Source organism: Pelobates fuscus, chromosome 4 (assembly GCF_036172605.1).
Source record: "Pelobates fuscus isolate aPelFus1 chromosome 4, aPelFus1.pri, whole genome shotgun sequence".
Taxonomy (NCBI): domain Eukaryota; kingdom Metazoa; phylum Chordata; class Amphibia; order Anura; family Pelobatidae; genus Pelobates; species Pelobates fuscus.
In genome coordinates, this window is record NC_086320.1 from 16867101 (window position 1) to 18020533 (window position 1153433).

Genomic DNA, 1153433 nt, shown 5'->3' on the forward strand with positions numbered 1-1153433 from the left:
TCCAGCGGCAAAACAACATGCCAGTGAGGCGCTTGATTTGCGACAGCCCTACACGTTGGAATTCAACACTCCTAATGTTCGACCGCCTGCTCCAACAAGAAAAAGCTGTTAATGAATATTTGTATGACCGGGGTGCTAGGACAGCCTCTGGGGAGCTGGGAATTTTTTTGCCACGTTACTGGACGCTCATGCGCAATGCCTGTAGGCTCATGCGTCCTTTTGAGGAGGTGACAAACCTAGTCAGTCTCAACGAAGGCACCATCAGCGACATCATACCATTTGTTTTCTTCCTGGAGCGTGCCCTGCGAAGAGTGCCTGATCAGGCTGTAGATGAGCGTGAAGCGGAAGAGGAAGAGTTGTGGTCACCATCACCACCAGAACAGCCTTATCAGCATCGCTTGCTGGACCTGCGGCAACGCTGGAAGAGGATTGTGAGGAAGAGGAGTCAGAGGAGGATTGTAGCTTTGAGGAGGAGGAGGAGGAGCAAGACCAAACACAACAGGCATCCCAGGGTGCTCGTTGTCACCTATCTGGTACCCGTGGTGTTGTACGTGGCTCGGGGGAAGAACATACCTTCAATGACATCAGTGAAATGAGTAGCTCGGCATCCAACCTTGTGCAAATGGGGTCTTTCATGCTGTCCTGCCTGTTGAGGGACCCTCGTATAAAAAGGCTGAAGGAGAACGACCTGTACTGGGTGTCCACGCTACTAGACCCCCGGTATAAGCAGAAAGTGGCGGAAATGTTACCGAATTACAACAAGTCGGAAAGGATGCAGCATTTGCAAAATAAATTAAAAAGTATGCTTTACACAGCGTCTAAGGGTGATGTCACAGCACAACGGGAATCTAACAGGGGGAGAGGTGGAAGTCATCCTCCTCCTCCTCCTCCCACGACCACGCCGGCAAGGACAGGACGCTTTAAAGACGTGTTGTTGATGGAGGACATGGGGACCTTTTTAAGTCCTATGCATCGCCACAGCCCTTCGGGATCCACCCTCAGAGAGCGACTCGACCAACAGGTAGCAGACTACCTCGCCTTAACTGCAGATATCGACACTCTGAGGAGCGATGAACCCCTTGACTACTGGGTGTGCAGGCTTGACCTGTGGCCTGAGCTATCCCAATTTGCGATAGAACTTCTGGCCTGCCCCGCTTCAAGTGTCCTGTCAGAAAGGACCTTCAGTGCAGCAGGAGGTATTGTCACTGAGAAGAGAAGTCGCCTAGGTCAAAAAAGTCTAGATTACCTAGATTACCTCACCTTTATTAAGATGAATGAGGGATGGATCCCGAAGGGACTGACACTGGGCGATACATTCGCTTAAAAAAGGCCTGATGAGATGAGCTGCCGTGGGCTAAAAATGGTCCACACACTGCTGTATTTTAGCTCTGAATGACGTTTGACTTGCGTGACTTATCCGCCACCAACTAGGGTTCAAGCCGCCATGTTTTAGGGCACTTTCTGCCTGTGAAACAAACATCAATTTTTCTGGCTGCAACAATACCAAATTTTTCAGGCATGTGTACATGCCTAATTTTTAGGCCCACTGGTGCAGCACTGTGGCTTCAAAAGCCAAACCAAAAATTAAAATCCTCCAAGATGGCACCAATATACCAGTGGTCTAAGCATCTTCCCACCTTGGCCTAAAAAGGGGAGGTGATTCAACAATTAAAAATCTCTGCCATTTACACGTCCACTGATAGGAGACGCGGAAGGTATTAAACTGATATGAACAATACTCCACTCCTATCAGTAGGTCCGTCCCATTGTGATTTATGCCCCCCACCCACCGCGCAGGGATGGGGGCCGGAGGGGAGGAAAGTAGGCCCCCCCATTGTGATTTATGCCCCCCACCCACAGCGCAGGGGTGGGGGCCGAGGGGGGGAGGACAGTAGGTCACCCCATTGTGATTTATGGCCCCCACCCACCGTGCAGGGGTTGGGGAGGACAGTAGCTCCCCCCCAGTGTGTATCAGGGGTTTTGAGGACAGGTGTCAATCCATATCTGCCAAGTGACCCTATGTAGGGGGAACAGTCTCTATTCTGCTCTGTGTCAGTGTGTATCAGGGATCATTAGGATAGGTGTCAATCCATATCTGCCAAGTGACCCTATGTAGGGGTAACAGTCCCTATTCTGCTCTGTGTCAGTGTGTATCAGGGGTTTTGAGGACAGGTGTCAATCCATATCTGCCAAGTGACCCTATGTAGGGGGAACAGTCTCTATTCTGCTTTGTGTCAGTGTGTATCAGGGATCATTAGGATAGGTGTCAATCCATATCTGCCAAGTGACCCTATGTAGGGGGAACAGTCCCTATTCTGCTCTGTGTCAGTGTGTATCAGGGGTTTTGAGGACAGGTGTCAATCCATATCTGCCAAGTGACCCTATGTAGGGGTAACAGTCCCTATTCTGCTCTGTGTCAGTGTGTATCAGGGGTTTTGAGGACAGGTGTCAATCCATATCTGCCAAGTGACCCTATGTAGGGGGAACAGTCTCTATTCTGCTCTGTGTCAGTGTGTATCAGGGATCATTAGGATAGGTGTCAATCCATATCTGCCAAGTGACCCTATGTAGGGGTAACAGTCCCTATTCTGCTCTGTGTCAGTGTGTATCAGGGGTTTTGAGGACAGGTGTCAATCCATATCTGCCAAGTGACCCCATGTAGGGGGAACAGTCTCTATTCTGCTCTGTGTCAGTGTGTATCAGGGATCATTAGGATAGGTGTCAATCCATATATGCCAAGTGACCCTATGTAGGGGGAACAGTCCCTATTCTGCTCTGTGTCAGTGTGTATCAGGGGTTTTGAGGACAGGTGTCAATCCATATCTGCCAAGTGACCCTATGTAGGGGGAACAGTCTCTATTCTGCTCTGTGTCAGTGTGTATCAGGGCTGGGCTTTGAGGACAGGTGTCAATGTTAGGTGATTTCTGCCCTTTATGGATTAAAAGCAGACTCTGCATCAACTGTGCAATTTTCCATGGGAGTTTTGCCATGGATCCCCCTCCGGCATGCCACAGTCCAGGTGTTAGTCCCCTTGAAACAACTTTTCCATCACTATTGTGGCCAGAAAGAGTCCCTGTGGGTTTTAAAATTAGCCTGCCTATTGAAGTCTATGGCGGTTCCCCGGGTTCGCCCGTTCGCGAACACTTGCGAAAGTTCGCGTTCGCCATTCGCGAACGGAAAATTTTATGTTCGCGACATCACTAATGACAATTTGCCTTTTTACTCGCTTAATACAATAAAAGAGAATTGTAAAAGATAAGACTTGTTATCTAAGTAATAATTATTATACTAACTATGTCTGCCTGACTAAAACCAGGTACTGTGTGTGGCATAACAGGCTGTTATTGCAGGTTGCACATATGCCCTACTCCGTTCCATGCCCTTCCAAAGCCATAATCTCCAGGCTGCTATTCTACATAGCGCTTTATCTTTTAGCTTGGCTGAAGAATGATGCCCAGCCAGAGATGGCATGAGCTGCCATCTCCTAACATCCCACATTGAATTTCTTCCCATAATCAATTGAGGACTGACCGGAGGAACTGAAGGCTGTACATGAGCGGCTGGAAAAGCAGCAGTAAGCAAGGCACAACTTCCCACGACTATACATGGAAAAGCTGGGGTATCATGGACACAAAAACAACTCTGCTCGCATGCCCGTATTTCTCTAGCACCCTTAGAGAGTGAAGATAGTATGGATCTGTGTGTACCAGAAGCTATACAAAGGTTTAGAAAGAGCAATCTCTCCAATCTCTCAATCTGCCATGACCACCAACCCATCAGTTACATCAGTGGTTTCCAACCCAGTCCTCTAGTACCCCCTAACAGTCCAGGATTTAGGAATTACCCAGTTGTGTCTAAGGTGTTTTTAGAAGAAAAAGAAAAAAAGCAGCACTTTAGATGCAACAGGGTAATCCCTAAATCCTGGACTGTTAGAGGGTACTTGAGGACTGGGTAGGGAACCCCTGAGTTAGACCATTATGCCAGCGAGGCATACATTTCTCTGGATTTCTGGTGGGTTAATTTGCCTTGGTGCACCTTCCATGAATGCAATGATGAGAATAAACTAATTACTAATACATCCAATGTCCACAGGCTATTGCCAAATCTTGTTTTTTTATTACAGTTGAATAAAGGTACATGTTCCTGTTCCTGAATAAGTCATGAATAGAGTTGAGCGAACCCGGACTGTAAAGTTCGGGTTCGTACCGAACATTACGGTTTTTGGACCCTGGACCCGGACATATCACTGTATGTTCGGGTTGGAGTTCGGTGTTCGGCGATTTAATGGCACATTTTGAAAGGCTGCAGGGCAGTCAATCAACAAGCGTTTGACTCGTGTGCCCTTAGAAACCATCACAGCCATGCCTGCTAATGGCATGGCTGTAATTGGCCAGTGCAGCATGTGACCCAGCCTCTATATATAAGCTGGAGTCACGTAGCGCCGCATGCACATGAGCTCTTATCAGTGTAGGGAGAGGATGCTGCGGCTGTGAGGGACAGGTAGGAAATCATTTTGCAAACTAGTACATTAGTGGGGTGCACTTTATATCTGAGAGTCAAATAGAAGGGTCAAATACCACAGTTACATCTGAGTTTTAAAAAGTAATTTTTTTTTTGTGCTAAATAGTACATTAGTGGGGTGCACTTCATACCTGAGAGTCAAATAGAAGCATCAATACTGCTGTCACATTGCAGTTTTAAAACGTAACATTTTTTGGGTGCTAATCTGCTAAATAGTACTTTTTGGGCGTGCTCTTCATATCTGAGAGTCAAATAGAAGCGTCTAATAGTGTGGTTACATCGCACTTTGAAACATTCTAACGTTGAACTGAAGTCAAGAAGATTAATAGATTAGCATAGATTAAAATGTATATGTCCCCTAATTGTTTTTGGTGTACGCCCATGGGCATATTTTACTGCCCTCACCACTGCTTAATCCTGCTAACAAACCTGACCAGTTATATCCTCCGCCTGTTTTTTTCATAACAAAATAAAATTATTACAAAACTTTGAAGAAAAAGTGAATATGTTACAAAAAAAAGCCTAGTGGCACTTGGGAACCACTCAGAAAGAAACATTAAAATAAAAATCTAGCAGAGCATTTAGAGATGGCAATACTTATAGCAAAGATTTATTACTTTCTAGTGCCCTATCTGACAATTTAATAAGCTCAACCAAGTGCTATGTGCACTAATTCTTAAACATTTTCAGCTCTTCTCAGACCTGACAGACATTATGCATTTATTCCACTTGCTTCCAGCTAAATGTTCTGCTTTCATTGAAAAAAAAAAAAAAAAAATCAGTGTGTCTAACTCTTTGAAAATTCATATTAAATAAAGGAATCTTGAGCCTGAGGACTATATTCATGGGAGAGATGGTGTTGATGTAAAGTAACACATTTGGCTACCTGCAGCATTGCTTGTTAGAAAGGGAAATGGCTACTCACTAAACTTTAATTTCAATGAAGCAATGAAGTGAGCAAGAAACAGCGGACATTGCAAATTCTCCTAATTTGGCTCTTTTTATCTATAATTTGGAATTATTGGTGAGTTAAGGCCGAATTTAATGAATGATGCCAGGTGAGTGTAATTTACTAATCTATGGTGACAGATCAAAACAGAAACTCCTTGACACAAAAGGTCATTTTGTGTGACAGGCGCTTACTTATGTGCAAACAGGCAAACAAATTGTATGATTAAGAGCTACTACCACCTACATGTAAATGTCTCTCTCATTTACACAAATTGATACAGTAAAACCTCAACTGCATGGTATATACACCCACCACAGTCAAACCGTGGAGCGCTATAAATATAATATCTTACCCTTACAATGTGGATAAGGTACAATGACCTAAAATGATAAACACATATATGGTGCAAAACAACCAATATTGGGCAGTGAATACAAACTCACATTTGGCTGAGCCCAATAGGACGAGCTCTGATCAAATGAACGGACGTGCACTATGATGACACTGCCCCTCTTCATCTGTGTCTTGATGTGCTTGTAATACAGAAAATTTGAAAAAATACCTAGTGCAATATGTCAATTCAATAATGTGCACAGTATACAGAGTTGCTGACTGCTCACCTTCTTTAGAGCCTATTATATTTCTTTGAAATAGGACCAAATAGTTGGATGGAGTCCACAAGAAGGATAAAAAATACTATTTATTACAAATCAATATAACAAAATATGAAAGAAATAAAAGTCAAATGATAAAATCCTCCAATAGCACTCCCAAGATGCGTTTCGCTGGTACAGTGGCTTTTTCAATCAGTATAATGTCCAACAGGTCCACTTCTTGTTTTAAAATGCGATGTTAGTCCTTATTGGTTTAGTCCTTTAAATGTCCATCCAATCGTCATACTCCTCAATTATGTCATTCGGTTTCGGTATAACTGTCTATCAGAATCATCTGTTCAGGAAGTGATGCGTCGAAACTCGTGCCACGCCACTTCCCGTTCTCGATCCGCCATCTTTGAAGAGGGAAAAACTCCTGGAAAGTGCAGGTAAATCTGTTAGCCGGGGAGTAAAACGATTAGATGGCGTAAACCAATAAGAATGAACATAGACTTTTAAACCAAGAACTGGAGCTGTTGGACATTATACTGACTGAGAAAGCCACTGTACTGGCGAAACACGTCTCAGGAGTGCTATTGGAGGATTTTATCATTTAATGTAATATATTTCTTTCATATTTTCTTTTTTTATTTGTAATAAACAATATTTTTTTATACTTCCTGTGGACTCCGTCCAACTATTTGGTCCTATTTCAAAGAAGGATTTATGTCCCCTATACAGACACAAGGGTCTAAGCACAAGTGCCAGATATAATAGGCTCTGGAGAAGGTGAGCAGTGAGCAACTCTGTGTACTGTGCACTTTATTGAATTGACATATTGTGCCGGGTTTTTTCCAATTTTCTCTATCCGTTCATGTGATCTGAGCCTGTCCTATTGGGCTCAGACAAATGTGAGTGTACCCTATCAGAGTTGTATTCACTGCACAATATTGGTTATATTGCACCATATATTTGTATATTTGTAGCACTCCACAGTTTGACTGGGGTGGGTGTATATACCACGCAGTTGAGGTTTTACAGAGACTCCTTGAAAATGCAGTTAAAAATGTGAGTCATATTGAGTTCATTATTAGTAGATTCTATCAACTATATAAAAGATTTAATAATTAGCCATTTTATATGGAGGCTCTCAAAGTAACAAACAGAGGTCCAAAGAAGGTAAATTGTCAGTCTTTAGACGCCTCAATAATAACTGCTAAATGATATAACTTGTCAAGAAAAATAGTCTTATGAACAATGTCAGCATAAAACCCATGTAGACAAACTTTATCAGCAAAGAAGAATGGTAGTAAAAACTTAATAGTCAGTGACAGGGATTTATGGACACCACCCAGGAGAGATATTTAAACAGCCATATTAATAAACACAAAATCTGAGTAAGCTCTTAACTTACTCTGTGAAACTTGTACATTGTGTGCTTCAGAAAAACATTGTGACCACTATTCGGAAACTGTTTGTACCTAATAAACAATAACAAGAAACTCCGTATACGGCACACTTAACATGGGTTCATCAGCATTGAATGCAAAGCAACACGGATCTTGAATAACTAAGCATTTAAAATGATCACAATCTGTTAGGAAAGCTTTCTAAATAATTTATCTACAGAAATCACCATTAAAGTCTATATCCCACTCCCAACAGATTTAGTAAAATAGTAAAAAAAATAAATTAAAAAAAAGCCACTGAAATGTTGAGGAAACAAAACCACAGAAGGTTAGAAATAAAGTATCTTCTACGTATATAGTGTGCTGGAAATTCTAGAATTTAAGATGCAGGATCCCTTTGTTAAAAAATAGAGGTTTACATATAAAACCACACTAAAATGTCATGGTTTAGAGTAATCTATTGTTAATTTTCCTTGGTTGTGAGTGGGTATAGAATCTATAGACAAGTATATAAATATAAAAAAATCACTACAATAAATAATATATAAGTGACAGAATATATACTTATCTCAGTATTTCAAATGAGACAGCCTCCCAGGTCATCACCCAGATCGGATGACCTTTACACAGCAAAATATAGAACAACAGGAATATTTGGGATACGGCTGAGAGATCTATAATTGAAACATAAAAGTGTACATAGTGTAAATCTACATAGAGTAATTAGTAAGTGGTCATAAAATGCACTCACGAGATGTAGATGAAAAGATAGCGTTTCAAAGGTGCCTCCCCCGGTAATAATGGGGGGCTGATGCCTTTCTCCACTTGCTCCCGATAATAGATGAGAAAAACAGGACTTCCAGGTGGTGGAAAAGATAAAACAATTTATTTAGGATGAAAAAAATCACCCAGCAATAAAAATAGGAATACAGGCTTTAAAAAGAGGTCCTACGCGTTTCGTTCACCAATTGGAACTTCCTCAGGGACCAAATGAATTAAAATTACATGTAGAAATCACAAACATGAAAAAATACAGCCTACTCCCACCCTCCCACCAGTCCTGTTTTATAGGGCTAGTCCCTGAGTTGATTGATGATCATCTGGGCGTTCTCCTTTCTTTCCTCCCTCATTGGTGGAACAGTGGGTCATCTCCAGCTGATTTCTTTCAGTATTAGTTGAATTTCCCGGGTTCTGTATCGGCCGAAAACCGGAACCGGAAGTGAACCTTCACTTCCGCGTTCCACTGAGTCATGCGTTCCAGCAGTGGAATTCAAAGAGGTTAGGATATGTAATGGTGTGGCCATCTAGTGGTCGCCAGAAGAACAGTCCCAGAGAATAGGATTTTTAAATAGATATGAATCTAACAAGATAAAACATAATGATATCGGCAGCAAAAAGTGGAAAATAGATTTATGCAACATACATCGCTTATACACCATGAAAATCAGTACAAAACACAATTCATACATAATTTAATATTGGAATATATAAATTTGAGAGAATAGTACTACATCTATGTAGATAATATTTACTAAAGTGCCCTATTTGTGCTCAAGTATATTAAATTTTGTTTGGGATTATTTAAAGTTATAAGATATACAGTTTGAATTTAAAGTTATAAGATATACAATTTGAAAAATAATATATGTGAATTTAGAAGATAATATTTGTGATATACACATCTACCCTCAGGATACTCTTTATATATAAACGTATATTAGTCCCAGTGAAACACCTTTAATTGGGAAATAAGAGGTGGTGGTGATAACAGATATCTCCTTATCAAGGAAGTATATGTAGAATTATAATGTAGGGGCTTAAATCAGATGCCCCCTAGGTATCAGTGCAAATTTAATATAGGTATGATAAGAATAGCCCAGAGATATACTATATATAAATGAAAAATATATTGAATGCATCTACCTTAAGTGTGTCTTTCACATTGATGATATTATGGATTGAGAGAGATAAACGGATATTAATCTATGAACCACAAAACCACTGTACTTTATAGGAAACAGATAAGATCTATGTCTACGTTCAATCCCATAGGTTCTAATGTTTGTAATTGATGAATCCAAAAGGTTTCCCTTTGGGATAAGTTCTTAATCTTATCGCCCCCACGCCAATGGGGCATGACTCTCTCAATACCCATACATCTGAACTGTTTCCATGAAAAGGAGGGGCATGTACTGCAATGAGCAGAGACCGAATGGGTGGTTAACCCTTTCTTGATGTTATTCAAGTGTTCAAGAATACGAACTTTCAAAATTCTCGTGGTACGACCCACATACTGTCTACCACACGGACACTGCAGTAAGTAAACCACAAAGTCCGTGTGGCAGCTGATATTTGATTTGATGTGGTATATCCTCCCAGTGATGTAACTGGAAAAGGTGTCAGATCTTACAATGGACACAGTTCTGCAAGCTTTGCATACGTTACATCCCCTGCAAGATCCCGTATTGGTGTTGATGAGGGAAGGTTTTATAGCGTAGCTAGGGGCCAACATATTCTTCAAATTCTGATTCTTTTTAAAGATCACTTGGGGGTGTTGGGATAGATGTTTTCCCAGCACTGGATCTTGCAATGATATTGACCAATGATTTTGTATTCCCTTTTTAATCTTCCTATGGTCAGTGTTGTATTGAGTAAGGAAAGCAGATCTAAATCGGTTACCTGTAGTGTCAGGGGTGAGTCTGTCCTCCAATAACTTATTCCTTTTAATTTGTGTTAGATGACGAATTTCTTTTTCCAAGGCATTTCTCTTATATCCTTTTTCTAGTAATTTCCTTTTAATGTGATGTGATTGGGTATGGAAATCATGGTCATGTGAACAATTGCGCCTGAGTCTTGTGAATTGACTCTTGGCTATCCCATTAAGCCACGGCTTATGGTGACAGCTATCCTGATGTACAAAACCATTGCCGTCTGTTGGCTTGAAATAGCATTTGGTGCGTATCTGGCCAGCTTCACTGAACAATGTAAGGTCCAAAAAATTAATTATGTCTTTACTCCAAACTGGGGTAAAGACCAGATTATATTGATTAGAATTCAAATATTCAACAAACTCAAAAAATAAACTAGAAGACCCCTTCCAAATAATAATCACATCGTCGATATAACGCCGCCAGAGCACCAGGTTTTCCCTCCAGCCATGCCCAGACCACACAAATAGCTCTTCCCATCTGCGGACATAGGTGTTGGCATAACTGGGGGCAAACCTGGTGCCCATGGCGGTCCCCGTGATCTGTAAATAAAAATTACCATTGAAGAAAAAATAATTGTGCTCTAAAATAAATTGAACTGCAAATAAAATGAACGTTTTTAGGTCCTGTGGTAGATCGGGATCTTGGGCCATGAAGTGATCAATCGCTTCTAGCCCTAATGAGTGACTAATAATTGTATATAGGGATGTGACATCCAAGGTGGCCCAGCTATAATCTGGATCCCACTCAATATTTTCAATTTCTTGCAAAAAAGATTTTGTATCCTTGACATAGGAAGGTGAATTTTGGGCATATTTCTGCAGGAAGGAGTCTACAAAGGCAGATAGATTAGCAGTTATCGAATTGATCCCGCTTATAATCGGGCGGCCTGGTGGGTTAGGGAGACGTTTATGGGTCTTAGGGAGAAAATAAAAAATAGGAGTGATGGGATTTTTCTGAAATAAATATAAAAAGTTTTTTGGAGAAATAATTTCATCGTTTTTAGCTTGTTCCAAAATATTTCTTAGTTGTAAATTAAATTGATGTGTAGGGTCAGATTTCAAAAGTACGTATGTATTTAAGTCATTCAGAATATTGGAAGATTCTTCCAGATAGTAGGTCATTGTCATCAAGACAATACCCCCCCCTATGTCCGCTTCCCTAATAACTAAATCATCCCTTTTCATGAGGTTTTTTAAGGTATTGGATTCTTTTTTAGTAAGATTATAAGTGCGCCCCTTAGATGTCAAAGATTGAAATTCCTGTTCAACCATTCGTTCGAATATTTCCAAATAAGGACCCCTACTCTGTACAGGAAAAAAGTTAGACTTTGGTTTAAATTTGAAATTCGATTTAAAATTGGGTTGTGTATTTTCACCTGAACCGTCGGTGTTAGGTGGTGAGGGATGTAAGAGAAAATGCCTTTGGATCGTCATTGATCTAATATATTTTTTTAAATCTATGTATAGTTTAAAATCGTTGGCCGATTTATTGGGGGCAAATTTCATCCCTTTAGACAATAGATGGATTTCATCATCTGACAGTGGTATTTCGGTTAAGTTAAAGATACCTTTTCTCACTTCTTTTTCCCTCAAAGGATGTACCAGAGGGGAAGTGGTATTTAATCTTCCGTCCTTATTCTCTTTTGGGGAGAATCTTGTTGTAGCGGGGAGAACCGATTGGGATGTTCCCACGTTTCTGCCCTGGGGCGGAAATAGTTGGTAATATTCTTTTCTCTGGGACTGGTGGGAGGGTGGGAGTAGGCTGTATTTTTTCATGTTTGTGATTTCTACATGTAATTTTAATTCATTTGGTCCCTGAGGAAGTTCCAATTGGTGAACGAAACGCGTAGGACCTCTTTTTAAAGCCTGTATTCCTATTTTTATTGCTGGGTGATTTTTTTCATCCTAAATAAATTGTTTTATCTTTTCCACCACCTGGAAGTCCTGTTTTTCTCATCTATTATCGGGAGCAAGTGGAGAAAGGCATCAGCCCCCCATTATTACCGGGGGAGGCACCTTTGAAATGCTATCTTTTCATCTACATCTCGTGAGTGCATTTTATGACCACTTACTAATTACTCTATGTAGATTTACACTATGTACACTTTTATGTTTCAATTATAGATCTCTCAGCCGTATCCCAAATATTCCTGTTGTTCTATATTGTGAGTGGGTATAGTCTGAAATTAGTTTAATACCAGGAAAAAGCAAAACAAATAAATACAATAACTGTATGTGACAAACGCTCCTTTTCCTGTATGTTTGTCACAAACTCCTGGAGGAGCCTGCTGGCCAGCCTCCTGCCCAAGGACTATGGGTCATGTAAAAGACAATGCCAGGTTACTGCGGTGGAGCCTGGCCCTACAACCATATGACTTTTTCATTCATTATAGACCCGGTAAACAAAATGGGAATGCCGACGGGTTATCACGACAGACAGAACTGGAAAAGTGATCTGTGAGTACTCCCTTGGACATCTCCAAGCTGATCCTTTGGGATCAGACTGTGTACATAATGGCTTGTGGTTGAGGGGGAGCTATGTGGCAGAACTACTACTCATTTGTCTTTTTGTGTAGCTGAATAGAGGCCCTAACTACACTTTTATTCCCTGTGTTTGCAAATCATGTTTGGGCTTCAGTAGAATATTGTGCTCGTCCCATTCTAAATATGATAAAAAATAGCCTTGAGTATTGATCTGTGGGTGGGTATTGGTGTCTCCTTTTGGTTAGGATATTGGAACACAGGACTTGTAGATATGGAAGGACTCCTTATCTAGGAGGGAATCAGGACATATGGCAAGTGAGAGAGTTAGTCTAAACTGAAACAAGACTTCCAGGCCACTTGTGTGTGACTTCTCACACCTTGCAGAGTGGCTCTGTTGGGATCCCAGCTACAAAGAGGAATTTGGTTTGTAAGCTCTGCAATCCCCATGCAATCCAACTAGCCCCTTTTGAAAATGTATTTTTGGAGTGTTTTAGAATATTGTATATTTTCTGTAGAGGATCCTGGGAGGAAAAGCCCTGTATTATTGTATGGGAGATCCCATGTAGTGGTCTGTGCATAAAAGCCGTGTGTGTCCAAATAAACCCCAGTTGACTCCCAGAACAATGTTTCTCCTGGTTTCTGGGGGAATGGATGTTTGTATGATTTAATGGTTCCAGAGTAACTGAAGGAAGGAATTAGTGAAGTCGGGTTACCCATGGTTCGCTACACTGTATTTTCAGTTTACTGGGCCACGATCCACCCATCTGTTATGGGTCCTTATTATTGGTGTACTTGTGTTTGCTGTACAAACAAAGACATGTGAAAAAACCCTGTGTGAAAAAACCCTCATAATTCTGTATCAAGAACCCAGCTGATATTTATGGAGGAAGCTCCCTCTCTGGAAGATCCTTGGCACTACTAGTCTGGTAGTGCTTGAAGGGAACACTGGCCCTTTGCCATATTTTCCACTTAGGAGAAGGGGTAATCGCTGGGTAAAATAGGTCTGGGTTCCAAACCTGGGATTAGTCTTCCTGGTTCTGCTACATCCCTTAGTACCCTTAATACATTCTTAATATCCTTAATACCCTTAAAATTCCCATATTTACGTATTCTTAACCATCAACCATTGCTCCTTGGATGCTCCAACTTGCTTTGCAATATTGATTAATTCCTGTATGTTTTACACCAAAAACTTAAAAAAAATAGAACCCTCAAACAGAACTGTTTTAGATTCTGATACACAAGAAACTCTGTAACCGTAATGTTTACAGCACATAGAACCAGAGGCAGATACTCTGCGTGAGTAACATGGAGTCTTCTTGAAACCGCTGAATAGTGATTCAAGTGGATCTTCTAAAGAGTTTCATTTTATATTACAATGCAGGAAACACTCCACTCTGCTGGCTGGAGTATATATTTAGAGGATGGGAGCTATTTCTGCCCCATTAGGAAACCACAGAACTACATAGCTAAAATTGAGGCAAAGAAAAATAAAGACAGATGTGCAATCAATTCAGTATGACGAATACGTTAGGCATTGCCGGTAATAAAGTTCTCAAGTCAAGTCCTTTCTATCCTCGAATTATATTTATAACCCAGGAGAAGAATCCATACTCTATGCTGCTGTAACACAGGCATCTTTGAGAATACAAAATTTATAGAATAAAAATAAATGCTGGTGCAGTTTGTTTTTTTCTTTAAAATCCGTTGTGTACTAGTAGTTATAAGAGCAGTGTAAAATTGGGACATACGCAATATGATCACGTTTTATTTATCTTCTATATTTTCTTTACCTTTTTAATGAGTATTTTTCTAGATTTTGATACATGCAGATGACGTTTTTCCATGAGAGAAATATTCCTCCTTCTGTCCTAGAAAATAATCAATGACTTCCACAAGTATCAAGTGGAAACAATAATGAACTGATCGCTGTCTGCTAGGACAGGGGTGTCTTACACCTCTGAATAAGTAAAATTATCACATAATTCCTTGTTATCCACACTATTCACTTTCTAGTTAATTTCCACACAAAGAAAATAGTGTTATTTACTAAATTGAGGATTGTAGCGTATAGTCAAAGACTATATAAACCGCATGTGGCGGACCTGGCATCAGTCCCTGGGGTTGCCCAAACCCATATGGAGTTCTTGCGAAGAAATCTGTATCCCTCTGTTCGGGAACTGAACAGAACGTGTGTGGTTTGCCCCTGTTATTAACTTAGAACACCAACCACCCCTGGCTGTTGAGTGCTTTCCCTGGGTAGCCGCTGCTCGGATAACCAAATGCACGTGGTTCAGTGGGCCATTTTGTCTCCTGAACGCAGGCAGCAGTACTTGGTCATCGAGTGCGTGGAACTAATTTTGGCTACACGTTCTCATGAACCCTGGTCAAGATTGTACTGCTGCCTGTATACTTTCCTGAACAACTACACGAACCACATTCAGGAGATATGATCTACATATTTGGGGGAGCATTTGCTAGCTGAGAGCCCTGGAGAGCGTTCGTCGGTGTTCGTACAGGAACTCCCAAACCAAGACTGGCTAGAGCTCTGGAATCTCTAGAACTCTTTTGGGGCATCACTTTGTGGGCGGCCAGTGAAATATTTTCCTGAATAGCAATCTCGTTCCACCAAACCAATCTGAGCGCTTTTTGGATATGTTGTGCGCTCAGATTAAGGCTATTCAGAGATATACGCATTTTTTTTTTTTTAATAATATTTTTGGGGTGTTTTATAAAAAGTATATATTTTATGTAACTGAGAGATAAATGAATTATCTACACTTCTCATCTCAAGTATCTCTCAGACCCAGTGTATCTTGGAAAAATTCCCTGTTAACTAGTACTGGAGACCCCAAACTATGGGGCTAATAAAAAAAAAATCCCTGTTAACTTGTCCTGGAGACCCCAAACTATGTGTGGGCTAATAAAAATCAGGTGACTCCCGGAACTCTGTGTCGTCAAGTTACTGGGGAAACACGCTATATCTACTAACCAGTGCTTCCCTTCCAGCTCCAGAGGATTCCAGCGGAGATATTAATTCTTAGCACTGCAGCTCCACTACAAGGGAGAAATGGCTTCAATATGGTTTTCATGGACTTACAATTTCCTTCTCAATGCTAAAAGGGACAATCCAGGTCACTAAAGCAGTTCAGCTTGCTGAAGTGCTTTATGTGTTAAGAGTGTGCCCTCGTAATTCATTTTACAGAAAGTTCTCCTCCTTCTCACCCTCTATTTGTCACTTCTCACTTTATCTATGAATACAAACAACATCTAGTGGTTGTCCCCTAGCCATCAATCATCCCTATCTATAATAATAGGAGTTAAGGCTAGAGGAAACCGAGGACATGTGCAATGCTACAGTTACATTTATATACGTACACCAAATTATAGGGAGTCATTATTACTAATTAAAAGAACAGTCCACGCACCGAAAACACTTTACCTTGCTGAAGTGCATGAAAACATGCATGCTCAATAGAATAGCTACATAATAGTTTTTTGTTTATTTCTTTTGTATTTAGGCAATGAAGTGTCGCTTTAAAGGAGCACTATAAGGTCAGGAACACAAACATGTATTCCTGACCCTATAGGGTTAAAACCACCATTTAGCCACCCTGGTCCCCTCATGTCTCCCTAAAATAGTAAAATCTTACTTGTATTCAAGTCTGGAGCTGCAGGGTTTGTCCCAGTTTCCTGTAGACCTGCCCACTGCCTGCTGAAATCAGCAGAAGAGGTAACGTGATCCACTCACAATGCTTCCCCATAGGATTGGCTGAGACTGACACAGAGGCAGATCAGGGGCAGAGCCAACACAATTCAAACACAGCCCTGGATAATCTGCATCTCCTCATAGAGATGAATTTAATTAATGAATCTCTATGAGGAAAGTTCAGTGTCTGCATGCAGAGGGAGGAGACACTGAATGTTTGGATGCATTTTAGACAGCCATGACCCAGGAAGGATCTCTAACAGCCATCTGAGGAGTGGCCAATGAAGTTATCACTAGGCTGTAACGTAAACACTGCATTTTCTCTGAAAAGACAGTGTTTACAGCAAAAGGTAAGGATTCTACTCACCAGAACAAATGCAATAAGCTGTAGTTGTTCTAGTGACTATAGTGTCCCTTTAATGAGTTAATTCGGGGTTATTGAAGGTATTTATAGACAGGTGAAGAGAGAGAAAGAGAGACTTTTAAATGTGTTCTGTGAATATGTCAGTGCTCAAGACTTGCCATTACATTGGATTGCTCATTTAGATCAGGCCTGCACAACCTGCGGCCCCCCAGATGTTTTGAACTACAACTCTCGTGATCCCCAGTTCAAAATCTGTTTCATTAAAAAAAATACATGGGCGTTGTCGTTTAAAATCATCTGGGTGGCTGCAGGTTGTGCAGGTCTGCTTAAGATCATTAAGGCCTCCATTTCATCGCTGATAGAGTAAAAAGCTTACCTTTATTCCAGCACCTAGTCACTTGCAGCCCCGATCCACCTCCTGTGAAGTCATCATTTACTGATCACTTGTGTCCAATCAGATGATTCCAACAGAGAAACATTGAAGCCAGTCTTTCTCTATTGGGCGAATGAGGTAGGAATCCTTTCCACCTTTTTGCTTGTTAGTCTGTAAAGTTTTAAAAGTGATAAATTATCTTAAAATAATTTTATATAATATGCCTACAGAGGCATGTAGCTAATCCGTAAAACACTTCAGCCGTATCCCTGGAGTGTCCCTTTAATACTTTGTCTCATTTTCACTACAAGCATTTCGAATAACGTCAGCTAAATGCCACTTTTTATGGTCTGCCTCCAGCCTTCTCAAGGTTAGCTCCTGCTGGCATTTAAAATCACAGGCGTGTATCTAGGAAGGCATTAAATATAACCCAGCTGCTCCGGCAAGTGACAAGGGACAAAAACATATAATTCAAGGTGTTTAATAAAACCATGAACCATATTTCAATTTGATGATATGAAGAAACATTAAATATAATTAATAATCTAGACGCATCTTATTTTGAGCCTGTTTGGCTTAAGCAAATGATTTATCCTTGTAGAACGAAAATGATGTGAGTTAGTCCGGCATGTAAAAGGTTAGAAAGATTGAAACATATTCTATAAATTGCAAAAATTGAATAATAATGGATAAATTATGGAAGTTATTAGCCAGGTTTTAAGTTCAAGATTTTTCTTTCAGTATGTCATGAATATTCTAGCTTTACTGTACAATCATAAAAAATATCTATCTGTAGTTATTTCTTTCAGACATGTTTACAAATAAATATATTATGTTTGGGTTAGAGCCTCACTAATTTAGTACTACATATTATAGTAGATTTTTGACTCGGAGATTCGCTTTGTTATGAACCGCAATTGCATCCTAATTTAAGACGATCAGGTGATCATCCAAACTACCAAATTCCGAACTGCCATATAGACAAAACAATGACACAAACAAAGGAGGCAGTTGGTGGATGCTGAGAAAGAAGGTCCTGCAGGCAATATCAGATCTTTGAAGGAACTACAGAAAGGAAGATAAAGGATAAGTCCTTATAGGGGCCAAAATGCGTAGAACCAGGACCATTAAGTGCAATTTTTGTTTTTAACTGGCGCTGTTGTTTTCTGGAAAATAACAGTTCTACTTACTTTTAATGTTCTACTCTACTAATGTTCTACTCTCCCTTCTACAGTGAGAGATTTTAACTAGGCCCCCCACAGCATTTCGGGGAGGTACGCTGATTCTACTGTATTTGCTCTAAATCCTAAAAGTCTAATTCAATACACAGGGGAGCTTAACCACTACATGGATTTACCCGATTATTAACCTGTATTCCTTTACAGAAAGTAACAGTATCCCTTGTTTGATGAAAACACATTTGCTCTGAGAGACCTTAGCGAGAGGTCTCTGGGGAGGCTGCCCCGCATTACTGTGGAGGCAGCATCATTCCTGCACAACGCTAGTGTAGTTAATTTACATAGCCTCTTATTTCCAACTTTATAAAGACATTGGTCAAAATGTCCCACAAAAAGTCCTGAATGCAAAAACTGATAATTGTAGCCTCAATTCTTCCAAAATACCTAAAAAATAAATAAAAAAAAGACTGCAAATATCCATTTAATTAAGCAGAAATATAATTCTTCAGATTATTTATTTTTATATTTTTATTTGAAAGAAGCAAAAATGACCATATTTTATTATTTTGCCTACTTTACGCATTCCTGAATGTAGGATGTCTTTTCCTAAGTGCAAACAGTGCCACATTGGAAAAACAATTCGGCCCGGGCATTTTTTAATCACCGCAGCCCACTGTGAAGGGGACGGGACCAAAAGGGTGTGTGTTTTGTCATCACCAATTGCAAGCACGCCCCCTCTCAAAGTGAGCATGTTGGTTTAATGCGTTTCCAGGGCACACCATGCACAGAGCTCTGCTGAAGAGCTCTAGCATGAGAAAAAGGCCCTGTGTTTGTTCTCCGCAGTACAAGCAAGTTTATTAACATGCTTGCGCTGTGTTTGTTTGTAACTTGTCTATGGTGTCTCTATAAATGGGATACCGGGAAACAAAAGGGCCAAGAAAGAGTATTGTGCATGTGTTTGGAGCCTGCTTGTGGGATTGCGTGTGTGTAAAATGAGCTGAATGTGGTGTGATGTTGTGTAAATAGGTTGGTTACAGTTGTGTTGTGTTTGTTGGGTAATGTGTGGCTAGAGGCTATACAGAGTGAGAGAGTATAGGGAGCATAGTGTGTATAGAGGTGGTAGAGTGTGTGTGTTTAGGGAATGTAGTATGTGTTTGCTTTCAGGAAATTTAGTGTGTGCATAGGGAATGCAGAGTTTATATGTCAGGATTGCAGTGTGTGTGAAGGGGATCTAGTGTGTGTTTGAAGGACCCAGAGCATGAATGGGAGATCTAATGTGTGTTTGTGTGTATAGAGGATTCAGAGTGTAGAGGATTTAGTGTATGCAGATGATCCAGTGTTGTGTATGGGATCTAGTGTGTGTCTGGAATGTAATGTGTGTATGGGGGGTTCTGTGTTTGAGAGAGGGGTGCAGTGTGTGTGAGAGGTGGTGTGTGTGTGTGTGTGTGTGGAGGGTAAGTGCTGTGTGTGAATATGTTTGGAGGTATTGTGTGTGGGGGGGATAAATTTATGTAAATAGATTTTTTTTTTGCAGCAATCCCTGGTGGTCCTAGTGGTGAGTGAACTCTAGCCTGCGGGGCAAGAGTTCACTCCTGCAAGATCGCAGCAACGCTCCAACCTCACAAGAGGAACCCAGCAGAGGTGGAAGCCAGAGCTCCCCGGGCCCTCTCCTGTCTCCCTCCCCAGTCAGCGGCCGCCTTTCACTTCCTGAGGGCCGGTGAGGGAGATCTTTGATTTCCCCACTGGCCCATAAAGGCACACAGCAGGGCCGCTGCTCGAATAGCGCCGGCTCTGCATGGGCTGACAGGTGAGATCTCAATCTCCCCTGTCAGCCTTCGGCCCATGGCCACCTCAGCCTACCCGGCATTTACCTGGTATGCCTGATGGCCAGTCCGGGACTGAGTGCAAATGTGCAAATAGTGGTCTTACGTGCTACCAACTTGCGGCGTTACAGTCCATAATGAATGCGGGGGCGAGGCTCATCTTCCTGTCCGCCCACACCTCCCACGCCTCACCTTTATGTCAGTCCCTACATTGGCTTCCTAGATATAGAGCTCAATTTAAAATTCTGGTTCTTGCTTTCAAATCTCTTTATAATGCTGCTCCCAACTATCTATCCTCCCTTATACACAAGTATGTCACGTCTAGACCCTTACGATCTGCTGAAGACTTATGTCTATCTTCTGTCCGTTCTCCCACCTCTGATGCTCGCCTTCAAGATTTCTCCAGGGCTGCACCATTCCTGTGGCACTCACTTCCCTCCTTCGTTAGATGCTCACCCAGTCTCCACTCCTTTAAAAAATCGTTAAAAACCCACTTCTTCATAAAAGCGTATCAATTGAACTGTTAATAGCTTTGACTAATTCCTCTTCTGCAACAGTCACTGGTCTAATACTATCCTTACCCTTTTTGTGTCATTTTACCCCACTCCCTCTAGCAAGTAAGCTCATTGAGCAGGGCCCTCAACCCCTCTGTTCCTGTGTGTCCAACTTGTCTGGTTACAACTACATGTCTGTCCGTCCACCCATTGTAAAGCGCTGCGGAATTTGATGGTGCTATATAAATAACAATAATAATAATAATAATAATAATAATAATAAATAAAAGATCACTGAATAATCATTTGACACATTTTAGGTTAAACACCAACATTAAAGAGGATTTGACAGTTGTGTAATTTACATAGTATTTTGTAGAATTCTGGGTTTTATTCAAAATGAAATAGCAAAAAAACTAAGGTGGAAATAAGAAAGCTGATATGGATTTTTTTTCTAATTCTTGTGTACATTTTGCAATCTAGGTTTTTAATAAAATTTCAATCTACTGTTTAGATAACAAACCACGTGTAAAATATAAAACAACCCTTCTCTAGGCTCTTCCCAATCTGGCGCATCACACAGCTGGACCTCAATAGGGGATGAGCTGTGCGAACAATATTCATCATTTGTCTGTAATGCTCGTCCTGTCTTTAGAGCGTTGGCCATTTGGCCTTAGTGGCATTCCTTTATTGCTTTATTTTGATTCTGAGTGAATTCAAAGCATGGAACAGGAGAATGAACAGCTCCATTTCACAAACAAAATGCTCTTAGTAAATTTTAAGTCACTTTAGATTTCCCATGTATCTCCATTTATGAGAGATAAAGCGCTGAGAATGTTTTGCTGGTCTACCGCCTGCAGCTATCCGTCTTCTTCTCCAGCCTTGCTGTGTAATCTGATTATTCGTCCCTGGTCTAAAAATTTAGAAACCAGCGTCTGAATTTTGTTCCTCAGATGTGTGAACTTTTATTTGTTTCTATTGCTGTGATAAAGACATCGCCATTCATCTGAAAACTGTTGCTCTTTGCAAGTGAAGGACAAAGTGATACTGTAGGCGATTCACTCCGGGAGATGCATTGAGGTTTTCTGCATAGCTGATATGGGAAAGGTCATTCTTAATAACAGGCAATAAATCTCTTTCTGATACTTACAGTGAAATAATGTTTGCATTTGTTTACAGAACTCTATAATCTTTTTGTGGGCCTTTTAGGTTATTGTCTTTTTACACAGTTCAGATTGTTTTTTAGATGTCCTCGCTTGTTTACCACATCTGAACAAAATATATATTTAGTGCCGTTTTTTAGTGTTCTAGTTTATATAATATTAAAGGAACACTAAAGGGTCAGGAACACAAACATGTATCTCTAACCCTATAGTGTTAAAACCACCATCTAGCCCCCCCTTACACCCCTTGTCCCAATAAATTAGTAAAATCTCACTTTTATTCCAGTCTGCCGCTGGCTGCCTGCTTCTCTGACATCATGGGAAGTGTTGATCTAAGCCAATCACAGTGCTTTCTCATAGGAAAGCATTCGATTGGCTGCGATTGTCAAGGAGGCAGATCAGGGGCAGACCAGCACAAGCCAAACACAGCCCTAGCCATTTAGCATATCCTCATAAAGATTAATTGAATCAATGCATCTCTATGAGGAAAGTTTAGTGTCTGCATGCAGAGGGTAGAGACACTGAATGTCAGTCACACTGCCCCAGGAAGCACGTCTAGCAGCCATCTGAGGAGTGCCCAGGGGAGGTGTCTCTAGACTGTAATGTAAACACTGCGTTTCCTCTGAAAAGACTGTGTTTACTGCAAAAAGACTTAAGGGAATGATAATACTCACCAGAACAAATACAATAAGCTGTAGTTGTTCTGGTGACTATAGTGTCCCTTTAATAAGACCAGAAATCTAGCCAAATTAATTAGAACAGACTATATCTTATAACTGTTTTGTAAAATGTTTTAAATTGAGATATTTTACTTAGTACAAAGAGTGTACAGCACGTAGTGATAGAAAACTGTTAATATTTTGAAAGCAAAACATTAAAACTACACGATCACAAAATAAAACTATAAATATATAGATAGATAGATGTGTATGTATATATAAACAAAACATTAAGTAAACATAAATTATATGTGCTGATTATCTCTTTAACAAGAGTTTGCAGCATTTTATTGAAAAAGGGAAAATGAAGTAAATAAAATTAGCAATAAAGTAAAATAAAAATTCCTGATTGAGAATTGAGCAAGAGAGAAAAACATAGGAGCCGTAAATAGAGCAGAAATCTATATTTATATATTATACAGTTAGTAAATACAGATTGATAACTTTTTCTCACTTGATCTATGACCATAATACCAGGTTAATGCTACGTTCAGTGCACTACAGAATATTTATATCATATTTATATATCTGTGTCTATATGTATTTATTTTACAGCACACTGATTGGTGCATTTTCACACCTTTTTTGTTTTTATTATTCGGTTCTAGAATCTTAATCTCAATTCCAAAATTCTGATGAGTTAAACTGACATTGGGATTCATTTCAGTGTCCCTAACTATTATCTATTTTTGAAAAAAAAATTGTCTAAGCCAAATTTTCCCACAGTGCAGAGGCAATACTATACCCCTATTATGAGCTATATTTTGTCACACAAATTGCCAGACCCAGTTTTTCACGCCTTGTTTTGAGGTAATTCTAAGATCACAGGTCACTTAGAGATCATAGTATGGAATAGTTGAAAAAACGATATAAGAATGTATCCAGAACACTGTAAAGAACCGAAGTGTCATTATTTATTTTCTATGTTGTCTTTCATATGTTCTTTGCATATCAACAAACTTTTCATATTTCACAGTCTATGTTCTCTACTGATGGATAACTTTGCAATATTCAAGGAATACTCAGATTGTTGCGAACCCATCTAGTGGCGCTATAGACCTACAGAGAAGTTTACCAGTAAATACATTTATATGTAAATGCATTTAATTATTCCGCTTGGCAGAATAAATCATGACATTACAAACAGAGGAAAACATGTATGTGGGCCTACAGAAGACAACGGATCACTGACTACGAGATTTTATGGTGTCAAGTTAAATCGTTTCACATTGTTCACATTAGGATAGGAAAGGATACATGCACAGATTTTATGATCTTTCATTAAAATGCTTTTCCTGAAATGCTTCGGATATGTGATGTTCAGATAAAAGGTTTGTTGTATATTTAATTATTACGCTGAACATTTAAGATTATTGTCAGCTGTTAGCTATTAATCTGTGTATTTTCAATTTGCTTCTGTCAGTCACCATCATGGGGTACAATGCTCCCGATACCGTGCATTTTTGTGCAGTGTTCGTGAAAACGCGTCGGGATTTAATCAGACTATATATTGCATTGTCATAAGATGTAAGGGTGATGGACAAAGATAAAAGGAAATTATATGTCTTTCAGAAAAAGAGAAAGAGCAAAAAATCTGAGAAAACAGACAGCATTTTAATATGTTTTATACAAAGCGATTGCCGAAGATGCAGACGTTTAACTGCGCCGTGCTCCTGTTCACAGACATTAATTGTTATTTTTAATATAAACTCTATTCTTACTGCATCAACACCCCACGTACATTTATGAAGAAAGAATTCTGAACCCTGATGGGTATTGGTGTTTTTGAAAAAAGCCCAAGTCTTTTACATTCAATTTGTCCAAGTAATAAGTCAGTGTTCTTCCTGATTTAATGGTTAGCCATTTAAACCACTCAGAGCATAGCGAAGGCCTTAGAAGTTAAAATTTAACTTCTACATTATGTTTACCTGTCCCCTACAATTAACAAATATTTATTAATGAGGACTGAAACATAAAAGACAGTTCTCCTTCAAATGCCATTCCCGTACTGATAGTGGAATGAAAGTCATTTTTATGCAGGGATGGACTGACAGCCTTCTGGGCCCCCGGACAAAATTTGAGGAGGGCCCTACGAAGACAAAATATTAAAAGAGCACTATAGTGCCAGGAAAACAAAGTCGTTTTTCTGGCACAATAGGGTCATTAGGTTCCCCCAACCTGCTGGGCTGAAGGGGTTAAACTGTTTAAGAGCAGTTTGACAACTTACCTGGGGTCTGCTGGGATATGAGGCTGTAGTAGGGCATAGGAGCAGTGGTGTGTGTGAGTGGTGCAGTTTGTGTGAAAGGTTCAGAGTGTGTGTGTGTGTGGGGGGGGGGGGGGGTGTAGTGAGTGAATGTGTAGGGTGTGTGGGGCAATGTGTGTATGGGGGCAATGTATGTGTGGCTGTGTGTGTGTGTGTTGGCAGTGTATGTGTGTGTTGGGCAATGTGTGTATGGGGAGGGCAGTGTGTGTGGGGCAATGTATATATGGGTGACCAGTGTATGTGTGTATATGGGTGGGCAGTGTATGCAGTGTGTGTATAACGGTGGGCAGTGTATATATATATGGGCGGGCAGTGTATATATATATATATATATATATATATATATATATATATATATATATATATATATATATATATATGGGTGGGCAGTGTGTATGTGTGTATATATATATATATATATATATATGTATATATATATATATATATATATATATATATATGTGGGCAGTGTATGTATATGGGGTGGCAGTGTGTGTATATGGGTGGGCAGTGTATGTATATGGGTGGGCAGTGTATGTATATGGGTGGGCAGTGTATGTATATAGGGGCCAGTGTGTATATATGGGTGGGCAGTGTGTATATATGGGTGGGCAGTGTGTATATATGGGTGGGCAGTGTGTGTATATGGGGGGGCAGTGTGTGTATATGGGGGGGCAGTGTATGTATATGGGGGGCAGTGTATGTATATGGGGGGGCAGTGTATGTATATGGGGGGCAGTGTATGTATATGGGGGGGCAGTGTATGTATATGGGGGGCAGTGTATGTATATGGGGGGGCAGTGTATGTATATGGGGGGGCAGTGTATGTATAAGGGGGGCAGTGTATGTATATGGGGGGGCAGTGTATGTATATGGGGGGCAGTGTATGTTTATATGGGGGGGCAGTGTATGTTTATATGGGGGGCAGTGTATGTTTATATGGGGGGGCAGTGTATGTATATGGGGGGGCAGTGTATGTATATGGGGGGGCAGTGTATGTATATGGGGGCAGTGTATGTATATGGGGGGGCAGTGTATGTATATGGGGGGGCAGTGTATGTATATGGGGGGCAGTGTATGTATATGGGGGGGCAGTGTATGTTTATATGGGGGGGCAGTGTATGTGTATATGGGGGGGGCAGTGTATGTGTATATGGGGGGCAGTGTGTGTATGGGCCTGCTTACCTGTACAATGTGATGTTTTTCTACCTCCATCTTCCTGAAGCAGCACACTGGAAGCCAGGATCCTCTTCTCACTATTCATCCACGCTGTCAGTGGGCTCCGTGTGAGAGGGAAGCAGGGGGTGTGAGGTCACTTCCTGCCCCGCCTCCCATCCTCACACTGAGCACGGAGCAGGGAGAGAGAGAAAGAGGATAGACCTGGCAGTGAGAGCTGGTATAATGCCAGGTCTCTCACTAATGGTATAATAAGGTCTCTCACTGAGTGGAGTGGGGGGATTGATGGGTTGCAGGGGCCCTTGGAGTCATTATGGGCCCCTGCAAGCTTCTTACAGCACTTTATTTTTGCATAACTTACTTCTGCTGTGGAGATCTTTGATCTCCACAGCAGAAGCATGACTGTGCTGCCGGGCCCCCTGACTGACTCGGGCCCTCGGTCCATGACCGAACTGCCCGACCTGTCAGTCCGCCCCTGTTTTTATGGTCTGATTTTTTTACTTTAAATCTTGTAGGGTGATAGTAAGCAGCATTTTGTGCTTTGAAACAAAATATTCAGTGGAAATAAAATAAGATGTGTGTATTTAAGATGTATGGATGAGATGGGACACTGTTTATTAATGGGCCCCTTGCTCTAATATATCCTAAATTGAACCCTCCTTCTCATCCTAAAAGATTCAATGATACAAAAAATAAACATACTCTAAACCCCGTGTTCTCCCTCATAGGGGCCGAACATTTCTCCTATCCCACTCAATGAGTGCTTACTGAGGGACCTAGAAAATATCAGGACCACTTAAAATACATAATAATCAGGTCCAACCCAAAGCAGTAAAGGAGAGGAAATATTACAACTGGAAAGCTCAGTAAACGCCCAGTACTGGTTGCCATTTGATTTATTTTAATAACTAGCTAAAGAGGCTTTACTTCAATGGTCTATTTTAATGGACAAAAAAAGCAGTGTCCCCATTTGTGTCTTTGTCCCCAAGTGTGTGTCCCCATGTATCCCAGAGTCATCTAGTGTCTGAGTGTCCCCGTGTCTCCCAGCGTCCTCTAGTGTTTCAGTGTTCTCAGGTCTCAGTGTCCCCTAGTGTCTCAGTGTTCCCATGTCTCCCAGCATCCGCTAGTGTCTCAGTGTTCCCAGGTCTCAGCGTCCCCTAGTGTCTCAGTGTTCCCAGGTCTCAGCATCCTCTAGTGTCTCAGTGTTCCCAGGTCTCAGTATCCCCTAGTGTCTCAGTGTCCTCATGTGCGTCTGTATCCCCAAGTCTCAGTGCCCCCATGTGAGTCTGTGTCCCCGTGTCCCCAAGTGTCTCAGCATCCCCATAGGTCCCCCTGTGTCCCCATGTCTCACAGTGTCCCCTAGTGCCACAGTGCCCCCATGTCTCCCTGCAACCTTTACCCCATCCCTCACTTCCCTGAGCTGAAGGCTGTCTCAGCAGGCCGGGAGCTGCTGCCTGGACTCTCTGTGCTTTGTAGCTGCTCCTGTGCGGATCAGTGAGGATAGAGATGCAGGGATATGCTGTAACTTCCTATCCCTGCCTCTCTCCACACACACACAGCAACCCCTACTGGCCGGTGCCAGTATTGTAGAGTAATCTCTGTTTATACTGAGAAAAATACTGGCATTTGTATTGCCGGTTTTACTGCAATATCGGCACCGGCCAGGGCAGCCTCAAATAAATGTCGGCTAGGTGGCAACCCTAAGAGTAGTGTGCAAAAGAAAAAGAAAAAAGTAATTTATTTTTGTTTATCCAATTGGCCTATTCCATGGGTCTGGGCCTGGAGCTGCAGCTCCATCAGCCCCTATGTTAATCCGGCCCTGGTAGAAATATGAATAGTAGAGAAGAGGCAAGGAGGCTAAATACAGGGAATGCGCGTGACATCATTAAAAAAACAAAAAAACTGCATTGTAAAATATGTAAATTTGGGAAATGTCACATTTAAGCTACCCTGGTGAAATCTAAGAGATGGGACATGGGTTTAATCTGATAATAAAAGAAACAGAAACTTGAAGTATTCCAACTAAATTTCCATCTCAGGGCTTTCCTTTGGCCAACTCACAATATGTTAACAAAACATTTCTTTAACGTTCCGTAGACTGATATATTTCATGGCATGTTTTATAGCATATAACACATTTTTGAGATTTTCTTTTTTTTTCTTATTAATCGAGACAGGATAAGACAGAATACATATGCAAGCAATTCCTGTGAGTTTGAACTATGTCTCCATTGTCAAGGTTTGCGATGATCTAACAGACTGACCGAACCCTTCCTAGCATATTGTAAGAATAAAATGCTGAGGTTTAGCTAACAACTGCACAATTATTTTACAAATCCTCTTATGGTTTTTTGTTCTACGATCATAATTATTTTAGAGCCGTTAGGAGGAAATTGTCCTGTATAATTCAGCACAAATGTAAAACAGAAATTGAAATAATTAAGATAAAGTCATTAGAATTTATATCAAATTAAATCAATTCTTTTTATTACTGTATTAATACTATTAATAATAATAACACTAATATTATCATTATTGATAATGTTATACTTATTAATGGTATTAATGCTGATATTATTTGTATTGTTACAATATATTCTATGGAATTCTAGGTAAAGTTAAACAGGTTTAAGCAAACAGGAACAGAGGGTGCAGATGGGCATTCTCACATTGCTCTGACATTCCAAAGAGTAGATTTGTGTATTTGGTTTCACATGAATCAGGATTTGTCCAGATTTTGGGCAATTCATCCAAACTCCTCAACTCACCATAGACCATATTGACATGTCATGAAACAAACTAAATTGGAAATGTATGAGTTGAGTCATTTGTTTCCCTACGTAGCACCATAAATAGGGGTAGGAGATAGGTAAGAAACTGTTTTTTCTTTTAGGTGGTGCCAATAAGCAGCACAATATACAACAATATGGCTGAATAAGAGCCAAATATGCTCAATACTAAACATACAATATGTATTTCATTCTGCCCATTGGCCAATTCGGGTTTCTGGGAGGTGTAAGGTATGATAGTTCACCCAGCCTTGGAGGCAGTTCAGTATTCCATTGAGATCAGTGAGTAGACTTACCCCATCATTCGTGAATTGGCTGGCATTACAACAAAGGCATGGTTCGAATGTCCTCCACGCCTCTTTATGATTGGTCTTTCTTGCAAAGAGGAGGGATTATGGATCCCTTTTATATGACAACTCAGAGAGGCTCTTATCTTAGCCCCAGACGAAGGCGATCTTTAGGGCTAAAACCGCTTTTCTTTTGCGCGCCTTATGATTTGATTTACCATTGCTAATTTTAGCTCGGCTGTGAGAAAACCAGGGGTTATTACAACCAGTGTGTGGGCCTCTGTTTGGGTACTTAGCCCTTCAGACGCTACGTTAGAGATAAGAGTTGGTTGTTAAACCTTCTGACTGCTAGTGTTGGTTACTTTCATTATATATGTGAGATTTGTGAATTTCATTTATGGATACTGCTATGTAAGGGCACAGTGGGTTACTCAACCCTCTGATTATTAGTGGTATTACTGACTAATTGGCTGCATCTGGTTGTACCCTTTCGACTATTCAGCTAATTTGTCTGATCTGAGTGTTTACCTACATTAAAGGTTGGATATCACTAGAAGAGCTGTCTCTTATTAATAGTTATAATTGATTTAACATATACTATGAGACATTTATTTAGCTCTTTTTGGGGCACACTAATAAATTGTTCCTTCCGTGTAATTATATATTTTTTCTCATTTATTCAATTTGCATCTGAGTCATGGTAACAGTACACACTGACTAAGGGACAATCAAGGTGTACATTGTATACATCTACTTATATAATTTGCTACATTTCAGTTCCTCACTGATACTCAGCCTGTTTAACTGGTATGGTGGATTTTGTTATAAGTCCTCTTACCATATTTTTCCTATATTTACCGTATTAATGATTTCGTTTTTCAGATATCTTTTGGTGGGACTTATTTGTGTGTGACATGCCTATTGGCACCTGTCAGACACTATTGTAATTTGGGTGTTTGTTTTTGCAAATGGGTTACCCCTTATGAAAGTCTCTCTAGTATGACTTATTAGATCTCCGTTTGGTAGAACTTTTTAGAAACCACTGTATCGAGCAGCAATTGCCCAGGTAAGGGGTTTAAGTGGGTTTCAATAGCTGGGTTACCCCTCCCACACAATTCCACACCACAGCCTTCACATATATATATTTAAAAAAACTGCATTCATTCTGTGAGATTTTGAATTGTTGTTTACTATATATATATATATAGTAAACAACAATTCAAAATCTCACAGAATTAATGCAGTTTTTTAAAATTTATTTTTATAAACCCAACCTAGGCACAAACAACGCGGGTTTAGTTGATCATATATTACAAAAGCCTTCTTGGTTTTATATATATATGGGAGTCCAGGGCCAACTCATGTGGATTTGCACCCCCCAGGAGGAAGGATTTCACAAGAAAGTGGGTTCATCTTGAAAGAGCAGGCATTAGCTTGCTAGCATCGAACCTGCCCTCTATGTAACAAATAGTCTTTAATTTCAAATTCAATTCCATAAAACGTTATGGTGAACCATTTTGCAAATTTAAATAAACACTTTAGCATTAAGAATACTGAAAGGCAACTTCTATCCTAAGTGATTCGTTCTCTGGTCTCCGTTGTCGGCTGAATTCAGGGAAGAACGATGGAGCAAATAATGACACGCACACAGTTTGCTTTCCAACGAACTTCAAATGTATTATGAAAAGGTTGTCATATTTATACAGTATAGGTCATGAACTTTGAGTTGCAAAACATATAAAATATGTGCTTACAAAAGATAAATGTTTATGCTAAAAGCGGTAATAGCTGATCTTGCAAAACCACATATGCCTTGTGGTCAAGCACATCTGTTTATTCATGATACTTCTCTCGGAAGCATCAGGTCAACGTTTGTTTGCGGATGCGTCTGTTGTTTCAAAAGCAGAAGTTCTAAATCAAAAATAACCTGTGGTTAGTCTGGTTTTTAGCTCTTGTGTAAATCTTTATAAATGTTAGAAAGAGAATATAATATTAAAAGATGAGATTCATTAACCATTTATTGACTCTCTCTATCCCTTCATTTCCCCTCTTTGAGCAAAACTTGCTCATACCCTTTTAAGGTTAATTTAGCCAGGGTAGCTGATCATGGTATATTCAGAATTGCTAGCCAATTCTGCAGGACTTTCATTATTTCTTCGGCCACTATTCCCATGGCATATACCCTGGCTAATCTAGATTACATATAGACATTTTCAGGAACATGGCTCTCATGCATGTAAAATTGTAAGTATTCTGCATAAACTGGTGGTGGAGGTATTGGACGTGATGGTGGTGTGCTTTTGTAGATGCAGCATATCACTCTTGTGAGTACATAAAAGAGGAGAGATATAGATGCTCCCATAATTAAGATCAGACCTAAGGTTTTTATTGTATTAAGGATGGATGAGAAATTAAACCAATCACCCCAGTAGTTAGCTATCCCAGAGTTACTCTTCATTTCCTTTGCTAAATCGTCTAATTTCTGTATAGCTAAAGTTACTTTTCCATTGGGGCCGGTATTCTGGGGTATATAGGTGCAACATACCCCTGAGGCAATGTATTTACAAACTCCCCCCTTCTCTGCTAGAATCATGTCCAAGGCCAGTCTATTTTGGAAAGTAATTTGTGAAGTAGCTTGGAATTGTTCAGCAAGGCCTTGTAGGGCATCTCTAGTATAATTAATAAACCTTTGCTGGTTATAATATATGTAATTAATCCAATCAACATTTTTACTGGCGGTAATCATAGGAAGTATGGATTCAAATCCGGCTGCTACTTCATCTCTTGCCTTAAACTCTTTAGGAACACCCCGTGGGATACCTATAGTATCTAAATAAATGTGTGGATCAAGGCTACCAATGGGCACTGTCCTCTTCCTGCGATTGGAGACAGGTATTGCTTTGGATACGGAAAGAGAATCACTAAAGATGTGTAAAGGCATGATAATATTAGCTGGGGTGCATTCACCTCTCCATGGAGTGGGGAGCCTATATCTAATCTTCATGTCCCCACAGATCCAATATACATCTCCAACTGATAAAGTCTGGTTTAGTAAGGTGATGTTACTATAATAGAGACAAAAACCATTGGAAAAATTACCAAATTGTTTTCCTTTGTTATCAGTATTGTTACCCCTAAAACATGTATAATTACCAGGGTAAATGGAGACGGCATCGTGTAATTTAACTTTAGACTCGCCTAAAGGATGCATTACTTTCCAGGTCTCACAACCATCTGTAGAATCATTTGTACCAGTGAATAGACTAAGAAAACAGTTCCAATATTCATCAGGGACAAAGAGTGGGACTGTTCCTAAATGAGGTCTGGAACTGCCGCACAGATAACAATTGGACCTGTTGTTGGAATGAGCATTATATCTCATCCATTCCAACCAGAGATTAGTGTCGGTGTATCCTGTTTCTAGGGCAACAGTATTCTCAAAAGTTGCATCTGCTATGGCCATCATATCTCCAAGGGTGTGTATATGTGGTTTGAGGGGGTTAACAAGTGTCTGCTGTGAAGTAAGCTTCTCCCATTCTGTTGAGTTCCACATATCCTTAAATTGGAACCGTCCTTTAGTGGCAGGGGATACCATATCTATATAGGTAGATAATATGTACAGACCTTCATAATTTTTAATGGGGTTTTCTAGGTTAAGTATCAAGGGCATTCATTTACCCAATTTCTTCCTATAACAGGAATATATGTTAGGCTTAGGATCAGTTCTAGTTAGGGTCAAACGTTCCTTAAGTGGTATACCTGATTTGTCTATTCTGGTCATAACACTATATGGTCTATATCCCCAATCTGTACCGGTGTTCCAGCCTACCGAGCCCCAGTGATCACAATTGTTTCCCCAGTAGTTATCAGTAATGCAAATGTATTGTTGACTTGGTGGAGTAAATAGAATGCATTCATTAGTTCGTTCCTTAGGACTACAGGGTACTATATCACAGTAATCAAATGTGAATGTTGCTACTGATGTACTGGATGAGTTAAACCAAAACTGGAAAATGTCATCTGCTCCCTTAATAATGGTTACCTGAGGTGTGTTATCAGAAGAGAGACTATGGGGCTTACGTTTGAGGCTACGTAATTTCCTTGGTAGGCTATAAGATAAATTGTAAGGAATGTTAGGGTGGTAGGTATCAGTGTTGTGAGGAATACGAGTGTGGTTGGTGTTGTTGGTAACCCCTGTCTGAGAATCATTCTGTGTATGTTTACAAAAAGGCAGTATAGGATTAGCGGAAGGATATAAACAGTCACTAATAAAATAAATCGGGAGAAAAAAAACATATTAGTAGCAGGAGCATTAATCTGGCATCGCCGGTCACTAGTGTCGGCATTCTCGTCTTTGTCTGTATCGTTGCCTCTATCGATCTCTTTGTCTTTGCCTTTGTCTTTATCTTTGCCTTTATCTTTGCCTTTATCTTTGCCTTTGTCTTTGTCTTTGTCTTTATCTTTGTCTTTACCTTTCACTCGGGATGCATGGATCCAGAGGTCCTGGGAATCTGTGAGGACAGCCGTCCGAGTCACAGCGATGACGGTAGTTGGTGGGCCAAAAGGATATCCACCCTTCTTTTTCCGGTTAAGTTGTCGAATGTATACGGTATCTCCAGGCTTGAAAGAATTAGTAGGTTCCTGTGAAGGCAAAGGAAACTGCGAAGAAACATTGCCATATATACCATTCAATTTGATCAACAATTCATGCACATATTGTTCTTGTATTAAGTGTAAATCACCAGGTATAATTATCAAAGGTTCCCTGGCCCAAGGAGTGGGAAATGGGCGTCCCATAAGAACTTCAAATGGAGATAATTTAGTCACTTTATGGGGAGTCATTCTTATCTCAGCCAAAATGGCTGGAAGATATTTTGTCCAATTAACCCAAGTGCCAGCAGTCACCTTCATCAATTTATCTTTTATAGTCCTGTTCATTCGCTCTACAACCCCTGAACTCTGTGGGTGATAGGGAATGTGAAATTTCCAAGTTATCTGTAGCCACTTGGCTAGTTCCTGTGTTATTTTGCTTGCAAATGCAGGACCATTATCTGAATTGATTTGAAGCGGGCACCCATATCGTGGGATAATATCTGTGGTTAGGATTTTCACCACAGTCTTAGCATCTTCTTTATTAGTTACAAATGCTTCTGGCCAATGACTAAATTGGTCTACAATGACCAACAAATACTGTTGCCTATTTCCTGTCTTTGGAACATGTGTGAAATCAATCTGCAGATGTGTAAAAGGAGCAGTAGGAGGAGGAAGGTGATCGTGTTGTGGTTTGTTAGGAATGTTGGGATTGGATCTCATACATGGTTCACAGGATTGTATGAACTGTTGTACCTGTGTGCGGAGATTATTGATGTAAAATGTATCTTGGATAGTTTTAAAGGTATGAAGCATACTTTTGTGTCCGAGACCATGGGCCTGGCTGATAAAAACAGCTGAACTTGCTTCTGGTATTCCTACTTTCCCCTCTTTAGAGTAAAGATCAAACTGATCTTTAATCAAACCTTCCCTGGACCAGTAATCAAGATCAGAAGGGGAAGCAAAAGATTGTAACTGGGAGAGGAGAGTTTGATCTGGACAAGTAGGTGGCAATAAAAGAAAACAGTCAAAATGCCCTGTAGGGTCAATTGTTAGACTTGCAGCTTCTTTAGCTACTCTGTCTGCAAAGGCATTACCTTGGGACACTACATCTTTACCATATGTGTGTGCTTTGCAGTGTATGATTGCTATCTGTGAAGGCAATTGGATAGCTGTGAGGAGTTCAGTGATGAGTTTACTATGTGCAATTTGTCTGCCATCTGCTCCTACAAAACCCCGTCTTTGCCATATAACTCCAAAATCGTGAACTACCCCATGAGCATAACGAGAGTCAGTGTAGATGTTAACTTTGCAATCTTTGAATAGGTGACATGCACGTGTGAGAGCTATCAGCTCAGCAGCTTGAGCTGATGCTACTGGGGAAGAACCCGATTCTACAATGATATCAGGTAATTGGACTACAGCATAACCTGTGAGGTATGAGCCGTCAGAGGGTCTGGAACAGGACCCATCAACAAACACAGAAACAGCATCAGAATCAGAAAGAGGGGTAGACAGTAGATCAAGGCGGGGTGAGGTCTGCAGGTGAATTGAAGAAAGACAGTCATGTTCGAGGGCTGAAGGGGGGCTGAGTTTGGAGAGGAAGAAGACAGGGAGGAAAGAATAGCATGCAAAACAGCCATGGGACCTGATCCTTGTGGTGTATATTCTATGGTAAGGTTCTCTGAGTTGAGAAGTATGATTTCATAGCCACTAAGACGTTGTGCTGTCATGTGTTGGGTTGTCAAATGCTTAACTAGGTGTTGGACTTGGTGTGATGTGTGTAGGATTGTAGTGTGGCCCAGAGTGATAGTAGCAGCAGTTTCAACAGCCATGGCACATGCCGCCAATGCCCTGAGACAGGCCGGCATTCCTTGCACGGATATGGGCATGACCTTAGAAAAAAATGCTATGGGGCGTAAACCACCTCCATGCTCTTGAGCACACACAGCAGCCATAGTTTTACAGTTGTCCTTAGCATACACATGAAATGGTTTGGTATAAACAGGGAGACCCAAAGCCGGAGCTTGAACAATTGACACCTTCAAAACCAAAAAGGCATTTTTCATGTCTGGGGACCAACAAACAATGTCAGGGCTATCTGAGGAGGTGGATTTTCTGAGCATTGAGCATTGAGTCATAATGGGAACATTCAGGAATCCAGTCTCTTTGGGGGCGTGGGTTCGAATCCCACCGCTGCCACCAAGCTGAAAGGCAACTTCTATCCTAAGTGACTCGGTCCCACTTAGTCGTTCTCTGGTCTCCGTTGTCGGCTGAATTCAGGGAAGAACGATGGAGCAAATAATGACACGCACACAGTTTGCTTTCCAACGAACTTCAAATGTATTATGAAAAGGTTGTCATATTTATACAGTATAGGTCATGAACTTTGAGTTGCAAAACATATAAAATATGTGCTTACAAAAGATAAATGTTAATGCTAAAAGCGGTAATAGCTGATCTTGTAAAACCACATATGCCTCGTGGTCAAGCACGTCTGTTTATTCATGATACTTCTTTCGGAAGCATCAGGTCAACGTTTGTTTGCGGATGCGTCTGTTGTTTCAAAAGCAGAAGTTATAAATCAAAAATAACCTGTGGTTAGTCTGGTTTTTAGCTCTTGTGTAAATCTTTATAAATGTTAGAAAGAGAATATAATATTAAAAGATGAGATTAATTAACCATTTATTGACTCTCTCTATCCCTTCAAATACAAATCTGTATTATTAATCCTATAGTATATCTGCCCCTATTTGATTTTAAAACGGACCAATCCACCCCATCCCCACATATAACTAAATTTAAATTTAAATTTTACTCACCTTGTCTCCATCGTTATCTGTCCCTCATTGCTGCGGTCCTCTCCTCCTCAGTTGATATTATTCTGGAGTTTGTGCCTACATAATTCGAATCCAATTATTGCTCCTCATAGATAAGCATTGGGGAACGTAGGCTCAATGTGTCTCTGATTCTTTCATAAGGAATCATTGCATGCAGTGAATTTCTATGACAAGCAATGACACCACTGTGCATGTGCCTGTGATATCACGGTATACCTTGGTATGGTACAGGAAGTAACATTCCCAGGGTTGGAACCATGGCTTGATGTCACATTTACAAACATTCAACCTATTAAACTATTACTTTTTAGAGGAAGGATACTGGATGTAGGACTAAAGACACTAAAACAACTTCAATTAGATGAAGTTATAATAGTGTTCATTGAATTAGCAAAACTAGAAAACCATATCACACCTTAGTTGGTCGAGCCCAGATGATTCTAAATGTAAGGGGTACAGACCTACATTAATAGGAACTAATGCTACTGCTTTAATTTTTATTTATTTTTATGAATATTTTCTCATTAAACCCACTGGTTTGCTATTTAAATCCAGAATTAATTAGAATTCCGGCTCCCGTACACCAGGGCTATGACATTGTGCCATACAGAGAATAGAGAAATTAAGCTGATAATATTAATTATGCCTTGTCTCCCTGTGTGTATTGAAGCCGGGTATTAGCATTCTCTAGAGTTCAGTGCTGGTGGTTTTTACTTTCATTCAACAGTTTCCTTGCTAAACCTGTAAAATAAATCACAGGAAATTAATTTAAGTGGAATTCAGTTTTTTTTTTTTGTTTTTTTTTCTCGGTTTGTGGCTGAAGTTATCCAAGTGAAAAATTAAAATGTATTTGCACTTTGAAAGGGATTGAAAGAAAACAAAATCAAATGAGAATTCAATAAAAAGACCGATGTCCTCTGACTTATTTCAGCTACAAAGAGATGTAAAGTAGTTCACAGAGGTTAGATTAACACGATTTTAATGGTCCCGAAGGGAAATAGGAGACGTAAAAATATATAACCACCACTACAGAAGCTGGAGATACACCACGACACAGCCAAGTAACTAAACCTAAACCAACATAGATGAAAAAGGCACTAACTGAGACACACTCACAAACATCCACCGACCATCGACAATAACGCGAACCACACTGAAAGGACCTACTGTATCTGTTTGAAAACACAACACACGAGATTACCAATGACACACCCATGTAACCAGACACACCGCTGTCTTGAAACAACAACGAACCTCCCACCCCTAACGGCAACTTAGCAATCGAACTGTCAGTCACAACAGAACGCCTACGAAAAGCACTCTCCATATCCAACTACACCATGACACCGCAGCTAGGAGACCTGCGAATCACGCGTTAGCAGTGCCTGCAACGTGAAAACACTGCACCTAAATGCACACACTTCCATGAAGCTAGGAAACATTGAGGAATCAGATGACCACCCCCCCCCCCCACCGGGAGAGACCCACCTGAGGGGACCCACACACCTACCAAGACACACGGATAATGTATCCTGGGACCGGGTAACATGCTAGCATAGCACTGGAAGGGTGAATGCACTATACACACCAGGTACTGACAACCAAGCTAGACCACAAGACCCACACGTTGATACGATATACCACTATACGTGTCCCCTGACTAAATGTTTACTGCATATCGATGCTCCTTTGTTATATTCAAATATGGTTCTTTGACCCAAGTTCGCTACTACAGCACGTTAAACCATTGTGATTATAAAATTCTGCTAAAATAAAAGCCTGTTTAAAATATTTTTTTTTTAAACAGATTAACATATTTTTTTTATAATGTCATGTTTATGGTTATGGTTTTAGAGGGAGACTATAGTCAACATTACAGCTTAATGTAGTTGTTGTGGTGTCTATAGGTTGTCATTGTGGGCTTTGTAAATCAAACACAGAGAAAAGGAAGTGTTTACATTGCTCCCTAGTAACACCACTAGGTGTAGTCACTCAGACATAGAAACATAGAATGTGACGGCAGATAAGAACCATTCGGCCCATCTAGTCTGCCCAGTTTTCTAAATACTTTCATTAGTCCCTGGCCTTATCTTATAGTTAGGATAGCCTTATGCCTATCCCACGCATGCTTAAACTCCTTTACTGTGTTATAAAATAGCACTCCCCGTCGGGGAATCGAACCCCGGTCTCCCGCGTGACAGGCGGGGAGACTCACCACTATACTAACGAGGATGAGCTAAAAGACTAATTGGAGGATGCGGGCATCGATCCCGCTACCTCTCACATGCTAAGCGAGCGCTCTACCATTTGAGCTAATCCCCTACATAATAATAATAATAATATCTAGTATTTATATAGCGCCTTTCTCCCAGCACTTTTCAGCAGAATTCACCAAATTGGCAGCTGAATAATAGATGTGATTATTACCCAATCGATGATACTCGTTTTATTGACCTCGGAAAGATGAAGGGCTGAGTTGACCATGCCGGGATTTGAACCTGTGAACTTGCATTTTATTTGAACAGGCTCTGTAGGGAATTTTCCAACTGAGCTAAGTCACTGGCCTTATAGACGGCAGCTAGAGGTACTTCCTAGTCCAGTGCTGCATAGTGTACAACACTGGCGTTTTGCATCTCCACACACTGCATGGAGGAGCTGAATGTTCCTCTTAAAGATTCATACATTCAATGTATCTCTATGATAAAATGCTGATTGGTGCACAGTTTTATTTTGCCACGCATGCTCCATAGCTTCCAAATGCTTTCTTACGGAGCCGGAACCAGGCTGGCCAAGCCATGCAGAAACTGGTGTGGATGAAACTCCAGAAATACAATGATCTAGGCACTTACAGAATGCATTTATGGGCTCAAAATTTAACTTTTTAACTGTCACAACTGAGCTGCTCAAGACACACTCTACTGTGTTACCCTTGGTGTGTCTATTTGTCCCTCAGCCCTTTTTGTGCCTTTTTGGCTTCCCAGCCTCTCTGCGTGTTTCTTTGTCCCACCCAGCACCTCATGTCTCATCCTCCTCCCAGCCCTTTTATGTGTCTCCTTGTCTCACAAAGCCTTTTTGTGTGTCTCATTGTCCCCACAGTCCCTCTCTGTGTCCCTTTCCACCCCAGCCCCTCTCTGTGTCCCTCTCCACCCCAGCCCCTCTGTGTGTCCCTTTAGCCCCCAGCCAGTCTGTGTATCTATTTCTCCCCACAACCCTTCTGTTTGTCCCTCCCATCCCTTTGTGATCTCTTCCCCCACCTGTTTACCTTCATGTAGCATGGCTAAGAGGACTGCAGTAGAGGATCCTCTGTATCCTTTACCATTCTTACAGGAAGGTGTTAGTTGCTCTCACTAAGTAGCATTCTATGAGACCAGGTAGAGAATACAAAAGATCTTTCACCGCGGTCTGCTTGGTAACGTTACATGTTTTGCAGCCCCAGTCCACGCGGCAAACCGCTAGGGCCACCATTTAAGGTGTCCATCGGGTGACCCATGCTGTAAGGGCCAACTGATTCAGATGGATTTCCAAGGGGCCTGGTCAGCGCTGGGCACTTTAACAGCACGACCGTGCCCCCTGTGATGACATCAGACAGAGCTGGGAGGAAGTGAATGGCTGTCACTCCTCCCAGCTATCAGTGAGACGCGCAGGAGGAAGGAGGGAGTCAGAATGGGAACTCTGACTCCCATCAGGCTGAGCCCCCACTGGACCCCAGGTAAAGTCACCCTCCTGCAAAAAGTAGGAAACTTGAAACATTTTGTATATGTATGTGTCTCTGTATGTATGTGTCTGTATGTGTGTCTGTCTCTATGTATGTGTGGCCCTAACAGCATCGGCCACCCGATTCAGATGGATTTCCAAGGGGCCTGGTCAGTGCTGGGCGCTTTAAGAGCACGGCCGTGCCCCCTGTGATGACATCAGACAGAGATGGGAGGAAGTGACTGCCCGTCACTCCTCCCAGCTATCAGTGAGACGCGCGGGACGAAGGTGGGAGTCAGAGTGGGAACTCTGACTCCCATGAGGCTGAGCCTCCACTGGACCCCAGGTAAAGTCACCCTCCTGAAAAAGGTAGGAAACAGGAAACATGTTGCATATGTGTGTGTCTCTGTATGTATGTGTCTGTATGTGTGTGTCTCTCTGTATGTATGTGTGTCTCTGTATGTATGTGTGTGTATGTATGTATGTGTCTGTATGTATGGCTGTCGGGGGTGTGTGTGTATGTGTGTCTGTCTGTATGTGGCTGTGTGTATGTATGTATGTGCGTGTGTATATATGTATAAATAAATAAATGTGTCTGTCGGGGAGGAGGGGGTGTATGTGTGTGTGTGTCTGTATGTATCTGTCTGTATGAATGTGTGTGTGTCTCTGTCTGTGTGTGTGTCTGTATGTATGTGTCGGGGGGGCCCACGGATCAGTTTCGCGCCGTGGCCCCATGGATTGTGTGTACGCCACTGATTATAATGCTGGACAAAGGACAAAAGCAAGAACCCTGCACACCAAGGATATGGAACGAAGGACACTTACTTGTATTAACTCTGCAGAGTTTTAAAATGCTTTAATAAACCTGGATACCCTACTAGCAACTGTCTGTGCATCCAGAGTGATGAACGCCTGATGGGACCGGCAGATAGACTGAGGTGCAAGTGTTGGACAATACACGATGGGCTTTGGGTGGGATATTGTGAAACAGTGAATTCTGTGTACAGTTACAGTCATATTTTTTTTAGTTACTGTTATAGTGTCATTTATTTTTTATTTTTTGCATGTTACATGTTAAACCAAGACTCCAGGTATGTTTAATATATATTATAAAGTCTCTAAATGCCAATAGCTTAGATATAATAGTTTAGAGATAACATTTAGAGCATCTATCCTACAATAAAAGATCTAATTTTCCAGGCTAACAATTTTTATATTTTATGACATGATTCTTTAAACAAAAAAATCAAACATACCAAGTGCAGCAAAAAAAATAGAAAAGCAACAACAACAACAAAACAATAAACAACTTTTCGTACTGTAAATAATCATTATTACCACTCTGTTGTCTCTGGCAACCTTTTCAACTGGAAAATCAGGTTCATGAACAGGATATTGTGTTCCAATTTAACAAAGACTTGAATCTAAAGGCTTTGAAATATATAAAAGACATGTATGTACATAGCGGGGAATGTGGTGCGACTAAAATAATGACAGACAATGCATATTGAATGAAACAGGCCACAGCATTTATTAAAACTTACAACTGTAGAACTCATCCGAACTTTATTCTTTTCCTTTAAATCAAATATAAATAAACACATAAATATACCATAATTAACATATAAATGAACACTTATTGCCCTACAGCCTTCAACTTAAATAACCGCCAACAAACTTAACCAGGTGCCTATGCACCAAAAACTTTACCCACTGTGTCTCGCCTCCCCCCTCCTCCAAACCAAATTTCGATCATCTTAAATGCTCTAACCACCAGCCGGCTCTTAGCTCGGTGGGCACGTCCAATTCGGTAACTTAAAAGTTTACCTTACAGAGCAAGGGAGGTTGAGACCCACCATGTCCATCTCCTGACATTCCATCTGCTCCCCAACCCTGTTGGCAAGGACACGCTCCCCGCTAGCTGTGACGAAACAAAAAACATAAATTATGGTGGGTGGGAGGGAAGTTGTTTGCTGGCCAGAATCCAAACAGGCACTGAGGTAAGATAATCCCTGCCCCACTACAAACCCATAACCACTCCCCTAAACACATACAGCCAATCACTTGCACCATCCCCACGCTCATACATGTGCCCTTGTCCATTTAGCTGTGCTGACTCCCCAGGACCTCGTTTGAAGAAGATTAATATGTTGTGGTGGGGTCCATGTTTGCAATAAAATGCACAGTATTTACAATAATAAACATTATATAACACAAATGATTGTGAGACAACGACCCCTTTCCCACACTTTGTCTCCAAGGTACAGAGGCTCCTGGGATACGACCCCTGTTGATTTGGGATGAAAACCCCTTGCACATGCATAAAAGCCGAGTGTGGCTCAATAAAATTGTGTCGTACCTCCAGAACTGTGTATCGTCCAGTTACTGGGGGGGAAGGGTCTCTTGATATTCTGAAATGGTTCCTGAATGGCAGAAGGAAGGGAATTAGCGGAGTTAAAGAGTCAGGTTACGGGGGTCCGATACACAGACAATTGCCTAAAATGTGAACAATACTATTTTGATTAGTGCACTAGCAGCCAGGTATTAGTATTCATTGGGCTCTTGTTAATATTATTTTGTAAAATAAGCTATAGTATAGATTAATATATATGTACCATGAATAAAGTAATCTCAAACTGGGAAAATACTGCTTCCGGGACTATGCAAATATGTTTTTTCCATTGCTGCGTCCCCTGGGCTTCATGTAATTTTCACTTTATGATTGTATGATTGTGAGTCATAATTTATATGACAGTCTCAGTGGATAGCGGCTGAATAGACCAGGCTGCCTGCATTTTAAGTGATGACTAATAGGTATGTGAATGGTGCTGATGTGTGTTTGCAACAAATTTGTCATTTTAAAACCTTGTCTTTCAATCTTAGGAAAGTTTGAAAGCAGACAGAGCTGTGCGGAAATGACATCCTTCAAAGCCAGAATTAAGATGAATACAAATGTTTTAACATTGGCAGTTGTGTTTGCCGCCTGCCATATTTCTTAAATTCTACCCATTTCTAATGTTGATGCTATCAGAGTTCTGGCAAACAAAAATTAACGAGGGACAATGGGTGGACTTTGTATATTAAATATTGTTACAGTTATTACGTGTTGACTAACCCAATACAATGACATATAGTAATTTAGAATGCTGTCAGTGAAAGAAGCAATAAACAGCAAATAAATTGTATCCACCACACTAATTATTGTGGAGACAGAGCAAAGGAACTGAAAATTTTAGGCAAAAAAAAATATGAGTTGGAGACTTTTTTTTTTAGGACAGTTCGAGTCCCTTGTTAATCACAACTTCTAATTCAATGAATAAATCCCAAAGATTCTGTTTGGTACCATTACATCTTTTTAATGCAACAAAACGTCACAGCTAAACTTGGAAATAAATGATTGAATACATAATTATTATTTAAAATAGATAATGTGTTTGATTAAACATTTTATGTATCAGATCCCTCCTCTCCTCCACCCCCTTTACCCAATAAACTCGTGTTGACTTTCAGGACTGAATATCCACCACATAGCTCAGATGTCAATGAAACTAGAGTAACAAAGAAAAAGGGATTAAAACACTTATTACCTTTGCATTTCTTCCTACAAACATTAAAAACACCAGCAAGTTGTATGTGACAGAAATGCGTGGGCTGCTTCTGTGCTAATACTTTGAATCCAGAAAAGCTGCATGGTAAGGATGGCTGTGTAATCACTAAAACTATTTGGCGCACAATATCACTGCCTCCACCAGCCTGCCTTCTTCCCATAGTGCATTCCATTGCCATCTCTTCCCCAGGTAAATGATACGCACGCACCTGGCTATCCACCTGATCTAAAATAAAATACAATATTCATCAGATTAGGCAACCTTCTTCCATTGCTTAGTTCTCACGTTCACATGCCCAGTGAAGGCACGTTTGGCAGGTCATCATTGGAACTCTGACCGGTCTGTGGCTACCCAGCTCCATATATAGCATGCTGGGATGCATAGTGTATTATGACACCTTTCTATCATGGCCAGCATTACGTTTTTAAACAATTTGAGCTACAGTAAATCCTCTGTGTGATCACAGCAAATATGCTATCCACGTGCATGATTGAGACTTGAGTGCCCAGGCCATGACTAGAGATGAGCAAATTATGATTTTTGACCCTGAACCCAAACCCGGACATTTCAGTAACAGTTCGGGTTCGGGTTCGGTGTTCGGCGATTTAATGGCTCATTTTGAAAAGCTGCAGGGCAGCCAATCAACAAGTGTTTGACTTGTGTGCCCTTAGAAGCCATCACAGCCATGCCTACAAATGGCATGGCTGTGATTGGCCAGTGCAGCATGGCACCCAGCCTCTATATAAGCTGGAGTCACGTAGCGCCGCACATCACCTGAGCTCTTATTAGTGTAGGGAGAGGATGCTGCAGCTATGAGGGACAGATTAGGAAAGAATTCTGGTGTTGAATCTGCAAACTACAGTGATTATTTTTGTAGGTGCTACACTACATTTTTGTACCCTGCCCTGAGCCCAGTGCCACAGAGAAATAAGCAATCCGTCTGTTATGTGGGCACATGCAACTGCATGTGTGCCAGGCACATTACTTTAATCCTGTTCTGGTAGCTCAGTGGGCAACATCTAGGCATTTTTAAATACTGCTGTGACATTGCAGTTTGACAAACTCAAATTTTTTTGGTGCTAAAAAGTAAATTTGGGGCGTGCACTTCATATCTGAGAGTCAAATAGAACCGTCAAATACTGTGGTTACATCGCACTTTTAAAAATTCACATTTTTTTGGTGCTAAATAGTACATTTGCGACCTGCGGTGCATTTCTTGCAGTCCAATAAAACCCTTAAATACTACTGTTACATTGTTGGTTTAAAAAATCACACTTTTTTGTGCTAAATAGAACATTTGGGGCCTGCGGTGCATTTCTTGCAGTCCAATAAAACCCTTAAATACTTCTTTTACATTGTTGGTTTAAAAAATCACACTTTTTTGAGACAGTGAAGTAACTGTATTAGTTACGCATGTCACACTGTTGTGTAAACTCTAGAAATATTGTCCTTGCCTCTGGGCAGCCTGGCACACTTGAGCGACTACATGCTGCAGTGCCTGCGCAACGACTGCCGAGTTGCCCACATTCTAACTTGTGCTGATTACTGGGTGGCCACCCTGCTGGATCCCCATTACAAGGACAACGTGCCGTCCTTAATTCCCTCACTGGAGCGTGATCGAAAGATGCGGGACTACAAGCGCACGCTGGTAGACGCGCTGCTGAGGGCATTCCCAACTGACACCGGGGGCTTAGGGGAAGCACAAGGCGAAGGCAGAAGAGGAGGAAGAGGTCGCCAACGCAGCTGGGGCACCGCCAGCACCTCAGAAGGCAGGGTTAGCATGGCCGAAATGTGGAAAAGCTTTGTCAGCACGCCACAACAACCAGCACCACCATCTGATATGGAACATCTTAGCAGGAGGCAGCATTTCAGCAACATGGCGGAACAGTACGTGTGAACACGCCTACACGTACTGACTGATGGTTCTGCCCCATTCAACTTCTGGGTCTTCAAATTGGGCACATGACCTGAGCTTGCCCTTTATGCCTTGGAGGTGCTGGCCTGCCCTGCAGCCAGTATATTGTCTGAACGTGTGTTTAGCACGGCAGGGGGCGTTATCACAGACAAGCGCAACCGTCTGTCTACAGCCAACGTGGACAAGCTCACGTTTATTAAAATGAACCAGGCATGGATCCCACAAGACTTGTCTATACCTTGTGCAGAATAGACATTTATACCGGCCTCACCCAACCATTGTTATACTCAAGTGCACTTATTCTTTGTTTTCTTTTTTTATATGTCCCAATTTTTTGGGGGGGCTACCCCAATTGTTTGCAGGGCACTTGTCCTATTCTTACCCCCATTTTACTTCCTTTTGCAGCCCTCTAACCCTTTCCAGGACTTTTTTAGAGCCATTTTAGTGCCCAAGAGTTCGGGTCCCCATTGACTTCAATGGGGTTCGGGCTCAAGTTCAGGTCAAGTTCAAGGCCAAACTCAAACTGTTTGCCGATGTTCAGCCGAACCCGGCGAACCCGAACATCCAAGTGTCCGCTCAACTTTACCCATGACCCTGACACCATTCACATTTTTAACTTCCTTGCACTACTTTTGGTATGTGCTAACCAATGGAACACCCACAAGATTTGCCGTTTTGGAGATGGTCTGATCCAGTTGTCTAGCCATCACTATTTGGCTTTTATCAAAGTCACTCAGATCTTTTTACTTGCCAATTTTTTCTGCTTCCAACACATGAAATTCAAGAACTTAACTGTTCAATTTCTGCCTAATATATCCCAGCCTGTGACTGGTGCCATTGTAACGATATAACCAATGCTATTCACTTCACCTGTCAGTGGTTCTAATGTTGTAGCTCATCAGTGTACATTCAACTATCTGTTACACTATATTGCTGTTTTGTCTTATATTTATGTGCTTGTTTTAAATCACAGCTTGCAAATCATTGTTAGTCTATTGATTCTTAGAACAAAAGTAGTTGACTGTGAATGTGTCTAATGTTTGAATATTTCCTTACATCCACTAGTCATCTGTAATATTTTGTCACCTAAACTTGGAGATTCATTTCAATCCAAACTGCTATTCAGCTTGAGTTTAGGCTGTATTTGGCTGAGGGACGAATTCCGAGCAGAAATATACTCAAATTATAGATTAGCTGAAATGCTCACAATTTCGACTGTAGAAAGTAGAAGGAATTTTAGAATGACCCAATGACCAAAAGAAGCACCCAGCCATTTTATATGTAAAATCTGCAACACTTAAAATGTTGTACATTTTGAATCAATGATTTAATATTCTGTATATTGTATTCACTATCATTGTTTGATTTTTAGCTTTTATATCTAATTTGTTTGTATAAAAAAATATTTGGAAAACATTTATTGGCCTTACAGTCTCAGTCTGCCTTCTCATGGTTATAACGGAAAGGCGATACTTATATTGAGCTGGAAGAACGCCTCAAGTCATTGTAACTCAGGCAATCACCCAGTCTCTCCGACTGTCACTGTTGTGACTCTGTAATCTTTTTGACATTCACAGGGTTATTCACAAAATATCGGATTTTGTCCTCATGTACAAAATCCAGTAAAATAATCAAATTCTGACTGCAATTCCCATATTTTCTAATGCAGGGGGAACCTAATGAGTTGGGTAAGACTATTATAATATAGAGGGGACCTATTTTCCCCTCACCTTAATAATTGTTGAGAGGACCATTACTAATACTTGCCAATATTTTAAAAAATATATATAATTGTACTTTTCTTCAGCCCAAAAAATGGGGATTAGGATCTGCCAGATGATGGAGACATCTTAATATTCCCACGGCAAGAGATGGCAAATATAAAGCTTTTTCCCACCGTGAAGCTCAATTTGCAGATTTTTTTAGTTTTTTTTCAATAGTTCATAATTCTATGGATTTTAATTTAATTTAGTATTTTTGGGGCTGAAGAAGAAGAGGAAGAGTTACATTAAAACGAGTCTTAGTTTAATGTCCTGCCTCACTATTAGGGATTGGGTACCCCAAGCCACCTATGGGGTGTTCAATGGCACTAAATAGGGGGTGGACAGTGGTATACTCATTTATAATTGAAAATAATTGTGACAGATCCATCTGTATAGACTTATATTGCTGGTTCGTCTGTTTGCCTTGATTTCGTTGGATTTCCTGTCCGTATGCCCCTGTTTGTGTGTTTCCACAAATACCGATTGAAACTACCGAACAGACGGCCACCCAGGAGAGGAGTGTGCTGCTCGTTAACTTATTGACCTCAATTAGAACGTTGCGGATTACCGCACACACTTCCATTCGCACGGGTGGCCGTCGTTCGTATGCCGACCACGAGGCGGCGGCCATTTTGGGACACGAGGAGAATCAGCGGTGTTCGGTGCAAACCCTATGGAACTAAAAATGGACACTTTATCTGCTGAACACCGCTGGAAGTCACCGCCGCCTCCTATTTCGTCGAGGCGTACGAACACCGGTCAGTTCGGGAGTTTCTACCGTTCGTATGGACTTTACCCAGATAGCCGTCCCATAGAGTCATTCGTATACCGAAGGACTTGTGAAATACTTTGACTCCATGGCGATTGAACTATGTACATCGGATCTGAGCGCTATTCGGTAGAAATATGCACTCAGGTCCAGGCTATCTGGGAATATGTTACACGAACTATATGCATTCGGTATTTCTCAAGTTATGTATTTTATTGTATTTTTCCTACTGTATTTTAAAATGGCGATTGTCTCTATCCTGGGAGATAATTAGGTTTCTTCCTAATTATCTCCGGGATAGAGAAGAAGGATTTATGGGTAAAATGGGAAGGGCTTATGTTGAAGCCACTGCGATTGGCTACTGTCCAATATATTGTACAGTCTTCCACAAGGTCCCCCAGGGGAGTGTCCACCTTGTGGAGACCCGCATAAATACCGGGCAGGTAGCCCCCATTAAACACATTCCTGTTTGACCTTCAAGACGGAGCTTGGTCTCATTTGTGGAGGGATTTATTATTGGGACAGTACTTTCGTTATTTTTAGCTGTGGAAGGAGTTCGACTGGATTGCTGATCGGGAGTTGCCGTGTTCGTATGCGCCGTACGGGAGTTTGACGATCAGCTGATTTAAAACTGCATTTCTGGAGAAAGGGGATTATTCACTAAACGGCGGCTTCATCTATCTGGCGGTGAGTGTCATAACAATTGGTGGCAAGCGACGGGATGAATCCCACCGCCCTGAAGGCCAGCTACACATCCCAGTTTGGAAATGCAGTATGAAGAATTAAGGCGTGCTACCCTTAAAGATATATTGGAACGCAGAGGACGATCAGCGAGTAATCTCAAGAAAAGAGAGATTATTTCTATACTATTGGAGATGGGTGCAGCACAGGGAATGGAGAGAGCTAATGTGCCTGGCATACTGGATTTAGCACCCGAGGAGGTACAATTTAACCGGGCAGTCCAGATAAGCCTGGCACACTTTGGCCCCAACCCTGCAGCAGATATTGTGGTCCAAGTGCAAGCAGCGGTAGCAGCACAACAGGCGCTCCAGGGAAGAGGAGCTGCAGCAGCAGAGGTGCCCCATAATAATAATGGAAGGAGAAATTTTGTAGAAACAGAGGGAGAGATTGATGGGTTCCTGGCAGATTTTGAAAGGCAGTGTGCCTTACACCAGGTACCCGCAGAGGAATGATGGGTCACTATCCTCTCTGGGAAGTTATCCGGCCGGGCCAGTGAGGCTTTTCGGGCCATCCCAGAGGAGGAAATTACCAGTTACCGGGCAGTAAAGGATGCCCTTTTGGCCAGATACGCTGTCACCCCTGAGGCGTACCGGCAGCGATTCCGGGACACCAACAAGCAGGCTGGTGATTCTTATGTGGAGTGGGCATGCAGGGTACACCGCACAGCAGCCCACTGGATGGCAGGGTGCCAAGCGGTAACTGGGGAGGAGATGCTGCAAGTGTTTTTGTTGGAGCACTGCTTTGACCGTTTACCTGCAGGAGTCAGAGAGTGGGTTAGGGACCGCAAACCCACTACCTTACCTGAAGCTGCTCGTCTGGCTGATGAGTACACAGATGCACGGAAGCTAGACCAGACAGCAGCCCTACCCGAGTGGAGTATAAACCGGCAGCACCTACCACCACTACTGTGTATCACCCCCCAGCACAACGCACCCCCACCATGCCACCAGCGAACAATTATGTTCAGCCAGCCCGATTCAATGCCCGGGATTACTCACAGCCGGTCCAGTACTATGGGTGCAAACAATTGGGGCACAAGAGACCGAAGTGCCCATTGAACACTTCCAGCCAAGCCCAGTTGTGGAGAAGACCAGCCGGCAGAAACCAGCAGCCACCCCAGCCTTCCGCTCACTGTTTTGAGCAGGAGGAATTTTGGGGTATACTACACGAGGCAGACCCAGTGCAAGCAGCCCAGCAGGATAACCGTCAACAGCACAGGCAGACCGTTAAACTAAATGGCAAAGTGGTCACTGGTCTGAGAGACACCGGAGCCACTATGACCCTGCTCCAAAAGAACCTTGTTTCAGAACACCAACATACTGGAAATACTGTGGCAGTGAGGGTAGCAGGAGGCGCCATGTTCCGTCTGCCCGGGTTCATTTGGATTGGGGAGTGGGCTCTGGACATGTGAATGTGGGGGTTATGAAAGACTTGCCTGCCGATGTTTTGCTTGGGAATGATTTGGCCCCTTTGGTGTCTGCTTATGCTCCAATGGGACCTGCCGATGTCAACCCAGTGACTACCCGTGCTCAGACCCGTGCCGCTGGAACCAGCCCGCCTGCTGCTGAGACCCAGGTAAGACCCGATTCCCCGACTGATACCCTAGGGCAGACATTTGTTAGCTGGGATTCCCCAGAGGAGTTTGGGAGGGAAACCCAGGCAGATCCGACTCTACAGAAGTATAGAGACAGGGCAGATACTGGAGAAGAGGGAGTAGATGGGGAGCGGTATGAGTGGGTGGGGGACAGGTTATATAGGATCCCTAAACCGTCCCAGAAAAGTGTTGCCCATTCGCCGAATCGACAGCTGGTGGTACCCGCGAAATACCGGCAGGAGATTCTGCGGATAGGGCATGATGTTCCATTAGCCGGACATCTAGGGTCCCGCTGCACAGCCTATAGGATCATGCAGAACTTTTTTTGGCCAAACTTTAATCAGGCTGTGCGGATATATTGTAGTACGTGTGACACTTGTCAACGGGTAGGAAAGCGGGGGGACCACCCAAGAGCTATTCTTATGTCTATGCCTATCATTGGGGAGCCCTTTGCCCGCATAGCCGTTGACATTGTGGGTCCACTGGCCAGGGCTAGTCCATCCGGTAAGAAATATATTCTCACCGTGGTGGACTATGCCACTCGCTATCCAGAGGCAGTAGCGCTGTCTAACATAGAGGCAGAGACAGTTGCTGATGCCCTGGTTAGGATTTTTACCAGGGTCGGGTTCCCTAAGGAGATCCTCTCTGACCAGGGAACCCAATTTACCGCTGTGCTCACCCAGCAACTGTGGAGGGTATGCGCCATTAAACCGATACTTAGTTCCCCATACCATCCACAGACTAACGGTCTCTGCGAGCGATTTAATGGCACCCTTAAACAGATGTTGAGGACCTTTTCTGACACTTGCAGAGACTGGGAGCGATTCCTGCCTCACCTGTTGTTTTCGTACAGGGAGGTGCCCCAGGAATCTACTGGATTCTCCCCCTTTGAGTTGCTTTATGGGAGAAGGGTCCGCGGACCCCTAGATCTCATTAGAGGCCACTGGGAGGGGGAGACAGAGCAAGAAGGGACCCCCATAGTACCGTATGTCCTGGAACTCCGGGACCGCATGGAGAAACTGTCTCTGATGGTAAGAGAGAACCTCCAGGGGGCCCAGGGGAGACAGAGGAGATGGTACGATCGGGGTGCCCGACAGCGAGTCTTCCAGGTTGGGCAGAAAGTGTTAGTGCTCAAACCTGTGAAGGCAAACAAGATGCAAGCATCTTGGCAGGGCCCGTATAAGGTGTTAGCTCAGGTGTGTGATACTACCTACCTTATAGCCAGCTGTTCAGATGAAAGGATCCAGCGATCTTTTCATGTGAACATGCTAAAGGAGTATCAGGAGAGACCAGAGAATGTAGCTGCAGTATGTGCCCCGGTTGCAGACGATACAGAGAGTTTACCCTTGCCCGATTTGTTAGAAAGGGACTCCCAGACTGACCTTACTAGCCTTGTACAGCTAGGGGACAGGTTGAGCCCCACAGAGAAGGGACAGGCAAGACAGCTTCTGTGGGAGAAGCATGCGACATTCTCCCAAGAGCCCGGCTACACTACACTAGCTGTACATAAGGTAGAGACCCCTGGACAGAACCCGCTGCGACAACCCCCTTACCATATCCCTGAAGCAGTCCGAGAAGAAATGCGGAAGGAGATACAGGAGATGACCCAGCTTGGGGTCATCGAACACTCCGATAGCCCTTGGGCCTCCCCTGTAGTCCTAGTGCCTAAGAAAGATGGGACCACCCGGTTCTGTGTGGACTACAGGCGGCTCAACGAGCGGACCACCACTGACGCCTACCCGATGCCCCGGGTAGACAAATTACTAGACCGCATTGCCAGGGGACACTATCTGACCACCATAGACCTGTGTAGATTCCCCTGGCCGAGGATGTTATCCCCAAGTCGGCCTTCGTCACCCCATTTGGCTTGTACCAATTTAAGGTCATGCCATTTGGGATGAAGAATGCCCCGGCTACCTTCCAGCGTATGGTGGATAGGCTCCTCGATGGATTCCAGGAATTTGCCTGTGCATACCTGGATGACATTGCGATCGACAGTGGGTCCTGGGAGGAACACCTGGTGCATGTAGGGGTAGTGCTGGACAAAATTTGGGCCGCTGGCCTGACATTGAAGCCAGAGAAGTGCCATCTAGGCATGGCTGAGGTGCAATACTTGGGTCACAGAGTGGGGTGTGGGAGCCAGAGACCGGAGCCAGCTAAGGTTGAGGCAGTAGCTAACTGGCCCACACCTATCACTAAGACCCAAGTGTTAGCCTTCCTAGGGACAGCAGGGTATTACAGATGCTTTGTCCCAGACTACAGCTCTATTGCTAAGCCCCTGACTGACCTGACAAAGAAAAATCTCCCTAAGCAGGTCTTGTGGTCTCCAGCTTGTGAAGCTGCATTCCAAGCACTTAAGCAGGCTCTGGTACATGCCCCTGTCCTGGCTGCCCCAGTCCCTAACAAACGTTTTCTTGTCCATACAGATGCTTCCATGTATGGACTGGGGGCTGTGCTGAGCCAGGTCGGGGAAGATGGAGGAGAGCACCCTGTCGCATATCTCAGTAGAAAGCTGTTACCCCGTGAAGTGAGTTATGCGTAGTGCCCTGGTTTGGGCATTGAAAAAGTTGAGCCCTTATTTGTATGGACAGGAATTTTCCCTTGTGATGGACCACAATCCCCTTGTCTGGCTTAACCGGGTCTCAGGAGACAACGGTAGACTGCTGCGGTGGAGTTTAGCACTACAACTGTATAACTTCACCATCAGCTACCGACCCGGTAGGCAGAATGGGAATGCAGATGGATTGTCCCGGCAAACCGACGTTCTTGCTACCTCCTAGTCCGGTCATCCCCAAGTTGACCCGCTAAAGGGTCAAGCCGGGTCTGCCGGAGTGTCCCACAAGGGGGGAGCCGTGTGACAGATCCATCTGTATAGACTTATATTGCTGGTTCGTCTGTTTGCCTTGATTTCGTTGGATTTCCTGTCCGTATGCCCCTGTTTGTGTGTTTCCACAAATACCGATTGAAACTACCGAACAGACGGCCACCCAGGAGAGGAGTGTGCTGCTCGTTAACTTATTGACCTCAATTAGAACGTTGCGGATTACCGCACACACTTCCATTCGCACGGGTGGCCGTCGTTCGTATGCCGACCACGAGGCGGCGGCCATTTTGGGACACGAGGAGAATCAGCGGTGTTCGGTGCAAACCCTATGGAACTAAAAACGGACACTTTATCTGCCGAACACCGCTGGAAGTCACCGCCGCCTCCTATTTCGTCGAGGCGTACGAACACCGGTCAGTTCAGGAGTTTCTACCGTTCGTATGGACTTTACCCAGATAGCCGTCCCATGGAGTCATTCGTATACCGAAGGACTGGTGAAAGACTTTGACTCCATGGCTGTCAGGCCTTAAGCCTCCCGATGTCTCCTCATGCTTCCAGGTTTGACGGAGCTTAGCCACACCCCCATTGCCGCGGTCGGCTATTTAATGCGACCGCACCAGCTGATAGACGCTGGATTATTGAAACGCGTACCGCGCCAAACTCACCGGCTCACATACCTCGGTGAGACGACCACTCGCTACTAGACCGGACTGGAGGAATATTCAAGTCCCCAACATCTCTCTTCATCACAGACAACTACCAGCACTCTCGGCAACCATTCACTGAAGCAACCGCCTCTGAGGAGAGCTGGGGACACAATCCCTCTACTTCCAGAAGTTAAGTAATTTACAGTCTCTGAGTTAAGAGCTAACAATGTTAAAGCTTTATTTCAACTTACTAAAGTCTGCTATCAAGTTCTCCAGCAATCCTGCTACAGCTTTCCTCAAATCAAGTATTATTCAAGTTCAGCTGTACCTGTCTTGCTACAGATAATCTTATTTCTTCATACTGAAGTCTGTTATCAAGTTGTTCAGCAATCCTGCTACAGCTTTCCTCAAATCAAGTATTATTCAAGTTCAGCTGTACCTGTCTTGCTACAGATAATCTTATTTCTTCATACTGAAGTCTGTTATCAAGTTGTTCAGCAATCCTGCTACAGCTTTCCTCAAATCAAGTATTATTCAAGTTCAGCTGTACCTGTCTTGCTACAGATAATCTTATTTCTTCATACTAAAGTCTGCTATCAAGTTGTTCAGCAATCCTGCTACAGCTTTCCTCAAATCAAGTATTATTCAAGTTCAGCTGTACCTGTCTTGCTACAGATAATCTTATTTCTTCATACTAAAGTCTGCTATCAAGTTGTTCAGCAATCCTGCTACAGCTTTCCTCAAATCAAGTATTATTCAAGTTCAGCTGTACCTGTCTTGCTACAGATAATCTTATTTCTTCATACTAAAGTCTTCTATCAAGTTGTTCAGCAAGCCTGCTACAGCATCCCTCAAAACAAGTATTATTTAAGTTATACTGCACCAGTCTTGCTGCTGATAATTCCAATGTATATAATCTCTTATAATTTGAACTGTTAACAAGAATAACGGATGCTAATGAATTCTGAACCTTGTCAATGCTAAATGAAAAAAAACGTTTATTATTTAAAGAAACAGTAACTGTAATTCTGGAACTGAAGTCTCAGTTCCATCTAAGTGTCTTAATAAAAGATCAAAGTCCTAACAAATCTGCAGTTGTGTTCCACATCATTTACTGTGAACGTGACAGAATAATCCAGCCTTTGTAATGGAACCAGCAGATTTCGATTCTAAAGTATTGTTGCTGAATCAACGAGTCGATTCACTTAACCAAGGTGTGCAAGACCTGCAGGTTACAAATGAAAGAATTCTCACTTATGTCAAAGACTTACAGACACATACTCCTCATACTGTTCTGCACTCAATTAGCGATCCTGCTGTATGTAACCCTGAAAAATTCTATGGTGATCGTTCCAAATATAAGGAGTTTTTTTATTCCTGCAAATTATTGATTGCTTTAAAACCTAGATCTTATCCCACAGAAAGATCTAAGGTTTTTTCAGTTATCTCATTTCTGAGAGGTGAACCTATGTCCTGGGCCCATTCCTTTTTGGACAATGATGACCCCATCTTAGATTCACTGGAGGAATTCCTTAAAGCCATGTCTCTTCTCTATGAAGATCCATACAAACAAAATACTGCTGAATTAACAATTAGAACCTTGCTACAAAAACATAGACCCGTTGAAGATTATATTGCTGAATTTAAAAGATGGGCAGTAGAAACGCAATGGAATGACATCGCACTGCGCAACCAGTTTCGAATCGGCTTATCTGAAGCTGTAAAAGATGAACTATCCAGAATAGAACTCCCTACTACTTTGAACGATCTGATTCATCTTTCGATCAGCATTGACAGAAGGCTTAGAGAAAGGAAGGCCGAAAAGGCTCTCTCAACTTCAATTGGGAAAAAATCATTTCATCCTCCAAAGCCTTCTGACAACTCATCCTTACCAACCGAACCTATGGAAATAGGGGTAATAAGAAGTCCCCTCACTCCTGAAGAGAAAAATCGAAGATGTATATTAAACCTCTGCATGTATTGTGCCTCTCAAGTTCATTTGGTCTCTGATTGTCCTTTATTGAAACGGATAAAGGGCAGTAGGCAGACTCATGCCTCTTCCATCCTAAGTGCACTCCCCTCTACAGCAAATACTCAAATGTCCCCTATCATTCTCATATTACAGTGGGACAATAAAAGAATTATGACCAAGGCTGTCATCGATTCCGGTGCAAATGGAGTATTCATCGACTCAACCTTTGTAACAAAGAATAAAATTCCTTGTATTCGTAAAAGAACTTCTGTTCCTGTTAGAGTGATTGACGGGTCCCTCATCTCATCGGGACCAATACTTCATGAAACCATCCCTCTAAAAGTAACCACAAATCATACTCATACTGAAAATCTTATATTTGATGTTATCTCATCACCGTTTTTTCCTATTATATTAGGGATCAACTGGTTAAGGAACCACAACCCTCAAATCTCGTGGTCCCCCTTTTCTCTTACCTTTAACTCCGATTATTGCAAGAAAACATGCTTGCAACATATTCCAATCCTTCAGCCTACTAAAGAACCAGCTATAACCTCGTGTTATGCGGATACCGAACTGGAGCCTCCTCCTCATACAGTCGTTGGGACTTTATCTTCCCTTCTCGACGACATAAAAGGACTCAGTAAAGATACTCTTAATCTTCCTACATCAGTTAAACTATCGAAAAAAGACGGTCTCTACTATTTCAAAGACCGAATTTATGTACCTCCTGCTTTCAGAAATCAAGTGCTCAATTTTATTCATGATTCTAACCTGGCAGATCATCCAGGTATAAAAAGACCCTTGAATTGTCCAAGAGATATTATTGGTGGTCTCATCAAGACAAAACCGTTAAATCATATGTTAAAACCTGTTCAATCTGCCAAAGATCCAAACAAGGACCTCAGTACCTAAGTAGTCAATTATTGAACCTACCGATTCTCGGAAAACCTTGGCAATCCATTTCTATGCACTTCTTGGTGGATCTTCCCCCTTCTCAACAGCATACCACCATTCTAGTGGTAGTGGACCGCTTCACGAAAATGTCCCATTTTATCCCTTTAAAGATGTTACCCTCATCCTCTGAACTTTCAAAATTATTTCTTGACAATATTGTAAAACTTCATGGACTGCCCGACGAAATCATTTCAGATCGAGGGACTCAGTTTATCTCCAAATTCTGGAACGCATTATGTGCTTCTCTACATATCCAACGTAAACTGACATCCGCATATCATCCCCAAACTGATGGACAAACTGAAGGAGTCAACCAATACTTAGAGCAATATCTACGATGTTATTGTTCTCACTTACAAGATGATTGGATAACCTGGTTGCCCATGGCAGAATTCGTATACAACAACTCCTATCATACTAATAGCAAGATGACTCCATTTTTTTCCAATTATGGATTTCATCCCTCCTTGTTTCCTGCTCAAACAAATCTTTCGTCTAATTCCTCTGTTTCGAATCAAATCTCTCATATGTCATCCCTATTCAATTTTTTACATGAACTTTTGGAATTTGCAGCATCCACTCAAAGAAAAAATTTTGATATTAAAGAAAATTCTTCCCCCGATTATGGGATTGGGGATCTTGTCTGGCTTTCCTCAAAGGACATTTTCATAAATTGGCCATCTAAGAAGTTAAGTTCCCTTTTCCATGGTCCATTTCCAATTAAGTCAATAATCAACTGTAATGTTGTTGAATTGAAGCTTCCATCTACTTTGAAAATTCATCCTGTTTTCCATGTATCCTTACTTAAAACTCATCATCCTCATCCTTTCCATGGAGCTGTAACTACTTCTCCTGATCCTGTTTTAGTCCAGGATGAAGAAGAATACAAGATTCAGAAAATTCTTGATTCAAGGATTCATCGTGGCTCATTACAATACCTCATTAGATGGAAGGGATATGGACTTGATGAAGATACTTGGGAAAACTCCTCTGGAATCCATGCTGATAAATTGATTTCTGCTTTTCATAGACGCTACCCTTCTAAACCATGTTGAGATAGCACCCTGAGGTTGCTCATTAGGGTGGGGGTACTGTCAGGCCTTAAGCCTCCCGATGTCTCCTCATGCTTCCGGGTTTGACGGAGCTTAGCCACACCCCCATTGCCGCGGTCGGCTATTTAATGCGACCGCACCAGCTGATAGACGCTGGATTATTGAAACGCGTACCGCGCCAAACTCACCGGCTCACATACCTCGGTGAGACGACCACTCGCTACTAGACCGGACTGGAGGAATATTCAAGTCCCCAACATCTCTCTTCATCACAGACAACTACCAGCACTCTCGGCAACCATTCACTGAAGCAACCGCCTCTGAGGAGAGCTGGGGACACAATCCCTCTACTTCCAGAAGTTAAGTAATTTACAGTCTCTGAGTTAAGAGCTAACAATGTTAAAGCTTTATTTCAACTTACTAAAGTCTGCTATCAAGTTCTCCAGCAATCCTGCTACAGCTTTCCTCAAATCAAGTATTATTCAAGTTCAGCTGTACCTGTCTTGCTACAGATAATCTTATTTCTTCATACTGAAGTCTGTTATCAAGTTGTTCAGCAATCCTGCTACAGCTTTCCTCAAATCAAGTATTATTCAAGTTCAGCTGTACCTGTCTTGCTACAGATAATCTTATTTCTTCATACTGAAGTCTGTTATCAAGTTGTTCAGCAATCCTGCTACAGCTTTCCTCAAATCAAGTATTATTCAAGTTCAGCTGTACCTGTCTTGCTACAGATAATCTTATTTCTTCATACTAAAGTCTGCTATCAAGTTGTTCAGCAATCCTGCTACAGCTTTCCTCAAATCAAGTATTATTCAAGTTCAGCTGTACCTGTCTTGCTACAGATAATCTTATTTCTTCATACTAAAGTCTGCTATCAAGTTGTTCAGCAATCCTGCTACAGCTTTCCTCAAATCAAGTATTATTCAAGTTCAGCTGTACCTGTCTTGCTACAGATAATCTTATTTCTTCATACTAAAGTCTTCTATCAAGTTGTTCAGCAAGCCTGCTACAGCATCCCTCAAAACAAGTATTATTTAAGTTATACTGCACCAGTCTTGCTGCTGATAATTCCAATGTATATAATCTCTTATAATTTGAACTGTTAACAAGAATAACGGATGCTAATGAATTCTGAACCTTGTCAATGCTAAATGAAACAAACCGTTTAATATTTAAAGAAACAGTAACTGTAATTCTGGAACTGAAGTCTCAGTTCCATCTAAGTGTCTTAATAAAAGATCAAAGTCCTAACAAATCTGCAGTTTTGTTCCACATCATTTACTGTGAACGTGACAATGGCGATTGAACTATGTCCATGTACGCTATTCGTTAGAAATATGCACTCAGGTCCAGGCTATCTGGGGATACGTTACAGGAACTATATGCATTCGGTATTTCTCAAGTTATGTATTTTATTGTATTTTTCCTACTGTATTTTAAAATGACGATTGTCTCTATCCTGGGAGATAATTAGGTTTCTTCCTAATTATCTCCGGGATAGAGAAGAAGGATTTATGGGTAAAATGGAAAGGGCTTATGTTGAAGACATCTGCGATTGGCTACTGTCCAATATATTGTACAGTCTTCCACAAGGTCCCCCAGGGGAGTGTCCACCTTGTTGAGACCCGCATGAATAACGAGCAGGTAGCCCCCATTAAACACATTCCTGTTTGACTTTCAAGACGGAGCTTGGTCTCGTTTGTGGAGGGAGTTTGACGATCGGCTTATTTAAAACTGCATTTCTGGAGAAAGGGGATTATTCACTAAACGGCGGCTTCATCTATCTGGCGGTGAGTGTCGTAACAATAATAATGAATATTACAATTAGTATCTCCCTCTACCTTAAGGGGACACTATAGTCACCAGAACAACTACAGCTTATTGGATTTGGTTTGGTGAGTAGAATCATTACCTTCAGGCTTTTTGCTGTAAACACTATCTTTTCAGAGAAAATGCAGTGTTTACGTTACAGCCTAGTGATAACCTCACTGGCCACTCCTCGGATGGCTGCTAGAGATCCTACCTGGGTCATGGCTGCCTGAAATGCATCCAAACATTCAGTGTTTCCTCCCTCTGCATGCAGACACTGAACTTTCCTCATAGAGATTCATTGATTCAACTCATCTCTATGAGGAGATGCTGATTGGTCAGGGCTGTGTTTGAATCATGCTGGCTCTGCCCCTGATCTGCCTCTTTGTGAGTCTCAGCCAATCATATAGGGAAGAATTGTGATTGGATCAGGCTACCACTTTTGATGATGTCAGCAGACTGCTTGCTGGTCTGGGGCAGACAGGGCAGAGCCAGCAGCTTCAGGCTTGAATACAAGTAAGGTTTTGCTATGTTTAGAGAGGCATGAAGGGGCCCAGGGAGTTAGGTGGGTATTTTAACACTATAGGGTCAGGAATACATGTTTGTGTTCCTGACCCTATAGTGTTCCTTTAATGTAACCTGTAAAGTGCTAAATACACCTGTTAGTGCTATATAACTAAAATATACATACACTGTATACCTACTGCAATTACTGTAATCCCCTTCTACTGTAATATAACCTGTAAACTGTTGAGTACACCTATTAGCGCTATATAGCCAAAATATGCATACACTGTATACCTACTGCACTTACTGCACCTCCTTCTACTGTCATGTAACCTGTAATGTACTGAGCATACCTGTTAAAGCTATATAAATAAACTATACATACACTGTATACCTACTGCACTTACTGTACCTCCCTCTACTGTAATGTAACCTGTAAAGTGCTGAGTACACCTGTTAGCACTATATAAATAAAATATACATACACTGTATACCTACTGCACTTACTGTACCTCCCTCTACTGTAATGTAACCTGTAAAGAGCTGAGTACACCTGTTAGCGCTATATAAATAAAATATACATACACTGTATACCTACTGCACTTACTGTACCTCCCTCTACTGTAATGTAACCTGTAAAGTGCTGAGTACACCTGTTAGCGCTATATAAATAAAATATACATACACTGTATACCTACTGCACTTACTGTACCTCCCTCTACTGTAATGTAACCTGTAAAGTGCTAAGTACACCTGTTAGCGCTAAATAAATAAAATATACATACACTGTATACCTACTGCGCTTACTGTACCTCTCTCTACTGTAATGTAACCTGTAAAGTACTGAGTACACCTGTTAACGCTATATAAATAAAATATACATACACTGTATACCTACTGCACTTACTGTACCTCCCTCTACTGTAATGTAACCTGTAAAGTGCTAAGTACACCTGTTAGCACTATATAAATAAAATATACATACACTGTATAACTACTGCGCTTACTGTACCTCTCTCTACTGTAATGTAACCTGTAAAGTGCTGAGTACACCTGTTAACGCTATATAAATAAAATATACATACACTGTATACCTACTGCACTTACTGTACCTCTCTCTACTGTAATGTAACCTGTAAAGTGCTGAGTACACCTGTTAACGCTATATCAATAAAATATACATACACTGTATACCTAGTGCACTTACTGTACTTACCTCTACAGCAATGTAACCTGTAAAGTGCTGAGTACATCTGTTAGCGCTATGTAAATAAAATATACATACACTGTATACCTACTGCACTTACTGTACCTCCCTCTACTGTAATGTAACCTGTAAAGTGCTGAGTACACCTGTTAGTGCTATATAAATACAATATACATACACTGTATACCTACTGCACTTACTGTACCTCCCTCTACTGTAATGTAACCTGTAAAGTGCTGAGTACACCTGTTAGCACTTTATAAATAAATTATACATACACTGTATACCTACTGCACTTACAGTACCTCCCTCTACTGTAATGTAACCTGTTAGCGCTATATAAATATAATATACATACACTGTATACCTACTGCACTTACTGTACCTCCCTCTACTGTAATGTAACCTGTAAAGTGCTGAGTACACCTGTTAGTGCTATATAAATACAATATACATACACTGTATACCTACTGCACTTACTGTACCTCCCTCTACTGTAATGTAACCTGTAAAGTGCTGAGTACACCTGTTAGTGCTATATAAATAAAATATACATACACTGTATACCTACTGCACTTACTGTACCTCCCTCTACTATAATGTAACCTGTAAAGTGCTAAATACCCTAAATAGATTAAATCCCAAAGATTGCTGAGTATTTAGTGCAGACTGTGGAAGCACTTTTGCTTATACCATCAGAAGGTCATTGAACACACAAGACAGGGCGGCTCTGAGCTATTCCCTTCCTTTACAGTGATTGGAATACGCTGTACAGCAGAAACCATGAGAGAAATGCTGTGTGTTCAGGTGTGCAGGAAGTGCTGAGTTGAATGATAACCTTTCTTAGAAGAGAACGGTTTGAGAAAGATCCAGACTCACTGATGTAGAAAGAGGATCCCAGGTGTGTTGCTATGCAGCCATCAGTCATTGCTAATAATTTGTCTGTAAGCAAGATGATGTTAGAAGAGGCACTGAGCCTATAGTGCGACAATTTGTCAAAAAAATCAAACAGGGAATGAAAAAATGCCCATTCCACAGTTTGAAGTTCGATATGTTTTTTAATAATAAAAAAAGACTCATCACTTCAAGCTTACATATACACATGTACATAGAGCTTACATATACACATATACATAGAGCTTCCATATACACATATACATAGAGCTTACATATACACATATACATAGAGCTTACATATACACATATACATAGAGCTTCCATATACACATATACATAGAGCTTACATATACACATATACATAGAGCTTCCATATACACATATACATAGAGCTTCCATATACACATATACATAGAGCTTCCATATACACCTATACATAGAGCTTCCATATACACATATACATAGAGCTTACATATACACCTATACATAGAGCTTCCATATACACATATACATAGAGCTTACATATACACATATACATAGAGCTTCCATATACACATATACATTAAGCTTGCATATACACATATACATAAAGCTTGCATATACACATATACAGAGCTTACATATACACATGCACATAGAGCTTACATATACACATATACATAGAGCTTACAAATACACATATACATAGAGCTTCCATATACACATATACATAGAGCTTACATATACACATATACATAGAGCTTCCATATACACATATACATAGAGCTTCCATATACACATATACATAGAGCTTCCATATACACATATACATAGAGCTTACAAATACACATATACATAGAGCTTCCATATACACATATACATAGAGCTTCCATATACACATATACATAGAGCTTCCATATACACATATACATAGAGCTTACATATACACATATACATAGAGCTTCCATATACACATATACATAGAGCTTCCATATACACATATACATAGAGCTTCCATATACACCTATACATAGAGCTTACATATACACATATACATAGAGCTTCCATATACACATATACATAGAGCTTCCATATACACCTATACATAGAGCTTACATATACACATATACATAGAGCTTACATATACACATATACATTAAGCTTGCATATACACATATACATAAAGCTTGCATATACACATATACACAGAGCTTACATATACACATACACAGAGCTTACATATACACATACACAGAGCTTACATATACACATATACACAGAGCTTACATATACACATATACATAGAGCTTACATATACACATATACATAAAGCTTGCATATACACATATACAGAGCTTACATATACACATGTACATAAAGCTTGCATATACACATATACATAGAGCTTACATATACACATACAGTTGTGCTCAAAGTTTGCATACCCTTGGAGAATCGGTAATATATGTACCACTTTTAAAGAAAATATGAGTGAGCAGGAAAAAGACATTTAATGTATTTCTTATTGGATTCATATTTAACAGTAGGTTATAACTCCACTCCTTTAAAATAATCATTATAAACTCAGTTTTTCACAAAAGCACATCAATTAAACTGATTGATCTCCTGCAACTGTCATTTAAATAAAAACTATACACTAAGTCTTTAGTGAATACTATTCTACCAATCTACTTCCCTTACCTTTTGTGTCACTTTACCCCACTCCCTCTAGCATGTAAGCTCATTGAGCAGGGCCCTCAACCCCTCTGTTACTGTGTCACTATACCCCACTCCCTCTAGCATGTAAACTTACTGAGCAGGGCCCTCAATCCCTCGGTTACTGTGTCACTATACCCCACTCCCTCTAGCATGTAAACTTACTGAGCAGGGCCCTCAATCCCTCTGTTACTGTGTCACTATACCCCACTCCCTCTAACATGTAAACTCACTGAGCAGGGCCCTCACTGAGCAGGGCCCCTGTTACTGTCACTATACCCTACTCCCTCTAACATGTAAACTAACTGAGCAGGGCCCTCAATCCCTCTGTTACTGTCACTATACCCCACTCCCTCTAGCATGTAAACTCACTGAGCAGGGCCCTCAACCCCTCTGTTACTGTCACTATACCCTACTCCCTCTAACATGTAAACTCACTGAGCAGGGCCCTCAATCCCTCTGTTACTGTGTCACTATACCCCACTCCCTCTAGCATGTAAACTCACTGAGCAGGGCCCTCAACCCCTCTGTTACTGTGTCACTATACCCCACTCCCTCTAGCATGTAAACTCACTGAGCAGGGCCCTCACTGAGCAGGGCCCCTGTTACTGTCACTATACCCTACTCCCTCTAACATGTAAACTCACTGAGCAGGGCCCTCAATCCCTCTGTTACTGTGTCACTATACCCCACTCCCTCTAGCATGTAAACTCACTGAGCAGGGCCCTCAACACCTCTGTTACTGTCACTATCCCCTACTCCCTCTAACATGTAAGCTCACTGAGCAGGGCCCTCAATCCCTCTGTTACTGTGTCACTATACCCCACTCCCTCTAGCATGTAAACTCACTGAGCAGGGCCCTCAACCCCTCTGTTACTGTCACTATACCCTACTCCCTCTAAAATGTAAACTCACTGAGCAGGGCCCTCAACCCCTCTGTTACTGTCACTATACCCTACTCCCTCTAACATGTAAACTCAGTGAGCAGGGCCCTTAATCCCTCTGTTACTGTGTCACTATGCCCCACTCCCTCTAGCATGTAAACTAACTGAGCAGGGCCCTCAATCCCTCTGTTACTGTCACTATACCCCACTCCCTCTAACATGTAAACTAACTGAGCAGGGCCCTCAATCCCTCTGTTACTGTGTCACTATAACACTCCCTCTAAGATGTAAACTCACTGAGCTGGGCCCTCAATCCCTCTGTTACTGTGTCACTATACCCCACTCCCTCTAGCATGTAAACTTACTGAGCAGGGCCCTCAACCCCTCTGTTACTGTCACTATACCCTACTCCCTCTAACATGTAAACTCACTGAGCAGGGCCCTCAATCCCTCTGTTACTGTGTCACTATACCCCACTCCCTCTAACATGTAAACTTACTGAGCAGGGCCCTCAATCCCTCTGTTACTGTGTCACGAAACCCCACTCCCTCTAACATGTAAACTCACTGAGCAGGGCCTCAATCCCTCTGTTACTGTGTCACTATACCCCACTCCCTCTAACATGTAAACTCACTGAGCAGGGCCCTCAATCCCTGTGTTACTGTGTCACTATACCCCACTCCCTCTAACATGTAAACTCACTGAGCAGGGTCTCAATCCCTCTGTTACTGTGTCACTATACCCCACTCCCTCTAGCATGTCAACTCACTGAGCAGGGCCCTCAACCCCTCTGTTACTGTGTCACTATACCCTACTCCCTCTAGTATGTAAACTCACTGAGCAGGGTCTCAATCGCTCTGTTACTGTGTCACTATACCCCACTCCCTCTAACATGTAAGCTCATTGAGCAGGGCCCTCAATCCCTCTGTTACTGTGTCACTATATCCCACTCCCTCTAGCATGTAACCTCACTGAGGAGGGCCCTCAATCCCTCTGTTACTGTGTCACTATACCCCAATCCCTCTAACATGTAAACTCACTGAGCAGGCCCTCAACCCCTCTGTTACTGTGTCACCATACCCCACTCCCTCTAACATGTAAGTTCATTGAGCAGGGCCCTCAACCCCTCTGTTACTGTCACTATACCCCACTCCCGCTAGCAAGTAAACTCACTGAGCAGGGCCCTCAATCCCTCTGTTACTGTGTCACTATACCCTACTCCCTCTAGCATGTAAGCTCATTGAGCAGGGCCCTCAACCCCTCTATTCCTGTGTGTCCAACTTGTCTGGTTACAACTACATGTTTGTTAGTCCACCCATTGTAAAGCGCTACTTTGTTGGTTATTATATAAATATAATAAGAATAATAAGAATAAGAATAAAAAAATGGCACAATCATAAACAAAACATGGCAACAAAGAAAAAGATGAAATTACCCATTTTCAAAAGTCTGCATACACTTAGTTTGTAATACTGTGTATTCCTTCCTTTAGCATAAATGACAACGTGCAGTATTTTGTAATTGTTGCCTATGAGGCCCCTAATTCTTGCAGGTGGTGCACCCATTCGTCTTGGCAAAATGCCTCCAGGTCATGCAAAGTCTGCACGTTTGAGATCACCCCAGAGTGGCCCGATGATATTAAGGTCAGCAGACTGTGATGGCCAGAACCTTCATCTTTTTCTGCTGTAACCACTGGAGGGTAATCTTGGCCTTGTGCTTAGGGTCATTGTCATGCTGGAAAGTCCAAGAGTGTCCCGTGACAGCCTTCATGCAGAAGAATGCAAATTGTCTGCCAGTATTTTCTGATAACATGCTGCATTCATCTTTCCATCAATTTTCACAAGATTCCCCATGCCTTTAGAGCTCACCACCCCCCAAAACATCAGTGAGCCACCACCATGCATCATAGTGGGGATGGTATTCTTTTCACGATAGGCCTTGTTGACCTCTCTCCAAACATACGCTTATGGCTGTTACCATAAAGCTCTATTTTGGTCTTGTCACTCAAAATTACAGAGTGCCAGAAGCTGTGAGGTGTGTCAAGGTGTTGTCAGGAATATGGTAACCGGGCTTTTTTGTGGCATTGGCGCAGTAAGGTGTTCATTTATTTCAGTAATGCAACGTAAAAAGGGAAACTTATATATGAGATAGATACATTACGTGCAAAGCAAGATAGTTCAAGCCGTGATGTGTCATAAGTGCGATGATTATGGCTTACAGCTCATGAAAACCCCAAATCCACAATCTCAGTAAATTAGAATATTGTGAAAAGGTGCAATATTCTAGGCTCACAGTGTCCCACTCTAATCAGCTAAGTAAGCCATAAAACCTGCAAAGGGTTTCCGAGACTTTAAATGGTCTCTCAGTCTGGTTCAGTAGGAATCACAATCATGGGGAAGACTGCTGACCTGACAGTTGTGCAGAAAACCATAATTGACACCCTCCATGAGGAGGGAAATAATCAAAAGGTAATTGCGAAGGAAGTTGGATGTTCCCAAAGTGCTGTATCAAAGCACATTAATAGAAAGTTATGTGGAAGGGAAAAGTGTGTAAGAAAAAGGTGCACAAGCAGCAGTTATGACCGCATACTGAAAAGGATTGTCAGGAAAAGGCCATCCAAAAGTGTTGGGGACTTTCACAAGGAGTGGACTGAGGCTGGAGTCAGTGCATCAAAAGCCACCACACACAGACGGATCCTGGACATGGGCTTCAGATGTCGTATTCCTCTTGTCAAGCCGCTCCTGAACAACAAACAACGTCAAAAGCGTCTTACCTGGGCTAAAGAGAAACAGACCTGGCTCAGTGGTCTAAAGTCCTCTTTTCTGATGAGAGCAACTTTTGCATCTCATTTGGAAACCAAGGACCCAGAGTCTGGAGGAAGAATGGAGAGGCACACACTGCAAGATGCTTGAAGTCCAGTGTGAAGTTTCCACAGTCTATGTTGATTTGGGGAGCCATGTCATCTGCTGGTGTTGGTCCACCCTGCTTCATTAAGTCCAGGGTCAATGCAGTCATCTACCAGGAGATTTTGGAGCACTTCATGCTTCCTTCTGCAGATGAGCTTTATGCTGACTTCATTTTCCGGCAGGACTTGGCACTTGCCCAAACTGCCAAAAGCACCAAAGTCTCGTTCAATGACCATGGGATTACTGTGCTTGATTGGCCAGCAATATCGCCTGACCTGAACCCCATAGAGAATCTATAGGGCATTGCCAAGAGCAAGATGAGAGACATGAGACCGAACAATGCAGAAGAGCTGAAGGCCACTGAAGTGCCACAGGCTGATAGCTTCCATGCCACGCCGCATTGAGGCAGTAATTGCTGCAAAAGGGGCCCAAACCAAGTACTGAGTCCATATGCATGCTTATACTTTTCAGAGGTCCGATATTGTTCTATGTACACTCCTTCTTTTATTGATTCCATGTAATATTCTAATTTACTGAGATTGTGGATTTGTGGTTTTCATGAGCTGTAAGCCATAATCATCACACTTATGACAAATCAGGGCTTGAACTATCTTGCTTTGCATGTAATGCGTCTATCTCATATATTTGTTTCCCCTTTTACGTTGCATTACTGAAATAAATGAACTTTTGCACAATATTCTAATCTTTCGAGTATCACCTGTACTAGTGTTTCAAAACAGTAAAATGTATCACAACAATTATATCATCATTGCAAGTGCATTTTGTGTGTGATAAATGCAAAAAAAATCACTTTCACTGCTAATATCATTGCTGTGATATGTTTTACTGTTTTGAAACACTTATATGTGTGTTTAACAAAGTCTCCCGAGTAAAACAGAATCCCTCAATGTACTGGTTTTAGGGTGTCATAGAAAGTTACAGGGATAAATACAATGCTAGCAAATTAAATTCTCTGGACTTTCGGCCTGACTTTTCAGGCAGGTCCCTCAAATTGATAAAATCAATAAATCAATAAAATTATTTAATTATGTAAAAATATTACATAAATATGCACATAGAATTTAAATATATATATATACATATTTATGTATTTGAAGTCTATGTGTATATTTATGAAATTATTTATGTAATTTTGTATATGGATATATATGTTTAAGGCCGAAGGCCTGTATTTGTGGGAGGAGTCAGCGTTCCTATATAAATGCTACTCCCCCCTTCCTACCTGGCTGTACTCACGCTGTTCACCTCACCTGCTCGCCTCCCTCTCGTCAGCACAACTTCCGGGTCCTCGACAGCGCTTCCGGTCCTCGCCTCATGACAGCCAAACTTCCGGGTCTCTTCCCCGCCGCTCTTCCGGACCACTCATATCATCTTCGCAGACTTCCCGCCAGTCGCCACCTTCGTTCACACAGAAAGCAAACAAGCGAACACCAGGTAATCGGCGGGAATAAACAGTTGGCTTAATTCATATGCTTTCTGTTTAATTTGTTTAAACCGGTAAATTCATTAAATTTTGACCGAACGAGGTCTCATGTCTAATTTCATGTTACTTCTTAAATGGCCTTCATATGCAACTCCAGTACGGGAGGCCAACCTGCTCATACGCTAGTTCTCTGGTAGGCTACAACCTGACAGACTTAAGAGTATGCATTGTTATTTACAATATCCTGTACCTCACAAAGAGCTATAGTTTAATTAATATTCCATCACCAAGCAGCTTAACGATTTTCACTATCTGGTTAAATTACATGCGTGTCAATCAAGTAAATTCATGCATTTACTATGCTATGTATTTAACTTAAATAATGAAGTTAACTGCTGAATTTAAATTATTGTATCTATCAACCGTTACAGGGACACTCCAGGCACCCAAACCACTTCTGCTCATTGGAGTGGTCTGGGTGCCAACTCCCACTACTCTTAACCCTGCAAGTGTAATTATTGCAGTTTTTCATAAACTGCAATAATTACATTGCAGGGTTAACTCCACCTCTAGTGGCTGTCTACTAGACAGCCACTAGAGGTCACTTCTTGGGTTCTAGCACAGGAAACCTGTGCTAGAGCATCGCTGGACGTCCTGTGTGAGGACCTCCAGCGTCACTCAAAACCCCATAGGAAAGCATTGAAATGATTTTTCAATGCTTTCCTATGGGGAGACGTAATGCGCATGCGCTGCATTTCCGCGCATGCGCATTACGTCTCCTCGGCCGGTGGGCGAGATCAGTCTCGCCCACCGGCCGACGCAATCACTGGGAGGAGCATCGCGGAGGCGGAGACAGCGGCGAGGGACATAATTATCACAGGCAGAGAAATACAGTTTTATAAAACATATCACAGGGACCCCAAAACATGCAATAACCACATAAAAATCCCGTAGTTTGGAAGATACAGTTTAATGTAGATTCCGCAGAACATATACAGGCTATATGAAAAATAATTACTGTATAATGTGCCCCCTGTTGTATAGTTTAAAACTACTGCACGATGTCTTTGTGCACCAAATACCGGCGAGATGGCACCATGTAGAAAAGTCACAACAGTGTCTGTGAGTTAAAATGGCCGCCATCCATTGTTCTCACCATGTGCTTCATCCATTGTTCTCACCATGTGCCTCTGATACATGAAATGGTGGCCACCCAGTAACTCCACAGTATGTCCCCAGATGGTTCTTAAAGGGCCAGTAGCAGCATAATACAATACAACATGCCCAAATCAGTTCCTAGAAGGGCAATACATCCCAGGGCCATAGTCGCAGGGCAAAAGGCTGGCAAGCAGTCCTCTCCAGGCACAAGTGGAGGGGCTGGTTCCGCCACAGTAAATATTTCCGTTATGCCGGTTCAGGAGCGTCATCGGTCCTCATGGAGATGTGCCAGATGACGGTCCTGAACCGTCACCGGTCCTGAACCATCACCGGTCCTCAAGGGATTTAATAAACAACATTCCGTGATATGATTATTAGGGGCATTACTACCTCATAAAGGGTTAATAGAAAAACATTTCAATAACAGATCTTGTGATATATTAAGATTAGGAACAACATTGATTATGTTTTCACAGTTTTGGTATGTTCTGCACACCAATTACTTTTAAATGTCAGATTACTCACTGCCTTTCGCAGGTATTAAGACGCTAAAATTCTGGATTTTTACATTTTGAATCAACAGAAAAGTAATGATTAAGGACCAATACTTCCCATTTAAGCAAAGTAATGTATTTTAATTATACACTAATAATAAAAGAAGTCATTGAAAAGACATTTCTGTGTTTATGAAATGCAGTTATTTTCATTTTGACTTTTCGCTGGTATTTTACAAGATATTTTCAATTATGAAAAAGGATTATGAAAGATTGTGATGAAGTACAATAAACAGATATGTTTTCATAGCATGCTTTGTCTGGAAAAAATATTAACAATATGATTTTTTTAAAGAAAACCTAGGTAAATCTTTTAAAAAATTTGATTTTACCCCTTAAAAGCCAATAGCCAACTATCATCACCATCTGGTCATTGAACACTGTATGCCAGTCATTAAAGGAACACTATAGGGTAAGGAACACAAACATGTATTCCTGACCTTATAGTGTTAAAGTCACCATCTATCCCTCCCCCCAGCCTCCCTTACTCCCCTAAATGTAGTAAAATCTTACTTGTATTCAAGTATGCAGCTGCTGCCTCTGCCCCGATCTGCCTGCTGTCTGCTGACATCATCAGAAGTGATTCTCTGAGCCAATCACAATGCTTTCCCATAGGATTGGCTGAGACTGTCAATGAGGCAGATCAGGGGCAGAAAGCCTGAAGGAACTGATTTTACTCACCAGAACAAATACAATAAGCTGCAGTTGTTCCGTGACTATAGTGTCCCTTTGATGCTCAGTTTATCACTATTAATTCCTGGTAAGGACAAAATAAGGTGCAGTACTATACAGTTGTGAGAAAGGCACTGCAAATTTACTTCAAAAAGTATGCAGCACTTCAACCCAAAAGAGGGATATTTGTCAAGCTCAAGTGTAATACTGTAACAAAATGAATTAAAACCCCTGCATGGAAATGTTATAAATTAAGCCGAAGTAGTCATGTGACTTTGGTAACCAAGTCACAGTGCTATACTTAATAGGGCATTATAGACATTCCACTAAGGAAAAACAGAGTAACAGTGCAAGTCAGCAGAAACCATATTATTATTATTATTATTATTATTATTATTATTTTATTATTTATATAGTGCCAGCAAAATTCCGTAGCGCTGTACAATGGGTGGACTAACAGACACATAATTGTAACCAGACAAGTGGACGCACAGGAACAGAGGGCTTGAGGGCCCTGCTCAATGAGCTTGCATGCATATAATCCCATTTAAACATTAGTTTATCCTGTGCTCTCAATAGGTTGTTGCAAATAACATAAAGATGACACATTTTAAACTATACCCATATACTGTTTTACAAAAGTGACATTAAATTATCACATTGAAAGATTTGCCAAACAGGATGACAATTATGTTAATTCTACAAAAGTATAAGACCTGTGAAATTATCTTAAATCAGTAGAACACACAACAGTGTCTCAAATAAGTATTTCTCCTAAAATACATTTAAAAATATGTGCACAAACTTATATTTATATTAATGAAAGCAAGATGGCTGCACTCACCTGAACAGACATATAATATAGAGTGCTGATGGGGCCAAATCATACAACATACAAAATCCAGCGCACTCGCTAATTCACTAAACAGCAATTTCACAGAATGTAAAAGTTGTATTGAAAAACACCTGACTGAGGCACAAAATAATGGGGTTTTAGTTACAGTATATGATCATACATTGCAAAAGCCTGCAACAACATCTGTATGTGGCCTTTTTGGCACTTTGTTCTGTTCCATGTGTTCTGTTTAACCCCTTAAGGACCAAACTTCTGGAATAAAAGTAAATCATGACATGTCACACGTCATGTGTCCTTAAGGGGTTAAGTGAACTCCTGCACCTTCAGCACTAATCTGCCCTACACATTTTATAGCATTTTTAAAAGGAGAAACAGGGCTTTCTTTTGATATCCTTCCAGTATACATAACACAATGGTAAATATGAATAAAATACTGAAAAAATGAAAAATAATGAAAAGAAACCTCTCCGTTTTGCATCTAATAAATTCTATACTCTTGTTTATTTTCAAATATACTGTTTTTTTATTTCCTTCATAAAATTTTGCTAGTACTCTCACTGCTACAACAATGTATTAATGAATGAATTAATTAATTAACATGATTAATGCCAAATGCTTGCCATTGCTGTTGGGGCTTTGCAAGCTTGTTTGTATTCTATTGCACACAAAAAAAAAAGAATTAAAAAAAAAAAAAAAAAAGAAAATAACTCAAAACAGATTCACGATTAGTCTTGGTTGTTAAAATGCCCAAAATGTCTAGAATGTCAATAAAGTGATATAAAACAAATACTGCAAGGACTGAGTTATTGTCTTAAAATTAAAACATTGAACATTTGGTATGCTGAGATTACATGTAATAGAGGTCACAGAATCCTAAACCAATACAACTTACACAGAAGTATATATTTGTAGAGTCTGTTTAACTAAGAGCATTGTTGACACTTTTCATTTAACCATTTTATCACAAACCTTTGTCAAGTTCTGGTTATATCTATTTGTTTGTGCTTTTTTTTTTCACACAAATTAATTTTGTGTTTTCAAAGAACCGTGTGTCTGCAGTGTGCGAGGGGTGATCAGCTGTCAGCATTTTAATGGCAGCACAGGCTCTGTTGTCTGGACAGCCATTGCAAATTCCATTTGCTTGCAATGAACAAATTTAATATACAATTGTTAAAATAGTGTATGCATGAGTGTGGGGTATGGCTGTATACCTTGACAATCGTGTATACACGATTGGTGACGTGAAGGGGTTAATCCATTTATAAACCCCTTTACTTTAATATTCTTACCCCTTTGTTTCAATATTTTTTCTCTATCCTCTTCTCAAATTGGATTAAGTACATTGCTCGTGACCTGAAATCGAATGTGATCTAATGTAATGGGACTCAAGTTAGTCCCCAGGACAGGTGGTGTAAGTTTATAGGTTCTAATATCAGATTTGTATCTGGAGAACCACTAACATTTTGAATGGTCTCTAAGAGTTATAATTAGCCACAGAGGCATTTTAAGATGTTTATTAGATCATTTGATTCCAAAGTAAAGAAACTATATATAATATAACTTTGACCTGTCTTGGGATTCTCCCCGTTTATAACAATATTACAGGTTACACAAACTGAGATTGGATGAATCACATGCTTAGGTTTAGTTAAGGTAGATTGCGTTGACCCTATGACAGGTCTGACGAGGAGGTCTTGAAGGATTTACATTGTTTAAAAGCTGTAATTAATGATCTTCAAAATTCTTCCATAATGGCGTATGAGTTTTTAAGGATAGGTCAATGTTTTCAGGTATTTGTAATGTGTAGCTGATACCTTTCTAGACCAAGCCCTTCCATCTGGTACCATTGCATTTGGGGGAAGGGGGTGTACTCTCTGACATCTAATAAGTTTAATTACTTTTGTTATCCCTTGTGCATTGTGGGAGAGTGAAGATGAACTACTAGATTAGATGACCTTGGTTAACGAGAGTTCTAGGGATCCTCGTGTGTTTTACATTGTGCTGAGTATAACTATAGCTTTTATATATGAAAACCGTAGATCTGTGGCTGTTATATTGAGGACACAGAGTGTTGGTGCCTAGCCAAATATTTGACTATTTTGTAATGCCGTAAGAGGTGAATAAATGTTATTATTGATTTTGTTGAAGAAGCTGGCACCACTGTATGTATTTCTGAGGTTTGGAGACACCATTGGTGTTTGCCTTTATGTAAAATTGTGTTGGATGCTTTATAGTCAGGGCCGGATTAACATAGGGGCTGATGGAGCTGCACCTCCAGGCCCAGGCCCATGGAAAAAAGCCCATTTAAAAAAAAATGAAAAACATTTTTTTTTACTTTTTTTTATTTTTTTTACACGCTACTCTTAGGTTTGGCACCTGACTGGTATTTTACTGGCACAGCCAGTATTTAAGGCTGTCTGGCCATGCTGGTATCTCAGTAATACCGGCAATTCTTTTGCAGGTATTTTTCTCAGTATAAACGGTGATTACTCTGCAATACCAGCACCAGCCAGTAGGGGTCACTGTGCGGAGAGGCAGGGATAGGAAGTTAAGGCATATCCCTGCCTCTCTCTATTTCGCACTGATCTGTGGGGGAGCAGTTACACAGCACAGAGAGTCCAGATAGCAGCTCTACAGCTCAGGTAAGTGGGTTATGGGGGGAAAAGCAACAGGGAGACATTGGGACACTGAGACACTAGGGGACACAGACACTAGGGGACACTGAGACACTAGGGGATGCTGGGACACTAGGGGACGCTGGGACACAGTGACCCTATGTCTCCCAGTGTCCCCATGTCCCCCAGCCAGTGTCCCTAGTATATCAGTGTCCCCATGTCTCCCAGTGTCCCAATGTCTCCCAGCCAGTGTCCTCAGTGTTCCCATTTCTCCCAGTGTCCCCAAGTCTCCCAGTGTCTGTGTCCCCATGTCTCTCAGTGTGCCTAGTGTCCCCATGTCTCCCAGTGTCCCCAAATATCTGTGTCCCCTTGTTTCCCTGTGTCCCTGTGTCTATGTCCACGTGTCTATGCCCACAAGCGGTCCTATGTCTCCCAGAGTCTCCAAGTGTCTGTCTCCCAACCAGTGTCCCTCAGTGTCTCCATGTCTCACAGTGTCTGTGTTCTGATGTCTCTTAGTGTCCCCAAATGTTTCAGTGTCACTGAACAATGGATGTATTGATTCGGGATTCATAGTTCAATCGAGAGCGCCAAACAAAAGAGATGATTGTTAGAAAACAGTCGCTAAATCAAATAACTAAAACTAGGGATCAGTCAGACATTTAGAGGGAAACTATAGTTCCAGGAAATTAAAGTTGTTTTCTTGGCCCAATAGCTCCCTATAGTGCCCCACTCTGTCGCACCCTTAAAAACCCCTTTTGTCATTAACCTGATTCCAGCGCCAATATCCCTCAGCGCTGGGTCAGGTTCTGTCTTTGCTTCTATGTGGTTTCCTATGGGGTTTAACCCCTTAAGGACCAAACTTCTGGAATAAAAGGGAATCATGACATGTCACACATGTCATGTGTCCTTAAGGGGTTAAGATGACACTGGATGGCCAAAAGTTGCCCAATGACCCGGAAGACACTTTAGTAGCTGTCTGTTAGAGTTAACCCTAATAATTACCTTTGCAGGATTAAGGGACCTGGGGCACCTTACCCAGACCCCTTCAATGAGCTGAAATGGTCTGAGTGCCTATAGTGTCCCATTAAAATTTCCAACCGAATGTTTATAAATATTTGAACACTCACATGAGTCAATGTTAAACAAATGCCCACCCAATGCCAACCTCAGTCAGATTTAAATCAAAATTTATATATATGTAAAGGCTTTGCCTGGAGTTGTGGGAGGGGCTTACGGACCTACATGAGGGACACCCCCTTTACTACACTACTGTAATTGGTCTGGCAGTCTGTATGCTGCTACTTCGGTTGCATACAGACTTCCAATCTCGCTACTTATCTGTCCATAGAATGCTGCTGTCTCCTGCCCTACGGTTTCCTGGTTCTGCCCAGCTGACCCGGAAGCTCCTGTTGACCTCCGACCCTGTGGAAAGGCAGTCGATCAGGTGCCCTCCCTTGGCGTCATCACGGTTTGATACTATTCATTTATGCTTAATTTTGTATATATTGAATTTTTCGGTTGCTTTTGTGTATGCGAACAGAAGCCTCCATTTGTGGAAAGCTTTCAGGCTTACGCCTGCATGGATACCAACCCGTCCGGCTCTTTCCATATGAATGGTTTTGTTTTAGGCTTAGACGCACAAATGCGGTGGCATGTTTTCAATCGGTTACACGGGCACACAGGCTCTATGGCCATATAGAGTTTTCATGTCCTCAATAATGTTGTTTGCATAGTCTGGGGGGGTTCAGCTCAGTTCTTATACAAACAAATCCCTACAAAGGGTCACAAGCTGAATCTATACGCATACACTACATTCGCACCCTTTTCTCACGAACGCTTGTTATAGGAACTCTCTATACAATGCAAATCCTTCTGGTTGGCACATACAGCTTAGATAGATTTTTGGCTTGTGGCCCTCTAGGTTCATTATTGGGTATTACATCTGTTTTAAACTATGAACTAATTGTAAAGTTATAAATGTCTAAAAAACAGGTACTATTAATTTCAATATAATGGATTTATTTGTTTCAATGACGGCTGGTTCTCCATTATGGATCAGTGAATTTTTTTGTCCTAATAATATTAATATGGTTTATGATGATGCTACAAACAGGTTTTCCTTAAGGAGGCATTGGGATAGGTTATATGGTAGATGATACAGGTTTTAGGTACACTGTTATTTCCATATGCTTTTACTGATTTAAAGATTGTGAGTTTATGCAATTTAGAGCAGCATTTATTCTTCAGCTCTCAAATCCTAGTCCAATAAGTAGGTGGTTTATATATTATGGGTTGAGTACGTATAGGATCTCCTAAACGAAGTGTATCATAATTGGTATACCCATCTTTGTTCTTAATAGGTATAGGCCTCTCTTTCCCCTCTCCTCCTTCTTTAGTGGGAATCTCAGATTGGGTGTCAGGTAAGTATATGTATAAAATAAAAAAAATAAAAAATAAAAATAATAAGGGAGCATAACTTCCTTTCATTCCCATAGCCTTCCCACAACTTGTCTCATTTCTTTTCATTAGGTTACGGATCTTAAAAGCATGAGTATTAACTCCAGGTACGTGATGTCCATATTTGTTCCATATGCCAAACATTGTTATATAGGGGAATATACCAATGTTTGGCATTTAGTGAATATTCCCCTATATACCAATGTTTTGCATTTAGAATAAAAAAATAAATAAAAAAATAAAAATAAAATGATTGCAGCTTCCGGATGAATCTAAAATGGATGCTGTCCAGTAGGTGGGAGGGTCTGCTAGGGAGGGTCTGCTGCTGATTGGCTGTAATGTGTCTGCTGACTGTGAGGTACAGGGTCAAAGTTTACTCAATGATGACGAATAGGGGGCGGACCGAACATCGCATGTGTTCGCCCGCGGTGGCGAAAGCGAACATGCTATGTTCGCCAGGAACTATTCGCTGGCGAATAGTTCGGGACATCACTAATGTAAAGGCTTTGCCTGGAGTTGTGGGTGGGGCCTATGGACCTATATAAGGGACTCCCCCCTTTCCTACTCTACAGTAATTGGTCTGGTGATCTGTATGGCCCCCTCTCCATCCCCTCCACTCCCTTTATTCATTATATTCTACTTGAGTGGGACCACTTTATTTACTGGCCTACCGCAAACGTCGGTTTCGGCACACCTCAACCGACTTTTCCTACTACAGGTTACGCTACTACACAGTCTTGCATTAATCATATTGATGTTGCCCCGAACACAAATGTAAAGGCTTTGCCTGGAGTTGTGGGTGGGGCCTATGGACCTATATAAGGGACTCCCCCCTTTCCTACCCTACAGTAATTGGTCTGGCGATCTGTATGCCCCCCCCCCCCCTCTATCCCCTCCACTCCCTTTATTCATTATATTCTACTTAAGTGGGACCACTTTATTTACTGGCCTACCGCAAACGTCGGTTTCATCACACCTCAACCGACTTTTCCTATTACAGGTTATGCAACTACACAGTCTTGCATTAATCATATCGATGTTGCATATACATATAAATCAGCCACTGATTGACTATGTTTTTCACCCGTTTGGTTTGCTTGAGTTAGTTTTCTAAATTTTTTGCATGGAGTAAATTTGGATGAGCCAAACCATCGGATGCGTGAAATTCGGTTGACAGATTTTTTTTCAGCCCAATTCATTCAGCTGAACCAAATGGAATTTGTTTGCACTATATAATAATAATAATAATAATAATAATAATAATAATAATAATAAGAAGAAGAAGAAGAATAATAATAATTCCACCATGACAAGTCTGTTTAAAACGCATGATGAAATATAGGATAAAAATGTGCAGTAATCTCAGGGCAGCCCTAGGACACACTTGACGAGACTTGTCTAAGAAGTTGTAGCTCAGTTCCAGGCAGCAGCTGCCACCATTTATTCAGACCCTCTCCCATTACTGGAGTGTTGAGACAGGGGCTGAGGAAAACAGAAATATTGAGATTCTCTCTACCCAACTCCTCTTCCATTATATCATAGAAAAAGAGCTACAATAACCGAAAGTAGCAGTAAACTCACCACCCTTGTAAAGAACAAAATATGAATATCCCTGAGCTGCCCTATGATTGAAGGTGCCCTCATTCTTATCTTAGCCCCAATAGCTTTTCATAATAAATCATGTGCTGATAGTCCAGTCTCCAGACCCTCTCTCTCTCTTTATCTATCTCCCTCTCTTTCTCTCTCTCTCTCTCTCTCACTCTCTCTCTTTATCACTCCTTTAGGTACTCAAACTCTTAGATTACGCACAAAATATATTTTTAAAATATTTTAGTCAATATCTTATATTATTGAGAGAAAATGATTCTGTTTGTGTTCCCGCTATATACAGTTTCGGTTTCATTCATACAAGGAGCTGAAAGTATCCGTCTCTATTAGTGATGTCCCGAACTGTTCGCTGGCGAATACTTCCTGGCGAACATCACTTGTTCGCGTTCGCCATGGATGAGTAAACTTTGACCCTGCCTGTACCTCACAGTCAGCAGACACATTCTAGCCAATCAGCAGCAGCCCCTCCCTCCCAGACCCTCGCACCTCCTGGACAGCATCCATTTTACATTCATTGTGAAGCTGCATTCTTAGTGAAAGTTGGGACAGTGTAGCTGCTGCTGATTTGATAGGGAAATTGATAGCTAGGCTAGTGTATTCAGTGTCCACTACAGTCCTGAAGGACTCATCTGATCTCTGCTGTAAGGACAGCACCCCAAAAAGCCCTTTTTAGAGCTAGAACATCAGTCTGCTTGGTATTGTGTGTAATGTAATTGCAGTTGCCTGCCTGCCAGCCTGTGTGTCAGGCTCACAGCATATACTGTGCCCACTTGCCCAGTGCCACCACTCACTCACTGGTGTCACAATAGCTTGCATTTAAAAAAAAAAAGTTTTTGACTGTAATATAATAGCAGTCAGTTTCCTTCACTAGTGTGCGTTTCAGGGCCTGCCCAGTGCCACCACTCACTCATAGCTGGTGTCCCAATAGCTTGCATTTAAAAAAAACAAAAACTTTTTGGACTGTAATATAATAGCAGTCAGTTTCCTTCATGAGTGTGCGTTTCAGGGCCTGCCAGGGCACAGTGTCACACCAGTGCAACTCATATCTGGTGTAACAGTAGTGTACATTTAAAAAAATAAATAAAATTTTGACTGTAATAGATTGAATAGCAGTTAGTTGTCTGCCAGCGTGTGTGTCAGGCTCACAGCGTATACTGTGCCCACTTCCCAGTGCCACCACTCACTCACTGGTGTCCCAATAGCTTGCATTTAAAAAAAAAACGAAACTTTTTTGACTGTAATATAATAGCAGTCAGTTTCCTTCACTAGTGTGCATTTCAGGGCCTGCCCAGTGCCACCACTCACTCATATCTGGTGTCCCAATAGCTTGCATTTAAAAAAAAAACTTTTTGGAATGTAATATAAGAGCAGTCAGTTTGCTTCACGAGTGTGCGTTTCAGGGCCTGCCAGGGCACAGTGTCACTCCAGTGCAACTCATATCTGGTGTAACAGTAGTGTATATTTTTTTAAAATGAATACAATTTTGACTGTAATAGATTGAATAGCAGTTAGTTGTCTGCCAGCGTGTTTGTCAGGCTCACAGCGTATACTGTGCCCACTTGCCCAGTGCCACCACTCATATCTGGTGTCCCAATAGCTTGCATTTAAAAAAAACTAAACTTTTTGGACTGTGATATAATAGCAGTCAGTTTCCTTCACGAGTATGCGTTTCAGGGCCTGCCAAGTGCCATCACTCACTCATATCTGGTGTCCCAATAGCTTGCATTTAAAAAAAAACTAAACTTTTTGGACTGTAATATAATAGCAGTCAGTTTCCTTCACGAGTGTGTTTCAGGGCCTGCCCAGTGCCACCACTCACTCATATCTGGTGTCCCAATAGCTTGCATTTAAAAAAAAACCTAAACTTTTTGGACTGTAATATAATAGCAGTCAGTTTCCTTCACGAGTGTGTGTTTCAGGGCCTGCCCAGTGCCACCACTCACTCATATCTGGTGTCCCAATAGCTTGCATTTAAAAAACAACCTAAACTTTTTGGGCTGTAATATAATAGCAGTCAGTTTCCTTCACGAGTGTGTGTTTCAGGGCCTGCCCAGTGCCACCACTCACTCATATCTGGTGTCCCAATAGCTTGTATTTAAAAAAAAAAAAACTAAACCTTTTTGGACTATAATATAATAGCAGTCAGTTTCCTTCACGAGTGTGCGTTTCAGGGCCTGCCAGGGCACAGTGTCACACCAGTGCAACTCATATCTGGTGTAACAGTAGTGTACATTTTTTTAAATAAATATCATTTTGACTGTAATAGATTTAAAAGCAGTTAGTTGTCTGCCAGCGTGTGTGTCAGGCTCACAGCGTATACTGTGCCCACTTGCCCAGTGCCATCACTCATATCTGGTGTCCCAATAGCTTGCATTTAAAAAAACCTAAACTTTTTGGACTGCAATATAATAGCAGTCAGTTTCCTCCATGAGTGTGTTTTTCAGGGCCTGCCAGGGCACAGTGTCACACCAATGCAACTCATATCTGGTGTAACAGTAGTGTACATTTTTTTTTTTTTTAAAATACAATTTTGACTGTAATAGATTGAATAGCAGTTAGTTGTCTGCCAGCGTGTGTGTCAGGTTCACAGCGTATACTCTGCCCACTTGCCCAGTGCAACCACTCACTCACTGATGTCCCAATAGCTTGCATTTAAAAAAAAACAAAACATTTTTGACTGTAATATAATAGCAGTCAGTTTCCTTCACTAGTGTGCGTTTCAGGGCCTGCCCAGTGCCACCACTCACTCATATCTGGTGTCCCAATAGCTTGCATTTAAAAAACAACAAAACTTTTTGGACTGTAATATAATAGCAGTCAGTTTCCTTCACGAGTGTGCGTTTCAGGGCCTGCCAGGGCACAGTGTCACACCAGTGCAACTCATATCTGGTGTAACAGTAGTGAATATTTTTTAAAATAAATACAATTTTGACTGTAATAGATTGAATAGCAGTTAGTTGTCTGCCAGCGTGTGTGTCAGGCTCACAGCGTATACTGTGACCACTTGCCATGTGCCACCACTTATATCTGGTGTCCCAATAGCTTGCATTTAAAAAAAACTAAACTTTTTGGACTGTAATATAATAGCAGTCAGTTTCCTTCACGAGTGTGCGTTTCAGGGCCTGCCCAGTGCCACCACTCACACATATCTGGTCTCCCAATAGCTTGCATTTAAAAAAAAAACCTAAACTTTTTGGACTGTAATATGATAGCAGTCAGTTTCCTTCACGAGTGTGTGTTTCAGGGCCTGCCCAGTGCCACCACTCACTCATATCTGGTGTCCCAATAGCTTGAATTTAAAAAAATAAAAATAAACTTTTTGGACTGTAATATAATAGCAGTCAGTTTCCTTCACGAGTGTGCATTTCAGGGCCTGCCAGGGCTCAGTGTCACACCAGTGCCACTCATATCTGTTGTCACAGTAGCTTGCACGCATAGTACCACTAATCGAAAAAAAAATGACAGGCAGAGGCAGGCCACCCCACAGGGGCCGTCGTGGTCGTGGTGCTGTGATTCCCTTTGGCCCTAGAATAATGGCCAGTGTTCAGAGGCCACGTAGCCTGAACTTGAAATGTTCTGAGGACATAGTTGACTGGCTAACACAGGACACCCAATCTTCTACAGCTTCCGCTTGGAACCTTGATGCACCATCCTACTCCAGCTTAGCTTCAGGCACCTCTCAAGTTACCACTCGCCCGCCTGCCGCCACCACCAACACTAGCACCACAGCCGCTTCACTTGATCTGTCAGAGGAGTTATTTACACATCGGTTGGAAGAAATGAGTGATGCGCAACCATTATTGCCAGAGGATGTAGATAACAGGGATATGTCTCAGTCAGGCAGCATTACACACGTACGGTGTGATGATGATGATGTTGTACCCGCTGCTGCTTCCTTTGCTGAGTTGACAGATACAAGTGAAGCGTTTGAAGATGACGATGCATCCGTGGATGTCACGTGGGTGCCCGCTAGAAGAGAAGAAGAACAGGGGGAAAGTTCAGATGGGGAGAAAGAGAGGAGGAGGAGACAAGTTGGAAGCAGGGAGAGGTCGTTGCAAGCTAGTGGCACAGTCAGACAGCATGCATCGGCACCCGGTGTCAGCCAGACAGCACGCCAATCAACGCATGCTGTTGCCACCACCAGAATGCCGTCATTGCAGAGCTCAGCAGTGTGGCATTTTTTTTTTGTGTGTCTGCCTCTGACAACAGCAACGCCATTTGCAACCTGTGCCAAAAGAAAGTCGTGGGAAGTCCAACACCCACCTAGGTACAACTGCTTTGCGAAGGCACATGATCGCACATCACAAATGCCTATGGGATCAACACATGAGTACAAGCAGCACACAAACTCAAAGCCGCCATCCTCCTCCTGGTCCAGCATCTACAGCCACGTTAACCACTGCTGTCCTCCTTGCCCCCTCTCAACCATCCGCCCCTCCGTCTCTCACCTTGAGCAGTTCCTGCTCATCTGCCCACAGTCAGGTGTCTGTCAAGGACATGTTTGAGCGTAAGAAGCCAATGTCACAAAGTCACCCCCTTGCCTGGCGTCTAAGAGCTGGCTTGACTGAACTCTTACCATAGAAGCTGGTGGAGTCTGAGGCGTTCAACATTTTTTTAGCTATTGGGACACCGCAGTGGAAGGTACCCGGCCGAAATTTCTTTGCACAAAACGCAATCCCCAACCTGTACTCGATTGTGCAAAAAAGGAAGTAATGGCATGTCTGGCACACAGTGTTGGGGCAAGGGTCCATCTGACCACTGATACCTGGTCTGCAAAGCATGGTCAGGGCAGGTATATCACCTACACTGAGCATTGGGTAAACCTGCTGACGGCTGCCAAGCATGGAATGCGTGGCTCTGCAGAGGAGTTGGTGACACCGCCACGACTTGCAGGCAGGCCTGCTGCCACCTCCTCTACTCCTCCTACTCCATCCTCTTCCATAACCTCCTCGGCTGAGTCCTCTTCTGCTGCTGCGTCTTGCTCTACATCAATGGCACCCCCCCAGCTCCCCAGGTACTGTTCCACATCCCGGATACGGCAGTGTCACGCCGTCTTGGGGTTGACTTGCCTGAAAGCAGAGAGTCACACCGGACTAGCACTCCTGTCCGCCCTGAACGCACAGGTGGATCAGTGGCTGACTCCGCACCAACTGGAGATTGGCAAAGTGGTTTGTGACAACGGAAGAAATTTGTTGGAGGCATTGCATTTGGGCAAGTTGACACATGTGCCGTGCATGGCACATGTGTGTAATCTGATCGAACAATGCTTTGTGCATAAGTACCCAGGCTTACAGGACGTTCTTAAGCAGGCCAGGAAGGTGTGTGGCCATTTCAGGCGTTCCTACGCGGCCATGGCGCACTTTTCCGATATCCAGCGGCGAAACAACATGCCAGTGAGGCGCTTGATTTGCGACAGCCCGACACATTGGAATTCAACACTCCTAATGTTCAACCGCCTGCTTCAACAAGAAAAAGCCGTTAACGAGTATTTGTATGACCGGGGTGCTAGGACAGCCTCTGCGGAGCTGGGAATTTTTTTGCCATGTTACTGAATGCTCATGCGCAATGCCTGTAGGCTCATGCGTCCTTTTAAGGAGGTGACAAACCTAGTCCGTCGCACAGAAGGCACCATCAGCGACATCATACCATTTGTTTTCTTCCTGGAGCGTGCCCTGCGAAGAGTGCTGGATCAGGCCGTAGATGAGCGTGAAGAGGAAGAGTTGTGGTCACCATCACCACCAGAAACAGCCTTATCCGCATTGCTTGCTGGACCTGCGGCAACGCTGGAAGAGGATTGTGAGGAAGAGGAGGAGGAAGACCAACCACAAAAGGCATCCCAGGGTGCTCGTTGTCACCTATCTGGTATCCGAGGTGTTGTACGTGGCTGGGGGGAAGAACATACCTTCAGAGAGATCACTGAGGACGAGGAACAGGACATGAGTAGCTCGGCATCCAACCCTGTGCAAATGGGGTCTTTCATGCTGTCGTGCCTGTTGAGAGACCCTCTTATAAAAAGGCTGAAGGAGAACGACCTGTACTGGGTGTCTACGCTACTAAACCCCGGTATAAGCAGAAAGTGCCTGAAATGTTACCGAATTACGGCAAGTCGGAAAGGATGCAGCAGTTCCAAAATCAATTAAAAAGTATGCTTTACACAGCGTATAAGGGTGATGTCACAGTACAACGGGAATCTAACCGGGGAAGAGGTGAAAGTAATCCTCCTCCTCCCACGACCACGCCGGCAAGGAGAGGACACTTTACAGACGTGTTGTTGAAGGAGGACATGCGTAGCTTTTTAAGTCCTACACATCGCCACAACCCTTCGGGATCCACCCTCAGAGAACGACTCGACCGACAGGTAGCAGACTACCTCGCCTTAACTGTAGATATCGACACTCTGAGGAGCGATGAACCCCTTGACTACTGGGTGTGCAGGCTTGACCTGTGGCCTGAGTTATCCCAATTTGCGATAGAACTTCTGGCCTGCCCCGCTTCAAGTGTCCTGTCAGAAAGGACCTTCAACGCAGCAGGAGGTATTGTCACTGAGAAGAGAAGTCGCCTAGGTCAAAAAAGTCTTTATTAAGATGAATGAGGGATGGATCCCAAAGGGACTGACAGTGGGCGATACATTTGACTAAAAAAGGCCTGATGAGGGGGCCTACTTAACGCATGCACGCGCAGTGCCCCAAATTTGAAGTAGGAGGACCAACCAAGCATCTTTTTCCATCTCCCGCTTCATAAAATCGATGCCCTATATACACATCACCTGATAGGGGATGTAACAGGGAATAAACTGATAAGAATAGTACTACTTAACACACTACTCCTATCTGGTGGCACATTAAATTGCACGCGCAGTGCCCCAAATTTGAAGTAGGAGCACCGACCAAGCATCTTTTTCCATCTCCCGCTTACTAAAATCGATGCCTTATATACACGTCCCCTGATAGGGGACGTAACAGTGATTAAACTGATAAGAATAGTACTACTTAACACACTACTCCTATCTGGTGGCACATTAGATTGCACGCGCAGTGCCCCAAATTTGAAATAGGAGGACCGACCAAGCATCTTTTTCCATCTCCCACTTCCTAAAATCGATGCCTTATATACACCTCCCCTGATAGGGGACGTAACAGGGATTAAACTGATAGGAATAGTACTACTTAACACACCACTCCTATCTGGTGGCACATTAGATTGCACGCGCAGTGCCCCAAATTTGAAGTAGGAGGACCGACCAAGCATCTTTTTCCATCTCCCGCTTCCTGGGTGGAGGAAGAGAGACCTTCAATGACATCAGTGAGGACAAGGAACGGGACATGGCTAGCTTGGTATCCAACCTTGTGCAAATGGGGAGTTTGCGGTTGTGCAAATGGACTGTTTGCGGTTGTTTGCGGTGCGTTAAACAGGGAGTTTGGTCTGTCACTGTAAAGCGGCGTAACCCTTACACTACCTGATCGATACAACATCATACCTGATGTTTTAAAGCACGTTATTCCAAACAATTTAGGAATGTTAGGTGATTTATGCCCTTTGTGGATTAAAACCAGACTCTGCATCAACTATGTAATTTTCCATGGGAGTTTTGCCATGGATCCCCCTCCGGCATGCCACAGTCCAGGTGTTAGTCCCCTTGAAACAACTTTTCCATCACTATTGCAGCCAGAAAGAGTCCCTGTGGGTTTTAAAATTCGCCTGCCCATTGAAATCTATGGCGGTTCGCCCGGTTCGCCCGTTCGCGAACATTTGCTGAAGTTCGCGTTCGCCGTTATTGAACCGAAAATTTTATGTTCGCGACATCACTAGTCTCTATCAGTTTGTATTTTTCTTGTTTTCTATTGTCTGTGTGTCCGGTAAAATTATAACTGCCCATGCATAATTTGGCAGCGATGAATAAAATTGCACATGCTTTTACAGCTAACAAATTGTTCTCTTGAAAACCCGCAGTAGGGAATCTTCGATAATTGGCAAAAATACACTCTATTATTTTGTTCCATGCAAGTGGCATTTTATTGAGGAACAATTCTATAGCGTTGGTTATATATTATTGTAACACTTTTTCTCCCACCCCCAGGCACTAGCTGTATAAATTAATAGCAATATAGGAGTTTAAAATAGGTCAGTGATAACCATACTCCAGGCTCATGGTGTATAAGATAAGATGGACACCAGAGTACATTTAAAGACGGCAAAAGATAATTATCTCAGCCTAATGTAGGTCATATGATTTCCAGTTATTAAAGTGACAGTGATGTTATTAAGTTCGGTTTCTATAGAGGAAAAGTTAAACTACAGATGTAAAAGAAAAAGACAGCAGTGCCTGTTTTCACGTGTATTGGCTCCGTTTTGCATTTTATGGGAGACAGCGGCTGGCATTCATTTATTCTGATATGTGCATTTTTCAGGTCACTCTCCATGATTACAATTATAACTTTTGATTAGATGAACACACAAAGCAACCAATCAGCATGCAGCTTTCATGTAAACAGTGTCTGTTTTGTTTTTGTGTTCACACCTTGCACCTCTGAAACAATACCTGAGATGAGGATGATACAACTGTTTCCGCTATATTCTATATTTTCTGATAAATGTATTGTCTATTTGACACTATTTCCTCACAATAAATTTCTTTTGACACGTGTTGCAGATGGTGTTAAAGATCAGTTTGTAGTTCCTAAATAAACAGAAATAAAAGAAGCAGTCTTTATGGTCTGGGTCATCAGGATCGGACACAAAGAGATGTTCCAAAAGTGCAAAAAAAAAATGACAAATACATACTGGAACCTTGAAAACTTATATATAGCTATATGTGGAAGATGCACAAGCACCTGTAACTGGTCTGGTTTAAGAGATGGAGTCTGGCTTTACTCGGACCCTTACTGTAACACAGGGGAACAAACTACATTAAAACACTGCAATAATACCATATCCTGAGCTCATCCTACAAATGAGAGTGAGTAGTGAGTAACGATAGCAGAGAAACTTTAACATGAAGCATGGGAGTTAACCAACGCATTTTGATGAATTTGATGAAGGATGAGAAATTGATTTAAACTACACTGAAAAAAGAATGGAAAATAATCTGAATTATATATTGACTTCTCAATCCATTAAAAAAAGATTTGAAAAACAATTTAAGCAGCGACCTCAGTGATGCAATGTATCCATCATTGCCTGTCGGTTTTATATTAAAATTGTAAACAAGCGAGGACGTTATAGATTTGCCTAAATTCTCAAGAATGAAAAATCCATTGTTCATTCCAAGTCCGAGACGCAGTTTGGAGAAAAAAAATTATCAGAGGGAGAATGAAGCCACATGTTTAAAGGTATTACACATCTCTAGGCACTGAGAGCTTGTGGGCCCTGCAAGACAAAAGTAAATATTCTGTTTCACCTACAGCATTTCCGAAAGTATAGTTTTATAAACACAATCCTTATATTATTATGCATATGTCAGCAATGATTTATTTATGACAGTTGCAGAAGAGGAAGCAAGGTGGATTACCAAGGTATGGGGAGTGAATGAGTGAACGCTATGAACAGTTGAAATGTAATGCTATCCTGAAGAAGGCAGAGAATTCCACATCCTTATTGTTCTTACTGTAAACATTAGCTTTCTTTAGTTGATGTCGCCCCTTCTTGAGACATCCAATCCCAGCAGTTATTTGAATTTTTCTTGCCATAGGTTTCTTCCTGATATTTACTGAAGAAAAAATATTATTTAAAATCTCGGCCTACATGCATGAAGAACACACTGAAGAAGATGTTTGCAAACAATTAGCTGTATATTGGTGGGCAAGGCACACATTGAGTAATCGCTTAGTTATTTTTATTCCACAAGAGCACAATCGGGGGTGTGGGAGAGACAGTTTCTAATAATTGTCAAAATATTAAAATGAGATTCTGTTTTCAAAAGTGTGTCTATCAAACTTTAATACTGTTCCTTAATCTATCATAACACTCTACTTAAACTGTACAACCTCAAATAAAAACCATCCTAGAATTCACGGGGTGGAGTTATATCTCCCGGAGCAAGCTCAGATATCTCTGTATGTGCAATGCTTCAAATAATGCAAGTACAGACTTTAAGTATTATTATTATTATTATTATTATTATTATTATTATTATTATTAAATATTATTATTATTATTAGTAGTAGTATGCTTATTCTGCAGCACTTTAAAACGATATAGTTGATGAGGACCCTGTTCAAAAAAGCTTACATTCTAGAGGAGGTGGGGTATAAAAACATAATAGGATGAGAATCAAGGGGAGTAGTTACCAAATAACAAACACCAAGGTTTGAAAGTAGTAGAGCTGGAGGTGAAAGTGGAGTGCGACTCTTTTAAATAGAGCAAGAAACAGGTTTCTGAAATAGAAGATACTCAGGGAGGCGATAAGCTATCCTGGAGAGATGAGTTTTGACGGATATCTTAAATGATTCAAAACATTGAAGTGGTCATAGTGCTTGGACCAACACTTTAAGAGTTTCCTTGATTTTTACCAGCAGCTGTTCAATAAACCCTAATAGTCCTTAAGAGATAGCTGGATCACCAGAGCTACTTAGAATTTTACCTACTGCCAAGCCAGGGTCAGTTGGGATCAATAACCCAGTTATAATAATATTTTATCGGTCTCTGTTTCAGAGGGAAAATACACTGAAAATGCAGATTCTATTAATTAAATTTGCTCCAAAAATGCAACAAGGCAAAGATAATAATTCACACTGAATGTTCATTAAGAATAAAGAGTCATTTAATTAGCAGCTTCATTACAATAAACCCAAACAATTTCAAATGTTTAGACACAACAAAAAGATAGCAATTGAGTTAAACCTTACTATTCATAGCTACAGTGTAAAAACAAGTACAACAAGTCTATTTAAAGCAGGGAGGGAGAGACTTAAACTGTCATCTGCCGAGTCAATCCCATGTAAAAGGCAAGTCAAATATTGTAGAAATTGTGAAGAAATTATAAATAAATGAGTCCGTGAAACAAGACCCACTGACCTGTTTTGACCTGATTTTCTTTCCACCGTTAGAAAAAATAGTTACTGCAGTTTGAAGAATGTTTTCTAAAGAGAAAGCAAGTAAGTTAAAGTCTTCATTAAAGAAATGGATTGCAAACGTCTGTAATGCAATCAAGAAGTAGCGCTTAGTAGCTAATAGATGTGGCTGTAATAACAATTCTGCAAGAAAGCCAATTGGGACAATGTAGCTGTCCATTTACAGGTGCTGAAATACCATGTTGCAGAAGGTCATAACAGCAGAAGAATTGGAAGATTGCAGGTTTAGTTACAATTATATGCATAATTATTTTGGTGATTTAGTTCTTCGTCCTCTGAATACTAATGTTCTCGATTGTACTCTGAGAATCTGATTATATCAGGCAATGCTTTCTGACTAAATCTCGGCTTATCTGCACAGAACGTGTTCTAATATTCTGAGACCCCATAATAATTAAAATAGATGCAATCACCTTCAAAGCACGAGGTAACTGCACCCCAAATTTCACATTTACTCTAATATGATCGTGCACCCCTTGATCACTCTACTCGATTAGTGACCTTGCTTGTCCTCTGTTCATGCACTTGAATACAATTCTCCAAGAATTCTCGAGGACTGCACTATGTTTTTTTAAAGGCCCTTCCCTGTCCTATGGGACAAAGCATTCATCCAGGTATTGTAAGAGATTGTGTCAGCATGGATTTTTTTTTTCTGTGGTTAAAGAGATATTTTTGAGGATTTATTCACCAAACATCAGATTTTCACAAGAATTGTAAGTCAAGTTGCAAAGTTTAGTCAACACGAGCTGATTTGGAAACATTTAACTCCTCTCCAGTCAATGCTTTAATATTTCAGCCTAACGTTTTCAATTTGGGCTTTGTTTCACTACAATTCAGAGTTTAGCTAATACACCTCGGAATGTGTGCAGCTTTATGACAGGAGCTCTGACTAGATTAGGCTGTAACGGGCATCTGTTAATCTTATTAACCTCTACTGAGATTGTAAACAAGCTCTGCGTTGATTTATGTGTTTTCATCTCTAAGTCAGGGCAAACAAAGAGCATGTTCAGTATTATTTACTAAAGTGTGAATTATCGAGAATTTAAAAACACAAAATTAAGCCGTGCGCTCAAACCCCCACTATTCCTAGGAGACAGCAATGGCTACAGTATACGTCAGCAAATAATTGTAAATCAAAAGCGAAAAAAATAGTTACCTGAGCACTATCCCAAAACCCTATTGACATTTAAATAACTGGAGGTTTTTAATATCACTCCAATGGCCATTAAATTGTAAGCTCACCTGCCACGTCATGGCAAACCTCTTAGGTGAGTCCTAACTAACAATTCACCTTGCTGCTTTAAGCTTTATGGCAATATCTCTAATGAGACAGAAAGGGGGTATTTTATGAACCCCTAAACATGTATTAACCGTTAATAGGTGGATGGCAGCCTGGGGTGGATGACAGGGCTATAAAATATGCTGGGTAATACAAACACACTGCCGAGGGTTATTGACTGGCATTCAGATCAGCTGACATCTGGACCAAACTCAGGCCCATTCAAAGCCTGAATTGTAAAATCCAGACGTTATTGAATAGCATAAACAATATATGGATTTTGCAGCCAGATTTATTTGCCCATTCATTACGGGGCCATTCATCTTTCTTTTTGGAGAATCACAGATAACGCTCCAATCATGAAAAAAAACGTGTCCATTGTTTGTTTGCTTGTTATGCGACCTGTCCATATGGTATCTCAGTATTCAGAAATTCGAAGGAGTCCCTAATCACACAAAATTCTGACAAATAACAATTTGGGAGAAACAAAGTTCTAAGTCTAGCTTTTCAACCTGATTTATTGCTCTCACTCTGGCTGTAAAAATAACAATGTATGCATTGAATCATTTATGTCTTCTACACCTTAATTGTTGATCCAAACCATGTACTCTAGTGGTTAACATTGGTGTTCTATGGTGTGTCACAATATTAAGTATCAATGTAATTGTTTAACTTCCTTTTAAGGTTGTTAGTTAATCCAGATTATAAAGCTGTGTTATTTTCCCACGATAATAATGTATCAATAGCCGTGGAAAGTTGATTTGTTGTAGTGTAACTTTTTGTCGATATACTCTCACAAATATCCGCTGATGTTTTGTGTGTGTGTGTTTTTTTATTTGCCAGCCATAAAGAATCTGAGACATATTTACAGGGTAAATAGCTGCTTTCAAACATGAATTATTGTGAAAGCAATTACGAAGAATATCTATAATTCATTTTAACAATATCCTTCATACATCTTCGGCGTTGAAACGGTTGACTCCTTTCCCTTTTACAATGATATAATTACTTCTCTCCCGTAAAACAAATAAGAACACAGTACAAGTTGGGCTCCTGCAGTGCTATTTAAGTTGCTTTCCTTGTATTGTTTATACTCATTAATTACTCTATATCAGAGAGCAAAGCTTAGTCCCTACAATTGTGCTTTGACTCCAAGCAGAAGATTTTAGAATTTGGAAGCTAAATTTGGAAGCCCATCACCATCATGCGATGCTATAAAATCACCTCTGGAATCTGCAAAATAAGAATGTGACATCCGAAGACAAATACATTCTAAGGCTGGTACCCATTTCATAGACTTTAAAATAAGCTGCAGTAAAAACCTTTATGAACACATTTAGAGTTGGTGATAAAAATACCACCTGGATTCAAATTTCATTGAGCTTCTCTTCAACAGAGCAAACATGTGACTCCAGATGCACATTACAACCCCAGACAAGTCTCATCTTTGAGACCTTCTCATTTTATATTGCCATGAACACAGAAACAAATAATTGTGAAGTAAGAACAAATGGGGTTGAGGCAGTGGCGGAACGAGAGTAGAGAGGGCCAAAGTGCAAGAATCTTTTTGGGGGCCCCTCTAGTGCAAGAATGGCCAAAAGGTAGATCACCACCTCTTGCACAGCTTCCACAATGCTTTACCAGCTGGGGATCTACCATTTGCCCATCATTGCAAGGTTGTATTTAGCACCAAGAAGTGTTGTGTGTTTTATTGCAAACATGTTTTTGTATGGAGTATGTGTGTGTGAATGTAGAAGCATGTGTGTAGTGTCCTTTTATATACTGTAGTCATTTGAAAGGAGTGGTTTACTCATGTGTAGTGCTTGCCTTTGAATGTAGAGGTGTGTCTGAATGTAGTGTTGACATTTGAATTCAGGGGTTAATTTGTGTGTAGTGTTTTGGCATTTGAATGCAGAGATGTATGCACATATACATAGACACACACACACAAACACACACACACATGCACAGACACAAATCCAGCACTGTATAGACAGCAACAAAAAAATATGCGTTGCAAAGCTACAGGTCCTTACTCATGGCAGCTTAAGAAGGATCCTAGGATCAGGAATCAACTTATCTGAAAGAGAATATATTATTTGAAGGCTTCTATTGCAAAAAAACTATTTCACAACACCTATTGATCCCTATGATTCCAACCAATGCCTCATAATGCTACTTTTAATATATGACTTAATTACCTCTCTGATGTCATCTTGTAAAGTGGGATTTGTAAATTGGACTCTTTAAAATAGCAAAGCTGATTCAAAGATGTATGGCATTTGTGGAAACATCTACGCTCAAATATTTTATTTTAGTTGAACGTTTAATGTTTTCTTGGACAAATACAATTACAATTATTTATATAGCGCATAAATCGACAAACATTTTATTCAAACCAAACATTTTTAACATACGGGACACTAGGTGGGCTATTTTGAACAGAATCCTAAATGGAACAGGACATTATAAGGGCTGACATTAGTAAGAGGTGTGAAAATCCTAGACAGAAGGTAGTTGAGGCATTCCTTATGGACCATAGAGGGGCAATCCGGACACTTTTAAAGTTGACAAGTGGAGAGTTACAAAAATCAACGCATGAAACCATGAGACCTGGACAATGATCTAGTTCGTCACTGGGAAAGGGGTGGATGCAGGAAATGGTTTTAAGGTTAAAGTGACTGAAGTTGGTGATAGATTTTATGTAAGGGGTAAGGGAAATGTCAAAGTTTATGAGCACACCAGGACAACGCGCCTGCTGGGTACAGGTTACAGTGGCTGCTCACTGTAAAAAAAAACACACAAAAAAACAACCTTTTGGCTCCCAACCCTGTACGACAGGTGGGGGCAATAAATTACAATGGGGGGGAGGACCTACTGTCCTCCCCACCGGCCCCCACTCCTGGGCGGCGGGTGGGGGCCATAAAGATAATGAGGGGGGGACCTACTGTCCTCCCCACACCCCCACCCCTGCACGCTGGGTGGGGGCCATAAAAATAATGAGGGGGGGACCTACTGTCCTCCCCCTGGCCCACACCCCTGCGCGGTGGGTGGGGGCCATAAATCACAATGGGGGGACCTAATGTCCTCCCCCCTGGCCCCCACCCCTGAGCGGCGGCTGGGGGCCCTAAATACTAAAAAGGGGGGGGCCTAAGGTCCTCCCCCCTGGCCCCCACCCCTGAGCAGTGGGTGGGGGCCATAAATACTAAAAAGGGGGGACCTAATGTCCTCCCCACTGGCCCCACCCCTGAGCAGCGGGTGGGGGCCCTAAATACTAAAAAGAGGGGGGACCTAAGGTCCTCCCCCCTGGCCCCCATCCCTGAGAGGTGGGTGGGGGCCCTAAATAATAAAAAGGGGGGGACCTAAGGTCCTCCCCCTGGCCCCCACCCCTGAGCGGCGGGTGGGGGCCCTAAATATTAAAAAGGGGGGGACTAATGTCTTCCCCCCCAGGCCCCAACCCCTGAGCGGCTGGTGGGGGCCCTAAATACTAAAAAGGGGGGGACCTAAGGTCCTCCCCCCTGGCCCCCACCCCTGAGCGGTGGGTGGGGGCCCTAAATACTAAAAAGGGGGGGTACCTAAGGTCCTCCCCCTGGCCCCCACCCCTGAGCGGCGGGTGGGGGCCCTAAAAAAAATGTCCCCACAGGTGACTAGGGGTCCCCAAACCCCTAGTCACCCCCTCCCCCCCCAAAAAAAATTAACCCCCTACCTACCCAACACCCTAAAAATAATGAGGGGGGACCTTTAACTAATTTCCTGTAAAAAAATAAAACTTACCATTCGATGTTTTCTTTCTTCTAAATTTTTTCAGCGCCAAAAAAGGGCAAATAAAAAACCATAATAACCGACGCAATAAAAAAATAAAAAAATAAAAAAATTAAAACGAGCACAAAAAAAATTATCCATGTTCACCCGGCGAGGGCTCCGCACAGACTGAGCTCTGCAGGGCGGGGGAAGGCTTATAAAGCCTTGCCCCGCCCTGCAATTATGCTCAGAGCACTCTGATTGGTGGGTTTAAGCCATCCAATCAGAGTGCTCTGACAGGTAAATGAAGAGACTGACAGGTAAGTCTCTACATTTACCTGTCACAGCACTCTGATTGGTTGGTTTGAAATCCACCAATCAGAGTGCTCTGTGTCATTTTACACAGCGTGGGAAAGTTCTTTGGAATTTTCCCACGCTGTGCAATTTGACTCATAACTCTCTGATTGGTTACTTAAATACTTTTTAGTATTTAGGGCCCCCACCCGCCGCTCAGGGGTGGGGGCCAAGGGGAGGACCTTAGGTCCCCCCTTATTAGTATTTAGGGCCCCCACCTGCCGTTCAGGGGTGGGGGCCAGGGGGAGGACATTAGGTCCCCCCCTTCTTAGTATTTAGGGCCCCCACCCACCACTCAGGGGTGTGGGCTGGGGGGGGACAGAAGTTCCCCCCTATTGTTTTTTTTAGGACCCCCACCCACCACTCAGGGGTGGGGGCCGGGGGAGGACAGTAGGTCCCCCCATATCATTGAGTATACTCTGACAACCCCCTCGCCCCCACCCCCAAGCGGCAGGTGGGGGGTTGTCAAAGTTTACTCAATGATATGGAATAGGGTGCGGACCGAACATCGCATATGTTCGCCCGCCGTGGCGAACGCGAACAAGCGATGTTCGCCGGGAACTATTCTCCGGCGAACTGTTCGGGACATCTCTAATTTTCTTTAATTAAAAGTAATAATAACAAAAATAAAGATTTCTATTACCAAGTGAAGAGCACTGAACTTGTCATATTTTGGTGGTTTTTCATTTCAAGAGTTTTCCCTTACTTACAGTATGAGACTGAAAGAGAGAAAATTGTAGTAATACCTAGCAGTATGAAGGAAATGCTACTTGATTGATTTCTGTCATTTCTATCTAATCATTTCCTAACAGTAAGTAAAGTCAGAGCTTGCCTGCAGCTAAATCCCCAATCTATGTATGAGAATGTTTGGACAGAACACAGGGACACTGGTAGATAGATGGGAGAGGAGACAGAGACATACAAAAAGATAGATAGATAGATAGATAGATAGATAGATTAGATTAGATTAGACAGACAGACAGACAGACAGGTGGATGGATAGATAGATAGATAGATAGATAGATAGATAGATAGATAGATAGATAGATAGATAGATAGATAGATAGATAGATAGAAATATAGATTAGTGTCAGCGCTATACTTGAAAACCTAATTTAGGTGATCACTCTCAATCTAAAGTAAAACACTTATAAATGCAGATTCATGGAAATACTTCCAAGTGCAATAAAATAAAATACAATAAAACAGACCAGCATAAGTGTAGTACTCAAATAATCATAAAAAGTCTTGCTATAGGGTCCAATAAATCTTGGGTGATGATTAGTGATGTCCCGAACGGTTCACTGGCGAATAGTTCCTGGTGAACATAGCGTGTTCGCGTTCGCCACGGACGGCGAACATATGCGATGTTCGGTCCGCCCCCTATTTTTTTTTTTGTGGTCTTTCAGCCAAATTTACTAATACTAAGTAAAAATTACTTAGTATTAGTAAATTGTGCCCCTACTCGCAATATAAGTAGGGGCATGTCTATTAAACAGTGAGCAAGATCAAAGCCTGGTATTGTGGGCGAAACGCGTCGAAGTGTGAACAGCTTCCTGCTGCCATAGGTGGATGCACGTCTAACTGTCAGCATTGTTTGCCAGCCACAGCCTCCTCTCCATTTGAATATTCATTGTATCAGCGCTGAGATCGGGTGGGAGTGTGCACTGATGGTAACGGCTGCTAAGCCTCTGTGTATTTTAAAGTTTATATCGTGGTGTCTTGGAAACGAGTACCACAACTTGCTGATGTAACGGTCTTTAATTTGGGGGAAGGGTTTTGTATGTTAACTTAAATTGCAGTATTACGCTATGATAGGTCTTTTTGTATCATTTCAAGGTTAAAAGCCCACAGTGCAACAATGTACCTACAGATGCTGTGACATAGCTGCAAGACTAATCTTAACCCTGTAAAAGATAATCACCCAAGATTTATTGGACCCTATAGCAAGACTTTTTATGATTATTTGAGTACTACATTTATGCTGGTCTGTTTTATTGTATTTTATTTTATTGCACTTGGAAGTATTTCCATGAATCCACATTTATAAGTGTTTTACTTCAGATTGAGAGTGATCACCTAAATTAGGTTTTCAAGTATAGCGCTGACACTTTATTTTGTTGATATATTATGTGTAAAGTTTTTAAGGATCTTTATATGTGTATAGCTGCTGAATTTACTCACGTTCTTATTTATATTTAGTTTTTTTTTACTTTTAAGATCTGCGCTCTCCTATTTTGTCTATAGATATATAGATTAGATAGATAGATAGATAGATAGATAAATAGATAGATACTGGATAGATAGATAGATAGATATATAGATAGATAATTAGTTAGATAGACAGATAGATAGATAGATAGATAAATAGATAGATACTGGATAGATAGATAGATATATAGATAGATAGATAGATAGATGTAAAGCAGTACAGAATTTGTTTGCCCTATATAAATCTAACAATAATAATAATAATAATAATAATAATAATAATAATAATAATAATAGACAGACAGACAGAAAACACCATCCCTTTCTGTGCACTGACACCACTAAGCAACTAATCAACTCCTTTTTATTTTGCATTTAGACTACTGCAATAGACTTTCTGTCTCCCAAGCCAAGCCCCTTCAGTCTATCCTAAATGCCTCTGCCAGGCTAATCCACCATACCCATTACTCCATATCTGCTGCACCTATCTGCTCCCCACTACCGTTCCTCACTAATCAGCATACAGGATCTAACAATGATCATAAGATCTAACAACCTGCTCCTTGAATACGTTGGCGCTTTGTAAATAAAGTACAATAATAATATATAAGAGCTGATAGATAGACAGACAGACAGACTGACAGAAACCTGGACCAACAGTTATTAACCATATTAAAGATTTGTGTTTGTACATATTTTTATTTATATTTTCTTTTTCTACACCATTCTCTGTGACGTTAAATATCTGTCAGCTTTCCGGGCTATATATTTTATTGTATTTTGTCAGAACGGGCTCCGTGGAGATTCTTCATTCATTGTCTCTGCTGACAGATTCGTCTTCCTCTCCCGTATAACATACCAATAAAAAGAGAAAGATTGAAGCACTAAATCTTCCTTCCCTCAGATCTGCCACTAAAGCAATAGCTGGCAAAAAAATGCATGTATTTTACAATGAGTGAGCATCAAAAATTATGAAAAAAAAAATAAAAAATAGAAGGAATGACTGATGATTTTAAACACTCGTGGGTTACAGACAGAAATGAAGTAATTGTTAGAGTATTTCAGGGAAGATTGAATATTATTATTCTGACACTATCTGTAAATCAAAGCGTTTTTCTAGCACATTGTGTTTATTTTCTGCTGATGTTCTTATATTGAGGCTAGAGCACAGAGATGTCGGGCTTCTTAGAAGTATTGTCCAAGTTTGATAAACTGATGAGTAGACTGCTAACAGTGAACTCGGGAGTCAAGGACTGCAAGGTACTTACTCGCTGTGATCACAGGTAAATTAATCAGGTCATTATTGAGGATTTAACAGAGAGCATAGCAGCAGCATCAGGGACACAGTCGGAAGGTCTAAATAATAAACGTGACCAGCAATGCGTAGTCATTGTCTTTACAGTATTTTTTTAAATATGCATAAATAAAGGGGAAATTCTACTGTCTAGAATTTTTATATAATATGTATATGTTTAACAAATATGTATTTGTGAGGTGTGAAAATTAAATGTAGAAATCCACCCATCTTTATTCTGCAACTGGGCGCCTCCATCTTAGCTCCCTGTCAATCATTTGTTATAAGCTTTGTCTTTTCCACATAGTTGTCAGCATAGAGAGAACATACAGAGAAGGGGTTTAATTAAACAATGTTTCATTTTTTTTCTTCTCCTTTGCAATGTTTGACTGAATTGTACTTGGGCTGAACTTGATTGTGATGTGATTTACTAAATCTTTGATATACATTTGAAGAACCTCATTTGGACAAATGCCACTCTAGAACCTATCAAGATATAGTTATTAGAACTTCAGAAAGTGTTTGAAACATCCGGTTGATCATTTCACCCACTTACAGTCAGGCTTTGGTTAATCCTCTTAATAGGAATCTTAAATGGACACTATAGTCCCCAGAACAACTACAGTTTAAAGTAGTGGTTCTGGTGTCTATAGCCTGTCCCTGCAGGCATTTTCATGTAACACTATCTTTTTAGAGAACAAAGCAGTGTTTACACTGCTGCCTATGGGCAACTCCAATGGCAGTAACTCAGACGGCCCCTAGAGGTGCTCCCTGGGTCAGTGTATGATGTGTATCTTCTTCAATAAATGTCTATATTGTTCATAATACATGGATGGATACCTTATGGATAGACCTCATACATTGCTTCTACGAAACAGTTTGTGCTACAATTGTGCAACTTGCTGTGAGAAGTTATGTTGGTCCTAGTGGCAGATTTGAAGAGAAGTGAGTTGGTTTGGTTGCCATATTGTGATATGAAACATTATCCAAACATCTTCTTTACTAAGAAGGTTGCCATAAGCTAATGGCCTTCAAGTGTTCCTTTAAGATGTTTTTTAGTTTCATAGGTGTATATTATTGCACTAGGGAGAGCAAAAACAAGTTGTAAGAGAGTGCTGAGAATGGACAACAGCTCAATTAACCTACCCTTCGGTAGGTCCCCGCTCAAATCTCAAGCTGGTTTTAACTCATCTTGTGCCATTACAAAAAGAACCAGGGCTGTTTACATATCAGACTGGTCCCACCCAGGGCAGAACAGTTCCAAAGTGCAGAGAGATACAGCAACCCCTAACAATCGTTTCAACCTTGTTAGGCATTGTCAGTGAAGTATTGTAATGCTTACATGTTCCTGCAATCTTTTCCCCGATCCGGCGGTGGGATAGACGCTGCACACTGCTCAGAACGCCGTGACTGAGCACCGATTCCGTCTGTATGAACAAACACAGGAAAGTCTCAAATTCAGCATTCGGACGAATTTAGGTCTTTCGGAGTTCTAAAATGATGCCAGCCAATAGTGTAAGTGCTCTGACTATTTAAAGTCAGAGCTTGATGACCAAGTTGACCTGTTGTGGTTCTAGTTTACCCAATAATATGTTTATATTCTATTGGATTCTCTGTTACTGGCCATGGATTGTTTAAACATTTCTCTCTGTGTTTCTGACATTGTGGCTTGTTTATCGATTGTCCTGTTTTCACTTACTCTTGACAGAGGCTCTCTCTCTGACTTTTCTATACTTTAAATCTAAGGCCTGGTAATACGTGGTATAACTTTCTTAGTGGATTAGGGTATGTGAGTTGTGGTTTCCCTTACATAACCGTGGCAGGTATGGCAGTTATCCCTCTAGGCATTTCACTATCACATTATATTACTTGTTAATATATGATTACTCAACACCACAAGTGGCAAGGGTAAAATGGGGTGAAAGGCCAGTGGCCATTTTGAATTTGGAAAATAAATAATTCCATGAAAATTTGTGGAATTGTAGAGGTTTAACGTTTTAGTGAAACATTTTGTTATTGTTTTACTGTTCACAGTTTTAAAAATGATTAAAATCATTTTCTGAGAAAAATGTGTATGACAGAAGTGACCCTTTTTGTGCGAAGCTGTATTATGGAATGTATTTATATTTGTTCAGGAAGAGTCAATTAATCAAATGTATCACAATTACTTTTTCAAATAAGCATAACATGAAAACTGCTTGATAATTTGAAAACTTGTAATTGTGATAAATAGCTCTGTTACGTTCTGCCATCTTCAATATGGAGCGCTTATATCAGCTGGTATGGAAGTCATATTGGATTATCTAACCAATTTTCAGAAATTTTCAAATAGGTTTTCAAAAATGCATACTTTCATACTTGGACACCTCCTTCCCTAATTGCAGCTATGTTTATTATTATTATTATTATTATTATTATTATTATTATTATTATTATTATTATTATTTATTATTATTATTATTATTATTATTATTATTATTATTAACATGTTTATAGCTTTTCAGTTTGATGACACTATGGTTTTAATCTGTTTCAATATTTAAGGGGTGTCACGAAAAGAAGTATTAGCACAAAGTATTGCCCTGGTCTCCCCCAAACCTGTGAACTTCCAATAAAAGATAATTGCTAAATCCAAGAAGCCATATCATAACGTCACAAAGCTTCATTTCTGACTCTTTGCTGTCTAGGACAGTAATTAGCCTGTTTATTGCACAGCATCACCGGTCAGTTGGGAAATGTGACTGCAAAACAAGTTAAGCTTGCTATTAAATTGAAGCTTCATTTGAAGATCTGACCTCTATCAGTGAACACATTATATCGAAATCCATACGTATGTTATTGTTTGACATTCAGCATACTCAATTTTCTCTCTCCATTAAGATGAGCAACATATTTGCAGAGCAAATTTCTTCGAAATGTGAGAAGATTGTTTCACAAACAGAGTTCATTAGCATATAAATTGATTACATTTGTAAGGCAGGTAGATATCAGAGCTGAGTGAATCTGGGAAAATACTGCAAATTAATTTTTTATATTATTATTATTTGAAAGGATAGTATTAGTGTGAATGATATCATGACGGCCAGAAAAGTTACAAGACGGGTTTCTAATACAAATTGCATATGCTTTATATATATTGCCCTTCATTTGTTTATTTTACTTTTTTTTTTTTTTTGCAATCTTTTTCAGATTGCTAATGTATACATATTTTTGTTTTACCCCCTAATGTATTGTTACGTTTCTACGTTATTTCACAAAGTTTGGAACTTGTGTTGTTCCTGTACATGACAAATTGATGGGTGTAATTGTTAACAGATGCTATAACTGTAACCGTGGGCGGTTCCCTTATTTACCACTATAACATCTTAAAGCATAGAACTTAGCACGGCTAACCATACAGATATCTTAGCCATAATTTTATATAGTTAGTAAGAGATCCTCTATTTAAAATATATAAATAATTGAGAATACAATATAAATTAGGATTGTCTTGGAAGCAATAAAGTTTTGTCTTTTAGATATTTATTATATAAAAATATAAATATAGACATATAAAATCCATTATAGCAGAGTTTATAAGATTAAACTAAATGCTTGCAAATATCATTAATAGGTTAACATACCCTCCTGAACATGTCATCGTGTCAGCCTCTCTGTCATTTTAAGATGGAGCAGCGTCTGTCTCCAAGTCTCTCCTCTGTTTCTTAACATTTAAAAGTACACCTATTTATACCTTAAGTGTCGTCATTTTACGGTCACTGTAGTTCATATATGAAAAAGTAACACGTCTTTTACTTTATTCATTTTAGGACCTCCCCTAATTTGGCAAACATACAAGGCCATAACTAAAGGGTGTATACGTCATGGGAATTTTTCCTGACTTAGGTCAAGATGGCATCTTAAAGTCTGTACATCCTTATCTTCTTAAAGGGAAACTCCAGTGCCAGAAAAACAATCAGTTTTCCTGGCACTGGAGGGTCCCTCTCCCTCCCACCCCCCAATCCCCGGTTACTGAAGGGGTGAAAACCCCTTCAGTGACTTACCTGAGGCAGGGGCGATGTCCCTCGCCGCTGTCTACTCCTCCGCGATGCTCCTCCTTGTGATTGTGTCGGCTGGTGGGCGAGACTGATCTCGCCCACCGGCCGTGGAGACCTAATGCGCATGCGCGGAAATGCCGCGCATGCGCATTATGTCTCCCCATAGGAAAGCATTGAACAATCATTTCAATGCTTTCCTATGGGGTTTTGAGCGACGCTGGAGGTCCTCACACAGCGTGAGGACGTCCAGCGACGCTCTAGCACAGGTTTCCTGTGCTAGAAACTAGGAAGTGACCTCTAGTGGCTGTCTAGTAGACAGCCACTAGAGGTGGAGTTAACCCTGCAATGTAATTATTGCAGTTTATGAAAAACTGCAATAATTACACTTGCAGGGTTAAGGGTAGTGGGAGTTGGCAGCCAGACCACTCCAATGAGCAGAAGTGGTCTGGGTGCCTGGAGTGTCCCTTTAAGGTTACCACAGTATATTGTGTACTGAAAGAGTCGTAGTATAGCCTTGAAGCTTGTTTATGCATTATTGTAATTCGTCTCGGACAAAATGGCGTAAACATATTATTCACTGAAGGTAGGTAAGAGGTTATTGCTTAAAGAAACAGTTATGAAAAACAATATGTTCCATTTCTAACACCTTGTCAGTTTGCAATATCTCTTAAAGACAAAGTACACAGTTTGAGAAATACAATATTTACATTTTAAAACTTGTAATATTTGCATTTGCCCATAACATAACTGCCCGATGTAAGATTTAGTTAAAATCTGATTTAAACATAACAAAAATGTTACTATTTTTATTATTTATAAAAAGCAAATCTGGGAAAATGTACTAAAAGTGTAGCAGCCAGCATTGGAAGCCAAATGAATGTCTCTGCTGACCGCACTGCTTTTAAAGTGTTCCCCATAATTGTTCTTCATGAATAAAACTACAAGATTTATAAAAAATCTGGCAAAATATAAAACACAATTATTACTGCAGGGGTGTCCAAAAGGTCGATCCCCAAAAGTTTTGAAACTACAGCTTCCATGATGCTTTGCCATTCTAAAGGCATTCCAAAGGTACGCAAAGCTTCATGGGAGTTGTAGTTCTACAACATCTGGGGATCTACCTTTTGGACAGACCTGTATTACTGCTACAAAAAATAAGAAACCAGAAAAAAAATGTATTTGTATAAAACAAGACAAAAATGGGGAAAAAAACACAAATAAAAAAAAAAATTAAAAACCAACAGAACACAGAATATGTTAAATGTGAATAATCCACAACCTGATAGAAAGACCGTTAGTGTATAATGCATGGGCACTGCTGTATGTGCATTCATACAGATGAGAGTGTAGGTTTTCCATGTCTGACATCCTGTGATGTGATGGCTTGAACTCTTCCTCATTGGTGGTAATTTGTGGGCATGGCTTGAACTCTTCCTCATTGGTGGGAATCGGTGGTGATGGCTTGGACTCTTCCTCATCGGTGGGAATCTGTGGTGATGGCTTGGACTCTTCCTCATTGGTGGGAATCGGTGGTAGCTTCTGTCTGAGTGCTTTAGTAAAATAGAAAGATGGCAGCGAAAGAGAGTTGTTATATGTCAAGGTAAATTGTCTGTGCTCTCAGGTCCTATTGTATTTCAGAGGAATAGAATTGTAAATTGTAAAACCAAATTCCAAAGGCTTCACATTGTAGTGCAATATTCCTATTTCACCACAATGTGAAGCCTTTGGATTTTGGATTTACAATTTACAATTCTAGCTTATTCACAACACGGATCACAAAACCAGAGATGACGTTTCGCTCTCAAGTCTTAGTCATGCATACTAAGAGTTGAGGCCACAATGTTGCGTATGACTTTGTTCTCCTGATTCAAAATAAGCTACGTTTGATTGCAGCACACGGTGAAGCCTTTGGATTTGGATTTGTAATAATCCTAATGTTCTGCGGATCCCTTCCACAGTGATTCAGGAGTGGCTCCCTGAGTGTAACACTATAGTTTGAATTGGAGAATTAGAGATTGTGCTATTGGTTTCTATCTTTATGTTCAATGTGATTTTTTTACAACTTTATACAACGGAAACAGGTGGAAATACAGAGAGTCAGGAAAGGTTAATTGATAAAAATAAAAAATATCTTTACAAGAAACTGGACCTGCTTATTTTACTTATTTCCTACTTGCAAGTTTTATTTCTGTGTGTTAGCCTTTATTAATTCCACTGAGAATATATTCCAGTTGTCAACTCCCATTAAATAAGGGCTAGAAAGCAATCTCATTCATTATCCTTCTGCTTTTTACATATTGCCACCTAACCTCACTGACTTTGGGAATAAATCAGCATTTATATTCAGTAACCACTTGGCAAGATTTCTGCTCCAAATGGGATTTCTAACTTGTGTTTTACTTTTAATTTTTCAATGTTCTCAACATATTTTGTTCAGATATTTCCACCATCACAAGAGAGAGAGAGAAGGGAAATTAAGATGTAAAACTTAGATTGTGATCTCACTAAAGGTATTGACTTATATCAGGATGATTAATCAGAGAAACCCGGAGAAATAGAGGGGAGATTCCTCTAAATAGGGGATGCAAATGTTGCAAAAAATGGGGGTTAGACAGGAAAGGGTCTGCCCTGAAAAAACAAATGAAAAGTTCAAAATCTGCTTAATATCAGCGCTAGTTAAAGCATAGAGTAAAACACCTCTAAGTTGAGGATACAAAAAGAGAGGTAGTTAAAATGTGATGAAATGGACAGGAAAAATGCTGCCCTGAAACCACAACTAAATAAATCCACAATCAACCAAATAGTGGATAAATAGTTGGTGCATCAAATATAAGACATAAAACATGAACTAGAAAATGAAGATAAAGTAAAATGCAATAGAATAAAATAAAATAAAATATCAGTCTATAGTCCCAATGTAGCAAGAAGTATAAAATATAAAACCAATAACAAATGGTAATAAATGTCAGACTCCTGCTACTAAATCGTACTAGCTATAGTCACCCTGTTGCTGATATACTATATAGAACCTATATTTGCAGATATAAGGTATAGGTACAAAGTCTTCTTATTCCTAAATACCTGTTCACCATTAAGTCGGTCTCTTCAATCGTGGATGTCTTATGATCTGTAGGGAACAGAAAATGGAGACATTGTGCTCTCTGTTTACCCTTTATTCAAATTAGTATATGGTTAAAAACACTTACAAAATCTCTGGAGTTACGAGCATATCTGTGGTAACAAAAGGAGTCCTGGATCCAGATGTTCGCAAAGAGGCTGTGAAGTCCCTTCGTCCTTTACTTCGCCGGCTTGAAGTGGAGTCAGGGTATAGTCAGGATGAAGGATGCTGATTCATTGGCATTCATTGGCTGAGATCGTCAGCTGCCTCGATGACGCTGCCGGAGATGGACCTTTACCGCTGGCAGCAAACAGTCTAAACTTTGTTCGTAAATTGCTGCACATACAGACTGCAGGCACTATGACCACTTCAAATCACTGAAATGGTCATGGTGCTTGGAATAACTATTTAAGTTAGTCTGACATGTCCGTTCTTCCAATCAATCATCTTACTGATATGTTGTGTAGTTCACAATTCAACTATTCAATACATACACAAAGTGTACACGTTCATATATCTCAAGGCTACTTAAAACCATATATTAAACGCAATGATAGGGGGACAGTGATAGCATTTGGAGTTTTGGTCTCACCATATGGACACACTGTGTTATGGTCCCCAGTATGTTAAAGTACCCCAACATCAGAGAGTTCTCATCTAATTTTGAAATATGATCATGCAGGATGAATTCATTGCTTTACTGCTAAGGCTGCTTTGAGAGGCAGTACCTTATTTTATTTACTTCTAAAGACATTTAAAGGGGCATTCAACACCAAAACAACTTTCAGTTTTTTTTTTATCAAAGTGAGAATTCAAGGTGAATTTCAAATTTAAGGTCAAAATAGCCAAATTGGAAGAGCTGTCAAAGTTTCACCAGCTTATTTGGCCTTAAATTTTAAACTCATTTTGAAATGAAATATTAGTATATAACATTGTATGCCTTAAAGGCACCAGCACAGCGTACACGCATTTGATAGATTTTGACCTCATATTTATGCTGTGGTTTTCTTGCTGTTCAAATCTCTATAATTTTGTTGAAAAAAAAAGAGAGAAAAATGATTAACAGCTCCGCCCCAGAAATATATGCGCATTCATTCTGTGTAGTATTTCTAAGAGGAAAGGGGGCAGATAATAAATGTACTGGGATTGGCTGTGGAAGTCAGTAACTCAGCTCTCTCTGGTCTCTCGAGATCGTCTTATAATACATTGTGCAATTAAGTTGCTTTGTGGAGAGAGGATATGGCTACGGAAGAGTTACATTAAAGAAAATACCTATTTTTCTTTTTTTTTAGCAAAGCTAAAATATATTTGAATGTGGAGAGCAATGCGTTTACATTGTGTTGGTGCCTGTAATATACCTTGTGTATCCTATTAATGGAGTGGCTTTGGAGCAGTCCCTACAGTCAAATTCATCTAAACATTTTGAATTCTTCGTTTAGTAAATAATCGTTAGAGAATTTATTTTCTATTTAAATAGTTTAACTTTAAGTTTGAAATTTACTTTGAATCTTCTCGATAGTGAATAATCCTGTGAAGGTTAAAAAGGACACTTGGACATTATAAATGAATTTATTTATTTGTAACATTAGAGTGTTCTGTTAATATGTTTACATACAAGACGACTGCCTTGCGGTTAATCCTGCTCTGGCTTTCCTTAGTGATGTGACCAAATTGTCATATTTTTACTTAAAATATGTGTCTTTAATTACTATTGAAGGACTTGAAATGTTTACATTGTGTCTAAAAGGTTATTCATTTTGTTTATTTATTTTTTTTTAATTAGTCATTTCGCAGCACGTTCCCAGAACCATTGGTTTGACTGATTTTGTGGAAGCTGGTACATCCTTATCGTTCAGGAAAGTTTATTAACAGAACGGAAGTGACGTAAGCACAGGATAGATGAATACATAACAGAGAAACGTTTTCAGCAAACTGTCCAGTAATGTTTATATTGGAGGGTTGGCCATATAAATAGATTTAATTCATTCTGAACAATTGCATTATAAAAAAATAAATATATTAAAAAAAAAACAAAGTTTGATCTGTAACTAAAAGTAATTTGAGTAGACAGACATCCCAAAAGTGTCAAGCAGACCATAAAAAGATTTGCATGGTGATTAATATTCAAATGTTGATTTTTAAGTTGTCCCAACGTCCCTGCCAATCCACCTCTCCCAGATTGATAAATATGATTTATACAGGATTCACGTTGAGTTGAAATTCAGCCAAGTGTTGCTCTGTTGCAAAAACGATCCTAAACTGTAAATTTAATGCACAACAAGACTGCTAACTGCCTTAAAATGGTGTCGATTTCCTTACATTTATATGGATTTATCAGATTAGTGCTACAACGGGGGAAACATTACAGTTGAAACACAAATAATTAGTCCAGATGTTATTTCCCCAAAAGAATACAATAAGAAGACAGTTCTATATGAAGCAGGACTTCATTTCGTTTTTCTTTATTTATGTACGATTTAATTTATAATTCTCGTTGCCTTTTGTTTGTCTTTGTTTCTTGGGATGGGATTGTTTTAATTTTTTCCTTTTTGTTTTCTTTTCACAACTAATTGGATTCGAAGAGGGTTGAATATATTTGCATAAATATACATTTGTTTTTATAGAGTAGTTTTAGATGAACTTTTCTATTATTTCATTTTAAATGAACCAATAAAAGCTTAATTTTACTAGCACTTTTACATATTTTGCTTGATCTGTTTCTATGTGTCAACCGCTTCTGTCACATATATCACATTATCTCCACATTTAACCGAGGGCTTAATTTACGACGTGAAGAATTTATTTGTTTGTTTGTTTTTTTCAGTTTTAATTGCTTTTGTAACCTTCAACAACTATTTAACAGAAGGCATTCTTACTCAATAAAGTGTGACTTTAAAATGAATTCAAAGTGAATTTCAAATATTAGGTCAGAACAAATGAAATAAAACATGAGTTAATTCACAATTTAGTAAATATCCCTGTGTACTTTCAATTTGTAATGTTGCGTTGATGCCAGGGTAGTGTGGGCTGGGTTATATTGATATATTGTATACATTGATTTATTTAAACAAGTTAAATAAGCCCTGTCAAATTTCAATATTTCAAAGAACAAAATCTTTATAAGTACTAATGCTGACCACATGAACAAACATTTCATAGAGATTCTAACTCAATTAAAGGTTCCATAAGTTAAAGTAGGGACTACTTATTTTTTTTGTCAATCAAATTTTATTGAGTGGCATTAGCAAGTACAAGCAGAGATGTGTGTGATAGTGAAATGAAAAGGTAAGTAAACATAAGTAGACATGTGAAATAAGGTTCGTCGTACTGTGTAACTACCACTCGGTTTTTATATAATGTAGAAAATAAACTATGTTAGACTATGATAAACTAGCAGTCAGGGAAACAGCAAGCATGTAGAAAGGGAGAGAGAATGCAGGTAATGTGGGATAAATAGGAGTCCCAGCAATGCAGACAATATCTATGGGACACAGCAGCGGGTAGGGACCCTCATCCAATTCCTGGTCTTGAGGCCGATGGTAGTGTGGTAGAGGTCTGCCCATATGCAGGGAACCGACATCAAGCTAGAGAGTCCAAAGACAGCACAGCATTTGAGGCTATAGATATATCTTAGTATGGATCTACACCTCCAATTGGGCTCTTTCAAGGTGCAGTCCCAGGCTGTGAGTTTGCAGAGTTATAACTTGTGTCTCATCATTTTCATACTCACTTTAAAAAGCTTCATAAATGAAATATAATTTCCTATTATTTTGTGTACACTATGATCTTGGTAGCTTTTTAAGATTGCATTATGCTAGCAATTCTTGTTTAGCATTTTAGAAATCTAAGTAAATTAAGGGTGAAGAACTATTAGTTCTAAAATATTGAATAAAACATTCCTATACATTATGATGTGCGTGTAATCCGAGGGGCGGGAACTTGTGGTTACCGAGAACCTCTGTTGCTGTCTCAATAATGTTTTTTAATACAGAGTATTTCTGGCAGTATCAATAAAGAATACATGTATGAGGGTATGATAATGTCTCTGCAATTGTATACACTATTTAAATGAAAATATTGACACTGGAATTGTCACCAAGCCAATTGTTTGGTTACGTATTCATCCTTTAATAGATACGTGACATGGCTTGCCATTGCTTCGTACCATTTAGTTTTTTGTGGCTAGCTGTGACCTCAGGGGATCATGCTGTGATTTATTTATAACCTGCTGCATGCTAGCCTTGCACCTTGCTAGGCATATAAAGTGATTTCATCTGACAATCAGTTTGCTGTATGACAAATTGAAAACATTCGGAATTAATTTCTCCTGGGTTGCGGCTTTTACTAAGTGTCAGAGAACTGAGTGCATGATGCCTTCATTTTGTTCCCCTTAAATTGGGAAGTATTCATTTTTTTCAGTATGAGCTTTAACTAATAATGCTTTTTGACTTAAGTTGTATTTCTACCATGTACATTAACCTGTTTTAAAAAAATAAACTCCATCTTACGCTCCTTGTCTGTCTATCTATATATCTATCTAATCTAATCTAATCTAATCTAATCATGTCTGTCTGTCTGTCTATCTATCCATCTATCATATTCTAGAGATGTGCACCCTGCATCACTGTACTCCCCTTTTTGCATCTTGAATCCAGATACATGTTGCTGCTGAGGTGACAAGTAAGGAGACACTGAGAATTATACTGTAGACGCTGTGGTCTGAAGTGGTGGAGTGCGCTGATGACATTGATGAGACCTTGGAAGGACGTATGTTGTTTGGTTAGGAGCTGTTACAATTTTAAGAGTACGATTATTGTTTTTGGGACTAGAGGTTCCCTTTAAGTATATGAATAAGAAACATAATATTGAAAGTCTTTGGAAGTGACAGTTTCCCTTCAATCTGTTTTCTATAAATGTACTTTTTCTGGACAGTCTTCATCTTTCTTGCCGTGATCTACAAAATACATTTAATTTCTTTTGTGTTTTTACTGGTTATAGGGTAAGTGCAAGCCAATTTAATAGAATCTCTTTAAAACACCATAAACACTTCATTTTGTGTAAGTGGTTATGGTGCAAACCTTATTCTTATTCGTTTTTAAACAAGTTGAGTTCAGGAGATACATGTTGTTTTATCCTTGTGTGTAAGGCCATCTCCACGGGCTTTCAGTCAGCTGCAATACTCCCAGCATGTTATCCCCAGACACCCTTACTCTCTAACCCCCAATAAAGGAAAAACATAATGAGTTCCCTGTTAAGGGTTAATAAGCATGTAGGGGTTTATAAAAAATTCCCCTCTCTGTCTCATGAGAGAAATCTTTGCCAGAAGCTACAGGGAAACTCGGTGAAGGGTCAGTGTAGGACCCACCTAAGAGGTTTGCCTTGACGTTTGCATGTGGGCATTCCCTCCAATGGCCATTGGAGAAATGAAATAACCTCCATTTGTTTAAATATACGTAGGGATTTGGGAAGAGCACAGGTACAAATTGTCTTTGGTTTTTACTTCATGTATTGGAGCTGATGTGTACTATGGTCATTGCTGCCACCCAGGAGTGATGAGTGTGAGCACATGACTTGTTTTTTTGTGTGTTTGTATTCAATTTGTATCACACAGCTATGTTACAATGCTGCCTTTTCAATATGTTTAATGCATGTTGTATTTTTGTTTTGTTATTTATGGGGGAAAGAACAGTGTGGGTGAAAGGATTGTTACATCTAACCAGAAATTAAACATTACATGTAGTTAACCACACACAGAGTAAACTGGTCTCTATTTGCAGTTAGCCTTAATCTGACTGCTTCTAGAATGAAGTTGTTATATCTATCCAGACCAGCATTGTGGATTGCAGTCCTAAACCATATTATTCCTCATTCTTAATATCTGTATGAGCATTTTCTGGTTAATTTAGATTTATGTAATATTGAGTGTGTTGTAACTCGCTATATATATATATATATTTCTGTGGTGTCTATTTAAGCCTGTGCTATATCAGTATGTTTCTAGAGCCCGTAGTTATCTTTAGGATTGTCTATAACATGTATCAGATACCAACAACAGCCATTGGATGATAAATATAGTTGTGTATGTGCAATAGGCTTCATCTACAAACCCAGCTCTACAAACGATGACGTTGTGTCATCTGGACTCTCATGGATAGCAATGTTTATCATATGCCCATTTGATTAATCCATTTAAAGTTCTACACGTTATGTCCCTCTAGATCACACAATTCCTTATGTACCTTGTGTTTTATTTCAACTTACTACCTGCTTGTTCTTTTCTCATAGCAGCTTCTTATCTTTGTTATAGGGAAGAGTGTGTTGTGTCTGCCAACTGACAGCAAGCAAATCACAGGGAGTAAAACGCCAGCAATCAATACTTCCAAGTGGCATTCGGAGACCTGCTCGGGAGAGACAGATATAACAGTGACACATGTTTCCCAGCACCGTGCCCGGCACACATGCACGGCGAGAGGGACAGAATTAAGCATTTGCAGCCAGACAGGAGCTATAATCTGAGTCAGTCACAGCAAGAAAGAAACTTGGGATAAAAAGATACTCTAAGAGACATAAATACTACAGCTTATTGCAGTGGATATAAATAAATTGTCTTGGATTCTGGAACTGGATTCCTTCCAGTAGTTGGCAAACCGTGTTTGAGTGGAAAAACGTCCCCATCTGTCGCCACTAACATAAATGTTCTCTTTAGTCAAAACTCATAACTATGATCAAAAAAGTGTAAAACATATAAATTTAAAGAGCTTCTATGATGACAGATAATGTAAGTAACCGGTATAGTGAACATTCATCACCAACACAATGATTGTTTGTAACAGTTCGTCACTGCATTAATTTTCCTGTCAGATTAACGTACAATGTGAACGACTCAAGCGGTTGACAGGTTTTCATTACCAATAAATGTCCAGTGGCCTTTTGTTCCTACAGTGCTTTGAAATGTTATGGTCCCTAAAGCCCAAATCGGGATTCTGTGATAATAACCAATACACAGAACAGCAACATGGGTCATGGGATTGTAACAATTCAGACCCTGATTCTCTTGAAACATGATGCAGATGCCAATCTATGACGTTGGTTAAAGACATTGGAACTTTATATATATATGTGTGTGTGTGTTGCAGATCATCAACTATTCCCCAAACTAACAATCTCTTACACCTCCAGTCCTTCCTGAATATCCAGAATTATTAGCAATTCACATTCATTTATTCTTCCCCATTGACAGCAAGTTGAGTCCCAGAGAGAGGGTTGAGGAGGAGTAAAGTGGGTATTAATATGTTCAGAATTAATAAACGGATAATAAGAGTTGTAATAGAAGACACTACAAGGTTTATGGCAGGCATGTGTAGACAGAAGCTTTCTACATAATTAGTTTCTAATTGCACTGGCACAATGAGGATGCGCAAATAGCAGTCCCCATCTGATAGTCTGCATCCTGCATAGTTGTGCCGCAAGGATCATGTGATTGTGGGGGTTTGCTAAATAAACACCTCAGGGTGTACTTGGAGTATTACGTAGAGTACTTATAGAAGCAAGTGGTAGATTCTTACACTAGCATATTCTACCCTCTTCTGAAAATGTAAACACAGAGAAAAATGTTCAAAAACAATGTACAAAATCAATACTTTTATACGAAGCAAATTTGAAACAAGACAAATGCAGGACAGTAAGAATTTGTGGTTTACCTTGACTACGGTAATAGAAACTTAAGGTAAAGAAACTTTCACGCAGCCACAGACACCCCACTACAGCCCCTGTCACCCCACCACAGTCATTGTCACCCCACCACAGCCCATGTCACCCTAGCATAGCCCTTTGTAGCGGTTACCCCGATGAGTAAAGGGGTTTCCACCGCCAGAGGGCATCCTTCTCCCGAGTGTGAGGGTTATTACAGCATTCCCAGCAGTCATCCAAGTAGAGAAGCTATTACAAGAGCTAGTATGATAGCTTTATAGCAGTTTCCCCCATTAAGAGACAAGACTCTACATTGAGGGTAAAGTAAGAACTGAAGGTTTAATGGAGCATACTGTTCTTTTATACAAGTTTCCCAACAAGGTTGCCGCCCAGGTGGACCTTGTTGGACACAGGACATAAAATCAACTAGCCGATAAAAACAGTGTTTTATATTCAGACACTCCCAGATAATCTACACAATCCCTCCCCACTGTTTGGGTGATAATTGAGTTAATTAATGTATCAACACAATTATCTCCAAACAAAAAGTGTTTACCCAGTTTTAAAAACACCCCAAAAACATATGGGAACCTCATAAAACCTATATGCCCTGATAGCCGAGATCTGGGGGAACAACATACTGAAAAATCACCCAGATCAGTCCAGGGGTTCAAGAGTTAGGTGGAAGTCTCTTTTTGACCGACCGCATGCATGGTTTCATGCCGAAAATAGTTCCAGAGGATTAGGCTGTGTGGCCGGTCTCTTTTGTACAGTCAAAGTACATTAAAATAGTTGAACGTAGTCATTTGTACACTGAGGCATTGAGTGTAGTTGGTTCGGTAGGTTATATCTACCAAACAGCGCTCCATTCGTGTAATTACCATTGAACAGAATGAGGAGTGGAAGTCCCTGCGGTGTTCATGCCGTTGAGTGTCCGATTTTAGTTCAACAAATACCATTGGCCGCATTCGTAACCCAAAATGGCCGCCACCACACGTTCGTGCATACGAACGCCAGTCGATCACTTAGAATGTTACCGTGTTCGTGGTTTTTAGAGGTGTTAATAAGGTTGTTCTGTAGATCTTTCGTTATTCGAACGGCCAATGATAAAATAAAACAGGCTTTATTCCATCCAAACGGTTAGACGAACAAAGGGTTTTAACTTTAAAATTCATGGACAGAGGTTCTGTCACACCCTTGTTATCCTACAACAGCCCCTGTCAGACCACCACAGTCCCCAAAATCCCCAGTATCACCTCTGTCACTCTACTACAGCCCCTGTAACCTAACTTCTGCCACTACCCTCTCACCATTCAAAGTGATGGTCCGCACTCACAGTCTTCTTAAAACTTAGCTTTTAATATTTACATAAAAGACAAATATGATGCCAGACAGCATCAACGTTTCAGTCCCAGTTTGGAACTTTCCTCAGTTGGTCCCTTCTTCCCTCCCTAGGTTGATTCCATGGTTCCTGGCCTTGTTTAGTCACAGCAGCAGTGTAAGTGAGGGGAAGGCTAGGGAGAAAAGGGTCCCTGGTGGAGTTACAGACGAGTTAAGGATGTTGGTCGAGTGGTTACAAGTTGGTTGGTTACAATGTTTGTGTTATGCTGGTGGGTTTCCAGCCCGTCGGCAGCTCAGAACCTTGGTGCGGTAGGTGTATCCGGGTATACCCCTACCAGGAGGCTATTCATTTATGTTGCACTTTAATTGTGTATATTTATGTTGAGTTATGTATATAATTTACATGTCCTTATATTGTAATAAGAATGTTTACAATATGGGTCATTGCCTTAATTATGATGTATGGGATATGTATTGTTGAAGTTTGGTTGAGTGGAAGCCGGCAATGATTTTAAATGTTTAATCTATATATTTCATGTTGTTTAATAAAGCTGTGGACGTATTAACCCATACCTTAGAGTGCTTGTATTTAATTGGGTAACGGGTGGGGTATGGGTCCTCCTGCCCATATGGCAACAATGTATATGTCATGTTACTACAATCAGTGAGTGCACATCCCTCGTCACTATGTTTATATATGCATTGAGGATACTGGCCTTGGGGCTGGTAGCTTGTCCACGCAAGGATATATAATGAATAAAGTGCTGACTATGGATGTAGCTGCACATTGTGTACATGCATCAGAGATGTTTATCTGTAAAGAGGAAAGTGAGTACACAAACAGAATATGCCTAAATTAATGCAACCTGGGATCGTTCCTTCCTGCTTGACCTCAATAACTTGATCAGTGCAACTAGAGGAATGAAAGAAAGAAGCCGTGTTTAAAAAAAAAATCACGTGAGTTAGACATCACACAAGTGGCAGACCATCAATAATCAAAAAAGGAACACTCCACATGTGGCTGATTGTTAGAGAACATTTCTTAGAATCATTTTCCATTCCAACAGCTACATTTCCACTCACTAGGCGGCGTCTGAACAACACACGCTCTGTCACACTGGGAAAATCAAAACTCTCACAAAATGTAACAAAATGTAACATTGTTCCTGCTACGTGAACATCACGTATATTTTTTGGCAGCTCCGACTGATATTTGGGTGGAAATTTAGCTCATTGGGGATGGATGAAAATAGTATACATGAAAAGCTGTCCTTGTAGGATGAGTGTTAAAACAAGCTATGCTTCTTTTATTTTTCAACAAACACATTCACACATAATACACAAGCACAGAGACAGACAAGACAGACAAGCACAGACACTGAGGATCCCTTGCTTTTTAGTTAAATACAAAGACATACATGTCCTGGTCTGCCTGAGATTGTTGTGATTTACACTCCGCGGTGGAAGCTGTGCCTCTTTGCTGCTATCATTGATTCTGTGACTATAAAAAGCACCTTGAGAATGATATCCATTATGTTAAAAAGACAAAAAAGAATGATGCCAGCCAGGAGTCAAGTCGAAGAGAATCAAGCTGTTTTTGCCTCCACAGGTCTTCACAGCTCCACTCTCTCTATATCCACAACTGCTCTCCCACCATACCCTTAGTAAAGGCAGGAGAAAAAAGACATCAGCTGCAAATAACATGTGCTGCCTGGAAGTATAAATCCTACTAATGTCAGACAAGCAATAATATGTGAGCTCTTAAGTTGCTCTAAAATTAAAGGGATGATAAGCCACACATTATGGGGAACAAAATATAAAATGTGAGATTTAAGGTAAGATGCATGCTGTTGAATCAATACATGCTTTGTGTTATTCTTTTTAAATTGTTTATTTTTTATAAAGCGTAAGGGAGTTTAGTTATAAACAAGGCAGTCTCTTTGTTTGATAATTGTAAATTAGATGCTGATTTCATTATGTCTGAGTGTGTACACTATGTACTTTGAGTTCCTGGGGAGAGAAGCCCTGTAGATATGGATTGGTAATAGTGTAATTATTTTTATTAAGAGGTATTGCTATAGTAATAGGTACCTGGTAGCCTTTAGTGTATTCTCAGACTGTGTTCTGTCACCTTTATACAGATTTTAATATTATATAAAATCCTAGAATGATATTTTAAGGCACACAGCATAAATTATTTGTCATGAGCCCGGAGGAAATATTTCTAGACTGCATTGAGAAAAGAAATAATATAAAAATGTAATTCTAGTCATAAGTCAGGAACCACCAAACTTTATTATTATCACTATTATTATTTTTTATTAGTAGTAGTATTTATATTTAACTTCAGTATATTCCCTAGAGAGCTACAATGGATGAAAAACACAGTTAAAAATAACAAATTAAAATAACTCAAATGTTATTCACCTATCTGCTTATCTCTAAAGACTTTCTCTGTTATTACTGCATCCCCCCCCTTATTTTATTGATACCCACCCGAATGTCTTGCTTGACCAATCCTCACCTCCTCTGTGCATCTCCATTCCGTAGCTTTATTGCAGGCCTTTTGACCAGTTGCCCGCCAGAACAGTTCTCAGTTGCCCGCCCAACAATTATCCTACACTCCCAGACTCAACTGTCAAGGCCATGGTGTAGGCATCCTTCTCTCCCCACAATGTATCTTTCAACCTATCCTCTCTGCCCCTGTCTGATCCTTTACCATCATCTATCCTCCCCCCCCCCAGTCATCCTAGACTATGCATTGAACACTTTTCTTCCTGGCTACCCCACTTTCTCTCCTCTAGCACTCCTTCCCTCATACTTGGGGACTTTAACATCCAAATCAACAACCTCAACTGCCCTGATGTCTCCCGTCTTCTCTCTGTTACCTCCTCCTTTGGCCTCACACAGTGGTCTACTTCAGCAACTCATTCAGCAGGAAACACTCTTGACCTCATCTTCACCAATTTCTATACCACCTCTAATCTCTCCAATGTTCCCTTTCCTTTATCTGACCACCATCTGCTGACCTTTGACATCGGCAAACCCTGTACCCAAATTTCACCACCCTCAACTCTCCAATCTCGCAGAAACCCCCACTGCTTTGATCTCCAGCATTTCTCCCCCAAACTCTCCGTTTAACCATCTCAACCCTCACTTGCCCTAACTCTGCAACCTCACTCTACAACTCCACTCTCTCTTCTCAACTTGACATCATGGTACCTCCTACATTTAAACACAGCAAGCGTTTCCCAATTACAACCCAGGCACACCAAGCTGACCCGATATCTAAAAACATGTTCGAGAACTGCTGAACGCTGTTGAAGAAAGTCTCACTCTGCACCAGATTTCCTCCACTATAAATTAATGCTGCGTTCATACACTCTGGCTCTTTCCTCTGCAAAAGTAAATTACTTCAACACCCTCATAAGCACACTGTCCCGCTAATCCAAATGCCTATTTTACACTTTGAATGCTCTCCTTTGCCCTGTTGCTCCCCCTACAACCCTGCCCGCCTCAAACTTTGCAACTCACTTCACTGAGAAGATTTCTACAATCAGAGAAGAGATCTCAAACCTCTCTCCCTCCCCTTCCAATACATCTTCCAGTACATCACCCAACCCCGCTCACTCCACTGTTCTATGCTCATTCGCACCTACTACAATGGAAGAGGTTTCTCCTCTGCTCTTGTCCTCCCGCCCCACCACCTGTTCTCTTGATCCGGTTCCCTCATATCTCATCCGCACTCTGTCTCCCTCTTACTAAAATGTTCAATCTCTCCCTTTCCTCCGGCACATTTCCTTTACCCTTCAAGAATGCAACTATAACGCAGATTCTGAAAAAGCCCAAACTCGACCCCAGCTCCCCATCCAACTACCGCCCTATATCACTACTGCCATTTGCCTTCAAGATCCTTGAGAGAGTTGTGTATGTGAGATTGACAGACTTCCTCGAATCCAACTCTCTGCTTGACCCGCTTCAGTCTGAATTCCTCGTTCGTCACTCTGTTAAAACAGCTGTGACCAAAAAAATCCAACAATTTAATCGCTGCTAAATCTCACGGCCATTACTCTATACTTATTCTCCTTGATATTTCTGCTGCCTTTGACACTGTTGATCATCAACAGCTTCTTCTCATTCTCTATGATCTCGGTCTACGAGATACCACTCTCTCCTGGTGCTCCTCCTAACTCTTCCAGTGCTTTCAGTGTTTCTTTCTCTGGCTCTGCCTCTTCTCCCCAATCCCTCTCTGTTGGCATTCCCCAAGGTTCTGTCCTTGGTCCCCTATTGTTCTCAGTCTACACTGCCTCCCTTGGTAGCTACTTTGGCTTCCATTATCATTTATATGCAGATGATACACAAATCTACCTCCTCTCCTAATCTCTCTTCGCCCATCTTGACTCGTGTCTCTGACTGCCTCTCCGGGAGTTCCAACTGGATGGCTGCTCACTTCCTTAAACTCAACCTGTCCAAAACAGAACTTCTGGTCTTTCCTCCAGCAGTGTGTCTGTCTTCCTCCAAGTCAACAGCGCCACCATCACCTCTACTTTGCAGGCTCACTGCCTAGGTGTTCTCTTTGACTTCCACCTCTCCTTCACCCCTCATGTCCAGTCGATCGCCAAATCCTGCCACTTTCATCTCAAAAACATAGCTCGCATCTGCCCCTATTTAACACCAGACGCAGCTAAAATGCACTGCTGCAATCTATGATGAATGCGGGGGCAAGGCTCATTTTCCTGTCCATTTTCCTGTCTGCCTACACCTCCCAGGCCTCCCCCTGTGTCAGTCCCTACATTGACTTCCAGTTAGATATAGGGCTCAATTTAAGATTATAGTGCTTGCTTACAACTCCCTACATATTGCTGCTCCAACATACCTATCCTTCCTAATACAAAAGTATGTCCCGTCGAGGCCCCGCGCCCCCTTTCCATATTCCAACATCTGATGCTCGCCTCCAAGACTTCTCCAGGGCTGCACCTTTTCTGTGGTACTCCCTTCCCTTCTCCATTAGACTTCCACCCAGTCTACACTTCTTCAAAAAATCATTGAAAACACACTTCTTCTGGAAAGCATACAATTTAAACTGTTAGCGGGTTTTCATCTCCCCCCATGACTCCTCTCCTGCAACTGTCAAAAAAAAACCTAAGTTCTAAGTTAATACTTTCCTAGCAACCTATTTCATTACCCCTACTTATACTCTTTGTGTCACTATACTCCACTCCCTCTAGCATGTAAGCTCATTGAGCAGGGCCCTCAACCCCTCTGTTCCTGTGCGTCTGTCACGACTACTAGTGTGGTCCAGCACGCAGAAATTATGTGAACATATACATAAACAAGGAAAGGGAAATAAAAGGAGAGAGCGTAAACCGGACCTTAGAATGGCCGGACTAATACGCTAGAGACAGAGAATGGTCAAAGGGAAAGCCGAGGTCAAGGAAGCCAGAAAATACACAATACCGTAAACACAAGCCAAGTCAGGGAAACCAGAATTCAGAATAACCAGGGAAAAGCCAAGAACAGGATACCAGGAAATCAGATAGACGAATTTAGAGCGCTCTCAGGAAACCAGGAAACAGAAACCACGACAGGGCAAGGTACTGGGGTGAGTTAGGGATTTAAATATCCCTCTCTATGCTCTGACCCCAAAACGTGCGTGTGCGTTGACGTCGTGACGTCACGCACACGTTAGTATAATTTCCGGGGGCGGGGATAGTGATAGACGCGACCACGCGGTCGGCGCCATCTTGGATTTGGGCGCGATGCCCGGAAGACCTGGGGGAGCGGTTGCCGGCTCGCCGTCGAGCAGGTAAGCTTGTGTTGTCGGCGAGGTTGTGCCGGTCGGGCACGGCCGTGTGACTCGGCGGGCCAGCGACCGCAACAGTACCCCCCTCTCGAAGACCGCTCATCGGGCGGGAAGGACCCGGCTTAAGAGGAAAGCGGTTGTGAAACGACCCGACAAGACGGGGCGCATGAACCCGGTCAGCAGGAACCCAACAACGTTCCTCGGGACCATAACCCTTCCAGTCAACAAGATAGGACAAGATACCTCTGGACATTTTGGAATCCATTATAGAACGAACTTTGTACTCCTCCTGGTCACCCACTACCAAGGGCGGAGGAGGTGTGGATATCCTAGTGTATCGATTGCAAGTAAGGGGCTTGAGTAAAGATACATGAAACGTATTGGCAATCCTCATATGAGCAGGAAGTGCCAAGGAATAGGTCACTGGATTGATACGTCGGGTGACTCGAAAAGGACCTATGTACCGAGGGGCAAATTTCATGGAAGGAACCTTAAGTTTGATATGTCGTGTGGATAGCCACACCTTGTCACCTGGATGATAGACAGGATTGGCACCCCGTTTCTTGTCAGCTTGGATTTTCGCACGTAAAGAAGCCTTTTGCAGAGCTGAATGAACGGAATCCCAAGTATCATGAATAGATTCCAAACTGGTGTTTAAAGCAGGAATGTCCATGTCTGAGAATTCAGAAGGGAAAACAGTGGGGTGATAACCCTGATTTACAAAGAATGGACTATGATTAGAAGATTCATGAGTTGCGTTGTTCCTGGCGAACTCAGCCATGGGTAAGAGTTCATACCAGTTAGACTGGTTAGCATTGATAAAACAACGTAAATATGCTTCTAAAGACTGATTAGCCCTCTCTGCTGCTCCATTTGTTTGGGGATGATATGCTGACGAAAAGGAGAGTTCGATACCCAATTGTTTACAAAAGGAACGCCAAAATCTAGAAATAAATTGGGTACCTCTGTCAGACACTATGGGTACACCGTGCAACCGAAAGATCTCTCTCAAAAATATCTGAACTAGATCTTGAGCAGATGGTAATTTTTTAAGCGGAATAAAATGTGCCATCTTCGTGAATCTATCGACGACCATAAGGACTGTATTGAACCCGTTTGAACTGGGTAGATCCACAATGAAATCCATGGCTAAATGGGTCCATGGAGCATTAGGTAAGGGCAGTGGTTGTAATAGTCCAGGAGGTGATTTAGGAGGTACTTTAGAAACGGCACATATTTGACATGCCCCCACATAATCTTTGATATCGTTCCTAAGAGTAGACCACCAAAACTTCCTGGAGATAGCAGAGAGGGTTTTATGGACTCCAGGATGACCTGCTGTGAGGTTATCATGGAATAAATCAAGTACCTTCTTTCTTAACGGAGGTGACACATACAGTTTATCCGGAGGTTTTCCCATGGGTGCCTGAGTTTGATCTGCTAATATGGCACAGAAGAGTGGAGAAGACACTTCGGAAACTGTGGTGGCAATGAGGCATTCAGGAGGTATGATAGGAAATATCTCTTGTTCAGGAACTTCATCTGTCTCAAACTGTCTAGAAAGTGCATCTGCCTTTGTGTTCTTAGTTCCAGGCCTATAAGTAATTACGGAATTGAATCGGGAGAGGAACAATGACCATCTAGCCTGACGAGAGGACAATCTCTTAGCGTCCCCAATATAAGCCAAATTCTTATGATCAGTAAAGATCAAAAGTGGCTCTTTGGAACCTTCCAAGAGATGCCTCCATTCTTTAAGGGCAAGAACAATGGCCAAAAGTTCCCTATTCCCTATGTCATAGTTCTTCTCTGCAGGTGTGAGTTTGCGAGAGTAAAATCCACAGGGATGTAAAGGCGTATCAGGACTTTCTCTCTGAGACAGAATTGCTCCAACTCCTGTTTCTGACGCATCCACTTCTAGAATAAATGGCTTGGTTGGATCAGGATGGGTCAGGACAGGTGCTGAGGAAAATAAAGATTTTAACTGTTCAAATGCCTCTCTTGCTTCTTTGGGCCAAGATATGCAATTTGCTCCTTTTTTGGATCGATTGGTTATAGGAGAAATTACAGAAGAAAACCCTTTAATAAATTTGCGGTAGTAATTCGCTAAACCTATAAAGCGTTGTGTAGCTTTAAGGCCCTTGGGCAACGGCCACTGTAAGATTGCCTCCAGCTTGCGGGGATCCATCTGGAAACCAGACGGAGATATAACATAACCAAGGAATTGTATCTCCGTTTGGTCAAACTGGCATTTCTCCAGTTTACAGTAGAGACCGGTCCGTAACAGGGTTTTGAGTACTACTCTCACATGTTCGTGATGTGTCTCTAGGTCTGGGGAGTAGATGAGAATGTCGTCTAGGTACACTAGAACGAACATGTGGAGGTACTCTCTTAGGACATCGTTAATAAAATCCTGGAATACCGCTGGAGCGTTGCATAATCCAAACGGCATAACCAGGTATTCGTAATGTCCCATTCTTGTGTTAAATGCGGTCATCCACTCGTGACCATCCTTAATCCTGACTAGGTTGTACGCACTTCTGAGATCGAGCTTAGTGAAGACCCGAGCTCCTTTCAACCTGTCGAATAACTCTGATATAAGGGGAATAGGGTAGGCGTTTTTTATCGTAATTCTATTCAAACCCCTATAGTCTATACAGGGGCGTAGGTCTCCTTCTTTTTTAGAGACAAAGAAGAACCCAGCCCCGGCGGGTGAGGAGGATCTACGGATAGGACCCTTTCTGAGAGCATCTTTTATATACTCCTCTAAACAAAGATTTTCTTGGGGGGATAAAGCATAAACTCCTCCCTTTGGGGGCATAGTACCTGGTAATACATTTATGGCACAGTCATAGGGTCTATGTGGAGGCAACCCCTCTGACTGGGCCTTGTTGAACACCTCCTTTAAATCCAAATACTGCGGTGGTATCTGTGTGGTCAGGGGAGGTGCAATGGGAACATTGATGGTACCAATTGGTTGTGGTATCTGCTTTAAGCAAACACCCTTGCAACTCTCACCCCAACTCACAATCTCTCCTTCAACCCAATTGAAACAAGGGGCTATGGACAAGTTAGGACGTCTATTACGTTGTTTGTTTTTCTTTCTTTCTCTGAGCCTATTATCAATATCTATCATGTACGCAATAAACTCATTGAGATTAACCGGAAGGTCTCTAGCTGCGGTCTCGTCCTGTATACTCTCAGATAGACCTTCAGAGAAGGCAGCCACCAAACCGCTATTGGTCCAGTCAACTTCGGACGCCAGTGTTCTGAATTCTATGGCGTAATCGGCTACAGAGTGACTGCCTTGTTTTATCCTCATAAGGGCTTTGGCAGCGTTCTTTTCTCTGCCTTTAGGCTCAAAAGTAGCCTTAAATGCTGTGAGGAAGACGCTGTAATCACGGGCTACTGCGTTTCCACTCTCCCATAAGGGGTTAGCCCAGGTTAAGGCCTTTCCTTTTAATTGGTTCATCAGATAGCCAATTTTTGATCTATCTGTACGGAATGAACATGGGGAGGCTTCGAAGTGGTACTCAATTTGGTTTAAAAAACCTCTAAATTCCTTAGAATCACCTCCATAACGAGGGGGAGGTGAAAGGGTTATCGACAGTGGTTTATGTGGCACGGGAACCACTACAGGTGGCAGAACCACAGGTGGTACAGGAGGGACCTCTAAATAGGCAGTCCTCTGGAGCAAGGTCTGAAATGCCTGGGCAAATTGGTCTAACCTGTGGTCCATATCCTCCACCCTACTCTCACAAGCAATCATATGTTTGCATAGTTCTGCAGGATCCATGGCCCTGTCGTAATGTCACGACTACTAGTGTGGTCCAGCACGCAGAAACTATGTAAACATATACATAAACAAGGAAAGGAAAATAAAAGGACAGAGCGTAAACTGGACCGGATTAATACGCTAGAGACAGAGAATGGTCAAAGGGAAAGCTGAGGTCAAGGAAGCCAGAAAATACACAATACCGTAAACACAAGCCAAGTCACAGACTTTCCAATGCAGCTCACTGAGAAGTCTTTGAAAGGTGGGTGCTCTGAGAAATTGCTTCCTCAAGTTTAGCTCCACTGAGTTAATGGGACTCTCCAGTGTCAGGAAAACAATCAGTTTTCCTGGAACTGCAGGTCCCCTCTCCCTCCCACCTCCCATCCCCAGTTGCTGAAGGGGTGAAAACCCCTTCAGTCACTTACCAAAGTCCCTCGTCGCTGCTACTTCCTCCGCCGCCGCTCCTCCCTTTCAGTACGTCAGCCAGCAGGGGAGACTGATCATGCCCGCCGGCTAGGGAGACCTAATGCGCATTGCCGCGCACGCGTATTAGACCTCTTCATAGGAAAGCATTGAAAATGCTTTTCAATGCTTTCCTATGGGGATTTTAGCTACACTGGAGGTCCTCACATAGCGTGAGGAAATCCAGCGATACTATAGCACAGAAAACCTGTGCTATGGAGGGGAGGACTTAACCTTGCAAAGTAATTATTGCAGTTTATGAAAACTGCAATAATTACAGTTGCAGGGTTAATGGTAGCGGGAGTTGGCACCCAGACCACTCCAATGGGCAGAAGTGGTCTGGGTGCCTGGAGTGTCCCTTTAAACAAACCAGGAAGTAGCAGGACTGGTTGTCTGATTGATGTATAAAAGAGTTGTACCTAAATCTGCAGCTTTTGCAAAATAAAAAAAAGAGCACACACTATTCACAAATAAAGCACTTCAGCAAGCTAGAGTGCTTTATGTGTTTAGAAGGCACCTTTAAAAAAGTTTAATGATATTTGGATTTAGCTGAGGTTAAATCTCTGATCACTTTGGCCAAGGCCATTACAGTAAACTCCAGAAAGCAGAAACCAGAAGGAAGAGGGTCAGGGATAGAGTTAAATTTGAGAGTGTTAGATAATTGCATACAAGCCATTCCAGAAGCTTTAAGGCAAATGGCAGTGGGGAAATTGGGCAGGACTTTAATAGAGAAGAAGGTTTAAATGAATGCCTTTCTTTTAGAAGTGGATTGACTATACTGTATCAATAGGGTCAGACATCAGAAATATGGAAAATGAAGATGTGATTTAAGGAACAAAGGAAAGAAATGGGTACAGTGTGCAGGACAGTGTTTGGGAGAGGAGAACGTTTGCTAAGGGAAAACATGTTCCGTCCCATGGGATAGGGTGAAGGAATTTATGGTAGAAAACAATCTTCATTAAAGTTGAGGTAGGACTTTAACAAGTTTCTTGTTGTAAGGTTATTGTAGGGAGGAGTATAGCAAGGTCACATAAAGCACAAAAATGCATTTGGGATCCTGAGAATAGGACCTAATGAGATAAAGTATGTTTGGTAGAGAGCATTAACAAAGTATGTTAGAAGAATTTAGAGTGCATGATGGGCATTATTTTCTCTTGAGTTATAACGCTTTATAGGAAGTTCCTTAATTTTTGTCAATGATGGAATTCTTTTATTAGAGGAGTAGTATAGGTTTTTGGTGCTTCCTGACTTTTTAAAAGACTTTATTTTGGCTGATGGCAGTACAATAGCAACAATGCACATCAAAGAACAAGCCCATAGTCATCAACTTTTAAAACAATCTTTTAAGAGTGATTGAAATGAACGGGGAAAGCTAAAAGAAAAAGGCGGAGGGGGAAGCAACCCCAAAATTCTGACTCATCCTACATTTTATAGAAAGATCAGTAGAAATAGATAACATGAAATATAATGGCAATCTATGATTTCAAACAAAAGTTATAGGACACATGCTAAAAAATAAACCTCTGGGGATTTAGGTGTAAAAACGCCCTATGTAGAATTTCACGCTATCATAAAAAAAAAAAAAAAAAAAGGCCCACAAAGGGTTCTATGTAAAAGTAATTTATAATGTTCATCTTTGTAACTGAAAAATTCCTTTTAATTAAATATCACAAATCCAAGCGAGGCCATTGATAAAGTTCAATAAAAAGGAAAGCAGAATTGTATAATAGCAAGATGAGATCCAGCTAATGTCCAGATCCAGTATAGTGTGCAAATCATTTCTAATTGATGGCATAGGCAATTGCCTACCAGCACCGATAGCAAAATAGCTGTTATGAAGACATAGCACCATGAAGAAATATAATAACCACACTCAACATTACAAATTGAGTTCACATGTGGCCTCGGGGGACAAAAAGTAACAGGATACAGAGAGGATATTGTCTTAGGCTGGATGTATCCTTGCTCTGTTAATTCCTGAAAGTCTTAAGGTGCTAAACGACCTTTCTCTAACCTTGATTCAGTGACAAAGAATGAAACATTTAATATAATGGTATATATTGCTGTGAAGTGTTTGTTTCAGAAAAGTTCTTCAAATTCCAACGTACGCTGGAAATTGGAAAAATATATATATTTTTTTAATGTACTAGATCTATTACACTCTAACAAATGCTTTTTTTTTTTGTAAATTCTTTATTATGACGATCAGGTGAGTACAAAGTCACAAATATTCATACACCACAACAGTGTATATACTGTATATCAGATCGTAACTCAACATTGAAAGTAAGCATCGTTAGCTTCTGCTCATCTAACATTCAGCAAGCGTCATATGGCTGTTAATCAGTCAGTAAAGCGTAGGTAATTTGAGCAAGTTAAACAATTGAACGACTATAGATAGATGCATCTTTTCGAGCTAAAACAGTTCCAGTAACTTCAATAATCAAACAAGCAAGGTTAAACAAGAAGATATCACGATGCCCCTGTTCTGCAGTCCTTCCAAGTGACCTGGCATATAGACCTAATAGCCAAGGGAGTAGGTAAGAGCTGTAGTCTCATACATGGTGAGATGTGACATATATGGCTGAGAGAACCTGCGCATCCCCAGTTGGGGGTAGTGTCGGATATGTGTAGGCATATGATGTTAAGCTAAGTGTGTTGTGTTGCAGGCGAGATTGTGAGTTCCAAGCACTTACAATGCACCACTAAGGGCGCCACCCCCAAATCCACACCCTAATCTGGGATCTCCCGAAGATGGGAATTCTAGTTGTCCCTCGTGTTACATAGGTGGTTTGGGTGTATCTGTCTACTTCAGTAGTCCGTCAGTCAAACGTCTGTTGAGGTGCCTTGGAGTGTCGTAGGGCGTATGTTTTATTCCCTTCCTTTTGTCGGTCTAGCGTGTTTTACTTTGGGGTCGCCTCTCAGTATGATCAGTTCCCTAGTTGTCCCTTTAGTCAGCTTGTGGTGATAGTACTGGTACGCCTCCCTGGGATCTACCGCCTATTTCGCCTTTAGCTCGCGCATCCTCACAGTCGGGTACCCCTGATCCGACCTCCCCGGGCCAGTCTGAGCCGCCGCCACTGTGTCCCAGAAGTAGGTCGCGTGGGTTTGAGTAGAGATCTTGTACGTTGTGAAAATGAGAAAAGGAGGGGGGGAGGAAGGGGGGGGGGGGGGAACACAGATGTGGGGGGGGGGGAAGGAGGGTGGGGTGATAGGTGGCACCATTCGTCAGCGCGCGCTCGGGCACTCCTGAACCGTGTGAAATAATGTGCTTTACGGTCTTCTTGCTCCCGGTCTTGAGAGGTATACATACCACGGAGTCCAGGCTTCGACATGTTTGGTGCTCCTTCCGAGCAGTTCTGCGTATCGCGCCTCGGCCGTGTGTATGTCCTCTATCCTCTGAAGCCAGTCTGTCATAGTTGGTGGTTGTGTTTGTTTCCATTTAGCGGGTATGGATGCTTTGGCCGCATTTAGTAGGTGGCGGATTATCGACCTCTTGTATTGGGCTATTGAGCCTTCCGTGTGATGGAGTAGAGCCATTTCTATATTGAAGTCAGGTAGGTCACCCAGGATGATTGTCATTTCCCGTTGTACGTCTTCCCAAAACGGCTTAATCTTTGCGCAATCCCACCAGATGTGTCTTATTGTGCCTGTGTGGGATTCACATCTCCAACAAGTGTCTGTAGACCCCGGGAATATTCTACTTAATAGAGATGGAGTCCTGTACCAGTGGGAGAGTAGTTTGAAGTTGACCTCCTGGTAGTTGGTACTAATGGAGCTCTTGTGCTGCAAAATCAATATCTGCTCCCATTGTGCATCAGTAAATGTCCTATCCGTCAGCTCTTCCCATCTTCGCTTGAACGCCGTGTTCCGTGTGCGGTCTCCTGTTATTAGCTGTTGGTAGATGACTGAGACACTGCCATCGGCGGCGGAGCCGGTCATGCAGGAGCGTTCAAACCACGTCTGTTCTCTATGTAACGCTACCCTGTTGGGGAGGTTGTAGTAAAAATGTCGTAGTTGCGCGTAATGAAATCTGTGCAGTAGTGTCGGTTGTAGTATTCCACTCCATTCCCGAAGATTTTGTATTCCCGCGTTACTGAGGACCTCGAATATTGGGACAAAGTCCCCACTTCCCCCTATTGGCCAGGAAGAACGATGTAGTCCTCCGCCTATCTCCGAATTATAAGTTATCGGTATCAGGGGGCTCGGTTGTGGGGATATATGTTGGTTTCGTCTCAGGTGAGACCATGTTTTTAGCGTTTGAGTGACGGGTGATTCAGCGCCCAGCTTCGAAGTTACGTCCGCCGAGTTATGCCATGTGAGTCTGGGGAGGGCTTTGTTTATGGCTTCTCTATTCAACGCCACCCACAATTTGTCATCAGATGCCACATGCCAGTCCCTGATCCGCTGCAGTACCGTGGCATGGAAATATTTGCGGATATCTGGTAAAGCCAGGCCCCCCCAGTTCTTAGGTAGGCATAGCTTGTCAAAGCTGAGTCGTGCCCTTTCTCCCTTCCAGACGTATTGTATCACCGCCGACTTAAGAGATGTAAAAAATCCTGGCGGGATGTGCCAGGGGATGGTATGAAAATGGTAAAGTAGCCGCGGGAGAATGTTCATCTTTATTACCGATATACGCCCCTGCCAGGATATGTGGTCGTAATTCCAGCTCTTAAGGTCGTTTAGTATTGTGCGCAAGAGGGGGATGTAATTCTTGGCATACAGTTCTGTCGGGTTCCTGGGTATCCATATTCCTAGGTATCGCATCTGATCCTGGCACCAATGGAAGGGGTACTCACGTTGAATTCGTTCTCCTGTGTTCGTCGGGGTTGAGACGTCTAATAGTTCGCATTTAGTCAAATTGAGCTTCAGCCCTGATAACTGGCCATACGTATCGAATTCTCGCATCAAGACCGGCAGGGATTCAGCTGGATCGTTTACGAAGAAGAGCATGTCGTCTGCGTATGCAGCTACCTTGTGTTCCTGGGTCCCATGCCTAAACCCTCTGATCTCTGGTGTATGTCTCACTCTATCCAGGAACGGTTCCAGCGAGATGGCAAACAAGAGTGGCGATAGTGGACAACCCTGTCGCGTGCCATTGTGAATGGCGAAGGTGTCCGTAAGCGCACCATTCACCCTTACTCTGGCGCTGGGGTCTGTGTAGAGCGCTTCAATCCAAGTCATCATGCCTCTTCCCAGTCCCACCTTTCGTAGTGTCGCCATCATGAAACTCCAGTTTACCCGGTCAAAGGCCTTTTCGGCATCTGTGGAAAGCATTAGTAGGCCTGGTTTCTCCCTAAGGGCTAATGCTTGTATGGAAAACGCCCGGAGTGTGCAATCTCTGGCTTCCCTTCCCGGCACAAAACCCGTTTGATCCGGATGTATTAAGCGCGGTACATATTTTTGTAGTCTGGTGGCAATGATCTTGGTGAATAGCTTCACATCCGCGTTGAGAAGCGAGATCGGCCGGTAGCTACTGCAGTTTTCGGGGTTCTTGCCGGGTTTAGGGATTACCGTGATAGTAGCTGCTAACGTTTCCTGATGGAATGTGTCTCCCTGCTGGAGTCGATTGAGGGCTGCCATTAGATGTGGCGTAAGAATGTCTCTGAATGATTTGTAATATCCCACCGAGAGTCCGTCTGGTCCCGGGGCCTTCCCTTTCTTCGCTGCCTTAATCGCCGCCTGCACCTCTTCCGTGGTGATCGGGGCCTCCAGTAGTTCCGCTTCTTCTGGTGTTAGGGCGGCTGGTTGGAAACCTTGTAGGTAACGCCATGTTGCGTCTTGTAGGTCCGCTCCGCGGGCGTCGGGAAGTGACGGTGTGGAATTGTACAGTTGTCGGTAGTAGTTACAAAATTCAGTGGCAATTGCTTCTGGGAATTGTGTGAGTGTGCCATCGGTCTTCCGGAGTGCGTGTACTTGCGCCCTCGCTTGTTGGGGTCGGATCATGCGGGCCAGGAGCCTCCCACCCTTGTTGGCATGGATGTAAAAGAAGGCCTTGGATCGTTGTGTCTCCCTATGGTGTTTGTTGGCTACCAGGTCCGCCAGTTGTCGGCGAGCGTCCAGGAGTGAGCGATAGTGCTCTTCGAGCTGTGATCGCTTGTGTTGTGCTTCCAGTCGGGAGATCTGATCGGTTAGCTCCAACATACGTTGCTGCGAGTCCCTTTTTTTACGAGAGGCAATCCTGATGAGATGACCTCGAAGTACACTCTTGTGCGCTTCCCATAGCGTCACTTTTGACACCTCTCCCGTGTCATTTTCCCTGAAGTAGTTGGTGAGGTGTTCCGTCAGGGCAGCCTGCACTCCTGGGTCTGACAGGAGCGACTCATTCAGTCTCCACTCCGTCTTGGTGGGCCTGAACAGCTGGGAGTCCAGCTTCACGGACACTGCGCTGTGGTCCGACCATGGTGTCGGTGCGATTGTTGCTGACTGTAGATGTCGTAGGCCTTCCTGTTGTATAAGAACATAATCGATGCGAGAGTATCTCCTATGTATGGCCGAGTAGTGCGTATAATCTCGAGTTGTTGGATGTATGGTCCGCCACGCATCCACTAGTCTTGAGTCCCTCATGGTCTTCTTTATAGCCCTGATCGCGGTTTGTGGTATACTGCTGTGTCCTGTCGAGGAGTCCAGCAACGGATCAAGCGGTGCGTTAAAATCCCCCCCTATGACGAGCGAACCCTCCGTGAATATTGCCAGTTGGCGGAATGTTTTGCACAAGAACATCGCCTGTTTTGCGTTGGGCGCATAAATAGAGGCAAAGGTGTATGTCCTCCCCTTAATCGTGCCTTTGATAAAAAGGAACCTACCGTTAGGGTCTGTCTTTTGGTCCAGCAAAGTGAAGGCAAGATTAGCAGCCAACAGTATCGCAACTCCAACCTTTCGGGCTTCGGGGTGAGTGCTGTGGTAGTTGATTGGGTAACCCCTGTCTTTCAGTCTATGGGTATCCGAGGATTTGAGGTGCGTTTCTTGTAGCATTGCTACTGAGATCCGTTTGCGTTGGAGTTCCCTTAGGAGGTGCGTGCGCTTCTCTGGCGAGTTAAGGCCTCGGCAGTTCTGCGTGAGAACGTGTAGAGGTGCTGCTGTGTACGCCATGGAGTTAGTGTGGGCGAAGTCGCTGGCGTCTCCGTAGTCGTGTTCAGGAGGTCTGGATCCAGTGGCCCTCGCGCACGTCAACTGCCGGTGGGAGAGAGAGGGGGGGGGGGGGGTGGAAGGGGAAAAGGAATATAAGTATAGTTAGAGAAGAGAGAAGGTAAAACCTTCGTGAGTCACAGTTCCCACGAGTTGGGGGCGGCTCAGCCCGCGCCCAGTTCAGCCCGTCCCAGAAGGCCCCCGGTGTGAGTGCTTAGAGGTGTGATGTCAATAAGAGTCAAAGTTATCCCTTCAATACGAGGGAGTCCTGTGTAGCTGGGTGGACTACAAGACCGTACCGTTCCCTAGCAAGCTAGGGCAGCCGCGGTGTTGGGTCCCCCAGTAGTGTGGTCTACACAGGTGTAAGTCGGGGTGGTGGTGAGACCTACGAAGTCCAGAGCCACTGTCCGGTCGGTCGCAGAGGCTCAGTAACTAGTGGTGTAGTAGTGTGTGAACTCTCAGAGGGGTGTCCGTGTCCCACTTGTTCCCAATCTGAATTCAATGGCTAGTACAGTGAAAATTTCGAGTAGTACGGTCACGTAATATGGGGGTATGGGTAAACAACTGTTGGGATATATGGTGTGAGTGGTTGCTGGTCTTTCCCTATGTCGGGGCGGGTAGCCCATTGCTATATCAAGGTAGTTCAGGTCGCGGGTCGTGCCGGGCCGGGCCGGCTGCGTGTGGAGTGCGTCTGGGTCCCCCCACCTCCCATAGCGGGCTCTGTCTTGGGTCCCCTATTCTGGGGATAGGAAGCGGAGTTAGCTGTCCGTGGGGGAGGAAAGAGAGGCACTAGGTGGTATGGGCGCGTGCGAGCCTGTCCGCGGCGGGTGAACGTCTCAATTTGCGACTGTCTTACGGTGCTAGGAACTGACAATGCGACATATTAAACATATAACATCACTCCTCAGTACCACTCAGAAACCGGCCGCCCCCCCACTTAGCCAGACCCACCCGTATCCCCGCAACCCTAGGTATCTTGTGCTAACAGTGAGTCATAGGTGCAGTCCCAGTTTAACTCCCCACATATCCCCTGCTCCCTCCGTGTCCCTAGGGTACAGCAGCATCCCTGTCATACTCCCACCCCCAGAGCCATCTCACCCATTACAGCCCGGTATATCAGTATTAACGAAATAAGATCACATACCCAAATATGTCCCCCAATTGTTCCCCACCTCCCCCCTTCTATCTTTCAGATAGTGTTATAGGCAGCTGTTACGTGATCAATATGACCTGACCAAATCACATTTGCAGCATCAGAAAAACCTACAATACATCAGGTGCTCAAGCGTCCCGTAAGTAACCAACAGTCGTATATAGCGACTTAGTTCATGTTCCGTGTGCACAAGTGGGGCTTTCCCTGCAGGGGTCCCAGCCCGCGGGCAAGTCAGGCGGTGCGTCCCATCCCCACCAGGCCCCCCTCCCTAAGCAGCTCGGGGCGGCCTCCCTTCCCCAGGGGCATGTTAGGAATGTGTGGCAACACCCGGTCGTGCGTAAGTCTCCGCACATGTGCACGTGTGTACAGCATTTCAACAGTTCCGTATAGCGACACAGTTTCTGTTCTACGTACACATGTGGGGTATATCTTGCAGGTGCCCCACCCCACGGGCAAGCCAAGCGGTGCGTCCCATCCCCATCAGGCCCCCCTCCCCAAGCAACTCGGGGCAGCCTCCCTTCCCCAGGGGCATGTTAGGAATGTGTGGCAACACCCGGTCGTGCGTAAGCCTCCGCACATGTGTACATGTATACAGCATTTCGACAGTCCCGTATAGTGACATAGTTCATGTTCTACTTACACATGTGGGATATATCTTGCAGGTGCCCCAGCCCACGGGCAAGCCAAGCGGTGCGTCCCACCCCCTTCAGGCCCCCCTCCCCATACAACTTGGGGTAGCCTCCCTCACCCATGGGCATTTTAGGAAGGTGTTGCAACACCCGGTCATATGTAAGACCCCATATATGTGTATGCGTGAACAGTACTTATCTGACTTCTGCTGTACACGGGATGGCGTTGGCATCTGTGGGTATCAGCAGGCCGTGATGTGTTGGTGTGTCATGGTCGGTCTTCCATGCCTGGTGGGAGCAGGTGGGGAGCATAGCCTTATTCCTCCGGGTCCGTGGGTATCAGTTGCCTGCGGGCCTGCGGTCGCCTAGGTGTGACGTCTCGTCTCCTTCGCTGCAGGTTCGGGGTGTGAATTCCCTGTCTCTGGTCCATTGGCCCCAGGATCCAGTCGGTGACCTCCGTAGGCGGTAGGTTGAGGCGCTGCAGGAACCTGGGGACCTCCTCCGGCCAGCGTAGCGGGAGCCAGTCGTCCTGGTGTCTGGCCAATAGCATAAAGGGGAAACCCCATTTGTATGGGATCCCCCTATCTCTGAGTAGCGCTGTGATGGGTCTCAGGGCCCTGCGGGCCTCAAGTGTGAGGGGAGACAGGTCTTGGTAAAGGGCAACTTCTGCGCCGTTGAAACGCCAGGTGGGCCTTGCGCGGGCTTTGTTCATTATTTTCTCCTTCAGTTTGTAGGAGTGTAGGCAGCATATAATGTCTCTCGGTGTGTTATCAGTCGTGCGTGCTCTGTTGGCTCTATGCGCCCTATCAAACGTTATGGAGTCTGGCGCATCTGTGCCTAGTATGTCGCGGAACAGTGTCTGTAGTGTTGCTTCCACGACCTCCGCCCCCTCGGGTTCTGGTAGGCCTCGGACCCTAATGTTTGATCTGCGGCCCCTGTTATCAAGATCTTCAGTTTGGCGTCTTAAGTGTAGAAGCATATTGCCTTGCCTGTGTATAGCCAGATTTGAAGCCTCAACCCTCTCTCCAACAGCCTGCACTGAGGCTTCAGCTGCTTGTATCCTGGAGGCCTGTGTGGAGATTTCGGCCTTAAGTGAGTTTACCTCCGTGCGGATCGCCGCATGTAGATTATCAGAGAGGGTCTGCATATCAGTTTTGGTGACCATTGCTGCTGCCAGGGCTTTTATTGCCTTGATGTCCGCACTGATCTCCGCCAGCGTGGGTGCAGCCGCCTCCATTATTGGCGAGTGGGCCGGGGAGTCGGCCATGCTTGCGCCCGCGGCCTCGTGGTACTCGGCGGATGCCGGGGCCAGGTACCCGTCCATGGGACCCGTTTGTGCGGCAGTCGCTGGATGCCTGGGGGTTTGGGAGCCGTCAGGGCGTTTAGTGCGCCCCATTTCCGTGCCGTGCTGGTAGGTAAGCCTGCTATATTTGCTGTGTGGGTCGGAGCTTGTCCCTTAAGCGGCCATCTTCGATCGCGGCCAAACCACGCCCCCCTCTAACAAATGCTTTAATGTTGCACAAATGTCTCTTGAAAATTATATATATATACTAGATCACATTTAAAGGATCGCTACCAAGAATTTTTAATATCATTTTTATTATCATGTTTACTTATCCTTTTTATTGAACAAATGTGCATGCGTTAGGACTGAAAAAGTAAAGATAACGGTAGAAATGTACAATGCTAAATTTACCGCTATCCTGGAATTAATGGCTCTACCTGAGCTCCCTGTCAGCCATTGTTAAAATGTCCCTTTGTCACTGGCAGTCAGCATAGGAAGCGCACATGGAGAGGAGGAGAAACCTTGGCTCTGTTTCCACCCCTCCAATGCAATGTGTGCCGTGAACTGGATCGAAATTGCTAAATCTTTAGCATGAATTGAAAAGAAAGCAGAGGATCACACAAAACGTTAATACAAATTATAGATGATTTTCAAAGTTTTTATCTGTTGAAAGCCTTTTTTCACTCTCAGTTAATAAATACAAAATAAATTAATAATTTATCGCGGTCAAGCTTCAGAAAACGGAACAAACTCCATTGAAGATTGCTTCACCTATAGCCTCATCTCAGATATGATCCTGGGAAACTCTGAAAAGGATCCCATTATTAGAAGCAAACTAATTGAATTATCTATTTAATTTGAAAACCTATGCGGGAATTGAAGAGAAATCAAGGGAAACGCAGGGCGAATGGCAGAAAGAGTAGGAGGGACACTCTAAGAAACAACACAATGTTTTTTGTATGTTATAGCTCTTGACCTAAATAATTACCTTTCCTATATCAATCCTAATTTTCTAGGGTTTCTAAAAAAATTAAAAAAAATAAATAACATTTTTGCAGTATGTTGCATCTTATCTCTGCCTCTTTTCTCAACCCCCGCCAACCCCCAATTCTAATACTCCCATTTGCTGATCCCTGCTCAACCTGTGCACAACTGCATTTATGTAATTTCCTTTTAAACTAGTTGTATAGGCCATCAGGAAGCACAGTGCTCATTTAATATTCCAAATAGCATGCTATCTGTTTACCTGTTTAGAGAAGTAGCCTTCAGTAAGCCATATAGATGCTTAGTGTTTATTGCCATTGTAAGCATCGTATTTGATAACAAGTATAAAAATCAATAACACTAGAAGGGAGAATCATTTTTAACTTTTTCTGTGTCTACTTTCTAGAAATATATTAATAACAACTATGAGATGTGAAAGCAAGTCAATGCATAGCCAGTGCAAGTAGCAGATGGAATAAACAACTCGACCTGCAGGAAATATTTGTCTGTTTAAGACTTGTTGTATGTTGCATTGGAAGGTCTACCATTTCTGCTGGAGGTAATCTACCCCGGAAAACTGTCCGCTTGTTCTATCAGGATGGAGTCTTCGGATCCATGGACATGGGACCCAGTCTGTCATCTGAAAAGGAATTCAGAAATCACATGCAACCAGCTCGAGCTTAGGAACAGATACAATGTAATTTGTGCTCTGAGATAGCGACTAATGAAAGGTTAACGCACGTCATGCCCCTTAGCAAGTACGTCCACTGTTATTCTAATTGCGATATTTCACTATTTGTGGTTGCTTATTGGTTTCTCATTACTCGTAACAATGCAGCTCTGTCTCGTGTCAAAGAATTGTAATTTTATAATTGATCAAAACTGAAATAAATTTGGCTATCCTCATGAAGACAAGTGTGGATAAATATTTTATGACATTATTGTATTTAATAAAGAAAGTTCTGTTGTGCTCAACAATGTAACATGCTTGACAAAGGCCCTACTGGGACGAAACATTGTTTTTTGGTTCTTGGGTCCAATAAAATCTTTTGGAACATTTTGGAGTGCCTGGATTACTTTCTACATTTGAACAATGTAACATGGTCATAAACAAGTAGATATATAGAACTCTACCTAAAAAGAACCCATACCTTTCATCTGTATTTAAAATTTTCACCTCAACTGAAAAAAAGCCATTGGTAACAAACGCTATCAGCCACTGGGACTGTAAACCTCATGGTTCTGTGTTCTTGGGATGGATTGAAATATGTCCCACCAAAACACTTTTCATGAAGTTAATTGTTGCCACAAAGTTCAGTGAGCGAGTTTGAGGGAGAAACTTTACCAGTAACCCAGTCTTTCTCTTGGGGGTACACAGTGGCCCTGGCTTCACTATGCAGTGGTGTAAAACACAAAATTAGACCCAGCAATCCACAACTGTGAGAAAAGCACTGTGAGTTCATTGAAGGTCTTTGTAAAGTCCTTATATGAACATGTGATCAATTAGGATCATATGCACACATTGCAAATTGTTGCTTGATTTTCCAGACTTATTTGTGTACTTACCTCTGCCAACCGGATTGGGTAGAATTACATTTGATCATAGCGACTGAGGAGCTGGTGGGTTGTGGGTATTAGAGAGTCTCTAATCTTTTTGACAAATAACACCAAAGCATTGTGACAGACAATTGAAGATTGGCACCCATAGAATACAATGAGCCTTTGTAGTTATAGTGCTTATAGTGTGACATTTAAACACAACTTACAATATCGTGCGGCGTGACCTAGCGAGCTATGTGAAAGGACACACTGTAAGAGAGCTCCATGACTCCAGCACGATACACATCCTTTTACACACCCTACATCCACCATGGGAAAGAAAAGAAGTCGATAGCAACCCAGGATCCAACGGACCAGACAAAATTCAGTGATCTGGACAAGTACTTTAGGGAGAAATCCAAAGCTCTCTTTCTGGACATGGAAAAGACTCCCATGCACCATCTTTGCCTTGTGGCTCTCCAGCCAGAAGGCTGACCAGGTCAGAACACTCCACTAGCTCTAAAGACGCTGATATCAGGGAAATACTACTATGCCTGCCCTTCAGGGCAGACATAGCTGTCATGTTGGCTGGGCTAGAGGCCTCCTTTCAGGAGAAGCTTGCAGTAATAACGGGCAATGTACATTATATTGCACAACGAGTGGGAGACTTAGAGGAAGAGAGAGACACCATTTACCATCATCTCCACTACCTAGAAGGCAGACAAGGGCATATGGAGACTGAATACGAATATATTGTGTGAAAGATGGACGACATTGATAATAGATGCAAAAGGAACAATCTACGCATACGGGGGTTACCAGAAATAAATGAGGGCCCTGAAGACATACAGAAGTCATTAGACATGTGCAATTCGTTTCGGTCTGAATTCAAATTTGGATGAATTTCGGGTAATTCGGACATTCGGGTGCTTCCGAATTGAGCATGTCTATTTTTTTTTTTTTTTAAATTGCGTTGGTTATTGTGGATTTTTAATTGGCCTTTTTGGGGCTGAAAAAATAAGATTTTAGAAGAAAGAAAACATCAAATGGTAAGTTTATTTTTATTTTGACAGGTACTTAGTTAAAGGTCACCCCCTCATTATTTTTAGGGTGAGAGGGGTAGGTAGGGGTTCATTTTTTGGGGAGGCGGTGATAAGGGTTTGGGGGGTTACATTTGTATTTAGGGCCCACACCCACCGCTCAGGGGCGAGGGCCAGGGAGGAGGACAATAGATCCCCCCTTATTCTAGTTTAGGGCCCCCACCCACTGATCAGGGGTGGGGGCCATGGGTAGGACATTAGGCCCCCCCAATTTGTACTTAGGGCCCCCAACCACCACTCAGGGGTGGGGAGTAGGGGGGGGACATTAGGTCCCCCCCTTATTCTAGTTTAGGGCCCATACCCACCTCTCAGGGGTGGGGGCCAGGGGGGAGGACAATAGGTCCCCCACAATTTTTATTTAGGGCCCCCACCCGCCGCTCAGGGGTGGGGGTCAGGGGGAGGACATTAGGTTCCCCCCAAATTGTATTTAGGGCCCCCACCCACCGCTCAGGGGTGGGGGCCAGGGGAGAGGACACTAGGTCCCCCCCAATTTGTACTTAGGGCCCCCCAACCACCGCTCAGGGGTGCGGGCCAGGGGGGAGGACATTAGGACCCCTTAATAAAACGTATATTTATTGATACATATTAAATAAAATAAAAGTGCGGGCCAGGGGTGCGGGCCAGGGGGGAGTACATTAGGACCCCTTAATAAAACGTATATTTATTGATACATATTAAATAAAATAAAAGTCTATAAGATAAGTAAAAGAATATTGCCAAAACGTGTTTCGCCTCTTTGGCTTCCTCAGTTGGTTAAAAGAGGCGAAACGCGTTCTGGCAAAATTCTTTTACTTATCTTATAGACTTTTATTTTATTTAATATGTATCAATAAATATAAGTTTTATTCTCAAATCATCTGGATCCTTTGCAGTCTATGATTGGGAGCAAGTTTACCTTTGGACATCCAGACCATCCACAGAGGGATTTGGATCACCCCTGAAAGATCCTGAGGCCATTGATACCAGAGCCAGGTTTTTAATTGGCTCTAACTTTGTGAGTGTTCCCTTACACATGTTACCTTTTACATTTATATTTAAAGTTATCTTAACTATTTTGTGTACCTCTCTGTCTCCACAGCATTATTGAATTGAGAAGAGAGGATTATAATTGTTCCATCCATTGTGTTTGTATTGTACTTATCTTGGACTATCCTACAAGGGAGAAGAGCCCTGCGACCATTGAAATCCCTCCTTCAAGACGGACAAATAAAGCACCGCTGGGGATATCCTTTTGCCTTACTTGCCACAGATGGAGGCTGTAACGGCTACCCAGAGTGGAGAGCGATATCAGTCGTTGGAGACATCCTTTAAAGGGCCAGGTGCTTGGTTGAGGTGAAGAGGCGAAGTCCCATCAGCTAAATCCCTGGAGGAGTAGAGAGACAGAGCTCTGAGAAGAGCTAGTAATATATAGCAGGTTCCCTTTCAATAAGGAGACACAGCTACGTTTTGAAGGGTGAAGTAGAACTCAGCTTTAATGGCAAATGCTCTCCTTTTATGCAATGCTCCCATGCAAGAGAGACACCCACAAGCAATTATACAGTAACCAATAAAACACAAGGTACATCCCACACATCTCCTCCCCTTAGATAAGCATTAACATAATTATTAAACACACATTTTCCCCCAAGTTTCTGGATGTACCCCAAATCCCCCTACTCTGGGTGAGCAACATATTTAAAAATCACCCAGATCGGGCCAGGGGTTCGGGAGTTATGAGGGTTTAAAGGTTTGACCGACCGCACAGGTAAAGTATCCGAAAACAGTTCCATAAGTTTTGGCCTTGCGGTCGGTCTCTGTTCGTGCGCTAAAAGTCCCGAACTGCTTGCCATCCATGGGTCTCCTGGGGTTTGTATGAATCACCATACTTAACTTAGTCTTTCTACCGAATGGTGGGACGTTCGGTAGTTGCAGCACAAATTTCTGGAAGTCTGGAGGTCTCAGAGGTGTTTGCTTGGTCGAGTGTCTGATTTTAGTTCTAGACACTCAACGGTAAAACACCGCTGTTCGGGTGTTTAAGATGGCCACCGCCACGTGTAAAACTCCCGAAATGGCGTTTGCGGTTTTCATTTAGTCGCACAGGGAGGTAAATTGAAGTACAATTAAGCATCAGGGTGGTCCGGTGTTCGGTATTTAATTCGGTATTTTGGACAGTTCGTATTATAGTCTATGGCAATCGGTTGTACAGTGGTTTTAAATGAATGAACAGTTCACATAAAGTACAGATCCCGCGAATGAGTCCAGAGGGGATATCCTTTTGCCTTACTTGCCACAGATGGAGGTAAACAGTATACCATAACAACTCCATTTGAAGCGCAAGACCTCGCCAAATCCATGGACATGTCACAAATAGAGATACAGGACTGGAACAGCCCTAGACCCCAAGATAATCCATCCACATGGTTGCTGCAAAGGCCCAAATGGATAATGGTGAGCCATATGAAAAGGCAGCAATCTTCGCAGAATTTTTTTTTTCCTGTATCAAGGCACTGACGGAACTCACAGACCACCTGAGTCTGAGGGACAGTTTGTATGTATTTCACGTGCTGTCTGACATTTTAAACACTTTCTATTACACCACATATTTAAATTGCAGATTAGCGGACATTGTGTTATAGTATTCCCACAAGTTACGGCCAACTCCCCCAGTTATGTTGGTATCACTCGTAGAGCTATGTTTTCAGTGCATGGTTTTTTAAAGTTTGTTGACCTGCACACCCTAATCTCAAGGTAATGCTTAAACATAACCAAAAAGTTTACAATGGGTAGTTCAATGACAATGGGGACTGGCTCCGGGGGAAGTACACTCATAGCTAAGGAGATGTATTATTTATTTTACAGGGAGTGCAGAATTATTAGGCAAGTTGTATTTTTGAGGATTAATTTTATTATTGAACAACAACCATGTTCTCAATGAACCCAAAAAACTCATTAATATCAAAGCTGAATATTTTTGGAAGTAGTTTTTAGTTTGTTTTTAGTTACAGCTATTTTAGGGGGATATCTGTGTGTGCAGGTGACTATTACTGTGCATAATTATTAGGCAACTTAACAAAAAACAAATATATACCCATTTCAATTATTTATTTTTACCAGTGAAACCAATATAACATCTCAACATTCACAAATTTACATTTCTGACATTCAAAAACATAACAAAAACAAATCAGTGACCAATATAGCCACCTTTCTTTGCAAGGACACTCAAAAGCCTGCCATCCATGGATTCTGTCAGTGTTTTGATCTGTTCATCATCAACATTGCGTGCAGCAGCAACCACAGCCTCCCAGACACTGTTCAGAGAGGTGTACTGTTTTCCCTCCTTGTAAATCTCACATTTGATGATGGACCACAGGTTCTCAATGGGGTTCAGATCAGGTGAACAAGGAGGCCATGTCATTAGATTTTCTTCTTTTATACCCTTACTTGCCAGCCACGCTGTGGAGTACTTGGACGCGTGTGATGGAGCATTGTCCTGCATGAAAATCATGTTTTTCTTGAAGGATACAGACTTCTTCCTGTACCACTGCTTGAAGAAGGTGTCTTCCAGAAACTGGCAGTAGGACTGGGAGTTGAGCTTGACTCCATCCTCAACCCGAAAAGGCCCCACAAGCTCATCTTTGATGATACCAGCCCAAACCAGTACTCCACCTCCACCTTGCTGGCGTCTGAGTCGGACTGGAGCTCTCTGCCCTTTACCAATCCAGCCATGGGCCCATCCATCTGGCCCATCAAGACTCACTCTCATTTCATCAGTCCATAAAACCTTAGAAAAATCAGTCTTGAGATATTTCTTGGCCCAGTCTTGACGTTTCAGCTTGTGTGTCTTGTTCAGTGGTGGTCGTCTTTCAGCCTTTCTTACCTTGGCCATGTCTCTGAGTATTGCACACCTTGTGCTTTTGGGCACTCCAGTGATGTTGCAGCTCTGAAATATGGCCAAACTGGTGGCAAGTGGCATCTTGGCAGCTGCACGCTTGACTTTTCTCAGTTCATGGGCAGTTATTTTGCGCCTTGGTTTCTCCACATGCTTCTTGCGACCCTGTTGACTAGTTTGAATGAAACGCTTGATTGTTCGATGATCACGCTTCAGAAGCTTTGCAATTTTAAGAGTGCAGCATCCCTCTGCAAGATATCTCACTATTTTTGACTTTTCTGAGCCTGTCAAGTCCTTCTTTTGACCCATTTTGCCAAAGGAAAGGAAGTTGCCTAATAATTATGCACACCTGATATAGGGTGTTGATGTCATTAGACCACACCCCTTCTCATTACAGAGATGCACATCACCTAATATGCTTAATTGGTAGTAGGCTTTCGAGCCTATACAGCTTGGAGTAAGACAACATGCATAAAGAGGATGATGTGGTCAAAATACTCATTTGCCTAATAATTCTGCACTCCCTGTATTTATAAAATATTTTGCCAGGAAGGATACATTGAGATTTCTCTTGTTTTCAAGTATGTCCTGGGTCCACAAAACATTGCATTGATACAATAGGGTACAATAAAATACAAAAACAACATTAATACACAATATATACAATATTTTACATAGAACAGGTAGGAAATCTATAACCAACCATGACAGGTGCATTCTGTTTTGAGGTATGTAGAGAGGGATCTCTTAAAGGACTTTAGGCTTGGGGAAGATTTGAAAGTATGTGGGAGGTCATTCTATAATTGCGGTGCTCTGTGGGAAAAGCCTTGCCTCGCCCTGCAATTAGGCTCAAAGCACTCTGATTGGTGGGTTTAAGCCATCCAATCAGAGTGCTCTGACAGGTAAATGAAGAGACTGACAGGTAAGTCTCTACATTTACCTGTCACAGCACTCTGATTGGTTGGTTTGAAATCCAGCAATCAGAGTGCTCCGTGTAATTTTAGACAGCGTGGGAAAGTTCTTTGGAATTTTCCCACACTGTGTAATTTGACTCATAACTCTCTGAAAAGGGAAAAGGAGGATCAAGCTGCTTTCTTTTTGTATTGAGGTAGACTTAATAAAGTGCTGGTACTTGATCGGAGGTTATAGGAGGTGAGAACAGCTGGGGAGAGCATTCTGCTCAGGTAGGGTGGGAGCTTCCCAGAAAAGCTCTTAAACACAGTGCTGGAAAGATGAAGGGTGCGTCTGGATTCCAGCAACAGACAGTTTACCGTATATACTCGAGTATAAGTCGAGTTTTTCAGCACATTTTTTGTGCTGAAAAACCCCCACTCGACTTATACTCGAGTTAATGTCTGTATTATGGCATCTTACATTGCCATAATACAGATAAGGACCGCTGGGCTCATTACAACACACTCTGCATCACACACACACACTGCACTCATACACACACTGCACTCATACACACACACACTGCATTCATACACACACACTGCATTCATACACACACACTACATTCATACACACACACACTGCACTCATACACACACACTGCATTCATACAAACACACTCCATTCATTATATACACACACTGTAAATAAATATTCAATTCATATAATTTTTGGGGGATATAATTTACCAGTAGCTGCTGCATTTCCCACTCTAGTCTCATACTCGAGTCAATACGTTTTCCCAGTTTTGGGGGGTAAAATTAGGGGTCCCGGCTTATATTCGGGTCGACTTATACTCGAGTATATACGGTAGTTCTTTTAGCATGTCACAATGGTGGGTCCTGTAATTACATTGTAGCACAAATCGGCAGACCGAGTTATACAATGTATTAGGCATGTACATGGGGAAAATTTTCGGTTCGGCATTCCGAAATTCGGAATTTTCGCAATTCGGGACTTCGGCAATTTGGCACTTCAACACTTCAGAACTTCGGCAACTTCGGAACTTCGGCACTTCAGCACTTCGGAACTTCGGCAGTTCGGCAGTTCGACACTTCAGAAATTCGTCAACTTCGGAACTTCGGCACTTCAGCACTTCGGAACTTCAGCACTTTGGAACTTCGGCAACTTCGACATTTCGGGACTTCGGCACTTCGGGACTTCTTTTGCAGCCGCTTAGTAGATAACTCCCTAATTCCCACGGTATTAGGGAGTTATCTACTAGCTTGTGGCTGCTCACTGTTTTAAAAAAAAAATAGGGTCCCCCCTCCCGAGCCCCCACCACTTTTAACCTAAAGGGGGGACCTATTACCCCCCCCGGCCCCCACTCCTGAGCGGCGGGTGGGGGCCCTAAAGTAAAATGATGGGGGGGACCTATTGTCCTCCCCCCCAGCCCCCACCCCTGAGTGGTGGGGACCCTAAATACTAATAAGGGGGGACCTAATGTCCTCCCCCCTGACCCCCACCCCTAAGCGGCAGGTGGGGTCCCTAAATTGGTATAAGGGGGTGACCTAATGTCCTCCCCCCTGGCCCCCACCCCTGAGCAGTGGGTGGGGGCTCTAAATACTAATAACGGGGGGACCTAATGTCCCACCCCCTGGCCCCCACCCCTGAGCGGCAGGTGGGGGCCCTAAATTGGAATAAGGGGGGGGGCTAATGTCCTCCCCCCTGGCCCCCACCCCTGAGCGGTGGGTGGGAGCCCTAAATACTACTAAGGGGGGGAGGACCTAATGTCCTCCCCTCTGGCCCCCACCCCTGAGCGGTGGGTGGGGGCCCTAAATACCAATGGGGGACCTATTTTCTTCCCCCCCTGGCCCCCACCCCTGAGCAGCGGGTGGGGGCCCTAAAAAAAATGGATCCCCCCACAGGTGACTAGGGGTCCCCAAACCCCTAGTCACCCCCTCCCCCCAAAAAAAATATCCCCCTACCTACCCCCCTCACCCTAAAAATAATGAGGGGGGACCTTTAACTGAGAACCTGTAAAAAAAACAAAAAAAAACTTACCATTTGATGTTTTCTTTCTTCTAAAATCTTATTTTTTCAGCCCCCAAAAAGGCCAAATAGAAAACCATAATAACCGACGCAATTAAACCCCCCCCCCCCCAAAAAAACAAGCGCAATAAAAAAAAATCCTTCTTCACCCATGGAGGGCTCCGCGCAGACTGAGCTCTGCAGGGCGGGGCAAGGCTTATAAAGCCTTGCCTCGCCCTGCAATTAGGCTCAAAGCACTCTGATTGGTGGGTTTAAGCCATCCAATCAGAGTGCTCTGACAGGTAAATGAAGAGACTGACAGGTAAGTCTCTACATTTACCTGTCACAGCACTCTGATTGGTTGGTTTGAAATCCAGCAATCAGAGTGCTCCGTGTAATTTTACACAGCGTGGGAAAGTTCTTTGGAATTTTCCCACACTGTGTAATTTGACTCATAACTCTCTGATTGGTGGATTAAGTAACCAATCAGAGTGTTATGAGTCAAATTACACAGCGTGGGAAACATTTTTTTTAAGCCTTCCCCCGCCCTGCAGAGCCCTCGCCGGGTGAAGAAGGATTTTTTTATTTGCGCTCGTTTTTTTTTTTTTTTTTTATTGCGTCGGTTATTATGTTTTTTTTATTTGGCCTTTTTTGGGGCTGAAAAAAGAAGATTTTAGAAGAAAGAAAACATCGAATGGTAAGATTTTTTTTTTTTTACAGGTACTTAGTTAAAGGTACCCCCTCTTTATTTTTAGGGTGAGGGGGGTAGATAGGGGGTTAATCTTTTTGGGGAGGGGAGGGGGTGACTAGTGTTTTGGGGACCCCTAGTCACCTGTGGGGGGGGATCCATTTTTTTAGGGCCCCCACCCACTGCTCAGGGGTTGGGGCCAGGGGGGGTACATAAGGTCCCCCCCCCTTATTTTACTGTATGGCCCCCACCCACCGCTCAGGGGTTGGGGCCAGGGGGGGTACATAAGTTCCCCCCCCTTATTTTACTGTAGGGCCCCCACCCACCGCTCAGGGGTGGGGGCCGGGGGGAGGACAATAGGTTCCCCCCATTATTTTACATTAGGGCCCCCACCTCAGGGGTGGGGGCGGGGGGGGGGGGAATTGGTTCCCTCTTTAGTTTAAAAGTGTGGGTGGGGGCTCGGGAAGGGCCACAGGCTGCTCACTGTGTAATAGAGATGCCCCTAGGGGCATAATTTACTAATACTAAGTAATCTTTACTTAGTATTAGTAAATTTGGCTGAAAGACCAATTTAAGTCTTTCAGCCTTTTAGTAGATACGCTCCCTAATACCGTGGGAATTAGGGAGTTATCTACTTATTCATTCCTGTCATTACATTGACTGGCCAAGTGACTTACATTTTATATGAATGTATGTTACTTGATTGTTGTAAGTGTTGCAAATGCTTACAACTGAATCCTGGCTATGTTTGTATACTTTTTATTTAAAATTGTATACAATGTAACATTCTTCTTCTTTCACTGGGTAAGTATATTAGTAGTTAAGCAATACTGTGCTTCGGAACTTCGGCACTTTGACACTTCGGAACTTCGGCAACTTCGGAACTTCGGCACTTCGGCACTTCGGCACTTCGGAAATTCGGTAATTTCGGAACTTCGGGACCTCGGCAATTCGGCACTTCGGCAATTCGGACATTAGGAAGTACCCGAATATCCAAATTGCCCGAAATTCGTCCGAATTCATATTCGGACCGAAACGAATTGCACATGTCTACAATGTATTGAGTTTATTAAGGTGAGTTTGCGTGCTATTCTACATCCCCATAATCAATAATTGGCATCAGAATTTGCTGTACAATGTTTTTCTTTACTGTAGGGCTTAGGCAGGATTTGTTTCTGTACAGGGCACCTAGTTTTGGATAAAGTTTAGATGCAAGTTTTTCATACCCAAGTATTTGAAAGAGCGGGCTGTGGTCAGTGTGCTATTTGATTTTGTTTTGATGGATAGGTGGGAATTGTGTAATTTGTGTAATTTAGGTACTGTTCCAAAGATCATTGTGACAGTTTTGTCAGTGTTTAGGAAGAGTTTGTTTTTTTGCGATCCACTTTTCTACCTCAATAAACTGGTCTTGGAGCACAGCTTCAAGCTGTGGTAGATGAATCCCTTGCAAGCATCTATAAGCAGAGGCCCGGCAACAACATTTTTCATATGCTTGGTATTGTGTAATGGGATTTTCTCTTTCCCTTTCCTTTTTGTTGTATTAGACCTCTTCAAAAACTTACATACCCCATCAAGAAGTGGACACAAGGTCTAAGGAATTATATTACTCTACTTTGCATCACTCTGTTATAAGTGTTAGTTACGACAATGGGATAAGTTATAAAGATGGTTTAACATTGTAAAGGCTACACTCCATGTACCAGCCACGACGGGATACAACATGGAACAAGCTAACATACTTCCCTGACTCCCAAACTGGATCTCTCACATGGTAATGGCCAACAGACTCCCCGCATTGATGATGCAGCGGAGGTCGGCTAAACAGTCCATGTTCCCATACATATCAAATTTAATATCCTATTCTATTATATAAAAAATAACAATAAATAAAGAAAAAAAATAAACAAAAAAAAAATAATAATAATAATAATAAAAAAAATACATACATGAGATTCCTATCCCTCTTGGTTTCGCTTAGTACCTCTTCTAAAGGATGCATGTCTGGAGTTCCTACTACTTCGACCTCTAAAGGCCATATAAAATACTAGCACACAGTTTCTGAGTTCAGGAACAGACCTCCAGTCCACTGAAAAGTGTATTTCTATTTGTACAAGGCGCGTTACATGCAACCCACCCCCACATTGCAGCTGTAGCGGTACTTACCCTTTCCAGGGGCCGGCCGGGGTCCTCTGTTCAAGCCGCACGCGGTCCTGCTGCTGCACGAGCCGCATGCAGCTCATCCGACGGCTGTTACAGGAAGGTGGGCAGTGACCGCGAGTAGCGGTCACGTGTTCCGCCTGACTCTAAGAGCGCGCCGCGGGTATCTGGCGCGCTCTTAAAGGGACAGTGGGAGCCTAAATTGGCAAAGGCCTCCCATTGGTCCCTGTCATGCCACACTCCCCATACACTTACCTTTTGGGGGCGTGGATATGACAGGGACCAATCAAAATAGATGTTAAGGTATATATACACTCACCTTTCTCCCTTAGTTCCTTGCCCTATCGTGGTTTCTGTTTCAGTTCCCTTTAGCGCTTGTTGTGTTCAGTTGTGTTCCTTCATACTTGACCTTGGCTTTGTTTCTGACTACGTTATCTCTTTATCCTTATCTGTTCTGTTTGCCGGCTTGCTGTTTACTGTGTACCAGACCCCGGCTAGTCCTAGTTTATGCTGTCTCTTTGTGCCCTTGACCTTGGATCGCTCCTGACTCTGTATATCTCTCCTTTACATCGAGTCCGGCCACTCTAAGGTCCAGTAGACGTATCTCCCCTCTGTGTTGTCTTCTCTTTAGTTTAATTCTGCGTGTTGGGGTATATTTTCGTTACATTACGACAGGACCATGGACCCCGCAGATTTAGCTCAGCAGATGGCGTCTCATGAGGCTAGATTTGTAGAGCAGGATCACCGTATGGATCAGATAGCCCAGGCTCTCCAGACGCTCTTATCTAGAACTATTCCAGCAACCACACCTAACCCTTCCTGAAGTATCTACTTTGTCTAGTACTTCGGCCCATTTAGCGGGGTTCTTCTTTGTATCGAAGAAAGAAGGTGATTTAAGACCATGTATCGATTATAGAGGTCTAAATAAAATCACCATCAAAAATGCATACCCTATACCTTTAATCACGGAATTATTAGACAGGCTCAAACATGCTACTGTATTCACTAAATTGGATCTTAGAGGTACATACAATGTAATACGTATTTAGAAAGACCCCGAATGGAAGATAGAATTCAACACTAGATCTGGCCATTACGAGTATACTGTTATGCCATTTGGTCTATGTAATGCCCCAGCAGTATTTCAAGAATTTATTAATGACGTCTTAAGAGACTTTATTCACACATTTGTATCGTGTACTTGGACGACATTTTAATATACTCTACAGATTTACACACTCATCACAGACATGTTACAACTGTTCTGAAGACCCTTCTTGCTAATGGTCTTTATTGTAAACTGGAAAAATGTCTATTTGACAAGTCCGAAGTCCAGTTTTTGGGGTATTTGATTTCCGCTAAAGGTTTTCGTATGGATCCCCAGAAGCTTTCTGCTGTCATAGAATGGCCTCTACCACAAGGTTTGAAAGCCATTCAGCGTTTTCTTGGTTTCTCTAACTATTATAGACGCTTTATTAAAGGTTTTTCCTCTATTGTAGTGCCTATCACCCGTATGACAAAAAAGGATGGCAATACTCGTGTTTGGTCTCCCGAGGCACTTCAGGCTTTTGAATTTCTTAAAACTATGTTCCCTTCTGCACCTATTTTCACAGCATCCTGTTCCCTCACTGCCCTATATTGTTGAAGTTGATGCTTCCGATATCGGGGTAGGTGCTGTCTTATCCCAAAGAGAGTCGCCTGAAAAGCCATTGCATCCTTGTGGCTTCTTTTCCAAACAAATGTCCAAAGCAGAAAATAATTATGATGTGGGTAATCGCGAACTCCTTGCTATTATTTTAGCACTTAAGGAATGGAGACATTTGTTACAAGGAACTAAGGATTCCATCCTCATATCTACGGATCACAAGAACCTATCCTACCTTAGTGAGGCTAAAAGATTGTCTTCTAGGCAGGCTAGGTGGTCACTGTTTTTGTCTCATTTCAATTATATTATCACCTATAGGCCAGGTGATCGCAAAACTAAAGCAGACGCTCTGTCCAGACAGTTCAAAACTGATGACAAACAGGAGATTGATGTTACTCCTGTCATTCCCCCAGACAGGATAATAGCTACTACTATTTTTTCTATTTCCTCGTCCCTCTTGCAGGCCATACAAGCTAAACAAAGCATGGCACCTAGCGAGAGGCCTACTGATAAACTATACATTGATGTTCCCGGGAGACGGGATATTCTGTCGTTGTATCATGACACTAAGACTGCTGGACATCCTGGTATTTCCAAAACGGTGTCAGCTGTTTTTCTGTATTTTTGGTGGGATTCCTGGCGCAAGGATGTCACCGACTATATAGGTGCTTGTACTACTTGTGCCTGTATGAAATCTTCTCGTAGAGTTCCTTGTGGGCTGTTGCATCCGTTACCCGTTCCCGAGAGACCTTGGTCTAACCTGTCCATGGATTTTATTGTTGAATTACCCCCTTCGAAGTATCACAGTTATCCTAATGATAGTAGATTGGTTTTCCAAGATGACTCACTTTGTGTCTTTTCGCAAACTGCCCACGTCTAGGGAACTGGCACTTATCTTCGCTAGAGAGGTGTTTCGGTTGCATGGCATTCCCGTATCTATTGTGTCCGATAGGGGTAGCCAATTTATTTCCAGGTTCTGGAAAGCCTTTTGTTCGGAAATGGGTATTACTCTCTCATTTTCTTCCGCTTACCACCCCCAGTCTAATGGAGCTGCTGAACGTGCCAATCAATCTCTGGAGCAGTACCTTTGTTGTTTCGTATCCCACCACCAGAACAATTGGGCTGACCTTCTTCCTTGGGCTTCTTCCTTGAGTTTGCTCGGAATAACGCTACTCATGATTCTTCCGGCAAAAGTCCTTTTTACGTTGTCTATGGCCAGCATCCCGTTGTTCTTTCGGCTGCGTTCTCCTCACAGGGCATGCCAGTTCTGGATGAGCATTTGGCTGGTTTGCGTAATACTTGGGAGCTGGTTCAGCGTTCTTTGGTGGATTCCGCTGCTCGCCAGAAGGTGCAGGCTGACAAGCATCGCAGGGTGGCTCCTTCTTATGTCGTGGAGGACAGGGTTTTGCTTTCCACGCGAAATATTCGCCTCCGAGTGCCTTCTATGAAATTGGCTCCCCGCTTTATTGGTCCTTATCGTATTTTGCATAAGGTTAATCCTGTTTCGTATGCCTTGGGTATTCCTAAGAATCTGCTTATTCCTAATGTCTATCACACTTCATTGTTGAAGCCTTACGTACGCACCCGCTATACCCGGCATACTCCTCCTCCCCCTCCTGTCTCTGTGGAGGGTCATGAGGAGTTTGAAGTTTCTGCTGTTCTTGACTCTCGTTTCCATAGAGGTCGACTTCAGTACCTGGTGCATTGGAAGGGCTATGGGCCTGTTGGATTTCCGCTGACGCTGTTCACGCTCCTCGCCTTGTGCGTTCTTTCCATTCTCGTTTTCCTGCCAGGCCTGGCCCTCCCCGCCCGCAGGGCATGTCCTCAGGGGGGGGGGGTTCTGTAGTGGTACTTACCCATTCCAGGGGCCGGCCGGGGTCCTCTATTCAAGCCGCACGCGGTCCTGCTGCTGCATGAGCCGCATGCGGCTCATCCGACGGCTGTTACAGGAAGGCGGGCAGTGACCGCGAGAAGCGGTCACGTGTCCCGCCTGACTCTAAGAGCGCGCCGTGGGTATCGGGCGCGCTCTTAAAGGGACAGTGGGAGCCTAAATTGGCAAAGGCCTCCCATTGGTCCCTGTCATGCCACACTCCCCATACACTTACCTTTTGGGGGCGTGGATATGACAGGGGCCAATCAAAATAGATGTTAAGGTATATATACACTCACCTTTCTCCCTTAGTTCCTTGCCCTATTGTGGTTTCTGTTTCAGTTCCCTTTAGCGCTTGTTGTGTTCAGTTGTGTTCCTTCGTACTTGACCTTGGCTTTGTTTCTGACTACGTTATCTCTTTATCCTTATCTGTTCTGTTTGCCGGCTTGCTGTTTACTGTGTACCAGACCCCGGCTAGTCTTAGTTTACGCTGTCTCTTTGTGCCCTTGACCTCGGATCGCTCCTGACTCTGTATATCTCTCCTTTACATCGAGTCCGGACACTCTAATGTCCGGTAGACATATCTCCCCTCTGTGTTGTCTTCTGTTTACTTTAATTCTGCGTGTTGTGGTATATTTTCGTTACAGCAGCCAATTAAAGGAAGATATTTAGACTTGCTTGCCTTGAGCAGTGCACTACCACAAGGCTGAAAAAGCCTATATCCCGATCAACCCAGGATAGATGGATTTCACCAGGGATCAGTACTGCCTCCCATCTTTTGTTACTAGACAAAATCAGACTACTTACATTTAGGTCACTCACAGATCTAATCATTTCTCCAAGTTACTCCCCTACCTCCTGAGTTTCTTTGTTAATATTATTTTGCTTTTAAACTTAGGCTTTGGCCCTAGGTTCACAGTGTCAAATATCTGTGGCTGTTACATCGGAAATAGACCGAAACCTGTGCTGTTAACGGAATACACTGATATTGTATAATGGACACCCTACAAATAGTCTCATATAATATACGGGGTTGGAATTGGATTCGATACATCTACTCGAGACCAACCACTTGATTGAAAATATCAAATGGCACGTGTCAGGGTTCTCCCCTGTCTCTTACTCTTCATACTAATCCTGGAACCCCTCTTGCAAGCAGTGAGGAAAAATAACGCAGCACAAGGAATGCAAATTGGAGTTCGGAAGCTTGGCCTTTGCCAAGGACCTGTTGTTCTCTATCACTAATTCTACCAAATCTCCCCCCCTACTCATTGCATAACTAGACACATATAGTGAACTCTCCAATTTTAAAGTGAATATGTGGAAAAGCGAAATATTAAACCTATCAGTGCCAGAAAGGGACAAAATATGCATGCAATCTAAATTCCCGGTTGTATGGGCAGTTAAGCACATACAGTACCTAGGAGTTCAAATCACCCCGGCCCTGACCACCTCTACCATGCTAATTTCCCACCCCTTATAGAGGAAATTAAAAAATACCTATCAAACTGGAACAAACCACAATTTTGGTGGTTAGGTAGTGTGAATATCATTAATTTGAACGTTCTCCCAAGACTCCAATACCTCCTTAACGCAATACCCATCAGTGTTCCGAAAGGCTTCTTTAAAACTATTAAAGTTCTCATACACATGAGTGGATAGAGTACCACACAGGGCTTTCCAGCCTTGGGGTGATTGGCCCCTGGTGTTAGTAGGATTCAGGCTGATTGCTTGTATGTAGTTGTAAAGGTATTGCAAAGAATGGTATAATGCTGTGGTATGTTACATTATTATTATTATTATTATTATTAATATTATTATTATTATTATTATTATTTATATGATTTATTTGGATTTACTCTACTTTCAAATGTTTGTCATTCTACATAGTGAGTGTGATATGCTTTGTGAATGCAAATTCCTTGTATATTGTTCTGGAGTAAACAATGTTACATTTCCCTCTGTGTAGCAGTTTATATAAATATGAGACTAGCATAACATTTTTATTTGTATTAAAAATATAAAGCTAAAAAAATAATAAAAATAAATAAATCTTACAATGTCGTCCTTAGAAAATTCCTAGCTGAAGATTGGAGGCATTTACCACCATCTATGCCATATATCTGTCTGTGTTAGTGTTAACTGGTGTTACAGTATAACTAGATAATATACTTGGTTATGAAAAATCAAGCCACCTTGTTCAGTGCTATATATTCTTTTGAATAGATATTATTTGAAACTGACATTACAAGAATCATTGTTCCCTTTAATTTTGTTACCAATTGCTTATCATCCATCGCCTCAAATCATCCATAAACACACAAAGCATGTTTGTTCCTTGCGGAGAGACAATTAAAGCAGCAATCAGATTTACTTTTTGACCACTCAACTGTGGCTTAGTACATCTCTCCTGCAAATGAGTTCTTCATCTGTACATGGCACGGTCACGGTTAGCACCCCCTCTTTGTAATCTCCATTCTCACATATTCCAAATCCCCCCTTGCTAGGCTTTCAATGTTTCCATACATAAATTATAACGATAAGCTCTTTTTTATTGCTAAACAAGACACTTTGCACACTCTATCCACAGAATTACCCTGTCACCTAAAATGAAAAACAGAAACAAAAAAAATCAAACAGCTGAAAGACTATGGGAAAAGACTTTGGCTCCATGGCGATTGAACTGCATGTATGTGATCTGAGCGCCATTCGGTAATAATGTGCGCTCAGATCTAAGCTATCTGGGGATATGTAGAATGTGTATGTTTTATGTAATAAATGTAACCGTATGTAATTTTAGCCTTTTTACTGAAAATGTGTGTAATGGAGTTTTGCCTCTGTCCTTGGAGATAATTGGATTACTTCCCAATTATCTCCAGGACAGAGAGGAGGGATTGTGATGCATTGTGGGATTGTTGAAATGTGTAAGTCTGTGATTGGTCCTTTTACCCTTTGTGTCCCAGTCTTCCATCTGGTCCCCTAGGGGAGTGTCCACCAGGTGGGAGACCTGCATAAAAGCCGGGCAGTTAGCCCCAGTAAACCAGATTCTGCTTGACCTCAAAACGAAGTATCGTCTCGTTATTGGGGGAATTGGATTGTATGCTGATTGCCAGGAGTGTAAGCTGATTGTATGCTTTTCCTGTTCGGCTGTTTCCAGTGTTCGTGTGTTTCCTGTTCGGGAGTTGGATGATTCGTGTAGTTTGTAGTTCGGGAGATTGGTGCTTACAGTAGCTGCCTGTGCATCTGAAAAGGGGAATATCGCCTAAACGTTTTTTAACCTCTTGTGTGCAAAACAGTCCGTTACACCGTTGAGTGATCCTTTTAGCATAAAGACTGGGCTGGATTTACTGAGTTATGCAAAAAAAAATTCTTCCTTGTTCTCATTAAAAATATAAAAAATGGGATAAAATATGTTGCATCATATTCAGAAGCAGGAAAGAAGAAATACCACCATAATATACTTACCATGCCATACTTACCATGTAACACACTCACTAGTGGGAATGTGAGTCAACTAGTGGGTGTGTGAGTGGACTAATGGGTGTGTGAGAGGCAGGTGAGATGCAAAGGGGAAGCCTGACAAATTTCCCCTAGCTGAGAGGCGTGCTTAACAAAGGAAACTGAGAAAGTTTATAGTAAGTTTATACACATTTATGAGAGACTTTTCAAAAAGTTCTCTTTATTTTAGTTTGTATATCTCTATAAAAAGCGAGGCATGCCCCTTTGATTAGATACCATGAGTCAAGCTAGATTGTTAGAAAACTACAGACCTATACCTGTTGTGAGTGGTTCACTTTAAGGTTTGGAGAACAGCTTTTTCATTATAGTAATTTAGCACATTTTAGTCGGTTTCTTTACCATTTTAATAAGATGCTCCTTTTACATATTCATTATCTATTTCATGATTTTTAAAAGGTGCAAGTAATGTGACGATTAGTATTCTAGACAAATACCAATTAAAAAAGCTACTTTTGTATATAATGTATTGCAATCAGTATGAATTAAAACAAATAAATATAAATATGTTGGAAGGACCAATGTGAAGATAAAATGAAAGAACCCAAATTGTGGTTTTCATTGAATCCTCACAATTTTCAGTTTTTCTCAAAACGATAGATAAAAAGCAAACATTTTTTAATTATAATTATTTAGAAAAAAAATGTAGGTCAATGTATGTTAACTCCCACCCCTTCCAAATAATCAGGAAGTGTCTTGAAGTCATACCTACATGTGGCACATGCGTTGTAATACATGCAGTTTTTTTGTTTTTTTTTATCACTTTCCATTAATAGCCAACCACTGGGGGGGATAATAAATGGTATAAGCTAGCTAGCGCTGACCTATGGGTTAGGTTTGACGGATATCCCTCCTTGAGCATCAATGACTCAATAACCGACTTGGTCATTTTGATTAATCTTCTGATTCTGAAAACAGGATATCCATCACATGTGACCTAAAAGTGACACGCAAGGTCATGAGCTCAACCTCCCCGACATATATTGTATCTTAGCCTCTCTATAAAGAGTAAATAATGATATATGGGCCGTGTAAATGATACATTACTGCATGAACGCAGAAGTCTCTCGCTGTTTTACAATGTTCTTGGTGATTTAGTGTAAACTGGAACCAAGATACATTATTAATAAAGAACAAGCGCAAAGCTCTCGTTTTATTTAACGGAATTGCTTCTTGTATTTCTGCAAGAAGATTACGGGTGAACATAAAGCTTAACATTAGATCAATGATATGGAACTCTGTACACGAGTCTCTTAATATTTGATTCTAACCCATTACCATATCCCTCTATTTACGTGAATCGCTTGCGAGTATGAATATTGGTTGTAATATTACTCTATCACTCCTCAGAGGGAGATGTTGATTGTTAAACAAGAGATATCTAAACCCATGGACAATGCATTCAATAAAGCAGTAAGTTATATCCCTGCTGAGTTCAATTCCTTCTGGATACTTACTCTATAATGGTAAAAAATATTTTGAGAGTATGAAAAGGAAGCTTGGCTATCTTTAACAAAAATAAAATCATAGGTATTAACATATATCATATACATGTTCATAACAAAAGCAACAGAGAAAGCAATACATATTCATGACCTCATTTTACAGCCAGATCATTATATAGCTGAGTAACAGTTGACACCCTGACCATGGTCGCTAACTGCAAGGTACAGAGACTGTGTATACTTTGTTGATGAACGCTTAACATGATACAGCAAGTAATAAAAAAAGCACCTACATCTGAGGTTTTATGGACTCCTGTTCTACTCTAACCATCTTACTTTTTGCTTTGGTTACGCTAATTGTTATGGAAATTTTCTTTTACATGCAGTCTAGAGTAAAATGCGCTCTAGAGGAAAATAGCTCAACAATTAATCTGTGTAGTAGTCTCAACTCCCAATTTACTAGTAGGGGGTAGTGATGTCCCGAACGGTTCGCTGGCGAATAGTTCCTGGCGAACATAGCATGCTCGCGTCCGCCCCCTATTCTTTATCATTAAGTAAACTTTGACCCTGTACCTCACAGTCAGCAGACACATTCCAGCCAATCAGCAGCACACTCTCCCTAGCAGACCATCCCACCTACTGGACAGCATCCATTTTAGATTCATTCGGAAGCTGCAACCATTTTTTATTTTTATTTTTTCAGTGCATATAAATGTTACAAGCAGATCCTCCCCCCAGACACTCTGTATTACTGCAGATACTCCTCCCAGACACTCTGTGTTACTGCACATACTCCCTCTAGACACCCTGTGTTACTGCAGATACTCCCTCCAGACACTCTGTGTTACTGCAGATACTCTCTCCTGACACTCTGTGTTACTGCAGATACTCCCTCCAGACACCCTGTGTTTATGCACATACTTCCTCCAGACACTCTGTGTTACAGCAGATACTCCCTCCAGACACCCTGTGTTACTGCAGATACTCCCTCCAGACACCCTGTGTTACTGCAGATAATCCCTCCAGACACTCTGTGTTACTGCAGATACTCCCTCCAGACACTCTGTGTTACTGCAGATACTCCCTCCAGACACTCTGTGTTACTGCAGATACTCCCTCCAGACACTCTGTGTTACTGCAGATACTCCCTCCAGACAATCTGTGTTACTGCAGATACTCCCTCCAGACACTCTGTGTTACTGCAGATACTCCCTCCAGACACTCTGTGTTACTGCAGATACTCCCTCCAGACACTCTGTGTTACTGCAGATACTCCCTCCAGACACTCTGTGTTACTGCAGATACTCCCTCCAGACACTCTGTGTTACTGCAGATACTCTCTCCAGACACTCTGTGTTACTGCAGATTCTCTCTCCAGACACTCTGCGTTACTGTAGATACTCCCTCCAGACATTCTGAATTACTGCAGATACTCCCCAGACAGTGACACACCTATCCTAAGGATTCCTTATACACACTGACACAGAGCAGAATAGGGACTGTTCCCCCTACATAGGGTCACTTGGCAGATATGGATTGACACCTATCCTAAGGATCCCTGATACACACTGACACAGAGCAGAATAGGGACTGTTCCCCCTACATAGGGTCACTTGCCATATATGGATTGACACCTATCCTAAGGATCCCTGATACACACTGACACAGAGCAGAATAGGGACTGTTCCCCCTACATAGGGTCACTTGGCATATGTGGATTGACACCTATCCTAAGGATCCCCGATACACACTGACACAGAGCAGAATAGGGACTGTTCCTCCTACATAGGGTCACTTGGCAGATATGGATTGACACCTATCCTAAGGATCCCTGATACACACTGACACAGAGCAGAATAGGGACTGTTCCCCCTACATAGGGTCACTTGGCAGATATGGATTGACACCTATCCTAAGGATCCCTGATACACACTGACACAGAGCAGAATAGGGACTGCCCCCCCTACATAGGGTCACTTGGCAGATATGGATTGACACCTATCCTTATTGGGGATAAAATCAGCAATACACGAAACTCTCTTAGTTAGATGGATATGTTGTTAGAGCCACACCCTCTGTAATAGACAGGATCCTGGGAATCAGTCAAGAAGACAAGAGATGTGTTCTATAACCAATTCAAATTTTATTATACAGTCATATGCATTTATACCCCATTTTCATGTTGGTGGGGGCCATGAGCATTAGTGACATCATTTGTTTTTCACAAGTTATAAACAGCTGTTTCTAGTTATAATCTTTCGTCATATAACGCATTACATATTTGATTAAAACCAGATATTTACAAATACCGATAATTTGGACAATTAACAAGAACATTTCGAAATCAGTATTTTTCCCGTAACTAGGATTTTATATAAATCCTATTTCCGAGAATACAAGATAAAATACCAAATGTATTCTTGGTTCAAATTAACCCTTATATGAACAGCTAGGATAGATAGCAAAATGGATATTTGTATCTACAATTCCCCTCTTAGATCATATCATGATCTATCTTACGGTAAATATCCATGGGAGGCCTGCGGCAGAGAAACGAAAGGAGGTATATTCAGATGTGCTAATCAAGTATGCAGGACTTTCATTATTTTTTCACCTCGATTTCCCCCATTTGCTCTGTGCCATAGGTTTTCCCTTTAAGAGGAGTTTGAACTGTTGATTTCAGCTTTTTCAATTATCTGTTGAACACATCTTTTAAGTGTACAAGTTAAATATTTCAAACAGCTGACATGTTAACCATTTTTAAACACACTGAACATCATGTTATCTATAGCTTGAGCCTTGGGTCAATACAGGCAAAGTGTATTTTTCCCAACTACGGGAATATTATTATTATTATTATTATTATTATTATTATTATTATTATTATAATTCATAATATAAGCTCATATAGCCAAAACGGGAATAATATCTATCCCCCTCTTTGGACCAGGGTCTTGGATTACCAGTCCACCCAGTGAACTCAGTCCAGGTCAAAACATCCAGTGGCAAAAACTCATATTTAAGGAAAAAAGCACATCTGGGGAATCTCTGAGTGAGGGCCATGACTGTGTAGACATGTCATCCCCTCATGTTGACAGCATTAGTGACTTATAAAACCCGCACTTGTAAGTAAATAGCTCGGGTATCGGGATTGGGAAACATTCCTTGATTAGTTTCAAAAGGCTCATTTACATATTAAATCATGAGATAACTTATAATCAGTTTGTAATTCTAACAATAATCCCAATCATGACCTTGCATCCCATGTCTCCTAATTACATCCCTATTTCGATGGTCCAGTCATATCCACACTTAATACATGGGAATCCATCCTTGGTACACTCAACATACATCAATGACACACATAGTACATCCATGCCTGAGTAAGCTTCCTCTCTCTCCAGCTAACTCTACAAAAATAAAAATAAAAATAACAAAATAGTTCAATAGTCCAGCATAGTCCAGAAAAACAAGACAATGTCAGCTTCCACATAGTTGTTAATTCTTCTGTTTGCTGGATGTTCACCACAAAGCTCTGTGCAAGACCCCAATTGTTGACAGGGTTAATACAGAAATAGCGGCATTAGACAGCACTGCACCTTCAGGACTTTCCAAGTTAGTTGATGTCCTCATTAAGTAAGCATCTCAGTTTATTCGGCCAGCATGGATTTTGACCAAACAGATTTAATTGCAAAAAGGTAGGCAGGTAGGTCAGCCAGAGAGATTGGTGTGTAGTCCCAAATATCAGGTGGCACAAATACTCCAGTACGGCCTTTATAATCATACAAACACAAGGATCAGTACGACATCAATACATTAATTATCTAGGCTAAACTCAAATTAGAGACTAAAGTTAAACCCTTAACTTGTGTAACATGTACTTCTCTCAGTGTTGCCTATAATTCATTGAATTTGTCCTTTATAAAATTGTAATACATAATTTCCCTTTAGAATGCCTTTGCATGGATCATGTTTAATTTTAAACAATCTCTTTTTTTTTAAACAACTAGGAATGAAATAGGAGAAACAAAATTAATTACTGTTGTTGCAAAGTGCTTTGTTTAATACAGGTTTCAGAAGAGTTGTCTTGCTGTGTTAAGGTTGCAATTGGCCTCTGATAAGGAAGGGGCAGCAAACTGTAGACATATGTTATATTAAATAGCCCTCACTTGTCAGGTCTTGGAAACCCACTTATTTTATTGCAGATGCCTCTATGATACCACGTTACAAATTGACTAAGCATACTTATTATTATCCTATTTTATTTTAGTTATTTCACATTGCACAGTCTATGCAAACAATGTCTAGGTCCCAACTTCAGCTTGTACATCCTCTAAGAGCCAGTATTAATACTGTTTTATCACTGTGAACCCCTTCAATCCACAATTAAAACAGTGCTGAAGTTGCCACCTCTACAAAAGTTAGACCCTTTGATCAAATCCTCTACCTCTGCCTCTAAAACCTTTCTGATTCAATCTCCTATCACCTCCCAAATGTCTTTGTCTCGCCTGCCTAAGATCACAATCCTTTGTGACCGATACAACATACTTTTCCCTCTTTCTTTATATCAAAACAACTTGCTGTATCTTTCTCATGAATCTTCCCAAGAAATTCAGTTGGGGTAAAAGAGGGCCAGTCACAGACCAACAGTTTGACCAAAAGTGAACAAGGAGAAAGCATATTCCATATGCAGGTTGAGATTACCTAACTCACACCCCCCTCTTTGTGTACACCTCTTTGTGTACCACACAGATATAATATTAATACGCTTTTGAAGAATTATTGTGTATGTATAACACGGTTGTCTAGGGGTGTATACATAAACAGTGAAAGCAGAGTCTTCCTACAGGGTTTGCAATACTGACAGTCTGGGTCATAGGTGTAATGCAGTTAGTTACTTTTCTATTGTTAGAATACATTGAAAACACAAATATATTGCAAATATTAAAATCATATTGCAGCCGTTTCCTACAATTGCAAGGATATGGTTGTAATACTTCAATTGAGTTCAAATTGAGTATCAAAAAGTCCAACCACAAAAACCAAATGTTATATGCTTATCAAAAATTAGTTTAGCCCCTTAGCGAGTTAATAGGGTGATCTCTTCCCATAGTATGGTTCCTTTTATAATTATTATATTATTTATTCTCTTCTGGGTCTGCAAAATGCTTTCAATATACCAATACAACTATAATACAGTAGTTTAGAATTGCCTCACTTATAATCATCAGAAATTGTCTGATCTCTATTAAAATACCATTTCATCATTTTGCTATAATCAATGAGGCATCAATGAGGAATCTTAATCTTAGAGAAAACTTATCCTATACATCCATTCATTTTTTATGTTAAAGATAACACATTTTTCTTTTTCTTTGATTTAGATAATGCAATGCACTTTAAAAGTAGAGTTAACTCTAAATACTCCCCTAATAATATGAAGAAAGAGAGAGCCATTTGAATTTGGAAACGTGGATCCACGATTTTGAAAAGCAGGGGCCCCTTTCTTGTCGGCTGATCAGCGTTTTAATCTGTTGTAAAAAGACACTAAAGGCTTGCGTTAGTGACATGCAAATATTCTTTAAATAGTCTTCATACTCATTGTAATATCACACATGTCCTCTTATAACACAGAACACAACGGAAGTAGCAGATATCCAGCAAACATGCCAATACAAAAAACCTATTAATGGACAGGCAATTAACTCAATCCAAAATAAATTATTAAATGTCACACCCAAAAGAAACACATAATGTAGGTTTTCCTTGTGTGTGCATTATGCATTTCTGCAAACTATGCAAGCAGTACTGCTTTAAGATTAGACCAGAAAACCTGGCAGCTGGACAGGGAAGTCGAATTTTGGAAAGAAGTCCATTATTACAACAGAATTTTGGAAAACAGCTAAAACTTAGCGTGTTTTTTTCTTTTTCTTTAAGGATTACAACTCTTATTGCTCTTGGACTAGTATTCAATAATAAATCAGTTATTTAATAGATTATTACGCTGCCATTTCCAGCTGTATCAATACTGAGACAAATTTATTCAAATATAATTTAAAATAACACAGCAAAATACCCATTAACATACATGACAATCAAACTGCATACTTTAAAATGAGTAACCAAAACACACAGTTATCACAATCACCATTTACACAGAATAAACTTTTAACAGCTGTATTCAGAACATATTATTGTAAGGTTTTTTTTTTTTTTTTTTAAGAGTTCTGGTACCAAAGGTTTTCTTATTAAAGAAGGGATCCCGTACGGCCATATAACGCGTTTGACTTAAACATTTGTATAACACTTGCATTAACCAGTTGCAACCTTATCAATAGAATTTCTCTCTTATACGCTTATAGAACATTTGGACCAGATTACACAGACATGGTATCACCAGCATTTGTCAGAACTCTCAAATATTCAAAATATTTATACTACTCCATGTTAAAGGCATTGCAAAATTTTGACCGGTCAATTTGAGTTCCCAAAAGTCATAAAAACACAGGTAAAAACCTTTGTCCATGGTTTCTGATCCTACATTCCATGACCAAAATTTCAAACCCACTTCTGCACAGGGGGTCCACCATTTTGGTCACAATCAATAAAATCTCAGCATCCCCAGACAACAATTTACAGATTTGCACAATGCTACAGAATACATACAATTTAACGCATTTACAACATGTCAGGTACTGACTTATTTGTAGCAAGCAAGTTAGTTTACAGCACGAAATGAAGCATGTGCTGAAAATATAAATTTCGTAATAATTTATAATCATCTACATTTACAACATGAATTTGTAGCCCCTCTTAATTAACCTCTATTTTTTCTTTTATTTATCATCACCTTTACATGTACTTTTGACATTCCCTCAATTATTTTATTCCCTTAATTCTCATACCTGGTTTGGACACCCTCAGGACTTCAGAGGAGCTGCCCAATCCTTTCTTCCTGGGGAGGGGGTAAAAGGGAACTCTATGGAGCAGTGGGTACTAACTACCACAGCAAGGATAGCACCCAATCATCATTATCTTTAGGTAATCAGGAGGGGGCAGTGATTTACAGGTATCAACAACAGTCTCTCCTCTTGGGAAACAGGGTATCAGTGAGGTGCAATCTTAAGCCAATTCTCACCCCCCTGTCTCATGTATTCCTTATCCCATCCTGGATCTCCCTCATACCAAGGAAAATATTTCTTATCTCCCAAACATCCCTTAACCATACTCTAGTAACATACTGCTTTCAAGTCTCCCCTGGATTAGGGCGAGGGTGTTTTTTAGACTGGGAAATACCCATTTCAATCTCAATGAGAATTGGATTTGGAATAGCTGATTATTCAGTGGAACACAAAACTGTTACTTCTCCACAAGCTGTATCGCTTAAAATCAGAAATTCCAATCTCTTACAAAAAGCACAAAAGCCAACAGATATATCGCAAGCAAGCAAAACAGAGGTTGCAGGAAAGCCAAAATACCCATCAACAGAGTACAGAGTTTAAAACAATTCTCTTTTTATTTATTTATTTTTTCTTTGCTAAAACATTACAGTTTGCAAAAGTTTTACCTGTACATAAACTACAATGCAGTCTGCCAAAAGACTGAAAACTACAACTCAGTCTGCCAAAAGACTGAAAATCTGTTTTACAACCTTAACAAAGGCAACCTCTATTCTTTCAAAGAGGGATCCTGGGACGTCTCCCACAGTTATGTACAAACTCATCTCCTACCTAAGGAGTGAAACTAACCTCCCCTTTAAATAAAAACGTAGATGTGCAATGTATAAAGGATGGGAAAAGAAAGGCAAAAATAATGGTCAAAAAGACATACCTTTTCTCTTCCGTTCCTTTAATTGCACCCCACTCCTGGTACCAAGTTGTTGGGGATACAATCAGCTATACACGGAACTCTCTTAGTTAGATGGATATGTTGTTAGTGCCACACCCTCTGTGATAGACAGGATCCTGGGAATCAGTCAAGAAGACAAGAGATGTGTTCTCTAACCAATTTACATTTTATTATACAGTCATATGCATTTATACCCCATTTTCATGTCAGTGGGGGCCTTGAGCATTAGTGACATAATTTGTTTTTCACAAGTTATAAACAGCTGTTTTTAGTTATAATCTTTCGTCATATAACGCATTACATATTTGATTAAAACCAGATATTTACAAATACCGATATATTGGACAATTAACAAGAACATTTCGAAATCAGTATTTTTCCCGTAACTAGGATTTTATATAAATCCTATTTCCGAGAATAAAAGATAAAATGCCAAATGTATTCTTGGTTCAAATTAACCCTTATATAAACAGCTAGGATAGATAGCAAAATGGATATTTGTATCTACAATCCTAAGGTTCCCTGATACACACTGACACAGAGCAGAATAGGGACTGTTCCTCCTACATAGGGTCACTTGGCAGATATGGATTGACACCTATCCTAATGATCCCTGATACACACTGACACAGAGCAGAATAGGGACTGTTCCCCCTACATAGGGTCACTTGGCAGATATGGATTGACACCTATCCTAAGGATCCCTGATACACACTGACACAGAGCAGAATAGAGACTGTTCCTCCTACATAGGGTCACTTGGCAGATATGGATTGACACCTATCCTAATGATCCCTGATACACACTGACACAGAGCAGAATAGGGACTGTTCCCCCTACATAGGGTCACTTGGCAGATATGGATTGACACCTATCCTAAGGATCCCTGATACACACTGACACAGAGCAGAATAGGGACTGTTCCCCCTACATAGGGTCACTTGGCAGATATGGATTAACACCTGTCCTCAGGGACTCTGATACACACTGGGGGGGGGGGGGGACCTACTGAAATGAGGTGAATCTTCAATTTAAATACACTGACACCTCATGGTCTTAATAATGACTTCGAACTCTGTCATTTTTTATATTTTTTTATAATCTGTATTATTCTGTTTTTATTTTTGCTTTAGACCCCTTTACAAATGTGTTCCTTCCCTTTGCACTATAGGAGTGATTTTGTTAGATCTCCCATTGTTGTTTTAATTATTTATTAACAATGATTTCTATCTGTTTTAAATATATTATTATTGACACTTTGTGCACTTTAATATATATATGCAACAAACATATCTAATTAAGGAAAGGTATAATTTCTATTTCAAAACAATACAGGGAGTGCAGAATTATTAGGCAAATGAGTATTTTGACCACATCATCCTCTTTATGCATGTTGTCTTACTCCAAGCTGTATAGGCTCAAAAGCCTACTACCAATTAAGCATATTAGGTGATGTGCATCTCTGTAATGAGAAGGGGTGTGGTCTAATGACATTGATACCCTATATCAGGTGTGAATAATTATTAGGCAACTTCCTTTCCTTTGGCAAAATGGGTCAAAAGAAGGACTTGACAGGCTCAGAAAAGTCAAAAATAGTGAGATATCTTGCAGAGGGATGCAGCACTCTTAAAATTGCAAAGCTTCTGAAGCGTGATCATCGAACAATCAAGCGTTTCATTCAAAATAGTCAACAGGGTCGCAAGAAGCGTGTGGAGAAACCAAGGCGCAAAATAACTGCCCATGAACTGAGAAAAGTCAAGCGTGCAGCTGCCAAGATGCCACTTGCCACCAGTTTGGCCATATTTCAGAGCTGCAACATCACTGGAGTGCCCAAAAGCACAAGGTGTGCAATACTCAGAGACATGGCCAAGGTAAGAAAGGCTGAAAGACGACCACCACTGAACAAGACACACAAGCTGAAACGTCAAGACTGGGCCAAGAAATATCTCAAGACTGATTTTTCTAAGGTTTTATGGACTGATGAAATGAGAGTGAGTCTTGATGGGCCAGATGGATGGGCCCATGGCTGGATTGGTAAAGGGCAGAGAGCTCCAGTCCGACTCAGACGCCAGCAAGGTGGAGGTGGAGTACTGGTTTGGGCTGGTATCATCAAAGATGAGCTTGTGGGGCCTTTTCGGGTTGAGGATGGAGTCAAGCTCAACTCCCAGTCCTACTGCCAGTTTCTGGAAGACACCTTCTTCAAGCAGTGGTACAGGAAGAAGTCTGCATCCTTCAAGAAAAGCATGATTTTCATGCAGGACAATGCTCCATCACACGCGTCCAAGTACTCCACAGCGTGGCTGGCAAGAAAGGGTATAAAAGAAGAAAATCTAATGACATGGCCTCCTTGTCCACCTGATCTGAACCCCATTGAGAACCTGTGGTCCATCATCAAATGTGAGATTTACAAGGAGGGAAAACAGTACACCTCTCTGAACAGTGTCTGGGAGGCTGTGGTTGCTGCTAGACGCAATGTTGATGGTGAACAGATCAAAACACTGACCGAATCCATGGATGGCAGGCTTTTGAGTGTCCTTGCAAAGAAAGGTGGCTATATTGGTCACTGATTTGTTTTTGTTATGTTTTTGAATGTCAGAAATGTATATTTGTGAATGTTGAGATGTTATATTGGTTTCACTGGTAAAAATAAATAATTGAAATGGGTATATATTTGTTTTTTGTTAAGTTGCCTAATAATTATGCACAGTAATAGTCACCTGCACACACAGATATCCCCCTAAAATAGCTATAACTTAAAACAAACTAAAAACTACTTCCAAAAATATTCAGTTCTGATATTAATGAGTTTTTTGGGTTCATTGAGAACATGGTTGTTGTTCAATAATAAAATGAATCCTCAAAAATACAACTTGCCTAATAATTCTGCACTCCCTGTATGCTATACCTCTAAGATTGTCATATTATACTTTTGTTTTTATTCGAAATACTGATATTGGGTTTTTTGTTCTATTGCCCTCACTCTTTCATCCGATATTCCTATGGGAGCATTACTCCTCTATTAGATCTTTGCCATTAAGCAAAATGGCGCCAACAGACTTAATAGGAAATAAGATTCTACATATCAGCGTTATGTCACTTCCGGTCGACGAAACCGGAACGGAAGGAAGAAAATCAAGGCTACAGCTGAAATGGAACAAGAGGGCGCGAATCTGCCCACCAATGAAACCCACAGACAGCATTTAAAAGAAGACAGGGAACCAAGAGGCAGACACCGATTGAAAAAGCCGACCAGGCGAAACGCGTCTCGGATAAACTCATATGATTGGACTTTTGATATTTATACATTTTGTTGTTTTTAATGTTATATTTGTATTCAATAAATTCACCTTTACTACTAGTCCACCTGAGAGTTTGATCAGTCTACACTCAAAGTTCCTGCTTCAACCAAAGAAGGGTATGTGTCCTCTTAAAGACACACTTGCTGGATAGCCAAGTCTTAGGCTATATACAAGGTGAGCAGTTCCACTTATTTATCTGCACACACTGTTATCCTTAATTTACTACACCAGATATTGGTATCTGTTACATTTATAGAAAGAGGATCCAAAGAATCACCAGTTAAAGGGTCTGTGTCTCCCTAAGCACACGTCTGCCTGAGAGATCTGAGCCTGTCCTGTTTAGGCTCAGAACCACGTGAGTGAACCATCATTGAGTTGCCTCACTCTGATTGTATTTAAACACCCTACACTATTGTTTTTTATTCCCCCCTTAGGTTACTTAGACTTCCAAGGGGGGTAAGTTATTTCTCAAGCGCTCCACTTTACACTGGGTTTTGTCTTGGATATTACTCAGTAATTTTACCAAACTGAATCTGTGAGTGCCAGGTTGTGAGAGGACGGCACTTTAGGTGGTAGCAGCTCTATATACTTTTATCTTTTCTTAAGCGCCACTATACACAAATTCCATAAACTCTATCGAACTAGAGAGGTAGCTTTGTTATTCATGGATTCCACACACTTTCAACATATTTACACACAAGCCCACAAGGAGGGCAGATTAATATTTGTTCAGGGAGATATCTATGGAGCACTTTACACTTTTGCAAACATTTACGCACCAACACAATCAATTAAGATTTCTAGTAAAGACCTAGATGGCACTATCAAAGTTTACTCAGGGTATACTTATTGTGGGTGGGGATTTAAATTTGCCACTTTACCTTCCCCTGACACATAGTCTGGAACTACCAAAATCCCAGAATGGCGCTTTGTGACTTGCAATTATAGGATGCTTGGTGCTCTAATCACGCCGGGGAAAGGGATTATACCTTCTTCTCTTAGTTTAAGTTAATGTTCGGATGGTATTGACTGCCAGTACTACTTCACAGTCTGTTTTCAAGAGTTGAGGAAGGGTGCTGGAGATGTAAGGGTGGCGAGGTGACTTACGCTCTTATGGTTATGCTCTAATTTAGCCCTTTCCTGGAGAACCATCCTAACCATCACCTTGCCTGTGTTCAATTGGGAGATCACCCTGGGTCCAGCATCAATCCTGTTGCACCACACAGAGTACTCACTAAAAAATATAAACATTTAGTTATGTGACACTCAGTTAATGCAGCCAAAGCACTAATACTCCTGCATTGAAGGAGCTATGCTAATCCAATGGTGGGAGAATGGCTAGGTAGAGTGGAGGAGACTAGATTGACAGAGCTACTGTTGCGTCATCTCAGGGTAGGTCAGATAAGTTGACTCTGTTGTGGTAGGGATTCCTTAATTGAATTGGAGGCTTACAAAGCATTGCATTTAACAGAGGAAACCTAGCTGTCATACACTTCTCTCTTTAATATAATTGGAGGCATATTCCTGTAATAGTTGCACATACTTGGCTACAGACAGTTAGCCAAAAAGATGCCGCATGGGATTTGTCCTGTCCCTTTCCTAGTTCTTTCTTTATTCTTTCTCTCTTTCCCTCTCTTGTGTGCTTGTGGGGGATCCCCAATGGCTCTCATCAGTGGATACCAATATTTGCGTACACATGGATATCAATTTTACTTGAGATGTTTTGTAAATTCAGAGAAAAAAATAGTTTGTTCTTGTTTAGGATTAAGCTTCTTTTCGCGTTTTGGCTGATAAGTCTAGATAGAAGACTTACAACAACAAATCTGCCTATCACTTTGTGATTGTAATATTGCAAGATTTAAAAAACAAATCATGCAATTGCTCCATTCAAAAGCAGTCAAAAATACCTACCATGGAAGAGGTTACTTTGGATCATGCTATATCAAAAGTGTATCAATAAGTAATTTCTAATAACTCAATGGGTTGCATTGAGTTTTGCATTTCCGCTAAACACCTATTGCACCTAATGCTTTTTTTTATCTGTTCACTTGTGACATTTTTGTTTCTTTATGTGTTACTCTACCTACGATTGATCTGATTTATTGGAAAATCAATAAACTTCAAGTTGAAAAAAAAATAAATTCACTTTAAGTTCTCATTTTAATAGTAAAGTTATGTAATATCTCAATTCTGGAGAGATGAAGAAAAAGAGGGAGGTGAGAAAAATAAAGAGAAACTTTGAGACTCAATAAACAAGAGAGAAAGAGAGAATGATTTAAAAGGAAATATACAGAGGAGAGGTCTCCATTCCCCAGATGCGGGCTTTTTTTCATCAATGTGAGGGACTTCCAATCTAAAATAGTAAAGGAACACATCTAACTTAACTTCAAAGTAGAGTGTCTCTTTAAGGAAGTGTTAACTAGTTGTTAGATGAAATGTGAATTGAGTGTGAAATCATACAAAATGCATTGATTTACCAATACTGTCATACTGTTGGAGAATGACGGTAACAAGTTCTGTATTTTTTGTAGTTATTTTAATAATCTTGGGGTCTGTTGGGATTACTCCCTGCCTCAATGAGAACCAGAAGCTCTATATCCAAGTTATGTCTGCAGTGCAGGCCTTAGCTCATTGGCTGAGGACAATCAGCTTATGCTTTTTAGCTGGCCCTGCAATACAAGACTTAACTCAGGAGAGCAAACATGCTAGTTAGCATTAGCTTCCCACTCTCAAACCGGAAGGGAAGGGGTATGGAGCATCATCTAATGAAACCAAGGTGAGAAGTCAAATGGTTTGACTACTAACTCTGTAGTGGTTATGGTGCTTGGATTGTTCCTGCATCTTCATAGATATTCATGTTGTTTTCTTGTCTGTAGTCACAGGATTTTTCAGTGTCAAGCTGTTTGTCAAACAACAAATAAAGTAAAACAATTTAAAATATATATATATAAATCCAGAGAACCCCTGCACTCCAACTTAAATAATAGAAAAAATTACCTGGTGCTCTGGTGGCCAAATAGTATAAGATACAAAATTACCGGCACTCAAGGATTGATAGTATTTCAAATCTTCATTTATTTCGAAGACAAAAATTGACGTTTCAGCTCCTCACAGGAGCTTTCATCAGTGTCCTGATGAAATCTCCTGTGAGGAGCTGAAACGTCGATTTTTGTCTTCGAAATAAATGAAGATTTGAAATACTATCAATCCTTGAGTGCCGGTAATTTTGTATCTTATATATGTATATATATATAAGGAAACAAAATAATCCTGCACTCCACAATCCAAAGGTATATGCCCGGTGCTTGTCCAGCAAAATACAAAAAATGAAAAAAAGATAGCACTCCCAGGACTTGTAAGTAAAAATAAAACTTAACTTTTAATCAATCAGCAAGAGGTCGACGTTTCAGTCTGTTAACCACAGACTTTCATCAGGTCCTGATGAAAGTCTGTGGTTAACAGACTGAAACGACGACCTCTTGCTGATTGATTAAAAGTTAAGTTTTATTTTTACTTACAAGTCCTGGGAGTGCTATCTTTTTTTCATTTTTTGTATATATATATATATATATATATATATACAGCTCAAGACAGATGATGAACAAAAAAAGTATAATTTGATCTACAGTTTGTAAACAACAGTATATTACCATGATCCTCCATGGATAATTTTGCCTTTTAATTAAATGGTTAAATATCCTACAAGGCTTTACCTGCTAAAACACAGTACCATTAATCACTTAAAATAACACCTGTCACCTAACAATACTGTGCGACATAAGAAAAATCTATATGTTGCTCTACGAAATGTCTAGAGTATGTCAAGAGAAAAAGAATCGATTGAAATGTCATAAGGGTCTAGTGGAGTGATGGCTAACCTTTGGCTTTGTAGGCTTGAGTGCCAAAGGTTGTCTGCATCACGAGTTGAGTCACTAAATCCGTATTCTCGCAAGTTCGCTCCCGAGATAATAATTATTTTATGAATATTAACAATTAGCAACTTATATCTTTTCCAAAATGCTTTTAGAATCTGGCACATTGTACTAAACAGTTTAACTCTGCAGGATTAATGAATAGGTTAGATCTTTCAGGGAACAGTACTGCAGTTTCAAGTGTTTTGCAAAAGTTTATCTTAAAACTTTGCAAACTGTTGAAACCAATGAGAATTTTTTTTGGCAGAGTTGGTTACTGCACCACTACAACCCAGCTCCTATAGATTACGCTCTGAACAAACCTTGCAGAATGGGGTCATCTTATTTTTACCAGTATGTTGTGTTAACTTCTAAAGGATCCAATTGTTAGATAATCTTTCTCACTGCTAATGGTTTTATAAGTAGAGTCTTCACATTCTTGTAATTACAAATGGTTCTTGGCCATTATGGAGGTCTGGGAGATTAATTGGATAGTCTAATAAGGACAGTGACTCCTAATTGCCATACTTACCATAGAAGGCAGCAGACCGCCACAAGTAGAGGTATCAGACCATGCAAGGAAGATGTCATGTTGGTTGTGTGGTTGAGATTTTTTAATCACTTTACTTGTGTGAAATATTATCTAATCTGCCTCTGGAAGTTTGTTAAGCACATGTTCATGTGTCCAATATATAGACTTACCAAACTGTGACATGCTACTCCGAGATCTACTTTTGCCTGTCTCTTGAAAAAATGATTTCATATAACTATAAAAGAAATTGTCCATTTATGGACATAGCACATGGTGTCAGAAAGCAGTCTGATTTTCAAAATCTAATACTTTATTGTCATATGCAGAATGGTGATATGGCGAACACCTTGTTTGTTTTGCACTCAATCTTATACCAAAGAGGAGCCTAGGCTTGTCTTCTTCAGAATAAATATCCTGTTGATCGCCGAACAAATTTATCCCAAATTTTTTACCTGTGGTTTAGTCTGTGGAGTTCACAGTTAAAGGTACACTGTAGTCACCAAAACAACTTTAGCTTAGTGTATCAGTTTTGGTGTATAGATCATAATCCTGCAGTCTTACTACTCAATTTCTTGCTAGCTTGGAGTTAAATCAATGAGCTTATACAGCACTAATCACACCTCCCTGCATGTAACTTGCTCAGTCTTCCTAAACACTTCCTGTAAAGAGAGATCTAATGTTTACACTTCCTTTATTGCAAATTCTGTGAAATTTAGAATGCTGTATCTCTGCGCTGTTAATAACTTGCTAGACCCTGTAGGAGCCCCATGTGTGTGATTAAAGTTCAATTTACAGGACAGGAGATAAAATATTTGAAAGTAAGTTACATCTGATTGAAAATGAATTTTCCAGTATCCATGTGTGTGGCATTGTGTCATATGAGTTCTTGTTGTCAATCCAGGCCATACACAGATTTGATCTTAGAATCCCTTGTGCCTGTATGGCCACAGTGACTGGAGGGTCACAGTGGCCAGAGTTGCTGCAGGGGGACTGCTGGGGTCTCGTGCATTCTCCCCCGACTGGGATTACCACCGTTCCAGGTAAGTCCAAGGCTCCTATTTGCTGCGGACGTACCATTTTTTGTCGGATGTACCTGGTTAAGATAGATTGGGAATTGGTTTATTTAAGTTATCAGTTAACAAGACTTTTATTCAGACAAACTGGCTCAAATGAAAGTGTAATATATTTTCATGGAAATTCAGGTTGATCAAGTCACTGTGGATACAAAATTACGAAATATAAAAATATTTAGACGTAGATATAAAATTGTTACTGTGGACGCACCTGCCACAGGCACTTTTGAAGGTAATCATTTGAATTACTGTTCCTTTTGAAATTGCCTGCAAGCATAGTATTGAATACTTAATAAATATATAGAACTGACAATCCACAGAATTTCCTGACCTCACAAAGGAATTGGCAGAAAGAAATGTCGTATTTTTCTTTTCACTTGTAATATGACACAGCTACTCTGGTCAACAAAACTGTCTAGAGAAATGTTTGATAGAAAGCAAGACAACTCCAGGAAATCTAATCCAGGCTTATACACCTGCAGTGCGGGCTCACTTGTCCATGACATTCTCAGCATTACCAGACTGGAAAATACTACTTCAATGTATTAAATATTAACTGTCACTGGTTCAGTAGCTTTTCAGGTATTGATCTGTACATTCTGTTATTCTGCAGACTATACCAACATGCATTTATATTTCTTGTTCTGATTCCTCCTTATGCGCTGAGTATAACATTTGGCCATTTCAGCACCTTCAGTAGCATATAGATACACTTATTTGACACACGGTTAGCAAAGCTAAAAGAAAGACATTCCCCTAGACCAGTGATGGCGAACCTATGGCACGCGTGCCACAGGTGGCACGCCGGGCCCTCTCTGTGGGCATCACTGCAGAGTAGGCACCTGCCTGCCCGAAACGGCAGGCGCCTACTCTGCTTCCGTGTCGGGAGGCAGGGGGAGGGATCTGTGATGCTGATCCCCTGTCCTCCCACGCGATGCTGTGTGGAGCGTTGTCGAGCGTTACCATGGCAACGCTCCACACAGCATCTCGCGGGAGGACAGGGGATCAGCATCACAGATCCCTCCCCCTGCCTCTCGACACGGAAGCACTGCCTGCCACCACCGGACCACCAGGGATGGCTGTGTCCCCCCCCCCCACTTCATTAAAGGTAAGAAGGGGGGGGATACTGACACACAGCACCCCTACCCCTCCAGAAGTACCCTTACCCCCCAGCACCACCCCTATCTCCCCCAGCACCACCCCACCCTCCAGCAGCACCCTACCCCCCCGGGGGGGGAACTCCCAGGTGCAGAGGCTCATGGGATGAGGACCCTATATTTGGGTGGGAAGAAGACTCCTATCACCAGAAGCCCTGTGGTTGGGTGGTGGGAACAGGGTATAAAGGGACTGGAGTTCCGTTTCCGCAATACAACCCCTGGGAGGGGACACTGTCGTTGTGTGGTGTACGCCCCTTGCATGGGGTTTTACATAAAAGCCAGGGGGGCAAATAAAGTGTTGTTGTACCTCCATAACTGTGTATCGTGCAGTTACTGGGGGAATATAGGTCTCTTTACACTTTACAAGGTTCCTGTTCGACTGAAGGAAGGGAATTATTATTATTATTATTATTATTATTATTATTATTGCCTTTTATATAGCGCCAACAGATTCCGTAGCGCTTTACAATATTATGAGAGGGGATTTAACTATAAATAGGACAATTACAAATAAACTTACGGGAACAATAGGTTGAAGAGGATCCTGCTCAATTGAGCTTACATTCTATAGGAGGTGGGGTGTAAAACACATTAGGACAGGAATTTGCAATCAAATAAGGTGGGCTGCCCTTTAGGAGAGGGCAAGAGACAGGTATGTGAGGTAGGGGTTAGTCTTGGAGGCCATAAGCTTTCCTAAAGAGATGGGTTTTAAGGCACTTCTTAAAAGATGCAAGACTAGGGGAGAGTCTGATGGCGGTAGGCAGGCTATTCCATAGGAAGGGAGCCGCCCACGAGAAGTCCTGCAAGCGCGAGTTGGCCGTACGGATGCGGACAACGGACAGGAGGTGATCACAGACAGAGTGGAGAGACCAAGAAGGGACATACCTATGGATCTGTGAGGAGATATAAGAGGGGCTAGAGTTATTCAGTGCTTTATAGGTGTGAGTTAGTACCTTGAATTGACTCCTATAGCATACAGGAAGCCAATGTAAGGACTGGCAGAGGGGTGAGGTGTGAGAGAAACGACTAGAGAGGAAAATCAGTCTAGCAGCAGCATTCATTACGGACTGTAGGGGTGCAGTATGGCTTTTGGGAAGACCAATCAGGAGAGGGTTACAATAATCCATGCGTGAAATTACTAGAGCATGGACAAGCTCCTTGGTAGTATCTGGTGCAAGAAAGGGGCGGATGCAGGCTATGTTTTTAAGATGGAATCTACAGGATTTGGCAACATGCTGGATGTGAGGCTCAAAGGTGAGACCAGAGTCAAGTATGACGCCAAGACAGCGCACTTGCAAGGATGGACTGATGTGGGTACCACACACTTGAAGGGAGAGCGAAAGAGGAGGATCAGTATTAGGAGGAGGAAAGACAAGGAGCTCAGTTTTAGAGAGATTGAGTTTCAGAAAGCTGGAGGACATCCAGTCAGAGATGGAAGAAAGGCAAGCAGTGACACGTTGCAGGATGGCAGGGGAGAGGTCCGGGGAGGAGAGATATAGCTGGGCGTCATCAGCGTACAGGTGGTAGTGGAATCCAAAAGAGGTAATAAGTTTGCCAAGAGAGGTAGTATAAAGAGAAAATAGAAGGGGGCCAAGGACAGAGCCTTGGGGGACTCCAACCGAGACAGGACGAGGGGAGGAGGTATCATTAGAAAAAGAGACACTGAATGAGCGTTGGGAGAGATAAGAGGAAAACCACGAGAGGACAGAGTTACAGAGACCAAGCGATTGAAGAGTTTGAAGAAGGAGAGCATGATCAACGGTGTCAAAGGCCGCTGAGAGGTCAAGAAGAATTAGTATGGAGTAGTGGCCTTTGGATTTAGCTGTGATTAGGTCGTTAGTTACTTTGATAAGGGCAGTCTCTGTAGAGTGGAGAGGGCGGAAGCCAGATTTAAAGGGGTCAAGGAGAGAGTTGGAATTGAGGAAATGAGACACACGGGTAAAGACAAGTCTATCCAGAAGCTTTTAGGAAAAAGGGAGCATGGATATGGGGCGGTAGTTAGAGGGGGTGGACGGGTCGAGGGATGTTTTTTTTAGTATAGGTACTACAGTGGCATGTTTAAGGTCAGCAGGGACGATGCCAGAAGAGAGAGAGCAGTTGAAGATGTGTGTTAAAGAAGGCACGAGACAAGTGGAGAGAGATCTGATAAGGTGAGATGGGACAGGATCGAGTGGGCAAGTGGTGGGGCGAGAGGAGCAAAGAAGAGCAGCCACCTCTTGGTCAGTAGCCGGGGAGAATGTCTGAAGGGTAGGAAAGGCATGATCTATGTGTGGTTGAGAAACAGAATGGCAAGGAGGGGAGAATTCTTTCCTGTTCAATCTTGTCAGTGAAGTAACATGCAAAGTTATCAGCAGTAAGGTTAGTTTGGGGGGTGGCCACAGCAGGGCGAAGAAGAGAATTAAAGGTGCCAAAGAGATGCCTGGGGTTGCGGGAACATGAACTAATGAGAGAGGAAAAGTAGGACTGTTTGGCAAGGGCAAGGGCTGCACTGTATGATCACAATAGTAATCTATAATGGAGAAAGTCTGACTGGGTGTGAGAGGAGCGTTCAGCACAACGGGAGCATCTTGGCAGGTAGCGTGTTGATTTAGTATGCCATGGTTGGGGGCGGGTCCTCCTCGAGGTGCTTGTTTGGAGCGGCGCTGCAGCGTTCAAGGCAGATGTAAGAGTAGAGTTATATGTGGAGATGGCCAGTGAAGGACAGGAGAGGGAAGGGATGGACAGCAGTTGTGAATCAATGTCAGCTGACAACTGCTGGAGATCAAGAGAATTAAGGTCCCTCCTGAGTTGAGGAGGGTTAGGCTGAGGTTGTTGGGTGAGGGGGTACGTGTGAGCAAATGATAAGAGGTGGTGATCAGAGAGTGGAAATGGAGTGTTGCAGATATTAGATACTGTACATGCATAAGTGAAGATTAGGTCAAGGGTATTGCCAGCTACACGGGTGGGAGAATGTGCCCACTGCAATAGCCCGAGGGAGGAAGTAATTGAAAGTAGTTTAGTGGCTGCAGAGGTCAAAGGTGGGTTAATAGGAATATTGAAGTCCCCGAGATTTAGGGATGGAATGTTAGAAGAGAGGAAATAGGGTAGCCAGGCAGCAAAGTGGTCAAGGAAGAGAAGAGGGGAACCAGGGGGACGATAAATAACAGCAATGTTAGCAGAGAAGGGTTTGAAAAGGCAAATTGAATGTATTTCAAATGACAGGAAAGAGAGGGAAGGGGGGGGGGGAGTGGGTAGAGGTTTAAAGGAGCAGTGAGGGGAGAGGAGAAACCCAGCACCACCACCTTTACATTCAGAGTTAGCAGAGTAACTGGTCGGGTTACCAGGCAGTTAACCACCGTGATTTATTTATTTTTTATTTTGGCAGTGGAGAGTTCCTTTAATACATGCACACACTATAACCTGTACATTCTGGAGGTAAAATACATGGCCCTAATATCTGCCTGTAAGTAGACTAGTGTATATATGTAATTGTACAAATAGTTAAACTCTCAGGACTTTATTTGCAGGTTACAAAGTTTTCCATGTATTTCCCATTTAGTAATTGCTGCAACTTGTTTCTTTCCAGGATTCTGGCAATTTACCAAGCTCTAGGTAATAATTTTACACTATAGACTCTAGAGACTGGATAAATTTAGGTAAAATGTATTTCAATATAACATTGTAAATGCAATTAGTTTGGAGAGTTAATATAAAACTATATCATAATCTGACATTTAGTAAGGGTTTAGCTAGCTATGAATGACCTCTGTTTCTTTAAAGTATTTAATATGAATAAACCTGTTAAATATAACGGTGCAGTGTATCATTTTTACATTACCAGACTCAGTACCTCTAGAAAGTCATGTCTGGGTCAAATTTGCGATTTCCATTCCTTTGACTATAGCATTCCTCAAACACCTCCCAGTTCTGTTTAAATGCAGATTTTGGCAAGCCCCCAATGACATTGTCAGAGTTAAAAAAATGAATTGAGGTCTAAAACTCTATGTATTTCAATGCAAGTTTTTCCTTCAAATAAATGGTAATAGATATAGTAAATCCAAGTGATCTTTACCATAATGGCAATGAAAGCAAGGGTGATGAATGGAAGAAATTTGAAGGGAAGGGCAGGACTGGACATTAGACGAAGCAGCAAGGGAGTTAGTTTACCCACTTTTCTCTTTATCTGGGGGTCACAGACAGCTCTCTCTCTTTAGATGATGAAGGTAGATCGGTAAGTGTGTAATGGGTCCTCTCTGCTAATGTTGCCATCAATATAACACTCAATCTGTTGCCATTGAGACTCAAAATATTTTTGTTGTATTCCTGTCTGATTTTACCACTCACTATTAGTCCTGTATTCCATCACCATCTCAAATTTCCATTCATACAGTGTGTTCTCTGTTCATGTTTAGTATCAAATCTTCACTCAATCTAGTTCTAGATGTAGATGCCTACTTGCATTGTCAAACCCATGTCACTATGGACAAAGAACCAACACTATGAACTTCTTAACACTAACATACAGCTGTGTCCTAAGAATCGGCTGCTAAAGGTATTATTACTTTTCGGAGTCATTCAATCTGGTAATTGTCTCTCCAAGTGGTGCAGCCAAAATCCAGAACAGCTATCATGTAAGTATGTCTTGGGGGCTTGGCAGTTCTCTGCAAACCATAAGCAGGTGTCACTACCATTAAACCCATGTTATTAAATGGTTATCATGTTTGACCGTACTGGCAGTGTTCTGTGGAAACCTGTTTTTGTGTTTGTTTTTTTTAGTGTTCATATAATTAATTTAAACTTGCTTTGTGAATAATCAATACAATTTTGAATAACATAATAACGCTATAAAAAATCAGAATTCAACGTACTGGGGATAAAAAAAAAAAAGACATGTACAGGTTGAACACATTAAATGCGGTGATCCAGTAAAAGAGATAGAACCTTTTGTGTTGCTGGTCATAATTACAATGCGTGTTGAGGGCCCTAGACATTTTCAGCTCTAGAGCAAACACATAAAACATATTTTATATATTATATGTGGGCCAAACACAGAGTTCTCCTCTCCACTTACTGAATTCTGGCCCAGAGATTCTCTATTACCTACTAACTTCACTTACCTACTAAAACATTTCATTCTCTATGTCACTAAATCTAGATCTTACAATTAATTTGCTACTTAATGTAGTCTCTATACACCTTCTTCCACTTTATTGAATCCATCCCCAAATCCACTACTCCAACTTAAAGGGACAATCCTGGCGCCAATACTACTTTAATGTATTTGAGTTTACATTTGTTTTGACCTCATAAATATGTTATATTTTTTGCATGTTTTAAAAAGTCATAGTTTTGGCATAAAAAATATACATGTCTTGCAAACTCCTGCACCATAAGCCTGCCTCTTTAACTAACACATTAGAGAGGTATTGTTGCCCATAGTGTCTCTTTAATGAATACAATCTTCATCTAACCTAGCCCACCACACTGAATTCCTTCCACACTTTCCCTATTATTGAATACAGGCTTTGCAGTCTATCCTCCACCATTCTGAAACTTGTCTTCACATTCCATCCTTAAATTCACTGAACCTGCCCCCCCCCCCCCATGCATTCTCTCCTCACATTCCTTCCTCCGCTTCCTACTGAATTATGTCCCTACATTATCCCTTACTTTACAAAATCTTGTCCCAATTTTGCCTCCTACACGTTATGAAATTTAGCCGTGCATCCCATTACAACTTACTGAAACCAACCCTGCATTCTCTCATATACCTCACTGGCTCCTCCACCCACTCCTGCATACAGCCCTAAATTCCTTCTTACAACCTCCATATTCTGTCCAAACCTCACTGAATCTGGTCCCATAACCACTTTTTCATCTGTCTGATTCCAGCCCTACATTTCTTTCTACACCTTAATGAATTCAAACCCACATTCTCTCCTATATCTTAAAAACAACCCCCATCCTACAAATCACTAACTCCAACCCCTCCATTCTGCCATATACCTTACTGAACCTGGACCACTCATCTATTTCTCCACCTCACTGAATCTGGACCTCACATCCAATCTTCACTTCACAGAATCTGGACCCCCACATCCTTTGCTTCAACACACAGAATCTGGACCTCACATCCATTCCTTCATATTATGAAATCTGGACCATACATCCATTCCTTCATCTCAGGGAATCTGGACCCACATGCATTCTTCACTTCAAAAAATCTGGACGACACATCCATTCCTTCATCTCAGGGAATCTGAACCCAATATCCATTCTTCACTTGCCTGGATCCCACATTTATTCCTCCCACTCACTGAATATGGATCCCACATCCATTCTGTCATCTCCCTGTATCTGAACCCCACATTCACTCCTCTGTCTCACTGAATTTGGACTCCACATAATTTCTGTCATCTCACTGAATCTGGACCCCAGATCCATTCCTTCATCTCATTGAATCTGGGCCACACATCCAATCCTTTATCTCACTGAATCTGGACCCCACATCCATTCTTCACTTCATGGAATCTGGACCCCACATGCATTTCTCCTCATCACTGAATCTGGACCACACATCCATTCTTTCATCTCACTGAATCTAGACACCACATCCATTCCTCCACCTCACTGAACCTGCAATCCGCATCAATTCCTCCACCTCACTGAACCTGCACCCCACATCCATACTGCATCCCTCCCACACACTTGCTCCTGCTCCTCACATTATAATATCTAGTTCATCCATTCAGGTATAACCTTTGCTTTATATCTAAGTAGCTTGTGATATTCTGCTATCCGATCTTTACAATTTACTTTGTTATCAAGCAAGACTTAAACTAACATTTGAAAATCCAGTCTAGAAGAATGTTTTGTCAAGTGCCCAGTTCTGCATAAGCTCCGGTTAATTATCTGCCTTGTCTGCTGTGTTGCACCCACAATGCCATCAACAGCAAAGTTCTGGTTCTGCATGTAGAAGATAAGCAAACTCTGTAATGCTTGCTTCTAAGTTTGCCATGGTTTCACTCCATCTTTGGTTAATTGAAGATCAGTGGAATTTTGACATTTCTACAGAAAATGAAGCAATAGTAACGTCACAAACTGTCGCTTATACATTATTGCCATCGTATGTCATGTGCACTGATGCTGATTTATGGAGCAGGAATAATGCACAATGTTGTTTACACTTTTTTTTATTAGAAATAAAACACATTCATTTGTGCTCTGAAAACTGTACACAAAAAATGACAAACACAGATAGGAAAAAAAAGATTAAAAAAAAAATATATATATGAATTAACCAGAGGAATTGGGAGGGGGGATAGAGATTCTCAACAGTTATTAAACAAACATGTAGGTTAGTTGTAACATAACACGGCTAATGTCCGTAAACCTGATGACCAGGGTGTCTGAGTGTTAGAAAAAAATAAACACAGTATAAAGATATTTATAGGCTAAAATTCATTATGTGTAATTATTATAATTACAATATTATACAACACGGCACATGAGGCCTTGTGCTTTCTTTTTTATATATATTTATATATATAATCTAAAATCTGACAATTACATCACAGTTTTAATAATCTTGTTTCTCTTTATTTAATATTTTGGATTTTTTTAAAATTGTTTTAACATTTATTGAGTTATTTAATATACAGTTAATGACAAGATAAATGTCATTTTTTAAAAACATTGGCGCAAAAAAATGCTTGCATATCAAGCAACCTCCATTAAGGTTAATTTATGCATCTTTCCGCATCGACACATTCACCATAGACTTTCTGATCTCCATTGCCATCCCTTTTCTCTGAGATGTTTGCTCCTGACAAGTGACAGAGTTGTGTCTCACGAACAGATTATACGAGATCAAGACCTTACCCAACCATGGAGCAAACACAAAGGCATTACTTGACGATGCCATGACTCTTCATGGTCTCTGGTCCAGTGGAAAGATTCTCAAGAGGACAAGAGCAAAGAAACAAGTGCTCTTAGTTTTCAGAACACTTTATTGTATCTCCATAGCTTACGTTTCTATGCAGTCTGTCAAGTTCCACAAGCCTTGTTACAAAACTATATAAACATTTCTGTAGATAACACTCTCCTCATGACAAACCTCTGCCTAATTTAGCAAAGGATAAAGAAAAGGTAATTTGTAGGTATTCTCATACTTTTTTCTCTTTATAACAGTCAGAGACTTCCTTTCAATGTATAGTGTAGACCTGCTATGTTTAAAACCTTCCTAAGCTGCAGTTTTTGGAAAAGTCTCACATTTCTGAACCTCGTTAAGGGTATAAAAGGTTGTCCTGTGCATATCCCACCTTCTTTTTCCCTGTTGCTTCTCTTGGCCAGCTCTAGCGGGCACTACTTATTTAGCTTTTAAATATTGCATGAAGATTGTGAACAAAAGGAGGAATCACTGATTGTACTTCTCTTTCTAAAATGTTCTGTTATATAATAGACCAGTACCATGTAATTGTTAATTTAATTTTGAGTATCTTTGTATAAGTGTAATTTATAACATCTGCCAGCCAAACAAACTGAGTCTTGTTTCTGCATCACCTCTCAGCAGTTCTACGATATGGACGATTACTCCACTGCAGTCGATGTCCAATCACTGAACTTTATCTTTTATGGTTTACCTAGTTCCTTTTCTGCTGTACCTGGGAGAGATCGTGTTGCACCTATCGCTATAGTCTAATGTAATATCCCATCTGAGACAATGCAAAAGTACTTTAACAAGGTTTCAAACGAAACCAAACTTCTCTCCTTTTTAAATGGAATCATACTCTTTAAAAATAAAAAGAAGTCTTTTTTGGAACATTCAGACTTCAGTCTGAAGGTCGATAATGTCTTGTCCCACCAGAGGTATTGTTGCTCCGGTTTTCTCCCATTCCACAGTCTTTAATTCTAGAGGAGATGGGGACACGGGCTCCATGTCCTTTTTAACCCATGATGGGGGTGACTGTATTTTTCTCATTCCTTCCCATGGCCTCTTGTTTGGTGTCTGTTGCTTTTCTAACTGCAAAATCAAGAAGAAGAGAAAAATAATATATAAAACGTGTAGTAGATATTTGAAAAGGTTAAAATGTTCTTATAATCTGCAAGGATCTTCAACTTGTTATATTCTTTGTTCAATTATAATACTATTAATATGGAATGACAGACCTTCAATTTTAAAATATTTTAATATATCACAGGTAGCAAATAGGTACTGACATAGAATACAGAAGAAAATATATGAATATCTTTTATTTGAAACAGTATAAATTATAAAACAGTTTGAAACTGTATACATTAAACCTTGGCACCACTAAAAAATGCTTCTTTGATTTAATTTCGATAAACCCATTCATATTAAAAGTAATTATTTTTTACTGAATTATAATGTTCACAAACTTTTTGCAATCTACGCAGGAAATGGATGGACAGGAAGATACATAATACTGTATCTAATATCTATTAGTGAGGGCAATTTATTGTAAGCAATTCTGGAGTAAATATTTATATATATATATATATATATATATATATATATATATATTATATTTTGACCTAAAAATTGCCAACCACATTTAAATTCTCCAGAGTCTTGACCTTATTTAATAGCTCTGCATATCTTTAAAAGCAAAATACAGGTACAGCCATAAAATTGGTATAAATCCATTTTAAAATACAACTTTGGCATCTATCCATCTTTTCTGGTAAAATCATTTATATAGATTTAACTCCAAGTCTACTCCATTGTTTTTAGAGTACCAAGGAAAAAAAAAAGAGATATACAACAATCATAAATTTAGTTAGCTGCTCCAGTACAACAATCCCTTTGTCCAATTTCATTATTCTAATTTCCTTTGCATGAGTGTCACTCAGTGAGTTATATCAATAAATGAAATTACTGGTTCATGAGATATCTGCAATGTCTCTTGCTCCTCTTCAAAGATGTTAAGTGGTCAATCATCAGATTGCACAGCGTACTAAGAAATACCAGACCAGGGAGATTCTTAAGCACCTGGCTCTTGGTTCCTGAATAAAGCTGTTTATCATAGTGTCTGTGCTGTGACCAAGTTGGATCTGAGTAAAATTAGTAATTATCCCATGTGAAAATTTCACGGGGAACCAGCCCATCTAAAACACCTTAGAGAACATAAATAAATGGTAAATAAACCCATTTGTTTTTCATTCAGATACCTTGCTTTCAGCCGTTGGGGATTCTTTTTCTTTCTCTGCATGCTGAAGCTTTCGGTTTAAGTCCTGGAACATGTCCTGGTGTCGTTTCCTGGTGTGCATAATTTTCTGGAATAAAAAAAACCCATAAAAATGCATTAAGGCATGGAGAATATTGAAACCAATGAGGCCACCTACATAATGCATGTGAACTATCAAAATGTCTACTTTTCCTAATATTTACGCAGAAACCTTGTCTGGAGGATTAAATAAATGATTGGATGTAAATGGAATATTAAATAAAAATATAAATGAAATGCAGAAACATCTAAGATCAGTGGAGGGACAAACAAAATGAAAACGACAGTAAATTGTCTCACCTCAAAATCTAACTCAGCGTATCGAGATTTTCTTCTCTGTAAAGGAAAGACAAGTCGAACAGGTGTTTTAGTTCAATTAATTCGCAGGGTAATCCAGCTCAGTTAATAGGACACATTCAATTAGTTTGCAGTAAAGAAACAGTGAGATAAAACTGTGAATCATCTGGAATTGAAAAGGTAATTGTAAATTTTCAGTCAAAATGGCTTAATTACAAAAATCTCCAACTGACATGTTTTAGTCTACAATTTGGATGGCTCCTAGTCACAATCTTTCCAAGTATCTCTCCCCTAGTTCAAAACCCTCCATGTCCCTTTCTTCCCATGTTGACCATGTTGACATCCCTCAAGGAGATCATTGAGTATGTATAAGAACTGATATAAGCAGTAATATCAGGGAAAATATTAAAATACTTTTTTCTGCTGAAAAAATACTTATTCAGTTCCAAAATATAATATTGAAGTCACTAGTGTGTGTCCGCAGTCTTGAAGGCAATTTTTCTTAACAGGATCCTGAAACCATGAGATAGTTCAATGGACAAAGCTATAGTTTAAATATCTCGGAGTCGGCTATTTTATTTGACCTTTAAAGTTGACTAAAGTAAATACAATTAAGATGGATCTTAAAACAAATACTAAATTCAAGGTATGTTTTTGAGGTTTAAAATGTTCTATATTTTTTACTGGAAAATATGCTAAATTTGATTTAAAAAAACATGACATGAGGCACTTACATTTTCCATAATAGTGGCTACTGATTGTTATATATTTCTGCAAGAGTTTTTTAATGTTATTTATGTATGTTTGTATTCAATGGGTTAAAAATAAATGTATAATTTCGATACCCACCCCTTTTCAACTGCCCATCCCTTTTTTTTTTCCCCAGTCCATTCTCAGAGGCTTCTTACCTCTAAGGAGCTCATAGAAAGTGTAGAGATAGATTCAGTCTTTGACGTAATTCCTGAGGTCCCTAAGTCCATTTTATCACAAAGACCCATAGCAATCTGCGACTCACTGGGATGGATCTGTTGTTTTTGCATTGGTGATCCCTGTTCTGCACATTTTATACCTATACGTTCTCTTGGAGGACTTTTAACCATGTAACTGGGATCTGCCATGTTCAGGTGTATGAGTCTGGTCTGAGGCATCTGATCAATGTTCACACTGTATTTACTGTCATCTTTCGGCTTTGCTCTAAGAGTTGATGTGTTACTTGGTAAAATAACATAACTTGTGTCCATTGACTGTTCTTGAGCTCTGGTGAGTTCTGAGTCCAACTTTTTGAAGATATCTCCTTCACACATATAAATTGGCTTGGGTGGTTGAGTTTTGTCCTTTTTAAGAGTGAGCGTATGATTGCTGAACTCATTCAGATTGATGCCTCCTAGATACGGAGATCCTTGAAGATGCATTTTTGACACATTGGAAGGAAGACTATTAAAGTTTGATCCTTTCTGATGGCTCATTTTCATCTTTTCCTCATCCTGTAGAGAGGGTCGTTTTAATGTCCCTGTTATTGTAGAGGTTCTACATGATGAAATATCCTTATTTAGAGCTAAACAAAAAAAAAAAAAAAAAAAGTAAGTGAGCAATTCCAATGTTTTATTTCAACCAGCCACTAAAAGTCCAACAAGGTTATCTCCAATTTTTTTTACAGTATCAATGGATATCGAAACAATGAACTCTGTGCTTGTACTAATTATTAGACTTGTGCACAGTGAAAAATATTTTGTATGAAAGATCCATATTTTAACATTTGACAGATCTACAACAGTTTTATGTTGTTTACATTGTATTTTATTTATTATTTCTTATTGTTTTTAATATTTGTTAAAACACTAACCCATCACTGGAAATAAAAAAGGTAGTTAGTAAATTAACCTAATTCAATTATCAAGAAAAAATATATTTTTGAAATGTAATCTGTGATTTTTTTTTTATTTTTTTTAGTTAATATGTTGCCCTAATAGAAAGATTATAATTTGTGTTTGAAGTTGAGATATCGGTTTAAACATATTGAAAGTTCACAGATATCTTAACTTATCTTACCTGATCGACAAGCCAAGTCTACGTCTTTTTCAAATTCAGACTGCAAAAAGAAACAGAACTGTTATAGGAGAATAATAACAATTAGAATTAACAGAGATCTAATCCAATCACGGCATTCACAGAACTGCATAAAAAAAGCTACTATTTCATGGAAGTTGGCTTGTATAGTAAAAAAAAAACTATTGTGGTCTATTATGCCATTAAAGGTGCAGTTCCACCTCATATGTTAAGGGGATATAACAAGCAGGCAAGTCAGTTTATATTTTATTTTAAAAAGGTATTTTCTGGTTAATAGACATAGACTTACAACACATTCAGTCATTTCTTTTCCAATTATTAATGTATCGTTTGTATCATGTGACTTTGAAACAGATATATGTGAAAAGTTCCACTACATATTGCATAGTAACTATATAACCAGACCAGAGAAAATATAGGTGGAAAAAGACAACTAAACCAGTTATTTCTGGGTGGTGTTTGTACACTTGCATTTCGCATAGAGCATGTTTTCTTTCAATGTAGCCTGCATGGTGTACTTCTAGACATCGACAGACACGGGTTAAGGCCAGTATCCTTAATGTACCCCACTATATATATATATATATATATATATATATATATATATATATATATAAATGTGAATGGTGAAAGTGACTAGGTAGGTGGTTGGATGATAAGTGGGGCAGGGCTGGGAGAGGATGGAGGCTGTTTGAGAGGTTGTGTGTTACCATCCCTCTCCTGAATTCCTCCCGAGGCAGTGGCCTTGATGGCCTTGTGGTATGTCTGGCCCTGTACTTCCATGTTTCAGTGCTGGACCTCTCACAAAAGTTCTTATATAACACTAGCTATGATTCTTGCTTTACTCAAAGAATTATATTCAGCAAAATATGTGCAGCACCATTGGAAAGATAAAAAAATAACTGGCGATTCTGTCCCTTTGGACGTTTTTATTTCATCAATTGTTTATCTTACCGATACTTTCTTGTCTTTCAGCCCCACCATGGCTGTGCAGATGTAAGGATTGCTAGCCTCTTCCAGCTGTGAATTGGACAGAGAAATTAAAAAGGTTAGATGTATTCCAACATGCGACTAAACGCAATGTTCTCGTAACATATTCTGACTTTGCAGTAGCAGTAACTGTAGCATTTGTATCAAGCAAAACCTGAATATTTAAGCTTAGTGCATAACTGCATTATACAAGTACTGGTACCCCAAATTATAGTAAACTACATTTCCCATGATCCTGAGCCTGCTTTACCATCTAGGGTGCCAAGATTACCCATCACTGCTCAACAATACATGCTACATGGAGTCAAAAAGTTCTGTTCACTTAGCAGTGAGTTCTGATCAATTAAAAACCATGTAAATACCTCGGCCAAACTAAGTGAGTTACAAAACATCTCCAATCAGGCTAAATTCAAATAGTTTCCAACACTGCTATTTTAGCATAAATAAATGTACCTTTGTTACACAACTAAAATTCTTATACATGATCCAATTGAAATCATACATATATAGAGCTTATATTTTAAAGGTTTTATTTCCGTTTTTTTGTGAACACTGAATGGAGCTATCAGAAAGCTGAGAAGCAAATTAAAGGGACACTATAAGCACCATAACAACTTTAGCTTAATGAAGCCGTTTCGGTGTATAGATCATGCTCCTGCAGTCTCACTTCTCAGTTCTCTGTCATTTAGAGGCCCATTCAGTGTCCGTTTAACTTTATTTTTATTTTTTTCATGAATGAATTAACTACTGAGTATACTCCACTAAAGTGATGGAAAACTTTTAATAGACACTTTTTTCCTCAGGAAAAAATATTTGAATATTCCAAGCACTCAAAATGAGTAAGTACAAGTCAAATACATATTTGGCATTTTGCCTCAGTTCTACGTGTATAGAATATTTGACTTAAGTTGGAATGTATGTACATCATGATTGATTTAATCATTTTTAACTTTTCTCAAGCTTCAGGCCACCATTAAATTGAATGTTCACAGACCAATTATACTGTAAATGGTTTAGCGTACAGAGGCAATTTAGCAAAGTCAATCAATATGACAACAGGAATGTAGCTTTTGGTATCTGTTTTTGGTGTCTGTTTAAATGTTCCTTCTTCACAGATGCTACAAAATCACTTAGTTTTTTCGTTTTTTTTCATGAATCGTAAAATGATTCAAAGCGTGATGATGTAACTCTTTCCTATACCTCCCAAGTGTCCTGATTCTGGTGAGTCAGTCACACTCGGCACAACCTCTATGTATCCGAGACTTAGTTATTCAGTAGCTGATAATCTGCCTTGCGGGCAAATATTTTTTTTATGATGGCCCACATCCTTGTTACAAACATGCTTGGTTATTTCACCGAAATATGTCATATAGTACATGCTACAGTTTTACTGGGGTTCTTACAGTGTACCATTTAGTTCATACTAAGAATATCACTTGAGCATGGTTGTAAAAATGTGGTGCAGCCAAATTACTTCTTATGAAAAAAAAAATGTAGTTTGGTTAGTCCAACAGTCATCCATTTAGTGGTTCGGCTCGTCTGAATATTGTCCATGTTAATAGTCGGGGAAATTATTAAAATAAAACAAAAGAGTATGACATGAAAATGGGCCAACTGGTGTATAGCAAAATATACACATAATATAAATATCATGTTCTTCCTATGCATTAGGTTCAAGAATATATTTATTAAAATCTATAGAGTTTTTATTGCTCTTGCCCCCTAACCATCAGCCACCTTTTTTCACATCAATCATCTCTTTTTCTTCTTTTTGCCATGGACAGAACCCCGAATCACAAATCATACAAACACACTTGCTTGTTTGTTTGTTGCATGAGTCATTGGTTTGGTGATATGTCCATATGGTAAAAGAGAGAATTTGTGACTCAGGAGTATGGAGAGGGAAAGGGAACAGATGCCAAATGGTCCCAAATGAGTGGAGATATAAACCGAAAAAGGGTTCAATTCAAATAGATATAAAACTTAACCTAAAGATAAAAAAAATACCTTATACACCAGTGAGTTATAGTGAATAGTTCTACCACCTAAAATTCTATTTTAAAAATATTTAGTCTGAATCAGAGTCCCCACTTACGGAAAATTAAATAATTTACCATAAGGAATTTTTTATCAATATACTTAAAGGGAAACTCCAGTGCCAGAAAAACGATCCATTTTTCTGACACTGGAGGGTCCCTCTCCCTCCCACCCACCAATCCCCGGTTACTGAAGGGGTGAAAACCCCTTCAGTCACTTACCTGGGACAGCGGCGATGTCCCTCGCTGCTGTCTCCGCCTCCGCGACGCTCCTCCTAGTGATTACGTCGGTCGGTGGGCGAGACTAATCTCGCTCACCGGCCGAGGAGACCTAATGCGCATGCGCGGAAATTCCGCGCATGCGCATTACGTCTCCCCATAGGAAAGCATTGAAAAATCATTTCAATGCTTTCCTATTGGGTTTTGAGCGACGCTGGAGGTCCTCACACAGCGTGAGGACGTCCAGCGACGCTCTAGCACAGGAAACCTGTGCTAGAACCCAGGAAGTGACCTCTAGTGGCTGTCTAATAGACAGCCACTAGAGGTGGAGTTAACCCTGCAATGTAAATATTGCAGTTTATGAAAAACTGCAATAATTACACTTGCAGGGTTAAGGGTAGTGGGAGTTGGCACCCAGACCACTCCAATGAGCAGAAGTGGTCTGGGTGTCTGGAGTGTCCCTTTAATAAAGGTTACGTTTTATATCTATTTGAATTGAACCCTTTTTCGGTTTATATCTCCACTCATTTGGGACCATTTGGCATCTGTTCCCTTTCCCTCTCCATACTCCTGAGTCACAAATTCTCTCTTTTATAAATTCAACTCAATAAGGGTTACTTCCCACCAGAAGATATATTCATACCTTAAGCATATAAAGTGTATTTTTTTTTTTATGTCAATATGGTGTTTCAGAGTTACAGAATTCAGGTGACTAGCCTCTGATCGGCGTAAATTCAAACTAATTGCCATTTAGCCTAAAATGAATGCGCCAGTATAATGGCTACTACCCCCTGTGCATTGACCAGAGCTCCTTTTCTTACAGCTCTCGCGAAGCGCGTTTTCCATACATTGACATTGGCAGGGTCATTGTTTTTGATATCAAGATGATTTGCAAAGTGGAGGATACTTTTCAGTATAATTAAACTATAACAGTAAAATTACCATTAATTGTGCATGTCCGTTCTGAAACGAACCACCAGAATCTCCATTGCCTTCTTCCTGACGATCAACTACACGACACTTTACAGCATCCTGGACCTAAAGACAAACAGTGATAAATAATAAAACAGAGTAAATATGTACATAATTTATACTTTTATCAGCGTCTGAATTACAGTCAATACAAGAAATTTATGTTTTATCTTATGCAGTTTAGATCAGAAAGGGGACAAAACCGCTATAACTAAAACCTATACATCAAGCATCATGAAAAAAAACTAAAAAAAATCTGTATTTTTCACTGCATATTGTCTTCTCAAATGCTCTCTTGTATTAAGAAAGTAGCTCTTTGAGTAGTATTTTTGTTATACACTGACCAGCCACAACATTAAAACCACTGGCCTACTAAAGTGTAGGTCCCCCATGTGCTGCCAAATCAGCACTGATGCATCAAAGCATAGATTCCATAAGACCTCTGAATGTGTCCTATTAGCAGGAGATTCTTTACGAGATGGGGCCTTCATGGATCGGATTTGTTGTTACAGCACATCCCACATCCCATGGATTGAGAACTAGGGAATTAGAAGGCCAAATTAACACCTTGAACTATTTGTCATGTTCCTCAAACAAACTCCTGAACAATTTGTGCAGTGTGGCAGGAAGCATTATCCTGCTGAAAGAAGGCCACTGCCATCATTGAACACCATTGGTGTATGTGATCTGCAACAATCTTCAGGTAAGTGGTACGTGTCAAAGTAAAATCCACATCAATGCCAGGACCCAAGGTTTCCCAGCAGAACATTGCCTGAGGCATAATACTGCTTCCACCGGCCTGCCTTCTTCCCATAGTGCATCCCATCTCTTCACCTGGTTAACGACACACACGCACCAGGCCATCTTGGTGTAAAATAATACATGATTCATCAGACGAGGCACTCTTCTTCCATTGCTCCATGAACCAGTTCTGTTGCTTTCATCTTCATTGAAGACGCAGCGGTGAACAGGACTGTGATTCAGTATGTGTTCTGACACTGTTTTATCATGGACAGCGTTAATTTTTTTAGCAATTTGAGCTACAGTAGCTCTTCTTTATGATTGGACCAGACGGGCTAGCCTTAACTCCCCACGTACATCAATGAACCTTGGACGCCATTGACTTTGATGCTGGTTTACCGGTTATCCTTTTTTGTTCCACGTTTGGTATGTATGAGCCACTGCATACCAGGAACACCCCACAAGACTTGCCATTTTGGTAATGTTTTGACCGAGTCATCTAGCCATCACAATTTGGCCCTTGTCAAAGTCACTCCGATCTTTTCGCTTGATGATTTTTCCTGCTTTCAACACTGAACTGATTGTTCACATGCTGCCTAAAATAGCCCACCCCTTGAAAGGTGCCATTGTAATGATATCATCAATGTTATTCACCTTACCAATCAGTAATTTTAATGTCGTGGCTGATCAGTGTAATAAAAAATCTATTTTCCTACATTTTTTATCTCACATGAGGTCTTCATAAATGTACGGTCACTTTCCAGCACCGATATTGCGATAAAGAAATAGAATATACATGTGTACATCAAACATAATAGCAATCAGAAATTTTTTTTTTTATATTAATTTTCATTTCCTCTTTAATTTTCTTTGAACATATCATCCGAATGTACCTCTCGTCGGAGAATGCAGTGCACCATGACTATCACAAATCCTTCCAAGGAATCAAACACAGCAAAGAGTATTTGGAACAGAGCCGAGCGTCTGTCTGTTATAGCCAACACGGCGGACATCCACGTAAGAGCCAGCAGTGGTAGGACCACACAAGAGCTCCACAGAGAAGCCCTGGAAATAATATATGCATACAAACATATGACATTAGACTTTTTTATTATCACCAAGAATCTGATACACTATAATCTAAAAAGGCATGAGAGGGAAGGATCTAAAATATGTAGAAAATCCTACAGTTCAGTAATGTAAAAATTTAAAAACTGTTATAGTTAATGCTAACTTATAAAATGTATAACAGCTGCAATACATGGAAAATTGTATTGTTTCAAATAAAAAAAACTATATATATATATATATATATATATGCATCTAATCCTGTTTTTGTAGAATCTACCCCAGTTTAAATAATTCCAAATTAAATTTTAAAATTTAAATTTAGATTCTCATGACTCCAGTGGAGATTAGTCTATGCTCCTCTACTGGATGTATATTTGTATGTATACTTTTGTTCTGAAAATATACAAGGTAACACATCACCAAAATGTAGAAAATATTCTCTCTAAATTACTTGGTAATAGATCAACGTGATTCTGGTCTTCATGGTGCGTATGTTGGGTACAACATAACCTTTAGTTCTATTCAATAAATAGTTTAGGCTCTTAGAGAAAACTTGTTTCAGGTCAGCCATGATTTGGATGTAAATCGTCACTTTAATATTGTATTTGTTTAGCTATATTAGCAGTAAGCCATAGCCATAAAATCTTACAAGCTCACTTATAATAAATTGATGACAAGATATTTCCGATCTCATAAGCTCTTAGCCTTTACCACCACTGCTTTATATTGAGCTCCTGGCTGCCAGAGAAATCATTTATTAGAGATCGATTATCTGAAAAAAGGATAGGCAATGCATTAATATTGACTGGATTTCCGAATGCCAAAAAATACAGGAAATCACACTGAAGATAGCAGGAACCTAAATTTCAATGGGACAGTCCAATTTCTGGGTGCTGACCCTCTGTCCCAATTTAGTTCCCTGGTGTCCCACATCTGAGGACTCTGACTCTTGGACTCCGAGGACCTGTTCTTGGGCAGCACAGCATCCTAAAAATAAGGGATGTCCAGACAGGACCCTTAAGTCCTTCAGTGGGTGGGCCTGAACCTTTTCTATGCAGATCTGTTGATTATGGGCATCGCTGGGGACAATAGTTACATCACTAGTGACAGCCACGCTCAAGCACGCCCACCTGTTTTAATCTGCATACCTTCCAAAGTTGGGAGGTAAGAGATAGAAATGCTGTTTTATATGCTTAATGATACCCTGTATAGTGTATGTCTTTAGGTGTGCTAGTATTAGACTATCCAGCTTAGATAAATTACAAATCATTGAGGCATACCTCCCAACATACCAAATGGGCAAAGAGGGACCATTTAATTTTAGGGGTATGAGTGGTAAACATGGTTTTATGGACTCTAGGAAGAACCACAAGTCTACACTTTTGTATATTATTGACATTAGACGTGTGCACAAGAGTTTCAGCTGCAAATGAACAAATCAATCCAACGGTGATTTACCTGTGGATTAAACACGCTATATTCAAGGCTCTATGCTGAATTGGAGAAATGTTGTAAAGATAAAATAGCTGAGATAGGAACTTTGTCCAACCCAACTATGATGTTCTAAAGTATGCAATCTGCTGTAGGCTTTCCATGACTTACTGTTTGGTCAATAAACCAAAAGTCAACTTGGTGGAAATTACTGCAAAAAAGCTGAATGTGTAACTTGCATGGACACTACTATTAAATTAAAACAGCTTTTTACATTTTGGTGATGATCTAGACTATTTAATTTCTTAACCAATATTATTAATATCTGTGTTTTAAAGACTTGTTCTATGTTGCATTGGTTTGGCAATACAAGTAAATCCCAATCTCCATAACTGACAGTGAAACAAATAGCCACTGTTAGAACAACGGGAACACTGCCACAAAATAATGCCCAATGAAAAGAACAATTAAAAAAAGGAATTCAAGTTTACATTTGACAGCAATACTTAATACAAATGTAGCCAGACTTAAAATCTGATTGATTAAGAGACTTTGCTCAAAACATATCCATGCTAATTATTGGAAACGGATTGTCAGATTATAATTACAGAGACTCAAATGGTGAGTGTGGCTACAACTGTATACAGAAATAATACAAAAACACGCAACAATCGTTTCAAATAAACAAATCAAGCAAATGCGTGGGTGAATAAAACGTCACTTTATCATAAAACAGGAAAACCAGTATGCAATAAATCCGATTTATTACCCATCTTTTAATTTTAATTTATTTTTAAAATGAGCAAAGAAAGAGAACGTTTGGAGTGTGTCTACAAAGCTCAACATGTAAGACCAACAATTCCAGTTATGGAACATATGAAAAATGTTGGTACTACCGAGTTTTGTGAACTGTATTTCCCATAATTCCTCCTGAAGGTCTCAAAACATCAGCAGCGCCAATCTTGTCCTTAATTGATTTGGGGTAATGGACATGATCGAATCGACATAATGGAAAAAAAGGACTTTTTGCTTTAAATTTTCAGTTAAATTTTGAATAACCCCATAAATGAAAAGTGAGACATGTGAAACTTTGCTAATTTAAAAAAAAAAAAGTAATCACCAGATAAAGTCAATTTATTTTTGATCAGCCAAAACTCAAATCTTATTTTCACATAAATGTTTTATGAAAAGGTCAGTTGGCTTTTTAAGACATTTATTTCCAGCCTAATTATGAGCTTTAGGGATGACAATCTCAGCCCGAGAAAATGCAGCAAGATTGTTTCGAGCCCGACGGCAGACATTTTCAGAGAGAAATCTGCCATAGTCACCATTTATGTCACAAATGAGGTTAATATAAAGACATACGTGAACATGCAAAGAAAGAAAAAAAAAGCACAAAAATAAATTGAAAGAAGAACTCTGATGGATGAAATTTGTGGTCTGTTAACTTGGTAGATGTCACGTTTGACTTGTCATTTAATGTCTTCATTCTATAGCAGCTAACCCAAAGCAGCACCTTTTGCTGCAATTACAGCTGACTGGCCTACAACTGTCTGAGATTTACTGGGATTGTAGCTCGACAGGCAAACAATGTTATGGAGTTACGTCTAAAGAACAAAGCTTTAGTGCAGAGATCACTTTCAATCCCATCAGTTTCCACGGTGATTGCTCAACTCGTAGAATTCCGAAACACATTTACTGCCTATACATAACCCCACTTCCCACATAAGTCAAATAACTGACAATTCTTGATCTATCATTTTTTTTCTAAACATTATTTTGAGCGAAATGACTTTGAAATATATATTAACATTAAGCAAAACATGAATATTCTAGGAAGACAGACACAGCAAAATAAACTATTGGAGCGACAATGTAGAATACATATTTGTAGAAATGTTTATTCAGATTAACAGCCGTAACAGAGTTTTGTGTTCCAGTGTAGCACACATTATTTTGTGATACCCTAGGGCCCTGCTGTGTTTGCTGAACTAAAACAAGCAACTTTTTTTTTTCTATAAATATATTGAATATTCCAGTGCTTTTTTTTTTGTTGTTGCAAGGAATGATTGGTAGATTTTTTTTAGCTCTGGTGAAGAGTATGAATTTATGTAAAGAAATGTTAATGGACTGAGATTTTGTACAAGTATGCTAGATTGTACAACATATAATATAAAAGATCGTTTTATACTTTTTATCATATTCGAAGTTACTAGCAATAACAACGTTGAGAGTCTCTCAATACAAGATGTTACATTATAATATCCACATACAAAACACTATCTTGAAAACACTGAACAGACAACGCACATTAAATGCAAAACCAACAAACTGATATAAAGAGCCTTCAACATGTATCTATGATATCTCTGAATCACTAGACTTCAGCTGATGTGGGATACGTTTGTTTTGCATCCGTTGACAACACAAGACAACCAGGGATTGACAGAGAAAAGGACTTTGATTCAAACTCTTTCCTGTAGAAATACATCAGCCTCGGAAAAGGTCTGGTACCGAATGTTTCTCAATCAATAATGTCACATAGTTTGGAAACATTGTCATAGCATGGGGAGAAAAAACTTCTGGCATTATGTAACTGCCAAGGGACAGGTATCTGGTGGCTGAGGGATAAACATAGATCAGGGTAACCTTCGACCCTCCAGATGTTGAGAAGTATATCTCCCATAATACTCTTACAGCCAATATGCTGGCAAAGCATCAGGTGTGATGTAGTCCTCAACATCTGCAGTGCCAAAAGCTGCCTTCCCCGAAAAGATTGTATGTTTTTTTTTGATTATACAGTTCTCTTTAGGATACTGTGATTTCTTGTTTACAGCCGTTCGCTTTGTCACCTTATTACATTTACAATCTGAATTTTATTTCACATTTTTTTTCTCTTTATTCTTTTTCACACACGTATGATTGTATAATTTGAGATCTAAGCATTCTCTGGCCATTGGGCACAAACCCTGCATAACCTAACCTATTAGGATTGTAGAAGTATCCCTCAATCAATTGGTAAGTCTTGTGTAAAATATTTCTAAATATATACTTTTACTGTTTCAGTATTCATAATAGTGAATGTTCTATAAACTGTACAATTAACGAGTCATTCACCTGAATCTGGTTAATCCATTCTGCTCATTGTTATGAATATTTCTTAACTTATTTCTCTACTTTGCATGTTTTATGGACGATCTTTAAGTTAACGTGGATAAATCTCCCGAATTTAGACTGGGCAGTAAAAATGTTATAAGCCTTTCGGAAATGTATGAGTAAAATAAAATGTATGTACATATATCAATTATGACTCTCCCAATAAATCAGGAGCTGTTCACTCAAGCAGTTTTTCAAATAATATTAATCATAGCAATATGCATTCAGGTACTCTTGTTTAGCAGTAACGTGTAAGGATCTCATCTATCTCTATAACAAAGTATTTAGTTAAGCAAATCATTCATCTTATCTTTATTCAAAATATAACTAGTTCTGCTAAACATTTTGAAAAATTACAAATAGATTAAGACGTATTTAAAATTTTTAGCCTACCGCATATGGCTTCAGCCTGCCGCATATTTATTTTTAGTAAATTAGGACAATAATGATCTAAATAACCTTTTTTAGAGGCTCCATTTGATGCTTCCCTTGGTGAAATGGGGTCTCCTTTGCAAGGTGTGAGTGGTGGAGTTACAGAAAACTACTTAACGTTGACAATTGCTAGGATACCTGAAGAACATGATGTGCATTCCAGGCAAAGGATGGCTGATTTGGATCTAGTTTTGTTCTAACTCCCGATTATTCAAAAAAACTATAATTGCAAGATAAATTAATATTTATAATAGCATACTTGTAATAATATGCAATTGGATGATTAAATCTGTACTGTCACTTCATAAAACTAATATTTATGCTGAACTATAATTTCCCCTGAAATGTCAACTGACTTTATCTAACTTATCTCACTGCGCATGCGCACAAGAAGTGCCATATATAGCGAAGGTTGTATAATTAGATCTGAGCAAGGACTCAAAGTGGTGCTAGCTGTTCAGACAGATCAGGATAAGACGTTTGCTGTTTAATAACTTCTTTAGAATGGGAAACTATGAGTGCATAGTTAAGGCTTTGTTTAGAAACATATGGAGATATTTCCTGACATCCCGTGGTATGGTCATATAATATGGTCATAGAGCAGGCAGGGATATAAAAATTATAAATATTAGTAACTGACCAGTAGAGGGCAGGCTTCAGTGTAGGAGGACACTGGTATTAATATAGACCACTTTTAAAGAACGAGACATTAATGGCAGGCATCATGTACCTGGGCGAACAGGGTCAAGTAAAATTGTCACGAAGCGCCAACCATGAGATATTGCAAAGGACAATTTTAAGTTAAATAAAGGCTGTAGCAGAATCATAGTCTGTTGTTGAAGTTTAAGCGAAGGAGACAGGAAAGGTAATGTACTATTTTATGACATGATGTCACAATGGAACCTAAACTAAGGTAATCCTGTCAGAAACATTTTCCGAGATAGTGTCAATTCTGTGCGAGATTGCCACAGGTAATGGTCTATTTCTGCAGTATAAATGCTGAAACGATGATAAAAACCATTTTCCTGACAAACTCTGCAATTTCATTGCCATTTTCCCTATTATGCCCATTGAGTAGCAGGAAATATACGCTACAAAATGATTCCAGCCTTTCAGAATCATTCGCAAGATGAGAAACCGCACAATGGCCCACGGAGGGCAACGTTTTGCCAATAGGTTTTTTTTTTTTTTGCAGGCAGACAAATCGATAATATTTTAACTTAATATTATGGAAACATCTACCCACAAATTACAGTAAAATTGCCTACTTTTTTCGCTCATTATATGATGAAAATTCAAAGACAGCAAAGAATTTCTTACTGTGGATGAAGAGACAGACAATTTCAGTAATGTCAAGAGCTGAGGGGTAAACTCGCAGCATGCACAGTCAGCACTTTACTTCCTCTAGAACTGTTTGTATACCACACTGTATGTTTACATGTTGTCTGGGATAGCGTGAATTCTACAATTTACTAAGAATTCATGATTGAAATTTGAACACTCCTCACAATCAAACTGGAACAGCACTTTACCATTTGGTAAAATCCTTTTACTCTTCAGCAGAGCTTCAGAATCAAGAGGAACATTGAAAACAAATGACGTAAGCCATGAACTTTAAGAATACCGCTTGTTCCCCTAACAAAAAACAAACAACACAATGGTGAAATCCAGGACAACACAGAACATTATCTACAAGGAACATCACTGTCGGCTAAATACACTCCTGGATAATAGCTCCTGAGCAGATTCAAAAAAACATTCCATATGAATCTAATGGCCGTCATCCCATATAGACATCTAGACATAAAACAATATGTTCTGCTGAGGTAGAAAGGAGGTAGAAATATTTTCCACTATTATATTTTGTGTGCTGAGTTGTTTATTTTTCTCTCCTATCTAAATCTACGAGTGAAAGCACCAAAATCAAAACAACATATGCTTATGTAGTGGGGTTAAAAAGACAAGAAAACATTAAGCATAATGTGACAAAGTAAGAGCTGTGACATTAAATATGTATTGTGAAAGGGTCACTGGAGGCAGGTTAATCAAGGTCAGGTACATACATCGGCATATGGAAAGTGCACTTTTTCCATGCTTCTGGGGTTAATACTTAATTAACACTGTCTGGCACTATTTAGCCTGAGATTGGCTCACTAAGCTGCTGATCACAGACACAGAAAGAGTGAAACTGAGCCCGAGTGAGAAGTAAACTTTGAGATGTTTACTGTTAGAAAGGAAATGCCCCTGTTTAGTTAGTCTCCTAATAGGAGGAGTTTTAATTTTTAATTTTTGCTTTTTTATTTATGTCTTAAAGGGGAAAGATTACCCTGGATGTTAAAAAAAATGTTGGTTTTGTAAATAAACACCCTGTAAAAGCATTGTAGTGGCTCTTCCTGCCATGGCCTTATCACAGTATATGTATAAATGGGTTACATTATAGCCATTGCATTCATGGATGATATTGCAGTCAGCGACCACATGTGCCTGGTGTTATCTATCAGGTGCAGAATAAAATATATTGACGCACACATAATGCGAGATGTGCTCCATTGTAAGTATCATTTAATAGGTGTATTTTGATAAGTATTTCATAAGTGGCTCTGGATACAGTGATACAATCTGTTTCTTAATTTTTATTTTCCAAAAAAAGTCATATTATAAACACATTTTTGCCATTTCCTAATGAAACTGTTATCCTTCTTTTTACAAATCTAGTCGTAACTCATGTTTCTAGCCTTTCTCCTTCAACATTTCTCCAAAAGGAAACAAAAAGACAAGTCAAAGGGTCCAAATATGACAAATAAACAGGAAGCAGAGCGAGATAAGTAGGGTTACATCTGTGGATTAACTATTGACTATTATCAAGTGGAGTTCTTAAGTAGTGGCTTCCAAGACTCTCCTGTACAACAGTTTAAATTGCGTACAGAATTCATGTTTTTAACAGACGGCACAAAACGACACAAGGGCCTCAAACCATCTAGCATTCCGTACAACCACTTGCACCCACTTCACAAAGCATTCTGTTAGAGAACGCATACCTTCTGCATCGATTAGTCAAATTATGCACTTCAGCTAGTGGTTTTTCACATTTTCTACTATCCTGTGGTAAAGCGCTGTAAAACACAACACCACTCCGTAAAAAAATAGTAACCACAGTCACAGCATTTTACTGACTTCTTCTAAAGCCAACAAATCCTTCGCTGAGATCAAATACCTTTACAGGATCCTATAAAGGCATGATGGCAAATCTGTGTGCCATTTGAATATTTATTACAGAATGTTAGTATAAGTGCAAATCAAAATAGCCACTAATTTATAGGGGAATAGAACACCTTTTTTTTTTTTTTTCAATATAAAATAAGGTTTATAATATAGAGACTTAAAATATTAATTACAAAATAGAGATTTGGTGTCAACATTTGGATCACTTCAGAATATTCCTGTCTCGTTTTTCATATCAAACTGTTAATCTACCTAAAATATTTTTATTATATCATGTTTTGTATGTTTTTCTCTTTTCCGTTTTATTCTTATGTTAAACAGTTTCAAAACAGGTAATGGATTGAGAAGGAAGGAGAGGTTGGTGCAAACATGTACAACTTCTATCAGTAATCATTTGTCGATAAAATTTCTTAAACAAATTAAATGATGGTAGCTTAAGGTAAGACTATTTGTACTGAAAGAGACCTAGCCATAGGCTACATATATGATCGCAATACAAAAAAAAAAAAGCAAACCAAACACACTGTCATTGTCAGTTCTACATGATGAAATGGAATGAATGTTGAGAGATGTGTATGAAATCACACACTGAACTTTATTATATCAATAAAGTGCAATAAGTGCAATAAATGAATGTGACATTATAACGACCCTATGACATCGCCCAACCAAGCAAGTTAAAAGAGAAGTCATGGATTACCAGTGAAAACACTTGGCTCATGGTTCCTCCCTTAAAAAACATAATTTTTTTGTTAAATATACAGAGATATTGTGTAAAAAAGTACAATTTTGTGATGTATTTAGCCAGCAATAGCAGAGTCTAGCATTGTAAGAAAGATATTGGTGGAGACTTATCAGTTTGTTCTGTTCTAAAAAGTGGTCTAACATACTAAAAGTAGGGCAGTCACCATGAAAACCTGTGGAACCAGCAGGCATTTTCTATAGGTGTTTCCACCCCTTTTGTAACATTTTTTTAGAAGAGAACACGTTAATAAATCTTCTGTGTTATATCGTTTGTATATGTGTGTAGATTTCTATGTTTGTTTAGCTTAGTTTTCCCTTAAATCATGCTGAACTCGTACCACAGTTAAAAAATATTCTATATGAAGATTAGAATGTGTCTACGCTTTCAACTTTGCAAGGCTGTGGACAAAATGGTCAAACACAACGGAAAGTCATAAAAAACAAAATAAGAGAAAAGGATGACACAAAAATATAAAATATAAACAGAATTGAAAAAAAAAACAAAAAACAAAAGCAGATATGCAAAGAAAATAAGAGAAAGCAAGGAATTCCGAAATTAGAAGGACTAACATGGCGTTACTGGTGGCTGTGGCGGATACTTCTGCTGAAGATACTACTCCACACTTGGAACATTTGAGCGTCATGCCATAAAGGGGCATTGTCATCTGACTGCAATTAAAATCAAAAATACTGAAACAAAAACAAAAGATACTTTGCTTTGAAAACAGAAATAAAAATATTACACCACCAACAATCAACATGTCAAAATCTGTAGCAAAATAACTCTGGGCTCTTTGGAACCAAACTTTGATGTGCTCAATGAGCAACCATTTATCAATACGAAGATAAAGCCTTGTGAGTGCTCCATTGTGAATGGATGAGAAGATTTTATTTACCTTTTGTTGTTTGTATTTTTTTCAATAATTGTTAATATTTTTATCGCAATTTTTTTTATTATCACATACTTCTATTTTAATTTCTTAAAGCAATAAAATAACCCATTTATAAAACTGGGTGTTTAATTGTGATTAATCTTTAAATAAATTGATAACGCCCTGGGCACACCCACAATCAGTGACTGGGCAGAACTGTAGTCTGCGTCAATACTAAATCCCTTTGGGGGAGGGATTAATGCAGAACATTACAAAATTATGGAAGAAAGATTAAAATAGTATTAGTTAGCACAAGGCACTATCAATCAATATTGTTCACCTACATCTATAAATATTACAGCTTGGGGTCGGTGCCAAATCCACTTTAACAAGGGTAAGCATTGGACACAGAAGTTTGTTAACTTGTTATATGAAAAATAAATACTTATATGAAGAAATAATATTTCACTCAATCTGACCATAGTTCTAGAGCAGTGGTTCCCAACCCAGTCCTCAAGTACCCCTACCAGTCCAGGATTTAGGGATTACCCAGTTGTGTCTAAGGTGCTTTAAAGAAACAAAACAAAAAAAAAACTTTAGACACAACAGGGCAATCCATAAATCCTGGACTGGTAGGGGGTACATGAGTACTGGGTTGGGAACCCCTGTTATAGAGCATAGCTCTAGATACATTTATTATTTGGATCTATTTTTTGCAAACTGGATTTTTTCATTTGATGTAGCTTTTTTTTTTTTTTTTTTTAGCAATTTAAAGAATGAAGTACAAATGTTACCCCATGCTGTGCTCACTCTCTTCCACCTTGAATTATAAGCCGTAGAGAGGGGATTTAATATATTCTGCATGAGAAAAATATCTTAAGAGCTAAATAATGATTTCCTCATGTACCATTCTGAATTCTGTAGGGACAATGACTCTATTCACAATAAATGAACCCAAAGGCTTAGCCTAACCCTTAATTAAGGACCTTCTTAATAAGGTAAATGGCCTCGCTATTTGAAGTGAACAAGTGCTGAATATAAAGTACATAGCTAGGATAATAGTGCTCTAGAGTACATTCAGATTAGCTAACACAGGTCGTCCCTAAAATGGTACATTTGTCTAAACAGGGGTAAAACTGGGTCAGAATTAGACTACAGAAGAGCATTCACAGAGACAGTAAACACCATGCATTTCCATGTACTTTTCTTCATCCTGTTATTTCTCCTAATATTGTTCTTTTTTACTTTGGGTAAAACTTCATAAAGCTCTAAATTTGGTAAACGCATTAACACGGACATCTCATGGAAAACAAAAACAAACAAAAATGTTGAATTAATCAATAGAGATTAAAAAGTGATCATATATGTTTTGCTAACTGTGCTATCACATCATAAGAAGCTCTTCACTAAACAGCAGGAAGTGGTGATGAGAAAACCAACTTGGAATTTCTACTTTAAGATACGGAGTGGACTCTGCATTTCAAACCAGTTGGCAAGTTTTATTTTTACATTTGTTATTTTGGACTTCATTTAAAAAAAAAAAAATAATAATTAGTTCAATCAGGTTAATGCGGTTTCCTGCTTGGTGAAAAGGCTGTGTAGCCCTTCATATTTATAAACCTCCATTGGGACTCAAATTATGCCAAATTTTGTTCCAGTTGTGATATATGATAGAAATGGAAATCGGATGTTTGCAAAGTAAGTTACATTAATTCACAAATGTCAGCGAATAGAATTTTAAATGTTCTTAAAGTAGATCTGTCACTTTACATTATTTGATCACGTATCCCAGTACATTTACTGGAGTAGTACGTAATGTAGTGGACATTTATCTCTGCACTTCAATGTTCTGGGCAACTTGAGAAATATTGTGCATGTACATCCCCAGCATGGATTAATCTGATTTACATACCATAATATCAATTAAAAAAATGTTTCTAACATTTTAGCATTATATAGCACATAGGCAGCTTTTAGTTACTGATGTAGTTTTCCATACATTTTTAAAAATAAAATGACCTTCTCATAATTTGCCTTTTTTTGGTTGGTTGGTTGGTTGTTTTTTTTCCAGGTGAACATTCTGCATTTATATATTTTTTTTACAACTTGTTGGGCATTCTGCAGTGATAAAATATTTTAAACCATTATTGTATACATTAAGAATATTGACACAATGAATGGTACAGAGTGAATGAAAAATTTGGTATATGTAACATAAATATGTCAGAAAAGACAGTTAAAAAGTAATGGGTAATGTAGTGTCCAATGCCAATCCCTTGCCATAGCAGTGTGGGCTATTGTCTTGTAACGTTTTCCTATAATTTGTACAAAGACTACATTTCAAAGCTCATTAAACAGATGTCTATTAGTAGAACACGCATTTAACTCTAGCTATATACCTAGGTATTGGACCTTTTACCAAAATATAACACGATCTAGTTCTCTAAATTCAGCATGTTGGAAAATAGTTTTAATTTAATTGTTAGTCAAACCCTTTAGAATATGGTGAAACACAAGCAATGCATGTGTGCATTTTTTATTAATTGATAAAAACAAATCAAAACAAAAATGAAAAACAGCAAAACTTAAAAACTAAATGAACTGGTTTAGGAAAGAACAAACTACCTTAAAGGGAAGATTTACAGAAATAAATATGTCCTCAAAGTATATCTCAATATTCCCCTTCTCCTACAGCCACCATTTTGCATTAGTCATGCCACTTGGCTCATTTAAGAGTCTTTTTTTTTTTTTTTTTTTTTAAATGCATAGACTTCACATGGTATGTCTACTGTAACGGGACCCTTTACCCTGTTCAATAACATTTTACTAGCTTGTGGTTATGTGGCACAGTGAGACAGTGTTGAGAATCTGAATGTCTTTGAAGGCCTAGCAGCTCAAAACCTTTTACCAAAGTCTCTACATTGTCTTTATTCAAAAGTATTCACCAAAATTTACATTTGTAATGATATACCTCTTTATTTTTAGGCTTTGCAAACTTGAAGATTCTGTTTTTTGTCTAAGCTCCTTTAGCCCCATAAGGACCAAACGTCTGGAATAAAAGGGAATCATGACATGTCACACATGCTAGAGGCCAAGACGATAGTAAGTACATAGTTTGCAAGTATTTTTGTGATGGACTTTTTTTCCCTACTTCTTCTTTTTGTGGAAAAGTAGAATAATATAGAAAAAAAATATACTTTATTAAAGGAACAATTTGATGAACTCGTCACCTAGAAATAGTTTCCATGGTAACTTTGACTTCAGGTAGGTTTTACATGCAACTTAGAAAGTGTGCAGTCAAAAGTACCAGTACAAATATAGATACAAATATATAAATAATGTTCTGATCCACTACACAGACAATATGGATGAAGAGGCAGTACACTCAGTTGTCCCACCCATAAATTGTGCAATCAGCATCCCCATAATTCCTAAGAGTTGTTGATTGCTGCTGCATTACCCGGGATGGGTAGAAGCTTGTGCAGTCCCTCTCGGTCCCACTAAATGTACTTCTTTGAAAGTCATTATTATCTACAATTTTAATTTTTACTTTGACATCAAACCTTAAAAGTTAAATGGTTTAGTTATTGAATGATACCGAATGTGGTAGAATTATAACATTTAATTATCTATTTCACTCACACAAGCCATGCGTAGATTGACGTGTCACCTTTATTGCAAAAATAGGGCTGAAAATTGAGTTGTTTTTTTAAACAAAGCTACTTCCTGTTTTTCATGATGTCAGTTTAGATGTGATTCAGACATGGCCTTCAGATTTAATGTCAAAGTGGAAGGTAAATTATACTATGTCCCGTTTTTCAGAGGATTCTAGTTTTTTTTCTGTTTGTTCCATCATTAAAATTAGAACGATACCTGGAGAGCTAGCTTCTCAGCAATAATGGATAATCAATACATGTCTCTAACCTTGATGTCGTAATACCTTAGATTTGTAAGGAAAACAACAACTAACAAAACATGATACCTTTAAAGAGAAGCTGATGTTTTTAAACACAAGTGTTCAAATCACTTGAGTTTTTCTTCGCTTGACGTTCACTTTCAAAGAAAGAACTTGTCTTTCGAAAAACATGCGTAGGAAAGTCATAGATCATTTCCTCTTGACCTAGCCACTGCCATGTCGATAAACAAGGCAATATTCTACATGGGATGATGTCAATCTTTAAAGCATCGGGAAGTAAATAATAAAATCCCTCAACACACTAATTACTCTGATCACTAGAACACAAGTATAGATTACGCTTTATTTTTTTACTGACTATTTTTGGGTGTTAAAAATATTTTGTTCTCGTGTTACATTTTTTTTTAGGTATTATTACAAATGCTATGATGCTAAAACACTAGAGTTAGTAATATAGAATGTTCCCCCAAAAAGATGTATACAAAACAAAGTCATACATTAAAAAAAAATATTATTAAATAAAATTATAATTATTTAAAATAAAAATTAGAATTTGAGGGCATATTTGCCCACTCCTCTGTAAAATATTAAACCCTATTTGTTGCTTTATCCTATTGAGATAATGATTTAAATATGAGCCAGGATTTCCTCCAATCTTCTGATTAATTCCATGTACCATTTTACCACTCTCACACTACCTAACATTTAAGGGTAGTATCAATCCTTCCTGTTTCTAATGATGCAACCTCCTCGTGAGCCTCAAAGGTGTTTAGCCCTTATGATACATAAAACCCCCAAAATTAAAAAAAAAAATCACATCTATCATATACACCTTAAGTGTATGTGGTCTTTTTATTTGCAATGCAATACGAGTATTTAAACTGTCTAATCCTGGATAGGCGCTAATGAACATGTAGATCCATTTTTCTGGCCATTTTTCTGGCCATTAATATTAATATAGGCATCCATACAATGAATGGGAAATATTCACTCCTGTAGAAATTCAACATCAAACATTAGAACATCTACAACCTGTGTTAAAGAAATGAGTGATGATCCTTTTTATTGAAATTTATGACTGACAGGGGGGTATGATGGAGTTGCCCACTTGCAGAAGAGAGAGGTGTCTATTTTAACATTTAGTTTTCATTTTCACTTTTCAATAGAATGTTTTCGATTAATAAAAGGGATAAGCAAATATATTATTAAAGTGATAATCCAAGCCCCATGATCACTTCGGGAGTCTGTATGTACAGCAGGTCAGTTTGATGCCAGTGTTGTATCTCTATGCTATTAGCCAGTTTGGCTAATGTTAATTCTGTGCTGGTTACAGATATCCAAAATGCACAGCATGGTGGAATGGCCAACCTCCCTGGGCTGCCCAGGTCCTCCCCTCAGCCCATCCTCTGGGATTCAAGATATAATCAAACTTTGGAAATTATCAGGATAAGAAAAATAGGTCCACATAAAATGTGTTTTCCAATGTTAATGCCAACGATTAATTGGGTTGCCTGTGCTGAACCACTAACCTCTGTCCACAAAATATATTTAAAGTAATATAGTCTCTATTACTATTTTTTTTAACTAGGTATTGAACATGCAGATTTCCAGATTATCTTCAGAATCTGCAGGGTATATATACTGCTAAAAATATTTTGCCTCTGCCATTTCTGCAACTAAATAACAATATATGTGAAACGCAGTAGGAATATCTGTTTTTGTTTATCCTTATTTCACTAGTTATGTATATTTTATCTATAATGCATTTTACATATTGATTTGGATGACGAACAAAATTGTGGATTTTACATGAAGTTTCCCATTTTTAAGAAAGGGGTAGCAACGTTTTTGACTTTCACGGTGGACTGTGAAACTATAAGCACATTTGTTAATTCATTTTAGGACTTCAACATTTTTCGGGGCTTCACAAATTTTTCCAGGATGAGGCAAAATATTTTTTGTCTAAATTCTACTGACCTCAAAAATTTAAAATGTTCCACTGAATAAATTTTTCCAAACCAAAATATTCCAACGTGTACAAGTCTATTGTTGAAAATATATGTCAACTAACAACAAATATAATAAAAAAGTAATTATGTAAGTCAATGATTTTAAGACAGTATAATAAGTCTTATCATGTAGAGATTGTAGCCATGTTAGTCGAGTGATGCAGATGTAAAAAACAGATACAATTTTTAACTTGTAATACCTTTTTTTTATTGGACTAACCAACTTTTGTAATGATGAGCTCTCAGGAGAACATCCCTTTCTCAAGTCTAAAGCATTTCTGAACCTTTCTCAATTCTGAAACATTTCTGGGCTCAGAAATAATTTAAACTTTAGAAAGGGAGGTTCTCCCGAAAGCTTGTCATTACAAAATTCTGTTAGTCCAAGTCTTTTCACAGTACACTTGCAAACAATATAGGTATTAAACTGCCTGTAGAACAATTTTCTTCACATAGCTTTACCTCCTTGAGCCATAAAATAATATCCAATATTTGTAATCAATGTTTTCAAACTGGTGGGTTGCTATTTAGATGCTCAGAGTGCATTGGCGAATATTATGTTGCCAACTGAAATCAAGTAATAGCCCAAACTATGTTCCAACATGTCTGAAATATGCTGTAAGAGCTGAGGTTTGAAAAATGAAATATCAGCACAAAATAATGCAACAGAACCCAGTAATGTTCAATAAGTCAATTTTAAGCAGCAAACTATAATCAATAACTAGATATATCTTAGTGCCAGAACATATATCTATTTGTTATTATGAGATCAGACTTCCAAGCAAGTATTTGAAAAATGTCTTTGTAACTTACAAACCAGAATTTAGTCTTTGTGGTTTTAATAGAACAGTCAATACTCTGTGATAATGATTTAATAGTGTGTTTAAACATTAAAAAATAGTATTTATATTGTAAACAATACGGTATTCACTTATTTAAGATTGTATATGAGATCCTTAAACATTAAAATCTCAGATAGACACATTTGAATTATATTAATAAAATAGTACTCATTATAAAAACAAAATGTGTTTTTTTTATGCTAGTCTGCTTGATATATTGTCTACTATATTTATTGTTTTCTATCTGCTAGCCTATCTATCTATTTATCTATCTATCTATCTATCTATCTATCTATCTATCTATCTATCTATCTATCTATCTATCTATCTATCTATCTATCTATCTATCTATCTATCTATAGTGAGGAAAAAAATACCCACTGACAAAGAAATGATCAGTCTAGTAAACATAGGTGTATTTTTACAGTGAGAGACAGAATACCAAAAACAAATCCAGAAAAATGCAGGTCAAAAAAGTTATACATTGATTTGCATGTCAATGAGTGAAATAAGTATTTGATCCCCTATCAATCAGCAAATTCCTGGCTCCCAGGTGTCTGTTATACAGGTAACGATCTGAGATTAGGAACACTCTCTTAAAGGGAGTGCTACTAATCTCAGCTTGTTACCTGTATAAAAGACACCTGTCCACAGAAGCAATCAATCAGATTCCAAACTCTCGACAATGGCCAGGACAAAATAGCTGTCCAAGGATGTCAGGGACAAGACTGTAGACCTACACAAGACTGAAATGGGCTACAAGACCATCGCCAAACAGCTTGGTGAGAAGGTGACAACAGTTGGTGCGATTATTCACAAATGGAAAAAACACAAAATAACTGTCAGTTTCCCTCAGTCTGGTGCTCCATGCAAAATCTCACCTCGTGGAGTTTCAATAATCATGAACAAGTCCAGAACTACATGGGAGCATCTTGTTAATGATCTCACGGCAGATGGGACCATAGTGACCAAGAAAATAATTGGTAACACACTACGACGTGAAGGACTGAAATCCTACAGCACCCGCAAGGTCCCCTGCTCAAAAAAGCACATGTTCAGGCCCATCTGAAGTTTACCAATGAACATCTCAATGATTCAGAGGAGAAATGGGTGAAAGTGTTGTGGTCAGATTAGACCAAAATCAAGCTCAACGCGTTGTGTTTGGAGGAGGAATGCTGCTTATGACCCCAAGAACACCATCCCAACCGTCAATCATGCATGTTATTCTGCCAAGGGGGCAGGACAACTGCACCACATCAAAGGGATGATGGACGGGGCCATGTACCATCAAATATTGTGTGAGAACCTCCTTCCCTCAGCCAGGGCATTAATAATGGGTCGTGGATGGGTATTCTAGCATGACAATCACCCAAAACACACAGCCAAGGCAACAAAGGAGTGGCTCAGGAAGAAGCACATTAAGGTCCTGGAGCAGCCTAGCCAGTCTCCAGACCTTAATCCCATAGTAAATCTGTGGAGGGAGCTGAAGGTTCGAGTTGCCAAATGTCAGCCTCAAAACCTTAAAGACTTGGAGAGAATCTACAAAGAAGAATGGGACAAAATCCTTCCTGAGATGTGTGCAAATCTGGTGGTCAACTACAAGAAACGTCTAACCTCTGTGATTGCCAACAAGGGTTTTGCCACCAAGTACTAAGTCATAGGGGTTAAATACTTATTTCACTCATTGGCATGCAAATCAATTTATAACTTTTTTGACATGCATTTTTCTGGATTTTATTTTATTTTTGTAATTCTGGCTCTCACTGTTAAAATACACCTACCATTAAAATTATAGACTGTTCATTTCTTTGTCTGTGGGCAAACGTTCAAAATCAGCAGGGGATCAAATACTTTTTTCCCTCACTGTATCTATCATCCGTTAGTCAGTTCATCATTTTGTTTTAGCTAGTTTTATCTCATTTTTATCTGTCTTTTTACCTACTTTGCTCTTTTCATAGCTCTAATTATCTATTTAACATTTTATTTAACTATCTTTTCCTTCTTCTCTCTCTGTCAGTCTACACGTATGTCAGTCTGCATTTATTTACTTTAAATCTTCCATTGATTCCCTGCTCTCGTTCACAGGAATTGAGCATTTGCTTGGTATGGATTGATCAAGTTTAACATTTTTACGTTGACAGATTTGCTGTTTCATAACTAAATAAATCCATGTTGGCATTGGTGTAGAACATGCTGTTATACTGTATTTTAGCATGTACGCATATGTTGAGTTTTTATCTATGATTTTCTTTTTTATCTGATTTTATTTTTCTATTGAGCTTTGTATTGACTAATGTAGGCACTAGCTCTGTTATTGATCATATGATTGCTTTAAAATACTGCATAAAGTGACTTACCCAGCCCGCTCCTTGAGTTTTTTATCTGTTATTCCATCTTTCGACACTAATTTATTGAACACCAGAATTCCAATGACCATGTTAACCTGTCAGAAATAACAGAAGATGGTTTTCAAACATAACATGTAAAGCAAAATGTGTTATCAGGTTATGAAATTGTACCTGAGGTTTTTATTGTTTTTTTTTTTGTTTGATTTTTTATGAAAACCTTACAATATCAGTAGGAATAATTGAGGATATATTTTTAAAGCAGTCATGAGTACCTGCTTTTGAAATGGGCACTATAGGCACTGTACCAGTTTCATTTAATAGTGGTTGAATTAGTGGTTATAGTGTCGTCCCATCCTTTTCACTCGGCATTAAACAGTTTATAATGTTTTAATGCTAAATGGGAGTACCCAGAAACCCCTCCACCTCTGCTGCATGGGCTAATGAATAAGCATTAGCCAGAACAGCAATGGTTGTCTGTGATTGGCTGAGAGTGTCAGCCTACCGCTTTTAGCCTATCGCAGCGACCATTACAGATATGATTTGTTATGGCTAGAACTGAAGGCAACCTTTATTCGGTCTTAAACTGCTCAAAAATGGTTTAGCACTTACTGGAGGGACAGTACAAGGGGACTCCAGACACTATAACAAATTCAATGGCATAAAATGGTTATAGTGCCTACAGTGTCCTTTTTATTTGATATATTCCCCCTTTTCTCTTGCTAAAAATGAAACTAATTCTACCAGAGCAGCAGAAAACCTGACATATAATTTATATAATTCACCTGCTAGGTAAACATTGAAGTCTAATTACCCGTTATCACCATGTGCAGTCAATGTCAAACTGATTAACATTAGCCATCTTTTCTTGGGTTTCAAGTTTGTTCTCTTGTGTGAATTATGCATTATTTTCAACTCACTTATGAATTATAAGAGGAGTTTTATGGACGGTCCAGGGTTTGTCTTGACATGTTTTATCAGGGATGAATTAATCCGAGTAGGAATAAAATTTAAAGTGGCAGAATTATTCACTAAACTGGGGACTGTGGCGAATGGACAAGAGAATTGAAAATCTTGGACTAAACCGACAGATCAAGAAAGACTCTCCAACCAGCTCAGCTTCTTTGAAATAAATTCACAGTTCCCTTGTCAATGCTCCATAAATTCTCACCAATTGAATAAATTCCTAAGGGCTTTTTTCAAAATGTGCCACAAAATATATAAGTAGATATTAACGTCCAGAAATTGCTAATTTCCAACCCTAACTCCTGCCTGTAACGTCTCTTCGCTAGTGATGCTTATTGCAACTGATAGTGATCACCACATAGCGTTTATCATTATTAAATGATGAAAAAGCGTGCGTGTTGCCATAGCGACTACAGCAGGACAATATTTTAATTAACCCTTTCAGTGCCTCAGTGAACAGTAGGGCAATGCACTGATATTTGTTGCTGCGCTGAAAGTCACGTGAAAATATTAAACCCCTTAATGCCACATGACAGAAATATTCTGTCATGATCCCCTTTTATTTCTGAAGTTGTTTTCTTACGAGGTTAAATTAATAAAATAGAAAATTAAAAAAAGAAAATGTATATTGCTGGGTTGCAGTTCAATGAGTATACCCTACCCCATCCTTCACCCTATGGACCACTGTGTTAAAGGGAATAGACATTAGGCCCGGGAGATGCTCGGTCACCTGATCCCATTATTTGCACCCATATGGTGTTTGTAACAGTATGTCCTTCTGACAGTCTCACCAGCATATGGGAGCAGTGGGTAATGGTTTGTTGGTAACAGTTAAAGAAAGCACTGGAAACAAGTCGTAAGACCTCATTCACTCTTAATGTAAAATATATACTCTGCTTGTAGATGTATCATTTCTTCTAAAGGCTATGTTCTTCAAAATAAAAGTATGTGCATGTAAGGACAGGCATGGTCCAACTTTGGCCACTTGGTGGTTTCTATAGTCTACTACAGCCACCTTTCTTCCTAATTCTCTCATGTCATCAACATCCATTGTATTTTATATTCTTGGCTCAACACCAAACTCTTGTTCTCCTACAGGTATCATTGAATGACCATAACTATAAAGCAAATACATGAAATCCAATCTTCACAAAAGGCATCTTGGAAATAGAAACTTTAGCTTTTGATATTTTCCCTGTGTTAGCTAAAACCATGCATACTAGTTATACACTACATTGCTGTTCTAAGAAATCTCTATGAAGATATTTCAGGAAGGACTTCTTGCGGATGTACTTTCCTGTGGACAATCTAAGACAGTTGTGGCCAAGGAAGGCAGGCTTTCTTCATTGATGGAAAAGGGGAACAGTTATGTGGGATCAGCATAGAACATTATGCCTTAATAAATCAATGTCAAAATCGTCCTGAGAGCTGTATTTTACAATGTCACTCCTTTTTCAGGACTAAAGCAAGAAATATGAATTGTAAAAAAAAATATGTATAGCTTCTAGGATTTATCTACAAAGATATGACCAACACATACAATTGAACCAGGATGGGTCTTCGAATTATGAATAACAGGTCATATACTCCTGATGTTCCAAATTTAAGAAAAGCACTGAATAACAACCATGAATATAGTGATAAATAAATAAAAATGGGAACTTCCTTGAGCGGAATCAGATTAAGTCTTGAAGACTTAGATGTTTTTTATTCTGCTATATTGAACAGGAGACTGTTGCATGTCTTAGAAAATGAATCCATGTTTCTCTGTTTCTCACGGAGTAGATTTATGATTAAAAAAATAAATTCATTTCTGGCACCAAACTTCTCGCTTTTTTGATCTATCTATCTATTTATATCTATCTATAAAAAAACAACAACTGTGAATTGGATATGCATTTTAAAAATCCAAGCTAATATGACCAGATGTTACTATATCCTGCTTTGGGACTTTTCAAATCAGTTCTTTTTGCGTACATTTTTCAGTTTATTTATGTATTTTAATTCACTACAATTTGGTGTTTAATTAATAAAACTATTAAGCAATTTAAAAAATAAATTCCAACTCAGTCTGAGCTATTTTGGTATAAATTATGAAATATCTTTGTGAATTCTAGATCATTTTCCCTATGGTAAATAACGTCGTCAGTGAAGAATGTATCACTTTGTTGAGACACTGTTACATTAATACATTCAAAGAAAAATACTATCAATGTTATTAGATACATAAACAACACATAAGATTAAACAAGAATACAGCAAGTCAAATACCAAGACAACTGCAGCCGCCGGTCCCACAAATGCATACAGAAGGCCCCCTTCCAGTGACAGCCAGCAACTACAAGACAGAAACATGCAAAAAGATTATTGTTTTCTAATTGAGTGCAAACATGGTCTCATTTAATTGTCTTAAAATAACATATCAATTGCAGATAAAACATGTACAAACATTTAATCCATAATTGCAGTGCTCTGTAGGAAAATGAGGATCGAGCCACTTTATTATTGTATGCATGGGAATGCATTTTTCCAAGATTTTTGACAATACGAGTAGCAATCATATCGGACGATAGGTAGATACCAATGTATTATTTCATGGGTAGGTACAACTTTTGCAGTCTTCAAAAGTTTGGGTATGTAGACTGACACCAGGGATTCAGTGACTAGGGTAGTGACAGGTTTAGCAATTGCCGGCGCACTGAGCTTCAGCAACATTGCTGGGATTTGATCTGGTCCACAAAGGTTTTTCATGTTTTTATTAATTATTATAAAGTTTATTAATGGCACTAACAGACACAGGTCTAAAATTAAATTTCTCTATATGAGGATTTTGCTAATTTAGCAGGGCCTTTATTTGTAGTCTGAGAACGAGTGTCATTTGTTATCTTAGCAACCAGGGTGGTGGCACTTCCAACAAAATAATAAAAAAATATGGATTGTACTATCTATCTATCTATCTATCTATGTATAAAAGGCAGTGGAAAGGACTAAGCAGTGGGAGAATCCGTGTTTGCAAGGATGAAAGACACCCAGAGCTGTGCCAGGCTGCCTGGCTTTGCCGCCGGAATGTCAATGAGATCACAGACAGCTGAGCTGACACTGGTCAATTGTTTCTGCTGCAGGGCCGAAGTCGATCCTGGAGTGACAGATGTCTGGGCGAGAAGCAAAGCTATGACACTTTCAGCACCTTGCTGTGACAGCATAGGGCACGCCAAGACCTGCTTGGCCATTTACCACCAGCGGACGTTTACCTCAAAATGGTGGGGAAATGAGTTAGCGACTTCCTGCATGTTTTTTTTTTTTTTACTAATTTGCATATAATCTGGATTAAACGGAATTATTGAGCTTGTGTACAGCATTGCAGAGATGGAATATCACTGCACGACTGGAGGTTAGGTTTCCACTGAGTGCATTAACGCTTTCCATACAGAGCGGGTTAACTGAAAGAATGAATAGCAACCCTGACGCTCACACATTATACACATTGATGGACCTCAGTAAACCTGTCTAACCATTTATATCAATTTAGATTTAAAGATTTTTACACCATATTTTCACCATTTAAACCATTTAAACAGACTCTGTAGCTGCCTGTAACTGCCCAAGCTCAGTTTTGTACACACTGTCTTATTCTTTACGCTAAACCTATCTGAGATCTCTGCCGAGTATTGGGATTTTCAATCAGTTGCTCCAATAGTGCAACCTTTCTCCATAATATATATATTATTATTATATATGTAATAAAGATTTTGTCATTGTTTAGGGGACGGGGGTCTCAGCTATTCCCTTTCTATCAAAGGTTGACAACATTCTATGAGTATTTAAAGCCAACAGCGAGTGCCCCATAAGTCTAAATACAGTTAACGGGCGCAACTCTTCACTCTTATAAAATTTCGGCTTTGACCAATAGATATGCTAAAAATATTAATGATAAATGAGACTTCTCATAGATGTGTCTATAACAGTTGTGTGTCTACCAGTGGTATGTATATAACAGTTTGGTGCATCCCAGTGGTACGCCTATAGCAGTTATGTGACCCATAGTGGCATGTCCATATTAGTCAGGTGTATCACAGTTACATGCTTATAACAGTTATGTGAGTAAGAGGTTGTGTGCGTTATAATGGTTTATCTATAACAGCCTCGGTCTGTGGTGTTCTAGAGCAGTCCGAATATTGTTCCCTGCTGATTTGGTGGGTGAACAACCAAGTACAGATGGGAGAGAAGTCTCAATAATTAAGGGTTTTGACTTGATTAACATGAAGTTCTGCCATCTGGACATCTTGCACCAGGAACATTGGATATAGAATAAAAAATAAACTAGATTTTCACAGAGAATGTGAGGTACACGAGGAGATATTCTAGTCAGAAGCCATCACTATTCCAGAAGTGGATCAGTGGACAAATGATGGACAACCAATAGACAAATATCTATTGCATATTGCTTTTCCCAGTAATACGATCTGTGCAATTTTATAAATAGTCTTAATGTGATATAGTTAATTTAAAATAATAATCCTTACAGACATGCACCACTTCATCAAGGACGCCTTAGGCTAACCCCAAAGGACACTGAATTAGGACATATCCCAGGAAAACATGTCCTACCACCTCAATCCGTAAGATCATTGATAAGCAATTACACATTCATTGTTACGTGTAACAAATTGATCCATATAAATACAGCTATTGGGAGATAGCTCACTGGATATGACATCTACGTATAATCCTTAAAACGACAAATAATCAACGTGTTAATTTTATTAATGGTATTATTTAAACATATTCAAAGCCAATAAAATAGCTTTTGATAAATTGGATGTGTCATCTTACAGATGGGAAACATGGCAACTATTGTATTTCTCCTTTGGATGGTACATGTCACCTTAGCGGAATCATTACATAAATATTACTATAGCATGTATTGGCTAATTTCATAAATACAAAATACAGTTTTAAGAGGGAGGGCTTTTCAGATACCTGTCAGGTTCAGTAAGCAAAGATACGGTTTGTATCCACATAGTTATTAGCCAATAGAATAGAACCAGTTTTAAAAAAAAATATGACCAAACATTCCACAACAATGAACAATAATGGACTTTAATAAGGCAAAAAAGAAATCCCTGAATTGAGATAACTGTACCTAGAACCAACCCTATGTGCTTAGACCTGCAGCTGTGAATATCTAACGAGAAGCTTTAAAAAGTCAAGTATGACATAGAATTGTAGCAAATTAAGTCCTAATGGAAAAAATTAGGCAAAAATAGTTGATTTGAAAAATTCTCCAACTAAGATAAAGGCACAATTCGACTATGTTAGCCTAACGTTAACCATTCAGAGTCAATCTGCTATAATTGAGAATGCCATGATTCTTCTAATCTTTGTATCCATACTTACTTACCTCTCACGTGTCATTATGGTTTAGGGAAGGCTGTGGAACTCAGTCAGTTTTGGAGGTGTAAGCATGTTAATAAAATCATGATTGGCCTTCGCCTCCCCTAAGCAGACTCATTCTACCTTGAAGCTGGCTAACAAATTAATTCAGAAGCTCACACTGCTTTCATCTCGCGTATTAAGATTAATGCAGACCATTCTCCCCACCAAAATAAGGTGTTCTTAGCAATTTGTAAGCCGCACAAGTGGGAAGGCTTGACACAGTGGCACTGCGTGGCATGAAAGAGTCCATTAGTCAATGTCGACGTGGGAAAGCTCTCTGTGCAGTGTACAAAATGAAATACTTTGCTCAGAATGCTTTCAAAGGCACGCAGTGACATTGAAAAAAAATGCCCTTGCCATTAAACCTTCCATATTTAAATATTAAAAATGTCTAAAATAATGATTTGATTTGCAGTCATTATAATGTTAACCATGTCCTGTCCTTGTCGTTCTTTGGGATACTCTTAAAGGGACAATGTAGGCACCATAACTGCTTCATCTTGTTAAGATTGATTGATTGATTGAGATTCCAATAATGGGAGCAGACTGCTGATTCCAGCATCTCTACAGACTGTGTTAGTAATCTAATTATAGAATTATATGTATACGTGTTTTTTAGGTGTATTAGGATATAAACTTTTTATTTTTCCAAATATAAAGAAAAAGTCCTAGCATTATGCAAATGAGAAAAAAATAAATAGATGGTTGTTGTACCCTTAATCTTTGAATCACTCTCTCAACAATTTCAATAGTAGCAGAACATTGGATAGGCTTCCTAAATTAATCCAAAAAGTTCTGATGTCGATTTAAAATTTCTGCCCTCCCAGTGGAGAGTCTTACTACCAGCAAGAGAACAATCACAAACAATCTCTGTTCTGGGAGAAGGCATACACACTTTGAACCCTCAGAGTGCTAACCAGCTTGCTGGCAGAGTAAGGGTTAAATACATTGTCAGGAATGGCCTTTTAAGCCCTAGTCTGTGGTGTGGACAGATCGGTGGCGGCTCAGGTTCAGAATGACAGATAAACCTGCAGAATTTCTTAGCTGCAGATATATTACATATAACATCCAACCTGGGAATATAGAAACTGATAATAAATAAAAGGTGGTTAGAATAAAGAAACCAATACTGACTGAACACTTTATACGGGCTGCAGCAAATGATAAAATGTGATCAATCATGATTCAATGTTACTGCAGTCTGGTGGGTATTTAGCTGCAGCTCTGAGTACATAGCAATGAATTAGCAATTAATATTTAAAGCGTTGGAAGGAAGATGCACAACACGCTTTTGTTAGATTTAAGACATTTAATTCCTTAGATTGTTCCTGAGTGCACTGATTGCCAATGAACAGATTAGATTTCGCTTTGTTAATATTTTTTTGTGTGTTTTTTTTTCATAGTAGCTATAATTTATTCAATTCAAAGAAAACACCTCGAGCTGCCATTTAAGGGACACAATAGTCACCCAGACCACTTCTTTGAATGAATTGGGTGCCCTGTCCCTGTAGTTTTGTGTGCTCATTCTACAGAATGGCAATGTTGGTATTGCAGGGTTTAAATCCTTCTAATGGCTGTCACGTTACTCTGCTATCTCATTGGAAGCGCCTCTAGTGACTGTCACAGTTACAACCACTACGGGCACTTCCAAAGAGACAGCAGAGTAAAACTCGGCTACTTCAATCGGTATCATAGAGAGTATCCAATAGGCACACAGTTTTGCCCCTCAACACTTTCCTGTGGGAAAAAAATTAACTATCTGAGATTATCTGCCTGAGTAAAACGTCTTTTTAACTTCATTCAAGGGGGATGGGTTCGGGGACCTACACTTTTAAAGGGGACTATAGCATTAGGAACACATATTTGTTCCTAATGCTAGAGTTTTCCTTTAAGAAGAGAGCAACATTTTACCGCATGCACAAGATATGTTGGCAGTTACCCTGGCCTTGTTGGGTATCAATCAGCATACGAGACACAGATTATCCGATTATCAGATTATCCGATCTGCAACTACTGGAACCTTTAGTTTATTTCATATTATAACCTATTTCAGCCTGGTGCATCACAGGCCCTCACGTAAGGACATATTACTAGTGGAATGTAAAAATCCAATGTCATCATTGAAATGATCAATTAGATCAGTTTGATGGACTGGCCAGAATCAGAAGACTTAGAGTTGTACCCCATATTTATTAGTAAAAATACAAGTGATCTGCAGCTTTTGTAAGCTGTTTTCGATATGCCATAAGAAAATGCAGTAATTAAAGACATGCATGTTTTACTGGGGGTAGTGGACTGTCCCTTTAACCAATAGACTTGCAGCTAGCTCACGGCTCAGGTATTCTGACTTTTACTGAGAACCCCAAAACATGGCTGCAAAATGTACCCTTGAGCAAGGTCATACAGACTAACGAATATTTCGTCCACAAGTTTTGTGCACATTCATGACTGGTTTAACCCCTTAAGGACACATGACATGTGTGACATGTCATGACTCCCTTTTATTCCAGAAGTTTGGTCCTTAAGGGGTTAAACACGGGTTATTCAGATAATTTAGTTTATGTTGGATCAACAGCAAAAATATATGTGAGACAAGTTGTGCTTGATGGACGAACGTATTATTCAGTCTTTATATTATGGATTGCTTTTTGTTCTATGTAACTGAATGCATTAGACATAACATGGAACAGACACAGCGTTAATATGTTTCAGAAAAACTCAATGAATATTAAAAGAATACAATGATGATACTTACTAGCTATTTGATCCATAACCTTTTGCTTTAGTAAACCCAACAGAAATTGCCACTACAAGAGCAGGAAGCCCTACAGCAGGAAGACAATGGAATTAATACGATTTGGATAGTAAACCACTGAGAATCTTACATTTCATCAAAACAAGAGGAGAAAAACAAGCTATAACCAAATAGCTAATGTACTAAACAAAACCTCAAAAGGAAGGAAAATACCGGCATCTTCTCAAGAATAAAACTAAACTGAGAACTAACTTTACAATTACCACCATTTTCTATTTTATTTACACATTTTGCAAGAAGGAAAACCAAGGTTTCGTCAAGTTTCTTTTTAATTGGATTTTGTCATTTGTGAAATTCTTTATCAATGGATATTTATGGCAAAGATTCTATAGCTCTGCAGCAGCCAGGTGCATTCTGGCTCCAATATGAAAAAATGATTTGATTTGCTTTGATCATTTTTCATAGATGTAAGGAGTTTCTTTTGTGTTGAACCTGAAAAAAAAATCCATTGATATTTCACGCATAATTTTTTTTGGGTACAATAATCACCAACCAAACACCCAAAATTGTATCTTCTGAGCGGACAATGCTGACCAAAAAGTGAATTTGCTGAGCACATCGACCTGAATAAGGTCACAAACAAGTACAAGATTATACAATGTGAAAAGACAGAATTTCAAAATGAATGCAAAGGGAATTTCAAATTTGAGTCGAATTATAAAAAATAAAAAAAAAAATCCACATCAGCTATATTTTCAGTTTTGAAATGTTGATCTGAAACTTAAAATTCCCATTAAGATGCACTCACAAATCAGAATGTAAAAAGTTACAAAGAGCACATTAAATGTAACCCCAGAGTCAGTATCTAGACAAGACATAGGCCTTTCTATATTAAATGCGTTTTGGGGCATTACAGGCATGAAATATGACTGCGTCATGTAGCAATTAACAAATTCTACTGCAATTATTTCCCCATAATCTAATCATTGCTAATATCAACATAAATTCTAAACAATCTGCACCTTTGTATCACCTGCAGCCAATGCAATAAAAGGGAACCGAATAACGCAGTTCAATTATGTGTATGTTTTTCATAAACATAGCATGCTTGTAGCAATAGAGCGAGGATATAATAATCTGAATTCATACCTCCGAGGGGATTCTCTGAAAACAGTACAACTTTTATAGATAATATTCAGGCAGTTTGGGATGCAATTAGCACTTTGCAGATTGTTGGCTGTATACACAGCATACGGCATTGCATACAAATAAAATATTCCCGGATTAACCTCATGACTTATTCACTAATTAGTGCTATATGATTAATTGGATACACACATTTTATAAATTAAGGTCAACTACCCAAGCTGGCAGTATGGCACTTCTGAAGAATTCTACCAAACCAAATATACCTTCTTTTATGTTAAAAGTACATTCTCATATCTACCCACTGTTTAGTGGATAAACTCCCTAAATTAGATTAATATCCTTAATCCCTTCACTACCAAAACCTGATGCACATTTTACATTTGATTTGCTTTGTAAAATAAAATGTAGCCCGTTAAGTCTCACTTGCCAACATGTGTACTCTTGGAATGAGTTCCAGCTTTATAAATATTTGATAAATTACAAGTAAAACGTCTAGCTGCAATTCCACCCATGTAATTTCGGCAAAATACATTTTTCAAACTCACTTTTTTTAAAAATACAATTTGGCAAACTTAAAGGGCCACCTGAGATATAAATCTATGTAAAATTGTAAGTATATATCTCATGTATTCACTAAGTTATAGGGGTGCAAAAATTTGCAATTCTGACCTGTCCTACAATTTTACATTGGCTCATCTTGTGGCCCTTTTAATATTCCAAATTAAAAAAAAAATAGAAAAAATCTTTCTAATGTAAGTTTAGGGGCCTTGTTGATTTGACATTGAATTGCCCTTTTTGTTCTTAACCCCTTAAGGACACATGACATGTGTGACATGTCATGATTCCCTTTTATTCCAGAAGTTTGGTCCTTAAGGGGTTAAACTAATATTTTAGACACCGAGTCAAATAATGAAGAAAATTATACTGTATGCTGCCTAAAGCTTTTCAATCCCCAAAGATTTCTAGAAAGGATAAATAAATAAACAAATGAAAACTAGAAATTGTGTACTAAAAATTAAAATGTTCATGTTTGTCTGGAAGGCAAACTATATCCACAAATACTGAGTTACCAAACATGTATGTGCTAGCCATGCAAGCCATGTTTCAAATAAAATGTTTTACTGTTTTTATTTATATGCAAATAGTGTTTGGTAGTAAAGGGGGACCTAAAGAAAGTGATTACCTAAAAAACTGAAAGGGACACTATAGGCACACAGAATAAATAATGGCTCAGGCCTCTGGGATAACAAAAATAGCAGCAACGTTTAGGCCCTATCGGGTGTTTGGCAAGCTTGATAAAGACCCGGTAGGGTTGAAACGTTGCTATTTTTGCCCCAATAAAGCTGCTATTTTTGTTATCCTGGAGTGCTTGAACCGTTATTATTTCTGCATATTTTGGAAGTGAGGCCTGGCCAGCCCTGGCTTCAGAGCACCTGGGTTATTCGGTGAGTGGGTATCCAGTATGTCTCTACTACAGGCACACAGACCACTTCATCCCATTAAAGTAGTCTGTGTGCAGTGTATCTGACCCCTTAGAACTGCAATGTTTACATTGAAGGGTTAAGACAAACTCTAGCGGCCGACTTCCAGACAGCCACTAGAGGCGCTTCTTGGATTTTCAAAATGTTTGACTTTTAAACTTTGCAAGAGGATATCTAGCATATTCAAGGCATCCCTGGGAAAGTTGTAATATGCATGCAGCTCTAGGTTCCTTCATCGATGTGACTTCGAGGAGGAGGTCAATCTAGCTCAAGGCAGCCCTTGCAGGAGGGACCCAGTAAGTTAGGGATAGGGGGCATGATATAGAGTTATGCGTACAGTTTTCTATTCCTAACGCTATAGTGTTCCATTAACGATGAATTATTCATAACATTATATATGTTGTCCAATATATTATTATGGCATTATAAATATTCATTTAATTAATTTATTAATTTATATCCCCAGCTTTCTAGATTGTGCATGTTTTAATTTTTATTTTTTTTCATTGGCTTTCATGGTTCAGCAATATCCATTTTTACCTGCTCTGGCTTGTTACCCTTCGTTACATTTATATAGCAATGCATAGTTGTTAATAATCTGATTTACAAATGCAATATTCAATTTTAATCCACGTTTTTCTTCTTGCTGCCCACACTATTTATTGGATTTGGAGTTGGTTCAGATCAAATTGAACTGAATTTTGACCAATTCGGTGCCCGTTTGAACTTCCAAATTCCAACCCGAAATCTCAAACAAACCGAATAGTACTATAGTTGGGCATTTTTGGTTCATTCAGAATTCGTTTTGGGGTGGCAACTGCTTTGAGTCACTCAAAGTCACTTTGAGTGTTTTTTTTGTTAAATGGATACTAGAGGTACCTTTTTCCCTTCATTTTCTAATTACCCTGGCAATATTTGGATTGATCCAAAGGATTTTGAACTGACCTAAAGAGACACTATAGGCACCCAGACCATTTCAGCTCATTGAAGTGGTCTGGGTGCATTGACTCTGTCCCCTTAACTCTGCAATCGTAATTATTGCAGTTTCTGAGAAACTGCAATAGTTACCTAACAGGCTTAAGACTCCCTTTAGTGGTTGTCAATCAGATACTAGAGGCACTTCTTGGTGGCAAGGTGACTTTTGGTCACCTAACTGACACTGGATGTCCTCACCCTCTGCATGAGGACATCAAGTGTTAGCCAATGTCCTATAGTAATGCATTGTATTGCTTTCCTATGGGGAGGGCTTAATGCACTTGCCCATAGGTAACGAGGGAGGGGGCAGAATGACGACCCAGCGCTGATGAACATAAGCATTGGATTTGGGTAAGTACAGTAATGGTTAATTACTGCGAGGTTGAGGGGTGCGGGGGGGGGGGGGGGGGTCACGAGGGAGCTATAATGCTAGAAATACAGCTTTGTATTCCTAAAATATAGCATCTCTTTAAATTTGCAAACCAAAACAAATATTTTCCAAACAAAATCAGAAAATGTAAACAAAGTAATTTTGGAAGAACCAAATATTTTTACCATGCATGAGTCTACTATTTATCACCTGGATCTGGTTATTGTTATTTAGGATGTTTGCCATCCAGTGTCTCCTACTATAGAGTCTGTAGTTATTTCATTATTAAATACATATTCAGCTTACCTGCATTGTCCCTTATTGCTTTTAATGTTGCAATGGATTTATAACATCTAATATGATATAGCGGAGCATCACCTGGCACTGTAAGGTTTTGTGTCGAACAGCTCATAGTGTAACCTTGCTCATGTTTTTCACGTGATAGAAATTGTAGATATAGTCATTAAATATTCAGTTTTCCTCCAAAATAAGTGACCCCGAAAAAAAACCTTAAATTCAACTCAGATGGACAAATTATATTGCACCATGATGGTCCTGGAAATTGAATAGGTCAATCTTAATCACTAAAAAAGTGTTCTAGTCACACTTCCTCTGTATTTCTCACTTAGTTTTTCTTTTTTTCTTCTAAATAAAACCATGGATACATTGACTACAGACATGCTTTATATTCTGCAGCAGAGACAACCAAGCCTCACCCCATCCAAGGCACAGAAAACGCTTGCGAATGATCCGATTGCGAAGACGGCCCGTCACTGCCATGTAGGACTGCCAAGCTTCTGTCAACACCCAGCAAAATGAGGACAGAAAGAAGAAATGAAGGAAAGCTGCCACCAGCGCACATATCACCTGTGGATGAGACAAATAGTTAATTTAGCCCGGTGATTGATTATTCTGAATGCATAAAACTCAAACACAATGTTATATTGTTTTAGCTGCTTATTCAAAAACAAAATAAAACATCCAATAACGCGTTTTGCCAATGTGGCTTTTTCAAATGGCATAAAAAGCCAAAGCGGCGAAACGCATTATTGGATGTTTTATTTCTTTTTTGAATAAAGGAATTATTTTGGACAAATATACCTAGATTTGTGTCAATTTCCTTTAATTTCCTTCCATTTTATTTTTTATTTTTTTTACCTGGCTTTTTAATCACCACTCCAAAGAAATCCGAGGTGGGGATCATACCACCGGAGCCGATACCACAAAGCAGTCAGCTTGCTCAATGTTGTGTGAGTATATTTTATATATATCTTTCTACACTTGACTTTTATCTTATTGAGAGCACTATTGTTGCACCCCTACTTTTGCTGTCATTTGAGCTCCAGCTTACCTAAAGACAGAGGACACCTACATTATATCCAGAAGTGAAGATTGTACCACTACAATTAAAAGATGCTAGAGCTAGCCATAACTCTGCCAAATGTGAGTGCATAATTACCATTTCACCATAACAACTTTATACATAACATACTGCACTATCAGGTTCTTTCTCTCTTCTCTTCATTTTATATGACCGAAAATCGGAGAGACTGATCAAGGATACCATTCCCAAGCTTTAAGAACTCAGCTCTCCCGTTGAATATACCATAAAGACACCATCTGGTGTGAACCTAAAGATATTATTTTATACTTCTGGACTCCTGTCATTGACTATATTTCATCTCCCCTTGGCGCAGCCCCTGTCTTTCTTTGTACATTTCTGTCTTTTGTTCAAAGGGTAAGAGGGATCCCCTTTGTGGTGGTTGCTGCCTACCCCTTGTTATATTAGCGCTGATCCATTTCTTGTGTTTTTGTGACTCCTCAAAATGTATGGAAGGAGATGGCAGATAATTAATGGATTTCAAAACAGTTTTCTGAAAATTGGTCATTTACAACAAACAAATGATTTTCCATTATTGTTCAGAACAAAAGTCAGAACAATGTAACAGCAAAGAAGCCACACATTACTCCATTGTGTAGTATGGCTCGATGTAATACCGTTATACTGGCCATAGTGCTTACATCAGTAACCAGGACTGGAGAGGGAGTGGGGGAGAGGAATTCGGGTGAATACAGGGACAGTCTATCTTAAAGAGGAACACTTGGGAGATATTCTATTACAAGTAAAAAAAGTAAAAAGGGAGGAGGCATTTTAAAAAAAAAATAAGATGTTGAGGACAAAATGATGTTGATGTTTGGTCCCCCCCCACTGTTAAATTAAGAAGAGTTTCAATAAAATACAAAAATGGGACAAACTTGAGTCACAACGCGAGAGGTGCACTTAAATCTGTCGGTGCTAATATCACTTTTTACTAAACTAAACCGGATTGGCAGGTAAAACTCATTAGATTCACTTTTTCCTCACTTGCTTAAATTTTGCCAAGTTTAACTTTTGGCTTTTTGGTGTTTTCTGTTGGTGCAAAGGTGAGCATTTTTGGATTGATGTACAGCATGTTAAGTGTAGTATATCATGCAACACAAACTTACCTGTGAAGATCTATTTACATTAGAACTATTCTATTACAACCACGTATAACGTTTTCACCTGTCACCCAGTCTTGTGAATAACTAGTCTGAATTCACGTAATTGTAAATATTGTCTACACACTGTGAAAGTACACAGAACAAAAGATATACTAACCTAAAAAAACATTAATTATAGACCTCCTCCCACAACATAGCCTCCATGACTGGACAAAGCACATAGCCCGTAAACAATGTAACTGCCAACCCAGAATTCCTAGTGTGCTTTTACTCATGGCATCCGTTGGTGAAATTTATACTACTATCCTAATAGCATAACAGTAAAACTTAAAAGCATAAAAAGTGATATAACAAAATAACTTTTCATCCATACAATTAGAACTTTTTCTAGATCAGGGGTTCCCAACACAGTCCTCAAGTACCAGTCCTGTTGTGTCTAAAGTGTTTTTTTTGTTGTTTTTTTCTAAAATCACCTTAGATCACCTTACCCCTAAAGCCTGGATTGTTAGGGGGCACATGAGGACTGGGTTGGGAACCACTGGTCTAGAGGATGTTATGATCTTTAAATCGACAAGTCACGCTGGGCACAAGTGGAACATATCTATATAACAATTATTTTATTAGATAAATAAAGAGGATTTCATTATTTTATTAGATAAATAAAGAGTATTTCATTATTTTATCAGATAAATAAAGAGTATTTCATTGGTCAGTTATTATATTGCCAGTGAAACTTTAAATGATTTCCCGAGAGGTTAGAAATCCATTAAAAGTATTGTACCTTGTTACCGGTTTGCGTTTGCCCAATGAGTATTAAGGCATTTGAAGACATAATAGACAGGCAGAAATTGATCAGGATCACTGAGCGTTCTGATCGGATGTACCTAAAACAAGGAAATAATAGATACATTTACGAACATGAAAGAGGCATATGTTCCAAGTAAACATTAGCATTTAGTTTTAGAACTAAATTAAAGAAGGTTACCTAAGCAGTATATGCTTAATTATTTGTACCACGAATATACATTTAAAATGAAAAAATAAATAAAACCTTTTATTTTTTCCTCTGAAGAAGCAAAGAGAAGTGTAAGCTTCAGGTTATCACTTCTAGTAACTGCAGTTCTCACTCTAGAGAACATGAACATAAATGATCTGAAAATGTTTGTCCCTCCAAGGCAGCCTTCCTGTCTGTGAATTCTTGGTTTTCTTTCTTGTTGTTTTTTTGTGTTTTTTGGCTTTTATTAAAGTTTCAGTCTAACAGCATGTTATACAAAAAGTTAATGTTCTGATAAATATTCAGAACATGGTAATTATGGGAATTGATGAGATACATTGTGTGCCCTCACTGCATTTAATTACAATTAGTGACATTTGTTGAAGGACTTTATATTTTTCTTCTCCGAGTTTCAGGCACGGGAACCATGCAGTAAACTGCGTCACATTTTATATATGTGTTAAGCTGCAGCAATATTTTTAAGAATATGTTGTTGGGTGATCAAGTAGCTGCAGATGGTGGCCCCTCTAATGCAATAAATGACATGATAATCCTGAATTTAGGTTTCTCTTCCACCTTCCAATGTTAATCCCCGGTGTCTGTTTTCTGGACAAAATTTACAATCACTAACATTCTTGCACTGCCTATTAGGTACAGGATCCTAGGAGCCTTACATTACTGAAACAAGCAGAATGTAGAAAGTGGGCATTTCCACCTACTAAAGACGCATGTCAGCTGAAAGACAATCTAATAGTCAGCCCTCAACACAAGACACCAGGAAACTAAACTAGGACGGTAGGTCAAGACAACGAAATAGGAAATGTTACACCAAAAGTGGGACAGTTGGGAGCCCTAAGGTATGCTCAATGTTGCCATAAATGAATGAGTATTCTCAAATATTATAAGATATGTAGATAGGCTGCATTGTACTTTAACCAGGTAAAGGTTTACTGGTCCACATCTGACATGGCTTTATTTCGGTAATTTCTGACAAAAAAAATAAAAATGACAAATTTGCTATCTGTGCAATCTTCTTCACAGTCACAAATTCCTTCTGGTGCTCATGGCGACGTATACATCTCACAGACTACTCATTAAACCATTAGGTCTTCTGTTTTGATCAATGTTGGCTAAAAAGGCTGAACGTAAAAAAATCGCAGAAACATTTTTCCAGGTTAGCTATGTTGGACGACATTTAGTGTGAATTCTCAGCTCAGCACAATGGGATGTTTGGAGAATAGGCCACTTGGTACTTGAGTTTGTTAGATGTAATAATTTGTTTTTATGAACAGTTTTATAGAAAATTCTACAATTTAATGGTTCACTTGGAAAGTGTAATCTAAAGCAATTATCTAGGGTCGCAACCATCTGGGGAATTCTTTTGTAAATTCACAAGGGCTACGCACACACCCTTAGGTTATAAAATTCAATTAAGGTTTATAGACATATCTACTCATTTTATGCTGACCAAAGTTATGGCAGTGCTCTGTAAGGAGGCCATGAAAATAAATGCAGCTCAGAGAGCTAGACAATTGTTCATGCAATAATTAGGCTGACAAAATATTATTTTCCAAGGGAATACAAGAGTATAATAGTGTATTAATAGTGTCTAGCCCCTTTTATTGACAGAAGGATGATCAATAGAGAACCTGTGTCTCTATAAAAAGTATTTCTATAACAATTTAATAACGATGCAGATTGCTAAACTTTCAGAAATGTAAAGTTGGTGCCACGTAATTTATTGCAATACTGATTTGTGTTGTGTCACTCTACCCTATATGCTAGTTACTCATACTTTTGGAGAGCACCCATGGTGTGTTTTAAGGACCTCTGTACTGACCACTCTTTTTATTATATCAGTAGCACTTTTGCATGCATGCATGTATTTTTTTATTTTGGCTATGCTATCTAGTTTAGAGAAACTGTCACATTTTCTCAATATTGTAATTTTGTCTTTAAGATATGATGTTAATTCAATTACCACTGTCATAAGTTTTATCCAGACAATGTACTGCACAAATTTCAGTGATAAAATATTTTTTTAGTTGTAGTTCATATACTATGCACCCAGCAAATAATTAAATAACATGAGAAATATCTTGAATGTTTTGTAAAATTAATTTGGAAAAACTAGGAAAATAATCCTAAAGGTCTTTATTAAGAGTGGTGTAACATTTCTGCACTCACCTCCACACCGATACGTAAATTATTATCAGTAATAACAGCGTAAGTGATGAGACCCCACATCCGACAATCAGCGTAACAGAGGGGACGAACACTTTTTCCAAATTCTGTAACATAAAACATATTTTCTAATTATTATTACTGATATCTTTAATGCATCAACATGTTATTACTATTATTATAAGCATTTACATAATGCCAACATATTCCGCATTGCTTTACAATTATAAAACGAGGACATTTGAAGGTCCTACTCAACCGAGCTTATAATCTGTGAGAATTTGAAGAAGGTAGATATATCATTAGGTGTTTAGCCCCATGACACTTACTGGTAAGATGGTACAACTGGGATTAAAACCTGAGGTTACCAGTTCTAAGGCAGTGACATTACTATCATTCTAACAAGCTAATATTTTTTTGTAAAAAACACAGTACGATATATAGACCAATAGAAAAGGTAAATATGACCCTGCCCATGAGTAGACATATATCTATTAAAGCTTTTTTATACAAAGTACTTAGCTAGATATCTCCTGACCTTACAATCGAAAGGGTAAAATAGGGAGCTTTTTACGCAACCATAACTGTTTGTGCACAGTGTCATCATTCCAGTGTCTACTCATTCAACCCAAGTCTTAGTACAGAGTTGAGTCATTCTCACGTCATTATTGACACAGATCTGAATGTTACTACAGTTTAGCATCATTCCTTCACTTATTATATCTGTGATAACTAGTGCATTATTTTGGATACAACTCAATATAGTTGTCAGCCGTGCTCTTCTGACATCAGTGGAGATGTGAAACGAGCATTAAGCCATTCATGTACCATTTGGCGAATGGAGATGATGCAATCCAATTATGTTTTTCATTGTGCTGTTTTGGTACTTGCTGATCCAAAAGCGTATTTTTTGTAGTTGTCTGCATTCTGGTTTTGACCTTGAAATGTTTTCCTATGATCTTTGGCATGTTTTATGATTATCCTGATCTCTGTGCTCCTGATATTTTGGCTTGTCTACCGTTTATCCTATTTTCTTCTGCTCTTAACCTTGCCTTGCACTCTTCCTATTCTATCTATCAAGTCCGGCCATTCTAAGGAATGTGAATCCTTGTGTTACATTGTTGTTAGTTGAAGTTTGTGTGTTTATGGTTCCTAGTTATCACAAGATTTATGTAAAAAAATAAGCAGAAAGCAAAAACAATAACGCAACTTTGTGAGTATGCTTCCAATGACGTTTTAAATTGACCATAAATATTTATCATAAAAATATAGCAGGTTAAAGCCATGAAAGACATATGATCTATTTGCCAGTGAAATTATCTTCTGAAACAGAGATAACTAGGTGAAGTTGAGCAATCAGGTGGAATTCTTTTGAAGTTGTAACTTGAAAAGTCACACAATAAAAAAGCCTAATAGCAGTGCTATGATGAACTCAATATCATACTAAAAAAATACTACTGACATCAAGCAATCATAATATAAACAACTGGGTGACTCTAGGACCATGGCTAAAACTAGCAGTAGCCACTGCAGTTTTTAAGTCTCAACACCAGTGCTGAGGCCAATAATAACCTACTGCTATAGAGTCATACTGCATACAACAGGTGCTTATGTCAATGGCTTGAACAATAGTCCGGGTTCCATACATTTCCTTTGTATGCTCTTTGACAAACCAATGTCTACAAGTATACATTAACAAACATTCAGAACTAAAATATATTGACCCTATTGTGTCTTCCATGCCCACCATTGTACATACAATTTGTACTAAAGCATGAAATATATGTTAAAGTGATGCCGCTAAATGGAAACGTTTTAAGGGACACTGCACAGCACAAATACAGAACAATAAATGCTGCTTAGTAGATGTATTCTCAGTAACATATGCATGCATCTAAATATGCATTTTTTTCATTGAGGTATAACTACAAACAGTTTGCCGAGTTGCATGTCTCTTGTCTGCTTTTGCAATCCCTCCCCTTCTAACCCCGCCCAGACTTTCTGTGGCTGTCCAATCACAGACTTCCCAATGCAGCTCAATAAGTTGTCTCTGCAAGGTAGGTTCTCTGGACATTTGCTGCCTCTCGAGGTTAGTGCCACTGAGCTAGACAAATAAGAAGTAATAGGACAGATTGTCTAATTAACAACCGGGGGGGGGGGGGGGTGACAAGATTAATTTCTACAAGTTCAAATTTCTATTCAAATCTGCACTTTTTTTTTAAATTAAGAAAAGAGGACATCCTTTTCACACATAAAGCATTTCTGCCATCTAAATTGAATTAGGGGTGTGAAGTGTGGCATTTCTATAAATTCCTAGAAAAATGACAAAATATCTTAAAAAAAAGGTCTTCAAAGGGTTAATCTAAAGCTTTCAAGACAGGCATGACACAAATGTCATTATATCGTAAAATAGTTCTCACGTCTATCGGCATAAATGGGGTTATATCGCCTTTCAATTATTTCGTGAATTATCTAGTTCATAAAGGTTTTGGATGAAAACTATTCTGCAGGCTAAAAACAGACACTTTGAATATGGAAATAGTAGAAAATAAAAAGAACGGAATGAATGTGGACTTGATAATAAGTTTCAGACAACTAAAAGAAAAACATCCACCCTTTACACTCAATAAACAATGGACTCAAATTCATATATTTAGATATGCTTTTCACATGATTTAAGATTTTTAAATATTACATATATAAATATATTGATATTTTTATGTATTAAAAACTTTATCCAAAAATAATAAATCAATTGCAAAGCGTTTCTAACAATATGAGATCAAGCCCAACATCTGCAATGCTAATCAGATGAGAAGCTATGTTTTCCCCCATACCATCAATGACAAACCACAGATACACAAACCCCAGATACACATTTTCACAATTTATTAAAACTTTGTGTTTTCTTTTTGTGTAGCCTACATATTGTGCATTTCTAAAGGATTTTGAGATTAATAAGCATTTCTCGTAACATTTTATAATTCCCTTTTACTTGCTAAGAATGAGGATTTATATTCTTTCATATTTCAAAGTCAATGGCTATTTGTGTGGTGAGAAGATGTTCGGTGAGCTGACAAATAATCTATCTGTAATTATCTAAAGCCATCTGCCACATTTGATGGAATTAGCAGCTACTCTGTCTTGTAGGGTGAGGGATATTGAACTGTGCCTGAGGACACTGTTTAGCCATTAAAGTAACTTGAGATTGTTTGACGTATACTGCGTCTTCGGAAAGCCATACAAAACTCACCAGACAAGTTTTGCTTTAAAAGAGAATGCTGTAGGCTCAAGTCAAAGAAAGTTAGGACAATCTATCCATAGTGGGTATACAACCTTCATGCACCCCAAAGACATATAGCACTGAAAACTATTTTCTAAAGGAATTGAACACGCATTTTTTGAAGACACACTGTAGCCTCAATTTAATAATTTTGAATTAACGATCCAAATTATTTCATATTTTTGGATAATCTTTTAAAATGCTTCTTTTTCAAGATAGTAAAAATATGCAACATATAAAGAATACCAGTATATCAGAAACTATCAAAAATGTGCTATCACTGTGCTATCAATGAACCATTTGAGATCCCACCGATTGCTACACAATTGAAATGAGCATGATGATCATCATCAAGAGAGATTTCAAATGCTTGTTTTGTTTTTTATGAGTTCCTATGTGCACCGTAAAACTATATAAATGGCCCAACACAAGTCCATAATATCCTCTTTCTCTGGCATATTGAATGAAGGAACTATCTGAAGATACATTCCACGAAAACATCAATACAAACATTTCTCCTGATGGTTGCTTTCAGTCTCCACTACAATGAATGTGCCAAATACGCAATGCAGTGGTGGTGATTCATATTCTAACAAAAAAGAAATTATTGTCAACACCAGTAATGACTGGAGATAGTTACATAGAAGTGGAATGATGTCTCTCAGGATCTTTTAGTATTTCACAGAATATAATTAGCTTTGTATAGATGAAATAAAGCCAGAAATTAAGAAACTTATGTTTAATGGATTGGGTTATATTTGGTCCTCCCTATTCCTCAACATAGTACGTAGGACTATCTCCAGGAGTCATGTTGGCAAAAATTCTCTAATTCTGCAGTGAAGTGAGAAACAAAATGGATGTACAGTAAATGTTCCAAGTTGATTGTTGAATTGTTATTTAGTGATTTGTCTTTAGTGAAACTTGACTCCACTAAATGGTCAACTTATATTTATTCTTATAAATGTATATTTTATTAAACACTGAAGACAGATACTGCAATGCTCCGGGTCTACAGTTTGTTTGACATAAATGCTGTTAATGACGCCAAAAGACTCATCGCACTATAACCATAACATTGAGCTGTAGTAGTTATGGTAGATACAGTAAGTGTTGATATGGAAATAGGGAGGATATAATTCTAAAAACATAGATGGATATATACCTATGGGTGTGAATTCTACGAGTAGGGTTTTTTTTTTAAAATAATTTAATATAATTTTCCTTATTCACTCCAGTGGGAAAGTGCTATCCATTTTATATTGTTTAACTTAGTTGGTCCTAGAACCCAGCCCCTGGTCTGCTTCCTTTTCTACCAGGGTGTGACGTTGGATTGTCTTTTTCCGATTATAAAAATCAAACAGAAACATTTCCCATGATGTTATGCGTGTAACAGCTTTAAAACTAATGCTTACAGCAGATGGCTTCAGATGTATGTATAATTATATATATTTCACAAATAACCGGACTAAAACATCTATATCTCAGCCACAGGGTTGCTCTCGATGGAAGATTTCAAAAACCCACAAACATTACCCACAATCCTAGCCCCAGGATACATGGTTTCTCTCCTTGCATTGAGCATAGTGAGCAAAACCACATAAAGAGACAAGAGAGGGGAAGCTGTAAATGAATAATTCGATCCCCCCTTGAGGCTGAGGGACCAACATCAGATAAAAAACACTACTCTGGAAAATATAGTATTATTGCTAGATAAGACTGGGGAAAGGGATGATGTGCAACAACAAACTGTTGGACCCTATATTATTATTATTATTATTATTATTATTATCTTATTATTATTATTATTATTATTATTATTTGTACAATGGGTGGACTAACAGACACGTAATTGTAACCAGACAAATGGACGCACAGTAACAGAGGGATTGAGGGTCCTGCTCAGTGAGTTTACATTCTAGAGGGAAAATGCATCCAAATATGTATCCCATACAAGTATGAGGTCTTCAGACTGGGCAAGCCAGGTCATTTCTAGGCAATCCAGATTCTTCACTAGACATTCTCTAAATGTTGCTTTGGAACGTCTTATCACCACTTACCATGTTTTAATTTCTTATATTCTTTCCATTTTATATCTCTGACTACCTTATGTTGGCAGTAGTTTCATGCTACCATGATCACAAAAAAACTAGGACGTGGCAATTAATGACACCATCATAGATTGTCATTGAGCAACTTCACATATTGCAGCAATAATTCCACAAGCTGCTGATTGTTTTTTTTTTAGTGTTTCACATACTTGCTTTTTAAACACTTGCTAATAAATGGAAATGGCACCTGAATTGCAGTAGCAGAGATGGTGTATAAGTAGAAGCCACACGTCTCCTGAGCCTCATGGCGCAGCGATACTATCAGTGTGGGACTGACGCTCCAAAAGGGAAATATGGAAAATGCTGCATAGATTTCCCATGGGAGCCACATAGAGCTAAAACCCCCACATTCACCTAAAGAGTGCTAATAAAACAGAAATATAATCCAACAGACTATAGAAGGGAAACAGAGCAAGGACATTTAGTTCTGAGTTGCAGCTAACATGTAACTTGCTAAATCGGAGGGAATTTGGTTTGACTAAACCCATTAAAGTATTTTTATACATTTTAAAGTCACTATTTTAGTTTTGTAAAATAACCTAACCGAGTATAAGTTTAGCTATGATGATCATTTAGATCTTCTTATCATATGAGTATGAAGAAACAAAGCAGCAAACGTGGTCTCAGTAAGATTCTATTGAAGTCAACTGAATCCTCCCCGTAGCCCAAAGATTGTCTATGGATTTGGTTTTATATGGATTTTGTGTGACTGGTAGACTATATTAAACTCTGTTATTCTCTGGTCTACATGCAAGTTCTATCTTATGGTCAACATGCGAGTTCTATCTAATGGTCAACATGTGAGTTCTATCTTATGGTCAACATGTGAGTTCTATCTTATGGTCAACATGCAAGTTCTATCTAATGGTCAACATGTGCGTTCTATCTAATGGTCAACATGTGCGTTCTATCTTATGGTCAACATGCGAGTTCTATCTAATGGTCAACATGTGCGTTCTATCTTATGGTCAACATGCAAGTTCTATCTTATGGCCTACATGTGAGTTTTTAGATATTCTATGAATTCTTGCTATCTTGTGGTTTATTTAGACATTACCCAGAGTTTCCCATGGTTCATCCATGTTATTGCATGTTCTAAGCGTAAGCTCCTCCATAACTTGCTGTTTGTTCTATTATTGGTTTAGGGAGCTTAATCAGTAGTGATTAAGTATCCATGTGTTTCCTGCTACCCCAACCCAATGCCTTTTAACACATTGAAAGCTGGAAGGTAGCAAGATATATTGATTATTTAACAATGCCTATTAGTTATTTTGAACATATATTGGTTTTCTTCAAACAACAAGTTAAAAAAAAATATCTAGAAACTGGTCTGCACATATGTCCTTCGAGGAGCTGTAAAGCAGATGAACGTACCTGATTAACCTTATTGTAACTAGGAGTCAGATACATATTTGTTTGGTAGATACAACTTCTCCTCAATATTTTCCAATACATTTGTATCTGTAGATTTGACTTTCCTGTTCCCTCTTTCATGCTAACTGTAGATAGGATGCTGTGAAGGTTGCGTTAGTATTCCAGGAGCCTGCCGGTGAAGGCTTAGTCTTAAATCACAACAGCGTTATTATATGTTAGTGTTCTTTGTTGGCAGGACATAACACTGCAACTAAATTTTCTATTTTTTTTACCACTATATTTATTATCTCATATCCATCTATATCTTCCTTCTGGCTTATGTTCTTCTCCACCTATTAAGCTATAACATCTGGCTGTCTTCCTAACGATCACCCTTACATATATATCTCTGCAGTCAGACAGCTGGAACAGCTGTACATTTGTCTTGAAAGAAAGTATTTGACGTTCCTTGAAGACAGCTAGATCTTTAGTGAGGCCATGTCTCAAAGTTTATTTCATCTCCGTTCATTGTTGTGAAACCAGCTCTATCGCGAATTGAAAAAAAAAATGTCTGTTTTGAAAAAAAATAAACTTTCAATTGCTTTCCTTTTCTAATTGAACATTGAGTTTATGTCTACAAGTATTACATATATCTACAAACTACCAAACACTAGGAAACAGGTTCTTATATTAAGATGCCAATTGTCAAGATTTAGTAATAAAAATTGAGGAGGCCAATCCACTGCACAGAGAAACCTAACAAAATATTTTATTGATTATTCTTATATTAAAGGTACACTAAATTAGAAGGAATACAAACGTATTCCTAACACTATACTGCTGGAGTTCCGGTTTTGGTTTGTGGACCCCCTCATTAAGGAGTTAAAAGGTAGTTTAAATACCTTTTTTCCATTGCCGCACAGTTCTCACCTCAGCTTTAACAGCTTCCATGGCTGAGATAATCAATCTTGATGATCTCAGCCAATCCCATGCTTTTCCATAGGAGGCTCCTATGCATATGCGGTAAAATGCTGTGCATCTCCACATGGAGCGTTCAGCGTCACCATGCAGAGTGTAGAGACGCTACACATAGGTGATCATCTGAGTGACTGCCACTAGAGGTTTTAGATGTAAACACTGCCTTTTCATTGCTCAGCCTGCAGGGTCATGCTATAGACACCAGAACAACTGTATTAAACTGTAATGGTTCTGGTGACTATAGGGTCCCTTTAAATTGTAATAAAGTATGGGATACATTACACAATTAGAGATGAAGTGAGGTTGAAACAAAGATAATGTCTATGTTTCATCTTTCTTCTTTGTATTGATCTAGAAACATGCAGTGTCTTTTGCTACCTTCACCTTGGTAAGACCTCACCTTGAACATGTCCAATAGAGCACCGGATTACAAAGATAACTTTAAGGAACTGAGAAAACACAGGCATCAGCATTAATCAATAGCATAAATAATTTTCTCCAGCAGAGTAGATTTTAAAACCTGGGTTTGTTTATCTTGGAGAGGCGTCATAAAAAGGGGCATAAAGACCTTTGTGAAGACTTCCTTGTTTAGTAAAATGTAAAGATGATGGAAATTTAATGTGAATAGTAGACATTTAACCCCTTAAGGACACATGACATGTGTGACATGTCATGATTCCCTTTTATTCCAGAAGTTTGGTCCTTAAGGGGTTAAGCTGACACACTGGGGCATTTAATACGTTTGACATGGTGGAAATACGACGATTAAAGTGCATATACAAGCATTTTTCTGAAATTGGAAGTTTTTTTAAATTTGTTTTCTTTCATTTAGAGTAGAAAGACACAGATATTTACCTAACAGAGCAACAAACACACTCGCAAATCATATACAGAGCCATACATACAGCATGGAGAGACACACAGCAGAAGCATCCACACAAATATATATTAAACACACACAGCAGAGTCGCACGCAAACACAGAGATATACACATTCACACAATATCAGAGACTGACTGTAACATAACCACATAGTAGACACACATACACACGACAGACACACAGCGAAGCAAAACATGCATAAAATACATAGAGAGGCACACAGCAAAGAGACACACATGCAGCATAGAGACACATACACAAACAGGAGAGAGACACACATACAGCAGACATGCACACAGCAGGGAGACACATAACAAAATGTAGCAGGGAGGCCGATGCGTCACATCTAAACAACAGCAGAGACACACACAGCAGTAGACACATTTACACACATACAGAAATATTTGCAAATGGAGCGAGTTCAAAGCATTGGCTTGCCATTTCAGAATTTGAAACCAGGTGCTATTTGAGCAATATGAGAAAGGTTTCTGTCTTAATTGTGACTTTAAACGTCATCATTTCGGACAAGATCCATTCATCTCACATCAAATCCCCTCTGCTTTCATTCACCAAGATAGCACATCACTATTTAGTGCATATGTGTTTTTGGATTTTATAGCTACGTTGGTGTGAACAGAACTAGCTCTATATCTCTATTATATATTATATATAAATCATCACCCTGTCATATTCTCTATAAACCAGCTATTCTGTCTTATTCCAACTGACAGCTACCACTTACAGTTTATATACTCAATCTAAAAGCTTTCCCACCTCTGCAGCCTACTTCTCATGATTTCTAATCTCTGTGACATGGCGTGTTAACCCTTTAAATGCCACAGTGTTGTAATACGTCACTTTCTAATGCAGTGGGCGTGCTTTTTGTGATGGGAGCAAGAAAGAGCAAATCGTGCAATACAGAAATGTGCATCTTTACTGTGGTCGATTATTTTGACTTGATTGGGTGTCTGTTTTAACATATTAATAAGATTTTATCAAACAAAATATATGATGCTCATCAAATGACATCACAAGCGATTAAAGAAAGCTTGTGACTCAAACCAAACGAGAAACCTATCAATAAAGGAAAGACTATAGGTGTTAATAGTTGTTGAGCAAGACTCCAAGAGGAGAATACCACAAAAAATCTGAAGAGGTTAATTTCCCAAAAAGTAAATTGGAAACTGAATTTTGATTGAGGAAAACCTTTCTGGGAATATTTGAAGAACTTTTCCAGCTGCGCCAATTTGGATCTAAATTTTCTAATTCATTATTTTCCATTAATTAATTAGTTTTCTGATGCAGTTTGTACCTTTAACAACAACTGATAAATCCTCCTGAAAGTTTTACATTCTTCAGGGTTTATTTATTAAACATTGAACTGAAGTGAATTGAAAATTCTGGGCCAGAATAGCTGTACTGCAGAACTTCTCCAACCCGGCTCGATTTCCAAGTGTTTTACACTATATTGTTCAGTTTGATTTTCATTCCTTGTTATTTATTGTTGAGTGAATAAATACCGATACGTATTGTTATTTATTTTTTAAAGTTTGATGTAAATTGATCTACTATGGAAAAATAGTCCTCAGACAAACTAAATCTTTACAAATCAAACCAAAAACAATTTAAAAATGTAAAAAAATGTAAATTTTAACTAATAAAGGCAAACGGTACACCATTATGTTTATGGTTTAAATGATATTGTGTTTTGTTTTTATTACATTCCATCCATTGTGAGTTGCTGTGTTCCCCGAGTATTCTGCAGATATCTATCTGTTTGGATCAGTGGCAGCAGCCAGATATGCACTGCTTAAAGGAGGGCACCATATTTCACAACTCTGGCATCCATAGAATCGGGACACCGGTGGGAGGGGGTAGAGGGAACCGACCAGTAAAACTATTGCATCACTGGCTCCACCCCAAAAGGGACAGACTCAGTTTTCTGTCAGGTGAGCCTAGCACGGATACACACCGTTCTATCTGCCTATCGTGTTAGATCAGCCCACTGAGGTCAGTCCCTGTAGGGAGTCCTGGAACGGTCCTACATAGCATGAGTGTGTCTTATGATGTGTTCATGCTATGATTGTTAGGGACAGTTCCCTGGTGTCCCCTAAAGCAGAACTGAGTTAGGACGGAGGAACAAGGTCCGAAGGGGTCGATTGGGAGGCAAAGGACAGTGACCCTCATTTACTTACAATAGAGGAGCTGAAGAGGGTAATACAATCCCTATTATCCTCTAAACAAAATCCCTATATAAATTCCTGCTTTGCAAAGTACAACATATTAATATACTTTGCAAAATTCTATCTATAAAAAGTCATAACAGAATGTCTCCACTGACTTATTTCAATATAAAACCATGACAATTGTCTGCTGGACTTTATTTTAAAGTCATTTCTAAGACAAATATCTTTCTATTTTGTGTTCCTATAAAACTCTAGTTTGCATCTAATGTACTAAACCAGAAACAGTGACACAATTTAATATCACATTGTATTGAGTCATAAACGGAAAGTAAAAATATACAGTCTTCTTATCATAGAACTCAATGGTTTATGATATCTAAAACTAAGTTATCGAGTTCTTATTGATTCTTTAAACCTCTCAGTGCTTTCATTTTACTATTTGGATGGCACCGATTTTTCTCGTTTAAGTATCCACTTTACGTTGCACAAGGAAAGGGCAAATTATATTTACTGGTTTTATGTCTAATAAAGAGCAAAGACAGAACACACAGACAAAAAAAAGAATTCCTTTCAGGAACAAAATGGAAGCTTTCCTCTGAGTCCAAGTGTAATCTTGCAACATGTGCTGCCGTGTTACATACAAGGGAACGCTGTCAAACTATGCGGAAACAGCTGATTATTTACGGGTTACCCCCAGGCCATATTTCAGCTGTCACAATGTTAGCCTCACCGGGAATAGTTGCACAGTCGTCATCCAATTAAAAAATCAGGCCACATTAATCTGTCAGCAAAGACTTGGGAAAGAGAGCGTGTGAAAGTCAAATTGTACTTATTAATCAGACCTGATCGGTGCAATTCCATTGATGATTCTGTAATAATCCATGCAGTGTCACTGCAGGTTGGATATATTATTAAAGTTCTACGAGAGGAATCTTGTAATCCAGTTACGGTTACAATGATTCTCTGCCCGACCATGGAGAGCATCCGGCAGAGGGTTATGAGAGTTGGGCGAACATATGCGATTTCCGGTCCGCCCCCTATTCCTCAACATTGAGTAAACTTTGACCCGGAACCTCACAGTCAGCAGACACATTCTGTGAGGGAGGGTCTGCTGCTGATTGGCTGGAATGTGTCTGCTGACTGTGAGGTTCCGGGCCAAAGTTTACTCAATGATAACAAATAGGGGGCGGACTGAGCTGAGCTGGGCCTGTGCTGTTTGTGGTCATCAGACAAATATTTGTCAACAGAAAATAATGCCCACACTGTTTGTCCTTCATTAGATTTGTTCACCTGTATAAGGGGTGTTCAATTTTGACTTTTGTTGAATTATGACTCTCATAACCCTCTGCCGGATGCTCTCCATGGCAGAGAATAATTGTAACCGTAACTGGATTACAGATCTTATTGATTTTTTTGATTGGGTAACTAAAATTATAGATCAGGGTGGTGCAGTAGACATTGCTTACCTAGATTTCAGTAAGGCTTTTGACACTGTTGCACATAGAAGGCTTAACAATAAACTGCAATCTTTGAGTTTGGATTCCAATATTGTTGAATGGGTAAGGCAGTGGCTGAGTGACAGGCAACAGAGGGTTGTAGTCAATGGAGTATATTCGAAGCTTGGGCTTGTCACCAGTGGGGTACCTCAGGGATCTGTACTTGGACCCATTCTCTTTAATATTTTTATTAGTGATATTGCAGAAGGTCTTGATGGTAAGGTGTGTCTTTTTGCGGATGATACTAAGATATGTAACAGGGTTGATGTTCCAGGAGGGATAAGCCAAATGGCAAATGATTTAGGTAAACTAGAAAAATGGTCAGAGTTGTGGCAACTGACATTTAATGTGGATAAGTGCAAGATAATGCATCTTGGACGTAAAAACCCAAGGGCAGAGTACAGAATATTTGATAGAGTCCTAACCTCAACATCTGAGGAAAGGGATTTAGGGGTGATTATTTCTGAGGACTTAAAGGTAGGCAGACAATGTAATAGAGCAGCAGGAAATGCTAGCAGAATGCTTGGTTGTATAGGGAGAGGTATTAGCAGTAGAAAGAGGGAAGTGCTCATGCCATTGTACAGAACACTGGTGAGACCTCACTTGGAGTACTGTACACAGTACTGGAGACCATATCTTCAGAAGGATATTGATACCTTAGAGAGAGTTCAAAGAAGGGCTACTAAACTGGTTCATGGATTGCAGGATACAACTTACCAGGAAAGGTTAAAGGATCTTAACATGTATAGCTTGGTGGAAAGACGAGACAGGGGGGATATGATAGAAACATTTAAATACATAAAGGGAATCAACACAGTAAAGGAGGAGACTATATTTAAAAGAAGAAAAACTACCACAACCAGAGGACATAGTCTAAAATTAGAGGGACAAAGGTTTAAAAATAATATCAGGAAGTATTACTTTACTGAGAGGGTAGTGGATGCATGGAATAGCCTTCCAGCTGAAGTGGTAGAGGTTAACACAGTAAAGGAGTTTAAATATGCGTGGGATAGGCATAAGGCTATCCTAACTATAAGATAATGCCAGGGACTAATGAAAGTATTTAGAAAACTGGGCAGACTAGATGGGCCGAATGGTTCTTATCTGCCGTCACATTCTATGTTTCTATGTTTCTATGTTTCTATGGACTGGAAATCGCATATGTTCGCCCAACACGAACATGCTATTGTTCGCCGGCGGACAGTTCGCGAACAGTTCGGCGAATGGTTCGGGACATCACTAGTCTTTAGTACTGATTGTGTTTGCTATTTTCGGCTACTGTTATTTAGTTAATATATATTTTTATTTATTATGACATTTCTTCTTCTGTGTGCATCTGTATCAGTGTGCGTCTGTATCAGTGTGTTTCTGTATCAGTGTGTGTGTCTGTATCAGTTTGTATCTGTATCAGTGTGTGCCAGTATCAGTGTGCATCTGTATCAGTGTGTGTCCATATCACTGAGTGTGTCTGTATCTGTCACGGTGCCTGCTGGGCATACTCTGCTGCCTGTGCAGTATGTTTGCCTGCTTATGGTGCCACATTAACTCATGTTCTCCTCCACCGGCAGACCAACTAACACTGACTGCTGCTAATATAGGCTCTAATATGGCTCTGCCTTCTATGACCCAAATACGGACATGAAAATGCATGCATCATCACACAGATGACACACATGCACAATTCTATGTCACATGACTGCCAATACCAAATCCCTGCCCTCAATCAGCTATTTAAGCTCAAATTAGACATTTCTCAGTGCTCTGTCTTGGTTTCCCTTAGAGGTTATCTGAGAGTGGTTTCCTATTACTTTTTCTTGATATTTTGACCTTGGCTTGTTTATTGACTATTCTCCATTCTATATTCCTGAATCTTGGCTTAGCTTATTGATTTTCCATACTCTCTGTTTCCCTGAACTCAGTCTGTCTAATATTATTCTATATAACATGGCCCAGTAATTACGTATTCAGTTTTTTTTTTTTTTTTTTTGTTCACTTAAGTACTGCTGTTGGGTATAGTTAATCCTGACAGTATCAGTGTGTGCATCTGTGTGCCAGTGCATGTGTCTGTGTGTGCCGGTGCGTGTGTCTGTGTGCGTCAGTGTGTGCATCTGAGTGTGCAAGTACTTGTGGTTGTGTGTGCCAGTGCATGCTCCTGATTTTGATTCTGTTTGTACCTGTGTGTGTATCTGTATCAGTGTGTGTGCCTGTATGTATCTGTGCATACATCTCTATCAATGAGTGTGTCTGTGTTTACCTGTATATGTGTCTGTATCAGTGTATGGCCCGGTATCACCGTGTTACCGTATCTGTATCAGTGTGTTTATATTCTATGTGTATCTGTTTGTATCTGAATGTGAGTCTGCGTCAGTATATGTTTGTGTGTGCGTGTATTAGTGGAACAGCAGCTGGAATAGCAGGACAACAAAATTTAAAATAACTGTAAAAGTCGCATTTTATACAAGATATATAATGATAAAAAGTGTATTCAGAAAAAATAATGACATATTATCTGCTATACTGTTTCCAGAACCGTTCAGTGTCATTGTTTCCTGCACATGTTACGTGCTTTGTCTGTGACTCTGTTTGTGTTGTGTCTCTCTCTGTCTCTCTCTCAATGTATATAGCTTGTTATGTTTATTTTCTTAATAACATTTTTCCTAAGAGGGCACTAATTAGAAAGCTAAAAGGTTGAAATCCAGAATATCGTGTGCCTGGCATTTCACTGAATGACTTGTAATCAAAAGAAAGGAAATAGACCCACTGCACAAGTGTTTAATTATATATCAATGTTATTGTAGAAAATAGAAGGGTTAATAAACCCATGGCCTCGATGACCCAATGCAGTAAATAATGCAGATACCAGGCCATGGGGAATATGGTTTAAAAGTGCTTATTGTAAATACAGTCTCCATGGTCTCCTCAGCTGTTATGTGCATCTGGCCAATTACAGCATCTAGAGCTAACGTGGGCAAACGCTGGTGAACTACAAATCCCTTCATTCACTACTTGTCTCACCATCTCACCATGTCCGGTTCAAAGTCTTCCCTAGCATGACCTTGGTAATTTGTACCGATGGTAGGAACCCTCAAAGCTGTTGGTCATAAAGAAGATTGCTCACTATTGTTCTCTGGTAAATTTCATATGGAAACATTGTCACAAAATGTACGACAGTAAATCTGAGAATTCTCTTCTCTCTTAAACCAAAGGACACCAACTTTCACTTATTGGCTAATTACAATACAGTAAATTATCATCAAAACTTATTTTTCGTTGGTTTTTATATGGTTTAAGAGATCTTTTTCATGCGCATTAGAACTGTACAGATTGGTAGATTTGGGGTATTTTTGTAAGAACATACATTGGAAAAGAGAGGGTACCAATTTTTCAAAATGTTGCTTTTTGGCAGGAAAGACTTCACCCACATAGCTTGTGCCCCCAGATAAAACATAAGAACCTTTTTTACATATCAAGGCCCGGTTTATCACCATTTCTTCGAGCTATATATACATTACAAGGTGCAGAAGGAATGGCACACACATTGTAATTGTAAAAGAAAACAATGCTTTTTATAAATTGCCAGGCACAGGGTTTATGGATCCCATGTTTATTTTAGCTAAGATGTATTTTGTTAACCACAACGTGTAAGCAGGAGTTCGTTCACACATCATTAAAGAAAATAAGATGCAAGCAATCCTGCGGTGGGTGATTGATGATGTGCGCAGATAATCACAGAACCTTCCACCCATCTCACTCTGTATTGAGAGTAACTATCCCAAACTAAAGTCGCCAAGCAATAAGGCAACCAAGTGATAGCAACTGATTAAATGAAGGAAAGTGATTAATGTAATCTAGGGACCCATTAAAGTGGAAGTAAACCAGCAAAGCGAACCTTCAATGTAGAAAGGTGGGGAAACGTTGGTTGACATTTATTGTAGTAATTGTTTAGCTTGCTGTTAAAGTATTGCCATTGAGACATTTCCCTTCTAATGTCCATTCCTCTCCAGACCACTCGTAGATTGTACTTAAATAAGATGCCACATCTTCCTGACAATGGAATCACCCATTAGGGACATGCTCTTCGTCGTGCGTTTCCTGATCGAAGTCAACAAGTTATTTAGTGTATACATTCTGAATAAACTCCAAGGAAACCGGAGCTGTAAACTCTCTAAATGCCTGCAAAGCCATTGCATTACATTGATTCCCAAAAATGTATTCTGGAGATTTACTAACAAAACCCAAGAGGTCTAAACAGCAATCACATTGAAGTCTGCGATCGGAATGTTATGTGTGCACTTAATTTAAAACATAAAACATATAAAGTCTATATATATATATATATATATTGATGTTCATGTTAACAGAATAACAAATATTGACCAGATAAAATATCCCACCGTAAGTTCTAACCCCTAACGTTATAATATATCAGGAAATTTCACATTAAACACACCTACTACAGACCACAATCAAGTAGGCAATTAAGGTAGACAGGCAGGGCACTGTGAGAGCGACATGCTCTGAAAGATGTTGAAGAAATTTATATTTATAGGAATGAATATATAAATAAGTTACATATTTGAATTGAATTGAAATGCATGAAAGGCATTGGGAAGGCATGTGCAATTTGAAGGGCATTTGCAATTTGCCTTGAATGAAAAGAAGACTTTATAATGTTATTTACATAATATGCATACAGACCGTATCTTCAGAAGGATATTGATAATTTAGAGAGAGTTCAGAGAAGGGCTACTAAACTGGTTCATGGATTGCAGGATAAAACTTACCAGGAAAGGTTAAAGGATCTTAACATGTATAGCTTGGAGGAAAGACGAGACAGGGGGGATATGATAGAAACATTTAAATACACAAAGGGAATCAACGCAGTAAAGGAGGAGACTATATTTAAAAGAAGAAAAGCTACCACAACCAGAGGACAGTCTTAAATTAGAGGGAGAATGGTTTAAAAATAATATCAGGAAGTATTACTTTACTGAGAGGGTAGTGGAGGCATGGAATAGCCTTCCAGCTGAAGTGGTAGAGGTTAACACGGTAAAGGAGTTTACACATGTGTGGGATATGCATAAGGCTATCCTAACTATAAGATAAGGCCAGGGACTAATGAAAGTATTTAGAAAATTGGGCAGACTAGATGGGCCGAATGGTTCTTATCTGCCGTCACATTCTATGTTTCTATGTTATACATCTGTGAAATAGATTGAAATTATTATTATTTTTTTGAATTAATTTTGATTGACCCTGTCATTTCCAATCGCTATAATTTTTATTTTACAAACTATTCCCATGTATCCCCTATGTATCCTGTTATTGTTTTGTTCATCCACAATCCTCCTTGCTCTTCTTCTTCAGACACCGCTCATTATCTCATTACACATGCACAATTCCTATCCATCCACCCATCATTCCTACACTCAGATAATTCACCTCCATCCAAAATTTGCACAATCATTTTATTGACACTGTCCCTCCGATTCATTCATATTTCATTTTCATTCCTTTGTCTCTCTCCCCTTTCTTCCACCATTCCTTTTTAATCTTCTGTTTACATTCACCTGCCAGTTTTATTCAACTACAGTTGTAATTCACATCCGTCAGTTGTTCATCTGTCCTTTTATACTATTCTTCTTGAAATTCTCATTTACCCATCAGTCTCAGTCACTATCCACATTCTCTTATCCACATTGCAGTTAAAATCATTCTCATTTAAATTTTTCAATTACTTTCATTACTCTAACATTTACCTTGACATTCACCCACCATTCTACCAGTTTATTTATTTATTACCGGTATTTATAAAGCGCCAACAGATTCCGTAGCGCAGTACAATTAGTGGAGAACGTACAATATACAGAGACAAATACAAATATTATCCATCCACTATTTCCATTCATTTACCTTACCATGGTCATTCACCCAGCATACTGAATATCACTCTAGTTTACCATCCATTTTCACATATTCATCATTCACCCCTACGTGTACCCCTGTTTGAATTTGTCCACAATTCTCACATTGATTTAATTAACTTAACAATTTCATTGTTTTACCCCCCTGCTTGACACTTTCATTTATTCACTTTTCGAAGATGACTAACTAACCAGTACATACATAAACCACTGTCTATAAAATGTACTTGTATCCTACCAAAATCATTCTCTTTCTCTCTCTAACCAATGGGTAATGCTGAACTGTAAACAGCATGTTAAGTTAACAAACAATAGCCTTGACATTGATGACAACTCTTACAAAAATGACAACAATGACTCACCAAGTCACTGGCTTAGAATGTCACTAAATATCACACACACACCAGGAGAATCTGTTTTGTAGAGATGTAGTAAAATATACACTCAACTAGTGTTCAGTTTAGCCTGAAATGGAATCATCCTTTTCACCATCAACTGTTGGGTTGAATTTAAGGATTTACGACAAAAATACCGTTTTAAGGTTGTGGAGAAATGATAGAGAAGAAAGGGTGAGGGGGAGGAGTAATGAAAAGGAGGTTATAATGGATAATAAAGGTGAAAAGCAGCTTGAAAGTGTAGCATATATAGATCAATGAAAACCTACAATAAATCTGTAATTTTTAAATAATCCATTATAATTACAATATATCACATACAGTCTACTATATTATCAGTGGAGGATTCTCATCCCACAGGCATCAGCCAACGGAAGAGGGCTACGAGGGCTAACTACTAACAAGTCCTACATTCGTTCTTCTGATCATTTATCCACCAAAGACATTTTCCATCCAGTGGGTTCATCTCTCAGCTTTCCTTTCCCTAACATTCTAATTCTTCTCCGTCAACTCTTCACTTGCAAACTACATTAATTCCTTTGATCTATTTGGCCAACATGTATCATTGATTACCACCCTCTAGTTTTTTCTACTTTTCCAATATCTAATACATACAACCAAATATTTAAGAAGAAATCTTTGTCTTCTCACTTTTGTTTTTAACAATCACTTTATTGGCCTTTTCGAACGACTAAATTATTCCACAGAAACATATAAATGATGCCGCTCGAATTCACAATTAGCTCCTGTCTCTCCTGTGCCCCTATCCACCCAATTCAATTTAATTTCTATAGTATGTACAAACGTTCATCACCTTGCACATTTCTACCTGTTCTCATTCATCTTCCATTTCACCACTTACACATCCCCTCTCCTCCATAACCTCCACAACCAATGGCCTGTCAGAAGGGGTATGAACAGACTATACACACATACACAGGGCCAGTGCAATCAGCCCTCTGGTAACCTGGTTATTAGCAGGATTGTACAAAATACAAGACGCCACACACTGAGGTTCAAACTAACGTTGCTTGGCTACAGCAAAGGAAAGGGTTATTTATTTATTAAGAGCAAGACAGAAGTCAAAAGAGGTTATCAGATATTGAAAGAAAAAGTTCAGAAAGAAGTTTAGGTAAACAGAATAGTTAAAGGGACACAAAAATGACTAGAACAACTACAGATCATTGTAGTTCTTCTGGTAAGCAAAGTCAGCCTCTGCAGATTTATTGCTGTAAACACAGCCATTTCTAGTGGCCACTCCTCACTGTGCAGCCCCTCCCCTGCCCCACTTCCTTGACGATCTCAGCCAATCCAAAGTTTTCCAATGGGAAAGCATTGGGTTGGCGCAGATCATCAATTCTGATGATGCCAATCAGATTCTTGGACCACACTTGCAACAAGGAACAAAAAAGGTATTTTACTTTCTTTCTGGTCTCTGTGCTACTGTTCCACCTCCTTGGCTGATGTCATCAAGATCGATGATCTTAGCCAATCCAATGCTTTACCACAGGAACACATTGGGAGGCTAGTGTGCATGCGCTGCACACCGCAGTCCTGCACCAATTCCACAGTTTTACACCATGTGCATGTATACCCTGCAATGAAAACATTGCTGTTCTGTAAGATAATGTGGTCTGGGTATCTATGTTATCCCTTTAACTGCAAGGGTGGGCAGAAATGTACATGAAAAGTGATGCCGCATAATGTGTACCCAGTGAGAGGAATCCTGTCCTAAACAAATCTGATATTCTCCCAGTCCAGTTTATCTGCTCTCACTATTCCTGAATGAATCTCTCTACACAAACCATCTAACCGAATCCCCTCCTCCCCACCTGGACACCCATCACCTAACCTCTACCTGTCCTTCCCACAGTTGCCGATGCTAATCTATTCTGATTCCACAGAAACCTAATGTTTAATGTGTTCCTTGATGACAGTATAATGAAAAAGCTCATTAATGGCTGTATTATAATCAATCTATGTAAATCCCCTTCGATAAGGAAATCCAGAAAAGTGTAAAACACACCGAGAAATACCGCAGCCTCTTGCTTCCAGTGATCTGAGCGTAGGTGTGCTGGGATAGGGGATCAATCATGCGATATCTTTGTGGGGGGAGGTAGAACAGCTTAACTTAGATAAAACTATCCAAACCGTACAAGAGGAAGATATATTTAAGAGTGATTTAAACGCTGCGCACTGTAAACTCCCCTTCAGATACACTGTTACATGTTAATATAACAAGTGGCTGGTTTTACTGTAGAAGTGTTTTATATGACTATAATGAGCCATTTGTAGTGAGTCTAATGTCGAGCAGATTGCGAGAACATGACCGTACATTGCAGCTATCCACCAGAGCTCCGTAAAGATGGCTATATAATCAGAGAACCATTGTAGAAGCCATTTATAGCAGTGCGGCAAGAAATGAAACATGCAGTATAATGCCTTCCTCAGCCCTGCATCTCACAGCGGAAACAAAATGTCTGCATAAATCCATCGCACTCTACTGATATGGACTGCAATTCCTATCATGCTCTTCTGCTTCACAGCAGCTTCACTTGTACTGCAAAGAAAACTACGGACTGCAATTCCAATCCGGTCATGGACAACAACTGCAATCATTCACAGACAGACACACGCTACAAAGATAGCTATGGACTGCAACTCCCATCATGCTCTGGACTACAACTATAATCTGGTTATAACTATAATCTCGGCACAGACTACAATGCTATGGACTGAAACTCCCAGCACTCATGATGTAGACTCATTTATACTTAATTCTAAAACTGGATACAGCAACTTTCATTCCCACCAGCCTTCCTCACTACCAGCAATCACAGCCGCCAGCATATTTATGTACATTGTGAAGTCTGCAGACGCAGGAGGATTGGGTGGTTGGTCCGTTGTCTGTTAAAGAGAGGGTTTTAGTGCTCTAATGTTTTGAGATACAGCCATCTTGTATTGCTAGCAGACAGCAGTTTAAATAGTTTAAAGAGATATTATTACATATTGTCAATTAACAAAGATTTAATTTTAGACATTTATGATTCTATTTAATACAAAAATGATCTAAGCTTAAACATCGACTTACAAACAATTATAACACACACATACAGTCTGCTAGAGAAGCAGAGCTATTGCTCCCTGAAGTCTTATTGATGATTTTGCAAAAACTGCAATAAACATGTTTCATATTGATTAACTCTTTCCCCATCAACCCCATGGGTTCACAAGTTTGATTCTGATTCTCAGTTCATTGCAATACAAAACAAAAATAAATAAATAAATACCACATCGATTTACTGCTTTACCCCCTATATGCGCTATGGGTTTGTTCCACCTTAATTTAAGAATTTCTCTTTAAGTGATTTTTAAAAAACTGAAAGGACTTTCTTTTAATACTATATATATATCCCTAAAATGACACTGAATGTGAGTAAAATGGCAAAAGTGTCAACAATATTGAAAACAAATTCCCATTTTTGCTTATAATCATTTTTAGACATCCAGTGCAAATAAATAAAAAGAAACCAACTAGACTCATATATCAATCATATATGTCAGTTAAATGTCTAATGTTGATCTAAGGTTAATTTTGGTTATCCTTATACTAACCATACCCCTCACCCAATATTTACACTACCAATAACCATATACCTACCATAACCTTAAAGGACCACTCTAGGAACCCAGACCACTTCAGCTTAATAAAGTGGTCTGGGTGCCAGGTCCCTCTAGGATTAACCCTTTTTTTTTTATAAACATAGCAGTTTCAGAGAAACTGCTATGTTTATACTGAGGGTTAATCCAGCCTCTAAATCCTCTAGTGGCTGTCTCATTGACAGCCGCTAGAGGCGCTTGCGTGCTTCTCACTGTGAAAATTATCAATGCTTTCCTATGCGACCGGCTGAATGTGAGCGCGGCTCCTGCCGCGCATGCGCATTCAGCCGATAACGTCGCAAGGCAGAAGGAGAGGAGGAGGAAAGCTGCCCGGCGCTGGAGAAACAGGTAAGTTTAACCCCTTCCTCCCCCCAGAGCCCGGCGGGAGTGGGTCCCTGAGGGTGGGGGCACCCTCAGGGCACTCTAGTGCCAGGAAAACAAGTATGTTTTCCTGGCACTAGAGTGGTCCTTTAACGCTAACCCTATACCACCCTCCCCCTAAATACTATATCAACCATACCCTCACCCAATACTTACACTATCACTAACCATATACCTACCATAACCTTAACGCTAACCCTATACCACCCTCCCCCTCAATACTATATCAACCATACCCCTCACACAATACTTACACTATCACTAACCATATACCTACCATAACCTTAACGCTAACCCAATACCACCCTCCCATCAATGCTATATCAACCATACCCTCACCAATACGTACACTATCACTAACCATATAACTACCATAACCTTAACGCTAACCCTATATCAACCTCCCCTCAATGCTATATCAACCATACCCCTCACCCAATAATTACATTATCACTAACCATATACCTACCATCACCTTAACGCTAACCCTATACCACCCTCCCCCTAAATACTATACCAACCATACCCTCACCCAATACTTACACTACCACTAACCATATACCTACCATAACCTTAACGCTAACCCTATACCTCCCTCCCCCTAAATACTATATCAACCATACCCTCGCCCAATAATTACACTACCAATAACCATATACCTACCATAACCTTAACGCTAACCCTATACCAACCTCCCCCTAAATACTATATCAACCATACCCTCACCCAATACTTACACTATCACTAACCATATACCTACCATAACCTTAAAGCTAACCCTATACCACCCTCCCCCTCAATACTATATCAACCATACCCCTCACACAATACTTGCACTATCACTAACCATATACCTACCATAACCTTAACGCTAAATCCACAGCCCTTCCTAACTAATTCAACAGTCCTCAAAATATTCACTCAATAAACCAGGTTCCGGATCCCACTCTGGAGAATTCTCTGTAATTTTTTACAGTTTAAGCCTAATTACGGCTACAGGCTCAGCCCCTTACTAGGCATAGTGGCAACATAGTGACAGTGTATCTAGTTTGTATTGTATGTACAACTATATTATGAAATCTGTAGCCACATTGTATGGTCCTCTGACTGAGCTTTCCACATCAGGTTATTATTATTTTTTTCACTCACCCCGATGGGTTCACTTGTGTCCCTAGACTCATAAGGTAGTTCCTCTCTGGTCTGAGCATTTAGTATTTAAGCTTCTTCTTAAGGTGCACAATTTGCATTGGTTCTCGACCAACTCCCTAGGTCTATTTGTATATATATAATTATCGAGTTCCTTAGTTTTCAGACGTTGACCCCTGCGGATTTGAATTAAAGTCTGGAGTCTGAATTACTATAAGTAATACCTATTGACCGAGGATTGTTGGAGGTTAGCCACTTGGCTTTTTAAATTTCCAGTTGTTTCTAAATTTTGGTTTGTGAATACATATGCGTACTGTCATCATTTTTTTTATATAAGAATTACAACAGCTTTAATTTTGGATATATTATTATTTTCATTTGTATTAGATCTCCAGGTTATACTCTGGTGTCTGGATTTCTTGTCCAGTAGCCTGAGTATTGTTTGTAGTTGTACGTATAGGGGTTAAGCCCCAGGACACTTCCGGAGTGTCCATTAGATGTTTATCTCTACAGGTTGGAGGGAGCAGCACTGTCTCTGACTACCACCACCTGTAGATCTTCTTTTTTGAAATTTGGCCACATTTGGGCCGATCAGAATTTGCTATTCCTGAGTGGGATTACGAGATAGCCTAGGTCTATATATTTATATTTTTCCAATGCCAGTTAAAAACCGCTTTGAATCACTGATATAGAATTGTTTTACTGATTTGTGATATATATATTTATATTTATTTTATTTCTAGTAAGAGACTGATTATTTGATTTGCAATGTGCTTCTTTGCAACTGCTTGTGCATTGCAAATTGCAATCTTCATCACTCCATACAGTGTGTGGCAGTTTACTGTTTTGTTTTTTTTAACTCTTTTTGTAGAGAATAAATGAATCTAAAATGTGGTGGTAGTGGTAGTGATGGTTGTCATGTTTTATTGTAGTGGTTTGGTATCACCCTGCCTGCCTGAGTCGTGCAGCATGTTTAGCCCTGTAAACTTTGCAGATGCAGCTGTGAGAAGCCAATAGGGCACTGCTTTTTCCCACACTTAATGACAGTCCCTTGCACACTGACAGGGAGCGTAGGAAATCCGTGTGTCAGCGTGGAAGTGGTGAGTGAGTAATCAATTGCCCACTGACTTTTTCCTTTCATTTTTTTACATATGCCTTTTTTTTTTTTTTTAACTAAAAGTTTCTATTGCTGCAGCTGCTCCATATTGTTCAATAGTAAAAGATTGCAAATGGAAAAACAATTGATTATCATTATTTATTTATTCATTTGGAATATAGGATTATTATGAGAAATTGACAAACAATGGCTGGTTATGTGCATTGCACCATCCTAGTAGACACCTTTTTCCTGCCTTTTTGGGTAGCCTGAATGTCTTCCAGAATCTTTTGCATGGACGATATTTGGATAATCCAAACTCACATATAAACATCGTCAGATTTCACTTCTGGGAAAACTACGACTACAAAAGTCAGCTCAGTTGAGGAAAGAGGGTTAGGCAGGGCCCTCAGTATATAGTAAGGATATACAGCTACAGACACATATAATACAGGTGCTAGGATTTAACCAAGCGTTTGTGTGTTCTGTATTTGAGTATTGTGATGAATACATTCTGATGGCATTTGACTAACCTGCAGAGTATTTGAGTATATCTGATTTTATTTTCACCAATTTCTATTGTAATCTATTGTAATTTCTCTGAACATTTATTTTATTTATAACATGCATTAAATAGTACATTGGCAAGGATGCCATAAATCTCGGATAATTTATAACCTCTCCATATTTCCCATATCTTTTAAAAGTATAACCAAAAAAGTTATAATACTGGATTTTTATTTCTAGGTATACCTGAACAACAATCTGTACACACATACGCTGCCCTAACATTTGCTATAGCTCTATCATCTATCTATCTATTCAGTATCTATCTATCTATCTATCTATCTATCTATCTGTCTGTCTATCTATCTATTCATTGTCTATCTGTCTATCTATCATCTATCTATCTATCTATTCAGTATCTATCTATATATCTATTCAGTATCTATCTATCTGTCTATCTGTATATCTATCTGTCTGTCTATCTATTCAGTATCTACCTATCTATCGGTCTATCTATCTGTCTATGCAGTATCTATCTATCTATCTATCTATCTGTCTGTCTGTCTGTCTGTCTGTCTATCTATTCAGTAGCTATCTATCTATCTATCTGTCTATCTATCTAATCTATCTGTCTACCCAGTATCTATCTATCTATCTATCTATCTATCTATCTGTCTGATTGTCTGTCTGTCTGTCTGTCTGTCTATCTATCCAGCATCTATATATCTGACTGTCTGTCTGTCTGTCTATCTATCTATCCAGTATCTATCTATCTATCTATCTATCTATCTATCTATCTGACTGTCTATCCAGCATCTATATATCTGACTGTCTGTCTATCTATCTATCTATTCAATATATATATATATCTATCTATCCAGTATCTATCTATCTATCTATCTATCCAGTATCTATATATCTATCTATCCATCTATCTGTCTATCTATATATCTGTCTGTCTATCTATCTATCTATCTATCTATATATCTATCTATCTATCTATCTATCTATCCAGTATCTATCTATCCAGTATATATATATATATATATATATATATATATATATATATATATATATATATATATATATATATATATATATATATATATATATATATCTGTCTGTCTGTCTGTCTGTCTGTCTATCTATCTATCTATCTATCTATCTATCTGTATATCTATCTATCCAGTATCTATATATATATCTGTCTATCTATCTGTCTGTCCATCTATCTGTCTGTCTATCTATCTATCTGTCTATCCATCTATCTGTCTGTCTATCTATCTATCTATCTGTCTGTCTATCTATCTATATGTCTGTCTATCTGTCTATCTATCTATCTATCTATCTATCTATCCAGTATCTATCTATCTATATATCTATCTATCTATCTATCTATCTGTCTATCTGTCTATCTGTCTATCTGTCTATCTGTCTATCTGTCTATCTGTCTATCTGTCTATCTGTCTATCTGTCTATCTGTCTACCTGTCTACCTGTCTACCTGTCTATCGGTCTATCGGTCTATCGGTCTATCGGTCTATCGGTCTATCGGTCTATCGGTCTATCGGTCTATCGGTCTATCGGTCTATCGGTCTATCGGTCTATCGGTCTATCGGTCTATCTGTCTATCGGTCTGTCGGTCTGTCGGTCTGTCGGTCTATCGGTCTGTCGGTCTGTCGGTCTGTCTGTCTGTCTGTCTGTCTGTCTGTCTGTCTGTCTGTCTGTCTGTCTGTCTGTCTGTCTGTCTGTCTGTCTGTCTGTCTGTCTGTCTATCTATCTATTATAATGCCTTCCATGTGATTACTTTTTGAGAAATACACATTTTGAAAGATAACAGAGCCAGTATAACATGTCTCTTCCAAAGCTGCCAAAATCTCAGGCCAGCTGTTGCATTTAAATAATAGACCATAACAAAATATTTGGAAACCCCCTCAGACTCTTGTTCACGTACATCCTAGAAAATGTAATCTAGGAACTTTCATTTATCCGGCATTTAGAGCATTGAATAAAATCAGGAAAATCCCCAATTACTAATGTTAACCTATTTTCAGGATATGCTCTATTTTCTTTTAAATGCACCTTGAAGATTTAGCAAATTCAATTTTACTCCAGTTCAGGCAAGGCACAGCCAGGGCAAACAATGCAAATTAGGAGGTGCAATGGAAACATTCCTCCTGTACTCTGTCTGCTCTCTCTATGCTGACTGCCAGGTGCAAAGGGGGGAGCTTATATACATGATTGACAGGGATCACCCAGTTGCAGAATAATGAGGGGTAGATTTCTACATTTAATTGTATTTTTCACATATCACTAATGCATATTTGTTATATATTATAATATCAGGATATGTAAACATAATATTAAAAATAGTGACCGCTCTCTTTACAGTAATTGTAGAACTGCAAACTGAAAACCGATTTAAACGGGAATTGTGAAATGCAGGCTGAAATAATCGAACTGGGAAGAGTTGGAGATTTCAAATGCGAATGTACCCCCGACACGTGGGTTAGTAAATAACACAGACTATTTAAATAGCACACTTTTTGTGTGGACTAACTTTTTAGTAATAACAATGTATCCGTTCTGCTACTTTTAATTGTAATAATAATAATAATAATAATAATAATAATAATAATAATAATAATAATGATAATAACATAACAAAAGGACCGCAAATCGCAAGCAAAAAAAAAGGTTAACCCTTCAACATCCAGCGCTATATTAGGTATGTTGTGCTTATTTTGTATTTGTCAAACCTTGTGTTTTAAATAATGGAAAAAATATAAAATGATGATTTGATAACACTGTTAATGTGCATTCATTAGACTGCAATGGAGAAAACGATATATAAACACACATACTTATTTAACCAGAACAAAATTGTATGGATGGATCTATTGCCTTCATCATAAAAACAGTAGGCTGGTTCTTAAATATGAATGCATGACTTTCAATTTCTACAAATGTGTGTCATTGTATCCATAATAGATATTTAGTTATATATATATATAAATCACACTGATATCATTTCTATGTATATTATCAGACAGGGCCTAATGTAACTAACTGCTATGCATACTTTATCTTTAACCACAAGTAGGGATGTTGTTTCCATGGTAACACGAGATCCAAATGCATCCAGTTGTCTAATAATAAGCAGCCTTCATTGAAAATTGCTTTGCTTTGTGTATTAAAAGGTAAATTTATCGAGACAATGTATAATTACTTGTATTAAAAAAGAACACTATTACTACTGGGCCAAATTCAGTAGCAGGTCTGCGGTAATAATCATTTCAATATTAATTTACAATCGCGTCTGATTCCCTCCTGCTTGCCTGACATAATCCCTTAAAAACTTGCAGAAATGAATGGAAACCTTTTATTTGGACGGTGAATCCTGTTTGGCAATCTGACATGATATTCACATAGCGCGTGGACAACTTGTGCATAGTAATAAGGCTGTACCTGAAATATTTACAATCGCCCTGACCCATAGCCATAAACACAGTAACGCAAGGTGCACAAACAGCCACAGTTTGCCCATAATAAAATCTCTACGCTCATCAGAAGCTGTGACATAGCCAGATATGTTTTTAGAAAGCTGTAATGGGTTCCTACAGAGGCTCAGACAAACAAACTTTCAGTTTAGCAAACCTCTCTCAGTTTCGAGGTAGTCTCATAGATTTTTATTAGAAACCTGCATTTACGCAGACGTCAAATGGAACATAAGTTGCCTTTTTTTTTGGCCTTCACCATCCTATTTTCATGATCCTGGTATTTTAAATTCAGGAACTAGCACTATCTTTTTTTTTCTATCAAACAACTATATTTTTTTTCTAGCTTTTTCAAACCAGCACGCCATTTAAACCTTTCTATAATAATTTGTTTCATATCTTAAAAATGTCAACAATGAAAAAAAAATATATATAAAATAAATAAATCTCTTAATGGAACAAATTATTATTATGTTTTTTTTGTTTGTTTTTTTAAACAAAAAAAAAAACAACAAAAAAAAACACGAGAAACAAATTGTAAAAAATAAATGACCCTCCCCCAGATTACAGATCAATGGTGTACAAGCAACACATCAATTTGGTTTCCACTCTTACAGGATCTTTTCAAAAGCAAATGCGAGGAGGGGAGAAAAAGGAGGGGGGAAAGGGGGAGTCATGCTGGTGACATTCGGTGATTCTTTTTTTTTTAATATTTAAGTTTTCTACACACATCTTTCCTCTCTTTTCAAAAGATCTCACACCCACACAAACACACATGCAACCTTCCGCTCTCCTGCTTGTGTGCAGATTGCTAAATAGCCTTTACAATACAGCTTACGTTTCTTATTTAGGACAAACCATTGCTTGACACACGAAATTATTCTACAACCAGTCGTCTTTAAATTGTACAATACACACACCTACATGGGATATTATCTTGGTGTGATGAGCAGAGTGTGCTCTAAACATGTTAGCATATACATATAAAACAGAACATGGATGGATACATGTCACAGGGAGCTGTTTTATGTTTCACCATTCATTTCTAGCCTAGCATCATCTCATCTTGAGGGTCTGACCCTGTCCCAAGGTTAAATATTACAGCTGGAGCTTGTAACTTTAAACAATCATTATTAGATGTATGTTTATATGCGGAAGGGACTTACCATGTCTGAACTGAGGTGAGCTAAAATGGCGAAGCTTGAAAAGCGATCACAGGAGCATTTAGTATGAAACGAATCCACCGGGACTGTACGACAGCCTTTGAAAGACCAGGCTCCAAGATTAGAGGATCTATATGGGAGAAAAAAAAAAAAAAGAGAGAGATGCACCAACAATAGTAAATAAAAAGGGACGGAGAGGGGGTTGGGATGATGGTCTGCGTTGCACGTATAACAAAACCAAAAAAAAATCATAACATCATAGTCTGCTATATTTAGATCTCTACAACATATGAGACATAGAAAGCAAGAGATAGATATTAGTTTAAATGTAACAAAGAAATCACATACCAGTTTGTTTTAGAAGCTATTGGGGTGGATCACGTTGAGTATATAAAACACATAGAAACGGTGGGGATACTGGAGTGGGTTGGAAGGGAAGGGGGGGGGGGGCAAAGGATAACACTTAAGTCAAAGAGTCTCGGGGGTGATGGCGGGGGGAATGAAGAAAATATATAACGGATGGGGGGGACGGTGCGAGATCTGAAAGGGATTCCAGATCTGAAGGTTGCGGGGGGGTGGTAGAGGGATGGGCACATGCAAATCGATCAGACCGGGCTGAATGGTGTTGTCTGGCCGCGGCTGCTTGTGCAGGGAGGGTGGCTGGAGTGGAGATGGAGGGAAGGGGGGAGTCTGCAATTGACAGTCGGAGCAGAGAGAGAGAGAGAGAGAGAGAGAGTAGAGCCTGGTGAGAAGTTTCAGATGTGAAAGTGGGGGATGGGACACATAGATCTGAGGTGCAAAAAAAAATAAACTAAAATAAAATAATGACAAATTCACTTGGAAAGATGGTTCCACTATGCCAGGCTATGCCAGGAAAACATGGTGCCCTTCTTAACCCCCTGCATGCCAGACAGATCTAACAAGCACTGTTTTAAGATATTAGCAATATTACAAATGCTATTGATAATAAATATATTATTAATAGTGTGTTACTAATGGCTACATTGTGACAGTCCCCAGCAGTGCCCTAATTGAACACATACACACATATTTGTGTGTTTCCAATTCTCAGCATAGCATGGGCTGGCCACCTGGGGACTAAGCAAGTGAGCAGCCTTAGATACCCTTTATAACAGTACCCATTTATTAGCCCACATGGCTATGGACTGATCATCAGTGCAGAACCTGACCCACATGGAGACTGCCGCTGTAAGTTTGTAATGACACAGCTAGGTGAGTTACTGATATGTAAGCAGGGATTTCAACTGTAGAAATATCAATTCAAATGTTTTTATTTGTAATTTCTTTATTGTATTATTAGTTATTGAATACTGTGAAATGTGAAAGAGATATACCAAGCCTCTCTTCCTTAAAATACTTACAATTTGCACATTTGCCCTGATAATGTTAGAATCTACTTGTCTGCCCAACAATACTTATACTTTGAGAATCTGCACATTTATCCTGACACTCTGAGAATCTGCCCATTCAATGCAAGAAGTGAGAATCTGCCCATTCACCATGACACTCTGAGAATCTGCCCATTCACCCTGACAACCTCAGAACCTGCACATTTATCATGACACTCTGAGCATCTGCCCATTCAATCCAATAAGTGAGAATCTGACCAGTCACCATGACACTCTGAGAATCTGTCCATTCACCATGACACTCTGAGAATCTGCCCATTCACCCTGACATACTGAGAATGTATCCCTCAATCCCGACTCTCTGATAATCTGCCATTTATTGTTACACTCTGAGAATCTGCATATTTATCCTGACACCCTAAGAATCTGCCCATTCAATCCAATAAGTGAGAATTTGCCCATTCACCATGACACTCTGAGAATCTGCCCATTCACCCTGACAACCTCAGAATCTGCACATTTCTCCCAACACTCTGAGCATCTGCCCATTCAATCCAATAAGTGAGAATCTGCCCAGTCACCATGACACTCTGATAATCTGCCCATTCACCATGACACTCTGAGAATGTATCCATCAATCCAGACTCTCTGAGAATCTGCCATTTATTGTTACACTCTGAGAATCTGCGTATTTATCCTGACACCCTGATAATCTGCCCATTTACCCCAACTCCTGGAGAATCTGTCCATTTATCCCGACTCCTGGAGAATATGTCCATTTTCCTCAACACCTGGAGAATCTGCCCATTTACCCTGACACCTGGAGAAACTGCCCATTTACCCTCGCTCCTGGAGAATCTTCCCATTTTCTTCGACTCCTGGAGAATCTGCCAATTTACCCCGACTCCTGGAGAATCTGTCAATTTTCCCCGACTCCTGTAGAATCTGCCCATTTACCCTGACTCATTGAGAATCTGCCCATTTACCCTGACTCCTGAAGAATCTGTCCATCCATCCTTCTACCAAGTGCATTACTTTATTTACCCAAACTCACGGAGAATCTGCCCATTGCAGCCAACTGTCCTGTCCAGTCTCTGTGCCACTATCCTGCCAAGACAGCCATCTGTCCCGCTTTCCCTGCCTCTTAACATCAGTTTGACTAAACCAGTAAGTTTGACTAGAGTCACAGTCAGTACTGCATGGAGCCCCATATTACAGCCTGTCAGCTTCACATATACTAGAGCCACAGTCAGTACTGCATGGAGCCCCATATTACAGCCTGTCAGCTTCACATATACTAGAGCAGGGGTAGGCAACCTTTTAGTAGCACTGTGCCAAAATATGATTGTGATGTCCTGTAGCGTGCCGGTCCTATTTCTTTAAATTGAGGTGTGTATGTTGCCATATTCTGCTTGTGTTATTTATACTGCATTTGCTTTGTATCATTGTATTTGTGCGTATATGAGCTATTATATTGTATATGTTCATTAATAGTTTGTGGTATCATGTATAATACCTATGAATTTGGGCTGTGTATGGGGGCTGTTTGTGGAATTGTGTGTGGATGGATATGTCACATTGTGTATTTGGTAGTGTGTGTATGTGTGGGGCTGTTTGGGGTATTGCATGTGAGAGGCTGCATGTGGGGTTGTGTGCATGTATGTGGATTGTTGGTGGTGTTGTGTTTGTGCGGACTGTGTGTGTGTTTGTATTATTTGTATGAGGGGAGGGTTATTCAGCAGCTCTGAGGCTTCCCTGGGTTTTAGTGGGGACCAGGCTGGCCAGGTACAGCTCAAAGACAGAAGCTGCAACAGGAGGCTGTGGGCTGCTCTACTTCAGTGTGGATTCCTATTCACAAGTGCTGGGAGGAAGTGATCTGAGATCACTTCCTCTGCGTGCTACAATGCATAAATGGAGGATTGTCCTTCACCACCTTTTCATATTAACAGATATCTTAAGTTTCACTGGGACTCCTGACAGGCCAGAGCCTGTTTGGCTCTTGTACCCTTGAGTGCCGTGCAAAGGCACCTCGAGTGCCGTGCATGGCACTAGTGCCGTAGGTTGCCTACCCCTGTACTAGAGCCACAGTTAGTACTGCATGGAGCCCCATATTACAGCCTGTCAGCTTCACATATACTAGAGCCACAGTCAGTACTACATGGAGCCCCATATTACAGCCTGTCAGCTTCACATATACTAGAGCCACAGTCAGTACTGCATGGAGCCCCATATTACAGCCTGTCAGCTTCGCATATACTAGAGCCACAGTCAGTACTGCATGGAGCCCCATATTATAGCCTGTCAGCTTCACATATACTAGAGCCACAGTCAGTACTGCATGGAGCCCCATATTATAGCCTGTCAGCTTCACATATACTAAAGCCACAGTCAGTACTGCATGGAGCCCCATATTACAGCCTGTCAGCTTCACATATACTAGAGCCACAGTTAGTACTGCATGGAGCCCCATATTACAGCCTGTCAGCTTCACATATACTAGAGCCACAGTCAGTACTACATGGAGCCCCATATTACAGCCTGTCAGCTTCACATATACTAGAGCCACAGTCAGTACTGCATGGAGCCCCATATTACAGCCTGTCAGCTTCGCATATACTAGAGCCACAGTCAGTACTGCATGGAGCCCCATATTATAGCCTGTCAGCTTCACATATACTAGAGCCACAGTCAGTACTGCATGGAGCCCCATATTATAGCCTGTCAGCTTCACATATACTAGAGCCACAGTCAGTACTGCATGGAGCCCCATATTACAGCCTGTCAGCTTCACATATACTAGAGCCACAGTTAGTACTGCATGGAGCCCCATATTACAGCCTGTCAGCTTCACATATACTAGAGCCACAGTCAGTACTACATGGAGCCCCATATTACAGCCTGTCAGCTTCACATATACTAGAGCCACAGTCAGTACTGCATGGAGCCCCATATTACAGCCTGTCAGCTTCGCATATACTAGAGCCACAGTCAGTACTGCATGGAGCCCCATATTATAGCCTGTCAGCTTCACATATACTAGAGCCACAGTCAGTACTGCATAAAGCCCCATATTACAGCCTGTCAGCTTCACATATACTAGAGCCACAGTCAGTACTGCATGGAGCCCCATATTACAGCCTGTCAGCTTCACATATACTAGAGCCACAGTTAGTACTGCATGGAGCCCCATATTACAGCCTGTCAGCTTCGCATATACTAGAGCCACAGTCAGTACTGCATGGAGCCCCATATTATAGCCTGTCAGTTTCACATACACTGCACAGGGGAGGGAGGGGGGAACGAGCGATGACTTCACATCTCTGTGTGTACGGAGTGAAGCAGGGCTCAACAAAGGAGAAGTCTCAGCCTAGAGACTACGACAGAATGGGCAATGCAGTAGACAATCTTGTCACAGTGTGCAGGTGAACAAAACTCCAAACTCCATCTCAATGACATGGACCACGGGTTGAAAGACACATAGCCTGGGACCAAGGACAATCTAGAACCAGAACCAGAGTCACTATCAAAGTACAATACATAACACAGTCACCTATTTGTCAAACTCTGCATTTCTTAGTGAAGGAACTTAACAAGGGGATACTTTATATATTTTTACACCTGGCTTCAGTGGAGGGTTTAGCCAAAGCCTCCCAAATTATACAGCTTAGTTAGACGTACCTTATGGCGTTTATAAACACACACTACTCAAACTCTGGTCTCAATTTAATAGCTGGATAAGGGTTCCAAATTATTTCATATCTTTAAATTAATTTTTCAAATCAAGTTTCTAAAAATATATCGCAATACATCAACAAATATGAAAACATGAAAAAAAAAATTTTCATAATATTAAATCGTTTTAAACGTTTATCCAAAGATATTAAATAAATTGTACCAATATTAAAACAAGGCCTCTGTTTCCCTCGGTTAAATAAGCTTTCCGAATGATTCAATGCGGTTAGAAACTATCCATTAATTTATATTAATATTAATATTCTACACAAAGTACCATAGACTTTACTTGTGACTTCTGGAGATAAATCATTATTGAAACATTTGGAAAAAGCTTATGAAATATTCCAGTTTGGCTATACTGAGTTAAGATCTTTTAACCTATATTTTCTAATGTTAGTGTTGTTTCACTTTACTTTCGATGTTCTTATATCGCACAATGATAGTATTTTATTTACTTGTAAAAGTTCAGGTTCTAAATTATCTAATGATGTTTTTATATATTTTTTTACTGATATCTGATTTCTTGTATGTTTTTAAATGATGTAAACATGCTCACGGTGTCCACAATGCCTCTCTTAGATGGACATTGCCCAGCAAGAACAAGAGTTGCTGCTGGTCAGAAATGGGATGGAACATACTGCTTATTGGTAATCGTTCCCACAAATGGGATGGAACATACTGCTTATTGGTAATCGTTCTCACAAATCGGATGGAACATACTGCTTATTGGTAATCGTTCTCACAAAATATGGCGCTAGATGCACTCGTCTATCCAGGAGAAGGCCATGTATTACCATTCGGTGGCCAACAACATTGATGCATGATTGCCAGCAAGAAAAAGGGGACTAGTTACTTTAATTCTCTTTTCCACAGCGGGAAAATTAACCCATAACCAAGCTTACTGTGTAATTGCTGAACACTTACACACTCACTCAGTGATCCAGGATATATCTACGTCTGTCGAGGTTGACAGTAGACATGCGCGAAAAATGTGTTTTAACCAACTCAACCAAATAGAATTCCTGGTAACTTCCAAATTAATTCATTCAGAATCGTCCTATCTGTAGTTTCACCTGTGGCGTCTACACATAAGTTCAGTTCAGAATCGATTTGTTCTGGTATCAAATAAGAGTGATTTTATTTGGACAAATCGATTCAAATTAAAGGGACACTATAGTCACCTGAACAACTTTAGCTTAATGAAGCAGTTTTGGTGTATAGAACATGCCCCTGCAGCCTCACTGCTCAATCCTCTGCCATTTAGGAGTTACATCCCTTTGTTTATGAACCCTAGTCACACCTCCCTGCATGTGACTTGCACAGCCTTCCTAAACACTTCCTGTAAAGAGAGCCCTATTTAGGCTTTCTTTATTGCAAGTTCTGTTTAATTAAGATTTCCTTATCCCCTGCTATGTTAATAGCTTGCTAGACTCTGCAAGAGCCTCCTGTATGTGATTTAAAGTTCAATTTAGAGATTGAGATACAATTATTTAAGGTAAATTACATCTGTTTGAAAGTGAAACCAGTTTGTTTTTTTTTTCATGCAGGCTCTGTCAATCATAAGCAGGGGAGGTGTGGCTAGGGCTGCATAAACAGAAACAAAGTGATTTAACTCCTAAATGACAGTGAATTGAGCAGTGAAATTGCAGGGGAATGATCTATACACTAAAACTGCTTTATTTAGCAAAAGTAATTTAGGTAACTATAGTGTTCCTTTAATTTCTGCACAAGTCTATTTAACAGTAACACTGTACGTAAAAATAAATTCTATAACAATAATCTATACATGTTCAAACACCTACACACCTAGCAAATGTGCACTTACAGCAAATGGACTGTGTTTTCACTTAATTTATGCTATAAAGTCTACTTTTTACTCCTACAAAAAATTAAATAGTAACAGCTTGAGAGCTAAAGCGATGACTGCCTTTAATGTTCTGCATTCATCCCGTCCAATGAATGCTTACACAGAAGGCAAGTCATTATTGAGAATCATAGCAATACGTATAATAAACATTAATCTTATTAACCAGCAGCATTGCATTTATAGTGTTGGACACTCCGTTAATAGAATGATGAATGATCGCAAGGCCAACTCAAATCTCGCAATTACGCACCGGTAAAAGGTACTGATTTGAGCATCCACTGCCAAATAATTTGGATTCAGCAGTTAACACGATGTTAATAAAATAACTTGGATAACTGACCAAGGATTAAGGCAATAACCGCCGTTCTATATGAAATAATAAAAGTCAATGTGCATTAATCACCTCCATGTCGGTCACAGAATATTTACTATGCAATGCCAAACAGGGTAATTGTGAAATCCAGTTAAAGGCGAGCATGGATGAAAATAAATAGGATACAATTTATTTCAATTATAAAATTATTCTTGATGCATTATTTTTGGCTCTGACGTGTTTATCATTATATTTTGCGTTTAAATGACCCCTTATCCCTGCTTTTAATGTCACCATAGACATAGGAAGGCATCAAAGCAAACTGACAATTCTACAGACGGCAGCTAAAAGGTACATTGTAACACAAGTGGTTGTGGTGATCAACTGACCGATCACCACACACAGGGTTCTTCTACACTAAAATGGGCAATACATCTGAAGGGAAGTTCTATAAGCAAAGATGTCTATTTCCTGTGTATCAAATAAATTGTTTTAAAATAATATGAATTTATAAAAATTGCACACATATTTCCTAAGTGCTGCAAGCCTAGTCGTTGTAGGTTTTAAAGATTTAACTCCTTCCTGCCAAACACTTACCTACTTTTTTCTGTTGGGTATTGTCCAACCAAATGCTTCCTGGTGGTTTATCCAGATTTAGGGATTTGTATATTGAAAAATACTAAGAACAAATCAGACTTTAGGGCTGTATAACTGTTCAAGCGTCTGGTATTTTCACCTAATAATCTGCTAATGATTAATTTGTATGCTATATATAGCAACTTGGGCTAAAATTCTGACCAAGCTTAAACAAACACTGGATTTGCATAATAGTAGTTATATTCCACAAAGCTGTATACCAAGTTTATGGCTTTGCTATCCCATTACTTCAAATGTGTATTTTAGCTCCAACAATCCTCAGCCAGAATCGCAGGAGCATGTCAGAAGTTACAGTCCACCAGGGGAAACTTTTTCCATTAAATTTTTTAAAATTCTCTAAAGATTGGCTTGTATTTGGTTTTCCTATGATCTCTGCATGTAGGAATAGTAAAGTCTTAAACCAGAACCAATTAATGCTTTTACTTTATCAAAGAGTTAAATTGCCTGGCAGCAGGAGCGGGCAGCCTGCCTAAGGTGTCTGGGGTTAGCATTGTTACATAACTCCCAAGTGTCACAATTTAGGAGGGACAGTCCCTATGTTTGGCTCAAATCCATCTGTCCCTCTTTTCTATCCTAATGTCCTCTTTTCTTGGAGCTCCAAATTGTTGGTGTGTCTGAGTGTATAACAGAGCTCCACATCAATAATACTCTCAGTAATGTGTCTGAGTGTATAACAGAGCTCCACAGCAATAATACACTCAGTAATGTGTCTGAGTGTAAAACAGAGCCCCACAGCAATAATACTCCCAGTAATGTGTCTGAGTGTATAATAGAGCTCCACAGCAATAATACTCCCAGTAATGTGTCTGAGTGTATAACAGAGCTCCACAGCAATAATGCTCCCAGTAATGTGTCTGAGTGTGTAACAGAGCTCCACAGCAATAATACTCCCAGTAATGTGTCTGAGTGTATAACAGAGCTCCACAGCAATAATACTCCCAGTAATGTGTCTGAGTGTATAACAGAGCTCCACAGCAATAATACTCCCAGTAATGTGTCTGAGTGTATAACAGAGCTCCACAGCAATAATACTCCCAGTAATGTGTCTTTAAACTACAATAAATATTTAGAAATCAGGATGTGAAAAAAAAGATACATTGTTCTTTTTCTAAACAACATTTTAGTTATATACATTGTTATTAATAAGTCATCTCTAATGTCTCAGAACAGCCCCAACCGTGAGCACACTCCCACTCACACCCGTAACATTAAAGGGTCCCTCTTTATCCATTTGAAACGTTGGGAGGTCTGATGAGGGTGAGCTGTGTGTGCTGAAAAAAATTTTGTCAATCAGGAAGAAAGTCATGCGGCTGTCAGTATGGAAGTCCTACACACAATGAAATCATACTTACAAGTTATCTCTGAAAAGAAAAGTTCTTAAACAGAAAGGCTGCAGAGACAGGGTATTTGCACCATAACCACTTCATTACACCAAGTGGTTATGGTGTTTTGAATGATCATTTAAGATCAAAAGAGCTAAAGTGGAAAAATATTACAATGCAGGTATTTTCCATTTTGACCATTCTGGCTTAACATGTGTAATTCCAATGTTATTTTCATAAACGTTTTAATGGACATTTAAACTACACCTGTCAGTGGCTCGCAGGTGTCACGTATTTCATTTAAAGACCCTAAGGACTTACACTAGCAATGGCTTCCTTTCTCACTCCTGATACTTGTGAAATACATTGTATGCTTAGACTGCCGTAGACCCAAAGCTAACTGAGCACTAGGGCAATGTTTACTACATGTTCCCTACATGTTTACCCCATTAAACGGCTCTACAACTGTCTTTATTTAAGGCTTTCCAGTATTCAGACTGTACTGTGCGGAGGCTGGATTTCATATTATATGCACAGCCCCTGAGCGGGATACAGGACATCAAAATCACGCAGGTGGCAGAGCACAGCATTAGCTTTGCTGTATATCTCATGGGTCCATAAATACTATGACATTGGAAATGTAAATTGAACTTCCTTCATTAGGCCCATCAAATGTTTCAGCTTAGACACCCATAGCCTTAATGGGACACAGTAGATACTATAACTACTTCATCTAATTTAATTGGTTATAATGCCTGGAGTCTACTGGCACAGTCCCTTAATTCAATGTTAAACCATTTTAAACTGAATGAAGGTCCCTTGTGACCCACAGCCCAGCTCCCTCAGAAAATATGACTATTGCAGGAATTACACACTTCCGTCTACCCGTACCAATTTATACCAGCATTGCACACTGTGATAGGCTGAAAGCGGTCAGCTGACACTCTCAGCCAATCACAGTGACCCATTGTTGCTCAGGCTAATACTTCCTCATTCACCCGAGCAGCAGAGAGGGGATGGCTGTTGGGGCATCATATAGCATTAAAATATTAAAAATGGTCGAAGGATAGCGCCAGGGAACTCCAGACACTGTAACAACGTCAATGTAAAGAAGAAATTGTAGGAGTTGAATTGGAGTGTCCCTTTAAATCCAGCAATGATGCAATGTTTGCGATCACTCAATGCATAACCCACTTGCAAACTCAGAATTCTTTATATGAAATCCATAATTTATTTTGAGCATTTGACAGTGATTTGGCAAGTGAATTGTCTAGATGGGCTTTTTGGCTGAGCTTGAAGCGGAACTGTCAACATTTGGACTTTCAAAAATATGATTTTTTTTTATTATGGTGCATCTTGTACAACAGCAGAATGATCTGTGTTTGTGCCAGACATCCTGAAGGAAGGGCAAAACACAGACACCCGATGCCAAGACTAATGAGAGCACTAATTCCAATTAATGAACCTGCACCTCTGATAATTGCTGAGAAAACATACGAAACATGTACGACGTGGTCCAGCAAAAGGCTTCACTTATGGTGTTGAAATAATTATTTCTTACAGATGGGTGGGTGGACGTGGAAGGCTTTTACTATTTGTATTATTTTTTGTATGTTTGTACGTTTTAATGTATTTATTCATTTATTTGTTTGCTCGAAATATCCGGATTGTTGCAAACAGAAAACAAAAACACAAGGTGTCCAGCCAATAGGGTGATTGCAACATAACAATAATTAGAATATTTACTAATGTGAGAAAAAAATTGCCACATTGACTTTGAAATGGACTTTAAATTCTCACTTTAGAGAATGACCTTGTATGAATTTCACATTTTCTGCATAAATAGATGTTTTCTGTATCGAGAGATGTATTCCATGTGCCAATTTCTGGACATTTCCAAAAAAAAAAAGCGTAACGATTACATTAGAGCAGGCAAAGGCAACCTTCGGCACTCCATAAGTTTTGGACTACACCTCCCCTGATGCTTTGCCAGCATTGTGGGTGTCAGAGCATTATGGGGGATGTAGTCCACAACGTCTGGAGTGCCAAAGGTTGCCTACCTCTAATTTAGAGGAACAACTGCAAAAACAAGTAGCTTTATGCAGATTTAGCCCCGTTACTCCCCCATCAAGACAGACTAATGCTCAAGCCTTGAAAAGTGTCCGCATGTATTTCCATATTAATGCTATGCAGTGCAAAGTGTCTAAAACGTGATACAAGAAGCATATTTTGGGCCAATTTGCAGATGACTTATTTAATGTGCCTTTTACTGTGTATACCAGTCTTATAAGCCATCTACATGTTCCGTGATTTGGTCACCTTTCCATCCTGTCTGTTTCCACATGAATAACGAACATCTCGTTTTATAAAATGTTTATCTCATTAAGAAATTAGTGGTTACAATCTCTCCATGCAGAATCCCCAGCATAGTGTGGAAAACCTTGCGGTTTATGCTCGGTTTCAAGGACAGAAGAGGGAAAGTGGAGTTGTTTCGGGTTTTCCAGTTTCATACTAACAAGTTCATTCCGATTATCCGCATGGTGTCTATATTGCATGAGCCGGTCAAATATCATGTTTTGATCATATCAATAGATTTTTTTTTATTCTGTTGGGAGATATATCACCAGAAACAGCTTTCTATTTTCATTTGACATTCCAGGGTTTCATCACTTGGTTATCTTGGTGTGAAAGTGCCTGGTATAAGGTATGAAAATTTACTGTAATGCATGTAACCCCTGTAAGTCACCGGAGCAATAATATGGCAATTCCATCCTTTAGAGCTAGAATCTTAGCATCCTGTGGTAATTGTGTGAGGTATGTGCATATGGTAACATTTCAATACAACATAACCCCAGCCCCTTCTGTTTAATTTATTTTATTAGACAAGGGAAGGCGTTACGCTTGATTTGACACCTGTGTTATGACAATTTCAGCCCATTTTTCCTCAGCTCTTTAACGTGTGAGTATATTCCTGCATTTTACTTGAAAGCCTTTATTGTCTGATATTTACTACATTGTGAGAGTGTTTCTGTGTTATTTTAAGCTTGAAGATCTAAAGTGGTAGGAGGTTTGTTGAGAACCTTCATGGTTTTATGTGAGCTTATTTTATATGGATTGCTTGAGCAATGTACGTTATGTATAGGCTATATTTTATTTGTTTCTCTTTTCATTATATTCATAGCTAGGTTTAACCCCTTAAGGACGGAGGACGGTTCAGGACCGTCATCGGCATTTTTGCGTTGCCGACCGGTGACGGTCCTGAACCGTCCTAACCGTCCAATGTACTTACCCGATCGCCGTCGTTCCCCCGGCGGCGATCGGCGGTGCTCCCGGTGTGGGGAGACTGCCTGCAGCCCAGACAGTCTCCCCATGGCGGTTTAGGACCCCTGTGGCCATGTGATCGCCCAACAGGGCGACCACATGGTCACAATAGGTGTCCTAGTCTCTGCCTGCAGGGGGACTGTCTGTGCTGACAGGCAGTCTCCCTGCAACTGTAAAATCAGTGTAAAATAAAAAAAAAATTTAAAGTTATAGTTAATAAAAAAAAAATATTATATATGTGTATATATATGATATATAGACATATATTATACCTATATAATATATGTCTATATATCATATATATAATGTCATGCTAAGTGTATTTTTATATTAATATGTACATATATTAATATAAAAATACACTTATAATTAATTTACACACGTATATATATAATATATAATAACTATATATATTGTATATATATATCATAAAATACGAATAATAAATAATTTAAATTAAATTTAAAAAATTAAAAATAATAATAAAAATTAAAAAAAATTATATATCTATACGAAATTTTATTCTAACTGTATTTTGATATTAATATATATATTTATATCAAAATACACTTAGAATGAAATTGTATATATATCTATGTATATATAAATAAATAAAAAGAATGCGAACTATTCATATGTCCATATACAAAATTACATAAATAATTATATAAATATACACGTAGACTTCAAATATATAAATATGCATATATATTTAAATTCTACGTGCGTATTTATGTAATATTTTTACATAATTAAGTTATTTTATTGATTGCAATTTAAGGGACCTGCCTGCCAACCCAGGCCGAAAGTACAGAGAATTTAATTTGCTATCACTGTATTTTACCCTGTAACGTTCTACGACACCCTAAAACCTGTACATGGGGGGTACTGTTTTACTCGGGAGACTTCGCTGAACACAAATATTAGTGATTCAAAACAGTAAAACATATCACAGCGATGATATTGTCAGTGAAAGTGACTTTTTTTGCATTTTTCACACACAAACAGCACTTTTACTGATGATATAATTGTTGTGATACATTTTCCAGTTTTTAAACACTAATATTTGTGTTCAGCAAAGTCTCCTGAGTAGAACAGGACCCCCCATGTACAGGTTTTATAGCGTTTTTGAAAGTTACAGGGTCAAATATATGGGTCAAATATTTTTACATTGAAAATGGCCAGGTTGGTTACGTTGCCTTTGAGAGCGTATGGTAGCCCAGGAATGAGAATTACCCCCATGATGGCATACCATTTGCAAAAGAAGACAACCCAAGGTATTGCAAATGGGGTATGTCCAGTCTTTTTTAGTAACCACTTAGTCACAAACACTGGCCAAAATTAGCGTTCAATTTAGTTTTTTACTTTTTTCACACACAAACAAATATGAACGCTAACTTTGGCCAGTGTTTGCGACTAAGTGGCTACTAAAAAAGTCTGGACATACCCCATATTGAATACCCTGGGTTGTCTACTTTTAAAAAAATATGTACATGTGGGGTGTTATTTAGCAATTTATGACAGATAATAGTGTTACAATGTCACTATTGATACATTTTAAAAATGTATGTTTTGAAACCTCAATATCCTACTTGTACTTATAGCCCTATAACATGCAAAAAAATAGCAAAAAGCATGTAAACACTGGGTATTTTTGAACTCAGGACAACATTTTGAATCTATTTAGCAGTTTTTTTTCATTCGCTTTTGTAGATTAGTAAAAGATTTTTCACATAAAATTCAAAAAACGTGTATTTTTTTCAATTTTTCATCATATTTTTTCATTTTTTTTAAATTAAATTACATGAGATTATATAAATAATGGTATGTAAAGAAAGCCCATTTTGTCCTGAAAAAAACAATATATAATTTGTATGGGAACAGTAAATGAGAGAGCGGAAAATTACAGCTAAACACAAACACCACAAAAGTGTCAAAAAGATGCCTGGTCGCAAATGTACAACATCGCAAAAAAAGTGCGGTCCTTAAGGGGTTAAAGGATCACTATAGGGTCAGGGACACAAACATGTATTCCTGACCCTATAGTGTTAAAACCACCATCTAGCCCCCCTAGGCCTCTCATGCCTCCATATACATATAAAAAAATCTTCCCGTATTCAAGCCAGAAGCTGTAGATCTGCATGCTGTTTGCCTCAAAAAAAACCAAAAAAAAAAACCAAGCAGTCTGCTGACATCATCAGAAGTGGTAGTCTGATCCAATCACAATGCTTCCCCATAGGATTGGCTGAGACTGACAAAGAGGCAGATCAGGGGCAGAGCCAAAATTCTAAATATGGGCAAAATATGGGCAAAATTCAAACATAGCCCTGGCCAATCAGCATCTCCTCATAGAGATGAATTGAATCAATGAATCTCTATGAGGAAAGTTCAGTGTCTGCATGCAGAGGGAGGAGACACTGAATGTTTGGATGCATTTTAGGCAGCCATGACCCAGGAAGGATCTCTAACAGCTCTCTGAGGAGTGGCCAGTGAAGTTATCACTAGGCTGTAATGTAAACACTGCATTTTCTCTGAAAAGAGAGTGTTTACAGCAAAAAGCCTGAAGGTAATGATTCTACTCACCAGAACAAATTCAATAAGCTGTAGTTGTTCTGGTGACTAAGTGTCCCTTTAAGTTAAGGCCTTTTTTTTAAAAAAAAACTTATTTTAAGTCTAGCGTGTTGTTTGCACTCTACCTTATGTTTATATACAGATCTCTAATACCTACTGCACAGTCCTTTTCTTTATGTATCCTGTCCCTTATTGCATGTAAGAAATGATTTTGACCTAAAAAGGAGATATAAACACCCAGGGAGGCACCTAGGAGGCTGAATGGAAGGTTAGATCTTAAGGCTAGAATTAAGCCTGAAGCAGGGAATATGTTGTGTACATTAACATCTTCATTAAAGGGTCACTGTAGGAATTCAATCTCACTAAATTCTTTATAGTGTCTGGAATGCTCAGGAGCTATCCCTGCATTCAATGTTAAACCATTGAATAAGGGTCTATGGTCACACTTCCTTTTAGCCATACCAATTCATACCAGCGGTTGGCAATTTGATAGGCTGAAAGTGGCCAGCTGACAATCTCAGCCAATCACAGCCTCCCATCGCTGCATTGGCTAATACTTCATCATTAGCCTAACAGAACAGGAGGGCGGGCTGCTGGCAACTCTCGTATAGTTGTAAAATGTTTAAATAATAATTTAAGACTAAATAGAAGGACGGCGCCATTGGTCTTCAGACACTATAACCACTGCAATGAGCTGGAGCAGTTAAAGTGCCTGCAGTGTCCTTTTAAAGACCTTTTACTGGAGTCTAATATCATACAATATCCCAGCCACAGCTGCCATCCCATGGTCAAAGAATGCAGCTGGGAATAGCAAATACAATTTTCCTCTCCGTATAACGTGTATCACACTCCAGTAATTGGTAACTCATTATACAGAACTCACATCCTTCCCCAACTAACAGAGCGCTGCATGCAGAGGAAGTGACTGCAGCCCTTTCAGTTTGCGTAGGATATTTGCATTAGTTTAGCTCGTCTGTAGCCTGGCCATTTAAATTGATTTATTCCTATTCTTTATAGACCCCCTCCCACTTGGCTCACAGACCTCTCTATTGACGACAAAAGGGATGTGGGGTCTGAATGGAACTGGTAGTGCAACTACCCTCCCCCAAGTATGTGAATATAAACAGGGGGGCTAAGGGTGTGCATGCTCCAGATTAACCGTTTGTATGAGGTCTGATTTTCCGGTTCTCTGACAGATACATTTAATTTTTAAAGGAGAACTATGCCTTCACTGGATATTACATTGACTTAAACACTGGGAATTCCCTATAATGTGTTCATTTGTGCACAATGCTCTGTTTTATTTTAAAGGCATGATAAAAGATTTAGCAATTGACATCATAAACCTGTTCAGTTCAGGCACAGACAGGGCACACAATGCAAATGGGAAGGAATATATATATTGTTTCCACTTCTAACTATGTTCAAAGGCAGAAAATCATTTATTTTGCAGTACAGTGATTGGTGCATTTCCCCAACATTTGGTTCACATATTAAGTTAAAAACAGTAACTAATAGATGGGAAAAGAGTAAGGGCTGTTACATTCCACATGTTTATGTGTGTGTTTGGTCCACTTTCTAAGAATACACTAAAGTCACACGATTTTAAGATACTGGTAACATATCACTCAGTGCTGTACAGGTGAGTCTTAGTGGAGCAGAATGAGCCCATGAGGTTCACATTTTGCATTTATGTTATGCTATACAAAGTGCTTAGTGACTTGGCTCTTAAGCTAACAATCTAAAGTTCATAATGGGGCATAAAACGACTGCAGGAAGAAGAGGTGTATGCCTGAAAAGACGAAGGACATGGTGAAATAAGGGTTAAGCCGACACAACATTCTTGAATTGTATATGGGGAGGTCAGATGCTAAGGGTAGGGTGAGGGACATTTCCTAATATTCTGTTTAGACACATGAACCAACACATTGTATTAAGATCACTTCCGCAATCAGTACATGATATCACTGTTTGCTCTCATTTACAAATGATACACTGACCTCTAGCTGTTTGCTGTAGTGGGCATATAAATAAACCATGGTTTACATTAGGAACAGGTAGCCAGAGCACAGAGCACAGGGCCAGACCTACCGAATTCAGTGGGGAACTCATTGTGTCCGTGTATGCTGCGTGTAAAACGTGGTGAAAAATGTCTACTGAAAAACCAAACAAAACCCTCTACTGTGCTCTTTGAATGAAATAAAGTAATCCACGTTTCACCATACTTTTGTGCTCCATCAGGTAAGCCATATTTTGAGGTAGCCTGGTCAACACTGAAGAAGTCCAGGATGAACAGGTAGTCATCAAGTAATAGAAAAAGTAATGTCTAACCACTACAGGATTTGGAAGGCAATGTGATCACTGGCTTAAGCCATCCCAGGGAGTCAGTACTGCTCATTGCTGTCTAGGTTTTGATTTGATGGATGATGGATTTGTACGCGTAGAAGTTTTACTTCTTTAGGCAGAGGAGCTGTGACTGGGGGGTTGGGAGAGCCCCATTTATTGTCAAACTGCTCAAAAACATTCTTATCTCCACACAAAAATAATACACGCACAAACCATCATAAAACAATACGTGGACAAAAAAAAAGTTAACTGTTGTTGTTACAGGAATAGAATTTCGCTTTAAATTATTCTCTGGCTCACAATATCATAGCAGCTGTCTCAGAACCCATTGAATTAACTACTTATTATATTCGTAGATGTTCCTAGTCCAGATGTTGGGACCACAGCAGGCTCCTCTGTGGAGTTGTACCAGGTTATTAAAATGGATAACTATTATTCAGCTTCGTACTTGTGGATGCCCTCTATAAAGCAATATTTGTTGATTCTCGTCTGAAGTTAGAATTGAAAATCGATAGAACTAATTGATCGGACATTGCTTTCACTAGCCTGCTGCAAACAGTGACCCAGATTCAGGCATCTCATATTATATTCAGTCCCAAAATCTCTATGTGGGTATATTTGTTACTGTTATGGCAAAAATATTTTTTATTCTTGGCTCCACATGAAAAGCTGTATACCTTCTGCGTGATGCCCTGGTATACAGCAGGACCCATGTGGGACATTGTCAGAGCTTTGGCAACATTACAGCTCTCAGCAGGACATGTACAGGAAGGAGAGCCTGAATTTATGATGAGTGTACACATTGTCAGAAAACGGATAGAAGAAAAAAATGCAAAGCTGCGTAAAGAGAACAAGGCATCTGGATGGATAAATGCTCTGGAGATTAGCGAGAGATAAGCTGTTCAAATAAAATAAACATAGTTCACAGAGAGGACTTGTGCTTCTATTTAGGCAAACACATTCCTCTTAAAATTTTATAAACCTCACGGTGCGTATGGCCCCCGACGACATCCTTGCTTTAGGGCTTCCAGTCAATGCACAGCTGGCATTTAACAAATCTCTTCTAAATCCTTTCCTAAATAGGTCTCCTTATTGTAGCAATGAACCTATCTGTCGCATTCTAAAACATCAGCAATCCCCCCATCAACAAACTATAGGATGTGATGGTATAAGCAGAGGATACAATGTTATAGAGCATTGAAATCGAGATATATAAGTGATATTCCAATGTTTGGAATCTGCAGACTTGCAATGTTAAACTTTAATGAAAACTGTATATATCTCTCAGGCCTCGGCAATATAATGGGGTTTATATTAATCATATCATGGAAAAGCTAACAGGTTGTAATATATATATAATATTTTGTTTTGTGTGTGTGTGTTTTTTTTTTTTTTTCTCAAGAGGTGATGGTTTGTGCAGTCTGGTCAAATAAAGCCCTGATTGGCACGTTAGAGTCTACGATGGAGCCTCCTGTGTAATGTTACATTTATATTAATCACATCTAACACATGGTCCCTAACAATTAGGAAATATATCAGAAATATCAAAAACATCCTCAAAGATTCAAACACACAAGATACAATGAGCAATCTAAGTGGAGGAGTAAAGATTTTGGGGCGATCCACCTGTTTTGAATATTCTACCTGTTGTAGTTTTTATAGACTGTAACATCAACAGAAAGTAAAGGCAACCCTACCACAATATTACCAGTACCAACATTGTGTGTTTGGATATTTAAATAAATAGAAAATAAAATAAAAGATGTCACGGCTACACTACTCAACTTACAAGTGTACGTCAGAAATAGGAAGATAGAAAGGGCGTATTGCCGGACAATTGAATGGTCAGCTTAATGTACAGAGAAAAAGCATAAACATGATACTAGCCAAGATAAAGATACCAGAAATATGGGAATATGATAAAAATAGCCATGTCAGAAATACAGAGGTCAGGAAGGTCGACAAAATAAGTCAACATTGAAAAACTGGAAAATCTGAGAATATATCATACACTATACAAGGAACCAAGAGGAAACAATGATAGAGCAAAGACTGTGAGGCTGAGAACTTTAATTAAACACTGAGGTGGACTCTGATCCGTCCACGGAGATGTAAATGATGGTAGGTACCATATTAGTACAAGTATAGAGATGCCATTAGCGTGCAGCGTCTGTCTGTCTGCCAGAAGGCACAATAGCATTGGCCTCCTGAATGGCACATTTGGCGTGTTCCAGAAGTCTAAATAGAAGGACCAATGGCAAGTTAGAAGACAAGAAGGGGTGACTTCTGAGCAATGCTCATAGTGTGTGCAGGAATGCTGGAGCAATGTGTCGATTGGGTGAGAACCTCAACAAAGGACCACTAAATGCACCCAGACACCATCTCATTTAAGTGGTCAGTTGCTGTGGCCCTGTGGTTTTATCCTGTAATGTAAAACATTGCAGTTTTGTAGAAACTGTAATGTTTATATTACAGGAAAAAAAAATCCTCTAGCAGCAGTTTTCGTGATTAGAGGCACTTGCCAAGGAATAACCAAGTGAAATCTGTATAGTACTCACCATGAATGTGCATCTTGTCTCCAATGCTCTGCATTGAACACATCACAAAGGAAGTGGTGCCTCCATGATGACATTGTCGAAGGTGGAGTGGGCAACAGCACCATGGAGACTTGGCGATGGAAAAATTATAAGTAAAAGCTCTTTTCTATGGTTTTTTTTATTAGTGAAAAGGTGGTAGGGCTGAGTCTAAAGATGTACTAGGATATTATAACATTAGGAATACCGGTTTGTATTGCTAATGTTATAGTGTTCCTTTAACGGTCTTAAGCTAGCTTTCTACTGCAGTTAGTCAGGTAGTTAGTTATTTTGGAATTTCTTACAGACTTTAATCAATATATATTCAATATTTTCAATGTTCTATTGTACCTTTGGTGGCTTAAACCTTTCCTAATTTATTTGTCATATCAATTAGAAGGAGATGTTTTTTTCCTGTTCCATAACATCGTGCCATCCTTTCTTGATTTCACAAGTAACTTTCCCAATATGCTTTGTCCATTTCAATGAAATGATTCACAAGCCAAGCACCATAAAGGTTTATTTATCTCTGGTGGATTCTAGAAGAAACAATAGGCAGGAACCACGTTCAGTGTTCTTCCTAATGTATACAGCGCAGACCATGAAGCACAGCTAGCAGGGGAACCGTTTCGAGATATCTTATTTCGGGCGTTTCTTGTCTTCAGCTGTAATACAGTTGTGAAGAGAAAATGCACCTTCCGACTGATTACTGTTCTGTGCAATTTTTCATTTTTAACAAGGGAGTCATTCACAGTGAAAGGCTTCTGGTTTTGTGTACAATTACATTACCAGAAATTAGCCAGCCATACTTACCGTTCCCTTGGCCATACTCACAATGAATCGCGCGTTTTAGACATTCTTTTTTCATTAATTTCATTTACCCACTATGTGAAACAGAATATTCTCAACAGGGAATTCTGAGATGCGGCTATAAAAGTTTTATCTGAACTATCTGTAACCTTACGACAGAATTTCATCATTTATAAAGATAATCAGCATAGCCAGAAGAAATTTAACGAGGGAGTATATATTTTTTTCTTTTATTACTATTATTTTTTTCTTAGTAAATGGTCATGTTGATTATTATTGTTTTTTTTTTTTATATATCTACAATTTTCCCTTTTGCCTTTTCCGCACGCAGTATAGTTTGACCCTAGAGCCACTTCACTGGTCATATTACCCAATGCATGGCACACTGTAGGTTGTGTTTTCCCTGAATAGGCAGATCGTGGCAGTGAATGTCGTAGACATACTCTATGTGACGGAGCTTCGGTCTTCAGGAAAGTTATGAGAAATACAAAATTACACTAGTTTTCAACTAAGGGGACTTGTTGTCTACATCACATATTAATTCTTATCAAGGGAAAATTGATATAATATACTTCCTATGAAAGTATACCGTGAAATGGAGAATATATGCACATAGTTAGAATTGAAACTTTTAGGTAAAAGTAGACAAGATAGAGGATGTTTTTCCAATTTGGATAGTTTTACACAATTCACTGTTTAGAGAATAAATTGCCCAGAAGTAAAGATAAAAAAAGGTAATATTTACTGAAAGAGAGAGAAGGTGAGAGCTATAGAATGCAGACCATGGTGCACATTATGGGGAGGAATAAGACGTATGGAATGATCAGAGACATAATGTAAAGAGATGACTGGAGAGCATCAGAACTGATGAAGGACATTTTCAGTCATATAACAGTAAGCATTTATTATTATACAGACTGTAAAAACCATGATAGTAACATAGCCACGTGTGGGATGGAGAAGGGTCATATCAGAGTTAATTGCATTCACTTAATTGAAGAGTAGGTAGCTAATTCCATAACTACGTGTTCTTGATTTCAAGAAGGAGCATGGTAGCATGCATGCCAACAGTCAAGAATGTGCTGGGACAATCCTGCATTTTGGGGTTCTCTCCCAGCAAATAAAGTCCAAAGAAAATGTTCATCATTTTTAAATATTCTGGCAGCTTTCAAAATGCAGCAGGGCGCTGGGCACTAGGACCATGTCTGTCAGTCATCCTGGCCAGATAAGTAGTAAGACTCCAGAAGATCGAAAGCAAGGTATTGGTTTGGGGCCCCTATTTCATTATTTACATAGGGGTGTTGGATGTGACCAAAAATATATGGTCCTGGGGCCCCTGTCTAACCCCTGGATTCAAGTCAGCTGCCTATGGTCACCATATGGTAAATAATGCTCTGTTCCTGGCCAGATTTTTTATAAGATAGCTTGTCACCTTGATGGGTGAACCCACCCCTTTATCTCTTCCATGCCCACCTCTGTCCCAGAAGAAGGGCAGGGAACGTTGGCAGGTATACCATGATATAATTCCATTTCTTCCCTGTATTGCACCAGTGTTTAATTTGAGATTGATTAGTTTACACAGAGTTTGCACATATGGTTTGAGTTCCCATGAAGTGACCTCAGTTTCATGATGAATTCTGGCTAAACCCTGAACCTCTCCCAAAACTTAATATTGAGCAAGGGTTTGATCTGCCAAGTTATACGGTTCAAATGAACTGCCAAGAAAAGTGAAATAGTTCTTGACTCCACATTACTGTTAAAAAAAACAAAACTTGGATGCATAGGTACAAGAGTGAATTAGAAAGAGAATACAGAGAGTGTCTTCATCCACGTATATAAATCACCCAACTTAGTTAATATAAAGCTTTCATAAAATGTTCCCGTCCCCAGGAGACAAAGTTCCCCATAATTTATAGTGAGATACAAAATGTACTAAAATCCTTTACATTCATTATTGATTTTTTTTTCATATTAAAAATAGCTGATCTTTCTGAACTGCTCTTAATTCAATAATAAACTAAAATGATCGTTCTAGCTTTTGGTGGTCGTTTTTCATGATTTATGCAAAGTAAGCATTATCACTAAATTGCCCTATGTTGGCAGCTAGCCTTTTAGGATTTATTTGATTTTATTCTTTTTTTTTTTTGTCAAAGTAGAGTGTCAATTGGTCAATAAATTGCTACAAATGAGGAAGACCTGGCTTTATTAACGAGATGCTAGCTATCGTTGTGAAGCAAACTGAAAAAAGTGTTCGAAAATCTGTTTCCTCTAGGGATAAAGCAATTTAATTATAAACAAAAGGGGGGAAGAGTTGATGCCACAGAGTGATTTTTATAATCAGTGCCAAGCCATGAAAGTATCTTCTACAGACACTCAAACATAGGAACAGAGACCAAAATAGCAGATTTGGAAAATATTCTCCAGTTTTTCAGAACTGAAGAGTTCATTTTCTAATCTGGCTATTTGGATCTAAATATTGCGTGCTGATTTTCAAGTCACCTTAACTAGACATTTAGTGAGTAGTCCACTAATTTAGGCCTCAGTGTTGAGCAAACAAGGCCTTGCACCAATGTTGCGTCCTGACGCATTCTTGCACCTCTGCACCAATAGACATCTGCACCATTGGAATGCTACTGCAAGGCTGCAGCTCGCAAATCCTGCATGGCCTTAGTGGCATTTGGAATCTTTAAACAAGGTGCCAATAGAAATATGATGCTAGAGGGACACAATGGGCACTGTAACCATATTATCTCATTGAAGGGGTTATGGTGCCTGACGTCCCCTCATGATGACTCACAGTTCCGTGTTAAACCATCTTGAAGCGTGTCTCTGAATGCAGGCTGTTTGGCTCCTGCTGACTGTTCCTTACTGGAGGTATGGCTAAGATGGAGTTACTGCCTGTCTGAGCCATACCAACCAATACCAGCAATAGGCGACTGTGATAAGTTGAACCTCTCTCAGCCAATCACTGCCACCCATCACTGCTTGGGTTAATACAGACGTGTCAACCTATCCAGCAGAGGGGGCTAGGCATCCAGGGACACTCATTCAGCATTAAACGGCCTGCAAACAGTTTAGCACTGAAGGATGAGCTGGTTCTAGGGTACTCAAGGTGCCATTGCCACTTCAGTGAGATGAAGTGGTTCTAAAAGAGGAAAGTTCTGACTAATTGCTAATTTTTAAGACCTTTTCCCCGGGATTGCTATACTCTAAATTCAGAAATATATCCCCTTATTTGTTAAATTAAACAGAGGACACAACTCCGGCAAACATTTCCACTAGACCCCTTTTCATTGTTTAAAAGCTATTTTATAAAATCTGACTAGCAAAGAAGATTATCAATTCACAAGGACGCAAGCACCGAGGCGAGTTTTCTACGGTTTGCTGTAATTAGTAAATGGGATTACATTGCATTTGCCATTTGAGTACCTGTAGACAGATTATGCTGGGATGAGCACAGCTTTATAATAGATTCACGCTCAGCCTGTCTAGTCTTCCAAGAAAATGCTAAGTACTATAAATGTACTACAAATTCAATGTGGGTAAATTTCCAAAAATTGTAAGTAGCACTTAACAAATAAAGGATGGTGATTGCAGGATATTCCAGATACTCTGAGTACAGATCATTGCCTCGCTCACTTATGGCAAAACACAGCAAGATCCAGAGTCTGCGAGCTGCGCTTCATTTAAAGGGGAACAGTAACACCCCAGAATGTTTTGATGTAGAATTATTAAAAAAATCTTATTGTATTTATATTGAATTGCTGCTCTAACTCTGTATTAACCTGATACTGTGACAAATCCTCCATTTTGTCCTCATAACCTGACTTCTTCATATGAAAACTACATTACATGACAGTATTTCTCAGCACATCTAATACAATAGACAAAGACTGTATTCTCCATAAGGATATGACTAACCCAGGAACTGTTGAATTTCCCCTAACTCGCAACATAGTATAATTTAAAGGCCATGAGAACACGGTAGTAATGAAATGTTCTATTCATAAGAGACCTTGCACCTAACCACGAGATTTGACATCACCGACCGAGTAAAATGACGCTCAAGACCCCTTGTCCCCCACCCGTGTCCGAAAAAGTACCACCTCTTGGTGGGTGGACACGGAACTAACCACTTAGCTTTTGATCCAATTAATTATATTGATAGGTGGACACTAACCCAGACACTTAACAATTAATCCAATTAATGATGTTTATTCACTGATATCTTGATAATCAATGATGACGAAAATGTCTCTTAAAAGGGCCTGCGCGCCCGCTGATTCTGCACTTGCCAATAAATTTCCTCGAAGTTATTTTAACCTGAACTCCGTGTGTCAGACTGAATTACTTCAGCGTATATACGCAATTCAATTCTCTTTAATTTGGACAGGAACAGATAGACACTTAAACATTTTGGTTTACTGAAAAAGTACCATAACAACTTTGGCGCCCGAACAGGGACTCCGGGCTATGTCTGGCCGGTGAGCCGTCCTAAGGAAGACAAGGGTGGACGGAGGAATCCAGGGGGAAGGAAGGGAGACTGATCACCTCCAAGTTCACGGTAGAGACTTCTGCAGAGCCACCGGTATGTTCCGGCCCCTTTGATTGACCCGTCCACGTGTCTGTGACTGCTTCCCGGGAGGACATCAAAGACAGGTAATATCTTGCCCGGAGTCTTATTACCCATTTGTTACCTGCATTTAGTCTATCTGTTGCCTGGGTGTGTCTAGTTTGGTTGCCCGGGCTGAATGTTTATTTGTTTCCCCTTTTTGGGATAAAGGGGGGGGGTGGACCAGTGGTAGTTTGCTTGAGGGTCCTGTGTTTGTCTGTTTTCCCCTTTTTGGGATAAAGGGGGGGGTGGACCCGGGGGATTTGCCTGGAGTCCTGTTGCCTGTTTTACTCCTTTTAGGAGCCACGTGTTTGTGGCTGTAGGGAAAAAGGGGGGTTGACCTGTGGATGTGTTCCTGGGGTCTTCTTTGCCTGTTTACTTCTTTTAGGAGCCTCGTGGCTGTGGCTGTAAGGAAAAAGAAGTTTGTGGAATTGTGGGATCTGTGTAGAATCATAGTTTCCTGTGATCCAATTTTGTGTCACTTTGATAGCCTAGCTAGCTTCACTGTGCGCTTTCGGACCATCCAGCTCTAGTTGAGTTGGGGACGTCCTGACCCGGACCATCCAGCTCTAGTTGAGTTGGGGACGTCCTGACCCGGACCCTTCGGCTCTAGTTGAGTTGAAGGTCCACTGATTATTTTAATTGTGGTAGGAGACTTAGCCTTGTGGCAGGGGACTCAGTTTCCTGGGGGGATTCAGGCAGGCATTGTGTCAGGGTACCTGAAGTCTCTACCTCCGAGAGAGGTAGAGACTTAGACGTTCAGCCGTCCGGACGCCATGTTTCCTCTGTTCCTCGCGGTCGACCCGGTCACACAAACGCCGGCCGCGAGGGAGTCTCTTCCTTTTGTAGCATGGTGCCCGGAGGCCGACGTCATCACGCCAATCCGGAACGACCTGTCACTCAGTCCGAGACAGACTAATCAGGTTTCGTCGGAGGCGTGTCTATCCTCTCTAGCCAGGGTATTTAAACATACTTCGCCCTGTTGCTCATTGCCCTGTCGTGGTTCTAGCCTGTCTAGTCTCACAGTGCTCTGGTGTTTCTCAGTTATCCTTTTGGTTTCGACCCGGCTTGTTTCCTTACTCTGTTTACCTCCGTTATCCTTGACCCGGCTTGTTCCTCGCTTACCTGTCTTCTCGTTCCCTCGACCTCGGCTTGTCTCTGACCATTCTCTATACTCTCTGTACGTTAGCCCGGCCATTCTAAGGACCGGTATACGTACCCTGTACCTGTTTGTACTTTGCGTGTTGGATCCCTGTCCCGATCCTGACATTACGACAGGGCCAATGGATCCTGCAGGTACAAACAGTCAGGTTGGTTCCTCTGATTCCAGGTTTGACGCCATGGAACACAGAATGGACCAAATGGCCTTAGCACTACAGGCATTGTTGTCTCGTGCTAATAATCCTCCAGAGGAGACGCGTCCTACTCCTATTTCCTCTGTAGGTTCAGGCCTAGAGGTAGCTACTGTAGGTGCCTCTTCCCGTGTTACTCCACCTGTACGTTATGGTGGGTCACCTGAGAAGTGTCGTGGTTTTTTAAACCAGATCAGCATTCACTTTGAATTGCAACCTCGCTCCTATCCTACCGATAGGGCAAAGGTTGGGTTTATTATCACCTTACTCATTGAGAAAGCTCTGAGATGGGCTAACCCATTATGGGAGAACGATAACCCGTTGGTATACAATTATACTGCCTTTGTAGCTGCTTTTAGAAGAACTTTTGACCCCCCTGGTAGAAGGGTCAATGCAGCCAGATTACTGTTGCGCCTGAGACAGGAGAACCGAACATTAGTGGATTATGCACTAGAGTTCAGGTCTCTGGCGTCAGAAGTTAAGTGGAATGAACAGGCTTATATGGATGTATTCTTGAACGGGTTATCAGATGTTATCCTTGACGAAATTGCTACTAGGGAGCTACCAGAGAATTTAGAGGACTTAATTTCGTTCATTTCTCGTATTGATGAACGTATAAGAGAAAGACAGAACACTCGAGAGAGGAACCTAAGACCTGCCTTTAAATTAGCACCCGCATTTCTAAGTCCTGAGTCCAATACCTCACTGATTCCTGAACCTATGCAGATAGGCAATACTCATCTCTCAGAAGAGGAGAGACTGTACAGGAGAAGGGAGGGATTGTGTATGTATTGTGGAGTCAGAGGTCATTTACGCCTGAATTGTCCTGTTCGCTCGGGAAACGCCCGCACCTAAGTTTCTCTAGAGGACAGGCCTTGGGTGTATCTATTTTGTCCTCTACGCATAATTACAAAAATCACAGGCTTTTACTACCAGTTTCTTTAACATGGAAGAAGGAAGTACTTAAGACCGTGGCATTGATAGATTCCGGCGCTGCTGAGAATTTTATCGATCAAGCCTTTGCCACTAAGCACACTATTCCTTCCCAGTTAAGAGAGACCCCCTTGGCCGTTGAGGCCATTGATGGTAGACCACTACTCGAGCCTGTTATTACTCGTGAGACTATATCCATGAGCCTGTCTGTTGGTGTCTTACACGAGGAGAGTATATCTCTTATGCTTATTTCGTCCCCTTCCGTTCCCATAGTCCTGGGGTATCCATGGTTAAAGAGACATAACCCTACTATCGATTGGGAGTTAGGGGAGATACTCTCGTGGGGTCAGGGTTGTCAGGAGAGGTGTTTACAGAAGGTATCCCCTTTGGCTGTAATTTACACACCTGACACTACTACCCAGCCTAAAGAGAGACAGATACCTCCTTTGTACATGGACTTAAAGGCAGTATTCGATAAAAAGAACGCTGATACTCTACCTCCACACAGGTCCTTTGATTGTAAAATTAACCTATTACCTGGTACCATGCCTCCTAGGGGCAATGTATACCCTCTATCCACTAAAGAGAATGCTGTTTTAGAGGAGTATATTCAGGAGAATTTAGACAAGGGATTTATCAGGAGATCCTCATCTCCTGCCGGGGCTGGGTTCTTTTTTGTTAAGAAGAAGGATGGGTCACTCAGACCTTGTATCGATTATCGAGGGTTGAATAAAATAACCATCAGGAATGCCTATCCTATCCCCTTGATTACAGAACTCTTTGATCGGTTAAAGGGCTCTAAGATTTTCACCAAGTTGGACCTCAGAGGGGCGTACAACTTGGTGAGAATTCAGCAAGGCCATGAGTGGAAGACAGCGTTTAATACCCGCTATGGTCATTATGAGTATACGGTCATGCCTTTTGGTCTCTGTAACGCACCTGCAGTTTTCCAAGATTTGATTAACGAAGTTCTTAGGGAATTTCAACATGATTGTGTTATTGTCTACCTGGATGACATACTCATACACTCTAAAGAGATTGAGACCCACCATCGACAAGTCAGACAGGTATTACACAAACTTTTACAACATGGTTTGTACTGTAAACTTGAGAAATGCAGTTTTGACCAGACCCAGATAGACTTTCTCGGATACGTGATTTCTGGGGAGGGCTTTAAGATGGATCCTGACAAACTCCAGTCTATTTTAGATTGGCCATTGCCTCAGGGACTCAAAGCTATTCAGAGATTTATTGGCTTCTCTAATTATTATAGACGCTTCATTAAGGGCTATTCGTCTATTATTGCGCCCATCACCAATATGACCAAACAAGGGGCGGATACTAAGACATGGTCTACTGATGCTCTAGCTGCTTTCAAGAGTCTCAAAGAACTTTTTGCTTCTGCTCCAATACTAGTCCATCCGGATACGACCTTACCGTTCCTGCTCGAGGTCGATGCCTCTGAGACAGGAGTTGGGGCGGTTCTGTCACAAAGATTGGGGGTAGATAAACCATTGCACCCATGTGGTTTTTTTTCTAGGAAACTTTCGGGCCCTGAGAGCAGATATGACATCGGCGACAGAGAACTCTTAGCAGTCATTAAAGCCTTAAAGGAATGGAGACATTTATTAGAGGGAACCTTACACCCTATTACTATCCTGACGGACCACAAGAACTTGTCCTACATTGGGGAGGCTAAGCGCCTGTCCTCTAGGCAGGCTCGTTGGTCCTTATTCCTGACTCACTTCAACTATGTGCTCACTTATAGACCTGGTTCAAAAAATTCTAAAGCCGATGCCTTATCTCGCCAGTATGAACCTTCTACTGTACCTGAGCCGGTTCTTTCCTCTATAGTTCCGAAATGCAATATTGTTGCTAATACGAATCTCAGGATTCATTCTCCGTTACTGGCCGAGATCGTTAAGCTACAACATTTAGCACCTAGACAGACTCCTGTGGGTCGACATTTCGTTCCTCCTGCTCTTCAACTGGAACTGTTGCAGTGTTTCCATAACAGCAAGATGGCGGGACATCCTGGTATTCGCAAGACTTTTGCGTTGATCTCTAAGGATTTCTGGTGGCCTGCTTTACGTAGGGATACTAAAGATTTCATCGCTGCATGTGAGGTTTGTACTAAGACCAAACAACCTCATACGCTTCCTTGTGGATTCCTGCACCCCTTAGAAGTTCCAGAGAAGCCGTGGTCCTGCTTGGCCATGGACTTTATTGTCGATCTACCTATCTCTCAAAAACAGACTGTTATCCTCACCGTGGTTGACAGATTCACTAAGATGGCACACTTCATTCCTCTGCCTAAACTTCCATCTTCTCCCGAATTGGCCGAGATATTCGCTAGGGAGATTTTTCGCCTACATGGGATACCCTCTCAAATTGTGTCTGACAGAGGTTCCCAATTTATTTCCCGTTTTTGGAGGTCCTTCTGTTCGCAACTTGGTATCAAATTGAACTTTTCTTCTGCCTATCACCCTCAGTCTAATGGAGCTGCTGAACGTACCAACCAGAAAATTGAACAATATTTGCGATGTTTTGTTTCCGAACACCAGGATGATTGGGTCGGTTTGATTCCTTGGGCAGAGTTTGCGCACAACAATCTCGTTTGCGATTCTACTCATTCAAGCCCCTTCTTCATGAATTATGGCTTTCACCCGTCTATTCTTCCTTCGGCTTTTCCTTCCCAGGGGGTGCCGTCGGTTGATGTTCATGTTGCTAATTTGAGGAAGTTGTGGGATCAAACTCGGCAAATCCTTACGCACAATTCTATGCTGGTTAAGAAACATGCTGATAAACGTAGAAGGGCGGCTCCGCTCTTTGTTCCGGGTGATAGGGTATGGTTGAGCACGAGGAACATCCGTTTAAAGGTGCCCTCCATGAAGTTCGCTCCCCGTTATATTGGACCTTACAGGGTGTTGTCTCGTATCAATCCAGTTGCGTATCGTCTAGCTCTTCCTGATACCTTACGCATCCCTAACTCGTTTCATGTGTCGTTGCTGAAACCCCTTATTTGTAACAGGTTCTCCTCCACAATAGCCCCTCCTTGTCCTGTTCAGGTGGAGGGTCAGGAGGAGTATGAGGTTAACTCTATTATTGATTCTCGTATCTCCCGGGGGAAAGTACAATATCTGGTCGATTGGAAGGGATACGGTCCTGAGGAGAGGAGTTGGGTACCTCAGGAGGATGTTCATGCTCCTCGTCTCCGCAGGGCGTATCACTCTCGCTTTCCATCTCGTCCCGGTTCTTTCCGCCCGGTGGGCGTATCTGAGGGGGGGGGTACTGTCAGGGTACCTGAAGTCTCTACCTCCGAGAGAGGTAGAGACTTAGACGTTCAGCCGTCCGGACGCCATGTTTCCTCTGTTCCTCGCGGTCGACCCGGTCACACAAACGCCGGCCGCGAGGGAGTCTCTTCCTTTTGTAGCATGGTGCCCGGAGGCCGACGTCATCACGCCAATCCGGAACGACCTGTCACTCAGTCCGAGACAGACTAATCAGGTTTCGTCGGAGGCGTGTCTATCCTCTCTAGCCAGGGTATTTAAACATACTTCGCCCTGTTGCTCATTGCCCTGTCGTGGTTCTAGCCTGTCTAGTCTCACAGTGCTCTGGTGTTTCTCAGTTATCCTTTTGGTTTCGACCCGGCTTGTTTCCTTACTCTGTTTACCTCCGTTATCCTTGACCCGGCTTGTTCCTCGCTTACCTGTCTTCTCGTTCCCTCGACCTCGGCTTGTCTCTGACCATTCTCTATACTCTCTGTACGTTAGCCCGGCCATTCTAAGGACCGGTATACGTACCCTGTACCTGTTTGTACTTTGCGTGTTGGATCCCTGTCCCGATCCTGACACATTGCTTGTTTTCCGCATCACGTGGTAGTGAGACTTATAGAGTGGGTTTTATAAGGGCACTACGGGAGTGAGGGTGGCGTGGCCACTTTAAGTGGACTGCTGTAACGAGGGAGGCTAGAAAGGATTTCGGACCGGTGTTAGCTGTTATCCTTGGCCGCTGGTAGTGAGACTTGAGGAAGTCATTCTCCGAGCGGGGACACTACGAGGTTGAGAAAGGTGACTTTGGAGTAAGCACATGTAGAAGGAAAGGGATTACTGTTGATTTCATTTGAACTGTGATGCATGCACTGTATTTCAACTGTACTGTTGTCTTGTTTGTTTAATGTGGAGTCATTTAAACTCCTGTATCTGTCTCTAAGGATTTTCCTTCCCTTACTCTTTACCTTTTCTACACTTCCTGTACTATTATACTATCCACTCCCATTCCTCTTAATAGAGAAGTGATTGGTCACACACTTCTCACCTCGCTCCAATCCGTGTCTACCACCCCGGGTAGGCGGATTCAGTGACTAGTCTACGTTTTGGGAAGACGCACTTGAGAAAGACCCACGATTCTCAGGTGGCAGTCGAGCATTGTAGACGTTCCGGTTCAATTTTCCTTATCTTTCCCTATATCTGGGACGCTGGTGTAGGGGAGAAGGGATCATGGGGCAGGATTTAAGTAAGCCCAGTAAGGGCTGGTTAGCATGTGATTTAGTTGATGACAGAGAGGGTGAGGAGATGGTTAAAGGTGTTGAAAAGATTGCAAAAGTTTGTAAAATAGCTGTGCCGACATGTGGTAGATTACAACCAGAAAGTTGGCGTAGATTGTTGATGGAAAAGAAAGGCAAGCTTGCAAATTATGATTTATTAAAAACAGCTGAAGCATGATACAGAGTAGCAAAGGCTATTCAGCAAGAAGGTTGGGTTGAAGAAGAAATAATTCACAAGGGTGTGAAAATGTTTGTGTACCATAATAATTGTGTTGCTGGGGCTCTTCCTCAGCCAGCGCCCCAAAATGGCGCCCGGGGGATGTCTATCCCAAAGATCCAGTCAGTAATGGGAGATTGCCAGCTGATTAATCCTCCCAATCCCCATCCCGTCACCTCTCCCGTTTGCCCGGTCCTAAATTCTGATGGATCCTACTTTTCCCTTTCTCCCTCCCTAACATTCCCATCATCCTCATCCATCCCCAAGCCACCTTCTGAGTCTAATGCTAACATCTCATCTGCCATTCCTTCCTCACACTTTGTCTCCGTAGATAATCCTACCCTCCCATCTGCATCTGCCCAGTTCACTAACCCCTCCTCTCCTGCCACTGTCAATCCTGCTGATCCCACTCCGGCTCCTCCTCCTTCAGGCACCTTTACTGACTCTTCCCCACCCTCTCCCTCGCCCGCCCCGACCACAGCCCAGTTTCCCACCCCCTCTGCTAATCCCTCCCCAACCTCACTGCCCACTCCAGGTTCCGCCCCAACTCCCACCCAAATGGCCTGGCCATACCCCTTCCCATACCCCTATCCTCACTGGCCATACCCCTTTCCCCAAGTCACTCCCCAGGTTCCGGTCATGCCCAGTCCGGTTCAGTCTGCCCCGGATGTGCCCACATCCAACATGGCCGCCACGTCTTCCCTTAACCCCAATGCAACTTCCTTCCCCACCTCCAATATGGCGGCCCCCAGCCATTCAGCACCCCTGATGCCGGTGCTTCCCGGTGATTACCGGTCCCAAGGTTATGACCCAATGGCAACTCCCGCCTCCGGAGCTCCCTCCTATCCCCCGGCCCTGTCTCCTCAGGTGTTCCCCTCACGCAGAAGGTCCCAGATAATAGAGCTAGATGAGGGAGAGGATGACAGGCTGTCCCAGGGTTCAATGGAGGCTGCGAGAGCCCACCGTTCTATTGAAGATCCCTTCGGCCATCAGGGTCGGGGAGAACAGGCCCCTCCTAAATATGTCGCTTTTAACCCCACACAAGCTAGTGCTTTAATGAAATCTCTCCCTGACCCAGAGAAACAGCCTATGCCTTTTTACCGAGGGATAGTTCAGATACAAAAGACTTATTCCGCCGCCTGGCGTGACCTACTGAGCATTTGTGCTATTAAAGCAGGGGATGCATATTGGCCCAGCATGGCCCGCCACCTCAGTACAGATCTGCTTACAAGTGATGTTGATTATCCCTCCGGAGTAACCTTTTGCAATCAATTGAGAGATTGGGCTAAGGATAAACTTGCAGATCAAGCTGCTGGCCTTACTGATGTTGTGCAAGACAAAGGAGAATCAGTGGAAAGGTTTCATGCAAGATTATATCAAATGTTTACAGATTTGGGATTTGATCTCACTGACAAAATTCATTCACAAATGCTATCAGGTGCGTTTGTCCAAGGTGTTAAAGATTCCATACGCAAGGGAATCATTGCTGCACGCCCTGAATACAAGGTTGTTCCCCTAGATACGTTACTCCTAGTTGCTAGAGGTTTGGAATCTGCCCAAACCCCCAGAAGACCCAATTCAGCTCCTCTCATGGTGGCCCGTGCCACCCCCATCACCCCTGGCACCAAGGGTGTCAAGTTAGAGGACGTAACATGTTTTAATTGTGGGGCTAAGGGACACTACAGAAGTGACTGTCCAGAACCCAAAAGGGAACCGGGGGAGCCCAAAAAGTTTCCTACAGGGGAGCCCAAAAAGTTTCCCAAGCCTGCCCCGGCCCCTAAGACCATGAAAACGGTTCCAATTGTTGAGGAACCAGATGATGATTAGGAAATTGGCAAACCTGTGTCATTAACCCCTGTCATGGCAGTGTCTACAGGGGATAAGGGGGGGGGGGCACTTGCCACAGTGACCTTACCCATTGAAGGCCAACCTACCACATTTCTTATCGACACAGGCGCAGCCCGAAGTGTTCTCAGAGAACAAGACCTGCCAGACCCATCTTTCTTGTCAAGTATTGATGTCTCCTGTGTTGGAGTGGATGGCCAACCGAGACACAGTCCTCTAACAACCCCTCTGCGGGTTGGCACAAGCTTACTTGCTCGTTTTGTAGTTTCCTCCACGTGCCCAATTAACCTGTTAGGCGCTGATGTCCTTTCACGCCTGCAGGCGTCTATAACCTTCACTCCAGATGGACAGGTAGAAATGTCTACACCTCTATCTGTTTCTGACACTTCAGCCCTGTGCTCCTTACCTTTGATGCTGCAATTAGATATACCCAATGAGCAAGCAGCAGAACCTAGGTCCAATTTCCCAGATGAGTTAAAAACTCAGGTGCCTGCTAAGTTATGGTCCTCAGGCCCAGAGGATATAGGTCATCTAAATGTCCCACCTGTGGTGGTTAAGCTTATCCCAGGAGCTAAGTTACCAAGGAAACCACAATATCCTCTAAAACCAGCACAGGCTGCAGCCATTTCTATTCACATCAAAGCGCTCCTGGAAAAGGGTGCTTTAGTGGAGTGTAAATCAGAATGTAATACTCCATTATTTCCTGTGAAGAAGAAGACTCTAAAAGGTGAGCCAGTAAAGTACAGGATGGTTCAGGATCTCCGTGCGGTCAATGAAGCCACTGTCCTGGACACCCCTCTTGTACCAAACCCCCATACCCTGCTCTCTGGCGTCCCACCTTCTGCAAAGTATTTCACAGTCATTGATCTAGCTAATGCCTTTTTCAGTGTTCCACTAGATCCATCCTGTCAATACCTGTTCGCTTTCACCCATGAAATGCAACAATATACATGGACTGTCATGCCCCAAGGGGCACAAAATTCTCCAAGTCAATTTGCCAAAGCCATGTGTACTATTCTTGACCCATGGCAAGCTGAACACCCAGAAGTTGTTTTACTCCAGTATGTGGATGATTTGTTGCTCTGTGGAGATGATATACCCACTACTGAAAAATGTTCAATTAGTCTGCTTTGCTATTTGGCAGAACAAGGATGTAAAGCTTCGCTTCTCAAGCTGCAATTCTGTCAACCCTCTGTGATTTTCCTTGGACATTGCCTATCTCAAGGTACCAGACATCTCACTCGGGACCGAGTCAGAACAATTCTGGACATTCAACCCCCAAGGACTCCAAAATCTCTTCATGCCTTCTTAGGCCTCATTTCCTACTGCAGAGCATGGATCCCAGAGGCCTCTCTGCTTATGCAACCTCTCTACGATGCACTCAAGTCAGATCCATTCGGCCTGACCAACGAAGCTCTGGACAATTTCAAATCTCTTAAACGTGCCATTGTCTCTGCTCCTGCCTTGGGCCTACCAGACTATACCAAGCCTTTCAAATTATTTGTCTCTGAAAGACTAGGTCATGCTACAGGAGTTCTTACCCAAACTAATGACTTAAAAGGCCGCCAGAGGCCTATTGGATACTTTTCATGCCAACTGGACATTGTGGCTAGAGGGACCCCTTCCTGCCTTAGGGCTGTTTTTGCTGCAAGAGAACTTATTGAAAGAACTTCAGACCTGGTCCTTGGCCACCCGTTGGTTGTTTTGGCCCCTCATGACATCTCTGCCATTATCAACCAAGTCCAGCTCAAGCACGTGTCTCCCGCTAGACACCTACGTCTGCAATGTCATCTTCTTCTGCCTGACAACATTTCTATACAAAGGTGTCAAGTTCTTAACCCATCCACTCTTCTTCCACTCCCTGAGGGGGGTATCTACTATGGGTTTGTCACAGATGAAACCTACATTTACCTTCTCTGTGGATGTATCAAGAAAATGCATCCACATTTAACTTTTCACGAGGACAAGACACCTCTCTGTGAAGGTCCAGATTACGCCTTCTGTACCATGTGGTACAAGCCAGACATTACTCCTGAACCTTGCTATGAAGATGAGCTCTACCACTGGTTTGAAGTAAAGCTCACTGCCCAAGATTTCTATTGTGACTCGGAAGGCAACAGCATGGTCCTGATCCAACTGCCCCCAGAACTCAATTACCTATACCATCATTGGGATACTGCTATTCCACATATTCCTGTTACCAAGTTAAAGACAAGATCATGGAATGATCTTGGGCCCATGGCAAAGTTATGGGCCACCATGGATGAAGAACAGCTACAGGAAAATGGCATTGCCAAATACCCAGCAACTGACCTTCTTGAAGCATGGCCACGACATTTCCTGGAAAAAGAATTTAAAGACCTAGTTATAACAAATGACTATGACCCAGAAACTCCTCATGACTGTTTCGAACAGATGAAAATGGAAACAGTACACTTACCAACTGTGCATGAGAATCCATTACCGGATCCGGATTTTACTCTGTTTGTGGACGGTTCAAGGTATGCTGATGAAGAAGGAAAATACCATACAGGATATGCCGTAACCACAACAGGGGAAGTTCTCAAGTCATCACCTCTACCGCCAGCAATGTCTGCGCAAGAAGCTGAATTGCAAGCCCTGACTTCAGCATGCAAGATTTCCAAGGGAAAGCGTGCCAACATCTATACAGATTCAAGATATGCTCTGGGTGTGGCACATGACTTCGGCCTCATTTGGAAGACAAGAGGATTTCTTACCACTGCCGGTACACCAGTCAAACACAGCTCTGCAATCAAGGAACTAATGGATGCCCTCCTACTCCCTGAAGAAGTGGCCGTTTTGAAAGTAAAGGCACATGGGAAATTGGATTCAGATGAAGCAAAGGGCAACCATTTGGCCGATCAGGCTGCTAAGCAAGCAGCCAGAGATTTGCAGGAAGTGGATGAAGAAGTGTCCGGTCAAGAAGAAGAAGTTCCTATCTTCACCTTACAAACTCTTCCTACTGACCTAAGAATTCTACGAGAACAACAAGCTATAATTACCCCTGAAGAAATCCAGAAATGGAAAAAGAAAGGAGCTGTCCAAAAGGACGGAATTTACTACAACAATTCTAAATTTTGCCTTCCAAGAAACTTATACCCAGCAGTTGTCCAATGGGCCCATGGGCCTGCACATCTGTCAAAAGACCTAATGGCCGCCCTCATTCAAAAATATTATGAAGCACCTGGAATCACAACCCTGATCAACAGCTTCTGCAGGGCCTGTGTCATTTGTGCAAAATGTAATCCAGGAAGACCAATCAAGGTGCCTGCAAAGCACCTAGCAAAACCCATGTACCCATTCCAGAGAATTCAAATTGATCATATCCAAATGCCCAAGAGTGGGTCTCATGAATATGCACTAGTAATGGTGGATATGTTCTCAGGCTGGCCAGAAGCCTACCCTGTAGCCAATATCACTGCAAAAACAACCGCAAGACGCCTACTTACAGACATTGTATGTAGATTTGGACTTCCAGAAGTCATTGAAAGTGATCAAGGCCCAGCCTTTACAGCAACAGTGACTAAAGAAATTTGGACTGCTCTGGGAGTGACCCTAGCCTTCCACACCCCTTACCACCCACAAAGTAGTGGTAAAGTAGAGCGCATGAATGGCACTCTAAAAGCCAGAATGTTAAAAATGTCACAAGAAACAAAAATGCCCTGGCCAGAAAGTCTGTCAATAGCTTTGTTCAGCGTTAGGCACACACCTAGAGGGAAACACTCGTTATCCCCATATGAAATTCTATTTGGGACAGCACCCAGGCTAGGTTGTTATTATCCACAGCAGTTACAGCTTCAATCAGATGTTTTAGTAGACTATGTAACTGAACTTGCAAGTGCCTTGAACAAAATACATGCCCAAGTTTTCTCTTCAATTCCAGATCCTGATCTGAACACAGGTACCCATAACCTGCTTCCCGGAGATTGGGTTCTGGTTAAGAAGTTCGTGCGGAAAAGCACCCTGGAACCAAGATTTGACGGGCCATTCCAAGTTCTCCTGATCACCGCAACTTCCGTCAAATTGGCCGGCAGGCCACATTGGATCCACGCTTCCCACTGCAAGAAGTCTCCTGCCCCAGAGGAAGCAGATACCGCACAACCATGTACCTCTGGTACATTGTCTCCTTAATTAGTTTAATTAAGGCCCAGCAAGTAGCCATCACTAAAGATGCTAGTGGGTACACCTTCTGGTATAATTCATCATGTACCCGTGTGGCTACCTATACCTTTGATTATTGTGACATCGTAGAATGCCCATTCACTACAACACAAATCCAGAATATCTATAGAGATATCCCTCATGTAAAAGATCCATATGTTTGTGTAGTTGACAAACAATGGGGGCATAATTGTGGCCATTGGGGGGCGGCGGGATGGAATGCCGGACCTTCCTGGGGCTACAAGCCAAAAAGTGCCTTATCTAAAGTAGATGATCATGGTAGGTCCCTCCTTCAAAGAATGACTCTGAGAAAGCCTGGAGGAGGCACACCAATGAAATTAATTCTTAATGTTGAGCATCCAAGCCCAACAGATGCAGACCAGTATGTATTGGGAATGTACTGGAAAAAGGGTTCCTATACTAAATTAGGGCATTTCTACCTTAAAGATATGTGTAATTCCCCTGAGTGGCAAGGAGCTACTCATATGGTCACAAACCCATTAAAACCACACATCCAGTCCTTTAAGGACATGATGGCCATTGCTAACCCCACCTTTGAAGATACTATGGCCGCTGAAACAGGTTTTAATGATGTTAACCTATGGTTAGAATGGATGAAATATAATGCCAACAAACATAACCGAACCGCATGCTATGTGTGTGGTGGTGCCCGGCCTCATCTGGGCACTGTACCTTTAACCCTGCCAGTAGATGAAGAAAATTGCATTTTAAGTCTTTTTGCCTACCAATATAATTTCAACAGGTCTCAATGTCAAGCATGGACAGCGGAGTATCCTCTTATAGCCAAAAATGTAAGACCTCCTCATGGTGTTACCGTATATAAAGGTAATTACACTTGCTATGTCAAACATGATGGGATTGGTAAATTTGTGGGTAACTTTCCCGCAGGTTATTGTACTACATATAGAACTGTTCCTGTACGTTTGCTGCAGCAGCACACTAGGTCACTGGGAGATATTTACTGGTTGTGTGGGGATTTACAGTTAAGATCCAGAATGGACACAGAGTGGTGGGGGGAGTGTACATTGGCCAAGGCCATTATGCCTATACACATTATTTCTGACACACACACCAACACCCATGAGTCCAGCCACACTAAGGCCAAGCGTGAAGCCCCAGTAAAAGGAAGTTTTGACCCTCACATTTACATTGATGCCATTGGGGTGCCTAGGGGGGTACCCAATGAATTTAAAGCAAGAGATGAAGTTGCTGCAGGATTTGAATCAATTTTTACCATAGTTACTGCAAACAAGAACTTAAATTGGATAAACTATATTTATTACAATCAACAGCGTTTCGTTAATTACACCAGAGATGCCCTCCAGGGATTAGCCGAACAATTGCAGGCAACATCCCAAATGGCCTTCCAAAATAGAATAGCCCTGGATATGATCCTAGCCGAAAAAGGAGGGGTATGTAAAATTTTGCCCGACACCATGACATGTTGTACCTACATCCCAGAAAACACAGGTCCTAATGGTAAAGTTACATTAGCCATAGCAAAATTAAATGACCTCTCAGAAGAATTAAAAAGGAATTCCGGGATAAAAGATCCCTGGGACAGATGGTTTGGTTGGATGACGGGTTGGAAAAAGGCTTTAATGCATATTGGTATGGCAATACTAATTTCTTTTTTTATCTTTGCTCTTCTCTTTTGTTGTGTCTTCCCCTGCCTGAGGAAAGCTCTCACGAAGACTATTGACCAAGCGGCACCCACTTTCACACTACTTGATGTTGATGACCAAGATTTCCAGGATCTCAACTCACCCTGTTTGCCGCTGCAATCCATCCCTTTTGATGATAAAGTGCAGGAATTCTAGGAAGGGACTAGATTAGGGACAGCATCTGTCGGTGAATGGTAAAGGCCCCATGTGGAGAAGTGGTGGGTTAGCTGCCATGGGATACCCTTGGGTGTGAAGCGTTCGAGAGCCATACTGACGGATGGTTAGCCTATTAGGGTCAGATCTAGGGACAGCCTTGCACTTTGCATTAACATCTAGCTAGCAGCCACGGGGTTTCTGTGCCTTTGGGTTAACACGTCTTCTGATACTAACATAATAAAGTTTTATCTCTTAGAATCTAACATTTCATAGGGGGGACTGATGTAGAATTATTAAAAAAATCTTATTGTATTTATATTGAATTGCTGCTCTAACTCTGTATTAACCTGATACTGTGACAAATCCTCCATTTTGTCCTCATAACCTGACTTCTTCATATGAAAACTACATTACATGACAGTATTTCTCAGCACATCTAATACAATAGACAAAGACTGTATTCTCCATAAGGATATGACTAACCCAGGAACTGTTGAATTTCCCCTAACTCGCAACATAGTATAATTTAAAGGCCATGAGAACACGGTAGTAATGAAATGTTCTATTCATAAGAGACCTTGCACCTAACCACGAGATTTGACATCACCGACCGAGTAAAATGACGCTCAAGACCCCTTGTCCCCCACCCGTGTCCGAAAAAGTACCACCTCTTGGTGGGTGGACACGGAACTAACCACTTAGCTTTTGATCCAATTAATTATATTGATAGGTGGACACTAACCCAGACACTTAACAATTAATCCAATTAATGATGTTTATTCACTGATATCTTGATAATCAATGATGACGAAAATGTCTCTTAAAAGGGCCTGCGCGCCCGCTGATTCTGCACTTGCCAATAAATTTCCTCGAAGTTATTTTAACCTGAACTCCGTGTGTCAGACTGAATTACTTCAGCGTATATACGCAATTCAATTCTCTTTAATTTGGACAGGAACAGATAGACACTTAAACATTTTGGTTTACTGAAAAAGTACCATAACAGTTTAATATTGTGTTTACCAATACCTTAAGTTATCTAATATGTATTTGTGATTTGTGAAAAATAAAACAAAATCCACAACAAAGAATCCAAAAAGAGAAATCCACAACTCTTTATCCTGTAACTGGGTGCCGCCATCTTGGCTCCCTGTCAGTCATTGTTATAAGCTCTGTCCTGGCATTCAGCACAGAGAGAGCAGACAGAGAGGAGGAGAAATGACACAATGTTTCTATTTCTCCATTTTGTTTGCAAAGTTTCTCTTCACTTTAACTTGTCTAAACTGGATTATGATGTCCTTTGCTACATATATTAAAAGAAAATGAAGCGTCTCATGTAAAATAGGGCGGCACGAGCGAAATGTTATTTCAAAGGTATTATTCAATAATGTAAATTCAAAAGGAGTGAGTTCCTCTTTAAGAAGACAGAGCTTTATGGGAAATCTTGTTTCATGCAACTGCAGAGTCAAGGTTAGGAATACCTTGACTAAAGCAGTCAGTATAGAGTTAAAAATTAAAATATCAAATGACATAAAATAAATCTGTGTGTTTGTGTATGTGTGTGTCTATGAGTGTGTGTGTGTGTGTGTCTGAGTGTCTGAGTGAGTGTGTGTTTGTGTGTCTGTGAATGTTTGTGTTTGTGTGATTGTGTGTCTGTGAGTGTGTGTGTGTTTGTGTGAAGAAAGCAAGTAAAACACAATAATAGACTAAATGTGTGTTTTAAAATTTGAAAGCGATTGTTAGCACATGGTCGGAAGTTCACTTGGAATCTGAATTCATTGCATGCCTCAGTAGATGTGAGATCCTGCTGGGTTTAGATAGAGAAAGTCAAACCTAACAATAGAGACTGTGCATAAGGAGGAATTTGAGTACAAAAGGCTAAACGTAGAGCAATCCCCATGGAAACCAATGGAATGCTCCAGAAAAGACAGCTGTAGATTTGATACACTTCAGATATGTCTGAGGGATAATGCATGTGGATTTACAGAAACCTGGAATGCCTAACATGGATACATAAAGGGTAGTAGTAGATACCAGGAATAGCCTTCCAGTGGGAGCAGTAACAGTGATATAGAAAGGGTAGTAGATACCTGGAATAATCTTCCAGTGGAAGCAGTAACAGTGATATAGAAAGGGTATTAGATACCTGGAATAGCCTTCCAGTGGGAGCAGTAAAAGTGATATAGAAAGGATAGTAGATACCTGGAATAGCCTTCCAGTGGGAGCAGTAACAGTGATATAGAAAGGATAGTAGATGCCTGGAATAGCCTTCCAGTGGGAGCAGTAACAGTGATATAGAAAGGGTAGTAGCTATCTGGAATAGCCTTCCAGTGGGAGCAGTAACAGTGATATAGAAAGGGTAGTAGATACCTGGAATAGCCGTCCAGTGGTAGCAGTAACAGTGATATAGAAAGGGTAGTAGATACCTGGAATAGCCTTCCAGTGGGAGCAGTAACAGTGATATAGAAAGGATAGTAGATGCCTGGAATAGCCTTCCAGTGGGAGCAGTAACAGTGATATAGAAAGGATAGTAGATGCCTGGAATAGCCTTCCAGTGGGAGCAGTAACAGTGATATAGAAAGGGTAGTAGCTATCTGGAATAGCCTTCCAGTGGGAGCAGTAACAGTGATATAGAAAGGGTAGTAGATACCTGGAATAGCCTTCCAGTGGGAGCAGCAACAGTGATACAGAAAGGGTAGTAGATACATGGAATAGCCTTCCAGTGGGAGCAGTAACAGTGATATAGAAAGGGTAGTAGATACCTGGAATAGCCTTCCAGCGGGAGCAGTAACAGTGATATAGAAAGGGTAGTAGATACCTGGAATAGCCTTCGGTGGGAGCAATAAAGGATACTAGTGATAAAGAAAGGGTATTAGATATGTGGAATAGCCTTCCAGTGAAAGTAATAAAGGCTTACCATGCTATAGAAAGGGCAGTCTATAGGGTATGCAGTAAAGACTAACATATATTCAGAAAGAGTAGTGGAGGCATGGAATAGCCTTTCAATGATTGCAGTAAGGGCTAGGAGTGATGCAGAACAGGTAGAAGATATCATTATATCATAGAGGATTATGTAGGCCACGTTTTGAACGTAACTAAGCCAGCAGAAAAAGTATTAAAGGAACACTTTAGTGTAAGTTAAACTAATGTGTTTCTCTTCCCACTCGTCCCCATCCCACTGCCACAAAATGGTTAAAAAAGACCTTTCTTTTACTTACTCGATTGCGCTGGGTCATACTCCTCTTCTAAATACAACAGCCAAAGGGGGGACCTAACGCGTATATGTGTGGGGAGCACCAGGTGGGCATTACACCTTCCCCATAGGGAAGCATCGCCCCAATGTTTTCCTGTTGGTTTTTAGAAGACACTGGAAATCCTCGTGCAAAATGTGAGGACATCCCGTGTTATTTCATGGAGTTAAACTCTATGAAGCTGCAGGAAGCGCCTTCAGTGACTATCAGGTAGACAGCCACTGGAGGCAGTCTTAGCAATGCTATATTTTATATTGCTGGTCTAACGGGGACACGGACACTGTACCCAGACCACTTTAATCCAAGCCTGTAAATCATAGCTACCGTAAATGTCATAAGAGGGACCCAAACAGTTCTGTCATGTTGAGAAATCAGATTGGGTCTGTCCATAGAAAAATAAAACAAATAAGGTCCCCCCGCAGACTAACCCCCCAAATAAAGAAAACTATAAGAAAAGTATATGGCCTGCTTATAAAAGACACAAAGGTTTAATTCGTGGTTAACCTTGATAGATTGATTGATTAGTCAGAACACGGTGACCAGTTGGCTTGGAAGCAACTCTAATGTACAAGACTTGTGATATATATAGAGATTCTCAGTAAGTGACTGGCTGTGCGTGGGACCTTAATGGGCTTGCGGCCCCCTATCAATTCAGGAGGGAGGGTATCATTCATTATATGGATCCAACAGCCTGACCATCTGCTTTAAACAGGATACATTTTGAACAAGAGGCTATTTCCTAACTTTCAGCACCACATGGCTCTTTACTACAGCACTGAAAGGGTTAAATCTCCCGGCAGTGCTGATCTCATCTCACTAGGCATAGCATTTCTAATGTTAATCGTTTTTTGTAAGTTTTTTTTTTTTTTTTTTATACCAAATGCAGTTTCATGCAGAGACCAGGTGGGAGCCTGTACTAAACAGCATTTTAGCAATGTTACACCAGTTAGTAAATAGCAATTTTGGAGTAAATTTGCTACAATGGAAAAACAAACTGTCAGAGTCGAGCATACTAAACTGTGTCTAAAAGCTATGTCATGCATCAACTACCCCTTTGGTAATATAACTCATTTTTTAGGTGTAACAAAACTATAATTTAAAAAATCTCATTTTTGGAGACTAACAAAGCTATTGAAAGAGTAGTAGATACTTGGCATAACCTTCCTGTAAAAGCAATACAAACCTCTTTTGTAATACCTGCTGAAGACAGAGGAAAAAAAAAGGTAATAGGACTGCAAGAGCAATTAATAAAACAGAGGTTTCTGGGAATATAAGTTCTAATGATGCACTGGAATATTACCCGACCCATTCGCAGGCATTTATGGTAATGAGCCATTCTCAGTAGGATACTTGTACAGAGTTCCCTTGATTAATGAAGATGTCCTGCTACATGTATTTATCTCTTTCTAAGATGAATAATATATAGATTTGTGTAAAGTGTATCGATACACTAATTTACATATAGCGCACTTTGAGATTGCTCGCCTGGGAGGGACAGTCTTATAACATGATCTTCTTTAATGCATAAAACAAATGATAAACTTGCACATTTTAACTCCGGTAACTAGAGGGAGTGTTGGCGTAAAATTCTGATCGGCTCAGTAAGATTAACTCATGCCTTCCAGGGGGTAATTAAGATAATTGGATCACAGGCTTTTCAAAGCATCCCAGACTCAGAGTATCATTTTGAAAATCACTCTGTACGGCACGTCCTCGGTAAGCCATTAAATGGGCCCTGTAGCTGTACCTTGTGCAGCTAGGAGTTTTATAGAGCTTCAGACTGCAAGATAACTATTCCGCGGATAGCAATAAATGCAATGGTCAGGACGTGGGAGCTGTTCTTTCAGCACCAGACACTCATTTTCCCCTGGTTAAGATTTCCCTGAGCAGTACCTACTTCTGCATTTTTCCCTTTTGAGTTTCACATAACTTGTAACACTAAAGCACTACTATGTGGCATGCACCAAGCACTTGGCATTTTAATCTAATCTGGCAGAGCTATTCAAAGGTTCCAGCATGTAAACCTCCAGCTTGTGTAGAACTACAATCACCATCATGCATTGCTAGTTAAGGATTACTCCAAGCATGTAGTCCAGCTCCCCAGTAATGAGGCAAATCATTTAGCAGTGGTCTCCTCCCTTACTTGCCCCCACCCTCCCTGGGCTCCTTGGTGGTCCTGTGATGCACATATTTTACTTCTTAGGGGCCACAGAAGCAGGAAGCAGGAAGCACTCAGCCAATGAATGCAATTCTGTGCAATAAAAGTTGCACATAATTGACATTAGCCATCCCAGAACTTTAGTTCTAGGCTGGTAGATCACAACATCAGGAGTGCTGAAGGTTGTCCACCCCCTGCTCTAGAGGAACCAGATACACTCCATAAACCCAGAATTAAAGAAAGCAGAAAACCAAAAGATGGAACCAAAATGTAAACACAGACACTACTTAGGCTTCACACGAGTGATAACCTCTGTCTCTGTTTGAGTCATGATGTGTGAATATTTAATGGACCGGTTAGGTAATGGAGTCGTTATGGTGCCAGGAGGTCGCTGGGCACGGCTCACATTTAGGGGTTAAACCGTTCACAAATGGTTTAACCCCAAAGTCTGTGTTCAAACACTGGATTGCTCTGCCCTCTGTCCTTCCACTTTCCAAAATCAGAAGGCTCGAACAGCATTGTTTAAAGATGAGCCAGTGCCTGGGACCTCCTGGCACCATGACAAATTCATTCCAATCAGTCTATTTTCAAAAATAAAAATAAAATAGCAATTATGAAAAAACATTGTAATGTTGCTTCAATTGCAAATTTTATTTCTTTACTAAAGTTTGTTGAAATCTGTATTTTGTCAGCTCACTACATCTCACGTTTTAGTGAAAAAAGCTCGACATTAAGCAACACTTAATAACATTTATCCCAAGTATTCATTAGCATATTAAGACTTTTGATGACAACATAGATCAATCCAAAGTAACAAAGAAGAAATAAAGACTGTTTTAATTTACTCACTAAATATCTCTGTAGTAAAATTCAAAAAATGTATAAATATAAAAGGACCGGATTGTCCAAACCATCTTTATTCTCAGCCATCCCATTTTGGCCTGTGATTAACTAATGTTGTTTTCAATTCACTGTTTAGTGAATGACCCGCCATGGGATTTTTATTCAGAGCAAATTGGCAGAGTGCGGGCTCTGTAATAATCTAAGCTGAAAGTCTAATCATTCCGAGTTTGAGTCAATCAGAATGTAGGGCATGTCACTAGCCGGCTCTGTGTGCTGAATGAGATTAGTCAGCAGAGCTCACTGGAGTTTTGTTAGACAGCCTGACAGCATGACATGTGAGAGTTCCATGGCTGCTGCCAAGGGAGCAGTCACAAAGCACGGAGCAGCACGGGTAGGAGGAATGTGACATGGTGTGTTAACAGGACCCAATGTCTCACTCTCTCAGTCCACTTACATATCAGTCTTCATTTATCACATCACCAGCAGTCGCTGAATTCACATAATATTCAGGGCACAGCAATTATATTGTGAGCAATATATATATTACATGAAACTATGTATTGTCGCAGGGCTAGGCAATCTTCCAGATCCAGATGGTGTGGACTACATCAGCCCTGAATTATGGCTGTAAGAGTATTATTGGAGATGTGTCCACAACAGCTGGATTATCGAAGGTTGCCTTCCTCTGTATTAGAGGACATAGTCTTAAATTAGAGGGGCAAAGGTTTAAAAAAATATCTGGAAGTATTACTTTACTGAGAGGGTAGTGGATGCATGGAATAGCCTTCCAGCTGAAGTGGTAGAGCTTAACACAGTAAAGGAGTTTAAGCATGCATGGGATAGGCATACGGCTATCCTAATTATAAGATAAGGCCAGGGACTAATGAAAGTATTTAGAAAATTCGGCAGACTAGATGGGCCGAATGGTTCTATATTCTTTTCTATGTTTCTATGTTTGTATTAGAGCTGTGTTGGAATTGAGAGTGAGTTAGGACTAGGGTTAGAGCTATGGTTAGGACTAACGCTAGGGTTAAGGTTAGTGTTAAGGTTGGTCTTAGGACTAGAACTATTATGTTGGGTTAATGAAGGGATAGAGGGGAGAAGTTTATTGTTGGGGCAGATCTCGATAGTTTGGATATAATGAGATTATTTTTTTTACTGCTCCTCCCATTTTCCCCTCTATTGGTTACTTAATGCTTCAGTGTACTGGAAAATATGTACTTAGTATTATGTATATAATACACCGATTGACCCAATTTTGTACCCTTTTGGTACACCTGCTTTACTTCTGAATCGGGTTTTTTCGATAACAAAATTCTGCCAAGTCGAACTTTTATACTCAAGAAGTTTATGTTTTCAGAGGAAATGCTTTGGCCAAACTGAATTTTCTTGCCATTGTTTGTGCCGGGCTGTGCATTGATTTGTTTAGAATCCTGTTGGATACAGGAGAGGACGCAGTATGATGATGTCATTTACAGTCCCTCTGAGCTATGCAGCAGGAACACCGATGGAGAAATGTGTTACATTGAGAACCAAAGCAGGTGCACCAAATACGTGTTTTATTTATTTAGTTCACTGTTAAATAAAACAAAACATTCCCATACAGTGAGCTGGTAGGGAAAGAGTTAATGATATGCTAATCAGTGTGATTTGTTTTAAAATATCCAGAATAGGTTATATTATTATTACTATTATTATATGGTTCAAGTTACCACCTATATTATTTTGCTCTAACTAACACAGTTCCATGTGCCATATTCTGAAAAGTCTTTTTGTATTCCTTGAAATTCTAATCCAAAATGTCTTACAGAGCTCAGTCCATTATCTCATTGCCCAAATAAATTAGCCAGTAATTCGTTTGCATGGGAGTTTCAAGGGTCTTACCTCACCCGGCTCTGCAAATCAGTCTTCCACAGCTGAATGAATGGGATCTAAGCAAACAATACAGGCTCCTGAGAAGTAAACTTGCTACCAGCAGCTGCAAGCCCCAGATCCGCTCTCTGCACAGTGAATCTAAAATCCCATTCAAACTGACAGCACCATGATCCAAGGCGACTCCCACTGAGAGGGACAATAATGACCAAACTACAGAAGGATGCAATGGTGATGACTAACTCCATGTCCCGGAGTTATGATTTAACCGCTTCTAAAATGGCTTCCGGCTGTAGAGAATTAATTAGGAGCTGTCTCAATTCATGAATTTTAGCAAAGGCTTGTATTTGGACGCAGAAGGGTTTCTGTAGACTACGCTCATTCAGTAAGTAGTAAGACTGGATACAACTGAACAGACACCACGCTTTAAATCATGGAAAAAACAGTAACATTGTTTATTGGTTTTTATCACTCTATTAAGCTGCCAGCATCAAATATTTTAATTTCACAGCCAGTGGCAGTTTCTAAGAAAAAATTAGTTCCCCAAATAAACCGAATGTGAAAATGTGTCATGACTGCTTCACATGTCCGGTACCAGCAAAGCCATGAGCTGACGGGTGTTGTAGAAGATAACTGTATATTTTGAGTAATGAAAATGTAAATATTTTAGCAATTTTATTTATCCTCCTTTTTGTATTTTGTTTAGTGGAAGAGAAGAACCTCATGTTCAACATGCCAACATTTCCTTTGTCACCTCTAGCCCTACCTGTATAGTTCTGCCCTCTGCTTTGGAGTTTTAGCCAGTACCTTTTAGGATGTTTTGAGAAATATCTGTTTACAAGCATGGGTAATGGGGATCGAGATGCTGATGCTGAAATCAAGGAGACCAAATGCTGGTTAAAGGACCACTATAGGCACCCAGACCACTTCAGCTCAATGGTGCCAGGTCCATTAAGGGTTAACCCTGCCTGCTGTAAACATAGCAGTTTCAGAGAAACTGCTATGTTTACAAATGGGTTAATCCAGCCTCTAGTGGCTGTTTCATTGACAGCCGCTAGAGGAGCTTCCATGCTTCTCACTGTGATTTTCACAGTGAGAAGATGCCAGCGTCCATATGAAAGCATTGAGAATGCTTTCCTATGAGACTGGCTGAATCCGCGCGCGGCTCTTGCGCATTCAGCCGATGACGGCAGAAGAAGGAGGTGATTCCTGTAGCGGTACTTACCTTATCCGGGGGCCGGACGCGGTCCTCTCTTCAAGCCGCGCGCGGTCCTGCGGCTGCACGAGCCGCGCGCGGCTCGTCCGACTGTTCTGACAGGAAGGCGGGCAGTGACCGCGAGAAGCGGTCACGTGTCCCGCCTGCAGCTAAGAGCGCGCCGCGAATCTCGGGCGCGCTCTTAAAGATACAGTGGGAGCCTAAATTGCAAAAAGGCTCCCATTGGCTCCTGTCATGCCAATCACCCCATTGTCACGTTTAAACATTTGTTATGAAGGAACACAACTGCAGATTTCTTATAGTTCGAATATTTATTAGAAAGTAATTGGTATTGACTTTAATTCCAATTTACAGGTACTGTAGCATTAAGTAATAAACGATAACTGAAGTTCACAATTATATGCGCTGTAGCTTTAAGGAGTAAACGGTAACTGAAGCAGCAAGAGTCCTTTAGTAGTATTAATTAATTAGATGATAAGAAGTTACAATAGCTGTTCCATAGACTTTAACTGAAGAAAGATAGATGCAGCTAACTGAGACAAGTATGAGTTGAAGTTAGCTGTAACGGTTGGCTTTAACGAAGGACTTTGGAGACAGGAAATAACAGCTTTAGATGCAACGCTTATCAGAGAAGTTTTACTTAGCTTCCGGCACATAGAACACTGGTTCCCGAGATTCCTCAGAGGTGGATTATCCTGCATGGATAGAGTTCAGCTTTAGCCGTGGATGAGGAAAGGTGAAGGGAACTTGAAGTCTTCCAGTCCGGTCCGGTAACAGCAGGCTTTCACAACGATGTTGCAGCCGGTTCGTGAGTACGGAACGTAGTTCATTAATCCAGCCTCGATCAGCTGGTGCGGTCAGATTAAATAGGGAGACCGGGTCATGAAGGGGTGTGGCTAAGCTCCGTGGAACCAGGAAGTAAGGGGATATTATAGTTAAGGCATGACAGTATCCCCTCCTTAATGAGCAACCTCTGGGTGCTATTGACTTGGTTTAGAAGGGTAGCGTTTGTGAAACTGGGAAACTAATTTGTCAGCATGAACGTCAGAGGAGTTTTCCCATGTATCTTCATCAACACCATATCCTTTCCATCTGATGAGGTATTGTAAGGAGCCACGATGGATCCTTGAATCCAGTATACTTTGAATTTCGTATTCTTCTTCACCCTGGACCAATATGGGATCAGGAGAAGTAGTGACATTTCTTTGGAAAGGGTCAGGATGATAAGGCTTTAGCAAGGACACATGTTTGGATCTTTGGCATACAGAACAGGAATTGACATAAGATTCAATAGTTTGGTCTTGACGAGGCCACCAATAGTATCTTTTAGACAATTCAAGGGTCTTTTTCATACCTGGATGACCTGCCAGAGGAGAATCATGAATAATTTCAAGTACTTTAATTCTGAAAGAGGGAGGTACATAAATCCGGTCTTTAAAATAGTAGAGACCGTTTTTCTTGGATAATTTACTTGATTTAGGAAGTTCAAGAGCGTCTTCACTGAGACCTTTAACGTCGTCGATAAGAGAAGATAGGATTCCAATGACTGTAGGAGGAGGAGACTCCAGTTCGGTGTCAGAACAACATGAGGTTTTAGCTGGTTCTTTCGTAGACTGGAGAATTGGAATTTGCTGTAAACATGTTTCTTTACAATAATGTGAGTTAAAGGTGAGAGAGAAAGGAAACCATGAGATTTGAGGGTTGTGGTTCCTTAACCAGTTGATCCCTAATATAATAGGAAAAAATGGTGATGAGATAACATCAAATATAAGACTTTCCGTATGAGTATGATTGATGGTTACTTTTAGAGGGACGGATTCATGAAGTATTGGTCCCGATGAGATGAGGGACCCGTCAATCACTTTAACAGGTACAGACGTTCTTTTACGAACACAAGGAATTTTATTCTTTGTTACAAAGGCTGAGTCGATGAATACTCCATTTGCACCGGAATCGATAACAGCCTTGGTTATGATTCTTTTATTGTCCCACTGTAATACAAGAACGATAGGGGACATTTGAGTATTTGCTGTAGAGGGAAGTACACTTAGGATGGAAGAGGCATGAGACTGCCTTCTGCCTTTTATCCGTTTTAATGAAGGACAATCAGAGACTAAATGAACTTGAGAGGCACAATACATGCATAGGTTTAATTGACGTCTTCGATTTTTCTCTTCAGGAGTGAGGGGACTTCTTATTATCCCTATTTCCATAGGTTCGATTGGTTCAGATGGGTTGTCAGGAGGCTTTGGAGCCCCTATTTCCATAGGTTCACTTGGTATGGAAGTCTTATCTGGAGCTTTTGAGGGAGTGAAAGGTTTGCGGTCTTTTGACTGTGAAAGGGCTTTTTCGGCCTTTCTTTCTCTTAATCTTCTGTCAATGCTGATTGATAGGCGAATTAGAGCGTTCAAATTAGTAGGGAGTTCTGTTCTAGATAATTCATCTTTTACAGCTTCCGATAAACCAATTCGAAATTGGTTGCGCAATGTGATGTCATTCCATTGCGTTTCTATAGCCCATCTTTTGAATTCAGCAATGTAATCTTCAACGGGTCTATTTCTTTGCTGTAGTGTTCTGATTGTTAAATCAGCTGTAGCTTGTTTGTTAGGATCTTCATAGAGAAGAGACATGGCTTCAAAAAATTCATCCAGTGAATCTAAAATGGGGTCATCGTTTTCCAGAAAGGAATGAGCCCATGACATAGGTTCACCTCTTAGAAAGGAAATAACCGAACAAACTTTAGTTCTTTCTGTAGGATAGGATCTAGGTTTCAAAGCAATTAAAAGTTTGCAAGAGTTGAGGAACTCCCTGTATCTGGAACGATCTCCATAGAACTTTTCAGGGTTACACACAGCAGGATCACTAGCCGAGTGCAGAGTAGTATGAGGAGTATGAGTTTGTAAATCTCTGATATAAGTGAGAAGTCTTTCATTAGTAACTTGCAGGTCTTGCACACTTTGGGCTAGTGCATTAACTCTTTGATTCAGCGTAGCTATAGTAGAATCGAAATCTGCTGGATCCATTACAATGGCTGGATTAATCTGTCACGTTTAAACATTTGTTATGAAGGAACACAACTGCAGATTTCTTATAGTTCGAATATTTATTAGAAAGTAATTGGTATTGACTTTAATTCCAATTTACAGGTACTGTAGCATTAAGTAATAAACGATAACTGAAGTTCACAATTATATGCGCTGTAGCTTTAAGGAGTAAACGGTAACTGAAGCAGCAAGAGTCCTTTAGTAGTATTAATTAATTAGATGATAAGAAGTTACAATAGCTGTTCCATAGACTTTAACTGAAGAAAGATAGATGCAGCTAACTGAGACAAGTATGAGTTGAAGTTAGCTGTAACGGTTGGCTTTAACGAAGGACTTTGGAGACAGGAAATAACAGCTTTAGATGCAACGCTTATCAGAGAAGTTTTACTTAGCTTCCGGCACATAGAACACTGGTTCCCGAGATTCCTCAGAGGTGGATTATCCTGCATGGATAGAGTTCAGCTTTAGCCGTGGATGAGGAAAGGTGAAGGGAACTTGAAGTCTTCCAGTCCGGTCCGGTAACAGCAGGCTTTCACAACGATGTTGCAGCCGGTTCGTGAGTACGGAACGTAGTTCATTAATCCAGCCTCGATCAGCTGGTGCGGTCAGATTAAATAGGGAGACCGGGTCATGAAGGGGTGTGGCTAAGCTCCGTGGAACCAGGAAGTAAGGGGATATTATAGTTAAGGCATGACACCCATACACTTACCTGTTGGGGGAGTGGAAGTGACAGGAGCCAATCACATTAGTTTGAAGGCTACTTATACTTACCCTTTTCCCTTAGTTCCTTGCCCTATCGTGGTTTCTGCTACAGTTCCCTTTAGTGCTTGTTGCGTTCAGTTGTGTTTCTCCGTATTTGACCTTGACTTTGTATTCTGACTTCGTTTTCGCTTTATCCTATTCTGTACTGTTTGCCGGCTTGCTGATTCCTGTGTACCAGTCCCCGGCTAGTTTTCGTTTACGCTGTCTCTTTGTGCCCTTGACCTCGGATCGTTCCTGACTCTGTCTTATCCTATTACGTCGAGTCCGGCCACTCTAAGGTCCGGTAGACGTATCTCTCCTCTGTACTGTCATCTGTTAGGGCTGGATCCTGCGTGTAGGGGTATATACTCGTTACATTACGATAGGGCCATGGACCCCGCAGATTTAGCTCAACAGATGGCGACCCATGAGGCTAGATTTGTAGAGCAGGATCACCGTATGGATCAAATAGCTCAGGCTCTCCAGACGCTCTTAGCTAGAACCATTCCAGCAACCGCACCTAACCCTCCTGCACCCCTGCTTCCTGAAGTATCGACTATGCCTAACGCTACAGCACATTTAACGCCTCCTCCTAGGTATGGAGGGGATTCTAAGACATGCAGACGGTTCATTAACCAAATAGAGTTTCATTTTGAAATGTATCCACGTTCATTTCCCACAGAGAGGTCTAAAGTTGGGTTCTTTATGCACCAACTTACCGACAAAGCACTTGAATGGGCAAACCCTATTTGGGAGGCTAATGGACCTATGGTGCATAACTTTCACAGTTTCCTAACAGCTTTTCGCAGAACTTTTGATACTATGAAAAGGTCTAAGAATGCCGCTAGAGCATTAATGAGGGTTAAACAGGGTTCTAGGTCTGTGGCTGATTACGCTATACAGTTTCGTACCCTTGCCTCACAGGTCGATTGGACCAATAATGGGTTAACTACGGCCTTCATGGAAGGTTTATCAGACTCTATATTGGATGAGGTAGCAGCTAAGGAGCTTCCTATTGCCTTAGAGGACCTTATTGACTACCTCATCGATATAGATAATAGGATTCGTGACAGGCTCTATACTAAGAACAGGAATAGACGTTTTGTTACACCTATTCAACCCAGAGTTAATATACCGGAGAGTGTTAAAGTACCTGAAGAGGAACCTATGCAATTAGGGGTTGCCAAACTCTCAGATACTGAGAAATTACATAGGAGAAGGGAGGGACTCTGCCTATATTGTGGTAAGAGAGACCATATGGTAAAGGAGTGTCCTCTGCTCCCGGAAAACTCTCGCACCTAAGACCTTATAGGGGACTGGCCTTGGGTGTGATTTCTAAGTCTCCTACATTGCCTCCTAACCGACTGCTTCTCCCTGTTTCTTTACATATGGGAGAGAGTTGTATAGTTGAAAACATAGACGCCCTGGTTGATTCTGGGGCAGCCGAGAACTTTATAGACTCTGGTTTTGTAAAGAGAAACAATATTCCCATCAGAGAGAAGGAGATACCCTTGGCCGTTGAGGCCATAGATGGTAGACCATTGATATCTCCTGTTGTTACTCACGAGACTGCACCGCTACACATGTACACAGGGGTTCTACACTATGAAACCATTCGGTTCCAGGTCATCACCTCTCCCTCTTCACAGTTGGTGTTAGGGTATCCATGGTTACGTGCCCACAATCCCATTTTTGACTGGGAGACAGGGCAGATAAAATCATGGAGTGAAGCCTGCCATGAGTCATGTACTATTGAAGTCACGCCTGTGAATTCTATTAACGTTCCTACTGTTCCTTCTTTATCTACGACTATACCCTCTCAGTATTTAACTTTAAAGACTGTCTTTGATAAAAGAGAGGCTGACAAATTACCGCCTCACAGACCCTACGATTGTGCTATTGATTTGTTGCCTGGTACTATACCTCCTAAGGGCAGGGTGTACCCCCTATCGGTTCAAGAAAACCGTGTCATGGAGGAGTACATTAAAGAGTCATTAGACAAGGGATTTATTAGAAGATCCTCTTCTCCGGCTGGAGCGGGGTTCTTCTTTGTATCAAAGAAAGAAGGTGATTTAAGACCTTGCATTGATTATAGAGGTCTTAACAAGATCACCATCAAAAATGCTTACCCTATACCTCTAATAACAGAATTGTTTGACAGGCTCAAACATGCTACGGTATTCACCAAATTAGATCTTAGAGGAGCATACAATTTGATACGTATTAAAAAGGACCACGAATGGAAGACAGCCTTTAACACTCGGTCAGGTCATTATGAGTATACCGTCATGCCATTTGGGCTTTGCAATGCCCCAGCAGTGTTCCAAGAATTTATTAATGATGTCTTAAGGGATTTTATTCACTCATTTGTTATTGTGTACTTGGATGACATTTTAATATATTCTACAGACATTCACGCTCATCACAGACATGTTACAACAGTTCTGAAGACCCTTCTTGCTAATGGTCTTTATTGCAAATTAGAAAAATGTCTATTCGACCAGTCCGAGGTCCAGTTTTTAGGGTATTTGATTTCCGCCGAGGGTTTTCGGATGGATCCCCAGAAGCTCGCTGCAGTCATAGAATGGCCTCTGCCGCAAGGTCTGAAAGCCATCCAGCGTTTTCTGGGGTTCTCTAATTATTATAGACGTTTTATCAAAGGTTTTTCGTCTATAGTAGCGCCTATAACTCGTATGACTAAAAAGGATGGCAATACACGTGTCTGGTCTACTGAGGCACTTCAGGCTTTTGACTTTCTTAAGACTACGTTCGCCTCTGCCCCTATTTTACAGCATCCTGTCCCCTCATTGCCATATATACTTGAGGTTGATGCTTCCGATATAGGGGTAGGTGCTGTCTTATCCCAAAGAGAGTCTCCTGACAAGCCATTGCATCCTTGTGGCTTCTTTTCTAAACAAATGTCCAAGGCAGAGAGGAATTATGATGTGGGTAATCGCGAACTCCTTGCTATCATTTTAGCACTCAAAGAATGGAGACATTTGCTAGAAGGAACTAAGGATCCTATTCTCATATTTACAGATCATAAGAACCTATCCTACCTTAGCGAAGCTAAAAGATTGTCTTCAAGGCAGGCTAGGTGGTCACTGTTCTTGTCTCATTTTAATTATATAATCACCTATAGGCCAGGTGACCGGAACACTAAAGCGGACGCTCTGTCCAGACAATTCGAGACTATTGACAAACAGGAGATTGATGTCACTCCTGTCATTCCCCCAGACAGGATAATAGCAACTACTATATTGTCTATTTCCTCGTCCCTCTTGCAGGCCATACAAGCGAAACAAGGCATGGCACCCAGCGAGAGGCCTAATGATAAATTGTTCGTTGACATTCCCGAGAGACGGGATATTCTGTCACTTTATCACGATACTAAGACTGCTGGACATCCTGGTATTTCCAAAACAGTGTCGGCCGTTTCTCGGTATTTCTGGTGGGATACCTTACGTAAGGATGTTACTGACTATATAAGTGCTTGTACTACTTGTGCTTGTATGAAAACCTCTCGTAGAGTTCCTTGTGGGCTGTTGCATCCGTTGCCCGTTCCCGAGAGACCTTGGTCTAATCTATCAATGGATTTTATTGTTGAATTACCCCCTTCGAATGGTAACACAGTCATCCTAATGATAGTAGATCGGTTTTCCAAAATGGCTCACTTTGTGTCTCTTCGCAAGTTGCCCACTTCCAAGGAATTGGCTCTTATCTTCGCCAGAGAAGTGTTTCGATTACATGGTATTCCCTTATCTATTGTATCCGATAGGGGTAGCCAATTTATTTCCAGGTTCTGGAAAGCCTTTTGTTCGGAGATGGGTATTTCCCTCTCATTTTCTTCCGCTTACCATCCCCAGTCTAATGGAGCTGCTGAACGTGCCAACCAGTCTCTAGAGCAGTACCTCCGTTGTTTTGTGTCTCACCATCAGGACAATTGGTCTGACCTGCTTCCTTGGGCTGAATTTGCTCGGAATAATGCCACTCATGATTCTTCCGGCAAAAGCCCTTTTTACGTTGTCTATGGCCAGCATCCCGTTGTTCTTCCGGCTGCATTCTCCTCTCAGGGCATGCCAGTTCTGGATGAGCATTTGGCTGGTTTGCGTAATACTTGGGAGCAGGTTCAGCGTTCTTTGGTGGACTCTGCTGCCCGCCAGAAGGCTCAGGCTGACAAGCATCGCAGAGCGGCTCCTTCCTATGTTGTGGGGGACAGGGTTTTGCTTTCCACACGGAATATTCGCCTCCGGGTGCCTTCTATGAAATTGGCTCCCCGCTTCATTGGTCCTTATCGCATTATACATAAGGTTAATCCCGTTTCTTATGCCTTGGGTCTGCCTAAGAATCTGCGTATACCCAATGTATTTCACACCTCTTTGTTGAAGCCTTACGTACACAACCGCTATACCCGGCATACTCCCCCTCCCCCTCCTGTCTCTGTGGAGGGTCATGAGGAGTTCGAAGTATCTGCTGTTATTGACTCTCGTTTTCTTAGGGGTCGGCTTCAGTACTTGGTACATTGGAAGGGTTATGGGCCTGAGGAGCGCAGTTGGATTTCTGCGGATGCTGTTCATGCTCCCCGCCTTGTACGTTCTTTCCATTCGCGTTTTCCTGCCAGGCCTGGTCCTGCCCGCCCGGAGGGCGTGTCCTCAGGGGGGGGTACTGTAGCGGTACTTACCTTATCCGGGGGCCGGACGCGGTCCTCTCTTCAAGCCGCGCGCGGTCCTGCGGCTGCACGAGCCGCGCGCGGCTCGTCCGACTGTTCTGACAGGAAGGCGGGCAGTGACCGCGAGAAGCGGTCACGTGTCCCGCCTGCAGCTAAGAGCGCGCCGCGAATCTCGGGCGCGCTCTTAAAGAGACAGTGGGAGCCTAAATTGCAAAAAGGCTCCCATTGGCTCCTGTCATGCCAATCACCCCATACACTTACCTGTTGGGGGAGTGGAAGTGACAGGAGCCAATCACATTAGTTTGAAGGCTACTTATACTTACCCTTTTCCCTTAGTTCCTTGCCCTATCGTGGTTTCTGCTACAGTTCCCTTTAGTGCTTGTTGCGTTCAGTTGTGTTTCTCCGTATTTGACCTTGGCTTTGTATTCTGACTTCGTTTTCGCTTTATCCTATTCTGTACTGTTTGCCGGCTTGCTGATTCCTGTGTACCAGTCCCCGGCTAGTTTTCGTTTACGCTGTCTCTTTGTGCCCTTGACCTCGGATCGTTCCTGACTCTGTCTTATCCTATTACGTCGAGTCCGGCCACTCTAAGGTCCGGTAGACGTATCTCTCCTCTGTACTGTCATCTGTTAGGGCTGGATCCTGCGTGTAGGGGTATATACTCGTTACAATTCCCCAGCACCGAGGGAGCCCGGCGCTGGAAAAAGGCAGGGATTTAATCCCTTCCTCACCATAGAGCCCGGCGGGAGGGGGACCCTGAGGGTGAGGGGGACCCGAGGACCCTATAGAGCCAGGAAAACAAGTATGTTTTCCTGGCACTATAGTGGTCCTTTAATTGGATGCACCATGGCACTTTTCATCAATTGTGAAACGAGTTAAGAAAACATGGCAGATCTGGAATGTGTTTCGGGAATGAAGATCAGTCTTTGAAACTCACAGGGTTGTTCACTAAAGGGAGAATTAAAGGTGAACTCAAAGTTAATTTCCCATTTAAGGTCAACATAACCAAACAGGAAAGAATCTCTGGTCCAGCCATGCTTTCAGCCTGGTTTTTCTGGTCTTAAAATGGAAAGTCACATTGAATTCTCACTTTAGCAAAAAACCCACCCAGTATAAGATGTCTCTATAACAATGTGTCCAGTGATGATAGTGAGCAGGACACACTACAGTCTTATCTAATAGCTAGCTCATTTGATGGGTGCATTGTTATCGTACGTCTTTGGGTACTGTTTCACATTTTATCTTAAAACTTAGCATACTTCACAAGTACCACCCATTCCTCCCAAGTGCAAGTTTGTGTCATATAAGTCAGTTGCTCTTGTTTTTTTTTCCAGATCTCTCATTACTTACAGGTCTGTGCCATACTATTTCCACTTGGAGATTTGTTTCAATCCAAACTGCAATTTGGGGTGATTGGTCAAATTCCTGAACTCTGAGCTGAAATTCATCCAAATAATGAACCAAGCGAAAAGCTCAATGTTGAGCATGTCCGTAATGCTTCATGATTCTGAGTACCACCCGTGGAGTCAAGAAAAGAGATGATTTATGGGAGAAAATGATGATTAACCCCTTAAGGACTGAGCCAAATATACACGTTGTGAACAAAACATAACGTAAACAAAACTGGCATTTGCGCTATATGTCTGTCCAACCGTAATTCACCTCTTTCATATTAAAAGCACCCACCCTTATTATATATCATTTTATTCAGGGGAAACAGGGCTTTCATTTAATATCATTTAGCTATGAAACATAATTTTATATGAAAAAATGGTAGAAAATAAGATATGTTGTTATTTTCTTAGTTCTACATGACATTTTAACTGTCAATATCATAATACTGTTTGCTTTTACTGCAATAAAATACACATATTTGTATTCAGCAAAGTCTCACGTGTAAAACAGTACCCCCTATGTACAGGTTTTATGGTGTTTTGGGACGTTACAGGGTCAAATATAGCACGTTACATTGGAAATTGAAATTCGCCAGATTGGTTACGTTGCCTTTGAGACTGTATAGTAGCCCAGGAATGAAATTTACACCCATAATGGCATACCATTTGCAATAGTAGACAACCCAAGGTATTGCAAATGGGGTATGTCCAGTCTTTTTTAGTAGCCATTTGGTCACAAACACTGGCCAAAGTTAGCGTTAATATTTTTTTCGTGTGTGAAAAATTCAAAAAACGCCAATTTTGGCCAGTGAAAAAAATGAAACCTTATATTTGACGCTTTTGAAAACACCATAAAACCTGTACATGAGGGGCACTGCTGTACTCGGGAGACTTCGCTGAACACAAATATTTGTGTTTAAAAACAGTAAAAAGTATCACAGCAATAATATTGTCCGTGTAAGTGCTGTTTGTGTGTGAAAAATGCAAAAAACGTAACTTTTACTGGTGATATCATAATATTCGTAATACATTTTACTGTTTTGAAACACTAATATTTGTGTTCAGCGAAGTCTCCCGAGTAAAACAGTACCCCCCATGTACAGGTTTTATGGTGTCTTGGAAAGTTTTAGGGTTAAATATAGTGCTAGAAAATTAAATTCCCTTTACTTTAGGATCCGCTGCGGGGGACTCCGTTTAGAGCCGCTTAGAATAGGGCGTAATAGTACGCCCTCCGGTTTTAAGGGGTTAATGGCTAATGGGAACTCACTAAATGTTGATTTTAGTCACAGATCCAATGAGAAGTGAGCAATAGGTGGTAAAAAGAGAGAATATATATATTATAATAAATAATATATATATATATATTAAAAAACAATTATGTTCCTCCTGATTTCCCCCCCTATTGTTTTTGACTCACTTAAACTGTGAACCAAAGAGAGCAAAAACACTCCTATCAGTATACTGCTAAATATATTCCTAATAGTACATCCTAGATACACCTGTATTTTACAGCACACTAATTTACCTATAATCACACCTTAATGTTGTTTTTATTATGTTCCTGAACAGTCATTGGGACAAAATTTGAGTGCCCCCCCAAAAAAATTATATATTGAGGGAAAATCTAAATAAAAGACCAAGATATATATTTTGTTTTGTGCTTGGATAGGTGGTGTTGTACAATTTGTGAATTCCTCATTTATTTGATTGATTAATGCAAAGCTCCATGGTACCCCAGCTACAAAAATGAAATCAATCTATTTAGAATTCAAGGTTTGTTTGTTTTTTTTCATATTGCTCCCAGCCAGACTGAAAGGCCCATCGATTCCACTGTAAAACATTAAAATTTTAAGGCAAATGTAGAACATTAGAGAAAAAAGTATGTTGAATCGCTATTTATTCATGTTTAACCAATGATGTGCAATTTATTTTTGTTGGCTTCTGTATATATATAAAAAAATGAATGCATTTAAAATTTAAATTTTCTGTCTAAAATATGTTGTTTAAAAAAATATATATTTTTATTTATTTTTTGCAGGAACTTTATACAAAAATCAAAATGTAACACTGATTGCCCATTTATACTTTTTACAAAATGCTCTTGCCCATCCTTACACGTGTTATGGGTAACCTTACAACATTTTAATAAACAACAAAATGCAGATTAATTATTTGTTATATGTTTAGCATAGCGTACTATAACTATATTGTTACAAAATTATTTAGGGAAACTGTATATTTTTCCCCTCATCTTTCATCTCAAAGCAAACTTAGAAAACTAAGCAAACTTACAAAAAAAATCTAGCAATGAACCCCCATCGTAATCACTGGTTCCTTGTATCTAAATAGACACAATTTTCAGGAACAAAATCGCAGAAAATGTATAGGGGAAGCAAGAAAATATATTTGTTTTTTCAAAATGCCAGCATCTTTTATTGCCTTAAGGGGAGCACCAATCCAACTTGAATGCATCTGATTAGGTTTTGGCCTGATTAATATAATGTATTTCTGTCATATAGACAGAACCTGTAAAACGCCGTAATTACTGCACTGCACTGTAGTGGTGATGGTGCCAGGATTGCCCTTGTGCACCGCCACTGTAAGTATTCTAACTGTTTTAAAATGGTTTGGCGTCATACTTGGGGTCCACTGAGCACCGATCAATGCCTTCACTACCGTCTGAAGAGAAGGTCTCTATATGTTCTAAACCCTGCAGTTCAGGACTTAGCTCATTTTCTGAGAGCGATCAGCCAATGCTTCCATCCAATGAATTGGAAGCTCCTAAGCAGGAGGTTCTGGCTATCTGTCAGACGTATTAGAGGATGGGGAGCAGCATTCAGTGAACCTCAATAAATAATTCAAACCATTCCAATTTGGTTTGACTCGTAACAATGGGGGAGGGGGCTCCAGTTTGCTGTAGTGGCTATGGTACTTGGAGTGTTTATTTTATAAAATCAGAGTCCATAGGAAAAAAATTGTCAAAGATAGGTGGTTCATAGAATTAAACATCTGGCCAACTTGATTTAACAATAATTGTCATATTTACAAAAAAAAATAAAAAATCATTGTCTATAGAACAGTTATGATACTTAAATTAAATATACATTCTAAATGATAAATTTAAGTTTCAAAATCAAAATGTTCCTCATTCTAACAGCTGATGGTACCCACGATTCATGAAATATACTTATAAAATAAATAAATGGTTCAGCAAGCGTGGTAAGAATTCATTTTCCACCACCATTAGTGAAAAGTAATCAATAATGACATTTAGTTTAGCTTCTATCAATAAACCAGAAGCCTAGAGACTGCATTGGCTGCCCAAAGGGACTGAATGATTCAGTTCTCTCTTCAACAAGCTGATTAAGTGAAAGGTTTTAATACACAGTCCCAGACCGGGAAGCTGGCAGAAAGGAAGGCGTAAGTGGATTCTGGAATGCTGTCTTGAACAGATTTCATCAAGGGGGATGGAGAATTTTAGATGAGGATTATTTTCTATCACATGAAACCGCAGTTAATAAAGAGTAAAAATAAATGAGTATGTGATTGTTTAACCTGTAAATTGGGGGCTGCCAAAAGGTAGATCCGCAACACCCATGATGCTTTGCCAAACTTAAGGATCCTGGATCTAACTGTTGGACAGTCTTGCATTCATGATGAGTACGTATGTCGTGTTAAAGGGACACTCTGAGCACCATAACCACATGTATACATATACACTGAACAAAATTAGAAAACGCAACACGTTTGTTTTTGCCCCCATTTTTCATGAGCTGAAATCAAAGAAGGCACACCTGTGCAATAATCATGCTGTCTAATCAGCATCTTGATATGCCACACCTGTGAGGTTGATGGATTATCTCGGCAAAGGAGAAGTGCTCACTAAAACAGATTTAGACAGATTTGTGAACCACACTTGAGAGAAATAGGCCTCTTGAGTACATAGAAAAAGTCTTAAATCTTTGAGTTCCGCTCATGAAAAATTGGGGCAAAAACAAAAGTGTTGCATTTATAATTTTTTGCAGTGTATATAATATAAATTCCAATGAAGTGGTCTGTTTAACCCTTCAATGTAAAACATTCTGAGAAACAGCCACTAGAGGTGCTTCTGGTTTCTAACAGAGGTTTGCTCTGTTAAACGACGTTGGACATCCTCACACTTTGCATGTTTTCTATCAGGAGGGTATAGCTTTTTGAGAGCATCGCTGATTTTTGCCTAAGGATATTATTCTTGGAAGAGATTTGTTAAAGGGTTACTCCAACCAAAAACTATGTTTTAAACAAACATTGGTTCTCGTTTGAGTAATCCTTAATGTGCTGGCCCGAGTCGATCAAAGTAATAAGTAAATGCACAAATAAAGCATAAAGCTTTATTCCAGCTCTGAGGCCAGGTTCTCCTTACAACACAATCCTCACTCCCTGTAGCTGTCCAGAGAGGGATGCAGGGGAAGGCTGGGCTGAGGGGAGGCCACAAGCGACATGGAACTGTGCTGCCATTGGCAGTCTGTCGCCAGCACACTGTATACTGATGACAGATGCCAAATTTGCACAGAATTCCCATTAGCCAGTCCGGAACTCGTTTCTGGGCTGGCTAATGACTCATCAATGATGCTGCCAGAGCTCGAGTTACACCTTTAGTTGCGGAGGAGTTAAACTCTGTATACAAACTCCAGGCACCGTCACTACAAAAAAAAAATCACAGAAGTGGTTACGGTGTTTGGAGTAAACCTTTATTTACTACACAAATGTTTCACATGGGAAGAATATTATAATTGCTCTTTTAGAAGTGTCACTTTTGAGAAAATATCAGTAAATGCTATACAGCCCTGATACATTATAGCTATCGTTATCGCTTTTGGAAATGTATCACCAATTTTAGTGAATGCCATTGGATTGTGCTGTTTCTTACAGACATATTGGTGAGTCACCACTGTGGTCCCTGGGCAGAGTTTTAATAAGCTGCAGAGAGCTTGGGATTTCAGAGGCCAATCAGAATCTAATGAGTAGCTCCCAATATTCCACTGTTCTGTGAACTCACTAGTGATGCTGTGTGCCCAACATTCCCAAAGAAAAGCAAAATTCTAGAGAAAATGATTTTACTCATTAAAAAAAAAACAGTTGTGCAGATTTGTTTAATAAAAGATACAAGGTATTAAATTATTAGATAAAGGAGTATTGACAATTTCTGATGACAGTGTTAAGACGGGAAGAATAACCCAGTCTTGGATACAGTTTGTCATTGTAAGTACCTGCCAACCCTATATTGCAACAATAAATAGCTAAATTTCAAATAATATAAATAAACAAATATTTATGTTCACTTTCCAACATTTTCAGCCAAACGAAGCGTTCTAGATATTTAAAGTCCTGCTCTGTAAATAGCACCATATCGGATTGTTATAAACAATTTTTTTTTACCCTTCACTTTTTCCCATAATCATACGGAAGGTAATGAAACTAAATTAGGGATGTAATTTCTGATGTGTTGAGGAAGCAGAAGGGATCTGACTTAATGGTCCTCAACAGGGCGAAGTTATGAGCGAGTGAGAAATGTCATTTAACATGAAAGTGGCTGCGCAGACATTTTATTTAAGCACGGTTCAGTAATTCACACTTATGGTTCTTTGACTAACATAACAGAGGCCCCATCTGCTGTCATTACATCAAAATGATATTAGAAATAATAACCTTTTCAAGGAACATAAAGCAACCTCGCCAACCTCTCCGTCATTTCGTGCAAGTGGTCGAGTGAATAGGTTAATTAAAGCCAGAGAGAACATTTTAAGAGTGAACTGTGACATGCAGCATTCAAAGGGTGAGTAAAACGCGTCTCCATGTAGCACAAACAATATGTAAATCCATAGATTTTCATAAAAACTGACAGCAGCATCATTTTTTTTTTATTTATTATTTTAGCATTTTGTTTCTAGCTGTACTAATTCTTCATTTCTCATTTTCTAGTCTCGATGCTCTTCACTAAATTTAAATACATGGCTTCGCATTCTCATAAGTAGTGTTACCCCTTTTTAGTTCATATTTTTAATTTATTTATTTTTTATTGTGAACTTCAAATATATAACAATAACCTCCAGGCTTTCACTACATTTAAATTCTCGTTAGTGGCTAACAGACATCTGGACGGGTTTTTATTGATGTAAAAAAAGATTTGCAAACAATGAGAGTAGCTGTAACTTTTTATAGCAATGCTGGCATTTGTAGGGGTCTTTGCATTTTTTGCATTTCTGCTACCATGGTGAGAATGGAGAAATACATTTCAAAAACTCTCCCCCTCAGAGCCTACATCTTTCAGAACTGGGCCATATTCTGGTAATGACTGAAGAAGCCACCATGTGTATGAAAGAATTTACAAAGCAGGTGTCTAGGGAAGGTCCATACAAGGCCAGTGATGCACAACTAAGGCATTGTAGATCAAAACGTTGCTTATTTCTTGTATCTTATTTTTTTATATGTACACATCAATTAATTCTTCTATATAACATCTGCATTGTGTAACCCGTGGAATATACGTTCCCTTAGTCTGTGGTGAGGGACAGTGGATCCCTTTTCACAGTTCTCCTACCTATAACATCTGCATTGTGTAACCCGTGGAATATACGTTCCCTTAGTCTGTGGTGAGGGACAGTAGATCCCTTTTCACAGTTCTCCTACCTATAACATCTGCATTGTGTAACCCGTGGAATATACGTTCCCTTAGTCTGTGGTGAGGGACAGTGGATCCCTTTTCACAGTTCTCCTACCCAGGTGATGTTGATCTGGAGCTGGTGATAACCCTGAGTGCCACATCACATGGTCTACAGGTCCAAACAGATATTGCATTATGGAACTGAAATTTGCCTCCAAGTTCATTGCGAGAGTTGCGTGAATGAGACTGACTGAATATGTTGATTCTAACAGAGTTATTCCTTGATGAGAATGCATTGTGAATTTCAAATTTAAGGTCAAAACAGCTGAACAGCAACATTTCTCAAGTCAACTAAACCTTCACTTCAGCTACTCTGGCCTAAAATGTGAAATTCACTTTGAATTTACTTTAAATTCCCATTTTAGTAACTATTCATGTAGCTTCCTGCTTGATTTAATTGCTGCAACTTCAAGGGTCTCTGTTCCTTTCTGATTTGCCTTTATTCTGCTTTCAACACTGTTTACTATAGACTTTTTTCTTCTCACCCTTCATAACCTTGATCTATGAATTTGTTTTCTTTCTTGGTTCTTCTTTTTCATGGTTCTCCTCCACCTTCTCACAGAGCTTTTTCCATGTATCCTTTGCTGGTGCTTCCATCTCTCTGTAACCCCTCTCTGTCAGTGTTCCTCAAGGTTTGGTTCTCAGTTCCCCTACAGTTCTCAGTCAATGCTGCTTATCTTGATAAACTAAGCCTTTCCTTCAGTTTCTAAGACTTGTTTGCTTTGTCTCTATTCTCTATTGAATCATGTCTCCAGTTGCGTCTCTGCCATTTCTAACTAGATGACAACTCACTTACTTAAACTCAATTACTCAGTTAGGCCGCAGATTTATCACTCTTTCCGACACTTTTGTGTCAGACATGTGCTCTGTTTTACTTGTCTGTTTACTGCTACTCTAAATATGGTGGTCTTCTGAAATGGATATTTCCCTAAAAATGACAGAATGTACTAAGAAGAAAGCTGTCACTTTGTATATAACTTTTAGAACATTTTAATAAATATAAGTGAAATAATCACAAAATTTGACAGTGATATCTAAGAACTTGATAAATATCCCCCAATCTCTCTAAAACAGAATGTCTATTCCTTCCTCTTTCAAACATCACTATCACAGTGTCTGTCTTCCTCAGTTCTCCAAACTCTACCCCTCTAGATGTTGATTAACTACCACCCTCATGATTGTTTGAATGAAATAGCCAGAGAATCATGGGAGTTGTAGTTCAGCAACATCTAGAGGTCCAGAGTAGGGAGATCCCTGCTCTAAATCAATAGCACTACTATAAACTCTACCATACGCTGGCGTTTTCTTCAATTCCAACCTCTCATTTAGTCAATTTCTAAATTCCGTCACTTCCATCTTAAAACTCCTTCTCTTGGCCCAAGCCTAACACTGGTCACATTGGGAATTTCTAGTAAATGTAAAGTTTTAGACCACACATAGACAATTGGAAAAAGCAGGCTATCTTTTCGCTTTAACTCAATTGGCCTAAAGTTTTAAATTCACTTTTAATTCCCCAAAATTCCAAGTTTAGTAAAAATCCCTGTTAGTATTTACTAGAAAAAAAAACAGTAGATAGATACGATGACATCCAATGGAATCCCATTCAGTAAGACCACATTCAATAAGATTCCATTCAGTAAGATTCCATTCAATAGGAATCAATCCAATAAAAACTAAATTTAATAGGATGCACTCCAATAAAACCCCATTCAATAGGATTCAATCCAATAAAACCCCATTCAATGGGATTCACTCCAATAAAACACCATTCAATAGGATTCTATCCAATAAAAACTAAATATAATAGGATGCACTCCAATAAAACCCCATTCAATAGGATTTAATCCAATAAAACCCAATTCAATAGGATTCAATACAATAAAACTTAATTCAATAAGATGCACTCCAATAAAACACCATTCAATAGGATTCAATCCAATAAAACCCAATTCAATGGGATTCACTCCAATAAAACACCATTCAATAGGATTCAATACAATGAAACTTAATTCAATAAGATGCACTCCAATAAAACACCATTCAATAGGATTCAATACAATAAAACCCCATTCGATATTAAGAAAAACACAATTTAATAAGATGCTATTGAATAAGATATATTCTACTAAGGTGCCAATAAATACATTGTCATTTTGTTGGATGACAAACTGTATATTGCTTCATTTGAAAGATCTTGATGCTGAGTTGTGAGATAGACCCTAGCAGTGACTTGTCTATCATATTACTTTCTGTCTCATTCTGAACACAAGTCCAAGGCTTACAGGGACACCTAAGACCATAAAACACTTTAGCTTGTTGAAACGCTTCATGTGTGAGATTTCAATAGAGATTGGCACTTTTATAAACAAATCTTATTACACCATCTGGTTGTCAATCAGAAAGCCGGTCTTGTTACTTCCTGGCTTGTTTAGCTCAGTGGAGCTAAACTCAATAGACAGCAATTTCACAGAGCACCTGTCTTGCTAAGCTGCATTGAGCTGTTACTAGCTGTTGTTAGATATACTCCCATCATTATTAAAAGCATGCATGTTGTATTTGGATATGGGCAGTGGAATGTCCCCTATTCACTAAGTAGTGATCAGTAGTGAGTGGACAAAAAAAAGTTACAAAATTCCGACCAAGACTGTCATGAATAAAAATTCTGACAATTCTTTTTTTTTTTTTTTTATGAGATCATTTTGTCCTAACCATTTCTGCGGTTCCCAACGCACATCACAGTACATAGAGCTATAAACAATGTATTCACTAAAGTCAGAAATTGAACATATTAGGCCCACCTAACTGATTAGTAAAGAAAGTTAAACTGGGGAATCTTCCTTGGGCCTTTATTTTTATTTTGATAATGACACCGGCTCTAAATGGGACAGAGACCAGAAAGTTTGAACAAATAACACGGAACAATCATTTACTTCATGGTTCTCGTGTCCTGCTAAAAGCCGACGACTTAAGAAAAAAAGAAAACTGCGTGACTTCAAAGACATTAAGGTCTTCTAAGAAGCCAGTAATTATAGCTGGGTCCTCAGAGCTTATCTCGGGACTTTTAATTTATCCAGCTGCTGCCAACTCATCAATTATAGTTACATAGTTACATAGTTACATAGTTACATAGTTACGTAGCTGAAAAGAGACTTGCGTCCATCAAGTTCAGCCTTCCTCACATATGTTTTTTTCTGTTTATCCAAAAGAAAGTAAAAAACCCTGTCTGAAGCGCTTCCAATTTTGCCACAAACTATGAAAAAATTCCTTCTTGACCCCAAAATAGCAGTCAGATGTCTCCTTGGATCAACCAGCTATTACCCCACTAATTAGAAATTATATCCCTCTATGTTATGATTTTGCAAGCATTTATCCAATTGCAGTTTAAACATCTGTAGGGACTTTGATAAAACCACCTCTTCAGGCAGAGAATTCCATATCCTTACTGCTCTTACTGTAAAAAAAACCTTTTCTTTGCCTTAGATGAAATCTCCTTTCTTCCAGCCTAACTGCATGACCTCGTGTCCTATGTATAGCCCTGTTTATGAATAGATTTCCAGATAATGGTTTGTACTGGCCCCGAATATATTTATATAATTTTATCATATCCCCTCTGAGGCGCAGTTTTTCCATATTTCGTATTATTACTGTGGGCTCTGTTGTACACTCAGACACATTGCTGTGAGTATTATTGATGTGAAGCTCTGTTATACACTCAGACACATTACTGTGAGTATTATTGCTGTGGAGCTCTGCTATATACTCAGACACATTACTGGGAGTATTATTGCTGTGGAGCTCTGTTATACACTCAGACACATTACTGGGAGTATTATTGCTGTGGAGCTCTGTTATACACTCAGACACATTACTGGGAGTATTATTGCTGGGGAGCTCTGTTATACACTCAGACACATTACTGGGAGTATTCTTGCTGTGGAGCTCTGTTATACACTCAGACATATTACTGGGAGAATTATTACTGTGGAGCTCTGTTATACAATAAACACATTACTGGGAGTATTATTGCTGTGGAGCTCTGTTATACACTCAGACACATTACTGGGAGTATTATTGCTGTGGAGCTCTGTTATACACTCAGACATATTACTGGGAGTATTATTGCTGTGGAGCTCTGTTATACACTCAGACACATTACTGCGAGTATTATTGCTGTGGAGCTCTGTTATACACTCAGACACATTACTGGGAGTATTATTGCTGTGGAGCTCTGTTATACACTCAGACACATTAACAATATAGAGCTCCTACAAAAAGGGACATAGGGTTGAAAAGAGGGACACAAAGGGATTTGGGCCTAAAATTGGGACACAAATATGGAGATATGTTTTAGTGATAACGCTTTATTTATCTCTTGGCAATTAATGTGCTGAAGTACCAAAAGCGGACTGAAGTTAATTAAATACAGGATTATTTGCGAAAGTGAGAATTTAAAGTCAATTTAAGGCCAAAGTAACCAAAGTGAAAGTATGGGATGACTAAGAATATTTTTCCAATTCATCTATTTTGACCTTAAATGTGATACTCACTTTGAATTCTTACTTCAGTAAATATCTAGTATTAGCCTCAGCAATCCGTATTTAAGGCCCTCCCACCTCCCAAAATGCATGGCATTTACTCCTCTTCCACTACTTCATCTCCTGCCCCCCCTAAGACTCAACAATTGCCCTTCTCCCCACTAACCTTATTACGCCAATGACTTTTAAGCAGCCCCTGAAGACCCCCACTGAGGACTTTTGCCTAACTCTTACCCTGCAGCAGTGACTTCCCCTCCACAATCATCAAATATTATGATGTTTTAGCACTTTATTCATTATAGGAAGCTATAAAAATGGCAAGTGAATGCATGGCGAGGTGAACCATCGGAGGTGGTAGGATTGAATGCAGAGAACTCTGTGATCACTTCGACTTGCTGTGGAAATCGAGAATACATATTCCTTATACAGGGAACATCAATATATAATGATGGCCTGTAAAGAGAGTGCATTGGACCAGGTATAACGTGGGATTATATCGACTAAACCTGTCACCTTTGCTAAATTACATTAACCTCAACCTTCATCAGCAAACAGCTCTCTGTTTGAATAAAGCACACGTGCTAATACGAGTATAGACCAGGGACCTTTCCTGTGCGTTTTCACGGATTGAGCAACTCAATAATCAATTTAGAGCTGACCTTTCAGTAATGTTTTGGGGTAGAAATTGCTTACTTTCCATATAAATGCATTTATCTATTTATACTATCACATGCTGAACCTCTGCAGGCAGTTGATGATTATGAGAACAAGCAGATTCTTGCTCGACTCCAGCTTTAACTCTTTGAATGATGGACAATGTTAATGCGACTCTACAGGTTGATTATTCATGTGAAAACTGAACAGTTTTCAGCGGGTTACCCAGCATTTCCATGACAACCAGTGCCTTAAAACTAAATTATACAGAGTTTCCATGTATTGGAAAGCAAGTTATTAGAATTTTGTGACGGTTCCACTGACATCAGGGTCATGACTGTCAGACACACCCAGTGGAATATAGACACGTTTAGAAAACAAAACTCAAGTTTTATTAATACATACGTGTGGTTACTCATTAATTAAAACTAGGCCAATAGTAATGTTAAGTGTCAATACATTTTCAGATTATGTGCAGCTCAGAAAATTGCACCAAAGATGTGAAGAAAGTTCAGAAACAATTCAGGGCCATCAAACCCCAAATGGAAGCCTGGGACTGCGGAACCTCAAACCACACCACCAGTCATGCTTGTCAGTATGCACATTGGGACATAATTGGGAAATACGTTGGACTGTTGTTGTGCTTGAATGCCTGGGTAACCACTGCCCTCAGACAACTATCTACAGTAAACGACTGGTTGGTAAGTGCATTATTATGTTGCAAAAGAGGTTACTATCTTCCAGAAAGCTCATAAAATTATAACCTGTGACCACAACTTGGGTCTACTCAAAGCTGCACACAAAAAACATGCACAATAAAGAATGAATGTAGACTAGAGGGGCCCAAAAAGTAGATCCCCAGAAGTTGCCCAGAAGCATCCCATGATGCTTTGCATACCTTTAGAATGCTATATGACAAGTTAGAGATACATGTTATCTCAACATAACAGGTCAAACGTTGAACGTATATATTGGGAGCTCCAATTTATGGTTAGTGTTAGGATTTGAGGCGTGCTAGGAAAGCTATTTCATTTTTTTTTTATATTGTATTTTATCTTCATGTCAATGTTTACACTTTAAAATATTTTTTTAATATTACAGAAATAATCTGTAAAAATAACAAAAAATAAGGCAAGATCATATAAGTATAGTCTTAAAAAACTCACATTCCTATGAAAACCTGCAAACTGTATATCTACTGTACAACATGGAAGGTTAATTTACCTCTCATTTATCAGAGGATATTCCAAATAAAATTTACTGCAGATCATGTCTAATCAATAGCCTGTGCGAGATTTTCACCATCCCCAACATTGCAGTGTCCATCTATTCAACACAAACACTCAGTAATACAGCGATTTGGATAAAGATATTTAAAAGGACAGTCAGACTTACATGTCAGTCTCATCCCACAGAATGCACGTCTGGTTTGTCGTTCCCTAGAAGAAGGTATAGAAAATGAATGTTATGGGTTTTGGCTTCTGGCACAGACTGATAGAGAGAGTACAAAGTTACCGAAATCTAGGCAACGTGTCAAGCTGCATTTCGGGGGTAGTTAAATTTTTTTCCATTTTTTTTTTAATATTCTGTGCTCACTGTAAATTAGGTTTCCATTCGCTTTCCATTGAACGCTTATCGTATGCCTGGGGCAAGGTGAGAGCCGGTTACCACCAGTACAGCCTCACTTGATAACCACTGTACACACATTGATTTTACTAAGCTGGCTGAAGGCACAGAGATACTAACCTTCCTCATAACCTTGAACTATACTTTGTTACACTCACCATTTTAAACTTACTTTGTTAATTTGTCCATATTCAGAAATTTAGCTACATACGATCACAAATATTTAAGTGGGATTGGAATTATGCAAAAGTTGGGCTCAATTTCTTCTTTTACTTTGGAGGAATATCCAAGTTTTACATGCACCACATGATTTAACACAATAAGCATTACATTGCTCCGTTTGCTACACAGGGGAAAAATGGGAAAATTAAAAAAGGCACTCCTAGTACCATATGCAGCACGCTATAGTGCGTTTTTCAAACAGAGTAAGAGCAAAAAATGCCTATAAAAATATCCACATATTGGATTCATACGTATCTGCAAGGAACATTGTCGGGAATTCAGCTTGGTTAATTAATTAATTCCATCACAATCTAAGCCTACACACAGAAAGTCTAAATGTATTTCACACAATTGCATAGAACGCCTGAAACTTTCATATTTTACAGTGAACGTTATATGGCTTAAACAATTCAATTTCTGTAACCTACTTCTATGGTAAAATATTGCCTATTTTTTTTAGATACAATCTAATAAAAATAAAAAGTTTCTGACATAAGCAAAAAACAAAAAAACAAAACAAAAAAAAAAACGTTGAGTCTTGAAAACTATTTTTCATAATCTTCATGAAGAAAGTCATGGAAACAAATGGGAATGAGGTTTAAAGCTCCACAAGGAAATTAGTTTTTATTATGAATTTTTAAGATGATTTGTTGCTGTCTTCACATGTCACTTTAATCGAGCTCATAAAAAAAAGAAAATGCATTAGAAGGTGATCTCCTGATAGCAGTTTGATAAAAATGTTGCATAAAAAAATCCCTATGATCTACGTACATTGTACATGTGAGAAAATTCAATATCCAGAGGAACTGAGATGGTCCGGGGAGAAGGCTTCACGATGACAGAGACGACTTTCGAATTCAGTACAGTCATATTCCTATAAAATATAATAAACATGATAAAACAAATGGACCACAAAACATTTTGAAACATGTCACTGAAAATTAGCATCTGCGTGTGTGACAGTTCAGTGTGACAGTTACATCAGCTAAATAGTGGATATTGCTTTTCGGAGAATTCTGTCCCCCCAAAAAAGGACGTCTCAGTACAACATCTTTAGATTGTCTTACAATGCAAGAAAGTTTAATGTCAGAATGTTGAAGATTTCTTATAGCGGTCCAGCTCTAGAATTGTGAAATTATTTTTTATTATAGGAACACTCTATACACCTAAAGCAGTTTAGCTTGCTGAAGTGCTTTATATGTGAAGAGTGTGTCCTCTTTTTTAAAAAAATTACAAAAAGTGCAGATTTCAATGGTAATTGGCACTTTCATAAATCAACCTTTTTACAGCTCTATAGCTGTTGATCAGACAACCTGTCCTGTTGCTCCCTGGTTGTTTAGCTCAGTGGAGATAAACTCAAGAGGCAGCAATTGCCCAGAGCACCTGCCTTGCAATAAAATCCCATTGAGCATTGGGAAGTCCGTGATTAGACAGCCCCAGAAAGTCTGTGCGGGGTTAGAAAGAGAGGGTTTGCAAAGGCTGCAGACAAGAGATCTGCAGATTTTGCAAGTTGGTTTTAGATAAAAAATCTCCTGGCAAAAATATTTTTTTTATAACATCTAAATAAAACGTCTTCACACTAACAAAAAATGAAGAAAAAGAGATAATGTTTAGCAACAAGAATTGCAGATTTATTGATATATGTCTAGCAAAAAAGCGCTTCTCAATTCCATTCCTGAAAATAGTGTTTAAGGTAATTGCAATGCTAATGTTCCTTATAGGTGTAAAATGCGTTGACAGAACATTACCCTTCATTATTATGATCTCCATATTTCCCCAGTCGCACAAAGAGTGAATGATAATTTCAGATTTTTTTTAAGCTAGTTTCCATTCCCATACATTTAATTATATTGTTTTTTTTTACATATATATATATATGTAAAAAATAAATATGAATATTATAGACATAAATCTATTGTAACAGCTGGTTTCTAACTTTTATTAATTCTCCCTAATTCTCCTTTCCATATCTATATATATAAGGTATATGAAACATAATTAACAGTTTTTGTCAAATCTATTTCAATTAATCTTTTTCAAAGCCATAAAAATATGAAACTCTGGTAAATTCTTCCCTAGCGATTCAGCATTGGAAATGGAATGATATTAAAACGTAAAGGAAAGGGGGGGAAATTATAAAGGTTTTTGGAAATATTTATTTTCTTGTTTGATGCCAATTTCTGTGTTTAGTTTTCCAAATATTTAAAAGAGGTGAATTACAAATATAATAATAATAACCGCAAATGATTTTATGAAGAAGAGTGTATTTAATTTTTGCTACTTTTCAATGACATCCTGGTAGTTATATTACCATTAAACAAATTAATATTACTCTTTTTTTTTTAACTGGAGAAAGGATAAAAAGACTGGTTAAAATCTGAGTCAACCTCGCTATAAATCAAAGCAGTTGGTGCTCAAACCACTGAGCTATCGACATGTAAAGGTATTTGCGAAAGCAGTGCTTGTCACCTAGGGTATACAAAAATTTAAGTATGTGAGTTAAAAATATGTGCAATAATAGACAAAAACTAAAGTGTGCTAATATGCTTCAAATGCGAGAACAGAAAAATAAAACAAGAACCTCACTCAAATAAACGCACAAAACAAAGTTAAAAGCGGCACTTACTTGAAAAATAATAATCACAACATTTATTAGTCATAAGCCTTGAAAATATAGAAAGAGAAATATATTGCACAAATGAAGAAATACAATAATGAAAATGCATTTATAAGAGCCAACTTGCACCACCCCAGGAGTCAAGAGATAAGCATTTTACAAAGTACAAAGTTCTGCTTCATGGGTCCTCAACCTGCCAAGCCTCCAAATACAGGCACACACCAACCATGCTCTGCCATATCAGCTTGCCAAAGAGGAAATAAGTCTCTGAGATGATCCATACTGACTGTCAATTTCAAAGAGTTAGTGTCCTTAAAGTTCCACTAAACCACCAACATTCATTCACTACCACAAACTTTCCCAGTGGTGTACCTTGTCATTCTAGAACCAACATTTTATACCCACAGAGTGGAAAACAAAGTCACCTCTCTAAAACTGCTCAAAACTCCTGGTCACATAAAGCAGTGCTTCTTAACCCTCTCCTCAAGACACATCTAAAAGTCCAGTATTTAGGGATTACCCAGATGTGTCTAAGGTGTTTAAAAAAACAAAACAACAAAAAAACACTTTAGACTCTAAGGTGATTTTTTTACATTTTTCTAATCACCTCACACCCACCCAGGTAATCCCTAAATCCTGGACTGTTAGGTGTACCTTGAGGAGAGGGTTGAGGAGCACTGACATGCCTTCAACAGTCACAATTTTGTTATGACAGTCCTGATTTTATTTGCCCGTCAAACTGTCTTTACCCTAGTGTTCCACTTTTGGGGACAGCAGGGAACTGTCCTCAAAAAGCAAAGCCTGGGTGCACTCGCACTATTCTCAAGGCACTATGACCATGGAGAAAGTGCTACAACAGTGCTTTCTGCATAGTCTGCCCTTGGTGGGCCGACATTCCTGATTGGCAGGCATTTATATCTGGCTGACCTGTCAATTCTTGTGTTTACCTGCTTGCTTTCTGCACATCTACTGCCATTGGGCAGCCCCAGCGATGTGATTATGTCTGACTTCTTTCCTTTCATTCTCCCCACCAGCATCCCGCTTCACAGAATGCCAATGTTGGGGGTATGCCTAAGGCCCTACAGACTAACAGCAATCTTGAGTTCAGGGAAAACACAATTTAATCTAGATACTGATAAACCCAAGGCCATTGGTTCCTGATAAAGAAAAACTGAAGATGGATTCAGGGAAAATGAGCATCCAAAACTAGTCTGTTTTATTAAAGAATGACTGTACCCATTTCTATGACAAACTTAAAAATAAAAAAAACTTGACTGTAAGGGCTTCAATTTTGCTAAATGAGTGTCAACCAGTCACAACTCACCATTTAGTGAAGAAGCACCTATGAGTGCTGTTTAATTTAATTTTTGAAATAATGAACCATTTTTTGGAAGAGGTAATAAAAAATACCAAAATCTGGCTTGTTCCGCTGTGTCAGAGTAATACAGCCTCCGGTGGGCCAGGCAATCAGTCCCGTTGTGGCTGACATGATTAGCCCTGTGGTAATAGGTCAAGTAAGGTGTAGAGAAGTAATCAGAATGACACCAGCCAAAGACTAACAAAATATACATACACGTACTGGAATCACAAAGAGTTGGACCTGGCTGAGATCCACTAACTTTAACTGGATTTAAACACAAACACAATACGATTTGCAGAAATACTCCCATTCATATAAAAAAGCAAAATTCTCTATTTAACTAAACTAGCATGTCTTGAACATGTGTCATTGTCAGCTCATATTTAAAAAAGAGTAATTATAGGCATTACAAAATGTCATCAATTCCCTAGCATGGCATAACATTTAATGGGCTCTGTCTAAAGCAGGAGAGCCCAAAAGTAGATCCCCAGATGTTGTAGAACCACAACTCCCATGATGCCTTGCATGCCTTTAAAATGCTTTGCAATGACAAAGCATCATGGAAGTTGTAGTTTTAAAACAACTGGAGATCTACCTTTTGGACACCCCTGATGTAGACCCTTTGACTGACAGAAGATTGAGTTGATCTGACTGCCTTCAAGGTCACTTATCAAAATACATAGAAGTTATCTCGGCATAACAGGTCAAACATTGGACATATATTGGGAGCTCGAATGTCTGGATTGGTCTAAAGGAAGCATTTGCACCTGAATTTTATTTTTATTAGGTTTGGCTGAAATTCACATAAAATCCAGGCCGATTTGGGGAATTTATAGAAAACTCCAGACATAAATAGTGTAAACAATGTCTGGATTTTGTGGACTAAACAGCACAATATGTAGCCTCATTTGGTACCGGGAGTGGTGCAGCGCCTAAAGTGTCCTTAAAAAATTATATATATATATAAAAGCAGGGAGAAAAAGATTAAAAAAAAGGACAATCTATTGTGTAGTATGTCACTGTCCAAATAAATAGAATAAAACAAAAGAAATACACTCATAATTTCCTGGAGCTTGTGAGTGTATTTCTTTTGTTTTATTCTATTTATTTGGACAGTGACATACTACACTATAGATTTTCCCTTTTTTTTCCCTTTTTCTACCTGCCTTTATTTATAATTTTTAAGGTCATTTTAGGTGCTGCACCACTCCTTGTACTTTCATCTGTTTGTGGACGGGACCAAAGACCCCGGCTCCGGTAATTTAGCTGCCGTTTGGACTGTTAGCTTTTTCGATCATTTGGTACCGGGCCAGTTGGACTTTAAAGGATAACCTGTAAGAATGTGGGGTATCCTTTAGTGCCCTTGATGTATTAAGGTACCATTATAAACGGCACGGTAATCGAGCTGCATAGATTTCCATTTCCAACGTAATGTCACTGTAATAGTGCTTGTTATTCCAAAGTTGACATTTTAATATCAACATTTTTAGAGTAAATCCTTTAATATAGTTTTTAAGATATATTTGAAGAGACACTACAATCCCTTGAAATACTTCAGCTTTAGGGCTTATCTGCGTGTCCCCTGCAGGTTTATTTAGCAAAAAAAAATGTAAGATTTCAAGAGAAATTTGAACTATCAAAACTTGAGTGCGTGCTTTTCTGGCCAGTCAGTCATTCTGTGTGTAACGGACCGTTTCGCTCACAAGAGGATAAAAATCGCTTAGGCGATAATCCCCTTTCCAGATAGACCAGCAGCTACTGCAATCACCAATCTCCCGAACTGTAAACCACACGAATTCACCAACTCCCGAACAAGAGACACACGAACCCTGGAAGCAACCGAACAGGAAAAGCCATACAAACAGCTTACACTCCTGGCAATCGGCATACAGTCAAATTCCCCCCAAGAATGAGATGACACTTCACTTTCAGGGTTAAGCAGCAACAACCTTTACTGGGGCTAACTGCCCGGCTTTTATGCAGGTCTCCCACCTAGTGGACACTCCCCCAGGGGACCAGATGGGAAACTGGGAAACATATTGGACATTGACCAATCACAGACATACACCTTTAAACAATCCCACAATGCATCACAATCCCTCCTCCCTGGCCTGGAGATAATTGGAGAAGTAATCCAATTATCTCCAAGAACAGAGGCAAAACTCCATTACCCACATGGCAGACAAAAAGACAGTAAAAGACACAAAATTACCCACTGACACATTTAGTACACAAAACACATACATGCAACATATCCCAAATAGCTTAGATCTGAGCGAACATTATTACCGAATGGCGCTCAGATCACATACATATAGTTCAATCGCCATGGAGCCAAAGTCTTTCACATAGTCTTTTGTTACACGAATAGGCTCCATGGCATGGCTATCTGGGGTGAGGCTGTTCATACGGTCAAACTACCGAATGAACAGCCAGTCGGTTCCACTACAGAATGCCGAGATAAGGAGGCTGGCGGCTCAACGGTGTTCGCGCAATAAAGTGTCCGTTTTCAGTTCCATAGTTTGAGCGCTGAACACCGCTGGCCGTTCGGGAGTTAAAATGGCCGCTGCCACGTGTTCGGCAAACAAACAAAGGCCACTCCGCGTTCATCAATTAAGCTGCGGTTAACTGCAGCTTCTGGGCGGTCAATTGACGGCACACTCCAGCTCCTAGTTGGTCCCTCGTACGGTAGTTTGTTCGGTAGCTGGAATCTACCGAACACCCGGCAGAAAGGCACGAACAAGCCTTTCTGCAGGGAAAATAAAAGCTTTAACCTGCAGGGCAATAGTCCAAAGGGAGCAGGCGAGCAACCAGGCTCCTCCAGTGCACAGTGGCGAGGTTGGTTTCGCAACACTGTGCAGTACATTATCTGCCAGAGATGTGACCATGGTTTCTTCTGCCCACGTCCTGTATATTTCTCACGCAATTTGTGGGGATTGCTTGCAATCAGTTTTTTCATAGTAAATGGAACAATTTGCACAGTTAAAGGGACAGGATAGGCCCCCAAATTGCTCCATCTTCATTCATTGATTGATTTTAAGGCCTGTATCACACCCCTGCAACCTTGTACATAAAGACTGTGTTGCTTTCTGAAAAGTAGCACGGTTCTGCAGTGTCTACCCTCATGGTGACCGTCAGACAACAGCCACTAGGGGCTTTGGAATAATAGATTAAATGCATTGGATAGAATTATTTGCATAGAGAAGCACTAGGTTAGCAGATCACAGACATTGTTGCGCACGCACTGTGTGTCCTCAATGGTTCTCTGTACAAAAATCTGATTGAGCAAAATAAGGACTGTATATAATATTTTGTAGATTTTACTTTGTTTTAATTCTATCTCTCATAATATTACAATTTATATTGAATTTACCTTTTTTTTCTTCCTTTATTTGTATGTTTTTATGTTTTTTTTTATTTCATGTAATTTTTAGGATTTTACAAACAAAAAATCAATAAACAGAGCTAATGAAGTAATATAAAACATTCCACTAATATCATTCCTTTGCTTGCCAGCAATGCAACATCCGTATTTACTTGCTAAGAAAGCTTTCAACTTGCCTTGAAATCTAATACAATTTAGGTTACTAATTGGCCGATGCCTGGTGAATATTCTGCGAGGAACAAATATGTAGGTATTTAACATGCCTGTCTTGGAAGAAAATGTTCCGGCAATGAACAGAGGGTTCTCATGCTAATCAGTGCAGAACAGATTTAGAAGGGGCCTTAGGATGCTTGCTTTACTGCCTCAGTGCCCGTCCAAAAGAAAAACCAGAAAGCCTTTTCCCACAAAGCTTACAGCCTAAAGCATCTTTTAGAAACCGACAAGACTGTAACGTGTGCATCCATCCATGCAATGCTACTCAGAAACACTCTTCCTTCTTACTGTGTTCATTAAACTTTTTAATGCTGGAGGGTGATTGCACGTCCCTACGGCACTTAAGAAGATAGAGGTTCTGTAGCTCTGTAGAACAGCAAAGACAGTGCAGGTTCCTTGAGATTAACTATTTATATCACAAACTTCTGGACAGAGAATATATACTGCTACATTAATGGTTGTTGCCTCCAGCTATAGAAATATTCATTAATGAGACAATATTTCAGGGTGAAGGAAATCAAACTCGAAGATGGTCATCTTATTTCAAGGTCCATTTGGTCCAAACTGCTTTGAAAGGATATTATGAAGTTGTCTTCCTCACAGAATATGAACCAAAGGTATTTACAAAGACAGAAGTGCATTCCCTAGACTGTGGGAATTGAAGAGAATTGTCTAGAATATTGTACTGTTTAAAACAGCCAAGCTGGATGAATAGTTGAACAGAAGATGCCTTCAACTCCAAAGTCAACTATTTTGATCTAAAATGTATAATTAGTTATTTATTTTTCCACGATTTACATTTTAATGAATTTTTACCACCACAGATGTTTTTACTTGCCGGATAAGGGATCACAATAGGTAAAAAGATTGTTTAGACGTGTTGCCTTTAAAATCATTATACCTACTTTTTTGACCCCAAAAACTTAATAGCTTGAAATTCCTCAGTTCAGCTAAGGGAGCTATCTGTATAACAATAGTGCTTACAATGTATTCAAATTCAGTTGCTATTCTCATTTGCCAGAGATTAGACAAGTATAATGTATTAATCAAGTCCAGTGAAAAGCAAACATAGACAGACATTGGACAATTTCATTCTGATTTATGGAGAGACATATTGGGTTTGATGTCATGAATAATACATATTTCTCATGTCAATCAGCCACATGTTTTCTTAGAACGCCGTAGCATCTATACCTCTGCAGTGACAGAAGGCCCCCGAGGTTCCGGTAGAGCACTGTGCCAATGACAAAGATGGAGGAATCATCCGCATCTGGATACAAACGAAAGATAAAAAAAAGAAAACTATCAGAAAATATAAAAGGAAAATAAAATGTACTATATTCTACTTCTCTGACAGTAATTGAAAAATGGTCAAACAAGAAATTGAGTAGGCACAACTTGAAATTGAAAAGGGTACTGAAACATCTTCAAAACAGAGATGGGACATATTGTCATCTATGGGCTGACAAGCTTTTGAAAAGCTGGATTAGATATTCGAGGGCATGCATAATTTATTTAGAAAGGTTGGGACAGGAAGCACATGTTATACATAAAACGCTTGCACAGTTCCCTCTGGCAGCACAAAATGCAGCAGGTTTTGCCACCTTTGCAGATTCAGGTCATGACTGAACTAACAAACCATGTTTGGGCTGATTAGAAGGGCGAGCCAACCTGCGTGCCGTTGCCGTTGGCTCAGATCTGTTTGTAAACAAATGTTACCAAGTCATCTGAAAAATGTCTGAAACAAACCAAGAGGAAAATACGGAAAGCTAACTATTGGCACAACCTAGCTCTCCCTCCATAAACATGATATATATATATATATATATATATATAATGTACAACATGTTTGATAGATTTATAGGTACTTTTTATAGTTTATATGTACTTTTTATAGGAAATTAATTGTCTCTTATCCCTTCACTTTTACAATTTTAATTGCTCTGAAATGAAATAGAAAAATCTGCTTGTTTTCCAGATATCTAGAAAAATTAAAAAAAAATCTATAAAACATTCAATGAAAAAAAGACATGTTCTTTGACATAATGAAGCAGTAAAGGGTATGACTCTGCACTTTAATTCTTCAGTGTGAATCTCAACATCCAATGGAATTGTCCTGGCATCCAATCATGGCTTGAGAAAGGTAGTAAGGTGCTAAAATGTTGCCAGGTCCATTCCATGAGATGCTGGTTTGAATTAAGATCCATACGGAATAATTGTGCTGCCATTTTATACTTTAAAGCTTCAGTGGATCTTGGGGCAGGAGACCTTCAAACTCCAGCATCCAGAAATACAAGTGAGTGCCTCTTTATACATTGCTCTGACACAGTAAGGATGAACATTTTTTCTTTTTCTGGACCCTTTTCTCCTCCATAAGCTCTCTCGCTCGGGGTTCCACAAGGTTCTTTTCTTGGTGCTCTACTACATCGCTTCTCTTGGTTAACTAATCAGTTCTATTGGTTACTAATATCACTTTTATTCTGATAACACACAGACATATGCATCTTTTTTCTGATTGTTCTCTATTCCTTTTTGAATCTCCTGCTGCACTTCTGCCATTGCTAACTGGATGACACTTTTATATCTAATATCAAAAACAGAACTTGTCTTTCTTCCTTCAATAATTGTTACTTCAAGGTTTGTCTTCCTACAGGTAAACTACTACTACCAGTTATATGCCTTGGTTTTTATTTCAACCTCTTCTTCATTCATCATTTGGTTGAATTTGGATGGATCTGGTCTCCAGCCAAATCTCTGAATTCCAAACCAAAGTTTGCACGAATTTCAAATCAACCAAATAGCACAAGAGCTTAATTTGTTTGAGATAATTTTTGAGATAAATTAAAATTCTTCAAAACAAATTTTTTTTGTTAACATTTTGGCCAAATCACTTTTGAAAAACGGAAATATTCGTCTTGCACAAGTCTAATATATTATTATTAATTTAGCTTGCATCCGCCCTTACCTAGCTCTGCCTCTCTGTGACAATGTATATGGCTAAGGTTCATATCAATACCACAATGTTCTCCTATCTCAACTATGCTCCCCATACATATTCCCAGCTTGCCCCTTTAACAACATATAATAAATGCTGCTGCATAACCTGCCGGCTATCTACCTGCTCTCAATGTAAATAAGTGTATCCCATACAGGTGTCTCAGCTCTGCAAAAGACCTACACCTGTCCTCTGTTCATACTTACACCTCCAACTCTCACCTTTAAGACTTATCTATGACTGCACCATTCCCTACACTCCCTACAGCCCATGTTGCTTCAGATTGTCAAGTAACTAAAACCTCACTTCTTCAAAAATGAATATCAATTAAACAGTTAACATCCATCCTTCTTCCTTGTATCTTACTGACCCACTTCACTTAATCTCCCCCAACTGTGTCATCTGACAATTAAATGGAACCTCTAGGCACCATAATCACTTCATCTCAATAAAGACATATTGGTGTCTGGCATCCCCTTACACAATGCCACTGCTCAGTGTTAAGCCAAAAAGGTTAATACTCACTGAGAATGCTTTAATGGCCACAGCCACATTAGCCCTAGTCCTGAGGTGTAGCAGTTATGGGCTGAGAGCGTCAGCCATACATGTAGTGGAGTTGGAATGAAGATGCCTTGGGACACTCGAAACCAGTTTAAAGCTGAACCATAGGACTTCACCAGGAAATTCTATCACTTCAAGATCTCATTGTATAGTTAACTTTCTCAGCTGCCAATCTTTTCTATGTATGAAAAACATTGTCCTCCAATGTTTTGTGTAATTATACCGCACTGCCCTTAGAATGTTGCTTGTTTGAGCAGGGCCCTCATCATCCTCTGTTTCTGTATGTCCAACTCTCTTGTTGCAAATACTTGTTTGTTAGTCTACCTTTTCGAGCAGTATTTCAGAATACGTGGGAGGATTATAAATAGTAAAAGTAATTATCTTTTACATTAATTTTGGCCCTATTCCTTTATGATCCATGGCCCAGGTAAAGGGAAGTGGTAATTGTATACCCAAGAATATGTAGCAAAAATGTGAGTAACCGACATACTAAGCTAAAACAGAAATAAACTTTCCATAGTGTGTCTTGCATGAAAGGAACTCTCTAAGCCCTGCTTTCCTGGTTATGGTGCCAGGGGTGCCCTTGCATCCTCCAATTGTAAAGAGTCAAGCAGTTGCAGAACAGTTAGAATTGGGGTCCACTAGGAGCTGTATCCCCTACGGTTCAGTAAGAGTTGGAAGCTCTCTGTCTGACCCCTACACTCGAAGGTAATGTGGTCACTCTGAAGATCTAACAGCAGTTTTTGGCTCTCACTTGGGAATGGTGGGAAGCAGCAGACTTTCTAAAACAGTTTGACTACTTACAATAGGAGAGGTGCCAGGGCACTCCAGGTACCATAACCACCAGAGCATGTGACATCCATCCCTGGATGGCAGCAGTTCCCTTTGTGTGTTATGGCTACTGTAGTGCACAGTAATGACCAATGCATTATTCCCTGTTCATTAAAGGGATACTGTAGTGCCAGAAAATGCAAAGCTGTATTCCTGGCACTACCTCCCCCCTCTCTCACACCCCACTCCCCGGTAAATAAAGGGTTAAAAATAATTTTTACTTACCTTATCCCAGCGCCAATGTACTTCAGTGCTGGGTCGAAGCTCCGCCCCCTCCTCTGTCAAATGGCGCGTGCTAATTAGACCTTCCCATAGTAAAGCATAGAATCAATGCTTTCCTTTAGGGACAAATCTGATGCTGGGGGTCCTCATGCACAGCATGAGGATGTCCAGCATCAGATAATGAACCAAAAGTCCGTTACGATTCCCGGAAGCACCCCTAGTGGCTGTCTAGTAGACACCTACTGAGGGCAGACTTAGTTCAGCAAGTAAACATGCTGTGTCCCTTTTGCTACACGAAGTGCAAAAGGGTTACAGCACCAAGACCACTTCATTTAGCTGAAGTGGTCTGGGTGCCTACAGGGTCCCTTTAAAGATGAAATCATATTTAATTTGTTGCAGGATTTAAAAAAAGTTTTCCCAATGAAATACTTGCACGTCACGTAATAAAGACTAATAAAATAATGTTTTGGAATAAAGAGCACATACATAAGAAATGAAATTAACCCTCGCTCACCCAGTAAATGGCAGAGTGCCCTTGTCTGTAGAACTCTGAGGATAAAGTCTTATACATTAGAGGAGCACCAGGGAAAGGCATTTAGTGTGTGAAAAATCCAGCCTAGCAGCTGAGATAGGAGAGCTAATCACCCGAGACATTGTATTCCCGTCACAGAACTAATGATGACCTTTAATGTCCCTTCGAGATCTTACCATCTCTTTTCACTCCCTGTAAAAGCTCATTTTGTTACAAAATTTGGTGCTGTCATGCTGGCAGCTTTCACAGAGTTTGGGTTCCAATAAATTAACTGGCAGATGAAAATTCACTTCTATGATGCCAGGGTTAATGATATGTAGCTTGTGGATAAAAAATAGAGGCCTAGTATTAAACTGTGCGTATAAAAGGAACTGTAAAAGGTGATAACATTAGACAAATCAAGAGAGAATGATATACGAGTGGACTAGGGACTACTGGGCAGTTATTGCTGTATGTTGCATTAGATAAAATTGAAAAGACACTCAGAGGGGCAATTGCTTTGCGGTAAACATATCATATTAAATTATGTAAAAAGATCTAGATATCAGAAATTAGAAAAATAATCTGTAGGATCTGTAGCTTCTACAGTGAGCTCTCCACACAACAAGATGTAAAACCAAAATGGTTTAACAAAAAAGAGTGGGATGATCTCATATCGCCATAACCACTCTAATGTGAGGTAGGTACTTAGTGCTTTAAGGCAGGAAGTGCTCAGTTAACTCATCTTTACCATTCTAATGGGAGGTAGGTACTTAGGTGCTTAGGGCACGTCTTTTAGACAGGAAGTGCTCAGTTAACTGATGTTTACCACTACCTTCAGTTACATTGCCTTTTACATTCATTCTATTTTATCATATAGCAAGCTTATCTTAAAGTAAAACTAACTCTAGTTTTCCTCCCAATAAAACCCTCAAGTCTTCATCTTCCATTGAAAACAATTTCCCAGCATGCACTTATCTGGCTTCCATTATATTAGCTGTTACCTTTGCATATTCACCAGCTTATCTGATCTAAGCCTTAAAAAAATGACAGCATTTAGAACAAATATTTTATACTTATCAAAGGTCAGATTGTGTGTCTACCAAAGGAAAGTTGACATAAGGTATCAAAATATGTGAACACAAGTTAAAGGGACACTATAGTCACCCAAACCCCTTATGCTCAATGAAGTGGTCTGGGTGCCAGGTCCCTCAGGTTTTAACCCTTCACATGTAAACATAGCAGTTTCAGAGAAACTCTGTTTACATAGCAAGGTTAATCCAACCTTTAGTGGCTGTCTTCCTGACAGCCGCTAGAGGCGCAACTGCGACGCTGGATGCGAAACTCGCATCCAACGTGCAGAACATCCATAGTAAAGCATTGAGAAATGCTTTCCTATGGGCTGTTTGAATGCTATGGTCACCAGTGCCAAGGGAGCCCAGCACTGGATTGAGATAAGCTGCTGAAGGGTTTTTAACCCCTGCAGCACCAAGGGAAGGGGACGCTGAGGGTGGGAGCACCCTTAGGGCACTATAGTTTCAGGAAAGAGGGTTTGTTTTCCTGACACTATAGTGATCCTTTAAAAAAAAAACCTGCAACATAACATATATGGCTGCGTAATAAATACATAAATAAATAAAGTAAATAAATAAAGGAGAATTATAGAATGATTGACTCATTTTAAGCTAATCATTATTGAAAGCAGTTTGTTTTCCAAATATTGCCCACTTTTGACTTGGTTAATTATAGAACAAAATCGAGATTTTATCTATTATTGCCCCCATTATTCAAATATAAGATCTAATTCGGTATTCTCTAAGTACAACTGCCATACTAGTAGCCAGCTGTTAGCTGTGTTTTGATATGCAAATGTTTAAAGACCCTTGTGATTTTGAGGACGTCTACTTTAAGATGAGTTTGCTGGTGGATTAGCCAACAGTGATACTGAAACCATATTATTCAACATTCTTAATGCTATGCAAACTTGTATTTAAGTATACTCAAAATATAAACCATCCACTATCCCTTGTTTGCTCCATGCTCACCTTTTAAGGCATGAGGGCTAGCTTAAAGCATAACTTAATAAAAATCCCCATATTCGTTTGCGATTGTTTTACATTGTCCTTGACCACAATTTGACTATGGAGAGAGCCGATTACATTACAATTAGTATTTAACACCAATATGATGATACTGTATGATCATCCACTGTCTGAACTTCAAACAAATCTATCTACTCATCGCAGTACCTCCTACATCATGGTTTTCTTCTAATCCTACTTAAACTGACCCAGTTATTTTATTCTTGTAAAAATACCCTTATTTAAATGTTAAAATATATTTACTATATATATATATATATATATATATATATATATATATATATATATATATATAACATAGCATTTTGCAAAAAAAATTTAGGATGTGAATCTGACTTTTGTGGACTTTTTTTATGTTATCATTTGCTATCTAAAATATATTTAAAAAAAAATTAAGAAAAATAAAATATGTTAAACTTTAGTTGTTTGCTTGGGTGGGGCATTTTGCACATAACTACCTGACAGTCCTGTTGAAAGCAGAGTCTTCGAAATCGAAACTTTGTCTTCTGAAGTTTTGGCCCAGTCCACCATTCCTCTCCATCCCTTCATCGGAAAATGTATATCTGTTGCACTGTTGGCTGGACGTTTGTAGATACTCAGAACTTTAAAATAATTGAACACAGTTACAATGCATCCATCTCGCATTATATATTTTACGAAGTGTTGTGGCTGATTTATAAAATTTCCATATACTCCATAAATCCATAATTTCATGAATTATTTAAAGGGAATCATACATTTTTGGGGAATTACACCATTGACTAAAGTATTAAAATACAATTATAATTTGTGTTAACTTTTTTTCATTTGAGGTTTTATTTTTAATGTGTATTGAAGATTTAGCAATTGGCATGGCAGTCTAAATCAGTCCTGGCCAGTGCCAGCCACCACAGGGCATGTTGGTTCACCAACAGGTCCTAGCCCAGTCACGGCACACATTGAAATGGAGGACACATTGAATTGTTTCTATTCTAGTTCTAGAACTTAGTAACAACTAGACTTACTCCTCAAATGTGACATTGTCTTCAGGATGTCCAATGCTCATTCATGTGAATGTCTGGCTCAGCCAAAGTCATCCATGAAAACCTAATCAGGGAAACATTTGGACTAACCAAAAAAGTCGCAAAATTGGTTCAATCACTGTACTGTAAATTAAATACACATCAAGATGTATATTTTTTGCAGTACGCAGATAGAACCATTTTTACTCCATTTGGTTCGCAGGTCAAATGAGAAAAAGTAACCAATAGAGGAAAAAAAGAGGAGAAGAAGTAAAATAAATAAATGAAAAATCTATATTTCTATATTATATATTTTTATTAAATGTATAATACATAAATGTTGATTTTGTTATTGCTTCTCCTTTTTTCTCCCTATTGGTCACTTCTCACTTGATCTGTGAATGAAATCAACATTTAGTGGATGTCCACTAACCATCAATCGTGTTTTTTCCTATCAATATTCTTTTTTTTTTATCAAAAAATCCCAAAGCATCTACACATGTACATCCAGTTACACATGTACATCCATTGTACATCCAGTTAGTGCTTTGGAGGTATGAATTTAGGCCAACAATTAGATAAGCCTCGAATGTACAAGGTAAGTAACAATATTAATTGAAAGCCAAATTTAGTCGCTCAGTTCCAGTTCCAGGTACAGTGGAGTGGACTGATATATTTAATTTCATTTTTTATACCTTATGAACACATTTTTTTTTTTTAATTATGGGGGAGAAGTAAACATTACTTAAAAAATTACTAAATATTATTAAAAAAATGACAATTGAATATGAAAAATGAATGGCTGTGTTTATATTAATTGTCCTTGGATGTTTTACTGTGCAATTACACATTATTTTAGAACTCTGACGTCATATTTGCTTTCCATTTAATCCTGCTGTATGCCTTTGTTAAATTTACAGGCTTGTGATCTCACCCTGTACATCTTACAAGTCTTAAAAATGTGATGGCATACATGAAAGCCAACGATAAGTGTTAGATATATTTATTTTATAATATGACAATTATTAAAGCACTTTAAAAGCATGAAAAAAAACACATGCTTGGTTTTACAGTTTGATTCATTCAATAAATAGGCCTCTGACGCAAATGAAATTACAGACAGCAGAAGTACACAATACCTCCTCTGATTAAAGTATATACCATACAAACAACCTATTCTTCAAATCTTCACATATTATATTGTCCAGTTAGTGCAAATTCATTCAGAATATGTAATTTATTTATCTTACAGAACCCAGCTAAAATATAAAAATTCTATACAAGAAATCATTCTATTCATTTTAATTAATACCACTCAAAATCTAGTTCTGGTGAGATATCTGACAAGATTTCAATTGATTATGTTTTGTTATTATTTTTGTTATTTTTTTAAATTGTAACAATAAATAATGGCACTGTGTCTGCATATAGCAACTACTTTAGAACCAGAGATAAGAGTCTTAGTGAGGATCTAGATTCACCTTGCAGAGAAGTTGCAGGATTAAGTATTGAGAATCCTACAGTTAGAGGAAGAGGCCCAAGGGAGAGAGCACAGCTTGGCTGACAAGGGCAACATGTATGAGTGTGGGGATGGATGAGCTGTGAGTGATTGTCATGTTTGTCTGGGAGGGTTGTATGTGAGGAAGGGGCGGTGACTAGTTAGCTGATCTCAGTGCCACTTGGGATCCGGGACAGCAACAGTTTCCCTCCCACCCTCCCCTCTTTTATGGTCCTGGTTTGTCGTCACAGCTGCCGGGGGGCGTGTCCTTGCCAATCAGGTTGGGAGATGGTTTTACAGGTAGACTAATAAGGTGGATAATGGTCGGGTCTCAACCCCACCCCCCCTGTTACCAAGTTGGACGTGTCCCCACTGAGCTAAAAGCCGGCTGGTGGGAAGCATTATGGACGTGCCGCACTGAGCTAAAAGCAGGCTGGTGGTGAGCATTAAAGGTAAAAAGGTGAATTTTGGTATTACAAGGTGGAGGTGATAGCCTTTAGGGGTTAAGTTAGCTTGGCAAGGACGTTTGATTAAAGTTAAATATACTGTGTGATACAATGTGTTATGTTATTTATGTGTTAAATTATTGTTCTGTTTGTTATATTTACAATTAAAGATGGATGTGTCTCATACAGTATGTTTTAAATAAATGCTGTGGTCTGTTTCATCCAACATTGGTGTCTGTCTTTTGGGGATTTACTGGTTGGTCATGGGGACATTTATCTTATCCATTGTCCACTACGTACATACAAGGTGATGTCACTTTGCGGAGCCACCACCTGGACACAAGGTTGAACATAATATAGACAAATTAATACAAGTATATATCCAAGAAAATAGGACCCTACCCATAAGCATAGATCTAGCATTTACAGCATTTACAGTACTAAGCTAGATAGCTAGTGAGCTTACAATCTAAATTATGTTTTCTTGAGAACCATTATGAGTTCACCATAATAGACAGTTTACAATTATTCTGACATTTTGTCTGTCTATCTCTGTCTGTCTATTTGTCTGTCTGTTTGTCTGTCTATCTGTCTATCTCTGTCCATCTATTTATCTGTTTGTCTATCTCTGTCTGTCCATTTGTCTGTTTGTTTGTCTATCTGTCTATTTCTGACTGTGTATTTGTCTTTCTGTCTATCTGTCTATCTCTGTCCATCTATGTATCTGTTTGTCTATCTGTCTATCTCTGTCTGTCCATTTGTCTGTCCGTTTGTCTATCTGTCTATCTCTGTCTGTCTATTTGCCTTTCTGTCTGTTTGTCTATCTCTGTCCATCTATTTGTCTGTGTGTCTATCTGTCTATCTCTGCCTGTCCATTTGTCTGTCTGTTTGTCTAGCTGTCTATCTCTAGGCAGATAGATTGATAGATTGATAGATTAGAGCGATTGTGTAGACATATAAAAATTGTATTTATTCTTAGCCCATTTGGCACAGCGTGATACGACAATGTGCTGTACGACCTGGCGTGCCCTGGACTGCCTGATGTTAATGGTAGTCACACTCTTGCAGCATTATAAATCATATAAATGCATTATCTACAAATTCAGAACATTTTAAAAATCATACTTCCCAGATTACAGTATTTAGATACCTATATATATATCAACAAATAGATGAGAAAATGAGTGATAGAAAACTAGCTGACTTCACTAATACTAATATTAATAATACTATGTATAATGATCATTTTTAATGAGTGCAGCTTCACTGCTTGTCTTGGATTAAATAAAAGGTTCTGTTATAATAAACTGTTGACGCTCTGTATAGCCTTGTGAGTCTTTGCCAGGCAGTTAAATACAGCTTAGCTTCTTCCATTCTCTAGGTCACCAAGCGAGCCTTCTCAGAGCTAGCTGGCTGCCACTGCAACCTAGTGGCTGAACCGAGCGATTGAAAAATAGCTCAGAGCAGATAAGAACCCGGACAGAACTAGCAAACAAGAAAGTAAATAGTTCCCAAAATGAGTACCTATATTGTCTGTAACTTGGTAGGAATCCTTGAAATCCTTCATTCGGAATCCAATTACTTCAATGAAGTCTTCGATCAATTTAAAAACATCTTTCACACTCAGTCCCATCTGTAGTACAGAAGAATGCAGATTAATAATTATCAGTATTATCAATATTACTGTCATTTAATTCCCAACAAAATATTAAAGTGGAGTACAGAAGGGTGCAAAAGGGGACAATGGATGTCTTCTTTATATCTTCTCTATGTTAATAATATTTATTATATTTTCTTATAAAGCACGGATGAAGTATTATTACACAATAATAAATAGCACTGTGAGAACTATAGCCTGATAGAACATGCTGGCAGTCTGCTAAACATACAATGCAATGTGTATGGAAGGGAGACACTAACAATGTATTCTTTGGGAACAGATATCAGTCTGAATGTCAGTGTGGAAGGACTCAAGGACACAGTGAGGTGTAACATTAAACAGTTATCTGATGGGTACCCTAAAAAAAATATTGAGATTTCTTAAAGGACTGAAAACTATGGGGAAGTGTAATAAGGGATCATGAAGCGTGAAAAGGGGGTATGCCATGACAACGGGACAGACAGACAGAGCTAAGCGCTCTAAGTGAGAGTTAGAATGTAGTTCTGGAAAAGAGGCATTTATCTGAAGACTATGTACACATGGATACAGTTGTGGAGGACTTTGTAGGACATTACAAGAATTTTTAGTGAAACCCTAAATGACAGAATTTAGTTTAAGAATTAACAATGAGGAGAGGTGTAAGAGGAAAAAACATCCTTATCTAGAAACTCTCTAGAAGAGATGCTCCTCCTTCTACTATACAATAACTTTCGCATACGTTTACTTGACAATAAGATGAACAATGCGTTACTACGATACAATGCATGACTAAGTCATCTCCAAGCACTTTAAACACTTTAATGTTTGATAAGACATGAACATTCATCATGACACACATAAAGTAAAAAAGATTGGTTCATCCATTTTTAATTCAGACCGCAATTGGTCCTTATAGTATTTTGATTCGGACCGACTTACCAAGGAAGGTACAAAGTGTGTCTATGTTATGTTTGTGTAGTGTGGAGCTCATGATGCAGTGAATTGTAGTAATCAGAAGAAGGGGTGCAGGTGACCAGTAAATGAAAAGAATATTTCCTGGCATCTATTCCAAAAGGACAATCCAATAAGTGATGGTTGGTCCAAGTTGGTGAAGTAGTCAGGGGCAGGTCGAAGTCGGAGTACCACAGAATTAGGGGAAAGTGGGTACCAATGTAAAACACTCTAGTTGAAGCTCACAATAAGTCAGAGCACTTATTTGTGGATTATACAGACTGTGCTGGATTCCCTTTACAATCCCGGGTTAGGAGATTGTTTTCAGTGGGGGAAGACTATGGAGTAAGAGGAATCCACTGCAGGTGAGTACTATAAGCAGCAGTCCATTGTTTGTTTGTTTGTTTGTTTTTTGAGTATCTAGTTACTTCTGAGCATTCTATTGCAAATTTGAATTTTAAATACAGTTTGTTTTACTTATTTATTCATTTAATTAATTTAGTGACTGTTCCAAAACCACCTAACCATCAGTCATCTATCTTTTTTGGCACCATAGGTGAAACTCGGAATCACGAAAAAAAAAAAAAAATGGTTCGTCTATTGCCTGTTTGATTTGTTTCTGGATTCGGTCATGTGGCCTTTTGGAGTTACAAGATTCAAACAACCCGGCAAACGCTCAAAATACGAACAAAACCAAATGCAAAAATTCTAAGTTAATTTGAGGTGAATTTCAAATTTAAGGCCTAATAAATAAAATTGACTTTTGAATAATTTAAATTACTAAATACCCTTTTTATCTCATTTTACAGGATGTGGTATATAGGAGGGAAATCCACATGAGTGTTGAAGCTGCTGTTTTACAAAGTAACTATTCTATCAAAAAGCACTATATGCATAACTATAGTACACATTTTTTATATGTAGGTTCACTGAGTCAAATATCTGAAAGTTTGGTGTCGGTTTTGCTATGGGAGAATACTGTATCAGTCTTGTGCAACCACATCCTCGTATACCTGAACACGCTGAGCACTCATTAAAGGCTTACTGCAACCATGAGATCAATTCAGTTATTTGAAGTGGTTATGGTGGTAAAAGTTTGGATGTGCAGCATGAAATGCTGCACATGCTAAATATTTGCACTTGTATGCCAAGGGCTAGTTACACCCCAGGCTCACATCACTCTGGCAGCCCGAAACGCCGGGCCGTCTAATGTCACGTCTGGTCATATTTTCTGTCTGTTGTCAACATGCGCAGTGCACTGGCAACAGCCATGATAATCTTCTCCTTTGCAGGCAGAGTGCATGCAAGGGGAAGCTCGTTCTCCCTTTCCTCCACTACTTGTATTTCTTATTTCTTATTTTTATTTTATTTTTTTATTTTAAAATCCCTCTCTCCCTTGGTCAGCTCAGAGTATACATGCACTTTGAGAAGGAAAATTGGTCCAATCACAGCCTTTTCTATGAGAATTGGATCGCACAAGAGCTGCCATAGCATCGGATTGAGGAAGGAGATCAGCTACTGGAGTTTATCCAAGCTCTGGTTTACAGCTAAGTTTAAGCTTTATTTTTTTGTTTCAAGGCCGGAGGGGCACCTATTGGCAATGGCCAATATGGCATTCTAATATTGACAAAGAAAACCATGTTAAGGGGTTTGAGTAAGCTTTTATTGTACTTGCTATAGTATAGAACCGGGATGGTGCTTGGGTTTTTGTCAAACCTCTGAAACCAGGGTTTCACCCTCATGGGAGAATTATAGTTTACTATATAGTTTATAGTTTTTTAGGGCTTGCATTGGGGTTCCAACCATGATGGTCAGGCATTTCGCTGCTACGTACTTACATGATGCCCAGATGATGCAGCGTACTGCGTACTGACACCATTTACACTGTGTAACCACACTAACTGACTCATGAAACTGGATGGTCCAAAAGTGAGAGCTCTCTTTATAACCACATAACCAGCATTCCCTTTCCTTAGTAAGTGCTCTCATTTAGAGATTTGTTGGATTCCAAATATATCTTGTCTTTCCAATTTTTCTATGCACTTACTTGACCTACCATGAATTTGTATTCACCTTAGGTCTTGTCTACCACTACAGAACTTGGGATTGTACACTCAAACTTTTGGCTAGTCTATCATTAATAAAACTGAGCGGCCTTTAAGGATAATTGGCTAATCCAGCTATTTCCTGCCCAGTCCTACTGTCATGCCAGAGACACAGGAAATACATTGTGCTTTCAAATCTGTGTTCAACTCACGACTAATGATGGCCTGCCACGTTGGAGCCGCTGCTGACTTAGAGCTACATTCTATAATAACAGAGAAGTTTATCTCCTGTAATTGGATAGAATTTGTCTAATAGACTTGAATGGGAAAAACTGCTACTCAGTTATCAGAATCCATTTCCAGGAAAAGAATTGAGGCATTAGTCTGAATTATCTTTTATTATCTTTTGCTCTCTTCCACCCTTTCATAAGAGTATCATACTTTAGACATGAATCATCCCATGATCTCGGACTTTGAATAAGAACAGGTAAGAAATTGGGTTCTTAACAGGTTAAAAAGAGAAGGGTGCACTCATTTTTAGTTTTTTTTTTTTTTGCCAGACACGGCAAAATCGATTAAATACACGGAACAGATGTCATGATGTTCAGATGTCATAGCTTTTCCTTTCAGAGCCCAGCAGCCCACCAAAATTATAACCTAGAGCAGCAACAATATGACAAAACCTCAAGATTTCAGCTGGTAAAGAGATGAAATGGACAAAAAAACAGAAGGAAATTAACACTTAACTTCTCTCTCAGGAGTTCACATTCTTCCCTGAGAGTTTGTTCAAAATCTAGCTTGAGACTTATGGGTAAATTTCATTTGTTTCACTTGACTTTTTTTGACATCAATGTTTTCTTCTAAAAAATAATCGAGTTGACAGGATATTTGCTAACAAATGTTCTTTATGGAATTATTGCAACAAATAAACAACAAGAAGAATCTACACTCATATAGTGGTCCTAGTGCTTCCAGACCTGGGGCTGGCTCCCCCTTATTCCAATGATAAAACAGAGGTATGGTCCAGGCATTCAAGGTCTTGTGCAGCAATTTTATTGGAAAACATAATTAAAGTGCAACGTTTCATGCTTCAAAAAGTTCTCAGTGGAAATCAAAATGTTGTGCATTGATTCTGTTTTCCAATAAAACTGCTGCACAAGACATAATGGAATTATTGACACTTGTATGAGTCTATTATGCACCAAGGGAAACAAATAGTCAGCTCAATGAGAAAAATAAGTGAATTTCTAACTGAAACATAATTTCTAACCAAAACTGAAATTCTAGTATTTCCTCCCTCAAGTGTTGCTACTCCTGTGTCTCCCTCCAAGTCAACGGTGCTACCATCAGCTCCGCCATGCAGACTCGCTGCCTAGGTGTTCTCTTTGACTCCAACCTCTCCTTCATGCCTCATGTTCAGTCTATCGCCAAATCCTGTTGTTTCCATCTCAAAAACATTGTGCGCATCGGAACCTACTTAACGCCAGATGCAACTAAGGTGCTGGTCCATTCCATTGACCTTTCTCGCCTTGACTACTGTAATCCGCTTCTCAGTGGTCTTACGTGTTCCCAACTTGCGCTGTTACAGTCCATAATTAATGTGGTGGCGAGGCTCATCTTCCTGTCCGCCCACACCTCCCACGCCTCACCCTTCTGTCAGTCCCTACATTGGCTTCCTGTAAGATATAGGGCTCAATTTACAAAATTCTGCTTCTTGCTTTCAAATCTCTACATAATGCAGCTCCCACCTATATATCCTCACTAATACACAAGTATGTCCCGTCTAGGCCCTTACGCTCTGCTAAAGACTTATGTCTATCTTCTGTCCGTACTCCCACCTCTGATGCTCGCCTTCAAGACTTCTCCAGGGCTGCACCGTTCCTGTGGAACTCAGTTCCCTCCTCCGTTAGATGCTCACCCAGTCTCCACTCCTTCAAAAAATCATTAAAAACCCACTTCTTCATAAAAACGTATCAATTAAACTGTTAATAGATCCCGACTGATTCCTCTCTTGCAACGGTCATTAGACTAATACTACCCTTACCTTTTATGTCACTTTATCCCACTCCCTCTAGAATGTAAACTCATTGAGCAGGGCCCTCAACCCCTCTGTTACTCTGTGTCCAACTTGTCTGGTTACAACTAAATGTATGTTCGTCCACCCACTGTAAAGCATTGCGGAATTTGTTGGCGCTACATAAATAATAACATAATAATAATAATAATAATAATAATAATAATTTTGTTTGTGTGCAACCTCAGCAAACTATCAAGAACAACATACCAATATGAATATTATCAGAAAGACTTTGCTGAGGACCCAGACACATCCACGGTTAACATCTTTGTAGAAACCTTGCATGCTATGTGACTGATCCCTCCATTCACAGGGGTTTTTGGACATTCACAGCCTCTTTATTTAATGAAGCAGAGCACTTAATTTTTTTTTTTTATAAAAGGGCCACTCTTTACTCTTTACACACATTGAAAAAGGCTGATCCCAAAACACCATTTACCTCCACTTGTGCCCTAAATAACGGAGTGTCCAGTGCTTTTATCTACTTATACATTACCTTTTAGCAGGTTTCAAGAGCCAATTAAAGTTCCCAACCTCTAAATAATCCTTTCTGTACAAACGTTTTGCACATCCAACAAGCCTAATGCTGTAGGACATGCAGAGTGCTCAATATTTTAGGTAACTGCTCATTTTTCCCCATTTCCAATGTGTTCTGTTCTTTTCTTTTCTTTTTTTAAATAACGTGCTTCTACAAAACCATCATGAGGATTCTGTAATAATACGCACAGAAGCAGAAACCATCAAATTAGTCTTTATCTTTTACTTTTTTTTCGAATGTCCTGTTGTCTTGACAACCCAGCAGAGACTCTCAGCTTCAGCTGTTTGCGAAGAGAGAAATAATACATACACTGTGGAAACTGCAATAATGATGGCGTACATTTTTTTTATATAATCGCACAGGGATGCAGATCTCATTTGCATAACGAAAATCTTGTTTTTCTCTTTTCAGCAAGGATATATAATGGAACGCACAACAGCTCTACTGAATAATCTTTGTACAAACAAATCTACACATGTGTTTGTCACTTTGACGCTATCAATCCTCACTTGTTTAAGCAAAACAAGTAAATAAAGATTAACCATCTGAGTGTCATTGGGGTGAGTCTTGCTATTGACCATCAAATGTAGTCTGAAATGGAACTGCCATTGGGTCTGTTGGCCAGCATGGACAAAATTATCTGAACTGGCCATTCACATGGCGGGACTTCTCTCCAGATGCAACTGACTCACACTGCATAAGTTAGCTAAAGGAGAAAAAATAAAAACACACTACAGAACTACAACAAGTATGGAAAATATCCACAAGTGTAATATCCTGATGTGTGTTGGCTCTTGAGTCTGAACCAAGTCAGTAGTTTAAGACTGAAACTTTAAATAGAGGGCTTCTGACTAGACTTGAATAACAAATAAAAATAAAACAAAGCTTGCAGGAGTTTTGGAGCTGAGAGTCCATCTTCCAAAATAAATATTTCTCCTGTTTGATACAGTCCACAGATTATTGGGTTCATGGAAGCGGTGAATGAAGGGTGTCTGACATTTGGGTGCATGTTTTCCTTTGGCGCACTATGAGAGTGGTTAGAGTAGCCCAAACCTGTCCATGCCCAATCACCACACTTCTAGTAGTAACTACCTCACTTCAAACTACCTTTTCCCTTTTTTGCCAATGCCTATGTTAATACATTTTAAATTAAAATGAAACTGCCACGTCCTAGGGTTTTCAATGTTATGTTTTCTTATTCTACATTTTTAAAATATGAATATATGAGGTGTGAAAAATAAAATGAAATGCCTCTTTATTCCGCAGGTCTGTGCAGCCACAGTACAGCCTGTCAGTCATTATTATAAATTCTGTCCTTTCCATCAGGCAGTCCGCATAGAGAGAGCAACAACGTTTCTATTTCTCCTCTTTAATTGCAATGTTTGCCTTGGCTTTTCCTTGTCTGAACTGGATTATGATGGCATGTGTAAATAAAAATAAAATTGAGCACCTCATGTAAAAGGTCAACACAAGTTGTCCGTGTGTTTCAATGTTTTATTAAATGGTGTGCATTGCAGAGAAGTGACAATCCCCCTTTAAATAATAAACAAGTGTGGTCAAACTTCGAGACAGCTGGGATATGGTTTGTGAGGAGCAGGGGGAGAGGCCAGGTTAAGGGTAGGGAGAGATGTCTTCTTTATAGAAGAGAAACACGGGTAGATCAGTTATAGCAAATAAACTCCTGACATTAATTAATAGTATTTAAAGAAAATCTGTCACCAAAAATAAGCTTTATCTAATCTGCTTCTATATAGCTCACCGTGTCTGAATCTCATTTTATTTTATTTTTTCAATGCTCTATTTTTCATAAAATACATAAAGAAAAGTAGGAACTACTTTCTATCATGTATACCAGTTAACTTGACAAAACATGATAATGGGTGGAGCTTAATCAATGATCTGTTTCAGTTGGCAAGATTTACCCACAATGCATCAGTAAGATCAATAGCATAGAAGGGCAAAAATCAGACATTGTGGGCAGAGGAGAACAAAATGGCCGCACTCAAATATTGAGTTCTGGGACGAGGACAAAAGAGATAATAACTATGAATAAACAACCCATTTTCTTGGCTGCACATCAAAATATTCACAGACTTGATTCTAAGAATATTACCTATCTCTCATTCGGTATGATTTAACTACTTAATTTGTAGGAAATATTTAATTTTAATTTTATTTTGTTATATGTATGTATATTATTATTATTATTATTGTATTGTATTTTAAATTGTTTGAAATAAAACGGTAGTTTCCCTTTACGTTTTCAAACTAACATAGGCTACTTTTATTCCTCCTAGCAATGCCCATAATTGTATATGTGAAATATATATAGCCTCATTTATTGAGTTTATTTCCTGATGATGGTTTTGCCTTTGGCATTTATTGATCAATGATGTGTCCTGTGGCATGTGCTTCAGGGCTATACATTGTGATAAGGTGCTCTGAGAATTGAATTCTGACAAACAATGATTCATCAGGCTTCCAACATGCAGGGCTTCCCACAAGGCTCGAGAAATTATTAACCTGAAAAATGGACCATGGGAGCAAAGACAGAGAGAGAGGTTTTTCACAAGTGGCTGAGAAATATCATTCTGTGCATGATATAATTTTGATAAACAATGGGAAGGACCAGGTGTCGGGCAAGTGGCCAGATTAGCTACAAGTCCTAGGGAAAAAAGTACAAGACACTTGGACAAAACTTGATGCACACCACGTTGCCACAAATAGACAATATCCAAATAGGCAATGATGGATGAAGATTGAGAGGACATAGCTATGTAGGAAAAGCTAAAGCAATCTGAATGGCAATGATTAAACAATGTCAAGCAGTCGACTATAAATGCAGACCATATGTCTAAATTTAGATGAAAGCCAACTGCCCTAACTACATTACATTCAAGTGGTCCAATTATCTTTAAACAAAGTATTTATATTTTATGTCTAAACAAATTTATTGCAGATTAAAGGCACATTGCAATGAGTATTATTCCTGTGGAGCTGTTTTATACACTAAGACTTACCAACAATATAAAGCTACTAGAAAAGAGGGACATTAGGACAGGAAATAGGAGGAGAGGGAATGGGCTTAAAATAGGGACTGTCCCTCTTAAACCACTTGGGAGGTATATATTTTTGTAGGCATGTGAAAACCTTAAGTTTTATATACTCAATGCCACTCTCTATTCCCTGGAGTATCTCTCTATGAAGACTCCCTCCATGCCTTTGTCCATCTCCACCCTTCTTCTTGCCCTCTGAGGTCAGCAGAGTCATAACAATGCTAACAGTGTCACTACTTCCTACTTGATATTTCACAGGACCATCCACCACAGGTTCGTAGGTTACAGGGTGGGTTCTTATCTCAAGGTGTTGTATCACAACAATTGATAGTGCTGTCCACAAAGCTGGGGTTTATAACAGAGATGCTACCATGGCTTCTAGTGGAAATAGCTCTGAAAGGTCAAGAGGTAATGAAGGTGATGCTTTAACCAACTGAGCTATCGCGTCTGCTTACCATATAGTTTAAAATTATTTTGGATTTTAAAAAGTATGTTGCATTATTTATCCTGATCGTTTCCTTTTTTTGAATTCATCTCAAGACAAATCACAGTACATGGATCACCCACAGGACACAGTTTTCAATAAAAACGACATACCATTTGAGCTTCCTCCCACTTGTCTCTGTTTTCTTCTGATAGCAAGTTGCTGATGATCTGCACAAAGTTCTTTAGAGAAAAGGAAAGACAGTCAGTATTTCCAAGGCAATTAGCATATGGACAGATTGTTACCTAGATGAGTTGTGAAGTTCTGAAGAACATTTTGCTTTTTTCACTAACTACATGCATCTCTTGATGTTACTTGTCGCATTTCATCCCACCTCTCACACTATAGCAGATTTAACGTTCAATGCAAAGACATAAAAACGTGAGCTGGAGATTAAAAACACTTGGCATGCTCTACTATGTTCATATTTTTCTTTGTTGATCAGACTGGCATTACGCTTAATTACTTGTCTTCCAATAATGTACTCTTTATGCACTTGCACCAAGCATTTACAGTGAGTTATGCCTGTTTGTGTCAGAATTCCAATGGGCAACTTATCCAACATGAAAACAACATTCAGCAATTTCATTAATGGACCGCCTCGGCAGTGTTGTATATCATCATTTATCTCCAACCCATTTTATGCACCAAAATTCCCTGTCTGGTATATTGTAGGTGTTCTAGTAAACACAACCACTTAAAAATAGATAGAAAGACAGACAGACCAAGAGACAGACACACAGTTTAATAGATAGATAGATAGATAGATAGACAGACAGACAGACAAAAGAGAGATAGATAGATAGATAGACAGACAGACAGACAAACAGCCTGGCCCGAGACAGAATGCCAAACAGCCACACTCAAACATACACAAATACATACGTACACACATATACAGGTATTTTATATTGTCTGTTTCTCCAAACATTTGTGCTAGTAGTTTGTTTTCACAAAATGTAACACTTTCTTAACTCTACACAGTGTACATATTTGCTTATTATAATTTCAGTTAATTGACTAAATAAACTAACATTCCTCTTTTGCCGGGATATGACTCAGATGTACAATTGTTTTAATTTTTGGGGGGATAATTAACTGCATGTTATGTTTGCTCCTTTTTATTAACTCCGACTAAATACAATAAAACTGCCAAGCATACAAAGGGAAACTTTAGATCAAATGATGATCTTGTTGGAGGATGAAATATATTTGTTATAAAAAAAAATAAAAATAAAGCTCATTTAATGTTTTTTCATATTTAAGTAAACAGATAAAACACAATAAACATGGTAAAGACATCCAGAACATGACATAAACGAGGTCAATAAAAGGTACAAATCTATAATATAGCACCAGTATGAATATGCTACTTGCAATTAATCCAGGAGCCTACAAATTAGTACATTCCATTGCCCTGCCACCCCCTCACTCCCAGCTATGTAAAGGGTTAAAAAACAAAATGTAAACGCTTAAAAATCCCTCAGTGCTGGGCCGGGCTCCATCAACGCCAGCAAATTGGGAAACTCATAACACATGCACGGCAAATGCTGTGCCCACAATAGACCTTCCCCATAGGAAAGCATTGAATGAAAAGTGTGAGGATGTCGCTTCATACAGAGTTAAACTCAGTGAAACTGCAGGAAGTGCCCCGAATGTCCCATTAATGTACAAATGTTATGTGACAGATGGTCAATGGCATCAAAGATTCGCACTGTATGAGGCATATAGGAATATTCCTTATTGCAAAATACAATGATTGTTTGAGGTAAAAGGTTAACCTGCCATATGTACATCTATGTAAATGACATAAAATAGAGGTTAATTAGGGTATAAATACTTAGTAGTTTACAGCAAGTTAGTAGATTCTACTTTTATAAACAATTTGTAAATATGCATGACTTCTTTAGGTTCTGGCAAAAATATTTCTTGACTTTTGGTGTCTCTTGAAATCGTTTCGTCTAATAAAGTTTGACAGATCCAAAGAAATTCCAATTTAACTAGTTCCAAGAAAAGTTACAATCCCACAGGTGGGTTACCGTTTTGGGCCCCTCCTTTATTCTTCACATAAAGATGATAAATTGGGCCAAAAAAGTTATTGGTTCTGGTGCCCCGGTCTAACGCCAACATACATGATCAGAGTATTACAGATAACATTAGAATTTGCAGATATAATCTTATTCCATGCATCTTCTTTATGTTCCACATCCCTCATTTTTTTTAGCCAAATCAAAGTCATGGCATAAGCTCACCTGAACATCATTGGATGAAGGGGTATAGTAAGCCCGGCGAAAGATTTCTGTTAAATTGCGCAGGGCATCAATGGTCGACATTACGTCCCCGCTATAACTGGTCCCTTCTTGTGTAACATCTACCAAATTCTGAATCACCCCTGAGACACCTTCCCCAATCAGCCCTCGCTGGGCTTTAGCAAGATGATCCCGTATCTACAACAAAATAAAGCATATCAATGAATTGTGTACTGTTATATATAATAATATAGTAACGTATATTTTATTAAAACAAAATACACAGATTCCAATGTGCAAAACTGCTAAATTGCTAAAATTAGGAATTAGAAACTCAGATTTTCTTGTCTGATTTGAATCTCAAACTTATTTTGTTTGCTTTCACTGGAAGTCTATTCTAAATATCTTTTAACCTTTATATATTGGACATTAGTGTTTCCATGTATCTACTACATTCGTCACATTTGGCTTCCACTGGAAGCCTGATCTGCACATCTACCATCCTCTCATGATCCCTGTAGATGTTTGTCTAATTAAACATATAAGAACCAGCCAACTCTGACGAAAAGCTAAGAAAGTGTGCAGTGCATTCCTTTGCTAGTTCATACCTCTCAACTAGTCAAAGAACTAGAGGTTTATTGGTTCCTGTAATATCTAATCGGCTTCAGTTTCCATCCACTCAGTATCTACTGGATCTTTCTTTGAGTGTCACTTTAAAAAAGAGTAGCTGAGACCCGGAATAGCCTTCTAGGGGAAGCAGCAGCAGTTATAAAAAAAGTGTAAATCAATATATCGACTAACTTTAATGTCCATAGAGTAAATATTATCGGCGATAGAAAGTGTAGAAGATGCTTTATAACCACAAAAAGAATCAAACATTAAAATATACTATGACATTTCAAAAATGTATTCTCATGTTATAGTTACTTATCTGGTAACTATCACACGGTAACAGGTGAATATCACATAGTTTTTATTCCGTGTTACCATTTGGTGATTAAGCATTGAATTGTGTAACAATTGCATTACTAGTGGAGTAACAGCTATTGAGTTTCTAGCAAATGTTTAGCTATGGTCCCACAATTCACAGCTCATTATTTCGAAGTTGCACTTGGACAACAGTTGTTCTGCTAGGTTTTGGCTCAGCCTGTTTTGTAACAGAGGTATTATGCATGGACATATCTCCCCAGCTGAGTACATTTGCCCACAATGTTGAGCAGATTTTCATTTTGTGCCAGTGCTTTGCATGGTGCCATCTATAACAATATGGCCATAGAATCTTGGGCTCCAACAAATATCTATAAATATACATTTTATTGGGAAAAAATATGTATTTGGTAATATGTATTCTTTACTTGTTCCCCCCTCACCCCCCAAAACTACATAGTTAAAATGTAAAAAAATTCACATACTTATAAAATATATGTAAACTGATAACAAGCAGGAGACGGGCTCAATTTAAAGAGGAGATTTGAAAAGCATTTCATCAAGCTAATAAGTACACATAGTAAAAACTCTTATAGTATTCAACTTATCAAATGTCTTGTATGTTTAAAGCATTGTAGAGAAACTCCCGAGTTCTGCTAATATGCCATAAAATAACAAATACATAAATAACACTTCGGATCTTATAGAAAAAAAAGTGAGAGAACAAATTAATTCAAAGTACAATAATAAACGTGTATGGAAATGCCAAGCATGTTCTCTTACCATCTGCTGAATATTCCTGTAGTCAAGGGAAACGCATTTGATGTAAGTCGGAGTCTCCCAGTATGCCTCGCCTTCATCATCTAATACACACTTTCGAAGAACCAGCCCTGAAAGGGGATAATAAAAAAGAAGAAAGGATACAGGATGGAGATAGCTATCTTCAGTCTTTGTTTGTTTGTGTTTAACCTGTTAGAAGTGGATTCCTTCTATCCGCATCTTTTCATGTACTTTTAAGGCTAAAACATTACAGAACAAATGTAATCAAAACCAAATCATATAGTTTATGTAATGTCTAGTCTTGGATCCTCCAAGGAAAGGGAAGTCAAATAGGGGGTACGAATATTGCAACTTTGAATTGAACAAATTCAATTGTACACCTATAAAGCACCGAACAACTCTAGCCCCTCTTATATCTCCTCACAGATCCATAGGTATGTCCCTTCTCGGTCTCTCCGCTCTGTCTGTGATCACCTCCTGTCCGTTGTTCGCACCCGTACGGCCAACTCGCGTTTGCAGGACTTCTCGCGGGCGGCTCCCTTCCTATGGAATAGCCTGCCTACCGCCATCAGACTCTCCCCTAGTCTTGCATCTTTTAAGAAGTGCCTTAAACCCCATCTCTTTAGGAAAGCTTATGGCCTCCAAGACTAACCCCTACCTCACATTCCTGTCTCTTGCTCTCTCCTGAAGGGCAGCCCACCTTATTTGATTGTAAATTCCTGTCCTAATGTGTTTTACACCCCACCTCCTATAGAATGTAAGCTCGATTGAGCAGAGTCCTCTTCAACCTATTGTTCCTGTAAGTTTATTTGTAATTGTCCTATTTATAGTTAAATCCCCTCTCATAATATTGTAAAGCGCTACGGAATCTGTTGGCGCTATAGAAATGGCAATAATAATAATAATAATAACAATACAAGTAGTTGTAATGTAAACCATGAACTTCACGGGACTTGCCCTTGTTGACTGCTAGTGATAGCCTCCATGAGATCAGTTATCATCCTATTGACTCTTTTAGTAATCGCCTAACCCTCTATCTTTAATTGGATTTCTGTCACTATCTTTTACAAACTGAATGTTTTCTCTATCCACTTTTTTGCTTTAATCACTAACAAGTTTTATTCACTAATGTTACAATTCACTGTGAATTTCAAATTTAAGGTCAAAGTAACCGAAATAAAATCAAATATTATCTAAGTCATCTACACTTCCAGTTTAGCTATTCCAGCCTTAATTTAGAAATTCAACTTAAAATTCACTTGAAATTCTCACTTTGGTTAATAACCCTGCCATTGTCCATTGTCCATTGTCATACCATAGTCATGCTCCTTTCCAGTGAATAGTGGAGCCATTATTTTTAACCACAAGCTTTACTATATTGACTTTGCCCTCTCTTTTACTAAAGTCCATCTCAATGTTCTCCTGCCTTTATATTGAAAAATATCGTAATTATATCAAAATGTCTTACCACTCTACTATCATAACCCACTCTTTATGAGTTGACATCTACCCGCAATGTCCCTTTATAATTCACAATGCATGTACCGACCAGGCTCACCTTCATTAACTTTAACTTGTCTTGCACTTGCCCACTATAATGCACTTGCCCACTATCTAATTTTGTACACAATATTTCGTATCATTTATTATTTCTAATCCGACTCCGGTACTTCTATAAGATCACCATGACTGCTCCATTCACTTCAATATCTGTATCAGAGGTTAGTCTGCTTTCAAGTCCTTAACAGAACACTCCCATAACGCACCATAACCACTACAACACCATAACCACTGCAGCACCATAACCACTACATCATGCTATAGTGGTAAAGGTGCTTGGAATGTTCTTTTAATACAAAAAAACTAATTACATTTAAGTCACTAAATTTCAATATACTGATTAATTCCTTTCCGCACGGCAGTTTACCACTGTTTCATCTGCCACAACATTTTACGCCCACTATTTGAATTTATTGTACAATTTTACTGTACGCGTCACATAATGAATTTAAAGTAATGAACAGAATTAGAAATGGCTTGAACACCAGACAAAACATCTTCCTTCCTGAATGTATAACACATCTTTTGTGTAATGACACCCTGCTTGCAAATTCCAGCATGGTCTTCTTCACCTCTTGTTTGCATATGTCAACATGTGATTGTCATCATTATTCATACAGCTCATTAACCCACTGTATGCTGGTTCTTAGTATGTTGCATCGTTATCAGTGTTGTTATATGATATTGTTGTATTTTTCGTATTATATGGCTTGTCCTAGCTCTATCTATGTTATAGGAAAAGTAGTCAACTTAAGTCAAGCATGAATTTAAAGTTGAACTTATACTGAAGAAAACATTTTAACAAAGGTTGTGTAGGGACTCGCAAGTTACTCCACACTGCTAAATACAATTTACTCAAAATGAGGGCAATACAGAAAATAATAATTTTATTTGCCAATTACTGAATGGATGAGATGCTATTCTACAGAATGGGTACTGCAAACACAACTTGCAATGCACCTGTCCGTCTTACCATTCACTGAGTTTGACCAGGGTGTGATACAAGCTTACAGATGTGGCTAGCATGAAAAAAGTAAATATATCAGATGGTCACCACCTCCGATGCAACAGCTATAGCCTAGGAAATGTATCTGCTTCTATTACCCGTGGCATTCCGAGGACATCGAATTGTGGCCGTCTCGCCTGCTGGAGTCTCTTGCCAAACAATAGAAGCAACATTTTCTTCAGAACAAATCTCGTGTGGTTCTACAAAAAAACAACAACAAAAAAACAATATTGCTAATGGTTAAACTGTTATTGAATTATTTAGAAAAGAAATAACTGAAACACAAGAAAATGTGGAAGCCCAGAGAGGCCATGTATTTTTAATATTGTCCTGACTTGTTTTCTCGGGAAAACAAGTTGTTTTCTCGAGAAAACAACTTGTTATCTCAAGAAAACAACATTTTTTTGCTCGAGATAACAAATCAAAAAAACTATTAAAAATGCATGGCCTCTCTGGGCTTTCGTAAAAAAACAATGTACGACTGTTTATTAAAAATCTAATTCTTGAGCAAAGTTCCAAAAGAGAGTTAAAGTACCATGGAAGCCAACATAATCGTTCTCCAGGCTGATTCACTTCTAGATCTTTGATTCAGAATTGATCTCCAAATAATCTTTTATTAATAAAAAATATTCTGGGGCAAAATTCTAGAAGTGTTGAAATCACCATCAAAATCAACGGATCCTGAACTTGTTTTTGCTCACGGCCGCACTTTTAGAACAACTGCCATTTATAAATAATTCCTGGAGATTCAAAAAGTTAATGAAAAGGGTCAGTCTGACTCTGTCAAAATTGAAAAGTTCATATTCAGCCACCTGTCTTTGATATTAAAAAAAAAAAAGGTTGTATTAATGTTGCAAAAATAGTTCTTTCACTGTGTGTTCCATAAATCTCCTCAACACCCAAACACTATACTAGATCTTGCTCTGTCTATGAAATGAGTTTTAAATAATAATAAGCAGAAAGGCTCTAATGTGAGTCTAATGGACACTCCACTGCCAAAATAGAAAAAATCACTCTCTGGTCGATATATCCCCAATGAAAACATGCATGCATCTAATTATGTATTTTTAAATTGAGGATATATCTAAAAACAGCTTTACCCAGACTTTCTGTGGCTGTCCAATCACAGACTCCCCAATGCAGCTCAATGAGAAGTCAGGCAGGTGCTCTGGGCAATTGCTGTCTCTAGAGTTTAGCTCCAGTGCGCTAAACAAACCAGGAAGTAATAGGACCGGTTGTTTGGTTGATAGCCAGAGGGGTGTAACCAGGTTAATTTATAAATGTGACACTTTCTATTACAATCTGCACTTTTTGTAAAATGAAAAAAAAAAGAGAAGATACACACATAAAGCATTGTATCAAGCTAACGTGCTTTAGGGGTACATGGCGTCCCTGAATAAAGGACCACACCAAAGTCGGCTTCAGAAATGTAGAAAATAAATGCTATAAACTAACTGCTAGATTCCTTGTACTCTATTCAGCCATTACACAAAGTGACACATTTCTTTGCATGGTGCCTTAATAAAGTACCAGCATTCCAGAAGTGAGTTTTTATTTTTGATTTTTAACATTGTGAATCGAATTTTGACTGGAATCTTTTCATTACACTTTTAATAGACATTCTGGGCAGATTCATTGTAGGGGTAGGTTTTAGCTCGGCTCACTAAGTGAAGCCGCTTTTTTCCATTTAATGCTTGCTTCAACACTTCTAAAGCATTAGCAGATGGACAGAGTAGGCACATATATCATTGTAAATTCTGCTAATCTGTCTAGCCGTGGAGTTTTCATAAATGTGCTGACACCAGTTTCAGTTTTTTTCTATTTAACCCGTTCTCTGTGATTCCCTAATGATTTTTTTTTTGTGATATAAATCAAGTCGTTATTTTGGGTTCGGTGACAGGCTGAATAGGAGGTTTGGTTAAAATACAAAATCTCAAGTTTCTCCCTTTTTTCCCCAAGGAGAATGTAGGAGTTATGAGTAATTACTTATTGGCAGTGAATTTCGCCATAAGGATGATACAAATTAAAAAAATAAAACAAAGTCTTTAAAAGACTGATACTGGTTTGCCAGCTTAACCCCTTAAGGACCAAACTTCTGGAATAAAAGGGAATCGTGACATGTCACACACGTCATGTGTCCTTAAGGGCATGTCTGAAAATAAAAGTCGATACAAACTCTTTCTTTTTTTGTTATTTTGAATAATCTTCCCTTTTTTTTTAATTACTGGAAATGCAAATAAACCAATTTCATGTCCGTTGACACTGAGTATATACAGTTTAAGGACTTCATAATGTGAGTATGATTTCCTTTACAATTTATCATCAACCTCTTTGGATGTTATTCCCCGGCACTTGGATTAAACCAGTACATAGTAAGATGTTGAATGGTCTTTCCAAGCACCATAACAACTTTGCATCATTGAAAAGGTTATGATGCAGAGAGCACCCTGCATCCTGCCCCCTTCCTAATTTAGCATGCAACTATAACTGTAATAATGTGCAACTGATGCATCTATTAGCCTGCTTTCTGGGCAATTACATCAAAAGGCAAAACTCTTTTCCATTTTAACTAATATAATAGTGGTTTAGTTTGGAAAATGTTTTATTATTATTATTATTATTAAGTGACTATACTCTTAAGATAATATGAAATAGTTATACTAGAAATTTCAAAAGTTACATTTCTTAACTAAACAGTGAAAGAAGAAAAACAAACATTTACAGTTACTGATTTCAAATAATCACTCTTTATGATCCTGAAGATTAATATTAATTGATATATAACACTTCCCCAGCTCAGTTAGAGGAGCACCCAGTTTTTAATGATCTCCAGGCTTCTAGTTTCTTAAGGACCAGCAATGGTCTATATGCCATCACAGCAGCCTGGTGTTTAAGGATTTCAATTGGAAACGCAAATACATTGTTTCATGAACACAGTAGAACGTTCTAGAACTTCTGATGCCCAATAAGCGGACATTCCTCGACTGGATATGACCTTTAGATGCCAGAATTTGATGACTGTAAAGAATGTAATTGGCTCTCAAAGGGCTACATTCAATCTGGGCAGACATTTTTAAGCTCCATGGAACAGTTAATTAGAGTGTTTTTATAGTGTATTTCTTCAAAATAAAAACCAGTAAACAATAGCAGCATTCAGCGGAAGATTTCAAAAGATAATCTCCACTGAGTGTAAAGCTGGGTTAGATGTTCGGCAATCAGAGGGTGGATACCTCTATGTGTTTAAGGTTAGCGTTTTAATCATAGGTATAATGTACATAGTGTCTTAAACTAATGAGTCCTTCAATCTGTAATGATCAAGAGGCTCGACATGAACTTCTAGACCAAGTCAGATAGTTTCTGGAGTCTTAGCTATCATGGACACATTTGCTTGTAGCACACTTGATGGTAACCTTTCCTGCTATTCTTTATTCAGGTATAAGAAAAAAAAATCTTAACTTTCTTGGTCTTAATCATTTTAAACGTCACTGGGACCTGGCTCATTGGGAGAATGATATCCTATGTGAAGTGGGAATTGGGATCCTTCGAGGAATTTGTAATATGTTCAAATTATGTTTTGCTGATATTTTACACAAGTGAACCCTCAGGATCTCAGATTGCATCTATACTGTAATTTGTGAAATATAGGGAGCACTCAAAAAATCACCTTAAAGATAAGCTCTACATCTAAAGAAGCATATATGTATTTCTTATTTTTTAATGTATACAATTAGTCATTGCAAAAAATAAAAAATAAAATGCTCACAATTTGAACAAATGTTACCTAAGCCCTAAAAATAATATTTCATTAGTTGTAGAAATGCCCTCTAGTCTTTTAATTCACACCTGCATGAATCTATCTATCGCGGAGTTACCTGTGGAGTCTTCAATGAAGACGACGTCACGGGTAAATTCAAGATTGATCAATTCATTCAAGTGTAAATTAAAAGGTATATGATTCATACCAGCTGAAACGTACATGTGCACAAGTCTAAGTCCCTCTGCTGCCAATGAAGATTAACCCCCTTTTTACCGAGCACTCCAATTCCTTGTTAGTGCCATATCAAGCTGTTGTGGACAAAAATTCATATGAGGCTCAATCCCTTTGATTGTTTATTCCACATAAGCTGTTTAACAAATCACTCACTATCCCATTACAAGAAGTTCATATTTCAACTCCCACTAGTTTCTGTCAAAATCTCACGGTGCATGATGGGTGGTGTAGTTCAGGGACAGGCATCTGATGGGACATAAATTGCTACTAGATTGGTTTGTGGGCTTTTATTTTACTCTTATGGTGGATCTAGAAAGAGAAGAGATGAAAACAAGAACTGACTTTTTTTTTTCTTTTTCAAGAACAAAATTGGACAGGACATAAAATGACAAAGGTTGGGTTTACGCCCCCAAGTCATTGGAAGTAATGGGTTACCAAAAACCTGAGAGATTCCATCTCTTGAAAAGATGATATTGCGGTCATCCCACGGGTGAGGACACACTTCTTCAAAGAGTATGTTTGTTTTTGGTAGAGCGTTTACATATTGGGTCATTTACTAAACTGAGAAATGTCAGAGTTCAAAGAGAATTCAGTGTGAATTTCCAGGGCGCGTTACTAAAGTGAGAATTCAAGGTGGATTCAAATTGAATTTCAAATTTAAGGCCAGAGCAGTCGAACTGAAAGCAAAACTGGCTTAGAGAATGTTTCCAGTTTGGCTTCTTTGACCTTACGTTTGATATTCACTTCAAATTCTCACTTTATCAAACACCTGTGATAGATTCAACATATCCCTCTGTGTGTGTATCTCACCCAGTGATGTTGGCATACCTTGTGTGCTCTGTGTTCTGACGGCAGATGTAAATACAGGGAGGTCACAATATACAAAGGAAAAAAGAATATTTCTCATCAGAATAAAACATGTTTAAAAAGAAGGGGATTCCAGTAAGACAAAGTGGTTATGGTGCATAGAAAGTTGATTTACAGAGAAGAAGGAATCTGTTGCATAATTAGATTCTTTTTCATTCTGCATTTCTATCTTCTGAGGTCACACAATAAATTCTGTGATTGTAAAAATAATAAAAATCATTGTTTCTCCATCATCTTGATGAACACAATGCAGTGCATGTGTAGTAAATATATCATTTAGAAATGACATGTTTATAGTGGATTTTCCCAGTTAAGATGGTTAAGCACTGATCTCATTCTCCATCCAGTATACACATACTAAACAGTCATTAAGACGTGTACTTCTAGAGATTTGTCTGAGAGAGATTTAGAGTGGGTATGTGAAAATGGTAAAAATGCTTCAACATAGAATAACAACAGTCATAAACTACTTCTTAAATATGATGGAATGTGTCGGTATACAGATTCTGCAAAATGAATTATATACAGGAAATACATGATCAATCTTTTTCAGTGCTTGCTTCTGATTGGCTGCACAGCATTTTGATTTGGAACACTCACATGTCTCTAGACCCTCGATGTATACAGTACACGTTTTGTGATTCGCAGGCAGTTTATATTTGGTGTAACTTGGTCAGTAACAGCCATATAGACAAACCATTGTTAACCCCATTTTAAAGCTATTTACCTGGACACTTTTTGTCGTTGCACTGTTTGGATTCTTCCGCTTGTCCTGGGCAAGGTTCACCTCCAAAAAATGGGCCATAGCATGTTCGTTCTCTTTTCTGTATACCTCCGCCGCATGTTGTCGTGCAGCCGCCCCACGTCCCCCAGACCTGCCACTTCCCATCAACTGCAAAATCAGGGAAATACTGTCAGTGACGTTTACAAATTGTATGTATGGGCTGTTTTTGTTTTATTTTACTAGAAGCTCAGCAACAATACAAATACATTTTACATGCAAGATTACCAACTATTTTCTAAGATTGCAACAGTTTGTATTATTGTATTTTTTAATTAGGTGCTCATCATGCATAATTTGAAGTTAAATAACTGCTGTTGAACTCAGACACTGTGAGGGATGTACAATAAGTCACTTTAATAATCGTATTCTAGTAGGTAATATATCCAGCAAATTTCAAACTATTATTTAAAGAGATTCTGAGCACCATGTCTGTAACTAAAAATAAGTCATCCGTAGTCTGCCATTGCACCTTTGCACGCTCGCACCATCCCTTATCTCTCTCCTCCGGGATGAGATACATAGAATGACATGAATCAAGTGGTACCTTAAATCATTGCTGTTCTGAGATTCATGCTAAATGCATCATCCCCCATAGAACTCATAGGAAGAGGATAAAACATGAAGTGCATGTGCTTAATGCACTGCAAGAAATGAATGAGATGCACTCGGGGAATGAGTAAAAGCCCAATCTTCCTTTTATTTGTAGGAGGTCCTCTCATTCAAGTGTTTTTTTATAATAATACAAATATAGTTGACCCAGTACCTGGACATTGTGTTAAGAAGCATTCTCTTGTGTCTGACCACTGTCCAGTGCACTCTGAGCCACCATACGATGGTCCATTGCACTCTCGTGTCCTCTTCTGAGTACCATTGGAGCAACTGGCTGAACAAGTGCTCCAACTTGACCATTCAATCCAGTTACCATCAACTGAATAAAAAAGGGTAAAAAAACATATTTCTAACAGAAAATTTGTGTTTATATACAGATTTCTATATCTACTGGAATATACACGTTATCAACCGACTCATTTAGATATTATTATATAGTTATAATTATTAACACACTTGATTGTACTTGACTATTAAAGAAATAAACGCGGAATTAACACTGCTGGGCTTGGACCTGTGACCACAATGCTTGTACATGTCAGGTACTGTTCAGCGGGCCCACTAAAACACTAAATGAACTCACCGAGTTATAATAAAGAGTGTTTTATAGCACCTACTTCACATGAATATCAAATTAGACAGAATGCCAAAGCAAAGCAAAAAAGCAAAATTAACACAATTTAAATCATAGCATTAAATAAATTAAGCGAATGCACAATCTTTCATTTACACATTTGCATCGTCGTCTGATGTGATTCTTCTTCAAATTTGTTGAGGAAAAAAAAAAGAGACATATTCATTGTAAACAAATAACATTCATAAACCCTTTCACTGCTTAGCACTCTTTGTTTTAAAAATGTTCTCATGGTTTATTAGACACGTGGAATGTGTGATTAGGACATAAATGTATGAAGAAGCAGCAATCATGCTTATAGATTATTAATATTCAGAGACAGATAAGAAGTCACACAATGTAAATGTACACTTTATTGAATTTATTTGTGCATTATTCGTGGAAATATTGCGTGGTGTAAAAGTTCTAAAAACTATACAGCATCTCTTAACGTTCAATATTTTTCAGGGTCTAAAATATTAGCAGAGAAACACAATGTTTCTGTGAAAAATGAATAAGTACATAATGCCCACATGCAGCAAGCACACGTGGAACCACCATCTAAAAAATGCATGGAACGGGAAAAGGATAGCAGCCTGCATTGATCTCAGCATTGCTCTGAGTCACATCAGGTCTCTCCTCCCCTCTATTTGTATATAGTTGGTCTCCCGTATACCATCCACCTTTAGGTAAATTTATACTACCCCCAGTCCTTTCTGTGTTTCCATCCTACTATATCACAAAAAGGAAAAAAAGTACGTTGGGCAGTTTGATCTCAGATATTTATATTTCTCTATCATTTCCCTTATTGCTCCATTTAGTCTGATGCCCATTACATTTTTACTGCACCAATTACGGCTTCACTTTAAGTAATAGACTGTGATTCTCAATCTGTATGACATCACCCTTTATTTATCACCTGGCCATTTCCCTAAGAGTTAGATTCTATTAAATGGGATAAGCTTAACACATGTAAGTGAACAGCATGTTTGCCATATAAGTCAAGGGGAGAACAGCTATTCAATTACAAGAAATAAACTAATCTCCTCTAATAGAATCTAGACCTAAATCCTCAATTGTTCACATAAACCACAACTGTTCTGATATTGGCCATCACATATATCTCAACCCACATTATCTCCTTCAGATCACAAGCACGTAGGTCATCTCGATAAGCACTTTATAAAAAGAAAAAACAATTGAAATACTAGATTAGAAACTAACCATTTAGAGTAAGTTAAATTCTATACCCAATTATTTGATTGATTGCTATAATAACCTGGATAAAGGTGCTTCCTTGGAAATATATAAAAAATAAAAAATGGATGAACTGAACAATTTCACATACCTGGGCACAAGGCAATGTTACAAAACTTGGTCTGCTTTTCTGGTCCTTTGCATTGCTCACCACCAAACTGAGGAGGGTTACAAGTCCGTGTTCGTTCCCGGAATCCTCGTCCGCAGGTTGAAGAACACAGACTCCAAGGGGACCACTCATCCCAAGAGCCAGGCACTGTATAAATACAAGTAGCAACAGTCTGAACACCGACTTCATTTTCATTTTCTCAAGTAAACATAGATATAACATGATGGAATCAGCAAGTCTTCGCTGAACGTTTAACATTTACATTTTATAATTAATACATTTAATGATAAGTAAATAATTTATAACTACAGCCTACATTTATCAACCAGGGAAAACATGTTTTGTAATTTCTACATTTTTGATTATACATAATTATTTTTTTATTAATTGAAATTCTGGTTCTAGAATAGGGGAATGTTTATTTTTATTATTTAAAATGTGTCAAATATTTTATTAGTAGCTAAGACAGCTGCTCGGGGACCAAAATAAATTGGTCCAGTTTTTTGTTTTTTTTATATTTTGGATATTTTAGTTAAGAAACTTATTTTTTTTTTTTTGTTAATGCAACTAGAATTTGGTAAACATTGTCATTTCATATAATAAAATATTTTATTTAAATAAGGTGTGTGTAATATTATAACAATTAAAATTGGGCAATGTGAAAATAAATAGCATAAAAGACTGTAAAATTATTAACACGTTATACCTGGAACATATATTTATACTTTACCGATTCCAAGATAAGAAAATAGGTGCTTATTGTTCTATAATACATTGAAAATGTATCTTTTGTACATTTTACTTTTTTTGCATTAAACAAAAACTGCAATAAAACATTGCTTTATTTTTCTGTAGAAATCTCAGATCAACCAGTTATTATAATTTAATATGAGATGTTATTAACTCACATAATGAAAGACTAATAAGACAAATGTGTCCTTTTTCCCCACATCCATCAAAGCAATATACTATAATAATTAAAAGACAACACAAACATTCTTAATGACGCGCAAAATATATTTTTATAATCACACATAGAAAAAGGTCACCCTAACTGTACCCCAAAAGAAAACACTCTGCCTTCAAAACACAATGTTTTTAATAAAAAAAAACATATGCATAAAACAACACCATTTAAACACTTGAAACGGTTAAACGTTGTAGTATGGTGAACAAAATAATATAGAGATTTGATTGTAACATTACCAACCACCCACTGTGGATTCAATGCTGACCATTGTTCCACTGCTACGTTGCCATGGCAACCGGCATGTGGAATTACTATATAAATATATACAAGTAATAATGCTGTTCCACATGACAGTAAAGCAGTGAGGAGCAAATGACTGGCTCATTACATATTCACATATTTATTGCTTACTATGTAAAACAGGCCTGCACTCAGTAATTATCAGCTTCAATGTTATTAGATGCCACAAATAAGTCCTCAAAAGCTACTTCAGCGTGAACAGTGAAACTAGAATGGAAATAAAGCTAGGTACAAAACAAGCACAAGACGGGGTACACATATGAGTAGAATTGGGTGTAGAATATTTATTTTCATGGTCCTCTGGTGGGTTGTTATGCCATGCCATTGTGGAGAAGAAAATATATTGTTGTATTATTACATGATTCACAGGAGGTCCAGACTGGTGGACCCAGTGCAACATTGTCCCTTCTGCCTGCACTCCACCATGACGATGGCTTGAGAGAGCATGACAGATTAACAGAGACTCTGGCACAACTACAAAGACAGACAATTGGATGGATTGATGGACAGACAAAATTATAGAAACCGAAGGACCAAGGCTCCACCTTCTGCTCATTTGCTTTGAAGGCGCTAAATTGTGGATGCTAAATTCTCACACCAGTTTTCCCTTTAAGTGCCCAATTTGTAACACGTTTTATAATTGGTTCCTCACTAACACAGACAGAGTATATGGGCTCTGACAGTTACTGAATGTCTCTGTAAGACAGCCACTGAGCATTTTTCCAGATTTTTGGGGGGATCTGATGACACCCAGTAAACATGTTGGTGTTCATGTCCTCTGAGAGGAAGAGTTGTGACATGTTCAATAAAATAAACTTACTCTTGGTAAAAACCAACATGTTAAGCCACACACTATGGTAGTTTATGAATTCTCCTGAGATGAATCAAACTTCAGAAATAATTCCATTGTCAAAATGTCCCCGATACATGTCCGGGGAAAGGTAACCAAAAACTGACTTTAAAAAAAAAAAAAAAAAAAATGTTGCTAAAGATAGATGATAGAAATTAAGAAAGTAAGACAGAGCAGAGAAAGAGACACCATGAGAGGTATACACAAAGATAAACAGAGAGAAAGACATCAACATTTTTAAAGCAAGAAAAAACAGATACAGATTGAGAGAGACAGGCATGCAAGTAGAGGCAGACTGCCAGACAGAAAGAGACAGACAGAGAGGAATAGTTAGCTGACTGTAAAATGTACCTTGTAATTTAACAATATTGTCAAGTACAATTTCTCACCCTCTCATGTATCCCATGGGCACTTCTAATAAGGCTAAGGGCGCTTCAGTGCTACTTTTCATTTTACAAGATAATAATATTTGTCCGTGATTGCTGATATTAAGAGTACTTGTTAACATTACATGTGTGTGGCTATCAAAATATATTGCTATGCAAGCTTGGCTAGAAATAAATAGAGAAATTATATTCTAAGGAATTATTTTATATAGGATTTAGAGGATACATGATTAGAGTTCCACCCGGTGGTTCAAATTGACCCACCAGTATAAGTTCGAGTCGTACATCGAGAATCATCTTCCCGGTTGGATTTTTTTAACTTTGTATTCTAGCAGAGTATTAAATAACTATGGCGAAACCAGAGAGGTTAGCACTCAAAGGGTGTGTTAGCAATATGTTTAACTCCATTCTAGGATTCAAAGATTTAAGACCGAGGAGTACAATCAAGGAGTCATTGAGTTTTGCACTGAAAAGAGATGCCACAATCTAAAAAGGCTTTCACAGTGAATAACAAAATACTTCCAGGCTTCTTTTTCTTATTTTGTAATATGTCACTCAATCTCTTTGCTGCCTTACACCTCCTACTGTTCTTCTGAAGAGATAGCTGGATAACACAATATCTCAACCTTGTGCCAGAATATTATTTAATTATCAATTCCACGATTCCCTTTCCCTACAAAACAATTATCACAAACTCCTCTGAGATAGATAAAGAATTGGAAGAAAAATATAAAACAGATGTAGGAATATGTGAAAGAAGAACGTGATAAGCTTGAGCATTTTGCAACTTTTATTAATGAAACTATGAGGTTAAATGGATATTTAGTGTACAGTAAGTCTGGATAGTTAGCTTTGTGTGTGTCATACCTGGGACTACCGCGTAGCACTTGCTGGCTCAGAAGGTTACTATGAAGGTCCTGGTCCCACGCCACTCTCATTTGGGTGAACGCCGCGTGCCTGGATACCTCCAGCTCGGAGGTCATGCGGCGTTCTCTCCATGGAAGTGCAGACAGCACTATCTGCAAGGTTGCCGGATTTCCATTGCAACCTCACGCCACCTACAAGCTTAGTTTGAAATTACAGAACCCTGTGGATGTTACACTATATACTCACCTTTTAGTGATGGCATGGTCTGGTCAGGACATCTTGGTTTGCCCTGCACAGGTCACACCTCTTTGTGTGTCCTGGTGCAGGGTGATGATGGTGTCCAATATTATTCTTTGTAACACTATATAAGTTCCCCACTTGCTGGGAATCATTGCCCTGTCGTGGTTCTTGTTAGCCCGAGAGTGCTTGCATTGTTATTCTGTTTTTTTTTTTCTGTTGCTGACCCGGTTTCGTATTTTGACAATCCCGACTCTCTGTATCTATTTGACTCGGCTTGTTTTCTTGTTCTTGTGTGCCTCTGTATTTCTTGACCTAGGCATCCTTTATTAATATGATTTCTTGCCTTTTTAGGCATATGTTAAGTCCGGCCACTCTAAGTATCCTGTTATTCCTTCTATTTTGGCTAATACCATTCTTCCCGTGTCTAGGGGTTACCCCAATCCTGACAGTGTGTATAATGTGGGAGTGTGTCTGTATACAACTGCCATACAACTACCACAAATACTTCAGTAGACTTGGAGAATTGTTTTCGGCAGAATATCAATGTGGTCGAATTTGGGCCCATTGGCAATTCTGGCAAATAAACTTAATCTGAGCCACAAAATGTCCTAATCTCAAACCACACGAATGCCAATTTGCTTTGGGATTCGAGGCAAACTATAGCACCAAATAGTTAAAAGCATTGTGAATATATATTTTATACATTTTGAATTATATATCTCCATTATAAATCACTATATTAGTTTGCCGAAATAGATAATTTTAAGTAGCCTTGTAAAATTTGAAATTGCATTTTTGTGTGTACACTGTTCCTTAATCTGTATTTTGTGGAGATCATTATAAACCCCGCAGTAGTAAAAGGGAGATATTATACCTCCCGTACTCCCAGGGGCTGCTCGCTGTAATAAAAGACCAGCAACTGGGCAGCTATGGGGGCATGTCCACCCTCTTTTTGCAACCTCCCTTCAAAATGGCATTTCCACCCTGTCTTCTATATTTATTTAGAGCCCTGCACCCACTAACCAGGATGAGGCTGAGTGAGTCACTAAGTGGTGGTGGGGCATTAGGTTCACCCATAGTTAACTAATTAGATCCCAACCACTGACCATGTTTGGAGGCGGGGGGCACTAAGTACCCCCCCATTCATTTTATTATAGCCCCAGCTGCCACATGATTACATTTTGTTTTGAAGAATAAAGCCATTACACACTACAGCATGTAGTTTGATGGCATCTTTGATGAACGCGAACAATTAAACTGAATGGATGGATAGACAGACATACAAACAAACATACAAACATACAGAAATATACCACAACTCACTGAAATAATGTAGTGGTTAATGGTAAAACATTAGCTAACATCCAGATGATATTGTACAATATAAATTAAAGTTATATAATAAACAATGTATACGATAGGACGCAGAGTGTGGACTGCTTTACAAATAGGGATTAAAGGACTGGAGACCGGGAGAATATCTCATAGGATGAAGAAGGGTAGTACGTAAGTATGAGGCAAAACTAGAGACATTCTTTAGACAAGAAATAAAGGTCAGAGTCAAACAAAGGATGGGTACAGGTTGCTATTATTATTATTGCCATTTATATAGTGCCGACATATCTCGTAGGGCTTTACAATATTATAAGATGGTGAGATTTAACAATAAATGAGACAGGTACAAAAACTTAAAGGTAGATGAGGACCCTGCTCAAACGAGCTTACAGTCTATAGGAGGTGGGGTATAAAACACAATAGGACAGGAAATAGCAATCAAACAAGGTGGGAGTGAAGCAGAGCTGGAAGAGAGAGCACAGTGCTGTCCTGTAGGAGAGAGCAAGAGACAGGTATGTGAGGTAGAGGTTACTCTGCAGAGGGACTGGTTGCACTTACTGCATTGTGTGAATATACAGCATGCATGTCACTGTGTGATAAGAACTACCATTGTAAACAAAATTTTTTGTAAATAAAATAACACAGAACCTCTATATAATGATTGACTAAGGGGAGCGTTATAAAAAGAAGTGAGAAAGCTAACAGACAGTAACCTACATTATGACAAACAATGTTATGAACGTAATCACACAAAAATAAATTCAGCGCGGAAGCAAAGTGATAATAGTCCAAAAGCAGCTGGAACACCAATACGGAGTCTCTCTTTTCCGATCAGAAAATTGGATAAAAACAAGGGGGTAGGTGCAGCGCTTCAGTAATCCTTGACAACGTATATGTGAAGAGAACCAGAGAAGAAATAATAGTGTAGTATTTAAAACTGTAGTGGTGATAGATAAAATAAAAGATGTGCACTCACACTTTCCTGAAGCTTCAATACAGCTCCAGTGTATGCGCCTGGGCGGAATAATCCCCGCCTATGGATCAAGTGCAGAGGCAATTCTTCAAGTTGTAGATGTGGTAGGGGGTATCCTCATAAAAAAACAAACAAATAAAAATCGTATATGGTGAAGTATGTAGAGCTATGAAGCAAGGGTAGGTAAAAACTATAAAATGTGCACTCACGTGTAATGGAGCCGTAAAACCTGGCTCCTCTGATAGCGCTTGAAGTGGTATGATCCCCACTCAAGGATACAGGTGTAAAACCAAGTTCTTCCCTCCGTATATATGTGGGGATAAACAAACAAAACCACAATAGTGTACACCGTAAAAAAGGAGTGTAAGCAGAAATAAATAAATAGTTTAAGCCTACTCACATGCTAATGAGCAAGTCCCGGTTTGCTCAATCCAAAGCGCTTGGGTGGTATGATCCCCACCAGGGATATAGCTCCAAACAATCCAACAGCAGCAAAGTATGGTCCAATTAAAAAAGTACTTTAATTTTAAAAAAATATAATAAAAGAAATACAATATATAGTAAAATAGTGATAAAAAAGTTATAAACAATACACTTAACGCGTTTCTCCTTGGATAGGCTTTATCACACTTTTGATAAAGCCTATCCAAGGAGAAACGCGTTAAGTGTATTGTTTATAACTTTTTTATCACTATTTTACTATATATTGTATTTCTTTTATTATATTTTTTTAAAATTAAAGTACTTTTTTAATTGGACCATACTTTGCTGCTGTTGGATTGTTTGGAGCTATATCCCTGGTGGGGATCATACCACCCAAGCGCTTTGGATTGAGCAAACCGGGACTTGCTCATTAGCATGTGAGTAGGCTTAAACTATTTATTTATTTCTGCTTACACTCCTTTTTTACGGTGTACACTATTGTGGTTTTGTTTGTTTATCCCCACATATATACGGAGGGAAGAACTTTGTTTTACACCTGTATCCTTGAGTGGGGATCATACCACTTCAAGCGCTATCAGAGGAGCCAGGTTTTACGGCTCCATTACACGTGAGTGCACATTTTATAGTTTTTACCTACCCTTGCTTCATAGCTCTACATACTTCACCATATACGATTTTTATTTGTTTGTTTTTTATGAGGATACCCCCTACCACATCTACAACTTGAAGAATTGCCTCTGCACTTGATCCATAGGCGGGGATTATTCCGCCCAGGCGCATACACTGGAGCTGTATTGAAGCTCCAGGAAAGTGTGAGTGCACATCTTTTATTTTATCTATCACCACTACAGTTTTAAATATTACACTATTATTTCTTCTCTGGTTCTCTTCACATATACGTTGTCAAGGATTACTGAAGCGCTGCACCTACCCCCTTGTTTTTATCCAATGTTATGAACGTGCTGAGGATAGAAAGTTAGAGCCAGGCTGGTCATCTGGTCAAGATGGTCAAGTAGAGAGTGGCAATTTAGAATATCAGTGAGCCAGGCATATATATAGTTGGAGAGTAGTCAGATAGAGAACACAAGAGAGCTTTAAACTATTGGACAAGAAGTCATCTTTTACAGATCTACTATGTTTTCCTAGACATGTTATTTCTTCATATTATTGGGCATTATTGCCCTGCAATATGTAGCTTTCATATGCAACAGAACAAAACATCTAATAATTAATCAAATTTGAATTCCAAAAGGCTGCCTTTATTAGTTAAAGAAACACTATAGGGTAAGGGACACAACCATGTATTCCTGACCCTACAGTGTTAAAACCACCATCTAGCCCCCCTGTCCCCACCTTGCCTCTCTAAATATAGTAAAATCTTACTTGTATGCAAGTCTTCAGCTCCTGGCTTTGCCCCTGTCTGTCTCTGGAACTGCCTGTGTCTGCTGACATCATCAGAAGTGGTGGTCTGAGCCAATCACAATGCTTCCCCATAGGATTGGCTGAGACTGTCAAGGAAGCAGATCAGGAGCAGAGCACAAGTCAAACACAGCCCTGGCCAATCAGCATCTCCTCATAGAGATGCATTGAATCAATGCATCTCTATGAGGAATGTACAGTGTCTGCATGCAGGGTGGAGACACTGAATGTCAGCCACACTGTGCAGTACTGCCCCAGAAAGCACCGCTAACAGCCATCTGAGGAGTGGCCAGTGGAGGTATCGCTAGGCTGTAATGTAAACACTGCATTTTCTCTGAAAAGACAGTGTCCACTGCAAAAAGCCTGAAGGGAATGATGCTACTCATCAAAACAAATATTATAAGCTGCAGTTGTTCTTGTGACTATAGTGTCCCTTTAATACAGCTCTGTTACGGCAATATCACTTTTGAGAATTTCATAAAATTAATATATTTCTATGATGATAGGATATCCTCAGAACAAGTAGAGACTAGTTAGACTTATGATCAACTAAAGATGACAAAACCTGACAAAATGTGTAGCTACCACTTCTGTCAAGTTTTGCTAAGTTGCTAGCTATGACTGTGGACATCTACTTCCGCATGTCAAGAGTTTGGCTATGGAGTTTCCCAAGATCTCACGCATGTATAAAAGTACAGCAGTGACACAGGCACTGGGTGATGAAGAACTAGGAGCTTTAGGGACACTATAGTCACCAGAACAACTACAGCTTAATGTAGTGGTTCTGGTGTCACTTTTCAGAGAATGACTGCCTAGTAACACCTCTAGTGCCAGTCACTTAGACAGCCATTAGAGGTGTTTCCTGGATCAACACATGCAGCACTGATGTTCAGCGTCTCCACGCTCTGCATGGTAGCGCTAAACATTACTAATCGAGATAAGTTGATTCAGTGCATCTATACGAGGAAACGTTGATTGGCGCAGAGTGGCGTTTTGCTGGGAAAGCATTAGTTTGGGTACATGGGTACATGGGTACATTCTGCAAATTTAATGATCTCAGCCAAGGAAGCAGAGCATTGGTGGGGCCAGACACAATAAGACCCAGGTGGTACTAGAAATAAGGTGAGTTTTACACCTATTTAATGGTGGGAAAGGGGTTGGAGTATATTGCAATATTTTATTTGTGCGCAAAGGCATCATTTTCATTACAAAGCACCCCCACACACCATACATTATATAACAAAGCATGACATGCTGTCCCATGATTGCAAATTGCAGAGTGTTGCTAGGCAACAAGATAAACAAAACAACAGTGAGTACTGCAGGTTAAAAACAAGGAAGTCCAATTCTAAAGACATAGCAAAGGTAATTACACAGTCTATTCTCCTCTCATAATGGCGAGTCTCAGGTAAAAAGCTAAAAACAAAATAATTGCAAAGTACAAAAATAACAACTGTTATCACTGCAAATGAAAATAGCTCACATTGGTTACATCATATTGAATTGCAAAATGTAACCACTATAGTGGGTGACCAAACTTGTTGAACTGAAACAACAACAAGATGTAAATCCAGAGACAACGTGGATTACCACACTGATTATATGCCAACAGGCATGTATAGTGAGAGTTAAAAAACAAAACAAAATAAAAAGAATGCCAAAGCTAAAATAAAAATAAAAAAATAAGAAAAGAAATAAGAATAAAATGTACAAAAAATTTTATAAAATTAAAGACAAAAAAATCAAATTAGGAAAATAATCCAGATGCCCCAGTCCAAGACAAGTGGTATAGTCATATCTTAGAAAAGCCTTTTATCTATTGCTGAGCGTCTGACTTTTTAATATATTCCTGCTGGACTGTGAGTGGCTGCAGTGTGCTCTATACATGATGTGTGTGATAGTGATTAGAAGAAGGTTTTGAAGAGAATGTTTGCCCCATGCAAAGTAATATTCTGCAATAATCCAATGGGACGTCAACATATCTCTTTTCACAACAAAAGTCCACCAATTCTACAGTGGGTCACAAATTCAATACCATGCCTAACCACAATGCTTCTTGCTAATGTTTGTGTGTCTGAAAGGCGTGTTGCTCTTAAGACAGGATTGTTGGCGTTTTCAACTTTTTAAAATGTTTTTTTTACAGCACACAGAACACATTTTGCGAATTCATGTGTCATTGTAACCATGGACCGATTGATTTAAAACACATAATATGGAAAATAATTATCCAGAATGATGTATCTATTGAGTTTGATGCCTGGTATGAGCTCTTAGGGTTCATTCATGTGGGAAACTTTGTCATCTTGATTTTGTCACAGTAACATTTATCTGGTGCTGGGTGTCGCTCAGTCTGACACGGCTGTTTAAGTGGATAGACATCCATAGATATCACAAAGTCAAACTGACAATAGGATTGTTCAATGTCAGGGGGATTCGCCTTAGAATCACATAGACGGACCATTAGAAGTGTATTTGAGTGGCGTGAAAGTTATTACATCCCTTACTTGCAGAAAATGACTTGCGTCAGCATGTTGAAAAGGTTTAGCGGTTATAAGATGTTTAAAGAGCATATTTGTGTTTTTAATATCCATCTCTTGTTTACAGCTTGATAGCTCCCTCCATGCATCGGACCTCCACTTTATAAATCGATTGATCAATACGTACTTTTAAAATTGTTAGATGGCTCAGCAAAATGGGAGATTCGTTCTTTTTAAAAACTTCAATATTTATTTTTAGTATGTTTTGTGGTAAGTTTGCAGCTCAGAGCATACATAGACCTGCAATAAACCCATTTGATACCAAGTGCTTTTGTTAAAAAAAAAAAAAGTAAATTGTTTTTTTTAATCCTGAATGTTGTTCTGGGATCTGAACAAACCATGGGCCAATCAGTGTGCTGCAACATATATTGCTATTATTATTATTATTAGTAGTATTTGTAGTAATATTATGAATGCTTAGTGAAAATGAAGTTACCATTTTTTTCCCTTGGCATGCAACCCCCACGTTATTTCATTAATTATAGCCCACACTGGCAGACCATGGGTGGGGGCTGGGAGGTCATTATGCCCTTCCACCAATTATTATTTTTAAAGCCCCACCTGCTAACCACAGGTGGGAGCAGGGGGACATGAGAAATGCCCCACCCTTCATTTTTATTTACTATTCCCACCAGCTGGCCACAGGTGGGGACAGGAGGGTAGAGTCCCAACCACCCCACTCGCTACTACTTATTTAAAAATGCTCCATCTGATACCCATGAGTGGTAGTATAGGGGGCACTATATCTCTCTCCCAACTATTCTTTCACAGCGTGACTGATCAATGGCTGCCCAGTCACTAGTTACATTCAATAGATTTGCCAACATCTCGTATTAAGTGAATAAATTTATTAATTTCAGATACATTTCTTCCAAACTGAGAGTGGACAAATGAAATAGGTTAACCAGTCCTGTTTGTAAATAAACACATAATTTGAGTTTTTCAAAGGCATGTCTCTATCATCACAGAATTTAAAAGGATATTTTAAGCAACATAAGTGGTTATGCTGCCTGAAGTTTCCTGACTCTATCCCACTATTCAAATGGTTTAAAATGGAATTATGGTGCTGGGTGCTTCACCTTTACCTTTTGTAGCAATGGGCAGCCGTAATATGGTAAGCGCATCAAATGCCAATATGGATTGGTTTGGCTAATATGGAGTTAGACACAGTCTTCCACTCTTTTGAGGGGCAGCTTCACAGATCATCATGTCCGTGTTAAAACATTTTAAAACTCACTGAAGTCTCTCTGATCTGTGAGACTATACCAGGGGTCTCTAGACACTTTATTAACGTAACTAGAAAACAGAATCAGTCACTCCCCAAGTGATGTGTCAGCTTCCTACAACAAATCCTGGAATAAACAAGCATACTTGGAATTGTGAGATATATTCTTTAGGGGGAGTAAGTGTATGTGCAGTCGATGAGGCTACTTGGTCATTCATCTAGAGTATTTCCACACATTACAAGAAAGAAATGGAAGAAACACTGCATGTATTAGTATACCGATAACTTCTAGCCCAAGCATGAGTTGATGGTGAGGGAAGAACAGTAAGAAGTAAGAAAAGAACATTGGAGAAACTGCCTCGCAACAATGTTACAGATACCCCTAATGGTAGGTAGACCACATACACATACGTGCACTGTGATTATTAGTCAGGCTAGAAACTGTGCCACGAGGTTAGCAAAACAACCATAAGCCAGAATCGAAACATTTGCTAGCTGTTTTTCAAGCACTATATATTCATGAAATTAAAAGGCATTTTTTAAATATTTTTTTTCATGATGGAGCTGATATGAAACCTGAGATTAGTTTGAATATAATCTCCTGTTCAACCTTCATTCTTCAAGGACCTTGAGTGAAATGCTTATGTCTGACTTCTGTTTTTTTTTATTTTAATTTTTTTATTTCCTAAAAAGGTCAGTTTAACCGCAAAAAACATTTATCAAACAGATATGTATAAAATGGATTGCCACTTAAATTATCTCAAATGGGTGTTTTGTTCCTTTACAGAGTTGATAATATAGCTGATAGAGTGATGGGAATACAGTCAAAGTCACATATTAAAACATCTAAAATATTTGCAATTGTTCTATGACCAACATGTTATTTTTAAATCGTCAAATTGTATAATATCTGTGCGATAACCTAAAATACAAGTATGCACTTTCTTCATTTTTAACTCACCAGAGTGTAGTTAGAGATTATCAGAAAAAAACTTTCAAAAGACCCCAGAAAGAATTTTAAATTGAATCGGGGCTGTGATGCCTTACTTAAAAAAAAGAAAAAGAAAACAAACAAAAAAAGGTTCTACTTAAGGTTAATCCAACGCATCGTAAAGAGGATCTGGACCCAGCCAAGGTCCTATCAACACATCCAAGATTCCAAAGATGTTTCAGTTTATTACCCACAGTAGATACAAGTTGACATTTAGATCTCCTGATCGAAGACTGATACAAAATAATTAGTGCACACATAGTTAAAAGGATCTCTTCCATGGAACCCCTCTTCTAACTTCTTCAAATCGCTAATCTACATGAAGGAACAGCAAGTGTATCTCACGTCAGGAAAATAAACATAAATAGTGCTCTCCAACAAACTGGTGGAATCTGTACTGGTTCTTCCATTAGCTTAGATGTAAGTTTTTAAGTTATATACTTTGCATGTAAGGTGTTTGCTTTAGATATATAGAAACATATAAACATAGAATGTGACGGCAGATAAGAACCATTTGGCCCATCTAGTCTGCCAATTTTTCTAAATACTTTCATTAGTCCCTGGCCTTATCTTATAGTTAGGATAGCCTTATGCCTATCCCACGCATGCTTAAACTCCTTTACTGTGTTAACCTCTACCGCTTCAGCTGGAAGGCTATTTCATGCATCCACTACCCTCTCAGTAAAGTAATACTTCCTGATATTATTTTTAAACCTTTGTCCCTCTAATATAAGACTATGTACTCTTGTTGTGGTAGTGTCAGGGTTTCTTTGCTGTTTTAAACAGCAACCCTTTTCTGTTTCAGTGATTGAGTTTCAGTTGCAATTACTATCAGCTCCTTCTGCTTGTTGCCACGGTTACTCACCTGTGAGTAGTAATCAACCCTGCTGCTAATCAGTTCTGCCTATTTAAGCAGCTAAGCCCAGAACCTCCTTGCCCTTGCGTGGTTTCCTGTTTCCCAGAAGTCTCCTTGTTCCTGTGTTTCCTGTTTGCTCCTGGCTCCTGACTCCGGCCTTGTTCCTGACTCCGCTGCTCTCCGTGCTCCTGATCCTGGCTTGTCTGACTAACCGCTCTGGTGACTGACCCCTGCTTGATTCCTGGACTTTGCTTTTGTTTATTATTTGTTATTTATTAATAAAGGTGTGTTTGCATCTACTTCTGTCTCTGTCTGGTTCCTGGTCCCTGACAGGTAGTTTTTCTTCTTTTAAATATCGTCTCCTCCTTTACTGTGTTGATTCCCTTTATGTATTTAAATGTTTCTATCATATCCCCCCTGTCTCGTCTTTCCTCCACGCTATACATGTTAAGATCCTTTAACCTTTCCTGGTAAGTTTTATCCTGCAATCCTGTTATTTATTTTTCAACTCAATTTTCTTCTGTTTAATGTCATTATCGTCATAATTAATTTGAGGATTGGGTGAACACCACCCTGGTGGTTCCCTTTAACATGCATTTATTTATTTATTTTTAGCTGTAACAATATTTTGAAACTAAAAAAACAAAAACAAAAAAAAAACACTTTCTCATGCCACTAAAATAAGTATATCTGCTGAATCCTTGACAGAAATGGCAAACTAAACAATGAATTGGCTTAAAGGGACTCTCGAGTGCCAGGAAAACAAACCAGTTTTCCTAGTACTGCAGGATCCTGCAGTGCCCCCCTCCCTCCCATCCCCATCCCATGTTGCTAAAGGTGTTAAAACCCCTTCCATGACTTACCTGAATCCAGTGCCGATGCCCTTCAGCGCTGGGTCAGGCTCCGCCCATGCCCTTCCCCTGCCGTCATCAGCCGGGGGGTGAGACCTAATGCACATGCGCAGCATTATTCAGTGCTTTCCTATGGGGATTCCTGCGACGCTGGAGGTACTCATGCATAGCGTGAGGACATCCAGTGTCGTTAAAAACACTTTTCATGTTTTAACAACCCGGAAGTCCCTCTAGTGGCTGTCTGATAGACGGCCACTAGAGGTGGACTTAACCCTGCACGGTAATTATTGCAGTTTATAAAAACTGCAATAATTACACTTGCAGGGTTAAGGGTAATGGGAGTTGGCACCCAGACCACTCCAATGGGCAGAAGTGGTCTGGGTGCCTGGAGTGTCCCTTTAATACCATCATTTCATTTTTTCTTAATAAGATACTGTATACATACTGTATACAGATACTTGAGTTCTTTTCACGTCAAAGAATATTGCTGCCACATCAAAACGCTATCAACTATAAACAAACTGCCCTCTGTGCAAGTGTTACAAGCTGTCAAGAGACATTTAGTTTAGCAGTAGGGGGCATTCCCTGACCCCCTTGACCTTGAACTTGCATTGAACCAATGAGTTCCAATCTCCAATTCAATGGCTCAAAGACGCTAGCTTCTAAATAGAGGTCCAAGGCCTGCGTTGTATGGATTTTCAAAGAAAATGAAATTCTCTCAAACAGTACATGTACCTCTTTGGGCTAGAACATACATAATCATTACTGCACAAAGAAACAATTCAATCAATATGAATAATACGACTGTAGCAGCTTGGAGTATAATGTATGTATATTTTCTTTGCTTTGTTGCAGTAACGTCATTGTGTTATCATTATTAATATTATTACATTGCTAGGTTCCAAAGAGCCCAAACCAAAATTTCATGTATCCCAAACACCACCATTGGGATCCCTGCTACTTCATCTCCCAATCTAGACAATCCATGGTATCCTCTCAAAATGAACACACCTCTAATACCACATGCAGTTATTTATCTATTAAATCCATGTAAATACTCATATCACGTGTATACACAAAAGCAGAAATCTTATACACACAGGCATTCATACAGACACATTTATGAAGAGACAAACATTCATTTACAGACAGAGACAAAATATAGATACACAAGAAATGTGCTCAGTGTCACACAGTCATATATTAATGATAACGCAGTTGTTCTTACCTGAGATTGTCTGCAATATATATTTTTGTGTTTCCTTTTAGGTCTCCTTTGGAAATTCTTTGGATTTCAGTATCAATCACACATATTATTATGATTGCATGTGTTACTTGAGTTGTTTTTTTGTTTGCACATACATTTTTGCCATTGCTGGTATAAATGAATGCCTTAACTAACAATACCCGTGAGCCCAATGAGCACATACTTGGCTTGTCAATGCAGATTGACAACAAGTGAGGTTGAAATGGGTGCTAATTGCAAAGAGCTTGTCGAAAGCGCTCATGTAATTGGATCTATTTTCTGAGTTTATTTGTGCATGCAGGTAGATGGGCAGGCATGGTCGATGTGTTTAGCAGTTGAGAAAGTAATAGAGATCATCGAGGAGTGTGTGATTGGTCAGGCATGTGGATGCCAGTTTGTCCCCGATAAATGTCAATGAGAAGTCTCTGAATTGACAACAGAGATACCATAAATCAAAGTGTACACAATGTGATCACAAAGGAAAATCATTTTCCACAATTATATTCCTCGTTATCCTTGCTGGCTCAAACCTTTTGAGGATTCACCCAATGCTCTGGTGTACCGAACTGGGTCCTATAGCAGACATTCTATATGTACATTAATGAATATATTAATGATAAAACAGTTGTTCTCACCTGAGATTGTCTGCAATAGATCTTTGTGTTACCTTTTAGGTCTCCTTTGGAAATACTTTTGATTTCAGTATGAATAACACATGTGGTACTACACCTTTTTTGGACATTCTCTATAATTATAGATATTTAGGGAATGCGAGTTCTGCAAGTAATGTAAGCTAGCATTTACATGCTGGCATGTCCACTCCTCCTTAAAAAAAAAGAAAATAAATAGAGAGAAAGGATACTCACCTTTTTGTCCTGTGACAAGGTCAAGTTATCTCAGTCAATTATCTTCCACTCACTACCCACAACAAAAATACAACAAAAATAAATTACTACTCACAAAACACTCTTACTATTCACAGGGAGGGAAATGTGGCAGATTATTAGCCTCTGCCTTAAAATATTCAAGACAAACCTCATTCATTTAAAAAATTAAAAACCAAACTGGGGACAAAACACATACCCTCTCAAATATCATGGAAGCATTTCAAACCTTCTACACCAAACTATACAACCTCAGGGACACCCCTCCCCCCCCAGCTCAAGCGGACATTGAAAGCTTCCTGTCTACTAGACTTAAACAAACCATCCATTGAAATGTTATACACGCCTTTGATGCCCTCATCACTCCTGATGAGCTTCAACTAGTGGTCAAGAAAACGCCTCTAGGCAAGAACCCAGGCCCAGATGGCAGTACAGCAAGATATTACAAAGCCTTTCCCCCCAATCCTTTCTGATCCCTTCCTCAATCTTTTAATGCCCTAACGAGATAGACCACACTCCGAGAAGCCTTACCTAGAAGCCCACATCACCTTACCACTCAAACTAAGTAAAGACCCGACCAATTGTGGTAGCTACCGCCCAATCTCGTTAATTAAGTGTTCTTGCATGTCAAGACCACTTACTATTATCTCACATATATTATTAAGAGTTTTTGCATGGCAAGACAACTTACTATTATCTCACATATATATTTTTCTTATTATTATAGACAAATTTACCACCCTAATTCCTCCCACAGTTTTTACACAACATTCACAAAATATTTGGTTCACAAAATATTGTTGTTTTTGTGGTGAAATTGGTCCCAAAGGAATGAATGGTGGAATATTCAAAACTACAGTGGGAGCTGACAAAAGCTAGAGTGTGAGCTGAAAAATCAGGACATGATTTCTAAATTGCCACCACTCCCTCATTTTCAAGTCCCCCTACACAAATCTTATATAAAAACGTTCAGCTATCCCTGCTGCCACTAAAAATGTCCACGGCTAAGCCATAGTCCTAATAGTTTTCACAATATGACCATTTGTTTGCAACTCATGCCGTCCACTGACATTCGTTGAAACTCCACTCTAGCCACCTCAAATTTGAAGGGCAATTTCTTAACTGCGACTGTGCCTTAATTTTTTATATTTCAGAGACATACTCTGCATCAACATGTAGGTCTGGGTCTTGTGATTCTCACAATATAAAGCTCTTCGCTGTAGTTTTTAAACTACAACCGTTTGAAGATGGCAAAGGCCAGTAAAGTGAGCAATTTGGAGCAGTTTGTTTTTAGCCACTCTTCTCTGCCCTTGCTGTAGAGTGAGTTGCCATAGGAACCCAGGTGTGTGAGCAGCCAGCAGAGTGTTCTGGAACACAGAGGCTAATAGATGAAACACATTCTCTAAACTGCTGTCATTCCTACAGTTTTGATAACACAAACGTGAGCACTATCACATTTAATAAATATATGTCCATGTTAGTCAATGTGTTATACCTGTAACAGAAAAACAGTAACATACAATGTTACAACAATACAGCTAATCAATGTTTCATAAAGTTACTCTGCCCAGTCCAACCTTTCCACAGTTACTCCAGCCACTCCAACCACACAACAGTTACTCCAGCCACTCCAACCACACAACAGTTACCCAAGCCACTCCACCCAGTTACTCCGCCCACTCCAGTTGTAGACTACTGGTGGAGGCAAGAACGCTTCACACAATTTCCCCTGAAAGTGTAGCTTTTCTAGTCAATGTTGACCTAAAAATATTCATTAAAATCCTAGCCAACCGCCTACAGCCATTACTCACCACCCTAATACATGCCCACCAGTCTGGAATTGTTCCAGGCCGAGAGGCCAAATTTAATACTACCAAACTATTGAATCATGTACCTCTTCCAACACCACCCAAAACAAAGCCTGTTGCTCTCAGTCGACGCCGAGAAGGCATTCGACAGGGTAGCCTGTAATCTATTAATCACCACCCTCCAAGCTTAAGGCTTCAGCCCCAACAGGATAAACTGGATATAGGCAATTTACTCTACTCCAACTGCCAAATAAAGATAAATGGACTACAATCAGCCTCGGTACACATTAGGAACAGCCCCCTGTCTCCTTTACTTTTTATTTCGAGCTTGGAATTCTTATTGCAAGGTATTAGAGATCACCCTGACATACATGGAGTTCACATCCAACACCAGGAATTTAAAATCTCTGCATTTGTGGACGATTTGCTCTTCACCATCACAGATCCTGTGGCATCTTTACCTCCCCTCGTGAGATAAATATCCACATACAACAAACTATCCAACTTTCAAGTAAACTTCACAAAGAGTGAAATCCTACACCTAAAACTAGACAAAAAAACCTGCAATCCCTATACCCGTTCTCGTGGGCCACATGCTCAATCACGTACCTGGGTGTAAAACTACCCAGTGACCTTAAACTGGTATACAACCGGAACTTCACTCCACTCCTGGAAGAGATCTTCAAAGACCTCACTGGATGGCAAAGACCCCAATTCAGCTGGCTTCGTAGAATTAATATACTTAAAATGGATGTGCTACCCAAACTGCTTTATAAGCTGCAAACCCTCCCACTCACTATACCCCCCTCATTCTTCTCCAAACTGAAACAACTATTTATCAAATTTATCTGGGCTAACAAACACCCTAGAATCTCCGACTCCACCCTAACCAAGCAAAGGAATCTAGGAGGCCTAGGCCTCCCGTATATTGAAATGTACTATAAGGCCAGTTTTAGCCAGAATCTATGACTGGACAATCACACCCCAGACTAAACAATGGACGTATATAAAAAAAAAAAACAATGTTTCTTGTCCCGCTTAACTCCATCCCATGGCAACAATCGGGACTTGCCCTCTTGCCTACACAACACTGACCCCAATGCTATATCCCCTATGCTACACGTCTGGATGCAGATCAGACACAGAGTGAAAATCTCCCCACATCTATCCCCTTTATATCCCCTTTCCCACAGCTCTCAATTCCACCCGGGGGTTGGGGAAAAGCTTTCTCCAATCCTTCCCTGCATATAGGAAACTGGATAACCTATGCTCTGCTTTATGCTGGAGAACAAGAGACCTACTTCTCTAGCCAAACTTACTAAAACAGAACATCCCACGAACCTACAACAATTCCATTACACTCAACTCTACCACTTCTTAACCACTAACCAACACCTTCCGAAAGGCAAGCATCCGCAAACCCCTTTGAAACATACTGTACCACACAATCACTCAAAGCTAAACATCTATCTACAAACTCCTGCTTGGCACCAATCAGCTACCCACATTCACAACTACATAGGCACAGGAAATAAAGATCATGGTTTCCACCGATGACTGGTTTACAATTTTCACATACATACACACCTCCTCCATCAGCACAAATGTCAAAGAAAGCACATACAAACGCATTTCCAGATGACATTACTGTCCAGCCAAACTACATACTACTACTTCTGTTTCCATCTGCACTGGACATGTGCTGGAGATGCCATCAGCAGGGGAGCACCACTACCCACATTTGGTGGTCTTGCCCAGTCATACAGGCATACTGGAAAAGGGTGGTGGCTATGATACATTCCATCACGGGGCTCCAGATCTCCCATTCCACTAACATGCTACTGTTCCTACTATATCCTCATCCCATCAATACATTTCAACGTATACTGATCAATCATTTGATAACAGCCGCAAACGCTCTAATTCCAATTAATTGGAAAAAACAAGCAGCCCCCTCCATCAGGGACTGGATCCAGAAAGCAGACTTGATCAGGATCATGGAGGAACTTGAAGACTCCCACTCCAACAAGTATACTCTCTATACATCCACTTGGGAACCTGGGTCACATTTCCTACAGCGTTAAGAAGAGGCATATCAGCCTCTCCCCCACCCATCCCCCTCCACACAGATGCATTTGGCATGTGAAATCCCTACCCCACCATTATTTGGTTACGATTTGGTGCATCAACTAGTTCTCACATGTTATTTGGTATTATAATTATGTTTTCCTACTATGTAAAATACCCTGTTTTCTCTTCCTACAATCTCCGCTGGGATAAGCTTCGAACCCACATTAAGAACTCCCAGTAACTATGCAGGGTTGCTATGTTTCCCCTTGTGTATTTCATTACTGATATTATGTGATCGTACCCATGTTCTGTATGATCACTGGTGAACTAACAACAAAGCAGCCTATCCCACTATACAGAAAACTGTTCATCTACACCAAAGAAGTACAACCACCCTGTTAACAAAGTTGCACAGGCACCACTTTCTAACTATATTGTCTGACCAAAACTATGTTATTTTATTGTATTTATTTTATTTTATTATTATTGCTATTTATATAGCACAAACAGATTCCGTAGCGCTTATCTGTTGTTGGTGTAACTCATTTGATTGTCATCTATATTTTTGTATGCACTGTGACTATTTTTTGCTCATAATAAACATTCCTTTATTAAGTTCTGCCTTAGTCTGGTAAAGAATCACGTTACCTGAAGAGACTAATTAGTGTTTTGCAAATTGCTTAAACATTGTGCTATGTTGTATTTGGTTGGGTTTTTATTATTAAGGTACCATTTATAAATTGTCTTGGTGGTGGCAGCGTTAAAATAGTAGGGTGCAGATTCACATTGTTGCTTTCCTCTGATCTGGTTACAAACAACACAGAGGACGTTTGTTCTGAGGAGCGTCCCTCCCCAGCTGATGATGCTGGCTGCCGTTTGCCAGGGCAAGTAAAACTGATGTACCCCACTTGGTATGAACTGTTAATCCCACCCCTGCACTGTGACGTGATAAGAGTTACTTGTTGTGCTTCTCACCACTTGCATGTAATGCTAAATACAAACTTGATGATTAAAAAAAAATATATATACATATATATATATATATATATATATATATATATAAAATGCTTTCAATTTTGCCAACGTATTTGGAAATAGCTTTTATCAGACATCTTTCTCAATTAACTGAATAATAAATTGCCAAGTTATGAGCATTTATATAATTCAATATGCATTTGCCATGAATTCAGTTATGGCGCTGTCACATGACATTGCCCAATCATTCTACTTAACCACCAGCGGTCCACTCTTGGCCTTGCCATGTTAAATATTTTTTAAATACTTTATTGCTACCTTCCTGTTAACCTTCCTTTGCTCATTTGCTCGGTTTCTTCTCATTGTCTCCCCCATCGAGGTTACCAATGGAAATACGGTCAATTGTTGGAATTTAGTCTCAAAATGTACCTAGAAACCTTCCATTTATAAGCAGTTATGATTCAAGGTTTGCCAGTATTATTTACTTAACACCAACCAAGCAATCTCCTTTGTTTACCTATTTTTGTCGCAACCATTTCACTAGATGCACTCCGTACGCAAAACGTAGCATTTGTTTAATTGTATGCATTTGTTTTCACCTGTTTGCTATTCCTGTGATATAAATCAATTCTTTACAAATGAAGAATGTTCAAAAGGGAGAAAAGCTATAACCATTGGTTTATTTAAGGTAACTCTGAACCATAATCTAAGTGTATGTTCATTACATGTTCATTCACATTTGACGTTGTAAGAGTGACGCATCATTGTTACATTTATGTACAGAGATTCATTGTTACAGCTATGTCATGATGCTTTGTTATTTGTATCCTGAGAATAATATCAGTATACGATGAACTACAGAGCTTGTAAGATATATACAATCAATAATCCTCATCGACGAGCAATCTCATGACCTAAAAATAAGAAAATTTGGGATATTATACTTTAATGAACATTATTGGATATTGTGGATCTGTCTAAAATAAACTATAGATTTATCTTTTCATATATGAGTAAAGGGAATGTCACTGTTGACACTTTAGATTCAGAGTAAAATGTCCAAGTTAACTCCACTACAAATATTACAATGTGATAATGGGTCTTAGATTATGTTGTTTAGTTAAATTTAGTTATTACATTCATATCATGTAATATAGACAATGCTTTTGATACTCTTTGGTTACCTGGGCATTCGGCTGAGCTGTTGCATTGTTTATGTTCCTTGAGAGGTCCACTGCAGTGGGTGCTGTAGGATGATGAGACACAGAACCTGGTTCTAGATTTAAGCCCCTCACCACAGGTTGCTGAACAGACGCTCCATGGGGACCACTCCTCAGCCGGGTCTCCCCCTGTTAGGCCGATAAAATATTTTACTGTTATTTCAGCAACATTGTAATAACGAGAGTCATACAATAGAGTACAACCGGGCTCTATTTTAACTATTCTATGGAATCTGCAATTCACTCTGTTACCAGTTTATTGAGGTCACTAAAATGCTAACACAAAATTCTTCTCTCATTTTAGAAGAAAAGTGACTGCCATCAGTTACTAGGTTTCCAGACACCATTGCATGTATCAGAATTGTTCCTGTTATCTTCTTGGTACTGTGTAAGCACTGATTAATACCCAAATGTTCACTTATTGCAAGCAACATTTGATATCAACATAAAACAAAAGTGATATGAAAAAGGGTGGGAGATTTCCCACTGAATATGCCTCAAGAACATAGGAAAGAAGAGACTTGGTCATCATGAACATTCTCTTTAAATGAACTAATATCTGAGATGTCGCATTGCCCCACAGTCTGTAATGAATGCTGCCGTCAGACTGATTTTCCTCTCCAGTCGGTCCTCTCACACCTCACCGCTAGTGATGTTGCGAACACGAAATTTTCGGTTCGTGAACGGCGAACTTCCGCAAATGTTCGCGAACCGGGCGAACCGCCATTGACTTCAATGGGCAGGCGAATTTTAAAACCCACAGGGACTCTTTCTGGCCACAAAAGTGATGGAAACGTTGTTTCAAGGGGACTAACACCTTGACTGTGGCATGCCGGAGGGGGATCCATGGCAAAACTCCCATGGAAAATTACACAGTTGATGCAGAGTCTGGTTTTAATCCATAAAGGGCATAAATCACCTAACATTCCTAAATCGAAATGGATATGGATTGACACCTGACATATGGATTGACACCTGTCCTCAGAGACCCTGATACACACGGACAACGAGCAGAATAGGGACTGTTCCCCCTACATATGGTCACTTGGCAGATATGGATTGACACCTATCCTAATGATCCCTGATACACACTGACACAGAGCAGAATAGGGACTGTTCCCCCTACATAGGGTCACTTGGCAGATATGGATTGACACCTGTCCCAAAGCCCCTGATACACACTGACAAAGAGCAGAACAGAGACTGTTCCCCGTCCTCAGAGACCCTGAAACACACTGACACAGAGCAGAATAGAGACTGTTCCCCGTCCTCAGAGACCATGATACACACTGACAAAGAGCATAATAGAGACTGTTCCCCCTACATAGGGTCACTTGGCAGGTATGGATTAACACCTGTCCTCAGAGACCATGATACACACTGACAAAGAGCAGAATAGAGACTGTTCCCCCTACATAGGGTCACTTGGCAGGTATGGATTAACACCTGTTCTCAGAGACCCTGATACACACTGACACAGAGCAGAATAGGGACTGTTCCCCCTACATAGGGTCACTTGGCAGATATGGCGGGGTTGTGGGAGGAGGAGGATGACTTTCACCTCTTCCCCTGTTAGATTCCCGTTGTGCTGTGACATCACTCTTATATGCTGTGTAAAGCATACTTTTTAATTTATTTTGCAAATGCTGCATCCTTTCCGACTTGTAATTCAGTAACATTTCCGCCACTGTCTGCTTATACCGTTGGGGGTCTAGTAGTGTGGACACCCAGCACAGGTCGTTCTCCTTCAGCTTTTTTATACGAGGGTCCCTCAACAGGCACGACAGCATGAAAGACCCCATTTGGATGCCGAGCTACTCATTTCCCGTTCCTCCTCCTCACACAGAGCAGAATAGGGACTGTTCCCCCTACATAGGGTCACTTGGCAGGTATGGATTGACACCTGTCCTAAGGATCCCTGTATTGGGGAACATTGTCGCCCAAACTAATTTATATGCCCATCAATTCTGAGCTACAAATCCAGACTCTTTTTTGGCAGAGATACACACTGTGCCAGAATTTAAAGATTCTGGGCATTGACTATGCTAATGGGCATCATAAAGAAGCCCTCCATCTGCTCCTACTGGAGCAGTAGCCCCATCTGCTCTACCCCCATTTACTCCCAATGTATGTCGAGGAAGAGGTATGAAATTATTCTGCATTTCATGCACTTCAGCGACAACAGCCTGTGTCCCCCTAGGGAGCATCCCCAGTTTGACAGGCTGTATAAAATCCGCCCCATGATTACCCACTTTGCTGCCAGGTTTGCAGAGGCTTATACACCTGGAAGGAATATATGCGTGGATGAATCCCTGATGAAGTATAAGGGAAGGCTGGATTCAAGCAGTATGTTCCTTCCAAGCGCTCTAGGTATGGTGTAAAGATGTATAAGCTCTGTGATAGCGAGACTGGGTATACTCAGGCATTCCGGGTGTACGAGGGAAAGGATAGCCACCTTGACCCTTCAGGTTGCCCAGAACATATGGGAACCAGTGGCAAGATTGTCTGGGACCTGATATTCCCCCTGATGAACAAACGGTACCACTTGTATACTGACAATTTTTATACAAGTGTCCCTTTGTTCAAGCTACTGTACTGTTTTGATACAGTAGCTTGCGGCACAATTAAAAAGAACAGCACAGGTTTCCCAGGACAACTTTTACGCACCCGGCTACGAAGGGGGGAGACCTCAGCTCTGCGCCAAGAGGAGCTGTTGGCAGTTAAGTACAGAGACAAGAAGGACGTCCTGTAAGCCTGTGTACTTATGCACAAAGCGTTGTACGATCAGATTACACACATGTGCCATGCACGGCACATGTGTCAACTTGCCCAACTTCAATGCCGCCAACAAATTTGTTCCGTTGTCACAAACCACTTTGCCGATCTCCAGTTGATGCGGAGTCAGCCACTTTTCCACCTGTGCGTTCAGGGCGGACAGGAGTGCTTGTCCGGTGTGACTCTCTGCCTTCAAGCAAGTCAAACACAAGATGGCGTGACACTGCCGTATCCGGGATGTGGAATAGTACCTGGGGAGCTGGGGGGGGTGCCGTTGATGTGGAGCAAGACGCAGCAGCAGAAGAGGACTCAGCCGAGGAGGTTATGGAAGAGGATGGAGTAGGAGGAGTAGAGGAGGTGGCAGCAGGCCTGCCTGCAAGTCGTGGCGGTGTCACCAACTCCTCTGCAGAGCCACGCATTCCATGTTTGGCAGCCGTCAGCAGGTTTACTCAATGCGCAGTGTAGGTGATATACCTGCCCTGACCATGCTTTGCAGACCAGGTATCAGTGGCCAGATGGACCCTTGCCCCAACACTGTGTGCCAGACATGCCATTACTTCCTTTTGCACAATCGAGAACAGGTTGGGGATTGCCTTTTGTGAAAAGAAATTTCGGCCGGGTACCTTCCACCACGGTCCCAATAGCTAAAAAAAATGTTAACGCCTCAGACTCCACCAGCTTGTATGGTAAAAGCTGGCGGGCTAATAGTACAGACAAGCCAGCTGTCAGAAGCCGGGCAAGGGGGTGACTTTCTGACATTGGCTTCTTACGCTCAAACATGTCCTTAACAGACACCTGACTGTGGGCAGATGAGAAGGCCTGACACACAGACGCTTGGAGACAACTAACTGCTATTCAATCTATTACAGTGAAAAATGTTTTTTTGGTTTTTAAATGCAAGCTATTGGGACACCAGATATGAGTGGCACTGTGAACTGGCAAAGGTTGGCAGTGTACACGTTGTAGGCCTGACACACAGACGCTTGGAGACAACTAACTGCTATTCAATCTATAACAGTGAAAAGGTTTTTTGGTTTTAAACGCACGCTATTGTGACACCAGATATGAGTGGCAAAGTACACTGGCAGAGGTCTGCAGAGCACACGCTGAAGGCCTGACACACCCGCTTGAAGACAACTAACTGCTATTCAATCTATAATAGTGAAAAAAGTTTTTTGGTTTTAAATGCACGCTATTGTGACACCAGATATGAGTGGCAATGTGCACTGGCAGAGGTCTGCAGAGCACACGCTGAAGGCCTGACACACCCGCTTTAAGGACACTGACTGCTATTAGCTTACACTGGAAAACTTTTTTTCTTTGTAAAAGCACGCTATAGAGACACCAGATATGAGTGGCAACTGTCAAAGTACACTGGCAGGGGTCTGCAGGGCACACACTGAAGGCCTGACACACCCGCTTTAAGGACACTGACTGCTATAAGCTTACACTGGAAAACTTTTTTCTTTGTAAAAACACGCTATAGAGACACCAGATATGAGTGGTGGCACTGACTGGGCAAATGGGCACATTATCCACTGTGAGCCTGACACAGAAGCTTGCAGACAACTAACTGCTCTTCAATCTATTACCGTGAAAACATTTTTTTTCTTTTTAAATGTCTAGCTTAAGCTATTGTGACACCAGATATGAGTGGTGGCACTGGGCAAATGGGCACAGTATCCACTGAGCCTGACACAGAAGCTGGCAGACAACTAAATGCTCTTCAATCTATTACAGTGAAAACATTTTTTTTCTTTTTAAATGTCAAGCTTAAGCTATTGTGACACCAGATATGAGTGGTGGCACTGGGCAAATGGGCACAGTATCCACTGAGCCTGACATAGAAGCTGTCAGACAACTAACTGCTCTTCAATCTATTACAGTGAAAAAAGTGTTGTTCTTTTAAATGTCAAGCTTAAGCTATTGTGACACCAGATATGAGTGGTGGCACTGGGCAAATGGGCACAGTATGCACTGTGAGCCTGACACAGAAGCTGGCAGGCAGGCAACTGCAATTACATTACACAGAAAAAAAAAAGAAAGAAAAAAGCAGACTGATGTTCTAGCCCTAAAAAGGGCTTTTTGGGGTGCTGTTCTTACAGCAGAGATCAGATGAGTCCGTCAGGACTGTAGTGGACACTGAATACCCTAGCCTAGCTATCAATTTCCCTATCTAATGAACAGCAGCTACACTTTCCCTCCTCTCACTAAGCATGCAGCTTCAGAATGAATCTAAAATGGATGCTGGGAGGGAGGTGGGAGGGTGTGGAAGGGAGGGTCTGCTGCTAATTTGCTGGAATGTGTCTGCTGACCGTGAGGCACAGGGTCAAAGTTTGCTCAATGATGATGAATAGGGGGCGGATCGAACCGCCCATGTGTTCGCCCGCGGAGGCGAACGCGAACACGCTATGTTCGCCGGGAACTTTTCGCCAGCGAACAGTTTGGTACATCACTACTCACCACACATTGGCTCCCTGTATCCTATTGGAGTCAGTTCAAAGTACTAATCCATACCTATAAAGCATTGAACAATTCTAGCCCCTCTTAGCTATATTTTTGTATGCACTGTGACTATTTTTTGCTCTTAATAAATATCTCCTCACAGATTCATAGGTATGCCCCATCTCCATCTCTCTGCTCTGCCCATGACCTTCCCCTGTCCACTGCTCGCACCCGTATGGCCAACTCACGCTTGCAGGACTTCTCACTGGTGGCTCCATTTCTATGCAATAGCCTGCCTACAGCCATCGGACTCTCTCCTAGTCTTCAATCATTTAAGAAGTGTCTTTAAACCAATCTCTTTAGGAAAGCTTATGGCCTCCCAGAGTAACCTCTACCTCTCATACCTGTCTCTTGCTCTCTGCTAATGGGCAGCACTCTACTGTCTCCTCCAGCTCTGCTTCACTCCCACCTTATTTGACTGCTATCTTCTGTCCTATTGTGTTTTATACCCCACCTCCTATAGATTGTAAGCTCGTTTGAATGCGTCCTCCTTAACCTATCGTTCCTGTAAGTTCTTGTAATTGTTCTATTTATAGTTTAATTCCCCCCTCTTATAATATTATAAAGCACTGCGGAAACTGTTGGTGCTATATAAATGGCAATAATAATTATAAGAATAATAGTAGCATGTGGCAAATTGTCCCTAATGATAAAATAATCAACACCAGACTAATCTATTGAATTCAGCTTTTCATCTAATTTTCTTTGTATTAAATCCATCATTTGTCTCACATAACAAAGAGATCACAGCCACTTTCTACTGGATACTTTTGTCACCATCTAAATATGAAGATTACAGGGGGAAGAGCCAGCAACCATATTGACTGGATGTGTCTTGATGGTCCTCCCAACCGGCTGGAGAAATATCTACTATTATCACCCAATTTTCCAGTGATACTTCCCCAAAGTGTACGCAATACCTACCTCATAAGATGGGATGCAAGAACAAGAAATATAGGGCAGATAAGCCTCCAACAACCGCTGAAATAGGCAATATTTTATGGAGATCGCAGAATCCGATGAGGCCTAACATAGCACCTCTCTCCGATGGGCCCTCTAGGTAGTCTAGCGAATCATCCCTTGTTGACATACGGGAGCAGGAGAGACCTGTTGAGAAGCGGAGAGCTGACTTACCTCTAATAAAATCTGGCAATTAACTGGTGATGGAGGGTACCTTAAAGGCTCTCTTAGTGGACCTTCAATGCCATATAGCCGCTGACATCAATCTGTTAAAAAAGGATATAAATGGATTGCCAGTGTGCCTCCATGATGCGTATCTCTAGACCGTGGCCCACGAAGATCGCCTCATCAGCGTTGAACAAGAACTGCGATTAATAGAGAACACTATACAGCACTGCATGGTGGCCATGGAAGACCGCAGGCACTGGAAGAAGGTAAAGATCCAGGATCTAGCAGATACTGTTACAGTAGCAGAAATACCTCCCCTCATCTGGAGACTGCTCACCAACCTTTTTTTCAGCTAAACAAGCCAAGGCCATGCTGCTTGATGGTTGCTATCGGCTTCCGGTACCGCAATCTTGCACCATGGGAACCGGCAGAGATATTATAGTCAGGTTCCAGCACGGGCCGGACAGGCAAGCCCTCATGTTGGCGGTACGACACAAATCTCCCTACTGCTTCGATGATCTTGGACTAACATTCTACCCAGACCTGTCCAGAGCCAAAATGGGACTTTACTGTGACTTTAAGAATTACAGAGGCCTTGGAAGTGGCCGGAACTCTGCAAACACTGGGGCTGTCTACAAGCATCGGAGAACAACAGCAACAACCAGCATCGCCCCCACAGCATCCAGCTTGGGATCCTGCCAGGGTTCGCCATTCGTACCGGCTGCCAACCGGGAAAACCCAGCATCCACTGTGCATCCATCAGTATCCTGAACACTCCAGCTGTGCATATATCTTCAACAAGCACAGCTTCCTCTCATTTGTTATTGTTTCTGTTTATTTGCTTTGATTGCTATTGCTTTTATATTACCGTTGAAATGATACTTTTCAGATGGGTGCCCATTAATACAAGTCACTCACTACTTTCCATCACTGGTGTTCGGGGATTACTTCTCCACACTATATACCCCCACCCTCATTCCCCACAATCTCTAGTCATGATATATGTCACTGTTCAGCTCAGTGTGTGTCAGTCTCTTGTCCCACTATGTGGGTACACTCCCAGCCTACGTCCTTGTCACTATTTGAGGCATAATGCAAGCCCGTCCTCCCATAACATTTGAACCACCTAACAATACCCCGCGTGGGATGGTTGGCACGAATTAAAATATTAAGTAACTTGTTACTACTCTCATAAATTATGGAAAAAACTTGATCTTCATGACCAAGATCCTACTGCCGTGGCTAGGAGCAATTGTATTGTGATATCAAATACCTTGTTACTTATTTTTACTTACTTTGTGCCCTACCTGTAACATTTTGAGGAATAAGAATAAAAAATTATTAAGAAAAAAAAACACTACCTATACTATCTGTTTTTGCAGTTTGTTAGCTTTTTTTTTTTTACTTTGTATAAAATCTATAATAAAGTGTTAACTATCTTTAAAAAAAATAAAATTACTCAACTTTTGATCCAGCAGCCAATCATTTTTCGCCAGTGTTCCATTGGGGACTATAAGTGAAAATAGTCTTCCCTTCATGTCTGGAGAATATTGGCACATCTGCTTTGATTGCCATAAATATGATGCTTCTCATAGGGAAGCACTGGTTGATGCTTCCCTGTTAAAGATCAGTGTAGTGTAGTGAACCTTCTAGCTCTCTTGAGTGTCAGCTTGATTGAGACAAGGGGAGCATACAGTTGACCAATAAAGCACTTCAACAACTGCTTTAGGGATTCGGAGTGCCCTTTTACTAATATTAATAGCTTTGATTACATTAACAGTTTAGAATTTTGGCACAAGAAAAGGTTAAAGAAGAAAAAAAAATGAAACAAACAGCCTGCAGATGTTTTGCAGTTTAGTGACATCAGTGGAGGAGATAGCATAAGAAATAAAACAGATTAAATATCGCATTTAGCTGCTTAATTGTAAACTACTCTTTTGGTTGTTTGTCTTCATATTGAGACGCTCGTTAATTTCAAACTCCCCACAGATATGTTGCCCTTTTTTTTCTAATTTCAAAGTAATATTGCACATTTACCAGCTATTTCCATCTACAAACTCATCCTGGCTCTAAAAATGACTTGTCGGTCAGCAAACTGCTATCACAGCTGTTTTCAAGATGGTTTGAGGAATAATTGTCTTGGTTTTCCAGATCACAGCTGTGCACACTTCATTGAAATATAGGACATAGTTTGGTTCCCACTGGGAAGGCAGCTAAAGATTTTCTGTAAAAATCGCCATTAGCTTGCACTATGCAAAAAATAATACATATATATATACCGGATTTTTTCAGAATATAAGATACACGTGCAGTTTAACTAAAATTTAGAAGAAGAAAAAGAAACTGCCATAATTACAATAAATTTCAGCTTATGTGTATAAGGGATGTGCGGTCATAAAGGATGCCGTGTGTTTGGGAATAGTGGAAGTAGTGCATGTTGGTATAGAGGGCATTGAGTGGATGTGTGTGTGTGTGTGTAGAGGGGCTTCAGTGTGTCGTTATATGGGGAATATGGTGTGTGCTTAGGAAATGTAGTGTATATGCATGTGTGTAGTGTAAATGTACAGAGGAATGCTCTGAATGACAGGGACTTGGGGTAGGGATACTCTCAGTATGTTATTTATATATATATATATATATATACAAAGAATGTTTTGTGTAGTCCATCTAAGGCTATTGAAACAGCTAAACAAAGACTCATTGGCAATCAGACTGAGCAGATAATCCAGAGAAGTAAGGGGTAAGAGAATAAATGACTTGTTTACCCAGAAATCATCCAATTTGTATGCAGAGCAGAAGGGTAACAGCATATTGACCCAACATAAACAATATTGGAAGAACATCTGGCAGAAACACCAATGCCCAGTGGCTACTAAACCTGAATGCAGACTATTGCATGCTCCCAGAACAAGAATCTGCTATAATCACAGTACGAGATATCCAACATGGAGTAAAACACATGAAGAGTTGTCTAGCATCAGGACATGGCATGATCCACACCCACTGGATAAGGAAAATAACAACACTGCATGAATGCCTAGTAGCCCAAACAAACCAGCTACTGACAACAGAAAAGGTTAAGGTTCCTTGGCAAGGCCAGCCTAAATTTGGGATATACCACAGATAGTGAATCTGGTTCACACTGCAAAATTGCACCACTGGTTGGAAAAGCAGGACTGAAAGATAGCACTGAAGCACTAACCCTAGCAGTACATGAACAGGCACTCAGCACCAGCTCAATAGAAGTGGGGGTCTACCATACCAAAAAAGGCCAAAGGTGCAATCTGTGCAAAGAAGCCTTGAAGACCATCCAACATATAAGTACAAGATTAGTGGTGATAATGAATCTGGTTCACACTGCAAAATCAAACCACTGGTTGGAAAAGCAGGACTGAAAGATAGCACTGAGGCACTAACCCTAGCAGTACATGAACAGGCACTCAGCACCAGCTCAATAGAAGTGGGGGTCTACCATACCAGAAAGGCCAAAGGTGCAATATGTGCAAAGAGGCCAACATAAGATATTAGCAGGGAGAGCATACACTGAGAGGCACAACCAAGTTGTTTGGTTTGTGAAACCAAAACATCTGCACAGAATATGGAATAAACCTGCCTAAGTCCACATGGGAGATACCACAAATGGTAGCTGACAATGACAGTGCTAAGATACAATGAGACTTAGATCCAGACAGACAAGTAAGTACTGGCCAACCAACCTAAATCATGGTTGCAGACATGTGTACAATGGTGACAATAGATAACTGTGGCCGACATGTGGCAATATCCAGTGGCATAGCATCAATAAGAAGGAATATGATTTGGTAGACAAATGCTAAGTACTTAAAAAAGAGCTAGAAAAGATATGGAAAGTATAGGCAGCAGTAGTCCCAATTGTATCCCAGTTGGGGGCTGGGACCCTCAATTATGGAGAGTGGCTTCAGGAGATTTGTGGTGGGACATGTGAGATCTCTGTCCAGAATAGTGCAGTTGTAGCTAAGTTATAGCTAAGATATTGTACAGAACACTCACACTCCCAAGCCTCTGGTAGAGGACTAAGAATGAGGAATACGCATATACTACCTGGAAGGGTGAGAAGGTAAATTTATTTATATAGTTATTATATATGTTATTATAATGTAGTGTAATCTCCAAATACACTGATATTAATAATTAATTATAGTGCATTATATTAATGTATAAATATAATTGAGTAACAAAGATAAAATTAAGGTTTTGGGGGACATACACCCTCAGGTATTCTGCAATAGTGATATTGTTGAAGTTATCTCAGTTTACAACAACTACATAAATCTTGCAAAAACAGAACATTCATGGATATAATCTTTTAATGTAGGGTAATAACTGTTTGATCCAAGGATACATCTGACTGCCATTCTGGGGTCAAGAAGGATTTTTTTCCCTACCTTTTTGCAAAATTGGAAGTTCTTCAAACTGGGCTTGTTTGCCTTCTTTTGGATCAACAGCAAAAAACATATGTGAGGAAGGCTGAACTTGATGGACGCAAGTCTCTTTTCAGCTATGTAACTATGTAACTATGTGTAAATCAGCTTTTAGCACACAAGTTAAAAAAAGTGTTTTAAATCACTCAGGGTTACATAAATTAATCTATTACAAGTAGAAACAGTTGGCTGCATACTTCGGCCTATTGTGTTAGGCTCACCACTACATCAAAGTACCGCAAATATTGATGGGGTTTTAATGACCGCGAAAACTGCTCCAAGAGCCCTCACAAAGTTCTCTAAAGTATGAACCTAAGATTTAGCTTTCCATGCATGCCCAACAGAACATGTCAGTATATTATTCTCCATGTGCTATTTTGCGTTAGGAGGTAGGGATTTGCATCATATCATATCATATCATATCATTATTTGAAGACTGTTGATGGAGCAATGGAAGAGTCTTCTCAGATACACACCTTCCCTTCTAGATATGAGATGAAGATCTCTCCTATGTTTATGCACCAAAATATCAGATGCATATATCACCTCATAAACATCGGATCTCGACTTCATCTTCTACACATCATATGTATATGTCCCTTCCAAAACTTTAAATATTCTCTACTTCTAGACATCACGTTTGCAGTAGATATCCAATAATCATGTACCACATTCATAGACATCCAAAGCTCATGTTCAACGCACCACACCACACCACATCATTTTATGATTCCATTAAAATGGTGACTTGCAAATATAAAGTTGTTATATAGAGTTATTGAAGGCTATTTTAAGCAGGCTCAGCTAACCACCCAATAAAGTTGATTGTAGTAATATCCCATCTAAACTGTTTAGCAAGTGGCTTCCCCACTATCCAATTATCCAATCAGATGTATAATTTAACTCCTACCAACCTCAGCTTGACTTTCCCTTAGCATGATGGGACATAAAATCTCATCAGAGAATAATAAAGTGGTAATGGTGTTCCAGTAAGATGATTTGTTTATAATGCTTAGTATTATCTTTTATGATTTAGCAATTAAAACCACAATGCAGCTCAGTCCTGGCACACTCAGGGCACACTTTGCATTAGAGGAGAAGAAACATTGTGTCTCTGCCTCTATTTGCTATGTTCTGCTATTGAAGGATAATACTGATTGACAGAGAACCAAGATGGAGGCGCTCAGTTCCAAGATGGAGTTAAATGCATCAATATGAATTTCTACACGTAATTTCATTCCTCAGACACTAATTATATGGGATAAGCAAACATAATATGAAAAACCTAGAAAGCAATGATTCATCTTTCGTAAGTTTGAAACTGAGGCTTCATACTAAAATATTAGATTTTTCGACACAAATGTCTCTGCATTTTCAATGGTTCGCAAATTACATTCATAATGCTAAGTATCTCTTTCTCGTTATGTTTCAATGGCTGTCGTATAACACTGCAATTCAAAAAGAAAACATTTTTTTTTTCTCATGGTATTATTGCCATTTTAAGACTTTTTGTATGATCTTCATAAAATCTGAAAAGATCTATCTAATAGTCAACTTTGCTGTTTATTCCCTCTTTATCTCTTTGCTATCAATGATTCATTTCAGTCAGAAGAGTTTGCTTCTTCATGTAACAAAGCACTGATAAATGGTTCACATCAAAAGCAATATGTATTGGTGCTTTATGAAGCTGTTTGTTATGTTTTAGCATCACATAATCTGCACAAAAATGAAACACAACGAAGACTTGGGATGTTACTCTAAATCAGGGGTTCTCAACGCAGTCCTCAAGGACCCCCTACCAGTCCAGGATTTAGGGATTACCTGGGTGTGTCTAAAGTGTTTTTTTTTTCTTTTTCTAAACAGCTTAAACACACCCAGGTAATCCCTAAATCCTGGACTGGTAGGGGGTCCTTGAGGACTGGGTTGAGAACCCCTGCTCTACATGAAAGAATAAAAAAGAGAAAGGGATGAAAACCAAAAATGTACTGTAAGGAAATAACTCAATTTGACATTTTTAAATTGCAATTAAATGCATGTAATATTTTCTCGTTACACCCCACAGCACAGATTACTTTGGCAGCCCGGACTGTTCCAGGCTGCCTAATGTTAATTCTGTGCAAAATGTCTGTCTGTCAGTGTACGATAAAATGTAAGTCTGTTTAATAGACCTATTGTGCTTCTCACAGGCTGCAAGGGGAAGCGTTTGTCTCTCCTCCCTCCGTCTTTCATTATGCCCTTCCATCCACCCTATTCCGTTAATATTGCTATTTATTTGATTTTATTGAAATTACCTCTCTCTTTCCCCTTGCATAGTCTCTGAGCCGGTGGAATTGTTTAAATTACATTCTTCATTATGAGAAGGCTTTGATTGGACCTTGCAAGGCCCTCTGTGATGTCGGATCGAGACATGGAAGGCAGTGCTCACAGCTTTTATTTTAGAAAGTGGGATTGGGCAACTACTGAACAGTAACAGTAATTGGGTATTTTAAATGGAAAATTGACTACAAAAAAAAAAAGTTTGGAGTAACCCTTTAATGGAAGATACATTTACACTACGAAGGTTTTGCTTGTATATTAATAGATAAGTACGTCTTTTGCTCCTATACTGCTAAAATCACTTATACCCATCTCATCAATTTAATGTTGTATTACCCATAAAGTCGTGCTTGCTTTCCTTTTTAAAAAGGACTTATTCATACAGATTGCTGTTGCTAAGTTTAACACTGCAAAACCTAAACCACTTAAAAAGTCAGCTCACACAGACGGCTTAATGATTGTCCCAACCCATAATTCTCCTATTGACAGGCCTTACCTGTACTATGCTATTTAGAAAACAGTGCTGAATCCTCATATGTCATGACTTTGCCTAATCTGATATGTATGCATGAGTTTGCTGCAGCTGTTGTGGCTCACCAAACATGATTGTATCAACTATAAGCACATCAAAAATAAAGAATTATTAAAAAAAAAAAGGGTTATTCAGAAAGGAAATACATGTCTGCAGCAAAGTTTAATTAAAATGGCAGGCCTCTCTTTAAGTTTGTATTAAATCCTTGTTCAGTACAATCGCTGAGTGTAGTTTTACTGCTCTATATGCCCCTTCCTTACATTCTGTTGCCATTTTTATGAAGCTGCATTGCTACAAATGCCATTAGAGTCCTTAGAAATACCTATAACAGGATAATACACTCCCAAACGGCCAATTACTAATATGAATAAAAGGCAAACACAACACTGCAAACGTCCAGCAGAATGTCCTTCTCTACAGATTCAATACTCAACAAGTCCAAGGTGCCAATCCAGCTGCAAAGTCTGGCCAAATCCCAGCCCTTTTATAAACACCTAACTGAACACCTCATTAGTGATACCATCATTTCATCCCCCTTTAAAGGGACACTCCAGACCCCAAAAGCATTTTAGCTTGCTTTATGTGTGAAAAATTACATAATTCAAAGGAAATTAGAATTTTTATACATTAACCTGGTTACATACCCCCCTCCCCCTCCCAATTCACAGCTGTCAATCAGGAAATTTTACCTTTTGCTTCCTGGTCTGGTTAGCTCAGTGGAGCTAAACTTTAGAGCACATGCCTTGCAAAGACTTCTCATTGAGCAGCATTGGGAAGTATGTGATTGGAAAGCCACATAAAGTCTGGGCGGGTTACAAGGGCTGTAGACAAGAGATCATTGGAAGTATATCTACTAAACAGTGATTTTTTTTAAAAAAATTTACTTTTTGGCAGAGGGGTGGCCCTTTAAAAATCAGGTCTTAGGCTTAATCTCTTATATTATGATATACAGACATAAAGTAACACGAGTGTAACATGTGATTTTGTAAAAGCTACACACATACACACACATTCAGAGACATATACACACATTCAGAGACACATGCATGCGTACCCTTGGGTTGAATACATTTTTTTTTTTTCAGACTAAATTTCCCATTGGACATGTTTTCAATAAATCTAGCAGAATTAAACAATCGTATGCTTTTATCCAGTATTTTATTGTCATTACAGCATATCTCAAGAACATTCAAGCCTGTATCGGACCTTACATGGGGGTCACTGACTGAGCCGTAAATGACCTAGACTTTCAATAATCTAATAATAGAGTTTTTAGATATAGCAGACCTCAAAGATTAAACAAGTGCACTCGGAATAAAATGAAACAAGCATTAATTGGAACCAGCACCGTTTAGCACTGTGCATTATTTATAGCTATGCACACTGTATGATTTCTAAGAAATAACTCTATAGTGTTACATCACAAGGTCTCCACATTTTAGCACATTTTAGCTGTAGAGTGAATGCGATCACAGTTACAGCTGGATGTTACATCATGTGTCACATATAAAATATTTAATGCCACTCATATCCTGTGGTTAGAATAAATATCCCCTCCTCCATTTGTTAGACCACTAAAAATAATTTAATGATCTCACATCTTACCTATTTGGGGTGCGGGATACCCAAACTGAAATTGATCATCTGTGTCTTCTTTTCTTTTATTATCGATAGATCTCAGGGATTGACTTCTAGAATCATATTTTCCAGCAGCTGCAACAAAGATATGACTAGTGTAAATATCTAGATCACAAAAACTGGGAGTAACACTACTTGATAGACGAGGTTGTTAATTGCAATGACCTTCGATCCAGAAGGCAAAGATTTACTAAACAGTGACAGGTTGACGTGTGGACACTAAGATTAGAATCCCAGGTTCCATGAGTCTCGTTTTGTATCACTTGTGGGTTACCGGCACTAAATATGTCACAATTTCAGTAAATCTCACCACATTTAGACATTTGATCAACTCAGATATTCCTGCCGTGTAGAGTGAATCTGTCACATCACAAATCATACATTTTGCAGAACAATATTCTTAATAAATAATTACTTTGGTGTTTTTCCACATGCTGTTGAACTCTACTTTACTGAGATACAGTTGTCCCTAATCTTTAAACCAAATATTATTGATGGATTTCATTTTTTTTTTTTATCTGTACATTTTCAATTTTTTGGGAAATTCGATTTAGTTGTTAGATGGTGGCTAACAGTTAATCTGTAAGTGTGCTACCTAGTGAAGGTATGGTGCCAGGGATGTGCCAATCCTCATGGCTCTAATGTTACCCAACTCCACACCATAAAAGCTGTCAGTATTATAATAAATTCCAAGTAAATTGAAAAACACATATCATATTAATAACTTTTTTGATTTGTTTCTGGATTTATTTTTGTTATTCTGTCTCTCACTGTAAAAATACACCTACCATTAACATTATAGACTGATCATTTCTTTGTCAGTGGGCAAACAGTCAAAACCAGCAGGGGATCAAATACCTTTTCCCCTCACTGTACATGACCACCTCACCCAGGGACGTTTTAGCCACGAGGCTAACAAGGCATTTGCCTTGGGCGGCATTATCCAGGGGGCGGCAAAAAAAGCTGCCCCCAAATGCCCAGGGCAAATGTCTTGTTAGCCTTGTGGCTAACTGACATGCCGGTCGGGCTGATGGACTGGCTGATGGGCGGGCGGCGCTGGCACGCGGGCGGCTGGCGAGGAAGCATTTCCTCTGAGCTGTCTGCTCAGCTCCCTCGCGCACTGCAGAGTGAGGCTGGGAGCCAGAATATGACGTCATATTCCGGCTCCCGGCATCACTCTGTAGCGCGTGAGGGAGCTGAGAAGAGTGCTCAGGGGAAGTGCTCCCTCGCCAGCAGCCCGCCAGCGACGGCCGCCCAGCAGCCACTGGACCCCCCAGGAATAAGAGAACCCCCCCCCCCAACATTGCCAAAGGTAAGGAGGCTGGGGGGGTTAAATAATAAAAACAATGTGTTAATGTGAGTGAGTGTGTGTGTGTCTGTTAGTGTGTGTCTGTTAGTGTGTGTCTGTTAGTGTGTGTGTGTCTGTTAATGTGTGTGTGTCTGTTAGTGTGTGTGTGTCTGTTATTGTGTGTGTGTCTGTTATTGTGTGTTAGTGTGTGTGTGTGTGTCTGTTAGTGTGTGTGTGTGTGTGTGTGTGTGTGTGTGTGTGTGTGTGTGTGTGTTAGTGTGTCTGTTAGTGTGAGTGTGTCTGTTGGTGAGTGAGTGTGTGTCTGTTAGTGAGTGTGTCTGTTAGTGTGTGTGTCTGTTAGTGTGTGTATGTGTCTGTTAGTGTGTGCCTGACTGTGTGTGTGTGTCTGTTAGTGTGAGTGTGTTTGCCTGCGAGTGTGTGTGTGTCTGCTAGTGAGTGAGTGTTTGTCCGTTAGTGTGTGTCTGTGTGTGTCTGTTAGTGAATGTGTGTGTGTGTGTATGTTAGTGTGTGTCTGTGTGTGTCTGTTAGTGAGGGTGTTTCTGTTAGCTAGTGTATGCGTATCTGTCAGTGAATGTGTATGTGTGTATTTAAAAGGCGGGACGGGGGGAAGGGTTGGGTGGGGGCATGTGAGCAGCACAAAACCAGGACACACCACTGACCTCACCCCTAACACACACATAACATAACTTGTTTTAGTTAGCACTGTCTCTGATGTGATGTTCCAGGATGTTGTGAAAACCTTAAACACAGTCACTGATCTTATATTTAGAAGAGACTGAGATGTAGAGATGGGTATTTGCTTTACAGCTTAATTCAAATCAGCCAACAATTACAGCCCTCTTAAAAGTGTTTATTATTATCTGGTTTGGCATGGTATAATATGAACTGAAAGGAGGCATTTTCTTGATAATTTCTGGACCTATTCTGAAAATATCAGGTTCTTCCTGTCCCTATTAAAATAACCCTATTTATTAAGTAACTTTCCAATGTTATTACAGTGCATATGAATACAGATTACAGCATCATCTAAAGATGTAAAACTAATTGAGAGGTGAATCACTTCAGGCGACCTCCTGGGCTCCCTCTAGGGTTAAAACCACCATCTAGCCCCCCTGTACCTGTCATGCCTCCCTAAATATACTAAAATCTTACTTGTATTTTGTTTCCTTTGCTGACATCATCAGAAGTGGTGGCCTGATCCAATCACAATGCTTCCCCATAGGATTGGCTGAGACTGACAAAGAGACACATCAGGGGCAGAGCCAGCATGATTCAAACACAGCCCTGGCCAATCAGCATCTCCTCATAGAGATGAATTGAATCAATGAATCTCTATGAGGAAAGTTCAGTGTCTGCATGCAGAGGGAGGAGATACTGAATGTTTGGATGCATTTTAGGCAGCCATGACCCAGGAAGGATCTCTAGCAGCCATCTGAGGAGTGGCCAGTGAAGTTATCACTAGGCTGTAATGTAAACACTGCATTTTCTCTGGAAATAAAAGTGTTTACAGCAAAAAGCCTGAAGGTAATGACTCTACTCACCAGAACAAATTCAATAAGCTGTTCTGGTGACTATAGTGTCCCTTTAAAGGAGTCCATGAATCTAAATAGTTACTGTAACAGCCCAATGTAGATAGTACATGTTTCTTTTAACGTAATTTTTTAAAAGGAAACTGTTACTTCCCAGTATTTTTTAAGATGTTTACATTTCCCTATATTTAATGTGGTATGAAAAATAAAACAAACTGCAACTGAGGGCCTCCATCTTAGCTCGTTGTCAATCATTGTTATAAGCTCTGTCCTTTGCCTCAGGTATTAATTACAAAGAAAGCTTGCAGAAAAGCAGAACAATTAAACAATGCTTTTATTTCTTCTCTTCGTTTGCTATGTTTACTCTGGCTTTGCCTTGTCTGAACTGGATTATAATGTCATTTGATAAATCTTAACTAAAATGTTTAAGAAAATGTAGATTTTCCTGTTATATAAGATTTTCAGTTTGTTATTTCATGGTATAAATTCCGGAGAAGTGACAGTTCCACTTTAAACAACATTTTAAGACGTCAAACTGTTAGTTCCTGTCAATATCTTGGTATGCCAATTGTTCCTAATTTCAAAATAAAACGATGTAATATTTATTGTTTGATAAGGTTTTCACATGATTCAATATATTTGGATAAAACTTAAAAAAGGATTTCATATTATTAAAAAAAATTTCATGGCCGGGACTGTTTGACCAAACCACAAATTGTGGTCACCTACCAAGACCCCACGTTTTTTTATGTTATGGTAGATTTGTTTGCTTATTTAACCTAATTAAAAACCAAAGAAAAGAAAATGTTACTTGCGCTTTCTCCTTAATCCCTATGTATATTTAGACAAATGGAGGTCATTTAGTTGCTCCAATGGCCATTGGAGGGAATGCCCGCCTGCCAACGTCAAGGCAGACCCCCCTAAGCGGGTCCTAACACTGACCCTTCAGCCTGCTTCCTTGAGCTTCTGGCAAAGATATCTCTAATGAGACAGAAAGGGGTATTTTTTATATACACCCCTATACTTATTAACCCTTAATAGGGAACACATGGGATGGGTAGCAGCATTGTAACCAGGCTGTGTGATGCAAAGTAAATACAAATACAAAAAGAGAAGTCCTGCGCTTAGTCCCATTACTACTGGGCCAGCAGCAACGACTACAATACACATCAGCCCCAATATATAGTAAAAACCAAAGATAAGAAAATGTTACTTGCGCTTTCTCCTTAATCCCTATGTATATTTAGACAAATGGAGGTCACTAAATGACCTCCATTTGTCTAAATATACATAGGGATTAAGGAGAAAGCGCAAGTAACATTTTCTTTTCTTTGGTTTTTACTATATATTGTGGCTGATGTGTGTTGTAGTCCTTGCTGCTTAAGCGCAGGACTTCTCTTTTTGTATTTGTATTTACTTTGCATCACACAGCCTGGTTACAATGCTGCTACCCATCCCATGTGTTCCCTATTAAGGGTTAATAAGTATAGGGGTGTATATAAAAAATACCCCTTTCTGTCTCATTAGAGATATCTTTGCCAGAAGCTCAAGGAAGCAGGCTGAAGGGTCAGTGTTAGGACCCGCTTAGGGGCGGTCTGCCTTGACGTTGGCAGGCGGGCATCCCTCCAATGGCCATTGGAGCAACGAAATGACCTCCATTTGTCTAAATATACATAGGGATTAAGGAGAAAGCGCAAGTAACATTTTCTTTTCTTTGGTTTTTACTATATATTGTGGCTGATGTGTGTTGTAGTCCTTGCTGCTTAAGCGCAGGACTTCTCTTTTTGTATTTGTATTTACTTTGCATCACACAGCCTGGTTACAATGCTGCTACCCATCCCATGTGTTCCCTATTAAGGGTTAATAAGTATAGGGGTGTATATAAAAAATACCCCTTTCTGTCTCATTAGAGATATCTTTGCCAGAAGCTCAAGGAAGCAGGCTGAAGGGTCAGTGTTAGGACCCGCTTAGGGGGGTCTGCCTTGACGTTGGCAGGCGGGCATCCCTCCAATGGCCATTGGAGCAACGAAATGACCTCCATTTGTCTAAATATACATAGGGATTAAGGAGAAAGCGCAAGTAACATTTTCTTTTCTTTGGTTTTTACTATATATTGGGGCTGATGTGTGTTGTAGTCCTTGCTGCTTAAGCGCAGGACTTCTCTTTTTGTATTTGTATTTAACCTAATTAGCCTATTTTGCTTAATGTTGCACTTCTTAGCCTCTCTTCACTACCACACATACAGATGATGCCAGATATCCACACGTAACACACTCACGCCTCTGCCACCCACCCGATCAATTACCTCTCTCTCCCACCCCACCCCATCTGCCCTAGGCGGATGCTAGACAATGCATACCCCCAAACTGTAGACAGACAGGCGTAACTCACACCCAGCAACCAGATACTTCACAAGCCACACACCCACTTACACGGCTACAACGAGGAAACCGCACCCCATCACGGCACAATACACTGGGCCTTACTCAGCCTTCTAACTTTCGGAACAGCCTACTACAAGCATAGTGGGGTATACTTTATGGCACATATGCCAACAGCGCAAACTTAACCGCTTAGCATGCCACACATCAAGTATCAATTGGTTATTCTAAAACCTATATCATATTCAACATTCAAGCACACATAGGTTAACCAGCCGATGTTCTCATTAACCTGCTTTACCATGTGTACATATTTTATTTAACGAACCTACATGTTACTAGTCTATTTCATCAAAATATAAAATGTGCAACATCTTAGCTACGCCAAGAACAGCTATGTAATTGCTTGCACACGCTGTTATGGCGTTGCAAAAGTGAATGTAATCTTATGCACAAGAAAAATAAAGAATTAAAAAAAATATATATTTTAAAATATTTTTATATTTATTTTACACATTGATATATTTCTATATATGATATATGTTTTATATGTTTTGTATTTTAATGTTTTGATGTTAAAAAAATAAATTATTAACTCATTTTAAAAGCGTATCCAACAATATTAAATCACGGCCTACATTCCAAGAATCACACCAAGCTAGGTATTCTGTTCTTAAACATATTTTGCTCACATCCTGGCTTGATTTCTGTTTGAACATATTACTTTTATTCCTCCCTTCAGGTAGACCAGGTAGCCTTCTCCTAGACTTGATTTACTGTGAATAAACTTCTAGAAAACAGCAAATCTATCATGAGCCCTACAAACAGTTCTCCCCCATCAGAATATTTTTTTTTTTAAATGAATTATAAAACATTTGAAAAATGTCAGACTGTAGCCATAAATATGTCAAACCACCAGATCCTCTACCAACAGCCATAGCATGGTTAAATTAACTGAATATATTTCCTATTCTAACTAATCTTTATGCGCATGTTTGCAAGTCTAATATATAACTGAGTGCATTATTCTCTGTTTGGCTATATGCATTCATTAATTGGTGTACCTAATTAAAAGAACACTGTAGACACATTACAACTTTATCTGCTTGAGGTTGTTATAATGCCATTCATGTGCCTCGTTTTTCCTACCCTCCACATAGCATGCTGATTTTGACGGGCTTGCTCCTTGCCCATCGTGAACAAGTGCCTTCATGGTGTTGTACGTGTTCCTGAACATAAGCACAGCACTACACATCACAGCAACATTTTACACACTGTAGAGTGTGGTAAATATAATAAAAATATAAACAGGACATGGAGGAATTGGTCAAAAAAAAAAAAAGAAAAAGAAACCCTTTAATTTGTACAGTACATAGTGTTTCTACTGTTGTGGTGGCATTTATGTTCCTTTGTTTTTTTTTAAAAAAATCTGTGCTACTAAAGGTATACAACAAAGAAAAAAAATAATAAGCCCTCATAACACAGAGTCAGTCAGTCATAAAACCTACTCTTTATAAGCTGAGACAATTGCTCTGTGTTCCAGAGAGGAATAAATAGAGGATGTGGGCTTGGGTCACGGAGACCGTTGAGGTGTATCTTTGTATAAAGCATTATAGTGCATTTAGTGACATAAAATCAATACATAAACACTGGCCATCCTCATCTATAGGCCCGCATGAAGTCGGTGAAATGAAATGGTTTAAAATGACTGTATTATTGTCATATTGCAAGCACTAGAAATCAATTTGGTTCAGATGCTCTTTAAAACAAAGTGGTCTCTTGAACATTTGTGCTCATGTGATGCTCTTCCTTCATTGCTACAATTTTCTGAGAAACCGATACGAAGTCTCAGCAACACCTAGAGAGGTTTCCAATGCACAGTGTTACTATACACTAATACCATAACCTCCTGATGGGAATATATATTCATCATGAGAGGAACAAAATCAGATCTAATGGGAAAGGTCATCCACCTATACTTGGTCATGCTTTGATTCACCTTAATGGCTATTTATTCGCAATCACTCAGGATGGATTTGACTGATCAAATTTTCTACATTTACATCAAAATGAAATTACTCAAAATCATTTTGAACTGAGCCAAGCTGGGCCTCCACTAACTTCATTGTATTCCCATCCCAGAGGAACTCAGCACCCTTGTGCTTTTTATTTCAAACAAAATGCCATTTGTCTGAATTTTGGGCAATTGTCAGGTCAGCATAATTGTGATACTCTGAATCATCACATGACTGAATCACCAAACAACCAAAACAGAATATTCACAAACAGGTTTGTTTCATGATACAGAGTTCTGCTCATGGTGCCAATAAAAAGAGAAGCTTTATAGGAAAAAAATGTTTGATGGTCCATAAACCATTAATCAGCTTTTTTGTTATCAATCATCACCGTTGGAACTCCAAATCACAAATCCTCACCCATTGCCCGAATCATTTAGTTAAATGTCCACATGCCTTAAGAGTCATGGAATTCTGACAACCCATTGATCTGCTTAAATTTGGACGAATTGCAATCTGTCTGAAAGTGAAGTCTTGTCTAAAGCCCTTAAGAATCAACAACAGATATAGATTTAACAATGGATTAGCTGAACATTGGTTTGAAAGACTTAATGCAGATCTGTCATATATTTGTTCTTGTTATTTTATCCTATAAAATTATTTATTAACAACTGGCTGTATAAGTTTCTTTATTCAACTGTGTCTATTTTTGAAGTTCATGTTGTGCATAGGTCAGGGCAATTAAAATCATGGGCTTTACTTCATAGTTGCTAAATTAAAATGCAAATTGCTTCCCACTGCTGCGTAACCCAGTCTATTGCTGAGTTCTGCCCCAATGAAAAAAATACAAATATAAAAATAAAAATAATTCAGCACAAACCTTTGTTTTATGATCCTTTATGTAGAAAAGAAAAGTTACGCATAGTGAGCTGCGATATAAACATGGATAGTTACAATTATGACTGGGAATTCTGGATCGTTGAGAAAGAACAATTATACAGCTATATAGTCTAACCAATCCAACAGCCTTGAGCAGAAAAAAAAATAAATGAATTCTTCTAAATAATGATGTCAGGGAGGCTATAATCTTCACATAGACAGGGTGGTGAAGGAAGGAGAGCCATGGTGATCATTTTTTGGTTTATTCCCTAAAAGACACGTTGATACAGGTTGAGACATTTCTCTAAAAGAGTCATGGTAATACATTTCTAGTTTATTGGTGATTTTGTTTATATTTTGCATTGTTTAACAAAAATTGTAGTCCAGGCAGTCAAGGATCGATTCAGCAGGTTTATTGGAACAGAGTGCAACGTTTCAATCTCAAGTTTGTGGGATCAAATCATTGCTCTTTGATCCAATAATCCTGCTGAGTTGATCCTTGAGTGCCTGGACTACAATCTTTGTTCAACTATCACAGGAGGTGTAGCCAACCCCAGGTCTGGTTGCACCAGGATTGTAATAAGTGTGCGGTATTCCTCTCTTTTTTCGTTTATATTTTGCATTGTGGCATTCAGTTCGCCCAGTTACTAATATACAATTAATAGATTGTCAGATACTCCCATGGTCAGTGTGTAAATCTAACATGTATTTAGGGTTATTATGCATTCTCAATAATAGATGACTGTTTTATCTTTTTTGGTTTTTTATTTTTCTGAAAAATAAGGAAATGTTCAACTAAGTTAATGGAATGTGAATTCTTAAGGTAATTAAAGGTGTCTATTTATTAAACAGTGAAGTGCATATACAGTATGTGCAATAGCAAGACCCTGAGGAGGTGGACTAAAAGCTAGCAAGATAAGAGGCATGTGTGGGGAAGTGCAGGTGTAATATGGGGGAGTGGTAAAAGAAGGGACTAAGGGGCTGGACTATATATATGCAGGCATTTTGCCTCCTGACTTCAGCCATCTTAGAATAACGACTTGGTAACAGCTTCCCACCCACCCTCCCTTGTTTGCTATATGACACTAACTCTTCTTTCTTTTTTCAGCTAGTGGTTAAGGTCCTTGCCAATCCAGGCTGAAGCAAGAGAGCAGGTGGAAGAAGGAAGGTTGGGGCTGATCCCTCCCCTAACCTCTGGTAAATGGTTGGACATTCAGACGTGCCCACTGAGCCAAAGGCCGGCTAGTGGTTGGTATGGTGGTAAGTTAAGGCCAAGTTGGAGGCCAAGTGGTGGTTATGACAAGGGGGGGAGGGCAGGCGCAAATCTGTGGACAAATCTGTGGTTAAATAGTATATCATGTTGATATTGTTAGTAAAATGGTTATTTAACCGCTAAAGATATATTTGTAAAATTATAAATAAAGCTGTGGCCTGTTTTATATCACAAATATGTCTAAGGTTTTTATTGGGGCGGGAATGGTTGGTAAAGAAGGTTGGTCGCACTACACGGTAACCACTACCTGCACACATGGACACAGAATTCTTAATATTACAAACTGCACAGGTGGAATGATTTTATTTATGTTTCTGGACTGGTGATTTGAATTTAAATTTTTTCAGCAATTCATAATTTAGTATGCAAAACACACATTATCAATCAAATGTTTTTGAATTAACATTGATATATTAAACCCGAGGCTAAACATAACAGGAATGCACTAGTTGAAATGTGGGACCTCCTTCCTTCCACTAGATGGCAAACAGAAAAAAAGGCATTGACAACTTCTAATGCTGCTTGCCAAATTCCCAAGGGGCATTTCTTATTTAAAAAAATTAGGTGATAGGGAAAAGAGTAACAATTAGCTTAACGTGGTCAATATGTAGCACTTAATCATGAGTAAAATGAAAGGCCTATGATTAAGGGTTATACCGAACGCACTCAAAACTCGTCACTCGTGCTCACGATGTGTGATTTTTCTACTGTGTACCTGCAGCTGATGTTGTCATGATAAATGTACCTTAATAACTTTGCAAGCAGTATCAGTAGCTGTCGGAACTTTATTTAATGTTGTGTTCATTTCTTAACCCCGTTGGGAGAATAACGTTTGAAGATATATACATTTTCTGGATGGTCCTCACCAATTACAAAAATAATAATTAAAAAAAAAAAACAGTCAGCATCCTGGCAGCTCCTACAAATGGAAACGCAGCCAATAGGAAGTCAAGTTTTTTTAGCGACAGCTGAGAAGCCTAGCAACACAAGACATGCAAGAAAAGGAAATCCGGAGGAGCTCAGGACTTCCCGTGCACTGCTACCTCTAAAGGTAACAAATGCTGTGTTGTGTTAAAAGCACTAAAAGAATTGTAACACTAATATTGTTACACACTCTGACCTTTGCAGATCACTGCACATTGAATATTCTTCTACTCACAGTTATTGATGGTATGTCTTGAATTTATGACTGTATTAACCTTTTCTGCACATGTTTTGCTGCTGACAGCGTTTACCATCTCATGCTATCTGCCAACGTATTTGAACGCAGTCAACCCAGTTCCATCTACTTATGCCAATTTATCAATGACGCTCTCTGAAACCAGCACTCCTGTTATGGTATTTATATAAAGTGGTTTCCAACTGCTCCTATAATTTATAATTTCTTTATTGAGGCGCTACATCTGGTAGATGCGGCGCAGCGCAACAGATGGCTCAAATCTCCTTGACTCTGCTGTAAGAAAGATCTCGTTTAGCTTGTTCTGCCTGCGGCAAAGAATAAAACCCACTACAGAGAGCAGTGAGCATGCCATCTAAAATATTTTTCTAGTTCCACGTCTGCAGTAGTTGTGAAAAACAAATGTAAATCTGACCTCTATATATTTGTATTATTGTTTCGTTCTGTTTATTTGATTGTAATTAAATCACCTCGCACAAGTGTTTCCACAGTTAGTCTCAAACCTTGTTTTTTTAATCGAAAGAGATTGGAAAAGAAAAACCTTATTACTGGGATAAAACAACATATTTAACCCCTTAAGGACCAAACTTCTGGAATAAAAGGGAATCATGACATGTCACACATGTCATGTGTCCTTAAGGGGTTAAAAGGATTACTCACAAAAATATGAATTGTTCTAAATTTCTAAATTAATTCAAAGTGAATTTCACGATTTTAGGACAATGTAGCCAAAGTGGAAGCTTTCTGACTTGGCTAGATTTCTTTTCTTATTTGATTACTTTGGCCTGAAATTCTAATTCACTTTCTAATCTTGACAAGTCACCCTTTAGGTGACAATCCTTTATGTTATTTAATGCTGCACTGCTTGCGTAGTTCATAGTTAATGCTGCTTGCTGCCCCAGTCACTGTCATTCACACGCTGATTCCAGCAGGAATTACGGTAGTGCTGTTAAGACTGATTTAATCTAAAAATTGATTACCTTTCATTGACATGTCATTAGACCACACCTCCTGCCTATTCAGCTGTGAGTTAGCACTCGGTGTAATATGGCCCTTACACTCTGCTGAAGACTTACGTCTATTTTCTGTCCGTACTCCCACCTCTGATGCTCGCCTTCAAGACTTCTCGAGGGCTGTCCTGTGGATCTCACTTCCCTCCTCCGTTAGATGCTCACCCAGTCTCCACTATTTCCAAAAATCATTAAAAACCCACTTCTTCATAAAAGCGTATCAATTAAACTGTTAATAGCTCCAGACTGATGCCTCTCTTGTGACTGTCATTAGTCTAATACTCTCCTTACCTTTTGTGTCACTTTATCCCACTCCCTCTAGAATTTAAACTCATTGAGCAGGGCCCTCAACCCCTCTGGTCCTGTGTGTCCAACCTGTCTGGTTACAACTACATGTTTGTTCATCCACCCACTGTAAAGCGCTGCAGATTTTGTTGGTGCTATATAAATAATAATACAATAACACAATAATAATAATAATAATAATAATAAATAACATACATCTTGCATTAGGGATTAATGTTTTTACTTCAATTAAAGGAACAAATGTGAAACAAAAATATAGTTTAGCGTCACTCGAATTTGACACTCTTATTCTTTATTTATTATGTTGTTTAAGTTTCTGCATAGCCTAATTTGTGATACAATAGTTTTCGAGTCAGTATAGATACAGATAGATTTCCCATAAAACCAGGAGATCACCTGTGTCTTTCCGAGCATTGCTGAGCCCTTTGTCAGATCACCTTGGAATATGAATCCAATCCATTTTGACACTGTCTCCTAACACATTGCATGGACACTCTCTATAAGGGAATATGGTTATGTGTAATAATGTTGTATTGTAGGGATTTTTTGTCCCTCAAAGTGGTAACGAGAGCTGTGCTGGTCGAGAAAAGTTAAGTCTAGAAGAGTCATAAAAGTTGTTTTTAGGTGACTGAATACATTATGTCAATGCAGTGGTGTATTCCGGATTTGTGCTGCCCTAGGCACGACTAAATTCGGCACCCCCTTATCTAAATTTGCCCCACCAATTCGTGTCAAGCCCTTTTTTTTATACTGACAGACACACACACACACACACACAAGGACAGACACTCACAATTACAGACATAAACACACACTCACTGACAGTCACAAACATCCTCACTGCCAGACACACACACATTTTCTCATACACTCACTAATTATTATGTTTTTTTTAATCTAAAAGGACATATCTCCCTCATCGCCCGGCTAGAATATTAGTACATTAACACCTAAAGGGGGCCCTAAGGTGGCAGCCAGCTCTTGAGCCTCCCAGTACACAAGGCAAACAAGGCATTTACCTGGGCGCTTGGGGGTGTTTTTTGCCCCCCCCCCCCCCCCCCCCCCGAAAGTGCTGCCCTAGGCAAATGCCTTGTTTGCCTTGTGGTAAATACACCCCTGTGTCAATGTAATAAATTGTGTCCGGTACAACAGGAGAAAGAAAATGGAACGTGGGCTCAAGACAAGTGAATGAATACAAATTCAAAAAAAGATATAAAGAAACACAGGAGCAGTCCTACAGAGGTAGGACTGTCCCCAACTAACAGCACAGGTGTCTCCAAAACCCTATTTGAAAAACTAGACAAGTACAGTCAGTTCCTAAAGGTAAATGTAACGGTACACAAATCCTAAAGGTCACAAATATACTTTAAACATGGAACTTTAAACTATCCCAGCTGTAATTTATCATTCCTATTTTCGTTAGTTAATACTATTGAGAGCCTTGGTACGGTAGGAGAGAATTTGAACACTTTGCATTAAACGGGTTATATTATGTGTTGTGGGTTAAATATACCTACTTTTGGGTTTTCCTTCACTACAATCTTTTTATAAGAATGTACAGACAGGAAATGGCATGCCATACTGCTTGGTTGATCCGTATCTCCCATTAGTGTAACATTGCTGCAGTGTACGAGGTGCTATATAGAAAGGGTTTGGTATAAGAGGATTTTATGATAACACGTAGCAGTGGAGAATGCTGGCACAATAGCTTTTGTGTTTGCTTTTCAATATTCATTAGTACCTTGTACAAGAGATTTCCTGTTCTCAGAATTATGTTCCTCTAAAGCTTTTCTCGCTTTAGTAGAAATTTGTTTTGCTCTGATTTACATCAAAAGTTATAATTTTGCAAAAAAAACATTGCAAATGAACTGCGTGAATTTTAATACATTGATTTGTTCTGCACACAGTGCTGCGGCTGTGAGAGAAATCGTATGGGGAGAGACAGACTAATTACAAAATGTATTAAGGAGATGGATACAATAGGAATCTATTAGCAAGCTAGTCACTCTGCTTTTAGTTTAACTTAAAACTTTATCTTTGACTTTAGAAATGCACTTTGAATTCTTGACAATTCCCACTTTAGTAAGTAACCCTGTCGATGTATTCAGTTAGACTGTATGGAGTTGTCAAAAAAATAATAATATAGGTTTAGACAAATTTCACATTTCTTGAAATCAACTACACAGAACAAAGAGATATTATTTTAAGCATTTAAGCAATTAAAGAATTTGGGATTTCGGACCTGAAATTAAGACTAATCGCAATTTGTTTGATACTGAAAACACAGGTCTACTGATTATTATTTTTAAACCATTTGGGTCAAGTTCCCTATTTAGTAGCCGGATTTCATAAATTAGGAAACTGCACACACTTTACTTCAACACAACCTCAATCCTGCTCTTAATTAAAATGTGAAATGCGTTGTGTTCCTCAATTCCCCAACCTTGACACCGTCTTAGTTAAATTAAATTATACTGATATCTAGACCAACTGATGTGAAATTTAACATTACATTTATAATATATTTTTATATTTAAGATAAATATGAAGAGGACTCTCTGTATTGTGATGGCTCTCACATTCCTATATAGGGAAGATGTCAGTGCCTGCCCCACATATATTGTCTCCTTATACGAGTCTTGCAGATGTTTCAATTCTTGTTTGTTTGAAAATAACAGCTGCAGTACTAGGATAAAATGTTATTCACCGGAAGCAGTTGTTTAACCATGAGTAAATACATGTATTAATTATAATATTGGCATATATTAGACTAGACTAGACTCATAACGATAGTATAAAGCAATCATAGTTCCCTCCTGTAATGTTATCACCACTAGAGCTTTCATTGGGATTTCATTGCGATAAATTCAAATGATCTTACCAACAATTAGTCTGTTTGTACCTCACATACCAACAGTGGATCATAAACAACAATCCAAGGTAGAATTATGGAAAAAAAAGTAAGAATATGCTATATGTTAGCCCAACCAGACAAGCCCGTAATTTAGGCTAGAGAAAAGCAATAGCATTATTTAACCCATGTTTGAAAGCCTTGCTCTCAATCTTCCATTTTAATGACCAATGACTAACGGCCTGATTGTGGTAATAAATTCAAAATGTCCTCAGCTCTTGTAAGCCCATGACTTCCCAAGCCGAATTAATACATTGTAATTACTGCTAAACAATGCTGATCAGGGTAATAAAATATGAAGAAAAAAAGAAGTGTCTTTGAGGTTGTCAGAAAGATAATTTGGAAACCACCTCCCTGACCACACACATTATACATAGATCTGCAATTGTATACTTTTGATTAACCCAGTAGTTTCCATGGTGATTACTCTAATTTTAGAACTGCAGAATCATTATTTATATCTGCTGGGCTTCTGATAGTTGGGCAGCTTCCTGGAGTCACACAGGTCCCACTAAATAAATGGAGGCAAGAACAATTTAACCCATGTATTGCTCTTTGTTAGGAATTGAAACCTTCACATGTTTTCAGGTCTATTGGTGTTGTGTAAGTGTTTATCTCAAGACAGGTGTGAACAATGCAAAATCTATTAATTTTCACAAATGTGTTACAGTCACAGTCATTTGCAGATGTCCCTTCTTCACACGTATTGCTGCTTAGATTGCTTATTTTATGTGTGACTAACAACCTCACAAGTAAAAGTACGATGAGAGTACATCCGTTTTTTCTAAAGCCATTACTACTACTTTTCCAATATGCTATTATGACTTTTAATGTTAATGGTTAATGATACCTGCAATGTCTGAAGGCATCTTCAACTAGCATGCTAATTACAAAATAATTTCAAATGATGAAGGTGCTAAAAAATGCATGAAGTAATTTCATCCAATATTGGCCAAATACATTCCCAAGTGATTGCCTGACTTTCAATTTTGGTCATTTGTTAATCCTATTACAAGGTAACCTGCACTTTCTAGATGAGCGATTTACATCCGTGAGCCCGACCCAACAATCTAATCAAAAATATATCACTGTAAATTTAGAAAATGGTAATAATTATAATCAAACCCAGTCTTGCATTAGCAAAAAATGGTTTTCCTCTTTAATATATAACACACTTCTAAATGAAAGAGTGAGTCTAGTCAAAGTCACACCTGCCTAAGGAAAATTGATTTACTCATCTATTTTTCTTCTCGTTGGTACGAAGCACAAGTCACGAGTAGCAGAACAGTACAAAATATCTCAAAGTCGGTAACGTAACAATCCCTTGGTAAGGAACTCAAAGCTAACAAAGTGTATCATTAAATTCTGGGAGCAATCAACTTAGCATTGCTTTCTGGTGACTTGAGAACAGACTCAAAATTTAAGGTAAGTTAGCTGAGTTGGATACATTCTCTATTTCTAACGAATTATTTTTGAAATCATTACTATGATGTCATCAATTTTACAACTTAGAAATATATATTGTTGGATAAGCTTTTCAAATTATTTCATATTTTTGAATAAATATTTTAAAATGATTCTATCAAAATATTAAAATATCCAAAAATATACAAATATATATATATATATATATATATATATATATATCAAAAAATATCAAAATATTTTAAAATTTAAATATTTTTCATAATATTAAATAAATTGAAAATCTAATACAAGGCCATAATCATAGTTATAAAATTGTAAATAATTCTGCCAAGTACATTAACCCCTTAAGGACCCAACTTCAGAAATAAAAGGAAATCATGACAGAATATTTCCGTTATGTGTACTTAAGGGGTTAAACCTCTAATGTTTAGATGTTGTGGTGGGTATTATACATAACCTCTAGACCAAACCACTAGGGGACCTTAAAACATCTGGGGGTCTACCTTGTAGGCACCCCTGCTCTAGACTGTACGTTTGTTTTAGCAGGATCTTTTTTTTACCTATTGCTTCTGTCTAGATCATTTGGATTGTCAGATACTTGCGTCTACATATGCCCAATGTATAACTCTAAAGTACTGCAGAATACATCTAAATGGTAATATTACTACTACGGATAAATCATTCAGCACTGCTATTATTGAATAGTGACATAATATATAGGCCAGCCAAAAGGTTTGAGAAAGATTTCAAAATCATTGTTTTTTGTGTCAACATAACACCTGAATGGGTTTTTATTAGGTTTGAGAGGTCAAAATGGATGTTATCACACAACAAAGGGAAAAGAAAGGGACATTATCAATTTTAAATATGTGTGCCATATCTTCTTTTATACTGTTGGGTTATCTCTAGTTTTAGACAGACCGGATTGATCATGTATAATGTTTGTGAAAGTAGAGGTGGGCACTTATCATTTTCTACCTCTTATTAAAATGCTTTGGAGAAAGATACCACATTTATTTTTTAGTTTTCTGTGGAAAACAAACAAACAAAAAATAATTTATTCAGTGATAGACATTGGCCTTTCTTTAATAGGCTTTCCAAATTATCCAACACTGTTAGAAAAGTTTTCAAGTGATTTATCTACAAACGTCACCAATAAAGTCTATGGGAATTTTTGTAAATAAATATTTTTGGAAAAATTTCTTAATTATTAAATAATTTAGAAAGCTTTTTAAATCAAGTCCATTGCTTGTATTTATTTGGTTCTAGAGGAAAATGAAACTCTTTCACTCTAATAAATGATATTAAAAGTTGGGTGTCTATCACACGTTTTGTATATGAAGAATCAGTAAAACCAGTTTGGTGGAAGCTCGCCGGAAATGGGATTTTATAGAAGTTTTATTATTTAGATTGATTGCTAATGTAACAGAGCTTTGTTAATATATTTAGTATATTGTCAATGTCAACATCACGTCTCCATATGTTGTTAATTTTTTTTAATAATGATTATAATTGTAACAATAATAATTGTAGTAAACATCTTAAATGACCCTATGCAATAAAAACAGCTGCTTGTTTACCATCGATACTTACAAACCTGTCTATTAGACATACATTGTTAATTAATTAGTTTAAAAAAAAAAATAGATCGCAGTTTACCAAGTTCAACCAATTTTTAAATAATCTATTTGTGGAGACATAGTCATTTTGATTTTACCTAATAGGTGTGAAAATGCATTCACTTCTCTGAAGACTCAATGAAACACTAAATACAATCAGTATTACAATTCTTTCGCAAGGAAGGCATTCCTGGCTTTTTGTGAAAGTATTGACTAAACTTTTCAAAGAGTTATATCTGACTGCGCATTTTACATTTTAAATGGTTAACTCTAAGCATTATTTCCACTACAGCCACAGTGGTTTTGACGTTAGGAATGCCCTGGCCTAGCACCCTGGTAATGGGGCAAACCGTTTAGCAACAATGTACCCTCTTGCATTGGTCCCTCCTTGGCTCCAAGGCTATTTCTTTAAGGCTGACATGCATCCAGCTTCTGCAGAAGCCAGAAGCCGATCCAGTGGTTACTCACTGGCTGAGAGCGCCACCTAAACAAGTAACGCTTCCATAAGTGGATTTTAAATTAAATATGTGCAGCATTTCAAAGTTAAACGCTGCAACATAGTCCCCAGGCACCATGACCACTTCAAACAACTGGTGCTCGGAATAACCCTTTAACTGCTCTGCAAACCAAATCGATGCATTATGTAACAGAGCAATTCAAAACTTACAAAACATTCTTACCAGTGCATGCCTTTCTGTTGCACAGTCGCCCTTCTTCCAAGACCCCTTCACAAATTTGACCATTGTCAGGCAAGGACTGACATGTTCTTGTGCGGGTTTGAAGTCCACCACCACAGTCCCGATTACAGTCTCCCCAAGATGTCCATGAATTCCAACCACCTTGTGAGAAAAAAATATATATTTACTGCCTTCCAAGGTTAACAAAGTGAATGGAAACTACAAAATATATAGCATGTTTCTCATAGCAAGTATAATTTAGAAGGCCAAAAATGTACTTATTAATATATTTAACAGATGTAATAACGTACATGTTCATTTACGGTGAATAAAGTGGCAGCTGTCAAACTTTTATAACCAATTACGGTATTATATTTTCCAACTTGATAATCAGATTATTTGATGAGTAACTACTAAAAATATTTTTCATGCAAGCATTTAATTCTATCTATTCAAAATGTATTAGAAGCAGATACATTTTGAATCCCACCAGGGACTCCTGTTTTATAGGACTTGATTATTGTATCACCTGTCTTTCATTTCAGATGTGTAACTTTCTATTACTTTGAAGGTCATTTCTGATTTTAAAAAGGGATTTTAGTCTAGTTTCCCTGCTTGCCTAAATGCTGACTTTGGGTTGTTTGAACACAACCTTATAGGGGTAAATCTGATTTCACAATGGATATGATGAATATTTGGGTCATGAGCTGTGACTCTTTACAACCTCTTCCTTGGCTTGAATTTTTATAATTTTCCTGTTTTTGTGTAATCATTCCATAATGAACATTTCCGTATATTGGAAGTCAATAAATGCAAAGTTAGTGGACTTTGCGTATACGTAAGCTTAGTATGATATATGTAGGGATAGTTTTAGAACTGAGCTTTTATCAAGATTGCCAACAGGTTTGTTAACATGGATATGGAACAAGGAGTAAGCAGAATTAAGTGAATTGGTTGAACTAACTTAAAAGAACATGTTTGTACTACTATGGTGGTGTTTTGATAACCAGTTAAAAGTTATCGGGAACTCTATCGAAAAATAAATAAAGTATTTTTAACTTACCTTTAGTTTCTCACTGTGCTGGTCACAGTGTGGACATCGCTACACCTTGGCTGAGATCATCAATGACATTTATATCACCCAATCCAATAATAACCTATAGTGAAACACTGGGGAACTATTCCGCATGAAAGTCAATTATTGTGCTGCACCAATCAGCATCTCCTTGACTCAATGTCGCTGTATGGGGAGCATTTAGCATCTTCTTGAAGAGTGTTCAAAAGCCCAACTTTGGTCCCGCAAAGATTGCAGGACCTCAACAGGAAAAGCATTTCATGACAGCCAGTGGAGATGGCCTTAGGCACAAATCACAGTTAAGAAACTAAATGGACAGTCTTTTTGTAACCGGAACCTCTACATTAAGCTGTAGGGATTCTGGTACTTAAAATGTCCCTTTAAAATTAATTCACTTATTCTATTATTAAAGGATATGTGTTTTGTTCACTATAAATTTTTATATTAGATAAAGTTATTCAATTAGTTTTGTATGTTTATTATCTACAGGAGAAACTTGCTGTTTGAATTTTCTCAACTTGGTCTATATTCATTGCTGCCTTTTTAATGGAAAATTAGTCCATTTTTATGAGTCTCACTAAGGTGTCCATCTAATTTTGATAGGCAAGGTTTTCAAATCATCACAATCTGTGAAGAGATTTCAAATTATTTATCTATAAAAATTCCCGTAGATTTTAATGATGACTTCTGTAGATAAATAATTTGACAAGTTTTTTAACAGATTGGGATCAATTTAAATGTTTCTCCAAATGAATTAAATTGAGACCTTAATGTTTTGGTAAAAACAGGTAATCAAAGAGTTTGTATGACATAGCAGGTTCCATTTACTGACCCAGCTGTCATGGATACTCATCGCCTGCATGGAGGACACAAGGAGTTTCTAACAGACTGATGGAGTTCATGAACTAGCCCAGGCCAGCATCTGCTACTTTGGCTGCAGATGGACCCATAAAACAGGTTCAGTCTGTACAACAGAAATCTATCTGAAATGATTTTGCTTTTTATTTAAGTTATTATTGTTTTTTTTTTATATACAGAGATGGGTGGATGATAGATAGATAGAATGTATTTTTTTTTATTATTTGTCTATATGTCTGTCTGTATTATTTGTATTGTATTAGTATTACAAGCTTTTTCTAAATGTGCCATATCATCCTACATCCCACAATATTTATTTCTTACACACAATGTTGTAGCTAAAGTACTAATATAAAGAAAGATAAAATAAATATTGAGGTTTGAAGTGCGGTGCTTGCAGTAGTTACAATTTATGTGAATAAATTACTGAGATTCAGCTTCGTACAATATAATAAATCTATGACCTCAAGATCTGCGCACTCTATAATTGTACTAATAATTTCTCCTCATCAACAAATAATAAATGGTGTATGTTTTCTAGAATTTAGAGGTTATATAAATCTGTAGCTTTCAAAAGTGTGTAACTGCATTTGTGAAACAGATGGCTAAATTAAAATAACATATTAATTGGGGGAATGGGTTTCCAGGACCCCTTTCAAACATTGCCAACTTTCACATATCCAGTACTATTGACGTTATTATGAAAAATTAAAAGGTAACATTGATTGACAGATAATCTAGAACTTTTTTGCATGATTAACAGGAACAGGTTAAGGTGATGTTCTCTAATATAAAAGCAGGGAAGCAGATTCCATGAACAAACTGCATGGACATGGAGTCATAAAGTCTTGCTGAGATTCCATGTATGGCTATCGCTATGGCTATTCCAATCAGAACGATTTGTATTCCTTCACTACTATTAGATAACTACAAGGACATTAAAGTATATCAAGCAGTGACAGAGCTAGAGCAATCTCCAAATATCCAAACCGATCAGAGAAAGCGGCAAATTGAATGAGGCAAAGTTCCAGAGAGCTTCAAAAAGAAGATTTCTAATTTCTCCTTAAGCAAAATGTGCAACATTCATTACTAGAACCTCGTTCTGTGGGAACATGTACAATTAGACAGTTCCAGATGTTTCATTTATCAAAAAACTTTTTTATCACACTGTTGCATAATTATTTGCAGCAATTTATGGTATGTAACTTTGCCCACACAAGTTCATTAGAAGGTGCTATCCTAGTGTGTGTGATAGGGAATAAGCTAAAATGTAGTACTTAATATTTTATATGTAGATCAGGTATCAAGAAGAGATAAATATGTATTGCCTGATCCTCACTAGATGTATTTACCTGTATAATAATGCACTTATTTTATAATGTACAACAGACAAATATCTAAAATAATAATAACAATCCCAAATTACCAGGAGACTGGAGTGTCTACCTTTTAGTATCCCTGGTCTATTAGTGGCAAGATGAGGTATTAGTAACAACTGCTGAGTACAGGGTAAAATAAATAAATTACTGGGAAGCTTTAGTTACCTTGTATCAGGGATTGGGAGCTATCTTTAATTAAAGGACCACTATAGTGCCAGGAAAACATACTTGTTTTCCTGGCACTATAATGCCCTGAGGGTGCCCCCACCCTCAGGGACCCCCTCCCGCCGGGCTCTGGTGTGAGGAAGGGGTTAAACTTACCTCTTTCTCCAGCGCCGGGCGGGGAGCTCTCCTCCTCCTCTCCGCATCCGATCCTCCCTTTCTGCTGAATGCGCATGCACGGCAAGAGCTGCGCACGCATTCAGCCGGTCTCATAGAAAAGCATTTACAATGCTTTCCTATGGACGCTTGCGTGCTCTCACTGTGATTTTCACAGTGAGAATCACGCAAGCGCCTCTAGCGGCTGTCAGTGAGACAGCCACTAGAGGATTTGGGGGAAGGCTTAACCCATTAATAAACATAGCAGTTTCTCTGAAACTGCTATGTTTATAATAAAAAGGGTTAATCCTAGAGGGACCTGGCACCCAGACCACTTCATTAAGCTGAAGTGGTCTGGGTGCCTAGAGTGGTCCTTTAAAAGGAGGCCCAAGGTAGGGGGTCACGATTATCCTTTACCCATTGTCACATCTGCTTCTTCTTCTACCCTGTCAGTGGAGGGATACAGGGTATGAGTTAGAATAAGACACAATATATAATTTTTCCTCCTGCTGTCAGGCATTCCAATTGTATCATGTGCTGTGGAATATGTTGGTGCTAATGCTAATAATAATACTAATAATATTAATTAATTAATAATACTAATTAATATTGATGCCCCCTCTATACCTTGCTATGCCAAGTTGGTGGAGGAGTTAATGATAAATGCTGACTTCTTTCTTTATTACGTCAGGCAATGCTTAGTGCTTATTGCACTACCATTGTAAAAATCTATACCTCTCCCCCATATCTATATGGGTACATGAAATACTGTAACAAAGCAACTGTACTCCAAATACAGCTAAGGGTTTACAGCAGGGGTAAACACAAATAAATATCTATCATTCACCCAATCATAAATGGCCAAACATATCTCAAAATCATAAATATTTGCCCCTTGCAAATTATACTCTGAAAAAAAAAAAAGGATGCAACTTTAGAAAAAAAATAGAACATAATACAAATAAGCCCAGCCAGCCTCATGGTTGACTTCAAAATTAAGAACTAGCCTCTACCACTACTTTTCTAAGGAAGAAAGCCATTTTGATTTGTTTGAACAGTCCAGCCACCCAATTCGATTTTACTAAAGAAAAGTTAATACCAAACACGGAAGACTTCATACATCAATAAGTTGGCCTTACAAGGCAGAGAACTGGGCAGTTACTGTGGAAATATCACATTTCAAATTAGTTTTAGTGGTAAATTATGCTAATTAAAAATAAATGTATGTTCGAACATTCTTAAACTCTTACGTCTTCATCGAGTATCACATTCATTGTCTATGTCACATGAACAAGGAATGCTATATATGTCTATTTTGTACATTAATCTGCTGCTTATGTAACAAGGAGAACTCTTTGTTCGATTGGGTAGTTTTGGTTATTACAAGTAAGCAGGCCGATGGAACAGACTGCAATTTAATATCTTTTGTGATATCTGGGAGTAGGCATGACCTTTTAGCCAGTGTCAAAATTCCAGTGAAATAATGTACAGCTTTTATTGATTGAGGAATCAACCTTTCCCCTGACAGTTTCACGTTCTGAAACACTGTGTTTCTATTATATGCTTTTTGAATGGAAAGTAAAAAGATTTTACAATTGTTCATCGATCTTTGCAGCTATATCAAAATGCCACAATTTCCACTATTTTATCTGTACGTCTCTGGTAAGCTACCTATAGAAGTCATTTATTGCACTGTCTGATAAACTGAGAGGTTGTTTTTTGTTGTCTATTTTTTCCCAACGACCTTCAGTTGCTTTTTCAATACACACAGAAAATGTATAATAATTGAAAAATTGAAATGAAAAATTGTGGTACGGAATCCTTCTTCAAGAGTACCATGTGATTGTGAACATTTTGAAAGTAGGTAATGAAAAAAGGATTTAAAACCAAGTAACCAGCAGATCAAGAGTAAACCTCAACAAATCATCAAGCTGTTAGGAAAATTGAGTGTCAAATAGCTTACTGGCTTATTTCCCCAGGTTCGTTGAGTTGAAGATATTCTCAACTCAACAATTTTAAACCCAATGCATGAATGTTGCTCGCCAAACTCCCAGAACTTACTATTTCATGAGCGCTGAATGTTGACTAAGGAATCCGAAGAACAAGCAAAAAGGCAAGAAACAGACTGTTTATTACACTGCACTTATGACATGTATTAAAGGTAAGTTACAATAAACAACGAATACAAATAAATGTGTGTTCTAACATCATTAGCTTCTATGACCTCTATGCAATTCATTTGAATCAGCACCAAAAATGATTCCAATCTTTTTGTAAATTCTTGTAGACAAATCATTTGAAATGTTTTTTTTCTCAGACGTTAATGAAGATAAATCAATTTAAAAAAAATGTGTAGCAGATTGTGTTATAATTGCTGGTGCTGATTCAAACAAATTAAATTAATGCCTATATTGGATGATAGATTCTTACCTTTGTGTATATATTATTTTTTTCACGCAAATATTTTATACCGTTCTTTACCTTCGTTTATCTTAAATAAGGGTTTATAACAATGTGGATTGCATCGCAAATATATGTGATAGGTTTAACAGTGTAATTTTCATGATTTATAATCGATAAACATTATTTGTATTATTTCTTTATTTTAATTTGACTGTTCTAAACTCCATATGATCTTTCACTATGCATCTCAAATCTTTCACCGAATCATACTCCTAAGCCGGGTGATATTGCTAAAGACAATACAATACAAAATGAAAAGTTCAGTTATAATGTGTAAGTAAAACTTCTAGGATAGTCTACTGTACCCTTGATAATGATAATTACTGTAACAACATAATAACCACCCTGTGTACAGTTTTCAAGAAAGAAAAATAAATTATTCATAGAATCAATATATTGTATGGTTAAACTTTAATAATTGCTGAAATGTTACCTGTCCTACTTTAGCTCACGGGTCAGATGTTTGGCAATATAGTACTTCTTCAAAAGGAAATCAGTCTTGTAATCAGTTGCAGAAAATGTTAACTCAGTCACCAACTCTGAATTTACATTTTTTTCCCCCTTAATTCCAAACATTCCTCATACTTCCCATGCCTGCTCTTAGCAACTCCCTTAAACAGTTGTGTTTGTGTCAGAACAACAATGTTTCATTTGGTTTCCATTAGACCAATTTCATGTAAACACGTTACCATGCCATGGAGTAACGTTTCATCACGATAAGTTTATCCAAAGAAAGCAATTTAATATTAACATGAAGAATGTTATATATTTCACACAACTCTTACTCAAGTGATTGTGACTGTAAATACTATGTCCATTCAAAACTAATGTTATTCTAACCAGTTTTCAAATTTCAGGAGTTTAGTGTGTTTATAAGACTTCTGCAAAGCCAAAGAAAATTTGCCAGGACACCGACATTCGGTCGGATGCTAGATCGACTCAACTGAATGTTGATTAAGGAACCAGAAGAACAAACAGAAAGGTAAGAAAAGGTACCAATCAGTGTATTGAAAAATCTATATGTAATAGAATAGAACATTACGTATATATTTAGCAGTACACTCATAGTAGAATTAGACGAAAGAAGTTACCAAGAGAGGGCAAGTAAAATACATTTATATTTACTAAATAAATAATCTATAAATATAGACTTTTCTAGTGCACCTCCTGATTATTCTTCTATTGCTTATTTCTCGTTTGATATGTAAATAAAATAAACATTGAATGACTGCCTCTTACCATCAATCTTGTTTTATTCCCATCAATCATCTATCATATTTTTTGCTCCCCCAACATGTTTGGCAATTTGAGTTTAGGTTAGTCCATAATTCAGGTATTTCTGAATCTCCATATATTTCGAAGAGGATAAGTGATTATATAAAACATGACTCACAGGGGCAGCAACCAGTCTATATGCAGATATTTTCGTTCAGAGGCCTAGCATTGATACACAATGAGATATGTAGGTAAAGGAACTTGATGTGGATATATATCACTATTCATCGAAAGACATGTATACCCCATGAATAACATAAATAGTTTTCTGAACGCGTGGTATGTAAGAGTGTGTATAAACAGAGAGCAAATAAACAAACATTATCAGCTTAGCCAAATTCCTTTCCCTACCAGCAGAATTCATTTTCAAGATCATAAGAATAGGTAACGTGATACATACATACATTATAGAACGGTGCGGTAATATCTAGGGACATGTTGCTTATCCTTCAAAGCGGTGTTGGAATACATGTTTGCTTTGTTCTTGCCAGTTATTAAGAGTAGTAAATATAGTTATTATGGGCAAATAACAAATGAAAAAGAAGCAACAACTGTGTATGAAGGCATGGCCCAAATTATTACCTTTGGGTGTTTCTTACACAATTAGGGGTTCTTTATAGTCCAAATAGCAAGAAGCAAGGTTATTACTTGATGAACCTAGAAATAAAGTTTTTTTTTCTTTGCAAATAGTATTTATATGCATTAAATAGATATATCTGACCAAGTTGTAGTGGAATAGCAGCATAACACGGTGGATGCATGAGACTTTTAAAGTCAAGATTGACCCCTCTCTTTGGTTATCATCAAACTCACCAGTTCTCCGAAACAAAATGCAGCCAGGAACTTTTTTTCTGGTCATTTTTGATCCATATTGAAATGCAGGAAAGTTGAGCTTCAGAGAAGGAGCCCACCTTATTGTGAGTTGTTCTTGGATAATCTTCAATAGTTAAAAAACAAACAAAAAAAAACACACCTGTCTCAAAGGAGGAAAAACAAAGCACCAGTGGAGAAAACATGACATCTCAAACTGAATAATGATAGTTTAATAGGTTTTGCTTGTCATGACCTTAAAGGGAAACTTTTATTTCCTAGGATTAAATATGTTATGTTTGTTTATCCTCTATATTTCACAAATATGTATTTCTAAGGTTTGAAAAATAAAATGAAATGTAGAAATCCATACATCTATCCTGGAACTTGGTTCCTCCATCTTGGCTCCCTGTAAATCATCATCCATTGTGCTGTTTTATGCCATTGAATATGGAAATAAATAAATTGAAACAATGTTTCTGTTCACCTCCTCATTTGCATTGTGTGCCCTGGCTGTGCCTGAACCCAACTGAATTGTGATGTCACTTACTAAATATCGAATATATATTTTGAAGAAAAAGGTTGACAAAATGTTAGCATATGTCATAGATTATTTTCAATGACTAATTTAATGGTGTAATTTAAGTGTCAGTTACTCTTTAAACAAAGTAATTTGTTGATTATTATTATTATGTTAATAAATGTTTTCTCCTTGGTAGATGCAATAATATTGTGTTCATGGCAATAAAAAAGTAATGTAAAAAATGCTATAAGGAAGATGAGAAACACACTGTACTTTTTAGTGAGGGCAAAAGAGTAACATTTTGTCTAATGTTGCAGAATCTCTTTTCATAACACTATAATTGGCAACTACGAGAACACTGAGTGACCCTCAGGCTGACCTTGAGAGAATTCGGTGGGACACTCAGCCGTGTGGCATGTTCTGTGCAGCTTTATCTGATGTCTCGATTCCCATTTCCAGAAATGATCTGTATTAGCTTTCAAATGGATCAAAGGTTATCGACATATATTCAGGAACCCTGGAGTCTACTTAACACAATCAATATTGTATCCGTAACCAGACAAGCATAACCAGCCAACTGCGTAACCAGCCAGAAGCTCTTTGCAACATGCCAAATGGTTTCTAAAGATAACTGATTTTTGTAAAACAAGGACTTTAACTCTCTTGTCACAGATGTGCTGCAAGCTCTCGTGAAGCCAATGATCACCTCTACTTTCCTAAATGAGAATTTAACTAATTTTGAGACCCTGAGAAATTGTCTTTCGCGCTGAAACTTTCCATTATTCCTGTGAATCTACAGTAGACATCACATTTACAATGATAATGTTAATAAAAATAATAAACAACCCAAAATATTTCAAACAGTAAGTATGGTAACGGTAATCTGAGACCTAGCAATGCACATTAGACGTATAGTATAACAACAGACACTTAGAATCTTAAATTAAGTTGCAAACCCTGAGTCTGCAGGTTAATGTCAGGCAGGCATTCTATCCAAGCAAACACATTTCTGTTTAGCTACACAAGGTATCAACTTATCCGCAAGCCCATTTTACACCATTTTACCCATGATACATCATCTATTTCGACCAGCAAACAATGTACATCTTGCTTCAGGGTAATAACATTTTTGACCACATGGTGGCACTTGGCATTTGTTAACGTTTATCTAATTCTTTATCTATAAGCATGACAGTTCTGGCAGCAACAAAGTAATATCACGCATAAACCTATATTATTTAGGTTTTGTCTAATATTTTGAAATGGCAGTGATATTTTTTAGAAGATCCCGTTATTTGCATGTGCTTGGAATTACCACCAACCAGCACACCTGGAAGGTATTCAGATGTGTATTGATGTCGTTCTTTTATTACATCGTTTCAGAATGCTAGTTTATAAATAATTGTTTGGGGCTTTTTTTTATTTTTCATTTGCTCAGTGATATTTCGTAGCTTTCCCCGAGCGAATTACAGCTGGATACAACAAATGAGCCACTATGAGTAATATACATCACTGTACAGCGATAACATAAATAGCAAAGCACTTACTAACTTCCTCTCCTCTGGGACAGCAAGGAAACTTACAAAGAACAAATGGTAACTCTGCAATGTTTGCTTGAATTTGGAACTGGCCAAAAGGTGCTATAAATATTAACCTAATAACTGATTTCTTAAACATGGTATGCTGGTCTCCAGCACAGACAATTCTGTAATTTATCTTTAAAGGAACACTCCAAGCACCAAAACCACTACAGCCCACTTCAGTGGTTATGGTGCCAGGAGTTCTCAAGTGCCCTCTCAGAGTAAGGAAAGATGAAAATGGTAAGACTGGTTTTACAACTTGTCTAGGGCCTCCACTGCTACTGGAAGCTAATACTGCTGAGTTAAGCTCTACTCATTCGGTGAGATCACTCATTTGCTGTTGTCCATGGTCTTGCATGACTGGGTTTAGTTCATTGGGGCTAACTGGAAGCTCCTTGGAGGAACATCCAGCAGCAGAAGAGTTGTGTTAGGACACACGATTGGAAACAGGGTTGTTAAACTGCTCTTAAATGATTGACTACTTACTCTGGGAGAGAACCAGACACTCCTTGCACCATAAACACTACATCCAGTTAAAGTAGTTATGGTGCTTGAAGTGGTCCTTAAAAACGATTGGTAGGCTAAGCACAAGAGGGGTCTGAGGAGGTTATTCATTAAACAGCGAATTGTAGTGAATTGAAAAATAATTGCATCATTCAGGCTAAGTTGGGCAAGCTGTGATTATAGCTGATTTTTTTTTTTTTGCCTAAATCTTGCAATTGGGTTTTGCAGTCCTTTCAGTTTGGTGTTTACTGAATAAAACCCATGTCGATAACATATGTAAAGATTATTCATCCTCATATATAAGCAGGAGTTTGAGATTTATTTACTAAACAGTGAATTTCAGTGAACTCACTGGCAAAATGAATAAACATCTAGAGTGCAGTTCATAAAAACCTTTCATTTATAGATAAGCCAGGACCTGAATCTTGTTGTCAACTAACCAAAACCCACCAGCTAGGCAATGTCCCTCTTCCTGTGTATATTTAAATAATTAAAAGCATTCATGAAATGTAGCACAGTATTAATATTTCAGAGTAGCTAAATTGGTTTAGCTAAATATCATGTTTTGTGTATAATGCAATCATTATCTCGACAATTTTTTGTTAATATGACCATGTAACAAGCAATAATGATTTCTTTCGTTTTCACCCAGAATACCCACTTTCATATCATTTTCACGAAGTGTGCTTCCATAATTAGCTCTATTTGCTGAAAGGTGTTGTGTTTTGTTGGATGTATTGAGGCGTAGCGCTTATAATAATGTAGAGCGTGTCCGACATTTTCCAAATTACAGAAGCTCAGCCCTTCTGTGATGGGTACAGTTTTTTATTGTGATTAGCAATCCAGAAACGTCTTCAATGGATACAAACATATATTCTACAAATATAATATAATAATAGGTTTCAAATAGGTTTCAATGCAGAGCTATCTCATAAGTGCTGTTTCCTCTCGCACCATTATTATCAGTTACTTATATTGAGCAAACTATTTCCGTAGCACTTGGTCTAAAAGTGGACCAGTCACTATAGAAACCAATGGGATTTCCCTGAGAACAGTTCAACTTTTAGAAGTTTGCCCAAGATTGTTCCTCATGCGTTCTTTCTGTGTACCGTGACGCCTCATGTAATGTTTTTATAAAGTCACACATTGATGACCTGGTACATGACTTATGTACACACACATGCAGCTGATGCAGAAAGCAGGACACGGACCAATTACTGGACATCGACTGCACTGAAACAGGTCAAAGTGAAAGGATATTTATTTGTCTTCGTTTTTTTTTTAGTTTTTTTGTTTTTATTGTTTTCCCTGTTTTTTATTGAATGGTAAAATAATACAGCAAACGCCATAGCCAGTTAACACTTGGTTTTAATTTATAATCCTTCAAATTTCTGTAAGACTTAAAAAAAAAAAAAAAATAGTATAAGGTAATATGAAGGCAATTTGGTCTTAAAGTCAATTTGAACAAAATCATAAATGCTAGTTTTTATAATAGTGTGAAATGTTATCTCGTATTCCATTATCAAAGAGCTGATGGGTTAGAAACTAGAGAGGCTTCCTGTTTCCTTTTATAAATAGCAAGTCATGATTTCATCTCAGAGTTCAAACCAGGCAGGACAACGTCCCACAAGAAATCCCATTAGTAAAATCAGCAACATCACTACTCAAAGGAGAAGGCAAGCTTAACCTCCCACCACTTTCTTCACATTGATCTATAAAAACACCATGATCGAGGCAAAAGGAAATGACATCACAGATTTGCTGTGAATGAAGACTTGCGGAGGAGGAACCTAGGTTGAGAGTCCTCTAGTGATTATACTTGTGTGAAAATTCATTATCTGTTAACTAAAAAATGTGTGTTAATTGATACAGTAACAAATCGATTAAAACAATTTAGATTGGATTTATTTGCTAATTTTCAGGATTTTAATTTAAAAGAATTGGCACAAACATTTGTTGATGTCTCTTTGATTCGAATAAACAGGTAAAAGGAGAAAAAGCAAAAGTCTCTCTTTGCAACACACAATACAACAATACACACCAAAGGTTCTATGGAACAGAATGAATAATATGTCGAGATTTCTCTGTAGCTATGCCGTTTACAGGTAAAATCATTTATACCTAAACATTAACGAGGTACTACTGCCAAAATATTCCTTGCATAAGTTATTAATAACATTGGAGTCAGATGTATGTCATGATAACCATGCTAAATATTGCTATGTCTAATTTTGATTTGGAAAAAGTTTTTCAGTGTGGAAGCGGCCATCTTGTAATTGCACAAAAAAATGGATAAACAAAGAAGGAAAAAAAAAAGCAGAGCTGTACACCACAATAATACATTTCTATTTATACATGAAATAAATAATACAAAATTCAATTCAAGGTCAAACCTGGCCAAAATGCCACATAAAAGACCAACTGTATTTTGCAAAAAAGAGCAAAAACAACTAACAGTACCAGAGGTACTACAGGTAAGAAGAGACCACAGTTAACACTTCCTGCAACATTTTGACAAACCTATGCTTTTCCCAATGGAATAAAACAAAGAATACCAACACCACGTGATATCACAACCAATCAGATATTTAGAATTGCTTCTCATTGTCTCGGGCGGAGGAAATAGATATATATCTGGTGACAACGAGGTAACAAGGTGTGCAAACAAAATAGGTTAGCAAGAAAGATTCTAACCTATTTTAAAAAAATGCTGAAGTATTGTTTGATATAATTTTGGAGTGAGACAAAAGATACGATGGAGGCTGAGTAAGAAAGGTAAAATATAGAAGGTGATATGCGAAAGAAAGAAGAAAAATGCCAGGTAGTGACTGGTGGTGGATGGCAAGGGGTGAGAATTATGGTGACAACAGAGAAAAGTGTAGCTACAAAGGGTAATAGAAATGAAAGAAGAACAGGGTAGTGAGATTAAGGGGGACTGTCGCTACTCTAGAATTTCACCATTAAACTGAATATCACACATTGCTTGCGTTAGCATTTCACTTTCCTGAGATATTCCGTCTTCTTTTAAATTTATATTAACGATTTAGCAAATTACATCCCAATCTAGTTCAGACAAGGCAAAGCCAAAGCAAACAGTGGTAATAAGGAGGAGTAATAGAAACATTGTTTCATTTCTCCTTGCCTCTGTCTGCTCTCCTTGTGCTGATTTCCAGGTGTAAAGAACAGGGCTTGTAACAATGATTGACAGGGAGCTAGTATTAAGGTGCCCAGCTGCAGAAGAAAGTGTAGATTTCAATATTTAATTGCATTTGTTACTTCTTACAAATGCATATTTCTTATATCTAGGAGATACATAGACATGATATTATAGCTATTGGAAAGTGGCAGATCCCTTTTACATCTAATCAGAGAAGTATCATAGTATACTTAGGAAGGGGTTATGAACATAAAGATATGCGTTACCAGTCCTTACAATAGGCCAGGTTTAACAATGAAATCATGATGAAAGCAACAGAAAGGAATAATTATAACAGCATGAAAAATAATGCTAGCCAATTCTGGAAACCAGAGTTACAGATAGTCAACACAATTAAAGCAAAAGGTCACATGGGGAGACCATGATGGAACTCAAGAACAAACACTGAACATTGGGTAATGGGTTATACGCGCATAGACCCAGCTCTATGGTTTATGCAATTGATGAAGAGACATTGATGCTGGCACAGGATCTCAGATATTGTATTGGAATGTTCCATACTATCTGGTCATGTATCATTGATGCCTCCATAATGAGAAGCCACAGGAGAAAGTTGTTCATAATAAACAACTGCAGATAAAAGAAAGTAACCAGAGGACAGGATAGGAAGATGATACCTAGGATATTAGTGACATTACATTTAAAATTAGGGTAACATAATAGAAGCAGGGTTATCAAAGTGTTAGTAACAGGAGAGAAGATAGAGATGAAGTAGAGATGTGGGTGGTTAATCAAAGAGAGGAAGAAAGTGACGTCAAAGTGAGAGATGATCTAATGAAAGAACGTTTGTGTTAGTCTTTATCTACAAGGACAGTCCATTGTAATCAGTGAGGTAATGACAAAGGAGCGGACTAGCTCAGAAAGCCCATGAAGACATCATATTATCTCCTTGTAAAGTAAATATGATTTGCACATACAACCTAATGGCATCTCACAAAGAAAGCATAGAATGCAGGGAATGTCTTGGAGTGGCGATGAATAAAGAATGCTTGGAAACCAGGTGTACACTCACTATCTGTCACATTATCTGTCTCAAGCAACAAGCCACTCGCTTCCTATCTTAATCATGTGTCTTTCTCCTGAAGGTTAAGGGAAAATTATAGAACACTAGTCATATTGGGCAGATTCCACGTTACCGCGGAAACACAAACATGAATACTCACAATCCCACCTGAAAGCTTGTTAAACAGAACATGGTTAACCACTTATATTCCTTTTGGGCTACATCGACAGCTTGGAAACTGCCTCTAATTCAGCCCTTTTTCACAGATCCAATATTTACAATAAAACTTTAGTTTGGCAGGATTTAGTGAGATATTACTGTCCAGAACTTTGATAATAATCCATGCTCTAGGTAAATGCTTGCAGAGAGCCTATGTCTGCTATGAGTACACAATAATATAAACTAGTAAATATTGAATAAGTAAACGTACACTGATTTGAGTAATAAAAATACCTGAATGAAACGGTAAGCTTCTCTTTGTGTACAGATGAGAGTTACACACTGTTGGATCAGCATGTCCAAATGCCCAAGCATTAGCTGATGAACTTACTCCTGGTACCCTTGGTGTAATGACTTTTGTGATTGGGAGTGTATGGCATGGAGATCTCCTTCCAGTAGCATGGCTGCCTAGGTTGGTGTAGAAAGGCAGGTGGTGTCTTTCAATACAGCTGTATTCACATTTTTACACTAAACCATTGATACTGGATACTTTACCACTGATACCCATGAAATATGGTGGGAGAGTGGAATTCAGCTGGTAGGAAATCTGACAGTATACCAACTGCTTTGTTTCCTATCCGGCTTACTGCCAAAAACTACTAATACCAAGATATTGAATTAATTTGGCTTAATTAATTTTGTCAATTTATTCACAAATTCGCCCTAAAAATAAGAAGGCTTTCACAGTGTTAACTAACTTTACACATGATTCTGGTAAAAAATATTGTTGCATTGCTTTTGATTCTTAAAATCACTGTATTTAGTTTTGACTTTGCTAAAACTCTGCTTTTTTTAAAGGTGATTTATTGACATTTTCCCCATCGCGGTTGTGCCCTTGTGTTGAGCACAGAGGGCAATTTCTTACTGACAGTAAATGTTTCAAGAAATAAAAAAAAAAATAGCTCCGGAGGGAAATTTGCTTAACAAAAAAACATAAAATAGTGGAATGAATTACTGGAGGTGGTTTTTGGTGCTGTGAAAGGTTGAATAATTGCTGTGTACTTTAGTTAATGTGGTTACATTTAATGTGTTGAGACATAATGGGGACACTTCACATGGTGAGAACTTTGTTCATTTAATTTAATATGCCTGATTGGGACGCTATTTACATGCGGTTCATCGCTGTCCTTATGAAAGGAAACAAAAAAAGTGTGAAAATTCCTCTCTTCACTTTTGGATGTGGTCCTAATGTCATTAGAAAGCAATGACATTACAATGACAGTATCAAGACGGGCACTTAAAGACTTAAAAAAAAATAGTCACAGTTGATGTCAGCATTTGTATTCTGAGGATGGGTAGCCAAAATCACTGAATGTGAAACAGCAGAACCTACATGCAGCTATGGTGAATGACAAAGAGTTTTAGAATGTTACAACCACTACATTCCTGCACTCCCTTACGAACGCCTTGAACAGCCCCGGAAGGGTCTATTTCTCCAATGTTATATCACAATTAGCGCTCAACTGTGGAGGAATTGGTGGTTACTAGAAAAAAAATAAAACTTCAGGAAGCCACCAAGAACAGGAGTTGGCAACCCGGACCTTGTAAATCTAAAACTTCCATGATTCTTTGCCATTCTAAAGGGTTGTAAAATATCATGGCAGTTGGGTTCTGCAACATCTGGTGATCTATGTTTTTTTCACCCGTGTTCTAGAATAATTCAACAACTGTTCTAGCCATCCTCTTTAGCATGTCCTTTTAATTAAAGAGCCATCAGTGTAAAGAGCAGCATTTAGAGCACAACAGGTGTGGTGTAAATGTCATGTTTTTTTCATTGGAGACATTTTAATAAAAATAAAGTGTACTGAGAAGGACGTGCTGGAACATGTCTATTGTTTATATGTGGATCTGCTGGAGGAGGATCCAGGTTCCTGTGATGTTGCCCTTGTTAGTTTATTTTTGATGACCTGTACAGAAAACAATGAATTACTAAGATTTGGGGGTAATAGTGACGTGATGATAAGAGAGAAAACGGACAGATGGGGAGATAGTTAGAAGCACCTGGCTATTCACTAAGCCAACAATTACTAAGAACTCGGAATTGCCAACTTTAGGCCAAATTGGTCATGTTTGGCATCTCATCAATTTTCCAGTTTGTCTGTTTGGTCTACAATTTGCAATTTCCTTGTTATTTCTCTATAGGCCACAGTTGAGTGACTCACCTTGTATTTTACTTGTGGTTGGAATGTTCCCAAAAATTGACATTGGGTTTAGGGTTATTAACAATGAAGAAACTCCAAATGTAAACAATTGTTCCTCTATATATCTTGGTCAAAAGAGTATATCAGTATATATATATATATATTGGTATGTATTTGCAGTGTATTTTTTTAAACATTTTATTGGCACATGATATTTTGACAAGTCTAATAGCCACTTAACACTAACTCTGAATCACTAATTTGTGAGTTGATTTTTTGTTAAAAGACACTATAGACATTTTTTTGTTTACCTTCACTTTTGGGCTCCCCAGCAATTTTAAGATGGATCCACATTTTTTTTGAACCACACCTTTTCACCAAAATTCTTTAGAAGTTAAAGATTAAAAAGAAAATGTAAAATATCAATTCAGAATAACTAAAAAATGCTCACCGTTCACAAGTCTAGTAATATTGATGTTTAGAGTGTCCCTTTAAATATACATTAATTATAATGCATGTATATATTTTTTAAAGATTAAAACATATATTTATACACAAATTCATACACATATTGTGTAACAATCTGTCATCCTGCTGCCTCTGACCTGAAGACACAGTTTGTAGTCTAACTGTATTTTATTTTTTATAATCATCTATGAAACCTGTGAAATGTATCATGATTCCAGAAAACTTCTCCCTTTTATTCCCTTTTATTCTATGTTTAGACTGAAATCCACTAGGTGAAGACACGCACTGCAAATGTGCAACTTGGATTGTTGAATATTGTTGAATATTCATTACCACACATGTCCATCGTATTAATAAACCATGCTTAAAATAGTTGCTGTTATTACTCAGTATTTTAGTTCTAAAATAGTGAAGTATTTCTGTGTGGTAGAAAAATGTTGGGCAATTTTCTTCAGCTCCTTACTAAATTGCTAAACCATAACAATTTTGAAAATATTTTCCTTGAGTGCAATATTTCTATCTACATTTTATAGACTATGGTTAGAGATCTCCATCTTGTGGACGTTGGTCTTTTCTTGTGGTCTTTGGTCTTACCTTGTGGTCTTGCTTGCTTGATGTCTGTGGAACCCATTTGCCCTGAAGCCCTGAGTCTTACCATCATGAATTCTTGCTCAGCTTTCTGTTTTTCCAAGCAGCACAGTGGGGATGGGCTACTATGGACTCTGGTTTGCCATTAGAACATTAAAATAGAAAGGCGATGCACAACTTTTACAAGTGTCCTCAACTCAAATGAAGATGGAACGATAGTGCATACATCTGGAGTGGATGATTGTAAGTGCATTTCCTTTCTTTTATTTATAATCACCAACATCAAAAAATAATATACCGTATTCCGTTTTATTGGTCCTCTTGTTTTACATATCGTACCACCTTTGTGTTGAGGACACTTGGGAAGGCACTGCTTTCCTGCATTTCCTTTTTATATCTACCTACGGCCAGAAGGAAGAGACTTTGGTTTGGAAAGTCCGAGCTGCCAAATAGACTTAGAATAAGCACTAGGAATCCCATATTTTTATTTATTAAAACATTAAAACTGGTTTAATGCTGAGTGGAAGGACAGCGCCAGGGAAGTCCGGACATTATGAGACTATTAATGAGATGTAGTATTAAAGGTGCTTGCTGTGTCCCTTTCATCTAACATTTTGCCTATTCATTAAGAGACTTTCCATATTAATACAGGAAGAAGTCTTCCCACTCTTACTCAACCCGAGGCTCATATTATTCATCCTGAAAAGGGGGAATTGAGGGCACACCACGAACATCCTTTTCTCAGCAGTGGAGCTGCCATAAAGATCCAACTTTATAAAAAAATACAGATTAAGGAACAGCAGGTACAAAAAATACTGGGTATTAACCAATATATAATAATTATAATAATAAAATAAATAAGATTATTCCAGACAATCTGCCTATAGATAACATCAAAATAATGATACCTGGGTTTTGGAGAAAACTGAAGTCTTCCTAGATATGCTATAAAATGGGAATGAGCCATCAGCCAGAAACACACAGGTTTATTTACCAAACTCAAAATAAAAGCTAAATGTCAAATTTAAGGCAAATTTAAATTTCCAAAAATATTAAATCATTTGAAAACCTCAATTTGCTAAAATTCAGTTTTAATTGTATCACCCGCCATACGCATTGTATCATCCTCCATACCAAGACATTGAATAGAGGCAGATGGTCCAGAATTCAATGTTTCTTTTCTTTCTATAAATACAATTGCCTTAGTTTTATTTTGGTTTATACCAGTTTCTCAGATTGACTGATTTATTACTATTATATTTTAGAACGCTCACAAACTCTCGATTTAAACCACTGACACAGTAATGGAAGCCGGGCCTTTATTTCCATCCTGCAGCATCGTTGTGTACGAGTTCGGTACCGTGCAGAGATGTCCAATGTCCATCCATTTTTAAATAGTACGAAACATTACTCTTTTATTTATGTCACTTCTTGGACGCATTCAGAGAATTTTACTTTTCCCTTGCAGAATCTAATTGGATGATTTGGAATTGTGTTTTCCTTCGTAGATCAATAAAAATACAATATCAACATAGAGTACATATTTCTCTCAGAAAATAATTCCACAACAGGTTATAATCAGCAGGAAGCAGCTCTATTTCAAGATTTATTTGCTATTTTAGTACATATTAGGCTATGTTTTATTCATCAGCGTTCTGGCTACAGCATTTGAAATGCAACTTATGAATGAGGCATGTCACTTTGAACTAAGCTCAGATAAAAAAGCAATTTCTAGCAGGTAAACATTCGTCTACTTGGGACATTTCATACACTTTTCCTGATTAACTTGTTTCTCTAGAATATAATTTCATTGATTTGAACAGCAATGTGTCACTTCATTTCATTACTTAAAGGGACAGTAAGATATGTTTTTTTTCTTTTCATAATATCTATGGCAGCTCTCACAATGCTAATTTGTTGTTTTCCTGGCGTTACAAGCAGACATAGCAGCTGCTCTTTATACTGTTTCACAAGCAGAATAGGCAGCCTGCAATAGATGAATGAAAGCAATATGATCATGTTTGAACCTCACAGGCATTTTTTTAAAGTACCTGTTACCTTTTGATTATACCTTGAAGATGCAACTTTTCTTGTTTCAGTAAAACGGTGAACTTTGATAGAGTTATTTAGGTTTATGCTTTGCTTATACAATTGTGATGTTGTATAAAGAGTTTATTGGAACTAACCATTGTTACCTCTAAGCACTTTGTTATGAACAATATATAATTTAAACAGATTTAAAATGACATTTTCTGGATTACCACTTTCCCGGGATCTGATTTGGGGAAAATCACTATAGAATGTTTGTGTAGCTATAAGAATTTGTTCAATTTACTATTTTATTATTCTAATAGCTCGATGGAACTTTATTCAATCATTTATAAAAAGTCAATAATTTCATGTTAAGTCAAGAACACGCTGGATGTTTCGCAAGAGGTGTTAGAAAGCAAACTGCGGCCCCATCTGAGAACTTATAGCATTATTATTAGGTATTATCGAACATTAAAATAATAGAGAATGCAAACTCCTCTAAAAAAAGCAGAACTATACACACAGACAGCACTTTACTTTTCACTAGTACGTTCATCTATAATTTGTTTACTGTCAGAATATTTATTGAAAGCTCAGCCGTCGTAAGAGTCATTTGTTGTCATCAATGTTAAAAATGTGCTAAAGCACTATGTAAGTTTATTATCGACTGAACACTTATAATAAAAGTCTTCGTGAATAAAAAAAAAAATATTTCATATATAGAAATAAATGTTATATACAAAGATAAATGCTAACCTGCATCTTCAACGACTTGAGGTCAGTGTGAACAATTGTTCCCCGCAGCAAGGTGTGGCTGGGAACAACTGACACACCCCTTGCGCACGCCTATGGCAAAACACAATTCTGCCAAGTGAAGGGGTCTGTTAGGGATATTTCTACAAATGTATCAATATTTAATTTATGTTTACAAACCCATGAATCCTAAATCTAGTAAATATTCTCAAAACTACATTGAAAGTAACACTCCGGTACTATAACAACTTAATTTTACCTAAAAATAAACAGTTTAATCCCAAAGTCTTGAATATGGCACTCAATGACTGCCCTGCCTTACTATTTCCACTGCACTCTGAGGCTTGAATCAGGAGGTCTCAGACTGGTAGTCATTCTCAGCCTATCAGAAGCTCCACATTCACAAAATGGCGTGAGAAAAATAGGTAAATTTTAAGTAATTTTGTAAATTATTAATTATTTTTGGCAATATAGCATCAACTTATTCCACAGCTCTCCACAATATTATAACAAGGGGTGATTTAACAATAAAATGTTACAGGAACAATAGGTTGATGAGGACTCAAGGGGCACAGCAACCAAACAACAAGGTGAGAAAGTAGCAGAACTGGACGTGAAATTGGAGTGTGGTCCACTAGGACACGTTTGTGAAATAGAAGTTACTCTGGGAGGCCATAAGCTTTTCTGATAGGCTAGGAGTTAAGCTGGTGCCTGGGAACCACCTTGCACTCATTCTGATGCAGTTGTTATGGTGCCTATAGTGTTCTTTAAATGAGGGAACTTTTGCAGAGAGGTAAAAAGATGTAAAAAGGGGGCTGAGCTTTGTTACGAAAAGTAAATATGTAAGATTTATGTAAAATGCTGTATTTAATAACTCTTCCAAAACATTTTGCTTTCATTTTTACAAATCACCGTATCCTTAGATAACTGCAAGTGTCTCCAAGAATTGACACTGACAGCTAAATGTATCTACAGCGTTATTAAGGAAAACATTTTAACAGTTTTAATTTGGCCATCATGAGACTGAACAATAATTAGCTATTAACATTCTGTTTTTTAACTCACAGTAGAGGATGCTTAGGAGCTGTTAGGAGTTAGCAGAATCAGAGAGATACAATCAGCTGATATGATAGTCCGTAGGGTCTATTAAGTTTCTGCAATGACTCCTATTTGAGAAGGACGTCTCCAAATCAATCGCATTTCATTAACACGAGATGAGACGATTAAATATGCTTCTAGAATTTAAAATCAATGGGTAGACTGTGGTGGAATTCAATTTTTGTCAAAGAAGTAAAAAAAAAAAAAAAGCCAGACAAACGGCAAACACTTCCCTATGTGCGAGCAGATGTTCATTTTAATTGTGTAGAGCTGTAATATTCTGTGATATGTTTCAAATGCAAATTCATCAACAAAAAATGATTCATAAACTCAGTCGCAAGCACATAGAAGATACAAACCAGTTAACTAGTTATCTAATTCAACATATGACTTGTACCTGAAAATAAGTCATTGGTGATCAAATTAATTAATTAAACATAAGGTTTTAAAGTTAACAAGTTAGGAGTGCACATGGTGTTCGGCTACCGTTATAATATATATATGTCTGGGGTTGTTGTATCTCTCATACAGAGAGAGACGGTAGGCATTTTGGATCTGTATCGCCGTTTTGGGTGGGATAAGTCTGATATGCAAATGGTCTTGGTTCTTTTTGTAATGGCCCAAGATGAGCTAAAACCAGCTTGAGATCTGAGCGGGGGCCCACCGTAGTGCAGGCTATTCGAGCTGTTGTCCGTTCTCAGTATTTTCTTGCAACTTGTTTTTTTGCTCTCTCTATAATATATTTGGTCATATATTATGATTCAAATGAACTGAAGCTCTTAATAAAAAATGTATAAATATAAGTTAATATAAACAGCGACAGGTGGGAGCTGCCCCACCAGCTCCCATCCTCGGGTTATTTAAAAAGAAAGAAGGTTGTGGACATGCTTTTGTCCATCTTCCTTACCTCCCCCATCCATAGCCCATAGGCTTCAGGTGGGTTTCTTTTTTTTTTTGGTAGGTGCCTTATATGTCTGTGCTAACACATCTCTGGAAAATAGATCTAGATACAGGGGGGAGGGGGGCACACTATTGTCGAAGGGATGTTTCCCTCCTGCCTCCCACACTAGGATTTCTCCAGTCCCTAGCCACCCAAAATAATACAAATGTCTATCTACCCCCTCACCCTAATATTAGTGTGTAGGAGCCCAATAAGTCTACCTTCTGATTTCTTCTTTCTTTTTAAATCTTCTTTTCTTCAGCGCCACAAAGATCAAATAAAAAAAAACATACTAACCCGATGCTACTATTAAAAGTATGAAAAATAACTAAACTGGAAAAAAGATAAAAAAATGAGAAAACATGACACAAAAAACAAATTCAAGTCAGCTCTTCGCAAGCTCTGTGCTGGCACTGTGCAGGCAAGGCAGTAAAAAGCCATTATAAAGCTCTGATTGCAGGGCCGGATTAACATAGGGCCCGATGGAGCTGCAGCTCCAGCTCCAGGCCCATGCTTATGGAATAGGCTCATTGATTTAAAAAAAAAAATGCAAATGTTTTTTTTTTTTTACTCTTCACATGCTCTTGCTTAAGTATGGAAACTTAAAATGGATGTAGGGGAACAAAACTGGTGTGAACTGGCTGACAATGAAATTAGTTAAGGTAAAACTGACTTTGCACACTATGCAAATGTTCTTGCTGCTTCAGTCTCTATAACACTGTGGCATGTTCCCTTTCTTCTACACTCACTACATCCACATTTTCTCTGTCTCACACTGTATAACAGGACCTTACTGCTAGTAAAAAGGTTAGGAGAGAAGTGGACCAGCAAGTGCTAGAGGACAGTCCTTAGAAAGTGTAGAGCTAGCGCATTATTAGACGCATTTATGCCAAGCTCAGGGTTCTGTCTGCACAGTATACCCTTGGTAGGTCACCCGAATTGAATGGCAGGCAGCCTGACATGCATTCACACCAGGTTGATCATCTAATTGTTTGTGCAGACATGCCCCTTTTTTGGGGCATGATTGTCCTTTTGGGCGATTCTGGTTATGTGATTCACTGGACACTGCTGTTAGGGGGTATGGATTTACATGAAAGTTGAAAGTGAGAGATTAGCATGGGGTATGTGTTTTCTGATAGCTGCATCCCGTGAGTTTCCCTCCAGCACCATCTCCACCAGATACATGACGCTTGTGAGGTAGGACTGTTATAGTGTTTTCTGTCAATAAGATTCTGTAATTAGGCCCATTGTAATTGTCAGCACCAGGCCCAATGGGCTCTTAATCCGGCCCTGTCTGATTGGTTCACTTGCTGCTGATTTTTAATTGCAGTGATAAGATAACATTTTGGCCAGCTTGGCTTCTCGTGTTCCTTTATGGAACAGCTAAATGGAGTCCAAATACCTTCTTCATAACATCAACATTATCTTGCTTCTTGCCCTCTCAAATGCTTTATTACCCAGACATTGAGATAGATACAGCTAAATACATTCTTCCTGTTCAGTGTTTCCTTAAACTGTGCAAAGGATTCACACACAACATTCACAGCCTGCACTCCACTTCCAAACACGACATTTACACCAGGGACTTGATATTCACACTCTGGCCTTGATTTTCACACGTGGCATTCATACTCGGCACTTGGCATCAACACCAGCTTGCACTCTGCTTTCAAACACATCATTCACACTCTACACCTGGCATTCACATCCTGAACTCTGCATTCACACTACATGCCCACAGATTTTTCTGTTCTAACACATCCTTTGAATACAGATATACAGATATACAAACAGCCGTGCCCTTGTAGCAACATTCCTGCATTGCTTTAAGATATTTTGAAATAATTTCTGTCTTCTGCTTGAACTAATTCATCTCAATAATGCAATGTCAATTGGCATATAAACGTTATAGCTACCTTGCAGCTATAAAATAAAATTCCAGTTGTGGTTTATAATGTTGGGTAACTGGTTAATGAACTAGTGCAAAGGAGAGAGTTATTGGGTCGATGGCAGTGCCCTTGCTCAGATTGCACTATCTGTGGCTTGGTTTGCAATATCCCAGGTACTGCACTGTTTTACAGTGCGTTATGATTAGGTGCCATTGTTTGAGCAATAAATGGATTTTATTTTGTAATACCTTTTATTCTTTTTACCATTTCCAAGGTCACGCTAACCTACCGCTCTACACAAAATCCCACTAGAAAATGCAATTTATTGAGTAGGAGATTCGTGTTTCTATAGAAACCCAACTCCCTGGGTGCTACATTTGTGTTTATGTCACTGAATAAAAATAAAACAAGTGCATTATTCTAAAACAAACTCAGGTAATAGCAATTAATGTTCCATCCGACGTATTAATGCATCCATTTAAACCGTTTTTGTAAATGGTATTGCCCCCCGCTGTGAGTCTTGTTTACCTGTCTCATATTTTTGATATCTTAAACCATGTTTAACACTGTATGGTATGTGTAATGGAGCCTTTTAAGCATTCACATACTCAGAGATTAGTGAATTCTAAAAAATCAACTACCTTAAGAACAATGAAGAGCTGAAATCTGTTGCCGGTATGTTACAAATCAGAACAGCCTGGTGAGTACACAGTGTTTGCAAAGTTGGGACCAATAAGACGCTTTTATATATCCGAGCCAATAATATGCAAATTCTCTAGCTCTTGTCTTTTATATATCCTATTTAGCCACAGCAATATGTAATGTTACCCATGGTTATGCAGGCTGCACACACTTACATTCTGTCCTTTAATACACTTGCTAGCCAGTGAGATCGCTACCAAACAATATATACAGGCTATTCAATGACATAGCAATTTAATGAAATATTACCCAACCATTGCACTCTGAACGGAACCTCTGAAATGATGTAAATGTTAAAAGAAATGTTGGATTTTCATAGAGAGAGCATCGGGTTTATTTTACTTTATAAAATTTAATTCATGTGGATATAATATGCTGCTTGATTATCGTAGACGTGGAGATTTGTTTTGGACAGATATGCAGTTTGTCTAAATTTGGTACGATCATCTGATTGGTTGGATTCCCAGACTCCGAGCAGAAATGCACCCGAATCAAGAACCAACCAAAAATGTGCATTGCCGAACATGTTTGTTTCAATATTATTTACAAGAAAACAAGGAAAAAACACACTCCAGGGACTTAATATTACAAAATATAAAACATAGCTTTAATTTACATGATCCAAAAAAATGTTGAGAGCTTTCATCAGGACAACAATATATATACATACATAAAATCAAAATATACATTTTACTGCTCCTTCTCTCTAGCCAACAATCTGTCATGCAGTTTATGTAGCCAAGAAAGTCCTGCTCCTGAATTACTCAATTAAACATCTGCCCCATAACTTTGACCCCATTGAATGGTGGATGGCGGGAGAAGAGTGAACAAGTCACTCTTCCAGACATTACCAGATATTTTCAGTCACATTACATATTATTTATAGGCAGTTCTGAACAGTGGAGCAGTAACATTCTATCAGCTCAACACTGGTATAAAGCAGTCAATAGTATAAAGTAACCATCTCCCTCATTGCCATTTTAAGACTGAATTAAACTGGTACCAGTGGCTTACTGAGCCGTGCATGGCCCTCTTCTCCAATAGAACCCAAGCTGAACAGGTAAACCATTTAAGGCTTACTGAGCCATGCATGGCCCTCTTCTCCAATAGAACCCAAGCTGAACAGGTAAACCATTTAAGCCTTACTGAGCCGTGCATGGCCCTCTTCTCCAATAGAACCCAAGCTGAACAGGTAAACCATTTAAGGCTTACTGAGCCGTGCATGGCCCTCTTCTCCAATAGAACCCAAGCTGAACAGGTAAACCATTTAAGGCTTACTGCGCCGTGCATGGCCCTCTTCTCCAATAGAACCCAAGCTGAACAGGTAAACCATTTAACCCCTTAAGGACCAAACTTCTGGAATAAAATGGAATCATGACATGTCTCACATGTCATGTGTCCTTAAGGGGTTAAGGCTTACTGAGCCGTGCATGGCCCTCTTCTCCAATAGAACCCATGCTGAACAGGTAAACCATTTAAGGCTTACTGAGCCGTGCATGGCCCTCTTCTCCAATAGAACCCAAGCTGAACAGGTAAACCATTTAAGGCTTACTGCGCCGTGCATGGCCCTCTTCTCCAATAGAACCCAAGCTGAACAGGTAAACCATTTAAGGCTTACTGAGCCGTGCATGGCCCTCTTCTCCAATAGAACCCAAGCTGAACAGGTAAACCATTTAAGGCTTACTGCGCCGTGCATGGCCCTCTTCTCCAATAGAACCCAAGCTGAACAGGTAAACCATTTAAGGCTTACTGCGCCGTGCATGGCCCTCTTCTCCAATAGAACCCAAGCTGAACAGGTAAACCATTTAACCCCTTAAGGACCAAACTTCTGGAATAAAATGGAATCATGACATATCTCACATGTCATGTGTCCTTAAGGGGTTAAGGCTTACTGAGCCGTGCATGGCCCTCTTCTCCAATAGAACCCATGCTGAACAGGTAAACCATTTAACCCCTTAAGGACCAAACTTCTGGAATAAAATGGAATCATGACATGTCTCACATGTCATGTGTCCTTAAGGGGTTAAGGCTTACTGAGCCGTGCATGGCCCTCTTCTCCAATAGAACCCATGCTGAACAGGTAAACCATTTAAGGCTTACTGAGCCGTGCATGGCCCTCTTCTCCGATAGAACCCAAGCTGAACAGGTAAACCATTTAAGGCTTACTGAGCCATTCATGGCCCTCTTCTCCAATAGAACCCAAGCTGAACAGGTAAACCATTTAAGGCTTACTGAGCTTTGCATGGCCCTCTTCTCCAATAGAACCTAAGCTGAATAGGTAAACCATTTAAGTTCAAGGCCACTACCCTCAGTCTAGATATGTTCTACTATACCCAGACTTTAACGCAAACACAGGGACATTAATATACCAACTAACACACTATGACAGTTGTTCGGTTATATGCTCATTTGAAATTTCATAAAACTCGTCTAGGATGGAAATAGAACCTTAAATATAATACAAATGAACATTCTAACTGCGTGATTCCAGAACTCAACATTTTATAATAAAGGTATAAGATGATTATAGCAAAGTGTCTTTTGTTGCTGCAGCATGAGATACATTTTAATATCTTTTCCTACTGATCTATTGTAATGTTTTAATAACATGCACATTTTAATTTCTTCATTTAACTCTGCTAATATTAAACTATGTATTTTCCATCCCTTTCGCAAGCAGTTTTCTCTTGTGATTGCATAATAAATAGTTTAATTCTTAATGGGAAGTTCAATGTCATGGAGGAATTGAAGGGCCATACACATAAAAAAAGACATTTATTGATAATTAAGATTTTTATTCATTACCCTGCTACTACTTATTGCCAGCTTGGGCTCTAATTAGCTGTAATGTACACTCCTTAATATTTTAGCATTTATTAAATATATGGTGGCACATTTATACTATATTATTATAAATATACATATATTAGGGGATTCATTATTGTATACATTAAAAACATCTGTACTAATTAAATTATTCTAATGAATGTGAGGGAATGTAAACATACTATTACATTGACTAAATTGCGTAATTAAAAATCTTTAGTGCACTTTTTTTTATGCATGTTTTATGTGTGGTTCCACAATAATCAGTATTTTATCTATATATAAATCCAAAAAGGTTATGGTGGGGAAAAATTGTGATTGAAAACCCTTTCCACCTGAAGTCTGTGGATAGCTAATACAATGTTAAACAAAAATCGAGCCCGTCGAGCCATAAAACTTGCTTTTCCCACAGAAATCACAAAACTGCAGTGATGTTACTACCGTAAAGGATTCTGGGTGGGCATATGCAAATTAGTTTAATAAAGTATCATATTTTTAAACATGGATTCCTTTGAGTCTGGGCTTGCTGGACTTTCAGGACTGTGCTAACTTTGGGCATGTGCCTATTGTGTGTTGGCTATGTGACATATGTTGGCTATGTGCATATCCTGACATTAAATTATTCTTTCACTTGATTTTTCTAAGAAATAGCTTTGTGATTTTTATTACCAAAATGGATTGGTGTAGCCACAAGAGAAGAAATGTTTTAGAAGAGTCAAGCCACTTTTATGATGGTTAAGTTTTATGTTTCTATAATTAAAACCCAGACTGTAAATTTTTTTTGTACTACGCAGTAGACATGAACAGCTGTGACAGAATTAACCAGAAGGGACAGGCCACAGTGTGTCGCAAAACCCAGAGCGTCGATAAGACCATTCTTTGTCATTTAAGCTTACTAGCCACCATCAAAAAGTGGCCAGCTTGCATCCAAATGAAATAAGGTATATGTGTTAAAGGGGCAGTAAGAGCTAACAACGATGTGCTCCAAGTACACACATCACACTTAAGGTTCCTGCATCTCCAAGAAGAAACACCTTTACAAGTAAACAGAAACAGACATGAGTCATAATTTCATATTTTTGGACAAGCTTTTCAAATGATCACAACATGTAAAAAAAAAAATACTTTTCACCATCCAACCCCCTCCTCCCCAGCACCAATACTGGAGGATGCTCTACTGACAGTGGCAACAATGAGGTCCTTTATGGCTGACTGCAGGACCTGAAGGGAGCTTTGGGGTCATACGGCTTTCTCCCCAAGTGATAAAACACATTTTTGCATTGTACTCTGGCCCCACGGCACAGGTGCTTCAGGTGTTTTTTTTCTCTCCTTCCCATTCAAAATTTCCAAAGGGACTAGCAGGAATGCCCACTCTCCCCACTGCTCTATGTGTTGGCATTAGAACCCCTGTTGGAGGCTATTCAGTCCAATACCGAGATCCAAAGCGTGACAGTATGTGACAGGGAGATCACACTAGGGGCATTTGCAGATGATATCCTTCTGTATATTACACAGCCCCAGAATACACTACCCAAGATTCTGCAAGTAATTACGGACTATGGCAAGGTGCCCCACTACACATTAAACGCACTAAAAACGCAAGCCCTGTGCAAGCCCTGTGCATTGCCTTACCAGACTCCTTATTCAGAACCCTTCAACAGACGTATGCATTCGAGTGGAGAACGAATAATATTGAATACATAGGGGTCATAATTACTAAAAACCAAGCAGAGTTATACTCTGCAAATTACGTTGCAGTATGGAATGATTGCCGCACCCTGATAAAGAAGTGGTCCCCTATGTTTCTGTCTTGGACAGAGCGAATTGTATCACTCAAAATGACGATCCTGCCTAAATTGCTCTACCTTTTTTGCACTCTCCCTATAGAACTTCCCCAGACATTTTTCAAGGCAGTCCAAACTGACATAAATAAGTTTGTATGGAAAGGTGGTAGACCCAGGGTGGCCGAGATATTATTAAATGCTACATCTCTGTGTATGAGAATTAAAACAAAGTGGCTTGGCATTACCTAATATTCACACTTACTATCATGCTACCCTGTTGGCCACTGCCCTCCCGCACTTCCTGTCCACCCCACCTCCCCAATGGGTACACCTGGAGAGGACTCTCATAGCTCCTCACGACTTGGCCAACCTGGTGTGGCTGCCAAAACATTTTAGACCTGTCCTTCCATGGGCCCCTCTGTCCATTCGATTGCGCCTGAGAGATTGGGACACACACAAATCTAAGCTGTATGGCCATACCCGTCAATCCTTAGCCACACCCCTCATGTCTCTCACTTACTGCATACCAACGTTTAATGCCCTACCATGGCAAGCCAAGGGATCCACCCACGTATTCCACTTTTATGGCCTAAGTGGCCTCCTGGGCTATGATGCCCTGGAGAAGAAATACTCATAGTTCATGTCCTTCCAGTACTCTTGTGTTCAACTGAGGTCATTCTTAGCTAAACAATGCCACAAAAGGGACACTCCTGATACTTTGGCTACTGCAATCACAACCTGGGAACAAATTTGTATCAATGGCTCATTACCACCAGCTTGTAAACCGATCTCCACAAGTTATCGTACACTCTCACACCACACACCCTTTGCCGCCTCAAACTTGGCACAGCAATGGTAGAGAGACCTAGAATGCACACTTACCTGTGCTAGATGGGAAAGCATTTTTAAACTACCTAGACAGCTGATAAAATATTCCTCCCATATTGAACAGCACTGTAAAATGGCCTATAGATGGTACATGGTACCCAGTAGACAGCATAAACTGTACCCATCCACACCTGCCTCTTGTTGGCAATGTAAAACTGAAAAGGGTACTACCCTCCATGAATGGTGGACCTGTCAAACTATCCAACCCTTTTGGAAAAGTGTGCACGACACAGTCCAACCGGTGACGGGGTGCGAGATACCTCTAACTCCCCCTGCACTTTTTACTACTAGACTTGCCTGCAAAGATACCTAAATTCAAACAGAAAATAACGATGCACCTAGCATTAACAGTGCAGAGGCTAATTGCACAGACCTGGATATTAACAATGGCACCCCCCACACAAGTCTCTCTAAACGCATGGGACATGTGGGACTCGTGGAGATCAGGTATCGGATAAGTTGTATAAAATACAAAACGTGTCCAATACACCCCAAAGTGACAGTATATAGAAAACGCTACTTAACTTAGTTAGAAAAGCTTCCCAAGGTCCCTTCCCTGATGATGACCTCACACAGATATAAAAGTATACAGAAAATGGGATACAGCTGGATAAGTTGTATGTCGCAATGCAACCCTGTATTTTAAAGTATTCCATATTGGTAATGCACTGGTGATTCATGCTCCTGTTCTCGAGCAAGGTGTATTGTTGCTGTACTGTAGACATAAGTGAACCTAATCACAGTTATGGTGTTTATAATGCTATTCCCGTCCACATTGCTAATTGACCGTCTGTGTCAAGTGAACAAAACGCAGTTGTGGTATGTTCTCCGCATGTACTCTGTATGTATAATGTACATTTTCTCTTGAGTGTTGACAGAGCTCTTTCCTCCCACCCCCTCCCTATTTTTCCTTTCTGTACCCCCTGATTATTTTATAAAATTAAAAATGTATAAACATTTTAATGGAAAAAAAACACTTTTTAAATTATTTACATACCAAAATTCCCATTGATTTTTTAGATATTTTTAGTAACAGATTGGAATAGTTTTCTTTTTTTTTAACAGATGAAATAATTCAACAGTGTGTGATTTCAGCCTTCAATTTTGTTTTGCAATTTAACAAAGTGTTTTGTAGTTTATGTTATTCTAAGGGAATGGAGGATGATGATGAAGAGGAAGCTGAAAAGGTCATATTTTTCTGTTTATTATGTGCTTTTGTTTGAGAATTGTTTCGTAAGCTTGCAACATAAGTGAATGGGCTTTGGTTGATGCCCGTTTGAGGTGCATGGTTAACATAGGTGCCAGCGGTACTGATTTAATCAGAGATTTCTACAACTCACTAATTAGCGATGCCAAACGATTTCGGAACAGTTTTACATAAGGATAAAGGAACATATTGAAAGAGTTATAAACATTTCTTGCATAGACTAGTCAGTAATATCAAGACATGATATGTAATGACGTGACTCTACACAGTCATCTTGGTTAGGTGACATCAACCTCAAAAAATGTAGGTTACCATGAAACAAAATAGAATGAGATTACCATTACAATGGCTAAAAGAGGTCAAACTAGTTATATATGAGTTGACCTTTCTCTGTACTTCTACAAAACAATGGGAAAAACCTTTAAAGCCATAAAAAATTGTTTTTTGTTATGCACATTATAATATTCAAAGTGAATGTTTCAAAATGTTTCTTCCAACATATATTTACGTATTTACTGACAAAAGGAAAGGCAGTAGCATGAAAAGTCAAAAGGCATTAATGTTTGTTATCTAGCAGAAGATTTTATTAAACATTTGACCTTTTTTCTCTTCTTGGATGCCTGTCTGCCAACAGATGCTGCACTGTCTGCAAGAACGAAGGAGCCAGCGATAGTCTGTGGGAGTCAGAAGTTCAAAACCTGCTTTCAAAAGTCTGGCCTATATCGAAACACAGTAAACTTAAATTGCCCACCAAGGAGAGGGAAGGTTAAAAGAGGATCATTTCACCATGAGAAGAGCACAATCAATGAAAGATGATATTACCTGACTGTGTTTCCATCTCTGCAAATCTTCATTACTGCTGCTCTCTTGATGGAAGCAGCACTTGTGACAAACCACATCACGCCATTAAGGTGATTTTTCCCAAAACAGCACATGACCCCATTTTGAAATCCCTGACAATTTTTATTTTTACCTTGGGGATCCAAGCGTCTAGGCATAATGTCCGGTGACAAAATTGCACGGGTTAATTTGTGATGACTTTGTTTTCAAAAAAAAAAAAAAAGAAGAGAAATATTCGACTATTCACAGGATATAAAATAAATATCAACAAGAAGAAAAATAAGAGTATGTACAGTGCGATAAAACAATTAAACAGCCAAACATGTATAATGAAACCGTATTGGTGATTATGCAATAATTTGTAATTAGAGTTATTCACTGCACTACCTGCAGTAAGTTCTGCTTGAAATATATGATATAGTTACCTCCAGCAGTCTTAACTGGACTGAGCACAATCAGCTGTAAATTCTTGGGAAGTCTGATACATTGCTCGATGTATTATGCATACATTCCATTTTACTTGTGTGACGATGTGTTCACACCAGAGAGAGGTAAAATGAGGGAGTGCTTTCTATTTACATGCACACATGCATGCACACTTGAGTATACAAAAATCAGAAGACTTTCCTGTATTGAAAGCTGCGTTTTTCGCTTGTTTTTTTTTTTTTTTTAAATACAGAATACAATAATCTAACCTTACTGATGTGCTGTACTGCACCACTGTTGTTTGTGTTTTTTTTTTTTTTTTTTAAATACTACTGGCAAAAATATTAAAAAGTCACCTATGACTTAATGCTTCATTAATCAAAGACAAAGAGCAGAGGACTGCATTATTGTGTAGTAGATTCTTGACCAACGTTCCTTGAATAAGAACAGCAAATGTATGTAACACTATAGACTAAACTGAGTGTTTATACAAATAATACATTGGATGCATTGGTATTTGGTTGTGTTTACACTAAAATGAGCTGATCAAAATGCCTTTGATTTTTGGATAACAAAGGCTTCCATTGTCTATAAGAGAGATGTAATGGCAAGCCAGACTAAGCAGCGTGAAAATGGGTTATTATTGATTCTGACCTGGGTACACCTACTTCAGGATTCACAAGCCTTTTATGGGGCAAAGAGGTCCATCAGAATGTGCACTGCATGTATAATCTCTTGTTTGTATTATAGACTTCCAATAACAATGATACAGGATGCGGATAGAATAATTGTATTATCCTCAATATCCGGCTTTTCAGAAAAGAAATGTTCTGGACAGCAGAGAATGAGCTAGACTCACATCTCTCAGCTGCATTTCAAATGAAATTTCAAATGGAATTTGACAAACACCTACACAAATAGGCTGCACCTATTGTGCGCTTTGAAGGACAAATCTCACACTGAGAGTATACGAAGATGAATACATTTCAGGATTAAACATCAGATGTCAATTACTGAATGCCAAGGGTATGAGAAATATATATGTATATATAATGTATACCATCTCACTACGTCAACAATATTGGATAGCTACGTAATCCACTTAAAGCTCTTCCTTGTTTCCCGAAAGAGACAGGTTCTTTAAAAATAATGAATGCAATGTGCATTTAAAAGGAATATTCAGAAACGTGAAAGAATCTGCACATCACCGTTCTGATTAGATGAAATAAACAGGATTGACATTTTCTACATGCTGTTTGCCAAAGAACCACATCTGTATACCTTAATCTCAGTCTGCGATGCTTCCAGTACTATATATATATATAAAGCTGAGTTCAAGACATATAAATAATGGAGGAGGTAGTACCATATCTTAAATTATAATACCATATAGCCAATATGGTACTAGCAAGGAAGATATTAGATTTTTCATTGGAAGCCGCCCAACAAGGATATCACATGGGGATCGGAAAGTCATAGGTGGTTCAGTGGACAGTAACAGTCATCACTGGGTTAAATCTTGCTTCATTGCTGTTGCAACTTTCTAGTAAGTTCTTATAGAATTAGAAGAATATTAATTTACATCACTAAAAGGTATTATTGGTTTAGAATTATATGTATCTATGTATGTACTTAAAGTGATAATACAAATCAATAGAAGAAAAATGTTTGCTTGAAAAGAGTGAAAGGCAAGATCATGAATCATCATCTGTACATAACCCCTTAAACCAAAACCAAAACTCAGAGGAGTTTTTGGACTGTCGGTTTGAGTCGTATGAATACATCCTGGGAAGTTTACTGTTAGTTTGTTCAAAGTTCAGTCAGGTTTATCTGTGCAGCTTCTAATCTCCCAGGTATATTCCACATTTTCTTTCAATTTCAAATGCAGTCCATATCCGTTTGCATTCTGAATAACCAAGTTAAAGGACCACTATAGTGCCAGGAAAACAAACTTTTCCTGGCACTATAATATTAATGGGTCCCCCCCACCCTCATGCCCCCCTCCTGCCGGGCTGGATGGAGAGGAAGGGGTTAAATTACTTACCTTTCTCCAGTGCTGGGCTCCCTCGGTGCTGGAGACTCTCCTCCCTCTTCTGCCAAATGCGCATGCACAGCAAGAGCCGCGCGCGCATTCAGTCAGTCCATAGGAAAGCATTCTTAATTTTCACAGTGAGAAGACGCCAGCATCTTAATGCTTTCCTATGGACGCTGGCGTCTTCTCACTGTGAAAATCACAGTGAGAATGGCGGAAGAGCCTCTAGCGGCTGTCAATGAGACAGCCACTAGAGGCTGAATTAACCCTCAGTGTAAACATAGCTGTTTCTTTGAAACTGCTATGTTTAAAGCTGCATGGTTAACACTAGAGGGACCTGGCACCTAGACCACTTCATTGAGCTGAAGTGGTCTGGGTGCCTATAGTGGTCCTTTAACGAATGTCGATGTTTTGTAGACAATTACACCTCACATGAACCAGAGCTTCAATCATTATCTATCATTTTGGGTTTGCTTTTATGTTCGATAGCTCCACGCATTAAATAAAAGTATATATATATATATATATATATAAATATAAATATCACCAGTAACTGACAAGTACAATTTTTTTGGTCACTCTGTCCTGACAAGGACCATTAAAGTCCATCTACTCGTTTACATCTTACTCTCACAAAACCTTAAAAAAAGATAATAAGTGAGTTCTTACTTAGTCTGGGTGCAAAACCCAGCTCTGATAAGTGTTAAAGAAGATAAGGAATAAATAGTAATAGATAAGGAATCTTGATTCATACACATTCTCTATAGACCAATATTTAGGCTCCATGTTGGCCTCTTTCAAAATAAACATAACAAATATATTTGCCACAGGAAAAAATACAGTAGATATATATCAAAGAAAGAACTTCCATTGAGACTCATTGATAGCAGGAAAAATACATGAGAGGAAATGATCTGAAGTTCAAACAGATATGAAACATAAGACAGTGGTTGAGTTATATCCTTTAATGCATTGAGTACAACTGATCATCTGCCGAGACTATCATGTCCGATATTACAAGATCTTACACCACCCAGGCTCTACTTTACCCATTTCTTTAAAATAATCTAATCAAAGGTAACTGTTGAAACCTACTTGATATGAATCACTGATATTGAAGATTATGTTGTGTAATGGGCTTTGATGGTGCTAAAACATTTAAAATGAAGAATACTGAATCAAAAACCAGAGAGACAGACTTGAAATCTTACACTTTTATCAAAGAGCTAGTGAAGGATCTAGCAATGTTTCTCCACGGTGAATGAAATTACTTATTCTTTTAAGGTAAAGGTCATATCTCTGATGTGTCTGAACTGATATGCAAGAAATTAAGAGTCAGTCTGGCTGAAGATTTAAGACAAAACACGGTCATCAGAATTGATGAATTCAGAATACTTTTTAATAGAGTCACTTAATGCAGTTAGACAATTCTGTTATTTAGATATAGATAGTGAGAGAGAGAGGGCACTTTACAATGATAAAATAGGGATATTTGACAACAAGTAATTTACATATGGAATATAACAGAGGCAAGAGGTGAAGAAGGCTCTGCTCAAACGAGCTTACGGTCTACAAGGAAGGGTTAAAGACACCCAAGAGAAATAACAGCATGTCAGAGGGGAAGATGGATTATTGGATAAGATGCTGGTGTTGAAAGGAACTGGTAACAGTGGTGTGCAGAAGAATCAAACAGTGGTTGGAGAGAGAGTGAGCCGGGTTATGGAGGCGAGGGAAGTGGTGAGGGCGGTGTAATGAGAGAAACATCACCCAGGAAGATGTGAGCTTTCAGTGAATTCTTGAAGGCCTGGAGGCTAGGGGAGAGTCTAACGACATGGGTAGTGAATTCTAAAGAAATGGGAGAGCCCTTGAAATGTTGCAGTGAATGTTTTATATCTTAGATTGGGAATGTAGTAGACAATACAAATTAACAAGACATATGTTGACATGAAACACAACTTATAGTTTTTAACTTACTTTTCCCATAACATGATTAGAATTTGTTTTATGATCATCAGCAATGTGTCAGAGATATATAATACAAGAGAAACGTGAATAAAGAGCTTTGTGTGTAAATGGATGTGGGTACTTCATTTCGACTCCACCAAATTCACTTATTTAATCACTAAATGCGAGGTATTATTCCCGTTTGACAATAGATGTTCATTTATGGCTCCTGAATAAAACAGGTACAAAAGAAGGATGAGCAGAATTTTAATTAAACATTTGTCATGACTGTCTCGTAGCCATGAAATATGCGAATGTGTGAGGAGAAGATTACATTGAAAAACAATTAAAAATGAAACCCCTACAGCGTATGGTCAGGAATACTGCTATGTAAGTAGGATAGAAATGATTTCACTAAGCTTGTTTACCAAACATAAGATTCGAAATATAGATATATATATTTTTTTAGATTTCAATTTTTTTTAGATTTTTTTGAAATGCACTTGTCAGCTTCAATAGGTGTTGGTGACAAAATTTGTTTTGTGTCTTTTTAAAAAATATATATATATTTTGAGAATGTCCTGGCTCAACTAGCAACACATGCATTGATACAAAAATACTCTTGTCTGGCATTTACTTCTTCTTTGCTTCTATAGAGTGTTTACATTTAGGGTTCATTCACTAAGCAATGCATAGCAAATTTAGGTTAAAATAGCCAAACTCACTTTCAAACTCAGTTTTTATTCCATTTTCACTTCAATTTTCAGAGAATAATATTTGTCTTTGTGAAAGCACGGTGTCATGCTGACTATAAATTGAACACAGTTTCTAATCCTGTGCAGGTGTTTGGCTTTATAACTCCACGGGCACCGATTTACTCAAAGCTCAGAAAAGAGGCAGATCGCAAACACTCAGTGCCACTGTTCTGGGTTAGTAAATAGCAGATTCAGTGCATCGTTCAGGTCAAGCAATCTTTAAAAGAATAGTCAATAACAAATGTATCAAACATTTGATAATAAAAAAGCATCACACCAAATTATGGAGACATTCGCTGTGACTTGATGCTCACCTCCACCACCAGGAGTGAGAGTGTAGCCTACATCATCTACCAGTTGCCCTACCTGGAACATGGACAACTGGTAGACCCCGAGGATCTATGAGTGGAGCCGAGATGCTTGCTACCCAAGTTGTGGGGAAATCCCACATGTTAAAAATTCTGTTTTGTTTCTATCCGTTGATTTTTCTTTTATTGTTGGCTTCGTAAGAGTAGGAATTATCTATATTACTTATATTTTATAGCACAATTCTATCTCCCCTATATGTGCCATAGAGTAATCTGAGTATAATCATAACTCCAGTATGCACATAGCTGATGATGTTCTCTGTACTTAATGAGCTGTTGCTTAGTTGCAGAGGTAACTGATATACCTATGTTTTCTTTTAAAATAAAATATGTGAGTTTTTACATTTTAGTTCAGAATGTGCAGGATGGTTGTTGAACGTATCAATGATGATTGCCTATTCTCCCGATATAAGTAGCTATCTGTGGCTGCAGGTCTCTATGATTGATGTACTACTTTCTAATGTCCTACCATCTGTGGATGTACGCGGTACCAATTCACACATGCATACTGCCACTTGAGTTGTGACACTGCGCAACAAGAATAAAATAAATAAATAAAAATATGGCATCTTTTTTTACCTTAACATATTCTTACATATCATGGATTTCAATCTGATGAGAAGACAAGTTTTCAAGCTAAAAATCGATCATAGGACCACAATAAATATTGCAGTAATACAATGCCTAAAGTAGCACTCAGATTTTTATGAAGGTTGCTTTTTTGCTATATTACTAAATACATATGCTAATTTTATATATATATAATTTTTATTTATATAGTGTCAACATATTCCGCAGTGCTTTACAATCCTTTTAACAATAACGAGACAATTACAACATGTTACCTGAACAATAGTTTAAATGTTCCTGCTTTTGAAGCCTGCTCTAAAGAGCTTACAGTCTAGAGGAGGTGGAGGATAAAACACAATAGGAGTGTGCAGGGTAGTAACCAAGTGACTGGGTGGGAACTAGGCGGATTGAGAGTGGAGTGTAGACCTTTAAGGCACCGCGTGAGATAGTTTTTTGAAATAAAAGTTACTACAGGAGTCAGAAAAGATATAACTGGTATGTGAGCGCTCCAATTAATTATGCAAATCAACATAACAATCAAAGTAAAAATATTGATAAATTTAAAAAATATTGATAATGACCAATATCGCCGGGATCACCACAATGACCACCATAAACCAAAATTAAATGTACTGGGTGAGTCTGTCTGAATCAGAATACTCTACACATATATAAAGAGTATAAAAAATATCATTTATTGTATAATAAGCCAATCATAAAAAATATGAAACAACATCTCAAAATGTCCAGTATCAGATGTAAGCGTGATGAATAGTAAGGGGCCCCTTATTCATATTCTTGTCGACAAAGGACTGATGTGAAAAATCGGAGATGTGCACATAAACATAAAAACTATATGTAAACTAAAAAAGATCAAACGATAAACTCCATGTACAGTCCGTAAAAAATATAAATAGGTAAACGGATAGTGCCCAGACGACAGAGCCGTCTCACGGAGAGGGAGCTCGAAAACCAGCCAAACACCCTGGTCAAGACTAAGGGGGAAGCGATAGGGATGGCCCCAAAGGTGAAAATCCCATCCACAAGATATGGAACACTATGGGGATATCACTACAGCAACTTACCCTATTCGTCCAACCTTCGGATGAGATACTGGGAGCACATAAACTCCAAACCGTGGGGGCTGCAGGATCAGTCGTTCTCGCCAGGTCACTTGCCGAAAATCAATGGCGGGTCGTAAAGGACGGACCGGCTGGGAAGTTCAAATCCGTCGGCGTTGTGGTGAAGCGGCAGACAGCACGTCTACGCGTTTCGTCCTAGCTGGAGGACTTTTTCAAGACAATGTATGCTGTCTAAGAGCCGGGTTTATATACCCACTCTTGATTGATTCATAGAATGGTCATGATTGTTAATTGATATGCTGAGATCATTACAGATCTAAATAAAGTATGCTGCAAGTGGATAGAGCAACACCAAATATAATAAATGAAGACGTTTATCCTTATTGGGACAATCTCATATTATTAACATCGAAAAAAATTATATATAGACATAAAATAAGGATTTAAAAATATATTTTTATTTTTACTAATAAAATAATTCAATCTCCAATTCAACAGAGTTTAATGATATTAATCAATCTTGATTTGTTAGCCTTTTTTAAAAGATAATAATAATAATACAGTTCAATTATTTTATAAATCATAAGAAATTTATTATATATATTAAATTAAGAACAAGAACATTAAAATAAATGTTGTATTTTTATATATATGTTTAATTACGAAAAAGAACATTGGACTAAATGCTGAGCACTCATGTAAGATTCATATAAGTGTTATAGTGACCATGGGGTCTATGGTGAATCACAATATATATGTGTGGTTCCCAATTCATTCTCTCCCACATATAGGAACAGTGAAAAATCTTTCACTAACAGGAACAAAAAAGTATATCTTCCAAATTTTAAATGTTACATTCCACTTCTTCATTTAACCCATTAGGGGTAAGTGTATTGAGTCTGAAGATCCATTTAGTTTCCGCTGTGATTAAAGCTAATTTTCTATTGGGTATATTCTCTGCAATATGCTCGATGCCCATTACTATTAGTTGTGAAGGGTTACTGTCATGGGCCATTTGAAAAGTGTCTGGCTACCGAGGATTTTTTATCACGGTTGCTAATGGCTCGTCTGTGTTCCCTGAACCTAGCTTTTAATGGTCTCGAGGTCTGACCTACATATAGCAAGTCACAAGTACATATCAGCAGATATACCACAAATGAGGTATTGCACGAGATTCTAGTAGTTACATGGAAGTTCTCATCTTTAGAGGATGGGGAAAAATTCCTCCTTCCGTGACATATGTGTTGACAGGTTAGGTATCGGGTGGCACCACATTTGAAATTTCCTGCTTCACATGATATCGATGTTTTATTGGTTTTTGCAGTCGGAAATTTGGATGGGGCCAATAGGTTCTTTAAATTCCTATTTTTACGGAATGTTACTCTGGGTACTTCAGGGATACTGAAACGAAGCCATGGATCCAAACGCAGAATTGACCAGTGATTATTAAAAATATGAATGATCTGATTGTACGCCCTATTGTACGTCGTTGAGAAGATGGGACCTTTATTCTGACCCACCTCTCTAGTACTAATGTGAAAGTCAATCCTCGATTTAGGTCTCCTTTTTATCGGATGATTCTCTAGTAAAGATAGAATCTCCCTATGTTTGACTGATGGGGGAGGTGATGAAATCGATGTATCGGCTGCAAACCCAGGGATAATCGTGGAGTTCTTTCCGTCCATTCCAATTTTTCGCTGGTTGATAAGGGAGTCTCTATTGAGCCCTCTAGCCTTCTGGTACGCCCGACCAATGATGTTGGGATCATAATTTTTATCCAGAAATCGTTGGCAGAGGTCCAACGACTCCTCTTCAAAATTCTTCAAAAAGGAACAATTGCGTCGGAGCCTGGTGAACTGGCTAAACGGGATATTATTAATCCACGTAGGATAATGACCACTCGTGGAGTGCAAGAATCCATTGACATCCACCTGTTTTTTATATGTTTTGGTGTGGACATGACCAGATTTCCCACTCAAGATTAGATCCAGAAATTCAATAGTAGATCTATTTTTGTTGCTCGTAAAGGAGAGCCCCCACTCGTTGTTATTAAGACTTTGAACGAACTCCTCAGCTTCATTTAAATCACCTTCCCAAATGATCAGGATGTCATCAATGAAGCGTTTGTAGAATTTCAGGTGCCTCTTCCAGATACTCTTACTACAGGAGTCAATATGCTATTCTGAAGAAATGGGTTTTGAAGGACTTCTTAAATTATTGATGACTAGGTGAAGGTTCTCATAGTAATAGGCAGGCTTTTCAAAAGGCATGGAGCTTCCTGTGAGAAGTCCTGCAAACGCGTATAAGGGTAAGAGCAGCAGAGAGGAAAGGTCACTTGGCAGAGCAGAGAGACCAAGAAGAGGTGTACCTACAAATTAGTGAAGAAATATATAATGGGGCTAGAGTTGTTTAGAGCTTTAACCCTATTACATTTCATCTCTAATTCCTAGACATGCCCCTTCTTGGTCTCTCCACTTAGCTGGTGACCTTCTCCTATATTTCCCATTGAATAGTCACTAAGACAAAGAACTTCGGTACACATTTAGAAAATGAGAAATTATAGCAAAAGATGGTGTCTCCATAAGTGTACAAATCATTCACAACAGCTGATGGGAAGAGGATGAGAAAATCTGGGAGGATAATATCCAATAAACTCTCATTTCCAATATGTGTGCATGAGCGAGGGTACAAAGGTGATGTGGCTCTTGGTATACACAAGTATACACAAATATAGAATGTACAGTACAAAACAAAACAAAACGTCTTGAGTTGTGGGTATTGAATGCAAATGCTCACAGATGCTTAGTGGGTAAAATCTTGGTATGTGTCCAATGTGAAAACGAACGTTTGGTCTATAACATAAAATGGAAATAAAGCTTGACAATTTACAGATCATTTTAACATTGCAACATTTCAAACATTAAGCCTATAACAATGAATGTAGGACATATTACATCAAATATATATTTAATATAAATTATAAATTCTATATTTACATATTATATATTATATTTATTATATTTAAAATAATGTAAATACAGATTACTACCACTATTTATTCCTCTATTGGTTACTTTTTCTTAATTGATCTTTAAACCAAATGTAGCGAAAATATGTTTTTGTAAATATTGTATAATGTATATTTTGCAATACCCTGATTGGCCAATTTTGAAACTATTTTGGTTCATTTGAATCATTTTCCAGATATTTGGATGAGCTGAACAGCTACACAGATGACTATTAGATTACTTTAATTAAGTTGTATATTTCAAGTGATTTGACTGAACCAAACATTTTTGCCTTGCACAAGTCTAATGGCTACCCGGGAAACTAAATGGCTGCTAAGCAATAAAACAAAACTGGTCAATCTGATAAAACACTTGATAACTTTTTCTGAATTGTGGAAACTATATCAAAGAAGAGAGATAATGGATCTTGGTTTTAAACGATGGACAGGCAGACTGTGTTGAAAGATGTTAGAAAGTGAGTGACATAGGAGTATGTATATTCTTAAAAATGAATCCTGCAAGTGTCCCTCCAGCACCACCTCCACCAGATACAAGACCCTCAGGAAGTATGGCTAGTAAAGTGCTTTAAATCAGAAGGTTTCTGTAATTAATCCATTATCATTGCAAGTATTATGCCTAACATGCTTCTAATCCAGCTCTGGTCTACTGTGTCTCAATAGCACGTTGTTGATTATTAGTGATTATCTGGCATTAATGACACGGCTTCTCCTGACTATTCTGTCCTCTCTGACCTAGCTCTTTGCCTCTCCTGGCCTTGACCTCGACTTACCCTGACTATTCTCTTATCTTGTGTGTCTTAAGTACAGCTTCTGTGTTGGGTTCACAACCGCACCGCAAAATTTTATTGGATGATTTGTGATCCACATTAGCTGTTTATTGTAATAAAACATTGTTTCTATGAATTAAAATGGACCTTCAGGAACTGTTTCCTTGGATCATATAGTCAGAGTTATGTCAAGAATGGAATGATTTCATATAGTGTTTTACTAGCATTCCATGAACGATTTAATAGGACAGATTGGCGTCATTGAAATTTAATGATTTATACATTTAGAATTATGACCCTAATATCCTCTTCCCTACTAGGGTGGATATAATCTACAAGCTTGAAATGATGGCATGTTTTATGACAAGCAAATAATGTTTTTGCAAGAGAATCATTGATATTGTTCTTTAACACATCATTCTCACACTGAGAGGGATTTGGGAAATCTTAGCTTCAGCAGGTCTATCAGTTAAAAACACCAATGTGTATATCCTTTAGAATTTGAGTTTAAAAATAAATAGTAAAATGTCAGGCAAAAAAATTCAAAATAGTTGCATTTATCAAAATAAAAAATAACACCGGTATCTGTATCGATATGGACCCCAAAAATGCGAGTGAATGACCTGAGTTATGAAGTCCATTCACAGAAAGGCTTGATCATACTGCATAACCGATAGGGTTATTTACTAACATGAGAATTTAAAGTGAATTCGAAATGGATTTTAAATTTAAGGCCAAAATAGAGAAACCGTAAGCACAGCTGACTTAGAGAATGTTTCAAGCCTGGCTATTTTTGCCTGAAATGTATAATTCAGTCTGAATGATCAGTTTATTGAATAGCCATGTTGGCTGAAGATTCTTATTGTAAACAAAACATAAAATTTCTGCTTTTTGTTGGAGATAAAAAGATAATTGGTGGTTAATGGACAGCCACTTAATGTTGATTTTATTCCCAGATCAAGTGAGAAGTGACCAATAAAGGAAAAAAGAAGGAGCAGCAAAGAAATGAATCGATATTTATATATTATATATTTAATATATATATAATATACAAACATGTAAGCATGGGATTATTACTGCTCCTTATTGTTTGCCTCTATTAGTTACTTCTGTTCACTTAATTTGTGAATATAAAAGGCACCATTTTGGCTTGATCAAATAATTTCTCTCAATATGATCACATAGATTAATAGATAAATAAAGATACATACAATTTATCTGACCAAAACCCGATTCACCTGATACTTTGTTTTTATTTTTTTTAGAAAAATCGATTTGAACAAACCACATTTTTCTAAATCTACTGTTAATGGCAATCAACATTTGATTAATATTATTATTATTTTTATTATTTTATTATTTATATAGCGCCATCAGATTCCATAGCGCTGTACAATGGGTGGACTAACAGACATGTAATTAAAATGTTCCGTGATGATTGGAGCTCCTTTGTAGGCTCATTCCCGAGTTCCAATATCTGATGTTCTGATTGATTACAGACATGTTCTCCGCAGTATGATCAACTTACAATGTATATGCTTTAAGTTTCATTTGGATGATCTCAGTTTGAAAAATGCAACAATATTTAACTTGATTGAACTCTTGATCACCATTAACGTACACTATATATATTTATTGAATCTGTTGTACCTCCTAAACATTGCAGAACATTTTAATTTATGTCTCAGCACATCATAAAAAAAGATGTATGTATTTGTTTGTGTGGTTTTGGTACACATCCTTGAGATTTAAATGTTGTTTGGAGAGTCTAGATTGCCTATTCCTGCTCAAATACTGAGTGACATGGGTTTCTACCACTCCTGATAATAAGAGCAGAACTAAACGTACCTTACAATCTCCTGTCACAGCAGGCTTGCTAATAAGATCCTCTATCTTTTAATTTGCAGGAGTCATTATGTGCATTTCAATGATCTGTACGTCGCCTTACAGAACGGGAAATAGCATTAACCACAGAGTGAACCGCAATCTAGGAAACAAAGCACCATGTCTATCCTATCAGTTTCAGTAAATATCAAACCCTTGAATTTTAGTTAATATTAAGACCTAATACCAAGGGGAACAAAAAATATCCAATCCCGTCTAGCAATGGGAAGGCACCAAATCCCAAGGTCATGTGTGTGATGCTAACAGGACAATAGAACATTCGGACAATAGGAGTATTGTTTATTTTCTTTAATTTGACCATTCTACCTATAATATATACATTACAGGTAATATCATAATTATTATATAAAATGTATATATATATATATATGTTAGTATGTAATTTATTTTATAAATTGTATATCATGACATAAAATGAAGTACAGTATAACAAAAACAATATGAATAATGAACCGAAGGAAGACAATAGGTATTCAGGAAAGACCTGTTTTACCATGCAGAATGAGAGATCTTACATTTTATACATTCACAGTAGACTTACATAGTAGTCTATATAAGTTACATAGTAAGTCCATTAAATTCAATCTTCAACCCATTTTGTAAACCTTTGCATTCTAAAATAATGCAAAAAACACCAAATGTAGCCATTTCCAATTATGTCACAAAAAAGGTAAAAACAATCATTCTTGACCCCATAATGGCAAGCAAGGAACATTTCATCCCCATGGAGTGATATACACTAATTCAGCTAAAGGCATTTGGAATACAATGTTTAAGGATAGAAAACCATCCCAAAATGTATTACTCTAAAATTAACCAAAACATCCATGAGGATGCCATGATGGGAGAGTTCATCATAAGAGCCCATTGGCTTTACGGAAGGATATATAGGAAGATAATCTCTAGAGTCCAACAGGATTTTAATCAAATCGATGTGCATTTAAAATTCAGAATTTTGACGCGAATTGAAAAGCCCAAATGCAGAATGAACTGAATAGCACATGAGCCACTGCCACTTTGAATGACTAATTTACAATTTGAGCATTGTTTCTGTTAAAGGGACACTATTGGCAACTTTTTTCTTCATTTTAGTATATTTTTTGTATCGATCTGAAATTTTTGGACTGTAATTGAAATTCCAAATCAAACCCAAATTTTTTTTTTAAAAATACTTCAGAGTCAAAAAATGCCCCCCAACCTCCTCCCCCCCCCCCCCCATTCTGACTGGACGTGTCTCGAGCGCACTCCATGCCAACCAGAGTAAGAAGCCCTTAAAATTGCCTTATTTGCCTACAGCAACAGCCCACACAGCATGCTGACTGCCTTACCTGCAATATGGGATGAAAAAATGAGAAGCATCGGATGGATAAACCACTGACTACTGCCGATATCGGCGACCTGCTTTGGAGGCCACAAAATCCTTTGATGCCTGTCATGGCGCCGCTTTCAGACAGCCCTTCCAGGACGTCCAGTGAAGAGTCCCTCGCAGGTCTGAGAGAACTAGAGATGCTGGCATAGAGGCAGAGAGTGGACCAGCTCCCTACTCAGGCAGGAAATTCTCTGGTTACGGAGGGTATGTTGAAGGCCCTCTTGGCAGACCTCTGCTGTAATATCAATCAGTTTAAAGGGGAAATCAATGGGGTGTCTGTGTGCTTCCACAACACTGAAGTTAACACTCTAGCCCACGATGCTCACATTACTGGCCTTGAAAGTGAGCTGGCTACGCTTAAAGGACCACTCTAGTGCCAGGAAAGCATACTCGTTTTCCTGGCACTAGAGTGCCCTGAGGGTGCCCCCACCCTCAAGGACCCCCTCCCGTCCGGCTCTGGAAAGGGGAAAGGGGTAAAAACTTACCTTTTTCCAGTGCTGGGCGGAGAGCTCTCCTCCTCCTCTCCGCCCCCGTTCCTCCCCGTCGGCTGAATGCGCACGCGCAGCAAGAGCTGCGCGCGCATTCAGCCGGTCACATAGGAAAGCATTCATAATGCTTTCCTATGGACGCTTGCGTGCTCTCACTGTGATTTTCACAGTGAGAATCACGCAAGCGCCTCTAGCAGCTGTCAGTGAGACAGCCACTAGAGGAAATAGGGGAAGGCTTAACTAATTGATAAACATAGCAGTTTCTCTGAAACTGCTATGTTTATAAAAAAATTAGTTAACCCTAGAAGGACCTGGCACCCAGACCACTTCATTAAGCTGAAGTGGTCTGGGTGCCTAGAGTGGTCCTTTAAGCAGCATCTGCTCCAGACCCAGCAACACATGGCGTCTATGGAGGACCACAGACACTAGAAGAACGTAAAAATGTGGGGCCTACCTAACCAGAAGAGAAAATAGGTCCTGCCCTTAAAGACACACATGATCTGTTTAGATCTCTGCTCTTTTCTCAACAAGACTTGGAAAGTACCTCTCAATTCTTCTTTTTGGACACACCTTTGCTTCTTGGACAATACAGATGTTTACTGGACTCACAGAAGATTACGCTTTCGTTATTCATGAGTTAAATACATAATAATAATAATAACTTACAACTGCCCACACTACAAAAACAGCATTACAAAATGAATGGTGTGGACCATGATTACACATGAAGAAGAGCTAGAGAAGCCTTATGATGGCATCTGTGTAAAGTCTCTGCAGCAATGCAGATAAGAGACTGTTAAACGCATGCCTGCCAATGGAAGGGAAGGTACTAATTATCCAAATTCTGTCACCAGCACTGAAAAGGCTAATTAGCCCAGAAGCAGAACTAAAGCATTAATTATTGTAATACTGGGAAAGAAGAAAGTACCCTTTTGTTCTCAGATGTAATTTCCTGTTAGTCTAAATAAAACATTCAGGAAACTAACAATGTATTTCCCCGTACCAGTGGGAAGACCGGCACTCATTGTGAAAGGGAGTTTATTCACAAAAAGTAATTGGGCATTAATTACATTTAACGTTTACAGTGACAGATGAATGGACAATAAATAGCTGGCCCACTAGTCTTCATAGGGTTAAACGATAGGTAATTATTAGTGGTATATACTGCTGCGTGTCTCGGACTGAAAGCATGTGTTAGAATGTATAGTTGTATGTGTGTGTGTGTGTCAGGCTCGGATTTTGGGCTGTGTGTGCATGTGTGAGTGTGACAGGTTGTACATGTGTGAGTCAGGCTGTGTATACGTGTGTCAGATTCAGCGTATCTGTCAGTGTGTATAAATGTGTGAGCCAGTCCACTTGTGGGCATCTGACTGTTCATGTGTTTTAGTTAGACTGTATGAGTATGTGTTTGTATCAGACACGTTAGATATCAATGATGCATTTAGATGTATATGTTAATATATGTGTATCTCTATCAAACAGAGCCCACTTATTATACCTCTTAGACAAATGTAAAATTCTTTAACTAGCCATCTATAAACTATGCAGTCATCATATCCACTTAACATTATTGCTAAATAAAATAGAGTTTTTACAATATGTGTAAATGATCAGCCCTTTGGGTTAGTGCATAGTTATTCCTGGAGATGCTGGCTGACCGTCTTGGTGGTAAGTGTATGTATGCTGAAGGATGAGGCTGGAAGTCCTTTATGAAGGAGGTCATGTATCGCATTGTTACAGTAGCAGGGTTACTCATTATTGACAGCAATATATATATATCGCAGATTCCTGAAAACATATGAGTTTCTGTATTGCTTTCTCTACAGCAGATGATCTTATGTCCCCAATGACTATATCAGTCAAGGAAGAATGCTTCACACACAGTATGGCCAGTAAAGTAATAAAATACTGTCTATCTCATTGGATAAACACCCTTTCTCTTCCAAATATGATCTCATTGGTAGAGACATTTACTGAGCATTAAGACCATTTAATTTGAGGGTGTCAATCTTTGTCCCATCAGTTATTATGACTATTTAGCATAATGGAAAACACATATGGACCTCATAGTATACTCTATCTTTATTTCTCTAAACTCATGGGCACCAAAACAACTTTGGCTTAATGAAGCAGTTTTGGTGTATCAATCATGTCCCTGCAGTTTCACTGCTCAATTCTCTGATATTTAGTTTAATCCCTTTGTTTATGCAGCCCTAGTCACGCCTCCCCAGGCTGTGACTCACATAGCCTTCCTAAACACTTCCTGCAAATAATCATCTAGTATTCACACTTTATTTATTTTCAAATTCTGTTTAATTTAGAATGTCTTATCTACTGCTCTATTAATAGCTTGCTAGATCCTGCAGGAACCTCCTGTATGTAATTAAAGTTAAATTTACAGAGCAGGAGAGAATAACTTTTAAAGTAAGTGAAATATCTAATTAAAAATAAAACCCTTTTGTTTCCATGCAGGCTGTGTGAGTGACAGCCAGGGAAGGTGTGGCTAGGGCTGCATAAACAGAAACACAAGTAATTCACTCATAAACTGAGCTGTGATACTTCAGAGGCATGATCTATACACAACATCTGCTGCATTAAGCTAACGTTGTTTTGATGACTATAGTGACCCTTTAAATATTTCATTTTAAAAGTGAAGTCTGACGAAGTATGACTACAGGCGAAATACCTTGTAGCGGTTAGTTGCTTCACCAATAAAACCAATAAACCAATACACACAACCCTTTTTCCGACTTTCATTTGACTCATCCTTTGAGGAATAAAAGACTCAACAACACAGCAATAACATGAAAAAGGATTGCTTAAAGGGAAACAAGCAAACAAACAAAACAAAACGGTTATGAGATTATTGGCTCAAAATAGATACATTATACTTTTTTTCTCTGCACGCAATATTTAAATTCTTATGTATAATTAATTAAAGTATTAATAGCCCAGAAGAAATCTGTGCATACTCTGCACAATGGTTGATATATTTCACTACTGTATCTGCTCTATAGATTTCTCCACTCGAGAATACATCATTTTTCGCCCTAAGCAAGGACCGTGACTTGTGAAAAATAGTATTTTAATTAGAGAGGAGACTGACCTCTTACCCTGTACCCTCATGGCTTGTGAAGCATGATTAATATGCATTAAACAGACACATTGTTACAAGTTAGAATACAATAAGGCTCGGTTTCGAAAAGACTTATGGGTAAATTCAGTATGCGATTTATCTAAATAAGAAAAAAAAAAGAATTGCTCTATGCACAGCTTCTACCTCTGTTTAGTGGATTATGTTTTAAATATTTTGTATGGTTTAAATGTTACAATATGGTGCTCAATAAAAGCTGAGCTTAGTTAATTTCCCATGCAATGTTAGTTTCGTACAAGGAATCCAAATTTCTACATTTAAATCAGGATTTTAGTGTTAGGCCACTCTACAGCTGGGATGGCATTAAAGTACGTGACTTTTCAAGCAGTTCACATTAAACCGATAAAGATAACATCATGTATAGTTTGAACACACTTGATAAATTGTAAAAGTTACACGATGTTGATAATGAAACATATAACTCCTAAACAATAGCAAATGCGTATGGCAGTGAGGTCGTGATTAGTACAATAGTAAGTTCATGCTAAAAGTTATAAAATACAAAAAATGACAAGTAGTGAGATGACAGCTATGCTGTAATAACTTAGAAGAGTGTACAGTCATTGTGTTACAATAAATAGAATCCATATTTCCACTGAAAGTCAAAACTAGACGATAATAACCCTACAAAGGGACACTCATGATGTCATTATAAGACCTTGATGATGTACAGAAACACTGTCCAAATTAGATGAGATGGCACGTCAAGCTATTCTATCAACACTGAATTATAGAAAATAAAGTTGATTTTTAAAGTAGCGATTCACAAATCGATGGTAGAAATCTTGCAAATAAACAATGGTTTGCTCACACCAACAATATAACAACTTTAGAATAAATCCTTAAATGAATTATTGTAGAGTAATTATGATTTACATAATCATGTTAAATCTTAACGTATGGTATTGATGATAGAATACACTATCTAATAATGTGGAATCGTAAAGTGATTAGATTGAAACTGAGCTGAATACAAACATGACAACTGTTACCTTAAAATCATACAACAGTGATTGTAGAACTTGACTACAGCAGCCATAAAACGGAAAAGTAATTTAGTTAGAACCAGACCGTATGAATATGATAACTGTTACGGTACAATCGTACAGTACTGACATTGTACGAAACCACAAAACTGCACAACTAGAAGGTCAAGACCCGACTATAATAGGAACAGAATAATCTCTGTGGCAGTTCTTTTGAGGAAGCCATGTGTAGGATATTACAATTCAATTCCGAGCCCTTGGGCTTCTATCTAATCACCGAAAGCCTTGGAAATACTTTATTCGACACGTCTCATTCTGCTGCTTTCCAATACTTGTTTGCACTGATATCCATGACTTTGCTCCAGTCATACTAGCGAAATAAGAATATTTAATTTGATGTACCAATAAATTACCTTTACTTCATTTGTGTGCACAGTTACGTACATGATCGAACCACAGGAATATATGAACTACGTATACTTATCTTAGTATTTATATATTATAAATGTTGGTGTATATATATATATATATATATATATATATATATTTTTTTTTTTAAGAAGAAAACTGTCTTGAGTATTTAAAATAGAAAAAAAAACTGAGTTGCAAAGACTTGGAGCAAATAAAACCTCATGGGAAAGTTAATATACACAAATCAGCCCATAGGACACAATAATATATGTCAAGAAGTATCATAGGTCTGCTGATGCAGTTATGCGGATTCTAATGGAGACGTGGAAATGATTTTAGCATAACGCTAGCCTGTGGCAAATGACAGAAACAGAAGGGGACACTTCTATTTAACATCTACATTTGCACCTCGCATGCAAACCATAGGATTCGTAGTGTCACCCAGCGTTGGCCTGAACATTAGCCACAAGATGATACAGGGATCTAACAGAGTCATTTACTAACTGAGAACTCAAAGTCAATTTCATATTAAAAGCTAAAAAAGAGAACACAGCCAATCTAGAGAATGTTCCCAGTGTGGCTGTTTTGTCCTTGAATTTGAAATTCCCCTTACATTCTCCCGTTAGTAAATAAACCTGGAATCATGATCACTTCAGTAATAATTAGTTTCCTGTTGCTGTATTGCATGTAAAATTACGAGGAGGAGGTTGATAAAGACAAAACCATGTGTTATTCTGGAACAAAGTGTTAAGTATCTAACAATCACCATGGAAACCAACAGAATGTGTCTCAAATGTCCCTGTGCATGCAGATTAGCACCTATCTCTTCCACAGTATATCAAATTATTTGTTTTATAATATTGCAGGTGATTTGTCAAAGTTTACTCTTCTACACGTAAAAGTCGTGCAAAGATGTAAACTGAAAAAGTCACCAATGGCATGAGCCTGATGGTTGCACTGGTTTCCATGGCGACCGTTGTTATTACTTTGCACCATTTTTCAGAACACAACACTTTGACAAATCTCCCTCGTATTTTAAGAGAGGTCCCATAAAAAAAGGCAGGATGTATGATATTAGAAACAAACGATGATTACTGTAACATACAAGGGTAAACACAGATTTAGTTTTAAAACATAGGTGAAGATATTGATTGCAGATTTTTTTTTTGTATTTAAAACCATAAATTTTATTTATCATTGTGTGCAAAGTGTTTACTCTGAGCTGCTTCGAAACAATTTTACCACTACTGCTCGAAGTCTATATCATGCTTCTATACCACTTTCTGTAAAAAATATTTCTTCAACATTACTTTAGAATGTCCCTTATTTGAGTTTAAGTTTGAGTTTGAGTTTATGATTTCCTTCTAGATCAGATCTATCTGTCTGTCTGTCTGTCTATCTATCCGTCTATCTATCTATCTATCTATCTATCTATCTGTATGTCTGTCTGTCTGTCTATCTAGCTATCTATTGATATATCAGTATATCTATCCATCTATCTATCTAACTATCTATCTATCTATCTATCTATCTAACTATCTATCTATCTATCTGTCTGTCTGTCTGTCTCTCTGTCTGTATGTCTACCTATCTATCTATCAATCGATCGATTGATCTGTCTGTCTGTCTGTCTCTCTGTCTGTCTATCTATCCATCTATCCATCTATCCGTCTGTCTGTCTGTCTCTCTGTCTGTATGTCTATCTATCTAGCTATCTATCGATCGATTGACCTGTCTGTCTATCTATCTGTCTGTCTGTCTCTCTGTCTGTATGTCTATCTATCTATCTATCTATCTATATATCTGTCTGTCTGTCTGTCTCTCTGTCTGTCTATCTATCCATCTATCTATCTATCTATCTATCTGTCTGTCTGTCTGTATGTCTGTCTGTATGTCTATCTATCTATCGATCGATCGATCGATCTGTTTGTCTCTCTGTCTGTCTATCTATCTGTCTGTCTGTCTCTCTGTCTCTCTGTCTGTATGTCTATATATCTATCTGTCTGTCTGTCTGTATGTCTGTCTGTATGTCTATCTATCTATCGATCGATCGATCGATCTGTTTGTCTCTCTGTCTGTCTATCTATCTGTCTGTCTGTCTCTCTGTCTCTCTGTCTGTATGTCTATATATCTATCTGTCTGTCTGTCTGTATGTCTATCTATCTATCTATTGATCGATCGATTGATCTGTCTGTCTGTCTGTCTGTATGTCTATCTATCTATCTATTGATCGATCGATTGATCTGTCTGTCTGTCTGTCTGTCTATCTATTTAAGGAATGTCTCAATTACACTTTGTTAAATCTATATTTCTGTGTTCCTGTTCCCTGTGCTTAAAAAAGCAATACTTTTTCAGACTCATTTGATAAGTTTCACTATACAGCGCACCCATCCTCTACTTCTGGGTTGTATTTTTTTTTCTATATGTTTAACCTTTATTTTGTTTTCCTGTATGGTTTTATATATGTTTAACCTGATATATTGTGATGAAAGCCCTTTGTTTACAAGTTGTGAATGAACGAGTCATGATGAAGATATAGTAAGTTACAACAATTACCGGAATATATCTTGACGTTCGGTAGTTGCTTTGTGAGATCTTGTGAATGCATTGAATAGGAAATGTTGCTTGATGAGTGCGCTTATGTTTAAATCAACACTATAGTACTGGGAAAACATACATGTATTCTGAACATAGTTTCCTGTTGCCTATCTAGATTCTCCCCCTCCCCCCCCCCACCTCCCGCCCCAGTTTGAGTATTTGAACAATGAGATTTACTTGAGATTAATTAGCCCAGCCAATCCAGTGCTTCCCCACGGAGAAGCACTAGGAGGCTAGTGCGCATGTGCATTAAAACAACACTCTGCTCCCCCAAGCAGCCACTAGAGGCATTTAACCCTACTATGTAAACATTGCTGTTACTGTTTAGTGAAAGGCACTTCACCAAGATACACTGGCTTAGGTGGTTAGTTTGTCCCTTTAATATATTCTACATACAATACAGTTGCCTTACAAAGCTGCTATGACCATATCTGTGATATATAGATTATATTTCATTTTTTGGAGCAAGTTTCCCTCCGTCCAGTGTGAGCTTCTGTGTTCCTTGAGCGTTCTATAGACAGTTACTTTACAATGTCCATATCCCTTTAGTATACAGTTAACAAACTGTTCCCATCCCTGACCTAACATGCAGCACTTAGCCGAGGGACCCTTGCTCAGTGATAGATTTTTTTTCAGTAATTTAATCAGACGGAATAAAAATAAAAAATGCTAACTAAATTCTATGGTCAATACAAAATGAATTGTGTATTTTGCAATAAATGCTGCAACGTATCAAGACAAAACATTTTTCAGGATGTTTTTCCTTAAAATACTTTTACATTTTAACACATTTTAAATACTGATGTTTTTCCCTGCATCTCGGTTTTTACACGTGGCAATGAATAGATAGTGAATACTTAATCAGTGAGTTGTATTAGCAATTCTCTCAAGGTCATCTAAACGGTTGTATTTAACCTTCTTGGTTCTATCATAAATTCAAGGGGTAAATGAAAGACAAATAGACACTTAAAGACATTTTCTGACGGAATCATGGCCTCACATCCATCCATCTCGTTTTTGTCGGTCATAGTGTTTTATGTGTTGAGAATTTCTCAGCAAATTGACCTATTAATGCAGTGGGCATAAATCAGGCAGGAGGGGCACTGCTGACCTCTATTTACCAGGTGCCAGCAGGGGAACGGGTTATGTCAGCCTTAACTTCCTCTCTTTGAGCTGCTCTCAGCAGGACAGGCATGACAAACTTTTTTTAGCATGATTCACTAAATGGCATTTTCAAAGCTCACCAAATTTAATATCTAAAAACACTTAACCTAGGCAAGAATAATAGGGGTTTAGTTACAGAATATGATCATACATTGCATCAGTCTGCCACACCGTCAATGTACCTCATTCTTGGCAGGTCCTATACCAGTAGCCTAATGCCACCTGCTCTTATGAGATTAACCCACTTATTTGGGAAATGTTTTTTGCTCCTGTGGCTCTCTGCAGGGCATGGTTAAATAGGGCCCTTGCCAATATATATCCTCATACACAGAAACACACATACATGTAAAAAATTGTTATATATGTAGCCACCCTACTGTTAACATACCTTTTATGAGCAGGAGGGTGGCTTCTTTGGGGTCCTCGGTTGGCTGAGTGATAGGAGTGTGGGTCTTGAGCTGGCGCTGTCCTTGCTTCTCCCCCCTCCGGACTGCTCTCTGCCTCCCATGCAGCTCTCTCCCTGTATCTGGGAGGAAGTGACAGGTACTCATGTCCTCCAAGCGTACTACAGGGACCCAGTTATACTGTTAAAGGGCCACTGTCCCATACTGGGCCCCTGTTCAGAAATACACTGGGGTGGCCCATGTACTTAGAGCCACCCCAGGGTGCGGACCCCAGTGCAGCTAAATCGCCTGCACTAGTGTAAGTGCCACCGCTGCCCTCTGTCCTTTGTCATGTCAGTGTGTGCAGTTCTTCCTGAATGGCATCATACCAACTAAAGATCAAGATGTCACTATCTCCTCATCACCCAAAGACCGCTGCTCCTTTCCTTCTTTCCTCACATCCAATCTCTTTCTCCATCCTGACCCAAAAACCCAGGCAATATTTCCAAACTGTAACTATTTTTAGGTGCTCACACCACAAACTAACTCATCTACTTCCTTCTTTTTTTCTCATATTGACAACTGCAATAACCAGCAAAGTTACCTTTTTCTCTCCCTTCTCTCCCCCTTCAGTTCATCCTGAATGCCTCTGCCAGGATAATCCAACTTACAGCTGCACCTCTCTGAGAGTCTCTTCACTAGCTCTCCATTCACAGCAGCATTGAAATCCAAATGTTTAACCTGACATACAAAGCCCCTACTAACGCTGCTCCCCTTTACCTGTCCTTACTAGTCAACAAATGTACTACAGCCCACCCCTAAGATCTAGCAATGACCTGCTCCTGGCATCTTTGATTATCACCTCTTCCAATACTGGACTGTAGGACTTCATTCGTGCATCACTCTGGAAAGCACGTCCCCACGCTGTCAGACTATCCCCTAGTCTACCGCCCTTTAAGTGCTACAACTCAACTCAGTAACCAACGCATTCCACTTAACCAATAAATGCCCTAATCTCACTCTGTAACATCATTACACGCTTACAGTCCCTATCTCATGTCTCTAACATCTCCCATCTATCTATATTATAAGTCCCTATCATATCCATCTATATTGCAAGTCCCCATGGGATTAAGTTTTTAATCTCCTCCTGAGTTAGTTTGTGGAATGTTGTATTGTCTCTGATGAATTGTACCTTTGTCGTATTACTTGTTCCACTTCTATCCATGTACAGCACTGCAGAATGAGTTGGTACTTTGTTAATAAAGTATAGTAATAGAAAAGGAATGAGGATATGATAAGAGCAGTGAAGGGGGGTAGAGGTGAGGGGATTGGTAGACTTTAAAAAAAAAAAACGTGCAATTAATAATGATAATATTTTGAATCATAAATCTCAAAAGAGCCAAACCAAAAAATGTAAATACTTAATATATAAATAATTTCCTCACCTTCCACAGTACCCTTTTCCCATTAACTTGCCCTTCATTTAACATATCTCAAATCGCATTAACAGCCTTTGCTTTCTCAATATTTAATTCCCATCAGACCCTCTAAATGACCTCCTCACCACCAATTTGACCTTCATTTCACCCACTAATCCCCTGTCCTATTATAATAACCTTTTTTTTTTTTTAATGTCCCTCTTATCACTCCAGTCTCCAGATGCAGAAATGCTTGCTAAATTCCACCTTCAGAGGTGTTACAAAAAATTAACGTGTTCCCACAGGGAACCGGGTGATAGCTACACAGGACAAGATGTCACCAAACATTTGGAATTTGTCTTTGAACAAAAATATCAAAATTTTGGAATGGTTGAACCTTAAAACAAATATGAATAACAAATTGTATGTCTACAAACCACAAAATCCTGTACCTGACTTTATTATTTAAATGTTTTCACAGATTGTAATCCTTAAACAAAAAATCAGTTCAACGTCAAAACGCATAACGTTTCGGAAGGATTTTACATTGTAAGGATCCTTGCTACGTGACAATCATATAGCAATCATATAGCAGCCTGCTAACCCCCAGATCTGCATGTCAGCAGCGGCCCTCGAACAGTTACAAAGTATAACTAAATGATGCTCTCTATACAAGCTTCAGAGTGCTTGTAAATGACAGACCTGATGAACCGAATGTCCCTCTTGTATCATTCTAGCGTGTTATGATGAGAGGGTTGTGACACAAATGGCTTTTACTCCTCATTAGTTCCAATTGTTTTATTTTTGGAAGTAAACACAACGTTATTGTCCAGCAGCACTAGAAGTAAAAACAGGGAGCGGTGAAGGATGTCTGATCTTCTCTCCATCTGTTTAGTCTTCTCTTGGGAAAAAGACACATGGCAAAGTAACTGCCACAACTGTAAAGGTTCACTAAATAACATGTTGTAACCATTCAAAGATGTATTAATTGATATTTATAGAGACAGGGAATTAAGTAAAAAGGACACAGGTACAAAGTGTGCTTAGATCCCAGAACAAACAACCACGATTTCCTCTTTTATTGTGTTTTAATTTTCTTAGCGAGCTATGGAATCCTTTAATAACATGAATATATGGCAAATGAACCCGTTTTAAAAACCATCTTTGTGCTGTGTAAGTATTTTTTTTGGACTGGTTCTGGAACTACATCCCATGTAAGAGCATCGTAAATCTAGCATGACAGCTAAGAGTTTTAATTTAAGATAAGAACTATGTGGAATATCATGATAGTCGCATGCTGGATAGCAGGATGCCTGTCTGTCTGTGTGTCACTGTCTGTAACAATCAAACACAGCAAATCACTGTCTTTTTTTACAACTAGTGTAGGACTTGAACTCTGTGTTATGTTATTAGATGCTATTAGTCTATCAGAAACAAATGGTTTAGTAGTTTATGGTCTATGAAAGGTAATTTAGAAACAAATGAAAATTTCCAAAAAGAAAGACAATTGACATGTTATGTTATTTATCCCTTTCCTGACATTAGGGCGTGCTATGCCATCCTACTAGAGGAGGGCTTTAACGCTGTTTGGATGGCATAGCACTCCTGAACAATTGGGAGTTCCCTGCATCCAGTATACTTACCCCCCATGCTGGATCTGATAATGGGGACTGCCAGACAACAGAGGAAGTCCTCCTGTAGCCTATCCCTTTGATCTGAGTCATGCGATCGCAATGACACCACAATCACATAACTCGGATCGGCAGGATTGACAGATTGCCTGCAGGAGGACTGACTAGCTTGGCAGATCCCCCTACATACAACTAATTCAAAAAATAAAATTACATAAACAATATATATACGCTTAGACTCAAATTATATATATAAATGTATTTTATATATTATTTATATACAATTATTTTATTAATTATATATTGGGAGACCTGCCTGAAAACCCAGGCAAAAATGCCAGAATTTAATTTGCAAGCCCTATATTTGACCCTGTAGCTTTCTAAATCCCCATAAACCAGTACATGGGGGGTAGTGCTGTACTCGTGAGACTTGGCTGGACACAAATATGAGTGTGCTAGAAAACTAAAGCGTATAGTGAAGATTATCTCATCAGTGAAAGTGCAGTTTGTGTGTGTAAAATGCAAAAGTTTTTGTGACTAAGTGGCTACTAAAAAAAGACTGAACATACCCCACTTGCAAACCCTTGGGTTGTCTTCTTATGTGAATGGTTTGCCATGATGGGGGTATTTCTCAGGCAACATAGGCATAAAAAAACACAATCTGGCAAATTTCAATGTGTAAAAACTGAAATTGGCAAGCTCATTATTTGATTCTGTAACTTTGCAAAACACCATGAAAGCTGCACATATAGGACATCACTGCACTTGTGGGATATCACAGCATTCAAATATGTGTGTATTGTTGCAGTAAAAGCGAACAGAATTATGACATTCACAGTTAAAATCCTATTCCTCTTTTCTTAATTTTTCATAATTTTTTTTTTTTTTATTCATATTAAATTATGTTGCATATATAAATATATGATGTGAAATACAAGCCCTTTTTTTCCTAACCAAAATGATATATAATAAGAGTGGGTTCACTTCATGGGTAAATTATGGTTGAACAAACATATAGCTCAATTTCCAGATTTTTTTGTTTTTGTTTTGTTTTGGACGGATCTTGCACGATTACCTGCGTCCTTATTGGGTTAAGTCGCGTAACTTTATATAAATAGAATGTGAAGTTTTTGTACTGCTCTATAGAGTGTATTGGTGTGAGTCCCTGCGGGCCACATGTTCAGCTAATTCTAATTATGTTGCTAAGTGAAATACACTTAATTCTTTAATTACATGTTGCTTTAAAACAATTTAAAAAGGACAGATAACATTACTAAACAAACAAAAGTTTTCCCTGTGTTTTAACAATCATTGCAAAGTCAGATTCCATATATTAGAATAACGTCATATATAAGTAAACAAAGTACTAAAAATAATCTGGAGATCCATATGAGGAGCTGTTTCCGTTAGATTGCTTAGCTTAACATATCATGAGCATTAAATGGGCACTCGGTGTTGCTTAGCAACAATCTAGCCATCTTAATTTGATTCACCTGGTCCCAGACTCCATCAAGCTAAATGTTGATAGGTTAATTGATGAAGCAGATGTATGAGATTGTGGCATTCTCACATATTTACCAAAAGTTAGAATTCTCCTAGATTTAATTAAAGTCTGAATCTTTGTAAAATTGAGTTCAACCTTTTTTTGCTCATATAAACTGAATCGTGGCAATACTGTTCCACGCTATTTCTATAAAGACCATCGACGGATTACGTTCCCTGCAGTTTTTCTACAGGGATTTCCTGAAATACCAAAGTATAATGGGTGATCCAGACACTCTTTATTGAAGTGACGCTTTAAGCACCACAGAAACTTACACTCAGTGCACAGGTTAGGGTGCACTGAGCTCCTCTCTCAATGTCCCTGCACACAGCGGATTATAATTGGAGCTATAGCTATAAAATTGCCCTGTCTGTCTGATGTCAAAGCAGGAAATGTTATTCCTTCTCTCCTTCGTCTAGCTCTAAGAGAGAGCCAAGTCATGCCTGGGTGCATATTAAACTTTTCATTAATCAAACTGTAAAGAGGGCTGTGGATAAACGGATAGCAGCAGTGATATGGTTGCTATCAGCCTATTGAGCATTACCTCTCATTAGATCTGAAAAGTGATCTGTTTTCCATAAACCCCTGGTAGACACAGATTTATGGGAAAATTCTAAATTAATTAAACCACAATGATAACCTCTTGATAACAGTCTTCCTGGTCTAGGATTGGTTAGTCAGCCGATTCTGCAGGCAGAGGTAATGTAAATAGGAAGCTTTTTTTAAAGTGCTTACATATTCCTATTTGTAATATTGTATCTATATAATGAAGCAAACATGTGTTCACTTTCACCCTACAGTGTTCCTTTAAGGGTAAGAATTAATATAGCAGTAGAATGACCTTGCCATTATAGGACAACTGTCATCACATTTTCACTTCTTGTTATTACATTTAATGAAACAATATTTTTTTTTAAATTGATGTATGATGAGAAAATGTCACTATTTTATTTGGCTGAGCAGCCATCGGACTCTGCTATCTGACCAACTGCTGCTCAGCTCAAGCTGCCTGCAGGCAAGTTAGGATGAGCAGCAGTTGGGCAGAATACAGATTAGTCTGAAGCAACATGGCCGCTCAGCTTGATAAAAAAGTAAAATTTTCTAAAAATAAAATAAAATCAGCATATATAATCTAAAATATATATTAATAAGTTCCATTAAATGTAATAAATGTTTAGAAATATAGAAGTCAAAATTTGATGACAGTTGCATACCTCTCAACAATGGGAGGTTAAGGATCAGAACTGGTGGAGTAGCCTACGGGGTGGTGTTGCCAATAACTCAACTTTTGTCACCGGAAATGTCCATAATGGCCTGACCACTGAAGGGGCATGTCAGTGAAGCACACTAGGCTGATAGACAGCCTCCTGGCCAACCCGTGGAAGCAGTGACACCTGTTAAAGCACTCTCTGCATGGACCTAATGCTCATGGCACAATGCGAGTGCACCTAACAGTGTTTGCACTGCTCTGCCCAAGAACAGTTCACCCTTGTCCTCGAATGTAAGACATTAGGGAACAGGAACAAGCTGGACAGGAACCCAAAATAGGGACAACCCCACCAAAAGCAGGACAGTTGGCAAGCCTGCAGTTGTCCCTTAAGGGGATGTAACTAATAAACAGTGATTCATTTGAAATTAGGCAAAAGCAGCTGAAACTAGCTGAAAATTCTCCAACTCAACCGCAGCCATTTCACAACTGACTATTTTAGCCCAAACCTAGACAGCTGGTTCTGATTGTTAGTTCTCCCTACTTTGTAAACCAATGCATACGTTCGACCTATAAAAGAAAATTCATACACTTTTTACTGATTTATCCTGTGATGCAGTATGGCTTTTGGCTGAATGTAAGTTAAAGCCCTTTGTGGAGAAACTTAAAACGTAGACATCATATCATGGTGTTCATTCTTTTTACAATTATGTTTGCATTCTGTTTATATACTGTCTACATTACAAAACAGTCTTTTATATAATTGTTTAATTTTTTATTAATAGTTACCCTGCAGACAAGTTAATTTGCAGCAAGTGAACAGAGACCTCCTATTGCATTGTTCTAATATAATAAAAGCTTGTAATGTCACCAATTATTCACATTGTATATTGCTTTACATTATAGCTTTGCAGAATATTAGGAGTGCCAGGTGTTTTAAATAAACTAAACAATACGAACATTATGAGTCTGATCCACCCGGCTTTTCATCTGTTTCATGGAATATTGCCAACCAGCACCTTCATGTAGATCGGAATAATGGGGCATGCCAAGGAACATTTTTGGTAATTTTGCACAATTGTCAAAAGCTCCTAACAGGAATATACCTTTATCTACCTCTTTAGTCTGCATATTAACCATCTGTGTAATTGGATATAATTCAAATTTAGGAAACACTTGTGTCTAAGCCGTAGGCCACATACTTTCTTTATAGTATATATCCTGCATTTTATAGAATTTGTACAATGTGCACTTCTTTTGAATATCTTCTAGCTTGGTATTTTACGGGAGTTAGCATTTATTTACCCAGGGATGAGGACTTTCTATTGCTCAGACAGGGTTTTTTTTTTCAATTTTGCTCTTCCCTGGGCAAGTAGCCAAACTAACATGAGAAGAAGTAGCAGGGATAGGGATGCCTGGTCTGCACCTCCAGTGAATTTGATATGGCCTCGATTGAATGTCATTGGATATGCACTTTGAAAGATTTCAAATCTTTGGATAAACGCTTACAATAATTTTTTTCAAAATACTAAATTAGCAAAAATATTTTGTAAAATATATCTTATCTGCTATGATTTATCAATAAATTAAAATATTTTCTACAATATTAAATCATTTTAAAGCTTTATGTAAAAATATGAAATCATTGGAAAAGCTTATAAAACAATATTAAATCGAGGCTAGTAATATCCCAAACCGGGATATTATACCCAACAAATTGTATATCCAATCTTTGAAACCATCAGTATCTCATTATGGTTAAGGACATTTGCCCGGTGAAGGAGATAATATTTTATACTCTTGATTCCTACATATTCAACATTGTGGTTTTGCTGGAAAAATCTGGGAAGAATGTTAGATTATCAGGGTTATGCACTAAAGTGTGGAATGTCAAGAAGTTAAAGTAAACTTGAAGAGAATTAAAAATGTATGGCAAAACTTGACAAACTTAAAACAGTTCTAATTTAGCTATTTAGCCTAATTTATAGCATGTGTTGATTCAATTTTTAAATTCACTTTGAATTCTCACTTTAGCGGATAATGTATTGAGTTTCACGCTTACATTTTGTAACGTTTGACAAAAAATGATTTAGTGACAAATACTGAAGTGTTATGTCTCCAATCTCCTCTGTCCAAATGAAGGTGATGCAAATAAATCCTTATGATGTAAGAAAGGGGAAATTGAGCTGAGCCAAAGTTTTCATTAGCAGAGATTTACAGATGCATTTGAAGAGTTCTTAACTTTAGCTTTCAGTAAAACTGTAGATCTCAGTAGTCGATCCACTATATAAAAGTTTTTAATAACAAAAGACAGTCTATAAAAATGTCTACTTTTTCTACATACAATTAATATTGTACAGAATTTACAGAAATATTATCAGCGACTGCACTCGCATTTTGGACTGTAATTCACTAAAGACGAACACTTTTAGGGCATTATAATGAAAATGTTTACAAAATGCAAGCGTTTTGTTTAATCTCTACTGAAAATGTGTATTGATTTTGCTTTTGAGACACAATACATCGTTATGATGTGTCAGAGTTTGTTCTTCTTGGATACAGTTTAGTTATGAGGAGTTAGAACCAGCTCTTAACATGAATTTAATTGTGCTTGGTTCCCTTGATAAGCAGGATGTGCCTCTTCATTCGTTTTGCTGCATGAATTGTCTTGAAAAAAGGGAGATTCTGCCAAATTCTCTTTGGCTTTTTTTCTTGTTAAAGTGAGTGAGTTTCTTTGATGGACGACAGGTATTTTGCAGGAAAGCAGTTTGTAGAAATGTAACTGGTTGTTTCTATGTGGATTTCATTTTTCAGTCTTCTTGTGTTTCGGAACATTTTTGTTATCTACATATCTGTTACCTCGGGAGCACAGCGTGTCCCCTCCAGGACAAGTCACATGGTGATTGGAGATATAATTTCTCATTCATTAAATATAAGCCATAGGAAATGATCAGATACTAAGAGCCAATGAAGTGCACTCAGGGTCTCCACAAAAGGCTTAATATTGAGCAGTGTATTGATTACTTTATTCTCCAGAAGAGTGTACATCCATTCGAAATGACAAATTGCTATGCCTGAGGCTTCAATTATCCACAGCACGCTACTGAGTAGTCCACAGGTGGGTGCTTGCATTGCCCTGGTGCACCATTACAGCTTTCATTTCCTTAACTATTTGCGTACTGGAGGCTAAATGCAACAGTAATCTCTGCATATTGTGGCACGTTTCAATAGCACAATATTTGGACAGCCATAGGCGGATCTTGCCTGTTGCATGTTATTTTCATTCCATTTCAGCTGCTTGTGTGCCAACGTTTAGAACCACAGCATTTCTCTGCACAGGACTCCAGATACAGACTCAGCAGAGCAGAGGATTGTGCTGTGACCCACGTAAACTATCCATCGCATCCCCTTTAACTCTTTAAATTTAAAAAGCATTGGTACGCACAAAATCTCCAAAATTCTACTCCCCAGATCTTTCAGCACAAAAGGAAAAGAAATGAATTTTTTGCATTTATTTCATTGTTTCATTGTTTTTCATTGTTAAATGCTTTCTATTTAGTTATACAAAGAATTAAATAATTATGAATACACAGGGTCATTCATATTTGTAATTCTATTTTTTACACTATTAATTGTTCTCTTTCACTCTTTGTGTGAATGAGACTAGACACAATGAACTGAGAATATTCACTGAGCAAAGAATTATTGACAATTTACATGAACATTTACAAATGTCCGACTGCAGTAGACAAAAAGGAAACTATGTCCAATTCAATATTTTATTCCAAGCTAGATTTCTGCCTATAATGTTGGTTCGCTAGAATTTCTGGTTTAATGAATAAACCACCAGCTTAATTGTGCTTAATCGATCTTCCCAGCAGATGACCGGTGAGTCTTGGCGGTGTTCCACATGTCTGCCACTACCAGTTACTTGCTTTGGTTTTTTTTTTCCATGTGTGTAATGGTCAGATATTGAATATCTGTGAATTATGTCACAAACTGTACCTGGATGCACTTATACTATGAATACTTACAATACATATTGAAATAATATTAAAACATTGATGATGTAAAATGTTACCTAAATTTAACATTTTACACCACTGTTGTAGCACAAAATTTCCTTTTCTGATGACTTTCTATTTATAATGATAACTGCACTTTTTTACTTATATGATAACATCCGAAGAGATTTTTAATGCACATGGCCATCTTCAGAGTTAGAAATAAGGCATGCTTAATGTTAAATATCACATCAGAGTTTTTAGAAGGATTCTCATTTCATCCTCCAAATCCCGAACCAATGAAACGTTTCTGGATATTCCCTGGTTCTTTCAAACTCTTAAACTGATATCATTTCATGGTTACAAGAATTGGCTCATTACGGCCACTCTGGGTCTTTTAACATTTCTCCAGATGCTACCCTTTTTAAGAAAATCGGTTTTGAACAGTTTAATGTCTTCCTTGAGTAATTCTACTCCCACCATTTTCCAATAAAAAGTGCAGATCAGTAACTCCACATTAAGTGTTAAATTCTCTCAGGATATATCCCTTTCAATTAAAATAATCCCAACCATTGTTGTGTAATTTTGTTTAACCCCTTAAGGACCAAACTTCTGGAATAAAATGGAATAATGACGTGTCACACACGTCATGTGTCCTTAAGGGGTTAAAAGCCCAACAGTTACTTTAGGATTGCCAGTAAGGGGGATATGTGCACTTTAAGCATTTCAGGAAACTATCTAATCATAACTAAAATAAAGAATTCTCCAAATCTATAATAGTGTAGGAAAGCATGGATTGAAAAATTTGCTACACATAAATTGTTTTAATTGAGACGGTTTAATATTCACTAATAAAAAAAAATCTTCACATCAAAATTTGCAAACATGGTATAAAGACAATAAAAAGGCTTGGATAAATAATACCTTAAACATTAGTCAGCGAAGACCTGTAAGTAAGATCTAATGGTGAGGGTAATAGAGGACAAGTACATCTCAATGACCAAGGAGGAGGACTGTGGTCATAATGTCTGATTAAAGATATGTGTTTTGAGATGCAGTGGTAGAGATTTTTGGACCAGGGTAATAAATGGAATGCTGAAAGATTTATTTATTTATAAATAAATCTACCAGGAAGGATACATTGAGATTTCTCTCGTTTTCAAGTATGTCTTGGGCCCACAAACATCTCATTGTTACAATAAGGTACAATATAAGATAAGGGAATCCAGAACAAAGAATGAAAGTGGAATGAGGTATTTTAAGAAAAAACAGATGAGTCTGTAAGTCTCCCTTCATTGCCGTGCATACCTTTATAAACCTTTACACTTGTAGAGATTATGCAGAAGTAAAACGTCACAAGAGGGGGCCTGACTTTCAGTACAAGAAGAGCTTAGTTTTTGGGGGTTTTCAAACATTGGACAGCAGAGAGACAGCAACCAAAGAGATATTATACCTCATCCAATACAAAAACCGTAATGATTTGGGGGCTTAGACCATCATTTACAGCAGATGTATTAACCAACAAACAGCACTAGTATAATAAATACCTCTGTTTGTCCGACCACACAATGCTATCCAACGCATTCGGCTGTTTGTTAATGTGATATTGACATATTGTGAAATAGCATTAGCAAACCCTGATTTAACAAGACATTTCCCCAATTTAATTGAACATATAATCCCATATTAGCACATACCAGCTAATAGAGTAATTATGGCACACATTACTATATCTGTATGTTAGAGCACTAGTCTACTTGTCACCGACTCGAGAAACCTATGAAGACAGGCAGGAAGTATGAAAAGGGTAATATATAACTGGTTATTTCATGTATGAAATCTAGATTTATTTTCAGTCTTTTTTCTCTGTTCATTGCATGTTGAGTGACTGGTCTATTTTTAAGGATATACAATGAGGGGAAAAAGTATTTGATCCCCTGCTGATTTTGAACGTTTGCCCACTGACAAAGGAATGATCAGTCTATAATTTTAAAGGTAGGTGTATTTTAACAGTGAGAGACAGAATATAAAAAAAAAGAAAATCCAGAAAAATGCATGCCAAAAATGTTATAAATTGATTTGCATCATTTTATTCCTTTGAGCTACTCTATAAATCCTGGCTGTATAGCAAAGATGACATCCTGGGATTTCCAGTGATATGTCATGTGATAGTCTGCGATGCTGGGAACGTACTCTTCCTTTTCATCACAAAAAAAATGAAATTGGAAGACAAGGATAGGCAGCAGCACAGCAGAGCATCAAAGACACTTTTGACACTGGGAAATGTGAAGGTGTGGAGACATTGTATTTAGTACAACTTATATTACAATTAAAAAATGAGTTGCTAAGGTAGTATCACAAGTATTCCAACTGTCACACTTTCGGTGGGAGAGTCCAGATTTTGGGGTCCTGTCCCATACTCCCAACTGACGTTAGTTAGCACTGATGAAAAAAAATAATAATGTGGTCAATATTGCAGTTATCACACTAATTCACTGCACTTTATATAGATTTTTTTACATTTATTGCTTTTTAATTTCAGCATGTAAAGGGACATTCTATGTTTGAGGTAACACTCCAATTTAATGCACTATATAGCCAAGATATTAAATATACGCACATGTATTACAATAACAGTAAAATTAAAATATTCCACCGACAATCAGCAGCAGAGTGCCCGGCCCAGAAAAAGAAGAGGCTCCACAATATAAAGAAAATGGTTTTAAAGGCTGAACTTGAAAAACCTAAGTCTGTTTTTAACCTAGATTACTAATGTAATTAAGAAACCAATATGGGACCTCTCATTCTTGTCAAATTCCATTATCCAATTATGGGATATGCAGATCAGCCTTACGGTAGCAGTTTCATTCATCAGATCGGATCAATGGACCTTCTGAAGAAAATTGTGGCTGCCATATCACAGCTACTATCTATATACCGTTTGTACAGTTTGCTCATTATATAGGGAAACGATTAATTATATATTCCTCTTTTTAAAACAAAACCTATGTACAAGGAAACTGTAAAAAATGGGACCTTCGATCGGGGTGCCCCTATTAAACACCTCCGTAGAAAGCCTTTACAATATTTCAACATCAAACAAATACTAGTTTAATAGATTGGCGTAACTAAGAACATAGGGGAACTATAATTTAATAAAATTAGACTGAGAGAGATGATTTACAGGAATTTACTATAGCCAGAAATATAAAGAGGCGGACTGTTGCTGGACAAGTATGGAGAAAGCTAAGGATCACAAATATGACGTCACAATAGAATAATTATCATCTGTAGCAAGAAACCAGTTTAAATTCCTTTTGGACTATTTAGAGATATTGGTGGTTTGGGTCTCTTGACTACATTAATGGCGGATTATAATGTATTGTAAAGGTTATAATTAGCTATCACAGAGACACAGCCTGTCTACCAGGTGTATGCCATACAAATGTGAAATCTCTCCATCCATCCCTATATGTAGGTTACCTCTATAATAAAACATTATAAAGGCGTTTGAACCTTTCTCAAGATGAACCACCATCAAAACACAAAAGTTACAATTTAGAATCATCAACAATATGTAACTCATCAATCATATAATGACATGTACCAATACCAAACAATAACCTTACCCAGTGTGTCTGTGTATACTATACACTATATATATATTCATTCAGAAAGTTACTATATTCATTGTCCTGTCCTTGAAGGCACAAACATTACAAGGTTGATACTAAGAGCTTTTTCGATGTATTAGTATTCATGGATATGCTTTTCAAATTATTATTTTTTAATAGATATACTATGAAAATATATAATCAGTATATCAAACAATATCAAACTATTACAACATACAAAATATTTTTCAGAATAATAAATACATCATTTAAAAGTTTATCCAAAAATATTAACTCATTTGAAAAGCTAATGCAACAATGTTAAACCAATGCCTAGGTTGCACATTTCACATACATAAAACATTAATAACTTTCATCACTTATTACTATGTCCCAGGATTTACTTGGAAGTGAGAGAAATCTTAATGTATCCTTCTTGGTAAAGTATCTTATAGATAAATAAATAGATAAATACATAAATAAATAAACTAGACTTGGAGATTCGGTTCGAACAGAAATTTGGCAGAAATTGGGCCGATCAGAAGTTTGACCGATTTTCGAACCACACTTTAACCGAATTCTGAATAAACCAAATATCGCAATAGCTGTTAGTTTAATTTTTTAAAATGAAAGAATCTATAAATCCAAACCAAATTATTTTGGAAGAACTGAAAATTGACATGCACAAGTCTACTTGTTATTCAATTGAACTGATTGGAGCTAGCACGAAAGTCCTCTTCGGAGATTGCTGACTCAGATGGGCTTAGTTTACTGAAGTTGTGTTTGTTGGGGTTAGTTTACGGAAATGTAAAATATAAACAATGGTCTGCGAATAGCATATTTGCATAATGACAGCAACAACATATATCGACGGCTACCTGCTGTCAGTTATTCAGATGTTTTCAATATTTAAACACACAATATCAATCTCTATTCAGTTACCCTCATGACTGTAATGTATTACAATTCTAAATTTGCTTCTTGGTTCCCACAAATTGAAATATATTTCTCAAGGTCTATAGTTGTAGATATAAATAGATCAGATGAATTTATGTAAATCTAATTCCAAAAGAAGAGGAACAGAAGAAGTAAATGACATTAATTAGATGGAACAAACATACTTTGGCTTGCTTTATTTGATTGTATCATTGTAATTCGAAAGTTAGAATTTATGTATAGACATAACATCTGTCCATCCACCAATCCACCCACCCACCCATCCACCCACCCACCCACCCATCCACCCACCCACCCATCCACCCACCCACCCACCCACCCATCTAACAATCCATCCATCTTTACATCCATCTATTCACCTATCTATCCATCTTTCAATCCATCCATCCATCCATCCTTCCATCTACCCGACCGCACATCCAAACTCTCATAAATAAAACATGCAATTTAATTTACAGTACTAGTTATGTTTTCTTTGTTTACAACTACCTCCACTGTCTTATTGAACTAAAAAATCATTGCAGCCCTTTTCCCAAGTAAATGTGAGATGTTTCCACTTATAACAAGTGTATCGTTTGGCTCATTTTAAAATGTAACATTTATTAGAGACTATTGATTAAGTTGCAAGCGCCATCTTCATTTCCACCAGGAATTTGATGCTTCCAGCTATTTAAAGACACAATCAGCTAGCAGATATTCCCTGCAGAGGATCTCATGATGCCTTAGCAGCTGGGAATCAGTAGAGTCATTGAAAATAAGAGAATAAAAACAAACAGGGAACTATGTCATGTCAACACTATCCCCCTAACCCTTGGCTTATTGCCATATTTGCATGCTTGATGGAACTGTTTGCGCAGCTCATGCAGGGCAGAGCAGTTATACTTGGTCTCCACGGACCTTATTGAGGAACAGTCATAAATCCTGCAACTGGAAGGATGTGCATTTCTCTATATAGAGACAAAGATAAAAAGGTGTGAAATGAATTGACAGTAGACTCCCGATCAATCGCTAATAAGAGCTTCTTGAAGTCACAGAGTCTAACCATCAACCATCTGAATTATAAAATGTGATTAAATTCAATGCACCTTAAAGGCATTATACCACTTTGGTTGGATTTAATGCTGTTATTTGGCATACTAAGCTCCCAACATTGAAAATAAATACATCAATAAATGCAATTATTTTATATTTGCATTATACGGATTTGTCATTTTCTTATGTATAACTGTTATTCCATCTACTGGACACTTCTTTCTGCTTTTTCTGTTTTGCGCCAAAATAATCTAACCACGTTTTATTCCTCTGTAGGAGGTATTACTCCTTTTTTTTATGTTGAATTTATTGAATACTTTACAAATGAAGACAAATTAATAATATTGCTAGGAAAAGATTTAAGGATTCTTATGAAAAATCTGTTTCCAAAAATCTGCCATTCTGACAATGGTGGAAATGTTTTTGTTGTTGTTGTTGGAAAAAGGCACACTCTTGCGCCTCTTTTTATCTAGTTATTGTTACATTTAGTTAACAAGACAAAAACGAGACACAGGATAAACCTGGGATATTGCTCTCACTGGGAGACATTTGTTTTCGTGTGCAGCTTGTGGCTAACACTCACCAGCATTGTGACTTCCTGAATTTATCAATACGGTAGGAAGGTCCAGCATTGTGACTGCCTTGATACATCAGTATGGTAGGAAGGTCCAGCAGCATGACTGTCTGGATATATCAGTATGGTAGGAAGGTCCAGCAGCATGACTGTCTGGATATATCAGTATGGTAGGAAGGTCCAGCATTGTGACTGCCTTGATACATCAGTATGGTAGGAAGGTCCAGCAGCATGACTGTCTGGATATATCAGTATGGTAGGAAGGTCCAGCATTGTGACTGCCTGGTTATATCCGTATGGTAGGAAGGTCCAGCACTGTGACTGTCTGGATATATCAGTATGGTAGGAAGGTCCAGCATTGTGACTGTCTGGATATATCAGTATGGTAGGAAGGTCCAGCATTGTGACTGTCTGGATATATCAGTATGGTAGGAAGGACCAGTATTGTGACTGTCTGGATATATCAGTATGGTAGGAAGGACCAGCATTGTGACTGTCTGGATATATCAGTATGGTAGGAAGGTCCAGCATTGTGACTGTCTGGATATATCAGTATGGTAGGAAGGTCCAGTATTGTGACTGTCTGGATATGTCAGTATGGTAGGAAGGACCAGCATTGTGACTGTCTGGATATATCAGTATGGTAGGAAGGTCCAGCATTGTGACTGTCTGGACATATCAGTATGGTAGGAAGGTCCAGCATTGTGACTGTCTGGACATATCAGTATGGTAGGAAGGTCCAGCATTGTGAAGGTCTATATATATTAGTACGGTAGGAAAGTCCAGCACTGTGACTTTCTGGATATATCAGTATGGTAGGAAAGTCCAGCATTGTGACTGTCTGGATATATCAGTACGGTAGGAAGGTCCAGCCCTGTGACTGTCTGGATATATCAGAATGTTAGGAAAGTCCAGCATTGTGACTGTCTGGGTATATCTGTACAGTAGGAAGGTCCAGCATTGTGATTGTCTGGGTATATCAGTACAGTAGGAAGGTCCAGCATTGTGATTGTCTGGATATATCAGTACAGTAGGAAGGTCCAGCATTGTGATTGTCTGGATATATCAGTACAGTAGGAAGGTCCAGTATTGTGACTGTCTGGATATATCAGTACAGTAGGAAGGTCCCGCATTGTGACTGTCTATATATATCACTACAGTAAGAAGGTCCAGCATAGTGACTATCTGGATATATAAGTACGGTATGGAGGTCCAGCATTGTGACTGTCTGGATATCTCAGTATGGTAGGAAGGTCCAGCATGTTGGGGTAAGGTGGACCCGGGACAGGTGATCAGTCAAATCTCCCAAATCCAAGCTGAAATGTAACCAAATCACAAACCAACCAAAACACATAATGACCAGCCATGTCATTTTGGTTTGTGATTCTGAATTTCCCCTGTGGCACCAAAACAAAAGATGATTGATCAGAAAAAGAAGATGTTTGATGGCTAGAGGACAGCCACTAAATGCTGATTTTATTCACAGATCAAGTTAAACATGAGCAATAGAGGCAAATAGCAAAATAGCAACATAGTAAAATAGCAAAATTTCAACATAGCAATATATATAATACATTTTTACTGCTCCTCTTGGTTTTCTCTGTATTGCTTTTTCTCACTTTTCTATCTGCTATTTTTTCTCCTTTTTTTTAATTTGTGACCTAAATGGTAGGAAAATGTTCCTATAGGTGTACTGCAAAATGTATAATTAATATTATATTATGTATATACTTTACAGCACACTGATTGGCCCATTTTCGCACTCTTTTTGTTCTTCTGATTCGTTTTTCAAATCAGCTTTCCAATACTGAAATTCTGTCGAGCCAAACGGACATATATTCGAAAAATATTCTAGTTTGGAAAACAAATAATTATGCAGAAATAAATATTCTCACAATTTTACTTCCATCACCTATAGAGGGGTTCAGTGAAGGCCATTTGTTTAGGGCTCTCATCTTCACTGGGGCCCTAGAGATCCAAGACTATTTTTAGAGAAGGTGGCAAACTGGAACCCTCACTTGTTTGTTTATTTAAAGAGTGGACCATTTGTATGTCCTGTGTTTAATAAGGAACCTCTTAGTTTTCCAAAATAGTTTTTGGTAAAATGGATAAGTCCAGTGATAATTCTGAATATATTTGGGTTTCGTGCACTGATAATTCAAGCTATTTACTATTTGATGTTTCGTTTTGATCATGGATGCTCACTGTAAACAACACTCAATGTATTGGACCCTCAGTAGACTCATTCACCCATAAATAAATTACCAGTCTAAATAAAAGCACACATTAAATAGGACATATGATCAGTGGGAGAATGAAAAAGGACAATACTGCAAATAATGGAAGCAAAAAGTAGAGACTCAGACAATTTTACAAACTAGACATTTTATATTGAAAGACAAGATAAAAAATGATATTGAATGGTGTATCTTCTCCAAGTGCTCCCTGAATACTTTATAAACTATCTCCAATATTAGCAAACAGCAATAAACAGGTGATTGCAGATAGATGCGCTCGTTTAAAAACACACTATAAGGCAAATAATAGAAGTGTATTACTTGTTTCTCTGAGCAGCAGATCTATGATGTGAGCTAAACATTCATCCACGTTGAAAAGAAACTCCTATTGTCACAATGAGAATTCAGTAATAGTTTTAATTTCTCGACAGACTATAGAACCTATTTACACTTTATGAAATTACACAAGAGCGTTTAAACTGTTTTCCTATCATGGTTCAAGAGTCATGTAAAATGTGAAATACAGAAGTACGTTTCTTGTATACGACTTTAAAACAAATAGGAATAATATACTTTCACAATGACACGGGCAATCCAGAACCCACAATCTCAGTGCAGAACTGATACTGCTTGAGACTGGTATGTTTTCAAGAGTAACAGGGGTACATGGTTTGCGGTGGTGTACATTGTGACGAAACCAATCTCGCCACATTGTATTGGAGGAGCCTGGTTGCCCGCCTGCTACCTCTGGACTATGGACCGGCAGCTAAAGGGTTAATTTTACTGTGCAGAAGGATTTATTTCTCTCTTTCTGCACAGCAGTTCGGTAGATTTCATCTACCGAACAAACAGCCGTTCACCAACCTCCCCAGAGCCGTGGGAAGCCGGCCGGCGTTGTTAATGGGCCACCCAGAAGCTGGAGTGTGCCCTCCATTTACCTCCCTGAAGCTACGGTTAATTGCCTGTTAACTGTGTGGCCGCTGTTACACTTAGCGGCCGCTAGGTGGCGCTGTTCTGGAGCTCCCCGGGCAGCCAACACTTTTCTGCCCGGCTTTCATGCACCAAAATCGGACACTTTTACGTGCAGGCACCGCTGAACCTCCAGCCCCTGGTTCTAATTCGAATGGATTTGGTGAATGCAGGGAAATTCGGTAGTTTATGTTTTATGTGAACTGTAGTAACCCAGATAGCCTGCCATGGAGCCTGTTCGTATAATTAAAGACTTTAGCTCCATGGCAATTAAAATGTATTTGTGTGGTCTGGGTGCCATTCACCTAATAATGTGCGCCCAGACCTGAGCTATCTGGGGATATGTTACATGTCTGTGTTTTATGTATAAAATGTGTCTGTATGTATTTTAAAGTGATAGTCTGTTTCTGTGTCACCATGTGCATAATGGAGTCTGGCCTTTGTCTTAGGAGATAATTGAATTACTTCATTAATTATCTCCAGGGCAGGGAGGAGGAAACCAGGATGCATTGTGGGAAAGTATTGTGGCTGTGTGTACGAAAATGATACATGTCTGTCTGCTGTTTCAGTCTTCCATCTGGTCCCCTAGGGGAGTGTCCACCAGGTGGGAGACCTGCATAAATACAGGGGCAGGTAGCCCTGAATAAACAGACCACTGCTTGACCCTCAACACGGAGCCTTGTCTCGTTCTTGGGGGGATTCACTGTATGCTGTTGGAGATTGATTGCTAAGGAGTGTAAGCTGATGTCTGCTTTTCCCTATTCATCTGCTAGCAGCTATTCGTGAGGTTCCAGCTGGAGTGCTACCTTATTCCCTTGTATGCAGTTCGGGAGTTTGGTGCATTCATTTATATCCGAATTCGTGAGTTTTGGTGCTTTTATAGTAGCTGTGCCTTGTTTGGGAAAAGGGGATTATCGCCTAAACGGATTTTTCCCCTTTTATGCTGAAACGGTCCGTTACAATTGGTGGCAAGCGGCGGGATCGTTCCTACAGCCAGAAGGACAGCTACAGGAGACACCATTACTCTGGATTGTACAATTTGAGGGCAACGCATGTCCCAGTACAGCGACCCTAAAAGCAACAGCATGGAACCAGCAGTGGAGTACAGATATTCTGTAGAGGAATTTGACCGTATGATGTGGTTGCGGCTGAACTTCTACGGACCTAATCCAGCTGAGAAATACGTGAAGATCGTGAGGGATCTAGTGTTCAAGACTCTGCTATACCGGGCAGAGGATGATGGTCAGCTGCCACGTTGGGTGGACCTCCACCGGAAATTACAGTTACGGGACAGGGAGAGCAGCGTCCTCCCTCCCCAGCGGCAGGCTGAGTTACAGGGGGCAGAGGTTGTTGTTCCTGCCCCCCAGCAGCAGAGTGATATGCCAGGAGGGCAATGTGAAGTGCAGGGAGAGGAGAGCAGCGTCCTCCCTCCCCAGCGGCAGGCTGAGTTACAGGGGGCAGAGGTAGTTGTTCCTGCCCCCCAGCAGCAGAGTGATATGCCAGGAGGGCAATGTGAAGTGCAGGGAGAGGAGAGCAGTGGCCTCCCTCCCCAGCGGCAGGCTGAGTTACAGGGGGCAGAGGTAGTTGTTCCTGCCCCCCAGCAGCAGAGTGATATGCCAGGAGGGCAATGTGGAATACAGGGAGAGGAGAGCAGCGTCCTCCCTCCCCAGCGGCAGCGTGAGTTTTCGGGAATTGGGGGCCCAGTCTCCATTCTCCAGCGGCAGAGTATCCAGCAGGGAATAGAGAGCCCTGTCTCCTTTCCCCAGCGGCAGGACTCTGTATTGGGAGGAGAGACAGTCGGTCTCCCTCCGCAAAGACTAGGAATATGTATGGGAGAGGAGCTTGTTACCACCTCTCCCCAGCGGCGGATCATTAATGTGCAGAGTGTTCTATCGGGAGAGGAACTTGTTACCCCCTCTCCCCAGCGGCAGCTTAATGTACCAGGGGGAGACTGTAAACCCCCCACCAGTGCAGATGGGACCGTGGTCTCTGCACTTACCACACAGGGGGTAGGGATGGTCGGTCCTACCCCCCCACGACAGAGCTGTGTATCCAAGGGGGAGACAACCGGTCTCCCCACTCAGCAGCAGAGCTATGCAACTAAGGGGGAGACAGTCCGTCTCCAGCAACCAGGCTCCAACCAGACTACTCCGGTGGTAGTGCTGGCACCAGGACAGAGTACCGCTGGTCTCTGCCCACTCAGCAACCCACCAAGGCAGCCTACCAGTCCCCTACACAGCCGTGGTGAGGCACCTGGACCTGGACAAACTTCTCCTCTACCCAGGTGTAGTAACTATTTATTGTGGGTGGGCTGTACTGTTTTTTTTGCTTTGTGGGTGGGTTGCTGGACTAACAAGGGCACTGACCGGCAGGAGGTCAGGTACCCTGTTAGTCTTTTTGGAAAGGGGGAGAGATGTGACGAAACCAATCTCGCCACATTGTATTGGAGGAGCCTGGTTGCCCGCCTGCTACCTCTGGACTATGGACCGGCAGCTAAAGGGTTAATTTTACTGTGCAGAAGGATTTATTTCTCCCTTTCTGCACAGCAGTTCGGTAGATTTCATCTACCGAACAAACAGCCGTTCACCAACCTCCCCAGAGCCGTGGGAAGCCGGCCGGCGTTGTTAATGGGCCACCCAGAAGCTGGAGTGTGCCCTCCATTTACCTCCCTGAAGCTACGGTTAATTGCCTGTTAACTGTGTGGCCGCTGTTACACTTAGCGGCCGCTAGGTGGCGCTGTTCTGGAGCTCCCCGGGCAGCCAACACTTTTCTGCCCGGCTTTCATGCACCAAAATCGGACACTTTTACGTGCAGGCACCGCTGAACCTCCAGCCCCTGGTTCTAATTCGAATGGATTTGGTGAATGCAGGGAAATTCGGTAGTTTATGTTTTATGTGAACTGTAGTAACCCAGATAGCCTGCCATGGAGCCTGTTCGTATAATTAAAGACTTTAGCTCCATGGCAATTAAAATGTATTTGTGTGGTCTGGGTGCCATTCACCTAATAATGTGCGCCCAGACCTGAGCTATCTGGGGATATGTTACATGTCTGTGTTTTATGTATAAAATGTGTCTGTATGTATTTTAAAGTGATAGTCTGTTTCTGTGTCACCATGTGCATAATGGAGTCTGGCCTTTGTCTTAGGAGATAATTGAATTACTTCATTAATTATCTCCAGGGCAGGGAGGAGGAAACCAGGATGCATTGTGGGAAAGTATTGTGGCTGTGTGTACGAAAATGATACATGTCTGTCTGCTGTTTCAGTCTTCCATCTGGTCCCCTAGGGGAGTGTCCACCAGGTGGGAGACCTGCATAAATACAGGGGCAGGTAGCCCTGAATAAACAGACCACTGCTTGACCCTCAACACGGAGCCTTGTCTCGTTCTTGGGGGGATTCACTGTATGCTGTTGGAGATTGATTGCTAAGGAGTGTAAGCTGATGTCTGCTTTTCCCTATTCATCTGCTAGCAGCTATTCGTGAGGTTCCAGCTGGAGTGCTACCTTATTCCCTTGTATGCAGTTCGGGAGTTTGGTGCATTCATTTATATCCGAATTCGTGAGTTTTGGTGCTTTTATAGTAGCTGTGCCTTGTTTGGGAAAAGGGGATTATCGCCTAAACGGATTTTTCCCCTTTTATGCTGAAACGGTCCGTTACATACATTAATCAGGTCACTAATATATACACATCGTCATGGATAAAGCAAACACAGAATATTTTGATCCATTTCTCTCCTTTATATACAAATAAATAGTGTACATTAAAGTTTATCCTTAATCTTTTGAGAGTTTTCACTCATTATTAACATTATATTTAGAACTATTTGTGCATTGTTTTCCAAACAGCATAATATCATTGGAAGAAGTATTTTACCAGTTGGAGAATGTTTAGTATCAGCAATCCTACATTCTGTTACCCATACATAATTAATGACCTAAAATAATATTCCTGTCTCTTGATCACCTCCATTCCTAGTTCCTCCTTCTCTATCGGCTTACAACTAAAAGAGGAACACATTTATGGGAGTGATTAAACAAGTCCATCTATTTAACATGTTTCCCACTGTAAGGTTAGCATTTAGAACGTTGATAAATGTCTCCCCAGCTCCTTGCCTTCATTATTGGAAGAGTGGTCAATTAAAAAGGCGGCAGATGCAAATAGCAGCTATTGCCTCTAAGGATATTTCCACTAACTTTAGATAGTTATCCTAAAAATATAGAGAATAACGACTTACAGTGGCTTACAGAGAATAATGCACAGATTACATTCCTCACAGTCTTATATGAGGTCTGAAAACATAAACTGAGGCTTCAGCAAACAAGCCAATTCAAAAATAGTGAATGCAAAATAAAGTAAACAAAAAGCAAAAAAATATATATATTTATATTCTAGTCAATAAACATTACAGAGAGCGAGCCTCCCTTTCTCAAGTCTAAAAGTCTGAAATGCTTTAGACTAGACTATAGAAAGGAATGATCACCTGAAAGCTTGTCATTCCAAAATTCTGTGCAATAAAGAAAGGTATTACAAGGTACTAATTTCATCTGTTGTTGGTATCTATATATTGAAAAGAGAGATGCATTGTTATGTCTTTGTAAATAATGAAACTGTGCATATTGCGCTGCAATCATTTTGGTGATGATTGGAATGTTGATTGGGAGTCGGATTTAATTGTCTATTCAAATGTAATTAACATGGCTGAGAGTTTGTCGCATGGCCTTTCAATGGAAAACAACAAGGCATGCAGAGCTAAATCTATACATGGCAGGTGAGTGAGGAAGATAGAGCTGGGCCGGGTGTTTATCACATCCCAACAGAAATATTTTGCCGGAGGTAGTGTGCTGTACGTGCAGATACCAAATGGGAAGTGACAGTTACTCTGATCCCGTTGCCATTTCAACATGTTTTTCCAGGCATGGCTGATTACGAGGATTAGTTCGGTGAAACAGGAAATTAAAAGCTCCTTCTGAAGTGAATATCGTATTGTGATCCCTAAGTAATAACACAAAAAATGTAGAATTACTTTTTTATTGGTTTATTATTAAAGCATTTCGACTCCTGAGACGCACCCTTTAGAGAGAGGAAAAAAAGATTGTGTACCTTATTTTATCGAAACTTATAGGAGTAGAGAGTAAATTGAGGACATCTCTAAAAGTGGTATAATCATTATGGAAACCAATTCATTATTCTAGCTAAATTGCACTTTATACATAAGATCCAGTGACATCTTTTTCATAGAATGATATTGGTTGAAGATAGCATTAATATAACACCAATGGCATTGATACAATGTTCGCCAGCATCAATGGCGCTGTGATGTCTGGTATATTAAAGGGAAACTGTAGGCACTATTGCCATTTTATCTCATTGAAGTGGTTGGAGTGCCTGGAGTAGGGAATGATACCTCCATTTTCTGTGATAGGCTGAATATGGTCAGCTGACACTCTTAGCTAATCACAGCTGCCCACTGCTGTTCAGACTAACAATTCTTCATTAGCCCAATCAGTACAGAGGGGATAGGTTAATAGGGAATTTTGTTCATTATGGAAATAATCATAATAATAAATAAATAATGATAACAGTTGAATTCTGAATAGAATGAGAGTATCAGAGGACTACAGACACTATGACACTATGACCACTTCAATGAGATGAAGCTGTTTTGGTGCCTACAGTGTCCATTCAACTCTGTTTAAGGGGAACTATAGTGCCAGGAAAACAAATTTGTTTTCCTGGCACTATACCTCCCTATAGTGCCCCCCTGCCTCGTGCTCCTCCCCCCCCTCCCCTCTCTCCTGTGGCTCAGAAGGGGTTAAAAAAATGATCTGGAAGTCTGTCTAGTGGCCGTCTGGTAGACATCTATTAGAGGTGGAGTTAATCCTGGCAGGTAATTATTGTAGTATTAAAAGTATTAAAAACTGCAATTATTACCACTGCAGGGTTAAGGAACCTGGGACACTGCACCCAGACCACTTCAATGAGCTGAAGTAGTCTGGGTGCTTATAGTGTCCCTTTAATGCATTAAATACATATTTTTTATTGAACACAAGAAGATCCAACTCCTCTCTCCCTTACAGTTTTTGGTATGAAATTTTAGTAATTTTATTCATATTAGCAGTGGGAACTTATATTACATAAATATTAACATTTTGTTGTTTACCCATGATGTATATAATTTCTACTATAATAGGCAATTGAAAACATTGAACATAATCTTGTATTTATAATGTGCAAAATACATTTAATAATTTAAATTAACATTTTCAAAATACATAGTAAGCAATGGTGATTATGTTCACCAGAAATTTGCAGTAAAAGTCAGGTTTTCCCAATGGGCAATGCACTCGTATTGCAGGGAATTAATATGTCTTCTCATTTAAGCTTAATTGGATTGAGAATGGCTTGTAGCATCCTCTAGGTTTAAAGATCTAAGCACAGCTATGTTACACAGTAACCTTCTATGACCAAAAAGAATGAATCAGCTCTAACAGAATGTACATATCAGGTGTGACCTAATAGCTGGACACAGGTTCTGAATCATTTTTATTTTTATTTATTTTTTTTGAATAAAATGCTTTGATGCCACTTCTATGAAGGTCACCATTAGATGCAAAGTCAACATTTTTGGTCATAATGTCAAGTTGAAGAAAAGCTTAAATAAGAGAACAATCTGATTTATAAAATGAAATTATTCTGTAGCTGATTCCCGGAGACGTGCTTTCTGCAGATAGAATCGGAGTCCTGTAAGATTATGTCAATGTGTGCTCTTCAGGAAGTGTTTAAACACTGCACGTTAAGACAGCAGCCACTGGAGTTACAGACTCCAAAGATTGACTATGTTTAGTATAAATACCCAGACTGGCCTTGGATGGGGTGATAACAGCTTTGTGAAAATCCTCTAATTACTCCCAATGGAATCACACCAGGAAGATCCCAATGGATCACATTAAGGAAGCATCCTTTACATTTCACGGATATTATGTTCATTCTGCTGCCGATTAATATCTACAAATAACAATCAATATCAGCACACAATGGACTCTTCATACTGCAGAGCTCAATAATCCATAACGGTGTTCATTCCTCTACACACTCAGCCACATTGCTTACATTGTATTCCTCACGATTAGAATCTCTAATAAGAAACTATGAGCTGTCCTGACTCAATGTGATAACTGATGAAACATCACCAGAACAATATCTCTGCTGGTCCCAATGAAGCAAACTTCTACAGGACTGATCCCATTTTACCTGTGTCTGTTCTTTATTATCTCGGTGCTATGATAATAGCTTACATTATTATTATTATTATTATTATTATTTTTATTATTGCCATTTATGTAGTGCCAACAGATCCAGTAGCGCTTTACAATATTATGATAGGGGGGATTTATCTATAAATAGGACAATTACAAGAAAACTTACAGGTTGAAGGGGACCCTGCTCAAGTGAGCTTACAGTTTTTAGGAGATGGGGTATAAAACATATTAGGACACGAAATATCAATCAAATAGGGTGGGAGTGAAGCAGAACTGGAGGAGAGAGTAGAGTGATGCCCTTTAGGAGAGAGCAAGAGACAGGTATGTAAGGTAGAGGTTACTCTGGGAGGCCATAAGCTTTCCTAAAGAGATGGGTTTTAAGGCACTTCTTAAACAATTGAACTTATTAAACGTGTTTATATATTTGTGATTCTATACATGCCCTTACTATATACTGATTTATTACATTTCATAAAACTCAATTCCTCTACTTTTCTCCTCATAAAAATCCCATCCCCTCAATCTTCCTCCAGTTAGTCTCTTATTTGTGACTTAATTCTGTTTATAAAACACCCACGATCTCAATGTACAGACATTCACTTATGTCCTACTATTTGCTTCCTCAATGTGCTTGCCCAAGCATGAGAGAAATACAATGTTTACCTGAATCACCGTGCAAGCGATGGAAGAACGGCTTGAAAAACTGAGTTTCAGCTCAATAAACTACAATTATGAATTACCATTCAATGTCACAGACTAGTGCATTTAAGTTATTAAAAATGTAGGGGATGAAGAATCTTTTACTGAAATGGCCAGTAAAATATATACTCAAAGAGAGCTACTTATTATACCCTTAGTTCTGTGCAATGTATTTATTCTATTTGATAATTTGGGTTCCCAAACCAATGGAGGACTCCTTTGATTTCTGAATTGTAATATTTAATATTGCAACATGTGTACTACTTGGTAGTAATCACTCATAATACTGCATGCTATAATTGTATTTGATTTGGGTAATAAATATTATGTACAATATTGTATAGGTATAAATATGTGTACATATAAATATTATGTCACAGTGCCTGGAAGGGTAAGAATTAGCCATTAGCAAAAACATATATAAATGGTAATATGAAATATTTTATAAAAATTGGAGGGGACTCATATAATATTAATTCCTGTTTAACACCATTTCTTAGTTTCTATAACTGTTAGTTTTGTCTAGAATTTAAATTTCTTCTAATTTTTTCAGTGACAAATATGTTATCATCAACGCCCCACCTACTTGTCACATATGCACGCTTCAATTTGTTTATTTTCCCTCACGCTCTCTTTTTTTTTTTTTATTATGGGAGCTATGGTTTTACGATCCTGAATGTTATTAGTATTTATAAAGCGTAATTCTAGGGTCAAATTCCAAAGATGCAATTACTACGGAAGTCAATGGAATATCTCTGCTGGTTGCTACACTGCTAATATTTTTATTGGCAAAATAATCTCTTTATTCGCACATGCAGTATAAATATAATCATTTATTTTGGCAATTAATCTAAATGCCATAAACTCCAAGACATAAAGACCGCCATGCAACTAATAATAATAATTAATAAAATAAAATTGTGATGGTAATAGTATTTTTTGTTTACATTATGTTATCTAGTTTTTAAACCTATATCAAAAAGGTTTAATTACTGGTTGTCTTTTTATTTCACACTTTGTATATTTGTGCTCTTGGTCTGGACACTTTATTTAGGGTAAATGATTTCTAAAAGGAATTTAAAAATCCAGAAATTGCAGGGATGTACATTTCACACGGCTTCAAACTAACTCCATATACTGTAACTGTTCTTAAAATCGGTTATTTCTGATAATGTACTGAAAGCAGACTGAAATCTCTCGTAAGAGCACAATAACTGCTTATTAAGTGGTATCACGCTGAGTAATATCGCATTCTGCTTTATAGAAAGTGCAGAAAACATCTACCTTTCATAAAGAACATCAGGTCAATATGGGTTGGGAATGACAAAGTCACGTTGTTTGCCTCTAAATGCTGCAACACAGAAAATGTTCTTGTATGCTTGTTTTGATTCTTTTTCTATGCAAACTTTAGAAAGTAGAATCGAAACATGGAACAATAGAATGTGACGGCAGATAAGAACCATTCGGCCCATCTAGTCTGCCCAGTTTTCTAAATACTTTCATTAGTCCCTGGCCTTATCTTCTAGTTAGGATAGCCTTATGCCTATCCCACGCATGCTTAAACTCCCTCACTGTGTTAACCTCTACCACTTCAGCTGGAAGGCTATTCCATGCATCCACTACCCTCTCAGTAAAGTAATACTTCCTGAGATTATTTTTAAACCTTTGTCATGCTTTTATAAGGACAATATTGCATGGAAACATCAATCTTACATATATACACACACACACACACACACATATATTTAATCAATGTATGCAGATCATAATAAGCATAGATCTTGATTTAATTTTTTTGGGTAAAGTTTTATAATATATTTATTTAAAATATCAAAACATATATCATATATAAAAAAAAAATATTAGAAATATCAAAATATTATAATATTGTTTAATTTTTTTTATAATTTTAAACATTTATTCATGAATATTAAATCAATGCCATGGTAATAAGATGGTGCGGGACATAATTCATGAACAATCTTAGCTCTTACCACCAACCATTATTACATTCCGTCATAAAATATACAGATCTTCCAATAATTGGAAGTATGCCTTCCACTAATGCGTGCTTTGGGGATGTAATAAATGGTGGTCCAAAAAGTGAAAGCAAGAGCTCTCTTGTGACAAAGATGTTTCCTCTCCCTGATCTTCTGTAGCAAGGACGAAAGAAGTCATTGTATAATGTCATTTATATTTTGAAATACATGTGTGTGTGCTCTCTTACTACCATGGAAAGGTGGAGTTGTAAAGGTGAAGAGCACCCAAGACCTCCGAATCTTACAATCTAGTCCAAACTGAACCCACACGGTTATTCTACAGAATTCCCCACCTTTCTCTAAGAAATGGTAGAAGTTATAAGGGTTACAGTTTGCCTACCTGTGTTTTTCACCCTGGTTATGAATCAAAAACCGTTTCAAAAACTTTACAGCAGTTCCATTATCTGGATTCTAGTACTTGTGTGAATGTATCTATATATCACAAAATGTTACCATACACTGTAGTAAGCAAAGGTCTAAAAGGTCCAATCAATTGGGTCTCTGAATATTTAGTACTTTCCCCCTCATGTTGATTAATATGACCCATTGTTTCACAAATGAGATGACCAGAACAACATGAAAATGTTAATAATAACAAAATGCGTTTGTTAAATCACTAGATAAACAAACTTAAATTGATCCAAAGTAACAGAATTTGTAAAAGACATTAACATCATTACAGCAAACAAAGTAATATGATGAGCCTGGAAATTAAATAATATATTACATGATAGACAGACAGAAAGATAGGTAGACATATGGACACATACATACATTGCGCATGTATTAATTCACGGCATACAAAACTGATAAACAAATAGGTATTTTGTATAGTATATTATACTGACTAACTCTGCCCTGGTGCTTTTTCAAAGGTTGTCACAGGCTCATCATATTGGTCAGACCCCAGACACACATCCACAATAAATCCTTCATTTTAGCAGAAGTGCCTTCTGCATTGTGACGGGGGACCTCTGCCACTGGAAAGAGTCTAATCAAGGCATTTAACTGAATTCATTTGTTATGTATTATATTACAAATTAAGAATGGGTCGGTGAGCTAATTTTCCGATTGATGAATTGGTCATCCAGATAATCCCATGAGCACAACTGGTCCCTGCCATAAAAGCTGAGCAACTGATGGTCTGCAACAATTCTCACAATAGAAATAAAATCAAAAGATTAAATAAAATATATCCATTCAGACTAACAAAAGCTTTGTCTTGAATAATGTTATTAAGCAGCAACCATGCAATCTTTTGATATATACCTAATCCTTAAATAACTAGCAATTATGTTATTTTCTGTATCTGAAAGAGTAACCGCTCTGCACACTATGAAACTTCCCTAAAACAATTCGTTGTAAAAGCAGATATTCACAGTACCATTCACCATTTAGATTCTAAATTCCTGAAACTTCACTAACCATAAACACGAGTTCACGTGCAAGACTATGGCATACTGTATTTAGACGTCAAGAGTGCTAGATTCTGCTGTATCTACAAGTCAACTTGATGGCACTTGTGAGAATTAAAAAAACAGATTTGAATGTAAAAATAAATAAATAACATTAATTAATGGCACCATTAGAAAAATAGTTTAGTGTTAAAAAACAAAACAAAATCAAAACAAAATCTGACATGCGTCATAGTGCCGCCGTGTTATTTACACCTTCCAAGAGGAGCTTATAGCTCTATTCCGATAATCTCCCAATCCCTAGCTGTCATCTGAAGACTTATCTGCTTTTTTATTATTTGTCTTTTTATTTTTTTATTTTGTGTATATATATATATATATATATATATATATTTAGAGACCATAATCTCTGTGCCTTATTGTCTCTTTCATATTATCTCAGCGAGTATAATTGGGGAGATTTCTCCCCAAGTTATTGTGCATCTCAAGTATCACAACTTTGGAATGATATATCTGGAGTTTTGTGTCTTTTGTGTGTTGGTGATAAACAGATGCCGGAGCCAGTTCTGACCATTCTGCTCATGTTTATTATCCAAAGAGCAGTGAGATTCTGTGTTAATTAGCCAGGCTACATGCATGCATTGTCATCGTATTGCTGGCTTTCACACTGTGTATGCGTGGGGACTTCATTGAAACTACACTCACCATCGCAAAACACCCCATTGTAGTGTAGACCGTACTATGGGATTCGATTAAAATACAAATTATATGATTATTCCATGAGATAAGTCTCATTTGAGATCTAAGGGGCCAACCAAAGGGAAAGCTTTTAGCTTTGCGTCCATATTCAGGGTTTTCCATGTTTTGCCCAACAAAGGCTAAATTGATCACTCTGGGTTGCTGGGTCTGAGTTGGAACAAAGTGATGGGCAAGCTAGTTGAGTTTTGTCCCATTCTCAATGTTCTCTTGAACCATATGCATTTCACTTTTTCCAAGTAATGTCATTAAGAACTAAAACTCCATAACTTCAGTAGTGACAAGGTCTAACGGTCTCATCATTAGATAAATCAGTCCTTTACGGAACATGCAACACCTCTGGCCACAGTTTCACTCAAAATGTAAAATTAATTCAGCTTAAAAGTAAAAAAAAAAAAAAGTTAATGATACAATAATCAGTAAAGATGTTTATTTTTTAGGTATCACATTTAATGCGTGACATTTTGAAAATATTCTCTGTGTAATATTTAATATTTATTTGCATCAAACTCCTCTATTTCATAAAAACAATATCAATGTGTGACCTTTTACTCAATCTTATTGCAGTTCAGTGATACAGCATCATTTTGAATGATGTATAGAAGCCATGACCTTATGATGAAAATATTTCAGAGTTCCAAGCTCACTTTGTTTCAGTAAGAATTAAGAAAAAACTCATTAATTGCCATTGTGCTGACACGTGACACATTTAAGAGGTGTATTCTGAAACTACTAACATCAGTATAGCTTGCTATAAATCTGTGAAGACGTGCATATTTCAATTAAAATTGGCACATTTATAAATTAATCTTGTTACACCTCCATGTCTGTCAATCAGGCACACAGTCATGTTACTTCCTAGTTTGTTTAGCTAAGTGAAGCTAATTTTAAGAGGCAGCAATTATGCAGAGCACCTGCCTTGCAAAGACTTCTCATTAAGGTGCATCAGGAAGTCTGTGATTGGACAGCCAAATACATTCTGGGTGGGGTTAGAAGGGGAGGGCTTCCAGAGGCTGCAGACGAGAAAACTGCAGCTTTTGCAAACTGTTTTTAGATATACCCCAATGACAAAATGCATAATAAAATGCATGCATGTTTTACTGGTATATATCTACTAAATAGTGATTAAAAAAATATAGGTAGTGTAGTGTCCCTTTTAGTGTAAAATTATAATAAGCTTCTGCAGCTTAAGTCCTCCAACACTGATATGTTGGGAAAAAACAACATTTTTTTTTAAAGTTGGCTTTCTGTATATTATTTATGGATAACTCCCAAATGTATACATTTTCACATTTACTTCAAGCTCAAGGGTAAAAAAATAAATGTAAAAAAAATGACAAGGTTTATAAACCCCCACACCTATTTTGACAACAGATCCAATTTAAATCCCAGCAATTAAATATACCTCTTCAAGATCCCAACTGGACATATTTTGTCCAATGCAGCACATATACAGCTTGATTATCTGTGCTTCGTATACACGGAGAACGTCAATTAACGAATGGTATGGCTTCTAAAGTCTGGGCCCTTATACATCTATGACAGACATTCACACCCACACATGTTGGAGGTATAGGCACGTGTTTACTGTTCAAAGAAAATTATCATGATTTATACATCTCTCCTTAAATATTACAGCACAGGAAAATAACATTTTAACGCAATCAACAACAGCAGCCACCATCTTTAATCACGGGGTTATCACTAATAGCAGCTCTTATTCTTGGGGAAAAGCTGTGTCTAAGTTCCGGAATGTAGTCATTCCACTACAGGACAACATCTTTGGGAAGTGCTCTGGAGGGGTTAAAGAATCTTTTAAAGTGTTTTGTACCTGAACTCCCACAGCGAGACTATGATAAATAGCCCACTTGTTTTGAATACGGATAATCATCGTTCATCACGTGACCTCCTACACATATGTGAATGCGTCACGCATTTCCTCACACTCCAAAGATCTAATCCCAGCATGAATCGTCTGTCTCTTTGAAAGGCCCTCAATGTTGATCATGTTAAGCTGAGGACTTGACATTGAAGTACAGACACTATCATTATTTCCTGACTTGTTGTGGACATATATTGCAGTGGGACTGACAAAAAAGGACATGATTAATGCTGATCCATATCCATTAAACACAAAAATGATGATTAGATGATTAACACTTTGAGTTCCAGTATGTGTTGCCTTTTGGCACTTAAAAATGATTAACACTCAAATTAATAGTAACTTTGTGATTGTGATAATAAATATTTACTTTCAATGTTGAGGACATCCAAAGGGTTAAATCATTCAACACATGTAACCTGCTGGGTTTTATTATTTTGTGGCAAATAAAGATACATTTCTATTAATACATTGACAAATGTACAGAGCCGAAATCATTGCTACACCACCGCATCAGACAGACAGCAGAGATTATTACTACCGCTAATTGTCTGATCCAAAATTCAATCTTAAAAATACCACCAGTTTCTCTCCGTACCTCCATATCTGGCATCATGGTCATTAACCCTCCTTGGGATGGAGAGGAATAATACACAGTACCAGGCTCAAATCCTATTCATTCAAAAACTGCAGACTGTAACTCCTCTAAAACAAGAGCTATTTATGTTAATGTATGGCCATTTACAGAGCAACACATGCCCATCATGGACCATATGATTTCAAAGTTAACGTAAGGGATAGTTTACTTAGGAAAATAGAGAGACCACCCACTCTCATCTACACATAGCTGGGCCAGCGATGTATACCTTTAACTGTTTAAGTAAATGAACAAAACCACACATCTTCTATTTACATTTTCCAAAGTCATATGCTTTAATATAAGAGTCTGAAGAGGAGTGACAATGAGCATGGACCCATAACACAAGGGGTTAAAATAAGTTTGGGCTGAAAAGACATCTAAGCTTTTAATCTACTCAGGGGCTGGAAATGTAACCATAGAGAGTCCCCAAATTCTAATCAATAAACCTATAGACATTTAGCCCAAATGAGACAAACATTAGAAAGATGCACACCGAGTCAAAATGAGTTAACATGACAAGCCGTTTGATTAATATACATCTTAATTACACAAGGTACAGTCGTAATGGTGCTATAAGGATCTCTTTGAAAGTCAGACATTTTGAAAAAACAAGGAGTTTCAACTGCAGTCATGCAAGATATGAAAGCAAGCAATAAGGGGTTTAAATGGTAGTCATGCGAGAAAATGGAAAAAGACCTCTGGTATGCAGAATGTACATCTAGAATCAATGTTTTCTTTAAACCGTGTTTATGCCAGTATGGAGAAAATCAAGAAAGTACACTCGCAGGCACTCAGAGGGTTAAACATTTTAGTCCTAAGCACACTGCAGTTTCCTGAGAGACAGAAGTGTAACGTATCAACACATGATCCTTCGAAACATGTCCATAGTAATGAGTGTAGATTCAGAGATGCACAAAAACCCAGCTCTACAAAACCACAGAACATCAACAACAGTTGTTTGATTTAAATAAACCATTGTGTATGTGTTTTGTCTTTTTTATTTTCAATAAGTGACTCTGAGAAACTATTGTTTGGAAAACTCCAAGAGGAAGGAGCTCCTTCTATGCAATTCTGCCCACTAACGACAGATCTCCTGCTTTTGGCTAACTAGTCAGAGCCTGTCTTTGGCTAGCATCGGAAGCAGTCGGAACAGCAGTAGAGCCTTCGTTAGCAATGCACAGCGGATACATTTACAATTAAACAGGCACACATCACATAATCTCATTGCAATCTGCAATTTGTACAAAGGATTAAGAAAAAAAAAAAAAAAAGAAAACCAAGAAAGAACGAGCACAGCATGATGATACGGTCTGATAAAAAAAAAAAGTACATGCAATTTTCACTTACCCTGAAATTCTCCCACACCCTTTGAGCTGCTCATGCAGTTTTCCAGATAGATCCCATCTTTAAAACAGTCTTCCTTCTTCTTATTTAACCCTGTTATCTCACTAGGATGAATCTGACTCTGAACCTCCCCTTCATGGCAAGAACAAGGAGTCTGCATGATGCCGCAAGGGTGAAAACTGCTACTGCTAGTGAGACAGGTGTCCAGCCATTTGCAGAGCATTTGGCAGGCAGCTTTGCTGGGGTTTCTGTTGCCCAGAACAAGGTATTCCAATGAGAAATCTGTCCCTTGAGGCTTGATGGACCTCCACTGCAACTGTGCACCTTCCAGGAGGGGTACAGTCTGTTTCATCTGCAGAAACTGTTTACTAGACTGAAGGAAAGCATACTCAACAGAACTGTCACACAGTTTCAACACATCGTCAAAACTTTCCATCCCCAAGTACGTACGAGTGGACTCCAGAAACGAGTCAAACTGTGAGGTTCGTATCTGCTGATGGTCGCATATGCCAGAAGGTTTTGATACTTTCATGTACAAAGTATATCTCCTAGGATCTGGATTCTGGATAATCCACGAACACACTGACGAGTTCAAAGGAAAGACAGACGAAGAGGAAAAATATCCAAAAAATTTACCCTGAACCAGTGTGGTGCACGGATTCTGTCCCAAGTCAAGGCTGGCTGCAGTCCACCCAAAAAAAAGTGAAAATATGAAAAGCAGGTTGTGGGAAAATGCAACGAACCTCATCCTAGGTCTCTGGTCCTTTGGAATTCAAAGTAATTGTCAGGCAGGGGCCAGATCTTGGACATAACAGGTGCAGCGAGAGAAAAAGAGACAGTTTATGAGGCTTGTGCGAAATTAATCCAGCCTCCGTATGCTTGTCTCAGGCTCCACCGTGTGGCTAAATAGGAAATCTGAGAAAAGAAAGAAAAAAAAGGAATTTAACTCTTCATATCCCCAAAACATTTTTATCCTAAGCACAAATGGTATTTGGTGAATAGAAAACATACAAGAGGATCTAGAACATGGATTATTTTTATAACAAAGTCCGACTTAATACTGATCTAATAACTAGAGACAAATCACAGAATTACCGGTGGTGCAAGGTCTGTGCAATAATACATTTCTGGAAATTTGAAAACAGGATAAAACCTGTGACTACTAAAAAAACAATGGAGATATTTGGAATTATTATTATTTTTATTAACAGAAAGACCTCCAGGCCAGGTGATAATGACTTTTATAGTTTGAGTTCAGGAAACATTGTGTAGAAGAAACAACCTTGAGAATCAAGCTGCTCGAGTGGATGTATGCAGATTACCTGGGACAATTTCCTTATATCTACTTTCAGATGCTAGGTTGTGTTTTTTTTTCTACTCCTTTCCCAATCATGTGCAATGTCAAAAATCAAGAGAAGTAATGAATGCAAAAAAAATGTACAAACGTGTATGAAATCATAAATGAGCTTATGTTATTATTAGATATTCATCACGAAGAATCACTATGTTACAAAGATGTTATAACTCTTCAAACATCAGTTCGGAGTATATTGAATACACAGTACACTTTACCTTTTATACACATCACCTCCCATAGAATGCAAGCTCAGTGGGCATATGGCTCACTATATAGAAGTGTGTGATACGGACAACAGCCAGGCTATCAGTTAGAGGGTAGTAGTTAGGAGCTACTGCCAGTCACACTGTGCATTTTCCTAAAAGATAAGGTATAGTACGCACATCGTTAATATTAACACAGAATTTACAAAAAGAAAGACACGCAATATGGATAAGGGGATCCTTATCTGGACTACAATTCCCATAATGCATCCAATTTTCATATTGCAATAACAGCTCTAGCAAGGCACTGAATTATGGGAGTTGTACTCCATCAGTAGAGTGGCCACAACCCACTGTGTGTGTGGACATCAATTCACAGCCTTTATTTAATCCAAAATGATTACATTTTTTTTTTTTTTTAGAGGAGCATCTGTTTAAATAAGCAATATGATCATATTTGGGTATGATTGTCAGTCTTAGTAAATCGCAGCCTACAATGTCTGGGGACCTGAACTCCCAGATCTGTCCATAAAGTTTAATATATTAAATTGTTCCTTAATGTGATCGTCAGCAGTTTATGAATGTAAAAGGATTGCAGCTCATCCCACAGACAGCGTTATCCGGCTCTTCCAGAATGCGTGAGATTGCTGGAGACACACATTACGAAGACTAAGACTGGCACTGCATGTATAACTAGACAGAAGAAGCATGGCGGTGCCTGGTTTACTCTAAACTCCTAATCCAAGACTGTCTACTTCACTGGGGATTAATCCCTCACCAACCATTCCCACAGCTCTCATAAAGGACCTTTTATAAAGACAATGTTAACCCTTCCTGTGCAGATGGCAGAGAGCAGTGTATGCCAGTCTATTGCTGTCTATTCCTGTTCTGTCTTCAGCTTTAAAGGGTTGGTGGAATTAAAGGAACACTCCACACACATAAATACTTCAGCTCGCTGTATGTGTGAGCAAATGCTCGTTTTAATTGCAATTTATAAAAGTGTTGATTTTTATCATTTTATAAATAAATGTAGGAACACCTCCCAGGCTGTCAATTAGACAGCCACGGAAGTTATCGTCTCGATTCTGTTAGATCCACAGAGCTGACTGAGTTAACAGAGCTAACAGAAGTGACAGGTATGGTCTGCTAGAGCACGCTGTGAGAATGCCTCCCCAAGTCACAGTAAACTTGTGCACATGTGAGGCCACAGGGCTCAGCTTACCTCCATGTCCCTGTCTCGCCATGTGCGCAGTGTGTATGCGCATGCTCGGAAGTGAAAAAAAAGGCATCTCAGTGAAAAGCCTCTCATTCATTTTCATTCATTTTCCTACTGTACTGGGGCAAGGTATATAATGGTGTATATATACTGAATAGTGATTTAGCTTTTATTTTATTTTCTTTCGTTTTTCTTTTCTTTTTTTTTTTATTTGGGCAGTGGAGTGTCCCTTTAACACACATGATGCAACTTTGGCCGAATACTAAAAAGCTTAAAGGGCACACTATAGTCACCAGAACAACTACAGCTTATTGAATTTGTTCTGGTGAGTAGAATCATTACCTTCAGGCTTTTTGCTGTAAATACTGTCTTTTTGGAAAAAAATTAGTGTTTACATTACAGCCTAGTAATAACTCAACTGGCCACTCCTCAGATGGCTGATAGAGGTGCTTCCTTGTTCAGTGCTGCAGAGTAGGCAGCACTGCCATTCAGTGTCTCCACCCTCTGCATGCAGACACTGAACTTTCCTCATAGAGATGCATTGATTCAATGAATCTCTATGAGGGGATGCTGATTGGCCAGGGCTGTGTTTGACTTGTGCTGGCTCTGCCCCATATTTAACTCCTTGACAGTCTCAGCCAGTCCTATGGGGAAGCATTGTGATTGGCTCAGATAATCACGCCTGATGATGTCAGCAGACAGCAGGCAGATCTGGGCAGACAGGGGCAGAGCCAGCAGCTGCAGACTTGAATACAAATACAATTTTTACTATATTTAGGGAGGCAAGGGGGGCTAGATGGTGGTTTTAACACTATAGGGTCAGGAATACATGTTTGTGTTCCTGCCCCTATAGTGCTTCTTTAACTCTTTGTCTGCCAGTAACACTGCATTGCATCTTCCACAAATAATGCGGTTGGCTGCAAATGGCAAAAATGAATGGACACTGTTAAATGAGAAAGTCTGGTGCACTTATCATATCGTCATTAATTCTGCTAGAAGCAATTTATTGTTAATCCATTAAATGTTTTCACCAGCACTGATGGGGAGAGCAATGATTGCCTGGGCTTGGCACTGTTAGAGTTAAGCTGCCAGGAGACCATTGATTTTTTTAAGTGAATGGGAGGGGTGCAGACACATTTCTCTTTGGGGAATGAACAGGAGCCTTATACTGAAATCTGTCATATTTTGTCTCTTCGCATGACTGCAAGTCACATTTGGATATTATAGAAGGCATTAAAAATGATTTCAATTAATAACCGATTCCTTTGCCAGGACGTTCCTAGTTTAACAGCTGTTGCAAAATGGATATTTACAGTATTTTGCTTTGTTTGTTTTAAGATCTACATCTACAGCATATATATGAAGGTGTAGATATTTTGCATATAATGAGAGCTATTCATACTATGTCAGTACACGCCTGTAAATGTGCTGTAAGGGAGTTAGCGGGTATAATAGTTTAATAAAAAAAAATATCTGTGCATTTTTTTACATGTGTTTTATCCTTTTATGTTATTCGATATGGACATTTATACATAGATGCCAAAATCCCAGAGTATAGCAGTATGTAATGATACCTTTTTTATTGGACTAACATAATATTTCAAAGACAATGTTAGTCCAGTAAAAAAGGTATCATTCCATACTGCAATACTCTGTTACTTTGGCATTTTGTCTACTGGACTAATACTGCTAAACCAATCTGCACTATATATTTATGTAGATATATTGTCGCGGACCCCGGGAAACCCGACTGGTTACCTCCGCTAGTTCCTTCCCTCAGCCACTCTGGAACTACTTCAATTATAAAGGACACCCATTCCCCTAGTAACTGGGCGAGACACAGCTCTGGGAGTACAACACAATATTATTGTGCCAAACACAGCTTTTATGCATAACCCCTTGCAAGGGGTCTTCCACACAAACACACAGGGGTTTCTATCCCAGGATCCTCTGCACCTGGGAGCCCTAACATGGGAAAAGGGACCTAGTCTCTTTATCTCCCAGGTACAGAAAGCCCGACAAACTCACCATGTCCACAAAAGTGTACCACCAACCTTTTGAACCCCCACTCTATACATTTCCCCGACTGGTCTCCACTTGTGTGAACCCCAGGCAAGGGAGGCGTCTCCTTTCGGGATGTGAATGCTCCCCCTTATTGGCGTTCGTCTACACAAAATAGCGGCCACCCAGGGGAGCACTCATTAATTACTTCCCTAGCAATGTGAACGTTCTAATTAATTAGGTGTGAACATTCTAATGGGGCACCGGGGTGGATTCTGTTCGTATGAACGTTCCCAAATGGGAAACAGGGCACAGCACACGAAATACATGGGAAACACAAAATACAAGGGGGAAACATACAAACAGACAGTGGTCCTGCCACACACACACACACACACACACATATATATATATATATACTGTATGAACAAACCTAGCAAATGTAATCTGGATCCTATAATAAACAGATAGTATTTGCCTTCTTGGCATTACTGTTGAATAACACACATATCCCAATATTTACAAGGGATAGAGAGGGACACTCCACTGCCCAAATACAAATAAAAATCACCGTTTAGTAAATATACACCAATGAAACTATGCATGCATGCAATTATATCTAATATCTAAAACAGCTTGCATTATATCTAATATCTAAAACATGCAAAACATGCTTGCAAAATCTGCAATGTTCTTGTCTGCAGCTTTTGCAAGCCCTTCCCTTCTAACCCAGCACAGACCTTCTGCGGCTGTCCAATCACAGATATCCCATTACAGCTGAATGAGAAGTCTTTGCAAGGCAGGTGCTCTGGGTAATTGCTGCCTCTTGAGTTTAGCTCCACCGAGCTAAACAAACCAGGAAGTAACAGGACCTGTTGTCTACATGAAAGCCAGGGGGAGTAACAAGTTAATTTATGAAAGAGACAATTTCTACTGAAACCTTCACATTTTGTAAAAAAAAAAAGAAAAGAAGACAAACTCTTCACTCATAAAGCATTTCAGCAAGCTAAAGTACTTTAGAAGTCCAGAGTGTACCTTTAATTTTAGGAATGTAAGTGGGGATGTGCCAAGGGGCATGACTGCTAGGGTTGTGAGTAGGTGTGGCCATGGGCGGGGCTGTCTTGAGAAATTGTTGGTGAGTTAAAGGGATTCTCCAGTGCCAGGAAAACAAACACTTGCACAATTCCCTTTCACACCCGATCCCACGTCGCTGAAGGGGTTAAAAACCCCTTCAAACACTTACCTGAATCCAGCTACGAGGGACTGGGTCAGGTTCCGCCCACTCCCCTCCCCGCTGACATCCGCCGGCGGGGGAGAACTAATGTCGTCTAAAAAGCCAGAAGTCCCTAAAAGTCAACTAAGAAGTCCCACTAGTGGCTGTATGGTAGACAGTAGAGGAGGACTTAACCCTGCAAGGTATATATTGCAGTTTATAAAAACTGCAATAATTACACTTGCAGGGCTAAGGGTAATGGTAGTTGGCACCCAGGCCACTTCAACGAGCTGAAGTGGTCTGGGTGCTTACAGTGTCCCTTTAATAAGAACAGTCTATGCAAGAATGAACAATATATCTTATGTACACATACTTATTTCTAAACACATTTTCTTTATTATATGGTATAGCATCATTACCTATGGTAAGAGATATGCAAACCATTGATGCAAAAACTTGCAGAAAAATTGTTATTGGGTGACTCAAGACAACATGCTGCAGCAATAAAGAAACTTAATGTAGACAAAGCCCCAGGGCCAAATGGTATTCACCCACGTACATAAACAGCTAAGTGTAGAAATTAGCAAATCTCTGTTTTTAATATTTCAGGATTCTTTTCATTCAGGAATTGTTTCGGAGAATCAAAGTAAGGCAGATGTGTTTCCTGTATTCAAAGAGGGTTCAAGACCTGTGAGCTTAACTTCTATGTCTGGGAAAGTATGTGAAGGCTTATGAAGGGATACAATTCAGCAATTCATTAGGAAAAACAATGTAATTAGCAGAAATTTGGTTTATGAAACATAGATCCTGTCAAACTAACTTAATTGCATTCTACTTAGAAGTAAGTAGAAGTATAGGTCAGGATGTTGTAGTGGATGTGACCTGAAACCAAGAAGGCTGCACTCACCTGAACTTGCAGGTGCTGCTGGTGCCAATAAATACAACATATAAGATACAGCCCACTCACTAAACCCACATTATTTTTGCCAGGTTAGGTGTTTTTTTTAAAAAGCAAACGATTACATTTGGTAAGCTTTGAAACTGCTCTTTAGTAAATGAGTGAGTGAGTTGGATCTTGTGAGTGAATGTGTTCTATCTGGATTTTGCCAAGGTGTTCGATTTGGTTCAAACAAAGGCCATGTTACATAGTTACATAGTTACATAGCTGAAAAGAGACTTGCGTCCATCAAGTTCAGCCTTCCTCACATATGCTTTTGCTGTTGATCCAAAAGAAGGCAAAAAACCCAGTCTGAAGCGCTTCCAATTTTGCAACAAACTAGGAAAAAAATCCTTCTTGACCCCAAAATAGCAGTCAGATGTCTCCTTGGATCAAGCAGCTATTACCCCACTAATTAGAAATTGTATCCCTGTATGTTATGTTTTTGCAAGTATTTATCCAATTGCAACTTAAACATCTGTATAGACTCTGATAAAACCACCTCTTCCGGCAATGAATTCCATATCCTTATTTCTCTTACTGTAAAAAAACCTTTTCTTTGCCTTAGATGAAATCTCCTTTCTTCAAGCCTAAATGTGTGACCTTGTGTCCTATGTATAGCCCTGTTTATGAATAGATTTCCAGATAATGGTTTGTACTGGCCCCGAATATATTTGTATAATGTTATCATATCCCCTCTAAGGCGCCGTTTTTCCAAACTGAAGAGATTTACATTTTTTAACCTTTCTTCATAACTAAAATGCTCCATTCCTTTTATCAATTTTGTAGCTCGTCTCTGCACTTTTTCTAGTGCCATGATATCCTTCTTTAGAACAGGTGCCCAAAATTGCACAGCATATTCAAGGTGTGGTCTTACCAGCGATTTATAAAGAGGCAAAATTATATTTTCATCTCGAGAATTTATGCCCCTATTTATACATGACAAAACCTTACTGGCCTTAGCAACGGCAGATTGACATTGCATATTGCTGCCTAATTTGTTGTCTATAACAATTCCCAAATCCTTCTTGTGTGTGGTTATCCCTAGTTCACTACCATTTAGGGTGTAAATTGCTTGTGCATTCTTAACCCCGAAGTGCATAACTTCGTGATAAAGGTTAGTGTTCAAAAAAAATAAATTGGTCTCAATAAAAATGATTGTTCTTGGGTAGAACATTGGCTTAATTATAGAGTACATACATTTGTCATTAATGGTATCAATTTGAAGTGGACCCAATTGGTAAGTGGTTCTGGGATCAAAAAGGAATGCATTGCAAAAATGGAAAGCACTTCAAACTATTTTTTTGCCTTCACCTTCTTTTAGATCAACAGCAAAAATACATGTGAGAAAGGCTGAACCTGATGGAATCAAATATTTTTTTCAACCTACATAACTATGTAACTATATGTAACTATTTACCTTAATGTTAATATTATTGTTGTGGAGCTGTGTTATGCACTCAGACACACCAATAATATGAAAAGAGGGTCATTAGGAGAGAAAAGAGTGACAGTGGGACTCGGCCCAAAATATGGGTACACTAGGGAGGCGTTATCAAATACAGCACCCATCTCTCACACACATTGCACCCACATTCTATCCATTACCATGATACTTACCTGCTCACTGAGACTTTCTCAGATATACCCTTATTTAACGAACGCCTTCTCAGCTTTTCACCTGCTCACTGAGACTTTCTCAGATATACCCTTATTTAACGAACGCCTTCTCAGCTTTTCCCCTGCTCACTGAGACTTTCTCAGATATACCCTTATTTAACGAATGCCTTCTCAGCTTTCCCCCTGCTCACCTAGTGATTTCCTCTTTACACTTTATTTGACTAATGTGCTCTTTACCTTGCTGTACCCTGCCATAACTAATTTAGCTCCTCTAATGCTCACTAACTTTTGCAATGCAGACTAATGATCTTCCAACGACATCCCTGCCATGGTCATTTCCTCTCGGCTAAGCCCATACCATGTTTGTGCCATGCCCATACTCTCCTACTGCTTTGTCATCTAAACTCTAAACTGATAGCGTAGCTGATGGGAAGAATGTTTCCAATTTGGCTATCTTCACCTTAACCCCTTAAGGACACATGACATGTGTGACATGTCATGATTCCCTTTTATTCCAGAAGTTTGGTCCTTAAGGGGTTAAAGGAAAACTAAAGTCACCTAAACAACTTTAGCTTAATGAAGCAGTCTTTGTGTGTAGATCATGCCTCTCAGGTTTCACTGCTCAATTCTCTGCCATTTAGGAGTTAAATCACTTTGTTACTGTTTATGCAGCCCTTGTCACACCTCCCCTGGCTATGATTGACAGAGCCTGCATGAAAAAAAAACAAAAAAAAACAGGTTTGACTTTCAATCAGATGTAATTTACCTTAAACAATTGTATCTCTTTCTCTGTAAATTTAACTTTAATCACATACAGGAGGCTCTTGCAGGGTCTAGCAAGCTATTAACAAAGCATGTGATAAGCAAATCTAAATTAAACAGAACTAGCAATAAAGGAAGGATAAACATTAGATGGCTCTGTACAGGAAGTGTTTATGGAAGGCTGTGCAAGTCACATGCAGGGAGATGTGACTTGGGTTCATAAACAAAGTGATTTAACTCCTAAATGGCAGAAAATTGAGCAGTGAGACTGCAGGGACATAATCCATACACCAAAACTGCTTCATTAAGCTTAAGTTGTTTTGGTGACTATAGTGTCCCTTTAAAGTTGAAATTCACTTTGAATTCACCTCCCCGCGGTGAATAACTGTGAGTGTAAGAGTAATGACTGTTAATATTCTAGACATTTTGGCACAGGATTTACATTTGTGCTTCCCCTGTGATAATATGATACATCTACTTGCTACATCTAAATTTACAGAAATTCTCAATGGGGGTATTTTGTATTGGTATTTTTCTAATGTGTCTTTAAAGCATCTGCTCAGTAATTGCAAAACCCACTTGTCCTTTTATGATTTTTGTTTTCCAGATTTTAGTTAATACATCATGTCTCCAAATTTTGAAAAGTGCAGCAAAAATAGCAATGTTGCCATGGACACATCACTCACAGTACATTTTGTCAGGGCAGCATTTACATACTGCATACTATTGGTGGGCATTGAGGAAATGTTCTATCGATCGTTAGTCTAGCAGCAACATTTATAAAGATTGGACTTTTACTGCAACACAAGAAATATTTCTATTTATTTATTTGGCTATAGCACATATACCACTGAGAAGGCACAAATACATTAAAAATAGCAGTAATCATCAAATCTCATGGAATGAATATTATTAATCTGACATTAAAACCTTTTTTTATATTTCTTGTTTCACCACTTCATTTTCATTTTTTCTATGGTGTATAATGAGATCACACTGCATGCATTACTTGCCCTTAACAATAATGGCTTATTCATCTTTATGGATCAATGTGGAAAGCGACAGATGGATATAGTGATGATCAAAGCCTATCCTATCTATTCTAATGTCCCTCTTTTCTAGGAGTTCCGTATTGTTGGTGTGTCTGAGTGTATAACAGAGCTCCACAGCAATAATACTCCCAGTAATGTGTCTGAGTGTATAACAGAGCTCCACAGCAATAATACTCCCAGTAATGTGTCTGAGTGTATAACAGAGCTCCACAGTAATAACACTCCCAGCAATGTGTTTGAGTGTATAACAGAGACCCACAGCAATCATACTCCCAGTAATGTGTCTGAGTGTATAACAGAGCTCCACAGCAATAATACTCCCAGTAATGTGTCTGAGTGTATAACAGAGCTCCACAGTAATAACACTCCCAGCAATGTGTTTGAGTGTATAACAGAGCTCCACAGCAATCATACTCCCAGTAATGTGTCTGAGAGTATAACAGAGCTCCACAGCAATAATACTCCCAGCAATGTGTCTGAGTGTATAACAGAGCTCCACAGCAATAATACTCCCAGTAATGTGTCTGAGTGTATAACAGAGATCCACAGCAATAATACTCTCAGTAATGTGTCTGAGTATATAACAGAGCTCCACAGCAATAATACTCCCAGTAATGTGACTGAGTGTATAACAGAGCCCCACGGCAATAATACTCCCAGTAACGTGTCTGAGTGTATAACAGAGCTCCACAGCAATAATACTCCCAGTAATGTGTCTCAGTGTATAACAGAGCTCCACAGCAATAACACTCCCAGTAATGTGTCTGGGTGTATAACAGAGCTCCACAGCAATAATACTCCCAGTAATGTGTCTGAGTGTATAACAGAGCTCCACAGCAATAATACTCCCAGTAACGTGTCTGAGTGTATAACAGAGCTCCACAGCAATAATACTCCCAGTAATGTGTCTGAGTGTATAACAGAGCTCCACAGCAATAATACTCCCAGTAATGTGTCTGAGTGTATAACAGAGATCCACAGCAATAATACTCCCAGTAATGTGTCTGAGTGTATAACAGCTCCACAGCAATAATACTCTCAGTAATGTGTCTGAGTATATAACAGAGCTCCACAGCAATAATACTCCCAGTAAGGTGTCTGAGTGTATAACAGAGCTCCACAGCAATAACACTCCCAGTAATGTGTCTTTAAACTACAATAAATGTGTTTAGAACAACTACAGCTTATCGTATTTGTTCTAGTGAGTATATTCATTTCCTTCAGGCTTTTTGCAGTAAACACGGTCTTTGCAGAGAAAATGCAGTGTTTACATTATAGCCTAGGGATACCTTTACTGGTCTTCAGATGACTTATAGAGGTGCTTCCTTGGTCAGTGCTGTAGAGTAAGTGACTCCACCCTCTGCATAGAGACACTGAACCTTTCTCATAGAAATGCATTGATTCAATTGATCTCTATAAAGAGATGCTGATTGGCCAGGGCTGTGTTTGTCTTGTGCTGGCTCTGACAGTCTCAACCAATCCAATGTGAAAGTATGTTGATTTGCTCAGATAATCACGTCTGATTATTGTAGCAGAGCTCCCTGTACCCTGGATGGGTACTTCCGCCAAAGATCGCTTCCTAGCTGGATCTGGGGAAAGCTTCAGTGCTTCTGCCTCGGTTGCCGTGGTTTAACTGGTTGACTGGGGTCCTCCTGGAGACTCTTTGTCCTGGAACAGGATAGGGGACTGGCTCTATTTACTCCCAGAGACTGGATGACACACAGTGCTGGGAGCTATAGTCCTTACACGGACTCCCCCCTCCCCCCCTGAATCCACCACAAGCTGGAACCAGATGCTGATTGGGTAATAGCCCTTTCCCCTCCCAGTAAATTGATACATAGTTCTGGGAGTATAACTGATTTTAACGAGCCAAACTCTGCCTTTTATGCACAGACCACAGCAGGGAGTCTCTAAACAATACAATACAAGCCCCTCCCAGGAATCTTTGTGCCTGGGAGATAATTGAGCTAAAGACTGGTAAGCTAATTATCTCCCAGGAACAGAGAGCAAAACACAAAAATATAAAAAGTCTAAAAGTACCCCAAAACATCATAAAAACATATAATAACCCCACATGTCCTACATCCCCCATCTGAGTGCCCAAGTTATCCAAATAGCGCTCAGATCAATGCAGTATAGGGGAAACGCCAACGAGCTAAAGTTCTGACCAGCCACACATGTGGTCCTAGCCCAAAATAGTTTGAGAGCATTTGGCGCTTTTGCCGGTTAACTTTTGAGAGCTCCTGCAGCCAAAATGGTTGGTGCTCCACCTGGCTCTTTCGGAGCATTTGTTCCGCTAAGTCTCAGGCACCTTCCCTCCAAAAAGCGCTCTCCTGGCGAGTTGCAAAGTGGTTCAAAACCCCAGATCAATTTGCCCGGGAACCGCAAGGTCACCTAGCTGAAAACAGTTCCTTAATATTCACAGATAAGTACAACTGAGGTGACTGGGAACCACAAAGTACTCATGCTGAAATTAGTTCCATAGCGGTTGTGGCTAAGTACCGCTGAGGACCGTTCGTGGATTTGTTCATGCGAATGACCACTAGCATTTGGTTCCATTTGTGAGAAGGGAAATTGCCTAACCAGGGGCACTGAGCGAAAGTTGCTAATGGTAACTCCTGAACAGGGTCTCAGACCTGGACCATAGTCGATGGGCTTCCACAGCCAGCTTCCACACTCCTCCAGGAGTTTGTGGCAAACGTTCCAGCAGCGTTTGTCTCAATGATGTCAGCGTGGGAAACAGTGTTTGTCTCAATGATGTCAGCCAAGCAAGCAGATCAGGGGCAGAGCCAGCAACTGCAGACTTGAATAGAAGTAAGATTTTACTATATTTAGGGAGGCAAGGGAGAGCTCGGGGGGCAAGATCGTGGTTTTAACACTATAGGGTCAAGATCACATGTTTGTGTTCCTGACCCTATAGTTTTCCTTTAACATATCACACTCAGGATATCTAATGAGTCACAAGGGTGAAACCTCCTAAAGTTTATTCTGAATAATGCTTCTTTCAAAATTCAGGAACTAGGATATAAGCCCAGAGCTCACGGGAGGGAGAAAATTAGTCACATTGAGTAGTGTGAAAAAAATATATTTTGCCCCTAACTAGGAACAGGCATACCAGGAAACTTGCATAGAAGCCTCAGAAGTTTTTGCTTTAATAAATGATTTGTGTCCTTCTGGAGGAATGGAAGGACAATCTACAGTCAGGGGCACATTCAAATTGATCATGACTCATCGTGGTGGTTCCCGCAATTTTCGGTAGAGTCTGTGCACTTTGTGTCTGTCCATTTTTACCTGTGTAAATGTTTGCAGTGACAAATAAGTTTGCCATAAAGTAAGGAATAGGATGAAGTAAGTATGAGTGTGCTGGGAAAAGATATAACAACCAGGCATGAAAAAATGGTTAATATATATATATATATATATATATATATATATATATATATATATATATATAGCTACATATGAATCTAAGTTGAAAAAAGATAAAAACATAGAAACATAGAATGTGACGGCAGATAAGAACCATTCGGCCCATCTAGTCTGCCCAATTTTCTAAATACTTTCATTAGTCCCTGGCCTTATCTTATAGTTATGATAGCCTTATGCCTATCCCACGCATGCTTAGACTCCCTCACTGTGTTAACCTCTACCACTTCATCTGGAAGGCTTTTCCATGCATCCACTACCCTTTCAGTAAAATAATACTTCCTGATATTATTTTTAAACCTTCGCCCCTCTAATTTAAGACTATGTCTAATAATCAAGTTCATCAAGTTCAACCTTGTATATGTATGTTCAGTAAATTAAAATTGTTTACAAAGAAGGTCTAGTGGTCATCTGCTTAAATTCAGGATAACAAAGAAAAACCATTATATATCCAGAAGGCAGACAAAAACATCAATTATCTATATGCTATCTACAAAAATACCATCAAGTATAGACATTCCAAATGCAGAAATGCCACGTTGCATCTAGAAGACATTGAAACCCATATACACTCGAGACACTCGTTGCCAACAGAACATTGTGCCTTGTCTGTCAATATCTGCTTGTGTTAGGATTCATTATGTTTTTGTTTTGTTATGCCTCACTCTAATGATCTAAAGATTTATAGAAAAAGTATGACAAATCTTGTGGAAATAAAGTTGCCCTTAGAAATGAAGATTTGTTTATATAAAATGTAAGCGGCACACAAAGAATATTCCTCACCACCAAAATGATTCTGGTACTAATTAGAATTCAGGTTGCCCAATATAATTTTAATAACCCTGCATGCTATATTTAAAAATGCAATGATAAATTAAACCATTGTTTCATGCTGTTGCATATGTCTTTGAAATTATTCTGGTTCCCTTTATCTTTATACACAATATTGCCTTTGAACGAACACATATAACATTATCCAGCACGGACATGTCACTTAGCTTCAGGCCTCCTCATAGCATTACACAGAGGGAAATCATTGAGAAAACCAAAAAAGTCAGCATGGGACAGAGGCAAGGTCATTATCACTTGCTTATTCCCAGATTTCAAATATCCAGTCATTAGGTTTGTTTTCCTTGTTAAAAAGCCAGACATGTCTTGATATGTTGTTTTAAAAAAAAAAAAAAAAAAATCTATTACTGAAATACACAAGTTTCCCACTTCTGGTTTTCCAAAACACAAGAGCCTGATTTTATGAAATAAAAAAGGAGAATAGGTACCAGCGCTTGTATATGTGACAAATATTAACAAAGTGTATATACAATGGAGATATGAAGATCAGCTGCTAAACACTAGATAAAGTAACTTCCCATATGATACAGTAAGAATGATGAAAAAAATAGATAGTGTAGCGCTTATTATAAATATGCTGTAAAGAATGGTAATTACCTAAAAGGTGGATGGTAGTCTACACCCAAAATACAGACTTATGCGATGTAATAGGTCAAATAGGATCGGGTTCTGTAACAATGTAAAAGATATCCACATAGTGTAAAATCGTATTAATATAGACTTAATCTGAAAGTAAACATAGGAACACTCACAAACATAGAGCTATTAAACCTAGCTCTGGTGTGGATGGCTTCGGGTCCGTTTAGGCGACCCACCCCTATATAGGAATGTTGTATGTGGTCCTAAGGAAAATGGAAACAAAAAGGAGACCGCAATAGGGTAGCACAGTATGTATCCCAAGTATGGTGGAGAGGTAAGTAAGAATTATACTTACAAACCTAGAGCCCCTATGGCTCTGCAGTCTTGTAGTGTGTAGTAAGGGACTACACTCCCTAAGATGCAAAAGAGTCACCGGTCACCAGGATGGAAAGTTGAATTTTTTTTTTCCTTTTATTCGTTACACTTTAAATAGGTAAAACAATAAAAACGGAACAATGTCCACAATAAAATCCCAGGACGCGTTTCACTACAGGGTGTAGTTTCCTCAGCTGGGTTGAAGAGCAAATGCTCTTGAAGCGCTACACTATCTATTTTTTTCATGATTTTATGAAATGTTTACGTAGATCAAAATTCTCCTTTTTTCTCATATCAGACATTTCTCTTCAGACAATGTAATATTGTCTCAATCAGGTGTCCTCATCGGATGACATGTAGACACTCATTTTACCCAATCCCCACTAAACATCAGCTGACAATTGCATTACTCATTAAACCCTACATTACCCTTGGACGGTGTGTTAGTGAGATACTATAAATATGTGTATTTACCAAGGATTATACAGATATATAGGGAGCAGAATGATCTGTTTAATGACATCAATATTTTGCTGTGTTGGCTTATCTCAAACTTTGCTGGGTTTAGTGCTGAGACTCTGGCTCTGGCAGATCATTGCCTGCAATAAGTAGACTTTATGAAAATAAAACAAATTTCGAGACGGCCTCTCCCAATGCCGATGAGGTCCCAGAGAAAAGATGGACCAAATAACTAGCATCCTGAAAGTCACCAAGTGACCACTTGCTGCAGAGTCACACCTTGTTCCAATTCTTGCTCTCCTAATTTAACCCTTTATTGCACTAGGAGTGCTTTTTGTTGTCCCCCCTCCCCCCCTTTTTTGTCTCCTTTATCACAGTATCCAGCTGTATTTACTGGCAGGCTATAAGTATACACCTGTCAGTGTTTGGTTTTATACACCTTGTTTGTTTTTTTTTTTAAATTATCACTGTTTTGCATATTGCAAGTCACTTTTATAGATTGGAGGTGTCTTTATATGTTTTATGCGCACTAGCACTTTTTTCTTCTTACATTACTGTGTACCTTTTTACCAGGGTATTTTGTTGGTGCTGCTGTCTATACCCATTTTCTATTTATAGAGGTGTTTTGCGCCAATTTATCTATCTTGTGTACTGTTCTAATTTAACCCTGTCACATAAAACACAATTAATCAAAGCCTGCAAAACTATACAATGAGTACAGGGAACATCACTAGAGTCTGATGTAGGTGGGTGGGGCCAAAGGAACTCAAAGCCCCCATAAGGTTTGGAAAACTTAGGAACAATTACAGCTCACTCACCTTGGGATAACTCACCTTGCTTGGTGACACCCCTACTAACACTACATGTATACGACAAAACAACAACTGATATTGGAAGGAGTTTACGCTGAAGGACGAGCTGTCCCTATAGTACCTCTTATTAATCTTCATTGTTTCTTGAGTTATAATAATAGAATTTTGAAAGCTATTTTCATGTTTCTCATAAACCTCAAGGCAAATGTATATTAATGTCCTAATCTGTACTCCCCTTGCGAGGAATGGTCTTTGCTAACCTTGATATCAAAAAAACTCAGGACGGCTACGTTTTGGCCATATGTTCGTTCACCAGAACTTCGGACCGGAAAAACTGAGTTGGAAAATTAATAAAATGAAGGGAGTGAAAAGGGACCAATCGGTGTTTTATAAAACATGTACATAATATAAACATTTTACCTCCATTTCGTTCACAGATACATTGAAGAAAAGTATCAAATAGAGAGAAAAACAGGAGGAGCAGTACAACAAATCTGCATTTTTAGATTATAGATGTATTACATATATTAAACATAAATGTATAAATATAGATATTTTCACTGCTCCTCATGCTAGTCCCTCGATTGGTTACTTTTCTTCAATTGATCTGTGAATATAATCAATATTTAGTGACTTCTCTTGCCATCAATAATCTCCTTTTTATCAAAATGAACATTCTTGGATAATGCTTGTTTTTGTTAATTCATAATTCAGCTAAATTTCAAATCAGAGTTATGGAATGTGAATGATCATCCGATCGACCTAAATTCTGGATGAATTGCAGTTTGGTACAAAACAGTTCTTCAAGTCTAGATATAGGCATGATGTCTTAAATGGTCTTTGAATCTTGGTTAGATTAGATATCTAATAGGTCACTAAACCAGAAAACTCAAGGTGTCTGATCATTTATCACTTTTAGAAAGTTTACTATGAAAAAGATAGATTGTTAGGCCATGGGACCATTATTTTCTCATCAATCATTCTACACAGTTTAGGACGTTATAACAAAAATAATAATACATAGGTTTATACGGATTCTTATATTAATACATTTGAAGATGTGTTCCTAAATAGAGTTTAGAATGAGAACGAAAAACCCTGGACAATCAGATAAGTCTCTTAGAAAGTGATTTGTGCAGCTGACAGTTTTTGTCTTGAGGCTAATTTCATTCTGTTACCACTTGAACCAGATATATCATAATAATCCCCAGTCTGGGGAATATTTACAAAATAAGCTATTTGCTTTTTTCCATAGACATTTGTCTTGTAATATTTAACCCTTGGTGCTAGATAACTTGCTACAGTCATGGTATAAAGGGATTTGCTTACCTGTCATGAAGGTGTTAATTCAATAATTTTGTAGTTATTGATTGCCTAATATATTAAGAACTACATTATTTGTATTGGATTTTTCTGGGTTCCGTCTAGTGTGAGCTGCAAAATCATTTTGAAACTTTGTCTTAAGTGATTCCAATACCAATCCTCGTGCACCACAACCATTCAGGATATTATGTTATCCAATTTCTATTCCAATATTTTAATTCCTGTGAATGCTGATAATAACTTGGGAGTCAATACTCTCTTGGTCTACACAATGAGTCCCACCACTAAGCAGAGCCTTGGCCATGTTGGCATTTTCCAATCTTGAATGTTTTTCTAAATTGAATCCTTAAAATGTATCCCTAAAGTGTGTCTTCTGTCTCTTTCTCTACATTCTAAATAACCATAATGTGCAGCACAATTAATCCTTATCATGATTCAGTCGAGATGGAATCTGAAGGGCTTACTTATAATCAAGAGAGCTAGTGGCTTTGATACTGCCGGTTACACAGGAATACAGGATCGACGGCCCACCGGGAAATTTCCCCAGTATCCCGGTGGGCCAGTCCACCCCTGGACATATATGGGACAGTCTAGCATCAGATTAATCTTTTGCCTGATTGTGGATTTCACCAGGAGTTCTGATCTGGGATACTTATCAGACTGAAGATGAGCCTCACAAGATAATGTCCAAAGCATTAAGTATTTACAGATTTGGGCTTCATAATTGCAATGGGATCCTAGTGGGATTCCCACCACATTTGGCCTGAAATTCCTATAAATTCTGATAATGAAACATAACCTGTTTTATATATATATATATATTTAAGTACTATTAATTAGAGTAACTGCATTATCTGTCTGTAATAAATTATCTGCAAATACATAAAATTCCTCGTTATTTTATTTATGCCCACATGAAATAGCTGATGCTTGAGTGCCCTTTATGTATATTACCAAGTGTTGGCTAATGGCCCTGTCGGAATATTTTTAATAACCAATCTAACGTGGCAAAATTCAGACGTCATTTGTTTAAAAAAAAAATGATGAATATTAGGGTGTAATGATTTCAGGTCAATAAACGTGATGATGATCTGAGCTCCTTTAAGTTTTATGTTCAAACGTCAGTATGTAAAATCTGCAAAGAGGGTTTTCCTACTCATTTGCCCATTTTACAGCCGTTACTTGCCTACTTGGTTTAACTCCTTAAGGATCAATAATGGAAAAATGCCACCACAATAATAACATCCTTCCCAATTTAACGGTGACGGGTCTATTTAGAGGTACAAAAGCTCCATAAACAGGAAATTATACAATTATACAGGCACACAATCTCTAGTGGCCAAATTGTGATGACTGCAGGGAAGATTATTAACCCAATGTGTTTGACTTCTTAATTCTTAATTGTTTATTTCAGACGCAAACAATTCTGGGAAGCAAATGTAAAAATACAACTGAGCCAGAAGACTGTTTTCGGTAATATCAGTTCTGGGAAACATAGTTAACAAAATGGGTCATGGGTTTAATCTTTACTCCTTTTTGAGAAATAACACTTTGTTTATGGTGTATAAATAACTTAATGTAAATGGAGTGTAGCACTCATTTAGTTAGTAATCGACCTATTAAGTTATTGAGGCATACATCGTAATGCACAGATTGGGAGTCATGTGCAACATTTGTTTTGTTTTTCCCCCCACATTTCTCAGAGTAAATTGTTTATTGTTGGTTGTTATGTAAAAATTGAATTTCATGAAGTTCTGGGTCCATTAGATTCACTTGGTTACAAGGCTTGCTGATGATTTCTCTGTTATACTTGGCTTACGAAGTGATGTGTCTACAATTAATACCACAGAGAGTTTGTAAAATATCTATTGGTTCCCTGCAAATAAAGAGGTTAAATGTAAGGGGACAGTAAAGTAAAACATGCAGTGATTAAAGCAGACAATACCTTATTGCAAATAAAGGGACCTGTAGATGTACAAATTTTTAACAGTCCCAATGTGAATAGTGAAAAAGGATACAGGTTAACAGTCCCAATGTGAATAGTGAAAAAGGATACAGGGGTAAGCAACCTTCATGGACATTCACAACAGCTGGAGTTCCAAAGGTTGCTTACCCCGATCTAGAAAGTCATGATAAAATGACTGGGATCTGTTAAGCTGAAACTTACTTCAACTAACCAGGGGTTACTTTGTTAACTCTTTCATATAATTTACAAATTCGATTGTGTTTAAAAATCATAGATCCATCAAAACCTCCATGCTTCCATTTATGGATGTACTGACTTGAAATTCTAACCAGTAACAGACACTGGTGTTAATCATGAACAACTCAAAGGTACGTAAACCGAAAACCTTATGTAAGGAGTTTCATTGAATCTTAGCCCAATAACAATGGAAGAGTAAGGTGGTTGTGAAATGACAATTTAGTGAAGATACTTCCAGATGTTTATACTGAACCTAAAACCAGACTCGTTAATGCTGGTCAAATGCTATGTTTAAGTACTTTGTTATTTCTATTCCTTCTGTGTTTATTTTATACTATGTATACAGGAATAAGACAACAAGAATAAAATCAATGCAGCACATCTGACCTGCAGAAACACTAAATGCTTCACTAGTAAATGCTATGCAAATCAGCTTGCTCAATTCAAGCTCTCTTCGGTTTGTTGAGACATAAAGATTACAAAGGTCCTATTTCTCTAGTATATTGCTTAAAACATTCAAATACGCTAAAACAATAAAAAAAAATAAAACACACTATCAACTCGAAGGTAATTTTATGGTCTGTGGATCGAAAAACAATTAGAATGTGTAGTTTAATATACAAATTGTATTTCTGGTGCTCAATTTATTGGCAGTACGTGCCCAGAACTATCCTCTTGGGATCAGGCAGGAAGTCAAATACTTGTGAGGTTTCCAGAAAAGCTCTGCTGTGGATCTTAGCGACTGTCAATAGGATTGATATAGGATGCCATCTTATCTACAGACCAGCTCATCAAATTACTGCTATTATAGCGTTAGCCTGCTTAACTCTAAGTACTGTAATTTTGAAGAGGAGCAGCAACCAATCCACAAAAACTTAGACATAATAAATTAAAACAATAATCTTTACTTGACTACTTTCCTTCCAAACGCTGTGCACTATGAGCTTCCTGAAATGAATTTTGATGGCTGCATGGCCACAGAACGATCCACAAATACTATGTTCATTTTGAGCAAGACCTAGCTGTCTGACATCTGTGCCTAGGTTCCAACATCTAGTGGAACGTTATCAAGAATAGTGTATTGTATGTAGTGTATAGAATACAGCAGTCTTGTAGATAGGAAAGAGGACTTCAATTTTTAAATCCAACATGGGTGTTTTCAGATTCTTTGAAAGAAACTAGAGTGAGTACCATGTTGCTAATATTGAAGATCAAGTCAACAATTGAAGTACATGTGAAAGACTGAGTACTGAGTTCTGTTTTTAAAACAATCTTTAATCATAACAGTTATATTGGATAATTGGAAGCTCTTTAGCTCAGGTTTAGACATCAAATGTACTCAAACTACGTTGAGTGTTTGAATTACTAGTCTTGGTTTTATTGTTAATAAAATGTCAACGAAAGCTCTCACGCCCTACAGTCTCCACATCCTCATATACTAGACTTAAACCATGTACATCAGAGCTGACTCTTGTTAGTTCACTTACATGACAAGTCTTGTTACAATACCACCAGACGAAAATAATATTTCTAGTACATCACATTCTACATGAACATAAAAGGTACAAGCTCCTAGATGACCGTAATTTAGACTTAAGCAATGGACAACAATAGTAGCCCAGAAATGCAATGTTTTAATTGTTGAGTCTTTTATCGTATATATGTTTATTACTAAGGCCATAATTAGAATTTAGCACAAGAACAGAAATCTGACAAATGACAGATTCCCTTAAAATAATTTTTAGAACATGAAAATTCACACTGGATTGTAAAGGAACATATATTATTTGGAAATCATTGCCTTGAGAAGTTGTATTGATTTTTTTTTTTAAATGTTTGGATGGTTTTTCAGCAAAACATGATTCACATGACTATATAAGATAATATGAATATTGTCATAAACAGCTTGTAGATTTAGGGATCTGAGACATGATTTCTATGTTCATGTTAAAAAAATGTATCCTCTTTTTTGTTGTTTTGGTAAATTGAATCGATTTCATATCTTTTAGATTAAAAATACAAAACAAATCACAAAAATAGATGTTATTAATTATTATTAGTTCTGTATCTAATAATGATTAGAGATGTCCCGAACAGTTCGCCGGGAACTGTTCACCAGCGAACATAGCTTGTTCGCGGTCGCCGCGGCGGGCGAACATATGCGATGTTCGGTCTGCCCCCTATTCGTCATGGAGGTGGGAAGGTCTGGGAGGGAGGGTCTGCTGCTGATTGGCTGGAATGTGTCTGCTAACTGTGAGGTACAGGGTCAAAGTTTACTCAATGCTGACGAATAGGGGGCGGACCGAACATCGCATATGTACAAGCTATGTTCGCTGGCGAATAGTTCCTGGCGAACTGTTCGGGACATCTCTAATAATGATTTATGAGACAAATATCAAGCTAATAAACTTAACATTTGCATACATTTACTTTCATATTTATAATATTTTAGCAGAATGGCAGACCCTTTTTGTTATCAGTAATAAAAGCATTACTGTTTTTTCACATTAATGCTATTGTTTTTGCTTTTTTTCTGGACTATTCTGGTAAGTTAGCAAATTAGGTAAAAACCAGGAATAAATATTTGACATGTGCATTGTGGAAAAGATTGCTAGGCCAAGCCGTTTCTGACGAAGACAAAACGTGGTTCGAGATGGCCATATGGCAGTTCAGGCTTAACGAAGAAAGATTTGGGAAAGTGGGCTAATCAGCGTACTGCAAGATATATGTATTAATTTTTTTAATAAAATCATGCTGATAATATAAATATTCTTAACATTATGAATACTAACATACTCAGCAGTTTCGTGAATTGATCACATCTTCGCTCAGTTCTGGCATTCGAATGATCGGTCCAAATTCGGACCAATTGTAGTTCAAACTTAAATAAATCTCCAAGTCTAATAAACATGATTGTGATTATTGTGCATACAGTTCATTATTATGATTTGTTTTCCATTATATATATTTTCACTGAATGTTTCCTTTAGAAGCCATTTACTCAGCTATAAGCTCTTTGTGTTGAGTTGCCAATTCATCAAAGTGTTGAGCAGATGCTATAACTCCCGTTGTGTGCATCATCTTCTGGGATCATATGAAGGTACATATATTCTACTTTCTTTTGACCATTTCTTTTCTTTTTTCTTTTTTTCACACTATTCTGTAATGGATTTAGACTTAATCTGATCAGCTAAATAAGAAATTATAATTCAACAAATATATATTATTTCAAAATGTAATAAGTGCCTCCTCTCTGGTACAGAATTAATTATGCAGCAATTTTTTGAGCGGCTCAAAGTAATACAAAGTAAAATAGCCCTATTTGTCAATTCCATAGAAATGCACATTCCTTTATCACCAAATAGGTTAAGATTTAAATCCTGCTAAGACTCCAATTCTTGAGAAGACCGCCTGAAATGCCAGAGACCCCAATTGCCTATGCGCTTGAAGCTCCTAGGATTTTATTATTTACGTAGCAGCAGGTACTCGGCCATATCTCATCTTTGTAGGTATTTCTTTTGAGCTGAGCAACTGCTGCTGTGACTCGAAATTCAATAGAGTTTATAAGAACAGCGCGGAATATGGGAATGGCCTATAATTGAGCCAGTGCCTCGAATATAACTTTCATTTTGTGCGGGCATATAGCAATTAACATATTGATTCACTTTTGTAAATTGCACATAAAGAAAATCCTGTATTTTCTAAAGCTGGTGTATGAGCACAGAGGAATGAAAAGACATGTTCTGTTTGAGTGAATTTATGATGCCTTTTTAATTAATTATTTTCCTCTCTTTTTCCTTTGAACAAAAAGGCAAAACATGTTTCTGTGATGAGCCAAATGCGGGGCGTAAGATGATCCGCAGAGGGGCGAAGATTGGAAATTCACTGTGATTTGTGAGACCTGTCCTTTTGCAGAATTAGGAACAGCTATTAATTTTAATGTATAACCTTGCTATTGACTATGGATTTCTGTAGGGTTCTATATCATTATGACATTATGGTTATTGTAATCATGCTCAAGGCCTGCATAATTCAGCTGTTTATATTATTTTTGTACTACCTTAACTACCCCTATAATGTATTTATTATTCAATTTATAAGGAATACCTTTCTAACCTATGGTACTCAATAACATCGAGCCTTCTATTCTAAAAAGGTGGACAACCATTTTGAAATGGCTGAAAACAGGATGATAATAGGGGCTAACGCTGCTGTATATAAGAAGGATCAATCATTTTGTGTCAGGAAGATTTGACATTTTTAAATGATCTCTGAATGGCTCTGATTTAAGATCTGACCTAAGACGTTTTTTCTGTCCTGGCCTTTCAGATATGTGCACTATTTTCTTGAGTGTGTTACATAGTTACACAGAGTGTGTTACATGTGTTCCCTTCACATTTATAAATATCGCATGGGGAGGTGAATGTGGGGCATTTGAACAATAAGACTTTTCAAAATTACTGATAATCCTAACTCTTGTGATAGCAGTGACACAATTAATTATATTACAATGTAGTGTATCGGTCTAGGGTTGGCTACGGGTTGGCTACATAGAAAATTCAAAATGGCTACTAGCAAAACATACATTGAACAAAATTATATTTTTGCCCCCATTTTTCATGAGCTGAACTCAAAGATCTAAGACTTTTTCTATGTACACAAAAGCCCATTTTCTCTTAAATATTGTTCACAAATCTGTCTAGATCTGTGTTAGTGAGCATTTCTCCCTTGCCGAGATAATCCATCAACCTCACAGGTGTGGTATATCAAGATGCTGATTAGACAGCATTATTATTGCACAGGTGTGTCTTAGGCTGGCCACAATAAAAGGCCACTCTAAAATGTGCAGGTTTATCACACAGCACAATGCCACAGATAGAGCTTCCAATAATGGCAACTGATAATGTAGATTTTGTCGCTGTTACTGAGACATGGTGTAATGAGAAAAATGACTGGGACATAGCAATACCAGGGTACTCTTTATATAGAAAGACAGGGAAGGCAAGAAAGGGAGAGGGGTGACCCTGTATATGAAGGATAGCATAAAATCTAGCCTAATAAAAGTTAGTGAGGCGAACATAGAGTCCGTTTGGGTTATGTTAGAATTTGGTAATCACACTCATGAAGGTCTGATTTATAGGCCCCCAGGACAAATAGAAAAGTTAGATAATCTACTAGCTGAGGAAATCGCTGCATTGTCGATGAATGGGGAAGTTATCATCATGGGTGACTTTAATCTTCCAGATGTGAACTGGAAAACCAAAATAGCTGCTTGTGCCAGGGGCACACATATTCAAAACTCCTTACTGGGACTATCTCTAAAACAAATTGTTGAGGAGCCAACTCGTAAGGAGGCCATACTATAGATTTGGTATCAGATATTACTGTAGGTGAAAGTTTTGGACCAGTGATTACCAGTCAGTGTGATTTAATATGTGACTGAGTCACACCACACAAAAGTTTTAGACTTTAGAAAAACTGATTTTTCCAAAATTAGAATGTGTGTAAAGGAGTCATTATCAGACTGGAGCAATTTAAATTGAGTCCATGAGAAATTAGATTATTTAAAAGTTGCACTGCTGAAGGCAACATAAAATTGCATTAGGCTTGTCAGTAAAAGCAAAAAAATTAAAGAAACCACTTTGGTACTCCGCCGATGTGGCCAAAACAGTGAAAAACTAAAAGTTAGCATTTAGTAATTATAAAAAAAACAGAGTGAGGAAGATAGACAGATCTATAAGATTAGACAGAAAGAGGCTAACCAGGTTATAAGAGCTTCCAAGTCACAAGCAGAAGAGAAAATAGCCCAGTCAGTAAAAAAAAGGGGGACAAAACATTTTTAGATGCATAAATGAGAAAAGGAAAGTAAAACAAAAGAAGGTAGGTGTGTAAAAGAAGAAAAAAGGTCTAGCTGACTATCTCAATAAATATTTTTGTTCAGTATTTACAGATGAAAATTAAGGAAAGTGAACTAAGTCGATGGTGCCTTATGGAATACACCCAAAGTTATTAAAATAGCAACAACAGATGTATTTAACCAATAATTGTTAACAGGAGTAGTCCCAGAAGAATGAAATTAGCAAATGTTGTGCCCATTCACAAGAAAGGTAGTAGGGATGAGTTGGGCAACTATAGGCCAGTAAGCCTTACTTCAATAGTGGGGAAAGTAATGGAAACCATGTTAAAGGATAGGAAAATCACAGGGATTTCAAGATCATGGGTTTACTTCAGTGAGGTCATGCCAAACTAATCTTATTGATTTTTTTATGGATTTAGGGGTAATAGGTTCAGATGACTTAAACGTAGGCAGACAGTGTAATAGAGCAGCAGGAAATGCTAGCAGAATGCTTGGTTGTAAAGGGAGAGGTATTAGCAGTAGAAAGAGGGAAGTGCTCATGCCATTGTACAGAACACTGGTGAGACCTCACTTGGAGTATTGTACGCAGTACTGGAGACCATATCTCCAGAAGAGAGTTCAGAGAAGGGCTACTAAATTGGTTCATGGATTGAAGGATAAAACTTACCAGGAAAGGTTAAAGGATCTTAACATGTATAGCTTGGAGGAAAGACGAGACAGGGGGGATATGATAGAAACATTTATATACATAAAGGGAATCAACACAGTAAAGGAGGAGACTATATTTAAAAGAAGAAAAACTACAACAACAAGAGCAAATAGTCTTACATTAGAGGTTGCAAAGGTTTAAAAATAATATTGGGAAGTATTACTTTACTGAGAGGGTAGTGGGTGCATGGAATAGCCTTCCAGCTAAGGTGGTAGAGGTTAACACAGTGAAGGAGTTTAAGCATGCGTTGGATAGGCATATGGCTATCCTAGACTTAAGATAAGGCCAGGGACTAATAAAAGTTTTTAGGAAACTGGGCAGACTAGATGGGACAAATGGTTTCTTATCTGCCGTCACATTCTATGTTTCTACGTTTCTATATTTCCAATTATTACATGCTCATATGACGAATGCCTTTAACATTGTCTCATAATACTCCACAGCTACTTGAAAACATTTCCATGACACCATGCATACTCAGCATGGTGCAGTCTCTCAGAAATATTTCAGTGTGCCAATCCAGGACTGAATAACATCAACATCCGAAGAGACCGGCTTAACAATAAGCTGGCACATACAGGTCAATGATAGTATCAAGGGGGAACAATTGCAACAGGCTGGATTTCAGATAAAAAAGGCGGCTACTGTATGCACAGTAGAATGCAAATTCTCATAATGCATTTTGCACATTAAGAGTCCTGAAAATAAGGCCTGTCATTAGAAACACCAAAATACTCTACTGTGATGATGATACTCATCCATCATTATTGATGACGATCTCAATATCTCAACAGCAAGTTGTCTCCAATGGTTACTCATTAGGGATTGAACCCATTAACATGCATCTCTTGTAGAAATTTTATCAGTAAGATCGACAAAAATATGACCCATAGGGTAACAAAATGGAAGGTAATTATACGAGTAAAATAGTAAGAGGCAATTATCTCAAATAATGTCCATAAAGAATGCGGATATTCACAGGTTGTTTTAATAAATAGTGTTTGTTCCACAAATTCGCTACAAATGGTGATCGTTGTCCTTTATACAAGTCTTGGTTGTTGAACTCTTTGTTGAAGTACAATTCGTTGACCCCCGGGATACGAAAAGTCCATAGTCTTCTTCAAATCTGCTGACTTAGAACTGCCCTATCTGTGGTGTTTTCGAATTTTAGTAGTTTTACATTTTCAATATTTAAATAATTACACATTCTGTTCCTTTAAATACGTGTTTACCTCTTAAACCTCTCACATCAGTACTGGCTTTCCCACACCTAGTAAACATGCAGAAAAACCGTAGGTGGGCGACACAATACTTATACTATTGACGTACACATTAACTTTTAAATTGTATAAAGCAGTGAAACAGACCTTCTGGTCACGCAACTGCTTCAAGCTCTATCGACCACATGGGTGACATTTCCAGTTTCACAAATATTTCTGACGCATTTCTTGCGTTGCATTTTTGCAGTTACCACATTTCCACATTTCCTTATTCAGTACCGTTCCTAACCCATTCAGGACCCACAAGACGCCAGGACTGTCTTTCAAATGAAGAATGTGCCTAGTCCCTGTCCTGAAGTGGTTAATTAAACAATGTAGCTTTATTTTTCTGTACAAATAAAACATCCAGCTATTTTAACGCACAAACCTATGCAATCGTTATTATTACACCTTCGCTTTTTTTTTTTCCTTTCCTTTTTCTGCTTTTTTATATTGTTTTCCTCCGAGAAGTTTAAAGATGCATGGATGAATCGAAACAAAAACAATTACACAAAATATACTGCTGATTGCTTGACCTGCTAGTCCCAGGATTTTCGGATGAACATGTCTCCCATTGTCTATTTTGCTGCAGTGAGTCTCGTCCAGACACGGGAATAATACAGTGAGTGCAAAATCCTGTAGCAAAGAAAAGGCTTTTCTTCTGCCCACAATCTGTTGCCATGGTTCTCCCATTGAAAGATAGCAATTCAGTACACACCAATAGGCACACTGTGGCTGAGAAATACAAGGCTGCAGTAGATTTTTCCCTCTAAAGAACAATTATTCCCTGTCTATGTTCATCTCTTGACAACACTTTTAAATGACTTGTTTGGGCACATAGTAGGTTGGAGTGAATTGGTTCCTTAGTTTAGGTTTTTTTGTTTTTTTGAAGCCTAAAATCTTCCTATTTAAAGACGTCATTCGATGAACAACAAATTGTAGTGAATTGGAAACCAAGTTGCGACAAAAAGTTCTGGTTCTGAAAAATGATTGGCTACTTTGAGCTTTGACTCTTTTAGCCCTAAATAAAGCTACCGTAATAATAATCAGCACTGGCCATAATACATCAAACCATGTTTGTAAAATCATTGATTAATACATTTACTGCAGTTTAAATGTGCATTATGAGAAGCTGTACTGTTGTGGAGCTCTGTGAGATATAGAAACATATGATACATTAGGGCTGAGGAGCTCTGTGATACGCCCACACAAACATTGCACATTACAACTGCCGAGAGTTATATTAATGTGGATCTCCTATAAACAATCCATCCAAAAAAAGGAACATGTGAGAGATATGTAAAAACAAGACTGGATCCTGTTCCTGCCCATATATTATTTAACTTACTCTATTAAACACGTATATACTTTTTTCTTTTTTTGTGGTATATATTCTTTGATTTTACCTGCCTTATTGTCACAGCCTCAATGTTTTTTGCTTGTATGAAAAAAGCCCCTAATAAGATATACAAGATATACACTTTTCAAAAAATACACAGAACTGAAGAAGGAATAGAGCAGAGCTAAACAAATTAAGAACAATTCGATGGGAGGCAGCACACCTGATAATAGGCGAATCCCTCCAAGCCCCAAGAAAACTAGAACAAGTCAAACAACAATATGCAGGTAGCACCAAGAAAAATACTCCAAACACAATAGTTTATAATAATAATAATAAGAGCAAGAAAAGCAATAAGAGCAAGAAAAAACCCACAGGATATAAAAAGAGTCCACAATAAAACTCCAAATGGTACGGCACTGTTTCAAAGGTGGTAATAGATCTTCTAGTCCTGGTAGTTTCTTGGTAGCTTCGCTTAATAGCAGAATATGAAAAGGAAGCAAAAACAGAGGCACACCAATAGTGCAATATGGTAGTACGTGGTAGGGCAAACAACACTTAGATAAGATGTCAACTCACACATAGTAGAGCTATAACCAGCTCTAGGTAAAAATCTCCACTTGCAGGATATCCCTCTGGTTTTGGTACACATATTCTGCTATTAAGCAAAGCTACCAAGGAAGTCCCATACCAGGACGAGAAGATCTATTGCCACCATTGAGACAGTGCCGTACCATTTGGTGTTTTTTATTCTTTCAAGTTTTATTGTGGACTCTTTTTATATCCTGTGTGTTTTTTATTGCTCTTATTGCTTTTATTGCTCTTATTATTCTAAACTATTGTGTTTGAAGTATTTTTCTTGGCGCTACATGTATAGTGTTATTTGACTTACACTAACATTTGCTTGTCTCCCCTTTATCCTTTATATTCTGCTCTGAAATACTTTTGAAATGATGACCAAATTCTGATCAGTTGCATGTATCACAATCCTCTAACCCCACTACTCCATTTTAGGAGTATCTTACTCACATACTGTCAGGACAAACCAGTGGCACAATACGCAGAATTAAGTAAAACACTTAACAAATACAAACAGTAACAACGTATTACTGGGCCTTGGGCCGGAGTTAACGTAATCGAATAAACAGCCACGAGCCGAGGTCAGGTATACAAAAAGGAACAAATACGGAAAGAACAAAGCCAAAGGGTAATGGATGCCAGACATACGGGAAGTCAAGTCAAGCCAAGATCAAAAAACAATAATCAGAATCAGGAACATGCTCTCGGATAACCAACAGGATGGAAACCACGACAGGGCACTGAACAACAGCAGGTTTGGGTTTAAATACCCCAGTAAATCCTGCTATTGGTTGATTTGGGTCCCATAACCCCAGAAAGTGCGTGCACGGCAAAAACGTACACACGTTCACGTCACTAGAGACATCATTGTGGGTGTCGTTATTAATTAGCGCCGTTTTGCAGTGGCCGGCGTCCCTCCCAATGCTGGACCTGGCCGCCAATCCACAAACAGCATGGAGGGAGAGGCTATGGGGGTGAGGTGAGTAACCTCTCCCTCCTTTAGTGCGACAGCGCCAATCAAGCGCGGTCACACTGTGGTGGCGATCAGGCACCGTGACACACACACATATGAATGGGAATCAAGATTACATGTGAAAATAAACTAAGTAGCAAGCGGCTTCTACTCTCTAACTGCATAACATATAACAATGGGCTAGTTATGGGGTAGGCAACCTTTGGCACACTAGATATTTTGGACTACATCTCCCTTCATGCTTTGCCAGCCTTTATGGGAGATGTAGTCCAAAACAGCTGCAGTTCCAAAGGTTGCCTAGCCCTAGGAGAATGTTCCGAAGGTTGCCTAACCCTAGGAGAATGTTCTGAAGGTTGCCTAACCCTAGGAGAATGTTCCGAAGGTTGCCTAGCCCTAGGAGAATGTTCCGAAGGTTGCCTAACCCTAGGAGAATGTTCATAAGGTTGCCTAACCCTAGGAGAATGTTCCGAAGGTTGCCTAACCCTAGGAGAATGTTCCGAAGGTTGCCTAGCCCTAGGAGAATGTTCCGAAGGTTGCCTAACCCTAGGATAATGTTCATAAGGTTGCCTAACCTTAGGAGAATGCACCTTATCACTATGGGCTATGTTCTGTTTTCAGTTTTGCTATTTTGGCCTAAAAGTAGAAATTTACTGTGAATTCCCTACACTTTGTATTTTAACAGGCCTCCCAACATTCCATATTTTGGTGAGACAGTCACAATTTTGGGGTCCTGTGCCGACATTCCGGCTTTGTTCCCTAGTGTCCTGCATTTGACACCAGGAAAAAAAAATCCTCAAAAGTTTAGCGGGAGCACATCATTAGATATGCTTGCGCCACGTTCAGGGCACACAGTCTCTGCAGAGAGCACTAAAACAGTACTCCAGGCAAAGTCCTCCATTAGTGGAAAGACCTGCTCTTGATTGGCCCTTTGAGTGGCAGCAATGACATGATACCCATTACTAGACTGCCCATTGCTTCCTTGTGTCACCAATTTTGGGGGATATCCTTAAAAGAATAACCCTATGGGATTTATTCACTAGATTTAAAAAAAATCTCTCCAACTTAGCTGTACTCACACTTTGGGTATTTTTACCTACATTTAGAAATCTGTTTCTCAATGCACTACCTTGACTGAATAAACTCTGTGAATGAGTTAGGGTGTCCTGAGAACCAACTTTTAAAACAGAGACCAAAATGGAAGCTTTTGAATAAAATTTCAGCAAAATTACCTACTATAAATCTCCAACTCTGCTATTTTGAAATGTATCTCAAAAGTCCATTCTTAAATTACCCCAACTCGCTGTTTAGTGAAGTTACCTCTACATCACATTTTTACATAATTATGCTATCTAGGAAGAGTTGCCTGATGTCCCACTTTTGGGTAGTCAGTGTAACGGATCACTTGACACCCCAACTGGGTACCTTCCGTTGACAGATACTCCTAGCACTTTCCGAGGGCTCCAAGCACTCCACCAGAAACCATAACCACTGCAGACCCCACAAACCGCCACAGCTTGGTTGGGATCTCGCCGTCTCCTACCCACCCCGGACCTATGGCAAGGCTCCAGTGGATGAACCTCTCTTTCCCCAGAAAATGAAGCAGGACAGAAATAGGAACAACTCTTACAAGAGCTAGTGATTATACTCTGGTGAGTATAGTGATTATAGCAATCCCCAGAGTGAGGTTCTCCAATCCCCCAAACATGAGCCAAGACTTCATGAAGGGTAGAACAGGTCTGTTTAATGCAAGCCAGCACTCACAATTTATACAATTCCTCAGGCCAGAGGCACACCCCCTGGGCCTGATGGAACACAGGCACACAAACCAATCAGAACAATACAACAATGTCTGACCCTCCCACATACAGCACACAAGCTACTCCCCCCCCTCTGCCTGTGATACAATTAATTAAACAATGGACTAACTCACTTAACTCCAAGCAGAAAAAACATGCATTTTTACAAACCCCAAAATGTACCCAAAATACAACATAGCCCCACAGTCACATCCCCTGATAGCCCCGATCTGGGTGAACAACATATCCAAAAATCATCCAGATCTGTTCAGGGGTTCAGGAATTTCCTGGAAGTCTTATTTTTGCCCCACCGTGCACATGGTCCCATGCCCAAAACAGTTACATACACTCGACAGCTAAACACTGCTGGACAATTTAAGATGGCCGCCGCCACATGTTTGAATCTGTTCCAGTTAAAAGTCCAAGGGGCAGAAAAGTGCCTTTAAAATCCAATATGCCCAAATAGTGTTTTTAAAGGGCAATATATCCCAGGGGCCATAGTCACAGGGCAAAAGGTTGGCAAGCAGGCCCTTCCAAATCCTATTGACGAAGGTGCTTTCGTCACAGTCAGTATGGTCGGACAAGATCCTAAAATTGGTGGTGGGACAAGACACAGAGATTGGGACAGGTGAGAGGCCTGTTTTTGAGCAGTTGTGATAATTGCATTGTACAGTAGATGGTAAAATGATCTGCTATATCAATTTGCTCTGCAGCTACATAATAGATAAAAAGAGAGCATAGTAAGATAAACATAGATTGCAATAGAAACGTGAACAAGACATGACACATTTCTTAAAAATTATTAAACAGAACATTCTGTGCCTATGTTCAGAAAAAAGGTTTTAAAAACATCCAAAAGTGCAACAGAAAAATCCATAATTTGTACCACATAAAAGAATCCAGTGCTGCTTCAGCTGAACAAATAATAAATTACATGACAGGTGTATAGTCGCCATATGGGCAGTCGTAACCTAGGACAAAACCCCACATCCCTAACCCAATAAGACACTGACACTAGGGTATATGGGTAAAATTGTCCACAGCTTTTATTAACCATTATAACCATTTGTTTAATAATAAGTTATCATCAATAATAACAATCATAAATATAATAATAATTTAACATATAAATATGGGTCATTGCCCCCATACTCCGCCCTCGCAACCGCATCCTTCTTTTAATATAACGGGCAATGACCCCCAACATACCAACACATAAATATATCTTTAACAATTTTCAACCTTATTCCAACATAACCATTTAAGTGCCAACCATAAATAACCACGGTAGGGGTATACCCGGATACCCCTACCCCACCAGGTTCTGAGCCACCTCCAGGACTCGAAACCTACCAACCACCAGTGACCACAATTTCCATGTCCGTGACGTTCCTCATGGGAGCCTATTTCCTCCTCCTCGGCTCCCTAACCCGCCGCTGTGACAAAACGGGAAACCATTAGTGATCTTAAAAACAAAAAACCCAAGGGAGGGTGGGCGGGACAAACTCGGCTAGGTAAGAAATTAAATGTGCTCTGCCTAAAATGGCTGCCTATTTAAGTAGACCAGCCCTATTACCCACAACCACCCAGTCCTGGCCGGCTCCTCCTAAGCCCGCCTCCTAACCCTTGTCAAGGCCCTCCTCCGCTAAGCTGCGCTTTGGCTCCTTGGGGCTACATGACAGGTGTATAGTCGCCATATGGGCAGTCGTAACCTAGGACAAAACCCCACATCCCTAACCCAATAAGACACTGACACTAGGGTATATGGGTAAAATTGTCCACAGCTTTTATTAACCATTATAACCATTTGTTTAATAATAAGTTATCATCAATAATAACAATCATAAATATAATAATAATTTAACATATAAATATGGGTCATTGCCCCCATACTCCGCCCTCGCAACCGCATCCTTCTTTTAATATAACGGGCAATGACCCCCAACATACCAACACATAAATATATCTTTAACAATTTTCAACCTTATTCCAACATAACCATTTAAGTGCCAACCATAAATAACCACGGTAGGGGTATACCCGGATACCCCTACCCCACCAGGTTCTGAGCCACCTCCAGGACTCGAAACCTACCAACCACCAGTGACCACAATTTCCATGTCCGTGACGTTCCTCATGGGAGCCTATTTCCTCCTCCTCGGCTCCCTAACCCGCCACGGGCTCAGACCTTGACCCCTTAAGCTGTCTGAGCTCCCCCACCCCGGAGAAAGAGTGCCTTTTGCATCCCCTCCTGCAGCCCCAGGTTCAGCAGGTCCCAGCCCACCGCTGACAGGTGAACGCCGTCCGGGCGATAGTACCCTGGCAAACCACCTTCCAGTTCCACGTGTCTCACCACCACTCCCCCCAACTTCCTCACAAAGCTAGCCATCAAACTATTAACTTTGCCCCTGCATCTATCCAAAGCCGCGTAGTCCCGGGCGTGCCTCCAGCGCAGCCGCGGGACCATTTCCGACCATACCAACATGACCCCGGGAAGCAGAGCAACCAGCCTGTTAAGGTCCTGCTTCATCCACTTCACTAGCCTCCGCTGCGGAATGAGGCCCAAGTCGTTGCCCCCCGCATGTAGTACCAACATGTCGGGCCTTACCCCGCTTGCCACCTTCCGCAACACCACCCCACATATATCCCTCCAGCAATATCCCCTGTACCCAAGCCATTGTATTGTCAACTGGTCCTTTGGAAAGCCCAGCTGCTGGCCTTTCGCTCGAGCTGCAGCCCTCCTGGCGGCCCAGAAGACGAAGGAATGGCCCACGATCCAAGCAACACGACCTGGGGAAGGAGGAAAAGGAACAGTATAAATACCCCCCGGGCCCAACAGGTTGCCCACTCCCCCCACTAGCGTCCTAGCTAGCACTCCAATAAGCCTAAACGAACATAAGAGCGAAACCTGACAGACTCCCATCTCCCAATCCTCTTGACCAGGTCGTCCCCCAGTCCCAGGCGCGCAGCTTCTGTGGCTGCTCCGATGCGAAATGAGTGGGTGCCGTAGGCGCTCGCACTCAACCCCAGTCGTACCAAGCCCTTCCGGAAAACTTTAGAGAATTGGAAGCGGGATAGCGACGAGCCGTCCGCATGCACCAAGAACGACCCGTCCACCATCGGCCTCCGCTCCAAGTAGTGCACCACCGCAGCCACCGGACACAAGGCTGAACCCGGCAGGGAGCCCAGGGTCACGTCCCTGCCCGCCCCTTTCACGTCAGTTTTAGACCTGGCCAGGTGCACCACCAACTTTCCCTCAAGTATGCGAACCCCCGCTGCCTGTATGCCCCCTGAAGCAGACCGTGAGGCACTCACCAACTCACCAATCCTGAAGGCCCCGAAAAAGGCCAGGAGGAATGCCGCCGTAAACAGAGCCACTTCAAACCCATCGAAGCAGATGTCAGGCAGGGCCCGAATCAGACCCCCCAGTACCCGTACTGACACCGGGCGCCTAGTGTCCGGCGCCCTACGTCCCCTTCGGTAGCCCTTAAGAGCCTGCCGTATAACAAAAGTTTTTGTAAGGTCCTCCCCCCCACGGAGCTTGAACCAAAAGGCCATTGCCGCCATGGTTCTATCCACTACCGCCGGAGACGCACCGCTTGCCAACAAATGGAAGATGAACCACAGGAAGGCGTCCAGCGGCGGCTCCCCTGACACTCGCCTCCCCAGCCCGTCCCAGGAACGCTCCCATGCACCCCAGACCTTACTGTAGGCGGCCCAGGTGGCCGGTGCGAGCGACGCCTTCACAAGACCTCCAAACATGACGCTCCTAACTGCCACATCTCGTCCGGGCACGCCAGGCCCACGTCCAGCGCCTCCGGGGCCACCGTCCGGAACCTGGTCCACTGAAAACGAGACAAAGCATCAGCCACCTCGTTCAGGTACCCTGGTACATGTCGCGCGCGAAAGACCACATTAAGGGACATGCACAGCAAGACAAATCGCCGCAACAACGCCACCACTGGCCTAGACGCTGCGGACAGGTTGTTAACCGCATGCACCACGGACATGTTGTCCGAGAAGAAGACCACTTTCCGGTCCCGCAAGCTAGCCCCCCACAAGGCCAACGCCACCACCAACGGGAACAGCTCCAGAAAGGCCAAGTTACGCATGAGGGGGCTCTGCCCCCACGCCACCGGCCATTTTTCTGCGCACCATTGCCCGCCGAAGTAGGCCCCAAACCCCACGCTGCCCGACGCGTCAGTAAACAGCTCTAGCTCGGCTGTCGACACGCCTTCCCGTCGGAAGAACACCGTCCCGTTGAAATCCCTCAAGAAGGTGTCCCACACGCCCAAGTCAGCCCGCATGGACGAGGATACTCGTATGAAATGGTGTGGAGACCGGGCCCCAGCCGTAGCCGCTGACAAGCTGCGGCTAAACACCCTACCCATAGGGATCACCCGGCAGGCGAAGTTGAGCATTCCGATCAACGACTGCAGTTGCCGGAGCGTCACCTTACGCGCCTGCCTCACCTCCCCCACTTTGGACCGTAGCGCCTCCAATTTGGACAGCGGCAGACGGCATTCCCCCAGCTCGGAATCAATCTCCAAACCCAAGAAGCTAAGGCACCCGGTCGGGCCTTCCGTCTTCTCCGCCGCTAGCGGCACCCCAAATCGGCCAGCCACCCATTCGATGGTCCTCAGCAGGTGCAGGCAAGCCGGGGAGCCAGCCGGCCCCACACAGAAAAAATCATCCAAGTAATGTACCACCGCCCTGTCCCCGGCCTCAACCCGCACCACCCATTCAAGAAAAGAACTAAACTTTTCGAAATAGGAGCAAGAAATAGAGCATCCCATGGGGAGGCACAAATACACATAGTAGCCCCCTTCGAAAAAACACCCCAGCAGGTGATGACACGCCGGGTGGACAGGGAGCAGCCGAAAAGCCGCTTCAATGTCAACCTTCGCCATAAGAGCCCCACGCCCAGCCCTCTTCACCAGCTCGACCGCCTGGTCGAATGATGCATAAGAGACCGAGCACAGCTCCTTATCAATGTCATCGTTAACTGACCCGCCCTTAGGGTACGACAGGTGGTGAATGAGCCGAAACTTCCCGGGCTCCTTCTTAGGGACCACACCAAGAGGGGAGACCCGAAGGCCCTCCATCGGCGGCACCGGAAACGGCCCAGCCATCCTACCCAACGTAACTTCCTTACCCAGCTTTTCCCGCACCACCCCTGGAAATTCCGCCACCGATTTCAGGTTTAGCGGGTGCCCCATGCTCTCTCTAGCCTGGAACGGGATATAGAAACCTTGCCCGAACCCGGCCCTGAGGAGCTCGGCGTCCGCCCTATTACCGTAGCGGCTTAGCCATGGCTCCATCGCGTCTAGCCTCACTGGGGTTAGTCCCCTGGGCAGCGGAAGCCCCTCCACCGCCAACCGCGGACCCGGCTCCCGATCCCCCGGACTTACCTTTCTTGAAGCAGCGCTGCAGCCCATGTGCCCCCCCGCAGCCGGAGCATTCATGCTTAAATCGGCAGGAAGCACCCCATTTGCATTGGCCTTCATTGAACAGCCAGCAGAGTCCCTTTTGCGAGGCGGCCGACGAGGCGGACTGTCCTTTCGCGCCAGCCGCATGCTGAAAGGGCTGCGCCTTCTGCGCCATCATCAGCTTCATCCAGAGAGGCAGGTCCATCTGGTCCCACCTCATACCCGGATTAGCCGCCAACCGCTGTCGGAACTGCTCGTCATACCGCCACCATGCCAGCCCGCCATAGGTGCGGTATGCCTCCCAAATCCCGTCCAAGTAGCAGAATAGGGAAGAGCAGACGCCCGGTGACTTTTCCCCTATCACGCTGGCCAAGACGCAAAACGCCCTTAACCAGTTCCCAAAGGATTTCGGTATCTTGCGATACTTCTTCCGCTTCTCCTCTTCCTCTTTCTTCTCATCTTTTTTATCTTCCTCCTTGAGGTCAATAAATTCCTCCAAGGGAAGGAGAGAGAAGATCTCTAAGTACTCCCCCTTCCAGATCTTGTCTTTCACCTCCTGTTTAAGGTGGACCCCGAGCGGGCCGGCAAACGAGACGTATGCGTGCTGCCTAGCCGCATCCGACACCCCCCCAGTCAGTTCCGCCCGCTCGTTCCCAGCATCTCCAGGGCCGGGTGCGGCCCCTGCCTCTACACTGTGTGCCGGCGCCGCCGGGGGCCCCACCCCAGGCCCACTAGCCGCTACCCCCTGCGCCCACACCTGCCCAACGCTCACCCCTGACTCACCCCCCGCCCCCAATGAGTGGAGCAGTGATTGTAGTGTTTGTATTAGTGTGTCTGAGTGCAATGATCCGTTGGACTCACCGGCCAAGCCCCCAGAACCGGAAGCGCTCGGGGCTGCGATGGGAACTGCTGTGCTTCCACGAATGGCAACGTCCACTGAAGTCCCGCCAACCGGGGAGCTCACCCGGTGCCTCCTGCACACTGATGAAGAGCGGCTCCGAGACCTGAAACGAGGAGAAGAAGTCCTGGGCAGGGTGCACTGTTCCCCAGCAGCCCTCCCGTCCCGACCCAGGGAGCGCCTGCCGACCACCAAGGCCTCCCGGTACCCGCTGTCCTGTCGCTGCTTCCCAGGGGCCACACCCCGCGGGCTACGACTCCTACCGACCCCACCTGGAACCTGCCCCCGTCAACCATGCCTGGGGGACCCCCCCCTACCACCCGCGGACCCACTAGATGAAGATCGACGTCGCCGCCTCTCGAAATGCCTACCGGCCCTAGCGCACCTAACTGGGGAGGGACTCCCACTGCTAGACCCGGAACCCGACCTAACACTGGGCCGACCCCGCCTACGCCCCCCCCTCTCCGCCCCTGAACTACTAAGGGCCCCACCCTCCTCCCCCCCACTGCGCCCTGAAAAACTGCCCCTACGCTTCCCCCCCCGAACCCCCACTACCCCTTGTCCAGCCCTCCTAGACAAACCCCCTGACCTACCAGGGGAAAGAGCCCTCTGCCTGCCTACCTCTCCAACCTCCCCTTCTCCGGCCACCCTACCACTGGACCCCTGTGCCAAAACAGCCCGACCACCCCCTGCCACCTTCTGCCCTCGGCTAACCGGCCCCCCCTCCCCCACTACCAGTCTCTTAGGGGAAGCCCGACCCCCCTTGTCCCCTACAGCCTGGGCCCTGTCCTTCCCCCGAGTACCCTTAATGCCAGCCACATCATGGGGGGCCCCTTGAGGATCCCCAGCACTTGCCTGCTGCTTCCGGCTCGCCAGGGGCCCTCTCCGGGCCGTCCTGCCCCGGGCCCCGTCCTTCCCGGCCTCCAGTGTAGTGGGTGCCCTCCCGGGCTGCATCCCAGACGGGCCAGGCCCTGGGGAGGGCCGTTCTTCAGCCGCACGCCTCCGCACGCCGGGTGCCACCCTACCCGGTCCGGGGTGCGCACCGTCAGCCTCCGCAGCCGCCACCCGCCGGGAAGCACCTCGCCTAGGCCCGGGCCGCGCCGCGGGAGGCGGGGCCTCAACCACGGGGTCCGCGGGCCTGCTGCACGTGCCGCTTCCGCCCGCGGCCTCCATTCCGCCGACACCTCCATCCTCCAGTCCCGATCCCGGACTCAGACGCCGCGGGGGCCTCCTGGCCCGTTGTGGCCTCTCTCCGCCGCCATCCCTCTCCGCCGCCGCCGTCAGGATCTGGTCCAGTTGGGCCCGAACCCAGCCCGCGTCCTGTCGCAGCGCCGCCGTCCGGATTCCAGCCAGCAACCTCTCCACGTCTTCCATGGCCCTGCAGAGGAGACAAAAGGAAAAAACCTACCCAGCAAAGCAGTGAACACAAAGTGCACACAAACTCGGCTAGGTAAGAAATTAAATGTGCTCTGCCTAAAATGGCTGCCTATTTAAGTAGACCAGCCCTATTACCCACAACCACCCAGTCCTGGCCGGCTCCTCCTAAGCCCGCCTCCTAACCCCTGTCAAGGCCCTCCTCCGCTAAGCTGCGCTTTGGCTCCTTGGGGCTACAGCATCGCCTTTTTATCCTTATATTATTTTGTTTATTGATGCGGCATTCACAAGACTTGAAAAGTGAAATAACATCAGCGCTATACAGCTTTTTTCTTTTTTTAGACCATTACAATATTCATCCAATCAAACGAAACTATGGAAAGATTCAGCATAGATCATCTTTGTTCCTGAAATGCTTAATTTCCTTCATGTTCTGTTTAATCACCCTGCAGATTTTGCTTTGTATGGCGCAAGAGATCTGAGCTCGTTCGGCTGTATTACAAGGAAGATAGTTAAAGGAAATGATTATCTGTAAATGTAATAAGTTATTGTCTTGAATTATCGGTATGTTTTATTTCCAGATTCAATTTCAAGTCTGGGCCACAAAATAGATTCATTAGTGAGTCCTTTGTTTGTCTGTAAGGACAAAGAGGGAAATATTGATCAGGGAACATAAGTATTCACATTGAACCGAGTTTAACATTCAGGACGGTGATGTGCGTGTTTGTAAGATAACTAGCTGAGCTACAACGCAATCTCACAACATGTAAGGCAGGAGGTTTTATAAATATACTATATCTGAGAAAATATGCAAGTCACCAAACTACGTATGTATGTATGTATGTCTGCTTGTGTTGTGCTTTAATCTAAATCCATGCAGGGTTAGAGATAATGATAGAAGTGGTTATGGTAAAGTTAGATTTAAAGCTAGAGAGGGGTTAATGTCAGAGTTAGATTACATCAGATTGTTAACGTTAAGAGCACGTTAAGCTTTAGTAGTGTTGTTACAAACAAACAAAAAAGTTAGCTGCGCATTATCAACAGGCCAATTCACACAGGCGAATTCAAACAAATTCAAACAGACAAATTCAAACAGGTGAAATAAAACAGGTGAATTCAAGCAGGCAAATTTCATTACTGTAAGAGAGCTTAAAGGACCACTCTAGTGCCAGGAAAGCATACTCGTTTTCCTGGCACTAGAGTGCCCTGAGGGTGCCCCCACCCTCAGGGACCCACTCCCGCCCGGCTCAGGAAAGGGGAAAGGGGTAAAAACTTACCTTTTTCCAGCGCTGGGCGGGGAGCTCTCCGCCTCCGTTCCTCCCCGTCGGCTGAATGTGCACGCGCGGCAAGAGCTGCGCGCGCATTCAGCCGGTCGCATAGGAAAGCATTCATAATGCTTTCCTATGGACGCTTGCGTGCTCTCACTGTGATTTTCACCGTGAGAATCACGCAAGCGCCTCTAGCGGCTGTCAGTGAGACAGCCACTAGAGGAAATAGGGGAAGGCTTAACTAATTGATAAACATAGCAGTTTCTCTGAAACTGCTATGTTTATAAAACAATTAGTTAACCCTAGAAGGACCTGGCACCCAGACCACTTCATTAAGCTGAAGTGGTCTGGGTGCCTAGAGTGGTCCTTTAAGAAAGAATAGACTTAACATGTAAGACTAAAATTGAAATAACATAAATGTTATTATGGTGTATGGATATAAACATTTTCATTGTAGCACAATGTGGTATGGTAGTATCTTATTGTATAAATGCACTTTACATTCACCAGCAAAAACATTTTTCAGCTTCCAGTTTTCAAAAATTTAAGTGCGTATTAGATTTGATGGCACATTAGATCAGAGTAAATATGGTATTTAAAATAATTGTATAGAAAAAAATAATCAAGTTTTTCAGTATTTTGCAACGATACACTTCCAGTGGATCATCCCTTTATCAAATGCTTTAAACATGATAAAGGGAGCATACCTTCAAGATATTGTTTCAAAATGTCAATACTTAATTACATAAATATACATAAATATACAATAATCATATTATAACATATCTGCATTACTTGACTACAGTACTCCTAGTGTAACTGTCATTTCACAAAGCTGTCTAACTCCAGGAAACTCTCACCTTCCAATGCTGCTACTTTCCAAACTGGTCGCTTGGTTTCTATCTTCCACATTAGAAGAAGAGCCTTTTCGCCAAAACACGCGTCGGGACGTTTTGTGAATGGGGATGGTGAAGTGATGTGATTATCAAAACATAATTAGTGACATTACCACCCTATATTATCATTTTTATTATCACTTAGCTTATTATTTGTTTCACTTATCAATTATTTACTTTACCCACAGGGTGTTTGGATTTCACATGTATCGCTATTTCTACTTTTGTTAGGTTATTTCTGTCTCTCCAAAGTGAGGGGTGGGGGAATTAGCCCTTTTTAAGGGGTGCCCTCGAAGGCACAGCAGTGTAGAGATGGTCTGTACTTATATCTAAATTCTGTAGTATTCCTCTCCGCTATACTATTGGCAATATTGTTTCATTTTGCTTTCCCCCTCCGGTTAATTATTTTTTTACAATTATTGACCAATTGTTACTTTTGTTATTTTATTATTTTTTACACATTGTAACCTTCAGTGTAATTACTCCATATAGCCCACTGAGTTACAGTGGACAGTCTCTGGTTCTTTTTCTTTATTTGTGTTTAATATTGCTCTATTTTATTTTTGCTTTTTAGTTTACTATATGTATTTTATTCTTTTACTATTTCTGTAGGATTTTTCCTATTATAGATACCAATCTTATTTGATTCTCTCTATTGATACAAGGGTTTTTAATATATATATATATATATATATATATATATATATATATATATATATATATATATATATATATATATATATATATATATATATATATATATATATATATATATATATGTATATATATATATACATATATTAAAAGTTATGTTTTATTAGGGTTACTCTCCATCCATGAGGGTTTATCTCTTACATGTTTTTTTCTTGTGTTCTTTTTGTTAAAGTCTATCTTCCACACTGCTCTGTTTATTTATTATGTTTTTGCTACCCCACCTCCTCTGGATTGTATCTCTTTCAAGCAGGATACTCATCACCCTATAGTTCTTGTTACAATTTGCAAATTTCCCATTTGTTGTTAATGTCCCTCTTTATAATATTGTAAAGCGCTGCAGAATACGTTGGCAACTATATAAATGCCAATATTAATAATAATCCATGTATACTCAGTCTACATCATCAAGTAATCAACACCATTTGCATTTCTAAGGAAAACCTTAGATATAAAATCAGCATGGAACTTCCAACAAGGAGATGCTAAAGATAATACAGAAAGTGTTCTCGTTGGTGGATTAATTTATAAAATGTGATTTTGACAGTAATATATACTTTTGTCATCACTGCTTTTATAAAATTGTGATTAATGTCTCTTTAAACTAGCTCTTTATTGTATAGTTCCTCCAGTATCTCTAAATAAATTGTTTTAAATTATGTTCGCATCTATACCTAGAAGCTATTAATATTTAATCTATAAACGTATTTGTGCTGAATATACCCTGCCTATCTAATTGCTCTGTTATGATAATTTCTTGGGGGAATATGAATCATCATATTGAGACCTGATATATAACAAGCAAACATTGGTTCATTTCTGCGTCTTGGACTGAACATTTCCACTTCAGTTTATTTTCATGAATATCTTAACAGGAGAATTATTTACATATGCGACCCTTGGTGATACTAGGAATTCTGTAGACATTATGAAACCCCACTGATAGAACATCATTCATTTAATTGTGATCATATAATAAGGTAAATTATTTCATGATTAAAGAAAAAACAAACAAAAAAAACAAGGAGAGTTTTTACTAGAAAAAAAATATGCTTCCAAACTTTAAAATGTTTATGCTTATAAGGGTAGGTCATAGAGAGGAGGTATTGTTGGGTATGCAGCATGTAGACATATTGCAGTTGGACACATATTGGATGTTTAATAGACATGTGCAATTCGTTTCGGTCCGAATATGTATTCAGACGAATTTCGGACAATTCGGACATTCGGGTACTTCCGAATGTCCGAATTGCCAAAGTGCCGAAGTTCCGAAGTGCCGAGGTCCCGAAGTTCCGAAATTACTGAATTTCCGAAGTGTTGAAGTGCCGAAGTTCCGAAGTGCTGAAGTGCCGAAGTTCCGAAGTTCCGAAGTGTCAAATTGCCGAAGTGCCGAAGTTCCGAAGCACAGTATTGCCTAAGTACTAATATACTTACCCAGTGAAAGAAGAAGCATGTTACATTGTAAATAATTTTAAATAAAAAGTATACAAACATAGCCAGGATTCAGTTGTAAGCATTGCAACACTTACAGCAATCAAGTAACATGCATTCATATAAAATGTAAGTTACTTGGCCAGTCAATGTAATGACAGGAATGAATAAGTAGATAACTCCCTAATTCCCACGGTATTAGGGAGCTATCTACTAAAAGGCTGAAAGACCTAAATTGGTCTTTCAGCCAAATTTACTAATACTAAGTAAAGATTACTTAGTATTAGTAAATTATGCCCCTACTTGCTATACCGCGAGTAGGGGCCTGTGGCTGCTCACTGTAAAAAAATAAAAAATAAGTTCCCCCCTCCCGAGCCCCTGGCCCCCACCTCTGAGCAGTGGGTGGGGGCCCTAAATCAGAATAAGGGGGAGACCTAATGTCCTATCCTCCTGGCCCCCACCCCTGAGCGGTGGGTGGGGGCCCTAAATTATAATAAGGGGGGACCTAATGTCCTCCCCTCTGGCCCCCACCCCTGAGCGGTGGGTGGGGGCCCTACAGTAAAATAAGGGGGGGGACCTAATGTCCTCACCCCTGGCCCCCACCCCTGAGCAGTGGGTGGGGGCCCTAAATACTAATAAGGGGGGGACCTAATGTCCTCCCCCCGGCCCCCACCCCTGAGTGGTGGGTGGGGGCCCTACAGTAAAATAAGGGGGGACCTAAGGTCCTCCCCCCTGGCCCCCACCCCTGAGCGGCGGGTGGGGGCCCTAAATACTAATAAGGGGGGGACCTAATGTCCTCCCCCTGGCCCCTACCCCTGAGCGGCGGGTGGGGGCCCTAAATTGAAATAAGAGGGGGGACATAGTGTCCTTCCCCCTGGCCCCCACCCCTCAGCAGCAGGTGGGGGACCCTAAATACTAATAAGGGGGCCCTAAATCAGAATCAGGGGGGGACCTAATGTCCTCCCCCCTGGCCCCCACCCCTGAGCGGCGGGTGGGGGCCCTAAATCAGAATAAGGGGGGACCTAATGTCCTCCCCCAGCCCCCACCCCTGAGCGGTGGGTGGGGGCCCTAAATTATAATAAGGGGAGACCTAATGTCCTCCCCCCTGGCCCCCACCCCTGAGCGGTGGGTGGGGGCCCTACAGTAAAATAAGGGGGGACCTAATGTGGGGGCCCTAAATACTATTAAGGGGGGCCTAATGTCCTCCCCCCGGCCCCCACCCCTGAGCGGTGAGTGGGCGCCCTACAGTAAAATAAGGGGGGGGCTAAGGTCCTCCCCCTGGCCCCCACCCCTGAGTGGAAGGTGGGGGCCCTAAATCAGAATAAGTGGGGGGACCTAATGTCCTCCCCCCTGGCCCCCACCCCTGAGCGGTGGGTGGGGACCCTAAATTATAATGGGTACTATTTTTTTTTTTTTTTAAAACAGTGAGCAGTCACAGGCTGCTCACTGTTTACTAGATTTAGTATTAGTAAATTTGGCTGAAAGGCCAATTTAGGTCTTTCAGCCTTTTGGTAGATAACTCCCTAATACCGTGGGAATTAGGGAGTTATCTACCAAGCAGCTGCAAGAGAAGTCCCGAGGTGCCGAAGTCCCGAAATTCCGAAATGCCGAAGTTCCGAAATTCCGAAGTGTCGAAGTGCCGAAGTTGCCGAATTTCCGAAGTGTCGAAGTGCCGAAGTTCCGAAGTGCTGAAGTGCCGAAGTTCCGAAGTAACCGAATTTCCGAAGTGTCGAAGTGCCGAAGTTCCGAAGTGCTGAAGTGCCGAAGTTCCAAAGTTGCTGAAGTTCCAAAGTCTTGAAGTGCCGAATTGCCAAAGTCCCGAATTGCGTAAAATCCCAAATTTCGGAATGCCGAACCAAACCGAAAATTTTCCCCATGCACATGCCTAATGTTTAAGAGGTCCATCGATAATGTAGGAATTCATTCTGACTTGTTTAAAGTCAAATGTCTAACTTAGAGTATGGCCTATGTGGTGATCTAGCTACAGAGTCACAGATTTGGATCTGATCCTCGCAGTCTTGTCAGTTCATTTCAGATGTGGTTTGAAAGATAACCAAACTGCTTTAGATATATCTGAAGAGTGCTTCCAATTCCAATAAACATCCACGTTTGATATGACTCGGAAAACTGACCATAGAGTCTTCTTCAAGTGGAGGTATCTGGGTAGGAACTGCTGATGTCTCAATATAAAGGATGACACAGAAAACAACATAGACTGTTAAATATAAATAAATATTGATAATAAAAAAATATCATTATAAAACTGGAGACAACTCTGTATCTGCTCCTAGTAACACACTAACCATAACTAGGTAAGAGGGAACCAACTCATTTATCCTTATCTCCACTCCCTGCTTGTGACGGATAACATAACAAAGTTAATGTCAGAGGACTACACAAACACTCCACTATCAAGGCTAGTCTAACCCTAACACTCAAACCCGGGCAGAGATATCCCTTAGAATGGTTGGGCTAACAAAGTGGATAGATAGACAGAATGCCTGCAAGCAGAATGAGAGTAACCGAATATAAGCCATGGTCAATGAGTACAGAAAGACTAAAAATCAAGGGACAAGCCAATGTCTGGGATACAGATATCATGAGTAGTCGGACAAGCCACAGTTAGTAACCAAACTAAATAATAAACACAAGAAATGCACTGTTGGGTATATACAGGAACCACAACAGGGCAAGAAACCACATGAAATCCAGTAGAAAACATACCCCTGGGTTGAATTATATTAGTCCATGTCACACCTGCGATGCCAGAAGGTTTGTGACCAAAGACATGGTTTCGATGCAACATCTTTTAGACTCAAACAAAGACCAAAGACCATGGCAGTACAACATCACTTGGTATGTGCTACATATCCCAACTGGCACGAGGATGACTTTGTGCATCTAAAGTAACACAGGAGTAGTGAACAGCATCTATTTGCATGGCTGAATGACGCTGCCATGACGAGATAAAATGAAATCCACCACTATTTTCTTCTTTACAAGTGCTGTAAGAAATGGGAATAACAAACAGACGTGGGAGACCCACCACTGACAAAAGGATCTGCTACATTGTCACCTCACTTGATGCATGGAATTGGACTAATTGCACAAGTATTAGGTATCATGAATCACTAAATACACTCAATAGTTTTTTTTCTGTATATACTTTAATGAATAAATCTGTCATTTTTAAAAAAATGTCGCTCCTAATCTATTTTAGAAATGTTTTATCACACAAATGAATGTAGGTGGTAAATCACAATACATAAGATAACCGAATATTGCATGTTCCATATTAAACTATTGATTTTCATGTTGAGTGACCAATATTTTGCATTTCACATCTGTTATCTAAATAATTGGAATGTACTGAGTGTTGTCATCAGGGGGTTAAAATGTGCCAATAAACCTGTTAATTGATCATGTAAACGTTCCATCATTACATCAATGCCCTCCTTTCTGTTCTCCTTGCCGATCTATAAAAATAGATTATCTGCTAAGGCCCGACACACTTACCATGATATCCATAAATCTCTCCATTTCCCGTCATAGACAATATAATTTCTATTTTCTGAATATATCTGAACAATGACCTTAAAAAAACAAAAAACAGTTCGTTGTATGATTTTTCGTCTCTGGCACAACTTGAGAACTCTTAATGGAAGATCTCAAATAGAAAGGCCATATAAAATACATTAATATCTGATGCTATCATATTACCATTTATATAGTAGTTCAAAGTAGTCATATTTGTCTTGAAGAAATATAGATTTGTTGTTGGTTGTGATAGCTCTTAATGGATTGACTTTACATTCCATAAAGGAGGATGTTAAAATATAGAGAATTTTCCCAGTCTGCCATTCGGTTTATTATATTATAGAAACTGTAACAGATAATCTGTGCCATTAGAAGCACACCAAGGTTAAAAGAGCAAGACTTTCACAATAACTGTACTTCAAATTCTTGGAAGAATTTTTCATTAACTTGTGTTCTCCATGAGGCAAACGGAAAGTGATTCATTTTTATAGATAAAACAATTACAAAAGTGAATGTCTTCATATAGTCAAATCTCCGACCATTGTCCAGTTTATTTTATATGACCAACTATAAACTTCCTGTTGTCTTGGTGCCAAAAAATTCCAATCAATCAAAAATTAGCAAAATATCCATCTAATCATCAGAAGGTGTTTGGGGATTGTTTTCTAAATAAATAAGGGAATGTACAGTATAAGTAGGGTTTCCTTAAAATTATGCTAAAACTGTTGAACTACTAAAAAAGGAATTTTAACACACACGGAGTATATGGGGTATTCACTAAAACCTGGAAATGGCAAATTTTAGTCCAAAATAAGTGAATTGAAAAATAAAAATGAAAAAAATAAAAAATCTATTTTTACACATGATTAAGTCTCAAGTTTATAATTTAATAGCAGTTTTGTAAATAATCCCAATACATATTGTTTTAATCATCTTTTAATTGATGTACTGTATGCTTTTTGAAAAGACTGTAACCTAAAGATTTATTTATTTTTAAATCTCGTTCAAAACAGGCCAATTAATTATTGACGTTTCAAAATGCATGACAAGAAATCAATAATGAAAGACAATCGGAAGATTATGATAAATTGCTTGTGAATGGTACAGTGAGGTGACATGTCAGCTAATTGAACAAGTGACATCATCAAATTCGATCAAGAAGAAGGAAGACTTATTAGTTTAATCGACGTGTATCTGCAGTCTGCATTTTACATTTCTAACCTTTTGTGAAACTTTAAAAAAGTTTCCATAAAACTAGCTACTTAAACAAATTAACTCCATAAGTTCACTGTTCAGAAATAGCCAAGCAGTGGTAGGTCCTGAACAGCCTGTTGATATTATTAATAGGAATTAGATTTATTTCAAACTGAACTGAAATTTGTCTGAATTATGGTCGATTGGGTGTTCGTCAGGAATGCACAATCCCAAACATTTTCAAGGGTGGTCAATATTTAATATTCTGCCCATGGCACCAAAAAATAGATGATTGATAGCAAAAAAGATGATTGATGGATAGGGGAAGGCCACTAAATATTGATCAAATGAGAAATGGGCAATGGAGGGAAACGGGAAAAAGAAACGGGAAAAAAACCACGTATATAATTTGTAAATTATATATTTAATAGATATAGATTTTTTTCACTGCTCCTCCAATCCGCCCATCAGTCTCGCTTTAGAGGATGCCAATTTTTCTCTTTTCCACAAAAGACTTTTATAGTGCTCATTGCTATGATAGCAGTCAGCACTATGCAACACTATCAGATCGTCACTATAACTATGTCTGAGTACCTACTCTCTAGCAAAGAACAGCACATGCACTCCACGATTTCAATGAAAGCATAACCAGAAACAAGCACCAGCAATGGGATCTTGCCGCCTTACCTAAATAATAGAATTGTGTACCGATACATTCTATTCCCCAGCCACCTGGGGGCAACAGACCCACCTCCTTAAAACAATGCAGAGCACTATAAGAATGATAATTTATTTATTTATTACTGATATTTATAAAGCACCAACAGATTCCGCAGCGCTGTACAATTAGTGGAGAAACTTACAATATACACAGACAAATACAAGAGGTAGAGAGAGCCCTGTCCGTGATATCTAGCCATTGGAGCTCTTTTATACAAAGTGCTTGGCTAGATGGCCCGTGAGCTTACAATCTAAAGGATACCATGAGGATCCTAATAATAATTCATTTTATAATAGAGCTTTATTGTGAAACAGCTGTCTGCAAAATTGTTTCATAAAAATCCAATATCCTCCTGTCCTGTTCAATACTTGCAGGGATCCAAAGAGTCCATTGTCTGGGGCTTCAGCCTCCAATCCCCCCATTAGATATTATTATCACTATAACAATGCTCAGAACAGACATTAATGCTTTAGCATGTTAACTGCATTTTTCATTGACATAAACATGACCCTTTTTGCTAAATAACATAGTCACTTGGGGGTTTAGTCCTCAGAATAATAAACTGGTGGGGCATAGACTTACAATGTTTTCGTCTTCATGGAACTTCCCATTTAATATATTATCCTATTAGCATAACTAACAACATGATGAATAAGGACTTTAGGACAAACAGAGTGTGCATCACTCATGCAATAATCATCATATGTGGCCTGGTGCAGCTTGGGAAATCCTGTGAACGGAGACCCAAATTAGGACTGTCCCACCAAATCAAGGCATGTCCGGAGGCATGAGTTAGTGCAGAAGTACCTAAAAGGTTGATGCCCACATAACCAGAGGATCTGGGAATCTGCCTTTCAAACACTCCTTGGGTTTGGGTATTTTATACAAAGCTTTCCTCTCTGCAGTATTCTCATTTCCTCATTATCTTGTCTTTCTCAAGAACAATTTAATTTGCATAATATGACAAGATGAGATAAAATCATACACTTTGCACTAATTGATTTTTCTTTGTCTATAACACATTGCAACTTGGAAAATCCCAAATTGAAAATGTAGGAGGTTTTTTTTTTATTTTTTTAATGCCTTTTTCTGAAAACATTTAGGAGCCAACCTTTCTATAAAACATGATTGAACAAAAGAGAAATTCCCCGTAGAAAGAAACACACACTCATCTCTTAAATATTTAATGCAGCATTTTACCTTTCAAACCCCAAGTCGGACATTTTTCTCTCTCTTTTTTACAAAATAAAAAAAATGGAAAAGAAATTGTCAATTACATGCTGTTAATGTCCAGTTTGAAAATGAAATGACTTGTAGAAAAAGCCAGGGGCAATTAATGATCCACAATACTGGTCAATAGAGTGTGACAGTGAGCTATTAGACCCCAAGTCTCGTGCGCACTGATTTTTCCCTCTTTCTAAAAACGTTCAGTAATAGTTTCAGAATTTCAGTCACATTTTAGAAGTCAATAAAAAGTAAGCACATGAGGTTTGCAGTTATAAATTTACACGAAAATTGAGTGGGGCCCATACAACGACAGTTGTGCATCCTGTGTGCTGATAGTTAGTGGGGATCTGATCACCGTGTCATTGAAGATACAGGATTTGTATGATATTTTCATATTCACAACGTACATAATATAATTTACCTTAAGTGCTAGCGGTTCTCTCAATTGGCTTGTAGTTGTAACCTAATGTTGCCAGTTTCATGCATAAAACTCATTGATTGCCGGCAATGGGATCTTGGTCCTCAAGGGACATTCCTAATGAGTAGTCTGTGCACTAGCACTCTGAACTGACAATTAGTATACCAACAGATTAATCCTTTACGGATGAGTGGCATTACAGAGATATCAAAATAACAAGCAATATGCTTTAAATGAGCACTCTATGCACCATAACCACTGCCCCCAGATGCCTGTGGCCTGGCTTCTGTCTTGTTATAGTGGTAATGCAAAGTTACACTGTAATATTAGCCCTGTCAATAAAATGTGTACTGTTAAGTTGGGTAATACCATCAATATCGTGCATGGAATCTAGCAAGAAGCTAAATATAACTTTCCTGATTCCAGAAGTACTTGCTATTAAATTTAGCTGCCTTGTGACAGTTCATTGGATCATCAAATATAAACAAAAAGCATTCTAAACATTCTAAACAGAGTAACAAAGTAAATAATAATAATAATAATAATAATAATACAATTTCTGCCAAGGTACGGACGTTCTCTAAATATTAAAAAGTTTTTTTTTTTTATATGTTTATATGATCACAGCTGTAATTTAGATGAGAGTAATTAGTAGCAATTCAAGCAGGTATCAATTAATTCAAGAATCAGATATATAATTATGGCTAATCCCTCCAGTGCTGAAGGGGTTTATTGGTGGACAAAACCTACAATCGACTTTTACGATTGGCTGTTATTGTTCCTGTATAGACAAACGATGCAAAAGATGTTTATATGTTAAAGGTGATAAAGGCAAATATGTAAATCAATTGTAAATTGATTGTAGTTGTCCTTCATTATTACGAGTCCATAAGTTACATTGCTGGGCAGCCCTCACAGTTCCCTTCCTTCTTTCATTTTCTTTATTAATTACTGATCGTTTAAGTTTCACTGCTTACTGTGTATTGATTTGGTAGATCCTACTACACATTACACTTGTGTACACTTTCTGTGAAATCAATAGTTTATATTTCTGTTGAAATGTCTCTTAATGCAGAAATCTAAAGGTACTGTATATAATTATACATAGGGAGTCAATGTGTAACTAAAAACCCGTAAAGGAGAGCTGCAGAAATCTGTATAGAGAATTATAGGAGAAGGCACCCTTTATTATTAAAATATTTACTTTATTCGTGAGATAACTGAAGAGGAACAGCTGACTCCACCCCAAGGGTTCCTGTGTTCACACCAGATCCCTACGAGATGAAGTCTCTATAGGAGGCAAAACCCTAGATCGGGGGCAGACAACCTTTGACAAGCAAGATGCTGAGACTACATCTCCCCTAATGTTTTTTCTGGATTATAACTATAGAAGCATTATGGGAGATGCAGTCCACAACATCTGGAGTGCCAAAGGTTGTCTACCACTGCCCTAGTTAATGAATAAGGGGCTTTTGAGGAGGAAGGTGGTAGCACAAGGCTGTAACAGTAGCAGAGAATGAGGCTTACCAGAGGCCCAGGCTCTGCAGAGGACAGTAAGGTCGATGGGAGTACAAGGTCCTACAAAGGGCTGTAAGGCAGGTGGGAGAAAGACTTACTAAAAGTGACCTATTCTGCCGAAGACTGAATTGTTGCATGGTATAAGGACACAATTTTTCTCTCTAAAGGGAGGAAGTAAGCAATGGCTGCTCTGTAGAGGGGGGAAACTGGCACCAAATAGTTATTCGGGGTAAAAAGGGTTAAGTTCTACACCACAGTGAATAAGTGACAAACCTCAATTTCCCTGAGGATGGAAATAGCTCAAGTTCATTATTTGGAGAGATTGTAGGTATTGTTATCCAAAAAACAATATATTCACACGTTGGACTGAGGGAGGCTTTACCAGTCAATGACTTTCTATCCACTGAGCTTACAGTGCAAAAGTTAAAGCTGAAAAATCATTACATATGGCTCATACAGCTTAACCTCAGCAACAGCTGGATGCCACTTGTTCTGCAGCCAACTCCCAGTCACAGATCATTTTAAGCAGCATTGCAGCAGTCTCATCGTCGCTGAAACAAATCTACGTGAAGCAGGTTCCATTTCAGAATATCAGCAAAGTTATCGTCCCACAGCATCACCCACCAGCAGAGTGGAGATAAGCTGAGGATTAATGGTCCTTGGCAAATGTCAGTCTTATCATTTCCATCCCTCTGGATTTTGAGCATGTCACAATCAGGAGTTTGGCATTTTCCATTTAATAGCCATTTATTTGAAAACTGTGTTTAGAATTTGCCAACAGGATGAGCTGAATAAGATGATCTGGGTCTTGTTTGGTAGATGTTGGCGGAGGATCTTTTCTGAAATCTTCTATTTGGGATTAAAATGGCAGACACCCAGAAATAACAACCTCGATTGCATGTTGCGTTGCGTCGTAAATTATTTCTCCAACCATTTAGTTAATATATATTAGATACACTCCCTCAAAAAATAGGTATTAAATATTTTTTAGAGGGGGTATAAAAAACATATAAAAGTTTATATTAGCTGTCGAACTGCTGTACGGAATGTCTGGGCTGGACATTACCCAATCAGAGGCTTCTCAGCCACGGGGACAAATCGTGCATGCATGTGACATATAGTCCTTAATAAACTATGTTACACTTCACTGAGAAGTATATTAATGTTAAGTGATGAGATCAACGCACCACCCCACTTCCAGTTTGAATTGTAGTGGAAAGTTAGCTAGGTAGGAAACCGTCCTGGCTTTTTATTGTGTGGCAAATGTATTTCTAAAACTGCCTATTTCTCTGCATGGACAGGCAATTTTAACCAAAATTACTATGAAGTGTTCCTTTAACAAAAACAAAACCATTTTACTTAGGGTTTATTTGTGACACACTGGCTGTGGTGTCTTGAAAAACCAACAGGATGATTGATTAAAGTAAAAATTCAAAGTGTCTTCAATATGAATTTCAAGTGTAAGGGCCAAAGTAGGTGAAATGAAAGCACAGTTAATTTGACCATAATTCACTCTGAATTCGCATTTTAGTAAATACGCCTGTAATTGTCAAAATTAGACCAAAAGTGTAAACACTGAAAAATATCACCAACTCTGAAAGCTGAACTGAACACTGTTTTCTAATTCAATATTTTTGTAAGTTGTCTGTCTGGTTTCCATTGCTAACTGTTTGATGAAATGGCTCCAGTATAGTGTATGATATAACAGATACATGCTGATTAATATGGTTTAGTTTCTGTGTGAAAATATGGGATAACATTGACACCAAATTTACACCAAATTAGCGGAGTTCTAATTTGGGTAAAATATAAGTAATTTTACGTAATGACTCCTTAGAGATAAGCTGCTAGGGATATATACAAATAAATGTATTAGCTTGTTTGTTTATGTTTATGTTTTGTTTGTTTATTTATGCTGGTGTGCTGTGCCAATAACTTTAACCCCTTCAGGACGGAGTCAATAGTGCACGTTCTGATCAAAACAAAACGTAAACAAAATCTGGAATTTGCGCTATATGTCTGTTCACCCGTAGTTCCCCTCTTTCATATTATATGCACCCACACTTATTATATATCATTTTGTTCAGGAGAAACAGGGCTTTAATTTATCATTAACTATTCATATATGGAACATAATTCATTATGAATAAAATTAAAAAGAATGTGAGGAAATAAGATTTTTTTTAAAAATTATATTTCCGTCTGACATTTTAGCTGTGAATGTCATAATACTGTTAGGTTTTACTGCACAAAAATGCACATATTTGTAATCAGCGATGTTTCACGAGTACAACAGTATCCCCCATTAACAGGTTGTATGGTGTTTTGGAAAGTTACAGGGTCAAATATAGAACGTTCCATTTTCTAATTTAAATTTGCCAGATTAGTAATGTTACCTTTGAGACGGTGTGGTAGCCCAGGAATGAGAATTACCCCCATAATGGCATACCATTTGAAAAAGTAGACAACCAAAGGTATTGAAATTGGGGTATGTTTAGCCTTTTTTAGTAGCCCCTTAGTCACACATACTGTACTATGTACAGGTTTTATAATGTCTTGGAGAGTTACAGGGTCAAATATAGTGCTTGCGAATTAAATTCTCTGCACTTTCTCCCTGTGTTGTCAGGCATGTCAATTAAATTTTAATTAATCAAATCACATAATTATGTTAAAAGATTACTTAAATATACACGTAGAATTTTAATATATATACATATATATGTATTTAAATTCTACGTGTTTACTAATGTAATCTTTTATGTAATTATATGTATTTATCTATCTATCTCTCTCTATATATATATATTTGTGGTTATTTGTATTTTATATATAGATAGATATATATAAAATGTCATTCTAAGTGTATTTTGTTACATATATATATATATATATATATATATATATATATATTAATAACAAAATACTGTTAGAATAAAATTACATATGAATATATAATTTATATTACATTTTGTTTCAATATTTTATTTATTTATTTTATTTATTTATTATTTTAATTATACATATATATATAATATGTATATCTATTATATATAATATATATATATATATATATATATATATATATATATACATATTATATATATGTAACGTCATTCTAAGTGTATTTTAATACTAATATATGCACTTATATTAGTATTAAAATACAATTTGTATGACGTATGTATATATATACACATTTATTTAATTTTTTAACATGTTTAATTATTTTTTTTAATACTACCCAACAGCAGGGGGTCTGTCTGACATTTCAGACAGTCCCCCTGCTGGCAGATCCACAGCCAGCTATAGGGGGCCATGTGATCGCTCTTTGAGAGTGATCACATGGCCCCCGGGGGCCTCATTTGCCAGGGGAGGGCTGCCTGGGCTGTGAGGCAGCCCTCCAAAAAAGGATCGCGGCAGAGGTGAGTACGTCTCACCTCCTGGGGGCTTAAGCCGTTACGGCGTTCTATGCCGCTGCAACGGCTTTAAAGCCCTTTTACTGCGGGACGGCATAGAACGCTGTAACAACGTTAAGGGGTTAATAATCTGTTTCACAAATTATCTAGACAGCTGCCATACCTGACAACCTCTCCTCCCTTCTGACACACTGTTATTCCTATAGAGTTCTTAACCTCCCTAATTCCTCGTAGAGTGTAAGCTGTCCTAATGTGTTTTACACCCCACCTCCTATAGACTGTGAGCTCGTTTGAGCAGGGTCCTCTTCAACCTGTCATTCCTGTAAGTTTTATTGTAATGGTCCTATCTATAATTAAAGCCCCCCTCTCAAAATATTGTAAAGCGCTACTGAATCTGTTGGCGCTATATAAATGGCGATAATAATAATAATAATAATAATAATAATAACAATAAGCTAATTTTCCCAAGGATCTCAGCCTTCTGCTTCTGTTTATATTAACTATTTGTTTCTTTATATCTCCATTGAAATATAATAACTCTGAAGAATACGTTGTTGCTATGCAAATTATGATAAAACAAATAATTATGTTGGTGTGATTGATTATTCGATAATGATAAAGTTTGGGAACCTGAAAGGCATTATGGGATTGTTCACTATGCATTGTGGGTGCAAAAAGATATATCCGGCACAATCGACTGAAAATTGTACCTTTAAATCTAGCAGTACATAGGCAGGCACGCACAAAGTATAGATTGAATTTTATTGGCTACAAATTGCCATTATGTCCCATTGGCATTACAGTAACACTTTAATGGTTACATTTGTGAAAAATAATGTATGTATAGATTGAAGAAGAGTCTCAGTATAAATGTCAGGAAACATCCCATTTATAAAATTACATCAGAATAAACTATAGCTGACATACAACTGCATATTGGCCAGCTAAGTGATACTGAGTCGCCCTGTTATTATCTTAGGTGTTTAAATGCCACCAAAAATACACATCGACATAGCTCGTATAATGTGATGTGTGCAGATCTCCTCTATATTGTCTTCATCATAACACAGACATGATCAAGAAGATACAAAATAAAAAATGCAACTGCACGTAGAAATAAGATAATTATTTCAGAACAACATTTAAAGTGCTATCATACAGAATATCAATTGTTTCTCCGAATTCTCATTTCCATGTCAAGTCTTGATACAAAAACATCACAATAAACATAAACAAACACAGATAGAGGTTACACAGTTTATTTTCAAACCAAAAAGATCAGGGATTGATTGCTAAGCTTGGAAAAGTCTGGGTGGAAAAAGATAATATTTAATGCATACAAAATTATTTTGATAATAATGATTAATTTGTTCATTATTGGAAAGCTAGACTCCGCAATTCCAAGGTTTGCCTCCTATAGATCTCATTCCATTTATAATTACAAATCAATATTTAGTATCGACAGTTGTAATGTCAAAACGTTTTTGTGTCCACATTGCCTATCTTTGGTCCGTTTTTCTTGTCTGTGGATTTAACATAACAAAACTGACAGGGGGTAGTGATGTCCCGAACAGTTCACCGGGAACCGTTCGCCAGCGAACATAGCGTGTTCGCGGTCGCGAACATGCGCGATGGTCGGACCGCCCCCTATTCGTCATCATTGAGTAAACTTTGACCCTGTACCTCACAGTCAGCAGACACATTTCAGCCGATCAGCAGCAGACCCTCCCTCCCATACCCTCCCACCTCCATGATGAATAGGGGGCGGACCGAACACGCTATGTTCGCCGGCGAACGGTTCCAGGCGAACTGTTCGGGACATCACTAACAGGGAGCATTTCCTTAGAAATCGGTAATGCCACAAAGTGCATCTGTTTGGCATTGTCTCCAGAATAGTAAAATACATATTATCACATTAATTTAATACAAAAAATAATGGCATGTGAGAAAACTGTAGCAATGTACAATGGTAGGTTTAATAATTAATTTCTATTACATATACATGGTCTAAAATCCATGTGTAATTGAGGGCAGTCTCCCACTTCCTTGGTGGAGAGGGCAGGCAGGGACTATGAAGGCAATTTGTCTGACATGCAATTCCACACATAAGCAGAGGGGGCAGCAAAAAAATGTAGCCAGGTTTTTTTTGATCTTTGAGAATAGAGCAATTGAAACAATTGCCCATGTATAACATAATTAGTAAAATTACACAATACCAATAGTAGTTTCCTTCTTCCAAACTTCTAAAAGCCTTAGCAAAGCTATTCCCTCATTAAATCATGTGTTTTAAGTAACAAATCATACAGGGCAAGAAGGATTTAGAGGTTCACTCCTACCAAAAAACTGTGAATTATAAAAAAATATACTATAATCTTCCTATACTGATCACTCCTGCAAAAAAAAAAAAGGTAGAATTTAGCTTTAACGTAATTCCAGTGCTTAGGCCAAGGTTTCCCTACAGCTTGATCCTACTCCACTGACATCATTTCTGAGAGTGACAGATGTCAAGGACGGAGGCCTGAGGGGAGGACATGCATGGCATGGTTTGGGGTCCATGCCATTTGCTCTCTGGCATCACAATGCTCTGCGTGATAGAGTCACATGGCAAATATGGATAAAATTTACTTCATTGACTCAAAGGAAGCCTGCTGCTTGGTCCACTTTGTAGTGGAATAAATCTTCATTTAATTAACTTGGTGTTGGGGCTTAATCATTTTTTTTTTTTACTTTGTGCAGGTGATTGGGGATTAGCTTTGGAATATTGCACCTATACTATACAGGATGAGTGCTAAATCTCCTACAAGTAAATACTTTAGTATTAATGCAGTTACACAGTGTATTTGGACTGCTTAACCCTGGCAATTCTGCCCATAAATTTCTGTTCCCTTAAATGGAGTTTCACATATTTCACATTGCTGAACATAGAGGTCTTATAGAGAATGAAAAACAAACTTTATTCACATAAAAAACCATACAAAAAATATTTTTAAAAAATCACAAAAACGACGCGTATACTGAACAGCAAAATTAATCCATCGTTTATCTCTCCATCTATCCATCCATCCATCCAACCATCCATCCATCCATCCAACCATCCATCTATCCATCCATCCATCCAACCATCCATCCATTCATCCATCTATCCATCCATCCATCCATTCATTTATTCATCCATTCAACCATCCATCCATTCATTCATCCATTCAACCATCCATCCATCCATCCAACCAACCATCCATCCAACCATCCATCCATCCATCCATCCAACCAACCATCCATCCAACCATCCATCCATACAACCATCCATCCATCCAACCATCCATCCATTCAACCTACTATCCATCCATTCATCGAACTATCCATCCATCCATCTATCCATCTGTCCACCCATCTATCTGTCTGAAACTTTAACCTGTTATTTTTTATTACATTTATAGTGTTCTATTAAAATTTTAAGTATAAAGTTAAAAATGGTTCCATAGAGATTTGTTTTATGATCTTCTTTGTCCAATATCTGTTTCTAAAAACAACCATTTAGTAGCAAAACAGATAGTTGATGCCTTAATCTGTCCCACGTCTCATGCTATCCCTTCCTCAGCCTATCTGCTGCAAAGTTATCTTGATTTCCTCAAGTACACAGTAATATTTCTTGAACCTCAATGACCGCCGGCTTTTAGCTGATTGAGTATCTTATACCACAATTCTACAGCTGAAGGCCAAAGACCGTAAAAAACTAATAATACTTGGGAGGGGGGAAGTCACTTAATTTGTAGGATGAATTAGTTCTCCATCGGGACAGAGTTCAGCAGCTGACCTTTAAACATCAGACGTCCCTAAACACTGTTTGAAACTTCTTGTGATCCCTGTAGATAAAGCTAGCAGTGTACTTCTACTGGGCTTAGATCAGAGACTAACATGAAGGCAGCTTACTACACCATGCCACTGCTCAAGCTGTGCACAGTTCATATGAACAGACTTAACCATTCCAGAGCCATGAGTTGAAGAATAATATTGTGAAGAGTTAAAAAGATAACATAAAGGGAGAGATGACATCATGAAATAAGATGATGAGATGTCATAGTGGTGAACAAGTGACAACACTTTTGAAACCCTAATTGTGATAAAACAAACGTTTATTTGTAACACGTTCTAGCTAATGAGTTATATAACAGAGATAACCTATAACAATACATGTGGGTGACCTACACTTTTCTACAATATGATTCCTAACTGGAGTGATCTATGTATATACGCTAATGGATGATATTGGAAATGCGATGTTTTATTGTTGGGCCCCACAATAATCACTTAAAGAGACTCTTAGCTGGGCCATGCCTAAAATAAGCAATGCACCCCATAAAATGATTTTTCCCTTGATTTTATGACCTGGTGCATTCTGGATAGATTGTAATGATACAGATGATTTGCCTCTAAAAAGTTATGATAACAATTGTAAACAAAACACAAACTTCCTATTGCCACCTACTGGTATATGTAAGAAAATGCAGGAAACAGTAACCCTGGCCAAGAGTCTTGGTGTTTAAAGTGCCTACAATTCAATGATATTGATTGGATATAGAATTATGCCAATGTGCATACACTATTTCAACTCCCAAATAACGTTGTGCTACAATGTTTATATTTGGCAGTAAAAGCAGCTTAGTGTAAGGTTGCATGTAGTGACACTTTTTCCTGGAATAATTCCCCCCTGGACTTTCTCCTCTCTTGGCGTTCAAGACGCCAGAGCCTGCACACCTGCCCTCTTGTATGATGCAGCATCTGTGCACCGGTGTCATGACATCAGTGACATGGATTTGAGTCATCATTATCAATGCCCCCCTCATGTTTTGGGAGTGTGGTCATTGCAATAAAACTCTACACATATAAGTAGAAGTGATTTAAAGTGTTCTATACCCTGCTGTGGTTCTTTGATCCCAATAGTGTGTTTATTCTGTATTCTGACTCTCTGTTAATCTCAGACACTTACATGAGAAAAAAGGTAGGCACAGGATGTAATTGCAGAATTTTTCACGTAATTTTTGTACTACTATTATGTGATTTATTCTATGAGTGTCTGATATGCATTTTGAGATACTCATTTAATAAAGTGTCTTTTCATTTTTTATGGTTGTGCTCCTCATTGAGTAGTATTCTCACCAAGCTTTCCCATTGACCATGCTGAATTCTGGAACCTCTGGTCTGGCTCTGTACACTCTGATCTCTGGTTTCCATTGACTAGTTTAACGTTTACCCTGTTTGTCCTAGGTGAAGCCTGGCCACCTCTAAGGACCAGTGACACTTTCTTGTGTCTGTTAACCTATTCTGCGTGTCATACTCTGCATGTTCGGGTTTCCTAATGTGACACTGAGATAAGATATCCTTCAAACATTTTAGATGATTATTTTTGCGCTTTCAAAATGATTGTGGAACATCAAGAAATGTCAAAGTTCAACAATGGTTCTCTTTCAGCCACACATTCACACTAACCCACCCCGCATGTATGTGGTCATTGTTATAAAACCAAGCTATTTGGACACCTTGAATTTATATTTATCTTGCTGTTCGTCATAGAAAAAAATGTGTAGATGCGATTGAAATTGATCGACCAAAATTACAAACTATTCAGCCGTCAGAAGCTTTATACACCATGCTCCTTTATTTTTCATGATTGTTGCAGAGTAAATACTATTTAACTGTCTTTATCTTCCTGTACATGGCTCCTATTATCTGTCCACTCTGAAGTGTTTTACATGACACAATGCTTGCTTTTTTCCCACAATGTCAGAAGAACATCCCTTATTCCCGCCACGTCTGGTATTCTCTGAGTCCAAACATTTTAGATGCTATTTTCTTTGTTTTGTTTGTTCTTTCTAAATCAATAATTTCTTTTAATTGTCCTTATCAAACTTTTTTGGTATTTTATCTCCTTTTATGTTGAACTGCCCCATGATTTTAGGTTTCTAACCTTGTTTTTATATTCTCTACGATGGCCTTTCTGTTTATTCTTTTCTACTTTTTAATCTTTTTTGAGATTGTTCTCTGGGTCTCTTTGACAAGCATTTTTTTTTTTATGCTTTAGTGTTTGTTAGTGGAAAAACACCACTATATTCTTTTGTAAGCCCCTTTGGTCCTTAGCAATAGATAAAAAGATGTCAGTTTTCCATTCAACAATGCAACCTCTAAAAGGCTGAGTTCTTAATTATCTACATTATATTTTTGACAAATCATCCCCGACAACCTTTCAAAAGCTTAGGAAATGTAGCATGTTCTTTCCTCCCAATGGGAGTCTGAGTACATCATGAGATTTTATACAAAAGGATTGCTGTCAGTTTAGTTCTTTAAACACCGTAGCGTTAGTGGCAGCATGGGTTTAAAAACACGTGACTGTGTGATCTTCTATTAACGGATCGGAGAACAGAAAAAATACGTTTGAAAGCCTGCTTTGAAAAAGATTAAGCGATATTAATTGGAACACTGTTAGTAAATATGAAGAAAAGATTCAAACACTTTCACAAAACATGTTAAACGAGAATGAAAATGTAAACAATTTACTAGAATTTTCAAGAGCTGGCTTGAAGTAAGCATAGGATTAATGAACAGAAATGGTCTTCAAAGAGCACGACTTGTGAATCAGTGACCAGGTAACAGGACATTTTCCTGGCATGATATGGATTAATGACTCGTTGAAAAAACCCGTTGTCAACTTAAAAAGAAATTTCACGTAGAGATAGTTAATATATGGGATTTTAGAATGCCATCCTCTACTGAGAAAGAATAAAGTCGTAGGGTTCTTTTAAAGCACTTACAACTTTTAACTTTTAATATTAACAGTATCTATGCCAGAAGGTAACCTGCTATTGAGCTTGCTTAGCACTTAAATGTTTTCAATAAGAGTTTTAAAATCTTATACACATATTACAATAAACAATAAAAAACAGGAACAGGCATTGCATCGAGAAGATGCTCCTTGTGTTTCCATGCAAACTGTCATCTAAAAGTGGGTTAACACTAACTTTGCACCCAACTTAAACATTGCTGGGTAAAATAGTTATCTTGGAGAAATCTCTCCAATTCTGGTATTTACTAAAGGCAGGTAAATACCTTTTTAACATTTCCAATGGACAAAGAGGGACACTTTAATTTTATGGGTGTGGGTGTGACCAGGGACAGTCTGTTCTGAGAAATTTTAGGTGACTTACAAATAACAATTTAAACAACTAACATATAAAGACATATTACTGTGAGTATTATTGCTGCGGTGCTCTGCTATACACTCAAACACTCCAACTACAGGGAGCTCTTAGAAAAGAGGGACAGAGGCGTTTGGCTCATATTTGCTACTGTCCCTCCTAAATAGGGACACTTGGGAGGTACGCTGACATGTTCATCATTGCGATAGGTTTATACTGACACACACATTCACTGACAGACACACACACACACACTGATACTGACACATACACATTTTCTCATACACTCATAAATTATTATTTTTTTATTTCAATTTAAAGCCACCCAGCCTCCCTACCTAATTGGGATTGTCCTGTTGAAATCTGGACAATTGGGAGCCATTTATCTACAAAGCCTATAATAAGGAAGAAACAATCGTCATGCTCTGCCTGGTTATTAAAGAGTACTTTACCTAGATACCCTACACAGGGTGCATGGTGAGTGGATGAGTAGTAAGTCATGTGTTCCATTGTTTATTTATTAAATGTATTGATTTCTTTGTAGTGTCTGCCAATCGGCAGCTTCATGCTACCAGGGAACATTCCCAATGCGATTCTCTGTTCTGCCATGGAGTATTACCAATTTCCATCAAGAGGACGGTCGGGGTTAGCTCAAGTTGTCCTGATTTAAAAAGTTTGAGTAAATTTGTTTCAATTAACTATGGTCTAAAATTGGCTTTTATTCAAAATTGACTTGGGAGGTATCTATAGTAGATAGACCCCATCTAATCAATTGAACATTGTTTCCATCCATTCAGTAATTTTATTGTTACTAATTAGCGAAGAACTATCCTCAAATGCATAGAAATGTCCGATGACTGATGTTGACTGATGTCTGTATTAAATGCTTTCTTTGTCTGTTAAGGTCCTTTATCTTCTAAAACAGAGAAACGAGGAATACAGGAGATCTAGTCATTTCCAGATACTCAGCTAGTTTATTATTGGAAAGTACTTTTTTTAATATTTCCATTATGTAACTGTTCCCGTTCAGCACCAACACGTGGAGCTACAGCTACTTTGTCCACTTGTTGCTTCTTATTAGCTACAAGCAAAGTTAATCAAACTGTCACTTGTTGTATTTGAAGAATTTCTATCCAAGACTTTTGGGACAATTATGCTAGTTTTTGTCTCTTTTTAAGATACACTTTTTCCCTCGTCCCTACTGCCTAGAAATATCGCATGCCCAATAAATAAGCTGTATGTTTCCATGAGTTATATACAGCGCTACATACATGTTTGTACTGTTGATAATTTAATGTCTTTAATAATGTTTTGGTCTAAGAATATACTACTGTAATACACTAATAAACACAATTCATTGAATTGATGCTAAAATAAGTACATGAGCGCTAAGTGTAACTCTTTTCAGGAAATATATTAATATACATTATTTTGGGGGACTTTCATTCTTTGTTATTCCAGGTGTATTGGTATAGAGATGATAACAGTAAGAAAATAAACATCGAGAACAAGAGTAAGTGTAGAAATGACATTTTCCATAAAATACACTCACAGTTTAGTATCCGAGGGAACAAGATAATTATTATTATTATTATTATTATTGCCATTTATATAGCGCCAACAGATTCCGTAGCGCTTTACAATATTTTGAGAGGGGGGGATGTAACAATAAATAAGACAATTACAAGAAAACTTACAGGAATAATAGGTTGAAGAGGACCCTGCTCAAATGAGCTTACAGTCTATAGGAGGTGGGGTATTAGAAACATTAGGATAGGAAATATCAAGTAGGAGTGAAGCAGAGCTGGAGGAGAGAGCAAAGCACTATCCCATAGGAGAGCAAGCGACAGGTATGTAAGGGAGAGATTACTCTGGGAGGCCATACGCTTTCCTGAAGAGATGGGATTTAAGGCCCTTCTTAAATGATTGAAGACTAGGGGAGAGTCTGATGGCAGTAGGCAAACTATTCCATAGGAGAGGAGCCGCCCGTGAGAGGTCCTGCAAGCGTGAGTTGGCCGTACGGGTGCGAGCAGCGGTCAGGAGGTGGTCGCGGGCAGAGCGGAGGGTACGAGGAGGGGCATACCTCTGGATCAGTGAAGAGATATAAGAGGGGCTGGAATTGTTCAGTGCTTTAAATGTATGGGTTAGCACTTTGAATTGACTCCTATAGGATACAGGGAGCCAATGTAAGGACTGGCAGAGGGGCGAGGTGTGAGAGGACCGACTGGATAGGAAAATCAGTCTAGCTGCAGCATTCATTACAGACTGTAGCGGGGCAGTACGGCTTTTGGGGAGACCAATCAGGAGAGGGTTATAGTAATCCATGCGGGAAATTACTAGAGCATGGACAAGCTCCTTGGTAGCATCTTGCGTAAGAAAGGGGCGGATGCGGGCTATGTTTTTGAGTTGGAACCTACAGGACTTGGCAACAAACTGGATGTGAGACTCAAAGGTGAGACCAGAGTCAAGTATGACGCCAAGACAGCGCGCTTGTAGGGATGGACTCATGTGGATATCACTGACTTGAAGGGAGAGTGAGAGAGGAGGATCAGTATTAGGAGGAGGAAAGACAAGGAGTTCAGTTTTAGAGAGGTTAAGTTTGAGAAAGCGTGACGACATCCAGTCAGAGATGGAAGAGAGGCAAGCAGTGACATGTTGCAGGACGGCCGGGGAGAGGTCCGGTGAGGAGAGGTATATCTGAGTGTCATCAGCGTACAGGTGGTAGTTGCATCCAAAAGAGGCAATAAGTTTTCCAAGAGAGGCAGTATAAAGAGAAAATAGAAGGGGACCAAGGACAGAGCCTTGGGGAACTCCAACCGAGACAGGGCGAGGGGAGGAGGTATCCTTGGAAATAATAACATATATCACATGAAAGATTGTCTTATAACCCCAGGCCCCCCATCCTCCGCATCCATCACAGGTGTACCACTACTCCTACAGGGGCATGTCAATATTAGACAACATATGACTGGTCAAATGAGCATTAAGAGTACCATGCTCGTTACTAATATGTAGCATTATTAATGAAAACCAAATAAATACATCCCTTGAGGAACCCCAGTAAGGGACAGAGGCAAAAGGTGCCAGTAATGATCGAAAGTCCATAGAAAGAAGGGGGTGGAAGGGGAAAAAGAGAAGAAGGGCAAAGGAAGGAATGATAAAAGACGGGGGACGATAAAAAAGGGGGGATAGGATAGGATAAGCGCCAGAAATATCTTCAGATTCCACACGCAAGTGATGGTGCCCCCCCCCAAGCCTAGCCACTAGGCTCACCCCATATCTCCCCCACCCACGCTCAAATTGTCTATGCAATAAACAGGGGGCCACTCTTCTTTATCCTGATTCTAGATATTTAGTACAGATCGTTGACTTATTATGCTTAAGTATAAAAACTTTGTCCATTGTTCGGATGTCAGAGGGTGACCCAAGTCTTTTCCCCAATATTTGATTAAGTAAGGGAACTGTTGGCCGCCCTCTGGCGAGATCAATAATTAATACATTAGCGATATGCCATGTGTTGGTGGTGATAGCTGATTGGGCACTTTCTTTTATCCTGATTTTCACAATGCATAACATAGTAAATTACACTACCCTATGCTAAAATAAAATGGAGTATCGTGCTCTGTATGCAGTGCCTTTAACAGTATCTGTTTTAAGTGCAGATGAGTTAACCACACTGATTGATGTCTAAAATGTAATTTAGTAATAGGACACGTCTTGCATTATCTATTATTCTGTGAGTCAGCAGGGCAGAGTTACAGAAGAGAATTATATTTATCTCATATAAAATACATAAGAAATCTTTTACTAATATATTTCGAAACAACTTTAGGGATTTATAGGATGATTTAATTTGTTGCTCTCCTTCCAGCCAAAGGTCAATTGTAAAATAGATTTTGTAGCAGTGGATGCAGCATACACCAGCATCTCGAGCTCACATTCAAACCTTTTATGAATTCCTAGGGTCCCAGTCAATTCCTGGACATTAGGGAAATTATACAGAACGGTTATCGGTTTTCTGCAAAGTCTCTCCTAAATGTAATATTTTTCTGAGAATTCAATAAAAGCATATTGTCTAACTTGCAATTCCAACTGTGGTTACAGCATTTTGCTGGGCTTTGATATAGTGTTACAATATCGTTACTATTATAATTGGACCAAGAGTCAAGATTAATAATTAATAAATCATTAGCTGAAGCTGAGTTAATATTAGGCAGAACTTCAGAACTTTCTTCATTATTAGATTAAACGGACACTCTATTCAACAAAACCACTGCATCTTAAATTAACTCTCTGGGCACCATAACAACTTAACAACTGACTCTGAGAAGCGGAAGGCACAGTGTTTGGGTGCTGGATTCTGAAAATTGGGGTTAAACCTTTGTGAAAAGTTAAACCCCTAAATGTAAGCTGGTTCCGGACCTCCTGGCACCATAACAACATCATTGCAATGTACACATTTTTGTGCATGAATGCTCTTTCTTTTGTTTGACAACATAAAACACTGCAAAAAAACTGATAGATGTTCTTCCTCTTCTAAACATTCAGTTTACACAGGTCTTCGCCTTTGGTATCATCATTGCGCACAGTATAAAGACGACAAATGTGTTTAATGCTTTTTATATGTACCCGTCATGGCAAAGCCTTACATGCTCTCTAAGTCCCTAGTGTTTCTCTCTTTGGTAAGCATGTAATTGGATAAGAGATCATCAGGATTGATAATCTCCACCGTGGGCAGATTGGGCTGAAGAGAGCAGTGTGTCTCTGCACTGGGTCACAAGTAAGATTAATGGCTCTTTTCAACCTTTTTTTTTTTTTTTTAAAAATGGAAATTCATGATCTACAAAAAACAAAACAAACAAAAAACAAACCAGACACTCTAATGCTACATCCCCAGAGTTATAATATTATGTTTACTTGTTCCCTATATTAAACAAATATATGTTTGTGATGTCTTACAAATAACATGAAATATCGAAATCCAAATCTATGTCGCTATCGCTATCCTAGAACTCAGTTCTGCAGTCTCGTCTGTTAATATATATTACTAATTCTGCCATTTTTTTTGTTAGATTCCTTATTTTTGTTCTGCAGATGAATACAAAGATGCTTGCAATGCCCTGACCGCACAGGCAAGCACAGGCAAACAAGCACATAATATTACAGAAGCATTGCATTTGGGAAACCGCACAGTTTGTAAATATAATAATAAACACCATATCTAACATGTCAAGGTAATCAACCAGAAGTACGAGAAGAAGTGGTAAAACATAGACATGGAGTCACTTAAGTTAGGATTAATATAATAATAATAATAATAATAATTCTGCCCTTTTCTGTCCTAAAAATACATCGTTTTTGATCTTTCAGTTAGCTTAAACACTTTGCTGCAACTGTCATTAAGGGACACTCTATACACCTAAAACACCTCAGCTTGCTGAAGTGCTTCATGTGTAAAGAGTGTGTCCTCGTTTTACAAAAAGTGCAGATTTTAAAATAAATTTGTCACTTTAATAAATTAATCTTATTACACCCACCGGCTGTCAATCAAAAAATGTGTCCTGTTACTTCGTGGTTGTTTAGTTCATTGGAGCTAAGCTCAAGAAACAGCAATTGCCCAGAGCACCTGCCTTGCAAAGACTTCACACTGAGCTGCATTAGGAAGTCTGTGATTGGACAGCCACAGAAAGTCTGGGCGGGGTTAGAAGGGGAGGGCTTTCAAATGCTGAAGACAAGAGATCTGCAGCTCTTGCAAACGGTTTTTAGAAATAATTCCAATGGAAAAATGCATAATCCAATGCATTCATGTTTTAATTGGGGGTATATCTACTAAAACGTGATTGATTGATTGATTGATTTAGTTAGTTAAAATGTTGTCAGAAGAGTGTCTCTTTTAAATACTTTCATGGAAAGGACAATCATTGTCCAAGAGGGACTGTATAAGATACATTATATAAGATAATAACAATTTGCACGGCTCAGCTTTGACAAGTTATGCCTACCCAAAAATTGGGGAGGCCTGGCTTTGCCAGATATCCGCAAATACTATCATGCCACGGTACTACAGCGGATTAGGGATTGGCAGGTGGCACCTGACACCAAACTGTGGGTGGCACTGAATAGAGAGGGCAGTAACAAAGCCCTCCACAGACTCACGTGGCATAATTCGGTGGACGCAACGTCAATGCTAGGTGCTGAATCACCCGTCGCTCAAACATTGAAGACATGGTCCCACCTGAGACGTAACCAACACATCTCCCCGCAGCCGAGCCCCCTGATACCGATCACCTTCAACTCTGATATAGGAGGAGGACTTCCCCGCTCTTCCTGGCCAATTGTAGGAAATGATGACTTTGTCCCGATATCCGAAGTCCTCAGTAACGCGGGTATACAGAACCTTCGAGACTGGAGTGGGATACCACATCCAACACTCATGCATAGATTCCATTATGCGCAACTACGACACTTCTACTATAACCTTCCCAACAGGGTAGCAATACATAGAGAACAAACGTGGTTTGAACATCTCTGCACGACTGACTCAGATGCCGATGGCAGAGTCTCAGTCATATATCAACGGCTAATAACGGGAGAACGCTCCAGGAACACGGCGTTCAAAAGAAGATGGGAAGAGCTGACGGATAGGACGTTCACCGACACACAATGGGAACAGATATTGATTCTACAGCACAAGAGCTCCATCAGCACCAATTACCAGGAGGTCAACTTCAAACTGCTTTCCCACTGGTACAAGACCCCCTCCTTGCTACATAGAATATTCCCGGGATCCTCAGACGCATGTTGGAGATGCGAATCCCACACAGGCACAATAAGACACATTTGGTGGGACTGCGCACGGATTAAGCCGTTTTGGGAGGATATACAACGAGAGATGAAGACCATACTGGGAGACCTACCTGACCTCACCATAGAAATGGCCCTACTCCATCACACCGAGGGCTCAATTGCCCAATACAAGAGGTCGATAGTCCGACACCTACTAAATGCGGCTAAAGCATCCGTTCCCGCTAAATGGAAGCAGACACAACCACCGACTGTGACGGACTGGCTTCAGAGAGTAGAAGACATCCACACGGCTGAGGCGCGATATGCAGAATTGCTCGGAAGGAGTACCAAACATGTAGAGGCCTGGACCCCGTGGTATGTATACCTCTCACGACCAGGAGCAGTGAGACCATGAAAACACACCATTTCATACGGTCTTGGAGAGACCGAGCGTGCGCTGATGTCTGGTGCCTTATCTAAACCCAACCCCTCCCCCCCCTCCTCACCCACCCCCCCCCCCCCTCTTCTTCTCCTTCCAACAATATACGAGGTTTCTTACTCATCCCCACGCGACCCATCTCTGGGACTCAGTGGTGGCGGCTCGGACTGCCCCAGGGGGGCCGGAACAGCGGTACCTGACTGTGAGGATGCGTGAGCTATAGGAGGACACCGGAGAGGCACTCCAGTGCCATCACCCCCCAAAACATTAAATAAACAACTAACAACGGATTACAGGGATGACTGGGACACTAAACGAACTGAACAACGACTCCATAGTATGACTCAATAGACCGACGAGGGGAAGGGAACATAACATACGCCCTGCGACACTCCAAGGCACCCCATCAGGCGTCTGACTGACGGACCTACGAAGGGGACAGACTCACCTAAACCACTCATGTAACATAAGTAGCCACTGGAGGTTCTCCCCCAGGAGACCCTAGACTAGGACGAAGACTTGAGGGTTACACCCTTAGTGGTGCACTGAATGTGCTTGACAATCACACCCTCAATTGCTACACAATGCACTTAGCTCATCGATAAATACTCACATGTCCTCGACACTGCTCCCACGCAGGATTACGAAGAGGCCCTCAGTCATGTATGTCGCATCTCGTTATGACTACAAATATGAACACTACCTCCCCTCCCGACTATTAGACTTAAAACCGGGCCACCTGAAGGTGCCACGGAATAGAGGCCCTAAGTTATCCCATTATTTAGCTTTCATTGAGAGGTTTTTGATGTTACTGGAATGGCATTAGCTTTTACCGATGCATCTAACTATATTTGTTCACTTGTCACTTTGCTAGAGTTGCCTACGCTTTATTGGCTAATGAACAACCATATGACGCTTGTTGCATACCAGATGATCAGAAGATAAAAATGCTTACTTTTGATGTTAAATTTCGAACTGACTTGCTGTATATACACTGTTGTGGTGTATGATTGTTTGTTTCTGTACTCACCTGTTCGTAATAATAAAGAATTTACAAAAAAAAGATAATAACAATTTAATAATAATAATAATAATAATTAATAATAATATTATCCACTACTTGTATACAAATATATGTGCTTTCTCATATGACGTCAATTCATGATAACAGTAGTTGTAGCAGGAGAAAAAGCTTTTAAAACTCTACATTGACTGCATGAAAAAAAAAATGCTAAATAATAAAACAGAAAGTACTGCTAGATTGTACAGCTTCTTTTTTTTTTACCAAAATTTTTTATTAAATTAAATTATGATATAAAAACAATTTAGAATTTTACTCTTAATCCAAAACATTAATAGATGTTAGATTTGGAAAGTCAGTTCAGCTCATATAACAATTCGAACCAAACTTTATCTGAATCCCAAAAAACCTAACAGAGCGATAGCCGAGCCGTTTTGTTTCATTCGGAATTCAGTAAGTTTGAATCACTAGTTTAGAGCGTGAGAGTTGGTTTTTGTTAAAAGGCCACTATAAGTAGATTTTCTCCTTCATTTTCAGGCTTCCATGACAATTCATGGATTTTGTTTTTAAAATATTTCGGCCAAAATCAGTTTGGCAGAACTGAAAAATTTCGCTATGCACAAGGCCAATAGATATGTATGTACTGCATATGCACGTAATACTTAGATATTTTCTGTATGAGTTTTGAAGTTGCACTGTCACTCCATGTTACCATATTCCAGCGGGCAGCACTTGGCAAATAAAACTACAGGCGACTGTGTCATCTTCATACACCCTTGTATGGGTGATCGCACAAGACCATGGGATTCTCCATAGACGTTCTCTTAAATGTGCAAGAAAATGTCAATACCTATAGTGCGTCACACAACATGTCGTTGATCTTAAATACATTTTGTGTGTGGAGTGATTAGATATGGCAACAGGAGCTGACTGAAATGGTTTTACCATGTTTTGCCAAATATTGACGTATCTATTGGCATAAAGCAGATAACCCAGGTGGAACAAACCACCACTAGAGTCACTCAATAGAGCACTGTAAAACAAGGAACGATAAACTTACCCCTATATAGTATGGGGGGAAGTATACAGGTGTACAGTTCCCAACAATGGGAAAGATAGTGTACACATAGTGAAGTATGTCAAAGTGCGAAAGTGTGAAGTGAAAAATAATATGGACCACACACACATGGTCTAGAGTCACATATGGATAGGCTCAGGTCACTCGGGCATAGGTATATTAGGTAATACCAGACCTTCTTGAAATACTCGGTCAGTTCTCTCCCCAAAACGAAAAGACAAAAAAAACAAGACCTCTTTGTGCAGAATTGTAAAAATTGCCACTGTAAATACACATGCAATATAAAGTGATTGCTGACCTTCTGGGGAGCCAGTTATGCTAGGCTCTCTGTATTCAGGTAAATGTGTATGTAAGAAGAGCACTTCCCCACTTGGATACAGGAAACAGCAGAAGACTTCTGGATTCAAGGTTCACTAAAATAACACTATTAAACAATTAACAATAAAATAAATTAAAAGGTGCTAAATGATACCAGTCCACAAATGTGTGTAGTCTTCTTCCGAGACGCGTTTCGCCAGTCGGCTTTATCGATCGGGATACCTGTTTCCTGTTCAGTTCCGTAATTTAATTTAAAAACTATATTTGTGTGTAAATTTGGGGGGTATTTGCATGAGTGTTGAGCTGCTGTTCATTCACCTGCATATATTTTGGATAACCTATTAAGCGCCTCTTATACACAGAGCATTTTCCTTGTATTGTTCTACAGTATATGTTGGTGTATTTACAGTTCCAACTTTGTTTTAGAATTTAAATGAAATCTTAACAAAATACATAACAATTGCATATATAGATTGTATCTTTATGAATAACTCAGAAGTGACAGTGTCATTTAAAAACCTGCCATGGTAAATATATTCACAGGAACAGAGAAATATTTAAATGATTTTAGTGTAAAATGAAGCATTCATGGGAACATACTCAAAATTAATTTTGCTGGCACGGTTGACGCACAGAAGAAGATGGAATTACTGACTATATTTGTATAAAATTACACAGTGCAATAATGGAATTTAGCCTTAGGCATCAGTAAAACTCTGCTCCACATGCAAACTTAAAGAGTTTTCGAAATATTGCTCAGTTAATTTGACTTGATAGATATTGCGAAATTCTTAGAGTGGAGTGCTAATGGTTCCAGTGTTTACATCTTCCAGTAAACAGAATCCATATATACGTTGTGTTAAAATTAAAAATGAAATGCTGATCATTTAACACTATCACAGAAGGCTTTAGAAGGGCTATGTATGCAAACTCATCAACTGCATTTAAACTGACACTTGGTGTAGACGGTTGGAAGGTAGAGAGATATTTTGCATTAGAACGTGTTTCTATAAACAATGTTGAGGAAAATGACGGATGCACTTAAAATACTATGGTAGTCGTCTTCCTTGCTCATTTATTCTATACAGGGCATTGCTACTTGGTCTTATTCTGGAGATAGTCACATGTACTTGTCAATAATGTTACCGTGTCAAATGTTTCTATATAACCCATATACACATTTACTTTGGTCAATATTAGCACAATGTATGATGTCCTGCTATGATTCAATAAAATCTTTAATTGGATAAAAAATAGCATTGTAGGATCATTTAATACGTTACAATATATATGAGTAACTATTGTTTTTTCAGCTGTTCTACAATACTTGTAAAAAGGATTTTCTTGTGCATATTATGATAGAATTCTGTTTCTATCAGTAAAATCTTTCATGTAGACACTGTGCCATCTGAATGGCTAGCACATATGTTTATATTTTCCAAGTAAGTAGGTTAATCTCATGAGATCCGGCATTAGGTTGCCCGAGCAGGACCTGTCAAAAATGGGGTACATTGGCATTGTAACAGATAATGCAATATATGACCAATCATATAACTAATCGTGGAACTAAACCCCAACTGTTTTTGCCTAGGTTAGGTTTTTGTTTTGTTTTTTAACCCGAAACCTGTGTGCTTTGAAATTGTTGTTTAGTGAATGAGTGAGTTTACTAGATCTTGTATGTTTTATATATATTTGTTAATGAAGTGGGGTTATGAATATGAAGTACAGTATATGACCAGGGCCAAAATCTATGAAATGCACTTAATCATAACTAATGTTGTCCTTTTAAGTAATGTGGAATAGTTTTGCCTGACTGTAATATGACTGCACCAACCTACGTTAAGTGCAAACAGCATTAACCAGTTAGTATTGTACAACATTCATTACACTCTCTCTATATTAGGTTTAAGGAACATGAGAATTGCAGCTTAATAAACAGAAAGGTCAATCTTGACATATTCACAGTCATCACGGTTAATATGGCAACATCTTGTTGGACAGGATCACAGACATTACTAGTTGTGGTGGAATTTTTGGCAACTAGCCCAACACACACAGTGTACCCCTCATACAACCTGCCCTCCCCCCACACACACACACTGCACCCCTCACACACACACTCCACCACTCACACACACACTCCACCACTCACACATACACACACACATTGCACCCCTCACACACACTACTGCCCCTATCTCCTTCTACATCCCCTATCCCAGCAGATTCCAGGTAAGTTATCAAACTGTTCTTAAACAGCTTTACTACTTACTGGGAGGGCACTAGTTGCACCATAACCACTTCAAAGTGCTTTAGTGGTTATTGTGCCTGGATTGTTTCTTTAAATAATCTGTCAGTGCCCCTCCCAAGATTAGGCATTTTCTGCCAAACAGGGGCCCTGTGTATGCTGCTGCGCTGTACATATCTACAACCTAGAATTTTTTTTTACTTGGTGCACCTTGGAAAAATATTAAAATATTAAGGGCGCCTTGAACCTAAAAAGTTTGGGAACCACTGGTGTACACCAACATTAAAAGCCCACACCCAGTGAAAAAAACGTATAGTGTCTCTTCCCCTTGTTGTATTTAGGTCCTTTAAGAGGAGTATTGGGGGCCTGAGGCGCATTCGCTGCAAGCACCGCGCATTTATCCAAGACTTCTTACAGGAAAACATTGTATTCAATCCTTACCTACGGGCTTCCACATCACATGGATGAGTTTTATTCGGTCAGTGCAACAGAGGTGCCTCTAGCAGCTTTCAGTGCGATCTAGTTCTCTGATCTATAGTGTCAATTGGTGTAAGCCATTTATTTCTCCTCGGCCCATGCTGTCTGCTGTCTGCCCTTTTGTGGGATGAATTTACCCAATTTACTGAGCATTGTGGGTAATTTACTGAGGATTGTGGGTACAATTGATTGCCATCCGAAACAGAGCCTTGCTTCAAACCCAGCCCATTGTCATGTTTTGTCAACGACTGCTATACACGAGAAAAGTAGTCCCGGCATTTCTTTATGTATTTTATGAAGACTAGAGAGTGCAGGAAACAAATACAAATATATTCAGACACAGGAAACTATGTAGAAACAGATCCTCTGTGTGCCTATGCATCGGCCAATCTGATACCATGAGCAACAAATTCTATTCAAACAGAGATATCACAATCTTCACACGTTTTGAAATTTCATGAAAACTTGGAAAGGTAGGGAAAGAAAGCTCCAATAGGAAGAATTGCACATTTGTAAACATTCTACACTAACTTCACTTCTCTTGCTTCTGAAAAGAAATGGCAATCACGATGACAAGGTAAGAATTTCTTTCGCTCCCAGGCCATATTAGTAGCTGATAGTTGAAAACAGACTGTGTTAAATTAGCATACCCCCCCTTTGCTTGTGCAGTCAAGGGGTCGCTTGTAACCCACGAAAGCCGCTTAACACCAATTTCAGTGCTCAGAGCCCAACAAGGATGGTTGTAATCTGTGCCCTATGACTATTTAACTGGGAAATGTGCAATCAGGAGAAAGGAAATATTCATTTGCTATTGACTATAATTAAGCTTAATTGCAAAGTTAATTGGTTAGGAGGATGAATAAAATACACACAAACAGCTGGAGATGGAATGGGTGCAGAAAATAATGCAAAACTAAACAGCAATATAGTTTCACACACACCATATTTAGTATCACTGTGTTCTGCAGTTTTCACCTAATAACATGCCGGGCTGCAATTTTTGATTTGCTTGTTAGATTAATGGGAGTTGCAGATAAAGAATGTTTGGAAGGTAGAGATTGTTGGAGGGGAGGGGCAGTTATGATGTTTTAGTCCTGGATATGTCCAAGTTCACCCTTTAAATAACCATTGGAAAGTGACACTCCGAGAAAAGGCATGAAGACTACCAAAAGGTTCAAGCATGAGGCTCCATGCTATAATACTACGAAGTAAATGAAGGCATGTGTTATTTTTTTTTAAAATAATTTACTATGTAATTTAACAATATATGTGGACTTTTAGTGTATATCAGGGGTGCCCAAAAGGAATTTTACAGATGTTGTAGAACTACAACCGTGATGGTGCTTTGCATGCCTTTAGTTGTAGTTTTGGGATCTTCCTTTTTGGCACATCTGGTGTATATCATCATATATCACTTTGGATTAGTGTTATATCAATTCAGATGATTGATCATGAGAATCCATTGATTACACTATACACTGTATTGAGAATAATCAAGCATTCCCTAATGAATTCTTTGCCCCTAGTCCATTACTCTCTGCTCAGACATCGAGAAACATTCCAGTACCTACCAATCCCGAGTAACACAATTGTTCTAGCTGTTTCCATTTCCTGTCCAGTTTATTGTTCACATCATTGAACCAATTTTACTTTTTGGCAAAACAAGTAGAATCCTTAAAAAAGTAATAATAATCTCTTGTCCACATTTTGATGTCTGAAGTTTCTCTCTTTACGTGACCTAGTGATGATCCAGCTGGATGTGTTCATTTGTGTCGAAGATAAAATAACTTGAGTTCTGGGACACTCAGCAAAATTCTATAGAGATGAAAACTGAGGAGGGTTTTCATCTTAAGAATGATCTAATGCTTGGAAACTAAATAGATCATTTCCTGAAAGTGCAAGGTCTATGGAGAAATCATCTTATCCAGGTAGGGATCATGTATATATAAATGGGTTCTATATAATGAGCAATTTGTGTTTCATGTCTTTACAGTGGAACAGTCACCGTAGAACCCACTGAGGTGTTCTTGTTGATTGTTTAACTTTTAGAGCTTTGCCCCACCATTTGCTGATTATACACAGCCCATTAGTTTTATTTGGATAGATAAGAATGCTATCGATGTATGTTGTGGAGTATTCACTAGAAGGCAATAATATTACAATGTACTTGTGTGTAACATTTTATCTAATCTGAAGAATCTAATATCTAGTACTCAACTATAGCTAATCTCAGCAACCAAACTGATGACTCAATTCAGACTCAGCTTTCCAAATCAGTTATGTTAACCTACATTTTGCGAGGTGGTCCTTAAACACTACAAATTGCTGTTTTGTGAATAAAACCATAAATGAAACACAAGCAGTTTGTTTTTCACCAACTTGTTTGTTTACATTCAGAGACGGAGGATTGAATTGTTTATAAATTGTCGGATAGCACATTAGTCACACCTTACCTAAGATTTACCATACCCTATCCAAGACTGATTGATTATTTTCTAGAGAACATCATGTCACTGATTATATTAAAACTCTGTGGTTGAAGAATAATTGGTTCTCAGGAATTATTTCCCAGGGGCCTCTTATTAAAGATCCAAACCAGCAATTCATTGGGAAATGATCTATTCTCTCTGGGATATTCCTCTCTCCGCTGTCATACCATAATGAATCCACAATAAGTATTTGTTCTAACTGGGTATATGAATGCTGAGAACAGACAGACTTTTTGGAATAACAGAATGTTTTACCACCCAGCACACTTTGGCTTTTCTTATGTCCTTGTGACCTTGAGTCAAACTATGGAACATAATCTGGGCTGAATTCTAACAATTCCATTCAGGCATGTAGTGCCTTAAGTACTGCCTGCAATGACTGTTCCCAACAGCCTAGCGTGGACAATGGACAGTCACAGCTTGTTTATTTACTGATTTATAACTTCAATAATAATATTATTAATAATAATAATAATAATAATAATAATAATGATAATTCCCTTCCTGATGTGGTAAAGAAAGGAAAATGTTTATAGATTATATGGAAAATTTGGAAAAAAAATACATTGAAAAGTTAGGCTTTGATATCTCAAACTGGTTGGGTTATTATGCCCTACCCTTCGAGTCCACAAGTATTCTCTAATTCCTTTTACTATGATGGCCTTTAATGCTTCCCTACTTCCATCGGGAGACTCAAGAATTGTGGCACTCCACAAATACAGCATAAGCAATCAACTACAGAGCATTTACTGTCCATATTGGATCAATCTTAACTTTAAGACAATCCATCATATAGTGTCTGTCTATAGAGCTATCGCTACGGGTCAAATTACTAGCCAGTGTGTGTATGTTCATTTTGCTGCTCACATGTCAGTGAAATGAAAACAATTATTATAAGCTTAACATATGCTTCAAACTGCTTGATAGAGCTGGCCACACAGATTTCAATCAACTGAAGAAGACAATGTCTTCATATGTATGAGGGACCCACAAACATATTTCTAATGTTAGAGTCTTTCCTTTCCAATTACAACTTCCCTTCCTCCCCTTTCTGAAAAGTTAAAACAATGTATCTTACCTTATATCCCTTTAAAAACTGGTCTCCCTGTGACCACCGCTCTGCCCCAGCTGGGATCACATGTGATGATGATCTCAGAAAATCCAATGCTCCCCATAGGGAAGTCTTGGGGGTCTTCATCGTCATCCAAACACTGGTCCTGCAAAGATTGCAGAACTACAAAAATAAGTGCTTCTAGTGGCTGTCTGAGTACCAGTGCCAGATTTGTCACTACGAAGCAGTGTTTCCATTGCTGAAACTGCAAGGACAACAGAACCCCAAGATGAAGCTGTAGTGGTTCTGATCTTAGAGTGTTCCTGCAATGTTTATATTGTCTCATTTTGAATTCATGGGTTCTAAAAAGTCAATGTGTGCTGACATCCCAACTGACCCACCCAATATTGTGTCCATTTCTAAGAGAAATCTCAGAGATACATAGAAATGGAAACTATATAAATGTATACAGTTTTGTTTATTTATTTTTCTTTATTATTTCATCCTTAAAAATATATTGAGGAGAATATATTTAGAGTTTATGTAGGAAGTTATAAAACAGATTTTGTATCACATACAAAAGCTGTGAGAAAAGTACGTACAAATAGTATAACACCCAGCTTGTAAACAACCTAATGGCAATTGTATCTACATAGTTTCAGAAAAATGCAGACAGAATATGAAAACAATGTAACCAGTTTAGGCACGATGCCCACATGCAGTAGATAAGTATATACAGTTACATAAGAGGTAAAATAATAAGGATAAAGTAGCTGATCCAGGATCCCCAAAAGACAAGGCTAAGGGGCTGGTGGGTTTACTCCAAAAACACGCCCACCGTTACTCTCACTGAGGATGGGGGATGACCCACAGGTAGTATGAAAGATAAAAAAAAAAATAGCGGACCAGTGAAGGCCCCGATGGAGAGAGTAACAATGACAAGGAGAGGGTGCCCTACCTTTAATACTTCTAAGGATGAAAGAATAGCATGTAGAGGGATAATTACACTTATACAGCTGGTAAGGTATATGTTCAAACGCACTAAGGTCCAACTAGAAAGAAACACAATGTGTCTAAAAAATCCAAATAATGTTGCAACCACACACTCCCAGCGTGTATACTAGCAGCAGGTTAAAAATCACAGGAAGGAACATGGAGGAACTGAGCCTCAATAACCATAAACCAAAAAAGGCTACTGAAAAGAATCTATCCCTGTGTTACCTCGGCACCGTGGACTAACCACTAATGCCTACCTCAACCAGTCTCCCTGCCTACATTTGAATAAAAATAAACTAGTGCATAGTAAATTAAAGTGCTACCATGTGAAGTGAAAACAAACATGAGAGTGCTCGACGCATGTTTCGGCGTGTCAGCATGCCTTCGTCAGGAGTAGGTTATTGAGGCTCAGTTCCTCCATCTCCCTCCCTACGATTTTTACCTTTAGCTATACCTGCCGCTAGTATACATGCTGGGCATGTGTGGAGCTAGGGGTTCCGACATTATTTGGATTTTTTAGACACATTGTGTGTCTGTCTAGTTGGACCTTTGCTTGTTTGTACATATGCCTTACCAGCTGTATAAGTGTAATTCTCCCTCTACACGCTATTCATACTTAGAAGTATTAAAGGTAGGGCATCCTCTCCTTTTCATTGTTACTCTCTCCTTAGGGCCTTCACTGGTCCGCTATTTTTACAATTGTTTTCTTTATATACAGTACAGCTAACATGTTTACTATACAGGGCTTTGTATGTTACTAAATCAATTTAAAATAATCCATGCTCTTTACTGACTGACTTTTGGGCCATCACTCCTCACCCCTTTTTTCAAAAGTAAAAACATATAGAAAAGATTTTGTTATTGAAAAGTTAACTATACTTCGTGCAAGATGAATTTGATTTAACAGTTGTAAGATTCTATATGTGAGTAAATGAATTTGATAGCTAAAAAATAAAACAAGTGATACGCATCAAAGTATCGATTTTAAGCATCTCATAAATTGTGGTCCTTTTTGCTTTTAACATTAAACTAAGATATGTTTGATCTGAGGATTTAAAAATAAATCCTCTGTATTTAACAAATTTCCATGCTTTTGAGTTTCATTTTAGCCAGTAATTCCCTCTTTTGCATAAATCTTTTCAACAGCTTTGGTTATTATATTTACCATTTTTTAGCGGATCTCTCATCCAGGAAATGGATTAAATTAAACATTTTTTGAAAGGTTGGATTAAAGAAATCCATAAAGAGTAATAATTTATACACCACTTATAAGATCATTACTTTCAGCAGAAACTTTACCAGTCTGTATTGATTGTGTGGTGTCGAATTCAGCTTCCACAGATCACCAGGGATTTGATAAAAAGTCAAATGAAAGAAGATACTCGTATTACTGAAATCCACTCAAATTGAAACTGCCCTTTTTCTTTTGTCTTTGGTCAGCTTTTAGTTTTCTAAAATGACATTAATTCCCTTCAATATATTTATGGAACATGTTTTTGTTTGTCTTAGTGATCGAGTGTGAAAAAGGTTTTGAAATAGTATTTATTTTTAATGTACATTGATTATTAGAAATATCTATTTTTTATATTTGATGGTTTGTATAAAATATAAAATACATTCTTGGCAACCAACACACTAGCTCTGTGGGGTAGGATTTTGTTTCAGATTGAAATACATATTTTAATTAAAAGAAGTATTGAAATGATTAAGTGTTGGAAAATATTTCATTAATATGACTATTAGTTTTTATAGTGTAATTTGACTTTTTCTTGGCTTGTAAAATACATTTTCAAGCACCACCTATTTCTTCCCATTTGTTAGGATCTGTAAGGGACAACGGGTGACATTGGTCCAATTCAGTCTACTGGATTCCCTTAAAAATCACCAGTATTGCTTATTGGCATATGCATAGACTGTCAGTTCACTCCCAACCATCTATAGGCTTCTGCAAAATCAGTAGCTTATAATATTGATACAAATTTGGAATCAGGACTAACTGGTAGTGGATATTTTTGGAATATTTCATTTTTATAAAATAAAAACAAGATCTACTGATTAATAATGGGTGGTTGTCAGCTGAATGCACTGCAAGCAAAAATCTTAGCTATTTTAAATATTCTTGACTATATGTGAACCGTTATTTTTTCCTATCATGTCGGATACAAATAATGTTTTTTTTTTTTTTTTTTTTACAGTCATAGTTAAACGTTCTTCTGTTTGGGTATTAAATTACGTCTTTTATCTCTGTAGTTCTATAGTTCATTTACTGTTACTTTTCAGAGACATTATTTTTCCTCTATCTTTGCTAATAAAGCTCGAACAACAAAATTAACTTTTTAATTCTAATTAACAAAGTTTATTGACAAAGATATACCTCGATTGAGTGTCATTGTCCAATTTTCTAAATCAGAAATTACATAATCACTGCTTTTAATGATATGCTCCTAATACATGAAGATACTTATTATAATGGCCTACTTTAAAATGAGGACTAAATATTGGTGTAATAAAATAGTGAAATAGTATTACAATATATGTGCACTAACCTTAATTACATTTTTGTGTCAAACATTTTTAACGTGGTTGAAAGACTTAGAAACATAGAAACATAGAATGTGACGGCAGATAAGAACCATTCGGCCCATCTAGTCTGCCCAGATTTCTAAATACTTTCATTAGTCCCTGGCCTTATCTTATAGTTAGGATAGCCTTATGCCTATCCCACGCATGCTTAAACTCCTTTACTGTGTTAACCTCTACCACTTCAGCTGGAAGGCTATTCCATGCATCCACTACCCTCTCAGTAAAGTAAAACTTCCTGATATTATTCTTAAACCTTTGTCCCTCTAATTTAAGACTATGTCCTCTTGTTGTGGTAGTTTTTCTTCTTTTAAATATAGTCTCCTCCTTTACTGTGTTGATTCCCTTTATGTATTTAAATGTTTCTATCATATCCCCCCTGTCTCGTCTTTCCTCCAAGCTATACATGTTAAGATCCTTTAACCTTTCCTGGTAAGTTTTATCCTGCAATCCATGAACCAGTTTAGTAGCCCTTCTTTGAACTCTCTCTAAGGTATCAATATCCTTCTGAAGATAGGGTCTCCAGTACTGTGTACAGTACTCCAAGTGAGGTCTCACCAGTGTTCTGTACAATGGCATGAGCACTTCCCTCTTTCTACTGCTAATACCTCTCCCTATACAACCAAGCATTCTGCTAGCATTTCCTGCTGCTCTATTACATTGTCTGCCTACCTTTAAGTCATCAGAAATAATCACCCCTAAATCCCTTTCCTCAGATGTTGAGGTTAAGACTCTATCAAATATTCTGTACTCTGCCCTTGGGTTTTTACGTCCAAGATGCATTATCTTGCACTTATCCACATTAAATGTCAGTTGCCACAACTCTGACCATTTTTCTAGTCTACCTAAATCATTTTCCATTTGGCTTATCCCTCCTGGAACATCAACCCTGTTACATATCTTAGTATCATCCGCAAAAAGACACACCTTACCATCAAGACCTTCTGCAATATCACTAATAAAAATATTAAAGAGAATGGGTCCAAGTACAGATCCCTGAGGTACCCCACTGGTGACAAGCCCAAGCTTCGAATATACTCCATTGACTACAACCCTCTGTTGCCTGTCACTCAGCCACTGCCTTACCCATTCAACAATATTGGAATCCAAACTCAAAGATTGTAGTTTGTTGATAAGCCTTCTATGTGCAACAGTGTCAAAAGCCTTACTGAAATCGAGGTAAGCAATGTCTACTGCACCACCCTGATCTATAATTTTAGTTACCCAATCAAAAAAATCAATAAGATTAGTTTGGCATGATCTCCCTGAAGTAAACCCATGTTGTCTCTGATCTTGAAATCCATGTGTTTTTAGATGTTCAACAATCCTATCCTTTAACATGGTTTCCATTACTTTCCCCACTACTGAAGTAAGGCTTACTGGCCTATAGTTGCCCGACTCCTCCCTATTACCTTTCTTGTGAATTGGCACAACATTCGCTAACTTCCAATCTTCTGGGACTACTCCTGTTATCAATGATTGGTTAAATAAATCTGTTAATGGTTTTGCTAGTACACCACTAAGCTCTTTTAATAGCTTTGGGTGTATTCCATCAGGTCCCATTGACTTATTTGTCTTTACTTTTGACAGTTGAAATAGAACCTCTTCCTCTGTAAACTCACGTGTAATAAATGACTCATTTATCCTTTTTCTTAACTGAGGTCCCTTTCCTTCATTTTCATCTGTAAATACAGAACAAAAATATTCATTGAGGCAGTCAGCTAGACCTTTATCCTCTTCTACATACCTTCCTTCTTTTGTTTTTAATCTAACTAATCCTTGTTTTACTTTTCTTTTCTCATTTATGTATCTAAAAAAGGTTTTGTCCCCCTTTTTTACTGACTGTGCTATTTTCTCTTCTGTGTGTGATTTGGAAGCTCTTATAACTTGCTTAGCCTCTTTCTGCCTAATCTTATAGGTAATTCTATCTTCCTCACTCTGGGTTTTTTTATAATTACTAAATGCTAACTTTTTGTTTTTTACTATTTTGGCTACATCTGTGGAGTACCACAGTGGTTTCTTGAATTTTTTGCTTTTACTGACAAGCCTAATGCAATTTTCTGTTGCCTTCAGTAGTGCAACTTTTAAATAATCCCATTTCTTTTGGACTCCATTTAAATTGCTCCAGTCTGATAATGACTCCTTTACACATATTCTAATTTTGGAAAAGTCTGTTTTTCTAAAGTCTAAAACTTTTGTTTTTGTGTGGTGTGACTCAGTCACTGTTCTTATATTAAACCACACTGACTGATGATCACTGGATCCTAAACTTTCACCTACAGTAATATCTGATACCAAATCATAATATAATTAACAATATTTCGGTGTGTGATCTATATAATCTTCATATCAGTCTGGCAGAAGACTCAAGAACAAAGTAAAACAACCAATGGATCACTTCATTATTATCCATGTTTATAATTTATATCTATAGCTGATTGAGTCATAGTCTATTGGTAGGTATGGGAAAATCTTAATACCATTTACAATGACCAGTCTGAATTAAATTAATCAATACAAACATCATTATTTAGGGCTGGTATTTACAAATTAAATGTGATTTATTTTTGTTCCACAAAAAAACAATTAAATAGTCCCTTTATGTCAAAGGAAATCAATGTGAAGTGATTGTCGTTAATTTGTTCCTTAGGGGAATTTTATCTGTTTTCATAGGGAAACCAAGGGAAACTTATATATATATATTTTTTTTTTAAAGAAGTTTTTAAGAAGAAAAACAAGACTTCAAGCTCATGTTCATCATATTGCAATGTACAAAGATTAATATTTCGATGACTTATGCCTGGAAAGTGAAATGCATGTTTTTTTTTACAAAATTAGACATCCACAACTGTGCACTTTATTTATTTAGCCTACAGAAGACACATTCCCTTTCTGACAGCTGCCACTTATCAGAAAGGTTTTTCCAGTCAATCACGTGTCAGCCATGTATATTCTTCTGACATATTTCTGCTCATCAAGATGCCCGTGGTACCATTTGTGAACTACAGCTTCTGAGGTTATTCCCAAACACTTTGTTGATTGTCACCCTTAGGAGGATGCTATTTGGACCATAAACACATCAGCAAAGAATCGTTTTTCACCAAATTAATGTTTGACAAAGACAAATGCAATATGTTTTGTTTCAGGAAGATAGGTTGTGTAAGGTTTACTTAAAAACACAGTTGTGAAGTTTTGTAAGCTCTGTGGAATGAATCAAAACATGACCTCTTCTTTACTTGCACATGTTTGTCACATTTTGTTGGGTCGGGATTTCTGACATATGACAGATATTAGAGGTTAATGACAAATATTAATTATTGTAATAAGTAGAGATCCAGTTATTGTTGCAATATTGGAAAGCTCTTACGACTGTCAGTGTTTTAATAACATTTTTAGCTCTTTAGTCTTTGCCCTGTGGCAGTTTCCTCTTGGTTCCTTGTATAATGCATTATATATTCTCTCATTGCCTGGTTATTCAATTTTGGCTTGTTTATTTACCCTCGTGACTTCTGTAATTCTGTCCTGGCTAGTTATGTCATGTCCTGATCTTGGCTAGTATCAACTTTGTGCATTTTCACTTTTTGTACGATTAACCCAACCATTCTGAGATCCAGTAATACATCCTTCATGTCTTTCTGTTCCTGACTTATACTTGTAAGTTGGCTAGGATAGCTGTGACACAAAGTAGTCAAGTATGAATAGAGGATTGCAGAAATACTTGTATATGGGTAGCAATGTCCTTGAATCACTTAGCGTAGCAGTAAGGATGTTTAAAAATGCCCTGATAGCCCCAAATAGTAACCCAAATAGTAACTTTCTGACACATTAACAATGATGGCCTCAATTCAATTTTTTTACACTTGTAGATTTGGTTTTGTCTAAATTGAAATTTAATATAATTTTGTCTGACTTGATGCCATTCAGAATTTCTAAAATCTTAACCAAAATGAATTCAAATTCCACATAAACACTTGTCATTTTGGCTCATTTGGAATTCGGAATTTATTTTGGAATGATTACTAATAGTAACCACAGACACTTAACACCAACTTTGAATCACTAATTTACTGTTTGAGAGTTGCTTTTTGAATTTTCAATTTAATTTGGAAGAACAAGACATTTTGTCGTGCACAAAACTGATTCTTTTGGATAAGCTTTTCAAATGATTACAATCTATTAGAAAAAAAATGTTTGCAAAGATGTATATACATAAATTCCCATATCATTTAATGTTGACTTCTGTAGATAAACCATTTGTAAAGTTTTTCTAACTGATTGTGATCATTTGAAAAGCTTATTCAAAATAATTAAATCATAATAATTCGATAATTCTTCAATTCCCCTTACCTCTTTTTTAGTGTTCCTAGAAAACAAAAGAAATTATTAATAAGTAATATTGTTTTAAGTTTCACTGTTATGATTGTTTTTTTGTTTCATTTTTTATTTCCATGGTGTTGGGAGTTATTAACAATTACAATTTTTTTTATCATAGCTGATGTCCTATAACAAACTTAGCATTTTTAACCCTTGTTCTGTAAACACAAAATAGTGAAGGACTCACTACATGTTCCTCTCACCATTCTCCTCTTTATTCACAAATGATCTCATTAATTCATGCTACTTTCACCAGAAAGTCCCAATTGTTTCATAATCCCAACCTGACCTTCCCCCTACGTAGCAACCTCTTCCTTTCAAAGTATTCTTAGTTACATCTGACATCTATACTCCAGCATCCATCAACCTCAACTGGCACGTAATAAATTATAATTTCACAGACAATCAATGTGTTACAAATATATGGCCACAGAATGCCCTACTTGATACTCTTTACTCATTTTCCTGCATTCTGCAATTCTATATGAATTTGGGAGCTTTAGCTCCTGTATACCTCTGTGCCACCTCTCCCTCGAAAATGTTGTGGACTACATCATCCTGATGCTTTTCTATAAGAGAATTATGAGAGATGTAGTCCACAACAACTGGAGTGCCAAAGGTTACTTACCCCTGTTCTAGCCTTAAAGACAGATCGGGGGCCTTCAGTTCTGACTGTTCCTGTCCAACCAACTTGTCTTGTTGCAGCTACTTGCTTGTTAGTTAATCTATTGTACAATGCTACACATATCTTGACTCTTTATAAATAATTATAATACAAATAAAGAATGGGTTGGCCTAGACGTGGACAAACATGTCAGAAGATAATGTATATTTTTAGATTCAGACAGTGTTATTAACTAACGTAAAGATTGTCAAAAATTCTAACTGAATCCAACAATTTAGACCAAAATAGCCAAACTGTAAGCAAGAGTTGGAGAACTTCCCTATTATGCTATTTTAGCTTTAAATGTAAAACTTGAATTGGCGTTTTTGAGGGATCACACAAAGATAGTTGGGATCCTTTAAATTCTCTACTATTTAGTGAGTTCCTGCTCCTATATTCCTTATCACATCATTTCAGCAGTCACTAAATAATAATTGTACATGATAAAGATGTTATATGCATCAAGCACCTGGATAAAAGCTAAACTGGGACACCGCTAGGCACCCTCCATGCTGGGCTCCCAAAACAGCTACATCAGCAACATGATCCATCACTGAATTTCCAAACTGGAAACATTTATAACATTTGGACAAATGCCTGCAATATTCCAATGACTAAGTGACCTTGTATTCTCCTCTCAACATATATTTATGTTACGTTCACTTGAAAAGAAACTCCACTGCCCAAATATTATAACAAAAATGCCAAAATACAACTCCCCCTAAAAATATTCCCCCAATGAAAACATCCATGTATTTAATTATGCACTTATTTAATGGCTGTAGATCTGAAACCAGCTTGCAAAAGCTGCAGATTCCGTGTCTTATTGAGAGGCCTCTAATTACTTTTGTGTGATTGTGTGATCAGAGCCTGGGAGCCATGGACGTAGCCATGAACGTAGAGGTAATCTGAGCTGTGAGGACACCCTGGGAGCCATGGACGTAGCCATGAACGTAGAGGTAATCTGAGCTGTGAGGACACCCTAGCAGAGCATTCTTGCCACTTCCATTAGCTCTGTGGAGCTAATGGAATTGGGAAGATACCCTACCTGCCTCTCTGACTGTCAGGGAGGTGTTTCTGCAATTCTTTAGAAAAGTGCACTTTTACAAACTGCTAGGTATATGTAGATATGTTCCTGACACAAGTTGCTTTATGTTTGTAGTGTCTCAATGTCTCAATGGTGATGTTTTGGTTGCCTGAAAAATAAACTACGTTATTATTTGCATTGTTATTATCATTCTCATTGTCTGTTTGTTCATATTATATAGATGGAGTTAGATATCGCACCCCTTGCTTCAGATAGGGACGACGCCTGTCACTTTCCTCATATTTTGCCATGTTATTGTGTTAGACCTGACACAAACATCATATTAAAAACAACTTGTTCTTTGTTCATTGAAAAGACTCCAGAGTATCAGGGCAGGTGAGCCATATGATCTGGAGTCTTGTAGTAGTTTGATGATACTCCCCAGGTCAGAAAGCGTAACCCAATCACTTGGAGAAAACAAAGTACTCTGGGTGTGAATGCTGGCTACCCTCAGCATTAAGCCATAATATGCACTAAACATGTTTATTGATTCATGAGTTTATGCTGACAATGTGAATGGGTGTCCTTCAAACAAAAGACTCATTTTCCTGCAGTTGATTCTGCTCTATATATTAACAACTCCTGCCAAACCACAGCCAAATTGCGTCCCTATGCCTGGAATATGGAGATAAAGTGAATATACGTTTTCATAAATATGCATGCTATCTAGAATTTTTTGTATAAAGGTAAATTAAAATTATGTTGGTAACATTATTAAGACCACTTCAAGACTGGCATAGTGACTTCCTGGTTTGATGGGAACTCACTAAATGTGCTGCACAGCCTTAGGTTTTGCAGATGCAGGCACTTCAAATGTGAGTATATTTTTATTTGTATAATTTTCAGCTTATTGTTTTGAATTTATTATGTTAATCCTATATTTATTTTTTTTTATTTTTTTAAATTCTTTATTTTTGATGTGCAGGTAGGTACATGACATTTTAAACGCCACAACAGCGTAAATATATATGCATATAGATTGAGCAGTGGCATGAGTGCGTGCACATTTTTTGAATATAAACAATATAACATGCTTAACATAGATGAATATTTACTGCCACATAGTATGGCATGTGAAACAGTTAAGGTTGCTTAGTTGTACACTGTACAGGAGATTGACTAATGTTTAGATTTCAATTCTGCTGTTGTAATGCTATCATAGACGTAATGTATAAACACGGTTTACAGTACAGCAGTTGCGAGGTTAAAGAATATATGTAAGGGTTAGACTAAGTGTATCTAGGGAGCGACATACAGCAGTTAACTAGTCGTGTATAGGAAGAAACACAGCAGGTGTTCAGTGCCACACCAGTGGGGTACAGCCTATTTCAACTCTGTGTAGAATTAAGAATTAAGACTGGGTAGTCAGCATTTAACATTGCTAGATTAGCTATGGATTACTGGAACATTGAGATCTGGTAAGCTGCCCGTCTAGCCATTAATTGCTTGTTTGCGTTTTGGGGAAGACATTAGAAAACATATATGTGGTTCTGGTCGAGGTTACGTGCTAAGGAAATAAACATTCTAGGAATACGTGGGTTAACCATGTCTGTGACACTGTTAGTATATATAGCAGGCCGAGCAGAGAGAAGAAAAATGCATAGATAAATGGCATAATGGGAAAACTTATAGATAGGTCATATAAAAGAGGGTCCGTTTTAATTAGGCTTGTAGTCGTGTGTCTGGAGTGTAAAAGGGCTAGGGAGTACACAGCTTGCCTGACTCCGTTATATGTTGCTTTCGTTAGCCCCGTCCTATGAGGTGTCTGAGGCAGAGGCTAGAGTCCAGCATCATACGCCCGTAGGGATTCCCCTTTCAGCCTATACCCGCCGGGTGTTCTGTTGTGTCCATCTTGGGGGTGCCCTGCCCGGGGGTGGCTTGCTCTTTTGGTGAGGCGCCGGTGATTGTGCTGTCGCGGTCAGGTGGTTGCCCCTTCGATGCTCTTGTTCCGTTTGGCCGTGGGTTATTCTTTTGCTTTAGCCATTCGGACTCCAAATCTGCTGCGGTGTGGTTTTTATTGCCGTCGGCTCTGCTAGTCCCATTGTGCCGGGTTGCGCTGTGCGGAACGGCTGTTGCTGGGGCCTCATGTCGATAGGTAGGTCGGGTACTCTTGCAAGTTCCCTGCTTGAGTTTGGGGTCGCGTGTTTTGTCCTGTCGGGAGGCTGTTTTGGAGTGACGTGGGGGATTCCACCGCAGGCCGCGGCGGGTCGCCGGGCGGATCCACGCCGCCACCGCTTTCGCTGCCCGTCTGAAGGGTAGCCTCCTTGCCTTAAGTTTCACCCACAGGTAGGAACAGAGTCTGTAAAAAAATTCTGTTATGTGCTGGGGCGGCTTGGGAGGCGAGTGCTTCTTCCTGCTCTGTACCAGCTCCGCCATCTTGGTTAGGCCCGACGCTCCTGGTTGGGCGCGGGTTCAGTCGCTTGGGTTTAGTGGGAAGCTGTAGCCGGTGCGCTGGTGCCGTGATGACCCTCAACGGCGGGGGGGGAGCAAGAGCCCCTTCTGCCTCTCCGTGCTCCAGCCGTATCTCCCCAGCCGCTCCCGCAAGCAGGCCCAAAAGAAGCGCTTTGACCGCCGGTCAGGTGAAGAGGTGCCGTGGGAAATGTCTCCCGGGAGAGTATAGTTACTCCAGCCGGGTAAGAGCTCGTTTTTTTAGGTGGAAAATTGTTATTTTCATCCTTTTGGTTTCCCTTGTCGGGAGCTCGATTCATGTGCGTCCTGTCTGCATGGCGGTCGGGCCCCGCCCCCCCATCCTATATTTATTTAATACATTATTACATCAATGGGTCATCTTTAGCCCGGAGTGCCTTCCAAAAATAAATCAGCACATGACTCCACCACGTGTGAGGAATCACTGGGTCAAGATATCAGTGCTGCTATAATGAAATAGAAGGTTTTACATATTTTCTTTTCAACTGAGAGCACTTGTCATGAAACCCCGCAGTGAGTCTCTCTAGTCGGCCTCTTTCCAGGAACATGAGTTCCCTTTAAAAGAAAAAAAAAACTCTTCAACTTCAAAAAGGATAACTAGCCAAGAACAAGGGGCCTGATAAAATATTAATCAACAAAACATCAACAGGTGTAATTGTGTGCACATAAAGGGTTAACCCTCTGGACATTGCAACATTTGAATTGGGCATTGGCACTTGAAAGGTTAGTCCATAAAAGTATCTAAAATATTAAGTCTGATGAATTAAGCCTACCGTGAACCTCAACGGATCAACACTATGTCGGAAGAGGGCATTTAATTTATTATAAATGAGTTGGCTGGACTGAATTCTATATTTGCTTTTCTGTGTATGATGCAATCCCCCACCTCATGGCCACTGTCCAGGAAATCTTGGTCAGTGTGGCAGACAGCAAATGCATCTTTCCCCGCAGGCCCTTCTGGCACAACCCAGTACACTTCGCAGAGCCTTACCAACTTGTTTAAAGTCTAGTTTAGAGTATACAATTGTGAGAACTATTTATCACTGCATACTGTGGCTGACTGATGTTTGTGAAATACCACTAGAAGAAGCACTGGATGCGGCCAAAAAGCCCTATGGTACCAGGATGCAGTGGTAGGTTCTTTAGGGCCCTTATGGCATGAAGAAAGGATAAATGCAGTAGCAGGTTCAAAGTAAGGTACCTGACACCCTGAAACCTGTTCTGGCAGTGTTCAAAAATGAATGTACGGTATGCAAACAATGAACATTTATTAAGACAGTTCCGAGCAACTTTCTATTCAGGTACCCTAACCCTTATGTTCAAACAGTAACATCTACACGTTCGAAACTCATTCGAAAGTGATTTACATTTTTCAGGACTCATAAAAGAATAGATTCATTGTTGAAAACATCTTCATTTGGAATTAAGTTGCAGCATGTGGTTTATAGTTTTACACATCAATGCCTTACAAAGTAACCACCGGGGAATCACTGACATCTGATTCGCCTTAATTATAGATGCTTTATTATATAAGAGTACAGAGAAGCCTTTATTTAGACAGGAACCTTCTGCATGGCTTTTGAAAGATTCCACAGTGTCAGTTTACTGAAGCACATCTTGTATGAGATATGCAGATTGGTCGAGCTATACTGCTAAAATATAGTGTATTCAGCAATCTTTACTAATTAGCGGAGTAAAATATTACACGATTTCTGAAGGTTTTCCAACATGGTTTGACATTCTGCTTTCAAAGTACCCCGGGGATTCACCAACACTTCCATGGATTTAAGATATTCTACAGTTTTCTTCTGCAAATTGTGTGCATTGTGTTGTTTGAAAAAAAGATCAATTCTAAACAATGACGGAAGCACATAAACAAGGGGGCTTTTTCTCCCACAGTGCCATATTCTCCCCAATCAATCTTGTATTCTGCATTTGTTTGGTACGTGCAACAATATCAAAATGACTTTTGTTTGTTAGAAGAAAAAAGTGAAATACATTTATTTATTCGAGTGGAAACTTTTCTTGTGATTTTTTTTGTTTATTGTATACACAATGCTTTTAGATGTTTGAGAATTGAATTGAAAAAAAATCATCGAACATTTTTGGGTATTTTCCTTTTTTACATGTTGCCCTGTCAGTATAATATGTTATCTTTAGATTAACCATATGCATGCAAATTTTCCCAGTCACACACACACAAAAGCCAGGAGACCACTAGAGAATGTTGTAGCATGATCTTGTTATCATGAGGCATTAATGAAAATGTATATTATTTGTTAGTAAAAAAATATAATCTGATGCCTGTTTCAAACCATTCATGAAAAGACGTATTGGATGTCCACTATGCACTGCTTATTCTCTGACTCATTGTAGGGCAAACAGTTACTTATTCAAAGTGACTCAAATCATATTTTCAGTTTTTTTATAGTTCTCCAAATGCTCTTGTCCTTCTCTGCCGTCCCAAATTGGCAATTTGACACTTTTTATCCCAGTAGCGTTTTAGACTGGATTCCTAGTTACTGTAGCATGATTTCACTCTTAGCATGCAGATACAGTTCCGTTACATTTGCAATTAATTATAGCCCAAGTTCTGCAGTCATTAAAGTGGAAAGACTAGATAGATTCATCCTTGTCTCTTGTGAGATCATGGCAAAATGCCCAGGATTTTTGCTGGCTCTGCCATTTAAACCTTACCCCAGTGTGACCTAAAGTTAAATTGGACTGAAATTACAACATTTTGGCTAGTTCGGTCAGTCATTGTCTTTGCTTTCGTTCCAGAGAGAAAACATGTAGGATTTGTAAGGTTAATAGGGTGAAGAAAAAAAATGAATAGCTAACATGAGTATAAAGTCTGGCGACCCTTGACGGTACCCTTTGGACGCAAATAAAAATTTCCAACGTAACAGACCCGTAGCATGTTGGCTCTTCATCTGTAACAGTCTAACTCGCTACTACGATTCCATTAGGAAATATGATGAGGATCTGCTATTAGCTAATCCCTATTAACTGACAGAACACCAACCTAATTTCTCTAGGGCTACAAACTTACGTCTTAAGAGGTTTAGCAAATTTCAATTTGCTGAACGGACAGAAATTAAAAAGGAAATAGCGAGGGAGGTCACTCTAGCATTTAACCTCAAAACATTTTTTTTTTTATTAGTTCCTTTAACCACGTTGATGATGTGTTGCTGGCTGTATGCTGCAGTGCTACAGGCTCCCATGCTGAGATAGGACAATGTGCTGAACGATCAGAAATAGTAATGAAAAAGATACACTTGTCATAGACGCACTCACTACACCCTAATGTAGAGCGTTCCAGTGTTCTAAGCATTAGACCTTTTTACACTGAACGGACATTGAAAACATACAGCTTGGAGACATCTGTAACGTTTACGTTTTAGGTTCACACAGGGAGCGCCTATTCCTCCTACGTTTAGCTATTACTTTGCTGAGAGGTGAATTAACCTTTTTCTTTTAGTTTGAAATTTTATATGCATTTGCTTGCTTTCAGAGGAAATCAAATGCATTTCAGACGATTGTCCTCACTGCAGAGCATCTTATTCCTATTTGAAGATCAACATGGCTGGTTCGATACATTTGAGTTTGTAATTTTATGGAAAAATATAAACTGCTCGTTCTGTATGCTTTTCTGACATTCTAAGCGTCCTATGTTCTTTCAGATTAAATTAACCATTAAATGTATATATGTATTTAAATATATGTGAATACTAGTGATTTAGCAACTGTACATTTAGTCACCCACTACCACTGGCTAGAAGCAGACTAACTGTGTAATTGCCTGGGTGCTTGGCTACCATGCAGTCGCTAATTACTTTTAAGAGATCCATTAAAGAAACTTAGAACCTGATGAGCAAGCTTCCTCTCCCCTCAAGGTGTAATGTTCATATTGGTGCGGAGACATTAAATATACACTGTAGGAACCATAACTACGATGTGCAGCAAAATAATCCCTACCGTACATTTATAACACCACTAAAATAATGCATCAAATTTGAATGGTCACATTAAATGAATGGATAGCATAGTTCCTGAAAGAAATAAATACCGTATATACTCGAGTATAAGCCGAGTTTTTCAGCCCATTTTTTGGGCTGAAAAACCCCAACTCGGCTTATACTCGAGTCAAGGTCTGTATTATGGCAATTTGCATTGCCATAATACAGACTGGGGGGAGAGGGGTGCTGGCAGAGCTGTAACTTACCTGTTCTGCAGCTCCTGTCAGCTCTCTCCTCCTCCGCGCCGTCCGTTCTGCTCTTCTGTCAGCTTACACTGGAAGTCTCGCGAGAGCCGCGGCTCTCGCGAGACTTACAGTGTAAGCTGACAGAAGAGCAGAACGGACGGCGCAGAGGAGGAGAGAGCTGACAGGAGCTGCAGAACAGGTAAGTACAGCTCTGCCAGCCCCCCTCTCCCCCCCACTGAACTGCCACTGGACCACCAGGGAAGGAGAGCCCCCCTCCCTGCCATATATCAAGCAGGGAGGGGGGACGAAAAAAAATAATATATAAATAAAAAAATAATAAAAAAATAATAATCATAATAAAAAATTAATAATAACAAAAAAAAAGGGGGGTATAAGGACCACTATGGGGGGGGGGTATAAGGACCACTATGGGGGGGGGGGTATAAGGACCACTATGGGAGGGAGGGGGTGGGTTAAGGACCACTATGGGAGGGAGGGGGGTATAAGGACCACTATGGGAGGGAGGGGGGTATAAGGACCACTATGGGAGGGAGGGGGGGGTATATGGACCACTATGGGAGGGATGGGGGGGGATAAGGAACACTATGGGAGGGAGAAGGGGGATAAGGACCACTATGAGAGGGAGGGGGTGGGATAAGGACCACTATGGGAGGGGAGGGGGAAGTAAGGACCACTAGGGGAGGGGAGGGTAAGGACCACTAGGGGAGGGGTGAGTCAGGACCACTGGGGGGGGGGGTGAAGGAACACGGGGGTGGGGAGGTAAGGACCACTAAGGGAGGAGGAGGGGAAGTCAGGACATATGGGGGGGGGAGGGGGCGGCAAATTTTTTTTTGCCTACGGCGGCAAATATCCTTGCACCGGCCCTGCACACACTGCATTCACACACTGCATTCATACACACACACACTGCATTCATGCACACACACACTGCATTCATGCACACACACGCTGCACTCATACACACACGCTGCACTCATACACACACGCTGCACTCATACACACACACATACGCACACACTGCATTCATTATACACACACTGTAAATAAATATTCAATTAATATATTTTTTTTAGGATCTAATTTTATTTAGAAATTTACCAGTAGCTGCTGCATTTCCCACCCTAGTCTTATACTCGAGTCAATAAGTTTTCCCAGTTTTTTGGGATAAAATTAGGGGCCTCGGCTTATATTCGGGTCGGCTTATACTCGAGTATATACGGTAAATAAATTGTTACTATCAATAGGTACCTGTATATGCAGAAATCTTGTATAATATTTGTTTATCTCTTCATAAAATTGCTTGATGGACAATCATTGTATCCAATGTTAGAAGACAACTGAAAAATCATCTCCGTTTTTTTTAGTGTAGGACACATTTTCCATGAACATAAATCCATCCCCAAAATACAAAGATACAATCGCTAAGTGTCCAGTTCTAAATCTTCCTACATATAAGGTTTTTCTAACATGGAACCATTGGTTAATGGAATGGACAGTGTTGTGGAGCGGGCATTCAGGGTACGAAGTTTTGTTTCTTTCCTGAGCTATTGGTATAATATGGTAAATGTAAAGAGAAAAATATGTAGGAGACCAGGCGCATTAGAACAAATTTGTTGTTTAGGACAGAGACCGCAGGAAAATAAAGGAGACATAAAGAATGGGTTAATGAGTTTGACTGTCCAGCACAATCACAGGTTAGACACACGGAAAGCTACTTATGAATGTCAAATAGCTGTAGTTTACAAAAAAAAACTGCTCAATGAGTACAGGCTTCATTCCTGATCAACATAAATTGACTTGGCAGCAACACAACAAAAGATGGAAAATGTACAGCCCTTTAAACCCAAATTGTAAATGCAAATCATTAGTATTGATAAATAATATATGAAAGCACAATAATGTATTATTAAATGGGATTGCCTTGTAATTGCCCACATCTCTAGAATAACACACATTTGGGATTTAACTAGAATAGTTCACGGTTTACAACAGGAGTGAATTGAAAAAGACTAGTTGAGGGCATTCCCTATGATTTTATTTTATGCTTTTAATTATCCTAATTGGTTAAATACGAGAAATAACAATTAGAAGTTCTTCTCACCTATGTGCGCAACAGTATCAGGCTTAACAAAACAATTACCCTACAGGACATTTAGATTGGGTTGATGTTGTACTTCCTGGGCTATCATCATTCTTCCAAAATCAAAACAAACCAAAGCAGAAAAAAAGGCAGAAAAAGCCGTTCCTCTCAATTTATATGTTCTATGACCGCAAAAAAAAATTATTATCTGAAGCTGACCTCTCCCACCAGCAGCTACCAACACAATGTAAAACCAAACCAAGAAAGGTGCGTTCAGAATAAATGTGGTAATACTTACCATAAAAATGTAATGTTCTCAGTACATTACAATATATTGCCAATACGAAAATAATTCAAAAATACACAAATTATAGCACAGATCAATAAACAAATGAAGATGCTGAAAAAAAAACAAAACAAAAAAAAAGTTCATATATATGAATAGAGTTCTGGACAGAAAAGAATTAGGTTTATTTATATGAAATTCTATCAAAAAATTGCAACATCTCCATTTGTTTATTGATCTGTACTATTGATTGGGTATTTGTTGTGTTTTATTTATATATTGGCAACATAAAGCAATGTGTGGAAAACATCAAACTTTATGGTAAGTATCACTGTCATTTTTCCGAGTGTGCCTCTGTTGGTTTGGTTTGCTTGGAAGACATTTGGCCATGGTCATCTGTTTACATACAGTTAAAAACAGCGGTGGATGTACCACTGGTCCAGCCGGTATGTGGCTGAATGTGGTGCGGCTGCATCTGGGCCCACACATTGTCACTGAGGGGAGCCCAATGGGTGGTTCATGCCACTCAATGGCAACATGTCTTCAGGGTCACACTGCTAAGGTACCGCAGCACACGACCGGGCTCCTTTAGTAATGGCAGCAAGTGACAGCTAATCACTTAATTCTAGATAAAATACTCCAAGCCGCAAAGACAGAGAAGAGGGAGTGCAGATTGGGAGAATTGGCCCCTAACTCCCAACAGCCTCAGCCAACAGAAGCCACCCCTGCACCCAACAGGTAGGAAACAGTAAGGTGATTTAAAAATGTGTACATTTTGACCTGCATGTGTGTCTCTTTGTGTGTCATTGTGTGTCTGTGTATCTGCATGTGTTTCAGTGTGCGTATCTCTATGTGTGTCAGTGTATCTATCTGTATGAGTGTCCTTGTTGGTATTTGTGTATCAGCATGTGCCAGTGTGTGCATCTGTGTATCTGCATGGGTTTCAGTGTATCTATATGTGTGTCAGTGTTTGTATTTGTATGAGAGGTATTGTGTGTGTCTGCATGTGTGTCATTGTGAGACTGTGTGTCTTTATATGTGTTATTGTGTGTCTCTAGAAAAACAATATAGAGCCAAAACACCAAAATAAATGTTGCAGAGATTAATTCCACCACTGTGAAACTGACAAATTGTGTGTCATTGTGTGTATTTGTATGTCTGTATTTGTATCATTGTTAGTCTCTGTCTGTGTATCTGCATGTATGTCTTTGTGTATGTGTACCTGTCTGTGTGTTTGTGTATCTGCATGTCTGTACCAGTGTATCTGTGTATCTGTATGTGTGTCAGTATTTGTATTGTTTGTGTGTGTCAGTGTGTGTATCTGTGCATCTGGAGGTGTGTCAGTATGTGTCTGTATCTGCATGTGTGTCTGTGTGTGTGTATATGTGTGTGTGTATGTGTAGTGTGTGTTTGTGTGTTGCACCAGGGTCCATTCTACTTTAGTTCCACCAATGGTTAAGAACTAACAATGTATACCAATCCCATTCTCCTATACCCCGAAAAAACCCATTACATACATATATAACCCAGCATACCCCTAAATATAATTACAGTATACCATCTAATCTTAAAAAATGAATCAAGAAAAACAAGGATTTACTAAGAGATAAAGGTATTGGTATGCCCGTGAGGAATCTGTCTATCTGCATTATCACTGTTTGGGTAAATGAACCAAAGACAAAATAGCACAGAGCCACTCGTGCTCAATGAGTTTTCATACTAACTTCAGCTATGCCATTTCTTAATGCACTCACTAGTTATTTTGCTTGGCACTCATTTTTACAAATATATATTGCTGACAGTTTTTGTGTACATATTTAATCTGCCCCCGGGTTCTTGTTTACACCATTCAGAACCCATCATAGCAGTTAAGGATGAAAATCTAACAAGAGAATAGGAGCTTACACTGTCCTCAGCTGGCATTGATGCATAGAAAAATAAAATCTTCTTTGTTTCTGTGCAATTCAGAAAAACACAAAACAAAAAAAAGGAAAAAAGAAAAATCTCAGAAACAATTTTTGTTTGAGCTTAGAAAAAAATAAACAAGTAACAGAGGTTCGCCTCTAACCCTTGCAGAAATAAAACAGAAGGACTTTCTGTGGCGATGACTTATCTTTGTTAGGCTGGCATATAACAAACAGCTAATAGAACGTTTGAGGAAACTTGCTGGGAAAAGACAATGCAGCCAACTCCAGTGGTTAATGCCAAACTGAGAGAAAGATGAGTTGTAAAACACAAGGGGGCTTTTATTTTTAATCCAACAGTGACTGGTATACTTAAAGGAGTTACTAACATAAAAGGGCAAGTCTGGGGTACCATTCATCAACGTCTTGTCCATTAGCTATCAAGCTTTCTCCATCTTGAAACGTCGTTTTCTCATTCTACGACTATTTAGGACTGTTAAGATGAAACTGTCAACTTTTATCAATCATCAAAAATACACAGGATAAATCTCAGTTTAGCACATTCAGCTTGAGATATAGCCTGCTGGCATTGCAATGTCAAACTAATGTTAATTGGGGTTGGAGGTACAGCTATTACATGTTCTGCCAGATAAAAACAATAATAAATAAAGATGATCAGATAAGGTACACATAAGGAAGTGATGTCAGTCTTGGCTTGTAGTCATATTTGTAGACCAACTTGGTGGGAATCAGATATTTTCTTCGATCATTTGGGTCATAGTGCATGGTTAAAAGTTTGATCATATCAGATAGAGCAGTGTTTCCCAACCCAGTCCTCAAGGCACATCTACCAGTCCAGGATTTAAGGATTACCCAGTTTTGTCTAAGGTGTTTTTAGAAAAAAAAGAAAAAACACCTTAGACAAAACTGGGTAATCCTTAAATCCTGGACTGGTAGATGTGCCTTGAGGACTGGGTTGGGAAACACTGAGATAGAGGACTGTCACCTCGATAGGGGTAAGATGTTATATGACGGCAGGAATGGAATTTTAGCAAATTCATACATGGCTAGCGTACTAAAAATCCTTGACTTATTACTGCTGGTTATTCTCTAATACCAATGCGAAACCAAAATCAGGCTGAGAATAAACTAAGTTAGCTAAACTCAAACTAACAGTAGGCTTAGACCACATTTTTCAGCATAGTTAATCTGTCGTGGTTTATCGGTCTCTCTCACTATGCACTCAGATGGGTAACAGCCTCTCTGACTGAATCACTACATACTGTGATGTAGGGACAGAACGGGGGAAGGTCTACGGGGAAAATTATAAAAACAAACACCTAAAGTAGAGAAATCAAATACTAACCCAGTGTAACAAAAATCTATGTAATTTAACATGATAAGATACCTCAAAAGTTCAACCCACTGATAAGACCCCAAGGTTGTTTGCAGCAAAGCGTTCCTTCATTCTGGGCTAAAAAATAAAACAATGCAAACATGTCTACTTGCCCTGTCAGATAATCCATTTAAAAAGAAGTCAAGTATTTTCTCTCCAGTGTAATGGCATCGTTTACCTTTGGTAAACCAGCTGCAAATCTGGAGTTCCGGATAGTTTTTTAGGAGCCAAATTTGAAAACTACAATATACAAATCATAATTAAAAATAAATAAATAAATATTGGCTTTGTTTTGTTTTATCAAAGTTTGAAAGAGTTAATAATTGGAGATCATCAAGAGAATAAACTATTACATTATTGCGGTAATCCCATAAGAGCCATTGTGATTGATTAAACGCTATACTAATTTATGAAACATAAAACTGATAATAAGGTGTCTGGTAGAATTGGTTTTAGATGACTAAAATGAAAAGGATGATCAGACAAACTTTAATTATGATGTGCGCCATTAATAACCTCTTTCATCCAACCCTCGTGTAAGACAAGGTAGAATTAATTTTAGCATATTGAACCCCTCTTACATATTCCTTTGCTCCAATGACAATCTTCACCAGTAGAACAATAAACCCTCTACACGATCTCTGGTCAAAGCAAAGAGTAACTTTAAAAAACACCCTCTTCTTTTACAGTACAGAACCCCCTAGGGATGAAAGCACAGTGAATGAAGTGTAGCATTCAGACAAGTGTGAGGAAGAATGAAGGGTTTGGGGCATTCTGTGAGGTTTACGCTTTAACTGATGTATTCAATAAAGAGTTAATATTGCATTCATAGAATACATTTCACCAGTTTAACTTTCTGAGAATGTTTTTTTTTTTTTCCATTTACGTTGGGATCCTTAGACAAGTAGATATCTCCATCTTAACTTAATAATAGCTCTAAGCCGAGTTTTGTACCAGATCAAAGCACGGAACATAACCGTCTGAATGCAAAATGAAGCAGGAGTGGGTCATTGGATTACAATATAATGAGAGTATGAAACAGCCTTGTGAATATTTAATTACTTCATTAATTGCCTTTTCTCTAATCCCATGCAAGACTGTCAATATTTTCATATACGTTTTCAAAGGTAACGGCAAATTGGAACAACAGAAAATCGGCATTGTATTAGCAGGAACAATTATAAATATAGCTTGTCCATGGCTCGCTTGCCAGAGCATTGCTGTATTAGATTTTTATGAGTTAGGAAGTAGAGTAGCTGTCTTAAATAATAAATTACATGAAGCCATTATAAGGTCGGATGTGAAGTTTAAATGAGAACAAGTCCGTCCTCTTCTAAGTTCATCCATCAATTTAAGAAATCATGAAAGGTTTTGAATACCTTTTTAGCAAATGAGTTTCACTGCGTTTCAGTAGAAAGTGTCCAGGGGGGGATTTGATTGCTATATTTTAGATAAAAAGGGCGCTTTTAACCCTGTGCAAAATTGGGAAGTAATTCAATTTTTTTCTTATTTTAGTGAATTGGTAGCCTTTCTAGAGCCCCACAGAGACCACATGTGATGATACACAATTGAGACACCTGCATGGTATTTAGATATGTGCTTCCATTTGCCCTATGTTGCCAGATCGCTACGTATTTTGGGGATCTCTATGCATTTTGCTTTGGAGCTCTACATAAAATAAATTTCTAAAGAATATACCGAATACAACATGAGCAGAAGAAATTAATTTATGTATTTCTGCAGACTTGCAAATGTTGGAAAACTTTGGTTCAGCTGACATTTTTTTCTGAAAATAAAACTTAGTTTGGAACGTCCGACGTGTTCGTTCAACGGTTTTGCTCATCCGACCATTATTAATGAAAAATATTCATGAAAATGACTTGAAAGAACAAACAATCGTGTTAAAATGGGCTAATTAGTGCACTACAAAATATAATCATAATATAAATACAATACATAAATATTAAGTATATATTTATCAGTACACCGATAGGCGCATTTACCACCATTTAGTTCACAGAACAAATGAGGGACTGAAAAAAAGAGATGATTGATGAGTAAAAAGATGATTGGTGGTTAGGGGACAGCTGATACTGGTTGATTTTATTCACAGATTAAGTGAGAAGTGACCAGTAGAAGAAAGAAAGGAGTAGTAAATCCATCTCTTTATTAAATAAATAAATACATATTTATTGATTTATTTTTTTTCCTACTCCTGTTTTCCCCCTATTGGTCAATTCTTACTTGATCTTTGAATAAAAGCAATATTTAGTGACCGTCGCTTAGCCATCAATCATATTTTTTTCCCAAAAATGATCTCACAGCACACTAGCTGTTCTAAGAATTATTTCCTCATGGGTTCTCCGGGCTGCAATGATGCATTGTAATCTTTCTAAATCCACGCAAGACGTACACATGTAAACAAACAAAGATCAAAGAGAACGAGAATCTTCATTAAATGTCTTCTTTTGACAATGTGTGTCCAGATGCCCAGAAAAACCTTATTGATTTCAATGACCATGGGATCTGAATCCAAGGAAAATGCATTATATTTCCTACAAACGGGATTCTGAGCTTGTAAGATTAGGACCTGCAAGCACAAGCCCTTGAAATAGTTATTATTTTTTTGAAATCTGGGATTGTGTGACGAATCGAATCTCAATAGTGAATTCCCAAGTTCGATGATGATACTGATGACGATTAGTGATAGACTCTTCAACCATTTCAGCCTGATGCTTGTACAGATCTGGTTTTAGGTGCTAATTTACAGTATTTGGGAACATTTGGTAAAGCACTCTACATAATGTGCAAAAAAACTAAAACCACTTTTTTACCCCTTCGGTTCTCTATAGAAGTGGGAGAGTGGATTAATAAGGCAATATGACATATTTTTATGAAGAAATAGTTAATATAGTAACACAGTTCAAATAGTTACTTTTAGGTAATTACTCACATTACAACAAAAAATAACTTTTTTTTAGTAGAAAGTTGATCTCTACGTTTACATAGTTTACATACAAACATAGGAATCAATAGGCATCGAAGCTCGTATTATTTTATAGATTTCACATTATCCTTCCTGATATTTATTAGAAAATAAATGTTTGTCCTTCTGTAAAAAATAAATAAATTAAAGTATGTACTTCATTAAAGGTCTGACAGTCAAGCGATGATCACTAATCAATGTTTAAACCAGGTATTGCAGTAACCCAGCAAAATGCATATTATCTGACAATGGAGACCACTCAATGGACTTGCGAAATACGTTTATTTTGTTGCTTAAAAAAAGTACATTAACATTTCAGTCCAATCCCTTGACTTTCATCCTTAAACCCAATGTATATATTGGGTTTTAAATTTATTTTGTTCCTGAACACCAATCCAAACCATAAATTGCTGCGATATCAAATATTTACAAGGTAGCTATTCAATATACTAAAAATATAAAACAAGTTACTAATGTCATTACAAAGAACAATAAATGAATACATGCAGTTTATGCATTTACTGTAACAAACATGTGAATCTTGTTAATTATTTTTCAAAGAAATTGGTCTAGGTAATAATCTTCGGTCTTTGGTCATATAGCTGTCCCCACTTTAGACTTCCCAGAATCCTCTACTACAGGAGTAGACAACCTTGTTCACTCTAGATGTTGTGACTGCATTTCTCCTGATGTTTTGCCTTTATATCAGCTACAAAAGTATTATGGGGATGAAGTCCACAACAGCTAGAGTGTTAACGGTTGCCTACCCCTGGCCTACTAGCTGGGGGAGCAGCTGGCTTGGAGAGAATTTTGGTAAATGCTATTCAACAGTATTTGAACAGACAATGTTGAATATTCCTGCTAACATTAAAATTCCCCATCCCTATCACATTCCCAAGAAATGTACAATCTGAGCTTGCAAAAACATATATTATCCATTCTTTTCAAGTTAAAGAAATTCATCATGGGAATTTTAGATCTCCCTAAGACCAACATAGCCTTCTTTAAACTCAAGCCTTTGTGAACCATGTTTATATTACTAATTATTATTGATTTATGTATTTATTATTTTTTTATAAAATATTTTACCAGGAAGGATATATTGAGATTTCTCTCATTTTCAAGTAAGTCCTGGGATTGAAGGATATCATGAAATCTCTTGCTATCTACCGGTGCAGCTCAAGCCAACACAAAACAAGCCTAAATTGTAGAAAGAATAGAATATAATCGCATTGCTCACATTTCAATCGGTTTAGTATGTGGGCAGAACAGGGCAGAGTAAGTGGTAGTTCTATTACAAGCTATAAATTCATTAGAGAATTCCAGTCACTCACCTGCTGTGAACAAATTTGAAAACTAATATGTTTCTTTTTTTTAATCATTTTCTGTTTTTCATTGTCTAGTTGTCACTAATCAGAGGATATCAACAATATAACCGACGCTCTAGTTTACTAATGAGACAGTAATTATGGCAAAACATTTTTTTTTAAATAGCTAAGAAGCCGAGTGAAAGAGAGAGAATGTTTGGAATTTGATACACAAGAAAAAAAAAACAAAATGGAAGAAAATTGGTACTTTCAAAATTCACAGTAAGCTCCGAAGGAACTTTCATCAAAGATGCCTAAAATCTGCCAAAATTACATTTTAAAATGTAGGGTTTTGTTTTACTACTTTTCCCATTGCAGTAAAATGTGATTAGATTTAACTGATTCACGAGAACTGACAAGGACTGATCTTTTCTAATCCTGATCCTGAAGAAGTTAAAAACACTCTAACAAGTACTGTCACATTGGTCAACCTAGCACAACAAATCCGAAATGTATACCTACTAAATATTCTTATACAAACATTGATGTTCCTCTTGCTGTTATTGAATTGGCGTGTTGGGTGCACTCCACACATTGTAAGACTATGAGATTAGAATGTGTGACCAAGTAAAGAAACAGACTATAAGCGATGCTGAGACTTTATGGAGATAACACAAGCTTACGTCGTGTATGCATGAATTGGCTTCAGCATATCAGCTGCAGATGCACTCACATACATGGGGCTTCATCCATCCAGCTCTCTTTGGTCAGGATTTCTCTGCTGAGTGAAGATGTCTATAGATAGTCCTAGAGTAAGCCAAGGAATACGACATTAATGTCTAAAGGTCTATGGTCTTTCTTGACTAAACAGAGTTTGAAGCTGGCCCGTTTGATGCGGCACGATATTTAATTTTGTAATAGAACAAAGACTCACAATGTTCCAGTTTCTCATAATAAGTGATTATTTCAGCCAAAACATACTCCAAATAAATTGAACAGGACTGAAATCTCCCGTTAGTTTAGCTCTCCACATTTTTAGTAGTGCGTTGGGAGATATGAGTGAGTGTCTGGATTTTTTCCCTTTACACATACAGGACACAGTTTTATCTATTATTCACCCCATCCCTTTCATTCAATGAGCGGAGTGTGTGAGAAAATAGGCGGTGCAGCAGAGATCAAAAACCTTTACAATCACCAGGGTAATACATTGTATTAGCAGGTACATTCTTCTGGTTTCCATGGTGGTTGCTCCTCTTCTAGAACATTAGACTGCCTCTCTGTCGGAAATACCTTGATAACGCCCCCCATATAACTTTATATCTCCTCCATCTCCTCCCTCTCTGCTGGAAATACCTTTATAACTCCCTCCATCTCTCTCCTCTCTGGCGGAAATACCTTTATAACTTCCCCAATCTCTCCCCTCTCTGATGGAAATCCTTTAAAACTTCCCACCATCTCCCCCCTCTCTGCCAGAAATACCTTTATAACTCCCCCCATAACCCCCCTCTCTGCTTAATTTTTTTTTCTAACTCCCCGATCTCCCCTCTCTCTGCTGGAAATACCTTTATAACTCCCCCATCTCCTCCCTGCCTGCTGGAAATACCTTTATAACTCCCCCATCTCCTCCCTCTCTGCCGGAAATACCTTTATAACTCCCCCATCTCCTCCCTCTCTGCTGGAAATACCTTTATAACTCCCCCATCTCCCCCTTTCTGCTGGAAATACCGTTATAACTCCCCCCATCTCCCCCTCTCTGCCGGAAATACCTTTATAACTCCCCCATCTCCTCCCTGTCTGCTGGAAATACCATTTATAACTCCCCCATATCCTCCCGCTGTGCTGGAAATACCTTTATAACTCCCCCATCTCCTCCCTGTCTGCTGGAAATACCATTTATAACTCCCCCATATCCTCCCGCTGTGCTGGAAATACCTTTATAACTCCCCCATCTCCTCCCTCTCTGCTGGAAATACCTTTATAACTCCCCCATCTCCCCCTTTCTGCTGGAAATACCGTTATAACTCCCCCCATCTCCCCCTCTCTGCCGGAAATACCTTTATAACTCCCCCATCTCCTCCCTGTCTGCTGGAAATACCATTTATAACTCCCCCATATCCTCCCGCTGTGCTGGAAATACCTTTATAACTCCCCCCATCTCCCCTCTCTCTGAAGGAAATACCTTTATAACTCCCCCCATCTCCCCTCTCTCTGAAGGAAATACCTTTATAACTCCCCCCATCTCCCCTCTCTCTGAAGGAAATACCTTTATAACTCCCTCCATCTCCCCTCTCTCTGTCTCTGCACAGCTGTCCCACCTCCTTGACTGAGAACATTGATGATCTCAGCCAATCCAATGCTTTCCCATAGGAAAGCATTGGGAGGATAGTGCACCACATGCACGGTAAAACACTGCACTAGGCCAATTGTCTCTATGAGGTTTACTCAACTATTTTGGAGGAAATAGTGACAGCCCCTAGAGGCATATAAACTCTGGAATGAAAACGTTGCCATCTCTGCAGAACATCAATGCTTTTACTTACAGAATTAAAATAGTGGGTGGGGGAGGGAGGGGCGTGGCACCCAGACCACTCCAGACTACTCCTATAATGTCACTTTAATTTATTAAAATGCCAATTTCTTTGAAAACTGCACTTCTGGCAAAGTGAAAAATGAGGACACACGCTCACACAGATAACACTTCAGGTGTTTTGAGTGTCCCTTTAAAACATGGAATATTCAGTGTGTGTGAGTCAGCACCGTGTAGAAAGGGATCAAGTATCTATATCGAGTCCATCCTTCACACCATTCCACAAGTTGTTGCCTTTTTCCCCTGTATTTTTCAAGAGTAATAACCCCTTCAGTATTGTTACAACAGCAGGATTCGACTAAAGCTTGTCCCACAGTGATTAAACTGATAGCACTTTGTCAGCTGTGATGAGGTGCCAACATTGGCAAACAAGACAAAAGTGAAAATGTATAATTTCCCTAATAATAACCCTAATTTGTTGGTAGCTGGTGTCCTTTTTATTGTTTTATTTCTATATTACGCAGTAATTCTGAATAGATGGCAGATCGCTGGGGTACTTGGCAGCAGAATAAAATGCCAGTGTTTCTCGGGGGAATGTTTTTTTCTTCTAGTTTTGAACTCGATACAAGTCTTGAACCTTTAATGACCTGCCGAGATGTCTACTTATAAAGTATGTCTGTCCATCCTCTATTCATGTCCATGAGAAGAACAAAAAGAAAAATGCTACTCTTACCAGTAAAAAAGGAGCGTTTTATTTTTTTCTTCCAAGTGATTTGTTTGCACGAGAATGGGGGAACTGCATTATTTACATCACAGAGGGCTATCTGCCTGTGCAAATCCTGTTACATAACATCATTTATTCACTATCCTGTTGCTGACATTTTCCGAGCTTTGATTGAGGTCTCCTTTTTTTCTTCTGGCTACAAATAGTTTCCAAGAGAGTTGGCCCCGTGTGATTTCTAATCAACAACATCAAAGATTTTCCCGATAAAAATAAAGTGAGAATGCAGACATAAAAAGAACGTAATCATGCGACAAGGTGGCTATTACTTGAATGGTCTTTTTCAGCATCGACAATTTACCCAACGTATATCTAGCGTTATTTTCCAAGGAATTTATTGACTTGTAAGTAAGTTGTGTTGTGTTTTGAAAAATGTGTAGTCAAACATTATTCCAGTTGGGTATTTTTGTCTCCAGATGACAGAGTTATTAATGTGACTCACTGTTGAATGAATAAAGGTTTTAAAATGGCATAATGAAGTAATAACTAACTGTTATGTGCAGATAAACCCATATTGATAACATAATTGTTTAACCCCTTAACAAGAAGTAAATACATGTATAGCTGTAAGTTGAGTAAAAAGTATGTTCTATGTATAATGTAGGATTTAAAACATCAAAAAATCCTAAGGAGCATATAATAATTGCTCAGGTATGGTAGCTGTGGCTAAAGGCTGATGAACTTTGCAGGTATTGTCAGAGACGGATTAAGGTTGCCCACAGCCATAGACAAGATGCTAGAGTATGACCCCTTGATTGGTATGTGTGATTTGTGTGTGAAAGTGTGTGTATATTGGTTGAATGTTGTGTGTCTGTGTAGGAGGCTGAGAGCTGTATAGTGTGTATTGTGCCTGAGTGTGTGTGTGTTTGCCACCCTCCTGCTTAGTGTCAACTCACATTTCCAAAGCCACAGTGTCTCTTAGGGTTGATTCCCCTCCTTCTTTTATTAATATTAAACCAACTACTAACAACAAAATCGAAGTATTCCAGGGATTAATAATCCTGAAACATATTTCACACGTTTTATAATAAAGCTTCCTCTGTCAGTTATTGAATTTTATTGAATTGAAAAGGGAATTTCCAAATGTTAAATGCATACATACACACAGTCACAGATGCATACATTAGGCTAAAGAAGCATAAACATACACAGGCATGAGTAGGCATGCGCACACAGGAACACAGATGCACACAGACACACTCAAATAGACCCAGAAACACACAAGAAGACACACAGAGTCATGTACACAGGAAGGCACAAACGCAGACAGACTTGCACTGATAGAGACAAACACATACAGGCACACAAAGAAACAGATAAACATGCAGAGACACAAAAATACACAGTTCCCAGCCAAAAGTCACAGTGCAGATTAGGCAGGTTGAGCAGCATAGAACCAGCTGTTCTGGGCAACGGGCTGCCTGTGGCCTGGAGCTAAGGAGAACCACATTTGAGACTGTAGACCCACCCTAACAGTGTGCATGCTTAAGCTATAATTATAGCCATGTTAGATATTTTTTTCCAAATTAGCACATTTTTGCCTCTTTATATAGCAAAGATGTGATATGTAAAATGCTTGTTTAGTGGACACTCTAAGTTACCTAGAGTCAAAGCCGGCGCAAGCATAAGACAGGACAGACAGCCGCCTCGGGCACACTGACTGGTGGTGCTATCTCCAGGTGACCAGCAGGTGGTGTGCTCCCCTCCTGCTGGACACGGCATGTAGTGTGGCCGAGAGGAACATGGTAGAAGATCTTCCTGGTCTGACAAAAAGTGCTCACTGAGAGCAACAAACAGCTTGTCAGACTGGGTAGAGGATATAGAAATTCTCTACAATGGTCCACGTGGTACAAGCAAGTAAGCAGGAGAGAAGGGGGAATGGAAGAGACTGTGGTGGGTGAGTGGAAGAGACACATACAAAAGGGGCTGTGAAGAGAAAAAGGCACACAGAGAGGCTGGGTGGAGAAAGTCACACAAAGGGGCTAGGCATAGAAAGTGACATAAAGAGGGGCTAAGGAAGCAGTAAAAGAGATACACAAAGGGCATGGGGAAGAGGTGAAAGAGACACACACATGGGCTGGAGATAAGAGACACATACAAGAGCCTTGGAGGAGAAAGAAACACATAAAAGGACTGAGGGTAGTAAGAGACACACAGAGGGGATGGGGGAAAATACATACACAAAGGCCTGTTAGAAAAGAGACACACATAGGGGATGTCGCGAAAAAGACATACAAAGGGGCTTGGGGGGGAGAAATTGGCACACAGAGAGAATGTGGGAAAAAATGAGCACAAAGAGGGTCTTGGGAAGAGGAAAAAGATACACAGAGGAGCTTGGGACGGGGAAAAAGAGACACACAAAGGGACTGGGAGAAAGAAAGAGATACAAAGGGATGGGATAAGAGATACACAAGGGGGTTATACAAGCTATACAAGGGGGTTCTAAGAGACACACAATTATGGTTAAGGGGGGTTAAGGGAAACTCAGGTGATGTGTTGTGGCAAAATGCATCTTTGCCTTGCACCAGCCTGCCTAGAGTGTCCTTGCAATATCATTGAGTTAATGGCATACTATTTTGTAATGGTTTGACATAAACTGTGGCTCATTCAGGTACCCATAGACAGCTGCATTGATACTGCAGAATTAAATCTTCTCTGTTTTCAGTAATAGCTACAACAAACCTGGATTGCGGTGATTGGCTGAGAATGCTGGGGTGGGTTAGCTCGGGCACCGAGTCCACAGTTTATGTCATACCATTTTTTAAACGGTCTGACATTACACAGTAGGCAGCATATTGTTTAAAGTGCCCCTTTAAAGTGTGAAAGAATTTGCAAAACAAATTGCATTATCAATTTTTATTGTTTTGAAAAAGTGTTTCCAATCCCTCATCTCCCTTTAACACTCATCTCGTTTAGCGCATAAGGATACAAATTATAGATTTTTTTCTTGTTGTATACCTGATGGCTCTCCTTGGCACAGAAAGTGTTAATGCACAATAGAGTGCTAAATAGGTTAAACTTATACCCTATATAACAAGAAATGACCCTCTGCAGCTAGCGTATTCATTCATGTGCGAATAGAAAGTAGCAGATTTTTTTAGCTATTAATCTAGTGTATTGACTTCTAGCTGTTTCTGTGAAATAAATAAGTAATGAGAGGCTATCAGTTTTTATACATCATTCAGTCATATTGCAATTATGTCACCTACATAATACAAAGGTCTCCCGCTTACTAATTCTGCAATCTGTTTTCCTGTTACCAAGATCCCCATTTCTTTACACTTATTTTATTATTTATACATATTTTCTATAAAAATCAATTCTGCTGCTAGCCGGTCTGGCTCTTGTCTTTTCCCAACAATAAACCGTCTCTAATCTAATTGAAATTGTAATAACTATGAGCTAGCAATTATTCCTACCTCTGTCTACAGTCAACTATCCCCACTCTTTTTAACTGCCAAATATACCCTCCCCTATCAACTGCCAACTATCCCTTCTTCTGTGTACAATCAACTGCTCCCACTCATGTCAACTGCCAACAATTCCCGCTCATGTGAACTGCCAACTATCCCATACGTGTCAAGTTCCAAATATCCCCACTTCCGTGTACAATCAACTGCTCCCACTCATGTCAACTGCCAACTATTCCCATTTCTGTGCACAACCAACTGCCCCAACTCATGTCAACTGCCAACTATCCCCAATCCTGTCTACAGCCAACTATCCCCACTCATGTCAACTGCCAACTCTCCCCAATCCTGTGTACAACCAACTATCCCCACTCCTAATCCCAACTCATATTTACCAACTATCCCCACTCCTAATTCCCATTCCTATCTACAACCAAATATCTCCTGATTCCCACTCCTAATTCCCACTCCTATTTACCAACTATCCCCACCCCTAATTCCCATTTCTATCTACAACCAACTATACCCATTCCTAATTCCCTTTCCTGTCTACAACCAACTATACCCACGCCTATTTACCACTCATGTCAACTACCAACTCTCCCTAATCCTGTGTACAACCAACTATCCCCACTCCTAATCCCAACTCCTATTTACCAACTAACCCCACTCCTAATTCCCATTCCTATCTACAACCAACTACCCCCACTCCTAATCCCCACTCCTATTTACCAACTATTCCCACCCCTAATTCCCACTCCTATCTACAACCAAATATCTCCTAATTCCCACTCCCAATTCCCACTCCTATTTTCCAACTATCCCCACTCCTAATTCCCACTTCTATCTACAACCAACTATACCCATTCCTAATTCCCTTTCCTGTCTACAACCAACTATACTCACGCCTATTTACCAACTATCCCCACTCCTAATTCCCACTCCTATCTACCAACTCTCCCCACTCCTAATTCCCACTTCTATCTACAACCAACTATACCCACTCCTAATTCCCACTCCTATCTACAACTAATACCCACTGTTAGTTCCCACTCCTATTTACCAACTATCCCCACTCCTAATTCCCACTCCTATCTACAACCAATGCCCACTCCTAGTTCCCACTCCTATTTACAACCAACTATCCCCACTCGTATTCGGTTGAACATTTGAATTCCCAGACTTCAAACAAAAATGGACTCAAATCACGAACCAACTGAAACGTGTATGGTTGAGCATGTCTGCTTAAGTTTGTGATTTGGAATTTCGCCCTTGCCGACAAATAAAGAGATGACTAATCAGAAAAAAAAATATATATATATAATACATGCATATAGATTGTTTTTTTACTGTTCCTCCTGTTTTCAATTTGATCAAGATTCTCAGGTTACCAAACTTTTACTTGCCTTTGGTGGTGAATAATGTACTTTTTGTTTCATTATGTGCACTGTTTGGACATTCTGTTATCTTGTACTAGAACTATCTTTCCCCTTTGTGACAGATTGGTAGTGGGACTGTGAAGTGCAGTGAGTGTTCTACAACCAGACATATTAAACACTCCCAAACGAAACAGCAATAATTTAGCCTAGATCTCCCACAAAGGTGTTACACATGCAATATACAATTTATAACCACGCATACTAGAAATGACTAATTGACTAGAACACTTACTGTTTTCTCTCCATGATGCAGTTTTTAACTAACATATCATTATGTATTCTTAGTAATAGTTGCCTTTAATACACAATGCGTATGATAATAAGAATAATTATTATTTTAATAGAACAATTTTAGATTATTCCCTGACTGTAAATACATCTAATATTATCATGAGGACACTCGACGGGTAAACTGGGGACCAGAGATCGGTAGTTAAGCAGAGAGTCCATATGGTTTTCAGACTATCTGTGTGAATCGTACCATAAAGCAACATTACTTCTGCTTAAACAGTCCCAAGGGTACAATCTGCATAGAGCACAATAGACCTGTAAAATCGTTTCATTTCTCATCAGCAATAATGCCATTAATTAATGGCAGGGGGAGATTCTATTATCTCAAAACACTTGTTGTATAAGCCTTCTTTTTTATTTTTCTGCTTTTTTTTAAGCTATCTAGAAATGACAGTAAAAATCTCATTTATCTCGAGTCCTGTGTCGTACAAGCCATGCTGCTTTTTCACAATGCCGTGTGATTGCTATTGCCGTGCAATTCTTGTGGCATTGCAAATTTAAATGTAGCAATAAAAACATTTTAACTTGTAAGGAGAAAAAATAACAAATATCCAATTTGTTCCTAAGTAGCCAGCTGTGTAAGTAATGCACTCGGTTAGAAAATTGCACAGTTAATCTATCCCAACATTTATGCTTGGCCACATTCATTCATCATTTTCAATCCCGTTTTAAACTCATGGGGTAAATGGGCAGAATCTTAGGGATCCACAGTGGATTAGCTTATGGTGAATGGGCAGATTTTCAGGGACTTAAAATGAATAGATCGATTCTTGTGGTGTCAAGGTAAGGAGTAGACATGTGCATTCGTTATTGGATTTCATCCGAATTTTCAGACTTTTTCGTATTTGTTTACTATAACATAAACAAAAGTCCTACATACGAATTATATTCAAAACAAAAGGGCAAATGCCGAATGCATTACCTTTTCGTTTCAGTTCTTTCGAATAATAGACTCCGTGCTGAAGGATAGGCAGATAGTGTTCATCTAATCAATGCGAACAATTCCACCTAACAGTGCTCTTCCATGATGTAAAGAAACTAACGCAGGCAGGGATGGAAGTTCAGCGGTGTTCGGGAGGTCGAGTGTCCGATTTTAGTTCCATGCACTCGACGACCAAACACCGCTGCCTCCATTTGTGCGAACTAGATGGCCACCACCACGTGTTTGTGCATACGAACAGTGGCCACCCAGCCGACCACTTAGAAAACCGATTTGTGAATCGTTATTGGGGTGTTAACAGGGGTGAACGAGGTTAATAAGCATGCGGTTGGTCTGGGTATTTTGGGGTTTTGTTCGGTTACCGAACAAAACAGGGGAAAAAGTATGTGAACACGGTATTTACCAAACAAAACAGGGAATAGTAAGGGAATTCCAGTGACAGGGTGTACTGTCACATCCGTGCTGCAGTAGAATTACCCCAAATAGGGGCATGTGGGAGGATTAAACCTCCCTTTTATTAATATGGGCGTCACAGCGACCCCCTTAGGTTTTATTGCAGGAGGGTGGTAGGAATTGTTAATATTTATTACAAGGAGGGAGCTGGTAGTGCTGCCGGCTCCCTCCTTGCTTTTTTTTTTGCGCATGTGCAGTGTTATTTTCGTCCTAATGGGCAAAAATAAATTATTTTTCACTGAATTTCGTCTGAAATTCGGAATGGACAAATTAAATTTTTATTTAGTACAAATTTATTCGTATGAAACTAAAATTACACTGGTTCACGTGTCTAGTAAGAAGGCATGTTTTAACTGGCTTAGGCTGAATGGGCAGGTTCTTAATTACTTAGAATAAATTGGCAGATTCTCACAGTGTAAGAGAGAATGGGAAGATTCTTAGGCACTTAAAATGAATGATCAGATTCTCACAGTGTAAGAGAGAATGGGAAGAATCTCAGGGACTCTGGATTAATGGGTATAATTTTAGTATTTAATAAAGTGGCCATTTCCCTTGGACAAAACTCTTATATTGCTCGTCAAGACAATTCCACACTGGTTAAATATCTAGCACCAACTATTGTGGCATTAATAGGAATATACACTAAAATGTGAAATACGGAGAATCCAAACTAAATTGAAAGTGGGTTTCAAATTCTAGGCCAGCATATTCAAATTAGAAGAATTCTCAAATCAGCCTGGCTATTTTGGTCTAAAATTTGAAATGTACTTTAAGTTTACTTTGAATCTGTAACAATTCATATTTCAGTGAAAGACCAGGTTTACATTCTGTAAAAGTTCTCGAGAACTGTTTCCACACTGTGCCAATTTTCGAGATTCCCGAAGGATTTTTTTTTTCTACCAGAGATAAATTTAAATTCAGAAATTAATTTTCTAAAATTGAAATTTCTGGAAAAGGAGTCTGTGTCTATGCAGACGAATTACGACAATAAGAAGCCGTGCTTGGTACTTAGAGCCTGCCTTTAATTTTTTGAATAGATAGTATATAATCTCTATATCATTTTTCTTTTTAACCTTTTTGCATTAACTCAAAATATTCTGTATGTGCAAGGTTTTCAAGCTTCATTAAAAGCCCCATCCGAAAAGCTCAAAAGAAAGTTACATTTTTTTATGAAATAATAAATAGTAAAAAAAAAAAAAAATGCATACTTCTACATTAGTGATTTAAGACAAAGAGAGTCCCCGGCATGAATTTACAGAGTATAATTAGATCATTCAGAAATGGAGGTTTATTGAAATTACAGAAAAGCATTTAATTCACCAATCAAACAACTGTAACAGCCAAGAAAGTCTGTCCATGTGCTGGAGTTTGTTTTGTAGCACGCTGGCAAACACTCTAGATACTGAGACTCGTTATATTCCAAACTTATATCTGGCCCACACAGCCAGCTGTCATCTAACTTTCCATAGCTTCATATTATGCAACAAGATTTCAGGAAATGGAAAAGAAAAACCTAATGACTACAAGGAAAAACTTTTTGAATACAAAAAAAATAAAATAAAAAATAAAAGGATGCACTCGGAATTTAATTAGTCAGATAGCGATGTCCTAAGCGTCAAGGGTCCATTAATTTCCAAAGTGTTTTTTTGGGGTTTTTTTTTATCCTTGGAACCAAATGACAATAGCAAATTAACAAAGTAATTAAATTTATTTTTATGTAATAACGTAGCTGTAACATTCTGTTAATCATATTTTTTTTCCAACCTGTTACATAATGTATTCTTGGATTTAAAAGCAGTATTTCCCACACAGAAACTGACAGTTCTATTTTTCTGTTGTTTTGGAAAATTATCAGTTCCAATTTTGGTACTCTCGATAAATTCTAAAGCATTGTCAACATGCCGAATATTAATGCGGCATTAGAAAGTTTACATTTTAAACAACAGAACTAACAAAGTTTTGAACCATGGCATGATGCACTAAGATTCAGTATTCAGTTCAAGGAAGGTAATGAGTTTGATATTAGCATAGCCGTTATTTAATATATAGACCAAGAAATAAGTGGTCTGGGTGCCAGGTCCCCCTAGTTTTAACTCTGCAGCTGAAAACATAGCAGTTTCAGAGAAACTGCTATGTTTACAAATGGGTTAATCCAGCCTCTAGTTGCTGTCTCACTGACAGCCGCTAGAGGCGCTTCCGCGACTCTCACTGTGAAAATCACAGCGATAAGACGGTGGACGTCCATAGGAAAGCATTGAGTTATTCCTATGGGTTGTTTGAATGCGCGCAAGGCTCTTGCTGCGCATGCGCATTCGGCGCTGACGTCGGCAGAGGGAGGAGAGTTCCCCAGCGCCAAGGGTACCCGGGGCTGGAGAAAGGTAATTGGCTGATGGGGTTTTAACCCCTTCAGCCCAGCGGGAGGGGGCCCTGAGGGTGGGGGACGGGGTGGACTTAATGACCCTATAATGCCAGGAAAATGTGTTTTTTTTTCCTGGCACTATAGTGCTCCTTTAAGAATGGACAGTAAATATATATATTGTGATTAAATAATTACATAGTAGGAAATATACCCACAATTCCATTAGCAAATTAACAATATATTAGCAAGATGCTATGCATTCAGGTGGGCTACTCTGACCTTAAATTTGAAATTCACTTTGAATTCTCACTCTAGTAAATAACACTGTGATCTGTGAATAGCTTATTAGGTTTGTTTGAGTTTTTTGGTGGCAACGTCTAACAGCTACTTTGAATTATCAGAAACTTTAAATCTCTAATATACAGTGTGAAAGACTTTTTCCCTTCAGTGTAGGACTTCCCTGGCAATATCTGTTTCAATCCAACTTTTTCCAGAATCTAACAATTTTGGAAATCTAACAATTTTGGAAATCCAAACTGAATTAATTCGGAAGAACCAAAAATGTTGCTGTACACCAGTCTTATGAATTATTGTAGCATAATACATCACAAGAAACATCATAAATGATCAACTCCAACTACCTACCTATCTATCTACCTACTAAAGGTGTCTGAAATATGTCTCTCAAATATGAATTCAGTTTGTCCCCTGTTAATCCCTGTTGATAATGAATTAATCTAAAAGGCAGCAGTCACAACAATATTCAAGTTTGACGGTTACTACACACCAAAAGGAAAACATGAAAATCAGTTATATTAAGTTAGTTTCACATATTTATATATATCATGATGATTGTCCAGTTTGTTGGACTGAAACATTGATCGCTGAATAAAGGAACACTGAAGTATATATGAAAAGAGACCAGAGAGTGCACGCCTTCATGTTCTCTCTCTCTATACATATATATATATCATTTATGTATTCCAGTTATTTATGCATGCAGTCAGTCAGCGAATGACCAAATGGCACCAAACAAATCCAGTGTTGGATTCAGCGCTAACTTTACGACCAATATTAGTTTGCAACAAAATTTACAAAAACTCAACATTTTTGTAAATTATTCAATTGCATCCAAAAATGAATTCACGGCTATCATCTACCCTTTAACTTCTTAGATCGCCCAGGATCTGAAAGTTTTAAAGTAAAGCAGGAGGTATAAAACAGGTTTTACATGCATAACGTCTACCGTGAAATATTCACATCTTTTTTCAGCTATTTGCTTAATAAATTCCCGGTTGTCCCCATGGAAAGCTTCTCAAAAATATATTATACAGAAATACACTGGAGCTCCTCTCTGCCATTGATTTTCCTATCCAGAGTTCGTTTATATGATCCCATGCCCATATTTTCAACTTGACTGAGCATTAAACACCAACCAATCTGATATATTCTGACACTAAGCTGTAAATGGTTGCATTATTTGCAGAAAAAATGTAACAAATGTACTGAAAACTCTCTATCAGCAATTAACCCGGGGTCAGCTCGATAGCATTGATCTGATTGTAAGAACCTACAGAGCAAAGTTCCTTAGATAAAGCGCCTTACCGGCTTAATGTTTCCATCTGATCGCATGATTTAAATAAAAATAAATAAATATATGAAAGCCTGTCCTTCAAGTCGCCATTGGGCGGTGTTATGTATCATCAGGACACTTGGCAATTTAAAAAAGAAAAATAGCACAAGGTGTTATGTAAAATGCTATGACAATGATGTATTATTATACTGTAGGTGTCAGGAGAGCCCCCACCTGTGGCTGAGGTGAAGCTAAACTAAAAGCTAAAGTCATTTTTTCAGATATTTTTATAAATATATCAAAAAGAGGAAGGAGAGGAACTGAATTTATGAAGACGGCTTCAAACAACACTACCCACTAACTGCATGCGGGCTAGGCTATGTATGTTCCAATGTTGCACTAACTTTTACAGCCTCCTCATTGATCAGTAGACTTGTCCAAAAATGGGAAAACAGTGCACTGCAAAATATAGCCATAATATAAATATTACATATTATATGCCGTATACCAATAGGCACAGTTTACAGCCATTTGAATCACAGATCACAAAAAGAAAAAAAGTTATCAAGAAAGGGAAAAGAGGAAAAAAAAATGAAATATATAAATATAAATATAGATTATTTTTACTCCTCCTTAATTCACGTTATTGTTTACTTTTCACTTAATCTGTGAATAGAATCAACATGCTTTGGCTGTTCCCTACACATCAATCATCTTTTTTTTCTCATAAATCATCTCTCTTTTTGACACTTGTAGCCCTGGGCAGAAGTCGAACTTGGCCCAACAAATCACCCTAAATTCAGCTGAATTGGAATTCGGACAAATCCAAATGCACAAGCCTATTGCTTAGTGTCCATAACAACACGTGTTACAGTTTCTAATGCAGTGTATCTTCACCTACTTTGCAGTACAGGATATGGAAATGTGTAATAACACAAAGATCATGGAGCAATAGAGATTTATTATTGGAAAATAATGCAACTGAGATGCCATAAATCCTTACTAGACTGAAGGTCAAGTGGTTTAAAATGATCTCAGGGTGCCCAAAATGACATTATCTTCACCATCATATACATTTATATTACATGATTTTTTAAAAGAAAGTGTTTATTGGATTTTGCACCACAACAACTGGAATGGCAGAGATTATACTTTGCTATTCCGGTTGTGTGGAATGAAATACACATACACACACACGGACACACACACAAACATACGTGCAGATAAACATACTAAATAACATGCACACAACAAATTTTACTCATACACAGACACACACACACAGACAAGAACACAAGCTTACACACATACATAGACAAGATCACAAACTTACACTCATACACAGACACATACATGCACACACATGACCTGGCTAATAATGATGAACGCATAGGCAGTATTAAAGAACATATGGTACCAGCCCTAGAATTACACTGTAGTGGTTGAGGTACCACCCCTGGCGAACACTTGATTGATAGTTATCTGGCTCTATCTGGTGCCTGCACTGCTTCTAGTCTTGCCTAAAATGCTTTCACATTATCATACGAACTCAAAGCAAGCTGGGACATTATTCAATCGTTGAGAGACATCAAATGACACTTGCAGCCAATTAACACGTTTTCCCTATCATTGACGTCCCAGATCCCTCGCCAATAATGCCATTCTCCTCAATAACGACTTTTAAACATTAACCCGCCGATTACCCCCCCGTTCCCAATTTACATCTTCATAATCCCAAAAAATGTATTTCTTAATGCTTCTGCAATTAACCCATCCCATGAACACATTATTTCCATGCAATTTACCCCTTTGTCCACAATTTACATCCCCACATCCCCCTGGTAATTAAGACAATTATTCCCATCGAGGTCCCCCACTTTTATGCCTGTAAAATCGTTTCCTCCTCCTTAGAGTCACATAGAACATACTCACAGATAAGAGCGCACACTCATACAGACAATGCACTCAGTCACACTGACAGGGCAGCAAGTCCCTTGCTATATATATATATATATATTGTATATTACAGTATATATTGAGTTTTCTTTATACATCCATGATGGATCATCAACTGGAGAGAGAAAAGCCAGTCAATGAATATAAAACTTACTTAGGGAATCTTCTTTAGGTTTTCACAATAAACTAAAAAAAAACAATTAGCTCAGAAAACGTATTCTTTCTTTGCTATTGATTTGTGTCATCAGATTGATTGCATTGAGGATGGAGATTAAATTGGCTCTATGACAAGTCTATAGCTCTATTCCTCACGGGGATGCCCTGCCTGATAATGTCTGCATTCACCAGGACACAAACAGTACTCGGAACGTAAACGGTGTTTCCTTGATTAAGGTGAGAACATGATTACATGTGGCACATTGCTATTATAAAGTAATAGGGACATGAGGAGGCTCTTTTCTCAAATTTCATGAACTGTTGAAACAAATTGTAGCATAAGCATCCAGTTAGACAGTATGTTCAGACTGTTACTATGATACGAATAGCTAGGGTTCACACAGAACAATATATTATACATTTAGCAACATGTTCTGTAATGGTTGGTTAAAACAAATGTGTCATTAAGAACACATTCTCTACCGTAATGCATACCTTACACAGACACTACCCAACAGACAGCTCCGAAGCTGTTGTTTATTTTAAAATGGTGGGGATCTAGATTGGAAGAACCTAGCCAAGTTCTTGAGGCACATCAACAGTCCAAGTATTGTCAGCATCCCTACTGGAACAGACCTGCAAAATGCTTAAATGTTTGACTGTGGATGTTCATTGAAGAATGGGTTGTGAACCACTTATTCTAGTTCTCCTATCATAGATTGATCTGCTTGTTAGATTCAACAACATCAATAACTCTTTGATTCTTGAACTTTGTTACATCTCCCATGCTACGTCCTTTGCAATCATGGCATATTGTATGTGGCAAACATTGTCTTCATATTCATTATTCATATTGCTCACTGTTAATATTGTAAGACATTGTTTTGTTTTTTTCTTGTTGTTTTTGCTCTTCCTTCCCTTTATCTATAAAATAAAAATAATTGGGATTTTCTGCACTTCTTGATACAGTCATTTTACAATTGTCATAAAAGGATGGCTTACGTTGGCTTTTTCCATGCCCGCTTCAGTATGTAAATTTCTTCCCAGTCTTGGCTTAGTTAATAGCGCAGATATATACAACTATCAGACGAACCCTGAAGTTTGTTAGTTTTTTATGACAATTTGCCTTTAAAAGCCTGTCCAGGAGCATTATGGGTAAAACATATCCATGTTCTCACTTTCTACAGAGCTAATTTGGAGTCCTGAAAGTGGACTGTGGAAGTAATTTGCGATATATTTGAAGAAAATGTGATCTAATTGATATTTAATGTCTCCACTTGCTTTCAGCAGGGACTTGACACTTCTTTTTTATGCCCTGTTCGTTTTCTGGAATTTTCCTCTGCAACGTAACCCTCTTTATTTAATTGTCTTGTTCTGTTTCCAAGCGATGAACATTCTGCATTGAAGTAAAACCATTTCTATGTAGATTCAAGAGTTGACAAAACGTGTTTTATTCGCTCTATACATTGCAATTATTCTCGTATTTGCTCTCCCACCTTCGGTTCAAAAGAAAACCATTTTCCATTCAAAATGAGGAAGAAATGTACTGCAGGAGTCAGGTAGGTCACCAATCAAGGCAAATCGCCAGCGTTTTCCTGTAAATTTTCACGCTCACTTAATGTGATGAGTGGGATGACATTTGGACAGTAAAATACCACAAAATGTAGCAATCAAGAGGTCAAAAAGGCAACAAATACATAGCTGTGACCCATAAAATGATAGCATCGTATAATAAAAAAAAATCAATTAGTAATACAGTACACCTTAAGAGATGTCCAAAAGGAAAGTTATGTAATATGAAATTGTCTGGTCTTTTGCAGAAGAGAAAGACTAAATTTCCAACAATGTGTCAGGCCAGGCATGACATCCAATACAACGTACAGTGTCTATAATTGACTTTTATGCCTTTGGAGACATTTCATTAAGTAGAGCATCATGTGATGTCTTTATAATTAAAAGTGCCGGGTTTAATTTTTTTTTTTGTACAAGGAAAGAATGTGAAACTCAAGCTGTAGAACCTATAGCTAGTTCAAAACAACTTCAATTACAAAGGTCGCTGTCCTGAGTCATTAGATAAACCACAAATCACAGGGAAAAAGAGCATGGATGGAGGTTGGTGTCTGGCAGATGTTTGGCAAATGTGAGCAGTGAGGTTTGGGATATAAAATACATTATAATGAGTGCCTGGGAGACTATGGATTGCATCTAAATAATTCATTTTTCAATACTCTATAAACATAGATGTTTTTCTTTTTAAAATGCCAGTGCACAAAATTATGACTCTTTAACTGACTTTTAAAGGAAAATTGTCATTAAAAAGACAAACTTCAAGGTTGGTCTCTGGTAGTTGTATATACCTGCACTATTAACTAGCAGCCAAGAAGGGGAAGAAATTGACATACTTAAGCGGACATGAAAAAAGCCAACGTAAGCCATCCTGAAGGTATTCTCATTGCTCCATGGTTGGGAATGTCTCTTGAAAGATGATTTGAAAAGATCAGCTCTCAGGAGCTGTTAGCAGAAAAACGTTTACAAATAAAATTATTTTTTTTTCAAAAAAGTAGAACATGCTTAATGAGCTATGAAGCTAGCTATTTATCCTGATATCATTACTATGCAACTGATACCTACTAAAAGTCCACTTATGTGCTAATAAAGGACTTTTTGACTATTGGCCGACAACTGATAGATTTCTGTGTAATGACCACAAAACAGTGGAAGTACTATCAATATCAAGAGGTTTATTTATTATTTAAATACGATACATATCATACAGTCACCAGAGCTTAAAATATGTAGTTCTATGCTACTAGCCAGGACTTAAAAGTTACACTTCACTGCAAGCCACAGTGTATCCTCCAGGAGTAAATTTCTAGTCGCCTAAGCTAAATTTTTACTCAACTTTTTGCTAGTGAAAATTGTTCAGCCCTTAGCTTTAAGCATCATCTTTATGCAGATATAAGTCTAGCTGGTACAGGTAAGAACTGGATCTGTAATACACAAGTGGTGCACTATAGCTGAAGAACTTTGATATTTGTTACATCGTCCCAATTATTTGTGATTTTCCTAGTATTTGATTATTTTATTCTCAAGGTATAAAACAAATAGCGTAGTTGGAATGTTTTAGGGCTGGTGGAATGTATTTGGTATTTTGATCTGGGTCAGATAACATCAGAAAGTAGTGGCAAACTGTACACCTTTAACCCCTTAGTGACCAGACCGTTTTTTTTTATATTCTTACCGTTAAGGAACAGGGCTCTTTTTACTTTTCTGTAGTGTTTGTGTTTAGCTGTAATTTTCCTCTTTTACTGTACCCACACATATTGTATACCGTTTTTCTCGCCATTAAATGGTCTTTCTAGACATACCATTATTTCCATCCTATAATATAATTTACTATAAAAAAATATATAAAATATGATGAAAAAATGTAAATAAACCACACTTTTTCTAACTTTGACCCCCAAAATCTGTTACGCATCTACAACTGCCAAAAAACACCCATGCTAAATAGTTTCTAAATTTTGTCCTGAGTTTAGAAATGCCCAATGTTAACATGTTCTTAGCTTTTTTTGGAAAGTTATAGGGCTATAAGTACAAGTAGCACTTTTCTATTTCCAAACCATTTTTTCTCAAAATTAAGTTACATTGTAACACTGATATCTGTCAGGAATCCCTCAATAACCCTTCCCATGTATGTATTTTTTAAACAAAGACAACCTAAGGTATTAAACTTTGGGTATTTTGACTCTTTTCATGCAACCATTTTGCCACCAATCCATGCCAAATAAAATAAAAAAAAGATAATTGGTGATTTTTTTGGACACACATAGCAATTTAACAATACATGTACGGAGAACTTACTGCCAAAAAACACCCCAGTATGTGTTTAGCAACATCTCCTGAGTACAGTGATACCACCCATGTAGAGGTGTGTCAGGTTCTCTCGGGGCTAAAGACCTTATTTGGAGAGTGTACGTTCCAGTTTTCCAACTTGGAATTTTCACAACTGATCATCATGCACCCATGTCCTATTTGGGACATTTTGCCAATGTAATGTACCCCCATCATGTGTTACTGACAAAGAACACCCCAATATGTGTTCAGCAACATCTCCTGAGTACAACAGTGCCCACAATGTTCAGGTTTTATGAGTTTTTGCAAACTTACAGGGGTCAAATGTAGGGCTTTCCCCTTTTCCATGTTTGCACATTTAAATTTGCCAGATTGGTTTGCTGAGCCTATGTTGCCTGTGAGACTGTATGGCAGCCCAGGAATGAAAATTAACCCCATCATGGCATACCATTTGTAAGAGTAGACAACCCACGGTATTTAAAATTGAGTATGTCCAGTCTTTTGTAGTAGCCACTTAGCCACAAACACTTGCCAAAGTTAGCGTTCATATTTGTTTTTGCATTTATTTTTACACAAAAAACTTCACTTTTACTGGTGATTTCATCGTCGTGATGACTTTTACTGTTTTAAACTCTCATATTTGTGTTCAGCGAAATCTCCCGAGTATAACAATACCCCCCATGTACAGGTTTTATGGTGTTTTGGAAAGTTACAGGGTCAATATAAGGCTTGCCCAATTCAGTTTGCCAGATTGGTTTGCTGGGTCTGTGTTGCCTTTTGAGACCACATGGTAGACCAGGAATGTAAAATAATCCCATCATGGCATACCATTTACACAAAACTGCACTTTTACTGGTTTTCTTTGACAGTTCAGACAGTCCCCCTGCTGGCAGGTCCTAGACTCCTATTGCGGTAATGTGATCATATGGCCCTGGAGGGCAAGGGTGGCCAGAGCTGCTGCAGGGAGACTGCTAAGGTCTCCGGCAGTCCCCAGCCCCAACATAATAGCGGTGAATCGCCAGTCCAGGTAAATCCAGTGCTCCTCTTTGCCACGGTCATACTAGGTACGTCCACGGTCCTTAACAACCGTTTTTTTGTATATATATATATATATATATATATATATATATATAATTTTTTTACAATTATTTTTACAGTTTTTTTATTTATTTTTAATTATTATTTATTTTGTATATATATATATATATATATACACACATACATACACATACATACATACATGGATATAATTTTACTCTAAGTGTATTTTTATATTAATATATGTATATATAAATAAAAAATACACTTAGTATGATGTTTTTTAATTTATTACCTTTTATTTATTTTTTTACTTTTTTACTTTTTTCACCAGCAGGGGGACTGCCTGTCAGTTCAGGCAGTCCACCTGCTGGCAGAACTGTGGACACCTATTGCAGCATTGTGACCGCTCTTTTAGAGCCCAGACAGTCCCCCCCTAAGAAGAAGACTGATCGTCGGCGGGGGAACGGCGGCGATCTGTAAGTACATGGGAGGGAGAGGGAGGGAGGGAGAGGGAAGGAGGGAGAGGGAGGAAGGGTAGGGGTTAATTTTTATTATTTTTATTTTTTTATATTTACTGAGTGCCTCAACCCCCCAAGGCACTCAGTACAGGCAGAGCATCGGAAGCCTGCCTGATGGCTTCCGATGCTCTGCCTCACTGCCGGACTCCACGTCCAGCAACCAAGAAGTGATCACTCCGGTGGGGGTGGGGGGCAATCACCCAGTGTTCTCCAGCGGGTGAGGGGGGTATTGCAGTCATGCCTCAACATTGAGAAAATGCTGCAATACCATTAGAGCTGCTGGAAGAGACCATGATCGATTCAAGCACTCTAATTCCCCGCGGATGTATCAGGTACATCTGCGGTCCTTAAGGACCGTTTTTTGACGGATGTACCTGATACGTCCATGGTCACTAAGGGGTTAAAGAGGCTGCCATGAGCACTCTGTGAGGTAGTGATTACAGATGTGTACATCGCATATACTGAAGAAGCTGCTTACTGCAACTTTACATTGGTGGAAAAAGACCCCTGATTGTTTTTGACATTTAGTTGGTTCCATGGACTTTTACTAGACATGTTCAGGGACAGTAATTATGATTTTGACCAAGCAGGAATGTTTTAAACTGTAGACCCATCCTTCTGTGTAATAAAGTTGTACAACTCCTAATCTGATACATACGGGTAAAAACAGGGCAGCAAAAGGCGTAGCTACAGGGTATTAATTGTTCTTTATTTCAGGACAATGAATGCTGGCATGTCCTCTTACCCTAACAAGCTGCTGTGTGTGTCTCTACATTCTTTGTTTTACATTTGTGATGCATAAAGAGAATTGGTGATTTTGGACATCAACATCAATTGTTTTTTTCAACACAAGCATATCTTCTGCCTTGTCTGATATTTGACCATCGTCACCACAATGAGTGACTTGGCATGCTATTCATTAGACTTAGTTAAACCCATTGAGATATTTGTATTTAGCTGAACTAATTCAACACAGTCATTGGAAAATATGAAAATCACAGCAGTGAGCAATATATGATGTTTCAAAGACTTCATTAAAAAAATCATTAAACTCTAAAATAAGCCTAATTCTTATACACGTAGTACTGTACTTTTACCACTTGTTTTATATGTTTCATTTAGCATAATGTTGCTTCTGCGTTGTCATAATATTTTTAATACCAAAAGCACAAAACAGTATGGTGAAATATAAATCACAATCTATTTAAATACTTTATGTAAAATATTGATATGCAAGATCAAATGATTACACTTTGGTATTTCTTCCTATTATGGATTATGGAACCTTGCAGTCCATATGTAGCATCACAGATATCCAAATATGTAGTTTTAAATCTATTTCCAATCTTTGATAACTTAAAATGCATACAAACACAATGTAGTATGAAACCATATTCAATTAATACAATATAACATAATATAATGCAATCACAAGCGCAAGACCACTACAGTTAGTCAGAAGGTCAAGTAGATAGGTCTTAAAGATCTCGATGATGACGTAGGCAAATGTCACCAGCAGTATATCCAGTGATCTGTTCACCCATATAGTTGTATATTTTTCTTTAATTAATAAGTCATCATGCTAGATCCAGAGGTTGTTTTCCTCCTGTCTGAGTATCCCAGCCCTAGAGATATGCTACCTCCATCTAAGTATCCGAGCTTGATAATTAAAGATATTTGATACCTCCATCTAAGTATCCGAAGCCTAGACCAAGAGATATGATACCTCCACCTAAGTATCCCAGCTCTATAACTAGAGATATGATACCTTAATTTAAGTATCCCAGCCCTATAACTAGATATATGATCCATCTGTATCCCAGCCCTATAACTAGAGATATGATCCATCTGTATCCCAGCCCTATAACTAGAGATATGATAACTCCGTCTAAGTATCCCAGCCCTAGTCCTAGAGATATGATGCCTCCATCTAAGTATCCCAGTCCTATAACTAGAGATATAATACCTCTGTCTAAGTATCCCAGCCCTATAACAAGATATATGATACCTCCATCTAAGTATCCCAACCCTATTCCTAGAGATATGATTCCCCTGTGTGAGTATCCCAGGACTATTCCTAGAGATATGATTGCCCTGAGTGAGTATCCCAGGCCTATTCCTAGAGATATGATTCCCCTGTGTGAGTATCCCAGCCCTATTCCTAGAGATATGATTCCCCTGTGTGAGTATCCCAGCCCTATTCCTAGAGATATGATTCCCCTGTGTGAGTATCCCAGCCCTATTCCTAGAGATATGATTCCCCTGTGTGAGTATCCCAGCCCTATTCCTAGAGATATGATTCCCCTGTGTGAGTATCCCAGCCCTATTCCTAGATATATGAGTCCCCTGTGTGAGTATCCCAGCCCTATTCCTAGAGATATGATTCAACTGTGTGAGTATCCCAGCCCTATTCCTAGAGATATGATTCTCCTGTGTGAGTATCCCAGCCCTATTCCTAGAGATATGATTCAACTGTGTGAGTATCCCAGCCCTATTCCTAGAGATATGATTTCCCTGTGTGAGTATCCCAGCCCTATTCCTAGAGATATGATTCCCCTGTGTGAGTATCCCAGCCCTATTCCTAGAGATATGATTCCCCTGTGTGAGTATCCCAGCCCTATTCCTAGAAATATGATTCCCCTGTGTGAGCATCCCTGCCCTATTCCTAGAGATATGATTCCCCTGTGTGAGTATCCCAGCCCTATTCCTAGAGATATGATTCCACTGTGTGAGTATCCCAGCTCTATTCCTAGAGATATGATCCCCCTGTGTGAGTATCCCAGCCCTATTCCTAGAGATATGATTCAACTGTGTGAGTATCCCAGTCCTATTCCTAGAGATATGATTCCCCTGTGTGAGTATCCCAGCTCTATTCCTAGAGATATGATTCCCCTGTGTGAGTATCCCAGCTCTATTCCTAGAGATATGATTCCCCTGTGTGAGTATCCCAGCCCTATTCCTCGAGATATGATTCCCCTGTGTGATTATCCCAGCCCTATTCCTAGAGATATGATTCCCCTGTGTGAGTATCACAGCTCTATTCCTAGAGATATGATTCCCCTGTGTGAGTATCCCAGCCTTATTTCTAGAGATATGATTCCCCTGTGTGAGTATCCCAGCCCTATTCCTAGATATATGATTCCCCTGTGTGAGTATCCCAGCCCTATTCCTAGAGATATGATTCCCCTGTGTGAGTATCTCAGCCCTATTCCTAGAAATATGATTCCCCTGTGTGATTATCTCAGCCCTATTCCTAGAGATATGATTGCCCTGAGTATATCAGCCCTATTCCTAGAGATATTATTCCCCTGTGTGAGTATCTCAGCCCTATTCCTAGAGATAGGATTCCCCTGTGTGAGTAACTCAGCCCTATTCCTAGAGATATGATTGCCCTGAGTATCTCAGCCCTATTCCTAGCGATATGATTCCCCTGTGTGAGTATCCCAGCTCTATTCCTAGAGATATGATTCCCCTGTGTGAGTATCCCAGCCCTATTTCTAGAGATATGATTCCCCTGTGTGAGTATCCCAGCCCTATTCCTAGAGATATGATTCCCCGGTGTGAGAATACCATGACTATTCCTAGAGATATGATTCCCCTGTGTGAGTATCTCAGCCCTATTCCTAGAGATAGGATTCCCCTGTGTGAGTATCTCAGCCCTATTCCTAGAGATAGCATTCCCCTGTGTGAGTAACTCAGCCCTATTCCTAGAGATATGATTGCCCTGAGTATCTCAGCCCTATTCCTAGAGATATGATTCCCCTGTGTGAGTATCTCAGCCCTATTCCTAGAAATATGATTCCCCTGTGTGAGTATCCCAGCCCTATTCCTAGAGATATGATTCCCTTGTGTGAGTATCTCTGGCCTATTCCTAGAGATATGATTCCCTGTGTGAGTATTCCAGCCCTATTCCTAGAGATATGATTCCCCTGTGTGAGTATCTCAGCCCTATTCCTAGAAATATGATTCCCCTGTGTGAGTATCCCAGCCCTATTCCTAGAGATATGATTCCCCTGTGTGAGTATCTCTGGCCTATTCATAGAGATATGATTCCCTGTGTGAGTATCCCAGCCCTATTCCTAGAGATATGCTTTCCCTGTGTGAGTATCCCAGTCCTATTCCTAGAGATATGATTGCTCTGAGTGAGTGTCCCAGTCCTATTCCTAGATATAAGATTTCCCTGTGTGAGTATCCCAGTCCTATTCCTAGAGATATGATTCCCCTGTGTGAGTATCCCAGGACTATTCCTATAGATATGCTTCCCCTGTGTGAGTATCCCAGTCCTATTCCTAGAGATATGCTTTCCCTGTGTGAGTATCCCAGCCCTATTCCTAGATATATTATTCCGCTGTGTGAGTATCCCAGCCCTATTCCTAGAGATTGGATTCCACACCTCCATCGTAATATAACAAGTAAAAACTGTTTCTACTTTGTGGTTATCATTTTTAAATGTGTTTTTCCTGTAGTTTTCTATAAAGGACTAATTAAAGATTTCCAAGAATTTTTTTTGTCATTTAGGGCACAGGGCATCAGATAGTTCATAGATCTACTTCCTGTTTCCTGCGCAGTGAAAAGCAGCGAACTTCTCTGTAAATCGCACACTCTGATTGGCTACTGATATCATATGTTTGTTATGCTTTTTGTTATCAGTAGCTATCTAGTGTTTAAATATTGCAAGGCAAGATGGCCGTCTCTATGCTAAAAACCTGAGAGATCTTCAACTGGGAAGTTCAAGTAGATTAATATTAACCTAGGTGCATTATCGTTTTTCATGTATTTATGGTAAGAGAGTTTCAAGGGACGGTGCTATCCCAGTGACACTTTATGACAAATGCTTTCAGCAAATGCTAAAGGAAAGTGACTGGTTAAGTATTGAGTTACTGTAGTTACTGCTAGCTTCTCGTAGGGCCTGGCCAAAGAAAATTCACGTTTCTCTTTATGGCTGCAGTGCTACAATTCTTTCTACTGTACAGTGCCAAGTAGTGTCTCAATGATGGCATTGTTTACTTTAAAAATAGTTTCTGAAATGCAGATGTTTAGTTTGGGGAGGAGTTTGCAGTTACAATGACCAGCTGTATTTTGCATTAATAATATTATGGGGCATGCCCACAAACTCAACGTCTGTCACACACTGACATCTGTGTTTAAACTGAAAATGTCTTTATTTAGAAGTGTAACCCTTTTACTGCCCAATAGTGTGCGAAGCAGATTTGAGTTAAAGGAACTCTTCGGCAGTTCCTTTAAAAAATAGCAGTGAATATTAAAATACAAGTTGAAATACCTGTTGAAGCCCACAATGTCACATAAGGTAGGAAAAAAGGAGCACTTATTCCCCTTCCCTTGCTAGTAGTGATGTCGCAAACATAAAATTTTCGGTTCGCAAACGCGAACTTCCGCAAATGTTCGCAAACGGGCGAACCAGGCGAACCGCCATAGACTTCAATGGGTAGGCGAATTTTAAAACCCACAGGGACTCTTTTTGGCCACAATAGTGATGGAAAAGTTGTTTCAAGGGGATTAACACCTGGGCTGTGGCATGCCGGAGGGGGATCCATGGCAAAACTCCCATGGAAAATAACATAGTTGATGCAGAGTCTGGTTTTAATCCATAAAGGGCATAAATCACCTAACATTCCTAAATTGTTTGGAATAACGTGCTTTAAAACATCAGGTATGATGTTGTATCGATCAGGTAGAGTAAGGGTTACGCCCGCTTCACAGTGACAGACCAAACTCCCCGTTTAACGCACCGCAAACAACCGCAAACAGTCCATAAACATATACATAGGCAAGAAAAGGAAAACAGAAGGACAGAGCGTAAACCGGACCTTAGAATGACCAGACTAATACGCTAGAGACAGAGAAGGGTCAAAGGGAAAGCCGAGGTCAAGGAAGCCAGAAAATACACAATACCGTTTACACAAGCCAAGTCAGGGAAACCAGAATTCAGAATAACCAGGGAAAAGCCAAGATCAGGATACCAGGAAATCAGATTCACAATGATAAAGCACTCTCAGGAAACCAGGAACAGGAAACTACGACAGGGCAAGGTACTGGGGTGAGTTATGGATTTAAATATCACGTGGCGGGTCGGCAGTCGCGACACCCTGTTACGTCCCCCTCATCAGGCCTTTTTTAGTCGAATGTATCGCCCACTGTCAGTCCCTTCAGGATCCATCCCTCATTCATCTTAATAAAGGTGAGGTAATCTAGACTTTTTTGACCTAGGCGACTTCTCTTCTCAGTGACAATACCTCCTGCTGCACTGAAGGTCCTTTCTGACAGGACACTTGAAGCGGGACAGGCCAGAAGTTCTATCGCAAATTGGGATAGCTCAGGCCACAGGTCAAGCCTGCACACCCAGTAGTCAAGGGGTTCATCGCTCCTCAGAGTGTCGATATCTGTAGTTAAGGCGAGGTAGTCTGCTACCTGTCGGTTGAGTCGTTCTCTGAGGGTGGACCCCGAAGGGCTGTGGCGATGCGTAGGACTTAAAAAGCTCTGCATGTCCTCCATCAACAACACGTCTGTAAAGCGTCCTGTCCTTGCCGGCGTGGTCATGGGAGGAGGAGGATTACTTTCACCTCTTCCCCTGTTAGATTCCTGTTGTGCTGTGACATCACCCTTATACGCTGTGTAAAGCATACTTTTTAATTGATTTTGGAACCGCTGCATCCTTTCCAACTTGCCGTAATTCGGTAACATTTCAGGCACTTTCTGCTTATACCGGGAGTCTAGTAGCGTGGACACCCAGTACAGGTCGTTCTCCTTCAGCCTTTTTATACGAGGGTCCCTCAACAGGCATGACAGCATGAAAGACCCCATTTGCACAAGGTTGGATGCCGAGCTACTCATGTCCCGTTCCTCGTCCTCAGTGATCTTCCCCCCAGCCACGTACAACACCACGGGTACCAGATAGGTGACAACGAGCACCCTGGGATGCCTGTTGTGGTTGGTCTTCCTCCTCCTCCTCACAGCCGCATTCCCCCTCTAACATTCCTCTTCCAGCATTGCCGCAGGTCCAGCAAGCGATGCTGATAAGGCTGTCTCTGGTGGTGATGGTGACCACAACTCTTCCTCTTCACGCTCATCTATGGCCTGATCCTGCACTCTTCGCAGGGCACACTTCAGGAAGAAAACAAATGGTATGATGTCGCTGATGGTGCCTTCGGTGCAACTGACTAGGTTTGTCACCTCCTCAAAAGGACGCATGAGCCTACAGGCATTGCGCATGAGCGTCCAGTAACGTGGCAAAAAAATTCCCAGCTCCGCAGAGGCTGTCCTAGCACCCCAGTCATACAAATACTCGTTAACGGCTTTTTCTTGTTGGAGCAGGCGGTCGAACATTAGGAGTGTTGAATTCCAATGTGTCGGGCTGTCGCAAATCAAGCGCCTCACTGGCATGTTGTTTCGCCGCTGGATATCAGAAAAGTGCGCCATGGCCGTGTAGGAACGCCTGAAATAGCCACACACCTTCCTGGCCTGCTTCAGGACATCCTGTAAGCCTGGGTACTTAAGCACAAAGCGTTGTACGATCAGATTACACGCATGTACCATGCACGGCACATGTGTCAACTTGCCCAAATTCAATGCCGCCAACAAATTTCTTCCATTGTCACAAACCACTTTGCCGATCTCCAGTTGGGGCGGAGTCAGCCACTGATCCACCTGTGCGTTCAGGGTGGACAGGAGTGTTGGTCTGGTGTGACTCTCTGCTTTCAGGCAAGTCAACCCCAAGACGGCGTGACACTGCCGTATCCGGGATGTGGAATAGTACCTGGGGAGCTGGGGGGGTGCCGTTGATGAGGAGCAAGATGCAGCAGCAGAAGAGGACACAGCTGAGGAGGTTATGTAAGAGGATGGAGTAGGAGGAGTAGAGGAGGTGGCAGCAGGCCTGCCTGCAAGTCGTGGCCGTGTCACCAACTCCTCTGCAGAGCCACGCATTCCATGCTTGGCAGCCATCACCAGGTTTACCTAATGCGCAGTGTAGGTGATATACCTGCCCTGACCATGCTTTGCAGACCAGGTATCAGTGGTCAGATGGACCCTTGCCCCAACACTGTGTGCCAGACATGCCATTACTTCCTTTTTTTTTAACGCCTCAGACTCCACCAGCTTGTATGGTAAAAGCTGGCGGGCTAAGAGTTCAGTCAAGCCAGCTGTCAGATGTCGGGCAAGGGGGTGACTTTGTGACATTGGCTTCTTACGCTCAAACATTTCCTTGACAGACACCTGACTGTGGGCAGATGAGCAGGAACTGCTCAAGGCGAGAGACGGAGTGGCGGATGGTTGAGAGGGGGCAAGGAGGACAGCAGTGGTTGACGTGGCTGAAGATGCTGGACCAGGAGGAGGATGACGGCTTTGAGCTTGTGTGCTGCTTGTACTCATGTGTTGATCCCATAGGCGTTTGTGATGTGCGATCATGTGCCTTCGCAAAGCAGTTGTACCTAGGTGGGTGTTGGACTTCCCACGACTCAGTTTCTTTTGGCAAGGTTGCAAATGGCATCGCTGTTGTCAGAGGCAGACACACAAAAAAAATGCCACACTGCTGAGCTCTGCAATGACGGCATTCTGGTGGTGGCAACAGCATGCATTGATTGACTGGCTGACCCCGGGTGCCGATGCATGCTGTCTGACTGTGCCACTAGCTCCTTGCGACGACCTCCCCCTGCTTCCAACTCGTCTCCTCCTCCTCCTCTCTGTCTCCCCATACACTACTGTTACACCAGATATGAGTTGCACGGGTGTGACTCTGTGCCCTGGCAGGCCCTGAAACGCACACGTTTGAAGGAAACTGACTGCTATTATATTACAGTCAAAAAGCTTTTTTTTTATTAAATGCAAGCTATTGTGACACCAGTGAGTGAGTGGTGGCACTGGGCAGGCCCTGAAATGCACACTCGTGAAGGAAACTGACTGCTATTATATTACAGTCAACAAAGTTTTGTTTTTTTTAAATGCAAGCTATTGGGACACCAGTGAGTGAGTGGTGGCACTGGGCAGGCCCTGAAACACACACTCGTGAAGGAAACTGACTGCTATTATATTACAGTCCAAAAGTTTTTTTTTTTTTTTAAATGCAAGCTATTGTGACACCTGTGAGTGAGTGGTGGCACTGGGCAGGCCCTGAAATGCACACTCGGGAAGGAAACTGACTACTATTATATTACAGTCCATAAAGTTTAGGTTTTTTTTTAAATGCGAGCTATTGGGACACCAAATATGAGTGAGTGGGGGCAGTATGGCACTGGGCAGGCCCTGAAACGCACACTTGTGAAGAAAACTGACTGCTATTATATTACAGTCCAAAAAGTTTTGGTTTTTTTTAAATGCAAGCTATTGGGACACCAGTGAGTGAGTGGTGGCACTGGGCAGGACCTGAAACGCACACTCGTGAAGGAAACTGACTGCTATTATATTACAGTACAAAACTTTTTTTTTGTTAAATGCAAGCTATTGTGACACCAGATATGAGTGGTGGCACTGGGCAAGTGGGCACAGTATACGCAGTGAGCCTGACACACACGCTGGCAGACAACTAACTGCTATTCAATCTATTACAGTCAAAATTTTATTTATTTGTAAAAATGTACACTACTGTTACACCAGATATGAGTTGCACTGGTGTGACTCTGTGCCCTGGCAGGCCCTGAAATGCACACGCATGAAGGAAACTGACTGGTATTATATTACAGTCAAAAAAGTTTTTTTTGTTTTTTTTAAATGCAAGCTATTGTGACACCAATGAGTGAGTGGTGGCACTGAGCAGGCCCTGAAACGCACACTCGTGAAGGAAACTGACTGCTATTAGATTACAGTCAAAAAAGTTTTGGTTTTTTTAAATGCAAGCTATTGTGACACCAGTGAGTGAGTGGTGGCACTGGGCAAGTGGGCACAGTATATGCTGTGAGCCTGACACACAGGCTGGCAGGCAGGCAACTGCAAATACATTACACAGAAAAAAAAGCAGACTGATGTTCTAGCCCTAAAAAGGGCTTTTTGGGGTGCTGTCCTTACAGCAGAGATCAGATGAGTCCTTCAGGACTGTAGTGGACACTGAATACACTAGCCTAGCTATCAATTTCCCTACCAAATCAGCAGCAGCTACACTGTCCCTCCTCTCACTAAGAATGCAGCTTCACAATGCATGTAAAATGGATGCTGTCCAGGAGGTGGGAGGGTCTGGGACGGACGGTCGTCTGCTGATTGACTGGAATGTGTCTGCTGACTGTGAGGGAAAGTTTCCTCAATGATGACAATCAAAGTTTCCTCAATGGTGACGAATAGGGGGCGGACCGAACAGCGCATATGTTCGCCATCCGTGGCGAACGCGAGCAAGCGATGTTCGCCAGGAACTATTCGCCAGCGAACAGTTCGGGACATCACTACTTGCTAGTCTTCCATTGTAGTTAAAAGTCTACTAAGAAAAGAGATACACCATTTGTGAATTGTGTTTTGATGTCAGGACGCCAAAACCACAATTAACAAAGTGTTAATTTTTAATCACATATTTATCTGTTCGCACTGGTGAGAAACTTGCGTTTTAAATGTCTATAACAACCTCAGGAATTAACATTGAGTAGGAAAAGTATATATTTTTTAGGAAGAAGACAACCTCTGGCATAAATATAGTGGTATTTGACGTCTCTGTCCACTACAATGAGAAAAAGAGAGATCATAGCAATCAATTCTACACACTGAAGGAGTTTAAAGTACTTTGTCTCCAGAATAAATTGAGCATGGCAAAACATTTTTTTTTATGTTGTATTAATGCGTTTCTTAATGGCAGCACAGGCTCCATTTTAGTTTAAACGCTAGGCGGGAGCATTCATGATGTGAGACTCATTATTTTGAAGGGGACATAGGACATTCATCTAACCATTCTGTTTTCAATTAATCGGGATTTGTCTGAATTTTGGACAATCATTGAGGTGTCCCAATTCTGTAACTGTGAATTGCCATATCACTAAATCACAAAGCAAACGAAATGAGGAATGAATAGGCCATTTCATTTGTTTCATGATTAGGAGTTCTATCTGGGACCCCTCCCCCCTTCCCATGAAAAGATCAAAGATGATTACGGGGCAGCCACTAAATGTTGATTTACTGGCCAACTGAGGTAAAAAGGAGGAGCGGTAAAAAGATAAATAAATTGATTTTTATATATATATATATATAAAAGATATAATATATATAGATTTTCCACTGGTCTATTGGTTACTTATTTTCACTCTATATGTATATATTTTGCAGTTCACTGGCACATTTTCACCAACATTTAGGTTTATCCAAATCATTTTTACCAAAATTATTTCATGTATAAAATTTCTCTGAATTGCCCAAAACTGTTTTTTTGTTTTTTTTTTAGGTTAATCGAATCCGATGAACCACATTTTCTTGCCTACACAACTCTAGTAACACGATTTAAGAAGATGGAAGAATGGCACCAAACCAGTTAAGAGACAGTCAGATGCATCTTGGGAAGTATTATTTTCTTAACTCATTAGCCTTTGAATGCTTCTTGGCCTTAGAATACTTCTCTCTGATCTTTCACATAAATGTTTTATGTCATTTTTCTTCCTAGACCATCCTGGAAGTTTAGATTGAATCTGTCTCATAAATTTCATTCAGGACTGATATCATTATATTTCAGGGAATGCATTGTATTACTTTAATTTTGAATATTTCATGGACATAAGAAAAAGAAATACATCAATAAATAATCTGATTCTATTTTTATGTTTGTATTACTATAGCATACTGTTCTAATGATTGCTATATTTATTGTTGCTACTTCTTGACATAACTTTCATTTGGAACGTTGTTTGATACTTGGAATTAATAACTGCCGTGCTGACTTAATAAAAAACTGTGATTTTGTGCACAGATTTTTATGTAATAGATATATTAATGCAATTAATATTTGTCAATCATTAATTTATCCTTTACATAAATAGTGGAAGATTTAGAGATGATCACCCCAATTTTATATTTTTGGATAAACTTGATGATTTATCATCAAGATCAAATCATTTATCTACAAAAATTCCCAAAGTCTTTAATGGTATTTTAAAGCGCTACAGAATAAGTGTGCATACATGTATATGAATACCAACAATAATAATAATGGTGACTTCTGTAGATGAAACAATTCAAAAGTGTATCCAAAAGTATTAAATAATTTGAAAAGCTTAGCCAAGTGTATTAAATTGAGGTCTATGTTCTTATATCTTAGGCCTCAATTTATTAACATTTTTACATAAGCTTTTCAAATGATTTGATTCAAAATATTAAATAAAATAAAAATATATATAATGTTTTATTTAATATTTGAAAAAAACATTTAGAATATTAATTAAAATGTAAACATTGTATACAAACTATATTGATATATCAGAATATTTTAGAATATGATTTTTTTCTTCAAAATATGAAATTATTTGAAAAGCTTATTCAAACATATTAATTGTTTTATAGATGATACAACTATGACAAAATCGATAAATAAAAGTGGTCAAATACTTACTTGATAAGGAACTTGGTTACGTTTGGGGAATATAGTGTTCCAAAAATACCATCAAATATTATAAAATAGTGCTCTAAAAATCAATCCATTCATACAAAAACAATCTATGTATCTTTTTTCTAATTTCTAATGGAAATATGTCGCTATTACATTTCATATTTACATACTTGATGATGAAGGCAGAAAATTAAGCTGCATAAAAATTTCAAGTACAAAACAGTTTAGAAAATTAAAAATGAAATACCTAGAATGTTACGGTTACTATGTTATATAAGTTATAATTTAGCAAAGTATTTCTACTATTATTATTAGCAGTAACAATTCAATGTATAATTAAAGCAATTTTCATAAGCTGAGCAAATAAATATTAAACTGTATTTATTAGGTACTGAACCGATAAATAAACATCTCCAGTAAAAAAATGTTACATATAAAATCCCATCAAAGGTTTACCAAGTGTTTTGCCAGACTCTACGTGCAGTTTTCAGTAAATGTAAAACCTCTACAAAACTGTTAGCTCTCATTTGACAAATCATATTTTATTCTGAGTAAAAGACATTGCTTCTAACCGCTACAAAATATATCAAGGTATAATGGAGAAGAAATGTGGCTTTCAATCAAAAACAGATTTATCTTTAAATTATAGTCGCAAATATATCCATCTCTGGAATCTGAGTAATGAATCACTAAACTACAGTAGCCATGCAACACCACTGAGATTTAAATGCCTCAATTATCTCCCGTTATCTTTTAGGTTGCTGACACCACACAAGGCATTTGCTTTAGAGAAGCTCAGTAGCCAATTTCCGTGGAGTTGATCAACCCTCGATCAACACCTTCACAGTAAAGTGCAAACAAGGCTCCTTCCTCATTTTTATCTTTTCACACAAAAGGAAGCCTAGCTTCCGCCAACAAAATGTCAACAAGCCCTATCTCGCTTTCCCAGGCAGGTGGAACCTATTTAAATCTTTATAAAGAATGCAGTAAATAAGACTCTGCTCCAGGAAAGCGACTCACTAATTCGCAAAGCCAGAAAGCTTACTGATAAAACCATTAACACTTATTTGCTATCCTCCAAACTGATAATGGTATCGTATTAAAATCACTATTGCCCACTCTCTCTCTTCATTAAATGCTTTACAATTCAACACATACACAGCGACGAGATTAACATTTTTATTAACATTTTATTGTTTATTTGCTGTATTATTCCCAATAACCGTACAATATACACTACATCGTGAAAAGGTAAGAATTTAGACAGAGTGACATGTTCAAAATCATTCCCCTGTTCTTCAATCATCTAAAAAGACCCTCAAAACGTATCTCTTTAGGAAAGTTGATGGCCTCCCAGAGTAACCTCTACCTCACGTACCTATCCCTTGCTCTCTCCTGAAGGGCAGAGCTCTCTCTCCTCCAGCTCTGCTTCTCTCCCACCTAATTTGATTGCTATCTCCTGTCCTATTGTGTTTACGCCCCACCTCCAATAGACTGTAAGCTTGTTTGAACAGGGCCCTCTTCAACATTTTGTTCCTGTAAGTTTTTGTAATTGTCTCATTTATTGTTAAATCTCCCCCTTTGATAATATTGTAAAGTGCTACGGAATTTGCTGGCACTATATAAATACCAGTAATAATAATAATAATAATAATTCTGATTGTCAAAATGGTGTGTGAATCAGATATTTGAAGTGAAATGAGATTTATTTAAATATAGTTATTGCCTGAACACTGTTTACTCATTTACCTTGATCTTGGATTTTAGCTGTTCACTTGTTTCTATCTCTTGTTAGAAACAACACTTGTTGCCTTAGCCATTGACATTGAACTGGTACTTAACCATGTGCAGCCTGATTCTATATTTATCATTATTCGTTCATAAGAAAATCTCCATAAACAATGTTATACTTCTGACGTGCATTGTGGTACTCGGGGAAGAATCCCATCAGACAGGTCCATATATTTGTTGAGCAAGGGACATGTCAGAGAATTGATGGACAAGCAATACCTCAAATGATTTTGAATCAATACAAAGTCATTAAACAACAACATGGAAACTCCAGCTAACTAGTTAAAAGTAAATAAATAACATGACTGATGTCAAATGAATGGTTTCATAGATTTTTGTAGATGGTTGGTTTAAATCAATAACTTGCACAAATTTAAATGATGTTAAAGGCTTATTTCTCAACTTCAAACACAGTCTTTTTTTCTGTTTTAAGGCACTTTCATAAATTTTTATTATGTTTATATTTTGGAATATTAATAACATTTATAGTGTTTTTTTTTTTTATAATTTTGTGTTTCATTTATAAGAAGATACCAATGCTCCTTTTCTATTTCAGCTATACACGTAGTAAACTGAATATCATGAGAATCCAGACATTCACAAACTACTTTTAGAATTAGAAGCTAAAATCCAACTTTGCCAAACTGCAGTTTTTCCCCCAAGCCTGGTGTTTTTTGCCTAAATTTAGCAAGTCGTCTATCTTTTCATAAACCTCAGTAACTACAATGCCCTCCACTAATATTGGCATCCTTGGTAAATATGAACAGAGGTGGCTGTTTATTGTTTAAACCTTTGATCCTTTCTTCAAAAAAATATTCAAAAATATTCTGCTCTCATGGATATCAAACAATTGCAGTACACCTTGGTGACTAGGAACATGAACCTTTTCAACCACGACTTCCCAAATATGAGGTAATACAGAGACCAAGGTCCCTTAGTCACTCATCACAATGGGTAAGAACAAGGAAAATAGTTGTGATTTGTGGCAAAAGGTTGTTGAGCTTCACAAAATGGGAAGTAGCTATAAGAAAACAATAAAAGCATTGACATTGAACATTTCCACCAATAATACAATAATTAAGAAGTTCCGGTCAAATGGAGTGTTATGAATGAACCTGGAAGAAGACGTGACTATATTGTCACAACACACTGTTTAGAGGTGGTTTGAGTGTCAATTTTTTTTTCCAAGTATCACAGATGGTGAATTACAGAAGTTAGTTATGTCTTGGGGGTCTAAAAGTCTCAAAAACTACAATCCAAATCCACCTCCATCACCACAAGTTGTTTGGAAGGGTTTTAATAAAAAGCATCTACTCTCATCCACAAACAAACTCAAGCGTTTTCAGTTTACCAGACACTACTGGAACTTCAAATGGGATTGGGTTCTATTGTCAGATAAAACCAAAATAGAGCTTTTAGCATTAAACACCAGAGGTGGGTTTGGTGCACACAGAGAGGTGCCTCATGCCCACAGTTAAATATGGTGGTGGCTCCTTAATGTTTTATCTTTAATGTTTGTTATTAAGTGTTCTGCCAGAGGACCTGGACATTTTGTTAGGATAGAAGGCATCATGGACTCAAATATCAAATATCAACAGATCTTAAATCAACACATGACTACCTTTGCCATAAAGCTTAAATTGGGCCGTGGTTGGATCTTCCAGCAGGACAACGATCCAAAACATACATCAAAATCAACACAAATGGTAAATGACCACAACATTAAAGTCTTGCCATGGCCATCTCTGTCCCCATAGAAAACCTATGGGGTGAACTTAAGAGAAGAGTCCACCAGAGTTGACCTCAAAATGCTAAGGATCTGGAGAGATTCTATATAGAGGGATGGTCCCAGATCCCTTGCCATGAATTCTCGAACCTAATCAGGGATTATAGGAGAAGACTTAGAGCAAAGTTATCTTGGCAAAGTTAGATAGCACAAAGTATTAAAAATAAAAGGGTGCCAACAGATATATTTAACATATATTATATATTTATAAGCCAGTGTAGCATTTGCAATAATCCAAGAGAGTATTTTTGTGTCTTTTTATAACAAAAGATCAAAAGGTTAAACAATAAAGCCCTTATTTTACAGCCTCCTTTGCTCATTTCTACCAAGGGTGCCAATATAAGTGGAGGGCAACCTAATTACTATGACCCTGTATAAGAGCTTGACTCCCTAGTGACAGTAGAAGCAGTACTCTGAAAATGAAAATAGCATAAAATGCAATGTTTATAATGTATTAATAAAAAGGTCTGCAATGTTACAGCAGCAAAAATAAAAGAAACACACAAAAATCAACCTAGAATTTGATTTCTGTTAATTATATATAGTCTTATGATTATAGTCAGACAGCTGTGAACTATGTCCTCTACATAACATCCATCATTCGAAAAGCAACTGTTTACTCATTTAATGATACAAAGAAAAAAAAATCTTTGATTTATATGTTTTTTTCTAAAGACTCACAAATAAAGAACAGAAGCATTCAGTGTAGAAGCCAGGGAGATGATGAATTTGCTCGAAATATTCTCAATTTGCTAGAAATTTTCTTTACATTTATACTGAGCAAGCAATCCCCAGGAGATAAGTGCTATATCAATTTACCAAACACCAGGTGAAAGACGCGTATGCTGCAAACAGTTTATACCAAGCAATGCGCTGCTCTACAGTATTCCTTGCCAAGAGAAGGAGGGCACAAATATGTGGCTTTAACATAAATAAGGCAAAAAGCAATCTTTTCCTCTAGGCGGATAAAATATTTTAGGTAGACATCTGCTCTGATGCACAAAAAAGATACGGTTAAATCTAAATCGATACCATGCAAACGGACAAAGAGTATGATGTAGAATCTTGCAGAGTCACATTGTATCCAGTAATGCACCTTTGCACTGCAGGGATTTCTCCATCCTTCTATATGATCAACCTTTGTCTCAGCTAAACTTACCATGCACAATGTGCACAAGTTACGTCCTAAGGGCCCATATAATGGGAAAGGGAGATCTGTGCTTGAAAAGACACCGATTTGTCGTTCTTTGTGCTTTAGCTCTGCTGTATTAGTAGATGAGAAAGTCTGGATATAAAGTCACCAAAGGCACATAGTTCCTTGAAGCTAAATTATCAGATAAAGGAGTACACAGAGGCATTTATTAATTCCAGCAATGAATAAATAATGAATTCACCTCAAATATAAAAATGAATATACATTAACTATGTTCTTTACTAGTCCTATACCCACTGTAGATAGGGGCCACTGTGTAATTTTGATAATTATTTCATGGGAGGCTGCTGAAGGCTCTGGCAGGCAATTAACAGAGCAGGATATTATAAATTCTAAATTAAACACACTGTGCAATAAGGGAAGATAAACAAATGTAGACTCTTTTTCAGAAAATGTGTAGAGAGACTGTGTGAGTCACAGGCAGTGGAGGTCGGGCTAGGGCCTAGAATGCAGAGAATCGAGCAGTGAGACTGCATGATTGTGATCTATTTAACAAAACCACTTCATTAAGCTTAAGTTGTGTTGATATTTAGAGTGCCCATCTAAGGACGAACATTCATTCACTAAATTTTCATAACCGTTCTCAAGGAATAGAAAAATTTAATTTTAATAAAAATCCTAGTTTGTTTATTCTTTAATATGAGAATATATACTAAGATGCATATATGTATACTCAGTATACAATGTATAAATTGCAATAGCTTGTCACCATTTCAGTCCTAGTATGTAGTCATTACATCTGTCCAAGGTTTTGTATTCATATGGCCCAAGAGATTGGTAAGAGAATGGAGTTTCGCCGGCCATTCCAGACGGCCAGTTTGTGTCTGATATATATGTTGGAAATATACTTAGATATTATTTACTGCAGAAACCACTCACACTGGAAATTATGGATTTATGAAATGTGTTCTTTATAGAAAGGAAATATCATTGCCGGAGGGAAGGATCGGCAAATCTTGTTCTTCAATTCCTATTTTCTCAATAAGAGAAATTGGTTACATATTCCCAAATGATTTTTAAATAAATAAAAACACTGCTTGACTGGCTGATAGGAGCACTGGTCAGAATATCCAGGGCAGGATTGCAAGGCAATATTGTGCTTGATAACATGCCTTCCTATCACATTTCTTGATTTCCTTGAAGAATCTGAAATTGTTTTATATAAATGGATTTTATATGAATGAATAACAGCAGCAAATCCAAATATGCATGAAAATATCACGGGACTCCCGCCCTGAATATTAGAAAAAATTAGTAATAAGAGCTTGGGGAGCAAGCGAACGAAAAAAACAAACAAAACTGTAATATACATATATAAACTGTATTCTGTATGTATTCTGCTTTTTGAGTTCAGCCAATCAGAATATATATTTTGGGAGGGACAAAAGACATATTATAAGAGGGACGTCAGTCGGTTGATCAATCAACCAACATAAAAGAAGATGGCCGACCTATGTATGATATTTGGACATGGAGACGAGAAGTGGGAGAGGAAGGTGTGCAAAGATAAAGCATCGACAGCCCAGAGAGGAGAGGGTCTTGGGTTCTATAGCTGGATAGCCCCTACCACAACCCCAGGATGCCGCCCTTCCATATATATGCAGACACACATATGGAGGTCTCACCATATTTCAAAATTCATGTTTGTAAAAATTGGTTTTAAGTTGAAGGTAAACAACAGCCTATTGAAATAGCACACAGACATCCACAATCAGTAATTGCTGATTGAATGAAGAAAGCCTTAGATATTGCAATGGCAGTTTGTGGAATCCTTCCTGCCACAGACTACAACTCAAAAGACACTTGAGCATTTAATATATGTAGTAAAAGAGATTCCAGCCATTACTTATCAATACAGGTCAACTGATCAGTGAGCTCTATGCTCACAGAAAATATGACATATAATCACAAAGTATAATTAAAATAGTGATTAAGCCTCCCTATGACCATTTATCAAGTCGTCTGCACCGATGGAGATGTTTCCATAAATCCTACCTCGCGAACCTGTCTATGTATAGCCTCTTCAATAAGTATAGCCTTTTTGATAGGTATACCCTGCTAGGGCACTATACATTTATTGTCATAGCTAGAAATAACATTAACAAGAGTTGGTATAAACTAGGTTTCCCCAACAACTTGCTACCTGGGCAAGCACAGTGCATCACCCTCCACTGCCTACCAAAATGTCATCCCTAAAGTTCTCCAGCCTCTAAGGTTCTCCATGAAATCTCTCCATGTCTACAGACTCATGCTTATCCACATGAATACACACTGTTTATTATTTATTATTATTATTTATACTTACCATCTGCCTCTTGAAGCCCAGTATGAGCTAGAGAAGGTGGGCAGCTCCATGATAACTTTGGTCATTTCCACCGTAGTGTTACTGTTCTGTGTATTCAGTGTTTATAGTCTTCCACTTAAAATCTGTATGGTTCGTTATGATTAGCATAATATGTTATCTTTTATATCTGAACATTCTGTTCCAAGGAAGACCACGCATTATCCATTCTTGCATGACATACCATAATTAATTTATTGTTTCTCCCTAACTCTGTGCAAATCGTGAAATATTTCCCTTTGTACATTCTACACGTTAGCGTGGATTGAAGAGTTCTGCTCGGTAAGAAGCATTACATAAGCCTTGACAATTCAAAAAAATCTGTTCATTTGAATTTTGAAAAACAGAATTCTGATACGCGTTAAAGAACAAAAAAAAAAGATATATATATATATATATGTATATATACGTATATGTTTTGAAAGAATATAAGAATGTTGTGTTGATATCATTTTAAATGACCAATCTTTAAGAAGTCCAGTGTTTAAAAGGAGAACTTTGATTAACATTAACACAACTTGAGGAATGGCACTATTCTAAAGTTTTTAAAACACGGCCAGGCTTTTTGTTCGAAGATGTCTGGACAACCTGCAGACATCATGGCCACTTGTGGTGGTAATCAAAGGGTTGCAGATGCCCTCACTATGACATAAAGGATATTACAGTAAGAAATGGGGGTCAACACATTTCAGAGAAAAGTCTAAATTTACCCAAATACCAGCTACTACCAATAAGGTCTACCACTACTTATGGGACTCCTAAAAAAAGATGATCCTCTTTGCAGTGACCTGTAGTTACAGGGCATGGGACGTATGTATAAATAATTCATAATGTAGACCAGAAAGATCGCGGTGACTGTATGGGGGTTATGTATAAAAAATGTAGTGATCACATTTGAGATTGTTTTTCTGGAACATCTCATATTTTACTTGATTCCTTTATTTGTACCAAACATTCTCATCTGTCATTTTATTTTTGTGTCTCATGTTAGGCCTTTGTTTGGTTCACAAGTGCGATGCTTCCAACGTATTAAAAAGAGGCACAAGTAATGAACCACTTCTCTCTGACAAATGTTTCAGCCACTGTCGGAGTGGTGGTTGTTGCATGACAGATAAGCTGTTGTCACGTTCCTTATTCTTGTGTCATTTACTAAAAAAAAAATCCTTCAAATTGTTAATGCATTTTCTTGCTTATAATATTACTAATTGATCTGTGAATGTAACCAATGGTAAATCATAGGAAGTGTCAGTCAGACAGATTATTTTGATGCTTTACAGGTATGGCAGGAAAAAGGTACTGATATATAAAGAGTGCAGTGACAGTTTTATACTTAATTTGGTGCAAGCTCACAAAACTGTGAAGCCATGACTCTCTGTATATCTAGATATGTCCGTTGGTTTAATACGTGCTTTGGATTTTTCAGAATCTGGTTTTGAAAAAGCAAGGCAAAGGAAAAAAGGTAATTGGAACAGCATGCCTTGTTTTATACAAACACTTAACAAATTGCGTACAGGCTGCTCTAAAGAGCTACTTTGATTTGTTCATGTATTTTGAATAGAAATATGCATCAAATAAAGGGAAGGAAACATTTCAAAAGGAAAAATAATGTTTGCATTAAATATTAAGAAGGTGGGTAGTTGCAAGATGAAGTAGAGAACTTTGTCTGACGCTTGTCTCTCTACGAAGGAGGCATTATGCAGAGATTGTGTCATTAACGATATCATTAGACATCCATCACATTCCTCTGAGTGCCAACGTCAGCTTGTGAAACACGACCATGCCGGGGGCAGGCCCTTTTTGACTTTCCAGATCCTGTCATCTGATACTCCAGGAACGCTCAGCCACATCTGTAGCAGCTGGAGAGCTAGATATTGACAATTATTGCATGGACAGATGTAAAAAAAAAATCCACCTGACCAGAGACTTGTTTTCGTTAAACCAAAGTCAAGGTTACCTGGCTCTGAATGGTAATGACTCTTTGATCAGGGTAGTCAGTCAAATGTGAGCATATGTCAAATACCATTATTATAAAACTCTGGAAAATAGACTGAGGGTAAGAATGTGTGGCATTACGTGTTTGACACAAATATAGCCGTAGTCAGTGCCACCATTCAACCGGGCTTCCCTTGTGTTCGTAGTAGACAGAGTCCAGTCCAAGTCAGTGGAAGTTCCTTATCAGAAAGATCTAACAAATCCCAGAAAGTTGGATACCGAGAAGGGCAACATCTGTACATTATATATTCCATGAATTAATTATGCATAGAAATCAATGCACGGTTTGTGGATAGATGCGCTTCTCTATTTATAGTGCACATTCCCCCACTGAAGACGAGCAGATCTAAGAATTGTTACTGTGTACATGCCTAAGGCATATGAGACATTTCGCCCATTTTGGCCCTAATCCGTTGGTATCTATGATGGACAAAAAACCTCATACAACTGTACTTTTCAGCCATCAAGAGTCAATCATTTAGCTGAACTTCCAAACAGGCCTCGGTTTAATATTGTTAGACAAGAATTTCAAATAATTTAATATGATTCTTTTGAAAAATTATTATTTCAAATATTAAAATATCAATATATATATATATATATATAAAAAATACAAGTAGTGTTGCACTCACTGTGGTTAAATATTCACTGCCGGGTGCTTGTCTGGCAAAAATATAAAGAAAAAGTAGATAGCACTCCACGGACTCGCTTTGTTTGAATAAAATTTAACTTTTAATGCTCCAAGTTAAAAAATCGACGTTTCAGTCTGACCAATCAGACTTTCATCAGGAAAGTCTGATTGGTCAGACTGAAACGTCGATTTTTTAACTTGGAGCATTAAAAGTTAAATTTTATTCAAACAAAGCGAGTCCGTGGAGTGCTATCTACTTTTTCTTTATATATATATATATATATATATATATATATCAATATAGCAAAACTAAAAAAATGTTTTTTTCATAATATTAAACCATTTTAAAAGTTTAAAATACGACATTTTTTGGGAGCTTATTTAACAATATTAAATCAAGACCTTAATTAGCGAATTAATTATATCATTTAAAAAAAAACAAAAAAACAGACAGGGTCTTTAAAATTCTCTTGGCTCATGTTGTATATTATTTTCTTATATTTTCTGAATTTATAAAATTGGCCGCACTCTAAACAAGGCAAAGCAGCCCAAGGCATTCTTCACACCTTCTCTCCGTATAAATCCACATGCAGTAATGCAGGTGTCAATGGCAACCATCCAGTGATAGAACATACAATGTAACCCTTTCTAAATGGAAAAGTGTGTGTGTGCCAGATTAACAACTCCAGTCTCCTTAGATATTTCTGTAAACGGCTAATGATCGCACAAGATTCATGCCTCCGCATGCTCGGCAGTGTATTCTCTCTGTGTACCAAGAAGTGAAGCAGATTGCAGATACCCCTCTCTGCAGTACTTACAAGATATACCCAATATTTTTAAATACATACAGATTTCCAGTGCTTAGTACTTAAACATTGTGAGCAGATGAAGACTCCTCTAATAAATTAAGGGCCCCACACAGCAACGTGCACAATTCCAACCCTGTATACACCCAATGATGGTTAACCTCTTCCCTGCTGCTGGGTGAACGCGGGGCGCTGTCTGTGAAGAAATCTTTAAGATTTAATTGTTGAAAAGGCTACGAGAGAGGGATTTATCGACTGACGCCTCATGATGTCATGTTACACAGAAAGGCTTTATATTGTTTGTCTTTATCTGCAGTGTTAGTGCAGCTGTACCATGCAGTCTGCAGCTAGCTCGATGCTGGTATATCGGAAAGCTGAAAGGTGGCTGCAGAGCTCCCTCTATGCTTCATTAGTGGTGACTGCAGCCTGCATGTATGAGGCATTTCACTAGTCAGTGGAGAGAATTATCCTAATAAATGGCAACAAACTATCTGTGTAATATTCTAACCGAGCAATGTGCTATATGGACTTTCTATATACTATACTATATTATATACTATATAACAGTATAGGAAGAAGGATTCTACCAAATGCATACGACAGCAGTTTTCTGAAGTGTGGAATTTGTAGACTGAATGGTAAATAAAATAAATAATACACAAATTAAAATAAACATAAAATAAGTGATTTGTGAATAGGCATGAGGTCTGCCGATGTAGCTATTCTGTCAAAGCAGGCACATAATGCATTAATATGTTAACAAGACTGTCATAAAAATAGGCAGTGAAATACACAGACTATTCCTCAAATGATATCATGAATTTCACGTTATCGGAATATTTGCACTCAGTGTACAGACACTGAGTATATGTTTATGTTTCATTACGTCACCAGGTGTCTCTATTGCTCACTCCAGGACAAAATGTTTTAAAAGGGGTCATCTAAATTTTGGGGCTGATCTAAGTAAAAAATATTCTGATTAGATGTAAGATCTAACAAGGCATTCAGGGTCACTAGTAATGTCCAGTGTTAAAGGGTTAACCATTTCTGTTTTAGTATGGGTATCTGCAACAAATGGACCACAGGCCACCATCACTACTGGCCTAGATCAGGGTCTTACAAGATTTGTTTACTCTATTAGAACCCACGCAGATTCAGACAGCAATTGTATTATTATACTGGATAGCATGGGATATTTTTGGTTAACTGGTCAATTCTGAGAGTACTTGGCTGAAATAATTATTTATTAATGTCAGGTATGGAAGCATTGTCTTGTCTAGATCACTCTGGTAGCCCGTACAACCATAGGAATTATATATACCGTAAAGCACTACGGAATCTGTTGGCGCTATATAAATGGTGATACAAATAAAAATAATAATAATAATAATAATAAAAGATCACCCGATCCAGTGAACAGTGTGGAGGTTACACTTGTTCATCAATACGACCAATAGCTCAGAAATAAAGGGTGCTTTCATTATTGTTAAACAGAAAATACAAGTGTGTTTCTTTCCTTTGTATAAGTGAGTATATTTAATCAAACCTCCAAGCCATGTGTCTATTTCTAAGCACAGACCTATTCTGGAACAGCTGTGGTGGGTCTAAATTTGATGACCACTAAATATCTGTTAAGTAAAAGCAAAATCCTTGGTTCTGATTCTTACAAACGTTAAGATTCCCAAACCATACCATGTGTGACCATTTCCTTGCTGTGGGATTGCATATCAATGATTTCATTCGCATCCATCAAACAAACGTCGGAGGAAAATGTGCAGCGGATTGTCAGTCTTTTGACTAGAGAGCATTTAATCATTCTCGGATGATTTAAATTACTTTATTTCTTATTCAAAACTAAGTAGTGACACAGGAAGGTGCTCCAGCTAGCTGATGGATCGTGGTGAATTTAAGACAACAGCATACGAGGAGAAAAAAAGTTAATTGTTTATGAAATAAAACAATTAAAAAAAAACATACACATGTCAACATTTCTGAATAATGCATCATTTTCACTGTTGCTTCCTTGCTCCCACAATTGTTGCAAGTTCTGTCAATCCTCCCTAACCTGTATCCTTGTTCTATCCACTCTCTCAATGACAAGCTGAATTATTTAGGTGATTTTTTTTTAATGCTCGTTGACCCATAAAATGATGAGATGAAAGGGCTTTTCCCCAGACAGAAAGGTAGGTTAGGAAGTGAAGGAGATGCAAGTCTTGATGAGTTATGGATTCTATATATAATTTTTCACGGTTGATTTTTCCCATGAAGAAAATGATGCTATTTTTAACTGTTTCAGTGCAGAAGGTAAGGCCCTCACCTTACAATGGATCTCTCACCATTTGAAAGGTTGAAGACATTGAAATTCATCAGAAGAGCATGTCTCTCCCCTTGAACTTAACTTGCTAATGATTCTACCATATTATGGAATTGCTGGGGTTAGACTGGAGTGTTAATGCAACATAATATTAACATGTCGTAACCGGAGTCGTACTCTGCATCCACAACATGGTACCCCAGTACACTCATTTAAAAACCAGGTGAAGCCTTACATCTTTAATTCACAGAAAATAAACTCCATCAATGGAGCACATCATTCAAAATCATATGGATTTCCCATTTTTCTATATTTAAAAGAGATCAGAGTTTCCCAAAGTATCTCTGAGTCTTTTTTCAGCACACGCAGGTGTAATCACAGCACATAATTTGAACTAAGGAAATTCTCACTTTTAGTGGAGCTGAATCATTTATAATGTGTATTAGTCACTATGAACATGTGAAATGTGCAATGTTAGGTGGTGGTATTCATCTGGGAAACCTGACACAGAGAGGTGAATTATAGGGGGGTGGTTTGAATATATACGCATAGTCCTTAGCAGCACCCCACTCATTAAATAGGGAGGCTAGTTCACAATAAGTAATTATGGTAATAAATACATTTACATTTAGGGGACACACAAGACACAAATGAAACCGGTTTAAAACACTCAACAAGTCTTGCAGGGTATATCAAGGATGAATGCCATAATAATGAATAGCTATAATTATTTTTTTAGAAATATTGTTTGTTTTTGCAATGCCACTGATTACTAGTCATTTATCTGTCCATGTCACAATAACAAAATTATGAACCTCTACATGATCCCAAAGTGTTTTTTTTTTTTTAATAGTATTTTTAAAGATTTTTTTAGAGGATGAAGACATTCGCCCTGCCCCTCGCTAGTGCCCAAACTGAAGGTCTCTAAATCATGTCATTGTCCAATTCTTGTCTCAAGCCATGAATGGGGCTTGCACATTGCATTGAAGTCATTTATATTCTCACTCTCTCCTATTCAATGGCATTTACATTTTAATAACTAAATTACAGCCAAAGTCTGCCTTTCAGACCTTTAATCAGATAGGCTTAAGATTGGAAAACATTTTTTTAAGAAAAGGATGACGGAGTGTAGGCGAATGTGCCATTAACTCCTACATGATGTCTGGAACTATAATTCACAAAAGGTTGTCTTGCAATTACCCGTACAGATCAAGGTTTCTTCTGCGGAAACCCATGAGTGCAGTGGTGGGCAGTAGAGGTTATTATATTTTGGAACCTGGGTGGTCTTTTACCTCTGGCACAATTGCTGCTATACGCCCAGTCCATGTGCTGTGCAAAGAGCCATCAACATACATACAGATATATATTACACACAGGAATGTTTCTGCTGCCAATATAAAGCTAAATAAAGTCATAAAAAAGTCATGGCGCACAGAGTGATATATATTATATATAAACCATATGTTTGTCCTTTATCCCATATGGCTGTGGATGCTAGTTTACATGTTCATGATAATGCCACCATTCTCACACACAACAAATAAATAAATACAGAAATAAATAAATTAATTCAAATAATCTACGCTTCGTAAACATTTAACTGTCTGCGTGCCACATGTGTAACACTGAAATTCTACCTCTCTGTAATAATATTCAGTGGAATTTTCCAGCTTCTAAGATGCCACATGTGGTGGCTCCCATAAAAAAACAAAACAAGTAATCTAGCATTAAATGAGCCCCACACTATCATAGTATTTCACTGAGCCTGTGCCATGCAGGGTAATAATAACCTAACTTATACAGTGACTGAAATAGCTCCAGTTACAATGTATTAGTAAGCCAATTAACATGTGTTACATGTAGTCATGATTTGATGTCTGTCTGGGTTCCAATGCAGTGGTAGGATCTTGTGTTTGCTTTGTATTAACATGTACAGTGCCAGAGAGCTGTGCAATGCACCATTTGCACTGAAAGGGTTAAACATGTATGGATGGATGAATGTAAGTATGTTTGCATTCACATATAAACACACAATACACATAGATCCACAGACATATAAACACAAAGCATGTTAGATGCATCACAATTCTCTATATTATGGGTGTTTTTTTCAGCAGCAGCAATGGGTTAAGGACATTATTTTCATATACACCTAAATAATGTAATCCACTGTCATTTAACCACTTCAGGGTTGCCATCCCCAAATTACATGGATTTTACCTTACCTTGGTCATGAATGGGTTAAAGCTGGGGCTCTGGGCATAGAAAAGTTAAAACGAATACTATAGAGGGTTCCTGTTCTATAATCTCCATGGACATCTATAAGATGACTTAGAAGTAGAATGATACCCCCCATTATCACTAATCTGGAAAAAAGACCCCCCACTTAGCAATACCTCCCAGCAATGCTAGCAAAGGTCTGAATTCCAAAATATTTACAAACATGCCCTCCAAAGGCAATCTCCAATATAAAACAAGTTTGTGTTCCAGTGTATCGGTTTACCTGAGATTCTTTCACTTCAGATCTTCTCCTGGTCTTCCTTAGGACAAATTCCAGGTGTCAGATCATCAGCCCAGCACCATAACCCTCTCTATCTCCCAAAACAGAGAAAGGCTGAGATGAGCCCAGTCTGGAGAATAGGAAACCTGGTGGCTTGAAGGAACTTTATAGCACAATGTGCAGGTAATAGGAGCACTCAACCTTTATTTGGAGATGAAAAGCAGCCTTTAGGTAACAATCCCAGTTAAATATCCCAGAAATGGTTACATCCAATGAGACAATCAAGCCTTCTTCAGGAAGATTTCATGCAGCTTGCCCACAACAGGAGGAAATTGTCTCCCAGAGAGATGTTTGCTCAGGATCCGCTGGTATGCAATGCCTTCTGTCTGTCTTTTTATTTTAGCTTCTCAGTGAAAGTAGATCCCGTCTTTGTAGCCAGGGGCTGCATAGCGAATTACATCAGGCTTTTATAAGCTTTCTGGATCACACATTAGAGTGAGTGAGAGAGAGAGAGAGTGTGAGAGAGAGAGAGAACAGAGGAGGGAGGGTAAATGACAGACCCAATGATATAACAGCTATAGAGACACACACAATCTCACAGTCACACAGACTCAAAGTGGGCTTTGTGAGACATGCAAGATGCTGCAGGGCTGCCCCTCTAGCTGTTTTGATGCTTGGTGCTGAAGGCAATGCAAGATGTGGCAGGAGAGTCACTGTAGCTGTCCTGGTGCTTGGTGCTGATGTGGAAGGCAGGGGAGGCTGTTGCAGGGCAGCTACTGTAGCTAACTGTTCTGATGCTTGGTGCTGATGTAAAAAGCAGAGGGCTGGAAAGGGGGTGCTGTAGGGCAGCCCTTGTAGTTGTCCTGGTGCTAATGCAGAAGGTTTTGGAAGAGGTGACAGTGCAGCCCCTGTAGTTTTCCTGATGCTTAGTGCTGATGTGGAAAGCAGGGGAGGCTGCTGTAGCTAACAGTTCTGATGCTTGGTGCTGATGTAAAAAAAAAAGGGGGGTGGGAGTGTTACAGGTCAGCCCCTCTAGTTGCCCTGATCCCTGGTGCTGATGTAGAAGGTTTTGGAGGGTGTTGCAGGGCAGCCCCTGTGGTTGTCCTGATGCCTGGTGCTGATGTAGAAGGTTTTGGAGGGTGTTGCAAGGCAGCCCCTGTAGCTGTCCTGATGCTTGGTGCTGGTGCAGAAGGCAGTGTGGAGACCAGAGAGCAGGATGAAGTATATGGTAGGAATGCTGCACAAGTTTACAGCTGCAGGAGGGGGGGGGGGGGGGGGGGGGGGTAGTGGGTTACTTACAACCAGGGCTGGGGATAAGTTTACATTGTATTGGCTGGATTCTGCATTCCACAGAAAGAAAGGGTTGTGGGGGTTTGGTAAGGGGAGGTGGGGGGGAGTGGAGGGGAGGGAGACCCTTTTTTTGTTCACTTGCAGAGGGACTTGAAATACTGCAGTGATGGCTTCTCTCTGTCCAAGAAGTTTCCCAGCAGAGGAGAAGGTCAATAATGATGATGATGATGATGATGATGATAACCACAATGCTGATGATTATATGGAAGGTAATTTAGAAGAAAACAAAAAACAAATTATAAAGGTATTGAGAAGGGAACTCAGCTAGCAGCTGGCTAGCAAGATCCTGCTGGTCCTCTAAGGTGGTGGGAAACCATGAAAATAGTGGAATGAAGAACCTGATGCATGCCACCACTGGGTCCTTTATGCTTGATGATTAACTGACTCTCAAACATCTCTGGCTGGAAATCTCCATGACAACATGAAACAACCTTATATAACACACGTTATATGTATATATATGTATTTGTACAGTCAGTGTGTGTGTGTGTGGTGTGTGTGTGCAGCTTGATTGTACCTGGTGCAGATAACATTCTATGGCAAACAGAAATCTGGTAAGCCAAATGCAATGTGTCCACAAATAAACAATGAATAAAACAGTCTTAGGTTTGGATTCTAGTCTAAACTCCACTGAAGTACATTGAATCTCCCGGGTTTCAGAGAAGAATGGAGTGTTATACTAATATGCCGTACAATGTGCTGGCATTGAAAGGGTAGAGTGACACCATGTGTCTTTGGCACTCAAAGAGTTAAGCGGTGATGTGCTGGCTTGGGGCAATCATTCTGCCAGGCTGCGTGAGACGACACAGTTAATGAAGGGTTAAATGCAGAGTGACTTTCCAGCTCATCCAAGCCTAGGACAGATGTCTCTTTATAGCCACAGGCTCTGCGCCTGAATCAATGAGAACTATTAAAGGGACAGATACATAGAGCGCTTCATGCCTCACTGCCAATGCAGCCATGAGAGTTTATTGAGATTAGAAGAGGGTGGGAATCAGGAGACATCAATGTAAAAAGAGTTTACCGTGTGGTTTTATTTTCTGTAGAATCATTAACTATTAACCCATTCTTATACATGAAACCACACACTGCAGCTATTATAACTACCACTGTCATATCTCACGGTCTCAGCAATAAGTGTCCTGATCTGTAGAGGTGCTTCTCTGTCTGACAAGGCACAGTCCAATTTATGAAACTGTCTCTGCACCAGTGCTACTGCTGCCCCACGTATCTGTACTCTCTGATCTGTGCTCTCCATGCCCTGCTGATCTGTACTGCTGTTCCTGCACTGCCTGCTCTGTGCTCTCCCTGCCCTGCTGATATGCACTGCTGTTCCTGCACTGCCTGGTCTGTGCTCTCCCTGCCCTGCTGATATGCACTGCTGTTCCTGCACTGTCTGATCTGTACTCTCTTTGCACTGCCTGGTCTGTACTGCTGTTCCTGCACTGCCTGGTCTGTGCTCTCTCTGGCCTGCTGATCTGTACTGCTGTTCCTGCACTGCCTGATCTGTGCTCTCCCTACCCTGCTGATATGTACTGCTGTTCCTGCACTGCCTGATCTGTGCTCTCCATGCCCTGCTGATCTGTACTGCTGTTCCTGCACTGCCTGGTCTGTGCTCTCCCTGCCCTGCTGATCTGTACTGCTGTTCCTGCACTGCCTGGTCTGTGCTCTCCATGCCCTGCTGATCTGTACTGCTGTTCCTGCACTGCCTGGTCTATGCTCTCCCTGCCCTGCTGATATGTACTGCTGTTCCTGCACTGTCTGATCTGTGCTCTCCATGCTCTGCTGATCTGTACTGCTGTTCCTGCACTGCCTGGTCTGTGCTCTCCCTGTCCTGCTGATATGTACTGCTGTTCCTGCACTGCCTGGTCTGTGCTCTCCCTGCCCTGCTGATCTGTACTGCTGTTCCTGCACTGCCTGGTCTGTGCTCTCCCTGCCCTGCTGATCTGTACTGCTGTTCCTGCACTGCCTGGTCTGTGCTCTCCCTGTCCTGCTGATATGTACTGCTGTTCCTGCACTGCCTGAACTGTGCTCTCCATGCCCTGCTGATATGTACTGCTGTTCCTGCACTGCCTGGTCTGTGCTCTCCATGCCCTGCTGATCTTTACTGCTGTTACTGCACTGCCTGATCTGTGCTCTCCCTGCCCTGCTGATATGTAATGCTGTTCTTGCACTGCTTGGTCTGTGCTCTTCCTGCCCTGCTGATATGTACTGCTGTTCCTGCACTGCCTGGTCTGTGCTCTCCCTGTCCTGCTGATATGCACTGCTGTTCCTGCACTGTCTGATCTGTGCTCTCCCTGCCCTGCTGATCTGTACTGCTGTTCCTGCAATGCCTGCTCTGCACTGCTGTTCCTGCACTGTCTGGTCTGTGCTCTCCATGCCCTGCTGATCTGTACTGCTGTTCCTGCACTGCCTGGTCTGTGCTTTCCATGCCCTGCTGATCTTTACTGCTGTTCCTGCACTGCCTGCTCTGTGCTCTCCCTGCCCTGCTGATATGTACTGATGTTCCTGCACTCTCTGATCTGGGCTCTCCATGCCCTGCTGATCTGTACTGCTGTTTCTGCACTGCCTCATCTGTGCTGTTCCTGCACTGCATAATGCACACTGCTATTCCTGCACCACCAGTTCTGTGCTCTTCATGCACCCCCTAATGTGTGCTCTCCCTGCACTGCTTGATCTGTATGGTTGTTCCTGCACTGCCTGATATATGATGTTCCTGCACTGCATGATCTGTGTTGCTGTTCCCGCACTGCCTGATCTGTGCTGCTGCTCTTGCACTGCCAGTTTTGTGCTGTTCCTGCACTGCCTGATCTGTGCTGCTCTTCCTGCATTGACCGATCTGTGCTGTTGTTCTTGCAGTGCATAATGTGTGATGTTGTTCCTGCAATGCCTGATCTGTGCTGCTCTTCCTTCTCTGCACTGCTATTCCTGCACCGCCAGTTCTTTGCTGTTCCTGCATTGACTGGTGTGTTGTTCCTGCACTGTCTGATCTGTGCTGCTCTTTCTGCACTGTCTGGTTGTTGATGTTATTCCTGCACTGTCTGCACTGATCTGCACTGTTCCTGCACTGTCTGATCTGTGATGCTGTTCCTGCACAATCTGATCTTTGTTGCTGTTCCTGCACATTCCTGTACTGTCTGATCGATGTTGCTGTTCCTGCACTGTCTGATCAATGGTATAATTCCTGCACTGTCTGATCTTTGATGCTGTTCCTGCACTGTCTGATCTTTGTTGCTGTTTCTGCACTGTTAGATCGTTGTTGCTGTTCCTGCACCGTATGATATTTGATGCTTTTCCTGCACTGTCTGATTGTTGATGCTGTTCCCGCACTGTCTGATCTTTGATGCTGTTCCTGCACTGTCTGATTTATGCAATTCCTGCACTGTCTGATCATTGATGATGTTCCTGCACTGTCTGATCTTGGATGCTGTTTCTGCACTGTCTAATCTTTGATGCAGTTCCTGCACTGTATGATCGTTGATGCTGTTCCCGCACTGTCTGATCGTTGATGCTGTTCCTGCACTGTCTGATCTTTGATGCTGTTCCTGCACTGTCTGATCATTGATGATGTTCCTGCACTGTCTGATCTTGGATGCTGTTTCTGCACTGTCTAATCGTTGATGCTGTTCCCGCACTGTCTGATCGTTGATGCTGTTCCTGCACTGTCTGATCGTTGATGCTGTTCCTGCACTGTCTGATCGTTGATGCTGTTCCTGCACTGTCTGATCTTTGATGCTGTTCCTGCATGTTTGTTTATCTTATTTATGCTGTTATTCCTGCACTGTCTGATCTTGGATGCTGTTTCTGCACTGTCTAATCTTTGATGCAGTTCCTGCATGTTTGTTTATGCTGTTCCTGCACTGCCTGATCATTGATGCTGTGCCTGCACTGTTCCCATTCCTGCTCCATGCTCTGTACAGTCCTATTCCTGCTGCATGCTCTGTACAGTCCCATTCCTGCCTCATGCTCAGTACAGTCCTATTCCTACTGCATGCTCTGTACAGTCCCATTCCTGCTGCATGCTCTGCACAGTTTCATTCCTGCTGCATGCTCAGTACAGTCCCATTCCGGCTGCATGCTCTGTACAGTCCCATTCCTGTTTCATGCTCTGTACAGTCCCATTCCTGCTGCATGCTCTGTACAGTCCCATTCCTGCTGCATGCTCTGTACAGTCCCATTCCTGCTGCATGCTCAGTACAGTCCCATTCCTGCTGCATGCTCAGCACAGTCTCATTCCTGCTGCATGCTCAGTACAGTCCCATTCCGGCTGCATGCTCTGTACAGTCCCATTCCTGCTGCATGCTCAGTACAGTCCCATTCCGGCTGCATGCTCTGTACAGTCCCATTCCTGCTGCATGCTCTGCACAGTCCCATTCCTGCTGCATGCTCTGTACATTGCATGTTGTGCTCTGCTTGGTTGATATATCAGTGTGTCTGAGCATGGGTTTTGCTGTGTGATCTGAGCTGCACGCTGTTTGACACTGTGACTATGAGAAGGTTGTAGCTTTGGATCCAGGTTCTGGGAGTCTGTAACTGGTTTATATACCTAGAGACAGGTCTCATCTGTTTTCATTCCCTTCAATCAGACAGGTGTGATTAAGTGACAAGGTTTCATATGACTCTGCAGCTCCGGTTTATGAAATAGATGATACTGGATTCCACCTGCCACTCCAGTAGCACAAATGTCTTATAATAACTAAGTTACATGTTCAATGAGATCGTAAATTAACTAAACAGCCTGTATTCCAGCACCCTCGGCTCTTCAATCATCATCATATAACCAGGTACAACTCCCATTATTCTCAGCCAGTCAAACGTCTGGAGATAGCTAATATTGATGGGGGTTGGAGCACTGTGCATTCTGACTTATTTCCAAAGTGTCTGCTAATCAGTCTCGGGTGTTGGTTTAGTCCAGCTCCGGCACTCCACATGTTGATGATCCCTGATGATTTGCTAGCATTATGAATGTAAGAGCATTATAGGAGATGTAGTCCACAACACCTGGAGTGCCAATATATGTCAGGGCCGGCGCACCCATAAGGCGGCACAAGTGTCCGCCTTAGGGCACCAGAGGAGGGGGGCGCTAAAATCCGAATCACCTGCCTCTGGCTGTGGTCCTGCCTCTGGCTCAACCTACATCTCTCTCCCTGCAGCCTGCAGCCAGTGGAGTCGGCCGCCCTCTCCTGATGATGTCAGGAGGAGGGGGCGTGACTTTCACTGATCTTCTCCCAGGACCGCTGGGGAGTCTGGGAGAAGAGTAGAGGAAGTCACGCCCCCTCCACCTGACATCATCAGCAGAGGCCGGCCGACTTCACTGACTGCTGACTGCAGGTTGCAGGCTCCAGAAACTGTCCCACCCCTCCCTGGACCAAGGTAAGCATCAGGGAGGGGGGAATACATTTTTGTTTTTTTTTAAATTCTCCTCCTCCTCCTCAGCCCTGTCCCTTTCCTCGGCTCGTGTCCTCTTACTCAGCTCCTCTCGCCCTCCTCAGACCCTGACCCCCTTTATCAGCCCCTGTCCCCCTACTCATCCCTGTTCCCTCACTCAGCCCGCGTCCCCTTACTCATCCATGTTCCCTCACTCAGCCCCTGTCCCTTTCCTCAGCCCCTGTCCCCTTACTCAGCCTATGTCCCTTTCCTCAGCCCTTTCCCCTTACTCAGCTCTGTCCCTTTTTTTCGGCCCGTGTCCCCTTATTCAGACGGTGTCCCCTTACTCAGCCCCTTTCCCCCTACTCAGACCCTGACCCCCTTGAGTAAAACTGAGTGACTTCCATTGAGAGCATTTGATTTGCGCAGTGTGGCGTTTTGCCTCCCAATTCTTACCAGTTATTTTAGCCAGGGTGGTGGAGCACCAACGCAGAGACCAGCATACTGTGGGACATAAGGAAAATTAAACGTACCTTTTAAAATGTGGGACACCGACATAGGTAGGGGAACAATAAAGTGTTAGGAGTACAATTCTCTTCCATTCGGCCTTGAATGTGAGATTCACTTTGACTTCCCAGCAATAATCATTTTTACGAGGTTAATTCCTAAAGTGAATTCAAAGTGAATTTCAAATGTAACCCAGAATAGCCAATCTGAAGTATTGCTGACTTACAGGATATTTTCCAGATTGTCTAATTGGACCTTAGGTTTACAATTCACTTTAAATTCTCGCTTGAATATCCTCCTACGTGAATCGCAGGGAATCGATTTCTATTCTTGTGAAATTAGGTAAAAATAGCCAAACAAGAAATATACCTCAATTGAAAAAATGGCCAATTCTGCAACTTTGGCCTAAACTTGGAAATTCACTTTGAATTTACTTTGAATTCCTCGTGATCAGGGGTGGGTTTAGCACCTGAATTCAGGAGAGGCACTGTCATTTGTTCAGGTGGTCTAGCAGATAATAAAAAAAATGTTAATTGTAAATAACGATGTTATAGCTATACATTTAAATACAGTGCACAAAACTGTGAGTGTTATTGCTAAGGAGCTCTGTGATATACTTATCTACACTGCACATTGCTGTGAGTTTTATTGCTAAGGAGCTCTGTGATATACTTATCTACACTGCACATTGCTGTGAGTTTTATTGCTGAGGAGCTCTGTGATACACTTATCTACACTGCACATTGCTGTGAGTTTTATTGATGAGGAGCTCTGTGATATACTTATCTACACTGCACATTGCTGTGAGTTTTATTGCTGAGGAGCTCTGTGATATACTTATCTACACTGCACATTGCTGTGAGTTTTATTGCTGAGGAGCTCTGTGATACACTTATCTACACTGCACGTTGCTGTGAGTTTTATTGATGAGGAGCTCTGTGATATACTTATCTACACTGCACATTGCTGTGGGTTTTATTGCTGAGGAGCTCTGTGATATACTTATCTACACTGCACGTTGCTCTGAGTTTCATTGATAAGGAGCTCTGTGATATATTTATCTACACTGCACATTGCTGTGAGTTTTATTGATGAGGAGCTCTGTGATACACTTATCTACACTGCACGTTGCTGTGAGTTTCATTGCTGAGGAGCTCTGTGACACATTCTGCCTGCCATCCTCTAGCTTTCTTCACCCACATATTCCTGTCTTCCTGTAGCCATATTCCTCTCCCCCAGACTCCTGCACAAGAAATGTATAGGCAACTTACCCTGATGGTCCAGTTCCACTGACAACTATGAGCCTCATTGCGATCTTCTTTCCCTCGAGAATAGGGCATGGGGTACAAAGCATGCAGAAGTCCTCTTGACAGAGGCATTGAATGGTGCTTCCCATGGAGTCCTCATGCTTTGCACTATGATGGACAGTGGTCACAGGGAAACAGACCAGCTCCTTCACCCCCGCTCACAGCAATTATTGCAGGTGATCTATAATGCTATGGGGCAGCGTGCAATAGTATTCATCCTCCAGCCGCAATCCCCCGTAATCCTCCACTTGCCCTGGTGGCTCCCCCTGCATCTGCCACTGCCCATAGGTCACATTTCGGTGAACAAGGTTGGACTGGGACACAAATTCGGCCCGGCCATTTAAATGTATACCTGCCCAAAATGAGAGGGCAGGGCCAGAGATGGGATGTGTTGTATCATCACAAGTGGCAATCAGAAACAGAGGTGGTCCTGGGGGGGGAGGTGCTGCGTGTGATGTTGCATGTATTTAGTGGCTGCTTGTGAGGTTGCGTGTGTGGAGTAGGCTAGCTCTTCTATTGGGTCTATATGGGGCAGCTGCTTATGGTTGGGACACTGCTTGCGGGCACGGCGAGTGGCAGGAATACAGCTTTGGCGAGTGGCAGAAATACAGTAGGGTTGCATGTTAGAGTATACTGGCACGGCGAGTGGCAGGAATACAGTAGGGTTGCATGTTAGAGTATACTGCTCATGGGATTGTGAGTGTGGGTGGGGCTGTATTGCAGTGTTGTGTGCATGTGTGTGTGGAGAAGACTATTTGCAGTGTGATATGGGGATAGAGAGACTAGTGCAGGGATAGGCAACCTTCGACACTCCAGATGTTGTGGACTACATCCCCCATAATGCTCTTACACCCATAATGCTGGCAAAGCATCATGTGAGGTGTAGTCCAAAACATCTGCAGTGCCAAAGGTTGCCCATGCCTGGACTAGTATGTGGGGAGATAGGGAATGAAGTGCTGTAGTGTGTGTGCCCTGGGGATATAGGTAGGGTTTGTAATGCAGGTTTTGGGGGAGAGGGGCTGTAGTGTGTCCGTGGAGATAGTGGATGTAGTGTGCAAGGGGGAAAGGGGTTCTTGTGAATATGGGTTGGTGGAGAGATTTATCTGTGTGTTTGGATGGTATAAAAAATGAAATGTGTGGGGGGATAGTACCAGTCGTGGGTGAGGGAAATAGGGCTGAAGCTATAAGAGTGCTAAAAATATTGCTATTAAAAAAAATAACCCAAAAGTTTATTTCCCCTCTCTCTTGTTTACTTTGAGTTGGATAGGGGAGTCCTATCCCCTGGTGGTCCAGTGATTGAAGCATTTGGTATGAACCTCAAACTGTGCAAGCAAAATAATAAGGCAATGTTTGGCATGCACCAAACCTATAGTGCATTGCACAATGGCTAGATCTCTGGACCATAGTAGCCCACATTGTTCAATTTGGGCAGGTGTGGGAATTTGGGCAGGTGTGGACCCACTACTTGTAGTTCCAAAGCTAAAATAATATTGGATAAAATGGATTTAGAAATGTGCCAGTCGTTTGTCTTTGCATTGTTTAGATAACATTGTAACTGCTATAATCTGCTATCCTGTGATATATGCATTTACACATTTCGAGTCTTAGATCTAGTGAGATAAATTTGCTTAAAATAAGACAGCAGTTACACCCAGGCATTTAAATAGTCTGCTGCTAGCACAATGAACACACTGAATTGAAGACGTGTCCGTCCACTGGGCAACTGTTTTGGATGCACGGTACATAGTCAGAATGTGAATTTCAGCTCACACTTTCAATGATGAAGATTAGTCTGCTTAATTAGAGCACACTTTACTGTAAGGAAGAAGAAATGGTCGGAGCCAAGGCTTATTGTAGAGAAAAATGTTCTTTTTTAGGAAGAGTTGTGTTTTTCTGGTTCATTATGCAACATTGCAGAGGGAATGGAGGGAGAATGATGAGAGAGTCTGCAGACCAACTGACTAATAAGTGGAAAGTGACAGCTGCAATGTTTACTCGGGATTAACCAAATCCCTGCTCGTTCACTCGGTAAAAGGAAACGCAGGAGAAAATGGAAAGACAGAAGAAATGAAGAATACCTTTATTCACCTGTTTTATCCTAATAAACGACCTGAATAAATTATCTGTCCGGCTTAACGTAAACAATGTGTTTGTGTGCTGTTATGTGCTGCAGTCTGTGGACAAAATGAATCATTTAATGTTAATTTATCAGGGTTTCTAAAACACAGTCCCGGATGTCAAAGGGGCACTTTAAACACCATAACATGGCATCAACAGGGCCGGACTGGGAACTAGAAGCAGGCCTGGAAGAAACTCTATATCAACCCTTTAACGTGTCGTGCCAGTGTAGAGTGCAGATATAGAGAGGGAAAACATCCTTTCAAATTGAAAATTATGACTCCAATGTGAAGGAAGCATACCGTCTAACGGTATGGCGTCCAGAAAATCCAGGTGTAAGGGAGGTAAAGAAAGAGAGCCAGTTAGGCGATTGTATCACTGGCTCTGCCCTACATGGCACACTAAATTACTAACAAGTCAACCTGGTGTGAAAACATGCCAAGCTTCCAAGGGCAGATCCTGCATGGAGCACCGTTTCAGTACTTAATGTTGTGTTCCCACTATGAATGTTGGGAACAGTTCCCTGGTGTCCCCAAAAGTGTGACGCCAAGGAACTAAATCAGCATGGCGGGACAGGACCCAAAAATCTGGAAAACGGACAGGACCTAAAAATCAGGACTGTTCCTCCGAAATCAGGATGGTTGGGAGACCTGGGAAAGCACCCATATGACTTCAAAATAAACAAAAGAGCAGCTTTATTTTAACCCCTTAACGCCGTTACGGCGTTCTATGCCGTCGCGGCTTTAAAGGGCTTTAAAGCCGTTGCGGCGGCATAGAACGCCGTAACGGCTTGCAGCCCAGGAGGTCCGGCGGTACTCACCTCCGCCGCGATCCTCGCCTGGGCTCTGAGGCAGCCCCCCCACGGCAAATCAGGCCCCCGGGGGCCATGTGATCGCTCTCAAAGAGCGATCACATGGCCCCCTATAGCTGGCTGTGGATCTGCCAGCAGGGGGGCTGTCTGAATTATCAGACAGTCCCCCTGCTGGTGGGAAGAATTAAAAAAAATAATTAGACATGTGTAAAATTAAAATAAATGCATTTTTATATATATAATATATGTATATATATTATTTATATAATATATATACATATTATATATATGTAACGTCATGCGTAATGTATTTTAATAGTAATATTAGTATATATATTAGTATTAAAATACACTTAGAGTGACGTTACAGATATATATAATATGTATATATATTATATATATAATAGATATATACACATGTATTAAAGCCGTTTGGCCTGTATTTGTGGGAGGGGCTTAAATTAATTCACTCCCCTATATAAGGGACACCCCTTACTTGACTCATATCGATTGAGGTCAGCAGCAGAATGACTCTCCCACCCACTCCTCATTTCAACACTTTCTCTTTTCTTTCCATTTACTTTACTTTCTTACTCCTTGGTGGGCCCTCTTTATTTACAGGCCTACCGTATCGTCGGTCTCGGCACACCACAACCGACTTGCTCCCTTTATACTATCCTACGCTTATGCTGGATCCTTACTCCATATACGGCTATTTGCCCCTTACACAAATATTATATATATATACATATAATTACAATAATAAATAAATAAAATTATTAAATAAATAAATAAAATATTGAAACAAAATTTAAAATAAATTATATATTCATATGTAATTTTATTCTAACTGTATTTTGTTATTAAAAAATATATATTGGTAACAAAATACACTTAGAATGACATTCTATATATATCTATCTATATATAAAATACAAATAACCGCAAATATATATATATATAGATAAATACATATAATTACATAATAGATTACATTAGTATACACGTAGAATTTAAATACCTATAAATGCATATATATTAAAATTCTATGTGTATATTTAAGTAATCTTTTAACATAATTATGTCATTTGATTAATTAAAATTTGATTGACATGCCTGACAACACAGGGAGAAAGTGCAGAGAAATTAATTCGCAAGCACTATATTTGACCCTGTAACTCTCCAAGACATCATAAAACCTGTACATAGGGGGTACTGTTTTACTCAGGAGACTTCGCTGAACTCAAATATTACTGTTTAAAACTGGTAAATTATATTACAACGATGATATTTTAAGTAAAAGTGAAGTTTTTTGCATTTTTTACAAACAAACGGCACTTTTATGGACTATATTATTGTTGTAATATGTTTTACTGTTTTAAAACACTAATATTTGTGTTTAGTGAAGTCTCCCGAGAATAACAGTACCCCCCATGTACAGGTTTTATGGTGTTTTGGAAAGTTAGAGAGTCACATATAAGGCTTGCATTTCATTTTTTTCACATTGAAATTTGCCAGATTAGTTATGTTGCCTTTGAGACCGTATGGTAGCCCAGGAATAAGAATTACCCCCATGATGGCATACCATTTGCAAAAGTAGACAACCCAAGGTATTGCAAATGGGGTATGTCCAGTCATTTTTAGTAGCCACTTAGTCACAAACACTGGCCAAATATTAGTTTTTTGCTTTTTTCACACAAAAACAAATATGAACGCTAACTTTGGCCAGTGTTTGTGACTAAGTGGCTACTAACAAAGACTAAACATACCCCACGTTCAATACCTTGGGTTGTCTACTTTTTCACATGGTATGCCATTATGGGGGTAATTCTCATTCCTGGGCTACCACACCGTCTCAAAGGTAACATTACTAATCTGGCAAATTTCAATTTAAAAATGGAACGTTCTATATTTGACCCTGTAACTTTCCAAAACACCATAAAACCTGTTAATGGGGGGTACTGTTGTACACGTGAGACATCGCTGATTACAAATATGTGCATTTTTGTGCAGTAAAACCTAACAGTATTATGACATTTACAGCTAAAATGTGAGGCGGAACTACATTTTTTTAAAAAAATTTAACATTTCTCACAGTTTTTTTTATTTTATTCATAATAAATTAGGTTTCATATATAAATATTTGATATGGAATGAAAGCCCTGTTTCTCCTGAACAAAATGATATATAATAAGTGTGGGTGCATTTAATATGAAAGATGGGAACTATGGGTGAACAGACATATAGCTCAAATACCAGTTTTTGTTTACGTTTTTTTTGATCAGAACGTGCACTATTGACTCCGTCCTGAAGGGGTTAAGCAGATGTTCCATGACAGCAAAAAAATTAAGTTTTTTATTTTTTTTATTTTGAAGTCCCATGAGTGTGCTCTTCACTTTGGTTAGCAAGCTTAAGTGTGCACCTATCACTTAAGTGCTCATGTCATAGATGTTATGTTTTCATGTGTATACATGTATTTTAATATGATAGTAAATATTAGAGGCATAATAATACATATGGCACAACAATAGCTAAAAGCATACAGAGAATGATGCAGAAACAAACAGCAAAAAAAATTCTTATAGTAATAGTGCACATATTAATACACAGGCATTAATATGTGTATATACATAATATGCTACTCTCAGAACCACATAAATTACAACTTCTATCTGTACAGAAAAAGAAATCAAGATTTCTAACAAAATGGGAGAAAACCCTATTTAATGAGAAGTGTTTCCCTTACCTCTGAATCAACTCCTTGAACAGATTCCTGTGCTGAATAATTGCATTAATTACAGGAAGAGCGGGAGAGACTCCTTACTGACAGTCATCCTGCTCTCCAAACATAGCAAACACAGCGGATGAGCTCCCCACCAGACCATTACGGTCACAGACCTTATTATTATTATTATTATATTTACATAGCGCCAACAAATTCCGTAGCGCTTTACAATGGGATTATCTGGGCTGGTGCTGCCCTGCAGAGGCTGGCTGGATCGATCCATTGCTCCCTCCTGTCAGCCTCAGCCTACCACATCACATCACACAGTAAAGATAGTGTTGCGCTTGACAAGTGCATTGTCGCCATATGGGCTGGAGGACCTGTCTATTACCTTTACCGAAACCCACCCCAATGAAACACTGACACAGTATGGGTCAATATGTCCACAGCTTTTATTTATTATATTTATAATATGATAATATTAATAACGATAATATATAAATAACATTAAAAGTCATTGCCCACCCCCAAATCCTCAGCCATCCAACGTTATCACTTCCCCACATATCAATTTGCAAGGCAATGGCCCATCATATATAGCATAACATGGTATAACAATCCGTAAGTATAACAAAACAAGATCCAACATTTTTCACACAATCCTGGCAGGGGTATACCTTGATACCCCTACACCGCCTGGGTTCTGAGCTACCAACGAGTTCGAAACCACCAACATCTTAGCAACCGGTAACCAGTCCATATTAAAACAGCCAACTCACTACTCTTGCTCTTCTCTTAAGAAGGCCCGTTACCCCCTTTAACTTTCCTTCCACTAGCCCACCACAAGCTCCGACTTTGACCCCTTAAGCCGTCTGAGCTCCGCCACCCCGAAGAATTAAAGCCTTGGCCAGGCCCTCCAGGAGCCCCAAATTAAATAAATTGCATCCCACCTCCAAGAGATGCACCCTATGTCCTCTTAAATACCCTGGTAGCATATCCTCTAGTTCCCTGTGCCGGACTACCAGCCCGCCCAGCTTCCTTACAAAGCTGGCCATCAACCCATTAACCTTTCCTCGGCAGCGCCCCATAGCTGCCGAATCCCGTGGATGCCGCCAACGGAGCCGGGGAACTATTTCGAACCAGACCAACTAAGCCCCCGGGACCCAGGTCCTAATCCTGTTCACATCCTGTTTCATCCTCTTCACTAGTAGCCATTGCAGGATAAGCCCAAGGTCGTTACCGCCTGCACGCAGCACAAGCACATCCGGCCGCCTACCCCTGCTACCATACTAAGGACCTCGCTACATACCTTGCGGGACTGGCGAGCTTCCGCCATCACCCCACACAGCCCTTGTAGTTTGTCCTGAGGCAGTCGACATTCCCCCCATTAGGAGTAAATTTCCAGTCCCAGGAAGCTGAGGCACTCTGTGTGGCCTTCAGTCTTCCCGGCCGCTAGCAGTACCCCAAACACGCCCGCCACCCATTCGATCAGCCGCAGCAGGTAGCTGCACACCCGAGAACCAGCCGGGCCAACGCAGAGGAAATCATCCAAGTAGTATACCACTGACCGATGCCCAGATTCCTCCCTAACCACCCATTCCAGGAAGGTGCTGAACTTCTCGAAGTATGAGCATGAGATGGAACAGCCCATTGGGAGTATTGGCCCTCAAAGAAACACCCCATCAGGTGGTGGCACTCTGGATGCACAGACTGAATAATACTATGAATGAATAATGTACAAAGTGTAACAGACCATATGAAGTATTATATCTGGTACCAAAAGTAAACTATCACCAAATTCTACTACACTATTCCAGTGTTTACAGCCTATGTCACACTCTCTCCTGAATGCTATGAAAAAATAAATATGATATATAGAATTGTGCATTGAAATTGAGCTGATCTGTTATTTTGACGAAATTCTGTACAGCCGAAGCACCATACGAACAAAGAACCAGGCAAACCAACAAGCCCAATCAAGAACATTCGGTATTCAGAGTTATACCCATGGCGTTTTCTCACTTTTAACAAAATGACAGGAAAATGCTCCTATCAGAGTACTGCAAAATATAGACATAATATTTGTCTTATTTTATATATATATATATAAAACCATTTATGGTTTGACTGAATGTTTCCCTGAATAGTTTTTCATGTACAATTTTCAGCTAAACCAAACCATCACATACAAAAGCATTGGACGTTCAGTTTAGCAAATATTTTCTGGCCAAACAATCCCGCCATGCACAGGTCTATAATTATTTATCGATAAAGGCCTCTGTGGTCTCTAGGCCAAAACGTTGCCGTTTTTGTTTCAATAAACCTGCCTTCCTGCAGGAATTGTGAGTGCCTCTACCTAGTTTATTGTATCTACTAAACTGGGTTTTGCCACTCTGGCCCTGATACGCACCCAGATTCCTAAGTGTGAGTGCGGTGTGCTCTGTTTGTGAATTACTATAATTATGTATTACTTTCTTCCCTTCCTCAACTATGTGTAAATTCGTTACATTACATTACATGTAGGAAATGACAACTGGATTCAAGGTGCCTAAAACGACTCCACTCGTCATAATGCAGAGTGCTTTGTGCACATGACTCACGGTGTAGAGATGATATGTTGCCAATTCCAAACTGTAGTCCGATACTTTTTGTTTGTATTTAAAGGTGCATACCCACAACATGTCATTCTTCCAATATAGTGTTTTACTTGGGAAAAGAAAGGCTTTTATCCTGTTCCATTCTTTGGAATTTTGTTTTAACTTTGCAATAGAAAGGAATTGGGATTGACTTTCTTCTCTCAAAGCTGCTCCCTGTAATGAATAGGTCGTTACTTTTGCTTGTATGGAGAGTTTATCTTTTTTATGCAATGCTGCATTCTCTTTAAGTCCTTCAGAATTAGTCAGTTCAAGGCAGTACGAACGTGTCATTCATCATGAAGCAGCAACAGGGCCAGTTACCCATTGTAAACAAACCCAAATGTCGCTAAAGGCAATCTTTAATTTCTTTATAAACACTTGTTGCCCATTGTCCAGCATCTTCCAGGTGTGTAATTTATGATCGGGTCCCCTCTCCGTAATAGCCAAAAATGTGCTGTGCCATCTGAATATTACTCTACATATCACACTGCCATGAATTCATTTAATTTAAACCTTTCTTGAACAGAGACGATCAAGTTGAAAAGATATAAATACAAGGTATTAACATATGGTGCCACAATATACTTTTCTGAAGACATAGTCACTTCAACTGGTAATAACTGTGGAAGAACAGTCCTGTTACAATTGTATAGGACACACAAGTATCACAAAAAATAATACCTTGAAGGGGAACAGAAATAAATTAATTATTCAGGAAAAGAGGAGAAAACCTGGAAAGTGATATTAATGCTAGCCCCTAACAGAGGCAAGTGCAAAAGTAGACAACGAATAACATTTTTGGCTTCATTTGTCTTGTACTCTGTGGCACCTAGAATTGCATTCATTTTCTAAATGGGAACTTTGCTGAGCCAGGAACAATGAAACATTCATTCAGGTTTGTTTGTCTTTAGAGTTGGTGCCTAAATTGGTTATTTGAGTAACACAAATCCAGCCTCATTTTTTTTTTTTTTTTTTGCATTTTATTACATCAACAAACATATGCATACAGGGTATCACAAGGAGTGTTGCATGTGGCGACAAAGGTCACTTTAGTTGCATAATACAGAATGCGTGTCATTGTTTTTAATATTTAGTTGATGTGTTTATCAATGTAACTTTGAAGGGGGAGGAGGTTAAGGATGGGAGGGTAAAGGGGTACAGGAAAGGCGAAGTCATTCCACTGAGCAATAACAGGTGTGTTATTTAAGTTTTATGATGTGGGTAGGTATAGAGAGTGATTTCCCCGCACAGATACTCGTCTAATGTACAATTTTTCAGCCCTGTTCATGGTTGTGCTCCATGCCTTGTTAGGGTTACACACAGTGTTTGTCATTTTGATGGTCTCAGCTGTCGGAGTGGATCTCTCGCCTTGTTTGTTTTTGAGGCTTTACCACAGTATGGAGGTCTGGGGGATCTGCTTATGTGGTTGCCATATGCTTCTCCCAGAGTGCCCAGGCTGCCTTTATAAATTATTTTTGTGGTGCGCTACTTCGCGCCATTGTTTCATAACTTTTAGTTGTCTGGATTGCTGTGATGCATTCGGTTGTTTTTGGTGGCTTCGGGTCGCGCCAATGTCTGCTTATTGTTTGGAGGGCCGCTACTATTATGTGGTAAATAAGGTATGTTTGGGTTTTAAGCAGATCGTTTGGCAGTAATTGTAGTAGGTAGATTTCGGGGGATTGTTGGAGATTAACTCCCGTGCTCTTCCGTATGAGAGTTGCTATGCTTGACCAGTATTCCTGTAGTACTGGGCATGACCACCAGATGTGTAGCATAGATCCTTTGGCACTTGAGCATCGCCAGCATGTGTCTGATGCTTTCGGGTTACCTTTCCTAAGCCGTACCGGTACCATGTACCATCTTTATAATATCTTTCGCGTGGTCTCCATATGGGAGGCGCACAATGAGAAGTTTTTATGTGCCCTAAACACTGTAGCCCATTGACTTTCGGTGAGTGAGTAGCCTACGTCCCGGTCCCAAGCTTTTGTAAATGTGTGGGTTGGGGCTCCTACAGTAGCATCATAGCTGGCATAGGCCAGGGATATCAATTTCCTGCAAGGTTTTAGGTTCAGGCTTATTTTTTCCACCTCCGTCAGCTGTAGACCATTTACAGAGTTATAAGAGCAAATCGTTTGCGTTTTAAGCCATGACTTAATTTGCATATACGAGAAGAGTGCCTTGCTAGGTACCCCAAACTGTGTTTGGAGGTCAGCAAATGATTTCAGTGCTGGGCCTTGGCATAAGTGTAAGAGGTGTGTGACGCCGTGAGTGCCCCACGACTGGAAGTTGAATCCTGGGATGATTAGTGCTAGTGTTTCCAGGGGCATTGCTAGTGAGGTACCTCCTTTGGTAATATATGCATCTGCGAATTGGTCCCAGATATGTAGTGTGAGTTTTGTTGTGGGGAGGACATCCTTGAATTTTGGGCGTAATTTCCTAGACATCCAGGCCAGGGTAGCTATAGTAAAGTCATTTGTGTAGAACGCTTCTAGGCGCACCCATTGTGGGGGACTGGGGTTGCCACCTACCGCCAACATTTGGCCTAGGATGGACGCTTTATAATAGTTGGTAATATTCGGCAGACCCATGCCTCCCAGTGGGAATGATTTATAGAGGGTAGCTTTTGCAATCCTAGGTCTAGCGTTGTTCCATATGAACGTATCAATTACTTTCTGTAGGTCGCAGAGAAAGCTTTTGGGGACTGCTAGGGGGATGGTCCTAAACAGGTATTGTATTCTCGGGAGGAGTAACATTTTCGCTGCTGCGATCCTGCCCACCCACGAGATGACTTTCCCCTTCCAGCTGTGTATGAGAGTTTTGAGTTCTGTTAGAAGTGGCGTGTAATTTGCTTTGTGGATACTTGCTAGAGTTTTTGTCAGGGCTATTCCTAGGAATTTGAGATGGTCTGTGCGCCATTCATGTGCAAACGACGCTTTAAGGTGAACCATCTCTGATTGTGGGATGTGAATTCCCATAGCCTGAGTCTTAGATATGTTTAATTTGTAATATGAACAATTTCCATATTGGAGGATCAGCTGGTGTAATCTGGTTAAGGAGTTCTGGGGGTGTTGTAGCGTAAGGAGAATGTCATCTGCGAATAGTGTAAGTTTGTATTCTTTGTTTTTTACTTTGATGCCCTGTATTCTTGAATCGTTCCTAATTAATTGTGTGAGGGGTTCTAGAGCGAGTATGTACAATATCGGGGATAGGGGGCAGCCTTGACGGGAACCATTGGTTATACGGAAGCTGTCTGAGGAAAAACCCCCGTTCACCACCTGCGCCGAGGGGCAGGAGTACAGCGCGTGTATGAGCGCAGTAAATTGTGGGGGGAATCCAAATCTCCCGAGGACTGCGTGGAGGAAGGGCCAGTGGAGGCGATCAAAAGCTTTTTCAGCGTCTAGTGATACTAATACGCTTGGCTCACTTCCCCCCCGCAGCCCATCCAGCAAATCCAGCACCTTCCTTACCCCATCCGCCCCCTGGCGCCCGCTCACAAACCCCACCTGGTCTGCGTGGACGAGTGTTGGTATGATTGGAGCCAACCTGTTGGCGAATATTTTAGCTATTATTTTAGTGTCCGTGTTGAGGAGTGAGATCGGGCGCAGGTTTTGACTTTTGTTGGGCGGTTTCCCTGGTTTGGGAAGTGTTACTACGTGTGCCATAAGCATTTCTTTTGGCATTGTCCCAGTTGAGATGATGTGGTTGTATACTGGGGTCATGTGGGGTGCTAGAATCTTAGAGAATGTTTTGTAGTAGTGGTTCGTTAGGCCATCTGGACCCGGGGATTTCCCGGCGGGCAAGGATGCTATTGTTTGTATTATTTCTTGTGTGGTTATGGGTGTTTGTATTATGTCTTTTTGTTGCTGTGTCAGTGATGGCAGGTTCGCAAGATTTAAGAACTTATCAATGTCCGAATCTGTGGGCTGGTGGGTTTTACTGTCTTGTTGTAAATTATATAGATTGTGATAGAACTTGGCCATTTCGTCTTGTATGTCTTGGGGGTTGTAAATGTTATCTCCCTTGGTGGAAAAGAGGAAGGGAATCTTGGATTGGGCTTGTTTCTTCCTTAGCAATGCAGCTAGAACCTTCCCCGCTTTGTTACCTTGGGAGTATTGTCTCAGTTTTAGGCGTTGCATTGTATAGGACGTTTTAGCTATATGGATGTCGTTCAGGCGTTGTGTGGCAGTCGTGATCGTCGTGATGTGGGATGCATCCGGACTGATCGCGTGTGCTGCTTTAGCATCTCTAACTGTACGCAGCAGAGTCAGATATTCTTTGTTCGCTGTACGTTTAATATATGAGGCCCTGCTTATTATGAGTCCCCTTATGGTCGGTTTGTGTGCTTGCCATAATGTGGTGGGTGAGAGGCCTGGGGTATTGTTAGTTTGGAAGTATTGTTCCAGGTGTTGTGTGACTTGTGTGAGGAAAGCAGGGTCATGCAGGAGGGAGTCATTAAGGCGCCAAGGCGCCCGCCCCCTGTGTGAAAAGGTGCCTTTTATTGTGATTGTAAGTGGCGCGTGGTCAGACCACACTATATCGCCTATTTCGCAGTGCGTGATTTCCGGTGTCAGTGGTCCCGATACTAGTATGTGATCTATTCTAGAGAATGACTTGTGGACTTGTGAATAATATGTAAACTCTTTTCCAACTGGATGAAGTATGCGCCATGCGTCGTGCATGTTGTGTTCCGTCATTAGCTTGAGTATGGCCTTGCTCTGTGAACCGGTCGTGGTGTGTCGTGGGGAGAGGTCGAGGAGTGTTGTGTCCATGCGGGAGTCCAGCACATGGTTTAGGTCTCCACAGACTATTGTCATTCCGGTTATCTGGTCAGGGAGTTTGTTCAAGATTTTTTGTAGGAATTGTCTTTGATTCGTGTTGGGACTATATATACCAGCCACCACGTATTCAGTGTTGTTTATCATACAGTGCAGTATTAAGAATCTCCCTTGTGTGTCTTTCTTTATGTGTAATAGTTCAAACGTCACAGATTTGTGTATTAGGAGCTCCAGCCTCATTTTTAAAGGTTTGAGTGTAAAACGTTCTTGATTGAACCACGAAATCACTTTTTTCATGTATTATTTGCCTTTACTTTTAAATTATTTTGTTCCTTCTAGGCTACGTGCAGTGACAAACACCATAGCTACTACTACATCTAGCATCCTTTCTTGGCATTCAACCGTAACTGGTCTTTTAGAGGAATTGACGGCCAATGTAGGACTGCACTGATTGCATCTGGTACCTTAACAATACAGGAGGCTGCGGTGGTTGTGCTGCATGTAGTGTCCCTTTACCTCTATCTTGCAACTGTTAATTATCTTTTCTTAACTTATTCATAGGTTTCTCTCTTCTCAAGTTGCCCCTTGACTCTGCCATCCATTAGTGCCTTTCTTATCAATGTTCCTCTTATCCTATCAGTCAGAGATGTCAGTCTCTTTTCTACATTTTTTTCCCCTTATCCCTCCACCAACTAAAATCTTTTTTTCTGGCCATCAATCATCTTTTTTTTTTTCCATCAGTCATCTCTTTTTTTCGATCCACATGCTGAATTATCACTATTGGATCAAACAAACATGTCGGGCCATTGCGCTCGTAGTTTGCTTGGTTGTACGTCTTTATGGAACCTTGGAGCTATGGAATTCAGCTGAACAATCAATTAAGCTAAATTCATACAAATTTGGCAAAACTGAATGTTCAAGTCTAGTGTCTTATTTCTCTATTCCTCCCTTTGTTCTTCCACACACTAGGATCTCTTTTTCTACTCTTGTTCTTGTCCTGACATTCGCAAGTGTCTCTATTTTTCATTCTCACTCTTATCATGTCATCTTTTATTGTCTCTTTTCTACATTATATTCTCTATCTTCCGGTCATTGACTGTCTTTTTTCTACACTATATTCTCTATCTTACGGTCGTTGACTGTCTCTTTTCTCCATTATATTCCCTATCTTACGATCATTGACTGTCTCTTTTCTCCGTTATATTCCTAACTCTGTCATCCCCTACAGTCTCTGGCTTCCATCGCTACCCAATTTCCTCCTTGCTTTTCTTTCCAGTTATTGCAATGCCCTAACTCCAAAATATATATACTTCTTTTTTAATCCTTCTGCTTGTGTCCTAACATCCAAAACGGTTTTCTTATCTGCCCTCCACTGATGCTGCCAACTACCAGTGTCTCTGTCTTCACCATACCTGATTAAACTATCCACTAGTGTCTATCATCCTTTATTCTGATTTACACCAGAATGGCTCCAGTATAGTCTTTCTTTTAAAATTCTATCATCTTTTATTTTCCTGCCCTGGCCTTATCCGTAATTTAATTCTGCTATACTGTGCCCTACCCTGAACCCTGCACATTGTACCCATCATTCACTCACCCCATCAAACTTTTTTACTGCCCTTAGTCCAAGGACAGTTTCTGCCTAAGTGAATACTGCGTTGCAGTAGAGATAGAAAATTTCTGAGAGCAATGATGTCAGAGTAGATTAACCTAAAAGAACATTTAAAACTGATGTAATTTCAAAATATTTCCATTAGGTAAAAACATATGCTATTTTTATTGAAATAACTAGGTTCCCCAAACTCTTTATCTGTCCTCGATGGCACCTGAAGCATCATGTTTCCATGGGAACTGGTTGCCAAGCACGGAAGGCATCTAAAGAATGTGACGGGTAGGGCTGTGGATAAGAACGGGGGCTAAGGACAGCATGGAGGTGGAAGACAGAACAGGAAAGAGGAAATAATGAAATCTATAAACCAGATTACAAAAAAGAGGTGTAATAAAATTTGTCGGGTTTAATTGCCCAGCTGAATGAGATACATTTAGAAATAAAAGCAAGAACAGAAAACAATGGAGCAGTAAAAACAGAGAGGGATGTGGGTTTAAAGGGAAAATATTATGCATTACTTAACAGAGACTGGTTTTAATCCGCTTATTATTTCATTGACATTTGTTTTGAGTTGGTGCCAAATATTTGTGCTTTGTTAAAATTGGAAAAGTGTAGAAACCACATGTAACTCCTTATCGTCCAGCTTCAAGAAGAAATGGTGAGACATGTAAAGATAACATAATCAGTCAAATGTTGCAAGTAGCTCCATTCATACAAAACATGAATAAAACCACTCACACGTTTTATTAGAACTTGCCAGGCCTTCTGCACTGTACATCTTTCAATAGAAAAATTATATCTGAACTATATATCCTTTAAATCCTTGCTAGTGGGAGGTTTATAGGATATGCACATCTCTCCAATTAAGAACAAAAGGCCAATATTGCTTTGTAATTTGTAAAGAACGGCATTATGGAACTGGAAAATTTCCAGAGGCAGGATACAAAATTAATAAGGGGAATATGAGATTTATTTATAAAGAAACCACTGGAAAACTTGAACTTTATCTTAGTTTACTTTAAAAAAAAAAAGAAGCTATCTCAGAGGTAAATATTAAACATATTTAAATATATACTTAAATATATACAAGGCAAGTATAAACAGCTGTTTGATACCCTTTTCGTTAATACAAAATAGAATAGGTTATCCATTTAGAGTTGAAGACAGGAGATTTCATCTATGGCAGAGGAAATAGTGTTTCACTTGTGGCAATGGAAAGGGCTACTTACAGAAAGAACATCAACATCAAAGAACCAGAGTTGTTTTATCACTTCTTGGTTCTTGTAGATAGTTCTTGACAAAACTTTGGTAGAGATGCAGAGTCTAGAGACCCTCAAAATACATTAAAAGACGAAACACATTCATCTTAGAGTGTCTCATAAGCCAATATTAGTTGAAGAAAGTTGAGGGACTGCACACGTATTGTGTTGGAATCCTTTCAAGATGCCTCACAGGCCAAGGCTGCATAACTTCAATCCCAGAATGTAACAGAGACAATGGTCTCAGCACTTAGTGGTAAATCTAATACAGACTTTCTTGGACACAGAAAGAAATGTTTAGACTCAAATAAGTCTTTTTCAAGCCATAATATTAAAGATTGATACAGATTAATTTGAGTCAAAAACGCCCCTTTTCGTGTCCATTTATGACTGTATTGGATCTACCACTGATTGCCCGGACCTTTTACTTCTGTTACGTTAACCCAGGCATTAGACATCTTCTAGCCTATATATTAGCTCCGTGTGCACCAACGGCTCAGGTTTCTCTACCTATACTGCTAGGTAAACACTTCCTTATTAGAAATAACTGACAGATGCTCAACTCTATCTTAAAAATACATTAAAGTGGTCTTACCTTCTTTAGGAGTAAATTAAGAAAATGTCTACATAATAATAGTTAGTGAAATATATCCTTTAGGAGAGGTGTTTGTATTTGTGTTCTAATGTCATACTTGCACTACGGTTTATTGTCTTGAAGGTAATACCTTTTAACAACTTTAAATGAACACATCTCTAATCAATGAAATGTAATTTTAGTGAGTGGATTTCAAAATATCACACACAGGTAGAGACTTGATTTCAATTCGTACCAGGTAAGGATTTATTGCAAACTGTTTTAGCCAATTTCAATCAGTACATTTTTATTAGGGATATTAAAATTAAAACAAATTTTGTCTTGAGGTATTTTAATGTTTTACAATAAAAGAAATCACTGCCTCTGGCATAAGCTTGAGGTTTATAGAATAAATGTACATTACTGTATATTAATGTGTGTGCATAGAGGCCAATTTCCATTTCACTGGAGAATCCTTTGTGAAGGATTTGTATGCAAAGCACATTGTGATACTTTCATGTTTACCTTATCTTCTCATTGGGGATTTCATGTTATGGGAGATTTTGAAGACCTTCAGTTGTAGAATATTCAGTCAATTAATACATAAAAGTGCTGAGTGTGAGCTGCAAATCATCTCATAACTGCCTAGAGATGTTTTAAAAGGGGAACTGGAAACTAAGCTATTGAGTAAAACACTAGAAATGACTGATTGTGCATTTTTTTCATGTGATGTTCTATAGTCTCGTAACTGTCTATTATAGAATTATCAAACTGGCCTCACACTCCAATGGATAACAAAATAGATGAGAGCAAACACCAAAAACAGTGAATACTACCACTTCAATTATTGAGAGTAGTAGATACACCATAGACACTGTGAATCGGCAGTGGCTATCCTGGTTTTGTGCTGCCATAGGCAGGACAAAACTCAGGCACCCCCCACCCCCCGCGCCTCCCCCACCCAACCCTTCCCCCCTGCCCTGCCTTCTAAATACACAAACACACATTCACTGACAGATATGCATGCACTAGCTAACAGAAACACACTCACACACTCACTAACAGACACACACACACACACACTAACAGACACACACTCACTAACAGACACACACTCACTCACCAACAGACAAACACACACTCAGTAACAGACACACAGACACACACTCACTCACTAGCAGACACTCACACTCACTAACAGACACACACACATTCACTAACAGACACACACACACTAACAGACACACACACACTCACTAATAGACACACACACACACACACACTAACAGACACACACACTAACAGACAAACACACACTCACTAACAGACACACGCACACACTAACAGACACACACTAACATACACACACACACACTAACATACAAACACACACTCACTAACAGACAAACAAACACTAACAGACACACACTAACAGACACACACACTCACTAACACACACACACACACTAACATACACAGGCACACACTAACAGACACAGACACACACTGACAGACATACACACACACTCACTCACATTAACACACTCACTTTTTTTAACCCCCCCCCAGCCTCTTTACCTTTGGGGGGTTCTCAAATTGGGGGGGTTCTCCCTCTCCCTGGGGTCTAGTGGATACTGGGCGGTCGGTCGGCCGGGCTGCGCTGGTGAGGGAGCACTTTCCCCTGAGCTGTCTGCTCAGCTCCCTCATGCGCATCACTCTGCGGCTCACGTGGGAGCTGAGCAAAGAGCTCAGGGGAAAGTTCTCCCTCGCCAGCGCTGCCCGCCCGCCCGCGCAGCTTGTCAGTTAGCCGCAAGGCTAACAAGACATTTGCCCTTGGCATTTAGGGGCATCTTTTTTTGCCGACGCCCCTGAAAAATGTCGCCCAAGGCAAATTCCTTGTTTGCCTTTCGGCTAATACGTCCCTGTGTATCGGTATGATCGTAGGTAGAATCTTCCATAGATACACATCTATTGGGAAAAATATAAGAAATAGTGTAATACAATTAACACAATTAGAGGGTGGGGGTGGTAGAAAACTCACAAGATGTAGATGAATTCAGGCATGTCTCCCTTAATATTAGGGTAATGGTGAAGTTATTGAAGACCTCCAGCGATGGAATTCTGGATATATGACGAATCTTCTTGGCCACTCAAATCAAAGAAGAAAATAAATAGTGCAGGTTGTATAAAAGTATAACAATTTCTTTTATATATTGCACTTACAATGTTTCTGAGAAAAAAAAAAATGTCTCCACACCAAGGTGTGATCCACGTGTTTTAGCCGGTAAAATCACAGCAACGATTACAGACAGCAAATCTAAAAAATAAATAAAACGTAATGAAAAATAAAAATAATAATAAAAAATAAAAATAAAAAATAAAAAATAAAAATAATAATAAATAAATAAAAATAAATACAAAATAAAAATAAGTATATATCTGAAAAATAGATAACAAGCAAATCGCTGTTGTCATGCCCAACACCTTTACAAAATGGCACAAGTATATACTGCATCAATAGCAGATATATCATATGAAGGTAGAATGCGAAAATCTTTCTCTATATGCAAGGGCACCCATACCATCAAAGATCCACAATAGTCTAGAATAGTATATCTGTAATTGGGAAAAGAATATTAGTTAATTGATTATTAAAGAGGTGCATTGAAAAAAAGAAAAGAAGAAATGTGTGAAGGGAAACTGGAACTTTTTAAGTCACCCAAGAAAAACAATTTATCAAAACAGGATTAAATGAGTCCATCTAAGTCTATTTCCTGATTTAGACCGTACTTCAAGGTTTTTAGATTAAAGATCCATTGGGCTTCTTTAGTGTTTAATGTGGTTTCAATGTTTCCTCCTCTCCAATGTCTTTCTATCTTGGGATCTCTGTTTCCAGCAAAACTTTCCTCAAGATTCCTTTAGACCACTATATCAAACATGGTCCAACAATTTATTGGGAAAAGGGTTTAAAAAAAACAAACAGGTCAAAAATAAATACATACAGCAGCACTAACGCGTTCCAACCTCAATTCGGTCTTTCTCAAAGTGCAGCAGTTTATTCCTGGCACAGCCAGAGCACACATGGTAATGTAAGAGGAGAAACTAAAGCATTGTTCAATGATATAAAAAGTCAGATCTTATTTATTAACATGATGATTGACAGGAGCCAACATAGAGGCACTCAGTTCCAATATAAAGGTAAATGTGGCATGTACATTCTTACATTTAATTTCGTTTTTCAGATCTCGCACACATTAGTAGAATATAGGGGATAAGTCCAACATAATATTACAAATCATGGACTTTGACATTTCCTGTTTAAATATCAACTTTGATGCAACAATCCAGAACAGTTACTTGGAAAGGGTGGGTACTCATATCTGATTAAAATATTTTATTCTTCAATCCCGTCACGAGAAATGCTTTTGGTGTTAATTTTCATTAAGCAGTGTGACAAGCTGCCTTTTGTCACTGGCTTTTTATGTGACCAGCTGCCCTTTGCCCCTGGCTTTTGGAGGAGCCTGATTGTCAGCCTCCTGCCTTATGGCCCTTTAAAAACATTATTTGGGCCTATTGGATTGTAACAAGCAGGAGTTTGTAAATGGTCAATATGTGTCAGCACTCTTACACTTACCTTGGCCGTCCGCTGATATGCCAAAGCCGGGATCCGGTGGACCACTGTTCCTACGCAGCATGAGGCTCCACTCAGCCTCAGGGCCGCCGGCCGCTGTGCACGTGTGCCATCATCATGACATCGGGAGAGTTCTATGCAAAAGAGCTTGGCACACACGTACCTTTTGGGGACATGACTATGTTAACCACACTCCCAACCATATAAAAGCCCAGTCTGCCCAAAGCACAGTGCCCTGTTGTGGTTCTTAGTGTTCCTTGTGTCACTAGTGTCCCTATAGTGCATTCCTTTGTGGGATGTCTTTGGTTTTGACCCAGCTTCCTCTCGACGTTTCTGTTTTCTGGCTCTCTTGACTCGGCTTTGTCTCTCCTACTTGAGTATTTCTTGCTTCCTATGCTTAGCAATCTTAAAATGCTTAAAATCTATGTTTAGGAATCTTCTTTCTGTCTCTATTCTCTCTTGGTGGGTTTTTACTCTGCGTGTTGGGTTGCACGTTACAATATGTAGATCAGATTCTTGAAATTACAGATTTCAGACAGTTCTGATTAGAATTACAACACGAGCGCTTGTATCAAACTAATACAAAAATCTTGACTATTCAAATATGATTAAAACAAATGTGCATATACACACATATATAGTGAGCGAGTGTGTGTGTGTGTGTGTGGCATGTTTGCATCTATAGTAGTGTTTGTAAATGCCTGAATACATGTCTACGTATGTTTGTGTGTGCTTGTGTGTGTGTGTTGTGTTTGCATGTGTAGTAGTGTTTATAAATGCCTGAATACATGTCTATGTTTGTGTGTGTGTGTGCTTGTGTATGTGCATCGTGTTTGCATGTGTAGTAGTGTTTGTAAATGCCTGAATACATGTCTATGTTTGTGTGTGTGTGTGTGTGCTTGTGTGTGTGCATTGTGTTTGCATGTATAGTAGTGTTTGTAAATGCCTGAATACATGTCTATGTTTGTGTGTGTGTGTGCTTGTGTGTGTGCATTGTGTTTGCATGTATAGTAGTGTTTGTAAATGCCTGAATACATGTCTATGTTTGTGTGCGTGTGCTTGTGCTTACCTTAATGTTGTGACAGTTGAAGGTTTAAATGTTCCCAGACAATACTATAAACTTTCAGTCTACATTATGACTTATTCTGAAGAGCCTGTATCGTTTACACTTCCATTATTTTATATGTCTTTGTGGTTGTGCTCGATCCCTCCTGTTCATTTTAATGAGTTTGAAATGTTGTGGATGCTAACTGCATTGTACACTTTGCATATAATATTCAAAGCCTGCTCAGTGGGGACTTGTCAGGGAGATTGCTAAAATTTACCTACATGCAAAACTTTCCAGGTGATTATGGGATAGTAAAAGGCAGCTGCTTGGCTTATGTGCTGTTATAAATTAGTGGAGCATGATGTTCTGAGCTGCCCTTGACTTCTCGGTTTGTTAAAAGAATATTCGTTTCACGGAGCTGTAGTTTAAGACTTGCTGGATGTAGATTCAGTCCGTGTTTTATTCTTTCTAAACGCAATAAAACTCTGGCATCAATAAGTCCATGATATTTATTTGTTACATTTCTAAACATTCAATCACTACACAACAATCCCAAGTATCCCTTTGTATTATACAGAGGATACCCAATGGTGACCTGGTTATTGTGGGAATAAAATACTGCCAAGGGATTCAGAACTAATGAAACAGGAAGCAAAAATACGTTTTGTTGGGTGCTTTCAGAACCCAGATATGGCTTTAGTTTCTTTAAACCATAATGCACCAGTTTCTATTTTTAAATTACATGATTTGTATGCTAATTTGTATTTAAATTATATATTGATGAAAATAGAATATTTAAGGTTCTATGAGCAAGGCTTGTATAACATATATGATTTTCTCTATTTAGATCTATGATACATTTTTGAAAGCTATGAAATTTTCGACATACCTGTCATTCTATGAGTTCCAGGTCGTCACTCTTTATCTTCGGTTACAATGTTATTTGGCCGAATAGAGTGACCATTGCATGTGTTTGCACAGAAGGGCAAGGAATAAAGGCCCTGATTGACCCGAGTCCAATGTATAAAAATACTTTGTTTCCCCCTCCAATTGAAGACTGCAGCGCTTTGCTGGTTGAACTCTTTCACATCTCCCAAGTGTCCCTCTTTGGGGACACTTGGATCCCTCTTTTCGCTCCTAATGTGTCTGAGTGTATAACAGAGCTCCACAGCCATAATACTCCCAGTAATGTGTCTGAGTGTATAACAGAGCTCCCCAGCAACAATACTCCCAGGAATGTGTCTGAGTGTATAACAGAGCTCCACAGCAATAATACTCCCAGTAATGTGTCTGAGTGTATAACAGAGCTCCCCAGCAATAATACTCCCAGTAATGTGTCTGAGTGTATAACAGAGCTCCACAGCAATAATACTCCCAGTAATGTGTCTGAGTGTATAACAGAGCTCCCCAGCAATAATACTCCCAGTAATGTGTCTGAGTGTATAACAGAGCTCCACAGCAATAATACTCCCAGTAATGTGTCTGAGTGTATAACAGAGCTCCACAGTAATAATACTCCCAGTAATGTGTCTGAGTGTATAACAGAGCTCCACAGCAATAATACTCCCAGTAATGTGTCTGAGTGTATAACAGAGCTCCACAGCAATATTACTTCCAGTAATATGTCTGAGTGTATAACAGAGCTCCACAGCAATAATACTCCCAGTAATGTGTCTGAGTGTATAACAGAGCTCCACAGCAATAATACTCCCAGTAATGTGTCTGAATGTATAACAGAGCCCCACAGCAATAATACTCCCAGTAATGTGTCTGAGTGTATAACAGAGCTCCACAGCAATAATACTTCCAGTAATGTGTCTGAGTGTATAACAGAGCTCCACAGCAATAATACTCCCAGTAATGTGTCTGAGTGTATAACAGAGCTCCACAGCAATAATACTCCCAGTAATGTGTCTGAGTGTATAACAGAGCCCCACAGCAATAATACTTCCAGTAATGTGTCTGAGTGTATAACAGAGCTCCACAGCAATAATACTCCCAGTAATGTGTCTGAATGTATAACAGAGCCCCACAGCAATAATACTCCCAGTAATGTGTCTGAGTGTATAACAGAGCTCCACAGCAATAATACTTCCAGTAATGTGTCTGGGTGTATAACAGAGCTCCACAGCAATAATACTAACAGTAATGTGTCTGAGTGTATAACAGAGCTCCACAGCAATAATACTTCCAGTAATGTGTCTGAGTGTATAACAGAGCTCCACAGCAATAATACTCCCAGTAATGTGTCTGAATGTATAACAGAGCCCCACAGCAATAATACTCCCTGTAATGTGTCTGAGTGTATAACAGAGCTCCACAGCAATAATACTTCCAGTAATGTGTCTGAGTGTATAACAGAGCTCCACAGCAATAATACTCCCAGTAATGTGTCTGAATGTATAACAGAGCCCCACAGCAATAATACTCCCAGTAATGTGTCTGAGTGTATAACAGAGCTCCACAGCAATAATACTTCCAGTAATGTGTCTGAGTGTATAACAGAGCTCCACAGCAATAATACTTCCAGTAATGTGTCTGAGTGTATAACAGAGCTCCACAACAATAATACTCCCAGTAATGTGTCTGAGTGTATAACAGAGCTCCACAGCAATAATACTCCCAGTAATGTGTCTGAGTGTATAACAGAGCTCCACAGCAATAATACTCCCAGTAATGTGTCTGAGTGTATAACAGAGCTCCACAGCAATAACACTCCCAGTAATGTGTCTGAGTGTATAACAGAGCTCCACAGCAATAATACTCCCAGTAATGTGTCTGAGTGTATAACAGAGTTCCACAGTAATAACACTCCCAGTAATGTGTCTGAGTGTATAACAGAGCTCCACAGCAATAATACTCCCAGTAATGTGTCTGAGTGTATAACAGAGCTCCACAGCAATAATACTCCCAGTAATGTGTCTGAGTGTATAACAGGGCTCCACAGCAATAATACTCCCAGTAATGTGTCTGAGTGTATAACAGAGCTCCACAGCAATAATACTCCCAGTAATGTGTCTGAGTGTATAACAGAGTTCCACAGCAATAATACTCCCAGTAATGTGTCCGAGTGTATAACAGAGCTCCACATCAATAATACTCCCAGTAATGTGTCTGGGTGTATAACAGAGCTCCACAGCAATAATACTCCCAGTAATGTGTATGTGTGTATAACAGAGCTCCACAGCAATAATACTCCCAGTAATGTGTCTGGGTGTATAACAGAGCTCCACAGCAATAATACTCCCAGTAATGTGTCTGAGTGTATAACAGAGCTCCACAGCAATAATACTCCCAGTAATGTGTCTGAGTGTATAACAGAGTTCCACAGCAATAATACTCCCAGTAATGTGTCTGAGTGTATAACAGAGCTCCACATCAATAATACTCCCAGTAATGTGTCTGAGTGTATAACAGAGCTCCACAGCAATAATACTCCCAGTAATGTGTCTGAGCGTATAACAGAGCTCCACATCAATAATACTCCCAGTAATGTGTATGGGTGTATAACAGAGCTCCACAGCAATAATACTCCCAGTAATGTGTCTGTGTGTATAACAGAGCTCCACAGCAATAATACTCCCAGTAATGTGTCTGTGTGTATAACAGAGCTCCACAGCAATAATACTCCCAGTAATGTGTCTGAGTGTATAACAGCTCCACAGCAATAATACTCCCAGTAATGTGTCTGTGTGTATAACAGAGCTCCACAGCAATAATACTCCCAGTAATGTGTCTGAGTGTATAACAGAGCTCCACAGCAATAATACTCCCAGTAATGTGTCTGAGTGTATAACAGAGCTCCACATCAATAATACTCCCAGTAATGTGTCTGAGTGTATAACAGAGCTCCACATCAATAATACTCCCAGTAATGTGTCTGAGTGTATAACAGAGCTCCACAGCAATAATACTCCCAGTAATGTGTCTGTTTGTATAACAGAGCTCCACAGCAATAATACTCCCAGTAATGTGTCTGGGTGTATAACAGAGCTCCACAGCAATAATACTCCCAGTAATGTGTCTGAGTGTATAACAGAGCTCCGCAGCAATAATACCCCCAGTAATGTGTCTGAGTGTATAACAGAGCCCCACAGTAATAATACTCCCAGTAATGTGTCTGAGTGTATAACAGAGCTCCACCGCAATAATACTCCCAGTAATGTGTCTGAGTGTATAACAGAGCTCCACAGCAATAATACTCCCAGTAATGTGTCTGAATGTATAACAGAGCTCCACAGTAATAATACTCCCAGTAATGTGACTGAGTGTATAACAGAGCTCCACAGCAATAATACTCCCAGTAATGTGTCTGAGTGTATAACAGAGCTTCACAGTAATAATACTCCCAGTAATGTGTCTGAGTGTATAACAGAGCTCCACAGTAATAATACTCCCAGTAATGTGTCTGAGTGTATAACAGAGCTCCACAGTAATAATACTCCCAGTAATGTGTCTGAGTGTATAACAGAGCTCCACAGTAATAATACTCACAGTAATGTGTCTGAGTGTATAACAGAGCTCCACATCAATAATACTCCCAGTAATGTGTCTGAGTGTATAACAGAGCTCCACATCAATAATACTCCCAGTAATGTGTCTGAGTGTATAACAGAGCTCCACAGCAATAATACTCCCAGTAATGTGTCTGTGTGTATAACAGAGCTCCACAGCAATAATACTCCCAGTAATGTGTCTGGGTGTATAACAGAGCTCCACAGCAATAATACTCCCAGTAATGTGTCTGAGTGTATAACAGAGCTCCGCAGCAATAATACTCCCAGTAATGTGTCTGAGTGTATAACAGAGCCCCACAGTAATAATACTCCCAGTAATGTGTCTGAGTGTATAACAGAGCTCCACCGCAATAATACTCCCAGTAATGTGTCTGAGTGTATAACAGAGCTCCACAGCAATAATACTCCCAGTAATGTGTCTGAATGTATAACAGAGCTCCACAGTAATAATACTCCCAGTAATGTGACTGAGTGTATAACAGAGCTCCACAGCAATAATACTCCCAGTAATGTGTCTGAGTGTATAACAGAGCTTCACAGTAATAATACTCCCAGTAATGTGTCTGAGTGTATAACAGAGCTCCACAGTAATAATACTCCCAGTAATGTGTCTGAGTGTATAACAGAGCTCCACAGTAATAATACTCCCAGTAATGTGTCTGAGTGTATAACAGAGCTCCACAGTAATAATACTCACAGTAATATGTCTAAGTGTATAACAGAGCTCCATAGCAATAATACTCCTAGTAATGTGTCTGAGTGTATAACAGAGCTCCACAGCAATAATACTCCCAGTAATGTGTTTGAGTGTATAACAGAGCTCCACAGCAATAATACTCCCAGTAATGTGTCTGATTGTATCACAGAGCTCTGCAGCAATAGTACTCCCATTAATGTGTTTGAATGTATAACAGAGCTCCACAGCAATAATACTCCCAGTAATGTGTCTGAGTGTATAACAGAGCTCCGCAGCAATAATACTCCCAGTAATGTGTCTGAGTGTATAACAGAGCTCCACAGCAATAATACTCCCAATAATGTGTCTGAGTGTATAACAGAGCTCCACAGTAATAATACTCCCAATAATGTGTCTGAGTGTATAACAGAGCTCCACAGCAATAATACTCCCAGTGATGTGTCTGAGTATATAACAAAGCTTCACAGCAATAATACTCCCAGTAATTTCTATGAGTGTATAACATAGCTCTGCAGCAATAATACTCCCAGTAATGTGTCTGAGTGTATAACAGAGCTCCACATTAATAATACTCCCAGTAATGTGTCTGATTGTATCACAGAACTCTGCAGCAATAGTACTCCCATTAATGTGTTTGAATGTATAACAGAGCTCCACAGCAATAATACTCCCAGTAATGTGTCTGAGTGTATAACAGAGCTCCGCAGCAATAATACTCCCAGTAATGTGTCTGAGTGTATAACAGAGCTCCACAGCAATACTACTCCCAATAATGTGTCTGAGTGTATAACAGAGCTCCACAGCAATAATACTCCCAGTGATGTGTCTGAGTATATAACAAAGCTTCACAGCAATAATACTCCCAGTAATTTGTATGAGTGTATAACAGAGCTCTGCAGCAATAATACTCCCAGTAATGTGTCTGAGTGTATAACAGAGCTCCACATTAATAATACTCCCAGTAATGTGTCTGATTGTATCACAGAGCTCTGCAGCAATAGTACTCCCATTAATGTGTTTGAATGTATAACAGAGCTCCACAGCAATAATACTCCCAGTAATGTGTCTGAGTGTATAACAGAGCTCCGCAGCAATAATACTCCCAGTAATGTGTCTGAGTGTATAACAGAGCTCCACAGCAATAATACTCCCAATAATGTGTCTGAGTGTATAACAGAGCTCCACAGTAATAATACTCCCAATAATGTGTCTGAGTGTATAACCGAGCTCCACAGCAATAATACTCCCAGTGATGTGTCTGAGTATATAACAAAGCTTCACAGCAATAATACTCCCAGTAATTTGTATGAGTGTATAACAGAGCTCTGCAGCAATAATACTCCCAGTAATGTGTCTGAGTGTATAACAGAGCTCCACAGTAATAATACTCCCAGTAATGTGTCTGAGTGTATAACAGAGCTCCACAACAATAATACTCCCAGTAATGTGTCTGAGTGTATAACAGAGCTGCACAGCAATAATACTCCCAGTAATGTGTCTGAGTGTATAACAGAGCTCATCAGTAATAATACTCACAGTAATGTGTCTGAGTGTATAATAGAGCTCCACAGCAATAATACTCCCAGTAATGTGTCTGAGTGTATAACAGAGCTCCACATTAATAATACTCCCAATAATGTGTCTGAGTGTATAACAGAGCTCCACAGCAATAATACTCCCAATAATGTGTTATAACAGAGCTCCACAGCAATAATACTCCCAGTAATGTGTCTGAGTGTATAACAGAGCTCCACAGTAATAATACTCCCCGTAATGTGTCTGAGTGTATAACAGAGCTCCACAGCAATAATACTCCCAATAATGTGTTATAACAGAGCTCCACAGTAATAATACTCCCCGTAATGTGTCTGAGTGTATAACAGAGCTTCACAGCAATAATAATCCCAGTAATGTGTCTGAGTATATAACAGAGCTCCACAGTAATAATACTCCCAGTAATGTGTCTGAGTGTATAACAGAGCTCCACAGTAATAATACTCCCAGTAATGTGTCTGAGTGTATAACAGAGCTCCACAGTAATAATACTCACAGTAATATGTCTAAGTGTATAACAGAGCTCCATAGCAATAATACTCCTAGTAATGTGTCTGAGTGTATAACAGAGCTCCACAGCAATAATACTCCCAGTAATGTGTTTGAGTGTATAACAGAGCTCCACAGCAATAATACTCCCAGTAATGTGTCTGAGTGTATAACAGAGCTCCACAGCAATAATACTCCCAGTAATGTGTCTGGGTGTATAACAGAGCTCCACATTAATAATACTCCCAGTAATGTGTCTGATTGTATCACAGAGCTCTGCAGCAATAGTACTCCCATTAATGTGTTTGAATGTATAACAGAGCTCCACAGCAATAATACTCCCAGTAATGTGTCTGAGTGTATAACAGAGCTCCGCAGGAATAATACTCCCAGTAATGTGTCTGAGTGTATAACAGAGCTCCACAGCAATAATACTTCCAATAATGTGTCTGAGTGTATAACAGAGCTCCACAGTAATAATACTCCCAATAATGTGTCTGAGTGTATAACAGAGCTCCACAGCAATAATACTCCCAGTGATGTGTCTGAGTATATAACAAAGCTTCACAGCAATAATACTCCCAGTAATTTGTATGAGTGTATAACAGAGCTCTGCAGCAATAATACTCCCAGTAATGTGTCTGAGTGTATAACAGAGCTCCACATTAATAATACTCCCAGTAATGTGTCTGATTGTATCACAGAGCTCTGCAGCAATAGTACTCCCATTAATGTGTTTGAATGTATAACAGAGCTCCACAGCAATAATACTCCCAGTAATGTGTCTGAGTGTATAACAGAGCTCCGCAGCAATAATGCTCCCAGTAATGTGTCTGAGTGTATAACAGAGCTCCACAGCAATAATACTCCCAATAATGTGTCTGAGTGTATAACAGAGCTCCACAGCAATAATACTCCCAGTGATGTGTCTGAGTATATAACAAAGCTTCACAGCAATAATACTCCCAGTAATTTGTATGAGTGTATAACAGAGCTCTGCAGCAATAATACTCCCAGTAATGTGTCTGAGTGTATAACAGAGCTCCACATTAATAATACTCCCAGTAATGTGTCTGATTGTATCACAGAGCTCTGCAGCAATAGTACTCCCATTAATGTGTTTGAATGTATAACAGAGCTCCACAGCAATAATACTCCCAGTAATGTGTCTGAGTGTATAACAGAGCTCCGCTGCAATAATACTCCCAGTAATGTGTCTGAGTGTATAACAGAGCTCCACAGCAATAATACTCCCAATAATGTGTCTGAGTGTATAACAGAGCTCCACAGTAATAATACTCCCAATAATGTGTCTGAGTGTATAACAGAGCTCCACAGCAATAATACTCCCAGTGATGTGTCTGAGTATATAACAAAGCTTCACAGCAATAATACTCCCAGTAATTTGTATGAGTGTATAACAGAGCTCTGCAGCAATAATACTCCCAGTAATGTGTCTGAGTGTATAACAGAGCTCCACAGTAATAATACTCCCAGTAATGTGTCTGAGTGTATAACAGAGCTCCACAACAATAATACTCCCAGTAATGTGTCTGAGTGTATAACAGAGCTGCACAGCAATAATACTCCCAGTAATGTGTCTGAGCGTATAACAGAGCTCATCAGTAATAATACTCACAGTAATGTGTCTGAGTGTATAACAGAGCTCCACAGCAATAATACTCCCAGTAATGTGTCTGAGTGTATAACAGAGCTCCACATTAATAATACTCCCAATAATGTGTCTGAGTGTATAACAGAGCTCCACAGCAATAATACTCCCAATAATGTGTTATATCAGAGCTCCACAGCAATAATAATCCCAGTAATGTGTCTGAGTGTATAACAGAGCTCCACAGTAATAATACTCCCCGTAATGTGTCTGAGTGTATAACAGAGCTCCACAGCAATAATACTCCCAATAATGTGTTATAACAGAGCTCCACAGTAATAATAATCCCCGTAATGTGTCTGAGTGTATAACAGAGCTTCACAGCAATAATAATCCCAGTAATGTGTCTGAGTATATAACAGAGCTCCACAGTAATAATACTCCCAGTAATGTGTCTGAGTGTATAACAGAGCTCCTCAGCAATAATACTCCCAGTAATGTGTCTGAGTGTATAACAGAGCCCCACAGTAATAATACTCCCAGTAATGTGTCTGAGTGTATAACAGAGCTTCACAGCAATAATACTCCCAGTAATGTGTCTGGGTGTATAACAGAGCTTCACAGCAATAATACTCCCAGTAATGTGTCTGAGCGTATAACAGAGCTCCACAGCAATAATACTCCCAGTAATGTGTCTGAGTGTATAACAGAGCCCCAAAGCAATAATACTCCCAGTAATGTGTCTGAGTGTATAACAGAGCTTCACAGCAATAATACTCCCAGTAATGTGTCTGGGTGTATAACAGAGCTTCACAGCAATAATACTCCCAGTAATGTGTCTGAATGTATAACAGAGCTCCACAGCAATAATACTCCCAATAATGTGTTATAACAGAGCTCCACAGCAATAATACTCCCAGTAATGTGTCTGAGTGTATAACAGAGCTCCACAGTAATAATACTCCCCGTAATGTGTCATATGTATAACAGAGCTCCACAGCAATAATACTCCCAATAATGTGTTATAACAGAGCTCCACAGTAATAATACTTCCCGTAATGTGTCTGAGTGTATAACAGAGCTTCACAGCAATAATACTCCCAGTAATGTGTCTGAGTATATAACAGAGCTCCACAGTAATAATACTCCCAGTAATGTGTCTGAGTGTATAACAGAGCTCTGCAGCAATAATACTCCCAGTAATGTGTCTGAGTGTATAACAGAGCTCCACAGTAATAATACTCCCATAATGTGTCTGAGTGTATAACAGAGCTCCACAACAATAATACTCCCAGTAATGTGTCTGAGTGTATAACAGAGCTGCACAGCAATAATACTCCCAGTAATGTGTCTGAGCGTATAACAGAGCTCATCATTAATAATACTCACAGTAATGTGTCTGAGTGTATAACAGAGCTCCACAGCAATAATACTCCCAGTAATGTGTCTGAGTGTATAACAGAGCTCCACATTAATAATACTCCCAATAATGTGTCTGAGTGTATAACAGAGCTCCACAGCAATAATACTCCCAATAATGTGTTATAACAGAGCTCCACAGCAATAATACTCCCAGTAATGTGTCTGAGTGTATAACAGAGCTCCACAGTAATAATACTCCCCGTAATGTGTCTGAGTGTATAACAGAGCTCCACAGCAATAATACTCCCAATAATGTGTTATAACAGAGCTCCACAGTAATAATACTCCCCGTAATGTGTCTGAGTGTATAACAGAGCTTCACAGCAATAATAATCCCAGTAATGTGTCTGAGTATATAACAGAGCTCCACAGTAATAATACTCCCAGTAATGTGTCTGAGTGTATAACAGAGCTCCACAGCAATAATACTCCCAGTAATGTGTCTGAGTGTATAACAGAGCCCCAAAGTAATAATACTCCCAGTAATGTGTCTGAGTGTATAACAGAGCTTCACAGCAATAATACTCCCAGTAATGTGTCTGGGTGTATAACAGAGCTTCACAGCAATAATACTCCCAGTAATGTGTCTGAGCGTATAACAGAGCTCCACAGCAATAATACTCCCAGTAATGTGTCTGAGTGTATAACAGAGCCCCACAGCAGTAATACTCTAAGTAATGTGTCTGAGTGTATAACAGAGCCCCACAGCAATAATACTCCCAGTAATGTGTCTGAGTGTATAACAGAGCTTCACAGCAATAATACTCCCAGTAATGTGTCTGGGTGTATAACAGAGCTTCACAGCATTAATACTCCCAGTAATGTGTCTGAGTGTATAACAGAGCTCCACAGCAATAATACTCCCAATAATGTGTTATAACAGAGCTCCACAGCAATAATACTCCCAGTAATGTGTCTGAGTGTATAACAGAGCTCCACAGTAATAATACTCCCCGTAATGTGTCTGAGTGTATAACAGAGCTCCACAGCAATAATACTCCCAATAATGTGTTATAACAGAGCTCCACAGTAATAATACTTTCCGTAATGTGTCTGAGTGTATAACAGAGCTTCACAGCAATAATACTCCCAGTAATGTGTCTGAGTATATAACAGAGCTCCACAGTAATAATACTCCCAGTAATGTGTCTGAGTGTATAACAGAGCTCCACAGCAATAATACTCCCAGTAATGTGTCTGAGTGTATAACAGAGCCCCACAGTAATAATACTCCCAGTAATGTGTCTGAGTGTATAACAGAGCCCCACAGTAATAATACTCCCAGTAATGTGTCTGAGTGTATAACAGAGCCCCACAGTAATAATACTCCCAGTAATGTGTCTGAGTGTATAACAGAGCTTCACAGCAATAATACTCCGAGTAATGTGTCTGGGTGTATAACAGAGCTTCACAGCAATAATACTCCCAGTAATGTGTCTGAGTGTATAACAGAGCTCCACAGCAATAATACTCCGAGTAATGTGTCTGGGTGTATAACAGAGCTTCACAGCAATAATACTCCCAGTAATGTGTCTGAGTGTATAACAGAGCTCCACAGCAATAATACTCCCAGTAATGTGTCTGAGTGTATAACAGAGCCCCACATCAATAATACTCCCAGTAATGTGTCTGGGTGTATAACAGAGCTTCACAGCAATAATACTCCCAGTAATGTGTCTGAGTGTATAACAGAGCTACACAGCAATAATACCTTCAGTAATGTGTCTGAGTGTATAACAGAGCTCCACAGCAATAATACTCCCAATAATGTGTTATAACAGAGCTCCGCAGCAATAATACTCCCAGTAATGTGTCTGAGTGTGTAACAGAGCTCTGCAGCAATAATACTCCCAGTAATGTGTCTGAGTGTATAACAGAGCTCCACAGCAATAATACTCCCAGTAATGTGTCTGAGTGTGTAACAGAGCTCCACAGCAATAATACTCCCAATAATGTGTTATAACAGAGCTCCGCAGCAATAATACTCCCAGTAATGTGTCTGAGTGTGTAACAGAGCTCTGCAGCAATAATACTCCCAGTAATGTGTCTGAGTGTATAACAGAGCTCCACAGCAATAATACTCCCAGTAATGTGTCTGAGTGTGTAACAGAGCTCTGCAGCAATAATACTCCCAGTAATGTGTCTGAGTGTATAACAGAGTTCCACAGCAATAATACTCCCAGTAATGTGTCTGAGTGTATAACAGAGCTCCACAGTAATAAAACTCCCAGGAATGTGTCTGAGTGTACAACAGAGCTCTGCAGCAATAATACTCGCAGTAATGTGTCTGAGTGTATAACAGAGCTCCACAGCAATAATACTCCCAGTAATGTGTCTGAGTGTATAACAGAGCTCCACAGCAATAATACTCCCAGTAATGTGTCTGAGTGTATAACAGAGCTCCACAGTAATAATACTCCCAGTAATGTGTCTGAGTGTATAACAGAGCTCCACAGCAATAATACTCCCAGTAATGTGTCTGAGTGTATAACAGAACTCCACAGCAATAATACTCCCAGTAATGTGTCTGAGTGTATAACAGAGCTCCACAGCAAGAATACTCCCAGCAATGTGTCTGAGTGTATAACAGAGCTCCACAGCAATAATACTCCCAGTAATGTGTCTGAGTGTATAACAGAGCCCCACAGCAATAATACTCCCAGTAATGTGTCTGATTGTATAACAGAGCCCCACAGTAATAATACTCCCAGTAATGTGTCTGAGTGTATAACAGAGCCCCACAGTAATAATACTCCCAGTAATGTGTCTGAGTGTATAACAGAGCTCCACAGCAAGAATACTCCCAGCAATGTGTCTGAGTGTATAACAGAGCTCCACAGCAATAATACTCCCAGTAATGTGTCTGAGTGTATAACAGAGCTCCACAGCAAGAATACTCCCAGCAATGTGTCTGAGTGTATAACAGAGCCCCACAGCAATAATACTCCCAGTAATGTGTCTTTAAACTACAATAAATGTGTTTGGAAATCAGTCTGTGTAAATCAGATACATTGTTGTTGTTCTAAATTCAGTTTAAGTTGCATAAATTGTTATTAGTAAGTCACCTAAAATGTCCCTGGCCACATCCCCACTTTCACTCCTAAAATTAAAGTGTCCTATTTGATCATTGGAAATCTGGGAGGCATGTTATTGTGTACGTTCCCTCGGACACAGTTTGCCATGATGGGCGTTGCTCTCAAACTTGGCTCCACTTGTACTAATTTAAAAGGGAATGTAGCTGCCTGTAGGAGAAGTATCTCGAGCTGCCCCTCTGCGTCTCTATACAAACAAAATAAAGCTCCTTGTTTTCTCAGCTTAGCAAATCAGGTACTTGCTTTTGCCAGGGCGAGCAATGCAGTGGAGCTAAGTTTTAAAAAAACAACCCAAAAAAACACCTGTTTACCTTTGGTGCACATGCATGCTTTGGGTGCATGCATGCATACTCTGTTATCTACCAATGCAATTCTGCATTTTGCAGTCCCATGCACATGCATGCCCCATTCCCACTGCAATGCATAAATTATCCAATTACATGCCTGGCACAGCATCTAGATTCAAAATCATGTAATAACATATTAGCACATCCAATAGCTATTTGGTTGTGCAAACAAAAAAAAATCAAGGAAGTGACAGTCTTTCTTTAGTTTAAGAAGTCTTAGTATAATATATAGCACTAAATAAAATAAAAAAAAGTTTGCCGCGAGTCATGGGTCAGCTCTGTGTCGATATTGTTTCCATCATATAGAAAAAGAGAGGACATCCCCATAACATTTATTTTATAATAACATTTTGTAATTCGATTGAGTGATTCTTCTGTATTAATTTAAAATTTTACTGTGAAAACCTTCAGCAATGATAAATGACTCAGTGAGAGAAATGATACCCCATAAGGTAGGAGCATTGGTGATGGTGATCCAAGGACCTTTCTTTTAATTCCTGCCCCAGGAGTTTGTGTTCTTTTTGGTTAAACATGTTTTTAATGATGATAGGACACAGAGGACAAAACTAGGGAGAGCAACAATTGTATGTAACACACACATATGTAATAAACATAAAACAGCCTGGATAATATAGGTTGTGATCATAATAAGTCACGGTGTGCACCAGCAGGACATGGATAACTCGTTTTGTTTTGAATGTACAATAATCAGTAGAATGACTCATGTTATCCTATATAGCAATGTATATCAACCAATAGGTGGCAGCACTGTTTCTTGTTATGTAATATAGTACTTTGTCACATTCACAAAATTCCTTTCTCTTTAAAATCTGACATTATGCTATTTCACATGGATAGGTCTTAACTCAGGGAATAATCTGGCTTCCTTCAGAATCGTGAAGCCTTTATCATATTTGGCCATCAGTCCCATTAACATGAATGGTGGTTTAAATAGTAATTTTAATATTATCGAACTTTTAACATTATCTTTAATTTCCCTAAATACATATTTTAGAAGTGTCAGATATTAAATGAAATGTAGACACCCTCCATCTTTATCTTTTAATTGGGCACCCCCATCTCATTTCCCTGGGAGTCATTGCTATAAACTATATAAATATATGCAAGCATGGAGACTGTACAAAGGGTTACAGGATAACCTCAAAGTAATGGAGGGGTTTTCCAGACCACTGAGATTGGACCGTATCTCCCAAAGTAATCCACTGAGATTGGACCATATCTCCCAAAGTAATCCACTGAGATTGGACCATATCTCCCAAAGTAATCCACTAAGATTGGACCATATCTACCAAAGTAATCCACTGAGATTGGACCATATCTCCCAAAGTAATCCACTAAGATTGGACCATATCTCCCAAAGTAATCCACTGAGATTGGACCATATCTCCCAAAGTAATCCACTGAGATTGGACCATATCTCCCAAAGTAATCCACTGAGATTGGACCATATCTCCCAAAGTAATCCACTGAGATTGGACCATATCTCCCAAAGTAATCCACTGAGATTGGACCATATCTCCCAAAGTAATCCACTGAGATTGGACCATATCTCCCAAAGTAATCCACTGAGATTGGACCATATCTCCCAAAGTAATCCACTAAGATTGGACCATATCTCCCAAAGTAATCCACTAAGATTGGACCATATCTCCCAAAGTAATCCACTGAGATTGGACCATATCTCCCAAAGTAATCCACTGAGATTGGACCGTATCTCCCAAAGTAATCCACTGAGATTGGACCATATCTCCCAAAGTAATCCACTGAGATTGGACCATATCTCCCAAAGTAATCCACTGAGATTGGACCGTATCTCCCAAAGTAATCCACTGAGATTGGACCATATCTCCAAAAGTAATCCACTGAGATTGGACCATATCTACCAAAGTAATCCACTGAGATTGGACCATATCTCCCAAAGTAATCCACTGAGATTGGACCATATCTCCCAAAGTAATCCACTGAGATTGGACCATATCTCCCAAAGTAATCCACTGAGATTGGACCATATCTCCCAAAGTAATCCACTGAGATTGGACCATATCTCCCAAAGTAATCCACTGAGATTGGACCATATCTCCAAAAGTAATCCACTGAGATTGGACCATATCTCCCAAAGTAATCCACTGAGATTGGACCATATCTCCCAAAGTAATCCACTAAGATTGGACCATATCTACCAAAGTAATCCACTGAGATTGGACCATATCTCCCAAAGTAATCCACTGAGATTGGACCATATCTCCCAAAGTAATCCACTGAGATTGGACCATATATCCCAAAGTAATCCACTGAGATTGGACCATATATCCCAAAGTAATCCACTGAGATGTTTTTTTTTTTTTTTAAAGTCCAGGCTATCAATAAATCTGTGAAAGAAAAAACAAGCTTTAATAGAACATGGCAACATTTCTTCACGATGTGACCTTTGTCAAATCATGATCTTTCTCAGTGTGAGGGTTAATAATGTGGCAGCTGGCCGGCGCTTGCTAACCATCCATTGCAATAAAAAGGTTTGCAGTAAGGGGTGTCCTAATATTTAGTGGGGAGGACCTAGTGTACCCCCACGCCTTCACCCATGGGTTGTGGGTGGGAGCTCTAAATACTTAAACCTTGGGGTTGTGGACATGCCATTGACCACCCAATCAAATAGTGATAAGTCCATCCTACCTTCTCCCTCCCCAGGAGGCTAAGGTATCCCAATCCCTTTCCCCTCGCCATTAAGATTAAATAAGCCCAACTACTTCCCTCAACCAAATAATAATGAGGGGTGGCAATAAAACTAATACTAAATATTAAATTATACTGAGCATCAGAAGTCTTTTTTTTTTCAACCCTCAAAAAAGGACAAATCGAAATCTGAATGCCTGAAACTATGCACGTAATAAACAGAACAGTCAAATCTGGAGTGAAGCACAGACACAGCATAGAAAAGGCTGTCTGTCTATCTGTCTGTCTATCTATCTATCTGTCTATCTATCTACCTACCTATCTATCTATCTATCGTTTTAGAGATTCAGTTTGGTCTGAATTTAAATTCAGATTAACTATTGCCAGTTTGGTGTTCCTGTGAATTTCCAAACAAATAGTGCAATAGCCAGTCAATTTTATTTGATTCGAAATTTAGATTTTATGTTTGGTGCCTGCTGCTAGTAACCTCTGTCACTTAACACCAACTTTTAATCACAAACGAATTAATCACTTACAGTTTGAGAGATGTTTTTATGGTTAAAGGGACACTACAGGCACATTTTTCCTTCAATTTAGGACTTCAACTGCCATTTTCAGTTTGGTTCAGAATGTTCCGATCCGAACCGAATTACAAACCAGACTAAGTTGTTTTTAATCAAAATTCTTCTGTCGCTCTATTTATCCAGCTATTATTTTGTTTGTAGTTAGTTGCTACTTACACTAAAAATGGATATTGAAAATTCATAGTTAGACCATCAATCAAGATAGTTTTTAGAGAACTGGGGATATGTAGAGAATAAAGCCAAACATGGTGTTATCTGCTTCGACTAGAGTCAATGTGTGATATGTAATATATTTCACTAAGGCTGCTCACTTGTGTTAACAGACAAAGGGGGAGATGAGACCCAGCTACGATCAAAATCAAATTCTGGCACGTATCGCATGAAACCGAGAATGACAACTGGAAATTACAGCCAGTCATAACAATCATTTAAAAAAGTACTATGCTCACATATAAAATAATCATATTACTACTCTACAGAGAAGCACTGAGTCTCAGGAAATTCTATTAGCTTTTCCACTGGTTTCTGCATTGCTTGCTTCCTATGGGAGGGATCAGAATGGCACAAGAACTGATATGTTTCAATCCCCGTGGGCCTCTTTCCGAACTCTTCCAGGACTTTTCATAACATTTGTATGAAATACAGGCTGCATAGCTGGCACATACATGTGAGATAACAAGAAATGCAGTGTATAAATTGCTGCTATGAGATACAATTTAAAAACATGACAGAGCAGGCTGCGGATTTTACTTATCTTCCTTTACTGACTTTAAACAGTAACAAAGAAAAGTACAAATAGCAATCAAAAAAAAGCAAAATATATACAAGGGGTGGATACTGTGATAACCTCCTCTTCCTTTGCAGTTCTAACAGGACACTGCTCTCCTCTGCCGTGGATATATATATTTTTTTTAATGTGGGTTCCTTATGCCTGTAACTGCTGATTGCATGTGCTTGTCTTTCCTGCCCTCCTGGGTTGATTTCTTTCTGTTCTGGATTGCTATTGGGACTCTGTCCCTCGCCCTTTCTGGGCTGCCCTCTTCTTCCTCTTAACTGCTGCGTTCATAGTGCTCCCCATCACTGATGTTATTTTTGAGCTTTGGGCTAGGTCCCCACTCCTATTTTGGGCTGCCATCGCTTCCTCACCCCTCTCACATTGGTTTGGCTCCTACGATTCATGCAGCAGCCATCTAGGATCTCGCACTTTGCAAGATTGTGGCCACCATCTTGTAAGCGCCATTGCGGCTGGCTGTTATTAACTCCAATACAGCTATGGCTCTGCTTCTGGGACATCTTGCACTGGTGAGTGCATATTTGCATATTTACATACTTGCATATTTAACCCTACCACATAACAGAAAGGCTGATCACCAGTCTCTGGCCTAGGGTGAACCTCTGTCTGCCTATATTATGTCAAGTCTTTCATAAACTGTGCCCATCTAAAGGCTTGTGCCCATCTTAGAAATGGAGGAGCCCCAGTCTCACACTGCAGACAGGTAGTGCATGATAAAGGATTAATAATTGCTCTTGAATACTTTTTTACAGCTTCCAGAACCAGTTAAGTCGCATACCATGACTAAACCCTCCACCATCTACTCAATCGATTTGGTGATTCAGAACCCTCCTTGCAAAAATCTGCTAGCCCAATGATGTGACACTGGAAATGTGGTAAACCCTCTAGGAAATATAAATGGAAGGAATAACTGAAATGCACCAAATGTTGGGACCTGGATAAGACTCCCCTCCCACTCCACTGACAAGGAGGGTCTGGTTTTCTTGTACTTTCTCCCTGTCATAGATGAGTGGCAGATTGAACATTCCACTTCAGGTAATGATACCTGGAAAAGGAAAAGCCTGATTAGGAAATTGTGCAGGAGACCATCCTAGGTGAGCCCCAGGTGCCAGATGATCGATACGGTCAGACGACTCAACTGGCTGACAAGGAACTGATTTTAGATAGTGAGGATAATTGCATGTTCGATCCAAGAAGCATCCACCATCCCTGCTCAGCGTACTGGACAATGTCTGACAACCTGGCAAGGTTCATGTTCTTATGGCTCAACAAGTAATTGGATAAGGTAATGCGAAACCACTTATGCTCAAAGTGTCCTAGTCCAGATAAAATTACTGAAACACCCTTTGATATTGACCCTTTAATATTGACATTCATGGAAAGCATGGATCACAACCCTCAAAAGGGAATTGAAAGAGGTCTGAAAGATACCCAGTACAATCTCATGGACACAACTGGCCCCTTGGCCTGCATAGTATACCTGGCAAATGAAGCTTTCCTGAAAGCGGATTCCTTCACCGCTCATATGGTGAGAGCATAGGCTCATGATATGAAGAAACGTGCAAAATAATGTTTCTGACTAATCGGCAATGCAAATGTTGCTCTGCATATAGACAACAAGGTAGCATACCTTGGTACTTAGAAGCTTGGCTTTCAGGCACAAGGCATGCTGTTTGGAGAGGCATTGATCAAGGAGTTCCAGAAACACGGAGGTGTGTTTATGTCACTGAATAAGGTGCAGACATCCCTCAAAATGTTTTTTCAAGACAAGACCCAAAAAAGGTAATTTTGGGAGGGCTGATCGACTGAGGGGCTGTGTCACCAGCTGCTTCTGGTTATTGGCCCACCCACATCACCTTTCCAGTCCTTTTACCTGGAGATCTCTGGCTGCCAGGTTTTCCAATATCAAAGAGGAACAGACAGATGTCATGGAGCTTGAGGAAATGGCCGGGCAAAGTTTTCAGCAGGTAAGATGCCAAACTCCTACCTTTACTCTAACATGTTAAACAGCTGGTCATCATTCTCTTTTTTATGTAGGTGGACATATATTTCATCAGACGTTGGCAGGCGGGCATTCCCTCCAATGGCCATTGGAGCAACTAAATGACCTCCATTTGTCTAAATATACATAGGGATTAAGGAGAAAGCGCAGGTAACATTTTCTTTTCTTTGGTTTTTACTATATATTGGGGCTGATGTGTATTGTAGTCGTTGCTGCTGGCCCAGCAGTAATGGGACTAAGCGCAGGACTTCTCTTTTTGTATTTATATATTTCATCAGACACTTGGATTATACTGACTGTGGAGGGGTACGAAATCTAATTCATGTACGTTCTGGTGCATTAATTCCCATCTCATCCTATCCATTGGTTGAGGGATTGATGCTCATCTTTTTGACGCAGAAGTTAGAGATCTTCAGGGGAAAGGCTCAATTCAACCAGCCACAGATTAAGGAGGTTTCTTCAGCAATATGTTTCTAGTCAAGAAGTCATTTCAGACCAGAAGTAAAGCTTCAGAACCTGAACACCTACCTGATCGATCATCATTTCAAGATGGAAGTTATCCATTACCTGCAAAACTTTCTCAGGTAATGGAACTACTTCACCCGGCTGGAGTTAACACTGTTTATGCTTTTGGTGTCGTGGTCTCCCTTGATAATTAATTTACCTCTCTTTTAGCCTCATTTTGGCCCTGTGGTGCTTCACCAAACACCTCTAACAAGTGGTAGCATATCTAAGCGTGCAGGGCATTTGTTGAAGCGTCTATTTACACCATATTTAGATTTTCTGCTCAGAAACGTCAGGATTGCAACAAGAGAATTGGTTTGTGGTGCGGTTTTTCAAGTCGCAAGTGATCCAGTTCCTCACCTTCTACTCTCAGATCTGTGAGAGAGTTCTCAGCTCCTGCTTGTGGTAGGCCATGCATGTCTGGTGGCCTGGACATTCTCAGGGGTTCCTGAAACATCAGAGAGTTATCACTGGAAGCTAAGGCCATGTTGGCTTGGGGACAAGACATTGTAACATGGCAGTATGGGCTTCCTGGGCTAGCTGGTGTAAATAGAGGGATTGCAATCCATTTACTGCCCCTGTCGCCACCTTTCTTACTTTCTTATTTTCTTCCAGATATTCATATCGATCTATTAATGTCATGAGGGAAACAATCTTTTGAAAATAATTTTTCATCCACCTATAGGAAGGCAGACAGGATGCAGGGTACTCTTTAGACCATAACTACTGTAATTGTGGAAGGCTATAACAGTGACTAGGTTGATCTGTTAAACACAGTTATGTTTATTAGGTTGGTTTATTTGCCAAATATTTACATAATTTCCTGATAGCAGCAGCCTCAGGGGCATGAAGATGGCGACTCCAATATGTGAATACAGCAACTGATAAATGCAACCGTCTCTATCACATAATCTAACCCTGTATCTAACAGAGGTGTTCATTAAAGTCTGAAGTCTAGTGAATTAAAATCCAAAAAGTAAAATATATTTGAAAATAGCTGATTTGAAAAACGTCTCCAACATAACTGGAATCACAACTTGGCTGTTGTAGCCTTCATTTTGACACTAGGATTTTAACTCACTAGTCTTCAGACTTTATTAAATAACCAATAACCCTATTAGTGAGGCAGTTGATTAATGTAACACATAGTGGTAATCATATATAATCAAGCAGCTTGGATTTTACTGAGCCAAACAGAACGGCAACGTTTGTGAAATACATTTGTAATATTTGTTAAAATATTGTTATGTCTTTAGCGTTATGGTAGAAGATTTGGAAAACTCTTTTCATTCTGGTCATGTCCTACACAATAAAATATCACAGACCAACAATCGTTTAACCCTGTTCTATCATTTAATCGTTTTAAATGCGCCCGATCATCTGCAACTTCCTGCTGTTGTTTTGCTTGCTGAAATTAGAATGCACTTATTGCGAATTCGCCCCTGAGGATAGAAAAAGGAATTATAGTGATTCATGGGTCACAGATAGTATCATAAAATAGAAAATGACCAAGCTACAGCGATCTCCATAACTCATTCCATCTGAGAAAATATTGTACTCAGGAGTATAACCTCAGGCTTGGCTAATCTACCTAAGGTCTACTCAAGATCACTGGGAAGTCATAATGAACACCATATAAGATATATATTACTGGATCGGTGTAAAGACAGCTCCCTTCAAAATATTTTTAAAAATACACACACATACTAACAAACACAGGAAGCCCTGTTCTTATAATCTAAGTAATTTTGTCATTTTTTTTCACTTGTAGATCATTGAAAATATTAAGGCAGATGAACAGTATACAGCAGTCAGAACAGAATAGATATCAAGTACAATGTTTCAAGTATAGCATGTACAATGTGGTGTTCCTACCATAGAGTAAATTAAAGTGAATTAACTATAAGTTATACCACAAAATAACAAAACGAAAAGAACAATGTGAGCTTAAACATAGCACGATCGGATACAGTAGCACACTGGAAGACAATGACTAATATAATGAATTGTGTTGTGAAAACGTTATATATTATATATGGTATTTTGTCAAAGAAGGTGAGGACCCACTAGAAACAGGAAACATATTACTGGTGATTAGAATGGCCACCGTTTAAGTCAGGGATAGTTAAAGAGAATACAATAGAATAAGACATAAGAGACAAGTCAAAGATCAGGATACACAGATACAGCAGCCAAGGTCAAACCACACGTCAAATCGGTAAAACAACTTTCTATTAGGTCAGCAAGAACCTAGGTAGAGGCAGGAAGGGTTTAAATATCCAAAGATGAAAATCTATTTGGGTTACATCATCCCAAAAGGGATTTGGCACAGGTTTCATGTTACCAATAATGCCAGAATGACATGACCGACACAGGGTTTTTCATTACAATGAGAATTGAGAATTAATTTACCCATAAGGCCAAAACAGCTGAAATGTAAGCAGAGATAAATTAGAGAATATTTTCAGTTTGACGATTTTTACCTTGATTTATAAATTCATTTTAAATGCTCGCTTTATTGAATAACCCTGTAAGAGTATATGTTCCGTGTTGCGTCAGAAATGAAAGAATTGCGCACCTTTTAATGCACTTTGAATCACATCAACATTGACGCAATAATGGTGCAGGGGCATGATTCTTTACACCAAAACCACTTCCTTAGACTACGTTGTTTTGGTGCTTAGAGTATCCATGCAAGTGTAGTTTTTTTTTTTTTTAAACAAATATGCAAGTTTATATTAGATTTTCATTCCAAAGTTGCCTAATTTGGCATGAATTTGGAGTCATACATTCTTTGGAAAATTAACTTTATACATAAGCTGTTTCTTATAATTGGTGAAGCATGCTTGTTTAAATGATGGAATAATTAAGCAATGTGAATGTTAATATTTGACTTGAATGTAAATGAAGATGGTATAAAGAATACTTTGCAAATTGCAGACACTTTTCAGTGATGTGGATATCATTTATTCAAGGATTTATGGTGACATGTTCTGTATGTCTCATATAAAATGGCAGGGTTGGATAACCCACACTGGTTTATTTAGCATGTATTATCACTAAATCCTGCAAGGTGTTATAACACTTGTTAGTGACGTATGATCACAAGCAATAAATGCAAAAAAAGCAAAAATGAAAACTTGGATGACAAACTTTGATAAGAGAGAGTTAAATTATAATCAGAAGTTATCAGGCATTTTAAAAGAGTGTGTGGCTTTAATCCTTTGATGGGTATGAAAGACTCTTCACCTATGGTACTCGTCAGAATTCTAGATCGCAAGGCACCCCAACATATTGCAATTTCTGATTTGTGTTCCTTAGGAGATGCTGACAATATTTGGATTGTTAGTGTTTCTAGAGCAGAGCGTTTGGAACCATTGACCTACGGGATTAGTCTAGAAGGGGACAAATATGTATTTTTTTATTGGAAATTCCTTGGTCCTTGATCTTGAAGGGTCTATAGGTTACACATCTTACTGTAACTTAACATATATAAGTAGACTTGGTATTTGAAATCTTGGCAGATGATTAGAATTTGTGGTTTAAAATGTTAGGACACAGGATCTCTAAAGCCCCTTTATTAAGAAATGTGCGCTTCTACATTAAAATCCAATGTAAAAAACACAGCATTGAACTCATACAGAACCCTTCCAACATGGCTACCTGTCAGTCATAGCTGAGTGTTTGACTTTACAGTCACCCGGAGAGAGCATAGCGAGGAGAGGAGAAACAGAAACACTGCTTTGTCTGGACTGACTTGTGTTGTAAATAGGTAACCTATATCCAAAGAAAAGAAAGAATGACATGGGAAGGTTAATACATGTTAAAGGTGTTATTTAGTGTTTTATTCAATCGTGTGATTTCAGAAAAAAGATAATAGTTGCCCTTTAAATTATCTTCTTTCCAAAGGCCCGGGATGTTGGGTTGAGCATGGTGACTGATCATAGCCCCGCCCGCCCCCATATTTGCCTTTTATTCTCCTTCAGGAGATTTAAACACCAAGAGAATGTGTCCGCTGGCACCTTTCCCCACTTGTAATACTTTAGGCCATTTTTAAAACAGACCACTCTGATAATCCTCTGTCACTGTTATACCGCCTCATTAATTATTATTACACTTGCTCTGTCAGACCCATTACATCTCACTGAAAAAAGGAAAATACTAATTTATAGTGAAAAAAATACAGTAACACAATTTAAATTTCCAGTAAATCTACTGATAGCCAAAAACTCAGTATCTAGTGAGCGCTCTCCGGGACTTATTTAGTTATTTTTATTTACTTTGTAGATAATCCAATAAGCGATATCTGCTGGATTCTTTGTGTAGCTGAATGCTACGTAATGTACAGTGCTTGACACAGAAGAGAAGTAGTAAATTATTCAGATTGGACTAGCATACTGAATTTTAATGTACATTGGACTATGCTACTCAGAATTATTTTGCTCTTTGCTCCATCATTTGACTTTCATCCTTTATATGATTTAAAGGAATTATAGACGAATCATCTAGATATATTGGACGTACGCGCGGACATTGCGTACAATGTGTTCCACCACAAAACAAATTGATTTAAGAAAGTGGACAACATGTACAATAAAGAGGCTCTCCAGGCTTCAGCTGATCTATTATAGTTTAATTTATTATGTTAATAATGCATACAAATTATGCAAAAAGGTTAAAACAAAACAAACAGAAAAATGGATCTTCAAAGATTCTGCTTTGGACATGTCCTTCCTGCTCACTCAGAAGCAACAATGAAGTCGATGAATAATTTGTATCTGATACAAATAACAGGGGATTAAAGGGACACTCCACTGCCCAAATACAAAAAAAAAAAGTAAATAATGACTATTTAGTAAACATATCCCCAATGAAAACAAACATTTATTAATCTATGCATTTTTCATCGGGGTGTATCTAAGAACAGCTTGCAAAAGCTATAGATCTCTTGTCAATTGTGGCTAACACTGAAACTCTATAGGCTTTACGAACCACATCTCCAGCAATGCTTGTCCAGTCTGTAGGCTGGTTGGGTGTCCTGGATACTGTAGTTTACATCACAGACATGTGGAATACCAAGACATCAGCAAGATACATGTTTTGAGACACAGTCAGCCAGCGAAATAGCTAAGTTATTCCTCAATACATTAGAGATTTAATGGGATTTATTTAATTCCTATTTCTTAAGAACCAAATCCTGTTGTGTCAACAGAGAATATCTTACCAGATCAACTGATGATCATTCATTGAGTCTGAAAATAAATCTCGATTAAATATAAATGTGAAATGCTACTGATTAAACGTCACAAGATCATATAAACGAATCACTTCAGAAAGGTATATTAATGGCACAAGACTTGCTTTTGGTTAATTTAAATTCAACAATGGCCTCTGTATTATAAGAGTCAGATGCTATTTTAGGTAGGGGGCAGGAGAGAGACAAATTGTCTTTCATTTGCTGCTAATCCAGAAATAGGCTCTTTCTTAAATTGCTTTAAAAAAAGGTCGAAGGAATCCTCTTGACTACAAGATTGAAATTGCATTCATTGTTTGAAAGTCATATTGACTGTGTGTAAATATATTCTTGTAATTCAAAATAATGAATAAAAAGTGCTTAGACCTTTCATGAATTTTTCTGTTACATTTCAGAAAATGTATGGTGGTAGCACACGAAATACGTGCAGTTAAGTAATTCTAAATTATTATTTGTGATTAAGCTCAAACATGTTGAATGCTGTGTATAAATGAAGAGCACTGTCAGCAAGCACTGCCAGGTTTAAACTATAGAAATAGACAGGAACGAGAAAACATTGGTTTTATACAAAGATAAATCTGCGTAATGCGCCCAGAGACAGATGACTGCCATTAAACAGTATAACTAGATTACTGTCAATAATTTGACACTTGCTAGATACTTTTACCCTTATTCTATACACATGTAGATGAACTGGTTCATACTCTAATTTTAATAACTCGTGTTGACCAGTTTCAGAGGTGATCTGTGTCTCCTTGTGCACTCGAGCCTCGATCTTTTAAGAAGGCTTTGGTAGATAAATATATGATCTCTTACATTGCAGCTCTGTCTGTTTGTGGTCTGCAGATGGAGTAGATGCTGGGAGCCAGAGGCAAAATTCTTCCAAGTCAATACAAATGTTAAAAGTTGAAGGAAAACAAGGTCCATGAAGACCTAGCAGTATCTGGAAGAGTTGGAAGATCAGGTTTCTTCAAAAATGGTATGGGGAAACAGGAAATTTAAGTACACTTTACAATGAAAAGTCTTTCAAGCTGGGTGCCTGAAACCATGTATATGATAAACAGAGCACTCAACCCAGAAGGGAAGCACAAACACAACATAGAAAGTTCTATCTAATCTGTCTATCTAATCTATCTAGCTATCTAATCTATCTATCTATCTATCTATCTATCTATCTATCTATCTATCTACTTATCTACCTATCTATTTATCTGTCTATCTACCTCTGTCTGTCTATCTCCTTTTCTATTTTTCTCTTTTACATTTTGGCCTCTGCAATTATTTATTATGAGCCCATTCATCACAGAAAATCACAAAAACCCAAGAGGAGTTTACTAGGAAATATTCTGACTTATTTATCTGAGGTTGCAGAGAAATCAATGTGTTTTTCCACTTGTGTGCTTGTTAAAACATCTGCTCATTAGAGTCTAGAAGAAGGGACTTTAAATGGTAGAAGTCAATTATTTAGAATACAATAAGAGACTCACTTTTCTGTACTTTACATGCACTTTGTATTGTCTCTAGCTAATAAAGTATTATATTATGAATATCTGTTTAGAGACACTGTATTTGTGTAATATTTTCATTATTTTCTAGAAATGCTGAATGTATTTTATAATGAGTTTTGTGTACATCGATGTTAAAGATTTCCTGGCTACAAAGGGTTTATAGCGTACACATAGAGAGTTGATTGATTCTGCGCTCATTCCCATGATTTTCATGATGGAAACACACATGGAAGGAGGATGAGTTCCCAAATGGTGAGAGAGTGAGTTCACAAATGGAGGGAGAATGAGTTACTCCAGAAATTGCTGTTTCAATTGTTATCTTGCCCCCCTGTGGATTTTTCAACGTGCCCCCTCCCCACAGGCAATTTTCTATTGGACTGTGAAAGCTCACTCCAAGGGAAAGAAGGAGGGAAGTGCTGGGGGCCACATTTAGGCTGCCAGAGGGCTCCAAATCCCCACAATTTTCATGCCTCTATGCTCTGCCCCCACATTCAGACTCCACTTCCTGTACTTAGGCCCTGCCCCCCTTCACTCATGCAGAAGGAAGTGAACAGAACAGACAAAACATGGCGACCACCTCCCAGTGATTCCAAGTCTAAGTGCTGCTTCAAAGTGTGTGCTTGGAGATATTCTGGAGAGTGCTGCTTCAAAGTGTGTGCTCGGAGATATTCTGGAGAGTGCTGCTTCAAAGTGTGTGCTTGGAGATATTCTGGAGATAAACTGGAGGTAATCTGAGGTATACAGGAGGACAAAAAAAATAAGTTAAGATTTGTTTGATTTAAATGACTCACCTCATTAAAATGGCAGACTTAGTTCAGTGAAATAGGTGTTATAGAATGTGACGGCAGATAAGAACCATTCGGCCCATCTAGTCTGCCCAGTTTTCTAAATACTTGCATTAGTCCCTGGCCTTATCTTATAGTTAGGATAGCCTTATGCTTATCCCACGCATGCTTAAACTCTTTTACTGTGTTAACCTCTACCACTTCAGATGGAAGGCTATTCCATGCATCCACTACCCTCTCAGTAAAGTAATACTTCCTGGTATTATTTTTAAACCTTTGCCCCTCTAATTTAAGACTATGTCCTCTGGTTGTGGTAGTTTTTCTTCGTTTAAATATAGTCTCCTCCTTTACTGTGTTTATTCCCTTTATGTATTTAAATGTTTCTATCATATCCCCCCTGTCTTATCTTTCCTCCAAGCTATACATGTTAAGATCCTTTAACCTTTCCTGGTAAGTTTTATCCTGCAATCCATGAACCAGTTTAGTAGCCCTTCTCTGAACTCTCTCTAAGGTATCAATATCCTTCTGAAGATACGGTCTCCAGTATTGCGTACAATACTCCAAGTGAGGTCTCACCAGTGTTCTGTACAATGGCATGAGCACTTCCCTCTTTCTACTGTTAATACCTCTCCTTATCCAACCAAGCGTTCTGCTAGCATTTCCTGCTGCTCTATTACATTGTCTGCCTACCTTTAAGTCATCAGAAATAATCACCCCTAAATCCCTTTTCTCAGATATTGAGGTTAGGACTCTGCACTTGGTTATTTACGCCCAATATCTTGCACTTGCCCACATTAAATGTCAGTTGCCACAACTCTGACCATTTTTCTAGTTTACCTAATTGTCTGAACAGTTTCCTGACATATCATCCCATTAATTTAAAGAAGGATATTTATCCATTTTCTCAGAAATCTTCTACATCAATAAATATGTAATTATTGGAGCTCCATTTTTGTATCCAATGTATCCTTTCTTTACCGCCAACAGTATCATGCAACATTCAACTTTCTCATTTCCTGATTTTAAAAGGTTTCGTTTTACAGGCTAAACATTATCCCAGTCTTATAGAATTAATTATATGAATTATCTGTGCACAAAAACTGGAAGAATCTCTATTATATCTGTGAAATATTTTTATATTGCAAACTATAATCTATACAAATAAAGCATTAAACTCTACTCTGAATGTTTTTTCGTTTTTTTTTATATCCCTCCTGTAATATAACTTTTATCTTCTTTCACTGCAATATTTTTACCATGAAATATAATTTTGTCAGAAGACCATCTTTGGTCTTTAAAGGGAAAATTAAAAACCAAAGAAAAAAGTGATTTGCACACTATCCTAAATCCCTGTGCACATTTAAATAAGTGGAGTTTTTTTAGTATAAATCCAGTGGCTATTATATGTAAGCTCACCTGCCACGTCAAGGCAAAACCTCTTAGATGAGTCCTACACTAACCATTCTCCTTGCTTCTTTCAGCTTCAGGTGAAAATCTCTAATGAGACAGAAACAGGTATTTTCTAAACCCCTATGTGACGGAACCATCCGTCTGCCTAGTACTTTTGTGGATTCGGCTATTTTAGGCCATCCGCCTAAAGGACTGATTTGGGATGTTATAAAGTATGTTTTACCGTTCCAGCCTGTTTTCCAGCTGTTCGCCTCGTTTCGCACGAACTCCCTGTCTAAAATATGGGTGGCCGCCATTTTGGGACTGTTGCACGTGTTCGCGGCCATCTTGTGTACGAACAGCGGTGTTTGCCTGTGAACGCGTGGAACTAAAAACGGATACCCAAACAGGCGAACACCGCTGAGACCTCCATACACCCAGAAGTTCGTGTTGGAACAACCGAACGACGAGCCATTCGGTAGTTACTTGTAATCAGCTATGGGGAATCCAGCGAACTCGGAGACAGTTGTGGATGATAAGGATTTCGTGTGATTTTAACCGGCGAACGGAGACCGACTGCAGGGCCAAAACTTGTGGAACTCTTTTCGGCTAGAAGATCCGTGCAGTCGGTCAAAACTTCAATCGTCCATAACTCCCGAACCCCTTAACCGAATGGGCTAAGATTTGGACAGAGTGTTCCCCTAACCAAGACCTTTCAAGCGGTGCTGGACTCAAGGGTGTACCCCCTGGTTTTGGGGTACATCCATAACTGGGGTGAATTATTGTACAGTTTAATTGTGTTATGTGATTATCTGAGGGGAGGAGAGGTGGGGGTGTTACCCTGTGTATAATTGGTTATTTTCATCCTCCCCCTGGGAGTGCCCTGTGTGTGCCTTTTCCTAATAAAAAGCAGGCTGGATGTTCCAGTCCTGAGATCTTGTTTTGACCCTCAACACGGAGCTTCAGTCTCGTTATTGGGGGGATTCTTATTTACGCTCAAGGACTATTATTGGGAACTTATGCCGTTCGGTGGATATCGTTACTCGAGGGATTACTACTTCCCCTGGTTATGGTTCGTGGATTATACAGAATACGAACAAGAACTTGATACGGTGAGAGGGGAAGGTAGACTAAACAGTGACTTACTTATTAAGACAAAAGGTGTCTTAACAATTGGTGGCAAGCGACGGGATGAATCCCACAACACAGAAGGAAAGAAATGCAGTATGAACAGTTAAGACGTGCTACTCTTAAGGACATAATAGAACGCCGAGGTCGATCAGCAAGCAATTTAAAGAAACGGGAAATTATTGCTTTGCTAAGGGAAATGGATGCAACACAGGGAACGGAGAACGCTAATGTGCCCAGCAGTTTGGATTTAACACCCGAGGAGATACAATTTAACCGGGCAGTGCAAATAAGGCTGGCACACTTTGGCCCCAACCCCTCAGCAGACATTGTGGAACGTGTGCAAGCTGCAGTAGCAGCACACCAAGCGCTCCAAGGAAGGGGAGCTGCAGCAGCAGAGGTACCCAATAACGATTCCGGAAGGAAAAAGGTACCATTTGCTGCATTCAAAAACTTTATTGAAAATGAAGGAGAGATCGATGGGTTTCTGGCCGATTTTGAGAGGCAGTGTGCCCTCCATCAGGTACCCACAGACCAATGGGTCACCATTCTCTCTGGGAAATTATCCGGCCGGGCTAGTGATGCATTTCGGGCCATCCCAGAGGAGGAGATCACCAGCTACCGGGCAGTGAAGGATGCGCTTCTAGCCAGGTATGCGGTGACCCCAGAAGTTTACAGACGGCGCTTCAGGGAAACCAACAAACAAAGTGGCGATTCGTATGTGGAATGGGCCTGCAGAGTTCACCGTACTGCAACCCACTGGATGGCAGGATGCCAAGCAGTATCGGGGGAAGAGGTACTACAGGTATTCTTACTGGAACACTGTTTCGAGAAATTGCCTACCGGGGTTCGGGAGTGGGTCAGAGATAGAAAACCCTCTACCCTACCCGAGGCGGCCCGGTTGGCAGACGAATATACTGATGCTCGCAAACTGGACAGTACCGTGGTTAAAGTTCTGACCAGAGTGGAATACCGACCAGCAGCCCCTCCGATTTCAACAACCTACCAACCCCCAGTGCATCGCAGCCCAGTAGTACCACCGTCCAATAATTATGTACAGCCATCCAAATTTAATGCCCGGGATTATTCCCAACCCATCCGGTGCTTTCTGTGCAAACAGTTGGGACACAAGCGCCCGGAGTGTCCGCTGAACCAAGCTAACCAAGCTCAGTCCTGGAGGAGAGCAGCCAACCCGAATCAGCGACCGCCACAGCCTGCTGCTCACTGTGTAGAACAGGAGGAATTCTGGGGTATCTTGCACGAAGCCGACCCGGTGCAAGCCGCCCATCAGGACAATCGCCAGCAACACCGGCAGACTGTGAAACTAAATGGCCGAGTGGTAAATGGACTTAGAGACACAGGAGCCACCATGACACTGCTCCAAAAGAACTTGGTCTCAGAACACCAGCACACCGGAGACACAGTAGCCGTGAGGGTAGCAGGGGGAGCCGTATTCCGGTTACCTGTTGCCCGTGTTCACCTGGACTGGGGAGTGGGCGCTAGACACGTGGATGTTGGGGTTATGAAAGACTTGCCCGCTGATGTGCTTCTTGGTAATGATTTGGCCCCTTTGGTTTCGGCCTATGCTCCAATGGGTCCCTTGGACGTTAACCCAGTGACTACTCGCTCTCAGACCCGTGCCTCTGGAACCAGCCCACCTGCCGAGGAGGCCCAGGTAAGACCCTTTTCCCCGACTGACACCTTAGCTCAGACCCCCTTACGTTGGGATTCCCCAGAAGAGTTTGGGAGGGAAACCCGGGCAGATCCTACCTTACAAAAGTACAGGGACAGAGCAGACGCTGGAGAAGAAGGGATAGACGGAGAGCGGTATAAGTGGGTGGGGGACAGGCTATACAGAATCCCGAAACCTTCCCAGAAAAAGATAGCCCCTCCGCAGAACCACCAGCTGGTGGTACCCGCGAAATACCGGCAGGAGCTTCTGCGGATAGGGCACGATGTCCCTTTAGCAGGACATCTAGGGTCACGTCGCACAGCCTATAGGATCTCCCAGAATTTCTTTTGGCCCAACTTCAACCAGGCTGTACGGATATATTGCAGTACTTGTGACACATGTCAACGGGTAGGAAAACGGGGGGACCACCCTAAGGCTAAACTATCAGCGATGCCTATTATAGGGGAGCCCTTTTCCCGCATAGCTGTTGACATTGTAGGTCCACTGGCCAGGGCTAGTCCATCAGGCAAGAAGTATATTCTTACTGTAGTGGACTATGCCACTCGCTATCCAGAGGCAGTAGCGCTGTCGAACATAGAGGCAGAGACAGTTGCTGAGGCCCTGGTGAGGATTTTTACCCGGGTTGGGTTCCCTAAAGAGATCCTCTCCGACCAGGGAACCCAATTTACTGCGGTGCTCACCCAGCAGCTGTGGAAAGTATGTGGCATTAAACCCTTGCTTAGCTCGCCTTACCATCCACAGACTAACGGTCTCTGCGAGCGTTTTAACGGTACCCTCAAGCAGATGCTGAGGACCTTTACGGACACTTGCAGGGACTGGGAGAGATTCTTGCCGCACCTTCTGTTTTCATACCGGGAGGTGCCCCAGGAATCTACTGGGTTCTCCCCTTTTGAGTTACTGTATGGGAGACGGGTCCGCGGACCCCTAGATCTCATCCGGGGACACTGGGAAGGGGAGACCGAGCAAGAAGGGACCCCCATAGTACCATATGTTCTGGAACTTCGGGACCGCATGGAGAAACTGTCCCTGATGGTAAGGGAGAATCTCCAGGCGGCCCAGGGGAAACAGAAGAGGTGGTACGATCAGGGTGCCCGACAGCGAGCCTTCCAGGTGGGGCAAAAAGTATTAGTGCTCAAACCTGTGAAGGCCAACAAGATGCAAGCCTCTTGGCAAGGCCCGTACAGGATAGTGGCGCAGATCTGCGATACTACCTATTTGATAGCCAGCTGTTCCGACGAAAAGGTCCAGAGATCCTTTCATGTGAACATGCTGAAAGAGTATCAAGAACGACCTGAGAACATTGCAGCTGTATGTGCCCCAGCTGCAGATGACCCGGAGAATTTGTCTCTCCCTGATCTATTAGAAAGGGACCCCCAGACTGACCTCACCTCCCTCGTACAGTTAGGAGACAGGTTAAACCCCACAGAAAAGATCCAAGCGAAACAGTTGTTATGGGAAAAACAAGCAACTTTTTCCCAGGAGCCAGGTTACACCCACCTCGCTATACACAAGGTAGAGACCCCCGGACAGACCCCCTTACGACAGCCACCCTACCGTATCCCTGAAGCAGTCCGAGATGGAATGCGGAAGGAGATACAGGAGATGACCCAGCTTGGGGTCATCGAACCCTCTGACAGCCCTTGGGCTTCGCCTGTAGTCCTAGTACCGAAGAAAGATGGGACCACCCGGTTCTGTGTGGACTACAGGCGACTCAACGAGCGGACTACCACTGACGCCTACCCGATGCCCCGGGTAGACGAATTATTGGATCGTATTGCCAGGGGACGTTATCTGACCACCATAGACCTAGGTAAGGGCTACTGGCAGATTCCCCTGGCCGAGGATGCTATCCCCAAGTCGGCCTTCGTCACCCCATTCGGCCTGTACCAATTTAGGGTCATGCCTTTTGGGATGAAGAATGCCCCGGCTACTTTCCAACGGATGGTGGATAGACTCCTGGATGGCTTCCAAGAATTTGCCTGTGCATACTTGGATGACATAGCGATCTATAGTGGGTCCTGGGAGGAACACCTGGTACACATAGGGGTAGTGCTGGATAAGATCCGGGCCGCTGGCCTGACATTGAAGCCAGAAAAGTGCCATGTAGGTATGGCAGAGGTACAGTACCTGGGTCACCGAGTGGGATGTGGGAACCAGAGACCAGAGCCCGCCAAAGTAGAAGCGGTGGCTAACTGGCCCACACCCACTACTAAGACCCAGGTATTGGCCTTCTTAGGGACAGCGGGATACTACCGACGTTTCGTTCCTGACTACAGCTCTATTGCTAAGCCCCTGACAGATCTGACGAAAAAGAATTTGCCTAAGCAGGTCCTGTGGTCCCCGGCTTGTGAAGCTGCGTTCCAGGCACTGAAGCAAGCTCTCGTGAATGCCCCTATCTTGGCTGCCCCAGTCCCTAACAAACGCTTTCTTGTTCACACAGATGCTTCCATGTATGGACTGGGGGCTGTGTTAAGCCAAGTTGGGGAAGATGGAGGAGAGCATCCTGTCGCATACCTCAGCCGAAAATTACTACCCCGAGAAGTGAGTTATGCGGCAGTTGAAAAAGAATGTTTAGCCCTAGTCTGGGCATTGAAAAAGTTAAGTCCCTACTTGTATGGGCAAGAATTTTCCCTTGTAACAGACCATAACCCCCTCGTTTGGCTTAACCGGGTCTCAGGCGACAATGGGAGACTGCTGAGATGGAGCTTGGCATTACAACCGTACAATTTTACTATTAGCTACAGACCCGGTAAGCTGAACGGAAATGCGGATGGCTTATCACGACAGACCGACATAGCCACCACCTCGTAAGTCCGGACATCCCCAAGTTGACCCGCCACAGGGTCAAGCCGGGTCTGCCGGAGTGTTCCACAAGGGGGGAGCCGTGTGACGGAACCATCCGTCTGCCTAGTACTTTTGTGGATTCGGCTATTTTAGGCCATCCGCCTAAAGGACTGATTTGGGATGTTATAAAGTATGTTTTACCGTTCCAGCCTGTTTTCCAGCTGTTCGCCTCGTTTCGCACGAACTCCCTGTCTAAAATATGGGTGGCCGCCATTTTGGGACTGTTGCACGTGTTCGCGGCCATCTTGTGTACGAACAGCGGTGTTTGCCTGTGAACGCGTGGAACTAAAAACGGATACCCAAACAGGCGAACACCGCTGAGACCTCCATACACCCAGAAGTTCGTGTTGGAACAACCGAACGACGAGCCATTCGGTAGTTACTTGTAATCAGCTATGGGGAATCCAGCGAACTCGGAGACAGTTGTGGATGATAAGGATTTCGTGTGATTTTAACCGGCGAACGGAGACCGACTGCAGGGCCAAAACTTGTGGAACTCTTTTCGGCTAGAAGATCCGTGCAGTCGGTCAAAACTTCAATCGTCCATAACTCCCGAACCCCTTAACCGAATGGGCTAAGATTTGGACAGAGTGTTCCCCTAACCAAGACCTTTCAAGCGGTGCTGGACTCAAGGGTGTACCCCCTGGTTTTGGGGTACATCCATAACTGGGGTGAATTATTGTACAGTTTAATTGTGTTATGTGATTATCTGAGGGGAGGAGAGGTGGGGGTGTTACCCTGTGTATAATTGGTTATTTTCATCCTCCCCCTGGGAGTGCCCTGTGTGTGCCTTTTCCTAATAAAAAGCAGGCTGGATGTTCCAGTCCTGAGATCTTGTTTTGACCCTCAACACGGAGCTTCAGTCTCGTTATTGGGGGGGATTCTTATTTACGCTCAAGGACTATTATTGGGAACTTATGCCGTTCGGTGGATATCGTTACTCGAGGGATTACTACTTCCCCTGGTTATGGTTCGTGGATTATACAGAATACGAACAAGAACTTGATACGGTGAGAGGGGAAGGTAGACTAAACAGTGACTTACTTATTAAGACAAAAGGTGTCTTAACACCCTATATACTTATTAATCTGTTAATAGGAAACACATGGTGTGGCGACGGCACTGTAACATTGCTGTGTAATACAAAATTATGTTTTAGCTAAAAGGTATCAAAGGTAACATTAGAAATAAACATGGAAACATAGAATGTGATGGCAGATAAGAACCATTCAGCCCATCTAGTCTGCTCAGTTTTCTAAATACTTTCATTAGTCCCTGGCCTTATCTTATAGTTAGGATAGCCTTATGCTTATCCCACGCATGCTTAAACTCATTTACTGTGTTAAACTCTACCACTTCAGCTGGAAGGCTATTCCATGCATCCACTACCCTCTCAGTAAAATAATACTTCCTGATATTATTTTTAAACCTTTGTCCCTCTAATTTAAGACTATGTCCTCTTGTTGTGGTAGTTTTTCTTCTTTTGAATATAGTCGCCTCCTTTACTGTGTTGATTCCCTTTATGTATTTAAATGTTTCTATCATATCCCCCCTGTCTCGTCTTTCCTCCAAGCTATACATGTTAAAATCCTTTAACCTTTCCTGGTAAGTTTTATCCTGCAATCCATGAACCAGTTTAGTAGCCCTTCTCTGAACTCTCTGTAAAGTATAAATATCCTTCTGAAGATACGGTCTCCAGTACTGCGTACAATACTCCAAGCGAGATCTCACCAGTGTTCTGGACAATGGCAAGAGCACTTCCCTCTTTCTACTCCTGATACCTCTCCCTATAAAACCAAACATTCTGATACAACCAAGCGTTCTGGTTGAGAAGCTCCTCATGTAACTCCTATGTAATTATTTTTTATACAGCGCTATACCTAAATGTATGGTCTAAATCAGTGGTTCCCAATCTAGTCCTCAAGTACCTCCTAACAGTTCAGGATTTAGGAATTACCCTGTTGTGTCTAAGGTGGTTTTACAGAGAAAGAAACACTTTTGACACAACAGGGTAATCCCTAAATCTTGGACTAGTAGGGGGTAGGGGACTGGTAGGGGGTACTTGGGGACTGGGTTGGGAACCCCTGGACTAGCTGAAGTCTTCAGGGTATCCAAAAAGATATTACCTACTGTTATATTTTGGTAGCCCTATGTCTCAGCAAGCCTTGTTTGATCATTTCAAATTAAAGCTAAATCCCAAAACTCTGGAATGGTAAAACTGAAACTTCATGTGAAATATACATTGTTTCTATAAACACGCAATGACACCTACTTTTCTCTACCCCCTTTCCAAATGAATGACCATAATATACAATATCTCCTGAACATTTATCATCTCCCACTATGCTATTTACAAGTTGGCATACAAGTTGGCAAATTTTGCCCCACTGAAGTGTCATGCCTCTGGTGATAGATAAATATTTGGGAAATTATGGAAAAGTAAAATACTTTATAAAATAAATTGTTTTTCAGAGTAATTTTTTTTAAAATAAAAATAGTTCCCTGTTTATTGGAATTGAGGAGTATAGGGAACAAACATCAAGATGGGCTTGGGAAAAAGAGAACACACACCAGGTTGTGCATGAACTTTACATGTGACAGTTTCCCATTTATTTTATCCTAACATCTATTGGAGAAATAATATTCAATTACCAGAGACAAACTTCACTTTTGTAATAAATTTCAGCCTAAATATGAAGCCACAAAGTGTGCTCCCATTAATGATTAAAAATATGAACATTATGTAATAATTAGTGTTAATGCATATAAAGCAGGGCATAGTGATGTGGAGTAGAGGTGGCCGTTACCACTGGGTGCTGTTCTCACTAACTGTCTTTAATACTGGAGTACTGGCCATTGGACCTGGTGGACACAGATACTAGGCGGGGACTTCAGGAAGCTTGCATAGAGGTGCAGACATTGTGTATCACTCCCTGAAGTGGAGTTACCACAGCAATGTACTAATTTGTCTACCAGCACTAGCTGGAAGGAGCACTACTACAGCACTACTGCACCCACAGGGGGTACATACCTGGCACATAGCCAAGCAGACTAGCATTCTGCACTCCCTGGGGGATATTATTTTTATTTTTTTATAATTATACAGTTATTTATTATGTTACCATGTCACCCCTACACTACTGCCACTGCCCCTTACAGTACAGCCTTTTCCCTCCACAAAAGCTCAAGCAGCATCCCTTCAAGCACAGCCAGAAATTGAATCCCCACAAACATGCAATACCACAACAGCCTCCTCTCACAAAACACCACAAGCATTGTCACCACAGACATGCAATAACAGAAAAAGCCCTCACACTTGTATCCCTACAGAGGTCAACATCACAACCATCAGTCGTACATACAGTACACGCAATACCACAAGCAGCGTCCTAACACCCCAGTCAGCATACTGCTACATATGGAACACCGCAAGTAGTCTCCTCCGTACACATAATCCCACAAACAGCTTTCCTACAAACATGCAACTCTACGAGTAGAATCCCCTCAAACATACCACACTGTAAGCAGAGTTTAAAATGAATGAATCCCTAGGTGCAAATATTACTATTATTAAAAAGTCCTTGGGAACAGGACTGCAATCTGTCAGGGCTATGAATCTGGTGGGCTCAAATATAGGACTTGCCCTTATATGCCTTTTTGTTTTGTGCATATTTATTGTGTTCAAGGAAAAGGGTCAAACAATACACACAATTAGCACAAAGAAAAGAAACATTTAAAAAGAAAAACGATTCCAATTAAATCTTGGGCGACTTCTGATGTTGCTACGACCCTGATGAAAATGTTTTATTATATAGTTGTTTCGCTTGTTTTAATTTTGCAGAAGAAGAGAAACTTTTTAAACTGCACTATCACTTTTTAAAGTCTTAATTACGCTACCGGTTGGTAAAAAATTTAACAAAACTTTCTTATCCCCAAACCACACAATCCGTTTCAAGACTGCATTAGAGGCTATAAACATCCACAAAATATATTGTGCCCAATCAATTGAAAACCTTAAAATCTCACTGTTTAATTTAGCTGTTCAGAAAGGAAATGTGAGGAGAAAAAGATACACTTGAAGAGCTAAAAAGATGCGCGTGAGCTGAAAATCCAATATGGAAGTTTAATTAAAGAGAGGATACGAATACCAATTGTAATGGTTGTGGATGTATGCAATGTGGCCCGTGCAGCCTGCAGATATCTTCCTAAAATATCATATTGAATTTCGAAAACAAGTGAATATCTAAATGATACTATGACTTTATAAGGACTGTGTTATCTACCGCACTTTATTATATAACTAGACTTGTTCATCCTGAAGCCTCCCAATGGACTGCAGAAGCCCCAGGTGATAAGTGTTAACGGATCTTTTTATTTCTTAATCTGGCTGGTGCTTACTTTGCTATACCGTACATCTTATTTCATTCTAACCAGAGGGGAAGATGTCATCGCTGCTTTCTATTGATAATGTAATTTCGCTAAGAGACTCGTTGAAGGTCATACTTTGCTCACATTATCCGACGTCTTGAGTCACTACGTCGCACTGTGCTTGGAACAATTCCTGTTTATTTACAATACATTTAAAACAATTTGGGAGATAATTTTGGAGGCCAAATGCTTCATTACGTTCAATAGAATGAAGTAGGGTGGTAACATGTTAGAATATAACATGACAATTGAAACAACATTTGCATCAAGTTAAAACGTTTTTTTTTTTCATTTATTAAATATTATCTGCTAAAAAAATAGCATTCGACAAATTCATAAAATACATAAAAACTAGAATTAAGGCCTCAGTTTAATATTTTTTAGTAAGCTTTTCAAATAGCTGAAACTTTTTGGATAAACTTTTCAAATATTTAAATAAGATTTTAATAGAAGTTGCCACATGTATAAATTAACTTTGTTACACCCTCCCCACCCCCCTGACTGTCAATCAGACAGCCAGTCCTGTTACATCCTGGCTGTTTAAACTAGTGCTACTCAACCCTCTATTCAAGGCACACCTAACAGTCCAGGATTTAGAGGTTATCCGGGTATTAAAGGCTTCTTGTCGATAGTATTGGGATGACATAATAACTATGGCCCCACCCTTGTCCACCTCTTTAATAATGATGTCCTTTCTTGAAGTCAGATCTTTTAATGCCAGTTGCCTTTGTCAAATTTTGTGTTTTTTTCTTCCTTTTATTTGTATTGGATTTAGTTAACTTATCTTTTTCCACCATGTTCTCAAAGGTCTCCAAATGTGACCCTTTACTTTGTACTGGGAAAAATTTGGATTTAGGCTTAAATTGTTCTTTAGATTGTTTTAAGTCATCCGTATCGTCGTCTCTATATGGGATCGGGAATTTTAAAAAAGTGTCTCTTTACTGTCGTAGATCTAATAAAAAAAATGTAGATCTTTGTACAATTGAAAATCATCTGCCTCTTGATTAGGAGCAAACTTCATGCCCTTCTCTAACAAATTAATTTCTTGTTCTGACAATTCAACCCTTGATAGATTAGTAATTACTTTTTCGGTTTCTTTTTTGGATAAAATGATTCCCTTCTCTGATGTCTGTCTTGCTCCTCTACTCTCATTCTCTTTTGTGGGGATTCCATGTATAGAGGAGAGAAACGGTTTGGGTGTTCCCATCTCTCTTCTCGGGGACGGAAATAATTGTTGTTTTTTCTGTGGACCTTTTTATATATTTGTTGCTTGTGTATTACTATTTTTTTTACCTCATATGTAAATAAATAAATGCCCATTTTGGATCATCCTTTTGGCTGGAGATTTCTGAACCTTCATACCGGCTCAGGTGTCTGACGGCTATCACCACAGGAGGAAACCCAAGCCCAATAATTACATAGAGCGTGGCACAGATAAAAGGCTCTGACCATCTGAAATTTGTGAGTGTAATATAACACCAGATTGTTGATTATTTTCAGACAATATTGCACTGTTTTATCCTTTATTCTAGGTACATTAGCAGAATCCATAATCTACCTACCTTTTATATATCTATGCAGACACCATCTGCAGCATTTCATTCTCTCTTTTTTAATTTTAATATAACCACAATGAAAAAAATGCATAATTAAATGCATAAATATTTTGGGGGTATATCTACGAAATAGTAATTTAATTTTTTTATTTGCACAGTATACCAGGGCTCCTCAACCTTTCCTCACCCAAGGCACACCAAAGCTCTTTCCAGAATTCTGCAGCACACTGCAAGCAAAAATATATGGCCACAGGGTCACCATGCACCACACTTCGCCAAAAAGGTCACACTGCCCCAGAGCACTCACATGTGTCACATTAACTCAGGCTATGTGAGACATGATTGGGGGCTGATAGTGACATGGTTGGAGGAGGTAAGTCTGAAAGGATTAGGGGGTTAATGAGACAGGGTGAGTGTGGCATGGTTGGAGGAGGGAGTATGACAGGTAAATGTTACAGAATTTAGGGGGTAATTTGATAGGGTGAGTGTGGCATGGTTAGGGGGTGAGTGATACAGGGCTGGGGTGGGAATGTGACAGGGCAAGGGGTGGTGAGCTTGACATGACTAGGGGGGTTATGTGATAGGGTGATTGTGGACTGGTTGAGAGGATGATTGTGACAGGACTGGATGGGTTAATGTGATGTGATGTGCATGAGGGAAGGTAACAGTGTGTGGGTAACACTGTGTGTGTGTGTGTGGTGGGGGGGGGAGGGGTGACAGTGTTACCAGCCTCACCATACTTTACCGTTGGCACAAACGCATACACAGAGTCCACATAATTAAATTATGGAGTCCCAATACGAGGTCCAGCATCAATAGCCCGACTGATATAAAGTTCATATTTTAGGGCTGTGTTAGTTCAAATGCTAATGTTAAATATATATATATATATATATATATATATATATATTGTAGTCCATTAAAATGAGGACCTGCTGTATAAAAGTATGGCGACTGAGATTCTTAGTAGTCTCAGCCAAACACTGGATGGGTGGACTAATGTTATACTCCACAAAAGCTGTTTCACATGTGGCTGCATCACTATCTCATTACATCAGAAATTTATTTTAACTCAAAAAGAGAGAGTAAACTGCGCCCAAGATATATGTACACATGGTTATATGTACATAGGTATATAGGTATCCAGATGTTAAATACACCCAATTGTATTGCTATTATGTTGCTATCAAAATAATAGTGCAATACAGTATATATAGCATATATGTGGTGGGTAAATATGTGTCACTACCACTCACATTTTTATGAGCTACTTCAGAGCTCTGCTGTTTTGCGCGTGGATGGAACAAACCTTGTCTAAGGATATATGATGATATGGTCACCACGAGTACTTTGGATAAGGTGCAATGTGCAGGGCATATGTGAAAGCAAATGAAGAAGAGAACTCCAATAGTGAAGTAGGTACAAGAAGATGTATCAAATTGGTAAGTAAAAAATTATACATAGATATATATCATCATATATTCTTAGACGGGGATTGTTCCGTCCATTCGCAAAACAGCAGAGCTTTGTAGTAGCTCATAAGAATGTGAGTGGTAGCGACACATATTTATCCACCACACATACGCTATATCTCCTGTATTGCACTATTATTTTCTTATCTTTGTTTTTTTAAAGTCCATTGTTTTTAACATCTGGATACCTATATACCTATGTACGTATAACCATTTATATATGTATCTTGGGTGCGGTTTACTCTCTTTTTGCATTGTATGTATCCTCAAGGTCTGGTAATCCTTATACTGTTTACTGCTGCCTGCTCTGCATCCTCTGCTAAATATTAGAGTGAGCGCCTATTATTTTCTCTGTTTATATATTTTAACTCGCAGCTGATTTGTCTTAAATCTAAATGAGCATTACAGGAGTTGTAGTGGACTAAAAATAAGCCATTTTGTGTTCACAATTTAATGAGATATAAATTCAAACACAGTTGTCTTTGTCTGTGATTTTTTTTTGTCTCTATCCTCCAGAGCCAGGAATCAACATTCAAAAAGTATTTCTCTCCCTTAATTAAATAAACACTCTAGATTTAAATAGACATCTATTGTTTTAGATTCAGCCTCCTCCCCTGTTTTAGATTTAAAAACATGTTCCCATCTGTAATCTGGCACTGGGACAGTCTACACGCAGCAGTCCACCCTCCACTTCTTAGCATGGGAGACCAGTGATACTCACATCATTCCAGCAAATCCAATGCTTATCTATGTAAAACATTAGAAGTGTTTGGCATCATGTGCCTGACAGCCACTAGAGACGTAGTTTAGGCAAAACAAATTTTTAAATAAGGAATATCAATTAAACTGTAAACAACCCAATTCACTTCCTCTCCTTTACCCGTGTGATGTAAGAATTGAGATTCAATTTAATTGTAAATCTCATAAGCACCACATTTTCTATGCATGAAATACATTTTATCCCCTTATATTTTGTGTCATTATATTTTACTCTCCTGAAGTAGAATGTAAGCTCCTTGAACAAGGTCCTCATCACCTTCTGTTTGTGTACAACCAACTGCTTGTTTGTTGGTTCATCTATTGTACAGCACTGGAAAATCTGTTGCCACTTAGTTCACTAATTAAATAATAATTATCATTCTGTAAGATTTTCTTATTACTCCTTTGATCACTCCTGATGCTGCAGATATTTAACAGACATAACCTAGAAACAGATTTTCTTATCCATCTTCTCACCACTCTCTTTCTCTCTCGGAGATAGATCGAGAGTAGTGCTCAGTATGTTTCAATATGCTCCTTTCCTGAAAATAGAGAGAGTGCATCTCTTTCCTGGCTGATATGCCCGTTCCGCCTTCCTGGCTACTCTCAGACACTTAGAGGCAATCACCTATAAACAAATCTTGAGATTCTCCTGCCAATCTTCTCCTTTTCAATGGGACTTATCCAGAAGTAGAATATAACTCTACACACATCCCTATGGCCCAATCTGGCCACTTTGTAGGTTACAATACTCACATTGTCATTGACAAATCAGTCTAACAATTTTTTTTTTCCAGATCTCCGATGTTTACGTATAATGTGAGAAGTGATTTTCATGTTCCAGTAAATCTTTCTTGGAAACGTGAAGCAATCAACTAGAAAGTAGATGTGAAATCAGGACAGTTGGTTTAAAACCTATACAGAGACTACTTGTGTGATTATTTACTGCATTTTAATTCTGCAATCAAACTTATTTTATTATTTACAGATCGGAATCATCTGACGTGGGGAGATAGTAATTCTGTCCAGGCGAGGTCTCAGTAGAGCTCTGTGTTATCAGGTGTAGCCCGGGGAGTCTGATTTTGATCTAGAGAATTATCTTTTATTGAAGGGATAGCGCAGTGTATTATTATATTGTGCACAAAGCATGCAGTGATTCTATAATATCCATGTAACAATGTAGCTCTCTTTATAATTCACAGTATATATTCACTCATTCCAAAATGCTCTGCTAGTCGTGAGTCTGCAGAGAGGTGGAATATATTACATTTTACATAAATGACAATGAAACATATGTGTGTGTTTTCTCCTATGACATTTGGTTTAATATCAGACATTTGATTCCCTACTGTCACATCTCACAAATCCAAACAAACTCTGGACAAGGTTCCAAACTAATAACTGTGACATAGGTAGCTATACAGACAGATAGATACACACACACACACACAGGCAGACAGACAAACCGTTAGATAGACAGACAGACAGATAGATACACACACACACAGGCAGACAGACAAACCGTTAGATAGATAGACAGACAGACAGATAGATACACACACACACACAGGCAGACAGACAAACCGTTAGATAGATAGACAGACAGACAGATAGATACACACACACACACAGGCAGACAGACAAACCGTTAGATAGATAGACAGACAGACAGATAGATACACACACACACACACAGGCAGACAGACAAACCGTTAGATAGATAGACAGACAGACAGATAGATAAACACACACACAGGCAGACAGACAAACCGTTAGATAGATAGACAGACAGACAGATAGATACACACACACAGGCAGACAGACAAACCGTTATATAGATAGACAGACAGACAGATACACACACACAGGCAGACAGACAAACCGTTAGATAGATAGACAGACAGACAGATAGATACACACACACAGGCAGACAGACAAACCGTTAGATAGATAGACAGACAGACAGATAGATACACACACACAGGCAGACAGACAAACCGTTAGCTAGACAGACAGACAGACAGATAGATACACACACACAGGCAGACAGACAAACCGTTAGATAGATAGACAGACAGATAGATACACACACACACAGGCAGACAGACAAACCGTTAGATAGATAGACAGACAGACAGATAGATTGATTCATCCAAATGGTGTTTTATTGTGCAGATACTTATTACAGCATTAGCACTTATTGACATTTCAGTCTTTGTAGGTTATATATATTATAAGAAATGGTCTATACAGGAACTGAAATGCTGAAATGTACAAAGTATATAAGGTCTATCCAGAACAAAGTCCAGCCATTGTTCATATTGAAAAACGATTTCCACGACATTGATGTAACCTGGCTGCCAAGGAGAGTGGACTGGAATGCGCATATATTAACAATGACGACTTCACTGTACGAGTCAGTGGAGGTGCTAGACGCCATTGAGTGAGCATGCGTAGCCGCTGCATTCAAATAACTGAGCGAGTAGAGCAACGAATCTGCATCATTTTGTTAAGTTTGAATATTCCTCTGCAGAAACTATTGGGATGATTCAGAAGGCTTTTGGGGACAATGCAATGAGAGCAGCACAAATACAAGTGTGGCACAAGCATTTGAAAGATGGTCAAGAATTTGTTGAAAGATTTGTCGCTCTGCGACTTCTGGCTTTTCCAAAAACTAAAAGTAACTGTGAAAGGAATGAGATTCTAGACTGTCGAAGAGATTCGGGTAAATATGACGAGGCAGCTGATGGCGATTCCTATAAATGATTTTGCAGAGTGTTGTGAACAGTGGAAGAGATGCTGGGAGAACTGTGTGTGGTCCCAAGGTGCCTACTTTGAAAGGGACTGAGGTGTCATTGGCCCATGTACAATGTTTCTTGTATCTTATAATAATATATGTCTCTATTCATAATAATAATAATAATAATAAATGTCTCTATTTTTCACATTACATGGTTGGATTCGTTCCAGAAAGACCGTGTATATGTATTTAGTGTGTATTTTTGGGTATACAGTGTTGAGTGGTTGCAGTACTCTTTACAGTTATTTTTTTCATTTACCTAATTTCACTTTTTTTATATTTTAAAGGAAATATATCTAAACATACTGACAGGGAGGCTTACCTATATTACATATTTTATATATAAAATGTCTCTTGAATGACATTCGCTCTGAGATACACAGGAAATTATCTTACTGTTTTGAAGAGTGACCTTTAGTACACTTGTGCAAACATTTGTTTCATCCCTTAAACCGACTCAATCGTACGATTTCAAATATTTCTAATTAAACACTCGAGATGAATTGATTCCTTCAGAAAATAAATAAATTTCTGGATGTATCGATTTGCTTAGTTTTTGATTAAAATGATTCTGATTTGTGCAAATAAATTTGTTTATGAACAACACAAATTTTGCTAACAAGTCTAACATACTTTATATACAATATGTTAACGCACACACATCACCATTCTGTTACACACCTGTGTGATGGATAGAACCATCGCCATATACCTTCTGGGCAACATTCACATGTCCAGAAACAGACATGGGAAAGGAATAGAACATGAGAAGTGAGTTGGACATGAGTGGCAGATACCTCAGTCATGACCACTTGTGCTGAACAGCTGGAAATCCATGAGGCCTGGGGGATACATACCAATATCTTCCCTTTTCAATCTATTTTTAGGTTCTGAAATAGACTCCATGCCATTAATTTCCTCTTCTAGTTAAGTGACCTTTTGGACACTAATATTTAAGACATGTTTGATCATTTCTGTGGACATTTCATTTTCATGAATTTTCATGCTTTTGCTTCTATTTAAATTGACTAAATGCAAGGCCGTTAGCAATTTCTGGTGAAAGATGGTTTAAATGCATGTTTTTGTAGCCATTCATGCTAAATGTTTATAGAATAAACCTGCCATGAGTGCGCTTCATTTACGTTATGTTAGAATTTGATTGACATTCCAACGCATTCAAACATTATACATAAACCATAGCAGGACCTACTTAATCGTAGTCAGAGCTGAAATACAATCAATCAAAATGTAGAACAGGCACATTTCATTGTAACACCTAGCATGTCTTCACCTGTATTGTCTCTACGCACACGTAGCAGACAGTTACGGAAAAATCACTGGGGTCAGCTGTCTTGGAGGTTTCACATTGTGTATTCTTATGCATTTACAAGAATGTAGCAGTGATGTTGATGAAGAGAAAAACTGCGTTTTAATCTCACAAACTTCAGGATTTGACATCTCTAGATTTTTTTTTAAAATACTAAAGCTCTCTAGTTTACTTCTGACAATCTTATTTTATAATTTCTCAGTCTTAAATTAGCACATAGAATTTTTACTTTGTTAATCAAACGGCCTTTTGTGAACAAAGTTCTTGATTTTAAAAAATAGCTGGGTTTAACCATTTCCTCAAGAGATCATTTCATAATAAGTCGGGCTACACTATGTTTGACCAATGATAAGACAGCTGCTATTTAATGAGGAGTTACTACTGGTGCAGTAAATAAATAACTATAAATAACTTTCAGTGCAAAAAAACAAAAAAATAACAATGCAATATTGAAGGTGCATTGCCGTTTATGTGCCTTTTATTTTGATAAATCAGCTCATAAGTTCTTCTTTAATACTCATACAAAGGAAATAGCTGGAAGCTAGAATTTGCTTGAGGTTACCTTCCCCTGAGCTTTATCCAGAACACTGATGGATGACTCTTAAGGATACCATTGGTTGAAGCTGTACATTACAAATTCTCCTAAGACATATTTTGAATGTAATTTTAAACAAAACAATTGTAAAAAAAAAAAAAAAAAAAAGACTGTACAAAGCAAAATAAAGTAAAACATTTAGTGCTGGACTCTATTACACAAGGTACATTTAAAGAGCACCTGCCTTGCAAAGACTTCTCATTGAGCTGCATTGGGAAGTTTGTGATTGGACAGCCACAGAAAGTCTGGACTGGGTCTAGGGTGGAGAACTTGCAAAGGCTGCAGACATAGATCTGTATTTAGATGCACCCAATTAAAAAATAAATAAGAAAAATCATAAATAAATACATGCATTTCTGCATTGGGGTATATCTACTAAACAATGTGTGTGTGTGTGGGGTGGGGGGTGGATTTGGGAAGTGGAATGTCCCTTTAACTCTGGGAACCAGATAAATGTTATTCCGCGACACAGCCAGAAATATGGTTATCTCCTATAATATGATCTAACTCACAGGACCATATTAAGGAAGGCTAAAATATGCTAATCTAGAACAGGCTGCTAAAGCAGAAGGAATCACATGGAAATCAATACAATGTCTCTTAACCCCTTAACGCCGTTACGGCGTTCCATGCCGTCGCGCTTTAAATGGGCTTTAAAGCCGTTGCGGCGGCATGGAACGCCGTAACGGTTTAAGCCCCCAGGAGCCAGCAACTACTCACCTCCGCCGCGATCCTCTTCTCGGGGGCTGCCTGAGAGCCCAGGCAGCCCCCCTCCGGCAAATGAGGCCCCCGGGGGCCATGTGATCGCTCTCAAAGAGCGATCACATGGCCCCCTATAGCTGGCTATGGATATGCCAGCAGGGGGACTGTCTAAAATATCAGACAGTCCCCCTGCTGGTAGGAGGTGTAAAAAAAATAAAATAAACATGTTTAAAAATAAATTAAATATATTTTAATATATATATAATATGTATATATATTATATATATAATATATATACATATTATATATATGTAACGTCATGCAAAGTGCATTTTAATATTAATATAAGTATATAAATTAATATTAAAATACACTTAGAATGGTGTTACATATATATAATATGTATATATATTATATATATAATAGATGTACATATATATATTATATATAAATACGTATAATTAAAATAATAAATAAATAAAATAATAAAATAAATAAATAAAATATTGAAACAAAATTTAATATAAATTATATATGCATATGTAATTTCATTCTAACTGTATTTTGTTATTAATATATATATATCGGTAACAAAATACACTTAGAATGACATTCTATATATATCTATCTATGTATAAAATACAAATAACCGCAAATATATATATATAGATAAATACATATAATTACATAAAAGATTACATTAGTATACACGTAGAATTTAAATACCTATAAATGCATATATATTAAAATTCTACGTGTATATTTAAATAATCTTTTAACGTAATTATGTGATTTGATTAATTAAAATTTGATTGACATGCCTGACAACACAGGGAGAAAGTGCAGAGAATTTAATTCGCAAGCACTATATTTGACCCTGTAACTCTCCAAGACACCATAAAACCTGTACATAGGGGGTACTGTTTTACTCGGGAGACTTCACTGAACTCAAATATTAGTGTTTCAAACTGGTAAATTGTATTACAACAATGATATTTTAAGTAAAAGTTACGTTTTTCGCATTTTTTACAAGCGAACGGCACTTTTATGGTCTATATTATTGTTGTAATATGTTTTACGGTTTTAAAACACTAATATTTGTGTTTAGTGAAGTCTCCCGAGAATAACAGTACCCCCCATGTACAGGTTTTATGGTGTTTTGGAAAGTTAGAGAGTCACATATAAGGCTTGCATTTCATTTTTTTCACATTGAAATTTGCCAGATTGGTTATGTTGCCTTTGAGAGCGTATGGTAGCCCAGGAATGAGAATTACCCCCATGATGGCATACCATTTGCAAAAGTAGACAACCCGAGGTATTGCAAGTGGGGTATGTCCAGTCTTTCTTAGTAGCCACTTAGTCACAAACACTGGCCAAATATTAGTTTTTTGCTTTTTTCACACAAAAACAAATATGAACGCTAATTTTGGCCAGTGTTTGTGACTAAGTGGCTACTAAAAAAGACTAAACATACCCCACTTTCAATACCTTGGCTTGTCTAATTTTTCAAATGGTATGCCATTATGGGGGTAATTCTCTTTCCTGGGCTACCACACCGTCTCAAAGGTAACATTACTAATCTGGAAAATTTCAATTTGAAAATGGAACGTTCTATATTTGACCCTGTAACTTTCCAAAACACCATAAAACCTGTTAATGGGGGGTACTGTTGTACTCGTGAGACATCGCTGATTACAAATATGTGCATTTTTTTGCAGTAAAACCTAACAGTATTATGACATTCACAGCTAAAATGGCAGACGGAAATACAAATTTTAAAAAAAATCTTATTTTCTCACCTTTTTTTTTATTTTATTCATAATAAATTATGTTCCATATATGAATAGTTAATGATAGATTAAAGCCCTGTTTCTCCTGAACAAAATGATATATAATAAGTGTGGGTGCATATAATTTGAAAGAGGGGAACTACGGTTGAACAGACATATAGCGCAAATTCCAGTTTTTGTTTACGTTTTGTTTTGATCAGAACGTGCACTATTGACTCCGTCCTGAAGGGGTTAACATGGCTACTGTGATGTCGTACATATCAGAGAATGCAATGTATTCCATTAACCGTTTGTACATTCTTCTTGCAAACTTTTAAATTTAATGTTATGAATGTGAATAATATGTGTATGCTGGACATCTTTTCACTTTTTCATTTTAAAAAGAAAACATATACAGGACAAATTTAGCTTCTCAGCAAATCAAGCGATAAGAGCCCAAATTTGTTCAATTCACTACAATGTGCCTGGCATACCCATCACACACCTACCATGCCCAACACATCCTTGGCATATGTATATTGCCGAAGAGCAGGCTATTTGAGCTGCTGTCATTCTCAATACTCTCTTGCACTTTGTTGTTTGCTCTTCCAGATCTCCCAGCAGATTCAACTTTGGCCCTTTGGCAGGATAGTCACGATTTTAGGGACCTGTCTCGCCATTCCTAATTTGTTAGGTCCGCATAATGCATAGTGCGAGAGTGCCTATAGATGTGCTTGTGTTATTCTCAGGGCACTAGTATCCTGCAGAAAGTGCACGGACAAGGCTCCCTGCATGGGCCACCCTTAGTGGCCTGGCCAGCTTGATTGTCAGACAGCCTACACCTGCCAATTCTTTCGGCGAACTTTCCACTTTTCCAGGTGTGTCAAACCCTTATGGTGACACCATTGAGGCAATTAGCATCGCTGCCCTGTCACTTTTTATACCCCCCTCTACTGTCCCATGACAAAGGATGTCCGTGTTATTATTATTGCCATTTATATAGCGCCAACAGATTCCGTAGCGCTTTACAATATTGTGAGAGGGGGGATGTAACTATAAATAGGACAATTACAAGAAAACTTACAGGAACGATAGGTTCAAGAGGACCCTGCTCAATCGAGCTTACAGTCGATAGGAGGTGGGGTATAAGACACGTTAGGACAGGAAATATCAATCAAATAGGGTGGGAGTGAAGCAGAGCTGGAGGAGAGAGTAGAGTGCTGCCCTTTAGGAGAGAGCAAGGAACGGGTATGTAAGGTTAGAGGTTAAAAAAAAAAGGGGGGAAAAGGTTAGCGCTAATAATATATAAACAGGCAGCGACCTTTAGAGGGTAACCCTCTAACCCTCTATATAAGAGATATACAGTAAAGGAAAAAAAGGTTGCGCCAAAGATAAAATGGACAAAATAAAAGTAAAAACAACAATACAATAAAAATATATATATAAATAGGTATAGTCCAAAATGGTTTATCAGTTCCAATAGGTGTCTTGAGGTAAAGTAGGTATGGTCACTAATTCCGCTGTGGGGGTAGGTTCTCTTGTTGTAGTATTTTCTACCGTCTCGTAATATGGAAGACACAAGGTGAAAAAGACTAATCGTGCGGAGTGTATACACTTAATGTGATGGTATAAAAATGATATATGTTACACTCACATTTAGTTGAGCTATAGCCAGCTCGGGGTTTGTAGGCATACAGCGGTATAATCCCCGCTGCTGGGATATATTGTTGCTTGTCCTCCAAGGGGTATGTCCAACTCTCAGGAGAAGAAGGAAATAAAAACAGCAGATAGTGCTCTCCGATTGATTGATTAAAAGGTGGTGAATAAAATAAGATAAAATATACTCACAAATAGAGTGCAGATCACACTGCACCCAGGTAATAGCGTTAGTGGTATAATCCCCACTTCAGGATATGTAGAATAAAAATGCCAGGAAAAAATTAAATAAAATAAGATTATAGTAATAATTGTGTATATAAAATGATAGTGGTACACTTATTAGACCAAAAAATCATTTATTATAAAATAACACAATATAAATAACCATTTAACGCGTTTCACCGCTGGGGCTTTATCAAAAATGGAATAACCATTTTTGATAAAGCCCCAGCGGTGAAACGCGTTAAATGGTTATTTATATTGTGTTATTTTATAATAAATGATTTTTTGGTCTAATAAGTGTACCACTATCATTTTATATACACAATTATTACTATAATCTTATTTTATTTAATTTTTTCCTGGCATTTTTATTCTACATATCCTGAAGTGGGGATTATACCACTAACGCTATTACCTGGGTGCAGTGTGATCTGCACTCTATTTGTGAGTATATTTTATCTTATTTTATTCACCACCTTTTAATCAATCAATCGGAGAGCACTATCTGCTGTTTTTATTTCCTTCTTCTCCTGAGAGTTGGACATACCCCTTGGAGGACAAGCAACAATATATCCCAGCAGCGGGGATTATACCGCTGTATGCCTACAAACCCCGAGCTGGCTATAGCTCAACTAAATGTGAGTGTAACATATATCATTTTTATACCATCACATTAAGTGTATACACTCCGCACGATTAGTCTTTTTCACCTTGTGTCTTCCATATTACGAGACGGTAGAAAATACTACAACAAGAGAACCTACCCCCACAGCGGAATTAGTGACCATACCTACTTTACCTCAAGACACCTATTGGAACTGATAAACCATTTTGGACTATACCTATTTATATATATATTTTTATTGTATTGTTGTTTTTACTTTTATTTTGTCCATTTTATCTTTGGCGCAACCTTTTTTTCCTTTAAGGTTAGAGGTTAGTCTGAGAGGCCATAAGCTTTCCTTAAGAGATGGGTTTTAAGGCCCTTCTTAAAGGATTGAAGACTAGGGGAGAGTCTGATGGGGGTAGGCAGGCTATTCCATAGGAAGGGAGCTGCCCGCGAGAAGTCCTGCAAGCGCTGAATATGCTATAACTGAAGTCTGATCCAACACTTGTACTGATACTCCTGAATGCCCTGGGATTTCGTTTTACTTTGTGAATTACCATTAGGTTATTTAGCTGCTCACAGATTCTCTCTGTGGAAGCAGGAATGGTGTCTGCGAAATTTGTAGCAGCCAAATTGGTCACCCTTCAAAATACAATACAACAGAAACGTACACCAAAGGTTTTCTCCAACTTTCAAGCTGGATTCTTAGCAAACATGTTGATCAATTAACAACAATTTTATTTTATTTTTTAAACTTCATTGCTGAATATTCTACGGACAAATGTTAAAAGGACACTCTGAATCCCTAAAACATTTTAGCTTGCCGAAGAGTGTGTCCTCTTTTTTTTAATTTTACAAAAAGTACAGATTTCTAAAGAAATTGGCACTTTTATAAATTAAGCTGGTTGCACCCCCACAGGCTGTCAATCAGATAACACGTCCTGTTACTTCCTGGTAGTTTAGCTCAGTGAAGCCAAACTCAAGAGGCACCAATTGCCCAGAGCATCTGCCTTGCAACAACTTCTCATTGAGCTGCACTGGGAAGTCTATGATTGGACAGCCTCAGGAAGTCTTGGCGGGGATAGAAGGAGAGGGCTGGCAAAGGCTGCAGACAAGATATCTGCAGCTTTTGTAAGCTATTTCTATATATAACCTCAATTTAAAAAAACAAATGCATAATTAAATGCATGAATGTTTTCATTTGGTGTATATCTACTAAACGGTAATTTGTATTTTTTTATTTTTGTATTTGGGCAGTAGAGTGTCTCTTTAGTGTCTGGGATTAAAGACTTCTGGTCAAGTTTGATTCATATTAAAGCTCATGAAAAAACCTTGCAGCCCAGCCCTTGACCTCTTAAGTCCAAGGTAAGACATCAGCTGGACCTTGTTCATCTTTTGGGCACTGTGTGTTTTAATATATATATATATATAATAGTAACAGATATAATGATGGAAAATGGCGTAGTGGGAGCTATTACAATTATGCTTGTGTTATTGCAGAAGCAAGTCATTTTGTTGTAATTATACCTCTTCTAAACCTGGGAGCATTTAGAATCTCTTTTCATCTGTACCAAATGTACATTAAGTGTGTGTTTTGCTGCCTCATGTACGTGATTCTATGCTATAAATTATTGACTGACTCCTAGAACACCTGTCTGCATTATTATGAGAATGTAAACTCTGGCCTCTAAATATTTAACTCTATGTCTTCTGACTAGTTTTTTATTTTATTTTAGGGAATCACTACAATTAATCTAGATAGAAATAGGTAAGGTTCTTTTTTTTTTTAGCCAAAAATAGCTTGGCTAAAGGTCTGACTATGGTCTGTTAAATCCTTGTTATTTGCTAAAAGTCATCAAGATTTGCACACAGAGGCTGGCTACCGTTAACAACTCCTGAATTATCATTATGTTATCATTATTATGTTATTCTTTATATAGCGCCAACAAATTCTGCAGCGCTTTACAGTGGGTGGACGAACAAACATAGTTGTAACCAGACAAGTTGGACACACAGGAATAGAGGGGTTGAGGGCCCTGCTCAATGAGCTTACATGCTAGAGGGAGTGGGGTAAATTGACACAAAAGGTAAGGATAGAATTAGTCTGACAGTTGCAAGAGAGGAATCAGTCGGGAGCTATTAACAGTTTAATTGATACGCTTTTATGAAGAAGTGGGTTTCTAATAATTTTTTGAAGGAGTGGAGATTGGGTGAGCATCTAACGGAGGAGGGAAGTGAGTTCCACAGGAACGGTGCAGCCCTCGAGAAGTCTTGAAGGCGAACATCAGAGGTGAATTATCATTTTTTTTATTATCTCTCCTCTCAGAAGCCATACATCCACATGCATGGGGGTGGTCGTAGGATTAGATTACCCTTTAAAAAGAAAAGTAGGGCAGTCATCATTGAAACACCTTATGGTGATTGTTCCTGTATTGGATTTTTGCACTACTTATATTTGAGAGGCATTGTTAAAATTCCTATAACAGCTGAAGAACTCGTGTTGTGACCAAAAAGCCTCGGTTATAGCCTATTGTAAAAATGAAATGGACCAATGATAGAGACAAAATGTATAAATATTTATTTAACCTTTACCTGCCTGTGACATTCACACAGCAAACCACAAATTTACAAAAATCACACAAATATCAGGTAAGAAAATCAGTCTGCTAAACAATTATATGCAGCAATTAAATGTACTAAAATATAATAATAATAATAATAATAATAATTACTAAATTAAATAAATTGCATGATAATTGTAAGGGAAATTATTGTATAGAACAAAAGCTCTAATCTAAAGTAAGATAATTATGAATTCCATTGTTAGTATAAAGACTGTATCTTCTGGCACGCAGACAATACCACAATAATAAGCATTAACTTGATTTCATTGTAGTTTTTATTTCAAAAATTACTTATGCAGGTATTGTATTGACTAACACTATCATCATTTATCTGTGTTAAATAAACAAGCGTGTTTTCTCATCGTAAGCATATTCTAAATGTCACTACTTCTGCTTGGTTTCATCGAATTATGACAAGTGTAATATTGATCAATGCCGGAACATATGTTTTCAAATAAATGGAACTGTTTGAACTCTGAAAAAGGAAAAAAAAATAGAAATAAAACACACTCAATAAGAATAAGTGATTTAACGTAACAGAAACATGTACCTGAAACAAATATCTCTTGGTCATAGTAGAAATATAATGGCACAACCTTTCCAGGGCCAGGGGGATGAACAAATGGCTGCCAAGCAATTAACGCAGCATTGTCAGTTAACAGAATCTTGCAAAAAATCTAAATGTATATATATACTGATTAGACTACTTTGTCTAATGTATGCAACAGATTACGGCAAATGCCAAAAGGTTAGAGGTTTAATCAGCTTCACCTTGCTGTACCTTAATGGTTTGCAGGCAAAAGGCTTCAGGCACTTCGGGATAACAGAAATAGCAGCTATATTTGGGCAAAGCATCAATGTTTCGACCCTACTGGGTCTTTATCAAGCTTGATAACGACCCAGTAGGGTCGAAACGTTGCTACTTTTGCCCCAATAAAGCTGCTATTTCTGTTATCCCGAAGTGCCTGAACCATTATTTATTCTGCATATCTTGGAAGGGAGGCCTGGCCAGCCCTTGCTTCAGAGCACCTGGGTTATTTGGTGAGTGCGGTATCCAGTACCTCTTTACATATATCAGATATAGACTTAGACTGGGAAGTAAGCCCGCGCTCCTAGATCCCCTGTAGTAAATACATTTGTGCACGGTGAGAAATTTTCGGTGCTGCTATAACCCGATAGTCAGGCGAAGTCAGTTTGATTCAGACACTGAGCTAAAAGAGGAAACCAAAAAGATGTGAAAACCGGGCCAATCAGTGCACTGCAAATTATATGCATGGAATGGAACTATGCCAAAAAACCTGATTGGCCCAAATTCAGACGAATTGCAGTGTAATCCAAAACAAGAAAGAGAAAGATTATTCACCCAGCTATGTGACTAAATAGGTTATTTTTAAGTTTGGCATCTCATTAATTCATGAGAAGATCTTTGAAGCATCCCAAGGTCTTTAACAGACCAACAGGCAAAGATAATTTGGCTTCTGCAAAACATGGCTTGCTAAGAGAGACTAGTTTCAGGTAAGTGTATCCCCCCTCACCATTTAAGTGAACACGTCACCTGAAGGACAGTGCACTTTAATTGTCCAGCAGTTTCATATTTAGATTTATTAGAGTATTGACCTCAATTTTCTTTTGCAATGAATAATAATTAACTTTCCTCCCTGACATAAATTATACATTGTATTCGAAACCCACGGATACATCTAAATCTAACATAAATACATAATGTAGCATGCCAAACCCGTCACCAATGATTATCTCAATTTTAGAAGACTATCTATATTCATTTTCTAGTCCAGCCCAGAAGAACCCAGCTTCAACAGTGCTAGCAATACAATTTATTCTCCTGCAACAATGCAGTTTATAAACAGGTAGCAGAGAGGATTGGGTTTCTTGCAGTTTATGGTTTCATATGATGAGACCACAAGGAGATGTATTTGTTAAAAGCAAACCATTTTCCAGACTAATGTATAATAAAACCTGGGTTCATCCTCTTGAATGGTCACTGGAAGCACCATACAAGTTTGCATTATGGTAAAGGTTATAGTAAGGCTGTAGCAAGCACATGTACATACAATTCAATCTTCCCCTGGATGGATTCGAGATCATGAGTAGTTGGGGCTCTGGAGATCTTAATTAATTATGAACTGAGATTTGAGAAGGCTGATACATAGGCATTGCTAAGAGGGGACTTTGGTGGCTGAAGCCCAAGATATGGAGCTCTTTAGCCCCAGATCTCTACATTTGGTCGAGGTGGCAAGAGGTTTCTAGTGTTTTTTTATTTTTAATATCACTTCAGACAGGCCTTTTCAAAGCAGCAGTCTATTTTCAATGCAGAAAATGTTCAGTAAAACAGTGCTGTGCTAGGCTGCTTAGGTGGAGGGAGTTGTGCCCTCAGGCGACTGTTGTCAGGGGTTGTTTGGGAACAGAACTTTTCTGCAACCCATCTGTTAGCTAGGTAGTGTGGTAGATTGCATTAAATGCCTAGATGTGCAGCTGGTGCTTGTTTAACTCTATGCTTTCATTAAAATCTTGCAGAGTATCAGAAGCCCACTGCTCATGGACAGAGAAGATGGAAAATGACATTAAAAAGTTGGGGAAATATCATGACATAGCCTTACCTCCTTGTTAATGTAGGGGTTGTTGGGTTTGGCTTTTGGCTCAAGCCCCAACTGTTTCTAAAACCTAGCAATGCCTCTGAGATGATATCAGTATTAAGGCTTTTAGCTTGTTGAGCCATTCCCCTCATCTATGTGATGGGAGATAAGCTACTTATAACTACTGGAAACCAAAAATGAGAACCATGAGAGAGACTCCAGATAACTGCAACTGCCACAGTTCTAGAAATTTTAACTGTCAGAATACCTTTTTTTATTATATAACTTTATTTGTTGGCAATTTTTTAATACATGATCTATTTTATTTTTTGTTTGTTTTTAAACAGGGTTGATTCCTTTCTTCAGTACCCTATTACGTTTAGTGAAGTAGTAGTTCAGGGTCAAGAGGAAAAGAGTGGTCAGTGAGAATGTACATAATTGTCTGGAATTAAGTCGACATAGACCATAGCTGGTGTAGAAAGTGTTTAGGATTAAGATTATCAATTTCTTCAACGGGGGTAGTGTAGAACATCTGGATTCCCAAGCAGATAGTCATTATCAACACTGATTGTGAAACATAGCTTGCAGAAGAGTTGTTATGGTTTAAAAGAAAATTTATTCAAATACTAAAATCAAATGTGCCCTATATAGGGATTTGAAACAACTTTAAATTATATAGATTTCTGCAGAACTCCAGCAAGCATTGCGCAGAGTAAACGTTAGATATTTTTTATTTGAATTTTTCATGTAAATGCTCAACTCATTGTTTATTAAGCCCACTCAATAATGAATAAAAATGCAATGAATCTACGTGATCTTAAAGTAAATTATATATTGTGAGGGATGTATGATTCCGTTGTGACATTAATAGGATTTCTCATCAATAATTCAATGGGAGTGACAAATCAAAAAATGACAATTGTTTTTACAAGGTTGAACTTGATGAAGTCAAGGTTGACCTTGATGGACTTTCTTCAGACTGACCTGGGATGGAACAACCTCAATACTAGAATATATATATATATATATATATATATATATACACAATATATATGACACCTCTTAAGAGATTAACCCACTTACATTGGACATCTATTTTTTTATGCTATCTGCAATGCAAGCATTAATTGTGAAATAAGTAATAAAGCACTAGTGACCAGTAGCAGTGCAAAACCAAGAGTCTGGATCTATATATTACACGATCAGGCCATGATTTCAATGGGCAAATTATGTTTTTAAACCCTGTACTGTATAGTAACATCAACCAAGAATTATTTTCTGTAGCAGACGCAGTGAAGGATATACCTGAAACCTTTTTAATTCAGTCCTCTTCAGACACTGCGGTAGCTAGTTAGGAAACAGTCTGACTCTAGCATGTGTTCGACTAAAGAAAGTCTTTCCCCAGCTCTAAACCTAACTCCAACACTATCCCGAAACGATCATATATGAGGAAGTGTACTGGTTAGTGAAGTGGTAATGTTCATTAGAACTTAGGATAAACTTAGGATAAAATCCCAGTCAGACCACATCACCTTTAAAGTGCGTCAAGACACCTAATGATATATCACCCTACCTCAAATCCTCATAGATTGTTAGATAATTTGAGCAGGCCCTTCTTCACTTGTAAATATCCCATTTCTATAACTGTAATGCACTGTAGAATGTGTTGTCGTATAATGCCATTTTGGAGCTCTATAAACATTCATTAATGTGTTTTATGATGATGTCCAGAGAACCACTCAATGGCATAGTGCTCAAGTTACCATTATACATACTATCTGTGTTTATATCGTGAATTTTATCAGTTGCAATTATGTAAGCCAGTAATTTCCTTTGCACCCCACACAGATCCATCCAAGTAAAAAGTCAATTTTGTTTTATCGCACTCTCTTGGGATTCCGATCATTCGACCATATTGATTAAATTCCCCACTCTTTCCTAGATATCACTGTAAAATCTGCACAACTCTATATAATTTAATATTTTAATTTCAGTTTTAATAATTTACTTGGAGTGGGGAACCTTGTATTTTTTTTAATATAATAAAGTGTGTGACAATGTCATGTGTGGTAACTGTGTATTATACTTTTTTGCATTTTTTTAATGCAATTAATAGTTGTTTTTACAATATATTTGCATATTTAAAATAGAAACCATAATACAACCTTAATGTGGTTTGTTAATATTAACATGCTATTTTGCACATTGTTATGAATTCCAGTTGCATTTAGAATTTTCTTGTGAATGAAAATGACATTTTCAAGGCATCGAGTTGAAAGATATCTTGGGTGGTTGTCGTGCATTGCCTCTTGTAAGACTAAAGCATTTCTTTAACTCCTAATTACAATCTGTAAGAATAAGTTAGATGCTATGAGGTCCATAACAGCATGACAAAAAGGTCCATACTGAAAAGTACTAAATTCTGGGTTACAATTTCAATCCACGTTTTAGAGGAAACAAGTAATCTCATGTCATGTGAAGTCATGTTCAGCATTGGCAGTCAGGGACCAAAAGAAGGGAACACCTCCTTCTCTCTTACAGTAGACAACGTAGGTCTCTACCAGAAGAGTAACACAAGGTCTCTATCATAGTTAGACAGAATATAGTCTCTATATGTTTCATCATGGGTGATAGTAAAACTTATAGAACACAACATTAAGCCACAAATACATTTTATAAACAAAGTTTGCTCAATTATGAATGTCTTGAGGTTAGGTTTATCCAGAATGGGTTTGGTTTCTTTAACCTCTTAGTGACCAGACCGCTTTTCAATTTTCTTACCATTTGGGACCAGGGCTGTTTTTACATTTCTGCAGTGTTTGTGTTTAGCTGTCAATTTACTCTTACTCATTTACTGTGCCCATTAAATGGTCTTTCTAAGGATATCATCATATCATATAATTACTATAAAAAAAACTATACAATATGATGAAAAAAATGTAAAAATAACACTTTTTATAACTTTGACCCCCAAAATCTGTTATGCATCTACAACCGCCAAAAAACACTCATGCTAAATAGTTCCTACATTTTGTCCTGAGTTTGGAAATACCCAACGTTAACATGTTCTTAGCTTTTGTTTGCAAGTTATGGGGCTATAAGTGCAAGTAGCACTTTGCTATTTCCAAACCGTTTTTTTTTTTTTTTTTTAAATTAACCAAAGTTACATTGTAACACTGATATCTATCAGGGATCTATGACTAACCTGTCACATGTATATATTTTTAAAAAGAAGACAACCTAGGGCATTAAACTTGAGGTATTTTGACTCTTTTCATGCAACCATTTTAACACCAATCAATGGCAAATTTAAAAAAAAACTAATAATTGGTGATTTTTTTTGACATACATAGCATTTTAAGAATACATGTACTGAGAACTTTAAGGGTTATGCCAATGAACACCCCAATATGTGTTCAGCAACATCTCCTGAGTACTGTGATGCCACCCATGTAGAGGTATGTCAGGTTTTCTGGGGGCAAAAATACCTTATTTGGAGGGTGTGCATTCCAGTTTTCCAACTTGGGATTTTCAAAGCTGGTCATCATGCACCAATGTCCTATTAGGGACATTTTAAAAGCTGGCCAATGTAATTTACCCCCATCAAACCATATATTTTTGAAAAGTAGACAACCCAGGGTATTCAATATGGTGTATGTAAAGTCTTTTTAGTAGCCACAAACACACTGGCCAAAGTTAGCATTTATATTCGTTTGTGTGTTAAAAATGCAAAAAAAAAATAACGAACACTAACTTCGGCCAGTGTTTGTGACTAGGTGGCTACTAAAAAAAGTCTGAGCATTTGCAATACATTGGGTTGTCTTCTTTTGCAATTGGTATGCTATCATGGGGGTAATTCATTCCTGGGCTACCATATGCTCTCAAAGTCAACATAACAAATCTGGCAAATTTCAATGTGAAAAAATTGGCCTTATATTTGACCATGAAACTTTCAAAAACACTATAAAACCTGTACATGGGGGGGGTACTGTTGTACTCGAGAGACGTCGCTGAACAGAAATATTAGTGTTTCAAAACTGTAAAACGTATCTCAACAATGCAAAAAAACATCACTTTCACTGACAATATCAACGCTGTGATATGTATTATGCTTTTGAAACACTAATATTTGTGTTCAGTGAAGTCTACCGACTAAAACAGTACCCCCCATGTATAGGTTTAAGGGTGTCTTGGAAAGTTACAGGGTTAACTAGCAAATTAAATTCTCTGTACTTTGGCCTGGGTTTCCAGGCAGGTCCCCCAAATTGCAATCAATAAAAATACTTAATTATGTAAAAATATTACATAAATATGCACATAGAATTTAAATATATACATATATATATATATATAAATATATATATACATATATATATATATTTATATATTTGAAGTCTACGTGTATATATATGAAATTATTTATGTAATTATGTATATAAACATATGTATGTTTTGTATTTTTTTTATTTATTTCTATATATATATATATATATAAATATCAAAATACAGTTAGAATAAAATTACATTTGTATATCTATATATACGTGTGTAATTTTACTCTAAGTGTATTTTTATATTACTATATGCATATATTAATAAAAAATACACTTAGTATGACATTATATATATATATATATATATATATACATACACTCACATGTTCTATGTAGATTTATGATATGTATACATATATATATATATATATATATAGACATATATATATATATATATATATATATATATTTTTTTTTTTTATAAAACTTTTTTATTATAAAACTTTTCTTTTTACTTATTTCACCAGCAGTTCAGGCAGTCCCCCTGCGGGCAGCATTATGAACGTGCATTGCAGCCATGTGATCGCATGGCCCCTAGGGGTCCTGATTTGCTGAGGGGGGCTATCAGACAGTCCCCCCAGATGGAGAAGAAGATAGATCGCCAATGGGGGAACGGCGGCAATCTGGTAAATGAATGGGAAGGGGTTTATATTGGGGAGGGGGTTAGTATTGGGGTGGGGGATTAATACTTAAAAATATATTTTTTTCTTCACTGAGGGCCTCGACCCCTGGAGGCACTCAGCATACAGGCAGAGCATCAGAAGCCTGCCTGATGGCTTCCAATGCTCTGCACTACACTGCCGGGCTCCACGTGGTGAAACCCGGAATCACTTAGGGGCCCGGCAATCAAGTGGGGTATTCCAGGATACCTCAACATTGAGTCATCGCTGCAATACCCTTAGAGCAGCTGGAAGCGATCATGATACAGGGTACATCAGCACAAGTGTGTGTGTATGGGGCAGTGTGTGTATGGGGGCAGTGTGTGTGTGTGTACGGGGCAGTGTGTGTTTGCAGGGAGCAGTGTGTGTGTGTATGGGGGGCAGTATGTGTATGACGGGCAGAGTGTGTGTATGGGGGCAGTGTGTGTATATAGGTGGCAGTGTGTGTGTATGGGGGACAGTTTGCGTGTTTATGTGGGCAGTGTGTGTGTGTGTGTGTATGGGGCAGTGTATGCACGGAGGGCAGTGTGTGTATGTAGGGGGCAGTGTGAGTGTGTGGGGGCAGTTTGTGTGTATGTATGGGGGGGCAGTGTGTGTGTGTGGGGCAGTGTATGTGTGTATTGGGCAGTGTGTGTATGGGTATGGGGCAGAGTGTGTATAGGGGGCAGGGTGTGAGTATGGGGGCAGGGTGTGTGTATGGGGACAGTGTGTCTATGGGGGGCAGGGTGTGTGTTTATGACAAACAGTGTGTGTATGGGGGGCAGGGTGTGTGTTTAGGACAAACATTGTGTGTATGGGGGCAGTGTGTGTGTGTATGGGGGGCAGTGTGTGTGTATACGGGAGAATGATTGTGGGTCTGTGGGGTTGGAAGGTAGATTAATAAATCCGGTGGGGAAGCCCTGGTGGTCCAATTGCGAAGACCTGATGGTCCTGGTTGTGAGAGTGAACTCTAGCAGGCTCAGGAGCTGCTAGATTTCACTCCCTGCAGGTTCGGAGTGTTGCCGTAGTAACCGTGGCAACGTTCCGAGCTCGTGAGAGGAGAACCCGGCGGAGCTGCATGTTAGAGCTCCCCCGGGTCTTCTCTCCCTCCCCTGCCAGCTGCCAGCAGTACACTGCGAGCGGGCCAGAGAGTGAGATCTCTGATCTCCCCTTCGGGCCTGCAGAGCCGGCAGGGGAGAGGGAGGCACATTTCACGGTGCTAATTATCATAATCGTAATTTATTGCCTGTCCGCGAAAGCTTTCACCCAACTATAAAGTGTGTGTCTGTATGGGGCAGTGTATGCATGGAGGGCAGTGTGTATATGTAGGGGGCAGTGTGTGAATGGGGGCAGTGTGTGTGTGGGGGGGAAGTTTGTGTGTATGTATGGGGGTGCAGTGTGTGTGTGGGGGCAGTGTATGTGTGTATTGGGCAGTATGTGTATGGATATGGGGCAGTGTGTGTATAGGGGGCAGCGTGTGAGTATGGGGCAGGGTGTGTGTGTATGGGGACAGTGTGTCTATGGGGGCAGGGTGTGTGTTTATGACAAACAGTGTGTGTATGGGGGCAGTGTGTGTGTGTGTATGGGGAGCAGTGTGTGTATACGGGAGAATGATTGTGGGTCTGTGGGGTTGGAAGGCAGATTAATAAATCCGGTGGGGAAGCACTGGTTGTCCAGTGGGGAAGCCCTGATGGTCCTGGTTGTGAGAGTGAACTCTAGCAGCCTCAGGAGCTGCTAGATTTCACTCCCTGCAGATTCGGAGTGTTGTGGTAACCGTGGCAACGTTCCGAGCTCACGAGAGGAGAACCCGGCGGAGCTGCATGTTAGAGCTCCCCCGGATCCTCTCTCCCTCCCCTGCCGGCTGCCAGCAGTACACTGCGAGTGGGCCGGAGAGTGAGATCTCTGATCTCCCCTCCAGGCCTGCAGAGCCGGCAGGGGAGAGGGAGGCACATTTCCCGGTGCTAATTATCATAATCGTAATTTATTGCCGGTCCGCAAAAGCTTTCACCCAACCTTATAGTTGGGTGAAAGCTTTCGCGGACAGGCAATCAATTCTTGCGGACCTACGCCGGTCTTCAGCCCGGGAATTTGGAACCCCTGGTATATGGGATAATTAAGCAGGGATTTTCTGTTCTATGCCATGGATCAGGTGATCATTTGTAATTTTACTGGAATATGAGCAATACATGAGGAAGATTTTCCTATTGATCCACATTCATTATGTCTCCAGCCATGAGAATTAGAGTCCTTCATTATAATGAGCTGTCATCATTGCAGTAGAGTAGATACTTCCCAGTGACGGCCCAGACCTACATCTAGCAACATCTACCTGGTGCGTCCAAGTTGATTAGACAACATATACATCTTGAAAAATCTGATACATGTAATTAATTTAAATGGCTGTATAGTAAAAGACAAGACATTTGCATTCTCATATGTTACTTAAAATTGATATCACCAGATCTAAATATCAGTTAACTGTTTTATGGTTTTCTTCTTAATACTAGAATTAGCATCTTTTACCATAGAAATCTTATTATACAGTCATGGATGATGTTTCCAATTGTCAATAGTTGTTGCCAAGCAACTTCCATTGTTGCCATAGTCAAATGAACTTGTTAATGAGCCAACATTTTTTTTTTATATAAAATATTGTGTTGTTTTATATGCCATTAGATAAAAATTTAAACTTTGGAATTTTAGTGTAACTGTTTGATAACAGTCGACCAAGTAACAATCATTTCGGATGCTTGTATAGTCACTTAAAAATTGATAAGGGGACCTACCCAATTACTTGCCAAATAAAATCAGTGGAGACATCTTTTTATCTGTTAGTTCTAAAAAGGATTTATTAATCAATTGTAAAAATACAACGACAAGAAATATATTTAAAAAAAATCAATAAACGAAAATAAGGTAAAATTACACACACAAAATTAAGAAGTGCCTTAAAACCCATCTCTTAGGAAAGCTTATGGCCTCCAAGACTAACCCTTACCTCACATACCTGTCTCTTGCCCTCTCCTAAAGGGCAGCCCACCTTATTTGATTGTAAATTCCTGTCCTAATGTGTTTTACACCCCACCTCCTATAGAATGTAAGCTCGTTTGAGCAGGGTCCTCTTAAACCTATTGTTCCTGTAAGTTTATTTGTAATTGTCCTATTTATAGTTAAATCCCCCTCTCATAATATTGTAAAGCGCTACGGAATCTGTTGGCGCTATATAAATGGCAATAATAATAATAATAATAATAATACACACACATTCAAACCTCCAAGTAGATCTTTTTTTTATCTTGTGCAAAATTTAACAACACTACAGTGTATCTAAAAATTCTTGTTGGATCATTAAGAAGTTAATTTGGTAATGATGACCTTGACACATTGTGGGAACGCTGCTAAGCATCTTTGTGCAGACAAAGCAAAGAATCCATCACGGTAGTGTAGTGTAGGTTACTATAGTAAGAGACTGTGATTTTCATATTGAGAACAAGATCAAAAAGCAACTACCGTAACAGAACATTTCCAATTGGTGATGTCAGTATTATTAAATACTCTGCATTGTACTATGCAAATTCTCAAGGCTTGTCTTTTACTTTACGGCCATTTAAATTACATATCTGTTTGTTTATAACTAGATTATAAGGAACGTACATTGTCATGACAACTTGGACGCATCACATAAATAATGCTTGGCTCGCAAGTTCTGACACTGGGAAGCATCATTTTAACTAATGCAAGAATATCAGATCTTTATCAGATATTTATATCTAAGGAGACTAATTCCTGTCAAGTCCATTTTGAAAAAAAATCCTTACAATTTAGGGGCAAAGGTTTAAAAATAATATCAGGAAGTATTAGTTACAATATATATTTTTACGAGTTTTGTCATCTTAATATAAGATTGCATTGCACATCTCTACTGCGTCTCTGGTAGTTAATCCAACTTCTGGAAACAAGTGGAAGGTGGTATCTTGAGAAGTTGACATCATCATACCATATCAACCAATGTTTCTCAGTATTTATTTATACTCATTCAGTTTTTTCCCTATGGTATATTTTTTGTAATTTCCCCCATCTAGGTTTTGATATATTTCTGATCATCGACCCAAGTCAAGGTCTCAAGAAAGCTTTTCTAAATTCATTATATGGAGATATTTTTTTATTAAGTAGAATATTATATATATATATATATATATATATATATATATATATATATATAGCTACAGATGAGCGCACTGGCTTGACGCCTTAGCAAATGTGCCTTGGCGTTTGCACTGTGGTATTTATTGATATAGCATGGAAGGACACGTTTCTAGCACGATCTAGAATTTTTAGTTTTTTGTTAGATTAATTAATGCTTGCCAATATCAAAGCCCAATCCACAGAGTTTGTAATATTCGAATACTTTCTGAACATTTCATTCCACATTTGAAAAGTCATTTGGCTTTTGTCTTCTAGCAGTAATATAATTTCCTTTTATAAGTACGCCTTTATTTGACTTTTAAACCAATTTAGCCAGGCTGGGACTTTTTTATATTCATATGATGTAACAAAGTTTATAGACTATTCAGATGAACATAAAACAAACAATTCAGATTTTAACAAGGCATAGTAACAAAGCACCTTAGAATTATGAAAACAGGTGGAATTCTTAAGATCTGTAATAAATTGTATCCAAAAAAAGTGAACAAGAGATCAGAAAAAAAAATATATGTTAAATTGCAGAGATGTAATTTGCTTCAATTTAAAGAATCCCCCTAAGAGGTCTTCGATGGTTTAAAGTGACCCACCATCAACGAATGGAAACATACATATATGGTTCCCCCTATCAGATGAAGTAATGAGTGCGATAATCTGATGGCTAAACGGGTGCAGGCTTGAAATTTAAAGCTATTTCATGTTTTATTCACAGAAATGTTTGAGAATCTTAAAGAATTGGATTCTATTTCTAAGCATGGCAAGAGTCAAAAGTCATCTGAGACATTTTTTTAGTGAAGGAAGTAGAGGAGCGCGATATTTTCATAAAATTACAAGTGGGATCCTGTGTGTTAAAAAGTCTACCGAAGGACAACATAAATAGTCGCATCCTATTAAAATGATGCACAATGCTTTTGTGGTCAGGTATATACATTATCTTGGCCAAATTCTCTTTTGTCCTAGGCAAAAGATTTATGATATTTCTCCTAAGACAGAATTAATAACTACAAAGTAGACAAAGTAGTTCTTCTTTGCATACATGTGTTGCAAGGTCCTCTAGAAGTGACCTTTATACATTTCTCTCAATTCATTCCTGCAGATATGGTCATAGGGGAGAAATTATCTTTCAGTGTTTTTGTCATGAATGTAAAGATAATAGTATGGTATAAAAAATAGTCTTAATAAACCCTCTTTTTGTGAGGCTTAACTTGGTTTACCCTACTGTTTGATTTGCTGACTCAAAGAACTACAAAAAAAAAATCAAGGTAAAACTGTGATGAACTAGATATTTCTTTTCAAAATCTTCATGACTCCATTTTTTCCACCATTTTTGCAAACTGGTTTAGATGGAAAATGAAAATGGCTTGTATTGATACCAAGACTAACAAAGGCCACCCCGGTCCTAGTGATATGATCACAGATATTCAGAAGGATGAGTAGAACTTGTTCATAGATTAATAGACTGTTCTAGAAAACCAAAACTCAAAAAATGTTACAAAAAGTCATTTGCAACTGTTACTAATTCATTAAATTTAAGTTTCATTATTATGGTTCCTTGTGCGTTTCTTAACATTTTCTTTCCAATCTGGGGACTGTTAATCTCCCTCCCAAATTGCTCTGTTTGCTGATTTTTTATGTCTGTGTTCCCTAGTATAAACACAAGATCTTTCAAAATTAAAACACTGTTTATTTGTTGGTACAAATATGGTATAAATGTAATCATTAAAGTGGAATGTCTTGCTTAATTCAGATATGCCAGCCGATATAGGGACTGACCATTTATTTAACATTCCAATACATTGCAAAAAAAAAAAAAAATACATTTACAGCAAAACAGCATTTCTAATGGTAATTGTTTTTTTCTACTAAGACAAATCAGAATGTATGCATTAGAGATGTTAATGGGAATACTTTTAATTTTAGGTATTTTCAGTTTGGTCAAATAAATTAGATTTTCGGTTTAACCAAAATTTGTTCAAATATAAACTTCGAATACCGAATCAAGAATCAAACGTTTTTTATTAGTTAAACACATTTCTGTTTGAACTGTTAAAACCAGGTGAATTCGAAGTCAATTTCAATTTCAAGGTGTAAATAGTCAAAATGGAAGCATTCTCAAGGCCAAATATGCATCCAATTAAGAAACACTTTAGAAACATGAAATTCACTTTGAATTCATTTGAATTCTCCATTTAGTGAATAACCTTGCACGTGAAATGAATGAATCCAAATGTGGTACGTGACAACCAAGTTAAGAAATTGTTATTAAAGGGAAAACAATTACAAAGGAAATAAAAGAGTATGCCCATACCAAAGGCACAGGAAACAGCTAAGCAAAGGCTGACAGCACTGGCAAGCAGGCTGAGCAGATACACCAGAGGCTTAAAGAATACCAACAAACTATCCAAGGTGTATGGACAGCTGCAGAATAACCACATATCTAACCAAGACCCACCCAAAGCAGAGAATGAACAGGACTGGAAGAACCTCTGGGAGAAAGAAGCATCACATTAAACCTTGGCCCAGTAGCTACTAGACTTAAAAGCAGACCACGGCATGCTCCCAGAACCGGAACCAATCACCATCACTGGGAGATATCCAACAACAAGCATCCCACAAGAAACTTTGATCAGCACCAAGACATGACATAATACGCATCTACTGGATAAAGAAACTAACAATTCTACATGAATGCCTAGCAGCACAAATTAACTAACAAATGAACCAACAACAGACTTCCAACTGGTAAACATAAGTCAGAACAATACTGGTCATGAAGGACCCTCACAAGGTCCTTGTAAGGGTCTAACTACTCACGTATCACCTGCCTCCCCACAACTTGGAAGGCATCATACCCTCCAAGATTAACCCCTTAAGGACCGGGGACATACTAGGTACGTTCGACAAAAATGGTCCTTAAGGACCACGGATGCACCTAGTATGTCAAATATGAGCGCTGATAACGATCGTTATCGCTTCCAGACACTCTAAGGGTATTGCAGCAATGCCTCAATGTCTAATTATTTCGGGCTATTTCTGCTAGAAACAAGGTTGCCATTATTTAGAATTAATGAAAGTAGGCTGGGATGCCAGAATTGAATGGATGACAAATTGTGCCTTTGTCCTCCTGTAGTGTGTGTGTCTGCAGCTCCCACTGGTGCTAAACTGGATGAAAGGAGCCCTCACACCTCAATCCTTGGGTCAGCGGGTCAGCCAACAGTGCGCAGACTCCTGGCTCCAGCAACAGGTCAGGAAAAACACCACTGCCATACTTTGAGGTGGGCAAGCTGCTCAGCACCTGGTTCTCTAAAAATGCATGTTCCTCCAGCGATGCTCAGTGCACCCTAGAGGCTGGGGTGATGGGAGTTGCATTCTACAACATCGGCAGCAGCCTGGACCCTGACACATCAAATGATGGATCATGCAAGATCTGTTTACAATGGAGTACTTATTGTACAGCGCTACAGAAAGTGTTGGTGCTATAGAAAAAATAATAATATTAAAAAAAGAAAAATACATTTTCCTCCGTACCAAACAAATAGCAGTCAGCAAGCGTTCCAAAGTATGGTGCTGTCTGATCTCCGTCTTTACTTGGAAAACAGAGAGAGTTCTGCATGTCAATATTTAGAAACCTATTTTTTGGAACATAACGCACAATTTAAATCACACAATATATCGGATTATTAAGTGATTATGAAATTGTACATTTTACGCAGAGCTCAAAGGATATTACAAACTCAATATAGCAAGACAAGTGCAGAGTTATTTTTAACCCCTTAATGACCGAGACACAGAGAGTCAGAGCTATTAACCCCTTAAGGACTGAGACACCGAGAGTCAGAGCTATTCAATAAAATCAATAAAAAAAGAATAAAATAAATGTATTAATCTTATTGTACTTTTAGCCTCCAAAAAACAGGACACACCTGAACATGGTTGGTATCACTGTATTCAGGAGATGTTAGGCATGTGCATGGGGAAAATTTTCGGTTCGGTTCGGCATTTCAAAATTCGGGATTTTCGAAATTCGGGAGTTCGGCAATTCGGCACTTCGGAAATTTGGCAACTTCGGAACTTCGGCAATTCAGCACTTCAGCACTTCGGAAATTCGGCAACTTCGGCACTTCAGCACTTCGACACTTTGGAATTTCAGAACTTCGGCATTTCGGAATTTCGGAACTTCGGCACCTCGCAACTTCTCTTGCAGCCGCTTGGTAGATAACTCCCTAATTCCCACAGTATTAGGGAGTTATCGACCAAAAGGCTGAAAGACCTAAATTGGTCTTTCAGCTAAATTTACTAATACTTAGTAAAAATGACTTAGTATTAATAAATCTTGCCCCTACTCGCTATAACGTGAGTAGGGGAATGTCTAGTAAACAGTGAGCAGCCTGTGACTGCTCACTGTTTAAAAAAAATAAAAATAATAGTGCCCCCCCCGGCCCCCACCCCTCAGCGGTGGGTGGGGGCCCTAAACAAGAATAAGGGGGGACACCTAATGTCCTCCCCCCTGGCCCCCACCCCTGATCGGTGTGTGGGGGCCCTAAACTAGAATAAGGGGGGACCTTATGTCCTCCCCTTGGTCCCCACCCCTGAGCGGTGGGTGGGGGCCCTAAACAAGAATAAGGGGGGACCTAGTGTCCTACCCCCTGGCCCCCACCCCTGAGCGGTGGGTGGGGACCCTAAATACTAATAAGGGGGGACCTAATGTCCTCCCCCCGGCCCCCCCCCTGAGCGGCGGGTGGGGGCCCTAAATTGTAATAAGGGGAGGGACCTAGTTCCCTCCCCACTGGCCCCCACCCCTCAGCGACAGGTGGGGGCCCTAAATTGTAATAAGGGGGGGAACCTAGTGTCCTCCCCCCTGGCCCCCACCCCTCAGCGGCGGGTGGAGGCCCTAAATACTAATAAGGAAGGGGGACCTAATGTCCTCCCCCTGGCCCCCACCCCTGAGCGGCGGGTGGGGGCCCTAAATACTAATAAGGGGGGTGGGACCTAAGGCCCTCCCCCCTGGCCTCCACCCCTGAGCGGCCCTAAAAACAATGTGTCCCCCCCTGGTGACTAGGGGTCCCCAAACCCCTTAATCCACTAATCAGAGAGTTATGAGTCAAATTACACAGCGTGGGAAAATTCCAAAGAACTTTCCCACGCTGTGTAAAATGACACAGAGCACTCTGATTGGTGGATTTCAAACCCACCAATCAGAGTGCTCTGAGCCTAATTGCAGGGTGGGGCAAGGCTTTATAAGCCTTGCCCCGCCCTGCAGAGTCAGTCTGCGCGGAGTCCTCCATGGGTGAAGAATTTTTTTGGGGGGCGCTCGTTTTTTGTTTTTTTTAATTGCGTCGGTTATTATGGTTTTTTTATTTGGCCTTTTTTGGGGCTGAAAAAAAGAAGATTTTTGAAGAAAGAAAACATCGAATGGTAAGTTGTTGTTTTTACTGGTACTTAGTTAAAGGCCCCCCCCCCTCATTATTTTTAGGGTGAAGGGGTAGGTAGGGGGCTAATTTTTATTGGGGGGGAGAGGTGACCCTTATTAGTATTTAGGGCCCCCACCCACTGCTGAGGGGTGGGGCCAGGGGGGAGGACCTTAGGTCCCCCCTTATTAGTATTTAGGGCCCCCACCCGCTGCTGAGGGGTAGGGGCCAGGGGGGAGGACATTAGGTCCCCCCTTATTCCAATTTAGGGCCCCCACCCGCCGCTCGGGGGTGGGGGCCAGGGGGAGGACTTTAGGTCCCCCCCTTATTTTACTGTAGGGCCCTCAGCCACCGCTCAGGGGTGGGGGCCAGGGGGGAGGACATAAGGTCCCCCCCTTATTAGTATTTAGGGGCCCCACCCACCACTCAGGGGTGGGGGCTAAGGGGGAGGACATTAGACCCCCCCTTATTATAATTTAGGGCCCCCACCCACCGTTCAGGGGTGGGGGACAGGGGGAGGACAATAGGTCCACCCCATTATTTTACATGAGGGCCCCCACCCACCGCTCAGGGGTGGAGGCCAGGGGGGAGGACATTAGATCCCCCCCTTAGCGAGTAGGGGCATAATTTACTAATACTAAGTGATCTTTACTTAGTATTAGTAAATTTGGCTGAAAGACCAATTTAGGTCTTTCAGTCTTTTAGTAGATAGCTCCCTACTACCGTGGGAATTAGGGAGTTATCTACTTATTCATTCCTGTCATTACATTGAGTGGCCAAGTAACTTACATTTTATATGAGTGTATGTTACTTGATTGGTGTAAGTGTTGCAAATGCTTACAGCTGAATCCTGGCTATGTTTGTATATTTTTTATTTAAAATAGTTTACAATGTAACATTCTTCTTCTTTCACTGGGTAAGTATATTAGCACTTAGGCAATACTGTGCTTCGACACTTCGACGCTTCGAAAATTCTGTAATTTCGGAACTTCGAGACCTCGGCAATTCGGCACTTCGGCAATTCGGAAGTACCTGAATGTCCGAATTGTCCGAAATTCGTCCAAATTCATATTCGGACCGAAATGAATTGCACATGTCTAGGAGATGTTACTGAACACATATTGGGGTGTACTTGGCAGTAACACATAACAGGAGCTGATAATCCATGCCTAAAGTACAATGTGTGTGATCAATAACGAAAAATGACTACCCAAAAGTTTGACAAAGACTGGTGGTAGAATTAGTGCATGGAAAGTTTTAAAATACCACCATTTGAAACACCCTAGGGTGTCTACATTTCAAAAATATATGGTTTGATGGGGGTAAATTGCATTGGCCGACTTAAAAAAATGTCATAAATAGGGTGCATGATGACCAGATGTGAAAATTCCAAGTTGGAAAACTGGAATGTGCACCCTCCCAATAAGGTCTTTTAGCCCCCAGAGAAACCGACACACCTGTACATGGGGGGTATCACTGTACACAGGAGATGTTTCTGAACACATATTGGGGTGTTCTTTGCAGTAACCCTTAAAGTTCTCAGTACATGTATTCTTAAATTGCTATGTGTGTCAAAAAATGTTTCTCTGACATGTTCTCTGTCAGGAACCAGGAACCAGACAGAGACAGAAGTAGATGCAAACACACCTTTATTAATAAATAACTAATAAATAACAAAAGCAAAGTCCAGGAATCAAGCAGGGGTCAGTCACCAGAGCGGGTAGTCAGACAAGCCAGGATCAGGAGCACGGAGAGCAGCGGAGTCAGGAACAAGGCCGGAGTCAGGAACCAGGAGCAAACAGGAAACACAGGAACAAGGAGACTTCTGGGAAACAGGAAACCACGCAAGGGCAAGGAGGTTCTGGGCTTAGCTGCTTAAATAGGCAGAACTGATTAGCAGCAGGGTTGATTACTACTCACAGGTGAGTAACCGTGGCAACAAGCAGAAGCAGCTCATAGTAATTGCAGCTGAAAACTCAATCACTGAAACAGAAAGGGTTGCTGTTTAAAACAGCAAAGAAACCCTGACAGTACCTCCCCCTCAACGACTCCCCCCATCTCTGTTGGTGGGTCCGGGCTTCATGGGGAAGCGGGCGTGATAGGAACGAAGGAGGGATGGTGCATGGACATCAGAGGCTGGAACCCAGGAGCGTTCCTCTGGACCGTATCCTTTCCAGTGCACCAAGTATTGGATCTGTCCTCTGAAGACCCGTGAGTCAATGATGCTGCGAATTTCATATTCCTCATGATTGTCAATCAGAACAGGACGTGGACGTGGCACTGAGGTGGTGTAGCGATTACAAACCAACGGTTTCAAGAGGGAAACATGGAAAACATTTGAGATGCGCATGTTAGCAGGAAGGTCAAGTGCGTAAGCTACAGGGTTTACCCTTCGAAGTATACGAAATGGCCCAACGTATCGGGGTGCCAGTTTTTGTGAGGTAACACGGAGGCGTAGGTTGCGGGAAGACAGCCAGACCCTCTCTCCGACCTGATAGGTAGGTGCAGGAAGGCGTCTGCGGTCGGCCTGGAGTTTGTAGTTCTGCATTGCGCATTGCAAAGAACTCTGAACCTGCACCCAAGTGGAACGGAGTTCCCTGAGATGTTCCTCCAATGCCGGTATCTCCTGTGGCAAGAACGTATCAGGCAACATGGACGGTTGAAACCCATAGTTTGCCAGGAACGGGGATAGCCGGGAGGAGGCATTAATCGCACTATTGTGGGCAAACTCCGCCCAGGGTAGCAGATCAGACCAGTTGTTCTGGTGGTCAGAAATGTAGCAACGCAGAAACTGTTCCAGTGTTTGGTTAGCTCGTTCCGCTGCACCATTGGATTGCGGGTGGTAGGCCGAGGAGAAGGAAAGCTGAATTCCCATTTGCGTACAAAATGCTCTCCAAAATCTGGACACGAACTGGCTACCCCTATCTGAGACTATCACTTTGGGTAACCCATGCAAACGAAAGATCTCCCGACCAAAAATTGTTGCAAGTTCCTGGGAAGTTGGTAGTTTTTTCAAGGGAATGCAATGCGACATCTTCGAGAATCGGTCAACAACCATGAGAACGACTGTATTGCCACGGGAGACCGGAAGATCTACGATAAAATCCATGGACAAGTGGGTCCAGGGTCGTTCACCATTAGGTATGGTTTGCAGGAGACCCACTGGAGGGCGTCGTGGGGTTTTGTTTTGAGCGCACACAGGACAGGCAGCTACAAAAGCGGTGACATCCGAACGGAGACTAGGCCACCAAAATTGCCGGGGTACGGACCAGATTAACTGGTTTTTGCCTGGATGTCCAGCTGCTTTGGGGTCGTGGTATGTACTCAATAGTTTCGTACGGAGGTTAATAGGTACAAAACAACGGCCATTAGGTTTCTCTGGAGGAGCATTGCTTTGTGCAGCCAGAATCTCCTCGCCTAGGGGTGAGGTGAGGTTAGTACGGATGGTTGCCAGTATATGGTCCGGAGGAATCACAGGAGTAGGGGTTATCTCCTCTCTAGATGGAGGGGAGAACTGTCGAGACAAGGCATCAGCCCGAATGTTTTTTGTACCGGGCAAGTAAGAAACCACATAATTGAATCTTGATGGGAAGAGAGCCCATCTAGCTTGCCGGGGGGAAAGTCGCTTAGCTTCAGAAAGATATGTTAGATTCTTGTGGTCTGTGAGTATGAGGATTGGCACTGAAGTACCCTCAAGAAGGTGCCTCCATTCTTTGAGAGCTAAAATTATGGCTAGAAGTTCTCTATCACCAATCTGGTAGTTGCATTCCGCTGGGTTCAATTTCCTCGAGAAATACCCGCACGGATGCCTGGAGCTCTCTGGGTTAGGACGTTGAGACAGGAGGGCGCCCACTCCTGTCTCAGACGCATCGACCTCAAGAATGAATGGTAAGGCAGGGTTAGGGTGTGCCAGTATAGGAGCAGCAGCAAAGGCGACTTTGAGAGACTCAAAGGCAGTAATGGCTTCCTGTGACCAATGCTGTGGATCAGCATCTCTCCTGGTCATGTCCGTGAGAGGTTTAACCAAGGAAGAAAAGTTGCGTATGAACTTCCGATAATAATTGGCGAAGCCCAGAAACCGTTGTATAGAGCGAAGACCCGTAGGTCGAGGCCATTTTAGTACAGCCGAAAGTTTCTCCGGATCCATAGAGAATCCAGTATCTGAGATAACATATCCCAAGAATGTAACCTGTTTGCAGTGAAACTCACATTTCTCCAATTTGCAGAACAGACTATTTTCTCTAAGTCTCTGTAGAACACGAGAAACGTCTGCGTGATGGTTCTCGAGAGATGTGGAATGGATCAGAATATCATCAAGATAAACCACCACACATTGCTGCAGCATATCTCGCAGGACGTCATTTATAAATTCTTGGAAAACCGCCGGAGCATTGCAAAGACCAAAGGGCATTACTAGGTATTCGTAATGGCCGCTCCTGGTGTTAAATGCGGTTTTCCATTCGTGGTCCTCTTTTATCCGGACGAGATTATATGCCCCTCTCAGATCAAGTTTGGTGAAGACCGTTGCTCCCTTGAGGCGGTCAAATAATTCCGTGATTAATGGAATGGGGTAGGCATTCTTAATAGTAATGCGATTGAGAGCCCTATAGTCGATACAGGGTCTCAACTCGCCATCTTTTTTCTTTACAAAGAAAAAGCCGGCCCCGGCAGGAGAAGATGACTTCCGAATAAAACCCTTAGACAGTGCATCGGTAACATACTCCTCCATGGCTCGATTCTCTGCTACAGACAGTGGGTAAATCCGGCCCCGGGGAGGATTGGTACCCGGTTGGAGTTCGATACCACAGTCATACGGACGGTGTGGTGGCAGAACGCTGGCTTGACCCTTGTCAAATACATCTTGGAATTCTTGGTACTCAGCGGGTAAGGAAGAGGCAGAACATGCGCCCAAAACTTTGACCGGTTTCTGGAGACAGGACAATGTGCATTGCTGGGACCATGATAATATCTCAGCTTTGCGCCAATCAATTGTGGGGTTATGCTTCTGTAACCAAGGGTATCCCAAAACAACCTGGTAATATGGAGAGGAAATGACCTGGAATTGGGTCGTCTCATGATGTAGAGCCCCTACAGCCAGAGATATGGGCACGGTTTCTTGGGTCACGTGGGTTGGCTGTATTGGTCTGCCATCGATGGCTTCGAAGGCTAGTGGGGAGTTGCGAGACTGTAAGGGTATAGAGTGCTTTGCTGCAAATGCACAATCTATAAACAAGCCTGCGGCCCCAGAATCAAGTAACGCCCGGGTTTCAATGGATGAATCAGGCCAGGAGAGGATAACAGGCACCAAGGGTTTGCGCACACATATCTCTGGGTCTGCAGAAAGACCACCCAAGATCTGCCCCTGACAGTATCTTGGGTGCGGGCCCTTTGCCGGACAAATCGGGCAAAATTTTAACAAGTGACCATGGTGTCCGCAGTATAGGCACAGACCCTCCCTCCTCCTAAAAGGCTCTCTCCTCGACCGAGAGGCGTGAGAAGCCTAACTGCTTTGGCTCCACACAGACAGAGGACTCAGGACCAGGAGGCATGGGAGGTGAGGGAGGTTCGGGTGGGCAAGAAAGGCTCGGTGCCAAATTTACAAGAGGCCTCCGCAGGCGCTCCTTGGATGAGGATCTCTCTCGGAGTCTGATGTCAATGAGGGTGACAAATGATATCAGTTCCTCGAGATCTTTAGGTAATTCTCTGGCTGCAATCTCATTTTTAAACACATCGGAGAGACCTTGTGCAAAGGCAGCCACGAGAGTCTCGTTGTTCCAGCCACCCTCTGCTGCCATGGTACGGAATTCACTGGCATACTCGACAATAGTTTTTGTGCCCTGAGAATTAGACATGAGTAGTTCGGCAGTAGGGGTGGAGCGAGCTGGAATATCAAAAACCCTATTGAAGGATGCAACAAATTCAGGGTAATTGTAAATAATAGGCTTCTCTGCCTCCCAGAGAGGTTTTGCCCAAGCTAGGGCCTTTTCAGACAGCAAAGAAATCATGAAGTGAACTTTGTCACTGTCTGTAGGAAATGCCTGGGGCAGGGTTTCAAGGTATCCTTTAACCTGATTTATAAATTCTCTGCATTGTGCTGGGTCGCCCCCAAAATACTGAGGGAGCGGGACAGACCCAGTCATTTCTCTAGCCGCTACCGGTTTGGAGGCTACAACCGGTGCTAGAACAGGAAGTGAGGCAGAGGCGGCCGCAATCGCAGGCTGGCCTAGTACTGGATCCAGATGGGCATACTGGTCCAAAAGGTGGTTCTGCTGGTCCCACCGGGTAAATAGATTAGGTATAGGTGTCTTGCCTGTACCATCTGTATTCATGGCCCTTGCGTAATGTCAGGAACCAGGAACCAGACAGAGACAGAAGTAGATGCAAACACACCTTTATTAATAAATAACTAATAAATAACAAAAGCAAAGTCCAGGAATCAAGCAGGGGTCAGTCACCAGAGCGGGTAGTCAGACAAGCCAGGATCAGGAGCACGGAGAGCAGCGGAGTCAGGAACAAGGCCGGAGTCAGGAACCAGGAGCAAACAGGAAACACAGGAACAAGGAGACTTCTGGGAAACAGGAAACCACACAAGGGCAAGGAGGTTCTGGGCTTAGCTGCTTAAATAGGCAGAACTGATTAGCAGCAGGGTTGATTACTACTCACAGGTGAGTAACCGTGGCAACAAGCAGAAGCAGCTCATAGTAATTGCAGCTGAAAACTCAATCACTGAAACAGAAGGGTTGCTGTTTAAAACAGCAAAGAAACCCTGACATTCTCCCTCTCAGCCTCCATGCTGCCATCCAACCTCCTTGGCTGAGATGATTGAGCACGCATCATCATTGAGCATGATCTCAGCCAATCCAATGTTTTCCCGTAGGGAAGCATTGGGAGGCCAGTGAACATGCGCGGCTCAATGCTATGCTGCCTCAATCAGCAGTTTTTCTCTGCCATTTTGGCAGAGGTGCCTTTGTGACTGTTACTCACCAGTAATGCTGTTAGGCATTTAAATCCTACAATGTAAACTGCGGAATGAGCATACAAAACGCACCTAATACCGAAGCTCTGCCCTGATTGATTCCTGTGGTGGGCCGTGAGAGGATGAGATACCTCAAATCTGTAGCACCTTGGGGAATACAGAAAGGCCGTTTTCACCCCTGTACGAGGTACCATTTCTGGGTTTGCTTGTTTATGGTTTTGTTATAGTTTTTGTTTTGTTTTTTTGGTATGCCAGTATTTTTATCCGTACACACATAAGCTCGGGTTAAATCTGAATGTATATTTCAAAATGCTGCGCAAGTTACAGCTCTGATCCCCTGCCTGCTGGTTACATTAGGTACTTGTACCTGCTTAAATCAAGGAAGGAGGGGAAAGGGGGAAAGGGAAAAGAAAAAGAAGAAAAAAAGAGGAAAGGAAAGATCTTTATAAACACATATATTAACCAAGGACAAGTCTAATGCAATCAGAACTTGCATACCTGTTGACTTATACTGCAAATGTAGGGGTACTAACCTATGCAACGAGCCCTTTTTGTAATGATTAGCGCTATGTCAAAAATACCAAACCGATAAACACAGAATGTCAAAAAAAAAAAAAGTTAACCCATGAGTAACTAAGCATTTGAAACGGTGCAGATAGCTTGCAATATATGACTAAATATAGCACTATGATTTCAAGCAAAATTGTTTTAGACAGCATGTATAACCTGATTGTTACTGGTATTCTGTTATGCCTGTCTATGTTTACTCTTGAATTTCTTATAAAATACTGCAGTGATATCCAGAGTGGAATGGAACAAAGCGAACTTAGTGGAGCTGTTTACCTACATTTAACAGTGGGCTCTGAGAGTGTTGACCATAATATTTTCATAAGTAAGCTGAAAAGTCCAATCATAGGTGATCATTCACTGAAATGGCTTTTATTACGTATCAATCAGAACCCAATGTGTGTCCTCTGGCAGGAATTGTTGGCATCAGCTCCAAGGTACATGCAGTGTTCGCAAAGGCTACCATTCTTCTTATTTAGGAAAATCACAGTTCGCAATGCTTCAGCTGACCCCACGTCAGGAGATAACTAAAAAATAAAAACATTACACCAAAAGCAACTAACCTAGATTGATGCTGTATTACTGCAAGTTTTAATAGTTTTCTTTATATCCAAAACCAAACGCTTCTTAACTTCTGGTAAAACAGTGACCAGTGTGTTCGGACAAAGCATAACGACTTATTCTAAACAAGTGGTAGTCAACCATTTTTTACCTACCGCCCACTAATGCATCTTTTTGGTTGAAAAAAATGTCCTTACCGCCCACCAGTTTTCGCGCAAATGCAGAATATTTTTTAGAAAGGAGGTGTTTTACAAAAAATAAATGTACGTACATTTATCTTTTTATTTCTACTTAATGCAGGTTTATAAGGTTTTTAACTTTATAAAGTTTAATGAGAAAACAATAAAGTAAATTGAAATAAAAAAAAAAACTATAGAAATATGGCACCCAGACCACTTCATTGAGATGAAGTGATTTGGCTGCTTTTAATGTTCCTTCAAACCTTGAGCGTATACTTTGATACTTTGAGCTATGTTTCACATGTACAGTTTTCAGTTCCCCATTTACGACTTAGTTAAGTGTCTCCTATTACCTCATCGCATGCATTCAGTATGAAGTTTTGTATGTTCCTCTGGTAAAATCAGATATATGGTCAAGCTATTTACACAATCACTTTCTTTACTAAAGATCAAAGAAATCTAGTTTCCAGCAGAGACAATAACTCTTTCTATCTGCGGTGGATTTACAAAACTACCCAATATTGTACCAATTAAAAAAACCTGCAGGATTCCAGCTATGTTTCTTATAGCAATGTAGGACATCTGAAGGAATTTGGAAATGTACGGTATAAATTAGCTATGGCGAATCTTAGCAATGTTGTCCTTGTTTCCTCATTGATATTTCCATAATATACTGCAATGACAGGTTGCACACACACTCGGAGAAGAAGGAATGTATTAACTGCGTATGATGCTCAATCTCTGTCTGAAGACACTAACCATATTGATTTGTTGTATTCCTTTTACCAGAGTGGTGCTAGAATTCCACCCACTTATTTTCTCATTACATTTAATTCTAAACAGCTGTTATTTTACAGGAGATCTCATGAAAACCCAACTCTCCTACCCAGGCAAGGTAAGAAATAATCAATTAGTGAAGAAATCTTACTAAGATGAAAGAGGCTTCAACGTTCTATTCCAAGAAAATTAATTTCTGAGCAAATAAAACAAATATTCATCACAGCATAAGATCAACAGATCAGTCATAATCATTAATTTTAATAAGAAAGTTATTTTAAAATATATCTATAACTGGGGATACTCATGTTCGTTATCTGGCGAGTTATGTTTCCCACTTGAAAGGCTATTTATGTGATAGTATTTCAACAAAACAATGTTTATACTCATCTTGCATTTTGTTTTTGATACCAAAGGATCAAGAACTGCACTCCTCTATATCCAACAGCCAAAGTACAAACCTTACCGAGGTCGGCACAACCTTTAAATATATAACCTCATCTTTGATTTTGAAATGTTGCTGTTCTTTTGATACATGGAATTCCATTAAAACTGCCTATGACTTAACCCTTGAGAGCCATGATCATGTTTGCATCACAAAGCAATGCAAAATGAAATTTCTCCCACAAAGCTCTACTTACCTTTTTTATCTTGCACTTGTACATTCTTTTTACATGTGCCTGCACTTCACCAGGGATGTTTTTCAATCCAAAAATCAGTGCTAAGCATATGATTAGCCATTCTCATGACATGCGTGTGTGCTGGTATGCCCCCTTTTAGGGTGGATACATTGCCATTGATGCTGCTTGTGTTTCCTACTTTCTAGCTCTTCCTTGATTACAAATACCAGTATTAGAAAAAGGCTTCGGGAACTATGGTGTCTCGTCAAGCAGTGTCAGAGCTTGACAAAGACTCCATTGGGAGTTGAAATGTTGCAGTGTTCCACATTTTCTAATAAAGGTGCCTGAAGACATTGGAGTGGCTGGACCCTTTCTCTAATACTGGTATTTATTATCGTCTAGGCTTGTGCTAGCCCTTGGTTCAGCTAAACACCCTGTCTTAAGTGAATTGAGTGCAGTTCCTTTTCATTTTTGCATCTTCTCAGATTACAGACCTGTCAAACTTGGCAGATCTATATGGATTCCAGGTTTCACATGAATATTATGCTATTTAACAAACAAACCGGGTAGTGAATGGTTAAGTTGTAGCATATATTGGAAAATATTCATTAAACAATAAGATAGGAGTTATAAAAAAGTTGTTTGTCATTGTTACAAAGCTCAGTGTGCATTTTGTCATTCTGGTACAAAGCTTAGGATAACGATAAGCAATGGTTTCCAAACGTTTAAGGTTCGAGGTGACCTTACTATTTCAATATTTTTCCAAGGCTGCATACATGTGTCATGCTTCTGATCAGGTTAGATATGAGACTGAATCTGGGATCAACTTTCGGTTCTTTATTATATTTCTTAGACGTGTTTTACTTGAAACAATAAGCGTAGCCGGAATAAAAGGAAATTGAAAGCAAAAAGGAGAATACAAAATAGAGAGAAAGGAAATAAGGCTAAAACAGGTAAGATAGGGAATAAAGCCTATAAATAAATTTATAGGACAGAGGGAACAATCAGAACCTATAAAAAGACATTACAGGTAAGTATAACTAGGGCTTTGATATAGAGTGTTTATACAATAGGCCCCAGACAGGATATAAACTAGTAGTAAAACCTATAAATAAAGTTATAGACAGAAGGAAGGAAAACCTATAAGTGAAATTATTGGGTAAATATACTGAGAGAAAATAGAATTCAGGAGTTAGGCAATAAGCCCTAAACAGGTAATTAGTAAACTAGGAAACCTGTAAGAGAATATAGGTAAAACAAGGGAACGAAAACCTATAAATGAAATTATAGGTTACAGAAAAACAATACAACTAAACAGAATTAAACAGGAATATAAAGTGGGTTTTCTCTATGCATATGGATAGTAAGTGGGTTTTCTCCAATCGTTTGGATAGTAAGCAGGATTTCTCCAAGTGTTTGGATAGTAAGCAGGTTTTCTCCAAGCGTTTGGATAGTAAGCCTGTTTTCTTCAAGCATATGGATAGTAAGCAAGTTTTCTCCAAGCATTTGGATAGTAAGCAGGATTTCTCCAAGCGTTTGGAAAGTAAGCGGGTTTTCTCCAAGCCTATGGATAGTAAGCGGGTTTTCTCCAAGCGTTTGGATAGCAAGCAGGTTTTCTCCAAGCGTTTGGATAGTAAGCAGGTTTTCTCCAAGCGTTTGGATAGTAAGCGGGTTTTCTCCAAGCGTTTGGATAGCAGCAGGTTTTCTCCAAGCGTATGGATAGTAAGCAGGATTTCTCCAAGCGTTTGGATAGTAAGCAGGTTTTCTCCAAGCGTTTGGATAGTAAGCAGGATTTCTCCAAGAGTTTGGATAGTAAGCGGGTTTTCTCCAAAACATATGGATAGTAAGCAGGTTTTCTCCAAGCGTTTGGATAGTAAGCGGGTTTTCTCCAAGCGTTTGGTTAGTAAGCGGGTTTTCTCCAAGCGTTTGGATAGCAAGCAGGTTTTCTCCAAGCGTTTGGATTGTAAGTGGGTTTTCTCTATGCGTATGGATAGTAAGCAGGTTATCCCTGAGCGTATGGATAGTAAGCAGGATTTCTCCAAGCGTTTGGATAGTAAGCAGGTTTTCTCCAAGCGTTTGGATAGTAAGCAGGATTTCTCCAAGCATTTGGATAGTAAGCGGGTTATCTCCGAGCGTATGGATAGTAAGCAGGATTTCTCCAAGCGTTTGGATAGTAAGCGTGTTTTCTTCAAGCGTTTGGATAGTAAGCGTGTTTTCTCCAAGCGTATGGATAGTAAGCAGGATTTCTCCAAGCGTTTGGATGGTAAGCAGGTTTTCTCCAAGCTTTTGGATAGTAAGCAGGATTTCTCCAAGCGTTTGGATAGTAAGCAGGATTTCTCCAAGAGTTTGGATAGTAAGCAGGTTTTCTCCAAGCGTTTGGATAGTAAGCAGGTTTTCTCCAAGCATTTGGATATCAAGCAGGTTTTCTCCAAGCGTTTGGATAGTAAGCAGGTTTTCTCCAAGCGTTTGGATAGTAAGCAGGATTTCTCCAAGAGTTTGGATAGTAAGCAGGTTTTCTCCAAGCGTTTGGATAGTAAGCAGGTTTTCTCCAAGCAAAATGATAGTAAGCGGGTTTTCTCCAAGCGTATGGATAGTCAGCAGGTTTGAAATGTTGTAGGTATAAAGGATAAATCAGGTTGCTTGAATGAAATCCAGGATATAACAACAGGTTTTTGCAGTAGGAGCCAGGATCAGAACACACATTTCAATCAATGTAAAGGTGATTTGCCTAGCAGGGTGTGACCTTTAATAGCAGGTTGAAATGATTATGTTAGGCAGGTGATAGAAACTTTGGTAAGACTAGTGCCTAGGGAGGCCACTAGTGGAGGAAACTGGTACTTGATTTAAAGAAAGAGAAAAAAAAAAGAAACATAATTCTTGGTTGTCAGGATAGGATCCTGACAATATGTACAGTGCAGTGGCATATACTTGGCCCCTGTTTGGCAGAAATGCTTGCCGTTCAAACGCAGATCCAGAAGCTAATCTTGAGAGGGACACTGGTAGATTATTTAAAGAAACAATCCAGGCAGCAATAAACACTATAGCACTTTGTAGTGGTTATGGTGCCAATAGTGCCCTCCCAGAGTAAGTAGTCAAACTGTATAAAAACTGTTTGACAACTTACCTGGAAACTGCAAATATAGGGTCTGTAGAAGGGGATAGGGGTAGTAGTGTGTGTGAGGGGTGCAATATGTGTGTTGCAGTGTTTGCGTGTGAGGGATGCAGTGAGTGTATGGGGGTACATTGTGTTTGTGAAGGATGTAGTGTGTGTGTGTGAAGGATGCAGTGTGTATGTGTGAGGGGATGCAGTGTGTGTATATGTGGGGCAGTTTGTGCGTGAGGGATACAGTGTGTGTGGGGCAGTGTGTGTAGAGGGGCAGGTTGTATGCGGGGTACAGTGTGTGCGCAAGGGGTACAGTGTGTGGGGGGCAGGTTGTGTGAGGGATACAGTGTGTTTATGGGGCAGTGTGTGTGAGAGGGATTGTGTGTGTGAGGGGTACAGTGTGTGAGGTTTAAAGTGTCTGTGTATAAAGGGGCAGTGTGTGTGTGTGTATGGGGGGCAGTGTGTGTATGGGGGCTAGTGCGTGTGTATATGGGGGTAATGTGTGTGTATGGGGGGTAATGTGTGTGTACGGGGGGCAGTGTGTGTGTATGGTGTGTATGGGGAGAGTTATTGTGTCTCTGTGGGGGTAGAAGGGCAAATTAATAAACATATACTTTTTGTTTCCAATTAAAAATAATAATTTTCAAACCTCCCTCCTCCCTCCCCTCCCCCCCCCCCACTTAACTTTGCCTGGGAGGGGGGACAGTACTAAACCATGGTGGTTCGGTGGGGAAGCCCTGGTGGTCCGAGTGGTGAGAGTGAACTCTAGACTGCAGCTCAGGCTAGAGTTCCCTCTCGCAAGATTTGGAGCGTTTTAACCGTGGCAACGCTCCAATCTCGTGAGAGGAGAACCTGGCTGAGCTGCAGGTTAGAGCTCCCCCGGGTTCCCTCTCCCAGCCGTGTTCCTTGTGCTATGATCATAGCACCGGGAAAATATCTTGCGGCACCCCTGTGTGCCCGTCGCGGTGCACAGTTTGGGAACCGCTGGGTTAACTTGTAAATATATGTAAACATTCTGTAGCTACCTTAGTAGGTATACCATTCTCATACTGCACATCACCCACTGTTTCCACCAAAAAGCCTGAGTGTTTTTTAACATGGATTTAACAAGCTTCTGGAAAATTTCTTTGAAGATTGTGGCCGAGATTGATTTCATATCACGTCGTATCAGATCAGCTTCTCAAGTTTTTTTTGGTTGCCTGTTAATGCCATGAATCACCAATTTCCCCACATCCCAAAGGTGATCTGTTGGATTCATATTTAGTGACTCCTGCGAACATTGCAGTACACCGAAATTCATGTTAGTGGAAACAAACTGAGATAATGCTTTGAAACATGGTGTGTTAAATTGCTGGTTGGCCATAATAGGATGCACATGGTCAGCTACAATACTCTGGTATACTTTACCATTTAAATAATGCTCAGTTAGTATGAACGATTTAAAGGACCTAATGTGTGCTGAGAAAATATCCCCTACAGGGGATGCACATCACATTCAGCCTGTCTGTGCTCATGTGTCAAGCAATGCATTCTGGGAGCATTGATAGCTATTTTCAGATGTCCAAATTAAAACACATGTTTAGAAATTTCAGTCTCAAATAACTACACTGAAATTAAATAAGGAGTTCAAGAAGCATTAAATAAAGACAGAATGGATCTAATAACACTGCAAACTGGCCATGGAGAGATACAGGACATACCAGGACAAATAAAGTACACACTGATAATGTGATTGAATTTGTGTTCATTATTTTCACAAGGTTACAAAAAGCAAGTCATTATCCTTTTCCGTACTCAAAATAATTTTATAAGGTTAATATCACAACAACAAAAAAAACACATTCATTAGCGGTTTACAAATAAATACCAGCATGTCTCGGTAATGTATGAAATGTACTTTATTCTATAAGGTGCAAGTTTAAGGTAGAAAACATAAAAAAATATATATATTTAAAAAAAAAAAAAAGCAAAATATGATAAATTATCATGTTAAATAATAAGTAAACTTAACAAAATTAAAGTGAAGTAATGTTATTAATGGGGTGATAACCCATACAATGAATATGTTCATAAAGGGACACTCCAAACCTCTCGCTGACGTGGTCTATGTGTGAAGAGTATGTCCCCTTTTTTTATTTGGGCAGGTGGAATATCCCTTTCAAGCAAAGAGTAAAATTATGGAAGCAATCTTACAATCCGAATTTACAATGACTCTCCGAGTTCACTGCAGGCAGTTTCCAGGGACTGAGTATATACCTATTGCATTCTCTACTGCAAATGTTTATTTTTCCATTGGAAGTTCCTGTGGAATATATTTGATATTGCACTGTTGAGGAAATTGCTTTTCACCTGTCCTTAATGATTTTGAGATATGGAAGACATTTCTGGCCCTGGGTTTAAAGTTAATGATTCTACATGGTCTAATACATATTTACATTGGCCGTCCAGGCTGTTATTGACCCATTCCATTTGGCTTTCTATAGATAATACATTAGAAATATGCAAAACCAACAATTCCAGAATAATAAAAAATAAAAAAGATTATGTCTTTAAATGTTCCACCTATTTCTGCATTCAGCCTTGATATTTGTCCATTCAAAGAAGTATCTTGGCCAGTCAGGATCCCCTCACTCTGGTCTACAGAGTGGGGATTGTTAGACATGTTTAATCATTGCACGTGAATAAGTATAGTAAGGTTTTAGATTGCAGACTCCCAAACTCACAGTCTCAATTCTGCTCAGACCAGTAGTTTAAGGGAACTTCAAATGATGACAGCTACTGCGGTACTACAACTCACACAAAGTGTGCTGTACTGCTCAATGGCTGTGTTATTGTTGATTAATGGCAAAAGTGGGATCTGTACACTGTACAGGAACCAGCAAGATGGACATATTTAAGAGTACTGAGTATGTCACACAAACAAAGGCAACGTTCAGGTATATTTACAGAATGGGACATCTTGCTTGTAAACACTATACAAAACTTGGCAAGTAGTATTATTTAGATAAAAAAGCTGTGTAATACATAAATTATATCGGTGCCTGGAATGCCCCATTAATTTTATTTATAAGACTATGCAGGACATACCTTTATTATTATACAGAAAACATGAGAATATTCAAAATAATTTGTGAAAAAACATCTTCTTGCAATTTTATTTTATTTATTTTTTAGTAATTTTGTCAAACTAGCACATTTTTTGTAGAAATAGTTTGCAGGAAAGGTTATAACTTTGTGAGAAATATTCTCTATCTTAGCAGTAAATGTTCTTAATGTGATTCAAATTCTGTGATACATTAAGAATTGAGGGAATGCATGTTCACCAAGGATGATAGGATTTAACTAATAACCCAAGATCCCCAAGGTAAGACACGTTTAACTATAACCTTAGTTCCCCAAGGTAAGACAAGTTTAACCCATAACCATAGTTCTACAAAGTACGCCAAGTTGACCCCATAACCATAGATCCCTAAGGTAAGCCAAGTTTACCCCATAACCATAGATCCCCAAGATAAGACACGTTTAACCCATAACTGTAGTTCCCCAAGGTAAGACAAGTTTAACCCATAACCATAGTTCTACAAAGTACGACAAGTTTATCCCATAACCATAGATCCCTAAGGTAAGCCAAGTTTAACCCATAACCATAGTTCTATAAGGTAAGACAAGTTTAACCCATAACCATAGTTTTATAAGGTAAGACAAGTTAACCCATAACCATAGTTCAACAAGTTTAACTCATAACAATAGTTCTACAAGTTAAGACAAGTTTAACCCATAACCATAGTTCCCCGAGGTAAGATAAGTTTAACTCATAATCCAAGATCCACAAGGTAAGACACGTTTAACCCATAACTGTAGTTCTACAAGGTAAGACGAGTTTAACCTATAACCATAGTTCCCCAAAGTAAGACATGTTAAACCCATAACAACAGATCCCCAAGATAAGACAAGTTTAACCCATAACCATAGTTCTACAAGGTAAGACAAGTTTAACCATAACCATAACAAGATAAGACAAATTTGACCCATAACCATAGTTCTAAAAGGTAAGACAAGTTTAACCATAACCATAGTTCTACAAGGTAAGACAAATTTACCCCATAACCATAGTTCTACAAGGTAAGACAAGTTTAACCATAACTATAGTTCCTCAAGATAAGACAAGTTTATCCCATAACCATAGTTCTACAAGGTAAGACAAGTTTACCCCAAAACCATAGCTCCACAAGGCAAGCCAAGTTTAACCCATAATCATAGTTCCCCAAGATAAGACAAATTTAACTTGTAACCATAGCTCCACAAGGCAAGACAAGTTGAACCTATAACAGTAGTTCCCCAAGCTAAAACAAGTTTAACTCATAACCCAAGGTAAGTCAAGTTAGCCCATAGGCAATCAAGTGACTAGTGAAAGAATAAAGTGTGCCCCTAAAGTAAAAAATGGAGCACAGCAATGATGAATGGAAGGAAGTGTTTTCATTTAGTATTTTTAGGAAAAAGTATCATTTATAGAAATATTATTAAATACAATACTTTTGGTGACTATGGTAGAACTTTAAATGGCAGTGTCTATACTATATTTTAGAACACTCATGTAAGAATGACAAAGCACTGGTAAGGTGAAACATGAACTGTTGCCTAGCAACTACTTTTAACCGGAAGTAGCATTGTTCTTGTGCAAGTGATTCTAAAAACAATATACCTGAACTGCTGCCTCTTGTTATAAGCATTTCTTCTCTATATGAAACAAATACTGTGCTTTCTATAATCTCTATACCATGATGTTTATTCTGAATGCTCATTTACAATTAGCTTTAACAATGAAAATGTGATGAGTTGATCTTTCTTTACCACCACCTTTGCCTCCCAGTTCTGCAAACATAAAAACATATTTGATTTTAAGGTAAATACTTTAATTAGTGCAATCTATAAAAGTAAGCATTCAGGTTAAAGATGATCTGTCACTTATCTAAAAATATATGTAACTATATAGGTAAGATGCTAAAGTCCATGAGAAAAATAAATAAATCACAAAACATAAAAAAGAAAAACAAATATTAAGAAAATAATGCAGAGTGTTTCTTTGAAATGTAACAAAAGCAAAGATAATAATAACAAACTCACTAAGCAAGAGGCACAAATTAATCCCTGGTACGGCTATGCGTTGTTTGTGGATTGGTCGTGCCAAAATGCATAACTTTGCATTTATGTACACTGAATCTCATCTGCCACTTGTTTGCCCAGACTCCTATTGTATCCACATTCTTCTAAATAAATGTAAAATCTTGTTCAGAGTGGATTTCCTTTTTGTTCTTTTTACAAATAAAGTGATGGATAAAACATTCTTAGAGTATATATAAATATGAAAATAATAATCAGAACTATTTACCTACAGGCAGTGCTAGCAACCAGCAGCAAATAGTTAAAAAAAAAAAAAACTCAACCGTATAAGAGTTAGTGATGTGACATAAACCCAACTGCCACATTAAAAAAAGTAAAATAGATTTAAATAAATCAATAAAAAAATGCATCCAGGGCGATTGATGCAGATTCACTCAGATGAATCAATGTATTACCGTAGTTGAAGCATCCAGGCCAAGAATTCCATCATGTGGTAGTGTTCGGTCCAGCTCAAATACGGATAAAATTTAGGCCCATTTCAGGCATGAATTGCAAAATTAAGACATTGTTAAATATCGTCAACAATCTCTGGATTTTTAAGTCTGAAATTCTCCTTATGCAGTCGGATGGTTTTGCCCCATTTGGTACGAGGCCATTTAGTGAATGACCCTGTAAGTTTTTGTCTCTTCTGTATTCCTCCCAGGTGTATCGTTCTCCGTTTACACTACTTGTGTCTCTAACTTACCCACCTGTGTCTTTCCCCATTAGTACAACAACTTCCAGTCACTCCTTACTTGTGTCTCCATTACCTGTCTAGTGTCTTTCTAACGTAACCACTTGTATTTACCTTCTTTTCTCTAATTGCGCCTATGGCCACCTCTCACTTCATGTTCTTTTCTCATTTTCTCACCTGCACTAATATGTCTCCTCATCACCTCAAATGTCTCAACTCCATCACACCTCAAATGTTCCCCACCATCACCCCCTTATTTCTCCACCATCTCATGCCAATAGGTCTTCCTATCGCCCCACATGTCTCTGCCATATCTCAACCCAATTGTGTTTCTCCATCACTCCATATGTGTCGCTGACCGATCTTATTACCAAAGCATATCCCCATGGCTGCGCTTGTATTTCTGCTCTCACATGTATATTTGCCTCTTCTCACCATTAAGGTGTATCCCCATCACCCTGTATTTGTCTTTGTCCCCCTAACCCCCAATTTTTACTGCCCTTCTCACCACCTCCTTGTGTTTGCACACAACTCACCTTTTACCTCTCTCTACATACTCTGAGCTGCTGGCAGTTTTCCTTTCTCTCTGCTTGTCTTCTGCTCCACCAACTAATGGGTCACTCTAGATACAGGAACCCTCTGCATTCATGGAATGAGGTCATGTGATGTCACTCCCTATTCCCTATTTCTCATCCCACATTGACAACACGCACTGCAACAGGAGAGTGAAGAGACCTGGCAGAGAGAATGCGAGCTTGGCCAAGTCTAGCGATATCGAGAGAGCAATTAACAGTTTTATAAGTTGCAGGGCTCTACACTACCAAGGTCCCAACAAGTATCTCTAGATTAAATCTCTAAATAATATCAGGCCAGTTGGGGAGATTATCTGATCTCCCCATCTTGGTTATGATTGCATGACTAGAGCTCTGAGCCCAAGGTCTCATGAATGGTTAATCTGCCTCTATTCTTACTGCTATTCTTTATAGTTATATGTTGCAGAATGAAATAGTTGTTTGACTCATATAGAATACACTAACTTCTTTCTAATAACAAGACATTAAAAGAAATAAACAGCATCACAAAATCTCTACGGACCAAGAAACTGGCACAAAACTAATTTTCTGAGCACCATATTGTCACTTTTCTTTAAACCTCAGGATGTCCTTAGAGAAATTCATACGTGTATACGACAGCTTTGTCCAATAAAACTGTGTTTTGTTTTGTTTGTTTTTTTTTTGCATTTTTTTTTCTTTCCAATAAAACAACTGCAAAAAGATCCCCTCGGTGTGTCTATTTCGTAATATAAAAATAAGATTAGAAGCTGCAGGTGTAGCTGATTTCCTTATATTCCGAATTCTTACCGTGTATCTTAATGAACATTGAGAAACAATGTAACTAATTCTGTCTCCAAAACCATAGTGGGATTATACACCAGCTGACAGATTTATTCTCTGTTTTTTTGAAATCCTATCCATAATGTTGGAGACAGTTTGTAAGTCCCTAACATTAGATGCCGTGCCTATGAGGCTTAGCGGTTTTCTATCCTTCCTTTTGCTTATGTTGAGCTTGTAAATTACGAGGTAACAGCTGCATTTTGCCGTTGGCTATTGTTCACCTTTTTGATGTATCTATGCAGCTGCTACAAATATATGAAGAAGAAAAAGATTGCCAAGCCCAAGTTAAACAATGTAACGAACATCACCTAAAGGGTGAGCTATTGTTATACATCGCGGAAAATAATGCAAGATCTAAGCTTTGTACAAATATGAGCAACTAACACAACAAATATATGATTACATGATTGTAATTCTGTAATTGAAAAATATACTTCTTGCTTGCCACATGTCTAGGGCGGAGGAGGCCCAAGGACACATTGATTTGGAATGTTACCAAGCAATATATAGAGGAAAACTAGGACACATTATGGAATAAAAAGCCACCGAGAATTATTAGTAAGTCATTGTGTTTATTCCATGTATTCTTCATAATATACCTCAGTTTCATTTATAGATATTTACAAATTAATATATGTTAGTGATGATAAAATTATAACATAGTAACATGTTACCATATTTATTTGCGTGCATGTATAGAACCCTATATATATATACATATATATATATATATATATATATATATATATAACATTTAGCAAATTAAATCATAATCGAGTTCAAACAAAGCACAGCCAGAGTAAACATTGCGAATGTAAAGGAGAAATGGAAACACTGTTTCATTTCTCCTCTTCCCTGTCTGCTCGCTCTGTGCTTAATACCAGGTGCAAAGGACAACGTTTGTAACAATGATTGACAGGGAGACAAGATGGAGGCACCCAGTTGCAGGGAAAGGAGGTGTAGATTTCTTAATTTATTTTTTTAATCCTTACAAATACGTGTTTGTTTAAAAGATAGATAAATAAACATAAAATTTGAAATACTTACTGAATGGTGTCAATTCCCCTTTAATTGGAAACTCTGAGAACTCTGGCCTGGGAGTCCAGTAATTATGTGTATAGGTATAAAAGCAGGTGTATAAGTATCAATGTTAAAGGACACTGTGCTAGTTAGGTGTATAAGCAGCAAGGGTTGGAAAAATCCAGTTACTATGTGTATAGGTGTATAAGCAGCGAGTATAAGCAGTGAGGGTTGGAGGAGTCCAGTTACTATGTGTATAGGTGTATAAGCAGTGAGGGTTGGAGGAGTCCAGTTACTATGTGTATAGGTGTATAAGTAGTGAGGGTTGGAGGAGTCCAGTTACTATGTGTATAGGTGTATAGGTAGTGAGGGTGGAGGAGTTCAGCTACTATGTGTATAAGTGTATAAGTAACGAGGGTGGAGGAGTTCAGCTACTATGTGTATAGGTGTATAAGTAGTGAGGGTGGAGGAGTTCAGCTACTATGTGTATAAGTGTATAAGTAACGAGGGTGGAGGAGTTCAGCTACTATGTGTATAGGTGTATAAGCAGCGAGTATAAGCAGTGAGGGTTGGAGGAGTCCAGTTACTATGTGTATAGGTGTATAGGTAGTGAGGGTGGAGGAGTTCAGCTACTATGTGTATAGGTGTATAGGTAGTGAGGGTGGAGGAGTTCAGCTACTATGTGTATAAGTGTATAAGTAACGAGGGTGGAGGAGTTCAGCTACTATGTGTATAGGTGTATAAGCAGCAAGTATAAGCAGTGAGGGTTGGAGGAGTCCAGTTACTATGTGTATAGGTGTATAGGTAGTGAGGGTGGAGGAGTTCAGCTACTATGTGTATAGGTGTATAAGTAGTGAGGGTGGAGGAGTTCAGCTACTATGTGTATAAGTGTATAAGTAACGAGGGTGGAGGAAATCAGCTACTATGTGTATAGGTGTATAAGCAGCGAGTATAAGCAGTGAGGGTTGGAGGAGTCCAGTTACTATGTGTATAGGTGTATAGGTAGTGAGGGTGGAGGAGTTCAGCTACTATGTGTATAGGTGTATAAGTAGTGAGGGTGGAGGAGTTCAGCTACTATGTGTATAGGTGTATAAGTAGTGAGGGTGGAGGAGTTCAGCTACTATGTGTATAGGTGTATAAGTAGTGAGGGTGGAGGAGTCCAGCTACTATGTGTATAAGTGTATAAGTAACGAGGGTGGAGGAGTCCAGTTACTATGTGTATAGGTGTATAAGCAGCAAGGGTTGGAAGAGTCCAGTTATTATGTGTATGGGTGTGTAAGTAGTGAGGGTGGAGGAGTCCAGTTACTATGTGTATAGGTGTATAAGTAGTGAGGGTGGAGGAGTTCAGATACTATGTGTGTAGGTGTATAGGTAGTGAGGGTGGAGGAGTTCAGCTACTATGTGTGTTTTGGATCAAAGAAAACTTTGATTATTTGTCTATCTACACCTTCCAAATTGATTGATGAATGTGTGCACGCTTTCCCTAGAAGTAATTCACACCGGAGACAAAGTTTCTGATCAGTGAAATACTAAGGAATGCTTTATTCCCCAGAGGGGGGTCTCCTTCTTAAAGCAAAAATACGTCACAGTTTAAACATACAATATGAATTCAACAATTGGTTAACAGTCAAAAAGGGTCCCACCCTACAGGATGTGATGTCATCATTACAGAGCTCTTCCCCCCATATTCCAGCTCTGGCTTGGATACATGAAGAAAGGGGAAGTGAGTAGTTTCTTTGTTACTTTAACAGTGATTCTCCATTTTGTTGCACGTGGAATTGGCACAAAGGAAGTGGGGGAGGAGTTAGCAAAGGAGGCTACCTATTAACACAAGAATGTGTAACAAGAAACTTGCAGAGGAAATAATGACTGAACCATAAAGGGGGAAGGGAATATTTACTCTAGCAGCCAGTTTTAACATAGTGAACATAGAATAAATAGACATTAGTAAATAGCTATTTTGGTTTAATTCTTCTGTCCACAACATGTGTATAGGTGTATAAGTAGTGAGGGTGGAGGAGTTCAGCTACTATGTGTATAGGTGTATAAGTACTGAGGGTGGAGGAGTTCAGCTACTATGTGTATAGGTGTATAAGTAGCAAGGGTGGAGGAGTCCAGCTACTATGTGTATAGGTGTATAAGTAGTGAGGGTGGAGGAGTCCAGCTACTATGTGTATAAGTGTATAAGTAACGAGGGTGGAGGAGTCCAGTTACTATGTGTATAGGTGTATAAGCAGCAAGGGTTGGAAGAGTCCAGTTATTATGTGTATAGGTGTGTAAGTAGTGAGGGCGGAGGAGTCCAGTTACTATGTGTATAGGTGTATAAGTAGTGAGGGTGGAGGAGTTCAGATACTATGTGTGTAGGTGTATAAGTAGCGAGGGTGGAGGAGTCCAGCTACAATGTGTATAGGTGTATAAGTAGTGAGGGTGGAGGAGTCCAGCTACTATGTGTATAAGTGTATAAGTAACGAGGGTGGAGGAGTCCAGTTACTATGTGTATAGGTGTATAAGCAGCAAGGGTTGGAAGAGTCCAGTTATTATGTGTATAGGTGTGTAAGTAGTGAGGGTGGAGGAGTCCAGTTACTATGTGTATAGGTGTATAAGTAGTGAGGGTGGAGGAGCCCAGCTACTATGTGTATAAGTGTATAAGTAACGAGGGTGGAGGAGTCCAGTTACTATGTGTATAGGTGTATAATCAGCAAGGGTTGGAAGAGTCCAGTTATTATGTGTATAGGTGTATAAGTAGTGAGGGTGGAGGAGTCCAGTTACTATGTGTATAGGTGTATAAACAGCAAGGGTGGAGGAGTCCAGTTACTATGTGTATAGGTGTATAAGTAGTGAGGGTGGAGGAGTCCAGTTACTATGTGTATAGGTGTATAAGTAGTGAGGGTTGGAGGAGTCCAGTTACTATGTGTGTAGGTGTATAAGCAGCAAGGGTTGGAAGAGTCCAGTTATTATGTGTATAGGTGTATAAGTAGTGAGGGTGGAGGAGTCCAGTTACTATGTGTATAGGTGTATAAGTAGTGAGGGTGGAGGAGTCCAGTGACTATGTGTATAGGTGTATAAGTAGTGAGGGTTGGAGTAGTCCAGTTACTATGTGTACAGGTGTATAAGCAGCGAGTATAAGCAGTGAGGGTTGGAGGAGTCCAGTTATTATGTGTATATGTGTATAAGTAGCGAGGCTTGAATGAGTTGAGTTATTATGTGTACAGGTGTATAAACAGTGAGGGTTGGATGAGTCCAGTTATTATGTGTATAGGTGTATAAGTAGTGAGGGTTGGAGGAGTCCAGTTACTATGTGTATAGGTGTATAAGTAGCAATGGTTGGAGGAGTCCAGTTACTATGTGTATAGGTATGTAAGTAGTGAGGATTGGAGGAGTCTAGTTATTATGTATATAGATGTATAAGTAGAGATGTCGCGAACATAACATTTTCCGTTTCGGAATGGCGAATGTGAACTTTCGCAAATGTTTGCGAATGGGCGAACCGCCATAGACTTCAATAGGCAGGCAAATTTTAAAACCCACAGGGACTCTCTTTCTGGCCACAATAGTGATGGAAAAGTTGTTTCAAGGAGACTAACACCTGGACTGTGGCATGCCGGAGGGGGATCCATGGCAAAACTCCTATGGAAAATTACATAGTTGATGCAGAGTCTGGTTTTAATCCATAAAGGGCATAAATCACCTAACATTCCTAAATTGTTTGGAATAACGTGCTTTAAAACATCAGGTATGATGTTGTATCGATCAGGTAGTGTAAGGGTTACGCCCGCTTCACAGTGACAGACCAAACTCCCCGTTTAACGCACCGCAAACAACCGCAAACAGTCCATTTGCACAACCGCAAACTCCCCATTTACACAAGGTTGGATACCAAGCTAGCCATGTCCCGTTCCTTGTCCTCACTGATGTCATTGAAGGTCTCTTCCTCCACCCAGCCACGTACAACACCAAGGGTCCCCGAAAGGTGACAACAAGCCCCCTGGGATGCCTGCTGTGTTTGGTCTTCCACCTCCTCAAAGCCACCTTCCTCCTCTGACTCCTCTTCTTCAGACTCCTCTCTCTGCATTGCCTCTCTGTGCATTATTATAAGGTGTGTTAAGTAGTACTATTCCTATCAGTTTAATCCCTGTTACATCCCCTATCAGGCAACAAGCATATGGCATCGATTTTAGGTCGGTCCTCCTACTTCAAATTTGGGGCACTGCGCGTGCAATCTAATGTGCCACCAGATAGGAGTGGTGTGTTAAGTAGTACTATTCTTATCAGTTTAATCCCTGTTACGTCCCCCTCATCAGGCTTTTTTTAGTCGAATGTATCGCCCACGGTCAGTCCCTTCAGGATCCATCCCTCATTCATCTTAATAAAGGTGAGGTAATCTAGACTTTGTTGACCTAGGCAACTCAGCAACGGAAGCAGCAGCGGGTACAACATCATCATCATCGCACCGTACGTCCATGTGTGTAATGCTGCCTGACTGAGACATATCCCTGTTATCTACATCCTCTGGCAATAATGGTTGCGCATCACTCATTTCTTCCAACTGATGTGTAAATAACTCCCCTGACAGATCAAGTGAAGCGGCAGTGGTGCTAGTATTGGTGGTGGTGGCAGGCGGGCGGGTGGAAACTTGAGAGGTGCCCGAAGCTAAGCTGGAGGAGGATGGTGCGTCAAGGTTCCGAGCGGAAGCTGTAGAACAGGGGTAGGCAACCTACGGCACTAGTGCCATGCACGGCACTCAAGGTGACTTTGCACGGCATTCAAGGCTGCTAGAGCCAAACAGGCTCTGTCCTATCAGGAGTCCCAGTGAAACTTCAGATATCTGCTAATACGAAGAGGTGGTGAAGGACAATTCTCAATTTAAGCATTGCAGCACATAGAGGAAGTGATCTCAGATCACTTCCTCCCAGCACTTGTGAATGGGGATCCACACTGTAAGCAGAGCAGCCTGCCGCTTCTGTTGCAGCTCCTATACTTGAGCTATACCTGGCCGGCCTGGTCCACACTGGAACGTAGGGAAGCCCCCCATACTGCTAGATATACACAGAAATAACACTCCCCTCATACAAATAATACGAACAGCCTACACACAAACATATACACAATCCCCACAAACGCAACACCACTAACAATCCACATACATGCACACAACCCCGCATGCAGCATCTCACATGCAAAACCCCAAACAGCCCCCTAAACATACATACACACTACCAAACACACAATGTGACATATCCATCCACCCACAATTCCACAAGCATCCCTCATACACAGCCCACATTCATAGGTATCATACACGATACCATAAAGTACTAATGAACATATACAATATGTGTAGGTAGTGAGGATTGGAGGAGTCTAGTTATTATGTATATAGATGTATAAGTAGAGATGTCGCAAACATAAAATTTTCCGTTTGGGAATGGCGAATGTGAACTTTCGCAAATGTTTGCGAATGGGCGAACCGGGCGAACCGCCATAGACTTCAATAGGCAGGCAAATTTTAAAACCCACAGGGACTCTTTCTGGCCACAATAGTTATGGAAAAGTTGTTTCAAGGAGACTAACACCTGGAATAACGTGCTTTAAAACATCAGGTATGATGTTGTATCGATCAGGTAGTGTATATACAACGATACAAAGCAATTACAGTAAAAATAACACAAGTAGAATACGGCAGCATACACACCTCAATTTAAAAAAATAGGATCGGCACGCTAAGGGACTTCACAATCCTATATCAGCACAGTGCTGCTAAAAGGTTGCCTACCCCTGCTGTAGAAGATTGGGTGTCCTGTGTTAGCCAGTCAACTATGTCCTCAGAACTTTTCGAGTTCAGGGTACGTGGCCTCTGAACACTGGGCATTATTCTAGGGCCAAAGGAAATCACAGCAACACGACCACGACGGCCCCTGCGGGGTGGCCTGCCTCTGCCTGTCATTTTTTTTTTTCGATTAGTGGTACTATGCGTGCAAGCAACTGTGACAACAGATATGAGTGGCACTGTGCACTGGCAGAAGTTGGCAGAGTAGACGCTGTAGGCCTGACACACACGCTTGCAGACAACTAACTGCTATTCAATCTATTACAGTCAAAATGTTTTTTTTAAATGTACACTACTGTTACACCAGATATGAGTTGCACTGGTGTGACACTGTGCCCTGGCAGGCACTGAAACGCACACGTGTGAAGGAAACTGACTGCTATTATATTACAGTCAAAAAAGTTTTTATTTTTTTTAAATGCAAGCTATTGTGACACCAGATATGAGTGGTGGCACTGGGCAAGTGGGCACAGTATACGCTGTGAGCCTGACACACACGCTGGCAGGCAGGCAACTGCAAGTAGATTACACAGCAAAAAAAAAAAAGCAGACTGATGTTCTAGCCCTAAAAAGGGCTTTTTGGGGTGCTGTCCTTACAGCAGAGATCAGATGAGCCCTTCAGGACTGTAGTGGACACTGAATACACTAGCCTAGCTATCGATTTCCCTATTAAATCAGCAGAAGCTACACTGTCCCTCCTCTCACTAAGAATGCAGCTTCTGGGGGGCGGGGCCTAGCTGTCATGGAGGAAAGACGCACCTTGTGTGAGCTCCCTCAATATCTCACTTTAAGCAGCTATCAACAAGCAAATTTCACCCCAGAAGGGGATGACCCAGAAATGTTGCTCCTATCTGACCAACCCGACATGTTTAATAGACAGAGTCTTACTTACCTCCGCGTGGCAAGTGTGGCCTGGTGCTCAATGGAGGTTAGAGGCGGCAGATCTCCCGATCCTGGGATGCCCAGGAGCAGCTACTTCCCGTCAGGAGCTCCGTTACCCCCCCCCCCCCCTCGGACCGGTGGGGATTATACCGGTCCACCCCTGAGAGGCTGTCTGGAGCTAATGGACGCACAGAGCACAGTCACCCAGGCTGACATACTCATCTGCGACTCTCCCAATATGGCGGCAGTCATGTGTCCTCCTGGTACCAGCAAAGCATGGCAGGATATTGAGTCTAAGCTGGACAGACTCTTTAATCAATTTTGGAAGCAAATAACAAGCAGGAAGCCCCAACAAGCTCCACCACAGCCCCAACAAGCTCCACCACAGCTAAGCAAAGCATTCCCCATTAAAATCCACCAACGCAAAAGGCGTCGAAGACGGGACCGGAGGCACAAACAGAAATGCAGAGCCTACCCCACGTCAAGCACTCGCCTCCACCTTAAGCCACCACAATCCCGCACCGGACGTGAAGCACCACCGGGACAGATCTGACCACCCGACAAAACAAGCTTCCACCACCTCAAGCCGCGAACCCGGCACTCAGCCAGAGACTTGCCTTTGTTGTTCCAGGTATCAGGGACTCCCAGGGTCTGCACCTGGTGCCCAGAAGGGATCGGATGAGCACAAGCAGTAAACAGCAGCCTGCCAAGCATGTCCCACTATAGCCGATCCTCCACACCATGTCTTTGATCACATGAACTGCTCTCTGCATATTAACTAATCGTAAAGTAGCAAGCATTTAAACATGTCATTATTTCACCTCCTAAAGAGTTTATTGTCGTAGTTCCTTACATGCCTTTACCTTAACCGTTCATGTATTATGTTATTCACTAGTCTCATCTCATGGGGCGACTCACACTTGATTTATAACTAGTGGTGGAGCTGCTGATATAAATACACAGTTGATAACGTGCAAGCTACACCCTGCTATATACTCATACCCTCAGTGCAACTAGCCATGATATTCGCATGTTCAGCCTAGCATGCTCAAATATAACACACTTCTGTCTAAAAAAAAAAAAAAAAAAAAAGAATGCAGCTTCCGAATGAATCTAAAATGGATGCTGTCCAGGAGGTGGGAGGGTCTGGGAGGGAGGGTCTGCTGCTGATTGGCTGGAATGTGTCTGCTGACTGTGAGGTACAGGGTCAAAGTTTACTCAATGATGACGAATAGGGGGCGGACCGAACATCGCATATGTTCGCCATCCGTGGCGAACGCGAACAAACTATGTTTGCCTGGAACTATTCGCCAGCGAACTGTTCGGGACATCTCTATGTATAAGTAGTGAGGATTGGAGGAGTTTAGTTACTATGTGTATAGGTGTACAAGTAGCGAGGGTTGGAGGAGTACTGTTATTATGTCTATAGGTGTATAAGTAATGAGAGTAGAGGAATCCAGTTACTATGTGTATACGTGTATAAGTAGTGAGGGTTGGAGGATTCCAGTTACTATGTGTATAGGTATATAAGTAGTGATGGTTGAGGAGTCCAGTTACTATGTGTATAGGTGTATAAGTAGTGAGGGTTGGAGTGTTAAGTAAACTTAATATTGAAAATCTTGAAAGTGTTAGTCCAGCTTTATTATGTTTCTGTCTATAATGAACACACACATAAACAATCTTTGAAAGTGTTAGTCCAGCTTTAATATGTTTCTGTCTATAATGAACACACACATAAACACAAGTGTATAGAAGTAGATTGTGTAGATTTGTTATTTCAATGAAAATGTGAAATGTGCCATAAGAATTCTGGCAGGGTATATAGTAGCATTTTGCTGTATAGTTAATTATCAAATAAAAGTTTAGTGTGTGTTCTCCTGCCATTTTTAATCCAACATAGATGATTTTTTCAAGCATTAGACTAGTCCATCACATCATCATGAACTGACTGCAACTTAGGGCAAAAGGAGAAGGTTGACCTATAGCAGGGGTGCCCAAAAGGTAAAGGTAAGGATGTTTTAGAACTACAACACCCGTGATGCTTTATATGCCTTCAGAATGCCTTTAGTATGACAAAGCATCATGGAAACTGTAGTTTTAAAACATCTGGAGATCTACCTTTTGGGCACTCCAGACGTACGAGTTGTATTTGAGATATATATTTTGAGCAAATAAAAAGAAGTCAGACTCATGTCTACATTTTGGAATACACTCACCTCAGGCATAAAAGTGTAACAAACAGACATGGAACAGTTAGTTAGTTAGTTAGGTAACCTAAGAAATATAATATTTAATACATATTTGTGACGAGACCAATCTTGCCACATTGCATTGGAGGAGCCTGGTTGCCCGCCTGTTGCCTGTGGACTATGGCCCCATGTTAAAAAGCGTGATTTTCCCCTGCAAAGACACGAAAGCCGGGTCATTCGGTGCTTGCCCTGTTTGAGCGGTGATACCCCAGATAGCTATGCCATGGAGCCCATTCGTATAATGAAAGACTATGGGAAAGACTTTGGCTCCATGGTAATTGAACTGTATGTGTGTGATCTGAGCGCCATTCAGTAATAATGTGCGCTCAGATCTGAGCTATCTGGGGATATGTTGAATGTACCTGTTTTATGCAATGGCTGCACAGTTATATATTTTAATGTATTTTATTGTCTTTTGCTGCCATGTGTTCAATGGAGTTTTGCCTCTGTCCTTGGAGATAATTGGATTACTTCCCAATTATCTCCAGGATAGAAGACTCTGTGGAACTGGTTTTGGGCAGAAAAGCCATGCCTCATTTGGTCACAAAGGACATTGATCTATCTTTTGAACCACTGGACCAATTTGTATGATTTTGACGTATGTATTTGGAGTATGCTGATTCTGAAAATGTAAGTTTTATGTGAATGTGATGCATACTTTTAAAGTTATTAATAATGTGGAAAAACTGTGTTTCTCTACCTGTGATAATTACATTATCCATTGTGTAAGGCAATTGTATCACAGGCAGAGGGAAGGATTTTGTGTGGGAGTGTCTGAGTGTATTGTACGTGTTTATTGGTTGCTTTCCAAAACCCTGTGGGTGGTACTAATGTGTATATAAGAACAATAAACCCACAGCTCTGGCTGTTCACTGCTTGACCCTCAACACAGAGCTTTGTCTCGTTCTTGGGGGGGATTTACTGTATGCTGTTAGAGACTGATTGCCAGGAGTGTAAGCCGCTTGGGTGCTTTTCCTGTTCAGCTGCTAGCAGCTATTCATGAGGTTCCAGTTCGGGAGTTTGGAGTGCTACTTGGTATCTTGTTCGGGAGTTTGGGGTTCTGCAGTAGCTGGGACTGTGTCTCTGGAAGGGGAAGATCTACTAAATGGTGGTTTAACCCTTTTATGCCTGGGGGTGCCGTTACAATATTTATTATGTATGATTAATGCAACTTGATTCTCTATGGGTAATGGTTAAAGACTGAGTAAAGTCGCCCAACTTTTTTTTGATATGTTAATAAAACATGCATAAAAAATGCAAAATTTATAATATTATACATTAAACAGCACCTAGATGCATACTTGCAAAAACAGAATATTCATTCTAATCTGATATAATCTTTCAACTGTATGTTAATAGCTGCTTGATCCAAGGATAAATCTGACTGCCATTCTGGGGTCAAGAAGGATTTTTTTTCCTGTTTTGTTGGAAGTTGGAAGCACTTCAGACTGGGCTTCTTGCCTTCTTTTGGATCAACAGCAAAAAACAAATGTGAGGAAGGCTGAACTTGATGGACGCATGACTTTTATCAGCTATGTAACTATGTAACTTTATCTGTGAATAAACATTGTTCACCGATTTATAAAATAGCTGAGTGGGTTTTACTTTTTTTTCTTTTTGTAAATTAGAATTTCTGGTACTTTTGAGGGCATTTATTTAGGAGGTAGAAAAAAATGTGTATTGTCATGTGTTTTGCTTTTATGAAAATCCTTTCCTAGGAATTCAACAAAATTATACACTTTTATTTTGTTCTTTCTTTTACTGAACTCCGTGTGCTAAAATCCTTTTATGTAAATGTGTTATTTGTTCATTACTACTTTGCACTATAAATAGTTCTGTAAAATTTTAAACATAAACACATTTTTCTTCTCTTAGTTTCTGCAGACCAGCAGCTCCTCAGCTATTAGTCTGTCATTCCCTCTTCAGACTTGAAAAAGTTGATATATAGTTGTAAGCGTAAAATAATGACAGTTTTTGAAGTCTGCACATTTTTAAATTCTGCCATCAACCGACCACCATTTAACATTTACAGTTACTAAAAATTACCTGTTTCAGAAATTTTAATAAAAAGTGAATTTTCTAATTAATTGCCATAATAACATAAGCACAGTTAAAGTTCTAATTAGTGCCACCAAATTAGCTAAATATGTAATTAGAGAAAACAGTCAGTTTCCTCACTGCCTTCTAGAAAAAAGAAGTAAATACATGAAATATTGAAATAAATGGGTATACTGGGACCCAGATAATGCCAGGATGACAAGTGGCTCATATTCTGTCCTTCAGTCCACGGACTGTAGGTCAAAAAGTTAATACTTCAAGGGTAATAATATGGGGTCTATGAGATAGACAGTAAAATAGCAATATGGGGTCAGGAGATGGCATGTCTTTGAGTTCCTAATGGAATAAACACTGTAATGGGTTGACCACTAAATTGCCAAGGTAGGGAGATGCCGAATCTCTTCACCCCAATTATCTCATCCCTAAACGGTCTGACTGGCTGAAGGCCTCTGTGCATGAACAAACCCCTTTATATAGGCTTGAATGCTCAGTAAGAACACTGTGATTGGTTGACTTGAAGTTAGCCATTTAGAGTGCTCTGACAGACAAGTTTCACTTTGTGAGTGACTTGTCCAGTAACGTATATATACATAGTAGCAGCTTGTTGATAACACATATTAACAACTTTGGAAACTAGTCCATAGTTTTGATTGTTGAATGGGAAAAAGTAACATAATGATGGAACTATAACTGCCTAGAATGGAAACAAACTTGCAAATTGCAACATTTAAGCAAAAATAGTTAAGGACAATTGTTTACAAATCAGTGATTTATGCCTACATTTTGCAATTTAGTTTTGAATTCACTTTAGTTTTGAATCCCACGTTTAGCGATAAAATACATAGTTTTAGCCCTCAGAGAAAAATGTCTGTCATTGCTTTTGGCAACGGTACATGAGTGTGTAAAAGTCCTTAAAATTCAATCTCTCTGTACTGATATGTCAATGTAGAGCTTGCATGCTTATTTTTATTTGCTCTGAGCCATTGCAGATAATATTACAATACTTTATAACTGGAAGAGACCATGTAATGTAGCACTTTCATTAATTGTCCCCTCTGCTCTCATTTCTTGTTAATTGGTTTCATTTTATGAAGGTTCATTCTTATTTTAGTGGACGGTGTTAAAAAATTCACTTCATTAAAACTGACCAATTTCATTGTCCTTACTACCCAAAGCTTTTTTGCATGTATATATATTCCTGTATAATGTTTTGATAATTTGAAAATGAAAGTTCATATATCATGTTCATAGTACAAATAAAATGGTGTCAGCCACATTTGCTTTCATTAACGAAGATCGTATTTCTTCAATGTTCAAATTGCCACATTGGTTAATGTATTCACTAAACAGCCTTTTTGTAGAGAACAGAAAACAACATTGCAAAACTTCCCAAAAATTCTACAGCTCAGAAACATTTAATAGCCTGGCCATTTTTGACTAAATATTGAAATTCATTTTGGATTTACTACAGTTTTCTGTGAACAAACTAAAATCTTTTTTACCATATATATATATATATATATTTAACAAATGTTATTTGCATTATTTTATTTCAAATTACAGATTAAATAAAATGTTTCATATACATTTTATAATATCTACATTCACTTAGAATACTAGACTTCCGCACTGCAGGAAAATTTGACTATTTCGAACCATTTTTTCTGAATATCAAATTTAGGGCAGGACTTCCGACACTCATTCATTTGATGCTTCGGCGTGTCCAAACATCAGCCATGAAAATATTTGGGAAATCGATTTCGATGAAGCAAAAAAGAGTGCGAAAATGGGCCGATCAGTGTACTGCAAAAAATCTTCAGACTTTAAATTTGACGTATATATTTTGCAGTACACTGGTATTCATTACACATATATGTATTTATATTTTTTTTACCACGCCTCATGTTTTACCTGTATTGGTTACTTCTCACTTGCTCTGTAGATCCACATTTAGTGATTGTCTCCTAGCCATTAAAGGGACACTATAGTCACCACGACAACTACAGCTTAATGTAGTTATTCTGTTGAGTATAACTAATGCTTTTAGAGATGCAATGCATCTCTATGAAGAAGTGCTGCTTGGCCAAAACAGTGTTTGGCCCCACCCTGCTTATTTTAGCCAATCCCTATGGGAAAGTAATGGCAGAAACTGTTAAAACGTCTGCAATCCCTATGGGAAAGCATTGGATTGGCTAAAAATCGTCAATTCTGATTATGTCATCAAGGAGGCGGAGCGTGGGTGCCGGCAGACCCGTGTGCCGTTGGAAATAAGGTGAGTTTTAATTTCTTTTAAGGGGGCTGATGGTGGGCAAGCCACCTAAATGGTGGGTTAAACACTAAAGGGTCAGAAATACATGTTACATTGTTACATAGTTACAGAGTTACATAGCTGAAAAGAGACTTGCATCCATCATGTTCAGCCTTCCTCACATATGCTTTTGCTGTTGATCCAAAAGAAGGCCAAAAAAACAGTTTGAAGTGCTTCCAATTTTGCAACAAACTAGGAAAAAATTCCTTCTTGACCCCAAAATGGCAGTCAGATTTACCCTTGGATCAAGCTGTCATGCCTTAACTATAATATCCCCTTACTTCCTGGTTCCACGGAGCTTAGCCACACCTCTTCATGACTCGGTCTCCCTATTTAATCTGACCGCACCAGCTGATCGAGGCTGGATTAATGAACTACGTTCTGTACACACGAACTGGCTGCAACTTAGTTGTGAAATCCTGCTGTTACCGGACCGGAATAGAAGACTTCAAGTTCCCTTCGCCTCTCCTCATCCACGGCTAAAGCTGAACTCTATCCATGCAGGATAATCTGCCTCTGAGGAATCTCGGGAACCAGTGTTCTATAAGCCGGAAGCTAAGTAAAACTTCTCTGATAAACGTTGCATCTAAAGCTGTTATTTCCTGTCTCCAAAGTCCTTCGTTAAAGCCTACCGTTACAGCTAACTTCAACACATACTTGTCTCAGTTAGCTGCATCTATCTTTCTTCAGTTAAAGTCAATGGAACAGCTATTGTAACTTCTTATCATCTAATTAACTAATACTACTAAAGGACTCTTGCTGCTTCAGTTCCGTTTACTCCTTAAAGCTACAGTGCATGTAACTGTGGACTTCATTTATCGTTTATTGCTTAATGCTACAGTACCTGTATATTGGAATAAAAGTCAATACCAATTACTTCTAATAAATATTCGAAATATAAGAAATCTGCAGTTGTGTTCCTTCATATGAAATGTTTAAACGTGACACAAGCAGATATTACCCCACATTGAACAATTATTTAAATATTAATACCTAGCATACTTTTTGAATTACTTTATATTGGATATTTGCCAACATCTCATGTTTGTTTTCCTGACCCTATAGTGTTCTTTTCATTTTCATTTTTCCCATCAATTATTCCTTTTTTGGCACTATAGGCAAGACTTTGAATCCAGAAGCGAACAAACACGCTCGTCCATCACACTAGTCATTTGCTCAGTTATACTTCCATATGGTGCTTTGGAGATATGGAATTCAGCCAAACCTCCAATTGGAATAATTCTGATGAACTACAATTCAGCCGAAACTGATTACACAAGTCTAGTGAGTACGCAAAGTGAAAATTAGAAACCCTCATGTTAGGGCATTTGAAAATAAATATACTTCAAAAAAGCTTTCACTGTGATTTATCAACTTTAACCCCTTCAGGACGGAGTCAATAGTGCACGTTCTGATCAAAACAAAACGTATAAAAAAACTGGAAGTTGCGCTATATGTCTGTTCACCCGTACTTCCCCTCTTTCAAATTATATGCACCCACACTTATTATATATCAGTTTGTTCAGGAGAAACAGGGCTTTAATCTATCATTAACTATTCATATATGGAACATAATTTATTATGAATAAAATAAAAAAAATGTGAGAAAGTAAGATTTTTTTTTAAATTTGTATTTCCGTCTGACATTTTAGCTGTGAATGTCATAATATTTGTAATCAGCGATGTCTCACGAGTACAACAGTACCCCCCATTAACAGGTTTTATGTTGTTTTGGAAAGTTACAAGGTCAAATATAGAACATTCCATTTTCAAATTGAAATTTTCCAGATTAGTAATGTTACCTTTGAGACGGTGTGGTAGCCCAGGAATGAGCATTACCCCCATAATGGCATAGCATTTGAAAAAGTAGACAAGCCAAGGTATTGAAAGTGGCGTATGTTTAGTCTTTTTTAGTAGCCACTTAGTCACAAACACTGGCCAAAGTTAGCGTTCATATTTGTTTTTGTGTGAAAAAAGCAAAAAAATTAATATTTGGCCAGTGTTTGTGACTAAGTGGCTACTAAGAAAGACTGGACATACCCCACTTGCAATACCTTGGGTTGTCTACTTTTGCAAATGGTATGCCATCATGGGGGTAATTCTCATTCCTGGGCTACCATACGCTCTCAAAGGCAACATAACCAATCTGGCAAATTTCAATGTGAAAAAAATGAAATGCAAGCCTTATATGTGACTCTCTAACTTTCCAAAACACCATAAAACCTGTACATGGGGGGTACTGTTATTCTCGGGAGACTTCACTAAACACAAATATTAGGGTTTTAAAACAGTAAAACATATTACAACAATAATATAGACCATAAAAGTGCAGTTCGCTTGTAAAAAATGCGAAAAACGTCACTTTTACTTAAAATATCATCGTTGTAATACAATTTACCAGTTTGAAACACTAATATTTGAGTTCAGCGAAGTCTCCCGAGTAAAACAGTACCCCCTATGTACAGGTTTTATGGTCTCTTGGAGAGTTACAGGGTCAAATATAGTGCTTGCAAATTAAATTCTCTGCACTTTCTCTGTGTTGTCAGGCATGTCAATCAAATTTTAATTAATCAAATCACATAATTGCGTTAAAAGATTATTTAAATATACACGTAGAATTTTAATATATATGCATTTATAGGTATTTAAATTCTACGTGTATACTAATGTAATCTTTTATGTAATTATATGTATTTATCTATATATATATATATATATATATATATATATTTGCGGTTATTTGTATTTTATATATAGATAGATATATATAGAATGTCATTCTAAGTGTATTTTGTTACCGATATATATATATTAATAACAAAATACAGTTAGAATGAAATTACATATGCATATATAATTTATATTAAATTTTGTTTCAATATTTTATTTATTTATTTTATTATTTTATTTATACGTATTTATATATCATATATATGTACATCTATTATATATATAATATATATACATATTATATATATGTAACGTCATTCTAAGTGTATTTTAATATTAATATATGTACTTATATTAATATTAAAATACACTTTGTATGATGTTACATATATATAATATGTATATATATTATATATATATATATAATATATATACATATTATATATATATATATATATAAATATATTTAATTTATTTTTAAACATGTTTATTTTATTGTTTTTACACCTCCTACCAGCAGGGGGACTGTCTGATATTTCAAACAGTCCCCCTGCTGGCAGATCCATAGCCAGCTATAGGGGGCCATGTGATCGCTCTTTGAGAGCGATCACATGACCCCCGGGGGCCTCATTTGCCAAAAGGGGGCTGCCTGGGCTCTCAGGCAGCCCCCCAGAAGAGGATCGCGGCAGAGGTAAGTACACCTCTCTTCCTGGGGGCTTAAGCCGTTCCGGCGTACCATGCCGTCGCAACGGCTTTAAAGCCCATTTAATGCGTGATGGCATGGTACGTCGTAACGGTGTTAAGGGGTTAACAAAATATTATTTATTACACATTCCAAACAACATAACGCAAAGGGTTTTCTCAGTTTTACAGAAATGGAATTCCCATAGAAGACTTACAATTAGAAATAAACGTGACAGTTCCTGATTGTATTTGTAATTATATGTCCACAATGACACAATCTGTTGGGTCAGTGGTCTTGAATGCTGGCAATATCAAGTTAATTAGCTGGGTAGTAATATTTTCACCATCCCGCTATTATCAGATTGTATTTATAGCGCAGCCTATTCCTTATTTATGTGCAATGGATTCAAACAAATCTGAGAATAACCATGTTCAAATGACTTTATTTACCGTATTTTTCGCTCCATAAGACGCACTTTTTTTCCCCTCAAAAGTGAGGGGAAATGTCTGTGCGTCTTATGGAGCGAATATGAAGCTTTACTTACCTGTCTTGCAGCGTTGGCCGGCAGCACAGGGCGCACCGCGGTAGTGGAACTTGAATTTCATGTTCCAGTTTCCTGCGGGACTGAAAGGAAGTGTGCACAAGCTGAGTGCGCACTTCCTTTCAGTCCCGCCGGAAACCGGAACATGAAATTCAAGTTCCACTACCGCGGTGCGCCCTGTGCTGCCGGCCAACGCTACAAGACAGGTAAGTAATTATGGGACAAGGGGAGGGGGACAGTAAGGGGGGGGGGATGAAGTATATGGGGGGGGATAAAGTCTATGGAGGGGGGGATGAAGTCTATGGAGGGGGGGATGAAGTCTATGGAGGGGGGGATGAAGTCTATGGAGGGGGGGATGAGGTCTATGGAGGGGGTGGATGAAGTCTATGGGGAGGGGGTGGATGAAGACTTTGGGGATGGGGGGATGAAGACTATGGGGAGGGGGTGGATGAAGACTATGGGGAGGGGGTGGATGAAGACTATGGGGAGGGGGTGAGTGAAGACTATGGGAGAGAGGAGAAGACTATGGGAGGGGGGGACACTATGGGACAGGGGAGAAAAAAAATATTCTGTACAAACTGTCCCATAGTAAGAAACACTATGGGACAGTTTGTTCAGAATATTTTTTTCTGGGTTTCTTCCTCTAAAAACTAGGTGCGTCTTATGGTGAGGTGCGTCTTATGGAGCGAAAAATACGGTAATTGAAATATTCATATTATAATAGACAATGGACTTGTATATATGTAGTAGTAAAGTTCTATTAACTTTTTTACCTTTTTGTTGCTATTGCTTTTATGTAGACGTGAACAATATAAATATATCACCGACACTACACTGGAACATACACCATTCATCAAATACCGGCATACACCCTGTGTTGTGTTTGAAATAGATATTCACACTTCTAAAGTTTATATTTAAGATGAAGGAATCGATTCATCTAGGTAATCGGTCGAATTCCTGAACTCCGAGCCAAAATATAGCCAAATTACGAACCTAATGAAACACGCAATAGCCAAGCGCTCGTTTTGATTCGTGATTTTGAATTCCGTCCGTGGTGCCAAAATAAAAGGTGTTTAATAGTAAAAGAAGACAATTAATGACTAGGGGAAAGTCACTAAATGTTAGATCAAGTGAGAGATGAGCAACAGAGAGGAAAAGGAGGAGTAAAAACAACTATTTGTGGTAGAGGCATAAAAAGCTGAGGCAAGAGTGTAAGGAGAGTATGAAGGTGTAGCAAGATGTAAGAAGAGGAAAAGTCGATTGAGGTGTGCCGGAACCGACGTAGCAGTAGGCCTGTAAATAAAGAGGGCCCACCGAGTAAGGAATAAAGAAAAGTATAAAAAGGGAGAGGAGGGTGCGGTCAAGCAACGCTACGGAACGAACAAGACAGGTGGAGGTGAGTAGTGGGCTTAAATAGGTGACCATGCCCCTCCCACAACTGCAGGCCAAGCCTTCCCATTTGTGGTAGGGGCATAAAAAGCTGAGACAAGAGTGTAAGGAGAGTATGAAGGTGTAGCAAGATGTAAGAAGAGGAAAAGTCGGTTGAGGTGTGCCGGAACCGACGTAGCAGTAGGCCTGTAAATAAAGAGGGCAAAAATAGATCCAGACTAGAATTTATTACAATCAACAAAAAGGAAGAGCATGAATTACATGGACATAGTATGAAAACGTGTCTGAGTTCTTGTACTGGTTGTGGTATGAACCGAGTATGCAGAGGACTTCTAACGACCTAGTGATATAAATATATGTACAGGTATGTTCTTGCTAAAGGAGGCTGCCCCTATTCTGAAAGAGTGGCCAGAAAAGTCAGAAGGGTTGAGACCTAGCCTTGTGATCAATGATCTGACGCAAGTCAGAAATTTATTTGTGGTAAGGATTGACTTATGTAAAGTTAACAGTGGTTGGGAAGCATGGATATTACAAGTCAGTAGAAAGGAATCTAGGATCTTAACCGGGCACCTTGTTATGTGTAGGGTGATAAGGTATGTCAACGTCTTGACCACTCTGTGTAGTTTAGTGTGAGGAAGTGTAAGTACATAATAGTCTCCCAATTTAACTAGGTGAGATCTCCTGGGGCAATATTGTAGGTTGGTTATGGTAGTTGTGGTAAATTCACGGGGTCTAAGAAAACCATAGAAAGCCAGGTAAATGGCAGTTTTAATGACATGGTCGGTGCGAAAATCAGAAGGACCAGCATCTAAAATGTCCGAAAGACATTGAAATAATTGGATGCCAATGGATAACCTCCTATTTGTTGGGGTGTGTCTAGTTTGCTGAATGCCTCTAAATACGGATTTGATCTGGTATGAGGACATGAAGCTGTGTTTGTTGGGAAATAAAAACATGTGGTGTTGTATTCCTGAGAGGTACAATTGTATGGTACCATATGTGAGTTTAAGGTGGCAAAAGAAGCAAAACCTACCACAGTCGACATAAAAGAATCAGTAACACCATAGCTACATAGCATCAAGTTCAGCCAACCCCATATATGTCCCCACTGTTGATCCAAAAGATGGCAAAAAACCTAGTCTGTAGCGCTGCCAATTTGCAACAAACCAGGAAAAAATTCCTTCTTGACCCCAAAATGGCAGTCAGATGTCTCCTTAGATCAAGCAGCTATTGATCTAAGGAGACTGGGGTTCCACTAATTAGAAAAAATAGCCCTATATGTTATGGTCTGCAAAAACAAAAACATTTCATTAAAACCTCTTACAAAACCCTGTCATAAGCCCTGCGCGTGTTAACAGAAGGAGAAAGTCGGGCAAGGTGACGGCCATGGGACAACAAGGCAAATAGACCACGATCAGCTCCCCCCAAAAAAGAAAAAAAAGGATGGGCGGCAGTGGCAGAGGGGGAGGCTGTAGACAGAGCTGCAAGTAAAGCCTGAAATTGAAACAGAGACAGCCTTTCAGCAGCAACATATCGTGACACCTGGCACCTGAAAACAGGACAAAGAATGATGACTAGCCGCCAGTCATGTCAATATCCTGAGGAACCTCATACTAATGAGGGAGGAAGAACGCCCTTTATTAATGATGTGGCCCGGTTGTCAGAGAAACAGCGAACCACAGCGGCCGCTACAATTGGGTAAAGTTAGAAAGAGCAGAGATAGAGAAAAAAAAAACAATGCCCAGGAACCCCCGCTGGACAAGCACACCAGAGCCACTAAGAACCGTAAAGGGCAGAGAAGCCAGTAGTGGCTGCCGCATCCAACCATATCGTGGTGATGCCTCCGAAAATCGCTGGGAGGAGGATACTCTCCCCATACAAGGAGAGCAGATCCGCTGTGGCACGGTCATCGAGCGTGATCCGGCTAGCATTGTGAGGGAGAGCGGGAAACAGGGAAAGCAACGGAGATATGAATGCCCGACCCTGTGGGATAATCCTCATAGCAAAATTCAATATCTCTAACAAAGATTGTAACTCCCTCCGGCAGCAAGACCTGGTGCGAATATACATCAATGCACAAGAGTATGACAACCATTTTCTCCTGGGCAGACTGGCCAACATGGAAACAGTATCAAGACGACTACTCGGGAAAGTAATGAAGGTGTTCGGAACTAACATTTTGTCCGTGGTACACCCAACAACTCGAAAAAAGGGGAGTGGCCCCCTTCAGACAATGTTGGGGAACGTGTTCACCTCAATCATAAGGAAGTCGTCCAGGTAGTGGATGACTGCGGGACACCCATTAACATTAAGGAGCACCCAGCAGAGGGTCTCAGCAAAGATGACAAACAGTTTCGGGCTACTTTTGGGACCGAAAGTAAGCTGGAAGAAAATTATACAGGCCCTTCCATGCAACACCATGCAGGTGCCAGAGGGTAGGGCGTATTGGCAAAAAAACTAAAAGCAATGACAATGCCAGTGTTACTAAGGCAAGTGCCCACCCAAGCTTTAAGGATGGCAGAAATTGCATTATCTATTGTGGAATAGGTAGGGAAAATATTCCTTGAATGGAATCAGGGAATACAAACTAGAAGCTACCTGTTAAGCCTGGGGTCCCAGGCCTCGATCACGACTGACAAAGAAAAAACCCATAGGCATAAATCTCATTCACAATGATATCTAGAGAGACAATGAGGCGCGAAACCAGGTTCACGTCCTTGCCGTCCAAGACATCCTTCAGAATATGGGCCTGGATGACATCCAGAGGAGTACCAATACTACATGACAAATTACCATGACTAACCAAGGGAGGGTCAGCCAGAACTGGAGTGGGAAAGGCTGGCCAGCGACTCGGCCTGAGAGGCAGTTTCCAGTCTGTCCAACCTCCGGTTGATATGCCCCATGGATACCACAAGAGAAGACCACATGGAGTGCACATCAGAGGGGTCAGCGCCACTTGGACTTTCTCCAGCGTCCACAGAGGAGGAATGCAGCAGCCTGAATAGTTCAGCCATCCTAGTGTATGCAGGGAACGGGAGTTGACGTTTCCGAAAATCCGCTGAGAGGCGAAGAATAGACCAGGATCCAAAAGAGGCAGGCGTGGAAGAATCTTCCCTGTGAGAAGGAGTACCAGACCTAGCCGGAGTGCCGGGCAGGAACAAACCTTCCGATACTTGATCCATGCTAAAAGAAAGAAAGCGAGAAATCAGAGCAAGAACAAAGACCAGAGTAAGTGTAGGACCAGTGTGAGCTGGCTAGCTAGCTAGTGCCGCAAGACGGCGAAACAATTAAACTAAGTTGGTGACAGGTGAGGTCCTGCTAGATGCCAAGCGGCTTGAGAGGCTCTATCTATGCGTTGGCGCGAGGGGATTTCGTGGCCACGAACGTTGTGGCGGGGTGTCGGCCTCTCGGTGACAGTTAAACATAAGATAGAATGGGAGTGACAGGTTAGGCCCTCTCTATGCCACGTGCGAGGCGACTAACTATGATTTGGCCCGAGGGGCGTAGTACTTCCAAGTATGAGGATGGGTGTTGGCCTCGCGGGACCACTAACCTAAGTCTAAGAAAGCCAGGGGGAGATAACCACTATTGGACACCTAAGACCCTGATAGCCAGCCACGTCTAGGCTAGGTGGGGTAGTGATGTGCTAGACAGGACGTACCTGGGGAAAACGTGTAAAAACAATGTAGGGGAGGTATGAGGCAGCAACGTAAGGCAGACCGTATCTGGAGTGCGGAGTAAGCATGTCAGAGACCAGGTGGTCAGGCCGTACAGAGGGAGCAAGGAAATAGGAAATAGAACATGTATTGGTGTATGGCCGCCCGGGGCCCGTATGGGTCAGAGCGTGGACCCAGAGACAGAAAAGAAAAACGTACCTTCCAGGAGGCAGAGTAGCACGAGAATTAGGAGGGCAAGAACGCAGCCCAGCGAAGCAGTGTACTAAAAACCTGAAAAAGAACACAGATTAGACAAAGCCATAGGGGTAAAAGGAAACCCAAACTTAACATGAAAGAGTGAAGCAGAGAACCAGAGAAGCGAGGGAGGAAGCAGGAACAAAAACCAGATGAGCAAGAAGAACAAGCACAGGGGGGACACACTAACCCCAGAAGGTAGAGTAAAACACAGTGACGTACCTGTAGATTGTATTGCTCCATTTGTAATTGCAAATAAAAAGAGGAAACCCCCTACTTTATCAGTTTTTTTTTGTTTGTTTTTTAACATATAAATATATATAACTTAATTTATCTCTTTATTTTTTTGTGTGTGGGGTGTCAAAGTGTGCACAAAGGTGATTCCATTGTAGGTGTGAGGTCTATACATCCTGTATTTTTGTAGATACATAGCGTGCAGGTGTCTCTCCGTGAATGAGCAGCAGTTAGGGTAAGCATTATATGTTTATTTCGTACATATTTTCATTATTTTAAATATTAATAACATGAACTTCCTTGTTACAGTATTATTATTGTTATGCCAATTTACATTAATCTCTGATAGACATTCACCTAGCTGACATCATTGTGTCGTGTGTGATTATCAGCAAGCAATAGAGAAATGGTTCTCTACTGGAAGGTCTTCGAGCACACATTAAAGAGGGCGCTTATATTAGCCTCATTCCCTCACTGCAAGTGCAAGTGCATGATCGCTTTCATAAAACATCACTGGTTTTACGCTTGTATTTTATTTAGGTCTTCTATTGAAACATAAATTGCTAAACTATTGAAACTGTCAAAATGATAAATCTGGGATCGGTCCAGTCTTTAGTGATTCTTGGCCCGGGTGAGAAAGAACATTTCTAATTCTAGATATTGTCTGTTGCATGTTCCTGTACACAACAACATGATTTTAGTACTTTTAGAGAACACATATCTATTTCTGGAAACATAACATGCTTTAGGAGACAATCAATTGAATAAGGGTCATCATTCCAGCAGGTGTGATATATAAATCACTGTTTTAGATATGTGCATTAATTCAGAAGCAGCAATCACCAGTTATATCTTATGCAAACAGAGTATCTGAGTGTCAGGACAACTGTCAAAATAAACTCTCCAAATTGCATAGTTGTAGTTGAGTGTGTACATCAAGGTACATCATTAGAACAATTCGCTTTTAAGAGAGATCTGGGTGCAACAGAAGATGGCTGGCAGTCATATTTAATCTTCTCTGGGTAAATAACTTTTTATTGAGAGTTTACAATGGTTTTGAATAGAGATAAAACTAATGATATTCACAGGACCCAGAAGGGTGGTAGGAACTACCACCATATGTGCATAAACGTGCACCTTGATCCCTTGCACCACCTTCCAATGCTGGGTTGACTGCTTTTAGGCATTCTATGGTGTAGTACCACAATGTTAGGATTTTATAAGATGTCTTCTACATTGCTTGCTATTGTGCAGTGGTGTACTAAATCACAATTTTTTTTGTCACTGAGCGTTAGTAATAGTGTCCCCCATTGCCTTTACCCTTTGGATTGGAAAGGTAGGGGTGGTAGATTTTGTTGCTGTTGCAGGTTAGTGTATAAGTAGGAAATGTAATTTAGGTATTGGGTCCAGAAAGAAGTCTGGGCTTTGAGTTAATTTGATATATAGTTATTTAATTGGGAATAATGAATTCTGACCTAAAATGTGAGTGGAACCTGCATTCTTTGAAAGTCATGAGTTTCTCCTCTGACACAATGTGTCCTATCAGTGGGAGTGCTTGGGGAAAGAGGCATTTCAGTGCTTCTAGTTCACTGCCTGGCATGAAATCTGGGTTAGGTACCAGAGAGGGTAGGGGAAGGTAATGAAGAGAGGCCAAGTTTGAGTGCCTAACAATGCCATTGTGATCCTTAATGAATGGGTATTGGAAGAATATTGGTCTGCTAGTTTGAGGTGGCAAAAATGGTAACACTCAACCACAAAAGAACATTGTGGGCGAGTGTTATCTGGATAAATGAACAGTATATAACCAAATAAAAATGGGTCCAGGTGCTTAATAATCCAAAGCCAAAATGACTAAGCCTATGTCTGTTAAATTTGACCTAGTTAACTAGATTAGACTATCCCATCTCACTCTCTGGCTTTAATAAGTGTTGCCAACGTAAGAGGAATGGATGATATTAAAAATGACAACTGTAAAGTGATGTGTCACTTTGTGCATCAATATACTGCTATGTACATAATTATTGCAAAAAAGAGGGAGAGTGAGACAACTACTTGTGGATCTCACTCAAGATATCTCTAAAATTGAGATTAAGTGAGTTTTGTAAAAAGTTGCTCACAAATGAAATGATTCAGATACATCAATTTAAGTACCAGAATCTCCAACATACAATTAAAATCTCAAGAGTAAACAGAGATAAAAGTTAGGTAAAGCCTCTCTCCCTTAAAATCTTGCTAGACAGACAGAGGGAAGAAATAGAATTAAATAGTTTAAGTGTTTAAGTGCATGTGCACCTTTGTCAGGGGGTCAAAAGTAAACTGACCTTGTCTCTCTTTATATACAAAACCCCCCACGTGGGCCCCGTGACCGAGAGCCAATCGCGTACTGCCACGTCAATAGGTAGGTGTGACCTGAACGGTAACTGTTAGTGTTGTGTGAACCACCTCGACACTCTTAATTAACGAATAAGGAGAGTAAGAGGTTCTAAATGCTACGATCGAGCTTGATGCTAAAAAGATAGTAAAATATATTTTCTAACTGACTTAATAATGTAGAAATTGAAGGTATCAATAGGATGGCTACGATATAGATAACGATCGCGGGGTAATGTTAACATGCCAAAATAAGTTTGATTCGCCTGCCAGTGTAATATTTATGTTTAGATGTATGGGAGAACCTGCTTATAATATATATTCAGTATAATAATGTAACAGTGTATGCGGCCGTTCTTCCATTAAATCAGTGATCTCACTGTTCCTTGCACTGGTCGCACTAAACTGCAATATAAGTTGTAATCACGGGCTATGTTAACATGCCTGAATTAGTTGGATTTGCCTGTAAATATTTAATTAATATTTAAAATTTAGAGGAGAACCTGTCTTTGAAATACATTCAGCATGAATAAATGGCAGTGTAAACAGTCATTCATTTAGTCCGCGATCTCCATAAATAGTGCACCTATCGCACCAAATCCAGACAGTCAATCAATATTGTTATAATCGATGTTATGAGATCCTATGTATAGGTGAATAAATAACTGAGTATTGATAACTATAACTATATCACCAGTCCTATTTTGGATTTATTAGTAAGTAGCAAGTTTGATAGAAATTGGCTATCTTTACTAACAGTATAGTCTGACATTTATAGATGTCAAACTTGTTGATGGTAGCATCAAGTTCCTCCACTACATCAACATGTTTAGTTCTTAAGTATTAGCATTTATTATTAAAAAAAAAGATGAGAAGATGTGTAATGTAATGTATTCAATTTATTACATAATTCATGTTCACATTTTTAAGAAAAAATATATTAAGTGTCTTAGTACCTATTGAGCCCATCAGTAAGGGTGTTGTCAGTGATGGGATTGATGTGCAGAGTTCTTAAAAGTCAATGAGCAAAGTGGGTCTACTTGTAGAGAGATATCCTTGGTTATAATAGAATGGTAATAAAAAATATTAATGCTGATTTAATGTGAACTATAAATAGAGCAGGCAGTAGGATCAGTCAGATATAAATGGAGTATATAAAAAACAACCCTTGTTTAGGCCAGACGGGGACAATATTTTTAATTTATAAATCCTGAACATCTCTCTCTGGAGTAATTTTTTATCTAGGTTCCCTTTCCTAGGACCTAATGTTATTTTCTCTATTCAATAAGTCTGTACGGATTGATTGAATTTACATGCTTTAAAATGTGTTTCTTGAATGCTCTACTTGTTTCCCACATATTTTAGGTTGCAACTATAAGTCAGTAGATACACTATGCCTAAAGTTTGGCAGTTATTATTATTATTATTATTATTATTATGTTGTTTATATAGCGCCATCAAATTACGCAGCACTTTACAATGGGTGGAGGTCTTCCTCATTGATTTTTTTCAATTTCCTCACAAGTGAGTTCCACGAAGAGATCAATATACTTGAATTCTGATAGATGTGGGGTACATTCACTCATATTTCTGAGATTAGTGAAAGCTGCAATTTGAGTTGATATAGGGTCATTACTTTATAGCAGGTCCACTAGATTGTCTAGGAGAGTCATATCACTGGCGTCCAAACCTAGATTTTTTGCTTGTTTATCATTCTGTATACAGTTAAATTTGTGTAGGGCTAGTTTATGTGCAAATAGGTGTATGTCCTTTGTCCAGTAGAATTGGTTGAATTCTGGTGTTGAGACAAAGGACATACCCCTCTGCAGGATTTGTAGTTCTGAAGGAGATAGATTGTGTGAGGATAGATTAACGACTTGGTTTTCATTGATCAGTAGGCTTTTCTCCTTCTGTGATTGTGTAAGTGTGACCAACTTCTTGTCCTTGGATTTTTCTTATAAATTCGGTCTCCCTAAAAAAAGACACCCCCTTTTTAAGGATGCTTTTTGGGTTGGGGTCAGAGGAGGTAGATGGACCATATGTCAGGATTACAGTATGATCCAGCACGTAAAATTGTGTAACACAGAGAACTGAAAGGTAACGTATACCGGACCTTAGAAGGGCAAGACTAACATACCAAAGAATAGTCAGGAATAGCTGAGGTCAAGGGACACAGAAAGAGACACAATGATAAGGAGAAGCCAGGGGTCAGGGATGCCAGAGAACAGGGAAGTCAAAATCAATGCCAAAGTCAAATAACCAGAATAACCAGAATCAATAACGCGCTCTTGGACAACCACAAGGGAAACCACGGCAGGGCACTGAGCAAGAGGAGAACTGGGCCTAAATAACCCGCCTGTGGATCTGATTGGTTGTAATCGGCCTTTGACCCCAAAGACAGTTACCAGATTCCTATTTGCATGATTGCTGCTCAGCACAAACCCTCCTGTGTATTGATTGCTGCTCGGCACAACTTTTCCTGTCAGGACAGCAATGTTGCTCGGCACAACTTTTCCTGTCAGAACAGTAAATGCTATTAATCACATTTCCATGTGGATGAATACGTGACACCATCTGGATTAATATCTGATTCAGAGTCGCTGGTGTCATATTCACAGGTTGAGAATTTATCTGAGTCAATTTTCCTATTCTGCTTGGTTTTTCGGTATATATTACCTGTTTTAAAGTCATTTGTGTCCCTACTAAATTTAGAGTGTTTTCGTGTTTTTCTGTTCTGATTCAGATATTAATTCAGATAGTCCATCTACCTCCTCTGAGTGGCAAACAGTGGCTCCCAATTAACCTTTTTGAGGGCCTTCTCTGCATCCATGAAGAGTAGAAGAAAAACTCCAGCACTTAGCTTGAGTGGGTGTAAAATGAATGGGGTGGGGCAGCAGGTAGGCAGAGAAAGAAGTGGGAATGGAAAGAAGAAGTAGGAGTGGAAGAGAGTAGGTGAGGAATGTGGGTAAACCCCTTGGTTGGGACAACCTGTATTTGTGAGTTGGATGGTCACGTGGTGCACACTTGTGTAAACCATGATAGTAGCAACCAGTGTATTGTAGCAAGTTAGGGCGTCACCTCTCCAATAAAGTGTGTCAGGTAGCATGGTGTTTCATAGTGGCAGTTCTCTATCTTGGCCTGGTTTCAATGCCAACGAGCCTGCTAGTCTGGTCAGTGTTTGAATCTTGGCTCTCTGCACACAATGGGCTGTGTTTGGGGGTTAGGTTGGTGTGGCTAACCTTCTAATGAGAAGTTGGAGTATGGTTCCGTGTTGGAGGTATCTCTTTTGTAGTGTCCTGGGTTTTGGTCAGCAGAGAGAAAGTCCCGTCATCCAAAATACCCAGGAGATAAATCTGGGTATATGGAAATGGTTGAGTCCTCAAACTGGATGTTTTGTTTTTTTTATCTGGCCCTGTGGAGGATGTCGTCTTTGAACCTGTAGTGCTAGGTAGTAAATTATGTCCCTGGGGGGACTATCTGGTGGTCCTTTCAGGTGGAGAGCATGATGTGCCCTCACAAATTCAATTGAGCTCTGGGGGTCCCAGGCCAGCAGGTTTTATGCTGATGTGATGCATTGGGTTGGGGAGTCTTCAACTTCTGGCAGGCCATGGAGTCTTATATTATTACAGTGTCTGCGATTTTCCAGGTCCTCTACATATAGTGCCATACTGAGCATCTGCTGTGTCTGTGCCACCAAACCCTCTCTGGCGTACATCTGGGCTGCAATGATTATGGCCCATTCCTCCTCTATGCAGCCTATGCGGTCCATCAGGCCATGTAGTTCAGTGCTGTTGGCCAGTAGATCAGCCCATATGGAGGTTCTTAGTTCTGCCATGGGTCCTACAGGTCCGATTTGGTGGGGAGAGTACAAATCATATTTATCCAATCTCATGATTCCCTGGTTTCAGATACATTCTCTGATTGGGGTGAGGAGGTCTCAGAAGCCTCCGCTTCTGGAAAGCCATTGAGGCCAGGAGGTGGTGTTGTTAGGTCCTCTGGGATCACCACATACCGACGCAAGGATGAGGTAAGGTGTCCCTGTTTGGATGGTGGCGTCTTTGCTGACCCTGCTGGATGAAATGATTTCCCCATTTCATGGTGTCTGCTCGAGAAAAGCTCTTCTAGTCACGAGGCCCTCAAAGAGTAAAGTTCTCTGACCTTCTCTGTCCTCAGTCAGGTCATGCGCCCTAGAGTTCTATTCTGATTGTAAACTTTAATATGATGTAAAATAATCTATGAATATAAAACTATATAAACAGAATTGTATGCACCAAAAGTGATACCATATAGTTTGTGAATGATGAGCATGCTTAAATTACTCCATGGCCAAGAGACAACTAAACTAAAACATTCAGATTGGGAAGGGATCATTTTATTGATTTATTTTTTAGATGTACTTGCCAGAGCACTATAGTAAGTCTAGTCTAGAAAGGACAGAAGTGATTAGTAACACATGATAACTATTTAATATGGATCCTGTTACTTGTACTACTGTAATACATTGGGCTTGCAGACATCTCTGGATGTTGCCAACTAACCTTTACTAAAGCCTACTCTATCAAATAAAAGAAGTTTGCAATTAAAAATAAATTAGATTCAATTCTACACAACATGAAGTGTGTCATGTATGTTTTAATAATATGTTTTATAGTACCATGCAAGCTATTTTTATTTTATAGCTCATTAGCCCATTCTAATGTTATTCATTTAGGTGTAAATAGTTATTGGCAGGACTAAGTATGCATTTGATGAACATATTTTCATACCACGTTTAATATAAATAAGGACAAACATTATAGAATATAGTGTAGCAGATGTTTAGTTATTGTTTCATATGTTGCACTCATACTGTAACTCGTACGTGTAATTACACTTGTGCAAATAAGTGCCTTGGGTTAGAGCTGCAAATTGCACATATTGGCTAATATTAACTCGGCTTACTGTTTGAAGTGGGGTGGTCTGTATCTTGATAATATAGACTCTGCTGTAGCCTAAATATTACTATTAGTCATTAAAACCGGTGATTACACATCATCTGTGGTTGATTAAGCCAGTTGAATGCAAAACAGAATTCACAAACAGAGGGTTCAATACAATGAGGCAACATTAGAGCTCATCTGAGAACAGCATCTGTTGTATCTGTTGTAATCATTGTGCACTTAATCACTGTGCAATGTGAAGTACACTCATTATCTCTAATGGCTGTGGAAGGACTTGACTCAGGTACTGTTATTAAGTGTTGATATTGGGTATTAATAATGATATTTCCTTGTTTGTGTTAAGACCGTTAAAGGGACACTGTAGGCACCCAGACCACTTGAAGTGGTCTGGGTGCCAACTTCCATCACCCATAACCCTGCAAGTGTAATTATTGCAGTTTTTATAAAAAAAAAAAAAACTAAGGGGATTCCGGGTTCTCAGATGACTTTTGGTTGTCTAAACGATGCTGGACGTCCTCACTCTATGCATCGCCGGAATCTCCATAGGAAAGCATTGAATAATGCTTTCCTATGGGGAGATCCTAATGCGAGCGCATGCGCATTAGGTCTCCACCCTGGGGGACGTCGGTGGGGGAGAAGCGTGGGCAGAGCCTGACCCTGCGCCAAGGGACATCAGCGCTGGATTCAGGTAAGTGACTGAAGGGATTTTAACTCCTTCAGTGACGTCAGATGGGAGGCGGAATGGATGGGGGCACTCCTGGAATTTGCAGTGCCAGGAAAATGGGTTTATTTTCACGGCACTCGAGAATCCCTTTAAGTGATATAACTTTTATCATTAAAGTAATAATCACAGTAATATTAGATACTTTCAAATGCAGAGAGTCCAGCACACAGATTCCATCATACTGCAGACTTTTTATTGGAAAAAGTACATGACAACGTTTCTGCTGATACGGAGAGCCTTTTTCAAGTGACTTGTGTGCCTGGGCTCTTTCTGTATTTGGAAGTACTAAGATCATTTGCCATCCCCTGAGCCTGGAGCACCAGTGTATTATTTGGATAAATTGTCTCATGGGCACTGTGCAGTCAATACTGGACAGATAATTAGATAATATTAGATACAACAGGATGCTACTTAAAATGCATCTTCTTAAAGGAACTCTCAAAGCGCCATAAGCACTAACACTCACTACGTAGTTATAGAGTCAGAAGTGTGCTGGCATCTTCTATTGTAAGTAATCAAACCATTTTAGGATGTCTTAACATGTTACTTGGGGTCCATCAGCTGCTTTTTATGAAGAGCAGTAAGCTGTCTATCGGAGCTAAGATTGGCAGTGCTGGGTCTAGCTCATTGGCAGATGGCAATTACCTGATGATGTCAATCAATTAACCCTTAGCTAAGGGCTTAGCTAAGGAGATCTAACAGAAGATACTGTTTAGGAGCTTCTGGCTCTTTATAGGAAGAAGTAGAGGACTTCAGTTAAGTCAAGCATTCTAAAACAGTTTAATTAATTACAAGGCGGGGAGGCCAATGGCAATTCTGGTACCATAACCTCTGCAGAAGTCTTTAGTGGTTGTGGTGCTTGGAGTCTTCCTTTAAATAGGTGTTTTTAGGTCTGTGGGTAATTGCAAATAGACTAAACAAGCACCATGCAGAAAATGATATTGGCCATAAAGTTTGTTTTCAACAAATTTCACCAGACGTATGGAATTATACATAACTTTCAATATTTCTCCCTTTGGAGTTATCATTTCTTAGACATTTCTTCTTGAGAAAACATCCTATTATAATATTCAGACAGCTCTAAATACACAGAATACAACATTATGATCAACCCTTAATGTTTTGGTCACATATTACTCGAATCTGGAGAGGGCATCCTTCATATAATCCCATATGTCAGTAAGGGATATAAAACTACTATTCTGTTCATCCCACCAACTCATTATAGTGTGAGACCATGTCCTTTACTGATGCCTAATCCACTAATCAATCTCATCTCTCTTAAAAGGACAGACGGCTGAGCTAAGAATAGAACATATGTTAACATAGGTTAAAATGATGCCCAGTGCTATATTTCCTGCACAGTTTAATTTATTCATGCAAGGTCTATAAATTGCAAAGTAAAAAAAAAAAAAATCAATGAAATAAAGGACAGGGTCATAAAACATAAAGTGCAAAAAAAAAAGAATGTTAGTATGTCTGTGCTATCTGCTATGATTGTACATTATTAATATAAATGATTCCCATGTCTGCATGATAATGATATCCTCATTGTTCATTATATAATTCAAAACATCACGTACACAAGCACGGTAATGCACGTTACAGAAATATAATTATAGTGGAAGAGAATTCATTATAAGCGTATGATCTCAATCAACAAATACAAAGACAATCGCTCAGTGCATCATTTTTTTCCCCAATACCCAGGAAAACGACAGAACGAAACACTGCAGTAATGCATATTACAAGCCTATATTTCAGAGGCTGATTTTACAAATGAAGCAATTGTTTATATATGAAATATTCGAATAGCCCAGGTCATGCAATTCTTCCTCATCAGGTACCACAACAAGTTAGGATTATGTATTAACATCCACTTTCATGAATGCATTACTTCTGTGTTTTACCAAAGCATCTGTTTTATTTATAATACACAAGGCAAAGTTAAAGGGACACTATAGGCACCAGAACAACTGCAGCTTATTGAATTTGTTCTGGTGAGTAGAATCATTACCTTCAGGCTTTTTGCTGTAAACACTGTCTTTTCAGAGAAAATGCAGTGTTTACATTACAGCCTAGTGATAACTTCACTGGCCACTCCTCAGAGAGCTGTTAGAGATCCTTCCTGGGTCATGGCTGCCTACAATGCATCCAAACATTCACGTTAGTACTTCCCCTATACAATGAGCGTTACCTAGATCCACCAATTGTCACGTTTTGCCAACTTAAAGGGACACCATAGTCACCAAAACAACTTTAGCTGAATGATGCGGTTTGGGGAATATATCATGGCCCTGCAGTCTCACTGCTCACTTATCTGCCATTTAGGCATTGAATCAGTTTGTTTCTGTTTATGCAGTCATAACCCCTGGCTGTGATTCACAAAGCCTTATTTTCAGTTATATGTTAACTTCCTTGTTTGTAGGCTCCTTTACAGGAAGTTTTTAGGAAGGCTGTGCAAGTCACATGCAGGGGGGTGTAGCTTTAGCTGTATAAACAAAGTGACTTAACTCCTACATGACAGAGAACTGAGCGGTGAGGCATGCAGGCACAGCCAGTCCTGGAAGTGCAAAGCGCCCTGGCTTTCTGTAGCTAGAGGCAGATTGGCGGTCTGTGCAGTTCTACTCTCCGCCCCTTTTAGATTAGGTCCCACCCCCTCTCATTATGCCCCACCCTTTAGGTATGCAATGGACGGCAGAGCTGGAAGGCAAAAGTTATAAGCTCACAAGCTGTTTGAGGGCAACTTGGCATTGCCTAGCACAGAGCCTAATGAGATGGGTGGTGGCTAACATGAGGAGGCAGAGCATAGTGCTGCACACCATGCCTCTATCTACAGAGTGCTTTGTACCCCCAGGATCGGCTGTGGACTGCAGGGCCATGATCTATACACCAGAACTGCTTCATTCAGACAACATTGTTTTGATTCCTAACATATCCCTTTAGGTATGATACATTTCATGAAAACTAAGGTACTCCAAACAAATAAAAAGAGATTCAGACACAAATGTAGAAGCAGATTAGTTAAAGTTTAAATAAAATAAACTTTCTTGTGTTTAAGAAGCAGTTTAAATCATAACTTCAGACTGACAAAATCTTAAAAAGCAACTAGGTCACCCCAAAAGGTCCAAATATGAACATTTCATAAAGATAAAAAAGACTGTGTTATTTCACCAAATTTCCAATTCAGCCAAAATACATCATAAGACAAAATCACTAATGATGGCTGAGGTGATAAAGGCTTTGTCTGTCCTGCGGGATCTTCCATAAACATCAGCATTGTAGTCTCACGCATGCATAAGAGCACAATACTGATGTCGGCTCCAACCAGATGAAGCGATAGGAGCTGAATTGGACCAGCAGGAAGATGATGGCGGTGGCCATGAGGGACCGGCTCAGTTATGTTAAACTCACTTTTCCCTGAACCCCGTGGCCACCTCACTGCAAGTATCAACGTCATCACCTGGAGTCTTAGCAATATAGACAAAGATGCCAGAAGGTAACAGGACCACTTTTATCTTAAGCAGTTAATGTGCATTTATATATCTTTCTAAACTGAACATATCGTAATTTAAATGAGGAGTTAAAAAAAAAGTTATTCAGGTGCAATCCAAAATAGCATCTCATTTTTAGAAACAACACAAAATGGCTATATGTAAAATGTATGTAAGGAGGATAAAACCTCCAACCCAACACTCTTCATGCTTACTCAAGCTCACTCATGAACTCGCTACAGGGATTTGTATTTTAATGTTATTTTGAAGAATGCTAGGATGGCCTTTTCCCTTTTCTTGAAACAAACTGTTGTGGATTAATTCCATAAATAATATATTGTAGTGAGTCACATTTAGGTCAAATTAGTCAAGCTGTTACTGTAACTAAGTTAAAGAGTTTTTCCAGAGTAGCTATAACTGCCTACATTTTTCAGTCCTCTACAATAATACTACAAAACACAACACAATATAAAAATTGTAAAAATTAAACACTTTATATTTTAACATTGTGCTTATAATAATAAAAATAATATATATAGTCCTATAGACTGTAAGCTCGTTTGAGCAGGGTCCTCTTCAGCCTATCGTTCCTGTAAGTTTTCTTGTAATTGTCCTATTTTAGTTACATCCCCCTCTCATAATATTGTAAAGCGCTACGGAATCTGTTGGCGCTATATAAATGGCAATAATAATAATAATAATAATATATATATATATATATATATATATATATATATAAAAATATATATATATATAATAAACAATACACAAGATCCAGCGCACTCTCCTATATATATATATATATATATATATATACACATACACTCACACACAACTATTGCAACAACAACAAAATTACTTTATTTAATTAATAGTGTTGATTGTTAATTTCCCTCAATATATTTAGAATTTCCGTAAATTTCTGGAAGTTATAGAACAAATATTGGAGTGAAATATTGGAATATAAAGAGTAACCGATAGTTTTAAAGTTATAAGTCGTAATAGCAGTCACAGAAGCCAAAATTGCTAATTATAAGTATATATTTGTAGAAATAAGACCCTCCAATATATTTAACTAAGAACATTTTTAAAATTTTCATTGAACACATGTATCACAATCCTAAATCAAACCTGCTGAGAAGTTATAGGGTCAAATGTCCGACATGTCACTTTCAATTTCCATCCCCCTTTTGGGGCAAAACAGAAGTCTTCAAAAACTAAACTTTACCCCCATCATTGGTCGGGGCAACAGACAACGATGGGGGTAAGGCCTTTTACTTGTCTATTTTATCACCAATGTCTGACAAATTTAGCAGTAAATGATGTTTTTTAACATACATACTGTATTGATCCTTAAAAGTGAATTTCACAGTCCTTATGTGTCATGTTGACTTGAATTATTTCAGATTTGTATTCTACTGCATACCCTGAGAACAGCAATGTCCAACTTTTTTACCTTTGAAGGTTTTTGTCAAACTTATAAGAATTAAATTGGTGAAAATAGGCTTTAATTTTGACAATCCGGGGCAGCCCAGGAGGTCTCTTACAGCACTGCCTCACTTGTGAGGAGTCCAGAAATTGGTGGATCCCACTGATATCAGTGAGATCAGCTATTTAATGTCACTTGAACCAACAATGTACAGTACATCATTGGTCATTAATTACTTAACCCCCTTAAGGACACATGACATGTGTGACATGTCATGATTCCCTTTTATTCCAGAAGTTTGGTCCTTAAGGGGTAAATGACCAAGATCTACATTGTACATCAGTGATCACTAAGGGATTAAGGATGAGGGTACATAAGATAAAAACTGAAACACTTGGTATGATTAAAAAAAAAAAAAAAAAAAACTAATAAATGCAACAAATTGTTTTAAATCTAATATACAAATCATCACACATTCAGAGGCTTTCAATTCGATGGATAGACACATTGGACCGTTTGTAATGTGAAACATACCTGAGCAGATTCATGGACTGGAGAAAAGTCAATCTGAACTGTTATCGTCAAATGTTACTAAACAGAAACAAACAGAATCAGATTTGCTGCCAGCAGACTTTGCTATTTTTAAAGAGCTTCTGACCTTCAGGTTTGTAATTAATTAGTATCTGAAGATTGCTGTTTATTTCTATGTTACTTAGAACTGACTGCCCATGACCACAGATGAGAGAATATGCATGAGAGGAAATTCTAGTCAAGGACCTACAAGCAGGAGCCTTTTATTCATGGAAAATTAGTTTTCTTTATCAATGTATTTATCTAAAAGAGTATTTTAGTTTAGAGCGCACACATACACCTTTCTAAATTTTCTTCATAAGGATCTTTCATATTTTTTATGCAAAATCATTTTTAGAGAGTGTTTTTTTTTTGTTGTTTTCATTTTTACTTATATAACTTTTATTGTGTAAATGTATGCAGTATTCAAGTTAATAGGTCTTGCTTCCAAGTTGTTACATTTAGAATGGCTACTTCAGCAGGAAAAAAATGACGGGTAGCTGAGGTGAGCCTGGGGTAAGACGAATTATGTTAATATGCTATTTGTGTCAGATAAGTCCTTCAGAAAGTAATAAAGACCCTAGATTTACACAGGTATCACCTGAAAATGAGTCACATTGTCATTCAATTTATTCATCTATTGAGCTACCTGTATATAATATCATGAAACATACATATATGCATGTCATTATATCACCATTAGGAAATTTAGATCCAGTCCATGTATTTTGGGTCACCATGGCACCTTGACAATAAGTCCCATATTCATTCCATAAGTTTAGTTTGTGCTGCATGAGCATATATTAACTAAAAGATTGGAGATGATGGGCTATACAGAGTCACCATGCACTTACTCTTTACTTTTTTCTTTTCTTGACTGTTATAAATTGGACTGGTGTTGGATATATCCTTTCATGCTTGGCAAGTATTGCCGTTACTTTTCTGCTGCATTTGAGGTTTAGGAAGGAGACCTCGGAGATTTTCACCCAAATTTCGAGTGGAGTGTTAGCCCTACCAGTTGTTTTGTTTTTGATAAGTATTGCCTGTCTGAAGTCCCTGATTTGCCAAATTTCCTTAGTACGACTAGCAAAAATCCAGACATCATTTATAAAATGTACTAATCTCTGAATTTAATAAAAGATCTACCCAATGGATGTGAATGTACACCAAATTATAGCTCCTCCATGTATTATATATATATATATATATATATATATATATATTGTATCAACATTAGTAATGCCCTTATAATCACAATTAATTACTGAGTTTAGCAACTGTACAGCATATATAGGTTTATCTTTAAACAAATCTGTATAATTATCTGTATAGAATAATCTATAATAATAATCTGTATAGAAAAAATAGATATATTTTGTATAGAAAAAAATTAGTATAGTATAGAAAAATGATATATTTTAATAAAATAAATGATGCAGCATCCAGTTGAAAAGAACCCTCACTACTGTATTCCAAATGAAATATAAGATATGAAAAATAAAATATAAGAAAAATAGGATAAATCAAAGTTTTTTAAAACAATTTATTTTTCTCTTGTGTCTATCAAATTCAGTCTTTTCTACCTTAGATCAAAAAGCTTTTACCCAGGGGAGGGCTGGCAGCCTTAGGCCTGGGGGGCAAAACCAGTCAAGTGGCCCATTGCGCCACCAAATCAGTTCACCATCCATGCCCACCTTTTCCTGGTTTTATAACGGATATTGATGTTATGCTAATCAGTAGCTCTTTGCCATACCCACTCCTTCACGGCTCTGACTTTCAATGTTGTCAGAGCACAGGCTGAGAATCTCTGAGCCTGTGCTCTGACTCACTAACTGAGCGCTGGAACCACGAGGGAGAGGATATGATCTGACTGCACCTACTGCTGGTGCACACCAGTGGACCACCAGCGAATCGTTTAAATTAAATATGCTGGTGTACCCAACTTGTGAGCTGTGTTGGCCGCCGGGTGCCTCTGTTGTCATGGCACCCTGCGTGACCGCACAGCTTGCCCACCCCAACGGCTGGCCCTGCTGACACACACTGACGTTACTACTTAGACATCCCTCAATATTAATACAGACATCAGAGTAAACACCAATAAACTGTGGAAACAGAGCTGATCCCCCCCAAATTTATAAAGGTTTGCTTAGAGGATTTATTGTAAGATTAAATCATGCCTCCTCCTCTCTCCCCCATGCACTGCTCTGTAGACTGGGAGGAAGTGAAGAGTAATCACAGTCTCCCAGCACAACGCCACCTGTGGCTGCATGGGGAAAAGCTGTTTAATGTAATACTTGCAGGACGGCCAGCTGCCGCAGAACCTCTTTGTTTCCGTCTCTGCAAAGGGCTCCAGGCACTGCTTGTTGTGAGTGTGAGCCACTGTAAATTAGGGGCAGAGGGCAGAGGGCACTTGCACTGCGGTCAGGACGGGTCTGGGCAGGAGGAGAGTGCAGTGCAATCAGTGAACTCCCCTCCTGTGGGTCACCAGTAGACTGGTGCACCTGCCCAGGATCAGAGCCGGTGCAAGGATTTTTTCCGCCCTAGACAAAATATAAATTTGCCGCCCCCCCATGTGACATCACAATGCCCCACCCATATGATCTGCCATATGAACTAACGCCAGTGCTGCACACAGTGTGTGTTTACATTAAAAAGCCTGCAGGGACCAGCTATAGACACCACAACCACTTCATTAAGCTTTAGTGTCCCTTTAATGTGAGGTAAATTATAGATTAGTGTCACTAATAATATACTAGATTGCCTACTTACAATTAGATGAGGATGATGATGAGCTGCAGTTTGGCTCCACTGGTCTGGTGTAGAACAGGATCTCTGGAGGCTGTTTGCAACTGTGGTCAAAAAATTCAATGTTCTGGGAGAATTAGAAGCAGCTCCATTTTTTGAGGGGCCTCTTACACAGCTCAAGGTCTGGGCCCCAGGGCCTGACGGTGGGTATGCCCATAAGGCCCACTCATAAGTCCACTTATATGTTCCACCCACCCATGAGTTCGCTCACAGGGAGTGGAGTGTGTAAGGGATGTGTTATGAGTTATTGTAGAGGATCTAATATGTGTGCTTATGGTATGTAGTTTATAGGGATACCAGTTTGTGCAGGTGATGCAGTGTGTTTGTGTGTAGTGGAAGCAGTGTGTATTTGTGTAAAAGGGATGTATTATGTGTTTCTGGTTGTGTGTAAGGGATGCATTGTGTGAATCTGTGTTTGTATGCATAAGGGATGCAAGGTGTGTGTCTGTATGTGTGTGCATTGAGTGTAAGAGATGCATTGTGTTTCTGTGTGTATGTAAGAAAAGCAGTGTGTGTTTGCATTGTCTGTTTCTGTGTATGTGTGCAAAGGATGCATTGTCTTTGTGTGGGGGTTGCATTGTGTGTGTGTGTGTAATGGATGCATTGTGTGTTTCTCGGTGTGTAAGGGAAGCATGTTGTGTTTCTGTGTATGTATAGGGATGCATTGTGTGTTTCTGTGTATGTATAGGGATGCATTGTGTGTGTGTGTGCGCATAGTGTGAAAGAGCTCCCTGTCTTGCCCCCTGTCCTATAGAGCTGTCCCTGCTGTCCCTTATGTCCCTTAGAGCTTCTTAACCCTCCTACTTCTTCTTACTCCCCATTCTTCTTCTTACCCCCTCTTCTTCTTCTTCTTACACCCCCCTTCTTCTTACCCCCTTCTTTTTCTTACCCCCTTCTTCTTCTTACTCCCCCTTCTTCTTCTTCTTATCTCCCCTCCTTCTTATTCCCCCTCTCCCTCTTCTTACTCCCCCTCCCCTTCCCCCCTCTTTTTTCTTATCTCCCCTCCTTCTTATTCCCCCTCTCCCTCTTCTTACCCCCCTCCCCTTCCCCCTCTTTTTCTTATCTCCCCTCCTTCTTACTCTCCCCTCTTCTTACTCCCCTTCCCCCTCTTCTTCTTACTCCCCCTCCCCCTCTTCTTCTTACTTCCCCTTCTTCTTCTTACCCCCCTCTTTTTCTTATCTCCCCTCCTTCTTATTCCCCCTCTTCTTACTCACCCCCTTCTTTTTCTTATCTCCCCTCCTTCTTACTCCCCCTTCCCCCTCTTCTTATTCGCCCTCCCCCCTCATCTTCCCCCCTTTTTCTTATCTCCCCTCCTTCTTACTGCCCCCTCTACTTACTCCCCCCTCCCCCTCTCCCTACTCCCCCGCCCTCTCTTCTTCTTACTCCCCCTCCCTCTCTTCTTCTTACTCCCCCTCCCTCTCTTCTTACCCCCCTCCCCTCTTACTCCCCCTCCCCTCTTCTTACTCCCCCTCCCCTCTTCTTACTCCCCCTCCCTCTCCTTACTCCCCCTCCTACTTCTTACTCTCCCCCCTCCCCTCCTCTTACTCCCCCCTCCCCTCTTACTCCCCCTCACTCTCCCCCTCTTCTTACTCTCCCCCTCCCCTCCTCTTACTCTCCACCCTCCCCTCCTCTTACTCCCCCCTCCCCTCTTACTCCCCCTCACTCTCCCCCTCTTCTTACTCCCCCCTCCCCTCTTCTTACTCCCCCCTCTTCTTATTCCCCCACCTCCCCTCTTACTCCCCCTCCCCTCTTCTTACTACCCCTCCCCTCTTCTTACTCCCCACCTCGCCTCTAACTCCCCCCCTCCCCTCTTGCTCTCCCCCTCCGCTCTTCTTACTCCCCACCCCTTCTTCTTACCCCCCCTCCCCTCTTCTTACTTCCCCTCCCTCTCCTCTTCTTACTCCCCCTCCCTCTCCTTACTCCCCCTCCCTCTCCCCCTCTTCTTACTCTCCCCCTCCCCTCCTCTTACTCTTCCCCTCCTCTTACTCTCCACCCTCCCCTCCTCTTACTCCCCCCTCCCCTCTTACTCCCCCTCACTCTCCCCCTCTTCTTACTCTCCCCCCTCCCCTCTTCTTACTCCCCCCTCTTCTTATTCCCCCACCTCCCCTCTTACTCCCCCCTCCCCTCTTCTTACTCCCCCTCCCCTCTTCTTACTCCCCACCTCCCCTCTAACTCCCCCCTCCCCTCTTGCTCTCCCCCTCCACTCTTCTTACTCCCCACCCCTTCTTCTTACTCCCCCTCCCCTCTTCTTACTTCCCCTCCCTCTCCTCTTCTTACTCCCCCTCCCTCTCCTTACTCCCCCTCCCTCTCCCCCTCTTCTTATTCTCCCCCTCCCCTCCTCTTACTCTCCCCCTCCCCTCCTCTTACTCTCCCCCTCCCCTCCTCTTACCCCCCTCCCCTCTTACTCCCCCTCTTCTTACTCTCCCCCCTCCCCTCTTCTTATTCCCCCTCCCCTCTTACTCCCCCACCTCCCCTCTTACTCCCCCCTCCCCTCTTCTTATTTCCCCCTCCCCTCTTCTTATTTCCCCCCTCCCCTCTTCTTATTTCTCCCCTCTTCTTATTCACCCCCTCCCCTCTTCTTATCCCCCCTCTGCCGTCTTCTTAATCCCCCCTCTCCCCTCTTCTTATTCCCCCCTTCCCTTATTCCCCCCTCCCCTCTTCTTATTCCCCCCTCCCCTCTTCTTATTCCCCCCTCTCCCCTCTTCTTATCCCCCCTCTCCCCTCTTCTTATCCCCCCTCTCCCCTCTTCTTATCCCCCCTCTACCCTCTTCTTATTCCCCCCTCTCCCCTCTTCTTATCCCCCTCTCCCCTCTTCTTATTCCCCCCTCTCCCCTCTTCTTATTCCCCCCTCTCCCCTCTTCTTATTCCCCCCTCTCCCCTCTTCTTATCCCCCCTCTCCCCTCTTCTTATTCCCCCCCTCCCCTCTTCTTATTCACCCCCTCTCCCCTCTTCTTATCCCCCCTCTCCCCTCTTCTTATTCCCCCCCTCCCCTCTTCTTATCCCCCGTCTCCCCTCTTCTTATCCCCCCATCTCCCCTCTTCTTATCCCCCCTCTCCCCTCTTCGTATCCCCCCTCTCCCCTCTTCTTATTCCCCCCACCCTCTCCCCTCTTCTTATTCCCCCCTCCCCTCTTCTTATTCCCCCCTCCCCTCTTCTTATTTCCCCCCCTCTTCTTATTCCCCCCTCCCCTCTTACTCCCCCCTCCCCTCTTCGTATTCTCCCCTCCCCTCTTACTCCCCCCTCGCCTCTTCTTATTCCCCCCTCCCCTCTTACTCCCCCCTCCCTCTCTTCTTATTCCCCCCTCTTACTCCCCCCTCTTCTTATTCCCCCCCTCCCCTCTTCTTATTACCCCCCCTCTTAGTATCCCCCCTCTTCTTATCCCCCCTCCTGTCTTCTTATTCCCCCCTCTCCCATCTTCTTATTCCCCCATCCCCTTATTCCCCCTCCCCTCTTCTTATTCCCCCCTCCCCTCTTCTTATTCCCCCCTCTCCCCTCTTCTTATTCCCCCCTCTTCTTATTCCCCCCCTCTCCCCTCTTCTTATCCCCCCCTCTCCCCTCTTCTTATCCCCCCTCTCCTCTTCTTATCCCCCCTCCTCTTCTTATTCCCCCCCTCTCCCCTCTTCTTATCCCCCCCTCTCCCCTCTTCTTATCCCCCCCTCCTCTTCTTATCCCCCCTCTCCTCTTCTTATCCCCCCCTCCTCTTCTTATTCCCCCCCTCCCCTCTTCTTATTCCCCCCCCTCCCCTCTTCTTACCCCCTCCCCTGTAGCGTGGCCGAGCTGCTTTCCGGTCCGCGGTCCCGGCCGGAGTGATGGGAAGGTGCACGCTCAGTGTGCACTTCCTGTCAGTCCGGCCGGTTACAGGAAACAGAAACTCCGCGTGGAACAGGAGTTTCTGTTTCCTGTAACCGGCCGGACTGACAGGAAGTGCACACTCAGTGTGCACCTTCCCATCACTCCGGCCGGGACCGCAGACCGGAGATTGGCTCGGCCACGCTACAGGGGAGGGGAGGGATGGGAGAAGCTGCTGCAGCCGTCTGAGCGCTCTGCTCAGGCGGCTGCAGCATTTAAAGGGCCGGCCCACCGCGGCCGGTCCTAAAAGAATTTCGGGCGGCCTGGGGGGCAATTGCCTCCCTGCCCCCCGGCCCAGCCCGCCCCTGCTTTTACCCCACATATTAAACATTACATTCTTGAATATTGTGTTTAAAATCTGTTAAAATCACCTCTTCGAATAGACAACTGTACATCTTTATTGCCCTTACTGTAATATACATTTTCCTTTGCCTTATGCTAACTCTCCTTTCACAAGGTCACGAATAGATTTCCAGACATTGTTTTTTACTGGTTTCCGAATTATTTGTACAAAGTTACCATAAAATATTTGCATACCTTATACTTATTATAGCTTTGCTGAGCCCTGATTATAATGCAATACGACTGGTGGGTTGGAGAAAGAGAACTTGCTAGCTTAGGAGGTTGAGTATCCAGTCTGATGAGGGTACAAAGCTTGGAAAATCCAAGACTCTATTAGTAAAACATATTAAGTAGATGAAACAGTCCTGTCTGAGAGATGGAACATAGCATAGCTAATGGGAAATAAATAGGATGGAGAGATTGCATTCCTAGTTATCTGTGTATAGTTTGCCAGTCTAAGCTGACTCAGCGTTTTTTCCCGGTCTTTGGCATGTTTATTATGCAGATCATCACATCACGTTGGAAGTTTGCTATTTTTGCTATTTTTACACACAAAATAAATTCAACAAACACTCACAATACACAGAAACCCAGAAGAACGTCTGTAGAGAGAAACTGTATGAACTTCTCGGATTTCAAATGTTATTTTCCTAAAATCATTTAAATTATTATAAACTGGGAAGTATTTGTTAATTTTGACTTCCATATTTTTTTGCTGAAATAGTAACAATATTATAAAATCAGCACAGCTTTTTGTTAATATCGACCGGTATCCTCGGTGCTGTTCTCTTATCAGAATAAGTGTTTACTCTGCTTATTGAATAGCAATTCTTCCATTGAAGTCTATTAGTAAGCCGAGTAAGATAGTCCATCCCCCTGTGTTTTGGGGCTACATTGTTTTATGCAAATGTTACATTCAATAAAGCTAACTTAGATTAACTTTGCTGTTGGGTAGAATCCTTGTATTAATACAATTTGTGTTAATGAGATGTAAATGAAATGTTATAGAATCATTAAAATGCCCCCCTTATTATTCTCCAACCTAACCAAACACCTGAATTATTACATCAATTAACCTTTTGACTACGTTTGATTGATTACAGTGGGCCTGTTCTAAGTTTGGGATAAAAATGCAGATCTATTAGAAAAACAGTGACCACATTTGTATATTTCATAATGTTTAACCACTAAAATTGCAATCATCTTTACTTAAGTGATATTTCACACAAGCCCATATGTCCTTTTTTATAATTCTATAGAATCATTTCCTTAATATTTGCATATGGCTTTTTTTTCTATCTTTTTAAATACTTTAAACTATTTCTCAAGGGGTGACCTAGCGCACCAAGAGGTTAGTTACATGTTCAGAGTGATCAAAGTGACCCACTTAATGTACAGCTATTGTGAGAGCAGAGTAAATTTTGCGCACAAGAAAAAATACGTGTGAATACTCGCAGAAGTGATTTATAAACCTATCTAGGTTTGAAATGTCTGTAAAAAACACAATAGCTATGTTGTGTTCTTTTTGCTTTTCCTGTTGGTCGTACATGGCCCAGAATCAAAGAGTTGAAAATAGGGATCAAATACCTTTCTACAATCATTCCCATAGATGATCATCACATTGAACGTTAAAGTCAGCCATGCTACTGTTATGTGTGGCTAGTATATCAGTTCAGAGTTTTTAACTAATTAAGAGTGAATTTACATGTGGCTACTGCTTCAACAGTCCATCAACCAGGGATTTCTGTATTTATTTCTATTACTTTTTCATTACCTTCTTTATCATTTGTGAAGTGTTTGGATTTACCTATGTGTGCAGACCACCGTGTTTTTTTTCTGGTTATATTTTTTTAATATTCGGGAAGAGTCCAGCACTGACAAGTTAATTCTTAATCCTATTAGTCCTGATTCAGCCTCTCAGTTAAATGTATTATTTTTGGAGTTGCAGCAAGCCTTTTTTGAGTAAGGGATCCCACCTCACCAAATTCATGTCTCAGTTCACTATCAGTTTACTATCAGGGATTTCTGATGTTCAATGTCATCCATGTGACAATTTTGATGCAGGACACTACCCTCCATCCTGTCTCTATAGGCTTACTGATTCAAATATTCCACATTTTTAAGTCCAGCCACACTGAGGGCTAGTAATATGAATCTGTCTTCCAATTTTGATTTGGATATTTAGATTCAGTCCCTGTATTTTGGTCACCATGGTACCTTGACAATAAGTCCCATATTCATTCCATAACTTTAGTTTGTGTTGTATGAGCATATATTAACTAAAAGATGGAGTTGATGGGCTATACAGAGACACCATGACCTTACTGTCTACTTTTCTCTTTTCTTGACTGTTATAAATTGGACTGGTGTTGGATAAGTATTGCCTGTCTAAAGTCCCTCTTGACTAGTGTCTCTGACTGCCTCTCTGCTATTTCTAACTGGATGGCTGCCCACTTCCTTAAACTAAAGTTGACCAAAACTGAAATTCTGGTCTTTCCTCCCTCAAGTGTTGTTACTCCTGTGTCTGTCTCCCTCCAAGTCAACGGTGCTCCCATCAGCTCCACCATGCAGGCTCACTGCCTAGGTGTTCTCTTTGACTCTGACCTCTCCTTCAAGTGTCATGTTCAGTCTATCGCCAAATCCTGTCGTTTCCATCTCAAAAACGCGCATCCGACCCTACTTAACGCCAGATGCGACTAAGGTGCTAGTCCATTCCACTGTCCTTTCTCACCTTGACTACTGTGCTCCCATCTTGCACTGTAACAGTCCATAATGAATGCACCTCCCATGCCTCACCCTTCTGTCAGTCCCTACATTGACTTCATGTAAGATATAGGGCTCAATTTAAAATTCTGGCTCTTGCTTTCAAATCTCTACATAATGCTGCTCACACCTATCTATCCTCCATAATACACAAGTATGTCCCGTCTTGGCCCTTATGATCTGCTGAAGACTTACGTCTATTTTCTGTCCGTACTCCCACCTCTGATTTCTTGAGGGCTGCACCGTTCCTGTGGAACTCGCTCCCCTCCTCCGTTAGATGCTCACCCAGTCTCCACTCCTTCATAAAATCGTTAAAAACCCACTTCTCCATAAAAGCGTATTAATTAAACTGTTAATAGCTCCCAACTGATTCCTCTTCTGCAACTGTCACTAGTCTAATACTATCCTTACCTTTTGTGTCATTTTACCCCACTCCCTCTAGCATGTAAGCTCATTGAGCAGGGCCCTCAACCCCTCTGTTCCTGTGTGTCCAACTTGTATGTTTACAACTACATGTCTGTTCGTCCACCCATTGTAAAGCGCTGTGGAATTTGATGGCGCTATATAAATAATAATAATAATAATAATAAATTCCCTGAATTGCCAAATTTCCTTAGTATGACTAGCAAAAATCCAGACATCATTTATAAAATGTACTAATCTCTGAATTTTATAAAAGAGCTACCCAATGGATATGAATGTACACCGAAATATAGCTCCTCCATGTATTATTTGTAATCCAGAACCAAAAGTTGGAAATACACAGAATGACAGAAATCGTGTTTTTATACATTTCCTGGTAGTCAGTTTCAAAATATATCTATAACTCCTTAAGGAATATGCTGGCATTTTACTTCTGAAGCTGTGTCCTTAAACAAATATAATTCAACCTTCCAATTTATACATAGAATCACATACAGAAAGAAACATTAATTTGCAGCATTTTGTTAGCTAGGGAGAAAAGGGTTAGCTCCATAGAATAGTGTACAAGCACATATAAAAAAAAAAAGATCAAATTGATGGAAATAGTGCTAAATCAGTTATTATAACTATTATTACTAATATTATTAATTTTGGTATTTATATAGCACCAGCTTATTCCACAGTGCTTTACAATAAATTAAATACATTTACTGCTTGCTCAATCATGATTAACCCTTACACCCCTATGTTAAGTAAGCTACTTTTTCTGGTTCACTCAGTTTCTCCATTATTTTGGGGTACTTTCAAGGCACAAATAGGTCCTGGGGAACTGCCCCGCATTTAGAAATCTACCCAACAGTTGAAACCTACTGTACAGATTTCAATGTGGGAAGGAACCGAACACTAGGACTATGAACAGAGAACTTCAACGGCACTCTATGCAACTTGAGGGGGCAGGCTGTCAGTCAGCTTGGCCAATCTCGTTAGGGGTAGACCTGACCTTTTCATGAATGGATCCACCCCCTCTCAGACAGATCCTCCCCTTTTGCAGGCAGACCATCTCCTCTGGTTACCCTGCCCTCTTGCCTGCTGATCTTGGAAGGTGTCATGACATGAAGGGGTGCTGCCCTGCAACAGCACTGTCCCTTTAAGTGTGGGAACCAACTTAGCAGAGAAATAATTCTAGGACACGATAAATGGAGTAATAAAGAAAATGTATTAAGGCAAACCAAAAGGATATAGATATATATAATATATACAAAACAAAATATGACAATGCCACAAATATATACAATAACCCAATATATACAATAGAGCAGGCAGAGTCCACGATAGTCCTAGGCAAAGGTAAAGGCTTAGTCAGGTTAGTGCAGCCACCAAGTACAAAATGAACATCAAGGGGCAAAGTCCTAAGCAGGTCACACAGAAATAATGCAGCAAGGTCAGAATCACTGGAGAAGGAGTCTAGACAGGAACACTGCAGGCGAACACTGGAACAGGAGGCACAGGACACAGGACCATAAGGACATCGGAACACCAGATCAGGAAACACAAGATACTCAGGATACTCAGGAAACAAGACACAGGAGCCAGGAGCACGGGAGCCAGGAAACAGCAGGTACAGGGTCAAGGATAGAGGATAATGATCTGACAGGGAGTGAGGGGAGAAACCAGAATATATAGGTGCTAAACAAGGGCCAGGTGTAGTGCCTAACGAAAGGAAATGAGAACAGTGCCAAACAGAAAGAGTGGTGAGTGCGAGTACTGCACGAGGGCATGTCGACTAAGGAGTGTCGTGACAGTACCCCCCCCCTTAAGGAGCGACTCCCGGCGCTCCAAAACCCAAAGATCCCCCACGGGTGACAGAAGGAAATCAGGGCCACCCAACCAGTAGAGGAAAACAAGGAGGAGGCTTAGGAGGAATGAGAGGTGGACAATCCCATGGGAGAAACCAACGAGGCAGAATAGAAACATACAAAAGCAAGGACTGTAGAGTAACATTTAGCAATAGAAGGGCAGACACAGAAACAGAAGGTAAAGGCACATAAGATAAGAAACACTCCATACCAGTGACCGACAAATGTGTTAACCCACTAGATCTGGGACTATTGCTAGTAACAGGTTCATCACTCAGAAGTCCTGGGTCTGACTTGGTTTCTGGCTTGTGGGATCCTCGGAACAAAGACTGCGATGCAACTTCAGTCAAAGGGAGAACAGTCTCTGCATAATCTTGGGTAGGTACCACTGGAACCAAACAAGGAGAATCCCCTAAATTAATAGGTACAGGATCAAGAACATTCTGCGAGCCTTCCTCCACAGACCGCAGATATGCATCAAGGAACGGTTCCCCAAATTTCTCCGAGCACGGGGCTAACCGAAGCAGAGACGACTCTCTCTCAAATTGACATTTTTCTGTAGCGGCTAGAGATACCTGGTTAATGAAATCATTCTCTTCTTCCCTTGTGAACTCAGCTTGAGGTAGTTCTTTATTTGTCGTAGATAGACTTTCAACTGAAGGCAAGTCTTCATTTAATACTTGCTGGAGTTTAGGTGGAGTGATAGACATCATGGTAACTGAAATGTCATAGAAGGAGCTTCCTTCATCATGGGAACAGGTACCTCCTTGTTCGGTTTCACTCCCTTCCTTTGGCGTTTGGTTAAGCGGCTGATTAGAATAATCTTCGGTGCTTGGTTCAGGTACAAGCTTGGTAGTTGGGGTTTCCTCTTGCAGCAGAGAAATTGTTCTACCAGAGCATGTAACTTGAAGAACTGTAGAGTCTTCTTCAGGCTGTGGGTTTAGAACAAGCCTGGTCTCATTTAGATTCTTCTCTTGGGCTTGATCCATCACGGGTTTGTCACGTTGCACCCAGTCTGAGTCTTTGTCTTCTATTTGAAGATAACTGTCTTTTTTACTTGGCGACAACTCATTTTCCACAGTTGCGGTTGTGAGAGGGGTGCCAATCTTCAAACCCCCAGAGGTAGAAGGGTTAAAATTGGAATCATCAAGCCTCCCCACATCAAAGTCATGAGCTGCCTTTGGCACAATAGCCTCTTCTTCCACTGGTTGTTCTGAAGTTTTCACCTTTGGTTCTTCAGCCTTCTCAGCCAGTGTCTTGAAAGAAGTAGGTCGTTTACCACGTCTCCTACGTGGTGACTTTTTGACAGGAGATTCACCTTCAACGAGATTGATCCCCAATTTCAATGGTCCAACCTTGTCGTCACTTGCATCACCCGGAGCACATTTTATAGGTGACTCTTCTAGTTCGGATGCATTGTCCTTTGTGGGACAGGCCTTCAGATCAGATCCCGTTACCTGGTTAAGGTCACTGGTGGTCTCCTCAATTGGCACGGTGAGGTAGGAATTCGTATCTCTAGTTGCAGACTCAGGGGAGTCTGTTTCTGCTTCGTGGTTGGGCAGAGTTTGCTTGAGACTTTCTCTGACCAGACTTGTACCCTCTTGAACGGTGTTGAGATCGTTCATCTTGGTAGCCGGTAGCTTCACCTTGGGAATAGGCGAGTGGATCTTGCAGAAAAGAGACGGTAATATATGGGTACTATGGGTCTCTGGTACTGAGACAACATTAGGAAACTGCGTACTGGTACTACCTTCCCAGTCAGACTGCTCGTCCTCTAAAGCTGCTATGCAACGAGCACCCAGTTCATCAAAGACTTGGTCCATGAGGGGATCGCCAGTGCTGTATAACCCCTCAACATCTTCGTCTTTTGTTTGGGCAGGAAGGCATTCAGCTTTAATTTCCAGAGGGACTTCGGTTTTGCAGTCGGGAGGACCAACAAGCCATTTTCCCAAGTCAGAGTCAGGAGGATTCGTTATGCTATGTACATCAGAAAAGGGAATACCATCATTATTATCAGGCATAAAGACAGTCATTCTTTCTTGTACAAGATCAATAATAAATTGCACTTCAGGTAACAAGATTATTGTGCATTACTCTCACTTGTCTCTGCAAATATGATAAAGATTTTTTATGTGATATCTCTTTAAGAGACATACGGATAAGTGTATACACCCTACTTATCACAGGAGGCTCTCTCAACCATATATCGCAATTAGGTAACTGAAAAAGCAATGAATCACATATGTTTTTGTGAAAAGTTTGAAGTTCATAGATAAATCCACATAATACAGATTTCTGGATTTGACAGGAGACATCTATAATAGATAAGCATAAATTAGAGGCCTTTCCAATCTGCCGCTGAATTTTTCCTAACTGATTACAACAAGTCTCAATGAGAGCACACTCTTGCTGTGAATCAGCGTGAATACCAACAAGGTTCTTCATTGTGATCCTAGACATTATACTCTGCCGGTTCCAAGTGGTCAGATCATTCTGTCATGACATGAAGGGGTGCTGCCCTGCAACAGCACTGTCCCTTTAAGTGTGGGAACCAACTTAGCAGAGAAATAATTCTAGGACACGATAAATGGAGTAATAAAGAAAATGTATTAAGGCAAACCAAAAGGATATAGATATATATAATATATACAAAACAAAATATGACAATGCCACAAATATATAAATATATACAATAACCCAATATATACAATAGAGCAGGCAGAGTCCACGATAGTCCTAGGCAAAGGTAAAGGCTTAGTCAGGTTAGTGCAGCCACCAAGTACAAAATGAACATCAAGGGGCAAAGTCCTAAGCAGGTCACACAGAAATAATGCAGCAAGGTCAGAATCACTGGAGAAGGAGTCTAGACAGGAACACTGCAGGCGAACACTGGAACAGGAGGCACAGGACACAGGACACAGGACCATAAGGACATCGGAACACCAGATCAGGAAACACAAGATACTCAGGATACTCAGGATACTCCGGAAACAAGACACAGGAGCCAGGAGCACGGGAGCCAGGAAACAGCAGGTACAGGGTCAAGGATAGAGAATAGAGGATAATGATCTGACAGGGAGTGAGGGGAGAAACCAGAATATATAGGTGCTAAACAAGGGCCAGGTGTAGTGCCTAACGAAAGGAAATGAGAACAGTGCCAAACAGAAAGAGTGGTGAGTGCGAGTACTGCACGAGGGCATGTCGACTAAGGAGTGTCGTGACAGAAGGTGAGTAAGGAAGATTGTCAAGTATGTAGTTTGTTTCATTTTAATTATCAAGCCTAACCTTCCGGCTGGTGTACAGCCTTTGGGTGCTGAATATTGGCTGGAATCCTTCATTCATAGTTACCAGTATCCAAATATTGACATCCATTTTGACCAGCTCCTCTCTTGGCAGGGTGATTATTCCTGCTGGGTACCTGATGAGTAGTAAGGCATATGCGTTGATGGCATGGATCTTGTTCTTGCCATAGAGCTGGGACTTCAGTTCCTTCTGATTCTCTGGAGTTACGTGCCTGTTGCTCTCCTTCCCTCTTCCCCATAGTTGCCATGTGCTTGTGGTACCCCCAGATACTTGTAGCTGTTCTCTACATTTCCTATTTGACCTTCTGGTACTTAAACTCCTTCTGTCCTGACCATCTTCCCTCGTTTTGCTATGGGTGGATCATTGAGTCAATGTCCTGCTTACTCTTGACATACAGATTGATGTCATCTATGTAGGTGGCTAAGGGTAGCTCCACTCTTGAACCTGTATCAATATCCACTCTTCATGATGATCTGGATAAGGTGGTTGAGGCCTATGCTGAAAAGAATTGGGGATAGAGCATCCCATTGGTATATGCCACATTTGATGTTCACTTGTGTTATTGCCTGGAATTGCCTTTTAGAGTTGTTTTCCACTTGGCAATTAAGTTCTCGATCAAGGCTTTTAGTGTCTTGCTGATTTTTTATAAAGCAGAGCATTCCAGTATCCATGGCATTGCGTCATAGGCTTTTTTTGTAGTCAATCCAAGCTGTGCACATACAGCGCCTCATTAACCAATGCGAGCATACTGTCTGTGGCAGGTTTCCAGTGATCTTTAGTAATCTTGCTCAGAACTGAAATATATATGTGAAATATAAATTGAGGCATATGAAATATATATGATCTCTCTATCTATCTATACTTAGAAACTTGTGATTTTTTTTAGATTTTTTTTTAAACAGGCTCTTAATTCTACCAAATGAGATTTGCTGATTTGGTGAAAGTTTCTCTGTGATGTGCCTTTACTAAATATCTAAATCACAATTATGAGGAAAATCTAGCTATTTCCACTGAATTTTGCAAATCCAGATTGTAACTGGGCATTAATAAAAATAAATAAACACATTATGTGCTTTCTATCTTCTCTCTTTGCCTTCAGATCAAATGTGATAACTAATTTATTTTCTACTGAAAAACACATTTTATAACACAGAAAATAATTCTCACCTTTAAAAAAAATGTCAAAATGTCAAATATGTAATGATAACTAGACATTTCATTGAGAACAAGCACATACTTTGTGAATAAAGGTAAACAAATGACAGCAAACGATTGGAAAAGTCAAAGGAGCATATATACGAGTTTGGGGAGGATTGCTATACCATTAACATAATCATTTGCCACTTGCAACAATGAATTGACTTTAACCCGAGGAGAATACCCACAACGTGAAACTTAAACAAAAACTGTTTGCGATTAAGGGGTGGTAAATGAAAAAAATAATGTTGCCGGCATAAGTGAGACGAGAACTTGATCAGAGTATCAAAAAGATAATCAGCTACTGTGGCTGCAAAAATAGACACAAAATAATGTGCGTTTGACAGTATACAGAGTAATGACCTCTAGAATGAGTGTGGAATAAGCAATAAAACAATAAATGAAGAATGTGAAAGGAGCTGTAAGGTCCCCATGAATGTTCCCTCCATCAGGCACACCTAAGAGTTTATTATTTTCAGTGGTTGTTTAACCCTTTACAACCAAGTTATCTTTGATACAAAAAATGTCAGAACATTTACTTAAAGCAGAGGAATCATAGTTTTTATATAAATATAGATGAAAGGGGCAGTTTAACGTATACCTTAACACTAATTTAGTTTCATTTATTTGATCATCATGTGTAGAAGATTAAAGAAAATGAATCAGACAAAACAAAAGTGCCAAAAAAGGGCATTCGGTGTAATGCAAATTATATCTGTAATATATGGTGGGGTGAAAATTAAAATTTTTGGTTATAACCTATTTTTTGTTGTCACATACTTTTTTTTTGGTAAGACAAGACCTGAGTGCACCATTTTTTGAACTTCTATTAGTTAGCTGTGGCAAGCACCCAGGTTACCCAGGTGAGATAGAGTGCCAGTAATTTTTGTTTGGCATGTGTATATATAGCGTTACTTTTTTATGTTTTCATACTTACCATAATTTATTTTTCCTGGCTATAATTCATGGCAGCGTAGTGCTATTTTGGTTAGCTCTGCCTCTTACAGCTGATAGGACAGATACAAACAGCAAAGACTTTAAAAGGAAGGATCAGCCCCAAGGTCTCCAGTCACTACCAAGCTCTACAGCAGATAAAGAGAGACATTATATTAATGGGTCGATAGGATGTGCTGTCATGAATAATAGGCAGGAAAAGAAAATTTCAGTAAGTATGAATATATTTTCTGCATTCCTGGCTAATCATGGCAGCCAATACTATACAAGAATACCCAAGCTTTTACAAGGGAGGGACCAGAAGAAATTGTATGCAAAATATCTTTATTTAATCTTACAAAAATAAATCTCAACAAGAGGACTGTACAGCTTGAAGAACATTACGTCCAAATTGAGACTCATTGGCAACTCTAGCATCCAGTCTGTAATGTTGCATAAAGGCATTTAATGAAGGCTTAGTGCCAGCGTTACAATTAGTGTCAGGAGAAGTATTTGTCAGAAAAGCCCAAGATGCTGGCAGGGATTGATATACCTTGGAGATAACTTTTACCACCCCCTGTCATAATGTGGAAGTAGAGGCTGCTTCACCCGTCCTGTAACCCAATGGTTATACAAAAAGTCTGGAGGACTCAAAGGGTGATCTAGTCAAAGTCTGTAATAACAAGGGTAGATACCATGCTGGCATAAACACTTTCAGTGGGGGTCACATATTAATTACTGCCTTCATAAACATTATCACTAAAGGCTCTAATGCCCAACAAGTACCAGTCAGTGCTGACAATGCAGTAATCTGAACCTTCCGGGTATTATAACTAAGACCCTTTTCTAGTCCCTTCTGTTCCAGGGACCAGCTAGCAAAGGCATACCCTACCTTGTAATAGACTGAAGACAAAGAGTACTTCCAAGACTGTAAGAGGGTCTTGATAACTGAGACTTTCATACCACTTTCTACATGTGACTCCCACTAAACCTCCAATCCATCTAACCAAGGGAAGGAGGATGTGGGTGTAACAGAGGACCTTGAATTAGAAGGTCTGGTCAGACTTGGAGTTCCTTCAGAGGTTCAAGACTAATCTGTCTCACCATATGGAACTGAGGACGTTGTGGCCAAAAGGGAAGGATCACGATGACTTCCACATTCACCCTCTGAATCTTCCTCAGCACTGAGTAAATCAGTGGTATACTAGGTAAAACACAAGCAATGCTGGACTTACGCTCCTGAGTCATAGCATCCTGACCCTAAACCTTTTGGTTTAAACTATCTTTAAAATAAGCTTGGACCTGGTTGTTCTTGGAAGTGCCCATCAAATCTATCTGAGGTCTCCACCAAATCAGATCCAGAAAAATGTCCGGGCATAATTGCTACTCGAACTTGTCTAGGGTCACTCGCAATCCACAATGGAATTCTGAGTTCCTGGAAGGTAAACTGCATAAAGACTATATACATACCTCTGAGCTCATATATATGGGATGTAACTATTTCATCAGGAGATGACTCATGGATCCCACCTTGATAATTAATATAGGATTCCGCTGCTCTGTTATCCGACCGAATTCATATCTATTTGTGTGTCAGGAACTTCTTGAAACTTAAAAGAATGTATCTCAACTCTTGAGGTGCTATTCTTTTTGAATCTCTTGTCCTGTGGGTAGAAAGACTTTCTGTCCCTTAGCTTCCTTCTTAATAGATTCTCCCAAGGTATTTCCAAAGAGCAGTTCCCCTTCAATGGTAATTTTGCAGAAGTTTGACTTGGAAGAGGCATCCACTTCTCAATAACAAAGCCACAATGCGTGTCTGGCCTCAACTGATAAGGCCATGGTGTATAAACCCTTGACAAGTCAGCAAGCTTGTGGTCCACAGGCTTTTAGAACTATCTAAAAGAAGCATGTTTTTTCTCACTACTGTGCACATTGAAGCATCTACCTTAGGAGGTGTAGTCCGCATCTTGGAAGTAACCTCTTCCCATAAAGAATTGTCTGGCTAACTTACCTTGGAAGGTGGCCTGTTTCTACAGGTTTTTTTTCACTGTGTTGAAACCAAATCTCTTATAGAACTGTGAAAGGTAAAAGAGAAAAAGCTTTGATATATTGAGATCTGCAAAATGTTTGTCAGACCTGTCTGCCTTAGAAACATGTTCAGGTATTTCCAGTGACTTTTCAGAAACATCCCAGTGACCCGGTAAAAGCCTTGGGAACTGAAGGACAATACCTCCCTGATGCAGACTCCTAATTTTAAAGATACATGACCTATAATCTGTAAGAAAATGAGTTATTAAAAAGTTATTTAAAGTAATAAATAAAGTAATAAACTCTTAAGGAGCCTAAAGCTCCATATCTTAAGGATAAAAAGACTGGAGACCCTGGAACTGATCGTTCCTTTTAAAGTCTTCATTGTTTTTCCTGGTGCCTGTTTTTCCATGGGCTGAGCTAACCCATATAGTATAGGCTTCTATGATTTGCAAGGAAACATATATACATACATATATATATATACACGGTCTTCTTAAAACGTAACTTTTAATATTCACATAAAAGTACAAAGGTGATGCCGATTAGCGTCAATGTTTCAGTCCCAGTTTTGGACTTTCCTCAGGACAGTAGTTTCCTGCTGTCCTGAGGAAAGTCCCGAACCGGGACTGAAACGTTGACGCTAATCGGCATCACATTTGTACTTTTATGTGAATATTAAAAGCCTGAATACAGCTCAGAATATTAATACAGCCTGAAGTGCAAGTAAATTCTGGATTTGTATATATATATATATATATATATGTTTTGGTTATTTTGCAATACAACGACTGATGCTAATTTTTCCGCCATTAGGTTCACAGATCAAGAACGAAAAAGTAACTTGTAGGTGGAAAAAGGAGAAGAGCAGTAATATTTATGGAAAATATATTAAATATATAAATATAAATGTTATTTACTGCCCCTCCTTTTTTTCCTCTACTGGTTACTTCTGCTCTCTAAATAAAATTCACATTTAGTGACTTTCCCTGAGTCATCAATCATCTATTTTCCCATTAAAGATCACTTTTTTTTTGCACCAGAGGTGGAAATCCAAATCACAAATCAAAATGGACATTCTTGTACATTGTATGAGTAAATTGTTTTGTGAGTGGTCTATATGACAGTTCAGAAATCAGGAATTAGGAAATTCGCATGATTGGAACACATATAACAAAGGTCCTAAGACCCAGACCACAGCAGAATATATCCGTTCATGAAAACACTCACTCCCAAGAAACAATGGAGCCTGGCATCAAAAGGGTGGTTAGTTCTAAAAATTGTACACAGCAAAATGGTGTTATTGCCTCCTAACATTGTCAGAGGTATATTGATATGCTGCTCAGGCTTAGATGCATAAAACCTACCTTTTATTCCATATTAAAAAATAAATAAAAAAAAGATGATGTAGAGCATATTCTGAAAGTGCACAAATAAGCAAGGAATCCCCACTTAGTAAATTTCCTGGCACTTAATCCTAGGCACATCCTAGGCATCGACTTACCAGACAAATATTGGTGTTCCCACTTCCAAAAGATAAATACGTTTTGAACAACTGAGCTTTTTATTGAAATTGGTGATTGAATCATAAACCTGTGTAGTAGTAGCCATGAATTTATTAACATTTAAAATACACTATGCAATCTATGGACTGATTATGTCATCAAAAAGCCTCCTCTTTCCAAATAAAGAACTATATAGAGTATATACTTCAGTATAACTCAAGGATACTCATATGGAAAGATATATGCAAATTATTGCTGAAAAATAACTTGCTTAAAATTGGGATTGGATTACTCATGACAAGGTGCAGCAGCAACTAAAGAAAGTTAATGTACACAAAGCCCGAGGCCTGATGGTATTCATCCATGAGTACTTAAGGAGTTAAGTGTGGAAAAAAGCAAACTTCTGTTTTTAATCTTTCAGGATACTTTATTTTTTTATCAAGAATTGTACCAGAGGATTGGAGAAAGGCAGATTTGGTCCCTATATTTAAAGAGTTTTTAAAATCCTTGACCTCATATTATAGAACTTTATTTCTGTGGTTAGGAAAGTATTTGAATAGTTATTAAGAGATAATTTTAACAATTTAAAGGAATTCATTGGGAAGGTGTCACCAGCAAAAAATCTGCATTGCTTATTAAAAACATAGATCGTATCAAACTAATTTAATTGCAGACTAAAATAAATTGGTCTAAATTAAATTCTTGTTCTTGGGTAGAACATTGGCTTAAAGATAGAATACATCTTAGAGCTGGACAAAAGTGGTAAGTGGTAAGTTCTGTTCTGAGACCAATTCTATTCAATATATGTATAAATGATACAGAAATAGACATTGGAATTCATGTTTCAGTGTATGCAGATAACACAATACTAGGTAAGGTAACACAATGCAAGCAGGATATTACTTTGATGCGAATTACCTAAATGGTAGTGAATTAAGTATAACAACACATGAGAAGCATTTGGGAAGTTTGAGACACTTTCTTTTTATATTGTATTGTAGTATATAAATATAAGCAAATGGCTGGTACTGGATCAGAGGTTATATTAGGTGGGAACAGCTGGGGATTGGAAGATTTTTGCTATGAAGAAAGACTAACTCATGGAAATTTGTTTGGTTTAGAAAAGCGGCACCCTAAAGGGAATATTATAGCATTATGCATATATCTGTATACATGTAACATATATATATATATATATATATATATATATATATATAAACTATTTTCTGGAAATCTATTAGTGAATAAGACTATATATAGGGCTAAGTAAAGGGTTCCTTACAGTAAGAACAATACATAATATTGTATGGCAAATTTTTTGGAAAGTAAGGAATATTGTATGAAAAATTATTTTGAAAGTAATTTGTTTTTAACTTTGCCAATTTAGCGAATTATGTATAAATAGCAGAATGCATGTCAGAGAGCATGTCGAATGATCTGTAGATGGTTAAAGCCATACTTCCAGCAATTCGATTGATATTTTTAACTATTACATTTTGGTTTACATATTCTGACATGAGGGCAAAACAGGACGTGTATTGGTCAAATTCGATTTATGTGAACGAATCAGCCCATAACATCCACTTATTTGCAAAATACCATAAACTAATATGCTGGCTTTTATCTGAAAATATGATCCTATAACATAAATGCATGTTATTAATGCCGTCACTTCAAAATTCATTTTGAGGAAGGAACTAAAGAATGCCACTTGTTTAAACCATTAAAGGAATATCTGCCACATACAATTAGGGTGTTAGTAGTTTTGTGTATATGAGGTCTGTCCAGAAAAAGTCCAGCCATTCTTGATATAACGAGAACGGTTTGCGCGACATTGATGTAACCTGGCGGCCAAGGAGAGTGGACTGGAATGCGCATGCATGAACAATGACAACTTCACTGTACTAGTCAGTGGGTCCACTAGATGCAATTGGGTGATCATGTGTACTATGTCATGGTCGCATTCAAAATTACTGAGCGAGTAGAGCAACGAATCTGCATCAAATTTTGTGTTAAGTTTGAACATTCCTCTACGGAAGGCGATGAGTCGGAATGCTTTCGGGAATGATGCAATAAGTGCAGCGCAAATAAAAATGTGGCTCAAGCATTTCGAGAATCTGTTAAAAGATTTTGTGCCCTGCGAATTCTGGCTTTTCCTAAAACTAAAATCACCTTTGTTAGGGGAGAGATTTTAGACCATCATGAGATTCAGGTAAATATGACGAGGCAGCTGATGGCGATTCCAACAAAGGTTTTTCAGAGTGTTTTTAAACAGTGAAAGAAACACTGGGAGAACTATGTGAGGTCCCAAGGTGCATACTTTGAAAAGGATTGAGGCGTCACTGTTCTATGTACAATGTTTCTTGTATCTTGTATCTTCTTCAATAAATGTCTCTATTTTTCTTTTTACATGGCCAGATACTTTACAGACAGGCCTCCTATATTGATCATCAGAGATATGTTTTTTTTTTTTTTATATGTACATCTAAAGGGTGTATGGAATATAATTTATATGTATTGCTTGTCTTGCAGTGTCATTTTAGGACACTATGTGAGAAAACAAAATTAATGTAAAATAAAATAAACTGCTTATTGGTGTCTGCAAGGAAATTGTGAGTAGTGCATATTACAAAGATACAAGCTGAAAAAAACACATTTTGACTATACATAGCTGTAATGTCTATGTTTATTAAATCCAGTCGCCTGGTTAATTGTATAGGGCATTGCAGGCTGATGTTGCAGCCTGTACATATGGCCTGCAATTTGTCGGGGAGTTCCCTCCCTTATCCTTCCCCATTTATAAATAGTGTGGTTGACAGGACCATAAATCATTCTGTTCAGTAAAGAAGGACTGGATAAAACAGCAGGTTATACATTCATTTTCTCCTCCTGACTGAGAAGCAGTATTGAAGTGCAGGTGAATGTTACATTTTGCAAAATAATGCCGAACAAACCCAGCCCTTAGATCAAAGATAACCTAAAAACCACTAGAAGGACCAATGTACCCCCCATATAACCCCTTCACTACCAGTTGATTTGCAAAACAATGGCCACCAGAATCCATTGTTCTGTTCTGGAAAGCATCATGTCATTTTCTTTTTTTTTTTGTTTTTGTTTTTTATCAAAACAACAACAAATTGTTGATTCCTTTTTATACAGTCAGGATCAAGCAGCAAAAAATAGAAACAGCAAAGGATGCCGGTTGTGTATACGATACTGATGTATGAATGCATCTCTTTCACTGGCGCACACACATCGGCAGTGAAAGGGTTAAGGACAAAACATACGCAGGTCATTTACTAAAGTGATAATTCACAGTGAATTACAATGTAAAGACTGAACCTTGAAAGATTAAATTCACATTGCATTCACTTAACATTTTCGTGTTACTAAATATCCCTGATGATGGATAGACAGACAGGCAGACAGGCAGGCAGACAGGCAGACAAACAGACAGATGGCTAGATAGATAGACAGACAGACAGACAGACAGACAGATTGCTAGATAGACAGACAGACAGACAGGCAGGTACAGATAAAGAGATTGATAGACAGATAGGCACATATAGATAGATGGCTAGATAGATTTTGTATTCTTTTGTACTGTCCCTTAGTCAGTCAAATTCGACCCAAAACAAAAGTTTGCTCCTCTCACCTTTAATATTAACTCGGAAACATTTCAGAGGCAGCGAGTGCAAACAGGGGAGGTTTATAATAAAGACAACACCATCAAGTTCTATTTCTACCAACTGACTCCCACAGTTTAGAACAATTTCACTTAATTTCCTTTGCACCATTAACCATGAAAGTGGGAGGACCATCTATCAACTGTATTTACACTGTGACTGATATAGCAATAAGCCTTCAGTCCTAATATTTATATTAATGTTCACGCTGCTTATTCTCCCTTGTATTATGGCTTACAATACCTTGGAGAATTTATGCATATCTCTAGAAAATTACATATAACTTAATTTCCCTACAAAACTGTACTTGTGTACAAATTGACTGTTAAATTGATGCATTTAGAATGGCAAATTATCTTTTTATGACTATGCAAGGATATATTAAAATATGTGAAATACAGCAGTGTTTAACTGATTTCCAAGGTCCCTGTTACCATCTCAAAACATAGCCCCCTATCCAAACTGTCTTACTTTTGTCAGGAAAGTCTGGATTTACAGGTTCCTATTTTGCCGTCCTGATCTAGTTGTCCTGGGGCAGCATAAGCACATAATTTGGCAAACATGCGCTGTGAAGTGTGCCCTAGGACCATGTAGAGATAGCAGAGCTCTTTGTATGGTCTTTAAGGTTGGGGGGTTGGCCAGCAGACTATCTGTCAGCCTGGCATGGTCATGTCAGGTTGAGTTGATCTCTTCAGTCGGTGGACATGCAAATTTCTTGGGCAGAACTTCAAATTACCTTCGATAGCTCAGCTGGTAGAGTGGAGGACTGTAGTTGGAATACGATAGCAATCCTTAGGTCGCTGGTTCAATTCCGGCTCGAAGGACATGTGCTTCTTTTCTTGGAAGACAGGGGGGATATGATAGAAATATTTAAATACATAAAGGGAATCAACACAGTAAAGGAGGAGACTATATTTAAAAGAAGAAAAACTACCACAACAAGAGGACATAGTCTTAAATTAGAGGGACAAAGGTTTAAAAATAATATCAGGAAGTATTACTTTACTGAGAGGGTAGTGGATGCATGGAATAGCCTTCCAGCTGAAGTGGTAGAGGTTAACACAGTAAAGGAGTTTAAGAATGTGCGGGATAGGCATGAGGTTATCCTAACTATAAGATAAGGCCAGGGACTAATGAAAGTATTTAGAAAATTGGGCAGACTAGATGGGCCGAATGGTTCTTATCTGCCGGCACATTCTATGTTTCTATGTTGTTGTTGCATCATTGGTAACGTAACCATTACGTATTCATACCTCCAAATGTTGGGAGGTATGCCCATCTCTACCTGGAATAAGGCACTGGAAAAATTCTAAAAGAGGAAACACCAGCAGGTTAAAAATGAATACACCCTATGCTCACTGTGCCTTGCTGACAAGAGCTAAAGAAGGATGAAATGATTGCTGTATCTCTTGTGTATCTCTTGTGAAGTATGAACTTGCCAGCATTTCAGATCTGGACTACTCTTACGATGGGGTAATTCTGATATGTAAATGGTATAGGTTCACTCTGTATAGGCACAAGCGAACAAAACCATTTTTGAGACCTGATGGAAGGACAAGCTCCTGAGGTTTTTCTGAGCTTTTGCCTTGTCTATATATAGTTCTCACAGTGTCTGTTTTTACAAAAATTTGTAATTTTTTTTTACAGTTAGAGTGTTCCTTTAATTTACAAGTCTTGAGCGGTTAGTGAGTTGGATGACCTAGTTTGAGAACAACCAATCTCTGTTCTGAAGAATTACAATGTGGAGTATCCCCTCACAGCTAACAGATGACAGTCTTGCATGAATCAATTGTGTGTTATAAAATTGCCATAATCCATGAAATATACTGACTCCTATACTGACTCCTACATCAGAGGTAAGAATAGACACACACTTGGGATTTGGGATAGAACCAGCAGGAAATCAGTATAAAACAGCATGGAATCAGGTCAGAAAGTAAAATGACTCAAATAAATTGAAGTAAAGAAATAAGTAGTGCTATACTGTCATAATAAGGAACACAAAATACAGCAGAATAATAGAAACTAGTATGTGTATATATGTATAACTATATATATTCACAAAAATTACTCTTATGCATCACCTGCATATGTCAAGTTGGACTTTCAGAAGAAAACACCTCATCTAGGCTAAAATAAGGATGGTTTACTTATAGTATATGATAATGCATTTCATAAGCCCACCCCAATGTCAATGTACCCCATTTTAGCAAGTCTGATTCTAGCAAACCTAATGCCTGCTCCTATGAAATGAATCCACTGACTTGGGAAATTCTTCCTCCTTGGCCTCTCTGAGTGCAACGTTAAATAGAGCCCAATAGATATATATCAATGCAATACATTTTGAGGGCAACTAAAATGCAGTTGAGAACTTCACAATGTCTTGCACAATGTATCCACAGAGATTGTAAGCAGATACGTTGCTAAGAGAAGAGAAACGTGCGTTGGTTCATTACTCGTGTAAGTTCTTACATTGCTTCTCCTGTCATAGTATATCTACACCCCCACCTTCTGTCTCCCTGTGTCACGGCTTGATATGCAAGGACTAGCTAATAAGGCAAGAGGCATTGGCATAGCATTATAAACAGATCAGATTAATTTTCCTTAACTTAAATCAATTAAAATCTCTTTGAAACACATATTTTGGACTTTTAAACAGTTTCTACTTTCATGAGGCATCGCAAAGCACATAGCTACAAACATCTTATCCATGGTCAAATTCCACCAACTGAAAAAATACCAGGAAGAGTATGTGAACCCTATTAGTGAATAGTCAATCCATGGGGCAGCAAGCGATAAAATTACATCTTTACAAACAAGTAACCTTTTCACATTACTGTCTATTATCAAGTCACAATGCATTGCGTGGATGTGTCCCTAAAATAGTCTCCACTATCATCACACTACATGGAGTACATTGTAATCAAATAGAAGATGATCACACAGTTTAGGGCGGGCGGAATGACATGACCGCGCACGTAAGCATGGGACGCACTCTGGTTCAGGGGAGCCCCGATAGCAAACACAAACGCCCTGAAGCCTCTAGATGGCTCCGTATGGCCGTATGGCCTCTAGAATCAAGATCATACCTGAAGGTGCCGGTGCTGGGAACGAAGGAACGGGCAAGCTGACATAGCCAGCTGGGGTTCCCCTTGATGCAAGCCGTTTCCTGCTTTGGCCTCAGAGCTCTACTGCTGCGATCCCTAGCAGGAGCAGGAGCGGGAGCGGGAGACTCTGTGAACGGTGCTGCTGAGCCCTCGGCTCTGGAGAGGTGGATGTGGCTTGGACTGGGTGTGTGATATGCTGCTGTGCTGAGGCCGCTGGATCCCTCTGGACGCTAGACGGACGGCGTCCATGAGATTCGATACGGCTGCAATTTGAAGGGGATGAGATGAATTTATCAAATGAAATAAGGAGAAGTCTAAACAGAAATACGTGCAGAAAATTGATACAGAGAAGTCTAAATTGATATATAAGCACCGGGAAAATATATATCTACTATACTAATATAAGATAGCAGTAATGAAGAATAACTGAAATACAATAAGGATGCCTAACTTACTGACTACCCTTAAATAATCTTGTAAATGAATTCGGAAGCAGAAGAATTCTCTAATTCTCTAGAATAAAAGGAGAGAGACAAAAGGGAAAGAGGAAAAAGGAACATATGTATATCTACTAAATGAAACCTTTTACAAAATGGTGAAAGAAAGTGCTTTATAGCACATTTATAGTGTTCTTAGGATTAAGAAAGGAAAAGTCCGAACACCAAATTCTATATTCATATCCAATGCATAAAGAAAATAAATAAGTGGGACTATATCCTTGATATATAATTGCACATTATACAATTATTTTATTTTCCTTTCCTCTAAGCAATTGGTAATAGAAGAGACCTTTGGAGAGCCTAGATACTCATAATTGAAGACTTTGGCAAATTACCAACCCAGAGAAGAAAGGGAAGAAGAGGAAAATAGAAGAGAAAAGGAGAGGAAAGGGCAGACAATAAGGGAAGAGAAGGGAAAGAAAGAAGGTCTGCTGATGAAAGATTTAAGCGAGTACTAGGAGCAGAAGCCCATATATTGAACTCCACATTTAAACTTCATATCACAATATATAACAAACAAAGTTGGAACGAACTTTATACTCAAATTTTTCTAAAGGAAACAAATTGGTGGGACTATATGTACTTGTAAATTGAAGCAAAGAGAAGGGGAAGTTTTCTTTTTTTTTTTTTTATCCATATAACCTTCATTGATATAAATGTTATAAGAGTGCTTCTTATAAACCAGAAAAGTATATCTAGATAATTTTTGTAGATACAGACACATTTCTGAACCTTGTATTTTATGTAACATACTTTGTTTGGGGGGATTAAATAATAGAAAAATATAGAAAATATAAATCTACTCATATTGAATAATGGCCAGTAAAGAAAAAACTAAGACCTTAACAAAGAAAGACAGAGAAAAGATGGAAAGGGAACAGCAAGGTAGAAAAAGATAAAAAATCGTTCAGGTTTCTTCTTACCTAATTCCCAAAAGGATTTATCAAATATATCAATAAATTCTCCAGTAGCCCCAAATAATAGAATATTATCCAGGAAGATATCACTGGCAGGCCAATTGGATATATCAATTGACTCTAAACAAACAACTATTACCCGTGAACGATTACAATCCTCCCTAGAATTCCAATGGGAACTTACAAATTAACGTACGGGAGATAAAGAAAGACATTAAATCTGATTTATTTGCCTTAGGAAATAGAGTTCAGTCCTTAGAAGATAAGATAAAATCTATACAGGTCTCCTCACTTGAATCTAAAGACCAATTAAAACAACTTGAAACAAAGGTAGCTCTAATGCAGAATAAGGTAACCGATTTGGAAGATCGGGCACGCAGAAATAATGTAAGAATTAGAAATGTACCCGAAACGGTTACTATTGATAACTTAAAGCAATACCTGTTAGAATTGTTTTAATCCATGGGACTTCCAAGTGAATCTCACCAGTTAATAATGGAAAGATTCCATAGAATACGAAAACCACCATCAGTTCCTGAGTCTATTCCCAGAGATATAATTATTGCCTTCTCATCATACAGATGTAAATCACTATTAATGAAGGCCTTTATAGAGCTAAAACAAAAACCTGAAAGATTTGAGGACCTGAAGATTTTTCAGGACCTCTCTTACTCAACAAGAGCAGCTAGAAAAAACTTTAACAAAGAAACAGAGGCAATGCGATCAAAGGGCATTAAATATAGCTGGGGGTTCCCTACTAGTTTGATCGTTCATAAGGATTGGCTAAGACTAATATTTAATAACCAAGAGAAAGCTAAAGAATGGCTGGAGAAACAAAATGATACACAGAGATATACATTTTTTATTCAATGGCAAAGGAGATAGAAGAAATAGTTAAGATAGGGACCAATTCAACAGGGGATACGTAAGAGATAATTTCCCTCTCTAAGGTTCAAATTGTATATAATAAATAATGAGGAATATATTTAATCACACTAAGAAATATTTTTTAGATCTTAATTACTAAGCACAGTTATAAATTCTTGATTTTAACATAACTATGGATGAATAATTTGGAATATAAAAGAGAAGAGAGAAAGTAAAATGAAAGTTACACTATAAGCTAGTATATTTTAAAGACACTCACTGGGGTCATATTTAGACTTGTTTATTTTTCATGATAAGCCAAAATGAAAATTGGTTGAAATCACTTCAGGACAATATGGATAGGTTATATAATACACACTATAAGATAAATAACATTTGCACTATGAGTATTAAGTCATGACACATTGGTATACATTGAGAAACACCAGGAACACATAAGGGATATATAATAGAGAGGACGATATTGTTTATAAATCTAAAATACTGCCTCCAATATGTAGATTTGACCTCCAATGATATCCCCCCAATAACTGTGTTTCAATTTTAATGAAGAGAGGAGATATGAACTGAAAAGAATATAGGGATAGGAGATGACAGAAGAAAAAATATAGAAAGAAGAATATCCAAACATAGACACCTTAACTCTCCTTTAGAGAGAGATACAGCTTGAATTCTTTATGTAACTGGGAACTATATAGATAGAATTTTAGATTTCACTCCCTTGAAAAGAGTATATGAGATGTTTGCAAAGGGGAATTTTCCTTGCCAGAGGTTGTTAGACCGTTACATCTTTATAATGCATTGGAAGAGAACGAGGGCCAATGCAGTAGCCAATATCTCTTGGGGTAATGGAGATGTGCTTTTTATGTTAAATGTTTTTAGTGGTATGTAGGCAAAAGCACAATAAAATAGTTGGAACTGAAAAAAGTTAATGATGGTATGAAGCAAGAGGGAGAGGAAAGAGAGATAGGAGATATACGAGAGTTATGGTTAGATTTTTATCTTTGAACATTCAGGGACTAAACTCTCCCAATAAAAGATCATTACTTACCAATGTATTATGGAAAGATTAAATTGACATATGCTTGATCCAAGAGATGCACTGGTTAGTAAGAGATATGGATAAAATGAAATTTCAGGGGTATAAAGTTTTAACCAATGCCTTAAGGCTAGAGGGGTAAAAAAGAGGAGTTTCTATTTTAGCTGCTAACACATTAGCAGTTGAAATACTATATCAAGAAAATGATGTAGATGCTAAATATAATATCCTCATATGCAGCTTAAATCAAACAACAGTCACGTTTATAAATGTATATGCTGTGGCAGGTGAACAGATAAGCACTTTAAACAAAATAATGGAGAGAATTGATAGAATCAGAAAAGGACCAGTTATCTAGGCAGGAGATTTTAATATGGTGATGGAACCTACCCTAGATAAAATGTTACCAAAGGGCTCTGAATTGTCACGTTAGGTTGTTAAACAGGCACAAAGCCTTAATAGATTTGCTAGAAGAAATGGTCTCCACGATGTATGGCGTACTTTCCATCCAGAAAAACAAGACTTTACGCATTGGTCGAGGGTACATAATTCTTACTCTCGAATAGATTTTGTCCTTTGCGAATCTATATCCCTTCAGATGATAAATAAGATTGGACTTATCGAAATAACTTGGTCAGATCATAATGCAATTTTTTGGGATCTAAAGATCCAAGGAGAAACAAGGCCCTGTACATCTTGGAGACTCAACAGACCCTTTCGGAATCAGATGAAAATTGTAAATATATGAAAGAAATAACTAAATTTTTCTTCGATGAAAATATGACCCCAGATATTATGTTTGAAAAAATATGGTGCACTTATAAATGTGTGGCAAGAGGACATCTGATAAAAATGGGTACCAGAGCAAAACGAGAAAAAGGTTTAACTCTAGCAGAGCTGTATATAGCCCTTTCTGTAGAAAAGGAGAAAAATAAAGAAAACCCTTTGGAAGAACTAGCCTCCCGAATTGGCAACATCAGAGAATAAATAAATACAAAAATATTAGATAATGTTAAGGTGGCTTTAACAAAGCTGAATCAGAATTATTATCTTAAAGGAAACAAAGCAGACAAAATCCTGATGGCCAAACTAAAAAAGCGTACTTTCACTCAAATAATTTATAAAAAAAATCAATAAGGGGAAAACCATATATTCTTCATCAGAAATTGGAAAGGCTTTTGGATCTTATTATTATAATATGTATAATTTAAAAACTGCTAAGACGAACTTAGAGATCCAAATTATCTAGATAAAGGTGGGCTGTCTCCCCTCACTGAGGATCAAATTAGAAATCTAAACCAATTAATAACAGAAGAAGAAGTGGGAATAGCAATTGATAAAATTAAAAAATATAAAGCCCCAGGTCCAGATGGATTTCCCGGAACTTTTTTTTATAAAATCCTGAAAGATGATCTCTGTAAATATCTAGTTAAACTACTTAATTATTTTCCAGACAATAGTGAAATTGGAGCGTAACTTCAAGCAAAGATAATTCTCATATTAAAAAATAATAAAGATCCTTCCCAGATTGAAAATTATCATCCTATTTCACTTATTAATGCTTTAGAGGATGGATCCTTCAGGCAATATTGTCTATTTATACTAACCCTTCAGCTAGGATCAGGTATTGCTTCTACTTGCTTGAAGGTTCGAAGTGGAACTAGGCAGGGTTGTCCTCGCTCTCTCCGATATGATCATAGAGAGACAAAATTAAGTTTATATGCTGATGATGTCATAATGATACTAATATATCCTGAAAACTCCTTAAATTATCTTCTTAAGGAACTAGAATTATATGGCGCTATGTCAAATTATAGGCCTAATACATCTAAATCAATTATTATGAGCTGGAATTTAGATTATGACATTAAAGAGTCCCTTAAGAGAAAATATACCTTTAAATGGGAAAAAGACAGCATTGAATACCTAGGTATTATCCTTACCTCTCAGGTAGAAAAGCTAATTAAAGGACCACTAAAGGCACCCAGACCACTTCAGCTTAATTAAGTGGTCTGGGTGCCAGGTCCAGCTACGGTTAACCATTTTTTTTATAAACATAGCAGTTTCAGAGAAACTGCTATGTTTATAAATGGGTTAATCCAGCCCTCAAATCCTCTAGTGGCTGTCTCACTGACAGCCGCTAGAGGCGCTTGCGTGATTCTCACTGTGAAAATCACAGTGAGAGCACGCAAGCGTCCATAGGAAAGCATTGATAATGCTTTCCTATGAGACCGACTGAATGCGCGCACAGCTCTTGCCGCGCGTGCGCATTCAGCCGAATGGGAGGAGAGGAGGAGGATCGGACGAGAAGAGCTCCCCGCCCGGCGCTGGAGAAAGGTAAGTTTTAACCCCTTTCCTCTCTCCAGAGCCCGGCGGGAGGGGATCCCTGAGGGTGGGGGCACTTTCAGGGCACTATAGTGCCAGGAAAACAAGTATGTTTTCCTGGCACTATAGTGGTCCTTTAAGGCTAATTGGGAGGTATTGTTAAACCAGACTACCAAAATGCTTAACAAATGGAACAAATGGAAATCTTTGGATATATTGTGGTGACCTGAATTGTGAACCCTGCATTACATTTATTTTATTTTATTATTTATGGTGGCGTTTTGCTGTGCTTTTATGTAATGTTGTATGTTATTGTTTTAGCTTTATCGAATGTTGAAGCAGATTGACCAATATTCAAATGTTGTACTGATGATGTAATGTGATTGTCTGTCTTATATGTAATTTTGGAAATAACAAATGTAATAAATATTTAGAAAAAATATCTATTTAATATATATGTAAAACTGGGATAAAACCTAACCTGTTGACATATTAATCGGGACATAGAACTGAATAAAAATTCCTTCTTTAACCCCTTGACAACCGATGACGGTTCAGGACCGTCATCGGAAACATCCCCTTGGGGACCGATGATGGTCCTGAACCATCATAATGGTCTGGGAGTACTTACCTGATCGCTGTCGGTCGCCCAAGGGCGATCAGCGCTCCTCCCGGTCCAGGGGGACTGCCTGTCTGCCCAGGCAGTTTCCCCGCAGCAGATCAGGACCCCGCGGCCATGTGATCACTCGATCACGTGGCTGCAATAGGTGCCTGTGTATCTGCCTGCAGGGGGACTGTCTGTGCTGACAGGCAGTCTCCCTGCATCTACAAAATCAGAAATAAAGTTAAAAAAGCAATAAGTGTAAAAAAATAATAATACTTGAGGGAGACCCCACTTGCCCACAATCATGCGGAATACCCTGTGAGATAGGCACCATTCCCCTGGATCTATTCTGGATCTGCTGAGAAAATATATATATATATATATAATGGAAAATGTATTCATACTTACCGTAATTTTCTTTTCCTGGTTATATGCCATGGCAGCACAACATTGGGTAGCTCCTCCCTATCCCCATTGGACAGGAATAATAATGAAGCCGTATAAGTACCACTTCCTGCCCCTCCTTCCCCAGTCACGTGTTCCAGCAATAGCGCCGGGTGGGACCCTTGTGCTGCCATGGCATATAACCAGGAAAAGAAAATTACGGTAAGTATGAATACATTTTCCATTTTCCTGGCCATATCCATGGCAGCACAACATTGGGTAATACCCAAGCAATAAACCAGGGAGGGAACAGACTCAATTTTTTTTTTAAATGCAAAGTGTATTAACACCACAACAAGTGAAAGACACAGAAATCAGGTATTGGATACAGACAGGACTGACTTAGCAAATTGATCAGACAACCCCGCTCTGACATCAATTTGGTAGCTCCTAATGAAAGTGTTAGAGGAAGACCATGTAGCTGCTTTACAAATGAGTTCAGGAGAGACATTAGCTGCAGCTGCCCAGGAAGAAGAGAGAGCCCTAGTGGAATGGGCTTTAAGACCCACAGGGACCAGATATCCGGCGGACTGATAAGCCAGAATGATAGCCGCTACTATCCATCTGCTAATGGCAGATTTGGGAGCTTGTGAGCCCTTTTTACAGCCGCTATGAAGGACGAAAAGACTGTCAGAAGAACGCCAAGCTGAAGTCCCATCAATATACATCTGGAGGCATCTCACTAGATCCAGAGAGGACAGGTCAGCATAATTCCCCATTTCATTGGAGTCTGACCTCAGAGATGGAAGAACAATATCCTCATTGATGTGAAAGGAGGAGGTGACTTTAGGTCGAAATACAGGAACCGTACGGAGGACCACTCTGTCCTTGTGAAAGATAGTAAAAGGCTCTTTGATGGATAGAGCATTGAGCTCAGAAACTCTCCTGCCAGAAGCTAGGGCAACCAGCAAGGCAGTCTTAATAGAGAGAACCTGTAGGGAAACTGAATCAAATGGCTCAAAAGGGTTCAGCTTCATGGCATCCAGAACCAGAGGGAGATTCCAGGATGGGACAAATGGTTTAATAGGAGGTTTCATCTGAAGGACACCTTTGATGAATCTGATGACATCTGAGTCCAATGCCCATCTATGACTGGTTAGAGCGGACAAGGCTGAAACGTGTACCTTGAGAGTGTTATAGCACAGCCCTTTAGCAAGGCCAGATTGCAGGAAATCCAAAATATTAGAGGAGGAGGGATCTTGAACATCCACATTTCTGTGAAGGGCCCAGTCGGAGAAAACCTCCCACACTCTATAATAAGTGGCTGAAGTGGAATGCTTACGTGCCCTCAGCATAGTATCAATAACGGCCTGGGAGAATCCTCTGTTCAAAAGCCGGTTCCTTTCAGTTTCCAAGCCATGAGGTTGAGAGAGACAACAGGACCCTGGAACAGAAGATCCGCATCTTTGGGGAGTGGGAGAGGAGGTTCCACCGAAAGACTCAGAAGCAGAGGAAACCAAGGTCTCCGAGGCCAATAAGGCGCTATCAGGATGAGAGACACCTGCTCCGTTCTCAACTTCCTCAGGAACGGTAGAATTAGTGGAAACGGATGGAACACATAGCCCATTCTGAACCTCCAGGGGCTTGATAAGGCATCCCTTCCCAGTGCCAGGTGGTCTTCTTCTTTCGTGAATAAAAGGGCTACCTTCCTGTTGGTCCAAGTGGCTAGAAGGTCTACTTGAGGGAGACCCCACTTGCCCACAATCATGCGGAATACCCTGTGAAATAGGCACCATTCCCCTGGATCTATTCTGGATCTGCTGAGAAAATCTGCCAGTTGATTCCATTTCCCTGGGAGATGGATGGCTGTAATGCCCGCCAGGTTTCTCTGAACCCACCACATCAGGTGATTCATTATTTCCCTAATCTTGCAGCTCCTGGTACCCCCTTGGTGATTGACATAGGATACTACGGTGGAGTTGTCCGTCCTTATCTTCACCCATTGGCCCTTGAGATGGATCGAGAAGTGCTTCAAAGCTTTGAGGACAGCCAGAAGTTCTAGCAGATTGGAATGAACATTGCTTGTCCTGAAATTCCATTCTTCCTGCGCAAAGTCGTGGAGATAATGAGCGCCCCAACCCCACTGGCTGGCATCCGCTGTCACAGTTCTCCATGCGATGTCCCCTAATGGAAAACCTTTGGATAGGTGTTTTCTGTTTAGCCACCATATCAGAGAATGGCGTACATTCAGGGGAAGCTTGATGGGCTGGAACAGGTTCCCGGATGAGAATTGACTCAGGAAGTTGGCTTGGAACGGTCTCATTCTCCACTGAGCCCATCTGGTCAGACCTATTGTGGAGGACATGGAACCAAGGAGGCTCATTATAGCCTTTGCAGGGGCAACCGAGGATTTCAGCATTCTTCTCAATAACCTCCTGAGTTTCAGTATTCTTGCTGATGAGAGCTGGACAGTACCCTTCAGAGTGTCGAAGTGGGCACCTAAGTAAACCATAGATTGCGTTGGGTGGAGGTGGCTCTTCTTGGTGTTGATCTTCCAGCGGTGAGCTTGCAGAAACTGAATGCTGGTAATAGCCTGGGATGTCACAGAATCCACGTTGTTTCCTAAGATCAAGACATCGTCCAAATAATGGTAAATAGCAATGTTCTGCTTTCTGAGTTCTGCGATGAGAACAATCAGGACCTTTGTAAACATTCTTGGGGCTGTGCTCAGTCCAAAGGGGAGGACCCTGAACTGGAAATGACCTTCTTCTACAGCAAACCTCAGAAACTTCTGATGGATTCGGGCAATGGGTATGTGAAAATATGTGTCTAACAGATCTATAGACAGCATCCATTGGTTGGGCGACACAACCTTTATTATAGACTGCAGGAATTCCATTTTGAATCTGCGGATGTGCAGATGCTTGTTCAGTCTGTGTAGATCCAGAATGGGTCTCCATCCCCCTGAGGATTTCCTTGTTAAGAAGATGTGGGAGTAAAACCCTTGAGTTCTTTCGCCTGCTGGCACTTTGATGATGACCTTCTCCTTCTGTAAGGAAAGGATGAAGTTTTGTAGGGCCATGCACTTTTCCTTGTTTCCTGGCCACTTTGTGAGGTGAAAGGACCTGTTGGGAGGATGCTTGAAGAATTCTAGCAGGTAACCTCTCCGAATAATATCCAGCACCCAAACGTCGCTTGTGGAATCGGTCCATCTCGGAAGATACTGGAGAAGACAAGCCCCGACACCTTCGGTTTTGGGCAGTACGTAGTCATAGATTCCTCGGATTTTTAGAGGAAGATGAACCACGTGACCTGCCTCCTCTGTTTCCAGAAGGGGCTCCTCTCCCAGGTTGAAATCTGGAATATTCCCTACCAGGCTTGTAGGACCTACTGTCACGAAAGGAATGTTACTCTTTCCGGGCACGAAAGGATCCTTTATACTTCCTCTCTTGGGGTAAAAAGGCTGTATTTCCTTCAGCCGTCCTCTTAATGCATTCATCCAAATTCTTGCCAAATAACATATTCCCGTGAAATGGCAGAGAACACAAACTATTCTTGGAGGAAGCATCGGCCGCCCAAGATCTGAGCCAAAGTGCCCGCCTGGAGGAAACCGAGAAGGACATATTTCTAGCAAGGTTTCTCACCAGATCCACTGCGGCCTCCGAAGAGAAATCAATCGCTAGACGCATATCCTTTAGGGCATCAATAATAGAGGAACGGCTTCTGCCACTCCTGATGTCCCCCTCCAGCTTCTGCAGCCAAACCTTCATAGCTCTTGAAACAGATGTGAGAGCGACGGCAGGGTGGAGACTTGTGCCTGAGGCAACATAGGATTTAGACAGGTAGTATTCCATCTTACGATCCATTGGATCCCTGAAGGAGCCTGCATCATCCACTGGCAGGGTAGTGCGCTTGGCTAGCCTAACCACAGCAGCATCAACTTTGGGTGGAAGATCCCATGATTCAGCATCTTTGGAATCAAACGGGTATAATCTGGAGAACTTCCCTTTTGCAGATGATCTCCTATCAGACCTGGACCATTCTTCTTTAATAAGGTCACTAATAGTGGTATGCACAGGGAAAGCCGCTCTTTTCCTTCTAAGATCTGAGAAATAGCGGTTAGATGTAGAGGGTTCCTCCTCTGAGGGTTCTTTCAAGGCAAGGGTTTCTCTGACCCGAGCAATCAAATGATCCACCTCCGCAGGTACCAGGAAGTCAGGATCAGGCATAGCATCCTCCTCCGAGGAAAAAGCCAAGTCTCTCAGCAAAGCTGTATCCATAAACTCATCCTCTGAGTTATCAGGAGACCAATCTGACGGCTCAGAATATCTAGCACGCTTGTGGGTCTTACCAACCTCTCTGATGCCCCGGGCAACTGCATGCTTGATAAGCTGCCTTGCATGCTTGATAAGCTGAGAAGGTCTAGCAGCTGCTGAGAGACAATTCGAACAGAGACGTTTCCCTTCTATGGCTCTGTTATCACAGGATATACACAGCGTCCCTTTGGGCGACTTCCCTTTGGACGATCCTGAAGTCTTTGTACTTTTATCACTGCAATACACCAAACGTGAACATTAGTACATTACCACTCTTTTATTTATTTATAATATCAATATAATTTTTTTCCAAAAAGGATGGCTTACCTATATCACTTAGATTGTGACCTATTATGATGAGAAGAATCCGATTCCCTGGATCTTGAGCGCGAATCCATCTATAAATAATAGATTGGAACAGCGAAACTAAAACCAAGAAGAAAAACTACAAGAAACCAAACAAAAAATTGGAAAAAACGTACTTTAGAAGAAAAAGGAACCCGAAAGACGAAGAACCAACAATCCCTAGATCTCAACGGTGCCAGAAACTCTCCAGGAAGCTGAAAATTCAAACTGACCAAAAAAGTAGGCCTGGCGCTTTAAAAGGGCGTCTGACGTCATCGCGCATGCGCAAATGACCGAAAAGACGCGTAAACGGCCTAATTAGAGATCAAACGAACAGATTTTGCGCGCGAACGCGCTAATACGTGCAACAGCGTTTGCGCGTTTATGCGAAAGAACGCCAGAAAATACCGAATGCCGCGCATGCGTCCCAGAGTCCCCGAAAACCACGCAGTGGAAATAATGTTTAATAATTTAAAAAATTATATATATATATATATATATATATATATATATATATAATTTTATTCTAACAGTATTTTGATATTACACTTAGAATGTAATGATATATATCTATGTATATATAAATAAAATAAATAATACGAAATATACATATGTTCATATACATAATTACATAAATAATTTCATAAATATACACGTAGACGTCAAATATTTTAATATGTATATATATATTAAAATTCTATGTGCATATTTATGTGATATTTTTACCTAGTTAAGTAATTTTAATGATTGCAATTTCAGGGACATGCCTGACAACCCAGGCCGAAAGTCCAGAGAATTTAATTTGCTAGCACTGTGTTTAACCCGGTAACTTTCTATGACACCCTAAAACCTGTACATGGGGGTACTGTTTTACTCGGGAGACTTCGCTCAACACAAATATTAGTGTTTCAAAACAGTAAAACATATCACAGCGATGATATTGTCAGTGAAAGTGAAGTTTTTTGCATTTTTCACACACAAACGGCACTTTCACTGATGATATTATTGCTGTGATACATTTTACTGTTCTGATGCACTAATATTTGTGTTCAGCGAAGTCTCCTGAGTATAAAAGTACCCCACATGTAGAGGTTTTATAGTGTTTGTGAAAGTTAGAGGGTCAAATATAAGGCTTGATTTTACTTTTTTTTTTTTTTTTTTAATTTATCAGATTGGTTAGGTTGCCTTTGAGACCGTATGGTAACCCAGGAATGAGAATTACCCCCATGATGGCATACCATTTGCAAAAGAAGATAACCCAATTAATTGCAATTGGGGTATGTTCAGTAGTTTTAGTAGCCACTTAGTCACAAACACTGGCCAAAGTTAGCGTCTTTTGCATTTTTAACACACAAACAAATATAAATGCTAACTTTGGCCAGTGTTTATGACTAGGTGGCTACTAAAAAAGACTGGACATACCCCATATTGAATACCCTGGGTTGTCTACTTTAAAAAAATATGTACATGTGAGGTGTGATTCGGGGATTTATGACAGATAACGGTGTTACAATGTCACTATTGATACATTTTAATATATATATATATATATATATATATATATATATATATATATATATATATTGAAACAGCAATTTCCTACTTGTATTTATAGGCCTATAACTTGAAAAAATAAATAAAAAATAAAGCATGTAAACACTGGGTGTTTTTAAACTCAGGACAAAATTTAGAATCTATTTAGCAGTTTTTTTCATTAGCTTTTGTAGATACTGTATATACTCGAGTATAAACCGAGTTTTTTAGCACATTTTTTGTGCTAAAAAAAACCAACTCGGCTTATACTCGAGTCAATAGTCTGTATTATGGCAATTTGCATTGCCATAATACAGACTGGGGGATAGGGGGGCTGGCAGAGCTGTAACTTACCTCTCCTGCAGCTCCTGTCAGCTCTCTCCTCCTCCGCGCCATCCGTTCAGCACCTCGGTCAGCTCCCAGTGTAAATCTCCCGAGAGCCGCGGCTCTCGCGAGACTTGCAGTGTGAGCTGACAGAGGGAGCTGCACGGACGGCACGGAGGAGGAGAGAGCTGACAGGAGCTGCAGGACAGGTAAGTTACAGCTCTGCCAGCCCCCCTCTCCCCCCACTGAACTGCCAATGCTGGACCACCAGGGAAGGAGCCCCCCTCCCTGCTATGTATCAAGCAGGGAGGGGGGACGAAAAAAATAACAATTAATAATAAAAAAATAATAATAATGAAATAATAAATAATAATACTAAAATAATAATAATAATTAAATTAAATAAAAAAATAATAAATAATAATACTAAAATAATAATAATTTAATTAAATAAAAAAATAATAAATAATAATAAAAAAATATTAAAATAATAAAAAAAAATAAAAAAAACATTGCCCACCCCCACCAAGGCTCTGCAACACACACACACACACACACACACTGCATTCATACACACACACTGCACTCATACACACACACTGCACTCATACACACACACTGCACTCATACACACACTGCACTCATACACACACTGCACTCATACACACACTGCACTCATACACACACTGCACTCATACACACACACACTGCATTCATACACACACACTGCACTCATACACACACACTGCACTCATACACACACACTGCACTCATACACACATGCTGCACTCATACACACATGCTGCACTCATACACACACTGCATTCATTATACACACACTGTAAATAAATATTCAATTAATATATTTTTTTTAGGATCTAATTTTATTTAGAAATTTACCAGTAGCTGCTGCATTTCTCACCCTAGTCTTATACTCGAGTCAATACGTTTTCCCAGTTTTTTGGGGTAAAATTAGGGGCCTCGGCTTATATTCGGGTCGGCTTATACTCGAGTATATACGGTAAGTAAAAGATTTTTCAAGTAAAAGTCCACAAACATGTTTTTTTTTCAATTTTTCACTATATTATAATTTTGATACAAATAATGGTATGTAAAGAAAGCCCTTCTTGTCCTGAAAAAAAACAATATATAACTTGTATGGGAACCATAATGAGAGAGAGGAAAATTACAGCTAAACACAAACACCACAAAAGTGTAAAAACTGCTCTGGTCCTTAACTTACAACATCACAAAAAACATGATGGTCCTTAAGGGGTTAAAAAAAGAAATCCAATAGAAGATGATCACTGCAAGAAAAACAGATTTTTTTGAATGAAAATGTTAAAATATTGATTTTTTTTATAAGATGGCAAAAATATGTTGTAGCGGAATGCAGTAAGCCTGTCCTGCAAAATGCCTGTGTGACTGTGTTCGTATAATTTTTCCCTATGTTGAAATTGCTGTTCGTCTGTTTATTATGTGAATGATATGTTATTCGGTAGTTTCCATCCGTACTATATACTTATGGAAACTACCGAACGGAGGGGCCACCCCGGAGAGAAGTGTGCCAGCAATTAAGGTTCACATTCTTTCCAAACCGCAAGTTAACCGGCTCATTAACATTGTATCTGGGTGGCCGCCATTCGGCATGCGTACACGTGGCGGCGGCCATCTTACGCACGAAAATCCCAGCGGTGTTTGGTCGTCGAGTGCCTGGAACTCAAATCGGACACTCAGACAACCAAACACCGCTGAGACCTCCAGAGCTCCATAACTGCCGAACGGAGAGACATAACGAATCCCCATTCGGTAGTAATAAAGTACCGAATGAGGGAATCACTATCTAGGTGAATGTAAATGTGGATGGCAATTGTAAATGTCTATTTTAACTACCGAACGGAGACCGACCGCAGGGCCCATTCTCATGGAACCCTTTTCGGATACCAACTCGTGTGCGGTCGGTCAAACTTCACTTGCCTGTAACTGCCGAACCCCTGGTCCGATCTGGGTGAATTTTGGATATTATATTCACCCAGATCAGGGCTACCCAGCGGTACCCTGATATTAAAGATATATGATGGTTTAGGGGTACATCCAAGTTTGGGGTAAACTACTGTACAACTTAAGGGGATTATGACTCACTCTGAGGGGAGGAGATGTGTGGGAGGTAGCAAGAATGGTATTGGTTACTGTCATAATTGCTGTAGTTCCCTCCCTTGCATGGGAGCAGGCTTTATAAGAAACCTTGGAATAAACGATTGTCAGTTCTACTCCTGAAACTGTGTGTCGTCCAGTTATTGGGAGTGCTGTGGGGATATTGCTGTACCGTTTTACCTGCTGGAAACTCTGCTGGGATTTACTAATGACTTGTTCCTGAGCCCTCCTTGGATCTAAAGTGGAGAATAGCTGCGAGAAATCAGCTCTCCGCTACATTGGTTGGCAGCGCTGGGATCCAGACTCACAGAGGAACAAGGATTAATGGAGATTGACCTTTCCACGCTAAAAAGAACCACCTTGAAAGACCTTCTGGAAGCAAAAGGTGTTTCTGCCAGCAGCAAGTCCAAAGCAACGCTTATCACCGAAGTAATGGCAGAATACAGAGCAGAGGAGGTCCAGGCCACGGAACAAAGACCTGAAACAGAACAGGAGGAGTTCCAAAGGCAATTACAATACAGACTGGCCTTCTATGGGGAAAACCCACCCACAGAGATCATCTCTAAAACCATGACAGAGGTGCAGGAATTTGTAAAGAGAAACAGGAGACCACAAACACCAGAAAGAGGTACCGCAGGAGCTATAGCACAAGAGGGTAAGCCCAAAATTCCCTACCAAGCTTTTAAAACGTATGTGGAAGCAGAGGAGGATATAGATGCCTTCCTACAGGACTTTGAGAGACTATGTACACTGCATAACATACCAAGGGAAGAGTGGGTACCCATATTAGCGGGACGGCTGTCAGGAAGGGCAGCGGAAGCCTACCGCACTGTACCAGATGTGGAAATTAGGAACTATAACCGGGTGAAAGAGATTATCTTGGCCCGGTATGCAATAACAGCAGAGGCATACCGGAGACGTTTCAGGGAATTGAAAAAGGTGGACAAAGATTCACATGCGGAGTGGGCTTGCCGACTAGAAAGGGCAGCCCTTGGGTGGATGCAGTCGAGTAAAGCGAGGTCCATGGAGGACTTATTACAAATGCTACTGTTGGAGCAGTTTTATGAGGGGATATCCTCAGAACTGCAGGAATGGGTGAGGGACCGTAACCCCACCACCCTCACCGAGGCTGCCAAAAAGGCAGATGACTTTATGGATGCTCGCAGACAAACCAAGACAGTGGGTAACAAACCGGCCATGCGGCCACTGGGGGTAAATTCATTTTCTCCTAACCCTCAACCCCCACCAAGATCCCTTCCTCCACCAGCACCAGCAGCAGCGCAGCCGAGATACCGCACACCTGCTTCTGTGCAATGCCACCGATGCCAGAGGTGGGGACATTACCAACGAGATTGTCCGCAGTCCAGGGAACGCAACACCTGGATCCGACCAGGGCCCCCACCACCACCACCGAGAGCAGCAGCACATCATTACCAGGATGAGGTACCACTTCCCTACAGCTCTGCCGTTCCAGTCACGACTGTGGAACAGTGGGAAGTGCTGCATGAGGCCAACCCCTTACAGGCACAGGCGGATAACCGCCAGCACCATAGGCAAACCGTATATCTGGAAGGGAAGCCTATGCAGGGGCTCAGAGACTCAGGAGCCACCATCACCCTGGTGCAAAGCCATTTGGTTCCAGATAAGGCCAAACTGAATAAGACTGTGGCTGTCAGGGTTGCAGGGGGAGCCGTGTATCGGCTAGACACAGCCAGGGTACATTTGCATTGGGGTGCGGGGTACGGGAATGTGGAAGTGGGACTAATGCCGCAATTACCTGCTGAGGTGGTCCTGGGGAATGACCTGGGCAAACTCACCTCAGCATTTGAACCACAACCTACTGAAGAAGCACACCCAGTAGTCACCAGGCAACAGGCCCGCACCCAACAAAACAACGCACTGCCGGAGGTCCAGGTAAGAGATTCCTCCCCTTCCCTAGACTGTATCCCTTGGGCCCCTCCTGACGAGTTTGTAGCCGAGGTAGTCACGGACCCCACCTTACAGGTATACCGAGACAAGGTCACCTCTATCCAACCGGGGGCGGAGGGGGAAAGATTTGTATGGGACCGACAGTTATTATACCGGGAATCAAGTAAACAGATAGATGGGTCAGACCCCATTACCACAAGACAGCTGGTGGTACCTCAGAGGTACCGAACCGAATTACTCCGGATAGCGCACGATATTCCGCTATCCGGACATTTGGGGGTCAGCCGTACCAGATACCGATTGACCCAGAGTTTCTTTTGGCCAGGGATTAGCCAGGAGGTACGCAGGTACTGTAATACCTGCGACACGTGCCAGAGGGTGGGAAAGAGGGGGGATAAGCATAAGGCTAAGCTGCACCCCCTACCCATAATTGAGGAACCCTTTCATAGGGTTGCCGTAGATATTGTAGGTCCCTTCCGGAAACCCAGCCCCTCGGGCAAAAGATACATCCTGACTGTAGTGGACTATGCCACGCGCTACCCCGAGGCGGTAGCTTTAACTAATATACATGCAGAGACGGTGGCTGAGGCGCTGATGCAGGTTTTCTCCCGGATGGGGCTACCCAGGGAGATCATCTCGGATCAGGGCACTCAGTTCACGGCAGAGGTTACCCAACAACTCTGGAAGTTCTGTAAAATTAAGCCTATAATTAGTGCTCCGTACCACCCCCAGACTAATGGGCTCTGCGAACGGTTCAATGGCACCTTAAAGCAGATGCTCCGAACCTTCGCAGAGACTCACCGAGACTGGGAAAAATTCCTGCCGCACTTACTGTTTGCTTACAGGGAAGTGCCGCAGGAATCTACAGGATTTTCCCCTTTTGAGCTGCTATTCGGGAGGAGAGTAAGGGGACCCCTAGACTTGATTAGAGAGCACTGGGAGGGAGACCGTAGCGTGGACGGTACCCCTATTGTACCATATGTGTTGGCCCTCCGAGATCGCCTGGAAGCACTCACCAAGACGGTAAAGGAAAACCTACAGGCAGCTCAGACGCGGCAGCGCACCTGGTACGATAGAGGCGCCAGGGACCGCAGCTTTCAGGTCGGACAGAAAGTTTTAATTTTAAAACCTGTTCGACACGATAAGCTACAGGCCGCCTGGCAAGGCCCTTATAGAGTGGTAGAACAACGATGTGACACCACGTATATAATTGGCCACTGCGCAGGGAATGGGGGGCGACGCATGATCCATGTGAACATGCTGAAACCTTACCAGGAACGTTCCGAGGAGGTGACAGCGATCTGCGCCCCCACCTCTGAAGAGAACGACAGCCTACCCCTCCCCGATCTGTTAGAAGACGGACAGCTGGCTGGGGATTTAGGAGCAGTTGTATTGGGGGATCGGTTGAGCCCACAGGAGCGTATCGAGGTACAACAGCTACTGCAGGAAAAGCAGGAAACCTTTTCTAATGTACCTGGATACACCCCTCTGGCTACCCACCGAGTAGACACCCCAGGTCAACTCCCCATGCGCCAGACCCCGTACCGCATCCCTGAAGCGGTCCGGGAGAATATGCGCAAAGAAATTGAGGAGATGATACAGTTAGGAGTAATTGAGCCCTCAGATAGTCCCTGGGCATCTCCAGTGGTCCTCGTACCAAAGCGGGACGGCACGACCCGCTTTTGCGTGGACTACAGGAGACTGAATGAGAAGACCGTATCCGACGCATACCCGATGCCTAGGATCGATGAGTTACTAGACCGGATGGCCAGGGGGCAATACCTTACCACGATTGATCTGTGCAAAGGGTATTGGCAGATTCCCCTGGCCCCGGACGCCATCCCCAAGTCCGCCTTTGTCACCCCATTCGGCCTGTACCAATTTAAGGTCATGCCGTTTGGGATGAAAAACGCGCCGGCTACCTTCCAGCGGATGGTGGACCGTCTCCTAGATGGGTTCCAAGACTATACCTGCGCATATCTCGATGATATTGCCATATTTAGCGATACCTGGCAGGAACACTTGGCCCATATAGGAGCGGTCCTAGACAGGATCAGGGAAGCTGGTTTGACCCTAAAACCAGCTAAATGTAGTATCGGGATGGCCGAGGTACAGTACCTGGGCCACCGAGTGGGCTGTGGTAAGCAGAAGCCGGAACCCGCCAAAGTAGAGGCGGTATCCCAGTGGCCTACCCCGACGACTAAAACCCAGGTGTTAGCCTTCTTAGGGACAGCAGGGTATTATCGGAAGTTTGTCCCCAATTATAGTGCCCTGGCCAAACCCCTCACTGACCTGACCCGTAAAAACCTTCCCCGCCAAGTAACCTGGACCCCGGAGTGTGAGCAGGCATTCCAAAACTTGAAAGATGCACTTGTTAATGCCCCTATCTTGGCCGCTCCCAATCCAACTAAACGTTTTCTTGTTCACACAGACGCTTCTATGTTTGGATTGGGGGCAGTATTAAGCCAAGTCGGGGCCGATGGCGGAGAACATCCCGTGGCTTACATCAGTCGCAAACTTTTACCCCGGGAAGTAAGCTACGCCGCCATCGAGAAGGAATGCCTGGCTGTGGTGTGGGCCTTGAAGAAATTGCAACCCTATTTGTATGGACAGGCTTTTTCGCTGCTCACGGATCACAACCCGTTAGTCTGGCTGAACCGGGTGGCTGGGGACAATGCCAGGCTGCTGCGCTGGAGTTTGGCGCTACAGCCTTTTGACTTTAACATTCAATACCGCCCGGGTAAGCAAAACGGAAACGCCGACGGGTTGTCGCGACAAACTGATCTGGAGAAATGATCCGTGAGCACCCCGGTCATCCCCAAGCCGATCCGTGTGGGATCAGACTGTGTATGCCGGCTTGTGGGCAAGGGGGAGCAGTGTAGCGGAATGCAGTAAGCCTGTCCTGCAAAATGCCTGTGTGACTGTGTTCGTATAATTTTTCCCTATGTTGAAATTGCTGTTCGTCTGTTTATTATGTGAATGATATGTTATTCGGTAGTTTCCATCCGTACTATATACTTATGGAAACTACCGAACGGAGGGGCCACCCCGGAGAGAAGTGTGCCAGCAATTAAGGTTCACATTCTTTCCAAACCGCAAGTTAACCGGCTCATTAACATTGTATCTGGGTGGCCGCCATTCGGCATGCGTACACGTGGCGGCGGCCATCTTACGCACGAAAATCCCAGCGGTGTTTGGTCGTCGAGTGCCTGGAACTCAAATCGGACACTCAGACAACCAAACACCGCTGAGACCTCCAGAGCTCCATAACTGCCGAACGGAGAGACATAACGAATCCCCATTCGGTAGTAATAAAGTACCGAATGAGGGAATCACTATCTAGGTGAATGTAAATGTGGATGGCAATTGTAAATGTCTATTTTAACTACCGAACGGAGACCGACCGCAGGGCCCATTCTCATGGAACCCTTTTCGGATACCAACTCGTGTGCGGTCGGTCAAACTTCACTTGCCTGTAACTGCCGAACCCCTGGTCCGATCTGGGTGAATTTTAGATATTATATTCACCCAGATCAGGGCTACCCAGCGGTACCCTGATATTAAAGATATATGATGGTTTAGGGGTACATCCAAGTTTGGGGTAAACTACTGTACAACTTAAGGGGATTATGACTCACTCTGAGGGGAGGAGATGTGTGGGAGGTAGCAAGAATGGTATTGGTTACTGTCATAATTGCTGTAGTTCCCTCCCTTGCATGGGAGCAGGCTTTATAAGAAACCTTGGAATAAACGATTGTCAGTTCTACTCCTGAAACTGTGTGTCGTCCAGTTATTGGGAGTGCTGTGGGGATATTGCTGTACCGTTTTACCTGCTGGAAACTCTGCTGGGATTTACTAATGACTTGTTCCTGAGCCCTCCTTGGATCTAAAGTGGAGAATAGCTGCGAGAAATCAGCTCTCCGCTACATATGTAAACAATGCTCCAGTATTAGAATCCTTTATAAACGGGCTCCGTTTTCGTTATGTGGAATTTCAAATGAAATTGACTACAACCACCCTGCCAATAAATGTACATAAAGGAACATAGTGGAAAATTTATTCATACTTACCGTAATTTTCTTTTCCTGGCTATTATTCATGGCAGCATATACACATGGGTTAGCTCCTCCCCTACAGCCGATAGGACAGGAAAACCACCAAGGTTTTAAAAGGAGGCTCCATCCCTAAGGTCCTCAGTCAGTTTACAAGCTCTACAGTACATAAATAGAGACATTAATGGGTGGGAAGTATATGCTGCCATGAATAATAGCCAGGAAAAGAAAATTACGGTAAGTATGAATAAATTTTCCACTTTCCTGGCTAATCATGGCAGCATATACACATGGGGGATACCCAAGCTTACAAAGGGAGGGACAGAATAGCCAATCAAATAATCAGAATAATTCAACATAGATAGAAGAATGAACTGAGTTAAGTACTTGAGTACCAAATTGTGCATCATAGACAGTTTTAACGAACAGTATGAAATGCCAGACAAACGTGTCTAAAGAGGTTCAAATGCTAGCTTACAAAAAGTGTCAGCAGAAACCATTGCCATGGCAACCCATGATGCTGCAACAGCATGAGAGGAGAGTGCCCTGATACCCTCCAGCACAGGTAGAGAACGGACGTGACGTCCAAATTGTGCCTCATTAATTGCTTCAATGTCCAATATGAAATGCAGGACAAACTAGTTCAAAGAGGTCCAAATGCCAACTTTACAAAGTTTCAGCAGAGACCATTGCCATGGAAGCCCACAAGATACTGTACTAGTGGAGAATGTACTAGTGGAGAATGCCCCAAATCCTTTGGTACAGGTAGAGAATGGCATTGAAAGTCTCTCACTTTAGGCAGGATCTCTGGTGCTACATGCAAGACAACCATATCCTGTTGAAATTCAGTGAATGGGGGTACACAGGATCAAGCCTGGAGTTCACCCATTTTCCTTGCTGGTGTACCAGCCACCAGCACTTTCTGTGCTACCACCATGGAAGCTCCTTCTAGAGGTTCGAATAATGGTTCAGTCAGGGCCCGTGAGACCAGTGCTACGTCACATATTGGCTTCACCACACTCAGTGGAGGCATGATTTCATTCAATGCCTATATGAAGCAAAGTGCAGCTAAGTGCACACATTCACCTTGCTGAGGTACCAGTCATCAGCAACAGCAACGTCTGGGCTAACATCATGGAAGCTCCTGCTAGAAGTTCAGTCAGAGTCTGTGAGACCAGTGGTACGTCACATATTGGTTTCAACACTCTCAGCGGAGGCTTGAGTTCAATTGTTGCTTACATGAAGCAAAGCACCAGGGGCATCAACGCTCAATCGGTACCCTTCAGTACAGGTAGAGAATGCCATAGATAAGCATTCACCATAGGCAGGATCTTCAGGTGCCAAATGCAAGACGACCATATCTGTTGAAAAGTAGTGAAAGGGGATTCACAGGATCAAGCCTGGAGTTCACCCATTTTCCTTGCTGGGGTACCAGCCACCAGCACTTTCTGTGCTACCACCATGGAAGCTCCTTCTAGAGGTTTTGAATAATGGTTCAGTGAGGGCCCATGAGACCAGTGGTACGTCACATATTCGCTTCACCACACTCAGTGGAGGCATGATTTCAATCAATGCCTATATGAAGCAAAGGGCAGCTAAGTGCTCCTCTAGAGTTTTATAACACAGAACCTTTCAAGGCCTGAACAAGGAGTAATTCCAACAGACAAAAGCATGTCAAGCTTAGTAAAGCCTGTATAGGATTGTAAGAGGATCTCAATGACCGTCTCAGGGATGCCTATACTAATATGGACTCCCGCATCAACACCAGAACTTGAGGATCCTGGTGTGTCATGGGGCCTTGTAATAGGTCTGGATGTACAGGAATTTCCCTTGGAGGTTCCAGAATCATCTTATTCATCATAGAAATTAGAGTCGACACGGTCTTCCTGTAACGAGTATATACCCCTACACGCAGGATCCAGCCAAACAGAAGACAGCACAGAGGAGAGATACGTCTACCGGACCTTAGAGTGGCCGGACTCGACGTAATAGGAGAAGACAGAGTCAGGAACGATCCGAGGTCAAGGGCACAAAGAGACAGCGTAAACGAAAACTAGCCGGGGTCTGGTACACAGGAATCAGCAAGCCGGCAAACAGTACAAACAAGGATAAAGCGAAAACGAAGTCAGAATACAAAGCCAAGGTCAAATACGGAGAAACACAACTGAACACAACAAGCACTAAAGGGAACTGTAGCAGAAACCACAATAGGGCAAGGAACTAAGGGAAAAGGGTGAGTATAAGTAGCCTTCAAACTAATGTGATTGGCTCCTGTCACTTCCACACCCCCACCAGGTAAGTGTATGGGGTGATTGGCATGACAGGAGCCAATGGGAGCCTTTTTGCAATTTAGGCTCCCACTGTCTCTTTAAGAGCGCGCCCGAGACTCGCGGCGCGCTCTTAGCTGCAGGCGGGACACGTGACCGCATCTCGCGGTCACTGCCCGTCCTCCTGTTAGGAGAGTCGGATGAGCCGCGCGCGGCTCGTGCAGCCGCAGGACCGCGCGTGGCTTGAAGAGAGGACCGCGGCCGGCCCCCGGATAAGTTAAGTACCGCTACAGTACCCCCCCCTGAGGACACGCCCTCTGGGCGGGCAGGACCAGGCCTGGCAGGAAAACGCGAATGGAAAGAACGTACAAGGCGGGGAGCATGAACAGCATCCGCAGAAATCCAACTGCGCTCCTCAGGCCCATAACCCTTCCAATGTACCAAGTACTGAAGCCGACCCCTAAGGAAACGAGAGTCAATAACAGCAGACACTTCGAACTCCTCATGACCCTCCACAGAGACAGGAGGGGGAGGGGGAGGGGGAGTATGCCGGGTATAGCGGTTGCGTACGTAAGGCTTCAACAACGAGGTGTGAAATACATTAGGTATACGCAGATTCTTAGGCAGACCCAAGGCATAAGAAACGGGATTAACCTTATGTATAATGCGATAAGGACCAATGAAGCGGGGAGCCAATTTCATAGAAGGCACCCGGAGGCGAATATTCCGTGTGGAAAGCAAAACCCTGTCCCCCACAACATAGGAAGGAGCCGCTCTGCGATGCTTGTCAGCCTGAGCCTTCTGGCGGGCAGCAGAGTCCACCAAAGAACGCTGAACCTGCTCCCAAGTATTACGCAAACCAGCCAAATGCTCATCCAGAACTGGCATGCCCTGTGAGGAGAATGCAGCTGGAAGAACAACGGGATGCTGGCCATAGACAAAGTAAAAAGGGCTTTTGCCGGAAGAATCATGAGTGGCGTTATTCCGAGCAAATTCAGCCCAAGGAAGCAGGTCAGACCAATTGTCCTGATGGTGAGACACAAAACAACGAAGGTACTGCTCCAGAGACTGGTTGGCACGTTCAGCAGCTCCATTAGACTGGGGATGGTAAGCAGAAGAAAATGAGAGAGAAATACCCATCTCCGAACAAAAGGCTTTCCAGAACCTGGAAATAAATTGGCTACCCCTATCGGATACAATAGATAAGGGAATACCATGTAATCGAAACACTTCTCTAGCGAAGATAAGAGCCAGTTCCTTGGAAGTGGGCAACTTGCGAAGAGACACAAAGTGAGCCATTTTGGAAAACCGATCTACTATCATTAGGATGACTGTGTTACCATTCGAAGGGGGTAATTCAACAATAAAATCCATTGATAGATTAGACCAAGGTCTCTCGGGAACGGGTAACGGATGCAACAGCCCACAAGGAACTCTACGAGAGGATTTCATACATGCACAAGTAGTACAAGCACTTATATAGTCAGTAACATCCTTACGTAAGGTATCCCACCAGAAATACCGAGAAACGGCTGACACCGTTTTGGAAATACCAGGATGTCCAGCAGTCTTAGTATCGTGATACAGTGACAGAATATCCCGTCTCTCGGGAACGTCAACGAACAATTTATCATTAGGCCTCTCGCTAGGTGCCATGCTTTGTTTCGCTTGTATGGCCTGCAGGAGGGACGAGGAAATAGACAATATAGTAGTTGCTATTATCCTGTCTGGGGGAATGACAGGAGTGACATCAATCTCCTGTTTGTCAATAGTCTCGAATTGTCTGGACAGAGCGTCCGCTTTAGTGTTCCCATCACCTGGCCTATAGGTGATTATATAATTAAAATGAGACAAGAACAGTGACCACCTAGCCTGACTTGAAGACAATCTTTTAGCTTCGCTAAGGTAGGATAGGTTCTTATGATCCGTAAATATGAGGATAGGATCCTTAGTGCCCTCTAACAAATGTCTCCATTCTTTGAGTGCTAAAATGATAGCAAGGAGTTCGCGATTACCCACATCATAATTCCTTTCTGCTTTGGACATTTGTTTAGAAAAGAAGCCACAAGGATGCAATGGCTTGTCAGGAGACTCTCTTTGGGATAAGACAGCACCTACCCCTATATCGGAAGCATCAACCTCAAGTATATATGGCAATGAGGGGACAGGATGCTGTAAAATAGGTGCAGAGGCGAACGTAGTCTTAAGAAAGTCGAAAGCCTGAAGTGCCTCGGTAGACCAGGCACGTGTATTGCCATCCTTTTTAGTCATACGAGTAATAGGTGCTACGATAGACGAAAAACCTTTGATAAAACGTCTATAATAATTAGAGAAAGCCAGAAAACGCTGGATGGCTTTCAGACCTTGCGGCAGAGGCCATTCTATGACCGCCGCGAGCTTCTGAGGATCCATCCGAAAACCCTTAGCGGAAATCAAATACCCTAAAAACTGGACCTCGGATTGGTCGAATAGACATTTTTCTAGTTTGCAATAAAGACCATTAGCAAGAAGGGTCTTCAGAACTGTCGTAACATGTCTGTGATGAGTGTGTAAGTCTGTAGAATATATTAAAATGTCATCCAAGTACACAATAACAAATGAGTGAATAAAGTCCCTTAAGACATCATTAATAAATTCTTGGAATACTGCTGGGGCATTGCAAAGCCCAAATGGCATGACGGTATACTCATAATGACCTGACCTAGTGTTAAAGGCTGTCTTCCATTCGTGGTCCTTTTTTATACGTATCAAATTGTATGCTCCTCTAAGATCTAATTTGGTGACAATAATCTCTCTCTTGTTAGACCAAGATAGGAAGGATCTGTAAGGAATCCAGAGATGCCATTGTGCCCATCTGACAAGTCTGCTAGTGGAAGACAGGATTCCTAGTAGTTGCATCTATTTTCTTGCTGTTACCAAGCAGAAATGAAGAAACTGGGAGAGAAAACCTTTTCAATCTGTGGAACTGTTCCCGAGATAGGGAAAAGCAGAGCATAGAATCTTCCACTTGGGAATGTCAACCGCTGAGCTGGTCTGAAACCGCTTTTCTTGATATTCATCAAGCAGCCAAACTTTAGGAGTTATGAAATAACTATATACCTCTGTGTGCCTGCCTTCTGAGGGTCTAAGGCTATCAGAAGTAGATCCTCCAGATAAGGGAACCAGGTGGAGTTCTGGACTCTCAATAACACTATAAGCACATATAAAGATTCTTGGGGCCACATTGAGGCCAAATGGTAGGTTCTCTTCTGAGCTAATGCCGAAGATCTCTGCAGATTGGACTGAAAGTAAGCATCCTTGAGATATATAGAGGTAAGGAAATTATCCTTCCAGATTGCTTGAGATATGAATCTGATTGACTCCATCCCGAAGACTCTGACATTCAGCCTCTTGTTGGCCCCTCTTATGCCCAGTGTAGGCTTTCATGTGCTTTTCCTCTTAGCACCAGAAGAGAGGCAAAACTTGTCCCTGGAACTGCTCTTGTTCTGGGACCTAAAAAAAAATCACCTCTTCGTCCAGAAGGCTTTACCTCTTGATTCATTGGCCTGTTGGTATGGAGACTCCTGTGCCCGTTAAGAAAAAACTCCAGTCTATTTCAATCTGGACCATGGATACCACTCAAGCCTCCAGAGTATGACGAGCCCAGGTATATGTGATCAGAAAAATGAGGCTCCTAGTACTGGAGGAGATATGTTCATTGCTGAAGAGCAAAATGACTGCGTTATAGCTCCATTAGAACCTTGAAAGGCAGGTTTACCAACTGCCATGAGTCACCTCTGGAGTATTCCCTGCAGGGCCAGTAGCTCCATGTATCTCAGAAATACTGCTCACTGGAGGTTCTCCGGTCAGACTATGAGGAGCTGGGATCCTTGGAACTTCCATCCTAAGGTACCAATATCTTGCAGCCCTCATTCGCCTTTTCAATGGAATTATCCAAAGTTTTCCCAAACAGCACCACCCCTTCAAATAGAATGGTGTAGAGGGCAGACTTGGAGGATGAGTCATCATCCCAGAAATAGAACCATAATGCTTTCTTAGCTGCTATAGATAAAGCCATTTGATCCAGAGAAAATCCTAGTTACATCTAGGGAAGTTTCTGTGAAGAAGTCAGTTGTAACCTCAGACTGCCTCTTCAATCTTGGCTTTTAATATATCTCTCCATAGTAGCCTTTAGATCTTTAATCACATATTTCATGTTTGTAGAAACAGCAGCGGAAGTCACAGCTGGCTGGCCTCCTGCAATGGAAGGCGTAAAATTTTGGACAGGTCTGCGTCCACCTATGATCCATAAGTGTGCAACTTAGGTTGTGTAGTTCTGGGGTTGGAAATAACTTCCTCCACAGGGCAAAGCTTGGCCTCTTTTCTTACCCCTAAGGCCTCTGGAACTTACTTTGTAAGCCCTGCCCGCATGTCATGTGGCTGCACAGTGATAGGTCATGCTGAAGCGACAACCTTCTGGAGGAAGTCAGTGCATAACCGATTCCTTCCACTGTTTTCTCCTCATAACCAGATCCTGGTGAAGAATCAGACACCTGACAAATAATAATAACTAAATATTACCTGTGGTAAAGTATTAAGAAAAAATGTGCACTGTTAAATTCTATAAGAAACCAGCGAAACAGCTTTAAAACAGGCTGAAGACAGCACTTATCCATGTCTGGAGACCCTGCAAATACTTACCAAATAAGTGTGGTATGTTTACTGTAATTTTCCCTTTATTTTAGGCACTTTATGGCAATTGCCCTTATCCAAGATGGCCTCCACAACTTGTATTCCCACAATAAGGCACAAACTGCACACATGTGGGCCTATTCTGAGTGTGTTTGCTGTGTAGAGACCAGGGAGGACTCTGTCTGAAGCCTACATGGCCCCCATAGGAAGCTGAAGGCGCCTACTCATACACGACTGCAGGACCCTCTGACCTTGGTGGTAGAGAGTTAGACGTGCTGGATCAACTCACCAGGACCTTTGATGCCTTTTGGAAGAAGCTTATGGCTTGCATGCAGATTGCAGCCCGCGCTGCACCAACTCCACAGCCTCAACAAAGCTTTACACTTACAAGGAGTGAAGGAAGGGGAGCTCGCCTCGCTCGCCCCGCATAAAGAAAAGACGCCCACCATGTGTTGGAGTGGCAAACAGCAGGTGCAAAAATGCCATAAGCCTCCACTCATGCAGACCCCGCTATACTATACCGGAGGGATGGCTGCAGTCTGCTACACTGTCTGTAGAAAGGGACTTTGCATCTGTAAAGGGACCACTTTACCAACACTTGGCAGACTCAACATAGCCCTGAAATCTTTTTGTCATATGTTACATTTACTTATGTTCTAACCTATCTATTTTTACATTTTCGGCTGATTTCTTTCCCATCTAATGCCTTAATTGCTTGGGGTTCTGACTGCCCGGCTGCCCATGGCAGGGATCTCCTGGGTGTTCTCTGACCCTCTCACTCTGCTAAACTAGCCTACTATAGCCTGTCGAAACACCCAATGTATATATCATGAACTACTCCCTATCTATAACACAATTTCCATGCATTAATTAACGTTTGTTAAAATTTTCACTTTAACAAATAATATAAATGTGCAGTTTCCTTGCATTGTTTGCTGGATAACCTTATATGTGGTTTATTATCTTGAATGAGTACACTATCCATGATCTCTTGCTGCACATCAAAAATAAAGAATTTAAGCAAACAAAAAAAAAACTACATAATGATAGAGAAAAGAGAGAAGCGCCATTAGCTTGCACATAGAGGATTGGGTAACTAAATAGCTGATTTTCAGAGAATGACTCACTTGGGATAGTTGGGTGCAAAGTGTGTATAGCAATGTATCTAAAAACAGACTGCACCAGACTTGGCTGGAGTTCAGGCAGGTCACATTTTAAAGGAAAAGTTTAATAGCTGCAGGAATGAAGGTAAGACTGATACTAGATGATATGTTGAGAGGTTAGCAAACAACATGCTTAGTTCTGAGACTGAGAAAGTGTTCCTTGGCAGGGAGCCTGCCCCCCTGTAGGAGTTACTGGCTGTAAGGATCCTGGGTGCTGGATCAGCAAGCTAAATTCTAAAAAACAATTCATTTCTAGGGTCAGGAGGCAAAGTTAAGTCTGGCTTGGGTCACAACTAAATGAGCTGAATATAAAATCTGAAATGTGTTCACAATCTCAAGGAAAAATCACCTGAGCCTTGTTGGTATGTTTAGCAAATTCCATACTAACTGAGAAAACAGTTAAAGGGAAAGTCTAGGTTTGAAAATGCATATTTTGATACATTTGAAAAATGTAATTTAAAACAAATATTAATTTATTGTTTTTTCCAACTTCTCTTTCTAACATCCTACCATTTCTCAGCTGAGGAACGGTCTGCAACTAAGCCAGTCTGCTCCCTTTATGCCCAGTAAAATTTGCTTGTTACTGATCAAGAATCTGACCAATCAAATACTTCACACAGAGAAGTATTGTTGATTGAGAGCATGATATATAATGTCATGAATGTAACAGTTTAGTGAATATACTCTAAACACATTTGGAACCTATAACAAGTAAACGAAAATGGCTCAAATAAAGTTATAAAATAAAAGACTGGATGTTTTAAAAATGACAAACAATAATGCTGGGTTATAAGAAGTTCCATACCTGCAGGCTTTCCTTCAGTCTTTATTGAGATCCCTTATCTTACAATAGAGGCTGGTGGATCCCACACACTCCAGAAACACTCTTCTCACCTGGACAGCATTAGCTGCTTCTCAGCTCTGAGTAGCATATAAGAAAGACCCCAATCTATGTGAGTCCAAGGGTAAATATTTTGTTGAAGCTTGTCTGAAAGCGAGGCATGGTCTAAATGCTTCTAAAATTAAAATTAAAGATATGTATAGAGAGACTATTTCATTAACAAGCAGGGAAGGTGTGGCTAGGGCTGCAGAAATAAACAGGGTTACTCACTGTGACGGTAGTAATCTGTATCACCGTCCAATATTCCCTTTTTCCCAATAGTAGCACATTCCCAATAATCCACAGGAATAAATATCGCTGGTATCGCCAAATAATCCACACATGAGCCAAAGCTTAATGCTGGAACAAGACTGATTTACTGGAAGCAACAGGCATTCAATTTATACAATAGCAGACTCCTCCTCTGGGCCAGGCTAGATAATTGAGTTTCAGCAACATACTAAACTCAATTATCTGCTGGCCAGAAATATTATAAAATAAGTTTTAACATTTTTAGAAAAGTACTTTCTGCATAACATACAAATATAACAATTACATCCCTGGGTAGCTGAGGATACTGGGAGTCACATATCCAAATCTCACGAAATTCAGTTCGGTAGTTTCCGTGTTGCATCGTGTGGAAGTTTGACCGGCTCGCCATGTGGTGGTATGCAATTTAGAGTTCCATGAAATCAGCAGCAAGAGCCGGTCTCCGTTCCCGCCTAATTACACGAAAACTACCATACGAATGTTGCAGCTTGTTATATGAAAATGCTCCCCTTGTTCGGTAGATTCAAACTCCCGAATGCCGGTTTGATTCGTTGAATGGAAAATAGTCAGCCGGGACTTCCATAATGACCGGACGTTCACGTGGTTACCATGCCGAAAACAGTTCCAGGCAATTCATGCGTAAGTCCCGCTGACCGCATTCGGGCGGCCACCTAGGAACACTCAATTAACTTGCGGTTTTCTCAACGTTGCAAATTCTGATTGCTACCCAGGGTGGTCTCCGTTCGATAGAACGAATACCTTTCTCAAGCACATAGTAAAAACGAACCGGTTAAAAGCATTCAAACAGGAGGGAGAGGATATAACCGAAGGCACACAGGTAAGTATATGGAAATCCTTTACACTCACTACACACCAGTGTATTCCAGGGTATTCCTGACAGCCATTTAGGATGCTGGCCACTATTTGCATTGATAAAAAATGTTTGAATCAGTTGGCTTAAAATAGGTTTTGGTTTTGATTGTGGAATTCTCCACACACATAGCTATATCTAAAAAAAGCGAGAGCGTTGCTGAGCGTTACAATGGGAAAAGGGGACATGCTGATGCTGCATGTGGAGACTCTTGGGCCCCTCTTCACTGGGCAACCATACTGTGCCACCGGGCCACCAGGAAATGATGTGTGTCCCCCCTCCCTGGACACAGGTAAGAGTCAGGGAGGGGACACACATGCACAAAAACAATACACACTGCTCACTATACACTCCTTATACACTCACACACACACTGCACACACACTACACACATACACTGCATACACACTACACACACAGCATACACACACACACACTGCATACACTACACACACACACTGCATACACACTATACGCATACTGCATACACTATACACACACACTGCATAAAGTACACAAGCGCATACACTACGCAAACACACACTGCATACAATAAACACACACACACTTATGCCTGTGTGTCTGTGTATCTGCATGTGTGTCTGTATATGTGTATGTGTGTCTGTGTATCTGTGTGTCTGTGTTTGTATCTGTGTGTCAGTGTATCTGTATGTGTGTCTGTGCCTATGTGTCTCTGTACATGTGTGTCAGTGTGTGTCTGTAAGTGTTTGTATATATATATATATATATATATATATGTGTGTGTGTGTGTGTGTGTATCTGTGTGTCTCCATCTGTATGTGTGTCAGTGTTTGTCTGTATATGTGCATGACTGTGTTTCTCTGTATCTACATGTGTATACCTATGTGTCTGTGTATCTGTATGTGCCAGTGTGTGCATCTGTGTGTTTATGTATCTGCATGTGTGCCACTGTGTGTATATTTGAGTAAATGTGTATATGTGTATACATATCAGCAATTCTAAACCCAAATACACCCCTTCATCCAAATATCAGCACTACATAAAAACACACCACATATTAAAAAAAGCACACTACACAAAAGTGCACGCCAACACATTCAAATGCCAACACTACATGCAAACACACCCCTACATCCACTCACACATACTTCATACAAAAACATGCTTACAACACACTGCTCAGTGCTAAATAAATTTTTAAAAATGCAAACACTGCAATAAATACATTTAAAAAAAAATGTGTGGGTGTTTTTTACATTTTTAAATCTTTAACTGTGTGGGCCAGGTATTATTTATTTATTTATAAAATATTTTACCAGGATGGATACATTGAGATTTCTCTTGTTTTCAAGTACGTCCTGGGTCCACAAAACATTGCATTGTTACAATAGGATACAATATTACAAAAATACAATATACAAACTATAAATATATATACACATACACACATATATAAATTTAATACATAACCAGTAATACATATTTTCAACCATGACAGGTGCATACTGTATTGAGGTATGTTGCCATAGATCTCTTAAAAGATTTTAGATTGAATGAAGATTTGACTGTGTCCCTGAGGTTATTCCATAATTGCGGTGCTCTGTAGGAAAATGAGGATCGAGTCACTTTATTTTTGTATTGCGGTATGCTAAATATTGTGCTAGTACTGGATGTGAGCTTATAGGAGGTGGGAACAGCCGGGGAGAGCCTTCTACTCAGGTAGGGTGGGAGCTTCCCAGAAATGCTCTTCTGCACAAGGCTGGAAAAATGAAGAGTTCGTCTGGATTCCAGCGACAGCCAGTTTAGCTCTTTTAACATGTCACAGTGGTGGGTAAAGTAATTACATTCTAGTACAAAGCAGCAGAATGAACTATATCACGTATTAAGTCTATTAAGGTATGACTGATATTCATTGATAAGGAATAAACCACAGTCCTTGTTACAACTGAGCTGAACTGGAATCATTTTAAAATATCTTAATTTTTAATTTTGATAACGCACAAAAACAGATGGCGACATTCAAATGCATTTCATACTTCTACAAAATTCCAGGTTGAGTCTTATTCTAGTGCCATTCGTTAAAATTACATGTCTTCCAAATCCTGGCAGCTAAATGTTCAGCTATAAATGTGACGATTAGTAAATACATTTAATGGTTATTCTCATTTAGCTATTAACATCCATTAACATTGTATTCAAAAAAAGAGAAAAAAATCAATAGATACAATCATCGAATGGTCATAAACAATCATCTTCTTCATTGCACAATAAAACTGAGATGATATAATCTAGGGATTGCTGGTGAATAATATTAACATTAATATACAGAGCAAACAAACACTGTTCTCACTTGCAGACTGAGTAACATACTCACCTTTATCTCAGAGAGCCAATTAGTGCTCACACTCTATCTCCATATATCTCACGGTCTAAAATATGAGCTATTTTTTATGCAATGTATTGCACTGTGGGAGGTGAAAAATGTATATCTTGTCAAAAGAACTGTGTCTGCTGGAAAAATTGCATTCTATGTTTCCCATTTTAGAATGTGCTCAATAACATATTTCCAGAAAATAATTATTTATATTATTTGCTTACAATTGGAAGAAATAAATGATTCGCCAATTGAAAAATGCAATTAAACACTCCACGTATTTAAAATATAAAAACAAAAATAAATATTCTTAGCATAATTTGATAGGCGTCTTCTGCCAACCAATTTTGTTCCTGTTCTTTGCCAAGAGTAGTAGGAGTAAAACAGGAGTACAGCAAACCTGAAGAGCAACGAGCAAACGAAAATTGTGCAAAACCATTACAAATTATTATCATTATTATTTTTATATAGTGCCAACAAATTCCGTAGTGCTTTACAATGGATGAACTAACAAACATGTAACCGTAATCACACAAGTTTGGATTTTGAAGTGTAGGAGGTGCCATGATGTCAAGTTGAGGAGAGAGGGTGGAATTGTAGAAGGAGATTGCAGAGCTAGAGCAGGTGAGGTTTGAGATAGGTAAAAGGAGAGTTTGGAGGTTAGTGGAGAATTCCTCTAAGTCAAGACATTGGAGGTTTCTGTGAGATTGATGTTCAGATGGTGGTGTCAGTTGGGTCCTGGGTATGCCGATGTCAAGTCAGCAGAGGGTGGTCAGATAGAGAAAAAGGAATAATGGAGAGATTAGAGGTGGTACAGAGATTGGTGAAGGCGAGATCAAGAGTGTTCCCGCTGTATGGGTTGCTGAATTAGACCACTGCGTGAGGCCTAAGGAGGAAGTTACAGAGAGCAGAGAGGCATCAGTGCAGTTGGGATTGTTGATTGGTATATTTAAATACCCAAGTATAAGGAAATAAGTGCTAGAGGAGAGGAAGTGAGTTAGCCTGGAAGAAAAACGCTCAATAAATAGCCTAGAATGACTGGAGGGGGTGGTAGATGAGAGCAATTCTTAAAGCAGTGGGTTTAATAGGCAGACAGTGTGGAATTCAAAGGAAGTAAAGGATAGGGCAGCGGCAGGGGAGATTGGTTGAAGCTACATTGAGGGGAGAGAAGGATACCTACACCACCTCCTTTACAGTTAAGTCTGGGAGTGTGGGAGAATTTAGCCACCGAAACATAAAGAAGTAGGAGTAGCGCTATCAGAGCGGAAGAGCCACTTCTCAGTGAGTGCTAGTAGTGTGAGTGAGTTTGAGATGGAAAGGTTGTGTATGGCTGTTGATTTCAGATTGCTGCAGATGGAGCGGGTGTTCCAGAGTGCACACTGAATGTTAGTAAATGAAGGTAAAGGGCATTGTGATTAGGTTTGTGTGGTTTTTGGTTGTCTTAGTAGAGGAGGTGAAGGGCCCAGGGTTGGGAGAGATATCACTAGCTGATAGAAGGAGTTAGAGATAGTGACAGGAGGTGTGAGTGGGTTTTGTGTGCATGGGGTCGGTGATGAGATCGATTGTGGGTGGTAATTACACAATTACATTTATTTATATTGCACTCACATATTCCACAGCACTGCACAACAGGGAACAGGACACACATCTAAAAAACATTATGGCATACAGGAATATTAGATAATACAGATTAAGGAACAGTGCACTTATCAAATTCTAAATTCTATAAGGCTTATTAAAAACGCCTATTTAAGCAAACCAATATGGGGATTCAGCTATTACCGTATATACTCGTGTATAAGTCGATCTCGAGTTTTGTGACCAACAATTGTGACATTTGCTATGCCCCGTGGATAAGTTGAGGGTAAAACTTGGGGCTATGAAATTCTGTGATTTTTATAATTTTGTCAGATTTTACCTAAAAATCTATCTATTTATCTAGGTAAGATCCTGGAACATAATCCTGTATATAAAGCAGAGTGTGTGTGTGTATATAATGCAGAGTGTGTGTTTGTATGAGTGTGTGTGTATATAATGCAGAGTGTGTGTTTGTATGAGTGTGTGTATATAATGCGAGTGTGTGTTTGTATGAGTGTGTGTTTGTATGAGTGTGTGTATATAATGCAGAGTGTGTGTTTGTATGAGTGTGTGTGTATATAATGCAGAGAGTGTGTTTGTATGAGTGTGTGTATATAATGCAGAGTGTGTGTTTGTATGAGTGTGTGTGCATATAATGCAGAGTGTGTTTGTATGAGTGTGTGTATATAATGCAGAGTGTGTGTTTGTATGAGTGTGTGTGTATATAATGCAGAGTGTGTGTTTGTATGAGTGTGTGTGTATATAATGCAGAGTGTGTGTTTGTATGAGTGTGTGTATATAATGCAGAGTGTGTGTTTGTATGAGTGTGTGTGTATATAATGCAGAGTGTGTGTTTGTATGAGTGTGTGTATATAATGCAGAGTGTGTGTTTGTATGAGTATGTGTGTATATAATGCAGAGTGTGTGTTTGTATGAGTGTGTGTGTATATAATGCAGAGTGTGTATTTGTATTATTTTGAATTTTTTAAAAATATTTTTTAATTTTATTTTAATATTATTATTTTTTATGATTATTATTTTATTATTTAATATTTATTTTTGTCCTCCCTCCCTGCTTGTTACCTGGTCAGGGAGGGGGGCTATCTGAATCCCTGGTGGTCCAGTGGCATGGGCTGTGCAGGGGGGGAGCCAGCAGCAAGCTGTTACATACCTTTATAGCAGCTCCCGTCAGCTCTCTTCACCTCCGTGCATCTCCCCTGTCAGCTCCCAGTGTACATCTCGTGGTCTGCATGCCACGCGGAGCAACGCTCTGACGGCTGCGGGTGTCGCGAGATTTATACTGGGAACTGACAGGGGAGCTGCACGGAGGTGAAGGGAGCTGACCGGAGCTGCTACAAAGGTATGTAACAGCTTGCTGCCAGCCCCCAACAAGACCGCTGGGCTTGTCATGAGCACGGCGGTTCTGGTCTGTATAAGGCAATGTAAGTTGCTGAAAATGTGCTGAAAAACTCGACTTATACTTGAGTATATACAGAAGGTGAAAAAGGCCCTGCCCAAATGAGATTATAATCAGTTACTGTGTGTTAATGCTCTCACAAATGTGAATATTAGTAATATCATGTAGAACTGAAGTGATGATGATTGTTTTTGTACTTGGGCTGATGAATACAATAGCCATTGCTGCTGCCCAAGAGTAGGGTAAGTTTGAATACTATCATTTGTGAGATATACAATACTTGTCCCCTGTACACATACATACTGGAGGGGCTTTAATTCCAAAATACATTTCTTTTTATACACCTCTTAGGATCCGTTTGGTTACAAGTTGAAGGGATTGAAAGCATATATGATTACTGGCCTGTTATTCGACCTCCGGCAACATCATTGGGGTGTCATTAACCAGCCTGGAACAAAAGTTTCCAGTTAGCTAATGTCAATACTGTGCATGTTTTGTTGAGAGTACTCTCAATTAATGAATGGTTTGTGGGATTGACTTCTGCAGCTCAGCATGTCAGGAGGACCCTTGATGACCCGAAGAGAACCCAGTAAGAGGAAAAATGGTTTACCTCATTATTAGGGAAATGGGGACTGAGTACTAGTAGTTATGATGCTTGGAGTAACCTTGTAATGATTATTTTTTTTGTGTGTTTCAATTCTGCTAGTAGGGGAAGAAACATTTTCCAGTCTTTAATACAATCATTCATTGTTTAGTTCAGTCAAGAACTTTGTTTATTTCAGTTACGTTACAGAGATGGTTTTGTCATGTTTTAAGGTCATTCGTTTTGTGTCCTTGGTTTTGCCTAATTGCTTTCTGGAAGCGGATTTGGAACATGCTATGAAATGAATTTCGTTTCACATTGATAGAAGCAAAGCATTCCTTACAGTTAGAGGAATTTAAAGAATATACAAAGGAAGCCTTGAAGTATAAAGCAGCTCAATGTAACGCATGCATTAGGTGAGCATTGTTTATGAATTCACAAACAATTCACCCCCCCACTGCAAACAAGGGGTTATAAAAAAAAAATTCACTTACACAATTCCAGTACAACTGGGTCACGCTCCTCCACCACCAATGTTGGATAGGAATGATAGGACCACTTCACCCAGAACACTTCATTGAGATGACGTAGTCTGAATATTTTTGATGGTCCTTTTAATGTCTTCCCGAAGCCCATGCTTCTCTCCTTTGCATGTCCCTTGCTGCAGACCTATGTCAGATTTTCTGCAGGCAACCCAGTGCATCACCCTTTAATGCTCCCTTGCAGTACATAAATATGAGTAATACTGCCTTGCAAGTGCCAACAATGGTGGCCCACTAGCTACTAGCACTGTCAGTGGGAAAACAGTTTAGATTGTTTTAAGTCCGAGTCTGGAATTCAGGCGTCTGCCAGTTTTTGTTACAGCTGAAATGTGGCACAAATTCAGGATTCAGGATTCAGCATTGGAAAATTCTGACACTTTCTGGATTGAGCAATCTGATTGGACCTGTATTGCAGCAAGTGATTTTGCCCCACTTGGTGTGAGATCATTCAGACTTTAGTGCCCCTATACACTAAATCAGATGGAAATTGTAGTGTTTTCCTATGGTATATACAATAAATACATTACATACAATACATACAAAGAAGAAGAGCGCAAAATGTAAACAAATTAAATTTAATGAAAACATAAATAAATGTGCCTCTCTTTGATATATATACTTAGACAACATAGATTGACTGAAGATTCCCCAGAGCCTGGGAGGGGACACAGGATGGCAGGAAAAGGGGACAAAGGGACTGAGGTTCCGGTTCCGTTATGTGACCATCGGGAGGGGGAGGCCCTCTGGAGGGAACATTGTTGTTGTGTGTGTTCCACCCCTTGCACAGGGAAAGTATAAAGCCGAGTGGGGCCAATAAAGCGTTGTTGTACCCATGGAACTGTGTGTCGTCCAGTTACTGGGGAAAATTGGGTCTCTTCATGTATTCATAGTGGAGGTAACCAGTCGGGTTACCCACGGTCCGCTACACCTACTCTTACCTTTTGTGCTTTTGTGTCACTGTACCCCACTACTGCTAGCATGTAAGCTCATTGAGCAGGGCCCTGTGCGCCCAACTCGTCTGGTAACAATTACATGTCTGTAAGTCCACCAATTGTACAGAGCTGCAGAATTTGTTGGCACTTTATAAATAACAATAATAATAATAATATATAACTATATAAAAATGTTTTTTTTTTAACTGCTGTTCCTGTTTTTCCCTGTATTGGTTACTTTTCCCCACTTGATCTGTAAATCGAATGGCAGGAGAATGCTCCTATCAGTGTACTGCAAGATATATACAGAATATTTTATTAATCTATAGATTTTGATTACACTTTTTTATTTTCCTTCTGATTCAGTATCTGAATTACAATTTGGCCAAGTCAAACCAACATCCAGCCGAAATTCAGGTGTCCCACAAATCTTTCTGTCTTTCGACAGTTACAGCTGCATTCCCAAAATTAATCAGACATTAGAAAATACCTATGAAGAGTATTTGACCATATTTTAATATTTTTTGTCACACATGCTATGTGTGAGAAAATAGTTTTTTTATTGCTATCGTAGATCCTGACTTACAATTTATGTCATATAATCTCTAACACTTTAACTCCCCCAGTATTACTATAATAGGTGACTGAATAAATAAGATATTATAGTTGTATAAATTTACATAATCATTTTTGTAGTATCTCTGAACAGCAATCTATACACATAATTACTGTTCTGCCCAACACTTATGTTCTTCTTATGCATGTAATTCTTCAAAGAAATGGAATTGCTACATTTTTTTTTTCCAACAAAAAGAACCGGGTAAAATGGCCTAAAAGTTGTATAATTCCAGCGAAGATTCATATTAGATTAAGAATATTTTGCGATATAGCATTTGATGGATTACAAGTAGATGACTGTGCAATTGTATAAAAGCTGGTACACTTTAATTGCATTTTTTTATTTACAGACAAGTAATGCCTATATTCACAACATTTATAGGAAGTCGCAAATTGAATTAAGGACACATACATACGTGTGTGTGGTGTGTGCAAGCATACATGAAGTTTATGTAACAAATATTTAACATTTACAAGACTTTCCTGTATTATATTTTCTGCATGAATGATCACAGAGCACAGATGATGCAGGAAGGGACAACAAACAGCCAAACAAAACAGCAAACAAACAAAAATGTAGCGGTATCAGGGCCGGCGCCACCTGTAAGGCGACCTAGGCAGCCGCCTAGGGCGCAACTTACCAGGGGGCGCCGGATCCCTGTCCCCGCTGCGCCTCCTCATGCTGCGCCGCCTGAGCGCTTTAACAAGCCCCAGGCGGCGCAGCACTGCACAGAGGGCGGCCGGGTTTGAGTGACCGGCAGGAGGGAAGCGCAGAGCGCAGAGCTCCCTCCTGCCGGTCTCTCCATGTAGCGTGGCCGGGCGGCGCGGAACGCGGGACAGGAACCTTTGTTTCCTGTACCCGGCCGCCGGCGGAATGACAGGAAGTGCTCACTGAGTGAGCATTTCCGGTCATTCCGCCGGCGGCCGGGTACAGGAAACAGAGGTTCCTGTCCCGCGTTCCGCGCCGCCCGGCCACGCTACATGGGCAGGAGGGGAGGGTAAGGACCACTAAGGGGGGGAGGGGGGGTGGGGTTGTAAGGACCACTAAGGGGGGGGGGGTTGTAAGGACCACTAAGGGGGGGGTTGTAAGAACCACTAAGAAGGGGGGGGGTATAAGGACCACTAAGGGGGAGGGGTATAAGGACCACTAAGGGGGAGGTGGGGTATAAGGACCACTAAGGGAGGGGGGGGTATAAGGACCACTAAGGGAGGGGTATATTAAACACTTGAATGAGAAGAACCAGCTACAGTGTCTATAGTATCCCTTTAAGAACTATATTCAGGAAAACATACCAACGAACCAGTGAATTTCTTTCCCACTAAAGTCACCATCACAATTTCATCAACATGAAGTGTTATACTCTTGGGAGGACTTTTCTTCCAAATGTAAATCAGAATGCCTGAAAGGGGTTGCTACACCGTCCTGGAGGTAAACGGTAAACATAGAATCATGGAATGTGAGAGTAGATAAGAACCATTCGGCCCATCTAGTCTGCCCAAAGGGGGGTAAGGGGGTAAGGGGGGTAAGGAGGGAGGACTACTAAGGAGAGGGGAGGAGGGTGATTACCACTAAGGGGGTGGGGGGAGTAGGGGAAGGTCTACTAAGGGGTTTGGGAGAGGGAGGACCACTAAGGGGTTTGGGAGAGGGAGGACCACTAAGGAGGGGGGAGTGAGAAGACCACCAAGGGGGACTGCAGAGGGACAGGGGGCCAAGGGAGAGCACTAAGTGACAGAAGGGGAGAACACGGAGGGACAGAAGGGAAGGGGAAATCAATAATTGAGGGGAGAGCACTATGAATTTTTTTTAAAAAATAAAGAGCTGTTCCCCTCCCAGTCTCTATCCTACCCCACAAACCCTCTCTTTTACACTACACACATACACAATGCACCCCCCCACACAGAAACATACAATGCATTCCTACTCACACACAGACACACCCGAAACACACAATGCATCCCTTACGTTCTCTTACATAATTAATGCACCCCTTACAGACACACACTGCATTCAATTACATACAATGCATTCCTACTCATACACACACACACACACACACAGAAACATACAATGCATTCCTTACACGCAAACACACACTACATCCCCTATAAACACACTACATCCCTTACACAAATTGCACACATAAAACATCCCCAACTCATGGATGGGCCATGTAGGTGGATTTATGGGTGGGCATTGTAGGCGTATGCCCCCTGGGGGCCCAGACCTTGAGCTGTGTAAGGGACCCTAAAAAATGGAGCTGCTTCCTGTTCGTTAATTGTTGTGAGCACTGTTAAAAACAGTCTCCAGAGAGCCTCTTCTACACCAGACCTGTGGAGCCAGACTGAGCCCATCATCAGCCTCTTGTCCTCATCTGGTGGTAAGTAGGCAATCCAATATATTATTAGTGGCACTAATCTCTAATTTACCTCACATTAAATGGATACTATAGTCACCAGAAGCACTACAGCATAATGTAGTGGTTCTGGTGTCTATAGCCTGTGCCTGTAGGCTTTTTAATGTAAACACACTGTCTTTTCAGATAAGACACTTTGTGAAGACTGGCGTTGGCCCATATGGCAGAGCATATGGGCGGGGCATTGTGATGTCACATGGTGGGCTGGACATATGGGGGGGCGGCAAATTTTTTTTTGCCTAGGGCGGCAAAAATCCTTGCACCGGCCCTGAGCGGTATTCTGAAAACAATAAACATCCAATGAAAACAGAGCTGGGGTTCCGCATGATCAATGACCACTACATTCACCGTTGAGAATTTTCGAATGGCAGTTCTCTGTCTTCTATAATATACAGACTTACTTAAGCAATAATGTAAGAGTAGGCAAGTTTTATATTTTATATCAATATTAAATGCCCTGAATCTCTAATCTCATAAATGCAGTCATTAGGCTGTTAGAATAGGACCTGCCAAAAATTGGGTAGATTGTCTTTGTGGTAGTCTTCTGCAATGTATGATCATATTCTGTAACTGAATAGCTGTTTTTTTTGTGTTTTTTTTTTTTTATATGAAATGTTGTGAGCTTTAAAGCCAAGGCCCACTGCTTAGTTAAGGGGCCCAGCTGCAAGCCATTGCAGACATATAATTACCTCTTGTTGATGACTTGCGGCCAGGTCCCCTTTAGTCCAGACAGTATGGTGGTCCTCAAGAGGGGAGTCGAGACCATGACAATCCAATGACAAGAACGTGGAATTTTGTACCTCCCTCCATGGCCGGCTGGGACATTGGAATAGAACTGCGAAGTTTTGGATTTTGAATTTTGGAGAAATAAACATTCAGTCTGTTCCTTCTCCACCTCCCTTAATTTCCAGCAAGTGACTGATGAATCATGAGAGCTAGAGTGAGAATCTGACTCATATGTATGCTTACTGGCACCAGGCAACACTGTATCCCCTTCTCCACAATGTACATGGCCTAGAATATATATATACTGTTTTGTCATTGAGTGCCAGTATATGAATGTCAATGCATACGAGTCAGTGACTGTGTGTCAGCTTGTGTGTCTGTGTCAGTAAGTGTATGAACGGGTAAGTTGTTTCTGTTAGTGTATGTTTGTGCATGAGTTAGTATTTGTGTATCAATTTGTGTTAGAGTGTGGCTCAGTGTCTGTGTATTAGCGTGTGTGCATGTGCCAGTAACTATATGTCACGATTACTATATGACCCAACACGCAGAAGTATGTAACATATAATAGAACACACAATGGACAAGGAAATCATATACCGGCCCTTAAAATGGCCAGACTTAATGTAAATAATATTATCAAAAGAGCCTTCTAAAACTGGTGACAACAAACCTGCAAATAAATAAAAGCAAATATAGTGCAGACTATCAGGATGATGTACTGTACACTGGGGAATATGGGAAAGAATTTACATTTACCAGAGCCCTATCACCCCTGGCTCTGGGTTTGCAAGGCTCCACTTGAGAGGGAAATATCCCACACTGTGTTGATAAATGTATATGGTGTGTTCTCTGTAATCAGACGGTTCTGTGTAATATAGGACAGAGAGGCAGAAACCCCTAATTGAATAGCATCTTCAGTAATTTATTAATAAAAAAAAAGGGTTTCAACGTAAATAAGAATGGTCAAAATACTAGTTGAGGTCAGGGACACAGAAAGAGATACAACGAGGATGCAAGCCAAAGATCAAGGATACCGTAAATAAGGGAAAGTCAAAATACAAGTCAAAGTCAAATACCAAAAGAACGAGATCAAGTTCAAGTCAACGCACTCTCTGATAACCAACTAGTGGAAACCACGACAGGGCACTGGCAAAATGCTTTTTTTTTGTTTAAATAACCCTCTTGGGGTTGTAATTGGTTGTACCTGGCCTCTGCCCCCAAAACGTGCGTGCAGGTCTATAATGTGACTTTGTACGCACGGTGGCGCCATTTTTACATTTTACATTAAATATCTCTAAATATGCTGTTTTATATAGGATCAATTTTTCCTTAAGAATTTCTTCCACTTTAGGAGATAGAATCAATCCAACATAAGTGTTTGAATGGTTATGGAAAATGTATACAAAGAAACAGCTTATTAAGAGCTCTGGCAAACATTTTGGGCATTGCTAAATAAAATATATGTTTTTGGAATACTGACATACCAAAAATTACATTTATCAGAAAAATCACACAGAAGTGTATGAAATAACTAAAATTAAAAACCTTAAATCAAAAATAGATTTTACTAGTCAATGGATAAAATTGCCCCTATTATAATGTTTAGTGTTCTCCAAGATAACTAGCAAAATGTAGCTCTAAAATTGATTTTCACAGAGACATTCAATAACGACGTTTAAATATCTATGAAAGATGCTCGTCCTAATGTTAAATCATATTTTTAAATGTTTTAATGAAGACAGATCTTCAGAAAATGATTTTGCATTTGAAAGAGGCGTACCTTGCTCATATTTCTAACAATGAATTCTAAAGATAGTGTGGGTGCACGTTTAATAATATCTGCCGATTTAAACATTTTTATTTTACATTTCTGAGAAACATCCTACTGAAAATTTAACTGATGTGCCATCTTGAACGGTATATAGAAACTAAAAAAATAAATAAATAATACGAAATAAATCTATAAAAAAGGGTATAGATGGAAAAAAAGAGGAAATAAAAGGTTTGCAGCAAGCAAAATGTGACTTAATCACCAATATGTGCAAACAACATATATGTGTTACTCAGGTGTACTTATTATTTTAGCAAGCACCTTTCACATAGAAGTGGTAATATCAAGGTCAAATGTATTCAGTAATTTCTTTACAATACAGCAGCTATAATACAGCAGCTATGGACTGGCTGAATGCATGCACATTCAGCCGATGACGGCCAAAGGAGGAGGAGAGTCCCCAGCACCAAGGAAGCCCGGCGCTGGAGTAAGGTAAGTGTTTAACCCCTTCCTCTCCATTCAGCCTGGCGAGTTTGTTTTCCTGGCAATATAGTGGTCCTTTATATAACGGAGATATTCTACCTCCATATATCATATGTTGGGGCATACCTGCTAAACTTTTATAATTATCACATGGGATTGAAGCATGTGAAATAATGGTGGGGTCATAGCCAACATACAACAGTGCCACAGTACTTTGAACATGGATACTAAGAGGGGAAGCAGGTCCTGGTCAAAGCGATCTATGAGGGCTTTGAGGTAGGTTGATATTTATCATTCGGTAGCATTCCTAAGACCACTTACTGGTAAGGCAGATGCCTGGGATCAAACAAGTTTACGATTATTATTATGTTATTTATATAGCGACATACAAAAAAGAGAGATGCAGCAGGTCTACAGATGTAAAACATTCCTTAGACCGGCTGCATCGCCTGGAAATATATAGCAGTGTAGTATGAAGAGTAAACTGGCTGCCACATATAAAAGGTAATAGAGACCATAGAAAAATATAAAAAAACAAAAAAATAATATACAATAGGTACATATAGTCCTATGCCATCTGCAGGGATATATGTATTAGGGATATAGTCTAAGAAATATATTCCAATCCTATATAACAGCTTTATTGAAAAAATATATATACTAAATCGGAGTGGATCAATTATTAGTAAATATACCCCAATACTAAATACCTTCTATGCAGTGTCTCAAAACGATCCTGGGTATATATTCCTTTAAAAGTATATGCTGTATAAATATACAGACAGTAAAGGAAAGCTACGTCTGAAAAATTATGAGTGCATCTTGAAATAGGTGCATCTCACATCAAGCAGCTTTTAGGTGTTATAAATATCAAACAGGATATTGCTCCTCAAAAGGAGCCACAGTGAGAGAAAGAATAGTATAGAAATGAGAAAGTCAGTCTAAAACAGGCTGACCATTTAAATTATAAAGCCTCTCTCCCTGGTAAACTAACTAGACAGGCATAGGAATAAAGAGAAAAATTAATAAAATATAGAGAACGTCCATCAACATCATGTGGGCGTGTTCAGGCATACCGGGCTAGCAATATTCAGCTCCGAAAATTTGTGTCTAGAAATACATCGACACAAATAATTTGTGACACCTGTTAAGATACTGTATGGTAAATGTAAGCCAAAAATAAGTAAATGTCTGTTACAAACAGGTTACAATGTACATATAATACACATAGCATATAACAACTCATATAGAGATTATTACTACCATGTTCTATATCTATATATGGAAGGTACATGTATACTATTAGACTAGTGACAGTTGCAGAAGAGGCCTCAGACAGGAGCTGTTAACAGTTTAATTGATACGCTTTATTAAGAAGTGGGTTTTTAACGATTTTTTGAAGGAGTGAAGACTGGGTGAGCATCTAACGGAGGAGGGAAGCGAGTTCCACAGGAATGGTGCAGCCCTCGAGAAATCTTGAAGGTGAGCATCAGAGGTGGGAGTACGGACAGAAGATAGACATATGTCTTCAGCAGATCATAAGGGCCTAGACGGGACATACTTGTGTATAAGGGAGGATAGATAGGTGGGATCAGCATTATGTAGCGATTTGAAAGCAAGAACCAGAATTTTAAATTGAGCTCTATATTTTATAGGAAGCCAATGTAGGGACTGACAGAAGGGTGAGACATGGGAGGTGCGGGCGGACGAGATGAGCCTCGCTGCCGCATTCATTATGGACTGTAACGGCGCAAGTTGGGAGCACGTAAGACCACTGAGAAGCAGATTACAGTAGTCGAGAAAGGACAGTGGAATGGACCAACACCTTAGTCGCATCTGGCGTTAAGTAGGGGCATGAGATGGAAATTACCGGATTTGGCGATAGATTGAACATGTGGCTTGAAGGAGAGGTCGGAGTCAAAGAGAACACCTAGGCAGCGAGCCTGCGTGGTGGAGCTGATGGTAGCACCGTAGACTTGGGGGGAGACAGACACAGGAGTAACAACACGTGAGGGAGGAAAGACCAGAAAGATGATCAATGAGGACTTTGAAGTAGGTTGATATTTATCATTCGGTAGCATTCCTAAGAGCACTGGGATTCAAATCTGGGTTCCCCAGTTCTAAAGCAAGGTTATTACCAGGGCTCTAACCAGCTGAAATCACACAGGAGACCTTATTAGCATAGGTATATACAACAATAACCTTTACTCGAAAATGTAAAGTTCTCATATGCTCCAAATAAACCAAGGTTAGTCACTATTGATCATCAGATAATACTTTAACCCCTTAAGGACCAAACTTCTGGAATAAAAGGGAATCATGACATGTCACACATGTCATGTGTCCTTAAGGGGTTAAAGAGTGTCCCTCTGAACAGTAAAAAGTTTTTTATAATATTAAATAGTTTCTAACAATTCCCCTCTTATATCAAGTTCAGTACAGTAGGCAGGTTTAATTGCATTATTAAACAAATATTAAATGTATTATAAAGAAAAACTACCACAACAAGAGGACATAGTCTTAAATTAGAGGGACAAAGGTTTAAAAAGAATATCAGGAAGTATTACTTTGCTGTGTGGGTAGTGGATGCATGGAATAGCCTTCCAGTTGAAGTGGTAGAGGTTAACACAGTAAAGGAGTTTAAGCATGCGTGGGATAGGCATAAGGCTATCCTAACTATAAGATAAGGCCAGGGACTAATGAAAGTATTTAGAAAACTGGGCAGACTAGATGGGCCGAATGGTTCTTATCTGCCGTCACATTCTATGTTTCCATGTTTCTAAACTGGATAAAAAAACACTATTTGCATTTCATTTTATCTGGTGTTATTTTAATGACATCATTATTATGCGCTCATCGAAGTTGGTAGGATTGTTTACCTAAGAAAAGAAAAACTTTACCTGCGCTTTCTCCTTAATCCCTATGTATATTTAGACAAATGGAGGTCATTTAGTTGCTCCAATGGCCACTGGAGGAATGCCCGCCTGCCAACGTCAAGGCAGACCCCCCTAAGCGGGTCCTAACACTGACCCTTCAGCCTGCTTCCTTGAGCTTCTGGCAAAGATATCTCTAATGAGACAGAAAGGGGTATAAAAAAAAAAAATAAAAATACCCCTCTCATACCCATCTCATTAGAGATATCTTTGCCAGAAGCTCAAGGAAGCAGGCTGAAGGGTCAGTGTTAGGACCCGCTTAGGGGGGTCTGCCTTGACGTTGGCAGGCGGGCATTCCTCCAGTGGCCATTGGAGCAACTAAATGACCTCCATTTGTCTAAATATACATAGGGATTAAGGAGAAAGTGCAGGTAACGTTTTTCTTTTCTTTGGTTTTTACTATATATTGGGGCTGATGTGTGTTGTAGTCCTTGCTGCTTAAGCGCAGGACTTCTCTTTTTGTATTTGTATTTGTATTTACTTTGCATCACACAGCCTGGTTGCAATACTGCTATCCATCCCATGTGTTCCCTATTAAGGGTTAATAAGTATAGGGGTGTATAAAAAAAAAAAAATACCCCTTTCTGTCTCATTAGAGATATCTTTGCCAGAAGCTCAAGGAAGCAGGCTGAAGGGTCAGTGTTAGGTCCCGCTTAGGGGGGTCTGCCTTGACGTTGGCAGGCGGGCATTCCTCCAGTGGCCATTGGAGCAACTAAATGACCTCCATTTGTCTAAATATACATAGGGATTAAGGAGAAAGCGCAGGTAACGTTTTTCTTTTCTTTGGTTTTTACTATATATTGGGGCTGATGTGTGTTGTAGTCCTTGCTGCTTAAGCGCAGGACTTCTCTTTTTGTATTAGGATTGTTTACCTAACCAATATTTCCAGTATTCTTAAACATCGACAATCTCTGAAGTTTGCTTAGCACTAAAGTAAGTATTTGATCACAAATTAATGGTAACAACCCATCTTCAATATGTGCCTATTTTTTTTTTTTTTGTATTATAGTATTATAGAGCTGGAGAAAACAAGGAATGGTTAGCAAAAATAACCAATGGGAATAGTTAGTTTTAGTTATGAAGAAAGGCTAGAAAAGTAACGTTTTCTCTGATTTAGAAAAATGAGCGTCTAGCAGAAGTTATGATAACATTATACAAATCCTGAGCAACTTGCTGGTAACCGGTTCATTAACAAGACTGTGCAAAGTAAAATAAGTAATTCAATTAGGCTTTAGAGTACTTCCAATAAAGATAGGAAATTCTTAAGCAGAGGCTTGTTTTATCAGATCCAATAAATACTGTAAAAAAAAAAAAGATCTGGATTTATTTATTTTTTATATTTTATTGGCAAAACAGGATTGATCGAGCTGTGATACACAGTATGGGTGGTGTTAACAGCTTGATCATCCAAGTAGATACGTTAAAAGAAAACTGTCAGATCTCCGTGGCATTCTCTCCCTGTGTGCTTCCATTTTTGGGCTTGTTTCCAATGTTGTCCGTAAATATTTGCCGTATCTGCAAAAAAATTCACCCTGTGACTGGCCTTAGCAGGAGATAGCGGCAGTGTATATAATGTATTAAACTGGGATTTTTATACCATGCCAGAAACATATCTATGGACGATGTACGGTTTATTTCTGCATTCTAATGACTCATACACTTCACTTATAGAAATAATATATATTATTATTATTATTATTATTATTATTATTATTATTATTTTAAATCGTATGTCTGGCCTTTCCTTTATTTTATTTTTATTTCTCTATGATTTGGTTTAATATGCTTTGACATATGAATTTAGGGTTTCAATATAATACCATATAGATATCATGTATTATTACTGCAGGAAGCACAAAGTAAACATATTTGCACTAGGCTCAAGATTGGTGATACATTTTGAGGGTTAGTGGCAGCTTGTAAAGAGAAGTAACAGGTTTGGAAATCAGTAAAATATAATTTGGTAATTAGCGGTTAGCAGCTCCCATAGGGAATCACTACATAGTGACTGCCTTCAACTAGTGACCACCAGTAACATTTGCTGCCAGGAAACAGCTACTAATCGCTAAAAGTAGTGACAGGCATTTTAACAAGCAGCGGCAGGCTAGTAAATATAATACCAAGATTGGATCCTCGGTCCAGAGCATTTACTGAAATAAAGTTACTTTGTTCATTGATTATTGATGATGTCATCACAATGTGAAAACGTTGCCGGGCAACGCAGTGTCATCAAAGCAGCAATTAAATAGCAGAACAGAATGCTGGGAGTTTCTTTTTTTCACTTTTTCGATTGGATATGGATTCATATTGGCTGACTTTCAAAAACCACCAATCAAGTCACTAAACCTCTCCTCACCTGAAATCCTTCTGTTAACAAACTGCATCCTTAACCACGGTTTAAACTCGCTTTGGTATATGTGTGTGTATATATATATATATATATATATATATATATATGTCTAATCTTATATACGTGCATATGTATAATCTTCATATCTATTTAACAAAACACATTTTCTCTAAATAATGTTCTCCCTTCTTTTTTTCACTTTCACACTAACTTCTCTAATTACTAAAATACCCCTATCCTTCTGCTCACCTGTCCCTGACAACACCATCTTCATTACTTCTACTTTACTCCCCTCCCCTCCTCTCTCTATTCATCCCATGCACTCTTATACCTTAGCCTATCTCATCCAACTATCCATTCCTTCCCTCTCCTGTCCCTCACTGGCCATCTCCACATACAACACTACCCTCACCTCTGCCTTGTATGCTGCAGCCCCACTCCAAACATGCACCTTCAGGAGGACACGCCCTCAACCGTGGCATATCAACACGCTACCTGCAAAGATGCTCCCGTTGTGCTGAACGCTGCTGGAGGAAGTCTCGCATCTATCTCCATTATAGATTCATATTGTGTTCATACAGCGCAGCCGTTGCCCTCGCCAAACAGTCATTCTTTTCCTCTCTCATTAGTTCATGCTCCCGCAATCCCAGGCATCTCTTTGACACATTTAACTTTCTTCTTCACCCTGTTGTGGCCACCCCCCAAACTAAACTTACAGCCAAAAGCTTTGCATGCTACTTTACCAACAAGATTGAGCAGGTAAGGAAATAATTCTCCCCACTTTGCCGTTCTCTTTCTCAACCACACATTGATCATGCCTTTCCTACCCTTCAGACTTTCTCCCTGGCTACTGAACAAGAGGTGGCTGCGCTTCTCCTTTCCTCTCGCCCCACCCCTTGCCCGCTCCATCCTGTCCCATCTCACCTTATTAGATCTCTCCCCCCCTGTCTTGTGCCTTCCTTAACACACATCTTCAACTGCTCTCTCACTTCTGGCATTGTCCCTGCTGACCTTAAACATCCCACTCTAGTACTTATCCTGAACAAAAAAAATCTCTTGATCTGTCCTCCCCCTCTAACTATCGTCCCATATCCTTACTCCCTTTTTCCTCAAAGCTTCTTGAAAGACTTGCCTTGAAAGACTCACTTCCTCAATTCCAACTCTCACCTTGACCATCTTCAATCTGACTTCCGCCATTTCCACTCTACTGAGACTGCTCTTATCAAAGTTACTAACGACCTAATTGCAGCTAAATCCAAAGGCCACTACTCCATACTAATTCTTCTTGACCTCTCTGCCGCATTTGACACAGTTGATCATGCTCTCCTTCTTCAAACTCTTCAATCACTTGGTCTCTGTGACTCTGTCCTATCTTGTTTTTCATCTTATCTCTCCCAACGCTCATTCAGTGTCTCTTTTTCTAATGATACCTCCTCCCCTCGTCCTGTCTCAATTGGAGTCCCCCAAGGCTCTGTCCTTGGTACCCTTCTATTTTCTCTTCATACTGCCTCTCTTGGCAAATGTATTACCTCCTTTGGATTCCACTATCACCTGTACACTGATGACAACCAGATCTATCTCTCCTCCCTGGATCTCTCCCCTGCCATCCTGCAACGTGTCACTGCTTGCCTTTCTTCCATCACTCTGGATGTCATCCCACTTTCTGAAACTCAATCTCTCTAAAACTGAGCTCCTTGTCTTTCCTCCTCCTAATACTGATCCTCCCCTTTCCACATAAGTCCATCCTTGCGAGCGCACTGTCTTGGTGTCATACTTGATTCTGGCCTCACCTTTGAGCCTCACATCCACTATGTTGCCAAATCCTGCAGATTCCATCTTAAAAACATAGCCCGCATCCGCCCCTTTCTTACGCAAGATGCTACCAAGGAGCTTGTCCATGCTCTAGTAATTTCTTGCATGTATTATTGTAACCCTCTCCTGATTGGTCTTCCTAAAAGCTGTATTACCACGCTACAGTCTGTAATGAATGCTGCCGCCAGACTGATTTTCCTCGCTAGTTGGTCCTCTAACACCTCACCCCTCTGTCAGTCCTTACATTGGCTTCCTATTTGATTGATATTTCCTGTCCTAACGTGTCTTATAGACACAATAAAACAAAGGAAGTGAATGGCACTTACACAGAAAAGATCAAAACACAGTACTGGAGTGAGAAAGGTGTTCCCCAACACCCTAAAGTCAAAATGTACAGAAGGTATTAAAAGCAACAAGTGCCAAAATACACACAACACTCCCTGTGTATAAACATATAAAACAATACTTATGCATGTACAGGTATATGTAAGGGATGTCCCATGTAGTCAGTACCTACAATAATAAAAAAGGTACATAGTATAGACTGTACATACAACGAAAGAAATACAGAGGTAATTGGATACACTCACGGATTCCAGAGCCGTACCAGGCTCTGTATTTAGTGCCCAAAGGTGCCTCAGAAGGCTTTACTGGAGAGTCCTGAATGTTATCCCCCAGAAGTAGAAGGAACAGCAGCAGAGTGATGGTAAAAAATGTAGATTTATTATAAATATAAATTAAAATAATAACTGTGCAGGTCCCATATGGTGACTCACGAAATCACAGTCATGCAGACGCGTTTCAACTCAGTCCGAGTTTTCATCAGTGCATAAAATCATCCGGTTGCTGTTCCGTTTTAAATTCACCGCTATTTTGATTGCCGGTCACATGGGCGGAAGTTCGGGTGGCCGGCGTCTGACATCACTTCCGGTATTTCGGCGCTCATTTTCCAGCTTGGTTGTGTTTAGTGTGGTTGCCCATTCGAGGCTGGAAACTACATTTTGTGAAAGGGCATCTATTATAGTTCTTAGCATACTCGCATAAAGAAAAACTTGCAATATTGGAAGTGGCACAATGACATATATGAAATAGCGGTAATAATGCAATGTTATACATAAAAGGACATTATAAATACATAATGTGAATACACAAAGTACAATATCAGTATGGGATTAATTAATACATATGTCCAACTAGAGCAGAAAGGTTTCCTATTAAGGATGGACAACTATCATATCTTAAGGGATGTATCCATATAAACAATAATTGCTGAAATACAATAAAAAAATGTTAAAGCAACAGCAGCAGTATAGTAGTATATATACAAAAGACAATATGTGTATACATTAAACAGCATATGGGTATATGGTACAGAATGATCCCATCTAGGTGGTATGAATATAGCCCATATAGAATAAGATTGGTGGGTGAAAAAAGGAGATTAAAAAAAGAGTCTCTATAGGAAACTTAAAAAATATATGTATAAAAAATATATATAAAAAATAATAAAAAATGTTTATAAAAAATGTACCAACTCAAAATCTAAATTTAGACCGTAGGGGGATAGAGTATTCAATTCAAAAATCCACCTACTTTCAATTTTACAGAGTTCTTTAAAATTATCTTCACCCCTCCAATCTTTTTTCTTTTGAGCAATGGCAGTGAAATTGACACATGAAGGGTCACTGTTGTGACATTGTGAGAAATGTGCAGAGACACTGTGTTTGGTATACCCCCTCTGTATGTTGCCCAAGTGTTCCAGTATGCGGGTTTTTAAAGTCCTCGTAGTCATTCCCACATACTGGAATCCACAGGGGCACCAGAGTAGGTATATCACATTACTAGAATGACAAGTAAGAATAGAATTAATCTTATACTCCTTTTTGGATATATTGGAGATAAATTTAGTTTGTGTATCTTTCTTAAATTTAGTTCTTTTACAGGCTGTGCACATTTTGCATCGGTAAAAATTGTAGTGACATCAAAGAATATGAAGAACAGGCGGGACGTTTGAAAAATTTCTTCATTGAAAAGAAATATGATCCAAGCATCTTGGACCAACAAATTCAGGAAACCGGACAGCTAAATAGAGAGTCCCTATTAGAATATAAGGATAAACAAATAACTAAACAAACAGAGGAGCCTCTTCTAATTTTAGGCTATAGCGGTGACGCTAAACACATAAAATCTATTATCCAGAAGTACTGGCACATTCTGAGAACCGATGAGGGTCTTAATAACATCATTGGTGAAAAACCAAAAATTATATATAGGGGCACCAAAAATTTACAAACGTTGCTGGTCAGAAACCACATAAAAACACATACCGCTAACACCAACGCTTTTAACCAAAAACATGGTTTTTACCCATGCAAAATGTGCACAGCCTGTAAAAGAACTAAATTTAAGAAAGATACACAAACTAAATTTATCTCCAATATATCCAAAAGGAGTATAAGATTAATTCTATTCTTACTTGTCATTCTAGTAATGTGATATACCTCCTCTGGTGCCCCTGTGGATTCCAGTATGTGGGAATGACTACGAGGACTTTAAAAACCCGCATACTGGAACACTTGGGCAACATACAGAGGGGGTATACCAAACACAGTGTCTCTGCACATTTCTCACAATGTCACAACAGTGACCCTTCATGTGTCAATTTCACTGCCATTGCTCAAAAGAAAAAAGATTGGAGGGGTGAAGATAATTTTAAAGAACTCTGTAAAATTGAAAGTAGGTGGATTTTTGAATTGAATACTCTATCCCCCTACGGTCTAAATTTAGATTTTGAGTTGGTACATTTTTTATAAACATTTTTTATTATTTTTTATATATATTTTTTATACATATATTTTTTAAGTTTCCTATAGAGACTCTTTTTTTAATCTCCTTTTTTCACCCACCAATCTTATTCTATATGGGCTATATTCATACCACCTAGATGGGATCATTCTGTACCATATACCCATATGCTGTTTAATGTATACACATATTGTCTTTTGTATATATACTACTATACTGCTGCTGTTGCTTTAACATTTTTTTATTGTATTTCAGCAATTATTGTTTATATGGATACATCCCTTAAGATATGATAGTTGTCCATCCTTAATAGGAAACCTTTCTGCTCTAGTTGGACATATGTATTAATTAATCCCATACTGATATTGTACTTTGTGTATTCACATTATGTATTTATAATGTCCTTTTATGTACAACATTGCATTATTACCGCTATTTCATATATGTCATTGTGCCACTTCCAATATTGCAAGTTTTTCTTTATGCGAGTATGCTAAGAACTATAATAGATGCCCTTTCACAAAATGGAGTTTCCAGCCTCGAATGGGCAACCACACTAAACACAACCAAGCTGGAAAATGAGCGCCGAAATACCGGAAGTGATGTCAGACGCCGGCCACCCGAACTTCCGCCCATGTGACCGGCAATCAAAATAGCGGTGAATTTAAAACGGAACAGCAACCGGATGATTTTATGCACTGATGAAAACTCGGACTGAGTTGAAACGCGTCTGCATGACTGTGATTTCGTGAGTCACCATATGGGACCTGCACAGTTATTATTTTAATTTATATTTATAATAAATCTACATTTTTTACCATCACTCTGCTGCTGTTCCTTCTACTTCTGGGGGATAACATTCAGGACTCTCCAGTAAAGCCTTCTGAGGCACCTTTGGGCACTAAATACAGAGCCTGGTACGGCTCTGGAATCCGTGAGTGTATCCAATTACCTCTGTATTTCTTTCGTTGTATGTACAGTCTATACTATGTACCTTTTTTATTATTGTAGGTACTGACTACATGGGACATCCCTTACATATACCTGTACATGCATAAGTATTGTTTTATATGTTTATACACAGGGAGTGTTGTGTGTATTTTGGCACTTGTTGCTTTTAATACCTTCTGTACATTCTAACGTGTCTTATACCCCATCTCCTACAGACTGTAAGCTCGTGTGAGCCTATCGTTTAAGTTTTCTTGTAATTGTCCTATGTATAGTTAAATCCCTCTCTCATAATATTGTAAAGTGCTACAGAATCTGTTAGATATAAATCTGTTAGATATATATATGGAAATAATAATAATAATAATAATAATAATAATAATAACATCAGTAACGGGACCTGTAACAGGTTGCACTTGATTGAATTTCTAACTTTATTACTGTATTATGATATGTGATCCCAATAATTTAATTTGTCCTAAATAATATACATATACTGCTTAAAGCAGGGCTTGAAACATTTGTTTAGAATCTAGGAGCCAGCTAGAAAAGTTAGGAGCCAGTTTTAAAAAAAAAAAAAAAAGTTTAGGTTTATTTTCAATAAAAAAAAAATGTAATTCTTAAGGGACATTTTAGACACCAGAACCACTCAGATTAATGTAGTTGTTGATTTCTATAGCCTGTACCTGCAGACGTTTCAATGTAAACATTGCCTTTTCTGAGAAAAGGCAGTGTTTACATTGCTGCCTAGTAACAGTCACAGTCAGATAGTCACTAGAGAGTCCTTAGTCAGTGTTACAGTGTGTAGCACCTATGTTCAGCATCTCCACGGTCTGTATGGAGGCTCTGAATGTTCCACATAGAGATGCATTGATTCAATGCATCTCTATGAAGATATGCTGATTGGCACATTGTTTTCCTGCACATGCGCAATATCCTCCCTTAGACTGATTATTTTAGCCATGGAAGCAGGACCAGCCATGGCAAAACGGGCATGGCGTGGGAAAAAAGGTGGGTAAAAACACTTTTTGCATGTGGTTGGAAGGGGGCAGGTACTTAAAGAGACACACACACTCTCTAACAGATTCACACACACTGACAGAGACACTCTCTGACAGACTCACACACAGAGACACGCACTGACAGACACACACTGACAAAGACACAGACACATACACTGACAGAGACACACACACACATTTTCTCACACACACAAACTGAGATTTTTATTTTAATTGAAATCCACCACAGTGTATCTTTTCCTGGGATCCAGTGGGGCTCTTCATGTGTACAAGGGAGCAGTAAGCTTCCTGAAGTTCCTCACTGCTCCCTCCCTCTCTCTGTAGTGATGCCGGGGCCAGAGTAACATCATATTGCAGCTCCCGGTATCATTAAACAGCACGAGAGGGATCAGAGAAGAACTGAAGGTAGATTATTTATCCCTCGCACGCTGCCTACAAAGCTCCCATGGGCGGCTGGCTCCCATGCTCCTGCGAGCAGGTGGTTCCCTCAGGTGGTCGGCTCCAATGCTATAGCAAAGGCTGGCTCCCATGCTCCCGCGGGTGGCCGCCTTAAAGGTCTGACATCCCATGGCAAGTAGAAATTTCGCCCTGGCATCTGCGATGGGTTTCGTCGAGCCATGACTTAAAAGGATACTGTAAGCACCCAGACCACTTTAGCTCATTGAAGTGGTCTGGGTGCAGTGTCCCTATTGCATTTTGTGTCGCAATGTTTACAGAGAAACTGCAATGTTTACATTGCAGCACTAAGTCTGCCTCTAGTGGCTTCCTGGATCCAAACGAACCTTTGGTCTGGTAACTGACGTTTTTCCTCCATAGGAAAGCATCGATTCAATGCCTTACTATGGGGAGGTCTAATGCGCATATTCGCGGGATGGAGGAGGAGGAGGCAGAGCGCCGACCAATCGCCGAGGGACTTCAGCACTGGGGTAAGTATTCACTGACTCGGAGGGAGGGGGAGCAAGGGAGGGGAGAGGCTGAGGAAACTATAGTGCCAGGAATACAGCTTTGTGAGACCCTTGTGACCCCCTGTCATTCCTAAGCCAAATTCTTCCATATAGCCCAATGGTGTATTCAGGTGGGAAGAAGTCAGCAAAATATATGTCTGACTGAGCGTTTACTAACACTCTGTCTCAAAATTAAAAAAACTCACATTTACTGCCCTCTTCTTATGGAATGGTTGTCCCCTAAATCTATTCTCAAACTATTGGAATAAGTTGTTCTGTTTATGTTTTTTTTTTCTCAGTATATTATTCTTGTTTATTTGTAATATCAAGTGTAAAGCCTGCTGTTTTGTTTTTTTGCTTCTGTAAACAAATAAAAATATATAAACAAAAAAAATTCACATTATTTGCTGAACAAATAATCTGGATGTTAAACAAGGTCCTCAATAAGTGAATACTTAAAATATAAAGTTTCATAATTGAGCAGGAAATTATAAAATTAATATCACCAGGGGCTTACAAATGTGAGATAATGAAGCGGTTTAATTAAGAAGACAACATTGAACCAAACCTTTCGCTATCCATTAAAGCAGAGATCATTGTAAAAAGAATATTAAAATAGGGAAATTAGAGGAAAACAATAACAAAACAATAAGAATAATAGCTTAAAAATGAGTAAATGTAACTTCCATTAAACAATATAGTTTGTTTTCCTAGGTTTCTGTGTTAATACACTGGCGTCTTCCACTTACAGTCATCAACTATGTAAATGATGTTGCTGGATTATCCATTGTGTTTTCTGCACAAGTCCCATGCATTTGTTTTGGTAAGGCTTTTCTCAATCTTGCCTTTCACCAAGTTGATGGTGCTGCAGCTACAGCAAACTCTGCATCTCAAAAGTTATCTTGGTGACCTACCAGTCCACGGCTCCATATTTCACCTTTCTGGTCTTTGCAACTGTTGCCTCTTGCCTCTTGCCTCTCTTACACTCGGTTACTCTGTCCAGTTACTCTGGTCGGGTCACAAAAAAATTCCTCATAGTCCCTAATTCAGACTCATTGAAAATGAAATATGAGTTTGTGGAGTGCATATAATAAAATGGTATATGGCTGAATCAGTGTGAATAATAAAAAGCTTTTGAAACAATTGAATGGTTTTGTCTAAATGTTTTATTTAATGTTTTGAAAAAATCTTTATTTTTTGTAGTTTTCTTTGATATATTGATATATGTTATTTTTATTTTAGATATGTTAATGTTTTTAAAAATATTTTTTTAACAATTTATCTAAAAATCATTGGAAAAGCATATCCAACAAATATTAAATAGAAGATGTGGGTACCAAGAAAAAAAGGACGCAAGCAAGAAAAGTGAGTAAATTATGTATTATGGCCGGCTTCAATGTAACCTGAGCATTATTCGAACTTAGGATCCGATGTTCTCTATAATATCTGGTCCACTTCCATAATTTAACCTCTGATAAAAGCTTCACTTTAATACGTTTTCCGAATGATTCAATAGTGTTAACAAAAAAGTGTTTATCTATAGTCACTAATAAAATCTATGGGAATTTTTTGTAGTTTAGACAATTGAAAGGCAATGGAAAGGATGTTTTACTGTAAGAACAATCAGGATGTGGAATTCTCTGCCTGAAGAGGTGGTTTTATCAGAGTCTGTATAATACTTGTAAAAACACATTATTTTGGGATCAAAAATGTAATTAGTGGGATAATAGCTTTTTGATCCAAGGAGATATGTGGCTGCCATTCTGGGGTCAAGAAGGAATTTTTTCCTAGTTTGTTGCAAAATTGGAAGCGCTTCAGACTGTTTTTTTTGGTCTTCTTTTAGATCAACAGCAAAAACAAATGGGAGAAAGGTTGAGCTTGATGGACGCATGTTTATTTCAGCTTTCGTAACTATGAAAAGTTTTTCTGACAATATTGAATAATGTAAAAAGCGTATTAGATTAAGACTATATATCAAGGATATAAAAATACAAATCCTAAAATAAAGCAGATTTTTTCCAGTTTAACAGTATCCTATCTGCATTCAAACTATACAATTCTGATTTTTTATTTATGTTTTTAAATTTTGTGACAAATGTTTTACCTACCATGTTCTGCCCTTTTCTCTCTTTTTGGGGGTAGGGCAGAGGGCATTATAGTGTTTGTGTAATAAGCACCAAACTGAAGTGCACTTAAAACTATATCATTTTTGCCTAAATTTTAACTTAATCTTGGTCTATGGATATCTTATAAATTTATAAGTGACTTAATACACAGTACACAATATGAAAGTGTTTATGAACTAGCTAGAAAATAACATAATAAGAGCTAAAAGCGTTATTTAAGTGACTCTTGATTAATATGCCTAAAATACATTTTTAGGAGGTAAAGAAATTATTCAACTGAGCAAACATTTAAAGCAGAGTGATTTTGGAAATGTCATAACATTTTGAAGTAAGGGATACACTAAGACTCTAATTAAAATCATTCTTAGATAAGTAAATTTAATTGTAAAGTTCAGAAATAAAAACTTAAAATCGGCAGTCAAATCATACGGCAATGCCTAAATCATCTAATTAGACATATATAGTGTTTTGTTAACATTTTGTGTATATTCAGTTTTACATGAAATTACATCCATGTGTAAAGGACTTTTGCCCCAGGGGGCCGACACTCCCAGTGACCCTCATCAATGGTTACCTCTTCCTGCTTTACAAGGGGATCCTGAGATTTAGCAAAATGGAAGTTGGGGTACATACAATTGGCAGTGCCTCCACCTGACTGGGCATCCAGAACATGATGAGTTTCTTTGACAGAAAAATAATAAATAATTATACCATACATAGCAGTAACAGTAAAACAGTCAGAACATATATTAACCCCTTAAGGACAGACAACGGATATATTCCGTCATGATTCCATTTTATTCCAGAAGTTGTGTCATTGAGGGGTTAAATGATAATGTCAGATAAAAGTAAGACAAGTAATACAGTGGCTAGCCAGACCCAGAAACCTCCTAAACCACCACCTCCAAACTTACACTGATGGCTGATGGTTTACAGTTGGTGCACTGAAGTGTTGGGGCCTTTTAAGGTAATCCACAAGATTAAAGCAGTTGTAAATGAAAGGAAGGTTGTTACTGTAATGCCATGGGAGGACTCTCTAAGTCAGCGTTTCCCAATCGGTCTTCCACGGAACCACTGGGTTCCGCGGAACACCAATTAGGGTTCCAACAAAAGTTTAAAAAATAAAATGGCCGTGGGCGGCGAGGGAGCAGTGAGCAGTTCCACAATGTTGATACACTATGTCAAAGGGTTCCACAGGAAAAATGAATTAGGAACCCCTGGTCTAACTCGTTATTACTGTATGAAATATACAATGCCCTGTGACAGTGGGAGAGGATACTCCTAACCACTATTCAGTTACACAGGGAAAAGGGGAATCTCCAGGGTCAGGCATTTGCTGTGTCTGGATCCTGCTCCACAGCTCTGTCACTGGATCAGGGTGCAGCTTGCAGTACACACTGGATTCACTCAGCTCCACAGCGAGGCCTCACACACCTTCACTGTTGCTACATGTTTTTCTCCCCCAGTGTCTCACACTGTTCTGGAGAGATCCAGCTCAGGGATCCTCTGATTGGCTGGATTGGTCACATGACCACTGCCAGCTGAGTGCGAAAGCTCTGCAGTTCCATTGGTACATCAGGAAAAATGTGAGGAGCTACACATGTAAATAGTGTAAATTGTGCAATGCAGAACAAATAAATAAAGGAATAGAAACAAATGTAATGTCCCCATTGCAAACATTATAAACCCACTGTGAAAGAGATATTCTACAAAATATAAAAAATGATGTACTGTAAGATGGTCTAGCACACAAACGTGGATGTTTCTAGAAGTGATGTAAAAATATTAGAAATTGTGTTTCATTGAAATACTAATAATTGCCTCTGAAAATTGTAATTTGCATAAAACAACAAGGGAGACAACAAGACAAGCAATTCACAAAGAGTGGGAGAACTGGGAGAAGGGAGGAACACCTGGTGAGTGCTGTCAAAAAACTTACATTCCAGCTACCATAACCACTGCAGCCAATAGGGTACCCATGACTCAGAGATGTGCAATTATCTCAACTATTCTGCTCAATGTATTGCTACTTATCCTGTGGAACTGTATCCTTAAGGTAACACTTCAAGCACAAGAACCACTGCAGTATGTCCGCTCTAATGTGCTATAGTAGTTATGGTGCCTGGAATGCCCTGGCACCAACCCAATGTAAGTAGTGAAACTGTTTGCTAATGGTTTGACTTCTTACCTTGAGTATACTGGGTGCCGCTTCCTGCCTCTGGTCATTACATCTGGAAGTTATTGCTGCTCAGCCAATGAGCTAAACCTTGCACTACAGAGCTTAGCTCAGGCAGACACCTAAACCTCTCTGTTAGGTAGGTAGGTAGCAGTGTCCTGCACATGCCAGGTTAGCAAATAGTTTGACCTCTTACATTGTAATGGTGCAAGGGCACTCTTGGCACTATAACCACTACAACATGATGTAGGGGTTATGGTGCTTGGAGTACTCATTTAAGGATACACTTCTATGAGGATACATAACATTAATTGAGTAGCATTTTTTAAATAGTTGTGAATCAGAGAGCCATGGGTATCTTCTTTTCTACAAATGTTTACACATGTCATGGATTGATGCTGACTGCTTCTCTTTTCTCGATGCATCTGTTTTTGTAATAACTGAAGTTTGATGAAGTTTAATAATGTGTTGGCTCTCTTTGGTTTTGGTTAGGCTCTAAATCCTTGGATTGAATGGTACGGGAGTTTAGAGATAAAGGTGTTATTTGTGGTCATGACCACCACCGTTGCTGATAGGTAGTTTTTTTCCAAATCAGTTCCAGTATTTAGCAGGTTGTTGTTTTAGCATTTTACTACTGTAATAAAATAAATGACATTATTTTATTGAAGATTAAGGACAGAGGTCAGGTGAAGAGATTGGACTAAAGTTATTACATGCTATGTAAAATAATAGCACGAGTGGTACTAAAACAAACAGAGGTAATATGGGAACCAACAAAGTACTGTTTGATGGAGTCCATGCAAGAGCATGAAGGTTGTTCACACATTGCGAAATGCATCAGAGAGATCAAGACAATTTGCACAATCACCCATGAAGAATATTTAGAACTTTGTGTAATTCAAATTGAAATCAATTTAAATTTATCATTCAACTGTTAGGACCTTCTTACAGAAGACAGGAATCTTAGTTAGTCTACCTGTATACTGAGGTATCTGTACCACTCATTAAGGATTTGAACAATCTTATAGTTAGAAACGTCCCAGGGATTTTACCTGGGGACTGAGGTATTGGTGTTTATTTGTATAAGGATTTGGATCCAGTGGCTTGGTAGGTCCCTGGGTTTATACCTGGACACGGTGTATATATTCACAGTTTAAATAATGATAATAGTCTATGCATAGTTTGTTTGTTTGTTATACCAATTTTCTGTAAAAGATATGTTTTCTTGTATACTTAGTAGTGTAAACAGACATATTTGGCTTTGGAAAGCTTGTCTTGAAAATTTAAAATATTGGATTTGGTTCTACCTGATCTACGCTTTCTAACTTTGATCTTTGAAAGCGTCTTTGAAAGCGCCTCCAAACACATTTTTCTGAAGAGCGAACAATTGCCTGTTGAGTAGGATGCTGTGGTGAGATTGTGATTAATTGATTAAGAGTAGGATCGGTTCTCAGAACGGCAGTTATTTGATAATATATTATGTAAGCGTTCCATCTAAATAACAAAAAGGGAGATATTATGTATCACACCTGCTGAGCTGGGTCTCACAACTGAGAGCCAAGGTGATTTTTCAAATAGAATTTTTACAATTAAAGACTCGTCCACATGTTTCGAAATTTTAAAGTATAACAAAATAAAGTAGCAGTAGTGGGCTCATTAATTAAATAAGAACCCTATAGGAACGTTTTTATTTCAAATAAATAACAAACATAAGGAGTAACACCTGTGTGGAACAGAAAGATAATGGTCTTAATATATATTAGGCAGCTCCAAATTACAGATAATCTAAAAATACATTGTACATTGTACCAAAAAAAAAACTCACAAAGCATTCGCTGGTTTAGAATACAATATGTTACTGGTCTCAGAAAAAAGTGCATTCTTAAAAATACTACTGATGGCCTGAACATTTGAGGAATCAAGTGATCATTTGATTTGGATAAAGCATTAAAGGAGAACTGTCACAATTTTTTATAATTGCTTAACCCCTTAGTGACCAGACCGTTTTTCAATTTTCTTACCGGACCAGAGCTGTTTTTAAATTTCTGCGGTGTTTGTGTTTAGCTGTAATTATACTCTTACTCATTTACTGTACCCACACATATTATATATCGTTTTTCTCACCATTAAATGGTCTTTCTAAAGATACCATTATTTTCATCATATCATATAATTTACAATAAATTAAATTATAAAATATGATGAAAAAATGTTTAAAACATACTTTTTCTAACTTTGACCCACAAAATCTACAACCGCCAAAAAACACCCTTGCTCAATAGTTTCTAAATTTTGTCTTGAGTTTAGAAATACCCAATGTAAACATGTTCTTAGCTTTTTTTGCAAGTTATAGGGTTATAAGTACAAGTAGGACATTTCTTTCAAAATTGTTTCAAAATATATATTTTTAAATGTATCATTAGTGACATTATAACACTGTTATCTGTCATAAATCTCTGAATCACACCTCACATATTTTTTAAAGTAGACAACCCAGAGTATTCAATACTGGGTATGTCCAGTCTTTTTTAGTAGTCACTTAGTCTCAAACACTGGCCAAAGTTAGCATCTATAATATGTGTGTGTTAAAAATGCAAAAAAACTATTATGAACGCTTTATGAACGCAATTATGAACTTTGGCCAGTGTTTTTGACTACTAAAAAACACTAAACATTCCCCATTTGCAATACCTTGGGTTGTCTTTTTTTGCAATTGGTATGTGTTCATTGGGATAATTCTCATTCCTGGACTACCATACGCTCTCAAAGGCAACATAACCAATCTGGCAAATGTCAATGTGAAAAAATTGAAAATCAAGCCTTATATTTGACTCTGTAACTTTCAAAAACACTATAAAACCTATACATGGGGAGTACTGTTATACTCGGGAGGCTTCGCTTAACACAAATATTAGTGTTTCAAAACAGTAAAATGTATCACAACAATGACATCATCAGTGAAAGGGCAGTATGTGTGTGAAATATGCACAAACTTCATTTTCACTGACAATATCATCACTGTGATATGTTTTACTTGAAACACTATTATTGGTGTTCAGTGAAGTCTCCCAAGTAAAACAGTACCCCCCATGTAAAGGTTTTAGGGTGTCATGGAAAGTTACAGGGTCAAATACAGTGCTAGCAATTAAATTCTCTGGACTTTCAGCCTGGGTTGTTAGACAGGTGCCTCAAATTGTAATTAATAAAATGACTTAATTATGTAAAAATATTATATAAATATATTTGTAGAATTTAAATATATATATATATATATATATATATATATACATATATATATATATATTTGTAATTATTATTATTTTCATTTATATATAGCTATTCATAATGTCATTCTAAATGTATTTTGATTTAAATATATGTATATTAATATCAAAATACAGTTATAACAAATTTAAACTGGTATATACTTTTTTAATTTTTAATTAATTTATTTTCATTTTTTTTTCAATGTATTTATTTATTTTTATTTTTTATATATATATACATATTATTATGATATTTATATAGCACCGTCAAATTCTGCAGCGCTTTACAATGGGTGGACGAACAGACATGCAGTTGTAACCAGACAAGTTGGACACACAGGAACAGAGGTGTTGAGAGCCATGCTCAATGAGCTTACATGCTAGATGGAGTGGGGCAAAATTACACAAAAAGGTAAGGATATTATTAGACTAGTGACAGTTGCAGAAGAGGAATCAGTCTGGAGCTATTAACAGTTTAATTGATACGCTTTTATGAAGAAGTGGGTTTTTAACGATTTTTTGAAGGTGTGGAGACTGGGTGAACATCTAACAGAGGAGGGAAGTGAGTTCCACAAGAACAGTGTGCCCTCGAGAAATCTTGAAGGCGAGCATGAGAGGTGGGCGTACGGACAGAAGATAGACGTAAGTCTTCAGCAGATCGTAAGGGCCTAGACAGGACATACTTGTGTATAAGGGAGAATAGATAGGTGGGAGCAGCATTATGTTGACATTTTAAAGCAATAACCATAATGTTAAATTGAGCGCTATATTTTATAGGAAGCCAATGTAGGGACTGACAGAAGGGTGAGGCATGTGAGATGCGGGTGATCACATGGCCGGGGGGGTGCAGATCAGCCCCAGGGGGAATGCCTGGGATGCCAGGTGAGTACCCACATTGTGATCGCCAGTGGGGGATGATCAGATAAGTGCCTATTTGCGATCGGAAGTACCATGTACGTCCGCGGCTGTTAACAACCGTTTTTTGTCGGACGTACCTGGTACATCCGAGATCGGGAAGGGGTTACAGGGGTTACAAAACTGTATTACTAATGCTATAGTGTGCCTCCCACTTTAGATTCCACCCTACCCGGTGATTAGAGGGCTAAACAAAATTTCACTTACCTCTTTCCACTGCCGAGGTCCCTCGGCTCTGGATCGATCTCCTCCTCAAACGATGTCAAGCCAATGGGGAAAGCACATTGAATAAATTATTTCTTATGGGGATGTAAAAGACACTGGATATACTCATGCAAAGGGCAAGGATGTCCAATGTCATTTCACAGTTAAACTCCATGAGACTCCAAGAAGCTTCTCCAATGGCTGTCAGGAGCATGTCAATTAGAGGCAGTCTTAACCCTTAAATGAAACCTTTTCAGTTTCTCTAAAACTGCATGTTTTATATTGCAGGGTTAAGGGGGCAGGGATCAATGAGATGATGTGGTCTGGGTACCTCTTGTGTCCCTTTAACCCCTTAAGGACCAAACTTCTGGAATAAAAGGGAATCATGACGTGTCACACACGTCATGTGTCCTTAAGGGGTTAAGGGGTTAAAGCAAAAGTTTGTATATATTATAGTATATGGTTCGTATCCCTGTGTAATGTATACTTATATAAGTAAATATTGTACATAAGTGTTTCTTCTGGCTTAGCCTTGCTCCACAGAGGGTGGGCATATTTATGTTCTTTAGTCAGAAGCACTACTACTATATTTATATATTACATATTTAATTTTCCTTCTATTGGTTAATGTTTCTTTTCTTTTTTTTTTGCATCGATTAATTATTTATGAATTTTTTTAAAGTATTATAAAATATTGAAATATAAAAAAAATGTCATACTTAATCCCTAAAGGACCAAGGCTTTTTTTGAAATGCAAACTATTTGTGACCAAGGCCTTTTTGGCACTTTTATCAAGCGTTCATTCTACACTATTTCACCCTTACTAGGTAAGTGCCCCCATACGTATTATACGTATTATACAGTATATAATATTTTAAACAAGAAATAGAGCTTACCTTTGGTACCCTATCTGTATCCATACATTATATTAAATAAGTAAAAAAGTATTGAAAATTTAAAAAATTATAAACATTTTCTGTCTCAGTTCTGCATATAATTATTTCCACACACCACGTGCAACTAAAGATTCACAAATTAGTCCAGATTGTTAAAATGCCCAATGTGTCTAGGATTTCCATACATTTTTAGAAGTTAAAAAAACAAATATTGCCTGGAGTGAACTACGGTTTTAAAACTAAATCTTTGAAAAATGTGGCATGCTGAGATTACAATTTTTAGAGTAGTCGTAGAATACAAAACCACTACACACAAGTAGTATTTATTTGTATTAAGTACATCTTTTAGGCTGTGTAACTAAGAGCATTTTGACACTTTTCATTTGACCTCTTTATCACCAACCTCAGTTAAAATCTAAAATTTATTTTGATGTTTCACACTTTTATTTTGACCATGCTACTGTTCCAAAACTGTAAACAACCCATATTTGTATTCTGCTACTGTTTTCAAATTACCCCAAATGGATACCATCTCCCCTTATCCAACCCGTAATCTAACCCCTTATCATATCTCTAATCTAAGTACAAATCCTGCCCCTAATCCAGCCCCTTCTCCCACCCCTTAATCCCCACTCCCTAATCCTACCTCAGAGGGATTCCCTCTGCAGAGGTCAGTGCTGACATCACCAGAGTGATTTCACATTTCACTAAGTACAGAGCATTCTGTGTAGGAGATCAATCTCTAATGTTGCAAAAACTGTAATCAGTGCTGTGCAGTTGGCAAAGTACACCAGCCATCACTGGGAAGAGAGACAAGTCAGGGGACCTCACGAGGGTCCTTTCAGACCCTGGCAATCTTCCTCATCATGGGGGTAGTCTCAGTATCACCGAGTGCAGTCGCTCAAACATGGTATTTAAATGGATTTAAAGGGCTGTGTGCCACCTTCCTTTGTCTCCTCTATCATCTAATTGTGGCCTTAGATGATAGAGGAGACACTAGATATCACAAGATACTTGGAGCTCTCTGTTTATGCTGGGACAGGATGTGGGCAGATGGTTAACAAGGGGGCCAGGATAGGTTAAACATGCTGATTAGGGACAATATAAAGATTGGGGCACAGACATGAAGAGGTTGCTAGCCAAGTGCTAGGATTTCAAAGTGTGTCCATAAGGTTATAAGAAGCTGGTGTTTAATCACCAACAACAGTCATTAAAGACTGTGTAATATAGGTTTGTGAGCAACCAATAATAAGTGGGCTACAGTATCCGAGATGGGAACTAATGATGGCATGAACAGGTGTTTTATTCTGAGTTAGAAATGGGCACATGCTGACTATAATCTGAAAGAGCATTACTGCTATTAGGTGTGGGGATTGAACGTTATAGGGATTGCATAATTACACCATGGCTGTGCATGTGCCATGAACAGATAGTTCATGACAATCACTAATAGAGACTGATCGAGGATCGTTAGTGCTCAATAAGAAAGAAGTTCTTTTTTGAGTTTGAAGAAGTAGTGAAAGAAAGTGTACTATGTTAGATAATATGGAATAGAAGGCATTACATTTATTTGATGAGTTTGTTTCTGAGCTGTTATATTATCACAAAAGCCTCTGTGATGCACCCACTGAGGATGAGCTGTAAAGCTGTGATGAAAGAACTTAAAGTTTTTGGGATACAAGTATCTTCTTTGTTCTGTTTTGTCAATCATTTCTCTGCAATCTAGATTTTATGCATCTTTTTGGTGGAATGCCCCACTGTATGAGGGAAGTGCTAATGCCATTGTACAGAACACTGGTGAGACCTCACTTTGAGTATTGTACGCAGTACTGGAGACCGCATCTGCAGAAGGCTATTGATACTTTGGACAGAGTTCAGAGAAGGGCTACTAAACTGGTTCATAGATTGCAGGATAAAACTTACCAGGAAAGGTTAAAGGAACTTAACGTGTATAGCTTGGAGGAAAGACAAAACAGGGGGGATATGATAGAAACATTTAAATACATAAAGGGAATCAACACAGTAAAGGAAGATACCATATTTAAATAGAGACAACTACCACAACAAGAGGACATAATCTTGAATTAAAAGGTCAAAAAAGCTTAAAAATAGTATAGTATTACTTTACTGAGATGGTAGTGGATGCATGGAATAGCCTTCCAGCTGAAGTGGTAGAGGTTAACACAGTGAGGGAGTTTAAGCATGCGTGGGATAGGCATAAGTCAATCCTAACTATAAGATAAGGCCAGGGACTAATGAAAGTATTTTGAAAATTGGGCAGACTAGATGGGCCGAATGGTTCTTACCTGCAGTCACATTCTATGTTTCTATGTTTTTCAATACAGGTAAAAGCAAATGTAGTTATTAGTTCCATTTAACCATAAAATAAATCAAATCTGTCTTTTGTGAATCCGCATTCACAAAAAAGGCTATTTGAACATTTTTATTTTTGTATCATTGTTTATTGAGTTTCAAAGCATATAATAAAAACATACAGGTTGATAAGAGACAATGCGTCAAGACAGTAATATCAATAGTCAGTGAGGGCTTCTACACCATACATATGCATGACATTGTAGCCAAGCAACACTTCCAAGTATCAGTTAAGTGTGCATTCACATTCATTAGCATATAGTATGTAAGATTGCACCCTCTGTTCCCTGTGTTGTTTGATATGGTAGCCTATAAGATATTAGTTAGCAATGTACCACTTGGGGAGGGGGATTAGGGGTACAGAAGAAAAAGAATGGAGGGGGGGAGTCAACACTCGTCAGTCTCTTAATCCATAATAGTACTCCATTCTCTGTTTTCTGATTTCCTGTGATCAGGCGTTAAAGACCATGGGTATATCCCCTAGGTCACTGCACTTTATTGGTAATTCCCAAGGTCAATGTGATGTGTCCATCTCTATATGTGGAAAAACCCTGGCAGTCACAGTATTCTTCTGTAGGGCTGTTAGGCGCCAAAGCGCTCTTCGGTGTAAAAATCCACCCACTGTTGCCACGTGCCTTTAACCCCTTAAGGACACATGACATGTGTGACATCGCATGATTCCCTTTTATTCCAGAAGTTTGGTCCTTAAGGGGTCAAAGGAGCTATACTGATCGGTTGACTCTATTGCCATGCGTTCATATGTGTAGAATACATTAATTTTCTCTAGGAGGTGGGCCTTAAGGGGCATATTTGTTGTTTCCAGTGGAAGGCGATCATGTCACGTGCCACCATTATGATTAATGCTCCTTTTTGATTGGAAGTTTTAGGCATTTTGCTAGAGAGAAGAAGAAATAAGCATGTTTTTATACTAGTCTTTATTTCTTGGAGCCCCAGGGTTCACAAAGTGTGTGCAATGGTGTCCCATAGTGGGGCTATGGTTTGGCATTGCCCCCAGATATGTACCATATTGCTCTCATCTTGGTGACAGCGCCAGCATTTATTGGTGGTGGCGGGATACATCTTATGTAATTTTTGTGATGTGAGATTCCATCTGTAGATAGGTTTTATGTGTGCCTCCATTTAATGGAGGTGATCCAGTCCTGGGGGGCTAAACCGCAATTGGCTTCTAAAAACATTGTTTAAAAAGGGGAAGGGTGTGCCTGGCACTGTTTCTCTCAATGTTTTATGCTTTGGGGCTTCTCGGCTTCTTCCAGCATCTATCATAGATATTGCGGGCTACAACATTTAGAGATTGGGTAGGTGCAGCCTGTGGTTGCATCTGAGGCATGATAATACTCTTTAATTGTAAGTATTGAAAAACATATGAATTTTGGTAAATGTTTTTTGTTAAAAGTGTTTTGCTGTTCTGGAAAAGTATACTCTCCGCATCACGGCAGACCTCCTCAGTAGTGATTATTCCTTTACTATGCCAAGAGTTAACATATTTAAAGATTTGTAAAAATAAGAAATCCCTAAACTGCATGATATACTCACATTTTTGTTTAATTGCTAGCTAAATTATTATAAATAAACAAAATTATAGTTGATAAACAACCTATCAACACCCAGTGATGAAAGAAAATATGGTATAATTCACAGCATTGATTGATGTCCACATATAGATGGTAATAATACAGCACACACTAATCCACAAAAAATAGATATGACCATACATAGTGTTATATATATATATATATATATATATATATAAAAGTGGTATATTTATACTCACAAGTGTAAAGCAGTACCAGGCTCTATATAAACAGCTTCTAGGTGCCAATACTGGCTATGATTATTCATCCACAGGCAGGCTTGAAGTAGATCCCAAAAACCATTGTATTAAGTAAAATATACTTTACAAAAGAAACAGGAAATATAAAAGAAGTGTGTAAAAAAACGGCATCAAAATATACACTACTGCAACCAAATTGAAGTCCTTTATAATGTGCAGACGCGTTTCAACTTTAGGTAGAAACATAGAATGTGACGGCAGATAAGAACCATTCAGCCCATCTAGTCTGCCCAACAGTCCTCCTCAGTGCAGTGATGGGCGCTCCTGTTCCTCTGTCTCTTATAAGGTCTTCCACTGATTGCAGAAGTCTTCTCACCTGTTGCCACGCTGGTCTATTTCCTGGTCGCGTTGTTGACCATGCCCCCTCTCAGTCACGTTTGTGTGTCATTCCCAGCTGTGACGTATCACCATTTTTTCATTCATCACTGGGTGTTGTTTATGATAGGTTGTTTATCAACTATAGTTTTATTTATTTATATGAATGTTAAGGTGATTGAGGAAACACTTAAAATCATATACATACCATTCAACCAATTTGAAGCGCCTATACACCTACTGTTTTATAGTGTTATTTGTTGTGTAGCTAAATTATTAGTTTATATTTTTAATGTAAAATGTGTTGATAAAAGTTTGATATGATAGTTTCTTCACTGATCTGCATTTTAAAATGTTTTTTTTTTTTTTAAGCTATATTATGTTTTCTTGAAATAGGCAGGACCTTGGACACATGCACTTTTCAATTTTGTATTGATTAAAAAATGTGATGGATCTTTAAAAAGGGGGGGGAGAAAAAGTTGCATACAAGCAAAAAAATCAAAAAAATCAATACTTCCAGAAGATCTTTGCTTCATAAATAAATCTCCCTAGTGCTTAAATATTTAACTCAACGATATTCTTCATTTCTCTACCCTTTGATTGAAATGATTTCAGTTTTTCAATTTGCTTTTCCTCCAAAACTGACCCTGTTCTATAAATATGTGTAATTTCATGATTATTACCATCTACCACTAATAGAAAATAATATATATAAGAGCATTGGAGATTGCTGGAACTAATCTCAACCATATTACCATATTGTCATATTAGATACAAAAGAAAATTATAATTCCTAAAATTCCTTAATCAACCTTAATTGTGCATTCACTGGTACAGCTATAGTATAGGTAAATAATAAAAATACAATTAATCTTCTTAAAACTCGAAAAAATTGTAAACAAAAATTAAAATACAGTGCAAAATTAGAAAAATGATTACTGTGAGAGTGTCTCCAATCTCTGTAATACTCAATTTCCCCTATCAGACCACTACCTCCTATCATTTGTTCTCGAGTGCCCCCACACCCAATACCTTCAACCTAACCCCCTCTAACGTAGGAGGAATCTGATTTCTGTTGACCTCCAGCAACTCTCAGCTGATCTCCATTACAAATTCTCATCCATCCCTACCTTCTCCTGTCCCTTTCTGGTTACCTCCTCATATAATGCTACCCTCACCTCTGCCCTTGACGCTGCAGCCCAGCTCCAAGCAGGCTCCTGAAGGAGGGTGCGCATCCAACTCATATGACTCACTTCCTAAATTCCAACTCCCTCCTCGATCTTCTTCAATCTGGCTTTTGCCCCCTTAACTCTACTGAGACTGCTCTTATTAAAGTTACACATTACCTAATCACTGCCAAATCCAAAGGCCACTTCTCCATACTAATTTTTCTTGACCTCTCTCCTGCCTTTGACACTGTTGATCATGCCTCCTTCTCCTAACTCTTCAATCTCTTGGTCTCTGTGACACAGCCCTCTCATGGTTCTCTTATCTCTCCCAGTGCTCCTTTAGTGTCTCTTTTTCCAACAGCACCTCCTCGTCCTATCTCAGTCGGAGTCCCTCAAGGTTCAGTTCTTGGTCCCCTTTTGTTCTCTCTATATTGAGTCTTTTGGCAAACTCATTCATTCATTTGGATTCCACTACCACGCTGACTAAAGCCAGATATATCTCTCATCCCCTGACCTCTCCCCGGCTGTCCTCCAACGTGTCACCAATTGCCTTTCTTCTATCTCTGATTGAATGTCCTCCCGCTTTCTGAAACTCAATATCTCTAAAACAAAAAGTTTCTTATTTTTCCTCCTCATAACACTGATCCTCCTCCGTCACTCTCCCTACAGGTTGACTGTACCTGCCTCACCCCATCCTTTCAAGCTCACTGTCTTGGGGTCACTTTTGATCCTGGCCTTATCTTTGCGCCTCAAATCCAGTCTATTGCTAAAACCTATCGATTCCAACTTAAAAACATTGCCTGCATACGCCCCTTTCTTATGCAAGATTCTGCCAACGAGCTTGTTCATGCTCTAGTAATCTCTTGCACGATTAGTGTAATTCTCTCCTAATTGGTCTCCCCAGTGGCTGTACTGCCCCCCTACAATCTGTGGTGAATGCTGTTGCTAGGCTGATCATTCTGTCCTGTCACTCCTCTCACACCTTACCCCTCTATTGATCCTTACACTGGCTTCCTGTCCCCTACAGGTGTCAATTTAAAAAACTAACCCTTACCTATAAATCTATAACCAACTCTAGCCCCTCTTTAACTTCTTCAATGATTCATAGGTATGCCCCCTCTCGGTCTCTATGCTCTACTAGTGACCTTCTCCTGTTTGCTGCTCGCACCCATACTGCAAATGCACGCCTGCACAACTTCTCACGGGCTTCTCCTTTGCTTTGGAACAGCCTGCTTCCCCCTTTGAGACTCTCCCCTAATCTACAATCCTTTAAGATGTCCCTCAAAACCCATCTTTTCAGGATTTCTTATGGCCTCCAAGAGTAACTTATATCTCTCAAACCTTCCTCTTGCTCTCTCCTAAAGGGCCACACTCCATTCTCACCTCCAGTTCTGCTACTTTTCCACCATGTCTATTTGCTGTATCTCTCAATGCCCTTCCTATTGTGTTTTTATACCCCACCTCCTCTAGACTGTAAGTTAGTTTGAGCAGGGTCCTCAACTACCTATTGTTCCTGTAACATTTCATTATTGTCTCATTTGGTAAATTCCCCTTTTATTGTAAAGCTCTGCAGAATAAGCTGGCGCTTTATATATACCAATAATAGTAATAATAACAATTTATGGAATGAAGACCAGCATGAAACTATTTTGTTGTAAATATTAATCATAAGCTTATTATGTGCGGGGGGGCGTGGCCAACTGCTGACTGATATGGACGCACATTGAAATCGCTCCTACGGACCCACTTGCAATCCACAATAATCGGAGAAAATAGACTGACATGGGCAACCCTAAAAAGCACCCCCACACCCAAGGGAACTCGGGGAAGACGCCCGGAGCAAAATCGGGATCTTTGACCTGGTACTTTAAGGACAACGCTGACCGGGTAACGGAGGCCGCGGCCGCGGCCTCGAGTATAGAAGAGCCTGAATCCCACATGGCCTCTAACCCTCCTAGTCCCTCCTATTCCGAGAGCTCACAATCTCTTGACAAAAATGAGGACATGGATATCAAACAACTAATAAGGAACTTACCATCGAAATCGGATATTCAACAAATGCTGAGCAAGCTAGAAGTTTCCTTCCACGCTAAAATGGAGGCGATGGGCTCCGACGTCAATCAGCTCACTCTACGAGTGACAGATCTGGAAGAGGAAAGAGATGTCATACAATCTCAAATGGCAAACATTTCCTCTACTTTAGACTCACACATCCACAATTGGGCCTCAACGCAACGCCACATTGACGACCTCGATAACAGGGGTCGCAGGAATAATCTGAGAATCAGGGGGATCCCTGAGACTCAAGGTGAGGACGTCCCAAACCTTCTTACAGAACTATTTAATCTGCTACTAGAAGCCCCTGTTGAAAATCCAATACTATTAGACAGGGCACACAGATCGCTTCGCCCCAGGGGTCTGAATCCAGAGTCACCGAGAGATATAATATGCAGATTCCACTACTTTACAATAAAGGAAAAAGTGGTGAAAGCCTTGAGAGACACTTCACAACCACTGCTCTTTCACGGCAACACTATACAAATTTTTCCGGATCTCTCTTGGTATACTCTCCAGGCGAGGAGAGCCCTCAAACCAATAACGGATATAAGATACAGATGGGGATTCCCCTTTGCACTGATAGTATCCTCAAAAGGTTCGGTCTACTCTATTTCATCTATTTTGGACATACCTCCCTTCCTCAGCGCCTTGAACCTGCCAGCCACGCCAGTCATAGACTGGAACTCGCCTCCTCCAAACCAGGACGCAATATATCCTTCTCAACGCCCGAAAGGCAACACGCCAGCCACGAAGAGGCGCACAGATCAGAGGCTCTTCTCGCCGAACAGACGGAATGTCAACTCTCCCCTCCCACATACTCCACGAAGAATGAAGCCCAGCAGCAGTTCCTCAGTCCACATGGTACAACACTGAAACACCACCACACCATGATCCCTGACTTGGATTTATCTGCACTACTACCACTGTGACAGAAACTCTAACACTCCTACATGGGACTTGCCGGCACAGGATCCACAGGACTGATTCTCACCTTCCAGACGATCAGAATTTTGCTAGTACGCCTACAGAAAAGCTCCAAATAAAATACCTCCCTGGCGAACTATTGTTTAGAGACTCTTAACACAAAGTCCTTTGCTTGCAAGGTCTCATAGGGTGGTCGGAGACCTCCACATGTACCAGATTGTATGCCTCATAATCTGTACCAATTATCCTAACATTTTTTCTTGCAGATCTATCCTTTAAATACTAAGGTTATTGAATTATTGTTATTAAATGTCTTATGGTTCGGAGTGCTCTCTGAGAGGGAACTTGGTCCGAAAGATAATTGAGCCACAACGAAGGTGCAAACAATTTCACTTATCTCTGGGCTTGACTAGGAACGGGGTGCCAGGGGGGGAGGCCACAGAAAATAAACGGTAATATCCACATTCTGACCAGAAAGAATAGATGAGCCCTCCTCGCTCAGTCAGCCCTTTGGGGACGCGACCTTCTGCACCAGTCACTATCTACTTTCCCCATCTGAATAATTCTAAGGGGTCTAATTTTTCCATCCTTTAGATAGTGTCGATCTATGACTAGATTTTTGCTTTATGATAAAAAAAAAAAGAGAAATTAATTATTAAAACTCAATTTCTCTGGGCTCACCGTCAGACCTCCCTTCCCTACAGTTATTACTAATCGTAAACTATTTGTTAGAGCCTGCCCCAACCACACCAATATCTCTCTTACCTTAAGCTAATGACAGTTCTCAGAGATATATTTCTCCAATAAGATTATCATAATCATATTATAATAATTAGGATTGTAAATATTTGGGTCCTAGCCTCATGAGCTAGTCCACGACCCCATATAAACTTCGGTTCTCTCTTTAGCGTCGAGACAGAATCGTAACCCCGACAGGGGAGAGCTCCTTCTCCCATTTGCTAATATCTTCCTACTATACTTACTTCCTCATCTGCCTCTCCCTCTCCCACCCTCTAGTTCCATCTCCCTCTTCTTCCCCTCCTCTCCCCTCTCTTCTTCATCTTTTTCCTACCTTTTCCTCTTCTCTCTACCTACCGCCAGGTCCCTGGCTTTACTCTCCACAAATTTGACGAGCTTTTCCGAAAGACATCACGCACTAAACTAAGCACCTATCTCTAGAGGTTGTACGACAAACTTTACTTTAACAAAACGGCTAATCTCAGTTAATTTGATTCTCTAACACAGTACAACTATTCCTTTGTTTTATTGTTTATTTGTATTATTACTTACTAAGTTGCATAGTGTATATTGTTACAAGTGGTAAACTCGAGTTCTAATAGAATAATATCCCATAAAGGGGGTAATACCGGTAGCAGGATCCCACAATCTCCATACAGACATTCACTATCACTCACTCCAAATCACGACATTAGTGAGACAAAAACCGACATCCCACTAACTGTGACAATAGACCTAACGACATTGCCTACAAAACACTAACTGATATCGACCTTCATTACATCAAACATGGCTGACTTAATTATCCACACACAGAATGCGAAAGGCCTAAATACTCCTGAGAAAAGATCGGTGGCCCTCACAGATTTTAAAAGACATAAAGCCCATATAGTGTTCATACAGGAAACACACTTTAGAAAACATTCTCAACCTAACCTTCGAAACAAAGATTATCCACGAGGCTTCTTCAGTAACTACACTGAAGCCAAGGCTAGAGGCGTAGCAATTCTCATTGGCCAACATACCCAATTCACTTTCCAAGAACAACAAAACGACGACTCAGGTAGATACATCTTTATTAAAGGCAAACTAGGAAACACCCAGATCACGTTGGAAAATATCTACCTACCAAATAGGAAACAAAACCACTCCCTTAAAAAGATCCTACATAGGCTCTCCGCCTTCCAAGAGGGAATTCTAATTATGGGGGGGGGACCTTAATACAGCACTAGACGGACTTCTAGACACCACCTCCTCATCTCTCAGCTATCAATCACAAACAAGACCACACATCAATAATACACTTTATGAAGCCAGACTCTATGATTGTTGGAGGACCTTCCATCCTACCAAAAAAGATTATTCATTTTACTCTTCCTCATCAGGTACCTACTCGCGAATAGATACGTTCTTACTCCAACACCGGTTCTTGTCCATGATACACACAATTAACTATGGCCCGATCACATGGTCGGACCATGCTCCGTTGACGTTAACTCTCAATATCCCGACCATACCCACCCATTGTACACAATGGAAATTGAATGACTTGATCCTCAATGACAGGGATACCTTAGCCAAATTAAGAGAGGCAGCGTCAAATTACTTTAAAGATAACTCCACACCCGATACGACCCCCATCATGACATGGGAAGCCCATAAGGTGGTGATCAGAGGGGTATTAATTAGCTCAGCGACAGCCTTAAAGAAGAGGAGAGAACAGAAAATAGTCCAACTTACTGACGAAATTAAAAACCTAGAAAATAAACACCAAACCAAACCAACATTAGATGATTACAAACTTCTCTCATATATGAGAACGGAACTGACGTCTGTCTTACAAATCCATGCAAAACGCAACCTATCCCTGACAAAAAACACATACTACTCCCAAGGGGGCAAAGCAGGTAGACTCCTGACAAGATCTATACAGCCAGAAAGACAATCATCCTTCATCTCCGAAATAAAAAAGCTGACGGGACTCTAACTTGCCACATGCAAGACATACTTCACGCCTTCCACACATTTTATTCACAACTATACAATCTTACAAATGCCAAACCCTCCGCTGACGATATCCTAAACTTTCTAAAACCAAGGGTTAAACACACTATTCCCCCTAACGAATCAGCATTCCTCGACAACCCAATTACACTTGAAGAATTTCATAGCACAGTCAAAACACTACCTCTGGGGAAAAGTCCTGGTCTGGATGGATACACTGGGAAATATTATAAGGAATTGTCAAATATCCTAGCCCAACCCTTCATAGATGCATACAATGCAAATAATATCTTGTCTCACATCCCGACCTCAGCCCTTGAAGCTACCATTGCAATAATCCCGAAGCCAGGAAAAGACCATACCTTATGTGGGAATTATCGTCCCATCTCACTTATAAATATAGATTTGAAGATTCTCACAAAGATAATGGCCTCTAGACTTAAGCCATTCATACACCAGGACCAGGCAGGATTTGTCATGAATAGGGAAGCAAAACACAACACTACCAAAATCCTTAATCTCATCCACTGGGCTCAAACGCATAAGATTCCAAGCGCCCTGTTAGCTATCGATGCTGAAAAAGCATTTGATAGAGTCAATCGGTCACTTCTCAAATCTACGATGAGATTCTTAAACTTTGGCACTGGGTGGATGGAATGGCTAGAAACGATTTACTCAAAACCAACAGCGAGACTAAGGATAAATGGCCAACTCTCAAACCCAGTCACTATCTCTAACGGCACGAGACAAGGTTGTCCCCTACCGCCCCTTTTATTTATTTTGGTCCTAGAGCCTTTTTTACAAGGCATTAGAGACAACGATTTAATCCAAGGACTCCGTGTAGGAGGACAAAACTTTAAAATCACAGCCTTTGCAGATGATCTTCTCTTTAGCATTTCGAACCCTCTTGCATCAATCCCCAACATACTATTAGAAATGGAGGTCTTTGGCAAACTCTCCTATTTCCAAGCTAACCTAACAAAATGTGACTTAATGCCAGTGTTCACGACACAAGCCCTTGACTTACGACTGCGCTCTTGCTTTAATTTCAATTGGTCTACCAAATCGATCAAATATTTGGGAGTTCATATCCCAAACAACCTCAAATCAACATACGCAACCAACTTCCTGCCATTGATAGACTCTATAGCTAAGGATTTAATTAGATGGCACAAACCTTGCTTTAGTTGGACAAGCCGTATTAACATTATTAAAATGAATGTCCTACCGGTCAAGATCCCAGGGAACTTATTTCATAAGATTAAATCCTTATTCTTGAAGTTCATCTGGGCACAAGCACCCTCTCGCCTGGCTTATCACATACTCATTAGACGACAAGATCAAGGAGGCTTGAACCTCCCAGACATCGACACATTCCACAAAGCGATACACATACAAAGAATATACGAATGGACAAAGACCTCTGATATCCAACAATGGGTCAAACTAGAAAATGAATTTGTGACTTCACCACTAAATACTTACCCCTGGCTTCACCAAGCCACCCAACACACAGGCCGGATAAGTAAGCATCCGACAATATCCACAACATTAAATATCTGGGTTAGATTACGAACTAAAACCGGTTTGTCACCTTTTCCATCTCCTCTGTACCCTTTAACCCACAACCCACATCTTCACCAGGGAACATCAGGGAAACAATTTGGTTTCCAATACACGGGTCCCTATTTAAAATTGATGGAGGCAATTAATGAAGGCAAACTAAAATCCATACAAGATCTCACCTCTACCAGTACACACACACCAATCCAACATTTTTACTATAACCAAGTGAAACACTACACTAAGAACCAGGGACTTCTTCCACAAGGGGATAGACCCCTTACTGAGTTTGAAAGCATGTGTACCATGTCATCCCCCAAACAAAAGAAAACCCTTTCTACCTTCCACTCCATACTCAGAGAATCGATTGAACTAGACTCCCCTAGCTACACGTTGAAGTGGACAGATGAACTACAACTCACATTTACCAAGCAACAATGGAGAAACATCTTTATCGCTACACACAAATCCTCTATCTCAGCCCAGGCCCAAGAATGTAATTTTAAACGCATAACTCAATGGCATACCACACCTTCTAAACTTCACAGTTTTTACAATACATCACCCAACACATGCTGGAGGTGCAATGCTCCCAATGCACACCATTCCCACATCTGGTGGCAATGCCCGCTAATCTCTAAATACTGGAAGAGGATACACTCAATTATCCAGATAGTAATTCACAAATCCTTTCCGTGCGTTCCTGACCACTATATTTTCCTTCTCTCCCCACTTACATTCACAAGACAAGAGACAACACTATTCCGACATCTAGCCATGGCAGCTTCCCAGCTGATACCTAAATGCTGGAAACAGCCTACTCCTCCTTCGATCAGGGAATGGATATCGAGAGTTGAATCCATCAAGTTAATGGAACAAATTACACTAGCTAAACAAGGGAGAATAAGTCAATTTGAGAACACATGGCAACCTTGGACAGACTTCACCTATCACGACACCCCATCACCCTAGTTGATTATCAAATAAACATTTGAGACCTAGCCTTTCGACCAAACACAAGTCAAACAAACTACATAGGTATTGTCCCTTAGTTAAGACAGTATGAGTCTCCCACCATTAGATTTACTTACTTATCATAAGATAGACGGTATTACAAACCCAACTTCTCTGTATATTTGAAAACGAAGCGAGACTACGCTACTGTTCTCTTTTATTATGAAAATCTATTTATCCAATGTTTACCAATGTTCCACACTCACTTTTCTTTATACCTAATTCTACTACTGTAACGGATGTTATGTAAACAACTATTTTTTCTGCTTAGTACAACCTACGATTGTTAACTACCACTTATGTTATCTCGTATACCATTGATTTTATACTATGCTGTAAAAGAATAAAAAAAAAAAAATTAAATGAAAAAAAAAAAAAAAAAAAAAAGCTTATTATGTGCCCCTACTGGATTTACCCCAGGCTCCAATCTGTACATTGGGTTAGTTGTGCTGATTTGTTTCCTCAGTATTCAGTTATTGAAAAAAAAAATATTAATCAGTACTAATTCGTTTTTCGACCACTTCTCTTGCTCGATGTCATGTCAGTAGGGAGATGACAGCTGCACTACTACTAAAATAAAGTATAATTTGAGATATAAAGGTGATGCATAACAGTATTTATTTGTATTTGAATTGTTGGGCATTTCATCATCTTTGGGCTCAGCACAATCTTTTTCGGACATAGCTACTACTACAAAACCAGTTAAGCTATAGATGTCTGTTTGCTGTAAAATCTAAGTATTTTTAAATTTTTGTACTATTTTGATACGTTTGCATGTTTTAATACAGTCGCCATGCAATGCATTAAATATAATAATTGGCCAAATTGTATCTTTAGATGCAGTTGATGTTATGATAAATCAGTAAACACAGAAAGGTTTGGGGGCCAATGTCTCTGTTAGAAATATACCTTGATCCTGTTGTGACGAGAGCAATCTCGCCACATTGCATTGGAGAAGCCTGGTTGCCCGCCTGCTGCCTTTGGACTATGGCCCTGGGAGATTGGGCCCTTTAAAAACAGTATTCAGCCATACCAGAGTGTATGTCATTCATTCTGGCCCTTTAAATGCAGTGGGGTCATTCGGTACTTGCCCTGTTTGAGCGGTGATACCCCAGATAGCTATGCCATGGAGCCCATTCATATAATGAAAGACTAGGGGAAAGACTTTGGCTCCATGGCAATTGAACTGTATGTGTGTCATCTGAGAGCCATTCAGTACTAATGTGCGCTCAGATCTGAGCTATCTGGGGAAATGTTACATGTATATGTTTTATGTAGTAATTGTAACATTGTGTAATTTTATGTCTTTTTGCAACCATGTGCTCAATGGAGTCTGCCTCTATCCCTGGATATAATTGGATTATTTTCCCATTGTCTCCAGGATAGAGGGCTCTGTAAAACCGGTCTGGGCCAGATAGCCATGTGCCAGCCAGGCCTCAAAAGATACTTTACTAACTTCTGAATCCCTGGTCTGATTCATGCCATTTTTCATATGTTGTTCCCCTGAATGGATTGATTGTGAATATGTAATTTTTATGTGAATGTGATGTATGGTTTTAGAGTTATGAAAGTTGGGTATAAAGTATGTTTAACTGTATGTATAATTGAGTTTTCTCTGAGGATAAGGGGAGGGAATATGTGGGATGTAACTGATATGTGATTGGTTGTTTTATACCTCCCTGTGGGCGGTCCTGTATTTGAAAAGACTGTAATAAAAACCAGGCTGGGTGTGCCAGCACCTCAGACCACTGCTTGACCCTCAACACGGAGCCTTGTCTCGTTCTTGGGGGGATTCACTGTATGCTGTTGGAGACTGATTGCCAGGAGTGTAAGCTGATTGTATGCTTTTCCTGTTCGTCTGCTGGCAGATATTCGTGAGGTTCCAGTTCGGGAGTTGGAGTGCTATTTTGTATCCAGTTCGGGAGTTTGATGGTCTGCAGTAGCTGTGCCTGTGTCTCAGAAAGGGGCATATCACCTAAACTGATTTCTACCCCTTGTCTGCTGAAACGGTCCGTTACACCTGTGTATATGGCCTAATCTACTCAGTTATAGTTTACCGTGCCAGTAACATTCTGTGAGTTTAAGTTTACCAGTAAGTTACTAGAAAGATTTCTTGGTACGATCTTTACACATGCTGGGCACACAAACAACCTTCGTTTCTTTCTTGACAAATTAATGGAAATGTAGTGCTTTTGTTAAAACTTGGATTTTTTAGATGAGTCATGAGTGTTATATTCTGAGGTCTGTTACTTTAAACATTTAGAGAACATTTAATATCTGTTATGCTTCATTGAGATTACAATGACCATGTAGAAGATTTCATAGGTATAATCACAACGTACCTCCATAAACTGCCTATCAAGTAATATATCCGTACAGTCCTCAACGCGTCTCCTGTGCATTGGGCTAATCATTTATAAGGCAGCTTCTAATTGCATATGGAATGGTTCTGCCTTTTTTTATTGATACATATAAAGTTATACTGATATCATGTTCCCTAAACTCGAAATACCTATTTATTTAACTGGATCTGAAGAACGTTTCCGGAGTTCGTTACCAGGCTGTGTTACTGTACAAGACGTGAGCGGATTAACAGCTGCATCAGAAAGTCAAACTACCCCATCAATGAGCTGTGACTAATGGCCAGTTTAGTATTTGATAAAATACCCAGGTGGCAATCCTGACACATTTTAGTTTTGATACAAGGCGGGTTCAGCTCCTTTCCAGTGTAACAGCCAAAAAATTATTTGTTCAAATGTTACAGAAAATAATAGCATTTTATGGCAGCTGTAACATTTTATATTTATGGAGGCTGCGTCTGTTAATGCCTAGATTTTGTCCTGAACTCTATGTAATTGTTATGTGAACACAGCTATTAAGTCTAGTGCAGCAATAGAAGGTTGTTTTACTTATAAAATAAATTGTGCATATGTGTATAACAAAGAATGGGTTAACTAAAAATAGTCAAAACAGGGACAATTTATAGGGACAGATATTTGATGGTCAGGTCATGTTTTGTGTGTTGTTTCTGCTTTCAGTAATTTCAATGGAAACATAGAATGTGATGGCCCATCTAGTCTGCCCAGTTTTCTAAATACTTTCATTAGTCCCTGGCCTTATATTATAGTTAGGATAGCCTTATGCCTATCCCACGCATGCTTAAACTCCTTTACTGTGTTAACCTCTACCACTTCAGATGGAAGGCTATTCCATGCATTCACTACCCTCTCAGTAAAGTAATACTTCCTGATATTATTTTTAAACCTTTGTCCCTCTAATTTAAGACTATGTCCTCTTGTGGTAATTTTTCTTCTTTTAAATATGGCCTCCGCCTTTACTGTGTTGATTCCCTTTATGTATTTAAATGTTTCTATCATATCCCCCCTGTCTCGTCTTTCCTCCAAGCTATACATGTTAAGATCCTTTAACCTTTCCTGGTAAGTTTTATCCTGCAATCCATGAACCAGTTTAGTAGCCCTTCTCTGAACTCTCTCCATCCAAACTATCCCAAAAAATTCAAAAACATTCAGTTAAAGGAACCGGATGGATGATTGATTTTATTTCTACTGAAATCTGATCTTTTACTATTTCCATATAAGTGAAATCACACTTGAACCAAACTGCAGAGTTGCATTTCAAATGCTTTTATTCATTGCGTACACTGATACAGGATACACTCATTGTAAGAGATGTACCTAAAGATACCGTTCAAACATTTCACAATCGCTGTACAATTCTTAAGATATAACAGACAGCTTTAGACATAAGAGACAATAGAGTAAAGGAGATAGCATGACATTTCTTCCAAACAATATACAAAATGAGAGTTAACTTAGAACAAAATAAAGGCTCTGGCATCAAAGTAAAGTACATTTTTATATGTTATAAAAAAAGAAGAAGAAGCTTTGTAGCTCGACTAATACATTTTTAAAAAAATGCACAAACAGGGTCTTAAAAACATTAAGACTTCTTTAAGACAAAGTATATCATGAGAAGCAAAAATTAAAACAGAGTGTGGAAAAAAAAACGGTAGAAGCAAAACAGACAAAGCAAAGTAATATAGCCAAGTTTATAAAACAAATATAGTGACTGTTAAAACTTACAAAATCGTATATAGAGCCCAAGTCTACATTGTTCACTCATTATGGTCTGAGATAAGTTTGACAAATTTTGTATACTATACCTGAGTAACTTGGATGGTTTGTCTACTTGATGTCTGATTACTAAGTGATAATTTAATTATGTAATTACTGGAAATTCCCATCATTTAATAGAATCAGGTATTTTTCTATGTGGTGGGTGTTGTGATAGCCTTGCCTTATTTTGAAAAATGTAAAGACATTTTTCGGTGTCCATAGAATCAATAATAGCACATTAAACACGGTTCAGTCACTATGCCGGTAGACATGTAACATTAGTGTTACTAAAGACATGATCAAAGAATGACGAGTTAATTTGCGAGGTCTGTTATGAAAAGATTTCCTCCAGGTTTTTCATGGTTTGTATTTTATTACATATCATATGTCTCAGATTAAGCCACTTTCCGTTGTGATGTGTGAGAAGAAAGAAACGAGTAGTCTAAATTGATAGTCTAAACGAGTAGTCTAAAAATTGATTTTTCACCAACACAGGGACTATAGTAATTGGCCTGTCACTGTCACTCTACTTCATTAAATCCAGCTAATGTTATTTATTATTAGTTGCTTTTGCGACCAATATTGCCTTTGAAATGTTCTCAACTTTCTTTGTCAAGTGGCAATAGACTCTACTTTTGAAGGGTCCCTAAAATTAACTCATAAAAGTAATTTTCATTCACAGCTTCACGTTCAAGTGTACTCATGAACAAAACCAATAAAGAGCCTTCATAGCCACTCTCTCATGAGCAAATACTTTTCTTGGCATTTTAGCATGATATATGAATCCTAATTTGTAACGTTCTGATTTACATTTTGTATCAGACATTCTAGATTCATGGGACACCTCAAGAAGGCTGTTTCATAAGAATGTAGGCAATATAAGTGAAGATGAGATGGTTATTACTTATATTATTTGCTTCCACCTCCTTTTGTTAATGTATAGTTAAATCCTTCATAATTGTGTCAACATCAGGCCTGTCATCTCAAATTGTGATGTCCTCCAAACAAGCCTTTTCATCTGGAAATTTTGAATTTAAGACCAGAGAATCCTTTAATTTAAAAAATATTTTGCAAAAAACTCTCAAAATTTAGATGAAATTAAACACTACATACACAAATGAAATTCAAAGGGCCAAATTATTGGGCTACTCAAATTTTAGCCCAAAATAGTCAACTTGGAAAATTTAATTATATTTTCATTTTGGCTATTCTGTCCTTAAGGTTAAAATTCACTTCAAATTAATTTTGAATTTCTCACACATTACCCACACATTATTGAATGAAAGACTTGGGCTCACAGTGAGAAAATGTGCTTTGTTACAAAAATATGAGTTAGTGCAAAATGAATAAACAGCATATCTTGTTATGGGAAATTAATATATGCTAATACACTATATTGGTCTGTTTCTAAGTCCAGTATGAATGTTATAATCTTAAAACACTCTTCACACAGATTACCAGCATGCTAAAGAGAACTGGAACAGACTAATATTGTTTATTATCAAGCGTTTACCAGTAAACTCAACTCATAGTGAGATTTTCAAGTTATGATGTTTGTTAATTTTGCACTAACATATTTTTTTCAATAATTGCAATAAATACAGGAATTGGTGAGAGGATATTAAGGGTAGCTGCGTACTTAACATCGTACAATTTATAAGATATACACTAAAAGGGGAAGAGTCTCAGATATATGTATATATTATACATTAGAATATATAGAAAATTTTAATGAAAAGGAAAGCTTTTTGGAGACGGCAAAACTTTGGCCATTTGTCAGTGCAGCTTGTGTGAATTTCAGTAACAGAACACTGATTTACAAGTGAATGAAACAAAACAAAAGGGTTCAAAATGGGAGTGTAATGCAAAATATATGCATAATATAAAGCATAACCTTTTGGTTCACAGATTAAGTGAGGAAAATTATCCAATTAAAGGAAAACCCAGAGGAGCAGTACAAGATCTATATAAATATTATGTTATTAAATGTACAATATATAAGTATAGATTGTTTTCTGCTCCTTATTATATTTTCATCTATTGCTCACTTTTCACTTGATTTTTGAATAAAATAAACATTAGTGACTTCCTAGCCATCAATCATTTTTTTCCCATCAAATGTCTACTTTTAGGCACCGTGGGTGGATTTTAGAATTGTGAAACGAAAGGAAGATGTTCGGCCATTGCTCGTTTGGTTCGTGATTCGTCTCCATTTTGCATCAGAATTTGGAAATTCGATAATCATCCAATCGACCCAAATTTGGGCAAATTGCAGTTCAGAATAGAATGAATCCATAAGTCTAATGAATAACCCTAACACTCGTTTCATTACAAACTTGAAAACCTTTTTATTCTTTCAATAATTTTTTTTAATTCTTGCAATTCTCCATGTTAGCATCATGCATACCCAGAATATTGTTCAAACACAAAAGGGTTGAGAGCTGTTTGTCAAGGTCATTCTTCTACCTTTTGGCAATGAGGATTACTTAAGTCATTTGTAATGATAGACCTTGCTTAGTGGAACCTGAGGGCCATTTCAAATTCTTTGAAAACCACTCACCAAGCATCTCTCAAGAGGCCAATTAGTTTCTGTGTCATTATTTCATTTCACTGTTAGACTTTCACTGCTACGGTCTCGTAGATGATGTAACCCCACATCTAACAAGAGAACAGTTGTATGTACATGTGACAAAAATAAACAAAAGGATCAGCGCTCTGTAACCAAACTAAAATTTATAGTAAATAAGGCAGAACACCTAGAAAGGATTGGGCTCCCTCACACAACCCAATATAGTAGTACAAAAGGCCAGGTTGATGAAATAAATGGCTAGATTGATGAAATCAAATAAAATATAATAAAAAATAATAAAAAGGTACATGGCACAATCTTAAATTAAGGTAGCCAAGATTCCTTTAATAAAACAGTTGATTAAAATAAACCACAATGAGTATTTACATGTGAGTATGATGTCGTTTTTATCTTCAGTAGGCCTTGATTTAATATTGTTGGATTAGTTTTCAAAATGATTTAATATTTTTGGATAAACCTTTAAAATTCTATTTACAAAATATTAGAATGTAAAAAGTATGTCATATATTACAAAACATATATATAAAAATATCCATATATTAAAAACATCAAACTTTTACAAAAACATTTTTTTTTCATCATATGAAATCATTTTAAATGTTTTGTAAAAAGTATAAAATCATTTTAAATGCTTATCCAACAATATTAAATTGAGGCCATAATAGGTTACTTTTGATCTGTTTCCTATGAACAGTGTAATGCTAAAAAATGAATTGTCTGTAAATGAACAAACAATAGGCTCAATTTGATATTTTTTATAATATTTCCACATGATTTAATATTTTCGGGCAAACGTTTAAAATCATTTTTTTCAAAATATTAAAATATCTTTCATTTATAAATAATCGTATCACTATATGTAAAAAAAACAACAACAACAAAAAACCTAAATATTAGCATGTTTACAAAATGTAAAATCTAATAGTTTATCCAAGAATATTAAATCAATTGAAAAGTTTATTCATAAATATCAAATTAAGGCCTATATTGGATGCTCAGTAAGACAGTATAACCTCATTAGAGTTGCTTAGTAGTAGTAATAGTACATTTGCTTATTGAGTGGATTAAATCTTTTTTTCTATTTGTTTTGTGTCTTGTAAAAGTTATTATTATTTTTCTTTACTTATCTTTTTTTAACCATGGACAGAATATGCCCAGAAGATAATGACCATGGGTATGAATTGGCCATGCTGAATGTTGGTAAAAGTGTATTGCTCAGTACAGAATTAACAGAATGCATTACCCCTTCATTTGCAAATATATTGGGTGAAGGGGCTGGAAGTATCGTGCTAGAAGACTTGGGTACACTTTGGAATTATCTCCATTAGAGCACCACAACAAGGATACTGTGACGTTTTAGTATAATAAAAACAAGCATAAACAACAATTTTTTTTCCTCAACAAATGTATACTTGCAAGTAGAGTATATGTACAACTTGTACTTACATATAGGTGGAGTAATTTTACATTCTGTGGTCACATACAGATAGGTTAAATGTTTAACATGTGCTATTGGTCCCCCCAAATTCATACAGGAATTCCATAATGATGTTTAAGTTGTACTGTATATTGTACTGTGTATATATATATATAGGCAATATATTGTTAAACACAGATCTGCACACACCAGTCAAGTCATAAGACTTGCTTTTCCCACAGAAATCTCAAATTTGCAGTGATGTTACAACTGCAAAGGATTCTGGGTAGGTAGGTGCAAACGAGTTCAACAAAGGATCACCTTTTTGCCTCATTATTCCATTTTAAACATGGATTCCTTGGAGTTAATGTTTTCTGTATAAAACAGCTTTGAAACACCACTCAGGAAAATATGCAAAACCAGTAAACCCCTCATATAAAATGAGTCCGTCACTTTCAGGAGTCGTTGAATATTTAGCAAAAACTCCCAAAAGCAACAGATCCAGTGTGAGTCTGATGGTCGCAGAGTGCAAGGGAAGGCAAATTTAACTTACCTTAAGCAGTCCCTCATGGCCAATACCATATTCGTCCTGTAGTTTCTCTTCAGCTATGTCACTTCAGTTGCCAAAAGCTAAGTCAGTGCTGTACTCACTCACATGCATTAACTGAGGTTGATAATGCTTGAGTCACTTGTGTCAACTGCTGGGATTGGACAAAAGTTGATGGTAGGGCTCTGCCTTTTGTCAACATCAGGCTTGTCCTTAAGACAAAGTAATCCCTACTTATGGTATCTTTAGATTGTGTTAGAATTGCCTATAGCCATATGTACAATTGTGCAGCCAGGTAAATAATATGACAACATTTGCTTGCATACGGGTAGAGCATATAAAAGCCTATACTCATATACCATTAAAGTACTAGCTCCCTAGAAGGTTTGATGGGTTAAATTCTTAGCTTATATTTATACAGTACATAAGACACATCTTGCATGTTGACCAATATAAGCTTTTTATTGAGATAAAAACTCTCCAAATGTAAAAAGCCTGATTTAATATTTCCAAATCAATCTTCTTTCCCTCTTGAAAGCATTTTAATATTCTATTTAATTATAATAGTAAATACATTTTCAATAGAAAAAAAAATAAAATTGAAGACTCTTGAAGAATCTGACCGTATAAGATTTAGCAATACATTTCTTGTGTGTTTTCCTTGTTTAGGTACCTGTGTAAAGTAAACTTACCGGTAAGTTTCTCTAGGCATCGATATCCAGCCATGGCTTCTCAGTTGTTGTTGTTGTTGAAAAAGATTTTGATAGAGAACTATGGGAAATGTAGTCTACTAAAATATGGAAGCACAACCCTGTTCTAGAATATAGAATATTGCATGCATTTTTTTTTTTTTTTTTAATAATTTGTGCTTTAATTTTTTATGAAACTTGCAGGTTCTGTCAGGTGCAGGACTCATGGAAAACAAAAAAACAATGAATGGAACATAATTAATTAATATAATGTTTAGATATGTGAAATTGTTTTTGGACAAATTTAAAAAATTAACAAAAACTTTGTTTTTTCATTAATTTTGTCTGAAAATTGGCCACCAAATTAATGAGTGACAACGATACTTGAACAAAAATGATCTGCATGGTTGAGTTGCCAGAAAGAAGCCTTTACTGGGCCATTGCCACAAAAAAGCCTGGTTACAATATGCCCGACAACACCTTGACACGCCTCACACCTTCTGGCACACTGTAATTTGGAGTGACAAGACCAAAATAGAGCTTTATGGTAACAACCATAAGCGTATGTTTGGAGAGGGGTCAACAAGGCCTATAGTAAAAAGAATACCATCCCCACTATGAAGCATGGTTGTGGCTCACAGATGTTTTGTGGGTTTGTGAGCTCTAAAGGCATGGGGAATCTTGTGAAAATAGATGGCAAGATGAATGCAGCATGTTATCAGAAAATACTGGCAGACAATTTGCATTCTTCTGCATTAAGGCTGCGCATGGGATGCTCTTGAACTTTCCAGCATGACAATGACCATAAGCACAAGGCCAAGTTGACCCTCCAGTGGTTACAGCAGAAAAAGGTAAAGGTTCTGGAGTGTCCATCACAGTCTTCTGACCTTAATATCATAGAGCCACTCTGGGGTGATCTCAAAAGTGCGGTTCAGTCAAGACGACCAAAGACTTTAAATGACCTGGAGGCATTTTGCCAAGACGAATGGGTAGCTATAGCACCTGCAAGAATTAGGGACCTCATAGTCACCTATTACAAAACACTGCACACTTTCATTGATGCTAAAGGGAGCAATACACAGTATTAATAACTAAGTGTATGCATACTTTTGAACAGGAGTCATTAAATTGTTTTTCTTTGTTGCCATGCTTTGTTTTATGATTTAGGTTATAACCTACAGTTGAATATGAATCCCATAAGAAATAAAAGAAATGTGTTATTCCTGGTCACTCATGTTTTCTTTAAAAATTGTACATATATAACCAATTCTCCAAGGATATGCAAACTTTTGAGCACAGCTGTATCACATATATTACCCCTTTTGAATACAGTCTCCATCTACCAGTTTCGGTAAATATTGCAATTCTACGTTGCTAAAATTGTACCAGTTAAGTTCCAAGATTCACCTTACCTCAGAGTGGATCCTTTTTCTGATGAGGACTTAATGAGTGCCTTCTGCAGTGATTATGGTACCCCTACTGGAGAATCTTGCAACTCAACTGGTACAACTTTAGCAACACGTCATTGCAATACTTACCGAAACTGGTTGATGGAGACCATATTTAAGATCTCAAAAGTGGTTATATTCATTGTATATGTGCTGTGCACTGGCCCCATCATTTTATACTTGGATCAACATGATTGCATTAGGAGTGACACAGCACAAGTTGATAGTAGCTGCACTTTGTATGCACAAGTAGCACTTTACCCTTGCACTTTATATTTTGATTTACATTTTATTTCAATAACACATATGGGATTTAAAAAATAAGCAGCAGCAATACAATGTGTATGAAAAAAGAAAAGAAAAGAAAATGAATACCACAAACTTTGAAAAACAAAATGGTGGAAAAAAAATGTAATCTTGTTAAAGCTCAAAATATATATTGTGATAGTCCCCATTGTGTCCACATTTATGGAGGTATTTAGATATTTGAGCTGATAAAATACTTAGATCCAACTTTAAAAAACACTTGACAAGGGTATGAAAATGGGGTAATTTTGTACTCAGAAGATAACTGAGCACAATTTACTAATTTATTTTATCACAGTAGCACATCACGTTAAAAAATAAGCTGTTAAACAACAATTTGCATGTAAAAAATAAAAAATAAAAAATAATACCATACAGTTTATAAGAAATTGGTGCAACAATGGCTTTATAATAAGGCTCAAAATATACCACATGACACATCTGTGGTGTCTACTTTCACAACTGGTGTGCATTTATGGAGTAATTCGAACTGTCTAACTGCTACAATGTCCCAAAATTCAGAATCCAGCTATGAAAATTCTAACCATACAAACTGAAATAGTCAGGCCTCTTATATGGTACTATAACTTTAATCAGACGAGTTTGCTGAGCATTTTGATGGTTTGATCATATTAGCACATATCAGATTTGCAAAATGGCCATAAAAATGTAATGTGTGTGTAAAATATTAAAAAAACAAATGTTTTGCCACACACTTTGACATCAACGGTGGAACAAATGTCAGCTCATTAAGGCACAATATGCCCCACATGAGATACTCTGGAGTATCTGCTTTCACAAATGGTGGGCCTTTGTGGGGAAATATGAACAGTCAAACTGCTATAATGCCCTAAATGAGACATAGATCCATCAAATCTGTCTATCAAAACTCCATCTGTTAAAAATTCTTACATTGCACTGCAGTTCCACAAGATAGTGACTATGGCTTACATTGGGGGTACCATTGCAATCAGAAGTCATGTGTTGTATTGTTATATGTGTTTATAGTAAAATTCTGGAAAAAAATGTTTTTGTAAAATTTAGACTGGCAGTTAAATCGCTACATAAAAAGTGGTAAATACACTTAGTTAAATAGTCTGTGACGTTATATAATTATATACTTTTGTGTGGCAATTTCGTTTTTTGTGGTGGCTATTAAGCTTATAAAAGAAACATACCAAATTATAAAATCTTTCCACAGTGAAATGTTAGTTTACCCCTTGTATTTTGTGACCTGTAACTACAAACAATAAACTGAATTACTGCACATACAATGTACTTTGTAAATAAAACCAAATACATGAATTTATTTTTTCATGTTTTTTTTTTAATATATATATATAGTAAATGAGAATGTATATATATGTCAATGTCACATCGAATTAAAGACATTTTTGACCTTTAACCCCTTAAGGACGTAGGACGGTTCAGGACCGTCATCGGCATTTTTTCATTGCCGACCGACGAGGGTCCTGAACCGTCCTAAATTTAAGATGTACTTACCCGATCGCCATCGTTCCCCCGGCGGTGAACAGCGGTGCTCCCGTTGTGGGGAGACTGCCTGCAGCCCAGACAGTCTCCCCATGGCGAATTAGGACCCCTGTGGCCATGTGATCGCCCAACAGGGCGACCACATGGTCACAATAGGTGTCCATGTGTCTCCCTGCATGTGTAAAATCAAAAAAAAAATTAAAGTTATAGTTAATAAAAAAAAGTATTATTATATATGTGTATATATATGATATATAGACATATATTATACCTATATAATATATGTCTATATATTATATATATAATGTCATGCTAAGTGAATTTTTATATTAATATGTACATATATTAATATAAAAATACACTTATAATTAAATTACACACGTGTATATATATAATATATAATAACTATATATATTGTATATATATATATATATATATATATATATATATATATTATAAAATACAAATAATAAGTAATTTAAATTAAATTAAACATGTAAAAATAATAAAAACTACAAAACAATTATATATCTATATGAAATTTTATTCTGACTGTATTTTGATATTAATATATATATATATTTATATCAAAATACACTTAGAATGAAATTGTATATATATCTATGTATATATAAATAAATAAATAAAAAGAATACGAACTATTCATATGTCCATATACAAAATTACATAAATAAATATATAAATATACACATAGACTTCAAATATATAAATATGCATATATATTTAAATTCTACGTGCGTATTTATGTAATATTTTTACATAATTAAGTTATTTTATTGATTGCAATTTAAGGGACCTGCCTGCCAACCCAGGCCGAAAGTCCAGAGAATTTAATTTGCTATCACTGTATTTTACCCTGTAATGTTCTACGACACCCTAAAACCTGTACATGGGGGGTACTGTTTTACTCGGGAGACTTCACTGAACACAAATATTAGTGATTCAAAACAGTAAAACATATCACAGCGATGATATTGTCAGTGAAAGTTACTTTTTTGCATTTTTCACACACAAACAGCACTTTTACTGATGATATAATTGTTGTGATACATTTTCCAGTTTTGAAACACTAATATTTGTGTTCAGCAAAGTCTTCTGAGTATAACAGTACCCCCCATGTACAGGTTTTATAGCGTTTTTGAAAGTTACAGGGTCAAATATATGGGTCAAATATTTTTACATTGAAAATGGCCAGGTTGGTTACGTTGCCTTTGAGAGCGTATGGTAGCCCAGGAATGATAATTACCCCCATGATGGCATACCATTTGCAAAAGTAGACAACCCAAGGTATTGCAAATGGGGTATGTCCAGTCTTTTTTAGTTACCACTTAGTCACAAACACTGGCCAAAATTAGCGTTCAATTTAGTTTTTTACTTTTTTCACACACAAACAAATATGAACGCTAACTTTGGCCAGTGTTTGCGACTAACTGGCTACTAAAAAAGTCTGGACATACCCCATATTGAATACCCTGGGTTGTCTACTTTAAAAAAAATATGTACATGTGGGGTGTTATTCAGTGATTTATGACAGATAATAGTGTTACAATGTCACTATTGATACATTTTAAAAATGTATGTTTTTAAACCGCAATATCCTACTTGTACTTATAGCCCTATAACATGCAAAAAAATAGCAAAAAGCATGTAAACACTGGGTATTTTTAAACTCAGGACAGAATTTTGAATCTATTTAGCAGTTTTTTTCATTCGCTTTTGTAGATGAGTAAAAGATTTTCACATAAAAGTCAAAAAACATGTATTTTTTCAATTTTTCATCATATTTTTTCATTTAAAAAAAATTAAATTACATGAGGTTATATAAATAATGGTATGTAAAGAAAGCCCCTTTTGTCCTGAAAAAAACAATATATAATTATATAATTTGTATGGGAACAGTAAATGAGAGAGCGGAAAATTACAGCTAAACACAAACACCAGAAAAGTGTAAAAAGATGCCTGGTCGCAAATGTACAACATCGCAAAAACAGTCCGGTCCTTAAAGGGTTAAAAACATAATATGGTGCAATGAATTTAAAAGATGGAAATTATGGTTGACCACACACATAGCAAAAAATCACACTTTGCTTGTGTCCTTAAGTACAAAACAAGCAAACTTAAGGTGTCATTAATGGGTTAAAAGTCACTAGCTGAGCCATCCCTAGAGTAAAAATGATTATGAGGATCAAAGGGAAGTATTATGAGAATTAAATTCTATTTAAATCTAAGCTGGCTGTTAGAGTCAACTGCAATGACAGTAGAGCCTTTCACATGAGTGCTGAGATGATTTGTGTTGACGTGAAGGAAGGACTTATGACAAGAGTCATAAGGGGTCAATGAGTTTATAGGAAGAGGAATCATGTGCTGTGTTCATGTTGGTGAAGAGTTAAGACATGTGAAGACATGTGTAGAGTAGACAGCAGACAGTGAAAGTATGGAAATAAGATTAGCCGAGGGACTAATTATAGGGCTTGGTGAATTACTGAAACACCATTACCTTTCACTATCACAAGGAAAAAATAAACAAAAAAACAAGATGGATGAAAAAAAATGATACAAAGTTACATGTGCAGCACAATAGATTATCTGATTCTCCTATAATCTGCTGCGGGTAACCCCTGATTTGAAGCTCAGAATTTGACTTGAGACAGAAAATTCCAAGAAATTGAGGCGCTAGTGTCTGATATTCTTACAGAAAGTACTGCAGTTTGAGAAGAGATTTCTGGATAGGAGTTTAAGGAGGCTGAAAATAAAGTTAATCTTCAAATTGGTGTGATAGTCAAAGGCTTAAACATTTATCAGCTTTAAAAAAAAAATCAAAAATCTGTTAATTTACGGACACATCCTTTTATCTTTCTGTGACATTATATTTTTTATCCAATATTTATACCTTTTTATGCTATGCCTATCTTGTCAGTGACACTTTGTAGTTGTAGATCTATTATTGCCATGGATATACATTGTATATCGAGTAGATTCTATTGTATGCAATGTATGTATATATGTATGAAGTGTTTTTTCCATCTACCATTTATTTTTATTGCAGTGAATATCCTGAAAACCTGACCTTAACATTTTTTGTTTGTTTATGGATTGCGAAGCTCTATTAAAGTAGAAAAAAAAATATCTGCTGACTTTACGTTTCGTCAGAGTAAGAAAAAATAAAATTAAGAAACTTCAGCACTCAAACAAGATGTTAGTCTTTCATTGTGGTTGCTTACATCAACCTAATCAACAGATAATGTTACTGTAATGACATGAATTTAAAGTGACTAAAATTTCAGATACTTGAGTCACACCTACATAAAAGCATTTTAACATTTTGCAATGCCACACCTAATCAAAATGCAGCACCCTCTCAGGACACTTATTAAATAATACAGGTGTTCAGACAATCCTTTTTATTTTCGGACCAGAAAGTGACTTGAACTGAAGCATTTGCCGGATTTAAAGTATGTTTGCATTTACAAACAATCATGGACTGTATCTAAAAAAATAAAGATGAAGTTTATAGATAGAATTGCGGCTTAACCACCACTTACAATCCATTTTGACGTGACGTAGGTGTCACCAATACTTTAACGTCTCATCTTCAACAGATTAATTTTTTTTTTTTTTAAAATCTGCCCGAAAAGTTTGGTGTATCACTTTCCTTTTTTCTGTCACTCTAAATTTAGCGGTTTTCTTAAATGGAAATTTCTGTGAAAACTGGTGGAATTCATCATGAAAAAACTTCACTTTTTAGATCACTTTTAGAATGCTTCTAGAAATATGATCAAAATAATGATGTTATTGAACCGTCACTTTCCAGTACATTTTGATCAAATTAAATATCCCCTATTATGTTAGCTGTCATTCATTTACATGTGGGTTGACATTTGTATGTGGGTTTTTACAACATTCATGACACATTGGCGGTATCTTTTAGCTGTGTTCTTAACATAAGGCTGATGTCACAGTTCTACATATTAACACAATGATTTCTGGCTTTACACATGTGAATTGAACCAGATGGATTTTGCCCACTGTTGACATCCAGTGGGCGACCACCTTTGAGTAATAGTATTATCTCAATATGAAATGTATGAGTAATATTTAGAAATCTGTGTGATTATAATGAGATCTAGTTACATTGTAATACAGTGGGACAATCACAACGAGTTCATGTAGTAGTATGAGAGGTAGTATGAGAGGTAGTATGATGGAACCATTTTTATAAATCCTATGGTTTGAGTACTGGTAACATCACTGTCTTAGACCTCGGCTCAAATCGCAGTCAGGCAACCTCACTACTAAGTGTCCCCGGGCAAGACAACTAACAATATACATCTGTGTTTCTCAAATTGTGAGCTCATTTGAGCAGGACCTTCTGTAACACTTCGGAGTATCTGGCACCACATAAACATACATGATCCTAATCAAAACAGAAGCAGAAGTATCCTCAATAATCGCATTGCAGTGATTTTCGGGATTCATTTATGCATGAACGTTTGAACCAGGCTCCATACTCCATATCCATGTTACAGCGCTGCAGAATGCGTTGGTGTTTTCAATATGATAATAATGTCTACACTTTTAATAAAAGTTTGTGGTCTGTGACCACGTGCAAAAGAGGAATGACAAAGTCCATCGCACTAGATGAGAGTGCTTGTACTTGTGTTCTTTTGCTACCACTATAAACATTTTATAAAATTATTCTTCAATCTATCTTCTGTTATATTTTATTTTCCCTGTGTGTAATACTCAATTTCAGTTTGCTGCAATGCCGTGACTTACAATAGTTTTGAACTAGCAGGGCACTACAGAATCATTTTTTTATAAAAAGCAAGGTGAAATAATATCATTGTTCGCACAATATTTTTGATTATTGGCATTAACATCATAACATCTGAATTTATCATAATGTGGAAACTAACTGTTTTTAAAAAATATCATAAAAACATATTTATAATATCAGTAAGATAATGAAGTTTATTGGATGGTGAAGCATTGGAAACTTGGAGATTAGGGGAGAAAGTAGGAATATGGTATAGTTTATTTGCATTTTATTGCATCGTTCATTACATGTATATTTGTTTAACACTATTTAATCTCATAAGTGCTCAAAATGTCTTCCTTCAAAGTTGCAACATTCCTCAAACCTGTCCGGTACACTGCAACACACAGTAAAACACACATTTCGGTCTGCATCAATGTCTATAAATGCATCTGAGATAAACTCTTTAAATTTGTCCATAAGCTGGGGCTTCCTCTCAAAAATCTTATTCTTTAAAACACCCCCAAAAAAGAAGTCCATTGGTGTTAAGTCAGGTGAACATGGCAGCCATTCAATGCTGCTACGTCATTCGATCCAATGCTTTGGGAAGGTGTTGTCAAGGTATGCAAAAGAAAAATGAGGAGGTATCCCGTTTTGTTGGAAGAGGAGTTCGTTGAAGTTAGCCCTGGTTCTGAGTTGTGGCACTATCACATTGTGCAACAAGTTAATGTAATTGATACTATCTACAGTTCTATGAAAATAATACCGGTCCTGCAACACCTTCGCAGGACAGTGCACCCCACCCTGTGATACCTGGCTGTAGATGTGATAGACAAATGAGAATTTTCATCTGCCCAATACACACAGTTATGCCTGTTCACATGGCCTGACATTTGAAAGAAGCCTCATCTGATCAGATGGTCTAGTTCGTCAGAGGTTTGGTTATGCATCATCTCACAGAATTGCAAATGACGGTATGGGTTGTCCTCCAGAAGACCATATAACAGTCTTGGACATTACAGCTTCAATTTTAATTTCCACATTAAGCATTGCAAGGACATTCTCGGTATGGATAGCTGCTGAGACACACATTGTGTGGGCTTTTTTGGACTGTTCACAAATGTTAAAGAGACTCTCATCTCATTTTCCTCTGTCATAAAAGTCCTATGATGTCCAGATTTTGTTGCATTAACCTATGTACCTGTTCCTTCAAATGTCCCTCTAATACAATAAATTGTCAGATGTGTTGGTGGAGAAGTGTCAAATGCTTCTTGCTATGCTTTGCGCACCCACTCTACATTTGCAGTCTTCCAGTACTGCTTTAGAATCCACTTTCTTTGTTCTTGACTCAGGTTTGCTGTCATCATTCACAATATACTGTTATGTATCACCTGTATATCTCAAGCTAGACTTCTAGAAGTCCTTCCTGGGCACAGAAACTCAAGAAATAGTCATGTTTCCACAAATATCCCAGAGTTTCCAGCTTAAACCTCAAAATTCCGTTGTATTTTCGACTTTATAGTGCATTTCTCTAGGTAGCAATGAATGCTATTAAAAAAAAACTTTGTTTTGTTAAACAAAAGCATGGGCTATGATCCAAAAGGATCCTTGACCAGAAACCAGCCTTGAACTGCAGTTTTGACCTTGTGGTCCTCATCAGTATGGCTTCAGTTCTGGTTCTGGTTCAGTTCTTGACAACATCTCTCTGACAGCGTGTAGCTAGGTACCAAAAAGATTGTGGTGAAGCCAAACATTATAAAACTCCCTACAGCAAATACAGAAACTCCTGCTAGCATATGATATGCATGTGATAACTGTAATTTTTGTACTTGTACTGAGGGAAGTTTACGTGTTTAGTCTCACCACAATATTTTCGGTATGTACATATTATATATATATATATTTATCTCAATTACCAGTCCAATGAAAAATAACACCTGTAGAATGCGTGATGACGTAGCACATCTGCACGCCATGCATGCATTCTGTGGTAGGGGCGGACGGATACCATGGCGGAGATGAAAAGCTGACGAACAATGCTGAATCCACGCTGACTTGCAGGATACCAATGATGGAAGGTATTGGAGGAAGGAGAATGCGTTTTGGACTGCAGCTGACTTGGCATGAAGACTGAGGTTGCTGAGGTTGTTAAGAATCAAAGGAGGGGAGAAAAGCCTAGATTTTCCCAGGAGGTCTTTAACTGGAAAAGATAAAAAGGAAGCAGAGAGTAAAGGAAGCAGGTCACAGGTAAGCTAAAGTTAAGGGGTCTACAATCAAGCTAAGTAAACCATCTCTCTTAAATACATCTAAATGACTGTGTGACTTGCTCATGTACATGTAGTAAATAATATATTACATATAAGAGCTAAAAATAGAATGGGAAGGGAAGAGGGGAAGCAAAAAGGAAAAAAAGGATAAAGATTGTCTTTGTGATAATAAAAACGGAATAAGAGAGGGGAGTAGCGACTAGCGAGGGAGAGGAGGAAAGGAGAAAAAAGAAGGGCAAAAAAGAAGAATAGTGGTGAATAAAAAAGAGGAAGAGAAAAGAGGAAAGAAAAGGAATAGAAAAAAGAAAGAGGGAGACAAAGCTGTATCACAACTATGTGTTAAGCTATAATTTCATTATTAAATAAAGCATTCCTTAATCTGATAATAATCACTATATTACTAATAGCAAAGAAAGCTGTGAGGTCTCCCTGAAGAATTACCCACCTCTCTACCCAGCCTATGTAAATAAAGTTAAATAATATATTATATACAGAGAATGTTACAGACTGCTGGGCAAATACTCTCATTAACCCTCAACTCTGATTACTCTCTACTGCGATTTACTGTCTGTTTGCTGTTTTGTTTTGTTTTTTCCTTTTTTTGTTTTTTGTTTTTTCAATGCCCAAAATGGCTTCTAAAATCCATAATACTAAAACAGATAATAAAGAAACAAAAATGGATAAAAGTATGACAGGCTTCTTCTCCCCAAATGCCTCTAAGGAACAGAAAGAAAAAAACTTCGAGTCTGAGCATTGAAAGATCTGCAAATGTTAGCCTTGCCTCGCAAGCAGAATTAGAAGAAACTCAAGTGTCTTCTTATTTTTTTAAAACTCAGTCTAGATGCTATATTAGAGACAATCAAAGAAGAAATTAGAGCCAGTGCAGCAGAAATTAAAGGAGAAATGATGTCAAAAGGCAATAGACTAACTAGCCTGGAATTATAAATTGAAGAAATCGAGAAGAAATATCTATATTTAAAGACAGCACAATCAGCTGTAGAACAAAAACGTATAAGGTTGGAAGATAAATTAGCAGATTACGAAGACCGAGCCAGAAGATACAATATTATTAATAATAATATACCAGAAGAAGTGACCACAGAAAAACTGCAGGATTATCTACAGGATTTATTTAAGAAACTGGAAATAAATATACCTGATCAGTACCTTATCATGAATCGGTGGCAAAGTATGTCTAAGCCTAAAGGAATCCCTGAAAAATCACCAAGAGATGTTATAGTTAATTTCATTTCATATGAAATTAAAGAACAAGTCTACAAGAGGTTAAGGACGTCAAATAAATTGGATCCTAGCTTTTCCAATTTACTTGTCTTTCAAGACTTTTCATACACTACCAGACTCAAAATGAAAAGTTTTTCGGCAGAGATTAACTGTTTAAAATCCTATAACGTCAAGTTTCGCTGGGGCTCTCCTGCTCTTTTGAGAGTTTGCCTGACTGGATCATGGGAAACCTTCGATTCAGCTGGAAAATTTAAAAATTGGATAATACAGAAGAATTGGGATTAATGTATAAGAAGATACCCATTAGAAGATCTATATAATGCTAGAAAGATATGATGTTAGACCAAAGCGGTTGAAGAGAAGGATTTTTTTTCTCCCTTTATAGAAAGATAGGGTCGAATAGTAAAACATATTCTAGAACATGTCTTGTACTTATAAGTCCAACTATTTGTAATCTACTATTAGAACCTCAAATAAATCATATCCTAGCCTTTCCAACCTACTCGTCTTTCAGAACTTTTCATACACTACCAGACTAAAAAAGAAAGGCCTTTTGCTGCATTCTTATTTTTTATACTTATGGTGTTTTTCACCTTTTAAACAAATAAATATAATTTGATATTGACCATCATCTACTTGGAGGCCCGTGTACCATTGGCTATCTTGATTTGGCAAGGGGACTACTAACCCCCCATACCATCAGGGGAGGCACCTTGTGAGCGCTTATTTCTACGCTATCTCATGAGTGCATTTATTAACAGCACAAGATCCATTGTACATACTGTATTACACTATTTTGTTTTTATATCTTCTCTCTATAGATTATACAGCCGTATCCCGATTCTGTTTGTGGTTTTTTTGTACTTTGTAAAGGTTGTTTGTTGTGGATAACGATCTCGGGAGGCTGTACATTAATTGAATTTAAGTAATTTGCACTACTTTTTATTGATATTGTGGTGTCTAAATTTGTTTCTTTTAAAAAAGAAAGACGTTTCGTGGCAGAGACTTAGTGCCTAAAATTTCACATCATTAAGTTTCATCTAAGCTTTCCTGCGATTCTGAGAGTTTGTCTGAAAGGATCTATGATCCAACAATCAGAAACAATTTAAATAATTTTGTTATATGCACATAATCAGTCATTATTGATCCACTATTTACTTAGTTATCAAGGAGTTATACATGTTTATGACTGTTTGTGTGCAACTATATATGTGGGATTTTTTTATTTTATTTGTACTTATTTTCATGGTTTAAATATTAAGACGCACTTTACAGAACCAACGAGTATTTACAAATTAGCTCCTTAAACTGCTCTTATATGCACTATGTATAATTTTTTTTTAAATTCTTCTTTAAGATGGGAAAAATGTATTATAGCACAGATCACTTATAGAGAATTTTGAATATCTATGCACTTTAATAATATAAGACACTTATAATAAGTTTGTTTGTTTTTTAGAATGAATGTACAGACTAAATAAAAGACACACCTCACTAAACCAGTGTTTATACACAAAATTAGCTTGTTAATAAAAGCACTATTAATATATCTGTAAAATTTTTCTTTAAGATAGCAATAATGTATTTAACATTAAAAGTATAGCGCAATTCACACAAAGAGTTTTAGGTACCTAGGTTTTTGGACAAGTCTAATTATTATTATTACATTATTTATATAGTAATTAGGGAGTTTAGTAAGTATATGTCTGCATGAGTGCTTATATATCAGTTACTATTGAATTACTAATTTTATATTCATATAATATTTATACAGTTATCAAACTCTTATTTAAGGCTGAGACAGTTCAACTAATTCCAACTGAATAGTACAGATGTATGTAGAGAGGTTTATGTATTTATGCACATCGGTATGAGGTTTTTTTTTTCTTTTCTCCTTATTTTATATATAGCATATCTAATCCTTGTTCAGTATCCAGCAATGTTTCGCCTCATACTTTGCATCTTAGAATAAGATGCTTTTTTCGTAACAGGTTTCCCTTACTGAGATCAAACTTTTTAAATTTGTTGAATGAAAGGTGGATCAGATGTGGATCCTTTTTTGTCTTTAGTAGTAGGTTGTATGTTAACGTTTTTGTATTGTATGGCAGCAGAGGTCACACAGTAAAAATTGATCTTAATGGTTAAAATGTTATTGGTCAATACACGGGGGTTATACTTACCTCATAAAAGGTCTATAGTTCTAACTCATCTGATAAAACATAGAATGTGATGGCAGATAAGAACCATTCGGCCCATCTAGTCTGCCCAGTTTTCTAAATACTTTCATTAGTCCCTGGCCTTATCTTATAGTTAGGATAGCCTTATGCCTATCCCACGCATGCTAAAACTCCTTTACTGTGTTAACCTCTACCACTTCAGCTGGAAGGCTATTCCATGCATCCACTACCCTCTCAGTAGAGTAATACTTCCTGATATTATTTTTAAACCTTTGTCCCTCTAATTTAAGACTATGTCCTCTTGTTGTGGTAGTTTTTCTTCTTTTAAATATAGTCTCCTCATTTACTGTGTTGATTCCCTTTATGTATTTAAATGTTTCTATCATATCCCCCCTGTCTTATCTTTCCTCCAAGCTATATGTTAAGATCCTTTAAACTTTCCTGGTAAGTTTTATCCTGCAATCCATGAACCAGTTTAGTAGCCCTTCTTTGAACTCTCTCTAAGGTATCAATATCCTTCTGAAGATATGGTCTCCAGTACTGTGTACAATACTCCAAGTGAGGTCTCACCAGTGTTCTGTACAATGGCATGAGCACTTCCCTCTTTCTACTGCTAATACCTCTCCCTATACAACCAAGCATTCTGCTAGCATTTCCTGCTGCTCTATTACATTGTCTGCCTACCTTTAAGTCATCAGAAATAATCACCCCTAAATCCCTTTCCTCAGATGTTGAGGTTAGGACTCTATTAAATATTCTGTACTCTGCCCTTGGGTTTTTACGTCCAAGATGCATTATCTTGCACTTATCCACATTAAATGTCAGTTGCCACAACTCTGACCATTTTTCTAGTTTACCTAAATCATTTGCCAATTGGCTTATCCCTCCTGGAACATCAACCCTGTTACATATCTTAGTAAAAGAAAGGTTAGACATAGCTTTCCATCAGGAAATTCACTGGAGGGAATGTGTTAAAATGAATTTTAAATCTCAAAAATATCCAAAGCTGATAACTGCCTCTAAACAAAGCAAAAAGTCCTTCGGAGTTGCTATCCTCTTCCTAGACAGACTGTAAGTAGATGTACTTTATCAATACTTAGATGTAGAGGGCCACTATCTGATTGTTGTATGTCTAATTAATGACATCAAAGTGAATGTTTATCTCCCAAATATTACTCCGACTAAAATGGAGGAAGTTAAATAAGGTATTTGTATAATCGCCGGTGATTTTAATTCTATTTTAGATCCAACTCTAGACAAAAAAACACCAGAAGGTATTAAAGTAAAAACAATTAGTTATCAAACAAGCTAAATCTCTGAACAACATTTTAAATCAATACAACTTGTTTGATATATGGAGATTAACCCACCCTTTTGACAGGGATTATACCCACCTTTCTAAAACTCATAGTTCTTACTCACGGATTGATATGATCTGGGGAAACTCACTTCTTACATAGGAAGTTAAAGCAATAGAGATAATAGACAACGTGTGGTCAGATCATAGTATAATAAATATGGAAATACCAAATAGGTATCCACAACTAAATAGATCCACTTGGAAGCTTAATGATTTTCTTTTGAAATATGAAAGCAATTATGAATATTTGTTATATTGTCTTTTTAGACAATAATCTTAAGGACACTTTGCCAATAAATAATTGGTGTGCATTCAAGGCCGTTATATGGGGACATCTTATTAAGCTTCAGAGTAGATTTAGAAAAAAACAAGGTAAAAAATTATCAACTTTATACCATTCCCTGTCTAAGAGAACCAAAATTCTTATAACAAAAGAAATTCTGACTGAAATAACTCAAGTCTAGAATAAAATCAAACAGTGTTTGTTAGACCGAATGATAAAACATTTAGAAAAATTAAAGCTAAATTATTATTATAAGGGAAATAAAGCAGATAAATTGTTAACTACGAAATTAAAGAAACAAACAAGTAACTGAGTATTTAAACCAATGGATGGAACTAATACATATATAAATCCCAGAGATATAGGGAAATGGCTTTAATTCTTATTATTCTAAGTTATATAATTTGATCCCTCAAACAAACGAAGAACAAATTAATGCATATTTGAAGAGATCTCCTCTCCCTTTTTTGTCTGAGAATCAAAAGATTTTTTTAAATAGACCTATTTCTACCGAGGATATACGGGCTGTAATTACCCAGCTAGAAATATACGAGACCCCTAGTCCCGATGGATTTACCAACCAATTCTATAAATTATAAAATCATAAAGTCATTGGAGCTATGGTTTCTACTTTTAATAGTGTTATTCAAAAAGGAGAATTCCCAGTTGATATGACCAAAGCCAACATTATACCAATTCTAAAACAAGGGAAAAATCCCACAGAGATGGTAAACTATTGACCAATATCTTTAATACATGTTGGTTTTAAGATTTTGCCTCAGTATTATCTAACAGACTTAAACCTCGAATAGAACAGATAAATAATCAGGACCAGGTAGGTTTTGTTCCGGGCAGAAACTCTGCAACAAGTGTCCAAAGGGTTGTGGACATTTTTGATTTCGCTAAAAAGAGAAGCCTTCCCCTCCTGACTCTGTCACTGAATGCAGAGAAGGCCCTTGACCGAGTCAGGTGGGCTTTTATGAGGGCTTCTCTTCAAAAATATGGTATAACAGGTTTTTTTCTAAGAGCCATTTTTTCCCTATATAAAACTCCTTCTGCTCGCACTATTAGACCTATTATTACTGCAGATTGGTTCAAACTTTCTAAAAGCACACGACAGGGGCGTCCCCTTTCTCCCCTACATTTTATTTTAAACATCAAACCATTAGCGGTTAATATCAGAGACAGCTCGGAGATAAAGAGACTAATAGTAAATTCCAAAGAAGCTAAAATTAATGTATACACTGATACTATTCTTGTGACTATGATAGAGCCTTTAAATTCCCTGGAAGCTCTTATGAAAGAAATTAATGAGCTCAGTCAAGTTTCAAATTTTAAATTAAACATGTCTAAATCTATTATGATGGTATTAAATGTGGATAAACACTACATTGAGAAGATTCACTCTCAATATAACTCTTTCTGTGAAAAATGTGTTTTGACTATTTGGGTGTTAAAATTGTCAAAGATGTAGATAGAACAATGGATATAAATTGTCTCCATATTTTCAGACAAGCTAATGCAAAAATGAGGGAGTGGAGACATGAGGATATTTCATGGATGGGCAGAATGAACACCATAAAAAAGAAACAATGTATACAGGAACTCTTCTATCTTTGATGGTGTCAGGTATCAAGGTAGCCCACCGCAATTACCTTCAATATATACAATGGAACATATGATACCACACTCAATATTAGATATAAAGCAAAAAATTATTATTTATTGTTTTGCCTATTTTCAATCATATATCTTTTAAAATCAGTGGAGTATACAAATATGGCAACATATAATACACCACAAGATAAAAAATATATGCCCAATCACAAACTGACTCTGTGTCAGTGTTAATAGTGTTAATGAACACTATATGGATGAGAGCCCTGTATATAAATAGCTTGTATGCCTGGCAAAAAAAAATAAAAAGGAGAAAAAAAATGTTTAAAAAATAAAAAAGTAAAAAATAATGAAAAAAAAATAAAAAAAAATCTATACAGTCCCAGTGTGTACACACTAAATGTAGCAAAGGCAGGCATCCACTGGTGGATGGTATTAGATAGATCTCACCACTCCTGTTGTTAAGGAAAGTCCTGGATGTAGTAACGTTGCTGAGTGTAATGGCTTGTCCAAGCCTACGGGTGAGTAATCTTGCGTGTCTGTGTGGATCTGAATACTTGCTCCTTCATGCAGGTCACTGTAATTACTCGTTCTTCCTTGTATTAGATGGCTGGGTGCTTTCTCTGTGGATGGGGTTCCTGGGCTGCGCGCTCGGGACCTGGATTGTCCCTTCGAAGGCCCTGCTGGATAAAACATCAGAATGGCTTTTAGTGCCTCTAATGGGCGCGCCTGCCGACTTCGCATGTCGCGCCTATTCCGTGTCACAGCGTGTGCGTTCCAATGTGCATGCATGCTATAACGATCATACTTCCGGGTCCAGGAAGTCTTTAGGTATTGAACAGTTCACTGAGGCAAGATGTAGTAACGTGCTCTTATGAACACCATACGTGCATATATCTTACCCAAATGGCAATACCTATTCCAGATAATTCCCCTAAAAATCCCAAATAGTTGGCTATTGATGATTCAAAATAGCTTTGATATATTCATTTGGAAGGGTAAAAGACCAAGAATCAATAGAATGGTATTAGCCAATAAAACAAAAAAGGGTGGAACCAATATGCCCTTGATTGACCTTATTTATAAAGCCACCATGATAACACATATCTATAGATCCCAATTGTTTACCTCTCGAGAAGAACTTTGGTAGCAAATTGAATGTAATCTGGCCGGGGTTAGAGATGTCGCGAACATAAAATTTTCCGTTCGCGAACAGCGAACGCAAATTTCCGCAAATGTTCGCGAACGGGCGAACCGGGCAAATTTTAAAACCCACAGGGACTCTTTCTGGCCACAATAGTGATGGAAAAGTTGTTTAACACCTGGACTGTGGCATGCCGGAGGGGGATTCATGGCAAAACTCCCATGGAAAATTACATAGTTGATGCAGAGTCTGGTTTTAATCCATAAAGGGCATAAATCACCTAACATTCCTAAATAGTTTGGAATAACGTGCTTTAAGACATCAGGTATGATGTTGTATCGATCAGGTAGTGTAAGGGTTACGTCCGCTTCACAGTGACAGACCAAACTCCCTGTTTATCGCACCACAAACAACAAGGTTGGATACCAAGCTAGCCATGTCCCGTTCCTTGTCCTCACTGATGTCATTGAAGGTCTCTTCCTCCACCCAACCACGTACAACACCAAGGGTCCCCGAAAGGTGACAACAAGCCCCCTGGGACGCCTGCTGTGTTTGGTCTTCCACCTCCTCAAAACCACCTTCCTCCTCTGACTCCTCTTCTTCAGACTCCTCTCTCTGGGTTGCCTCTCTCTGTGTTATTATAAGGTGTGTTAATTAGTACTAATTTTTATCAGTTTAATCCCTGTTACGTCCCCTATCAGGGGACGTGTATATGGCATCGATTTTAGGAACCGGGAGATGGAAAAAGATGCTTGGTTGGTCCTCCTACTTCAAATTTGGGGCACTGCGCGTGTAATCTAATGTGCCCCAGATAGGAGTGGTGTGTTAAGTAGTACTATTCTTATCAGTTTAATCCCTCTTACGTCCCCTATCAGGGGATGTGTATATGGCATCGATTTTAGGAACCGGGAGATGGAAAAAGATGCTTGGTCGGTCCTCCTACTTCAAATTTGGGGCACTGCGTGTGCAATCTAATGTGCCACCAGATAGGAGTGGTGTGTTAAGTAGTACTATTCTTATCAGTTTAATCCCTGTTACGTCCCCCTCATCAGGCCTTTTTTAGTTGAATGTATCGCCCACTGTCAGTCCCTTCGGGATCCATCCCTCATTCATCTTAATAAAGGTGAGGTAATCTAGACTTTTTTGACCTAGGCGACTTCGCTTCTACGTGACAATACCTCCTGCTGCACTGAAGGCCCTTTCTGACAGGACACTTGAAGCGGGGCAGGCCAGAAGTTCAATCGCAAATTGGGATAGCTCAGGCCACAGGTCAAGCCTGCACACCCAGTAGTCAAGGGGTTCATCGCTACTCAGAGTGTCGATATCTGCAGTTCAGGCGAGGTAGTCTGCTACCTGTCGGTCAAGTCGTTCTCTGAGGGTGGACCCCGATGGGCTGTGACGATGCGTCAACAACACGTCTGTAAAGCGTCCTGTCCTTGCCGGCGTGGTCGTGGGAGGAGGAGGATTACTTTCACATCTTCCCCTGTTAGATTCCCGTTGTGCTGTGACATCACCCTTATACGCTGTGTAAAGCATACTTTTTTATTGATTTTGGAACTGCTGCATCCTTTCCGACTTGTGGTAATTCGGTAACATTTCAGGCACTTTCTGCTTATACCGGGGGCCTAGTAGCGTGGACACCCAGTACAGGTCGTTCTCCTTCAGCCTTTTTATACGAGGGTCCCTCAACAGGCACGACAGGATGAAAGACCCCATTTGCACAAGGTTGGACGCCGAGCTACTCATGTCCCGTTCCTCATCCTCAGTGATCTCACTGAAGGTATGTTCTTCCCCCCAGCCACGTACAACACCACGGGTACCAGATAGGTGACAACGAGCACCCTGGGATGCCTGTTGTGGTTGGTCTTCCTCCTCCTCCTCAAAGCCACATTCCTCCTCTGACTCCTCTTCCTCACAATCCTCTTCCAGCATTGCCGCAGGTCCAGCAAGCGATGCTGATAAGGCTGTTTCTGGTGGTGATGGTGACCACAACTCTTCCTCTTCCTCTTCACGCTCATCTACGGCCTGATCCAGCACTCTTTGCAGGGCACGCTCCAGGAAGAAAACAAATGGTATGATGTCGCTGATGGTGCCTTCGGTGCGACTAACTAGGTTTGTCACCTCCTCAAAAGGACGCATGAGCCTACAGGCATTGCGCATGAGCGTCCAGTAACGTGGCAAAAATATTCCCAGCTCCGCAGAGGCTGTCCTAGCACCCCGGTCATACAAATAGTCGTTAACGGCTTTTTCTTGTTGGAGCAGGCGGTTGAACATTAGGAGTGTTGAATTCCAACGTGTCGGGCTGTCTCAAATCAAGCGCCTCACTGGCATGTTGTTTCGCCGCTGGATATCTGAAAAGTGCGCCATGGCCGTGTAGGAACGCCTGAAATGGCCACACACCTTCCTGGCCTGCTTCAGGACGTCCTGTAAGCCTGGGTACTTATGCACAATTTTATTTTGCATAATAATAATAATAATATTATTAAACAATTGATTGAAGGAAACAATATTAAAACCTTCCGCCAACTCCAAGATGAATTATCCTTATCAAACCAAGAATTATTTACTTACCTAAGACTCAAAATTTTTACAAATGTCTATGTTCTAATACCCTCTTTGGCTCATGATTCCCCTTTATTAGGATTGTTTAATTATAAGGATATCAAAAGGCCCATCTCCAAAGCCATAGAATGTATAAGATCAAGCTTCCCAATCCCTGTCCCTTCAGCAATATCAAAATGGGAAAAATAATTAGGTTGTAATTGTCAGGGTACCTGTAGTCTCTACCTCAGAGGAGGTGAGAGACTTAGACGTTTATCCTCCCAGAGGGGTTGTTTCTTCCGTTCCTCGCGGTTCTCTCGGCCATTTACAAGCCGACTGCGAGGGATCCACTTCCTTATATGACGCGACGCTCAGTAGTCGACGTCATGACGCCAACCCGGGTCGACCTGTCAGTCAAGTCCCGAGCACTAATCAGGACTCGTCGGGGGCGTGATTACCCTCTAGAATCAAGGTATAAAGTCAGGCTTTCGGCATCTGCTCATTGCCCTGTCGTGGTTCTAGCCTGTCTAGTCACTCAGTGCTCTTGTATTCTAGTTGTCTCTTTGGTTCTGACCCGGCTTGTTTGTATTACCCTGTTTATCTCTGTTACCCTTTGACTCGGCTTGTCTCTCGCTTACCTGTCCTCTCGTTCCCTCGACCTCGGCTTGTTCCTAGACCATTCTCTACTTACTCCTTACGTTAAGTCCGGCCATTCTAAGGTCCGGTATACGTACCTACCACCTGTTTGTACTCTGCGTGTTGGATCCCTGTCCCGATCCTGACATTACGACAGGGCCAATGGATCCTGCAGGTACAAACACTCAGGTTGGTCCTTCTGACTCTAGGTTCGACGCCATGATCACAGAATGGACCAGATGGCTCTAGCACTACAGGCGTTACTATCTCGTTCTAGTAATCAACCAGAGGAGATGCGTAATACTTCTATCTCTCCTGTGAGTTCAGGTCTAGAGGTAGCCACTGTAGGTGCTTCTTCCCGTATCACTCCACCTGTACGTTATGGTGGTTCTCCAGAGAAATGTCGTGGTTTCTTAAACCAAATAGGTATCCATTTCGAATTACAACCCCGCTCCTATCCTACAGATCGGGCGAAGGTTGGATTTATTATCACATTACTTGTTGAGAAAGCTTTGAGATGGGCCAATCCATTGTGGGAAAATGATAATCCGTTAGTATATAATTATAATGCCTTTGTAGCTGCTTTCAGAAGAACTTTTGACCCTCCAGGTAGAAAGGTCAATGCAGCTAGATTACTGTTGCGCCTTAGACAAGAAAACCGAACACTTGTGGATTATGCACTAGAGTTCAGGTCCTTGGCGGCAGAGGTTAAGTGGAATGAACAGGCTTATATAGATGTATTTTTAAACGGGTTATCAGACATAATCCTTGACGAGGTTGCTACTAGAGAGCTTCCTGAAAATTTTGAGGATTTAATTTCTTTTATTTCTCGCATTGACGAACGTTTAAGAGAGAGGCAGAACACTCGAGAGAGAAACCGTAGACCTTCCTTTAAACTAGCTCCTTCATTTCAAAGTTCTGAATCCACAACCTCACTTTTTCCAGAACCTATGCAGATAGGCAATACTCGCCTCTCAGAAGAGGAGAGACAGTACAGGAGAAGGGAGGGGTTGTGTATGTACTGTGGAGTCAGAGGTCATTTACGCCTAAATTGTCCTAATCGCTCGGGAAACGCTCGCACCTAAGTTTCTATAGAGGACAGGCCTTGGGTGTTTCTATTTTGTCCTCTAATCTTAATTATAAAGACCACAGGCTTCTGCTACCCGTTTCTTTAACTTGGGAGAAGGAAGTACTAGAAACTATGGCATTGATAGATTCCGGAGCTGCTGAGAGCTTTATCGACCAAGTTTTTGTTACCAAACACGCTATCCCATCCCAGTTAAGGGAGACACCCTTGGCCGTTGAGGCCATAGATGGTAGACCTTTAGTTGAGCCTGTTATTTTCCGTGAAACCATACCCGTTAAATTAACTGTTGGTATCTTACACGAGGAAGACATATCTTTATTGCTTATTTCTTCTCCTTCTGTTCCCATAGTCCTGGGGTACCCTTGGTTAAAAAAACATAACCCTATTATTGATTGGGAATTAGGGGAGATAATCTCATGGGGTCAGGGTTGTCAGGACAGGTGCTTACGGACAGTGTCACCGCTTTGCGCAGTTAACACACCGATTAATTCTACCTACTCTACAGAGGTACAAATACCGCCCCTGTACCTGGATTTAAAGGCAGTATTTGACAAAAAGAATGCTGATACTTTACCTCCACACAGGTCTTTTGATTGTAAGATTAATCTACTACCTGGTACTATGCCCCCCAGGGGTAATGTATATCCTTTGTCCACTAAAGAGAACTTAGTCTTAGAGGAGTATATTCGTGAGAACCTTGAAAAAGGATTCATTAGGAGATCCTCCTCTCCTGCCGGGGCTGGGGTTTTTTTTGTTAAAAAGAAGGATGGTACACTAAGACCTTGCATTGATTATCGAGGTTTGAACAAAATAACCATTAGAAATGCCTACCCAATTCCTTTGATTACCGAGCTCTTTGATCGTCTAAAAGGCTCCAAGATTTTCACCAAGTTAGATCTCAGAGGGGCGTATAACTTGGTGAGAATTCAGCAGGGACACGAGTGGATGACGGCGTTCAATACCCGTTATGGGCACTATGAATACACAGTAATGCCTTTTGGCCTCTGTAATGCACCGGCAGTATTTCAGGACCTGATCAATGAAGTTCTTAGGGAATTTAAACATGACTGCGTTATTGTATATCTGGATGATATACTTATACACTCTAGAGAGATTGAGACTCACCACAGACAAGTCAGAAGGGTATTGCGCAAGCTTCTTCAACATGGCCTGTACTGCAAATTGGAGAAATGCAGCTTTGACCAATCCCAGATAAACTTTCTTGGTTATGTGATTTCTGGGGAAGGGTTTAAGATGGACCCGGATAAGCTCCAGTCCATTTTGGATTGGCCTTTACCCAGGGGCCTCAAGGCCATTCAGAGGTTTATTGGATTCTCCAACTATTATAGGCGCTTCATTAAGGGTTACTCTTCAATTATAGCTCCTATTACCAATATGACCAGACAGGGGGCTGACACTAAGAACTGGTCTACTGAAGCCCTTCTTGCCTTCAAAACACTCAAGGAACTGTTTGCTTCTGCACCAATTTTAGTTCACCCTGATACGACTCTGCCTTTCCTACTCGAGGTAGACGCCTCAGAGACAGGTATAGGTGCCATCCTGTCCCAAAGGTTAGGTGTGGATAAGCCCTTACATCCATGTGGTTTTTTTTCCAAGAAACTATCAGGCCCTGAAAGCAGATATGACATTGGTGACAGGGAACTACTAGCAGTTATCATGGCTTTAAAGGAGTGGAGACATTTACTGGAGGGCACCTTACATCCTGTTACTATTTTGACAGACCACAATAAACTGTCCTATATTGGGGAGGCCAAGCGCTTGTCCTCCAGGCAAGCTCGTTGGTCTTTATTCCTCACGCATTTCAATTACGTGCTCACTTATAGACCTGGTTCTAAGAATTCTAAAGCCGATGCTTTGTCTCGACAATATGAACCTTCTGCGATATCTGAGCCGGTTTTGTCTTCTATAGTACTCAGGTGCAATATTATCGCCAACACGAGTCTTAAGATTCACTCTCCGTTGCTTGGTCAGATCATGAAGTTGCAGCATCTGGCGCCTAGACAGACTCCTGGGTCAAGGCATTTCGTTCCTCCTGAACTCCAACTGGAACTCTTACAGTGTTTTCACAACAGTAAGGCGGCTGGGCATCCGGGTATTCGCAAGACATGTTCCTTGATCTCTAAAGATTTCTGGTGGCCTTCTTTACGGAAGGATATTAGGGATTTCATCGGAGCATGTGAGGTCTGTATGAAGACTAAGCAACCTCATACGCTTCCATGTGGGTTGTTACATCCCTTGAACATTCCAGAGAGACCATGGTCCTGTTTGGCTATGGACTTCATTGTAGATTTGCCTGTTTCTAAAAAACAGACTGTGATCCTCACGGTGGTTGATAGGTTTACTAAGATGGCTCATTTCGTGCCCTTAACTAAACTCCTGACTTTTCCTGAATTGGCGGAGATATTCGCGAGAGAGATTTTTCGCTTACATGGGATACCTTCCGAAATTGTTTCCGATAGAGGTTCCCAATTTGTTTCACGTTTTTGGAGATCCTTCTGTTCTCAACTTATCAAATTGAATTTTTCTTCTGCCTATCACCCTCAGTCTAACGAAGCTGCTGAACGTACCAATCAAAAGATTGAACAATATTTTCGTTGTTTTGTTTCTGAACACCAGGACGATTGGGTCGGTTTGATTCCTTGGGCGGAGTTTGCACACAATAATCTCGTTTGTGATTCTACTCGTTCCAGTCCCTTCTTCATGAATTATGGCTTTCATCCTTCCATTCTTCCCTCGGTTTCTCCTTCCCAAGGGGTACCGTCGGTTGATGTTCATGTTGCCAATTTGAGGAAGTTGTGGGATCAGACTCGACAAATTCTCCTACATAATTCCATGTTGTTCAAGAAACACGCTGATAAGCACAGAAGGGCAGCTCCGGTTTTTGTTCCAGGTGATAGGGTATGGTTGAGTACTAGAAACATTCGTTTGAAGGTTCCTTCTATGAAATTCGCTCCTCGTTACATTGGCCCTTACAGGGTTCTGACTCGAATTAACCCAGTTGCGTATCGCCTAGCTCTTCCAGCTGCCTTACGCATTCCTAACTCCTTTCATGTTTCTTTACTGAAACCGCTAGTCTGTAACAGATTTTCCTCCACTATATCCTCTCCTCGCTCTGTTCAGGTTGAGGGTCAGGAGGAGTATGAAATCAACTCCATCATTGATTCTCGAATCTCCCAGGGGAAGTTACAATATCTTATTGACTGGAAGGGATATGGTCCTGAGGAGAGGACTTGGGTACCTCAGGAGGATGTACATGCTCCTCGCCTCCGCAGGGCTTTTCACTCCCGTTTTCCATCTCGTCCCGGTTCCTTCCGCCCGGTGGGTGTTTCTGAGAGGGGGGGTACTGTCAGGGTACCTGTAGTCTCTACCTCAGAGGAGGTGAGAGACTTAGATGTTTATCCTCCCAGAGGGGTTGTTTCTTCCGTTCCTCGCGGTTCTCTCGGCCATTTACAAGCCGACCGCGAGGGATCCACTTCCTTATATGACGCGACGCTCAGTAGTCGACGTCATGACGCCAACCCGGCTCGACCTGTCAGTCAAGTCCCGAGCACTAATCAGGACTCGTCGGGGGCGTGATTACCCCCTAGAATCAAGGTATAAAGTAAGGCTTTCGGCATCTGCTCATTGCCCTGTCGTGGTTCTAGCCTGTCTAGTCACTCAGTGCTCTTGTATTCTAGTTGTCTCTTTGGTTCTGACCCGGCTTGTTTGTATTACCCTGTTTATCTCTGTTACCCTTTGACTCGGCTTGTCTCTCGCTTACCTGTCCTCTCGTTCCCTCGACCTCGGCTTGTTCCTAGACCATTCTCTACTTACTCCTTACGTTAAGTCCGGCCATTCTAAGGTCCGGTATACGTACCTACCACCTGTTTGTACTCTGCATGTTGGATCCCTGTCCCGATCCTGACAGTAATATTGACAAGGATAGTTGGTATATGGCTCTTTACTATGTCACCAAAAATATACATTGTTTAAATTACGTAGAAACATTCTACAAAGTTAACAATAGGTGGTACTACATCCCAGATAGGTTGCATAAGATTTATCCGACGTATTCTGAAGTCTGTTGGAGATGTAATCTAGAGATTGGTACATGAGCATATCTGGTGGAGTTGTCAGGATGTAATAATAATATGGACTTGGATTTTCACATTATTAGAAGATATGGTAATTAAACTTTTTAAATCTCCAACTGTAGCTTTGCTACATCTTGACTGGCCCATTCTGGAACAACTAGACCAATGCCTAATTATCCATTGTTTTATTTCAATTAAAGTACTGATTGCCCGTTCATGGAAAGACAAATTATTTTACAAATGAACATGGAGAAGAAATATACCTATATAACTTCTCCTTTTGCAAAAAAAAAAATAAGCTAGAAAGATGGTCTTGATATATAGGACAATGGTCCCCACTCCCCTGAGTACAAAAATAATTCTTAATTCTTATTAATTTCACTGAAAATCAAATAAGTATATCTGACATGGTAATATGTGAGCTCTGACTGCATTTTTGTTTGTTTTATTTGTTTGTAACTGATATGGTATAATTCATACAATATGAAATATTGATTCTTCTATTTTTATTAGTAGAAATGTACATGTGTCATTGGAATGTATGTTTTTTTGTTTTAGTATGTCATTTTTTTGTTAATGCAAAATAATAAATAAAAAGAATAGAAATATATATATATGTATATATTTGAATAAATATGTAGTATTAATCTTATTCTTCTGTTAGTTTACTTGCGTTACAATTGTTTCTCTCTTTATCATGCTCTTCAGAATTTTGATATAATTTGGTTATAATAAAATCAAGTTAGGATTACTGCGCTCTATGAGAAAGTGGTGACAGGACCAGCAGAAGAAAACTGCTTAATAAAAAAAACATTTAGTAAGACCACTGTTCACTGACTGTTTCACAGAAAATATTCACACAATCTGCCACTTTTATTCCAAACACTGATTCATCGTAACCTGGCTAAAGAAGACATGTCGGCCAGCACAGAAGCCGGAACTCTAAATGGATTTCAATTGCCATTGTCTTTACTCCAATTAAAAAAACAAAACAAAAAACAAAACTTGTAACTGTTGTTGCTAATGTTTAGCAAAATAGGTACTTTTATCATTAGTAAACCCATTGCAACTGATTGCATTACCAGTTAGACTGCATTGTGTTCTTTCCACGCTAAATGACTAAACAGGCAATTAGCAGTGGATATGTCGATGGTTGGACAGCTGTCAGTGTGTCAATTAGCAGCCTTGCTGAACATTTGGACCCTTTAATAAATTAACTACTGCATTTTTTTAAATCTAGATCATTCAATTAAGCTTAAGGGTTAGCATGTATACTCAAAGAACTTCTTATTGAGGTAATAAATAGCTTTCAAACCTCCCTGGAAGAAAATGCTTTCTGGTTGTGAGTTTCTCATTGATCTTCTGGAAGCTTTTGATCCATTGATATTGCCTTTGACTTCTAATTAGTTTTTGGGTTGACTGCGTTCGGCAAATGCTTTATGGGCCGAATGAAAAGGTTTTCTTACAAAAAAGTAACAATGGTAAAAGAATGCCATTGAGGGCAAATATCATAATAAACCACAAGGCTATATATTGGTATACATCTTTTATATTACACAATATTTTTAGACATCAATAGAGGTATAGTCAGTGTTAGGAGTTAGGGTTAATGCTAAAGCAGTGTAGTGGATAAGGCTTAGGGGTAGAGTTAGGGTAGCAAATGGGATTAAAGGTCAGTCTCAAGGTAGTGCAGAGGTTAAATTGTAGTGTTATGGTAGTGGTAGGATAAAGGGTTAATGTTATTGTAATTGTTAGAGTAGTTTAGAAGTTAAGAGCCAGTGATATGGTAGTGTAAGGGTTAAAGACTAGTCTTACGGCCGTGTATGCATTAAAGATTAAGTAATAATGCAGCTGTTAGGGTAGTATATGAATTAAGGTATAGAATTAGTGTAGTATAGCAAGGGTATTAACTGTTAGGACATCAATGAGACGCATCGATGCCCTAGAGGTATCCAAGATTATTAGGATTTACACCTGCCACTTTAGTGTAACTGACATTAATCTTCTGTTTTAGATTAGGGCCCTCCAACTGGCTGAAGGGATCAGTGGACTAGTTGTCATTCATTACAGAGAAGTCTGCATTTCTAAGGCTTGGATTGGTGTATTAGAGTAGAGTTGAGGTTCCTAGTTAGTGTTAGTGTTTTGTAGTGTAACGGTCAAGATAATGTGTTTATAGTTAGGGGAGCAGTAACACAACCCCAGAATTTTTGTGCAATCAAGTTTATTTTAGTAATTCCCTGGAGTCTACATTAAGATCAGTGGAACTAAAACCTCTGTAACAAATTGTGTACATAATTATTTATTGGAAGACTGTTTTAATTCTAATCATTGATTTGATTCCAATATATCCATTCCAGATCAGAATAATGTGTCTCGTGGTTTTAGTGCATCGATGGAAACATATCTTCCTTTTGATCTGTCCAAAACAAGATTTAACAGAGCAAACTTTTAAGGACAGCAAATGCTGGTGTATAGTCTTCAGCAATTTGTTTTGAAACATTTTACTTTGAATAAAGTAAATTGGCATAGACAAACACGAAAACAAGTATTCCAGATTTATATTGGCCTTCAGGTTGAAGTCTACGGTATGATTTGATGTAAATGATACTGACAGGGAACATAGGATGAATTTCGTTAGTTGAGTCTAGTGCTGGTTATAGAGATGTGATTTCTGACTTTAATCAGGGAGTGTTACTTTGAGAAACTAGCAAGATGACATAACTCAAGTTCTGCAGAGGAAAAATGTATATTGGGGTCAATATATTTCAGCAAAAACAGCTAGCTCATTAGACACTTAAATGGTGATCCTGTCGTGGTTGTGAGTCACCAATTTGGAAAATCTTGTCATCTATATCCAAATTAAATAAAGGTAAATATTTTAAAACTAACTAATTGAAAAGATATTTAGGTGCCTGAAATACTTCATAAAACAGCAGATTTACTCTTTCTTAATGCTTTCAATCTTTTTGTGAAAATCCATTGCAGGCATGCGCAAACACAAAATGCATTTTGCACCATAGAAAAATGATAAGGAGAGGAGAATTGTTACAAGGTTTAGAGAAGGAGTGTAATAGGTAATAACAGCATGAAAGGTTAGGTAACAAAGGATAGGCGAATGAATGGAAAAGACAAGTGGGTAATAGTGGGAGATGAATGAAGAGGAGGCAGGATGATGACAGTAAGCATTTATAGATCAAAATATGGCTAGATCAGGGGCCTGCTGAGTTTTTGCAGAAGGGGGGAAATTGAGAAGACCAAGGCATGTAGATAGAAACAGACAGTAGCTTTTGGGAACTGTCAAAGGGAAATATGATGGTTGTTGATGCCAAGTGTGAAGGAATTTCAAGAGTTTAGCATGGGGAACACACAGGAAGATGAGGAGTTATGCTGCTTTCTTGAAATCCGAAGGGGTGAAAATGGCTCAGGGAAGCAATAGAGGATAAACATTTGTCAAACTGTTGGAAAGACAACTTATGATGACAGAGTGGCTTTAAATAAAGATTCTAAACTTAGGTTTGCTGTTGCAGTACGAATACAGATTGTTCAGGTAGTTGCTTAGAAACATGAAATAATAGTCCTCGGTTTACACTTTCAGTTAGATTTTGCTTGATGTCTATTAATAACAGTAAGCACTTCTTCCTGTCCCTATTGTTATTACATTAGAACAATTTATTCAGTTTCCTAGGGAATCGTCTCATGAAATCTGCAAATGTTTTCCGGGTATAATTGATTATATTTTACATTTTTGGGAGGAATAAAGATTCAACGTCTCTTCTTATACTTCTTATACTATTTTCATGATTAAAAAGGAATTTTAAAAAATAATACATTTGTAAGCAGAGGAAGCTTCTGTATTTATCGTTACTCTAATTCTCATTTAATATAAAAATAAAGGTATTTTTAGTTTATTATATGTTTTGCAAACATTGCGCCATTTTGTTACATTGTAGCAGCCCAATTGTTTCTCTTCAGAACACTAGGAGGAGTATGTAACCTGGAGACAACATCACGGTTTGCAAGCAGCTTTCTGTAAATCCCAATGCATCACTCCACAACTCAAATTGAGGATAACCGGTCTTATTGTTGAAGTCATGAAACACATCACTCGTCTTTCCAATGTGCAAAGGAAGAGTCAAATATTCAATATTTCCTCAGGAAGAAGAACAAGATTGTCAGAGCTATCAGTAAAGTGAGAATTCAAGGTGATTTCAATTCAGATTCATATTTTTTACAACTGTACAGTGTACATACAAGGTCTCTTATCAGAAATACATTAGTGATTAATAAAATATACTATATTTAAAATGTACTCTCAGTGTAAGCTTTAGCAGTCCTTACTTAATGCCATAGTACCTCTAGTACCTACGAAATACAATCCCTTCTTCATTAATAATAATAAAAATAATAATAAAAATAGCTCACAGCCTAATAATACACATAGACATTACACAATAGTGCCACCAATATTATACAAATTCAGCGATATAGCCTATAACCCTCAATCCAATCTAAAATACCTATCTTACAAAACAACACCATACCTTGTACAAATAAAGTGTACCAAACTATTATATGATAAAAACAATCTAGTGCAAATAAAGTACTAAAGTAATCTCAAGAATACAGTAAAGCTTTCTCTTGTGAGAATTATTGCATACCACAATACATCCAATCACACCCATCATATGTACAGAACACAAACTGCAGCACATTGACCAATAATATGAAGTACTTATTGTGAGCACGTAGGCCATATGCATAAAGTGCAAAATATGAGCATATATGTGTAAAGTGCAAGATGTCAGCACATAGACCATGTACAGAAGTACAAAATGTGGGCACAATTAAAAGTCAGGATTAAAAAGGTAACATGTGTAGGTGCTCTCTATATTCTGTTGAGGAGTCTGCAGTAGATTTTACAAGGATTCTACAAACTTGTTATAGTATAGTAGAGATAGAACACACAATAGATATCTACTTTTTGTCTTCACATCTTCTGATGAAACCCTAAGGTGGAATGTGGTAATAATGTTTTAATGCCTATTTTTCTTTTATCAAAGATTATTTTTTTATTGTTTTGTTTATTGTCTTTATGTTGTCATAAAGTTAATAATTGTTATATTAAATTCATTTTGAATTTATTTTTTAATTTACTTTGTGCCCTTTGACTTCTTGGTTCCACCTATCCCAGGCACAGATTGTGCCACCAAAGCTTTACAACACCAGAACAGGTCCATGAAGGATACTTACCTTTTTACCTTACATAGTTATTTTCATATTGTACCATTGGATATGTCTATATTTTGTCTCTACATACCATATTGCCTCTTGGAGAAACACCACCACTTTTGCTGACTAAATAGTCCATGTTGAATACAGCAGAGCTCTTAGAAGCTCTAAAAAGTGTGAGTATGTTTTTTACTACACAACTTGTTTTATATTATTTATCCCAGAAAACATATTGCACTATTTTTGTGTTTGTTGTTCTTTCTTTGAAATGTCTAACTTTACACAATGGAAAAATCCTATTGATTCATGTATGTATATTTTTTTATTGTGTGACTACACTTAAGTGCTAACTTTTTTTAGGTTTATCTATTGTTTGTTCCATCACAATTAAAAGACACTTTCAAATTTCAACTACCGTCCAATTTCCCTCATCAATCTTGATATAAAAAATATTTTCAAAAATCCTAGCAGATAGATTGTCCCAGATAATTTCAGATCTAATTCATTTAGACCAATCTGGTTTTATAAAAGGAAGATCAGCTAGTGATAATATTTGCAAAATTCTGAATATGATGATGGAAGTCAGCAAAAAAACTATTTCTACAGTTTTTATAGCAGCCAATGCCGAAAAGGCATTCAACAGAGTAAATTGGAAATTTTTATCAGCTACACTTTGTGCATTTGGGATTGAGGGATCTTTTAAGGATCTAGCAATGTCTTTATATTCTTCTCCTATAGGAAAAATCTATGGTAATGGTTTAGATTCTGCTTGGTTTTCTATTAAAAAGGGAACCCGTCAGGGATGCCAATTGGCCCCCCTTCTTTGTATTCTTTCTAATGAATCATTGGCAGTATATATAAGACAGCATAACATAACTGGGGTGAACTTAGGAACTCAGGAACAAAAAATAACAATGTTCGCTGATGATATAATTCTGACATTAACAAACCCAGAATCTTCTTTACCATTTACACTTCGCAGTATAGAAGAATACAGTAGATTTTCTAACTATAAGATCAATATGCAAAAAACTCAAGCTCTGCATGACAATCTACCAAGCGCATTAATAAATAACCTGAACAATAACTGTAAATTTAAATGGTCCAATTCCTTCCATTATCTGGGAATAAATATAAACTTTAATATTGAAGAATGGACCACTGATAATTATACCATACTTCTTACAGAATTTAGAAACGCAATTCTAAAATGGTTTAAATTACAAATATCTTGGCTTGGAAGAAAAAAATCTTATCAGATCTAATTTACTTCCAAAATTAGAATATCTACTTCACACCATATCTTAGAGTCCAAAGGAAAATACTTCAATTGTTTCATGATCTATTTGTATCTTGTATGTTTGGGGCAATAAAAAAACAAGGATTGCTCTTAAAGTTATGTCAGCTAGATTAGCAGAAGGAGGTTTATCATTTCTGAATCCATTTTATATTCATGACACAGTTATGTTTTTACACTATTTAGAATGGGGAAATAATAACTCAAAGCAGAAAGCTTGGTATATATTTGAAAAAAGCCTATGTAATACATTTGACCCTTTCGATCTTTTCTGGATTGATAAAATACTTTTTAAAAACCTATTACCTATTGACAACATAATTATCTCCCATACTTTCCAATCTATAATACCAATAAAGAAACACTTTTTTTTGCTCCAAACCAAATTTCCTCAAATGCCCTTCTGTAGGTTCTAAAATTCTTCATTCAAGATCTTAACTTATTTGGTTGATTACTTAGAGTTGGGTTAAAAATTCACCTATATGATTTTTCTGGAATTTGTAGTTTTCCAAGTATTAAATAAAACATTGGACTTGTGAATAAAGAATATTTTACCTATCTAAGAATAAAAAACGTTCTTTATAAGACAACTATAACTAAAGATTCACCTTTTGACAAGATTCTTTTTGGAGAGGTTAAAAATAAATCTTCAGCATTTAGATCTTTGGAGGTATTAAATCAAGAGGTAAAATATAATACAATCTCTAGGTGGGAAACCGACCTAAATAAATCTTTTTCATCCCAAAATTGGTTAAAAGCATTTGAAGCTTTAAGAAAATTGATCCATTGTATAAACATACAGGAAACATACCTTAAACTTATCCATAGATGGTATATGGTCCCTACGAAAATATGTACATTTCAAGCCAACTCATCAATTATCTGCTGGCGTTGTAATAGTGAACATGGTTCATTCAAACATGTGCGGTGGGATTGTATAGGTTTGGACATTCTTAAATTGGAAATATCTAAACTCTTTATTGATTTAAAAGTAAATAATACGTTATCTCCAGAAAGATTGTTATTCCATTCAAATTTCCCAAAAAATTGATAAGTTATCTCAATATTTGACTATGCATATCTTGATGGCTGTTAAACTATGTATTGCTAGAAAATGGAAACATAATATATCTCCCTCTATAATACAGATTAAAACCGAGATTCAATATCAAGGGCTAATGGAAAAGGCGGTGTATTTTAAGGATAATAACATCAGCTTTTACAATAAGAATTGGTTTGATTAGTATAAAGAATAAACTATTCATGCCTTATCTAATTTAACAACCCTAGCATTGATTCTTCTGTAAGATAAACACGGATAATAATACTCCGAAAGTGGCTATAGCTATAATGAATACTTTAAAGAAGCGATATCGACCCTGTCCTTTTCCCAGATCGCGATGGCCGACCTGATACCTTGTTTTCTTTGTTGTATGTCTTTTTATGTAGTTTTGAGTATATTGTAATGTGATATTTATATTTTGTGTTTATCTTATGACACAACTATTTTTCTTTAATACCTGTTTAACCCCTTAAGGACACATGACATGTGTGACATGTCATGATTCCCTTTTATTCCAGAAGTTTGGTCCTTAAGGGGTTAATTTGTAAAATAATAATAAAAAATGTATTTAAAAAAAAAAAGTCAATTTCAAATTTGAAGTCAGAGCGGCTGAAACTGAAATATAAGTCAGCTGGGCTATCAGTTTGGATACTCTGGCCCTGAATTTGAAATTAATTTCACTTAGAATTTTCACTTTAATGAATGACCCTGTGTGAAATCCTTGCCTAATACTAGCCTTCATAACAAATTATAGCCTCTATTAATTATTTTGGATATGCTCTTCAAATTATTTAAAATTTTAGATGATATTTTTTCAAAATATTAAAATGTAAAAAAATCACGTATATAAAAGATATCAGTAGTTCAAAAATCATAAAACATTAAACCGTTTGAAAAGCGTAATTAAAAATACTAAATAAAGCCCTTTATTGATAAACAAGTGTAGTACTATTATCAAACAATTAACAAAGCATGTGAAAAACAAAGTGAAAACCTGCTCAAATGAATTCATGATCTAGAAAACAAGCTTAGAATACAGCGTATCGTCTAAGGAACAAGTTTACACCCTAGAACATGCAGTCCCCATCTAGGACATTTGGTTATGTGGATGCACACCACATGGTATGTTAAGTTGAACTCTTGAAGTTGAGACACAGGTATGATGCCTTTTTTATATCTTTACAATTTTCTGTCATTTGTTTTTCTAAAGCTGTCTGCTATCTAAAACAGGTCTCCTTGCTGCTGTATACCATATATATATAGCATTTTTAAATCTCACCTTTTAGAATGATAACCTTACCTGTTACATATCACTATTATTCTGGTCAAGAGCCAACCTAGCACTCTAATGTCCTGCTCGCCAATGTAGGCTAAATTCAAAATGTTGCCAGGTCACTTTTGGTGGCTATAACAAAGGCAAACTGATCCTTGCTAAGGCCACAAGATCAAACTTAAACCTTGGTTTAATTTGTTTTAATCAGAATCAGACAGCTTTCCATTCTGGAGCACCTGCCTTGCAAAGCCTTCTCATTGAGCTGCATTGAGCAGTCTGTGATTGGACTGACACAGAAAGTCTGGGCAGGGGAAGACGGTGAGGGCATGTAAAGGCTGCAGACAAGAAACCTGCAGCATTTGCAACTGTTTTTAGATACACCCCCAATGACAAAATACATAATTAAATGCATACATGTTTTCATTGGGCTGTATCTGTGATTTTGAGTTCCCTTTAAATCGAGGCCTTAGTATCTTTTTTGATTAGGGAAGTAATCATCAAAGAACTGTACATTCAGTAAGACTAATTGAGGACCTCAGTTTTATTGCTAAATACTTTATTTACATTGATATAACTTTCTGCTGAGGGCTTGTTCACTTCTAGAGTGGATCATTTCAGCATCATTTCTTATTAAAAGTTAAGTTTTGGTTTTCCTTGTCTTGTCTCTAATCCCTTTATTATTGGTCCACTGGAATAAAACAAAATATAGATCTCACCATAGATGATATTGATAAGGTCAAAGTGCACGCATTGCTATATTTTAACAGCAGTGTATTGGGACACATACAATTTCCAGCTTTTATAGATGCTGAAGTTTGTGACCTCCCTGTCATCACGCTGGAGGGTCTTGGCATATTTTGTTGTTTGTTCTATGTTCTTTGAGCTACAACATTCAGTGATACTTATCTTGTTTGGGGGCCTTTATACATTGGCATAGGATGACATTTCAAATGTTTCCATGACAAGTTTCATATTGTAGTTACGTTATAATTAATGCTATATTTAAATAAGGGGCAAGGTAATTAAAGGTAAGGGACAAAGAAGTTCAATTATTGTTTACTGCTAAATGGCCAGGTGCTTGTGGACCCCTTGTCTCACATTGACTGGGGGGGGTACAGGACGAAAGGAGGTAACTTTTCAGTAGACTTGCTCCATTTTCCCTACAGGGTAACATAATCCTTAATTTCCATTGACATGCTTGTCATTCCTAGTGGTGTTTGTTCTCTTTTTTTTCTTTTTCCTGTGAAAAATATAAACACCTGCATAACAAGTTAGAAAAATTAATCTAAATGGCTACTCATGTGGACTCTAAAAATACAGAAATAGTTTTGCAGCCACCTGTAATCTTGTTTCATAATATAACACGTTATGTGACCTGTTAAAACCGTGTGCTGAGCTGTTTTCTTGTAAGTAAAAATACTTCGAGGAAAAACGTCATTGCTGCCGTTGTTCTTCATGCTACTTGAGTACTTAATTTCAGTAAAAAGTGAAGATTTCTTTAGGAACTGAGGCAGAGAGAGAGCAGAAGCTTTACTTATTCTTTGAAAGTTATACAGTCACCAAAGCAGATAGATACAAAATACGTATCCTTATTATTCCCAGCTGTAAGGAATGCAAGTCACCAATGTATGTGCAGATAAGGAAATGCTCCCCGAACTCACAGGTGCTGTGCGAACATAATTCATGGGAAAATGTAGCTCAGCTCAACACCAGATTTACACACAAAAAATATAACTTGTTTCAGATGATATATCCTTGTTCTACAGAATGCCTCAAATTAATGAGCACTGCTCTAGATATTACATGAGAATTGAGGCAGCATTTCACGTGAGATGGGACTTGTGTTAGGATTCCGATTGGTGAACTCACCTACAACTGCACACCAGCTGCGGTCTCTTCCTTGGTGACCTTGTGAGAGCTATCTAGTTGATATGACTTATTTTCTTTCATTCTTTTTTTTTTTGTTGTTTGTTTTATTTTGCTGTTTTTCTTTTTGCCATCCTGGGAGAGAAACGACACGTTACCAGGGCCCCATCTACTCACCTGTGCTCATTAATATTTTTAATCTTGTAAATTTATATTATACATTAAATTGTGTTAGATATCAACTGCTCTTCACTATTAAGGCTTTCCTTATTCCCCTCTGTATGTAAATACTACTGAGAAGACAGACAGCCTGCTTCTGTGTTTTATCTGATGTGCCTACTATCAATGATCGGTTTGTGAGTGAGATTTTTCATCTGTTATATTTTTGGTACTCACACAGCCCTATGAGTCTCTCCATTTTATTTATATTGCAGATTTTGTTTATGTCTCAGCTTCATTAGATGTTTTTCTGATAAGTACTGCCATGGTAAGGCCCAGTTATATGTCTTCCTATACTTTGTATTACCTATTTGTAGTTTCAGTAGGTAGGTGAGGCATGCACTCTGCACATTGATTACCTGTTTGTAATTCAACCATCTACTCATATATGTCAAATTTTCCCTTGAATAAAATAAGTCATATTATCTCATCCACACATCATGATTTAGCTTGTCTGCCTATTTTTATACAAAGAACCAGAGACTCCTGAGATGTGACAGAAAGTTTCTTCCCACAAGATAATAGTCATGGGAGATCATCCCTTTGTTATAGATGTTGGGGCTTGGGGATCACTATTAGTAGAGCTCAGGCTATGGGCACCCGGATACAGTGTCTCCAGGCTGCAGCAAATCCATAGTGTATATAAGTTTAAGAGCTATGAATCACTTCCAATGAGGAAGTCTTGTGTGGATTTTAGTTTACTTGAAAGGTTCCAGAGGGAATATAGACCATCTACATAACAGATTCCTCCCACACATTCAGAAGTCCAAAACCAAAATGCTAAGCAAATGTTTCTTGCTCTGAAAAAAACATATAAAGATACAAAGCATTTGTAAATAAACCAAATCAAAGTGGAATGGAATGAGAATGGAAAACGTAATAGCTTGTGCTGCCCATGCCATAAATAATATAATAATAAGTAAAGAGGCTGTGGGTTAAATCAGTACTGGGAACATTTAAATGAGTAGACTTGGAGATTCATTTCAGATCATACTGCAATTTAGACACATTTGGGCCAATGGGGAGATCAGCCAAATTCCCAATATATACCTGAATTACTGACTAACATAAAGTGTGCAATGCCAAACATGCTAGTGAGGGGGCAGTCAATATTCTGATCTGGTGTACCCTGATCTACATTGTTATATTGAATATTCTGATTTCTGATTCTGTCTGTGGCACCAAAAAAAAAGAGATGTTTTGATGGTAAAAAAAAGATGATTGATGGCTCAATACAATCACTAGGTTTCACAGATCAAGTGAGAAGTGACCAATAGAGAGAAAACACAATAGGAATAGTATAAAAAAATCAATATAATGTATTTGTATATTATATATTTAATAATGTATAATGGGTTCTAAATATATATTTACATAGTTACATAGTTAGATAGCTGAAAAGAGACTTGCGTCCATCAAGTTCAGCCTTCCTCACACCTGTTTTTTGCTGTTGATCCAAAAGAAAAAAAAAAAAAAAAAAACCCAGTTTGAAGCACAATTTTGCAACAAGCTAGGACAAAAAATTCCTTCTTGACCCCAGAATGGCAGTCAGATTTATCCTTGAATCAAGCAGTTATTACCCTACATTGAAAGATTATATCCTTGAATATTCTGTCTTTGCAAGTATGCATCTAGTAGCTGTTTGAACATCTGTATGGACTCTGATAAAACCACTTCTTCAGGCAGAGAATTCCACATCCTGATTGTTCTTACAGTAAAAAAACCTTTCCTTTGCCTTAGACGAAATCTTCTTTCTTCCAGTCTAAACGCATGGCCTCGTGTCCTATGTAAAGTCCGGTTTGTGAATAGATTTCCACAGAATGGTTTGTATTGGCCCCGAATATATTTGTATAATGTTATCATATCCCCTCTCAGGCGACGTTTTTCTAAACTAAATAGGTTTAAATTTGTTAACCTTTCTTCATAGCTGATATGTTCCATTCCTTTTATTAATTTTGTAGCCCGCCTCTGCACTTTTTCTAGTGCCATGATATCCTTCTTTAGAACAGGTGCCCAAAATTGCACAGCATATTCAACATGTGGTCTTACCAGTGATTTATAGAGAGGCAAAATGATATTCTCGTCCCGAGAATGAATGCCCTTTTTCATGCATGACAATACCTTACTGGCCTTGGCCACTGCTGATTGACATTGCACATTGTTGCATAGTTTGTTGTCTATAACAATTCCCAAGTCCTTTTTGTGTGTTGTTATCCCTAATTCGCTTCCATTAAGGGTATACGTTGCTTGTGTATTCTTTACGCCGAAGTGCATAACTTTGCATTTTTCAACATTAAATTGCATCTGCCATTTGAGTGCCCAGTCCTCCAGTCTATCTAAATCCTTCTGCAGCAAAGTAATATCTTGCTCACATTGTATTATTTTACAAAGTTTTGTGTCATCTGCAAACACTGAAACATGACTTTCAATGCTGTCTTCAAGATCATTTATACACTGTGAATCTTGTTTTCCCCTCTATTGGTTTAATTTTCTCACTTGTTCTGTGAAGTAATTGGCAGGAAAATACTGCTATCAGTGTACTGCAAAATATCTACAAAATAGGATATTATGTATATATTTTGAGGCACACTGATTGGCCCATGTTCACAGCTTTTTGGTTGGTTCTTTTCATTGTCAGAAACAAACTACAAATTAGCTTATTTTTCTTGGATATTGTAACCCAGTAAAAAAAAAAAAAAATTTACTCCTGGTGGAAATAAAAGGTCCAAACAAGAAATACTGGAAGTGGTCAAATAGTTCCTTATTAATTATTTATATTATTATACTTAACTGTAGGAACTACCTACATCATATATTATTATAGACAGATTGGAGCATAGGCAGTCCTTACAGGTTAGTTATAATAATGGAAACATCTAAACGGTGACATTTCCTACAAAAAAATGAAAGAAGGAAGACTTGATTAGGGTATTGTTTTCCCAAGTCTTCGGGCAGTCAGGCTCTTAATGAAAACCTTGTAGAGATGGATTGCAACATTTTGACCAAGAAAACAGCGAGTAAACTAAAATGATGTGGTAATCAAATAGACACATAGATCTAAGAGTTAGTATAGAAATGAAATGAAATCTAGAGATCCCGACTAAGCTAATACGAGCTCTCTCAGTTCTTCATCTTCCACTAAAAATCTATAAACTATTATAAGATACATCAGGTAAACGAATAGTTTCTGGCATTCTGGCAGTTAATTACTGTAACAGCTGCCATTGATTTTCATTGACCCTCATTTTAGCCTGATAGGTCTTTCTGAAACATAATGGAATTAAATATTCGACCCTTGATCAAGTATTGAGTTGTCCAGTCGAGTTGTATCTTTTTTTTATGGCCAACATAAACATGATAGGGAGATAAACAAATAAAGAAATCCAAATCTGCCCAATAACGATATCATGTTTTTTTGTTGGATTTGAATCAGCTTTGTTATATTGATAACATTCTTCCAGTTAAGGCTCACAGCCCTAGGTAAATATAACTTTCCATTAATGTAGACATGAATTCTTCTCAGATTTATAGTGAAGGTGAAACTTTGTCATATTTCTGTAATCATGAGCAAAATAATGGCTTTCTACAGTACAGGTGATTATGAATTTCCTTCTGTTTTCTAACTATTGTAATGTAACTCTAACCACTTTTTAAGCAGGTGATATATGTCAAGGGGCAACGGGGGTCAATTCAACATCAGTTATTGTTTTTGTTAAGTGAAATAAGCAGTCCTTCTGTACAATACTATTTAATTGTAATTATAGAAGGTACTAAAACAGCTTACAGTAATATAATAATAATAATAATAATATAATAAATATAGTGAGTTATTTAGGAATCAGGTTTTTTGAATATTTTAAAAAATATATAATTTGAAGAATGCATTTTAAACAGATATTATTATTTTACTTTGTCTTCTAGAGCATACTTAAAATATAGTATAGAGATTTATCTTATGAGAATTGTTGTATTTGTTCTGTGTAGATCAAATGAAGTTTTTTAGGGAGCATGACAAAAATATTTATAAAATATAAACTGGCCCATAAGACCTTGATTATGTCTGTAGTAGTCCACTGGCAGTGCATTATAGCATGGGCATGCTTCTTTTTCTTATATTGCCATCTTAGCAATGACTTACTACGTGCTACTCAAGGTCAAAGTCTTCTCTTTTCAGCTGAAAGTGAGACTTGCTTAAAGGACCACTCTAGGCACCCAGACCACTTCAGCTTAAAGGACCACTCTAGGCACCCAGACAACTTCAGCTTAATGAAGTGGTCTGGGTGCCAGGTCCAGCTAGGGTTAACTAATTGTTTTATAAACATAGCAGTTTCAGAGAAACTGCTATGTTTATCAATTAGTTAAGCCTTCCCCTATTTCCTCTAGTGGCTGTCTCACTGACAGCCGCTAGAGGCGCTTGCGTGATTCTCACTGTGAAAATCACAGTGAGAGCACGCAAGCGTCCATAGGAAAGCATTATGAATGCTTTCCTATGTGACCGGCTGAATGCGCGCGCAGCTCTTGCCGCGCGTGCGCATTCAGCCGACGGGGAGGAACGGAGGCGGAGAGGAGGAGGAGAGCTCCCCGCCCAGCGCTGGAAAAAGGTAAGTTTTTACCCCTTTCCCCTTTCCAGAGCCGGGCGGGAGGGGGTCCCTGAGGGTGGGGGCACCCTCAGGGCACTCTAGTGCCAGGAAAATGAGTATGCTTTCCTGGCACTAGAGTGGTCCTTTAATGAAGTGGTATGGGTGCCAGGTCCAGCTAGGGTTAACTAATTTTTTTATAAACATAGCAGTTTCAGAGAAACTGCTATGTTTATCAATTAGTTAAGCCTTCCCCCTTTTCCACTAGTGGCTGTCTCACTGACAGCCGCTAGAGGCGCTTGCGTGATTCTCACTGTGAAAATCACAGTGAGAGCACGCAAGCGTCCATAGGAAAGCATTATGAATGCTTTCCTATGCGACCGGCTGAATGCGCGCGCAGCTCTTGCCGCGCATGCGCATTCAGCCGACGGGGAGGATCGGAGGCGGAGAGGAGGAGAGCTCCCCGCCCAGCGCTGGAAAAAGGTAAGTTTTAACCCTTTTCCCCTTTCCAGAGCCGGGCGGGAGGGGGTCCCTGAGGGTGGGGGCACCCTCAGGGCACTCTAGTGCCAGGAAAACGAGTATGCTTTCCTGGCACTAGAGTGGTCCTTTAATTCAACCAGTGTTAAAGGAACACTATAGGGAAAGGAACACAAACATGTATTCCTGACCCAATAGTGTTAACCATTCAGGTGGCTTGCCCCTCCTTACTCTCCTTAACAAGTAAGAACACTTACCTTATTACCTGGTCACAACCTTTATTTCACCTCTTTGGCTGACATCATCAAAATTGAGGAAAATCATAGGAAAAGCGACAGATTGCCTGATATTATCAAGGAGGTGGGACACGGCCAAACGCCAGTCTGGAAAATCAGCGTCTGCTCATAGAGATGCATTGACTCATTCAGTGTCTTCATGCAGAGGGTATAGACACTCTGTCCAGCACTAACCCACAAAGCCCCTCTAGTGGCCACTAAAGGTGTTGCTAGGCTTTAATGTAAACACTGCTTTTTCTTTGAATAGTCTGAAGAAACTTAGTCTGTTCTAACACTAATATTATACAGAAAGAAAATTTGTAATGAATCAACAAAAATTAAGGCTCCTCAAGGCAGTACGGCTTAACTTCAGAGTTATAAACATAGGTTCCATGCAAAGGCTTCTGTTTATAACTCTGAAATGTACATTACTTTTAAAATTGACCAATCTAATTTCTTTAACACCTGCCAACACCTGCCAGTTTAACATGTACCATTGCAACAGTAATGGTTCACAAAACTTGAACTGCTTAAATTTCAATATTAACTGGAAAAAGAATGGCGGCAAAGCCTCTGACAGGTAGCGTGTGTTCTTTGTGTATAATATCTGAGATTATAAATAAGGACAAATCCCAATAGTGTCTCGTACCAATATTAACTGAAAAAATGCAAGAAAAGGGATGCCAAATAAACTCTAAAAATGTTACCACTCTGCAAATTTCAGATGAACAAAGAAAGCAAAGAACAGGATTGTTACATTTTTTTTTATTTTTTTATTTCTTAACGTCAATCTACATGCAAGCTGTTGTTTCACCCTAAACCTATATGGTAGCTGTGCATTCCTTGTTACAAATATATGCTATGTTAACATGCTTTAATAAAGGGTAGAATTGTATCTGGAGATGGTCTTTTTAGAAAAACAAAAATAATAAATGAAACAATTAGAAGATGTTTTTTATTATAACCACTTTTCAGAATCTTTAAAGCCTGTTTTGTTTTGCGTGCTATCGCCATATCTGCTGGGTTTAGATCCCAAACACAACGTCCGTAGAAATTGGAATCAGAAATGCGGGTGCATACGGATAAGTGCATTTAACATTTCGTCCTGGAAGAAGATCATTAAATACACACATTGCATTATGGGCGGAGGGATTTGAAGAGAATTAACAGTGTCTTATACAGGAATTCCACTTACAAAATCTCCGAGGTTGAAAATATGGAGAATGGTGGCTTATCTATTTAGATATGCATATAGGTTTATCTATTATATGCCAAGTCCTATATTTAGCAAGACAGTACTGGAGCTATTCAGTAGCAAAGTGCTATCACTGTAGCAATCACCATGGTAACTTATAGATTGCAGTTGATTATACTAGTTGTGTCCATTTTCTTGCATCATTCCTGCTGTGTCTTGCTAAATATGGCTGTAAACGTTAACATATCTATTTTATAAAAATCAAATGAAAGGCATTTCTATATTGACAGTTTAATGTATGAGGATTTTCTGGTCACCTGTTTTCTGGATTGCAGGCTGTGAAATTTCTTTTGTATTTTATGGTTGTACAAAAGGGAAGATGCATAATGGTGTTATAGTAACAGAATTAGTTCCTTTGTTAGACTGCAATTATTCCACATCCCATTCAAGTGGCGTTATCAGCAATGTATGTAGAGAAAAGGTGCGTGAAAAGAATTAAAGAGTCACAATGGTTCATCTTTTGGCTAAAGACGGATAAAAAACACAAAAAAACAATTGAAACATTGACATCTTTATTCATTGCCAAAAAGAGTGGTGCCAAAAAATAAAAGTGAGGAAATGGTTGAATATTAGGTAAATTTGATGTACCATGAATTTTAGCTAGTCTTGGGTTTATTCGCTAGGCAGGGAGTTGTGGTCAGTAGCCAATTTGTTTTTCATCATTAAAGGGACACTACAGTCACAAAAACAACTTTAGTTTAATGAAGCAGTTTTAGTGTATAGATCATATCCTCTAAAATTTCACTGCTCAATTCTCTGCCATGTATGTTTCTGTTTATGCAGCCCTAGCCACACCTCCCCTGACTGTGACTCACACAGCCTGCATTCATACAGAATGGTTTAATTTTTAATCAGATGTTATTTACTTCAAAAGATTTTGAGATTGTAAATTGAACTTTAATTACACACAGGAGGCTCCTGCAGGTGAAACAAGCTATTAACTGAGCAGGAGATAAGACAATCTACATAAAACAGAATTTGCAATAAAGGAACATTAGCTGACTCTTTACAGGAAGTGTTTAGGAAGGTTGTGTGAGTCACATGCAGGGAGGTGTGACCAGTGCAGCATTAAAAAAAACCTGATTTAACTCTGAAATCATAGAGAATTATGCAGTGAGACTGAAGGGTCGATACACCAAAACTGCTTCATTAAACTAAAGTTGCTTTGGTGACTAATGTGTCCATTTAAACTGGGAAATGTGGATTATTGTGAAGAAAACTGCAACAGTTTTTGCTAAAATTGCATTGTGGGGAATTTTTCTAGGATTTCTATTCTATTTATCAATTCTCTCATATTCCTCTCTTAATTGAATTAACCCCAACTGGCTTTCAAATGTAACAAAGTTGGTAATAAGTTAATTGAGATCAGTTTCAACTTTAATTAGAGATTTTTAAGATTTTAAGACTATTTCAGCCCATATTTCATCACACCGTCCTCAATAATGAATAAACTCCGACGGCGTTATGTGCACTGCACAAAAGAAAGTCATCCAGTATTATTTACTAAAGTAGGAATTGTCAAGAAGGCCAAAATAGACAAACTGGAAACAAAATCTTCCAAAATCTACAAGTCATTTATACTTAAAATGTACTTTGATGTCACTTTGAATCCCTGACAATTTCACTTTAGTAAATAATCCAGACAATGTAAGAAAAAAATGATTTACGGAGAATGAGAATGAAAAGGCCGAATTTGTGTGATGCACATTGTGGGATGGCTTCAAAATGCAAATTAAAAAAATAAAATTATGCTACTGAAATCTTGTTCCTAAAAAGAAGCATCTAAACCTCGAAGTTTATTAACGGACAGTAAATGTCAGCCTTGTTCGCCGGCTATGTTAACTGAAACAACTGATTTTAGTAATGATGATGGACCCCACTACAAATTATCTGATTCCGTCTTTGACTTACTTTAATATATAGTAAAAACCAAAGAAAAACAAATTACCTGCGCTCTCTCTTTATCCTTATGTATTTTTAAACAAATGGAGGTCTTTTAGTTACCTCCAATGGCCATGAGAGGATGAGCCCCCCTGCCAACATCAAGGCAGACCCCTCTAGGTGGGTCCTAACTCTAACCAATCACCTTGCTTCCTTGAGCCTCTGGCAAAAATCTCTAATGAGACAGAAAGGGGTATTTTCTATATACACCCCTATACATTATTAACCCTTAATAGGGAACACATGGGATGGGCGGCTGCATTGTAACAAGGCTGAGTAATAAAAAAATGGATACAAACGCAGAAAGAAAAGTCCTGCACTCACTCCCATCACTACTGGGCGGCTGCAATGACTACAGTACACATCAGCCCCTTACTTTAATATATGTAACAAACTGTTTGTCAGTAAAACATCTGCAGTGTTTAACCCCCTTCGTGACTGCGGACGTATCAGGTACGTATGACAAAAAATGGTCGTTAATGACCTCGGATGTACCTGGCACTTCCACGGCAAATGTGAGCGCTGGAAGCAATCTTGATCACTTCCAGCCGCTCTAAGGGTATTGCAGCGATGCCTCAATGTCGAGGCATCCTGCAATACCTCTCCTGACTTCCGGATTGTCCTAGGTGTCGAGGTACTCATTGAAGACTAAATAATAAAAGAAAAAAAAAATTTTATTTAAAAAAAAGTTAAAGTATTAAACCCCCCAACCCGTATTTCTATTCACTTACTCAATTGCCGCCATTCCCCCGCCAACGATCGGTGTTCCTCTCCATCTGGAGAACTGCCTGACAGCCCAGACAGTCCTCCCTCGGCAAATTAAAGGGCGGTCACATGGCCGCAATAGGCCTCCATAGTGTTGCCTGCAGGGGGAATGCCTGAACTGACAGGCAGTCCCCCTGCTGGTGAAAAAAGTTTTTTTTAAAGTTTTAAAATAAAAAAAAATTATGTTAATAAATGTAAAAAATATATATATACATATATTAATATAAAAATACACTTAGAGTAAAATTGCACACGTATACATAATATGTCCAATAACTATATATTGTATGTATATATATATATTATTATAAAAAGTAAATAATACATTAAAAATACATTTTAAAATAATAAAAATAAATAAATGAGCTACTGTCTGCTAAATGAGCTACTCACTTGGGGAAATCCTTCCATCTCGAGTTCTCTGCAGTACAAGGCTTAAATAGGGTCCTGAGATGAGGCACCTGTGTCAGGGGGCGGTGCAAAACCAAGGAGCTGGCTAGACTCCTAAATATATATATATATATATGGGAAAACAAGGGGCTGGCTGTACTCACCTAAACATACTTAAATGGGGTGCTGCTGTGTTGTATTGTTGTGGCAGGCTTATGCAATGTATGATCATATAATGTAACTAAACCCCCATTATTTTTTGCCTAGATTAGGTGTTTTTAATAAAACTAACAAAATTGTTTAGCACTAAAATAACTGTTTTATTAACATTAAAAAACATAACTAACATTTTTACTATATATATATATATATATATATATGTGTGTGTATGTATATATAAATAAAAATAATACAAAATACACATGTCCATATACATAATTACATAAATAATTTCATAAATATACACATAGACTTCAAATATAAAACTATGTATATATATTTACATTCTACGTGCATATTTATGTAATATTTTTACTTAATTAGGTCTTTTTTTTTATATATAATCTTTATTGAAAAGTTTCCCCTTCTTTTCTCCCCCCTTTTTTCTTTTCTTTTTTTTTTTTACATGCATTATTACAAACAGATACGAAAACATAAATTAAACATTCAACATTTACACATTAAAAATAAAATGACATAGGGTATGTATAAATATTGTTACAGTTCAGTCATAGTTTGGCAATTTTCATTCCGAAGAGGATGAAGTTAAATATATGTAATAAATTCTAAGGGCCCTTTCCTTTTCTTTTCTCTTTCCTTCCTACTTCCTCTTCTCCCTTTTTCCCTCAGTTCCCCTTTACTCATTCCTCTTAGTTTTAAATCCCTTCCTTATATATTTCTGCATTGCCCTTAATTAGGTCATTTTATTGATTGCAATTAGGGGGACCTGCCTGACAACCCAGCCCAGAAGTCTAGAGAATTGAATTTGCTAGCACTATATTTAACCCTGTAACTTTCCAAGACACCATAAAACCTATACATAGGGGGTATTGTTTTACTCAGGAGACTTCGCTGAACACAAATATTAGTGTTGTAAAATATATTACAGCGATGATATTGTCAGTGAAATTGATGTTTTTTGCATTTTTCACGCACAAATGGCACTTTCATTGATGATATTGTTGTGATACATTTTACTGTTTTGAAACCCTAATATTTGTGTTCAGCGAAGTATCCCGAGTATAACAGTAACCCCCCATGTACAGGCTTGATAGTGATTTTGAAAGTTACATCTTCAAATATAAGGCTTGATTTTCTGTTTTTTCACATTGAAACGTGCCAGTTTGGTAATGTTGCCTTTGAGACCAGGAATGAGATTTACCCCCATGATGGCATACCATTTGCAAAAGTAGACAACCCAAGGTATTTCAAATGGGGTATGTTCAGTCTTTTTTTAGTAGCCAATTAGTCACAAACACTGGCCAAGTTAACATTCATAATAGTTTTTTTTTAACACACAAACAAATATAAATGTTAACTGTGGCCAGTGTTTGTGACTAAGTAGCTACTAAAAAGACTGGACATACCCCATATATTGAATATGGGTTGTCTACTTTAAAAAAATATGTACATGTGAGGTGTGATTCAGAAATGTATGACAGATAACAGTGTTACAATGTCACTAATGATACATTTAAAAATATATATTTTGAAACAGCAATATCTTACTTGTACTTTTAGCCCTATAACTTGCAAAAAAAAAAAAACTAAGAACATGTTAACATTGGGTATTTCTAAATTCAGGACAAATTTAAGAAACTATTTAGCATGTTTTTTTTCAACATATTTTATATTTTTTTATAGTAAATGATATGATATGATGATAATAATGGTATCTTTAGAAAGACCATTTAATGGCGAGAATAATGGTATATAGTATGTGTGTGTACAGTAAATGAGTAAGAGGAAAATTACAGCTAAACACAAACACCGCAGAAATGTAAAAACAGCCCTGGTCCTTAACAGTAAGAAAATTTAAAAACTGTCAGGTCACTGAGGGGTTAAAACATGAACTAAAGGCACTAGTTGGTCGGTGTCAGGATCCAAAACCCAAATAAAATATATAAACTAAAATGATCCTTTAGACGTGGTCAGACCGGTTCTCACGGGTTGTGAGCTCTACATTAGGGCTTCCTGAGCTGGCCTCTTACTCTACTAAATGTTTCCTTTGATATTGCTTTAAGTCTTGTATTTGATATTTGTTAAAATTTAACATAGTTGTATTAGCTTAGCAGCAGCATGTAGAAGTCAGAGCAGGGCATATATATATATATATATATATATATATATATGTATATATATATATATATATATATATATATATATATATATATATATATATATATATATATATCCTCAGTCAGTGGTTTGCTTAAAGAAGAAAAAAATGATGTAAGAAAACAAGACCAAAAAAATGGCAAGAAAGAGAAAGGAAGTGAGGCAAGACCAGACGATAACTCACTTCCTGTTCAGCACCATAGAAACTGCAGAGGACAGACAATCAATTGTTACCCGCAACAGTAAGTCCTCCAACACATTCAGATTAGACACTAGCCATTATTATTAACAATATTCATTAGAAGGTAGTCTGGATACATGCGTGTATTTCCTATTTAATTGCTTCTACACCTGTTGGATGACACAATTTGAACCTTCTCAAGTTAGAGGAAAGGCCCACCCTATAATTCCGAGGTTTGTCTATGATCTGTCCATGTTATATGCTTTTGTGTTCACTCTGAGCATTCAAAGATTGTTTGTCATGAAGGGATTAAGATGATTATTTGTCATGTTATCATGTCAGTGCAAAACAATGATTAAATATTAATTTTGCACAATTAAAAAATTCCTCATGAGAAGCCAAGAAAGTTCCAATTAGCAATGATTTATATGCTTGTATATTAATCAATTTTGTTGTAGCAAACTGTGAATCCCCATAAACGCAGGACAAATGAAAAATTAACTAAGTATATGCTGCTGCCCACTATACATAGAGTGACAAATATTGCAAGATCTGCTTTTGGTCTACTTGGCGATAATGCTTGTTTTGTTGCTTTTATACACAGATTTACTTTTGTTTTAAGCAAAACTATGCATTTATTTGGTCTGCAGAGATTATGAACTAAAATTCATAAATGGATAAATAGGATGATCTGCGCCCTATATGAAACTATAAACAGGGTGATCTGCGCTCTATACAAAACCTATAAACAGGGTGATCTGCGCTCTATACAAAACCTATAAACAGGGTGATCTGCACTCTATATCGAAACCTATAAACAGTGTGATCTGCACTCTATATGAAACATATAAACAGTGTGATCTGCACTCTATACGAAACCTATAAACAGTGTGATCTGCACTCTATACAAAACCTATAAACAGGGTGATCTGCACTCTATACAAAACCTATAAACAGGGTGATCTACACTCTATATCGAAACCTATAAACAGTGTGATCTGCACTCTATATGAAACATATAAACAGTGTGATCTGCACTCTATACAAAACCTATAAACAGGGTGATCTGCACTCTATATGAAACATATAAACAGAGTGATCAGCGCTCTATAAAAAAACCTATAAACAGGGTGATCTGCGCTCTAAACTTAACTGATAAGCAGAGGGATCTGCACTCTATACGAAACCTATAAACAGGGTGATTTGCACTCTATAATTAACTGATAAGCAGAGTGATTTGCACTCTATAATTAACTGATAAGCAGAGTGATCTGCGCTCTATACAAAACCTATAAACAGGGTGATCTGCGCTCTATACAAAACCTATAAACAGGGTGATCTGCGCTCTATACAAAACCTATAAACAGAGTGATCTGCGCTCTATAAAAAAACCTATAAACAGGGTGATCTGCACTCTATACAAAACCTATAAACAGGGTGATCTGCGCTCTAAACTTAACTGATAAGCAGAGGGATCTGCACTCTATACGAAACCTATAAACAGGGTGATTTGCACTCTATAATTAACTGATAAGCAGAGTGATCTGCGCTCTATACAAAACCTATAAACAGAGTGATCTGCCCTTCATACGAAACTTGTAAACAGTGATATGCGCTCCATACAAAGCCTATAAACAGAGTGATCTGCACTCTATACTAAACCGATAAACAGGATGATCTGCACTCTATACTAAACCGGTAAACAGGGTGATCTGCACTCTATACTAAACCGATAAACAGGATGATCTGCACTCTATACTAAACCGGTAAACAGGGTGATCTGCACTCTATACTAAACCGATAAACAGGGTGATCTGCACTCTATACTTAACCGTTAATCAGAGTGATCTGTGCTCTATACGAAACCTATAAACAGGGTGATTTGCACTCTATACGAAATCTATAAACAGAGTGATCTGCGCTCTATAGGAAATTTATAAACAGAGTGATCTGCACTCTATACTGAACCGATAAACAGAGTGTCTTGCACTCTACACCAAATACATACACATAATTTACAATAAACATTTTTTAAAGCTTCGGTGACTGCCATAGTTTAAAGAATATCTAGAACATCCAATCCCATTCTGAGATTCAAACAGTTGATCCTGTTACACACTAACCCATCATTGATTTACTTTGTACCTGGTTTACCAACAATTTTAATCATCACCCATTCTTGTTACAATCGTAGTTCAGCTTTATTTTAAATAGCCACAAAATAATAATCTATAATGGCAAAATTACAGAAGTGATATCGCCCCTTAAACTGGTGGCATCTTACCTTTTGTGATTTTAATATGACGCAGCAAATTGTACCAATCCTTCAAACAATGTTTCCAACAAAACTTGTAATTTATTCTCGCCACTGTTTATTTTAATTGCATTTAATTGCTATAAGAAGACAGCTGGATTAAGAGCTGTAAAGTGCTAACAATCTTACAAGTGCTGGCAGCGATTCCAAAAAATAAAAGGAAAAAAAAGGGAAGGAAACTATAAGCTTGTTCGCTTTTCGTTTAATTATTTAAATAGAGTCTCTAAGCACCCAAAACCACTGCATCGTAATAGAGTGTGATTCAGTGACAAGATGTCATCCCTTTTCTCTTACAATGTAAGATATTGTAGTTTCTGACTGATGGCCACTGGACTGACTGACAGCCACACGAGGCATCTCCTCCTTAACACCTTCAATGTTTAAAGGACTTTGAGTCTTGATGCCAAATGCCTCTAATGCTTCCCCATGGGAAATCATTGGATTTAGTACTTCTCTATGAATAGCGTTGGATTAAAAGAGTGTGAGAGTTACCATACTTTCAATTTAGCTTTACAAAGCTTCTCTATACGCAGAATTGGGTTTTCCCAGAGATCATCAGATGATATTGTTGAGATGGTCTTATCATAGAAAATGTAAAATAAAGTGACACCTTAAACACGGTGACCACTTCATCATAATGAAATGGTTTTGATGCATAATGCTCGTCCTTTTCTTGGACAATGTAAAAAATTGCCAATTTAGAGAAATAGCAATGTCTACATTTGTCCCATAGCATGCCTCTAGTGGCTTTCAGGCCACTAAAACCTCCCCCTTCTCATTTAGCATCACCATGCACAGCATGAATAGAGAAGAACTGGATTCAATACTTCTATTTGAGAAGCATATAGTTGGCAGAGTGTGGCAAGTGATGCACATGTTACATCTGTCTTCAGGGAGCATTGCATTGGACAGAAGCCATCTTAACAGATAACTTCACCAAACTTGTAGTTTTTCATTTATTTTATCATTCTAAGAAATAGCTGGAAATTTAAATGCATTACATGTTACATAGTTACATAGCTGAAAAGAGACTTGCGTCCATCAAGTTCAGCCTTCCTCACATTTGTTTTTTGCTGTTGATACAAAGAAGGCTAAAAAAAAATCCAGTTTGAAGCACAATTTTGCAACAAGCTAGGAAAAAAATTCCTTCTTGACCCCAGAATGGCAGTCAGATTTATCCATGGATCAAGCAGTAATACCCTACATTGAAAGATTATAGTCTTGAATATTCTGTTTTTGCAAGTATGCATCTAGTAGCTTTTTGAACATCTGTATGGACTCTGATAAAACCACTTCTTCAGGCAGAGAATTCCACATCCTGATTGTTCTTACAGTAAAAAAACCTTTCCTTTGCCTTAGACGAAATCATCTTTCTTCCAGTCTAAACGCATGGCCTTGTGTCCTATGTAAAGTCCGGTTTGTGAATAGATTTCCACTCAATGGTTTGTATTGGTCCCGAATATATTTGTATAATGTTATCATATCCCCTCTGGTATCCATTATTTTTTTCGTGGCAAAACAAAGTTATGTCTATATATATTTTGGACAATGTATTAGAGCAAATTACAAATGTTACTGGCATGGTGTCAAATTTACACCAAAAAGCTGGTGTATGTCTGCTGCAACACTAAATAAAAAGCACTTCTAACCAGAACATATGCATAGACACAACAACACCAGTACATCTACTTCCATTTCCACCTCATTCTTAATGTACTTAGCCGGTTTCTCCAAGCGCCTAATCTAAAAATAACAGGACAATGGGTTTCCTAAATCGCTGTCCCTAGTTTCTTAGGGACCAGAGGGGCCCAATCTTAGCCCAAATAGAAACATGGGATGCACAGTGCTCTGGTTCTAAAACTCACCCCATTCCTCAGTAATCCCTAAACTCCTAGCTACCAACCCAATTAAATGCCCACCCATGCTACAAAGTGTAAAGGCCCTCCCTGGTCAATTGGTTGTTCCTCTGTTTGTGACTCTAATTAACCGCTTACTCCATGTTTTCTCTTCACCTTGGTTTTTTTTTGGTTTGTTTTTGTTTAGTTTTAGGGATTTTACTGTTTTTACTTCTGAACATAACTTGCTTTTTTTCTGGCCAATTAAATAGACCAGATAGATGTTAGGGATGGCTTTTGTAGTCTCAACTAGATAGTTGTTAGGGAAGGGTGTAGTAGTCTACTTTACATTTAAATTTTAAATAAAAAACTGGTTCTACCCGTCTTTAATCTCATGACAATGGTTTCTCTAACCTTATATACTTTTATGATGCTGGAATGAAACACTAGGTGATCAGAAGAGCTTAAAGCATGCAACTTGGCTGATCCCTGTTCTCTGGAAACCGACTAATTTCTCCAGCCTAGAACAATGGCCATTACTGCAAGCCTTTTGTGATAGGAAAGAGAAATGTAACAAAATATGCCTCTTTTGGCTTGATTTTGTTGCTCAACTGGGTAAGAAAAGAAGCATGTGGGCACCTCCTGGTCTTACACAAGTTAATGCTGTCTGGTTCCCGTCTCTCTTTTCTTTGTGTTCTTCTAGTGCCATGTTGAAGCCATCTATTCTCCTTTTTATTCTGCACCCTCTTTTGTTTTTACCTTCTTTTCATAATTTTTTACTACTTTCTTTTAGTTTGTTAGATTACAGATTAAAACCTCTAATTATGTAGATTGGAACCGTCATACTTGTATGGAAATGGTAGTTGACCTTGAGGCTCATTGTCTTGCCTGACCTTATTACCATAGGGTTAACTAATGTCCTGTTTGAATGGGTTGTTTCATTTATTGACTGCTTTTACTGCTAATGAAAGTTATTGTTGAGATTCTCTGCATCTTTAAATTGCAAGTTCTCAATGTGTTGTTCTGTACTTTTCTTATATGTCTCAATAACAAAATATGACTAATTAAAGACTGCGAAAAAAAAGGTGACCAGAAGAGTAATTCAGCTCATCCTATCCAGTTGAAGGAGCATTTTCCATGACACCAGACGATATCCAGGCCAGAAACTGAAACAATGCATGCTTGGGCTTTTAGATTTTTAGATTCAGACTGTGCTTGTTCAATGAGCAGATATCAAAGGAATATATAATCTTTTTTGACATTAGTTGGGATTTGGTCTCATACAAAGTACATTCTTATTCAGCCCATATGTCATATTACTTAACCAAATGGTGAACTTAATTGACATAGATAGGCAACATCTGGCCAATAAATACTTAACGATGTTCCTCTGTAGGTGACCCCAACATGTTCTTAAAATACACAACAAATCAAACAACTCCATGAAATAGTTTAGGTTATTCTTCTTCCAATTAATGTAATGCAATATATTTCACTTGAAAATGTCATTCTAACATGTGCAGCAATCTAGGAAAACTGTTTCTTAGAAATACAGTGTGGTTTTCGAAGATCACAGATGGAATGGATATATATTCATTATGTGTGAGAAGATTTGATCTTAACCCGACGGTCTGTTTTGTGAGTCTAATAACCAGTGTTTAACAGATTAATTGGAAGTTCTCCTCAATGTTAACCTGGGCTCCACTGCTTTAATCCATTATGCTTCTATAATTAAATTTATCAAATCAAATGTAACTGAATATTGAATCTACACTGCAATCACCTTAACAACTGCATTTTATAGCAGTTATGGAGCAAGAACTCTACTGGTGCAAGTTCCAAATGGTTTAACAAAAAGCACATTTTTTTCCCCAGACATCAAAATACCTCATTATGTATCCAAAATATGTGAACAGTTTATTGTGATCCAGCCTTAAATTACCATATACCCTGTTTAGCACAAATAATCAAATATAATATTTTGGGAGTAGCTGATATTATTGTGGCCTTGAACAAAGACCCCAAAAAACTAGTGTGTGATCACAACAGAGGACTTGGAGTATACAGAGAGTGTTAATATACTTGATATTGTCAGAGTTTGATACCTTATTTTACTATATTACTATATTCCGATTTATACACAACATACACAAACACACATGTGTTAGTTTCATTAGTATTCATCCCAGTGCTATAAAAGACATCTTTTGTGACGTGATTGTAAAATAGTTACTTTTTTTTCTAGAATTCAGGTCTTCTAATAAAATCTAATCTACACAAGTCAAGTAACATCATAAAGACTAATGAGCTATCAAGAGTGAAGTAAAGTTCTTGATGCACATCAGTTGGATTATAAAACTCATCCCAAATTTTGAACAAAGACCAAATAATGCAAAGTAACAACCAAGAAGACAAAGATAACCCTGAAGATGCTGGAGAGATCTGCAGCAGTTTATCAAACAACTATAACCTGGGTAATCCACAAAGCTGGGCTTTATGAAAGATTGGTGAGAAGAGAACCATTGTTACAAAAAAAAAAAAATCAGTAGTAAATAGCAATGGAAAAATACCCTGGTAGCACCATCCTTATAGTTAATTGTGATGCTGATAATAGCATGCTTTTTGTGGATCCATTTTTGGTAGTGTGCGTGACACCAGAATGTTCAAAAGCCAAGAACCTGAATTTTTTTAGTAAGGTCTAATCAAGTCCAAAATCTCTGGAAATACTTGCAAATTTACTAATGGTCCATACTCAACCAAAATGTGGCCAAAAAGCACGTGGACTTCATAAATGCAATGTTATTAGAGGCATACCCACCAAAAAAAAACACATCTATAATTGCATTCAAAGATGGTTCAACCAAGTATTAACTCATTGGGGTACATGCTTGTGCAATATACTGCAACAAAGTGCAACAAAATGCAATGAGAAAAATGCCTGTGTATTTTGTTAATGTCAAAATTAAAAATATTTAACAATAAACATATTCAGTGCATATTTATTCCTATGAAATGTTTGTCCACTAAACTCCAAATTCTAGAACACATTTCCATATAGTATACACAGAGTACATGATGAACATTACAGGAACACAACACATTTTTCAGGAGCAAACAGTTCTAACATAGATATTGTTTGTTAACCACTACTTCTAAGGGCTGCATCGCATCTAGGTTACTCCTTACATGAGATGTGATGTGAGCATCCAAGCTGTTAAGGGAAATTGGAAGACATTTATTGTCCTTTGGAGTAATGCCAAGGAAGAAACTATGTTGCCTGGAAAGCCAACATAATACATCTAAAGAAATCTAACACTAAGCAAAGTATGTAAATATAATAACCTTTAGTACAATGTGTGGCTATAATATTTTATTTCGCAGTTGGCATGTTGATGATGAGGCTGTAACGTGTACTAGGAGAACTACAATGATATCTACAGATCAATGGAATATCCTGCCCAATACAGATGACCTATTGCGATGGAAAGTAACTAATCTCAATATTCATTTTCTAATAAGCTAAAACTACACTGTGCAATTCTATTTGCTTGATGTAAAGACATTTTCAGGTAATAAAAAACCAAACACATGCAATTTAAGTGGTCCTTCTAAAATGATATATATAAAGCTAGGAATATACCTGAGCCAACAACTGTAATGTATTGAAGGCTGTATTCATGGGATTCATTTGTTTGCAATTTGTTTTTTGTAATTTAAGTTTGTAACACAATTTGTGAAATTGGTTTCAAAAGGGATTTCCGTATATTATACTGACATTTTTATGGATGTAGGTATTGTTTTGATTCAGACATTGGATTGGATATTTTATGTGTAAAAAAGAGATGCAGGCAAGCAATGCCTGTGGTGATGTCCTCAGATCTGAGACAATATAGGGAATGGGTGGTCTTTATAAGTATTCAAGGCATCTTCAACGGTTGTAAAAGTGTTCCTTTTCTGGTGTGCAGCAATCCAGCAATCAGATGTCCTCAGTATATAGGGATGAGAATAAAAACAGGATATAGTGCCCTCTGTATATTTTGATATCCTTGGTGGGGATTATACCACCTACGCCTATTAGGACTGAGTAATACTACATTTGCTCTCTGTTTATGAGTATACCTTTTATCCATTTTTATCAATTTAAAAAATATAGAGAGAGCCCTATATCCTGCTTTTATTCTCATTTCTATATACTGAGAATATAGAAACCATTCGGCCCATCTAGTCTGCCCAATTTTTTTACTTTCATTAGTCCCTGGCCTTATCTTATATCTAGGATAGCCTTATACCTATCCCACGCATGCTTAAACTCCTTTACTGTGTTAATCTCTACCACTTCCGCTGGAAGGCTATTCCATGCATCCACTACCCTCTCAGTAATACTTCCTGATATTATTTTTAAACCTTTGCCCCTCTAGTTTAAAGGGAAACTCCAGTGCCAGGAAAATAATCTGTTTTCCTGGCACTGCAGGATCCCTCTCCCTCCCACCCCCCAATCCCCAGTTGCTGAAGGGGTAAAAACCCCTTCAGTGACTTACCTGAGGCAGCGACATGTCCCACGTCGCTGCTTCCTCCTCCCCCACCGCTCCTCCTTCTGCCTCTGTCGGCCGGTGGGTGAGACTGATCCCGCCCACCGTCCGAGGAGACCTAATGCGCATGCGCAGCAATGCCGCGCATGCGCATTAGCGCTCCCCATAGGAAAGCATTGAAAATGAATGTCAATGCTTCCCTATTGGTAAATGAGCGATGCTGGAGGTCCTCACACAGTCCAGCGACGTTCTAGCACAGGTTTTCTGTGCTATGAAGCAGGAAGTTCCCTCTAATGGCTGTCTAGTAGACAGCCACTAGAGGTGGAGTTAACCCTGCAAAGTAATTATTGCAGTTTATAAAATACTGCAATAATTACACTTGCAGGGTTAAGGGTAGTGGGAGTTGGTACCCAGACCACTCCAATGGGCAGAAGTGATCTGGGTGCCTGGAGTGTCCCTTTAAGACTACATCCTCTTGTTGTGGTAGTTTTTCTTCTTTTTAATAGTCTCCTCCTTTAGGACATCTGACTGCGATATTGCTGCACACACCGGAAGACTCCTTGAATACGTATAAAGACAACCAACACATCCACAGATGGGGATTGTACCGTCCAGGCACATATATCTGGAGCTGAACATAAGCTCCAGAAAATTGTAAGTGCATTTTGTTTTATGTATTATTACCAGCAATCTTAAACATACTACACTATTTTATGTCCTCTCCTCTCATTCCCTATATTGCCTTAGATCCGAGGACTTCACCACAGGGGCTGCTTGCCTGCCTCTCCTTTTTACATCCATTGTACCACCAGAAGGAAGAGTCACTGGTTTACTGTCCGTTGTCAAACGCACAACACACAAGGGCCAAAAATTAAATTTTTCTCTTCTACTGGATCTTTTATATGTTTTGTTTTTTGTTTTTTTTAAATGTGGTTTGCTTTTTTATATTTTAATAGAATGGTTTGAGTATAAACAAAATGTGATCATCCCAGAGGCATCATATTTGCTTTTAAAGCAAACTCTAAAATAAAATGATTTGGGATCTTTTAGAATTTAAAACTATTACAATTAGTTTTAATCTATATATCTAAAAATAGTATCTTACACAAAATGACCTTGATTTAATATTTTTTATTAGCTTTTTAGATTATTTAATATTTTCAGATAAACTTTGAAACTTATTTTTTTTCAAAATATTAAAATATCCAAAACATATCATGTATAAAAAAAGAGAATATATTTAAAAAAAAATCTCTCTCTATCTATCTATCTATCTATCTATCTGTGACAGATTCATCTGTCTTTGAACTATTTCTAACCCTCCTTGGTTTGTCTGTTTATTTGGTTAATTGCCTGTCCGTACACCCTGTTCGTTTGTTTCCCCAACTCCCGAATGAACTGCTGAATGGCCGGCCACCCAGCGTGTGCTGCTGGTTAACCTCTTGGGCTCATTAGAACGTTGTGGTTAACTGCAGACACTTCCTAATTGACTAAGGAAGGCTGGGGGGTCGACGCTCATATGCCGAACACAAGGCGGCGGCCATCTTGGACGTACGAATGCCCAGCGGTGTTCGTCGAGAATCGTATGGAATTAAAATCGGTCACTGAATTGCAGGAACTTTGCTGAAGCCGCCGACCTCCCTTCTCACATGGATCTTAGAAATTAACACCGGTAGTTTTACCTCACGAATGGACTCACCTCAGATAGCTATCCCATGGAGCCTATTCGTATACCGAAAGACTATGTACCAGACTTTGGCTCCATGGCGATTGGACCATGTGCATAGGATCTGAGCGCCATTATTTAATAATGTGCGCTCAGATCCAAGCTATCTGGTGATATGTTGAACCTATATATTTCCTTCGGTTATTGTCATATTATGTATTTTTACACATTTTCTCCACCTCGTGTAAAATGGAGTTTAGCCTCTATCCTGGAAGATAATTGAGTTACTTTCCAATTATCTCCAGGATAGAGAGGAGGGTTCTGTACAGTAAAGGGGGAGTGTTTATAGCCAAAGTGTTTCCATTGGCTACGGTATTATATTTGTCACAGTTTTCCACCAGGTCCCCTAGGGGAGTGTCCACCTGGTGGAAGATCTGCATAAATACCGGGCAGGTAGCCCCGATAAAACAGATCAATGCTTGACCCTCAATAAAGAGCTTTGTCTCATCATTGCGTGGATTATTATTCGTATGGTTTCTCATTCGTCTGTTCGGATCGTGGAGTATTTCGTATGGTTCCTGTTCGGCGGGTTGGAGTGTTCGTTAGCTGCTTCTCCCTTTGGAAGGGGAACGTCTTTAAAGGTGTTAACCCCTTGTATACCTGGGTGAACCGTAACACTATCTATCTATCCATCTATCTATCTAGATTTCAAGATATTAAATAATTTTAAATGTCTATGCAAAAATATTTAATCATTTGAAAAGCGTATGAAAAAATATTTAATTACGGCTTGCGTGATAAAACTGTCTATAGTGTAGAATGTCTAGTATATTTTCAGAAACAAGATTAATCTTAACGCATGGGTCTCGTGCAGTTTCAATGGGTCCTTACTAGTTTGACAAAGCATGCCACACGTGTCAGGCCAATAACAACTGCAAACTGGTGTGCCCTAGGTTGCCTACCCCTGACCTAGCCTATCACCATTAAAAAATATTTTTGACACTGGGGATAGTCAAAGAAATATGCATATTTGCAAATATTTTGTTATGTATTGCATTGTAATTTTAGAATAGATCTCTGAATCATGTTTTCAATTAAGAAATGGGTCAACAGGCAATTGCCATTTACATTATGTAAGTCCCTGTCATAAAAAGGTTAATAAGGATTGATCTAGCCTATGAGCAATATGAAAGCAACAACACTAAATACAAGTTGCATTTAAAATATCAAGTGGATTCCGGAGGTTCCTGATAATTCCGTGACAGGTTTATTAGTGAATGTAAATTTGGTAATTTTCTTTTTGAGTCAATTATATTTTAACATATGTTCTTAAAGGGAACATGAATACATCTACTTTAAATGTCTGGTTATTGCAGAGAATATAATTATAATAATGTACTTTTAATTGGCTGCCTGTGTACATTTACTCAGAACATAGATGTTCTCTTTGAACATGTTCAAGTTGAGTGTATTTCCGATGTTCCCCATTTTTGTTCAATTATTAGCCTTAATGTCTTGCTTTATTAATATGTCTCTTTCTTTGTCAAATGAACAATTATAGAACACTGATAAAAAATAACATGCCTCTATTTAGCTCTAAACTTAGGACAATGCTGGGACAATCATCCAGGACCACTATATCACATGGCAAAGTTAGTCAATTAGCATTTACATTACCATCACTGAACAATATTAAAGGAAAATTCTATATATTGTAAAGCACTTTATCTTGCTGGAGTGCTTTATGTGTGAAGAGTATGTGCTCTATTTTTTTGTTTTACAAAAATTGCAGATTTCGATATAAATTGTTCCCTTTATAAATGAACCTGGTTACAACCCCCCCCCCCCCCCCCCCCCCGACTGTCAATCAGATAACTGGTCCTGTTACTTCCTGGTTTGTTTAGCTCAGTGGAGATAAACTCAAGAGGCAACAATTGCCCAGAGACTTCTCATTGAGCTGCATTGGTAGGTCTGTGATTCGACAGCCACAGACAGTCTGGGCGGGGTTAGAAGGGGAGGCCTTGCAGAAAAGAGATACACAGAATTTGCAATGAAAACAATTAGGGGGGTATTGGTTGTAGGAAGCAAGTGTGGCATATAGGTATGGGTCGAGAGAGCTACCTGAGGGTAGATGAGGAGAAGTGCACTAGTTGGCATTCATGGGGATAGCCAAACACAATGTACAAACGCACACCTGCATATATGCATGCTAATCCTCCACTCCAACGCACTTTTGTAGTCACACACTACAATTACATTACTGAAGCAATAAAACACACACCATTAAACACTAAACTCCACATTGTAGCAAATGTAAATTCAAATACAAAAGGAAAGCTAACATTTCCAAGGGAAGACTAAAACTAAGTCGGAGAATTTAGATATTTCTTCTTTACATAACATAAAAATAAGGGATGCTGTAAAATCTTATCAAATAGTTGATAAGATTCTTATATTTCTGAAATCATTGAATACATACTTTGAAAAATAAAAGTTCTATAAATGTACAGATTCGGTAAATCTATAAATGTAGGTTTTAGAAACCACTAGGTGTAAAGTTGCTATTTTCTTAGAAGTTCATACACAAGCTACGCATCTAATGCTTCGAATACATTTTATTACATTCCCTACAAAGATCTTGGCCGAATGGCTCAAGCTGCATAATTGAAAGATCTATTTATTAACTTCTGAAGTTAAGACCTACAGATTTGTCGGAAAAAAATTTAGTTAATACCTCCCATTTGCTTATTTTATTTCAAACCTAGACAATTATTTTTGAAAAGCAAGCCCATTATAAAATCTCCATCCATCTCCAAAAAATCACTATTGAGTAGACATACATGTATTTTTTCATCGGCTGTATATCTACTAAATAGTGATTTATCTTTTTTAGATGGATGGAAACGATTCTGAGAAAGAACTTTGTTGGAAATGTCATAACATTTATTTGATGCACTGGATGCCTAGCTTGTGTATGAACTTCTAAGAAAATAGCAATTTTTTACATCTAGGTTCCTGTTCAGTGGTTTCTAAAAAAATCTTCATTTATAGATTTACAGAATCCATACATTTATAGAACTTTTAGTTTTCAATTATGTATTCAATGGTTTCAGAAATAAAATAATCTCATAAATTATTAGAACATTTAAAGCTTCCCTTACTTTTATTACTTCTGACAGTTTTGGAAAAAAGTTATGTAAAGAGGAAAAAGCTCAATTCTCCAACTTAGTTATAGTCGTACCTTGGAAATGTTAGCTTTCATTTTGAACTTGAATTTAAATTTGCTACAATTTGGAGTTTAGTGAATAATTGTGTGTGTTTTCTTGCTATGGGGCTCAGTAATGTAATTGTAGTGTGTGATTACAATAGTGTGTTGGTGTGGAGGGTTACCGTGCATGTATGCAGGTGTGTGTTTGTGTTTGTACATTGTGTTTGGCTATAAACAATCAATCCCTACTAGTGGATTTCACCTCATCTGCCCTAAAGTAGCTCTCTCGACCCCTACCTATATGCCACATGTGCTTCCTACAGCCTACATCCCACAACCCCCCTGTCCTTGTCTCCTAATTTTGTCTCCCTGCCACGATTGTCATGGATAACCCTTTGCCCATGCCTCCATCTCCCCTTTGTCTCTCACCCACGATTCATTTTACATTCCCTACCTTTTCTTTGAGAGAACCGACATTGTACTGAGATCCTGAGAGCAAGCATGCTTTATCAAGTCCCCACAATGAGAAGCCAGGGAGTGTGTGGGAGGGGTGGGTATACAAGATCACATCCATGCTTCAAGGGCTAGTCCTGCAAGAATCCTATTATGTGGGAAATAAACAAACCCAGCAAGCTTTTCTCCCTAACCATCAAAAACTCTCTCCGTTTCCTTCTGTCTCCCTCTTCCCTTCATTTCCTCAACCCCCTAAATTAATTACTAATTCACTCTCCCACCTTCCTCTTACAACATTATAACTAAAAAGAAAAAAAACTGAAATTAGTCTACCAAATTGCTGTTTACTACATTAACCCAATGAACTTGGACGCCGTAATGTTCAGTTCCTGTCAGATTTGCTAGAAATTATACTTTTATCTAATCTAAGCCAAGCTATCAGTCAGTAAATTCTCATATTTCTTACATTTTACTGTTTTAATGCCTGCAACTCTCGGAAGCAAACCTCACAGATTTTATTTAATTTGCTTAGCGCCAACCCTTAAACATCATGTTTAACATAATATACCCCCTCATTTTGCAGCTTTTCAGTATTTCAGAATCTACAAGTGTGTTCCCTTTTTAGGCATGTCATTAAAATAAAGGTTTCATGAAGGAAATAAAAAAGTTTGTGTAAATGGATTTAACCACATTGCAAAACATGTAAGCCTTTAACATTTATTTTGACAGACTGAAAATAAACGTGCTATGTTGCCACAATGAAAAACTATTATAAAATCCCTACTCTGAATTTCTGTAATAACAGTCTAATTGAGATATTATTACTCACTGATTCATGGTTATTACAGTTTAGTTATGACATCACTAATCAGTGGTTAAAAGCTAAATGTGACATCAGTACTCATTGTGTATAAGTTACTGCAGCCTATATATGACATCACCACTCAATTATCAACTACTACAGTCTTGTTATGACATCATTTTACATTTTGACATCACAAGTCATCGATTATACCTGTTTATACTATTGTTATGCTTTTACTTTTCATAGATTTAACCTTTTAACATCTAGTTATGGTATTACTACTTACTACTCATTAAAAGCTATTAATATCATTATTAATATTGAGATCTGATCAGTTACTTATCAAGTCTATTGCTGTCTTGGTAATACATTTGTATTTGCTAGTTATTATAATCAACTAGCAACATTACTAATCACTGAATATATTATTACTCTTATTTAATAATTATAGATTATAAGTATTTTCAGTCTCGCTTTAACTTTAGTTATTGATTCTAGGTATTTCCAAATTAGTTATCATAAAACTGCTAATTGATTATAAGCTTTTTAAGTCTAATTCATACATCAGTATTCACCAATTCTGAATTGTTACATTATAGTTCCAACACTATTCCTAAGCAATTATAATTTTATTTGTAAAGTCCTAATGACACCACTCATTGCGTACGCCGAGAAGTCAATCTTGAACAGTATCGTTGATTATATGTTACCATTTAGTTCTAACAAAGCCAATCTTGGATTTTTACATTATTATTTATTAATATTGTATTATTTATATAGCGCAATCAGATTCCGTAGCGCTGTACAATGGGTGGACTAATAGACATGTAGTTGTAACCAGACAACTGGACATACAGGAACAGAGAGGTAGAGGGCCTTGCTCAATGAGCTTACATTCTAGCGGATATTACATGCAGCCCTAATACTATGTTTCCTTGATCAAACATTATTCATCCACTTCTCATAATTGTAATTTTGCTGGATACATCAAATGATGTAGTATTTTTGGATACACTTAAAAATATAAAATATAAAAATATATTGTTCTTTTATAAATATGAAAATATTACAATATTAAAATATGTTTTCAAAATATCAAATCATTTTAAACGTTTATCCAAAAAAAATAAATGATTTGAAATGTTTATAAAAAAAACTCAGCTGGGGCCAGAATTAGTACACTAATCATATTTTGGTCTTGATTTAATTGGTTTGAATCAGAAATTATTCTATTTTGTAAGAAAAACTTTTTTTTACAGAAGTCACTATTAATGCCTATGGGACTTTTTGTAGAAAATAGTTTTAAATGTTTTCCCTAACAGTGACCTCAATTTAATGCTTTGCTTAGGCTTTTGAAATGATTTAGAACATTTAGATAAACTTTTTATAATGATTATATATTTTGAAAAATATTTTGGTATATTGGTATATTTTTTTTTTATACATAATATTTTTTTATATTATAATATTAAAAATTATGATAATTGTTTATCCATAAATATTAAATCATTAGAGAAGCTTATCCAAAATTATTAAACAGAAGACAAGATGGAATCATTTCTGTTTAAACCATTTAAATTGAGGCTTTAGTGACTACAAATCGCAATCGTGCCTTATCATCAAAACCAGAATTATAGCATTTAATGGATTATACCTCTGTAACGCACATAATGAAAATCTACTTTTGTACACTAAAAAAGTTTATTTTTTCTTAAGCCCATTATTAATTGCAGTTTTCTTGTTTACTTTAAATTTATATATCAAATAAAACAAGCAAAATTAGATTAAGGAATGAACTAAGATTGCACCATCAGGATTACTACAGTGAGAATTCAAAGTAAATTCAAATTGAATTTTACGTTATGAAGCTGAACTAAAAGAACAGCTGACTTAGAGAATTGTTATTGTTTAGCTGTTATAAACTTACATTTTAAAATCACTTTGAATTCATCTTGAATTCTCACGTCAGTGAATTAACCTATAAATGTATCCATTAATTTACTTACAATACAATAAATGTGCAATTTAATTATTAATGCTTTTTATTGGTCTGATAAATTGTAGGAGTTATTTTCTGTTATACATTTTCGTAAATATGGAGATAATCTTTAACAGAACAGCATTATTTTCTTTTTTCTCACAAACATATGCTGTAGGTTTTGACAGTTTGGTAATAATTACAATACATTTCTCAAAAAAGGACGAACATGACATCCGAAGCATTAACATTCCAGCACAGAAATGTTTTCGTAAATAAGTGAATTGACAGGTATATTTTAAAACCGAACCTATTTGCATCTTAGTGTATGCAACACATTCAGTGAAAAAAATAATTTTATCAAAACCTTTATTGAGACTGAGTCAGTCATAAAGAAGATTTACAAACAAAGTATTCTCTCATTAGCACATTCAGGATCATTTTATTCTTCTTATTATTATTATTGCCATTTATATAGCGCCAACAGATTCCGTAGCGCTTTACAATATTTTGAGAGGGGGGGATGTAACAATAAATAGGACAATTACAAGAAAACTTACAGGAACAATAGGTTGAAGAGGACCCTGCTCAAACGAGCTTACAGACTATAGGAGGTGGGGTATTAGAAACATTAGGACAGGAAATATCAAATAGAGTGGGAGTGAAGCCGAGCTGGAGGAGAGAGCAAAGCACTGTCCCATAGGAGAGAGCAAGAGACAGGTATGTAAGGTAGAGATTACTCTGGGAGGCCATAAGCTTTCCTGAAGATATGGGTTTTAAGGCCCTTCTTAAATGATTGAAAACTAGGGGAGAGTCTGATGGCAGTAGGCAAACTATTCCATAGGAGAGGAGCCGCCCGCGAGAGGTCCTGCAAGCGCGAGTTGGCCGTACGGGTGCGAGCAGCGGTCAGGAGGTGGTCGCGGGCAGAGCGGAGGGTACGAGGAAGGGCATACCTATGGATCACTGAAGAGATATAAGAGGGGCTAGAATTGTTCAGTGCTTTAAATGTATGGGTTAGCACTTTGAATTGACTCCTATAGGATACAGGGAGCCAATGTAAGGACTGGCAGAGGGGTGAGGTGTGAGAGGACCAACTAGAGAGGAAAATCAGTCTAGCTGCAGCATTCATTACAGACTGTAGTGGGGCAATATGGCTTTTGGGGAGACCAATCAGGAGAGGGTTACAGTAGTCCATGCGGGAAATTACTAGAGCATGGACAAGCTCCTTGGTAGCATCTTGCGTAAGAAAGGGGCGGATGCGGGCTATGTTTTTGAGTTGTAACCTACAGGACTTGGCAACAAACTGGATGTGAGACTCAAAGGTGAGACCAGAGTCAAGTATGACGCCAAGACAGCGCGCTTGCAGGGATGGACTTATGTGGATATCACTGACTTGAAGGGAGAGCGAGAGAGGAGGATCAGTATTAGGAGGAGGAAAGACAAGGAGTTCAGTTTTAGAGAGGTTACGTTTCAGAAAGTGTGAGGACATCCAGTCAGAGATGGAAGAAAGGCAAGCAGTGACATGTTGCAGGATGGCAGGGGACAGGTCCGGGGAAGAGAGGTATATCTGAGTGTCATCAGCGTACAGGTGGTAGTGGAATCCAAAAGAGGCAATAAGTTTACCAAGAGAGGCAGTATAAAGAGAACATAGAAGGGGACCAAGGACAGAGCCTTGGGGAACTCCAACCGAGACAGGACAAGGGGAGGAGGTATCCTTGGTATCCAGGGATATCCAGGGTATCCAGGGATATGGGACGATAGTTAGAGGGGGAGGATGGGTCAAGATATGTTTTTTTCAGGATAGGTACTACAGTGGCATGTTTAAGGTCAGCAGGAACAGTGCCAGAAGTGAGAGAGCTGTTAAAGATGTGTGTTAGGGTAGGCACAAGACAAGGGAAGAGAGATCTGATGAGGTGAGATGGGACAGGATAGAGCGGGCAAGTGGTGGGGCGAGAGAAATGGAGCGCAGCCACCTCTTGTTCAGTAGCCGGGGAGAAAGTCTGGAGGGTAGGGAATGCATGATTTATGTGTGGTTGAGAAAGAGAACGGCAAGGAGGGGAGAATTGTTTCCTTAGCTGTTCAATCTTGTCGGTAAAGTAGCATGCAAAGCTATCAGCTGTAAGGTTAGTTTGGGGGGTGGCCACTGAAAGCGGAGAAGGGAATTAAAGGTGTCAAAGAGACGTTTGGGATTGCGGGAGTATGAACTAGTGAGAGAGGAAAAGTATGACTGTTTGGCGAGGGCAAGGGCTGTGCTGTATGAAAGCAACATGAATCTATAATGGAGAAAGTCTGCCTGGGTGCGGGACTTCCTCCAGGAGCGTTAAGCACAACAGGAGCAATTCTGCAGATAGCGTGTTGATTTATTATGCCAAGGTTGGGGTCGCGTCCTCCTCGAGGTGTTTCAACGCTGTTAGGGATTTACCCTAGTTACATAGTTACATAGTTACATAGCTGAAAAGAGACTGGCGTCCATCAAGTTCAGCCTTCCTCACATTTGTTTTTTGCTGTTGATCCAAAAGAAGGCAAAAAAACCCAGTCTGAAGCACAATTTTGCAACAAGCTAGAAAAAAAATGCCTTCTTGACCCCAGAATGGCAGTCAGATTTATCCTTGGATCAAGCTGTTATTGCCCTACATTGAAAGATTATATCCTTGAATAGTGATGTCCCGAACGTTTCGCTGGCGAATAGTTCCTGGCGAACATTGCGTGTTCACGTTCGCCACGGATGGCGAACATATGCGATGTTCGTCCGCCCCCTATTCGTCATCATTGAGTACATTTTGACCCTGTACCTCACAGTCAGCAGACACATTCCAGCCAATCAGCAGCAGACCCTCCATGCCAGACCCTCCCACCTCCTAGACAGCATACAATTTAGATTAATTCTGAAGCTGCATTCTTTTTTTTTTTATTATTTTTAAGTTTTTTGTGTGTGTTTATTATACATTATCCTCCATAGCCAGTAACCCATGTTTATTATACATTATCCCCCATAGCCAGTAACCTGTGTTTATTGTACATTATCCCCCCATAGCCAGTAACCTGTGTTTATTATACATTATCCCCCAAAGCCAGTAACCTGTGTTTATTATACATTATCCCTCCATAGCCAGTAACCTGTGTTTATTATACATTATCCCCCCATAGCCAGTAACCTGTGTTTATTATACATTATCCCCCCATAGTCAGTAACCTGTGTTTATTATCAGGGCCGGTGCAAGGATTTTTGCCGCCCTAGGCAAAAGTAAAGTTTGCCGCCCCCCCCATGTGACATCACAATGCCCTACCCATATGATCTGCCATGTTAACTAACGCCAGTGCTGCAGTGCCGCCGTGTTTACATTAAAAGGCCTGCAGGGCTATAGACACCAGAACCACTACATTAAGCTGCAGTGGTTCTGGGGACTATAGTGTTTCTTTAATGTGAGGTAAATTAGAGATTAGTGCCACAAATAATATACTAGATTGCCTACTTACAACCAGATGAGGATGATGATGGGCTCTAGCTGCAGTCTGGCACCACTGGTCTGGTGTAGAACAGGATCTCTGGAGGCTGTTTGTAACTGTGGTCACAAAAATCAATGTTCTGGGAGAACGGGAAGCAGCTCCCTTTTTTGGGGGCCCTTTACACAGCTCAGGGTCACCCCGGCTTGTCCAGTTTGAAGTGGAATAGTGAGAGACTATATATACGTATATATGTGATGGGTACACCCCCTAGTAAGATGGGGTTCCATGCCTTGGGGACATAGGCGTGCGCAGCCTATTGCATTAGGGTGTGCACCCTAAAGCACAAGCACACGCTGCATATATATATATATTTATGTATGTATGAATATATATATATATATATATATATATATATATATATATATATATACACACATACACTGCTGTGTGTGTGCTGTTTATGTGATGTATGTGGGTGGGTGCTGTGTGTGTGCTGTATGTTTGGGTGATTTGTGGGGGTGGAGGTGCACCCTAAAGCACAAGCACACGCCGTGTATATATATGTTTGTATGTATATATATATATATATATATATATATATATATATATATACATATTGTGACCGAAAGCAAGGAATTGTGCTGGAAGGAACCTATATACCTCCCCAGATTTTGCAAGGTTCTTACTTTGTGTAATCAGCCCCAGGGAAATGTGTTATGTTATAATGAATGTTGCACTTTAAATATATATTTGGGCCCTGGGGTGGAGCACTTGGAGAGTAGGGAGGGCCAGTGCTCCACTCCACATTTTGGAAGTTGCTTGTAACCTACAGGTGAGAAGTACAGTTCCAGAGTTTGAATCCTAATCTAACTCACCTGAAAAGGATTGTCAATTACCAGTGCTATTAACCCCTTAAGGACAGAGCTTCAGAAGCTTGACTTACGCTTAATGACACAAGCAATTTTTGCATTTTCTTGCTGTTTGCGTTCAACTGCAATTTGCATCTCTCTCATTTATTGCACCGACACATATTATATACTGTTTTTTAAAGGACAGAAAGGGCTTTAATTTGATATAACATATATATATATATATATATATATATATATATAAATGCTTACTTATTATAAAAAAAATACAGAAAAATGCAAAAAAAAGAAAAATATTGTTTTTTTTTTTACAGTTTTTGCAATCATAATGTGTGCATAATTAGTGCAGGTTAAGGAAAGTAATTAAAAATAAATTAATTTATTTGTTCTGATTTACAGAATATATAATGTGTCTGGGATTTTAAGTTTTTTTTGGTAGTTACAGGTCACAAAGCACAAGGAGTAAAATAAAATTTTAATGTGGAGCGATTTTAGAATTTGGTATGTTTGTCTTGTAAGCCTAATAGCCATAAAATAAAACAAAATTGCCACACAGAAGTATATATTTATATAAAGTAGACATCACAGGCTATTTACCTAAGGTTGTTTTGACACTTTCTACGTAGCCATTTTACCGCCAACCTCTGCTAAATATTGGAGTAAAATTGTGTTTTTTGGGGGTTTTCGCACACAAACGTATAACAAAGAACTTCTCATGTGTATTTTGTAAAGTTGGTGTGTGCTATTCCTGTACAAAATTTTATTATGTGTTCAGTTACTTCTGCTGAGTACAACGGTACCCCCATTGTATGTCTTTGGCACTATTTCGTGAAGCTACAGTGCCATATAGGAGACCTGTCCTTTTCAGTATTCACAGTAGAATTTTGAGAGACGGATTTAATGAGCCTATGCTTCCATTTGGGGTATTATAACAGTTTGACTGTTCAAAAACCCCCACAAAGGCCTACCATTTGTAAAAGTAGACACTCCACGGTATCTCATAAGGTGCATATTGTGCCTTAACATGCCCCCATTTTTTTACCATTACATGCCAAAGTATGTGGTAAAAAATAATTTTGTGCATTTTTTACATACGGATTGCATTTTTGCTGGGCATTTTGTATATTTCATATGTGCCACTAAGTTCAAACCCCCCAAATTATGCTCAGCTAAGTCTTCTGAGTAAAAGGACACCCCCATTGTATGTCTATGGCACTATTTCGTGAAGCTACAGTGCCATACAGGAGACCTGTCCTTTTCAGTATTCACAGTAGAATTTTGAGAGACGGATTTAATGAGCCTATGCTTCCATTTGGGGTATTATAACAGTTTGACTGTTCAAAAACCCCCACAAAGGCCTACCATTTGTAAAAGTAGACACTCCACGGTATCTCATAAGGTGCATATTGTGCCTTAACATGCCCCCATTTTTTTACCATTACATGCCAAAGTATGTGGTAAAAAATAATTTTGTGCATTTTTTACATACGGATTGCATTTTTGCTGGGCATTTTGTATATTTCATATGTGCCACTAAGTTCAAACCCCCCAAATTATGCTCAGCTAAGTCTTCTGAGTAAAAGGACACCCCCATTGTATGTCTATGGCACTATTTCGTGAAGCTACAGTGCCATACAGGAGACCTGTCCTTTTCAGTATTCACAGTAGAATTTTGAGAGACGGATTTAATGAGCCTATGCTTCCATTTGGGGTATTATAACAGTTTGAATGTTCAAAAAAAACCCACAAAGGCCTACCATTTGTAAAAGTAGACACTCCAGGGTATATCATAAGGTGCATATTGTGCATTAGCATGCCCCCATTTTTTCACCAATATATGCCAAAGTATGTGGTAAAAAATAATTTTGTGCATTTTTTGACATACGGATTGCATTTTTTCTGGGCATTTTGTATATGTCATATGTGCCACTAAGTTCAAAACCTCCAAATTATGCTCAGCTAAGTCTTCATCCCCAATCCCCAATGAATGTCTTTGGCACTATTTTGTGAAGCTACAGTGGCATATTGGAGACCAAGCCATATCAGTTTTTACAGAACTTTGAATTTTGATGCTGGGCCTATGTGCAATTTCCAAGCATCTTCGTAAGTTTTGAATTCAAACTACCCCACAAAGGCCTACCATTTCTTAAAGTAGACACCCCAGGGTATTTCAAAAGGCATATTTTGAACCTTAGCGTGGGATAATTTTTCCGCTAGCTTGTACCAGGTGTAGTGGTAATAAGCGTTTTTTCTGCCTTTTTGACACACAAAGTGAGTTTGCACAGTATATTTTGCAAACCTTATGTGTGCTACGACTGTATAATACTTCATATGTTGCTCAGCTATGTCAGCTGAGTATAAAAATACCCCCGTATGTACCTTTGCCAGGTATATGTGGACATCGGAGGGGCACATTTGGGACACAGCCATTCCATTTTTTTTCAAACTTTAAATTTTTACGCTGTGCCCATGTCCCATTTTAGAGTATTTTACCGGGCTATATAATCCAAATACCCCATAAAGCCATACCATTTCTTAAAGAAGACATCCCAGGGTATTTCAAAAGGCATATTTTGAACCTTAGTGTGGGATCATTTTTCCGCTAGCTTGTACCAGGTGTAGTGGTAATAAGCGTTTTTTCTGCCTTTTTGACACACAAAGTGAGTTTGCACAGTATATTTTGCAAACCTTATGTGTACCACCACTCTATAATACTTTATATGTTGCTCAGCTATGTCGGCTGAGTACAAAAATACCCCCGTATGTACCTTTGCCAGGTATATGTGGACATCGGAGGGGCACATTTGGGACACAGCCATTCCATTTTTTTTCAAACTTTACATTTTTACGCTGTGCCCATGTCCCATTTTAGAGTATTTTACCAGGCTATATAATCCAAATACCCCATAAAGCCATACCATTTCTTAAAGAAGACATCCCAGGGTATTTCAAAAGGCATATTTTGAACCTTAGTGTGGGATCATTTTTCCGCTAGCTTGTACCAGGTGTAGTGGTAATAAGCGTTTTTTCTGCCTTTTTGACACACAAAGTGAGTTTGCACAGTATATTTTGCAAACCTTATGTGTACCACCACTCTATAATACTTTATATGTTGCTCAGCTATGTCGGCTGAGTACAAAAATACCCCCGTATGTACCTTTGCCAGGTATATGTGGACATCGGAGGGGCACATTTGGGACACAGCCATTCCATTATTTTTCAAACTTTAAATTTTTATGCTGTGCCCATGTCCCATTTTAGAGTATTTTACCAGGCTATATAATCCAAATACCCCATAAAGCCATACCATTTCTTAAAGAAGACATCCCAGGGTATTTCAAAAGGCATATTTTGAACCTTAGCGTGGGATCATTTTTCCGCTAGCTTGTACCAGGTGTAGTGGTAATGAGCGTTATTAAATTAATTTTTTAACTTTTTCAAACTTTTTTACTTTTTAAAACTATTTTTTCAACTTTTGTTTTGCTTATTCATTTTTTTAAAGTTTCCTAAACTTTCGTAAAACTTTTTTTTACAGATTTAACATTTTTCTAAGCTTTTTCTTTTACCGTTAACCCCTAACTAGCAGTAAGCAGCACTAACAGTAAATTCCCCATTTTCCCATAACTCCCACCCACCCCAGCTAGCAAAATATTTAATTATACAATATTTAAATTAGTTAATTAAATTCATTTAACCCCTGAGGGTTAAAAAATAAATAAAAGTTAATCGTCAGGGGTTAAAAAAAAAAATTAGATCACAGTATAATACTGTGATCTGTATTTTGATCACTGTAGGTAGTGATAGACTGGCAGGGAAGGGGTTAATTTTTATTTGGACTGGGTAAAGGGTTTATTTTTTTTTAATTTTTTACTTAAACGTTATTAAAACTTTTTTTTAACTTAATTTTTTAACTTTTTAAAGCTTATTTTAAAACTTTTTTTAACGTTAACCCCTAGTTAGCCTAACACTAAATCCCCCAATTCCCCACTAACTTCCACCCTCCCCAGCTAGCTAAATTTATAATTTTAAAATATTTAAATTAATTAATAAAATAAATTTAACCCCTGAGGGTTAAAAAAATAAAGAATTAACCCTCAGGGGTTAAAAAAAAAATCAGATCATATTAAAATGTAATCCCTGCCAATTGATCACTGTAGTCAGTGATCAATTGGCAGGGAAGGGGTTAATTTTTTATTAAAATGGTAAAGGGGGGGTAAAGGGGGGTGGGATTTTAAATAAACTTTATTTTTTGAACACCAGGGGGCAGGATCAGCACTGATCTGTCTCCCTGCACTTCACACTGAACCCGGAAGAGCAGGGAGGCGGAAGGTAAGTATACAGAGCACATGTGCCCGCTCTGGCATGCTGTCAGAGCGGGCACATGTACTGGGACAGCCCGATCCGGTGCTCCCGGTCTGCCTCTAATGCAGAGGCAGACCGGAGCACCATTAACCCCACGATCGCCGCGATTGCGGCGATCTGGGGTTAATTTTACCGCGTGACGGACGAGGTCCGTCATCCGTCGTTAAGGGTATCCCCTGGATGACGGACCTCGTCCGTCACCCGTCGTGAAGGGGTTAAGTACTCCCCTGCCAAGGAAGGGGGGAGATTGTGTTTGGTTTCTGTGAGTGGAAACAGAGAGCTGAAAACCCTGAAGCAGTAAGGTTGTTTATGTTTATGTTTATGTTGGGAAATGGACAAGCCATCCAACCCAGTTAGCTGATTATTTTGTTTAGTTAGTGCTCAGAAGAGCAAGGCTTTTGTTTGATATATTTTTCCCTCCACATTCACGGTACACCCAGGGTGACTATTCAAATAACCATTTTTTCCACAGAACATACAACCTGTGAATAAAGTGCAATTCCTTCCCAATTATTACCAAAATTACACTCCATTGGTTCAACATTTTCAGGACAGTCTTTTGCAATATGTCCAAAGTTTCTGCATTTAAAGCATTTTATACCATAATTAGAACTTTTTGATTCATTTGTAGGCTCTTCCCACCTCCCAAAGTCTTTTTCTCTTTTAACAATGTCTCTTGGGTAATAAGACCCCCTTTTCCCTGGAACAGTCTTACCAGATTTGCTGGGGTTGTAGGTTTTCGGATTCTTGGGTCTCTCTTGGCCAGGAGGTTGAAGCAGTTCTCCCGCTGCTATATACCGTTCAACCAATTCAACCAATTGGTCTGCTGTTTGGGGATTGCTCTGGCTGACCCACCGATGAAGTCCAATAGGTAAGCCTCCTAGGAATCTTTCCATCACCAGTTGCTCCACAATGCGGCTGGGTGAGTTGATCTCTGGCTGCAACCATTTTCTGGCAAGGTGTATCAAGTCAAACATCTGTGAACGAATCGCTTTATCCAGGCTGTAAGTCCATGAATGAAATCTCTGGGCATGGACGGCTGTTGTCACCCCCAGGCGTGCCAGTATTTCTGCTTTTAGCTTCTTGTAGTCACTGGCTTCCGCTGCTTCCAGATCATAGTATGCTTTCTGGGATTCACCAGTAAGAAATGGTGCTAGCAGACTTGCCCATTCCACTTCAGGCCAACCTTCTCGCTCAGCGGTTCGCTCAAATGCCATCAGGTAGGCTTCTACATCATCTGTGGATACCATCTTTTGCAAGTAGTGACTCACTCTGATCACCTTTGGACATTGTGGTGATTCTGTGGCATCCCTGGCCAGCCTTTGTGATAGACTCTGGATCTCCTGTTGTATGACACATGTGGCATGCTGCTGCTCCTCTCTGAGCACTTGATGAGCTGCTGCCTGTGTTGCTTCAACTTGCTTGAATAAAGCATCTGTATTTTCCTTTTGAGCCAGTACAAGCTGCTGCAGTATTGAAATGCTCTCTTCAGGGCCGGAATAAGAGCACAGTGGGCCTGGTGCTGACAATTATGATGGGCCTAATTACGGAATCTTATCGACCAAAAACACTAAAAACAGTTAGACCTCCCAAGCGTCATGTATCTGATGGAGATGGTGCTGGAGGGAAACTCATAGGATGCAGCTATAAGAAAACACATACTCTATGCTAATCTCTCTCTTATTTATGCTTTCACCTTTCAAGTAAATCCATAACCCCTAACAGCAGTGTCCAGTGAAGAAGGAAGTCAATGGGCAGGGTAAAAGGGTGGGACCCTGGTGCGAATCACGTGACCAGACCTGCCAAAAGGGGAGAACATGCCCAAAAAGGGGGCATGTCTGTCCAAAGAATTTGAAGGAATGCCTGGCATGAATGCATGTCAGGCTGCCCGCCAATCATGCAGGCATACTACGCAGGCAGCACCCTGAGTTTGACATAAATGCGTCTAAAGATGCGCTCACTCCATGCTTTCTAAGGACTGTCCCCTAGCACTCGCTGGTCCACTTGTCTCCTTACTTTCTTACTAGCAGGCAGAAATTCCTGGTATATAGTCTGAGACAGAGAAAAGGTGTATGTAGTGAGTGTAGAAGAAAGGGGACATGCCACAGTGTTAGAGAGACCAATGTCTGCATTACCTAAACTAATTTTATTGTCAGCCAGTCCACACAAGTTTTGTTCCCATACATCCCTCTTAAGCTCCCGAACTTAAAGGGACACTATAGTCACCAGAACAACTACAGCTTATTGTATTTGTTCTGGTAAGTAGAATCATTCCATTCAGGCCTTTTGCAGTAAACACTGTGCTTTCAGAGAAAATAACTCCACTGGCCGCTCCTTAGATGGCTGCTAGAGGTGCTTCCTGGAGCAGTACTGCCTATTGTGCAGCACTGCTATTCAGTGTCTCCACCCTCTGCATGCAGACACTGAACTTTCCTCATAGAGATGTGTTGATTCAATTTATCTTTATGAGGAGCCAGGGCTATGTTGGACTTGTGCTGGCTCTGCCCCTGATCTGCCTAGTTGACAGTCTCAGCCAATCCTATGGGGAAGTATTGTAATTTGCTCAGACCACCACTTCTGATGATGTCAGCAGACAGTCAGTTCAGAGGCAGAGCCAGCAGCTGCAGACGTGAATACAAGTTATATTTTACTACACTTAGGGAGGCAAGAAGGGGCCAGGGTGGTGGTTTTAACATAATAGGGTCAGAAATACATGATTGTGTTCCTGACCCTATAGTGCTCCTTTAAGCAAGAGTATGTGAAGAGTAGTTAGGGTTGCCACCTTTCTTGGAAAAAAATACCAGTCTTAATCATTTGTATAATCACAAGGAGTGATATCAGAGAAAATTATGTAAAATCACCAACAAACTACTCAGTTTCATTCTGCTGTATAGATGGATTGCTCCCAATGTCTCCCGGTGTCTCAGTCTCGCAGGTCACCCGGTGTCTCAGTGTCCCTATGTATCACAGTGTCAGTGTCCCCATGTCGCCCAGTCCCCTAGTCTCCCAGTGTCCCAATGTCTCAGTGTGACCCCATGTCACTAGGATACTGAGGACACAGTGAGACCCGGGGACACTGAGAGATATGGGGACACTGAGAGACCCGGGAACACACAGACATGGGGACACTGGGAGACATGGGAACACTGAGACATTTAGTGAAACTGGGAGAAATGGGGACACTGAGACACTAGGGACAAAGACACTGAGAGACATGGGGACACTGAAACATTTGGGGACACTAAGACACTAGGGACACAGAGACATGGGAACACATACACTGGGAGACTAGGGGACACTGGGAGACTAGGGGACACTGGCTGGGAGACAGACACTTGGGGACACTGGAAGACATGGGGACAGTTGTGGACATAGACATGGGGACACTGGGACATATAGGGACACTGGGAGACACGGGGACACAGACACTGGGAGACTTGAGGACACTGAGACACTAGGGACACTGGCTGGGGGACATGGGGACACTGGGAGAAATGGGGACATAGTGTATCCGTGTCTCAGTGTCTCCCAATGTCCCTATGTCTCACAGTGTCCCCATGTGTCTCAGCGTCCCCATGTTTTCCAGTGTCCCCAAGTGTCTCAGTGTTCCCAGGTCTCCCAGTGTCTGTGTCCCAATGTGTCCTAGTGTCTCAGTGCCCCCTAGTGTCTGTGTCCCCATGTGTCTGTGTCCCCTAGTGTCTCAGTGTCCCCATATGTCCCCATGTGTCCCTACTGCCTTTCCCCCATCCCTCACTTACTGTAGAGCTGCTGTCTGGACTCTGTGCCGTGTTGCTGCTCCCCCATGGATCAGTGAGTAGTAGAGAGAGGCAGGGATATGCTGTAACTTCCTATCCCTGCCTCTCTCCACACACAGTGACCCCTACTGGCCGGTGCTGGTATTGCAGAGTAATCTCCATTTATTCTGAGAAAAATACCTGCATTTGTATTGCCGATATTACTGCAATACCGGCACGGCCAGGCACACTCAAATACCGGCTGTGCCAGTAAAATACCAGTCAGGTGGCAAACCTAAGAGTAGTGTGTAAAAAAAATAAAAAAAATTTCTTTCTTAAATGGGCCTATTCCATGGGCCTGGGCCTGGAGCTGCAGCTCCATCAGCCCCTATGTTAATCCGGCCCTGGCTCTCTTGCTGTATTGCATTAGTCTCTGCAGTCCTCCTGTTTGTCTCTTGCTGTACAGCAGTTGACTGGAGCAAAGCTTTCATGACATCCTCCATTTTCTCAGCAGTCTCTTTCTCCCTACTTACAGACTTTGCCGTGTGCTGCCCGCATTCTCCACCATATGTGACAAAAGTACTCCTTTCCCTTGGTACCTTGTCCTGGGATTGGGGTGTTACACACAGTCTTTTCAGGCTTTAGAGACACTTCACACGCTGGATGAGGTAAATTGACTTGCTCTTTTATTGAGGTTCCAAAATAAATGCACAGTAAGGTATAAAGGTAACAAAAATATATCAAACAAAAGCCTTGCTGTTCTGAGCACTAACTAAACAAAATAATCAGCTAACTGGGTTGGATGGCTTATCCATTTCCCAACATAAACATAAACATAAACAACCTTACTGTTTCAGGGTTTTCAGCTCTCTGTTTCCACTCACAGAAAGCAAACACAATCTCCCCCCTTCCTTGGCAGGGGAGTACTTAATAGCACTGGTAATTGACAATCCTTTTCAGGTGAGTTAGATTAGGATTCAAACTCTGGAACTGGACTTCTCACCTGTAGGTTACAAGCAACTTCCAAAATGTGGAGTGGAGCACTGGCCCTACTCTCCAAGTGCTCCACCCCAGGGCCCAAATATACACATATTTAAAGTGCAACATTCATTATAACATAACACATTTCCCTGGGGCTAATTACACAAAGTAAGAACCTTGCAAAATCTGGGGAGGTATATAGGTTCCTTCCAGCACAATTCCTTGCTTTCGGTCACAATATATATATATATATACACATATATACACACACATACACTGCTGTGTGTGTGCTGTTTGTGTGTGCTGTTTGTGTGATGTATGTGTGTGTGTGCTGTATGTGTGTGGGTGCTGTGTGGGTGCTGTTTGTGTGTGTGTGCTGTGTGGGGGCACTGTGTGTGCACTGTATGTGTGTGTGATGTTTGTGTGCTGTATGTGTGGGGTGGAGGTGCTGTTTGTGTGTTGGTGCTGTTTGTGTGTGGGTGCTGTTTGTGTGCAGTATGTATGTGGGTGCTGTATGTGTGTGGGTGCTGTGTGGGTGCTGTTTGTGTGTGCACTGTATGTGTGTGTGATGTTTGTGTGCTGTATGTGTGATGTATGTGTGTGTGCTGTTTGTGTGCTTTTTTTGTGTATGTGTTGTTTGTGTGCTGTATGTGTGTGTGTGCTGTGTGTGGGTGCTGTGTTTGTGGGGGTGCTGTGTGTGTGCTGTTTGTGTGTGCTGTTTGTGGGTGCTGTGTGTGTGTTTGCTGTATGTTTGGACAATTTTTGGTGGTGGAGGTGGGTACAGATTAGTTAATAAATATCCCCCCGTGCTGCTGCCTTCCCTGGAGGTCCAGTGGAGGTGGGGGCAAATTACTTAATATCCCCCCTCCCTAATTACCTTAGGGAGGGGGGAATCCTTTCTGCCATCCCTGGTGGTCCAGTGGAGAGTGAACTCTAGCCTGTGGGGCTAGAGTTCACTCTCGCGAGAGCTGAGCGTTGCTGCGGCTCAGATCTCACGAGAGAAACCCAGCTGAGCTGCTTGCAAGTGCTCCCCGGGTCCTCTCCTGCCACCCTCACTGCCTGTGGGTCAGTGAGAAGAGGCTTAGAGCATAGCCGGCGCTCGGATAGCGCCGGCTCTGCATGAGCCGACAAGGGAGATCCTGAGATTTCCCCTGCCGGTCTCACTCCATAGGTGTGCCACGGGACACCCAGCACACCCCGTGCGCACGCCTATGTGGACATTGTAGTGTAGCCTATAAGGACATTGTAGTGTAAGGAAAAGGCATCCTGGTGATATACCATATATATCAATTATATGATTTCACATATCTATATAATATATCTATTTTCATAAAAGAGAAATCACAAGGTATAAAATCATGAATTAATTCTCTGGTTACACAAACAGGTCATTCCTATTTAATCTACCTCAGAGAGGATTGAACCTGTGAGCCATAAGATATTGACAGTATTACTGATGGTGTATTAGCCAATTGAGCTAACCTATAATACATGCTATACACTGTGTGAAAACACATCTATACCTTACACACATATAGATATGAGTATCACAACTCCTGATAGGCATGAAAACCCTGTAGGAGAAGTGTAAAGCAGCCCAGATCATGTGAATCACGATCTGGGAAAGTGAATGGCCGCCCTGGATCTCGCGGTTCACGAGATCCAACATGGCCGCTGTTTGTGCGCAAATCTTAATGCCGGAGGTCCGCGATCGATATTTAGATCGATATTTAAACCTGTGCTACTGGAGTTGTAGTAAAGAAAGATAATGCAAAATATGAAGCCTCCTGTCATGTTATAAAATTAGTTAAATCATGGTGTAATAAGTGCAATAGTCTTCACTTAGTGAATGGTAAACATTTTGAGAATGTGAAACAACCCAACATTCCCTAAAGGGAAGGTCAAGGTTAAAAGGACACAATAGGCACCGAGACCACTTCAGCTCATTGGGTCATGGGTGCACTGTCCCTACCAGACAGCCACTAGAGTTGGTTAGGTGAATTTTGGTCACCTAACTGACGCTGGACATCCTCACACTATGCATGAGGAAACCCAGCATCAGCTAAAACCCTATACGAAAGCATTGGTACAATATTTTCCTATGAGGCTGTCCTAATGCGATTGCAGCACTCACATTAGGAGTGAAGAGGAGGAGGAACAAAGGCGGAGCCTGACCCAGCGCCAAGGTACATCGGTGCTGGATTCAGGTAAGTGACAAAATGGGAGCAAGCGAGGGGGGCACTATAGGAATACAATTTCGTATTCTTAGTTTATATCTCCCTTTAATAAAATAAAATATAAGAGGAGGAGGAGCTACAGTGGCTGAGATCGGACCAGCTGAGGAGGTGAGAGGGGCAGTGGGAAGGGTCCCTCTCCAACTGATGGACCTCCCCAGGCTGTGTCACAGCCTGGTTAACAAAAGGTAACATGACATTTTAAATAGAAAAAGTAACAAATAGTAATACGAATTTAATATGAAAATCTATTCATAAATCATTCTTGAGATGGGAAATGATTATAAAAGGTTCTACTATTGATAAATAACTCATTTTACTCATCCATTAATGACTTACATTGCACGTACTTCTTATGGGAAGAAGCGTATTTAAAGATTTCATATTTAATATGCTTACTTTTATTGTTTCTGAAATAAGGAAATTGCAGGTAAATTTAAAAGGCATCTTTTTTACAATTCAATGAAAAAGCGTTGACATAAAATGGTTTTCAATAAATATATATATATTTTGTTATATCTTAATAAGTATGTTTAGAACTGTTGGAGCTGACTGCCACCACTGATGTCGGATTAAAGGATATTCCAACTGCTAAAAAAAAAACCAAAAAAAACTGTTTAGTAGATAAAAAACATTAATTGGAGGTATATCTAAAAACAGCAGGTACAGGCTGCAGATCTACTGTCTGCAGCCTTTGCAAACCCCCCTCCCCTTTTAGCCCCCCCCCCCCCCCCCCCCCCCACCCAGACTTTCTGTGTCTGTCCAATCACAGACTTCCCAATGCAGTTTAATGAGAAGTCTTTGCAAGCTAAACAACCAGGAAGTAACAGGAGCGGTTGTCTGATTGAAAACTAGGAGGGGGTATAATAAGGATGATTTAGAAAAGTTATTATTGAAATCTGTGCATTTTGTAAAATGAAAAAAAAAACATGCTCTTCACACAAAAAGCACTTCACCAAGATAACGTGTTCTAGGGGTCCGAAGTGTTCCTTTAATACAACTGTAGGTTCACATAACCAAGAAATAACAGGACTGGTTGTCTGATTGATTGATTGATTGATTGGGAATGTAACCAGCTTAATTTATAAAAGTGCCAATATCTATTGAAATTAGAACTTTTTTTAAAATGAAAAAACAGGCCATACTCTTCACACATAAAGCTTTTCAGCATGCTAAAGTGCCTTAGGGGTCTGGAGTGCCCCTTTAACTTCTCTTGAAAGGCATCAATAAATTACGTGTTGTTTAAGTGTGTTGTTATGCTCTTTTTTTATTTTAGCTTTTATATTTCCAAGTTGCTACATATTGCTGCACTTTGGAATTTGTGTTTAGCGGGCTTCCTTATGCTAAATGTGTGATATCACTGTCATACAAGAAGAGGAGGCAAGACCTGGACCTTGAATGTCCTTCAGCAGAAAATATTGGCCAGCTTCGCAGTGAGAACAAAGTAAGGGGATGTTATATTTATTCAATGAAGACAGAATTGTCTGGAAAAGAAAGTAAATTGCGAAGTTAATTTAAAAATGAACAGTGAAAATTCAAGGTGGAACTAGTTGAACTGGAATCTTAACTACGAATTTGATTTGAACTCCCAGAAATTCTCACTTTAGTTAATAGCCCTGTTTAGAAGGTAGAATGTATACATTATTTATTTTAGATATAAATAACATTGATTCTTCTTCATTGTGTTTGTGCCTGTGGACATTTCCGTGTTGCTCCCGAGCAGCCTGACGGAAGTGAAGTTTACAACTGCAATCACTACCACATCACTGATATTTACAATATATGATGTACTTTAGAGTCTAGACTATAGAATTGGAATGTCCCATTTAAAACAGATAAACAGATATCAAACTGAAAAGAATCCAAGAGGGGATTTAAATATTTAAGTTTGCAGTTGTGGTTTTAATGGGAGGAGAACTCTGGCCCCATTCCTCAGTAATGGGACAAACCATTTTCCAATATTTTACCATCACACCTGTGTCCCACAAGCCACTGGGTCTCCTCTGTAGGCAGATTTACAACATCCAATATCTGCAGTGCTGAATTCAGATCCCGGCTAATCACTCTCAGCCAACAAATGCCCCTCTGTGCATAGAAATCTGCACCGAATTGGCACTAGCCTGCTTGTTTTGGGCTAACTAAATGACACGCGAATGACGTTGCCAGAGGTGGAGTTACACAAAGGGTTTAAATTCAGTATTTGCTGCATTTCATAGCGAAACGCTGCACATTCGGACTCAAATCACCACGTCACACCCCTTAAGTGATCATGATCTTTGTACTAACCCTTTAATTGCTGTGCGACATCGTACTGCGACAGAACACACAATACAATCATATAAAGCTATTTGACCAGGAACAATTTATCTGTCAAACAAGTCAGAAAGAGTAAAAAAAAAGACCTGATTATCTCCTGAACAATGCGTCTGATATTCCATTTCAGTTACATGCTGCTCTTTGCTTTTTTTTTTATAGTGTCCTAAAAAGACTTGAACACAAGCTGACAATTGTTTGGATTTCATTACTAATTACTCGAATATTCAATCACCCTGTATTATCATCCTTAATTACTGACTCATTCCGCAAAATCAAAAGCAGTGCTTTAATTTGGCTCCTCTGAGCTCCAATTTATTGGCATTTCAGCAGCTGAGGGGGCACATCCATATTGCGTCTGACTCACCTGCAATTAGTAGTCATTTCGGAAGAGTGGGAGAGCCGGTGTAGAGAGAGAGAGAATGTACAGAACTGTGTCATATAACGTCAGAGGCAGCACACTCTATACAAAGGATCTGTCAGGCGTCTGTGGCATTACACTCTGCGTGTAGCAGCCCGTAATCATCGGATATAAGTCATTCTACTAGCCATTTATGGATATATTCAAAGGACTCCTCATGCTATCACAAGTGCTCCACGTGCTGCTTAAAATATAACATTGTATTTCACAAAATAACATTGCCTTTTATAGGGAAAAACTATGCCAGACAAAATACTCGTTCTTGTTTTAAATTCATAAAAATGTGTGCACGTTGGCATTCTGATAGAGTAAGAAAAGGTGGATCTCTGTATTTTTTTTACTGAAGTTTAACTCCCAAGATCCCCATCCACTCATGGCAAATAGAAGGAAGGTCTACACGGTTAAGTCTATGGAAATCTACCGGGTTTAGTGTAAAGTTTCCGAAAAGCATCATCGTGCAAACTAAATTGACATACGCTGGTAAGTCCATGAATAGCTGCACAGTTCATGTTTAAGTTCAAGGAAAGCTGAAGGATTTGTGAAGAAGAGATGCAAAGAGCAGTGTTGCACCTTTGAAGAAGTCTCCTCAAACCTTTATATCTTCCCGTTCCTCCTAATGTACTTCATTTGGCACAGGTCCCCTTGTCTTACCTCCATTTGGCACCGGATCTTCTTCCTATCTGGCGCCATCTTCAGAATGCTGTTGGAGATGTGTTCTCTTTGCCTTCTTCTGCCCTTCCTCCCCCCTTGTTTCTGATATTAGGCACAGATGTGACGGGGAGGTGAGTATTGTGATAAAATTGGACTTGACAAAGGCAGTGACACTTGCCATAAAACTCCACCCTTTGTTAAGAAATGCCAAGTATAGGAAAAATACATAAGACAAATAACAGATTTGGAGAGAGAAGGAAATGATGGGAGAAATGTGAGTTTGTGATGACAGTTCTGTTTTAAACCTGTTGAGAAATGCATTTTGTCTGTGGCAACATTAAGGCTCTGTGTTAAGAGCCACAGATTTAAGTCTAAAATGTAACTTGAAGTCAGATTGGTTCAGATTTTGAATGGCCATACAAGCAATGTAAAGGAATGATAGGCATGCTTATGTGATGTTCTCAAGCCTATCACTGCCCCATCTCCATTTGGGTTACTAAGGGAGCGTTATCCAGAGTGAAATCAGCACGATGCATCACAAGTAGTCGAGCTAGTTTACCATTTGTCAGTATTATAGTTGATCCAGCACGCAGAAATGTGTCACACCTAGGACTAAGGGTAACATCTAACTGGACCTTAGAATGGCCAGACTTAATGTACCTAAGAATAGTCAACATACTAGCCGAGGTCATGGACACAGAATGGGACACAGAGATAAGGGAAAGTCAATAATCAAGGATACCAGAAGTCAGGGAAGTCAAAACAAAAGCCAAAGTCAATAACCAGAAACACATGATCAGGAATGCACTCTCGGATAACCATCTAAAGGAAACCATGACAGGGCAATTAGGAAAATGAAAAATGAGTTTAAATAAGCCTCCCTCAGATCCGATTGGCCGCAACTGGCCTTTGTCCCCAGAACATGCGCACACGTTGATGTTGTCATTACCGTGGGCGGGCATGGGGCCATAAAATGGCATGGATCCACAGCGGCCGGCATCCAGCAACATGTTACAGGAGTCAGATACACTGGCGCAGGGCTGCTGTTAATGTCAGGAAGGCAGTTACCATTGCAGATATCACAAGGTGAGGATGAATATGTTATACCATTAAACCATAAGTAAAGACTTTAACAGTGTACTAAGGATTGGATGCAGGGCACTTTAGCCACCATAACCACTCCAAAGAGATGAGTTGATTATGATGCCTGCTGTGTTCCTTTAATGTCAATGATAAAATTAAATTTGGTGATTTGAAAATTGTCTGGCTAACTAGACTATTTTAATTTTTTTTTACATTTTTTTTAAATCTCTTCATCAAGATATTATTTGTTGATTGTTTAAAAATGTCATAAATCTGTGAGTTTGCCTAATCCTGTCCTCTCATTTGGATAATTGATGCTCCAGGCATCCAGCTGTGCATTTGGTTCCAGTAAACATGAAAAGGCCTATGATTTCACAAAACATGGAACTAGTTGATTCGTAGTTTACGATATAAAGAGAGATTCTAAACTCTGTAAACATCAGCCAGGAACACTAAAAGAGTGTGGACACCTCGAGTTTCCAATAAAAAGTTCAAAGCACAGTTTAAAAGGAGTTGATTGAAATCCATAACCCTTGACTAAGCATGCCAAAAATATATCAGTTTGTGCTTCCAACAATACAAAGTGTTATACATTACTCCTGACAATTTGGTGAGCACAGCAGCTCAACATACTGGACATATACAGAGTCCCACCTGACACATTAGGCACAGAATGGTGACTTGGCAAGTATCCCCGGCCTCTAATATCAATGCTTTCTCAAGAGGCTCACATTTTATGGCTTTATCAGGAGTATTTAGCAAAGGAGAGGTTTTAGCAATGATGTGTTTCCTTGACAGTCAGAATTATTCATAGATGTAAATAAAAGTTACAGAATATGCCAATTCTACAATGTATTGCTGCCCCAAACTTTAAGGTTCAGAATAGAGATAGATTTGAAGGGGTAGTCACAGGAAAAATGCAGTTGCAGATTAAATAATGAAAGCCCCAAGACTTGCTCTTCCTGGAGCAAAGTACAGGCAATTTTATATAACTTTAAGAATGTTAATTGTTTTTAACAGCTTCTTCTATTGGATGGTGCTAGTCTAGCTACATATACATTGCGGCACTAAAGTAGATGCAAATGAGCTTTTCCTGACATGATTCCAAAGTTGTGATGGTGCTATGTAACTGTATGATTAACTCCTACACTACGAATTGGTCTGCAAGAAACAACAACCCAGAATTCAAGTATTTTGGAAGGAATGTTTAAATGTGTTTTCCGTTTCAATATGCAGAGCACATTAATTAATAGAAACAAAAACAAATATTTTGGCCAGTTGGCTTCTCACTTCACCTTCAAAGTTGCTTCTAAAGTTGAAAAAGTATTCTAAACTCTAAAATACAATCCATGGAATTCACAGTGTAGGCAAATAAGGCCTTCTATGCCAAAATTACGCACTTATTTTAAGTTGTATCCTGTGTGCACCAATAATCCTGACCATAGAGCATCCATAGAGCATGTCCATGGAGTGCATGCTGATTCAATGGTCGGGTCCCTCTTTCTTGGTGCTCCTGTCTGGGTGCTGAGACTCCAAGACTAGGCATTACCTAGAGTGCCACCCCAATCTATCTACTGAAAGTATTCTAAACTCTGATGATGAGTAAAAAAAAAAAAATCAAATGTAATCTCTCCTGCTACTGCTAATGCTGATGTTCCCCCTTTTTTAAATGCCTTTCATTGTAGTGGTTTTGCCCCTGCCTGGCTCATGTGTGTGAAAGCTTTGTTTTTGGTGGGGCTGAATGGGTGTTGAGTGTTGACAATTGCCCACTGACTTTTCCCTCTAATTGTTTGCAAACCCCCCAGACATTTTTAATTCGAAACGACTGCTATATGCAGACATATACACACTCTGAAACATGCAGAGACACACAATGACGCACTGACATGCAGAGACACACAATGACACACACATTAACAGATATAGTCTGAATACGTATCTGTGAGCATGTCTCGTATTGTGTATATCGGTAGGTATCTGAAAGTCTATTTCAGGCAGTGAGTATCCTTGTTTGTGTGTGTCTGTGAGCATAAATATCTGTGTATCTGTTTTTCTGCGACTGTGTCCGAAACATAAATCTCAGCTGCAGGTGCACTAAGCAGATCTGGATCTATAATGGTAGATTCTTCTTAGTTGTTTGGGACCACAAATGGCAGTAATTGCAAACAAAATGTATTTGTAATAAAGGAATTACTTTTACAATTGTACATAATTGTAGGTTAAGGGAAAATACTCTGTGAATCATGTATATACATATATAGTGTGAGACGTATATACATATATATAGTGAGACATATATACATATATAGAGTGAGACATATATACATATATAGAGTGAGACGTATATACATATATAGAGGGAGACATATATACATATATAGAGTGAGACATATATACATATATAGAGTGAGACGTATATACATATATAGAGTGAGACATATATACATATATAGAGTGAGACGTATATACATATATAGAGGGAGACATATATACATATATAGAGTGAGACATATATACATATATAGAGTGAGACGTATATACATATATAGAGTGAGACATATATACATATATAGAGTGAGACGTATATACATATATAGAGTGAGACATATATACATATATAGAGTGAGACATATATACATATATAGAGTGAGACATATATACATATATAGAGTGAGACGTATATACATATATAGAGGGAGACATATATACATATATAGAGTGAGACATATATACATATATAGAGTGAGACGTATATACATATATAGAGTGAGACATATATACATATATAGAGTGAGACGTATATACATATATAGAGGGAGACATATATACATATATAGAGTGAGACATATATACATATATAGAGTGAGACGTATATACATATATAGAGTGAGACATATATACATATATAGAGTGAGACGTATATACATATATAGAGTGAGACATATATACATATATAGAGTGAGACATATATACATATATAGAGTGAGACATATATACATATATAGAGTGAGACATATATACATATATAGAGTGAGACATATATACATATATAGAGTGAGACGTATATCTTTTTGAAGAAATCAGCTGGCAGGTAGAGGAGCGATCAAGGCTCATCCGATAACTACAAACATTGATAATGTCCGATACAAAAAACAAACCTTTCATATTTGAATACTTCAATACTTTGAAACAACAAGAAACTCAAAACATGCTGTGGAATTACCCCTAAAATTTACTTTCCCCGCAGTTTGGGTACATTCCAGGGATGCACGGAATTGTTACAAATCATTGACTTTGACATAATCTATCACAAAACAATCCACAGAATAGAGTTCAAAAGTGAAACAACATTCTTTTTGACACGGATTTAAATGAAGAGCACACATGGTTATACACACTGCACATCTGTACTTAGTAGGAAATTATAGATATGTTTTGCCATAGAAAAATAATACATTCTTATGGTCATGGAAAGAATGGCATATTCTGATTCGACTTGTGGTTATTGTGAAACTGATTTAGTTAGTGTTTGTCAAATTAAATTAGGCAAAACAATCCACCCTATTTAGAATAGGACAATGTAATTTTATTGGTGATAGTTCCAGAATTCTGGTTTTCCTGTAAATAATCTTTTTGATTCTTGTAGGTGAAATCTCCTGTCTTCAAGTCTTGATGCATATTAGAATACATCTTTGTACAGACATGTTAATAATTAAGTAGGTCATCTGAGAGCAGTTTGTTGTGATAATTAAGATTACTAGATGGTTGCATGGAACTCTGAACCTACTGTCTTTCCACACAATGTGTTCAGAGAAATAGTATATATACACACCATTAAAAGTGTTTTCTGGTACAAAAGAATTTGTTATTTTGTCTCCATGCTAATCCAATCATTTAAATTAATAAACTATGATTAAACATAACATTATATCAATTCCACCAATATTTTTAAAATAGGTCTGACACTCATATTAGTGTATCATATTTTGAGGTCCATGAGCTCTACAGTATATTAAATAAATGTTATGCTACATGCCAAACAATTTCAGAATGATAAAAAAAGGGTTATTTTATTTTTGCTGTCAAAGATGAGTTTTGCAGGAGTAACTATGTAAGTATTAATTTACTGGTAATTATAGATTAGGAAAGTTAAAAGCATTTCAAATGTGCTAGCGGGAGGAAACTAAATTACATTATATAAACTAACAAGAGACATTGTAAAATTTAAAATGCACATTTGAATGTTGTATCCAGGAAAAGCTTTCATTGTAAAAAGTGAAATTAAGCCAAAGCCTTTTTAAAACAGAAGCAATTAAAACAGTTGTTCTAATGCATAGTTGTGTTAGTGAATGATGAGCAGTAGACTTGTGCATTTGGTTTCAAAAAAATTGCAATATGGGGAATTCTGCAGTATATCCAAATTCCCAAACTCTAAATTGCTGTATGGAGGAATCATGAAAGAAACAAAATGGACAATATACTAGACTGGTGCACATAGCCCATTCAGCACAGCTGAATCAAAGGCCTCTTAATCACTGGACAAACACATTGGTCCATTCAGCAACACATGAACAAATTGATTCGTTTGTCTAGCAATTAAATGTATTTGATTCGTTCAGATCAGCTAAAGAGGATTTGTGTATATCTACAACAATGCACAAAACCGTTTAATTTGTTTTGTGATTCGGAGCTCAATGATCAATTGAGAAATAACCAATAGAGGAGAAAAAAGGAAGAGCACTAACATATATATGTACCTTTTAAGAATTAATCAATTTGTTTATCTGTTGTTGAACATATAACTAAAATATATAATACATTTCCATGAATATATAATGATTTTCTAACTTTTCCTCCTCTTTTAATATGGAGAGCAAAAAAACGGGTGCAAGAGAATACTGAGAATGGGCAGCAGGTGAAATATCCTGCCCTTCGGTGGGTCCCTGCTCAGTTCTCAAGCTGGCTTTATCTCATCTTGTGCCATTACAGAGAGAACATCTCTGGAACATATCAAACTGGTCCTACCCATATGGTCTGTCCAGATCCGAAATGCCAGCAAGTTCCCTCTGCACGAGAGACACAGCAACCCCAGACGATCATTTCAGCCAGTGAGGCATAGCTGATATCTCTCTAGGCACCGTGAGCAAGGGGTCCATGTCTGGATTACCCTTTAAACTTATGGAGAGCAAACAAATTGGGCGCAAGAGTATACTGAGAATGGGAAGCAGCTGAAATAGCCTGCCCTTCGTTGGGTCCCCGCTAAAACAAGTTGAGCTAAAACCAGCTTGAGATCTGAGCGAGGACCCATTGAAGGGCAGGCTAATTGAGCTGTTACCCGTTCTCACCTCTTTTGCTACCTATTTTTCTCTCCTTAAGTGTAAAGGGTAATCCAGATGTGGACCCCTTGCTCACGGTGCATAGAGGGCTATACCACATTGATGATCCCTTACAAAGTTGAATCGATCGTCTGGGGTTGCCGTATCTCTCATGCAGAGGGAACTTGCTGGCATTTCAGATCTGTACTGCCCGAATGGGTGGGACCAGTCTGATATGCTTCAGAGATGTACTCTCTGTAATTGGACAAGTTGAGCTAAAACCAGCTTAAGATCTGAGCGGGAACCCACCAAAGGGCAGGCTAATTGAGCTGTTGCCCATTCTCACCTCTCTTGCTACCTATTTTTCTCTCCTTAAGTGTAAAGGATAATCCAGATGTGGACCCCTTGCTCACATGGCTAGAGGGATATTGGCTATACCTCACTGATGATACCTTACAAGGTTGAAACGATCGTCTGAGGTTGTCATATCTCTCGTGCAGAGGGAACTTGCTGGCATTTCGGATTTGGACTGCCCGAATGGGTGGGACCAGTCTGATATGCTTCATAGATGTTCTCTCTATAATGGCACAAGTTGAGCTAAAACCAGCTTGAGATCTGAGCAAGGACCCACCGAAGGGCAGGCTAATTGAGCTGTTGACTGTTCTCACCTCTCTTGCTACCTATTTTTCTAATTGAGCTGTTGCCCGTTCTCACCTCTCTTGCTACCTATTTTTCTCTCCTCTTTTAATATTGATAACTTCTCACTTGAACCAAAAGGCGTGACAATGTGTCTATCGGTGTACTATCCTTCCTAAATAACGTGTACCCATTTAAATTAACTGCCTAGTCATGTATCTCATCCCACCATGTTTTTGTTATGCCTATTATATCATATTGTTTAGTGTATGATATTACCTCTAGTTCCCCCATTATTTTATTTAGGCTCCTTGCAGTAGTAAGCCTATATACACCTGTTGGTCTTTTCATTTAAGTGATTTGCAAAATACAGGAAAGACTTATTAATACAAGTATGTCATTCATACATTCTGTTATATTGTTTAAAACATTGTTTCCTGATTTCCCTCCTTATCATTTACCTTTTGAGCAGGTAGAGGGTGAGATCCCTGGTCATTCTTCCAGAGGAGCATACCTGTATGAATCAGAACACTAGCAGAGTTATTTACAAAAGGGATAATTCAAAATTAAATCTCAAATTTTAGAGTAGCTGAACTGGAATCGTTGATTTTTTCCATTCTAGCTAACTTTCAATACTTACCTTAGTAAATAACTACTGGCTGAAGTGCTCTGTGAATAGAGCTGGATCTCAAGGAAGTACTGACAGTGAGACACGCACCAGAGATAAGACAAGTCAACAAAGATCCCTTGGGATAGAGCACTCCGAGGCAAATTGGCATAAATATTGGGTACTCCACAGTACTAACCACTTCAACACGCCACCCAGTGGAGACTAGTGCAGATGTAATCCTCATAATACTGGGGGGATATCGAATCACCAGGATGGTTGTAATTTAGAAGTTTTAAGATCAGTGTAGAACTTGTCACTGACTAGGGGTGTTTGCATATTTTGCAAAGACCCATATTGGTGATGTTCCTCTTGCAGTATGGTGGTCGTGATTTGCAGTGAAGGGTGAGCTTTACTTATCTGAGCTTGTCCTTCCCAGCCACCACCAGCTTTATTTGGTTAATCCTCTTTAGCTCCTGGGAAATCTGATGCCGAGTCTATACATCCAATGTTAACTGAATATGTTACAATGTTACAGGAACATCCAGATCCAAATCCACCAAGTGTATCTAGCATCCAGTTTTTAAAGAAATATTTGTTACTTTGTTTTTAATGTGTACACAGCAGCCTCTCTATACATCATAACCAATGGTGTCCTGTTGCCTAGTAGAAGTTATTTGCAAATTTAATTGGATAGTGTTTTGTGCGTTGAGTGTGTGGTTTGTCAGTGAGCTGTACTTTGCAAAGGATCCAGTGATGTTGAAAGAGAAAATGAGAAATAGAAAGGAAGAGCTGGAGCCAGTGCGAACCTCCTAAATGGGGGGTATCCCCTGTAGTTAACAAATGACAAACAAGAACAAATAGAGGGGTCAACACTTGGTACTAAAGATGGAATACTATAAGGGTACAATACCACGCATTATAAGACTTAACTTTTAATAAATCATGATAAAAGAAAGTCCAGCCAGGGGTGTGTGGAGGGACAAGTATTTCCCGAGCAGGACAGGGACATAAGGGGTGTCCACGAAGGCATTATAGGGAAAGCTATCTACATCAACTCCCTTCTAATCCCCCCCCCTTTTACCCTATTCCTTAATCCCATTTGACTACTGTTTGAGCCATCCCTGCTGTCTAATTTCATAGCGATTACTTAGTGATTTATTAATATCGACTACAAATCATTTTACAAGTGAAAATGTTCATCTTCAATTACCATTATCTAGTTGTCTGCCACCATAATATACTATTTTGCTCACAAGAGTGTGCTTTAACAAATATTCCATCAAGGTGCTATTTTCAACTTTTTCATTAGTGGGCTAGTATAGATGTCCTAACAGCTATTGCTTTAAAAGATCATTTTTTAGTTTTTTTCTATAGTACTATTTTTTTTTTTTTTTTTGTGGTTAGTTCTTGTGGAAGTCCTGGCTGGACTTTCTTTTATCATGATTTATTAAAAGTTAAGTCTTATAATGTGTGGTGTTTTACCCTTATAGTATTCCATCTTTGGTACCAAGTGTTGACCCCTCCATTTTTTTGTTTGTTTGTCAATTACACAGGATCCAGAAACCTGTTCTCTATGACACATGAACATAAATATTGAGGGAGAGGGGCATTCTATGGGGCACATATTAAATGGACGGTGCACATACCATGGGGCATAATCCAACTTTGGATGTATTCAATTTTCAAGTCCTTCCGTAATTGGACACACAAAAAACATCTAGCAACAAATGTATACTTTGGACTAAACTCTTTTTAAAACACTAAATCCCAATATAATTGTTCAACCAATGGTTCAGGTATTTTTGTCGTGGTCAAGGATGGCAAAACACGCTGAGTGAGTTTTTTTTGTGAAAATATCAAATGACTCTTTAAGGTTAGTCCTAACTAGACATTTGCATTACCATAAGCTATGGTTTATTGCATAGTGTCAAGGAGTACTGCTCATGAGTGAAAATAAAACCCATGAAAGGTTAAGGCTTTATAAGAGAAATGGCAGAACTGCTGCCGAGGCCAGGACTTCAGGATTGACAGAATGAATGTGGGCTGTTAGTTTCTTGAACTACAATTTGATATTCTTTAAAGTTGTAAATGCTAAAGCTGTAACTTAGTTGGAGTCATTGGAATTTCAAACCTCTACTACAGTAAATTATACCAAATAACCAAAGCCCTGTGTTCTTTAAAATAACGATATATCGAGATAATTCATTCGCAGCAAAATAAAAAAATTGTGTTTGAATGAAGACATGTCTAGCCTGGGGTGAAAAATACTTCAAGCGGTTAAGAACATACATTCATCCTTATTTATAAATGTTCTGTACACCCTTGGTTAGTTTTTTTAGACAATTCTTCTGGCATAATATAACATTTAATGAAATATGCACTTCCTTGCAAACTTCAGATTTCTGCAATCCACATAATAGAAATTAAAGATCATGGCCAGATTATTTTACAGAGGGATTTTGTCAGTATATAAACTGACATTGGAATACAACTAAAGAGCCTCCATTTTGTTTAAACGCACATGGGGATTTAGGCCAGAGCGCAGGTAACGTTCTCTTTGTTTTTACTATGTATTTTAAGCTGTTGGATACTAAGCTACTGCTGCTGTAAGCGCGGTGCTTTATCTTTCTGTTTTGTATATGAATTTTGTATCACTCAGCTATGTTACATTGCTGCCAGCCTCCCCACGTTGTCTTATTAAGACTTTATAAGTATGTAGGGGCAGCACCCCTTCCTGTCTCATCAGAGAAATTTGCCTTTTAGCTGATACCAGCAAGGTGATTTGTATATGTTATAGCCCTATTCAGGGTAAAGTATGTAGGGGTTTATAAAACACCCCTTCATGTCTCATTAGAGACGTTTAAACTTTGTCTGATACCAGCAGAGTTTATTGAATGTGTAGAAGCCCTATAAAGGGTTAAATGTTAATGGGTTTATAAAACACCCCTTTCTGTCTCACTTTGTCTGATACCAGCAAAGTTTATTGTGTGTGTAGAAGCCCTATAAAGGGTTACATGTTAAAGGGTTTTTAAAATACCCCTTCCTGTCTCACTGGAGATTCTTGGCTGATATCAGCATATCTAATGGCTAGTGTAGGACTCACCTATTGAGGCTTGCCTTGACGTGGCTGGTGAGCTTATATATTCAAATGGCCATTGGAATACAACTAAAGAGCCTCCATTTTGTTTAAACGCACATGGGGATTTAGGCCAGAGCGCAGGTAACGTTCTCTTTGTTTTTACTATGTATTTTAAGCTGTTGGATACTAAGCTACTGCTGCTGTAAGCGCGGTGCTTTATCTTTGTGTTTTGTATATAAACTGACTTGGATTGCTAGCAACAATTATTTATCTTCTGGTACAAACAGTTTTAGGTTGAGCCTCCCACCACGAGTGAATCCTTGGTCGAAACCCCCCACACACACATTACCAAGCTGTTCTATAGCAAACAGAAATGGAACCAGCTACACAAGGCATCCAACTATGATATATTTCTGTTTGATACTTGGAATGTAAAAAATATGACATAGAACCCACTGCATTTTGTGCAGCTTTGTAAATGTAATAATATTCTACATTTCTAATAAAATAAATGAGCGAATCCCCAAGTGGGTCTACAATCATTTCTAAAGCAGTTTATTCTTCAGCCTCTCTTGGAAATAAACTTGATAATGCATCTCACCATCCGTAATAACAATAGTTTTTTTTACAATGTAATTGTGCATCCAGAGATTTGAAATCATCGCAGTTGCCTTTTTTTTATGTAATTTCTGCTTCCTGGTGCTTATTGTTGAAAAAAAATTACTCTCTTTTTGTAAAGAAAAGAAAACAAGAAGCGAGACAGATCTATCGGCAGTGAGACAGCGAGAATCACAATTAATTATAAAAACATGATCTTCACTCTTACAATGACAAGTGGTAACATTCAGCAAAGTGAAGGAACAGATCTCATGCTGCTATTATATCTCTCCCTCTCTCTCCAGCTCTGTCTCTCTTTCTCATCAGGTATTTTTTTTCAGTTGTTCTAGCGAGGTGGGAGCTGCCATTAATGTATTCATGTTCAGCTGTGTACGTTTATTTTTCTTCTGTATATTATATTTTAAAAGGCCACTATAGTCAGCAGAACAACTCCAGCTTATAGTATTTGTTCTGGTGAGTATAATCATTCCCTTCAGGTTTTTTGCAGTGAACACTGTGTTTTCAGAGAAGTCTAGTGATAACGGTACTGGGCACTCCTCAGATGGCTGCTAGAGGTGCTTCCTGGGGCAGTGAGGAGATGCTGAGTGGCCAGGGATGTGTTTGACTTCTGGCTCTGCCCCTGACCTTCCTCCTTGAAAAGCTCAGCTAATCCTATGTGAAAGCATTGTGATTGGCTGAGACAATCACTTCTGCTGATGTCAACCAAGCAGGCAGTATAGGGGCAGAGCCAGCAGCTGCAGACTGGAAGAAAAGTAAGATTTGGGTATATTTAGGGAGGCAAGTGTGGATCAGGGGGGCTTGATTGTGTTTTTAACTCTATAGGGTCAGTAATACTTGTTTTTGTTTCTGACTCTATAGTGCTCCTTTAAGTCTGACCATCTTCAGGACTAAGTACATTTCAACCCTTTCTTTACAGGTACCACATTATGGGCTGTGAAAAAACTCTCAAATTATAGAAAATTTCATATAGATAGATGTCCCATGGGGTATGTTCATCTCTTCAGAACAATTTTCAGGTAAAGGCCTAGTCCCACGTGATGTGCTAATCAGGATATTAAGACCTACCGAACACAGAGTGCCTTAGTGCAATGTCAGGCTTATAAAACATACAACATATTTATTAACTAATTCCCTGTCAGTTTACCAAAGATATACAGAATATGTATAAGCTTTACAGCAGGTTTAATGTGGAGTTTAGTGTGGAGTGATTTTTATATCCTGTATAAATATATCTCAGTAACAGAGTTGATGGTTGTCACTCATGGTTACAATATGACCTTTTTATTTCAATGCCACAAACATAGAGTGATGGGGCTCCATTGGGATCATATATAAAATATATAGATTTTTACGTCCCCTTGTGAGACTTGCCTGTTAATAAGTATAATACACAACTATTAACTGCTGCCAAACTATTAACAGTTAGCAAGGCCTCCATTTAATATTGTTGAATAAGCTTTCCAAATGATTCCCCCTATTTTTGGGATAAACTTTTAAAAGGCATTTTTTTCTACATATTAAAATATCAAAAATGTATAAATGTATATCAACTATCAACCAAAAATTACAAAAGTATTATTTTTTTAATATTTCAAAATCTTAAATCATTTGGAAAGATTAGCCAACAATATTAAATTGAGGCTTAAGTTACAAACTGATATAATTATCTAACATCAAACATATAAACTGTTAATAATGTGTAATCAGCAAACCGTGGTCTACCAGTGTAAACAGTTAAAAATGTGTAATCTGCAAACCACAGTCTACAAGGGTAAACAGTTAAAGCTACAAACCAAATCAGTGTTATTAATCATTATTAGTAGTAGTATTTACATAGTGCCAACTTATTCTGCAGCTGTTTACAATATTATAAAGGTGGAAATTTAAAGGAACACTATAGTCACCCAGGCCACTTCAGCTCAATGAAGTGGTCTGGGTGCCAGGTCCCTCAGGTTTTAACCCTTTAGATGCAAACATAGTAGTTTCAGAGAAACTGCTATGTTTACATTTGAGGTTAATCCAGCCTCTAGTGGCTGTCTTCCGGACAGCCACTATAGGCGCATCTGCGACGCTGTTGCCGAATTTCGCCTCCATCGCTCAGAGCGTGCATAGGAAAGCATTGAGAAATGCTTTCCTATGAACACTTTGAATGCGCGCGCGGCATTTGCCGCGCTTGCGCATTTGGCTCCAGTGATGTCGGGCGGAGGAGCTGACGTCGGATGGGGAGGAGAGGTCACCAGTGCCGAGGGAGCCCTGCGCTGGATTAAGGTAAGTGACTGAAGGGGTTTTAACACCTTCAGTGCCACGGGAGGGGGACCCTGAGGGTTGGGGAACCCTCAGGGCACTATAGTGTCGGGAAAACCGCTTTGTTTTCCTGACACTATAGTGATCCTTTAACAATAAATATGACAATCAAAAAATGCTACAGGAACCACAGGTTGAGGACCCTGCTCGAAAGAGCTTCCAATCTAGTATTGGCATGATATCACTAGATCCAGTTTTCTATTTAAACACTATAAACATTACTTTTTCTCAAAGGGAATGAGAGTTATTGTTTATCACCTTTCCTTGTATTTTTTTGGGGGGGAAGGAGGTTAAATTTAGGGTATATATTTTATCTAAAATAAAAATATTTTATTCCTTCTTTGTAAATTCTGATGCATACTTCTATCAACTGTAAATAATGAAAGAGGAACTTCATGAAATTTTTGGTAGTTTACTGTTTTTTATTGTATTCTTGTGTTTAAACCATAGTCTGCTAAATATTGATTTTTCTCTGAGACTAGATAATACCTTGTGTAATTTGATAACAAAGTTTGCCTGGTCGGTTTCCTAGATATTTCAGTGCAATATATAAATTAATTCAGACTGTTTCTGATTTGGTTTTTGTTGACATCAAACAAGACCCTCCGCAAGTGAACAATACTATTAAATGTTAATATATTAATATTAAATGTTTCTATATACTTGCTGCCTTGGCTTCTGAACTATAACTGGTTTAATTATCTACAATGAAATGTTTTTGGTTGGGTAATCTAAAACTCTTTTGCAGATATCTATATAAATCTGTGCAGGAAGTTGATATTAGGCCGTTACTTTTCTCAAAATGCTTTACCCTTGTCAAGCACACCACTAGGATAAACCCACTGAAACGTGTCACATCACGGATGACTCCAAACAGAGCATATCTAGTAGTCTTTCTGAAACACCATTAAAGGCCTCTTGTAGACAGCAATTATCACCTGGAAATAAAGTGCTTATTTTGTTAAATGTTACACTAACTAGGCAATGTTTATAGAGGTTTGAATTCATTCATAATAACAGTTTTGAGATGTGGTCAATGATGTATTTAGTCCTAATATTTTGTTGTTGCTACTTTAACTTAAATAATATATTTTTTTACTTTGTCAGATTTAAGTGTGATGTAAACAGAAGGCTTATGGAATCTGCATTTGTAGTGTTGGTCCTCGAAGACGTTGAGAAGTGTGAACACTATAAATCCATTGAAGAGTTGCGATATCAAGAAGACATTAGTTTGGCAGCAGAACACGAATTGGGAAATCTGGTTGTATTCTCTAGTTGTATCAGTTTTCTTCCAATTACAAAAACTTAATTAATTTGTGCCTGCATTCTATAGTAACCCTTGGAGCTATAATTAACAATATCCCACTCATTTTCTGAATTCAAATGTAAAGAGTAAATTATCTCCTTTCACATTGAGGAGGGCCGGTGAAACGAAAAGGGGTCACAGTACGAGCTGATTCCAACTGTTGGGTTACCTTTGCTTTATTTTTTTTCCAGTGAAATGCTAACATTTAGTGAAATCAAAGCACTGTTGACTTGTGTCTGTGGCTAAAGCAGGAACTGAACAGTGGTATGCAATCACTGGTAGGCATTCAAAGGGTTCTTCGTGGCTTCTAATTCTGACGTACAGAAGAGATTGCACCTTTATCATCCTTTTCATTCATGTTGGACTTTGTCTGTGAAAAGTTATGCCTGTTATTAATATTTTCCTTCCTTTAAATACAACCAGGAACGTAAGTCCTCCTGCACATGTCATAGTCCAGAAAGGCTGTGTATCTTGCAAAATGTCTGCTTTGTACCAACCAAAACATGGTGGACCATGGTAACATATATAGGGAGATAATAGGGCACGCTACAATTACCTAAACGACAAGGATCCAAATAATTTAAAAAAAAAATGTTTTGAGTGTGCACTCCAGTCTTTAATGCCCGCAGGGTCCACAATACCAAAGCAGACATAAATTGTATATACACACATTGTATATGTTGTTTAATAATGAACATCAGTGATATATAGATACCAATACAGAAGGAATAAAATAACAACTTTTCATGAAGATAATTTTCCGTAAAAAGCAAGAATAAATCACAAGAAGATTAATGCCAGTTAGGAAAAAATGAGATAAAGCATAACAAAGATAAATTGAAGGTTAAAAGTTTCTATAATAAAAATATGAAAAAAAATTACCATTTATGCAGAATGGAAAAGATATAAAATAAAATGTAAGAATGAAAAGTGAACAACCTTAAAAAGATAGAAGTAAATATGAAATAAGTAAATGCAAAATAAAAATGATATATATAAAATAAATTAAATTTGATCTCACTTTGGCTATCAACTGCATTGACAGACTCAATGGCCCCGAAATGAATAGGGCAAAACCATACAGCCGCATACAGGGCCATTCGGACCGCAAAATCTGAAAATTCATCATTGTCCTGATTTTTTATTCAGGCCCCTGAATTCAGCCAGGCCAATCTGTAATCTGGGCTGAAAGCTGTAAATCCAGGCTTAGAGAATTAAACTCCGAGCCCAGATAAAAAAAAAAAAAAAAAAAAGCCAAACTGGTAAGATCGTAGCAGCACTAATAGCCAGCATACAAATAGTTTAAAAAAACAGCAGGCCAAGAGTTAGTTATTTGGCAGCTGGTCAGAGTTTGCGAGGCAGCCCCCACATTAAACAAGTTAATTAATAAATAAATACAAATTCTATGGGGGTCATATTACTATAATGGAAGTATTGTGCCTTCACATGACCCCATCTTCCGTTCGGCAGGTGGCGGTAATGTTTATTAAACATTTAAAACCAGTGACTGGGGAGCCATTGTTGTTCAGTCGCTTTCCTGTGGGGAAAATCTGACGCTGGTAATCCGTGAGCACATCCAGCGTCAGATAACGGACCAAAAGTCAGTTTAGATTCTGGAAGCCCTCTTGTGGCTGTTTGTTAGACAGCCACAGTTCTCTGGAGCTGCAATGTTTTACATTGCAACACTAAGTGCAAAAGGGACACAGCACCCAGTCCACTTCAATGAGCTGAAGTGGTCTGGGTGCCTACAGTGTCCCTTTAAATATTTATTCTGCACAAACTCTCCCAGGCAGCTGAGCAGGAAGGTGAAGCTTGGGGATGTTTTGTGGTGCAAAAAGAAACATATGTCAGCCCTGATGTCAACCTCCAGTAACGCCAACGCACAACAAAATTTAGCCCCGATATACGGTATAAAAAAGCAAACTGCGAGACATTACCTTTATATTATCCGAAATCACAATGTACATTTTAAATAACAGATACAAATATGTCTAATTACATGTGGATACCCAACATCTATATGTTTAAGACTTGAACACGCATTTTACTATCTCCTTGCAGTGGAGTCTCTCTTGACTGCAGTAACTAGAAAGTGTATCTTTGCTGGATTTCAAAAATGAAAACAGAAAGTTTTAATCTATCTGTACCTGAAAGTAATAGATTTCTTGAGAAAGATAAAAAGCCCAGGATAAAAGTCATATGTTTTCATACACATTAGTAAGCAGACAGGGCTAGCAGTCATCGGTGGGAGGTAGTGATTACTCCTTACAGCACACTCTCAGGGAAAAGGAAAAGCTGTAGATGAAATTAATCTATTAGTAGGAATGTAGATCACTGTTTTAGTCATTAAACTACACTGTGATTTGTTCTCTAGTTAAATAACAATGACTTTTACATAATGCTGAAATTATTTGACATACATTAATCAGCACTAAGGACTAAAAGACAACGCGTTCCACACATGTGATTACTTTGCAATGACCTTGCAGAGTTCTGATGTCAAAAGCTGATTGCTGCTGTGTAAAATTAGTTTCTCTATATGTCCTCATTCCGCTTTTGGCTATATGATTATGCTAATAATGCATTTTCCTGGTGTTTTTTCAGAAGATAATGGAAAATATACAAGTAATTCAAGGTGTTATGGCGAAAGTTAATAGCAGAAATAAGCACAGGGATAACTAAATCATAAAATTACCATAAGTAAAATAATTAAATGCACACTATTTGATGGTTAAAAGGCTTAAAAGTTCACATGACTAAACCCCATCATGTAGTAAAAAACTTTCATGAAAATACTATATCAGTGGATGTCGGTAAAATGAGGCAATAGACAATTCATGACTCAGAGGTAACTTCATTGCTGCATGCCTCACCTTGATATTGGATCGAAGAAGTATGGTTGTATTTTAGTGCCACAATTTTACACAGCTTCTGCAATGATTAGCCAGCACTGGATTCCTCTTCTGGATCGGCTGTGTCACTGCTCCAGAGCTTATTTTTCCTTCTTGTTTCCTTTTATGTTGTTGCTGAGCTTCATGTTCACCAGGTATCACCCACTGACTGGCTGAGCCTTAAGGAGAATGTGGTATATAACAGGAATTAAACTGTCATCAAAGTTTCTTGTGGCGTTTTTTAAACATAGAAACATAGAAACATAGAATCTGATGGCAGATAAGAACCATACTGCCCATACAGTCTGCCCAATATTGCGAAATACTTTCATAAGTCAGTGGCCTTATCTTATAGTTAGGATAGCCTTATGCCTATCCCACGCATGGTTAAACTCCCTCACTGTGTTAACCTCTACCACTTCAGCTGGAAGGCTATTCCATACATCCACTACCCTCTCAGTAAAGTAATACTTCCTGAAATTATTTTTGAACATTTGCCCCTCTAATTTAAGACTATGTCCTCTTGTTGTCGTAGTTTTTTTTCTTTTAAATATAGTCTTCTCCTTTACTGTGTTGATTGCCTTGATCCCAAAGATCCTTTAAACTTTCCTGGTAAGTTTTATCCTGCAATCCATGAACCAGTTTAGTAGCCCTTCTTTGAACTCTCTCTAAAGTATCAATATCCTTCTGGAGATACGGTCTCCAGTACTGCGTACAATACTCCAAGTGAGGTCTCACCAGTGTTCTGTACAATGGCATGAGCACTTCCCTCTTTCTACTGCTAATACCTCTCCCTATACAACCAAGCATTCTGCTAGCATTTCCTGCTGCTCTATTACATTGTCTGCCTACCTTTAAGTCATCTGAAATTATTACTCCTAAATCCCTTTCCTCAGATGTTGAGGTTAGTAGGGTGTTAAATAATGTATATTGATTTTATTGAGAAAATGTTACTTATTTTATCTTTCCAAGAAGCCATGATGGATCCGATTATTCTGATGGGTCCGATTATTCTGTTATTGGACCATCTGTTGGTCAACGTGACTTACCAGTGGTTGTGGTTGCTCGGTGTGAAAGAGCAGAAGTCAGTAGGTTAGCTTGAGCAGCACATGGTCAAATAACAGTAGAATCTGACCCAACATGACTGCTCAGCCAAATGAAAAAGTAAAATTTTCAAAAGAATAATACAAATCTATATAAATAACATTTAAAAAAAAAAAGTTTAATTAACCCTTTAATGATATTAGGGCATGCTGTAACGGATGCCTTCCATTGACGGATGCTCCTAGCGTTTCCTGAGGACTCCAAGCACTGCAGACGACACCACAACCACCGCAGACTCCACAACCACCGTAGCTTAACTGGAGCCGCGCCGTCCTACTTCCACCCTGTATGAACCTCCAGCATCCAGGACCATGAGGGGGAAGACCTCTCCTCCAAGGAGAGCGTAACCGGAACAAACTCTCAAAAAGCTAAGTGATTAAAGCTCAAGGGAATATGCAGCGCATAGCAATCACGAGACGAGACTACGTGTTGAGGGTCAAGTCATTCTGTTTTATTGGCAACAAAAGAACCTTCTTTTATGCAGAATCCCCTTAGATAGGACCACCCACAGGGTGTTACAAAACAACCAATCACACACGTACATTACAGAAAACACTCCCAGCAATTACACACAAAATCCTCCCCTCTGCCTGTAATATAATTATGTTACACAAAGGATTAACATAATTATCACAGACAGTAAAAAATACAGTTTGTACCCATACCCTGCAACTTTAAAACCATACATCTACAATCTTCATACAAATTGCATATTCTTAATCAGCACACTTTAAACATAAATACTCTCAATAATCAGCCAAATCCATCCAGTAGATCGAAAGTTAGATGGAAGTCCTTTATGACCGACCGCAAGCACATTTTCCTGCCCAAAACAGTTCCATAGATTTGGGCTGTGCGGTCAGTCAATTTCATGCAGAAAAATGACTAAGTCCCATTTGAACGTGCGTTCGAATTTTCGAACGGGACTTAGTCTCTGCAGCTGAAAATTCAGTATGGGAGAAGGTAAGGGACAGCGGTGTTCGCGGAAATGTGTAGCCGATTTTAGATCCATGTATTTGGCTACACATACCGCTGACCTCGTTCGAAGAACAAAGATGTTCGCCACCACGTGTTCATTTGCATGAACAGCGGCCACCCAGCGTTTGGCAATTAACCTGCAGTAACCTCACAGCCTTGGAGGTAAGTTGCCTGCACACTTCCACTTCTGGGTGGTCCGCCTGTGTGGTACTTGGTTCAGTAAGCCCCATTTACTGAACCAAGTGGGAGAAAGCCAGGAACAAGTTATTTTACAGGTCTGGGGACATAGTCTTAAAGGGGCATTGTTCACCAAAGTCACAATATGTCCCCAGACGGTTCTTAAAGGGCCATACACACCCAATAAAAGTCCATTAGTTTTCAGTGGCACAATCTCCCAGGGGCCATAATCATGAGGAAGGAGGCTAGCGATAAGTCCTCTCCAATGCCCAGTGGCAAATGGCAGTTTGTCACACATGCTATGCCATCCTACTAAAGAAAGGAGCCGCGTTGTACAGATTTATTGTTATCAACTTGCTATCAATTAGGCTGCCTCCCACCTTCTCGAAGAACCTCTTAGTCCCCAGAAAGCCGCATAGTCCCTGGGCAGAGAAGATCACAGCAAGCCAAGCAGCAACTACAAGTTCCCAAACAAGTTCCATTGCTGACCACATCTGAGCTCCAGTGATACACCAAACAAGGGTAAGTGAAACTCACTCCTGGTTTCTTAAAAACTAAACATAGAAACATAGAAACATAGAATGTGACGGCAGATAAGAACCATTCGGCCCATCTAGTCTGCCCAGTTTTCTAAATACTTTCATTAGTCCCTGGCCTTATCTTATAGTTAGGATAGCCTTATGCCTATCCCACGCATGCTTAAACTCCTTTACTGTGTTAACCTCTACCACTTCAGCTGGAAGGCTATTCCATGCATCCACTACCCTCTCAGTAAAGTAATACTTCCTGATATTATTTTTAAACCTTTGTCCCTCTAATTTAAGACTATGTCCTCTTGTTGTGGTAGTTTTTCTTCTTTTAAATATAGTCTCCTCCTTTACTGTGTTGATTCCCTTTATGTATTTAAATGTTTCTATCATATCCCCCCTGTCTCGTCTTTCCTCCATGCTATACATGTTAAGATCCTTTAACCTTTCCTGGTAAGTTTTATCCTGCAATCCATGAACCAGTTTAGTAGCCCTTCTTTGAACTCTCTCTAAGGTATCAATATCCTTCTGAAGATAGGGTCTCCAGTACTGTGTACAGTACTCCAAGTGAGGTCTCACCAGTGTTCTGTACAATGGCATGAGCACTTCCCTCTTTCTACTGCTAATACCTCTCCCTATACAACCAAGCATTCTGCTAGCATTTCCTGCTGCTCTATTACATTGTCTGCCTACCTTTAAGTCATCAGAAATAATCACCCCTAAATCCCTTTCCTCAGATGTTGAGGTTAGGACTCTATCAAATATTCTGTACTCTGCCCTTGGGTTTTTACGTCCAAGATGCATTATCTTGCACTTATCCACATTAAATGTCAGTTGCCACAACTCTGACCATTTTTCTAGTCTACCTAAATCATTTTCCATTTGGCTTATCCCTCCTGGAACATCAACCCTGTTACATATCTTAGTATCATCCGCAAAAAGACACACCTTACCATCAAGACCTTCTGCAATATCACTAATAAAAATATTAAAGAGAATGGGTCCAAGTACAGATCCCTGAGGTACCCCACTGGTGACAAGCCCAAGCTTCGAATATACTCCATTGACTACAACCCTCTGTTGCCTGTCACTCAGCCACTGCCTTACCCATTCAACAATATTGGAATCCAAACTCAAAGATTGTAGTTTGTTGATAAGCCTTCTATGTGCAACAGTGTCAAAAGCCTTACTGAAATCGAGGTAAGCAATGTCTACTGCACCACCCTGATCTATAATTTTAGTTACCCAATCAAAAAAATCAATAAGATTAGTTTGGCATGATCTCCCTGAAGTAAACCCATGTTGTCTCTGATCTTGAAATCCATGTGTTTTTAGATGTTCAACAATCCTATCCTTTAACATGGTTTCCATCACTTTCCCCACTACTGAAGTTAGGCTTACTGGCCTATAGTTGCCCGACTCCTCCCTATTACCTTTCTTGTGAATGGGCACAACATTCGCTAACTTCCAATCTTCTGGGACTACTCCTGTTATCAATGATTGGTTAAATAAATCTGTTAATGGTTTTGCTAGTACACCACTAAGCTCTTTTAATAGCTTTGGGTGTATTCCATCAGGTCCCATTGACTTATTTGTCTTTACTTTTGACAGTTGAAATAGAACCTCTTCCTCTGTAAACTCACGTGTAATAAATGACTCATTTATCCTTTTTCTTAACTGAGGTCCCTTTCCTTCATTTTCATCTGTAAATACAGAACAAAAATATTAATTGAGGCAGTCAGCTAGACCTTTATCCTCTTCTACATACCTCCCTTCTTTTGTTTTTAATCTAACTAATCCTTGTTTTACTTTTCTTTTCTCATTTATGTATCTAAAAAAGGTTTTGTCCCCCTTTTTTACTGACTGTGCTATTTTCTCTTCTGTGTGTGATTTGGAAGCTCTTATAACTTGCTTAGCCTCTTTCTGCCTAATCTTATAGGTAATTCTATCTTCCTCACTCTGGGTTTTTTTATAATTACTAAATGCTAACTTTTTGTTTTTTACTATTTTGGCTACATCTGTGGAGTACCACAGTGGTTTCTTGAATTTTTTGCTTTTACTGACAAGCCTAATGCAATTTTCTGTTGCCTTCAGTAGTGCAACTTTTAAATAATCCCATTTCTTTTGGACTCCATTTAAATTGCCCCAGTCTGATAATGACTCCTTTACACATATTCTAATTTTGGAAAAGTCTGTTTTTCTAAAGTCTAAAACTTTTGTTTTTGTGTGGTGTGACTCAGTCACTGTTCTTATATTAAACCACACTGACTGATGATCACTGGATCCTAAACTTTCACCTACAGTAATATCTGATACCAAATCTCCATTTGTTAACACTAAATCTAGTATGGCCTCTTTACGAGTTGGCTCCTCAACGACTTGTTTTAGAGACAATCCCAGTAGGGAGTTTAGAATATGTGTGCTCCTGGCACAAGTAGCTATTTTTGTTTTCCAATTTATATCAGGAAGATTAAAGTCACCCATGATGATAACTTCCCCCTTCATTGTCATTTTAGCTATTTCTTCAACTAGTAGATTATCTAACTCTTCAATTTGTCCTGGGGGCCTATAAATCACACCTACACGAGTTACTGTGTGATTACAAAATTCTAACGTAACCCAAACTGACTATGTTCGCCTCACTAACCTTTATTAGGCTAGATTTTATGCTATTCTTTACATACAGGGCCACCCCTCCCCCTTTCTTGCCTTCCCTGTCTTTTCTATATAAAGAGTACCCTGGTATTGCTATGTCCCAGTCATTTTTCTCATTATACCATGTCTCAGTAACAGCGACTAAATCTACACTATCAGTTGCCATTATTGCCACAAGTTCATGGATCTTATTCCCTAAACTGCGAGCATTTGTAGACATGACTCTAAGCTTATCATTTTTTAACACACTTGCTACAGGCACCTTCTGTCCTTGTTTTGGGGGACAATTGGATTGATGTTTTATCACCCTTTTGCCCCCCCCTCCTAGTTTAAATACATCCTAGCAAAACCTCTGAACTGCTCACTGAGAACATTTGTTCCCTTTTGAGAAAGATGCAAACCATCTTTTTTGTACAGTTTATTTCCATTCCAAACAGAGCTACCATGAGCAATAAAGCCAAATCCTTGCTCCCGACACCATTCACCAAGCCACAAGTTAAAGTCCCTAATACGCATCCGCCTGTCATTCTGAGTGTTATGCACAGGCAGAACTTCAGAGAATGACAATGTGGAAGCAACCTGCCGTATATCATTGGCAAAAACACTAAAAACTTCCTTAACCTCTGAAACCTCATTGCAAGCCAAGTCATTTGTCCCTAAATGGACAAGTACATCCAATTCCCCTTCCTGCTTTGCTTGCTTAACAATATTACCGATACGTCTCCTGTCTCTGTGAGCAGTAGCTCCGGGAAGACACCTCACAAGACCACCATTGTCCATCTCCACACCTCTTATGATGGAATCCCCCACCAACAACTGCTTTCTATTAGGCCTCACCATAGTCTTCAAGCCTCTCTGCACAACACCACTAGCCTCAATGCCTCTCTGCACAACACCACTAGCCTCAATGCCTCTCTGCACAACACCACTAGCCCCAGTGCCTCTCTGCACAACACCACTAGCCTCAGTGCCTCTCTGCACAACACCACTAGCCTCAGTGCCTCTCTGCACAACACCACTAGCCTCAGTGCCTCTCTGCACAACACCACTAGCCTCAGTGCCTCTCTGCACAACACCACTAGCCTCAGTGCCTCTCTGCACAACACCACTAGCCTCAGTGCCTCTCTGCACAACACCACTAGCCTCAGTGCCTCTCTGCACAACACCACTAGCCTCAGTGCCTCTCTGCACAACACCACTAGCCTCAGTGCCTCTCTGCACAACACCACTAGCCTCAATGCCTCTCTTCACAACACCACTAGCCTCAGTGCCTCTCTTCACAACACCACTAGCCTCAGTGCCTCTCTGCACAACACCACTAGCCTCAGTGCCTCTCTGCACAACACCACTAGCCTCAGTGCCTCTCTGCACAACACCACTAGCCTCAGTGCCTCTCTCCACGACACCACTACACTCTGAAAGTGCAGAAAATGAATTATGTAGAGCAACAGACTGTGCAATATGCCTTTTATCCACAACTCCAAGTCTACCAGATCCTACAGTAATCCATCTGCCATTCCTAGTATGTCTCTGCGGCAGTGGCTTTGCAGCAGTTCCAGCCTGAGTTTGTTTACCAGATAATTTACAAATCTCAGACTTCAAAAATACAATCTCCTGCCGCAAAATAGAGAACTGTCTACAGATTAGACAACAACCAAACCTCCAAAAAGTGGAACGTGAAACAAATGCAAAGCAACTATTACACTGAACTAAGTCTGCCATTCCAATGAGGTGAATAATTTAAATCAAACAAACCTTAACTTTTTATTTATCCTCCTGAATACCTCGGATTACCTCCAGGTTATCTCCAGAATATCTCCAACCACACACACACTTAGAAGCAACACTCTCCAGAATATCTCCAACCACACACACACTTAGAAGCAACACTCTCCAGAATATCTCCAACCACACACACACTTAGAAGCAACACTTAGATGAAGCAACCAAGCTCTATTAGCCAAGCTAATGACAACTACCCTTATATACTCCTAAAATCACCTCCCACTAGGAATGTTTAACACCTGGGTAGGCCTCTGCTTATTAGCAAACAATAGCTAATTTAAATAGCAATCAATAGCAAGTAGCTACCTAATCCAATCAAATGCCTTATAATTACCAACAGGAAATCAAACCTTGTGCAGTCAGTAACCTTTTCCTACAGATGAATCTTACCTGTAACAGTAAAAAAGAACTCTTAGCACAGCTCTTAGACAGTTGAAGCTTCTGTAAAACTCTCCAGAATATCTCCAACCACACACACACTTAGAAGCAACACTTAGATGAAGCAACCAAGCTCTATTAGCCAAGCTAATGACAACTACCCTTATATACTCCTAAAATCACCTCCCACTAGGAATGTTTAACACCTGGGTAGGCCTCTGCTTATTAGCAAACAATAGCTAATTTAAATAGCAATCAATAGCAAGTAGCTACCTAATCCAATCAAATGCCTTATAATTACCAACAGGAAATCAAACCTTGTGCAGTCAGTAACCTTTTCCTACAGATGAATCTTACCTGTAACAGTAAAAAAAGAACTCTTAGCACAGCTCTTAGACAGTTGAAGCTTCTGTAAAACTCTCCAGAATATCTCCAACCACACACACACTTAGAAGCAACACTTAGATGAAGCAACCAAATAATGTAAAACTTGTAATAGTAATGAAATTAAAGACCTGTCCTCTCCCTGAACACATGTGATACTGCCTCTCCATGTCTGTGTTGCCTTCTCTCTGCGTGTTTGTCTCCATTCTTCTCTGTCTCTGTACTTCTTTGGCTCTACTTCTCTCAGTGGTTCTCCCTAAAAAATTCAAGCTAATTCTTATGCACAGATTTTCTTCCCATAGAATATTTCAGTATGTTCTTATTTGTAAATAAAAAAGAAAAGAAAATAATTGAATCTTTGAACTTATTTTTTTTATCTTTTTATAGATAAATAGGACAGTCAACGAGAATTTCCAAAGTATTCAAGGCTCCAGAGAAATGTTGTGCTCTATCACTTCTAGCAATGTCACAAGATTGATAGAGAAAGGAAACATTTACAGAGGATCATTGGAGAATGCCAGGCACCTTATGACATAGAGAGAACATGTAAATAGTCAGCACATGTACATCACCTCTACTAGATTACTATATCTGACATCAATAAAAGCTTACCAGAACAAGAAAAATCCATGAATGAGACGTGGCAAGTTATCTCTTAAGCCATTTATGAAGCAACCACCATTTTGGCAATAAAGACAAATAGCATAGCTCATTGGAGTGGTTTCTGGGTGTTGGGTTAGATTCTGGGCAAAGCGGTCACTGGTTAAATTCTGGGAAGGGTGGTCACTGTTTAGATTCTGGGCATGGCGGTCACTGGTTTAATTCTGGGCAAAACGTCACTGCTTAGATTCTGGGCATTGCGGTCACTGTTTAAATTCTGGGCAAAGCGGTCACTGGTTAGATTCTGGGCATTGCGGTCACTGGTTAGATTCTGGGCAATACAATAACTGGTTAAATTTTGGGCAAAGCAGTCACTGGTTAGATTCTGGACAAAGCTGTCACTGGTTAGATTCTGGGTAATACAATCACTGGTTAATTTTGGGCAAAGCGGTCACTGGTTAGATTCTGGGCAAAGCAGTCACTGGTTAGATTCTTGGCAATTTCTACTAAATACTATGTTTGCCATATTAAATACTAAATTTTCTGCACATTCATTATATTGCTTGTACCATAAAAACTGAGCCAAAATAATGGAATTTTATCAAAAGCAAAGAACTTTTTTTGTCCTCCATGAAGTTGGAAAACAGTCCAGCAACATCAGCATTACCCATGGGTTAATTTTTCCTATACATTCACACTTTTACTTTGTCAGCCACAAATAGCTTCGCAATGTAGAAGTAGGACTTTCAGCTCATATGTTATGTTAGCCTGCACAGAGAGACAGACAAATACATAAATAATGAAAACATATGGATACATAGATATAGAAAGACAGACGGATGAAAAGATAAATAGACAGAGACAGAGAGAGATAGACAGACAGATATAGAGAGAGACAGACAGACAGAAAGATATAGATATAGAGAGAAATAGATAGATAGATAGATAGATAGGTAGGTAGATAGATAGTTCTTCCTAGATAGAACTATGTGTATCAGAGGGCTAAGTTCCTTAGCTCACCCCATCACCACAGGCCACATACAATTTAAAGGGAAAGACTTACATATCCACTTCTGTGACGTCACTAAGTACCATGCCCACTGCTTATTTGTGTGGTTTCCCCTTGTATTCTGTGTTTCCCCATGTATTTCTATGCCTTTTGTGCATATGCAGCAGCTCTGTAAAGTAAAGTAAGTGAAATTATTATTATTATTATTATTATTATGATATTTATAGAGCGCCGTCAAATTCCGCAGCGCTTTACAATGGGTGGACGAACAGACATGTAGTTGTAACCATACAAGTTGGAAACACAGGAACAGAAGGGTTGAGGGCCCTGCTCAATGAACTTACATGCTAGAGGTAGTGGGGTATAGTGACACAGTAACAGAGGGATTGAGGGACCTGCTCAGTGAGTTCACATGCTAAAGGTAGTGGGGTAAAGTGACACAGGAACAGAGGGATTGAGGGCCCTGCTCGGTGTGTTTACATGTTAGAGGGAGTGGGGTATAGTGACAGTAACAGAGGGATTGAGGGCACTGCTCAGTGAGCTTACATGTTAGAGGGAGTGGGGTATAGTGACACAGTAACAGAGGGATTGAGGGCCCTGCTCAGTGAGTTTACATTCTAGAGGGAGTGGGGTATAGTGACAGTAACAGAGGCATTGAGGGCCTGCTCAGTGAGCTTACATGTTAGAGGGAGTGGGTTGTGGGAGTGGGAAGTGGGTTTTTAACGATTATTTGAAGGAGTGGAGACTGGGTGAGCATCTAACGGAGGAGGGAAGCGAGTTCCACAGGAACAGTGCAGCCCTCGAGAAATCTTGAAGGCGAGCATCAGAGGTGGGAGTACGGACAGAAGATAGACTTAAGTCTTCAGCAGATGGTAAGGGCCTAGACGGGACATACTTGTGTATAAGGGAGGATAGATAGGTGGGAGCAGCATTATGTAGAGATTTGAAAGCAAGAACCAGAATGTTTAATTGAGCTCTATATTTTATAGGAAGCCAATGTAGGGACTGACAGAAGGGTGAGGCATGGGAGATGCGGGCGGACAGGAAGATGAGCCTCGCCGCCGCATTCATTATGGACTGTAACGGTGCAGTGGGAGGCAGTGGGACCTTGGGGGACACCAACAGAGAGGAGTTGGGGAGAAGAAGCAGAGCCAGAGAAAGAAACACTGAAAGAGCGCTGGGAGAGGTAGGAGGAGCACCCGGAGAGAGCAATATCTTGTAGACCGATATTGCTGAGGATGAGAAGAAGCTGTTGATGATCAACAGTGTCAAAAGCCGCAGACAGGTCAAGGAGAATTAGGATAGAGTAGTGACCACGAGATTTTGCAGTGAGTAGATCATTGAATACTTTGGTCAGTGCCGTTTCCACAGAGTGCTTAGCGCGGAAACCAGATTGCTCTGTGCCTCTCCCCCTTCCTTTTGTGAATGCATAGTCTGCCTGTATCTCTCCTTTTCCTCTTCCCTTTTCCTGTCACAGCAGGATGTTGCCACAGAGACACTGTTTAACCTAGATGCATTGTCCTTCCTCCCTCCCCCTTCACCTTCTTGGGATTGAAACTCTTGTTGTTTTGTGTTGGAGACCCCATGTAGGGGTCTGTGTCTGTAAAATCATGTGTACAAAATAAACACAGTCAGCCAGTGTTTGTACCTCCAGAGCTAGGTCTTGTCCAGTTACTGGGGGGGGAAGAAAGAGTCAATCCCTGTGCCGACTTGTCGCAGCTGGTGGACGATGCAGCGGGGAAAGTCCTTATAAGTACTGTAACTCCCAGGACTGAGGGACGTTCAGTGCCTGGGAGTGAGCAGAGCTAGTTCCTCTACCCAGTGCAGCTAGGAAGCAGTCCCTTTGGCAGATACCCAGCTGGGGTACAGTGAACTCCGCTACAACTTCTTTCTGTCATCGTTAGATTTTTTCCGTTTATTTGTATTTTTAATGATTGCAGATGACTGAAAACAATGGCACATGAAGTTACAGAGGTAATTTCATAAGAGCTTAATGAGGCATAGCAAGTTAATCTTCCTAATCATGATTAATTTAAAGGAAATCCCATAATATTGATTACATGAAACTCAGGCCCTCCTGAAACATAGCACTGCCATCGGGCTCTTAGACGATTTAAAATCCTGGCAGACGGTTCAAGTGATCAGTAATATTGATATTGAGAAAGAACTGAAAGGACAGTTGACACTAATGAGAATAATTTAATTTGATTCATATGTCCATCTCCTTTAAGGCAAATAATCTTTGATCAATGCTGTACTTACTAAACTGTGCAATATTTATCATCCCAGGAACCCCTTGTACTGACACAGAGATTATTATATATGAGATAACTATAGTTATATAAACCCCTTTATAACAAATAAATGGAATGTCTGCACAAACGTAACATACACAGAGTTCTTTTAATATTTTATTCTACTGCAAAGACAAATGAAAGGGGAGCTGTCACTGCTCAGGATTGTTTACATACTGTCTACTTATCCTGATCCGGTTCAGTCTGAACTCGTCTAAATTTGAGCTTATTGGATTCCTGAACTCCAAACCAAAATGTACCAATCACGAACCGAAAGAGCCGTGCAACGGCCGAATGTGTTTGTTTTGGTTTGTGATTCTGATTTTCGACTATGGCACTCAAAAAGGAATGATTGATAAATTGATTTTATTCACACATCAAGTGACAAGTGAGCAACAGAGGGGAAAGCAGGAGGAACCGTAAACATTTAATATATAAATATAGATAATGTTTTACTGCTCCCCTTGTTTTTTCCTCTATTGTTTTTTTTTTCTCACTTGATTTGTGAATCAAGTTGTAGAGTACATTATGTATATATTTTGTACTACTCTGATTGGCCCATTTTCATGCTCTTTTGGTTCACTTGATTTTGTTTCTGAATCAGCTTTTTGATCATGAAATTCTGCTGAGCTGACCCAACATATGGCTGATTTTTGGACGTCCTGAAAAATATAACATTTTTGGAAAAATGGAGTGACCAAATAAGGTAGAAAAATAAAATCAGTTTTTTCTAATCTGCATTGTGGTATTGACCGCTGTCTTAGAACTAATCTCCTTGCCAATTGTTATTCTAAACTTTGCTTTCATACTAGTAAATGGAGGAGGAAAAACAAAAAACAATATTGCAATATTTGCCCTGGTCGTGCCAGGACTAAAATGGATTATGGAGCCAATTGCTTAGTCTTTTGTACATTTAAAGAAAATTGGGCATCACGTGAAAACCTGTTACCAAACGTTTTAGGGGATTTTTATTCAATGGTATATTCAACAATGTGATTTTGTGGTTGCTCTTTAAATTACATTTCTCACTAACCTCTCCTCCTTAGGGTCCAATTATTCCCTATGTTCTATCCCCAAACCTAATGTATACATTAAGTAAAATGAGTTATTACTACTGCTCAATTTCCATCAAAAGTTTCCAATATCAAAGACTCTGAGTTGAGCTGTGGACTAACAGGGTTATCCACCAAACGCAAAATTTTTATGAATAAAGTCCAAATCGAATTAAGTCCAAATGGGGAGAGACTGTGTGTCGGGAAGTTGTGTTAGTGTGCGGAGAGGAAGGTTGTGTGTGGTGTCCAAATGGGAAGGCTGTGTGAATTTGTGTGAGTGAGAAGTAGCTGTGTCTGTAAAGGCTCTGTATGTGGGAGTTGTGTATGGGGAGGATGTGTGTGGACAAATTACATGTGGGGTTGTATTTGTTGTGTATGTGTGAGGGGCTATGTGTGTTGAGTGAATGAGAAGGCTGTGTGTTTTGTGTCAGGGAATGTTACTGTGGTTATTTGTTGTGGCTGTCACTGTGTGTGTTGAGTAGGGGGTAGCTACTACTTTTTGTGTTCTTGTTATGTTTGTTTATGGTGTCTGTCACTTTGTTGGGAAGGCAAGTCCTCTTGCTAGCCATGGCTGTCTGAGCCTTACCGTGAGTTGCCATGGCAATGCTCCAAACAGCACGCATGCTGGGCTCACGAGAGAGGAGCTACTGCTTGGCTGCAGGAGGTAAAGCATGTAGTCTGGATCCTCTCTTCAGTATAAACCAAGCAGCAGCCTGCACTGTGCCACTGGTCCACCAGGAGATGTAACGCCCCCTTCCTGGCTACAGGTAAGAAGCAGGGAGGAGTGAATAAAATAAGAAATAAAGATACACACAGACACTGCATCTACTACACAAACACACACCCTGCATTCACTTTACATATATACTACATTACACTTTTCACACGCTAGCTGCATCCACTGCACACTGCGTCCACTACACACACACACTTCATCCACTACACGCACTGCATACACTACACACACACACACAATATATATATATATATATATATATATTTTTTTTTTTAAATAGAAACATACACAGACATTGCATCCACTACACTAACACACACCTTGCCTCCACTTTACACACACACTACATTCCACTTTTAACATTCTTACTGCATCTACTAGACACACACACTCTATTCACTACATACACACTGCATCCCCTGCATGCACTGCATCCATTACACAAGCACACACACTCCATCCACTTTACGCGCGTACATTGCATTCCACTTTTAACACACACACTGTGTCTACTACCAACACTGCATCCACTGTACATCACATCACTACACAGACACACTTCATCCACTACAGACACAATCTATCCACTACACTACACACATAGTATCTGTCACCGTGTGTGTTTTGTTGTGTAGATGTCACCATGTTGACATACAGTATATAAACATATATACAATACATAACTAATAACCCAGAATTTCTGGCTGCAGGTTAAATGTAAAATGCATTTCACTCATGATATGTCATGTTTTTTATTAATGTTGTAAGTATTCTCTGTACGAGCATTTACTGACCGGAGCCCTGATTCTTTTTTTATTATTATTTGGAACAGAAATTATGTTTACTTGGGAACAAAACAGCAAGACTGGAACATTTATGCCTTTTCCAAAAGGAGGATATTTTCTTTGTTCTAAAATAAACTAATGCCGGTGAAGACACAGGAAGGCATGGTGAGTTTGCATAATTGTTAATAATACATTCTTTGGCATCTGAAATACAAGCTAAGATTTCAAGTGGATTGCATAGACGTCAAATGAACAGATTATTTTGCTGAGCACTATAGGAATAACGTGGACTGACAGCTGCTTATTGATACTTCTTGATGTTTGATCTATTGCAATCTATAAAATTGCACCGTGTGACATGTGGAAAATGATATCTCACTTTCATTAACCAAACATTCTCATACGGCTTCTTCCCATGTCTGCGTCACTTACTATTCTCCCTGTTCTGCAACGTTAACCCTTTGACTTCCACAGGTTTACATAATGCATTACAGATCACTCAAAGCATGAAATACTCCAGAGGTGTTATCCAATAAAAACTGGGATGAAAATTTTAAAGGGACACTCTGGGGCATCAAAACAACATTAACACATTTGGTAGTATTAGGGCTAATAAATATGCCTTTTTTTCTTGCATGCCCAAACGTTATAGTTTTTGCACAATAAAAAAATAAATGTTTTGCAGAATGCTGCAGTACTATAAGCCGGCCTCCTTAGCCACGCCCCCTCACTCTAGAAAGACTTCCTTATCAAATGTATGTGCACAGTCTCAGCTCCAACAGCACTGAGTGAGCGGCTTTTAATTCACAGCCCGGCTGCAGACAGTCAGAGAAATTACAAACAGGTAGAGATATCCTTATTTTATGTCTCCCTGGGTGTCTTCTCCTTCTATTGCAGGTTAATTCAAATGCAATATTAGTGAGGCCAAAGCCTATAAAATGCATTCAAGTTGGATTGGTGCCTGGAGTGTCCCTTTAATTTCAAGAATATATTTAATAATCATCTATATTACTGCTAGTGACGGTGACAGTACATCTATAGGTAGACTATTAAACTTCATCCAAGCAAATGTGGAAGACTTTATCACTGATGAGACAGATATTCCAAATTAAATGTCATTTCATACACTTCTGACTGGTTACAACAGAGAAAACACAGCACTAAGCCTCTGCTCATTCATGATGGCATACCTCCCAAGTGTCCCTATTTAGTAGATACAGTCCCTATTTTGGGATCAAATCTCTCTTCCCCTCTGTCATATATTTTCCGTTCTAATGTCTCTCTTGTCTAGGATCTTCATATTGTTGTTGTGTCTGAGTGTATAACAGAGCTCCACAGCAATACTACTCCCAGTAATGTGTCTGAGTGTATAACAGAGCTCCACAGTAATAAGACTCCCAGTAATGTGTCTGAGTGTATAACAGAGCTCCACAGTAATAATACTTCCAGTAATGTGTCTGAGTGTATAACAGAGATCCACAGCAATAATACTCCCAGTAATGTGTCTGAGTGTATAACAGAGCTCCACAGCAATAATACTCCCAGTAATGTGTCTGAGTGTATAACAGAGCTCCACAGCAATAATACTCCCAGTAATGTGTCTGCGTGTATAACAGAGCTCCACAGCAATAATACTCCCAGTAATGTGTCTGAGTGTATAACAGAGCTCCACAGCAATAATACTCCCAGTAATGTGTCTGAGTGTGTAACAGAGCTCCACAGTAATAATACTCCCAGTAATGGGTCTGAGTGTATAACAGAGCTCCACAGCAATAATACTACCAGTGATGTGTCTGAGTGTATAACATAGCTCCACAGTAATAATACTCCCAGTAATGTGTCTGAGTGTATAACAGAGCTCCACGGTAATAATACTCCCAGTAATGGGTCTGAGTGTATAACAGAGCTCCACAGCTATAATACTCCCAGTAATGTGTCTGAGTGTATAACGGAGCTCCACAGCAATAAGACTCCCAGTAATGTGTCTGAGTGTATAACAGAGCTCAACAGCAATAATACTCCCAGTAATGTGTCTGAGTGCATAACAGATCTCCACAGAAATAATACTCTCAGTAATGTGTATGAGTGTATAACAGAGCTCCACAGTAATAATACTCCCAGTAATGTGTCTGTGTATAGAAGAGCTACACAGCACTAATACTCCCAGTAATGTGTCTGTGTATAACAGAGCTACACAGCACTAATACTCCCAGTAATGTGTCTTAGTGTATAACAGAGCTCCACAGCAATAATACTCCCAGTAATTGAGTGTATAACAGATCTCCACAGAAATAATACTCCCAGTAATGTGTCTGAGTGTATAATAGAGCTCTACAGCAATAATACTCCCAGTAATGTGTCTGAGTGTATAACAGAGCTCCACAGCAATAATACTCCCAGTAATGTGTCTGAGTGTATAACAAAGCTCCACAACAATAATACTCCCAGTAATGTGTCTGAGTGTATAACAGAGCTCAACAGCAATAAAACTCCCAGTAATGTGTCTGAGTGCATAACAGAGCTCCACAGCAATAATACTCTCAGTAATGTGTCTGAGTGTATAACAGAGCTCTGCAGCAATAATACTCCCAGTAATGTGTCTGAGTATATAACAGAGCTCCACAGCAATAATACTCCCAGTAATGTGTCTGGGTATATAACAGAGCTCCACAGCAATAATACTCCCAGTAATGTGGCTGAGTGTATAACAGAGCTCCACAGCAATAATACTCCCAGTAATGTGTCTGAATGTATAATAGAGCTCTACAGCAATACTACTCCCAGTAATGTGTCTGAGTGTATACTAGAGCTCTACAGCAATAATACTCCCAGTAATGTGTCTGAGTGTATAACAGAGCTCCACAGCAATAATACTCCCAGTAATGTGTCTGAGTGTATAACAAAGCTCCACAACAATAATACTCCCAGTAATGTGTCTGAGTGTATAACAGAGCTCAACAGCAATAATACTCCCAGTAATGTGTCTGAGTGCATAACAGAGCTCCACAGCAATAATACTCTCAGTAATGTGTCTGAGTGTATAACAGAGCTCCACAGCAATAATACTCCCAGTAATGTGTCTGAGTGTATAACAGAGCTCAACAGCAATAATACTCACAGTAATGTGTCTGAGTGTATAACAGAGCTCAACAGCAATAATACTCCCAGTAATGTGTCTGAGTGTATAACAGAGCTCTGCAGCAATAATACTCCCAGTAATGTGTCTGAGTATATAACAGAGCTCCACAGCAATAATACTCCCAGTAATGTGTCTGGGTATATAACAGAGCTCCACAGCAATAATACTCCCAGTAATGTGGCTGAGTGTATAACAGAGCTCCACAGCAATAATACCCCCAGTAATGTGTCTTAGTGTATAATAGAGCTCTACAGCAATAATACTCCCAGTAATGTGTCTGAGTGTATAACAGAGCTCCACAGCAATAATACTCCCAGTAATGTGTCTGAGTGTATAACAAAGCTCCACAACAATAATACTCCCAGTAATGTGTCTGAGTGTATAACAGAGCTCAACAGCAATAATACTCCCAGTAATGTGTCTGAGTGCATAACAGAGCTCCACAGCAATAGTACTCTCAGTAATGTGTCTGAGTGTATAACAGAGCTCTGCAGCAATAATACTCCCAGTAATGTGTCTGAGTATATAACAGAGCTCCACAGCAATAATACTCCCAGTAATGTGTCTGGGTATATAACAGAGCTCCACAGCAATAATACTCCCAGTAATGTGGCTGAGTGTATAACAGAGCTCCACAGCAATAATACTCCCAGTAATGTGTCTGAGTGTATAACAAAGCTCCACAACAATAATACTCCCAGTAATGTGTCTGAGTGTATAACAGAGCTCAACAGCAATAATACTCCCAGTAATGTGTCTGAGTGCATAACAGAGCTCAACAGCAATAATACTCCCAGTAATGTGTCTGAGTGTATAACAGAGCTCTGCAGCAATAATACTCCCAGTAATGTGTCTGAGTATATAACAGAGCTCCACAGCAATAATACTCCCAGTAATGTGTCTGGGTATATAACAGAGCTCCACAGCAATAATACTCCCAGTAATGTGGCTGAGTGTATAACAGAGCTCCACAGCAATAATACCCCCAGTAATGTGTCTGAGTGTATAATAGAGCTCTACAGCAATAATACTCCCAGTAATGTGTCTGAGTGTATAACAGAGCTCCACAGCAATAATACTCCCAGTAATGTGCCTGAGTGTATAACAAAGCTCCACAACAATAATACTCCCAGTAATGTGTCTGAGTGTATAACAGAGCTCAACAGCAATAATACTCCCAGTAATGTGTCTGAGTGCATAACAGAGCTCCACAGCAATAGTACTCTCAGTAATGTGTCTGAGTGTATAACAGAGCTCTGCAGCAATAATACTCCCAGTAATGTGTCTGAGTATATAACAGAGCTCCACAGCAATAATACTCCCAGTAATGTGTCTGGGTATATAACAGAGCTCCACAGCAATAATACTCCCAGTAATGTGGCTGAGTGTATAACAGAGCTCCACAGCAATAATACTCCCAGTAATGTGTCTGAATGTATAACAGAGCTCCACAGTAATAATACTCCCAGTTAAATTACTATAAATGTGTTTAGAAATCAGTCTGTGTAAATAAGCTACATTGTTCTTGTTCCAAATTACATTTTAGTTCTGTTACGACACTCACCGCCAGGGGAATGAAGCCGCTGTTTAGTCGATAACCCCCTTTCTCCAGAAATGCAATTTTAGTCCAGCCAATCGTAAAACTCCCGAACGGAGTATACGAACGCGGCAACTCCCGATCAGCAATCCATCCGAAATCCTTTCACAGCTAGAAATAAACGAAAAAGCTGTCCCAATAGTAAATCCCTCCACAAACGAGACAAAGCTCCGTCTTGAAGGTCAAACAGGAATGTGTTTAATGGGGGCTACCTGCCCGGTATTTATGCGGGTCTCCACAAGGTGGACACTCCCCTAGGGGACCTTGTGGAAGACTGTAAAACATATTGGACAGTAGCCAATCGCAGTGGCTTCAATATAAGCCCTTCCCATCTTACCCATAAATCCTTCTTCTCTATCCCAGAGATAATTAGGAAGAAACCTAATTATCTCCAAGGATAGCAACCATCGCCATTTTAAAACATAATATGAAAATTACAATAAAATACATAAAGTCAGAAATACCGATTGCATATGGTTCGTGTAACGTATCCCTAGATAGCCTGGATCTGAGGGCATATTCCTACCGAATAGCGCTCAGGTCCGATGTACATAGTTCAATCGCCATGGAGTCAAAGTCTCTCACAAGTCCTTCGGTATACCAATGACTCCATGGGACGGCTACCTGGGTAAAGTCCATATGAAGGATAGAAACCCCCGAACTAACCGGTGTTCGTACGCCTCAACGAAATAGAAGGTGGGCGGCAGCGTCCAGCGGTGTTCGGCAGATAAAGTATCCGTTTTTAGTTCCATAGGTTTTGCACCGAACACCGCTGATTCTCCTCGTGTCCAAAATGGCCGCCGCCTCGTGGTCGGCATACGAACGACGACCACCTGTACGAATGGAATGGAGAGGTGTCTGCGGTTAACCGCAACGTTCTAATTGTGGTCAAGGTGTTAACAAGCAGCACACTCCTTTCCTGTGTGGCCGTTTGTTCGGTAGTTTCAATCGGTACTAGGGAAAACAGACGAACAAGGGCATACGGACAGGAAATCCATGAAATCAAGGCAAACAGATGAACCAGCAATATAAGTCTATACAGATGGGTTCGTCACAAGTTCTATAAATTCTTTATGGGTAGAATGGACAGACATGGCTGGCCTGGTAGAGTGGAACAATTGGACAGTGAACAGAAATTATTCTGTGGGGTTCTACCCTGTAGAAAGATAGGCTTACACACATACATTTTCTACTAGTAAAGATAAGCCTTATTTAAGGGATTTTTTTGTATATATCTTTATATATATATATATATTTCCTATTTGTTTCTGTTTCCCAATTTATGGTTTTATGTTTGTGTGTTCTATGTGGGCAACTCCGAGTACATTATGTGTCTTTTAATGTGGATTATTTCTATAACATTGTTTTAATTATGTGTGATACTTATTTAAATGCATTATGCATATTAAGTGTTTTTCCAATTATCTGAATATATCTTGATGTCATAACCTATTCGAATAGTACAGCTGTGGTCCATAAATGGCAATTATAAGTGTTATAAGTGCCGAAAGGTCAGACCCAGACAGATACCAGCCTCTGATGAAGTGACACCGATTCACGAAACGCGTAAGGCTTTACGGCAGTTGTCGCACGAGCATCTTGAAACCGGGTCCCAGTGGAACGCTGTTCGGGAAAACTAAGTGTAAGACATGCGAAGGAATATACATCTCTTCAATTGCATCTCTATCTCCAAGCTGGCCGGAGCGAGGTTTAACACTATACCATCAGTTTTCACTTGATCCTGTGGATTCCAAGGACCCTAAATTTGCTTGACAACATTGCACCTTTGTGAGTGTATTTAACCTTTCTTTATAAATAAATTACCAAGTTTTTAATTGAGAGCACTATGGTTGTTCATTTTGTATTGCAGATCACTTATCACTCTAGATCTGTATCTGTGTTCTATGAGTGATTTTTGTGACATTAAACTTTGGGAAACAAGATGTTTTAGTACCAGAGTATTTAATACCAATTTTTTTTTTTTTTTTTAACATCAGAATATGGTATTAGTTATTTCACTTCTTGCGAAGTCATAAATGAGTTTATGAAATACCAAATCATCATATGTTATGTTACAATTCTCTTTCTTTATCTATCTTTGTCTATTTAATTTCTATATCTTTCTTTTATTTATTTTAACAGTATTTCAAAGTTTTCTCTTATTTTTTTTTCTTTTCCCTTCCCTTTTCTTTCCCTCTCATTCCCTTTTCTTTCCCTCTCATTCCCTTTTCTTTCCCTCTCATAACAGACTAACAGACTAAATGACATACATACAATGACATTTGCTCGGTTCGCGGTGCGAGAGAAGAAAATATATCCCCTTGTCAGGCTCTTGGGGGGTATGGGGGGGGGGGTTCGGAAATTTCCCTATATAGAGATGGTCCTTGCAGCTTTAGTAGACAGAGAACGCAAACAATATATATCGCCGGGGTACTTCATCGCAGGGAGGACCTCCCTATCTAAAATCCATTTTTTAAATCCATTTATCCCAATATGCATACTGAAATCTCTTGTTAGGTGCAAAATTAGTACCAATGTTGGTTATAATATAACAGCTTTGGACACACCACAACTTCTGTTACTTTATAATAACAGTAGTGTATCTTGATAGCTGTAGCATAGTTGCTAATAGACTTTGCTGCTATTTACCTCAAGAACTCTTGATTAACAGACTTCTACTGGACGATATTCATTATAAAACTCTATTTTCCAAATAGGACTAGTTCTCAATTTTTATGTGTCTGGATATTTCGCCAAGTAGTCCACTTCTAATCCATTCACAAATGTACAGCTTACTTAGCAGGTCCCATTTTTTTTAGTCTCTTCTTCTTTAGGCCCTTCTTTTTAACTTGTGTCTATCTGTAGGGGCAGCACCTTTCTTGGACGTTGTAGATCTAGTCCAGGGTGCATTAAATGTATTTTCAGGAATATATATATATATATATATATATATGTTCTTTGTATCATTTGCACATTATTAGTCAATTGTTCACTAATATTTGGGACTTTTTATCCCCATATGAAAGTTTTAGTGATATAATAAATTGTGTCAAGCAATCCCACAGGCGATCTCCTAGTACTTGTAGTACTTTACATTCTTATTTTTTAATATTAAAAAATATATAAATTCTTTAGTTGTAAGTCATCTAAAATTTCTCAAAACATCCACGCCGCTGGCCACATCCCACATCAAGAACGGCCCCTTCCACTGGCCACACTTCCACTCACATTAAAGTGCCCTTCTTTGACCATTTGACGTGTTAGGAAGTCTGGGATGAACGTCTCTCCACACATTTGTTTATTCCTTTGGACATCCTAAAACCTAAAGTATAATCTTGCCATGGTCCCTCGCTATTATAAGCCTTCTCTTTCTTACATAGTCCTTAATAGTCCTCGCTATTATAAGCCTTCTCTTTCTTACATAGTCCTTAATAGTCCTCGCTATTATAAGCCTTCTTTTTCTTACATAGTCCTTAATAGTCCTCGCTATTATAAGCCTTCTCTTTCTTACATAGTCCTTAATAGTCCTCGCTATTATAAGCCTTCTCTTTCTTATATAGTCCTTAATAGTCCTCGCTATTATAAGCCTTCTCTTTCTTACATAGTCCTTAATAGTCCTCGCTATTATAAGCCTTCTCTTTCTTATATAGTCCTTAATAGTCCTCGCTATTATAAGCCTTCTCTTTCTTATATAGTCCTTAATAGTCCTCGCTATTATAAGCCTTCTCTTTCTTACATAGTCCTTAATAGTCCTCGCTATTATAAGCCTTCTCTTTCTTATATAGTCCTTAATAGTCCTCGCTATTATAAGCCTTCTCTTTCTTACATAGTCCTTAATAGTCCTCACTATTATAAGCCTTCTCTTTCTTACATAGTCCTTAAAGGGACACTCCAGGCACCCAGACCACTTCTGCCCATTGGAGTGGTCTGGGTGCCAACTCCCACTACTCTTAACCCTGCAAGTGTAATTATTGCAGTTTTTTATAAACTGCAATAATTACCTTGCAGGGTTAACTCCACCTCTAGACAGCCACTAGAGGGAACTTCCTGATCTATAGCACAGATGATCTGTGCTAGAGCGTCGCTGGACGTCCTCACGCTGTGTGAGGACCTCCAGCGTCGCTCAAATCCCCATAGGAAAGCATTGAAATTAGTTTTCAATGCTTTCCTATGGGGAGACCTAATGCGCATGCGCGGCATTGCCGCGCATGCGCATTAGGTCTCCTCGTCCGGTGGGCGGGATCAGTCTCGCCAACGGAGTAAGAAGGAGGAGCGGCGCGGAGGAGGAGACAGCGACGAGGGACATCGCCGCTGCCTCAGGTAAGTGACTGAAGGGGTTTTCACCCCTTCAGTAACTGGGGATTGGGGGGAGGGAGAGGCAACCTCAAGTGCCAGGAAAACTGATTGTTTTCCTGGCATTGGAGATTCCCTTTAATAGTCCTTGCTATTATAAGCCTTCTCTTTCTTACATAGTCCTTCATCTAATATTTTTGGATAACATTTTCAAATTATTTAAACATTTGAAAAATATTTTAATAATTGGATTTTTTTAATATTATGATATATATTTTTTATATAAAGAATATATTTGTTGATATTTTGAAAATGATATATATTTAAAAATCTATCCAAAAGTATTAATTTGATTCAAAAGCTCATCCAAAAATGTTAAATCAAGACCATAATCTGTTTTCTGTATAATTATATCAAATATTCTTTTGATACCAAAGACGCCAGGATACATGATGTTTGGAAATTGATCTGCTACGGAGAGGGGACTAGGATAAAAGCATCTGCAAGTAGCGGCAGAAATGGAAACACACCAATAATTATACCCAATTAGTTTTAAAATGCAGCCATCACATAGAAATATATCTGTCAATAAATGCTTTATCATGCTTTGACCTGCCTGTTAAATGTATCTGTAAACAAACTCTGGAATAAAATGTGCTTAATTGGAAACCTTTTGAATTACTACACGGAGGAAGCCATTTTGGATACTCTGGATGACTAAGATTTGGAATCATAAGATCTTCAAGTGCATCCAAGCTCACAGATCCTCAAATAATATTATGGGAGGTAATCAAGATTCATTAATTCTTAAAGTAGTTCTCTCACCAAAAAATACCTTTTATCTAAGCTTCTTCTATATAGCTCCCTGCGTGAATCTATTTAGAATTTTTCTTGAGTGCTCTGATTTTCATAAAATTCATCAGGAAAACAGGGGGCATCTTTTCTGTATGTATAGCAGCTAATAATGGTGCAATTCAAAAAGCCAGGTCCGTATTGTACAAATGATCCACAGCTGTGGTATAGAAGCAATGTATCCAGGTTCTCCGCAGTACGCTTCTCTCAATTATTCCCTTTCTATGTTCAACCTTATTATGCAATGTTTTATAACAGTTCCTAATCTGAGCTAATTTGCCCTTACAAATAAGCACATATTAATATACACAATTAAGTGAATAAATATAATTATCCACATAACACTGTCTTTTGGAACAATGCCCTAACTGAAACAGCACAAATTAATGCACAATGCAATGGTCTGCATTATTCCATAAAGAAAAGAGCTCAACTGATCGTAAACCATTGCGAAGGTATTTATTCACATTCTTTCTAAAGCAGTTTTGTTCTTCTTAATTATAAACCTCCCGTAATGTTATCCTTTAGTTAAAATCCCTATAGATTGTATCTCCCTTTATTTTTATTGGGTTATTTTTTTTTTTATTGACTATGCAAAAGTGGCCAAATTTGTGCTAATGTCTAGGAACAGACAAGGGGGGTAACCCGAGATAGAATATACTACAAAAAGAGGGGGGGGGGAAAGGGGGAGAAAGAAATAGAGTCTGTTCCTAATAGTGGGCAATAAAATGTCCTTTAATAATAAATACTGGGACGTAGGAATAAACTATCCCGGCAGTGACTTACTGGCAAAAAATAATGTCAGTTAGGTAGTCAAAAAAAAACGAGAACACAAAAAGAATCAATATATATATTATTATTCAGAAGAATATATACAAAGGTATAAATAGTGATAAAATAACTGGATTGGTAGATGTAATGATAACTAATAAGACTTCCAAGACCGAGAACTGGTTATAATCGTATATAATGTCATCTAATCTAAGCGATACTAAGTATCCACTTAAGGGGAAATAGTCAAAGTATCCAACGCTCAGGTGGAGCGAGTAATCCCCTACTGTGATGCCATAATCGTCCGGCTTACTGAAAATACAGATGACTAGGTAGATTTGTAGTACCGCTGTGTCAATGATTAAACACACTTATAGTGGTAAGGAAATCAAACTTATAGTGGTATGACAAAATAAATAAATAGATAAATAAAGTACAAAAATAATAGACAAGTCTCCGGGTAGAAAACACGTAACCGGATGATAATATACTGGTAACCGAGAATAGAACAAAATGTTCCTATTGTGCCACAAGTAGTAATCTCTAGCTGTGCCGACAAATCGACTATGAGACTTCCCAAACGGAGAGCTGATAAAGAGTGTTTATACTATAATCTGATGAAAAATGATACAAAGTATCCAATAGAGGGGAGATGGTAACAATTATGAATACACAGTTTCAAACACTTAAGTAGATCGAATAAATTCCTTGCTGAAATGCAGGGTAACTAGGTTCATGTACCTAAATAGGCAGTGGGGTACATAGTGTCAAAGTGTCACAATCAAAGTATCAGAACGCTCCTTTGGAGCCGATAAGTTCAATATCTATAGTGGCAAGTAATTTAGCGCACCGGAGGTGCCTAAATAGGCCGTGGAACTCTGTGGATAATAACGGTAAACATGTCAGGCTACAGATACCTAGAGAAATGTTGGTAGAAAAAATCAAGAGTACAGTATATCCATATGAAAAGAAGGAAAGGTGCCTTCAAGGGCACCTGGTACAGGAAAGATACAGACAAATGTCTGAAAGAGGTCTATCCTTATGCTGGAAAAGTGATAATTATAAACCAATATAGTACTGGAAAAGACATATATATATTATGATTATAGACCCTGATCAGTACATAATAGGCATAGTGCAGAAAAAAACCTGGCATAAGTCTGAAAGAGGTCTATCCTTATGCTGGAAGAGTAAAAGTTATAAACCAACCCAGTTATGAAAAAGTAAATATTTGTTGTAATTATATACCCTGATCAGTACATGATAGATAATGATGAGAATATCATATGTAGTGCCCCTAGACGGCAGGATACCGTCAGGATCTCAGGATTAAGAGCATACACTAATGATAGTGTATGGTCGTCGGCATGATAACCTAAATCAGAGAACCAGTAAGGTTTGCAAGTAAGTGCAAAACGGAAACACTAGACTGAGTACACAGTATGAGACAGTGCTGCCGAGAACGGTTAACTGCCATCTAAAGTAGAAGCTAAGTGATCAACCTAGCGAATACTATATGCAGTTCCAGGAGCACAAACAAGAAAAGGAGGTGTCGCGCCCCGACGCGCGTTTCGCCTATTACTGAGGCTCATCAGGGGGATGATGAGCCTCAGTAATAGGCGAAACGCGCGTCGGTGCGCGACACCTCCTCTTCTTGTTATCTAGGAGGACTAGTGGATTTATAAATGTGTTTCAGGAAAACGTACAAGTTTGCATAATAAAGGTATATTAATATGCACTTATTAACATAAAATACTTACAGCTCACAAACAAAACACAATGCTTGCAAAATAAATAATATTAATCCATATTAGCTTATTCATACAACCTTTTCTGTCTTCCAATGCCTGTGTTCATATGTCCTTGTTCTTCTCTACCTGTAACCACTTGCCTTTTTCAAACCTTGCTCTGCTATTATGTACCACTCTCTGTCTTTTGTGTCTTTTTCTGCCTCTGCATTTATCTGATTGTATCTTCTTGTATTATCACCTGTTGTCACGTTTTTCCCTGTGCCATTTCCCGTGTTACCTTGATTTTCTGTATCATTCTCAGCCTTTGTATACCTCCCCATGTCTACTTTCTCTGAGTCTTTGTCTGCTTTCCTACACCTCTCTGGGTTTTCTCATGTCTTTCTGTGCTTACATTTTCCTTTCTGTGTCTACCTGTGTCATTCTTTGTATTCCTCTTTATTTTTGTGTTTTTTATCTGGTTTCCTCTGTTCACCAATTTTCAACCCATTCACTTTAGAAACATAAGTAGTTCATGTTGTGAGTATCTCTACTTTGAAAATGGATCTGTTCTTAAATACTGGAGCTTTTTTGGGTCATTGAAAGCTGTGTCAAAAGCTATGGGCCAAAGCCCAAACACAGCACTGATTAACTGGGTTTTACACAAGAAGAAATTATTCCACAGACTGAGAGATCTATCCTGTAGGAAACATTAAATATACAGCAATGTCAGTGAGCGTTGCTTCCTATATGCAAACATAATTCAACTTCTTCAAGTAGAACAACTGAAGCATGGGATAGGAAATCTATAGGGTATTGAAAAGTAGAAAGTGTGCTGACAAAGGCTTTGCACTGTAAAAAAAAAACGTTAATTAAATCTCATGTTCCAACAAACTACTACAGCTCGTTTTGCTACGGATACCAAGAATCATTTTACAGGTCAAGTTAACCAAGGCTCGATCCTGTATCCTGAGACCCATGAAAATGATTCATGGAAAGGGACTGGTCTTTGGAGGAAATGGGCCTTTGTCTGACAGATCACTGAGGTTTTATGATTTCATTTTTTCCACATGCTTTTCATCTAGTTATTGCCTCGTCTATATGATGAACAGGAAATACAGATATTGCCTATTTACTATTGTCAATACAAACGGCCTTCTCAATATACGATATGTTAAAAAAAATATTGATCCCTATGTTTTTGTGACTATTTGACACATAGAAACCCATGGGACACGCTATTAATATGTAAATCCCTTTGTCTACAAACAGTTGTTTTTCAGGTGATAAACTAGATGTTTCTAGGTATCATTTTATAGGTGATGTAGCGGCACCCCGGTGTAGTAGGGGTTTACGCCGCTGAGAAGGTGTCCTTTCCCCCAAGCACGAAGTTAGCTACAGCATAACAGGTTCCCCATAATTACGACATCCAAGTAATAATCATCCCCTCCAAGCACGAGACGAGACTCTGTGTTGAGGGTCAAAGTAGGAATAATGTTTATTCGGTAACTCGGGCTTTTATGCCGTACAACAACTCCTCCCCGTATCCGGAGGAGATAATACATTTACAGTGGGAGTCACTCCCACTGTACCGAGCAGAATTTTATACCATTATTACAAGTTTATATAATCCACACAATATGCAACGAAAATACATTGTGCTACGTGTATTAGGGAACGGAGATCTAGGGGAACAATATACGTGAAAATCCCCTAGATCGGTTGGGCCGTTCGCCAGATACACGTTTGCACCAATTACTCAAAAACTATACAAGATAAACGAAAACTCTCTGTTGGACCGGGTGTCTTTAGTTCGGTACTTTGGATCCGTCGACTAGCATGGGCGTACGTCGTTGGTAAGGTCGGAATTCGTCGTGTGGAAAGTTCGGTCATTAGTCCATGCGGTCAAAATGGCCGCGACCCATTGTTCTCTCCACGTGGCGATGTATACCGTACGGATCCACAAGTACCCGAAATCCACAATAATCCATATGCAACGGCAATTCTCCGAGATGGTATCTGTTACACCCAAAAGGGGTCTGTCACACGGCTCCCTCCTAGTGGTACACTCCGGCAGACCTGGATTGATCCTTTCGGATTAACTTAGGGATGACCGGAATTCATTTGTCCGGAGAATTGTCCAGTTGTCGAGACAACCCATCGGCGTTGCCATTTAGCTTACCGGGTCGATAGCTGATGGTGAAATTGTACGTTTGCAGGGCCAAGCTCCATCTTAGCAATCGGCCGTTGTCTCCTGCGACCCGGTTAAGCCATACCAATGGATTGTGATCGGTTACCAAAGAGAATTCCTGTCCATACAAATAGGGTGTTAGTTTTTTCAATGCCCATACCAGGGCCAGGCACTCTTTCTCTACGGCCGCATAACTCACTTCCCTCGGTAACAGCTTTCGGCTGAGGTATGCGACCGGATGCTCTTTTCCATCTTCCCCGATTTGGCTCAGCACAGCCCCCAGTCCATACATGGAAGCGTCTGTATGTACAAGGAAACGTTTGTTAGGTACTGGGGCAGCCAAGACAGGAGCATTAACAAGAGCATGTTTGAGAGATTGAAATGCGGCTTCGCAAGCGGGAGACCACAGGACCTGTCTGGGTAAATTCTTTTTGGTCAAGTCAGTCAAAGGTTTGGCTACCGTGCTATAATCAGGGACAAAGCGCCTATAGTACCCGGCGGTCCCTAAGAAGGCCAATACCTGGGTCTTGGTATTCGGTGTGGGCCAGTTTGCTACTGCCTCAACCTTGGCAGGCTCCGGTCTCTGGCTTCCACACCCCACCCGGTGTCCCAGGTATTGGACCTCGGCCATTCCTAAATGGCATTTCTCGGGTTTTAGTGTCAGGCCCGCGGCCCGAATCTTATCTAGGACTACCCCTACATGGACTAAATGTTCTTCCCAAGACTCACTGTAGATCGCAATGTCATCCAGGTATGCACACGCAAACTCCTGGAAGCCATCGAGGAGCCGATCCACCATTCGCTGGAACGTAGCCGGGGCATTTTTCATCCCGAATGGCATGACCTTAAATTGGTATAAGCCAAACGGGGTGACAAAGGCCGACTTGGGGACGGCATCCTCGGCCAGGGGGATCTGCCAATAACCCTTGCAGAGGTCTATGGTAGAGAGGTAGTTACCCCTGGCTATGCGATCTAATAATTCGTCTACCCGAGGCATGGGGTAAGCGTCAGTGGTAGTCTTTTCATTTAGTCGCCTGTAGTCGACGCAGAACCGAGTGGTTCCGTCTTTCTTGGGGACTAAGACTACGGGAGAGGCCCAGGGACTGTCGGATGGCTCAATGACCCCCAGCTGGGTCATTTCCCGTATTTCCTTCAGCATTCCGTCCCGGACGGCTTCCGGAATACGGTACGGGGGTTGTCGGAGGGGGGCCTGCCCTGGGGTCTCTACTTTGTGTATGGCCAGGGTGGTGTATCCTGGCTCCTGGGAGAAGGTACTCTGCTTCTCCCATAGGAGCTGTCTAGCCTGCTCTAGCTCCGTAGGGTTCAGTCGTTCTCCCAGCTTCACTAGGCTAACTGGGTCGGGGTGAGTCTCCTTTTCCAGCAGGTCAGGTAGGGGTAAATTTTCGGGGTCATCAGTAGCTGGGGCACAAACAGCGTTAACATCTTCCTGTCGCTCTTGGTACTCTTTCAACATGTTCACATGAAAGGAGCGTTGGATCCTTTCATCTGCACAGCTGGCAATAAGGTAGGTGGTATCACAGAGTTGGGCTAAAACCTTGTAAGGACCCTGCCACGCAGCCTGCAGTTTGTTGTCCTTCACCGGTTTTAGCACCAATACCTTCTGCCCTATATGGAACAGTCGTTGCCGGGCACCCCTATCGTACCATCGTTTCTGTCGCCCCTGGGCCGCCTGGAGATTCTCCCTTACCAATAGGGAGAGTTGCTCCATGCGGTCCCGGAGCTCCAGGACATATGGCACAATAGGTGTCCCTGCCTGTTCGGTTTCCCCTTCCCAGTGGTCCCGAATGAGATCGAGGCGTCCTCGCACCCTCCTCCCATACAATAACTCAAAGGGAGAAAAACCCGTAGATTCTTGGGGGACCTCCCTATAGGCAAATAACAGGTGGGGTAAGAATCTCTCCCAGTCTCTGCAACCGTCCGTAAAGGTCCTCAACATTTGTTTGAGAGTCCCATTAAAGCGCTCACAGAGACCGTTAGTTTGAGGGTGGTACGGGGAACTGAGCAGGGGTTTAATGTGGCACACTTTCCATAACTGCTGTGTGAGTACGGCAGTGAACTGGGTTCCCTGGTCGGATAGGATTTCTTTAGGGAACCCCACCCGAGTGAATATCTTAACCAAGGCATCGGCTACCGTCTCCGCTTCAATATTCGGCAGGGGTACCGCCTCGGGGTACCGGGTCCCATAGTCCACCACGGTAAGAATGTACTTCTTACCGGACGGGCTATGTCGCGCCAGGGGGCCTACAATGTCGACGGCGACCCTATAGAAGGGTTCCCCAATGATCGGCATCGACATTAATTTAGCCTTCGGGCGATCTCCCCTCTTACCCACCCGTTGGCAAGTGTCACAGGTTCTGCAATATTGTCGCACGTCCCGGTTAAACCCTGGCCAGAAGAAATTCTGGGTAATCCTATGGGCCGTGCGACGTACTCCTGAATGGCCAGCTAAGGGTATATCGTGAGCGATCCTCATGATCTCTCGCCTGTACTTTTTCGGTAGCACTAGTTGCTTCTGTGGGACGGGGTTTTTACCTGCTGCGGGCTCCTGGGGGATCCTATACAGTCTATCCCCCACCCACTCGTAGCTTTCCCCATCTGTCCCCGGTTCCCCTTTCTCTGCCTTATCCCTATATTTCCGGAGAGTGACGTCTTCCCGCGTCTCCCTCCCAAAAGTCTCAGGGGTATCCCAGTCTAAGGGGGTCTGTCCTAAGGTCACAGTCGGAGGGTCAGATCTTACCTGGGTCTCCGCGACTGGCGGGCCGGTTCCAATAGCACGAGCCTGAGCCCGGGTGGTGACAGGGCAGGCTCCAGCAGGGCCTTGGGGAGCAAAAGCGGACAACAGCGGGGCTAAGTCATTTCCCAAAAGTACTTCCGCGGGTAGCCCTTTCATCAGGCCCACATTCACTTGGCCAGCTCCCACCCCCCAATCCAAATGCACTCGGGCCGTGGGGAGGCGATGTACTGCACCCCCGGCCACTCTAACGGCCACCGTTTGGCCAGTATGTTCTTTTTCTGGGACCAGGTCGTGTTGAATCAAGGTTAAGGTGGCCCCAGTGTCTCGTAACCCACTGACAATTTGTCCATTCACTCGGACTGTTTGTCGGTGATGCTGCCGGTTGTCTACAGCAGCCGCATATAGGGGATTGGCCTCGTGTAAAATCTCCCATTGCTCTTCCCCCAGGGGTTGGGCTTCAATGCAATGGGCCCCTGAGGTAAAAGGTCGGGGGTTCCCTTCAGCGGGCTTCCTCCAGGAAGTTTGTCGAGCGGGATCAAGTGGGCATTTGTCCCTCAGGTGACCCACTTGCTGGCACCTATGGCACCGCCGGCGGTCCGGGACACTTGACTGGGTGAAGCGGGAGGAAGTGTTGTAGCTAGGTTGGATAGTGGGGGTGGTTGGAGTAGGGCCGACAGGGCGGCTTTCTACTCGGGCAGCTGTCTTTTGGGCCGAGAGATCGGGTTTGCGGGCGTCTGCGTACTCGTCGGCCAACCGGGCGGCTTCGGGTAGGGTAAGTGGTCTCCTATCCCGAATCCACTCTCTGAGCTCCTTGTCCACCTTTTCAAAAAAATGTTCTAACAAAAACAACTGTAAAACCTCCTCCGCGGTGGTAGCTTGGCACCCATCCATCCAGTGGCCAGCCGTGCGTTGTAATCGGCAGGCCCATTCGGTGTAGGAGTCACCGGTTTGCTTTCGGGATTCCCGGAAGCGTCTCCGATATGCTTCGGGGGTTACCGCATATCGGGACAATAGAGCTTCTTTTACCAATCGGTAGTTTCCCACCTCATGGTCCGGGATCGCCCGGAAAGCATCGCTGGCTCGTCCGGATAATTTGCCAGACAAAATTTTGACCCACTCCTCGGAGGGTACTTTATGCAGGGCACATTGACGTTCAAAGTCCGCTAGGTATTGGTCAATCTCCCCCTCTGCTTCCACAAAATTTTTAAAAGCGGCAAAGTGTACTTTCCTCTTTTCCTCGGGAGTTTGGAAAGTCCCCGCAATCGGACTGGTGCCAGTGGAAGTCTGGCGCCGGTTGGCATCGACTGCCGCAATGACTTGGGTTACAATCCTAGGTGAGGGGTTTGGTCCGTAGTGAGCCAGCCTTACCCTCACCTCGTGGTCGAATTGTTCATCTGCTGGCGTTCGGACCAAGGCGATCTCCGGTTCTGGGTTTGGTTCGACATCCAGTCCGTCATTCTGTTCGGCTAGGTCCAATGCGACCAATTCTGCCAAAATGTCTCTTTTCTTTTTGTTGCTAGCCGAACGACCACGGCTCTCCAACAAGTCTTTTAGGGTAGATCGTTTCAACCTTCCGTAGTAGGCCTCCATCCTGATTGCTCTCGGTAGCTGTCCTTCTGGGGTGAAAGAACGATCCCGCCGCTGCCACCAATTGTAGCGGCACCCCGGTGTAGTAGGGGTTTACGCCGCTGAGAAGGTGTCCTTTCCCCCAAGCACGAAGTTAGCTACAGCATAACAGGTTCCCCATAATTACGACATCCAAGTAATAATCATCCCCTCCAAGCACGAGACGAGACTCTGTGTTGAGGGTCAAAGTAGGAATAATGTTTATTCGGTAACTCGGGCTTTTATGCCGTACAACAACTCCTCCCCGTATCCGGAGGAGATAATACATTTACAGTGGGAGTCACTCCCACTGTACCGAGCAGAATTTTATACCATTATTACAAGTTTATATAATCCACACAATATGCAACGAAAATACATTGTGCTACGTGTATTAGGGAACGGAGATCTAGGGGAACAATATACGTGAAAATCCCCTAGATCGGTTGGGCCGTTCGCCAGATACACGTTTGCACCAATTACTCAAAAACTATACAAGATAAACGAAAACTCTCTGTTGGACCGGGTGTCTTTAGTTCGGTACTTTGGATCCGTCGACTAGCATGGGCGTACGTCGTTGGTAAGGTCGGAATTCGTCGTGTGGAAAGTTCGGTCATTAGTCCATGCGGTCAAAATGGCCGCGACCCATTGTTCTCTCCACGTGGCGATGTATACCGTACGGATCCACAAGTACCCGAAATCCACAATAATCCATATGCAACGGCAATTCTCCGAGATGGTATCTGTTACACCCAAAAGGGGTCTGTCACAGGTGAATTGAGTGGTGAAAAGATCTAAACCATTATCAAACATAAAAAGATCAAACAACTGTGCAGAACATGCTCTTGTGCAAATACAAGTGTCTGGAATGAGATGGAGTTAAATTGAAGCCATTCTAATCTAAGTACACATGACTATACCCAATTATAGAAAGGTGATATCTAAGGGGGGAGAAAACCATCCAATCTATGGGGATTGGAGTAGGCAGATATATAGTGTGTATAGGTGTCTTGTCTGGGATCACTTACCGGTGTGCTGGTTTGACTGGGATTTGAACATGAGTTGCCTGGTTCTAAAACATTGTTGCCAATAGACAATTGCTTAGTATTAACATCTCAATAGCCATCCATGGACCTAAGTTTCTGCTGGCACATCACCATTTACGTGTACTTCTGTGGTGAGAATTTTAACCTGTATCTCAATAAAGTTAAGTACTACATCATACAGGAAGGCACAGAGAGCTGCTTCATTAAATATGTATTTGTATATTTGATGTTCCCACATTTTTCCCAGCTCAAATAATGGAAGTTTTAATGCACTCTAATGTTTTAATATGAAGATATTTCCCAGGACACGTGTTTTAAAAGACTAATTTAGTAAAACCAGAAGATTAGCAAAGTGTTATCACAACACACTTTAAATTCAATATTGGATATGTGACACAGAAAACTGCTTAGTAATAACACCTCTATAGATAGCCAAGGAAATATGCACCAAAAGACACAGCCGTCCCCTCTAAACTTTCATTTTATTTAATTTACAGGGTACTTAAACTACCCCCAGCAGGTCAAATTACTGTTACCATGATATGATATAGTAGTGTCCCTGTGGGGTCAGTGCAGTTTACAGACCTTGCAGACAGTTGTTCATGTTATTAATAATTTAAGATAAAATATTATCTGGAAATATAAAAAACCTGCCTGGATTGAAGTGAAGAGCTAATACCAGTAACATCATTGAGATAATCCAGTTGCTTGTGGCAGCCTGGAATATCTTCCATGGACAAAATAAAGAAAAAAAAGATACTGCACACATGAATTCAAAAAACAGTGACTTATTTAGAATCTTATAGTAATTTTTCAGCCCCAATAAGGGCTGTTATCAAGCCTAACAGTAAGCCATTAGCGTTAAACAGAAAATTAGGGATGTGCATGGTTCGGTTCGGAAATTCGGGTAAGTAAAAAAATTTGTCTGTTTCGGCAATTCGGACCAATGGCATTTGGTTCGGTTCGGCAATTTGATATTTCGGAACTTCGACACCTCGGCACTTAGGACATTCGTAGGAATCTGAATGGCATGAAATTCATACAAATGTACATTCGGAATGAAACGAATCGCACATGTCTGTGGTCACATGAATGCAAGCCAACACCCTGATAGCCTGATTTATATACTATATCACCTCAATGACCATGTGTGCCTTCATTGACAAAATCACCAATATTGTTAAGCACTACGGAATCTGTTGCGTTGTATAAATGGCAATGATAATAATAATAATAATAATAATATTATAATTGTCTGTCCACTAACATCAATCATATAAATTTGCTCATTTCATTGGATAGGGAATAAACCAGATTGGGCAAGCAAGCATAACATTGCACAAAAGGAATTAGCTTATTGGTCAAGCTTTCTGTCATCATTGAGCAATTTTCCCTCCCTCTCTCTTATTTTGCCACTTTTCAGAAATCCGAATCACTTCGGCACATTGGCGATTTGCAGCTTCGGTGCTTCGGGGCTTCAACAGTTACAAACTTCGGCACTTCAGAACTTGGACGCTTCAGGACTTTGACACTTAAGCATTCGAATGTCCGAATGGCATGAAATTCGTACGAATATACATTCGGAATTAAACAAATTGCACATGTTTAGTAATTTCCCCTCCCTCTCTTTTGTTTTGCCACTTTTCAGAAATCCAAATCACTTCGGCACTTCAGAGCTTCGGGACTTCTGCACTTCGGCACTTCGGACATTCATAAACATCCGAATGTCCGACTGGAATGAAATTCATACAAATATACATTTGGAACAAAACGAATAGCACATGTCTACAGGAAATGAAAGCACTCAATATATCTAGTGATATATCATGTCTGGTATACACTGGTAACGTGACAATGTCGTATGCAGTAAATTATGACTTGTCTTAAACTCTAACAAACATGGAGGCAACCAGACTATATACTATATTAAATCCACTCAAATGATGTTTTGCAATCAGTTAGATTTACTTTATTTGCCCCCAGCCTTTGAGAACAAACCATTTGCATATTGCAGTATCTGAACACAAATCTTGCCATTATTGGATCTCTATCCCTTCTTTCATTATTGGTCATCAAATGCTTCCTAATCACTTCAATAGTCCTACATGCCATAGTCAACAGTAAGATGATATCCTGAAGTGGCAAGATGACTCATGCCATGGTATATCCTCTACATGTGTGAACTTCAGCCCCATTTCACTGTTAGGCCAGCCAGTTCTTCCCTGACTCCCTGGCTGTCAATCAGGTGTGTGCAGTCACACCGCTATGTCCTTCTTCTGTCATACTACCTGCCTACACGTGATTGGACTTCTTTCTACTTTTTTAATCCTTTTCCTCTTTCTTTCTTTCTTTCTATAACATAGTTTCAATGTTTATATATTAACAGTTGCAGAATCATGGAAGCAAATACATTCTGAATTTTACAATAAGCAAATGTCACTCTCAACTTAACACAAACCCCCAGCCTTCACCTCGAAAAATGAGTAAATTAGTTTTGAAACAATTAAAAAGAAAATAAGTGTAAATATCGCACATAGCCCGTGTGTATGCACAACAGACACAGACATGAGATGTTTCATGCACAACAAAAATAGTAAAACTACTTACAAACATTAATAAAACATTCCTCACAGCTTGTATTGCTATAAAGTAGCGTCATTCATGTCTGTTTGTAAACAATGCTATTTACAGCCAGGCTTCCTACACTCTGTATAGCTTTCAGTAGAAAGCTGACAATAGAATGATGTACCTTACTTTGAAAAGGTCTAGGAATGGCTGAAAATACTCAGCCGCTTCCTGATTCCTTCTGATGGCACTGCAGAGAAGATCCTGAGGATTGCAGCAAAGAGGGACAGTTATACATTTTTGTTTTCTTATTTTTAGGGTTGCAGTTTCTGTTGATACATTTCATTGTATTCATTTTATTACTATTATTTTAAAAATCCTGCATGGAGTATCTCTATATTTTCTGAACTCTAGTGTACGTCAATAATAAAGTATATTGAATTCCACGTACTGCAGTGAACGGTCTCTTATTTCCTGACATGAAGTCCTAACCCGTGGAATACACAGGAATCATATTTCCCTAGGTGGCTGCCCTGGGAATATCAATTTATTGCTCAGTTTTTGACTTTGTGATACAATTCCAATGTGCCATTAGCTTTTTTCAAAGTTGACCACTGTGTGAGATTGAAGTGCGGCTTCTCTTGGCAGTCAGGTTGAAAATCCTTTCAATGAATATTGTATGACCTCTCTCATAGCACTGACACATTTCTGTCTTTTGTCAACCTGAAAGGTGCTAATGCATTATAACAAATTCCTTATGGTGCTGCTGATAGTAAACTATATATTTTTATACCGTCACATTTTACAAATTAATTTCTTTGCTGTCCTTTTATTATAATAGTGCCATATATAGTGCAGGGAATAACAATATATTTGGACTGTTGCGAAGAGGAAGGTATAGTTATACTATGAACCTTTAGAGTGATGATCAGGGCATTTTATTGCCTTAAGCTTAAATAATTACCAGTATTTTTGCATGCCTAAATGTACACATTTTCTTGCAAATTTTTTTTTTATATATATTAATCAAAATAAAGCAAGAAATACTTTGAAAATTCTAAACTATAAACTTCACAAAGTCATATCGCGTTGATGGTCATACCTCTAAGCTAGGGGAGTTTCTTCAGCCTCCCCTCTTCCCTCTTGGCCACCCATCTCTGATTCAGACCAGTCCACTAATAACAGAAACAGGGCATCATTGTGCAGCAGCAGGAGAGCAAAACCAGTCACTGGAGCTTGCACTGCATGAATCACACTGATCAGACTCCCTCTCTTCTCCCTCTGTCAGGTGCACATGCAGTGGCGTACATACTGCCATCGCAAGGGTCCGCAGCTGTGACTGGGCCTGTCACTCCAGGGGGCCCGGCCGCCCTGCGGACCCCTGCAACCGGGTACGCGTCACCATCTTTTGTGGCCCCGGCCCGCGTGGCGAACTGCTGGGGCCGTCGTCCAAGGGATCCATCGGGTGACCCATGCTGTCAGGGCCACCCAATGGATATGGATTGTCAGGGGGCACGGTCAGCGCTGGGCGTCACTCCTCTCAGCATACAGAGAGTCCGCGCGGGAGGAAGGAGGAGGGAGTCAGAGTGGGAACTCTGACTCCCATGAACCTAAGCCACCACTGGACCCCAGGGAAATGTATGTGTCTATGTGTGTATGTATGTATGTGTGTCTGTATGTATGTGTGTGTGTGTGTGTGTCTGTCGCGGAGGTGAGGTGGTGGGAGGGAGGGGGGCCCACAAATCAGTTTTGCACGGGGGCCCCATGGATTGTGTGTACGCCACTGTGCACATGTGTAAATCTGCCAGACATGCCCAATGCACTTTTCCAGCATTCCCATGGATCCGGCAACGATTGGTTAGATCAGTGTCTCCCTTGGAATGTGTGTGGAAAGCATAACAAGGAAAAAGCAGATAAATATGTAAAGAAAACAGTTTTTTTTAAAACAAAAGTCAGGCAACTGTCTCATTCATAGCTACGTCCCTTTAAGCAGCAGAAGAATCGTGTGAAGCTAACAAGCTCATCCCTCCATGCAGGAGGCCTCAGAGGCAATGGTCCTCCCTGCCCCATTTGTCATCCCTCCTGGTAGGCTATAATGTATTGAAGATTATATAGTACACCTTGTCTCAAAACACTTTGTAAACACTTTGAAATGTGAAACTAGCTGGTGAAAGAGTTAATTGTAATGACTGAGAACCAGAAGAATAAAGAATGCAACGTTTCAAGTCAAAGCTTTACTTTGATTGGCTATTCGATGTTTTGAACAATTTAGAATACAGTTATTATTAGAATCTTGGTAAGTGTCAGAACATGTGTTGAACAGAACTTGGCTGAATCCTTTTGGCTATTCACAGACTTCTTGAAGCAATACATTAAGTCATACGCGTGTTTAATCAGTTTAGATACAGGCGCTGGTGGGAAATCCATTTGCACTTTGCATTATTTATCATCGTATTACCACTAAATGATCCCACTCCAATTTCAGACTAGAGACATTTTTTCTACAGAAAATAGCACTCTTGTGAGATATTTCTATGTTTTCTCATGCCAACCATGTCCCTTCTCAGCTCCAAGATATTTTAGACTTTCAGTCTGTATCGATATTTATTATTTTTGATACCTTGCACCATTCTACTATCCTTTTCCCTGGTTTAATTAAGTATTTCTGGAGATAAGGTCCCCTGGTTTAGATATTTTATTGAATGCAATGTCTTACAAGTGATCCAAGTTAACAAGAACCTGTACAGTTTCACAGGAGCAATATATTCAACCAAGGTGCCTTCTGTCATGATATTTACCTGTTCAACACCTTTGAACCACTCCCCTTCACAGATCGCATTGGCCCTATGCATCGTTCAACCATTCAACCGTTCAACCGCACAGCCTGTCTCCTCATAGACATGTAGGGGACACTGTCCAATTACTTACCCATTCAATACCATCAAACAGCTCGTCCGCTCAGCTTGGGTGGGCAGGATTCACAGCTCAGCCACAAGAACTAACTTCCCATAGAGAATTTTTGGTTATTTTCCATCTTAAAAAAATTTTTAAAATCTTTCTTCGCATCTCTTCCAAATCCCACATTTTTGTTTGCATAGGAACTAAAATAAATTTTCTTTTACAAAATAAAAAAGTGTAAGCAAAATGATCTCAGCTTACTATTTTTTTTTAATAATTACCTTAGATGTCCTAAATTACTAATAAATAATAATAACATATATAATATATGTTAGTTCCTAAACTGCTCTGACAACCATGAATTATTCTGATACTTTCACAGTGCTCCCACATATTGAAATTTCAGTGAGTTTCATATGTTCTCACTGAGTTTTCTACTCTTTAAAGAAATAGCAAATTCTGTGATTTATAATATTTCTGCAGGGGCTTGTCTAGCACCCAGTCACATTAAGTGAGATGTCTGTGCAACTTCTCAAACTATTACTGAGATCTAGTTTCAAAATAAATCATTTCCATTATAACAAAAAACAAACAAATAGATCGTTATATAAAATGACTTAAAACAGAGCACACTGAGCAAAACACTGAAACCTAACAAGTCAACTGTCTTCTGCTTTGATGGGTTTTTTTTTATCAGGTCTCAAGCTACTGTTGGCTCGTATGGGGTTTTACAGAGCGAATATATACTGTTTGCATATCTGATTGAACTCCTCTGAGAAGAAGGGAGCTTGCAAAGCATTTTTGACCTGGACTGGTCTTTTTGGTGGGATCAGTCTGATAGGGACAATTCATAGGTTATCTTTATAACAAAATTCTAGCTGACCTTAAACCCGTATGAGATGTGAACTCTAAATAGCAAGCTGTCATTTCTCTGTTCTCTGTTGAGTTTATTGAATTAAAATCATAATCATCCTTAAAACTAACAAGCATTTGATGACCTTCTCAAGTGAGTAGGAGTAAAGGCCATGAAAGGGGTTAGTCAGAATTAATGTGAAATAAATGTTATAATAATTAGAAGATTTAAAATACAGATTCAAGTTCTGGAGCAACTATTGGTTGAAACCAAGCATTGGTGATTAAGCCTAACATTTACACTATTTGGTGTACATTTGGTGTACACTTACAGAACTCTATATGAGAGAACAGTGCAGAGTAGGACCAGTGCTGTCAATGATACAATATGAGTTATCAATGGTCAAGACAATTATTTTCTTTCCACAAGTCTTTTTACTGCAGTGTCCAAACACACACTTGCTAATGGACACTGCAACACAATGATTTGGAGAAAAAAAAAAAAACACACTTTTTTTTTTTACTTTTCCTTTCTATTACAAAAAAATAGATGTGTGTTGTGTTGCATTGCAAATAAAGTAAATCCAGAAGCTATCTGAAATAAGCATACATGTATAAAACGTCTCCCTCAGTTGACATTGAGACTCCATAAACGAAATCAGGAGGCCATGCTGTAACTTGGTCCTGGGTCAACCGATCACCCTTAATCATAGTGAATAATATGCATGTGGTAGATTGGACTTAATGGCACTCGGAGCAAAATAGAAAAAGAGAATGAAGTAAATGTTATAGTAGAACATAGTCTGTGAACCAAAAACCAATGTATTAATAGGCTACTGTGCATATTCCAGAGATCAAAAATTTAGACTGGAAGAAACAAGATTTTGTCTAAGGCACAAAACAAAGCGTTTTTTACACTAAGAACATTAAGAATGTGGAATTATCTGCATGAAGAGGTGATTTTATCAGAGTCTTGTGTTTGAAAAGCAATTGGATAAATACTTGCAAAAACATAATGTTCAAGGACATGATTTATTTTGAATTAATGGGGTTGATACAAGAAGATAACTCACTGCCATTCTGGGGCCAAGAAAGATTTTTCCTAGGTTGTTGCAAAATTGGAAGCATTTCAAACTGTTTTTTTTTTTTTCGCCTTCTTTTGGATAGACAGCAAAAACAGATATGAGAAAGGCAGAACTTGATGGACGCATGACTCTTTTCACTAACTATGTAACTTCGCAACTATGTAATACATGAATATACTGTTGTATTTAGGATGGGGTGGGTTGTGAGTATTATAAAAAAATATATAATTGTTCCTAAGAGTAGATCAAATGAAACAAGAAATGTTCCTCCTGTTCTTATTTATTCATTCAACAAATGTTGTTATTGAGTTAGCAAGATGCACTAAAAACTTAAAAAAGAACAGTTCAACACATCTCAACATAGTGAACATTTATTTTCTTTATTGTATAACAAACAGCAGCAAGGACGATTTGTCAATATAGAGACACATTTATTTTATTCTGTTAAAAGCACAGTTGCTTTTGAAGTTAAAAACGTAGTTAAATATTTCAAGACGTGCAAGCCATTTAAATGGAACATCAAAAAATAAGCTTGTTTTTAGCTGAAGGATTAGACAAGCCGAAAATAATTCAGCTTGAATAATCTATATCAAAGTGTCTGACGTTTTTTTTTTACTTCTCTTTTCGTTTTGTCTTTGTGATGTTTAAATTGAAGCAAACAAAACATAACTCATAACTTCCCAGCAAACAAAAATAGTTTCTCCAGCGTCAGTTCATATTTTAATATAAAGTTCATGTTTAATGATTAGTAAACATACATTGTTGCTGGCATCATGTCTGTTGCCCTCAACAGCATCTTCAGTCATTCTGAGCCTGCGGTAGCAGAAATGGTGTAATTGCTATTTATGTGAACCTACAGTGTATTAAAGGAACGCTCTGGACACCTAAAGCATTTTAGCTTGCTTAAATGCTTTTTGTATGAAGAATAAGTCCACTTTTTTATTTTACAAAATGTGCAGATTTCAATAGTAATTGTTACTTTTATAAATTAACCTGGTTAAACCCCCGCGGCTGTCAATCTGACAGCTGGTCTTGTTACTTCCTGGTTTATTTAGCTCAGTGGAGATAAACTCCTTTGGCTTTGACTCCTGTTATTCCGTCTCTCTGTTTCCCTTGACCTCGGCTCGTGTTTTGACTATCCCTTTTTGCATAACCCGACCATTCTAAGGATCGGTATTGCAATTCTCTCTACTCTGTCTGGTTTGCATGTTAGGGTTCCATAGTGAACGTCACATCCTGTGATTGGACAGCCACAGAAAGTCTGTTTGGGAGAATGAAAGTCAGGCTTGAGCTGTGTAAGGAGCTTCAAAATTTCTGATGGCAGCCATGTCCATGCTTCTTATCAGGCCTATCTGATAATTATGGTATATATTGTATCTGAGGATAAATCTGTATCTGGATGTATACGTGAATAATTTTTGGTTTTGATGTTTAACAGTAGTTTCATATGCAGGGACTCTGTGATAATACATGTCCCTCATTAGAAGGTACAGGGACTTCTATCTAACCCTCTCTTTCTACTCAATTGTGCTCCATTTCTAGGAGAAAATAATGTTTAATGCTGATCACAGAGCTCCACAACAATAAAACTCTCCATTATGTGTCTTTAAGTGTGCCAAGAAATTAGATTGAATAAATAAAACTCCTTGTTTTTGTTTGTAAATCCTGTTACTGTACTAATTGGCCATCAGTAGGCCATAAAGCAAATTCAATAATCTTGACACGCGCACAGTTGTTATTCGGCATGTGCCATAACCCACCAAACTCCCTTTAATAAGACAGAGACACCAGCGTTCCTGTTGGAAATATATAGTCCACATCTTTATTTAATTATCATCATAAATTTAACAAATTAGGGTCATTGCCAAATAATAATGATATTTTAATCCATTCTCCCTCCGTACATAAATACCCCTGGCAATGACCCCATACCAATATAACAATATATAACAGTATAAATAACAAATAACATAAAACACGCCTACTAAAGAGGCCCATTTCCAAATGCTTAAACTGTAGGGGTGTACCGAGACACCCCTACACCCCCAGATTCTGAGCCACCAATGAGCTCGAACTTACCAACCAATTGTAACGCTCCTGCCTAATCCAGCTTAAACCTTGCCATGACCACTTCATACTCCACCTACTTCCCATTTAACCTAGCCCTTCCCCGACGCTGTGACCAAACGGGAAATAACATCTAATCCCCAGGGAGGGTGGTTGGGACAACTGACAGGTAAGTGAAGGCTGCAATTAAAATGGCCACTTGCTAAGATGGCAGCTCTATATCACCTTAGTCTCCACCCCCACAACCAAATTATTAAACTCCCGCCCAGAATTATATTAAACTTACATGCCTATTCTCTGGCCCTGTCAAGACCCATTTCCCTATCTGTGCTGTTCTACGGGTTACAGGAACAGCCGCACCATAGCAAAAATCTTCCACCATCCCCATAAAACACACACACCTTGCATTCACTGATGCAAATTATGGGAGGTTAGTAATGGTAAATCGAGCTTTAAAGAGAGCAGCAAAACATTTAAACACAAACATAGCTTGCTTTATGTGTCTGGAAGTATATTTGCTTGTTGGCTGTCTTTAAGGGTTTCCTCTACTTCTGTTGGCTTCACAGAGCTTACAGTAGCGGGAGGAGAGAAACCTCTGACTGGTGTATTTTCCTGGAAAAGACGGGAGGGCTTGCTAAGGCCGCAGATAGCAGGTCCGAAACTTTTGCAAGGTTTTTCTTTCATATAACCTGTATACATGCATTTTTTGGAAAGAAATTAAGAAGGTATTCAGGAAGGCACTGGTTGTTTACATGTATTGTGTGTGATGTCATTTTTAAAGAAGACAATCTTTGAAATTCTTGAAGAACGTTACAAACTTCTAAAAAAAAATAAAAGATAGAAGCTCTGCTTTGTTTTGGATGTATGTCATGGTGAAGATAATTCTGATAGCACTCGATGCCAAAGTTAGGATCGATTGCTTTTATTAGTATAGGCTTTATCAAAAATAAAATCTCGGATTTAAGGAATATTCACTTGCATAATGCGCTCCAAATGGGATGATATGACACCAAAGTAAAATTACTACCTCAATAATTTGAGAAAAATATTTTGATCTCAGCAGTGAGCGAGCTTCACGGCTTTGTTAAAACTCTGCTCCGTGGTTTGATTAAACACTCCGCACTCTGTTTGTTTGCTGCCTCAAACCCTCAAAACTATATATTTATCACACTGAAACAGAATTGTATAGTTTGCACAGAAATGTTTGTGGAGGAAGTCTTACCACATTAAAAGATTTTTTTCAGCTACAGAAAACATTAAATGTAATTACCGACATTCAGCACATCTATTTACAACATCCCTGGTCTAGAGATGGCTAAATATAGTTGGAAAGACAGACTAAGGTATCAGAGTGACACCTGATATGAAGACAGTGGACATGTTGGGGGGGAATAGCAGTAAAATAGCGACTGTGTATGAATGTAAAATGCAAAACAAGTTTTCTTTTTATTACACGGAAAAAAGCAATGCAAGAATAGGACCAGAAAGTGCTTAATCATAGGTGCCTCTACTGCCTCTTCAGTTGCTAAACATTTTTGGATAGAAGTGTCAGAGTTCCCGTAATACAGACATCAGTGTAAATAACATTTCGATTTTCCAACTCATCACTGGCAACTGGAAAAACTAAAGCTTGAAGTATTTAAAGTGTTTACGATGGAGAATTTAGAGTGTTTAGGATGGAGTATATGGAGTGTTTAAGATGGAGTAATTGGGGTGTTTAGGATGGAGTATATGTAGTGTTTAGGATGGAGTATTTAGAGTGTTTAGGATGGAGTATTTGGAATGTTTAGGATGGAGTATATGGAATGTTTAGGATGGAGTATATGGAGTGTTTAGGATGGAGTATATGGAATGTTTAGGATGGAGTATATGGAGTGTTTAGGATGGAGTATATGGATTGTTTAGGATGGAGTATTTGGAATGTTTAGGATGGAGTATATGGAGTGTTTAGGATGGAGTATATGGATTGTTTAGGATGGAGTATTTGGAATGTTTAGGAGGGAGTATATGGAGTGTTTAGGATGGAGTATATGGAGTGTTTAGGATGGAGTATATGGATTGTTTAGGATGGAGTATTTGGAATGTTTAGGATGGAGTATATGGAGTTGTGACGAAGTGCCCTTCGCCACTTTGTCCTGGAGAGGCCTGCTTGCCTGCCTCCTCCCCTGCGACTATGGTCCTGGACTATATTGCATGTTAAAACTATATCTGGACTTCAATGAATTTTCATTGTGCTGTCTGTGGCTCTTTAAATGGGCTGTACAGAGACTATGGACACCTAGAATATGTTTAAATGCCTTGTTGGGATTCGGTAGTAAAACCGTTCGTATGATTCCATACGAATCCTTTGTGTACCGAATAGATGGCCGCCATTTCGGGACTTACACGTGTTCGCGGCCATCTTGCGTACGAACAGCGGTGTTTGCCTGTGAACGCATGGAACTAAAATCGGAAGCACAAACAGGCGAATACCGCTAAGACCTCCAGACATCCAGAACTTCGTACGGAAACTACCGAACGACCGGCCGTTCGGTAGTTATACTTAACTTAGTATGGGGATTCTAGCAATCACAGAGATGCGAATGGATGGCAAGAATTTCGTATCTTTTACCGTGCGAACGGAGACCGACCGCAAGGCCAAAACTCATGGAACTATTTTCGGCTAGTTGGTCTGTGCGGTCGGTCAAAACTTTGGAGCTCTGTATCTCCCGAACTATTCATTCGAATGGGCTGATTTTTGGACAGACTGTTCCCCTGAACAAGGGCTATCTGGGGTACATCCAGAACTTGGGGGAAATAATGTACGTTTTAATTGGGTTATGTGTTTATCTGAGGGGAGGAGACGTGGGGGTGTTACCATGCATGTGATTGGTCAATTTCATCCTCCCCCTGGGAGTGTCCTGTGTGTATCCTTTCCTAATAAAAAGCAGGCTGGGTGTTCCAGTCCTCAGTTCTTCTTGACCCTTCAAAACTTAGCCTCGTCTCGTTATTGGAGGGAATTGCTGTATTACACTGGGGATTGCTATGCTCTGCATATTCCCCTGAGCTTAATCACTTAGCTCTTTTAAGAGCTTGATCCGGATACGCTCTCCTGGAGGAGAGGTCTTCCCCACACGGTCCTGGAGGACAGAAGCCGATCCAGGGTGGAAGGAAGACGGCGCGGCTCCAGTTAAGCTACGGCGGTTGTGGAGTCTGCGGTGGTTGTGGTGTCGTCTGCAGTGCTTGGAGTCCTCTGAGAGCGCTAGGAGCATCCATCAACGGAGGGTACTCGGTCGGAGTACACGGAGCTCCGTTACAGGAGTGTTTAGGATGGAGTAATTGGGGTGTTTAGAATGGAGTAGTTGGGGTGTTTAGGATGGAGTATACGGACTGTTTAGGATGGAGTATATTTAGTGTTTAGGATGGAGTAGTCGGGGTGTTTAGGATGGAGTACATGGAGTGTTTAGGATGCAGTATATGGAGTGTTTAGGATGGAGTACATGGAGTGTTTAGGATGGAGTATTTGGGGTGTTTAGGATTGAGTATATGGAGTGTTTAGGATGCAGTATATGGAGTGTTTAGGATGGAGTACATGGAGTGTTTAGGATGGAGTACATGGAGTTTTTAGGATGGAGTATTTGGAATGTTTAGGATAGAGTAATTGGGGTGTTTAGGATTGAGTATATGGAGCGTTTAGGATGCAGTATATGGAGTGTTTAGGATGGAGTAGTCGGGGTGTTTAGCATGGAGTACATGGAGTGTTTAGGATGCAGTATATGGAGTGTTTAGGATGGAGTACATGGAGTGTTTAGGATGGAGTATTTGGGGTGTTTAGGATTGAGTATATGGAGTGTTTAGGATGGAGTACATGGAGTGTTTAGGATGGAGTACATGGAGTGTTTAGGATGGAGTACATGGAGTGTTTAGGATGGAGTATTTGGAATGTTTAGGATAGAGTAATTGGGGTGTTTAGGATCGAGTATATGGAGCGTTTAGGATGCAGTATATGGAGTGTTTAGGATGGAGTACATGGAATATTAGGATGGAGTATATGGAATATTAGGATGGAGTATATGGAATGTTTAGGATGGAGTACATGGAGTGTTAGGATGGAGTATATGGAATGTTTAGGATGGAGTATTTGGGATGTTTAGGGTGGAGTATATGGAGTATTTAGGATGGAGCGTTTAGGATGGAGTATATAGAATGTTTAGGATGGAGTATAAGGGGATGTTTAGGGTGGAGTATATGGAGTGTTTAGGATGGAGTGTTTGGAGTGTTTAGGATGCATAATTGGACATTTTTGTTAGCCTACATCTTGTTATTTAGTTTTTAATGTAGTAAAATTAAAGTTGATGAAAAAACAAGGTTTTTGATTTTATTTGATTAACGGGACACAGTGGAGCAGTGTTTTGGTTGCATTTGAACAAAAGGCACGAGTGCTGAAACGCAAAAAGTAAGCAAAGAAAAAAACCTCTGTATTTCCGACTATGATCCATTAAACTATTAGCCATTTTGTGAATGTAGATGATGGAATACGTATATCTCAAGTCAAAATGGTTAGGTGAGGAGTGAGGCTATTTGGTGGGCCATCTATCTATGAAAGACAAAGAATTTATGAAAACAGAAACATGGAGTATATGGAGTGTTTAGGAGGGACTTAGAGGGACTCTATAGTACTTGGAATACAAAAATGTGTTCCTAACAATATCTACGTAGCCATTCACCCTTGCAGAGGTTTAAAAGCAAGTTTTACTCACCTTATATACTGTGGTGTGCCGCTCCACCTCTTTGGCTGAGATCATCAGTGCTGATGATCTCAATCAATCCTAACACCTCTCCATAGGGAAGTAACTAGAGTCTGGTGAGCAACTTCAGCAAAATCCTGTGCTATGACAATCAAATGCTAGCCAGGAAGAAAAGTGCTCGATGAATAGTCTAGGTTGACCAGGGGGCAGTAGGTGATAGCAATTCTTAAAGGGGTGAGACCCAAGGAGGAGAGATAGTGACAGGAGATGTGAGTGGGTTTTATGTGCATGGGGTCTAGGATGAGATCGATTGTGGGTAGGAGAGAGGGAGCAGGAAAATTATTGCAGGGCATGAGTTGACAGAAGGGAGGAGGGTAGCAGAGATGGGAGAATGTAAAGGTTGTTGGGGGGATGATGAAAGTGAGTGTAAGGAGAGATTTTAATACTGAGGAAGAAGGAGGAAATGAAGAGGAGGAGAAGACAGAGCATTGCTTAACTGGGAAAAAGTCAATTTGGAGAGAAAAAATGGAATATCAAAAACAGGAATAGGAAGGTTAAATATAATTTTTTAGGGATTAAGAAAGTGCAGGAGTGTACTGAGAAGAGGCAGTGTGTACACCTGCTGTTTCTGCTTATCTGAAATTTGTGTGTGAAAGACTATCTATAAATGTAATAATGAGCTTGGGGTGGAGTTGTGAGGGGAGGGGTGGGTATCAGACTTTCGTGCAGCAGTAATGGGGCTGGAAAGTTTGGAAATCAGGCTGTGGAAGGAAGGTATGGGAGGGTCAGATAGGCCTTCAATAAAGCTGAGGGAGGGGGATATGCATCTAAGCACAGAGATGGGGGATGGTTATTCAAAGAAAAACATTTGAGTTGGGAGGGGTCAAAGGGCAGAAATCAGAGGGGAAATAGAGATATGTGAATGAAAACAATGACATACTGGGCTAATAAAACTTCACTTTAGCATTACATACAAGACATAAATGTAAGAAAATATGCAATGCACCAAGAACGTATAAAATACAGTTACTTTACAGGGTGGTTAAGTTAGAATTAAATAATAGTGTGCAGGATAGAGTCTTAGTCTGGTCCTCCAGAAGGCTACCTTTGCTTATAGCAGACGATCAGCTGACGGAGCACAGACTGTCTTACAGCAGTATTGGGGCTGGAAAGCTTGGAAATCAGATTTGGAAAGTTTGGAGATGAAGTGGTGTGGGGATCTATAGGGTCTCTCTAATGATGCTCGACTTACTAGGCACTGTTTGCACACTGTTGAAGAAAGTTTTAACAACGAACAAAGTTAAAACCTGAAACCAGACTAAATGAATACAAAACAAAAGGTTTCCAACTCTGGAATAAACACACCTGTATCAGTTTTGGAATCTAAAGGGAATCTATACGACAATAAACAGTAACTTGTAAGGGACTGTCCCGTGTGTGTGTTTAGGTTTACCACAATCACGGTCTGCAGGTTGGGTTGGCAGTGGGTTGAAGTTATACGCTACGGCAGGGCCGTAGACAGTGGTAGGCAACCTTCAGCACTCCAAATGTTGGGGACTACATTTCCCATAATGCTGGTAAAGCATCAGGTAAGATGTAGTCCCCAACATCTGGAGTGCCGAAGGTTGCCTACGCCTGCACTACACAAACAGTTGGATTTAAGTTCATCTTTACAAACCTATTGCCCAGCAGTTATAATGATGCCACTGCTTATATTATTTCAATATTGTGATGACACCAATAACATTTTGCCACATTTCATGGTTTGAAAATCTGTCAATTCATTTTATAAACAGATTTACATATTTCATCAATTTATTGTATCTATAATTATGTCCTGCTAGTAGCTCTGCTTGACATGTTTGCACCGTTTATATGATAGCTGTGACTCCCACGCTTTAAGCAAATGTTACGAATCGTAACAAAATATAAAAGTTAGTATTGGGCAGATTAAAACGCGTTTGTCATTAGTTGCAGTGAAATCATTTAGATTTGAATTACCTGTCTGAAGCAATCAGGAACACCTCAGCAGCAAAACCTACAGGGTTCATTCACGTTATCCACGGGTTGCTTTCTGAGTTACAATTCCAGTTAATGGGCTCTTAATTTAAGGAGAATCACGGTTGTTACTTTGATAATAGGGATTTTCAATAGTATTGAAGAGCGAGTGGAGTAATTCAAAAAAACTTATATTGGTGACATTGATGTAGAAGAATTTAATGATTTGACACCCAATTACCCTTAATTTTGTACAATGTAGGCTCGATTAAAACCTAGTATATTTAGACAAAATGGGCAGAGTTCTCATAGCAGAGTAAGCATGTATGCTGAATATCAAATAACAATTATCCGATATACTTCAATGAAGGAATTACTATGTACTAAGCACAGAAAACCTTCCTCAACTTCCCTGCAAGCCAATAGCAAATTATTGGTTAAAGGAACACTTTGCGAACAATGACCACTGCAGCTAACTGTGTTGGTTATGGTGTCAGGAGTCCCCTCGTTCTATCCTCTGGAAAGGGGTCAAGCCATAAGCAATGGTTCGACACATACCTGGATCCCCGGGTACCTGTGTTTGTTTCTCCTCTCGTTTATGCAGCTGAAGCAGAAGTTTGAATTATACTTTAGCTAAGTCACACATTACAAAATGTTATAGGTTGATGAGGACCCTGCTCAAACGAGCCTATAGTCTAGACGAGATCAACTACACAACAAGGTGTGAAAGCAGCAGAACCGCAAGGTGACAGTGGAGTGGGGCCCTTTAAGAGCGAGCAAGAGACGGGTTTGTGAAATGGAAATTACTTTGGGAAGCCATAAGGTTTTCTGATAAGATTTTCAAGTGATCACAATCCATTAAAAATATTTCAATTGATTTATCTACAAAAATGTCCGCAGACATTGGTGGTGACTCCTGGAGATGAATCATTTGGAAGGTTTTTATAACAGATTGCGATCATTTAAAAAAGTTTATGCAAAAGAATGAACTCCAATCCTACGTGTCTAAATATACCTGGTTGGAATAATAAGTCGTACACGATTAGAATTACTTCACTCTCTCTTCAAAAGTATTGAAAATCCTTATTATCAAAGCAACATTAGTGATTCTCGCTCAAACTGAGACCCTATTAAATGCGGATGGGAACTCAGGAACTGACCTGTAGAAGAGTGTAGATTTAGCTAGTTATAAGTTCCTGATTCGGGCATGTAATTGAAATCTAAATAATTTCCCTGCAAAATAAAAAAAGCTATGCTTTTAAACTAATATTTCGTTTGACCCCCGATGTCAGGAGACTCTTTACATAAAAACATAACATAAAAGCTATAGCGAGTTGTTGTGGTTAAATGTACTTCCAAAGCATAATAAGTTGTGAAAATTTATTTGTTTGATCATTGGTGATATTAGCTGTTTTTCTCTTTTTAAATCTCCTGTTTTCTTTTAAACCTCTATCATCACCCTGAGATTGTTAGGATCTCTCAAAACTACATGTTTCATTTAAGGGACAGTCAACATTTTTCAAATGAAACATGTTCCAATATAATGATAATATTAATAACAATATCTACTTATGAACATATTTTTCCTCCAAAGTGGGCTATAGGTGCACATTATTAGATTTAAGTCAATCTGCAGCTGCTATTATTACCCAAATCAACGACATATACCTTGACAAGTGCATAGTCACCATATGAGCAGGTGGAATGACCCCACATACCTATCCCAATAAACCACGGACACTAGAGTATATTGGTCAAAATTGCTCACAGCTTTTATTAAATAGTAATAAATTAACATAGAAAAAACAGGTCACTGCCACACACCCCGCCATCACATCTGTATCCTTCAGTTAGATATAAAGGGCAGTGACCCCAATATAAATAAATAACATATAGCAGTATTCCAACATGAACATTTAGGCTTGAAGAAAGGAGATTTCATCTAAGGCAAAGAAAAGTTTTTTTTACAGTAAGAGCAATAAGGATATGGAATTCATTGCCGGAAGAGGTGGTTTTGTCAGAGTCTATACAGATGTTTAAATTGCAAATGGATAAATACTTGCAAAAACATAACATACAGGGATACAATTTCTAATTAGTTGGCTAATAGCTGCTTGATCCAAGGGGACATCTGACTGCTATTTTGGGGTCAAGAAGGAATTTTTTCCTAGTTTGTTGCAAAATTGGAAGCGCTTCAGACTGGGTTTTTTGCCTTCTTTTGGATCAACAGCAAAAGCATATGTGAGGAAGGCTGAACTTGATGGACGCAAGTCTCTTTTCAGCTATGTAACTATGTAACTATGTAACTATGTAACATAACTTAAAGTGCCAACATTTTAATTAACAATGGTAGGGGTATGCCTGGATACCCCTACCCCAACAGGTTCTGAGCCACGACAGGGCTCAAAACCTACCAAACTTACCAAGAACCATATTCAACTTTTTCCATAACCATCTTACCAGGGATCCTATTTCCTATCCTTCAGCTCCCTATCCCACCACTGTGACAAGACGGGACAACCCAACCTATCCATAACCCAGGGAGGGAGAGAGGGTGGGACAAACTCAGCCAGGTAGGCAAGTTAAAAGGGACTTTTCTAAGATGGCTGCCTATTTATATAGCCCAACCCCTAACCCTCAAAACACCAATCCCTATATGCGTCCTCCTCTGCCCGCCTCCAAGCCCTGTCAAGGCCCTTTTCCATTAAGCTGCGCTTTTGCTACATCGGGCTACATGATAGCTCTGCAAACATACTTCATGTTCAGTTTTGTCAACTTAAATCAAATCATTTTTCATATTGAAGTACGTATTTACTAGGAAGGGTATAGTTAACTTTTTGATATTTTCCAAATTCGTCTTGAGGTTCTGACATTATTACAACTCAACTCAATGGTAGTCGTGTTATCAACTTTACAAGAATAACGTATTGTATCGATCTTGTCGGGAATCTGACCACTGACTCCTACATACTGTAGTGGAGCCCATCCACTACAATTCTACCCCACGATAGCTTGTATTTCTATTAATAAATCTTTACACGTATATTTATTTTTTTTCTTTGTAATGTCACATTAATTCCTTTCTTTCTATTTTTGTGATTTGGAATTGTAGATTGAACATGCCTTATCTACAACATTAATTATAAATAGCAGATTGAGAAGAATTGGATTCAATACGTAAGTGGATAGGAGGATGTGTTTCAATTTCTTATAATGATTTTTATGATTAAATGTATCATTTTATCTGGATGCACCTTTCTTGAAACTGTAGGAGGCTGTCATCTGGACGTTTTGCAATATTACTAATTATTAATAATAATGACTACGGCATTGGGTTATTTTATTAAACAGAGGCTTTAGCTGTTAAGACAGATTTGTTACCAAAATATATTTATTTACTGAATTATAAACTGTCTGAATGTAATTCTTACTAATAAGATCATCCGTCTTCCAGATCTTTTATTATACTTAGGGGACTATCTACTATACAGTGACCTGTAGTTGCAACTTGTGAACTGACAAGTTTGGACAAATTAGCTAGAATAAATCTTTTTTTTAAGCTGAGCTAGTTTTTAAATTGATTTTCATCACCTCAAATTACTGTTAAGTCAACAAATTCCCAAACCTAGCATCGGCTCTATTAGAATACATTTTAGGAGCATCATAACCACCAAATCTCCGATATGTTGTTATGGTGCCTGGAGGTCCTGGGTGGCTTCTTACCTTTTAAAACAGTTTATTCCCAGTTAGTGACCATTACCCAGGTCATGGTGTCTCCTCCTCTGGCACCAGCGTCAACGCAGGAACCTCGGACAGGATGTCAGTGAGAGCGTCAGATAATACTCTAATCCCATAACTTGATTCCCATCAAGAGAAAAACATTTGAGAAATATTTTGCATTATGCGAGCAGCCCAAGCCCTCTGTACTGAAGCCAGCGATGGAGGTGGATGGAGAGGGACCTGGAGGACTGGCACCATCTTGACCACTTTGGGGTTAAACTATTTATAATTAGAAATAGTTGAATTAATATATAAAAACACAAGAAACTTAAACTCTTTAAAATAGTGTCCATCTGGCACATTAGCATTAAAGGTTATTATAAATAGATGCAAATTTCTTTGCCCACCAACGTGTATTAGAGGTTAGAGGCTGAGCTAAATATATGTATCAGCAACACGCTTGTTGCAAAGTGTATATATTAATAATTTTATATTTATAGAGCATTAACATATTTCACAGTGCTGTACAATAGAGGGAATACAGAAAATAATAAACAAACACTAATACAAAAGGGACAGAGGAAGCTGCTTGTGAGGTTACTATCTACCAAATAAAGTATTTAAAAAAAAAGTGATTTGCAAGATAACTTATGAGCTTACAATCTAAAAGTAATAATGCGTAGATTACATAAAAGGATAGCAGGAGTTGTTTTAAAGGGACACTATAGTGACCTGAACAACTTTAGCTTAATGAAGCAGTTTTGGTGTATAGAACATGCCCCTGCAGCCTCACTGCTCAATCCTCTGCCATTTAGGAGTTAAATCCCTTTGTTTATGAACCCTAGTCACACCTCCCTAAACACTGCACAGCCTTCCATAAACACTTCCTGTAAAGAGAGCCCTATTTAGGCTTTCTTTATTGCAAGTTCTGTTTAATTAAGATTTTCTTATCCCCTGCTATGTTAATAGCTTGCTAGACCCTGCAAGAGCCTCCTGTATGTGATTAAAGTTCAATGTATAGATTGAGATACAATTATTTAAGGTAAATTACATCTGTTTGAAACTTAAACCAGTATTTTTTTTTCATGCAGGCTCTGTCAATCATAGCCAGGGGAGGTGTGGCTAGGGCTGCATAAAGATAAACAAAGTGATTTAACTCCTAAATGACAGTGAATTGAGCAGTGAATTGAACAGGGGAATGATCTATACACTAAAACTGATTTATTTAGCTAAAGTAATTTAGGTGACTGTAGTGTTCCTTTAACTAATGGCAGAGATCAGGAGATATACACTGATCAGCCACAACAACATCAACCCACTGGCAGTGATGTAGAATTATTAAAAATCTTTATTGAACCTGTATTGAATTATTGTACTAACTCCATCTTAACCTCACATTATGACAGACCCTCCATTTTGTCCACATTACATGACAGAATTTCCCAGCAATATTTAGTGTAATGAATAGAGACTGTATTTTCTATAAAGACATAGCTGACTCCGGAATTATTGAATCTCCTGTAACATGCAACAAAGTATAACCAAGGCCAAGGCCAAGGCCATGAGAACGCCGGCCTAATGAAATGTTCTATTCATAAAAGAACCCTGCACCTGACCACGAGTCTGACATCACTAACTGCCCAAAATGACGCTCAAGCCCCCCTTCCCACCGAGTAAGCCTCATGCTGGGAGAGATGGCGCTTGAGCCATCTGTCCACACCCGTGTCCAGAACAATACCACCTCCCGGTGGGAGGACACCTAGTTAACCACTTAGTTCTTGATCCAATTAATAATGTTAATGGGTGGACACTGACATAGTCACTTAACATTTAATCCAATTAATGATGTTTATTTGTTATTATCTGATATTCAATGATGATGTCATTTTGCCTTTAAAAGGGTCTGCATACCCGTTTTTTAACCAGATGCTAATAAATTTCCTCGAAGTTATTTTAACCTGAACTCCGTGTGTCAGTCTGAATTACTTCTGCGTATACACAATTTAATCATCTCAAATTTGGACAGGAACAGATAGACATTTAAACATTTTTGTTTATTTCTAAATTAATCTACATCCGCAGGTGAAGTGAATAACATTAATTATATCGTTACAATGACACCTGTCATGGGGTGGGATATGTTAGGCAGCAACTAAACAGTCCGTTCCTGAATTTCATGTGTTGGAAGCAGAAAAAATGGGTAATTGAAAAGATCTGAGTGACTTTGACAAGGGCCACATAGTGATGGCTAGACAATTGGTTAAGAGCATCACAAAAACAGCAAGTCTTGTGGGGTGTTTCCAGTATGCTGTGTTTAGTAACTACCAAAATTGGTGGAAGGAAGGACAACCAGTAAAGTAGAGTCATGGTCATGGGCACCCACGGCTCATGTGGGGAGCTTGTATTTTCCAAACTCACAGAAGAGCTACTGTAGCCAACATTTCTGAGAAACATAATGCTGGCCATGATAGAAAGGTTTCAGAACACACAGTGCATCCCAGTTTGCTGTGTATGGGGTTGCGTAGCCACAGGCAGCCGTTCAGAGTGCCCATAATATCCCCTGTCTACTGACAAAAAGCCCCTTCAATGAGGATGTGAGTATCAGAATTAGACCATGGAGCAATGGAAGAAGGTTGCCTGGTCTGATGAATCCTTTTTTCTTTTAGATCAGGAGGATGGCCGGGTACATGTGCTTTGTTTACGTGGTGAAGAAATACCAGCAGGATTCACTATTGGAAGAAGGCAGGATGGTGAAGGCAGTGTTATACTTCGGGCAATGTTCTGTTGGGAAACCTTAGGTCCTTATATTGATGTGGAATTTACTTCAACATATACCACCTTCCTATAGATTGTTGCAGACCAAAAACACCCCTTTATGCCAATGGCCTCTTTCAGAAGCATAATGCACCCTGCCAGATTGCAAAAAACTGTTCAGGAATGGTTTGGGGAACATGACAAAGAATTTAAGGTGTTTCCTTGGCCTCCAAATTCACCAGGTCTCAATCAATTGAGCATCTGTGGGAACAACATATCTTATCCATGGAGGCTCACAACTTGCAGGAATTAAATGATCCACTGCTAATGTCTTGGTGCAAGATACCACATGACATGTTCAGGTCTTGCAGAGTACATGCCTCAACACATCAGAGCTGTTTTGGCAGGTGGTTTTAATGTTGTGACTAATAAGGGGTATGCAAATATAGTGTAGCTTGTGAGGTAATTAAATAGTTAACGGGTTGCTCTAACCCTTTTCTGTATCAGCCTGTTTAGGCTAACAATGCCCTATGTAGCATTTCAAGTAGGTCCCCCTCTCTTGAAACATTAAAAAAAATAAAGTTTTAACTTACCTGCAATCCAACACCTTGGGAAGCTCCTTGTGCTGATCTCCCTCCTCCATCTGATGTCACATGGGGGTTTGAGTAGTCCAATCACAGGCTTCTCATAGAGATAGCGATAATAACACATTTTGGCTTTTTAGCAGAGTGAAATCAGGGTGTTTGGATAATTTGACATTTATTTAGGAATAGTTCTAACTGCATTTAGGGACAATTCTTCCTTAAAAAATAGTAGGTAAAAAAAGTCTATTTTTTTTTTTCCTCTGTAGAAGTCGAGATGATCTATCAAAGTAAATAGAAGCTTTTTCTTCCATCAGGCTGTTTGTTCTGCTCACTATCCCAGTGCACAGTACAAAAAATGACAGAAAGGTCAAAACATCAAAGGATAAAGGAAATGTAGAATAGATTAGCCAAACAGCGAAGGTACATGAACTTTCCCAACTAGTGTTACACCTTTTATTAGTTTTATTATTTGGAAATTGTTTGTGCTGTTATCTGACAGTACTAATAATCAGCAATAAAGCCCTAATAATTTACTATGAATAACAATGTTTTATCTTTCATTTTTAGTTGGGAAAGGTTTCTTTCGAAAGGCATACAGAGAGGCCATCTGTGTCTCGGAGCATTATATTTGTAGGAATCGTGCCCTGGTTTAGCCCATGATTTTGGGAACTACCTGCTCTTTACCGTAACTCTGCTTGTTCCATGGTTTTATCTCTCGAGTGAAAGAGCTGATTTGGTAAATTGTATCAAATGTTAATATTACTGGAAATTGAAGGGCATAATGTCTGATTATTTGTGGCCTGGATATATTCCGTTAATTTAATATGACCCAATAAGTAACGGGGTTGGACAGGAGGAGAAAGCCAAAGGCTTTTGTTAACCATTTGTAAAACTAAATAACATGATACACATGACACTCTGTGATTGTGCACAAATGCTGAAATGGATTTATCTGGATAAGTTGTTAATTTACTCTGTTTTATAATTATTGGTATAGTAAATACCGATAAGAAAAATATGCTATCAAGTTCACCCCCTTTATGATATCCTAGAAATGGAATTACATCCAGATGAAAATTGCCCACACTAGCGGTAATTACCCATAATCACCTCCAGATACAGTACAGAAAGGACGGGGGGCAGAAAACAGGGAAATATAATCGCAAGCTTGCCCTTGCTTCTATGACATCTTTGCACCATGTGTTAAGTGACATGGCTGCATGACTAGAGATTTATTAATATATATTCACTATAACTTAAAAAGCCCTGGTTTCTCAGCCATATATATTCTAAAAACACATGAAACACAGCATGTTTTAAGGAAGAACTAATTCATTGAATTCAAATTGAACTGGAATTCATACAGTTTTGGAGACTGATACCATTATATATTTTGCACCATCATATTCTGTAGTGGTGATTAACCCCTTAAGGACCAAACTTTTGGAATAAAAGGGAATCATTACATGTCACACATGTCATGTGTCCTTAAATGACCACTATAGTGCCAGGAAAACATACTCGTTTTCCTGGCACTATAGTGCCCTGAGGATGCCCTCACCCTCAGGGACCCCCTCCCGCCGGGCTCTGGGGAGAGTAAAGGGGTAAAACTTACCTTTATTCCAGCGCCGGGCGGGGAGCTCTCCTCCTCCTCTCCGCCTCCGATCCTCCCTTTCGGCTGAATGCGCATGCGCGGCAAGAGCTGCGCGTGCATTCAGCCGGTCTCATAGGAAAGCATTTACAATGCTTTCCTATGGACGCTTGCGTGCTCTCACTGTGAAAATCACAGTGAGAAGCATGCAAGCGCGTCTAGCGGCTGTCAATGAGACAGCCACTAGAGGATTTGGAGGCTGGATTAACCCTATTATAAACATAGCAGTTTCTCTGAAACTGCTATGTTTATAAAAAAACGGGTTAATCCTAGAGGGATCTGGCACCCAGACCACTTCATTAAGCTGAAGTGGTCTGGGTGCCTAGAGTGGTCCTTTAAGGGGTTAAAGAAAACAATGAATTTAAAGGGTTACTCCAAGAGCCATGACTAACTCAGTGATTTAAAGTGGTCATGGTCTCTGTGTGTGCATCGAAATGATGAGGTAGCGTTATGAATGATTAGCCAGACTGTCTCAAAACATTGTACCCTAAAAAGATGCACAAGACCTGGGGTTCTCAGCCCAGGGTAATCCCTAAATCCATGTACGCCCTACCAGTCCAGGATTTAGGGATTAATTAAAAAAAATTCTTTCTAAAAACATCTTACACACAATTGGGTAATTCCTAAATCCTGAATTGGTAGGGGGTACATGGAAACCATTTCACTAGACTTTAAGGGGAACATATCTGTGAGGTCTGAAAAAGAAAATTAAAGGTAAAAAATGCCCACTTCTGTATTTACCTCTATCCTTGGACAATCACTATATGCTCAGTGATTTTGAATCCATGAATGTTGTACATGGAGGTGAAGAAATCTACACATTGTTGCTGTTTCTCCTCTTCCAATGTAACGCTAGCCCTGACTATGTCAGGAATGAACTGAATTACTAAATGTATTTATAAAAGAAAACAAAGTATCACATGAAAAACAAGTAAAGTTGCAGGTTATTTTGAATATTTCACTAAATGCCCTTTCCAGAAATAAAGCGATGGTTCCCCTTTAAAATTCAAATTAAGGCATGAAGAAAAAGGATTGAGATTTGAGCGTGCAGCTCAACCATCAAATTGAGATCCTACTGTTTTATTAATTATAGCAAATGGACCCAAATCAATGATATATCATTGGAAAAAGACATCCAGCTATCTCTGCACTCTTTACTCCTTTCTGGTTCCCTGGACCACAAATCTTCACTGCCTTCCTCCATCTTTGGAACCCTATATCATGAGTACCGAGTAAATGCCGGCATTCCTGAGGAAAGCCATCGCTGCTCGTTCAAGTAAAACAAATCCTTTATTATTAGCTTCAATAAAACATTGCTCCGACATACAGTAGTTGAGGCTCCTAACATCGATACACCATGGTGATCTACGCGTTTCATGCACACGGTACTTTGTCGAAACCAATTTTATTTTATTTTTACACGTTGGTCATGACAAAGGGCCTTGTGCACCTAGTGTCAATACACTTTGTCATGACCAACGTGTAAAAATAAAATAAAATTGGTTGTGACAAAGTACCGTGTGCATGAAACGGAGCCTGTTAGGAGCCTGAAATAATGTTTTATTTAAGCTAATAATAAAGGATATGTTTTTTTGGAACAAGCTATGGTGAAGTTTTCCTCAGGATTGCTAACATTTACTCAGTATTAGATTTGGCAGAAGGATCATCAGTTTGGCAAAACACGAGGTGGGGGCTTTAAATTTGGGAGTTGGCTAAAGAACCCCATAACACCCCATTTGCCTGGGTAATATATGAATTCAGAAATTGCTGAAAAAAGGGGTAATGTCCATTTTACATCTGATATTTGCTTGAACCATCATGGTGTCAGGATGATAAAGTGGCCCACCACACAGAATTAAGTTAAACACTTATACTATTACTAATACAGATAAGTGTATTGCTGGTTCTTAGAATTACCGGATTTAACAGACAAAGAATAGTCAGCAACAAGCCAAGGTCAAGGATACAGGCAGAAGCATAAACGAATAGACAAGCCAAAAGGTCAAGGATACGAGAATAAGGAACAAGCCAAGATCAAAAACCCGATAAACAAATACAAAAACGCACTCTCAGATTACCAACAAGTGGAAACCACGACAGGGCACTAAAAATAGGCACATTTTGGTTTAAAAAACTTTAAAACATTTCTAATTGGTTGTGATGGGCCCTTTGACCCCAAAATGTGTGCGCTCTTCGATGACGTGATGGTGCATGCACGTTTTTATCAATTATAACGTGGTCAGGTGCAGGGCTATATAATGCCATGGAGCTCTAGAGGCCGGCATCCTTATTGTTTATGGACTGGTCTGGAGTTGTAGCAGCCGTATGATTGGCAGCGGGCTGTTTAACTAAAGGTAAGTCCCATCCCCGAACATGGAAAGGGAAGTCCCTTTCCATGTGAACACACCGTTCGGGTGCAATAACGCTGCTGTGGCGCTGAACGAGCGCCGTGACAAATGGGTAGCCATGTTAAGTCATCTGACTAAATACTTCATAAACCTCTACTAAACACTTTCTATATTTTTGGTGTAGAATCGTTATGGGAGTTTGATTTTAGGTAGCAGCTGGTCCATATTTTATTATGTCAACCTTATACCAAAAATCGAACACAACAAAAAGATAACTTGACAAAATTTAACATACCAAAATTCATCCGCATCAGTTATAACTTAGCAAAATGTAACATATCAAAATTCTAACATATAAAAAATCTAACTTAACAATATCTAACATACCAAAAATATAACAAAAAAAAATACTAAAAACTAAACAAAAAATATTTTTCAATCAAAGGCACATCTTGTAGATTAAACATTTGCAAACATATTAGTATGACCACTGAGCTTACAATTGAGCTGTTCATAGAATTTTTTTTCATCAGTATTTTATTGATGTAATTATGGTTATGTAATCGCTACCTTTTGTGTAAATGCAGTCTAGCACACAAACGAAAAAGGTTCTGGGCCATTTTTTCAAAGTGATTTACCAGAAAAAAAAAAACATTAAAATGCTGTTGTTTTTCAGGTTTGTCCTGTGAAACATTAACATTGCAATAGTAACAGTGCTATGGTTTATTCATAGAGTGGAGCGGGATTCGGGTTAGCAACACAGATAAATATCTCCAGGGATTTTACAAAGTACAAGATGAAGATGTGTTCCATAGTTAGATGTTAGCTAAAAATATTACCTGAGCTTGGATGGAGAGACATTTGATTGGAATGTTGGAAAAAACTTGTTTCGTTTTGTTTTTGTTTTGTTTTTAAGAAAGAGTTGCAGATGCATGGAACAGCCTTATTGCAGATAGTTATTGTACGGGTGTTGACTGAGTGTGATTCTGTATGGGGCTTGATGAGTGTGAATGTGTTGATTGTCAAAGTGTGACTGTACAAGGGGTTTGGTTGTGTGTGAGGATGGCAATCCCCCATGCTGACGCTAATATGCAGGCTTCACTGCCAGCACACAGCGTCAGTTGTTCCCATACTCCCCAAGTAACACAATCACAGGGAGAAAGATGACCCTGTCTTAGCCAATATATTGGATGCAACTCCAAAAACAGTTTTCTCTAGGGTTCCAAATCTCAACTGATGCTAACACCTACAATAAATAGTAAGTGGAGTGTTACTTCACGAACATGGATTCTCATAGGAATTAAGTTGAGACAAAAAGGGAGTTACATTTCATGACCACAATATATACATAATACAGATTAAGGAACCGTGCACTCAAAAATGCAGTTTTAAATGTTCTAAGGCTACTATATGGCCATATTGTGTTAAGCCCACCACTACTTCACAGTACCCCAATATCGGTGGGTCCTACAATATTTTCAACATGGGAGACAAATTATATAGTGTTCTGTCATAAGAGCATTGGGCATATATAAACTCACAGTGGGCTACTCATGAATTAATTTCAACCCATAATGAAATGGGCAAAAAGATATGTTCAGGGACTTTCTGAAATTCACCTGCCAAGAGTCGAGTGATCCTGGACAAATTCAAGTGGCAGTTATGCCAGTCTGGAAGTTTTCCTGGAACTGAATAAGACCTTGGGGAAACCTTGGATAGATTTGATGGCCAAATCTATCTAAGGTCCAAGCAAATTTTGCAAGAGAGCATGACCCGCAGGGTCAGGGTCAGTATGCCCTGGCCCAGGAGTGGAGGTTCAAACTTTCATATGTATTCCCTCTTACTGACTCAGTACTGAAGAAGATTAAGAAGGAGAAAGTGGAAGTCATCATGATCCTTCTCTTTTGGCCACATTGCCCTTCGTTCCATATGGTGAGACGGATGAATCTAAAGGGAGAGCAAAAAACAAGTCGCAAGAGATTGCTAAGGACGGACAACAGCTCAATTAACATGCCCTTCGGTGGATCCCCGCTCAGTTCTCAAGCTGGTTTTAGCTCATCTTGTGCCATTACAAAGAGAACCAGACCATGCATCTCAGACCGATTACACCCAAAAGGGCAGAACAGATCCAAAATACAGACCGGCTCTCTCTGCACGAGATTCACAGCAACCCCAGACGATCGTTTCAGCCTTGTTAGGCATCATCAGTGAGGCATAGCTGATATCTCTCTAGGCACCGTGAGCAGGGGGTCCACGTCTGGATTACCCTTTAAGCTTAAGGAGAGCAAAAAACAAGTTGCAAGAGAGTGCTGAGGACGGACAACAGCTCAATTAGCCTGCCCTTCGGTGGATCCCCGCTCAGTTCTCAAGCTGGTTTTAGCTCATCTTGTGCCATTACAAAGAGAACCAGACCATGCATCTCAGACCGATTCCACCCAAAAGGGCAGAACAGATCCAAAATACAGGCCGGCTCTCTCTGCACGAGAGACACAGCAAACCCAGACGATCGTTTCAGCCTTGTTAGGCATCATCAGTGAGGCATAGCTGATATCTCTCTAGGCACCGTGAGCAGGGGGTCCACGTCTGGATTACCCTTTAAGCTTAAGGAGAGCAAAAAACAAGTCGCAAGAGAGTGCTGAGGACGGACAACAGCTCAATTAGCCTACCCTTCGGTGGATGAGTCTAAAACCTCCTAGTGAACTTCCAGTACAAACAGACCTTCTGATTCAAAGTCCCCTGTTATACCCAGATCTTCATTTGCTGGGTTTGTTGGCTTGGAGGTTGAGTAGGGATCTCTTGCAGAAAAGGATATTACAGACTCTGTTATACTCAATACCCTCTTACAATTCTGGAAGTACTGGAATAGGTATGGCATGCCTTTGTTTGCTGGTCCCAGGAACAGAATATAGAGATTTAATATTTTCCAGCATGATAAGGCTGTCCTGTACCAGAGTTCTTACCAGAGGTGGTATCCAAATTCCTCTTAAATAAGGAGGTAGTGTTACCTGAATTCTACCCTTCTCCTTCATCTCCAGAGGAGGAAGCATGGCATACCTTTGATGTGGTTAGTGCTCTCTACATTGAAAAGACAAGCTATTTCAGGAAGTTTTCTAGACTCTTTGTGTTACCATTAAGTCACAGAAGAGGTGAAGCAGCCTCTACCTCCACGTTATGACCGTGAGTGATGACAGCTATCTTCAAGACATATCAATCCCAATCCCTACCAATAACTAAGTTTATAAGGGAACATTCCACTCGAGCAGTTTCAGCATCTTGGGTCATGATTTGTAAAGCTGGCACTTGGCTTTCATTGAATACCTTTATCCATCATTACCGACTAGATATCAAAGAAACCAATAATGCTCAGTTCAGATGTCAAGTCCTTCAAGCAGTTCAATCTTCATGTTGAAATTACTTTGACATTAAATAAACATATTTGTGCAGCTACTTGTCCATCCCTTTTTAAAGCTTGGGTTTTTCCTGTATGTATTATTGGCTGCAATGAATAATCGCCCGGAAAAGAAAATGATGGTAAGTATGAAATAAAAGTTACACTTTATTTGGCTACTTGCTTCTGCTTTATCTACATATCTGCTCCTGGTTATTCATGCACGTTGGTATAAGTATTTTTTATCATTTAATATTGAGGGGTGAGTGGTGTACCTGGAACCAGTTTTTGAGCACTATTTAGACAGTAATCTTCTTCTACCTCTATCTCGCAGGATAATTCATTTATTTTATATGATTTTTTTTCCTGAGATTTTTTATAAGTACAAATCTTTTTATAATAAGAAATATGTTTTGTCTAGAATGGGCAAAATGATGGATACATTTATTTCCATCTGTCAAGACCTACGTTTCTATTTTATCTTTAATTTGAATTTCAAAGTAATTAATAAAAAATGAGAATACATTTAAATCTCGGCAGATATGACAAATATATTCCAAAGGTCAGCAGTTCAATGTGTTACTGTAAAGGCCAATGTATTTTTTTCCTCTTGAATATCTTTAATTGCATTCTGACATTACCCTCGAGGTAAGAGTAGATGGATAAATTATTTGATAATTATCGGCTAATGATGTGCAATACTGAATAAAGCTGTGTTTTACACATCACTCGATGTGTGTTAAAATAATGATGTTCTCGCAGTTTAAACCACATTCAATGTTTTGCTAGTCATTTAATAGCATAAAAAGGGAGTATAAGCTTATATCATGAGACAGGGATTTGTTTAGAAACAAATTAGATACAAAATATGGAGTTCAGAACATCTTTGGACCATCCATGTCTGGGATTTTTATTATTAATCCAAAAACCAAGCTGCACACCCCAACTGTCACATAAATCGCCAATCCTTAATTACACAGTATAAAACATAACAAACACTATAGAAAAAAATACAACAGAGACAAAAAGACAAAGTAGATACGGCTGAAAACTAAATCAAAGTAATACAGTTATCCTCACAAGGCTCTCAAGGTAAGACACCAACCACTACACCCCCTAGTGTTTTGGCATGCCACTTGAGAATGGCATACAGTCGTGTGCCGAAATGTTGGGGGAGGAGGTTTGTAATGGAATGCATTTACTACTTTTATGATATTTGTGGTGTGCAGCTTGGTTTTTGTTATTTTTGTTCTTGGATTGATGTTATTGTATTGGTACATAGGGAGTGTCCACCTTAGCTTGCACCCAGTTGTATAAAGTGTAAGTAATAGTACATATCTTCCCATGCTGTACGGTTATGATGGGATTTATATTATAACATGAAAAAAAATGCCAGGTGCTAGTGTTAGCGAACACCTTGGTTGGCGTTAGAGTACAGCTGTTAATGTAGTCTTGTTTTTTTGGGTAACAGTATGAGGACAAAGCATGACCTGAGGAAATAATTTGGGATTGTGATTTACATTGCGCCTAAAGAGGCCATCTCAGTCATGTTTTCCTAAACCAGTTCTGTACGGCAGCAAACTCGAAATCGTATAGGCACAGCAACAGCAGAAATAATACAACTTTTGCTAAAACTGCAACATTTTGGCTTATGCCATAATTGTGTAAAACTTAACCACAACAATTGCATTCTGACATTACCCTCAAGGCATGTGACATTAAAGCGGCATGTGCTTTGCACTTTGTCATGTTACAGGAAGTAGGCTTTATCATGGAAAAAGGAAATGGGCCTTTTTAAATGGCAGGAAATAGGCATGTGTTGTAGGCAGCTGTTTGAGTGCAGTAATCGAGTGGGTGGTATATGTAAGCTATATTTACACGATTAAATTTGCATAAACCAATAGAGCATTTTATCATGTTTGATCTCACTACAACATAGTACTTAGCTATATGCAGGCAGAAGGACTTCAGCTCCTAGAACAGAACCAGCACCATACTGACGATAGCCAAAAAATGTGTTTCGACCAAATTGATTTGTCCCCAAAGAACAGTTTGCACTGAAATTCATGAGTCAATACAGCTTGGACAACTTTTGTCCATGCAAGCATTTCAGGAAAAACTATTCCGATTAATCAAAAGTGAGTGGAAATGGACCATTCAGTGTACTGGAAAATATATATAATATAAGTAGTCTGTATATATTTTGCTGTACATGTATTTCCTCCATATGGTCCATTGATCCAGGGGGAAGAAGTAACCAATGAAGGGGAAAAAGGAAAAAGGTGGTAAAAAAAATAAATCTAAATGTATATTTATAATATATTTATCATATATGTCTAGATTGTTTCAATGCTTCTCCTTTTAAGCTCTGTTGGATCACCTCTCACTTGATATGTGAGTAAAATGAACATTTAATAGCTGTTCCCTAACTAGCAATCAGTTGTGTTGCCATCAATTATCTCTTTTTTTTGGCCGAACTCTCTAGATCACAAAACTGTTCTTCCATTGTCTGTTTCGGTTCTTTGGTGATACGTCCACATGGAGCTTCGGAGTTACAGCATTTAGGCAACCTCCCGATCGCCCAAAAATTCTGATGAATTGCAATTGGTTTGAATCTGAACGCACAAGTCTAAACTTGTGCAAAAAGGGAAGTTAAAAGATGAGACCTCTTTCCACAAAGTTATTTAACTCCAAAATGCCAGATAATTCAGCAATGATCCTGCTGGGGCATGATCTATACATCAAAACTGTTTAATGAAGCAAAATTAATTTTGGTCCCTATAGACTGTCCCTATAAGGTAATGTAAGTTCTATGTTTTTGTTTATATTTTAACTGAAAAAAATATTATTAAAACATTTTCATTTTTTATGAAGAATGAATCTTTATTAAAACTGCCTAGTGACGGATCTGTTTTTACCACAATGGAGTATGCGGCAATATAAAATACAATTGTATATTCCTTCTGTGAATATTGCAGCTCTTTGAAGCAATAAGTGCAATATCTGCATTTTAATTGATATTTTGTACTTTGTCACATATTATTGCATTAAATCAGGCAAAAATAAAGTGCACAGTCTCACACAGTATGAATTAAATTAATTACGTCCTCTAGAGATTGATACGGTGATTAGAACGCATGGTTAGCAATGCTTTAAGAAATATTCTTTCATTTCTGCTGGGTGACAAGGGAGACTGGATGTGGAACAAATATAATTCTTAATCAATGTTCTCATTAAAATTAAAAGTATATATTTAATAATTTTCTCCTAAAACTAATAAAATGCAAATAATTCCCTCCCCTCCCCCCCCACCCCTTAGAAGTTTTAAAGGCTGAAATAGTTATCCCACACAATTGCTTTCAAAATAAATGTTCCGTATATAAATCCAGTGGGGTTTGTGCATAGATAATGGCAGTTTCTAGCAGTAGGTATTAATCATTTGGACCACAAAGGGACATGAATAAGGTGTTTTATTCTTACAATAAATGTCGGACAATAAAGTCATCTAAGAAATGCTGTAGCTTTGTGACTATTTTAGTGTGTGACAAAATCCCTAAACACCTTTCAGATCAGCTGGTGATCAGGCTTCCATTTCTAAGAATACTTGTTTTTGTATAAAAAGTAGGAATCTTGCTATACAAAAAAAATGAGATGTGAAATACGCAAGGAAGAGGCAAACTGGATTTTGTCGTAGCACTGGCACTATTATTGAAGGGTTACTTCAACCACTATCACTATTTCAGTGATTGAAAGTGGTCATGGTGTCTGGTGTCATGTGCAGCCTTTCACTATGAAATGTAGTACATATGGATATTAACCCCTTTAGATGATAGAGGTATAACTCCACCTCTGGCCGTGTTTGGGGGGTGTCATCAGCCAGCTACGAACAAGAGTTTTGACTGGTCTATTATGTACAAGTTCCCCAGAAGCTCATTGATTGAGAGAGCTCAGCTGATGCTCTTAGCCAATCAATGACGAGCAGTATCAGAATTTGGCTTTTGGCATCTGGCAGCGTAGGGGTTATGATGATTTGGAGTAACCCATAGCTAATTCAGCTAGTGTCCCCTCATTTGAATAAACGTTTTGTTTTCATTTGAATTGCTTGATAAACTGAGTTTCTACAACTATATCAATAACTATCAAACTATAAATACAATGACGCCCTAATTATTCATCAAATAAGACAGATTTAACCCTATATTTAGAGATGTACTAAATATAGGTACACTGTACATTGACTTCATCTGCAGGGCACCGCTTTCTGTAAATCCTATGACTTTGCTGAATCATGTCCTACGTAGATTTAAAGATTACAGTTTAACCATACATTTTTAAATGCACTATATATATATATTTATCATTTAAGAGGAGATACGCTAAAATCCCCATTTAAAATGATTAACTTGTCGAGTGCTGGATCGTTGGGGAATCGAAGGCTTTCTGTGATATTGAATAATTCTACTGATAGAACTGGCACAATGGCATTGCACTTTCTCCCCGGGATTGTGTATGGAATTGTTTGAGCAGTTCTCGATTCTGACGTGCATAAAAGGTTCAGAAGACTCTGTGTTCTGTATGTGATCTCACAGCGTGACCTTATTTGGGTTATGTTACAGTAGTAAGGAAATAATTGAGATCAGGTATTGAAAACAAAATCAAAGCCTCCCAGCTATAACTGGATAATAAGTTCTCCTCCTTTCTTGCTGCCCTCTCCAGTCCTCAGCCTCATTCATCTGAGCCTCAGCTGACACGCGGATGAGTCATGGCAGTAAATCCTCTAGGTGCCAAATACTACACTTCACTGCAGTTACTGTATAGCTCATTATTCAGAGTTTTCAAATAAAGTTGCAAGGTGTGTGGCTTTCAAAAAAAAAAAATATATATATATATATATATATATATATATATATATATATATATATATTTTGAATAGAATACAGAACTGGACAAAAAGCATAAGAAATTTCACATTTCTAGATGTCAGTACTAAGATAACAGACTGTGTCAGTCCCTTCTGGGATGCTTTGAGTATCCTTTGAGAGTTGGTTATGTTTGAACCCAATATACTGGCTAACTAGAGGAACCAGTATGATGTTCAGGTAAGTGTATTGTTTAATTTACATTTTTGCTGGGGGGGGAGTTTGTAGTTTGTTAAGAGCATAATATTTGTTTTGTACAAGTGAGGTTGTCGTCTTTACTCATTCAAACAGAAGACCGAGTATTTTGGCAAAATGGTAAATCTTAGAAGATGGGAAAGGTTTGTTTTTGTCAAGATGGACGGGGTAAATTTTCCCCACTTTGTTTGGCTGCCCAAATGGCCTTCTCGATTTTTTTTGCTGTAACAAATTTCTGGCAAACTGAACAGTAAATTCTACCAACCTGGTTCAGAAGAATCAAATATTTCAACCTTTACTAGTCTAATATAAATCTATGCACAAATAGATAGAAACAGAGAATGTGCCAGCAGAAAAGAACCATTCGGCCCATATAGTATTTTCTAGATACTTCCATTAGTCCCTGGCCTTATCTTAAGTCTAGGGTAGCCTTATGCCTATCCCACACATGCTTAAACTCCTTCACTGTGTTAACCTCTACCACTTCAGCTGGAAGGCTATTCCATGCGTCCACTACCCTCTCTGTAAAGTAATACTTCCTGATATTATTTTTAAACCTTTGTCCCTCTAATCAGGCCCGGACTGGCCATTGGGCATACCGGGCATATGCCCGGTGGGCCGCGATGGCCGTGGGGCCGAGGCCGGCAGGGGAGATCACAGGATCTCCCCTGTCAGCCCCTGCAGGGCCAGCGCTACCCGAGCGCCGGCCCTGCTGTGTGTCTCCATGGGCCGGTGGGGAGATCAAAGATCTCCCTCACCGGCCCAGAGACACTGACAGGTGGCCGCCGGCAGGAGAGGGAGGGAGACAGGAGAGAGTACCGGCGGAGCTCTAGCAGGCTAGAGTTCACTCTCACCACTAGACCACCAGGGAAGATGGCAGAACGGAACCCCCCCTCCCCCAGGCAGAACGGATCCCCCCTCCTCCCAGGCTAAAGGTAAGAAGGGAGGAGGGGGGAGATATAATTTTTTTTTTTTTTTATAAAAAAATATATTTAAATTTAAATAAAATATATGCACCCCCAGACACACACAGCATCCCCCACACACAGCACCCCCAAACACACACAGCATCCCCCAGACACAGCACCCCCAAACACACACAGCACCCAAACACACACAGCACCCCCAGACACACACAGCACCCCCAGACACACACAGCATCCCCAAACACACACAGCACCCCCAGACACACACAGCACCCCCAGACACACACAGCACCCCCAAACACACACAGCACCCAGACACACAGCACCCAGACACACAGTACCCAAACACACAGCACCCCCAAACACACACAGCACCCCCAAACACACACAGCACCCCAAACACACAGCACCCAAACACACACAGCACCCTCAGACACACAGCACCCCCAAATACACAGCACCCCCAAACACACACAGCACCCCCAAACACACACAGCACCCCCAGACACACACAGCACCCCCAAACACACAGCACCCCCAAACACACAGCACCCCCAAACACACACACAGCACCCCCAGACACACACAGCACCCCCAGACACACAGCACCCAGACACACAGCACCCTCAAACACACACAGCACCCTCAAACACACACAGCACCCTCAAACACACACAGCACCCTCAAACACACACAGCACCCCCAAACACACACAGCACCCAAACACACACAGCACCCAAACACACACAGCACCCTCAGACACACAGCACCCCCAAACACACAGCACCCCCAAACACACACAGCACCCCCAAACACACACAGAACACCCAGACACACACAGCACCATCAGACACACAGCACCCCCAAACACACAGCACCCCCAAACACACAGCACCCAAACACACACAGCACCCAAACACACACAGCACCCCCAGACACACACAGCACCCAAACACACACAGCAACCTCAGACACACACAGCACCCCCAGACACACACAGCACCCCCAGACACACACAGCACCACCAGACACACACAGCACCCCCAGACACACACAGCACCCTCAGACACACACAGCACCCTCAGACACACACTGCACCCTCAGACACACACAGCACCCTCAGACACACACAGCACCCTCCCACACACATATACAGCACACTCCCACACACATATACAGCACACTCCCACACACATATACAGCACACTCCCACACACATATATATATATATACACACACTACAGCACCCCTCACACTGCACCACTACACACATTACGCTCCAGATACACGCTAGATCCCTTACCCTATATGCACTCTTAATCCTCTACACACACACACACACACACACAATACACACTCTGGGTCCTTTACACAGTAGATCTCCTACACACTGCACCACCTACACACACACTACATTCCTTGTCAGCAAACACATACAACATTCTCTAAACACACCCTCTCTACAACCCCTACACACACTACGTCACCTATACACACGCACTACAGCCCGTATGCACACACTCGCTACATCCCCTATAACACTATGCCCCCTATACACACACTCTCTACAGCCCCTAGCCACACATATTACACCACAAACACAAATCAAATTGACCTATTTACACAATACCACACCACACTCTACACACACGCAATCCCACAAGCAGGCTCCAAACACATGCACCATACACTTTCCTGGCCCTTTTGTCCTCTGGTATCCCACTTGTGGAGACACCAGAGACAATTTAAAAGCAAACACAGCGCATGTTATTAAATTTGCTTGCGCTGCTCAGAACAAATTCAGGGGCTTTTTCTAATGCCAGAGTTCTTCAGCAGGGCTCTGCGCATTGAACTAACATGCTCACTTTGAGAGGGGGTGTGCTTGTCATTAGTGATGACAAAACACACCCTCTCTGGCCCCGCCCCCTTCTTAGGGGGCCGCTCTAATTGAAAAATGCCCGGGCCTAATTTTTTTCCCAGTCCGGCCCTGCCTCTAATTTAAGACTATGTCCTCTTGTTGTGGTAGTTTTTCTTCTTTTAAATACAGTCTCCTCCTTTACTGTGTTGATTCCCTTTATGTATTTAAATGTTTCTATCATATCCCCCCTGTCTTGTCTTTCCTCCAAGCTATACATGTTAAGATCCTTTAACCTTTCCTGGTAAGTTTTATCCTGCAATCCATGAACCAGTTTAGTAGCCCTTCTCTGAACTCTCTCTAAAGTATCAATATCCTTCTGGAGATACGGTCTCCAGTACTGCGTACAATACTCCAAGTGAGGTCTCACCAGTGTTCTGTACAATGGCATGAGCACTTCCCTCTTTCTACTGCTAATAACGCTCCCTATACAACCAAGCATTCTGCTAGCATTTCCTGCTGCTCTATTACATTGTCTGCCTACCTTTAAGTCATCAGAAATAATCACCCCTAAATCCCTTTCCTCAGATGTTGAGGTTAGGACTCTATCAAATATTCTGTACTCTGCCCTTGGGTTTTTACGTCCAAGATGCATTATCTTGCACTTATCCACATTAAATGTCAGTTGCCACAACTCTGACCATTTTTCTAGTTTACCTAAATCATTTGCCATTTGACTTATCCCTCCTGGAACATCAACCCTGTTAAATATTGTGACAGACCCCTTTTGGGAGTACCAGATACCATCTCGGAGAATTGCCTGTTTTTACCTGGATTATCGTGGACTGCTCTGGATCTGTTCGGTATACGCAGCCACGTGGGGAGAACAATGGGTCGCGGCCATTTTGACCGCACGAACTAATGACCGAACCCTCACGAACTTTCCACACGATGAATCTCCACCTTATCGGTAACTTACGCTCATGCTGTTCGACAGATCCAGAGTACCGAACTAGAGACACTATATCCACGAGAGAGTTTTCGTTTATGTTATGTGGTTCCAGAGTAAATGGTGCAAACGTGTATCTAGTGAACGGCCCAACCGATTTAGGGGATTTTCACGTATATTGTTCCCCTAGAGCTCCGTTCTCTGATACACGTAGTACATTGTATTTCCGTTGCATTTTGTGTGTGTTATTAAACTTATAAATAACTGTTAAATATTCTGCCCGGTACAGTGGGAGGGATTCCCACTGTAAATGTATTATCTCCTCCGGATACGGGGAGGAGTTGTTGTACGGCATAAAAGCCAGAGTTGCAGAATAAAGATTATTCCTACTTTTGACCCTCAACACAGAGTCTCGTCTCGTGCTTGGAGGGGATATTTATAATGCTGATTCGTATTCTCTCGGAACGTGTTTTGTTATCACTGACTTCATCCTGGGGGAAAGGACACCTTCTCAGCGGCGTAAACCCCTACTACACCGGGGTGCCGCTACACATATCATCCGCAAAAAGACACACCTTACCATCAAGACCTTCTGCAATATCACTAAAAAAAATATTAAAGAGAATGGGTCCAAGTACAGATCCCTGAGGTACCCCACTGGTGACAAGCCCAAGCTTCGAATATACTCCATTGACTACAACCCTCTGTTGCCAAAATTGTGAATGAAATGGACAAACTGTTTACTTTCATGATCTGCAGCACTATTTAATACTCAAGGAAATATAGAGATGAAAATACTTAAACAAAGATTGTCACAATTCACAAGAAAATAATGGAAGATTGATTAAAACTACGTAAAAAACTTTAAATGAACACTGATCTGTTGGGCAGCAGTTGGCCACTGTTTAAATTACTTGTAAATTAGTAAATAACTGTAATCATTATAAACCAACTACATTAGTTACAGCTACTGCACATGACCCACCATCCTTTCCATTGTAGTGTGTTATCATTGTAATTGGTACAGTTGAAGGATATTGGTGTGAATTTACTCTATGCTAATCACTCATTTGGACAGTTGGTAGTGTACAATAAATGAAGGGAAGCACTTTTTGATAGTAAAAGAGACTGTGTGCAATATACACACAGAAAACGTATGTTTGTGCACAGAATGGTTCAACAGCAGTGATGACAAAAGTTGACAACGGTTGGCCTTGAATTCATGAAAACATGGAATGGACCGTTGATCTTCATCCATCCATACATCGGGTAAACTAAGTAGGTCTAGTTGACTTCCACCTGCTATCATATTATAGGAGTTAATGTTTGAACATTCAGTCTCATATGCTAGAGCAATGCTTGCAAAGAGAAAGTACTTAACAGGAAAAAGGGCAAATATTAACAACTTAAGTGAAAATACATAGACATCTTGAGAAACGTCCCATTTATCGCCTTATAAAACGCCTGTATTCTCTTTACAGACGTGTTTTAAGACACCACTGAACGCAAATCATTGAATAATGTATGTTAAATACTTGACCACTGCTGACTGGTTCCCGTATCTAAGTGCTTTAATTCTGCACTATGGCAGACAAAATAATTATTGGTATTCAGCGGGTGGATGATTTAAGGTCCCACCAAGATACGCCGGGTGGCAAAGTTCAAACATCTCTGGAATCGCCTCAGTGAATTACTAGAATTCTTCTGTGTTTTCAAGCCACCAAACATCTGCAATTGGCATTGTACAGGTTCGCTACGTTTTATTATGTCACTGCTTTGATATTAACTGTAGTTACTGACGCCTTCAAACCATGACCTTTTGTCCCGTAACAATAAACATGATTTATTAGGACATTTTACTTGCTCTTTCCAAATCAAATCTATATTAGCTGTGACATATTGCTGTGAACATAGATACACAAAAGCATCCGGAAATCATTTAGTAAAATCCTTTTATGAATACTCTGACAATTTAAAATTGCAAAGAGAAGGCAGGAAATTGTTACTAAAAAGAGAAATAATTATTATATTAATAAAATAATAATGATTGTTATCATTATTTATATTGCACCAACATATTCCTCTTTACAATCATAGAATGGGAATATTTGACAAGTAATTGACATACTAAATATTAACAGAGACACAAGCTAACGAGGGCTGTGCCCAAACCAGCAAAATCCATTACAATATACACTGATCAGCCGCAACATTAAAACCACTGACAGGTGAAGTGAATGACATTGATTATATCATTACAATGGCACATGTCAAGGGTGGGAGAAATAATGAGCAAGTGAACAGTCTGTTCTAGAATCTATGTGTTGGAAGCAGGAAAAATGGACAAGCAAAAGATCTGAGTGACTTTGACAAGGAACTAAAAGTGATGGATAAATGACTGGGTCAGAGCCTCTCCAAAACCGCAAGTCCTGGCATGCAATGGTTAGTACCTGCCAAAAGTGGTATAAGGAAGGGCAACTAATGAACTGGCATCAGGGTCATGGTGCCCAAAGTTCATTAATGGATGTGTGGAGTGAAGGCTAGCCCCTCTGGTCCGATCACACATTACTGAGGGACCCATAATACCCATTCTGCTCTGGTTCTTCATGTACAGGTTCAAACATGTTCAACATCTTACCTGAGAGCACCTGATGGGTTTCCTGTTTGTGACCCTTGCTTTAACTGTTGGTCTTCTTCTGCGTGCTTGTGGTTATTGACACTGGATTGATATATTTGAACATTGATTGCGTACACACCGATTCTGTGTTATGACTAGCACCGATATTCTATTTATCCACCTAACTCTCTGTGATATTGCATGTTTTACCATTACTGTTCTTAGATTATATGCAGATATTCATGAAAAATATTTATTGCCAAGAAACAAAGATTAAATATATAAGCCGGAAATATTGTGCACCAAGTCTTCACAAAACTTTTGAAAAGTAAACAAATCGGCATAAAGTACCGCAGTGTACAACAGTGGTGATGGTAAACAGGTAAACTGGATAGTATGTATCAAAAGAAAAGTTTACAAGCTGTGCCCCAGCCTACAGCAGCCACGAAACAGTTTGACCTGAAATGGGGACTGCTTAATATATCTTCTATTTATTTATTATTATTCACAGTGCTATGATATTACCTGTCATTATGTGCACCTAATAAACTTGTTTGTCGTGGTTTTTTAATATTGATTGATCAATATAAACACCTGACGCCTGAACTCTCACCAAATACATTTCTGTCATCTGGACTCATTAAGTTGAGAACACATCACACACAAAAGCTGGACAAAAAGTTAAAAAAGATTCAGACACATCGGTTTGTTTCATAACACCCTTCATTCTCTTGGGTTCTTGCTAATGTAAATAGGGCTGCTGCATCATATGGCAATATATTTGTAGACCATCTCCTGACATATTGACCATATCACATGTAGGAATTTACTGAATTAAACATTTAATGGTCCTTGCCAAATACCTAATGTACATTTTTTTTAGTTTGAATTGCCTCTATCACAAAAAAAAAAAAAAAAACGTCATTAGTCCCAATCCTGGAGGAAATGTCATTGTTCTATGATGTTCTGCAAAAGTAGAACTGTGCAATGTACAGTCAACATATCATTGAATGCAGAGAAATTGATTCTCAAGGACTACCTCAATGAAAAATCTGCATTTTTGGTTTGTGTGACCTTCACTCCAGAAATATAAATCATGATAATTCTGTAAACCATGCAAGTGAGTTAATATCGGAAAACACATTTTTGCTACATAATGTCTAGAGAGAACGAACAAACGGTAATGATTCGGTGACAGTTTTGGTCAAAGGACTCAATGAATCTGTGGTAGTTGGAGGAATCAAGCATAAAGTAAGATGTCTTATTCCTGAAGATCTCAGCAGCCTGTTTCTTCCAGTTATTAAATGCCTCAATTTTATCAGCAAAGAACAGGTTGCTGGTTTTGGAATGGATTAAGGTGATTGTGTGTTTCCATAAGCCTACTTCTATCATATCCTGCAGAGATTTTAGATGATACACTCAGTTGATCTCTTTTAAAAATCATGGACTGATCGTCCTCAGTAGCTGTTTATATAACTGTAGAAGCACATGGAATTTTTTTGTTATTGTTAGATTTTTTTTTTATTATTATTATGAGCCTACTGCGGTACCTTGCGTTTTAAAAATACAGGCCTCAATTACATTCTATCGGCAAAACCTAGTAAAAAATTATCGATTGGTTATGGCCGGCATATTTATCAAATTTTGACTTGATTGAAAATCTAAAATTCTAGCAACAAAACCTGATAAACAGATCAGAAAAATTTATACTCTAGTTGGTCATTAAAGGGACACTATAGTCATCAAAACAACTTTAGTTTAATGAAGCAGTTTTGGTGTATAGATAATGCCCTGCAGTCTCAGTCCTCAATTGCCATTTAGGAGTTAAACCAGTTTGTTTATGAACCCTAAATGTAAAAAAATTGATGGAAGTGCACTCCACCCCTTGCCAGGAATCCAGGGTGCTTCACTTGATATGTCCCAGTACCAAAATGGACCAAATGTAATAGTAAAAATAGAGAATGAATCCAGGCACTCCAAATGGATTCCAAGAGAAAGGCAATTTATTGGAACCAGCAGCTACAAAGCGACGTTTCAACCCCTTAGGGTCTTTATCAAGCTTGATAAAGACCCTAAGGGGTTGAAACGTCGCTTTGTAGCTGCTGGTTCCAATAAATTGCCTTTCTCTTGGAAATCATTTGGAGTGCCTGGATTCATTCTCTATTTTTGTTTATGAACCCTAGTCACACCTCCCTGCATGTGACTTGCACAACCTTCCTAAACACTTCCTTTAATGAGTCATCTAATGTTTATCCTTCCTTTATTGCAAGTTCTGTTTTATTTAGATTTGCTTATCCCCTGCTATGTTAATAGCTTGCTAGACTATGCAAGAGCCTCCTGTATGTGATTAAAGTTCAATTTACCGAGCAAGAGATACAATTGTTTAAGGTAAATTACATCTGGTTGAAAGTGTAACCAGTTTTTTTTGCCATGCAGGCTGTGTCGATCATAGCCAAGGAAGGTGTAGCAAGCGCTTTATAAACAGAAAAAAAGTGATTTAACTCCTAAATGGTAGTGGATTGAGCAGTGAAACCAGAGAGGCATCTATACACTAAAACTGCTTCATTAAGCTAAAGTTGTTAAGGTGACTATAGTGTTCCTTTAAAAAAAAGAAATAGCCTAAAAGCCTACAGGAGTCAATATGATCACCATAAGAGAGTTCTTAAACCATCACATGGATACACGCATGTCTACTAAACAGAGAACAACATGTGAGTGCTTGATGCAATAATAACCCATTGCTGCCAAGTCACTTATCATACAGGGGACCTGGCACAGTGGCTATAGTATTCCCACTGTGGCACCAAGGTGGGACTATATTTAAATAATAAAGTGGGGGTTATATAGTGTCCCCCCCATGTATCCACCTGTGATAAGGTGGTGGAAGCTATAATTATAATTAGCGGGGGAACATTTTCTCCCAGCCACAAGCGATGAGCGTTGAATGGGGACTATAATTGTAATAACTCAGAAGATGTCCCCCTCCATGCCTTGGATGAAGGCATGTCTACTAAACAGCATGCTGCAATAATAAACTAGCAACTGGGTTGCTATTGCAGTGTAATAATTTGTAAGCTCAATGTATAGGTTTAATGTTATTGCTCGCCTTAAGCTGACCTTGTCATCTATACATTTTGCCGATGACAGATCCACTTTAAAAAGTAGGACAAAACCTTAAACTTTAAAATAAAAGAAACCATTAACAAACCTGAGCTCACTGTTTGGAATTAAATGCTTTAAATGGGGTTCTTAGGCCATTTTCCTCAACTCATGATGAGAAAGTGAGCCTTGAGCATCTCTCCTGCATGATCGGGACGTAGATTACACCTGCCCATCTTTGCAATAAAACTCATACCAGCTTCCCCGAGGAGATAGCACTTATTTCATACTAGAGGTGCGTTTTCTCATGATTTAAAGCTACTGGGAAATAGATTCAGACAGAAGGCTGTCTTTGGAGAGATACATAATTTAGCATAATTTATGGTTTTAGAAGATACATAAGGGTGATATACAGTTCATTATTCATGTGAGATCCAGAAGAAATGCATTACTGGTGTGCTTGATGCCTCTTTTAAAAAAAAAGATAAAGTGTCTCCACAATTACATCAACATATGTGAATTGTTTAACTGAACATGTACTTTACCTGTGAAAGAAATTGTGGTAAGACTTGCATATTTTCACTTTGCATTGCCTTTGTAGTAAATATTGTTATGGTCTTTTTTTAATGTTTTAAAAAAAAAAGAAAAATGAACAAAGAATAAAGAATAAAGGAAAACTTGTAGGCTGATCCTCCTACACTAGCGTCGCTCCCACTTACTGCAGGCGAGGGACATTGTCGAGGAAAGGTTTAGGAGAGGACTTGGGTGGCATGGACGGGGCTCCAGTGCTGCGTCATTGACCATATGCCATTAGTATGACGTCTTAATGAAGTGGTCTGGGTGTAGTGCCACTGTCCTCTTAACCACTGTCCTCTTAACCCTGCAATGTAAAACGTTGTAGATTTTTAAAAACGTCAATGTTACATTGCAGGGTTAACTCCACCTCTAGGGGCTGTCCGTATGACCGACTGACAGAGTAAAACTTGCTCACGTGATGTGGAAGCCTCATAGGAAGGCATTGATTCAGTGCTTTCAAATGGGAAAGTATAAGCATAACACACATAACACACATAACACACTATGGGAGTCCACATTTGAATACCAGAGTATGTGCACACACACACACACACACACACACAAATATATATATTTGCTATATTCCTAAAACATATATTTAGAAAACGATTTAGAATGTTCCTGCTCTGTGCGATCTTTCTTATCACAAAGTCCTTATGTTTACGTGACTGTGAGTATAAATTGAGTGCACTTCGTAGGCTGTGGTGGTCCTTGCGCAGGGTTCATGGTGCTTGTCAATGTTTGATGTACAATACAATATTAATGGATGTTCTGTTTCATCACCATTGCTACATTACTCACGTTATGTTATTTGGCTTTGATTGTCTGTGTGGTGCGTGAACCTGGTCATTAAAACGTAACAATGCTGTCAGACCCAGGACAACTTCGACAAGAATACAGACATTAAGCTGAACAGCAATTCCAGATTTACTTGTTGCCATCTGATCTGCAAAGCTACCAAACTGAAGGGTTATGGATTGGGCAATATGTTTTACTAAGAAAGAGGCACATGGACGTTTGATATTTTGTAGCCCAGTTACACATTGATATAGGTTCATAGAATGTCATTTTTCATCAGCAAGAGTTATAGAAATGCTGAAACACTATCCTGGTTCATGACCACATGTCAAGGCTAGCTTAGGTTCAGTCAGGCTGGCCAAATTGTACATTTGTCATAATGGAACTATATACTAGAAGTGCACCAAATGGTTAGTAGAAAATGGTGGGATTAGGGACATTCCAATATGGACTTTGAGGTGTCCAGGGTTCCCTCTAGCCTTGCTGTATGTCAGCAGCTCTTAGTGGTAACTTGTCTAAACAGGCACTAAATAAAATGCCTATATATTTTCATTGGATCAATACGTTAATTCAAATATGTTGTTTTTTCCATTTCAGAAGCCGTTTTCCATATCCCTTCTAAGTTCTACGTCCTTTCAATTTTCTTTTCAGTACTGTAAGTACTTCCCACACTTTTCATCCACGCCAAACCTCCCACCTGTACTGACAGCAATTGTAATTTGCTCAATAATGCTTTCTGATGTAAAATAGCCCAGGCAGCAAAAGTAACAAGAAAGCATTAAAAATAAGAACAAAAATAATGATCGCATACTGAGTTGATCCACCAAGAGGCTTGGAAATGGATGAAATGAAAGGAAAGTCAGAGTTTGTATGACGCAAAAACAAGGTATCCTCTCACTCAAACAGTAAACTTTATAATTACTATGTTATTATGGTTATCATAGGCTCAGTACACTGCATATATTCTGTATTCCCTGGCATTACATTAGCGGGCTAATAAAGGGCTGTTCAGATGTGTTATTATAACCGTTGCCAGGCTATATTCCCCGTCATTCTCAGAATTCTAGCACAGAATTTGGTGTTTCATTTCAGAACAAGAGCTCAAGAGCCGATGTTACCCCCTCCAAAAATGTATTATTAACTCCTTCACTGACATTAACGTGTTAAACATATTAAGACATTATTCGTTGTGTTTGACAGCAATGATAATATATATATATCGTATATCATATTATTTATATATATATATATTTATTATTATTATTATTATTGTTTTAACTTAAATAGACTTTATTGGCTTATTTACTTTAACATTTGCTCCAGTGCTGGTCCTTACTCTGCTGAGAAAGGGCTTTCTAGCAGGAGCTCCTTTGCTTCTGCCACTTGTTTACAAATCTGTCCACTAAACCGAGCAAAGCTCCTAAAAAATAATATGTTATTTATAGTTATTAAAATGAAATCCTTTACTTGGAGCTCAGTGTTCTCACATTTCTGGATCAGACGTATCTAGCAGGGCATTGGTTAATCTCTCTTGAGCAGTGGTTCTTAACCCGGTCCTCAAGGCACACCATCAGGATTAAGGCATTTTCCAATACTGTTATAATAGTAATAGAGATACAACCTGGACCACTGCTGTGCCTTCAGGAGAGGGTGGAGAATCCTGGTTATGATCTATACACTGTGTCTTGGACCCACTCTGTTTCATAGTCTATTCAAGTCTATGGATGTCCCCTAAAGGATGACTCCAAAAAAACATGACCACTACAGCTCCCTGTAGTGGTAATAGTGCCAGGAGTGCACCATCACCATTCTCGCCTCCAGTGGCGTACTAAGGGGGGGGCGGGGGGTGCGGTCCGCCCCGGGTGCCACCAGTTAGGGGGGTGCCACCAGGTAAGGGGGTGCCTCCAGGTAAGGGGGTGCCTCCAGGGCTTGTGACTCTGTGAGCTGTGTGGCTGCACAGGGCGCCGGGAGCCACACAGCTCACACACGCAGGGGCTGGGAATTCAGCAGTACAGTGTACTGCACGGAGAAATGGGGGCGGAGCCAAACCGGATGCGGGGGTGGAGCTACAGCCAGCCTCCATTTGCTGCCTTTCACTGCAGCACACTGAGGGGAAGCAGGAAGGAGGCCCTGCTTCCCCAACTCCAACACACCAGGGACTCACTGACTGGACTCCTCCACCAGTAAGTAAGAGAGAGCGAGAGAAAGAGAGAGAGAGTGTGTGTGTGTGTGTGTGTGTGTGTGAGAGTGAAACTGCTTGTGAATCCCTGCCTTTGACTGTCTGTGACTGTGTGTGTGAAACTGCTTGTGACTGTGTGTGTGTGTGTGTGAATCCCTGCCTTTGACTGTCTGTGACTGTGTGTGAATGTCTGCCTGTGACTATCTGTGACTGTGTGTGAATGTCTGCCTGTGACCAGTGGCGAATCTGATCCGTGCCCCCCCCCTACCCTGACCCTCCCCCCCGGACTGCGGGTCCTTCCCCCCGACACATACATACAGACACAAACACATTCACACACCCCCGACAGACACATACATACACACATGCAGACACATACATACAGAGACACTGACACACACATACATACACAGCCATACATACAGATACACACATACAGAGACAGACACACACATACACACATACACACACATACACACATACACACATACACACATACAGAGATACACACATACAATCATACACACATACAGAGACACAGACACAAACATACATAAACACATACACACACACACACACATACAGAGACAAAGACACAGACAAACACACACAGAGACACACACATACATACAAACACAGAGTCACAGACATACATACGGATACACACACACACACACACCCCCGACAGACACATACATACACACATGCAGACACATACATACAGAGACACAGATACACACATACATACACAGCCATACATACAGATACACACATACAGAGACAGATACACACATACAGATACACACACATACACACATACAGAGACACACACATACATACATACAGAGACACACACATACAGAGACACAGACATACAATCATACACACATACAGAGACACAGACACAAACATACATAAACACATACACACACACATACAGAGACAAAGACACAGACAAACATACACACAGAGACACACACATACATACAAACACAGAGTCACAGACATACATACAGATATACACACACACAGAGACAGACACACATACAGAGACACAGACACACATACAGAGACACAGACACACATACACACACACACAGACATACATACGGATACACACACACACAGAGACAGACACACATACATACACACATACAGAGACACAGACACAGACACACATACATACACACATACAGAGACACAGACACACATACATACACACATACAGAGACACAAAATGTTTCCTACCATGTGTGACTTCCCTGGGGTCCAGTGGTGGCTCAGCCAGATGGGAGTCAGAGTTCTCACTCTGACTCCCTCCTCCTTTCTGTTTCCTCCCGCGCAAGCTCTCAGTATGCTGGGAGGAGTGACGTGCGGTCACTTCCTCCCAGCGTGTGATGATCTCATCACAGGGGGTCCGGTCGCGCTCTTAAAGCGCTCAGCGCAGACCGGGCCCCCTTACAATACATGTCCATCGGGTGGCCCCTTAACATGCGGCCCCGGCGGTTTGCCGCGCGGGCCGGGCCCGCAAAGCATGGCAGCTGCTACCCGGCCGGGTCCCCTGGAGTGCCGGGCCTGGTCGCAGCTGCGACCCCTGCGACCGCGGTACGTACGCCACTGCCTGTCACTATCTGTGACTGTGTGTGAATGTCTGCCTGTGACTATATGTGACTGTGTGTGTGAATGTCTGCCTGTGACTATCTGTGACTGTGTGTAAATCCCTGCCTTTGACTGTCTGTGACTGTGTGTGAATGTCTGCCTGTGACTGTCTGTGACTGTGTGTGAATGTCTGCCTGTGACTGCCTGTGACTGTGTGTGAATGTCTGCCTGTGACTGTGAATGTGTGTGAATGTCTGCCTGTGACTATCTGTGACTGTGTGTGTGAATGTCTGCCTGTGACTATCTGTGACTGTGTGTGTGAATGTCTGCATGTGACTATCTGTGACTGTGTGTGTGTGAATGTCTGCCTGTGACTATCTGTGACTGTGTGTGTGAATGTCTGCCTGTGACTATCTGTGACTGTGTGTGTGAATGTATGCCTGTGACTATCTGTGACTGTGTGTGTGAATGTCTGCATGTGACTATCTGTGACTGTGTGTGTGAATGTCTGCCTGTGACTATCTGTGACTGTGTGTGTGAATGTCTGCCTGTGACTATCTGTGACTGTGTGTGAATGCCTGCCTGTGACTATCTGTGACTGTGTGTGAATGTCATCTGTGACTGTGTGTGAATGTCTGCCTGTGGCTATCTGTGACTGTGTGTGAATGTCTGCCTGTGGCTGTCTACCTGTGACTGCGTCTGTGACTGTCTGCCTGTGCCTGTGTGTGTGAATGTCTGCCTGTGACTGTGCATGAGACTGACTTTTGGTGACTGTGTGTGTGACTGTCTGCCTGTGCCTGTATGTATGAATGTCTGCCTGTGATTGTCTACCTGGGACTGTCTGCATGTCACTGAGTGTGTGTGACTGTGTGCTGCCTGTAACTATGTTACAGTCTGCCTGTAATTGTGTGTGTGTGAGACTGTGTGTGTGTGACTGTCTGCCTGTAGCTGTGTGTGTGTGACTGTCGGTCTGTAACTGTGTGTGTTACTGTCTGCCTACAGCTGTGCGTTTGACAGTGTGCAAGTGACTATGTGTTTGGTACGGTGTACATCTGACTGTATCTGACTGTCTTCGCCCTGCAGTGAGTCGACACATAACATCATCCAAGCATCGGCGTCATATTACAGGATGTGCAAGGGACGTGTGCATAAAGAGCACAGAGATCCCAGCAGCAACCACTGACTACCAGGGACTGAGGATCCACTCTAGCCCTCCCAGAGCAAGGTAGGGAGGCTGGGTGGACCTCTTAATTATTAAATGTGTGCATGTATGTGATGTTTGCGTGTGTATATCTAATTATGTGTGTTTGTAATTGTATGTGTGTGGGTCTGTGATTGTGTATGTATGTGTTTATGTGTGTGGTTGTGTGTGTATCTCTGTAGTTAAGTGTGTGTGTGTGTGTGTGTGTGTATATATATATATATATATATATATATATACACACATATATATACACACACAACACACTTAACTACAGAGATACACACACAACCACACACATAAACACAGACATACACAATCACAGACCCACACACATTCAATTGCAAACACTCATAATTAGATATACACACGCAAACATCACATACATACACACGTGTATATATATACATACACACACACAATCACAGATATACACACAGACATACACCTATTGTGTTATTGTGTGTGTATATAAATGTGTATGTGTTTGGTACATAGCTCCCTTATTTGGTGTCCTTAAATATTGCAATCCCACATAAGGATAACAAATAAGGGCGTTATCTACTAAACAACTGAAATTAGGAAACGTTTTTTTTTTTTTTTATTCATCTTTTAGCTGTTTAGTTGATAATTCTCTAAATTGGTGTCCTTATGTGAGATTTCCATATTTAAAGATACCAAATTAGGGTTCTGTTTAGCAGATAGCTCCCTTATCCTTATTTGGTGTCCCTAAATATGTCAATCCCACATAAGGATAGCAAATAAGGGAGTTATCTGATAAACAAAGATCGACGTTAAAGAAGTCAGCTAGCCCACGAACAAGAAATCTGGGTGGCTAATGTGAATTATATGCAAATTTGTTGACTGATGCCAACGTGCACTGCATCCTGCCAATGGCAGCACATTACCCCATCCCTTAGTGAAAGGTTTTAGTGCCCCCCCCCCCTCCCAGTTTGGATTGTGGTATCTTACCCCCTATATATTGTTCCTTTGTGTCTATGTTTCTGCATGTGTGTCAGTGTGTATTTAGGTGTGTGTATGTGTATATGTGCATACATCTCAGAATCTCGCCAACACTACACACAAATACAACCCTGCATTTCAACGTCACCATTATATATAACCATACCACTGCCTTCAAAAACCACACTACATAAAAATGCATGCCTGCATTCAAACGCCAACACCACATACAGACACACATCCTACATTCATTCAGACATACTCCATACAAAAACATGCTTACATTTAAAAGCATAAACACTGCTTAGTACTAAATACATAAAAAAAAAAAAAAAAAAATTGTGGTTGCTTTTTACATTTTAAAGTTGGGGGGTGGAGAGGGGGGGGGTGTGCCAAAACTAGGACCCGCCCCGGGTGCCAAATGCTCTAGGTACGCCCCTGCTCCCCTCTGTTGTAAAGAATGAGCAGTTTTGAATGGTTTGACTTCCTACCAGAGATGCCCTGGTTGCCACCCCCTGTCACCACTACCTATGCCAGTAGCAGTAACTTCCATTAGCCCTCCTGAGCTAAACCCGGCAATGCTGATCCCTCTCAGTCTATGAGACTTACCCTGCACTGCATTCTTGGTGATTTCCTGCTCTCCTGTGTTATTGGAGGTGGTGAGTGAGTTAATCGGCAGACCCCAAATAAGAAGTCATACCTTTTAAAAATGTTTTTAACTGCTTACAAAAAAGGGGTGCAAGGGAACTGTAGTGATTATGGTGCTTGGAGCTTTCCCTTAAGATGCCCACTCGGTATTTTTACTATTCAAACAATTTAATAAAATATGCACATCTGCATTTGTTTTAACATGCTTAAGTAAACAAAACATTAGCAATGCTGATATTTAATTAAAGTATATCTGATACTTAAATAGACTGTTCTTACTCATGAACTGAAACATCAATATTAAACAGAGCTGTGAACAGCCAGCATGTGATTGTACATTTGGAAACTACAGGATATATGCTAAAACAACTTTACAAATGAAGCTAAACAGAGCATAGTAAAAAAAAAAAAAAATCAGATCTCTATAATTTGGAACCGTTGCTGTGTGAGATTCTGGTGGCTGTAGTTGCAATTAGTGGCATGAAAGGACCACGGCATGCTTCATGAACATTACAGCTCTGTGTAGTTGTGGTTAGTTAAAGGGATTCTCTAGTGCCAGGAAAACAAACTCGTTAACACCCCTTCAGACACTAACGTAAATCCGATGTCCCTCTGCACTGGGTCAGGCTTCGCCCACGGTCCTCCCAGCCGGTGGGGGAGACCTAATGTGCATGCGCGGCAATGGCCGTGCTGGCATCAGGATTTATTCAATGCTTTCCTATGGAGATTCCGGTGATGCTGGAAGTCCTCATGCATAGCGTTCGGGCGTTCAGCATCGTTTGGATGACTAAAAGTCGTCTAAGCACCCGGAAGTCCCTCTAGTGGCTGCCTTGTAGACAGCCACTAGAGGAGAACTTAACCCTGCAAGGTAATTGTTGCAGTTTCTCTGCAAGTGCAAATATTACCACTGTAGGGTTAAGTGGCATGGAACATTGTACCCAGACCACTTCAATGAGCTGAAGTGGTGTGGTTTTCTACAGTGTCCCTTTAAGGTGCTGTCCATTAGTTGTCTTTTGTCAAACAGTTTTTTAGCTGTTTGACAAAAAGTTGGAAGTTGGGTTCTCCCTGGGGCCCCTGGATCAGTGATGGCGAACATTTTTGAGCCTGTGTGCCAAAACCGCAATACAAACCAACTTTTTTTCCTCAAAGTGCCAACACAGCAATTAAAACTGAATACTGAGGTTTAAGTTTAGAAAAAAACAACTCTAACAGTTGTCCGAACTAATTAACATCTTTTGCTTTAAAAGAGGAACACAACAACAGAGTTCAATGATAGAAGCTGTTTTTTTATTGAAAAAACATAAATTCTAGTAAATGAAAACACACTGGTGTTCAGTGGTGCTTCACCTTATTAAGGACCTGTTTCCACCTATCCACCTGCAGTTTGCCCGCATCTTACATGCTGCTTTGGCACAGATTACATCAGAATTACATCCTTCTTACACCCGGTTTTGGTGCAGCTCCGTTTGTATGTCAATGGACATGTATTTTTCATCAGGTTTCTGTCTGCCCAGCGGCACCAAAACTGCATGTAAACTGTGCCAAAGATATGATCAATGGGGCTGTTCTGACTTACTAATAACAATTTATAAAACTAAAATGTAATTTAGATCAAGAACTATGTATCTTATTTCTACAGACTGACTTCTAAACACATTTATTGTAGTTTTAAGATAGATTACTGGGAGTATTATTGCTGTGGAGCTCTGTGATATACTCAGACACATTACTGGGAGTATTATTGCCGTGGAGCTCTGTTATACATTCGGACACATTACTGGGAGTAATATTTCCGTGGAGCTCTGTTATACACACAGACACATTACTGGGAGTATTATTGCTGTGGAGCTCTGTTATACGCTCAGGCACATTACTGGGAGTATTATTGCTGTGGAGCTCTGTTATACACTCAGACACATTACTGGGAGTATTATTGCGGTGGAGCTCTTTTATACACTCAGACACATTACTGGGAGTATTATTGCTGTGGAACTCCGTTATACACTCAGACAGAGCAACAATATGAAGCTCCTAGAAAAGAGGGACATTATGAGAGAAAAGAGGGACAGAGGGGTTTGAACCAAAAATAGGGACTGTCCCTCCTAAACAGGGACACTTGGGAGGTATGAGTAACTGCATAACACACCTAATGGAGCATTGGGCAGGGTATCTGAGATTTTGTTTATTTTGCATTAGTTAGATGCATGTTTTTTCTTTTTTGTTTTAAATAAATAAATGCAGAAACCACCTGTACATTAGCTCGATTCCACGTTTTCCCTCCCAGCAGTAATGAAGAGAAATGCTGAGACCTGTACAGCTAGATGAATGTTACCCAGAAAGCCTTGAGAAATACACAGATCTCCCCATTGGATTGT

The 1153433-nt window shown here is 39.5% G+C and overlaps 1 protein-coding gene and 1 non-coding gene across 3 annotated transcripts; both read right to left on the reverse strand.

Annotated features, from left to right (window-relative positions):
* Positions 1–38597: 38597 nt before the first annotated feature.
* TRNAD-GUC (transfer RNA aspartic acid (anticodon GUC)) lies at positions 38598–38669 on the reverse strand. Its single transcript has one exon. It is a non-coding gene; the product is annotated as a tRNA-Asp (tRNA).
* Positions 38670–182385: 143716 nt separating this feature from the next.
* On the reverse strand, positions 182386–683293 carry ADGRB1 (adhesion G protein-coupled receptor B1). Of its 2 annotated transcripts, none has more exons than XM_063451001.1 (32): positions 682116–683293; positions 526577–527488; positions 434546–434704; positions 415996–416103; positions 378210–378374; positions 376403–376567; positions 375583–375747; positions 370096–370197; positions 367435–367541; positions 365728–365922; positions 363589–363657; positions 354210–354318; positions 350199–350342; positions 343713–343788; positions 335715–335817; positions 334491–334534; positions 261606–261732; positions 231552–231655; positions 229152–229254; positions 226603–226753; positions 221912–221981; positions 215992–216058; positions 212767–212852; positions 203344–203463; positions 193611–193782; positions 191947–192042; positions 188714–188779; positions 187742–187781; positions 186601–187247; positions 185696–185731; positions 185340–185444; positions 182386–184170 (listed from the first exon to the last, which is right to left on the reverse strand). In XM_063451001.1, exons 2-32 carry the CDS (start codon positions 527319–527321, stop codon positions 183973–183975), a joined length of 4644 nt encoding a protein of 1547 aa, XP_063307071.1. In that variant the 5' UTR covers positions 527322–527488; positions 682116–683293; the 3' UTR covers positions 182386–183972. The 2 variants fall into 2 exon arrangements, with proteins under 2 accessions (XP_063307071.1, XP_063307070.1); XM_063451000.1 differs by lacking the exon at positions 203344–203463 and adding an exon at positions 400639–400803.
* Positions 683294–1153433: the final 470140 nt, after the last annotated feature.

What these genes read in the sequence shown, in the direction of transcription:
- ADGRB1 (XM_063451000.1), bottom strand. Translation starts at nt 527,321, where the DNA reads ATGAGGTTCGTTGCATTTTCCCACAACCTGCTTTTCATATTTTCACTT. An exon ending in GCTTTCAACAGGACTGTCAG is followed by an intron (nt 343,789 to 350,198) that starts GTAGTTATGTGC and finishes GTTTGTATCCAG; the next exon opens with ATGCGGATGATTCCTCCATC. An exon ending in TTTTCTGTGCCTTGGATGGG is followed by an intron (nt 221,982 to 226,602) that starts GTGAGGCTTGGT and finishes TTCCTGCTGTAG; the next exon opens with GGCTTCCTGCTCTTGTAGTG.